Consider the following 1,153,433-nt stretch of genomic DNA (forward strand, 5'->3'; position numbering starts at 1 on the left):
TTCTACACAGAAAGAGTTTATGTCCAAAAATGAGAATATCTAAGAAAAGGAACCAAGGATGGTTTCACAACTCTACAAATATGCCATAAAAAAATTGAACTGTACACTTTAAGTTGGTGAAACATACTTTATGTGAATTATATTTCAATAAATCTTTTTAAAAAAGAAGCCAGGAGACAAATTCACTACAGAATAAAAGGCAAAAGAGATAAAACAAATTCGGCATTTGCCAGGAAAAAAATTTATTGTGGGATAGTTGAAAATTATGACCAAACGACTTCATACGGATTCAAGGAACTTGGTGAAAAAGTGGCCATCATGAAGGAAGAGTTCAAAGTGCAGATAAAAGAATTGACAGAAGTAATAAGACAACATAAGAAGGTAAAATTGAGCCCAAAATGTAGAAGAGAAAAGTGATAACATCACAGACATGGAAATCACACAATGAACAACAGATAACTGTTGAAAATCTAAAGAAATGGCGGACAGGTTTAGGAAAACTGAGCAAAAGAAAAAAGAGTTTTAAAGAATTGTAGAAAAAATCATATACATGGGAAACAGCTACAGGAGAGTTCATGTTCGATTGCAGATTCTTCAGAAGACAAAACAACCAAGCACACAAAACATTTTCAAAATATAATCCAAGAAAATTCTTCTAAAATAAAAGACTTGAATCTATAAACAGGTATACCATCTTCCAGGAAGAAGTAACAAAGATTAATCAGCCTAGAACATACTATATAAAAGTTACTGGACTTCAAAGATATGATCTTTCAGACAAAAAAATCAAATTGCTTCAAGGGGAAGAGATAGAAATCAGGTTGGCTTCATACTACCTTAAAGCAACAGTCTACATTGCAGAAATTCACTATCTTCAAACACCTCATAGAAAGTATGACTCAAGAATCTTATTTCTAGCCAAAGCATAGTTCAAGCATAAAGGCAATATGCGGGTGATTTCAAATATACAATTATTCAAAGAAGACACTTCCTAGACTCCTTCTTGAAAACAGCTACTAAAAATTAGCTCCGTCAATTAAAGACAAATGGAGAATGAAAATAATTAAATGTCCAATACGGTAAGTTACAAAAAGAATAGCAGAATAATCTTAGGAGCAAAAGAAGGGAGACATTAGTAAAGATAAAAGCAACAATTAAAGAACTAGAAAAGAGAAGAACTGTAGGACAAACAAACACCTCCTAGAGAATGTTCCTAAGGAAAAATAAAAGGGTAAACATTCACCTAAGCTAATCAAACAACATAAATAAGAAGGGAAGATATGAATAAATAATAAAAATGAACATGAAGAAATAAGCATAGATACTGAGGAAATTAAATTTTAAGAGAATACATCATTGTTCAGCTTTATGCAAATAAATGTAACAGATAATTAGCTCGGGAAATATAAATTATCAACACTGATCCCAGAAAAGACAAATAAATCAATTTCTAAAAAGTTTTACAAGTTAATTATATCAAATCTTTCAGGAACATAAACCTTATGTTAAACTCTAAATGGTTCCAGAGTGTAGAAAAAAAATTTCCAAAATCTTACCAACTCAACATTGACACAGTCTAATCCCTAAACATTATAAATAAGGATACTAGCTGATAGACTCTAGTCTATTATTAAGCAAACATATATCATGATCAAGAAAGACTCATACAAAAAAATGCAAAGGTGGGCTGGGTGTGGTGGCTCATGCCTGTAATCACAGCACTTTGGGAGGCAGAGGCAGGCAGGTCACTTGAGGTCAGGGGTTTGAGATCAGCTGGCCAACATGGTGAAAACCCAACTACTCAAAATACAAAAATTAGCTGGGTGTGCTGGCACATGCCTGTAATTCCAGCTACTTTGGAGGCTGAGACAGGAGAACTGCTTGAACCTGGGGAGCAGAGGTTGCAGTGAGCCAAGATTGAGCCATTGCACTCCAGCCTGGGTGAAGAAGTGAGACTCTGTCTCAAAAAAAAAAAAGCAAAGTTAAGTTTAATATTAAGAAATCCATTATTGTAACTTACACATAGATCAAAGGAGAAATACTGCATAAACATTCCTGTAGATGCTGAAAAGTCATCTAACATTTAATATCTCTATTGAATTACAAAAAAAGTGCATTAATACAATACTAATATATCAGTAGTTTCTTAATATGAAAAATATACTACTTTATTTCAAAGGCCAGAAACTATACAGTGAGTCTCATTAAAATCAGAAACAAAATAAGGGTGCATACCATTATCACTATTACTTAACTTTGGGCACTACTAGCCAATGTCATTAGAGAAGAGAAAGAAAAAAAAAGTAAGTTCAAAAAGAAAAACGAAGAAAACATTATTATTTGCAGATGAGATGAACTACGTCAGAAGTCCCAGAAAAACCAACTAAAAAAAAAAATCCCTATTTCCAAAAGTAAGAAAATTCAGCCAGGTTGTTGAGAACAAAATTAAAACACAAAAATCAACAGTTCTCTCTATATAAACCATAATCATCTAGCAAATATGATAGAAGTATCCAATTTATGATTACAAGAGATATAGTAAAATCCTTAGAATAAGCTAAAGAAACGTACATTATTCACATAAAGCAAACTTGAAAACATTATTTAAGTCCATTAAAAAAGACCTGAATAAATAATAAGATATATCATATTCTTATATAGGAATGACAGTAATGATGGCATCCCCTCTAAATAATTCTATAAATTGAACTTTCTAAATAAAAACACTGACACCATATTTTTGAAATAAAGCAAGAAAAAAGCAATAAGGGATAATCAGCCCTACCAGGTACAGAGAAGCATTATAAAAATTACAGTAATTAAAGTAGTTTGGTACCAGCAGACGAACACGAAGATCTATGGAATAGATATCCCAGAAGTAGATGTCAGTCTGTATTGGGATTTTGTTTCTGATAAAGTTGGCATTTCAAATCACTAAAATTGTGTATTTAATAAATAGTATTAGGACAAGAGGGTAGAGATCCAGAAAATATAAAATTAAATTCTTTCATGTTAAACCAAAATAAATTTTAGATAAATTATTTAGATTGACTATTTGGATAAGAAAAAATAAAAGTAAATTATATATTTGACTTTATAAAAATTTTGTTTTTCTTTATGGCAAAAATCCCAATTATATTTTTTATTTCCAAGCATTAATTTAGCTTGTTTTATTGTACCTCCATGGTCATTTAAGAATATTCTTTTTTCTCTTCATATAAATGATTTGAATATTTAATCCCTTCTTTCATTTAATCAGATTAAACACACTTATTCTTATCTAATAATTCAATATGTGAAGGCTTTGTAAGTCTCATTCAGCTGTTTCTTTTCTGCTGGGGCTTAATTTTGAGTGGCTTGTTTGTTTTGGTTTATTTGTTTGTCTTTAGAGTCTTGACTACACTATCACATTCCATGGAACTTTTCTAAAATAATTCTTCTTTAGAGATTTGCATTCACTTCAGCAGTAGTCAAGGGGCACGGTCATTTTAAACTATATTCTTGGCTTGAGGATTTGTAGATCACTCAGGTGGTACAAAATCAATGGTGCTAGGTAGCATTTTTGTTCATTTTGATAGGTGGTATTTTCTTCCTTTTAAAAAAGTTCTAAGTATTTTCTAATTTTCACTTTGATTTCTTTGATTGATGGACTATTTCAAAGCTTCCAAACTTTTGTTATTGTTTTTTGCTACCCTCAATTACCTTTATGAGCATTCTGCAAGTGAACTTTCATCACTACTGCTTTATTCAGGCTCTGGATACCTCTTGCTTGGACTAGAATAACCACTGCACACTATCTATGGTACCAATGTTGTCTTTCCACTAATGTTCTTTGTTTTTTGTTGCTGTTGTTGTTGTTAACTGTACGTACTTGCATGTCTAATTGAGATCTTACAAAACTATTCCAGACAAAAATTCACAGACAAAATCTCCTAGAGAGGATATCAGAGAGGAATTGAATCACCTGGATTCACCTGAAACAATAGAGCCCATTGAATCAGGGCAGTCAAACATGCTTCCTCTGAGGACACAGTATTGATTTGTTTAATTTCTGAAAGGTCATCAGCCCTGAGAAAAGGAACGGGAATTGTTCATTATCTTCCATAGTCTGTAACCTCATCCCCAACAGCTGCAAGGACATATGTATAGGGAAGAACCTCTCCTTCTCCTCATTCCCCCTCCTCCATTGCTATACACACATAACTGCTCGAATTTATGTTCATCACCATGTCCTGAGACAAGCTTTATTTGCTAGGCTTCATGTTTTCCACAGAGGCTTGCCATGGGAAAGCCTCTCTTTATATGCCCATCAAATCAACAGACAAGGCATTATTCCCCGCTTGGATTCATCCCTGGAGTGACTTCAGTTCACTAACAATTCCTGATCAGTATACCTATCCATGCCTGATCCTAAGTCACTGTCTACTCACTGACTTAGGCAATACCAGCTCCAGAAGGCAAAACACAAGCCAACAGAGTCAAAATCTAGCCAAGTCCAGGCCTCCATTAACTTGTACCAACTGCAGCAACTGCTTCCTGACTGATTTCCCTGATTTCTATCCCTCTTGCCACCCACAACACATGTCTGCCAGAGAAATCGTCCTCAAATATTACATATTTAAATGCCTCCCAAATTAAACCCTTTTCCCCACCAAATATCTTCAGTGGATCCTCGTTGTTTAAAAAATAATGTACAAATGAAGAGAATCAGAAATGGTAGACAATAAGGTTATTATAACATACTCTATAATCACATAGTTAACCCCTCTGTATTTGTGATTTCCACATCCATGAATTCACCCAACTGCGATGAAAAATATTCCTCCACCCAAAAGTGAATGGCTGAGTCTGTACTGAACATTTTTTTTCCCTGTCATTATCCCCTAAACAATACAGTATAATCACTATTAACATAGTGTTTACATTTATTAGGTATTATAAGACATCTAGAAATGATTTAAAATATATAGGAGGATGTGTATAGGATATATGCAAATACTACACCATTCTATAAGAAGGACTCGAGCATCTGTGAATTGTGGCAGCGTCAGGAGGTCTGGAACCAATCTTCCATGGATATTGAGGGAAAACTACTTGCTTTTGTTCTCAGCATCTTTAATAGACATAAAGATATATAAAGTAATAATTACACCAACATATTATTGGGTTTGTAACATATATAGATGTAACAGCAATACAATATATAGTATAACAGTAATAGTACAAAAAGGGAAGAGAGGGAACAGAATTATAGGAGTAATATTTATCTCACTGAGATTAAGTTAGTATAAATCTGAAGTAGATAATGCTAGGTTAAGATGTATATGGAAAGCCTAGAAAAACACTAAAAATATAACTGCAAAGACATCACAAATAAAGAGAATGTGTTAGTCTGTCCTTGCACTGCTATAAAGAAATACCTGAGACTGGGTACTTTATAAAGAAAAGAGGTTTAATTCTACAGGCTTTATAGGAAGCATGATACTGGCATCTGCTCAGCTTCTCAGGGAGCCTCAGGAAGCTTACAATCATGATGGAAGGTGAAGGGGGAGCAGGCATGTCACATGGTGAGAATGACAGCAAGAGTGTGAGAGACTAGGGGGAGGGGAGCTGCCACACACTTTTAAATGACCAGATCTCATGTGAACTCAGAGTGAGAACTCACTTATCACCAAGAGGATGGCCCAAGCCATTCATGAGGGATCTGTTCCTATGATTCAAACACTTCCCACCAGGCCCTGTCTCCAACACTGGGGATTACATTTCAACATGAGATTTGGGTGAGGACAAATATCCAAACTATATCAGAAAAGTATAGACCCAACATCTGTTATGCATGTAGATATAAAAACTCTCAGCAAAATACAAAGGATTATACAAGTTTGCTAGGGCTGCCATAACAAAGTCCCACACACTGAGTAGTTTAAACAACAAAAACTTATTGTCTCACTGTTCTGGAATCTAGAAGTCCAAGATCAATGTATTGAGAGGGTTGGTTCCTTTTGAGGGCACTAGGTAAGGAGCTGTTCCAGGCCTCTCTTCTACCTTCTGGTAGTTTCTTGGTTTGTGGCAGTGTAACTCCAATCTTCACATGACATTCCCTGTGTATGTGTGTGTCCAAATTACTCCTTTTTATAAGGATATCAGTTACAATGGACTAGGGCCCACTTTAATCCCATATGATCTCATTTTAACTAATTACTTCCACAAGGACCCTATTTGCAAGTACAGTCACATTCTGAGGCACTGGGGATTAGGACTTCAACGTATTAATTTTTGGAGGTCACAATTTAACCCAAAACATACACCTTGGCCAAGCAGAATTTATCCCAGGAATGCAAGATTGGTTTAACATTTGAAAATTAACTAAGGTAACATACCATATTAATAGAACAAAAGACAAACCCCGCAAGATCATCTCAATAGACATAGAAAAAGAATTTGAAACAATTCAATACCCCTTTATGATAAAAATCTAAAAAAAAAAGGAGGCTGGGCATGGTAGCTCATGCCTGTAATCCTAGCAGTTTGGGAGGCCAAGGGAGGTGGATCACTTGAGGTCAGGAGTTTGAGATCATCCTGGCCAACATGGTAAAACCTTGTCTCTACTAAAAATAAAAAAAATTAGCTGGGCTTGGTGGTGCACACCTATAATACCAGCTTGAACCCGGGAGGCAGAGGTTGCAGTGAGCTGAGATCGCACCACTGCACTCCAGCCTGGTTGACAGAGTAAGACTGTCTCAAAAAAATATATATATATAATATATAATATAATATACATTATATATTATATATATTTTATATTATATAAATATACATTATATATTATATATATTTTATATTATATATAATATACATTATATTATATATATATTTTATATTATATATAATATACATTATATATTATATATATATTTTATATTATATATAATATACATATATATTATATATATATTTATATTATATATAATATACATTATATATTATATATATTTATATTATATATAATATACATTATATAATATATATTTTATATTATATATATATAATATATATATAATAGGAATGAACCTTGAAAACAATTACACTAAGTGATAGAAGCCAGTTGCAAAAAAAAAACACATATTGTATGATTACATTTATATGAAATCTCCAGAATAGGCAAATCCATGGAGATAAAGTAGATTAGAGTTTGCCTAGAGCCAGGGGTGAGATGTTGGAACAACTGCCAATCAGGGTACAGGATCTCTTAATGGGGTGATGAAAATGATCTAATATGTATTGTGTTAATGGTTGCAGAACTCTTTGGATATATTCAAAACCACTGATTGGTACCCTTTAAATATGTGAATTATATATGATATGTGAATTATATCGCAATAAAACTGTCAGAGAAAGCGAGAGAGCAAGAGAGCAATAATCTGTAATGGAAAGCTTCTAGACACAAAATTTTTGATTGTAGACTATTTTCTTTGGTTCTGGCCCTATTCACTCAGGCCAGCAGACTGTATTAGGGAAGAGTTGGCCAAAGCCCAACTCTCTTGATCTGTGCTTTGCCCTGAGCAATTTATTTTGTCAAATTAGACATACACAGTCTAGTTTTGCATATCCTCTCCTAGGGTTTTTGATGTTTTTATCTTAGGAGGATGGGGCATGGAGGGTATGTTTCCTTGTTTGAAAGATGTGATGGGTTAAGGGCCAATTGTCAGTTTTAGTTTTCTTGACCCCTGACTCATCATTTTCAACTCCAACAGCTTCCAGTATCAATCACACAGGAGCCAAACTCTCCATGAGCCAGAGAGTTCTCCCCAGTGCCTAGAATTTCTAATTTTATTTAGTGGACATGCAGTCACTGCTCAGTGTTCTTAGAGATCTAGGTGGGAGGGAAGTGATCCAAGGGAACCTCGTAAACAATGAAGAAATAGAGATGTTTTGGCGCCTTGGTCACCTGGTGCTGTAACAAATTGTGAGGCCAGGGATAAGGTTCTGGGACTGAATTGCCTTGGAGCTGGTTGGGTTGCATGGGTTAGAGTTGAGTTCCATAAGTAGAAAACAGGAGTAAAGAACAATTGGGGTGGAAGCAGGGGCAGTTCAGGTAAGCTAAGTTAGTTTGAAAGAATCCCAATTTTAATGCTCTGGAAGCTGTGTATGGACTGGTTTATGAGGCTCACTCAAAGCCCCATAATCCACTCAGATTCACTCAGCCTTGCCTGTATCCCTCCCATCCCTGTCCTCAGAAGCCCGGTTGCTACTGCAGTCATACTGCATGCTGTCTCACCTTAGCTGGGGGTGGTAAGGATCAGACTTCAGTGTGGTCTCCTTCTTGCCTGCTGCTGTTGGATCCAAAGTAGCTCAAGCACAAGGGTCTGACCCAACTGGTTCCATTTCCTTAGCAGCTCTCCACAGAAGCCAAGTAATAAAACCTTGAAGTATGGAGGAACCGATCCCTGGTAAGGTGAACATTGACCAGTAAGAAAGACACAGGAATCAGGAGGGAGACGGCCAATGAACTTCTCTTTCCTACCTTCCTTCCACCCTTCCATTGTCTGCGCCACCATCATTCTACACAGCTTCTTCCATGACAGCCTGGTGACTAAGAAACTGCCAATGTTTTCTTATGAGTCTATGACTAGCTAAGTAATGCGGCACTTTGTATTTGCTTTCTCTGCTTCCTGGCTCATCTCCTTTTTTCCCTTTTTCTTCCTGCTCTGGGATTATAACCCCCAATAAAGCATGAATATATATGCTTTTTTTCATGCTCTGTTTTCTCAAAAAAATGAGCTAAGAGCTAAGACAGAGCCCCAAGCCAAACACTCTATCTAGAGGAATCAAAGTAAAAAGATGAAAGACTCAGGTCTGGTGAAGGTAGGAACAAAATCAGAGAAGGAATGAATAAAAAGGGAGGGTGGTGAGTTTCCTGATTATCACAAATAGTGGCAGATATTCAAGGTAGCTGTCCTCAGAGAGTCCTCAGAGGAAGACATTAATTACATGCTGTTATCATGTACATAAATGTATATGTGCAGGAAGTAAAGGAGTCATGTGGTATAAGGAGAGCCTGTAACAGTAAACTTGATTTAGTCTGGGAGAAAACACCATCTGAGGTAAGATCCAATACTGGGACCTGATAAAGGGGTGGAAATGAGAGGGAGCGGAGGCTGTTCCAGGCAAAAGGAATGACATCTACAAAGGCTCTGCAGTGTGAGGTACCATGCTGAGCATGGGAACAGAAAGAGTTCTTTCCACAGAGAAAAGTGCCTCCCAGTTTTGACTTCCATTTTTTAAAACCTTAATCCACAATAAAGAATGTATTTTATATATTTTTTCTTTTTTTGAGATGGAGTCTTGCTGTCACCCAGGCTGGAGTGCAGTGGCACAATCTCAACTCACTGCAACCCCCGACTCCCGGGTCCAGGTGATTCTCCTGCCTCAGCCTTCTGAGTAGTTGGGATTATAGGCATGCGCCACCATGCCTGATGATTTTTGTATTTTTAGTAGAGATGGGGTTTCACCATGTTGGTCAGGCTGGTCTCAAACTCCTGACCTTGGGATCTGCCTGCCTCGGCCTCCCAAAGTGCTAGGATTACATGCATGAGCCACCGCACCTGACCTATATTTTACATTTTAACCCAGTACCAATACACATATATGTGCTTATACAACTGTAACAAAAATCATGAAAAAATATTTAACCTTACTGGATTGGTGGCGGTGGTATGGGGTTCACAATAACTATCGACCTTTAAATGTGCATATTCTTTGACAGAATGGTACCACCAGGACAGTGTACCACTGTGTTTACTGCAGCATTGTTTGCAGCTGTTTATGCACATACAATGAAAGATATTAAGGTAGATATGTAGGTACTGACATGAAAAGATGTACATGCTTGATAGTAAAGAGAAAGAGAACAGTGTACATATGATGCCAGTTTGTTAAAAAATCTTTATCTTGGAAGGAACGTATCTATAGAAAAAGGAACAGGGATGAACGTAAACTATGGAAGGTGGCTACTTAGCAGAGGAGATTTTTATTTTCCAACTTTTGTATTTCATTATTTCTGCCTTTTAGACTACATGTATTACGTTTTCAATCATGAAAAAAATCATAAAAATACGATTATATCAAATGTCCAAAATAACTTGATGTTTCTTGTGGGTGATAATACAAGTCAAATTATAGCATGCTTCACTGGAAATTCAATTGTTTTAGTAATTGAGGTAGCAAATTACATCAAGTTTGACTAAACTGGGCATTTTGAGTTTTAGCTTCGTAAAATCACCTTAACCCTGTGAAACAAAGAGTGTGAGTACACCTTAGGTGTGACTTTCACTGGTGCTGCCTTCTCGTTCATTGCTAAGAGACTTAAACCTGGGAAGCAGGTGGGCAAATGTCAAAAGATCAAAGAATCAATCGTTAGGACTGGAGAGAGACATCCAAAAGCATGCTCCCTTAGGGGAAATTCCCTTGGTTATTGTGGGGCTGGCTATAAGAAGGTGCAAAGTTTTGTCAGAAGTGAAAAGCTTTCAGTAGCAGGCTTTCCTCCATCTTACTTGATTGCTTTTGCAAAATACTGCAATAAATCTAGAGACTTGTATTTGACCTAATTGCTTGGATAAAACTGAACTTTGTACCCCACCAACATGAAGCTATTAAATTGCTCTCTCCCCCTACATCCCTCCACTACCCCATGCCTCCCTTCACCATTGTATCTTTAACTTTAAATTTTTCTGGTAGGATTGGGCTACATAACATTTCAGGCCTACCATATTAGATGGGCCATACAGTTAGGATAAACTCTCTGGTATCTCAGAAGTTTCCCTGCAGCATTTAGATTAATAATTTACTTCCTTTCTTCAGGATGAGAGTTTCTCCTTAAAAATATTTAAAGAGTGGCTATATAATCCTTATTTAGATTCTTGATGTGAGGCAAGAGAACAACAAATCTTTGTAGGGGTGGTTTTTAAATTAATTTCTAAAAAGGTAATGTTTAGTGCTGACAGGACCAGAGTCTGCTTATCCCACCCTCTCCCTAAATAAGAAACACAACCCTCATGCGCAGAATCATCCTCACCATATAAAGTGAGTGAGTGAGAAGAAACCTAATCTTTCTTCCTGTGGAACAGACTGCTTTGGCAATGAGCCCAGTCATTTAGGAGTTCTCCATGATCTGTTATTTAAATCCAACTCATTATGACTGATTTTAGGCAAGAAGCCAAAATGAAAAGATGGACTAAATATATTTTTGGTTTTTCCATCCTGTCCCTTCTCGCCATCTCCAATTTTGACACAAGTGTTAACTCTGAGGTCAGGGTTAGATATATAGACACCTCAACATAAGCACTCCATTAATCCAAAGCTAAGCTTTCTAAAGGTCCTGTGGTTTCGGATGAGATGGGATGCCACCATATTCCCAAGTAGACAGCAGCCAGCTGAATTCCAAAATTTCTCATGATACTGAACTTAAAACACCCCTTACTGTAGCTTAAATTCCAAGTCCTCAGGCTGAAGACGTCCTCAAAAGATGTATTATCTTTTTTATCCCTAGCACCTGGCACAGGGTCTCATGGGTGTTCAGGAAATGTCTTCTGAATGAAACTCTTAGGTCTATAGGTCTGTGTTTCCCCCATTTTTCCTCACATTCCACAACAGTGGCTATTCAATTGCTTCTCAAAGCCCTTCTAGCTTGCTTATAATTAAAAAAAAAAAATTTATATATAATCCATCTGGAATGTACTTTTGTTCGTAGCATGGCAATATAATTTTGCCCCAATCTGAAGTGCCATTTCATAACATATATTAAATTCTCATTGACTTTACATTGTTTTTGTTTTTCCCTAACTTCAATAAGCTGCTCTATGAATTGTTTTATTTCACTCTTCTTTTCCTGTGTCAGTAACATACTATTTAAATGATGGCAGCTTTAGAGTATACTTTAATAGTAGTAGGGCAAAATCTCCCAAATCATACAATTCTATTCTTCTTCTTTTTTTTTTTTCATTGAGACAGGGTCTTGCTATTGCCCAGGCTGGTCCTGAACTCCTGAGCTCAAGCAATCTGCCTGCCTCGGGCTCCCAAAGTGCTGGAATTACAGGTGTGAGCCACCACATCTGGCCTCAATTATTCTTTTGAAGTACTGATTTGACTTTTCTCACACACTTTTTCAAATAAGTTTTATTTTTTAGGTTTAAATATAAGACAAAAGCAAAGCCAATTGGAATGATGATTAAAATTGTGGCAAAAGTAGATGTATATATCATTTTTGGAGGACTGGTTTTCTATAATATCAATTATAGTCTTACAATTTAGGAAAATGGTATATCTTAATATATTCTGCTTTTTAAATGTCGTTAGTAATGCTTTATAATTTTTCCTCATAATTATCTTTTATATTGCTTGTTAGAGTCTAAATATTTTATAGTGTGTTGTAATGAATAGGACTCTATTCCGTCATATTGTTTTAACATGATTTTTTTGATGTTCATTTTACATCAAACCATTTTATGGAATTCTTAGCTGTTCATTTATTCACCCAATCAATATTTATTGAGCAACTGTCACATGCTGGGCATATTTCTAGATATAGGGGATACAGTGGAGAACAACATAAATGTCTATTAAGGAATACACTTTGCTGTAAGCCCCCACCTCACTTCCCTCAGCTTAAATGAATGAGGAGTTTTGTTTTTTTCTCACATAATGTGAAGTCTGGTGCAGGCAGTTTGGGGCTATTTTGGTTACTCCATAATGCCAAGATAAATTTGGAAATTTTCAGTCTTTCTGATTTATCTGCAGCACCTTCTGCATCCTATCTGCATTCCAAGAAGGAAGGTGGGCAAGGGCACACATGGGTTAAAAAAAGCACGATAGCTGAGCTGCCTGTGCTCCTTACCCTTTCTAACTTTCCTAGAATTCAATCCTATGACTTTTGCCTACACTCAATTGGTCATGTTCATGTCCATTAGCCACGTCATTGCTCCTCTCAAAGTACGATCTTCTTAGAAAGAAGGCGAGAAATCTGAATAAGCATCTAGCAGGCCTGCCATGAGACAAAATTCTTGCCCTTATGAAGTTCAAAAATTTCATATCTGAGAGTCTTGGATTTCAACACGTCAGCCCTTGGACCCTTTCTCTATCTCTAATCACCCCATTGGTGGTCTCATTCGGTCTCACGGCTCTAAGTAGTTATGCTAGTAACTATCAAATTCACATTTCCAGTTCAGTTCACTCCTATGAACTTCAGAATCACATAACCAACTTGACATCTGCACTTGGATATCTATGGAGTATCTCAAATTTAACCTGTCCAAAATGAATACCTTTACCAAAACTATTCCTCCTGCCAGTCTTCTCATTTCAGTAGATAATTCTATACTCCTGATTACTCAGGCCAAAAACCTTGGAGCCATCCTAGACTGTCTCATATCTTATGCCAGGAAATCCTGTTTGGCTCTACCTCCACCTTCTAACTACATCCAGAATCCCACTGCTTCTCACCATTTCTACCACTAACATTCTGATCCAAGCCACCACTATTTTAGCCTGCATTACTGAGACAGCCTCTTAACATATTATTCACATAGATAATCCTTTGAATTCTCAGTTCTTTTTTTTGACAGGGTCTCGCTCTGTCACCCAATCTGGAGTGCAGTGGCACAATCACAGCTCACTGCAGCCTCAACCTCCTGCACAGCTGGGACCACAGGTGTGTAGCACCATTCCTGGGCAATCTAATTTTTATAGAAAGGGGGTCTTCCTATATTGGGGTCTCCCTATATTGCCCTGGGCTCAAGAGAGCCTCCTACCTTGGCCTCCCAAAGTCCTTGGATTATAAGCATGAGCCAGCACACCTGCTCAAACTCTGTTCTTGACAGACCAGAATTTGTTTTAATTGATCTTACCTTATCATTTACCTCTGCTACTTATCCCACTATCATTCCCTATGCTGTCAGTACCAAAAACTGCAACTCCTCTATAATCTCAAGGTTATGCACTCCACTTTTCACAAGCATTCTTATCTAAACCCATTATTTCCTCTATTATTCCCACTCCAACATCCCTCTAACTCCATCAGGGCCTACAATCCTTTAATCCCATACTTTTCCACTGCTCCTCACTTCCCCTTATACTCTCATTTTTCTTCTTAAGCTTAAATTCCGTGGTCAATAGTTTCTTTGTGCACATGCCCTCAACTTCTTTGTCCTCTTCATCATACTTGTTTGGCAAACTCCCAACCCTGATTAAATCACCTCTCCACCTAATCTGGGCCCAGACCCACAGAGTTGCTGGACTGGAGAAAAAAATAAGCTGACTGATCCCACATTCAAATAATGATCAATAATCTCAAGTGAAACATTTAACACTGCCTAGAAATCACACTGTTTCCCTGGGCTTTTCACTGTCAATCTCATCCATTTCTCATCCTTTCCTTTCAAACCTCCAATTCCCTTTCTCTTCAATATTCAGTCTCATATGATGGTATTCCTTCATAATTCAACAAGAAAACTAGAAGAAATTCAGAGACTTTCCACGAGCTCCTACATTTACCTACCTACATCTGTGCTCATATACTTACTCCTTTCTCCCGCTGATATGAATAAACTCTTTGTATTCCTATCTTAGACCAACCCAGTGTGCACTAGATTCCATCTGATCTCATTTAGTCAAGGATATCTTTCCAGTAATTCTCCCCTCTATCTCCTGTATCATATTTTCCTGTTTTACTGGATTATTTCCATTTGTATACATTTCTTTTCTCTTAAAAAAATAGAAAAACCTTTGACTCCATTTCCCCCTTCCAACCACTATGCTATTTCTCTTCTTCCTTTACAGCTAAACTCCCTGAAATAACTGTCTGTATTCACTGTCTGCAATCTAACTCCTCCTACTCTCTTAAGCCCATTCCAATACAGCTCATCCACACCATTTATTGGGAAGAGTGCTTACTAAAGGTCAATATAACATTTGTCCTAGTTTTGGTCATCTTTCACATCTCAAACCCCACTGAACTACTTTGACTTAGTTCTAAGTCAATCCATTTATTACATGCTGTCACCATTATATCACTTATGATTGTAATTTTATATTTTTATTCTTTAATTATGCTTTCTCAATAGACTCTAAGCTCCATAAGGACAGGGATAATGTCTACTTTTTTTTTCTTTTTGTGCTCTTTACCCCTACCTATTTGTCTATCACAATTTTTGGTCAGTGACTAGCACAATGCCTGGCACACCAGGAGGCCAACAGTAAATGTACATGGGAATAAATGCTTTATCATATTCCCATTTAAAGTTTGGAAAAAGGAGGTCTGTAGAAGTAGAGATACCACCTCAAAGGTACACTGTGTATTACTAGTAGAACAGGAACAATGAATAGAATATAATGGATCATGATGCTACACTCTGGAGTTATGAGATGTGGTTCCTTGTTTTATAGCTTAGGCGTTATACCAGCCTCTACCATGTTTGGGCTGGATGGGACAAACTATGCAATCTAGTGCAATGTCAAGTCCTTGTTATGTCCATGAAGGCTTATTTGCCAGGTCAACAGAGCAGCTTCACACTTTCAACTGCTCTTGTTCCTATAACCGAAGTGCCCAGGGAGAAGGTCTCTTTCCCCAAAGCATTCATGTGAAATTATGCTTCAGAGTAAAATTCTTCAGATACACATCACTCATCATTGATCGACAGATTATGAACCTGGAAGAATACTGGGAGGAGTGAGTAGGAAGATCAACTTAAAGTATAACATTAAGATAGACCCACTGTCAGTTGAAGACCAGTAAGAAACAGAGGAAAAGCATTTTAGAAATGAAATTGCTAGACAAATAGTTGTATATATCAAAAAAGTTGATATATGCAACTTTTAAGGAACATACTGCATTAAAAAGATTTGTGGCCAGGCACGGTGGCTCGCGCCTATAATCCCAGCACTTTGGGAGGCCGAAGCGGGTGGATCACGAGGTCAAGAGATCAAGACCATCCTGGTCAACATGGTGAAACCCTGTCTCTACTAAAAATACAAAAATTAGCTGGGCATGGTGGTGCAGACCTGTAGTCCCATAGCTACTCGGGAGGCTGAGGCAGGAGAATTGCTTGAACCCAGGAGGCGGAGGTTGCAGTGAGCCGAGATCGCGTCATTGCACTCCAGCCTGGGTAACGAGCAAAACTCCCGTCTCAAATTAAAAAAAAAAAATTTGTGTTCACCAGTTGGATATATATTTTGAGAAGAGCAAATTACCAGGTAGAACTACTACTAGTTGATCATATAATTTATCATAAAAAATGGGGCACTCTGAGAATAAAGAGAGGCAATATTGAAAATTATGCCAGGACAACGGGTGTTTCCTAGGCAAACGAACAAGACTGGTCGTCTTTAGTAACCATCCCCTACTTACCATGCATGAAGAAAAGCAGATACTGATTCAGTCACAAAATATCTTCATCAGGCAAATCAACAGCAGCAGCAGTAGTCAGAATGAACAGGATACCAGTCCACTGTGGGCTTTATTTTAACCCTGAATAGTCATGCTAATCCTTACCATCTCCGCTGAATATAAAAAGAGTAAGAGTCACTTCCTTTATATACTTGTTTTTCTTGTCCCCTCACACACCTGATCTATATTCAATCTTTAAAAAGGCCATTTCTATCCCTATTTGAAGTTTAAATTCTGATTTAAGAAAGGACATACTGTTCTGTACTAAGTCAAACAAAACTATTCTTCAAATTTCCAAAGGCTTCCCTCTTCTCCAAAGGTTACATAAACCGTATCTTCTTTCATCAAGACTGACTTCTAGGTCATTCACTGAATCAACATAGCAAAAACAAGTCACTAGCCACAAACCTTTATTGTTGGGGTCAATACATATATCCTTTTGAGAAATGTTTTGAGCCATTCATTTGATGGCTATGAACACATCAGAATCTGTTTTACTGGTATATTTTTGGTTTGCATGACAAGGGAAAAGAGATTATTGCAAAATTATGAATCAAGTCCAAAAGGCCCGATTAAAAAAAAAAATCTATAAAATGGAATGATTAAACACTACCCAGCCCTACTGTGTCAACAAAAGCTACACAATTCAAATCAAGAAGACAATCCCATACAAGTCCAGCAAGGCAGATGTTGGCAAGTAGAAGTTAAACAAGCTGTTATACAAAATGCAAAAGGAGTTAAATTACAAAAAATAAAAAACAAAATTTTAGTCAGAAAACTTACTACATAAAGCCATGTAAGAATGTGCATTAGTTGTTTTCTTTAAGGGGAAAGGAAATCAAACTGTTGGTTTTCTATTCAGAAGAAAAAACAAAAAGCGTTTGGAAAATATCTCTAATATTAAGTGAATTCTTTCTCATCTGCTAACTAGAATTTACAAACAACTGACTTATCCTTGTCAATCTGTAAAAATGAGAAAATTAAACCAGTGTTTGGCCTTCAGTGGGACACTCATAACACCCGAATGAGGTCCAGAGTAATCCTAGATCGGGAGATGTCAATGTTGAGTACTTGGACTTCCACTTTTTCTCCGGGGCCTAGTCCAAGGCTCCTTCTCTTCTTTGTTTTCGAAAGTTTTGCTTCTGTTACATTTCGTATGGGAATTAGACCAGCTTTCCCCACTCCTATATCCACAAAAATTCCAAAGAGAGTGGCATTCTCAACTCTGCCTGTAAGAACTGTCCCAACCTGCAGATCTTCCAGGCATACTATGCTTCTCTTGAAATCAGGTTTATCAAAATCTGTAAGGAAAGAGAAAAAAGTAAGTGTAGATAAGGTATTGTACTTCCTATATACAACATAACTTTGTGAATAAGCACTTATTACACAATTCAAGAAAATTTACTTTCTTCTCTCCGACTTCTAACATGTACACATTATTAGCATTATACATGAGGATTGAGAAGACAGTCTTATTTTCCTCTCTCTGAAGAGGTGATGAGAATACATATTTGCTTAATAAATATACAAAGCTAAACTACAAACACTGAGAAAGTAAGACCTTTGGAAACAAGAGACTGGAAGTTTTTGTTTGTTTCCCCCCCAGTGCGTGGATTATTAAATTGTTTAAAGATGGTAGAAAGTACATCAACTTTTGGTCAAATGTGGATGAAATTTAAATGTTCTTTCTTCCACACTTCTTCCCACAAATTTGGAACTCAGAAAATCAATTGCCATCCATTTCAAATATATTTATTCAATCAAAATTTATGGATTCTTGATTATCTATGGTTCAGAATCCCAGACGAGGTAGTACCTAAAATTCTTTCTCTTTTTTCAATTAAATTCATCAAACATTTATTAACTCTATTATTTCCTAGCCAGACATTCTGCTGGGTGCTCTAGAAACAACGATGAAGATACAGATTTCTGTTTCCAAGTTCTTTATAGCCCTCTTTTCTTGCTCACCCCAGTATATATTTCTTTGTTCATTATTGTCCAAAAGGTGGGCATAAAGCATGCCAAGGAATCATTATGGTTCTAGTTAAAAACAAAGGTTTTTATGAGGGAGACAGTTAGAACTAACACTTTAAATGGAGCTTGTGGATTATCTGTGGACTCCATTTATCCATGCTTCTCTTGAAGGCCCCCTTTCCTAGGATTACTGAGTGTTGACTCTAATAACAAAGAACACATTCTATGCTTGGATCTCCTTTTACTAAGGCCTCATTTTCCCCTCCACCCATTCCATTTCCTTTTCCTCCACAGCTGTTGGCTTTATCCTGATGACTTGTTAAAGCTATCCTTTACATTTGTATTAACAACTGGTCACCCCTTTCTTCCCTTCCCCCAGTCTAACCATACTGATACCAAGACGTTTTAAAAATTAAGCTTTTTCCTATAAAACAAAATAAAAACCTTCTTCAAACTCCAAATCTCGCTGTTCCCATAAAAAAAGTATGCTAAAATTGGAATTGATTCTGTGGAATTTTACCTGATGCTAAAGCAGTGAATTCCAAAAGCAAGAAATCTACAGTAGTAATATAATATTACACTAGGCTAGGGCTGTGTCAAAGCAAAGTAGAACTAAGTCACTGATCAGGGGCAGAGGTAGGATGGTCTCTGAGACCCCATAGGCATTGTTTTTATGCCAGCTGCTGCAGATTCCCTAAGGGTTCCTGATCAGCTGCTTAGTTTAATCTTGCATGGAAAATCAGAGTCAGGAACTACTTAACATATTCTTGAAGACAGTCTGGGACACTGAGAAATCAGAAAATCCTCCGTGTACCATGCAAACTTTAACAGTTTCATAGCCAAGCATTTTCAGACCCTGTGTCTGGACTGCTTCTGATGAACCCAATTAGGGAAATTAACTAGTCGCCATAGTGTTAATATACATGAAATTAATTACGCCATTGGTAAAAACAAAAGACAGAATTAGTATGAGGAAAGAGTGAGGCAGTAAGAAAGGAAATATTTTTGAGAAAATGGAGAAAAGACATGTAACATAAGTATCATCATGTGGAAATGCCCAAAATACTATCTGCCCCCTCAAAAGTATGGTGTTTTATGCCTTCCCCACCTTGAAGATGTGTTTAGTGGTAAGATGAAAGTTCTCAGACATTTTGAAAATTGTGACTTACATTAAGGCAAAGGTCAGTTCCAAAGTTTGCCTAAAGAGACCTATTTAAAACTTTGCTTTTACACTGATAAACACCGCAATAACTGGAAAGCTCAGTCCAGAGCCCAGATGCATCAGTCTTTCTGCTCAACTTGGTTGGTAGTTTAATTGGACCATGTAATTTGAGTGTTGATTTTTGCTCTGAGTCTGCAATGCAACTGGGATATTGGAACGATCGACACTATGAAAGGATGCAAAAGTCCAGTATAGGATACCTGCAGTTAGAGCATTTTCTGCCAGCCCTCTAATGCAAAGGATGTAGGCATACCACCTCCAAATCCAATATTTTTGAGAACCACTGCTCTACTTAGTACTCCTGCTAAAAACCACCCAAGAAATTCCCATAAAAGGATACCAGGCCTCCAAATGGAGATGAATTTGTCTGCTGAAACATACACATTGTGTGGAGGACCTCTAGGAGGCTTCTACTCCCACATTTTTGGCATAGTTCTTACTGGGTGTTATTTTATTTTTCTTTAACTTAAAAAAAAAAACCCTACAGAAGAAGGAATAGTACAATGAACTTGCTGGATGTACTTTAAAATTCCTTTAAGCCTTTTCAAAGAAGTATGTCTAACCATCTCAACACAGACTAAACCAGAATAAAAAGCCAAGCTCTACACATGATACCATCAAAACTGGTTATGAGACTACCGAGCAGATTCATTTAAATCTCAGGGGATCCTATTCAAACTTCCTTAGGAAGTAGGTCATTTGATACTGTAATCCTTTTTCACTGGGTCATTGCTCTCAACAACTATGGTTGTTATACTTCCCTCACCATATACCTGTGCTGAAAGCTGAGAGCACTTTTAATTAGAAGGAAAATCAACAGAGAGATATTATCTTATTTGTTCAATGTATTCATTGACACAGAATCTAAGAACTTGGAAGGCTATAATTTAGGAATAAGATTCACTTTTTAGCTTGTGAAGGGACCACTTTACCTTGCACTTCTGGCTTCCAGGAGATAAAAACAACTTACAAAAGGACCATAAAAAATGTGTGCTTCCATGCATACAACAGTACACACATGATGCATTTAGTTTAGCAAATGGGAAATCCACAGTGGACAAGGGGTCCAGGGAGACCACCTGGCTTCTAGCTTTGGCTCTGGATATTAACTATAATGACTTTGAAGGAAGATCACTATGCTTTAATTTTTTCATGTATAAAATGGGGCAATAATACCTATTTTGCTTATGGCACAGGATTGCTATGAGGATCGAAAGAGAAAATGGGAGCTATACAAATGCAAGGTGCTATAATTCAAGTTCAATTGTTTACCTGTTCGAAAGTCAAAGCTTTCAGGCTGACTGAGACCATCTATGATGACCTGTAAAGTGTGTACTGTTGTTTGCAATCTTTCTGCAGTTTTCTCTATTCCTTCCTTCTCAAGAAATGAATTTATTTTTTGTTGCATTTCAGGCTTTCCAATCTCACAGAGTGTCCCTCCAATGGATGATAAAAACCTGCAGTGGAAAAAATAAAAAGCCCAACACTTAATAATATTACTTCTTTTGTAATCTCCCTATACAGATCACCCTAAAATTCATTCATCTTAGACCCATACGTCAATCAATCAGTCTTTATTGAGAATTATGTGTCCTGTGCTGTAAACTGTCTTGAAAAACAAAAGGCTGAGGGAGAGGGAGAAAGTGGATTAAAGGTTTTTATTAAAGTGGATTAAAAGTGCTACTTATCAACTAAAGCACCTGCTCAGAGTCAGCACCAAAAACATTTTACAGTATAATATTCATTACAGTTTAGTGTCACATATATTTTAAAAATAAGGCTATCTATATTTATCTGTTTCCTACAATTTCAGTTAGGAAAACATTTTAATTTAAATTAGCTAATAGACAAACAATTTATGATACCAAACTATAAGAAAATATGCATTAAATATTGCCAGTTTTTGAAAAATGAATGACTCTATTCATGTGTCATATCATTGCTTTTTACTTCTGTATACCCTTGATGGCAGTATTACCTGTGCAGCATATCATCAGCTTAATAACTCTCAAATTCCATCAACAGTTGAGCCTCATATGAACTAAATTATATCAAGTATATTCAGTATTCAGAGTCAACAGAAAAAATATGGGAGGGGATATAGAAAAAAATTAACTCTCTTCCAAAACAGAAGCAGGTAAAACTTCCATTATACTATCTAAAGATGAATATTATCTTTATATTCTTTATACAATATGTAGCTGTAATAGCTGCAAAAAAAAAATCTGCCTTTTATAATTTTATTTTGCTATGTTTACCATTATCTTTGATTGCACAGTTACCTCTCAGTTACCTTTTTAATTCAGTAAGAAGAATAAAATAATTAAAGTGTTAAGATGCATTTCCCCTTCATTTCATGTGAATATTGGGCTGTAGTTTACTTTCTTGACATTACTTGACCGAGTATTTTTCTACACCATTAAGTTCCATTTCCTATGATTAATGGCACTTTAAAAATGTCAACACAGTAATCAGGCAGATAGTGATACTAATGCTCTCAAATCCTTTCCTCTAAAGATACCTCTGGAATACAGAAAGAGAAACAGGGAATTGTCAGAGGTTTGCCTATAATCAGAATTGGGATATATCCCATTTGGCAAGTTGCTGCACTATCAAAAAAAGAATGCTTGTGATTTTAAGTCTTTTTTTGCATTGTTGTGTTGAACCGGAAAGGTCTCTCCAGTGATACTCTGATAATAATAATCCAGCATCTGGTGGATAAAGTTCTCTCATCTCTCATTTAAGTAGGGCAACTCTTTGGATTCAAATGTGCAAACCTCCTACATTATTACAGTCATATATATGGCCAAAAATGGACACGCTGCATGGCATCCAACTAATTCTCTTGAGAATATATTTTGGTTAATGTTCTAATAAAAGACCAAAAAGTTGGTGTTTGGTCTCCCTCTTTGAAAATGAGCTTTCATCCCAAACTGGTGGTCAGTGAGATAACACTATTAAGTCTGTGTGCCTATGGCTTCTCCAGCACGGTGGAAGGCAGTCAGCCAGTATCTCTTAGTGGTGATGGATAGACAGCAGCACACAAGGGTCCTGGTGAAAGGGAACAGCTGCTGGAGCTCTGACTGATGGGGCAGATGACACATGACAACCTATTCCCAAAGCCAGCTTCCTTAGACAACTTTCTAAATAACGCATGCCCTACTGAGCAGGCTTCCCTGGTATTCACCTTCTTGGCTTTATTGGTCTGCAGCTAGCTACTTCGCAGAGTATCTTTCAAAATCCTCAAGATTCTGGCTTATAACCATCTGTTAAAATGCCAAAAAGTATACTCATGAGCTGTAAGTCTAGAACCTTGAATAGCATTTTATAATTATTAAAAGTAACTAAATGGCAGAAACTTCCCAAAGCACTGTATAAGTCTTGGATGCAATAACAAAAACACTAGCTCAGCAGGCCACTTGGAATCTTAAGGTTGCTTTCATGTGTGTACCATGTGTGTGTGAGAGACGGTGGGTGGGGAGGGGTGGAGCTAATTGCTACCAAAGTCACTTCCAAATAAAGAATTCTGCCTATCGTGGTTGCAGACTAACAAGAACATTGGTCTGTTTAACCTGGGTGCATATTTCATATATCATTTTCATTCTCACACACATAAGCCTGAGGGCATTGGTAGCTGAAATCAATAAAAAAGCACCAACTTATGCTCCTAGCTAATGCTTCATATCGATCAACCCTATTTTTAAATGACTACAAAGTCAAGTGCTTTTTATTTTGAAAACTTTCTTAAAGTCAACAAGGACACACACACACACACACACACACACACACACACACACACACACAAAACCAACAAAAGGGAGCGGAACTATAATATGAACTGGGAATAGCATTTGAACTGACCTCTACCTTACTGAATTTTAAATATAGTCAGCTGTATCTGAAAGGAAGCAACGGTTTATACTTAGTAGCCACTCAATAAACATATGTTCTTTAAATACCCCAAGAAAAGTTTATTGTATGTATTCTAAATTTCACTCCAGAATTAAGTGTGATAAGTAGTACCCAATATAAAGTTTCACTTTAGAATTGAGTGTGATAAGTAATACTCAATACAAAGTACTTTCTAACTCAAAAGTACCAAATAAAAACATACTGCATTATGAAGCATGGCATACAAAAGTGAACATGTAGTGATAAGTATCTATCAGACATTATTCTAGATAGATTTTTCTCATTTAATCATGACAACGATCCTAAAAGGTAGGTATTACATCATATAGGAAAAAAAAATGAGGTTCAGGGAGTTTAAATAACTTGCCCAAGGCCATGAAGTTATTCTAACTGGAGTTTCATGCCACACAATATATCTATGTCTGTGTATAAAAAGATATTTAAAATTTAAAGTGTTATATTTGGTTAAGATAGGGAAATAATACTTTTGGTAATTTTTACAATTTACTGGCAGATTACTTTTAACATTAAAAACTTAACATTGAGTAAACCTGCAAAGAAATTATTATATACATGCTTGTAAATAGACAATTCTCTCAAAAGTCAATGAATTATTAAAGTCATATTCTCATTTTCTCCACTGTTTTTGGAAGGCTTTTTCAGGTTGCTGAGGACTGCTGTTTGGGCTGCTGTTTTTATTTAATATGTAATTTCATCCATCTTACTTAAAGTAAGAAAGTAGCATAAATGCAGCAAATAAGCACATCATGTTCTTTAAGCACACATCTGCACAAAGTTAAAACACAGACCTTGCAGCAGAGTTAATGCTTATTTTTCAAACAGAATGCTATATAACCTAAAATGGCTAATATTTTCAACAGAAACTTGTTATAAGTATAGGGCTTTTCTCCTCAAAGAATAAGAAAAGTCTTGTAAGGTTTTTCCCAAAGAATAAGAAATTCTCAAGATTCATGACTTCAGACATGGCCATTCAGTTTTATGTAATCGTTTCCAGCATGGAGATTTAGGAGCTGCGGACTTGGTTCATTACATTAAAGCAATATGATACCCTACAGAGCATAGAAGAACCATGGTGATGCAACACAATCACTTTAAAAACAACTTAATATTAGCATGTGCTTTGTGGGCAAAACACATGATTTACAACACCACCAAGAACCATGCTATAAGGGCAGAGTACATCTAGTTGTCCACCCACTCTCAACACTCATAAGAGACTTTCCTACTTGATTATTTTCACCCATTAGCTTTACTCAGTTTTAAAGTAATAACATCAGCAAGCAAAAAATTAAATGCAAGAATACATCATTTTAGAAATGAATAGGTACAGGTAGATAGAGCAGGCCATAATTTGTAATACAGGTTAAAAATTCAATACTTTAAAAAGAGAGCTTATACTCTAAGAAAATCTGGCCTTTTAAAAAACTATGTAGATTAAACTGTGGGATATTAAAGAAAGTTTAGTAATACTTTATTACTCTAAAAATCTGTTACTGTTTCTATATTTTTCTCTCTATATAACATATGTGTTTATGTATACATTTCTTTAAAAATTATTACTCGCTATTTTCAAATTTACTGCTCTTAATATTAAAGACTGAATATAAATTCCAGTGTGGCAAAAGAGGAAAACCTGCTGCTCCTTTATGCCATCTACAGAGGAGCTGAATTTACACAGGTGAGTATATCACAGTACTATTTAGCTTACAAAAGAAGTGCTGGCTCTACCACAGCAGTCAAATAAAAGGGACAGCAATGTGAGCTGCATTTTAATCATCGTCAAGGAATCTTTTCAAACTTTTTAAAGACAGGGTCTTGCTCTTTCACCCAGGGGCTGTTGCAGTGGTGCAATCACAGCTCACTGTAGCTTTGGACTTCCAGGCTCAAGCGATCCTCCTCCTTTGGCTTCTCAAGTAGCTGGAACCACAAGCCCACCTAATTTTTGTTTTTTAAAAATGTTTTGTAGAGGTGAGGTCTCGCTATGTTGCCTAGGCTGGTTTCAAACTTCTGGACTCAAGAGATCCACCCACCTTGGACTCCTAAAGTGCTGGGATAACAAGTATGAGCCATTGCACCTGGCATTTCCAAACATCTAACCTCCTTGTTAAACAAAGATACTGAATAAGGCCAGAATCCTTAAAAATCTATGCTGGTGCAAAATATATAAGTAATTATAAATTCAAGTATCATTCATGGAGAGGTCCACAGAACTACCTATTGTACTACAAGAGCTAACAGATAACTAGTGAAAAGAATATTTAAATGGCATTTCTTGGCATAATAACCAGAGAAAGGGCAAATAATTCTCCACCAGAACTTACAGCTGAGACTGTTTTATTTTTTTTACAGTAAATTAACATACTAAGATAAACATTTAAAAAATGTAACCCCTTCAGAAAGAGTCATGAAGTTGTTCTGAAAGCTCTTCCAGACTCTGATCAAAGAATATATAGTTTAAAAAGGCATGCAGCTATCTGGGCAGGGGTGGGGGCATTTTAAATGCTATTGCTTGGTACCATTTGGAGCACCTCCTGCATATATGAGTAGCAGAAAAAAAAAATGAAAAGAGAAAGATTTGCTGTCATAGATGAAGGAATGCAGTTTGTCTTCCAAAGGACTTGGTTTACAACCATCAGACTGTTATCTGCTTCTAACTTCTGAAGAACTTACTAAATGTTTCCTGCTTTTTCAAAGAACTGCTATAAATGTACAGAAACTGGATATTCATTGCATATTGCACTCATTGTATGTAGGAAAACATATCCTTATTAAGCTGTTTTATTTTACAATTTCTATTACTTAGCAATTTAGTATTACTGAATAAGAGTAAACATTTTAAAAGTGCCAGTTAAAATGTCCTAACAGAAATCTTCTAAAAGATTTAGGATGATCAACTTTTTAGAAATAGTTGAAGAGTGTTCATATAGTTACCTCAAAGTATCTAAGATCAGTGAAATAGTAACCAGTGCCATACATAACCAGCAATGATTACATAGTTTTTCCTGTTTCAGAACCACTCACTTTATACTGTGTAATTATCATATAATTTAAACAAATGTACACATACATCTAAATGAGTATCAGTATATAAAAATAAGAAGGTGTCATATACTGAAATGTTGCTATTATTGCTCCAAAAATGTCTAAAGGGTTGTAGGGATTGTCTTAGAAATAAATTTACAAGCAACATAAAAAAATCAGTTTTCTCACATTTTGAAAAATAACAAACCATAGCCCTCCCAAAAGAGAACCAGAAAAAAAAAATCAACGACCCAGTAATATGCAGCCTGATCACCCTCTTTCTGGTTGTTTCCACACACTCTGCCATTCCCCCGCCCAAATGATTAAGATTTGCTAAAATCAAGCCTCTTAAAAGGAATGTGACAAAATGCTGAAACCAACTAAAAATAATTTAGGAAAACATCATCAGCTTTATTCAATAAACATTTATTTACTGTGGAGGAAGATTCTAGGAAAGGTAATAGAGCCTTTGCCTTGAATGAGCTTACAATCTAATTTTTAGTAATGACAGTATAATTGGAAGTCTTCCGCTTATATCTGCTTTCAGAGGCAGGACTTTATGTGCAGATAGATAGATACTTTGAAAGTGCCCAGGCCGGGCACCATGGCTCATGCCTATAATCCCAGCACTTTGGGAGGCCGAGGTAAGGAGCTTGAGACCAGCCTGGCCAACATGGTGAAACCCTGTCTCTACTAAAAATACAAAAAATTAGCTGGGCATGGTGGCAGGCACCTGTAATTACAGCTACTTGGGAGGCTGAGGCAGCAAGAATCACTTGAACCCGGGAGGTGGAGGTTGCAGTGAGCCAAGACCATGCCACTACACTCCAGCCTCGGCAAGAGGGTGAAACAGTTCTGTCTCAAAAAAAGAAAAAAAAAGAGAAAGTGGCCAGTACAGATAATTTCATTTAATTATCTCAAATATTTATTGCAAATGTACATTTGCTGATAAGGGAACAAAATCTCAGTGAGATTAAGAGACTTGCTCACACCTGACACCATAAAGTCGTAGTAGTGAAGTTAAAAGTTATAACAGATTACATCTTCATTAGCACGCCTACCCTTTTACTTTGGGAGATTTTCATGCAGACAGAAGATTTAGATCTCTGATAAACCGTGACACCCAGGTTCACTGCCTGGGAGCAACTTCTTACTAATTTTTAAACCAAATTCAAAAGGAAAAAGCTTTGGCTTTTTGAGTTTCTGAATAAGAGTTGAACAAAATTAAGTTAGTGGTTTCAAAGGCTACAGACTCTCTACAGCTCAAAAACACTGTGTTTAGAATTAATATAATTTAGTTTACTGCCTGTAAAGCCATAATGTGGATTAGTGCCTGTGAATGTTTGAAAGAAAGGGGCAAATTAAAAAAGTAGTATTTAAAAACATACAGTCTCATGGTGGAAAAGCTGAAATTAAAAGATCTTGTCTATAATTCCAGCACTTTGGGAGGCCGAGGCGAGTGGATCACGAAGTCAAGAGATTGAGACCATACTGGTCAGCATGGTGAAACCCCGTCTCTACTAAAAATACAAAAAAAATTAGCTGGGTGTGGTGGCGCATGCCTGTAGTCCCAGCTACTTGGGAGGCTGAGGCAGGAGAATTGCTTGAACCCAGGAGGCGGAGGTTGAGATGAGCCGAGATTGCACCATTGCACTCCAGCCTGGGTAACAAGAGCGAAACTCCGTCTCAAAAAAAAAGAAAAAAAGATCTTGTACCACTAAGGGAAAAAGGTAGAGGACTCTTCTTTGGGAAGCAACCTTTTTACCATAAATGCCATCCTGTCAAGAAATCCTCCTATCAAAAAATTGGAAAATGCTTAATATCTGTCATTTCAATAAATCCCTAGCTGTCCTGTGAATGGGCAAAAACGCTGTTATTCCATTTAAAGAGTATGCAACTGAGGTCAAAGTAATTTGCTTATGGTAACACTGAGAATCAGAAGACAGGCTAAGATTAAAATCCATAGCTAGGCTGGGGGCAGGAAGGGCAGGAGGAAGATAATGGGAAACTAAATCAATAACCTACTGAGTTTCAGGATCCAGACTGAGTGGTCTAAACTTGATGAAAAGAAAAAAAGAAGGACAAATACTTTGAAGATGGAAGAGGCTGAAGCAAGCACAACTTTATGACTGGCTGACAATTCCCTCACACTCCTCCTTCACTGGGTATTAAGAGGTTGCCCAGAAACACAGGAGAGAAACCAGCATTTTCTCCAGTTTCAAAACCCAGTATTAATATTCATTAACAATGTTAAATGCCTCATATTACATCCAGATCACAGGGTAAAACAATTTTTTCCTTGGGGACCAACCACTGTAACTCTCCCCCACCCCTCCACCTACCCCCATTTCTTTAAGGGCATAGCTTAGCCCCCTCCTCAATCACAACAAAAATAGCAGTAATAATAATTATATCAACACTAGCTTACTCTATCCAGATGCTAAGTATTCTACATATATTAATTCATGTAACTCCATGAGATATGGTACTATTATGCACATTTAATAGACAAGAAAATTGAGGTATAGAGAGGTTAAATAACATTCCCAGTTGAAATAGCCATGAAATGAATCTAGACAGTCTGACACTGCACTGACTAAGCTGGGGGAAAGTTATATAAAGTCTCAGGTTCTTGATCTTCCTGGTTCCCTCTATCAGCTTTGCCAGAAACTTCATGTGGGCTGTGTTTTGGAACAGTGTGTAAGACATTGGATATAACAATCAATCCATAGCCTAATCATCTAATTCTCAAGTGGGTGAATTTTTTTCATCATTTTTCTCATTTGCAAGGGCACTTTTGAAAATATAAACATAAATTCCTGGGAACTATGGTAAGATGTTTAGGTTTTAACTACTAACAACAACAAGAACACACAAAGCGGGGCTCAGTGGCACACACATGTAGTCCCAGTTACTAGGGAGGGTGAGGAGTAGGATCATTGAGCCCAGGAGTTTGAGTACAGCTTGGGCAACACAGAGAGACCCCTCTATCTTTAAAAACAAAATTCACTTTTAGTAATCTGTCCACTTAACATTTTTATATTTTAGGTTTGGCCTCTCTTTTATGATGCTATGTCTTTTTATGAAAAGGCAATCTAATATTGTCTAGCCATAGCTCTATTAGAAATTAATGCAGGATAAGTAACTGATACACATCTGAAGTTATCACTTATCAAAAGCCAGGAATGATTCTTTCTGCCTTGCTGCCAATTCTCATAAGACAAGACCAAGTACAGAAAAATTTGGACTCTTTCAAATTTGCAAATAATCTCTTAGGTCTGTTTACCTAATCATCATTTATTGTACAGCATTTGCAACTGGATTTCTTTTCAGGCAAGTTTCCCACCAAGGAACATGTTTTTATCATTGCAGGAGTTAGCTGGTATGCCAATGCAGAACAAAGCTGTGGTGAATTTTAGATGTGGGGAGGTGTGTTAGACATATTCAGTAGGCTAATGACTCACCCGTCAGAAAAATTACAAATTACAAGTCATGGGTCTTCTGGTTGCTCATAGTCAAAACTCTGCATATCAGATCTGTGAAGAGTCTACTGTTGCTATTTGTTTTTTAAAAAAAATAAATACAATTTTATATTTTAAATAAAATAAAAACAATGTAAACTCTTTGCATTACAGTTGCTTATTAGTTAGAAGACTTCTTTGCTGGGCAGTAAGCTTGGGGTCGGAGAGAAGGTAATGAAGCCTCTGAAGGCAATTCTCGAGGACCAGTTAGAGATGCTAAATCCTTGAACAGGAATGCGAGACAGAGACTGAGATATGCCCACTCACTAAGGATCTTCAGTAGTGGCCATTCTTCACTATCTGGCTTGACTTATTTTAGCTCCATGGCAGGGAGCTAGGCAGAACCTTTAAAGGACCTCCCCCAAACTCAACTACTTTTTAGCTCAGGGGCACCAGTTAGGATCCTTTATATTCATTTATCTCATCAAGGAATCCTTGTGTATCTGTTGGGTTAATCTACTTTTTTAAAAACCTGACACAAGTTTTTAGTAAATTAAAGATAAACACTGCTTGGCTTTTGTACAGAAGTTTCTTCCTTCCCCAAGTAAATATTTTGCCAGGTTATGTGATTATTCCTGTCCCAGACCTGAATTTTACATTCATGGCTGTCTACTCTCTGACACTTTTCAACACTGATTGTAAGGGTCACAAATAAGCACATCAGCAGAAATAAAGGAAATCCTATATTGATACAAATCATTCCTTAAGATACATCTACCTGGTCCATTCCAATGCTACTACATGTGACATTCCTGCTACATAGGCTGTTAACCACTTACAGAAACTAGTATTAAAACTCCTCCCTAATGGCCAAAATTGAAATAACAAATACTAGCTAATGCTTTATCAAAATGAGTGCCAAGTGAGTCTTGACATTAAATTTCCCGGTATTTTTCAAGTTATATCAAGAGCACAACCACTTTCAAGCTTAACTATCTGGAGTTAATCAAATTCTTAATGCAGCAGATTCTCTGGGAGAGTGCCAGGTCTCACTGTGACATATACAAATCAGCATCATCTGTAGCACAAAGCACTACTCCTGGTACCTTATTCAAGAAAAAAAGGAAATCAGATACCTGCTTTAGCTCTCTGGATCAACCAAAATGGTAGGACAAAAACAGAAGGGGTAGTAGTAGGGGGAGTAACCCCTAAATAGGCTGTTTCTGGGTCTCAGTCTACTAATGTAGCAGCAATTTTATTTATGGCTTATGGTACACAACACAATGAAATCACTCACACACACAGACATGACAGTTTCTGGATGACGACAGAAAATAGTAAGAAACCCTCTTTCATGGTCTCTAGTCTTTTAGTCTGTAAAATCTAGGAGGGCCTTGGCCCTGGATACAATGCTCTGTGAAAGCAAATGGGATTCAATTTGGGGAGGTCTTAAAATGTTTTCAATCCACAAGGGATTCTGGAAGAAGTACTTACTCAACATGTAGGAAAGGCAACATTAGGAAAGGATGATCTAGGCGTTCTACCAACAATTTTGTTTATACAACTGCATTGACCACAGCCAGTTTATATTATAGGAAAAAAATACATGAATTAAAGTAAAGCTAAACATTTCATTTTGTTCTTTTGAAGTTATCAGTTCCTGAGTGGTTCCCTTCCACAGTGTTCTTCTATATAGTAATTTTTCATTCTTAATTTCTATCAATCATTTTTTCATCAAACAAACATTACCGTATCAGTCTTTGTCAGGTGCTAGAAATAGAGAGGTAAACCAGGCTCTTATGGTCCATGCTTTTTTGGTGATACCATATAATTAGAAACTAATCTGAAATTTAATTGCCACTAGCCTAGTAAATTCTGGTGCCACATTTTCAGATGCATTATTTATTTTGCAGAGACAAGGACAACTAAAGGGGCTCATGGCTTTACTAAGATATTCTACTATGTTATACTCCTTTTTGACAATCTGAGCCTATTATGAATACGTGGGGTATGGTGAAGTAACCAACGGGTACATCAAGAGCAGCTTTTTAATTTAAAAAGTTATGCAGCATGTGTCGTAAGATTCCTGATCTCTAATCAGTTCAGTGTTCCCCATATTCTTTGTATTCTTTATTATTTTAATATTTACTCTGAATTTTGTTGATGATTTCATGTATCATTTAGAATGTACAGAGCACTGTGGCAGGGGCTGAAGAATATAAAAATGAAGAGAGGTGATTTATGCCCTCAAGGAGCCTCCCAAAGTAGGAAGAATATAACTTATTCTCACAGATACTATAACAGAGGTAAGAAATTAGTAAATGCCCTCTGTGAAGCACAAAGGTTGCTCAAGGAGAAAAATCTCATTCAGCTAAGGATATCGCATCAGATCAAAGAAGATTTCAAGGCTCTGAACTGAGAAACTGAACGCATGAACTGAAATAATCTGAGATAAGAAAGATCGTAGTTGAAGTAAGATTTTGGGGAGAGACCGGCTTCAGATTTAGGCATGTTAGGTTTGAAATCTAAAGTAGGCAGATAGAATTTGGAAGAGTGGTTTGGCTAAGGATATAAATTTAGGAGTCGTGTGCTTATGACAGTCCTTAGAGCCATGAGACCAGACGAGATCACTATGGGAGTGATCACTGTTTAGTTCTTTAATTTTCCCTTTTCCCCTCCCCTCCAATACAGTGAGTTTCCACTTCATCCTCCACAGTGTCTCTACTACTCATATTATTTTTTCCATTTGTAACCAGTTCCTAATTTTTATATCCTTTATCCAGTCTTTCAGTAAGTAAATCCTATTGACTCTACTTTTAAAGTATATCCAGAATCTGAACACTTCTCACCATGTCTTCTGCTGTATTATCTGGGTCTGAGTCATCATCTTTCTCTTGGATTAGAGCAATTAGTTTAACTGATCTCCCTGCTTCTACCACTGCCCCTTACAGTGAACTTAACACAGCAGACAAGGGGATCCTTTAACATGTAAACCACATCATATCACTCTTTCAGCATTACAGTCAAGCCCCTATAGTAGCTTCCCAAATGCCCTTTTGACTCAATCTCCTATTTTTCTCTCCCTTGCTCACTCTGATCTGGCCACACTGGCTGCCTTGTTTTAACAGGCCATGCCTGCTCCCACATTTGAACCTTCACACTGTCTGGCTCCTCTTCCTGGAACTCTCTCTCCAGATATCTGCACAGCTAACTCTTTCCGCCATCAAGACTTTTCTCAAATGTCACCAAGTCAATGAGGCCTACGATGACTACCCTACTTAAATTTTCAAACCCTTACCCACAATCCTGGCAAACCTGATCCCATTACTCTGCTCTTTCCCTGTTTCCCACAACATTTTATCACACTATATAATCTATTTATTATGTTGGTTGTATACTGTCTGTCTCTTTGAATGCATTTCAAGATTGCATAACAGTACTTGGAATATAGCAAGCACTCAAAAGACTTTTTTAAACAAATGAATGATTCTGTCAGTTCTAGCCTAAGTTAATAGAAAGACACTCATGCCATTGCCATTAACTATTCATTACTGAGCCTTTTTGTTTGTTTGCCTTGTTTTTGTGTGGGACTGGTGAGCACTAATGATGAGAAGATGGAGTTGTAAAGGGAGAGACAAAGGGGGGTGGTAGAAGTTTCAGTTTTAGATATATTGAGGTTTCCATTTCTAAGATACTCCTGAGAAAATCTCTCACAGACAAATGTAAAGGTTGGGCTAGAGCTTATAAAGGCTTGGACTAGGGATGTTAAGACATAGGACTTGAATGATCTGGACAGATAAGAGAAACAGATGGTCATGTGAATGGGTGGAATCATCCAAGGGAGCATGCAGAACAAGTGGAAAAGAAGACAAAAGTCAAAAGCTTGAAGAATATATACATCCACAGGGCCAGAGGAGAAAGAGAAACCAGAGACGACAGAATATAAAAGTCGTGGTACAAGGTCGGTAAGTTGATAGTGTCAAATGTGGCAGAATGGGTAAACAAGTTAAGAATGGAAAGAGGTGACTGGTCACTAGTTGAGAGAGAATAATTTCAGAAGAGAGGTAAGGATGGAAGCCAATCTGTAAGGGACTAGGAGAAAGCAGGCAGAAAGAATTACAGGCAGATAGTTCTGAGAGGTTCAGCAATGAAAAGAAGGACCAATGGGCTAGAAGGTCTAAGGGAAAGTAAGATAAAAGGTAGCTACAGCTTCTAGCTTTTAGAGAGTGAGGAATAGGGAGACGCTAGCAATAACACATCTCTGGGCAAAAAATGATGAAAGAAGTGAAGACATTAAAGATATAAGAGACAGTCATAAAGCTTTATAAAGCAATTATAAAAGACCTTATTCATTTGGCTGCCACTTCCCTACCTCTCACATTTAGAGGTGAGGCAATTAAGACACAGAGATCAAGACAATGGCTGAGGTCAAGAGTACTCAGCAGCAACCTGGGAGAAGTTAGGGTGGGGAAGGAAATAGAATCAAGACATGGAGGAGTAGCATAGGGAAGGATGGGACAGTATGGGTAAAAATACACAGACAATCTGAGGACAAGACTGTAAAGTAGTTCTGAATTTTTTCAGTGAGATAAGAAGCGAAGTCACCAGTCGAATGTTAGAAGACCCTGAAACAAGTAAAAGGAATTTAGAATAGAATGGCTTCAAAGAACTATTGAGGGAAAATCTATCTGTAGCAACCGTGTAGAGCAATACTCTGAATCCCATGTTCCCCTTATATCTTCTATAATATGGGTTCTCTTGCCATATTTAATTGACATTCTACCTCCATCCTCTTGCTGAAAACCCTGCTCTGGCTCTAGGATGAACATTCTACTCCTGCTCTGTACCGTACTCCTCTCCTAAAATAAGAATATAGTAAATGTGCTCACTATCAAGCTGCTTACTTTGAAATGCACATGCCTCACATAAAAAACATGATGGAAGGAAATTATTTTTAGTGCAGTATTCTTTAGGAAACAGCACATCTGCAGCAGAACAGCGTAAAATTCTACATATTTTAGAGAAGAATCCATTTCCTACATATCCCTTAATAAAATAAATAGGCAAAGTTTCATTTATTGAAGAGGGTAATGTTTTCTTGAGAGAAAAGGTAGTGTCTAATTTCAGCCACGTGATGATAGAGAATAACACTCAAAGACAGCATATTCCAGACACTCATTTTTTTTTTCCTTAAGAAGTACATATAACACAAGCCCTGTTACTTTTCTGTGCAGAATAACACATAGTGTCTTTAGGGTACAACACTTTTAATTGGAAAAACCATTATGATTTCATTAAAATCTGGCTGCAAGCTAGCTTTTTCATTGTAGCCTAGTTAAGAACTCAAGCTTTAAAGTGTCACAGATCTAGTTTAAATCTTGGTTCCACCAGCTAAGTTAGCTTAGACAATTTACTTACCCTATCTGAGACTCTGTATACCTGAAGAAGTGGGAATAATAAAGGTACCAACCTCATGGCATTGCTGTGTGAGGTTTAAACATGATGATGCTTCTAACATGCCTGGTAATGAGGAAATAGTCAATGAAAGTTGTTTGTATGGCCCATTAACTATTCCAAAGCTGGCCTGAGCTATATTTTTCTGTTTCCAATCTTTTAAATGCCTTTCTACAGAATGAAATCCTTAAAAACTTAGCCTAAATGTATCCTTCCGCATAAAACCTTACAAGACTCCCTATCTGGAAATGAGTTCTTTTTCCTAGGAACAACCTTTGTGCTTCACAAAGGGTACTTTCTAATTGTTCAGGACTATTATGGTATCTGTGAACATAAAAGGAGTTATTAGGCTCCTTGAGAGCATAATCACCTCTATTCATTTTTATATACTTCAGCCCCTACCATAGTGCTCTGTACATTCTAAGTTATGAATAAAGTCATCGTCAACAACATTCAGAGTAATTATTAAAATAAAGAATATGAAACCAGCCTGGTCAACATAGCAAAACTCTGTTTCTATAAAAAACAGATAAAATTAGCCGGATTGTGGTGCAGCACACCTGTAATCCCAGCTACTCAGGAGGATGAAGCGCAAGAATCGCTTGAACTCAGAAGGTAGAGGTTGCAGTGAGCCAAGATCACACCACTGCACTCCAGCCTGGGTGACACAGCAAGACTTTGTCTCAAAAACAAAACAAAAAAAATTGGACGGATGGACAAGCAGATGGGCAGATAATGTGGAAAAAACAGATACAGTAAAATGTTAATGATAAAATCTAGGTGTGGGTATACAGGAATTCACTGTAAAAACTTTTTTCCCAATTTTTCTCTATGGTTAAATTTTTTCATCATAAAACTTTTGGGGAAACCAGGAACCAGTTTGATGTTGACAGAATATTATTTTTCACTTCTTTTTTCTATTTTCTAAGTTTTCTATAATGTACTATAGTGTTTTTAATTTTAAACATTTTTAAAAGAAAGCAAATTAGATTTTCTGGCAAGATGGCCAAATAGGACAGCTCCAGTGCGCAGCTCCCAGCAAGAGCAACACAGAAGACGGGTGATCTCTACATTTCCAACTGAGGTACTTGGTTCATCTCACTGGGACTGGTTAGGCAGTGGGTACAGCCCAAGGAGGGTCAGCCGAAGCAGGGTGGGGCGTCACCTCACCAAGGAAGCGCAAGGGGCTAGGGAAATCCCTCTCCTAGCTGAGAGAAGCCATTAGGGACTTTTGCTGGCACTCTGGCACTCTGGTTCAGATACTGTGCTTTTCCCACAGTCTTCACAACCCACAGACCAGGAGATTCCCTCCAGTACCTACAACACCAGCACCCCCAGCTTCCAACATAAAAATGGGCAGCTGTTTGGGAAGACATTGAGCTAGCCACAGCATTTTTTTTTTCATACCCCAGTGGTGCCTGGAATGCCACCAAGACAGAACCGCTCATTCCCCTGAAAAGAGGGGCTGAAGCAAGGGAGCCAAGTGATCTGGCTCAGTGGGTCCCACCCCCATGAAGACCAGCAAGCTAAGATTCACTGGCTTGAAATTCTCGTAGTCAGCACAGCAGTCTGAGCTGACTTGGGATGATCAAGCTTGGTGGGGGGTGGGGTGTCCACCATTGCTGAGGCTCCAGTAGGCAGTTTTAACCTCGTCTATGTAAACAAAGTCCCCTGGAAGTTTGTGGGACAGCTCTAGCAGACTTAAATGTCCTTGCCCAGCAGCTCTGAAGGGAGCAACAGATCTCCCAGCACAGTGCTGGAGCTCTGATAAGGGACAGACTGCCTCCTCATGTGGCTCTCTGACCCCTGTGTATCCTGGCTAGGAGACACCTCCCAGCAGGGGCTGACAGACACCTCAGCCAGGAGAGCTCTGGCTAGCATCTGGCGAGTACACTTCTGGGATGAAGCTATCAGAGGAAGGAACAGGCAGCAATCTTTGCTGTTCTGCAGCCTCCGCTGGTGATTCCCAGGCAAGTGGGGTCTGGAATGGACCTCCAGCAAACTCCAGAAGACCTGCAGCAGAGGGGCCTGATTGTTAGAAGGAAAACTAACAAACAGAAAGAAACAGTTTCAACATCAACAGAAAGGATGTCCACTCAGAGACCCCCATCCAAAGGTCATCAACTTCAAAGACCAAAGGCAGATAAATCCACGAAGATGGGAAGAAACCAGTGCAAAAAGGCTGAAAACTCCAAAAACCAGAATGCCTCTTTTCCTCCAAGGGATCACAACTCCTCACCACCAAGGGAACAAAACTGGAAGGAGAATGTGTTTGACAAATTGACAGACACAGGATTCAAAAGGTGGGTAATAACAAATTTCTCTGAGCTAAAAGAACACGTTCTAACCCAATGCAAAGAAACTAAGAACCTTGAAAAAAGGTTAAACAAAATGCTAACTAAAATAACCAGTGTAGAGAAAAACATAAATGACTTGATGGAGCTGAAAAACACAGCATGAGAACTTCATGAAGCATATACAAGTTTCAATAGCTGAATCGATCAAGCAGAAGAAAGGATATCAGAGATTGAAGATCAACTCAATGAAATAAAGCAAGAAGGCAAGATTAGAGAAAAAAGAGTAAAAAGAAATGAACAAAGCCTCGGAGAAATATGGGATTATGTGAAAAGACCAAATCTACATTTGATCAGTGTACCTGAAAGTGAAGGGGAGAATGAAACCAAGTTGGAAAACACTCTTCAGGATATTATCCAGGAGAACTTTCCCAACCTAGCAAGGTAGGCCAACATTCAAATTCAAGAAATACAGAGAACACCACAAAGTTACTACTTGAGAAGAGCAACCCCAAGACACATAATCGTCAGATTCACTAGGGTTGAAATAAAGGAAAAAATGCTAAGGACAGCAAGAGAGAAAGGTTGGGTTACTCGCAAAGGGAAGCCCATAGACTCACAGCAGAACTCTCAGCAGAAACCCTACATGCCAGAAGAGAGTGGGATACAATACTCAACATCCTTAAAGAAAAGAATTTTCAACCCAGAATTTCCCATCCAGCCAAGCTAAGCTTCATAAGTGAAGGAGATATAAAATCCTTTACAGACAAGCAAATGCTGAGAGATTTTGTCACTACCATGCTTGCCTTACAAGAGTGTCTGAAGGAAGTGCTAAACAACAACCAGAACCAGCCACTGCAAAAACATACCGAATTGTAAAGACCATCGACACTACAAAGAAACTGCATCAACTAATGGGCAAAACAACCAGCTAGCATCAAAATGATGGGAGCAAATTCACACATAACAATATTAACCTTAAATGTAAATGGGCTAAATGTCCCAATTAAAAGACTGGCAAATTGGATAAAGAGTCAAGACCCATCGGTGTGCTGTATTCAAGAAACCCATCTCACGTGCAAAGACACATAGAGGCTCAAAATAAAGGGATAGAGGAAAATTCACCAAGCAAATGGAGAACAAAATAAAAGCAAGGGTCGCAAGTTTCTGACATAACAGACTTTAAACCAACAAAGGGCAAAAGAGACAAAGGAGGGCATTACATAATGATAAAGGGATCAATGCAACAAGAAGAGCTAACTATCCTAAATATATATGCACCCAATATAGGAGAGCACCCAGATACATAAAGAAAGTTCTTAATGACCTACAAAGAGACTTAGACCCCCACATAATAGTAGTGGGAGACTTTAACACCCCACTGTCAATATTAGACAGACTAACAAGACAGAAAATTAACAAGGCTATCCAGGACTTGAACTCAGATCTGGACCAGGTGGACCTAATAGACATCTACAGAACTCTCCACCCCAAATCCACAGAATATACACACTTCTCAGCACCACAGCACACTTATTCTAAAATTGACCATATAATTGGAAGTAAAACACTCCTCAGCAAATGCAAAAGAATGGGAATCATAACAACAGCTTCTCAAACCACAGTGCAATCAAGTTAGAACTCAGGATTAAGAAACTCATTCAAAACCCGCACAACTACATGGAAACTGAACAACCAGCTCCTGAATTACTACTGGGTAAATAATGAAATGAAGGCTGAAATAAAGATGTTCTTTGAAACCAATGAGAATAAAGACATAACGTACCAGAATCTCTGGGACACATTTAAAGCAGTGTGTAAAGGGAAATTTAAAGCACTAAATGCGCACAAGAGAAACAAGGAAAGATCTAAAATCGACACCCTAGCATCACAATTAAAAGAACTAGAGAAGCAAGACCAAACAAATTGAAAAGCTAGCATAAGACAAGAAATAACTAAGATCAGAGCAGAACTGAAGGAGATAGAGACACCAAAAACCCTTCAAAAAAGGTCAATGAATCCACGAGCTGGTTTTTTTGAAAAGGTCAACAAAATAGATTAGACTGCTAGCCAGACTAATAAATAAAAAAAGAGAGAAGAATCAAATCATTGCAATAAAAAATGACAAAGGGGATATCACCACTGATCTCACAGAAAAACAAACTACCCTCAGAGAATACTATAAACACCTCTATGCAAATAAACCAGTTAATCTAGAAGAAATGGATAAATTCCTGGACACATACATCCACCCAAGACTAAACCAGAAAGAAGTAAAATCCCTGAATAGACCAATAACAAGGTCTGAAATTGAGGCAGCAATAAATAGCCTACCAACCAAAAAAAGTCCAATACCAGACGGGTTCACAGCCAAATTCTACCAGAGGTACAAAGAGAAGCTAGTACCATTCCTTCTGAAACTACTCCAAACAACAGAAAAAGAGGGAATCCTTCCTAACTCATTTTATGAGGCCGGCATCATCCTGATATCAAAACCTGGCACAGACACAACTAAAAAAGAAAATTTCAGGCCAATATCCACAATGAACATTCATGCAAAAATCCTCAATAAAATACTGGCAAACTGAATCCAACAGCATATCAAAAACCTTATCCATCACGATCAAGTCAGCATCATCCCTGGGATGCAAGGCTGGTTCAACATATGCAAATTCATGAACATAATCCATCACATAAACAGAACCAATGACAAAAACCACATGATCATCTCAATAGATACACAGAAGGCCTTTGACAAAATTCAACAGCCCTTTATGCTAAAAACTCTCAGTAAACCAGGTATCGATGGAACAAAATCTCAAAATAATAAGAGCTATTTATGACAAACCCACAGCCAATATCATACTGAATGGGCAAAAACTGAAAGCATTCCCTTTGAAAACCAGCATATGACAAGGATGCCCTCTCTCACCATTCCTATTCAATATAGTATTGGAAGTTCTGGCCAGGGCAATCAGGCAAGAAAAAGAAATAAAGGGGAGATTTGAAGATGCAAGATGGCCAGTTAGACACAACTCCAGCAAACAATACCCAGCGAGAGAGATGCAGAAATACAGAGATCTCCTGGCTCCAACTGACGTACCAGGTGCATTTCAACGGGTCTGGTCCAATGGTGAGCAAAGTCCACTCAGGGCAGACCGAGGTGAGGAGGGGTGCTGCTTCACCCAGAAAGTGCATCTGACCGGCGAGAAGGAGGCTCCCCGTCTGGCACTGTGGTCCAGATATAGTGCTTCCCCTAGAGCCTCAGCAATACACAGAACAGGGGATCTTTGCCAGTCAAGCCCCAGGAATTACAAGCCCAGAGTTGAATAAGAGCCTGTAGACTGAGCTAACACCCCCTCCCTGCCCGGACAGAGAGGGAGTTGTAAGCGGGAGCAGCTGGGCGGCCTCTACCCCACGACCAGAGAGAGAGGAAGCTGAAAGGGGGAGACGGGCTGGGTGCGGCTGGGTGGGTCTCTACCCTCCCCCACAAACCCCAGAGGGCTGAAGCTCTGACTCTAGTGAGTTGCGCAGCTAGTGCCACAGTCTGAGATGAACCCTGAATGATCCAGTCCAGTGAAGGAAGGGCACAACCCACCACTAAAGGGGTGAGACTGGGCTACATGTTTTAACAAAAAACACAGAAAGCCTACGTAGCAACAGGATGGCGTTCTTGACAACCCAGCAGCGCCTACAGGTCAGCGGAAGAGGCAGGCCTAAACTCCCAGTATAAACAAACAAGACACAGGAAGCTTCCCTAGTAACCTGAAGGAGTCCCTAGAAACCCAGTAGCCCTTCCACAGGCAGACAAGCGACCTAATCAAGCAGCTCCCTGACACCACAGCCAGGTAAATCCACAAAGATGGGAAAAAAACAGCACAAAAAAGATGAAACCATTAAAGACCAGAACACCTCTTCTCCTTCAAGGGATCACAACTCCTCAACAACACAGGATCACAACTTGACTGAGGAATGCGACAAATTGACAGAAATAGGCTTCAGAAGGTGGATAACAACAAACTTTTCTGAGCTAAAGGAACATGTTCTAACTCAATGCAAAGAAACCAAAAACCTTGAAAAAAGGTTAGACAAAATGCTAACTAGAATAACCAGCTCAGAGAAGAACATAAACAACTTGATGGAGTTGAAAAACACAGCACGAGAACTGCGTGAAGCAAACACAAGTTTTAATAGCCAAATCGATCAAGCAGAAGAAAGGATATCAGAGATTGAAGATCAACTTAATGAAATAAAAAGAGAAGGCAAGACAGGAAAAAATAGTGAAAAGAAATGAACAAAGCCTCCAAGAAATATGGGATTATGTGAAAAGACCTAATCTACGCTTGATCACTGTACCTGAATATGATGGGGAGAATGAATTCAAGCTGGAAAACACGCTCCAGGATATTATCCAGGAGAACTTCCCAAGCCTAGCAAGGCAGTCCAAATTTCAAATTCAAGAAATACAGATAACTCCACAAAGATATTCCTCAAGAAGAGCAACCCCAAGCCACATAATCATCAGATTCACCAGAGTTGAAATGAAGGAAAAAATGCTAAGGGCAGCCAGAGAGAAAGGTCAGGCCACCCACAGAGGGAAGCCAATCAGACTCACAGCAGATCTCTCGGCAGAAACCCTACAAGCCAGAAGAGAGTGGGGGCCAATATTCAACATCCTTAAAGAAAAGAACTTTCAACCCAGAATCTCATAATCCAGCCAAACTAAGCTTCGTAAGTGAAGGAGAAATAAAATTCTTTACGGACAAGGAATTATTGAGAGATTTTGTCACCACCAGACCTGCCCTATAAGAGCTCCTGAAAGAAACACTAAGCACAGAAAGGAACAAGTACCAGTCACTGCAAAAGCAAACCAGTTGGCAAAGACCAAAAATGGAATGAAGAAAATGAGTCAACTTATGGGAAAGAAAACCAGCCAGTAACAAAATGGCAGGATCAAATTCACCCATAACAATATTAACATTGAACATAAATGGCCTGAACACCCCAATCAAAAGACACAGGCTGGCAAACTGGATAAAAAGTCAGAACCCATCGGTGTGCTGTATTCAGGAAACCCGTATCACATACAAAGACACATAGACTCAAAATAAAGGGATGGAAGATTTACCAAGCAAATGGAGAAAAAAAAAAAGCAGGGGTTACAATCCTAGTCTCTGATAAAATGGACTTCAAACCAACAAAGATGAAAAGAGACAAAGAAGGACACTGCATAATGGTAAAAGGATCAATCCAGCAGGAAGAGCTAAGTATCCTAAATATATACACCCCCAACACAGGAGCACCCAGATACATAAAGCAAGTTCTTAACGACCTAAAACAAGATTTAGATTCTCACATAATAATAGTGGGAGACTTCAACACTCCACCGTCAATATTAGACAGATCGAGACAGAAAGTTAACAAGGATATCCAGGACTTGAATGCAAAGCTGGACCAAGTGGACCTAATACATATATACAGAACGCTCCACCCCAAATCCACAGAATATACATTTTTCTCAGCACCACATTGCACTTACTCTAAAATTGACCACATCATTGGAAGCAAATGCAAAAGAACAGAAATCATAACAAACAGTCTATCAGACCACAGTGCAATCAGACTAGAACTCAGGATCAAGAAACACACTCAAACCCGCACAACCACTTGGAAACTGAACAACTTGCTTCTGAGTGTCAACTGGATAAACAATGAAATGAAGGCAGAAACAAAGATGTTCTTCGAAACCAACCAGAATGAAGACACAACTTACCAGAATCTCTAGGAAACCTTTAAAGAAGTGTCAAGAGGGAAATTTATAGCAATAAATGCCCACCAGAGAAGAGATGAAAGATCTAAAATCGACACCCTATCATCAAAATTGAAAGAGCTAGAGGAGCAAGATCAAGAAAACTCAAAAGCTAGCAGAAGACAAGAAATAACTAAGATCAGAGCAGAACTGAAGGAGAGAGACACACAAAAAAAAAACCCTTCAAAAAATCAATAAATCCAGGAGCTAGTTTTTTGAAAAGATCAACAAAATAGACCGCTAGCCAGATTAATAAAAAAGAAAAGGGAGAAGAATCAAATAGAAGCAATAAAAAACGATAAAGGGGGTATCACCACTGATCCCACAGAAATACAAACTACCATCAGAGATTACTATAAACAGCTCTACTTACATAAACCAATAAACCAGGAAGAAATGGATAAATTCCTAGACACTTGTACTCTACCAAGACTAAACCAGGAGGAAGCTGAAACCCTGAATAGACCAATAACAAGGGCTGAAATAGAGGCAGCAATCAATAGCCTACCAACCAAAAAAAAGTCCAGGTCCAGACGGGTTCACAGCCGAATTCTACCAGATGTACAGAGGAGCTAGTTCCATTCCTTCTGAAACTGTATCAAACAATACAAAAGGAGGGAATCCTCCCTAACTCATTTTATGAGACCAACATCATCCTGATACCAAAACCAGGGAGAGACTCAACTAAAAAAGAAAACTTCAGGCCAATATCCATGATGAACATCGACGCAAAAATCTTCAATAAAATACTGGCAAACAGATTGCAACAGCACATCAAGAAGCTTATGGATCATGATCAAGTAGGCTTCATCCCAGGGATGCAAGGCTGGTTCAATATATGCAAATCTATAAATATAATCCACCACATAAACAGAACCAAAGACAAAAACCATATGATTATCTCAATAGCTACAGAGAAGGCCTTTGATAAAATTCAACAGCCCTTCATGCTAAAAACTCTCAATAAACTAGGTAATGATGGAACGTATCATAAAATGATAAAAGCTATATATGACAAACCTACAGCCAATATCATACTGAATGGGCAAAAGCTGGAGGAATTCCCTTTGAAATCAAGCACTAGACAAGGATGCCCTCTCTCACCACTCCTATTCAACACAGTATTGGAAGTTCTAGCCAGCGCAATCAGGCAAGAAAAAGAAATAAAGGTATTCAATTAGGAAAGGAGGAAGTCAAACTTTCTCTATTTGCAGATGACATGACTGTGTATCTAGAAGACCCCACTGTCTTAGTCCAAAATCTTCTCAAACTGATAAGCAACTTCAGCAGAGTCTCAGGATACAAAATCAATGTGCAGAAATCACAAGCATTCCTACATACCAATAACAGACAAACAGAGAGCCAAATCAAGAGTGAACTCCCATTCACAATTGCTATAAAGAGAATAAAATACCTAGGAATACAACTAACAAAGGATGTAAAGGACCTCTTCAAGGAGAACTACAAACCACTGCTCAACGAAATAAGAGAGGACACAAACAGACAGAGAAACATTCCATGCTCATGGTTAGGAAGAATCAATATCACGCAAATAGCCATACTGCCCAAAGTAATCTATAGATTCAACGCTATCCCCATCTAGTTACCAATGACCTTCTTCACAGAACTGGAAAAAACCACTTTAAACTTCATATGGAATCACAAAAGACCCTGCATAGCCAAGACAATCCTAAACAAAAAGAACAAAGCCAGAGGCATCACACTGCTGGACAACAAACTATACTACAAGGCTACAGTAATCAAAACAACATGGTACTGGTACCAAAACAGAGACATAGCCCAATGGAACAGAACACAGACCCCAGAAGAAACACCACACATCTACAACCATCTGATCTTTGACAAACCTGGCAAAAACAAGCAATGGGGAAAGGAGTCCATGTTTAATAAATGGTGTTGGAAAACTGCCTAGCCATGTGCAGAAAGCAGAAACTGGACCCCTACCTACCACCTTACACTAAAATTAACTCCAGATGGATCAAAGATTTAAACATAAAACCTAACACCATAAAAACACTAGAAGAAAACATACACAAAACCATCCAGGACAAAGGCATAGGCAAGGACTTCATGACTAAAACACCAAAAGCAATGGCAGTAAAAGCCAAGATAGACAAATGGAATCTAATTAAACTCCAGAGCTTCTATATAACAAAAGAAACCATCATTAGAGCGAATCAGCAACCAACAGAATGGGAAAAAATTTTTGCAATCTACTCATCTGACAAAGGGCTAATATCCAGAATTTACAAAGAACTAAAACAGATATACGAGAAAAAAACAACCCCATTCAAAAGTGGGTGAAGGATATGAACACTTTTCAAAAGAAGACATATATGAGGCCAACAAACATGAAAAAAATGCTCACCATCACTGGTCATTAGAGAAATGCAAATCAAAACCACACTAAGATATCATCTCATGCCAGTTAGAATGGTGATCATTAAAAAATCTGGAGACCCAGATGCTGGAGAGGATGTGGAGAAATAGGAACACTCTTACATAGTTGTGGGAGTGTAAATTAGTTCTACCATTGTGGAAGACAGTGTGGCAATTTCTCGAGGATCTAGAAATAGAAATTCCATTTGGACCCAGCAATCCCATTATTGGGTATATACCCAAAGAACTATAAATCATTCTGCTATAAAGACATATGCACACGTATGTCCATTGCAGACCTGTGTACAATAGCAAAGACCTGGAACCAACCCAAATGCCCATCAATGATAGACTGGACAAAGAAAATGTGGTACACAGACACCATGGAATACTATGCAGCCATAAAAAACGATGAGTTCGTGTCCTTTGTAGGGACTTTGATGAATCTGGAAACCATTATTCTCAGCAAACTGACACAAGAACAGAAAGCCAAATACCGTATGTTCTCACTCATAGGTGGGTTATGAAGAACAAGAACACATAACTCAGGGAGAGGGGGATCACACACTGGGGGCAGTTGCAGGGGTAGGGGAGAGACAGTCGGGGGTGGGGAGGGATAACATGGGAAGAAATGCCAGATATAGTATGTACCTAAAGTAAAATAAAAATAAAAAGAAATAAAGGGTATTCAATTAGGAAAACAGAAAGTCAAATTGTCTCTATTTGCAGATGACATGACTGTATATTTAGAAGACCCCATTGTCTTGGCCCAAAATCTCTTTAGCAAAGTCTCAGGATACAAAATCAATGTGCTAAAATCACAAGCATACCTATACACCAATAAGAGACAAACAGAGAGCCAAATCACAAGCGAACCCCCATTCACAATTGCTACAAAGAAAATCAAATACCTAGGAATAGAACAAAAAAGGAAGTGAAGGACCTCTTCAAGAACTACAAACCACTGCTCAAGGAAATAAGAGAGGACACAAACAAATGGAAAAATATTCCATGCTCATGGTTAGGAAGAATCAGTATTGTGAAAATAGCCATAATGCCCAAAGTAATTTATACATTCAATACTATTCCCATCAAGCTACCATTGGCTTTCTTCACAGAACTGGGAAAAAAAACCTCCTTAAGTTTCATATGGGACCAAAAAAGAGCACACATAGCCAAGACAATACTAAGAAGAAAAAAAAAAAACCCACAAAGCTGGAGGCATCATGCTACCTGACTTCAAACTATACTACAAGGCTACAGTAACCAAAACAGCATGGTACTGGTACCAAAACAGATATATAGACCAAGGGAACAGAGCTGAGCCCTCATAAATAACACCATCCATCTACAACCATCTGATCTTTGACAAACCAGACAAAAACAAGCAATGGGGAAAGGATTCCCTATTTAATAAATGGTATTGGGAAAACTGGCTAGCCATATGCAGAAAGCTGAAACTGGATCCCTTCCTTACACCCTCATACAAAAATTAACTCTAGATGGATTAAAGATTTAAACATAAGACCTAATACCATAAAAACCCTAGAAGAAAACCTAGGCAATATCATTCAGGACATAGGCATGGGCAAGGACTTCATGACTAAAACACCAACAGCAATGGCAACAAAAGCCAAAACAGACAAATGGGATCAAATTAAACTTAAGATCTTCTGCACAGCAAAAGAAACTATCATTAGAGTAAACCAGCAACTAACAGAATTGGAAAAAATTTTTGCAATCTACCCATCTGACAAAGGGCTAAAATCCAGAATCCACAAAGAACTAAAACAAATTTACAAGAAAAATCAACCCCATCAAAAAGTGGGTGAAGGATATGAACAGACACTTCACAAAAGAAGACATTTATGCAGTCAACAAACATGAAAAAAAGCTTATCATCACTGGTCATTAGAGAAATGCAAATCAAAACCACAATGAGATACCATCTCATGCCAGTTAGAATGGAGATCATTAAAAAATTAGGAGACGATAGATGCTAGAGAGGATGTAGAGAAATAGGAATGCTTTTACACTGTTGGTGGGAGTGCAAATTAACCATTATGGAATACAGTGTGGCGATTCCTCAGGATCTAGGACTAGAAATACCATTTGACCCAGCAATCCCATTACTGGGTATATAGCCAAAGAATTATGAATCATTCTATTATAAAGACACATGCACACATGTGTTTGCTGCAGCACTGTTCACAATAGCAAAGACTTGGAAACAACCCAAATGCCCATCAATGATAGACTGGATAAAGAAAATGTGGCACATATATACCATGGAATACTATGTAGCCATAAAAAAGGATGAGTTCATGTCCTTTGCAGGGACATGGATAAAGCTGGAAACTATCATTCTCAGCAAACTGATATAAGAAGAGAAAACCAAACACTGCATGTTCTCACTCACAGGTGGGTGTTGAACAATGAGAACACATGGACACAGGGAGGGGAACATCACACACCAGGGCTTGTCTGGGGCTGAGGGGCTAGGGTAGGGATAGCGGGGGTGGGGAGCTAGTGGAGGGACAGCCTTAGGAGAAATACCTAATGTAGATGACAGGGTGATGGATGCAGCAAACCACCATGGCAAGTGTTACCTATGTAACAAACCTGCACGTTCTACGCATTTACCCCACAACTTAAAGTATTATAATAATAATAATAATAAAAGAAAGCAAATTAATGACATTTACTAAAATAATCAAATATAAGTGATTTTAAAACAAGTTAAAAATCTCATTTTAGATTCAATAAAAGTTAAAATATTCACTATATTTGTTATACTGTCATATAATTCAATAAGAATCTTTAAAAAATTTGGGTATATAGCAAGTCACTGTTTTCAAACTAATTTAAAAAATTTAAAACTAATTAAATATGCTATTAAAAAGGGTTTTTTTATGCCTTAAACTTCTCTTATACTCAAAAGCCTCCCTCATGTCATTCTGTTCATGTATGCTCATTAAAAGTACATCATTTCTTAGATTCTAATAATCAATAAAGATAGTATTACTTAAGAAAGCTGAGTTGGCTGTTTATTGTCAAAGGGTTTTATCTGCAGAAAAGCACAAGCTGTATGCCAGGTGCTAGTCAACTGTGTCTTGTTAATTTCCAAAACAAACAGAGGGGAGTGCCATGCAATTTCCATTACACACACTTCACCATTAGTATCAGGGTTTATTAGCTTGACAGTGCTCCAGGAATAATGGTTTCATTCCTCACTGAAATAAAATAATGTGCCACATAACTCAGCAATGCGAAACTTCTGAAAAATGTTGTCACGTTAAACAGGGTCATATTTTTCAGTTTCCATTATGCCAAAACAAAGGCCATTTGCTGTAAAAAACTCACTCTGGATATGGAGAATTCTCATATGGACTTCAGACTTACCTCATTGCTATGTCATATGATTCTGGATGAATACAAGTTTGGTCCAAAGGATTTGGCTTCAGTAAAACATTCACTGCAGTTTTGCTCTTCTTTTTGCCCTGCTTCTCATTTGTGACCTCAACGTCTGCTAAAGATGTCACAGCAACTCCTTGAATCTGGCCTGAAGATTCAGTTTGCTGACTACGTAAAACCAGAAAAAAAAAACACACACACACACACATTTTAAAAAAAGGGGGAAGGTTGGGCAGAAAAGTCTTCCAATTAAAATGTGCTTATTTCTCTGTCATACAAATATACAACAGCAACCAGATTCTGACCTTTCACTTCATAGAAAGTACCACTTATTTGTTTAAATCACTGGTAAAAAGGCTTTCTGTTACCTAAAGCCAAAAACATTCTTAACTGATTGTCTATATAATTGGCATTCTAGGAGAGAAAAGAGGAAAATAAAGGGAAATAAAATAATAATAATATTTCTCCGAGCTAAGAAAAACAAGGTCTCAAAGAATCTATTGAGTGTAGAATAGGATGAATAGAAAACGACTCATACTTGGCCAGGCGTGGTAGCTCACGCCTGTAATCCCATTACTTTGGGAGGCCAAGGCGGGGAGATCACCTAAGGTCAGGAGTTCAAGACCAGCATGGCCAACATGATGAAACCCTGTCTCTACTAAAAATATAAAAACTAGCCCAGCATGGTGGCGCATGCCTGTAGTCCCAGCTACTTGGGAGGCTGAGACAGGAGAATCGCATGAACCTGGGAGGCAGAGGTTTCAGGGAGCTGAGATCCTGCCACTGCGCTCCAGTCTGTGCAACACCGGGAGAGACTGTCTCAAAAAAACCAAGAAATAATTTTTAAAATTCTAAAAGGCTTTCAAGAGAGAAAATTAAAACAATACTTCAAAAGGATCTAGAATTAGACTAGCATCAGATGTCCGAACACAGTGGAACAGTATCTTAAAAGTTCTGATAGAAAATGATTTTGAATCTAGAATCACATACCTAGTCAAATTCACATTCGAACAGGAGGGGAAATTGAAATCATTTGCAGGTATGTAAGCACTTAAGAATAACCCAGATGACCTCTCTAAAAAGAATTTCTTAAGGATAAACTCTAGCAAACACCAATAAATCAAAGAAAAATGATTAATATGAACTACAAGAAACAGTGGTAGGTATAGAAACCATAAATTATAGTAACATAGAAATATAATATATGCTCTCTGTATATCTACCTATAGATATCTCTCTTTCTGTAGCTATCTATATCTGTATCTATATCTCTATATATGATATAGATATGATATAGAATAGATAAGATATAGAGATACAGAATATTATATAGAGATATATATGTTATTTTATATATATATATACACATACATATATATATATATGGGTAGATATAGATACAGATATATATACAGAGAAGAGAGAGACAGGCTGAAACTAAAATCCCAAGTCATCTTATCATTGGGAAGGCTCCTGTTTCTAGCCTTCTCTAAGAGGACAGACACACCTATTAACTCCAGAGGTCAGCTCAAAACAAATCTAAGGATGATCATCAAAAGAACAGATGTACAACTTTGAAATCAGTAAGGAGAGAGAAAGATGAGACGGGAAAACAAGGAGAGGAACAGAGAAAATTTGTTAACTAATAAATCTAATAAATAACATAAAAGGAAAAGAATTATCAGAAAACATGATGAAGGAAAAACACATAGAAAGAATAAGCCCAAACGTATACATAAATAAAACAAATATGAATGTATTAATATCAGATTGAGTAAAATCATGAAATCTAGCTATATGTTTCCAAGAGTCACATCAAAAATTAAATGTCATAAAAAGTATAAAAATTAAATAAAATACCAGGCATATTTTGAAAAGGCAAATATACTAACACTGCTAGCAAAGAACTTTCAAAACAAATAGCAATATTCCATTCTGAATAAATCTATGAACTAATTCAGGAGATGTAACAGTCATAAATCTTGAAGTACCTAATTATCAGCTGGAAAAATACAAGGCTTTAAAACAAGCTGAATGTTCATCAGTAAGACACTGATTAGACTAAATTACAGCCCATCCATACAATTAAATATTATCCAGACAATATAAAGAATAGAAAATAGAAATTTATATGTAATAATTTGGAAAGAGACATAGAAGACTGAAACAAGTAAGGCTAATTTCAAATAGTTGTAGAGCCTGATCCCTTGTGTATACATTTTTGAAATAATAAGCATATACATACAAGGTGACATAACTCTAAATTTACTTTCTGGAAGCAACATATAAGAAACTTTTTCAAGTGAGACTTGTGTGGCATCTTTTACTTTTTGTTCTTATTTTATACTGTGAGTTTTTTGGTGGTTTTTTTTTTTTTGTTGTTGTTGTTGTTTTTGAGATAGATACCCAGGCTGGAGTGCAGTGGTATGATCTCGGCTCACTGCAACCTCCACTTCCTGAATTCAAGTGATTCTCCTGCCTCAGCCTCCTGGGTAGCTGGGATTACAGATGAGCGCCGCCACATTCAGCTAATTTTGGTATTTTTAGTAGAGACGGGGTTTTGCCATGTTGGCCAGGCTGGTCACGAACTCCTGACCTCAGCTGATCCACCATGCCTGACCTATGAGTTTTCTAACCAAGTGTTCAAAGAACATACAAACTAACAAAAACAGGATCATTTTATCTTCAATTTTTTTCAATTCTGGCATCTAGGTTTCATGATCTATTTAGAAAGAATTTCTATCACTCTAATGCTCTGCAAGATTTTCCCATGTTTTCTTCTGGTACTTTTACAGTTTTACTTTTTTTTGACATTTAAGTTTATGATAAATCTGTAATTTATTTGGGTATAGGAGTGAGTAGGGGGACTACAGCTTCCTCCACACATACGGAATTACTACCAGTTGTCATAATATCATTTATTAGATAATTATTCAATTTTTCCCTACCATTTGAAATGTCACCTTTACTATAAACTAAATTCTAACTATGTTTTGGTGGATTTCAGACCTTATTCTGTGCTACTTCAACATCAAAAACAAACTGTTTAATTACCATAGCTTTATAATGTATTCTAGTGAGGCTTAATCAGTCTTTTCCAGATTAAAGGTTATCTTCCATATGACCTCTATTATAATTTTGTCAAAAGAAAAAAATACGTAAGAATTAACCAGGTAGTCCCAAAGTAGCAGATATGTAAAAGCTATTCTTTCATGATTATACCATGATAAGAAGTTTATCTAACAAGCTTTTGTTAGATAGGATTAGAAAGTAAGGAAATTTAGCTCTTGATCCACACAACTGATAATTAATGTCTGGTCCATTTTCAGTGAGGAGGGAGTTGGAAAACACACCTATGCTTAGGGAACAGCTATGGCAATATAAAGTGGTCATTTTGAAATCACAATCGTCACCTTATCTTGTACCAGTCCTTCCCATTTGCTATGCTCTAATTGTGTAGGCCTTTGCCTCATTTCCTGAATACACCAAAGTTGGTCCTGCCTTAGGACTGTGCACACTTAGTGTTCACTTTGCTTGGAATGCTTTCCTTCTGATCCTTGGAAGGCTGGCTCCTTCATTTCATTCAAACTCTGGTGAAATAAATTTTTTTAAAATAATGACTCTAAAGTAGTTGTATTACTCCACTAAGACAGTGTCACATATCCCTGCTTTAATTTTTATAGCACTTCTTGCCATCTGAAACTACTGATTTTACTAGTTTGCTTATTGTCTGTATCACACGTTAAAATACAACTCCATGAGAATGCAGAATTTGTTGACTTGCTCACTGCTATATTCCCAATGCCTAGCAAATGACAGGCACTCAACACTTAATGAAGGCATGAACAATGGACACTTAGAATTTATGGTAATCAGTAGCAGGCTGGGTAACAATAACAAGAGAGGAGGTTGACAAAATAATCAAAGTGTATGCTTATAATCACCTGCAAAATGTTCGGATATAATCCTGGTTGATTCTGATGAAGCCAGCACACTGTTGGAAGGATTTCGGACCCAGCCCCTTCACTTTCTTCAGCTGTTCTCGGTTGATAAAGGGTCCATTTTTCTCTCGCCATTCAATAATATTTTTGGCTCTGTTGGCATTGAGTCCTGCAATATGCCTAAAAAAAAAAAAAAAAAAAAAAAAAAAGACAAACTAAAAAAAACAAAGATCTCATCTGAAAAGAGAATGATGTAAAACATTTGAATCATAAAAACAACTGCAATGACATATCCTCATATGTCTAAGTTAAATTAATCCAAAAGGGAGTTAAATTAAAAAAATACAAAGAGAGAAAAAGAGTTGTCCAAGAGGAAAGAAGGACAACAGAATAAAAAAATAATGACAAAACCAATAGCTGTCATAAAGTTGCTGGTAAGCTGGCTAACCCTGATGCAAGAAAAAAATGTTCTTCAGAGTTTTTCTATACTACTCACATTCCTTATGTTTCTGGATAAAGTAATAATTTTGCCTATTTTTTTTCAGCGTACATACAAAGTGACTCAGAAGTTATAATCGCTACAATTGTGTTGTACTACCTTTTTTGTGTGTTAGTAATATAGAGCTGAACTATAGAAAGGTCCTTATCTAAAATTGTCATGGTTAGTATAAATTATATATAAATACTATATCATTAGGTAGTTTGCTTGGTATTAAAAGATTATTTCAGAAAATCTCTATCCTACTATGAAATTCCATATATAAAATTATGAAATGTTTGTAGCTATGTTAGAAAATCAACATCTTGAAATGTAAGGGATAGTTTCTGCTATACCTGTTTTAGTGAAAAAGGTCCAGATCAGGAAATTTCATGCTGCATTAGCAGACTTGTGTAATAAATGCAAAATTATGAACAAAATAGCAGCTCTTCTAAAACCATGGGGAAAAAAAAGAGTATATAACATGTGATTATAATATGATAAAAATTTTGACAGGTTTCTTGGGGAATCAGGGTAAAAATATGGTAACCATACCTTGAACCCTCAGAATTTATCTTTTGGTTACTGCCAGGTTTGACAGATGCATGCAAGAGACTGAACTAGTAAAAAATCTCTGTTCTCATGTGGTGGGAAACAGCTCTTTTCCATGTTAACCTTATTTAAATTCTATTAGCAACACTAATGCACTCAATGGTTACCATATGCTTTTCACTTTAGACCTGGAATATTAAAAATGATAATGTGAACTGTTGTAATTCTTTTCTTAAATGTCTTCCCCTGATTATTTAAAGCAATGTATAAACCCATAGATGTTCTATACTTGACAACTTTATACATGTGTTCCCTTGTTCTAGCCGAGTTTGGACTGGATAGCCAGTTAAACTCAAGATTCTGTGATCTTTAGCCCCAGACTTGTCTCACCTTAACAAAACTTCTGAACAGATGTTAATATCCACTCCCACAAAGCTGACACATTCTTCTACAACGCTGTCCAGTGTTGCCTTGAGTAAAGTCTGGGATACATCATGCTGAAAAGACAAAGATCAAATACCAATCAAAAGTGAAGGAGATGTAGTTCTTGGACTATTCCATTACTCTGCCTGTATTACTGGTAGTTAGCTAACACACACCATTGTAAATTTCTTCATTCCTCTTAAACACACTGTTAGCAGATATAATTAAGCTGAAGTCAAGGCATCTGCAGTTTCTTACTCTTTAAGCTATGCACATACCTAACTTGAATATAACAGTACCAGTATTTTTCCCTTGCCTGAAATTCTGCCCAGAGCAGTGGTTCTCAAACTTTAGCTTGCACTAAAATCACCTGTATGGCTTGTTAACACGCCCACATCCAGATTTTTGATTCAGCAGGTGTAGGGTGGGGCCTAAGAATTTCCTTTTAACAAGTTCCTGGATAATACTGTGGCTGCTGGATCACAATGAGACATAGTCTCTATCATTCACACATGGCCTTACAGTGTTATGGAGGGGAAAACGTAAGTTATAAGAGGAAGCAGTATAATAATAGTAACTTAGAGAGTAAATCAAACTGTTTTTCATCAAATTGAAGATAGTACTATTTATTTAAAGCACCATTATTTTATATACCACTAAGGAAGAAAATAGTCAATTAAACCATGACACATGCTTTCTTATTGCTTAAAATTTTTATTTATTTTTTAAATATTGAAAGAGCTCCTTAGACTTATTTAGAAACTGTAAGAACCATTATATCATGTACAAATAAGAAAAATATAAGCAATCTAAACTGGCTGAGGTATTCCTAAAAATTTCTTCACATTCAGTGTTCAATTCTTCTGATCACTTTTATATTCAGTCATAGGTGTTAAGGTTTTCCATGCAGTATTGTTTTTTATGCTATCAAGATCCTTGATAATGTAGCATTTCTTAAAAGAGCAATCCTCTATTGTCTCTGGGACTTTCTTTCAAGCTTCAGATGCTTATTCCTACAAGCTTGGAAGATAGTAGCACTGTCTTAATCTTAACAGATGGTATTAACAGAAGAGATTTTGGACAGCAACAAATATCCTTTTCTGAAAGGTCCCTAAATGGTTTATTATTCAATGGCTTGTTAAGTAAAACAGTGAAAGCTAAGCAGTTCAGTTATGTTGCTAGGATTAGCAACCAAGTTCATGCAGAAACTGCACCACGATTTACCACAGGGACAGCAGCAACTGTAGGACACCATGAACTGTAAGCTGCACTCTGATTTCAGAGATGTTAAAATGTCAGAAAATGTGCATTTACAATTGGTGAAATGCAATATTTTAAAGTATTTGTTGACTAACTGAAGCTAGGTTACAACAATGAATACATTTAATGTTACTCATGATTCTAAAACTAATGATCTCTGGGTCAGCAGATTTCTCTTCATCATGCATCAAAGAAAACAAGGAATATAACATAGTAGAGCCCCCCAAGTATTGTGATTACATTATTACCATTTAATAACAGCAGAAGTTTTTGTTCTGGAAGACTAAAGGGTACAGGAGTACTTCTGTATTTCAGAGATAACTTATTGGTAATTGGCCAGGCCACAGCTAGAAATTTTAGATGGCATTTTAAAAATCTAATAAGCAAATATCACCATGAAAAAGATCATAAAGTAAAATCTAAGCTCTTACCAAGAACTTGGTTATTCTTTAGCTACAGCTTTTAAGAAGATAGTCTTTTGTCTAAGCAGATGAAAAGCAGCAAAATGAAAAGAGAACTTTTAAAAATGAGCAGGTAGGAGATAGTATGACAATGTAAAGGCAAGCACAATGACAGCAACAAGAAAAAATATCTGAGGAAAAACACAAAGCTATAAACAAACTGGAAAAAGGAAGAGTAATAGTTGGGAGCCATTAGATGAAGGGAAACAAGTTGACATAGTATTTCAAAGCATACCAGTTGTTTAGGACAGTTAAATGAGTAAGCTACAGTCTCTGCAGCAGATTATCTTGGTTGCCTATCCTACCTCTAGTTGTCAACCCCCTTTTCCTTCTTTCAAATAGAAGCCTGACCGTGTGTCAAGCGTTTATCCCACTTCTGTAAGGCCACACACTTTGGGAAAGCTGGTCCCACCTCCAGCAGACAATGCTGACTGGTTAAAACTCATGTTTTTCAAACTGAAAGTTATGATCAATTAATAGATCATAAAATTAATTTAGTGACTTGCCACCAGCATAAAAAAATAAAGGAATAGAATAGACCACACAGAGCATATTGCACATATCCTTAATATCGAATGAACAATGGAATGAACAATGCAGTCAACTGAGATTATCATGTGAGAGAAATATAAATTGGCCATGAATAGGTATTTGGTTCACTGACATCTCATTTGATCTTCTGATACGGATGGTCAATTTGATGATTAATGAAGAGGTTAAAGAGTGTAACTCAGCAGAGTTATAAAGCAAAGTATGTGAGAAGTTTATCTATTGGCAAAGTGCTGATTCTTTCAACAAAGTTTAGTTTCAAACTTTCAGTATATTTTTCAGAAAGAATGTTATTAAGTATAACATTTTTCAAATTCTCAGCAATGGTAGTATTTTAACTGATTTAGTACAAGCAGCCCTTAAAATGAATCACTCTATACTTATAAGAAAAAAGGATAGTGAAGTAAAACCTACAGAGGCAAGCTCAACTACCAGATTTGGAAGCGCTGATAGTGACAAAATTGAGAGAAAATGTTGACTCCAGTCAGTAATCTCTGACTTGACTTGAGCCACGTTTTATAGAGAAAATAATAACTACAAGACTTTAAAATAAGCTTGATTTAAAACATGGTTTTACAAATGTGCAAAACAATAAAAATGATAGACCCCAGATGTATTGTTGGTAACGATATTCATTATCAGGTGACTGTGTTAAAATTTCAAAATTAAAAACCAAAATTACTTGGAACATCCCTACCACAGGGCTAAAATGAAAATGATGGAAAATACCAAATACTGGTGTGAATGTGGAGCAACTGGAATGCTCAAATGATAAGTGCATTGTGCAAGGCAAGGCAGTTTTATGGAGAATTTATTTTATATGGTTTAAATGTAACTTCACACAAAACTAAATTAGATATGTTTACACAATGCAAAAATGCATTCCTGTTCCATATACATTAAACTAGATACACGGTAAGAGAATAAAAAATGGACAAATCACTAAGAACAACAAAATTGCCAAAACTGACTCAAGAAGAAATACAAAATCTGAACAAACTTTTAAGTACAGTCAATAAGTAATCAAAAATCTCCAAACAAAGAAAAGTTCAGAACCAGACAGTTTCATTGGTGAATTCTACCAAACATTTCAAGAAGAACTAACACCAATCCTTCTCAAACTCTTTCAAAAAATAGAAGAGGAGCCAACACTTCTAACCTGTTGTATGAGGCCAGCATTCCCCTGATACCAAAGCCAAAGACACCACAAGAAGAAAAAAACTACAAACTAATATTTCCTATGAATATCAGTTCAAAAATCCTCAACAAAATACTAATAAACTAAATCAAACAGACTATTAAAAGGATTGACATACGTGACATACATATAATGTATTCAATATGTATGAACTTAAGAACCAGACTCACATTGTTTCATTTTAAAACAATCTCTCTTGACATTTTTAAACTTTCAATTTTGAAATAATTTCAAATTTAGAAAAGACATGTAAGAATAGTAAAAAAAACAACTGTATTATCTATCCTTCATATACATACTTCAGTGTATATTTCCAAATAACATACCCATAATACAATTATTACAATTAGAAAGCTTATTGATGTAATAATATTACCTAACATTGAACCCACACTCAAATTTCATCAATTTTCCCAATTTTTCTTTATAGCATTTTCTCCCCAGTCCAAAATTCAACCCAGGATTACATACTGCATTTAGCTGCCTCATATTCTGTGCTGGGCAGATTCCAAGATGGTTCCCAATCATCCTCAAATCCTGGTATTGATGTACTTGTGTAATCCCCTCCCACTAAGTACAGAATTCATTGATGCATCTCATCCGAATAAATTATTATTAAGATTATTTTACCACTCACAATGACCTGTTTGTGTAAAAAGGTATTTTCAATCTTGATCAAACTTCAAAAAAACTAGCTCAACCATGTAACATATGCTCACAGCATTGTCTTCATGTATTCCAGACTGAAAAAAATTCATGAACAGCCCATATCTATATATCAACTTAAATCTGTTCTAATTTTTGTATTTAGGTGTTCTTAAATTGAGGCAGTAATTAATAGCCTACCAACCAAAAAAGGCCCAGGACGAGACAGATTCACAGCTAAATTCTAGCAGAGGTACAAAGAGGAGCTGGTATGATTCGTTCTGAAACTATTCCAAACAATAGAAAAGAGGGACTCCTCCCTAACTCATTTTATGAGGCCAGCATCATCCTGATACCAAAATCTGGCAGAGAAACAAGAAAAAAGGAAAACTTCAGGCTAATATCCCTGATGAACACTGATGTGAAAATCCTCAACACCGTAGTGGCAAACCGAACCCAGCAGCGTATCAAAAAGTTTATCCACCACAATCAAGTCAGCTTCATCCCAGAGATGAAAGGCTGGTTCAACTTCAACATATGCAAATCCATACACGCAATCCATCACACAAACAGAACCAATAACCAAAACCACATGATTATCTCAATAGATGCAGAAAAGGCATTCGATAACATTCAACAGCCTGTCATGCTAAAAACTCTCAATAAACTAGGTATCAATGGAACGTATCTCTAAATAATAACAGCTATTTATGACAAACCCACAGCCAATATCAAACTGAATGGGCAAAAACTGGAAGCATTCCCTTTGAAAACCAGCAGAAGACAAGGATGCCCTCTCACCACTGCTATTCAACATAGTTATTGAAATTTCTGGCCAGATCAGGCAAGAGAAAGAAATAAAGGTATTCAAATAGGAAGAGAGGAAGTCAAATTCTCTCTGTTTGCAGATACATGACTGTATATTTAGAAAGCCCCATTGTCTCAGCCCAAAATCTCCTTAAGCTGATAAGCAACTTCAGCAAAGTCTCAGAATACAAAATCAATGTGATAAAATCACAAGCACTCCTATACACCAATAACAGACAGAGAGCCAAATAGCGAGTGAACTCCCATTCACAATTGCTACAAAGAAAATCAAATACCTAAGAATACAACTTACAAGGGATGTGAAGGACTTCTTCAAGGAGAACTACAAACCACTGCTCAAGGAAGTAAGAAAGGACACAAACAAATGGAAAAACATACCATGCTCATAGATAGGAAGAATCGATACCGTGAAAATGGCCATACTGCCCAAAGTAATTTATAGATTCAATGCTATCCTCATCAAGCTACTACTGACTTTCTTCACAAAATTAGAAAAAACTACTTTAAATTTCATATGGAACCACAAAAGAGCCCATATAGCCAAGACAATCCTAAGCAAAAAGAACAAAGGTGGAGGCATCGTGCTACCTGAACTTCAAACTATATACTACAAGGCTATAGCAACCAAAACAGCATGGTACTGGTACCAAAACAGATATATAGACAAATGGAACAGAACAGAGGCCTCAGAAATATCACCACACATCTACAACCATCTGATCTTTGACAAACCTGACAAAAACAAGCAATGGGGAAAGGATTCCCTATTTAACAAATGGTGTTGGGAAAACTGGCTAGCTATATGCAGAAAACTCAAACTGGACCCCTTCCTTACACCTTATACAAAAATTAACTCAAGATGGATTAAAGATGTAAACATAAGACCTAAAACCATAAAAACCCAGAAGAAAACCTAGGCAATACCATTTAGGACACAAGCATGGGTAAAGACTTTATGACTAAAACACCAAAAGCGATGGTAAAAAAATGCCAAAATTGATAAATGGGATTTAATGAAACTAAAGAGCTTCTGCACAGCAAAAGAAACTATCATCAGAGTGAATAGGCAACCTACAGAATGGGAGAAAATTTTTGCAATCTATCCATCTGACAAAGGGCTAATATCCAGAATCTATAAGAAACTTAAACAAATTTACAAGAAAACACAAATAACCCCATCAAAAAGTGGGTAAAGGATATGAACAGACACTTCGCAAAAGAAGACATTTATGTGGCCAAAAAAGAAATATGAAAAAAAGCTCATCATCACTTGTCATTAGAGAAATACAAACCAAAACCACATTGAGATACCATCTCACGCCAGTTAGAATGGCGATCTTTAAAAAGTCAGGAAACCACAGATGCTGGACAAGATGTGGAGAAATAGGAACATTTTCACACTGTTGGTGGGAGCATAAATTATTTGAACCATTGTGGAAGATAGTGTGGCAATTCCTCAAGGATCTAGAACCAGAAATACCATTTGACCCAGCAATCCCATTGCTGGGTATATATCCAAAGGATTATAAATCATTCTATTATAAAGACACATGTACACGTACGTTTATTGCAGCACTATTCACAATAGCAAAGAAGACTTGGAACCAACCCAAATGCCCATCAATGACAGACTGGTGAATAAAGAAAATGTGGCACATATACAGCATGGAATACTATGCAGCCATAAAAAAGGATGAGTTCATGTCCTTTGCAAGGACATGGATGAAGCTGGAAACCATCATTCTCAGCAAACTAACACAAGAACAGAAACCAAACACCACGTTTTCACTCTTAAGTGGGAGTTAAACAATGAGAACACATAGACACAAGTAAGGGAACAACAAACACCAGGGCCTGTCGAGGGGTTAGGGGATAGGAGAGGGATAGCATTCGGAGAAATACCTAATGTAGATGACGGCTTGACGGGTGCAGGAAACCACCATGGCATGTGTATATCTATGTAACAAACCTGCACATTTGGCACATGTATCCCAGAAGTTAAAGTATAATAATAATTTTTAAAAAACCCAGTAGACCAGTTATTTCACCAAAACATCCTAAAAGAAAAAAGTTCCAAGCTAACATACTGAATTCAGAAGTTTTAAAAACTTCTATAGCAGCTATTTATGTAAAAGACACTTCTGTAAGCACTGCCGTCAGCTGTAAATATGACTTTTGCCTACATTCTTCCCCAATTTTTTGCTTAGGAAAGTACTAAAGAGTTAACATTATATTTTCTTTTTTTTTTGAGATGGTGTTTTGCTCTTGTTGCCCAGGCTGGAGTGCCATAGCGTGATCTTGGCTCACCACAACCTCCACCTCCCGGGTTTAAGCGATTCTCCTGCCTCAGCCTCCCACGTAGCTGGGATTAAAGGCATGTGCTACCATGCCCAGCTAATTTTGTATCTTTAGTAGAGACAGAGTTTCTCCATGTTGGTCAAGCCAGTCTCAAACTCCCGACCTCAGGTGATCCACCTGCCTTGGCCTCCCAAAGTGCTGGGGTTACAGGCGTGAGCCACCACGCCCGGCTGACACTATTTTCTAAAAGTAAAAATCATATCTATTTGGTGGAAGGAATACTGAACAAAATCCTATACTGTTTCCATAATAATGTCTTTGACATTAAAGCAGAGGCATTCATTTGCCATTGTAAAAACATTTATAAGCAACTATTTTGTACCAGACACTGTGCAAGTTAGGCTATGTATTCAAAATACAGAAAAAATCATGTGTATTCCATGCCTTTAAGAAGCTCTGTTTAGATTGCTGAAAGCTGAGTTGTGACACATAACTCTACTGGCAGTAACTGGTACAAAAAGCAAGAGGCCCCCAGGATTAACAGTGCCAATAATCCCTAAAGACTTCATGTCAGGAAAAATGGACTGTTCCATTTTTAAATAGAAGTCACCCAACTCTGATGTTTTGGGCAAGTTATTTGAATTGTATAAACAGTCTCTCTTTCGAATTCAAGGAAATTCTGGGATATTATATTTTTATTAAAATTTATGAGATTTTTACAAAGGAATATAAGTGACCATTTATGCTAGTCAGCTTTTGTTCTAAGGTCAGAATTCTCAAAAAATAAAACTTTATTATTCTACCACAAACTTCTGAAAAATTGCTCAAACTGCTGAATTTCATTTTGCCCTGAAGCACTAAAAGTATCTAACAATTATTTTTTTAAAGTCCTTCCAGATGAATTAGTATGGACTGCAGTTTCTAGAGCAACAAAATTTCATTTTGCATTCCTCATGCTAAACTTAAAGTTTATCCCAAAGTGGTTTTCTAGAGCAATATTCTTACTTGAGGCTTTATTTTACTTAGTGATCATCATTCACTCATGTTCCTTCCTGCCCCTTAGTACTGCCAAAATACAAATGTAGCTAGAAAACCAAAGATGCAAAAAAGCTTTACGGGTGTGGGGTCAATAGGGTAAACAAGGATATACTGAATTCTTAAAATAAGTGGATGTTGAGGGCTCCCATCACAAAAATGGTAACTGTGTAAGGTAATGCACTTGTTAATTAGCAAGAGTTAACCATTTCACTATGTATATGCACCTCATAACATCATGCTGTATATGACAAATATATACAATCAAGCTGTATGTGACACATACATGCTGTTATGTGTCAAATTAAAAAAATAAATTTAAGCTTAAATCATGGAGAAAAAAAGCTTTACAGAGACAGTCTATCCAATTTCAAATAAAGCAAGTTTAGTTCTTCATCTTGCATCTCCTTTTCTTTGACTGATGTGTGACAGTTTAAGAGAGTCACGCAGACAAGTACGTGCTGAATGACCCATGATAGACAGAACTGGCAGGAGAATGAGAAACATTTGAGAAAACAGAACAGTGTGTACTTAAGAAAGATCCTCCTCCAATTCATCAAATCCAGTAAACAAGAGGTCTTTATGTACTCCCTTTAAAGACAGTGTTCATCACGAAAGAAATACTTTACTTAACTATGTAAAAACCTATGTTCTAGCTCTACTGATCACAACAAGTAATACTGTAGAACAAATAATACTGGAAGTAACATGTAACAAATAATATTGGAAGAAGACCTGAAAAAGATATCCTCATAAGCACATTCTTTTAAAAATACATACTTCAAACACCAGCATAAGATTTTTATTTTGTAAATGAATAAACTTGTACAATAAACAGCTCATTGTGCCTATAAGGTTCTGAGATTAAGATGGCAAAGGACATCAGCACTGGCGTGATTTTTTCCAGATCCGGAAACACAGACTAAAGCATGGCCAGTGGTCATAAGTGGGAAAAAAATAAACAGGAAGATATTCTCTTTGCAAATCCTCCTCTTCTGATAAAGCTTATGGAAGGTATGGTGAAGACTCCTTTACTGCTAACTCAGTAATTAAGCATCAGGTTTGCATGAACCTATACTATTATCAATTATTCAAGCCAACATAACAGAAGGATACTTGGGACAACAATTGTCTTATTTGCTCTGCACAAGACAAATGAAAACCAATTTTTAAAACCCAATCTTCCAGGGCTTGAATAGCCTTACACAAGGCATGGACATTCTCAGGTATCAAGTAAGTGCCCATGTTGTTCAGTAAGGTCTCCCCACTCTGGATGGTCTGAACACTTATGTTCCCAGGAACATAAGCTTGTCTTCCCCTGGAATCTCCATCCAGCTCACAAATCTCCATCCAGGTCACACATCCAGCTCACAAAAATTTTTTGGTCCCAGCCTTCATTGGATCTTGGCCTACATATGTGCACCTTAATATCTGGCGACCAATTTTAGACAGCTGCAGGACAATGACCCCAGGGAGAGGGAAACTACATAGAATGAGCCTCACAATTGCCCTAGCTTTCTGTCTGGAACACTTTCTAGACTATGGCACTAGAAGGTAACCGAAGCAGAACATAGTAATCTTCCTGAGCTGGAGAAACAGACTAGAGGTCAGGATTCCTGAGGATTTTAAGAGTATGATATCAGAGAGAAAGAAGCTTTGAAGAGCAGTTCTCCAGATATTCATGTAAGTGACATGTTAAGTAATTAGCTAAATACTATGCTGCATATATCCAGGGCACCAAGACAAGACAATACAAGGCCAGGGGGAAAAAACAGCTGCCTGGGAGTTGGCACCTACTCAGAGATACCTGAGATTACAAAGAGCTATAAGACATAGGATGTCCTACCAATCATAGAGAAGAGACCTTGCTCAACACCCCAGATACTCTGCTGATACCCAGAAAGGAGTAGAAGTGGGTTATTCTAGTAGAATAATCCTCTAGAGAAAGGATTATTCTACACTCACCCTAACAAAATTTTAAAAAATAATCCTTACCCAGATGGGTTAACTGATGAATTCTATCAAACATTTAAGGAAGAAATTATACCAATTCTCTATAATCTCTTCCAGAAAATAGAAGCAGAGGGACTATTTTGTAACTCATTCTATGAAACCAGCATAACCCTCATACGAAAACCAGACAGACATTACAAGAGAATGACAGACCAATATTTCTCATGAACACAGATGCAAAAATCCTGGGGAAAAAAAAAAGGAAATCAAGTCTAACAATCTATAAGAAGAATTATACACCATGGCCAACTATAATGTATCTCAGGTATGCAAGTCTGGTTCAACATTCAAATCAATTAAATGGGGCCAGGCACAGTGGCTAACGAGGTCAGGATATGGAGACCATCCTGGCCAGCATGGTGAAACCCCATCTCTACTAAAATATGAAAAATTAGCCAGCTGTGGTAGCGCACGCCTGTAGTCCCAGCTACTCAGGTGGCTTAGGCAGGGGAATCGCTTGAACTTGGGAGGTGGAGGTTGCAGTGAGCCAAGATCACACCACTGCACTCCAGTCTGGCAACCGAGCAAGACTCCATCGCAAAAAAGAAAAAGAAAAAGAAAAAGAAATCAATTAATGGAATCTATCATGTCAACAAGCTAAAAAAGAAAAAAAAATCACATAATCCTAGCTGCAGAAAAAATACTTGACAAAATCTAACACCCATTCATGATAAAAATTCCCAATAAACTAAGAATAGAGGAGACATCCTCAAAGTGATTAAGAACATCTACAAAAACCCTACAGTGAAATAACATTTCATGGTAAGAAACCAGAATATTTCCCACTAAGATCAGAAACAAAACAAGGATGTCTCTTCTTACTACCATTCAATATCATACTGGAAGTATCATCTAATGCAGTAAGACAAGAAAAGTTATACAGAATTGTGAGGTGTATTAGTCCATTTTCACACTGCTATAAAGAACTTCCTGTGACTGGGTAATTTAAAAAGGAAAGAGGTTTAACTGACTCACAGCTCCACATGGCTGAGGAGGCCACAGGAAACTTACAATCATGGTAGAGGGGAAGCAGGCATGACTTACATGGTGGCAGGTAACACAGTGTGCGTGTGTGTGTGTGTGTGCGTGTATGTGTGTGCAGAAAAAACTACCATTTATAGAACCATCAGATCTTGTGAGAATTCACTCACTATCATGAGAACAGAATTGGGGGAAACCACTCCCATGATCCAATCACCTCCCACCAGGTCTCTCCCTCAACACCTGATGATTACAATTCAAGATGAGATTTGGATGGGCACACAAGCCCTAACCATATCATGAGGAAAAAAAGAAAACTATCTTTGTTCAGAGATAATATGATCATCTATACAGAAAATTCAAAAGAACTAATTAAAAAACTCCTGGAACTAATAAGTGATCACAGCAAGGTTGTAGATTACAAGGTTAATATACAAAAGTAAACTGTTTTCCTAGATGTCAGCAATAAATAAGTGGTGTTTAAAATTAAAAACACAGTATATTTACATTAGCACCCTCCAAAATCTTAAAGTATAAATCTAATAAAATATGTATAAGATCTATATGAAGAAAACTACAATATTTTGTTGACAGAAATGAAAGAACTAAGAGAAGAGATATTTCATGTACGTGGTTAGAATGACTCAATACTATCAAGATGTCAGTTCTTCCCATCTTGATCTATAGATTCAATACAATCTCAACCAAAATTCTTAAGTTTATATAGAGAGGTAATAGACCCAGAACAGCCAACACAGTATTAAAGGAGAACAAAGTCAAAGAACTGACACTATCTAACTTTTAAGACATACTATACAAAGCACAGTAATGACAGTGCAGTATTGGTAAAGGAAAAAAAAAAGACAAATAGATCAGTGGAATAGAAAGCTCCCCGGGCTGGGCGCGGTGGCTCACGCCTGTAATCCCAGCACTTTGGGAGGCTGCGTGGTGGCGTGCGCCTATAATCCCAGCTACTCAGGAGTCTGAGGCAGGAGAATTACCTGAACCTAGGAGGTGGAGGTTGCGGTGAGCCAAGATCGTGCCATTGCACTCCAGCCTGGGTAACGAGCGAAACTCCGTCTCAAAAAAAAAAGAAAGCCCCCAAGACCCATATACATATAGTTAACTGATCTTTGACAAAAGAGCAAAGGCAATACAATGGAGAAAAGATAGTCTTTTCAACAGATGGTGCTAGAACAACTGGATAACAACATGCAAAAAAATGAATCTAGACACAGATCTTATATCCTTCACAAAGGTAAATGAAAATGAATCATAAATCAGGCATGGTGATGCATGTCTGTAGTCCCAGTTACTCAGGAGGCTGAGATGGGAAGATCACCTGAGCGCAGGAGGCAGAGGCTGCAGTGAGCCAAGATCATGCCACTGGACTATAATCTGGGTGACAGAATAAGACTCTGTCTCAAAAACAAAGACAAAAAATAAAATAAAATCACATCAAAATGAATCACATGAAACCGTAAAATTAAGCAATAACATAGGAGAAAATCTAAACTTGTATATGGCAATGATTTTTCAGATACAACAATAAAGGCACCACTCATAATAGAAATAATTGATATGCTAGACTTTGTTAAAATTATAGGATATTTATGATACTATAATAGTGAATATAGGTTATTACTCATTTGTCCAAACTCATAATATGCAACATTACACCCTAATTTAAACTATGAACTTTGGCTGATAACGATGTGTCAATATGCATTCATGAGTTGTAAAAAATGTGCCATTCTGGTGCAGAATGTTGAGAACGGAGGCGGCCGTGCATATGTGATGGAAAGATTTATATGGTAACTCTGTAGTTTTTGCTTTGTTGTGCACCAAAAACTGCATTAAAAGTAAGTATTGAAAAAAATCTCTATGTGATTCATTCTGATCTGATAGTTAATTATCAAATTACCGGAACAAAATTCAATGCTCTTTAAAGGAAGACAATAAAATTTGTATTCTCAACAACACACAGCATCCACAATATCCACCATGTATTAAAACTAGCTAGACATATAAAAATGCAGGCACATGTGACCGATAACAGGATAATGAGAGTGAAGACCAGTTAGTCAGTAGAAACCAACCTAGAATGACCCAGATGTTGGAAATAGCAGACAACAACTTTAAAGTAGCCCCAGGACTTAAAGGAAAGTGTGGTCTCAAATCAATGAACAGATGGCAAATAGCAGTAAACGAATTAAAGCTTTACTAAACAATCCAGAAATACAGTATCTGAAATAAAATTATTGGATGGGCTTAACAGCAGACTGGAGTAGAAAAAAATAAATCAGTGAACATGAAGAAAAGAGATATGCAGAAATTATCTTATATGACGACCAGGAATAAAAAAAGAAGAAGTGAGGGTGGCGGGTATAAAAGAACCTTAATGAACTATAGCACAAGATCAAAATGCACAAACAGATGTAACTAGAGTCCTGAGAGGGAAAGAGAGAATAGGGTGGACAAAATAGTAATAAAAATTGAAGTAGTAATAAAACTTTCCCAAATTTTTTCAAAAACATGTGTAGATCCAAGAAGCTCAGTGAACCCTAAGAAGGATAAAAACAAAGAAAACTATACCTAGAAACTTTATAGTCAAACTGCTGGAAAACAAAGATAAAGAGAAAATTGTGAAAGTAGCCAGAAAGAATGTACATGTTATATATGGAGGAACAACAATATGAGTAATAATTAACTCTTTATCAGAAACAACTGAGGCCAGGAGACAATGAAATGGAATCTTTAAAGTGCTGCACACACACACACCACTTGTCAACCTCAAATTCTATATCTTTCAAAGATACTGAAAAAATAAAGACATTTTTAGATAAATGAGATCTCATTGCCAGAAGACCTACACTACAAAAAAATGTTAAAGAGAATTTTGCAGACTAAAGGAAACTGACACCAGCTGGAAAATATATGCGTATATATAAAGTTGGGTATGTTTATTCTAATTTTACTTAAAAGACATATAAACAGAAAGCAAAAATTAAAACATGGTATTCTGGGATATATATCTGGGAAATATATATATGTATATATGTATCAATAGCACAAAGAAGGAGGTCAGGTGGTAAAATATTAACTACTGTTGACTGTAAGAAAGTATGAATGTGTATTATAATCCCTAGAGTAACCACTTTAAGAAAATGCAAAGAAGTATAACTGAAAAGTCAATAAAATTAAAATAGAAAACTTAATTTGATTTTCTGCCAAAACAAGACAGAAAAGGAAGAAGAAAGGATCAAAAACCAGATGGGACAAACATAAAGCAAACAATAAAATTGTAGACCTTAATTCAATTATAAAAATATTTATATTAAATGTTAGTGAAGTAAAAACTCCAATTAAAAGGCAAAAATTGTCAATAAAGACTGTATTACTTAAAATGTTTGCATTTTTTTTCTATAGGTAGATCATACCAAAAACAAAACAAAACAAGCAAACAAAAAAACCTGTAAGTAAGCAAAAATACAACCTAAGTTTCTAACTTGATAGGTCAGATAATCAGTTTAGAAGAGAACAGCAGTGCCCTTAACATCTGTCTCTCAGGTTTCATAGCTCTAGAGAAGGTGACTGGGGTACAAAATATCGAACACTTATGATTTTGTCCACTGGAATCTGATAGCAGATGTCCTCCCCAGATGTCTCACCTCCTGACTCTAAAAGGTAATTCTTTTCTATATAAAATATTTTGTAAAGCCAGAATCATTCTCAGCATAGCTTCTGTAGACCACATGGGAACTCAGTTAATGACACAAGCTTGCTAGTGAGCTGCTTGTTTCGTTCTCATTCTATAAATATCAATGTTAAGATACTGATCCTGCCTTTAAAAGTTTTCGGTGATGATTAAAATTTAAATAAAATGTGTAACTTCTTTATGAATCATGAAACTAAAAAATGAGTCTTTTTGTATGTCATCTAAGAGTCCTGTGTTTAAATTTTAATCTAGACAGACTTTCATTCTTTCCTCCAGTAGGTGTTCTTATGTCCCCTAGTGGATATAGGTCGATATGGTGGAGGAATGATAGGGCAATATTGGTTAAGCAAAGGTTCATAAATCCTAAATGCCTGCCTTGCCCAAATATTTTTCCAAACCAGTACCCTGCACTATACTAATTTACCTTAAACAAATAAAACATTAGCATATCTGAACTGGACCACACCTATCTGCCCCATGTGTGGTCGGTCACTGGGCTAAAACATAGTCCTGGCTCATGACATATGCATGAATAAAAGTACACCAATTAGCTACATATTTTGACCTGACATATAATACAAAGGAGTTGACATTTCCACTGTAAATCTCTATTTTTAGAGATTTATAGCTTAGTCATAAAAGTGGATTTTAGCCAAAGAAAGAATTTTCCCTTCTAATAAATTAAAAGTATGTAGAAAATCTGATCTAAAGTATGGTTGTGTGTGTGAAAGAAAGAGAGAGACAGAAATCGAGGGAAGGAGAGAAGGAAGAAAGGGAGATATCCTCCTGGTGCTCAGAAATTTTGATAGCCTAGTGTTTATTTGTCTGTTTGAGGAGGCAGAGGTTGGAGGAAAAAAAGAGTATTAATGAATAATAATAAAGGCTTTTCTTCTCCAAATGTAGAAAAAAGGCTCCTTGCTAATATTCCCAGTAATAAGTTCTAAAGACACATTTTCTCTTCCCAAATACACATACATGCATGTCCATACATGTAGTAGGACATGAATTGGCTTCCAGCCCATTATTATTAGAGACAGTAAACTTTTCCCAATTAGACCTCAGGCTGACACTGCCAGGAAAGAATCCACATTAATGTGGAGTCAGACAGTTAATATGGAAAGGAAAGGTTTCCTTTCGCTTGTATGTACCATCTCTACATAGCCATGGCGACAGAATGCAGGCACTCCACGTAATCTGCAATGATCCTCCACACCTAGCCTGCACTGGTGGCAGTGAAGACCAGGCTGCAAAACTCTGCCTCCCATATTACTACTATTCCCATTTCCTATTTTATCCATAGTATTTATTATCATCTGATGCACAGAGGTGTGTATGCATGTAAGTAAATAAATATACATGATTTGTTTGTTGTTGTATCCTGGTACATAGTAGGTACTCATTCTTATTGCTGCTTTAATTTGTATTTGTACTGGTTTAGTTGAAGATCTCTTTGTGCATTTGCTGGCCATTTAGAATTTTCTTTGTATTCCCACTTCTTAACACCATGATTCTTAGTACATGGCAGCTACTCAATAAATTGGGGAAAGTAAGGAAAGACCAGGGACAAACTTTTAGCAGTTAAGCTTTTGGATTCTTCCTGCTAAGCTGGGAACTTGGTTTAAGAAAAAGAACTGCCCTAAAATAGGAGGAGATACTGGTGACATGGCATTGCTTGAGGGCATTACAGCAGCACAATCTAAATTCCTATTATAGAAAACCTTTCTTAGCAGGCATCAATCAACAGCAAATTCAGAAATTTTAAAGTGAAATTTAAGACACCCTAACATAACATGTTAAGACTGACCACAGCCACAGGCCCTCCCACTCCAAGCTGCCAAATTCTCATGCAAATAGTTTCTGGGTAGGTTTTTAGGTCAATAAAGAGTTCCTGTTAACTCACACCCTAGTCAGATTAATCTCTGATGCTTTAATTAGAAATACTTAAGTCTTTCTTTTCCTGGGAACTCAAAATGTAAGCTTCTGTCGCTTCAAACATAAAGTATAGTATCTTGTCATATAATAAAAAGATACCAAAGAAACTGGGAGATTTGGAACCAGTATGCAAAGACACACTAGGAAGTCCTGACATCCCAGCTCCCAGGTCAAGCCTTATGAAACACATTTATGGCATACCATTTACCACAGACAGATTTGTTATCATATAACTGACATGGTCAGAAACCAATTAAGCACCTCTAACAGAAAGGTTGAACAGCATACCTTGGTACAGATATATACCTTGATACAATTAACAGATTTGGGAAAAACATTTTTATATGAAAATGTTGTCTTTAAACATAATCTTTTCAATGTAGTACGACTCATTTTCTTGCAATATCTTGGGTGATGGCAGATTTATGTGTAACCACACCCATTTGTCCCACAGACTAACTGGGCCATGGACAAAGGCTAAGTCATAGAGTCAAAGAAAATACAAATTGAAGAATTCTGGAATTTAGAAAAGAGATATAGATATTACTAACTCCTCTTTATCAAGGAGAGAATCCTAGGGTATAGGAACCAAATGTTGGTCCTTAAAGAAAGAGGACCAACAAGATGAGCAAGATCAGGACTCAGACAATTCATCTTATTCATTCTCAACCCATCAAGGGAATATTCTATTGGAGTAAATCTCAGCTTAGAACTGACAGTTTTAAATAAGTTTGGGTTTTAAAGTGAATCAGCAACTTATTTCCATTTTAGTTTGAAAGTTTTCTGACACTGAGAAGAAATGGAGATAAGGGAGTCTTCACATGCCACCCTTTTATAACATTCTAACAAAATTTACTTCCTTCTCTTGATGCAGTAGTGTCTGGTCCCTAATAGGAGGTTTGTAATAAATATCTACTGTTTGGAATGGCCAGAGGTAGGAACAAGCTACGGTGCTGAAACTGAAAGGAGGGCAATGTGGCTGAGACATAACAACAACAACCAAAAAAAAAGTGAGGGGGAGTACTAAGAAATAAGGCTGGAGAGTACACAAGCTTGTAAGTCTCCATGGCAAGGAGCCTGAATTTTATTCCAATGACAACAGGAACAGAGATGGGATATGACATACTTTTAAAAATTATGCTGTAGAAAATGGATTTTAAAAAGACAAAAGTGGAAACAGGTAGTCTTGGTAAGACACTTTCTCAGTACATCAAGAGGGAGATGACGGCTGCCTAGAGTCAGGTTGCTGGAGGAAAAAGAGGGAAAGAAGCAAATGGAGTTAATAGCAGAGAATGATGAAGCAAAAGGAAGAATAAAGAATCTTAATAGAAGTTTTTGTTGACAACAGGTTTGTAGCTTTACTAATTAGGCAGATGAGAATGCCATTAATAGAAATAGGGAAGGTTAAGACAGTATTGTGGTTTTAATTTTAAAATTCTGGAGAGAGAGGGTTAATGGAGGGAGGTCAACAGCTTTTTTTCTAAACACGTTAAGTTTAAGAAGCCTATTAGACTTTCAAACTGAAAGGTCAAGATGGCAGGTGGATATATGGAGTCTGGAGTTTAGGGAAGAGATCTATGGTGAAGAATTTAAGGAACCAACCGTCTAGCATGCAGATGGGAAGAACACTGTAAACATCTAAAACTTTGGGAGAGAGGCAGAGTGTGGTAAGAAGAAGATCCAGTAACATTAAGGAATAAAGTGGAAATGTAAGCAGCTAAGTAAACAAAGAAAAACAAAACAACTCTTTTACAGTTGTTATATGCAAATAATTCTGAAATTCTTTTGGAAAAAAAAAAAGAGGTGATAACTACCCACTAGTTTTGCAAAGAGTGTTGCTTCCAGAATCTTTCTTATGTATATCTAGTAATTTTCATCAGACCAGGTGCTTAATCTTTAATGATAGGTATTCCATAAATGTCTATGACAGGGCTGAATTTCTGAGGAAATATTCATAATCTGGTGCAGCTGTTTTTTATTCTAAGGGGGAAAATACAAAATGTTACAGAGAATCTACAGTAAGTTTTAAAGTTCCTCAATATCTCTATTTAAGAAAATCTACTTTACAGTACTAATACTAGAACATATTAATATTTATACTGGCCAGGAGCAGTGGCTCACACCTATAATACCAGCACTTTGGAAGGCCAAGGCATGAGGATCTCTTGAGGTCAGGAGTTTGAGACCAGCCTAGCATAGTGAGATCCTAACTTTACAAAAAAAAAAAAAAAAAATTAAAATTAGCTGAGTTGATGGTGCACCTGTAGTCCTAGCTACTCAGGAGGCTGAGGTGGGAGAGTAGCTTAAGCCTAGAAGTTAGAGATAACAATAACAAGCTTATCATTTCTTTACCAAGATATCCACGTAACTTTAGTAGAGAAATAAGCTTGTTAGTATCTACAGTCATGGAAACCTCCAGTGTACACTTGGGTGAAGGTGGGATGGTGGTAATTTTTTTTAAATCTTTTTTTCTTCTTTCCCCAAAGAACCACTTTTAACTTTTCAGGGAAACTTCAGAACAGCTTTCCTTTAAATCTTTTTTGTTAATTATTTTAAAATCAAAATATGCAAATTATAAATAGACAAAGGAACGCACTATAATGTTTCAAAGTTCCTTATATTTCTCTTTTAGTTAAAAATAATCACATACATATGCTAGTTGGCATCATAATTGGGATAATTTCAGCTACCTTTTTCTCTAAATTTCTTCTGAATGTACTTTTCAATTGCCCAAATACTAATGCTCTTCTGCACTGACATCAGAAGCCACTCAAGTTGGGGAACTCCTTTGGTATCAGTAAGAGAAAAAGCCTCTAGCCCTGTGACCGCTCAGTGTTCCGCAAAGGCAACCTTCTGACATGAAAGTAAGGACAGAAGTCAGTCAGAAAGAATTATGCAAAATTTCTTGAAAACTTTGCCAGATGATGAACATAAAAAGTAGAAGGCAAAATAACATTGTGAAATCTGCTCTCCATTTTAGGAACTCGAGGCAAGACAAAAGTCATCCTGGAAACAGTAGACAATGTTTCCATTGCTTTTAACTAACCCAGTAGAAAAAGCATCTAAAGTTTCAGGTATTTAAGAGTGACAATTGTCTTTCAGACAGTTGGAAAGTACTTGAAAAAACACTTGTTGGAATAAATGGAATGTGCCTTGGCTTCTGTGGTCAAAATTTCTGGGACTCAGCTGAAACAAGATTCTGGCTTAAGACTTACATGGTTTTCATCACCCCATAAACATTAACATTATTGATGCAGATCTGTCACTTGAAATATTTTACCCATATCCTCCACTGCAAGGAATTTTCTTTTTATCCATTCATCTCTAGTGACAAATTTGTGGCACTTACAAATTTAAAAGGCTGTCAAAATCTAATAATGAAATCTTGGGGGGAGTCACATGGGGCACAGATCAGAAGGAACCAAAATTAATTTTAGAGGATTTACTACATAGGTTAAGGGTCACAATGAGGCAGGTTTCTCTCTACAGTGTGAAATGCACAGAAGCAATATCTTCCCAGAGGTAAAGAAAAAGTAGAAAAGGAATTAGTGCTAGTCAAGTCATGAAACAAAGTTAGAAGCATATTAAAGAAACCAATGTATAGACAGCAGAGAAGAACCACATTTTATCAGTGACTTAAACCATGCCAGCGTCCATCATTGTTTTAATAATAGCTATTACTAAGAGTCAGACACACTTTTCAACTACTGATAACTCACCTATGAAACGTTTTCATCTCAACAGAGATTAAATTTAAAGGCTCAAGTTCTACAATTTTTCCCCAGTAAAGCTCAACAAAAAATGGAAAGATGGTTTAAAAAGTAAAAGGGCCAGGGTGTTTTCCCTTGCCAAATTATCTATGATGTACTTGCTACTAGAGAAAGTTCAATGTCTAGAAACAGGCATTTGCTTCAAAACCTCAGTATTAGGTGTCTTGAATAAGAAAAGTCAGAAGGAAGAAGTTGTAGGCTGACACGTACATGATAGGGACACAGTTGAGGAATGGCTCCTAAGTCAGGCAGACCCTCTAGAGAGGTCTGGCTTAGGATATGTCAGAGACCATACTGGATAGGATTTAGGCCATTAATTCAAAGTCAGAATATAAAATAGTTGCCTCCGAGTTGACATGCCAAAGACTGATTCCCAGCAGGCTGGCTTCATACAGATATTGGCCTTCTGCACAGTATGCCATGGGAACGATAGCTTAAGCTAATCAATCCTGATAGAAAGCTGAGATGGTGAATCAGGTCCCCTCTTCATAATGTCTTTAATGCTGGAACTGCAAGTCTTAAACCCTAGTCTCCATTATCATGCCTGGGGGAGAGCAGGTAGTCCCCCTAACCATGGATACTGAGGTAGGAGAACAGAAGAGGCAAAAATTCTGCCACACTCTACCATGAATGAATCTCCCTAATCCTTCCCTAATCATTAAGCCTAAAATTCTCACATCTTAAGGACTGGGAATCCTTTTACCAAGTCTGAGTTTTCAAGTGTGAAGTCTGGTTCTTCGAACTTCTTGTGCACAGTCCCGAATGCAAAGCGCTACAAAAGCAAGAGGTGATATTCCAAAGATCTGGTTAAGTATGCTAGTCAGGCCATTAAGCCTTATTTGTTGCACACCCCTCTTAGTTTCTTAGGGCTGCTATAGCAAATTACCACTAACTGGGTGTCTTCAAACAACAGAAATTTATTCTCTCAGAGTTGTGGAGCCTAGAAATCCAGAATCATGACATGGGCAGTTGATTTCTCTGGAGGCTCTGAAACAATCTGTTCCATACCTCTCTTTTAGTTTCTGATGTTGCTGGCAATCCCTGGCTTGCAACTGTATCATTCCAATCTCCCTTTCCATCTTCATTCAGTATACTCTCTGTGTGTGTTGGTGTTCTCTCTTCTTATAAGGACTCCAGTCACTGGATTAGGGCCTACCTTAATCCAGGATGACCTTATCTTAACTGTATCAGCTGAAACTCTTGTTTCCAAATACGGTTACATTCTGAGGTTCTAGGCAGATATGAATTTGGTGGTGGTAGGAGGTGGTAGGAGGTGTATCATTATTTAACCAGTATGCCCCCAAACTCACCACAAGCAGCATCCAAAATATTTATTCCACCTATACAGCCAAATATTTATTCTACTTCTCCTATCAAAGAAAAAAAATTATAAGGTTCTTCCCTAAGGAGACTGGAAAGAACCGAGGGAAAAGTCTGAAATCTGCCACATAGACATTTCCCATTTTAAGAATAGTCACCTCCCTACAAGAGATCCTGACAAAGCAAGCCTGTTAATGAAACAAACCCTACCTTACATGTAGCAAAGCTCCATTCGACTTTGCATGACCATATTCTTAAATAGGGAGAGATCATCAAAGCCCTTGCAAGAAGCTGAAAAAGTCTCCATGCTAAGAGACAGCAAAACGACAAATAGAAAAACAAAAATGAACAAACAAAAAACAGAAAAGAAAGAAATCCAGCTGGTTTGTTTCTTGGAAAAATTAAAGAAAATACTGTAGCTAAGAAAATGAACACTAGAAAGAATAAATATAATGCCATAAAAAGGATTTGAGATCGAGAGTATTTTTAGAAATTAAAAATATGATTACCAAGATGAAATATTCAAAACAAAACAATCAGAAGATCAAGTTGAGAAGCTCCCCTAGAACAAGAATAACACAAATCAAGAGCTGAAAATTTTAGAAAAATTGTAAGAGACAAAGATGTTTAACCTAACGGTCCAATATTGAATAAGCAATCAATATACAGCAAAAGACAATTTCCCAGAAGTGAAGGACATCTTTAGATTGCAAAAAGCACAAAAAGCGTCCAGCCCAATTAATGAAAGACATGAGCACCTAGGCATATAAAGATGAAAAAAAAAAAAAAAAACCCCACAGAGGAACACCCACATGCAAAAAAACAAAAAGCAACAAAAACACTCCAAACTTCCAGAAATTAAAAACATAGGTTACTCTCAAAGGAATGAGCATCAGATCACCATCAATACTACTGGGTGGTAGAAGGCAATCAGAATGGATGCAATAAAATCACCAAGGAAAAAATATTTGCAACCTAAAATTCTATATCTACTGAAACTATTATTCAAGCATGAGGGCAAAATACCTTCTTCGATATGCATGAACTTAGAACATTTAGTTCCTATACACTTCCAAACATCCATCAGTGGCAGGATTTTACGTGCTTATTCTTTTCTAAGTTTCCATGTACTACTAGTGTAATACGTGTTTTGTATACACTTAATACTTTCTCCTTAAAGAGTTTAAAGTAGAAAATTACTTCTGTGACTTTCTTCCTTTTCCCATCACTTGTAAAAATTACTTTTAAAATAGCATGTCACATTTTCTAAATGGGATTCAGATACAAAGAGTTCAGTGATTTAACCCTCACAAGAGTGTTAAAAATTTTGGAACACATATTTTCTGTTCCATATAGAAGCCAATTTTCTCCCTCTAATCAGATTCTCCCAAATTGGTTTATTTTGCCAAAATAAAACCAAAAGGCAAATCAAAACATATATTTGAGGAATAGGCATTAGGCATATGAAAGTTATATACCAAAGTATTTATCAGAGAGCTTTCTTTTTATACACTTAGTTATTGTAGGGATTATATTCCTAAATGTGTTATGTAACAACAGCTGAATATATCAGAATTATACATTTTAGGCTAATATAATTTTATATAAGAAATAAGTGTACTATTCCTTGGGGCAGAGAATATTTATATCAAGTTTCCACAGTAAACACTAGTATTTTCTCTCCATATCTTAACATACAACATACAACTATACATTTAAAATAACATGGCTTATTGTTTAATGAGTATTAAATGATGCATTTTTAATAATTTGTTGTTTAATTAGTATTAAAGAAAAATATCATGTCATTTATGACATACAAAAGCAAGAAAAGCAATTGTTACGGAGTCCTCTCTTCAATAATATAAAGTTATTATTGGTTAAAGTCTTCCAGAGATGCTAAAATATAATCATTATGCATATAACTTAGCTATTAATATTAAGAGCACAGATTTTGAATCCAGGTAGACTTAGTTTGAAATCTTGGCTCTACTACTAACAGATTCTTAACATATTGAGCTTCAGTTGTTTTATCTATGAAGTGGGGAAAATAATAGCACGTAGCTATATAGAATTATTAGAATTAGATATAATAATATTTTTTATTATAAACTGGGTACTACAAAAAAGCTCAACAAAAAAAGTTATGATCAATGCTATCACCATGACCATTAACATATGCTGAGTGAGGGAAAAAAAAACGTGAAACCCAAATTTGGAGTGGACCATTTTACTATTATGACAAAGGTATTCAGTATTAGGCACAAAGCTGGAAAAATACAACATTTGCATCTCAGAAGCCTGGGAGGTTACACAAATGCCTAAATCACAGGGATACAAGAGAAAGATGTCAAGGCTTAGGGTAAACTGAAAAGGATTGTGCCTAACGACCTTCAAATTTACATTATTTCAAAATTTTAGTGCTAGAGAAGTAAAAATCTGCTAGTGAAATGGATCTGCAGATAACTATTTTTCACCTCTTGAACTAAGGCTATTATTCAAGCCCTGAAGCTACCCTGAAAGAAATTAGAAAACAGGATTCCTACATTCTAATGTGTCACTACTATTTTCTTCTAGATTTCTCATTTAATAAATCCATTTTTCTCCTAGAAAGGAAAAAAAAGTTACATGTTTTAATTATAGAAAATTAGAGCAGTGCACAAATGCATAAAGAGAAGAAGAAAATAGCATACACAATCTTATTACCCGGGGCAACTTATCTTAACTTTTAGGGATTTTTCCCTTAGTTTTTCCTAAGCATATTTTTCTTCTGTACTACAAATGTGAACCCAGTTTTAGCTATTTGAACATTTTTTAAAAAATTGTTTGGAAGTTTTATTTTAAATGTGTAATTATATATCTATTCAATTATATGAATAAATTTTAATGTCTTTTTATTGAACATTTTCTTTGCTTTCCCAGTTTTCAATGATTATAAGTAATACTATAAGAACATGTTTACGCATAACAATTAACTTGGTTAAGACATAATGCCCAAAAGAGAATTGGTCAAAACTAAAAAGGACATTTTAAGGACCTTTATACACACGGTCAATATGCATACTGAAACAGTTAAATCAGTTTACACTCCCTTAGAAGGACAGAGGAATGCCCTCTTGGCTACCTGTTTACCAACTGTGGGTCCACGGATATTCCTAACATGTCAAATTAAGATTCTAAAATTGTTCCATAAAATAAGAAAAGTGAATTTAACTCTTATTTAAAAGAATTTTGATTCTGAAATCGCCATACGACTTCAAAGTTATACTACTTTTACTAACAGTGCATTGTAAAGTTTTACCAATCCCCTCTGAAATCCTGGATATGTATGGTTTTATTTCAAGTATCTAAGCTGTATGATAACAGGGTTGTGATATTAAAATCCAGGAATAATATTAAGACTATAATTTTGGCCAATATTTCAACCAACTTCAACCCTGAAGATTATTCAGAGCTATAAAAATTAAATCACTGTATTTTTACACCAATATTCTCAGTATGTAGCACTAGCTTGTGCCCTTATGGATATGCTGCAGAAATGAGCTACCTAAGAGTAAAGCAGCAGCAATAATTAAGCTACAGTTAACACAAACTAGTCATCTTGAGTCAACTATTTCAATTCAACAGTTAACACAAACTAGAGTCATCTTGAGTTAACTATTTCAACTGAGCTGAGAAGGCGAAGATCAGTGCTTCATAAAGGTGATCTGGGTCTATAGTGATGATATGTCACAACCCTCTCTCATAAGACAGGTGAAACCAGGTATCACATACAGCTATTCAGGGTTAATGGCTCCATGTAACACCAATGATGCCCAAACACTTGGAAGTGAAGCCAGGCTTTTACCTTTGTTAACAGATGACACAAGACCACAAAAAGAAGCACAAGAGGCCTAGTATATTAAATTTTCCCATTTATCTCATGAGAGTGTTATATGGAAATCAAATACAAGAACAGTTGGCCATTTGAAAAATTAAAGATCATTATCACTAAATAATTTTATAAATCGGCACATTTGGAAGCATTAATTCTCAGTTAAGTATAACGAGAAGCTATCAAATTCAAAGTACCTTAAGGGCCAGGATTATGTACTTTGTGATTTGTAGGGTATACAGCACATCACCCTTGAAATTGTAGGTATAATTATTTGTTGAGTAAATGAATGATGTTAATAAACTATATTCGTATAGTGCCAAATGCAAACTATTTTTCACATAATCACTACAGCTTTAGTAGTAACATGTTTCCAAAAATTTTAGATCTTCTATACTAGAAGATAAAATATTCTTAAATTTTCTGTGCTCTGTAACATTAGTTATAAATTAAGAAGTTCTCTCAATTAGCATTATGTCTTAAAACAAAGCATTGTCCTAGTCCATTAGATGTTTAAGGGAAGGAACAAGAGAATGACTATATGTGTCAATTAAGGCAATTACAGAACAGAAAGATGTTGGGATGAATATCCATCAAGTTAGTTTTAGAACACATAAGAAGCATCAGAGTTCTGAAGGGAAAAAAAGGCAAAAGTGCCCTATCTTGGCTGAGTAGCACTATTAAATTCAGATGCAGAGTTCTATTTAGTTTGGACAGGTCCCAGCCGTAGAACAAAGTCAGTCTGTCTTAGTACCATAACTGAATTCTACAAGTTAACAGCTTCTCATGAAAAGCTGCCATTTCAAAATGTCAATCAAATCTGAGCATAAGTGGGAACTCCTGCAGAAATAACCAGCTGCAGGTTTAAAAAACATTTTTCACTGAAAGTGGAAACACAAAAGATGTTTGAACGGGATCTCTTTTCATTCCTGTAACAGTAGACGGCCATTTTCACAACATCAAGGACAGAAAACAAAGGACAAAATTGCAAATAATGTCTTGAAAGGGCTATTTGCAGGGTGATGACTGATTCAAGTTACAAATGACAGAATTATTGGCAAATGGGAACTCATTAATATGAAATTGTTTGTTTCTCATTAAGCGATCATAGTCTCAGATTATTTTTTTAAATTACACTTGAATGATTATGCCATACAGAATGAAATGTAGCTTCAAGTTTTGGCATTTATCTCACTGTCTTTACAGAAATTGATGATGGTATCCCCTAACTTTATGGGGGGAAATTAATTATGGTGGTTTGTGAACACATGAAAAATAAATATTATTTTACTTTTCAGAATACCAAAGATAATAAAAACACTGTGCATCAATATTGCACCTTTCTTCCAAGAAAAAGTCCCTTGTAGGCAATTATACAATAAGTGAGACTAAATGATAGTACTAAGTATGACATACTATCAGAGATTTTGTGGAAGAGAGATAGCAGTCTTTGAGATACACATGATTTTTCTTTCAGAAAATACTCTGCAGAAGATCTGCCGCCATGCTACATCTTCAGAGACACACAATAGCCAAAAGATTAATCAGAAAATAGAATTTTAAAATTGTTCCACAACTTAGAAAGTGGTAAAGCACAAATATCCTCCAAACTGTTTTTGTAACATCACATACTTCAAGTCTTTTTTATTTTTGTTTTTCCATTTGCTGGCAGCAAGGAAGAGAATTTAAGTTCATATAAATGATGGCTCCTCTCAACACCAATGCAATTGTCTATCATGGCAGAAGAGATATCAAATTTGATTTTCTTTTATAAAAATGAGAGGCAAAAATCAAAATTGTGGTTTAAAAGGTACTATCCATACTATAATGTTTCATTAAAATTTTGAGAGCTCTCACAGTTAACCAATTTTTATTTGTGTGAAGACTAAGTTTTATTTACATATTTATTATACCCCATATTGCTACTTAAATCTAAAAACAAAAAGGTATTTAGAAATTAGACTCCCACCCCTAAATAAATGCTACAAACTGTTCAAGCAAAAACTGTAAAATTTTTGAGTTCTAAAACTCAGAAATTATTCCTCTATAATATATATGTTATGGATTAATTCAGGAACATTAGAATCTGTTTTTAAAATCTTTATGCCACAGTTCAATTTCATGTTTTCAGAAATTTGGGCTTTCATTGTTTTGATAAAAATTTGCCACATCTAACTTAACTGCAGATTTATTTAATTGCAGCAGGATAGTTTAACTAATATCCTTATTTCTAAGCCAAATTGTGATTCTCTGGTTTCACATGCCTACCTTGATCTACTTGAGAATTTCTCTTGGGCTTATAATCAGCAGCAGTGCCCCAAGTAAGCATCTAATAATATCTGTAATATTTGTATATAAAATTATGAAGAGACATAATCTCAGTACACTTCTTTAATCTTTTCCAAAGAGCCGCAACTCATGTTTAGAGAAATAGCAATCACATTCTCCATTACAAAGAAAAATACTGCTCATCCTAATTTGAATAAATGAATTTGCATTTAATACATTTATATCTGTTTCCAAATATAAAATAGTTAAGTCTTGGCATAATGGTGTCTTTTGCTTTAAGAACTTTTCACCTAACACTATAGCATTCATAGATCTTCCTGTGAGAATATACAATATTTGGTTCTGATGCTTTTAATTCTTGTATTCAAACAGCTGTATGAGGTTGTAGAGCTTGTTAAAAAAAACTGGTTGTGGTGGAGGGATATAAGTTGGTTACCAGTTGTCACCCAAAAATAACAGTTTCTTTTATTAGGGTATTACAAATGCAAATGGTTAATGTGGTATAAACTGTATACTAGGTTTTAGTTAGAATGTCTAAAGCTATCACACAAGGCATTCATCTGCATTCCCTGTTTATGGGAATGAAATATGTAGTCATTTGAAGTCCACAATATGTATACTGTGTTTGTAATAACTGCAGATTTTACAAGCACATTATTCTTTCCATTAGGATTAAAACCTCACCGAATAGCAATTTGTGAAAGAATTCTAGCAGGGCCCGGAGCCCAGAACTCTGACCTCTGAAGAGATGCTTGGCAGCAACAAACTCTAGGTCTAGGCAAAACATCTGGTTTGAGTTAGACTTCCTAAAAAAATAGCCTCTGTACTGGGGAAACTGGTATTCACTCAGCTTTGTATATATACTTTGACTGACTTCAACGCTGCTATAGGAGAAAAAAAAAAAAAAAAAGAAAAAAAGAAGGAAAAGAAAAAGGAAAGAAAGACTCCACTAGAATGCTTGTCAATCATGACAGACTCCTTGGTCGCCCCTTCAGAGTTAAGCACTGTTATAAGCTAGAACAGCCTTTTTCTCTCCATTCCTTAAGTACTTTTTTCCACATTATAGTATATAGAATATGTAATAATGTCAAAATAAGTTTAAGTTTGTTATTAACAAATTACATTACTTTTAATCATTCCAGGGAAGAAATCCCTAAATTTAAATTCATTATGTTTACATACATGGAGGGAAAAAAAGGTAAAACATGCTAAGAGTTCCTATAAATTTGGCAAATATTAAAGCTCTAAAAAATTAAATAGCTTCTAACTAGTGTTCTTTTCTTCTAAAAATTACAAACTTAAATGTGGTAGTGATGTTTATTGGAAAGAGGTTCTTTCTGTTTTTTATCTTCACTGCAAATGTGATGAAAAACGAAACTCAGAAATTAGTCCTCTAATATATATGGAGAGACACTATAGAAAAAATGTTCTGGGTTAACATGCAAATGTAAAATAATTTGGAGATAAAACATTATTTAAAAATTCTTCTGCTCATTTTCCTTTTCTGATAAGCAACTTTAACAGGACAAATGTGGCAATTCATCCACTGCAATTAACATAAATCTCCAGTTCATTTTAAACCCATCAAAAAGTGAGTATGAAATTATTCCAACATTGTTAAATACATAGTCTTTTGAAGCAGCGTTCTTATATGTCAGATTGAAGATGAACTCAAACTAAATGGTGCTACAAAAGGAAAAAGCTGTATCTAGCAGGATCTATTAGCCAAAGACTAATGTACAGCCCTAACAGAAGCATAAAAGCAGAATATTACAATGTGGTATTCCCCATCTTGCCTATGATTTGATTTGAATTTCTGGTAAAAGCAAAAATATAATCCAATTTACCCCACTGTCAATGTGTAACATCATGGTTCTATGGGATAATGACTGGAAGCATGATTCACTTTGAAAGACCTGGAAGAGTTTTGTCAATCTCAGGTGGTGGTAAATTACCATCTTACCTTTCTATATATCACCTTAATATAATTATTACCTTTGTAAGTAGAAGTGTAAACTTACTTAAATTTAGTGTTTTGAAAGAACAGTGTGGAATATAATGCAAATTAATAGTTGTACATTTCTTTAGGTACAAATTTACTTTTCCACCCAGCAGCACTGCGAAGGACTCCATAGAATAGTAACGTGTCATAAAACATCAATCTCATTCTCCAACAACTATCAGCAGCCTGCAAACCCCACTTTTACCATACTTTAGGGAGCAATTTAGGAATAATTATGATTACTTACACTCTGCTTGCAAGTTAAAAATAAAGTCTTATTGATCAAACTCAAGCGATATTCTGCTCAAAGTTCTTCAGAGTTTTTACAATGCACAAACATTTGTTTGTCTACTTCTCACAAACAGCACGGTTTTTCATGTGTCACAATCATTCAGCAAATTATGAATTTTGTTATATCTTAACATTATATAATTTTTAAAAAGAACATATTTCTATCACAAAATCTTGTTTCAATTCTAATTTGAATCAACAGAATAATTATGGAAAGTAAGATGCATAAAATTTTACTTCTCCAAGTTTTGTTTCTTGAATCCATAACAAAGTTTCCTTTGACAGTTTTGGGTAAATATTATGTAGCTCAAATTTAGCATCTCTTTTCTCCACTCTTACAATCTCCTTTTGTACACCCACCGCACACACACTCCTCTACGCTTCTTAGTTTGCTATAAAAATCAAATGTTTTTCTAAGACATTCATTTTGACACAAACATTAATAAAGAACATGACAAACTCTTTTCATTTAAATTTAATTTTTAAGAGAATGTATTGTGAAATTAAATGCAGATTAATATGAGTAAATTTCTATAAGGGTGAATTTACTTTTCCACTTCAAAACCAGAATAAAGTAAACCAGTTCATTTCAGAAAGAAGGCAGAAGCATTTTTTTAAAAACTGCATAAGAATGTATGCAGTATTATCATACATATGTATAGGTAATCACATTGCAGGTATATGACAGAAGATTTAGGAATAAAGTTTTTAGAATAATCATCATCTGGGCTGCCTAGATAAATTCTTTTTGAAAGACTGCTTTCCCTTAAGCCTGACTGTACAACACTCTATATTTAGGTCAGAGAATAAACATAAATGTGCATAACTTGACATGTGTAATCTTTTCATTTTGTCTGATGATGACAGAGAGGAAAGCCATTATCCTAACTCTGAAGGCCACTCAGAGAGGGAAACCCTCTGAAGCACAGGGAAGGGGACTTCCCTGTCATTCTCCCTTCTGACAGGGATAGCAAGTAAACATTTTCTCCCTGACACAACTTTGCAATGCATGTAGTTAGTTAAATCCTTTGAGTACAGATTTTTAAAAAGTTGACTATAACAATAAATAGTCACAACAACAACAAAAACAGTGGTGATTTTGTATTCTAATAGCATTTTTACACTAGAATTAAACAGCAAATTTTCTTTCCAAAAGAGCATGTCACTGCTAACCCTGCACATTTTTGAAAGCTATCGCCACAAAGGCACATTTATAAAATAAGCCCCACTTGTTAAAACTGTAACATTGCCACCATCACTAGAGTTTCACCTTAGTGACTTAAATAAATATACATAAAGTAATAAACACTATATGTTTTATAGAGTTCTATGAACCAGAAAAAAAAATCGCCTTACTAAATAACCTCCTGGCAAATGCAAAAGAAAGGCTAAATTTGGTTTGCTCATATTTTCTGAGTCCCCCGAATATAAAAAGCAGTGGGAGAAACCTTATTCAACTGAACTTATTTAACTGAAAGACTTTTGCTTATTTCATTTTCCACGCTGGCCTTTCTGGAAAGTAAGGGGAAAAAAAGTATTAAACAGGAAAGAATGAAAGAATTAGAAAACGGCAATCAATATATTCTATGTTTTAAGATGACCTTGAAAGAAATTTTTCTACTGACCCAGGTGACAGACTGAAAATAAGCTCTGTAAAAATCAGACAGGATGGCCTGCTATCCCAGGTGGTCAAATGTCCAGCAAGTAAGTTAACCCTTTTGTTTTCCTGATGGCTAAGTCATGGTAAAAAAAAACTTCCCATGCTACTGCTGTTAGATGGTTGTCATGTCAAATGTTTATTCAGAATTGAGGGATAGAAAATATTAATGGCTACTGTCATATAACCAATGTTAAAAAATATATTGTTTCAGACTTGCTAATATATAGTGGGCATTTTGTAAAGTTTGAATATAATTTTCAAGTCATCACCTGGATGCTATCAATAATAACAACACATTTTAAATAGCTCCAAATTACATACAGTTGAATAAATTTTAATTTGTTTTCATTTAAGGTCTTCTAAAGTTGAGGCCAGCATGCTGAAGAAAAATATTAAACTATCTATAACCCTGTGTCAACATATGATGCTACTGGGAATGGTAAGTGAATTAATTTTCCAAGGAAAATTAATTACTTATGACTTACAGTTGTAAAAGCAAACAACGTAACTCTGGATTAGGGCATGTTTAATTTCTGTTTGTAGTAGCGATTAAATTAATTTCATTTAATTCATGGTATGTAATGGAAAGCAGAACAAAAACGAAATTATAGACAATGGCTGACATAGAAAAAGTATATATTTATGAAGCTGATCCAAAACTAAAGGTCATGGATATTAATCACTGGATAATAAACCTGTATTTTTAATGTCACTAAGGCTCTATAATAATGGGGTTTTAGCATCATTTGTGAGAAAGCATTATCAAATAGAAAAGTCTAACACTGAGAAACAAAATAGAAAACTGTAATAATATCCTGTAATATTGCCTAATACTATTCCCTGTTACCCCAAAAAAAGGTCATTAGAATAAGGAGTTACGCATCTTTTATTTATAATGGAATAATTTTTGTCCACATAGATTTGAGCAGCTAAAATTAAATACACCATTAAATGATTTGAGAATAAAGTTCTTAAAATTACAACTAAATATTCTTCCCTTGACACCCAACTAGTAAAGTGCTTTTAAAATGGATCATCTGTGATTCATTTGACTAAATTATGCACCTGAGCACTACTAAGACAACAGATTTTGGCCAACAGAACTCTAAGAATACATGCACAGCTATGCATATGAAAATATTCACCTTTTATACCAATCCTACCTGCTCACCTTTTCTACTCACTTCCTACCTGCTCCAATTAAGCTAGATGTAATCTTTTCATTCCAAACCCCAACTTCAAGATATAGTTAATATTTTAAGATAAATAAATAAATCTTGCCTTCATACTAACTGCAATTAAATAGTTTAAAGTAGTATAAGAAATGTCATTCTCACGGTGTATGTTAAAAAAAACCTACAAAACACTTCATGTTTTGGTAATAACCTAAGTATTATCTGTCACTAGCCAGCTTGTGAAATCACTGATAGTCTAACTTTGCTAACATTTGGGAGCTTTTGGCTTCAAGAGAGCAAGAAATTTGACACATGCTTTTAAACTAAAATATTTTCAATGACTTATGCTCTTAGAAAAAAAAATAGAAGATGTAAACTTCAGATGAAAAACTGTATGAACAATGCAGATGAGAACAGAAATTATACTCATACAAAAAATACTTTTAAAATTTGACTTTTTACAAATTTTACACTAAATTATTCCCTTTCCTACTCACAGCTCCTATCACAAAAAAACACTATTCATATATTCTCTTTTAAAATAAAAATTATTAATTTATGTAATGTCTTTGAGATCAAAGAGAAAATTACTAAATGTATTCTAAAATCCATTATAATTTTAAACCTATCAAACCAAGGAGAACTTATGATGTTACTTTGGAGTTTATGAAAATAAAAAATTTTGGCACTGTAGTTTTTAAGGGGATTTGTCTGAACTATCTCTGAAATATGAAAAGATTAATTTAGGAGACAAACTTTTCCACTCCTAGAGAAGCTGTGACCTAAGCGTGATTAGAAAACATTTTATTTTGAAGGGTAAAACTAAACGAAACAACAGAAGCTTCACCTTTCTGGCTTGTTTTTCTAAAACACAGGATTACCTTTATTTCAAAATGGGCTTCATTCAGCATAAGCCAGATTGAAAGCAGTCTGTTTACGAAATGGCCTAAATAAGTCTCTTATGAGCAGGAGGTACGTTCAGCTATTTCTCTGCTAGTAAAGTTACCCAGAAGACTGAAACATCATCTTGGACTCTCTGGCAACTTTATTTCCTTTCACCCTTGGCTTCAATATCAGAACAGTGTTTTAAGAAAAAAGACAAAGACAGAAACAAGCAACCATGTCTTTCTTCATCAGAACAAAATCTATCCTGCTATCCGCATCAGTGCTGCCTAACTACATTTTTGAAAACAGAACACTTTTCAGATTGGCAGTAGAGTCTACAAGAGAGGGAAGTTACACCAATACTTCCTTTTTAGAACACACACAAAACATCCTCCATATTCCCTTAAGTCTGAAATGAATTTCAGAAGTATCTTCAGGCATCTTTTATTACAACCCACATTCATAATTCAGTAGAATGACTACAGGGGAATCACTAATTTTTTATCTAAACTATGACGTTTTGGTAAATATTATATAACCAACTATAAATCCACAAGTCTCAAATACTAAAGAGTTAGTAATTACATGATAAGAAACAGCTTGATTATGGGAGAGGAAAGGCAGGCTGTCAACAAACAAAAGCTGTTTCTTATTGCCAACCCATAACTAGATCGTGTATCCCAACAAATGAAAGAGTTTGTTTCTGTTGTTGCTGCTGTGTTTGTTTTTAAGCATTCTACCCTCTTCCACTCCCACCTCCAAAATACTGAGTCAATTTAAACATTAGATGTGAACCACAACAGAAGAATCAGATACACAAGGATAACAAGTAAAACACTATAGACTAACAAAAAAATTCTGTAGGTAATAACTAACAGAACTTTAAAGTGTACTTTCCAATTCAACTTCAAATGCCTATCTTTCCCTGTGCAACATGTTCTGTCTTTACTATTTATAAGAGGCAGGCAATGGGCCTCCACTTCCTCATTCCTGGATTATGACCCCAGCAATGCTGCCAGTCTCTCTGATCCTTTGTTTTGGAAGCTTTCCCCATTTGCTGCTTCTGTCCTCCCTTTCAGCAGAAGGGAATGAACGTGCTTATACCTGCCAGGTGTGAAGTAAATGAACTTGAGGGTCCCTTGTAACCTGAAATTAAATGATTCAGTGAATAGTTGATAAGGTTAGCATATGAATAAATAATAGGAATAAATAGGACCTTAACCTCAAAGGTTTAAACAAAAAACTACTAAAGTAAATGACATTTGTTTATTTAATTTCATGAAGTGAAATCACTTTCTCATACACACCTTCAGACACTTCATGTCTAATTTTTTTCCCTTTAACACTCCTTCAGAAAGCATATAGGTATCCTTATCTTATTTTCCAAGAAGGTAAAATTACTTTCCCAAGGTGACATGACACATGAGTAGCTAAATCAAAGTCCATTGCTCACTTTGGTGTCCAGGGCTCTGTGTTCTTTCTGCTAAACCATACCGAATGAGGATGGTGGCCAGTGAAAATGTTTCTAAAATTTTAGTTTAAAGCAGGCTCCTGTCTCTGTAGGATCTTTATCTCTCAGGGAAATTTTCACTAAACTCACCCTGAATTATAACTAACCCAACTACAAGGATGGGCACAGGTCAATGAGCATAGTTATGTGCCCAAGGTGTGACTAAGTATTTTAACCTAGAATCCAAATTTCCTCCTACAAACTTAATGATAAACACAGGATTTATCCACAAGAAAACACATCCTGGCTCACTGCCAACTTCAATGTTCCATTTTATTCACAATCATGGCCTGACAACTAGCCGACTGGGCTAGATGTATTCTGCATTCTGCTGCCACCACTGGGATGGTGTTCAGTTAATGCTAACTTTGGTAGCATGCCCGTAAATTTGTATTTTGAAAAACTAAAAAAATTGCTTAAATTTGTCAACACATATCCGAGTATGTTTCAAATCGTAAATGAGGTTTGGATCACTTTTTTAAAAGCCTGGTTGTATTTCACAAACTACCTCTTCAAAAGGCAGTCCCCAGGAGTTTGGAAGGGAGTTGAAGAGGCACATAGCAAGCAGGCACAGAAGGAAATGATGAGGAAGACAGGGAGAGCAGGGGTACACTTGAAATTACGGCTTCTCTATTATCTATGTTTTCAAAATGACTTATGTTCTACATTGGTTTCTGGTAGGCATTTAGAAAGGAGAAAGGAAGAGTAACAGTAACAGACTTTTCAAAATCAACTCCCAAAAAGTAGCAAAACCATTATGAACACAAATCCTCTTTTAACAAATTAAATGCTAGCTTACATAGTATCAAATATAACTTCTCTTGAAAGGTCCAGGACATGGTTTAATTCTACTAATGAAGATACCTAGAAGTTTAAGAGGCCCAACCAATGCCATTAAAATGAAGTTTTGCCTACAACCCAATTTTAAAATTAAATTTCTACCTCAATCTGGGAATGTCCATGATCATTACTAATCACCACAATGGAAGCAGTTTCAAAGTAGGCACAAAGTCACCAAGAATAACTGGTCATGATGACTGAGTCATGACCTAACCAGGCAGGCCAGCACTCCCTCCCAGTCTACCCTGTTTACAGAAACCACAGGCGTGGACCTCTCTCCTCTAGTCTGTCTTTAAACTACTCAAATAATGTTTCTCCTGGACTTTGCCAATTCTCTTGGGGAAGTGTTATGAAGGAATAACATAATTTTTAGAGTAAATGTAGGGATCTGAAGAGAAATGTGGTGTGCCACTCCAAAGAAGCAGAGATAAAATATAAAACTGATTGTTATCCTTAGTTTCATGGAGACTTGTAATGTTCCAGATATAAAATGCCTTAATTGTGGCAGTTAAATGGCTTACTGATTCCCAAGACTTCCTGTCTTTTGATGGTTGGTAGTTGGCACATCTGGAAAATGAAGAGGTCTTTCAAAAATATTGCTGGAAAGATGACCTACTTTCACTCTCTCTCTAGACAGGTTCACACCACCAGATAATGCTGGATATAGTTCCACTCCAAGGAAAACAACCTTTTCATGGTCTTGAGTATACAACAAGTGCTTTCTATACTCTGCACACTAGTTAGACAGACAGGTTCTCTGTCAATCCCACTCTATAGTGTGTGTACTTCTATGCGGTACACATCCCCACCTTCTCCCATAACTGACTCCTGCACTGTTAAATGTTTCTCAGAGATTCTCTTGCAAGAGATTGATTTTCTTTTCCACTATGGGTCTGCTTAAAAATGCATCCTCCAAAAGGGACAAATAAGTGCCTCATTTTCCTTAACTCTTCGTTTGACTTCAGATAGTTATCATCATTCATTGAGGGCTTAGAATATTGACTATTCTGCAGAGTCCTCATCTGAGGTACAAGTGGGAGACACTTGGAAGGTATAAAGATGCTACTCACTTCCCTAACACCCTAATGCATTGATCCACCTTCCCTTTCTCTGCAGTTTGCTGACGAGAGCTGTTTAGTTCATTTACTAAGTTCTTATTTTTCCACAATAAAAGAAAAAAATTGAGATTAAAAATTGTACAAAAACATTACAGAAAAAAAAGAAATCACCTTGTAGATAAACTTCATGTGTGGTGTTGAAAGTTAAGGTCCACAAATCAAAATGCAGTCATTTCTACAGAGCTAGGCTTTTTCACTGCACTCCCAGTGAATCATGCTGTGGTTAGTTGAAAGTGCTGTTCACATAATAAATTAACCACCTCATTTCCTTCATCACCAAAATATACATAGCACCCCCATACAGATTTGTTTTAATAAAAGTAATAAAGCAAGCCCAGAGGTTATGGCTGTTATGACATAATCACACCTCTGAGATTTAAAAACACTCACTTGCACATCATGCCTCAAAAAGTCTTTGCAAGTCCCCCTCCAACAAAATCTAACTGTGCTCATACCCTCTGGCCCCATGTATTCCAAATAAATAATGAAACAAAAGCCTTGTATATGTCAGAAAATTCTCCCTTTCAATTATGCATTTGAAAAGAACGTATACATTTTAATAACACAGTACAATAAACAGCTTGGGTGCCCTGATCTACATTACTAAAGAAAATACATCAGCAGAGTTAAAAGTACACGAAGAAGGCAGCCAGTAACTAGCCTACTGTCTCACCCAAAAACAGATTTTTTAAGGTTAGTTGTTCAAAATGACAAACAACATATGTATTTCTGTGGACTGAAAAACAATTTTCATTCTACACAAATCTAGAATAAGTAACTTTTCTTACCTGGTAATTATATTTAATTATTGAGAATAACCCAGGGGGAAAAATATCTCTTGTCAATATAATTTTCCCTCACTACAGACTTTTACCGTTAGAATTCCTTTCCACGATCACCAGAAAGAAAGTGACTATAACACAACTGTCTACAGCATAAGATAGATTGAGTGGAGAACTTTACCATGAGTGAACCCATACCATAATTCAATGAGGTCAGCCTTCCTGTCTCTGTACCACATTATAATCACTTTGCAGGCAGAGTTTATTTCTCACCTCAACTCTTATACCTCAGTCCTTCCTGCAGGATCATGCATTTAGTGCATATTGTCCCTATGATAATAATGATGTTTTCCCCTTAAATTAAAAATGTAAGATAATTTTACAAGCAATTACATTTCCCTGTGCTATTCTTAAAGATCACGATCAACACTCATATATAAAGGAATGAGTTAATCAACATTCCCCAAAAATAGCAAGTATCAGATATTCAGGACAGAGTTTTGAAATTCTCAGAAGTAGCCCCCCACCCCCAGTACTTACACAGTTTATTTCTCTTCTCAATTGCTATAATTACCTAGCACAATCTTATATCTGGGTTGTCAACATTTTTTCTAATGTGAACATTATTATATTACATGGCTTTTTCCCTGAGTAAAGTTAAAAATTACATCCAAGATTCTTAGTGTGCCCAACAGTTAACCATACATAGTTATATCCCAAAATTCGGCAAAACAGTAATACGTATATGAACACCAGGATTAAACATTTTTGGAGTTATCATATTCCACTATTTTCAGTCTACAAATCATGCATCCACATACAACCAATATCAGATTTAACCAGTATACTAAAAACTCCCTTAGAGCTCTGTATCAAAGATAAAATTACTAAGAACTTCCATAACTTACATTTTAATGGATAAGTTCACTTTAAAGGGAAAAATTCTATTCCAGTGAATCCCATCACAACGTAAGATTTTTCTTGGATAAAGATATTACACTTTACATTCTAAATCCTAATTGCTGATTTAGTCATAATCAAAGAACATTCTTCTGTAAGTGCTACCTCTGATCTGTCCTGGTATGGATTATTTCCACTGAGAACAGAATATGCATTGCGGAGGGGGATAAAGAAATGAAGAGATGTGTGCTAAATTAAAGAAGTCTAGTTCTTTCATCCATAGCACTCCTCCTTCACTTTCTCAGCCATTCTCACTACATGGCTGTACCAATGCTCGCTGGCCCTAAATTATCAAACACCCTTCAAGCAAGTGCTCATATACAGAACTTCCACAGAAAGATCCAAGTCAAAAGAGAGTAGGAAGGAGATGAGGTGTGCAAGATAGCGCTCTCCTATCCTATTAGGTTTCAAGAACCTTTTACTTGCAAATTTACAATAGAAAAATGATGTTCTAAGGCATCTTTTGAAAACACATTTCATGTCCTCAGATCATTGGTTAAATGGCAAATATAGTAAAGAAATAACAGTCTTTGTAAAGGGTCAATTGGTAAGGAGCTGTGTCACCTCCATACACTGAATTACACAAAGCATTCTATCACAAAGAAGGGAAAGAACGTGGCATTGGTTATTCTGGTCACTACCTCAGTTTTGAGACAGATTATTTTGAATATGTTAACAAGGCCAGCCATTCAAATCTATAAACTAAATCCAAGAGCTTGAAATTCACACAGAGAAAATACACTGAGACACAAATTTGGAGACTGGATTGGTGTTCCAGATCACAGAATGTGTAAACGAGACAGAATATTTTCAGGTAACTGAAGTCTGAACATTAAAGCTGTAAAAATGTATACAAAAGTATGAAAAGTAAGTTGTATGTCAAATATAACCTCATAAAGAAAAAAAGCCTATTTATAAAATAATAAAAAATAAATAATAACATCATTAAACATTTGTCATAACTATTCTCAATTGAGTATCAATACTCTGTTAAAAAGAAACGGTCATGATTGAGATTGTACACACATGCATACACATACACACAGTTATCCCTTGGTATCTATGAGGGATTTTTTTCCAGGACTCCCTGCAGATACCCAAATCCATAGGTACTCAAGGCCCTGATATAAAATGGTGTAGTATTTGCATACGCATACACACACACACACACACACACATACACGAATGTGACAGTCAAAATTCTGATGGAAAATGATCTAGACTGAAACAATACACCATGGTCCCTGTCTGGACAAAATAAAACAAATTCTTACCTTGAACATAAAGGACTTAACACTTTTAAGGATCAAAAGTGTAAGACTGGAAGAAAACTAGAAAGGAAAACAATGATTTTCAACATATTTTCTTAAAAGGAGTTTAATTTTAAAAATACTAGTTAACAGTTCAGGTTTAAAATTTTAAGTGAAAGGCTACACTTTTTAATATAGCCTGGATTTTAACAAGATTTCCAGGTTTTCTGAATGCACGTTACAGTGCATTACATTACAGTGCATTCAGAACACCTGGATCTAAGAAGCATTCATGACCAGGCTATGTTTTCTTGATTTTAAACAATCAATAATCATTTTAAAATTAAACACAAAAGACACATTTTCAGTTCTGATCCCACTTCAAAACTTTGAAGTGAGAGGCTACAAAATTTTATGATGTATTTATAATAAAGTTTAAAAATAAATGGTGAACTATACTGATAATCTACCATGTATTCATGCAGAAACGTATTGAATATCTACCAAGTGCCAGGTCCTGGGAGCTGTAGATACAAGAGGTGGAAACACCCTGCCCTCACAGAAGAGCTTTTATTGCATTAGAAGAGAAATACAATAAGCAAATAAATACTGTGATTTCAGACACTTAAACCCTAGCTGTTCTTGTGAGTGTGTCGAGGGAGGCGTCTAGGGGGGAGCAGGTTCCTGCTTCACAGAGAAAATAAGAAATGCAGGGGAATGACTCCTCATAGTCCTGCTATCTTCCATCTCTTCCCAGGCACCTACTGCCCCACAGGAGTCTCTCTCTGGAGCTCCTCTCCATTTTCTTCGTTAGGCTATTCCTAGAGGCATCCTGTGGGATGCCATCTCCTCAGGAAACCAGCTGCCTCCGTTTCCAGCATATTCAACTTCTCACTCTCTACTTCTACCTCCTCCCGGTGACATTCAACATGTTCAAATCCTGACCTCCTTAAATAACTCTCTTCCTTAGAGATTTGTATACACTTGTCTCATAAATGCTTACCCTTCATGCACTCCTGGATTTACTTCTTTATGAATTCTGCCTCCACCACTCAGTGAAATTATTTTTATGGTTACCATCAACATTTTAAAATTAAACACAAAAGACACATTTTCAGTTTTGTTCCTATTTCATCTTAGAAGTGTTTTACAATACTGATTCTTGCTTCTTCAAACTCTCATCCTTAGATACTGGCATGTCCTAATTTTCCTCCTACATTACGTACATTGCAATGTGCATTCAAAACACCTGGAAATCTTGTTAAAATCAGATTCTGATTCAACGGGCCTGGGGTAGGGCCCAGGAGACTTTGAGCAGGGTCTCTTGTTAATCAAAACAGACCAGCAGCACAGTTATCACCTGAGCGCTTACTAGAAACAGTCTCATTGCTCAATGCAGATTAACTGAATCAGAATTTGCATTTTTAACAAGACCTCAAAGGGATTTCATATGCACAGTCAAGTTTGAGGAAGATTAGAGACTAGTGGTTCTCAAATCTAAGCCAATAAAACACAGATTACAGGGCCCAATACCCCAGAATTTCAGATCCTACAGGACTGGGAAGGAAGTGAAACAATAAGCATTTCTAGCAAATTGTCAGATGATACTGATGCTGCTACTCTAGAGACTATATTTTGAGAACTACTGATTCTCTGCCCTGGCTGTACATTTGAATCACATGGGAATTTAAGAAGCCTGTTGGCATGTGGGGCCCACCCCCAGACCAATTAAACTACAATCCCTGGGGATGTAGCCTAGGCATTTTTAAAAGCTCCCCTGCTTATAATTTTAAGGTTTCTAATTTAAATAATTTAAGTGTGAGGGAAGGGGGCAGTGGTGAAAAGAAAATAGTATATGATGAATGCTAGTTAAATGACAGCACCATCATCATAACATATGATACTGTAATTCCTTAAACATCTGCTCTACCCAACTCTGTCCTGTATACAAGCACTAGAAATCTACAGGTTTGTCGTAGGCCACATTGTCTAAAATGACCATAGGGGAAAAATAAATAATTAATTCTTAAAATTCACAGAAGAAAACCCCACATTTATAAGATAAGAAATTTTTAAAGACAGTGTCAAAACTGGGCCTTACAGAGCATTTGACTTCGTACAACATTAGGGGCTTGACAACAATTTCTAAGAATATTATGAAGGGAAAGGTAATCTATAATATTAGATTTATTTTTAAATTTTCACTAGAAATGAAAATAGCTTACTTTTTTCTGATTATATAAGTAAATTCTCATTGTAAAATGCACACGTATGTACACATACATCAGTGTATAAGGAAGACACTGAAACTAACTGAAAGCCAAAGTTCCTGAGTTAAAACATCTTTAGCATTTAACCAAGCTTTCCTGCATCTTTTAAAAAACTTATGGAATATTTAACAAAAGTTATAAGAGACACCAACCCATTTAAGAAATATTATAAATATAACCGAAACTCCTGGTATGCCTCTCCCAGTTTCCATTTTTCTCATTCCATGCCCCATCCAAAGTAACTATCATCTTAAATTCTATGCTTATTTTTACATTCTTACTATATATACATATTCATAAATACTATAGATTATATTCATATTTTATATCAGTCCCATAATACTGTACATATTCTGCAACTTTCTCTCTTAATATTACATCTTATGAGGTTTATTCATGTTAATCTAGTAGCTTTAATTGGGCCATTTTCACTAATATATATATATACACACACACACACACACACACACACACACACACTCTTTTAGTCTTGACTTTACTAGTTTATTTTTCCAGTTTCCAGATGATGAGCAAAGTATTTCCAAATTTTCACTACTATAAATATTGCTTCAGTGAACTTTTTTTTTTTTGAGACAGGGTCTCACTCTGTTGCCCCGGCTCGAGTGCAATGGCATAATCACAACTCACTGCAACCTTGATGTTCCAGGCTCAATTGATCCTTTCAACTCAGCCTCCCCAGTAGCTGGGATTACCGGTGTGCACAATTATGTTCAGCTAATTGTTTTTTTTTTTTTGTAGAGATGAGGTCTCACTATGTTGCCTAGGCTGGTCTCAAACTCCTGGGCTCAAGCAATCCTCCATTTGGCCTCCCAAAGCGTTGGGACTACAGGTGTGAGCCACCATGCTCAGTTTCCACAAACTTCTTGTGCATGTCTTCTTATGTTCATTTTAGAGAATTTTTCTAAGCTACGTATATTTTGCAGCAGAACTGTTGAGTTGAAGAGAATTCCCATCTCCAACTTGGTTAACTTCCAATGCTCTCCAAAGTGGTGGTACCAATTTATACTCCCAGAAATAATGTACAAGATTCCGAGTGTTCCACATGCTTGCTAACATCTGAATTATCAGACTAATTTTTGATGGCCTAAAGGGTTTATGGCTTTAGCTTGCATTTCCTCCATTCATAGTGAGAATTTTTTTCATATCTTTATTATTCTTTTTTATCTCCTATTCTGTGAATTGCCTGTTCATAGCCTTTGCCTATTTTTTCTCCTGAATTCTTTGTCTTTTCATCTCTTGATTTGCATATTCTGAGACCTTTACATATTCTGTATCATTTACAGTTCTTTTCCTTTATGATTGTATTTTTAATATCATATATAATTTTTAAAATGATCATATACTTAGTTTTAAACACTGAAAGTACCTTAAAGTTTTAGAAATTCTAACTGATTTTTGTGCTAACATATGAAAACTAGAAGGTGAACTTGAAACTGAAATGAATCTAGTTTCACTGCCAAGGTCAATGACATACACAGAGTAAGCAAAAAAAAGATAAAGGAAATTAGATATGTCATTTTAATAATTTAAGGCATTATTGGTAAAAGGTTCTTCAAATCATGCTAACATTTCACATTTCTTTTAAAGATAAGTAATGGTGTTACACTAGGTTATGTGTATGTATATATGGCTTATTACATTGTTGGTGATTTCTAGGAATCTGAGAAAATTAAAGCTAATATTTCAACATAGGAAGCATAATTCATTCTGAAGGGAAAAAAACCCAGAAAGGGTATTTAAAATTTTGAAATTTAAGGAATAAATAGCAAATTCTAACACATGAACTGGGTTCTTACACCTAGTCAAGCTCAATTACTTGTTTTCCTTCAGTTAGGTCTCTGCATTGTCACAAGTGAATGAAATATCTGAATTGCAAGGCTAAGTCTGAATTTCACTCATACTATCCTGTAAAGCAAAGATTCAGTACAGTCCATATCCCAGGACTCAGAGTCAAGGGACAAAATTGCAAAACCATTTTGGCAGAGAATTCACCTGTGTAAATAATGCCTCAGTTTTACAACAATTTCCTCTGTTTCACTTTTGTGTTTTCTCTATTTTAATATATTGCTTTTGTGTATGGGGCAAAAATCCAGACAAAAGTCACCTAAGTGACTGGGCATGGGACAGATTCTTTTCTGTATCTCCCTGTACAATGATAATTAAGGAATTAAAATGTTATAAAAGATTTGAGCAAACACTCTAGAACCCAGACAACTTTATTTAGAACTAAACTAAAACTCCATTTAATAATCTTCTACATGTTGACTATAAAACAGTTTAAGTTGTTTTTGACTCTGTTTGTTTTTACATAGAATTGATCCCACAGAGCAGAAGTGAAATAAAATGCAAATTCCCACCTTTGAGGTTTTACCGTGAAAAATTTCAGCTGGGAAGATGATTTTCTTTTTACAGTAACTACTCATTATCCACAGTAATGAAGAATAAAGATGGCCTGGATATAGAATCCAATAAGAGTTCCAAAAACTTATTTTGGCCAACCATTTCATTCTCTATCATCATCAAATGATCTAACAGAGAGGCACAAAGGGAGGAAAGAGAACTGTTCTGAGTCTTTCCTACTTTACTGTGTGTGCTCATTACCAAATGGAGGTGTTAATGAGCATGAAAAGTATCTAAAACACAGTCCAAAGAAGAAATAAATAGCAAGTAGATCCAATGTGTTTAAGTTGTGCTTTCAGGATATGACAAGGCCAAGCTAAATCACCATTCCCCACGTCCCAAAGAACTCAACGAGCCAATCCTGCATCATCCTGCTCTCACTCGGGAGTGTTTTCTTGGGAGTAACACCAAACCACTTTCCAGCAAAGTCTTTAGGGGTCAGTTAGGGATATGTTGTCATTTGACCACACTGGCTGTCTCTCTCTCCAGAAATAATGACAGGCATGTGTTTTTAAAATCACCTCTCCTCATTTTCTAAGACAAGGATTGGAATGCTGCCTTTAGCATTTTAGCTGTTATTAAACCAAAAGTATTTTAGTTTCTATTGAAATAATATTATAGCTTCTATTATTTCATCTATTTAACATTCTCTCTTTGAACAGCTTTCGTTTTTTAAATCAGCAATGTTTGTCCATCTACTCATATCTTAAATCAAAATGAAAATAAGTATTAAATTTATACTGAAAGCATTTAGAAGTCCAGACTAAAAATAAATTCAGTCCAACTCTGGTTATAAGGGAAATCTATGGTAATGACTATACATTTTACAACAAATTTTTCCTAATACATATTCACTATAGGAAGTTTGAAAAACAAAAAGTGAAAAAAAAATCACATCAACCAAAGAAAAAATATCAGTCACTTGCTTAGTTTCTTTTTCTTCAATGTAAATGCATGCCTAGATTTTTAAAACACAAATCGTTTTTATTCTGTATCAACAACTTTGTTGAAATTTAAAAGTACTACGTCAAGAGCAATTTCTCACATTATCAAATCTTCCTTGAAAGCCTAAGTTTTAAATGGTTGCATATTTCAACTCATACCATAATTTTTAAAACTATTTTGCTATTATAGTTGCTTCGAATATTTTGCTATTACACCAAATAATAAGAACTGCTGTTAAGATTTGTATAACTATTTGCTAGGTATTGACTATTTGCTAGAAATGGTAATTTATTCTTCCACCAGCAGTGTATATAAATGTCCACCTCACTGTACCCTTTTGACTGGCATGGATTTTTTCATCTTATTATAACTTAATTGTTAGGTTGAAATAATAATACCTTCTAAAATTTGGGTTTCTTACAGAGAAATCTATATTTCTTCTATGTAAATGCTATGTAGTGGCTCTTTACATATTTTATATAAATGTTTTATATAAACTGACTATAAATATACAGATCATCATGAATAAAACAAAACCTTAATAATAAAATATGTAGTTATCATACATACATATACATTTGTGGCAAATAATTTTCCTAATTCATGACATGGCTTTAAAATTATATGTTAATAAATGACCCAGCAAATCCACTCTGAGGTATATATCCAAGAGAAATGAAAACATATATAAAAACTTGAACAAAAATGTTGACAGCAGCATTATTTATAATAGCTGAAAGGTAGAAAAAACCCAAAAGCCTACCAACTGATGAATGAACAAAATCTCTCTCACACACACACATACACACAATGAAATACTACTTAGCCATGAAAAAGAATGAAGTACTGATAAATGCTGCAATGTAGACCACCTCTAAAATCGCTGTAAGTGAAAGGAGTCAATCTTAAAAACCCACATATTGTAAGATTCCATGTATATGAAATATCTAGAGGAAAACAGATTAGTGTCGTCTAGGGCTGGTGAAGAAAGGGCAACAGGGAATAACTGCTAATGAATGAGTTTCTTTTTGGGGTGATGAAAATGTTCTATTTTCACAACTCTATGAATATACTTAAAAAATCATTGACATACATTTTAAATGAATGAATTGTATGATATGTACTGATATCTTAATAAAGCTGGGTTTTTTGTCTTTTTAAGAGATGGGTATCTCACTAGGTCATCCAGGCTGGAATGTAGCGGCTATGCACAAGCATGATCATTCCTTACTATAGCCTTAAACTCCTGGGCTCAAATGATCTCCTGCCTCAGCCTCCTGAGTAGCTGGGGCCAGGTGTGTGTCATCAAGCCTAGCTTCGAGCTGTTTTTAAAATGTATGCATTAATACAGGATGGTCTATTAAGACTCCTGCAAAAACAGTGAATTTGTCTCATCTAATTTTTAGAAAAGTTTGTAATACTGCATATTTATTGAAGTTATGTTGTTAGGTAACAGATTGCGCAGGGCAATTATATTTTTTTGGAAGACTGTTATTAATATGAAATATCTTTCTTTTTCTTATTTCATGATTTTTCCTTAAATTCTATGGTGTCTCATGTCAACATTGCTGTCTTTTTCATTTATGTGGAATATTTTTATCCAAATCTTTAATATTGAGGTTTTTTTCTTTAGAAGTGTCTCTTGTACATATATAACTTAGAGCTCTTAAAGTCTGAGGTTCTATTAATAGGGGATTTAGACCATTCACCTTTAAATACCTATTCCTTATTCCTATCTCTTTATATTTTGTTATTTCCTATATTTTCTTTTCTCTACCTTTGGATGAAAGTATAAACTTTTTACATTTTACTGTCATGATTTATATTAAATATCTTATTTGTGGTTGTTCTTCATATGTTTCAGATTATATTTTTAATCAAATTCTAGAGTTAATTTGTATCTGAATTTTTAATCAAATTCTAGGGTTAATTTGTATCTGAATATTTTTCCTGGAAAAGAATCTTAATACTTTTATCATTTCTTTTTCTCCTACTCTCCCATGTTGAATTGATCTGATCCAGACTTAAATATATAAAGATTAACATCAGAGATTTCAAAAATTATCAGGCTCAATTATACATTTTACTGTGTGTGTGTGTATATTTTAAAGTACACTTCTGTTTCCCATGTCATGTCTTTCCCTTCTTTGGACTCTCCCTTGCTGTTTGGAAGGGAGTACTTCTATAAATTCTTTCAAAGAAAGTGTGAAACAATCAGAGAAGGTGAATCATTGCAGGTTCAAAATTGTTTTTATTTTCCACTCACAGTTGATAATTTGCCTGATATAGAATGATGAGTTCAAAATGTTTTTTCCCACAACTTCACAACTACTGCATTCTATCTTCTATCATTTATTTCTTTTTTACCAATAATAAGACTGATGTCAATCTCTTTCCTTTGTAGGTAAATTATGTTTGCTCTCTGAATACTTAGGTCCTCTTTATCACATATTCTGAAATTTCATAAGCAGGCTTTTAGTGTATGCCTTTTGTTATTCTTTACTTCTGTACTCACTAGGTGTTTTCAGAAGACTTGTCTGTCTTCAGTTTGGGAAAATTTCCTCTATTACTTCTGTGATTATAACTCCATACTATTTCAATTTTACATTAGATGAACACTGAAGTTTTAGAATGTCATCTATATCATGTGACTTTTTGTTCATGCTTTCCACCTTTTTCAGTTCAAAACTGCATTCTGAAGGAACTCAATCTTCCAATTCATTAATTTGTTTTTAACTGTGTCCACTCTATTTCATCCAAGTATGCATTTTAATCCTAATTATATTCTTAAATTCTAAGATATTTGACTGGTTTGAATTCATTTTAATATATATTTTCTTTTAAAATGCAATAATCTCTCTTTTCTCTCTACGAGCCTTATTTTTACTTATTTCAAAGTCACCATAGGTTTTCCTCAAATGTTCAATCATTCTTGGTAGTGAGATCATTTCACAGTCCCTGTCTGTCTATCTATGCTGTTTCTGTTTACTATTACCCACCTCCAGTGATAATGTGGGAAATGTGGGACATCATGCCAGGGGTCATGCACATGGCAAGAATTTGTCTTTTCAGGATGAGGCTCCTTGGGCTTCCTCACAATCGAAGGTCTCTGGAGGTATCTCCCAGCCTCTCTGGCCTATGTTAAGCTCAGTGCTTTAGCTTGGATTCTGAGTATATTGGAGGAGGAGGTTAGTACAGGCCTAGCTCCTCTATACGTATCTCCTTATCTAATACTTCAGACCCCCTTCCTACTATTTGAATCTGACTAGTTTGGCTCTACCTGGAATTGCACCTACCTCAAGAACACAGTGACACACAATGATCTGTATATGTTTTGAACTGTGAGTCCACCAGGTTTTGTTTCTCCATGGGTGTGATTCCTCATGCTTAGTATCTGTCAGAAATTCCTGAGATTTCCATCCACTAATGGGAGGGACCCTTCTTGTTTTCCCATGCTGTTATCAATTTATTCAAATAAATATGTATTTATATAGGTATACATGTACACCTTTTCTGTCAACTCATGGAATTAGGACTTGTGAACATGCAAGTGATGATGGTGGTATAATTAAAGAATATCATCGGTTCAGCCTACCATATTGATCATATTCTCGGTTTCATTATTTGCTGAACAGTGTGTAGTCCTATGTTAATATGGCTATTTTTTTTTAATCTCATACTTGTATATCCAACTCTTATCTGATATCTTTCCTTGGATTTTTTTATAGGCATCTCAACCTTAACATGTCTAAAACTGAATTACTGATCTTAACCCACCAAACCTGCTTTACTCAAGCATCATTCACATATCAGAACACTTGGAGCAAATTCTTCTCAATTCCTTTTCCCTCACTAATCACCAAGTAGTCCCTACAAAATAGACTTGACTTCTTTCCATTTTTACTGCCATTAACTCTGTCCAAGCACTATCATTTCTCACCTGGGCTAGTACAAGAGCCCCCTAGCTGTTCCTATTGCTTCTCTTCTTCCGACTTCACTCTTCCCAGAGCAGCCAGAGTCAATGCTTAAAAATATAAATCAGATTATGTCACCCATCCTTGCTTAAAACTCTTCTATTACTTCTCACTGCTGTTAAAAATGAATTCCAAAGTCTTTCACATTAAATATTATCTCTGAATCCCAATCTGGAGGTTAGGTCTCCATTACTTGCTTAGAGATCTCTTTGAATAGCTCATTAGTCTGCCCACGTTCCATAAATTTGAAATCTTCTCTTTATTCCACTACCTTGCCAAGATGCTCCATAACTTTATCCTGAATGAATATAATTCCTCTTCACTATAATGTCTATATCACAAAACTGTTATAGTTGTACTTTTTCTTTTTTGAGATGGAGTCTTGCTCTGTCACCCAGGCTAGAGTGCAGTGACGCGATCTTGGCTCACTATAACCTCTGCCTCCTGGGTTCAAGCAATTCTCCTGCCTCAGTCTTCCAAGTAGCTGGGACTACAGGTGCACACCACCATACCTGGCTAATTTTTGTATTTTTAGTAGAGATGAGGTTTTGTCATGTTGGCCAGGCTGGTCGCAAACTCTTGACCTCAAGTGATCCACCAGCCTCAGTCTCCCAAAGTGCTGGAATTATAGGTGTTAGCCACTGCACCTAGCCAGTTGTACTCTTCAGACACCAGTCATTTCTATCTACTTGTAGCTAGATCGTCCCCTTAGAAACTATCTTTCTGAAATGAGTAAGTCCAGTTAAAGGTCTGAATGCCTTAGTCCAACCTGCTATAAAATGCAAATATTCCCAGTTGAATCTCAATATATGACAGGTGAATGCAAGCTTTGCTACCATGTGATCTTGGGTAAAAGTCTTAAGTACTCCAGGACACAGCCTCTTTTTCTATCAAATGAGGGGGTAGGGATATGTGAATCCTAAGGTCTCTTTTATATCTAGTAGTCACAGATTCCATGACATATTTCTTTAGAAAACAGTGTGGCACAGTACTTATCATTCAAATCCCATAAAAATTATACAGAAGGAAATACTCTACTTCACATTTAACAACTTTCAACAAAGAGGAAAACAATTTGACCCAAGCCTTCTGGAGACAACTTAAGCCCCATGTACCATTTTGTTATCACCATAAATTCACTCTGTCAAGCTTTAATGCTGTCTTGAATTGTCCAATGAACACATATAACCTCAAGAATTAAAAACAGAGTAACAACAAAAACAAATACTACTATTACCTACCACTTCTCTAATCAGACATAAGATCTACTTACCTACTGTGGACATCAAGTTCAATTCATGATATCACTACCGCAATTGTTTTAGAATGCCACAAACTGCAGCCATGTAAGGTAACAAACTTAATCAATTGAATGGTTTTAGACTATTTTGGGTAATGACCAAAAACAAACTACAATATCAAGCAGGAATGGAAAACACAGGAAAAAAACAAGGCACAGAAGGTACCAAAGACATCTCCTTGAAAGGTCAATAAAAATCAATAGTTCATACTGGTTTACACAAAGAGCCAACACGTCCCCATAGCACCTCCACTCGTATAATGTTGAAAGAAGAGGCTCTCTCTCCCAATTAGTTATTAGTTTCATCTAGTGTTTTTATAATCTTTGAATCTGACCACAGTCAATTCTAGGTCTTAATCAAAATCATTAACACCAGAACAACAACAAAAATAATTCCCTCCTTCCCTAATAACTCAGAACTCCTAACTACCTTTCCACAAATTGTACAACCCTGAAAATGGGAATCTACTCCCACAGACACTTAATTACTATGCCAGGTTTGAGTGCTGCCCCTTGTATTGATGGATTTCATAAATTAAATGATCCACAATGCTTTACCTGATACATTCCAACTCCAATGTGCTTTGGCTCAATTTTCACTAGCTCAGCTAATGGATCTTGTACACGCCTTGCTATGGAAACTGAAAAAACAGAATCAGAAAACAAGTTTGACTTAATGTGAAAAGTAGTACCCAATAATTACTTATGTTAGTTCTTCATAATGTAATTACTTAATCCTGTCCCTCCTCATCATCCCTCCAAAAAAGACCAACAATTTAACTAAGTTTCAAAGTTCTCTTTTGTCCCCATACAACAAGTAAATGCAAAATTTCATGATGATTTATGTCATCAGAACTACTAGGCATTCTTGAGCACAAATAGTCTGACAGGATTATAGATTTGGAAAAACAAATAGAATGTTTATTCCCTATACTTACATGTTTACCTATTCATTCTTTATATAAAGCATAATAGGATACCTCATGCTTCAGGGCAAGCAAAAGCTTGTTTTAAATAATTCTGCATTATTACAAATATATTTATATGCCAAATTTGTTTATTAGAACTAATCCCCATAAAATGAACAAATAATAGAATTATCTCCTTTTTAAAAGTTCCTTTTTTTTTTTTTTTTTTTAAGGGATAAGGTCTCACTCTGTTGCCCTGGATAGAATGCAGTGGTGCCATCACAGTTCACTGCAGCTTTGAATTCCTGGGCTCCAGCAATCCTCTCACCTCATCCTTCCAAAGTGTTGGGATTACAGGCATGAGCTACTGCACCCAGCAGAAACATATCTTCACGCAACCAGAGATCAAGTTACTTGGCTAAAGAATATAGTCATGTGGCCTTGAATATGACTGCCAGATTGCCCTGGCAAGTGATCTCCTTTGCCCCAACTGCTTGTCTCTTAACACACCATAGATCTAATTATATCCCTTTCTTGACCATTACAATCCATGCTAAAGAAATTTGAGAATTAACTTCAAATATTCCTTTAACTGTATCACAATTTTACTTGATCATCATTTATTGTCACTTTTTTACCAAATATCAATAACAATTCACATCTAATTTAGTTTATAAGATAGATTTAGCTATAAAAAAAGACATCGATTACAACTCTTATGAATAGTTCTAAAGGCAGCCTCCCTCTCCAGTAGCATATTTACACTGGGTCCTTACATATAAACAGCTTCCATTTTCAAACACATAAAAGCTAATCAGTGTTACCTTCTCATACAAGTTGGATGAAATATAAATTCATTAAGTGAAAATATTAAGACCATCAAAGAAAATCCTATGCCTGTTTCCATGTTCAGATATTCAAGATCTGGAAACAAAAGCCATCTCTTGCAGGTGACTCTCAGATTTTCGAGTCACTGATTTGTACCACTTTTCTAATTAGACGTTAGATCTACTTATCTACTGTGAGCATCAAATTCAATGCATGATCATTCAAGTCTTTTTCATATCCTTTATTACTACATCTAACATATAGTGACAATGGTTCCTTGCAAAGCATGTTTAGAGAACGTTGAGCTGGTGTTATACAATCTATTTCTCTCCCAGAAGAGATGGGGATTCCAAGGCCTCCATGTACACTTTTATTATTTAAAGAAATCAATCACAAATGGTTAGTTAGTGAAAGCACTGCAGGTGATGGAAGAAATGCTTTCCTCTAATAACCACATTCATAATTACAGATTTAAAGTAGAGATATGCTTGAATTTCTCTAAAGCAAATATTATTTCTTTAGCCTAGCATTTAAATGTGTAATACAATAAGAATGATTTTCAACACATATATACATTGCCAAAATACTCTGAGTAAAAACAACAAAGCCCTCACAACAGTAAACCAAGTCAAGAATTTAAGAGTATAGGAATACCTCATTGTATTGCACTTTGTTTTATTGTGCTTCTCAGATACTACATATTTCTTACAAATTGGGAGATCTGTGGCAACCCTGAGCTGAGCAAATCAACTGGCACCATTTTTCCAACAGCATGGGCACACTTCTGGTCATCGTGTCACATTTTGGTAACTCTCAGCAATATTTCAAACTTTAATTATATTTGTTATGGTAATCTATGACCAATGATCTTAGATATCACTATTGTAATTGTTTTAGAACACCATGAACCACACCTATGAGGTAACAAACTTAATAAATTATGTGTGTGTTCTGACTGCTCCACCAAGAGTGGGGCCTCTCCCTCTCCTGGGGCCTCCCTATTCCCTGAGACACAACGGTATTGAAATTAGCCCTATAAATAACCCTACAATGGCCTCTAAGTGTTCAAGTAAAAGGAAGAGTCGCACGTCTCTTACTTTAAATCAAAACTAGAAATAATTAAGCTTATTGAAAAGACATGTTGAAAGCTGAGACAGGCTGAAAGATAGGCCTCTTGGGCCAAACAGTAAGCCAAGCTGTGAATGCAAAGGAGAGCTCCTGAAGAAAATTAAAAGTGTGACTCCAGTGAACATACAAATGATAAGAAAGCAAAACAGCCTTTTGCTGATATGGAGAGAGTTTGAGTGATTAAACCAGCAACACCTTCCCTTAAGCCAAAGTGTAATCCTAAGCAAGGCCCTAACTCTCTTCAATTCTATGAAAGCTGAGAGAGGTGAGGAAACTGCAGAAGAAAAGTTTGAAGACAGCAAAGGCTGGTTTGTGAGGGTTAAGGAAAGAAGTCATCTTCCTAACATAAAAGTATAAGGTGAAACAGCAATTGCTGATGTAGAAGCTGCAGCAAGTTATACAGAAGATCTAGTTAAGATCATGATGAAGGTGGCTACAATACACAGCAGATTGTCAATGTAAACAAAATAGTCTTCTATTGGAAGAAGATGCCATTTAGAACTTTCATAGCTAGAGAGGAGAAGTCAATGCCTGGCTTCAAAGATTCAAAAGACAGCCTGACTTCTTTTATTAGAGAGGAATGCAGATGGTGACTTTAAGTTGAAATCAAGGCTCATTTAGAATTGAGTTCTTAAGAATTATGCTAGATCTATTCAGCCTGTGCTCTATCAATGGAACAACAAAGCCTGTATGATGGCACATATGTTTACAGCATGGTTTATTGAATATTTTAAGCTCACTATGGAGACCTACTGCTCAGAAAAAGATTCCTTTCAAAATATTATTAACAATGTACCTGTCATCCGAGAGCTCTGATGGAGGTGTACAAGGAGATTAATACTGTTTTCATGCCTGCTAACACAAAATCCATTCTTTATACCATGGGTCATAGAGTAATTTTGACTTTCAAGTCTTATTTTTTAAGAAATACATTTTGTAAAGCTATAGCTACCACAGAGGGAGATTTCTCTGAGGACCTGGGCAAAGTACATTGAAAACCTTTTGAAAAGGATTTAACCATTCTAGATGCTATTAATAACATTCATAACTCATGGGAGGAGGTCAAAATGTCAACATTAACTGGAGTTTGGAGGAAGCCGATTTCAACTCTCATGGATGACTTTGAGGGATTCAACACTTTCGTGGAGAAAGTCACTACAGATGTGATGGAAATAGCAAGTAAACTAGAATCCGAAGTGGAGTCTTAAGATGTGACTGAATTGCTGCAATCTCATGATCAAACTTGAAATAATGAGGAGCTGCTTTCTTAGGGATGAGCAAAGAAAGTTGCTTTTTGAGGTAAAATCTACTCCTGGTGAAGATGCTATGAATGTTGCAGAAATGGCAAAAGATATCAAACATTACATAAACTTCATTGATAAAGCAGAATCAGGATTGGAGAACACTACAATTTTGAATAAAGTTCTACTGTGGGTAAAATGTTATCAAAGAGCATCACATGCTACAGAGAAATCTTTTGTGAGAGGAGAGTCCACTGATGCAGCAGACTTCATTGTTGTCTTATTTTAAGAAATTGCCACCACATCTCAGCCTTCAGTAAGCGTAAGCCTTGTGGTCAGCAACCATCAACATCAAGGTGAGACCCTCCACCAGCAAGACTGTGAACTGCTAAGGGCTCAGATGATCATTACCATTTTTAACAATGTTTGCAATAAGGTGTGTATACATTTTTTTGAGATATAATGCCATTAGATACTTGACACACTATAATGTAAACATAATTTTTGTATGCAATGAGAAAACAAAAATGTCATGCAACATTTTTATAAGTCCTATGTCCAGGCTTTAGAGAGAGATGGTGCTATTTTCTGCTGGCAAGATAATCAAGAATGAGTTACTTAGCAGACAGTAATAACGCAGAGCTCTAGGTTGAGAATGATTAGGCTGACAACAGATTCTTGAAAGTAAAAAGAAGTAGCTCAGGAAAAGGGAGTCCAATGAATTGCTGATAAAGAGAATTAAGAGACAGGAAGAGTTATGGCCCAAAACTTAGGAAACGTCTACATTTTGAGACAGAGAAGAAAAGGAGGAAGTAGTCAAAGAAGCAGAGAATAAATAAAGAAGATAGCAAAGTAACAGAACTCAAAAAGATTTCTGGAAAATGATGAACATAGTTACACGTGCCCCAATTTTTATTCTCAGGTATATACTCAAGAGAAATGGAAACACATGTCCGTGTAAAATCTTATTCATGAATTTTCATAGCACCTTATTCATAATAGCCAAAAATGTAAAAACAACCCAAATATCCATCAACTAATCAAAATGTGGTATACCCATACAATACAATGTTATTTGGCAATAAAAAGAAATGAAGTGCTGATATATGCTACAGCATGGTTGAATCTTGAAAACATCATGCCTAAGTGAAAGAAGCCAGTCACAAAGACCGCATATTGTATGATTTCATTTATACAAACTGTTCAGAACAGGAAAATCCATACAGAGAGAAAGCAGATTTGTGTTTGCCAGGAGTTTGGACGGTGAGTGAGGACAGTAATGGAAGTGACTGCTAAGAGGTATGGGTTTCTTTTAGAGATGATGAAGTTATAAAACTAGATGGTGGTGATGGATGTACAACTCTGACTATACTAGAAAACATTAACTTGTACACTTTAAAAGGGTAAATTTTATGTTATGTAAATTATATCTCAATGAAGCTATTATTTTGTTTAAAATGTAGTATGTCCAAATGTATGGCAAATACTATTTTGCCCACACATAACGACAATAGTTTGCTGTATCACTACTATTCACCATTGTTCAGAAAACTCTAGTTGATGCAACTTCACAAAAAGGGAAGACATAAATATTGAAATGACATTATTTACATATGATAATTGTCTACCTAGAAAACATAAGCAAGTCAAATGAAGAAATATCAGAACTAATAAGATTCCAATTAGTTGGGTAGTTTCAAGACACACAAACAAAAATTGATGCTCTTATCATATGCTATCAAACCAGTAACACAAAGGTTGGGGAGTGTAGAGAATGGGGAGATGCTGGTCAAAGGGTACAAACTTGTAGTTATGGATTAATAAATTACAGAGATCTTATGTACAGTATGGTAAAATTAAAATGTAGTAAAAACAATAAAAAAATGGAATAATGCAGAAAACCCTATTCATAATGTTAAACATACACACACACATACATACACACATAAAAACAACCCATGGGCTGGGCATGGTGGCTCACGCCTGTAATCCCAGTACTTTGGGAGGCAGAGGTGGGCAGATGACCCGAGGTTGGGAGTTCGAGACCAGCCTGACCAACATGGAGAAACCCTGTCTATACTAAAAATACAAAATTAGCCAGGCGTGGTGGCCCATGCCTGTAATCCCAGCTACTTGGGAGGCTGAGACAGGAGAATCACTTGAACCCAGGAGGCGAAGGTTGCAGTGAGCCCAGCTTGCGCCATTGCACTCCAGTCTGGTCAACAAGAGTGAAAGTCTCAAAAAAAAAAAACATGAATAAGAAAAATAAAGAATGCAGAACAGGGATGAAAGTGGAAATGTAACAGAATTCCACTCTATATACTACAGACTCTTAAAAGTACAGTCACCCTGTATCCTTTGGTGACTGGTTCCAGGACCCTTACAGACACCAAAGTCTGTGGATGCTTAAGTTCTTTATACAAAATGGAGTAGCATTTGCATAAAAACTACACATAACCTGCCATATACTTTAAATCACCTATAGGTTACTTATAATACCTAACATAATGTAAATGCTATGTAAATAATTGTTATACTATATTTTCAAATCTGTATTATTTTTTAATTGTATTTTTTTTTAATATGATCGATCCACAGTTAGTTGAATTTGTGGGTAAGGAGGGTCAACTGTATTTATTAAATGGCTTTAAAGTTCACTTGCAAAAAAAAGAAATGCCATGAAAAATGCAATTAAAAAAAATTAAAGCAAGGTATACTATAAGCCACAGAAATTGAGAGAGTTGCATTGTGGTAGACTAGATAGACCAATGAAACGAGGACATAAAGTACATATAGAGATTTTAGTTTTTTTATAAATATTTTTTTTTTTTTGAGACAGAGTCTTGCTCCGTCGCCAGGATGGAGTGCAGTGGCGCAATCTCGGCTCACTGCAACCTCCACCTCCTGGGTCCAAGCCATTCTCCTACCTTAGCCTCCCAAGTAGCTGGGACTACAGGCGCGCGCCACCATGTTCAGGTAATTTTTTTGTATTTTTAGTAGAGACGGGGTTTCACCATGTTGGCCAGGATGGTTTCGATCTCTTGACCTCGTGATCCACCCACCTTGGCCTCCCAAAGTGCTGGGATTACAGGCGTGAGCCACCACGCCCAGCCTATAAATAATTTTTAAATGGTAGTGTAGCTCAATGTGTAGAGGAAGACAATTAGTATAGGATATTAATACAAAAAGTTAAGCATTAGAGAAAAAAATTATGCTTGCTATACCAAAAGTTGGGAAGGTATCCCAGACTGAGTCAAGACTAGTATCTTAAAAGATAAGCAACCAGAGCTACCTCTTACGGTTAAGTGGTTGAGTATGTAACTTGCATGCCCACATGCAGTAGCCTTGAAAGCAACATTTCTCCTCACTCATAATATGTCTTATATCCAAAGAATAAAAAGACTTGCATGGGTTTTGGCCTTTCAGTTCTATGAAATACCTAGAATCCTAAAGCTTCTAGAGCAAATTAATTTATTTGCTTAAAAGATTATATTAAACTGTGCTCTCTTTAAAATTTGTCTCATCCTGTTATCTAACAATATTAGAAATCTGTATTTTTTTAAAGTCCAAAATTCATCTCATTTTATCCTTCCCCTTCACGTTAGACAGGAACAGATGAGAATAGGTAAAATTCCTCCATGTTGTCTTTTCCAGTCAACAACTCCAAATTAGAATTTTTTCACTGTAATGCTTATTAAAATGTAGTTTTAGTAGTCTTGATGTAAATCCATTATAATCTTGACCCTCTAAGTAATAATTACATTTTTAAACAAGAAGCTGAGAAATATGTTGACCTGAAAACAGTTTTCTGTATCTGATTGTAATGGAGATAGACTGAAGGTTACCAAACTAGTATAAACTTTTCAAAATTCATAGATGATGTATCTAAAAAGGGTGAATTTTACTTTATGTAACTATATCTCTAAATTAAAAAAATATTTTTTATTTCTCTGAAAATGTTAAACTTTTTCTTCTGTCTGCATCATCTCTATTTCCTCCAAGTAGCTTTTTTTCTTCCCTAGTGTATTTTGGTATCTGTCTTTAATATTAATAGTGTAAGTTTTCATTACATGTTAGGTGACCACTGACTGTCCAACAGAGGCAGGGTACTATAAAGCTGACTTTAAGTGCTTTGCCCAATGGTAAGGCTTCTCAACTATGGCTTTACTGTGGGTGCTCTGGCCATTTCTTTGTGTACCTCTAATCTCAGTTTCTTCAATGTTGCCTCCTGTATTATAGCAGAGTCTTCTTATCTGCACAATTTTATTCCTCTCTAATATCTCTACAACAGCAAGTAAATATTTACTCAATTCTCCTTTATTTCAGTAGCATCCCCACTCTCATTTGTAAGCTGTGTCCTCCACTGTAGAAACCTTCTGTTTAACCCTCTCCAGGGAACAAATCCCCTGTCTTCTGCAAAGGTAGAAAAAAAGACAGTTACTCAACTGTGTGAAAGGGGATGTTCATTGTTGTTGTGATTTTATTGAGGTGAAATTCTTGTAACATATAATTAACTATTTTAAAGTGTAGAAAACAGTGCTACTAAGCATGCTTGCAATATTGTGCCCCAACATTTCTATCAAGTTTGAAAACATTTTAACTACGCCAAAAGAAAACCCTGTACTCATTAAGCAGTCCCTTTCCATTCCTATCTCTTCTCAGTCCCTGACAACCTCTAGTCAGTTTTCTATCTCTACAGATTTGTTTATTCTGCACATTTCATATAACCGTACAAAATGTGGTCCTTTGGGATTGGCTTCTTTTACTTGATGTTGGTATGACATTTTTGAGGTTCATATGGTGTTGTGGCAGGTACCAGTACTTCATTCTATTTATGGCTGAATGATATTCTATTGTATGGCTATACCATATTTTGTTTATTCTTTCATCATGTGAGTTGTTTCTAACTTTAGCTATTGTGAATAATGCTGCTATAAGCATTTGTGTATAAGTATTTTGGTTGAATCCTGTTTTCAGTTTTTCTGGAGACATACCTAGCAATGAAATTGCTGGGCCTATGTTTAATTTGGTCTCATTGCTTTTTAGATAGACTTTCAACCAATATCTTCATTTTCAACCCAGTCTCAACCCTCTCAGCATACTTCCAAAGTACTCGGCACCATTTCCTGAACCTATAGGGGTTACGTGATCCATACCAGGTTAGTTCTGTATTTTATACAATGCTGTCTTAGAATTCAACATTCTCAAGTTAACTAGGTGACTTATTGTTCATCTATCTGCTTTAAGCTTCAAATCTTGTTGTTGTTGATATCTCCTCTCCCATTCCTTTTATTTTAATAGGTTTATGCTTTCATTCTATCATGTCATTTTAATCAATTTCAGAAGGAGAGAAGAAAAAAATATACTCTATCTTCTACTTTAAATCCATTATAAACAGTTTAATAACATTCATCTATTATATCCATCCAATTTAAATGCCATGTACAATGTATTGTGGGGAATATAAGCATATATATATACACACACATATATATATACGTACATATATATATACAGAAGACAACTTCTGTTTTCAATAAGCTGATAAACTGGCCAAGGAGGCGCAGTAATGAGGATTATTTTCTTACACATGCTTAACACATGTATGAATGTTGAACTTCTGTTGTATTCTTATATAGGAAACTTTTAGAGGACTGAAAGGTAAAATCCACACCTGTAGGTAGCTCAGATCTCACATAAAGTAAAAAGTCATCCCTGGCATCAATCGCCAGGAAAAACAAAAACTCCCAATGAGAAATAGGAACTGAAAAGGAAGGGGACTCTAGAAAACCAAGAGTAAAGACTCCAAGCCCTTTGAATATTTGACTCCAGGGCTAGATTTTAAAGACTCAAAGTGTCTAAATTTTTACTAAACATGGTCATTGCCACATAGAAGCAAGCCAAGACACAGAAGGAAGGCATACTTAAAATGAATCACACACTGAAGACACAGCTAGACTTTGAAATTAGAGTAATTAGAACCATATAATGATTCTCCATTTTATTATCTTCTATTTTCACAGTCTTGTTGAAATGTTATAATTCTGTCTCACCTATAATGCTGTGACAATTATTTACCCACATGGGCCAGTGGTTAAGAAGAAACAGCAGTCTCTTTAGCAGTGGGAGAACTGAGGGACTGCTATTTCTCAGAAGATATGGTCTAAATTTTTTTTCCAACACACTATTAGGAGATACCTTCTCAGTGCCAACTTGAGAAATTCTGGATTTTATTTTTTTATAAATTAAAGTACCATTTATCATAGAAATTATGTACACAAATATATGTGCACATTTACTGGCTATGTGGCCTCTGCCAGCCTTAGTTTCCTCATTTTTAAAATGAGGATAATAATACGTGTCTCATAGGGCAATAGAGAGGATAAAATAATCTTGGTAACATACTTTCACATATACTAAGGGCTTAAAAACTTACTGTTGGCAGCTCCCAGTATAACTACTATTTCTATTCCTTCTGCCATTATTATTATAAGGCAAGCACCAGAGGTATACAGGTAAGGAGACAGAGATCACGCTGAGCTGTTATGCTAAGAAGCAGCTTCAAAGGAGAAGCAAGATTTTTAGCTGGGATTTGAGTTTAAGAAGATGATCATTTTAGAGGGGGAATTATGTCATGAAACAACTGAAGGGAAACTACAAGCTCTTTTGGATGTAAGAACGCTTTTGGCTTTAAGATTAATGTAAAAATTTCACATATGTATCTCCAGATATAGATTCAAGAACAGCTAACAAAATCTAATGAAAATATTTAAGGAAAAAAATTAAATAAAAGGTCTATTACTAACCGAGTGGTCTAAATACTCAACTATTATTCAGAAAAATGAATTGATCTAATCTAATATTTTGCTTACGATACCAAATGTTTTCACAAGATGTATCAAAGTATCTTAATTTCTTCACACACACAAGATTTTGACTATTCTACAGTACAGAAATCAAAGCAATCAAATACAACTAAAATCAAAGCAGACTGTTTTAAGTAAAACATGATCAAATGACAACCCTATTAGCAAGATGAGAGACTAGTAATTTTACAAATATTTGGCAATAAACTGAAAGTCTGTGTATATTCATAAATTTGTATTACAAATATTTTTATGTTACTATATTACTTTTTGCCAACAAAAAGCCTTAATAATATTTTGTAACAATAACAAAAGACCTTAGGATATTTTATTATTTTTTTTATTATTGAACTCCCTGGCATTTAATTTTGCTAAAGACTTTGTGGGTTAATTTTCCGCTATAGAATAGTAGTGTTCTTTTAAAAAGTACAATATTCTTCCTCTTCTTTTCCATAATTTCAATTGTTAGTCCAATCAACCACTTACTTTCTAATATGCCAATTCTTACGCATGTAGTATATAACTTTTAAATTTTCTTGGATATTTAAACTATTTAGCTTGCCACACATCCATGCCCAAAATATCAAAATCACATGTTTTTGTGATGGCCTATAGTTTCTTACCTGCACTTCTTAAATTAGGGTCCAGCCCTGGCATCTCTTTGTTAGCTTCAGGGCTGACACTGTAGATTGATGCTCCTGCTTCACTGACGATACTGAGAAGACAGAAAAAGGGGAATATCATTTTCCAAACTTCCTGCATGGTCAAAGAAAATAAATGAATGAAGCCAGGCATTACAAAAAAAAGAACTAACAGGGCAAAGTGTTCTCTTCATGTCTCAATGATACTGACAGAATCTAGTATTTCATTAATATAAAGTGATTATGCAGTGTTTTTTTTCACATATGAAATACACAGGCTTAAATCCATAATGAATTCAATTAGTTGCTTTCTCTGTCACTGGTAACAAGAGATGGTTTATAGATTAATATAATGAATACTCTCCCATGATGCCAACTTCAAAATTTTCAGAATATACTTAGCCTCTCCTGTTTATATTCCATTATTGACTGACATTTATGATTCCTATCTGAATTAATCATTCTAAGGCATCTTGGAAAGCATACGGACTTATGTGTGTATATGTGCACATGCAGACATACAAAAAAACCCACCATCATCAGCACCGTTATTGTTATTACCTGGTTATAATTAACAACCACAACATGAAAAAGAAAGGGGTCAGACAAGAAGTCATCCCACTTCTTTTCAGGAGGGTCTGAAAATCATCAGCCTTTAGTGAACTTAAAGTCTTCCACACAGGCAGGTGTTAATTCATTTCATCATTTATTTAATCAGATAATCACACAAATCATTGTCTTCCTCTCTTCTTTGTCTCCACAAACCACAATGAGAATACTGTCTTACAGCTGACATTTGTATGGTGATTACCATTTGTACAGCTTATCAAAAATTTTTACATTAGAGTTCTCCTTTATGATATAACATGCAAAGAAACATCTACTCTAAGTATACACAATACGTGTGGCTCTATACCATGTGACCATGGTATAGATGTTTAGGTGTCAATATTCAAAACCAGAAACATGTTAGGGCTCACTTTTTAATCAATTCTTAGCAACCTCTCCCTTTCACTGCTCCTTGGTATTTATATCAATTGTATGAGGCAAATTTAGTGGATGACATTTAACATATTGCCCCACCACAACAAGTGAACATTGAGAAATAAAATGTGGAAAAGCCAGTTTGCTATCCCTATCTTTGGAGAATTCTTGAATAAATTTTTATGACAAATGTAAGCCACCCCAGCTTGAGAAGATTATTCTGGGGAATGTGAGAACTTCTCATTCTGCAATCTAGATCTACTATCTTAAATTTAAAGAGAAAAAATAGACACTATAACTGAAAAGACAGGCTGCTCATCCTGTTTTTCATCATCACTATCATCATGATACAATAAGAGCTAACTGAGTACACATTATACACAAAGCAAAAAACCGGTTTACAGACATTATCTCATTTAACGGAATGGGTTCCATTTTTGGAATAAGTAATATGCCCAAGATCACATCGCTGGTAAGGAACTGAGTTAGATTTGGACCCTAACCTGCCTGATTTCCATGTCTGAGCCCTTAACCAGCACAACCAGGTCTCAAACTCTCAGTAAAATGAGAACTCATATTTTTGTGCCAAACAACAAATGCAACATCTTTTCTAAGGAAGAGCTACTTTATTAAACAAGAGATCCATAAAAACTCTTCCTTTGCCTTTATCTTTGATCAAAAGGTAAAGTGAATTTTGCTCACTTAAGTATCTAAAGTAGAACTTAAGGGCATATAGGAGCCAAATATGTTCCATAACTTCAGAGACCAGCTTTAAAATTAAAAGGTAATAATGCTTTTTCTCCAAAATAAAATTTAGAGCATGCTTATCTTCTAATATAACGATCAAGGAGAAAATGTAGTGTTAAATAAAGCTTGTAGTGAAGAAATGGTATTGTGACATAATAATGTGATGTTAAAACTAACTTAATAAGTGATTTTTTCAGTTCCATTATAATGGCATTTCCTAAACGAGGCTCTTGGACTACTGGGAAGGGAAAGGCAAGATTCATCAGAACTATACATAAAATGTGTTTATATAAATTTCCCCCCTAGGAAAAGGGGTTCTATCATTCATTGATTACTTAAAGAAATTTGTGACCCCAAAAAAGGTTAAGAAACACTACTACAGGACAAGAATATTTAGCCACCAGCTATGGAAAATTCAGTCTTAAATACAAATTAAAATTCAATCTAACAAAAGGTCTTTTCTAAAAAAGCAAGAGTATTCATGAAGTGCAGGCTAGACATATTATTAAGAGAAAAGAATATTTTTAAAAATCTTACTACAGATTTATTTTCTATCTTTCCAGAAGCCTGCAAGGTTACAACTATTTAAATAAAAGGAACTTAAACGATAAATAAAAATGCCAATTAACTGTGGTTTTTAGCAGTTGGGTACCTGAGAACTTGCTGGGCTCTTGGAAGTTATAATTGTCAATAGACTGAGGGAAACTATTGCAAGGAAAAACACTCAGATAATAAATATTCCTCCAAATACCATATTGCCATTTCTTTTAAACAGAGCAATACAAAACAGATGTGACACACTGCACCCAAAGATTTCAGATTAACATTAATATTAAATCAATGCAAAATGTAGTAAATTTCATGTGTTTTAGTTATTCAATAGTATGTATCTAATAAACAGTTCAATGTTCAGCATAGATCAGAAAGCTTAAATAATCTAAATGAACAGAAAAACCTCAACACTGATTACTTCAATGTAAAACATGTTAGGACCAAAGAAGTATATGTAACAAGAATTAATGAAACAAATCAAACTGGGAGTGGTGATGATTTTTTTCCAGAAGTTGCTCAGAACAAAAGCTATAACACTCTCCCTTTTTCATTCCTATTTAAGAGTTCAAGAATAGATGCTTGCCAAAAGTATACTAGATTTAAGAAAACACTTTCTGTTTAATAGGAAGTTTTACAATAAACTATTGGGAAATTATTCCAATTATCTCTAATATATTTTGAAGAAAGCAAAAATGAACTTTATATAAAATTCATACAGCTAATGATTTAGTATTACATTTCACAAAACAAATTTCTCACCAGTATAAACAAATTAGGCTCAAAGTCCTAGCAATTTGATTATTTTATGTATTTTGTCATGAAGCAGATAAGACTGAGCAGAATTTATTATTTGGGGGGATTTTAACTTCCACAGTTGTAATTCAACTAATGTTTACAGATTATTACAGTAATCAGAAGGCCCTTCGAATTGCTACAGTTTAGACATCACCTAAACCAATACATTAGTATTCCAATCTTTAGATCTAAGAAAGTACATTTCAGAAGCTACCATCGAGTTTATATTTTACCAGATCTACAATATGCTAATTCTCTAAAATTAAAATGATAATTGAAAAGATATTTTATTTAATTAAGCACTATTTTTAGTATTTTTATTTTAAGGAAACAAACCACACACTTAAAACCTATAAAGCAAGTAAAGTACCTACAATATTGATGCATTCACTTTCAAATTTTTTGACAAAAACCCCATGAGGTAAAAACGCTAAATTTTATCTTAAGTAAAATTCAATGATGTTACTAACATAACACTAATCATTAATCAATACAATTTGTTTTCATTATAAAAGATATATGTTTAAATAACAGAATTGATATCTCCACAATTTATAAGTCTTTTCTACCATGACAGGTTGTATGTTGATGAGCCTTTTAAAAGTAGGTTTCCAAAAACTTTTCTTAAAGTGACTATTCATTCTAACAGTAAGAAAATGTTATTATCATTATTATGTTTTACCAGATTGAAATGGGAAGGTGTATTATTTTCATGAGAAAGAACAACTAGGTTTTTTTTTTTTTTTTAAGTTACTGGGGTAATAGTTTTCATATTCATTTACAAGATTTCATGAAGACTGCATAAATCTCTTTTCTTCCCATTTCCCAAATACGAAAATAACTTTGTTTTTTTCTGACTTTAAAATAAATTACATGCTTTCTCTTATGTTAACAGAAGAACTTAAAAGTAATTTGCTTAAATAAAAATGCAGTTATTTATTAACATACCAAAAATCAACTGGGATATAATTCCTCAATACTGACTGATATGTTCTTAATTCTTTACAAAAGTATATTAGAATTCCTCAAGCTCTACAAAAATCTAGCACTTTCCTCTTTTCCTTCCTTCTGCCTATCGAAAATGAATGTATTAAAAAGCTACTATGGTAAATGCCTTGCTCATCTCACTAAACTTTTAAAAATAATTTACCTAAAAAACATTCTTCCAACTTGTCAGACGGAGAAACATATCCTGAGAGGTTAAATGACTTGCACTACGTTTCTCAACAAATAATAGAAAGCACTAAAAACACGAACCAACATAAATCTTGATGACTTGGATATAAGATAATCTGTTCTGAAGTATCAAAAGAATAGCTGTTTGTATTTTAGGGATAGGTGACAAGGCCAAAAATTAAACTACCATAAATAGAAGGGGCTCTAAGATTGAATGCTTAAAGGCTACAGCTTACTTCTAAGAAAATAGCAAAGCAATTTTAAATTCTTTTATTTAATGATAAATTTTAATTTCAGGGATTCTCAAATGAGCAATATCCAGTCATCCACTTGGGTAGGGCCTAGTGCAGTGGCAAATGCCTGTAATCCCAGCCCTTTGGGAGGCCGAGGCGAATGGATCACCTGAGGTCAGGAGTTGAAGACCAGCTTGACTAACGTGGTGAGACCCCCGTCTCTACTAAATACAAAAACAAAAACAAAAACAAAAAAAATTAGCCAAGTGTGGTGGCGCATGCCTGTAATCTCAGATACTCGGAAGGATGAGACAGGAGAATCGCTTGAATTCGGGAGGCAGAGGTTGCAGAAGAGATCATGCCATTGCACTCCAGCCTGGGCAACAAAAGCGAAACTTCCATCTCAAAAAAGCAAACAAACAAAAATATTCAGGTAATCTAGTGATGAAGAGGACATAGGGAAACAAGAGAATCATGTCCTGTCAAAGACTTTCAAACTGTAGAACTCTAGGATAGTAAATTGAAAATTAGATCAAAAATCATAAAAATGTACATTCTCTCTGAACTATTTTTAACAATATACATGAAAATGTAAAAATTCAAAAAAATTAAACTGCACTATTTATGATAGCACAACAGTAACTGAAACAAAGTGGAAAAAAATGCCTACCATTAAAAGGCTCGTTTATGCTGTCATTAAAAATTATTGTAAAATATTTTATCTCATGTAAAATCGTTATGATAAATTATTAACTTAAAAAACTTGTTAAAAAACAGAAGGCTTATATAATGTTAGCAGTACTGAAACATGTATTATTACTTTAATTGTATTCTTGTTTCTTTATGTTTTTCTGCAATAACCATGTAATACTCATATGTAACCAGAAAAGGTTTAAAATGTAAGAACAATTATTAATTGGTCAAGGAATCATATCCGATAATGACCAACATTTTTTTAAATTTACCAAGCTTTCTTTTAAAGTTATTAAAGTTATTGTGAACTTAAATCTGGATAAACATATCATTTATTTGTAGATCTCAAGCAATGACATTTTATGATATTATTATGATAATGTAAGAGAAAGGTAACTAAGCAGAAAAGTCAATAATAAGTTCTCAACTTTTACACACAGGCCATATAAGAAGCAAATGAATGATGAAAAATCTTATAAGAAAATATATATTATACATCCTTAAATTTCACTTGGTCCCTGCCCTCTTGAATTTTACTTGGCCTCCTAAGTTATCCTTCATGATCACTAGGGCGTAATCAGCTCACTATCTACAATATGAAAGATGTGAGGCGATGCAGCAGTATGCCAGGAAAGTAGTATGCATGAAAAAATACTAAGGGCAAAATATGGCGAAGCAGAAAAAGAGAAAGAAAATACACAACCTTATTATTTCAATACCAGAGGAGTTTACCTTTAGATACGTAACACTAGCACCATCTGGTGGAGGACAAGTTAGAAGCAATTCTTCAACTACCATGTTTTTTGTTTTTTAAATTTGTTATACTTCAAAAAAGATGATCATTTTCCACAGAGAACAACTCTAGCAATGGTACAGTTATCACACAAAGGATCCATACCAAGCCTGGGAGAATATAAAAAGTCTACCAACCAGAGGACCTAAGTGTACTCCCAGATGGACAATCTATCAACTCTTAGCTACAGAGCAATCTTTCAAAGTAACAGAATTCTCTTGGCCACCTTTTATTTGGTGCCCCATACCACAGTGGATGAAAAGAACACTTTCCAATCCCAAAAGAAACCTAAAATGGACAGACCTGAATTGCCAACTAACAAGCAGAACTTTAATTTGGAGTTTGGGGTTCCAAACTTCACAGATGGGGAAAAGCAAATCAACAAACTGAAGGACAAAGAAGATGGAAAGTTTGTCTCCTATCTGTAGATTAAGTTCCTCTACTGAGGGAGAAGAAATTTCAACAAAGAATGGCATGAGCAGAAATTGTTGTTTCCTGTTACCTTCCACAGAAAGCATCTCTCTTCCTCTCTCTTCCCTCCCTCCCCACCTTCTGCTTTTCTTTTTCAAAATCCCTCTTTTATTTTTTTTCTCTACCTAGATCTGATACCAACATAAAGTTGTTGTAAGTACTGCATGGTACCACTAAGGGAACTGAAGAAAAAAAACTGCCACAGGACCAATCACAAGACCTGGTGCATAAGTGGCATTAGACTAGGCAAGAGGCAAGGGCCTGGTTGATTCTGGGACAGGAAAAGCAGGCTCAGAGAGAGGCACACTAACCATGGAAGAAACCATTGTTTGCAACAGTACTATAAACATTCCAGGTTCACTGCTAACAAGATTAAAAAAAAAAAAAAAAACCTAAGGGGGCAGGGAATAAACACTGTTCTAATTTTATAATTAAAATTGTTCTTTGGTCAACATTTTAAAATGTATTGACTTAAAAAACATGGTGTGTCAAACCCACCTGCAAACACTGTTCTAATTTTATAATTAAAATTGTTCTTTGGTCAACATTTTAAAATGTATTGACTTAAAAAACATGGTGTGTCAAACCCACCTGCCATCCCAACACACCCAAAAGCTGCTTCTCCTGATTCTTGCAGTTAACTTCAAAATTATCAAATTTTTATGTACTCAAATTTGTATTTACTCATGTAATACCAGATTTGCAACAGTACTATAAACATTCCAGGTTCACTGCTAACGAGATAAAAAAAAAAAAAAACCTAAGGGGGCAGGGAATAAACACTGTTCTAATTTTATTATTAAAATTGTTCTTTGGTCAACATTTTGAAATGTATTGACTTAAAAAACATGGTGTGTCAAACCCATCTGCCATCCCAACACACCCAAAAGCTGCTTCTCCTGATTCTTGCAGTTAACTCCAAAATTACCAAATTTTTATGTACTCAAATTTGTATTTACTCATGTAATACCAGATTATCTGTATTTGTTTAAACTTAAGTGCAAATTTATTCAGATACAAATCTGAGAGTTGCACAGAGAATTGTACAATTTTCTTAACAAAGAGAAAAGTTTGTTTCATTTACTCTTCTACTGCTCCTATGTTTTGTTTTGTTTTTGTTTTTAGCTTACATGCATCTGTGGGAGTTTGTCCAGTAATAAATATGAGAAGTTCAGATTGCTATGGCATAGATTTTTTTAGAATAAAATATAATGCAAATTATTCTACTCCATCATTATCTAATAAGACAGAATTGGCCAACTTTCAGAATATTCTAATATTTTGCTATCTTTTCCCAATACTACTGAGTATTATAAAAGAACAAAAAGGAAACCCCCAATAAACAGAAAAAAAAAGTAAAAAGTAAAATATAATAATAAAACGAGAAAGACAGAAGCAGAAATACACTTTGCCAGCAACAACAGCCCAGTTCTTTTTTACCTATAGCTGAATAAAGTTTTGGAAATAACAATGGTCTGTTATATTCACTAAGATGCTTCCAAATTGTACTGTTAACAATCTCAGTGAACTCTACTAACAAATGACATACATTTGTGATACCATTCCTCACGCCTCCCTTTTCCCCTTCTCTTACATTTGTTTGTCCTCTCCCCACAACCTCTACTTCGCTCTGAACTTAAATCTCAGCAGGAGTCACCACTATCCAGTCAAAGGAGGCTTTATATACAAATTTCATCTAACATACTCACCACCCAGTAGCCTCCAGTTTGGATCCTGAAGCTCTATTCTGAAGCATCCTCAACCTTTAAAATTTCTGTTGGCCACCCAGCTAATGCTGAAAAAAATCCTGAAAAACACATGCTATGTACAGATCAGCCTCTTTTCTAATCACGGTTTTTCAAGTACACTGAACAGATGGAAGGAAAGAATGAGTTGCTGAATTCAGCCGGCTGCTCCATTTACTTCTTTTTCTATAGTCAGATCTTTACTTTTTTGGGATCACTGCACATTTCTGACTTGCTGTATTACACTGTGTAAATATTTAGGAGACATAATTCCTTTCAAGGATCTAAACTTCTACTGTAGTTATGGCAAATGAACCTGTTTATACTATGTTCATTAACTAACAGCAAGCTCAAAAGAACACAGAAATTTACTAACATGTGGTATACAAACATCACAATCATAATAGCTTCTCATGGGGACATATCAAGAACATGAAAGGCCAGTTTATTTTTACTCTCATTGCCCTATAATTTCCTTTAACTCTACTAGAATAGTCCTTAATTCAAACCTTTCCTGCAGTTACAGGAACAGGGTAGATTGAATGTACATAAATGTTACCAAAATAACCCACATTTCCATTTAACTTTCCTTGAATCTAGAGCAGTAATTCTCCAACTGGAGCCTACATCAGAATTAGCTGAAGGGTTTGTTAAAAACAGATTGCTGGGCCCCACGCCTACAACTGGGGCTGAGAATTTGTGTTTCTAAGAAATTCTCTGGTGAATCAGATACTTTTGGTCCTGGGACCACACTTTTTAAGGTTTGTTGAGGTATAATTTACATTCCATAAAATTAACCCATGTTAAGGGTACATAATTCAATGACTTTTAGTAAATGGTGTACAACCATCACCAAAATTCAATTTCATATAAATTTTTTTTTTAAGAAACTGCTTAGGTGCAATGAATGATGCAGTTTGTTCATATCCTTGACAATACTTGTTATTTGTCTGTCTTTTTACTATAGCTATTTTAGTGGTTATGAAGTGGTATCTACTTAAAATTTAATTTACACTTCCTTAACCATTAATGATGCCAGTCATTTATTCAATGTACTTACTAGCCTTTTCTAATCTTCTTTAGTAAAATATCTATTCTGCTGGTTTCTAATTGGTTTGTCTCCTTACTAGTGAGTCCTATATGTTCTTTATGTATTCTAACTACAAGTATTTTATCAGATACATGATTTGCAATTATTTTCTCCCAATTTTGGTTTATCTTGTCATTCTCTTAGTGGTTTTCTGAAACACAAAGTTGTGTGTGCTCATTTTGGTTTTTGAAAATTATTTGACATATAATTGTTACACATATTTTGGGGGGGGTACATGTAATATTTTGATACCTGCATATAATCTGTAATGATCAAATTGGGGTAAGTGGGATATCTGTCACCTCAACCATCTATCTTTTCTTTGTGTTGGGAACATCACAATTCTCTTCTAGCTATTTTAAAATATATAATGAATTACTGTTAACTATAATTTCCCCACTATACTACTGAACTTACTCCTTCTACATAACTTCTTCATGCCCCACAGAACTTAACTCCTTCTATGTGTAACTTCTTCATGCACCCAGCTCTGGTGAGTACCATTCTACTCTATCTCCATGAGGTCCAATATTTTGTCTCCCACATATGAGTCAGAAAAGAAAAGAATATTTGTCTTTCCATGCCTGACTTATTTCAGTTAGCCTAATGGCCTCCAGTTCCATCCATGTTGCTGCAAATGACAGGGTTTCATTCTTTTTTATGGCTGAATAATATCCCATTGTGTATAATACTACATTTTATTTATCCATTCATCAGCTGACGGACACTTAGACTGATTTCCTATCTTAGCTAATGTAAATAGTGTTGCAATAAACATGGGAGTACAGATATCTCGTCAATATACTAAGTTCCTTTCTTTTGGATATATATTCAGCAGTGGGATTGCTGACTTATATGGCAGTTCTATTTTTAGTGTTTTAAGGAGAGAGTTTCCCATGGCTATACTACTAGCTATACTACTATGACAATACTACTTTACCTTCCCACCAACAGTGTATGACTGTTCCCATTTCTCTACATCCTCTCCAGCATTTGTTGTATTTTACCTTTTTGATAAGTCATTTTAACTGTGGTGAAATGATGTCTCATTGTGGTTTTGATTTTCATTTTCTTGATGATTAGTGATGCCAAGCATTTCTTTAATATATCTAGGGGGTTATTTGTATGTCTTCTTTTGAGAAATGTCTGTTCGGGTCTTTTGGCTATCTTTTAATCACAGTATTTGTGAGTTTTCTTTTGTTATTGAGTTGTTTCAGTTCCTTATATGTTGTAGTTATTAATCCCTTTCTGACAGATAGTTTGCAAATTTCTCCTAGTCAGTAGGTTGTTTTTTCACTTTATTGATTGTTTCCTTTCTTGTGCAGCAGCTTTTAGCTTGATGTAATCCCATTTGTCTATTTTTGCTTTGGTTGCCCGTGCTTTTGAGGTCTTACCCCAAAAGCCTTTGCCCAGACCACTGTTCTGCAGCATTTCCCCAATGTTTTCTTTTAGCAGTTTTACAGTTTCAGGTCTTACGTTTAAGTCTTTAATCCATTTTTAGTTACATTATATATGGTGAAAAACGGGGATCTAGTTTGATTCTTCTGCACATGGATATCCAGTTTTCCCAGCATCATTTATTTATTTATTTATCTATGTCAGCAAGCCAATTTTACTTTCTGAAAAAAGGGTAAAGGCAGGAATATTTATCCCTTATGCACTGGGTCCTTATTGCTGTCTCCTATCTCCATTGGTTGGAACCAGACCTCACAATCTTTTTTTTTTTATTGCACTTTAGGTTTTGGGGTACATGTGAAGAACATGTAAGACTGTTGCATAGGTACACACATGGCAGTGTGGTTTGCTGCCTTCCTCCCCATCACCTATATCTGGCATTTCTCCCTATGTTATCCCTCCCCAACTTCCCACCCCCCGCTGTCCCTCCCATCTCCCCCCCAACAGACCCCAGTGTGTGATACTCCCCTCCCTGTGTCCCTGTGTTCTCACTGTTCAACACCTGCCTATGAGTGAGAACATGCAGTGTTTGATTTTCTGTTCTTGTGTCAGTTTGCTGAGAATGATGGTTTCCAGGTTTATCCATGTCCCTACAAAGGACATGAACTCACTGTTTTTTATGGCTGCATAGTATTCCATGGTGTATATGTGCCACATTTCCCCCATCCAGTCTATCATCGATGGGCATTTGGGCTGGTTCCAAGTCTTTGCTACTGTAAACAGTGCCGCAATGAACATTCGTGTGCATGTGTCCTTATAATAGAATGATTTATAATCCTTTGGATATATACCCAGTAACGGGATTGCTGGGTCAAATGGAATTTCTATTTCTAGGTCCTTGAGGAATCGCCACACAGTCTTCCACAATGGTTGAACTAATTTACACTCCCACCAACAGTGTTAAAGTGTTCCTATTTCTCCACATACTCTCCAGCATCTGTTGTCTCCAGATTTTTTAATGATTGCCATTCTAACTGGCGTGAGATGGTATCCCAATGTAGTTTTGATTTGTATTTCTCTAATGACCAGTGATGATGAGCATTTTTTCATGTGTTTGTTGGCCTAATGTATGTCTTCTTTTGTAAAGTGTCTGTTCATATCCTTCGCCCACTTTTGAATGGGCTTGTTTTTTCTTGTAAATCTGTTTTAGTTCTTTGTAGATTCTGGATATTAGCCCTTTGTCAGATGGGTAGATTGCAAAATTTTTTCCCATTCTGTTGGTTGCCTGTTCACTCTAATGACTGTTTCTTTTGCTGTGCAGAAGCTGTGGAATTTGATTAGGTCCCATTTGTCTATTTTGGCTTTTGTTGCCAATGCTTTTGGTGTTTTAGTCATGAAGTCCTTGCCTATGCCTATGTCCTGAATGGTTTTGCCTACATTTTCTTCTAGGGTGTTTATGGTGTTAGGTCTTATGTTTAAGTCTTTAATCCATCTGGAGAAAATTTTAGTGTAAGGTGTCAGGAAGGGGTCTAGTTTCTGCTTTCTGCACATGGCTAGCCAGTTTTTCCAACACCATTTATTAAATAGGGAATCCTTTCCCCATTGCTTGTTTTTATCAGGTTTGTCAAAGATCAGATGGTGGTAGATGTGTGGCGTTGCCTCTGAAGCCTCTGTTCTGTTCCATTGGTCTGTATCTCTGTTTTGGTACCAGTACCATGCTGTTTGGATTATTGTAGCCTTGTAGTATAGTTTGAAGTCTGGTAGTGTGATGCCTCCCACTTTGTTCTTTTTGCTTAGAATTGACTTGGCTATGCAGGCTCTCTTTTGGTTCCATATGAAGTTTAAGGTGGTTTTTCCAGTTCTGTGAAGAAGGTCCTTGGTAGCTTGATGGGGATAGCATTGAATCTGTAAATTACTTTGGACAGTATGGCCATTTTCATGATATTGATTCTTCCTAACCATGAGTATGGAATGTTTCTCCATCTGTTTGTGTCCTCCCTTATTTCATTTAGCAGTGGTTTGTAGTTCTCCTTGAAGAGGTCCTTTACATTCTTTGTTAGTTGTATTTCTAGGTATTTTATTCTCTTTGTAGCAATTGTGAATGGCAGTTCGTTCTTGATTTGGCTCTCTTTAAATCTGTTATTGGTGTATAGGAATGCTTGTGATTTTTGCACATTGATTTTGTATCCTGAGACTTTGCTGAAGTTGCTTATCAGTTTCAGGAGATTTTGGGCTGAGATAATGGGGTCTTCTAAATACACAATCATGTCGTCTGCAAATAGAGACAATTTGACTTCCTCCTTTCCTAACTGAATACCCTTTATTTCTTTTTCTTGCCCGATTGCTCTGGCTAGAACTTCCAGTACTATATTGAATAGGAGTGGTGAGAGAGGGCATTGTTGTCTAGTGCCAGATTTCAAAGGGAATGCTTCCAGTTTTTGCCCATTCAGTATGATACTGGCTGTGGGTTTTTCATAAATAGCTTTTATATTTTTCAATACGTTCCATCAATACCTAGTTTATTGAGGGTTTTCAGCATAAAGGGCTTCTGAATTTTGTCAAAGGCCTTCTCTGCATCTCTTGAGATAATCATATGGTTTTTGTCTTTGGTTCTGTTTATGTGGCGAATTATGTTTATAGACTTGCGTATGTTGAGCCAGCCTTGCATCCCCGGGATGAAGCCTACTTGATCGTGATGGATAAGCTTTTTGATATCCCAGCATCATTTATTAAAGAGGTTGTCCTTTCCCCAATGTGTGTTCTTGGCACCAATGTCAAAATGAGTTGTCTCCAAGTGCACAGATGTATTTCTGGGTTCTCTCTTCTGTTCCATTGGTCTATGTGTCTATTTTTATGCCAGTATCATTCTGTTTTGGTTATGACAGCTTTGTAGTATATTTTCAAATCAGGTGGTGTGATGCTTCCAGCTTTGTTTTTTTTGCTTGAGATTGCATTAGTTATTTGGGGTCTTTAGTGGTTTCATTTGAATTTGTGGTATTTTTTTTCTATTTCTTTGAAGAATGTCATTGGTATTTTGATAGCTATTGCATTGAATCTGTAGACCACTTTAGGTAATAAAGACATTTTAATAAGATTAATCCTTCCAATCCATGAGCATAGAACATTATTCCAATTTTCTGTGTCCTCTTTAATTTCTTTCACCAGTATTTTATAATTTTCCTTGGAGAGATCTTCCACTTCTTTAAATTTATTCCGTGTGTGTCTGTGTGTCTGCGTGTGTGTGTATAGCTATTATAAATGAGACTGCTTTCTTGATTTCTTTTCCAGATTGCTGATAGTATACATAAACAATATTGATTTTTTTTTTTTGAGATGAAGTCTTGCTCTGTCACCTAGGCTGGAAGTGTAGTGGTGCAATCTTGGCTCACTGCAACTTCTACCTCCCAGGTTCAAGCAATTCTCCTGCTTCAGCCTCCTCAGTAGCTGGACTACAGGCACCCGCCACCATGCCCAGCTAATTTTTATATTTTTAGTAGAGACAGGGTTTCACCATATTGGCCAGGCTGGTCTCAAATTCCTTACCTTGTGATCCGCCCGCCTTGGCCTCCCAAAGTGCTGGGATTATAGGCATGGAGCCACTGCATCCGGCCAACAATATTGATTTTCGGATGTTGATTTTGTATTCTGCAACTTTACTCAATTCATTTATCACTTCTAAGAGTTTTTTGGTAGAGTCTTTAGATTTTTAAATATAAGATCATGTTGTCTGCAAACAAGGATAATATGACTTCTTCCTTTCTAATTTGGATGCTCTTCATAGCTTTCTCTTGCCTAATTGCTCTGGCTAGGTCTTCCAGTATCATTTTGAATAGAAGTGAGAAAGTGGGCATACTTGTCTTGTTCTGGATCTTAGTAGAAAGGCTTTCAGTTTTTCCCATTCAGTATGATATTAGCTGTTGGTTTGTCATATACGCACTTTACTGTGTTGAGGTATGCTCCTTCTATACCCAATTTGTTGAGAGTTTTCATGATGAAGTGACACTGGATTTTACTGAATGCTTTTTCAGCATCTATTGAAATGATCATATGGTTTTTGCTCTTGATTCTGTTGATATGATGTATCACATTTATTGATTTGCATATGTTGAACCATCCTTGCATCCTTGGGATGAATCTCACTTGAAACATAAAACTTTTTAATTTAAAAAAAAATTTTTAAATTTTTAATTTAAAATAGTTTTTAGACAAGATATTACTCAGTCACCCATGCTGGAGTGCAGTGGCATGATCACAGCTCACTGCAGCCCCAAACTCCTGGGCTCAAGCAATATTCCTGCCTTGGCCTCCCGAAGTGCTGAGATTACAGGCTTAAGCCACTGCGCCCAGCAAAAGTTTTTAATTTTGATGAAGTCTAGGACCATAGTCTGAGAATCACTGTTCTAAAGTCTCAAAACCTCAAAAGAAATACCAAGCCCTTGAAAAATGTGAAAGCTTAAGAGTTTTCCATCTGTATAATATGTAAATGTCTCTCATAGCTTCTACTTTTCTGTTTTGTTTTAGCAAAGCCTATCATAACTGGCATCCTAAATATATTAACCCTTTTTGTGAAGAAGAGAAAATAAAACTTGCAACTGACTTTAATATATTATGTAATGAATAAATGTATTTTCATTTATTTTAGATTATGGGCCAGAGCTATCACCTAGGAACATCAGAGGGAGAGTTCATACTAAAGAATACGGATTACTGAGCCAGTGTTTTCAGAATCATTGGTCAATCTACAGCTTTTGACATCCTATGTATGAAAAATGTAAGAAATGTATCTATTTTACAAATTAATGAGAAGAAAGATAAATGGTGCACCATGGTAAAGATTACAGAGAACAAGCACATTAGCTTAAAAATACATTTGATTTATCTTGGAATTTGTGTCTAATTTTATTAGTCATTTTCACTTTAGAGCCATTTAAAATAATTCACATACCAATTCAGCCCTTTCTTTGTTGAAAATCTATTGTAATTCAAACTAAGAGGAACCAAAGATGTAGCTAAAGTTCAACTCTTGTCTAATACCATAACTTGCAACTGTATGAAACATATTTCAACAAATATAAAACATGTTTGACTCAGGCTGAAATAATATTAAGGTTGTTCATTTCCAAGGTGAAACCCAAAATAATGCATGGTTTTTCCTTAGTGAGTATTCACTTCCAAAAAGCAAATCCAAAGAGGAAGAGGCTTGTATGAACGCTATTTCTATAACCTAAGACATGTATTCTGGGATTCTATGGAAAAACTGTTACAATAGGAAGAATCCAGTTAAAAGATGAAGAAAGTTTAAATTTGCAACAAGAATCCTTCTTAATATATTTCAAGTTAGTCTAGCCAGCCCTAAGCAAGAACCTTTCTTTACTGAAGAACTACCAAGCTTCTACTACAAAATATTTTCAAATATTTGTTTCAATTCATGAATCTTATTGATAACAGCCATCAGTCCTCATTGCCTCCTAATTGCTAAAGATGGATTTTATATATCTATTAGTATTCACAAATTATCTACTAGTCTTCACAAATTACACTATAAGGAACAAGCCTGTTGGTCAATATTCATTCCCACTTTTCCATGTACCACTTAAAGCCATTTGAGAAGAAGCTTTCCAAAGTGATGCCAAAGGATGTAGCTTCATGTCTGACCCAAAATCTTTCAACATGGTCTGGTTCCCAATAAAATAACTTCTAGGGCATTTTCTCATCCAATCTCTTTATGTTTTCTAGCAATTCAAAAAGATTAGTCATTGGAGCTTCTTTCCCAAATTATACCAAATTAGACTATCAGCATCTCTATGACGTAAACAGACTTGAGAGTCAAGATAAAGATCAACATATGAAAAACACAGAAAATAGTTTACTCAATAGCATACAGCCAATTATAATTTAGCCATAATATTGAAAGGTAATAATATACAAAATAATAATAGTTTTTTAAACCTTCCATTTTTTTTTTTTTAAACCAGAGTTCAATTTTCTTCCTTAAACAGGTAGCTATCAATTACTAGAAGGAAAAAACTTCTCACTTATCAAGTAAGCCCTTCTCCTGTCCTTCATTACTAATGAATCCTCTAGACTTAGAACATTTAGATGGCTCAAGGGGGAAAAGGGAAGAGGAAGCAGCAAGGACCCTGAACAGGAGATCTTACGCCTGGCACTTTCAATTTGATGGTCATCAGTGTGTACATCTGTATGGCATATGATTGTAACAGAAGCCCATCCTCAAAAATCTGCAATTTCCTAATGAAGTTTTTAATAAAAATGAGGAGTAAGGATGAGAATACCCCGCCAACTCTCATTAGTATCCAGTAAAGTACAGAAAACAATCACTAAAACCTTCACTTTTACGAAGAGCAAATTAGTATCACATCAAATAGGTCCTGAGGAGAATAAAACATATAAACACAACCGAATCTTCTATACAAAACCTGTGGTGTGCTCTCAAAAATAATTGAACTGTACCACTTCAGCAATTCATCTATGAACAAAAATGCCCTCAGCCTATTCCTGAGAAATGAAAAAATCAGTTATATCTGTCTTCATCTTGTCTGAAAATCTTGACATTTCTCAGCAAGTAAAGGTTCCAAATGGCAGGTGTCAGAATGTCTTAGTCTCACATGTGGTGCTAGAAGGCAGAAAAAGCAGCAGCAGCATGTGATCATGTCAGAGCCACAAAGAAGCTGCCTAGAGAGCACATTCTGAAAAGAGCAAACCTCAGACTCAGTTAAATCAATCTAGTGCCAGGTGCCGCTATCAGAACAAAGCTGTGGTGCCAAGGATTAGCTGCCCAGAGAAACATTCAACTCAACGCTCTCACATAAGGGAAAACAGCTGAGCACAATGGCACCTGTCCATGTCCTGTGTGTATAATTTGGTCAAAATGGCTCCTTCTATGCAGAGAAGAAAACAGCCACTGAGTTCTCTGCTTAGTCTACAAACGGGTATAATTTTCTCAAGGTCCTTTTCAGTTATACTGAAATAAATAAGATTAATCTCCTGCATCTGTACAATACTTCAGAGCTTTATGAAAGTGTTTTAGGATCTACTAACTCAAACTCATTTTAATATTTATGGCTTTATAAGGAAGTCAGGATCATAAGTAATCTCCTTATATTTGGAGTTAAGAAAGACCCAAAGAGTTAAATAATCAAAACAAAACAATCTAAAACCAAGACTCAGAAAAACCTGATCTCTGGACTGTTAGGTCAGACTTGTATTTAGATATCCTCTGCCTACTCTCCTCCACTTAGTCATCTTTTCACTGGTTTTACCAATAATAAGAAAGCTTTGGAGGCTTTTAAAAGTTGTTTGTGAAGGTCAGTCATTTTTGTCTCCAGAGTTTAACGTAATTGGCATGATAATATACTTTGTTATTCCTCAGACCTGAATCTAAAAAAGACTAATAATGTTTAAGGAATACTCAAAGCAAGAGATGCTGCAGAAGCATGCAAATCAGTGGTTTAGGGAGGAGCATTTACTGTCAAGCCATCTGGTTAGACACATCAGAAATCAAACAAACTAGGATTCACTCAAATGAGCAGTATATGATTAATAATACAATCCATTCATAGAAAAAACAAATCTGTTCTCATTTAGGTTTTAATTCTCTATTGGAATACACAAAGGGATCAATGGCCAAAGATTCATACTTCAAAACCACCTCAGTTCCTCTCTCATGGCACAAGATAAAGCACAAACAGGAGTCAGGACTTTACTTGTATTTAATTTAGTAATATTTTAACATAAAACAGTGCCAACAGAAAAACCTTTGGAAGCATCTAGAACAGGTATGATCTTCTAATTCTCTCACAGAGAAGCTGGGTTTTCCTCTACTGTGTTTTTTACTCCCTAATGACATTTTTTATTCCCCACTGAATTTATTTATTTGTCATACACTTGTGCCTAGTTCACCCTAAAACAGCCCAGGGGAGCCTACATTACCTTGCCTTGTCATCAGCTAGCAATTACTATTCTTCAACTCTATGCTCAAGTTATTTCGTATCTTCATGTTTTCAGATCTTCTTCTAAGGCCAATTAAAATATACAGCATGAAAAGGATAAAAACACCTATTAATACAAAGACCCATAGTCATAGGAAGACTAAGAGTACTCTCACATATACGTTCTATAGTTTAAAAATCAAATGTAAATTAAATAAATTAAAATAAACTGCATATTAAATATTGTAATTCTTATTCACTATTTAGTCTGCAGTTCTAGTTCTTTACAACAAGAGATATTGATAAGGTTTCCACGCCTGCTGTCTTTTTTCTACACACTTGGCTGACTTAATTGAATGCAGACTTCCTAGTATTTCATGTGTCTGTTTTATAGACTGAAATAGAGGAATTTGTTTTTCATTAATATGGATAAAAACTAATTTGTTCTATGATTTTAATAAGCATAGTCTTATGTGACTTGGCTTAATCAAAGAGATTGTAATAAGTGTCATTAGCTAAGTAACATTTAAGTGCCTTGGTTTGTCTGCTTGCTTTTCTGTGGATTAAAAAAACTGACAACTGTTAGTATGATTGTACAGTGACACTGGAAATTTTGAGATATGTGTCTGGTTAGTCCTGCTTGTGTTTCAGTCGAGATACATACCAAGTCTGACAATGCAGAGCTTTTCCATTTCACGTGTCTGTTTACCATCTACATGATCTTAAGCAATAAACATTTCTCAACAGTATCAAACCTCATTTTCACCAACACTCATTCTTTAGTAAAGATATGATCACAAATTGGTTTTTAATAAGACTATGCTTATTAAAATCATAGAACATTCTCTGAAACTTAATCCATATTAGGCTGGGTGTAGTGGCTCATGCCTGTAATCCCTGCACTGTGGGAGGCCGAGGTGGTTGGATCACTAAGGTCAGGAGTTCAAGACCAGCCTGGTCAACAAGATGAAATTCCACCTCTACTAAAAATACAAAAAAAATTAGCCGGGCGTGGTGGTGGGTGCCTGTAATCCCAGCTACACAGGAGGCTGAGGCAAGAGAATTGCCTGAACCCAGGAGGCAGAGGTTACAGTGAACAGAGATCATGCCACTGCACTCCGGCCTGAACAACAAGAGCAAAACTCCATCTCAACAACAATAAAATAATAATAATAATCTATATTCCGTCAATTCTCCCTTGAAGCCACCAAAATCTTCTAAAATCTCTTTCGATATTCCTTGCAATTTTAAAACTTAATTGTTAGGCCTGATTTTTGGCAAATACATTTTATCTTAACAATTCTCAATGCTCAGATGAAATCATAAGTGGTAGAAAAAAAGAACCGAAAGCAAGTAATGAGTAAACATAACCTGGTCTAATCTTAATTAAAAGAAATGACATTTCTCCCATCCCTTCTTCCTGTTCCCTGCTCCAAGTTCTTAAAGCCTGGCCAATAGATATTCACGTAATTTTTCAAACATAATACGCTACAAATTTAGAAGGTTGTTTAGATATTCAGTCACACTATAATTTAAATGTATATATTCTTGAAAATTGTTTTTAAAATTTGTTTTTAAATTAAAAAAAAAACACAAATTAAAAGAAAGCTAAAGCTGTGTTCTTGAAATTCCCAAAGGTAAGAGAGGAAAAGTTATAGCTATCACTTAATACATACTGAACCCCATATGTAAAGAAAATTGGCAATATAATCTCATCCTGAAGAATTTAAACTACAGACTTCCTGATTTTCCAGTGCTAGAAATTACCTCTAACAGAAACTATACACAATGACTGAAGAAACTTTTAAAATTATTTTATTTCCCCTAAGTATTTTAAGGTATAAAGTCTCCATGCCAAGGTAAATTTTAAAGGACTTGATGTTGTCCTAAAAATAGTCTTTTATATCACAGTACTCCAACAAATTTTTCCTGTTAAGTTTTCTAACTCAAACTTAGGACAATTACAAGTGAAATTAGTATCTCTTAATATTATCGTAGTATATCACACACAAAGTCATATTCCAACATCATTTTCAGTTAAAAGTTTAAAAAACAAAAACAAAAGGATGTTAGAATACAAACTCAATGTGTGATATGCTATGTTGACTTAACTTTGATCTTTTTATTCTTAGAACGTTTTTTCCTTAGAGGAAAGTAGAACAGTGATATTTCTTCTTTATGAGCAATTTTACCCAGTGAATTGTTAAATGTAATAAATAATTTTTACTAAAATAAATGTAAAAATGATCCATTTCATGAAGTCATAAGTCTTCATGAAGAGAATTATTTAAGAGTCGCAGGCATTCTTAGACAATAGCATGAAAAAATGTTAACTTTTTCCCTATATTAAATGAGAGAAAAGAAAAAGGGAAGAGAAAAAAGAAAAGCAGATAAATGTTTGTGGGGTATGGAGGGCATGGAGGTGGGGGCAGGGAGGTGCACAGAGAGAGCGAACACATGCCACCACACAAGCTTATAAGACAAGCAAATCCATTAAAAATTTTTCTTTCACTAAAATACATAGGATTCAAACTAATAATGGCTTGTTCTGAAGCAATAGAATGTAACTAACTGACACCAAGCACTCTACTTCTTCAAATCATCTACCCACCCTAATCATGGGGGCGGGGGATATATTGGTGATAAAATCAATGTATTTTTCTTACTAAGTCACTATTATCATGAGCAAGTTTGAGAGTATCGCTTTCTAACCTTATCTAGTAAAGAACAAAATTTTACATATTAGAAACACATACACATGCAAGGAAGAAACTAAAGGTCACTATTTCCCTTTCTTCCAGTCTACTCCCTGGGTTTAGAAAGTAGGCTTGTCTCCAAATATTTTTCTTTTTCTTTTTTTTTTAAGACAGGGTCTCACTCTGTTGTCCAGGCTGGAGTGCAGTGGCACAATCTTAGCTCACTATAGCTTGTATTCTCGGGCTCAAGTGATCCTCCCATTTCGGCCTCCTGAGTAGCTGGGATGACAGGCGTGTGCCACTATGTCCATCTAATTTTTAAATTTTCATTAGAGACAAGGTCTCACTATGTTGCCCAGGCTGGTCTCAAGCTCCTGAGCTCAAGGAATCCTCACACCTCAGCCTCCAAAAATGCTGGGATTACAGATGTGAGCCATCATGCCTGGCTAGATATTTTTTCAAACACTTATTTCATTTCTAGTTTGGTTATTTAAATATTCCCCCAAATACTTGGAGAAACACAAATTTCTAAGATAATTTTTCAGAAATAAATTAGCATGCATGCTTATGTATATACATACTCTACTTGTTTAAAGCTTTAACCTCATTATTTAAAAAGGTAACTTTTACATTAGATATACAGCAGCACGCACACACACACACACACACACACACACACACATACACACACACAAAGAACCTGTAACTAAAATTAGTCTTATTCTATCATTTTCAAGTACAAGGGGGGAATATTTTTAAAACGAGTACTTTTTGAGTCAGAAAGATGCAGACTGTAATACAATTAAAGGATAAAGGAGCATAAAACTCACTTATTTTACACCTAAATTTATTGTCCTTCTGGAAAGCTATGTCACAACAATTAGAATTTACTGCATTACCCTCTACAATATAAAAAAGTCTTTCCACTGTGTTAGACTATTCTAGGTGAGGCTCCTATGAAAACACCAGCCAAGCAGCTTGAACTATCATATTAAATGGATCACAGGGTTTATAAAGTGCTGCTTCAAAGGCATTCCCTAGACTGAGTATCACAAACAGCAAGAGAAGACTCCACTTCAGGCCCCAAAAATCTTTTCCCTTAATTGCTTCTTGTCAAATTAAAATGTCAAAAATTATTCTATCAAATTCTGTCCCTAAGGATTCTAGCTCAATCCAAAGAGTAGCTACCAATTAGTAAAGTCAGGCCTTTTAACAGTATAAGAAATTTTTTCTATTGATATGTGAAATTAGTAGGGTCCAAAAAGAAAAGTTTCATCTCAGCAGTTAGTTAAAGTGCTACTGATAGCTATAATCACATGCAGTCTGCAATTCCTTTTTGAAAGGCTTTTCAAATGAACAAATATAAAGAAAAAAGAGAAACACAAGTATTTTCATAGTGAATGACTGCTTAGGATTACAGTTATAAAAAACCAAGGTTAGAGATCCAGATGTCCATGAGTATTGTGAACTAATAAACCAAAGTCAAAGGAAATCCTTGCTCACTTTTGACAAGGTCAGTGCACCCATCCCTTAGCACAATAATTGACTGAATTGCAGGTTGTACAAGGTGCTCCAGGAAAATAAAATCCACCAAAAATCATTTAACATTTTTCTATTGCTTTGAATGAGCAAATAAAATCCTCTAAGAAAAACATTTCCCATTCACTTTTTTGTTTCCCCAAAGCTGCATATTTCAGAAACTGACTTGTTAGAAGTATCCATTCATTAGCAACATAAATATGCAGATGCAGTAAGATGTTCTTGGCGGTCAATCATATTATATCTTCTTTCACCTGCCACTCCAGATAAATTTTTATAGTACATTTATAATTTATCCACAGAAATAAGAGTCACATTCATCTACCAGAAGGAGCTATGAGTATTCGTGAACTTCCCCCAAAAAGTTCTAAAACTGTATGTCAAGGAATAGAAATACAAGGAACAGGAAAATCATGCTCACATATAAGACCGTTTACATGAGGCATGTACTTAAGTTGCCTAGGCTTACGGTTTGGCAAAGATCATTAAATCACCTGTGGCTATTAGAGTGATCAAAGGTTCAATTTTAACTGTGGCAAGAAGCAATTTTATCAGCAAAAATTTAATAGTATATATTTCCATGCATATATATTCCTTTGGCACTTTTCATAAAGAGACTCTTAGAACTGAATTATCAAATACTTCCCAATATTGACACTTTTTAAAGTCTTCATTCCCAGATACCAAGCTTCTTGGCACTGTGGCTAAGCAATGACAAACAGATCATTTCCTATTGATTCTACCTACCTCATCGAGACTGCTAGAATCCAGTTATATAAAGAATTATTTTCAACAGCCACCTTCAATTACAAATGTTTGACATGATCACAGACTTGCAATGCTAATCTCCTTTCAAGTTGAAATACCCACACAAGAGCCCTTTGAAACACACAGCATGCCTATTTACTTTGCTTTGCTTTATCCTGCAAAGAGGCTGAAATACACTGGAATCCTCTTTCCTCCTTCATAGTTAATGCAATATCCACCTTTTATGCAAAGTGGTATGCAAACCAACATGCTTTTGTCAAGATAGAAGTCTTGCCAAAGGGATTTTCTTGGTTAAAACACTGTTTCTCTAAGTGAGCTTCTAAATCTGAAGGGTGTTTAAAGAAAAGGAAAGAAAATACTCATGCAATTGACTCTTATTTCTCCAAGTGCTCTACCGATAGACCATACTTCCTTAGTTTACATACATTTGCATGACTTGAATACTACATACATAACTTCAGAGTCCTATTGCTACCCACAATTCTGGACTTGGAAACTTTCAGCCTAGTTTAGTGAGAACACTAATCACTTAGCCAATGAAAAGAAAAACTGAACCTCTAAAGGATAATCCTATCAACATACTAAATTGTACTTACCCGTTGAAGAGAGATACTTTTAAATTACAAAAAATAACACACTTTTCTGGCACACCAAATTCAGGCATTTATACCAAGAGCATTTCCATGTGACAACCAACTAGGGCTTTGAATACAAAGACAATGATTATGCTTTATGTGTAGGTGGATTCATGAAAATCTGCTCTTAAACTGAAATGTTATAAGTCAAAATCCATTTTAAATTCAACAAGGAGCTCACCAGCTAAAGGAACTACAAAGTGAAATTTTTACATTGCCAAGGATTCACTGGTAAAGTACTGATTATCCCCTATTTTATGAACTTTTAACTTATAGTTGTATGTTTGGAATTTGTATAAGTGAATATTTTTCTTTATGCCTATATTATTCCTAGGCTAGTCATAGAAATACGGACCTCCAAATTCTGTCAGAGAAAAGAAAGGTCTCTACCCCTTAAACTACATCTAACTTATGTTAAGGGAAGTAGAAAGAGACACAAACCTGATGCTGTGAAGGACCAAGCAAGCACACAATAAACACACAAATTACTCCCAGAACACACACCCCTCTGGCAATAGAAAGCAAAATCAAAAAGTAAGAAATCAAACTCTACTTGCCATCAAACGCTCTGCCCCTGAGCTATATCCCCATGGCCTCAAACCCTACTTTAACACTCTTTCCTTCCTGGCTGTAACACTATTCTTCTATAAAATTTATCCCACGGCTCCAGCAAGAACATATCCATAGGATAGCACGCTAGAGTGTTGGACAGATCTTCTTTCCCCACATTCTTCATCATACGAAACTGTGTTAGCCCAAAGATTATCCCTCTCTAACCATTTCTTGCCATCTGCTGAGATTTCAGGCTCAATAAAAATGTCCAGGTATAATGAGAATATGCGGTATGTAGTCTAGTTATGTAACAAGGGCTAGATTACCACCTGAAAGTTCCTCTTCTCCAGAATGCTTCCTTAAGGAAAAAAGAAAAACTGACCAATTAATAAAATACTTAGTTTCAGCCTAGCATTGAGACAAATGCTGTTCATGCTGAATTCTAAAATGTCTAAAAGTTGAAGAAGATGAAAAATTCAAAATGTGTTGTATTTCACAACCTTAATAAAAACTATTTGGCAGAGTTTAGGACCTATAAAGAACAAACTCTGGCTAATTTGATCACTGAGCCCTCAGGTCCCTTCAAGATATTGAGGAGTTAGAGCAGATCTTTGAGGGTATTCTGACTCAAATATTGTATCATGTGTGATTTAGAGAAATTCCTTAATGCTGAAAAAAAGATGAAAATTCATTAATCTGAATATAAATTCAGTCTTGTTCAAAAGTGCTTTTTTGCTATTGTCTCCTCAACCAAAGACAAAAGGTTAAATTAAAGGGTGCTAAAGACAAGTACTCCCTCAATTCAAACTTTCTGGTAATAGCTACCATATTAAAACAATGGAGAGGTGGAAAGGCAGCATGGTGTGCTAGGAACTCTAAGATTTAGAATCAGATGACTTGGACTTACGTCCCCCTTCCACAAACTCTTTAATCCATATTAGTTTATCAGTTTTCAGTTGAGTTTCCTCACCTATAAACTGTGAACGACACTTACAACCAGGGGGTTAAAGTAAGAAACAATTAAGAAGAAGTATAAAAATACTTGATAAGTAGCAGTAAACCCATGGGATATGATTACACAAAGTCTGAATTAAAGAATTTACTAAAATCTACTTTTACTCATCTCTAGAAAAAGTACATTTGAAATTCTTGCTAATTAAGAGTATTATTTCCTATAATCTAATTTTTCACAAATTTCCAGTTCATGAAATCACATTCTATGAAGTGGTGAAATAGTAACAAAGCAAATAAGCAGGGACCATTTGTTGTGAGGAAGTAACATCCAGGATAACAACCAGTTCTAAATAATGCAAATGTAGTTTCACAAGTACATGAGTATGAACCTCAACAAAAAACAAGTATGAGAAATAAAATTTGTGACAATTTACCTAGGAAAAGGGGGAAAAAACAACTGCTTTACCACTAACTACAATTAACTCCTAAAGTGAAAAAGTGCCACTGAGAAGCACATTCCAACACAAGTCATTTAGCTAACATTTAAACTAAAATTTGGCAGAAAAATAGTTTTCTTACATGCCTACATAATACATGGCTAGAATGAAAACGAACATATGTCACACTTCTGGATCCTCTCAGCCAGAATGATATGAAATGGGGGGGTTCTGAAACTCTGAATTCTTCTGGCTCTATCATTACAGAACTCAATGAATAGTCTCAGTCAGGATTTCCAGAGGAAACACCTATTTTCATCCCAGTCTCTCTGGAATAAACACTTTTCAAAGTGTTCCAACTTTCACTTAAACCACTTTTAAAATTACTAACAACTTCTTTATACCTTACAAATTTAATAGCACTAACAATTTTCAAAGCATTTTCAAACCAAAACTCCAAGTCTGTCTTAGACTATGAATAGCTATGAGAGACCATCTTCTTGATCAAATATTCTTATTCAGTCTTTTAATGACTGGATTTTTAATTTTAAAAGTAATTTCTGTATTTCATAAGAAAATATACCACTGAGCAATATGATTGAGACATTTGGAAATTAATAGTGTTTCAAGCTCAAGAACAGCAAATTCCATGAGAATAGGGGAACAAGAGAGTAGAAGAAATTATATCCTACTAGGCATACATGTGAAACCATTTCAGAATTAAAGGAGATTTATTATTAGCTACTGAGTGTTAGCATTTACAGCTTATATGGTCAGACATTGTTATCCTATATGTGTATTAATTTCTTTTACTGTCACAGCAAACCTATTATTATCCCATATAGTAGCTGAGGAAACTAAGGTAGAGAGGTTAGGTAATTTGTTAAAGGTTATACAACTAGCAAGTGTATAGTTGGGATCACAGTTGGGATCTGAGCACAGACAGTCTGACTCAAGAGGCCATACTCTTAACCACTATTGTGAGCTATATACTACATTCAGTAGTGTAGCTATCTTATTTAATTCACATATTCCTGAGATGCGGGTATTTTAGAAACTGAAGCTCAGAAAGATTTTAAAAATTGCCCAAAGTCAGCCAGTTAGCAAGGAGCAGAGCTGAGGTTCAAACCCAAGACTGTAGAACTCTGGGGGCTATACTCTTTGACTTGGCACTGTATTACCTCCTAATGAGGTAGTGACTCCACCACTGCAACAACCCCTCACCAATCACTGTGATATTTCTCCTCTTCTATCTCACCTGATTATTGCCTTCATAGAAAAGGTATGAAAACAAAACTAGACTATGTGAAGAAAGAAAATCAGCAAACAAGAAAGACCTGAAAGATGACTTAAGTGCAGTGTTGTAATATTTCTAAGTCATCTCTACAGAGAAAGACCACTGTCAACAATTTTTTTATAACTTTATCATCATTATGAGGCAGGTCATAAATTCACCTTTTCATGATCACTGTGCATGCTGGCTGATTCACTCCATGACAAGTCCCACAGACACACTCTAAAGGGAATCCCTAGATATAACTGTGATGTCCCTCAGCAGTGCCTACCTTGTCTTCTGTGTTACCTGTGTTTTTCTTTCATTCCCAAAACACTCCTAGTCAAGTATTCAGCCTTGATTTTAGACACAGGGGAAAAAAAAGGAGAGCTCTAATAAGCTCATTTCAAAGTGCCAGGAACTGTGTTTGATTAAAAAAAAAAATTTTATATATAGTACTAAATATACAGATTGCATCAAAGGTTAAAATGAGAATCTTTTGCTCTTAAGAAAGGGACAAAACAGACATTCCAAATATGTAAACAAAAATATATGGCAGTACACTATTATTCTTCAAAAATAAATATTAGGGATAATCAGCAGTTGGAGCTGTTTTGAAAGGTGGGATCTGTGTGCTTAATAGCACCTCAGTCCCCAAAAAAATCCATATTCTGAAAAAGTACCATAAAATATGCACATGCAGTAAGATACCATTTAGCTGTCCTTAAAAATGATGAGAGGCCTTTAAAATGGTACTTATCTGTAACACATTAGTGAGTGAAGGAAAAAAGAGGCATCACTGTTAAATTATGTCACATACTGTATCACACACACACACACACACACACACACACACACACACAAACAGAGATATATCTGGAATGGTGTTCACCAATACAATAATAATTGTTACCCCCTGATGGAAGTAGAGATGATTCTCTACATTGCTCTTTGGATTATTCTGTACTGTTAAAAGTGCTTACAGGAGTAGACATTTCCACAAAAACAATAAAAATATTCTTAATTTGTAAGTGTAGAGGTATAAAAAGATACATTCTGATTTTATCAAAAAAGTTTCACTTTTCAAAAAAAGCTAGGTATCTTCACTATATATATGCTGTAAGAAATTTTAAGGTAGTTCTATAGGAAAGGCATTTTGTTAATATAAAATATATTAGAATCCATAGGTTCTGGTTAACACCAGAACATATTAATTGAGTCACTGCATATATGAATGCCATATGCTAGGAACTTATGTCTGAGGATACATCAGCAAATAAATACCTCAACATGTCCTGCACCGACATTAAAAAATATTTACTAATCCTTAAATTTTAAAAAGCATGCAGCCCAATGGCTAAAAACACACATAGCAATGTTATGGCAATAAAAAATTTAAATATACAAAAAATTAGCTCTCCAGAAGGGTTGTACTAATTCATACACAGTAATAAGGGCATCTAACTCACCATACAATCATCACCTTTAAGTATCATTTAAACATTTTAAAATTCAGTTCCAACATTATTAAGCCATGTTTTCTTCATATTGTTTTGCTATGTGTATTTTATCTTTTAAATGGTTAGCTCTGCTTTGGCATTTTCTATTGTTTTTATTGCTCTCTATTCCTATTTTTGTGACTATCACATTGCTTTGTAATATGTCCAATTTCAATTAGAACTCAACTTTTGTATGAGTGAGTTCATTTTAATAAGTTGTGGTAACAAAGAAGAAAGCAGAAAAAACTGTCAAATCCTTAGGATTAGGTGAAAGCAATTTCATAGCAATGAGAGGCTGATGTGACAAGTTTTGAGCAGGTCTGTATACAGCCAAGTCATGGAGCATTAATCAGAAATTTCCTGTTGACCTTAAGTAAAAGTTAACTCTCAACTCAGTCTCTAAATGAGTTTCAGAAATAACTTGGTCAATTTTATTCAGTTTATATTTTACTTTTTTGTATGTACAAGAGTCACTTATAATAATTTATGTCTAGATAATTCAAGGCCAGGCGTGGTGGCTCACATCTGAAATCCCAGCACTTTGGGAGGCTGAGACAGGAGGATAGTTTGAGCCCAGAGGTGTCAGACTAGCCTCGGCAACATAGCAAGATCTCGTCTGTAACAAAAAAAATTTTCTAATTAGCTGGGTGGGGCAGCACATGCCTTTAGTTCCAGATACTCCAGGGGCTGAGGTTGGAGGATCCCTTGAGCCTAGGAGGTTGAGACTGCAGTGAGCCATGACTGTGCCACTGTACCGCAGCCTGGGCGGCAGAGAGCCTATCTCAAAAAATGATGATGATGATGATGATGATGATAATTCAAAAAGCTCTTTTTATTTGATGAGAAAGTGTAATATCATAATTTAATAGGCAGGCTTTTCTTTTCTTAAAGGTTCCCTAAAAAAGGTATGTCTTAAAACAGATAACATCGTAGATTAACTGAAATACAATAATATATTTCGCCTCCACAATAATCCTGTAAGTATTATTATCAACATCATTTTCACAGTTAGAAAATCTGAAAGGTAAATAATTCACCCAAGAGCATAAAACTAGCAAAGTATCCAAATTTATGTGGAAACCAGAAACCTGGCTCTACTGTGTGATACTGCCCCCTTCAAAATGTCTATTGAATATTTAAGTAATTATCCACTACACCTACCTCCTAATTTACGTGAGCACTGCTATTTGAGATTATTTTAAGCAGAATGAACGACAGAACAGTATTATAATTTCCAAACTAGGCTAGCAGCACTTGTCAATCCAGTTGTTTGATGAGTGGAGTGGAAGACAGAAAAAGAATTGAGAGACTGTTAGAAGCCTCAAAGCCCCAGGTCATGCCTCTCATTACCTTAAGCGACAGCACCTTGTTACATGGAAACCACAACTAAAGACAATTAGGTAATAATCTTCCAATTTACATTTATACAACATGCTTGGGGCTTTTGTAAGAATCAAACAAGGAAACATCTTTTTTGTGCTTTGGACAGACCATAAAGGGATAGTCTGAAAAAGCACAGATCATAAAATAACCTATAAATTTTCTATATAAAGGATGCAGCTGTATTGGAGGAATTAAATATCTTCAAACACAAATATCTAATTTGACTTATTTTGTTTACATTAATGAGCCAACAATTTATAAACTGCCAAAACATGGACTGTTTTGGTTTGTACAAGTAAAAAGAAAAAAAAAAAAAAGATTTAAATCTCATTTTGCCCAGAGAGAAATGGCAGATTTTAGCTCTCTCAGGGCGAGCTCCTAAAAATGAGTAAGGCTGAAAAAAAAAAAAAAAAAGATAGAATTCTCATCATTTTTCTCTAGTAGAATTTATAGTAAAGTATATTGAGAAAGCCTGGAAAATTGATAGGTAAGATAAAACACTATAACAAAAAATTAAAGCTATTCTAGGAGTGACTGCAAGCTATAATTTCTTAATCAAATCATATTTATAGCTCTAAAAAGGTTAAACTAGATAGCTCCTGAAGGAGGGCACTGTAAAAAGAAAACAAAATGTTTAGTTTTTAGAGATAAGTATAAATATCAGTTCTTCAGAAAAGACAAAGAGAACAACTTTCTAGCCCTCATCATACTCCTATACTCGAGGTCCTCAACTATACAACACAGGGACCCCTCTGGCCTCACCACCTCACTTCACACCCCATACATTTCAAACTAAACCTTGGCCGCCATTGGTCCAAGGAAAGGAAGGCCTTTACTAAAGTACAAAAAGAAACAAAAAGTTCATCTGGCCTGTAATGCTTGCAAGGACCCAGGTGCTGGCCACTTAAGTAGCTTACAAGAGTATCTTTGATTAAGCACATTTTCATTGTGTCTCCTGTGTCCTCCAAAGAGGATTAATCCTTTCATACTCTTCATTTCCTTAAACATATTCAACATACTTACATTACATTCTTTGCTCAATAATTCCAACAACTGCAGTGTTTGGTGGTTCAAAAGAAAATTTTGTTACTTCTACTGACTCAGGCACATACATTATGTAATTTTTAAAAAATTTTATTTATTTTTCCTGGAATTTTAGTTTCAAGAAATCTTTGATGTCTGTTAAACATGTTGACCTTCAAAGAAGATAGAATTTGTCTCTGCTATATAGTTATGGAGCCTTCTTCTAAGTACTTGCATATGTTAACTCATTTAATCCTTGCAACAATCTTATAAGGTTACTATTTATTATTATTTCCATTTTGCATATGAAGAAAACAAGGCAAAGAAGGGTTAAATAACCAAACCAAGACCAGAAAGCTAAGTATTGGAATTAGGATTAAAACTCAGGCAGATCAGTCAGAAAAGTAATGATCTTAACCACTCCCCTGTGTCAGGACTCCATGTGCAAGCCTGGACCCAGAAAGTCTAAAGAAGTCCTGCCTGCCTCAACTGATCACCACCCCCACCCTCCCCAACCCCCACCTGCCTTTGCCATTATCCCTGATCGCCCAGTGGAGCTTCCCCCAACATAAGCTTCCCCTCACCCCACCCTGCCATCTTAACTGTTATTATCATAATGTGAATACTCCTCATCCCACCCTATCATCTTAACTACTCTTATCCCACCCACCACTGCAACTGAACTTATGGTAATGTGTACTCCTTGCCCTTACCCCCACCACTGTAACTGATCTTACTTACCCTGTAACTTTCCACTGCCCACCCCAAACCTATAAAACAAACTCCTATCCCATGGCCCTTCGCTAACGCCCTTTTCAGCCTTAGCCCACCTGCACCCAGGTGAATAAACAGCCATGTTGCTCAAACAAAGGCTGTTTGGGGGTCTCTTCATTAAAAACGTGCCTTTTTAACACCCTGTACAAGTTCTTTATGCTTAGGAAAAATATATCTAAAACAAGAGATGCTAACAGGAAAGTAAAAAAACAGAAAATTACATCCCAGGCAATTATACTACTTAAAAAGAGAGATGTTCCAGATGTCAGCCAAGTAGAGTCCAAAAAGCTGTCAGCGGGGGCACAGAGACAGCAGCAGGGTACCTGGCCTCAACAGTACTTTTGTGCTGCTCTTGCCACTTCTATTCAACACAGCACTGAAAGTTCTAGCCATGGTAATTAAGCAAGGAAAAGAAATAAAAGACAAATACCCATAGTAGAAAGGAAATAAGATGATTCCTATTCATAGATTACATTATCTTGAATACAGAAAATCCTAAGAAATCTACTAAGACACCCCAAAACTGTTAGCACTAATAAACATGTTCAGCAAGTTTGCAAGATAAAATATCAATTATATATAAAAACCAATTGTATTTCTACACCCTTGCAACAATCAAAAACTGAAATAAAATTCCATTTACAATAGCATCAAGAAGAATAAAATAGGAATAAAGTTAACAAAAGAAGTATCGAACTTATACTCTGAAAGCTAAAAAACGTTGAAAGAAATTAAGGAAGATCTAAATAAATGGGAAGACATCAAATGCTTATGGATTGAATGACTTAACACTATAAAAAGGACAACAATCCCCAAACTGATCTACTCATTCAATCAATTGCCATCAGATTTCCAGTTGACTTCTTTGGCGAAATTGACAAGCTGATTCTAAACTTCATATGTAATTGTGGGGGACCCTGAATAACTAAAACAGACTCGGGGGTGGGGAAAAAGTAGAAGACTCATTTTCCAATTTCAAAACTGACTATGAAACAATAATAATCAAGACGGTATGGTTATGGCACAAGGACAGACTTATAGATCAATAATACAGGACTGAGAGTTTACAAATAAACACACACGTCTATGGTCAACTGATTAGGACAGGATGCTAAGATCATCCAAGGGGTAATGAACAGTTCTTTCAACGAATGTTGCTAGGATGACTAGATAGCCACATGCAACAAAATCAATCTGAACCCTTACTTTATACCATATACAAAAATTCACTCAAAATCTGTCAAATAACTAAATGGATATAGGCACTAAAACTATTTAAACTCTTAGAAGAAAACATAGGAGTTCATCTTCATGACCTTGGATTTGGCAGTGTTCTCATATATGGCACCAAAAATCTGAACAAAGGAAAAAACAGAAAAGTTGGACTTCAAAATTTAAAACTTTTGTGCTTCAAATGTAATCATCAAAAATGTAAAAAGACTACCCACAGAATGGGAGAAAATATTTGCAAATCATACACTTGGATAAGGGACTTGTATCCAGAACTATAAAGAACTCTTACAACTCAATCATAAAAAGACAAATTCAGTGAGCCGAGATCACGCCACTGCACTCCAGCCTGGCGCCTGGTGACAAAACGAGACTCTGTCTCAAAATAAAAGACAAATTATCTAAATTAAAAAATAGCAACAATTTCAGTTATAGGAAGAGTAAGTTTAAGCGATCTACTGTACAATATAGTAACTACAGTTAATAACAATATATTGTATTCTTGAAAAATGTTGAGGTGAATATAAAGTGTTCTTACTAGAAAAATATCTATGCGGAGTAATGCAGATAGATGTTAATTAGCTCGATTTAGTCATTACACAATGTATATATACTTCAAAACATCATGTTGTACATGATAAATACAATTTTTACTTTCAATTTAAATAAAATATTATTAAAAAATGTTAAAGAATTAAAACCACTAACTAAACATACTGTCATGTGTTTTATTACGTTCTAAAAATAAATGAGCAAAGAATCTGAATAGACATTGATCCAAGAAATACATACAAATTGCCAATAAGCATATGAGGAAGTATTCAATGTCATTAGTCATCAGGAAAATGTAAATAAAAAACCACAATGATATACCACTTCATACCCATTAAAACCAAAATGTCAGGTAACTGTGGCAGGATGCAGATAATCAGAACCCTCATACACTGCTGTTGGGAATGTAAAAGAGTGCCACCATTTTGGAAAACAGTCTGCAGTTCCTCAAACAATTACAGTTACCATAGTACTTCTACTTTTAGGTATATACCCAAAAGAAATGAGCATATATGTCCACACGAAAACTTGTACATGAATGTTTAATATTCATAACAACCAAAGAGTAGAAATAACTCAATGTTCATCAACTAACAAATGGATAAACAAAATGCTGAACATCCATATAATGGAGTATTATTTGGCCATAAAAAGGAATGAAGTTCTGATACATGCTACAACATGAATGAACCTTAAAAACAGTATGTTAACTGAAAGAAGTCAATTACAAAAGATCACAAGATACGATCCCATTCACATGAAATATTCAGGACAGGGAAATCTATCTACAGAGACAAAGTAGATTAGTGGTTGCTTAGGGCTGGAGTGGGTAAGGCAAGAATAGGGGTGAAGGAAGTGATAGCTAAAGTGTGCAGGTTTCTTTTTGAGATGAAAAAGTTTTAAAATTAGTAGTAGTGATAGCTGCATATATCTGTGAATATTCTCAAAATCATTGAATTGTATACTTCAAATAGGTAAATTATATGGTATGTGAATAATATCTCAGTAAAACTGTTGAAAAAAATAAATGAATCAAGACTTCCAAAAACAATAAATAAAACCAGAAACAACCCAAATGTCAATCAACTCAAAAATAGAAAAACATTGTATAATTATGTAATACACCACGGAAAATGAATCACAACTAAATATATCAAAATAAATGCATATAAAATGATCTTAAGAAAAAAATCAAGTTATAGAAGAGTAGGATTTATGTAAAGTAAACATGCAAAATAGCACTGGAATTATTAACACAAAACTCAAGAGCATGAATATCTATGGAGGGAAAGACAAGATATGTAAAGAAGGGACAGCCAGGGACTTCAAAAGTACTGATAATGTTATATGTCGTAAGCTGAGTGGGAACTAGGAATACAGATCACTTAATCATTTTTAAGTTGTTTCTGTAATTTTTAGAAATGTTTTTTAAAATGTAGCTTTAATCTGAAAAGCATACCTTTTATTTTTTATATCTTCCATAGTCCTTATGGGAGTGCCTTATTCACAGAAGGGTCTTATATATATAAACATGAATATATACATACATACTCTCCACATACAATATGTGCAGTGCGGGGGTGGGCAGTTAAGTTTCAATTTCTGAGAGCCAAAATGGGCAAATCAGTAAACTAAGTACTCTTCTAAAAGGATGAACAACGATTCTTTCCACCCCTAGTCATAAATGAATTTCTAAAAAAAGTTACATAAATCAGTACAGTACAAAGGCAGCTATATTTTAAGTATTACGGAGGTATAAAGCAAATTTTAGCAGAGCACAGACAAGGGTGAGATTAATTCTAACCTGAGATAACTTAGAGAATTTCATGGAGAATGTATCTGAGTCAGGCCCTGAAGGATAGGTAAGATTTTGATAGGCAGAGGATGAGGAAAGGGTATACCAAGGGAAGAAAACAGGATGAGCAAAAATAATTATTATTATACATTTAGAAGTTATAATAAAAATAACTGCTAATAGTTACTGATTGTATACTATGTGTCAAGCACTATTCTAAGTATTTTTTAATGTACTACTCAATTTATTCTTCAAGAAAACCCTACAAAGTAGATACTATTATTATGCCCACTTTAGAGATGAAGAGACAGACACAGGAAGATTAAGTAACAAGCATAGTTGCCATGGTAGTAAAGTATGAAGCTGTAATTTGAACCTGGTTCCATAGCTTATGCGCTTAACTACAAAAGGGTAGAAAACTCCTACCCACCATGTTCAAAGAACTAAATTCCAACTTACCATGTATATAGGAATCATTAGTATCTGAGAATACTTGGTATGAAAGGAAAGGGCACTTAAATGGACACCACTGAAAACAACAGGAGCCAAAATGTCATTGTAAATAATAGGAACAGATTGGGAGAGGATTTAAACAAGGCTATTTTGAACAACAAAACAATGTTGAAAATGATATTAGCTTATATATTTAATAAAATATAGGATGTAATTGTAACTCTGGGCTAATTCTTATAATGAATAAACTGTTGATTACATAATTCTTTAAACTGTATGATTCCTTAATAAATGGCATCACAAGGGCATAATGTAAAAATAAATATGGAGACCCAGATTATGAATGCTTGAATGATGAACACCATGTCTTGGGTTAAGAAGTGCGTAACAAAAGACTATACATGAAAAGTAGGTTGAGGCCAGCTCATGAAAGCCTTAACACCTCAAAGGAAGAAGAATGGTAAACAAGGGGCACTGAAGGAAAGGAAGAAATAGGAGACACATTTCAGAGACAGAATCAACAGGACTTCACGGTAGTTTGAACTGGGTGTATGACAGAATAAGAAATCAGAGAGTACAAATGATGTGCCCAAGAGAATTAACATCAATAAAGGAGGGACTTAAATAAGAATTAAAAAAACACATAAATAACAGGTTTGGGAGCCAAAGTAAAAAGCTAAATTTGGTTGAAACTGAGGCACCAGAGGGATACTCTAGAGACTAGCTTAAGCCATTGAATCTGAGTCCAGGTCTCTGGTGAGAACTTGTAACAATGTGGACCTAGAACCCACAAGATGCAAACGATGAAGCTTCAGAAGTGGATAAAGAGATTATCAAGGAAAGGAAGATATACAGAGAAGAAAAAGGGGGTGAGGAAAATATCTGGAGTGTTGTCTAAGTTTAAGAGTGAGGAAGAGGTACAAGGATGCCTAGAAAAAATGATGAACAGGCTTAAAAGTACAACTACCAAAAGAAGGTGGGAAAAACAACAGTATATGAAACTGTAAAGGAGGCCAGATAAGCTAGAGCTTAGAAAAGCCTGCTGGGTTGAACATAAAATGGTCAGTGGATATGGTTTTACAAATCTTTGACTCTACCATGCCAAGCACTGTACAGATGAAAGTGCTCAAAAAATGTGTTGCGTGAATGAGTAAATAAATTTTGGTAGTCAAAGGGAAAGAATTATTCAATATAACCAAAACATTCCTGAATATGTTAGTGAAAATGTCAATAATTAACAGTACTATATAGTAAGATCTCAGGCTTAACTGTAGAAGGGAATTTAAAAGAAATTATTTCCCTTCTATATAATGACAAAAAAAAGGATTCTGTGCACGCACTAGATTTTGGAGACAAATATCCCCCAAGATAATTAAAGTCAACAAGACAGATACACTTTACATTTTCCCACTAAGCACAAACCTGTCACTTCTCACTAAAGAAATGTATTCAGAAGGAAGACGGAGAAAAAGTAGTAAAAAAATAAAGAACAGAAACAAATCAAACCTGAAAGAACTAAAATATTTCAAAGGCCCAACATGTTCCTGATGTATTCTTAGGTCTGCTTTCTTTAACTACTTCTTACACTTCCCTGCCAAAAACCTTGAATGAGAAGAATGTTAATCCAAAAATTTGAACAGCGGTCCCTAACATCCTTCCAGTCTTTCTGCACCCAATAAGAATTTTATTAAGTAGAAAAATGACTGATTTCATGGTAGAAACTTTAATTATTACTTTTTTCACCAAAGTCTAAACCATCTAAAAGTAGTATCTCCTATTTAGAACTGGATACAGAGTTTTGCAAATGGGTTGGGATAGGGATTCCCAAAATAGGACAGAAGATAAGAAAAAAAAATAGGGGCCTGGTGTGGTGGCTCACGCCTGTAATCCCAGTACTTTGGGAGGCCGAGGCAGGCGGATCACGAGGTCAAGAGATCGACACCATGATGAAACCCTGCCTCTACTAAAAAATACAAAAATTAGCTGGGTGTGATGGCGCGTAACTATAGTCCCAGCTACTCGAAAGGCTGAGGCAGGAGAATTGCTTGAACCTGGGAGGTGGAGGTTGCAGTGAACCGAGATCGCGCCACTGCACTCCAGCCTGGTGCCTGGCGACACAGTAAGACTCTGTCTCAAAAAAAAAAAAAAAAAAAAGAAAGAAAGAAAATAAGTATCGGTGTTCCTCTTATATAATCACTGAATTTTAACTCAAACTAAGCCTAGAACCTTGAAGACAAGAAAATCATTAAATGCTAGAAATCAGAGCATACTAGAAACAGCCTTCCTCAAAGCATTTCTCCTTATGAAATACAGTACAAAGGTTTCTTTGTATTTATATACCTCAAAGTTTTGGTGATACTAAAATTTGAATTCTGAGCCAGAAATATTCCAAATATATTGCTGGACACAAAATAGGAAGTACAATATGACAATAGCAATGATGGCAGTAGCATGGTTTAAACAATGAAACTACCTAAATTCAAACCTGGAATTAAAAGGGTGGCCTATCAAACTTCTTTGGCAGTAATACATTGAGGAAAACCATTATGTTGAAAGGAAAAAGAAAAATGCTTTGAAGGGTAGTGGGAATTTTAAGTAAATGGACTAATTAAGTAAACAGAAGAATCAGTCAAAAATATACCCACCAACTGCTAACCTGATGATTCATTTGCAAGCTCATGTTATTTATCACCAAGTAGTATCTTACGATCCTTGACTATGTGGACTCTTATTAATCAAGCTTTAGACTGGCCTGTAGTTAATATATTTGAATGACAACATGTACACTAGGGCCAATTCATGTGCTATAACTATGCTGATCCTAAATTTCATAGGATACACAAAATCTCATATTCAAAAAGGAAAAAAGCAGCAGCAGCAGCAGCATGAATCAGAAGTCAATCAAAGGACTGCACGTCTATTGGCTTCAGGAAAATTAAAGTGCTTAAAAAATATGATCTTGACTTTCTAAGCAATATCATGCTTCACTGTCTCCCAACTGTCTATGACTATGATGGGCATATCAAATTATTAAACAAACATAAAATATATGTGAAAGAAAGTGCTCTTAACTGTGAAGGGGAGGTAGGCAGAGGTTGAAGGGAAATGTGGCATGAATAGAAAGGTATAGCACTTCCAACTTTTTTTCTACTACCCAGTTCCTAGTATCAGTCTCTAAACCCCAGAGGTCACTCTTCCAAATTCAGGTGCTGAACCATATATGGTATATGACAATGACAGCAAGATGTACTACTTCACCTGTGTCAACAAAGGGCCAAGCTGGGCATGGTGGAGCTCGCCTATAATCCCAGATACTCACGGAAGTCTGAGTTTAGGAGTTCTAGATAAGCCTGGGCAACACAGTGATATCCTGTCTCAAAAACAAAAATAAAACAGTAACAAATGGGCAAAATACACCTCTCCACCCACCTTCTTTCATCACAGAATCAAATGTCAAATAATTTGCATACACTGCTCCCTCCACACACATACTAGACTATCTCCCGGCATAAAACCCCAAGAAACCTCAGTAGCTCATTCTGTACTGATGGTTTACAGTCTGTCTCAAATAACTGCTTTCCCTGAAAAGAAAAGGTCACTACCAAACTCCTCTGTGTCACTTGTTGGTTTCTTATCCTTTATAGGCCAAAGTCTTTAATTCAACTAACTGCCAAGTCCAGGTCTAGACTGAAATTTATTTTCATACCCACCATATATAAATAAAAAGTTAAGCGGGTAAGTGAATGTCAAGAGAATATACAACTTTAAAGTATTTCAATACATAAAAATGCACAGTAACAAATACTATTTACAAAAAAAGTTTTTATTATAATAGATTTTTAAAGATCTCTACAAGTCAAGCTTACATTAGTAAATAGAAAATAAAGTATGTATTTGAAGGCTAGTAAATTTCATTTTCTAAAACATTCCATAATTTCTATTTTTCACTATTCAGATTAAGAAAGTTCTATGGTAAAGATGATAGGACTAGATACAAAAACAATCATTGTGATAAAAAAAAATGCTTTTAAATATTTTTTTCTTAAGTAGGGAGAAACAGTCAACTAATATTTGTGAAAAAAAGAAGGAACCAGAGTTTCAAAACTTAGCTGCAAGAAGTTCTACCTCCATATATTCAGCCTAGAACAGAGACAACAGCCTCTAAAACATGTTCACAGGAAAATAAATATTCCATAATACATATGGCTAGCCTTCTCTGAGTCCTATTTCCTTTGTTCTTTCTTCAGACTCAGTTTCCCACTTTACAGCTTCTTCTCATATGACTCAATAAAGAATAAACAGGCTGGAAGTTAAACCTGGTTAAACAATCTCTGAATAAGATACTGACACTGCCTTTTATTCTTTCACAAAGGTTTGATGACTTTTCTTTGGCCACCTTCTTCAGTCTTCTGATAACCAAGTGCCTCCTCCTCCTAATCATAAGCACTGTATTACACTAAAGACTCCCCACCCCAAAGAAAAACACAAAAACAATCTTGGGAGGGGCACAGCTGAAAAAGAACATGTTCTTAACTTTTCATTTACTCTCTTCTCTGGCTAACTTTTGCCAAGCCGCTGCCATCACCACCATTAGCACCATCACCCTCACCACCATCACAACCACCCTCCCCGCCACAACCCCAAGACTTAAAACAACTGCTTTAAATTTATTTTAGTGCAGCAAGCAATAGCTTGTAAAAGGATGCAAACCAGCTGAAACATTTGACAGACAATGTTAAATACCAGGGAATTCCTATCAACCAATTTACTTTAAAAGGTGCTTTGATGTTGGCTATCTTTCATGTACCTCTTTCATGGCACATTAATAAAGAAAACCGAGCTGAAGTAAATCAAGACCCAAGGTCACGTCTAGAATTACAGCACTGTAGGTACCTGATGAAATAGGGATTAATGCTGCATGAGTAGTGAATAAATAAAAGCACCTCTACCCACCGATCAGGCCAGTTTTAAAAGTGCTTCTGAACTTTATTCTGCAACTAGACCTGAGACATCTTTAATCTCCCATGCCCTTGAAACCTAATTATCATAATGTGAACCCAAATGTTAGGGTTCCTTCAAAATGTAAGTGCTGTGAAGCGGAAAAGTAATGGGAATTAAACTGGGTGTAACCTTAGAAATGTACAGATGTGGGGAACTTAAAAGCGGTATTTCATTAAGTTAGAAGAGTGTAATACAAAGATTTAGTCACATAAAATACACTAGAATCAAAAGGTATACCAAGCCCCAACCCCAGTCAAAAAATATACAAAACACAAATAAGGTGAATTCAAGAACTACTATTTTCAACTATCAATTTCTGGCCCCGAATCTCCAAGTCCTATACAACCAAAGGATTCCAGTAATTTTGAATTCATCTAATGCAACTAAAATGAGAGAGAACCACAGTGACTCTGCACAACCCAGTTTAATAAGAAACTAAGATGTTCCCTCAATAAGCAACTGAATACATTTTTTAAAACGTGTTGGCCAAACGCAAGGCAAAACAGCAAGCTGTTTAATCCCAAAGAAAAGAGGAAAATATGGATAAGAATAGGCCAAAGAGACAACAATCTTAAAGTAAAAATGGTTCCACTGGTAACCGTTGATAATACAGTCTTATCCCTCACACATCTAATTTACCCTAGAAATCACGGTGGGAAAAAAAAAAAGAGCTAACACTGCTTAATAGAAATACATTCATCGTGAATTCACTACATATCTGTGTTTACCACAACACAGAATTCAGCATAAATTAAGACTGCACTGGACCCTATCCACAGAGATGGTTACCGAAAGTCCTAAAAGATGGACACTACAACCCTAATACGGTTCCTAACTTCACCAAGAACACCATTAATAGGAAAGTCTATGTATAATTATTTCATCTACCTATTTACAAGCATTAAAGTCTTAGAAACTATCCTTTTCTATTCAACTGAAGTTTCTACAACAGAAAATGCTGTTCATCTGATGTATGCTCTCTAAGAAGTAACAAAACTGTATACAGGAAATTGGTGAATTCCACTCTATTTTCAAAATCACAGTAAAATGTGAGTTTGGAGGAGTATCTAGGAGTGTAAAACTGTACATACACAAACTAAGACTAGACAGAGAAAAAATGTAAAACAGTTGCTCAAAATAAGGCATTGTTTCCTCCACTTCTAAAGATTATCAAAAACACTGATAAAATCCCAAAGTTCATCAATTGTTACATTAATGCTGAAATGTTGTTTAATTTACATTTTAGGTTCTGTTAGAGCCTAAATATACTTGTCTAAACAGGACATCTGTTTTGGTTATAATACATCGTTATCTTTGGCAGGAACTTACAATAAAACTAACAAAAACAATCAAGAATCTTTATTGGATCTGGCAACAAAAGCAGATTTGTAACCAAAAACCTTAAGACAAGAAATGACCATCACTGGGCTTTAGGCCAATTCTAATCTAAGTCAATAAACAAAGATCTGCAAGAGGGGCTACAGTGAGGGGTGGGGTAACTCCTGCAGATATTTAAATTGGACCTAGGAACACAAAAACACATGGGTTACAAAACTGGTTTAACATTTTATTTTGAGCATAAACGGTCAAACTGAATTCAAATCCAAATAGTATTTTAAAACTACACACACATACATACATACACACCACATTTATTCATTCCTTATGCCTCCTTTCCCAACATATTTCAATTAAATAGTCTATTTAAATATGTATTTTTTAAAACATTCTGCCGTTTCAACAAAATAAACATAAATTATATTGATTGTAAAATATAGTTTTATTTTTAAATTTACTTTATATCACAAACATCCTAGAAAGGAAACCCTAGAAACAAGAGCCTAGTGTTTATAACAGTCGCAGAAATGGAGATGCATATCAATAGGGAAAAGGCAACAAAATTCTAGAATGTCACAGTACATCTTCTCAAGTCATCACCACAGAAAGAAGTGAGAAATTTAAATAACACAGTACCTTAACTTGTCATTAAGCATGATAATCTGGATATTAGTTTTAATACCCAGAAAACAATTTAGGTTGTCCCAAGTTCCAAGGCTGATTTATGGTTTTTATCATCCCTAGAAAACTGCATATAGAAGAGACAGGATATATAAATACAAACATTTCTGATTTCAAATTCCACATGTGAAACAGAAAATACTGCACTGGTGAGAAATTAATAATACCAACCACAACTTTTCCTCCATATAAGACAGTATCAACTTCATAACATTATGAATTTTATATAGCTAGATAGATTTTAAGTTATATAGCTAAGCTTATTGATTTTTTGGAAAGTTTCTTTAAACCAAAGCAAAAGAAAAAGGTCCAGGTGGTTCAGGACAGGGGAGATCTGCTTCACATTATTCTGATAAAGTCACCCACAGTTAGAGTAAAAAGAAACTCTAGAAATCATCCAAAAACTCTATCAAAAATTCCCCCCACCCGCATCACAAAATTAATTTATTCTCATTAAAATTCATATTGTTAGATGAGGTCCAAAAACTCCAGTCTGTCAAAAACTTTTCTGGTTCTAATTCTAACACACCTCAATGTCCACAAATTTGAAAAGCACGTCTCCAAACCTTGACTAAATTATTGACTAAAATGTTAACTAACACAGTGTTTGTGGCATAACACTCGAGACCTCAAACCAGACTTCAACCCATTAGCTAATCAAAATCTTTTTGGGAGCCACATAACCAAATCTCCAGTTTGTCCATAAGGGTATTAAGAGACTATCAAAAGTTGTGCTGAGTTCCAGATGTTTCTATCAGTCTAGTTTTCCTAACAGAAAATGAAATAGGGTAAGACCAAAATGTTTTATTAGTAAGAAACGGGTCCAGTGATTATTGTTCCTTCCTAAGCGCTCAAAACCATTCTTTTATAATTTAATAATAATCTTGACCGATCAAGATTACAGTCATCTGTATAACCTATTTAATTTTCCCTTTGGAACATCAAAATAATATCTGTTCATCTCCAAGCTTCCATAATTTTTTAACAATTACCAACAGTGGTATCAAAATTTTATGTACAAGTCTACCCAAACTTCAGAAAATGTTTCATTAGGGCCAGAAGATAAAATAAGAAACAGGAGATCTCTTAATATCTTCTTACTTTAATTATATTTTAGTGTTTTTTATAGATACTTATTCATCTTTTCAGGCCCCCAAATCATCCTATCTCACAAATCAAAAGAGAAGTTTAACAAGTCTACTCTTTTATCCACTGATTAGGATTATGGTATTATCTACAAGCAATGAGATTCCTTTTCTGACTCTCTTCACTCAAAGATAATCGAGACTTTGATGCTATACTTGAGGGGAAGCAGGTAAAGGAAGGATTCAATTCTTAAGTTTTAGTCTTCCAGAACTATTTTTAACAGATCAGTTAACTCCCCTCTGACACACATTCTTGGTTACTTATACTTCTTTCAGCTTTGTATATGGCCTTGTAAAATCCACACCTGGCAGGGAGTATCCAATCAATACATACTAATTAATTTACTTTTAGTTCCTTTTCTGGTGGCACAGTCCCTAGATGTCAATGTGCTCTATTGAGAACACAACAGAATATTTGCAGTAATAAATAATTAAACATATAAGAGCTAGATCAGATACTAGATACTAGTAGACACCAAAAAATTAAGAAAAATACATAAATGTAAATAAAAATTGTTCCAAACTTGGTTTGGCAAAGAACCTTTCTTGTATGAATGACGTAATTAATACAAGAAAGGTTCCTTTCCTTTTTTTCTTCTAGGGGAAAAAAACATACTTGATAGAATACTTAAGCAATTTTCTGATATACCCTAACAGGTAGAAGACTTGTTCTAGCAAACCAATCATCCAAATATTATTTTCTCTACTGTAATTGTGTTCTCTTTTCCATAAAATTTTGTTACAAAAAGTACATCTCTGAATTGGCCTCTTAGAAGCCTTTCCCCTTGAAATAAGATTATAATAAAGTTTTAACACGTGTTAAATAAAGTATTTGGAAAGTTTTCTTTGACATGAAGAATTTTAATTGAAATTGAGAAAATTCTATCCATTAATTTAACTTTTTTTCCAAGGATTTGTTAAGGATCACGGCTCATTATTTTACTGGAAGAGCGAGCACATTAGTCCAGCTTACATATCCCAATGTGTTCTGAGAACCATTCCTCTATTTACTTTCCTTCAAAGGATCTTTTGCAATTTTATAAGGTAGTCTGAATTCTATTTCCAAAAGCTTTCTAACTTCTCATTAAACCCTCTTTTGGGCCAATCTTCTCTCTTCGTATTTCTGAAGGCTGAAAATTGGAATTTCATAAAGCAATGTTCCTCAAACTTTTATGATCAATCGTAAGAAATACATCACAATGCAGTACACAATACATATATGTAACCAAAACAAATATTCATGAGGCAATACTTAGCTTCCTATATGAAATGCCCTCTATTTCCTATTCTTTTCTATTTAACTTTTTTAAAATGCTGGTTGAGAAACACTAAAGGGACTTCGCCTTTTACCAATGGGCTCCAAATTACAGTCTGAAAAATTAGGCTCATATGACTCAGAAAAATGAAGATAAAGAGAACATGAATCTAGATAGAATGGATAAAGGAGTACATAAATTCATCACACTTTACTTCAGCATTGGAGGCTTCTTAAAATCTGTCTCATATACCAAGAATATCAGTTATACCTATACTTATCTACAAATTGTACTTCTTGTCACTATCTGTTGCTTTTAATTCTCTATATAGAATTTTTCACCAAGTGACATATATAAAAATACACACACACTTATCTTTTTGTCTATTTTTTCCACTGGAATGCAAACTTCAAGAGGGGGAGGGACTTTGCCTGTCACTGCTCTCATTCCTAGCACACAATAAATGTGCCTGTCACATAGTCTGGGTTCTGAGGGATACTTGCTGACTGTATGATGGGTGCAGGACTAAAGGGATGTTTTTGTTCTAGCTAAAGCACCAAAAGCCTGTTTTGCCAACATTAGCAATCATCCATCTGTGTCCTATAAAATGGGTGTGTTTTCGGGGAGGGAAGAGTTAGAGTCGAGAGAAAATTTCTTTGGGAAGATGATTGGGATGCTATGGCAATTTCCTGCTCTCCCAACATTTCACATAGAAAGGTATCCTATCCATCATATGCCAAGTGAAAGGGGCTGTAATGGGAACACTTCGTGAGCTTCACACATGCTCCCAGAGTATGGAGAGCTAAACATGCCTCAGAAAAATGAAAAGCAAGAGTTACCTCTGAGGGTTCAGAAAAGTACAAGGCAAGGATGGATAAGAAAAAGAATAGGTGTAAACACAAGTGTATGAGAAAGAGAGAAAATTAAAAAGGGAAACAGCTGTGCTAAGGGTAAGTTGTTGATACCCCTTGGAGTATGAGCCAAATGGGCCTGCAAAAGTGTACGATAGGGTTTCAACAGATTCTGTCCAAGTAGACTGAGCAGCGAAGTAACCCAGATGAGAATGGCTAGTCTGAAGCCCAGAGCTAGAGAAGGAAAGCCATAACCAGTCAACCAAAGAAGACACATGCTATATCACAGCTTCCTTGCAGGGAAAATCTCAGAAATCAAAAATATAAAAATTCTTCCTAACATCCCATGAAAGGAAGCATCAGCAATTGTATTTGGGCCACCCAGAGGGCCTTACCCTGGAATGCAACTGGTCCTACTTCCTAAGACCATGCTCTTTTTCCCTACTCAACTCTGAGGACCAACTCAACTCTGAGGACCAAATGTGGAGGGATCAGAAAAATCAGCTAGTGAATTAGGGAAAATAAGAATAACAAAGAGAGAAAGAGAAAGGACACTAACTACAAATCCCCATAACCTAAACTACAAATTCTGATACTGAAGTAGTGTTTTGCAGAGTGAAAGAGGCCTGACATTGAATTGAACTTTGGAGTTCAATTCCAAAGAACTCCAAAGAACTTTGGAGTTCTCAAGTTTGGAGCTCTGATTATTGCACTAAAGAAGATATTTCAATTGCTGAAATCAGACTATGTTAATGACTAAGAGGGACTGAAAAGGCTATGAGACCTGTCCATTATTTCAGCCAGGAATGAACAGGAGTTCATCCAAACACGAGATGAATCAAGAGAGGAGATAGTAAAGAAAAAGCTTTTCCCTTCTTGTACATTACTGAGTCTATCTCATTCAATTTAATATCTATAGGTGATAAATACTTGTTGAAAAAATTATGCATAAATAAAATAACTAGAAGAAAATATACAAAAATATTAATATGATTCTCTGAGTAGTGAAGTACCAATAACTTTTATTTTCCTCTTTGTAGTTTTCTGGATTTTTCAAAATCTCCCTCTTAACCATGCTTTAAAAAAAAGAATATTAAATCACCAAAGAATGAAGGCTCTATCATGTACATGTTTCAACAAGCATAGATATCCCATGGAAAGAATTAAAAGAAACAAGTAATTCTTAACTCAAAAGTGTAAATTTAGATGATTAAAAAGATCATTATCTATTTTTTCTTATGTGTGTCTTTGGTATCTGAAAATACCAAATTTTAAATTTAAAGAAAATTTAAAATACAAAACCAATATGAGTGATTACCTACCTGGATTCACCTTTTACTGAAAACAACTAAAAATCCTAGATATATCTTCTTAAATGCATCTGTGAGTTGGCAAGAAAGAAATTTTTATACTAAAAAATATGTGGGAACCTTGATTCTGAAGTTGACTTTCAGCTGAGGGCATCTGCTGAACCAAGTACATTTTATTTTCAAGTTTCATGGCTTCACAGAGCTTCACAGAACCAGAAGGATAAAATACAAAATGCAGGATCCACCTAAGTTATAAGTGTTAACAAAAGATCCCCCACCTACTCTCACACATATAAAGCCACGACTCCAGAGGTAAGTTAAACCCTCAGTAAAAGAATAAAACAGAAATATAATTCACTATACTTTGCCCCCAGGAGATCACAATGAAAATGGACTATCTCAAACTCAGTCACAGGCTGATGTAGGGGGAATTGAGAATACAGAACCATAAGCCATCTGTCTGGTCTCCATTCTAAATTCACACTACCTGAGCAGTCAGAAAAAAACTCAAGCCGAGAATTTAATTTAATTGATCCCAAAGTGGTAGTATCTAAGTGAGTCTAGCAGAAGCAAATGCAAATCCTCTTTGAAGCAACTTACAATCAATCCAGGCGAAATGAATTCCCACAGACAAAGTTCCATCAAAACAAAAAGTTTACCATAAAAACTGAACAAAAAAGGAAACACAGCATCACAAAGCAGAACCAGCAATTACAGCATATAGCAGAAATAAACTTGCAAGGATTTTAGACACTGGAATTATCACACAGATTGTGAAATGCAAGATTTAATATGGTTTACAAAAAGACAGGCTTGAAAATATAGCCAGGAAAAAACTGGAAGAATCATCAAGAAGATTTGAAAAACACAGAACTTCTAGAAATGAAAAACAGAACTGAAATTAAAAATTAAATGAATGGATGTCAATTCTCCAAAAATTAAATTACAGACCTAAATAAGTCAAAACTATAAAACTTCTAGAACAAAACAGAAGAAAATTATAGTAACCCTGGTTTTGCCAAAATTTCTCAAATAGAAAACAAGGAGCAAAAACTATACCAAAAACTTGATGAATTGGTCTTTCTCAAAACTAAAATATTTGCTATTCAAAAGATCCTGGTTAAAAAAAATGAAAAGCCACAGACTAGGAAAATATGTTTACAAAACATATACCTGACAAAGGGCTTAATTCAGAATAAATTAAAAATACTCTTATTCAATAATCACAAGGAAAACAGTCCATTTTTTTAAATGGGAAGATTTGAACAGATACTTCACCAAAGAAGAGATATGGATAGCAAAGAAACAAATCAAGATGCTCTAATTACTAGGAAAATGCAGATTAAAACCACAGTGAGATATCACTACACATCCACTAGGGCAGCTAAATTTAAAAGAGTGACTATACCAAGCACTGACCATAACTTCGTAATTCCATTGAGGATATGGAGAAACTACTGTTACGGAATCCTTAGGGTGTCAACTTTTCTAGCCAGAAACCTCCGTGGCCAGTTTTTGGGTTTCTTACATGCTTTTTTCTTGGAGTGCCTCTTGCTTTGTACCACCTCTCTGCATCCCACATAATCAAAACAACACAAAATGTTGTTTTCCATTTCCTTCTCCCAGGTTTTAAACGGCCTCTTGTATCTGTGATGCTCCAAAATACACAAAATGCTGTAACTTTTAGCAATGTTTAGCATAAATCTTATCAGAGTTTGAAATATAAGACAACAAATATTAAAGATTACATTTCATTCTTTAATTGTTCATTAAACATTCATTTCTAACCATATAATTTTTTAATTTGCAAAATCATCATTTATCTTTGGCAAAATATAAGTCTATAATTTGTAATTGCAAGTTTCTGTGTCAATTAAGAAAATAAAGAAAATAGTAAGTCACAAAGCTACTAAAACATTAAGTAAAGGGAAATTTTTCAACAATTTTTGCATGTAGTAATTCTGGTTAACAGTCTTGAAAATATCTGATTAAAAATAGTTTAACACTTAATATTTAAAAATTCAAATTAACAAATATTTATCAAAATAGACCTATAAGTAATGTGGTTAATGCAAAGCGGGCAGAGATAAATAAAACAAGGTTCCCGACTTAAGATTTCAATGAAGAAGAAATTGAATAAATTGAATATAAACACAAATATCTCTTAATGAGCTACATAATTTCTAAACCACTGCTGCACAAAACAGAAAATAGGGGTAAACAATTAGAAATTAAGTGTGGTAATTTAATATGAATAGAAGCAAATATTCAGATATTCAAAAAATAAAATGAGTGCCTACTATATGTCAAAAGACTGAAACTGCAAACCATTCTAGCATATACTTTAAACAAATGATCCATAAAACTGCAGAATTTTTCATGAGCATTTTCAACTTTGAATATTCGTGATAACTGAGACTTAGCATGGTTATAATCCGCAACTTAACTCCAGTTTAACTTTTTGCTCCTTTGGTAATTAGAATTTGAAGCTTTGGATGACTTCCCCCATAATATGTATATCATGATTCATAAGGTATTTTAAGGGTAGGGAGAGAAATGAATGAGAGAAGAAATAAATGAATGGGTCAAGTTGAATGGGGTTTATGAAGTAGGACATATACCATGGCGTTTGTTAACCTATGGCCGCTTGTCAAGGCAAAAAGTGTTGGAAAGAACAGATAAGAAGGAATGTGCTGGTAAATATGGCTGGAAAAGGTTTTTCAGGATGAGTGGCTGACAAGACTATAGAAATACCTATCAGATTATCTGTTCAGAAGGTATTAAAAATGACTGTCAGAAAAAACCTGGAGATTTCAATTTCAATGTAACTTCAAAGTGTTGGATAAGAAAACACGGTTTTCTCAAATAGGCACTTTGAATTGGCAAAATGATAATAAAATGAAATTAAACAGCTGATTTTTCTAAAGCACTTGCTATAAATTCCAATTAGACATTTGCATCATTTAAAAACTTCAAAAGCACATAATATTGTCAAACGAATGCAAAAAGTACATTAAAAGACTAATACACTGTAAGTAGAGTTAAATCAGAACTGCAAAAATGGTTCAACTATAGAAAACAGCTACTATACTTCACCATACGAGCAGATTTTACAACCCCACATAATTATAGCAGAAAGGAGAAAGCAGATTATAGGAGAAAGACTACCATCCAAAGCAAGTCTTTCATTGCAATGAAACAGGGCGCTTCTGAAAGAAAATGCCCAATAGAGACTACATTCATAAAAGCTCAAAGAAAGCACAAAAGAATAAAACATAGAATAACAGATGAACTCTGGTACCATGTGGCAACACTGCAGTGCAGATGATAAAATTAGGCATAGGGTACAGAGCTCTCAAGATCAAACACAAAACATATCTGCCCATGTTCTGACAACATAATCAGAAAGCCTGGGTGACAGCCATCTTATTTATGAATGGTTTCACCAATGATTCACCCCAGAAGTGAAAAAACTTATAAGCAGAAGGGTGGGAGCAGAAAAATTAAAACTTAAAGAGTAAGTTTTCTTGGACAACTGAAACTTATTTTGAAATTACTTATCACAATCACAACTAATACAAAACAACCAGATTCCCTCCCCTAAACACTAAGTTATGTCTAATAGGAGCTCCAGCTCAGAGTTAGATCATCTCAAAGATTAGCCCTCACTTAACATATTAACTACAAATAGCCTTAAAAATAGAAGATACATAACACATTCTATTTTAAATCTTGATAGTGGTCAATGATGCTAACAGGTAAGTAACATTTCCACAGATGAAGATGCTAAAACTAAAAGAGGATTAAAAATGAATGGCTAATCAGAGGCAGTAGGTGGCAGGCCTGAACATAGGTCCGTCTCTATAGGCCACATACTTCCCATCATACCACAGCACCTATGGTAAGGCTCAACTAAAATGGCATCTAATCCATATCCATTAATAAGATTGAACATCTCATGATACCACGATACATAGATTTATTATTTTACAAAAGTGCAACAGATATTAGTACTATCTAAAGTGATAGATTTTACTATTATCCCTATTGCATCAAGGTGAAAATGAACTTTATGTGGGTTTATTAATTTGCATAAGAAAATATTGCCTCTAATTTCATAGCACTTTTAAATACATATAAATTATACGTATAGTAGGTATGTATATAAACAAAACACACTCATAAACAAAAATATATTTTTTATTAAAGCCTTAGTGTTCTGTCATAACTTCTCTCAGGTTTAATACTGTTAAAAAAACCTATAAGGTAGGTATTTTTTTCTCCATTTTAAAAATGAAGGAAAGTGAAGCTACGAAAGGCTAAGCAACTCTTCAAAACTTGCATAACTAGTAAATGATGAAAACAAAAGATTAACCTCAATTTGTCTGACCCCACAATTCATCCTTTCCTTTCTAATACTACATACTGCCTAAAGTTCAGTAAAGGGATATTCTATAAGCAAATGCAAATAAGATCTTCACTACTTAATATTTTTTATTATGTGGAAAGTTGTACTTACAACCACTACAAATGTACCCAAGATATTTACATCAAATTAATGCAAACAAGTTAAAAAGAAATCAGAGCAGGTACCTGAAATAAACTGAAATAAACAGCTACATCAGGTGCTTGTATTAGTTTCTCAAAAGGACTGGGTGCACATTTGCAGTTCCCAGAATAGGGAAGATCCACAGTATTTCCCAGACCAACTTAAATTACAACAAGAGAAAGAAGGAAAAATTCTGCAGTAGACGTTTCAATCTGTTTCCTTCTTAAATCATAATCCTGTAGCACCTATAGTTTGTTCCTGACCTTCTCCTACTCCCCTTATTTCCCTGAGTTTGTTTTTCCGACTCTGACTGTACTCTTGGCAATCTTGACTCCACTAACTGCCTGGCCCTTCCCTTCTGGCCTACCTACACAAATCCTCGAATTCTTCCTGTGTTAGGTTTTACTTTCTGTTACTTTATTGATGCTTTCAGTCACCTACTAATCAGTCGACTATTCTTTTAGTTATTAGTTGTCTCATTAGCAGTAGGAGATACTTCTTGAGCACTTTCTGATAAATATCACCCATTATAACTCTCCTCTCTCCTAGAATTAAATCCTTTAGGACTTAATATTCTACTATAGTTTGGAAAAGGTAGACATGACTATTGAGATCCAAAGAATAAGTGGGGAAACAACGGTGAAAGAAAGTAGAACTACTACAGATGCAAGGGCAAGACCAGAGAAAATGAGTCATTCTAATGCAAAGTTATTCACAAGTCATCTGTATGCCTATATGAAATAAGTTTGTGACCAAGGGATAAATGAAGAAAGAATACTGGAAATACTTTGTAATTCATAATACTTACCTTGGCTCTCAGTTCTGAAAGGTAATGACTCATAGGCTTCAAAACTTTGGGAGAAAAAAGCTAAGTTATTCAGTCTGTTAGCTCCTAGCCTGGTACATCATTCTACTTATTATTAAACAGTTAACTAGAGCCCTCACACAATGTATAGCCTAGAAAATCCCATGAAACTGAGCCCTAACATGCTGCTTCTGTAAGAGGTTTCTGGACTCTGTCCTGCTCTAATCATTCCTGTCTCAAATTTCTCCAAGAGTCAGACACTTTACATTGTCCTGCAAAGCTCTCACGAATAGCAGGAGGTGGCCTGGAGGGCAAAGAAGATGTACATCTTAAAAAAAGAGAGGAATGATTCATCAAAAAAGAACTTTAGAAGTTCCCAAGCTTTTCCAAGAAAAGAGACATACATAACAGCCTTACCAGTAAACAACATCCAGTGGTGCAAAATAATTTTTCATTATCAGGTCAGCAAAGTAAGCTTCTGTCTCCCGGCAGGCAGTTCCATTTCCAATCACTACTGTGCTACAGCTTCAAGGAAGAAACAGAATGACAAGCTGAATTTCGAGGTATGTTTTAAAATCAACTGGAGAAAATGTACAGAATGAACAAAGACTATTATATGATGCTCTTATTCTCTCATATATCAAAGCAACCTGTCCATTGTTGCACAAGGAAAGCACAGACTTAGGTAGAATAAAAGACACTGTCCTGTATTTTGTATAGTAGGCAGCAGAGAAGTATTTTACTGTAACACTATCTCAAAAAAAGTCACCTTTCTTCACATCTAAAATGAACCGAAATTAGACATGAATAAGTCAACTCTGGAGCATTCTAAGCCATAACAAAGACATTATGATTAAATTATATGATATGTTGTTAATTTCTGAAGCTTCTAACTACAACCACATCTATTCCTCCAATGGAAGGAAGAGAAGGAGGGAGGGAGAAAATGGGACAGAAGAATGAATTGCTCACATTTGCCTGTATATTATCTCCTTTATTTGTGAAGGTGGCAAAGGAAGGGAGCAGCATTTCTCAAGTCTCCACATTCAGAGTTCTTCAGAAATTTGCCCCAGCACTGTTTTACATGGTTCCTTCTCTCTCACAAAGGCACTTCCCTTAATCCCTCCCTCCAAATTAGGGGCTTAAAAGGTATCTCTGGTTGGCTGAGCCACTGAAATATTCAAAAGATTACTTATTTTCATACTTGAAATTCAGCAAAAGCCTCTTTATTTTCTCTGCCTCTCGGAAGCCTTGTCCACAATGCAGGTAAACCACATCAGTATGAAGTATCTGACCTTTAAAAAATGAAAATAAACCATTTTGCAAGAAATTCTAAAGTGAAACACATCAATGATTTGATTAAGCAAGTTGTAACAGAAAAAGAGACTGGCTTGTTTTTTAAAATGAAGTCTGAATTATTCATATTCACTAAATCAGATTCTTTCTAATCACTCTGAAGTATTGCTCCTTCCAGTGTCACAGGATTCTGTTTGCTATACAAAACTACTATTAACTGGAGAATATGCTAGGATATCTAAAAGAAAAATGGTTTTCACTAAAATTTATCATAAATAATAGTAAAAGCAAACATTAACTGAATATTTAGCATATATCAGACACTGTTATGATACTATTGCATTTCTTTTTTTGGATTGTAGATACATGACTTTATTTATCTTGTGCATATTTAAGACTTACAAGCTTTTCTATATTGCATTGTACAGAAAAATATTTTTATTGAAAATATTTATTTTTAACAATTAAATTTAAAATCATTAAAATTATTTTGATCAAAAGTATTTTTTTTAATTTGAGGATAACTACCTAAAGAATAAAAAAGAGTTCAGAAACAAACTTAGGAAGTTAGGAAAAGAACAAAATAATCCCAAAGAAAGCAGAAGATAGAAAATGTGGAAGTTGAAAATAAAAATTGGAGAGGTTTTCAAGATGGCCGATTAGGAGGAAGTCGGGATCGCAGCTCCGAAAGAAGGCGCAGAGGGTGAGTGGACGCCGCATTTCCAGACAGATTTTTACTGACCACAGACCAGGGGATTAACAGGAGGAGGAGCCGCACGGGTCACCAGCGCCGCTGGTTTGAGCGGAGCGGCGCGCCGCTCGGCCTACGCCCTGAGGTGGGGGGCGGCGGATCCACGTACAGAGCGAGAGAGACTGAATCACCTCTGAGCCAGCAAGGGGAGCTGAAGCAGGGATTCAAGCCAGGACACTCCCGGGCAAGGGCGCGCCACGAATCTCGGAGCCGCTGCTTTGGCTGATGCAGCGGCTCACAGGGCAGCGGATTTTTACTGCCCACAGACCAGGAGATTCAAAGGTGGAGAAGCTCCACGGGTTGCCAGCGCCGCTGGTTGGACTGGCGCAGCTGCTCTGCCTGCACCTGAGGCAGGGAGCAGCGGCCCCTTGTGCAGAGTGAGCAAGACCGGATCCCCTCTGGGCCAGCAAGGGGAGCTGAGGCAGGGACTCAACCCAAGAGTTTCCTGGGCAAAGAGGACGCCTCCGGAAACACGGCTGAACACAGGACGGTCCAGCTCTGTGGAGGAGGGGCGTCACCCACTGGGAAACACCCTGCAGTTCCCAGGACAATTTGCCCACAGCAGCTCAACTAAGCCTCTGCAGGCTGAGTGTGACTAGGCTGCCACCTTGTGGACAGGGAAAACCATTGCAACAGCGGAAAATCATAACGCCCTAATTCCCTGGGACAGACCACCTAGGGGGAAGAAAAGGGGGTTTATGAGTTCAGCTACTACAGACTTAAAATTACCAAAATCAGAAAGACAGCAACTACAAAGTCGATAGGTGGATAAATCCACAAAGATGGGAAGAAACCAGCGCAAAAAGGATGAAAACACCCAAAACCAGAACACCTCTCCTCCTACAAGGGAGCACAATTCCTCACCAGCAAGGGAACAAGACTGGATGGAGAATGAGCGTGATGAAATGACAGAATCAGCTTTCAGAAAGTGGATAATAAGAAACTTCCGTGAGCTAAAAGAACATGTTCTAACCCAATGCAAAGAAACTAAGAACCTTGAAAAAAGACTTGACGAAATGTTAACGAGAATGGACAACTTAGAGAGGAATATGAGCGAATTGATGGAGCTGAAAAACACAACACGAGAACTTCGCGAAGCATGCACAAGTTTCAACAGCCGAATTGACCAAGCAGAAGAAAGGATATCAGAGGTCGAAGATCAACTCAATGAAATAAAACGAGAAGGCAAGATTAGAGAAAACAGGGTAAAAAGGAATGAACAGAGTCAACAAGAAATATGGGACTATGTGAAAAGACCTAATCTACGTTTGATAGGTGTACCTGAATGTGACGAAGAGAATGCATCCAAGCTGGAAAATACTCTTCAGGATATTATCCAGGAAAACTTCCCCAACCTAGCAAGGCAGGCCAATATTCAAGTCCAGGAAATACAGAGAACACCACAAAGATATTCCTCTAGAAGAGCAACCCCAAGGCACATAATCGTCAGATTCGCCAGGGTTGAAATGAAGGAGAAAATACTAAGGGCAGCCAGAGAGAAAGGTCGGGTTACCCACAAAGGGAAGCCCATCAGACTTACAGCAGATCTCTCAGCAGAAACCCTACAGGCCAGAAGGGAGTGGGGGCCGATATTCAACATCCTTAAAGAAAAGAACTTTCAACCCAGAATTTCATATCCAGCCAAACTAAGCTTCATAAGTGAAGGAAAAATAAAATCCTTTGAGAACAAGCAAGCACTCAGAGATTTCATCACCACCAGACCAGCTTTACAAGAGCTCCTGAAGGAGGCACTACATATAGAAAAAAACAACCAGTACCAGCCACTCCAAAAATGCACGAAATGGTAAAGAGCATCAACACAATGAAGAATCTGCATCAACCAATGGGAAAAACAGCCAGCTAGCATCAAAATGACAGGATCAAATTCCCACATAACAATATTAACCCTAAATGTAAACGGACTAAATGCCCCAATCAAAAGACACAGATTGGCAAATTGGATAAAAAGCCAAAACCCATCAGTGTGCTGTATCCAGGAAACCCACCTCACATGCAAGGATACACAAAGGCTCAAAATAAAGGGATGGAGGAAGATTTACCAAGCAAATGGAGAACAAAAAAAAGCAGGAGTTGCAATTCTCATCTCTGATAAAATAGACTTTAAAGCAACAAAGATCAAAAGAGACAAAGAAGGACATTACATAATGGTAAAAGGATCAATGCAACAAGAAGAGCTAATGATCCTAAATATATATGCACCTAATACGGGAGCACCTAGATACATAAGGCAAGTTCTTAAAGACTTACAAAGAGACCTAGACTCCCACACAATAATAGTGGGAGACTTCAACACCCCATTGTCAATATTAGACAGATCAACGAGACAGAAAATTAACAAGGATATCCAGGACTTGAACTCAGACCTGGAACAAGCAAACCTAATAGACATTTGCAGAACTCTCTACCCCAAATCCACAGAATATACATTCTTCTCAGCACCACATCACACCTACTCTAAAATTGACCACATAATTGGAAGTAAATCACTCCTCAGCAAATGCAAAAGAACGGAAACCATAACAAACAGTCTCTCAGACCACAGTGCAATCAAGTTAGAACTCAGAATTCAGAAGCCAACCCAGAACCGCACAGCCTCATGGAAATTGAACAACTTTCTCCTGAATGTTGACTGGATAAACACTGAAATGAAGGCAGAAATAAAGATGTTCTTCGAAACCAACGAGAACGAAGACACCACATACCAGAATCTCTGGGACACATTTAAAGCAGTCTCTAGAGGAAAATATATAGCAATAGGTGCCCACATGAGAAGAAAGGAGAGATCTAAAATTGACACTCTATCGTCAAAATTGAAAGAGCTAGAGGAGCAAGATCAAAAAAACTCAAAACCTAGCAGAAGACAAGAAATAACTAAGATCAAAGCAGAATTGAAGGAGATAGAGACACGAAAAACCCTTCAAAAAATCAATAAATCCAGGAGCTGGTTTTTTGAAAAGATCAACAAAATAGACAGACCACTAGCCAGACTAATAAAAAAGAAAAGAGAGAATAACCAAATAGATGCAGTAAAAAATGATAAAGGGGATATCATCACAGATGCCAGAGAAATTCAAAGCATCATCAGAGATTATTACAAACAACTCTATGCACATAAACTAGAAAACCTGGAAGAAATGGATAAATTCCTGGACAGTTGCCTCCTCCCAAGCCTAAACCAGGAAGAAGTCGAAACCCTGAATAGACCAATAACAAGATCTGAAGTCGAGGCAGCAATTAAGAGCCTACCACCCAAAAAAAGTCCAGGTCCAGATGGGTTCACAGCCGAATTCTACCAGACATACAAAGAGGAACTGGTACCATTCCTACTGAAACTATTTCAAATAATCCAAAAAGAAGGAATCCTTCCCAAATCATTTTATGAGACCAACATCATCCTAATACCAAAACCCGGCAGAGACTCAACAAGAAAAGAAAATTGCAGGCCAATATCCATGATGAACATAGATGCAAAAATCTTCAATAAAATACTGGCAAGCCGATTGCAACAGCACATCAAAAAGCTTATCCACCATGATCAAGTAGGATTCATCCCGGGGATGCAAGGCTGGTTCAATATACGCAAGTCTATAAATGTAATTCACCACATAAACAGAACCAAAGACAAAAACCACATGATTATCTCAATTGATGCAGAGAAGGCCTTCGACAAAATTCAACAGCCCTTTATGCTAAAAACTCTCAATAAACTAGGTATCGACGGAACGTACCTCAAAATAATAAAAGCTATTTATGACAAACCAACAGCCAATATCATACTGAATGGGCAAAAACTGGAAGCATTCCCTTTGAAATCGGGCACTAGACAAGGATGCCCTCTCTCACCACTCCTGTTCAATATAGTACTGGAAGTTCTAGCCAGAGCAATCAGACAAGAAAAAGAAATAAAGGGTATTCAATTAGGAAAGGAGGAAGTCAAACTGTTTCTATTTGCAGACGACATGATTGTATATCTAGAAGACCCCATCATCTCAGCCCAAAATCTCCTGAAACTGATAAGCAACTTCAGCAAAGTCTCAGGATACAAAATCAATGTGCAAAAATCACAAGCATTCCTATACACCAATAATAGACTTAAAGAGAGCCAAATCAAGAACGAACTGCCATTCACAATTGCTACAAAGAGAATAAAATACCTAGGAATACAACTAACAAGGAACGCAAAGGACCTCTTCAAGGAGAACTACAAACCACTGCTCAACAAAATAAGAGAGGACACAAACAGATGGAAAAACATTCCATGTTCATGGTTAGGAAGAATTAATATCGTGAAAATGGCCATACTGCCCAAAGTAATTTACAGATTCAACGCTATCCCCATCAAGCTACCAATGACCTTCTTCACAGAACTGGAAAAAACCACCTTAAACTTCATATGGAACCAAAAGAGAGCCCGCATAGCCAAGTCAATTCTAAGCAAAAAGAACAAAGCAGGAGGCATCACACTACCGGACTTCAAACTCTACTACAAGGCTACGGTAATCAAAACAGCATGGTACTGGTACCAAAACAGCATGGTACTGGTACCAAAACAGAGATATAGACCAATGGAACAGAACAGAGGCGTCGGAGCCGACACAACATATCTACAACCACCCGATCTTTGACAAACCTGATAAAAACAAGCAATGGGGAAAGGATTCCCTGTTCAATAAGTGGTGTTGGGAAAACTGGCTAACCATATGCAGAAAGCAGAAACTGGACCCCTTCCTGACACCTTACACTAAAATTGACTCCAGATGGATTAAAGACTTAAACATAAGACCTAACACCATAAAAACACTAGAAGGAAACCTAGGCAAAACCATTCAGGACATAGGCGTAGGCAAGGACTTTATGACCAAAACACCAAAAGCATTGGCAACAAAAGCCAAAATAGACAAATGGGACCTAATCAAACTCCACAGCTTCTGCACGGCAAAAGAAACAGTCAATAGAGTGAATCGGCAACCAACAGAATGGGAAAAAATTTTTGCAGCCTACCCATCTGACAAAGGGCTGATATCCAGAATTTACAACGAGCTAAAAAAGATTTACAAGAAAAAAACAAACAAGCCCATTCAAAAATGGGCGCAGGATATGAACAGATACTTTACAAAAGAAGACATACAAGAGGCCAACAAACATATGAAAAAATGCTCATCATCACTGGTCATTAGAGAAATGAAAATCAAAACTACATTGAGATACCATCTCACGCCAGTTAGAATGGCGATCATTAAAAAATCTGGAGAAAATAGATGCTGGAGAGGATGTGGAGAAATAGGAACACTTTTACACTGTTGGTGGGAGTGTAAATTAGTTCAACCACTGTGGAAAACAGTGTGGCGATTCCTCAAGGACCTAGAAATAGAAATTCCATTTGACCCAGCAATCCCATTACTGGGCATATATCCAAAGGATTATAAATCATTCTACTATAAGGACACATGCACACGAATGTTCATTGCAGCACAGTTTACAATAGCAAAGACCTGGAACCAACCCAAATGCCCATCGATGATAGACCGGACAGGAAAAATGTGGCACATATACACCTTGGAATATTATGCAGCCATTAAAAATGAGGAGTTCGCGTCCTTTGTAGGGACATGGATGAATCTGGAAACCATCATTCTCAGCAAACTGACACAAGAACACAAAACCAAACACCACATGCTCTCACTCATAGGAGGGTGTTGAACAAGGAGAACACATGGACACAGGGAGGGGAGCACTATACACGGGGGTCTGTTGCGGGGGAGTGGGGGGGACAGCGGGGGGGGGGGGAGTTGGGGAGGGATAGCATGGGGAGAAATGCCAGATATGGGTGAGGGGGAGGGAGGCAGCAAATCACACTGCCATGAATGCACCTATGCAACAACTTTGCATGTTTTTCACATGTACCCCAAAACCTAAAATGCAATTAAAAAAAAAAAAAAAGAAAGCAAAAATTAATAGAAAAAAATACAACAGAAAAGATCAACAAAGTCTAGTTTCAAATCACTTAAAAGAAACACATACTCCTGTAATCCCAGCACTTTGGGAGGCCGAGGCGGGTGGATCATGAGGTCAAGAGATCGAGACCATCCTGGTCAACATGGTGAAACCCCGTCTCTACTAAAAATACAAAAAATTAGCTGGGTATGGTGGCGCGTGCCTGTAATCCCAGCTACTCAGGAGGCTGAGGCGGGAGAATTGCCTAAACCCAGGAGGCGGAGGTTGTGGTGAGCCGAGATCATGCCATTGCACTCCAGCCTGGGAACAAGAGCGAAACTCTGTCTCAAAAAAAAAAAAAATAGAAACACATACTTTTAGCAATACCAATCAAGAAAAAACAGAAGATATAAATACAGTAAATCTCCTAGAAATAAAAAGAAGATATAACTAGAGATTGAGCACAGATTTAAAAGACACAAAAAGACTATTATAAACAACTTTATATTAAATTATGTAAACAGATAATTAGAAATATCCTACCAAAACAGCCTAAGAATACACATTAATCTGTATGTGACATTGTTAAAAGAACTATCCTACAGGCAATACAATAACTGAAAACTGATCTAACAACATATCCAAAAGAAAGTATCACAACCAAGTTCCATTAATCTAAGGAAAGTGTGACTTGACATTTTTTAAAAAATCTAGTAACATAATTCATTACAGCAACATAGTAAAGGATAAAAGCCATATGATATTTTAACAGATGCAAAAAAATTGATAAAATATATTTCCTTCATATTGTAAAATGAACAGCATAAAAAGACAACTAGGATAACAAAAACAAAAAGTCATGACTATATCTAGAACACAGAAAAAATATCCCCACAAAACCCAAAAAACAAAGCAGGTGGGAACATTTTGAATCCCAAAAATGTCAAAGGTTACTTCCCTGGAAATCACAACAGTCAGTTAGAGAACAGGAGCTGAAACTGGGAGAGATTCAGTACAAAGGGTGCCCAAGTAGTTCTGAAAGGACTGGAAAACACTGATCCCTAATAACTCCTGAAACTAGAATATCCCTTTCATGACAAAAAATACCACACTGAAGAGAAACAATTGGTAATCACATCCAAACTGAGCAAAGTAAAAATAGTAAGAGCAAAGGAAAAAGAAAGCCCAGATAAAATAAGGGAAAGCAACAGAGAAGCAGATTCCAGAAAGTATAAACTATCTCTCAATCCACAGAGATTTTTCTTTTAATGATTTGGAAAAAACAGAAGAGAAAGTTCTAGAGATATACAGTGAGAACACCTTGCCTGACCCAGCCTCCACTAAAAGTTCCAGCAAGCTGATATATGTAAAACTAAGCAAAACAAATGCATGATAGTCAAATTCTATATAGAATCATTATTTTTTAAAATAAAAAAATTTAAAAAGACTAATATAATGTCCTTATAGAAAGATGTGCCTAATGTACGAGAACAAGCTTCTTAAAAAGAAACATTACAGAAAATAAGAGTAAAGTAAGTCTGGCTCATGCCTGTAACCCCAGCACTTTGGAAGGCCAAGTGGACAGCTTAACCTTAGGATTTCAAGACCAGCCTGGGCAACATGACAAAACACTGTCTCTACTAAAAATACAAAAAAATAGCCAGGTATGGTGGTGCATGCCTGTGGTCCCAGGTACTGGGGAGGTTGAAGTGGGAGGGTAAGTAGAGCACAGGAAGCTGAGGTTGCGGTGAGCTGAGATTGTGCCACTGTGCTCCAGCCCAGGTAACAGTGCAAGATCATGACTCAGGAAAAATAAAATAAATAAAGAATAAGTCAAAATTAGAAAATCTTAGAAATTAGATGAGCTAAATTGGGAACGAATTAGATAAAAAAGAAAAATGTATTTCAGAAATTTTTTTCTAAACTAATAAAAATAGTAAATGCCTTAGAAATAGAAAATAAAACAAGAAGTTATAAGATTTTTTAAAAAATTACAAATAAGGAAGTTCATAAGGCACTATAACCTATTTTTTAAAGTATCAAATGGAAATTCTAAAACTGAAAAACCAATGACTAGAACTCAGTAGATGGTTTTAGTAACAAATTAAACATAGCAGAAGAGAGGATTAATTAACTTAAATGATCAACAGAAAATAAACAAACGAATGGAAACTAGGAGAGAAGAAACCTAATGGTATAATATGCATGTAACTGGAGTTCCAGAAACATGCTAGAAGCTCCACAAACCCTAAGTGGAATTCATGCAAAATAGAAAACACAAGAAAACCCACACGTATACACACACTGAAGCACATCATAAGAAGACTGAAAACCACAAAGAGAAAATCTTAGCAGCCAGAGGAAAAAGACATATTACCTTCAAAGGAACAATAATAACAGTTTAGGCTGATTTCTCAACAAAAATTATAGTAGCCAAAAAAAAAACACCCAAGAAAACTGATATCTTTAAAATCTTTAAAGTACTGAAAGTAACTGTAAATCTTGAATTCTATACCCAGCAAAAAATATTCTTCAAAAATGAAGGCAAAACAGAGATGCTTTCAGACAAACTGAAACTAAGACAACGTGTCGCCAGTTGACTCATTAAAAGTAATAGCATAGAGTTCTTCAGGCAGACAGAAAATGATCTCAAATGGAAACACGGAAATGCAAAAGAAATGAAGAATAGCAGTGTAAATATAAGTAAACAGGAAAAAAAGTACTGACTGGGCAAATCAATAAAAACATATTTTGGTATTTATAATATATACAGAATGAAAGTGCATCACACATAAATGCATCACAATAATAGAATCTGATGGGGAATTACTAGAGTTCAAGTCTGAGCCTAACTAGTCCTCAGCATCTCTATCGAGACATAGAAAGGGTATAAATGATAGTCATATATTGAGGGGTTTTATCACAAATGAGACAAAAATGAAGTTTGATTATCTGGTTCCTAATACACTTGTATGTGAGAAAACTACTTTCTAGGCCTTAAAAATTAACATTATTTCCAAATCCTCATGAAATGTATGAAGTGAAACTTATAACCAACCAAACAACTTTTATATGAAAAATTGCAAGACAACTTACTGGTAGGAGAAATTATAGCTAATTTGCAACCATGTTTATAACCAGGATCCACTCCCATTAAGGTGCGCCCTGGAACAGGGCTTGTTAAAAGGAGCTGACGAAGATTCCGTCCAAACATCATTACTGATTCCTTCTCTGCATCTGATGTTAGTTTGGCTCTTTAGAAATAAAATAAAAGAAAAAGTTTTTCATTCACCCAAATTTTCATGCTAGAAAAGGAGCAGAATTCGTTTTGCATAATTATTTTTCAAAGGAGAATTTATAACAATATAACAAGAGAAAAATATGCAAAAATGATATTGAATCTATTTTCACTAATCACAGTAGTATATGATACCACATGCAATTCTGAAGCAACTCTTATAAGTTTATCATACCTACATTCCCTCTCGATCTGCTCTCTACTGTATATAAAAGCCATATGTATAAATATGTGCATATGTGAGAAAGAGAGTGTACACACATTTGAATGTCACATGGGATGCAAACAAAAGTAAGGACAGTAAATGAAAGGCAGGGAGAAACACTCCAGACAATGGAAACAGCATATGTAAAGGCCCATGGCTCATTATAGGAAAAGCAAGTAATTTCATATGCTAACATAAAAAGAAACAGTGAGACATAAGTAGAGGCAAGAAAAAAAACAGACCACAAAGGGTCATGCATGTTCTTCTAAAGAGCTTGGATTCTATCCTGGAGACATGATCAGCTGAAAGAAGTATACAAGCATGAAATCATGAGATGAGAATTTTGAAATGGTGATTTGTAATATGTAGCAGAAAAGATAAAGACAGAAGACCAAGATCTTCTATGACGCTAGTTCAGTAATCCAGACAAAAAATGATGATGTCCTGAATTAAGACAGTCACCATGGAGATAAAGAGGAGGAAAAATTCAAGATACAATAAAAGATGGCAAAAGAGATAGCACTTTGTAAATGACAATGTAGAATTGATGACAGAGGTAGATGTTAAAAATGACATATGGATGAATGATCATGACAGTCACAAGAATAAGACATGCAGAAGTAGGCTATGCATAGTATACAGTCAACTAAATTAAGTGACTGCAAAATAAAACTGTCTAAAAAACAAACCAAGTGGGAGTTTCCTCCTCTTCAATTGCTATTCAGGTAAGTATTCCTATCAGGAGGCATATCTGTAGATAACACCTGCAAACTAACTTATAAACTGAAATAAGTTATATTATTTTAACCACAGGCATTTTAGAAAAAAAAAGGGAAAGTACTCTTGTTTATCTACAGCTAATGGAATTCAGAAAAGGTTTATACATTAAATGATCTCATATCAAACTGTTTACATTAAACCTCAATGAAATTATTCCACATGCAGTGAAACTACTCAAATCAAAAATATATGTGAAACATGTCAAAAGTCCCACTAGACATAACCAACATGAGAAAACAATAAAAAGAAAAATAAACAAAAAGACACTGAAATTTTAAATAAGATAATTTTTCCTTCAGGAATATCCAAATTCCTGATTTTTAAAGTGTATGCCCTAGCTTTCAAAAGCAAAAGATGTAAGACAGCTTGAAATGAAATAGAATTCTAAAACGAACAATATTTTTAGGCTACGTCTAGGTTAAAATGGTTGAAATAAGAGATTAAACGACTTGGTAAAAAGAAATCGGACAACAGAACTATGTGTCTTTTTTAATAGTATCTGCTCACTCCCTGCTCTGAATCCATCTTAACACAATGGTGAAGTCCAACAAATGAGAAACAAACCTTACATAGGCTGCTAAAAATTCTAGAGAGGTTGAAGAGATCGCTACAAAACTACAGTTCTCAGATAGCCCTTGCTGAAACCTACAAATAAATGAGAATAAAGAGAATCTATAATACTTTAGAAAGAATGTATTAGGGAATGTCTAGTTTCTAAAGATTGGGTACAAAAACAAGGGTTTCAGAGAAGGAAGAGAGAGTAGTTTTGCCTCCCTACATTTCTCTTCTTTCCATCTTCTGTTCTGAAAACAATTCCACCTCATCTCTTTTGCACTTTTCATCTTTATTACTCTTAGTCCTTCTATTAGTCCACTCACATTGCCATTTTAATAATCTCCTAATAGTTATTTATCATTACTGATAATTTTTCATTGAAACAACTCCCATTTGGAGTTAAAAACATACATTAGCTCCCTATGTTCAAGGTAATTGATTCATCATATACCCTACTAATTTCCTTATGCTTTCTTTGGCTCTCTTACCTCTAAAAACTGCCTCTGACTATCTAACTTCTCCATTAACTTCTCAGTCTGCTTCTTCCAAGCCAAATTTCTAATCAATAAAACCACTTGTTTAGCTTGGTTGTCAAATTGCAACACTAGTATTGCAGAATTTGAAGGGATGCACATTAAGTGGTCAAGATTTGAAAAATATTTCATAATTAAGAATTATTTTTATGATCTACACATGTGAATGCATCTACAGATTGAAATCAAGCCTTAACTTTAACACTTTGTGATGCTAACTAATTCTTTGGATTGGTTAATTAATCAACAAATATTTGCTACATGCTACCATGTATAATAATAAGCAGTACACAAAATTAAATAAGACAAGATATATACCTGAATTCTCTACAGAGGAGAGGATAAATAAGGCGTTTAAAGGAATCATCCAGTGAATTATGTAAGATCTTCATTAATTCTGGTCTTGCAAAGCTACGTGGTCTCCACCTGCAAAAGAAGAAAAGCCAATACTAAAACTGATACAACAATAAATGAGGCCAGAAAAGGAAGGTGGAATACAGAAGGGGAAAAAACCTTTATGGAAGCCAAAGTAAAATAATCTGTGAGAAAAGGCTGTGGTATCTGGAAATTATTATGACATTTGGAGTTTTTATTTTTAAAATCCTGACAACTATCTATGGTCAGACACAAAACAAGGAAAAAGTTTCCTCTTCCGTGAAGAGTCTCCAAACCATTATTAATAACGGCCAAAATCTTAAGATACAAGAAAGTCACCAAAAAATTATTACAGCACTGCTATAGACTGAATTGGGTCCCTCCCCAAATTCCATACCTTGAAGCCCTTACCCTCGAGGTGATGGTATTCGAAGATGGGGCCTTTGGGGGATAATTAGGTTTAGATAAAGTCATAAGGGTGGGACTCTCATGTTGGAATTAGTGCCCTGATAAGAAGAGATAACAGAGAGCTTGCTCGTTCTCTCTCTTTCTCCACCATGTGAGGGCATAGGAAGAATGCAGCTGTCTACAAGCCAGGAAGAGAGCCCTCACCAGGAAATGAATTAGCTGGGATTTTGATCTTGGACTTCTCAGCCTCCAGAACTATGAGAAAATAAACTTCTCGTTAAAGCCACAAAGTCTGTGGTATTTTGTTATGGTAGTCCAAGCTAAGACAAGCACGGTATCCTTTTCTCCCCCTTTTCTTTATCTCTTTCTGAGACTTAAAGTAGACTGAGCAAAGCAGAAAGACTGTTTTAACCCTTGCCTCTTGCCATTTTTGAGTGGAACTTACTCTATTGCTCAGGCCACACTGCTCTACCAGACAGCATCTGCATACCTAATGAGGAGTATAAATGCCAAAGAACCAACTGTTAATGAACACTGGAGAAAGAATAGAAGAGACAAGCTAAAAGGACGAATGTAGCCTCACCAAAACTGTCTCTATAAACCTTATAAAATTAATTAGGAAAGAAGGGAGGGCTAGAAATGAAAATAACCAAGCTGGCAGCACATTCAGCATCACTCATGAGGTCAGCTCACTCTCTGACCTGCTTCCTCATAGTTGTCTGGTGCCTACTGTCCTAGAATCACATAGACCCTGTTATAAGATTACAGTTCCCCTTAACTGCTCTATATAGTTAACAACCTGTTATGAAATGTTAAGTTTTCCATTTGAATATTCTTTCAGGTCCTGTGTACCAGCGAAACTACTGACATCAGCTAGTATGAAAGATGCCTGCAAGAAGTTGACTCACCAAAGAGTACAGTTTCCAAATCCTGATAATTTTATCCCCTTTACCCCAACCAATCAACAACCACAATTTTCCAGCTCCTTGCCCTCTATGATCCCCTTAAAAATCCTAGCCCAGGGCAGGGCACAGTAGTTCACATCTGTAATCCTAGAATATGGCCTCCTAAAGGCCAAGGCAGGAGGATCACTTGAGCCCAGGAATTCAAGACCAGTCTGGGCAACAGAGCCAGACCCTTGTCTCTACAAAAAATAAAAATGTAGCTGGATGTGGTGGCGTGTGCCTATAGTCCCAGCTATTTGGAAGGCTGAAGCAGGAGGATCTCTTGAGCCCAGGAGGTTGAGGCTATAGTAAGCCATGATTGCACCACTGCAACCCAGCTGAGCAACAGAGTGAGACACTTTCTTAAAAACAAAAACAAAACAAACAGACAAACAAAAAAAACCCAGCCCAGAACTTCTGGGAAAATGGATTTTAGGGTCTTCTCTCATCTCCTCACTCAGTGCCCTGCAATCATTAAACTCTTTTCTCTGCTACAAACTCTGCTGTCTTGGTGTATTAGCCTATTACTACACAGTGGACATACAAACCTCTTGGTCCTATGATGCTATCCATTCTGTGTTTTCATCCATCTATAACATCTCTGCCCTTGCCCTCTTGAATGAAAACCATTAACAAAATATTAATTAATATTACTTTAAGGGTACTCTCATCCCCTTTACTTATCTTAGGCTAGAAAATGAACTAAATTTCACTGAACAAACATTTAAGCATTTACAATGTTTTATTCCAAAGAATACATAATAGCAACTAACTGAATCTCTTCCATAGAAGGTGTTATATAGTTTTTAAATATTAATGAAGGTGCTTTTTAGGTAGGATATACATCCTTCCTTCCACCTGAATCCCTGCTGCTCCCTACTGTAGCCTTTACCAGAAGGAATCAGGGATACAGAGGAGGAGGATTGAAAAAGACGTGAACTCAACACACATGCCTTTCTGCAATGAAACAAATATTTAAACAAATGTATAGCATAATAAATGTAAAAATAGAAATAAATGTTAAAGATATGAAGAGCTCAAAAGCAGAAGTGACAGCAAGCAGCAGCATAATATACTAGTTAAAAGTATGATCTGAGCCAGGTTGCCCTAGTTCAAGTTCTGTTCCATTAGTTTCCTTTTTTCGTGTGTGAGACAGAGTCTTATCTTGCTCTGTCACCCAGGCTAGAGTGCAGTGTCAAGATCTCATCTCACTGCAACTTCCACCTTCAGGTTCAAGCCATTCTCCTGCCTCAGTCTCCAGAATAGCTGGGACTACAGATACCCCCGCCATCACGCCCAGTTAATTTTGTATTTTTAGTAGAGACAGGGTTTCACCATGTTGGCCAGGCCAGTCTCGAACTGCTGACCTCAAGTGATCTGCATGCTTCGGCCTCCTGAAGTGCTAGGACTACAGGCGTGGGCCACCATGTATGGCCTTGCTCTACTTTGATGGTGGATTTACTTAAGTATATCTGTGCTACAATTTCTTCATCAGTAAAATGGGAGTAATCATAGTCACTTCATTGAACTGTTGTGAGTTAATATATGCAAGGGACTTACAATGCTGCCTGATACATTCTATGTAAGTTTTTGTTTTTGCTGCTGCTGCTGCTACTGCTGCTATTATTAATTTGGGGAATCCAATGTCAAGAAGGATCTCCCAAAAGAAACATCTGAGATGGGTTTTTTAATCAATTGTAGTTTATCAAGCAAGATAAAAGAATAAGAGTATTCTGGGAAGAAATCATAGCATATGTAAAAGCTCAGAGGCATGAAAAAGCATGGTAAATTGAAGTAACTATAAGGTTAGTACTTCTAGGAAATAAAGTGGCAAGATCAACAGGAGAGAAGATGAGGCTAGAATATGTTGCAATGGCTGAATCATGGGGTCTTATACACAAAGCTATGGAGCTTGATCAGTTAGGAGAAAGAACACAGTTCTGAATCATGGAACAATATGCTAGACCGATAATCTTTAGAGGCAGGAAGACCCTAATGGATTAATTTTTTTTAAATATGTATCTGATTTGTCTCCTAGGATCATTCCCTTTAAGCCTCAACCAAGATTTCCCCATTGCTTGCATGAAAAAGCCATAAATCTTAAATATCACCTACTCATACCCTCTCAAAGTCCCAGTAGTCTTCAAGTCTCAAGATCCTCCCTTGGCTTTGACTGCTCTGCTCCCCTTCCTGGAACAGAGAGCTGTGGGTCTATTTAATACTTGAGGATGCCTCAATCATACCCATTCAGTTGAACTTTAGACCGTCAGACCTAGCCCTGAAAGATAACAGCTATATTTATTTCCTATATTATAGAAACTCCTTTTTGCCCCTTACACAAAAACACTTGCTGCCCTTCATCAGCTTCCTGGGATCTACTGAAGGCACTTAGCATACTAAGGGACCTTACTATTACTTACATCTTTAAACTTAAAGAAAATACAATGGGTTTGCCTTATAGGATGTCATCTAAACTTGATTCTTCCTCTAATTCAATAGTTAAATATATCTGAATAAAACTAAGGAGATCCTCACTTAAACCAAATTCTACCTTGCAAAACACATGCTATGTATGTTGTATATAATGAAGCACAAAATTAAGATGTGGGATCACAAACTCCTCCAAAGAAATATTCTCCACTTTGGCAAAGAAATATGCTCTCCCTACTTCATATAAGTAAAATGAAGAGAGGCTCTCTCCACTGAGCTTTCTTTTCTCCACATTTAAAAGAGAGACATTTTCCCTTAAATCTACTACATGAAAAGCAGCAGCATATTTTCAGAGAATATAAACTGACTTTTCAAGTCAAAGACACAAGAATCTGCAAGCTCAAAAAGACAAGTTCTGAAGTCAGGTGGTATGCACCTATAGTCCCAGCTAATTTGGAGGCTGGGGCAGAAGAATTGCTTAAGCCCAGGAGTTTGAGACCAGCCTGAGCAACATAGCGAGATCATGTTCTCTAAAAAGTAGTTTTATAAATTAAAACAAAAAATTTTTCCTTAGATATGTTTTTACTTAAAGAGCAAATGCAGAAACTTGGATTATTGAGGTTCTCACAAACACAGCAACTATTTCAGCATCTAAAAAGCTTAGAAATCCTCTTCATACTTATTATCATCTTGTACTAGTAACATATAATTCCAAATGAGGAATTGTTCAGTTGCTGAATTTGGACCTATATATTATTTTTAATACTAATACATTAGCATTAAATTCTTCCTTGTTATGCTTGCTAATTAACTTACATAACAAGATTGCAATTTAAATCATTATTTGCCCTATTATATAGTACTTTATATATTTATAGTGTAATAGTAACTATATCATATATCTTATTGTTCAGGCCACATAAATTTTTGTTGTTGAGATGGAATTTCACTCTTGATGCCCAGGCTGGAGTGCAATGGCACAATCTCAGCTCCCTGCAACCTCCACCACCTGGGTTCAAGCAATTCTCCTGCCTCAGCCTCTTGAGTAGCTGGGATTACAGGCAGGCACCACCATGCCCAGCTAATTTTTGTATTTTGTGTAGAGACAGGGTTTTACGATATTGACCAGGGTGGTCTCGAACTCCTGACCTCAGGTGATCCTCCCACTTTGGCCTCCCAAGTGCTGGGATTACAGGTGTGGACCACCACGCCCAGCGACCACATAAATTTTATGTTTCACTTTACCTCTCCCTAACCAATCTACCCACCATTTAATCAGATACCTTGTCCTACCCATCTACCTCCTAAATATTACCCAAATCTGTCTACTTATTCCCTATTGCTACCGCCCTAGTCTAAGCTACCATAATCTTTTGCCCCATATCTACTCTTGATTCCTTCCAAATAATTATCTACACTATAGCCAGAGTGATCTTAAAATGCAGTCTGATCAACACACTCCTCTATTTAAAATCTTTATTGGCTATAAAAAAAAGTCCTTAGCATACCTAAAAGCAAAGTATGATCTAACCTGTCAACACCTCTATCTTCATTCCACGTTGCTTCTCTTCCTTCTCGAACTTCTATCTCTGACCTACCTACATGTCACGTCCACACTACTTAGGGTTCTGTTACAAGCACTTTTCTTCTTCTTCTTCTTACTGGACTTTTCCTTCATAACCTCAACATACTCTTAACAATTAGTGTTGTTCTCATTAAACTACATTGTCATCATGGACAAGCAGTATATTTGTCTAGTTTACAGGTAAACTCCAACATCTAGCACATAATATGAATGGATGAGTACATAAAGAAGAGGGTGGAAGAAACAGGGAAAAATTAAAAAAAAGGAAGAAGATGATTCATCAAGTAAGCCTTTCCAGTCATTCACATGTGTTTAAAGGAAAAAAAAGTGCTTTGAGAATAATTCTTTAGGTCCTAGAAGTGTTTCAGCTCTTAGAATTATTTAAATTAAGAAAAAATTTCAGGCCAGGCATGGTGGCTCATGCTTGTACTCCCAGCACTTTGAGAGGCCAAGGCAGGTGGATCACTTAAGCTCAGAAGTTCAAGACCAGCCTGGGCAATATGGCAAAAACCATAGGAAAAAAGAAAAACTTAGGAGGGTATAGTGGTGCACACCTGAAGTCCTAGTTACTCGGGAGGCTCAGAGAGAGGACAGCTTGAGCTTAGGAAGCTGAGGCTGCAGTGAGCCAAGATCATACCACTGCACTCCAGCCTGAGTAACAGAGTGAGACCCTGTCTCAAAAAAGAAAAAAAGAAAAAGAAAAACTTCCAAACCTGACTGAAAACTATATTACTATGCTATAGTGATGCAACATGTTATATTGTAAGCTAAATAATATTATAAATTTTTCAGTTGAGTAGAACTAAATAAAATATAAATAAGCCATGGAAAAATAAATTGCTGTAAAAAAAATTCCTTGACATATACTTAGTCTAAAGATAATAAATTAGTTAAAAGTATGACATATTGTTTTTTTAAACTATTGAGGACTGACTCTGATACTGACTATTATGAATATTTACAGAAAAATATTGTCTTCAACTTACTGTGATTTATTAAACCATTTCTAAAAAGAATTAGCACAATAATCCTACTACTTTGTAGTAACAGATACCATCAAAGGCCTGTTCTTCACCAGGCACTGTGCTACACAGTTATATGGATTATCATTTAATTCTCTCAAATCTATAAGGAAACTATTATCATTTTAAGGATGGACAAAACTGAGAAAGAAACTAAGTAACATGCCCATCATTGCATGGCTAGAAAGTAATATAACTTATAACTAGAGCCAGGTGCAGTGGCTGACGCCTGTAATCTCAGCACTTTGAGAGGCCGAGGCAGGCGGATCACGGGGTCAAGAGATCGAAACCATCCTGGCCAACATGGTGAAACCCCCTTTCTACTAAAAAATACAAAAATTAGCTGGGTGTGGTGGCTCACGCCTGTAGTCCCAGCTGCACAGGAGGCTGAGGCAAGAGAATTGCTTGAGCCCGGGAGGCAGAGGTTGCAGTGAGCTGAGATCACCCCACTGCACCCTAGCCTGGTGACAGAGCAAGACTCTGTCTCAAAAATAAATAAATAAATAATATAACTACAATTCAAACTCAAATATATCTACTTCTTAGGAGTCTCCTCTATGAAACTATCTCAGAAGTTTATCATATCTTAAAATTATCTAATTTCCTAATATAATTTTTAAAATCTAGGATTTGTTTTAGGCATATATTTCCTTTTTCTCTTCAATGGAATTTATTTGCTGATTTATAAAGGAAATAAACATTCATAAAAAATGACAACTAGTGGCCGGGCGTGGTGGCTCATGCCTGTAATCCAAGCACTTTGGAGGCCAAGGCGGGCGGATCACCTGAGGTCAGGAGTTCAAGACCAGCCTGACCAACATGGTGAAACCCCGTCTTCAAAAAAAAAAAAAAAATGACAACTAGCCAGGCATGGTGGGTCATGCCTGTAATGCCAGCACTTGGGGAGGCTCAGGTAAAAGGACTGCTTGAGTCCAGGAGTTAGTTCAAGACCAGCCTGGGCAACATGGCAAAACCTCACCTCAAAAAAAAAAAAATTTAGCCAGTGGTACGTACCTATGAGCCCAGCTACTCAGGAGACTAAAGTGGGAGAATTACTGGATTCCAGGAGACTGAGGCTGTAGTGAGCTATGATAGCACCTGTGCACTCTAGTCTAGGCAACACAGTAAGACCCTGACTCTCAAAAAAAGAAAAAGAAAAAGGGAAAGACAACTATATAGAAAAATCTATACTATACAAGTAATATAAAGACATTTATTTGCCACTAATGAAATCATACTATAAATAAATGCTAATTGTAAACTGTCTTTTTAAACTAGTAAGACACATTCATACTTCAACTGTAGCTCTATTTCAACTTTTTCAAAATGGCTGCACAGAATTCCACCATATGGATATAACATAATTGGCTTAAGTAATTCACCTATTAACATTTAGATTATTGTTTTACTTAATGGTTGTTTGGTTAGTATTTGGTTGTTAAGCAAGTTGGTCCTTAACAGCTTTTAATGAATTAACAAAACAGTAATGCTGAAGGAGGTAACTGAGCTCCAAAATACATGGTACTTATTCTCTAAGTAAAATAATTCATCTAACTCTTTAAGAATCATTCCTAGCAATCTCTTTATCCTAAGGTTACAAAGAGCTAGCTGGTGATGAGCTTTATCAAAATTTACATCTCTTGGCTGCTAGGAAGCCACTTTACTTACCTCTTTGTATCAGTTTTCTCACCGGCTAAATGATGACTACAAAACCTGCTCTATCAACTAAACACACTGTTGTGAGGATCAATTACACTCTGAAAACTTAGAACTAAAAGTAAAAAGTGTTATACAAACATGGTGCTATTTTAAAACATACACTTAACAAATAAAAAGGGTAATAAAAAACTACATAAGCTCAGAAATTTCCTTAAAATATCTAATAAATTTAATGTTTCTTTCAATCATCCTTAATGTGCAACATTTATTCCCACATATAGAATGCTTAGAGATTTATATTGCAATATCCAATAAGTTAATTTTTGTTTCCATCATCCTTAAAAAACTAAACACTTCAGATATGATATACACAGTATATGTTTGTTAGCTTATTTTTGCAAGGGAAAAGATGATCTTATAAAAGTTTCAAATAGTACAGAAAAGTAATGAAGTAGAAAAGTCCCTCTCCCCAGAGATAATCACTATCATAAATTCCTCATGCACCCTCCTGGATATTCTCTATTTAAACATGTATGACACATACACTTATTTTTTTTTAATGCAAAAGGGACACCATATATATACCTTGTCTATCACTGGCGTTTTAATAACTTTCACATAATAGACATCTTTACATATCAATACATATAGATATCAGTATCGTATTTTAGAAAAGAAAGAAATAAAATTCTGTAAGTATCTGAAAACAGACCTGTTTTGGATGCACCACCTACAGAATTCATTCTTCACTCCATCAGAAATATCGACCTTAACCGTCAGTATCTTCAAATTTTCTCCACGGTTAATTGCAAGAATCTGAGTGTAAACGTAAGACAAAGACTAATAATCCAAAAAATATATAAAACAAATCAGGCAGCTATGCAGCTGACAGCTATATGAATTTTTTATTCATTTATTTACCAAGAATACGTTTAAAAACAATCATTTATTTACACCTTTTTCAAGTAACATACCTCCCTCATAAGGAAAACCCTAACATGCTCTTAGAAAATAAAATACAGATACAAAGCCTATCTATCACATTTATAAGAGACTTTGATGATCTAAAATCTCATTTCGGATTCTACTAATGGAAATTTTTTGATCATCTGAAGTTGGAAGGGTGTACTTTTTATAATTTGAAAAGATAACTTGTGCTAAGATAAATACAAACATGTAAAATCCTAGGTGCAATCTTTAATAGCTACTAATTGTTACCATTCATTGAGCATTACTAATTATAGAGCCTATCTAAGCACTTTGAATATATTATCTCAAGTAATCCTTACAGCCAAGCACCAGTGATGTATTATCATCTACATTTTATATAATAATTTTCTTGAAACTAACTTGTTCCAAATCACAAAGCTAGCAAGTAGCAAAAAAAGAATTTAAACTCAGATCAACCTGTCCATGCTCTTAATTAAAATTATATTTAAAGAACGACTGTCTTTAAACACATTTAAAAAACTCCTTAAAGAAGTACAAACAAAACCAAAGCAAGCAGAAAAAAATAATAAATAATAGGGTAAAAATAAAATTGAGCATAGAAAAGCAATAAATATCAACAAAACCCTAAGTTGGTTCTTTGAAGATATCAACAAAATTGACAGATCTTTCACTAATCAAGAAAAATACAGGAAACATTCAAATACCAAAATCAGGAATAAAAGAGAGGCCATTACTAAGGACCTTATAGAAATAAAAAGGATTATAAGAAATACCATGAGCAACTGTATGACAAATTAGGTAACTAGGATAAAATGGACAAATTCCTAAAAAAACACAAACTATCAAAAACAAATCAAAAAGAAACAGAAAAATCTGAACAGACCTATAAAAAGTAAGAACTCTGAATTTGTAATTTGAAAATTTCCCACAAATAAATGTCCAGGCCCACAAGGTACCACCACTGAATTCTACCCAACGTTTTAAAAAGAATCAATATCCATTCTTCACAAACTTTCCAAAAGATATTTGAGAAGGGAAAACTTCCCAAATATTTCTGTGAGGCCAGTATTACTCTGATACAAAAACCAGACAAGACTTCACAGGAAAACTACAAGCCAGTATCTCTTATAAATATAGATGTAAAAATCCTCAATAAAATACTAGCAAACCACAACCAGAAACATATAAAAAGGATCATACACCAGGATCAAGCAGAATCTGTTCCAGGATTGCCCAGTAGATTTAACACCTAAAAATCAATTAACCTAATACATTATATCAATAGAATAAATAACAAAAATCCTGTGATCATCTCAATAGATGCAGAAAAACATCTGACAAAATCAGGTAGCCCTTCATGATAAAAACTAGAAAATGTGGGAAGTTCTTCAATGTGAGAAAGGGCATGTACACAGAAATCTCACAGCTAACATCATATTTACTGGTCAAAGACCCAGGAACAAGACAAGTGTGTCCACTCTCACAACACTGTACTGAAGGTTCTGGCCAGGGAGAAGGAAGGGAGGCCATCTATATTGGAAAGGAAGATGTACAACTTTCTCTATTTGCAGTTAACATGATCTTATATATAGAAAATTCTAAGCAATCCACTACAAAACTATTAAAACTAATAAACAGTTTAGCAAAGTTGCACAACATAAGCTCAACATATAAAATTAATTTCTACATACTAGCAATAAACATTATGAAAATAATTTTTTTAATTCCATTTATGATACCACCAAAAGGAATAAAATACTTAGGAATAAATATAACAAAAAAGTTCAAAACTTACACAGTTGACCTTTGAACAATACAGGTTTGAATTGCATGTGTTGACTTATATGCAGATTTTTTTCAACCAAACAGGGATTGAAAATACAGTCTTTGCAGGATCTGAAACCCGTATAAGGACAGTTTATTTTTCATATACATGGGTTCTGCAGGGCCAACTCTGGGACTTACATATACATAGATTTGGGTATATGTGGGGATCCTGGAATCAATCTCTTGTACATACCAAAGAACAGCTGTACTCTAAACACTATAAAACATTGTTGAAAGAAATTAAAGAAGATCTAAATAGACATCCCATGTTCATGGATCAGAAGGCCTAATACTGCTAAGATGGCAATACTCCCCAAGTTGATTTACAAATTCATTGAAATCTCTATCAAATCCCAATTCGCATCTTTTGCAGAAATTAGCAAACTAATTTTAAAACATATATAGTAATTCAAAGGACTGAGAATAGCCATGTCAATTTTTTAAAATAAGTGGAAGGTTCCCACTTCCCAATTTCAAAACTTACTACAAAGCCACAGTAATCAAGACAGTTGTGGACTGGCATAAGGATAGCCATACAGACCAATGGAATCAGAGTGCAGAAATAAACCTATACGTCTAGAGTCAACTGATTTTCCACAAGGGTACCAAGACAATTCAATGAAATCTTTTCAATGAATCTCGGGTAACTGGAATTAGTCACATGCAAAAGAACAAAGTGGATCTCTACTTCATACTACATATAAAAATTAGCTCGAAATTGATCTTAGACCTTAAAATAAGAACTAAAACTATAAAATTCCCTTTAAAAAAGGAGAAAATCTTTATGACCTCAAGTCATACACCAAAAGTATAATCGATAATAAAAAAATAGACTGAATTTCAACAAATTATAATTTTTGTGACTCAAAGAATAGTATCAAGAAAGTGAAAAGAAAATGCACAGTGTGGGATAAAAATTTTTGCAAATCATATGTCACATAAGGGAATCTAGAATATATTTAAAACTCTTACAGTTCAACAATAAAAAGACAAAACTGAATTTATTTATTTTCTTAAGAAATGGGGTTTCACCATGTTGGCCAAGCTGGTCTCGAACTCCTGACCTCAGGTGATCTGCCTGCCTCAACCTCCCAAAGTGCTAGGATTGCAGGCATGAGTCATCACACCTGGCCACAACCCAATTTAAAATGTACAAAAGATCTGAAGAGGTATTTGTTCAAAAATTATATAGAAGCAACTGATAAGCATATGAACAGATGTTCAACATCATTAGAGAAATGCAAATCAAAACACAGTAAGAAAAGATGGACAATAAATGTTGGTGGGGATGTAGAGAAACTGGAACCTTCACAAACTACTGGTAAAGAATGTAAAAATGGCATAGCCACTTTAGAAAATAATATGGCAGTTCATCAAAAGGTTAAACACAAAGCTACCATATAACCCAGCGATTCCACTCTTAGGTATATATCCAAGAGAAATCAAAACATATGTCCACACAAAAACTTAGACACAAATGTTCATAGCTTTATTCATAATATTCAGAAAGTAGAAACAACCAAAGCATTCACTGACTGATGAATGGATAAGTAAACTATGGAGAATCCATATAATGCAATATTATGTAGCAACAAAAAGGAAAGGCACACTAATACGTACCATAACAGACAAACTCTGAACTCATTATGCTGAGTGAAAGAAACCAGAGGCAAAAGTCTGCATATTGTATGATTCCTTTATATGAAATGACCAAAATAGACAAATCTAGAGAGATAGAAAGTTAGTTGTATAGCGCTTGAGGCAAGGAAGTATTGGGCAGAAAAATGTCCTAAAATGGCTTGCAGTAATGGTTACACAACTGAGTGAATTTGCGAAACACCACTGAACTTACAAAGTTCTAATGGTCACATTATATGCAATATCACTTTTACTTCAATAAAGCTATTATAAAATTAAAAGTCTTTTCTTAAAGCACCCTTTAATACCAATTATTGAGATGACAAATAGTAACACAAATTAACCAAATAATTAAGCCTCCCTTAAATAGTATTTGCTAGTCTATAACTATATATGTATTAAAAATTAAAGAAACAAACAACATCACTTCAATATATATTCAGAGTTTTCAATAATTCTTAATGCCTTTCTTCCAATTACTCTTAATGAATGGAGTTTTAATAAACTAAGTTCTCCCTTTACAGAACACAAACTGATATTTTAATAATTTTAGCACATTTCTCTAACAAAAACTTAGATTTCACATCTGTGGTGAAACCAGCTTAAAATAAGTCAACTTAATATTACCAGAAAATAATTCTACTATGAAAATTTCTCAATTTGCGCTTCATGTTGAAAACAAAGTCCAAAAAGAAAAAACATGTATCTTTTTGTAACTTTAAATTTTAAAAATATTTTAGAGTAAAATTCTAAATATCAAATTGTCAAAGTTTTAAAAAAAAAATTATACAGAACTTTTTCTTTGCTTTGCTTATATATTTGAGAAATTCTAAAGTAAACACCAGCAGAAATAAAACAATCACTTAGAAATAAATTTTTAGGCTGGGTACAGTGGCTCATGCCTGTAATCCTAGCACTTTGAGAGGCCAAGGCAGAAGGATTGGTTGAGCCCAAAAGTTCAAGACGAGCCTGGGCAACATGGCGAAACCCCAACTCTACAAAAAATACAAAAATCAGCCAGGTGTACTTGTGAGTGCCCACAGTCCCAGCTCCTCAGGAGGTTCAAGTGGGAGAATGGCTTCAGCCCTTAAGGCAGAGGTTGCAGTGAGGTGTGATTCTACCACTGCACTCCAGCCTGGATGACAGAGAAAGATATTGTCTAAGAAAAAAATAAAAAAGTAAGCTTACACAAAACAATATATTCAATAAGACTGCATAGAACTATCTACAAAAAAATAAATTGTGAGTACAAAATAAACTTTAGCTTGAGCTCAACAGAGACTTCCCTATTTGCCACAGGTTGTGCCAGCTTAGTAAACAGAAGTTCTTCATACAAGAAATTACCTCTAATAAATTAATTCAAGTAGAGTACAACAATATAGAGGAGACAGTTATTTAATTATGATTTACAGAAGTACACCATAATACCGCAATACATTATTGGAAGTTTTTTGTTGTTTTTTTTTTAACCATACCTAGTAATGTAGTAAGTCGAACTTACAAAAAATCCTGACACACAGGAAGACTCATGGTGGAGAAGGGAGTAAGGTAACAGAATAAAGCTTGGGACAGAAACTGAAGTTGAAAATGAGTAGTGGGTTAAAGCAGAATTACTGCAGATGGTGACATTGAACAGGAAGTAGGTAGTATAAGACACAGGAAATTGGATGTCAGTGAAAAGACACACCAAAAAAGACAAGCAACAGAAAGTCTCATGAGAGAATGTGAAGACTGAGTTATAAATTCATGTGGTAGAAAAGATCACACTAAGGACCAATTTGAAAAAGAAAGAAAAAAAGATGCAGCTGGAAGAATTAATTTACTAAGCAGCTATTAACTGCTACTCCCACAGTACTTGGAGAAGACTTCCACAGTAATTTTCCTTCACCACACTGTCTTTCATCATTTGCATTCATTTCTGTATTCTGTGATACTGTGTGCTGAGGTATCTACATAAAGGCTGAAAAGTAAGGTTCAAAGTTGGAACATGAGGTCTCAGCACTACAGGAATTGGGAAGCTGTTTTTCTAACCTAGCATATCACCACTCCAACCTGTGCATGATAAACTAAAAAGTTCTTAAAACAGAAGTGCTGTTTTTCAAAACGGACATTTCCAAAATCCTCTGCTTTCCCAGGCCTGAATACTGTCACACTCAGAAACCTGTGTCAATCATAATCTTAAATTCAGTCACTAACTCAGAATGCCACATGTGCTAAACACACTAGTTAAAATGCAGAGCTCAATAAAATATTTTCAAACAGAAATTAGAGGGCTAGGTTTTAACAGAATAAAAACATACACGTTTTTCCAAAGTTGCAATAAAATTAAATTAATATAAAAGGTGGACAAAAGACAGAAAACCACTTCTGCAAAAGGAATTGTAGTATAGTCACTGGTACTATTAAAAATTATTTTTCATTACGTTACACCTGTATCAGCAGACTATAATAACTAGGTACGTAAAATTTCACTGTACTAACATTATTCCAAATTATTGAAAGTATGTACCTCATCTGATGTGGTAAATATAGTGTGCACAAAAGTAAAATGAAAAACTTTAGATATAATAGTGAAACATCTCAAATCTTCAAAAGGGCAAGGGCCCTGTTACCTCTATACCCTAAATAGAACCCAACATATAATAACCTTTCAGGAAATATTTGTGAGATAACTGAACACTCTTCATGTCTTGTTACAACAAAAAAAAATTTCACATCTGTATCATCTTAAATTAAAGACAATTACTTTTTTTTTAAGAGGCAGGGTCCCACTGTTGCCCAGGCTGCAGTGCAGTGGCTATTAACAAGAGCAATCCCACTACTGATCAGAACAGGACTTTTGACCTGATCCTTTTCTGATCTGGGCCAGTTCACCCCTCCCAGGCAACCTGGTGGTCTCCTGTTCCTGTGGAGTCACCATATTGATACCAAACTTAAGGTGAACACCCAATTAGTTTAGTGCATTTCAGCCCAGAAATCCTGAACTCAAGCAATCCTCCTGCCTCAGGCTGCCAAGTAGCTGGTACTACAATCACACGCCACTGTGCCCAGCAAAGCAATTACATTCTTAATGATGAAAATTAAGTATTACATGGAAGATAAGGCATACCAGTTTTTTCTATTATTCTCTTTATAGCAGTAAAATGCAGATGGGAAGAAAAATAAATTTAAAAATTATTTATTGAGAAATTTCAGGTTTAAAAAACACTGGCAATTTCCTCATTCCAAATCTCCCCCTCACTTTCTCAAAAAACTATAAAACCAATAAAGAGAATAAATAAAACACAACATACGGCCCACCTCTCTGCATTTCTAGGAGACAGAGAAATATACTGGCATCAGATTTCTCAAATATCGTATACAAAGGAAGCCAACAGCAGAGCAACATATTCAAGAAACTTAAGGAAAGAAAGTGTAAACAAAAATGATTATTATACCATACCAAGGTATCCTGCAAGTGTTAAGGTCACAGAAAACAATTCTGAATGTGTAAGAACTCAGAGAATATTGTACACATATACCCTTCTTGAGGCATTCACTAGAGGAGAGGAACTATGGCCCATGGGCCAAATCCAGCCTGCCATCTGGTTTTGTGAATAAAATTTTATTGAAAAACAACCATGCTCGTTCTTTATATATTGTCTATGACTGCTTTTGTGTTACACAGCAATTGTGTAGTTTTAACAAAAGCCATCTGGCTCACAAAACCTGAAATATTTGTTCACTGGACCTTTACAGGAAAAGTTTACCAACTCTATACTGGACTACAGAATAAGTTTCATTCACTCAAAAGACTTTAGAAAGCTCTGGCAAAAGGGCTAAGGGCAAGCATTTAATATAAAACGAGTGGGGGCAATTTCCATTAAGAAAGCACAGGTTGCGATGCAATCCTCATACCAAAGCAGACTTCGAGATAAAAAGCATTAAATAATGTAATAAAGAAAACTTTATACAATGTTAAAAGCTACATTCCAGCTCTGGAATAGAACAAGGAGCACAGGATACTGTACTTTAAAGATGTTGTTAGGATATCACCTAACAACATCACCAAAAATGGTGGGAGTAGGTGAGGAAGGAGAACCAGGCATCTGGAATCACCTCCCCCTTGACCTCTACACTGCATTTCAATAGAAGAAAAGGCTGGCTGACTGGTGGCGCCTCTTGAATCACCTTCCTATAAGATAGCAGGCATGGTACAGGGGAATCTCTCCAGAAGATACTGTTTTTACTGAAACAAGATCAAAACCCCACCCCACTCCTCCATCCAGAGACCAGAATCTTTTCACATGTAATTCCTAAAACTATAAACCCAAGACCCTTTCATATGTGATTTCTAAACCTGTAAACTCAAGACCCTTTCACTTGTAATTTCTAAGGCTGTAAACCTGAGATCCTTTGACGTGTAATATCTAGAGTGTAAGTCTATATAAAGGCACAGCTTCTGTTTGTTAGGGGAGCTTGGCCATTTGGACAAAACAGAAAGCCTTGCTCCTGGGCCATAATAAAAAAACCCCTTCCTTTTTAGTTGGGTGTCCGAGAGGTCTGTTTCTCGCGGCCACTCCTGCTTCATAGGAAACTCTAAAATTCCATCCCTCCACAAAGGTAACTGATAAGGTAGCAAAAAGTGTCAGAATTAACTTTTTCACAACTATGGAATCTAATAAAAATTTTCTAACAACCAGAGAAACACAGAAGAGAAGCTGTAGAACTTCTGTAAGAGAGCACTTTTACCCCAATCTCCTGCTCAGCAGTGGCCTCTGAAGATGACAGCCCAGGTTTCTAGGGCAGGTTGCTCTTACCAGAAGGAACAATAGGGACCTTATTCTGAAATAACTATGGTTGTGTGTTTTGATGTCTGGTGGGTCCCTGAGGAACTGACTCAAGGGCTTGCCTTCGCTTCATATGCCTTGGAGTTTACTCAGGACAGAAGCAGCCTCCAAGGTGGCCTTTGTCAAAAGTACTTGAAGGCAAATGTATTAGCCCCAGCCACAAGGGGTAAGAGATAAGATGGAGGCAACTAAAAGACAGACCAAAAAGTCTGTGAAAAAAGAAGCTTGGAAATGAGGTATTTGAGGGAAAAGGGGCTTTTTAAAATTGCTGTGCATGCTGAGGGCTAGATGCATGCTCTGAAAAGATCTGAGAAAACCTTAAGCTTTCACCTCTTAATGAACTTTGGGCTCCAAGCAAACAGGAAGAAAAGGCTAAGGCAGAGCTGTTAAAGGCCTCACTAAGTGTTGAACGAGTGCCCCAACAAAGAGCCAATCTGCAAAGTCTGGGGGAGTTTGGGTTTTTTTTCTTTTGGGGGAGTTTTTGTGGGGTTTTATTTTGGTTTTGGCTCCAGGCATTCAGGGCAATCGGTCAAACAACTAGATGGTTACTAAGCTAACAAGGGAGACCTCAGTGGCCACACATAACAAAGAATAAAAATTTACAAAAATAGTTTAGAAAAGTCACTAGAACAAACCACCACCCATAACAAGCAACAACAAAAAACACTGGGGAGGGGAGAGAATCTGATTTCCAGAGCTGCCAAGTTATAATATACAACATATCCAGAGTTTACAAACAAAACAAACAAAAAAACAAAGAAACTGTCCCTGAGGAAGCTTAGACATTGACCTTACAAAACAAAGATTTTAAATTAACAGTCTTAAATGTGCTGAATTGAAGAAAATCATGAACAGAGACCTGAAGAAAGCCAGGATAATGATCTTTCAACCATATAGAAAAATAAGAGTTAGAAATTACAAAAAAGAATCAAACAGAAATTACAGAGCTGAAAAGTACAATGACTGACATAAAAATGTACTATGGGTTCAACAGCAAATTTGAATAAAAAGAACAAATCAACAAGTCTAAAGATAGGTCAAATGGGAATATACAGTCAGAGAAAAAAGAAAATAATAAAAGAAATGAACAGAGGCTGAGACCTGTGAGACACTATCAATCACATTCCCTACCTATAATGGGAGTACCAGGAGAGAAGAGAAAGGTGCAGAAAGAGTATCTTTTTAAATTGTTATGAAGAATTTCTCAAGTTTGATGAAAAACATTAGTCTACACATCTAAGTGAGGGTCTTCTCTTCCCAGGTCCATGAAGGGCATGGTTTCAAAGGCAGGAGTTTCCTGGCTCCAAACCTCCATTCGGGAACCAGAGGGGTTTCAAATGAATAGTTTTTCTGTCTGGGTTTCCCCTGCCCTGCGCTAGGTAGGAAAAGCCTGGTGAGGCTTCTTTGTTCAAAAAAACCAGGGAAAGCTCTGGGAGAAGGGGGCTCTGTAACTCAGAGTTGTGAACCAAGCAGCCAATCTGGTATCAGAGTCAAAGATCAATCACTCCAAAGGAAGTTTGAAAAAACTCCTCTCATTGGATGAGAACATGAATGGGGAGGGACTAACTCAAGGGTTATAACTCCAGCTGCTCCTACCTATACAGATTCCTTCTCTGGATCCCCTCCCACGATAGCATGGGAGCTTGTCTTTCTCTTTCTCTCTTTCTTTCTTTCTCTTCTCTCTCTCTCTCTCTCTCTCTCTCTCTCTCTCTCTCTCTCTCTCTCTCCGTCTAATAAATTGCTTTTCCATAAAACTATTTGGGTCCACGATACTTATTTGAACGGGCCCCTTTCCCCATTCTTAGGGGTTAGCGAGGTCAAGAACCTCTTTGGAACTGGGAGCTGAGTAAGGTTCCCCGGTTACACAAGAACCACAATAAACTCCAAGTAGGATACACTCAGCGAGACCCACAACAAGACACATTACAATCAAACTGTCAAAAATAAAGACAGAGAATCCTGAATGCAGCAAGAGAGAAGAGACTTGCCATGAATAAGGCATCATAAGATTAACAGCTGATTCCTCATAATAAAACGTGGAGACCATACCATAAGAGTGGATGGTATATTCAGTATTAAAAGGGGGGGATAAAAACCATCAACCAATAATTCTATATTTAAAAAACTCTCCATAAAAAATGAAAAGAATGTTTAATGGGTATAGAGTTTCAGTTTTGCAGGACAAAAAAGTTCTGGAGATTGGTTGTAAAACAATATGCTTCCTATTACTGAAGTGCATGCTTAAAAATGGTTATGATGGTACATTTTATGTTATGTGCATTTTACCACAACTAAACAAATTTTTAAAGAAGAAGAAATTAAGATTTTCTAGAAAAATAAAAACTAGGAAGTGTGTCACTAGTAGACCTGGCTTACATGAAATACTACAGGAAGTGCTTCAGACTGGAATAAAGGACATTAGACAGTAACTTGAAGACATACAAAGAAATAAAGAACACTGAGGCCGGGTGTGGTAGCTCATGCCTGTAATCCCAACTTTGGAAGGCTGAGGCAGGCGGATCACCTGAGGTCGGAAGTTTGACACCAGCCTGACCAACAAGGAGAAACCCCATATCTACTAAAAATACAAAATTAGCCAGGCGTGGTGGTGCATGCCTGTAATCTCAGCTACTCAGGAGGCTGAGGCAGGAGAATTGCTTCAACCCAGGAGGCAGAGGATGCAGTAAACTGATATTGTGCCATTGCACTCCAGCCTGGGCAACAAGAGAGAAACTCCATCTCAAAAAAAAAAAGAAAAGAAATAAAGAACACTGATAAAGGTAGCTACATATGTAAATATAAAAGTCAGTATTACTGTATTTTTGTTTTTTAACTCCTCTCTTTTTTCCCTATATGATTTAAAAGCCATATCCCACAATGTAGATACAACCTACGAATACATTCAGGAAAAAAAAAATAGTAAACTGAAAAATGAAATTAAAAGACTGAAGTACAATGACTATGATTTATACAACTAAATGAGACCCCTCACATTTTATTCTAAATCGGTATCTCAGATTTGTATTTCACATGGAAGAGATCCAGAACTGAGCTCAAATATAAGCATACTGGGAAGCAGAGTCTAACAAAAAGATCACCAGCCATAAAGTCAAGATACCTAAAATGTTATATTGTCAGCTTTGCTAATAATTCTCGATGTCACTTATTAACTTCTCTGGGTCGTTAGTTCCCAATTGGTGAAGTGGTAAGGGTATGACAATATTATAAGAATTTAGATAAAGAATAAAGAAAACAGTTGACATAAAATTCTTTAAATTCTTAGTAAAGTAGCAGGCAAATCCAAAATATTATCATTATTACTACTATCAGCATGCACATGCAGTTTCCTTATTTACCTGATGATGGTGAATGGTTCTTATGTTGCATGAAAAATGCTGGTACAGCAGAAACTTATCAACATCTTTTTCATTTACCTTTTTTGAGGACACTTTTGCCAGAGACGACTGGATGGAAACATGTCTGTTCTGGCACCTGTTCAGATATACAAGTGTTCAAAAAACAAGCAGTTATTAATCTGTGCTTTAGTAAAGAAATACATTATATACAAATAAGGATAGCAAAACAGTTAAGCCATTACCAAATGAGATATTTTTAACAATGCCTACCTATGAAAATGATATTACTGGCCCATCAAAGAGGACTCTTTGCCTACTCATGCTAGCATAGTCCTCCAGATCTATTTACATATCTACTCAATCTCCCCATAAAATGCCTGAATGAATTCAGATACCATCTGCAATTATGAAAAAGATCAAAACTATCATAGAAATCACACGAATAGCTCTAATCTAAATATCAGACTTTTCTAATCACTAAGTTAGGTTGTCACAGTCAATTAAAAACTAAAAAGAAGAGAAACAAAAGGATGTGTCAGGACAGCTTCCAATAACAATTTATAATACTAACCAAATCTCAACAGCATGCTAACTTATAAAAACACATTTTAAAACCTGACCAATTATTTTGCTTCGACTCATTCCTGCTGGGGCCACTGAGAAAACAGAAAAGTTATCTCCCTTGTACTAACAAAAAACCCTGACAAGCAACAGTAGTCAACTAGATCATCTCTTCCTTTCCTCTCCTCTGCACAGTTCAAGTAGCTAGAGATGTGGAGGGAGAGAGAGGAAGAACAGACCTCTGGCAGAAGCCTGTCTTCTCTTCTGATACACAGCAGAAAAAGAACAAAGTATATAAAAATGGAGTTTAAAATTAATGTATTTTTTTTAATGAGACATAAAACCCATAGCCCAAGAAGGCTCTAGGTCAAAGATCTTTAATCTCTTATATGTTGGAACTGTGATGTCATGGATAAGCTGCTCTTCTCAAAAGCTAAAAATCATTTGGAGGACAGTACTTTTATGCATATCTGATATTACACATTCTCAAGTCAAGCCAATCACTGGCAAACACCAGAAACGAGATACTATAAAATTAAGTATATAGCACAATCAACATGTTTAAAAAGCAATGCCACTCTAAAGGACATGAATCTCTCCTTATATATTGTGCAAGGCAATGGTTTTTAAACTCATCAGACCCCTCCACTGAGATGACTCAGTGTAAAGAGGGTAAGTAGGCAGAGTTCCAGGCTCCCTGCCCAGAATTCAATTAAAACAACTTTACTTTTATCTGTTTTATATATTAGGGTTCTGTTGTTTGAACAAAGAGTTCTGCTACTTAAAAAAAAAAAAAGTCTGAAAACAAAGTTTTTTACTGAATGCTGGTATTAGCACTAACCGTGTGACCCTTAACAGCACGAGTCCATAAAGCAGAAAACTCCATAAAAGAGTTACTCACAAGTTCCGAATGAAGTCAAGCGTGTCTTTGTCTTTAGCAATCATGTCTGCTAAAATATGCTGCACTCCTATTTCAATATCCCGGAGTGTTGAAAGCCCTTTAGAAGGGTAAGAGGGAAAACAAAAACAAAAAGTGTAAGATTGGTTTTAAATTCTCTAATTAAATCATGGTAAATTAATTCCAGTCAAAATAAAACCTTAAATTGACAGTCTTAAGATAGAAAATATTGTAGCAGTATACTAGCTTCCCTTCGTAACAAAAACAAGTCTCCAAAAGCAATAATACAGACCCTTTACATATTATATTGCCCAGTGTTAAAAATACATCTCTGCAGCCAGCTGCCTGGTCTAATCCTGGTTCTATCATTTGCCAGTTGTGAGACACTAGGCAAGCTACTTGATTGACTTCTCTGTACCTCAGTTTTCTATAAAAGTGGAATCATAATAGTACCTCCTTTATGAAGTGATTACAAATATTAAAGATGTTAAGGGAAATATAGATTAATAAGAGTCAAAACCCAAGGGACACTACTCCATTTGTTTAAAAAATTATTCTTTAGAAGCAATTTCTATTTTGGATTATGGGGCATTTATTCATTTTCAACGCTCCATTTGAATTTTACAAATCTCAAAAGCACAAAACCAGAGCTTTCACACAGTTGTTCCTCTTCACAGTTAGTCTACAGATGGGCATTAAGTTCTCTCTAAGCACTTCCGATTTGCTAATTTATAGCAATGAATCTTATAAATCAAGGTCTCTCTGATATCAACTTACAATGAGAGAGATCATTTGCATTCTTTGTTTCATTTATTTTGTCTTTATCATTCTATTTGGATGAAAGGTTTTTTGCATTAACCTTGAATTACACAAGCACTGCATCTCATATGTATGTTTTTCTGTGAGTAATAAGGTACAAAAGCCAAAGAGGACAGGAGGACATTTATTATGGCATAATTAATAATAGAAGATGTCTAGTTTGGTTGTGTTAGGAGAGCTATGTTAACTTCTGAAGTAATTATGTTTACAGCTGTAAACAACATGGGTACAGGGCACTTTTTTTTTTTTTTTTGAGATGGTGTCTCGCTGTCACCCAGGCTAGAGTGCAGTGGCACAATCTTGGCTCACTGTAACTTCTGCCTTTTGGGTTCGAGGCTTTTGGGTTCAAGCCTTTCTCCTGCCTCAGCCTCCCAAGTAACTAGGATTACAGGCATGCGTGACCACACCTGGCTAATTTTTGTATTTTCAGTAGAGATGGGTCTATTTCGCCATGTTGACCGGACTGGTCTTGAACTCCTGACCTCAAGTGATCTGCCCACCTCAGCCTTCCAAAGTGTTGGGATTACAGGCGTGAGCCACTGCACCCAGTCTGCACAGGTCCACCTCTAAATGGATTAATTACAATAAAAGTTGGACCAAGGGGGCCTGCCTCTCTTGCCACCTCTTCCGCTTCCTCCACCTCTTCTGCTTTTGCTATTCCTGAAACAGAAAGAACTTCTCCTCCTTTTTCTCCTCAGCGTATTCAATGTGAAGATGATGAGGATGAAGACCTTTATGATAATCCACTTCCACTTAATAAACAGTAAATATATTTTTCTCTTCCTTTTTTTTACTTTTTTGTTTTTATTTTTCTCTTCCTTACAATTTTCTTAATAACATTTTCTTTTTTCTAGCTTTACCTTATTATAAGAATATAGCATATAATACATGTAACATATAAAATATGTGTTCATCGACTTTATGTCATCAATAAGGCTTCAGGTCAACAGTAGGCTAGTAATAGTTAAGTTGTTAGGAAGTCAAAAGTTACACCTAGATTTTCAACTTTGAAGTGGGAGTTGAGGGTGGAGGTGTTCCCCTAATCTCTGTATTATGCAAGGATCAACTATATTTTAAAGAAATTTAAAGAAAGAAATTTAGCTAATGAAACTAATAGGAATTCTATTTACATTTTGAGAAAACTTTCCTATGAGGGAATTTTCAGTAATTACCTTTACAAGATGGAAGACTGTATATTTAACAGACTTAAAACAGCTATAGTACATGAAGCACTCAATAAACATTTGCTCTTGTGTTAGCTCTCTCTGTCTTTATCTAGGAAAACCATTTACAAGAACTAATTCCTGGAGTCCCAAGTACCTCAAAGTATCATTACATAAAGTTTAAAGAGAACACCAGCGTGCTAAGTCAGTAGTAAAGATGGAACCTACAGTGAGAACCATTAATGGAAGCAGAGAACAGAAAGAAGAAATTATAGACTTTGCAATAACAAAGGGCCTTCGAAAATCCATCATAATAGAACAATGTAATTTGAAGACCTTATGTAATTAATGAATCTAATCAAAATTGTGCTAGAGCTCTAGAGAAATGTTGTGAAGTGTAGCCTAAGGATCCAAAAATAAAATCATACCAGGTACTTATTAAAACTGTGAATTCCTAGACTGTGGAACTGATGTGTTTAATGGAGGATCCCAGATAACTCTGATACTCATTAAACTTTAAAAAACTTCTGCTAGGGAAGTGCCTTGAGCTACTACTTCTAGAGCAGTCGTTCTCAGTGGGAGATAGAAATTTTCAGAGTCATTTGGGACACTCTCAAATTATATTCCCCTTCTCAGTACAATCAGGGAGAAAAGAAATTTAAAAAGAAAGTCTTCTGTGTTTTGAAAAAGTTCCTTCCCCAGCCAAAGAGAATAGATCTTACGAGTTTAATATACCCAAAGATAACAGAAGTTCCAAAAGTTTAGCATCTCAGTTAAATCAAGAGGAAATACGGTCCACAGAACCAGAAAATCATATGCATTACAGTGAAATTTTTTCAGCTACGGAATCTTCAAACCTCCACACCTGTAAACAAAAACCGAAAGGCCAACATTTCTTTTCACTTTCTCTGCACTTAGGCTACCTCTTCTTATATGTAACAGAACAATCAGTTACTCCCTCTTGTACACAAAAGTAGTATTTTGGATCTCCCAGAACATAGTCCATTTGTGGCACAGTATAGCTTTACGATTCAGACCAAATGCTTGCTGGTCAGTGGCAAGCAAGCAAGAAGTGTCTTCTACTGGGGGAAAAAAACTGAACTATCTAGTTTCTTAAATATTTCTTTCAGGAATGATAGGAATTATGAAACTTCTTTAGACAAACAAATAAAATTAAGGGTGATCATGATTGTGTGTAACATAAAAAAGGAGGAGACAAAGAGAAGGAGAACACCTTCCTATCAAACTTAAAAAAAAAAAAAGCAGTACCTAGCTAGCTTATATAGACTACCTTACAATAATTCTACATTTTTGATGAGGGTAAAAGAGGGAGTAAAGCAAACAAAAGTCCTGATATGTCTGCTAGTATAATACTACTCTAACTGTGCTGGCCCCTGAACTATCCGCATTATAAGAAGTATTATCAAGTGTCCACTGTCATGTATTCTAGCAGCATCACTATGTATAACAATCTAAAGAGATACGGTTCAAAAACCTACTCAGTAGGAATTCAGTACATGAGAGAACTCAAAAGACCTTGGTATCAAGGGTAGTGAGAAGTAGAAGGAAAGTGAATCAACAACAAGAAGAAAAATAAAAATAAAAATAGTTGATAAGCCTTTGTGCATCTGACATTCTGAAAGTTTCAACATTCCATTTTAATAAAACATACGCTCACTGGGGACAGATAGTTCCTACCGTGGTTAACCTTAATGCATAGCTATAGTCTTAGCTATTATCAAAATATTAAGTGTTGCAATCATTTAGAAATCTAACTATAAATACACATTCAAAATTAAACAAACTTGAATTTTACTCATTTCAACCCATCTCTAAATTCAAATAATCCTATTTTACTTTTTCTTTACATTATTGCCCTTCTCCAAACATTAAGATAAGTGTGTTTGGGTATGAACAGATATTTGGATTTTACAGACACACCTAATCAATTTTTTAAATCATAAATTCACATTTGCTGTGTTATTTAAAATAAAAACAGGCTACGGTATGCTATAATTTTCTACAGGTTAATATATACTGTGGATTTTGTTATCAGAGACTGCCCCCTACAGACATTTACATGTCCCAGCCTAAGGGATCCACAAAAGGACAAAAGAAACTAGAGGTAGGGGCGGGGTGGAAAGATGTAGTTCAAAGGGTACAAAGTTATAGTAGCTATGGAGGCTAAAAAAGACTAGAGATCTAACATAGAACACAGGGGCTACAGTTAATAATATTACAATGTGTACTGGAAATTTGCTAAGCCAGTAGATTTTAGGTGCTCTTAACACAAAAGAAGGTAACTATGTGAGATGATGAATATGTTAATTTGCTTATCATGTACAGAATAGCTTGACTATAGTACTCATTTCACTATGTATTAATATATGTATATCAAAACATGTTGCCCATGTTAAGTATATAATTTTTAATATTAAAAAAATAATTTTTTAAGAGTAGCGATCACCAGAGCATCAATCGCCCCACTCAATCCTAACAGCGAATTCCTGAGAAAAAGCCACTCTTAACCAAAGTTTTTACTCTATGGCTCATTTTTACAATAAAACCAATGCATCTTGACATTTATCAACTGTCATTTTCCTTGAGTTCTTCTTAGAAATACTTCTCTTATTCTCTCTTGTGCATGCACACACACGAAAGAATAGGAAGATACACTTGGAAGGAAATTTCAGAAAAAGACACTTTACTTCTAGAGTAGAACTGTGAAAGTGGAGCTTCACTTTACACTTCCTAGATGTCAGAACTGTTGACATTTTTAAAGACTATTTATGACTTTTATAAGTAAACAACTTTTTAGAAATAAAAGCCTTAATGGACAATATAAGAGAATCTTTGTAACCGTGAGATATGAAGGAATTTCTTTAAAAAGAAAAAACAGCTATTAACAATAATAAAACTAAACTAATACCTATTTATCAAGAGATGGCATAAAGTGAAAAAAGTTACAGACTGGAGAAAAAGATTTGCAACACATATAAATGACTAAAAATATTTTAAAATATTTTTAAAAAGAAAACGTAACAGAAAAACAAGCAAAGACTAGAACAGGCACTTCATCAAAAGAGAAAAGCTATCGGCTACTCAATAGGTATGTCAGGATTTGTTTTATTTCAATTATTCTACATAAGCTATAATATTCTTTTGTATAATCATTACTTAACAGTTTTTTAAACATACTTTTTTAAATTTATAAAAAAGAAACAAAGTTGATCTCTGTAAATAAAGTCAGTACCTTTAACATCAGGCCTAATGTATGATAGCAGATTAAGCTCCCCTGGTTTCTCAAGCAGTGTCCTGGCTGCTCCTTCTAAGCCCAACTGTCTTGCTCTCTGGGCTTTGGTCCCTTTGCTCCCAGTTTTATATGGAGCAGACTAGAAAATAAAGGCAGAAAACATATGATTCAGGCTAAAAAAACAAAATTTAAACCTAGGATACAAAATTAGAAGACATGTTGAGAATGCTAAAAGAATCCTTTTCTCAATCCTTGTTTCTTCCTTCAGAGATGAATTAATACAAACTAGAAAATGCTTACTGTATGAAGATGGTATGTGCCTTATCTCATTCTTTATATTTTTCCATATGCTAAATTAGTTGTTTGGTTTCACTCATCTTAAAAACTCAATGCCTGGACTGCAAAGTCCTCAACTCAAGCAAGCTCCTTTAAAAGTGTTCTACACACAATTCTTAATCCACACACTCCTCAACCTACCACCATCTGGCTTCTCTTCACTTGCCAGAAGATAACACAAAATCCATGATCTCCTAGCAAGTGATAACACAAAAATCCCTGATGATCTCCTAATTACCAAATATATTCAGTCCTTATTTTGCCAAACTTCTCTGCTACATGTAACTACTGATCATGACCTCCATCTAAAACTCTCTTCCCTGCTGTTCCAGGGCACCATCATCTCCTGATTCTCCTCATACTTGTCAATTTTTTTCACATCTCCTTAAGCTCTCCAACTCTCTACCCACACTTTAAAAGGTGGTATCTTCCAGTGGTACTATCCTGACCTGCTGACAAACCCTCCTTGAGTGAGTCCTTCCATTCTCATGATTTCATATTCCAACTACAGACTGAAGACGTACATATCGAGGTCTCTAGTTCAGCACTCTCTGATAAGCTTCACATTTGTATAATCTACTGTCCTTTCCTACTTGACTGGAAATTCCTTGAGACAAAGACCATGTATTTATTCATCTTTGTACACCCAAGTGCCTAGCACCAAAAAAGCACTCTATAAATATTTATTAAATAAAAAATAAATATTTTGTTGCATTAAATAATGGTGGCCAATGATGTTAGCTTTTTATTTCTTGGTCTTCCTTAACCATAAGAAGACCCAAATTGTAATATAGTCAGGTATTACATTGAAAGGTAAAAAGGGTTCCTTACCACATGTTCTAGTTCTTCAAATGTTTTACAATTCAGCAAGGCTTTTAACAAGCACTCAGACATCTTCCCTTCCTTCTTAATTTTCTGGATTGTATTACGAACTTTCTTTACAATGGCCCTGAAAACAGAAACTTTTGTAATATACAAGACCTATGTCAAAACCTTCTTTTTAAGGCTACTTCAAACTTACAGAAAAGTTGCAGGTAAAGTAAAAGAAACTTTATTCTCTCTGATCTGTTTGAGAATAAGTTAACAGCCCCATAGCCCGACACTTTAGTGTGATTTCCTATATATACAAATCTTCTCCTGCATAACCACAAAATAACCATCAATCTCAGGTAATTAATACTAATATTCATTACCATCTAATCTGCAGACCTCATTCAAGTTTTACCAATTGTCCCAATAATATCCTGCATGATGAATTCAGTTAAGAATTATGGGTTACATGTAGTTGCCATGCATCTACAGTTTCGTTCAAGCTAAAACAATATTTCATTCTCTCCTTGATTTTCTTCTTGATAAGGTCTTGATATTTTTGAATGCTACATGACAGTTATTTTGTAGAATGTCCTGCAGCTTAGGTTTCTCTGATGTTTCCTTACAATTAAATACAGATGGAGCATCTTTGGCAGAAATACCATAGAAGTCATACTGGGTTCTTCTCACTACACCTTATTAGGTGGCAAATGATTTTGATTTGTCCCATTACTGATTAACTATGATCATTTCATCAAGGTAGTATCTGTGAGTTTCTCCACAACACAGGTACTCTTTATTCCCCTCGTAATTATAAGTATTTTGTGGAGAGGTATTTTGAGACTATATAATTATCCCATGCCTCATCAAACTTTGAATTTCTTATTTTACTTAGTGCTTACAAACCATTGCTATCATTTATCTTAATGTTCAAATTGTTCCAGATTTGGCCAGAAGTAGCCCCTTCAAGGTAGCTTCTGTGTCCCTCTGACATGTCCCTGTCACTGTGCGACCACTTCCTTATTCTCTGGCATACAATATTTCAGGTGCATCTTCTAGTTTCCCTGCCCCAGGAATCAGGAGAATGACCCAACCCAAGTTATGGGTACTAAGTATGCTCATTGCTACTGGAGTATCACTGCTTAGGATGAGCAAACCTAGCACCCACAATTGGTTTCCAAATACCATTCCCCACTAAAAAGAACCAGGATTCCATGTAGAAAAGCTGATTCCAGGAATCAATTTACAGGGATCACTAAACAAGTTAGGACAAAAGAAAGGCTGGGCACAGTAGTTCCCCCACTTTACAACAGGTTTTCACTGTAAATATACAATCCTATTGTTATAGGATAATGTTTCTCATCCTATTGTATTACCTCCTATTTATCGGATCTCCCTAACAACAGTATTGCTAAAATGATGGGCAAAAGTTAGAAATGATAATATGATTTATTCAAAATGACCGATGGAAAAGAAAATTAAATCTACTTATAAATTTAAAAAAAAAAAAATTAAAGGCAGAAGACTGTAAATTAAAGAGACGAATATGTAGTCCTTAGATTACAACCTGTATGTCTTCTATAGTCAGGGTGGCCTAAGATTGTTTTCAAGGGCTAAAGCCTACCAAGGTCATTTTAACAAAAAGCCAATTCCTTTTGTCCTATTAGCCTGCATATAAAGAAGAAGAGAATTATCTTTAGAGAAAAATACAAAAAAACTTTTCTTACTATCCAGAATCATATTCTTTAATTCACTTTTCAACAGTGAATTTAAAAATATTTTTTACTTTGCAACCCAGGATACACACATACATATGCTTCATAATTGAAACACTTCATGAAACTGTATTTACCTTTACCATATAAATGTACTCCTATATTTTCTATTCACTATTTTATTTTTTAAATGGCTATTTTTTAATAGCACTTATTAAACTGGTTTTACTTCTCATCTAGGGGTAGCAGTTAACAGATTGAAAACCAATGCTCTAGTTATAGCAAATGCTGAGCCTAAGAAAAAATAGAGATCAAATCTCATTACCCAAAAGAAACCTCTGTATTATAGAAAAAGATCTCTTAAGTTCCAGTCAATGGCCCCCCACTTACTTTAAGGAATATTCATTCCTCTACTAATATTCAATGTATTCACCTATTCACAGAAACCCAGAGAATGAAACTCTTTTGCAGAAGTTTTTTAAAAATAAAAAAAAGAAAGAAAATGATAATATTCTTGATATAAAGCTCCTATTTGTACCCAATACAACCAAATATTATTAGACTACCTTCTAATTTTTTAAGTAAGCTTTTCTTGCTTGGGATGCTTTCTCCAATGTCAAATCCAAAACCCTCAGACTTTCTTAATTACTTGCTTTCAACCAAACAGAAAGCTTACTTCAGAAGTGGCAAACTGCTGGCCTTCTGGGTGTGGTCAAGAGTGGTTTTGCTTGGCCCAGAAATTTATTACATAAAAACCCAAATTACCAGCTTTTCAGAAATAGGAAGACCCAGCAAACTGGGCAGACAACCCTGCGTAACGATAATCTACTGGAGATGAGCAGGGTCGCCATTCTTAGACAGGATTTGCAATCCCCAATTCTTATCCCCGATGCTTGATTATCCTGGCCTGGCTCTGGAAGATTTGCATCCGAGACTATTTGATTAGCAAGTCATTTATACTTGCACATTGGTGAATTCATTCTGCCTCTCAGTAAAGTACAACTTTCCACATATTAGCATTTTAATTCTCCTGGCACTAAAAGAACTTCAACAAAAGAGGTAGAAAAGTTAGTGAGATGCAAGTTCTCCAAAAATAACAGAAAGCTCATCAAGCTTGTTATAAAAATTACCCTTAATACTTTTCAAATGGCTTCACAGAATGATATCCAATTTTAATCAGATCTTTTTGGTACACTTGAAGAATGTACACATTAACACAGTGCCTGTAGGAGATATGCAATAAATGTATAAGCAGTGAAGTGTTTTAATAAACCCTATTGAATAATATAGTCAGTCTTATAGTCAGTCTTACAGTCTTTGTACACATATTTCTGAGTTATTAACAGAGAGTCCAGAGGCATAATTTTTTTAAAAAGGAACTTTCCATTTTGTAACCATATAAAACTTAACAATCCACTATTGTTAAATTACCATAACCATTAAAAGTATGGTACAAGGGCCAGGCGTAGTAGCTCAAGCCTGTAATCCCAGCACTTTCGGAGGCCGAAGTGGGCAGATTACTTAAGGCCAAGAGTTCAAAACCAGCCTGGCCAACATGGCAAAACCCTGTCTCTACTAAAAATACAAAATTAGCTCGGCGTGGTGGTGCATGCCTATAATCCCAGCTACTCAGGAGGCTAAGGCAGGAGAGTCACCTGAGCCTGGGATGTGGAGATTATAGTGAGCTGAGATTGCACCACTGCACTTCAGCCTAGGCAACAGAGCAAGACTCCATCTCAAAAAAAAAAAAAAAAAAAAAAAAAAATATGGAATAAAGAAATACACATATTTTCTACCAAACTCTATACTGCCGAAGAACTCTCTACTTAGGAACTTTATGAAATTTAAAGGACAGTTTTATGCGAGCAATTAAAAGATTTAGACTAAAATGTACTTTCTGAGTTTCTTGCAGACAGTCCTAATTTTGCCATTCTGCCCAATAATTTCTATGAAACAAGAAGACAGTCAAATTCTGAGGCACACACTTTCACTGCAAATGACCTTTTTGCTAATACACGCTCAAGCTATGCATAAACACACCAGCAGAGGGACTCCATACAACCCCTAAATAAGTACAATAGAGCTAACTTCCTCTGTCAGAAGAGGACTATATCCAGATTACAATAATTCAAGGAAACAAAATGTTGAAACTGTCAAATATACTGTCATTCACTTTCCCACTGTTCCTCACTGGCCTTTTTCCATTACACTAGGCTCATCCTTTCCTAGGTTTCTTACCGTAGTTCTTCTAGGGTTTGTTGAACTTCTCTCAAGGAATCGGCATCAAGGTTATTAATGAGCTCTTTTCGATAACGTATAATGAAGGGAATTGTGTTATCATCATTAAAGAGACGAATGGCATTGGCACAAACCCAAGGTTCAACATTAGTTCTTTCAGATAAAACCTGCAAATTAAAGATACTTTAGTGATTTAAAATACTGAAAATTAAACATCTATATTATCATGTACAATTTAAAACACAGTATCAAACAATGTTCTCCACTGACTTAGAAACTACTTGCTACAGTTTTTTTAAAAAAGAAAGTTGTATAAAATACATGTATGCATTGACAATCATAATGGTAAAATAGTCATTTTACAAATTCAATAAAATCCAATCAAAACCACTGTATCATTCAAATTCCAGTGTTCAACGAAGGCGCTTTTTAATGATGCAATGATATACTTTTCATCTCTCATATTGATAGCAAAGCAAGGAGTTAGTAACTGACTGTCACCAGGAGAGCAAGGAAAAGCCATTTTTAGTCATCGCTAGTGAGCAATTTGGCAATATCTATCAAAATTTACAATGCATAAATAAACTCTTTGGCCCAGCAGCAATTCTAATAATAATTTTTTTTAAAGAACTGTTCCTAGCATAGCAAAAGTCAGCAAAAACCTAAGTTTACAATGGGGGAACTGGAAAATATGTTATGTCCATACAAAATACCATGCAACCATTTAAGAATCTGAGGCGGCTCTATCTGAACTATTATGAAATGATTCACAAGATCTGGAAATAGAAAGGTAATTGGTTGGCTGAGAGTTAGAGCTGGAAGACCCTTCTATATCTTTTGAATTTTGTATCATGCACAAACACAACATATTCAAACTAATTAATTACTTTTTAAATTTTTTTATTATTTTGAGATAATGTCTCACTCTTTTACCCAGGCTGGAGTGCAGTAGCACGATCGTGATTCAATGCAACCTGGAACTTGCAGGCTCAAATGATCCTCCAGCCTCAGCCTCCAAACAGTTGGGACTACAGGCCACGCCATCACACCTAATTTTTTTTTTTGTAGAGATGAGGTCTTACTATGTTGCCCATGCTGGTCTCAAATACCTGGGCTCCAGTGATCCTCCTGTCTCGGCCTCCCAAAGTGCTAGGATTACTGTTGTGAACCACCAAATCAGGCAATTAATTATTTTTAAAAATATTTGTTTTAGGGCTGGGCATGGTGGCTCATGCCTGTAATCCCAGCACTTTGGGAGGCCAAGGCGGGTGGATCACGAGGTCAAGAGATCAAGACCTTCCTGGTCAACATGGTGAAACCCCGTCTCTACTAAAAATACAAAAAATTAGCTGGGCATGGTGGCGCGTGCCTGTAATCCCAGCTACTCAGGAGGCTGAGGCAGAAGAATTGCCTGAACCCAGGTGGCGGAGGTTGGGGTGAGTGGAGATCACACCATTGCACTCCAGCCTGGATAACAAGAGCAAAACTCTGTCTCAAAAAAAAAAAAGAAAAAAAAATTTGTTTTAAAATATTATTTATTTAAAATACTCACTATTTTAAATATTCACTATTTTAAATAAATATTTTAAAACAAATTTTTATTTAAACAAAATTATTTTAAATATTTTTAAACAATTAAATATTTAAAAACATTAAAATATTTAAAATTATTATTTTAAATAAATATTAAAATTTATATTAATTATATTAAAATACTAATTTTATTTATAATAATATTAAAAGATTATTTATTATTTAAATATTTAATTATTTTTAAGTCTATAGGTCTTAGCAAAACATACATGTAAGCAGAAAAGTTTAGAAAAGTCAGCCTGGAAAAGAGAAAGAATAAAATGCAATTTTTGTAGTTTCCCAAAACCTAAGTGGCTCTTTCAAAGCAAAGAACGAAAGGAGTGAGTTTTATTATTATTTCAACCCTGAATACCAAGATCTGACAGAAACTGGGGTAAAAAACAGGAAAAAATTACTAAAGAATTATCATAAACAACTGATTACCAAAATCAAGTCCAGATAAATAACAGATTGTATTTCAAGACTACATATGAAATAAATGGCTAAACTCCAGAGACTGTAGAGGATATCTCATTCTCAGGGCATCTTGAATCCTGAGGTCTACATCTTATCACCTATTCTGACGGATTAATGTCAATGCGGATAAGAACGCCAATTTCACATCTCTATCCCTGACTCTCTTCAGTGTGAGCTCCACTCTCATTTAGTCAACTATTTGACATATTCTCTTAGAAATCTAACAGGCATCTCAAACCTTGCATTCGCAAAGTTATCTTCTTCTCATACTTATTTCTCCTCTAGTTTTACCCATATTATGCAATTCAAATGGCAGTTCAACCCAGAAAACTAAAAGTCTAACTATTCCAACTCCTTCAACTCTTAAATCCAATCCATTTTAAGAATGAATCAACTTGAACTGCAAAATATTTCCTTACTCTATCACTGTTCTTCATTTCTTCTGCCACACATCCCAGTCTAGTTCTAGCCTGGACTAATGAAATAGCCTTTAACTGTTCTCCCCATATCCACTCCAAGTCTCATCTATTCCAGTATACACAAAGCAACAAGAATGTTATTTTCAAAACGTATATGGATATTGCCTGGTCACTGATTTCCCATTGCATTTGGAATCCAATCTCCTCACCATGACCCAAAAGACATCAGCCTCTCTCCAAACTCATCTTATCCAGTCTTTCCCTAGATCATTAGAAACCAGTCCAATAGCCTTCTCTCAGTTCCTAGAACAAGCCCAGTTGCTTTACTCTTAAGAGGTCTTTATGAGGCTCCTTCCTCTTTAGAAATGCTCCTGTTGCTTGTTATCTTCCCTGACCCTCACAAAATCAACTCATTTGTATTTTCTCCCTCAAACCTGTATCTTTTCCTGTTTCCTATTCCAGTCCACATCACGTCATCTCCCACAGAAACCATAGAGGATATTGTGGTTATCTCCCCTAATATTGTGGCCACCTCTCCATTATATAGCAGCTATGTGGCTTGACAGCACTTGACTCTAACTTCAACTCCACAGCATTTGGCTTGGGTAACCAGCTGTTTTCAGAATTAAGAGCTTGAATGCTCCATGCCCCTGGCCAGAGAGATCAGCCCAATCAGCATGAAGCTCGAGATTTAGGCTGGAACTCTGGACCCAGGTACAGTTTCTTCCTCTGAAGAAATACAGTTTGTAGAGGTAGAAATACAAAGTTGTAGCCATTTTATTGTTATGAGGATGGTGGTGCTTAAAGGATAGCAGAGAGATCGTTTCAGTGAACTGACCGAAATTTTCCTGTTACATAGACCAATAAATCTCCTTTATTGCTTAAACTAGTTTGAGATAGTTTTCTTTTATTGTAACCAAAGCATTCTAATCAACCGTCTAAGCATCACAGCGTATTTTCTATCATATCCATCTACTCTATCACCAAGGAGGCAAACAGAACTTCTAAAATGTCTGTTCTGTCCCCGCTCAAGCTCTCTTTCCACTAATAGCATCTTTTATCTGAACCCATAGCAGGTTTTTATTGTTATCTATGCCTCCCACTCATCCTATCAGTATTACTACAGATTATATTTCTAAAATACCTTATTTTTTCATTTTCTTTGTTTGAACTTAAGCTCCAATGACTCTTATCTACCTATGGGTAAAGGTGCAACCACTTCCCTCTTGAGAGGCCTTCATAAGGCTGCTCATGAAGAAGTTAGCAATCTAGAAGGGAAGATAAAAATATTAATATAAATAAGTACAAATAAAACAGCATGTGCGAGGCACTAAGTGGTACCATGTTTTTAAAGAAGAGAAAGATCTCCCTGAGGTAATCAAGGAAGGCCTGCTACAGGGATAGTATTTTGGTTGAGCCTTGAAAGGTAGGCAAGATTCTGAAAGATGACAGGTGGAAACGACAGGAATGCTCATCATTTTGGAACTGTGTGATTTTTTAGAGCAATCCATGAGCTCCCACTACCCAACAGCTCAGCTATTGTTGAATAAAAGAAAACTAAGACAGCTAAGACTCCAGACCCTCATCTGGATGGTAGTAGGTCCTAACAAATCTATATGGCATCATGTATGTTAAGGGAGTGTACACTGCTGCTTATGCAAATCCGATCCTTGAAATTAAGGCTAACAAAACTATATACAAGCAGTCTTCATTTTGGGGCCTCCTAATCACCAAATTTTTCTATATTCAGTTGAACATTTATTTTAGCTCATATTATATGCCAATAACCAAAGTAAGCCAATGATAATCAAGATGTAAAATAATCAAGTCCCTCTTCCCAAGGAGCTAACAAGCTAACAAAAGCAGACAGACATGTAAATAGTTGATATACGGTATGGTTCATACTCTGAGAGAAGTGTATATACATTGTTTTAAGACCACGGGAAAGGTGGAGACATCCGAGATTGCTCAGCAAAGGTGGCAGCATCCCAAAAACCACTTCCCAACTCAGAGGCAAGGAGTACTCAGATTCTCAGAGAATAGGCTTTCAGCTGTCAAAAATCACTTCAAAAAAGGAAAAAGAGGAAAAAAAACTGCCTGAAATTAAAATGAAAATCTAGCCTAGAATTTTCAAAATATTTTCTAAGAAGACAAAAGGCCATAAAATAGTTCTGGGGCCTTTAAATGACATAACTTGCTTCTAATCACTATTCTCACAACACAACAAAGGGCATTACTGCTACTGGCTTACAAATAAAACTTTTCTTTCCTTGCTTTTCTTCTGTCACTCACCCTCTGGCAGCTGGGAACCTCTCCTCATCATACACTTTTCCCTCCTCATTCCACTCAGCAAGTAATCCTGCCTTTCTCTTGGAATGTATTTTCTAAAAGGCTTTGTTTAGCTCCTATTTTAGCGACATTACACAACCCATTAGTGAACCCAGGTACTCATCCCTCACAAAACACTGAAAGTCCAGGTTAACAAATCAGAACAAATTTTTCCTGTAGTAAGATATATAATTCTGGCATCTCAGGTTGGAATTCTTACAGAATTTCCTTTTAAAAATTGCTAGGCCTTGTTGTAGTACATTACAACATTATACTAAGGGTTAAACAGATGTACGAACAGTCAGTGACCTAATCACCTGCACTGCTTTTACAGGAAAATACAGTCCAAGTTCAAAGTAAAAACTTAACAATGAACTTGTGGGGGCCCAACCAGTTGGTACAATCTGTCTATATGGTGTATGTTCACTACAACACCATGGCAAAGGTCTACTAAGGCCACACATCTTAGCTACAACACAAAACAGTGTACCCAAGAAAGGAACAAGTGGGTAAGCCTCCAGAAATCACTGCCAAAACTGAAGCAAGAACTGAAAACCCCCAGTTCTTCCCTTAGACAGTACAATCCCTATGCTAATCAAAAAGAAAGCACTGAAACCAACTAAAGTGACAGAAAAAGGTTGCACATACCTGTACTATGTCCCAATTCATTTCTACCTCCTCTTTAGTATTATTGGCATTTGCTGGAAACTTGACGGGCTGCCCCTGAGGACATGTTTCAGTCTTCATTTTCTTTAAAGGGGACTGACCAAATGAAAAGTCATCTTCATTCTCTTCCTTCTTGCAGGTACCTCCCGATACAGTGCTTGTGGATGGTGTCTCTGAACTATTACTCTCACCCTCTAAGTTGGTGGCTTTGCTGGTTTCTTCATCGACTTTCAGCTTTTTGGTCCTCTGAGCTGAATGTGGCTGTGCCGAACATTTCCGTTTTGTCTTGGCTGTTTTTGGAGTCTCTACAGTATCCAATTCATTTTTTCTGTCTTCCAAAGCGGTATCAGCAATAGCCACAGAGCTATTCTATCAAACCATAAAGAGAACACATGAGAATTTGAAGATAAAAAGCAATTTCCCAGGAATATTACTCACAAATAAAAATAAACAAATTATTGAGACACACAATAACTTGGAAGAATCTCAAGGAAATTATGTTGAGTAGGGAAAAAAGCCAATCTCAAAGTCACATACTATATGAATACATTTATATAATATTCCCGAACAGTTTAGAGTTTGCCAAGGGTCAGAGATGATGGGGGGAGGTGGGTGTGGCTATAAAAGGGCAACACTAGGCATCCTTGTGGTGATAAAACTGTTCTGTCACGGTAGATACACAAATCTACATGTGTGATAAAATTGCATAGAACCAAATACATACATATACATTCTCAAGAATGAATACAAATAAAACTGGAGAAATCTAAATAAGATCAGTGGCTTTAATCAATATCAGTATCTTGGTTGTGACATCTTACTATAGATGTGTAAGATGTTACCATTCAGGACAAATGAATAAAGAGTACATGGAATTCCTCTATTATCTCTTGCCACTGCATGTCAATTATTTAGAAATAAGCAGTTTAATTTTTGAAAATGAGTAAAGGATAGGCCTACACATGCCAGAAAACCAAGATTAAAGCTTGCTATCAAAGTCAACCACTTAGCAGAAAGAAAAGTAACACGCATTCACTCACACAACAGGCTACACATGGCAACAATTTCTGCAAGAGTAGAAGACAGAACACAGAATGACAGCAGGCTAATGTCAGGTATTTTTCTTTAACAAAAGTCCACACTACAGCCCACACAGGTGTCTAGGGACTACTCTCTGCACCTCCACTGTCCCCAATCCAAGTGACAGCTCAGGTGTGAAGAAATGAAACTTGGCACACACCTTGGCAATGGGGATAGCGTAAATAAGATAAAGACCCTACCCCTCAGCTAGTTTGTTCTACATTACCTAAGTGATGCAGATGGCACAAACACAAACAATTCCCAAACTAAATTTCAGTCAAAATCCTATCTTCTATCAAGTATTTTTTCCAGAATCATTATTAAAATACCTAGAACTACAATAAAGAGCACCTCCATCCCAATGCCAAACTACCACCACCACCATCTGAACTTGAAAACAATAAACATTAGAGAGCCCTCTGAGTATTAAATTTTTTACCCAAAACAGAATAGATCAGAGCAGAGATATAAAGATAAAATAACTCCCAGGCCTATAAGAGTTGATAATCTAATCAAATGAACTGACATATCTAAAGAAAGTGTCAATCAGAAAAGGTGTTGTTAGCCACAGAGGAATAGAAAAAGAACTGTAGAAAGCAAATATGATCAGCATTCTTTTAAGTAATACAAGAAAGAGGGGAAAGTCTCACAATCAAATTTTGACTATTTTCACCCCAACAGTGAGAGAGCCCTGCTGAGATGGATACTTCATAGTGTCTTGGTTTCAAGCTATTAAAACATTCAATTGTCATTGTGACAAGCACAGTGCCTATACCACAGTAGACATTCAATAAACTCATATGAATGGATTTATCTCATCATCCTATTCTGAGTCCATGCTCATCAAGTAAACTTCTTACCACTATTTAATTCCCTACTTAGATTAGCCTCCAAGGAGAAAAAAATGCTGGCCATAAGAATTTCAAGTCCTTAAGATTATTATTTTAAACTATTAATTATTAAACCAGCGCTCTGGTGGTATTTATCTCTCTTGTGAACACAGCTAATGTGAACACTAAAGAGAGATGTATCAGTTCCCAAAATGCTGATGAAATCATGTTCCTCCCTTAGAAACCAAGTTCCTTCACTTACTATCTGTATACTGTGGGCAAGTCACTTAATATCTCTTTCTTCAGTTTTCTCATCTATAAAATCAAAATAAAAGCACCTGCCTCAATGGTTATTACAAAGATTAAGTAAGATCATTTAAATGAAACGTTGAGCACGTTGTATGGCTAATGGTAAGCATTCGACTATTTGCTAATGCCACCGTCATTACCAGCACTACCACACCCAGACCAACTACTAGGAGAGGGAAAAGGAAACAAAGAAACACAGTAAAGACCCCAAAATTAAGACCCATGGTAGGGGATGAGATTGCTGGACGTTTTTGTCATTTACATGCTTTGTCCTACTCTGTATAATGAGAAAGTAACATCACCAATCAGGAAGACACTACAGAGTTCCCTCTATCAAGCTACAGCACCTACCAGCTCCTCCTTAACAACAATTTCTGAGCCATCACTGATCTGTGGAGTATTCTTCTTCACCCGAGGCATCCTCTTTGGTTTGGATTCCTTGGGAGCAAGCTGTTTACGGCTTCTGGAAACTTTCTTTTGGGGCTCCCAGGAACTATCTTCTTTGTCATCTTCTTCAGAGGCAGATGATCTAGAAGTAAATCAACAGAATAATTTCCAGGAAAAATAAAAGCAAATGTCAAAGGTAAAAAAGAGATGCATGATTCTTGAAAAAATGATAAAGTAGGAAGTGTTTAATATAAAATGGAGTGATTGAGTACAAGCTGTGAATAGTTATTGCTAAGAATTGAACCAACAGAGTTGATGAGAGACCAGTGTAAAAATACCCCAGTATGTTGTAAATCACACCTCTGTCTCTCCATTCTCTTCTCACCTAACTGACAAACATATACACACATTCATTCAAGACACAGAAAATCATTTATTACCTTAAGTAATTTACTGGGTGATGTCAAACCACAGTCAATATGAGCTTTTCATTTTCTTTTTTTTAGCTTTTCAATTTTAACAGTGAAAAGCACTTTAATAAGTTCCCAACTACTAAACAAATTCATTTAAGTTGTATTAAGTTATTCAAATCAATGAAAAGATTGAGAAATGGCTCTAGGAAACATCCTAAATTACATTAAAAGCCAGCACCAAAACCCTTCCAACTGCTTTAATTAACCCTTTTTTCCTTTCACAGAATGGATTTCTTTCCTGATTAGATTGGATCAGGCACGACTATAGTACTTTTCTAACAACCAAGAATCAAACTCACAGCAAGAGCAGAGAAAAAGCAGCCATGGGAATATTGTTAAAGGACCATCATGCTCCTGCCAACCCAGTTAATTCCATTTCTACTCTAATGTAAAAGGTCAGTATTAGTGAGACATCCTTCACTGAGATGAGTGAACAGAGATGTCTGGGTTTTTTAATGTTAAGTTCTACCTGGGGGCAAAAGCCTGACGGGATGACTTCTTAGCTAAATTATACTCTAGAAGAGAATAATTACGATAGGTCAAACTACTGGTGTTCTCTTCAGAGTGAGCGCCACTAAGCCTGATAAGCAAAAACAAACAATCAAACAAAAATCAGGAATCATTAGAGTAACATAACAGCAGCGGAACTGAAAGAAACTATAATCGGAAAACCAATAAACTAGAAAACTAGGGTTCCACTCCTCTTCCCACCTCAGTCTCATCACCTGTCAAGCAGGACTACTGACCAACCCTATTTCACAGAAGTATATTGCCGAGATTAAAGGCCCTTTAGTTATGAAGAAAACACAAGCATAGATACTGTTGTGTCAAACATAAAGCAGTTCTAAGGCAGCTAGTCAACTTTCCTTCCCAATCACGTGAGCTCTCAGGAGCACCTGGCATTCATCCTTAGAGCGCATCCCTTATACACAGCAACCCCACCCCTTGGTTTTCATACTACTTCTTGGCAGCTTCTCCTTAGTCCCTTTGACTCCTTCTCTTCTCCCTAACCTCTAAATGTTGGAATCCCTCGAAGCTTAGTCCTCAGCCCTCCCCTCCCTCTAGCCTCTCTTGCAAGCTGATCTTATCTTTTCTCAATATAGGAATCTCTATTTTATTTTTATTAATTTATTTAGAGACAAAGTCTCCCTCTGTCACCCAGGCTGGAGAGCAGTGGTGTGATCTCAGCTCACTGCAACCTCCACCTCCTAGACTCAAGTGATTCTCATGTTTCAGCCTCCCAAATAGCTGGGATTACAGGCACGTGCCACCACACCTGGCTAATTTTTAAATTTTTAGTAGAGATGGGTTTCACCATGTTGGCCAGGCTAGTCTTGAACTCCTGGCCTCAAGTGATCTGCCCAATTTGGCCTCTCAAAGCACTGGGATTATAGGTATGAGCCACCATGCCCAGCTGGGAATCTCAATTTTATATTATATCTCCAAATTGACCTTCCCCCTGAGCTCAAGACTCGTATATCCACTTTCACCTGAATGTCCAGCAATCACATCAAACTTAACCAAGTCCAAAACAGAATTCCTGATTCCACCATTCTCACACCTGTTCCTCTTCCAGTCTTTCCAAAATATCTGTCATCCCTTCATACCCCAAATCTAATCTATCACCATATCCTGTCCACTCTACCTTCAAAATATATCCCAAATTAGACCATTTCTCATCACTTTCACATCTAGAACCCTATGCTTCTACAATAATCTCCTTAACTCAAATTCCCCCTACTTCCAGTCTTGCCCCTCTCTATTCTCCACCAAGAAAGCAGAATATTTTACAAATATAAACCAGATCATGTAACATCCCTGCCCAAAACCCTCCAGTGGCTTCCCAAACCACTTCAAATAAAATTCTAATACCAGGGGAGATCAAGTTGGAGATACTGTATAAAACTGAGATTTCTATATTGAGTCATAGGACAAAATCAGCTACCAAGGAGGAACGGGAAGAGAAGGGGAGGAGGAAAAGGGAGGAGGGCTTACAATCAAGCCTTGAGGGATTCCAACATTTAGAGGTTGGTGAGAAGTCAAAGCGACTAAGGAGAAGGATCTAAGCCTATTAGATCCAGATCCTATGCATTAGAATCTCAATTCTTAACCCTCCCTGCCTCATGCCTCTAGACTGGCCACAGATCAAACTTATTCCTGCCTCAGGGTCTTTGCACTTGCTGCTTTCTCTATTTGGAACACCCATCCCCAAGATCTTTGCAAGTTGCACCCACAAATCTCATCTAGATCCCTTGCCACATCTTCCAAAGTAACTTTCTGACTACTCTATCCAAAATGACCCTCGAATGCAACCACTCACTATCCTCTCTATCTCTTACCCTGTTTTATTTTTCTCTCTAGTACTTATTACTATAAATATTATCAGTCATTTATTTAACAAATATCTTCAGAGCACCTAATATGACATTCTAAAGCAGAAATTCTCAACCAGGGATGTCTAGCAATGTCTGGAGACATTTTTAATTGTTATAACTGGGCAGGGAGCTATTGGCATCTAGTGGGTAGAGGTCAAGGATGCTGCTAAAAATCCTACAAGGCAAAAGATAGTCCCACAACAAAGAATTATCTTGCACACAATATCAGTAGTACAGAGGTTGAAAAATCCTGCTCTAAAGCAATATATAAAACTCTGCTCTCATGGAGCTTACCTTCTAGTGTAAATATTACGTTATATATTTAGCTGGTTGCTTTCTCTCTCCTTTCAATACTTTATTAGCAACAATAGACAGAACCTGGAACACAGCATGAGTTCAACAAATATTTTTTGCATGAATGAATAAAAAACACCATTTTCCACCCACATCACTTAAGGAGTTAGAAGGTGACAGAATACATTACTCCTTATTAAAATATTCCTCATTCCCCTACCCACATATTAAACCAGTATGCTTACAACTCAGAGAATGAAGAAAATTCATCTTTTGATACCACACACTGGACCTGTACTTTTGCTCTTCTTGGCAGTGATGACATCTAGAAGAAACAGAACATGAAATTAGCAACACTTGAATATTCTGTACACTTTGTTTGGCTACAAAATAATGGGTCATTCAAAACTAACACTTCATAGGAAAAAAATAAAAACAATGATGTTTATTCACAAGCCCAAACACCAGCTTCCCCTGCTATGTGGCTACCAATTAAAAGAGTAGCTGGCCGGGTGCGGTGGCTCACGCCTGTAATACCAGCACTTTGGGAGACTGAGGCGAGTGGCTCACTTGAGGTGAGGAATTCAAGACCAGCCTTGCCAACATGGTAAAACCAGTATCTACTAAAATACAAAAATTAGCCAGGCATGGTGGTAGATGCCTATAATTCCAGCTACTTGAGAGGCTGAGGCAGGAGAATCGCTTGAACTCAGGAAGCAGAGGTTGCAGTGAGCTGAGATTACACCACTGAACTCCAGCCAGGGCGACAAAGCAAGACTCTGTCTCAAAAAACAAAAAAGAGTAGCTAACAGCCTTCCAATGGTTTAAAAGCCTTAAGAGTATGGGCCATCTTTTGAAAAATACAAACTGCTACAGGGTGATAATTCTTCATTTTTTAAGAATTGTGTACTTAAGTATTCTGCAAGTGTTATTTGATGGTAATACTATCTGCAGTCACTTATAAAGTCCTTTATTAAACTATATCTCAAAGACAGAAATTTTTTTTCCTATTCTCGCTCTCGCTCTCTCTCTCTCTCTCTCTCTCACTATATATATAGATCTATCTATATATATATATATATTTTTTTTTTTTTTTTGAGACGGAGTTTCGCTCTTGTTGCCTAGACTGGGGTGCAATGGTGCGATCTCAGCTCACCGCAACCTCCACCTCCCAGGTTCAAGAGATTCTACTGCCTCAGTCTCCCAAGTAGCTGCATTTGCAGGCATGCACCACCATACTCAGCTAATTTTGTAATTTTAGTAGAGACGGGGTTTCTCCATGTTGGTCAGGTTAGTCTCAAACTCCCAACCTCAGGTGATCCGCCTGCCTCGGCCTCCCAAAGTGCTGGGATTACAGGTGTGAGCCGCCATGCCCAGACTATTCTATATATTCTTTTTTTTTTATTTTATAGAGATGAGGTTTCACCTTGTTGCTCAGAGTGGTTTCGAACTCCTGACCTCAGGTGATCCACCCACCTCAGCCTCCCAAACTGCTGGAATTACAGGCATGAGCCACCACGCCCGGCCTCTATATATTCTTAACGCATCAAGTAGAGTTCTCTCTACAACGTTGGCAATGAAATAAATGACGCTGACTGAATAAGCAGCCAAGTTATTCTTAAAACAAGATAACCATTCCCTTATAATAAAAGCTCATCAAACTTAAATAAAATTATTAACCACTATGTGACTAAAAAACATTTACCAAAGTCAAAGGCCAAGCTCTAAAAAAAGTTAAGACAAATAACCAGAGACATCACACAATACAGGAAAGTAAATAAAATTACTTTAGTTGTTAAGATTCATTAACTAAAGAATGTATGTCAAACCATTAGGACTGCACAAGACTCTGACATGTTTGGAAACCTCCAAACAAGTTTCTGACCCAGTCATTTGCTATAATGCTTCTGGTTCTAACATCTACTTAGAAAAGGAAGTAATCTCTCATGGAAATACTAAAGGGGTTGTCACAAAAGGGAATATGTTCTCCCAGCAGCTATAGCTCAACACAGTCCAGTAAGCGCACAACAATTGGGCAGAATAGTGCTCAGAGGGAACCAACCGAACAACAGGAAAGCAGTCTGCAGGAAGTAGACAGGATAATCTTCCATCGTTCCCTTCACTCTCTTTTTGGCATATTAGGTTATACAGGTCATCTTTCCTCAAATGAGTACTTCTAGACGTTGATCATGAAAGAACAGGTAATTGTGATTTTTATATCATGAGTATCTTATCACAACAAAATAAGAATGGAGGAAGTTAGTGCATGACAAGGGTGGCATTTCAAATCAGGGCAGGGCAAAAAGGAATTATTCAATAAATGGTATTGAGACAACTAGCTATTCCTCTAGAAGAAAAAAGGAGTTTAATTCCTACTTCCACACCATGAACAAAAATTTATTCCCCAATAACTAATAGTTTAAAATGTACAAAATAAAACTACAAAAGAACTGTAAGAAACAAAGGTGATTCTTTTCACACTCTTGAGTAGAGATGGGGAAATGAAGGTTTTCCTAAACATGACTCCTCAAAATTCCAAAACCAAAAAGACTAACAGATTGCACCACATAAAAATTAAAATCCCAAGGGAGTAGTGGGAGCATCTGAGACCCAAACCCTGCAGTATTCTCTAATAAATAAATAAATACATAAATTCACATGAAGCAGTAGCTGCTATCTTTGGAAGTGAAGGTGAAAGGGGTTAGGGCTGTGTAAACTGACAAAGGAATATCTCTAAGTGTCCCACCTCACTTCATGCTATTAGGCAATTGCCCCAGGAAAAACTCTGTAAGTTTATTCTCTGAAGAAGGTATTAATAAAACAGTCTCTAGACTGTGAGCATGAGAACCATACAGACTCAATGCTAAAGGCAGAGAACCCCAGTCTTCTCCCACTAAGTTCCCAAAATACTGCCCTCTAGGGAGGAGAATGGGAAGGCTTTTCTCTGGAGAATCTAACCAGTCCAAGAGTAAAAACTTCAAGGTGCTAAGCTCCTCATCAAACAACCCACCCAGATTACCTTACAATCACTCCTACCACCACATTCTACAATATGCCTGAATTCAGAACATTCCCACACAGACCACCATATACCAATTCTATCTCCACACTTCAACCTTAACAGAAATATATTTAAAATAGGGACAGGCAAACCCTTGGCAGGCTTATGTTTTTGCTTAACCGTTATCCTTAAAGAAGGCTCCCCTGAATCAAATATTTCCAACTGCCTTTTTATTAGGTACCCCGAAAGCAATATACCATGGAAAGATGAGTAAGTTGTAATATTTCTTTTAACAAATGGAAAAAATACGAATGTAAAAGGGGAGGTGGGAAAACAGAATCTGCATGAACACACAAGCCAATTTCAAGCAGATCAGATTTAGAAAGAATATACACAAAAGCTGAACACCTGGAAATTATGTCTTTAAAACTATCTATGACAGGAACACACCCAGGAGTATGTATTCTCCAGTTTAAACACCAATATTCTTGAGGCCTGTTTCTCCATCTCCACTACTCCCATGTCCTCTTACTTTGTATCATAAAACTTGTTAGATTAACCAAAATCTCATCCATCTCCACGGTTTTACATACAGATGTCACCTACTTATTAACAGTCTTAATCCCTCCATTCCAAACCCTGCCTTTAACATTCAGATTTCTAAAAAAAACTGCCTGTCTCTGAAACTATTTAGATGTCTCACAGTTACCCAAACTTAACACATCCAAAATGGAACTCTTGATGACCATTTCTTGCTCCAAAACCTGTTCCTACTCCAGTCCTTCCCATCTCAATAAGTGGGACCCACCTATTTGCTAAGCCAGAACCTTGAATTTTTTTTTTTTTTTTTGAGACTGGGTCTCACTCTGTCACCCAGACTGGAGTGCAGTGGCATGATTTCAGCTCACTGCAACCTCCGCCTCCCAAGTTCAAGCAATTCTCCTGCCTCAGCCTCCCAAGTAACTGGGATTACAGGCATGCACCACCACATCCAGCTAATTTTTGTATTTTCAGTAGAGACGAGGTTTCATCATATTGACCAGGTTGGTCTCAAACTCCTGACCTCAGGTGATCCACCTGCCTCAGCCTCCCGAAGTGCTATGATTACAAGTATGAGCCATGGCGCCTGGCCAGAAAAATCTTTAACAGCTTCATTGACACATAATTGACATGAAATACACTGCACATGTTTAAGGTGTACAAATTTGGTAAGTTTTGACATAGACATACACATCACCACAATCAAGAAAATGGACATATCACTATCCTCCAAAGTTCCATTTGCTAAGTCAAAATGTTGCAAATCTTTTTTTCTTTCATCCCCATATCCAGAATATTAGTAAGTCACCTAAGTTTTTTCTCCAAAATACGTCTTGAATCTTCAAGATCTTCAGTGAGTCTTTAGTCCTCAACCTCTTTCACATGAACTACTACACTAGCCTCTTTTTTTTTTTGAGATGGAGTTTCGCTCGTTACCCAGGCTGGAGTGCAATGGCACGATCTCCGCTCACCACAACCTCCGCCTCCTGGGTTCAGGCAATTCTCCTGCCTCAGCCTCCTGAGTAGCTGGGATTACAGGCACGCTCCACAGTGCCCAGCTAATTTTTTGTATTTTTAGTAGAGACGGGGTTTCACCATGTTGACCAGGATGGTCTCGATCTCTTGACCTCGTGATCCACCCGCCTCGGCCTCCCAAAGTGCTGGGATTACAGGCGTGAGCCACCGCGTCTGGCCTACACTAGCCTCTTAACTGCCCTCCCTGCTTCCACTCTTGCCCCTGCAACTCATTCTCTACATATCAACTCAAGATCATTTAGAAAATGCTTTAGAAACACTGAATTACTTCCCACCCCATCCTTCACTTAGAATCAAACCACATTTTTTCCGATGGCCTTTATAAAGGCCCTATGGAACAGAGCCCCGCCCACCTTTCTAACCACCTTTACCACCTGCTGAGCTCCTCAGCTCTAGTCACAACATTCTTTCCCATCTCAGGTTCTCTCTGCCTGGAGTATTCTTCCCTCTGCTTGTCAATTGGCTGGCTCCTTTGCATCCCTTAGATCTTAACATTTTAGGCCTAAAATAGGTTTCTCAGTTATATTTTAAGAGGAGCCTATTTACTTCCTGTACACAGTAGGTTATTACATAATCTATACTCTTTTATTTTACTTGTTTATTGCCTGCACTGCTGTCAAGAGAGTAAATACCATGAAGAAAGGAAATAAAATTGCCTTATTCACTTCCATATCATAGAACCTAGCACTTAACAGCTGCCCTACAACTATTAAAGGAACAGAGTATGTACAAATACAGTCTCTACAGAGGAATATACATTTATTTTCCACCACTCTTAGGCAATGTCACACATAGCAATCATCTCTTTCTGAAAAAATGACAGCACATTCGAACATTCCTATTCTTCAGTGACTTGGGATTTCTCCCTCCTTTCAAACTATCTTAATCATTGTGGGCACATAAGCATATTCCAAATCAATAATTTGGAGACTGCTACGATGTTACTAAGGGAACAGCCACTAAACTAGGAAGAGTGAAAATCAAGAGAAAGGGGCAAAAGGACATGCACACTTAACAAATACTAAATAAAAATTGGAAAAAAAAAATTAATTTCAACAAGGCGAAAAAAGGAGGACAATTTCTTAAACAAGCCTCCCTGAAGGGCCAACAGAGTGCTTGAATATTAGCACAGATTCCCAAGTCACAAAAACAAAATACTGGAGCTGGAAAGAACCTCTGAGATCAGAGAGTCCCGCTATATCCAGAAACCTGAGACCCAATGAGGTGAAACAGTTTACTCAAAGGGGAAACACATGTGGCAAAGGACTACAGCCCAGTGCCGGGAACACCAAGACTAATCTTGTTTCCCGCTCCACACACATTATGTTAATGACATGTCACGTGAGGGATTCGAGTAAAGTTGCCTAGAGAGTTCCCAATTCATTCCTTTCCTCCAGTTACTGAGCGCCTCCTAGATGCCAGGCACACTACTGAAGGTGCGTTGATTCACACAGGGCCACCATGACCGTGAAAGGGTGCTTCCTCTCCCACCTCCGATAATTTTAGGTATTAAAAAAAAATCCAAGTTTGCCCAGACTTTTCCATGTCTGTTCTTATGCGCTAAGAGCTAAAGCAATTTGGCTGAAAAGAGGTGACACGCGGCAGCTAGGAGGCGTTTTCGGGTGGCAGGTTGTTGAGAGACGGCTGAGAGTAAAATGTAATGAACTTCTCACTTTTTAAAAAAGAGTGTTATTGCCCAAATGAGCGCTCAGAATTTTTTTAATGGCCCCAAAAATACCGGGGCCCGGGCGCCGCGCTCTTCAGAGCCCGCAAGCCGACCGCCACGGCGCACGCACAGCTCACCTTCCCGCCCGGCACGTCAGAAGCCGCGGAATTCTGTGTGTGCCACTCCACCTTCCGGTTCCCGCCGGAAGTTTTTCAAACGCCAGAGGTTCCGCCTCGCTTCTTCCGGTCTAAGTTAGCTACGGCTGCCAAGGCGCAGCGCTACCGGGGCGGGGCGGAGGCTAGCGGGGCGGGGCGGAGGCAAGCTGGATGGAGGCGGGCTAGAGCGAGAATCCCGAGAGAGCGCTTGGGTGGGGCTGGTTCGTAGAAATGAAAAATGGCTTTTTTAAAAAAATGTGTTATTACCAAACATACTAAGCTCTTAAGCCCACAGATACAGCCAAATAAATTAGATTATAGAAGTAGGGAAATAAGGCTGTTGTCTTCATTAGAATTTAGCATATCAAAACCCCATGGATTTGTTTTAGAAAATTCTAAAAAGCAGCTTTCCATTGCTAAGGACTCATTGCCAGGGACTCTGCGTACTGAAGAGCCTAGCAAGGTATTGAAATGACCTGTAAACGTCCCTTGTTGCAGATCTACCTAAAGTGGGCATAGATTTTACTGGATAATTTTTGTGATGGAAAAAAAAAAAAAGGGACTCTTTCTAAATTTAGTAAATCTAATCTTCTGTATCTGAGATTTCTGGCCACTAAAGATCAGTTTCTGAGATTGTTTAGAGATTTTTTTTTTCCCCTTTTTAATTAGCACAGCTGTATGTTGCCTTTTGTGATGGTTCCAGAAGGCCTAGAATTGTCTACCACAACCACAGTCTCCTCCACAATTTGTGGTCCTGAAAAAATACTAGAGAACCCCTTATCGTTCAGGATTGTGGGAAGAGAAACCAGATCATAAAAATCAACAACAATAATTTACTCTTTACTATTCACCTACTTTTGATGTTGCATTGTGCTACACAGGTTTATGGTAGGGGGTTGTCTTGGCCAATTTCCTGCTGCTGTAACCAAATACCACAGACTGGTAAATTTATGAAGAAAACAGATTTATTTGGCTCTTGGTTCTGAAGGCTGGGAAGTGCAAGACAGAGAGCATTTGTTGTTGTGTCAAAACATGAAATAACTAACCTTCCTGTGATCATGGAATTAACCCATTCATGACCTAATCACTTCCTAAAGGTCCCACCTCTTCATACTATTACAATGATAATTAAGTTTCAACTCGAATTTTGAAGGGGACATTCAAATCGTTGCAGAGGTAGTAAGGGTAAAGGTGAATCAATATACTGCAAAGTCTTTTGACATAATTCCTGCCCTGGAGGAATTTATGACCAAGAGTAGGAACCACATACAGCCACAAGAGACAGAGACAAGCAAAACAGTCTAGATTGAAGGGTTGGAGTATGCAGGTAGTAGCCTCGCTACAGTGAGGAGGAGAGTAAGAAGGTTCCAGCAAAGCATTGAACCTTGACTCTCCTCTCCCCACAAGAACTTTTGGCCTTACAGCTGGAGAAGAAAAAAAGATTACTAAAATAAACGCCTGTTAAGATTTTACACATCAGACATGTGGGGAAAATAAAACCTGAAGCAGCATTCTCTAAAATCACAGTATGTATGTGATGGCCTAGTCCAAAGGCAAATAAGTACTGTCCAGAGAATATTTCCCTCGGAATTCTGCAAGAGAGCCACTCCCACTACAAGCTGTCAAGGAAAATTTGTAACCACTTAAGCATAAACCAGGCCTTGCCACAAAAACTGCCTTTTCTGTCTAGGACCTCGCCCAATCTATTGTTTACTTTTGGATCTAAAGTGCTGAATTCCAAGAAATTTATGGGTTTAGACTCAGAGCCTGGAATAATCTGGACACCCACTTGAGACTATGCAATAGGGTTTGGGAGTAATGAAGACATGTTTTGGATTTGATTGAAGGTTGTTTTATCACTCCAAAATATATAGCTCTTTCCATGATATTCACTGATATGTTATCATTTCTATGTTATTATCCATTTTCAAGTCCTTTCCCTGTGGGTTCTAGCTCCCCAGGGCAAATGTAATAATAATAGTAATAACTTACCTTTATTAATTACTCACCTGTGCCAGGCACTAAGTTAATGCTTTTAAATGTATTTACATGTATAATTCACATATTAGCCCAATGCAATATTGCTGTTATGCCCTTTTTATAAATGAAAAAAACAGGTATAGAGAAGTTAAATAATTCATCCAAGGTTATATCAGCTAATAAATTGTAGATCTGAGGTTCAAATCCAATGACCTACTTTACTCCAAAGCAAGTACTCTTAAAGTCATCCACATACAATTTGCCCTCTATCCACAGGGGATTGGTCTGAGGACACCCCACCAATACCAAGCTTTACAGATATTCAACCAATCAGTGATAGAAAAAGGTGGCCCACCATATCTGCAGGTTCCATATCCACGAATGCCGTTACAGAGGGCCAGCTGTACCACAAACTCAAAGCAAAGACCTTTTCTGTCTCCACTGTGGGGGCCAGTGAGACTCTCAATGCTTAAGGTGCCCCAGAACTGTTGAGTCTGTAAATACTCTATAGATAAAGTACTATCTAACCACCTAAAACATAACAAAGCCATTCTCTCTAAGTTTCACAAGAACAAAAATTCTTCCTATATTAATGGATACAACTGTTTCACCTACTAATAGATGTTTGGATCTAGGAACTAAGTCTTGGTAATTTTTTATCTTCCCTCTCCAACTTCTCCCTCCACCCACACAGTGCTTAATAATGCTTAACATATAGTAGGTACTCAATAAAATAGTAGACTAACTCCTGGACCCAAAAATATGTCTAGAGTGAAAACAAATTTTCCTCCCCTCTCCAACTTCTCCCTCTACCTGCACAGTGCCTAATAATGCTTAACATATAGTAGGTACTCAATAGAATAGTAGACTAACTCCTGGACCCAATAATATGTCTAGAGTAAAAAAAAAATTTCTCTTACGAGAAAAATAAGTTAAAGCTCTTGACACACAGAAGGTGGGTTGCCATTTCAAAAATCAAGTGTGGCTGGGTGCAGTAGCTCACGCCTGTAATCCCAACACTTTGGGAGGCCCAGGCGGGTGGATCATGAGGTCAGGAATTTGATACCAGCCTGACCAATATGGTGAAACCCCGTCTCTACTAAAAATGCAAAAAAATTAGCCAAGCATAGTGGTGCATGCCTATAAGCCCAGCTACATGGGAGGCTGAGACAGGAGAATCGCTTGAACCCGAGAGGTAGAGGTTATGGTGAGCCAAGATCGCGCAATTGCCCTCCAGCCTGGGCAACAAGAGCAAGACTCCATCCCAAAAATAAATAAATAAATAAAATCAAGTATACTTTTGCAAATGCAAACATTTTATCTCTGAGAGACAATCAGTGTGATGGTTAATTTTGGGTGTCATCGAGACTGGATTAAGGGATGCCCAGACAGCTGATAAAGCATTACTTCTGGGTGTGTCTGTGAGAGTATTTCCAGAAGAGACTGACATTTGAATCAGTAGACTAAGTAAGGAAGATCTGCCCTCACCCAATTTTGGTGGACACTATCCAATTGGCTGAGGCCCAGACAGAACAAAGAGGAAAGGAATATTTTCTTTCTCTCTCTCTTTTGGAACTGGGACACCCTTTTTCTCCTGCCTTTACGCATTAGAACTCCACATTCCTTTGGACTCCAGGACTTAAATCAGTGCGCCCTCTCACACCCACGTTCCCAGGCTTTTAGCCATGCAGTGAGAGTTACACCATTGACTTCCCTGGTTCTGAGACCTTCAGACTTGAACTGAGCCCTACTGCCCTACTACCAGCTTCCCTGGTCCTCCAGCTTGCAGATGGCCAGTCATTGGACTTCTCAGCCTCTATAATTTTGTGAGCTAATTCCCCAAAAAATATTTTATCGTATATCTTTATGCTGTATTTATCTCACACACACACACACACACACACACACACGCACACACACACTGCTGGTTCTGTTTCTCTGGAGAACTGTAATACAACTAGCAAAGGCAAAAAAAAATGCCCGTTTCGGATTGAAGAGTGTACAAACAAACTAAGCCCTAGTTCAAAAATTTGCATATTTAATTAGTTGGGCATAGTGGCACATGCCCGTAGTCCCAGCTACTTGGGAGGCTGAAGCAAGAGAATTGCTTGAGCCCAGGAGGTGGAGGTTGCAGTGAGCTAAGATTGTACCACTGGACTCCAGCCTGGGCAACAGAGTGAGACTCTGTCTCAAAAAAGAAAAAAAATTACATATTAGCTCCTGCCTCTCCTCTTGTCCCACTGTCAGACATTCTTATTCCTAAACACTAAAATTATTTGGCTTCAATGAGCTTCTCTAACTAATTCAGCCAGAAATTTAGAGATTTACTACAAAATCCAAGAGACTAGTAAACAGAGAGGGGCCTACTTCTGTTTCCCAAATGAAAAAGGAGTTTCTTATTAGTGAGATCGACCAGACTGGCAGGTAGGTTCTCAAACTTGGCCTGTCCTATTATCTTTTTCAATCTAGCTGGGAACAGCAGCATGATTCCAAAGTGCTAGACTAGTGCTGATGCCATTGTTCTAGCCAGAGTAACTTTGGCAGTCTTTCTTATAAAAGAGTAAAGATTCAAGAGATTAAAACCTGAGTCTTTATTAAATACTAAATGAATCTGGAGGAGGCATCAGTTAAGGCTCAGGAAAGTAATTGTACAGATTTGTCAAGGAATTGGAATTAAAGGGATTATCTACATTTAAATTTATCTCACACAAACTAAAATTGTGGAAACTGCATATTGAAATACAATATGATTTCTATCTTTAGGTGAAAATTAAAACGTTCAGTGCTTTATCCTACTTATTTTGTACAAATTTCCAAGGTATTTTTGTAATGAATGCAGTTAGAAACATGATTAAGACCCATAAAAAACACAAATAATAGATGAAATACTGTATCTATTGCATGGTTCACTCTTCCACTCATCACTTACCTTGCAAAGTCACAAGAGGCTAAGAGGCACTCAGTTGGTTGCAATCATAAGTAAATATATTGAAATTTTTTCTCCTGGTGACTTTCTCATCAGTAGTGTTCAGGGATCACCTCAAAGGCCTATAGTATCTATTAAACAGTCTGAGATCCAAGTATGGAAACCCCAGAGGGCTCATTAAGATCCTAATGATGCCATGGCTGGTTAATTTCAAGAAAGGGATAAATGGCAACATAATGGGGCCAGATTTATTTTAGTCAAATCTAGTCTAACCACAGGTAGCCATTTCTGGATACTGTAATTCAGAACTAAATATTATATTTAGTACCATTGGTCCATCTTCCGCTTTAATAAATTGGAACTATCCTGCAAAATGCTTGCTTGAAACATTCATCTAGCAATGCATATTGTCAGAATTTTAGCACTAGAGCCTTCATACACTGACTGGAATTCAAATTCAGAAAAACACAGTGTGTCAGATCAGTCTATGTCCAAATTTGTGTGTACTCTTTTTTAGTCAGGTTTATTGAAGTATAATTTACATAGAGTAAAAATCTGCTTTTTATTCTTTCAGACACATATAGTTGTGTAACCATCACCACAATCAAGATAAAGAACACTTTCATCATTCAAAAAATGCCCTTTTATAGTCAATCTTCTCCCCCTCCACCAGTCGCTGGCAACCACTGATGTGTTTTCTGTTCCAATAATTTTACCTTTTCCAGAATGTCTGAATTAGTGTGTTCTCACACTGCTATGAAGAAATACTCGAGACTGGGTAATTTGCAAAGGAAAGAGGTTTAATTGACTCACAGTTCCACATTGCTGGGGAGGCCTCCAGAAACTGACAATCATGGCAGAAGGCAAAGAAGAAGCAGGCACCTTCTTCACAGGGCGGCAGGACAAAGTGAATGCAAGCAGGGGAAATGCCAGACGCTTATAAAACCATCAGCTCTCATGAAACTCACTCACTATCACGAGAACAGCATGGAGGGAACCGCCCCCATGATTCAATTACCTCCACCTGGTCCCATCTTTGAAAAGTGGGAATTATGGAGACTTTGGGGATCACAATTCAAGATGAGATTTTGGGTGGGGACACAGCCAAACCGTATCAATGTCATACAAATGGAATCACATGGCATGTAACCATTTGAGTCTCATGTCTTTCACTTATAATACATTTGAGATTAATCCACGTCATTGCATGCATCAGTAGTTTGTTTCTTTTTATGCCAGTTAGCATTCCATTGTGTGGCTTTACCACAGTGTGTTTGTCCATTCATCAGTTGATAGGCATTTTAGTTGTTTCCACTTTTTGGCTATTATGAATAATGCTGCTGTGAACATCCATCTACAGGTTTTTCTATGGACATATGTTTTCATTTCTCTTGGGTAAATAAACACCTAGGAACAGAATTGCTGAGTCATAAGTGTGTCTTTAGTTTTATAAGAAACGACTAAATTGTTTTTCAAAGTAGCTGTATCATTCTGCACTCTCACCAGCAATGCATGAGAGTTCCAACTGTACCACATTTCTTTTTTTTTTTTTTTTTTTTTTTGAGACGGAGTTTCGCTCTTGTTACCCCGGCTGGAGTGCAATGGCGCGATCTCCGCTCACCGCAACCTCCACCTCCTGGGTTCAGGCAATTCTCCTGCCTCAGCCTCATGAGTAGCTGGGATTACAGGCACGCACCACCGTGCCCAGCTAATTTTTTTGTATTTTTTTAGTAAAGACGGGGTTTCACCATGTTGACCAGGATGGTCTCGATCTCTTGACCTCCTGATCCACCCGCCTTGGCCTCCCAAAGTGCTGGGATTACAAGCGTGAGCCACCGCGCCCGGCCTCCAACTGTACCACATTTTTGCCAGAACTTCATACTGTCAGGTTTTCAAACTTTTTGGCATACTATTATGTGTATTGCATTTCCCTTATGACTAACGATTTTTATTAGTAATGCATTTATTTGCCATCCACATATCTTTTTGGTGAAGTGTCTGTTCAAATCTTTTGTCAATTTTTAATTGGACTTTTTGTTTATTGAATTATGAGAGTTATTTATATGTAGCAGTCCTTTATCAAATATGACATCTGGCTTTAAGAGTTGTATGTTATCACAGGCAACTGCCAACATAGTAGCACACAGGAAAATGATTCTTTCGTTGATCTCAGAGTAAACTTTACTACAGCCAAGCATCCTTAAAGAAGTGAATCATTTAAACAGGTGAAATCAAAATCAGCAACATTTTTGCCATATGGGAACTTTCCTAACCCCAACATCAATGCAGGTAGAAAGCATTCTTTGCAGAAAAATGACCTAATTTCACAGTGAAAGATTATAAAACTATGAGCTTAAAGTACATGAATTTATCCTACTAAAGGAATGTTTTTAAATTGGGAAAGTGGCACTTTTGAACTTTAGCAAATAATGTGGAAAGTTAGCTAAGTCATAATGTTCACACAGTAAAACTGGATATTTTGTTTAGATTGGACCATGATCTGAATATAAGAAAATTCAGATTGTTTACTAAGAAACTCCTGTGGCATCCTGGAATATAGAGTTTAGCAGAAGTAGGTATTGTGTATACAAGGGCCTCTCATGACTTCCTACGGTATGTTTTTGTCAATCAGAACATCCCAGGTCTGTAATTCCTATAACTTTCAGGCCTGTTACTAGAAATCATGAAGCTAGTACTTACCAAATTTTAATTCACCTAAGAATCACCAAGGGAGCTTTTGTTAAATACCAATGCTCAACTTTCAGTCCCCAGCCCCCAAAATCCCAAATTAGTGGGTCTAAAGTAGTATCTACACGTCTATGATGATCCAGGTGATTCTGATGGGGTGTTCTATGCATTACAGAAAGACTGCCCTAATTCTTAGGGTGTACTTGACTTAGAAAGCTAGAGAACTGAGCTATAGCAGTATGGTTTTGAAATACTGTACAACATTTTATGGGGCTTACCCTTAAACATGCCCTTCCAAAAGGCAGACCAGATATTCATAGTTCCTGCTAGCCACATTGATTACTATAGTATAGTTTATTAATCAAAAATAATAAAAATAGCTAACCCTTATAAATTGCCTTAGTATTTTCAAGATACTGTAATAACCCCTTATATACTTATTTTAGGGGTTTTCACATTTGTGTTTTGTTTTTTAGTTTTTAAAATAACTGTTTGAGACAGATTGGTGATATACTTATCCCCATTTTAAGATGACGAAATTGAAGCTTAGAGAGTTTAAGTATTTTACCCAAAGATACAGAGCATAATTTATCTAACAAAAACCTCAAGCACTGAAAAAAATATATGTAGTACCTACTTCAACTAAATCTGCATTGATTAATGATCTATTGCTGCAAATACATTACCCAAAATGTTTTTTAATGTTGTAAATATTTTTAATAATCCAGTGGCAAACAAACTGCATGAGTTGGAGTCCAGAGAGCCAGAGTCTAAATAAGGAAGAGTGCATATTCAGAGATATATTAAAGACAATATCTCAGATTATTTCAAAATATAAGGGACAGAATTTTGGTATTTTTTTTTTTTCATTTAAAAGCAGTAGACTTTGTTTAGTAGACAAATAATGCTGTTAAAGTCTTTACTGGTAATATACAAGAAAGTCACACTATATTGATGGTGTCAACTCAATTTTTTTTTTTAAACAGGGTCTCCCTCTGTCACCCAGGCTAGCATGAAGTGATACAATCATGACTCACTGCAACCTCAACTTCCCAGGCTCAGGTGATCCTCCCATCTCAGCCTCCCAAGTAGCTGGGACTAAAAGCATGTGCCACCACACCTGGCTAATTTTTTAATTTTTAGTAGATACGGGGTTTCACTGTGTTGCCCAGACTGGCCACAAACTCCTGAGCTCAAGCAATCCACCTGCCTTGGCCTCCCAAAGTGCTGGAATTACAGGCATGAGCCACTGTGCCTGGTCAGTGTCAACTCAATTGAAAGGCAAAAAGAATGCTATACCTGAATAGTGCACAGTTCCTATGAACACCAGAAGTCTGAATTAATAGACCAAGAAGAGAAAGAAAAAAAAGAGAAGGAAGGAGGAGGAGGAAGAGGAGGGGAGAAGAGGAGAAACCTCACTCAAATGTATTCTTCTTTGAATGTTTTCAGAAGTCACAGGACCTGAGCAAAGCCTCCTTGTTCTCTGTGACTGTATGTGATATTTATTTCCTTCAGAAATCCTCATGAAGTTCACATCAGAAGTCTATGGGTTTGGTGGGGGATGAAATTGTTCTGGACATAAGCTGTCATTTTAATTCTATCAAACCTTCCTTAGTACACATGAGCATGGAGAATCATTTCAGAGAGTTTCTTGGGTTGAGTTAGCAGGTGTCAATGCAGGTGGGGCCATGGATTAAATGTCTGAAAGAAGAAAAGGTTTTGACATAATTTAGGTCATCAAAGAAATATCCTGTGACTTTTTAAGGAGGTGTTTGAAATAGAAAGGTTGATGTTAATAGAAAGATGTATTTTAAATATAACTAACCCTGAAATGCTGAGAAACTGATTTACCCACTTGCTCTTCATTTTGAACTCAGACTACTTCTGCCACCTACACTGTCGCCCCTTCCAATTTTTGAGTCGTAGGAAACTATTTCATTGCTTTTATTTTCACCAGGGATGGGCAAGGGAAACTCAAGCATATGAAATATGCTACTTGTTAGGTGCTTTGTGGGAAGACAATTGAGATTTTGTTTGCTTGACTGTTTTTTAAGATAGAAGTGGGACTTCCAGCTATGCTAGGGTGAAGAGGTCAGTAAATCCTCTCTCCCCTCCCCATCCAAGAAACTGGAAAACTGGAAAGTATTGTCCAAAAGTACCACTTCAGGGCCCTTTGATATGTATTGCAAATATTTTTCGCAGTTTATCATCTGTCTCTTAATTTTACTTTTAATGAGTTTTCCATAAGAAAATATTCAAGTTTATATGGTTGACCTCTGAGATTTATGCCATACTTGTAAATAATGTTCTCACCCTAAGAAAGGTCTCATAGTCACTGGGAAACCAATTCACACTAGTCATTATCTTGCATTAATTTTCTTGGTTTTATTTTTGTCTGCTTGATGAGATTTGGAAAGCAATCTAGAGTCCTAGTGGGAGATTGGGATAATGCTCTAGTTTCCTGATAAGATTTGAAAAAGCCTTAGCTTCATTAGCAGCATATTTTTAAGACATCATCTGTTCTGTGACAAGTTCTTTCATTTTGCTGTGTCTAGATATCACCTAGAAAACTTGTTTAAAATACTGATTCCCCAGTCTGACTTCCAGAGAGAGAGTTGGGTGGGGCCTAGGAATCTGCCTTTTAAATCAAGTTCCAAATGACAGTGATGTGGATCATGTACCAGCTGCACTCTTTAATACCCTGGTTCAAAGGACATTTTATTTCATTTGATCAAATTTAGGCTAGGTCTCTGGTAGGGGAGTATATCAGGCTGGGTCTCAGTAGGGGACAAATGTTGCATTCAAATTAAGATACACTGTTTGCAAGGGTGTGGGCAAGGATGAGGGGACCTCAGGGGAAAATGAGAGAATCCTGCTATAACCTCTGAACCTGAAGGGATCATGAGAGGGGATAGTTACTATAGCTGGAGAGAGTCCTGTATCATGGTTGGCCCTCTTGAGAGGAGCAGTAAATATGGTTGATCTCTTTGGTCAAGGGACACAGTCAAACTGAGTTGGCAAAAGTGGAGAATACATACCCTAACTTTATCTCCCCTGCCCCTTCTACCCCCAACCCCTATGTCCTGCTAGAGGTCCCCATAAGCCAAACTCAGCTGAAAGCTGGTGGGTGTGAGCCCTTGAGGTTGGCCATAGAGGTCAGCCTCCTGGGGCAGAAAGTAGGGGGAGAAAGGTGGCAAGTGGATCTGAGGAACAAAGAAAGGATCTCTGGCACAGGACCTATGGAACAATAACATCATGGCGTACCAAATGTGTGACAGAGAAAGAAAAGTCACAGGGAAACAGGCAAGCCAGTGATTCTTAAAGAGAAATCATAGGAAAGAATTGGGAGTAAAACTTATCATCTGATTATTTAAGTAAGAAAACCATATTTTCTGTAACACAGATTGGAACAAATAGTCTATGCTTTGCTTTGAAAAGTTATTACAGGTAATGTTTTATGTTAGTTACACATTGAATCATCAGTCTTACTGAAAAGTAAATTTATATTAAATTATTAAGTCTGTCCTAATTCTAGAAAATGTTGTTACTGTATCTATCCCCAACACACAAGCTACAAAAACATTGTTCATTTTATGGCTGGGCTTTAAGTTGACTTCACCCTGTACCAATCTGCTGATAAGAGTGAACCACAAATGCTAACAAAAATTGATAGTAATCACCCTGGAGCCTGCCCTTTTCCACACCCAACCAGCACTGGCTTGGATTCTGTCTATGTCAAACTTGAAAGCTCTGGCCCTGAAAACTGTACCTCTATTCTACATGAAACTTTTTGACTTATTTTTGGAATAGACCTGGTATCACAGATCTTCACTGGTTATCAGTTATTCTTTGCCACGTATGATTGCTAGGATTTATTTTGCTTATTTCAGATTTAGTGTGGTTTTTTTGATGTATATAATATTCAGTGTGGTCTGGGAAGTGGCTATCTGTGTTTCTAAATATCCTCATCAACAGGAAGGAATCAACAGTGATCCTTTTAGTGACATGCGCGACTGCCAACATCTTAAGTCATTTCCAGAATCCCCTGGTTCATTTAGCAAATAACACATATGAGCCATTATAGTAACTCAATTGTCAAGTGCGTTGGTGCCAATTGAACTGTTTTTCTTTTCTGCTCAAGATGTTTTTCTCATTTCCCTACATGCTGTTCTATGGTTCTGTTGGAAGTCAAAATCTAGTAAGAGCAGAGCATCTGATATATTTATGTCTTTCCTTACAGAACAATTTCCTCAACAGGAAGGTAGAGAAAACAATGAGGGAAACAGTTATATTGAACTTAATTTTAACCAATAAAGATCTGGTTAATGATTTAAAAGTGACCAAAACCTTGGAAGAAAGGGATGATACCAGTTAAAGTCAGTCCCTGACCAGGCGCCATGTTGGACTCTGCATTAAGAGCTAAGCATGCAGTGGCACAGCCCTACCTTCACAGTGTTCATTGGTCATCTCTAGAAACAAACACAGAACGGTACTATATGCAAATCTTTGTGAAGTCATGGTTTCGCAAGGGCTGATGTCCAGTTGTACTTTTTACATTGGAATCTATTGTCCTCATGTTTTATTTGCTGACATTTGTGGTGTGATTCAAAATGTGAAAGACACAAAAGGAAATGCAATTGAAATTCTGTCACTCTGTGTCCCAGCCACCTAGTTCTTTCTCCTCTCTATGAGCAGTTTATTTTACCAGTTTCTTGAGAATCCTTTCAGACAATCCTGTGCATATGTAAGCAAATGCAAATAATATATTTTATCAAACCTAAGATGCCATTGACTGTAAGATGTGCCATCGTTGCATATACTACTACAAAAGAAAATTTTTTAAAGCCCTGTCAATTAAACTATAATATGGTATCTATTATACAATGCATTCTAATTTCAGAGACAGCAAATGTGACAATGTATGCATCTTAGAATGAATGAGATCAAGTGTGGTAGCTCACTCCTCTAATCCCAGCACTTTGGAAGGCCAAGGGAGGATCACTTGAGCCCAGGATTTTGATACCAGCCTGGGCAACATAGCAAGACCCCTGTCTCTACAACAACAACAAAAACTAGCTAGGAATGGTGGTGCATGCCTGTAGCCCCAGCTACTCAGGTGGCTGAAGCAGGAGGATCACTTGATTCCAGGATTTCGAGTCCTGCCTGGGCAACATAGTAAGATTCCAACTCTTAAAAAAAAGGAACTGATGTCTGACATAAAAAAAACAAAAAGTATAATGATATGTAGATCATTTACAAAAGTTACAACCTCTGAGCCTGAACAAATACAAACCACAGCACTAAAGCAAACACACAGGTGTGACAATTAGTGTTGTGGACTTCTGTGAGACAATGAAGAAAAGAAGAGGGGACTTTAGAAGAGGTAACAGATTATTACAAATGTGGAAACTGTAGATTGGAAGAAACACAGGCAGGAAAATTTTTCATCCACAACAAGGTAAAGAATGCATTATTAAACAGATGGCTTGTTAGCATTGAAAGAGTGAAAATAGCATACATTTTTAAGTTTTAAAAAAGGAGATGGTTAGCAAGAACCAGAAAAGGTTCTCTGTGTGTGTGCTATTGGGAAAGAACCAAGGAGACACTTGCTTTGGCAGGCCCTTAAATGCGTATACCCTGTATAGAATTTCCTTTCTCTGATGCTGTGAGTGACACATTACAGAGAACAGGTATAACAGGGTGAAGAATGGAATTGGTTCAAGTCCTGTTTCAGACAATAACTAGTGACCATGGTCAAGTCACTTAATTTTGTTTTTCTTTCTCTAAAATAAGGACATTATATCTATTAATTGCTAAATTCCTTTCCACTAATTCCATTGTGATGATAATCTGATAGGTCAGGGAAATCTGGAAGAGCTAGAATTAGTTGATGCAACTTGGTGTAAGCAAAATGTCTGATGTTATTTATGATATATTGGTGGAAGAAATCTGGATTAGGTTCCCATCAAATTCCAATCAGTCTGACATCTGGGACCTCATGAGAGACCTGGAGTAGAGCCACTCAGCTAAGCCATTGCTGGATTCCTGATGCTGAGAGTCAGTGTAAGACAGTATATGCTTATAGCTTTTAGCCACTGGGTTTTAGGGTAATTTGTTCACAGCAATATAGGACCAGGACTAATATGCACACTTGAAGAGACATTGACAAACCTAGTGTGTCCCAAGAAGGACAGCTGGGACAGCACTAGGTTTGAAGTCCTGTCACACGTGGAATACACTTGAGATGGTAAGTAGGGCAGGTCTAATGAGGACCTGATGGCTGTGTCTAAGTATCTTCCAGCCTGTGAAGGAGTGGTCAAACTTCTCTATGTGATTCCAGGAGGCAAAATAATGGTGAAAGTAGCTTTGGATTCTTATTGAGAAATCATTTTCTAACAGTTATAACTACCCATGTGAGAAAGGACCCAGAAAGAGACTTGACAGTTCCAGCTGAGGCTTGATGGTGCTGTCAGAAATGTTGCTGCAGAGGTCCCTACATGGGAAGAAAGGATGTTTCCTTAGGGAATGCATGGTTTGGGATTCTGTTTTAGAATACTCCATCTGCAATTCAGAGTGGATCACAACTAAGCTCTTAGCTTAAATGGATACAAAGAGATGTGCCTTCTGCATGAAACTACAAGCTATTGGAGTTCAGGATCTCTGCCCAGTGCTGAAGGCTGAACAATAAGGTGACAGCTTACCCACCCACCTTGTGGGGTGAAGATTATCACAATTACGTTATTTTACATCTTCACCAACCTCTAGTATTTTCTATGTGCTTTCACATACCTTCTCTGGTTTGAGACCAACACTGTGAGTAGGTGGCAGGAATGACTTGCCTCTTTCCTACAGAAGAGGACACTGAGACCCGGAGCCATTAAGTGATTCACTTGGAATCACACAGCTGGTAACTAACAAGTCAGGGAGGGACTTGGTGCCTGGATCCTGTTCATGTTCTAAGAGAAACGTCACAGGAAAGCTGAATGTCAGGTAAAAGGATCTTGCTTGGAAGGTGACCGGAAGAGTCTAGGAAACTTCAAGGCTGATTAGAGCAAATGAACCAGTGAAGGAGAGATTAGTCTTAGTCTGTATTACCAGAATGCCTTTCCAGAGGCAGCCTTCCACCTGCCTTTTCTGAACCAAACTTGTTAATTGAAGGAATGAGTGTGTGGTTGCTTGATTTGAAAACCAGACACTCAGACAGTTTCCTTGAATGGGAAAAAAAGCAACCAGTTATCTACCAAAGAAGAAAAGGGACAGTAAGAAGGAAGTGTGATTTTCTGAAACTGTAGGGGTGCGAAATTGCTGATAATAACCAGGAAAGTGGGTGTTTAAAGCTTTATTCTCCTTATGGTAAGGCTAAACCTTTTTCTCTTAAAAGCTTAGCTGCTGCTCACTGGGTAATTTCTTATAAATATTGGAGGGAAAGGGAGACTCTGGCTTTGTTCCTACTTATGCCACGCCTGAGAGCTAATGGCCCAGTTCAAAGAGGGTGAGTATACCTTTTCCATGATAATGTGTTCTACAAGCTGAGGGAGGGTGGAGCAGGGAAATAGGGGAACTAGAACAGGAAAAGTAAATAGTGCAGCCTCCTTTTTCAAATAAACTTTTGGCTCACACCTGCACTGGTCACCAGGCCTGGGTAGTAACAAGCCACAAAGCCCGAGATAGGCAAATACTCTTGTTATCTTTTCTTTTTTTTTTTTTTTTTTTTTTATCTGGGGTTATCTTTTCATCTCTGAGCGATCAGTGATCCCAAGTCAACCGAGCAGCCCAGGTCTCCAGTGAGCCATGTGAAAGCTCTGTGTCATTTCATACACAGAGTGGTATTTCTTTCTTAAATAATCGGTGCAGATTCATTTCATCAGAGTTGGTTCCTCCTCTCCAGGGACTCTGAAGATATTTTTCTGCTGTCTATGGGGAAAGAACGACAGAGAAGCATGAACCCAAATGTTCCCTCATTCATCCTTTGGCTTCAACCTTAAACCTTTTCTAATGAGGCAGAAATTCCTAGTGTGAAAAACATGGGCTTTGAAACCAAATAAGAGCACCTGGAATCCTATTTCCATCACTTACAAGATGTGTGAATATAGGTACATTATGTCCCTTCTGGGGCCAGTTTTTGCATTTATAAAACAGAATACTAACTTCATGAGGTTCTTGTGAAGATTGGATGAGATTGTGTATGTAAAACATCTAACTTGTATCCAGGGTCATGATACTTGCATAACAAATACTATTTCCTTTGCTTCCAACTTCTATTTCTGCTCTGCCAGAATCTTCAACTACATCAGTTACCTGGGCAGATTCACCTGGAGGAGTGAATCTACCAAATGCACAGTTCTTATGGAAGCCTAAAAGCTCATAGAGAGACATTTCTGAGTTTTACTCCCAGAAAGGAGAAATACTTGTGCTGAACAAGCTACTCTACTGTTTTATCTGGCTTTCGTGTGTCCAAGGGCATGCATTTGACAAACAAATGACCAAGGTGAGGAACACCATCTCTAGCAAGGATCAGGATAAAATGTGTGGTGAGGAGAACTTATGAGTTTGCCTTAATTTATCGAGCAAGGCACAGGCTAATGGCCAACTTAGAGTCGAAGTTGGCATGCTGAAGAAAAGCTGGCCATCAGCAAACTTGAAGAGTCCACAAGCTCCTCGTTCTGACCCCCAGACTCCCCTTTTTGGATCTTTATTTCTTTTAAGCCCTCAGCAAACCCATGCCCTCTGAATTAGTTTCCTGTGGCTGCTGCAACAAATTAACACACAGTGGGAGGTTTCAATAAACAAATTTGTTTTCTCACAATTCTAGAGCCCAGAAGTCCGAAGTCAGAGTGTCAGCAGGAATGTCCTCCTTCCAGAGGCTCCAGGGGAGAATCCTTCCTTGCCTCTTCCAGCTTCTGGTGGCTGTCAACATTCTCCAGCTTCCTTGACTTGTGGCCTCATCACTCCACTCTCTGCCTCTGTCTTCAAGTCAGTTTCGCTTCTTTGTCTGCATAAATCTTTATTTCACTCTTATAAGGATACTTGTCACTCAATTTAGGGCCCACCTGGATAACCCAGGACGATTTCTTCATCTCAAGATTTTTAACTTAATTATATTTGCAAAGATTCTTTTTCCAAATAATAGTCACAGTTCCAAGGATTAGGTTCTGGAGATTAAGATATGGACATATCTTTTTGGAGGCACTATGCAAGCCACTATTCCACCTAAACCGTTTTATCTTTTATTTATTTATTTCTTGAGACAGGATCTTACTTTGTTGCCAGGCTGGGGTGCAGTGGTACAATCACAGCTCACTGCACCCTCAACCTTCTGGGCTCAAACAATCCTCCCGCCTCAGTCTCCTGAGTAGCTGGAACTACAGGTATGCACCACCATACCAGACTAATTTTTGTTTTATTTTTTGTAGAGGCAAGTTCTCACTATGTTGCCCAGGCTGGTCTCAAACTCCTGTCCTCAAGCGATCCTCCTGCCTCAGCCTCCCAAACTGCTGGGATTACAGGTATCAGCCGCCATGCCTGGCCTAACCCCTGTTAGGGAGCTGACCAACTAATTCAGTCAACGTGAGTCCATGGATTACTCTTCCCAGGGGTATTTGCACTACAAATATCATATTAACCTAAAAGAAAAGGGCTATTGTTAATTCAAAAGGAAAAGTAATCACCAATAGTGCCATTTTAGGTACTAGCAAGGAACTGTTTCATCATTTTCTTCTCATCAGTGAGAAAACTTTTTCTGGAAAGCTCTCTTCAGAAAACTCTCCCACTCCCACTTCTCACTGTATAGTTTTGTATTATATGCTCATTCCTAAACTAGTCTTAGTAAAGGGGGATGCATTATACTTCCCATGATTGGCTTAGAGCCTTAGACTGACCAGGAATTCACTCCAGCAGCTGAGGAAGTAAGGAGGACCTGGCCTCTGAGAAACATATAACTTCCCTTCAATAACAGAACGAAACAAGGAAGTAAAGATTGGTGAGTGGTTGTTGGAAAGCAATCATCAATGTCTACACTCCATGTAAGTTACTTCCTTTCCCACTGGCCATTGGGCTGATCCTTGCTATTTAGCCTGTTCCACCACATGGAACATACCTTGTTGGGAGCACCTGGCTAAAAGACATAAAAAAATTGGACATTTCCAATGTGCAATCCTAATACTTCTGAAATGCACGAGTCTGTGGGAGAAGACACTTTTGATATCCTTTCAAAAGATACCTACCTAATCATCAGAGAAATAGCCAAGGATGTCCACTCAGTATTATAAAATAATGAAGTCTTAGGCCAGGCCCATGCCTGTAATCCCAGCACTTTGGAAGGCTGAGGTGGAAGGATGGCTTGAGCCCAAGAGTTTGAGGCTACAGTGAGTGATGATCGTGCTACTGCACTCCAGTCCTGGCAACAGAGTGAGACCCTAATCGCTAACAAACAAACATGTAAAACCAAGGTTTCAAAGCACCAGGAAGAAAGTTCTTTTCAAAACTCAGAACGTCTCCTTAGAAAAATGTTTGCCTATTCAAATATTGCCTGAAGATATTTTTGGGTTCGCAAAAATTTAGAGGAAAAAGGGTCAAGATATCTGCATTTAAATCAGCCTGGAGACTATATAAGGAAATCAGCTTTATCTAACTCAGCCTGATTCTGAACCTGTGACCTGCAGGTAAAGCTGAACCTTTTCCCTCCAGAGGAAATGTTAAAGCAGCAGTTTTCTTGCGGCAGCCTCTGCCTTTGAGTTAGCCAGGAACCCACCTTCCACTGGCACTACACTCATGGGGCTTATATGTGCATTTGATATGGTACCAGTTTTACCCTATGAGTTATTGCCTTAAATTATTCTTGTCTTGTTATTACTCTTGTCTTTCAAGTCTACCTCAGGTTTCATCAAGGCACAAAGTAAGGCTCTGGGCATCTTACCTACTGAGCAGCACTGATAAAGAGTATAGGTTTGGGCATTGGAGCATTGGGAGAAAAACTATTGCTTTATTATGCAATTGTACTGTCATGAGATATACTTTATCTTACACCATTATACCAGAGACCTGCAACTGGCTGGCAACCTACAGGACATGTCTGGCCTACAATAATTTTTAACATTTAAATTAGTTGCATTCAATAGATACTGGGGACTACTAGAGCAGAGCAAGGGTTGAAAAACTAACTATTGCATACTATGCTTACTACCTAGGTGATGGGATCAAGCATACCCAAACCCTAACATCATGCAATATATCCATGCAACAAACCTGCACATGTACTCCCTGAATCCAAAATAAAAGTTGAAATTATGTTTTTAAAAAATTTAAAAATTAGTTGCATATTGAACATTTAAAAATTTTAAAACAAAAAGGAAGGTTTGGATTTGAATATTTGTCTGATCCTTCTCACTGTCTCCTTTCCTTCCAGGACTCCAATTACTTATAAATTAGGATTCTTAAAGTTGTTCCACAGCTCATTGATGACCTTTTTATTGAAATCTTTTTTTCCGGCCAGGCACAGTGGCTCACGTCTGTAATCCCAGCACTTTGGGAGGCCGAGGCGGGTGGATCACGAGGTCAAGAGATCGAGACCATTCTGGTCAACATGGTGAAACCCCGTCTCTACTAAAAATACAAAAAATTAGCTGGGCACGGTGGCGCATGCCTGTAATCCCAGCTACTCATGAGGCTGAGGCAGGAGAATTGCCTGAACCCAGGAGGCAGAGGTTGCGGTGAGCCGAGATCGCGCCATTGCACTCCAGCCTGGGTAACAAGAGCGAAACTCTGTCTCAAAAAAAAAAAAAAAAAGAAATCTTTTTTTCCTCTGGGTTTCACTTTGGATCATTTCTATTGCTGTATTCAAATTCACTGAATCTTTTCTTCTGTAATGTCTATGCCATTAATCTCATTCAATGTGTTTTTCTTCTCAAATATTGTAGTGAATATCTCTATATTTTTTACTTAGGTTTTCTAAATATATTTTTTGCCTCTATTTAGCCCTTTGAACATTTGTAATTCAGTTATAATAATTGTTTTAATGCCCTTGTCTGCTAATTCTAGCATCTGTGCCAGTTCTAGATCAGTTTCAATTGATTGATCTTTCTCTTCATTATGGGAAATATTTTCTTGCTTCTTTGCATACTGGTAATTTTTGGTTGAATGCTGACGTTGTGAATTTTAACTTGCAACGCAATGGACATTTTTGTATTCCTTTGAATATTCATGAGCCTTCTTCTAAGGCACAGTTAAGTTACTTGGAAATCGTTTGGTCCTTTTAGGTCTGGCTTTTAAAATTGTTAGGTAGAGCTAGATCAGTGCTCAGTCTACAACTGATTATTTCCCACCACAAATGCAAGATCTTTCTAAATATTCTCATCAATGCCCTGTGAATTCTGAAGTTTCCTATTCTGGCTGGTGGAAAGAGGCACTATTTTTGGCCCTGCGGGAGCACCAGACACTATTCTCTCTAATCCTGTCCTGTAGTTCTTTCCCAGGAAGTCCCTCCTGCAGTCACCTATCCCATGCAACAATCAGTACAGAGATGAATACTTGAGGACCTCTTATATCCAGAGGAGCCCCTCTATGCACTTCTCACCTCTCTAGTGCTATGTCATGAAGGCTCCAGCACTGTGGTTCCCCAGACTGTCAGCTCCATCTCCTCAGCTCAGCAACCTCCCAGGCTCTGCCTGTAGTTTCCCTCACTGCACGATAACCTACAAACCCTCCCAATGCATTCAGCTGAGTCATAAGACTCACCATGTTTTCCATCTCTTCACTGTTACCTGACATTAGCATCTAGAAAACTCACCGTTTCACATATTTTGCCTTTTTTATGTTTGTTTCAAATGAAAGAGTAAACCCTGTCTCTGTTAGTCTATCTTATTTGGAAGTGAAAGTTTTTCTCATTCTTTTAAAATTTCATTTTAATTTTTATTTTGCATATTAAAATAGTACATGTAAAAAAAGTTATTAAAAATTAAATCTACATAGGCTGGGGGCATCCCATTCTAGAAGATGGAGTAAGCAGCTAAGAAGCTGAACAGAATGCTTAGAGAAGCCATCCAAAGGCTCTGAAAAGTAAATGAAAACAGACATAAAGGGCAAGAGACCAAAACTTCACACACTAATGAGTTGGTGGTGTTATTTTTTTCTTTTCCACATCTTCCAGCCTGGACTCAAGCAAAGACCAAGAACTGTGGGCCCTGAGAAAAGCTTCTCTTTCTAGTCTAAAGAGCAAGAAGAGGGCTCCTGTGGGATACAGAGATTCGGGGGGAATCTCCTCCCTCATTTTAACTTTCTCTCCCACCTCAGCCCTAGGTGACCCCCAGACACAAAACTACAATCTAGTGATGGCAGTGGCTGCCAACAGACACCTAAAACCCAGGGAGAGAGGAATGCTTCTCTCTAATCATTGCAACTGTGATCCTAAAAATATGGAGAGAATCCCAGGTGCTTTTTTCTCTATGTATCCTCCTGCTGCTTTTCCCCAGAGGTGGGCTCAGTTATAGGATACAAATGGCAGAGCAAAGAGACTAAAGCCCTAGATTTCCATCAGAAGACCAGAAAGGGAGAATGTTTAATATATTTTTAAGATAACATAGGATACAAATGGCAGAGCAAAGAAACTAAAGCCCTAGATTTCCATCAGAAGACCAGAAAGGGAAACATGTTTAATATATTTTTAAGATAACTGAAATGATACCAGGTATACCAAATAATGCCAAATGGAATTAAAGTAGAGCCCAACCACAGAAAGCATCTAAATAGTGCTTATAAATAACATATAGATAAAAGAGGAAATATCAAGGGAAATTATAAAGATTTTTGAACTAAATGAAAATGAGGTAGCTAAAGCAATGCTTAGAGTGAAAGTTTTAGCACTAAATGCTTACATGAGAAGAGTGGAGGGCCGGGTGCGGTGGCTCACGCCTGTAATCCCAGCACTTTGGGAGGCCGAGGAGGGTGGATCACGAGGTCAAGAGATCGAGACCATCCTGGTCAACATGGTGAAACCCTGTCTCTGCTAAAAATACAAAAGATTAGCTGGGCATGGTGGTGCGTGCCTGTAATCCCAGCTACTCATGAGGCTGAGGCAGGAGAATTGCCTGAACCCAGGAGGCGGAGGTTGTGGTGAGCCGAGATCGCGCCATTGCACTCCAGCCTGGGTAACAAGAGCGAAACTCCGTCTCAAAAAAAAAAAAAGAGAAGAATGGAGAGAAAACTGATAATCTGTCATGAATATAGATGCAAAAATTCTTTTTAAAATGTAGCAAATCAGGCCGGGCACAGTGTCTCACACCTGTAATCCCAACACTTTGGGAGGCTGAGGTGGGAGGATCACGAGGTCAGGAGTTTGAGACCATCCTGACCAACATGGTGAAACCCCTTCTCTACTAAAAATACAAAAATTAGCCAGGTGTGGTGGCACACACATGTACTCCCAGCTACTCAGGAGGCTGAGGCAGGAGAATTGCTTAAACCTGGGAGGCAGAGGTTGCAATGAGCCAAGATCACACCACTGCACTCCAGCCTGGGCAACAGAGTGAGACTTCATCTCAAAAACAAATAAACAAAAATGTAGCAAATCTGGCTAGGCGCAGGGGCTAATACCTGTAATCCCAGCACTTTGGAAGGCCAAAGTGGGTAGATCATTTGAGCTCAGGAGTTCGAAAGCAGCCTGGGCAACATGGTGAAACCCTGTCTCTACAAAAAATTAGCCAGGCCTGGTGGTGCACACCTGTAGTCCCAGCTACCTAGGAGGCTGAGGTGGGAGGATCACCTAAGCCTGGGAGTTCAAGGCTGCAGTGAGCCGTGATTATGCCACTGCACTCCAGCCTGGATGACTAGAGTGAGACACTGTATCAAAAAAAAAAAAAAAAAAAATTAGCAAGTTAGCAAGTCAAATACAGCAATATATAAAAACAATAATATGTCACAACCAAGTGGAATTTATTCTTGGAAGACAAGGCTGATTCAACATTTTACAATCAGTCAGTGTAATTCACCATATTAATGTCTGAAGAAAAAAATGCTTGTACCAAAAGATGCAGAAAAAGCACTTGACAAATTTCAACATAAATTCATGACAAATAGTTTTTTGGTATAATTATGTCCCGAGGAATGTTTGGGACATAATTATGCTAAAATTATTCATTGTTTATCTGAAATTCAAATTTAGCTGGATAGCATGTATATTATCTGGGAACTGTATAAGATTCAAAATGATTTTATAGATTTAATGAATAACAATAAAAATATCAGCAGGATTTTAAAAAATATAAGCAGACTGATTCTAAAATATATATGAAAAGGCAAAAGACATAAAATAAACAAAACAATTTGAAAAAGAAGAATAGAGTTAGAGAGCTCACACTAACCAATTTTAAAACTTAGTCTAAAGTGAAGTATAATAATTAAGACACTGCAGTATTGGTGAAACTATACACACACTGATCAATGGAGCAACATAGGCAATCCAGGAATAGATCTACAAAAATATCAATTGATTTTTGGAAATAGATTTTTTATTGAGATAAAATTGACATAACATAAAATACATCATTTTAACCATTTTAAAGTACAAAATTGACAATTTTTGAAAAAGGTATTAAGGCAATTCAAAGGATAAAAGTATTTTCAACAAATGGAACAACTGGACATCCATATGCAAAAAAAATGAACTTTAAGCTACATATCAGAGTATAATCTATAGAAAAATTAACCTCAAATGGATCATAGATCTAAATGTAAAACCAGAAAATATAACATGTTTATCTTAAAACATGATATGTTTTTGATAATATGCTTAGATATGACATCAAAAGCCAATTCATAAAAGCAAAAAAAAAGATAAATTAGACTTAATTGAAGTTAATTTTTTCTGCAAAAACATTGTTAAATGTTTAAGAATTAAGAGACAAGCTATAAACTGGGATCAAATATTAGCAAATTGCACATCCAACACAGGATTTATATCAAGAATATGTAAATAACTTTCAAACCTCAATAGTAAAAAGAAAATACAATTTTCAAAATAGGCAAAATATGTGAATGAACATTTCAACAAAGAAGCTATGCAGATGGCAGATAAAGATATGAAAAGTTGCTCAAAATCATTAGCCATTAGGGAAATGAAAATTAAGACCACAATATGGTACTACTCCACACCTATTAGAATGACTACAATTAAAACACCACCCTCACCACCAGCACCAAATGAAAATACCAAGTACTAGTAAGGAAGCAGAGGACCTGGAAGAAACTTCCACGTTGCTGGTGGACATGCAAAATGGCAGACACTCCGAAAACTGGCCAATTCTTATAAAGTTTAACATGTACTTATAATGCAACCCTGCCATCCTACTCCTATATATTTGCTCTAGAGAAATGAAAACTTGATACAGAAAAACTTACACATGAACATCTATAGTAGTTTTATTCATAATCATCCAAAACTGGAAATGCATTAAATGCCCCTCAATGAGTGAATGGCTAAGTAAACTGTAATGCATTCATTCAGTGAATCATACTCAGCAATAAAAAGGAACAAAGTATTGATATGATCTGTGACATGGATGAAGCTCAAAGACATTTTGCTAAATTCCCAGTCTCAAAGGTTTCTGAAAAACACCAGTCTCAAAGGTTACCTACGGTACTCTGGAAAAGGTAACCCCACAGAGATGATGAACTAATCAGTCATTACCAGAGGTTAGGTGTCGGAAACAGAGTTTCACTACAGACTGGTGACATGAGAGAATTTGGGGAGGAGGTGTGGAACTGTTCTGTATTGATTGGTGCTTGCACAGATCTATAGATATTAGAGCTCAGAGAACTGTACACACACAAATTAATTTTACTCTTTGTAAATAAAAGAAAAAGATGATGCATAAAATGTATGGTCTTTGGATGCCTTTGGTAACAAAAAGAAAAAAGAGAAAAACAAAGTTTGGAACTGGGGCAGGCTCCTTATTTCACAGTTGGAGAAACTTCAGCCAAAGAGTGAAAGTATCTTAATCAAGGTCAAAAGAAGTAACAAGCAACTACAGGAGTAGATGTTCTTTCTGGAAATATTTCTCATCCTTGTCCCTGACCCAGGTCCATTCTGGCAAGTTTAACTTAGTCTCTCTGTTTCTTTAGAGAATATCTAAATTCAGAGTTTCTGTGGAAGACACAGAATCATGTGCAAATTAAAACAGAAGAACTATAAATGCCATATATATATATAAATATGTTCATATACATAAAAAAGTGATATGGCTTGGCTGTGTACCCACCCAAATCTCATATTGAATTCCCATGTGTTGTCGGAGAGACCCAGTGGGAGGTAATTGAATCATGAAGGCAGGTTTTTCCCGTGCTGTTCTCATGGAGTGAATAAGTCTCATGAGATCTGATGGCTATAAAAAAGGGAGTTTCCTTGCACAAACGCTCCTTTCTTTGCCTGCTGCCATCCATGTAAGATGCGACTTGCTTCTCCTTGCCGTCTTCCATGATTGTGAGGCCTCCCCAGCCATGTGGAAGTCCATTAAACCTCTTTCTTTTGTAAATTGCCCAGTCTCAGGTATGTCTTTATCAGCAGCATGAAAATGGACTAATACAAAAAGATAAAGTATATCTTAGACTGTTTTGCAGAGTGTGAAATCAGCATGAGCCCAGCTCCTGATGGGCAGACTTACGGCTGCCTACGAGAAAAGATGTCTGAAGGATGTCCCAGATAGCAAAACAAACCAGCAAGCAAGCAAACAAACAGGGGAGTTCTGGAGCTGGACCACCTCTCTATAAATCCAGGCTCTGCTATCTACTCGATGTAGGATGATCCTGTGGACATCGCTTAGTTTTTTACCACCTTACTTGCTTCATTTGTAAAAGGCATCCTAATTTAATGTATTACAAGAGATTTAAAAAAAACCCAATCTCACCAGCAACTATGGTATGCCAGTACTTTCTCATCATGGATTACATAAGATGCTAGTATGTGACAAAAACATGCATCTTAGAATTGGAGAAATATCATAATACCTATTTCATTTAGCTATTTTGATGATTAAAGAGTTGTTAAGGCTGAGATGCCAGGACCTGTGATCCTGGCATCTCAGGAGGCCAAGGTGGGAAGATAGCTTGAGCCCAGGATTTCAAGACCAGTCTGAGAAATATAGTGAGAGCCCGTCTCTTTTAATTAACCAGGCATAGTGGTGTTGGTTCCAGCTACTCAGGAGGCTGAGGTGGGTGGATTATTGCAACCTGGGATGTCGAGGCTACAGTGAGTTGTGATTGCACCACTGCACTCCAGTCTGGGTGACAGAATGAGACTCTGTCTCAAAAAAAAAAAAATCGTTAAGGCCGGGTGCAGTGACTTACACCTGTAATCCCAACACTTTGGGAGGCCAAGGCAGGCTGATCAGCTGAGGTCAGGAGTTTGAGACCAGCCCAGCCAACATGACAAAACTCTGTCTCTACTAAAAATACAAAAATTAGTCAGGTGTGGTGGCACGTGCCTGTAATCCCAGCTACTCGGGAGGCTGAGGCAGGAGAATCACTTGAACCTGGGAGGCGGAGGCTGCAGTGAGCCAAAATCATGCCATTGCACTCCAGCCTGCACAAAAAGAGAGAAACTCTGTCTCAAAAAAATTTTGTTAAATATTAATTTCTGGCACATAGTTCTCAACCAATGGTTGTTAGCTATTATCATTGTGGTTACTACTACTACTACTATTTTAAGAAATGAATAGCAAAACTTGTAATAAGTTGTAACATGCTTCTCACACTCTGCCCTCCTTCTGCATATCTTACTCATTTTGCTGTTGAATTTTCAAGCTCTAGAACCTGCAAACACGAATGTATGGATGTCACCAGAAAAAAAAAAAGCAAGAAAAACATTGACCACTCCTCAGTTCTTGTTAGAGAAAACCACAATGACACACTAAATGTTGTGACAGCAGGGTCAGATCTGGCATGTGCATGCTGGTTCTCACAGGATGATTGAATTGGGGCAGGATTTGAGTAATGTTTACGTCGATCCTGCACTGAAGCACAGGCGACAAGGTCCGCATCCAGGGTGATAGGAACATGGACCTAGGCTGTGGCTCTGGGTCTGCCACTTGCCAACCCTGGCACCTCAGGCATATGGCTCAGGTCATTTCGGTCTCACTTTCTTTTCTGTGGAAACAAAGATAAATAACTACTCCTTTACCACCCTGAGAGATACATACCTTAGGGTTCCAGTGGGTTAAATGGCTGGAAAACCATGGCTGCGAAGGGGAAATCACTGAGCCACATTGTTTCCCTATATTTCATTTATATTATCTTTCAAGTTCTTTGAATCTCTCCATGCAGTTGTATATCTCACTGTAGGAAGGAGCAGTGGATAGGGAGATACCCAGATCTGGTCCTGGAGCCAAACGTAGTGGGACACTGGGCGCAGGGCAAATCCCTTTATGTGCCCTGACTCTTCACACCAAAACCCCATTATCCAGGAACCACGTTGTGGGGAAGGGGAAGCTGTCAGTCCTAGACCTAAAAGAATTAAGAATAAAAAAGTCCATAGGAACAGTGTATGTAATGGAAACTATTATTTCCCGAGAAGCAGTTGTGCCAGGTACTGTATTTACTGGTAATTATTGGTTACAACCCCCTATTGCATTTGAATAAACTGAGGCCCACTAAGAGGCAAGTAATTTTCCTGAGATCCTAGAGCTTCTGAGCTGGATTCCTCCTGCACACTACACTATGCTGTAGGGACAGGCACCCTATATGAGCCATCTGCATTGCCCAGGTGACAGTGCTGGGGGGCCTTCATGAGAACCACGGGGCAGCTAAGCACTAGCTAATAATTATTTCTTCCTTTCTCCTTTAACGAATGTTTATTGAAGCCTAGCAAGACCTCTAGACCCTAGAAATACCACACGGAATCCAACGCACAGTCCCTGATTCAGGAAGCTTGCACAGTAGTGGGAAAGGCCATAAATGAACCTAGGTTTCATGGGACCTGAAGCCTAAACAATTTGGAGAGCTCTCTTTAGGAAAAGGAACACAAAATTAGAAGCTGGGACTTGGAGGGAGCACAGCAAATGAGGGGCCCTAAGGCTTAAGCCTTATTAGCACCACTGTGATTCTGCTTTTTGGGAAACAAGCAAGTAGAACAGTGATGACAATAAAATGTACTGGGGGCTGATGGGGATCAGGAGAGTCACTTAGAAGAAATCCCTTCTAAGGTGAGGCCCACAGGATGGGCCAGGGAGTCCTGGCAGAAGGAGTAACAGGGGCAGGACGCAGGCAAGGAAGAGGAACTGGCATGGTTTTCAGGGAGTGAGGACAGCATCTTTTCTCCTTCTTTTCCTAGATCATGAGACACCTGGGACCGTACCAAAGTGCAGAGCCTTGAGCTGCCACACCCTAGAGGTTAATAGGACCCTTTCCACGGCAGGGCTGTCACCTTTTCTCCAAGCTTCCTGGAACATCTCAGGTCCTAGAGAAGCCTCCCATATTTGGTTCTAACGGTCCAAGAAGACCAACCTGTGGATTTGGGGTGGAGAGTTCTGTAGATGTCTATTAGATCCGCTTGGTCCAGATCTGGGTTCAAGTCCTAGATATCCTTGTTAATTTTCTATCTCATTGATCTATCTAATATTGACAGTGGAGTGTTAAAGTCTCCCACTATTATTGTGTGGGAATCTAAGTCTCTTTGTAGGTCATTAAGAACTTGCTTTATGTATCTGGGTGCTACTGTTTTGGGTGCATATATATTTAGGATAGTTAGCTTTTCTTGTTGCATTGATCCCTTTACCATTATGTAATGCCCTTCTTTGTCTCTTTTGATCTTTGTTGGTTTAAAGTCTATTTTATCAGAGACTAGGATTGCAACCCCTGCTTCTTTTTGCTCTCCATTAGCTTGGTAAATCTTCTTCCATACCTTTATTTTGAGTCTATGTATGTCTTTGCACATGAGATGAGTCTCCTGAATACAACACACTGATGGGTCTTGACTTTTTATTCAATTTGCCAGTCTGTATCTTTTGATTGGGGCATTTAGCCCATTTACATTTAAGGTTCATATTGTTATGTGTAAATTTGATACTGCCATTTTGATATTAGCTGGTTGTTTTGCCCATTAGTTGATGCAGTTTCTTCATTGTGTCAATGGTCTTTACCATTTGGTATGTTTTTGCAGTGGCTGGTACTGGTTGTTCCTTTCCATGTTTAGTGCTTCCTTCAGGAGCTCTTGTAAGGCAGGCCTGATGGTGACGAAATCTCTCAGAAATTGCTAAAACACCAAAAACAATGGCAACAAAAGCTAAAATAGACAAATGGGACCTAATTAGACTTAAGAGCTTCTGCACAGCAAAAGAAACAATCATTAGCGTGAACCGGCAACCAACAGAATGGGAAAAAATTTTTGCAAGCTACCCATCTGACAAAGGGCTAATATCCAGAATCTACAAAGAACTAAAACGAATTTACAAGAAAAAGCAAGCAACCCCATCAAAAAGTGGGCAAAGGATATGAACAGACACTTTTCAAAAGAAGACATTTATGCAGCCAACAAACATATGAAAAAATGCTCATCATCACTGGTCATTAGAGAAATGCAAATCAAACCACATTGAGATACCATCTCACACCAGTTAGAATGGTGATCATTAAAATATTGGGAGACAACAGATACTGGAGAGGATGTGGAGAAATAGGAACGCTTTTACACTGTTGGTGGGAATGTAAATTAGTTCAACCATTGTGGAAGACAGTGTGGCGATTCCTCAAGGATCTAGAAATAGAAATACCATTTGACCCAGAAATCCCATTACTGGGTATATACCCAAAGGGTTATAAATCATTCTATTATAAAGACACACGCACATGTATGTTCATTGTGGCACTGTTTACAATAGCAAAGATTTGGAACCAATCCAAATGCCCATCAATGACAGACTGGATAAAGAAAATGTGGCACATATACACCATGGAATATTATGCAGCCATAAAATGGATGAGTTCATGTCCTTTGCAGGGACATGGATGAATCTGGAAACCATTATTCTCAGCAAACTGACACAAGAACAGAAAACCAAACACCGCATGTTCTCATTCATAAGTGGGTGCTGAACAATGAGAACACATGGACTCAGCGAGGGGAACATCACACACTGGGGTCTGTTGCGGGGAGGTTGGGGAGGGATAGCAGGGGGTGGGGAGATTGGGGAGGGATAACATTGGGAGAAATACCTAATGTAGGTGATGGGGGAATGGAGGCAGCAAACTACCATGGCATGTGTATACCTATGTAGCAATCTTGCAAGATCTGTACATGTATCCCACTTAATTATACTTAAAGTATAATTAAAAAATATATATATATATTTTTTAAAAAAGCCCAACTTGGCATTTTTGGTGAGCTTATGTTTGCATTTGCAAGAATAAAATGAGCCAGAAAAGCTTCCTTTGTTAGACGTTAACCCTGAGGTCTAACAGGCTCAGAGAAAGAGAAGACAGGGGCGAGGCAGAGGGAGATGGCCATTGGGAAAAGACTAACTGTAAGTAGGAAATTCTTCAGTGAGGTAAAAGCTAGAGTGACATCTACCCTAACCCAGGGGTGGGGTAAAGTTTGTGTCCCTTAGAAACCACCCAGCAGGGTGTCTGAGTGGCCGTAATCCCCCTTCGGGGCATGTGGGCTTTGTTTTCCTGTGTGCAGCACAGTGCCTTGCCTGTTGAATCCTGATGCCAATGTACTCTCCTCCTTACCTCCGCAGCCCCTAGGCCAGGTCAGTGGCTGAGAGTGCATGGGAGGCCCTGATGCCGGAGCCTGGATCTCTGTGCAGCCCGCCAGCTGGAGCAGCAGCCTTTGCCTGGCGGGGCGTGGGGGCTTCCTTGGAGACTCAGATTCCAGGGAATTATAAAATACACTTACCAGCTCATTTCACAGATAAAGTGGGAAAGGTTGGTCATGAGAGGGAAGCCTTGTCTAGGGGTCTGGAGAACCAGACTCTCCTCTGGGATCTAATGCACTTGAGTCCTTTACTTTCTCTGAGTTATAATAGCCTAATCTGTAAAATGGGAATAATACTTGCCCTGCACTGTGGTTGAGAAGAGGGGAATATAGGAAGGACGGATATAAAATCTCCCTAAAAAATTCAAAGTACTGACCATTATTACATCTGAAGCCTGCGCTGGGTGACTCACGCATCAGCCTTTGCCACTTCGCAGCAATGCTAAGTCACCTGCACAGAGGACCTTGACCACGTTTCATCTGTGTGTTGGGAATGGACTTCCTCCCGCCCCCCAGGAAACAGTAGGGGATGGCTCCCACCCAGCCACAACTCACACCAGAGATGAGGGCAACTTGGCATTGTAATGGGCAGAGGGAGAGGAGCTGGAAGAGAATGTCCTCTCTAGACACACTTAGCTCAGTGCATGGCCTCCTCTTCATCACACTTCATCATCCTCATCTTGGCCCACACTGCACCTGTGTCTCTTTCACTTGTACCACAGAGTCCCTATAGTCTTTTTTATAAGAAAGATGGGGAAAGGGAGAGGAAAAAGGAGAGGGGTTCAAATCTGCACTGAGGGTTAACCCAAACACATCATCCTAATCTCCAGCAAAGGACCGAAGGACCTAGTGGGTGACGTTACTCACTGCTCATCAAAAAGCCAGGCTCTCTTCTTTCTCCTGGGCACACTACGGCACCGTGCTTCCCAGCCTCCCTGGAATTACATGTGACCATGTGACTAAGTCCTAGCCAATGGGATGTGAGTGACCTGGCCCATAAAGCTCCCCCTCCACCAGACTTGCTCCCCAGCAATCTGTTCTCTTTCTGAATAGCTCTAGTAGTGACAACCTTCAGGGTGACTGTGGAAGCCAGAGGACAGGGTCACCCCTTTGATCCATTGACCTACCCAATACTCTTACGTGAGCGTGAAGAAAATGACTACTGTGTTTGAGCTTTTATACATTTGGGGATCTATGTGTTAGAGTAGTTAGCCTACCCTAATTCATACAGATCATGATAGCCTGTGGGTTTTGTCACTTCCAGGAGGCCCATGTGATCCCTGCCTCTTTCTACCATTTTCATCTCTACCAAATGCTACCTTATATTGCTATTTAACCATTTATGGGACTAGTAACTAAAAATTAAATGAGAGGCTCACATCTTTCTTTTCATTTTTATGCCATGCCTAGCAAAGTGCTGGCCCCAAAGAGATGCTTAATAGTCATTGAATTAAACCTTATGTTCACCCTTCTGTATATTTAGTCGGAAGTTTCTCCACCAGGAATGTCCATTTTTTTTTCTCTACCTCTGAACTTCTAGCACTTTGTCCATGCTCATTTTCCACCTCTCTTCTTCCACAGGGACTTTCCTTACCACTTTAGGCCTCAGTGATCTATCTTTCCTTCCTTCAAAGTCACAGCACCTTATGGTCACTCACCTGATGATTCATCAAGATAACTTTTATGTTATTGTATTAACAGTGTGACTATAACGTAACTAATACATAACATATATGTAAATATAACATAACGGTTAACTATAGTTATGTTATATTTACATATATGCTATGTATTAGTTACATTATATATATAACATAGCACTAGTTATAGTTGCGTCATAAATATAACACTAGTTATGTTATATGTAATGTAACTGCCAGGGGCTTTCGCTTCCCAGCCCCCTCCCAACCCTTGCCACATTCAGCCTCTGGGCCTCCCTGTCTCCCTGGCACCCCCTGACTCTCTCCTCGGCCTCTCCCATTAGCCTGCCGCTTCACCCGAAGCTTGGGACTGCCATGTGAAGGCCTGCCACGGCAGCCCTAGGCTCCCTGGGCCAACACCTGGGGTTCTAGCCCCCACCAGGAGCACACCTGGAGCTCCAGAGCCAGGCATGGCTCCTGTCCTATGTAAATATACCATAAGTAATTCTGCAGTGTAACTATAACATAATGATGCATTTAAAAGATGGGCAAGGGAAGAGGAGAGGAAACGCCAAGGAAACTGACAAGGAAACACCAAGCAAGTAGGAAGAAAACTTGGAGAGCTCTGATGTCCTTGAACTAGGAGAAGGGAGCATTTCAAGGCAAGAGGGAAGACCGTATCATTTGCTGCAAAGAAAGTGGTAGAGACCACACAAATGAGTTTTGGCAGCATGGAAATGAGAGACGTTTCAATGAGCCCAAGGATGTGGGATGAGGAGGGAGTGGGTAGGAAGAAAATGGAGACTGAAAACACATAACACTTAAGAAAGGATGGGTTGAGTGGAAGCTGGGCAGAAGTGAGGTGAGGAAGGGTTACAAATTTTTCTAAAAGGGCTGAGACTTACTGGAGGAAAATTACTGGTAGAGGGAATGAGGGTGGAGAAGAGAAGTGAGGGGTGATCCACAGAGCCGAGCCCCTGGGAAGCAGGGCTAGGTGGGGCAGCCAGGAGACAGGTGGAGGCCAGAGCCCAGCGACCTGCTTCCACGATACCTGGTGGGATGGAGAAATGACATTCTTTCTTCCTTCTTAAGCCGTGGTCAGGTTTAGGGGAAAACCCAGCTGATGCTTCTGTGTCTTTCAGAAAAGAAAGCCCAGCTATGTGCTGGGATGAAGAGAAGCAACCTCTGCAGAGGCCCTGACCTGCTCCCATGCCCAGCTCGTCCCATCCTGGAGGTGATGCCTGCAGTGGGGATGCATGGCCCCTCCCCACAACCTTCCCCTCGGATTTAGAAAAATGCAGGGGTGGTCTCTGTGGTCTGTCTGGAGTCCCTTAGAATACCTTTACCTTCAAGTGCTAGCTTCCTCAAAACCTAGATCCCAAATCCTTTATCTCTGTTTTTCCTGAACCCAGCTTGGATTTAACTGTCAAACAGATGACCTGTTGCTCTAATGCAGTGATAAGAACAGAATTCTTCACTTTGAGAAGCCAAGTTGCTTTAAAAAAAGAGTTGAGGGCACAGTTTTGGCATACAGCCAGTGACTGCATTTGTCCCCTGCCTGTGAGGGGCATGGGGATAATGGCATGGTCCCACGCCGCGTGGTCTTCCTCTTGGCTTATCCTCCTAGCTCCCTGTTGTCCTAGTGACCACGTACCGCGTGCGGGGGACACAGAGACTGTGAACGGGTATTATTAGTCCATTCATCCACAGAGCAGGCACAGCCTCTTATTATCTCCACCTAAGAGCCAGGGAAGCTTCCAGAGCGCAGGTAACCTAAGTCACACAGCTTGAATTAGAGTGGACAAGGAGCCGCCTTTCCACCGTGCTGCCCTCTGCCCCTTCGCCGAATGGCCTCATGCCCAGCCCCCTCCACGCCTGGCCCCTTCTTCCCCTCCCCCGCCCCCACCGCCCTTTTGTGCACCGGGGCCTTGGGAATTCGCCTGGGACTGTGGCTCCTCTCGCACTCCCTCACCCCACGAGTTGCTTTCTGTCCTCCTGGCTCCGGGCCTAACGCCGCCCCTTCCGACCTTAGCCTTGAAGTCTCTTGGGGCGCAGGGGAGAGGGGCTGCCGCCTGCCCCCCACCCCTCGACCTTCGTCCCCCGCTAAGCCACGATGGCAGGCGCACGCGCCGGACCCCTTTTTAGACCCAAGGCTCCCTTTGCCTCTCCATCCGGAGCTGGCTGGGGTTGGGGCGACCTGAGGGACCGGGTAGCCGACGACAGAGAAACAAGACAGGGCAGGACGAGGGAGGGTCGCTTCCCCCAGGCTCGGTCCGGGGCTGAACCCGGCACCGCAGGGAGCGGAGACAGAGGAGGCGTTGAGAGCCCGGGAGCCACTGGGGCGAGCGCACCCTAGTCCACCAGAGGGCGCTGTCGGCCCGTGGAGCGGGGCGCGGGCGGCCTGGGGCCTGGCGGCGCGGCCCAGCAGCAGAGCGAGCGCCCGGCGGCTTCGTTACCGCAGGCTCGGGGTGTGGGTTGTGGAGGAGAGAACCACCCATCCTCAAGGCGCTCATTTGGGCAAGGAAGGGAGAGACCCGCAAAAAGACGACTTGACACTCTTATTTCAGAATTCGTGTATAGAGCACGAAGTTGCATTTACCATGCCACGAGGAGGACCAGCTACGAGGAGTACCAAGATGAGTTATTCTGGGTCTCCAAATTTAAAGACTTTTAGGGAAGTGGCAGGTTCGAAGACAGGTACCAAATAGCTGTACTGCACTGTAGTAGGGAGAGGCAGGAACTCCACGGAGACCTGAGGATGAAGCAGCAGGAGAGTTCAGGGAGGAGTTACAGCTTCAGCTAGGGGATGAGGCCGGTGCCTGGCTGCGTTGCGCGGTAAAGCGGGGCAGACTCGCCGCTCCCCAGCACGTGTGTCGCAACAGAACGCGTGGATTGAAGCAGTTCTGGTTATACATTCTGTTACACCTAAATGCTTCTCAGTGGCAAAAGGCAACATTCCTTGCGCGTTAGCCCCAGCCTGTTGATCTGAAAGGTAAATTAGAAGTAGAAATGGAGCACCAAATACCCAGAATGTGCTAGAGATATGTAACCTAGTGTGAACAATCAGATCAGTCATTCGGCTAATTGGTAAAATAGCCACAGGGGCAGCCTGGGAGGCAGCGGCTACACTTGGTTACAGGTATGTCAAACCACGCGCCGAAAATACCTCCACACTTCTATTGGTGTCGGGAGAAGAGAGGCAAAAACATAGAGGTTGAAGAACAATAAAGTCTTTCAGTCTTTTTGTTTTAAAGACTCTTACTACCGAACAACTTAAGCGAGAATTCTATCAATATCATAGTTCCCTTGAGAATTATTATATTATAGATTATTATTGAAAGAATTATTATAATGCACTGTGCTGAAGCTTGTTTAATTTGGAGCCAATAAATTAAAACAAATCTAGACCTTGAGTTTATAAAAATGGAATTTTTATAAAATTTCCAAGGAATTAAAATGTAATTGACATTCGTATCATTAAATGGTGCTGCACTGGTTCCAGCACAGCAATGTAGAAAGAACCGTCAATGTTTAAGGTGTAAGATTTGGTTCTAGACCTCTAATTAGTGTTTTGGGGTTTCCCCTGCCCTTTTTTTTTGGCAAGTCAGTTAATTTCTCTAGGTCTCAGTTTCCTCACTTAATAACAATAAAGAATATAGGCTGGGCAGTGTCTCGTGCCTGTAATCCCAGCACTTTGCGAGGCCAAAGCAGGTGAATTACTTGAGATCAGGAGTTTGAGACCAGCCTGGCCAATATGGTGAAACCCTATCTGTACTAAAAATATATATATATAAATTAGCTGGGTGTGGTGGTGTGTTCCTGTAATCTCAGCTACTCAGGAGGCTAAGGCAGAATTGCTTGAATCTGGGTGGTTGGTTGAGGTTGCAGTGAGACGAGATTTTTTGCCACTAGACTCCAGCCTGGGTAACAAAGCAAGACTCTGTCTCCAAAAAAGAAAAAAAGAGTATAAACCAGGTGATCTCTCAGATCCCCCAGAGTATAACAAATAAGTCTTCTCAGTTCTGTTGGGCCCAAATGCCTGCTTTGTGCTTCCTTGGTTCTGAAGTGGCCTGAAGGACCTGCATGTCCCATGAGGTGTGAAGCATATGAGGGTGAAGGAAAGGACCTTGGATGGCTGCTGGTTCCGATACTAGGCAGGATTCTCCACGTCATCTGGAGTCTTCTGTACGCAGTGACCCAGAGCAAAGGGGAGGGAGGATGGTCAAGCAGTCTGACTCTTATTGTGATGATCGCCACCTTAAGTTCCTACAGTGCTTTCTGAGTGGGTGGATTGTCATTTATTGTCTGCTACCTCGAATTACCTTTCTGCACCCGTCATTTGAGAATAGTGTCTATGGCAGTCTTTAGTGCTATTCACCAAACATCCCATGCTCCTTGCTGGTACAGATGGTAGAACTTCCCAGATCCCGTGGCTGGGGAAGGCGAGATCATGAGATTAGTTCTAGCTAACAGCTAGTGAGTAGAAGTGACGTTTAGCACTTCCAGATGGATTTTTTTTGGGGGGGGGGCAGGTGGGGGACAGGGTCTGGCTCTGTTGCCTAGGCTGAAGTGCAGTGGCACAGTCTTGGCTCACTGCAGCCTTCTCAAGCAATTCTCCCACCTCAGCCTCCCAGGTAGCAGGGACTACAGGCACCCGCCACCAGGCTCAGCTATTTAAAAAAATATGTAATTTTGTAGAGATGAGGTTTCGCTACCCAGGCTGGTCTCAAACTCCTGGGCTCAAGTGATCATCCCTCCAGGGCCTCCCAAAATGCTGGGATTACAGGCATGAGCCTCCAGGTGGACTATTTAATTGCCTGGGTAAGACATCCTTTAATTTAATTGCCTCCAGACATCCCTTTGCTCTCTGCCCATGACCAGCTATGTTCCAGATGGTGGCTTTTTAGCCAGCCTGGATCCAGGAGTGAGAATGACGCTGATGTGAAGCAGAGCTCCCAGCCAACCTGCTATGGACTTAGAGCATGCATGAGAAGAAAGCTTTGTTCTTTCAAGGGGAGTGCTTGTTACAGCAGCATGACCTAGCCAATCCTAATAAAGGGCCACTGTATGTTGTCATTTTTTGTTTCCCCAGTGCTCCAAATGACATGATGCTTACTACTGACTGTTAAATAAAGGACTGACTGAATTGATCTGCCCATCTCCCCAGCTAGCGTAGAGATTATCCGTATATCTATTTATCCTTCCTGGAGCACCTGCCCTAGTATCCTGTGTATAGCAGGTACTTAGTAAAGACCCTTGGATTGATATATGTCCTTAAAAGTCCAAGACAGAAGCCAGGCATGGTGGCTCACATTTGTAATCCCAGCACTTTGGGAGGCTGACACAGGAGGATAACTGGAGCCCAGGAGTTCAAGACCAGCTTGGGCAACATAGTGAGACCCCATCTCTACAAAAGCAATAACAAAAATTTAGCTGGGCATGGTGGCACATGCCTGTAGTCCCAGCCACTCAGGAGGCTGAAGTGAGAGAATTGTTTGAGTCTGGGAGGTCAAGGCTGCAGTGAACTGTGATTGTGTCACTGTGTTCCAGCCTGGGTGACAGAATGAAACTCTGTCTCCAAAAAGAAAAAAAAAAAGTCCCAAGATACAACCCAAAAATGTGACACCATTCTCCATATGGCATCCTAGTGAGTGAGGCTCATAGTCACAGGCCCTGAGGAAGAGGGGCACCAGGCCATCTCCTCCTGCATCCATTAGCTCGATGGGGCTGCCTCTGATCCCTCCACCTCTTTGCAGGTATTAAGTGAAACTTGTAACAGAGTTCACTATTAAGTCACTGCAACAGAGTTCAGAGCAGAGATGGGGCCAAAATCAGAAGACATGGCAGGCCAGACAGAAGCCTGCTATGGGGCAGAGTTTGAAGTGGGGCTCAGGGTCGGGTGGGGGCTAGGCTGGGGCAGGGCCAGCAGAGCTCTGGAAGGTTTCTGTGTCATTGTACTGCTGCGCGTTCCATCCCATGGCCCAGGTGGTTGGATTCTGTTCAGCAGAGCATGTGTGGAATGTCCGATACACCCTGACCAGGCAGACCTTTGCAGAAAGCCATTAACATTCTATAAATGGCAACAACCAGCACAGCAACAGGGACATGAATATTAACATGCTAGTCTACGGTTCTGGCTCCCCCTTCCCTGCTTCCTCCAGCTGATCTAAACAATATCTGCAGACAGTTTCAATGTTGATTATACAGAGTATAAATCACCTTTAGACTTGGATCTTCTGTCTCTCTCATACCCTGTTTTGAGGTGAGCCTTCTGGAGGAAACTTACAGAAGAGAAAAATATTTGTCCATCACAAAATCGCTTTTATAAAATATTAACTCTAGTTATGCTGCTTGGCCGCTGGAATGTTCTGTGTCTCTCTAGGAAAAGGTTCAGACCCATCTGCAGGCCCTACGAGGCCTTCACTGTCAGGTTCCTACTTACTTCCTCTCCTGTTACTACCTGCCACAAGCAGGGCACACCTGTCTGCTTCCCTGAATAGCCAGGGTTTTCCTACCTGTACACGTTATACTCTTAGCACCCAGTGCCTTTTCCTTTCCTCTTTGCTGCTAGAAGAACTCCTATTGGAAAGCCTAGACTCGGCCCAAAGGATTCTGCAGGTTGATGCCTTTCCAAGCTCCCCAGGCAAAGGGGTGATCCTTCTTCAGTGCCACTCCCAACCTTAGATTGCAATAGTGGTCATACTGTCCTGGGCAAACTTGCTGTTCTATTCTTTCCTCATAAGCCTTAATTTTGAAAGGAGAAAGGGTCCATTTTGGTCATCTTCGTTGAATTCTTATATCATTTTCTTCCTTCTCACAAAGATTATGAAATGACTTGGCCATAGTTGGAAGCCAAAGGACATTTTACTCAATGTATATGCTAACCACTGTCTTACCCTTTGGGATTGGAGACAGTGGCCGAGGGAAGGATGAAGCCAGCAATAATTTCTGATTGGAATTTTACCTTCTAAGCCCCCTCTTTGGGCTTTTCTTTTCAGATGAAACCTGGAGCATGGGGTTATTTTAGACCTGCCTCTCCAGAAAAATTTAAAGGTTTTCCCTCAGACAAGCTCACATCTGGCATCTCCAAGATGCCCCTGGGGAATACATATTTTCATTTGGCCATGATTGAGAGTATGAAGGCAAGAGATTTATTTAGAAATAAGGAGGTAATAAGGGCAGGAAACCAGCAGTGTTTGCATACAGAGTACCAGCATTCTCCCTTTTTATGTAAACATTAACCCAATACAAAACCCGTATTTTGTTTGACAAAGTCTTTTATTACCACTGCTCCGAAAGAGTTGCTGTAATGGAAAGGAGACAGGCATTGGTCGCCTCTGAGAATTGCAGTCTGGTAATTTACACGGAGTAACAGTCAGCTGAGAGGCAGAGGCTGCCTTCCTATAACTTCACCCAGGATGTCAGGAAATGATGCTGGAAGTTTGTAGGTTATTTAAGATAGTTACTGAGATGGTAACAGACCCTATTTAATATATTTGGGGACTGGGCATGGTGGCTCACACCTGTAATACCAGCACTTTGGGAGGCTGAGGCAGGCAGATCACTTGAGCCCAGGACTTTGAGACCAGTCTAGACAACATGGCAAAACCCTGTCTCTATGAAAGGAACAACAACAAAAAAATTAGCTTGGTGTGGTGGCATGTACCTATAGTCCCAGCTACTTGGGAGGCTGAGAGGTGGAAGGATGGCTTGAGCTTTGGAGGTCAAGATTAAAGTGAGCTGTGATTGTGCCACTGCACTACCAGCCTGGGCAACAGAATGAGACCTTGTCTCAAATAAATAAATAAATAAATAACAAAACCACATATACACATATATATTTTTTCAGGGTCTTGTCTGGGAAGGGGAGAGTGAGAATATGATATGCAAAAAGTTCAAGTTCAGTGTGTCATTAATGCTAAACTTATTTCCTATTTAACATACTAAAGAGGAGGGACTTAGGTCAATGTTTTCCAAGCCCATGTATTTCTGTTTGCATGTGAGACAGGACCCACCCACAGCAAGCAGTGAGAAGGTATGAAGCACCAATTAGTCAAAGATCCCTAACTTCATGAAATCCTCGACTTTCTAGACTTCCCAAAAGGATCAGGACTAGGGTGAGATGAATGAAGCACTCGGCTCAGGTATAAAATTTAAGGGGTGCCAATAAACTCAGTAATATAAATATCTTAGTGCAATATTTAAAAGTATTTTAATTAGTATTAAATAGTTTTAAGATATTTGTGTCCATTCTGGAATCTCACACTTATTTTTATTTTTTTTTAAATTGTATTAAAATCTTTATCTTGATTATGTTTATTGTACCCTTTACATTTGGCCTCTGAAAAGTATCCCATTCATCTCACTTTAGTGCTGGCTCTGCTTCCCAAATGCATTTTCAGAAGATCAAGCCCTATTTGCCACTGCCTTCCGTCACATGCGCTGGGAGGGGGGAAGGGGGCTTCATGAGAATTGCAGGATGGAAGGAAGAAGCAAAATGGAAAAAAGTAATAACCAAAGAAACAAAAATTAAACAGCAATGAGAAGCCCCTTCTTGTGCTTTGTCAAACAGACATATTTTAAGACATCATACCTCCAGCTGGGGGAGTGGCAGGGTAAGACAACCATTGAAGTCCTGGCTCTTTACGTGGGAGCTACCTAGATCGTACGGAGGACCGAATCTTAACACCATCTCTATCCAGCTGCCCCATTCAACAGGGCAGGCTGCGAGAAATTACTGTAGTAGGAAGCTCCAGAGCAATTGCCTGTCCTTAGGAGATGGCCGTGGGGATTTTCTGATCATTTTGGGGACCTGTTTGCTGCACTTGATACCCTGTTTTTCTAGGGGACTGCCTCCTTCCTCGCCTTTAAGCCTTTTTAAGCTTTTAAGCCGCAGGCAATGATAACCTTTATCCACTGAGGAAAAAGTGATTGGGAGGCGCGTTTTAAATTTTGGTTTACACAAACCAGACCCGCCAGATGAACACTCAGCTTACCACAATACCTACAAATTCCCAGACTAGACTTGGCAGACGGGAGAGGGCGGAGGTTTTCTTTCCCCACTTGCATAAGCCCCAGCTCCCCGGCTGCAGAGCCGACCTCTTTCCCGCGCAGTCTTCGCGGGTGCCCCGCGTTCCCGGCCCTGCCCTCCCAGGTTCCCAGTCCCCGGCGCGGGGCAGTCCCTCGCCGACCGCCAGCCCCATCCCGGCTCCCCGCCGAGGAAATTCTTCCCCAGCAGCCCAGGGCTCGCCTCACGTGACCAGCCGCGGCTGCGGCTTCCAGCGAGAGTTTAAAGGTTACGGAGGAAATTAGCGTGGACTCAGCCGCTCGACCCCCGGAGGGCGCGCCCCATTTCCCCGCAGCCCGGACGGCAGCTGCCAGCGCGCTGATCGGAGCCGAAGTCCCCCAAAGGGGCACCGATAAGGTCCAGCGTAAATAGGAATAGTCACTTTGCAAAAAAATAAACAGACCACAAACCAAGCCGGGGCTTAGAGCTTTCACTTGTCAACAAGTTCTCACAGCCTGCGAAGTCCAGGACAGATCCCAAAGGGGAGAATGCCCCGCCAAAGAAAGGCAAGAGAAAAGAATCGAGTTTAAAACCTCACCCGAGCCAGGCTCGTCCCTCCCTCCCCCCTCCCCCACCGCCGCGGATCACAGCGTCCCGGGACTGAGTGACAGACGGGCCATAACTCCGCAGGCTGCTTCTGCCCGCCGCCGCCCGAGTAGGGGTGGGCAGGGGGAGGGTCCCGAGGCCTTTGGGGCAACCCGGCCCCCTCCACTTCCCCATCCCGGGCTCTAAAAGACTGCGTTGGCCGCAGGGTTCCCGAGAGATGCGCAGCCCGGGGCCTCCCGGTGGGGACCAAAGGAGACCCATCCACGGCCCACGCCACGCGCACTCAGCCCAGCGCCACCGCTCCCCCAGGTCCCGCGCGGGGTCCACGCCCGGCTCCCCCGCCCGCCGCCGCGACCCGGGCAGCCTCGCCCGCTCTCCGCCGTTCTCTCCTCGGCTCACTTTTTCCGTATTGCTCCCCCAACCGGCAAAACTTTCTATTTCCCCAAACACTGCCGTGCGCGCGCGCGCGCGTGCACACACACACACTCACACACACACACTGACGTCTTTTGCGCATTTCCTGCATTAGAGGGAGGGAGACTCGCTCGCACACCGACGGAGGGAGAGGAGACCGCGGGGGAGCGCGGGCTGGCGGGCGGCGAGCGAGCAGCAGCCCAGAGCGGGGACGCGGGGAGCGCGGCGGGCGGGCGCCGGCGCCCAGGAGGTGGGGCCGCGCCGAGTCGCAGTCCCGGCCCCGCCGCCGCGCTGCGCACCGCCCGGTGCCGGCCTGCGCCCCGAGCCGGATCGGCGGCCGCCCGGACTCCCGAGCCCGCGCGGATGTGAGATTCCGGGCTCCTGGCGCCTCCCGATCGCCGGCTCCGGCGCGGCGCTGCTTCGCCCAGGAGGCGGCGGCCCCAGCTGGCCGTGGGGCTTGTGGATTTTTAAAAATTTGGCTCCGAGGAGGACCATTTCCTCTCGACATGCATCCCTCCGGATAGACTGAACATCCCTCGGTCCACCCCCCGCCCCGTGCGGTCAGAGGCAGGCGCTGGGTGTGCGAAGAGGATCCGGGTTGAAATCTGCGCCCCCGGTTCTCGTCCCCGCCCCGTCCCACCGCCCCATCCCCCTCCCGGAGTCGAAATTTCCCGGGATTATGTTTCGGAAAGGTAGGTAAGCGCCGGGCGCGGCGCCCGCTTTCCCGCAGCCCGGAGCCGGAGAGCCAGCGAGGCGGCGAGGCAGCCCCCGCGGCTTGCAGCGGAGCCGACAGCTCGTCTTCTCTTCTGGAGGTGCAGCTGGTGGTCGGGGGGAGAGACTTGCTCCAAGCACGGACGTCCCCCAGCTCTCCCCCTCCCTGTTTTCCGTTAGGAACCCGGCGAGGAAATACATGCACTGGCTGAGAATCGCCCGCGCCAGGGCGCAACGCCACAAGGTGTAGGGAGTGTGTGGGGTGGGGCGAAAGGGGACCCAAGAGTCCCCGTGGCTCGGAGCGCCGGGGCCGTCTGTTCTTCATTCCTGCCCTCGGGGCAGACGGAGTGACCCCGGTCCCCACTCTCCGCCCCGACCATGGTAGTGTTCAATGGCCTTCTTAAGATCAAAATCTGCGAGGCCGTGAGCTTGAAGCCCACTGCCTGGTCGCTGCGCCATGCGGTGGGACCCCGGCCACAGACTTTCCTTCTGGACCCTTACATTGCCCTCAATGTGGACGACTCGCGCATCGGCCAAACGGCCACCAAACAGAAAACCAACAGCCCGGCCTGGCACGACGAGTTCGTCACTGATGTGTGCAACGGGCGCAAGATCGAGCTGGCTGTCTTTCACGATGCCCCCATCGGCTACGACGACTTCGTGGCCAACTGCACCATCCAGTTTGAGGAGCTGCTGCAGAACGGGAGCCGCCACTTCGAGGACTGGGTGAGTCCGGGGCCTCCCCGTCGGTCCGGGAACCCGGTTGTGGGGTCCCGGGGAAAGATTCGCTGGCCTTGATCGTAGGGCTTCGGGACTCAGTGACGACTGGGGGGTGTGTATGCCTGTAGGTCTCAGTTTCCTTGGGGAGGTACACTTCACTTCGTAGTTGGGGAGAAACAGGCATCGAGGAGGAAGATGAGACTTGGAAAGAGGATGTGGCCCTCTGCCCCCTCTGTGCCCTCCAGATGGTGGTGCTGCGGGAGGTTTCCAAACTGGGAGAGCCTGGGCCGCTGGTGCTGAAGGTTGGCCGAGGACCCGGCTTTCTTCCGCAGGCGCGTGGTGGGCTGGCTGTGTGTGATTGTGTGTGGGTGGGTCCCTCCGTCCTTGGAAAGGCACGTGGAGCCTTTTGACTGAAGGCTTCTTGCACGTCCTGGCTTTGTCCTGCTTAGCCGAGTGAGGAGTTGCTTTATTTTTCCCTCCCGGAGGAAGCTGGTGTGTTTGTATTCTTCTGCATGGCGGTTAGCTCATCTTCTGACATACAAGTAGAAAAATAGTGTCCTCCTTCAGGATGTCCCCTCTACGGTCCCAGAAACATCAGCCGAGCTTGTTTTGTCCAATTCATTGCCCCATCCATGCAGGATGAATGTTGCATTTGAAGAAGGGTTCTGCTTGTGGGTAATTGGAAGTCAGTGCTTTGCATCTTATTTAAAGTTATATTGTTTCTCTGTTTTGATTGTTAAGATACTGTGCAATAAAAAACGATTTCTGAGTCTGAGATTGAGTAAATTGTTAATTGATTTCATTGTTAAACTATTAAGGATTTGGAAATAGGCCTTGTCTCAATGTACTATAAACCAAATGCATCCAACCTTGGCACTTGGACAAGCAGAGAGAAGCAAATCTTCGTTTTGTTTTGTTTTGTTTTGTTTTTTCTCTTCTTGGAAGGAAGGTGTTAATTTAGGACATGGATTTCTGTGTTTTCAGGTTTGTGACATGTTCCCACCAAGAGCAAGTGCAAGTGTTCCTCTGGATGTATATGTTTTCAGGGTTCTTTGGTCTACACAAAAAGTGAGAGATCTCTCTAAGCCTCAAAAGTGGTATAGAGCAATTGCTTTTTATTGAAAACCAGATAACTTCATGGATCTCCTAGAGGTCAGAAGTTGCACATGAATCACTTTGGCATATCACCTTACATATTTTTTTCAAGGACACGGAGTTTTAGGGAGAAATAGGAGAGAGCCTTTTGTTTTTATGCTCAGGGCTGTGATGTAGTCTGCCTGAAACCATGGTTACGGTCTCACAGGGAAGCTCCAACAAGCCACATGCGTAGAACTCTAGATTTGTGGTTTGCACTTTGGAAAGCAGGCAAACCTTTATGGAATCCCAAAGAACTCCATGGCATTCCGTTCTATTCACAGATGTCCCTCATCTCTGCTTCCCTAAGCCCCCACAGCAGAGCTCCCACTCATTCCCCATTTCCTTTCCATGCATGGCCTTTGGGCCCTTTCCTCAGGGAAGCAGTGCATATGAGAGAGGGAGCAGAAGGGGTAACTAATTTCAGAGGCAGACCTCGACACTGAAAACCTGTGATTTTGGAGTTGTTGTTTTTGGACAGGAAAGGGACCGAAAAAACTTGACTCTGGTAGCTAAAGATGTGGGCTTTTTGCAGTGTATGCAGATGAGGGGCTTGGACAGGGGGGCAGAGAGCAGGGACAAGGAGTAGCAGGTCCGCATTTATCCAGAGAACAGATGTTGGTTGGAGGGAGAGTGTCTTCGTATCTCTGGTGATGCTTTGCTGGGCACACCCGAAACTCTGGGAGCTCCAGGACACGGTCCCCACCTTCATCACTCCTAGTGAAGCATGCAGTGGGAACCTGTTTGGTTATGATCCTCTAAGCTTCTCAAATTCATGTTGGATTTGGCTCTAGACCAGATCATCTAGTGCACAGGCAAGTTTTACAGACGAGGACATTGAGTTCCAGAGAAGCTAGGTAGAGAGCTAGGGTCACATGACAAGCAAAGGTGGGCTGGAAGTAGGGCCCTCACCTCCTATTGCCCACGGCTTGTCTGATGGGGAGCCCAGCCTGCCTATCTGGCCTCCCAGCCTGTTCTCCCTGCAGATCCATGTGCTGTGTCCTTGACACTTTTATTGTGCTTGATAACTTCATCTCTTTTGCCTTATGGCAAGTGTGAATTAGGTATGGCAGGTATTGGACAAACTAAAAACTTGAGATAGAGAAGCCCAAAGTCTCAAGGATGAATCAAGTGGTGGGGCAGGTTCAGAATGCTCATCTGTTTTCACTAGAGGATGCTGTGGCCACTCTGGTTCCTCCAGGTTGAAGGTGGGGATTCATTGGCAGGGGTGACTGCCTTTAGAAATGGAGACAATTTGCAGCTGGGCTAAGTTCACTTTTCCCAGTCTTAATATTCAGTGTAAACCCACGGGTTCATCACACCTTTAGGTAGAACCCCCTGGGTTCAGGTCTCTGCACTCCTTACCTGGCAGGAATGAAGAGACACACCCTTCTCAGGTGTGGCTAAGAGATCTGGCCTGAAGTAAGGGGATGTGGCTAGCATGAAGCAGCTGCTTCTCTCATTGCTGCGGAACACCGGATTCAACTGCACTTTGAATTCACTTGTATTCCTGGAGTTTCTATTTTGCATTCAGGTCCAACCAGGGAAGCTTAGCACTGTGGGCAATCCAGAGGAAAATGAGGCCCTGGGTCACTCTCAGGGGGCTCCATTTCACTAAGGAAATGACACCAAGTACTTACATATACATCAAGCTTGTCCAACCCATGGCCCGTGGGCCACAAGTGGCCCAGGATGGCTTTTGAATACTGCCAAACACAAATTTGTAAACTTTCTTAAAACATTGAGTTTTTTTTTTGCAATTTTTTTAGCTTATCAGTTATCGTTAGTGGTAGTGTATTTTATGTGTGTCCCAAGATGGTTCTTCCAGCGTGGCCCAGGGAAGCCAAAAGGCTGGACACTCCTGATATACACACTTAAGTAGCAATTAGGTTCCATACCAGTGGGTACCATGAGTATGTTAAGAGTTCAAAAAGGGAGTGGGCTAGGCACTGTGGCTGACGCTTGCAGTCCCAGCTACTCGGGAGGCGGAGCTGCTGGGAGGATCGTTTGAGCCCAGGAGTTCAAGATCAGCCTGGGCAACAAAGTAAGACTCCATAGCTAAAGAAAACTTAAAAATTAGCCAACTCTGCACCTGTGGTGTGGTGTGTGCCTGTAGTCTACTCTGGAGGCCGAAGCTGCAGGATAACTTGAGCCCAGGAGTTCAAAGCTGCAGTGAGCTATGATCTGACAAATCAGGCCACTGTATTTCAGCCTGGGTGACAGAGTGAGACCCTGTCTCTGAAAAAAAAAAAAAAAAGAAAGAAAAAAAAATGGCGTAGGGAGAACTGGAAGAATTCAGGAGGGCTTTTGGAAGGAGGCATGAATGAGCTGGGTGTGAAACAGTAGGTTACATTTAAAGAGGTATCTGCAAGAAGGAGCAGTGTTTCCTGGCATGACCACTGCAGGAATAAAGGCAGACAATCCTGTGGTCAGGGGTTGCAGAATGGATCAGCAGGGTGGAAACTGAGTGCACCTGTTGGTAAGGAGTGGGCAGGACAAGGTTTCCCAAATGTAAGACTTTTATCTGAGTACTACCTGTGCTTTTATTTACTTAATAGTTAAAAAATGGATTCTTTTATTTTCCACTTAGTCTTTTCTTAAGCCCCACTATTCATGAAATCACAGGTTTGGAGAGTATAGTTATAACTTTTCTTTGTTCACATTAAAATAAACAGGGCTCTACAATACAGAAACGAAGTTCATTCCAGGTGTCTTTGAGCTTCATTAGTGATGTGGGGCCCATACTTTTGAAACACTGGAGTGGGAGAAAATTTAGATAACTGAGGTAGATTCTAGAATGCGTAAAAGCGAAGCTGAGATAATTATTCTACAAATAATGAGAGACATTTCAGTTGTGATGACAAAGGGGGTTGCTTTAGAGAAAGCTCATTACAAAGAGAAGGAAAGATTTTGCTGATGCTTTGAAGTAAAATCTATTATAACATTATTGCTATAGCTGGGTTTTCCAAGAACCAGTTAATAACACTACTCAGACTTTCATGTATATGAGAATCACTAAGGGAAGGTGTTAAAAATATAGTTCCCCTGGTCCAACCTTGAGAGCTTTTGATGCTACTATTTGGAATAAGCTGGGACTCTACATTTTTAACCAGCTCTTCCAGAGATTCTGACCAGATCAGGCTTGCTTTGAGAAACACTGGGCTAGAATAGAAATTACAGGGCAGAGAGGGCTCCAGATAATTAATGGATCAATCATTCATGCATAGATATATCTTGAAATGTGACTGTAGAACTTTATAATTTTTAAAGAAAGATTTAGAAGAATAATTATGTGAACTAGAAGTATTGGGATTCATGTTACAAGCGGAGGCGGAGTGAATGCTGCATTGCATTTAGCACAGGGGTGAAAGGCAGGTGGGGCAAGGATTAGGGTTTTAAGGGCTGCGTGCAGGTGACAGCTGGCTGGCTTATTCACATTTTGGATTTTGCTCTTTCATTGCTTCAGTAGTCTTCACACTGAGCTCAGTTTCCTCTTTGTTCTACTGCCCTGCCTCTGATGACAACTTTGGTGAGCGCCATTCCCTTGCTGTATTCTGTAGAAGAGGCAGGCTTCATGATCAGACTGACCAACGTGGAGAAACCCTGTCTCTACTGAAAATACAAAATTAGCTGGCGTGGTGGCGCATGCCTGTAATACCAGCTACTCGGGAGGCTGAGGCAGGAGAATCTCTTGAACCTGGGAGGTGGAGGTTGTGGTGAGCTGAGATGGTGCCATTGCACTCAAGCCTGGGCAAGAAGAGTGAAATTTCATCTCAAAAAAAAAAAAAAAAAATGGGCAGGCACTCAGAATACAGAGGTACAGAAAGCCATCCTTTGAGAGGCGATTCCCCAGAGTGGTGAAGTCTGGGGCCAGATTGCTCCGGACTTGAATCCCACTTTTACCGCCTACCATCTTCAAGACCTTGTTAACCTTCTGTATTTCCATTTCTTCCCCTGTACAAAGTGGGGGATAATAAATATACCTCCCTATAATAAAATGGGGTGGTTGTGGAGATTAAAATGAGTTAATACGTGTACAGTTACAGTGCATAGACCAATGCCTGGTCCTTAGTAACTGCTCAATGCATGTCTACTACAATTATTATTATTATATCCCCCAAAATGAGCATGGAGCTGACCTAGAGAGAGTTTTTGACAGAATTGATTATTATATAGGCCCTCAGAAAGCTGGTTTCTGGATTCTCCAAAATAGCTCTCTTCAGTCTGGCCATCTCATTTGGCAATGAATGGGACACTACAAGTGTTGTTTCTGGTTTATATTTCCCAAGTAGCCTATCAGCAGAGCTTTGCAAAATGATGTTGCCACTGCTGACTCTGGGAGCTAGGCCTATACCCTGTTTGGACTCTGTAAGATAGGCCTATGCACCGTTTGGAGAGGTTAAGCTCTGAGGCCGTTCTCCCTTGGCCCACCAGAGTCACTTGGGGGAGATTCTTGCAACACAGATACCAGGGCACAGCCTCTAGCAGTGCTGATTCTGATGCCCTGAATGGAGCCTGAGTTAAGCAGGTCTGCTGAATGACCGCACTTTGATACATAGTGCCCTAGAGCACATCTCTATCTTCCCAACATTTGTAGGGAAAAATTTTTAAAAGGATTTCTGAAACCTCCATTATCATTTAAACACAGTGGGGTGGGAGGGGACTACTAAGGGGGTAAGGAGGTAGGGAAGGGCTGGCAATGGTCCATACCTCCTTTGTATGCCCCTTTACCCTGAATTCTTCCCCAGCAGATGAGGGTCCCTGGAGCTCTCCCTTTCCCCTACTCCTGTAATACCATGTAATACTGCTTTTGCTGGTACATAGTTGATTGTTTCACAAGTACCTGAAGGATTTGTCCTGACCCAGTGTGATCACAACCTCTTGGCATTGGGTCACTAGGGTTAAGGACCTGAGTTAGCCTCCAACTTCATGGACAGTCAAGGATTGTTTGTCCTGTTTCTTCTTCTTGGTGTCTTTGATCAGCAGCAGATTTAGTGAATATTTGAGACCCTGAATTCCCTAGCTCCTCAGTGGGCCCCTCTCCCTGGAATCAGTGAGTTCTAACTGTAAGTCGTCTCCACCACTCATTAGTTATGTGACTTTGGGCATGTGACTTAGGCTTTTTAAGCCCGTTTCTTCATCTGTAAAATGGAAATGTCATAGGTCTTGACTTTTAGGGTTGCTTTGAGAATTAAATAAGGAACCAGAAAGCTTGTAGCAGGTGGTCTGGGTATAATACATTTCAGCAACTTTATTAATATTTGAAGAGCCATGCGTGTATATTCATAGTTTTAGAATCTTAAATCAGAACATATGGTCCAGTGAAAGATATTTTTCTCCTTGATTTGTGAGTGTATTTATATGAAAAGTCTTACATAGTCTAAAAATAAATTTGATTTAGTTATACTTAACAAATTGCCCTTTTGAAAATAATAGAATTTCTTCAAATGAGATTGTTTTGGAAAGTCTAGAAACTGAGGCCATTGTAGACAAAGGTCAATTATTTATTGAAGCATGTGAGTAATTGGAAATGAGGATATTTGGGAGCTGGTGTTTTGGTTTTGCTGTGCCAATGTCATCTAGTTTCATAGATTTAAATACACTATCAACGCTGTTCACACTAAATTCCTAATTCCACCTCATACCTGACCCTGAACTCTAGAATTTATTTATGGGATTGCCTTCATGTCATCACCTTTCATTGTGTAAAGGGCATCTCAAACTCTATAGGCCTAATATTGTATACCTAATTTCCCCTCTTCCCAATCTAAGCCCTTCTTCCTTAGCTGAAGAAATGGCAACTCCAGCCTTCCAACTGCCCAGCCAAAAATCTTGAGGGGCCGTCCTTGACACCTCTTGTTCTCAGGTGACACCTCTCGTTCTCAGGTGCCCCATATCTTTTACATCAGCAACATCTGCTGTTTCTGCCTTCAAAATATATCCCAAATCAGATCCTTTTTATACCTCTGCTGACACCACTTGGGCCCTAGTCACTATTATCTCACACCTGAATTATTTCAACAGCCTTTGAATTGGTTCCACCTTGTCCCAGCTTCTCAGATCCTGTGTCTGCTCACGATACCTCAGTAAGATTATCCCTTACCATGATTTACAAGACCAACAAAGTCAGGCCTTCTGCTGTGACCTCTCCGACCCCGTCACCTGCTACTCTTCTCCTTGTTCGTTCGTCTCCAGCTATCCTAACCCACTTGACACCCCTTAAACGCACTTACCATGCTCCTGCCTTAGTCTTTACACTTGCCATCCCATCTTTCTAGAATGCTCCTTTCCCAGATGTCCACATAGCTCAAGTCTTCGCTCAGATGTTATGTTCTCAGTAAGGCCTTTTCTGGCAATCCTATCTAAAAGTTCACCCTCTTCTTTTATACTTTATATGCTCCTTTCCTGCTTTCTTATTTCTTTAGCTCTTATCTCTATCTTATATCCTAGTTTTCATATTAATCTTTGTTGTTTATCTCTAATACCAGAACACCAGACGCTGTATAAATGTTTACTGCTTTTTGTTTACTGCTATATCTTGGCACCCAAAACACTGCCTGGCACTTTGTTGAATGAATAAATGCATTTCTTGGCACATTGTTGAAGGAATGAATGAATGCACACAAAACAAGTGTGTATTTCTGTAGTACCTACTACGGTCTAGCACTATAGGTAGATATGGGGTTTGGTACAACAAAAGTTGGGTATGCATAATTCCTGCCTCAGAGGACCATGGCATCTTGATAGAAACCAGCTGAATGAATTTCTCAAACAATCCTGTATGGTTGAAAGAAGTGAGGAGGAGGAGGAAGGATATTTTATTTTATAAAAATCTGTGAGATCCTTGAAGATGTTCTTATGAGAGAATGCTATATTATTTCCATGTAGCAATTTGCATCAAGTTGAAGAATCTCCATCAAGTCTGAAGTTCCTAAAAGTAGGAATTTTCTACCCTCTGGGTGCCCAGGGCCCATGCCAGGTGCCGTGGTGAGGGGAGAAGCAAAAGGCCCACTTTCCCTCCATTTGCAGAGTTTAAATGAAGTTTAAATTCTTATCTGGGCTTTAGATGCAAAATCCTTTGTAGTTGGCAGCAGCAAGAAATGAAATTTCAAATTCCGGCGCCTGAATTCACAGAGCTATTGAAGCATGTTCAGACAAAGCTTCCAGGGGTTTCACTTGGGCTAAAAGAACTCCAGAGCAAGCCTGCAGTATTTTACATAAATAAAAGCTACACTTGGCAAAACACTGTATTTCTCTCCAAGTTCCTCCGGGTATATATGGGCTTGTTAAGTAATTGCAATCTATTATAATGCTAATCAGCTGGGCTTCACCTGTTTGAAATTTAGTTTTCTGGCAGAAACCATGTGAAGTGGCCAAAAGTCTGTACTGTGCTGGGAGAACTGGGAGGGCAGGAACATCGGTTCATTGTAACTCATTGACATCTAAACAAAATTGAAACTCCAGAGGAAATATAACTGAAATCTGTAATACTGTGCTGGGGAAGAAGAGGAGAAACAGAAGCCTGTCATAAAACCCAAATGCCGAAATGAGGATCTCCTCTCTCCCCACCCCTGTCCCCTCTACCTCCCCTTCAAGTCTCAAAGAGGTAGTTTTAAGCTAGTGAAAAGTCACCTTTATTTGCTAGCGAGGAGTAGACTCACTGAGCTCCTGACCCCAAGAGGTAGATAAGACTAAAAACGTAATCAAGCTCAGGAAGAGTTTTTTAAAATTTGAGTCAGTGTCTTGCTCTGTTGCCCAGGCTGGAGTGCAGTGGCGCGATCTTGGATCACTGCAACCTCTACCTCCCAGGTTCAAGAGATCCTCCCACCTCAGCCTCCCAGGTAGCTGGGATTACAAGCATGAGCCACCACACCCAATAAACTTATGTATTTTTAGTAGAGACGGAGTTTCACTGTGTTGGCCAGGCTGGTCTCAAACTCCTGACCTCAAGTGATCCGCCCACCTCAGCCTCCCAAAGTGCTGGGATTACAGAAGTGAGCCACTGCGCCTGGCTTCAAGAAGAGTTTTAAAAAATCATGATGAGTGAATCTAGAATTAATTATTGAGAAACAGATAGTCTTTGATTTTGCTTATGTCCTTCTTGAAAAGATTTGTTTGTTTTTTTCAGACTATGGCATCTTTTGTTGCCTGTCTTCTTTCCCCAGGCAGATATAAGCAACTCGTGATCAGGAAGTGTCCCCCTCTACCCCCCTTTAGCTCTCTGGGGTCTGTCTTGTAGAAGCTCAAATAGACAGCATTCTTTAATCAGACTGACTGAGTTTGTGCTCTTAGAAGTTCATCATTTGGTACAGTGCTGAGAAAGAAGGAATTCACAAAAGATTCAAAGCAGTGGGCAGAGTAGTGTATTCATTCATTGTTCTGGCCATCCTTTCATTCACTGAGCAAATATTTACTGAATACACCAGGCACTATGCCCACTACGTCAAGAGCTGGTCTTTGCTCTCAGAGAGCATATACTCTACTAGGAGACACAATGTTATTCAAAGAATAACATAAATATATAGTATGTAAAATTACAACTGAGAAGAACAGCTTACCACAATCTTTTCAGCACCTGGGGACACCCAGACCTCACCTCTTCAGGGCTGGATTGCCTAATACTTTTTTCTTTCTCTAGGAAATGTATTGAATGAGGGAGTCAAGTGACTCCTATTAATTCTCCAGCTGTGAAATCAGGAGTTAGGATAGTCTAGATGTTCTGTAAAGGGACCAGTTAACAGTGATCCTGACTCAGCTCTTCAGAACCTACATTCTGGGACTTGGCTACGCTTAACCTTCACAACTTGATAATATTTTGTCTTTATTATTCTCCATGAAGTTTATCCTTGTTTCCCCTGCAAAAGAGCCAGCTTCTGCTTTTTTCCCTCCTTGCCTTTCTTCATTGTGATCAAAGTCACAAAGCTATTTTTGATAGCTTGCTTCTTTATCTACCTTTGTTCAAGGCCCACAAAAACATAAATTTAATTCTTAAATGGAGCTCTCTCTCTGTACCATTAAGCCACTCAAAGATTACTCTGAAAACAAGTAAGCAAGCAAGCAGAATTCCTAGAATATAGGTGTATGAATCTGTCTCCCTACCTTCTACACTGATGCTTATCTCAACCAGTTTAGGTAGCTGAGAGAATCATCAATCAGCCATTTAAGAAGGAGCATATAATTGACCAGCGTTTGCCAGACTGACTTTCAAGGAGTAGGAATCTTATGATATTTTCAGGTCTCTGTGATCAAAGAGGTTGGGAAATGTTACAGAATCAAATGCACATTAGTGTATGAAAGACTCAAGATGGTCTATCACAAAGTGAGTTGTACACCTCTGTTTAACTGGGTATGTCCCCAAAATTTTTCATCATAGAATGCTCTTTTTTGGGAAACATTAAGAACTCATGTTTTGTGGACATATTTTGAAAAACATGATAATTAGAAAAAAGAAGAAATAGATTTTCTCAAGTGGGCCATTTGGAAGATCAAGATTAACACCCTTTTATAAAACAGTGAATTTGAAGAGCTGTGGGGATTCAAATGAGATGGGAATTAATGTGGGTTCTGCTAGCTGGCAGAGGCTTCTTGGTAATATTTTGAGCCAGGCCTTGAAGAAAATGGTAAAATCTAAATAGACAGGGAAGGGAGCCCCTGTAAATTGGAAGAAGAACATAGAAAATGTTGGACAGGCAGTTTTATAGTGTTTGGGGTTATGAGGGCAGTCAGGAGACCAGTTAAGATTAAAGTAGGAATGCAATCCAAAAAAAATTGCTTGATTAAAAAAACAAAAACAAACTATCCAAAGAAGGAGAACAGTAGATAGAATGGAGTTCATTCATTAATCTCTCCATTCATCTAGCTAGCCAGCCATTCAACAAATATATATTGAGTACTTTCTATGTTCTAGAAACTTTGCTTGGAGCAAAGTGTTGAACAAAATTACTCGTGATATATTGATGTTTTAATTATCCAGGAAATCTATGCTGACAATCTCACATGCTGCATTTCCAATTAATTTTCTTTTGTTTGTTTATTGATAGGTCTGATAGGGATGGAGAATAACTTTGTAGTATCCTTCATGCCATTGGATGGTGGTTTGTCCAAGTTCACGGATCTAAAACTAGTAGGATGGGCTTTGGAGTTAGTCCTGGCTTTGAATTCTAGTTTTATCAGTTTTGGCTGCATATTGGGCACATCATTTGCCCTATCTGTACCCATCTCCTCATCCATAAAATGGGAATAATAGCTACCTTATAGCAAGTTTTCCATCAACGATAACTACTTATTATTGGTAATTATCTGTGATTAATGTTTATTATTAGATGCAGGTAAAATTGTGCTTCTGTTTGGGGATTTTATTAGTAATAATCAACTGAAGGGTTGTCAGGAAAACCTTCTCCAGTCCTCATGTCTCTCCCTCTTGGAAATGAATGAGCAACGGGAGTTGAGTTTGCTGAATTCCAAGTGTGCAGAACTAGAACTAGAATTCCACACACTTGGTCCTTTTTTTTTTTTTTTTTTTTTGAGATGGAGTCTCACTCTGTTGCCCAGGCTGGAGTGCAGTGGTGCAATCTTGGCTCACTGCAACCTCTGCTTCCCGGGTTCAAGCTATTCTACTGCCTCAGCCTCCTAAGTAGCTAGGACTACAGGTGTGTGCCACCATGCCCAGGTAATTTTTGTATTTTCAGTAGAGACAGGGTTTCACCATGTTGGCCAGGATGGTCTTGATCTCTTGACTTTCTGATCTGCCTGTCTCAGCCTCCCAACGTGCTGGGATTACAGGCGTGGTCCTTTTTAAACAGCTCTGAGGGTGGGAGGTGAGGGGAACATGGATTACCTTCCCTTGGACTGGCTTCTGTCTTAGTGAATGGGTGTATCATTGCTCCCTCTTGCTTATTTGAAAAGCTGAGACATTGTTGCATTTTGACCTGAACATCCTCTGCATTAGCTTGTGGGCCTGGGCCTAGTGTGGTAACTGTGGCTTTTTTTTTTTTTTTTTTTTTTACATCCCATTTTCTGTGGTCCAGGTGTATGTCTCATTTCTCTGGGCAAAAGCATCCTGCTTCATTTTCCTACCCTGTGACTGTTACGTGTGCCCAACCTCTAATGCAATGCACACCTATTGCTCAGTTGTCCTGGGCCACATTTAGGGAGTGCATAAAGGTGCAAGAGAGCAAGGCTTTGCTTTTAAGCACAATGTTGGAATTGCTGAAGAATAACAAGAGTTGAAGCATATCTGGCCTTCTGCAAAGATTACTGTACTCTCAGTAAGCAACTATGCATTTACTTATAATTGTTAAGACCCTTGATCTTTAAGCTCAGACTTCATTTTACATAATTTACATTTAGGCAACAAAAATGTATGTAGCAAGTAGTTCACCTAACCTTCACTGAGGATCAGTTCTCAGAAATTGCTTTTTCTTCTTCTTTTCAATCATAGAAATCCTTTTCTTCCTTTAAAGCGTTCAAAATTCACCCAGGAGCAGGAGGTGTCGTTCTTCTGCTTTGTAGCTTTGTGACTTTGAGAAAAATCACTTAACCTCCTCAAACTTCTGTTTTCTAATTGATGAAAAGGATTAATAACAGTCATCTTTTGCAGCTTGCCGAGTTGCTGTGAGGATTAAATAAGATAGATGTAGATGAAATGTTTGGGCATTTAAGCATCAACTCTGTGCCCTGGTTGATGAGCAAACCGTGAGCTTCTGCAGAATCACCATGTCTTTTTGTTGTTGTTGTTGAGACAGAGTCTTGCTCTGTCACCCAGGCTGGAGTGTAGTGGCGCGATCTCGGCTCACCGCAACCTCCGCCTCCTGGGTTCAAGCAATTCTTGCCCGAGGCTCCCGAGTAGCTGGGACTACAGGGACACGCTGCCACGCCCAACTGATTTTTTTTTTTTTTTTTTTTAAAGATAGGGTTTTTTTTAAAAAAATTGTTGGTCAGGCTGGTCTTGAACTCCCGACCTCAGGTGATCCACCCGCCTTGGCCTCCAAAGTGCCTGGATTACAGGCATGAGCCACCGCGACTGGCTGATTTTTTTTTTTTAGTAGAGACGGGGTTTCACTGTGTTGCCCAGGCTGTTCATGAACTCCTGAGCTCAGGCAATCTGCCTGCCTCCGCCTCTCAAAGTGCTGGGATTATAGGCGTGAGCCACTGCGCCTGGCCCACCATGAAAAAAAGTTTCTCTTTGGTACCCATGCTCCTTTGTCTGTCTTCTTTGCTTCTTCAGGACACCATCCTATTTCTCTTGCAAGTGTGCTGAGCCCAGAGTTGCCAGAGGTAAGACAGGATGCTCAGTTAAATTTGAATTTCAGGTAAACAGTGAATACTTTTTTTCTATAGATATGTCCGAGATATTGCATGGGACCTTCTTATACTACAAAAGTATTTGTTGTTGATCTGCAATTCAAATTTAGCTTGGTCTTCGATTTTTATTTGCTAAAGCTGGCAATGTAGGCATCTGCTTTCCACAACCTCAATAATGAAACATGCCCGGCTGCTCGTTCTCTTGTCCCTGTGAGGGCAGAGGAGGGAAATGTAGGCTCTTGTTAAAATAATCCCAGCCTTAGTGTAAGTAGGGAACACGTTTTTGATGAGGGACCCCATTCTAGGGCTTCTAGAGTCATGGAGGAGGCCTCCTGCCTTAATGTTTAAAGTTTATTCTCTGCCGTTAGCCTATAGGACCCTTTCCCTCTCCTCCCCCAACAGTGAATATCAAGGCTCTGTTCTTAGAAGGTACACAGTTCCTGGTCGTGACCACCTAACTGGCTTTAAAAAATATTTCCTTCATTTTAGAAAAGAATATCCCATTTAAGCTCCAGGCGCCTGAGTACTAATTCATGGAGACGTCTTTAGGAGGGGGTTTTTGTACCTTTATTAGTCTGGTTCCCTGGAATCCAGGGGATTTGTGTAGGAGTTGCATGGGGATCATGGCACTAAATACCTTTCTGGGTGCTCAGAACCCACTATTGTCTCCTGCCAGCCCCAGTTGCTTACATGGTGAAGTCTACTCCTCCCTCCAGACACTCAGGGCCCGGTGTAGTGTGCACCTCCCCCGCTTCCATTTTCTGCCTGGTGGATCTCTTATCCTCTAGGGTAGGAACCTTCTGCTTGAGGGCTTGTTTCTGACCTTCATATCCAACCTCCTTCTCTCCCTTTGTGTTCTGCTCTCCCATATCCCCATCCCTGGAATACTCTAAGCAGCCATCTAAATCTCCTCTTTGGGTGAGCATTCCCAGAGTTCTCCAAGCTGCAGCTCTTTTGGCCCTTGGAATTGCGGTAACATTTACTGTTTGTGCCTTCCATTTACAATTATTGATGCCTAGAGTTGATGCTTTCCGTCTGCTCTCTAGCAGAGACAGAAGAGGTCTGTTCCCAAGAGTAAAACTCCTACCTTTTTGGGCTGTTTGGCAAGTTGCCCTGCACAAAATAGATGCTTGATTGGTTAAATTAAAATAAAAAAATTTTTAAGTGTGTGTGGGGGGTGGTGTCACCCAGGCTAGAATGCAGTGGTGTAATAATAGCTCACTGCAACCTCGAACTCATGGGGCTCAAGGGATCCTCTTGCCTCAGCCTCCCAAGTAGCTGGAATTACAGGCACATACTAACATGCCTGGCTAATTAAAAAAAAAAATTGTAGAGGCCTAGCGCAGTGACTCACACCACTTTGTGACACCACTAATCCCAGCACTTTGGGAGGCTGTAGTGGGCGAATCACCTGAGGTCAGGAGTTTGAGACCAGCCTGGCCAACATGGTGAAACCCCGTCTCTACTAAAAATACAAAAATTAGCTGGGCATGGTGGCTTATGCCTGTAATCCCAGCTACTTGGGAGGCTGAGGCAGGAGACTAGCTTGACCCGGGAGGCAGAGGTTGTAGTGAACCAAGATAGCACCACTGCATTCCAGCCTGGGTGACAGAGTGAGACACTGCCTCAGAAAAAAAAAAAAAGAAAAAAAATTTATAGAGATGGAGTCTCACTGTGTTGCCCAGGCTGGTCTCAATCTCCTGGCCTCTCACTTCAGCCTCCCACCGTGCTGGGATTACAGGCGTGAGCCACCATGCCCAGCCTGGTTAAGTAAAATTTTAACATGAAGTTATAATATTGATCTAAATAATAGATGTCCTTTAGGTATTTGCACTGGGGTATTATTCTCCTTTCTTCCATGACGGAGGAGAGTGTAATATTGTAAAAAAATTACATGCACGCACACACCTGTATGTATTTTAAAAAAGGAAAAGGCAAGAGAGGATGCCAACACATTTGGAGGACTTTTATCTTTTACTTCAGCATTATTTTTAAAAATTAGTTAACTTTATTTTTTTAGAGCAGTTTTAGGTTTTTAAAAAGGTAGGACAGAAAGTACGGAGTTCCCATATACACCCTCACCTCCACACCTAGTTTCCCCTGTTATTATATAAGTTTTAACTTTAAAATGAAGTGAAAAAGGATGCAGCACAACCACCAGACATGGAAGCAGGTGGCACCATGGTGAAGCGGACGGGCTTTATGTGACAGGGCGGCGGATTCTAATGCTGGTTCCATCACTGAACCAACTGTGTGACCTTTTGACAAGTTGAGTAGCCTCTCTGAGGTTTCTTCATCTGTAAAGCAAAGTCAGTACTATCTATCTGATTGTGTTTGAAATAAATAATATAATGCATAGAAAGTGCTTGGAAAAGTGCTTGTCACAGCCCGGCGCGGTGGCTCACGCCTGTAATCCCAGCACTTTGGGAAGCCAAGACGGATGGACCACTTGAGGTCAGGGGTTTGAGAGCAACCTGGCCAACATGGAGAAACCCAGTCTGTACTAAAAATACAAAAATTAGCCGGGCGTGGTGGCGAGCACCTGTAATCTCAGCTACTCAGGAGGCTGAGGCAGGAGAATCGCTCGAACCCAGGAGGCGGAAGTTGCAGTAACTGAGATCGCACCACTCCAGCCTGGGCGAGGAAAGTGCTTATCACGTGATAAGCACACAAAAATGCTTGCTATTGTAATTATAATGCTATTGTAAAATATAAATTGTGGATTATGTGGTTTGGAACTGATGATATTGTTGAAAAATCCATTTGGTTTATAATTCTATAGGTCTGAGACTTACTTGGGGTTGGGGTTGCTTTTCATCTCAGGGGTGTGTCCTAGACAGATGGTCCTTCTCTTATAATGAGTTACATAGGAAATGGCTGTGGTTGCCAAATGTGTATTTGCTGCCCACTTTCAAGCATTTATAGGCTAGTATATATTCATAAAGTACTGCATTCACAGTTTGCTAGTTCATTTTCACCGTCTCGGCTCCACCGCTAATAAGCTGTGTGACCTTGAGGAAGCTGAAACCTCTCTGAGCTTCAGCTTCCTTGGTGTAAAATGGGAATAGTCACATTGGCCCTGCTTTTCTCATTGGGCTGTGAGACTCATTCAATATGCATTAGAAAAGAAAAACACGTCACACACATGTAAGTAACAGTGATGAACAACTTTGGGATTCATGGAGGGGGATGGCCCTATCATATACAGTTTACAAATGGGGAAACTGAGGATAAAGGGTGCCTCTTGGTAGATACTAGAATGGGACTCAGACCTTATTTCCCCAAGTCCCTGATCACACTAAGCAACATTTGGGTTTCTTAGCCAAATAGTCTGCCTCACTGTTTCACATTGTTGGGGCTGAAGATTTAAAATTAATCTGTGGGTTTTGTTTCTAGGAAACTGGTGTCTTAGAAGCCCACCCCCTCACACAAGAGAATGTGTCTCCTGCTCATTGCTTCCTTATTCCTACTTGGCTCTTTAAAAATTTTTCTTTATCACTGCTTATCATATGACTGTGCACAGACAACCGTAAAGCCAACTATTTTAAGGGGAAAAGGGGAGGAAGACAGATAAGACAGTGATTCAGAAACAAGCAGGAAAATGGAGTCATGTGGTTGTCCCCTTGTGGGTGGGATTTACAGCAGTGTTTTAGACTGAGAAAGCCTCCTTTTTGCCTGGAGAATAAATTAGGCCCATCAAGAATGTGTTTTAAAACCCGGGGGGAGCACTCCTTCACAAGTCCCTCATGTGGCCAGCCTCTGTGCTGGGCTGTGTTCTCCTGCCCTGCAGTGTGGCTGGAGCTTCTGCTCTGTGCCTGGGACTGGACTGAACTCGATGCAGTGGGGGCTGCAGTAGAGAGGTCTTGGTGCTTGTCTCCAAGGAATGAAAAAAGGGAGAAATGCCCACTTGAAAAGACTGATCACATCAGTTTTAGGGAGAGTAGGAAGAAACTAGGTCTTACCCTACTGTGTTCCCAGCTATTTGGGGGGCTGAGTCATGAGAATTGCTTGAACCCTGGAGGCAGGGTTACAGGGAGCCGAGATTGCACCACTGCACTCCAGCCTGGGTGACAGAGAGAGACTGGGTCTCAAAAATAAATAAAATAAAATAAAATGTATATAATCAAGACAATCAAGTCTATTATTAATCAGTCATATGTGTGTGTGTGTGTGTGTGTGTGTGTGTGTGAGACACACTAATATTATTTAAGTAGCTTGTCTCTGCTAGCTGAAGAGGTGGCTCTATGGACATCCCCATCCAGTAAGTCGGCCATGTGCCTTCTCTAATGGGATTTGAATTTTAGGCAAGTAAGGCATCATCTGACTCTTTCCAAATTTAAATCTGTTAAGAACGTTTAGGCTTTTTGTACAGGCTCCATTTTTCCTTTTTTAAGGAGAAAGACATGAGAAAAAGAGTATAAAGGCATATCCTGTCTAGGTTCTTGGTTTTCAAACTCTGGGTCAGGACCCCTCAGTAAAGATGATGAAATCAATTGTGTGAATCTCTACAACAGTTTAAATATGGAGATTGAACAACGTAGACATTAGCAGAATGCTTTGCATGCAATATGAATAAATATTGCCTTCTAAAATTCCTATTTCTGTTTTATTTATGTGAGTATGTATGAGTTTAATTCTTACTGTGAGTCCCAGTTTAAAACAACATTGAGAAACATTGCCCCAGAACACAGTTTCTCATTCAATCTAGTTTGAATGAGTACCAGTAAAATGGAGATGAGAAAGTAAAGAAGATGGGGTTCCCTGCACTCAATAAACTTAAAATTTACTAGCCCAAATGATTCCATAAAAGTAAATATGTTATAATTCCCCAGGGAAAGACTGATGAAGGCTTTGTAGAGGGGGTAGCTTTTGACCTAGGCCTTGAAGGATGGATCAGATAGACTGGTTCTGAGAAACCTGCCTGACTGCTCCTCAGTAAACAAGTCTCTGACGACAAAGAATGCTGCAGTGCCCTGATGAACGGAAATACCTTCTGTGGCCTGAGAGCCCCCATCTCTTGAAACCCCTGCAAGTGGCATTCAACATCAGATAGTGGTGCTTCAGGGTTCCTGGGTTGAACTGTTGGAAACTCAAGGTTAGCGAGCTTAGTTCATGCCCTGTAATACACAGGGGGTTTCCTCAGCTCTATCCATACTTCAGCTGGCACTGGAGAGTTTTGTACCTTCTGATCGGGAATGTAGCATCTTTGGAAGATAAGGTGTTTATGCGCCACCCCTCAGGAGACTGCACACTCCATTTATTCAAAAATGTGTACTGATTTCTTTTGAATCACCCATCAAACTTGTATGGTAGTGAATATATTCGAAGCAGGAATTAAGATATTCCTCTTAATTTGACATTTCAGGACAAGACCCAGGGAAGTTAAATGATGAATTGGTGGCTGAGGCAGATGAATGAGCACCTAGCTGTCTTGGTTTTTAGGACAGAGGTTTTTTACTGCACATGCACAGGTATATAGTCTCCCAAACACACTAGGTACAGGAGGCCTAGGGCCTGGCCTAGAAGGCATTGATATCGGTACATTTAATACCATTATCCATTTATGCATTTAAGCTGTATTTAAAAAGGCAATCAAATGAATCCAAATTTCTTCTTTTGTTCTTTCTTTTTTACCTTCTTCTTTCCCTTCCATTCCTCTCTGCCTCCCCCTACCACCCTTCTATCCCTTTCTTTTTCTTAAAGAAGATTAGGTAGGAGAAAGGTTCATAGACCATTTTACCTCCAATTGAAACAAATGTAAAAACTGCTATCTACTAACAGATATTCGTTAAATCCTCATTTCTGCATAAAAATATAAGAGTTTGTAAGTTTAGTGACTTGATCAAAGTAAAAAAAAAAAAATCCAGTAAAGGACAGGCTTGGTGGTTCACACCTGCAATCCAAGCACTTTGGGAAGCCGAGGCGGGGTGATTGCTTGAGGTCAGGAGTTCAAGACCAGCCTGGCCAACATAGCAAGATACTGTCTCTACAAAAATGTTTTAAAAATTAGGCATGGTGGCATGCACCTGTGGTCTCAGCTACTTGAGAGGCTGAGGCAGGAGGATCACTTGCACCTAGGAGGTCATGGGTACAATGAGCTTGCCACTGTACTCTAGCCTGGGTGACAGAGTGAAACCCCTTGTCTCAAAAAAAAGAAAGAAAGAAAGAAAGAAATCCAATAGAGACAGAAAAAATATGAGGAAACAGGTTTCCTGATTCCTAGTAAGGTACTTGCATTGCTATACCATGCTGCATCCGATCACTATTCATCCATCATGCTTCCATCATCTATCCATCCATTCATTCATTCATCTCTACATCTATTCCTCTATCTATGCATCCATCCATCCATCCATCTCTCCATCCATCTACCCATCAATTCATCCATCCATCCATCCATCCATCCATCCATCCTTCCGTCCGTCCAGCCAGCCAGCCAGCTGGACAGCCAGGCAGCCAGACATCCTGTCAGTTTACTGGTCAGATAGTTAATGCTAATGCCAAATGTCTAAAATTTTAGTAAGGGAGTCTGATTTAATATTATCATTATTATTTTCAATTTGCTTTTCATCTATTGACTGAGGTTGCAGCAATCAGACTACCCTTTGGGCTGATAAAACCTGTAACTTGTCTATTTGGTTGAGATTACCATTTGCCTAGGGTCTTTACATGTCAAGAGGATGGTAAAAACTGCCATGAGGGGCTGAGCACGGTGGTGCACGCCTGTAATCCCAGCACTGTGGGAGGGCTGAGGTGGGAGGATAGCTTGAGGCCAGGAGTTTGAGACCAGCCTGGGCAACGTAGTGAGACCCAGTCTCTAAAAGAAATTTTATAAATTAACTGGGTGTGGTGGCATGTGTTTGTAGTCTCAGCTGCTCCAGGAGGCTGAGGCAGGATTGCTTTAGCCCAGGAGTTTGAGGCTGTGATGAGCTATGATGGCACCACTCTACTCCAGCCTGGGCAGCAGAGCAAAAAGAGCCAGTCTCAGTCTCTAATAAAAACAAACAACAAACAAACCAAAAATCATGGTGAGAGATTTTTCTTTAAAGACTCCTTTGGGCTGGGCATGGTGGCTCATGCCTGTAATCCCAGCACTTTGGGAGGCCGAGGTGCGTGGATCATGAGGTCAAGAGATTGAGACCATCCTGGCCAACATGGTGAAACCCTGCCTTTACTAAAAAATACAAAAATTAGCTCAGCAAGGTGGTACGGCCCTGTAGTCCCAGCTACTCTGGAGGCTGAGGCAGGAGAATTGCTTATACACGGGAGGTGGAGGTTGCAGTGAGCTGAGAGAGCTGAGATCGCGCCACTGCACTCCAGCCTGGCAACAGAGTGAGACTCTGTCTCAAACGAACAAAAAGACTCCTTCAGTCCTGTTTTTGAGTTACGTTGTTTTTGTTCCCCCTACTTTCTGAACTCTCTGGAGTGTCAGATACATTGGCTTTTGTGATTTAATCAGCCTACTGCAATGGTAGATTCTCCCTTTTGAGTTGTCACTCTTTCCTTGGAGCAGGGTTTCCCAAAATGTGTTCCAAACAATAAAAGCAGTGAATAGGTCATTCCACTCAAAAATGAATGCCATAATCAAGTAAATTTGGAAAACCATAGATTAAATGAAGCTAAACATTTATTGCAGGACTTTTTTTTACAGCCTTCAGTGGGCTAATTTCCATCAGTTTTCTGGATGACAGTTGAGCCAGCACTGTTTCCAAATGGGTTCGAGTGTTCAGCACGCTTTTAGGGATAGTTCTGATATCTCTTGACGTCATTTGGGAAACACTTGTCTTAGAATCTGGCCCCCACTGTTTGGGCTGTTGGCCAAGAGGAACTAACATGGTGAGGAGGAAATAATCATTATCCATTTATGTTAATATTTTTTATCATAAACACTAAAACTTAGTTTTTTAAAGTAGGATCCCAAGTGTTGTTTATAAGCCCTTGACTAAAAGAGAGAAGAGCTTAGTTGAACAAGTGTTTGTGCAGTATATGAAAATAGAAGTGCAAACAAGTCCCCTGTTAGCCAGATTTTCTAAGTGATATTCTAGGAGTTCATCCTCGTTCTGTCTTTAGCAAGTGACACTTATAAAGCAGTAGCAAAGCCGGTGTTACGGTTCCAGGGACCATTCCTATGGAATTACGTTGGCTGAGGACACAGGCCCATGCTTTCTCCTCTTTCCTGAGTCAGGTCAGGGTGAATATTAGCCAAGGACAATTGAACTCTTGCTCCTTCTCTTCACAAATCAATTGTTGCTTGATTGGACCCAGAATGTTTGCTGCTCATCGACTCTATTTTGAAGGTGTATCTCAATATTTCATTTCCTTGTGTTTATTGGAAAAGATTTTTTAAAAGCTACTTGGGAAGATATAAGTGTGATTGTTGGGGTCGACTTGTGGCGAAAATGTGAAGGGGTCAAAGACTGATTTCAGGTTTCACGCACGCACCTTCCACTTCCAAGCCCCTCCAAGCCTGGGGCCCAGCCAGGATTTTTCAGTTCCTCTCGGCTTAGTATAAACTCAATTACACTGAGGTAGATGGCCGTAATGAGATATATAACACTGGCGCTTTAGAAGAGTGCTGTGGAGGAGGCCTTTCTTTATCTGAAGGGTAACATTGCAACCTCCGGAATTTTCAGATATTACTGACAGGAAAAGATGGACTTTTGGGTCAAGAGGAGTCTTTCAAACCGGGTACTCACTGGAGATCAGGCTGTTTCTGAGGCCATACCCTGTGTCAAGGGCTGGGGGTCTTTACATGAGTCTTCAACTGTAAGTCAGGGCTCGTGTCACTGTGGTCAGTGGATGTTTCTAGATTACCTCACATTGGAAATGCTTGTCTCCCCACTCTGTGAGGGATTAGCGCTTTTCCACTTTAAAGAAAAAATAGGCCATAAATTACTGAGGAATTTTATGGCACAATCCAAAGCACAGATTGGAGGCCAAGGAAAAATAAAACTCCAGCTTCTTTATGAAAAATCAGATGGAAAAGAGAGATTGCTTCCTGAAAAGAGGTGGGTACTGCTTGAGGGAGAGGAGGGAAAGGACTCTGAGTGAGTCGACAGGAACTCCTTTCGGGTGTCCTGGAAGAGTTTATGAGAATTCTCAGCCTCATCTGATTAAACTTGAAGGCAAAGTGAAGCAGGCAGCTGAACTGTTTGGGAAATGGATGAGAGACATGATTATTTTTGGTAGCAAGATTTTCTGTGTTTGGATTATGCATGTTATAAATCCAGTATCTTAATTTCCATTTGCCTTGGGTGAGCCATATGCCTGATTTTAATTCAATGCTGATTAAATGTCAGAGAAGGAAAGGAAGGGATGAGGTGGAAGTTTCCAAGCCTGGCTGACCAGGAAGAAAGCAGTCAGATCCTAGGAGACTGGACCTTACCAGTTACAAAGAGAACAATTCCCTGTAAGTTACAAAACAAAATAGCACAAGAAAACACTTTGTAGATGTACATTAAGCAGTCTCCTTTCCAGAAAACATTTCCCCATACCAGGAAGACCCAGCGTGCTCCTTAGCACCTTGGCCCAGGCCTTCAGCTCTTCTCAGCTCACCTTTTCCTACAGTGAATAAACATGATGCTGTTTTTAAGTCTCTGCAGGCTTGGTTGTAGCCCATGTTTTACTCCAGAGCAGAGGGGGCACTTGTGACCAGCTTTGGGGAGATGAATACACTGTCATGTATCTATAAATGCACTGTCATTTATCATTTCAGAATTGGAGTGAATTCTAAATGAATCATAACAGTTGCATTTAATGAATTACTTTCCTGGGTCTTGGCTAATTTTAAACCGGTCTGACGAGTTTTAAGGTCCATGTGGTTTGAGGAAATTCAGTGGAGCAGTTCCCGGTTTGGTCCTCCTCATTTCCCTCCAGCCCTGCTCCTTTTCAGCATGCCAGGCTGCTTGGCTGGGTTATCTTTAATCTCTGTAGGTGGGAGGAGGGAAGGCGAGAGGTACTGGACCCAAGGTCACGCCAGAAGACTTCAGGCCTCTGCCTCTTAGCTGGCACTGCTCGGAATTCCCAGGGGTCTCCGGGGAGTTAGCCCTCCGCTCACAGATGGGCCTGACCTCGGTGGAAGGCAGCCTTCCACCGGGAAGCCTCCATCTGGCAGGGTGGGTGGGTGGGGAGGGGTCAATTCTGGCTGTGGAAGTATCTCAGCATTTTACTCCCCTTCCTCACACTTGCTGCCTCCACTCCAGGCTTTTTATACAAGCAACCCCGGTCCCTGGTGGTAGCTCCACATTGGTTTTCTACATTGGCTCTAAAATCATGGCCTAATGGACACCAACGCTTGACTTGTTTTTTTTCATTTGTTTGTTTTGAGAAGTTGTTTACCATGGGAGCGAGGGAATTTTCGTGGTCCTGGGAAGTACAGGGAGCCTCTGGATGGCTTCACTGGGGATGTTACTGCATGGTCATTATCAGTGGTAGGTTTCCTGGTCTCAAGATGGAAACCCCTGCTGCTTCTCTGCCACATGTTTGCCTCTGTTGACCCTCCATTGCTCACCTGTGCTGGTTTCCCCCACAGACTGTTTCTTGTAACTGTTTGCCTCATAATGAAGTATTTAGTGATTGAAGTGTTGCTCTACAAAAGAGATCTTTTAAACTGAAACAAGTGCAACAAAACAATTTAAAACATTTTAATACTTTCTTCAAGGATACAAGACTTTTCCTCTCTTAATACATGAGGCTCAGAATGACATCAATAAGGATTATATTTTTTGCATTATCAGGAAAACTAAGTTTATAAGACTAGAGTATGGATAGAGAGGAGGATGGTTCTATTGGGATATAAACTCTGATCCATGCTCGGAAACGGCCTAGTCCGTGCAAACACCATTGCCTATTGCATTCTTGACCGGACACACATATTACCCCATTGTGATGGAAGGCTGTGATAATGAAGAGAGTAATAGAAAGCCCAGCTCAGGTTCTAAGGAGGAGGCGAGTAAAGGCCGTGCAGGCCTGTCCTTCCGTGGTCAGTCACTGCTGGCTGGGGAAGGAAGGAGGTGTCAAGGGTCTCCCTCCTTTCCTCTTTTCTTCATGGTTTCTAGATCATTCATTCAACAAATCATTAGGGAGCCCCTGCTGTCAAGCTAGGTCCTGGGGATATAACCAAGAACATGCTAGATACGGACCCTAATCTCAGAGGGCTCATGCTCCACCAATTGGGTGACAGATACTCAAATGGGCAATTATGACATAGTACCCAAAAGGGGTGCTATGCCCCCAGACTACCCAAAAGGGGCACCAAACTAGATGTGTGGAGTTGGGGAAGCCTTTTGGGAGAAGGTGACGTTTTAGCAGAGACCTGAAAGGAGAAAAAGGAAATAGTTTAGTGTGACTGCTGTGAAGTACAGTGGGGGGTTGGGGGCATGGGACAAGTAAGATGTTTTTTGTCAGCTGCCATCTATGGTCCTCCCTCTCCTCCTCCCTCCCTGCTTCCTTCCTTCTTTCTAATTTAACCCTGGAATCACGGGAAGGCCACTTTAGGTGAATAGCAACCCTAGAGTTGGGGCTTTATTCTGAAGGGGATGGAGGAGTCAGTGAAGGGCTTTTAAGCAGGGAAATACCTGATTAGATTCGAATTGTATCACCCTGTGGGATGGACTAGAGCTGGATTCGAACATGAGGAAACTGCTTTAGATATTTAGCCTGGTAAAGATAATCTGGCTTGTGATTGGGTGTTATTGGCTGAGTGGGCTCTGGCTTAAAAGGCTACTGCTTTAGATCACTGTGGGAAATACTGTTTCAGAGACACAACCATTTCAGATGAGCAGCGACAAGGACAATGGAAAGGCCAGGATACCACAGAAGGTCTGGAGAGGTAGTGGGAACTTGTAGGAGCACATCAGTAACTTTCCCTGCCCTTTTCTCTGCCACTGTGATGTAAATATCAACTTGATTTTACATGGAGCTGAGGAAGCTTTTAGAACCCAATCAAACAAGTTGGTGGTTCTACGCTGAGCCAGGGGAAAACTTTGTTGTAACGAGGGAATTTATACTCACTTGGCTTCTCTGCCTTTCTCACTTATTTCTTTTTGGTTTTCTTGGAAGCTGGTTGTGTGCATATGTGAATACATATTGCATATCAAAATTTTGAATTTTCTTTTATAAACCTTTAATATTCTACCTACATTCAAATGTGTTCAAGATGTATGATACCGTTTTCATATAATGTAAACTTTCTTGTTTTATCTTTTTTTGAAACGGAGTCTCGCTTTGTCGCCCATGCTAGAGTACAGTGGCAAGATCTCAGCTCACTGCAATCTCCGCCTCCAGGTTCAAGCAATTCTCCTGACTCAGCCTCCCTAGTAGCTGAGACTACATGTGCCCGCCACTATGCCTGGCTAATTTTTGTATTTTTAGCAGAGTCAGGGTTTCACCATATTGGCCAGGCTGGTCTCAAACTCCTGACCTTGTGATCCTCCCACCTCGGCCTCCCAAAGTGCTGGGATTGCAGGCGTGAACCACCGCACCTGTCCAATGTAAACTATACTTAAAATGTTTTTTTTTTTAAATTAAAAGAATAAAAGAAACCAAAGTTAAGATTTTAAATTTTATTTTGGCATTTGTTACTGGTTGTGATATGTAATTTTGGTGACATTAGTGAGGGATCAGGTTTAAAAAATTACTCCAATGTTGTTGCCTTCTGCAGATTGCAAATGTTTTGCAACTGCTATTGGCAAAGTAAAAATGCTTTTGCTAGTTAAGGTAACCAGTCATTTCCAAACTTTTTTCCAGTCGTAAGGGCATAGAATGCATATGCACACATGATTCAGTGTATTAAAACTAGTATCACGTGAGGACATTTTATAGATAAGAGGTTAGAAGGCAAATGACTCTATTTTGAGAAAAATTTGGAGGGAACCTTTCTTTCAAGATAACTAAATTATTTGCTGTCCAGAAGTTTATCCTGTAATTATCTGGATTTTTTTTTTTTCATTTTTCTGGGCCTTAGCTCAGCCTCAGTGGACTCTGACTTCATGAATACAGTGCATTTTTCAATTTTAGAAGTCATGGGAAGAGGCACACTACTTTGGGAATCTGTGAAACTTAAAGCAAGTATAATGAAGAGATACATAGTTATTTCGTTTGTGTTCTGTTTCCATTCCATTATCTTCTATTATCACCCAGGTTCATCCTTGGCGAGGCCTATAAGTGGAAAGTTTCTCATTTTGAAGTTAGTTGTTTTTTAATTGGTCACCCAAAAGAAAGGCTTACATTGATTTTGAAAGACAAAACATGTCATTGTTTTTTTCACTAATGCCCAGCTTCTACATGGCTGACTGGATATTGTTCAAATTTTCCAAAAGAATAAAAAAGAGAGAGAAACATCCTTCTTTTGGATCCAAAGCCAGTCATGGAAAATTTCATCCTGAAAGGATAATTTTTCATAAATATGCAAGCGGCAGAATGGCAGTGTGGCTGCAATAGAATCTGCCCCTGGACTTCCATGCACAGTACTTTGCTGTAAACACGAAACTACAGGCACCCATATACTGAAGATAATACGCAGTATTGGAAGCCTAATTATTTCCACTAAGATTGAGATTTTTCCCCTCTAAGATCTATGCTGTAGAAAGCAATGTCTCTTCATTTTATTCCACGTTAATTCACAAATTGTTGTAACATATCTACTATGTGAAAGGTGGTACTGGGCTAAGGAAAATAATTCCGCCCTCAGTTTGCAATCTAATAGGGAAAATAAAGTGCACACATGTTAAAATCTAAGTCTGTTTGTTTTACGTGCCAAGTAGATAATACAGACCGGAAGTACTGTGGATCTAAGGAGGTCAAGCTCATGGGTGTACAGGTTGTCATAGTCACAAAGCCTTTTCAGGAGCAGTAGAACTTGAATGATGGGTTGAAAGATGGGGTGGATTGGGATAAAGCACAGAGTGGGTGCATGTGGAACACTTACAAGAAGAGGGGGTGTGGGGAGCTGATGACCACCAAGGACAGGGAGCCTGTAGTCTGCAGGTATATGTGGGTCCCTGCTGTGGGGATGTTGATTGGCCTCTGTAGGCACTTTGCCTTCCTTCTCCTGGGTTCCCTCCAGCTAGGGTGGAGAGGGTTGGCTCAGCTTGGCTCTTCCGGGTTTGACCAAAGGGCCAGGCAACATGAAGTTGAAGAAGTCCTTGCAGAGCAAAGGGCACAAGAAGTCTCTCTTCTAAACCTAGGCTCTGCCTGTCTCCATACTTTTATTTCATGCTGTTAGATCTGGGAAGAGACTTAGCATGTTTCTGTATTAGTAGAGTATTTGAAGGAGATGATATCTATTAAATGAGAGAGGTAAAGAGAAAGAATCAGAGATAAACAGGTGTATTGGGATAAAGGATGAGAGTACAGATTTGAGGCTACCATTCACAGACCAGGGCTGGCTATTCTAGAAACAAAAGAAGTCATTAGACAAATCGTGAAATGATGGTTTGGTATTGGTGTTATAAACCTCCAGAGGTTAATAACTTTCTTGGGTTTCGGTAGTGGACACCAGCAATCTTAGGAGGTCTGGCAGCAAGACTCGTTCTTTCCAAGTCAGGTGACGCTGGATTGTTAGTGCTTACTGGATGGAATAAGCATACGATTGCTCTGCGTGCCCCCTTCTCTCCTCTCTGCAGGGTGTGAGAATGGAAAAAGATGATTACACACCTGATAACCCAAATATTAGCCAACCTGTGGTGGGGATGCTTATTCTGGCCTTTTAGGATCAAACTTGTTTCTTTAACTGTTAGTTTTATAGTGCCCAGGGTTAAACTTTAAAGTTGGACTGTTTACATGCTTGGGACATGGTGAACCAAACTGGGAAAGTAAGATAAAAGCAGGCTGATAAAGCCCAGCCGACTTCTGCCAGTCGGCTAAAGCTCACATACTGTCAGATATATACATACATATACGGCCAGGACGTCTTGCTGTTGAGTGATCTTTAAGAGAGCAGAAAAGCCTTTTTAACAAATGTGCATATCATAGAGTCTTTCCAATAGCCTATACCTTTCAACGTGTGAAGATAAATAAGAACATATGGTTTGTCTCAACGTGCTTTTAACAAAAACCAGATGAACACACATAAAACAATTAGAGCGTTTTCTTAGATACTCTGAAGTTCTTATACAGGATATTTGTTCTTCATTCGGCATTTATTGACTACCTACTGTGTTCCAGGTCACCAGGCTCTGTGTTAGAGGATGGAGATTTAAAGCTCTAGTAACTTAGATATTATAATCTATACATGTCATTTAAAGACATTGCATTTTCTTCATATAATTAGCCTCCTGGTGGGAAGTAATTGTGATTGAGTGTCTAGGGCCATGTAGTTATCCTAAACTTCAACGACGTGTTTTTTAAATTGCCATTTGGAAAATGGTCCCATTATATCTATTTGTAAACTGAGTCATGAAGAAAGTTTTCAGAGTGCCCAGGTAGGCGTTTATGATGCACCTAAGTAGATGCCAGTCAGAACGGTTTTGGTTTTGGTGCTTCTACCTGTGATTAACATCCCACTTGACTCCTTGAGCCGTTTTATCTGAAATTATATTCCTGAAATTCATCTGGCTGTGCTGATTATCCCTACCTGGGCCTGTGGATGAGATCAGAGAGACTGGAGCTGGGGCTCTTTCTTGGTGATGCGACTGCCATTCCACACACGTGGACACAAATAGACAATGCCTGTGGGAATCCAAACCCCGAGGAGTGCGAGAGGCGCGCATGCCCCGTGTTAAAGCAGCAGACTGGCTTGGTGCTCGCCAAGTGCATGGTCAGCAGTCACTCCTCCTGTGACATGTATTGTCTGAGTCACTCATTTGGCCCTTATTACATCCTGTCTTGGGTTATTAGTAACCTTTGCACGCATTTGTTTCTCCTTGCCAGCCGCATTGCCCCAGCGGTGCAAACTCAGGGTTCTCGCCATTCAAATTCTTCACCAGTGCTCCTTATGGGGAGTAAACTTGATTTTTATTTTGATTATGAAATGGTAGTATTTAAGCTTATTAAAATGTAAGTATTGTTTATCCAAACAATTATAGATGGACTTATTAAACTTTTAAAAAAACAGATTTACTGAGACATCTCTGATACCCAATAAATGGCCCATATTTAAAGTGAAGAATATAAGTTTGAACTTGATAACATGATTTCTTACTCTTTCTTTTTCAAAATGATGTTTGATGAGCACTGATTTTACAGAGGGTGCCTATCTGAGAATATAAGGTAGGAAATTTTGAAGTAACATGTTGTTGGGAAGCGGGTAATTTGGTTCCTGGATAACTTTGAGATTCTAGTTTTTTTTTTTTTTTTTTTTTTTTTCCGAGACAGAGTCTTGCTTTCTCAACCGGGCTGGAGTACAGTGGCACAATCTCAGCTCACTCCAACCTCTGCCTCCTGGTTCAAGCGATTCTTATGCCTCAGCCTCCCAAGTAACTGGATTACAGGCACACACCACCATGCCTGGCTAATTTTTGTATTTTTATTAGTGAAGGGGTTTCACCATGTTAGCCAAGAGGGTCTCAAACTCCTGACCTCAGGTGATTCGCCTACCTCGGTCTCCCAAAGTATTGGGATTATAGGTGTGAGCCACCTTGCCCAGGTGAGATTCTAGTCTTCTGCAGTGGCAAATTGAGGTGTTCCTGGCATGCAGTAGGCATGAAATAAAGCTTATTGAAGCCTACTAAAGTTTATTGAAGGCTATGTGTACGTAGTTGTAAAGTCACCTCAGTGCTCTTTACAAAAAAAGCATATTGTACATCTTTTATTTCTTTTTTAATGGGGGATAGTTTGTAATGGCCTTAGTAACTTTGAGCATTTTATCCTCTTGACAAATACAGCAGGGATTTTACTTCCTGAATGAAAGGCTACTGGCTAGCCTAGGGTTGGTTGAAAGGTTCAGTCGGGAAAGTAAGTTGATATTCCTATTGCTGCAGAATCTTTGTCTCTGGATCTCTCTTTTATTTTCACGAGGACTGAGCAAGTCCTGCAGGTAATTCAGTGCCAGGGCAGGCTAGCTGAGTTTTAATTGATGCTAATTAGCACCCCCATAGACTGTGACCATTTTTTCCCCTCAAGCAGTCAGCCAAGTAGCATTAGGAGATGTGAGACATCTTTCTTTGGAATCATCATAGAAGCAGAACTATTTTCAGGCTTAGCCTCGGCAGGTCCTGCCCTTCTCAGAAATAGTGAGGAAATGAGATGAGTAAAGAATACCCTGAGGAGTAAGGTGCCAGGTAGCATGCATTCTAGACCCAACTGTGGGCTTAGGACAGCAGGGAGAAGATGCCAAAGGGTTTTGCTCTTAAGTACCTTTGCCTCTAGTTAGAAAGAATGAGAGATGAAATGAAATGAGGTCTGACTGCCGCCTGGGATCCGGGAAAATGCTGTGCAGGAGCAGTATTTATGGCAAATTCAGAAGACACCTTCTTACCGTGAATGTCATTAGACATGGAACTGTGTACTGATGCCAAAAGAATCAAATCGAACAAAATAAACAGTCCCCAGACTGTCTCTTGTGCTCCATCGTCCCAGCTATTCTCCACTGGGATCCAGTGTCTGCCTTTGGTGCTGGATGTGCCTGTTTCTCCAGCCCTTGGCTAGATACATGTTTTCCACTGATGGAAAGGGAAGCCACTGCCTTATATTCACACTAGGCTCTAAATGGCCCACTTCAGATGCTCCTGGGCAGCTAAGTTTGCAGCCAATTCTCAATCATTTCTTGTGAGAGAGGATAGAAATAATGTGGGAAGCTAAATTTAAATTCACCATCAACCCAGGTGCTTATTAGCTAGAAGTTTCAGTCTTCCTTGGCACCGAACACCATGAACTACTTCAGAATACAGCTGGCTTGGTGTTTGCGGGTAGGAGGGAGTGAGAAATTATGCCAGAGCTGGAAAAAAATGTGAAGTCAAGGGGGGATCTCTTTGTTCTTCCCCTCTCCATTTAGAGAGGTGATGGTGTCTCTCTACCTCATTGAAACTTGCTCCCAGGAGCATCTGATTTTGGCCATTTACAGCCTAGTGTGAATATAAGGCTGTGGGTTCCATTTTTTAGGAAATTTGCATTTTGAATCTAGACTTCTTTGATTAACCAGAAGGCCTTGGCTTCTGGTGAAGAAATCACGAGGAGATGAGGGAATAGGCAGGCATGATTCTGAATGACGCTGGGGAAGATAAGGCCTATTTCATCTGTGCTTACATGAACACCACAGTCAAGCTTCAGACTGGGTTTTCAGATATCTGACCTAGACCCGCCGTAGGAAATATATTTTGCCTTGTGGCATAGCATGCACATATAAGGAGCAGTGGAACAACACTTACTCTCACTATAGTGAGAGGCATTTGATCTATGTTAATAACCTATTATTTTACTTTAAAAAAATGTTGGTTGGACCTACAACATTGATTTCACAACCCCCTAGTGGCACGTGACCCACAGGACTGGGCTAAGTTGCTCTTTCTGGTTTCCCACATCTGGGCGCCTAGACACGGGGCAAGTTGGGACTGCACCTTGACTCTAATTTCTTTTGCCAAATGGGCACCCAGACTCGGGGCTGGGTCTGCCAGAGGTGGCAGTGCTTTTTATGATGTGTGTAAGCACAGAGTGCGCATCCAGGGAAGGAATGCATGGGACTCGTGTGTCCCCAGTCAACCCCATTTGTAATTTGCAAATGGGATCTGTGTGGTTGGCAGGGGGTTGGCAGTGTGCACTAGGCAGAGGAAACAGAAGGTAGACTCCCAGGTGAGGGAGAGCTAGATCCAGGGGGGAAATGACACCTGCCACAGTTTTGGCACTAATTAGAGTGTCTGTTCCTGGCTTTTTCCTCATGGCCCTTCTTTCACTTTCTGGTCTGAAAACTGGCCAAAAGATCAGGAAGGTGCTGAACTGAGATGAGAAGCAAAGGGCCCTTGTAACCTAAACACTGGCCAGTAACTCCTAGATAACCAAGCTTTGGCTGTAGGGAAGACTAACATCCTATCTGCATGGAAAAGTAAAGAAAGATCAGTACTCTGTTGAAAATGAGATTTTTTTTTTAGATGGAATCTCCCTCTGTCTCCAGGCTGGAGTGCAGTGGCGCAATCTTGGCTTACTGCAATTTCTGCCTCTCGGGTTCAAGCGATTCCCCTGCCTCAGCCTCCCACAGGCACACACCACCATGCCCGGCTATTTTTTTGTATTTTTAGTAGACATGGGGTTTCACCATGTTGGCTAGGATGGTCTTGATCTCCTGAACTCGTGATCCGCCTGCCTCAGACTCCCAAAGTGCTGGGATTGCAGGCATGAGCCACTGTGCCCAGCCAAAATGTTATTAAGTTGATCAATACTTTGTTGAAAACTTTCTCTGTACCTGTTACTAAGATACTCTATTGTTTAAATAGCTTCTTATAGTCACTGTGGATTATAGTAATTTCTTTTTACAAGATAATAAGATTTGCCCATCTGCATGAATGCCCACATTTTAATTCTATGATTTGTCTTTACTTCTAGCTACTCACTAAATATATATTTCCTGAAAGCAGAAGAGATTCAACTGCTGTTATTCACATAATGACCATTGTGTCAGGAGGAAGTGTCAGGGAAGTTAACAAAACAGGCCAGGTGTGGTGGCTGGTAACTGTGATCCCAGCACTTTGGGAGGCTGAGGTGGGCCGATTGCTTGCGCCTAGGAGTTTGAGACCAGCCTAAGCGACATGGTGAGACCCCAGCTCTGCAAAAAATACAAAAATTAGCCAGGTATGGTGGTGTGTGCCTGTAATCTCCTGACTGATAGGCAACTAGCAGTCTTTCCCCAAGAACGGAGGGCAGTGGTGTAGGACAGCTTTTAAGCTGGTAAGATGTGACTCTGGCTTTCCTGGACTGGGCAGTATAGGATGAGCCTGGTGACAGTCTGCACACTACAGACTAGAGCCCTCTGCTGTGACAGATATGCCCGAATAGAACTTTCGAAGATCGTGCTCTTGCAATTTAGTCACTGCCTGTCCACGGATAGAACCTTGACTACTCAGTAGTTCCACAAGACAAATGATAGCTTAGCAGGTTTTGGTTATTGTTACTATTTTAAAATTTAACTATAGGAGATTTTGCAGCAATAATATAGAGCATCACATATGGAATTTCTTAGAATGGGATCTTAGTACCTTATCTTGTATGTGTCCTGTCTAAAACACACAGCTGATCCTATGAAGCCTGGAAGATTTTAAAGGGGAGGGGTATACAAGCAGAAACCCGGAGGGCTTTAGCAGGGTAAACGCGGCTGGAGAGGCCAAGAGAAAAACTTTTCCTTCTTTATAATTTTCCTGCTTCTGTTCTATTTCACCTAGATCCCAGAGCTGAAATCAGCAATTTAATTTTCTTCTTTTCTCTCCTTCTGTAAGAGTGTGCGGAATACAGAGCCAGCAGGATTACATGGGGCTTCAGGGGGTCATACTGCCAACAAGACAAGGAGGCCTACTTCTACTGCCTTTATTCACCATTTTTCTGTGGGTTTTAGCTGATGCACTTGGACAAAAGAGAAAAAGGTATATATGCAGAAAGAGAGAAATTGACTTATGTGCATATGATATACTTATATGCTATACAATATGCTATTTATTACAAACAATAAGGTAATACTGTGAGGTGGCTTGACATAGAATTAATATACAAAAATAACCTTAGAGAACAAGAAGAAGATAGAAAATAGAATGGAAGCAAAGGCTTCATTCATAGTCAGGATAAGTGAGACTAATAAAGATGAAATAGCTCTGCCAGATATTACATATTTTAAACCATATTATGGTTTAAATATATTTGATGTACTAGTAATATTAGTATATGTAGAGTATATTAATATGCTAAATATAGTTAAATAAACATATACTAATATACTAGTACATTAAATATTAATATACTAAATCTAGTTTAACACTTAAATATATATTTCATGTTAATATTAATATGTGTAATACTAATATAATGTTATAAATATTAATGTGTATATTAATATAAAATATATATTTAGTTTAATATTTAACATACTATACATATACTAATATACTAGTACATTACTAGATAGTACTACTAGTAATGTATTAGTCATTACTAATATACCAGACAGAGAAATCTGTAGTACAGAATAGAAATGGAAACTTGGTGTCCAGAGCTAGCCACCAATATACACTGAAAATTTGTCTTTGGTGACATTTTGTGTCAGTAAAGGATGATAGATTATTCAGTAGTTTGTGACAACTGAGTGGCCTTCTGGAAAAACAAAAATTGGATCTATACCTAGTTTCTTCTGTCAACATAAATGCCAGATGAATTAAATATTTAAATATTAAAAGTAATAGAAGAAAAAGGAGAAATTTAAACAATCTTGTGATAGCACAGTCTTTCTAGGTATGACACAAACCATGGAAATCATAAAGAGAAAGACTGATATATTAAATTTCCAAAAACTAAACCCAACCAAACCAAACAAAAAACAGGTTTCATGGAGCCTGAGTCCCTGAAAGCTTTATGGACCAACATAAACAAAGTCAAAAGACAAACAACAAATTGAAAATCACACATAAAAACCAAAGGACTAATATCCTTGATTTATAAAGAGCTCTAATAGATTAATTTGAAATGATCAACAATGTAATGGAAAAATGAAAGATGTAAACAGATAATTGACAGAAAAAGAAATACGGATGACTCTTAAATATACAGAAAGATATCCAACTTACAGTAAGTTACTGTTTTTATTGACTGTTAGAATGATAAACATAAAAAAATTTATCGTTGAAGGTGGAGGAAACCAGACATCCATGCATAATAGAAACATAAATTAGAATAACTTCCACAATGGCTGTTTTGACCATCTTCATCAAAATGAAAAATGCACATACCCATTAACTCAGTAATTCTACTTCCAGAAATGTTGTCCTACAGAAATATTTATGTGTGAAGATACGTTTGAGAGTATTTCTTGCAACATCTAAATGTCTTTCATTATTACTCCATGTTTCATTTTGCTCAGCTGTAAGGTGGGAATAAGGATTCTAGTTTTCTGACACTTGAAATGGCTGGTATAGGAGCACCTCAGAAACAAGCTAGGCTGCTAGAAAGGAGAAAGGTATTCTCTAAATTTAGAACATGATTCTGATATTTCAGAAAAAGGGAGAGTCCTAATTATGAGATAGTTGCGCTGTGCTTTGTAATACCAGGGCAGAGACAGCTCAGTCGAACTAGGTTCGATTTGCTTTTGTGCTCTGTTTGGAAGCACAGTGGAGACCAGTGTGATGGGGGTGGCTGGTGGCCTTTATGGCATGGGGTCCTCAGAGTTGGAGCACCCAGAAGATGTGCCCCTCCCCACCAGGAATCCAGCTCTGGCCCTCTGGCTGTGTCTCAAGGGAGAAGTTTCTCTAGGGCCATCTTCTTGGGGGCCAGCAAGTGAGAAGCCTTTCTATTTGACAACATTACATTCACACCAACGTTAATTTGACTCGGATAATGATGCCACCTGTTACACAGTCCATCAGCATAATTATAGGTGAGGAAATTGCTCAGAGAGGTCCCTGAGCAGTTGGAGGCCAGAAGGAAATATTTTCAATTAATTAATGGCTGGGCAGGTAAATTTTTTTTAATATTAAAAAATTAAGAATTCCCTAAAGTAAGATGTCATGGCTACTAACTGTCCAGATAGGGGTACATATTAGAAGAAGGTAAGCTGAGATTCATGGATGTTCAAACTTTGGTTGTAAGCTCTTTTTGTCTTTAAAATATTGCTTTAAAGGTACTGTGTTAGGTTTTCTTCTTTTTTTCCCCCTTAACCCCAAAACAAACTCTAATAAAATAACCAGACTGAGAGTTTATAAATGGCAGAGGCTAGAATTGAGCAAAATGAAAAGAATTTAACTTAGATGAATATATTATGCATAAGAAAGTGAGCATCAGTCTGGGCTTTGTTAATGGCAAATGCCAAAACCACCAAATGATTGTGTTGTCTTTGTGGGTTTCTTGGAAGAGACCAAGTATTTAGACTCTCTCTGACTTATGTAACGTTTCAGCTATTGCATTGGTAAGTCCAGAAAAATAAGGAAGAGAGAACAGGATTTGAAATAAAGCTTCCTATCTGGGTTGGAAGAATACACTTTCTAATTATTCGTTATGATAATTTTATCAATTGCACCTACTGCAAACGCTCCTTGTTCTTGGGTCAATGTGCATTAGCCAGAGACTGTCTTATCAGTAAACTTCTGAATTGCCTGTATGAGGCACAAATCACTGGGTGCTCATCTACAGCATAGGAGACTCGATGTTGGCCTTTTGGGAGCTCATGTTTCAAATCAGATTAGAGCTAATGTGGCCAGAACATAAGAACACAGGGAAAAATGAACAAAACGTTGTAGGTATGAATGTGCTATGGGGTGTGCTTTGTTTAAAGCAAACCTCATAAAAGAAGAGCAGGGTTAAAGGAAGATATTAAGTTGGGGATCACTTATTTGCTTTACAAGAAGGGAGTGATTTAAGCACAACTCTTGTAGCACATTGGGAATAGAATTTGACTTACCAAAAAAATCTAGATCACAGATTCCTAGTTGAAAGCATGTCATAGTGAGATAAAGAACAGTGATGCCTGATTTCACTGGGGAACAGATTTCAGGTAACCTTGGGCATCCAGAACATGAACACGAATCAGAAAATGCTGTGGAAGAATAGAAAGAACAGAGCAGAACTGAACTGAACTGAATGGCCAGGGGTCTGGTCTCCAGCCGGAGGCCCCTGATGCCTTTCTCTAGACCTTGTTTCCTATTGCTGAAAATAAGGTATTAGACAGTTTCAAAGTCTCTCCGCTTGTTAAAAATTAATAATATAATCTGTCCTTTATTTGTTTGTATATATATTATATATTTATATTTTGTAATATTTAAGAAAAGAGTTAATAAATATACATAGTAAAGAATTCAAACAGTGAAAAGGTAAATGCTTATAAGTTTGTCGTCTGGCCAGGTGCGGTGGCTTACACTTGTAATTTCAGCACTTTGGGAGGCTCAGGTCAGACGTTTGAGACCAGCCTGGGCAACATGATAAAACCCCGTCTCTACTTAAAATACAAAAATTAGCCAGGCACGGTGCTGTGTACCTGTAGTCCCAGGTATTTGGGAGACAGAGGCAAGAGAATCACTTGAACCCAGAAGGCGGAGGTTGCAGTGAGCAGAGGTCACACCACTGCACTGGTGTGACAGGCTGGGTGACAGAGTGAGACTCCATCTAAAAACAAAAAGCAAACAAAAAAAGAAAACCAGCTTGTCTTCCCTTTATCACAGACTCCCACTTCCCTCTCTAGAGACTAGTTCCTTGGATATCCTTCCAGAAATATTCTGTGCATTCTGTAAACACATTATGCATATGTCTTTTGGAAACAAACAGGAAAATCATCATGCAGGCTGTCCTGCTTCTTGCTCTTGTTACTTACCAATTTTGGAAATTGTTATGATAGGCTCATATCGATCTGCTGTCTTCTTTTGAAAGACTCTACAGTGTAGTAATCCATAGTTCAATACTTAGTTTAACTAGAATCTTAGTAAATATTTCATTTATTTCATAAATCTTCTCTTCAGTTCCCTGCAGCTCTAAATTTCTATGACTGTAACATCTAAGTTAAAAAGATATCTGAGAAAGAAAAAAAATAGTTGTTACAAATCGCATGTGCCGCTTATCTTGGGGGATAAAGGCCCATTTGTTCTCGGTCCCTGACCACTGACATGTATGGTGCAAAGCAAGGGCTGAAACACGGTTCCTATGTCAGCAGGGGCAGGGGGCGAAGGAAGCACATTTATTCACCATGGGGACAGGCCTCTTGCATTGTCAATTTTACCAGTGTGAGAACTGCTGTTCCTGTTGATGACTGGGTCACTGATAAAAGATTAAATCAGATTGGAGACAAAAACTGCACTGCCTTTTTTTTTTTTTTTTTTTGAGACAGAATCTTGCTCTGTCACCAGGCTGGAGTGCATGCAGTGGTGCGATCTCTGCTCACTGCAACCTCTGACTCCTTGGTTCAAGTGATTCTCCTGCCTCAGCCTCCCGAGTAGCTGGGATTACAGGCGTGCGCCACCATGCCCAGCTAATTTTTGTATTTTTAGTAGACACAGGGTTTCACCATGTTGGCCAGGATGGTCTTGATCTCCTGACTTCATGGTCCACCCACCTCGGCCTCCCAAAGTGCTGGGATTAGAGGGGTGAGCCACTGTACCTGGTCTGCACTGCCTTTTAAAGCAGTATATACATGTAAGAGGTTTTTCATGTTAAAGTTAACAAAATCATCTGGGTTTACAGATGAACCCCTTAGAGAGAGGTTTGGGTATATCGTGTTGGGAGCTGGAAGTAAGGGAGTTGCAGAATTTGGGAGGTAGAAGGTTTAAGTGATTTTCCCTCTCTGTATAATGATGTGAAGTGAGGAGACAAGTATACTTTTTGGGGGCTGGACTGGGACACAAATGGAAAGGCAATCATAGAGCATCCAGGGGCTCCCAGAATTTAGGAACAACTTGGCATGGGTCATGCTGGCTCACTCTGAGGCAGATACAGCACATACCTTAGGGTGCCAGCAAAGTCGGGGCACTGCAAATTTATTTTGGAAATAATTTTATGTTTAATATTTACCAAAAAGCTTCAAAATAGCCATCATGGGAAAAGCCTGAACTTTGTTGGATTTCCTTCTCTTATGGCTTAGGATTAGATTTATTTAAAAGTGCATACATGGGGAGCATTAAGTTTCAGGACTAAGGATCTAAAAGCTGTAACCGGGCCAGAGCAAGGCCTTTGGAAACCAGCAAGCTGTGTCCGTCAGTGGGTTGGGTGGTTCTTCATTCCCATCTGCGCAGGGAAGAATGAGCCATTTGCATTTCCGTGGCAGGAATAGTCATTTTGCCACCCTCAGATTTGATTTCCTCAGAGGAACAGGCTGGGTGCACCTGTTGCTGGTCTGCAGTGTCTCCAGAGAGACTGTGGATTTTCACTGTGACTCATGAGAATTATTTATGGTCACCAAGCTGGTGGACACCAGCAGACTGAGTGACGCAGGCTCAGAGAGTGTTTCCCCTCTGTCCATCAAAGGTTTTTCTGGAATGCCTTCAATATATTGGTTTTCAGCATTTGTGCAAGAAAGAGAAAAGAAGAACTGACTGTCTGGCACATTCAGTAGTGTTGTCCCCAGCTCATTCATTCCTAAAAGGCTTTCAATTCAGGAGTTCACTTCGTTGGATTGAAAGTGCATCAGTGTCAGTACTGGCATCTTATCATTATGCTCCACTTCATGTGTGAAGACACAGTTTTTATCAGCCTTCCCTCTCCACGCCCCCTTTAATGAATCTAATTTCTGCTGCGGTATTTGGTATTTGAGGTCATTAGCTCAGTGGAACAGAGCACTGTGCTAATGAGTACAAGGTCACAGCTTTGCATGGAGGAGACACTCTCTTTCCTGGGCCAGACACCTGCAGGCCCAGCCAACTGCTTTGCCAGCATTTCCATGAGGCATGGGGAAGCCAGGTGAAGAGGATGCAGGTGGCTTAGAACTCAGCCCATCTCTGTCCTTCTCTGGACACAACACACTGCTCTGAGGTTCCACTGACTATGTGTCTGTCATTCTATCGTAGGACAATGATAGTTTCAGTGTTAATAATAACATTCAAGCCTCAGAGGTTATTTTTTAAAAAAACCTTCACTCGCAGAAAAAGGCTTGGTGTGGATGGTTCATTTTTGTTCATGAATTCACCGAGAAGCTAATGGTTTTTAGGGACTCTGTGGGCAGTAAGGAGTCTGCAAAGGTATATAAGACACAGCTCCCACCTGTCTTAGTTTCCCAGGGCTGCTGTAACAAAGCACCACACACTGGGTGGATTACAAGCACAGAAATTTATTTTCGCTAACTTCTGGAAACGAGAAGTCCTAAATGAAGGTGTTGGGAGTGCCATATTCCCCCTGAAACATGTTGGGGAATGTTTTCTTGTCATTTCTACCTTCTGTTGGCCCCAGGCATTCCTTGGCTTATGTCAGCTCAGCTCCACTCTCTGCTTTGCCTTTACAGGGCCCTTTTCCTCTCTCTGTCTTCTCCTCTTCTTATAAGGACAGTCATTGGATTAGGGCCCACCCTAATTACCTCATCTTAACTTGATTACTCTGCAAAGGCCGTATTTCCAAATCAGGTCACATTCACCAGTACTGAAGGTTAGGACTTCACCATATATTTTTGGGGGACACAATTGAACCCACAAAACCATTTGTCTTCAAGATGCTTCTAATTCAGTGGGGGAGACTGATGGAAAAGATGGTGGAATCCATGCTACAAGGGGCTCAAGCACTGTGTTGAAGAGTCCAAGGAAGGACACCACACACACACACACACACACACACACACCACTCCACACTAAACACAGATCCATCATATGATGTAGAATTGGTCCATTCTAAAGGCTCTATGGATGAGTTTGCCCTGGTACATGGCCTTGAAGGATGAGTAGAATTTTAGTTGTAGAGAAGTGAGCCGTGCAGGGCATTTCAAGCTGAACATGAGCAATGTCATGAATGCACTTTGGGTCTGGCCTGGGAAGGAAGATGCTTCTAGTAAAAATGTAAGGGAAGGATTGGAGGCTGGAGACTTGAGGCTGGCTGAGAAATTCTGCAGTGGGCTGGGGCAGATCAGGAGGCCTGAACTTGGAAGTGGTGGTGGGATGAGAAGTCATGGAAAATCCTGAGGAGTACGGGATGGAGGAGTGAAGTTGGCGGGAGGTGGCAATGGATGGATAGGTGGGAGAAGGTCAGAGGTGACCCTCAGACTTCTGAAAGGGCTGATTGGGAGAATGGTGAAGACTTTAGGCAAGATGGGGGGGTTTAGGGGGAGAGTAAACTTGAAAGGAAGATGATAAGTTAATGCTTGTAAAGATGTTGAATCAGATAATTATAGCTCCAGTGTCAGTGCCCAGCACCAAGTGAGAAACTCAAGATTAGTGTTCTGGAGGAGAGGCCAGGGCTGGAGGTGAGAATGTCAGTGCGATAGTTGGAACCATGGTGGTGGCTGAGGTGACCTAGAGAGAAGGTGGACAGAAGAGAAGCAGGGCAAGGCCCAGGTCGGAGAATGCCCTGAGGCATGGGCTAGAGATGGTGCAGGCCAGAAGGTCAGGGAGAAGAGAGTCAAGAGGAGACAGTCACCCAGCGGGGCTGGGTCCTGCCTTGAGCCAGCTGAAAAGAGTGGAAAATGAGGAGGCTGTCAGATCTGACAGCTGATGTTCTGTCTGAGAGGCTGGTCTCAAGAAAACTCTCAGCAAAGTGACTGGGGCAGAATCCAAATGCAAAAGGTTAAGGAGAGGTGGAATAAGGCAGTCAGGGTGGACTGTCGCCCTTGAGAAGTTTGGCAAGGAGGTGTGAGAAGGCATGGAGATCTGAAGAAGCAGGGTAAAGAGAAGGAATTTTTAGTTAGGGAGGAACATAGAAAGAGAGGATAGTACATTGATAAGGTGAGTTCTAGGATATCTGGCAGGCAGTAGCATCCATAACAGGGAGAGAAGTTTGACCGAGACTCAGGGGAAGTTGGGGAGCACATAGGAGGTTGCAGTGTGTGAGAAGTCCGGCTCGTGTGGAAATGTTTAGTCCATGAGGGTCACTCTTCCAGCCGCCTGAGTGCTGAGGGATGGACTGTTGGCCTGTGGACACAGATTTTGTGATTACTGATCTCTGCTGTACCCTACCAATATGAAGATGAGAGGCTCACACCTCAGCCCCAAGAGCTTTCCATAGCTTTTTATGGGCATTTCCAGAACTAAGGGGCACTCTGGTGTTCCAGATAGGCTTTAGCCCCAAGTACTAAAGCCAGGTAAAATGTCTCATCTAGGAAACAACAGTAGGAGCCTGAGCTGGAAATAGAAATTATTTTCCCTTCATCACCATCCAGGGGAATAACTATGCTTTCCCCTCACCCCTCCCTCTTTCTAGATCTGAATTTTTGGATCTGGATGTGGACAATGGGAAGAAAAGTGAGGATAGGGTTAGGGAGCATGAAGTGTGTGACTTCAACCCATGCCACACTTATTGGGTGCCAAAGATTTCACCCCAGGTCTTCCCCATTGTAAATACTAACAGACACAAGAAGAACGGGTTTCCTGTCTTCATGGGACTTATGTGGGACTAACAGCCTGTCCTATGCTAGTGGGCAAGACAAGAGTTCCCTGGGAAATGCATATGTATGTGTTGTGTGGTTGAGGAAAGAGAGGCAAAGTCAGTGTTGGTTAGAGTGGCTGAGGAGGGTTCAGCGAGGACATGAGTGAGACTTGAATGGTGGGTGGATTGGATAGATGGGTAAGACATGGAATAGCGTGTTGGGTGGACGGCCAATATGCTAGAAGCAATGTGGCGCGTCCATGAGACAGTAAGACCGGCAGACACAGGGGACTGTATCTGGGGGTGAACTGTGATCAGGTGGGACAAACATGAAATGTGGAGGGTTTTAAATATCAGGCTGAGTAGTGTGGGCTTTTTCCTGAGAATGGCTGAGAGCTACCAGAAGTTAAAGAGGAGTCACAGGAGGAGATCAGTGTTTTGGAAAGAGGCCCGCCTCACCCTTCTCCTTCAGTTTGGCTATAAAGAGCCAACTGCCTCCGTAAGATGCGCTGGCCCTGTTCCCTGCCCCTGTGAGACACGTATGAGAAGGCAGTTCTTTCTCCCTGTTTCCCAAGTCAGGAAACTTTCTCCCAGTAGCTTGTATGTATTCCTTCAACCTATACAGAAGGAAGGTTATCATAAAGTTTGAGAAGGAAAACCTGTTTTTCAGTTTTTCTCTTTTTCTCTTCCTCTTGACTTGGTCTCTTCTCCTTAGCCTCTAAGGATCTTGGTAACATTCCTTTTTGGATTTTCCCTGTTCCCCCGATGATTTTAATGAAACCATCACCACCCACAGAAAAGAACTGTGGGGACTCTGTTGATCATGTGACTGGTCTCAAGGCCAGAGCCCCTGGTCACAGACCTGCTTTCCTCCCAGGGCTCCGCACCGCACTTCCTTTTTCTTCCAGGCCTCCTTTCCCCCTTGGCTTTTGTACTTGCCAACAAGGCCCATGTTTGGTGCAGAGTTGAAAGCAAATCCTTTTGTAATTACCGTTCTATTAATGTCCATGGTAATATTAAAGATTATCCCCCGATTGGAAAATGTGGGTATTGTTTTAATACTTAGGAACATGCCTCCAAGTTAAATGAAATGCTCTAGTGTAGCTGACAGTGACTGCATTGTCTTTTCAAAGAGTTCATGCTCTACCTGGGAGGGCCTGTGTAGGTGAGGAGGGGATGCACCTCAGGGGCTGGCCTGGCCCTCCTGGCTACCCACATTCTGCTTGGCTCTAGCCCGGAGGTTTTATGGGGGAATCTGGAGAGCTCTGCTCTGACTGACACTGTTGCCCCCTCTGCCTCTTAATGGCGCCCTGACCCTCTATTGTTCTTGGTCAAAATATAGGTGAAAATCCATTTTATTCATTTAGCCAGGACAGATAAGGATGAACAAACAAAACCAAACCAGAGTGGAAATGGCAACCCAGGCCTCCCCAGCAAAAGCAAAGAATTGGAGGGACAGAGAACAGGCTCTGCTCTGCGCTCAGGGTAGACTGGTTGGCATCTCCACGTGGGTGATATCTCCAGCTCTTTCTTTTGTTCCAGCCCTCATTTCCTCCCTCCCTAGGTGACATCCTGCAGGTGCCATCTTTACCTGGAGACTTTGGCCCTCACCTGCCTCTGTTCCCAGGAGCTTCCTGGAAGTCATTTCCTGTTTCACAGCCCCTCTCTTACCTTAAGTTCCCCATTTCCGGATGAAAGGTGAGACTAGGTCTGCTGACCACCCCAATTTCCAGCAAGCTTTTTTTTTTTTTTTTTAGATGGAGTCTTGCTCTGTTGCCAGGCTGGAGTGCAGTGGCACGATTTTGGCTCACTGCAGCCTCCACCTGCGTGGTTCAAGCGATTCTCCTGCCACAGCCTCCCAAGTAGCTGGGACTACAGGTGTGTGCCACCATACCCGGCTATTTTTTTTTTCCGTATTTTTAGTAGAGATGGGGTTTCACCATGTTAGCCAGGTTGGTATTGATCTCCTGACCTTGTGATCCGCCCTTCTTGACCTCCCAAAGTGCTGGGATTACAGGTGTGAGCCACCATGCCCGGCCTCTAGTAAGCTTTTTAAAAATGGATCAGCACCTAGGTATTCCTGCAGGGAGGTGGAATTTATCCCCAGATTCTTTAATTGGATACATTTGTTTTTTACATTGGAAGAAATTGAGAATATTGAAACTCTAGCGCACATCCTTCCTAGACAGGGTGAATGGAAAGCAGCCCTTTGACAGAAGAAAGACAGAGGCCAGTTTCCAGCGAGCTGCCGAGCATCTCCTTGTAGATCTATTTTCAGTTTCCAAGCAGCCACGATGCTAGCGGATGTCAGTTTGTGCTGGCTTTATTTTCACAAATGCTCCATTGGGTGCCACGTCCAAATGTGACAGTTGGCTGCAGGTCAGATGGCACATACTCATTTTGTGGACAACTTCTGGAAAAGTGGTTAGAATAGGGTTTGTAATGTAATGATCTACTTTATAGATTTTCATGTAAGTACCCAGATTGCTGGTAGGTGAATTTGGTGGAATCATTTTCTACCAGCATCTTAAATCATATTTAGAATTGTATTTTAGCAAAATTAATGTAGTTTGGCTGGATATAAAACATAAATCTCCAGTTGGGGGTGAAAGTGAAGGGAAGGGCTATTTAGAGGGAGTGTCCTCAGCCAGTGGGGACCTGGCTCCTAGGGGTTGGTGGTGGGGGTGAGAGGCTTGATTTTGCCAATCTCTGCTAATGATCTTGAGCTCCAGTAAACAGCAAGTTAATGGACTTCCCAGATATGTGAATTTCAGCAGCTGTTGCAAACACTAATGAGCACAGGAAAAAAATATAAAGGAAGAGAGAAAGGAAGAGGAAAAAGAGGAAGAGAGGGGGAGGGAGGTCAGCAGTGGAAGTAGGAAACAACAGGATGAGACCCAGTTTTTAAAATCCAGATTCCTGTATCTGGGCCTGATTGCAAATGCCATGTATCCTAGGAAGCCATCTGGAAAAACAGCCAACCTGAGAATGCCCTGAGGGTGGCCAAGGACAGCCTTGTGGAGGGAGTTGTCTTGGTTTCCAGACCTGATATGTCTGTAGACATGAGCAGAACAGGCATTTGATATAAAAAATATATGTGGTTACCCTCCCTTTTGAGAGAATTAACATCCGTGGACTTAGAAATTCACCATCAGTAGTAGGTTAAAATTTATGTATTGCCAAGGAGTGGTAAGAGATTACATCTTGTCATCTTGTTTTAAGACTCTTTATAAACTAGCCCCCCGTTTTTTATCTTTTCTAGCTTCATCTATTTCTATTTTTTTTTTTTTTGAGATGGAATCTTACTCTGTCACCCAGGCTGGAGTGTAGTGGTGTGATCTCGGCTCACTGCAATCTCCACTTCCTGGGTTCAAGTGATTCTCCTGCCTCATCCTCCTGAGTAGCTGGGCTTACAGACATGTACCACCACACCCAGCTAATTTTTGTATTTTTAGTAGAGACAGGGTTTCACCATGTTGGTCAGGCTGGTCTCTAACTACTGACCTGTGATCGGCCTACCTCAGCCTCCCAAAGTGCTGGGATTACAGGAGTGAGCCACCACACCCAGCCTCTTTCTATTTTTAATAGACACCTTATACCTCAGGCAGGTGGAACGGTTTGCTGTTCCCATAATATGTATTTTTTTTCCTTTTTCTGGGAAGCTGTGCCTCATGCCCCCAACTCCCTCCTGTCCTCCTCCCTGTCTACTGTCCGTCCTTGGCAGGCAAAGAAGGGTCTTCCCCTAATCCCCAGAGGTGTCACCCACTGCAGGGCCCAGCAGTCTTTTGCACTGACCTCTACTGGGACATTGACCCCACTGCCTTCTTGTTACGTGCTTCCTTGTCTGTAGCTTCTCAGAGTGAAGATGCTGGAATATAGCAGTGAAATGAAATCGTCCTTTTTCTTTCTCTATCAAGTGACTCAAATTGTTCCGCTGATCTGATCGGAGCTCAGTAAAGGTTGGCTGAGTCGGAGTGAATGAGTTAACCATGACTTACAAAGTGAAGGAAGAGCCAGATTGCTTCCTGAGCTCCACTGTGTGGTTGAGGGGCTGCTGGTGAGGGATAGGGGGCACCAGCCCCATGCTGGGTGGGCCACTGTAGACATGGCTCTGCTGTCATCTGTACACAGGCCAAACTTGTTTAGCCCCAGTAACTGCTTAAAACTGACCCCAAGGAATCCAGTCTTGTTTTTTTATGGTTCTGGAGGATTTCGGAAGCAGATTTGGGTGTGTGTGTGTACGGGGTAGGGTGGTAAAGGTATACAATTGGGTCCACAGAGAGCAGTGGCTTAGAGGAGACTGTGCTGTTGCTGAGGGCTGATGTGGAAGGTGTGATCCTCTTGGGATCCCTACAGGCACTTTGTGTCTGATGAGAGTGAAGACACAGACGCTCGTTTTGCACACTGATGAGACAGAGGCAGTGTGGGGAGCTGAGGGTACGGGGGTAGCAGCTGGGGTGACAGTTCTCTGGTTTTCCTGTGATTTCTAGGCATAAATTGGTCCATTGAGGGGAGACAGTGGCCAGGTCCAGCCCACCTGTGGAATGCGAAAGGCACGAGCCACAGGATGAATGGGGGCAGTTAACTAACCAGGTCGCGTAGGGCTGAGGATGAAATGGGTACCCGAGTTTTCCTTTTTTATTGTATTTTATTTTTATTATTATACTTTAAGTTCTAGGGTATATGTTCAGAATGTGCAGGTTTGTTACATAGGTATACATGTGCCATGGTGGTTTGCTGCATCCATCATCCCATCATCTACATTAGGAATTTCTCCTAATGCTATCTCTCCCCCAGCCCCACACCCCCCGACAAACCCTGGTGTGTGATGTTTCCTCCCTGTGTCCATGTGTTCTCATTGTTCAACACTCACTTATGAGTGAGAACATGCAGTGTTTGGTTTTCTTTTGTGTCAGTTTGCTGAGAATGATGGTTTCCAGCTTCATCCATGTCCCTGCAAAGGACGTGAACTCATTCATCCTTTTTTATGGCTGCATAGTATTCCATGGCGTATATGTGCCACATTTTCTTTATCCAGTCTATCATTGATGGGCATTTGGGTTGTTTCCAAGTCTTTGCTATTGTGAATAGTGCCGCAATAAACATACATGTGCATGTGTCTTTATAGTAGAATGATTTATAATCCTAAGAATCTAGAACTAAAAATACCATTTGACCCAGCAATCCCATTACTAAGTATATACCCCCCAAATTATAAATCATTCTACTATAAAGAGTTTTCCTTTTAAGTAGCAGAGGACTAACATCTGAGACTCTGCTGAGAGCCAGGGTTTCTGCTGAGAGGTGAGAACACACCTGGGAGCAAAATAGAGAGGTCTCTTTCTTTGCAGCGCTTGAAGTCTGATGGCAAAGAGAGACCTCTATGAAGTAATCCCCAAAGAAATGGAAAATTACAAGGGTGGTGAGGCGGGCAATGAGGGGGAGATCGACGGTGAGCAGAGGTCCTGGGTAGGGGTTTTTGAGCTGGTCTGGGAGGTCAGAAAAGGCTCGTTGGTCAGTTAGCATGAGCTGAGAGGCCAAGAAGGACAGGATTGGTTTGGTGAAGAAGGGAGAGAGGTCTGAAGGAGAGGGAACAGCAGAAGCAGCACAGCTCTGTCACTCTTGGATGTAAAGAATTTCCTCCAGATATTCAAGTCTGTGCTTCTGCCTGACTGAGGATAATCTAGGAAATGATGCGTGAACTTTGCTTTGACCTAGACTTTGTGTGACCTTGAGGTCATCATCCTCTCACAGGTGGGTGCAATGAGTTGAAGTGTGTCCCAGCAGGAAAGACATATTGAAGTCCTAACACCCCGCTCCCCACCCCCCCACCCACTTCAAATGTGACCTTTTTTGGAGGTAGGGTCTTTGCAGATGTAATCAAGTTAAGATGAGGTCACTAGGGTAGGCTCTAATCCGATAGTACTGGTGTCCTTATAAGAAGGGGAAATTCAGATGCAGAGGCAGATGCAGGGAGAGGGCAGCCCCATGAGGACAGACACAGAGATTGGAGCTGTGCTGCCATAAGCCAAGGATCACCTGGGGCTCCCAGAAGCTGGGGGAGGCAAGGAAGGATCCTCCTTTAGACACCTTGGAGGAGTGTGGCTTGCTAACACCTAGATTTTGAGCTTCTGGCCTTAACAACTTGAAAAGAATGCATTTCTATTGTTTTAAGCCATCTGGTTAGTGGTTTCTTTTTATGGCAGCGCTAGAAAACTAAGGCAGTAAAGGAAGGACAAAGAAGGATTGGGTTGAAGATTCAGTAGAATATATTTATACCTAGAACAAGGCCAGGAACGTAATAAGTGCTCAATGAACAGCAGCTACTCTTGTCTCATTGGGTAGAAAACGGGCACATTTTATTTTTGTGTGTGTGTGTGATGGGGAGGGGTTTGTTTTTCATTTGTTTTTGGAAAAAGTGGAAGTACTCAAGGTTAAATTGGGCTGCTACCTATCTATCAATTGATTTATCTATCTATATCAAATTTGTGGTCGCCATAGAGAACCCTTTCCTCACCTATGCTCAAAAAAATTCCCCCATCAGTTACCCTGTGCTAAGGTCTCCGGCCCTTTCATCAGAAGACAGAGCTTTAAAATGCAGTTGGGCAACAGTGACCTGAAGCCATACTAACAAGTAAATGATGGATCTCCAGATTCTTCTTTGGGGGCTGTTTTGATTTTGATACCAAGATGGGAGAGCAGAGAGCTTACCAGGGCAATAAAGGCCTGAAGTACAGAGAAGGGCACCCCAGATAGGATAATGCAGTGAAGAAAGCTTGTTTTGTCCACCTCCTAGGCTCACCCAGGCACAGCCCCAGATGAAGACGGAATTTTTCCTAGTGTTCCAGGCTGCTTCCCATTCCCATGTAAATTCTAGGCTGATAAAGCCTCACCTTTTACACAGTGTTTTAGAAAATATCTGGATTCTGAGAGACATTAATGAGTCTAGATTATTTTCTTCCTTCTTTTAGTTTAGGACTCACTGTCACAACACAAATACAAAGATGGGCCAGGTGCGGTGGCTCACACCTGTAATCTCAGCATTTTGGGAGGCTGAGGCAGATGGATCACCTGAGATCAGGAGTTTGAGACCAGCCTGGCCAACATGATGAAGCCTCATTTCTACTCAAAATACAAAAATTAGCCAGACTTGGTGGCACACATCTGTAATCCCAGCTACTCAGGAGGCTGAAGCAGGAGAATCTCTTGAACCTGGGAGGCAGAGGTTGCAGTGAGCTGAGATCACACCACTGCACTCCAGCCAAACAAGCAAAAAACCAAATACAAAGATGACATATGCACTTGAATCCGGGAGTCCTCCGCTCAGGTACAGATGTGGAGATCGACCTGGTTTTAGTGGCAGGTAAGGAGGCTTTGGTGTTGGGCATCCTGGGATACTAGTACCAGCTCTTGGGCAAGTTATTTGTCTTTCTGCACCTGTAAAATGGGGATGATAATGTCTACCCACTACAAGCAGTTTCCGTAGTGATGATCTGCTGAGATAGCGTCTGTAAACTGTCTAGTCTGCTGTGTGTGTTATAGAAGGAACTCAGTCAATGTGGGCACTTTTAGTTACATGTGTTTATCCTGAGCTGTGGACTTTGTGCCCCTTGAAGGCTGATTGTTGGGATTACTTTGAGCATCTAGTTCTGTACCTGGTTCCATAAAAATTTGTTGAATAACTTTTGATTAAGACTTAGTCACTGCTTTACAGCAGTGGTATCTAAATCACTGTTCTTTCTTCAGTAGTAGAACCATTCTTTTTTTTTTTTTTTCAAAATAAAACTCTAGGGGTACCCCAGCATATGAAGTGACTCTAAGAAGAGCTTCTGTTTTTGCAAGCAGGGCACGATCCACCTCTCTTTTCCATTTCTTTCCTTCACTGTCCATCAGACATACCCTACAAGGAGCCATTTGAACACCTTGTGCTGGGAGTAGAAGGGCTAAAAGCTCTACTAGAACTGAAGTTTGAAATGAATCATTCCACGGAAAGACTTCTGGGCTTAGTGTTCCTGAGAACAGCTGGTAAGGCCATAGCTAACAGCCTTGGCAGATAAGAGCCTCTCCTATAATCAAGTTTTCTTGAGAAAGCATTTTTTTTCCCCAGGAAATCAGTCTTTATTCCTAAAAGTTGTAGAATTTAGCTGTCCTTAGTAAAAGGAGAACATGTTGGGCCTCAGCTTCTGTTTCATTTTTTTATATATTTTAATATTTCTTATATATTTATATATATATAATATATATTTTATATATTTATATTTTTATATATTTCTTATATATTTTTTATATTTATATATTTATATATAAATTATTTTTATATATTTATATATAAATATATTTTTATATATCTATATATTTATATATTTATATATAAATATATATTTTATATATCTATATTTTTATATATTTATATATTTATATATATAAATATGTATTTTATATTTTTATATTTTTATATATTTCTTATATATTTTTTATATTTCTATTTTTTTATATTTCTGATGACGATGTTATGTTACCCCTACCTGAGTTAGAGGCCACAGTGCTGTTTGCTTTCCTCCTATATTTTGTTCTCTAGTCCTTAAAGAAATAACTCAATTAGAACTCCTTGGGCTGGGTGTGGTGACCCACATATGTAATCTTAGCCCTTTGGGAGGCTGAGGCAGGAGGATCACTTGTGGCCAGGAGCTTGAGACCAGCCTGGGCAATATAGTAAGACGCCCATCTCCAGAAATAATTCGAAAAATTTAGCCGGACATGGTGGCGTGCATTTGTAGTCCCAGCTACTTGGGAGGCCGAAGCGAGAAGCATGTTTCAACACCCAAGTTCGAGGCTGCAGTGAGCTGTGATCATGCCCCTGCACTTTCGTCTGGGTGAAAAGAGTGAGACCATGTCTCTAAAAGAAAGAATAAAGAAAAGAAAAAAAAAGAAGTTCATTGAAGGTAGAGGCCCCTTTTTTGGAGTCTCCAGAGAACCTTCCACTTGAAGGACAAACATGGGCTCTCTGTGCATGGAACTGATTCTTCCGTGGATTTTCCTTTATTGTCCTGAAGAGAAATCATCATGTGTTCTTGTGAAGGTTCTTTCCTAGAACATTTATTTTGTTTTGGTTTTTGAAAGACAATAATTGGGCTTCTGTCACATTCTTTGGAAAACTATCTTTATGCAGCCTGTTCACTCATAACAAAACATTCCTATTCTCTCATCCATATGCTCGCAGAAGATAGAGCTAAAATAGCTTGTTTTATATTACTGGTATTAAAATGACAAATATGTCTCCAAATAGCAAATTTAAAGTAATGCAGATTTAAATTTCACCTGGGTTAGGAGGCATTATTTCTGACAACACTGTTATTCCATCCATTCATCTATCCATTAGCCAAACATTCATTGAACATTTACTTAGTGCCAGGCCCAGAGACATGGATGATGCATGGCTGAATAGAAAAGGGTCAAGGAAGGCATGGCAGGGAGCATCAGATAGTGGAATCATTAGCATTTTATCTCCATTTACTCTTTTCATTGTTTTTAGGATTACACATAGGGAAAAAAAATCTATACGTGCCTCTTCAAGGTAGTGTATCTCAAGGAAACTATTGGCTTAATAAGTAGGAGTTGGTTTTTCTGGTTTGTAGATTGTTCATTTTTCATTCCTTCTCTTTTAAACATTTGTAAGTTTAAAACTTACAAATGCCAGAGACTTAACCATCATCACTGTTTGGACATCCCCTGAATATTCTGTACCTTCTATGTCCCTCCCTCTATGTCCCTGTCCAGGGACTGGGCAGTTGGAGCAGGAAAGAAAAAGAGTGGTGAGCTCGTAGTTTTGCTTTTTTTAGCTACTCCAGGTAAAGACCAGTTCAGAACTCAAATCCTAAAGCGACTTTCCTGTACGAAATGTGACATGTGAGTGTTGGGGGTTTCCTTAGCTCAGCGTTACAGTGTCGTGACTTGGCCTTTGTTAGCAGATTCACTGGATTCCTAATATTAATTCTGCCAGGTACTCTCTGGGTCCCTCCTCTACCTCATCTGAAGAGTGAGCATGACCAGGCCCATCTTTTGGAAGTATTGTGAAGATGAAATGCATATATGGTGCTGGCACGTGTGGGTGCCCAGCAAATGTCCATCTCTTCCTTCCCCCTCTAGTATTTCAAGGTGACAGTTTTCACCTAAATGTTATGCCTAAGAAATGATAACAACACAGTAAACTGCCATATATTAAGATTCAGTTTAACCCCTGTACTTATGAAAGGGCTATCAAATGTGGTTCAGGAAGACCAGGGGTAATGAGAATAGTCTTGACCTTGCCAACTACTGTATAGTGTGACCTTAAGTATTCTCAGCCCCTTTGCCCCTCCCATTTTACCATCTGTCAGGTGGAAGCCTGGATGGTCCCTTCTTCCTTGCAGGGAAGCTGTGAGGCACAGATGAGATAAAGGGGGTGGAGTACTTCAAGAAGTTTAAAACTTACAAATGACAGAGACTTAACCATCATCACTGTTTGCACATGGAATAATTGAGTTTCAATTCCTTATTCGGTATTACTTTTGTAGGCATGTCTTTTACCACCATATTTCATGCATACTTGTCCCGGGATCTGTGGAGCTTGGCTCCGTGGAGCACTAGGGGTCTCAACTGTTGTTGCCCTCTTAGGACACAATTTGATGTGGGGAGAAGCAGCAGGCTTTATTTCACCTGCTTAAAACTTTAGTTGCAGAGAAATTTGGCTCAGACTTTCCAGAATAAACTCACCTTTGGGCTGAATCCAGGACTGGAAAATTTTAGCTGAAAATGATGGCTTGTCGGAAAACATAGGAATGAACGCACACTGAGGGTATATGTACTCCAGAGGAGGCTGGGTATAAATAAACCCAACCGTACCATTCCCTACACGGCATGCTCCAGCCAGACCAACCCAGCCCTCCCTGAGTAGAGGTTACAGGCTTAGTGGAAGGAGGGAGGCATGACAAATCTTAGGATTGTCTGTTTTTTTCCACTGTCAGATAAACCTCCAGGCTTTGGCTTCTAGGGTGATGGGTGAGCTTGCTTTCATTTTGTGGGTTTGATGGCATTTGACTATATAATTATTCTTCTCAGCTGAATATCCCTGAGTATCCTTTGACATGATGGTGGTATATGTAGCTTTACCAGGTGTAATTCCTATAATCCATAGAGTGTCAAAAAGGTACTTATTTTCCTATCAAATGCTGCTGACCTGATTAAGCCTTCTGCCTGGCTTTGGAACTGAAGATATTGAGTTTGTCCAGTGCAGTGGCTGGTGGGACTTGGGGACTTTTTGAAGATGACTCTAGTCTACATGTTGAGTGGGGCTTTTTGTCAGTTGCTTTAAGTTATCTTTAAGTTGCTTTAAGAGATCTGCTTGGGAGCTCTGTGTCTGACTCTGTTCCACAGGTCATAGTAGCCAATAAAGGACCTGGTCCCCTGCAGTTGATCCTTGAATTTTTTCTATTGTTTGAGAACTAGAAACTATTTCTGCCAGAGATTTCACCTGAGCAGGGATACATCCAGGTGAGTGCTTGAGGGTAGGGTAGGATGAGAAGCAGTAGAAGCCCTGAGGGAAAAGGGTTCGAGTTGATGCTGGGGTAGAAATGCTGCAGGACTGGCAGGAGAATAGCCTCACAGCTGCTGTCGTAGTTAGCAAGAGAAAGAGGCTATGAAGTGAAATATTACACAAGATTGCCCTAGACACTCAACAGAAAACGTTTTTCCCTCCTTCCAACAGAGGAAATGAGTGCATGCTGACGGTAATGAGAAAATGAGGCTCCGAAAATGCCCTGTTTTCCTTCATTCTCATCTTTCCCTTCTTTTCTCTGAATCCTCCCTGTCCTTGGCTCCAGCTTCATTCCTGGTTCTGCTAGGTCAGGGGAACTTGAAATAGTGTCTGTCAACCGGTCTTGACTGAGCGGTGTCTGAGAAGACTGGGCTCCACCCTTGCAGGAGTCAGACTGGATTCCAGAATGACCTTTGCTCTCGTTTCTGCTTTGAATTAATGAATAGTTTGCACATGTCACAATCTCTGGCATCACATCCCAGCAGTATCTTGTCTCCTGTTCATCCTGAGGCAGGATTTTGTATTGGCTGCATGACAGTTTGGCCCACCACAATGAATTAAATTCGAGGAGAAGGAAAATGGGAACCCCTGTCTTCTGTGTGTAAGAGAATCTGAGAATTCTGCAGGTGACTCATGGTAAGAGTTTTGATCATCAATAACAAGAAATACCTTTCGTTTGAACTGTGTCTTTCAGTTACCAGAGTCCTTTCTCACTCCTTATTCCTGTAAAGAGGAAATTGGGGCAGAGGGTGGTTAAGTGATTTGCTCAAGATCCCAAACTGAATAAGTGACGATAGACATGAACCAGTTCTGCTTTTCACAGGTCGGTGGAAATTGAGTCGATTTTTCACTTTCACTGGGGAACTAGCTCTCTCCCCAAGGATGGGGGTCTTGGCTAACTGGAATTCTGTGATTTTATGACTGTTATATTGCTCAGTCTAACAAATACCACATCTGAGTCTGCCAGAGCTGGTGTTTGATGAGTGCAGTGGAAGTCCCTCATGGATCGCAGTTCATTACTTCACAGGCAGATATTCTTCAGTTGGAGCATGTATCCCAGAACTTACCAGGTCTGCTTGCAGCCCAGACCTGTGCATCAGTCCCCATCTCTTAAATGTAGTGGCTGCTGTATTTCTTCTGCTTGTCAAGAGTGAGTCCTAGCCGAGATTGTAATTGTTACCAAACATGTGAATTCACTGGAGAGGCAGGAAGGGTGAGTGAGTAATAACACCTTATATTCCCATAGAAAGCTTTATACTTCCCAGAGCCATTTGAACATTGATTATCTCATTCTAACTTCAGAACAGCCTTTATTATTTGACAGCTGGGGAAGAAATGGAGGCACAGAGGATCTGTCACTTGCCCAAGGTCACAAAGCAAACTCATAGCTAGTCCTGTGACTTGCTCTTGCCCCTGGGCTGATCCTTTTCAGAGAAGCTTTATCCGTTCATGAAGTCAAGGATGTTTCCTTCAAATATTTTTTCCTGAGCCCCTGCTTTTGAGGATCTGCACTGGGGAAGGGAGAACATTTCTTCTGTGGCTTTTCATGTCTGTGGGACACATAGTTCGTGACGAATGTGAAATAAAATGGAAACAGCTCCTGCATCCTCCCACACAGACGAGCTGAGAGTCTGCCTCTGATGTGAGAGCCAGCATGGAAGGAACGATGGCTCTGGCTGTCCCCTTCTCCTTAGTTCCCAACTGCCAAGCCGGGAAGCAGACCTGGGAGTGCAGCCATGAAGCCCCAGTTAGGCAGGCCATAGCCTTCCTGCAGCATGACTTGTGTCTGGTACCTCTGCGGGTTGCATGCCTGCTGCTTCTCATAAGGCAACAAGAATTGCAGACCTCCTCAGTGGCAGGCAGTCCACGAAGAATGCCGGGATGCTGCAGGGCGCTGCACACATTTCTTGCACTCGGTGAGCTCCTGATCTGCTACTAAAGTCTGTCTCTGTCACTCCTCCCTGAGCATCATAGTTTGGACTTGAGAACTGGCAGATTTCCTTGAATGTCTTCCTGGGCAGAGCAAGTTGCAGGTTTAAGCTGGGGCTTCAGTCCAGGATCATCAAATGCCATAGAACAAAGCTGTAAGGTCAGTTGTAACAGAGATGGCTTATGTGTCCACCAAAGCCTACATCATGGGTAAACAGCTAGACTACACCTCTCATTCCCTTATGACCAGGTGATATGGTTTTTCTGTGTCCCCACCCAAATCTCATCTTGAATTCTCAGGTGTTATGGGAAGAACCTGGTGGGAGGTAATTGAATCATGGGGGCAGGTCTTTCCCGTGCTGTTCTCATGATAGTGAATAAGTCTCATGAGAGCTGATGGTTTTATAAGGGGGAGTTTCCCTGCACAAGCTCTCTTTCTCTTTGCCTGCTGCCATCCATGTAAGACATGACTTGCTCCTCCTTGCCTTCCACCATGATTGTGAGGCCTCCCTAGTCACATGGAACTGTAAGTCCATTAAACCTCTTTCTTTTTTAAATTGCCCAGCCTTGGGTATGTCTTTATCAGCAGCATGAAAATGGACTAATACACCAGGTGTGATGAGGTATGCCCAGGTGTGGTCATGTGGCTCAATTCTGGCCAGTGGAATGTGGGTGAAAGGAGTAAGTGCTTCTTCTGGGACAGCCTGCAAAAACCTCCTGGGTCAGTGTCCCAGGTGCCTTCCCCCTCTGTTGGCTTGGAGCAGCCAGTCATAGTGGTCTTGGGGGCCATGTATTGAAGATGGCAGAGTCAGAATAGGGAAGGAGCCTGGGTCTCCAAATCCCTGCTTGGAAGAGAGCCACTCCTGTGTGGATAGTAGCACATAGTTTCACCTGAATGGCATTGAGCCACTATTTGGGGGTTTACCTGTTCCTCTAATATACCAGTTTCAGGGATAGAGACAATGGCTTAAGTCAGGAACATGGATTCAGTCTGGACAAGACAAGTGGGATTTGTGGATCTTACTGGGGCTGCTGCCACTGGAATAATGTCCTGGCTTGCAGCTGCCTCTGGGTTTTAAAGAGTAGGAACTGAGGACCCCCCAGTTCCCTTCTGGAAGAGGTTAGTAGGGCCTGCCAGAGCTTGGTGGCAGGTGCTGGTCAGGAGCAACCTGGACTGGGGCCAGTATACCGGGCAGACCCAGCCAGGCCAGGGTGGCAGCTGCTCCAACCATGCCAAGACTCATGCACTGGGCTCTCAGCCTTCCTGGGTCAATGCCAGAGGGCTGATGTGATGGAAGCTGCCCCAGTTCTAGCAGATCTTGGCTCTTGCTCCATGCCCCACATCAGCCAGCTATGTGACCTTGGACAAGGCCCTTCTCTGACCCTCTGCAGGATTCCTTTCCTTTGCAGCAGCCGGGTGTGGACTAGATGATCTTGGATGTCTATGAATGTGAATTTTGAAAGCTTTAGTACATACAGACTAGTACAGACAGACTACACCCTAGGAGTTTCTAGAGTTCCTGGGCCACCCCACCCCCATTCTGAATTCCAAGACTGTGGTTCTGCCTTAGTGTGGTTGCTGCGGCATGGTATCAAACAGCACTTTGACTTTCCCTGCCACCCTAAGTTAGGGACTTCCAGATCTAAATTCTTTCAAACTCTTTTGAATGAAATGGGAAGCATCTCATCCCCAGCCCTCATCTCTATTCACCTGGATATTGTGATATCCCCCACTGGGGAGAGATGTCTCATGTTTCCCCTGTAACCATTTTATTTATTTATTTATTTATTTATTTATTTATTTGAGACAGAGTCTCACTCTGTCACCCAGGCTGGAGTGCAATGGCGCGATCTCGGCTTACTGCAACCTCCGCCTCCTGGGTTCAAGCAATTCTCGTGCCTCAGCCTCCTGAGTAGCTGGGATTACAGGCACATGCCAACACGCCTGGTTAATTTTTATATTATTTAGTAGAGATGGAGTTTCACCATGTTGGCTAGACTGGTCTTGAACTCCTGATCTCAAGTGATCTGCCTGCCTTCACCTCCCAAAGTGTTGGGATTATAGACATAAGCCACTGTGCCTGGCCCATTGATTTTATTTAATTGACACATCCATAGAACTGGCTAGGTCCTGGACACCGTTCTTGGAGTTTTCTATATGTTAACTCACTTAATCCTTGTAACAACCTGATGATGTGGATGCTGTTGTTATTCTCATATGATGGATAAGAACTCTAAGGCCTGGAGAGATTAAGGAGCATGCCCCTAGTTTTTCAGCAGTAAGAGGCCAAGGTGGGATTTGAACCCAAATAGTCTGGCTTCAAAGTCCATCCCCTTGCCCACTGAGATACACAGCCTCTCGTGAGCACTCCTTGAAAGTCCATACATCTTCCAGAGTCTCTAACACATCCTCCTGAGAGCTTTGCTCTCCTGCTTCCGAATCACAGTCCTAGATGGTCTGGTCTCAGCCTGACCCTGTGTTTTTAGCTCTGTTTCCTTCTGTGAATTTTCCTGCATGTTTTTCTCTTTGTGAAATCTGTCCATAGATTAATGATTCCATTGCCAGGTCCCACACCAGGACTCTCAGTCCCAAGAAGTGGCAGGAGAAGGCTCTAGACATTGTGGCTCCATCATGGTCCAGAGTGTGCCCAGGGCCTGGGCACTGGCTGTCACAGGGATTGATAGCTGTTACTAACTGACATCTTGTTTTTGCCAGGACCAGTCAGAGAAGCCTAGGCCTGACTGAGATACCATTGTTTGCCACCCTGCTGTTCCTGGGGCTGAGGACTGCAGACCCTCACCCTCAAGGGATCCGGGTATTTTACTGCCTGGCAGGCCGGATGACACACCCTGACTTGTCTGGAGGCTGCAACTGGGGTGGTGGGAGAGAGGGGGGACCTTGCCTTCTTTTGCTTAATATGGGGTGGGAAAATACAGCCAGGCAAAAACATATTCCGTCTGAGCTCCCACTATTCTAACTGTTCAGTCTTTGTTCAGGTTGCTGCTTCCTCCCCGTCCCCTGTCCCCTCCCTGTGGTTCTGTGCTTTTAGACTGAAGGGAGTGCAGCTAACAGCATGAACTTTGCAGTCCCACAGATTAATTTGCAACTCAACCACTTACTCTGTGTGCAACCATGGGCAAGTTACTTATCCCTGTTATGCCTCAGTTTCCTTAGCTACAAGGAAGGGAGAAAAAAGAGTGCCTACCTCACAGAAGTTTTGTGAGGACCAAAGTAATAGGCAGTAGCTGCAAGGCGCTTTTTACAGTGCTGGGCATGTAACAGGAGACCGTGGGCATTGTGACCAAGAGCGAGGACTCAGGCCAGACGGCCTGGCTGCAAATCGCAGCTCTGCTACTTACAACCTCGGTGACCTGGTATAAGTTACTTAATGTCTCTGCGTCTCAATTGCCTCATCTGTAAAATGGGGAAAATGAACGTCCTTATTTCACAGGATCATTGTAATGATTAAATGAATTTACATTTGTGAAATGCTTAGCATGCCTGGTGCCTAGCAAACATTCAGTGTTTGTTAAATAAACTATGTAAGTGTTCAAGACATGCTGGCTATTACTTTCATTATGTTTCTATTATTAATAATAATTTTATATTATATCCTATAAAGGAAGCAGGACAAATACTGGTTACTTCACTCTGCAGATGAAAGGTTAAGTGATGGGGCAGATCCTCAGGTTAGCCCCTGCTGTCACTTGGGTGAAGAATTACATCTTCTCCTCGCTGTCTGTGTGCCCCCACGTGCTCCTGTTGACCTCTTGCCATTCTACAGCCTGTCTTGTCTTTTTTTTTTTTTTTTTTGAGACAGGGTTTCGTTCTTATTGCCTAGGTTGGAGTGCAGTGGTGCAATCTGGGCTCACTGAAACGTCTACCTCCCGGGTTCAAGTGATTCTCCTGCCTCATCCTCCCGAGTATCTGGGATTACAAGCCCGCCACCATGCCCAGCTAATTTTTTGTATTTTTAAGTAGAGACAAGGTTTCACCATGTTGGCCAGGCTGGTCTTGAACTCCTGACCTCAAGTGATCCACCCACCCTGGCCTCCCAAAGTGCTGGGATTACAGGCATGAGCCACCATGCCAGGCCTGTCCTGTCTTTTTGACACCCAGATCTGGTCATGCCATTCCCCCTGCTTCAAGCCCCTGATGGCAGGCCTGCACTGTTGGTGGCCTGTAGGAACATGTCTCCTCCTTGGCAGGGCCCATGACGCTCTGAGCCAACTGGCCCTGGCTGGTCCCACTGACAGTTGCATTCCCTCTATGATCTATTACACCTCTGGGGCCTGGACATGCTGTTCCCTGTGCCTGGAAGGGCCTTTTGCCTCTTCTCCATCCAGCTCAAATGTCAGCTCCTCGCTGTACCTACAGGCAGAGTCTAGCTGCCCTCCTCTGGGCTTCCATCTGCTTGGCTCCAGTGTTCCATTGCGTGGTCCTCGTTTGTTTAAGAGACATTCAACTCCTCCAGCACACTTCCCTGTCCTTGGAGGGCAGGGACCAGGTGTCATTTATCTTCATATTCATCCCACACTTCTACCTCTTTGAGTCTGAATGTGCACCTGGCATATGTTAAACGCTCAGAGGTTGTGTCTAGATGAATAATAATGCTAATTACCACACTGTTCCCTTGCATCTGTAATGCACATCATGATTGGAAAGCTCTCGCACCTTTGCGTTTTCTGCTTGGTCCCAGTCTGGTGCTGACTTGCAGTGCCATCCTCCATAAGCTAGCTTATCTCCCTGGGCCTCAGTTTCTCAGCCTGTGCATGATCTGTAGTCGCTGTCACCTGGAGGCTCTTGTAAAGGTGAAGCGGATGCTTGTTTAAGAACGTGTTTGGAACCGAGTTCTAGACAGACAGAGGCTGTCACTGTTTTTGCTCATCTTGCCCTTGGACTCTGCAGCTGATCACCTTGCCAGATGGGAAGAGCCACAGGAGAGCATAAGTCTGAGGGTGGCTAATAATCTGTATTTTTCTTTGCCCTACATATTTGTGTGACGCCTGATGGTAATGGATAGCCAAAAAGACATTATGTCCTGTGTAGCTGCAGGGATATGCATCTTCCTTCTGTTTTACTGATTGGGAGGTTGAGCCCACAGAGAACGATCCTGAGCACACAGGTGAACCCTGCTGCAAGAAACTCAGTATACGAACATTCAGACCAATAAAACAGTGGACGGTATTGAAGCAATTTTAAAAAATGGTTCTTCATGTGAAGAAAGGATCCACTGGCATTTCTTTAAATAGGAACCCATGGCTGTTTTTAGGTTGAAAAGTTAAAACCTACCTAATAATGAATGTGGTGGGCCAGGAAAGGGGAGAGCAGAAAAGCCTGAAGCTGTGGTATTAGTTTCCACTGACGGTGAATGAGAAATGAAGATAAAACACCTCTGAAGAAGCGCGTCTCTCTAGAAATAGATCTGGATTTGCAGGCATTCCATTTATGGGCACCTGTTTCAGAAGTAGGTCTGTGGTTTTAACAGACAGATCCCCATAACAATCTTCATTTACACAAAGGACTTCTATTCTATAAAGCATTGACTTGTAAACTTTTGAATTTCTTGAGACAGTAAAATATCTCTTTCTTCAACACCCATAAGGGAAGGGCACTGACCTAGAGTTATGCTCTTTTCATTTTACCAAGTAAGAATTTCAGCAATAAATTTACTATCTTTTTGTTTTTTTTAGATGGAGTCTCGCTCTGTTGCCCAGGTTGGAGTACAGTGGTGCAGTCTCGCCTCACTGAAAACTTCACCTCCTGGGTTCAAGCGATTCTCTGGCCTCACCTCCCGAGTAGCTGGGACTACGGGCGCGTACCACCACACTTGGCTAATTTTTTGTATTTTTAGTAGAGATGGGGTTTCACCGTGTTAGCCAGGATGGTCTCGATCTGCTGACCTCATGATCTACCCACCTCAGCCTCTCAAAGTATTGGATTACAGGCATGAGCCACTGTGCCTGGCCAATAAATTTACTATCATAATTATTTCATGAACAGAGCATTTTACTTCAATAGTTGAATAAGCATTTTTTGAGAGCCAGTAGCCCCAAACACTGTGCTAAGTAGTGGCTGTTTAATGGCAGACACGATAGGCGTGGCCTCTGCTCTGATGGGACTTAGATTTGGGTGGAGGAGGGGCATGAAACAAGCCAATACGTAAGGACACATGGAAATGGAAAAGGGGGGCTCTGAAGAGAGACGTGGAGCTAAGGTCAAGGTGAGCGGAGACGGCTTGCCTTTTGGTTACATGGTCAGGGAAGGACTCTCCTACAGACATGCAATAAGCAGGGACAATGAAATTGAGACACAGAGTGAGAGAGGAGCTGATTAAGGAATAAGTGTTCCGGGAAGAGGAAACTGCACGTGCAAAGGCCATGAGGTGGGAAAGAGCGTGATGTGCTCAAGATCAAAAAGCAGAAAAAGCAGGACAGACACGTCTCAGGATACAGAATGACTCTTTAAGTGAAATACATTCAGCTTTATGAAAACTTACAACTGGTGTCTTTCTGTCTTGCTTGCTGCGTTCCTTCCTTCCTTGCTTTCTTCCGTCCTTATTTGGCTGTGGCCTCATGAAAGTTCTTCTTGGCCCAGCACTACAATCCTGTTAAAGAGGTCATGTGTGGGGAGTATAGACCGTGTGCCGAGGGGAATGGGGGGCTGGAGGTGTGACTCGCTGGGTGTCTTCCCTGACTCAGGGGTTGAGGAGCCTTGAGCCTGTCCAGCCTGTCCTGGCAACTTCTTAGCATTCTTGGAGTCTAATGTCCGTGTCCCTCAGAACCAAGGTGGACTGGAGGCATTGGCCACTGGCCTGAGAGTGACTTTCGTGAATGTGGGTGAGCTGGTTGCAGCCTCACGGTTTCGGTTTTTGGACAAGCAGACAACCGCTAGGTGTTTCCCCTCTTGGCCTTCAAGTTTCCGGCATCTGCAGGTTCCTCCTTAGGATTTGTTGTTTTCCCTGAAACATGCTGGAATCGTTCCCTGGCAGAAAATAAGACTGGGCTGTACCAAGCTTTTCCACAGGCAAGCAACTCGGAGCTGTTGGTTGAATGAATAACTCATTCATTCACTTAACAAATATTTCCTGAGTGCTGACTATGTGCCACTGTGTGTATAATGCTGCACAGGGCACCGCAGGAAGCAGAGGAGTGCCCACCACTGGATGCTCCTGGTCCGCACAAGGGCATCTTTTGCCTCGAACTCTCCCTGTGTGTGTGGATCTTGTCACCTCTCCCAGGCTTAAGCTCCTCGTGGGAGGAAGCTTCTTTTCTCCTATTCTGACCCCTTGACACCCTTGGTAGGTGCCAGTGAATCTTGAATTATGTCTCTGACTTTTGCAGTCTCAGGGAACTCAGAGTCCTGAAAGATATGGTTGGGTTTTTTTCTTTGACAAATTTTGGCTTCTCCTCTTAGAGAAAATCCCTCCCCTCTTGCTTCCATCTATCCAGTGTCCTTCTTTGACATAGGGTTTCTAAGGAGCAAGGGACGCCTGCTCCTTTCTCCCAAAGACTTGGCTTCTTCTGGAGTTTTCTACAAGTGTCAGTCTACAGGGTAGTCTATTCTCATGTGTCAAGTTCCTTTTAAAAATAAAATCTGCATGGTAAGGTATAAAGAAGAGGGGAGCAGGCAAAGCGGGGACTGTCTGCAGGAAATTCTGAGAGCCCTGTGTCATCGTTGCACTACACAAACTGCCTTACTTTGGCGACTCAATTATTTCTCAGGGTGAGGATGGGGTCTGATGGCCTGGGACAGGTTGAGCAGTGTTGGCTGAAGGCAAACTGAAGTCCACAAAGCCTGTCTTGATTGTTCTTCTTCCCTTTTCTGCACCCACCCCATGGTGCTTCTCATCTCAAAGCACCCCTGAACTCTCCCTCGGGGATGGAGGTCTAAAAGTCTCTGCTCCCAGTGCGTGCTGGACCCACATTCTCAGCTGAGTCCTTCCTATTAAAATCCTACTTCAGTTTTAGCTTCTAAGGTGCTTTTGAAACCCGCAAGCCCCTCCTTTCCCTCCCTTGTCTTTCTGTACTTGTCTCTTACTCACCTTCAATTGAATAGGGGCCCAGGCAGAACTAGAATCCCTGGGAGGGTTGTTTCTTCAGCTTTCAAATGTCAAGGCTGGTGCCATGGTGTATTACTTTGTTCCCATTCTGCTATAAAGAACTGCCCTGGGGCCAGGTGCAGTGGCCTATGCCTGTAATCCCAGCTCTTTGGGAGGCCAAGGTGGGTGGATCACTTGCAGTCAGGAGTCCCAGACCATCCTGGCCAATAGGGTGAAATCTTGTCTCTACTAAAAATACAAAAATTAGCTGGGCGTGGTGTCACTTGCTTGTGGTCCTAGCTACTTGGACTGGGAGGCTGAGGCACGAGAATCACTTGAACCCAGGAAGCAGAGGTTGCAATGAGCCGAGTTTGTGCCACTGCACTCCAGCCTGGGTAACATAGCAAGACTCTGTCTCAAAAAAAAGAAAGAAAGAAAGGAAAAAAGTACTTCCCAAGACTGCGTGATTTATAAAGAAAAGAGATTTAATTGACTCACAGTTCAGCATGGCTGGGGAGGCCTCAGGAAACTTACAATCATGATGGAGGGGAAAGCAAACACATCCTTCTTCACGTGGCAGCAGGAAGGAAAAGAATGAGAGCCGAGCAAAGGGAGAAGCCCCTTATAAAACCATCAGATCTCATGAGAGCTCACTCACTATCGTGAGAATAGCATGGGGGAAACTGCCCGCTGTGTACACAGCCAAACTGTATCACATGGTGATAGCCCTGCTGTCCTGAACCTGTCCAAGGTCCCTGAGTGAAAGGATGAGGATCCCACTGGTTGCCTCCCGCAACAGGTGAGGCCCAGCTGAGGATGATAGAACTACTGTGAAGGAGGAGGAGCCCAGTCCTCTCATTTGCCACCCACAGTACAGCTTCTGTTGCATCCAGGTTTGTGCGTCCCTCATGTCTGTTTGGACCAGTGGGTTAAAGAGCAGCACTTAGATAACAACTGCTTTGTTCTCTCTTTCTCTCTTCTTACCCCTCTCTCTCTCAATCATCTATCTCCCTACTCATCATCTATCTTTTTCTATCTGTTTATTTATACATGGGCACATGCATGTAAACATAGATAAGTATGTATTTTGGAAAGTCATACTTGCAAAGGAAACCTACATTGGGCTCCCCCTAAAGCATATCACACGCTTTGTGTATATATGCAGGTCCCTTGGGACAAAATACCTTCCTTCTAATTCCATAGTCTGTCTTGACTGCAAGAAGAGGGTCCTGAGGCTTTTTTCCTAATAGTTTTTGTATTTAGTGCTGCTGATGATATTTAATTTAGCCCGCCATAGTAGTCTGCAAGGGATGTCTGCACTTTTTCTTCTACCCCTGTTTTGGGGGATCCTGAGGGTCCCAGTACCCACTGGTCTGGCTACTTCCACAAGCTGGTCATTAATTTTTGAGCAAATGAAAGTCAAACTGCATAATTGAACTCGTGGCTGTTTGCTATGGGCAGAGGACTGGGCAGAGGACGCTCCAGTATCACAGGTCTACTCTCTGGGTAATTGGCATTTGTGCTCCAGCTCCATATGTACTTCTTGTGAACATTAAAGGAAAGGCTCCTTTTACATGTGAACAAAGATGGGGCCCCTCAAGAAGCTGGTGGTTGGGTCTATAAGAATCCTTGTAGATTCATTGTTTTGGTGAATTTACCAACGTTCTCAGCCTTGTGGACTGAGACCATGGGTTCACAGCACTCAACTCTGTTGACATTTGGGCCAGATAACTCGTCATTGCAGGAGGCTGTCTTATACATTTTGGGGTGTTTAGTTGCATCCCTGGCCTCTGCCCACTAAATACCAATAGCATTTTCCTCTCAGTTGTGGCAACCATAAATATCTTTAGACATTACCAAATGTCCCCTGCAGGGCAAAATTGCCCTCAGTTGAGAATCACTAGGTTAGCACATGAGGGAGGCTACAGCCATTTGGGGAGAGCTAATAGTAACCAAATGCTTACAATTGTTATATAAAGCTGATATGCTAGTTCAAGTCATGAAAATTGTGTGTTATGTCACCTGGGATTCTAGGATAAGTTTGCTAACCCGTTATAGCTCTGGAGGCAGGCTCTGCAGAAAACCCAACTCTATGCTGAAACCAGTCACAAAAATAAATGTAGTAATTCCATGGTTTAATCTGGAGCTCCAAGTTACACTAGTTCTGGAGTTATTAATGGTAGTTCCATATAGAAAGAGTTCTTATGGTCAAATGAATTGGGGAAATATTTCATTAAAATCAAACATTTCTTTATTTCAGAATTTATCAGAGCCTTTAATATGCTAATATGGGCTAAAAGTCTCCTAAAGAATCAATATTCAGTGTTGGCCAAATTTATTAAAACTTGCAGAGAAATTCTTGAGACTATACTTCACAGTGTAAAGTGTGGAAAAATGGTTTATCAGCAACAGGTTGAGAAGGCTCGAGGCATCTATCCTTGCCACTTGTAGGCAGCGCTAGGATGGGCACTGTCGTCCTGTGCCTGGGGACTTACCTCCTCCTTGGCCCTCTTGGCTGTTCCTCACTCCTCCCCAGCCCTACCCCAGCCTCCGGCTTCTTGGAGATGATGTTAATGTGTTTAATCTGATTGACATCTAATCTAAAGTGATTGATTTTGCTTGTCTCCGCACTGATTCATCATTGGATTAATCTTATACTTTTATTCTCAGAGGGCAAACTATGTTTCTTAACTTTTTTTTTCCCCCCAGTGGGAATATCAGTGGAGGCCCAAGTGCTGACGTCCTTTGGCCTATATTCTCAGGGTGTCCTGCGGACCATGGGAAGGACTGTCTGGGGCTCCTTCCCTCACTCGGGAAAGCCATGGTGGGCAGTTGGCACTTGGGAAATAGGTACTGAGTGCCTGGATGGATGATGAGTAACATCTGAAAGACAGAACCAGGGTTTTATCTAATATGTATTTCGAGGTGTGGCGCATCTGAAATCTGTGCACATAATACGTGCTATGTAGCCGTGGAACATGCACAGCATGTGGATGTGGCTTGGAAGAAATTTTCTGTCCCCCTTTTACAATCTAGATAAAACAAAATCATAACCCTCCTCCCCACAAAAACAATTAAAATACCCAGACTGGCCAGGTGCCGTGGATCTTGCCTGTAATCCTAGCCCTTTGGGAGGCCAAGGCAGGTGGATCACTTGAGCTGGGAGTTCGAGGTTACAGTGAGCTATGATCTAGCAGTGCATTGCACCTAGTCCAGGTGAGAGAAAAAGACCCTGTCTCCTAAAATAAATAAACAAATAAATAAATAAATAACAGCAACAGAACTCTCAGACTGTTACTAGCGAGTTCACAGAGGGCTTGGTTGCTGGAGTCCCTTCCCAGGGATCATGGTCCAAGCGGCAGAATCTAAATTCACACAGAAACAGCATTCCTTGGCTGCTTCCTTATTCTCTGATGGAGCTGTGGGCTGCTTGCCAGGGACAGAGAGGGAGGGAGAGGGGCTAGAGGGATAAGAGAAAGTGAAGCAAGGTGCTGTAGGTGAGGGAAACAAGCCCCCAGAGCTTGGAGCAGCCACTGTCCCACCCTTCTAAGGAGTTGCCATAAAGTGGGGAGTTGAGATGAAGGGAAGTGAGTGCTATTGATTGGTAAGAGAACTACCTGGGAGGTTGGGGGAGGGGCACTGGCATTGCTCTGAGGGATTTGAGGGCCCCCCAGGAACCCCCCAGAGGTGGCTTAGGGAGTCTTCTGTGAGCGAGTGAGAGGAATAACAGTTGGCTTGACTGAGATCATAAAGTTTATGTCTGAGATGGAAATCTGTGACATTTGGGTAGATATGTCCCTGCCCACCAGTGCCAGTAATTCACGGTCACTAAAAGCCAGTATCCCTCTTTGGCCACACTCATTTCCAAATGTTCCCCTGGGAGGGCAGTAAGGTCTTCCAGTGAGACCCAAACTTGATGTACTGATGCATGCACCATTCAGTCATTCACCTAATTATTCATGCGGGCGATAGTTGTGGTCATTTCTGCCTGTCATGGCTGTTAATTTGGGAAGACTGGTCTGATTCTTATATGCCAGCACTGTGCTTGGGGCTCAAGAGCATTACTACTTTTAGTTCTCAGAAAACTCCTGAGCTAGTTGCTGTTGGAAGAGCAGGTACTTGCCTGGGTTTCACAGGAAGCCAGCCTGGTCTGCATTTTATAAATAAGGTAACTGAGGCTCTGTAACTTGCCCAAGGTCAGCTCGCTAGTTAAGAGGCAGAGCTGGGATTTAGACCATTTTCACAGTTCCACATTGCCTTGGGGGAAGCCAGACACACCCACGGGAGAGTTAACTCCAACAGGAGTTACATAAGCCAGGACAGTAGTGCAGGGGTTGTCACCAGGGAGTGTCTGATGAAATGCTAGGTGGCATAGGAAAACTAGTTGTCAGGGGAGTGCGGAAGGTAGAATTCTCAGAGGGATGGGGATAGGTCAACCTTTGGTGGAAGACGTGGGGCTTGTACCAGATCCTGAATCACAGATAGAATCTGATGGACAGAAAAGCAACAGAGTAGTTCCAACTTGGTTTCTGAAAACCATAGATAGGAGTTGGGCATGAGGAGTCATGCCTGTATTCCCAGCGACTCGAGGCTGAGGCTGAGGCAGAAGGATCACTTGAGGCCAGGAGTTAGAGACCACCTGGGCAACAAAGCTAGACCCCATCTCCACAAAAAAATAAAAAATTAGCTGGGCTTGGAGATGTACGCCTGCAGTTCTAGCTACTTGGGAGGTTGTGGCAGGAGGCTTGTTTGCGCCTAGAAGTACAAGGCTGCAGTGAGCTATGATCACGCCACTGTGCTGCAGCCAGGGTGATAGAGAGAGATCCCAACTCTTAAAAAAAAAAAAAAGAAACACAAATGGGATTTGAGCATCATTCTTTCTTATCAATTACTGTTTTTCAAACTTTTGGGTCTCAAGATCAAAATTTAAATTATTTAAATTTAAATATTTTAAAGTTATTAAAGATTCCAGGGAGTTTCCGTTTATTTGGGCTATATCTACCCATGCTTATCACATTAAAATGGAAACAGAGAAATTTTTAAATTACTTAATGAAAAAATAAGCCCATTACATGTTAACACAAAGGGCATATTTTTATGAAATAAATGACATTTTCCAAAACAAAAGTCTTAGAGACATTGTACTGTTTTATATTTTTTGCAAATCTCTGTGATGTCTGGCTTAATAGAAGTCAGCTGGATTCTTTTATCTGCTTCTGCATTCAGGCAGTTGTCATATCACATGTCATGTAGCCTCTGGATACTCCTGAGAGTAAGAGAGTGAAAGAGACAAAAAAAAAGTGTAAGTATTATTGTAGGACCAATTATGACCTTGCAGACCAATGAAAAGGTTGCAGGGACCGCCCCCCTCAGAGGTTCCCAGATCACACTTTGGGAACCACAGCTTACATTTACACCTAGGCAGAAGAGGGTGCTGAACTTGGGCAGAAACTCAGGTCTTAGATCTCCCTTGGGAAATGGGAAGATGAGGGAAAGCAGATGGGTCACCATCTTTTCACTTCCTGGAGCCATTGTGTGGCCCGTCTCTCTGGGTCTGAGTGTACTAAGCAGGTGTGATTCAGGAGTGGTGACGGATTTGGCCTATTTCCACTTGAAGTCCTAATCTCACCTGTGTATGTAACAAAAGCACCTCGTGGCTCTCTTCATAGAAACCTAGGAATGCATTGTAGTCAGTTAAAAGAAAGTCAACAGGGCTGGGTGCTGTGGCTCATGCGTGTAATCCCAGCTCTTTGGGAGGTCAAGGCTGGCAGATCACTTGAGGTCAGGAGTTCGAGACCAGCCTGGCTAACATGGTGAAATCCCGTCTCCACTAAAAATACAAAAATTAGCCAGGTGTTGTAGTGGGCACCTTAATCCCAGCTACTGGGGAGGCTAAGGCAGGAGAATCACTTGAACCCGGGAGGCACAGGTTGCAGTGAGCTGAGATCACACCACTGCACTATAGCCTGGGTAATGGAGTGAGACTATCTCAAAAAAAAAAAAAAAAAAAAAGATAACAGCGTATTTATTCTCTGCTGACTGTGAAAAACAGATATAGGAGGCCACTTCTGCTCTCTTGGGACTTTCAGTCCACATGGTTTACACATGTGGTTATTCTTCCCCTAGAGATTCTTGTAGAAAATGCTGTGACTCCTCCCTGTTAAACTATGCAAGGGAGGAGGAGAGGCCTCTAGGAGCCAGTATCCAGTTCACATGTGTTTCCAAGGTAGTCATTAGAGGGTGCCTATAATGAGCCTCAAGAGGCTTCCAGGGTCTGAGGTTGAAGTGTTAATTTTCAACACAGATGTGCTTCTAGGCTTCTGGACATTAGGTTAAGTGTGTACTGCTTGGAGCTGATCTGGGAAGGTGTTGTCTTTTTTCCAACCTATTTGCCCTGTTGATGGTCATGATTCACTGTTCCTTCTGCCCACTGTGGATTCTCTGCTACCAGGACAGCTCACTGGTTTAACATTCCAGTACATGTTCTTTTTTTTTTTTTTTGAGACGAAGTTTCACTGTTGTGCCCAGGCTGGAGTGGAGTGGAGTGGCGCGCTCTCGGCTCAATGCAACCTCGGTTCAATGCAACCTCCACCTTCCAGTTTCAAGCGAATCTCCTGCCTCAGCCCCCTGAATAGCTGGGATTACAGGTACATGACACCATGCCCAGCTAATTTCTGTATTTTTAGTAGAGACCAGTTTCACCATGTTGGCCAGGCTGGTCTCGAACTCCTGGCCTCCCAAAGTGTTGGGATTACAGGCGTGAGCCACCGTGCCTGGCCCCAATACATGTTCTTTTAATTTTTTCATTCTGTGATGACATGTCACCAGTTGTCCTACAACTGACCATTTCCCCGTGCCTCTTTAATTCTCTGAGTCACACCGATATTGAAATCAGGCCAATTAATAACCCTGCAATGGTTTCTAAGTGTTTAGAGGCCAAAGTAATTTTGACTTTCAAGTCTTATTGTTTAAGAAATACATTTCATAAGGTTTTAGCCTTATCTTTTAGGAGATCCTGCTTTCAGTTCTTATTTTGAGCAGCTGGCAGTCTAGAATCTCCACTTACCATTGCCTGGCTTCAGACTCTGGGCAGTGTGCTGGTATCCTGCTGTATGCAGGCATACCTTGTTTTATTGCACTTCGCAGATGTTATGCTTTTTACAAATTGAAAGTTTGTGGCAAGCCTCTGTCAATCAAGTCTATGGCATCATTTTTCTACTAGCATATGTTCACTTCATGTCTGTGTGCCACATTTTGGTGATTTTTACAATATTTCAAACTTTTTGGTACAGTTGTATCTGTTTGATGTTACTATTATAACTGTTTTGGAGTGGCATGAATTGCACCATGTAAGATGGTGAACTTAATTGATAAGTGTTGTGTGTGTCCTTACTGCTCCTCCAACCGGTCATTTCCCTGTCTCTCTCCCTCTCCTTCGGCCTCTCTGTTTCTCTGAGACACAATGATATTGAAATCAGGCCAGTTAATAACCCTACAATGGCCTGTAAGTGTTCCAGGGAAAGGTAGAGTCTCAGAGTTCTCACTTGAAGTCAAAACTAGAAATGACGAAGCTTAGTGAGGAAGGCTTGTTGAAAGCTGAGACAGCTGAAAGCTAGGCCTCTGGCACCAGACGGCCAAGTCGTGAATGCAAAGGAAAAGTTCTTGAAGGAAATTAAAAGTGCTGCTCCAGTAAATACATGGATAGGAAAGCGAAACAGCTTTATTGCTGATATAGAGAAAGTTTGAATGGCCTGGATAGAAGATCAAACCAGCCGCAACATTCCCTTAAGCCAAAGCCTACTCCGGAGCAGGGCCCTAACTCTTTAATTCTATGAAGGCTGGCAGGTGAGGAAGCTGCAGAAGAAAAATTGTAAGCTAGTAGAGGCTAGTTTATGACGTTTAAGGAAAGAAGCCGTCTCCATAAAAGTGCAAGGTGAAGCAGCAAGTGCTGATGGAGAAGCTGTAGCAGGTTACCCAGAAGATCTCAGATCACTGATGAAGGTGGGTACAATAAACAATAGATTTTCAGTGTCGATAAAACAGCCTTTTACTAGAAGAAGTTGCTATCTTGGGCTTTCACAGCTAAAGAGAAATCAATATCTGACTTCAAAGCTTCAAAGCCCAGCCCATCTCCCGCTTCCTTAGGGGCTAATATAGCTGGTGACTAAGTTGAAACCAGCGCTCATTATCATTCTGCAAATCCTAGTATTCTTAAGAATTATGCTGATTCTACTCTGCCTGTGCCCTGCCAATGGTATAACAAAGCCTGGGTGACAGCACATCTGTTTACAGTATGGTTTACTGAATATTTTAAGCCCACCCTTGAGACCTACTGCTCAGAAAAAGATTTCTTTCAAAATGTTACTGTTCATTGACAGTGCACCTAGCCAACCAGGAGTTCTGATGGAGATGTACAAGGAGATTGATGCTGTTTTTATGCCAGTTGACACAACATCTGTTCTGCAGCCCATGGATCAAGGAGTAATTTTGACTTTCAAGTCTTATTGTTTAAGAAATGTATTTCAGGTCGGGTGTGGTGGGTCATGCCTATAATCCCAGCACTTGGGGAGGCCTAGGTGAGCAGATCACCTGAGGTCAGGAGTTCAAGACCAGCCTGGCCAACATGGTGAAACCCTGTCTCTACTGAAAAAAAAAAAATAGCGGGGTGTGGTGGTGGGCGCCTATAATCCCAGCTACTCAGGAAGCTGAGGCAGAGAATCATTTGAACCCAGGAGGCGGAGGTTGCAGTGAGCCAAGATTATGCCACTGCACTGCAGCCTGGGCGACAGAGTGAGACTCTGCTCAAAAAACAAACAAAACAAACAAACAAACAAACATTTCATAAGGCTTTAGCTGCCAGAGATAGTGATTTATCTGATAAATTTGGGCAAAGTCAACTGAAGACCTTCTGGAAAGGATTCACCATTCTAGATGCCATTAAGAACATTCATGATGCATGGGAGGAGGTAAAAATTTCAACATTAACAAGAATTTGAAAGAAGTTGATTCCAACTCTGTGGATGACTTTGAGGGATTCAGTACTTCAGTGGAGAAAGTCACTGCAGATGTGGTAGAAATAGCAAGAGAACTAGAATTAGAAATGGAGCCTGGCGATGTGACTGAATTGCTGCAATCTCATGATCAAACTTGAATGGATGAGGAGTTGTTTCTTAGGGAAAAACAAATAAAGTGGTTTCTTGAGATGGAATCTATTCCTGGTGAAGATTCTGTGAATAATGTTGAAATGACAACAAAGGATTTAGAATATGACATAAACTGATAAAGCAGCAGTAGGGTTTGGGAGGATTGACTCCAACTTTGAAAGAATATAAATTGTAGATATAATGTCATCAAACAGTTTTACATGCTACAGAGAAATCTTTAGTGAAAGGAATAGTCCACTATGTGGCAGACTTCATTGTTGTCTTATTTTAAGCAATTGCCTCAGCAATTTCTTACTGTGGGGTTGCCACAGCCACCCCAGCCTTCAGCAATCACCACCCTGATCAGTCAGCAGCCGTCAACATCGAGGCAAGATCCCCCAGCAGCAAAAAGCGTACAATGTGATCTGAAGGCTCAGATGATCGTTAGCATTTTTCTTAGCAATAAAGCACTTTTCAATGAAAGTATGTACATTTTTAGACATAATTATATTGCACACACAGACTACATATAGTGTAAAACATAAATTTCACATGCACTGGGAAACAAAATACTTTTATGACTTGCTTTATTATGGTTATCTGGAACTAAACCTTCAGTATCTCTGATGTATGCCTGTACTTTTGATTCTCAGAATACATTCTTCTAAAAAATATTGCTGATTTAAGAGGTCAGATATGTCCTGGGAGCCTATCTGTTTGATGTTACTATTTTATTGTGGAATAGAGATAATAAGAGTGGCTGTCTCACAGAGGTGGAGTAGCAGAGACAGTATGAAATATTAAGCTGCAGCCACCCTCCACAGAGACCTCTGAACTGAGCAGGGGATGGGGCAGGAGTGAGCGCTCAGTCAGGACAGTCTGGCCTCTGATCCTTTTGCCTCAGTCATCAGCCCTTCTATTTTCCTAGGTGACATAGAGGGCTTGTAGGGTAGCTGCTGGGTGGTGGAAAAAGAAGCAGAACTGAATTCCAGGCCTGACTTTACTGCTTGTGAGCTGGGTGACCTTGGGAAAGCCACTTAACTTTTCTGGGCCTTACTGTCCTCATGGGAAATAAGATTAAAAATGTATGTGAAGGCTTAATATTGACAAGCTCTATCGGGTTTAAGATTTGACCTTAGAGTTCTTATTAATAGACCTGCCATTTGCTAAGCAAATCTTAGATAAAGATGTATATCTGGATGCATGTCATAGTACAGTCCCTTTTTGCCGAAGGTGAAATTAATTTTTTGTGACAAGGCATAGTTAATCTTTGTTAAGTAAATGATGCAGTCTTCTCCGGAGTAGAAAATTATGTGTAGACAGAAATGGCTTTCCTACCTTTTAAGACCATAGTTATTTATTTAGCATAAGCAAGTACACGGTGATGTGGGAGATATGGTAAGATCCTTTGGGAGTCTTTTTATGGAAACTGATGTGTATTGAAGATAGAAGACAAGCAATGGCAGAATGTTGTGTATGTCCAACCAGTGCACAAAAGTGGGAGTGGGTACCTCTAATGGGAGAGATCAGTGGGGGCTTCCTGGAGGAGGGGGTTCGAACTCTTCCTAAAATATAAAGAGGATTTGGACTAGGAGGGAGGGAATTCCAGGTAGCTTAGAGGATTTGACCAAGCTTTTGTACAACATCTGTCACTCCACCCAGATGTGCTGGCCATCATTTGCTCCCTGATGACTTTGGTTTCTTCCCATTGCATTGGTTGGACTCTGCTCCTTTTTTTTGAGATGGAGTCTCAGTCTGTCGCCCAGGCTGGAGTGCAGTGGTGTGATATCAGCTCACACCAACCTCCGCCTTCCAGGTTCAAGCGATTCTCCTGCCTCAGCCTCCCGAGTAGCTGAGATTACAGGCACCTGCCAGCACACCCAGCTAATTTTTGTATTTTTAGTACAAACAGGGTTTCACCATGTTGGCCAGGATGGTCTTGATCTCTTGACCTCGTGATCTGCTCTCCCTGGCCTCCCAAAGTGCTGGGATTACAGGCGTGAGCCACCATGTCCGGCCAGGCTCTGCTTCTTGACTCCACGTTGGATCATGTATTTTTTAAAGTAAACTCTGGGAACCCAAGATGGAAGATAAAGCCCTCACTGGCTTAAACCAGGCTGAGGGAGATGGTCTGTTGGGTAAACACTATGCCTCGCTTTCTGTTTAAGTGTATCTTTTTTTCAAGCCTGCTCCTTCTGTGTAAGTGTATTTTTTAAAGTGTGACTCCACATCCTTTCAGAAAGTCCTTCGTATCCCATCAAGGGAATAAGATGATGGGTGAGAAGCTACTCTAAATAAATAAAGGGTAGTATCTATTTGGCTTCAAAGGGCAAAGGATCAAGGTTAGGGCAAGTCGAAATTTCTCCCTCTTGATTTTAGGTGAAATCTTTTTTTTGTTTTATAAGGTCCTGATTGCCTGCCTCATACCTATAGGGCCAGCATTCCTGGAGGCTGGACTAGCAAGCCAGAGAACAATCTAAGCAATGCCAGTTCACCAGCCCCTTCTTCACCAGAACCCTTCCCCCAGCACTCCCACGCCCAAACACACGCTCTTCACAGTATCCTCCTGTGCACACTGCCTGCTTTGATGCTGGTGCATGTGCTATTGGGTGTCATTTTATATTGCAGTTGTAATGTCCACATGCCACTGGAATCTTTGTATCTTAGTCACAGACTTCTAGAGTATCTGAGCTGGAAGTAAGCTTCATCCTCAGCCCCTCGTTTTACAAATGGGGAACTGAAAGCCCAGCTTGTCTGACTGTCAGTTGAGGTCTCTCTTCGCCAGTTCATGGTTTGTTTTCAGTATCTGGGCGGTAACAGCTGCTACTTATTGAGGCCCGATGGCGAGTGCTTTTCACGCATCACGTCACTTATTTTTCATAACAACCGTATGAGGAAGGTGTGATGATCAGCTCTCCTTTCAGATTAGAGAGGTTGAGTAATGTGTTTAGAGCTGAGTGTTGGAGTCGGGTGTTAGCAGAGATTTGAACTCAGTACACATTGGCACTGGGGCACTGGCTCCTAGCTGGTAGGCTGTGCTGCACCGTGTTTGCCAAGTGGAGCTTCCTCTGTTCCCACTTCTTCCCTCACTTCCCATCCTCTTTCTTTTTTACTGCCCCACCAGGGATCTTGTTCTCAACTTGCCAAGGTCGAGTCTGACCATAGCTACCATGATGACTTGGAAGCCTGGACTCCAAAGGAAGGAGCTCCAAAGCCTTGATCAATGGTTCAGAGGCACTGTCCTTGGGACCTAAAGGAGCTGATGCCACATCATTTATACCAGGATCCTTGCTGGTTAAGGGCAGTGGAGGACACAGTGCAGTTTCTGTTTGCACTGGCTTATGGGAGACTGAGCAAGATAGAGTAGAGAGAAAGTAGATGCAAGGTGCCGTGAAAGCCGCCCTCAGCTCAGGCCTGTGTCCTCATAGCAGGGGCCATTGCATCCTCTTTATTACCAAAGGGTGTGATCCTAATGCTGTTATGAGACAGCCAGTGTAGATGTGATATTAAGCCAAGTAGGCCCTCCCTGCAGCCTCCACCATGTGCATCTGTGTGTCCCCCTTCATTACTTTTCTGATTCCTTTTTCCCCCTCCAACAACAGTAGCCCGAAGGATATTTTTCAGGCCCCAGTGAGGCTGTGATCACTGACCCTTGGCTTATGAGAATTTTTACACCGTTTTGAAGGATGAGCATACTCAGAAATGCAGCTATTTTTGAATCTGTACTAAAGATTCTAGGCTGTATCTTCCATGGGGGCATATTTTTTAAATTTGAGCAGAAAATATTCCAAGGGACATTGGTGTGTAACGGATGAGCCTGCATGCTGACGCTGATTAGGCCAGAGTGAGGCGGGGCTGCACTGGCCATCCTTGACCAGAGGAAGAACTAGTACCTCCACCTTGCCTCAGGGGAGCAGATTTGTCAATGGCTTAGGAACCCATTCAAAGCCTGGTGTGCAGGTCCTAGATCCCCCTGGGGTCTTAAGAGAGGAACAGATCAGTATGGAGGAGATCTTTGGATCCTGGGCATTTGGCATTTTTTTAAGGGTGTGGGGTCGTAATTTTATAGTTCAACAGCATTGACAATAATGGATGTTTTGAGTGCCTTGGTTACCCTGGATTAGAAAAGAGGAAGAAAAACAGAAACCACACACTAAAAGGGCAGCACTGAGGTTACAGTCATGTTACCAAAGATGCCAGGCCTGAAGAGCCGTTTGAAGATAACGGAGCACAACATTGGAAAAAAAGTTTTTAGAGACAGGGTCCCACTCTGTCACCCAGGCTTGAGTGCAGTGGTGCAATGGTAGCTCACTGTAACCTCAAATTTTGGGACTCAAACAATCCTCCCATCTCAGCCTCCTGAGTAGCTAGGACTATAGGTGTAGGCAACCATGCCCGGTTAATTTTTTTAATTATGCAACTTTTTTTTTTTTGTCAAGACAGAGTCTCACTCTCTTGCCCAGGCTGGAGTGCAGTGGCACAATCTCGGCTCACTGCAACCTCTGCCTCCTGGGTTCAAGCAATTCTTGTGCCTCAACCACCCAAGTAGGTGGGATTACGTGTGCAACACCACACCTGGCTAATTTTTGTATGTTTAATAGAGACAGGCTTTCATCACATTGGGCAGGCTGGTCTTGAACTCCTGGCCTCAAGCTATCTGCCCGCATTAGCCTCCCAAAGTGCTGGGATTACAGGTGTGGGCTATCATGCCCAGCTAGCACAACATTTTCAGTTGTCAAGAGTGACCAGTTTCTTTTCTGTCTCTAAAGAGACACTTCTCCCAAGGAAATTTCTGTTAAAAAAACAATTTTGTGTGTCTGCCCAACAGATCATGGGAGACAGAGTGCTATTATTTGTAAAACTTTTTAAAAACTACATTTTTGGCCGGGCGCGGTGGCTCAAGCCTGTAATCCCAGCACTTTGGGAGGCCGAGGCGGGTGGATCACTAGGTCAAGAGATCGAGACCATCCTGGTCAACACGGTGAAACCCCGTCTCTACTAATACAAAAAATTAGCTGGGCATGGTGGCGCGTGCCTGTAATCCCAGCTACTCAGGAGGCTGAGGCAGGAGAATTGCCTGAACCCGGGAGGCGGAGGTTGCGGTGAGCCGAGATCGCGCCATTGCACTCCAGCCTGGGTAACGAGAGCGAAACTCCGTCTCAAAAAAAAAAAAAAAAAAAAAAAAAACTACATTTTTACATTCATGGAACATGACAGTGATATTCCTGGATTTACCTAAAAGGAAAATCCAGCTGGTGTAAAAGCACAAGTGGAAGCTGTTAATGAAAAGTTTGAAGCGAAGGAAATAGGAAGGTGGGACTAGTGGGAAGCTGGGTGCTTTCTAACCAGGGAGAGCTCTCAGGCAGAAGGTGGCTGCTGTGGACAGTTTAGCGACTAGTGAGTTTTAGGGCCAGTGGATTTCTGTTATTAGTTAGCACTGGCCTTTGTGTTTAGAGAGGAAGATGGCTATCACAGCTAGTGTCAGGAGAGCAAGGGATGGCTTAATGGAGGGATGCATGTTTTTTGCCTATGACAGCTCAGCCTCTTGGGCTCAGAGCTTCACTTGGAAAGAGCAGCTCCATTCCTTGTGGTTTTCTGGTCAGTATTTTAGGACCATCAGTTCTGTGGCTCACGCAGGTTTGATGCATAAACGTCTGGCCTGAGAGAGATGCCAAAAAAAGAAATGGGGACATGGAGTAAAAATCATTTGTCTGGAGGTTATTTTTAAATTATCATTATTATTTTCATTGTACTTTGGGCTCTGGGGTACATGGGCACATCCTGCATCTTGCAGGATTGTTGTATAGGTACATACATGCCATGGTGGTTTGCTGTCTCCATCCCCCACCTCACCACATCAGGCATTTCTCCAGGTGTTATCCCTCCCCATCCTCCCTGCCCCACATCCCGCTGTCCCTCCTCTCTCTCCCCTTCCCTCACCTAGCCCAGTGAGTGTTGTTCCCTTCCCTGTGCCCAAGTGTTCTCATTGTTCATCACCCTCCTATGAGTGAAAACATGCGGTGTTTGGTTTTCTGTTCTTGTATCAGTTTGTTGAGAATGATGGTTTCATTGACTGAGTCTCTTCAGGAAATGGGGAGAAGTTTCCTTCTTTAGTTCTCAAGTTCATTTTAGATATGAGAGAAAGAGACTCAGAGACATTAAGTGTCTTGGTCATGATTTTGTGGTTACTAATGGGGAGACCTAAGCCTGAAAATCAAGAATTTTCTGAATTCCTGGATTTTTTTTTTTTTTTTTGAGATAGGGTCTTATTCTGTTGCCCAGGCTGAAGTGCAATGGTGCAAACAAACATGGCTCCTTGCAGCCTTGACCTCTTGGGCTCAAGTGATCCTCCTACCTCAGCCTCCCAAGTTGCCGGGGCCATGGGTATGTGCCACCACACCTGGCTAGTTTTACAATTTTTTTGTAGAGACAAGATCTCACCGTGTTACCCAGGCTGGTCTTGAACTCCTGGGCTCAAGTTGTCCTCCCAAAGTGCTAGGCTTGCAGGCATGAATCAGTGTACCTGGACAATTCCTGGAGCTTTGTACTGCTGCAGACTTCATCTGTGATGCAAATTAGGCTTTGAGAATGACCTCCTACTCCATAGAACTCCGTTTTTTATTGTCAGCCACAGTCCTGGAAATGTCACCCTTTACAGAAAGTCTTTCCTGTAACTTAAACCTTGTTATGAGTAGTTAAGATACAGATATTCTAGAGAAGGACCATACCATCTTATCAGTCATGTGAACCTCAGTATAAATGAAATTTATGAGTACTTTTTTGGAACAGACTGTCATTGGAGGAGGAGGAAAGAATATAGGGGCCCTGGACATCCCAGGACAGGCAAAGGGCTCCATGTGGGGAGGCTAAGGACAGACATGTCTCAGGGACCCAGGTTTTTCTATAGGTGAGCCCTGAATGCCATTTTCAGTACATTCTACCCAGGCTGATAATGTTAAAATATTTGGATATGTTGAGGTTCTTCATATGTTAGTATCAACTCACAGGGCAGATTTACGTTTCAGAGTACCTGTCATATAACCAGGAGATTACTAAATAATGAAATACAGTATTGTTGGTCATTCAAAGAGGTGGATATCAATGAATAAATAAACCTAATAGGTTTATTAGGTTTATTATACATTATAATGTATTGTTATATGTTTTACTTATAACTTACTTTGGGCAGTAGTAGTAATGGTAACAGTAATCATAATAATACCTTAGATGCCACTGCCTCCAGGAAGTCTTCCTGGATCCTCCAAATCCAGCTACAGGCAGCTTTCTATGTGCATCTGTAGTGTCTGCCTGCACTTTCCTCATCCAGCACTTAACACGCTATTTGGTATTTTCCTATTTGTTTATCTGTCTCTTTCACTATCTTTCTCAAATAAGATTCCTCATCTGGACCACAGAACAACAACAGCAACAAAAAACAACACAAGTTAACTGTTTTCTCAGTTCTCCTGAAGATGGTACATGATTGGCAATTTCAGACCAACGGAAGAGAAGTTAAAGGATTATAATTAATGGATGTCCTAGATCAGGGGTCAGCAACTTTCTTCTCTAAAGCATCAGAGAGTAAATATTTTTAGCTTTGCAGGCCACACAGTCTCTGCGAAAACAACTTGGCTCTACCATTGTAGTGCAAAAGCAGCCATAGACAATACAAATAAATGAATTTATTTATAAACAAAGACAGTGACTAAGATTTGGCCTTGGGGCTGTGGTTTACTGATGATTCCCTGTGGCTTAGGGCTTGAGAGTTTACTCAGAAACTGGCTGAGGAGGTATTTGACTGAATGTGAGCTCAAGGCAGGCAGAGATTCTGACTTGCTTCTCACCTTTTCTCTGGTGGCTGGCCCTGTCCTGGCACACGGTAACTGCTCAACAAATAGTAGCTTTCATTCATTCATTCATTCATTCATTCATTCATTCAACAAGAATTTTTTGAGTGCCTGTTGTGCTCCAGGCATGATTCGAGGAGCGTGGGATATATAAGCACAAAAAACAGATAAGGTCTGTGTCCTCATGGAGCTTGTATTTTAGCAAGGGAAGACAAATAATACACAAGAAACATAGTAAATCATAAATGATGGAGTATGTGATAAGATGATAAAGGCCACAGAGAAAGAAACATTACCAAGGAAGGTAAGGGGCGTTGGAATTCCTTGGGGAGGTGTGGGGTGGGGAGGTGTGGGGTGGCGAGGTGCGGGGTGGCGAGGTTGGGGTGTTATGTATGCTGGTCAGCTCTGGTCTCCTTGAGAGGGTGAGGTTAGAGCAAAGACTTGAAGGAGGTCATGGAGTCAGCCAAGTGGCTGGCCTGAAATGCCCTCTCGCCTCCCTCTCACCATCTCCACTCTCAGCCTTCTTTCTACACAGATAAGAGTCTCTCTTCCCCCAAAGGCATGTAATAGGAAGACCTTGGGGCTTCAAGGGACCTGGATTCCAGGCGTGGCTCTGCTGGTGACCTCTGTGGCCTCTTTCTGCTCTGCAAGTCATAAGGCCACTCGGGGCCTGCTGACCCCTGCCTTCTCAGAACAATGATTTCACTTCGAGCCTGTGCACATTGCATTCATTGTGTAGCAGTTTCATGGGGTGGTCTTAGCTTCAAGGAAAACCTTCTTGAAGGCCGGGGCCATCCCATACTTTTCATATCTGCCGTATAGCAGGTGGCACCGTGTGGGTTGTGCAGTTGAGGCTGGGTAATTATGAAGTGCAATCCAGTGGAAAACATTAAAGTCTGAAATTCAGTTTCATATCTATAGTTGAGCCTGATTTTATGTAATGCTTGCAATCCTGAAAGACAGTATATGCATCTGTGTCAACAGGGGATTGTCTGTGTTAAGTGGTGTGAGCATTGGAAGTTAGCAAATGCCAGTGAGAGAAGCAGCTTGATGGTGTGACTTGGGAATCAGGCAAACTCAAGGGGAGATGAGGTACCCAGGTCCATGTGTTCTCTTCCTTCCTGGAGCAACAGGACTTTTGGCCTGGGCCTCTGTTGTGTGTGAAGAGAATCCCTGAGCCTGAGTGTAGGGGTGGATTTTGTGATGCGCATATCCCCCCTGCAGATCTGAAGTGCTCACTCCCCAGCTGCTGGGCGGGTGTGCTGCTGACAGCTTGCAGCTGTGCCCCTCCCCCCCAGGACTATTGCCTCAGCAAATGAGAAGCCCCTTGCTGAGGGCAGCCCACATCGAAAGACTGATTTGTGGGAAAGACCCAGCCTCCTCTCCCCAAATAGAGACAGTTCTACAAGTCCATCCTTGCTGTAGAGCTCCCCTCTGGATTGGCTAGGACTTTTGTCACGGTTGCATCACAGCCCAGCTTTTCCCTCAGTGCAATCCTGCTTCTATCGCCCCTTCCACCTAGACTGATTCAGAGAACAGTCTTTGGTAAACCTCCTACTTGCTAATCTCCCTCTCAGAGTCACTGGACCGGGCCAGCGCCTGGTGGAAACAGGGGCCTGCGGTGTGGAGAGGTCCCTCGGAGCCCTAGGCACATGATGTGATTGCAGCACCACATGTGGCCCATCACCCCAGCAGGCCGGTTTGTTTCCATGTATGGCAAGGCTGCCCTGCCACAGCTCCCACCACTAGGGGTTTCCATCTTGAGTTAGACATCGTCCTCTTGATGCAGGCTCTCCTTTGGCTCAGAGTCCTCAGAGACTATCATTTGCATAGGAACAAACATCTCAGAACTGTTTAGTTGCAAAAAAGAACAATCAAAGCAGCTGTAAGACAGCTTGTAGTACTGTTTGGGGTCAAGACCGCAGACTTGGGGTTTGAATGTTGCCTCCTCCATGGAGTAGCTTTGGTCACCATAGGCAAGTCATTTGACTTTTCTGTACCCAAGCGTCATCACCTGTAAAACGGTGGCAATGATAGCATTCACCTTGTAGTATTGTTTTGCAGAATAAGCACAGTAGTGCCGAGGTGCCTGCCACTTGCCTGTGTGAGTGTTGGCTCTTAGCAGATTTGTAGGAAGGGAAAGGAGCTCAGGGAGATGGGAAGTGGCAGGAAAGCAAAATGTTGGAGGAACCAAAGAGAAAATAACTCTTAGAACATGAACATTTTGTGCATTTGTCTGAAGGTGCTCATGGGAATGAATGAGGAAGGCAAGCCGGCCAGATCCTTATTCCGGGGAGCGTAGATCCAGGCAGGAGGTAACGATAAGGGACGCGACCATAAAGGCCAAGACTTTCATTCTTGACTTGTGGAGGGTTGGGGAGGAAGGGAATTAACACTAATTTGGCAATCACTACGTGCCAGGCACTGTGCCAATTCTTTCTATGTATTGTCCCATTTATTTCTTTTTTTAAAATTTTTTTAAAATTATTTTTTATTTTACTTTAGGTTCTGGGGTACATGTGCAGGTCATGCAGGGCTGTTGCATAGGTGCATACATAACCAGGTGGTTTGCTGCCTCTATTCCCCCTTCATCTATATCCGGCATTTCTCCCCATGTTATCCCTCGCCACCCTCCCCCCCGCCCCTTTGTCCCTCCCCCAGCACCCCCCCATTACCCCCAGTGTGTGATGCTCCTCTCCCTGAGTCCATGTGTTCTCATTGTTCAGCACCCACCTATGAGTGAGAACATGCGGTGTTTGGTTTTCTGTTCTTCTGTCAGTTTGCTGAGAATGATGGTTTCCAGATTCATCCAAATCCCTACAAAGGACACGAACTCATCGTTTTTTATGGCTGTGTGGTATTCCATGGTATATATGTGCCACATTTTCTTTGTCCAGTCTATCACTGATGGGCATTTGGGTTGGTCCCAGGTCTTTGCTATTGTACACAGGGCTGCAATGAACATACATGTGCATGTGTCTTTATAATAGAACGACTTATAGTCCTTTGGGTATATACCCAGTAATGGGATTGCTGTGTCCGATTTATTTCTTACCATCTGCAATAAACATTTTCTTTTTCATTTTTTGAGACAGAGTCTCACTGTCACCCAGGCTGGAGTGCAGTGGTATGATCTTGGCTCACTCTAACCTCTGCCTCCTGGGTTCAAGCAATCTTCCCACCTCAGTCACCCAAGTAGCTGTGATTACAGGTGTGTGCAACCACACAAAGCTAATTTTTGTGTTTTTTGTAGAGACGGATTTTCATCACGTTGGCCAGGCTGGTCTTGAACTCCTGGCTTCAAGTGATCTGCTCACCTCTGCCTCCAAAGTTTTGGGATTACAGGCGTGAGCCACTGTGGTTGGCTGACATACACATTTTTATTCTTATTTCTGAGAAGGCAAACTGAGGCTGTGAAAGATTAAGTCATTTGCCCAAGGTCAGAGAGCTATTACACGATAGGCGGGAGTTGGAAGGCTGGTCTGGGTGACAGCAGGGACCGTGTTCCTGTGACTAGATCATACTGCCTAAAGCATTTTTCTTCACTACTGTTGTGGGCCAGGGCCTGAAGGGCAGTTGCTTACAGAAAAATCAGTCTGTTAGGCAAATCAGACACAGAGAAGTCACCTCCTCCAGGAAGCCTTCCCCAAGTTCCCCTGCCCTGGTGTCTACTCTTCTCTCTGACTTCTCTGACACTGCCTACCTCTCCATCAACTTTAAAACTCCTCTCACTTTCTACCATGTGTTGTGGTTCGCTGTGGGGCTATTCTCATTCCTCTTACAGTCACGTTTCTGGAGAACAGGAGAGGCTGAACCTCTTTCCTCTCATTGTCCTGCATGTGGTCCTTCCTGAAGCATCCTCCAGTAGGTGTGAAGAACGTTTTGTGGGAGAAGAATTTATGGGTAGGAACACTAGGCAGTGATGGTAAGTGACTGGATTCTGCAGCTTTAGAGGCCTCAGAAATACAATGGAGGTAAGGGTCATTTTGGTTTAGGGTGATCAGGGGCGACTTCACTGAGTGTGTAAAGCCCAAATCCCCATCCTGGAAAATGGGAGCGACTGGAGGGCTGGTTGAGCAGAGGGAAGAGGGGCCTCGCCATGCTGAAAAGGAGCTACCGCCTTCGTGAGATGGACAGTCGTCGGTCATTGTGCGTCTGTCTGCTTGCGTGCTGTCAGGCCCCACACCTGGCCACCGGCATCTCCCCTGCAGCATGGGGTTGGGGGCTGGACGGCTCTCACCAAGGAAGTGTGGTTATGCCAGCCTTGCCAACTTGAGACCAAATGTGTCTCCCACGCAGCTGTCTTCAAAATGAAATCCTGAGGAGGAGGTGGGTGAGCGAGCGAGCAAGCATGAATTACCCCTGGCCCACGTCTTGGCTCGCTTACAGATTCCTCTCATCTTTTGGATAAATCAGGAACTCCCTAACACTCTTCAAGGAGTCATCCCTCACTCCCCACCCTGCCTGGAGCATGGCGGAATCAGGCCTGCCAGTCCTGGAACACACTGTGCTCTTCTTCGGAGCACTCAGAGATCCACTACCTGCCCAGCCCTGGTGCGGGCGGGAACAGTGTCCCCATTCACGTGGCAGGAGACCGGAAGTGGGGCTGATTTGCCCACAGCCCAGGGCTCCTCCTCACAACTGCCCCACAGAGGACCTCTCAGCTCCTTTTCTGCCTCTTTCCCAGGTGTCTCTCCTCTGGCCTGTGATGTGTAGATGTTCTCCAAGGGTCTGCCCTGCCTGGGCCCCCTTCTCCCCTGGAGCCTTAAGACATAGAATGTCAGGGTGGAGTCAGGTCCAATCATGTGCTCTCTGCATCTCCCCCTTGCTCTGTCCGCAGAGCCTGTCTTGCCCACGGCCCTGCCTCCCCTCTACCTGGGGCCTGAGACTCATCCCCTCTGCTGACTTGTATACATTTCCAAGTGCTTCTTGGACACCTCAACCTGGACATCGCCCCAAATTCAACAAATCCAGGAATGAATTTACATCCTCCCCCAACCTTAGCACGCTTTCTGCTTCTACAGCACCTCCATTCTTCCGTCTCCCTGGCTTGAACCTTTTGTCTCGTTCCTTTTCCCTGTGTGCTCAACACCTCCTGGCAGGTCCTGGCAGCCTCCTCTGCCAGCCAGCGCCCTCCTCTCCACAGTCCTGCTGCAGGTGACGCAAAGCTTTTGTCTGGGCTCTTGAACTTTTCTCCTGACTGGCCTCCCTGCTGCCCCTCTCTTCTGCCCCTAGATTCATCCTGCAACTATTACCAGATTTACAGTTTTAATTCTGTTAATTAAAATCATTAATTAACACAGTTTTAATTATGTTATTTTTCAGGGTTTTCTCTTTGCTTTAGAATTAAGCAGTGACTTCTTGCATAGCAACTAGAGGCTTTTATGCCATTTACCCAGTGTTTCTGACTTAATTTCTTTACACCTATAGATAAAGTACACTTCAGCCAGAAGAGTCGATTTGCTGTCTTCTTCTTAGGCTGTGTATTTCTTCCTCTCTGCCTTTGCTCATGCCTTGCCTTCCCCCAAATGCCCTTCCTCCTCTCCTCCACTGTTTGAAATCCCACTGTTTTCAAATCACCTGTCTTCAAGGATGTTTTACTGATTTTCACAACGAGACGTGTTTTTTCTCTCTTTTGGATTGCCTTTATGATAGAGATTATATCTTGTCATTCTTTATATAACCACAGATCTTAGCCTTGGACCTTGTTCTCAGTATTGGCTGAATTGTACTGAGTTTGAGCATCTTGGGAAGGATCAGTATGAGTTTCTACGAGGGCCTAAGGTGTGAATAACTCTGAGATATTTGATTGCCATATGTGGCCTAAGTGTTTTGCTTTTGGCCTTACAGTTATTGGGCATTAAGATACGATAGCTCTTAAAGGTACAGGATTGGAAATCATGTTTCTAGAGATGGAAATAGATGAATGTTAATATCCAGCAGCTATGTAGTTTTTACATGGCTTGATCACAGGTGTTATTTTGTGATCTTTGCCACATTTCAAAGTAATAGGTCGTTCATGTATTATTTTTATTAAGCAAATTAAGGGACAATATTGGTTCATATACCAGTCCAAGGATAGTCCAAAGTGGGATCACAGTACTCACATGATATCATCATATTGCTGTCATTGTCCCTCCAGGCAGCTGTCTTCTGGCTGGTTATATTCTCAGACAAGATCTTCTCAAGTGGTGGCACAAATGGCCACCAGCCTCTCCAGGCTTAAATTGAACTAGTAATATTTTAGGGACCTAGAGAATGTTATGAGAGAGTATCTTTCCTGGTAGCTTCAGCACAAGTCACTGGGAGGGCCTGTCTTTGATCCACTGCTGTGGCCAGGGACACATGGTACTCTGATTGGCTGGGTCTGGACATCACTGGACAGAGGAGAAAATGATGGGCCTTGGAAAGGCTAAGTGGCTTTTTTAAGATCACACAGAAGACTGAAGTACCTGTTTTGTGACCAAGTGTGTCTTTGTGTGAGCCCTTTTTTGAGTTTAGGGGAAGCTCTTGGCTCAGTTGCAAAGGGACCCGATTGTATATTTGGGGCTTCAACTTTCCTTTCTCTGTACCTTTTTACTGCCTGCAGAGGACTCGTCTAATTCTCAGGAGTCGCCTAATGTCCAGTGTCTTAAAATTCTATTTCTTCCCATCCTTTTTAAAAACCTGATGTTAATATAAAAAAAATTATGTTAAGTGAAAGAAATCAGTCTGAAAAGGCTATATACTGCATGATCCCATGTATGTAGTACTCTGGAAAAGACAAAACTCTAGGGTTAGGAAATAGATCAGTGGCTGCCAGGAGTCTGGTGGGGTACAAGATTGAGTACAAAGGGGCACAGGGAGCTTTTTGAGGCATGGACTGTTTTAGACGTTGATGGTGGTGATGGTTACAAGACTGCATATGTTTGTCAAAATCCAAAGAACTCTACACTAAGAAGGGGAAATTTTACAGTATGTCAATTATACTATAATAAAAACAACAAAAAACCTTAGATGCTCTTCAGGCCTGTGTGACAATGGGATTTGCATCTTAATGAACATCACTGTAGCTTTGAGATACACCATAATTTAATATCAAGAACAAGAAACCACAAAGTATTAGATTCATTCAAGAATAATTGACTGTCAGCCAGGCCTGGTGGCTTGTGCCTATAGTTCCAACTACTTGGGAGGCTGAGGCTGGGGGAATCCCTTGAGCCCAGGAGTTTAAGACCAGCCGAGGCAACATAATGAGATCCCATCTCAAAAAAAAAAAAAGGACTGATTCACTGGAAAGTAAACAAGTTGTTCCTGAACTGAGTAAACCAGTGGCCCTTATGCTGCTGCCATTATCTGACTGGAGCAGTGAAGCTGTGCCCCCAGCTCTCCTTCCTTGGGCTCAGTCAGGAGTCCCTAGGGAATGTGGGAATGTGGGAATCTGGGACCGAGGCAGAGGGCTTAGGGCAAGATTCAGGAGGACGCATCATTAGCTCCACTCCAATACTGCTGCAAGAATGATCCTTCTTAGCCAGTTGATAGGTTGGAAGGAGAAAAAGTCTGGCATTTGGGGTTTAGCATCCTTTCTCCCTTACGCTCCTTCCCCCTTACTCCTCCCCTCCCCCACCACCTGACACATTGCTTAGGAGCCACTTGGATTCACCCTTCCCCCTGCCCATTGCAGGCCCTCCTTAAACAGTGCACCCTCAGCTCCAGGAGTCCCCCCAGGGACCTGCCTTTTTAGTCTTTTCCATGCCAGTTTTTATATTCGCCATTCTCTCAAACTCCTCTGTAGTCACTTCTAGCTCATCTCATTACAATCTGAGCATTTTGCTTTTTCCTTCATGTCTGGTTATTCACTTCGAACACTACACTCCCAGATGTTCCCATCTCTCCCTGCCTCATTCTGATTCTACCTGGGTTCATCTCAGACCACAGTTGTTTGAAAGTGCAGCATTACAAGGAGATACTGTATAACATGCAAATTACATAGTGGTTTGTGACGTTTTAGTAGCCTTCTGCTCAGTGAAAGTCTTCACTGACATGGAGGTAATAAATATTTTCCATTGTAGATTCTGATTTAAAACATCTGATTAAAAATATATCCATAAGATTCAAAACAGTTTTATTTTTTCTGAAGTGATCTTTTTGTGAAAAAATAAACAAGGTTGCTCACCGGTTGCTAAAATTAAATGAAGAAAGTTCTGTGGTGGAATTGACGCATTTGAATGCTGGTTTCAGCGATCCCAAATGTGATTACTTCTATCTGTGCCTGTAAATGAGTCTTTAATTATGGAAGCAGTCTTAAGCTGTAGGTAAGATCTGGAACCAGGGTGGACCTTTGTATGTTTAGCAATGAGGGGATATTTTTGATGAGCTGGAATATCCGATTGAACAGCTGTAACAAAGCTTCTGAGAAACATTTCCTCACAGTTGTTTATAGTTTGCTTCCAGCACACCCAGATCTGACACTTTCTGGCTTTAAAGTTGCATGAAACACTCTGTCAGTTGTAGGGAGTAAGACAAGGTCTTGAGCTGACTAGGGATAAATATCGGTGTCTTCTTGGGGCCAGTAGCCGCAGAAGAATGGGGCCTGGCAGACAGAGAGCCACGGCTCCTCTGGGAGAAAGCAGCAAGGCCCTGATGGAACGAGGTCTGTTCTCCACCTCCGACATGGTCCCCAGCCAGATTCTACCAATCAGATTGGAGCCGTTGCCAGCTCAGCCTGGCAGATGGGCATGTGCACGTTTTGGGCCTATGCCCAGGCTGGACGGTGTTGCTGACAGGCTGAGGGCTGTGGTCTTGGAAGGGAAGGTTCAGAGGGTGGTGCAATGCTAATACAGCCTGTGCTGGATTATCCAGGAAAGCTGCCAGCCTGACCACTGGGTGACCAGAGAGGCTCAGCAGGGCTTCTCCGCTCCAGCACAGTCCTCTCCGTGGGCACGTGGAGAGCTACCAGAAGGCCATGGGATGCCCAGGGTCTCACCTTTAAAGAGGACAAAAGTGTCCCGTAATGCTTGTTACCTGGTCAGTCTGAGGGCACTTGACTATGCGTCCTGTGCTGCAGGGATGTAAAAAGGCAGGCTGCAGTTAGATGTGGGCTTTCTGTGTTCTTGCTTCCAGGTGCTCTCCATCTCCTTCTTGGGGATTTCTTGGATATCACACCAAAGGCACAGGCAACAAAAGCAAAAATAACAAGTGAGACTATGTCAAACTAAAAAGCTTCTTCACAGCAAAGAAAACAATCAACACAATGAAAAGGAAACCTACAGAATGGGAGAAAATATTTGCAAACCATATATCCAATAAGGGTAACTGTCCAAAATATATAAGGAATTTATGTAACTCAATAGCAAAAAACACATAACTGGATTAAAAACTGTGCAAAGGGTGGCTTGGACCTAGAATCGCAGCTACTCTGGAGGCTGAGGCAGGACAATTGCTTGAGCCCAGGATTTCGAGGCTGTGATGAGCTTTGATCACGCCACGGTACTCCAGCCTGGATGACAAAGTGAGACCCTATCTCTAAAAAGAAAAAAAAATACTAGGCAAAGGACTTGAATGTACATTTCTTCCAGAGAAGACATACTGCTGGCTAGCAGGAATATGAAAGGGTGCTCCATGTCACTAATCATCAGAGAAATGCAGATCAAAGCCACAATGAGCTATCGCCTCACACCTGTAAGAATTGGTATTATCAAAAAGTCAAAAAATAACACGTGTTGATGAGGATGTGGAGAAAAAGGAACCCTTTACACTGTGGGTGATGATGTAAGTTGGTACAACCATTATGGAAAACAGCATGGAGGTTCCTTTAAAAATCAGAAATAGAATGACCCTATGATCCAGCAATCCCACTTCTGGGTGTGTATCCAAAGGAAATAAAATCACTGTCTCAGAGAGAAATCTGCACTTCCATATTCACTGCAGCATTATTTACAGTAGCCAAGATATGGAAACAACCTAAGTGTCTGTTGACAGATGGAAGGATGTTAAAAATGGAATATTATTCAGCCTTAAAGCATAAGCAGATCCTGCCATTTGCAGCAACATGGCTGAACCCTGAGGACATTAGGCTAAATGAAATAAGCCAGTCATAGAAAAAGAAATATTGCATCATCTCATTTATATGTGGAATTAAAACAAGTCAGACTCAGAAACAGAGTAGAATGGTGGTTGCCAGGGGCTGGGGAGTGAGGGTAATGGGGAGATGTTGGTCAAAGGGCACAAACATTCAGTTTTAACATTAATAAGTTCTGGAAGCCTAATGTACAGCATGGCGACTGCAGTTAATAACGTATCGTATTCTTGAAATTTGCCGAGAGAGTAGATCTTAACTATCTTCACCACACTAAAAAGTAGGTGAGGTGAATATGATAATTAGCTTGATTGTGGTAATTACTTCACAACGTGCACATATATCAAAACATCACGGTGTACACTTTGAATATAAACAATTTTTATTTGTCAATTATACCACAATAAAGTTGAAAAAAAAATAGCCAGGAGCCACCTGATGGAAGTCTTTCTCTCCTGCTATTTCCCACCCCTCACCGACAGAGGCCCCAGAGCCTTCAAGGCTAGACTTGATGCTTTTTTGCCTTTGAAGTTGCTCCGGAGAAAGGAACCAGGAGGAGCTGATGTAGGAAGTTAGCTCATCCCTTCCCACTGAGCCAACTCTGGTTTATCTTTCAGATCCCGCCCTGCCTGGTCACATCTGTGTACATTTACTTATTCCTCACATCCGTATTGTGGGCGTGGGTATCTTTCTCCCCGACTGCTTCTTTCAAAACCTTGCTCCAAGCAGGAGGTTTTTAAGACTGTGTTTAGTCCAAATACTCTGAGCCAACACATCCACATTAGCAGACTCCACAGAGAACTTGATTCCGGCTCTGGTTCCTACAGATGTTCTGTTGGCTCTTGGGCCCTAGAAATAGGAAACTGGCCTGGCCAGAGATGGTCCAAGCGCCAGCATGACCTCATCCCTGGGCCTGGTGAAGGGCGAACAGACCTGAGTGTACAGAAAGGAGCCTGCCTCCTGGGAGCTAAGTAGATTGTGGGTTTGGCCATTTTTTTTTTTTTTTTTTCAAATAATGCATCTAATAAAAATGATGTATGGGAGAGAGGTAGAGAGTCTTGGGTTCAAATCCTGGAGCATCACAAGCTGAGTGACTTTGGCTTTCTTGCTTTATGTTTCTGAGCTTAGTGTCCTTGTTTGTCAACTGGGAATAATAACACCAACCCTGTTGTTTGTCATGAGACATAATAGAGACAATATGTGTAACATTCATAGCTCAGGCACAGGAAGCCAGGAAGCTCTCAATCAATGGTAGCGATTGTTATTAGGACTATCAAGTAGAGTGTCTGCAGGTATTGCTTTCCAAAAAATTTCCTAGAGAACGCAGTGTTTTTCTCCCAATTCTGGCCACACATCAGAATCACATGAAGTGACTTTAAAATTCCAGTTGCCTGGTTTTTCCCTCCCTTCCTCCCTCCCTCCTTCCCTCCCTCTCTTTCTTTACAGAGTCTTGTTGTGTCACCCAGGCTGGAGTGCAGTGATCTCAGCTCATTGCAACCTCTGCCTCCTGGGCTCAAGCGATTCTCCTTCCTCAGCCTCCTAAATAGCTGGTACCACAGGTGTGCGCCACCACGCCCAGCTAATTTTTGTATTTTGAGTAGAGACGGGGTTTCACCATGTTGGCCAGGCTGGTCTCAAACTCCTGGCCTCAAGTGATCCACCTGCCCCAGGATGCTGGGATTATAGGCGTGAGCCACCGCACCCGGCCATTTGCCTGGTTTTTCTTTCTTTGTTTCTTTTTTTTATTGAGATATAGTCTTGCTGTGTCGCCAGGCGCCAGGCTGGAGTGCAGTGTGGCGCAATCTTGGCTCACTGCAATCTTTGCCTCCTGAGTTCAAGCAGTTCTCCTGCCTCAGCCTCCCGAGTAGCTGGGACTACAGGTGCGTACCACCACGCCCAGCTAATTTTTGTATTTTTTGTAGAGACGGGGTTTCACCATGTTGGCCAGGATAGTCTCGATCTCTTGACCTAGTGATCCGCCCGCCTCGGACTCCTAGAGTGTTGGGATTACAGGCATGAGCCACTGCACCCAGCTTTGCCTGGTTTTTCAATCCTGTTGATTCTGATATATGAGTCCCTTGTGGTGCCCTAAAATCTGTACTTTTCCAAGTGCTCCAGATGATTCTGATATGTTCTCTGCTTTAACCCAAAGGAATGAACAGCCCTGAGTAAATTTTAGGTAATTGCATGGGGTGCCGTGGGGAGGCAGGGAGTGAGGGGAGTTTTAAGGGACAAGGAAGTCTGCTTTCTGGGGACTCTGAGATCAATTCCATCTTACAATTGTCCCTATCTGTCATGGGGGTCCCGGAAACCATTCCATTCTGTGTATTCCTCTCCTTCCTGCAGCGACTGAGACTGATGGTGGTGGAGAGCAAGTGTCTGGGGCGGGGGGTGAGGAGGCCCGGGACACAGATGCCCTGACAGGCCCACCCCAACTTTCCCTGCAGTGCCTCCGGAACTCAGTCATCTTGGGAGCCTTCTTTCCCTGTCTGCTCTGTTGCGCTTCGCTTTCTCATCCCTGTTCTCAACGACGTTTCTTCCCCTCTGCCACCCACATCACTCACTCTGCCCCCAGGAGGCCTGATCTCTACCTGGCTGTCATTCCAGGAAGTTTTCTTGTTGAAACAAAAACACGTGGAGGTTTTGCTTCTCTGTGTTCATGGTCTGCACAGACAACCAACCCCAAATGGAGCTGGGTATGGTGTGAAAAAAATTATAATCTTACTTTTAATCCCAGTTAATTTGGCATCTGGTGGCTAATGAGATGCCTGGGAGGTGGAGTTGGGCCCTGACCAGCCTTCTAAGGGAGACCAGCGGTAAGGATAACAGATTTGGACCAGCCCCTGAGAGCATCCTCGGTGTCTGAACAGTGGTGAGTGGGGAAAACAGACAACATCAGGGTCCAGTTTCTGTATTTCAGTTTGTTCAGCATCTGATTTCTTTTCCGCCATAGTTGAATTCCTTCTAGCCCTGGATCACTGCACTAATTTAAATGGATGACCTAAGAGGTCATCATAGGTGGCATCACAAGCCTGTGGACTTCAACCATTCTAAGACGTTTTTTCTTTTTTGTAAAATAGCTTGTTGATTATCACATGCCCACAAGTGATAGCCCAAAGAAATCAGACAGTGGAACTGAAGGAAATTAGGCAGCACTCCTAAGTATCTCTGTCTCTACTTTCTGAGTTGTTCCTTCCCCTCCTTTTTCCTGCCCCTTCCCTCCTTCTCGGTTTTGCTTTCTTTCAGTTTTCATTTGTATTTGTAGGGAAAGGTATCAGCTGTTTCAGTCCCATAGCTTTAAATGATTCCTATATATTGATAATTATGGAATTTTCACTTCTGTCCAAACCACTCCTCTAAACCTCAGAGGTATATCCAACTCTCTGGGTATCTAATAGGCTTCTCACACCTCAGATGTCCAAAACCAAACTCCTGGTTTTCCTTCCCAGATCTGCTTCTTCGGCCGTCTTTCCGGTCCTCACTGTCGAGGAGGGCACCTGGCACATAGCGGGTGCTCAAAAAATATTTACAGAATGAAGAATAAGAAATGAAAAAGTTTATGCCTTTATGCTTGGAGTTCGGAGTGGATCCATTCTCTACTCCAGAGCTGATCAGCTATGTGTCACCAGATGACTAGCTTACCTCTGCCTGCCTCAGTTTCTACCTCGCTGAAATGTGACTAGTGCTACTTATTCTTTGGTAGTTTGTACAGGAACAAGGTATTATATCCTGCCCCTTCCCAGCGTTTTCAGCGCCCCGCCTTTCCTGCAGCGTCCCATTGACATTTTACCCAGCTTTCATTCAAGACTGCTTGACACATCTCTATCCTGCCTACCCAAGTGATTCCTCAGTGTGCCTCTTCTCCCCAAGGACACAGACTTCCCCATTGTCTCAGGAACATGTCATTGCATTCCTGCCCTTCAGTCTCTTCGCCTTGTCCCAGGCCTGGATGCCCTCCTTTGTCCCCACACCCTTCCAGCCTCTTCCTACCTTTCAAGCCTCAGTCCCCAGTGCCTCTGCAGTGTCCCACCACTGTGTAGCAGTAGTGATGACATGCTTCTCTGATTGCTCCACTACTGAGCCACATTGGATTTTACCCTGCCTCCTTTTGGGTGCGCTCATCTCATTTCCTCAGAGACTGTAACCTCTTGAGGCAAAGGCATTTGTTTCTCATTTCCTTGCATCCCCATAGTATGTAATATGAAACAACTGGGTATTTTTTTTTTCGAATTAAAGAAATTGTGGTAAAACACACATGACATAAAATTTGTCATTGTAACCATTGTTAAGTGTATAGTTCAGTGGCTTTAAGTGAGTTTGCATTGTTGTGCATGCAACCTCCAGAACTCTTTTATCTTGCAAATCTGAAACTCAGTACCTATTAAACGCTGACTTCTCATTTTCCCCTGCCAATATCCCCTGGAAACCGTTCTTCTATTTTCTATGAAGTTCACGACTCTAGCTACCTCATACAAGTGGAATTCTACAGTATTTGACCTTTTGTGACTGGCTTGTTTTACTCAGCATAACGTCCTCAGGGTTAATCTATGTTGTAGCATATATCAGAACTACCCTCCTTTTTAAAGGCTGAGTAATATTCCATTGTATGGATGTACCACATTTGGTTTTTCTAATCCATTGATGGATGCTTGGACTGTTTTCCCCTTTGCCTATTGGATAATGCTGTGATGAACATGGGTGTACAACTATCTCTTTGAGATCCTGCTTCAGTTATTTTGGGTACACACCAGAAGCAGAATTGCTAGGTTATATAGTAATTCTATTTTAATTTTTTAAGAAACTCTCTTACTGTTTTTCATAGCAGCTGCACCATTTTGCATTCCCACCAGTAATGCACAAGGGTTCTGATTTCTCCACACCCTCACCAACGCTTAGTCTTTTTTTTTCCTTTTTGGGTAGTAACCACCATTTTCATTTCTCTAATGAGCAACATTGAGCATCTTTTCATGTGCTTACTGGCCACTTGTATATCTTCTTTGGAGAAATGTCTGTTCAAGTCCTTTGCCCATACTTAAATCAGCTTTTGTTATTGTTATTAAGTTATAGGGGTTCTTTATATATTCTAGATATTAACTCCTTATCAGGGATATGATATGCAATAATTAGGCACTTTTGGGAGGGAACACATTGACAATCATTGATTATTATAGGAGTTCGCATCGGAAGGCAGGCATTTGAAAGAATATTTAAAATCTACGGGTATATGCCAGGCATCCTCCATACTTGATCTCAGGCAAAGCTCACATCCACTCTGCAAGATGTGTGGCATCTTTTTCATTTTGCAGGTGAGAAAGTTGAGTCTCAGAGAAGTCAAATAATATACTCAGCGTTCCCCAGCCTAGTAAGAATGGCAGAAGCAGGATGTGACGCCAAGCCCGTCTGACTCCCCACGTTGCCTCCTGCACCTTCAGGCTTCGTGACAGAGCGCAAGCAAGCTTCACACATGTGTTGCTCATCACTCTTCTTTCTTTTCTGGATTTCATTAAAGAAATGCCTGTGCCTGGCAAGCAGGCTGCTGCCAGCATCCCTGACTCTGCACGTTTGGATCTTGGCTTGACTCAAGTACCTAGCGTCCCTTTACCCAGCCTTTAGTGGGACGGCAGATACTCTGGCTTTTTGGATCTCTCATCTCTACTCTCCAGTCTCTAGTTTGGGTCTTCTCGGAGCTGCTCACACACATCGGTCACTTCAGTAGGAAGCTTTGGATAGGGAAGGCTTTGTGTTGGATTCAGGGGGAAGGGATGATGCTCCTGTCCGGAAGGAGTAGCCTGTACAGGTGCTGAACTAAGCGGCAAACTCACCTGAGAGCAATGAGAGATACTGTGCCTTTAAAAACCAAGGAAACAGTGTAGGGCAGGTGATCAGGACTTCAAAAACAGAGAGGGAACAGGATTTTTTTTTCTTCAGACCAAGTCTTTCTCCATAGCCCAGGCTGGAGTACAGCAGTGCGATCTTGGCTCACTGCAACCTCCGCCTCTTGGGTTCAAGTGATTCTCCTGCCTCAGTGTCCTAAGTAGCTGGGATTACAGGCATGTGCCATCACACCCAGCTAATTTTTGTATTTTTAGTAGAGATGGGGTTTCACCATGTTGACCAGGCTGGTCTAGAACTCCTGACCTCAAGTGATCTGCTCGCCTTAGTTTCTCAAAGTGCTGGGATTACAAGGGTAAGCCACCGCACCCAGCCCAGGAACAGAATTTTAATGGGTTCTTGAATCATCTTACCTGGTCCATTGTGGGTATGTGCTCAGAAAAGCCAATCTATTTAATATCAGGCTGAGCAAAACCTACTTAGGAAGAATAAATGCTATAAACAAATTCTATAGTGTAGCCCGCAGCTGAGAGATGTGATCTTCAGATCATACATTATTTTAGCTTCTGGGCCTCAGTTTATTTGGGCATTGAATGAACATCACTGGCATGTGGTTTGCAGCTCGTGGACTCAGTTTCTGCTACAGGACACAGCCCAATCCCTTGGATGGATGAATGTCTGACATGAACTAAGAGAAGTTATTGTAACAGGGCTTCACCAGCTTCCAAGAGGGAATCCACTGTACTAGATCTGAAATGACAGTCATACAATGTGGATTGCATGATTTTAAAGTGATAGCACATATAACGAACACTTAATGATAAGCACGTTATGAACAGTATCTCATTTAATTTTTGTAAGAATACTATGAAGTGTAGGTACTACGATTAGTGAGGCAAAGTGAATTCTCCAGAGTTTCACAGCTGGTAGATGATGGAGCCAGACTTGAGCATGGCTCTGCTTGGTTTCTGAAGCCTTTGCTCTCAAATGCTGCACTAAACCACCTCTTCATTACAACTGTGACAGGAAGATAGGACATAGGTTGATAAAAGAAAGTCAGTATAAATGCCACCTATGCTGGCTCACACATAGCATTCTTCCAGAGGTATTAAGAGGAGTCAAGAACTGCATAAAAGGGTAAGGCCTTTTTGGGGGAGAACATAAATTCTGTATTAAAGAAATTCTTACTTGTCTGCAGCCTGTGTTCTTCATCACGGTTGATTTTTCTAGGCTCTTAAGTACAAATAATGAATAATGTATCATCTTCAGCTCCTTTGTCCCTACACCCAAAGGCTTGGTCTGTCCTGTTAGGGTTTTAAAAAAAATTATGGTAAAGTACATATAACATAAAATACACTGTTAGTGAAAATGTCGCTAATGTACGTTCCCAGTGTTGTACAACCATCACTACTGTCTGTTGCCAGAATATTTTCATCACCCCAAAAGGAAACCCTGTAGTCATTAAGCAGTCACTCTCTGTTCCTCCTTTTCCCAGCCCCTGGGAAACATTATTCTGTCTCTCTCTAAGGATTTTCTGGCTCTGGGTATTTTATGTAGATGGAATAATACAAGATGTGGCCTTGCGTGTATCCTGTTAATTTCACAACTTATGCTTCCTCCTTCCCATACTGAAATTTGCAGCCTATTGCCCTGGTGTAGAGCTGTGCCCCAGCATAGGGAGCTGAGTCCCAAGGTGGATATTGGTTTGGGATCAGAGAGAGAGCACCAGGCAAGTACCCAGACAAGTTATGTGACTTCTCTGAGCCTGTCAGGGTTGTCAGAAGGATTAAGTGAAATGATGTCAAGTTCCTTGTTTTTGACCTTGGGCAAATTATTTAATACTTCTGTGCCTCAGTTTTCTTCCCACATGAGATGGGAATATAATCATACTTCTATCATGGGTCCTTCAGAGAATTAAATGAGTAATACATGGAAGCATATAGAACAGTGCCTGGATGTGGGCGTTGCCTGGTATGCATGAGTATTGCATGCTTGGTAAGTGTGTGGTGACATGATTTAGACCAGGCCCCACAGTATTCACTAGAGCAATCATGGAGGCCCCTTCCATGGTCTTTCTCCTTTCTGTCTACATTTGCGGCCGGAGTATTGTCGCCAGAGTGTCACTGATACGCACTCTTCATCTCAAGACCCTTCTATTAGCTTTGCCTTTAAGGCCCTCTGCATCTCACTTGCTTTCCTGTCTGGTTTCTCTTCCCATCCTATTCCCCAGGACCCCATTCCCTGCCACCGCTCTGGACCACCTTTGGTTCCCCAAGCCCCCTGGGTCTTTTAGTGTCTGTACCTTTGCTCATACTCTTCCCTCTTTTGGGAATGACCTTCTGCTCTCCATCACTGGCAAAGCTATGCTCATGTCTTTCACTCAGTTTTTTCATCTGCCATAATAGTGTGCACATCATAGGGTTGTGCTGAGGATTGACTGACATGATATATGACCGAGATGATACACTGTACATAATAATATTAACTGAGATAATAAAGCCTGTATATGTGGGTGCCATCTGGTAATTGCTCAATATATTATCATCACATCATTGTATCATTATATTAGGACTATTTGTACATTCCTGGTTTCCTAACTAGGCTGCAGATTCCTTGAGAACAGGCCAATGTCTTGCTAATTTCTGATCCCTGCTTATGCCAAGCATAGTGCCCTGCATAAAGTTTCCGTATTGTTTATTTGGTTTCTCAACAGTTCCTTTGTATAACTCTTTTTTCTCTAATCAGGTCAAAAAAGCCAGGCCTCTAAAGGAGGGCCTGCGGTTTCTCCTTGTCTCAGATCCTCCGCAGCTTTTAGCACTAGGTTGCACAGGCAGAATATGATTAATACATACCCAATGGATGTCAGAATGTGATTGACTTTTAAAAATGACCCAAGCAACATTCTTGAAAACACAGAAAATGAAAATTTCCCATAACCGCACCCCCAGTGCCATTCTAACTCCATCCTCCAAAGCTAACCACTATTAGCAAGAAAACAAGTGAACATCGCGTAGATAACTGAAATGTGTTGAATACTTGTTATGTGCTAAATAGTCATCTGATTTCATTCATATTTAATTTTATTCCTGCTGTGAAGCAGATGTTGTTGTTATCCCCATTTTACAGAACAGGAAACTGAGATACAAAGAAGTTAATTTGTTCAAAGCCACAAGGCTTTTAAGTAGAGGAGTTGAGTTTTAAACCCAAGCAATCTGGCTTCAGCGTCTGTCCTGAACTGGACGCCTTCTTCCCTCCCGCATTCACTGAGATATCACCCTCCTTCCCCTTGCCTCTGTTTCTTGGAACAAATTCAGCACTGGGACTCAGAGAAGCTGGGTTTTCTTCCTCCTGTGCATTCACTGTGTGTATGATGTTAGGATGATCAATTTCACCTCTCTGAGCCTGTTTCCTCATCTATAAATTTGAGAGCTGGTTTCAGAGATCTCCCTTGCTCAGCCAGAACGTTCTGTGATTTCATGAATTAGACACTGAAACAAGGACTTGCTTTTCCACCATATGCTTCCCTCCTCTCATCTCCTGCACCTGCAGGCGTATTATCTTTTGTGCCATGCAGGCAGGCAGTCGGGTCACCCTGACCTAGGTACTTCCCTCCATCTCAGTCAGTGTGCCTGGAGAAGCTGCCAGCCAGCCACAGCCAGAGAAAGAGTAGTCCGTGGAGTTTGCTGAGTACTGGGACTTAGTGGGTTATATAAGTCTTTTACGACCCATTTTAATAGAGTTTGCATCCTTTGAACTACAGATGGGGCACCGGCTGTTAATGGGGCTTTCTGGAGCATAGACTTAGGAGGAGGGTCCTCATGGTTTATGGAGCTTTCCTGCGGCACACACATTTCATGGAGGCTGTGTTGTTTTGTTTCTTCTCCCCATCAGCTTTCCTGGTCAGGACACAGGGTGTAGGACAGAGTTTATCTGAGTAGGGTGTATGCATGTATACACCTCTGTTGTGTGTTTAACAGCCTCAGGGTAATGGTTGGGTCACCTAGTACTCCAGGGCAGTAAGCCTCAGAACCACCTGAAGCCTAGTTAAAAACAGACTAATTCCCCCCACCCTCCTCCCTGCGTTTCTGATTGAGGAGGGCTTGAGCAGCACCTGGGCCTGACAATGTGCGTTTCTAACAAGTGTCCAGGTGATGCTGCACCTGCTGGGCCAGGAGCCACACTTCGACAACCACTGTGCCAGAGAAGTTTTACAGAGAACTTGACGTCTTTTTAAGTACTAGACTGAAACTAAACTAAAACATTTCTGTGTATGTTTTTAGGTAAAAATTATTTACTTGTATTCCAATATACCAAAAAAGCAATCTTGTATCTTCTTGATCCATAGTCGTAATTATGACCATTCATTATTGTGGTCAGCTGTAATTCCAAGTTGTGCTGAGCCCCCCTTGAGGCTGACCCAGGTTGTTTGAGTTGTTGGTTTGCATTCTGTGTCTGCAGACTGGCTGCTGTGCCCGTAGCATTCTTCCCTTCCTGGAGCTTTTTTTAAAAAAAGCCCTTTCTTATTAAAATATGTTCACATCTATAAAAATAGAGAGAGTAGTATGAACAACTCCCATCTCCCCATCATCTAGATTTTTAACATTTTTGCTTCATCTTTTTCTTGCAGAAGTATTCCAAAGCCAATCCCAGACATCCTAACCTTCCCCTCCCAAATATTTCTGACTGCGTCTCCACAAAAATAAAGACATTTTCTTGCATAACCACAAAACCATGATCACAACAAATCCAGCAATGATTCCTAAGTATCATCTAATACTCAGACCATATTCAGATTTCCCTAGTTGCTCAAAAAGGTCTTTCCAGTTGAATGAGGAGACGAACAAGGCCTACGTTCACATTGGCTTTGATTGCCAGCTACCTTTCCCTTGGAATTTGCTTTTGTGGGCGTGGGGGATCTGCAGTCAGCTGGGGCTAGATAGTTGCAGCGGGAGACCCAGAGCTGTTAAAATGCATCTGAGGCGGGGAGAGCAGGTTTGAGGTAGGGTCTGTGAGTGGAGTGCAGTACTGATTGCAGGGCCTGGAAACAGCTCTGTGCTGCTGAGATGCGTTCCCTTTATTCTACTTTCTTTGATCTGAAGAGGCAAGGAGGCCGGGCATGTGTGACTTCTAGATCAGTGAGTGCTTTCATGTGTGAATATGTAACTGTTAGAATATGTTTATGGAACAGATATGTTACCTGGGGTAAGAAAAGGAATTCTTGGCCCTGACGACTCTTGGCTGTGGCTGTTCTAGAGTGTTTGGGACACGTGCTTTATTTATTCTCCATGGGATTTTCTTTCTCTTTCCATTAATAATCGAGCCTTCATTGCGGCTCTATGGAGGGAAACTATTCCTTCGCACTCCAGGCTCTGAGAGCTCCCCACACACCTAGTCCACTTGGGTGGCCAGGTTTCCTGCCAGAAGTATGATAAATATTGATGTGCTGTGCCCACTCCCTTGAGGCCTGCTCCTGGGCTCATCCCTCATGTAGGTGTTTTGAACATGTTACAGGCTTCTAATTTAGCTTCCCTGTCCAAATCAAAGGTCCTTCACTGCAATTTAAATGCCATGGTGTACCCATGACTGGGGCTGACGTGCATTGGAAAGCAAAGCCGTCCTGTGTCACACAGCATCAGCTGGATTGCCATATGGACCACAATGCGGTGCTAGGCGAGGCTGCCAGCATCACTCTGGCTAACGAGTGAGGTGCAAGGCTGCTGGGAGGGAAGGACTTTTCTGAACAGAAACCTGCTTGTCAGGGGCTTCAGGGGGCTTCCTAACACTGGTTCAAGGTTGGGGAGTGGCAACACCACGCCGTAGATACCGCAGGTAATGTGGCCTGCAAGTAACGTGGCCAGGCCTTGGCAAGGAAAGTGCATTGCTGAATTCCTCATTTTAGCACAGAGCAGGCCTCTTGCTGCTTCCTGACCCAATGGGGATGGTTCTGATAGTCACCCTTGCACTGGTTTTGTGGCCACTCCATATTGTATAAGGTTGCCAACCACATTGTGTAACAATGGGCTGGTGTTTCGTTCTTACTGTTCTCTGGACTGGAAGATTCTTAGGGGCAGTTGACCATTTTGCTATTTGGAATACAGTGGCACTCAATAAATGTGCAGGAAATACATTTTTGCCACCCAGAAAAGGGAGGGAAGGGAAGTGGCTTTGTGGTGAATTTGGTTAAGCATATGATACAAAAATAAATCTGAGATGGTCACAAGTGTCATAGCAAATGTAACCTGCCCAAGAGATGGTGGTTCATTCTACAGTGACCTTCATTCTACGGTGACTGCTAATGGCTGCCGTTTTGCTGAGAAACGCTTATTGACTTCCTGCCCCTCACATTTTCCTGCCTGGCAAATGCCAAACCTCCACTATATTTAGCTCAAATTTCTTATGGCAGTTACCAGGTCATTTAGAAATATTTCATTTGTAACCATGTCTTATTCCTGAACTGGACTTTATGTTGTGTGAGGGCAGCAATTCCATTTGATTTCTCTTTTTATCGTTGACCCTGGCCCTGTGGCTTGTATCTATTATCAGTGACTCAAAACTAGTTGCCCCATGAAATGCAAGGCTACTGGGGTTAGTGAGTCCTAAAGAACTGGCTCAGACAGGGGCTCTTAAGTTTAGAGGAGGGAGAGCTGCTTGGGGCTGGAGTTATCAGAAGAAACTTCCTTAGAGGCAGCTGGAACTCGTTGGCACTTGGAGAACTGGAAAAGGTGGAGGGGAGGAGGATGGAGAGTAGATTCCTAGTTGGGAAGATCAGAGGAGACTTTGCATCCCCACTGCTGGTTATAATGAGGAGGTGCAGCTAATTCGCTGGGAACCACTGGCTTCTGGGCATTTACTGGACACACAATGAACTGCCAACGACTATAGAGGCTGACCGCAGGGAAGGGTGGCTACAGAATTCTTAAAACATGATGCTGACTCCAGTCCTTGGTGAGACGGATGGGGATGAGTCAGGTTAAGACAGGGATAAACATTTGCTTATCAGATGGAGATCCACCCTATCTTCTAGGATCCTGGACTTCTTCGAAAAAACACATCTCCAAATACCAGATGATAGGGCAGAGAGGAAGAAGAGGATTAAGGGTATCCTGCTCCCAGGCTCTAGGGGTTCTGCTGGAAAGGAAATAGTGGAGTGGATTAGAGAGAATGGGAAAGCGCAAAGCTTCAGATGTAGAAAAGGGTTGATTGTACAGTCTCTTTGGAAAACATTTTGCAAGTTTCTTAAAAAGTTAAACATAAACCTACCATGTGATCCAGCCATTTCACTCTAGGCCTTAACTCAAGATAAATGAAAGCGTTTGTCCATTCGAAGTCATGTCATGAATGTTCATAGAAGCTCCACTTGCAATAGTCTTAAGCTGGAAACAACCCAATCTGTCACGAAGAGAGAATGGATAAACAAATTGTGGTATATCTGTACAGTGGATACCATTTAGTAATAAAAAGGAATGGATGGATTAATCTCAAAATAATTATGCTGAGTGAAAAAAACAGACAATAAGGAATGCATATTATATGATTCCATTCATATAACATTTTAGAAAATGCAAGCTAATCTATAAGATAGGAAGTAAAACAGTAGCTGCCTCTGGATGGAGGTTGTGTGAGGGGGGCAAGAGCAAGAGTGTATTAAACCATATGAGGAAAATTTGTGGGCTAAAGGATATGTTTATAATCTTGATTATGGTGATGGTTTCACAGGTGTGTATATGTGCCAAAATTCATCAAGGTTTACTCTTATTTAAAGAGTGTTCAGTTGGGTGCGGTGGCTCATGCCTGTAATCCCAGCACTTTGGGAGGCCAAGGTGGGTGGATCACCTCAGGTCAGGAGTTTGAGACCAGTCTGGCTAAAATGGTGAAACCCTGTCTCCACTAAAAATACAAAAATTAGCTGGGCATGGTGGCACGCGCCTATAATCCCAGCTACTCGGAAGCGGAGGTAGGAGAATTGATTGAACCTGGGAGGCAGAGGTTGCAGTGAGCCGAGATTGTGAGACAGTTTGGAGACAAAGTGAGACTCCATTTCAAAAAAGAAAAAAAAAGAAAATTGTTCAATTGAGGTCAGGTGTGGTGGCTCATGCCTATAATCCCAGCACTTTGGGAGGCCGAGGCCGGTGTATCATCTGAGGTCAGGAGTTCGAGATCAGCCTGGCCAATACGGTAAAACCCCGTTTCTACTCAAAATACAAAAATTAGCCAGGCATGGTAGTGCATGCCTGTAATCCCAGCTACTTGGGAGGCTGAGGCAGGAGAATCACTTGAATCCGGGAGGTGGAGTTGCAGTGAGTCGAGATTGCGTCACTGCACTCCAGCTTGGGCAACAGAGCTAGACTCTGGCTCCAAAAAAAGAGTGTTCAATTGATTGTGGGTAAACTGTCTATTAATAAAGCTATTATAAAGAGCTGGGCATCGTAGTTCCTGCCTGTAATCCCAATGCTTTTGGAGGCCAAAGGAGGAGAATTGCTTGAGGTGAAGAGTTTAAAACCAGTCTGGGCAACATAGTGAGACCCTGTCTCTACAAAAAATAATAAAATTAGCTGGATGTGGTGGCATGCACCTGTAGTCCCAGCTACTTGGAAAGCTGAGGCAGGAGGATTTTTTGATCCCAGGAATTAGAAGTTACAGTGAGCCATGATCACAACACCGCACTCCAACCTGGGTGACAGAGCAAAGTCCTGTCTCTATTAAAAAAGAATAATAATAAAATAAATAAGTAAAAGTGATGATTGAGAGATTCAATGCAGGTCAGTTAAACAAGCCATTATTGCAAACTCCTTCATTCCCATCCTCAAAATGGAATTAATTCATTTCAGTGGAAATGAGAAAAAACAGCCTCAGAGTACTTAGGATGGCAGGGGAGGACCACTATTTGAACTGAACATACATAAGGCAGGTCTTGATGGAGGTTGAGCTGGCAGAAACAAAAGGAACTGCCTTTGAGGACTAGTCAAGGGAAGCTCTGGGGCAGATGTGGGGTCCAAGTGACTTCACTGACTGGGGACGATGTTAAAGGGCATGAGGTACGAAATGAGCAAGGCAGAAAGGACAGAATCAACAGGCTGTGTTGGAGAACTAGGGGAGACCAGTACAGAGAAGGCTGAGGGTGCAGGGGCTCCTTTCAGGAACAAAAGACAGATGTGCTGAGACAGATTGCCTGGCTATGCATCCTGGCTGCACCACTTCAAAACTGGGCAGCCTTGGCCGGGCGCGGTGACTCACGCCTGTAATCCCAGCACTTTGGGAGGCCGAGGCAGGCAGATCACGAGGTCAGGAGATCGAGACCATCCTGGCCAACATGGTGAAACTCCGTCTCTATTAAAAATACAAAAAAATTAGCCAGGCATGGTGGTGCATGCCTGTAGTCCCAGCCACTTGGGAGGCTGAGGCCGAAGAATCGCTAGAACCCAGGAGGTGGAGGTTGCAGTGAGGCAGGATCGTGCCACTGCACTCCAGCCTGGCGATAGAGTGAGACTCTGTCTCAAAAAATAAAAACAAATAACAAACAAACAAAAAAACTGGGCAACCTTTGGCTAAATGACCTAAGGTCTCTGCCTCAGTTTTTTCATCTGTAAAGTGGGAATAGTAATACATCCCTCATGAGGTTACACTGAACATTAAATGAGTTAATGTATGAAAAATATTTAGAATCATGCCTGGCATATACTAAGTGCTTAATAAATGCTATTGCTACTGTAATTATGATCTACTATTGGGCAGAATCTTGAATGCCAGGATTATTACAAAATAAGGCATAGGTACAGCAGTGAGAAGCCTTAAACAGAAGTTTGAGGAATCTGCTTTTAGCTTGCCGCTACCTCAGAGCCTTTGCGCTTATTGAGACAACTCTGCCTAGAACACTTTTCCTTGAGATGAACTCCTGCCTCACTCCCTCACATACTTTGATCTGAGCCCAATGTTACCCCATCAGAGAGGCCTTCGCTGGCCGCTATATTGAAGATTGCAGTCCCTTCCTCCTCTGCTACCTAACATAGGTATGTATCTTTATTTGCTTATTTTTCCTTCCTCCCACTAGAATGGAAGCTCTGTCAGCTCTTTAAGAATAGGGACTTTGTTTTCTCAACCACTGTGTCCCCTGAGCCTAGGACAGTGCCTGGAATGTAGTGGATGCTCAGTCAATATTTATTGACTAAATAAAAGATGTATTAGGCTGAATCTTGGGGATGAATCACCTAGCGTCTTCCAGCCTCAGCCTCCTCACCTGTAAATTGCAGAGGGTGAGTCCCTGATGGCTTCTTCCAGCCTGAGGGTGATGTGAATTTGTGGGGAGTCAGGCATGATGTCTTGAGCAAGGGAGTGATATGGTAAAGAGACTGTGGGAGAGTATTGTCGCTCATGAGGTAGCAGGAGAGCTTCCGTGTCATGCCTCCCCCAGACTGATTGAATTTACAAAGTGAATTTAGTTATTTATAGGTAATTTTGAAGATGACTTTCCAAACTCTCCCCTCTCCCCACTGGGGCACTGTGCTGTCCCCTGCCCTCCATTGAGAAACCCCTGCTCTAGACATATGCAGGGACAGAACATACCAGAACAGTCTTGATAAATGACAAATAGGTGGCATGTGGGCTCATGGTTTTACTATGTCGTGAGCTGCTCTGTTCTGAAGGACAGCCAACTCCAGGTTCTGGGCATAAGGAGCGCATTAGACTGAGGGGACCTGGAGGCTGCAGAGGAGCTGACACACGTGTGAGAGGGGAGCCAGCCAGATGGCTCTGATTTATCCGTGTCGGTGTAGGGCTGGGGAAGGAGCTCGGTCCAGGCAGACGCTGCTGCTGTGAGGCTTCCTGAGCAGCTCAGCCCTTGGGAGACCGAGCCTCCCTTCTCACACCTGAGCTCCTGCAGGAAGCAAGGGATGCGTGGCTGGGAGATGCCTGTTGTTCCTCACATTCGGCAGTTAGGGCCATCTCCTTAACGGCAGACCTCCACGGAGCTGTAATCTGAAATGTCAGTTATTACACTCTTTGCTTTAAGTATAGAAGTGCCTCGGTTATGATCTCAGGAGTAAGACAGAAATAGCTAGTGAGTGTGGTGAGTAATCTTCTAAAAGCATTCACAGGAATCATCCTCGCCATGGTATTATGTGCTGTTTAAAATCTGAGTAAAAGCTTAGGAGGCCAGCATTGAGAAATGCGGGGAGGGGTGGTGGAATCTCTTGGAGGAATCCTGGCTTGAGTTTCCTCACCGCTTCTCTTCCAGGCGATTGATCATGCCCCTGCTATTCTTTGAGTCTCTAATGTGTGGTTAGAGTTTATGGGGGAGACCGAAGGACATGAGAGCCGCCCTTGAGCCTTAGCTTAGGGACCAGTTAAAAGGGACAGTAGCTATGCACGCATAAGCAGATGCACACATAAGTGCTGCAGGAAAGGGCTGTCACAACTGCTGGAATTAGCAGAGGGAGCAATCTCTGTGGACTGAGGTTATCAGGGAAGGTTACCTGGAAGAGGCAGGCTGTGAAAAGGTGAAGAGGTTAGGGGTAGAATGTTTTGCTTTTACTCGGTTCCTGACCTGCCTCTGTCTTCTCCGGATGGAGGCACCTTCTTGACCAGAAGAAACTGGCCAGTGTGGTTGCTCCAGTTGAGCACTGGATTTGGTTTTGTGCTTCTTGGCAGCCAGGACATAATGAAAACCAGGTAAATCACACAGCTTTCTTGATTAGAAAGGGGAAAGTCTACCAACTCCTCAGGGGAGGCAAAATTCTTCCTGGCACATTTTTCTAAAATCATTTTCTCATGTGGGAGTTTACATAAAAGACACAGTGGCATAATAAACATAGGTCCGTCGACAACAAAAGCCTTCGTAAGTGTAGAGGATTGAACACCAAGGCGTGACACAAGGAAGGTAATTTGGCCAGTGGCTAAGCTGGCAAGGTCCGGTTATGTGGCTTTTGGGGGCTCTGACATGATGTAAAATTAACTTAGAATCATTTTCTAGAAGAGTAGACCGAAGATAAGTTTCTGAAGGCAACTTTGCAGTGGACATTCAGAAGGAAAGCTCGCTGGCCTTGCTCAGATTATAGCCGGTGGAAGGATGTGGGTGCTCTCCTCCCCCTGGGTTCCCACTCTCCATCGTATAATTACCCTGTCTGGGTGTCGGATTTGGTGCCCAGTGTCCTGGTGTCCAGAGGCATAAAGGGAAACACACGTCTGATTCCAGAGTCCGGAGCTGACCTTGTTTCTTCTACCAGAACCCTTAGTGCACTACTCCCTGGTTTATGTTAACTGAGGCATTAAAGCACCTGCTCTTGACCTTGACATGTTCTCAAGGAATTTGAAGTCTAAAAAGGGTGATTTTACTTAGAAAAAAATCCAAAGTACAGAAAGGAGTACATGCCAATAGGTTGGCTTTGCACCAGTTCCTCCTGTCAATAGCTGCCACGTGTTGAGTATTTTCTCTGCCCCAAACACTTTACCTACAACACTTATGTCGTCTTCACAATGACTTCCAGAAGTATATGCTTTTATTGTCTCCATTTTACAAGAAAGACTGGGCCTTGCAGAGATTTTGATATACTCTCAAGCCCCCAGCCTGAGGAAGATTCCAGCTGGCCTCACTTCTGGGTCTAGTGGATCCGGACTTGGCCCCCAGTCTAATCTCTGGCCTGGATCTCCCCCTCTCCCCTCTCACACCCTCCTCTTTGGCCACAGTCTTCTGTTCTAAGCTTGCCCTGGGCCTCCTGCAAATTTCTGGCATCTTGTATGAGATAAGCACTTCCCTATCTGATTTCGAAGCTTTCTACTGAGCCCATGCTGCTGTATTCTGACCCCTAAGCCACCCCCTTTCTGACCCTTTCTGCTTGAGCCAGTGCTGTCTGCATCCCATCAGTCTCTTCCGAGAATCGTAAAAGCAGAGTCCAGGTCTCCTTGTTTTTAAAGCCTCCTTACCCTTCAGGACCACCCAGCGAGTTCCTGCTTCTCATCAGGGAGTGACTGCAGATCAGGCATTGATGAAGGGTCCCTCCCAGCCTGGGTTTCCATCCACCCTCTCACATGGGTTCCCTTGGTTGGTGTGTACCATAGGGAGTAGCTGGTGTACACCACTGCCATTTTATCCTATCAAAAATATTTTAAAAATACATTGAGATTTTCATTCTGATCAATGGAAGAGAAGGAGAAGGGTGGCATTTTGTCAGGCTCTCTTACTTCTGAAGGATTCGGGATGCTTGCTGCCTTTGGCCACTAGGATCAGAAAGCATTCGTTTCTATTGGAAGAGATTGTGTATCTGAGGATGTTGCCCAGTGGGTCTCACTATGTTGGGAAAACTGGTGACCAACTGAGTAATACTCAAATTTATGCCAAAATTCCTGCCCTTGTCCCTGTTCAGTGGTCTCTTTTGCTTCCTGCTGAACTTTGTCACTTGGGAATGGGATGGGATGAGCTGGGTGGCCTCAAACTCACATTCTTAGAGGCTCAGAGGAAAGTCCCTTTTGGTACACCAAGACTCTTTTTGATCCTTTGAAGCTTTTGAAGGATATTTTCAATGGATCACCATGGCGTCTTGTGCCTGGCTCTATCTGGAAGGGCTTGCCTGGGAAGGCAAGGAAGATGGTTGTCTAAAAGATACATGGAGAGTGATTCTTTCCAGGTCAGCACATCCAGAGTTGCATGGATAGCTTAATTTCTCCCATCAACATAGTAGCTATTATTTATTGAGTGCCTATTTTATGCCAGGTCCAGTGCTAATGCATTTGCTGATTTAATCTACCCAGGAACCTAACAGATACTTGATAGCCCATTTTATAGATAAGAAAGTATAAAGCCTAGTATAAAAACCTCCTGTGCTGTTGGGGGCCCTCAGGCTGTAACACCCAGAGTGGTCAAAGAGCAAGCTACAGGTGCTAGGAGAAAGCTGTGCCCCTCGAGGTGCTCTTTCTTTGGCCAGTCTAGATCTTGGACGTGCCTTGCCTTGGGCCTGTGAATGGAAGGGGCATTTCCTCATTAGATAAGGAACTTTTAAGTGAAAAACGCGAGACCTGTCTAGTGGCTGATTAAGCCTAAGCTTCTGCTAAGGGGCAGGGGCTGAAATGATTTCATAATATTTTTCATCCTCACCATCTGAACCCACACCTAGTGCCATGCAGCCAAGTGCAGGAATTGTTAAGGCTTTGCTCACGTCCCATCTCTCTCCCTTGTCTCAAAAGACCTCAGCCCTCATTGATTTTCCCTCTTCTAGGACAGTTTTCAGCATTTCAGTTCAGCAATACTCAGTGTAGGGCTGGATTCTTCAATCTCCCTTGGTGTAACCTGCCATACTGCTTCTAGGCCCAGGCTCCCTTGGCTGCTTTTCGCTGCCCTTCTGCCCAGACTCAGTGAGCCCTACAGTCAGGAAGGGCCCAAGGCATCATGTAGTTTAACCCACTCATTTTATCAGTGGGAGAGAGAAGGCCAGCTCTAGGGTCTCTTTCACGACGGAGGGAAAATATACACACCTTGTTAGAAGAATCCCAAGCCTAATTGAACGGATCGGGAGCTTTGTTTGTTATTTGTCTTGGTGGACTTTTTCTTGTATGCCTGCAGTTTCTCCACTTAGATCTGACATCCTTTTATCTAATTAAATTCCCTCCGCCCTCCTCTGCCATCTTGCTCATGTTTTAGGTTGGTTCTGATTTCTAGTATCAACTACAGAATCTCAAAACTAGAAGCATCCTTTGATGTCCTGAACTGCGATCCCTTGGGCCAGTGCATCAGTTACAATACCCCTGGAGTTCTTATTATCAGTGTATCTTAGGAGGAACCAAAAAGAGTCATCTTACAATAAGAAGAATTGTTTTATCGATTTTCTTAAAGCAAAGCCCACCGGTATGAATGTCCTTAGGTGAAAATATTGACCCATTTAAGTGGCACTCGTGCAATGCAAGAGGGGTAAAATTCTAGCCCACCTGAGGAAATTCAAACACATGTTTTAAGAGCTTATAAATGAAGGCAGAAGGTTTTAGTTCAAAGAGAGAAATGGTGATGGCTGACAATAAAAGCCAAAATGGGATCTTAATTCAGGATTAATTGATTAAATAATTAACCTAATTAATCTTCTGTTGCCATCAGGGTTCAGTTTTTAGACATGACCCCTGTAACGTGAAAGTTAGTATCTGCAGCTCAAATATGTGCAGTGGGAAAGGCACAGCCCCAAAACCCAACAGGGACATGTAGCTCTGAGGCTGAATGAAAGAGGGAGGTGACAGCAGGTTTCAACTCCCTACATTTCTTTTTATCCATTTCTTTTATATGATAAAATTGAGGAAAAATTTATCTGTTCATTTAGTAAGCCCATTTAGAAATAAGCTCAAATTATTACTTCCATGCCAGAGGCTAGAGGCCAGGGTTACTATTATTTTTGGAGTGGAAATTACTATCCATTCTACTGGAAATGAATTAGACTATATATATATTTTAAAAACCATTTAAATCAACACACATTAAAAATATTTCTAACTCCTGTCTTTCTTCTTGCTCTTATGTCTCGCACAATGGTCCTACTTGAATGCCTTGGAGACAAAGGAGTCTCTGGGGTCTCGAAGGTCTCTCCTTGCCATCAAGAGCAGACATGCTGAAGGACATGGACCCCACATGAACCATAGCCTCCCTCCCTGTGGCTTTGTCCTGGTATACTCCGAAATGCCAGCCCCTCACACAGGCCCTGTTTTTAGCAAATCTTCAAGTCTGGATGGAGGAAATGCTTTACCCTTAATATGTTCTTAAGCCATGCATAACTTTAAGCGTGTTTTAACCATGTGGTTCTAATTAATTTTTACTTAATTCTTCAGTGTTTGCTTTCATTTTTTGTAAGAAGCAGCCACATGATGAGTAAGCCTGGAGATTAAGCTTTCTGCAGAGGTTTTCCTGACAACAAAAACAATACATTTATTGAAAGGTGAAACTCATGGCCAAGGCCAATGGAATGTCCAGGTTGGGTTGTAAGGCGTGAACTGTGGAGAGAGTGCTGAGGAGATGCTTCATTTGGACTCCCTGGTGCCTTGAAGCTGTAGGGTGACCATCTCCCAAATTCTACTCCCTCCCTGCAGGGCTGGTGTGCTGTGCGTAGCGATACCTTTTGTGGTTTGTTTGCTTCCAGAGTTCTTCATTCAATAAATACCTCATCTTTCCCTCTGCCGTGCTGTCATTCTTTTTCACTTCTTTCTTGCTCTTCCCCTTTTGCCTTTTCATTTTGGGGAAAGCGTTTAAGCAAAGAGGTCAAGTATCTTGGCCAAAGTTCTGATGGCGCTGGAAATAGAACTCTGGACTGTTGACCCCCCACATCCTAGGCCCAAAGATGAGACCACCCGGTGGGATCCTGGGCTGTCTCCAGAGTGGCTTCCCAGAACTTGGCTCTTGGCAGAGTTTGCCTTTTAGAAGACAGAGAATTAATGCACATAAGGGGATTTCCCTTTCTTCCTGCCACCCTCCCTCCTCCTACTTCCAACCAAGAGAAGAGTCTGTCCAAATGTAGGAAAGGGAATTATATTGGGTAACTGTGGGTAGCAGAAAGAACTAAGAACCTTATTGCAATGAACTTGCAAGTCCAGAAGTTGGTTCCAATCTGATCCCCTCCCCCACTTCCAGGCAAAAGGAAAGTTAAAAGAGATACTGGAGATGGGGGAGATTATTTTAGGACTCTGGCAAGCGCAGCAGTTCCCTTGCATTGCTGGCAGGTACCCAAGTTTATCTGTGTTTATGGGGATTTGCAGTGTTGATCTGTGGTGGGTGGAAGCGTGCAGGTCCATAGCCTCCATAGTCAATTATGTTTCCTGCTCATCCAAAAATTTCAGGCCAAGATAATCAACTAGGGGAAGGAAAAGAGGAGGCTTTTATTAATCTGAAGGACTTGAACAAAAGTTCTACTACGTTTTTTGGTTCTGGGTGCTGTGCAGACCTCTTGTCAATTCTGAAGGAGGACTTGACTGAGGCCTAGTACTTTCTCAGTCCAGTAAGAGAGGAAACCCTGTGGCCACTCAAGGCTTGGTTCTACTCTCTTCTTTTCCCCAGTCTACAGACCTTCTATGTTGCTTTGGGTTAGATCAGAGAGATTCCTAGAGAATTAATGGAGACACAGAGATAGACAGAGAGAGATGGTTTAGGGAAGCAGGATAAACAAATCACAGTGAGACAAAGGAATAACCTGAGGTGTTTTTAACCAGTAAGAAATCGTTGGCCAGGTTCAATGGCTCACATCTGTAATCCCAGCACTTTGGGAGGCTGAGGTGGGTGGATCATCTGAGGCCAGGGGCATTTGAGACCAGCCTGGCCAACATGGTGAAAACCTCTCTCTACTAAAAATGCAAAAAAAAAAAAAAAAACCAGGCATGCTGGCATATGCCTGTAGTCCCAGCTATTCGGGAGGCTGAGGCAGGAGAATCACGTGAATCCGGGAGGCAGAGGTTGCAGTGAGCCGAGATCATGCCATTGCACTCTAGACTGGGCAATAAGAGTGAAACTCTGTCTCTTAAAAAAAAAAAAAGGAAAGGAATCTTCATGGTGGAATCTCAGACCTTGGGATGGCCTGATGGACAGGGTACACGTTGCTTAGGGTGAATAGCATGTCTTGGGCCTCTTGAATCGTGCTTCATAGGTGCCTCATCCACTCACGTTCAAATTCCTAATTGTGGGACAAAAGAAAAAATCTTGACTTCTTACGGGCAAATTTGGAAAAATGGCGCGGTCAGCTTCTACTTTGGTCTTTGTGTTTGCTTCCCATGGAAATGTACTTTTTCTTTGAAAGGATCTGGGCAAATAATTGTCTCAAACATAAGTTGGAGGCAACAGTTTTCTCAAATACCTCTGCTTTTGGAAGGAGGGTGGAGAGGAATTGGCTCAACCCTCTTATTTAATACATTTGATGTTCTTTGAAACTCTTTTAAAAAAGGAACAAGAACGTAAAAAATCCATACAGCAATGTCTCCTTTTAACCAGCCTCTTAATGGGCAATCTTAAACACTTTCAGAATTTGGAAGAATGTTTATGTCAGAAATGTGTATCATCTCAGCATCTTGGTCATTTTTAAAAGTCTTGGCCTTCCTGCTTCTTCCTCTTGTAAGGGAATTTATGCAGAAAGAGGGTGTGTAATCAACCATGTTCACGTTGCAAAGTTTATGCAGGAAGGCACTGGTTTGGGCTTTGTAATACTGACAGCTTTACACCCAGAAGAATTTTGTAATCTAGCACACTCAATCTCCAGGGTCATAATTTTTCTCCAATTATTGCCCTGAAGTTTTATTAAGGATCAAAGGAATAGCCTTACAAAGAATGTGCCTTTGCTGTCAGCAGCACTTCTGTGGACTTGCCGTTTTCTCCAGCATGCATGTCCACCTGGAAAGACTGATGTGTTGGATTCCTTATTGGATGGTTTTACTGGAGGAAGACTTAGGGCTTTATTTTAGGAATTTGAAGACATCTCTTAGGCCACCCTTCACGGTATCACAGGTTTTGGCTCCTAGAGCATTGTAAAGTAGAAACACCAAGGAATAGAAAACATTTGTGGGAATAATGGATCCATGCAAAAATACCTCAAAGAGCAAAATTTGGCTTGGTACCAAGCAGAGAGTGAAAACTCAAAGTACTGAGCTTCCAGAAGCTTCCTGGAGAGGAGCTATTCCTTGGCAGTGATGCCAGTGCCCTGGTGAGAAGCAAAATTGTTGGCTGGGCCTTGTAAGTGGTTACTCAAACCCAGATGCAAGAGATCATGGAGAAGAAATTCTAAGATGGCCAAGCTTTTTACACTCTCCTCCTCCAGATGTTTCTCAGCGGGTAGATGTGACCTCTTAGAAAATTTGACCATTTTGGTACTGGAAAGAAATCAAAACAATGAAAGAACCTCGAAAAGCTGTTATATTGCTAAATGTACTTTATGGGAATGTTTTTTTCCTCGGCCTTATCCTGGCCTGGCTCTAATTATCTACAGAGACATCTGATTAACTCCAAATGACATGCTCTATGTGTGAAGCTCAAGGGGATGGCTTCCGGAAGGAACAGTTCAGGGACCATATCACATTTCATTAGTTGGGTCCCCCTTTACATGATACTATCCAGTTTGGTTGAGAAATGAAGGACATTTTGTCTTTCCCTTCCCTCTTTTCCTTCTGCAAAAACTTTAGTCACTGATAGTTGGCCAGGGGTCTCAATGGATAGGGGAGAGTTAGGAGGGAACAGTGAGGGCTGGGAGATGATGCTAGGTGTTATTTTCCTTCTCACCTGAGCCCTACCTGAACAATGGGCCAGACAGAGAATGGGTGTTAAGCAATTATGCTGTTTTCTCTCTGTTTATCCAAATGCTCTATGTCTTTCATATGCCAGATGAAGGATAACCCATTTCTGCTGGGTGCAGTGGTTCACGCCTGAAATCCCAGCACTTTGGGAGGCTAAGGCGGGCAGACCACGAGGTCAGGAGTTCGAGACCAGCCTGTCCAACATGGTAAAATCCTGTCTCTACTACAAATACAAAAATTAGCCAGGAGTGATGGCGTGCACCTGTAATCCCAGCTACTTGGGAGGCTGAGGCAGGAGAATCACTTGAACCCAGGAGGCGGAGGTTGCAGTGAGTAGAGATTGCGCCACTGCACTCCAGCCTGGGCGACAGCTAAACTCCATCTCAAAAAAGCCCATTTCTACTACTAATTTTCTGTCCCTTCTCTGAATATGTGTAGGAATTACAGTCTTTACCATGCAGCTTAACACACATTTTACATCTATCTATTGGCTACTACTTAATTATATTCAGTGTTCTGTCTCCACCTTGCAATAGGCTACTGGGGCCCAGAACTTATTGGACACCTTCATATCTCCACATTGCCAGGACAGGGCTTAGCCACAGATATTTCCTGACCATCTGACTGTTCTGTTACTGACACATTCATCTCATCAAAATCTGGTTTCAAAGCTTGGCGAATTCTGGGCAATTTTGACAGCAGAGCTGCGGGACAGGATTTCAGTTGCTTGTTGCCATTTATTGGTGAACTGGGCAATCAATCCAAATTAAAAATTCGCCAATCAGATTAGTTCATTTTTAATCATCTGGAGTCTGGCTGGGTTTGTTCTGTGTGGGAGCCAGTGAGACCCAACTGTTTCATTGACTTCCTTTGTGTACTCTTGACGAAAGTCTTTTCATCCTCGCCCACCTCATGCCTTCAAACTGTGAGTCAAGCTGCATTTCACAGAGGTGTTTTTCTCCTTCCTCCCCATGGATACATCTTAGTTGCCATTTTTTCTTACACCCTTTTTGTTAGGTATTAGGGCTTCAGTCCTGCTGCTTCCCTTTGGCAGGGCTGGGAGGGGTGTGTGTGTGTACATACATCTGCATCTGTGTGTGTGTGTGTGTGTGTGACTTTTTGCATGCACATCTGACCTTTGTGTGTGCACTCTTTCACGCACAATTGCTGGTGAGTAATTTGAGTAACATGGCATCCAACAAGGATCTTGGGCCTCAGAAAGTGAGAAACTAACCATTTTTCATCCAGAGACTAGTTTATTTCTCACTGACATTAAGTTTGTTTAACCTGTGATACAGAATTGTGAAGGGATTCTATTTCATGAGTTTGTAAGTTATTTCCTTTTCTATGGGTTTTAGCCAGTTTGTCTTTAATGTGAAATTTGTATTGTGTGCTCATGTATTTTGATATATTTTGCTTCTTGGGGTCATACTTAGGGTACAGAATTAACCAGATACAGATTAACCAGTGGATGTTTAGCCTTTGCTAAGTACATCCTTGTCTTTAAATTCTTAAATTCCAGCACCCTGGATAAAACAGGAGGAGGTGTGGGGAGAAACCCTTCTGAGGACAGATAGGCAGAAACATGTACACGGCGCCAATCTCCCATGGTTCCTTGCTCTTGCCAGCGTGCAGCAGACGCATGTGCACCCTGTACTGTCACTCACAGATGCAGGCCTGGATGCCCAGATGCACACTCACGCAGCCATCACACAGGATTTGCAGTGCTGCAAGAGCTGGGGTTGTGAAACCCTCTCCTTCTCTGTGCTCATGTCTTTTATCCTCTCTTAGGTGGCTCCTGCAGTAGCAGGTGCTATCAGAGTAGCGTGTGCTCCAATCCTCTCTCGGACTGCAGTCCTGGGGGACACTGTTCTGCCACCCTCCTGTCCGGGGAGTTGCTCCTCTGCCCTAGGGTCAAATGCAGACCGCTCAGGGACAATCTGGAAATACTATAGGGCTGCATGGGGAAGGTAAAAACCGTGCTACCTCTGTCTGGAAACACCACACTGACTGTACTTTTTTATTTTAGGGACACGATGTCGCTCTTCTGTTTCAAAAGGATACATATTGCCTAAGGTTCTCACATTCACGTAGATTGTAATTTTTGAGATACGCTGTGAGACACTAGATGTGTGGTGTCCCTTCTGCCACAGGTGTTGCTGGAGCTTGCAGAAGGATGGTTTACTGTTTCCACAGAAGTCTGAACATTGCTTGAGCGTCTTACCTTCACGGGAGGACCAGGCAGAGCACAGCCATGGTACCGCCCCCCAAACCACAAAAACACCCTATGATTTAGGCAAGAGGCAGTTTTGGGCATCTTGACTTCATAGGTGGATGATGAAATTGAGACGGCGAGAAGCCAGGGGCTGGGATGCCAGCTCTCTAGCCACACCCTCTCTTGACCTGCAGGTCACCAGTACTGGTCCAGTCGGCAGCAAATTATTTCTTCCTTCCTAAAAATCCAAGCTGCTTCTTGCCATGCGGAGACAATGAGATCCTTCACCAAGGGTGAAAAAGACCAACCAAATCAAAACAAACAAGGGCTTTTTTTTTTTTAACACTTTTCTTAGGAAGTCATTAAAGAATTATTGAGCTGATTAACGTGGGTGGAAAATATTTAAGTTTGGTCATTGTTTAGGCTGGCCAGTTTGATTGCATTAGCAATTGACTTACAAAGCTGCTGTAGTGTTCCTTCCAAGCGTCCTCTCATCCTCGGGGTGACTGATCAGTGGACCCCTGAGCTCAGTGATGACAAGGGTCCTGCAGTGTTTCGAGGGGCCGTACTGGGAGCAGAGAGTGCAGTGGGAAGACATGGGTCAATGCAGACCTCCCCTCCCAGGCTGAGATTCACTCTTGCCCTCTGTTGGCAAAGATGGTGATGACCTAGGGAATTTGGAAGCTGAAGGGGGAAAAAAAAAGGGATGGGGCTCAGGCAGAAGGCAAAGTGAAAAGGAGCGAGCAGCATCTGTTTCTGTAGGGCTCTGGGAGGCTCACGTTAGCAGATCCTTTTTCTGGCAGATGCTGTGAGCAGCCTGCGGAGGAAGAGCCTTTCAGACAGCTAATGACAGGTTCCTTCTCCCTGGCGCGGCCACCTCCCCTCCCCAGCGGGTGGAGATGGGGAACCTGTCGGTCGGCCTCAGGGTGACCTCTCTCTCCACAGTCCCCTGCACCAGCCTGTCTCCTCTGAGAGCAGGCACAGCACAGCACACGGTCTGCGGCCCAGGTTTTTCCTCTCCCTGACAGCTGCTCATTGTGACGTGGACTAAATCCTGGCCATCTTCCTCTTCCTCCCCCTTTGTCTTTTCTTAGAACTTCTGTTCCGGTTTTGTTTGTGCTTGCCTAAGATGCAGGGGACGTGGAGTGACACTCTATCGAGTGATGTGTGTTTGTGTGTGTGTGTGTGATGTGTGTATGTGTTGGGTGCTGCCCAGCACCAGTGGCAGGCAGCCCATGCCCTTCATCTCCAGAACCTTTAGCCCATTTCTTCCCCTACTATTTCCTGGGGTCCCAAGTCTTGTAAAGGCTGCTCGGGGCAGGGCAGGTGGAGCTGGAACTGCATGGGTCACTGCAGCTTCCCAGTCGGCATGCTCCATCACTGCTGTGAGACCCAAACCACAGCCCCAACTCTCTGTACACACACTGCAGACCAGTGCGTGTTCTGCAATGAGGGAAGGGCAACCCCTTCTCATATCATTTCATACTCTCAGTGGCTCTTGGAGCGGTGATTGTCCCCATTTGACAGCAGGGAAACCGAGGTCAGAGAGACTGAGTAGATGGTTCAACCTGGTTAAGTAGGTAGTTTGAGTAGCAGCCAGAATTAGCGCCCAGACATGCTTTAATTCTGTGTTTCTTCTTCATAAAGCTGGATAGCAGGGAGACTAAGGTGGAAGGATCCCTTGAGCCCAGGAGTTCAAGACCAGCCCATCTCAAAAAAAAAAAAAAAAAAGCCAGTTAGCAAGAAAAAGCTAGGGAATAAAAGTAAGTGAAGGAGAAAGAGAAACAGCAATGGGAAAGAGAGAAGGGAGGTGGTAGAAGTGAGGAGGGATTTAGGAACCAGGGAGGGACACTCTCCTCTCTGACTCCAAGGGTTACAGTGAGAAAGAAATGCAGTAAACAGTGTATATCTATCTCCTAGGTAATGCAGATGTCAGCTTGCCCTGATAGTCACTGATCACTTTCACTAGTCAGCTGATCATCTCCTGGGCACTCTGCCTGATCCTAGGCTCTTTGGGAACCCTTGAGACTGAGCTTGTGGCCTACACTGGACATCCGTGCTTGGAGAAGTTAAGTGACAGCTGCTTATTGAAGAAATGTGAGCTGAGTATCTGCCACAGGCTCAGCACCATTGAGGATGAAGTCGTGGGTTCTGAGGAACAGGCTCTGCATGGGGAAGGTGGTCAGGGAGTATATCTTGCGGAACAGGAGCAGGCGCTGAAGAGGATACAGTGTCTCCTCCATTCTTAGCATGGAAAGGCATGCTACCTGAACCCTGAGACTGTGTGCTGCACCCCCCTAGTGAGCCCCTGTTTGTCAGTGTTGATGTATTTAGGCTGACCCGAATGGAGTGGTGGTGGCAGGTGGCTGGGCTGGGTATGACTGGGAAGGCTTTCTGGGAGAAGTGCACTGTCCTGCCCTGGAAGGCAAGAGTCCTACCTAATAATTTCCTTCTAGCTCCTCTGCCCCTTCCCCTTCAGGATTCCTTAGGCACTGGCTACATAGCCCCTCTGAGGGGCTTTTGAGCAGGCCCTCTTAGGGTGGGTCTTAGAAGGTCATAAACTCAAGAAGATCCATGTTGGCTCCTGGGACCCAGAGTCTTCCAACTCTGCTCTCTGATGTCACTGTCCCTAGGAGAAGGGTCACCCAGGCCACAGGAGGATGAGGCCTTTTGGGAGTGGTGGCCGAGGAGACCTGGATCCAGGCTTGCTTCTGGCCAGCTGTGTGATGTCGGGTGGAGATGATGATGGCCGAGGAAGGAAGGACACTCTTCATTGTGCCGGGCCCTGTGCTAAGCGTGAGGCAGACATCAACTCATCTGCAGTTCACAGCAGCTCTGTGAGGGAGGCGCTGTCATCCTTATGCAGATGAGGGAACCAAAGCTTATGGAACTCCTGGGCATCAAGAGGTAGGGTTGGGAATCACACCTGCTCTGGCTGACTCCAAAGGCGATTAGGTCACACTGCCTCCCCAGTGATTACTCCTGGGCCTCCCCTCGCACTGTATGATTGGAACTTGAATTAACTGACTGTTTGGGAGCATTCTAGAATTCCAGTGAGGGCTGTCCCCAAGTAGGCAAAGGCCTTGGCCTGGGGAAAATTGGTGCTTCCGAAATGGCAGGGAAGAGCAGACCCAAGATGCAGAGCCCCCATTTTCCCCAAAGCAGCCTGGGGGCTGCTTCTTACCTCCTTCCTCCCCTGGCCACCCGCCTGCCCTGCTAGGAGCCTGCAAGGGCTCCTGTACCTGGAGCTGCCAGACCTCGGGGAATGTGCCCTGAGCAGCTGCCTGAGGCTGCCCCCCTTGCGGAGCGGGCCTTCAGCACACATCCTGGTGGAGTGATACTCTTGCTCAGTGTTGTCTGCTGTCATCCTGTGGCTGCTGCTGTCTGCCATATCAGGTTAGAAGTAGAAATTTCCTTCTAGACCCCCGAGTCCTCCCCTCTGCTACTGCTCATCTTGGGAGACCCACCCTTTGCTGGTAGGACCTCCCTTGGAGAGATAGGGGTTGGAAGAAGCCAGGGACTTAGCATCCTAGGAGTTCCAGGGCTGGGCTTGGCTGGGACACATTGGGCTGCCCACCCCTGAGTCAGGGCCTGCGACTGGCGAGGCTCCAAGGCCTCCTCTCTCTCAGCAGCTGCTTCACAGCCTCACGGGAGGCGATCTGACAGCAGCCTGGCAGGGCAGCCTCCTCTCACCTTCTGCAGCTCCCCATCTTCCACTGTGGAGGTGCTCCCTAAATATTTGTTGAACAGAGTTGTGAACCTAGGACGAGGCAGAGTCCCATCAGAGGCCTGTACAGGCAAACTCAGCCCAGCTTCAGAGACTGAATGCCACTTTCTCTTTTTGCCAAATTCCCTTCCCTCCCTGTGTCTCCTGTCTCCTTTGCATCGTGTGAAGCACCCCATGCCTTCTTCTCTGCCCATGTGGTTATCTGCCTTGGGGAAAGCTGAATGCCAGCAGTTGGGTGGCTTTTGGTGTGACCCTACCAAGCAGGCAGCGTGTGGTGTGGGGGTTGCGCTGAGAGTGGTGTTCTGAAGCCACAGGCCCAGGGAGACAGACAGGCCATGGTCTCTGAGACCCCTTGACCCTTGCCTTCTGATAGATACGCCTGGTCACCTTGACTTTGGCTCTTTCCTAGAAGGAGCCGCCCACGCTGCACATCCCCAGGGCCAGCGTACCCTTTCCCGAGTGCCTGGGAGCCTTGGCCCTACTCCTCCCATTCCTGAGTTCATCTCCAAGTCCAGGGTATCACGGTGACCCGAGGAAGCACAGTGACACGGTCCCAGAGGGTGTGGTGAAGGAAGTTGTTTTTCTTAATGGTAAACAGGATAGTAAAATGACAATAGCAGCGCAGACACTTCTCAGTTATTTACAAGTGGATTCCTCTGCATTCTGGATGATCTCCTCCCCAAGATGGGATTGGTTCCCAAGGGGGGCCTTGAGGAAGGAACAAAGACTTCTTGAGACTGTATTATGTGTCAGGCATCGTGGCAGGGATTTGATATAATTGCCTCTCAAGCTCCATCATCCATGTTTATATCCCATTTGCTCATAAGGAACTAAGGCTCTTGGACTTTATTAAATAAGTTGCTTGTGGTCATTTGGTTAAACATTTGGTTAAATATTGGCCAGGCGTGGTGGCTCATGCCTGTAATCCTAGCACTTTGGGAGGCCGAGGCGGGTGGATCATGAGGTCAGGAGTTCGAGACTAGCTTGGCCAATATGGTGAAACCCTGTCTCTACTAAAAATACAAAAATTAGCCGGGCGTGGTGGTGCACATCTGTAGTCCTAGCTGCTCAGAAGGCTGAGGCAGGAGAATCGCTTGAACCCAGGAGGCGGAGGTTGCAGTGAGCCGAGATTGTGCCACTGTACTCCAGCCTGGGAGACAGAGGGAGACTCCTGCTCTGTGAGTATGCCCCGTGTGCATGTACACGCCTGTGTACGTGGGAAGGGCACGTGGGAAGGTGGACTCTACCGCAGTCTGCCTGTCCTCACGCTTCATGCAGTGCTCACAGCATTTGAGGCTCATGAAATTTTCCCACCAGCAAGAGCTTATTCATACTACCTTTGAATTTCTGGAGCAATTTTAAATCAAAGAGCCCCCAAACATTTCCACAGAGTTGTTTTCAACTTATTTTCATACCTCCCTGGAAGATGGAAAGTGGGGGCTGAAACTATTGCACACTAGGAAACTGAGGGCTAAAGAAGAGAATAAATCCAGAATTTGACCCTTCTCTTCATTTCTATTACCGTGGTCTGAGCCTCTGCCATCTCCTACCAGGGGACTTGCAGTCACCTCCTAATTGGTCTCTTGGCTTCCACCCTGGAAGCTCTTCAGCCAATGCGATCCTCGGGTTATGTTATTCTTCTGCTCAGAATCCCACAATGGGCTCTCATCATGGGTGAAAATCCTTGTAACAGCCTACAAGGCAGCACATGGTCTATACCTCACCCCTGTTTCTCTGACCTCATTGTGTATTTTTCTCTCCCAGCTCCTCCCACTGGCCTCCTTGCATCCCTGAGACTTACTAGGCATCCTCCTGTTGGTGTCCTGGCCATTCCCTCTGCCTGGATCGCTTCGGATCGCTGAAACTCCCACTTCAAATCTTTGTTATAATGTGCCCACAATAAGGCATGCCCTGAATACGCTACTTAAAACTGCATCGCCCTTCCCCCATCCTGATCTCCTTACCCCGTGCTGTTTGGTCTTTAGTGCAGAGTATGTACTTATCACATTCTAAAATATCATATAATTTACCTGTGGAGTTGAACAGATTTATAATTCTGCCTTTCTGTAAAATTAATTAGACAATGAATTCTGTGCATAACACGGGGTGAATCGTGAAGCTTCTGAGAAAAGACGACCTGATGGACGCCTTCCTTAAACTCTCCTCAGTTTCTGAGCCATCCCTTTGACATTTTTCTTGAGGTCAGGGATCAGACATCATTGCTTGAATCCCCTACGAGTTTCAGCTTTTCTGCTGATACACACTCAGTAGGCGTTGGTGGACTTGAGAGGAACTGAAACTGCCATTGCTCCTGAAGAGAACAAATAACCAGGAACTTGCAGATTAAAGGATGAAGGGAGACTTTTTTAGGGTGTCCTAATAAATGGACCAAACCCAGAATCTCACCCACATGATCTTGCAAGCTTTTGCTCAAGGGACTTTGATCTTAAGCTCAGTGTTTTCCAGTAGGTGGTCTGTGTGCAAACTTATTTGCTTTTAATCAAGACCTGCCTGTGAGAACTATTAATTCAGATGATCTAATCAAAACCACACAGGAGACTTTAATGATGCTACTCTGCCCCTGCTCCTCCCCCTCCCTCCACCCATGACAGTCTGATTCCTTTTAAAGAAGCCCAAATGTAGTTTCAGGGCCTTGGAGAAAACTGCTGGAGGAAGGCCAGCCTCATGGCCTTTTGTCATGTATGCCTCTGGTTCTTCTCTGACCAGAACTCTCTAAGCAAACTCATTCAAAAAGTCCAGAGACCATTCTTTTTTCTGGTCTGTGTATCTTGCCTCAGGGAATGACACCAGTCTTAATATGAAAGTTAATCATTTTTCCCATGTAACTGAAAACCCCTTAGGAGCAGTGTGGCCTAGTGAGGAGTGCAGGGTCTCGTGACTTGCTGACTGACTGGCTGGGTGGGTCTTGGGCTAGTAACATAAGCACCCAGAACCTCAATTTGCTCATCTGCAAAATGGGGACTGCAATCCACACTTAATAATTCACTTGACAGTTAGAATATGTATTACAAGGAAAAGCGTAGGGTGTTATGAGAGCATGAAGCAATGGGACTAACCTAGTTGAAAGGGGCAGAGTGGGACTGGGAGCTGTCAGGGAAAACTTTCTTGAGAAGGTAAGTTTGAGTTGGGTGTTGACAGAGGGTAGGTTTTAAGTAGGCCGAGTCAGCACCTGGGTTCCTCTTCCTTTATCGTCATGTGCCAGCTTGGTCTCCTGGGGAAATGTGAGAGAAGTGTTCTGGAGAAGCATGGTGGTTTAGAGTCACTGTGGACTTCAGAGCACATTATGTAACCCACCCTGTCTGCCCTCACTCTCCTCAGTATTGCCAATGAAGACAGTGGTGCCCAAGAGCTAATGTGTCTTTTCCAGATCCCTCAGCTGATGAGCAGCAGAACTGGGACTAGAAGACATAGCCACCTTTGTCCCTATTATGTGCCAGACATATGTCTAGCACCCTGCATGCTTGATATTGAATCTGCACTAGCAACTCTATGGAGTATGTATTATTATTGCTCCTTGTTTACCTATGAGGAAACGGAGGCCCTGGGAGGCTAGGCACCCCTGTAAAAGTCATACGGTCTAGGAAAGAGTCAGGATTTAGATCCCATCTGACTACAGAGCCCCTACACTCCTGATCACTATGCTGTCCTTCCCCCTACCAGAACCTTGGTTTGCAGTATTTTTACTGACACATGACATGTTACCTGCCTTCATGGAGGTATGGTCTTTTTGGAGAAGAGATAGCAACAGCAGTTCAACACAGATACCACACTCAAGATGTGGCACATCTTGAGATGGCACAGAATGTAGGCCCCAGGGACTCGAGGTCATTTTTCAGCATGGGAAGACTTGGCACTGAGTCTGTATCACAGGATGAGCAATGCTGTGCAGAGAAAACGCAGAGGACCAGAGGGTGAACTTTGGGAGGAGCAAGTCAGCTTATCTCTTGGGCTTCATTTTCCTCATTGGGAGCATTGAGGAAGAGTAAGGGTGGGAGAGGTGGGTTAGCAAATGTTTTCCCAAGTCCCTGGGGTTGGTGGGTGGGGTTTAAGCCTGTTGCTGATGGCTTTGCCACCAGGTGGCAAAGTTCAGACTTTATCTAGAAGTGGGGAACCATGAGAGGTTGACATGAAGGAGAAAGTATTGCTTTGGGAAGCTGGATCCCAGGCTTTTATCTTTCAGTCTTGTTTCTCTGGAGACCGATATCCCAAGAGAACATGCCTGGCTGCATAGATCCATGGAGTTTGTACTCTGGGAGACCCTGACGGTCATCATTTCGACTGATCACATTAATGCTACTTTTCAAGTGTGAAAGGTTGAGTCAAGGTTTGGACTTCTGTGAGGTTCTCGCCTCTAGCTGGTGTTTCCCCCTTTGACATGGTTCCGCTGCTTTCGCTTAGCGTCCCTACTCCACCTACATCATCTCCTCTACACAGACACCAAGTGCTTCTCAGTGGGATTTCATCCTTGGTTCTAGCGGATTTTCCTCTAAGTTGGTGCATTTTCTCAAGCCAACATCTATTCCACTATCATGAGGAAATTAATAGAGAAATTTCCTCCTTTGTATTATCAATTTCAGATGATGTAGGTTTCCGTCGGATGGCCCGCCCCTTTATTTGCATAACAGCAAGTAAACAATACTGCCACCTAGTGGGAGCTCACGGTGTGACCTTCGGAGCTCCTCCTCCTGATGCCGGGATATTATTTCTATTACTGTTAATATTTAAACTAATGGGCGGTTCTGAGCTCAGTGCTCTTCCCAGTGGGTGGATCCAAGTGGATTTTCACATCTTCTTCCCATTCTTTTAAAACTTGTAGTTGCAAGTGTCAGAAAAGCTGTTTTGTGTACACAGAACGTTTGAAACAGGCGCAGGGAGTTTTACCTACTTTACTTTGACTTTTGATCACAGCAGTCCAGGTAGATTTTATACATGAGGAAACCCAGGCCCAGTAAGGTTCAGTAACTTGGAACTTTACTGAGCACCTAATGTGTCCAACTACGCCCTGGACTACCTAGGTAGTATGGGGATTGTGGCCTGTTTTCTTCTAAGAATGAACTATCCAGACAAGTGGCAAGGCGTGGTTAGCTCCTGGCCAGCGTGCAGAGGAGAGGAGAGGAGAGACCCTCGTGCATTGCAGTAGTGCAGCAAGACTGCTTGGGTGGAAGAGGTGGGTCTGGAGCTGGGATTTGAAAGGTGGCGTGGTTATTGCTAATCAAAAGGCGGCATGGGAAGAGAATGTTTGGCGGATGAAGCCACACAGGAGGCGCTAGTAATGGGGATATCCGCAGGGAGGAAAGGCCTGCTGGTCTTGGGCTGTGCCAGGTGTTGAGGGTTGAGGGTCTGGGATATAGAGCTTGCGAGAGCTAGGTTGGGAGCGCCAAGGAGTCACTGCAACTACTTCCTTGCTACATTCATGAACTGAGAAGTAAGTCTTATTTGACGGATGAAATTTAAACAATGCAGAAGTATATTAAAGTTAAAAAAAAAAAAAAAAAGGAAAATCTCCCACCAGGCCCATTCTCCCCCAGAAAACATGATTAATAGTTAAACGTTTGAGGTACATGCTTTCAGAAGATTTTCTTTGCCTGTAAAACTATATACATACATGTCTATTCATGTATATAAAAATTAATACATGCATATGTAGTGCTATTTATTTTAAAAAGGATTATATGTTAACAACTACTATTTTATAATTTCTTTGTCATAAAAATTTCAAAAATAGGCCAGGCGTGGTGGCTCACGCCTATAATCCCTCACCTTTGGGAGGCCAAGGTAGGCAGATCATGAGGTCGGGAGATCGAGACCATCCTGGCCAACAGGGTGAAACCCCGTGGGTGTGGTGGCGTGTGCCTGTGATCCCAGCTACTCTGGAGGCTGAGGCAGGAGAATCACTTGAACCCAGGAGGCAGAGGTTGCAGTGAGCCAAGATCGTGCCACTGCACACCAGCCTGGGTGACAGAGTGACACTCTGTCTCAAAAAAAAAAAATTCAAAAATATATCACAGTCATCTTTTAACTTAAAAAAAACCCTTTACTATGGAAAATTTTAAACATATGCAAAAATAGAGCAGTATAATAAATCTACTCCCCCAGCTTCAACATTTATCAACACATAGTCAATTTTGCTTTCTCGCTACCTTTCTCCATAGATTCTCCCGAAATGGATTATTTTACATAAACCTCCAGACATCGTATATTGCATCTGTAAATATACCTGTATCTATCTCAAAAGATCAGGATGGTTTTAAAACATATATAACCACAATGCCATTACCACATTAAAGAAGCATGTATTCTTTCATATCATCAAGTAGCTAATCAGCATTCAGATTTCTCCACTTGTCTCATAAACTTTCGACAGCTGATGTGCTTGAATGATGATTCAAATAAGGTCTAGATGTTGCATTTGATTGATTTTTTTTATGTCTCATTCCATTCATAGGTTTCTACTCCCTTCTTTTTCTTTCTTTTTTTGCCATTTCTTTTTTGTTGTTGTTGAAGAAACTAGTTACTGTCCTGTAAAGTTTCCCACATTTTGGATTTTGCTGATTGTATTCCCATAACCTGTTCCTCTGGCCCTATATTCCTTGTAAACTGGTAATGAGTTCTAGGTGCTTGAGCAGAATTCGATTTGATTTCTTGGCATAGACCGCAGCTTCTTAAGCAGGAGAATGAGGCGAGCAAGAGCCAGAGTGATGGGACTGAAGAAAGAAGGAGACATCTCACTGGCCTCCCCAAGCCGTCCCTTTCACTTGTCTTTCTAGGCACAGGTGGGAGACAAAGGGGGCACCCAAACCTCTGTAGAGTTGCCTTCACGGATGCTTAGTTTCCAGGGGGTCATATCTCAGAGCCTTCCATGGGTGGTCCCCCCAGTTCCACCATCTGGTCAGCTGGGACTGGTCGGCAACTTGTTCTCATGATGAGTGGAAGTTGTAGCCTCCTCCTCTTATTGTGGTTTCACATTTGCTTTCTTCCCTTATTCTTATAAATAACATGTTTCTATTTTTTAAAAAATCACAAAAATGCTCTTCTTTCCAATTTTCAGCTAGCTCATCCAGTTGACACTGCTGAGCCACTGAGGACAGCTTAACTGTCTTAGCTCAGAGCCAGGAAAAATTTGGACAGTGTTTGCAGAAATTGCCAGGGCTTGTGAAATGCTTTACATATTGTATCACAAGCTCCTGAGGAAGAATTACTTAATTTAGAAATCAAATGATTTGGTCAAGTGTAGTGGCTCAAGGCTGTAATCCTAGCACTTTGGGAGGCCGAGGCGGGAGGATCAATTTAGCCTAAGAGTTCAAGACCAGCCTGGGCCACATAGGGAGACCCAATCTCTACAAAATTAAAAAAAAATAAGCCTGGTGTGGTGGTGTGACTGTGGTCCCAGCTGCTTGGGAGGCTGAGGTGGGAGGATTGCTTGAGCCCACTAGGTTGAGGCTGCAGTGAGTGATCACACCATTGCACTCCAGCCTGGGTGACAGAGACAGACCCTGTCTTCAAACAAACAAACCAAAAAGAAATCAAATCGCTATCTCTGACTCTGGCTTCCTGCCCTATTGCTAGGAGCCCATCCTCAGTCCTGTTTTTCTTAAGTGATCATATTCAGTTATTCAGTATCTTTGTTTAGTCTCCCCTCCCCCTACCATGGGAATAAATTGCATTCCTTAATGACAATTTGTTATTTTCTATCAATCAAAATTTGTAGTTGCAAGTGTCCAGGGGTCTGTTTTGCACACAGGCAGAACTTTTGAAACAGGTGCAATGAGCTTTACTCAGAACAAGCGATGCTCATCGCCAGCAGCCGATGCAGGGCCTCCACCCCCACATGATGTTGGAGCAACTACACCGGGTAATCTACTTTGCTGTGTAGGCTGATCTCCGTGAAATGTTTGCTTTTCTTTAGGTTTTCAGAAATATTCAAAATAGTTTCTCATCATCACTTTCCTGAACTCCTGTGGTGTCTGGGACACCACAGGGCGGGGTTACTTCTCTTAGTTATTAGAATCATCAACTGCATTGCTAGAGGGGACCACAGAAGGCACCCTGGTCCCAAGTCCCACCTCATCCACCCCTCCCCAGTCCACTCACTTGAAAAAAAAATTACCCTGACTCCTAGACAGGTTACATCCTTTCTCAGGATCAATAGGTGATAAGTGGAGGTGAGTTTTGAGCCTAGTTTTTGGTTATGAGTTTTGCCAAAATTCTTTTATTTTTAATTCATCCCAGAGAGAAAGCCCACATTAAGGGGCAGCCTTCATAGACGCAGTCTGTGCAATGGGAAGTGTTTCTCCTTAAATCTGCCTCATAAACTCCTCTGAGCTAAGCTAAGAAAGGGTTACTGTCTCACTCTAAGCTACCAGTGCTTCACCAAGCCTCCTCTTGTCCAGGCCCATCTTCCAGCTCGGGCCCAGCAAGTGCTCACGGGCCCAGGTGCCCATTTTTTGGGAGTGAATGTGGATTTTAGAGACTGTCTTTAGGTTCTTTCATAGAGGCAGTGTGATGTCACAAAACAAACCCCAGACAGACATAGGTTCAAATCCCAAGTACCCACTAGGTTAGCAAGGTGGTGTTGGGCAAGTTGCTTTGATTCTGATCCTCCACTTCCTTATCTTTAAAACAGGCCAAGAGTCCCTAACCCAGGACTGGCCTGGTTATTCCTGACTGTGCATCTCCAGCCGGTGACATATACCACACGCGTCATAAATGGTTGCTATTGTTCCTGTGGAAAGGTGGAGTTGAATCTAGCCTCTAGGGAAAAGAGGATGAGCAAGACCTAAGATAGAAAGCCACTGTTTCCAAGATAATGTACACTTGTGTTTGACCCTCAGATTTGGGAAAGATGGTTGTTTTTTATGAACTATCCACGTTTCTTCCTCACCAAGCTAGAAACTGAGTTGAGATAATCAATTCTCTGTCAAACAATCTCTTGAGTGTTTTTTGGTTGATTGATTTTATGCACACACACACACACACACATACGTATATATACACACACAACTATATGTATACACACACACATACACACACATCCAGAAAAGGGGAAAAATTCTCAGCAAAACTCTATCCACACGTTGGCATGTGATTTCTGGAACTTTGTCAGCCAGTTTTCTCGTGTCTGAATCCAGAAAGCAACCTGGGTTGGAGACAGTTCATGAGAAACATCCCCTCAGATGACCTACTCAGGCACTTCCTCTGTATTATTTCATTACTTTTTTGTCCTGATGAATTTTTGCTCTTACAGTTTCAAGATAATCAATTTATTTTCATGCGCCTTCCCCATCCAAATTGGATTATGAATATAAATAACTGTGTGCTGGCCCCAGTGGCCAGCATGCGGTCCCAGGCTGGTGCTTGGCAGCCTTGGTCCTGGGGAAGGCTTGGGCTGTTTGTTTATTTTCAATCGAGGCTCTAAGTGCTGGAATGACTTCCAGCTCCTTTACGCACAGCCATCTCAAAACTCCCTTTGTGCCGTGGTTGCAGAGCCTAAATACTCAGGGTTTTCATTAGCTATGGTAAGAATGCCGAATGGCATCATCCTGCTGGTGGCTGTCCTGTGGTTAGCCTTTTTATTTAAAAAATCACTGTGTGCTGTGCACACATAGACCCCCACCCACCCAAGACTGCACCCTGAAGTTTACCTTACTGTTGGTCTTCTTTCCAGGAACAGGAAAAGCAGCACTGGGTAATGTCATAAGGAAAATAGGACGGAGTCTCCGGTCAGGAACTGTACTCATCTCCTTTGCTGGGATTCAGCATTTCCCTCCTTGGGAATCTACTTCTATCTGCATGTTTTTGATACCTCATGTTCACCTTTAGTTGGATGGAAGTGGTTCTCTTATTGTTTAATCCAACCTCCAGTGACAGAAGTAGAATGAACTAAAACACAAGTTAGGCTCCATGCTGGCCAGGAACTTGGTTTTCCTTGGTCTGCAGATGAGCAGACGTTCAGTATCCTAAACTGTTCTCTGGTCACAAGGTGGTGTTTTTCTGGGGCGGCACATGAGCCTCCCACGTTAGAACCTTCTAGGAGCTGGGAAGTGTGCAAGCTCTAGAGCCCTACTCCAGACTTGTTGAATCTGCGTGTCTAGTGCTGGGCTCAGGACCTGTGATAGCAAAGTCACAGAAAGAGTATACGTCTGTCTGAAGAAGCTGCTGCAGCCTCAATTCATTTCCTTCTTCATCTACCAGGCCATTACTGTCAACCTTGTTAGGATCCAACATGCAGGGAGATTTTGTTTCAGTTCAGTCACAGACGCATCCACCCACTAGTATCGCTGTATCCAGTGTCTTCTCTGGATGTCAGGATAGCTCTGTGCTGGCCCTCAAGGACCTCAGGGTCTAGTTGAAGGGATGAAGTATGTTCATATGAAAAGAAAAGTAACAATGCAAGGCAAAGAAGGCCAAGTGCAAATGTGTAGTGTAAACTTGATTTTGAAGGGAGGCGAGAGGCTTTGGCCTTGGCCGGGATCCCAAGGAAGGACCTGAAGACGTGGAGTTGGAGGCAGTGAGGAAGGCAGTCTTTGCGGAGGGAGCAGTGTGGACAAGCCCCCGTGGGCATGCGGGTGAGGTATGGAACAAAACCTGCCGCAAAAAAGGAAGAATTGGGCTGGCTGTGAATCTAGGAGAAGACTTCCATTTGGGGAGCTTAAAAGATAATCAGATTAATTGGGATTTGGGGGAGAAAATTTGGCAAATCAGTGCTATAATCAGCTGCATGTTGGGATTTGCAAAGTCAGAATCCAATTTCCTAATTTGATGTCTTCCCATTTCATTAGTTCATGGGGCCCCAAATTATAGATCTCATCCCATTAGAAGGTCTGGAGAAGATTTTAGATGAAGTAGGAATAGGGCATCTCTAGCTTTTTTTTGTTATTTTGAAAAATTTCAAACACAAAAGTATAACCTGAGCAGAACTTTGATTTAGCAGTGATGAAGCTGTGCCTGTGAACCAATAATATGAAATGCAGAAACAGGAAAAATGAACCTATGGGGATAGAAGGGAAAATGGTGTTTTCCTCTGGTTGGGAGTACTTGACTGTGAAGGAGAAGGGGAGAACTTTCTGGAATAATGATAATTGTTTTTTGTCTTTACTGGAGTGTATGTATTTGTCAGACTCAGCAAACTGTACACTTAAGATCTGGTACTGTACATAAGTATACCTCAAAAAAAAAGGGTATTTCTTGTCCTTTGCCTCTAATTTTCTTTCAATCCTTATCAAATCAAAGAGAAACTCTCAGCTTAGGGCTAGAGTGTCATTACCATCTTTCTAATACTTATCACCCTCTTCACACAGAGGCAGAGGGCCTCAGCCTAATATTATTGCTTTTTCATTGCATTTAAAAAATACTATGGCCAGTGATTCTAATTTTCTTAAGTAGTATTATAGTATTTTTCTTTTAAAAGAAAATTCGTTAGGAAAAAAATGAGGCTGGGCATGGTGGCTTATGCCTGTAATTCCAGCACTTTGGGAGGTAGAGGCAGGCAGATCACTTGAGCTCAGGAGTTCAAGACCAGCCTGGCCAACATAGTGGAAACCCATCTGTACTAAAAATAAAAAAAATTAGTTGGGCGTGGTAGCATGTACCTATAATCCCAGCTACTCAGGAGGCTGAGGCAGGAGAATTGCTTGAACCTGGGAGGGAAAGATTGCAGTGAGCCAAGATTTCGCCATTGCACTCCAGCCTGGGTGACAGATTGAGACTCCTTCTCAAAAAAAAGAAAAAAAGAAGTGTAAGTGGTAAACATATATGGTGAAAGCTGGAAGCAATGCATGACAGGCAGAGGTTTGAAAAACGCTATAGAAGAGGAACTACTGGGAGGAACAAGAGCTCTTGCTGAAAGCGATCTGTTCTTACCGGGCATCACTTGAGCATTATGGCTAGCACTTGGTTTTGTTTTTCAGGCGTATGGTGACCACTACCCTCAGAGCTAGTGGCGCTGAGAGATGCTGGTCGGGGTTAGGGTATCTGTGGCTAACTGGAGGCCACTCAGTCCAGGTTGAGGAAACACACCAGATGGGAGTGTTCCTATGATACCAGGAGGCCAGACTCGAACCTCCGCCTCACGTGCAGCACCAGGCAGATGGCACTACTGGAGTAAGATGGAGACAGCAGTGATGGCCTGTTGCCTAGAAACCTCTCCCCTCCACACCTGGTGCAGAGACCCAGAACCTTCTAGGGTTATGCTGCAGTCATTGCTGCTGTGACGCTGTTCAAGGGTCTGGAGTCTCACAGCCCTGCTGGGTCATCGTGAGGGTGAATAGACACCCTTTTCTCTCCAGGGCCCTATGGTCTTCCATAGACACCTGCTGGAGATCTTTATTTGACATGAGCAATGTATTAATAGCAGGGGACATTGATTGCAGCCATTCAGTGACTTATTTATGCCCATGCTGCTCCCTGCTCTCTGGTTTCCAGGGAGTGCTGGGCTTTCTGGGTTGCCTATCCAGCGACTCTGTGTCTCCCTGGCCTGGCTACACGGTAGAATTCATCCCAAGTTTCTAGGAGGAGTTACAATGAAGAGACAGTTCAAGTGACAGTTGCTGTTTAACCACCTCATCCGTGGGGTTCCAAGAAAACTGTGACATCAGTGAAGTTTGTATTCCCTACCGCAACTTCCGTTTCTGTACCCACCCACTCCCTCTCTTTCTGGCTGCTCCTAGTATCTGCTTTCAGCCATTTTATCTTTAGTTTCCATCTGCACACTACCTAATTCACTTCAACAAGACCTGAAGCAGCCAGGCCCCGCTCCCAGGAACAGGACAGGCTTTAGGGGCCTTCAGGCCTCGGCACTGGAGATTCAACCTGCAAGGCAGAGTATTTAGTGTGAGATTCAGAGGTGGGAGTGAAGGGGCAGGTGTCTAAGTTCATTATCAACCAGCAGCGGCAAACCTTCCTGGGGTTTCGCCGTGTGTCAGGTAGGCTCTGGGTGCTGTGTATAGCCTCTGGGCCACCTAATCCTTCAGCAGTTCAGTGAGGTAATCACTACCCTCACCCATTTTACAAAGGTGGAAACCGAGGGTTTAGACAGCTTCAGTAACTTGCATAAAATCACATGGCAATAGTAGAGATGTGATTCAAACCCTAGGCAATACGATTCCAGAACCTCACCGTTAGCCTGGAAGCTGGTGTTTCGCAGACTCGCCTGGTGAATCACTGGAGGCTTGGTTCAAGTCGGGATTTCCCAGGTGTTTTCCCCAGAGACTATGATCCTGTCGGTTTGGAAATCTGCACATTGAACAGAGACCCTGAGTGAATCCCATCTGCTGGTGGGTGCAGGGAAATCTCCACTTGGCCATTTGGAATGAGGTGTGCCCCCATGCTAGGAGGAGCATGGCTGTGGCTGGCAGCCTTATTGGGGGCACTGAGCTTTCTGGCAGGAGTTGGTGATAGCTGGAGGAGAGCACAGGCTCAGAAGCTTGGCCAAAATGGGATTCCAGGCGCAAGAACTCAGTGATCAGACCTAGATCATTTTGGGGATAGATTTGGAGCACAAATAGAAAGCCTAGTAGAATAAAATGTAATGAGGGAGAGACAGAGAGAGACAAAGTCAGAGGCATCTGAGCTGAATAGCAGCTGAGAGGACCCTGACCAGTCATCACCTCTGGGCAACGCTGGCCACTGAATAGAACTGAGCCTGCAGGTGGGTCTGGAGGGGGGAGTTTCACTGTGGGCAGTGGAGCCAGGCAGGTCTTTTCCAAATGGTTTCCCAACCAAGTGTTTCATGGGACCTTGATGAGAGGGAGGGGTGACAAGACTCCTGCTACAGAAAGCCCTTCAACCACGGCTGTCCCATTTTCTCTTTATAATATATTTGGGTTCCATATAAGATTTCATCTGGAGAGGGGGAAAGATATTGGAAACAACAAGTCTTACTGTATAAACAAAAGAGACCTGACAACTTGGCTCAGGGCTCGGGATACAGGTATTAACCATCCTGTGGATTTTGGCATCTGAAAAAAGTGTCTGGGTAGTGGATGTATGATCTTGATGGGTGAAGCTTTCAGCAAGGCACTGCAGGCCTGGAGTCCTGCGCAGGGGAGAGCTATGTAACCAGCTGCCCACCCAGGGCACTGCGATCCTACCCGCCGCGGAGGCTTCTCACTGCTATCCCTGTGCCTTAGCTGTCTCTCATGTCAGGTTTTCAGTGAAAGTGTGGAGTACCCTGTGTGTGCCTAGAAACCCTGAAGGTCAGGATGGTTCAATAGTATTCTCCCCCACTTCAGGCCTCACAATGTTCTGACTCTGAGAAGGGTGGGATTTCTTCCTGGTCAAGCCGAAACATTTCCTGCTAAACTGTCTCCTGCTCAAGTCTGTGGCTACCTGGGATCCTCAGGTCATGAGTCCTTCTGGGTGGCTGCAATTTCCGAACAGCTAAAGGTGCATTCCTTAACTTACACTTACCTTTTATTATTACTATTTTGGATGGACGTCATCACCCATATTTCAGTTCATAAACCAGTTATAATGAACATCATTTAACTCATCCTTAGTGACTCTGGGCTTTTCTTAGGAGTATCGGTAATGTTGCTATGCAGTGGTAATTTGATGTCCACAGAGCCATTCTGGGTACATCAAGGTGTTTGTCTCTTCATTAAAGAATCCTGACTCCAGTGCTTTTGTGTGCAGTGTCTACTCACTTCAGTTTTTCAGTCTCTTCCCTATTAGCGCTCACGTCTTCACTGCAATCAGGGGACCTGCTTCTAATAGCCTCTCTCATCCTTTCTACCTCCCCCTCCATCACCTCTAATTTGCTTGATTCTGATCAGCTGTTGGCTTAGAAACCAGATAAGTGATCTTGTTTCAACAGTGCATAAAATGAAACAAGCTCTTCATGAGGACCAGAGGGACACTCAGTCTGAAAGGACGTATGTGGACGCTATAACATCAAAACTAATTCTCTGTTCGGATGCCTTTATTACTTACTTTCTGTCTCAAGTAGGCAAAGTATTGGTATTTTTAGGTCTGAAGAAATATATGAAGATACACTTCCTGATTCTTTAGCTTCATATGTTTAAGGATAAGTCAATCAGAAAAGGGCATTGACTTATACCAGTGGTCCTCAACTATGGCTGAATATTCAAATAATATTCAAATGCCAGAACCTAGTCTACCCCAGAGCAATTAATCAGGATCTTTGGGGATGCATCCCATGAATTGATATTTTAATAACTCTACTTGGGATTCTAATGTGCAACAAAGGTGGAGGACCACTTGTTTAGACCCTTGCAAAACCACCACACTGAAGACTTGTGCCTAATTTTTTTTTTTTGAGACGGAGTTTTGCTCTGTCACCAGGCTGGGGTGCAGTGGCGTGCAATCTAGGCTACTGCAACCTCCGCCTCCTTAGTTCAAACAATTCTCCTGCCTCAGCCTCCAGAGTAGCTGGGACTATAGGCGCACACCACTGCACCCAGCTAATTTTTTAAATTTTAGTAGAGATGGGGTTTCACCATGTCAGCCAGGATGGTCTTGATCTCCTGACCTCATGATCCACCCACCTTGGCCTCCCAAAGTGCCGGGATTATAGGCATGAGCCACTGTGCCCCATCCCAGACTTGTATCTTTTAAGACAGATGACAGGTTCTTGGTGGGGCAAGGTGGCTCATGCCTATAATCCCAGCAATTTGGGAGGCTGAAGCAGGGGGATTGCTTGAGGCCAGGAGTTCAAGACTAGCCTGGGCAACAGAGCAAGTGCCCATCTCTAAAAAAAAAAAAAAAGGTTGCTGGGCACAGTGGCTCATGCCTGTAGTCCCAGCACTTTGGGAGGCTGAGGCAGGCAGATCACGAGGTCAAGAGATCGAGACTACCTGGCCAAAATGCTGAAACCCCATCTCTACTAAAAATACAAAAATTAGCTGGGCGTGGTGGTGCGTGCCTGTAGTCCCAGCTACTTGGGAATCTGAGGCAAGAGAATCACTTGAACCCAGGAGGCAGAAATTGCAGTGAACTGAGATTGCACCACTGCACTCTAGCCTGGCAACAGAGTGGGACTCCGTCTTAAAAAAAAAGGTGCCTTTGGACTTAATATAATAATGTGATAACTCAGATATATGTGTACAAAGACCATAAGATTGACCATATTATTCAATAGGGTTTATTAAAACACTGTTCACAGTTCAGGCATTTATTGCATGTCTTCTCTCACTGTGCTAATGTGTATGCTTGACAAAAGCCTAGGAACATAGTGAGACCTTGTCTCTACAAAAAGTTTTTTAAATCATATGGTCATGCAACTCATCACTAACTCCAGCAGAACATAGCTCCTGCCTGTGGTCCCAGCTACTTGGGAAGCTGAGGCAGGAAGATTGAGCCCCTCAGTTCAAGGATGCAGTGAGCTAATGATCATGCCACTGACCTAAAGCCTGGGCAACAGAGTGAGACCCTGTCTCTCTGGGGGGGGAAAAAAAAAGACAGGGGTTCTCAACCCTCAGCCCTGACTGTCCTTGAGAACCATCTGGAAGTGCTAGGAATCATTTGAAAATACCCCTGCCACCCATTTTTAATGAGGAGTCAGGGCTGAGAATCACAACTTTAAAACATTTTGCCCGTAATATTTATATTTTAAATCTACATTCTCTGAGAAGCTCAAAAAATGTATCTTTCTGAAGATAATAATAACCTGTGTCTTTAGATCAGCTTTACATATCTAACACCTAATCATAACATTCATTCATGTTGGTAGGAAAATGAAGAAAAGAAGAGCTTTGATCAAATACCCAGGACATCAAAGATTTATCTCTGGTCCCGAGAGTGGAAATCTCGAGAGTGGCCCTGAATCACAGAGCTGGCAGGAGCTCACAAGTGGTTTGTGAAAGGATCAGCTCTTTTGTGATGGCTCTTGGGACAGACAGTTCCTGTGTAACTAGCTCTTGAGTATTGTCTACCATGCATTTTGTATTTGCAAAAATGCACATATGCATAAATGAGAGCATCCTTCAGCCTTTGGATGAAATGTGCAGCTGAGTGAGGAATGCTGAAGAGATCATCAGTGCCACCAAATCCTCCAGTGTTGCATGAAAGCAGCGATTTCAACCGAGATTCGGGGGAAAGATAATGTGAAAATGTGTCGAGGGTGGCAGCACGTGGGAAAACTTGCAGGATGCACTGAGAAAAAACATACACGTGTGTTCCAGTTTCACTGATTTGGAGTTTCAAATCTGCTAATAGGGCCTGTGCTATTTTTAGCCTTGTTATCAGAGCGTAGAGCAAGTTTTCAAGGCTTGTAGGATGTATCTATTAAAATAACCTATGTGACTGAGTGGCTGCTCTCTATAACATTTTTGTTCCACTAAAATACAATGAGAGGAAATGGGGCCACAGGAAATGGCCGTTCTATCAGAGGACCCAAAGCACACGGGGCCAGTCCAGTATTTACACACATTCTGGCCATTGTGCTTGCAACCTTGGGTAACCCTTCACGTTTTTCTGCTCCCTTTTCATCTTCTGCAGACTTTGAAGGTTATTGGGCTTGAGGAGGGATGTCCTAAGCTCTGGGAAATTGATTCGTGAATACACTTTGTATCTCTTTCTGCGCCATCCTTGGAAGTTTTCAAGGCTGTTGATTCTCTAACCAAGTAGATGACAGTATGACCTTGTGGTCCTGATGGTGGCGGTGGTGGTGAGCCGGGAATGTGGTGGTACAGCTATCAGACACCTGAAGCCCTACCTGATTAAGGACCTCTAGAAAGGCATGTAGGCCTCCCGCAGAGGCCAGGCCAGCGTCTCCAGACTTTTGAGAGGGGGCCAGAGCAGGCGTCTGTTCCAGCGCCTTCACCTCTGCACACACCTCTGCAATTACAGCCAGCTCACTTCAGTGATGAAGGGAAGGTTTTGTGTAGAGGTCTCTGAATTGGCTGGTAGAGTTGCCTCTAACTGGTCACAGGGCTTGGGGGCTAGGAATAGTGTCCTGTGCCCTGCCGAACCCCCTCATTCCCACCTAATATTCAGCCCCTTTAAGTCCTTTTTACATATTGAGCTTTCTGATACAGAGGTTCCTGCTGTCAAAGATTGAAACCAGCTGAGAATAGCAGAGCACGAGAGATAGAAAAGACTGTAAGGCCAGCTCTCTGGCTTTCAGTGGGGAAAAGCTATAGTGAGCAGGTGGGAGTCCTGGTCCAGAGCCCCTTTTCCCATGGAGCCCGGAGAGCAGGCCCTACGTCCACTGGGCTTTGCCCCCAGTTTCAGGCTATCCTGTGGGCCAACAGGTTCAGCATTAGACTGCGTTTTTATAATTCCCTATTTCCTTTCCTTCCATATCCTCTTTCTTTTGAGTTATTTCTTGAAGAATGGGGTCAATTGATTGGTCTTGAGTAAAGAAACAGAAGCCTGATTGAATACCTGCAGAATTACATTCTGATAGCTTATTTCACTCTAGAATCTTTATGGGTAGCTGCACAAAGTGGTGTACGTTCCTTAAAGACAGCCTTTCCTTGTGGGTTGATGTGCTCCTCTCTGCCCTTGCTGGTGCTGGGCGGGTATGGAGGCACAGATGTTCACTGCCAGCTGTAACTCCAGTGGAGCATAATGGTCAGGAGCACAGGCTTTGACCCCAGCTGTCTCAGTGAGAATCTCAGTTCAAGTACATTTGATCCGCAGGACCTCTCTGGGTCTGAGTTTTCTTATCCCTAGAATGAGGATAACGGCACGGATTCCAGAGTATCGTAAGTGACCACATGCCTGCGGTGCTTAGTTGACACATAGTGTTTTAGTCCATTTAGTGTTAACAGAATACCTGAGGCTGGATAATTTATAAGGAAAAGAGGCTTATTTAGCTCATGGTTCTGCGGGCTGGCAAGCTCCAGAAGGCTGGTGCCGGCATCTGCTCGGCTTCTGGTGAGGGCTTTTGTGCTGTGTCACAGATGGTAGAAGGACAAATGGGAAGTGGTACAAAGGGGCCAAACTAGAGGGGTGTCCTGGCTTTTAACAACCTACTCTCGCCAGAAGTCATCCAGTCTCCCCAGAGTAAGAACTCACTACCATGAGACTGTCACCAAGCCATTCATGAGAGATCCATCCCCATAACCCAGATACCTCTCACGAAGCCCCACCTCCCAGCACCACCACACTGGGACCACATTTCAACATGAGTTTTGGTGGGGACAACTCAAACCATAGCATATAAGAAGTGCTCTCAGAAAATGCTAAGTTATTGTCAATAGCCACTTTCCATCCCTATCCCAAACACAAAGCTAGAGAAACTGCCCTTCCCACCCTTTCCCTTCTATCAGCTCGTTCTGGTGGCTCTAACACGCAGGAGAGATGTTGGCCGAGGGTGGTTTCTGCTACCTGGTGCTCAAGTTCAAGTCCCACTTTGACCACTCGCCAACTGCATGACTCTTGATAATCTGCTTAACCTCTCTGTGCCTGGGTTTCCTGCCTTGAAAGATGGGGCTAAGGAGAGTTTCTTCCTTCAAGGACTGGTTGCAGGATTAAATGAGATAATGCTTATTGTAAAAGTGCATCTATCTTGTCATGAGCACTGATAAATAGTAGGTGGTAAATTAATTTATTTACCCTTGCTTGTTCCAGAATAGATTTAAGCAGAGCAGAGAAGAGGTGTTCAGTAAACATGTCCTGGAAAGCACTTTGCTGACTGAGGGAGAGCTGCAGAGGAGCCTTCCTATTTGTTGAATTTGGGCAAATGGGGAAAATGCAAAGCTCCCAATCCCCCAGTTTCTCCATCTGTTTCCTGGGCTGCTGCTCTTCTTTCTCGCTTGTTCTCTTTCTTCTTCTGCCCTTGTGTGTTCCATGTTTGCTTAGACAGTTCGGGGGAGGGAAGCAAGCTGAGAGAGGAAGAAAGAAGAAAAAATTGTACCCAGACTTTCCCAAACCCTGCTCTTTGGAAATCCCGAGAGCTGACAGGTGTTCTATCTCATTTGTCTGCAATGAGAATTACCGACGAATCCAAGCTGCAGGTTGTTTTTCTCTAGTAGAGGGGAGGGATGTGTCCAAAAGCAACTCCAAACAGTGGCCTCAGCTTACTGATTTTCTGTCTGATGCTCTGGGCTTTGAGTTCTGTATGAGCCTATGTCGGGCAGTTAACCAATTCCAGGTGTGGAGTTTTGTTTTCACAGCCATGATCAAGGCCAACCACCATACTTAGATCGAGGCCATCAGGAACCATCAAAAACAGCAACAATTGTTTAAATTTCCCCCTAGATATGTTTGGAACTGGGATCCGGGCTCAGCCGAAACCTGTGCCGGTGCTTGTCAAGGACAAAGACGGGGTCTCACACTGACTGGCGAACAGCCCCGTTAAACAGCCGGTAACAAAGGACTGAGTCATGAGTGTTCACATTTTCTTTTTTTTTTTGGCTTGTTTCAGATTGGTTCTAGTTATTGGGATATTAACAGAAATGAATAGGTTTAGATAAAATCCACAGCAATCCCACATCTCCATTCCTGAATCCCAAAGAGTATGATTCGGATTAGCCCTAAAACCTTGCCTCATTATCGTGAGGCAGCCGCCCCAGGACCCCAGCTAGAGACGCAGGGAGACGCAGATGTTCCAGCTTGTTGCAAATGGAATTGTTGACCAGTCAATGCTGAACTCTTCCTCAGGAGTGTGGCATCATTGATTTATGAATTATGGCCCTTTTAAACTCTCTGCTTGCCTTCTCGGATATCGACGTTTTAAAAAGCGATTTCTCATGTGGATCCTTTTCAGAAACACATACACATGGCCTGAGATGAGCTCTTATGTCAGAATAAATGGAGTGGTGCACTCTGGGCTAGCGTTTCCTTTGAATAATGAATTATTCAGGGAGGGATTTTTGTTTTTGAAAATGGCAGATGCATTGCCGGGACAGACAGGAAGGAATTACACTCTGGGTTGAGTACCTTCTTATCTTTCAGGGAGGGGTTAACCAGCCTGGATGAAGCAGGGTGCCAATTCGTTCTCATTCCTGAGGTATTCTAGCACAGACCCTGATGCAAGCCTCTCTGTGGTTTCAAGCGCCCGGGGAGGAATCTCAGGAAGGGCATGGATCTCGCCTGACAGCCTCATCTCTGGAGGGCAGTGTGACAGTCTTGGACCACTCACTGCTTTTTCATTTTCCTTCTGAGCATCTCTGACTTCCTTTCTTCCTCTCCCACTGCCAATGTTGGGCTGTTCAAATACTAGCCTTCTCTATTTCTAATTATTTGAAGTATTAATCGTAATGATAGACATCCTTTATTGATCACCTATTGAACCCCATGGGGGAGGGACAATTATTGCCCTAGCCCCTCTCCACCATTTCTTTTTTTTTTTTTTAACAGGAGAAGAAACTGAACCTCAAACAAGTAGAAATGTCAAGATCACAGAGCTAATGAGAGCAGTGTGATTCAGACTCACTTTTGTTGTTGGTTTGTTGCTGTTGTTCTCCACACTCTTTTCCTGCCATCTTTGTGCCACCCAGCCCTATCTGTTCGAGGTACATGATCCCACCTTCCGAGGAGGTGAGGCCAGCACCTCTTCCCCAGACTGCAGCATCCATGCCGATGAGCCAGCCTGGGCCCCAGCCTCATAGCTTCTGGTCTTCCTTGGCATGGGTGTGTCGTGGAGTGATCAGACCTTCCACCTAGAGCTTTGACCCTGCCTTCAGCCTCCCCCACTGGCCCCTCACCACCACATCCATGCTTTGCTCTCTCTCAAACCTGAACCACTTGAACATTTTTTGTTTTTTGAGACAGACTGTTGGTCTTGTCACCCAGGCTGGAGTGCAGTGGTGCAATCTCCGCCTCCCGGGTTCAAGTGATTCTCCTGCCTCAGCCTCCCGGGTAACTGGGATTACAGATGCCCACCACCATGCCCAGCTAATTTTGTATTTTTTTAGTAGAGATGGGGTTTTACCATGTTGGCCAGGCTGGTCTTGAACTCCTGACCTCAGGTAATCCACTCGCCTCGGCCTCCCAAAGTGCTGAGATTACAAGCATGAGCCACCATACCCGGCCTAAACATTTTTAATTGCCCAGTTTATTCTGCTGCTGTCCATACTGGATTTGCACCTGGCCTGAAGGTCATAGTCAGCTTCTTCAAACCACACACACTGGCTTCCTGGGCCCTGGTTCCCTCAGCAGGCTGCTCCCTGGGATCAGCCACTATGTTCTTTGCCGCTTCTCACGTCACTGTCTGCCCTTCCTGCCCAGGTAGCCAGGAGCAGAGCAGGGCTAGGCAATGCCATGAGACCCCGCAGAGCTGTCTTCTGCAGGTTTGTGCAGCTTTTAGCATGACCTCCACTGATGCTTGACAGTGATTTTTAAAATTTCAAGCATTCAGAAAAGTTGAAAAGAATAGAAAATAAACACAGCTCATTATTTCTAAACAATTCTCCCATCCTCCATCTCCCTTCACTCTAGGCTTCTTTGCATTTCTCTGAACGCAGTTGTTCTTCACACCTCTGTGCCTTTGCTCATGCTGTTTCTTCGGTGTTCAATGCCCTTCCCTGCTCCACTTGCTGAACTCCAGCTAGTTCTTTGATGTCTTCTCCAGTTTCCCCATTCCCGTGCCTGCCCCAGTTAGTTGTCCTATTCTAGGCTAACAAAATGTCCAGGTGTCATTTGTATAACATAGTGATTGATGATAGACCCTAGAGCCAGGCTGCCTAGCTTCAAACCCCGGCTCTCTCACTAGCTGGAAGAGACCTTGGGCTGTTACTGAATCTTCTATGTATCGATTTTCTCTTGTGTCAACAGAGGATAATAATAATTTCTACTTCTGAGGGATGTAATGAGTGCTAAATGAATTAATATACATCATGAGAACAATGCTTGGCATACAGTAAGTGCCACATAATATAAGCATTGGCTATTATTATAGCTCTTATAATAATTTTCCTGTAATTATCACTAAACTTGAACTTCTTGAGAGGAGGCACTGTCTTATCTTGACTTGGGCAGTCTAATTCCAGGGCGAGTAACTTAACCTCTCTGACTTCACCCTCTCCACCTGCAAAATGGGGTTCATATGATATACTTGGTAGCTGGGAGGATGAAATGAGCCAATACAGGCATGTCACTGTGGTTAAACAAGAGTAAGCCATCATTCTTAGCTATTGTGCATTTTTCCTAGAGCCCAGGTCAAGACTTGCAGAGCTAGAAAAGACTTCAGAGATCATGATGTTTTACCTTTTGTTTTGTAGAGATGGGGGTCTCACTGTGTTACCTGGACTGGTCTTGAACTCCTGGCCTCATGTGAACCTCTCACCTCAGCCTGCCAAAGTGCTAAGATTATAGGCATGAACCACCGTGCCCAGCGATCTTGAGGATTTTTTTTTTTTTTTTTGAGATGGAGTTTCGCTCTTGTTGCCCAGGCTGGAGTGCAATGGCGTGATCTCTGCTCACTGTAACCTCTGCCTCCTGGATTCAAGCAGTTCTCCTGCCTCAGCCTCCTGAGTAGCTGGGACTATAGGTATATGCCACCATGTCCGGCTAATTTTTGTGTTTTTGGTAGGAACAGGGTTTCACCATGTTGGTCAGGCTGGCTGGTCTCCTGTCTTCGTGATCCGCCCGCCTTGGCCTCCCAAAGTGCTGGGATTACAGGCGTGAGCCACCGTGCACGGCCAGTACTGCTGTTCTTATAAGTGCTCTACCTCGATAAAGGTTCAGGACTTCTCCTGGAACTCTGGTATTTAGCTGGATTGTAGCTGGAAGGAGAATGCACATTGCCAACATAGCAAAATAGGCGCTGGGCTTACCGAGTTCCTTCGCCAAAACGCAGGAATGTAGACTGGTTCTCATTTCCTCATTTTATACTCCTGTGAAGAATTCTTGGGGCTACACAAAGTGATTAACCCGGGAGCCAGCTCCTTGGTGTGTTGGGTTGAGAGGCCAGGCTTAATGAGTGTACTTTCTCTCACCTTGATCTCAAGGAGCGCAGCAAAGTCATTTGTGGAAATGAAGTATACAGTAGAAACCACTGTTTACTCCATTGGATTAGGCTAAATGAGATTGTAAAAGGGAGATGGGAAAAATAAAAAATAAATAGTTATAAAATAGAAAAGGGATTTATGTATGTGGAACATATAATATAAGCTAGGTTTTATTATGTGTATTTTAGAGCTGTGGAAACTGAGGCTCCCAAGAGTTAAGTTCTCCAGCTAGTGAGTAGCAGAGCTGTGGTCTGGACTTGGAAGCCCAAACTCTCCCCACCAAAACACATTGCCTCCTGCTTTGCCTCACGTACAGGCCTGCCCCCGACTTTTGTGGGACCTCCTGCAGGCGCTAATGGAGAGCCATATGCAATGTGTCCAAATATTGAAACATTAGACGTCAAACAAAAAGACTGTTAAGATGTCTTCCAGCCTCCTAGCTTGACAAAAATATACCTTCAGAATGATAGAATTTAAAAAGTGTGGCCGGACATGGTGGCTCATGCCTGCAATCCCAGCACTTTGGGAGGCTGAGGCGGGCAGATCGTGCGGTCAGGCGATCAAGACCATCCTGGCCAACAGGGTGAAACCTCATCTCTACTAAAAATACAAAAATTAGCTGGGCATGGTGGCGCATGCCTGTAATCCCAGCTCCTTGGGAGGCTGAGGCAGGAGAATCGCTTGAACCAGGGAGTTGGAGGTTGCAGTGAGCCGAGATCAGGTCACTGCACTCCAGCCTGGTGATAGAATGAGACTCAGTCTCAAAAAAAAAAAAAAAAAAAAGTGTAAAGCCAAGAATTTTATATGATTGAAAGTTAGCAAAATATCAAGTTCAAGTTGCATATTTAATGGGAATATACTTGTTGCTAATTTTCATTGTTTTGATCAGTAATGAAGTCTTGTCTTTATTAAAATCAAGAATTTATAATATTGTTTCAAATTGTATGTGGGCCATGCTTAACAGAAGTGGCTTTTTTTCCCATTGTTTTCAGTGATTTTAAAATTTAAAATACTATTTTATTTTTTATGATTATGAGCACATAATAGGTGTTTTCAATTTTTTAAAATGTGAGCATTTCCATTCATTATGGATGTTCTGTTTGTTCTTTTCAGCTCCTTTTTCTGAGCTCTGCTTTTCTGTTTTGATCATAATCTCAATTTATACTCATGTTCAGTGATGTAAAGAATCACACAAGGAAATTTAATTATATGCAAAGTATATAATATTGAGTATATATTTAGTAAATAGATAAATTATAGTAAATATAAAAATTAAAATGTTTGGTCAGGTGTGGTAGCATGTGCCTGTAGTTCCAACTACTCAGGAGGCCGAGTAGGGAGGATTACTTAAGCCCAGGAGTTGGAGGCTGTTGTGCACCATGATCGTGACTGTGAATAACCACTGTACTCTAGCCTGGGCAACATAGCAAGACCCTGTATCTAAAAAAAAGAATTTTTTAAAATTAAAAATTAAAATTATTTTGATGTTAAAAAAGATTATCTTCCAAATATTCAAAATTAAAAGGCACATGTCAGTATAATTAGCACATATTCAAAATCTGATCTCTTTATTAAGCATGGGGCTCAGGGCAGGTCCCCTTGTCCCTAGACTGCGGATGGCACTGCTCACACATTTAGTTTGTACTAGGGGCAGATTCCATTTCTTCTTGCTGAGATGATGTAGAAGTAGTTACCAGAATCAGGACCCAGTCCAGGGCCAGGGTTTTCCAGCAGAGGCGGGATTAGGAGTTGGAGTCATGTCACCAGGCTGCAGCTTAGTGAGGTGTAAGTTAAACCCCTAGCATCTGACCGTCTGGACTTCTTGTTTACAAGAAAGGAAAGCCTAGATTTGAGACTGTTCCTGTGGTGGGCCCTGGGGAGGAGGAAGGGTGGTATGTGGGTAGTCACCTCCAGGCTGGTCAAGTAGGGAGAGATTTTACCCCTACTTCTCTAGTTTGTATATTGCCAGGTAGATGAAAATATAGTTGCGGGGGAGGGTAGTGGTGGCGCAGGAGTGCCCAGCTGCTGGATACTTGAGAGTGTGTTAAAGCAAAGGCATGGTGCCGTTCTCTAAACTCCACACAGTCAGGCTGCAAGGTTGCTGGATCAGGTGGGGGTCAGGGTGTTTTCACGAAATAAGAAAGAATTGAACAGGAAAGGGTGACCAGTATGAGAAGTCATCCTTGAGAGCATGGAGAATCACACTGCCCAGGCAGCAGCCCTTCCTTAAGGCTCCATGCTAGGGGGTCTGACTCGAGAGAGCCATCAGGTTGCCTCTGTCATCTGTCTTGCTTCTGGGCCAGGCCTGGTGGCTGGAGCCCAGGCAGACCTGTGGCACCTGGCAGGTGCCAAGGGCAGTTTTAACAGGCAGTTGGCTATAGGCTCTTGCCAACAGGCAATGAGAGCCCTGTCTGGATTGGGGTTTAGGGGCAGCCTCCACTCCTTACTTCTAGAAGGAGTAAGGGCTGGAGAGAAGGACAAGGGAGAGCCACAGTCTTGGCAAAACTGGGCTGCTGGGCAAGGGGGTCAAGTCCATGCCTTAAGCCCCATGGGGAGTTTCAGCCTATGGGATTCAAGACAAAAGAACAAAATAAAACTTCTGCCATTAAAATTGAAGAAGGAGGCTGGGCGCGGTGGCTCATGCCTGTAATCCCAGCACTTTGGGAGGCCGAGGCGGGTGGATCACGAGATCGAGAGATCGAGACCATCCTGGCCAACTCGGCGAAACCCCGTCTCTACTAAAAATACAAAAAATAGCCGGGCATGGTGGATGTGCCTGTGGTCCCAGCTACTCTGGAGGCTGAGGCAGAAGAATCACTTGAATCCAGGAGGTGGAGGTTGCGGTGAGCCAAGATTGCACCACTGTATTCCAGCCTGGCGATAGAGCAAGACTCCGTCTCAAAAAAAAAAAAAAAAATTGAAGAAGGAACTTGGGGGTAGAACTAACAGTAGAGCTGGCTTCCTTCTGTCTACAAATCTTCACTAATTATCCCCTGTGCTCCACACACTGTGCGAGGCACTGACATACAGGTATGCATGAGCCATGGTTCCAGGTCCTCCCAGAGCAGGTGATTAAAATCCACTATATGGCAGAGGCAGAAGAGCAGATCAGTACAATACATTGAAACTAATGCAGTCATAGAGAAATGTAGCGGCTGCCTGGTCAGGAAAGATTCCCCAGCAAGTCTCAGAAGATGGTAAGAATTAGTGGGGGGTAGGGCACCCCAAGCAGGGGGAACAGCATCAGTGAAAGCAGAGAGGTGAGTGGCAGCATTGGAGTGTTCTCGGGTGTATAGGGAGTTGAGTGTGCCAGGTTGTCAGTGGGGTGGTGGGAGAAGTGTTGAGAAGAGTCAGCAGCATGTGGGGACTGATGGCTGCACTCAGGACATCTTTCTTTGATCTCATGGGTTACCATGGAAGAGTGTTAAGCTGACCAGTGGCCAGGAAAATGTGAATTTTAGGAAGACATTTGGCATTTTTAGTGCCTCATTAGAGACTGGATTTAAAAATGAATTTTTGGGGATAAATTTGAAGAGGAGAAGGCCAGAGGAGGGAATCCAGTTAGATGGCTGTTCTAGAATTCAGGCCAAGGGTAGCAAAAATGGGGACTGGGGCTGAGCTCATTGGAACAGGAAGGGGAGCACTGGAGAAGGGGCTAAACCCCACAGGACTCAGTGATCAATGAGGGCTGAGGGTGAGGGAGACGGAGGAGGCAAGAATGCTGCCCAGTTTTCCAGCTCGGGTGAAGTGCTCTAAACTCTGCACGGTCAGGCTTTGAGATGCTGGGCTTTTAGGATGAGGTGCTGGGTGGGAAGATGGGGAGTGCAGTTTGGGAGCCAGGTAGAGAGGAGGCTGAGGAAGGCCTATGAGGCAGAGCTAGTGTGGGAGACTGTGGGAAAGGAAATGCAGTCCCAGAAAGGAGGTTCTTCCCTGGTGTCTCCTGGCTCCCTGGGACAGGTTGCCAGGCCTGAAGGAGGCTGCTGTGGGTGTGGCCTGAGGACACTCCAGAGACCCAAGTCAGAAGTTTCATTGTTGCTGCTGATCCTAGTCTTGCTCCTGGGGTCAGTCTTGCGCCTCTCCTTTCCTTTTCTACAAAACTAAGATAATACCATCCAGGCTGAGGTTTAAAAACAATACCAGGCCAGGCCCTGTGGCTCATGCCTGTAATCCTAGCACTTTAGGAGGCCAAGGTGAGAGGATCACTTGAGGCCAGGAGTTCAAGAACAACCTGGGCAACATAGCAAGATCTCATCTCTAAAAAAAAACCCAAAAAACTTAGCAGGGTATGTACGTGGTGGTACATGGCTGTAGTCTCAGCTACTCGGGAGGGTGAGGCAGGAGGATCTCTTTAGCTCAGGAGTTGAAGACTGCAGTGAGTTATGATCACGCTCCAGCCTGGATGACAGTGAGACCCTATTATTCATTCATATATGAGTAAATAAATAAGCAAATAAATAAAGCATGCATTTGATTAAATCTTACATTTTTCCAACTGTCAATTTCTATGAATTCCAAATACATCTTGCAAAGGTAGCCTGTTAGGTTTTGTATTGGTCCCATTTTTTTTCTTTCTTAATGATGCATAAAAGTCCATCTTAAAGTGATAGTATCTTAGATAAGATGACCTACTGTAATTAACGTGAATGTGTTTTGAAAACCTCAACCGAGTAGACCATTATAAAGCCTTTCACAGCCTGCCTCACACTGATGAGGCTCTGTCTTCCGGTATAATCTTCACAACAACAAACAAATTAAAATGTATTAAAGTACACTTCTAAAAGCAAATGGAGTAAGCCCTCCAGGGAAGTCAGTCACTTTAGAATGCTCCACTCCGCCCCACTTCACAGCCAGGGATTTGACAGCTCTCTGAAAGCAGAAAGGTTGGAATACACATGAGCTTTTCTTTTGTTCCTTCCGTAGGGATCCCGTTCAGTGGCCCTCAAACTTCACTGGGGGTTAAGATCAGTAGATGTAGAACTATAAAGATGCACAGCCTATGCACTATATCATATGGGTGCTTTAGGGTTTGCTAGGACCATCCTGACAGTTATTCAACGTTTTTAGTCACCAACTAGAGAACACAACTCACTTCTGGATACGATGTAATGTCACCTGTTTACTGAGGAAGGCCCAAGTGTCACGTGAATAAGCAACCTAGATTGGAACCAGTTGGCTCACAGTATGAAAGGTATAGTTGTGTAATTTTTTAATAAAATATGGCTTGAAAGGTGGCACTTGATTTCTAAACAATATTCCACAGCTCTGAAAGATAAATTCAAAGTTTAACATGTCTCAGACTGTGGTGGATCTTAGAGGAATCATTAGTAAGCATGAGCTTTGAAGGAAAAGGAGAATGTTTAGATACAAGGGAACAAAATTTGGTCTATACCTAGGTGTTTGAATTGTACAAGGTGATCTGGTCGTTTAGCCATGACTATTTTACACCACAAAATAACATGAAATTAAGTCCTAAAATAAAGATATTGGGTAAGTGCTTTGGAATCCACTGGGCATCATAGGAGCTGGTGCTAGCCTTGACCCTAGTGAAGTCTCTAGTGTTTATTCCCCCCTGGAATTTTGCCATATGGACAGTTTCTACTCCCGTTAGGCATGCATTAGAAGATAGCTTGTGACTACGCTTTTCCCACTGGCATTATCAGAGACAGTGGGAAGGGTTTGCTAGAATCCCTTTGGCCTGCTTGTCACATTTGAGTTAGGAGAGTGGTCACGAGGATGCTTTTAAATGTAATCCCTCTTTGGTCCCCAGCTGTAAGTTGGCCTTTAATATTTATTGATGGTTTGGATTTGGACAGTCAAGGGCTTAACATCCTCAACAGTAATGAGTACTGGCTTGGTCACTGTGGGTTATGCTCAATTTAGGTCAATGGAATACATGTTTAATAAATTGTTTCTGAAATGTTTTAATAACAGAGTGCTTCCCTCCAAAATATTGTATACACTGTAAATTTAGTTAATTTAAATAATGTATTATGTTTTGCAGGGTGAGTGGGGGCTCCATGAAATAGTCTGTCTAAACTTGCAGAGATTCTATAGATGGGATGTCATTTAATGGGCAAAGCTGGAAGTCAGGATCCTCAGGTCCTCATCCTTGCCCCATCCGGGAGAGGGAACTTTAGTCTCACATTTGAGCCAATCTCAGATTCACCATCTCGCAGGAACCTGTTTCTCCCTTACTAGACAGGGGTCCTGGGTTGCCTGGGCTATCTGTGGCTGGTCCATCACCACCTCCACAGCACCGGTTGCATGTCTTGCCTGCCAGGAGTGCTTAATGCATGACTCTAGTGGGTGCTTTATGATGATGCCACAGCCAGTAGGAGCAAACCCAACGCTGTGTAGCCAAAGCCGAGGGCTGTTAGGAAAGACAATGGGGTGTGTCTCAACACAGACTAAACATCAGCATTACGTCGAGGAGCTTTAAAAACCACCAGTGCGCAGTCCCCTCCCCAGCCCTACAGACCTGAGTCCCATTGAGAGGACCTGGGCATGCTGAGTCAAGGTGGCTGTAGGTTATTCTAATGGCCTTCCAGGGTCGAGAGCCCCTGGCCCGGTTGGGCAAGGCAGATCAGGAAAGGCTTGTCCTGATTAGCAATGGCTTCTCCTATGCTGAGTTGCTGAAGTATGTGGGTAGCAGAAGGCACAAGCTCTGGGGAAATCTCTACAGGCTGTTCTGGAAAGCACTGTGCGGCCTGGGTTTTGGAGTTGGCCAGCTCCTTGTAGAGGCCGACTTCATTGGGAAGGAACATGGTTCCACTCAGAAAACAACTCAGCTTTAACTGAGAAAGAGGAGAGGTTGCTATTTTTTCTCCCCAATCACCCAGTAAATTTGGAGGCTGAGGGACTTACGTTACTGGCAGTCGGCTTGGCAGTGTTGATATCTGGATGCTGGAAATCAGAGATTAAGGCAAATTAGTACAGGAATCAAATCTGATTGTTTCAAAAACCTTTTCTATTTGTTTCTTTGGGACAGGATTTTGTTTTAATGCTTTAGGGCTTTGTTCAGCTAAACTCATCAACCTCTTTTTTTTTGTTGTTTTGCATTTGCCCTATGTTCTGTTTTACACAAGAAGACATGACAGTTCTAGAAAACCTTTCTAGAATGAGGCTGGATATGTGGAAGCAAAGGAGAAGAAAATACAAAAGACAAGTCAAAGATTGAATAATTAGAATAGCTGAGCCATAGCTATCTTTTCCTTCTTTTTAAGATACTGTTCTGAGCACTAATTTATCTAATCCTTAGAGAAACCCTGTGGGTTAGACACTATTATCATGATTCCTATCTTATAGAGGAGAAAGCAGAGCCATGGAGAGGGTGAATAACTTGCCCAAGATTACATAGCTGGACTCAAACCTGGTCGGACAGCATGATTTGTGCTCCTAGCCACTACACATAAGGCCTTTTAAGTTTGGAGCCTGGTGACAGGTCGTCACGCAATTACCGACGAGTCTTCCCTTATTGGTTCAGTTCAGTGTCCCTTCTCAGCTTCGCGCCGACACACACAACGGACACTGTGATATTGTTGACTTGTGTCGCCCTTTACTTGTGTGACTCTCTAGGCCATGACTCCTGGAGGACACAGGTGGATCCTACAGCGCAGACCCTGGGAATTAAAGATTTTTGAAGAATATTCACCTACTGAAGCTTATGCTAAGTACTTGCATATATTACCTTCCTTTTTTTTCTTAAGACAGAGTTTTGTTCTTGCTGCTCAGGCTGGAGTGCAATGGTGTGGTCTTGGCTCTCTGCAACCTCTGTCTCCTGCCTCAGTCACCCAAGTAGATGGGATTACAGATGCCCACCACCACACCCAGCTAATTCTTTTGTATTTTAGTAAAGATGGGGCTTCACTATGTTGCCCAGGCTGGTCTCGAACTTCTGACCTCAAGTGATCCGCCTGCCTTGGCCTCCCAAAGTGCTGGGATTACAGGCATGAGCCACCATGCCCAGCCTACATTAGCTTCTTTATGTTATCACAACTCTCCTGTTTTATACGGAAAGAAATGACCTTCAGAGAGGTCAGTGAACTTGCCCATGGTCTCACACATCTAGTGTTTCTGTGTCCATGCTCTTGAGCTCCCCGCTGCCTAACTCAATACATGTTTGCTGAATGAGCTCCATGTCTAGGGGTTTTGATGCAGGGTTTTAGTTTCCTGGGATATTGGAGGAAGGGAGACTGGAACCCTCATCCCAAACTTCAAGGGGAATGTTCTTAATCCACATGTACATCCTTGAGAATGAAGATGATAGAAGGATTTTGCTTTGGGAATCCTGGCTGGTGCATCAAGCAAAGGATCCCATGTGTGTGAGAAGGCTTGTGAACTGAGATGTGATTTACAGCATTGCTGTCCCACGATTTGCATATCAATGGTGCTGCCCTTAACCCACCCACTCCCCAGCAAGGACTCAAGAGATTTACTTCTCTTCTTTTATTTGATTCATTTATTCATTTTTAAATTAGTTTATTTTAGAAATTGTGGCAGAATACCCATAACATCAGACATCTTACTCATTTTTAAGTGCATAGTTCAGCGGCATTAAGTCCATTCAGATTCTTGTGCAGCCATCACCACCATCCATCACAACACTCTTTTCATCTTGTAGAACAATAATTGTCCCTTTAAACAACAATCACCATCCCCTCTCCCCACAACCCCGGGGAGCTACCCTTTTACTTTCTGTCTCTGTGATGTGACTACTGTAGGACCTCGTGGAAGTGGATCACAGAGTACGTGTCCTTTTGTGACCAGCTTATTTCGCTTAGGTTGCCTGATTCTTTCCCCTTAATTATTCTCGGGATGAGTACACAGGACCTGAGGGTGGATGCGGAAATGAGCGTTCAGGGAGGGATCGTGTATGTCAGGGACTAAGGAGGGGAGGACTGAGGAAGCTCTGAGATCCCATGGGCCTGGGAAGGTAGGGTCCGGGCTTGCTGCTCAGAGCCTCTGTGAGGCTTGTTTAGGTAGTTGGGCCCCTAGGACATTTTGCCTAGAGAGCCACTGCGGGTAGACCTTATGAGGCTCACAAGACTATGCAAAAGCTGCTTCTAAGAGCTTTCTGCAGGTCTGGGTAGATAGAACAGGACAGGCTGTGGGATGCATGCTGGCATGGGCTGGGAAGCAGATAGACCTCAGTGTTGAATACTGGCTCTGGCTTTTGTTAGAGGTGTGATCTTGAGTAAGCCACCTAATTGGTCTCAGCCTCAGTTTTCTCATCTGTAAAATGGGGATAATAATCCCTCTCTTGCAGTGTTGCTGTAAAGCGGTAATGTACATAAAGTGTGAAGCACAGTGCCTCGCACATGACAGGCTCTCACACATGCTAACAGTGGAGTGATCAAAGGTGGGCGTCTCATACTTGGCATTTTTAAAGAAGATGAAATCTGCAACTGGACAGTGTCTTCTGGTCTTTGCTGATGGCTGAGAGTCATGGCTGCTAATTTCTCTCAAAAAGCAATGTGTTTCACACAGAAATGAGAAGTGGGAGTATGAATAGATGTGGGAGTATGAGTAGATGTGGGAGTATGAGTAGATGTGGGAGTGTGAGTAGATGTGGGAGTATGAATAGATGTGGGAGTATGAGTAGATGTGGGGGTGTGAGTAGATGTGGGAGTGTGAGTAGATGTGGGAGTATGAGTAGATGTGGGAGTGTGAGTAGATGTGGGAGTATGAATAGACGTGGGAGTATGAGTAGACGTGGGAGTGTGAGTAGACGTGGGAGTGTGAGTAGACGTGCGAGTGTGAATAGACATGGGAGTGTGAGTAGACGTGGGAGTGTGAGTAGACGTGGGAGTGTGAGTAGACGTGGGAGTGTGAATAGATGTGGGAGTGTGAGTAGATGTGGGAGTGTGAGAAGATGTGGGAGTGTGAGTAGATGTGGGAGTATGAATAGATGTGAGAGTGTGAATAGATGTGGGAGTGTGAGTAGATGTGGGAGTGTGAATAGATGTGGGAGTGTGAGTAGATGTGGGAGTGTGAATAGATGTGGGAGTGTGAGTAGATGTGGGAGTGTGAGTAGATGTGGGAGTGTGAATAGATGTGGGAGTGTGAGTAGATGTGGGAGTGTGAATAGATGTGGGAGTGTGAGTAGATGTGGGAGTGTGAATAGATGTGGGAGTGTGAGTAGATGTGGGAGTGTGAATAGATGTGGGAGTGTGAGTAGATGTGGGAGTGTGAGTAGATGTGGGAGTGTGAGTAGATGTGGGAGTGTGAATAGATGTGGGAGTATGAGTAGATGTGGGAGTGTGAGTAGATGTGGGAGTGTGAGTAGATGTGGGAGTGTGAGTAGATGTGGGAGTGTGAATAGATGTGGGAGTGTGAGTAGATGTGGGAGTGTGAATAGATGTGGGAGTGTGAATAGATGTGGGAGTGTGAGTAGATGTGGGAGTATGAGTAGATGTGGGAGTGTGAGTAGATGTGGTAGCTGGTGGTTGGTGTCTCCAAATCCCATTTACCCAAAAACAGAAAACAGCAAAGGGTACAGAAAAGCCACGTATAGAAACGGAGATGAGCAGAGTGCATGTTAGACAAATCATGACTCCTCCTCCATTTCCATTGACTCGGGGTATCTCCCAGAGCTCCCAACTGCCCAGCACTCATGGTCCTCAGCAGTGTAGCTGGGTGGCTCTCAAAGCGAGATCCCTGCACCAGCAGCATCAGCCTCACCTGGAAACTTGTTAGAAATATAGATTCTGAGACCCCCTGAATCAGAAGCTGCTAATGGAGCCCAGCAATCTGTGCTTTAACAAGCTCTCTAGGTGATCCTGACTCGAGCTCATGTTTGCTAGCTCCAGCCCCTGCCCCACCCCTTTCTACTTCTCTCCCCACTGCTGCTTGGCACACCCCTCTTGCTCCAGCCAGCCTGGTGTCCCTTTTGAAAATACAAAGGATATTTCCCTTGCTGTGCCACCCCTGCAGCTGGACTGTCACTGGAACCCACTCATCCTCCAAGGCTGCCCACAGATCTCAGCGTACCCAGACTTCTGCTGGTCATGGTGGCTCATAGTGGTCACTCCCTCTCTGACCATCTGTAACTCTTACCATCGGAGCCTCATGCTGCCACTTTTTTTGGCAGTTAACTGGTCTTTTACCCCAAGCCAGAGTTGTAAGTGTCTGGTTGGCAAGAACCAACTGGTTCTTTGCTTCCCCTTTAACATTCAATGTGTGTTTTACCATCGTGAGCACTGGCATAAAGCACATCGTAGACACTCAGAGTATACCTAGCTGATGAATTGACATTTGTAGGTTTGGAGGTTGGAGAAAAAGAACGGTGGAAAATTGCCCAGGGAATACTGTTCCTGTCATTTTTGATGGTACATCATGATCAACACTAACAACCATAAGAAAGTGTTATTCCCTAGATGCCCAACTTTTCACATCATTAGAGGGAACTCAACAGGTGTTGCTGAAGTGCTGATTAAACAATTATCACTCCTCCCTGGCTTCCTGTTTGTGTCTAGTCTGGAGAATGCCAAAGTCACTGATGGTGCCAGCCCTTCCCACTGTCGCTCGAGCTGTTGGCCAGGGAGCTGCTAGGATTGGAGCCCCCTACCGCCTGGCACTGAGTTGGGTGGTGGGAGGGCTGTCTCTGCACCTGACCCTGCTGAGGTGAAGATGCTCTCAAGGCTGCTGAGATTGTTTTGTTCTAGAAGTATATAATCTTAGGACTGGAAATCGGCTAGTCTAGTCTCAGATGAGGAATCTGAGGCCCTGCTCAGTGAGACTGCCAATTAGTGGGAGGGGATGCTGGTTCCTCCGATTCTTAGTGTAGTGCTTGTTCTCCAACAATACCTGGGATGGGCATGAACAGAGCTATCGTTTGGGGGTCTCCTCATATATCCTGCCCCTCCTCCTGCCCTCTACCTAAATTACTACTGTACCTAGCTCTAGTCTGCCCAGAATCCTGGACCTGAGAGTCCTTGTCTACCCTGGTGGTGTGTCCCTTCTGTGATTTATGTGGATATAAGCCTGCGAGGAAACTCATGGAAGGGAAGGACCTTGGGCTTGGTGCATTCTAGCCTGATAGGACCGGTCATCTAGACTAGGGCTCCTCCTAGTCCTGAAACTCTGCAGGCATTCATACAGGTCCCTATAGTTTGCTGCCCTCAATCCTCCCAGGAACAAAAGAGGTATAAATCAGTAAGTTTGCATTAGAACCTGGAAAACTGAGAAACTTGTACTGATTTGTTACTCTGTAGCAGGCATGGTAATTAAATGTCATTCATAACTCTTTTTGATACTAATGGCCACCTAGAATGTGACCTTGAGAAGCATTTTGAGTAAGGGCTCTGGGGGGAAAAAAAAATGCCTGATGATTGATTAATGATGTCTGCTAAGAACAGTAAAGAGGAGAATTTGCAGCTGTGCAAAGATGAAATCACTACATATTCTATTAGTAAAACTTTTCTCTTGAAGTTGTTTCATTGTTACATTTGACTGTAACAGAAAGCCCCCAATAATAGCGTCTTAAAGAAGATAAATGTGTATTTTACTCACACATGAAAGTCTAGGTATGGCCAGGCACTGTGGCTCATGCCTGTAATCCCAGTACTTTGGGAGGCCGAGGTGGGCGGATCTGAGGTCAGGAGTTCGAGACCAGCCTGGCCAACATGGTAAAACCCCATCTCTACCAAAAAAAAAAAAAAAAAAAAATGTAGCCAGGTATGGAGGTGCATGCCTGTAATCCCAGCTACTCAGGAGGCTGAGGTAGGAGAATTGCTTGAACCCAGGAGGTGGAGGTTGCAGTGAGCCTAGATCGCACCATTGCACTCCAGCCTGGGCAACAAGAGTGAGACTCTGTCTTAAAAAAAAAAAAATAGTTTGGGTACAAGCCCAAGAGGGAATGGCTCTCCAAAGTCACAGATAAAGGTCACCTAGTCTTCTTATCTGGATGTGGTCTCAATCTTATTGTTCAAGATGATGGCATCTCTATTCCAGGCAGCAAGATGGAAAAACAGAATGATTAAAGGATAACTTTTTAAAAAGACAAAATCTTGACTATGAAACAAATATATCTTGCACATGGCAAAGATTTCATTTAAATATTTAATTAACAAGGGAACCAGTAAGATGTTGTAGCTGGTTCAAAGGAGAACTAAACATACATACACCTATAGGCCACCAAGAATGCTGAGATGAACTTACAGTTAGATGCACAGTGAACCAGCATCCACTGCAGTGTTAACTTCATCTCCATTGGACATCATTTCCAATGCTTTGGGGAGGACAGGGTCTCACCCTGTTGCCCAGGCTGAAGTGCAGCAGTAGAATCATGGCTTATTGCAGCCTCCACCTCCCAGGCTAAAGTGAGCCTCCTGTCTCAGCCTCCCAAGTAGCTGGGGCTACAGGCATGTACCATCATGCTTAGCTAATATTTTTTATTATTTTGTAGAGACAGAATCTCACTTTGTTGCCTAGGTTTGCAATTTTATGATAGGGCACATTCGTATTATTAACAGTATTCTTTCACTCACAGAATTATAAAATGGCTCAAAGACAATGGAAGTCTGAGAGAACACAGAAGTGTGCTCTAGACACGATACCCAGTCATCATTTTTGTCCATTTCAAAGTCTTTCACAATTTTTCCTGATGAGATGAGGGAGTTAAGGGAGTACATTTGCTTTCTCTTAAGGGAAGTGCCTGAAAATTGTCACATATACATTTGTTTGTATCCTATGGCGAGATTTAGTCACATGGTCACACCTAGTTACAAGGGAGGTTGGGAAATGTAGTCTTTATAAAATTCTGTTGTACAGGAGAAGGGGAGCACGAATATTGCCAGGAACTAGCAGCCTCAGTCTCGGCCATGATCTCTAGTTACTGTAGAAATGCTCTTAATAGCAGTTACTGAGAGGCCACTAAGGGTCCATCAGATAATCTGTGGTATGTCCGTACAATGGAACATTATGTAGCCACTCAAAAAAGAGGCAGCTGCCTAAGTACTGATAGAATGGTCTCCAAGATACAACGTTTAGAGAAAATAAGCATGCAGGAGAGTGTGTATAACAGAGCACTGTTTGAGCTGGAAAAACATATGAACATGTTTGTAAATCCATAGATTCTTATTGAAGGAATAATAGAAAGGACAAATGGCCTCCGGATGACCAGGGGCCAGACAAAAGTGGGAGACTGGCTCACTTGGCATTGTAAGTTCTTATTCTTTCTGAATTTGTACCATGTTAATGTTATCTGTTATCAGTAGGATAAAATGAAATAAAAGTCACCATCGATGTATGGCTCTAAAAAAAACGAAATAAAAGTCACCATCGATGTATGGCTCTAAAAAAACTGAAGTTGGTCGAGGCTGGGAAGAGGGTAAGGTTTATAAATTGTTTCAAGGTGTTGCCCAATTATAGGGAGAAGTGGGAACCTTGGGGAAGATGGAATGCTAGAATAAGAGCACATGATAGGGCGTCATCCCACTGCATATCTTTCTAGGATTCTTGAATTTCAAACCACTTGGATTTAATATTATTTTAAAACCTTAAAAGTATTTTTAATATTAAATAAAAATTATAAAATTATGCTAGTTATTATAGATATATTTACCTCTGCGTGTACACACACACATACACACATGCACACACACCTCCCATCTGCTTATTTACTCATTCGTTCATTCATTCATTCATTCTTCCTAGGGGAATCCACCGCAGGGGAAATCCCTTGGCACTATCTGTAGTCATCTCTTCTTAAGTGGGAAGAAGAGGGAACCAAGAGTCAGGAAGCCTGGGGTTTAGCCTCAGCCTCAACCCTGATGAGCGGTGTGACTTTGGGTGAGTCACCCCACCTCTCTGAGTAAAGATCTGCATCCGTAAAACAGGCTTCACTACACTTGTTCTACTTACCTAGCAGGATCATTTTCAAGATTTATGTTTGGATGGGAGGTAATTTGTCAGCACTTGTGAAAAATGTAAAGCATTGCTCAAATGTAAGGGATGATTATGCTCACGGAGAGAGAAGCCACAGATCTCGTATGGGAAATTCTATCCTAGGCAGTAGAAAGGTCGTTTGAAACATGAAACCTATGGAGGGAACTGTTGAGCTGTTAGCCAGCAAAACAAGCACTTACAGAGCACTGGTGTGTTCCAGCCCCGTGCAGGCACAGAAGGCTGTAGAACGTGGTGGTGAAGACAAGAAACTCCAGGAGTGCTGGCTTCCCCTCCCACATTCTGTGTGACCTTGGGCCCTTCTGTGCCTCAGTGACCTCCTCTGTACATGGGAGTAATATTAGTATCTACCTCACAAGCTTGTGATGAGGATTAAATGAGCAACAGAGGTAAAACACTTATCACACCAGAGCCCATAGTATTAGTAAATGCTGTGAAATGGTAATAAGGGCATCTGCTTCAGTAGGTTAGGACAGGTAAATGTGTTGTTGATTTTAAAGCACCCGGGAGGGACTGGATCCCACAGCAGTAGTGGTGGTGGTAAGAGCAGTAGAATTGATTGGACTGTTCTCTACTCTCACATGTCTTAAAATCTAGTTGAGGGAAGACTCATGTGAAACAACACACACTAGCAAAAATAATAGTCCGCCAGGAAAATGTTTGTATATGGAGTGGACGTATTCAAATTTTGTAAAGCTTTGACAGGTTAAGAAGAACCTTAAAGTTTCTAGTTTGGTTGCGAAAAACCCAAAAGACATGAATTGGAAGAAAGTGGCTATTGAAAATTCTGTCTCTGGGGTTTCCTAGCCCGGCTAACGGTCCAGGAATGAGCTTTGTTTGGGATGGAGAGAATATACTTTTGGCATCTAGGTCCAGGATGTAAAACTACAGGGAATTTGCATGATCTCATCCAGTGTGCTCATCGCCAGCCAGGAAGCCATTACACCTTCCTGAGGCACTTATCTAGCTGAATTCAGAAGTGCAGCTGCCTCCAAGGGCTTGGGATGGGCTCCTTGTCTTCATTCTGCCAGGGCCTTGTTAGCCACGGGTCATTTTTAAAAGAGGAGCCTTCAGATGACTCCCTGACTGCATTAGCAGGAAAGGGCGTGCTGGGGTTAATGACTAGAGGCAGATCACTCTTCCTCAGTGTCTCAGTGTAAAGCAGATGCAGTGCTAAGGAAGGGGCTTATTCCTGAGCAGAGAGAGACAGGAGTGGAGAAGGAGACTGTAGTTTGTTATCCCCTTTCTTTCCGACCATGTGCCTAGCTCCCTGGCAGACACCATGTGGTATATGAGAGTTGAGAGCTGGAAGGAACCTCAGGAGATAACCCTCATCTTTAACAAAAGAAAAGGTCCAGAGAGGCTCAAGGAGGTCACCCGGAGACTTGAACCAAGCCAGTTCCAGCATGCAGGACTTCAGAGCCAAGGTCCTGGGGGCCGGGCAGTATAGCAAGAAAAAGAACACAGGCAGACAGAACAGGGTTGAAATTGTGTCCTGTTGTGAATTCTCCTCTGTGAAATGGAAATGACCCTGTGGAGCATTTGTCAGGATCGTTGAGCTCATGTAAAGTGCCCAACACAGCCCACAGGGCACGTGTTCCAGATTGTCTGCATCCGTTCTCTTCTGTTAGGGTATAAATACAGCTGAGATTAGCTGAATATTTGTGAAATCTAAGCCTCCAAGACATGTGCAGTGAATTCATAACTGAGTATCGCCAGTGTATAATCAACATGAATCTCAGAAATTGACCTTACCAAGGTGAACAGGACATCAGAGAAGCCCTCCGCCCCAAGAGGGGAATGATTCTGAGAAAATGAGGATTTGGCTAGGTGAGTTTCAAGTTGCGGTGGTAAAGAGGGTGACCACTGTCCTGCCATTGTGAGTCTTGGCATGATTGGGACCCAAGCGTGACTTTGGTGCCAGATTGAGAAACGTCTTGAAGTCAGAGTTATAGATTGGAAACAGCAAACTCGACGGATTTGATCAGCGCAGCCCACCAAGAATGACGAGGGGCCATTTTCCTAGAGAATCACAGACCTGAGTAATTGGATGGTCCCATACCCTTGCCTTGCAGCCAAAGGCCGCTGGGGACTCTGCAGAAGTGCTCCCTGCATGGAAGGCAGTGGCTTGCTGACCGCAGCTGGAGGTCAGAGCCCTGCCTCTGTCCTGATCTCAGGTTTCATTCCTGGCATCGCTGTGGGGGGCTGAGTTCACTCCTCCTCGAGAGAGATCTTAGAAATCGTTTATGCTGAAAACCGAGAAGGCAAATAAAACTCATGGACAAAATATGTACTTGTATGTGGAAAAGGAGGGATGAGATACTCCCTCATCACCCCTAGTTTGGAAGAAAACGAGGAGCACCAATTCTCCTGGGGTCTGTGCTATTTGGGAGAGTGAGCCAGGCATCTTGATTCTTTTAGATCTCAGGCTTATTCAGGTTGGGTGCCAAGAATATTTGGTGCAGCGGAGTTGCTGACATGTCCTAGCTCTGGACAGTGTCTTGTGGAGTACTTCATCCTCTCTGGAGGGAAGAGGGAGGGGAGTTTTCATAGCACCTTAGCCACAGGCTGCAGTTGTCCTGATGAGCCCTTATGAGAAGAGACCCAAGAAGGGTCCCGGGCTTTGGAGGCTGTGGCAATGTGACTTCTCCAAAAACCAGCAAGGTGTTGGATTGGGTGTTCTCTAAGTTCCTTTCTGTTCCAAAGCTCCATGTTCCTGGTTGGAGATGACTTCAACTCACTCACTTACAGCAGGAGATCAGAGGTCTCTGTTCCCACTCTGTGTGATAGAATTAAGCATCCTCCCCATAGGAGCATTACCCTGTGGCATAATTTAGTCCCCAAGCCAGAACCTCATTACCATTTAAGAAGGCACTAATCTCATAAGAGGATTATGCAGGAAATTTGATACACCAGTTACCCCCCTTCTTTGGTCTCTCTTTGGTGATTCAGGGTCAAGAATATAATTTTTTTATAATGTTTATCAAGAAATACATTTGACAAAGTGTTGGTTCTAGAACCTAAAGAAAGCAATATATTCTTTGAGCTGCAACTGTAGTAGGCAGGCAGTGATGGCAGAATATTCTGAATCCTTTGTTCTCCTGGGAAGCTGAGGGGGTGCACTCCCAGACTGCCCCAGCCTGTGCCATTCTCTTCCCCTGATTGAGTACTAAATTCCCCTATTCTTACTTTGCAATCGGTTGTCTCCAATCAGGTTCCAACCCCCAGGTGCTTTGTCTTTTACTTCCTGGGTCCCCTTCATTAGACCTCAGTAAAGAAGTCCCCAAGAAGCACTTTCTGAGCAGTCACTTTGGGGTGACAGACAGTCTAAGTACAGATCTCTCAGGCACATGTAAACAGCCAGGTGTTTGCAGCCAGAGACTCCATGCAGGGAGTTTTATTGATAGACCATCCCAGCAACTATACTACTTTCTATATCTTATTTGTAAGGAATAACTAGGGAAGTTGTTGAGGAATGACATGGATTAGAGTGGAAAATCACTACTTCTGGTAACTCCTGCTTTTAGAACTAGTATATTCTAGTTTTGCCTCAGCTGCTTTCCAGTTAGGTGATCTTGGGTATCATCCTCAAGTCCCAATTTTTCACCTGATAAGTGGGAGCACTGGTATCTACTCCACAAATCCCTTGCCAGCCCTGGGCTGAAGAATGTGAATGCCAAGAATTACAAATGAGATGCTAAGAGTGTTGGTGGTACCTTTATGGCAATTAATGCAAGACGCATCCCAAGTGCATTTGGGGCTCTCATTTAGCTATTTTCTCTTGGCCTGTAGAGAGTACTGGAGAGATACAACTTATGCTTGTATTTATTTATCTGTTTGCTTGTTATCACAGCTACTAAAATTCCTACGGTCATCGTGGCCTGGCAATGCGTCATACGGAAGTTTGATGTGTGGCCTTTCCCAGTGAGAGTGTGATTTCAGGATCTGCTTGAGAGGCTTTATTTACCTCTTTGCTGAGCTCAGGCCTGCAATGAATGTGGAAGAAGAATTCGTCCTAGATGATCAGGCTGAATGGTATTTGTTCACAACCCCAGGAGTGTCACGAGACTTAAAGTTTTTGGGGTGTCCTGGTGCTCTGGAGATGGGAAAGCCATCAGTGATTTTTTTTCCTGGGGATGAGACCACGTGGGCTTCATCCCTGCAGCACAGGTGTGGATAACTTGGCACATCACTGTCCCTAACACCCAGAGGTGCCTTTTCATGTCAACTAGGGAGCTGGCAATCTAGCACTGGCCAGACTCCAGACTTCTTGTGAAACTCCTGGATTTTGTTTTGTTTTCTTCTTTAGCCTTAGATTCCTGCCATATTTTTATGATAATTATGCCAGGTCTTTGTCTGTGGAGCAATCTTCCTTTCCTGTCTGCGCTGTCTTGCACAGCCTACTTTTGTGCCAGGCTATCCCCAGTGTTACCCTGTATGGCCCCAGCCTCACGCGTCAGATGCCCCCTTCCCAGCCTTCTCATTGTCCAGTTACCTCCTCGATATTCCTGTCCATCCTCCCTCTCCCGAATTGGTAGAGGTGAGCTGGGCCTAGGTGTGAACAAGGGGGTAGGCTTAATTCTTTTTGAAGGTACAGCTCTTTTAAAGAAAGCCCTTACGCAGAGTTTTTGTGAGGTTGAAATGATTAAAAACATGTTTTCTATAATTACCATTGTGAACTTCTAACAACAGTAGGTGTTACTAAACATCCACAGAGACACTGAACGTTGGGGAAAAAGAGATCTATGTGTAAAGAAATGACTGAAATTATATACTGTCAGGAGAGAGAGAGAGAGTGTGTGTGTGTGTGTCTGTGTGTGTGTGTGTGTGTGTTGTGGGTAGGGACATACCCCAGGGGGAGGCACCTCTTTTGGGCAACCCTTTGCAGCCCCACCTGCAACCCTAGACCTTGTCATGATAGCAGCAGCTCATTTCTTATTAGGTTTTGCAGTTTTTATGTAATACGGTTTTACAGTTTATCAAGTGCCAACTTTTGAACACTTTACTTATTTTTACTTTATATATATTTTTAAAAGTTTAAATCTCAGGGTAATCCTGTTTAATTATACAAACTCACCATCACCTTCAGTCAAAGTTAGGTCTCATCATGAATCAAATACTTTCTTTAAGGAAACCTTCCAATCCTGAGACTCTGCTGACACCAAGGCTCTGCTAGGTTCAGTGGCCTGTCTGCGGTCACCCTGTGGACATGGGTGACAGTGGAGAAGCTGGGAGTGGATTCCTGCCTTTTAAGGCAAGTCTAGTGCTCTCTCTACCTGCCCTCCGAAGGTGAGAGCAGCCAGGTGGGCATCTCACTGCCCGCTCTCAAGGTATCTGGGCAAGCTACAGGCCGAGTTTCCTCCAGCTTCAGTAACCATCAGACCAGGCTCAGTCTCCCTGAAGTTTGCTCTTCTCAGCCCCGGAGCTGAGCAGAGTTTAAATCACTTTGATCCTTAGAGCGTGACAGGAGATGAGAGGGTAGCACATTTATGATTCTGTGACGTTTTCCTGTCTCAGGGGATAGGGATTGGGAATTTCATAATCATTTTACACAGTCAGTCAGTCCATAAGGTAAAACATATTATGTACCACATAGAAATTTAAGTTCTGTTTTTGTTTTTACTTTTTGGCATTCACAAGACATGTTTTGGTACATCAAAGGGCTCGTTCCAAATATTTGGGATTGAAGGCGTAAACAAAAAATCAATCTTGTGACTTGTAGATTTCTATCTTTTTTGGCTTCGGAAGATGGATGAACTGGCTGCTCCATACCCCTCTGGATTTGAAACTTGACTTTCATCTGAGCCATCAGGATAACATTTATGAGATCAATACCCCACCGGAAGTTTTAGCAAAGGAAGAATAAACTACCCTGGGTCTCAGTCATCCTCACAGATGTCTGCTTAGGAAGGATGGGACTTGGATGGGCAAGTCTCTCAGAAACTGTGCTATCAAACGAGAACATTTAAAGGGTTCAAGTTACGCTTTGAGATTCCGCCTTCTACCGTCCTTTCATCCTCAGTTTTTTCCCATCTGTCCTATCTCCTTCCTAGGACAGCCCTTTGAGCTGGCAGTTTGAATTGAGAACAGAAACTCAAAGGAGCCTCTGGCTTCGGCAGAGAATGACTACAACAGTTTTAACACGAGGATGTGGAGACCTGTTTTTGATCATTTTAATGCCTTGTTTTCTCCTTTGCCCTGCCTCAGCACTCACGATGTGTGTTTCCAAAACATGTGTAATGATGAAAACCTGTGTAAACACTCTTGCCCATGCCACCAAGTATATCTCATAGCTTGCAAGAATCTGTGGCGTAGCTTGCAAGAATCTGCCGAGGGAAGAAAGCAAATACAGCTCAGTGTGAAGGCTTTGAATGCTCACATGGAGATTTGGTATTTGAAGTGTTAGAGGAACTAAAGGAGGTAGGGAGGAAAAAGGATTTGGGGTGTGGATCCTCCTGAGACAGGAAGCTCTGTATTGAGAGTGAGGCATTTGCTCTCCTCCCTAAATAAAACAGAGAGGAGTAGGTTTAGTAATAACCGGGGTGATGCTGCTGCTGATGCTGATGATAAATATTTACTCTGTCAGGCATAGTTTCTATGCATTTTATATAAGTTAACTTATCAGATCCTTACAATAATTCTGTGAGGGAGGGACTTTATCCCCAGTGTGCAGATCAAGAGTCAGGCACGAAAGGAATAATGGGTTTGCCCAAGGTCACACAGCTGCTAAGTGGTGCCTGAGCCCAGGCAGTCTGGCTCCCAATCCCATGTGGTATCCCTTTTTCTCTTGTCTTGAGAATCCATCTGGCTCAGAACACTGCCTTTCCTCTGGGGCTGTCAGGGAGAACACCACTTTTATAAGTCAAGGTCCATAGCATGGATCCCAGAGGACATATTGTCCTCAGTTGCAGCTGAGCGGCCATTCTGTCCCTCCAAGCCTGTGGTTTCAGGGATGGTTCTCCTCCACCTTGCTCTCTGCCAAGCTGACTGGTTGCTACTTGTGGTTTTTCATGTTCCCAGGCCTGGGGCAAGAGTCCAGGTGATTGGACGGAAGCACACACATACTACAGATGGGACGTGGGAGGTGAAAGGACCGAGGCCAGCCTGGATGACACTGTATAGCAAGCTGTGTTGTGAAACTGTTCAAACTCAAAGCCTTGGGAGCCATCGACTAGAGCTTTGAAACCCATGGTGGTGCTCTGGGATGTATGGAATGTAAAGCAAGTCATATTCATTTCTCCTGTAAATCTTCAGACAGAGCTGTCGAGTAAAGGAAGAACAATGGTAAGACTGCAGGGAAGCAAGACACAGGGAAACAATTGCATCAGGATGGTTTGGGGCTGTGTCATTGCACAGCCCACCGCATTCCTAATGTATGGATCTGGGGTGGCTGTTTCTTTGAAAAGCAACAGTGAGTTTAAGGGGTGTTGGGAGTAATCACTACTGTGGGGATTGCAGATGGAACCTAAATACGGTACTTTTACAGGACTGAGATGAGCTCAGAGCAAAATAAAGGAGGATGTTTTAAGTGAGTTGGACCGAAGGGGTGAATCTTCAGTGGGATTTTCCAGCTGAAGGTAATGGAAACATCATGGCGCATCAGCTTTTCTTGGTATTACATCATTTAACCAAGAAGACTTTATTATGCACCTTTGAAGTGCCCAGCAGTGCTTCATGTGCTCCTGGAACACATAGAACATTGCTGGACACTTAGAAAACATGTGGGGAGAGGGTAATCTCCAGGACCAGCAAGAGGAATACAGGTGTGGACCTGCCTGGGGGGTAGGGGATCGAGAGGGGGAACAGATTCGAGGTGGAAGAAGGCCTGAAAATGTAGGCAGATTTTATTTGGAGGGGGAGAGGGGGAGTTTGGGAGGAATGAACTGGGCTAAGGAAGGGCAGAATGAGAAAGGCCTGGCATAGTAGGAGGGCAATATGGCTAAGGCATAAGGGGGTGGGAGAGCTGGGAATTTCAGGGCTGGGTTTTGAAGGATGTTAAATGTCAGCAAGAGAAATGACTCGTGACAGTAGGAATCACAGAGTTGAAGATTTTTTAACTTTGCTATTTGGAAGTGAGGTCCTTAGGAGGCCTTTTGTCCCTGAGTCTTGTTTCAAGACACAAATGCCATTGAAGTTTGCAAACTGACAGCTTCTTTCTCTTCATTTGTTGTTCGCGATCATTCTTAACTTTCTGTTTGGTGCATGGTTGTTGCAGATTTGCACTGTCTCTGTAAGAGTTTACGGTTGAGGCAGTTGAGGCCCCGAGAGATTGTCCTGGGTCACGTTGACCTTAGTGGCAGAAGCAAGGCGAGACACCTGGCCTTCTTTCTCCCCACCCCCTCCCCACCCCACAGCATGGCAACAGACTGCAATCTTATGAGGTTCTAGCTCTAGCTTCCTCACTCCAGAAAACTTGTTTAGGTCTGGTGACAAATCACTTTATACAAGAGATTACACGGCCAGCATCTTTGAGCCCCAAGGGTCAGGGGAGCCAAGCATGGGGGTAGGGAGGCAGAGGAGCCTCTTTGCTCAGAAATTCCAAGGCTAGTCTGGGACAGTTACCCCCTTTCAAGCCTCTTGTGCCTTATCTCACAGGCTGTGGGTTTAATTCCTTTTTGTAATATTTAGAAGTTGGTAATTGATGGAAAGGAGGGGCAGCATTTAAAAATATTATTTGTGTCTAGAGTTACTTTACTGAACATCGAATATTTACAAATTGAAGTAATTATCTCCCCTAAGTTAAGAGTTTCTAAAGGAAGAGACAGACCACCATAGCCTGGAGTGGACACAAGCAACAAATGTTAATTGAACAGCCCCTAAATGTGGGACCCTTTTCTGGGCTCGGGAGGATGGTAGGGGTGGAGGTATAGAGCAGGCCATACCCCTGAAGAGCTACCCCTGGAACCTACCTGGGGACTAGTTGTATGGTGAGAAGAGAGTTCCTGACAACCCGGTTGACCCTCAATGCCAAAGGGGTGGCTCAGAGGGAGACTGCTGGAGAATGGAATGAGGAGTCAGGAGGCACTCTGGGAAAGAAGGTATTTGGAGCCCAACATGAGGCTGATTTGGGGACTGGCATGTAGGGGGCGACTTGGGCAGGATGGTGGCCAGGGGAACCCAGCCTAAGCACTGGGCACTGGAGGTGGTAAATAAGGTATAAGGTGTAAGCCAGGGCACGGTGCAGAAGAGGTGGGTTGCAATGTTGCAGAACCGAATGTCCCCCTGGGGACAGAGGGAAGACTTTGGCAAGAATTGTCCCGATGGCAGCTGTATTGTAGAGTTCCTACCTGCTGGGTGGATTTGTGCTGAGGCAAATAAGGGAAGATCTAGGAGCTGTCAGGCTAGAGGCTGAGGGTCGACACCAGGGATGGGAATGGAACCGAAGGGTGGGCACAGCAGCTTGCAACGAAGGGCTTAGTGACGGAGGAGCTCTGAGGGGCGGGGCGTGGGAGGACCCGTAACTGGCTTTGGATGAAGGGCCTGGGAGAGCAGGCTGCAGAATGTTCTGGCACCTCTCCAGGGTGCTCTCTTTCTGGGCCATTTGTGTATACCTTTTCAGAAATGGTTGTGTAATGTCCACACGTATCAGTTATTGTAGATATCAAATTTGTGTGTATACAAAGGCACATGGAGATCAGGGAAGCTAAATGTTCCTGTCACCTCCAAAAGGGAGAATGCTAATTTTGTAGTTTAGGGAAGGCCCATGGCTTTTTAACAGCAGCCGATTTATAGAGGATGAAAGTTGAGCCAGCCCTAGAGAAAAGTGCTGTGGGCTCTTGGGAACAAGCAGCCCACATTGTGCACCCATAAGCAACCCCAGCAGATGAGGTCAGGGCCTGGGGGAGCAAACCCTCTGGGGTGGCCCCTGTCCTGCTGCAGGGTCGTGGCTGTCTGCGGATGTGTCTGTTGCTGGACGTGGACACAAGGGTAGCTGCCAGCCATCCCCAACTCTGCACAGTTGCTCGCTTCCTTTTGCCTGGGCTGGGATGCCCTGTAATGACTCTGGGCATAGAGAGCTTTGTGCCATGGGATTTGTACTTTCCACTGTGGCGACTAAGAATGGCTTGGCAGTTGAAGTGGTGGTTGGGTGCCTTTGGAGGTGCTGCCGGGCGAGAGGTCTGAATACATGTCATTCACTGAATGAGTTCTATCATCAAGGGCTAAGACATTTCCCATAGACTGCATTCTCTTTTCTGTCTTAGGAGTGTTTGCTTTTTAACCTGTCTCTGTGAGGAGAGCTGCTTCTTAACTTTTTATTTCAGTAGTGATTCCCTTATGCAAAACTCACATTAATAATTACCCTTCTTGGTTGAGTGTGGTGGCTTATGCCTGTAATTCCAGCACTTCGGGAGGCCGAGGCAGGCAGATCATGAGATCAAGAGATCAAGACCATCCTGGCCAACATGGTGAAACCCTGTCTCTACTAAAAATACAAAAATTAGCTGGGCATGGTGGTGCGCACCTGTAGTCTCAGCTACTCGGAAGACTGAGGCAGGAGAATCACTTGAACCTGGGAGGCAGAGTGCAGTGAGCCGAGAGTGCACCACTACACTCCAGCCCGGCGACAGAGCAAGAATCTGTCTCAATAATAATAATAATCATGATCATCATCATCATCATCCTTCTCTCCCAATAAAGGGTATATGGTTGGTATGGGATGGCCAAAACAAAACATAATCACAGATAAGTGATGATCTATTTCATTTTTTCATTGGGTTCTGTTGATCACTCCCTTGTCACTACCTCCTGTTACCCACCATTCCCACCCCAATTGACCAGGTGCCATGCTAGGCCCGGGGGAAACAAAGATGTATGGACCCTGTCTCCAAAGAGCCCAGGCTTCTACTGAAGTTTTTCCTTGCTGTCAAGCCCTGCACTCCAGGTAACTCATCAAGGAATGACATGGACTCTGCTAGGGCTTTGAATATTGAGATCGATTCCCGGGCCTGGGATTCTTAAGGCTTGAGAAGTTTGTCCTCGAGGACCATAGCCTTCCCACTGCTTCCAGCAGCACACCTGGGTCTATGAGAGTTATCAGTAGTAACATTGAGCCTCTGCTCTTTCTGGATGAAAAGGAACTGGAATTGGTTGGAAAATATTTCACCCCTCGTAGCTGAGCTATTGAATTACTTTCTCAGACAGGCTATTGAAACTTTCGGATCTCATTAAATTAGGAAACCTGCCATTCACTGATAGATTAATGAATTAAAGAATCAGAGAGTAGTTTGACTTTCAAGGAGAGTAAGTGGTGGATTTTCTTCTATTTGACTAATTGGGTACCAGGGGATGTGTTACACTCCAGGATAGTCACTCCACAGCGAGAAAGTCGGGGGTAGGGAGCAGAATGGAAGCCAGGAGTGGGCCATGGTGGCAGGCACTCCCAGCTTCTTGGTTTAAATGCCACCTGCAGGCTTCCTGGGAGAGCAGCTTCCATCTGCCTGGGACAGAGAGCTTCCGGTGTTCCATACCTGTGCCTCTGGCTGATTTCCCAGGTTGTTCCTTGGGCCCAGTTCCACTTCTGAGGGCATGCCCAGCTTTGCTGCTGGCAGCCACAGAGGCATCTGAGAAGCATGTGCTCTGGACAACTGGGTCTGTTCTGCGCTGGCAGAGCTTTTGCAGATGCCTGCCCAGAGGCTTGCAGCTCCTGGGAGGAACGTGGATATGGCATCTGGCTCAGCTGAGATGAACCGGGCATTGCACTTGCAGGATGTGCTCACTGGCTCACTGGCTTTCCTTGGCACTGCTGGGAGGTTGGCAGGCTTCTGTCATGCCCTGCAGGCTGCTGCAGCTCCAGCCTGCGTAGTGCTGACTGCACTCTGGGCTTTCTATGAGGGCACAGCCTAGCACGGCTATTTGGGAGTTTACTGTGTTTGATAGTGGAGAGGTAATCTTGAGGCAATCAAAGGAAATCAGGGATAATTTGCAGGCTTCAGCAGGACTGTCCTGTGGTTAACACAATTAGTTCCATTAATCCTCTCCAATCATCTAAGGTAAATAGACAGCCTTTGAAGTCAGGGCAAACATCTTTATGAAGAAAGGAAAGGATGAAGTGATCAACTCCTTTCTCTTCAAAGCCCTTACTATTGTGAATCCTGAACAAAACATTAAAAACACCACTGTCTACTATATCCACACAAGAGGACCAGAGAAACAGCTTGGGGAGTCTCTTAAGAGGGGCGTGACGTGTGCCCAGCAGGGCGTTGGGTTGGACTGGTGGGAAGGACTCCCTTCCCCAACTGAGATCTTCAAGAAGCCTAGAATCAGCCTTTGGGTAACAGTCCAGTTGGGCTACTTAGGTTGACTATTTCCTTCCTCCCTCCCTCCCTCCCTCCCATCTTTTTCTCCTCCTTTTCATTTTATTATGGAAAATTTCAAACGTATTCAGAAATAGAACAGAATAATGGACCCCATGCCTCTACCACCCAGTTTCAATAGTTATCATGACCCATAAGCAGTTTTCCAGTTGGTATTTAATGATCACCACCCCTCCCTCTGTGTGGGTTTTCTGATTTGTTGTGTGTTGCTTATCTGTTTATGAATGAAGGGGGAAATTCTAATAGAGACTTCATGTCTCTTCTTTCTCTTCTCCTTAGAAGTGGAAGGGGCCAACAATTTTGGTTGATGTGGACGTTTTCTTGGCCTAGAAAGCTGCAGTGAGGGCAGGAGAAGGGGCGGGAGAGGTTGGGTGGTGGGAACCGGGAAAAGGTCCTGCTTAACGTGGGTCCGCCTGGAGGGCTACATGGATTCAGAAGTGGGACTGCCTTTTTGTTTAGATTGCAGCAAATTTGTCAACTCCACATTACTTTTATTCCCCAGGGGATGAATGTAGAACTCGTACCCTTCGTAACAACAGCTATGCCGGTATCATCTTTGCCTGGCCTTGGTTCTGATCCTCTTACTCCTTTTTCTGTGTCTTACTTTAAAACAGGAGGTGCACCTTGTGGGGACCTTGTGTTTCTGCAGCCTAAGTAAGAGAGCACTTCAGGGTTTAGCCACCAGGCATGGTTTTCCTGCAACAGGCCTGGGACTTGGGGTGCCCTGGGGCAGCCCCCCACCAGTGTATCTTGCCAGAATTTGGGGGCGAAGGTGTTTAGTGGTGAGGGGTGGGACACTTAAATGTGTTAGAGCAGCAGCAGGCAGATAGGTTTCCTAGCGACAGGAAATGCCATTATGCCCACTTGAAACATTAGTTCAGTTTTTCTACGTTTTTTTCCCCACCACACAACTCCCCCGCCTTACAAAAAGTGCAGACCGTTCAGTGGTGCGTGAAATCAATGTTACAACTGATTTAATAAAAACTACAGCATGCAGCTGGGCCCAGTAGCTTGCTTCTATAATCCCAGTATTTTGGGAGGCTAAGGCAAAAGGATTGCTTGAGATCAGGAGTTTGAGACCAGCCTGGTTAACATAGCAAGACCCTGTCTCTACAAAAAATGTTAAAAAAAAATTAGCCAGGCATGGTGACATGCACCTGTAGTCCCAGCTACGTGGGTGGCTGAGGCAGGAGGATCACTTGAGCCCAGGAGTTAGAAACTGCAGTGAGCTATGATCATACCACTGCTTTCCAGCCCGGGCAACAGAGAAAGACCCTATCTCAAACACAAAAACGTACCTACAGTGTATGTTTGGCAGGGAGGTGGGGGATGGGGGGTGTGATAGACAGGTTTTTCTTGCCACCTCTTTAGAAGATATACAGAAAGTTGAAAGAAGCAAAGCTTTTATAAGCCATGTGTCTGTGAAGGGTGTGCATGTTTGGTGGTGAAGTTTGGAAGGAGGAGGGAGGAAAGTCAAAGTAGACCCCACTCAGGGCAGTAGAATTCAGGCCTCTGCATTTTCAGACACCTGAGCAGATCCTCCTCACCCTCCTGATCCCGATGTGTTGGTGGGCCCCAGGCTCAGTCCTCGTTCCTCCAGTTTCGTGGCTCAAACTACAGATCCATACCTTTTATCCAAAATGCTTAGGGCTAGATTTGTTTAGAAATAAAGAATTTTGGGGGATTTTAGAAGGTTAATATGGTAAGTATTCTGTATATTACATAACATTCCCAGTAGGTTCTGGGGCAGCTGTTTATGATCAAACAAATAATATTTCTGTATCACAAATGTACAAATAATCACATGAAGTGGAGTAAATGTAGACAGTAAATAGCCTTATGTTATTTATGGTCAGATTTTATTGCTGAATAATTTTGACCCAAACTTCAATAAAACTTGTAGCTGTTAGAGCTTTGTGGCTGTCAGGATTGTGGGTCAGGGATTGTGGGTCAGTACCATCTATCTGCTGCTGACTGCCGAATTCAGGTCTTAAATTTGGACCTTTCCCCCACACTTCAGCTCTGTAGATGCAGCTGTCCCCGGCTGTCTCACAAATGTCTCCGACGTGGCCCGGGCAGACCTGCTTCTGTGCGCCTGCCCCTCCCACCCTGCTCTCATCACAGCCTTCTGTTCAGCCAAGGGCAGCTCCGTGTTTTGCTCAGGCCAAGTTTCTGTGCTCTCCTTGCCTCCCCTCCTTATCTCACACACTACGTGCAGTCCCGCAGCAAATCCTTTTGGCTCTGTCTTCAAGCTACATTCAGAATCTGACCAATTCCCATCACCTCCACTACCACCACCCCTGTCCCTTGTCTGGACTGTTACTATAGGCTCCTAAGTTGCCTTCCTGCATCCTCATGGGTGCCTAAGCTTTATTCTCCACATAGCTGCCTTTTAAAGTGTGAGTCACAGCATGTCACTGCTCTGCAGTCTCTCCTCTGGCTCCCCATCTCACTCACGGCCAAGGCCAAAGCATGTGTCAGGCCTTGGCTCTCTGACCTCATCTCCAACTGCTCCCCACACTTTGCTCCAGTCACACCCATCTGCTTCAACTCCTGGCAAAGGCCAAGTCTTCCCCCACCTCCAGGCCTTCACATCTGCTCCTCTCTCTGCCCCCAGACAGGCTGGCTCCTTCGAGGATCAGGGCTTTCCTGGATCAAAGGTGATGAAATTCTGGATCAAAGGTCACACGTGTGTGTCACCAAAATATCATATGGAGATCTAGTGTCTAGGATAGAGGGTCCTAAATGAAGGACCCATTCTGACATTCAGAGCTTGAACAGTTTTCAGATCCTTTTTGCTGTGTGCTTCAGGAAATATCTTCCATTCTGGTTCACATTGTGGTGTGGGATTCAGCATATGTAAGTCTCATTTGTTGTCCAGTTGTGTGAGCCGGAATTGTTCATTTTTAAAGGCCTGGACTTCATAAATAATGTAGAAAACAAGCACAGATGTATAAGGAGAGTTGCCCATTTTCAGAGAATAGATAGTCCCTGCTTCCATGTATAATTTATACCTCAAAACTTATATATTACTTAGTTAGAGAAAAAGAGCTAGTTGGACAGTTTAGTGCACTCATAGATACATGTTAAGAAGGCAGGTTCTATCCCAGAAAACGAAAACCATGCCCTACTTCTTATTTACATCCTGTTCATCGTTTTGATATAAAATTTAAAAGTCTTAAACTTTGATTGATACCTTCAAAATTCAACACAGTCAACTGATGAATATTGGATTAAAGGGAAATGTCACTGATTTTGACATACCTAATACATTCTGTTTTACTTTATGTTATATAATTTTGAGACCTATGCTAGCTTTCCTTAGAAAACCAGCATTTTTCTTTTTTCCTGTCTTTTAAAGAATTGGAGACAAATAGGAGAATATATTCCAGTGGATTCCCATACAAACAGAGAGAGTGACTCTGAATAGCTGGATGATAGGCACTGTATGGTCATATCATAGCAGAAATGTTCGCCCATTACCTGATCAATGAAGTCTGCTGTTATGACAGTTTGTTACATGAAAGCTAATTAAAAGGTAACATTGTCTAGAATATACAAATGTGGATTGCCTCACCTCACAAAAGTGGAGGAACACCGTCATATAGAGGAGATTCAATCAAAGCAAAGGATTTTTCAATTAGATTAAAAATCTATTGAAAAGTCTGTTGATAATCCCAGCTACTTGGGAGGCTGAGGCAAGAGAATCACTTGAACCCAGGAGGCAGAGGTTGCAGTGAGCTGAGATTGAGCCACTGCTCTCCAGTCTGGGTGATAGAGTGAGACTCCATCTCAAAAAAATAAAAATCTATTGAGCTCTTGAAGCTTTTCCTTAATATGTTCAAACTGTATCCAACTAAGAAATACAGTTAACTACTTACCACTCATAATTGGTGATTGAGATTGAGTAGTGCTCTTATGATTTGACCAGAAAATTATACTTTTCAAGAGATATGTAAATTTAAAATAATTTGTCTCATTTTTAATTTGTATCTTAAAGAACTAAAAATCAGGATAACCGAGTTTCTTGTTTTTTCAGCTGTAGGAAGGCAAATTACTCAGGTGCTTTAAAGGATTCCTTAACCTCGCTGTGCCTCAGTTTCCTTACCTATAAATGAGAGGAGTGGACTACATAATCTTCTTAAAGCAACAACAAAATATTATTTATTTTGTGTGGTGGCGCACGCCTGTAATCTCAGCACTTTGGGAGGCCGAGGCAGGGGGATCACGAGGTCAAGAGATGCGACCATCCTGCTAGCTTGGTGAAACTCCATCTCTACTAAAAATGCAAAAATTAGCAAGATTTTTTCATGATGGCATTGTATCTAATGGTTTGAATATGCTATCATTTATTTAAATAACTGTACCTTACAACTATGAGCTCTTGGAGGACAATGAAGGGGCTTTACTTTCATTGCTCTTGTGTCCAAGCAAAGAGCAAATTTTTTTTTTTGAGATGGAGTCTGTCGCCCAGGCTGGAATGCAGTGGCACGATCTTGGCTCACTGTAACCTCCAACTCCTGGATTCAAGAGATTCTTCTTCCTCAGCCTCCTGAGTAGCTGGGACTACAGGCACATGCCACCACGCCTGGGCTAATTTTTGTATTTTTAGTGGAAATGTGGTTTCACTATATTGTCCAGGCTGGTCTCAAACTCCTGACTTCATGATCTACCCGCCTTCGCCTCCGAAAGTGCTGGGATTACAGGCATGAGCCACCGTGCCTGGCCAAGGAGCAACTTTTTAATCATTCATGCAGTATGGGCTCCATGACAGCTCACAATGTGTTCCTTCTACAGATCTCCCAGAGCTCATGCTGTCTGTGGGGCAGCCTGCCAGGCCTCAAGGTACCAGTTGGAAGCATTGGGTCTCAAGCTGGAAAACCCTGCTTTAATGCACATTTCTCTTCTGCAAATTGCGAGGATGCATGCAAGTTATTTAAATTTCTAAGCCTCAGTTTTATCACCCATCAGATGGTTAAGAACAACAATATTGCCTTCTTCACATAGGTAACACATGTAGAGTATTCAATAAAGGGTGCTTATTAGAGTTGTGATTGTTAGTATTCATAACATAGTCTTTATTTTGAGGAGCTCAGAAAGATGGAAATGAATAATAATGTCTTGGATTTTAAAAGGAGTCAAGAACTGAATATCAGCCTGGTATGGTGGCTCATGCCTGTATTCCCAGAACTTTGGGAGGCCGAGGTGGGTGGATCACCTGAAGTTGGAAGTTCAAGACTGGGCTAATCAATGTGGAGAAACCCCGTCTCTATTAAAAATACAAAAAAAATTAGTTAGGTGCATGCATATAATCCCAGTTACTCGGGAGGCTGAGGCGAGAGAATCGAAAGAAAGAAAGAGAGAAAGAGGAAAGAAGGAAGGAAGGAAAGAAAAGAGAAAGAAAGGAGGGAAGGAAGGAAAGAAGGAAGGAAAAGAAAGAAAGAGAGGAGGGAAGGAAGGAAGGAAAGAAGGAAATAAATATCTTTGTGAGCAGCCATTGGTAAAAGTTCTATAAGGCTGTAATGCTACAGAGACAGAAAATTTCCTGATATGAAGATAGTTAAGGAAGGAAGGAGGAAGGAAGGAAGGAAGGAAGGGAGGGAGGAAGGAAATACCTTTGTGAGCAGCCATTGGTAAAAGTTCTATTAGGTTGTGATACTACAGAGACAGAAAATTTCCTGATATGAAGATAGTTTTTCTGGTTGCAAAATTCTGAGTTCCTGACTGAGCTTGCCTCTGTTTCATGTGGATTCGTTCAGTTTCACTTAAGAGTCTTTACTGATTTCCTATCTCATGCCCAGGCCTGGATCAAGAGCTGTGGAATCCTCAAAAGAAGGACATGGCTTAGTGGGAGAGGTGCTCACAGTCCGGGTGGGAAGTAACAATCACAGTGACCGGCAGCTAATATTTACAGGAAGCTGTGTGCCAGACGCTTTCAAGTGCTCTACCACCTCACTGAATCCTCCAACTCGCTGAAGCAGGTGCTACTGACATTCTCAGCTTGTAAGATGAGGAAATCCAAACAGGCGCCAGAGCTTGAAACAGGAAGAGCTGGGATTGGAACCCTGGTAGACTATCTTCAAAGCCTTTTCTTTCAATCACTGAGATATATTGGCTTAGCGTAAGAAATAGGAAGTGTAAAATAAAACACACACATTCAAATACACCCAGTGATAGGGACCACTGCAAATCGAAATGTAAACTGTAAAATGCAAAGTGCAGATTGGCCGTGGATTGTCTGCTTCAGAATGCTTGGGTAGGTGGCTACGTTTCCCGCTATTTGCACTCACCTACCTCTTCTTAGGATATACAGTCATGTACTGCCATTTCTGTTAAAGAAGACAGACAGACTGTGCTGTGACCAGATGATGCTGTGTCTCGTTACACACGCTCCACATTAGGTTAGGCACTTTTGGATGGTTTCTCAGTTCAAGAAAGCATTTATGTACACATAGAGTTATTCATTTTTAGCTACCTCTGTCATCAGAGGGAGCCCCCTCTCTGGGGCCGTTTCTGAGCCTGCTAAAAAGAGGAGGTAGGTGCTAACTTGAGCCTACTCCATTTGTGGTGTGTTGAGAGCTAGGATCTGTAACGTGGGCCTCCGGTCCGGCCAACAGGAGTTTCACAAGGAGACGATGGCTGCTGCTAACGTGGTTCCTTCCTGGCGACCTGGCTGTGGGTGATGAGAAAGCAAAGTTTCAGCCGGTTTTGAGGGGTGTTTATTTAAGGTGCGTCTGGCAACTGAAGCAAGCTGTAGTCTGGGGGATTAGAGACGGGAAACAGCCAGTGCAGTAAAACGGGACATTTTATTTTTTTAAATGGGTAGTGACTTACATTTTTAACAAGCTAGCTCAGGACATGATTTTTTAAATGGGGACAGAATAAGGAATAAGGCCTCCTTGTCTGTTTCTGGTTCGCTCCTCCTGTCATGTCCATCTCTTGAGTCAATTCTTGCTTCTTGCTGATTAAGATCCCTTATCTTAATTCTCCTTATCTGGAGATAAGGAGATCTGTGTAGAACACGTGTGCTCATGTGCGTGTGCGTGTGCATGTGTGTACTCCCATATACTCCCTTATCATATTCACACAGCAGCACCGTGCCATAAACATATGGTGTGCTGCTCCCCCCGCCCCCCGCCCCCCGCCACTTAATGTATCACAGAGCTAGTTTCCTGTCAGTCAGTACATTTAGATCTTTTTCAGCCTTTTGTAGGACTCACATGGTGATCTACCATATGATGTACCATAATTTATTTAAGCGGTCTCCTATTCATTGATATTTAGGTCATTAAGTTCATTAAAAGACTTTCTAGAGCATTTGCTCTAATGATCTTGTTTTGTATATGAGGAAATTCAGATCCACAAACACACAGACAGATTTAAATAATTCAGCCGACTCTGAAACCTACATTTTGGATGTGTTTATCTTGCTATTATTGTATTTTGATCACAGGAGACAGGAGAAGGTGGCTCAGCTGTGTGCCTGTGCGTGTGTTTGCACACGTGGGTGGGTGTGTGAATGTACACGCCTACACAGGTAGGTGTACATTATGTTTTGTGACAGATGTGCTCTTGAAAAACTCTGAATGAGTCCTTTTCTTTTTAAAAATGGAATATGAAATTTTAAATGCTCCGAGGGTGGGAAAAGAATTTGTTATTTAAAGGAAACTTGTGGAGGAATCCTTATGTGAAATAAATCCTTTTTATTCCATTTTTAAAAACTGCTTCATTGAGGTATAATTTACATACAATTAAGTGGATTCATTTTAACTGTAGGCTTGATTCGTCCTGCCAAATGTCTACATTCATGGAACCGCCACCACAATCAGGATGGAGGAAACCCTCCTCACCCCAGACGTTCCCCTGTGTCTCCTGGCATTCATTGGCCACCTACAGCTCCACAGAATCACAGATGTGCTTTTTGTTATTGTAGGTTTGTTTTGCCTGTTCTAGAACATCATAGAAATGAAATCTTATGGTATATGCTTTTTTATGTTTGGCTTCTTTCACGTAGCATCCATGTTTTTGCATGTATTAGTAGTGTATTTGTTTTTTGTTTTTGTTTTTAAGAGGCAGGATCTCACTTAGGTTGGAGTGCAGTTGTGCAGTCATAGCTCACTGCAGCCTCAAACTCCCAGGCTCAAGCCATCCTCCTGCCTCAGCCTCCCAAATACCTGGGACTGTAGGCATGCACCACCATACTCAGCTAATTTTTTGTTTTATTTTTTGTAGAGACAAGGTCTCAGTATGTTGTACAGGCTGGTCTTGAATTCCTGGCTTCAAGCAATCTTCCTGCCTCAGCTTCCCAAAGTGTTGGGATTATAGGGGTGAGCCACCGTGCCTGGTCCTCATCCTTTTTTATTGCTAAGTAACATTCCATTACACAGATGCAGCATGGTTTGCTTATTCCTTTACCTGTTGTTAGACATTTGAGACATTTCCAGTTTGAGGCTGTTAGGAATGAAGCTGCCGTGAACATTTCTGTATTGTCGATGGATTCCCAAGTAAATCATTGCCACAACTCAGCTGTACAGATCCAGTTTTTTATATTTTGAAGTAGCATAAACTAAGGCCATCCGTTCAATAAGCCAACATGTAGAAATCTGTATTAAACCCCTCCCCTATGCTGGACAGACAGGGTCCTGGCCTGCAGGGATGTACACTAAAGCCTGCATGTCTTTACACAGCAATCGAAGGTGTCTGACAAAAACAATCTGCCCCTCTCCTTATGCTATGAAAGTAAGCGCTATCATAAGCCCATTAACAGAGTAGAATCATGAACATATTTGATTACATGTGTACTCTCTGCTTTCTGACCAGTCAGTGCACACTACCAATAGAGCTAGTAGCAAATTTCACCCCAAATGGAGAGTCTTTAATTAGCTGCTAACTTCAAAATCCGCATCCCGCAGCTGCTGATGAGTTGCGCGTTGTATTGCCTCAATGCTTTCTGCTTTCCAAATGCAGAAGCTGGAGGGACACCTGCTGCTTGAATGTCTCCTGCTGCTTGAATGTCCCCTTGAATGTCCATCCAGCTGGCCTCTCCCATGCCAGGTGGGTCTTGGGATGGTGCCTGTGGCGCTGCCATGGGAGAGTGGCCATCAGTGAAGGGGTACAGGACTTGGGCAGTGGGCCCCCTGCTTTGGGAACCAGTCCCCAAGTCTTCTCCCCTGATGGTTCCCTGTCTGCCTCCTCCCCTCTCACTTTCCACCTTCCTCCAAGTAAAAAAAAAAAAAAAAAAAAAAAGAGCAACACAAGCAGTAAATTCTAGGACCTTACTGGTGGAACAAGGGCAGTGCAAGCCTCCCCTTGTCCTCATCCTTTCTGGATTCATCTTTTTCCGACCCTGTCCCTCCCTTTTGCCTCTCTCCACACCTTCGTGCCTGACAACAGATGACACAGATTGATCCTATGTGACCTTTGTGAGCTGTTCTGAGAAAAGGTTTGCTTAGACGTCTCAGGCAGAAGTTGAACCTTTGGTTAGGAAGCTTGACTTTGTATATTAGACGTCCCTTCCCTTGAACCCAAGAGCCCCCAAAATGCAGGTGTGCAGGTACGTGTGGATCACCACAGGCTGACAGCAGCACAGCAGCCAGCAGCCTGGAGATCAGCATAGGTGGAGTCCCTTCAATTTTGCTGTTGTAGTTGTCAGAGTTCCTGCTGGGCAGGTGTGGTGTCGAGAAAAGAACATGAGACTGAGAATCAGGAATTGAGGAAGCAAGTCCTTTTCTTTTGAGATGAAGTCTCGCTCTGTAGCCGAGGCCAGAGTGCAGTGGTACGATCTGGCCTCACTGCAACCTCTGCCTCCTGGGTTCAAGCGATTCTCCTGCCTCAGCCTCCAGAGTAGCTGGGATTATAGGCACACAGCACCACACCCAGCTAATTTTTGTATTTTTAGTACAGACAGGGTTTCACTATGTTGGTGAGGCTGATCTCGAACTTCTGACCTCAAGTGGTCCACCTGCCTTGGCCTCCCAAAATGCCGGGATTATAGGTGTGAGCCACCACGTCCAGCCTAGGGAGCAAGTTCTGACTTCGCCAGTCCAGCTCCAGGGGCCTCATGTGCAGACACAGGTGTGAATGGCGCCCCCTGGAGTTGTGCAGCTGGTGTGATCTCACTGGCACACAACATGATGTCATGGCCACCTACCTTCCTTAACCCCAGCTTTCTCAGACATTCAACTGTGCTAATAATACTTGTTACCATGCCTGTAATCCCAGCACTTTGTGAGGCTGAGGTGGGAGGAAGGTTTGGGCCCGGGAATTTCAAGCTGCAGTCATGATGGCACTACTTCACTCCAGCCTGGGGGACAGAACTAGACTGTCTCAAAACATTGCTTTTTGAAAATAACAAAACTCATTACCTTACAGATTAATTGTGAGGAATAAATAAACGAATGCCTGTGAGGGGCTTTGTAAATGGCTGAGCTCCACCCAAAAAAGTCCCTATATTTTTGCTTTTCTAAGATTGCTTTTTTCTGGGGCTTGCTATGGGTTGGGTTCTTCCTCATTGCCATGTTCCTAATTTGCATGAGAGGCACTTTCATTGATGCCCAGACCTCCCCTCAGAGCACTGTGGGGAGGTCAAGGTGTCTGAGGCATTGCTCTGCCTTCCAGGTCTGCCTGGGGAAGCCAGTGCCACCCGAAAAGGGGATTGAGCCCACGCTGGGGATGGGAGGGTTGAAGGAAGGAGAACACAATCCAGCTCCGGCTGGATTGTCAGAGGAGGCTCAGTGGGCCAGGCACAGCTGGGGTTGTGGGCGTGACTTGCCAGCCCTGTCTACCTCTCCTCTGTGCCCCTGGCTGACCTGGGTGAGAATTCTGTCTGAAAGCTCTCTAAGAAGCCTGTTTTTTCATCAGAAAAGTAGGGAATATTGCTGTCTCACAGGAGAGTAGATGAACTAATGCAGGTAAGGTGCCCATCACGGTGTCAGAGGCACAGAAGGTGCCATTGCTTTTCTTTCATGAGTACCTCAGGTCCTCCCGATGCCCAGGTATACCCTGAGTATAGCCCTTCTTGCTCTGGGTTTCCCCCTGAAAGGGTACATACAGTACTCTTACTTTGGATTTTAAAGTACAATACTCTTACCATAGGTAAAAAAATCTCTTTTTAGAGACAGGATCTCATTTGTCACCCAGGCTGGGGTGCAGTGGCACATTGCAGCCTCGATTTCCTGGGCTCAAGCAATCTTCCTGCTTCTGACTCCCGAGTAGCTGGGACTACAGGTGCATGCCACCCCACCTGACCTTTAGTTCTTTATTTGATATTCACAACAATAATGTAAAGTCATCACATGTCCTGGAATTACATGTAATAATACGAACTTTGTTGAGGAAAGCTTGTTATAGTAGAAAGAACATTGGACTGGCCAGGCGTGGTGGCTCATGCCTGTAATCCCAGCTACTCAGGAGGCTGAAGCAGGAGAATGACTTGAACCTGGGAGGCAGGGGTTGAGGTAAGCTGAGATCATGCCATTGCACTCCAGCCTGGGCAACAAGAACAAAACTCCATTTCAAAAAAAAAAAAAAAGAAAGGAAGATCATTGGACTGAGAAGCAGAAGACTTGGCTTTTTCATAATAACTGCACCAATGATGACTATTTTGTGCCTGGTGCCTTTGCTAAGCACTGTTCATAGATTATCTCATTTAACCTCACAGAGACTGTGTTTCACTGACAAGCAGTCTGAGGCATAGAGAGGGTAGCTGCTTGCTTCAGGCCACGTGGCCACTAAGTTCACTCTTACCCACCACATGCAGAGTGTCTCCTGGGTGCCAGGTACTATGCATGCAGGTTTCATGGAATTTTCATGACAACCCATTTCACAGATAAAGAGGCCGAGAGGCTCAGGAAGAGTAAATAGCTGCCTGAGGTCACTCAGCTGATAAAGGACAAAGTGGATTCTGCCCTGGTTTGACAATAAAGGCTGCGTTTGTCTCCCCCAGTTTGACTACCTTGCTTCTGGCCCCTGCTGGTGGGGCAGCCAAGGCACTGTAGCATGAAAGAGAATCATAGTCAAAGAAAATAGAAATAGTAGCTGGGAAGATGTGTCAAGTCGGGGTATGGGGTCCAAGGATATCTGATAAATTGGGGTGCATCTGGGAAACTGGGAGGAGCCTGGTGCACAGAAGTGGCTCAGAATAACCCTGGGCATGGCTGAGAGGAGGTAGCGGGCCTGCTTTTGTGTCCTGAGAGCTACCTGATGCCAATGCTGACTGACAGCTTACAGGGTTGCGTGGGGCTGGGCACCTACATTGTACGTTATCTGGACCATATAATCGTGAACGGAATTTATGATTTAACTAATTTGGCAGTGAAGTTGTGCCACATTCTTCACCATCTTTTATACTTGGTGACCCCTCCAGTCATTGCAGACCCAGCACCTTGGATGGATTCTCAGAGCTTCCTCGCTTGGCTGGCTGGGGCTTGGCCGGCGATCTGCGGCCATCTGCTCAGGCTGCAAAGCTCTTTGTTGCTTTTGGCATGTTTAATAGCTTAATTTCTATTTTTCTGTTTGGAAATGCAGTTCACCAGCATCGAGGCTGCAGTGGGTGCTAAAATGGTTTCTGATTGCTATCTTGAATGTTAATATCCGAATACATTTTATCGTGAATGACCTGTCCTCCCTGCCACGAGTTCTCACTCCCCTTTTGCAAAGATGGGCATGCTGCCTGCCTTTGGATGGGCCCCGGAGCCCATATCATTCCTTTGCTCTCTCCCTCCCTGCTTTACACAGATAGCATTGTACTTTGCCAATAAAGTCCCGCAGTCGTGGGAAATCTTTGAGTTGGAGGATATGAGAAAGTGTTTCATTTTGCCGGCAGGGTTTACTAGGGATGATCTAATCTCTAAAAGGCATACATTATTTAAATTCCATGCTTTTGGGCAAGAGGGCCACTGATATTTGTGAACTTTGGCAGGGAGAAGATTCTGGTGTGGCTCTATTCAGTAGAGCCGACTGTTGGTCTTTCTGATTGTCATTCACTGCAGGGGCTGGTGGGGGTCAGCTCTGGCGGTGAGAATTCTGGAGAATGTTTTCTTTACCCAGAAACTTAAAATCATGGACTCTTGGGGAGAAAGGAATGAGAAAAGGCAGCATGTGGAATTATCAGTTTCTTATTTGGTTCCCATCTGGATTTAAAACTGAAGATCCCAAACTCAGATGAGCAGCTCCCACGGGGAGCCTGAGGGCCAACGCAGGCCTGCTCATGGCACTCCCTCGCTCCTACGCCCACGGAGCACCTCAGCTATCACCAGTGGCCTCTCCCATGGGGCACTGAAGAGTTTGTGGATGAAAATGAAATTTTGAGGGAAAACTTAAGCTCTCTCAACCATTAGAGGCTGAGGCAGGAGACAAAATGGGGCCGAGGAGTGGCTCTGGGAGCCTCCTGAATTGTGTGTAGGGTGAAACGCTGGGAGAGTCCAGAGAACATCCTTCCAGCTGAATGCTTTGTCTCATGGGGACGTGTGGTGCTCCTGGTGTAGCCGCCTTGTCTTTCCTCTCCCCTTGTTCAAATGTCATTCTAGTAGGTATCACATGCCTGCCTTCCTTCCTGGGGACGGAGGCTTGGGAGAGTGAATGAGCCCAGAATAGACCCTGGAAGTTCTGAACACGGAGCCTTTTCCCACCTCCACAGGTGTGCACTGGATGTTTCTTAAGAGGCAGTGAGCTAAGAACTAGGTGTGCAAATCTATCTTACTTTCTGTCTAGCAGGGCAGAGAGATAGAGGGACAATGTATTACAGTTTAATAGGAGCTATATCAGTCAGGGTTCTCTAGAGGGGCAGAACTAATAGGATATATGTATATATGAAGGGGAGTTTATTAGGAAAATTGACTCACAAGGTGAAGTCCCACAATAGGCTGACTGCAAGCTGAGGAGCAAGGAAGCCAATCCACATCCCAAAACCTCAAAAGTAGGGAATCCCACAGTGCAGCCTTCAGTCTATGGCTGAAGGCCCAAGAGACCCTGGCAAATCACTGTGTAAGTCCAAGAGTCCAAAAGCTGAAGAGCTTGGGGTCTGATATTTGAGGGCAGGAAGCATCCAGCACGGGAGAAAGATAAAGGCTGGGAGTCTCAGCCAGTCTAGTCCTTCCAATTTCTTCTGCCTGCTTTATTCTAGCCGCACTGGCAGCTGATTGGATGGTGCCCACCCAGATTGAGGGTGGGTCTGCCTCTCCCATTCCACTGGCTCAAATGTTCATCTCCTTTGGCAACAGCCTCACAGACACACCCAGGAACAATGCTTTGCTTCCTTCAATCCAATCAAGTTGACACTCAATAGTAACCATCACAGGAGCCATGAGTAAGATGTGTCTGGCGTATTGTGGGAACACAGATGAGGGGTAATTAGTTCTGACTGGGCATATCTGGATAGATTTCAGAGAGGTGATAATTGACCTTGACTTTGAAGGAGGAGGAGATACCCACCAAACTGACTGTTCTGAAGTAATTCTTGCTGAATGCGTGCCTGCTCTTTGCTGGGGATGGTGAAAAAGGAGAAGGAGGGGATAGTGGTTCCTGCCCTTGAGAAATTCACAGCTTGTTGGGGAGAGAGCCTGGCACTATGAACCAATGAAAGCTCTGTGTAGACAGATGGAATTGTGGAGGTGGAGAGGCTAGCGGGGGACTTGGTGATCCAGGGTTTCCAGAGTTACTACGCTCTCTTATGTAGAGAAAACAGTTTCTGTAAGGAGAGTTCAGTCCTTGCAAAGATGTCTTTAACTACAAGAGGCCCAGCCCTCTGGCTTTTACCCTACCATATTATTTCACCACCTTGGCTCTATATATTATAAGTAGTTAGCTGGATTTGAGGTAGGGAGGGAGGAAAGGAGGGTGCCTGTGCTGTTTCTCATGCCTTGGCATGCCTTCCCTTTGTTCCAATATCAGGCTCATGAGATACTTTATCAGTTGTTCTCTGTCCTTCATCATTAAGCTGGGTTCGGCATTGTTCTCCATTTTTTAACTCTGCAATGAGATGATAAGTGCCATAAAAGCAGGAATAGTGTCTTCATGCTTCCCTTATTTCCCCTGGGAGCAGTTTGTATGGTATCAAGAACATGGGTTTCTCCAGACAGGCTTGACATTGAATCTCAGCATTGCCACTTACCTTGGAATTTGGGTGCAATTTCCAAATCTGTAAAATGGGATAACATGGGGCTTTCTCAACCTCAACATAGATGACATTTGATGTCTTTTGATGACATTTGGGGCTGAATGATTCTTTGTTGCAAGGGGTCATCCTGTGCACTGTAGAACGTTTAGCAGCATCTCTGGCCTCCACCCACTAGCTGCCAGGAGCAGCACTCTCCAATCATGGCAAAACTATCTCCAGATGTTTGCCAAGCGTCCCCTGTGGAGCAAAATTGCCCCTAGTTGAGAACCACTGGGACAGTGCTACCTATTGGGTATGCATCAGACCTCCCAGGACTGCATCTGGAACACAGTAGGCATTCAGTAAATGTTGATTCTCTTTCGTTCCTAATTCACCTAGCACTCAACACGTTGTAGGTTGGTGAATTACATGGAGCTGTGTCTCTAGGTTCTAGCAGTTTGGGGTAGAAATATTGTGGAACTCGCAGGTTGCCCACACAATGCACTAACAGAGTCACTGTCATTTTCTTAATTGCAGATTGATCTGGAGCCAGAAGGAAGAGTGTATGTGATCATCGATCTCTCAGGGTCGTCGGGTGAAGGTAGGAGAGTGTGACCTCTCATCCCTGTTCTCTTCTATTGGCCCTTTGCCTTCTGGGCCTCTTCTTTCCCTCCTTGGCTGGGACACATGATAGTGACATTTAATTAATTGGCATCCTTTAATGGAAAAGGTTGTTTTGAAGATGCTTATGCCTGTGTACCAAAAGGGACCAGCCATCTGTTAACTTTGGTGGAGCAGAGGGAAGATTTTGGACTTACCATGTGAGGCCAATAAATTGGGTGTTTCTGCATGCTGTGTGCAAGGCAGGCGGTGGGGCAGCCTCTCCAAGGAGGCTTGCGTGGGGTTTGTGTGTGTGTGTGTGTGTGTGTGTGTGTGTGTGTGTGTGTGTGGTGGGAAGGAAGTAAAGCCAGTTGGTCTAACGGCATTCAGAAATGAAACAAATAAGGTGATAAACTTCAGAATCTTCTTTACAGCTTGGATAGAAGTGCGACTTCTTTTACCAGCTCTTTAGACAGGCAAAAGCTCTGCTCTTAAAGAGAAATAATGGGGTGAGGGAACATCTGCTCCCCACTGACTGATTAGACAGCGTATTACACCCTCTTCCTCTTACACCCTCTTCTTTCAATCCTTTCTTTGCTCACTTAATACACTTAAGACCTTTGAAGAGTTTGCTGGGTGTTGAGGACTGAGCAGTCAAGGGAAGAAGGGAAGCCTAGAAATAAAAACCTTATCCAAATTGGGAACAAGGAGATAGCAACCGACGTAAGCTCTAAGGAAGATTTGGAATTGGGGCTGAAATGTAGTTATTGTGGTCATCTTTGCTCTCCTCCTCCTCCATCTGTGGGTAAGGGGACACAACAGTTGGCTTTAATGCTATGGCAGGGATATTGGAAGACCATGTGTAGTTCCTCTTGGCAGTGAGAAACCAACGATGTTTGAGGATTGTGTCCCAAAGGGAAAGATGGACACTCAGCTCTCCTGCCTGGAACACTTGGGTCTTTCAAACATCTCCCCAGAATACTGGGGAATCATAAGCTGGAAGTCACAGCCCCACACACAGTCTCTAGTTTAAGGCTCAGTGATGGAAGGAAGGCTTACATAAACACATTCAAAGGAGTTAGTCAAATGATGTGCTTGACTGTGGTGCCTGATGATTTCCATTCAGCTAATTTATCACCCAATCTCAACAGGTATTCGGCATAATTCAATAATTGTATGTATATGAGGATTATAACAGAATTAAGCCCTCTTTTAATAGATCTCAGTTATTTGGCATTGGTTTAAAACTTGAAAGAGCCTTCCAAAATTGGTTGCTTACATTTCCTGCTCTTTATTGCAATTACATTTTGGCATTTCCAACTTCCCTTCTCTGCTCGCAGCTCTGAACAGCCCAGAATAGAACCTGTTGTAGAAGATTTGCGGATTTAACAATAGTTCAGATGAAATATTGAAGACATACAAAAGGGCTTAAAGACAAATTAAATGAGCACCAGGGTACCCACCGCCCCAATTAAGAAATAGAGCAAGCTGTGAGGGGAAGCCTTGACCTTGCTTTTAACATAGCAAGTGATCCACATTCAACAGACTTCAGGTTTTGCAGTGTGGCCTCCTGATTCTAGATACTGGCGAAACATTTGATGGGCAAAATCAATCTCCTTTTTTCCTTACATAATCTGTGTGCAATATGATAATTAATTAAATATGTATTTCCTGTGCCAAAGACACTGAGCAACCAATGGAGGCTGGGACTATTTTCTTTTTCTTTGAAAAGATAAATGACTTGCAAAATTATAGAAGACATCCTTTTTTACATTAAAGGGAAAGAAGATGGACAAATGAGTGAATAAATAAATCAGAAGCAATTGATTTTTTTCTGCTTCCTTCTACAGCTTATTGCATGTGAATAGCCAAAGCAATTTTCATTGGACTAAATTCTGAGTCTGTTTTTTTAATCTCTTTCATCTAAAGAAAATAGAGTTTACTTAAGAAATGCTGACACATGCCAGAGTCTGTAAAGTGCTAGCATGTGTTGCTCTGAAGAAAAGAAGGCATTTTTCTACTCTTTTTTTTTTTTTTTAATTGCTGTTCTTGGACTTGGGATCCTTTCTTTGGATGCTGGGTAGGACTTTGAGTAATCCCTTCTGAGAAGCTGCTCTTGCTGTCTGTGTTATATACATCTGTTCTCCCAGTCCTGTTGCTAGGACTGTGAGGGCTCCTAGTCTGGAGGTGGATTTGGAAGGGTTGGGAGGGCAAGGGGAGGCCCTAGAGAATGAGAAGCCACAACATTTCATACCTAAACCATGTGAGATGGGTCTGGGGTGAAGCAGGTTGCCACTGCCACACTCCTGGATTTACAGACTGTGGACTTTCACATTCACGTCTAAGTTTTCTTTTCTTTTCTTTTTTTAATGAAAATACCTAATACCTAACTCTGCCTTCTGTGAAAGGGAGAGAGTTGAAATGAGGCACAGCTGAAGTTTCACCACTCCATTATTCTGCCATCAAGCATCCCTTCAGCTCCCATCTCTCAAATGCTGCAGCCCCATCAATGGAAAAAAATACATTCATGGGAATTGCACAAAGTTTACAACACATGCAAATTCCAAGGAGCTCAGAGAGAGGTGTGGGGGTGAGATGGTGTGAGTGACTACACCCCCTTCTTCTAGGATGCACTGAAGGATTCTTTTCCTTGCCCACATGCTGTTAGAAAGCCTGGGCGTTTACGTCTGCTAGAGCTGGAGCTAATGTTGATTTCTAACTAATAAAATTCCACTGCTTGCATGTCCTGTGCAGTTCACTATAATGGAATTTGACCAGTGTGTGCTTTGGCTAAACCAGGCAACCTAACCCCAGATGTCGGGCCGGGGGGAGGTCAGGCTGGATGACAGTTAAGGTCATTTCCGGTCATGTGATTTTATCATTTGGTACAATTTGAATGGACATCTGTCAGAGCTTGTGGCTCAGGGCTGGCTAATATGTACACCAGAAAGGGGTTGCAAGAAATGGACTAGTTTTGACAGGTATGGTGCTAGGCACTTTACCAACATTATACCACGTAGCAAACCTAGTCGAAATGCTCTTGTGGGAAGCTCCAGTCTCAGTCCGTGTTTTGCTTATGTTGTAAGTAATAATCACAGGGGTTCTGGTGAGTATGGCATTCCAGGCTCACCAGATGCTTAAATCAAAGCATAATTAGCTCAGGTAGCAGGAGCGTAAACAGCAATGTAATTCTCACCTGTGCAAATGATGGTTTCCTGCTGTGCCCATTTGTTAGTATCTCTTTTTTTGATATGATGTAATTTGCATATTATTTCTTATTCTTTCTAATGAATTGGCAAAGCCCCATGATTTGCAGGCTTACAGATGAGAGATGGTCAGGGCCTGACCTGGGGGCTGATAGGTTCTTCTTCCCATGCCTTCCATCCAGGTGTTGTGCTCATCTGGGAGAGTTCTTCAATGTCAAGAGCAATGACAAGTAGGCCTCATTGGCATGTTTGGATCACCACCCTGTTTCTCCAACAAAATACAGAGGATACAAAGAAATGTGAATGATTTTTGCAACACATACAACACAAATCATGCAGTTAAGTTGAGTTCTGGAGGAATTGCATATTGTGGAAGCAGAAGAGCAGGGAGCAGGAGACACCCCATTTCTTTCTGCAGCCACAGGCTGAAAGTGGTCAGTCTCCTCCCTGGGACTCCACAGATAGCGGAGAAAGAGCACAGCCTTAGGAGTCCCTCAGACCTGGATTGAAATCCTGGCCCTAGTGTTCATTAGCTTAGAACCTCAGATTTCTCACCCACAACATGGGGATAACAGTACCTAAGGTGGGTGCTAGGCTAGGGTTGTCATAAGTACCTAAGGTGGGTGCTAGGCTAGGGTTGTCATAAGAACAGTGCTTTGGTACAGTGCCCTTACATGTAAGAGATGCTCAGTAAATACCCTGAGGCCTTGGAGACCTGAGGGCAGAGAGGTTGGCCTAGCTCTACCCAGTGCCCACGAAGGAGCATCAGGCAGGGTATTCAGGGAAACTGTTGAGGGAAGGTTTCTGACGCTGAGGTGGGACATGTTCACAAGGGCCAAGAACAGAGCAAGGTACCAAAGAGGTGACTTCAGAGAGTAATCTATGTGGAAGGGACTGTGATACTGCTTTCTGCAGAGATATCTTGCCTCTATTTTGCCTATTCTCACTCTATTTATTCCTCATCCTTTTCCAAGCAAAGTAATTCCTGGAAGGACATTCTCTAGCATCCCTGAGCCATTCATTTGCATTCCATGGCCCTTGATGTCAGAGGCTTCTCCTTGTCAGAGCCTGGGCTTAACCCATCCCTGCTCAGTGTGGACTAGAACATGTGGTCCCCATCCTCTCACCAGCCCTTGGGTGAAAGCCCTTTAAATATTTGAAGACAGTTACTCAATATCTCTTTTTTCAGGCTGAATCAATCAAATCCCTTAACCTTTCATAAGGGATATTTTAGAAATCTTAACTCATCTTTGCAACCTATTCTGGACTTTTTTCAAGTTGCACACACAGACGTGATCAAACCAGCTTTGCTTGGTTCTGAATTAATAACGTGTGTAGAGCGCTTAGCTTTACCAAGTGCCCAGCAGTATTACCTCCATGGGGGAGATGGTGAAATTGAGAGGTCAGATGATGTGCTCCAGGCCTCGTTATAAGGCTCTGCTGGGTCCAGACCCCAGACCACGATCCAGGTCCTGCTTCCAATCATGGCCCCAATAATGAGTTTGCCACATGGCAGTGATTCCATCCCTCACCTGATCTTTTTATTTTAGTTCTTTTCTTCGGAAAGCTTTTTATAGAAATGTAAAGCCAAAGTTCTTAGCTTTGAGTCCAAAGGTGACCCAGAGAGTCTCTTTCACAATTAAGCAGATCTCTTTTCCACTGTGTTAGAAATAAGAGCTCTCTTGGTCCGAGCTCAAGGTAGGATCCTTCTCAGGTTGTCTGTAATGTGGATCCATAGCTAAGTCTTGGTCTGAAACTAGACGAGACTCAAATCCCAGCAGGTTAGTCATCTTTCCTGCTGACCTGCCCTCCTTGTTAGAGACATTAGTTTTTGTACTTGAAGACTCTGCATCCATAGCAGGCATTAGAGCAGTACCTCCAGGATTGAAATCAAAGTGAAAGAGGTTTTCTCTTGAAACTCTGTGTTAGCCAGTGGGCGGGATACGTATCAATAGGTTCTCTCAGATTTGAGTCCCACTGGAGCTTCAGTTCATGAGAATTCTACCTCTTTCCTTCTAAATTCTACATTACTAATCCAATGTCTTCTAGTTAGTTGAGAATTAAAAAGAACCATTCATTCATACGACCAATAGTTACTAATGCATTTGTTTTTTTCCTTTTCTGAGACAGAGTCTTGTTCCGTTGCCCAGGCTGGAGTGTTGTGGCACAATCTTGGCTCACTGCAACCTCCGCCTCCTGGGTTCAAGTGATTCTCCTGCCTCAGCCTCCTGAGTAGCCAGGGCTACAGGCGGGCACCACCACACTTGGCTAATTTTTGTATTTTTAGTAGAAATGGGGTTTTGCCATGTTGGCCAGGCTGGTCTCGAACTCCTGACTTCATGTGATCCACCCACCTTGGCCTTCCAAAGTGCTGGGATTACAGGCATGGGTCATCGTGTCCGGCCTACCAATGCATTTCAACAAATGTGCCCAGCTTAGTGTCTGTGCTGAGTTTGGGGAATGGACAGTGGAGAAGGAAGTAGAAAATGGGCGATGGCATTCACAAGGAGTGTAAAACCCTTTGCCTTCAAGGAGTTTGCAATTCAGTTAGTCAGCCAAGACTTGCAGGATGAAAGCATTAGAGAACAACGCAAGGCATTGTGTTTGATTAGGTGTTACCAAGAGTTCTCCAAAAAGAATAAGTCAGGACCAGAATAACCCAGGAAAACTTAGAGAAAGAGGCAAGACTTGGGATGGAAAGGAAAGGATAGGCAGGCTGGATTGGCAGGGAAGAAGTGGAGAGACCATTGTGAGCAGAGGGAATGTCGTCATTATCAAAGGCAGCTTTGAAGCTCTTATTTTTGGGGATGGCTGGAGAGACAGGGTAAGTTAAATAGATGCAGTGTAAGCTCTCTAGGAGCATCCAAACAAAGGCAGTCATCAGTGTTGCAGGCAGAAATTTTCATGCTATGCAAACAAGAAAATGAAATGCCTTAAATGATTAAACTATGTTTGAAGATTGAAGGCAGTTTTTTTTCTGGGTGTGATTTCTTGATCCAGTCTCTCTCCCACCATGACCTACGATGGGATAGAGCATTCTAGGTCAAGTTTGGTCAAGTCTGGGACACTGGGCAGAGCACATGTTATAACTATGACACTGAGGCATTTGAAAAATAAAGCCCAGCTGCCGGCATCACATCGTGGTCTTCGTGGTCTCTTTTCTCTCTTAGCAACTTCATAGAGCCCCATAGCAATCACTCTGCCATCCTCAGCATTCTCTTCCTCTCCAGCCTTTCAAAGGTGCCCCAAAATCAAGCCGAGATACTCCCACGCTTTCTCTTTTCAAGTTCTGTCCAGTCTTTAGTAAGAAATGTCACTCGAGAGGTTAAGGAGAGCCTCCAGCTTCCCAAACAGGGGGCCTCAAAGCCAGATACCAGCTCCAAGGTGCTGATCAGGCTCCCTCGCATGTTGTGCCTTAGGCAATGAGATCCTGATCCTGTTTACCACACAGACTCCCTAGACATGCATGGACGTGTCAGATCCCCTAGCAGTGCATGGAGTCCAGAAAACAACAAAATAACAAAATCCAGATGTTCGACATTGATCTTACAATACGCACCCCACATTACCACACCTCACCCCAGCATAACTTCTTGCTGTGGCTGGTTCTCAGACCCTAGGAGCAAGTCTCTGTGTCTTAGGATTTTTGGCTCCATTTTTGGTTCTAATGGAATAAATGCTTGTTCCTAGAAGTGACTATATGCACCAGATGAGACAAAGGGAATCAGCTGGAAAACAGTGAGCACTAAGCCCCCATCAAGTAGTTTATAATGTCACAAAGAGACATCGCTAAGATGCTTGATGAGACATAAGCCAAGAAACCCTCATTTCCTTCCAAATAGCCTCTAGATGCACAGCAGTTCCTCTGAAATGAATCATCCATGGTTAACACCAGCAAATGCCAACCATTAGCAGATGAGAAACAGAATTGAATCCTGAGTGTTTGGAAAGCAGAGCTCTTTTGATCACTACTGGAGCCTCCTTCCCCTCTGCCATTACAGGAGCATAGATATGTATTTCCTTTTGACTTGTGTGCCTGTCTTACTAATAAAGAAATAGAAGGAGGAACAGTCATGTTGAAGAAACAAGCTTATAGGAAAGGTGGGTTTCTAATAGATGCTTGGTCAAGAAGTGGGTCCCACATGACCTCTAGTTCTATCTCTGTTGTCTTGCTATGCATCATTTCTGTGTCCCATAAAGAAGATTGTTTCCGGAAATTCCTGTTTGTGCCCAGATCATACTGGCTCAAAATGGCCTCTGATTTAATTATTTATTGTTGTTGATGTCCTCATGATTTGGCGTCACAGAAAGGGTATTTCCATTCATTTAACCTAATTTAGAATTGTTTGTCTTTCAGGACCAATTACTTTATTCTTTTATCCAGTTGAAAATGGCCAGTGCTAACAGATTTATTGATTTACCTTATTACCTGGCTTTGTTGAAACATGCACGTTTTCACAATCAAGTGCATTCACCATCTTTAATCGAGCTGTTGACACTGGGGCTTTTATGTTCCTCCTTTATTTAAATCTTTGGTGTGAGCTTGTAGGGGCCAGGGTAGGGGTGTACATGTGCCCACGTGCACACAGGTGAGAATGAATGTCTCTGAATCACCTATTCTGTGTCCCCCTCATCCTCAGTTTCTTCAGTTGGAAGCATTATTTATTTGGTTATCTAATATATACAAGGCCCTGGAGATGTAGAGCTAATGAACACAGTGCCTGCTGTCAGGAAGCTCATGCTCTGATGGAAGGAGGCAAGAAATAGACCGGTAAGCACAACTGTGTATTTTAGCTGTTGAATAGCTACTGGTAGGGCAGGATGCTGTGGGACCACCGAGGAGCCTCCCTTCTATTTGAGGGCTCTGCCGCGAGTAGGCAGTCAGTAAATGACAGCCACAAACACTTCCATGTGATCGCTCATCCACATGGCAACCCTGAAATGCGGGTACTAACAGTTACCCTCTTTCCTTGGTTGAGGAAATAGGGCCACTACCCACTGAAGATTCATTTGAATAGGCAATAAAATAAAGAGGGACTAGGACTTGATTGACCAAAACTTGAACTTTTCAGGAAGACGTGAGTATACATTCACTCATTCAACATATGGCTGTTGGGCATTTTCTGTATGCTAGTTAACGCTTCTCAGAACTGGGGACACAGAAGTGAATAATAGAAACAGAAATTCCTGCCCTCATTGGGCTTATATTCAAGTAGATATGCTTGTGTGTGTTTGGGAGGGGTATGTGTGTCTGTAGGCTTCTTTGCAAGGATATATGACACACTGAGAACAAGTGGCTGTCTCTGGGGAGAGGAAAGGGAAGATTTGGAAAGGAGGGGACATTTCTTGTCAAGCCTATTATTTTGTTTTACTTTCCCATGTATGTGCATGAGCTATTAATATTTTGTAATTACTTAGAAATTTTGAAAAAAAAAAATGAATTATATAGAAATGTGACCATTCCCAGAAGAGTGACTCACTAAATCCACAGAACACCATGTCTAAGGACAGGGAACTCCACAAATAATGTTCTCCATTCATTTATTGCTTGACAGACACCTCTGATGTATAAAGGGATATGCTGAAATTTGAGATTCCCTTGGGCTTTACCTGTCACTGAGGACTGCCATGGAGAGGCAGGTGAGCCAGGTGTCCTGGGCTCCCACAGAATGGGTGATGCAAGACCCCCTCAGAGCAGTAACTCCAGGAGCCACTTGCCTCTGTCTGCCAGCCCTGCCTGCATCTCGATGAACAGACAATCCCACTGTGGCATTTCTGATGGCAGCATTTTCCAGCATTAACATCTGCTGGTACTTGTCCCAAACTTGGTCATCTCCCCAGAGTGCTTTCATTAGCTCTGCCCTTCTACCCAGCTAAGTAGGGCAAGCCAACTGCCAACGGGTCATACCTACTTTCCAGGCATTCAAGTTTGTGTGTCTCCTGACATTGAAAATAATGGTGATGTTTAGTTAAAAGGGAGATATGTTCTCTGCAACAAAAACCCATGACTCTACTATTAGCCAAGTGTGAATTTGTTTTAAACTGTTTAAAAAAGTTAACTCAAGGGAAGTTAAATTTACTTTCAGGTATATCCATGTGTTACGGAATCTGCATTTTAGTTCCTGCTCCATAATTAGTTAATTACTTGATTGATCAATTCATTCAACAGATGTATACTGAGAGTCTACTGCCTGCCCAGGCATCGTGCTAAGAGCTAAAGAAACAAAGGTGAAAAAGACACAGGTCTTGCCCTCTAGGAGCTCTCCAGCCAGGAGATGTCTGGCAACAAGTCATTTACTCTACTTGGGTCCCACTGGCCTGCTCTGTACACAGAGAGAGGTGGCTCTAAGGGCTTCTTCTAGTTCTGTAGTCCTGAGTCAAAACCAAAAGAGGTTTGCATACAGCTGGGCACCTGAAAGGGGAAAGTGGGAGGTAATAAAAATGTTACAGCCAGATCTCTAGGCAGAAATTATTTTATTTAAGCCTAAATGGATCTGCCAGGTAGGTTTTATCATCCCTCTTTACATGTTGGAAAAATGAGGCTTAAAGAGCTTAAGAATGTGAATTACCTGGGATCCTGTGAAAATGCAGATTCTGAGTCAGGGGGCGCAGGATGGGTGCTGAGATTCTGCATTGCTAACCAGTTCCCAGGAGAGGCCCTGCTGCTGATCCCTGAACCACACTAGCAGTGGCAGGAGACTTCTTGAGATCTTCCACCTCTGAACCATGCTGAGCAGGCTCCAATTCCTACTTGATGGAAAACAAAGAGGGAAATGTGAAGGTTTTTCTCTTTCTCAAGTCCCAATCATTTAGTCCTTCTCAAAATCAATACCTTTGAATCCTTTCTGTTTAGAATGTTCTCTCTCCCCATTCTCCTTTCTTCTGGGGAAAGGAGTTGAGAAGGCATCAGTGTTGTTTGGGAGCTGGGAAATGCCAGGCCTTGGTTTTTTCATTCTGGCCTTCATAGTTTGCAGAAGGTCAAAATGGCCAACATCAGTGTTCTTCCAAGACGAGAACGAGAAACAATTATACCAGGAAAACAAAGCACTAAGTAACCCTTTTAAAAGCAACCAGTCAGGATATTGAATTTTTTTGTTTTTGTGTTTGTTTTTCTATAAATATCCTGAAGTATTGAGTCGTGCCTGAATTTGATCCCACTGTGCTAATTTTCTCCGGGCTTTAATTAAAATAACTCACCCAGGGACCTTGCTAGAGCTTACCTCTATGTGCTCTCCCCTGAGGTAGGCAGGTCGCACCTGCTTTCTATGGAAGGGGAAATGCAGAGCATCCTGGATTAGGTGCTGTGTACACAGTAGGGGCATAATTCTTACTTGCTGGATAAATGAATGCATGACTAAATGAAAATAGGAAAAACTGTCACTTTTAAAGGAAACTATTGAGATAAACAAGGTGTTTGGACTGACTTTGCTTTGGATAATCGGTTGTTTCATGTTCTACTATACAATCAATTTCATGAGTGGGCATGGATATGAATGTTTAAGCTTTCTGTGCCAGATACTTATTAGGGACTTTCCAGGACCACTCAGGGCCTGCATGCACACCAAGTCCCAACTTATAAAACCCTTCCTCTCCCTGTTTATTTAGCTACTTCTTTATTCTCAAGTTTGCCACCCCCTGGGAGCCTTCCCACACACTGGCCCACCCCACCAGCATCCACTGGTTCATGACACTGGATTTGCCCCCATGCTCCTCTTTGTCTTTCTATACCATGTGCTCACATACTTATATTGTACCTATAATTGGAGTCCAGGTTGTGCCCTGTTTACCCCATCTAAGGGCACAAGCCATTCAAGGCAGAGGTTCCTGTACTGGGCTCCAGAGCTGAGAGCTGGCCGGGTGCACTGTGGCTCCCTGCTGGCCTTGCGATGTGGCAGTGCTGAGCCGGGAGCACCATCCTACCATTCTGACTATACAAAACAAGTCTGGGGACAAGGACTGTCTCTACTTGAGTCCTCTTGGTCCAGTGGGGAGCCAGACCTAGAGACAGACCACCAAAAGCCAATGTGAAACAGGTTACCACAGAGAGGCACAGATGAAGTCTATGGGGGTCTTGCTTATTCCAGGGCCTCAATAGCACTGGGCACAAGGCCCCCAACTGGTTATGCTGAATTAGCATTAGGTGGCTTTATGATGATGTACAGTGGGAGGAATCCTTGTATTGAAACAGGAAGCTTGGATTCTATTCCTAGCTGCTACCAACCAGGTTATAGAAGGTAAACAAATCGTTGGGTATTCCTGGCTTTCAACAAGATAGCAAGGAGAGCATTAAGATGTAATGATTCAGCCAATGCTCAGGATTTTGAATTCTCAGATTGAAGACTTTCTGAATACAGGGGTGAGTCCATGAGCAAGTTTCCTAATCTCTCCTTACAATTACCACCAGGGAGCCAGACCCAGTTATTCTTGGCCGAAGAACAGGAGCCTTAATATTAGTAGTAGATGAGACCTGGTAGGTGTCTTAGAAACGTAAAGTGTGGCCAAGTGGAATAGAAAGAGAGCTTATTCTGTGGCTCCTCTGGCAGCTTTGGGATGACGAGGTTTACAGGAGTTATAGGGAGGCAGGTTTAAGCTTAGTTTAATGAATGGAAAAAGCCTCCAATAAGCAGAGCTCACCAGCAGTTCAATACACTTGAAGTAGGGAGCTCTCCATCTCTGGAGGAATTCAAGGAGAGACCAAAGGAGCATTTTGAAATATCGTAGAACAAATTCATATATTAGCTGGAGGGCTGCATTGGATAATTACAGTTCTTTTTCTGGTTTTGATGAACCAGTGTTTCCATTGGTTCTATTACAAGATATTCTTCTAATGGTCTTTTGTAAGATCTGAATGTAACAAATAACTTCCATAAATATACACAAGCAGAGTCTAAGAAGGCAGTGTTTATTTTATTTTTAAAAATCAAAGGCTTACACTGTAAGAAGGTAGAGAAAAAGAGTGTGTGAAATAAAGAGAAAAGAGAAGAAGTTGGACCGTAGCAGGTATTTACAGAATAGTTAAAAATCTTGAAAATTTAGGCAAAAATGGAAATATTAAAATTTGAACCTTGTTCCCAAAGAACTGGGGAAGCTCCTTATTTAAATGAACCCCAAATTGTGTGAACCCTTCCTAAGAAGAGATTTTACAAGTGAAAAAGTCTGTAACATCAGGATTTGCTGCTTATTGTCTCTCTCGTGTGGCTGCACATGTGGAGTTTGTTAAAATGCAGTGCCTTGGTGTGTGTTTGGGAACAGGTCCATCTGGGAGAAAGGGAAATGGCAACAAAAGCCCTTGATTTTAGGGGAAGCATCCTTTCATCGTGCTTGCTCAAGTATCCTGAGAAGTAAAGATTTTCTCCTCAGACTTAGGAGAGTATTCTCTGGAAGCCATAGGAGTGGAAAGAGACTGAGGTTTCTTTCAGAAGAAGTTAGCTTCCTAACTTGAGAAGGGGTTTTGTTTTAGGTAGAAGGCTTCTCACTGCAGTGGGTGACATATTGTTATAAATGGGCTGTACACAATGATTTGCCCCGTGAGGTGGGGCACAGTAAGCCTGCTGACCGCTGCCCCTAACACTGACCTATCTTCTGTTTTTGCTTGAGATTTTGCCTTCAGGGCTTTCACGATGATGGTAGCTTAAAGTCTCCATGTGCATTAAAAGGCCAACCCTCCCTTCCTCAATAGACAAAAACAAAACTCTTATAGAAAGATGGAATCCTCAGCCTTTATTTCTTTCTTTTTAAAATTTTTAAAAATCTATAATTGATATGTAATAATTGCACGTATTTCTGGGATACGATATCTTGTGTATATTTCAAGGTATGTGTACATAGTATAGTGATCACATCAAGGTAATTGTCATATCCCCCTCTCTAAACAGTTATCATTTCTTTCTTTCTTTCTTTCTTTTTTTTGAGATGGAGTCTCCCTCTGTTGCCCAGGCTGGAGTGCAGTGGCACGGTCTCTGCTCACTGAGGCCTCTGCCTCCCAGGTTCAAGTGATTCTCGTGCCTCAGCCTCCCGAGTAGCTGGGATTATAGGTACCTGCCACCAGATAACTTTTGTATTTTTGGTAGAGATGGGTTTTCACTATGTTGGTCAGGCTGGTCTCGAACTCCTGACCTCAAGTGATCTACCTACCTTGGCCTCCCAAAGTGCTGGGATTAAGGCATGAGCCATGCACCCGGCCCATTTATCATTTCTTCCTGTTAATAGCATTCAAAGTCTTCTCTTCTAGCTTTCTTGATATATACAACACATTATTATTTGCTGTAGTCACCCTACTGTATAATAGAACAGAAACACTTAGTCTTCCTGTCTAACTGTAACTTTGTATCCATTGACCAACCTCTCTCCATCCCCCTGCCTTCTATTTTCCCTAGCATATGATAGCCACTATTTTACTCTCTACTTCTATGAGACCAGCTTTTTTAGATTCCACCTGTGAGTGAGATCACAGTGTTTGTCTTTCTGTGCCTGGCTTATTTCACTTAACATAATGTGCTCCAGGTTCATCCATGTTGCTGCAAGTGACAGGATTTCATTCTGTTTTATGGCTGAATAATATTCCATTGTGCTGATGTACCACATTTTCTTTATCCATTCAACATCAGATGGGAATGTAGGTTGATTCCATATCTTGGCTATCGTGAATAGTGCTGCAGTAAACGCGAGTGTGCAGATGTCTCTTTGACATTTGATTTCATTTCTTTTGGATATATACCCAGTAGTGGGATTGCTGGATCATATGGTAGTTCTATTTTAATTTTGTGAGGAACTTATGTACTGCTTTCCATAGTGGCTATACTAATAAAGGATCAACAACTAGGTTTGTAGGCAGCTGGTTCCCTAAGTTGCACGTGATGCTTTCTAAAAATGCTTCTAGAAGTCAAAGGAGTGAAAGTTGAATAATTCAGTTGAACATTATCATGGAGGATTCCATTGCCAGAAAACTAAAATGCGTTATAAAATCCCCTCACTGTGTCTTATTGTTCAGAAACAATTTCTGGTAATATTTCCAGCAGTTTGTTCTTTAAAAGAGTTTTTAAAAAATGTTCACATGATCATCTGGGCAGACTGTCAACCTGCTTAAGTTCTGGACGGGCCCAGCTGAGGCTAAAGCTGAGGCTAAAGCTTTGATGATGTCCCTTAGCTTCTATTCCCTGAAGCAGATCTATCGCTCTCATCACAAGGGCCAATATTTTATTTTTTTTTTCTTATTCATTGTTTTGATTGATTGATTTGTTTATTTATTTATTTATTGTAGAGATGAGGTCTCGCTATGTTGCCCATACTGGTCTCAAACTCCTGAGCTTAAGCGATCTGTCCGCCTTGTCCTCCCAAAGTGCTGGGATTACAGGCATAAGCCACCGCACCCAGCATTTTGATTTTTTTTAAAAGGGTAGGAGGCAATAAAATATTCAAATAATTGTACAAACTCTTTAGGATCTAAGCTCTATCAGGGCAGGGACTATGTTGATTTTCATCTCTGCTGTACCTTCATGACCTAAAGCAGTGCCAGGATGCAGAAGTCCTTAGGAAATACTTGTTAAATGAATGAAGGGATGGCTATTGTAAATAGTGCCAGGTACAAATGGCGAAGCTGCGGAGGTGGCTGAGTTGCTTGGCTGGCAGAAAACATCCTGTGACATGTCACCGCCAGCTGACGGCTGAGCATCCACGTGTGGCCTCTGTGCTGTTTGAAGGCTGAAGGGATGAAAGTCAAGAACTGCCTGTAATAGGTGGGTTCGGGTCACCAGGGTCATTGGCAGAGTGGCTGGAGCTTGGAAGACAGACTTCACCTGCTTAATTACAGATGCTGCTGAGGCCGCTCAACCTCTCCCTGCCTGTAATGATGGCCCTTCTAGCCACGACACTGCCAGGCCAACTAGAAACACCTGTCTCTGCCTGGAGAAGAACCTATTTTGCTTTTATTTTTAATTTTTTTAAACATAAATCAAACCAGCGTCCTTTGGATTTAACGTTCACTTCCTGTACTGCTGAGGCCTTCGTCAGGCTTCTTTGCCTTAGAAAAGAAATGATGGGGTGTTTTTTTTTGACTTCAGAAAAAAATATCCTCTGTGATTTGTTTTCCTTGAATCGATCTGTCTTTTGGACTTAACTTAAATCAGCCTTACCCTCCCTCCCTTCCACTATTTTTATTCTGAACTTATGTTGTGTATCATGGGTCACATGTCCCTACGATCCAGCTTTAAAATAAGTGTATCTCCAGTGCATTTGCAGCCCCTGGGCACCCTTCACTGACCTTGTCTTTGCCATTTTTCCCCCAATGGGGGGAAAAATGGTAAATATCCTGATTTTTGAATTAATTATTTTCTTGCCTTTCTTTATGATGTGGTGGCTTATACCTGTAATCTCAGCACTTTGGGAAGCCAAGGTGGGCAGATCACTTGAGGCCAGGAACTTGAGACCAGCCTGGCCAACATGGTGAAACCCCACTTCTACTAAAAATACAGCAATTAGCTGGGCATAGTGGCAGGTGTCTGTAATCTCAGCTACTCAGGAGGCTGAGGTGGGGGAATCACTTGAACCCAGAGGCTGCAGTGAGCTGAGATCACACCACTGCACTCTAGCTTGGGCAGCAGAGTGAGATTCCCTCCCTAAATAAATAAATAAAATAATATCCTATATAAATTATTTGTGTTTTACTCAACATTATACTTTTGAGATTCATCCATATTGATGTGTATATGGCTGCAGGTCATTCATTTTTTATTGCTGTATATTATTCCATTATATTAATATATCAAAATTAATTTATCCATTCTTCTATTTCTAGACATCGGGATTACTTTCAAGTTTTTTCAATTAAGGACGATACTGTATGTTGGGGTGCACTTGTATCTATAGTTTCTCTAGGTTATTGACTTAGATATGGTCAACGATGGTTCAACAGCTTATGTGCATGTTCAGCTTTGCTAGGTAATAAGTTGTTTTCCAGAGTGATTTCACCAGTTGATGCCACCACCAGACATGTTTGCAATATCTAATTGCTTTCTGTCTTCATGAATGTTTGGTAGCTACCAGACTTTTAAATTTCTACCCATATGGTGGGTGATACACCATTATAGTTTTAATTTGTATTTATCTGATTATTCATGATATAGAGAATCTTTTTATGTATTTTTGACCTTTCCTCAGAAATGTCTGTTCACTCCCTCAGTGCATTTTTCTCTTGTCTTTGTCTATTTCTCAGTGCTTCAGAGGCAGTCATGTATTGCAATATCTTCCCCTCATTAGTAGCTAATCTTTTTATTCTCTCTATAGTTATCTGAAACATAGATACCCAAAGAATGAAACTTGGTGGATCTTGAACAAATTATGTCCCATAGTTGGTCTTCCAAATATGTTTCTGCTTGGGCCAATGAGCATACTGATGCATTCTCACTCTGCTAACTCTATAGGTAGCAGTCAAAATAGTGGCAAAATGAGCTGGTGTGCAGGAAAGCTCATTTTGAAAGTAAAGTACCACACACTTGTATAATGTAGAAAGTCTAGTTTTCTTTCTACATCATCCTGCTGCCTACACTTTTATACATAATATCCTCCCTGAGAATCTTTTTTGTTACTGGAGCTGCTTTTATTTCATTGTACTTAGTGCCTTATGAAACTAGTATTTTTTGTTTGTTTACTTATTATCTGTTTTCTCCTCTAGAATGTAAGCACCTGAGGACAAGAGTTTTATCTAAGTTGTTTATCATTGTTTCCCTGACAACCTGGAATAGTGCCTGGCATATAGTACATGCTCAATAAATATTTGTTTAATGAAGGACTGAATAAGAGGTATTAATAGTAGTCATGTTATCATTGCCACGCAGTCACCCAAATGCTGAGTTTAGGGGTTGCTCCCTGTTCAGATAACTTGAAAACTTACTTAGTGTACTGTTCTGTGTGACTCTGGCCTTCTCCTTTTCAGAGAGGGTGGGCGGAGCCAGAGGAAGGGAATTGTGCCTTTGGGAGCTGAAAGTTGAGGTTTTAGACTTGTAGCTGGGGCCCCCTAATGGGCTGGCACTCCTCTGAAGGCAGATTTCTAGGGTGAGAACAGAATTTCCCAGGCTATTTTCTTTGCCCTTCTGTATGGTTGCTGTCAAGTTTACTGCTTTTTCAAACCCTGTTAGCTTTTGCTTTGTTACTATAGGAACCAGAGCTGGTAGTTTGGGGGAAATGTGTGTGCCTGTGAGTGCTGGGGGAGGGGATATAGTGGCTGTGATGCCCGGGGACTGAACGGAATGAGGACAGAGGAATATAGCCACTGCTGAAGTCTTTCTGGGGGCCCTGCCCACTTTGGCCAGCACTCTCTTCAGAGTTTTTGACTTAGCTTGGTACACTCTTGGGGAACAGGCATCCCTTTGTAGATCTGCAGTGCTCTCCTGGCGCCCATCCAGCCCTTCAGTGGAACATCTGGAAAGCCTCGACCCCTCCCATGCCAAAGCCACTGAGCCCTGGAGACAGAGATCAATGACCTCTTCTTGGCTGCTCCTTAACCCGCATCCCAGACAAGTGTTTTTCTGGGAACCAGTGAATAACGCAGATCTTTGATGCCAGGGCTTGTGTGCTGTTGCAGTAACACTTTCACTTTTGATGAAAGGGTGGCTGCAGAGGAAGGGCCTCAGTAGGGAGAGCAATGAGGATCTGGCTTTTCAGGAAATCAGAACTCAAGTGGGGAGCTTTACTTCTTACTCATTGGTTTTCTGGCTGGGAAAACAGCCAGCTGAGCCCCTGCCTGATGTGAATGCTCCTTCATGTTAGGGGGCTGGTATCAGGGGTAGGGGTGGGCTTGAGGCTAGAGACTAATTTGGTTCTAACCTCCACAGGCAATCCTTGCAACTCCTGGGAGATAATGCTGAAAAAGTGCCTGGTGATTTTTCATGCACATAATTTGTAACCCACTGAGTTATGCTGAAGACAGTGAAAAGAACTTATGATATATAATAGATTGGAGGTAAATATGCCATGTAATTACCTGTTCTGCAGTAATGTTTTACAACCATGTATTAGGTTGCACATTTAATAGTTATCAAAAATATATATATTATATAGACATACAATAGCAAAAAAATATGTAGATTAGAAATGCCCTTAGCCCATTCTTCAATAAATGCCTCTTCACATGAGGCGTCAGGTCCCTAAGACTGGCTTATTTTCAGTGTGACTAAAATAAATACTCTCTTTTATTCCTCCTTCTCTTTTGCACAGTGTAGGTACTCACTAAATGCCGTGCGAACCGTTAGCGAGAATGAAACTAGAGTTTTCCTTGACCCAGAATCTGCTGTAGGTTTACTTCACTGGTGAACCTGGCCAGGTAATGCATGAAGTGCCAGGCTGAAGCAGCAGAATGTTGGAAGCAAGGTAAATGTTTCTAGCCGAAGGGCATTTGGTAACTCCTATAATGGAATAATTAACAACCATTATAAGGTTTTATTCTTATTTTTATATATTAATGAAGAGAGATGTTGAAAATAAAAGGTTAAATTAAAAAGTAAGTGGAATAGTAGCTATACTGTGATCCCATTTGTGTGAAAATGAGGAAGGAAACACACAAACACATGCCAGTGTTGTGTACACACACACAAATTTACCTCTGAAAAGTGGAAACAGGGACCAAGGGACGTTTGCTCCCCACGTAGCCTTTTAACTCGTTGACATTTTTGCTGTGAGCTTATATATATGTAAAACAATAACTGCCCTGGAGGATGGTCTTAAGTACTACCCTATCACCCTAGTGTAGCCTTTCTTCTTGTGTGTGTATATACATAGGTATGAAGAGTATACACACACTGTATTTCAAATCTGAATCTGTTACTCTGAATTCCTCCTTGTGTTCCCTCCTGGTTTACCATGACTACTTCCATTTTCCTCCAACAATCTGCCTCCTCCTCATCCATCCAGGTCTCACCACCTCCATGTCACCTCCTGGATCCCTTTTCAGTGAAGCTTGGCCCTCTTTTTTTTTTTTTTCTTTGAGACAGAGTCTCGCTCTGTCACCCAGGCTGGAGTACGGTGGTGCAGTCTCAGCCCACTGCAATCTCCGACTCCTGGGTCCAAGCTTCTCCTGCCTTGGCCTCCTGAGTAGCTAGAATTACAGGTGTGCACCACCATGCCTGGCTAATTTTTGTATTTTTAGTAGAGACAGCGTTTCATTCACCATGTTAGGCTGGTCTCAAACTCCTGACCTTGTGATCCGTCCGCGTCAGCCTCCCATTGAAGAGCCACAGAACTTCCTGGTCATACCACTTAGTGGTGCATTAGGCCTACTTGAGATTATTCCATCTTCTTTCTCGATGTCAGCTCCTCCAATCAGACTATCAGAAGTGAGCATGGTACTGCATACAAGAAGACATCAGGCATTGCCTACCTGTGCAGTCAGAGGGGTAGGGGATGCTCTGGCTGGCTCTTCTGGTTTCCCGTGTCCCTGGAGCTGGACTCAGTCACTAACTTCTGCACTTCTGGGAAACCAGTTACCAAGTTACTCTACAGATCTCGAGAACCAGGGCACAATGTTCAGGGCTTTGAGGGATTGCTAGGACTCAGTGCAGACAGCTTTTTACCAAAAGTCAGTTCTATTCTGCTCCCCAAGGCTGTGTGTGTTTATATGTGTGTGGTATGTATACACACATGCATGTAAATATGTGCACAGATGTACCCATAATCACCTGTGCAGGGCGCCCCTAGGCTCAAAGCTTGGCAGGGGCTGTGTTCACATTGAACACTTAGGGACCCTGTGACCCAGATCAGGGCATTCTGGCTGAGAACCATTTTGAAAAATAGCCTTAATCATTCTCTGTTCTACTCTATTCTATGGCCCCACTGCTGGAGGAGAATATGTGTGGTTTGAAGGACTGGGGGGGTTGTGGGAGAGGGAAGCTGAATCCACAGTTTGGCCCGTTAGCGTGTGCTTGGGGTTCCTGGAAGTTGGGTATACAGAATTAGGCTACTCATTTCCTGACAGCTCATAGCCTTCAGTCTAGACCCTGCTGTCTAGGGTCTAGGATACCTCATTAGGAAGATCTTGACTCTTCAGGAAAATGGAAGGTCTCGTGACCACTCACTGTGTTGCCTATATAATGTAGCCCTTGGTATTTCTTACATAAAGGTAGGAAAACTCTTGCACCATCAGAGGGCTTAAAATTTAGTCCTGGAGACAGGCTTGTCTGCAAACACAATACCAGGGTAAAAGAGCACTTGCAAAGTCCCAAAGGCTACTCCATCAGGACCCCAAACAGTACTACCTGCGAGGGCCAGAGTGGTGCCTGCCTTCCCTCTCTTCCATTTTCTTCCCCTTCCTTCCTTGTTAGGTGCTCATAGGCTAACTCTGGGGATGCAAAGATGAGTCACAGGCAGTCCCTACTCTCAAGGAGTTCCTGTTTTAGTAGTAGGAATAGGTGTTTAAGCAGAGTAAGTACAATACAGTGACACAGATTTAGGAGCTTATTCTGTTCAGGATTCATTGAGGTTTAACAGATGAATTGGCCAACTCTTCCTGGCTCGGGATAAGGCTTGCAAGCAGAGATGGGTCTCTTTTGCTGGAGAGAGGACAAGTGGTCATGATAGCAGGCTTCATTTGGATGTGTAGGAGATGAGCTCTCAGGGTGGGAAGGGCTGAGCTAGACAGTAGGGACGGGAACGGTGTGCCTGGCTGCACTGGAGAGTCTAAAAGACAGCATTGCATCCTCCTGGGCAGCAGATGGCCCAGTTCAAAGGGTTGCAAGTCTGACCTTGCCACGGGCTCTCCTAGACTAGTTCCCACTTCTCCAGATTTCAATTTCCTTATTTGCAGAATGGCAACAGTAAAACTGCCCTTCCTACAGCTACTTTTTTGTAGAGGAGGCATCTGAGGCTCTGGTTTAACTGGTTAGAGAGAAAGTCAGGATTCAGCCTGGGTCTGAATCCTTTGACCCCTCAAAGAGCCTCATTCTGCTCTTTCTGCCTGCTTCCAACAGCAGAATGAATACCGTCAACATCAGACGCATTGGCCTGGGGTCCCTGAATCTTCTGATATTGCATGCAAAATTTTCTGTACATTCTGCAAATTTTAAAAGAAGAAGGGTCATAGCTTTGCTTCAGCTCTCAGAAGAATGCAAGACCTCAGAAAGCGTAACAGTAACTGCCCTGGAGAATGGTCTGAAGTCCCACCACACCACCCTCGTGTAAGCTTTCTTCTGATCCTTCCACATTTTTAGGAACATTAGACTGTCCTAAGTGGTTATTTTTCACTTGAAAGAAACATACTACGTTGTAATAGAAATATTTTTAAAAATGTAAACTTAGTTGCCTTCTTAGTGTACTGAGAATGTAGTGAACGGACACAACTTAAGGGCTTAATGTTTTACAAATTTTTACGAACATCAGTTATTGGCTTGTGCTCTTCTAAAGAGTATAGGGAACATAGGATTTGTCCCTATACCAAGGGACCCTAGGTTGCTTGCTTTCTTCTTTAATTCCTCCCCAACCATTCCTATGGATTATAAAGAGAGATTCATGTATAATTGTTTGCATGGGAGCCTGAGGATCACTTCAGCTTCTCTTTTGAAGTAGAGTACTTATTTTCATAAGCATCTCTTGCTGCTTGGGGGTCTGGATTCATAACAATATGGAGCTGTGTTTCAGGCTTCAGAGCAGTGGGTCTCAAACTTGAGAATACATCAACATCACCTGCAGGGCCAGTTAAAAGACAGCTTGCTGGGCCCCACTCTCAGAATTCCTGATTGTGTAGTTCTTGGGTGAAGCCAAAAATTTACATTCCTAAGTTCCCAGGTAATCTGAGACCTCTGGTCAGAGGACCAAGTTTTGAGAGCCTCTGTGTTAGAGTAGGACGTCTCAAACTTTAATGTGCATGTAAGTTACCTGGGGAACTTGTTAAAATGCAGATTCTGAATCAGAAAGTCAGGGGTGGTGCCTGAGAGTCTGCTTTTCTAACCAGCTCCTAGGCAATGCCAGGTCTGCTAGTCTGTGGAACAGGCTTTATGTAGAAAGACTTGAGTGATTGTCAACCCTAGCTACATATTTGAATCACATGAGGGGCTTGTGACGAAAAGAGGAGGAGAAAAAGAGTCATACCCCCAAATAGATGACAAATCAGAATCTCAGGGGGTGGGGCTTGAGTGTAGGTATAGCTCCCCAGGTGATTTGAATGTGCACTCAGGGCCGAGACTATCTCTCTCAAGGTTGTGAGGCTGCTGGAAAGTCTGTCCTCTAAATAAATGGAGCATTGTAGTATTGAATATTTGATTGACTAATGCTATGTGTTGAAAATGTCCCATCCAAAATTCAGATGTTGTGCATGTGATAGTATTAAGTGCTGGGGTTTGAAGAGGTTATTAAATCATGAGGGGCACTCCCTTGTGAATGAAAAGAAGGACCAAGAAGCTCCATCAGCATTCAGACTGCTTGCCTTTCCACCATGTGAGGCTGCTCTGTGTCTCCTCTGTGTAGTCTCACCATCTTGGAAGCAGAGATCAGCCCTCATCAGACAACCAAGCCTGCCAGTGCCTTGATCTTGGACTTCCCAGCCTCCAGAACTCTGAGAATATAAGTTGTTTCTCCTCCTCCTCCTCCTTTCTTCTTCTTTCTTCTTACTCTGTCATCCAGGCGGGAGTGCAGTGGTACAATTACAACTCACTGCAGCCTCAACCTCACAGGCTCAAGCAATCCTGCCTCAGCCTCTCAAGTAGCTGGGACCACAGGTGCATGCCACCACACCCAACTAATTTATCTTCATATTTTGTAGAGACACCGTTTCCCTGTGTTGCCCAGGCTGGTCTCGAACTTCTGGGCTTGAGCGACCTTCTCTCCTCAGCCTCCCAAAGTGCTGGGATTATAGGCATGAGCCACTGTGCCCAGAAGTTCCTTTTCTTTATAAATTACCCAGTTCCAGATATTTTGTTATAGCAGCACAAATGGACTAAAACAGCAGGTCATTGCTTTCCAACTGGGGTTTTACATTTGAATCATCTGGAAAGCTTTAAAAGATAAAGATGAGATAATATACATCTGGGATTTTCTTCAAAATAACAATGGCAGGGAAGCAGGTGGCGATGTTGATCTGCATTGTTCAGGATGTAGCCACTGGCCACCTGTGGCTATTTAAGTCAATTAAAACTTAAATTCAGTTCCACGGTGACACCAGCCACATTTCAACTGCTCAGTAGTCACACGTGGCTAGGGGCTGCCATAATGCAGATATAGAACATTTACATCATTGTGGAAAATTCCACTGGACAGCACTGGTATGTGAAATAACATTGGCTATGTGTTAATAATTGTTGAAGCTGGGTGATTGGGACTCTTAGGGTTCATTATCCTTTATTGTCTGCCTTCTGTCTTTAACTTTTTCCATGATAGACTTTTAAATAAAGATGCCCAGGTTCCACTCCAGACCCGCTAAATCAGAATCCTTAGGGGTGAGCTCCAGGCCTCTGTTGTTTCGGCAGCTTCCCAGGTGCCTCTACCATGCAGTGGGGTTGAGCCTCACTGGGCTGAACAGGTGTGCTGAAGAATGATTGTCCTGCTTTCCTCTCAGGCAGGTAGCAAAATCCAGAGAGAAAAAGGGTAGAAGAGGCATTGGAAAATGTCAAGCACCAAATATACCTAAGAGGTTTGTTGTTTTTTCTTGTTCTAAGCCTTGCTAATGAGGCCTTGGAATAGGGTCGTCAGGTGCAGCAAATAAAAACCTGGGCGGCACAGTGAAATTCAAACCTTAGCCAAACTGAATAATTTTTAAACTTTTAAAGTATATTCCATGCAATATTTTGAATATACTGCAAGGTTATTTGTATTTCACCTGGCAACCCTATATCAGGGCCTCCTTCCCTGCTGCAGCTGGCAGGGGCAGAGGATCTGAGCTGCTTATTTGTAACTGAAAGTCCATGGGACTACTTTTATTTAGGGGAATTTTTCTGTTAACTGTCATTGTGAAAGTCATCAGGATGAGAGATTCAGAATTTATTTTTACAATTCAGTGGAAGAATATCTCCTCATTGATTTAGATCTTTGATTTCTTTCATCAGAGGTTTTGTTTTCCTGCCATAGATTTTGTACATCTTTTGTTAGATTTATACTTGAGGGTTTTGTCTTTTTGTGCGTGGGGGCGGTGTGAATGCATGTGCATGGACATGTGCGCTAATGTGTTTTTAAGTTCAACGTCATTACTGGCATATAGCAGTTGACTTTGGTATATTATCCTTGTGAAAGGAGCAGGAGATCTGATGGAGCCCTTGTGTGGGGGCCTTCCACCCTACCTCCTCACTTCTGCAGGACAGCCCCTTGGGAAGCCCCCAGGTCACTTGTTTTGGGGCTCCTGAACATCTCCCTAGTTGGCCACAGGAAGTCCACTTGAGGTTTTTTTTAAAAAGGGTGTATCATTGTTTTGATGCCTCATTCCAGCCAGGTTTTCCTATGGCCCCACATGGTCACAGCTTTTGAACTGCTCTTGGACTGCCTTGTTCTCCTGTGAGTGGTGGGTTCAGTCCTGGCTTCAGACTGAAATATCTGCAAAGCTTTACAAAACAAAAAACAGAAAAGACCCATGTCCGGTTTGGTTGGGGGGTGTATATGGAGCTTTTCTCTTAGATTCTCCAGGTGATTCTAGGGCCCAGCTGGGGTTAAGAGCATCTGCCCTAAAGTCTCGAACACCAGAATCCCCTTTTCTGTCCAAAAAAAACCCCTTTTTAGGGCACTTAGTCCATCTTAGGTAAGGAAAGAAGGTACACTAAGGTATGAGTAGTTGCTATCCCAACTCTCCTGAGCCCCTTTTTCCCTCTTGGACTTTTGCTTTTTTTTTTTTTTTTTTTTTTGAGATGGAGTCTTGCAGTGTTGCCCAGGTTGGAGTGAGAGATCTCAGCTCACTGCAGCCTCCACCTCCTGGATTCATGTGATTCTCCCACCTCAGCCTCACAAATAGCTGGAATTGCAGGAGTATGCCACCATGCCTGGCTAATTTTTGTATTTTAAGTAGAGATGGGGGTTTCCCCATGTTGGCCAGGATGGTCTCGAACTACTGACCTCACGTGATCTACCCACTTTGGCCTCCCAAAGTGCTGGGATTACAGGTGTGAGCCACTGCGCCTGGCTGACTTTTGCCTTTTCAATAGCTAGTAGGGCTGTGCCAGGTGGCTCACACCTGTAATTCCAGCACTTTAGGAGGCCAAGTTGGGTGGATCACCTAAGTCAGAAGTTTGAGACCAGCCTGGCCAACATGGGGAAACCCTGTCTCTACTAAAAATACAAAAAAAAAGAAAAAAAAATAGCCAGGCATGGTGGTGCATGCCTGTAATCCCAGCTACTTGGGAGGCTGAGACAGAAGAATCTCTTGAACCTGGGAGGCAGAGGTTGCAGTGAGCTGAGATCATGCCACTGCATTCCAGCCTGGGTGACAGAGTGACACCCTGTCTCAAAAATAAAATAAAATAAAAATAAATTTAAAAATAGCTGGTTGAATTTCCAGCTGTGTGGTTTAAGCTGTGTGGTCAGGTGAAGAAGAAGTTCATTTGGTGCATGGGTTTTCTTGAACTTCTGGGTTCTTTGTGATAGGTGATCTGTTTTTTAGCTGAATTTAGGAGCTGATAGAAATAGTTGAGAAACAATTTGTAAAATATTTGGCTAAATACTTCAAATGTAAAAATCAGTAACTTGATATTAATGACTGAAGATTCATGAATAGCTTTAGAAGAATGCAGCTTGTACTAAATGTTAGCCACCATTGTTATTGTCCTTATGATCAAGGTACTGTGCATTCAGCTGTGTCCTCAGGGAAAAGAGGATTAGATGAGGGAATCTATTCTCTGTCCTAGTTAAAACTGCTTGTAATGTTGCTAGTAATCACTCACAACAATGAAAATCACAACATACTGCTAATGATGATAACAAACACAAAATCAACCATTTATTTAGCACCTATTATGTGCCAGGCACTGTGCTGAGCCTTTCACACATGCTACCTGTTTCTTCCCTCAACCCTACTTGAGGTAGAGACAACTCTTCTTCCCATTGTCCTGAGCATAGAGAGGCTGAGCTCACTAAGGGAGCACACCTAGTAAAGCCAGCTTCAAATCCTCCTGGGTGGTCTGACCTCAAGGTCCATTTCTTTCTTTTTTTTTTTTGAGACGAAGTCCCACTCAGTTGCTCAGGCTAGAGTGTAGGGGCATGATCTCAGCTCACTGCAACCTCTGCCTCCCAGGTTCAAGCAATTCTCCTGCCTCAGCCTCTCAGGTAGTGGGGACTACAGGTGCATGCCACCACACCTAGCTAATTTTTGTATTTTCAGTAGAGACGGAGTTTCACTACATTGCCAGGCTGGTCTCAAACTCCTGACCTCGTGATCTGCCCACCTTGCACTCCTAAAGTGCTGGGATTACAGGGGTGAGCCACTGCATCTGGCCCCGTTACATTTTTCTATGGAGGAGCTTGGTGACCGAGGATAAACTGCTCTCCTTCCTGGCCCGCAGTGTTCCTCCCTGCAAGGCAGGTCATTTGGATTCCTGTTCCCATCAGGCCCATTGCAGCTACCTCTGAAGGGCTCCTCTCATCTGAGTCCTTTCTTTTTCTTTGAGATGGAGTCTTACTCTGTTATCCCGGCTGGAGTACAGTGGTGGGCTGTCTGCTCTCTGCAACCTCTGCCTTTCGGGTTCAAGCGATTCTCCTCTGACTCATTTCTTTTAAACAGCTCTCCAGTATTACTCTACTTACTCTGGGGAGGAAAGTCAGGAGGCCTGCTGGTTGACCAGGTTGCTGGAAATGCAGAACCCAAGACAGAGAGTGCAACTCAGGGAGTACTTGGGGTGAGGGTCTCCTCGGAAACGGGTCTGACCACCCTCAAGGAGAAAGATCCTCTGTGGAGTCAGCTGTTAGCAGTGGGCTCCAGTGTTTGTGTGGGTGTTCAAGATGCTAACCTGTTTTAAAAGCATAATTTGGGGGGAACCTCTTTATACTCAGTCATTGTATTTTAACGTCAGCTATTGATTTGGGCATTTAAGTGATGTTCTTTAATGAAAGAATTCACATTCAGGGGTTTCACGGTTGGTATCTCTATTTCTCTTGTTCTCTTATCAGACACGCAGAGCAAAATTTCAGTCTGTTTCTCTTGAGCATCAGGAAATCAGTTTTGAAAGTAAGGAGGTATGTGGTGAGTGGGAGTCAAGGGGGAAGAGCCTCGTGGTCAAGTGTGTAGTTTTTGGAGCCAGACACACTTTGTTCAAATCCAGTTTCTATTGGTTACCTTCAGCCATGTCACCTCGGGCATCTTCTTTAACTGTTCTAAATCTGGATTTCCTCACTTGTGAGTGGGGATGCGAATTCTCTCTCCTTCACTTGCGGTGACCAAGCGAGGTGAGTAACATACTGGGCACATAGTGAGTGCTCAGTGATGACAAAGACCCTGGATGTCTGGAGGGCATAAACCCCAGTGGGACCAATGGTACTCGGGAGGAGCGCGTTCCCCAGAAGATGGTGAGTGAATACCTGATCCCCACCTCTGTCCAGAAGTTTTTGGGCAAACAGCGGGGCATGGTTGTCAGGGTTGTCATGGAAGAGGCCTCTCAGAGTAGTGGCTGCTCCAGGGACCCTGTAAATGCTTGTCTTCCAAAGTTCCAGGGTGTTCTAGTTCTTTCAGGACTGTTGGTACACGTGGGGACTGAGAGGGCAGGCACCTCTGTTAACCACAGAGATGGAAGCCCCTTCGTCAGTGGCTGGCCTGGTCTGCTGGTCCCACCTGTCGAAGGAAGTCTCATTTGTGTATGGCTCTGGCTTTAATTGCATTTCACACCCTCCCTGGTGAGCACAAACGGAAGGTCATGCAGGTTCACACGTGCAACTGCAGTTGGGGTCCAGGATCTTCATCCAGAGGAACATTTACATGAATAAAACCCTTTACCTGTTGGAGATGACATGCTCCGTGGAACCTGTGGTTAGGGGTGAAGGGGACTATAAATAATTGCTCCGTGACTTTGTGTTTCTCTTGATAGAAATTCAAACTTGTTTTCCCAGCAGCAAGAGCAATACAGACATCTTCAGAAGAGCTGTCTCTTTTCTTTTTCCCCCTACTCTTTGAGAGCAGATGATTTAGAGGTATCTCTATAGGAGATTAAATGGGATTCAGGTAAACAGCTGAAGGGTTTACATGGGATTAACTTTTGCAAACCCCATCCTGAGGGTATTTTCCTTTGCAGAGATGAGGGTGCAAAGCAGCAGCTTTAGAAGCCAGGTCACTGGTGAGGATTTAAGGGAGGAGGAGTGGACTTCTCCATAGTTCCCTCCTGAGACTGCCCCAGAGACAAGAGACAGCCTTCTTTCCCCACTGCCAGAATCTTCCCCTTACACACTGAGGTGTTTGCTGTCTGGATCTGATGACCAAGTGGAGAAGGGAGGTAACCTGAGGGCCTTGGACAACTAGAGCAGAACTCCCTTCCTCATTCCACAAGTATATGGAGGAGGGAGTTAGTGTGACGGCACCCTATGCTAGGCATTGTAGGAGGCACTGGGGAGATCACGTATGTGAACAACAGACGAAACTCTCTGCCCTCGAGGAGCTTACGTCCTGGTTGGGGAGACAGACTGCATATGCGATAAGTCCTAGTTGTTAATGACTGCTAAGGAGGGAAAGATTAAGCAGGAAAGGGGGATAATGAACTGTTGGGGGTGGGGATGCTGGAATGTTAGAGGTACAGGGAGACCTTTGGGTAACTCTGGAAGGAAACAAAGTCAGCCATGCTGGAATGAAAGAACGTCATGTTGGGCAGAGAAAACGGCACATGCAAAGGCCCTGCATGCAAAGAAGCAGCATGACTGGAGCAGAGCATGAGGAGGCGAAGGGTGGAAACAAGGTCAGAGCAGTAGCAGAGAGCCAGCCTGTGCCGAGCTTTGCACGTCAGTTAGGACTGTGGACTTGGCTCTGAATAAAGCAGGAGCCGTAGGAGGGCTCTGTGCAGAGGAGTGGCCTGACCTGAGATTTAACAGCATCGTTCTGGCTGCTGTGTAAGAATGGGCAGCAAGGCAGAACCAGAGCCAATTAAGAGCTACTTACTGCCACTGATGACAGTGGCCTGAATCAGGGTAGTGGGGATAAGATGTAGTTAAGTCTTGGATATATTTTAACAGGGAGAGTTGAATCTTACTGACGTGCCAGAAGTGGATGGTGAGATAGAGGAGTCAAGGATGGCTCCAAGGTATTTGGTCTGAGCAACTGGAAGGATAGAGTTGGTCTTAATGGATATGGGACAGACTTCAAGGGGCAGGGCCCATTTCAAATTTGAGATGTCTAGGAGATATCCAGATGTCTGGATGAATGGCTCTGGTGTTGGGGTGGGCATGGAGGGGCAGAGGTAGGCTGCAGATGTAAATTAGTCATGGGCATGTAGGTTGTCTCTGGAACTGTGTGCCTGAAGAGCATGGCCCCTGTGAGTTGAAAGGGTCCTTAGTGACTGCCTGGCACAAATCCAGCATCTTCTGAAGGGGAAAGTCAGTCACATGGAAACAAGGGGTTATACATTGAGTCAGTTGGAAAGTCTGAACTAGAGCCTAGGTCTGCTAAGGATCTACCCAGATGTACTTCTTTGGAGTGTTTTAAACTGGAGATTTCGGCTCTCGTATATACACACTCGACTGTCTTAATATTGGACAGCCACTCCCTAGTCTTGCAGCCTAATTCCTGGAGTTAAGCTTAAGAACGGTGCAGTCCATGAACTGTCTGCCACTGGTCAGTAGAAAGCTAAAGCAGGAAGACCAGAAACAGAGCAAAAGCATTTAGAAATTCTCATGACAACTCCTCATTGCCACAGCATCCTAAGGCAACATCAGTAGACTTGTTGAGCAGAGAATGGAAAAGTTTGGGTGTTGTTGATGTCACATGTTTGTGGTACACGTTGCATATGAGTCAGGTGTAACAAGATCACATAGACAGTAGATTGCAAATAATTAAAAAACAAAACAAAACACGAGTCCTTTACCACAGATAGTTTGAGATGTATGGCCCCACACGGTACCTTCTGAGATGCACCCTCAGCAAACACTTGTTAGATGGAAGCGTAGAATCGTGTGTTCCTTTTTCTGTTTAACACACAGGTACTCCCCTTTGCCAAATGAAGTCAGCAGTTTACCTTTGCCCCTTTGGGCATCTCAGCTGCCTCCTCGCTCCTCCTGGAGACCTGTGTCACCACTCTCCCATGTCCCAGTCTTCCCAGTGAGCCCCAACCTGTCTTACAGTGTAAGCCCAGCAGTGTTTACCAGAGGATGCCTATAACCACCCACTCTGCCCCAGAAAACCAACTGAGTCTCTTGTCTTGGCATTTCAGGCCAGGGAGGAGAGATATTTTGGTTTCACTTAGGCACTGAGCTATTTTAGAAAGAACAGGAGTTTTGGCAGGAGACATATCCTGGACAGATGCCATTAATCTTTTTGAGTCTTTTCTCTGTGAAATGGGGCAGTGTTCCCCACCTGGTAGTGATGTAAAGACGGTTAGATCATACAGTGGTATAAGGCGCCCATAGAGGGCTGGTGCTGAAGGGATTGTCAACAAAAGTTCTATGGAGTCATACCATGTAGGTAACTTTCCACTTATGAATCCAGACTTACCCCAAACTTCCATCTCTCACACTCCTCAATCAGAGGCCTATGTGGGAGTCCCTTTTCCCCTGGTTCCTCCCTTGGTGGCCTTGTCTGCCTGCAGGAATAGTCAACATGCTGGATCCCAGGTGGTTGAACTGGCTGCTGGCGAAGAAAGGAAGTGAGTGCAGGGGCTTCTGCGATTACACTGGTCTGTCCTCTGGCCTCCTATCCTGCCATCCTCAGGCTGAGGGCGGAAGGAGGGTGCTGAGCCTGGAGTGAGCTGCCAGCTACCAAGTGGTCCCTCCCGCATTTGGGCAGTGGCTTCCAGAGCTGTTCTCCCAACTTGGCAACTGGCTTAGAGCCAAGTGACAGCCTTCCCAGGCTCCCTGCCTCCTTCCTGTCTCTCTCTCTCTGGCTTGGGTCTTTAGAAGAGTCACATGGGGAGAGTGTGGCCATGGGCTGTGTCAAATATCCAGCTCAGGTGCACCACCTGCTTTATTTCATGACAGGGCCATTTTCACCTTGGCATTCAGGTTCTTAATTCCTGGTGATTGAAAAGCAGCTGGTGGCTTAGGAGTTCAAGATGTAGCCCACTTTTTTCAGAAAGGATTCTTGCTTACTGCTTACTGCTGGCACTGGATCTCAGATTTCAGAACATGCCACCAAACAGATGGCATCTGGGGATATTTGGGAATGAGGTACCTTATTCTATTTGCCTAGTTCTGGCCTATTTTAATTTGGGGGTATAGCTTATGTCTATTTGGCCTACATTCCAATTGGGTAAAATATCCTGTTTTTCTCATTTCAGTAAGGGGAGATGTAGATATTGACATACTAAATATGAAGAGTGTATATGTGTAGATATATCCACATTATACACATGCATGTAGGACCCCACCAGGTGCCTCCGGTCTCCATGGGTACCCTCAAATGCTATAGGATAGAGGTTGTGAATGGCATGGGCATGAGCGACCCCCTTTAGACAGCAGTTCCAGGCGAGACTCAGAGCGAAAATAGTGCAGTGGCATCTGGGAGAAGAGAGCCAAATGCAGATTTCCTTGTAAATTAGTAGAGAACGTTATACACTTGAACCCAAGGTTCATCCAGCAATATTTATGGTAAAACGCCCACAGCATATCTGATCTGTTTTAGCACTTTTTTTCATCTCTTGCCTTCAGGCATCATGATTTAAATCCTGCTAATGCAATGCCCACAAGCATCCTGAAAACTCTTCAAGCTGGGACCAGTTCTGGTGTCACATGATAAGGAGGATGTTGAAACATCAGAGCTCAGCTCTGGAGGGACCAGGCAGAGGGGTCTGGAGGCTTGGATGGAGGAGAGTCTGTGGCAGAAACACCTTGCATGAATCAATCCAGGCAGCGTTACACATATGGGAAAGGAGGCTTGTGTGGAAGAGGGATTGAGTTTGTTTTGTTCTGCCTTGATCAGGAAGAGAGTAAAGACCAGTTGGGGGTAAAATGTAAGCTCAAGATATTTTCCCACTACTAAACTGGCTGCTTTGTTGGGGTAGCCAGTTCCCATCCCTGGAAGTGTTCACACAGATGTCAACTGACCTTTCACCTAAAAGAGGCTCCAGCAGTGCCTGGGTGGTTGGACTAAATGAATTTGTAAACTTATCACAGATGTTTTAGAAAACAAATGATGGATCTCCTCCTACTTTAAGGTTCTGAGCACTTTTCCTAAAGTGCTAGGCAGATGTCCAGTCCTCAGAAAATGCTAAGTAATGTTATTAACAGTACAGTCGGCAGGTTTTAGAATTTCAAAGTTAAGCTGATTTTTGAAGAGGTTTAACAGTGGGAATAACCTTCTTTGGGTGCTAAGAATCCACATCAGCTGCCCAGATTTTGGTCTCTCCATCTTGAGAGTGGAGAATAAGAATTTTCACTTCTTTGTACATTACTGAATACCTGCATTTAGAATGATAAAATATTGCAGAGGCTCTGGCCTCCCTGCTTCCATCTACCCTTATTTCATTTTCCAGACAATCTTGCCTAAGTGGTTTTAAATGAAGATCTTGTCAAATCACTTCCTAGTTTAAAATACTTCAGCATTTCCCCATCTGCAAAGTATAAATCACAATTCTTTTTATTTATTTATTTATTTATTTATTTTTTTTTTTTTGAGACGGAGTTTCGCTCTCGTTACCCAGGCTGGAGTGCAATGGCGCGATCTCGGCTCACCGCAACCTCCGCCTCCTGGGTTCAGGCAATTCTCCTGCCTCAGCCTCCTGAGTAGCTGGAATTACAGGCACGCGCCACCATGCCCAGCTAATTTTTTTGTATTAGTAGAGACGGGGTTTCACAATGTTGACCAGGATGGTCTCGATCTCTCGACCTCGTGATCCACCCGCCTCAGCCTCCCAAAGTGCTGGGATTACAGGAAATCACAATTCTTTTATCAGAATACAAACCCTGTCATCTGGCCTCTCTGGTTTTTTCCAAGTCATCTCCAGCTTATCATCACCTCAAATTTTACACTCCAGCCACATCACTTCCCAGTGATCCCAAACATTCTTTATTATTTGTACTTAAAAGCACCAGCTCTTTATATTTGTGTTTAAGTTTGTAGTATTGCAACTTGCGGTTATAGACGTTGTCTCCTGTGCCTCCTCCAATACTTTTCAACCATTTGGGGGTAAATCCCACTTTTTAATTTTTGCCTACCCTTGTGTGGACTGGCCCAGCCTACCCTGCAGGCTTGATTTGGGCCATATTTCCCTTTAATTTTTACCCCTTACCACTCTGATCTCCTGTCAGTTCAGCTTCCCCACTGCTGGGATTTTGCTGTCACTCTCTCTGATGTCTGGATAGCTATCCTGGTCAGATTGGCAGCTTCTCATTGTTTATGTTTTACCTCATTCTTATAAAGAGCATACTGTTAGACTTAAAATCTAGTCTGACAATCTTTGTCTTGTAACTAGAGTATCTTGTCTATTTACATTTAATGTAATTACTGATATATTTGGGAATATCGCCTGATCTGACTTTTTTCTTTCCTTTCTTGACTTCTTTTGAACTGAATTTAAATTGTTTTTTTTCATTTATTAGTTTGAAAAATGAGCATTCTTGTTATTCTTAGTGACTACCATGAAAATTATTACTTAAGTATTTATGCCTACTTGTAAAATTAAAGTTAACCAAAACTTTTATCTTCTTTCTGGATAATATAACCACCTTTTATTCTCAAATGGTTTTGTTCGCTTGTTTTTTGCTAGTATAGGATTCTAGATAGGGAGTTATTTCCTTTGAGCACGTTAAAGGCAACATTCCACTATCTAGTATGATTGTTAAGAAGTTAGTTGTCAATCTGTTACTCTTTTAAAGATAAGGTCCTCTCACCCATGTCTCTTAAAGATTTTTATTCTTGTCTTTGTGTATTTTAATAATAATATGTTTAGGTGTGGCTTCTTATTTTTTTCTTAGAGTTCCAATGGACTTTTAAACTTACATATTATCTTTCAAAAGTTCATTATCTCTTCTTTCTCTGGGATCCTGATTAAATATACTCCATCCTCTCACTGTTTCTTCTACATTTTCTGTCCTCTCCTGTATTTCCATTTTTTACTTTCTATGGTGACTGGTCAAGTCTCTATCTGTACCTAGTGTGGTACTAAACTGTTATATCAAGTTTTAAAATTATGGTATTTTTAGTTTTTAGAAGTTCTATTTGGTTCTCTTTGAAATATTCTAGGTCACTATGTTTCCTGTTTCTGACATATTTCTAAACCTTTTAAAAAATCCTTTAATATAAGTGTGGTTGTTTCATAGTCCGATAATGCCAATACCTGAAGTCGTTGGTTACTCTTATGGTTTTCAGCTGGTTCTTGCTCATGGTGCCTTTGAAACTGATCCAATAGTCCCATAGGCTGTTCTTTTTGACATAGAAATTCACCCTTTTGGTCTTAAAGCTTGAAAAACTTACTTTTGTTTTATCTGACTTCCTTCCTCTGGAGAGGACCTTCAAGCCTCTCAAAGTGTCAAAGAACTGAAACTTCACTGCGTCACCACATCCAGACAATGAGATGGCAGACTCCTCATTCATCGTGATTGGGTCCTTGCCCTTCCCCAGTTCCTGCTTCTTGCACATTGTTGCTTTTCTTCCCTGCTATATAAACCCTCAGTTTTAGTCGGTCAGGGAGATGGATTTGAGACTGAGCTCCCATCTCCTTGACTGCAGCAACTGATTAAAGCCCATCTTCCCTGGCAGTGCTTATCACCTCAGTCACTGGTTTGCCATGTGGTGAGCAGCAGAACCTAGACCAAACCCCTGGTGTTTCAGTAACACTTTGTTTCCTTTTAGACTTGGTTATCTTTGAATTGTTCATTGTGCTTGGAAATCTTATCAGACCTGTTAAGAAGGCATCCTTCTCCATCTGCTGGGCAGGCACCTGGTAGTCCAGAGCCACCTTAAAACAAGCTCAGGGCTTGAATATCCCAAGTTACAAATCTACACAAAGGTTTATTTCCAGTCTACCCTTATCCTGAGTCTGGGCCTAGTATACTCAGGGGGGATAATCTTTCACTTGCACCTCAACTTTGAGCAGGCTCTGATCTTTTTTATCTGTCTTCCTAATCTCAGAAAAATCTTCCAAACTAAATTTTAAATTTCTAGGATTGGCAAATGCCCTTAGGGCAAAAGTGACTCCTTGGGTTCTCACTGTTCCTCAATTTCCCTGGTTCTTCACTACTATCTTGCCTATATTTTAATGTGGTAAAGAATAATTTTAACAATTTTATCTAGCATTTGGGAGGGGGATTGTTTTTAGTGATATAGTTGGCTCAAATAACCTGCTCCGCCATTGCCAGAGCTAGAGGTCTCACTTTTGTAAAACAGCAGAATAAAAAGCTTTAATACCAAAGATATAATAAAGAACAATCAATGAAATATGTTTAGCTTCAAAAGATGCACTTATTTTTCTCAATCTGTTTCATTAGTATTTGCTCCATTTCTCCTCATGCTGGCAATTGAAAAGCAAATTTTGCTCTTGCTGTCTTTTTAAAAACCAACTTTCTGTCTGTGGATTTGCCTGTTGTAGACATCTTTTTAAATTGACATAAAATAATTATGATAGGGACAGGAGGCAGATCAATTCTAGGCAGAAAAGGGCAGGGTCCCTGGCGGGGGCCCCACCCTCAAGCCTGAAACCACAGCCCAAAGGGAGATTTTACATTCCCGTTTTCCTGCTCAAATGTTGCCTTTTCTAAAGCCATCCCAGCCCACCCTGCCTCTGCATCCTGCACATAAAAACCCCGAGCTCCTCTGACGGAGAGCAAAGAAGGGGAAAAGAGAAGAAGCAGCTGAACATCAGAGAGATGCAGCTTGACTTCAGAGGGACAGCTTGATGGCGTGACTTTGGAGAAGAGTCCATCTGGGATGGCCAGACTTCAGGGGAAGAATATCTTCCCACTCCATCCACTTTCCAGCTCCCTTTCCTGCTGAGAGCCACTTCCACTGGCAGTAAAATTCCCCACATTTACAATCCTTGAATTCATTCATGTGACCTGATTTTTCCTGGACCCTGGACAAGAGCTCAGGTTACAGAAAGTGGTCACACTCACCCTCTGCCCTTGCAAAACGGCGGAGGGGCCTCTGAGCTGTTAAACACTTAAGCTGTCCACAGATGGCAAAGCTAAAAGATCACTTCCTGTGACACATGCCCCCTGGGTTCCGACGGACGCTGCCGTGGGGCCTGCATGGAGTTTTGCTCCTGCTGGCATCCAAAGTAACTCGCTCTGGCTCCTGCACCCTCTCACCAGCCTGCTTCCCCTCCCACAAGGGATTGAGAGCTGTGGGCCGAATAAGTGAGACACTCCTGTCACAAGGTCTGTGAAAGGGTCAAGGGAATTTCCCATTTCAATTATACATATTCACAGGGCACTGGTAATGTTTTGATACATATATTATATAGCAATCAGATCAGGATAATTAGCATATCCACAATCTCCAACACTTAACATTTCTTTGTGTTGGGAAGGTTAAATATCCTACTCCTAGCTATTTAAAAGGATATTAATCCTACAGTGGTATAGAATACTAGGATTTACTCCTCTAACCTAGCTGTGATTTTGTATCCTTTAAACAAATCTCTTCCAATACCCTCTTCCCCCTACCCTTCCCAGTCTCTAGCATCTTTTTTTCTACTTTTTACCTCTAGGAGATCAACTTCTTTTAGCTTCCACATGAGAGAGCATGCAGTGTTTAACTTTTCTGCTCCTGGCTTATTTTACTTAGTGTCCTCCAGTTCCATCTACATTGCTGCAAATGACAAGATTTCATTCTTTTTTATGGCTGAAGAGTGTTCCGTTATGTCGATGTACCACATTTTCTTTGTCCATTAATCTGTTACCAGATTGCTTGATTCCATATCTTGGTCATTGTGACTAGTGCTGTAGTAAACGTGGAGAGGGGGATACAGATGTCTCTTGGATATAATGGTTTTCTTTCTTTGGATAAATGCCCCATAGTAGCATTGTTGGATTATATGGTAGCTCTATTTGTGGTATGAGAAATGGAGGACTCACTTTGAATATCACCTCTTACAAAGAGACTTGGACAAGCCCAATCTTAACTAGGTCTCCCTGTTTTACACTTTTATGACCCTGATTTTTTTCTTCTTGGCATTTACCTCAATTTATAATTTTATGTATATTTTTTATTAAGACAATCTGTTTACTCCCTGGATGGCTGTGTAAAAGCAGGGAGTATATGTATACCAGTGCCTCACACAGTGGCTAGTTCATCGTAGGTGCACAATAAATATCCGGTCTCTAGGAAAGAATGCAGAAGAGTATTTGTATAGGGTTTGGCCAGATACCAAAGACTACCGTGGTTTGAGTACAGTCTTATTAAGAAGCACTACTTGTCGCTTTCATTATCATAGATCAGTAAGTAAGAACTAAACAGTAAGGACTCAGAACAGCTCTTTCAAGATTTCAGGGTGCATTTGCCGTCAGGGCCTGCAGCTGGTATCTTAATGAGCCCACCTTCTCCTGCTCTGTAGTATCTGTCTGGAGAAGCAGAGCCATGAAATTAAGGCAATCCATATATAGAACGTGCTGTGTCTAATTTAGTCTTGTACAGGCTGAAAAACAAAGGGTGAGACAAGTGTTGCAATCCAGGTGGACACATTTTAAAACACTTAGATGGACACATTTTAAATAGACAGAATTTCTAGGCCTCATTACTATTTTTGGATATAGTGGTACTTAAAATAACACTTAAGTATCCACGTCAAAAATTTATAAACATAGTGATTGCAATGAAAAGTTTTTGTATTCAAAGTGCTTCATAGGTCCTTAATATGCTCTAAATATAGAATAGCCAACTCTTACATGTGCTTACTCTTCCCCAAGAAGGATTTTAATTATCTTGACGTCATTATGTGGTAGGTGCTGTAATCATCCCCATATTTTACAGATGAGGAAACTAAGGCCCAGCAAGATGGACTAACTTGCCTAAGTCACACAGTATGAGGTAGAGCCAAGTTGCAGACTCAGCCCTTCTGGCTCTGTGTCCTTAATCTTACTCTTTACTTTTGAAGGGACAAGATTGAATTGTAACTAGCTGCCCAAGGCTACCCAGGGTTATGTGTAGTTGTGCGGGTTAACTGGAAACTCGAAGCTCAGTGGTAGCTTGAAGACCGCTGGAGCACGTGGAGCTCTGTGTGTTATCATGACAATAGTCTAAGGCGACATTTCCCTGCCTTCCATTGGGTTTATGAGCTGTTTCCAAAACGCTGATCTGTCAGTTGTGACTGACCAGAGGGGAAGGGCGCTTCTGTAGAAAGGTACAAACTGAGCATGAGTTAATATTTTTCAAGTGTAGAAATGAAATTAAGGCATTCTAGTTGTTTGTTCTGCTCTGGCGATTTGTCTCACCTACATTTTTTTCTTCCGATCTCATGATATCGTAGCTAATATGTGGAGACCGGGTTTCGAGTTTCAGGTTGAGGATGACATGGTGATATACCTCCATGCAGAAGCCGTGAAGTTTCAGTGCCTTTGTTTTCATGTCAGTTGTCTCTTGGTACCGTCCTCCAAGACAGCTGGAGTATCTCCTGTAGCCATGTAGTTCTGCGTGTGGGTTGCTAATAATATTTGTACTCAGGCATCACACGTGGGTTAATGCAGCATCTTTGCTCCATTGTCTGCAGTCTCATAGTAGTCTGAAGCCTCGTTGCATGAGTTACTCTGTGGTACTGGGTCCTCCACCATTGCTGGGATTGACAAATTCAAAGATGTCTTAGGGACTTGAGTTCAACTACTCCAGAGAAAAACGATGTTTGGAAAATCGTCACTGTAGAATAAACAGTCGTTGATTGGCTTTCTCCTAGATGCTTTTTCTTACGATGATATTTGAGTGTTTTTCTTTCTTGAGCTATTCAGAAAATTGGCCTATTCTCAATTACTCCTTGACCCTGGAGGCCTGTCCACCAATGGAAGAGAAGGACGGAGAAGACAGGGAGCAGAAAGGAGCCTGCCTGAAGAGCTGGAATCTGATTCCACTTGCCCCTCTGGGCCTGCACTCAACGTTACTTAAATGTTCACGTGGCACCTCTGAGTCTGCTGATTCCAGGGAAGCTCTGGCTTCTGTCATCACCTCTGGCAGGACAAGCAAGCAGGATCCCTTCAAAAGGACTTGGAAGCTAATAAAGCTGGCCGCTGCTTCGGAAATGCAGAGGCTTGACACGTGTTCATCTGGCAAAGCTGGACTGAAACCACACTCCGCAGCAGTGAGTGGCGACGGCCAGTCGCTACTCAAATACTTGGCACTCTGGGCTTAAATTTTAGTTGGGTAAAAAAAGAGAAAAAAGTCTCCTATATTCAAATTCACATTGTAGTACTTCTGTGAGGTACTGACTCTCATTCCTCCAGCCAGCCATTATGTATATTCATTCTGTGTGTTCACTGCATGTCAGCGCTGCCGTTTGAGGACTACCTGAAACAGATTGCTCTTGAATAGAGCCAAGTATGGATTTGGATTTTGTGGAGATTAACTGGTCACTGAGCTTGCATTGCCGGAAAGCTGTAGGGTTGCAGCGCAATCCAGAGAGGACTCCGAGGCGCCCTGACTCTTGGCTGGCCCGTGGTGTGGGTGAATTCCCGGGGGAAGCCCGTTTCAGCCCCTGCTGCTGACATAGCTGTGGCCAGTGTCTGATGGCCTGCAGGAGCCAGGCACAGAGTCGGGAAGGCTCCTAGAGGTGAGTTCCCCATCGTGCTGGGGGCACAGGCACAGGCAGAGCAGAGCTACCCTTCTCCGCAAGCGCCAGCCTAACAGGTCCCTTCCTCTTGCTCATCTGTGTGGGGTTTTGCCTTTTTGGAGTGGGAGGCATTCAATGTATACTATAGTTCTTACACATTTACAGTTATTCTCATGCCTGTGCTGAGATTGAGTCCGCACAACTACCATGCCACGCTACACTCCCTACATCATGTCAGTCAGTTCCTTAGGAACGGATTGTCCTCCCTGTCACGCTGGAAGGAAGGGCAAATGGGGCTGGCATGTCCTTTCTGCACAGCCACTATGGGAACAGGGTGTGGGTCACACACAGGCAGGAGAGTGTGTGGGAAACTCCCTTCTCTCTGCCTGGGGAGGGCGTTGGCTTTGGGGAGAAGTCCTAGGAGTTCTTGGAGCTTGCGTCCCGCATTATCAATGCGTTGCAGAGCTGAGGTTTTTCCCTTACTGCAGAGTCACTCAGAATCCTCGACACTGCCCAAGGCCTTCTGGGGCACAGAGCTGGGTTTTTGGCAACTGCCTTGAGAGTGGGTGGCGTTGTGGACTGCCATCCAGCCCCTCCCTGTCACAGTTTTTAGAATACTTGTTTTGCAAACAACTAGGACCATTGTGAACATCTGGGTCCTGAAACCAGCACTGCTTCAGGTGGAGGGGAAAGTCTGGAGAGGCCTGGCATCTCAGCCTGAAAGTGGGGCGAGAGGGTTCTGAGTTCAAGTTCTGCCCCTGAGCAAGTTACTCAACCTCTGAGTTCAGTTTCCTCCTTGATAAAATAGCAATGCTACTGTTGACTCACTTGTGGAAAGGATGCCTGTGATAAAGCCTCCCTTCTATTGCTGGGTAAACCAAAACCAGAAGTGACGTGTCCAGGGTTCACAGCATGACAACAGGATGGTGGTGAGGAAGGAGGCCTGGGTTCAAGTCCAGATCTCCCTGTTCTGCAACCCCTGTGGTCTTAGGCAAGTCCTCCAGCCTCTAAAGCCCGCATTTCTGTGGAGGTAAAATGGGAGCAGTGACTGTGGCAGGAAGTGTCTTGTCTCGACGCTTTTGACAGTGTTATGGGAATGAAGGGAGTTAGCGTATGCCTTGTAAACTGCAAGAAATTTTGCAGCTGTAAAATGTTTCCACCTCTACAGCTTGTTGGTAACTGAGCCAGTCAACAATGAGCTCTTCGGAGTTCCTGGCCTGTGGGCTCTTGAAGTGATTTTTAAAAAATGTTTTCATGGTTGGTTTTTCCAATTTATGAAAGTGATACTTGCTCGTTGTAAAAATTCAACCAGCACAGAGGGGTGAAGAGCGAAAGACACCCTTTCCCCAACCAGTTCTACTCCCCAGAGATGACTTCTGCTTACTTCTGTCTCCTTCTAGAAATTGCACCTGTGTACATGCACATGGACACAGACACGTCTGATTATATAAGCTGCATGTGACCTATTATATGTGGTCCATATATATATGTATATTACCAAGAGCCCAAATGAAAATCCAGGTAGTTTTCAGTATTTTGATTATTAGAAACAATGCCACGATGAGCAGAGGTATACTTTCTTATAACTTGGTCTCTCTGGATTTAAAACAAATGTTGAAAGCAGCTAGTGGCTTGGAGCTTTCAGAATTATCTTTTGCGTTTGGCAGAATGAATCCTTCCCCAAAAAGAATTATGTTGTTAATACTGTGGTTTTCCACTGCTCCACCCAGTTAAATTTAATCACACCATGTGACTTCCAAATAAAATGATGTGTGTGTCTGGAGGGAAGGGACCTGACAAAGCTTCCCTTTTTTTTTTTTTTCTCGACCCTAGGGCACAGAGCAAAGCTCTCTTCAGAAGGCCTTGCTTTCAGAGACCTTCTGCCTGGGACATTTGTATTTGCAGCTCCTTCTCCATTGTCCTTGGAAGAAGCCGCTGCTATTAATTGGGTTGGAGAGAGAGAGTGGCTGTGTATATTTTGATACATGTCTTCCTACACAACAAGCCTGGCCCATTTCATTTTAAAAAGTTAATCTACATGAGTTAATATATCTGTCTGATTGCCTCTGGCCTGGATGGCTATTTGGGCAGTGCATAATCATAGCCCAGCCAAATTTCTCTCACTGTTGTTCACAACAAATAGGATTTAGTTCTCTCGCTTTAGCTGGAGAAGCAAACACTTCATCCTAAAGTGAATATTTGGGGGTTAGGGCAACTCCTGCAATTTCATATTGCAGTGTAAAATGGATTTTCTCATAGTTAAAAAAAAAAATCTGCAAATTTGTGAGTTTGAGGTGCTTTGATTTTTGTTATTTTCCCAAAATGTGTGTGTAGGATAATTTAAAAAGCAAAATCTTATTTTAAATGCATGAAGGAGCCTCGGAGAAATCCCATGGAGTTGCTTTTTAATGAAGGCTCTTTTAGCAATGTAAATCCAATAATCAGGTGTGTAAAGAATGTTGGACCCACCCTTCCCCAGGACCCAAATCTTTCCCATTGGACTCCCTGATCAGTGGCCTCCTGCTCCTCCACTTCCTCTTCAAGAGGCCTACCTGGGTGTCTTGCCACTGACCCAGTGCTTCCTGGCAGGTGGAACTCTTACCTGTCCTGGCCATGAGCTCTGGGCTTCACATGCTGGACAATTTCTGTTCTTGGCCCTAGACTGCATGGTGAGGTGCTTACAGAACTGTCCTCAGCCCAGGGAGCTCTGGCTGCAGATGACTTTCATTTCCTCTCTGTCAATTGTCCCAATTCCTAACCCACTCCCACTCTGAGCTCTTTGGCCTGTGTCTGGCTGCTGTCTGCTTTCCTGCCTGTTCTGTCTCTTCCTGAGAACCCCTGCCCATGGCTATCTGGCTATTTTAGAGCACACTTTGAGATTGTGTAAAGAGGATTTGCTTAGAAGGGACTTGGCATTTTAATGCTAGCAGTAAACCTGCCATGCTGACTTCTGTTGCATTAAAAAGTGAAGCAACTGGCTTGCTTAAACATAAACAGCAACAATAAAAATCCAGAACTACCTAACTACATGGGTACAGGAAACATTCCAACCATCTTGGAGAACAGCACAAAAATACAACTGACATGATAACAGTAACCCTGCAATGAGTCTTGACAACACTGAAGTCAAATGACTTTTTAAAACCTTTCCAACGCTTGGCTGTAATCTAAAGGAAGCATTGCACTTCGCTGATTTTTTATGAAGCTCATAAACCTTTTTCTTTAAATGCCAATATGCTGAAAAGTTATAAGTATTAAAGACTTAGCAAGTATCTTTAAAAGTGTGGGAAAAGGTCCCTCTCTTCTTGGTTATGATTCTTGAATGCTAGTAATAATGGTAGTAGTAATAAATGTCATTCTTTACTAGAATACTTTTTTCCGAAGACCTTTCAGGTCTACTCTCAACTTCTTTCCTGTCCTTGTATGAGGTGGATGATGTCACTAGCCTCATGTGGCAGAACGGGGTTGCGTCAGAAACTCAGAGTTTAAGTAACATGTAATTAGAACCCAGGAGAATTGCTCCTTCTTGTGAACTCTGATGCCTGGGTTTTTACATGGTGTCTATCTGTGGTGGCTTATAACAGAGTTGCTCCTCCAGGAGTTTTAGCCTCATTCCTCCTTGGTAGGCAGGGCCTCGCTATGGATCTGACCCAGGATGCATGCTTGGTTTGCAGAAAGCCCAGCTTTGCAGGTTATACTCTTAGCATTTTGGCCACAATCAATCATATGCAGAAGACTTCCCACTTAGATGGACAATAGATAGTGATCTGTGTCTGAAATTCCACAGCCGTCAAGGTGAGACTGAGAAGCTAGATCATCCTTGCTGGAACACGGCTTGAGTTAGGGTGTGGGTCGAGGTTCAGTTGTAAAAAGAAGAATATACTACAGCAAATTCGAGGAAGGGATTCATTATAAGGAATTAAATGACTTACAGAACTATTAAGAGTTCTGAAGACAAAGGTCTCTAGGTGGCAGTTTCAGGAATAAGTACCTTGGAACCGTACTGCAGAACTAGACCACCAAGGAAGATGTGCCCCTCCTACAGATGAAGCCACTTCTCCAGAACCACATTGCAACAGCCACAATTGAGAGGGTACCACAGTCAGGAAGCCATGACTCTTACGATTCTAGAACCATGCCACATCTGCTATGATCGGCATCTACAAATCATGTCCTGGTCCTGCCTCCTGGAACCCACGAAGCTGGCACCTGGATGCTGCAACATTGGCTAAAACTGTCATAGAGGAACGAGGTGCTTCTTGGACTTTGCTTGCTGAGCAAATGGCAGCTGCTTCCAAAATGTGGTCTCTCCCTCACTTTGGCGTCCTGCATTTCACAAAAGCACATCTAACTGGCTCAACCTAAATCATATCTGGAACTGTAGCTGCAGGGAGTTTGAGAGTTGGCTTTAGCCTCCCATCCTCTGCAGGACAGGTGGGCACAGTAGAAGGATAGAATGTGTGCTGGAAACCAAGCCACTGTATCTCCTGTGATCTGTGATCATTAGAAACGGACGTAGATTTCCAGAGTCAGCAGATGAAAACAGAACTGAGGTTATAGCCAGAACATGGAATGGTTGTGAATCTTTTTTTTTTTTTTTTTTTTTTTTTACTCCTAATTTTCTAGTTGTGGTTTTTGTTTGTTTGTTTTTTAAGAGATGGTGTCTCATTTTATTGCCCAGGTTGGAGTACAGTGGTGTGTTCATAGTTCACTGCTGCCTCAAACTCTTAGGCTTAAGGGAATCTTCCTGTCTCAGCCTCCCAAGTAGCTGGGTCTACAGGTGTGTACCACTGTGCCTGGCTAATTTTTTTATTTTCTGTAGAGTTGGATCTCACTGTCTTGCCCAGGCTGGTCTTAAGCTCCTGGGCTCAAGCCAGTTCTCCCACCTCGGTCTCCCAGAGTGCTGGGATTATAGGTGTGAGCCACCATGCCCAGCCTATTCCAGTTTTTAAGGTGGAAGGTTAAATAATTGATTTGAGATATTTCTTTTATTATTATTCTTTTTTTGGAAGAAAGAAAGAGAAAGAAAAAGAATGAAGGAGAGGAAGAAAAAGGAAGAGAAAGAGGGAGAGAGAATGGGAGTATTGCTTTATTGCCCAGGCTAGAATGCAGTCTAGAAATGGGTATTGAAAACCTCTTTTATGCCAATAATTATGCTTAACAATGGAGACAGGAAGGAATAAGGGAAGAAAATAACAAACAAGCAGCCAACCAATATTTCATTTAAACCTATGAAATGCTATGCAATTACTGAGGAGTGATTTACTTCCAATTATGTAGTCACTTTTGGAATAGGTGTGATGTGGTACTAATAAGAATGTATGTTTTGTGTATTTGAAGTGGAGAGTTCTATAAATGTTTATTAAGTTTACTTGTTCCGGGTCTGAGTTCAAGTCCTGGATATCCTTGTTAATTTTCTGTCTCGTTGATCTGTCTAATATTGACAATGTGATGTTACAGTCTCCCACTATTATTGTGTGGCAGTCTAAGTCTCTTTATAAGTAACATGTCTTATGTATCTGGGTGCTTCTGTATTGGGTGTGTGTATATTTAGAATCATTAGCTCTTCTTGTTGGATTGATCCTTTTACCATTATGTAATGTCCTTCTTTGCCTCGTTTGATCTTTGTTGCTTTAAAGTCTATTTTATCAGAGGCGAGAATTGCAACTCCTGCTTTTTATCTGTTTGTTTATTTTTGCTCTCTGTTTGGTTAGTAAATCTTCCTCCATCCCTTTGTTTTGAGTCTTTGTGTATCATTGCATGTGAGATGGGTCTGGATGCAGCATACTGATGGGTTTTGGCTTTTTATCCAATTTGAATAATAATATATATGATTTTAATACTGCCATTTGATGCTAGCTGGCTGTTTTGCCCATTAGTTGGTGTAAATTTTTCATTGTGTTGATGCTCTTTACTTTTTGATATATTTTTGGAAAGGCTGATACTGGTTGTTCCTTTATATGTGTAGTACTTCTTTCAGAAGCTCTTGTAAAGCAGGCCTGGTGGTGGTGAAATCTCTAAGTACTTGCTTGTTTGCAAAAGATTTTGTTTTTCCTTCGTTTGTAAAGCTTAGTTTGGCTGGATATGAAATTCTGGGTTGAAAGTTCTTTTCTTTAAGGATGTTGAATATTGGCCCCTACTCTTTTCTGGCTTGTAGGGTTTCTGCTGAGAGATCTGCTGTAAGTCTGATGGGCTTCCCTTTGTGGGTAACCTGACCTTTCTCTCTGGCTGCTCTTAGTATTTTCTCCTTCATTTCAACCCTAATGAATCTGATGATTATGTGCCTTGGGTTGCTCTTCTTGAGGAATATCTTTGTGGTGTTCTCTGTATTACCTGGAGTTGAATATTACCCTGCCTTACTAGGTTGGGAAAGTTTTCCTGAATGATATCCTGAAGAGTATTTTCCAACTTGGATTCATTCTCTTCATCACATTCAGGTACACCTATCAAACGTAGATTAGGTCTTTTCACATAGTCCCATATTTCTTGGAGACTTTGCTCATTCCTTTTTATCCTTTTTCCTCTAATCTTATCTTCTTGTTTCATTTCATTAAGTTGGTCTTTAACCTCTGATATCCTTTCTTCTGCTTGATCAATTCGACTGTTAAAACTTGTGCATACTTCGCGAAGTTCTCATGTTGTGTTTTTCAGCTCCATTAATTCACTCATATTCCTCTCTAAATTGTCCATTCTTGTTAGCATTTCGTCAAACCTTTTTTCAAGGTTCTTAGTTTCTTTGCATTGGGTTAGAACAAGTTATTTTAATTCACAGAAGTTTCTTATCATCCACCTTCTGAAACCTAATTCTGTTAATAGAACGCACTCGTTCTCCATCAGGCCTTGTTCCATTGCTGATGAGGAACTGTGATCCCCTGTAGAGGGAGAGGCGTTCTGATTTTGAGTATTCTCTGCCTTTTTAGGCTGGTTTCTTCCCTTCATTATATATTTATCCATCTGTCATCTTTGTAATACCGACTGTCAAATTAGGTCTCTGAGTGGACGTCCAACTTGTTGATTCCCAGCGCTGAAATCTGAGCAATCCACTGTGCCGGCCAAAACAGCGGTGTTAAGATTGATGGTGCTTTTCTGCCCGGGAATCTCTGGTCTGGCTTCCTTCTTGAGTCCGTCCTTCAATCAGCTGAATAGGCGACTTTGTCTTCCCAGAGCTCCAAACAACATCGGCCAAAAGGGGACCCAGTCCCGCTCACTCTGCACGAAGAACTGCTGCGCCGAGGTGCCAGCAAAACCGCCGCGCTGGCCACAAGAGTCACCCTGGCGACCCGTGGGGCTCCTCCGCTGGGAATCTCTTGGTCCGTGAGCAACAAAAATTCATCTGAAAGTGTGGCGTCCTCTCGTTCTTTGCACTTTCACTGGGAGCTACAATCCCGAGCTGCTAGTGATCAGCCATCTTGGATCTCTCTCGGTTGTGAATCTTTTTGGGAATGTGTGTGTGGATGATTCCCGATATAACAGATGGCAAATAATTAAAAGCAGCAAAAGGTCCTGGGCTTGTCCTCCAGCTCCTGCTTAGCTGCTTTGAAACTGTTGTTAAGCTGTACTTGGAACAGCCCAAGGAGTTCTGGAGAACTCTAGTCTCAATGTGTATTATTTGGGGGAAGGGTATGTTAAGAAGCTGTCTTAGTTGCCAAGCCTTTACTATGCTAATACAGCATGCAAGTGTTCCCCAGACATTTGGCCACAGGAAAGCCTCATCTTTAAAAAATGCTGAAGTAGTATTTCCCAACATATAGTCTTTCTTTTGCTTCATTCTTGTGAGTTTCATTCTTGTCACCCAGGCTGGAGTGCAATGATGCGATCTTGGCTCAATGCAACCTCCGCCTCCTGGGTTCAAGCAATTCTCCTGCCCCAGTCTCCCCAGTAGCTGGGATTACAGGCACCCACCACTACACCTGGCTATTTTTTTGTATTTTCAGTAGAGATGGGGTTTCACCATGTTGGCCAGGCTGGTCTTGAACCCCTGACTTCAGGTGATCCACCTGTCTTGGCCTCCCAAAGTGCTGGGATTAGAAGTGTGAGCCACGGCACCTGGCCAGAAACACTCTTTCCAAGAGGGAGCCAGGGAGTACCATGGAGAAAACGCTTGCTTGATTTCCAGGGAGTTAACCTTTTCAATAGCCTCCATCAGGAATGTTTACCATCAAGATGATAAGATTTCCTCAAGTACAGATGGTGCTTTGCCCTTCAAGGAGAACCAAAAGCAGGGAGAACTTGATCAGCAAAACCAGCCTGTGTGGGGTTCTCTTAGGAATCCAGATGGCCTGAGACTTATTCTGAGATACCTCCAAGGAAGTAACCTGTGATCGTAATTAGAAATTACAACAAAATACTAATTATCTGTAGACCACATATCATTTGCGTTGCTCTGTTATAGAAGCAGATGGTGTTATAGAGAAGGAACTGCATTTAGCTTAAGGAAGATAGGGGCAGCTGGGGCAGGAGCTGGGAGACTAAGAGTATAGCGAGTCGGGGGAGGGGAACACGTTGTGGGTGTCAGTGCAGGAGAGTTGACAGCTGCAGTGGTACCACGTGAAATGTATGGAGGGCGAGAGAAAGCAGACTCCACCTTATAAGCACTCGCTGCCAGGATAGCAAGGCTCCAGGGACAGTGATGAGAATTGCCCCAGGCATAAAGAGTCCATAAGCGCCCTCCAAAAACTGGATGATGCAGAACAGGGTGAGAGAAGACACCTTCAAAGATGAACTTGTGTCTTATAGCAAATCTCCCATTGATTTTGATTTTTTACATTAACTGCTTAACAGTTTGTCTGTGGCATGTGTGTCATTCTCAGGCAAGTCCTTTTTGAAGTTTCTGCTTAAGTATTTAAACACAGTACTGACTATTGGTGGGGTGGGGGAAGCAGTCAGATATGAGTGCTTCTTAACACTAGGTGTGTTCCCATAGGAAGCCAGGCATGCCTTAAATAGACTTCCCAGGAATGGGAAATGGCAGCTACAGAATTACAGAAGTTACATCTGCAGAATTATGAGCATGTTTCTGGCTCTCTACGTTTTTATGTGTTCTGATTTAGTGAACTTGATATTCTGGGATTGATACCAACTTCATATGTACACAGAGGTCATGCACTCCTCCTCCTCCAGTTACCACAAAGATTAATATGTGGACTGGAGCTGCACGAGCTGTGCAGAGGATAGAATCACTACCCCTTCGCCCTTCTGTGCTCTTTGGACTCAAATCCTCAGTGGTGATTCCCTTATTGCAGTGCCTTTTTTCCCTGAAAGCACTTTAGTAAATGGAGGTTTAGCATTATTACTGAATCCCAGTTTTTTTCTAATACATGGAGCTCAGGTCTTACTGTCTGTTCCGGAGCAATTACTTATCACCATTACCGGAGATTTGAGTCCTCTCCCTTGGTGCTTAGACTCTTAAGGATAGTCGGTCATTTCCATTTTGGTAGTTATGATTTAATCTTTTAAAGCTTTTATTATGGAATGTTTCCATATCAAAAGCAGAGAGAATAATACAGTTCCCATGAACTATTCCTAGCTTAGTTACCACCCATGGCCAGTCTTGCTTCATCTGTACTTGTACCCATTTCCTCTTCCCCTTGGATTATTTTGAAACTGTCATAGAAATGCTTCAGCACATAGTACTCTCTGTTCTTTCTGTTTCTCAGTATCTTTTCAAAACGTGTGTCTGTTTGTGACCTCAGCTCACTGCAACCTCCACCTCCCAGGTTCAAGCAATTCTTGTACCTCAGCCTCCCAAGTAGCTGGGATTATAGGTGCCCACCACCACGCCTGGCTAATTTTTGTATTTTTAGTAGAGATGGGGGTTTCACCATGTTGGCCAGGCTTGTCTTGAACTCCTGGCCTCAAGTGATTTGCCCGCTTCAGCCTCCCAAAGTGCTGGGATTACAAGTGTGAGCCACCACACCTGGTCTTTTCAAAACTTTCTAAACATCATAGCAATATGTACTTTTAACTCATGAGGGGCTTTTCAGATTTTTGCCTAGAATGAATACATTCAGGTGGCTCTACATGTATATGGAGTGCCTACCCTGTGCAAGGCACTATGCTGGTTGAGGGATGGGGTAAGATCAGATTTTGTTGGATAGAGTGGAATTATGCAACAGAAGTGGATTGAGAAGATGTCAGGCCCCTGTCCTGACAGCATGCATAGTCCAGTGGGACCTTGGACTGTTGGCTGACAGAAGCGAGCATAAGTTAGGTGCTCAATGAAGTTGCTTGCTTTGTCTGCTCAGCAGAGCTGGAGGCTATGTGGTCTGAGTACTTGAAGATGAGGGCTTTTAGGAAGGGCATAGCTATTGGGTTGGATTTGATATTGTTAGTTGTCAGCCAACAATGGAAAGTGATTCTGACTCAAGGAACTTTTTGGAAGCCCATTGATTGCATAACTAAAAAAGAAATGGCCAGGCTGGTATATTGTTGGCAAAGCACACTCTCCCATGCCAAGGAAGCTTGGCCCAAGTTGGACCACAAAAGCTGTCACTGTTGCTCCCATCCTGATGCTGGCTCTCACTACCGAATGCCCCCTCTGGGATTGAATCCTAAACCATCCCTGTGTCCTTTTCACCCCCTCAAGTTTCCAGGTCCCAGGTGGGACTCTGTGATTAAGGTGGGTCACACACCGAACAGCAGGAGGAAAAACTATGTTGAACTCCTTCGGCTTCTGTAGAAGACATGGGGCTCTGCCTTCCATCAAGAATCAAGCAGTGGGGAATCTTCCCAACACAGAATGAGGGTTGCAGTGCTAAGCCACCAAATGTCCACTGTGTATATCACTGTTACTTTGGGCTGCTTCCTCTCCCTTTCTCAGTCACAAGGCCTTGGCTCTCCTTAAATATGCCATGTGCATCTGTCGCTCCTGCTTTTCTATTCCCATGGCAACCACGCTAGCCCAGGTGCTCCTCACTGTCAGGTGCCTCAGAATCTCTGGTACAGACTTGCTGCTTCCAGCGGCTCCCGTCCCCTCGTCTTCCTCCACAGTGCTACCGCAGCATTCGTGTCAAGCAAAACAGCACGGTGGCTCAAATCTGATATCTTCGTCATGGAAGGCAAAGCCTACCGGCTTACCTTGGCCCCACTCTCCACAGTTAACATCTGGCTTCCTTCTGTCCAGCCATATCTGCCCCTCCAGAAACCTTTCTCTCCACGTAAGCAGTTCCCCAAACACCTTGACCCTTACCACCTCCATGATTGCTTTTTGATGGTTCTGTTTTCCAGAAGGCTTGCCCCTCTGCTCTCTGCCCAATGCAATCTGTTCTGCTGACCTCCCCAAGGAGAGGTGACAGCTTTTTGTGAGCTTCCATGGTGCAAGTGTGCATTGCTCAGCAAGCCCTTTCATGTCCCATGTCTGCCCACTTAGATGGAGGAAGTCACTGGACAGCATTCTACTGTTCTTTGCATGTCTCTTATAGCCCAGCACAGTGCTGGATGAACAGGGGCTCACTAGGTATTTGATACTTTTTTTTTTTTTTCATAAGAGAGGAGAGGAAAAAAAAAACTAGGCACAGGAAAGTGAAGTGCATAAGTCATAAGTTGAGTGTTGACAAGCTGAGGACTTGAGGACGTAGGGAAGCTGGAGTTAGGGAGGAGGGGAACCAGTGCCTTTGGAAAGGCGGTGTGGTTGAGTCTGTGCTCTGTTTGTGTTCCAGGCCAAACGGAGTTGCTTTGGTTGTATGCTTCCCAGGTGTACTGAGTGCCCACCTGGTTTAAAGGCTGTGCTGGCGGTGGCCCAGAAGCAAATGTAGCATCATTTGCCAGAGACTCAAGAATGTGTCTGTATAAATAAAAGTGAAAGTGGCATGTGCTTGAGCAAAATTGGCCTCATGGGATATGGATTTACCCAACCCACACCGATAGCAAATAGATTGTCCTTACAGCCTGCACCAATGTGGAACTTTGATATGTATCATTTTGTTTGCAGAAAGAGAGACCAGAAATGTGCAGCAGTCAGTAATGTACCCCCCAGGGTGGCTGTTGATTGATGACTTCTCAAGGGCAGCATCTCCAGGGGGCTCAGGGAATTCACCATGAAAGTCAGCCTGGGCCTCCTACCCGCTTTCCCATTGCCTCATTCCGCTGCTCAGAGAACCGTTGACAGGGGCTCTCCAAGTTGGGCTGTTTGCGGCCCTCACAGGACCCCGAAGGCCATATTCACAGCAAAGTTCACATGCAGAAGAATGAGAAGGGAAAGCTGGGAAGGGTCAGGGCACGTGCAGCGCTCAGTGGAGCAGTTTGGTGGAAAGAAGTTGCCTGTTCCTTTAGAAAACTTGGGGAGATTTGGTGATAGAAGGGCATGACCTGTGAAAATGGCTGTGGTGTGGTGGGGTCAGTGTGATGGACTCACAGGGAGAGGCTGTCCCTCAGGATCAGCTCCCACAGCACAGCCTGGCTCATGTCTTTGTTTATTTTTCTTTTGAGATGGAGTCTTGCTCTGTCACCCAGGCTGGAGTGTAGTGGCACGATCTCTGCTCACTGCAACCTCCTTCTCCTGTGCTCAAGCGATTCTCCTGCCTCAGGCTCCCAAGTAGCTGGGACTACAGGTGCTTGCCACTGCACCTGGCTACAAAATTTTTTGTATTTTGGTAGAGATGGGGTTCCACCATGTTGGCCGGGCTGGTTTTGAACTCCTGACCTCAGGTGATTTACCTGCCTCGGCCTCCCAAAGTGCTGGGATTATAGGCATGAGATTCCATGCCTGGCCTGGCTCATGTCTTTCTGCTTGGGGCCTCCCCCAGTGCTCTGCTCTTCCCACCTTACGGGCCACTCTTATTTGCCCACTCATTGATCCCCCTGCAAATACTCACTTGAACTGCAGGGTTTTTTTAATGAACAGCCAGGCTTCTCAACTATGTGGTGAGCTCCCGAGGACTGTGGCTGGTCTGTTCCTTTGTATGATGGAGACTGTTTGCACTGTGCCAGGCAGCATATAGAGGCCTCCTGGAGAGGCTGGGGCTCTATGGCCACAATCCTAGCCTCTCTGTTTCCAGCAAGGGACTTCTAACCTAGGTCTCAGTTTGCTCATTTGTAAAATGGATATAAATGTACCCCAGATTAAAGAGGTAATGTGTAATACCCCTGGGCATAGTAGGCACCCAAACACTGTCCTGATCCCTTCCACACCCTGCAGCCCATACACATTGTCACGAGGGGTTGGCACACACTAGGTGTTCAATAGGGCATATATGTCGACTAGTGGTAATGAGAGTTGTTGTGATACCAGTTTTTGAAAATCTCTTTTAGAGCTGATTTTAGCCAGCGGGCACTCTGAAGCAGAATTGCTGCGGGGGTGGGTTACGGGTGGGGAGTGATTAAGGAAACAGGTTGTTTAATAAAGGAAGATTGAGGAAACTGATTACTTTGAGCAGTGAACACCTGGTTAATGCCAGGTAGCGACATCTTAAGGGAAAGAAGCTGAGTCCAATAAAGAGGCCAATAAAAATCAATAGGATAAATGTGAGATAGAGGGCAGGCTAGATAGAACGCTCTGGGAGTTAGCATCACTTGGTTAACACTGAAGACTCTCTTGAGATGAGGCATCCTGGCAGGGTGTGAAGGAAGGTGGCCGTGGGTGAGTTACTTAGCTTGCCTGAAATGTGCTTCTCTTCACTCTAGGACAAGGGTTAGTGAAACATTTCCTGGAGTGGATGTGAGGATGGATTGACGGTGCATGTGAAACATTCTCCATGATGCCTGGCACACACACAGTAGTTCCCTTCCACTTCCTCTAAAGTAGAAAAAAGTTGTATGTTTTGTCTTTTGTGTTTTTCGTTTGTTTGTTTGTCTGAGACAGAGTCTCACCCTGTTGCCCAGGCTGGAGTGCAGTGGTGCCATCTCGGCCCACTGCAACCTCTGCCTCCTGGGTTCAAGCAATTCTCCTGCCTCAGCCTCCTGAGTAGCTGGGATTACAGGTGCACGCCACTGTGCCTGGATAATTTTTGTATTTTCAGGAGAGACAGGGTTTCGCCATATTGACCAGGCTGGTCTCAAACTCCTGACCTCAGGTGATCTGTCTTGGCCTCCCAAAGTGCTGGGATTACAGGCATGAGCCACCGTGCCAGGCCTGTTTGTTTTGAGTGAGCTCATAAATGTCATCAATGATTCCGTCTCTACCTGGATAACTTCAGAACTTAAGCATTAGTTGTGAGGGTTTGGCCACATAGTAGGGAGAATGAAAAGGCGCCCAGGTGTCTCTTAGGAAAGGAAGTAAGTTGTCTTCAGGCTGAGTGGGGTGGATTAGGCACATGTTTCCAGAATGCTCTCTGTTTGTTTTCTCACTTCTGGCCACCATCAGCTGTAGACGTGCCCCTTCAGAACACATACAGCTATGGTAACAGTGCCTTCCAGCCACAGTGAGTTATATGGACTTAAGGGAGCTTTGGTGGGGGAAGAAAGTGGGACTTTTTCATTAAAACAAGCCTCTGCTGTACAGTGAGGGGAGGCTTGTCTGTGTCTCTGCACCCTGGTGTCATCTGGCTGGTCCCTGGATGGTGGGGATACATGGTTCAGCTGCCCAAGGCAACTCAGACATGTGGTGATTTAAAAAGAAATAACTGTTAGGACACCAGGAAACACCCAATTAATTCTTCTTCAATTTGGTTAGAGAAAAAAAAATGCTTTTCTGAGTTTATGCAAAAATGATCATGTTTTATTCATTTGGTCTAAGTCACTCTAATGGCATGCAGGGTAGATGACGTCAGCTTTTCCATTTCTGCTGAATCAAATTGTACTGAGCCTTTATGCTCCATTAGGGGCTGGGGAAACCTAGTGGAAAAGGACATGGTCCCTATTGCAGTGTATTAGGAGAGACGGAGTGAGCTCAGTGAGGTCTGATCCATGCAGGTGCGCAGGTGTAGAGGAAGTGCTATAGGGCCGCAAGGGTTAGGGCTGTGATAGAGAAGGTTGGCGGGCGCAGGCAAGGGTTTCCCAGAGGAGCTGATGTCTGGGCTGTGGTGAAGTTCACCGTGTGACACTGTCCACGAGGAAGGCCTCAGATGGAGGAGGGCACTTCAGGTACAGCGAGGGCATGGCACAGTGGTTGTCCTGGATGTGCAGGAGTGGGGTGGTCATCCACAAATTAGTGTATGCTAACCTAGATGTTGCCCCTTTGTGGTGTAAGCATATCTGGGTCTTGTTCTTCAACCTGGCTGTGTTGCCTTGTCCAAGTCACTTAACTTTGCTCTTTGTAGATTGATTAAACGGTCATTTATCCCTGCCATACCTAGAGTGGTCTGTGTAGGATCTAAGGGAAGAAATTTGAAAGTCATGGACTTTTTGTTAAATTTTAGAGGTTGGGGTCTTTCTACGTTGCCTAGTCTGGACACGATCTCTGGAGCTCAGGCAGCCTTCCGCCTCCTGACTAGTGGGGCCTATGTGCTCGCGCCATTGCACCCAGATGAAAGTCATGGACTTTACATGGCTGTGGCTTGGAGGGAGTTAAAAGAGTTTCTGCTCCATTCTGTCTCCTTGGAAATGCTGTTCCCAAAAGATGTTACGACCACCCACATGCCTGTTGCCTGTCTTTCCCCCTCTTGCTTTTTTTCTGAACTCCTCTTTTCTGGCTTTTATATACTAGGTTTACATATTCAAATCAAGAAACTTTTTTCTGGGAAATGTGTATAAATACTTACAAGACAACAGGCAATTTTGAGTCACTATACCTCTTATCAAAGTAGTGCAGTGCACAGATACTTTTATTGGAGTAGACTGCAGAGAAAACATAGGCAGTTGGCAAATAATCCTGAGATTGAATATGCTCTCCTGAGTAAGCAGCAGTGACTTCTATATGCACTAGAGCTTCATGTGTGTAGCCTTTGAAGCAAGGACATATGAGAAGGTGGCTGCCAGGGCACCGTGGCTCATGCCTGTAATCTCAGCGCTTTGGGAGACTGAGGTGGGAGCATTACTTAAGGCCAGAAGTTCAAGCCAGCCTGGGCAACATAGTGAGATCCCATCTCAATAAAAAATTAAGAAATTAGCTGAATGTTTATGCCTGTATTCCTAGCTAGTTGGGAGGCTGAGGTGAGAGGAACCCTTGAGCCCATGAGTTTAAGGCTGCTGTGAGCTGTGAGCATGCCACCGCACTCCAGCATGGGTGACAGAACAAGACCCTATCTCTTTTAAAAAAAAAAAGAAAGAAAATTACTATTAATAACTGCACTGGTAGGATTAAATACTACGTGATTTGAAATATCTAAAACTGTGTTACACATATACTCAGATTATCTAGAAAACTTCACTCTTTAGTTCGGTAAGGATCAGCATGAATACATTTCATTCCATCTATGAGCCCATCCATCCATGTAATCATGGCCAGCATTCCCAGACTATATCTCTTAGAAGGTGACATAATACCTGTAGACCTGTAGACACTGGTCTTCCTCAGGACACAGCTTGGTAATCACTATGAGAGACAGCATCAATGCTAATTCAGAATTCAGGGCCCCTTTTTTGGTCAGATTGCCCATCTTGTTTTGTGCTAATGGAAATACATCATCTTAGGACAGGCGCGGTGTCTCATGCCTATAATCCCAGCACTTTGGGAGGCCAAAGTGGGTGGCTCCAGAGGTCAGGAGTTCAAGACCAGCCTGGCCAACACTGTGAAACCCCACCTCTACTAAAAACACAAAAAAATTAGCTGGGCGTGGTAGCAGGCACCTGTAATCCTGGCTACTCCGGAGGCTGAGGCAGAGGATTGCTTGAATGCTGGAGGCAGAGGTTGCAGTGAGCTGAGATCATGCCACTGCACTCCAGCCTGGGCTAGAAAGCAAGACTCCGTCTCAAAAAAAAAAATACATCATCTTTATTTTTTGTTTTTATTTTTAAAATTTGAAGAAATTTTATATAGGTCAAAGGGATAGAAGAATAGGTAGTGTTATAGAGCAGGATGTAATTGAGTATGTTCAGAGGAGAAGAAGGCACTTTGCCCATGATAATTGCCAGATGTCTAGAGGTGCAAGAGGAGATGGTGCCCCATTTTTTATGGCTACATTTCAGTGTCTTTCATGACAGAGATGATCTGTTTTCTGCCTTGGTCACAGCCTGGTTGAAGTAAGAGGAGGCAAGGTCAGTGTGGAGGTTACTGAGACAGAGAAAACATATGGTATGTGGTTTGAGAGAAATGTTTTCTTATCCGCTCACATATCTTTCCATGGTTCTTCCCGAAACTCCATCACAAAAAACTAAATTATTTGAGTTAAGAAGTGGCTTCCAATAATCACTGCCGACCAGGGCATGATGAGACACCTGGATAAACTGCTGGTAGGATACCGATTTGCCCAATCTTTGGTGTAATTTGGCGATCCATATGACAGCCATTTCAGAAGTGTATACCTCTTCTTGCCCAGCAGTTTCATCTCTGTCACTAAGGACGCAGTGGGGCAAGTACACAGCAGGCACAGGCATAGTTCCCTCCTGCAGGCCCCTCACCATAGAGATGACTGGTAATAGCCTAATTCCCAAAAACAAAAAGGAAGCCACGTGACTTTTATGGCCTGCTCTCTAAAATGACACCTCATTGATTCACCTTCTTTATTCATTAGAGGCAAGTAATTAAGTCCAGCCCACACTAGGAGGGAGGGGAATTAAGCTTCACCTCTGAAGGGAGGAGTAAGAGAGAATTTGTGGTCATAGTTTAAAACAACCACAAACACATGAAATTATGTTTAGTCTGAGCATGTTAGTGTGATTCAGATCTACCTGCTGGAAGCTGTCTTCTTGGTGGGTAACAGAGCAGCCACAAAGGATGGGGCATTTGACTTTGACACTAAGAAGTACTTGTGTAACACTTACGGAGCAGAAAGCCACTCAAAGAGGACGGGGTCATTGGAGTCTGGAAGCTTGGTCCCACCACACATTGCTCGAGGACTTGGAGTAAGTCAGATGGCCCATGGGCTTTCCTCTCTGGTTATGCTGAGGATCTAATAAACCAGTGCAATTGGAAGCACTATATAAAACTGCAGAGCAATTCACGAAGCTGGCTGTTACTATCATTACCACTACTGTTACTGCTGGAAGAGAGTACCAGTGTGGGAGATGGGGAGGGGTGGGACACAGAAATAGACCAGGGAGTAGAGAGAGGGATTTGAATACTATTGTAACCAGATCAGGGTTTCCTAGGGTGGCTCTGAGTCAGGAGTGGAGAAGGCCTGCCTTGGCTGAACTCACATGAGGCCATGCCATGACGATCACAGGGACTTGTGTGAAGGACTCCTGTCTTGGGTCTACCAGAACTCTAAGGTCTGGTCCATGAAAAAGGCATCAGTCGGGGTGGAATGTCCCAAAAAGAAAGGAGCCCCGAATCTTCTCAGCTATACCCAACTCATTGTTTCAGGACTCACGTATTCCTTCCCAGCTTTGCACCAAGCCTTGTGCTAGGGGCTGGGGAGACAGTCCAATAGGCCACAGCGCCTTCTCTTCAGCATCCAAGTCCCGCAGAGCAGGGAGACTGCAGCCGTTTTGAGGGAAAGGAGACAGAGCTTTGGCTGGTGGCTTTATTCCCTAAGCCTGGACTGGAGCTTCAGGAAATAGTTGTCTCAGATGGCCTTATTCTCTCAGAGGTCACATAGCTGTGAAAACTTCGTCTTTGGAAATTAAACTTTTCCCTCCTTCTGATATTTATAGGCTTCTAGAGTGTTAGGCAAAGATAAAGCCAGGATATTGCATTTAGATGATTATAATTGCCTCTCCTCCTTCCTTCCAAGTCTTTTTTAAAATTATTTTTTTGAGATAGAGTCTCACTCTGTTGCTCAGGCAGGGGTGGAGGGGCACAGTCATGGCTCACTGCAGCCTCAATCTCCCTAGGCTCAGGTGATCCTCCCACCTCAGCCTCCCAAGTGGCTGGGACCACAAGCGAGCCCTACCACGTCTGGCTAATTTTTTTATTTTATTTTTTTTTAGAGCTGGGGCTTCGCCATGTTGCCTAGGCTGGTCTCAAACTCTTGGGTTCATGCAATCCTCCTGCCTCAGCCTCCCAAAGTGCTGACATTACAGGTGTAAGCTACGATGCCCAGCCCCTTCCAAGTTTTAATGGACAACACTGTAGTTTCTGAAGGCCCCATGCTCTCTCAGAAGTGGCAGGGCCTGTGGGTAGTGCTGTGCACGGCATTCTTGCCTGAAGTTCCACTTGCTATTGATCAGGGCCGTGTGTAGAAAAGGCAGGCACCATGTGGGGAGAAAGCTGTGTGGCAGTTGGGTCTCTCTTCATTTCTTGGTTATATTTCAAGTGTGAAGGGGCTCCTGATATCCAGAAATAAATCTGTCTTCTCCTAGCCCAGGTTCAACTATGAAAGGTAAGTTACTTTGACTTAGCTGTCCGTGACCTCTAACTGTATATCACACAGTAAACCAAGTCAGTTCGGTGTCTTACTAGATCTGCTAATGTACAACAGATTCAAGTGGGAACTGTTGCTTAGGATAAAACGCAGTTGGCGAAAACCCAGAAAATAACAAGCATTGATGAGGATGTGGGGAAATGGAAACTGTTGTTTGTTGTTGGTGCACATGTGAAATGGCGCAGCCCCTGTGGAAAATGGCCTGGCATTTCCTCAGAAAATTGAATTACCATATGATCCAGCAATTCCACTACTGGGTGTACATCTCAAAGAACTGGAAGCAAGAACTGGGTCCGACGGATATTTACACACCAGTGTTTATAACAGCATTATTCGCAATAGCCAAGAGGTGGAAAGATCCCGAATGTCCATCAAAAGATGAATGGATAAACAAAATGTGGTGTATACATGCAATCAAATATTATTCACCCCCGAAAGGAGGGGAACTCTGATACATACCACAGCATGGACAAATGTCGAAGACATTATGCTAAGTAAAACAAGCCAGTCACAAAAGGACAAATATTCTATGATTCTGTTTACAGGAGGTCCTAGAATAGTCAAGTTAGTGGAGGTAGAAGGTAGAATGGTGGTGCCAGGGGCCTTAGTGGGGACAGAATCGAGTTAGTGTTCAATGGTATAGATTTTCAGTTTGGGAAGATGAAAAAGTTCTGGAGATGGATAGTGGTGATGGTTTCACAACAATGTGAATGCACTTAATCCTGATGAATTATATACTTAAAATTTACCGTTGTAACTATTTTTGTGTAATTTACCACCATAAAACAAAAGTTTTTTTTTTTTTTCTGAGACAGAGTCTAGCTCAGTCACCAGGCTAGAGCACAGTGGCACGATCTCAGTTCACTGCAACCTCTGCCTCCTGGGTTCAAGAGATTCTCTTGCCTCAGCCTCTTGAGTAGCTGGGACTACAGGTGTATACCACCATGCCCAGCTAATTTTTGTATTTTTTTTTTTAGTAGAGATGGGGTTTCACCATGTTGGCCAGGATGGTCTCGATCCCTTGACCTTGTGATCCGCCTGCCTTGACCTCCCAACATGCTGGGATTATAGGCATGAGCCACTGCTCCTGGCCAACAAAATCTTTTAAAAATGTAATTGGTGCCTTAATTTATGCTGCCAGGCATAAGATTTTGGGATACTGAGGGCCTAACTGCAAGGAGATCTAGATTGCTTTCTCAAGGAGAGATGAACAGTCTACACTTAACAAATGAGTAAGGCAATACAGGTACTATAAGAACTTTGATAAAGGAATTGGATAATTAACACAGTGAGAACCATGTCTCACCTGTGTAGGGTGGAGATGCTTTAGCTGGGGTGTCTATGGAAAGATTCTGATGAATTGACATTTGGGCTAAGTCCTAAATGATCAGAAATGATTTGATATCATAAATTCTACTGTGTATATAGATGTTTGGAATCCATTTTACTGGAAATCTCATTGAGATTTGAGATGCAGAAAAATTACTACAAAATCTAGAACTTAGTACCAATTGTGCTTACAAAACTGTCTGTGTTGAGTATTCCTCATCTGTCACTTGAGGACTGAGCTGGGGACAAGCAAGGCATTAATGTTTCAGAATGTTAAAATGTTCCTTATCCAAGGCCAAACGCTCAGACCTGGTAACGTTTCCTCCTAGGTAATGTGCTATAGCCTGTTCGCATATTTCTCATTTAATATTTTTGGGAACTAGATCCAATAACGGTTGCCCTTGGCCTTGTTGGAAAGACTTGAGTCTTAAGAACCGATTTACAAAAGTCAACATATGGCTGATAGCTTTTTTACCTGTTATCATTTAGAAGATCAGTCTATTTCACCTTGGAAACTGAGGCTATTTAAAGCTCTGAGTGTAGAGTTTGAAGGATTTTTTTATAATTCTCTTGAGATGGAAAGAAATATGCTACTGGGATAATGAAGTGTGTGCACAGTTGATTCGTACAATGTGTTTACGTTTCCCATTGTGTATCTTAGAGACTCTCCTGTTGTTGCTCAGATTTTTCTTTTTAAGTCAGTCTTGGGGTAGAAGATTAAAGCTCCCTGAAGAATATGGAAATGCAGTTGAATTCTTGGAAGTCTGTATTCTACTGGCCTTGGTTTGTGATGAAGCTCACACACAATGTTTGTAAAAAAAAAAGTCCAGCCAGGTGCATTAAAAGAATATGGTGACTTCAGGGTTTAAGAATAGGTCATTTTGCTATAACTTTTTATAAGAGTACATGGCCATCTTTGCCTTAGGATAGTGAAGTGGTATTTCCCAGGACAGAATAACTGAAATCATCTGAGCTTCTAGGTTGTAGACTCCATAGTCCTTGGGAATTTTGACTTATAAACTAGGAACTTATTTCACCCTCATGAAACTTTCCAACACTCTTAGGTCTTTCCCACTTCCACGTGGGTTGGAATTGAGTGTTCACCCAGGTATGGTGATGGTTAGGAGGTGTAGCAAGATGGGCCCAGAAGGCAACTTTGGGATTCATCTCTCATCCCTCATAGTGCATGAGAGAAGAAAGCTCATGGCTGTCTTAGAAAACCTACCTAGTTCTGAAACCTACAGTAATTGGAACATGAGTGTAATAAATATGATGAATACAATTCTGCCTATAAGCTCTTTCCAAAAGCCTGCCGATGCCCAGCCCATCTTGCTCTAAGGGGCTGTGGTCCAACAGGAGGATATTGCCCATGGGTAGCTTCAAGTCTGCATAAGGAGCTAAAATATGAAGTAATCAGAAAATACTAGCAAAAGTCAGATCAGGATATTTTGGATTAACATCCTGAGAACATGGGATGTGTGAATAGGTGTGCTGGGAATAGTTGCTAGAAAAGTCAGAAGCAAGGAAGTGGCTAGGGTGGGCAGGAGAGGCCAGGAGGGTCAGGGACGTTCTTGGAGCTGGAACTTGGATAAGGTCTTCAAGGAAGACTCTGACTGCACTGGTCTGGGAGCTTGGCTAGGAAGACTTCTGAAGAACCCAGTCCCCAGACCCAAAGTAGGGGGTAGAAAGAAACAGTAATTCAAGGGTCAGTTGTATTTGAAAAACATTTACATTTCTGATATCCAAAGTGTTCTCTGTAGGGTTAATAGCTATTAGAAGGGAACTGGAGTTCAGTGGACTCTGTGGCCAAATAAGTTTGGATAGCGCTTGAGTAAGCAACTGGGAGTTTCTGTGTGGCAAGACTCCTCAGGCCTTTGTATGCTGATGTACAGTGACTTTCCCAGATGGGCATATATAGCAATTTCCTGCTTATTTGATTATGGAATTGTGTGTTTTTTTCCCCCCAGGAGGATCCTACATGAATATAGTTTAGTTCCAAATAATATAATTGTTGAGGAAATGCTAGCCTAAATGATTTCATTTCAGTATGTGTGTGTTTTAGTGTGAATCACTATCAATAGTCATGTTTTCAGTGGTCAGAGTGCCCAAGGGAGTTGAATGGAAGGAAGTCAGAGGGACTTCATTAAATAAGTCAGTGAATGAGGAGTCCTCCAAGGGATCCCCACCTGGTAACAATATCCTAGGGCCATCTTGGTTCAGAAGTTATTCCTCCATATACTAACAGGCACATAACACAGGCTTTAAAAAATACTTATTTTGTGAATATTATTCCTTATTTTTTTAAGTGAAAACAAGTTTATTAGGAAAATAAAGCAGTAAAGAATGGGTCCTCCATAGACAGAGCAGCCCGTTTTCTTCATTTGAGCTATGAGGAAGGATTTTGTGTCAATGGTATGGCTTCACCATCCCCCGGGACAGGGTTGCAGCAGCTGGGGCTGTGAGGGAAGATGAGGCCGAAAGAGCCGGCAGGATTAGGGTTGCAGATAAGATACAGGACACTGTTAAATGTGAACTTCAGATCAAGTCTGTGTAATGTTTTAATATAACTACATTTCACATATTGCATGGGACATACTTATAAAGAATTATTTTTTCTGGAATTGAAACATAACTGGGCATCTTGTATTTTTATCTTCTGTCTGGTAGCCCCATGTAAGATGTTCAGGGAAGCCTAGACACACAGACCAGAAAGTGATGTAGAATGTACAAGGTAAGGCATTGAGGACTGATTCCAACTTTTAGAGAGCCCAGGTCCGACCTCTTGGAAATGGGTTAATACATCCTCAAACCCTCTTCCCACTCATCACATTTATCATATTCCCCTCAGTTTGGGAGCATTTGTATATGAGACGTTGTAGCCTGTCAGTTTTTTTTTTTTTTTTTTGCTTGTTTTTATTTTTTTTTGTTTGTTTTTGAGACAGAGTCTCTCTCTGTTGCCCAGGCTGGAGTGCAGTGGCATGATCCTGGCTCACTGCAACCTCCCCAACCTGGGTTCAAGTGATTCTCATGCCTCAGCCTCCTGGGTAGCTGGGATTACAGGCACACACCACCATTCCTGGCTAATTTTTGTAATTTTAGTAGAGATGGGGTTTCGCCATATTGGCCAGGCTGGTCTCAAACTCCTGGCCTCAAGTGATCTGCCCGCCTTGGCCTCCCAATATGTCTGTATTAAATCAAGTGCAAGATCCAAAATGTTACTAAAGAAGCTTTTCAGCTTTTTAGATCCTCTTAAAAATGCAAAAAAAAAAAAAAAAAAAAAAAAAAATCGTTTCTTAGAAGCCAGTTGTGTGTGAACCGAGAAGTCTTGAAACCAAAAGAACTCCAAGTTCCCTGCCCGTGATGAACACTGTGGGGGTGGGCATGCGCCCATCCAGGGCAAATCGCAGTGGGGAGAAGATGAGGGTTCTTAACAGTGCCAACTCTCACTTTTGGTATTTGTAATGGAGGACACCGAATTATATCACATGTGAAAATGACAGTGTTTTAAAAAGCCATATATCTGTGCTGGCTCTGGATGAGATGAGTCTTTTGAGAAGGCAGAGGCGTGCTTGGTGGGTTGGGCTCTGGGCATTTCTTCCTCTGCCAAGAAGCGAAATGTCTTAGCTCCATGTGCAGTGGTGATTACTAACTGGTCAGGGCTTACTGTAAGTGGGCTGTGCTCGAGGATCTCACCAGGAAGAAAAGGAATCAAACTAATGTCTTTCTCGAAACCCTCTCTCCATGACCTGCCCGTTGCCTGGGCCACCTGTCCCAGGTGCGCTCCTCTTCCCCAAGACTCTTCCTGTTTCCCTTCTGCCCCAGAAGCCTACCTTTTCTCCAGCATGGGATGTTCTCCTGATGGCAGGGATCCATGAGAGGGGGGCTGGGTGAGCCTATGTGCTGTGAATGTGTTGGTGAGCCCTGGGGGAGGAGTCAAGGGAACCCAGGGAGTTGCGGGGCCACGTGTGAGATCCAGGGCATGGACCATGGAGAGCCGGTAGCCTTTGCTGACCATTGTACAGACAGTGACGGGGGGTCCACATGACTCCAGCAGGCACGGTGACACAAGGACTCACTGGCTGCTGCGGTGTTAACCACACCACTGGTGCTTGCTGTAGCCTACCTATGGCAACAGCAGCTCCTTGTTAATTCAGAGTGATGCTGGGACAGGCAGTAGTACAGGCTCTCTCATACCGGCTGGGGCAAACCCTGGCTCAAGAGCATCCTTGATTTATGGCCAAGCCCCAGGAACCTCTTGGCTGGCTCTCCAGCATAGCCCACCCTAACCCAGTTTTGGAATCTGGTAATGGGAAAAGAGGGAAGCTCCAAAAAAAGTAATTCAGAGGTCAAGGTGAACCCTGAATGAGTCCATTAGATTCCACAATCAATATCCGGCTTCTAAACATTATACATATTGATGAGCTGATTGCTAGGAGACTAGTGCTGAGGGAGCGGAAATCTATTTTGCTGGGGCCAAATTGGTTGTTGATGGGCCATAGTAGACTATGGCAACTAAAAACACCCTGCCATCTAGTAAAACACAGCTTAAGCACATTGGAGCCCCATGAGCTTTCCTAAGAGCTGGGCAAAGCAGGGCTTTCACCGGGCTCTGCATATCTTGGCCCTGCAGGTCCTTCCTAAGGGACTGAGGGCTGGCCGGGGCCCTAGCTGGGGAACCTCTGGCACTGAGAGGGTGGATAGCACGTGGTGGAACACTGCAACTGTGATATACGAAAATAGGATGTTTACTGAAGGGTAAATGGAGACTGGCCCGGGCTCTTTATAGTCTCTGAACACACGTGTTGACCTAAACTGCTTACTTAACTCTGTACTCAGAACTCAAGAGTTATAGATTGGGTGAGATGTGGCTACCACAGTGCGAATAATTTCCTAGAAGGTCTTTAGTCCAAGAGGTTCCCTGGGAGGAAGGATGTGCCTGTGCGGGGTATGGGGTATGCGCACACGCAGGGCTGGGTGGCCAGGCTGTCTTCAGTGATGATGCACTTTCAACCCTCCTCCCCTACCCAGACGACCCGAGTATGGAGCATGGCTTGGTATTGTGGTAGCGTATGCTGAATCTAACGTGAACTATCCTAACTCGCTAGACCCAAATGCAGCTGCTTTCCTGCTCCCCCAACACTGCCTGACACATTGCTAGAGCTAGGGAGGGAAAGCCACTAGCTGATTGCTAAGGCCTAAGGGAAGAGTCTCAATCACCTGGCCTATTGGGCAGCTCCTGGTCATTTGGATCACCATGAGGTGTGCTGGTGCTGAGTCCAGGAGGCTGCACTGCTCCCAGGGCATAGGCAGCTCTGCTTGGGGCAAGACACTGCCAAGGTGCAGAGAACAGGTTTCTGGAGGCAGGAAGTTGGAGGCAATCGGGCTCATTAAACCCCTGTGGATCTTCAGCTGCAGAATTGCTGAGATACTCTGAAGAATTAAAGTTGTACGTTTACTAAAGCAAAAGCAAAACATCCACAGTTAAACCAAGGCAAGCCCTTTCTACCTGTGGTGCTATGCATGGCTCTAATTCGAGGGCAGGCAGAGGGTGATGGGTTTCTAGTGTCTCCCGAATATCTTTCCTCTGGTTTATGGGCCTGGCTGATGGGATTCCAGGGCCATCCTTTGATCTTACTCTGCTGGGTTAGGTTGGGGGAAGCTGTCTCTGCCTCGACAGGGTGATGCTCCCCTCTACTCATCTGTGGGGGGCAGCAGGAGCCAAGGACTTGATCTGTTGCTGCTGGCCCACCCTCTGTCAGGTGGCAGCTCTGAGCATCCGTGTGCCAGCAGCTTCTGAGGTGCCTGCTGTATGTGCCCGCCTGCAGAGGCCTGGGGCCAGCACTGACGGAAACTTCTGTTTGATTCTCGGAACATCTTCACAGATGGGTCACACCCTGCACTTGGCAGGGACAATGTTTTGTGGGCCTCCCCTGGCGCCCTTCTTTAAGGGGCTGCATTGTCAGCATGGGCCCAGAGAACACAGTAAGAGAGAAATGTACACAGTGTCTCCCCATAACCCCTGTAGGGACCATGCTGGGTGGGGCCCCAATTGCTCCAAAATAAGGTGGCGGAGGTCCAAGTGGTAAAGACGGAAGAAAGGTGATCAGAGGGGACACGCTCCATGTTAAATTTCTGAGGAGCAAAGGTAAAATGCCAGGATTGCTGACACAATCAGGCCAGCAATGGGAAGAAAGCCCGAGAGAAGAGAAGAATGAAGCCTTAACTGTCACAGAGCATCTAACTGAAAATACAAAGGTTTTAAGTGGACTGGCAGTTGGCAAAGGGAAAAATAAATCATCCCCCTATTGAGTGACTTTCAGGAATGAGAGGCAGGCAGATTGGCTATTGAGGAAATATCTGAATGCACTGGATTTTGTCTGGGTTCAAAAGCCAAGAACATCTGCAAGGCCCACACGACACTTGCTGAGGAGCTGCTGGGGTTATTACGCCGCTGTGGATGAAACTAGGACGAGTTTGTCCCTGTCAGGGAGGTAATGATGGACGGAGCGTGCTTCTGAGGGCGTCATCGCAGACCCTGTTCATCTCTCTGTGCAGTGGCACGGCAGCTGGTGAGCATGTGCTCAAACCTGCTTCCCGTGTTCACATGTGTCACTTTCCCAGCACCAATCGTCGTGGCCTCCATTCTGTGCAGGGAGAAGGAGCATGAGCCCACATCTGCCGTGGCCACGTTTCCAAGGCCAAGTGGGGCACAGCACCACTGCGCAGCTGTACCACCTGGGTGACTGAGCCAATGCCCACCTCTGGGTCTCTGCTGTCTCCTTCTGAAGTGGGCATCATAGCAGTCCCTACTTCATAGCCTCGCTGTGCCAATCCTCTAAGCTAATAATACTTGCCAAGTGCCGAGAACAGTGCCTGGTATCTATGTTAAACAAAACTCCTTGTCCAGAATGATCTCCCACACCCCTCCCAGTTTTCGCCTCCTAGGATTCTTTCCGACTTCGTCCTTTTTAAATCTCTGAGGAGGGAGGGTGATTATCAACCCATTTTTGAGATGGGGGAAGCAGAAGAAGACCTTTGAGGCGTTTTCCAGAGTGTAAGTGGCTGGTTAATGAATGGGTGGGGACGGAAGCCAAGACCTGGGAGCTTGATCATACCACTGGCCGAAGGGAAGGAACTGCATCTGAGTCATGTGGCCCCTCACATGCCTCTGTTTACCCTTACCTCCTTCAGTTTCCCAGTCTCATCATTGCTCCTTCTCAGGCACAGGCTGAAGGGAAAGAAAAATAACTCCTAGGCACTGGGAAGAAGCAAATGCTGACGAGGCAGCCAGGCCCCAGGCCATGTGGAGGAGGAATGGCATTGCGGGCCCCGCAGTACACAGCCTGAAATGGACCAGGAGCAAGGGCTCTAGGGTTTAGAGACTTGATGACCCAGTCTGCTCCCGAGCGCTAAGCAAGTGTGACTGGAAGTGCCTGCTCCACCCTCTCTTGCCCACTGGACAAAGGCTTAGCTCATAGGAACAGTGCATTGTGTTATGATGCAGATTCTTACTCAGTGGGTGACCATGTGCCCGTGGCTTCTGCATTTCAAACCAGCCCCTGGTCTTGCTGATGCTACTATTGTGGACTGCATCTGAGGGGCAAGGGTCCTGAGGATGCATTGGTATAGCCTGGATGTCGTTTCCATCAAAAGCCATGACTTGTGAGCTAATCCTGTGTTCCTTCCCACACTCAGGTTTCTCAGCGCTGGCCAGATAGGAACAAGACTGAAGAGGCTGCTGAGGTCCCACTAGGGCAATGTGAAGGATCTCTCTGGGAGAACATTGCCACGATTTCCCTGTGCGAGAAGGATTATCCTCCAGGGTGGGCAAAACCACAGAGATGGGGCAGGCAGCAGGCTGTATAATGGGCAGATTCATGTCCCTCTCCTTCCTCTGAGCCCTGCAGTCCTCCGTTCAGGCAGCTTTCTACTTAGCACTCCGATTTCTGTGTCCAATCGATTGGCCACTCTTTGCACCGCTTAAAAATGCGTGACAGAGCCTTGACCTTGAAGACAGCCAGTCATGGAGACTTCTTTCACCATCTCTTTTTGAACTTAGACAAAGATCGGCAGAGAAAAGCACCAGTTTTGCTAAGATAGCGTCATTAGTAATGCAACTCCTTTGCATTAAATCCTGCACTTATTAGTGATAGTAGTATCACTTACTTCCATTTGCAGATTATATTATGTCTTACAAAGCACTCTCATGGTCATTATCTTATTTGATATTCAAAATCATTATGAGATGAAGGAAGATTATTGTCCCCAGGAAACTAAGGCTCCAATTGGTTTATGAGTTTGCCGAGTATCACGAGGTGGTAGGCACCAGAAGGGGGATGTGGATGTTCATTTTCTTATTAGAGCTGATATTCACAATGCAACAGACTTGCCAGCACTGTGCATCATAATCTTCCCCATCCCAAGCATCATGATTCCATTCCAAGGGAAATTCTTAAGGTGCGGCCAGCCTATAGCTAAGCCAGGACTGTTCCTGAAATGATAGTGGTTGTATTATTCCTAAGGGGCATAGCTGAGAATGCGCTAAAATTTAGAACATTGTTAAAATAAACAAAGCTAACAAAAATCAGAGAAAATAAAACCGTAGGGAAACTAGCTAGCAAGTGTGTTCTAAATTCTTCTTCCTCCTCCCCTACCCCCATTCTGTGCTTAGTTTTCCTGGTGAGGCTACCATTTCACAGCAAGGCATTTAGAAAAGCCATCCAGGCAGGAGTCAGTGAGTCAGTGCTTGCTGGACTTGTTCCTGGAACATCCCCTCCAGGTCGGCATACTTGTTTCCTTCCCCTGGGCAGGTATACCAAACCACTGCTCATGACAAGGTGGGGCAGACACATGGCCAACAACTTAATTTTTCCCAAACCTTATTTAGGCTCTGGTTCCACATGCTGCTTGGGGTTGCCATGGAGACAGTCTACTGCCTTCTCCCTCAAATAGAACCGGAATCACACTTCTGCTTATGTGCAAGGTAGAAGTGACAGAGTGGCATTTCTGTAAATGGCCCTTTCCAGTAAACAGCCCCAGCCAAGTGCCCAGGAATGTGTGACCAGGATACCTCAATTCGTGCCACAAGGTACTTAATGCAAAATAAGACACCTAATAACAGTGACATGTAGTTCCCCTTGTAGTTAATGATTCTAAAAATGCCACCACTAAATCGCTGTTAAGAAAAAACATCTCACATAACTGGAGCCTCACCCTCAGTATCTCTGAAGGCCATCGTCACTGTGAACTGAATCCCAACGGCTGTGTGCAGAGTTCCAGACTAGGAGTAACTGGGAAATGGAAGGAGGAGGTGGTGAGGAATCTAAAGAGTGCTAAGAAAGGAAGCCCACCCTGAAAGTGTTTGCCATCCAGTGGGGAGACGTTCGTGTCCACAAACACGCTTTCTCTAGCCTACTACTACTGTGGGGGTGTGAGCTCCGTGATAGAAAGGATAACCTGGGAGCAGCTTACATGGGAGTAGGCTAAGGTTCAAACCTTAACTCCGCTGGTTATTAGCTCAGGGTCTTTGGGTGAGTTTCTTAATATCTCTGAGCCTTGGCTACTTCACACTTCCTGACCAAGTTTGTTACGATCATTAAATGAAATGTTGCCTGCTGGATGGCCCAGCACGGTGTCTCACAGCAGGGGCTCAGTAAACACTCTTTGTTTCTTCCCTTAACTCCTTCTTACCTATTGGAGATAGACGGGCCTGTGGTGAACAGGGAGGAAAGATGGTTCCGAGGCTGGGAGAGAACCCAACGTTGGGGGTTAGAGCTGCAGGCCTTGCCAGGGGCGGTGAGCAGTCCAGGATGTGCTGGACAGAGTCCCACGCTGGTTCTGCTGTGCAGCAAACCATGCAGCGCGAAGGCCTGGCAAAAAGAGTGTGCAGTGGTGAGTTTGCTGAGTGTCATGGGTGTGTAGAAGGAGATGGGAGACTGGGGAATGGGAAACAGGGCAAAAGCAATGCCGATCACAAAGTGAAAAACCAGAACCACTACTCATGGGCTTTGTCAATGGAGAAGTGGAGATTGCATTGAGCAGCTGCCATGTGTGGGCCTTTGTTTCCAGCCTGAGCAAAGGCTTCAGTATTACTCTGCATTTGCCCAGGGGATACTGACCACTGGCATTTTCAACCTAAGGGGTTTACTTTACAAGTTTCCGGAGGAAATGTTTATCAATCAGCATTAGGAAGAGCTGGGTTTATTTTTAAGTTGTCTTTTTCCCACTGACACCTGCCTAGCCCCACTGTTGCACAACCTTCCCTACCATTCTTCTCAGAAAAAGGAACCACTGAGAATACAAACCAGGGCTAGAGAGCACGTGCACTGCCCTGGAGGGGAGTGTTTTACCTGCTCAGAAATGCTGCATTATGCATGCAGAGCATGACAGAGTCTCCTGGGGGTCAAAAAATCCCAGATGTGACTTGAAGCAGCTGTGACTTTTCCAGGAGGCCATGCCTCTGGGCTAAACATGGTCCCTTTCCCCTGAATCCTGGAGACCATGTGAGAAATTGCTTTGAAAGAGTATTCTTTGTTAGCCCTGCCTGTAGGCAGAGAGAGGGATGGGCTGATTATATGACGCCTCTGTCTCTGTCAGTCCATTTTCTATGACTTTAGGAGTCCTCCAGACCTGAAGATAACTGACTTGGTTATGGTACCTGGCTTCAAGGAAGGTGGAGGGATTGCTGCACAATGGTCACAGGTGAGAAAGGCGAACTGGGCCTGCGTTTAGTCTTATACTGCCACTTGGTAGCTTTGTAATTTTACCTTCTCCAGGTTTTCTGTGTTTTATCTGATAAGTACAGATAACATGACTTCTGTAGCTACCTGGTAGGACTGTGATGAGAATGAATGGCGATAGTGTGTGTCCTGGTCTCTGGCAAGTCGCAGCAGGTGCTGATACGTCAGCCGCTGCTGCTTGTCATGGTGGTTTGTTGTGTTGCTGTTGTCCTTATTTAGAATGAAAAACTAGACAAAAGTTTTCAGTTTTCCAGGGAGTTGGGAGAATGTTTCCCAAATATTTTGGTAATGGAGTTTCAGGGGCTTTCTCTTTCCCCAGTTCTTCTAGTGCAGCAGGTCATAGCTACACTCTCCTCGTAGAACTGGGGAAAGAGAAGAACAATGCCAGGAATGATGGCAAGCATTTGTTTTTCAAAGTACTTTGACCATCTCTGGGGTTTCTACAAGACTCTGAAAGATAGACAGGGAAGGTGTTATCCCATGTCAGAGTAGAGATGAGGGGTGAATGTCTGGCCTGGAGCTAAATGGCTAATCAGTAATAGATAGAGGGTCCCATGATCTCTGTCTCTGCAGCTGCAGGGTCTGGGCACTGTTCTGGGGTTGAGCCCCAGGTGCAAGGAGGGTGAGAGAGGAAGAAAAGCGCACACAGCCATCACCCTGGGCCTGCTTAGCCTCCACTTGGTAGACGAGGAGTGCTTTGCCTTGGGAATGAGTGGGGCCTGGGGTTCTGCCGTGCACTGCAGGGCCTTGAATGGGGAAGGTTGAGGCTCACAGCTTAAGGCTTCTGACAGCTCCTGGCAGTAGAGATAATTCAGAAGGGTTAAGGAACCTCCCTGGGGACCATGAGAGACAGGCTCTGGAGGTGGCATGGAGTGGCATTAGGAATGCACCTTAGAAGCACATCTCACCAAAAATCTGCACCGGAGCAGCCAGGTGGAACTTGGAGGTAGAACTTCTAACACAGTAGATTACACAGAGCTTTCGAGAGAAGGGTCTGTCATTTGGAAATGACAAAATAGACTTAGTTCCAGGGTGTGGGGCCACACATATATGCAGTCAGCTGCCTAGCAGCCTCCTGGGGGCCACCATCCAACCCCTGCCAGAGCGCAGAATGAAGTCCTGATGGAGTTCAAGCCCATACCTTACGGGGCCACTCTGAGGATACAGTGGTTCCATAGTGACGTTGTCAAAGTATCTGGAGCTGGTGGGCAGGAGCCACTCAATGAGGAGCTAAATACATACCAGCATCAAGTGTGTCTTCTCTAGGCCCCAGACTTAGGAGAAGTAAGGTGGTGTCTTGAATACTGTGTGGGAGAAGTTGCTGTCAGACAGCAGGAGATGCTCCTCAGAAGTGTTTTGGCTGGACAAGCTCTTTTCTTTTGAGACAGGGTCTCGCTTTGTCACCCAGGCTGGAGTGCAGTGATGCAATCACATTTAACTATAGCCTCGAACTCCCTGGGCACAGATGATCCTCCCACCTCATCCTTCAGAGTAGCTGGGACCACAGGTGAGCACCATCACACCAGACTAATTTTTGTATTTTTTTTGTAGAGATGAGGTTTTGCCATGTTGCTCAGGCTGGTCTTGAACTCCTAGGCTCAAGCAATCTGCCTGCCTTGGCCTCCCAGAGTGCTGGGATTACAGGTGTGCGCAACCATGCCCAGCCAGCAAGAGCTCTTGGCTCCTGGTACAGACTCCCTGCTCAGTGGAGCTCTGGGTTCTGGTATTCCTTGGAGTAAATGACTCTTAGTTCTGGTATCTGGAAAAGGAGCCTCATGTTCCTTTGAGAGCTGCTTGAAGTCTTGTGGCCTGGCCTGATCTCTCCAGCCCTAGTTTTTGGGGCTTCTGGCTAAAAGGCCTACTTCAGCATTAGTAAACCAGCTTTTCTGTCTATCCATCCATCTACTCACTCACTCACTAGAACAAGTAATTAATTGAGTGCATTCCAGGGCTGTTGGAAATAAAACCTGCAGACGTTGTCCCTGCCATCCTGGTGTCTAACGTGTCATCAGGGAGAGGAACCATTATATAAATAGACACATTATAGCACAACACAATGTGACCTCTTATCCACGGTGATTCTAGGACATCCCTGATAAGGCAGTCCTCCCAAACTTGAGTGTCTGTTCCTCAAGTCTTAGAAAAACATGAGATTTGAACCCTCCTTTCTTTTTATCCTTGATGCAGAATTTACTGAGATTTTATCTGTGGCCTACAAACTTAATGGAGCCTAGGACTTATCTTCCTGGATTGAAATCATTAACAATGTCAAGAGCTCTTAGCAGATACAGCTCTACCCATGTAGCAAAGTGTAATTCACATTGTAGCCCTCACATAACTTACTGATGACTTAAATTACATATAAGCATACAGTATCATGCTAGGTGCTGTGAGGGCATTAAGGAGTTTATAATTAAGAAGATAATAAATTCATATGTGAATTCAAAGAATAACAATGCAAGCCAAGTGGATGGTAAATGCTGGAGTGTCTAGAATAGCTAAGAAGATGGGTGGATGGTAGGTCCAGTGACTGAATATGACCAGTGGCAGTGACAAGCTCTTTTTGGACATGTGGAGTTGGATGTGTCTCAACGATTTGTGGTCCAGAGGGCTGGTGGCTCTCTGGGTCTGGAGCTCAGGAGTGTTCTGTGCTGTAGATCTGGATTTAGGGATTGTGTCACATGGTGGTCCAGGAAGTGCTCGAGATTGATACCTGTTTCTTTGCTCTTTGGTTTGGGAACCAGTCCCTACCGCCATGTTTTCTCCTGCTTCCCTAAGCTGATCATCCCCCATCTGCTTGCTATGTTCTTCTTCCTCTGCCTGGCGGATGGATTTAGGGCTTCCTCAGCAGATTCTTTCTACACATGTTAAAGTCAATGAACCATAATCTGATTAGAAACTTTAGAGAGTCCATAAGGTCTTTCACTGGTGGCAAGTTAATCAAGTGTGCTTTTATTGGCTTGGCATACATAGGAAGTAATGAATGCCATGTATAGCTGTGTAAAAGCACTCAGCTTTTGGAGAGTGATCCATGCATACATAATAGGGAACTCTTTCTTGGTTTTCCCTCAAAACCCCACTTTCTCTTACTATCAGCTGCTGGAAAAAAGTATCCTTTTGCTAGGAATTTTAAAAAAAATTTTTTTTTTTTGAGACAAGAGTCTTTGTCACCCAGGCTGGAGTGTAGTGGCATGACCTCGGCTCACTGCAGCCTCCACATCCTGGGTTCAAGCAAACACATCCAGTTAATTTTTGTATTTTTAGTAGAGACGGCTTTTCACCATGTTGACTGGGCTGGTCTCAAACTCCCTACCTCAGGTGATCTACCTGCCTCGGCCTCTCAAAATGCTGGGATTACAGGCATGAGCCACTGCGCCCAGGCTCCATATTGTATTTTACACTGAGATTTTTGTTCTTTCCACTTGACGTTTTCTGCAAAATAATATAATGAAGGAGTAAAGCATGCTGTTCTTTCAGCCCAATGCTCTCTATTTTTTTTTTGTTTCATTTTTTAGTAATTAGATTTAAGCGTTTAATGCATCTGTTCTTAGCTTCTAAGCACATCTTCAAGATCTATGGCATGAATTCCGAAGAAGGAAGGGTTTAAATATTAATAAGATTGGGAATCAGCTGTTTTGTATGAGTATTTTAGAATCTCCCAAAACTTGAGTGAACCCTAAAGAATTCAGCCTCCTTATCATTGGAGATTTAGGTTCTTTTGGATCTTTCCAGGAGTAAGTTGTTTCCAGCTGAGGAATAGACAAAGGACAAATGAAAGGTCTTGAGGCCTCCTAGAGGTAGAGGTCGATTTTCAGATATCTCAAAGTTTTATCAAATTCATATGATCTTTTTCTTGTTTGCATGTAGCTCAGCAGAGGGTGGTGCTGGCGGAGCCCAGTCGCGGCCTTGTTTTGTGTTGGTTGGCACATGTGCCCTTGGTCTCATGTACAGACATAGGCTGAGTAGAGGTCACTCAGTAACTGGTAGGGTCAGGAGGAGATAAGCCAGTTCTTAGGCCCCAAGCTGCCTCCTCTCCCACTGTCCCACAGGTGGGGCACACCTGTAGTCGTGGGTAGATTTAAGAAATCTGAGAGAGAAATCAGGGTATTTCTCCCACTGTGGTGAATTATGCAACATCTACATCCCCTCAACACAGACTTGTCATCTGGGAGAAAAATTTGTCTGAGTGGGGAGCTTTGAAAAATTGGTGGTAGAACTTGGAGAGTTTAGGGTGGATCTAGGGCTCGAGTGAGGGATGGTCATATTGAGAAGGAATGCTAAGGACATCGAGAAGGGTGTGGTATCTGGTGGATTTCATGTTAGTTTTTTCTATCTCTACTTACTTTTCCTTTAAAGTTTTCTAAAATGTACTATCTTTATGACAGGAGAGAGAACTAGTTCTTCTATATGCACTGAGAAATTTCTATTTTTTTTGAGACAGGGTCTAGATTTATCATCCAGGCTAGAGTGTAGTGGTGAGAACACAGCTCACTGCAATCTTGACCTCCTGATCTCAAGCAGTCATCCCATCTCAGGTTCTCAATTAGCTGGGACTGCAGGTGTGTACCACATCTGCTAATTTAAAAAGTTTTTTGTGTGTGGAGATGGGGGGGGGGTCTCACTATGTTGCCCAGGATGGTCTTGAACTCCTGAGCTCAAGTGATCCTCCTGCTTTGCTCTTCCAAAGTGCTGGGATTACAGGTGTGAGCCATTGCACCCAGCCCAGGAAGTTTCTTATTTGGCAAAGTCTGCAGATCATGTTTTATTTGAGAAATCTTCACATCCTCTCAAATTGAGTATTTCTTTAGCCAAATTGGGAATCTTGGGTGCTCTGATCTGTGCAGATTACAGTACATTTAAAAGAGCATACAATCTAAACACAGTAAAGCCCCGTTACAGAGTGTTTGTTCATACATTTACTTCCTACTACAGGTAAAATTTCATGTGCTGGCTGTGGAAGGGGCAGGTGGGGCCTTTCCTGCCCCCGGAAGGGTAGGGACTGTGTCGCGTGGCCTTTCGCTTTCTCTTGTCTAGTCTCTGGTACAGCTTTAAGGTTTTTTTTTTTTCTTTCTTTCAAAATTGTAACTCATTTATTTTTAGTTAAGCTCTGGTTATTGTACCAAACAATTTTATCAACAATACATATTTAAGGTTCAGACTCTATTCAACTAGCATTTTGCAAGGACTATGAGGACCAGAACAGAAAAGGGTTCGGACAATAGATGCAATTGGAGGAGGAAAAAACAATCATCACATAAACCATTTTTTAGGTTTCTATAGTTACCTTAAAACCAGATGATTCAAATTCAACCCAAATCTCTGAAGCTTTATGGTCGTATATAGTAAACCAATCTGTCCACCAGCTGGAAACTAAAGGCACACGTAGGAATGACTTCATGGGCTAGAGTCCTCTGCTGTGGGCTTGGGGCTGAGGCGCCTCAGGGCTAGGTTGGTGAGGGGGGAAAGGGAAGGGAGGGGAGAACCACAGGTCTTCAGAGCATGTCTTACCAGTTTGCATTTTGCAGAAGCCCAAAGGGACAGGTTGTATTATTGAATGTTGCTGGAGGGTCTCACAGCTCCTTTCACCATCTAAGTTGTGTTCGTTCCCCTTTGCTGTCACACAGCCCTCCTCTTCAGGGAGAGCTGCCATGATATGGCAGTGGCCAGGGCATGGCAGCTGGGATGGACAGCCACCTGGAGAGGGTGTCACAACAGTTAGGCTGGAGGCCAGCCCACATGGGCTGGATAAGCTGCATATAAATCAAGGTTGTTATATGGAAACAGCTGGTTCCACTTGAATTTAATTGAAAACAAGACATCAGGGGTAGGGAGACAAGGAGGGGTTGTGGGGTGGACAGAAGGGAAAAGAGCTGATGAATTGGGCTCTTGAGCTGGTGCCGTACGGACAACCTGTCAAGAGAGAGAACACATCCAGTGAGTCAGGATCAGTGTGGAGCTTGGAAACGAGGTGTGGGAAGGCTGGGCTGAGCCGTGGACTCCATAGGCTTGGAATCGGATACCTGCTTCCTTTCCAAAGCATGTGATCTCTAAATTACTTAGCTAGAGAGACCACAGGAAAGCCAGCGTAGGCAGTGGCATTTGCCTTCTGCCCTCTGGTCTCTCTTACTTGCTGCCTTTCCTCTAAAGTGTGTTTATGCCTTGTCTTGGGGTTGAATTTGGGGAACTTCCTGTTGCACCCCTCTTCCAGTGTGAACTGGCCTCCAACAGAGGGCCATGGGACGTTCTCTGCTGTTTGTCTCACGTTTGGAGAACACCAGTGGGATTTGGGGTGGGGAAGGCCACCACGAGACAAAGACCACTGAGAAGGGCATCCCAACAGATCGTAGATCATCGTCATGAAGTCTCCCTACCTTTTCCTGGAAAATCTAGGCCTTCTTTGACTCTATGGTTGGGACTAGAGAAAAACCCAGGAAACAACCAACAGGCATGTAGCGTGGCATGTGTGGAGTCCCTTCTGGTGGGTGAAAGCAGAAGGAGGTAGATTTCAGAACCTGCCCAAAGGAGAACACACCCTGCAGGACATCCTCAATGCTCAGGCAGTCAGTAGTGCCAGTGTTCATTAGGCGTGGAAAAAGGTGCATGAGTGGGTGAAGGGCAGACACTGGGGCAGTAGGAGAGGAGGAGGCTTGGGACCTGGGAACTGGCTTCTCTCATCCTGGCCCTGCCAGTGGCTGAGTGACAGCTCCTCAGGCCATGTCTGTACATGTATTTGTGGCCCCAGCCAGTTCAGACACACCCGTTACCCTAGATCTTCAGAACTAGTAGCTCCACTGATAGGAACAACTCTTCAATGTTTAGGCAGGACCTGAATAATCTCTCAATCAAGCTCCTGTTTGATAAAAGAAAAACGTATGTTAAGGTCTCATGGAGGAAAGCAAAGTAACATCAGCTTGAGGATAAACTTTGGAAGACGATGGAGTGCACACTGAGGCCTCAGCTTGGGGCTTTCTAAGCGCCCACTCAGTAACCCAATACAGGAATGTAAAATGGTGTAGCTGCTTTGGAAGACTCTCTGGCAGTTCTTCAAATGATTAAACATGGTTACCGTATAAGCCAGCAATTCCACTCCTAGGTATAATCCCCAGAGAAATGAAAACACTTGTCCACACAGAAACCTGTGCATGCGTGTTCATAGCCGTGTTATCCATAATAGCCAAAAAGCAGAAGCAACCTGAATGGCCGTCAACTGCTGAATGGATAAATAAAATGTGAAATATCCATGACTGAGCCATAAAAAGGAATGAAGCACTGATATGGATGACATTATGCTAAGTAACTGACTTCAGATGCAAAAGACCACAAATTATATGATTACACTCATATGAAATGTCCAGAACGGGGAAATCCATGGAGACAGAAAGTAGACTCGTGGCTGCATAGGGCTGGGGATGGGGAATCAGAGAATAGCGGGTGATCGCTAAAGGATAAGGAGTTTCTTTTTGAGGTGATGAAAATGTTCTAAAACGGGTGATGGTTTAGTACGTATCTCTGAATATACTAAAACATTTGAGTTGTACACTTTACATGGGTGAATCTGTAGTGTGTGATTTATCTCAAAGCTGTTTTTAAAGAAAGTCAACCAAATAATTGTCATCCTACCCCATACACATGCCTGTTGCTCCCCCATTTTCATAAACCAAGCAGGCTGTTAGCTCATCCCTACATTGGTGAGCTGAAGCCATCAGAACAGAGAGTAGCTTTCTCTGAGGACTCCAGGAAGCCTGGAAATGACCCCAGCCCTAAAAGATTTATAAAATATTTTCACAAAATCGAAATAAACTGCTTAGGCACTGGTCTTCAATGAACTGAAGGAGATTGAAGAATAAGGGATACATAAAGGTATCAGGGAGGTGGTCTTTTATACAGCCAGGCCCCTCATAGAGTTCCTGAAGTTCTTGGGAAGAGGAGAGTTGTCCAGAGAAAAAGGTGCGTGGAATGGGAACTGCTGGAATTCCCATAGCTTTTGTGGGAGATGGTGGCCAAAGATGATAGGAAATAGAAATTGTTGCAAAGAAAAAAAAAAAACCCAAAATATCGTTAGCAGAGCCCTCTTAAAAGATGGGAGAAATTAGCAATAGTTAACCTTACATGAGCACTTGTGTGCCAGCTAGTCTCTTAAGTTTTGCATGTATTAGCTTATTTGTTCCTCACAGTGACCCTGTGAGTTATGTGCTATTATTGGCCCCATTTTCTAGATTAGGAAACTCAGTTACTGAGTCATTGGGTCACTTGCTCAAGGTCCTAGCTGGTGAGTGGTAGAGCTGGGTAAACTGACAGGGTGACCAGAGCCCTGGTCACTCATTTCTGGCTGTGAGTGGCTCCATCTGGTTGCCCCAGTGTTCTGATCAACCATGAATTTTCCATGTGCCATTATACAACCCGGGCAAGGGAGGCTGGGTTGTGGCCCTTTGCGAGACCTTTGAAGGGAGGCGGTATCGTTTTGCTCTTTCCTCCTGATGTGATGCCTGCTGTCTTACAGAAAGGATTCAATACGTATTTACTGCTTTGGACTGAATTAAGTCAGATGGATAATAAATAGAAGCAGTTAACTGACTTCTATATTGTTTTTGATATTTGGTTTAGCGGTGGGGATAGGATTATAACTATCAATATACATCCACATTTCCTCATATAGGGAAAATGAACTGAGGCTCAAATGAGATTACAGGTGGGCAGGTGCTCTGAGATCACAAAAACAAGCCCTTTCTGCATAGGGGAATTCTTCCTTCATGGGACTGTTTTCTTAAGGGCACCACTTGGTGTGAATGTGGTTTCTAATGAGCTGATACTCCTCTGGGAGGTCAAGTTGAAAGATAGCATGAGAGTGTCTTTATTGACATCAATTTGAGGTTATCTCTGACACTGGGGGATTGCTGTAGTCTGGATAACTAAAATCCATAGGATTGGCTCAGGGCAGAGACCAGTTAAGACCTACTCCAAAGGAGCTGTCCCCAGGAGCCCTCTGGATTAGTGTGAATTGCTTTTCCTTTACTTTCCTTTGCTCACTTTCAGGCAAGAGGTTAGAAAAGACTCTGAACTCTTGATTCCCCATTCCTTCAGCCGAAGCCGTCTTTGCCATGTGGCTGTTTACTGTGTCACATCGTCTCAGGTGTTTGTGTATCTCTCCATCCAGTCTGGAACTTTCTTAGGTGAAGTGCCTGGATATATCATGATATTAATACTACAACTCTGCAGAAAGGCAACACTACTTCCACACACACATTTTCTCATTAATCTGCACAATCATCCTGGGTGACAGGTAAGTACTATTATCCCTCTTTTATGGATGAGGCTTAGGAGCACCTTTTTCAAGGCTCCAGAGCTGGGGAGTGGTAGAGTCTGGTCTTTAGCCCAGGTAGCGTAGGTCTGCAGTCATCACATGCTCTCTGATTTTATGTTTTTGTTTCTATCCCTCATAGTACCTGGGAAACTTGAGCTTCGTAAAAATGCGTTGAATGGTAGTTTTACAAATTGCCACTCGCTTTTCCATCGTATATAGTGTGGCTCAATGGAAAAGAGCTGGCCTAGAGCCCCCAAAACTCTTTATATTGGCTGAGCTGCTAACCCAGTACATGCTGTCTCCAAAGCCAAGCCCCCTTGCACTCTCAGGGGGCAATATATCTAGAGGTGGGGGACACAGGAGTAAGAAGCAATTGCTTCAGAGCTTCCACAGGGTGGGGGGTCAGCTGCCCTCCCTGGAATCGTAACCTGTGCCTCATTTTGAATTCTTCCTTTAAGTTTTGGATGACCCGCCACCTGCTCCCTTCCTACTGACCATCTTCATTAAGCCCTTTCCCTTGGGGTGCCTCTACCCCAAGCCCATGTGGGCTCAGCCTCTCTGCCCAGCAGCAGCTGCCTGGGGTGCTTTCAGCTCAAGCCTGAGCTTACCACGAGGCAAGAGAAGCTCTTTAATAGAGACGTGTGAGCTGATCCTCTGGCTTGTGTTGCTAAGCAGCTGGCTTTCGGTTGCCTGGAGATTATCATGGAGTTGAGACCACACGGTGCAAATGTGTGTATCATCCGGTGCTGAGATGTGCTTAAACGCCTGAGAACCACCACACCTTTATCTTGCAGCTCTGATTTAATGTTAAATCTCTGTAACTTGAGGCTACAGCCTTCACATGTTAGTCGTTGGAAATAATAAGTGCACAAAAGATCATGTTTCGATATCCCTGGCTTTACGGGGCTTGACAATTATTTCCTCAAGATATAGGAGGGGAGAAAATACCACACACCTTCTGTAGAGCTGAATAAAGGAAAGAAACAGATACTGAACCCTTGTGCTTTTAACAGGGGAGGAAGACGGCGCTTCTGAATTTTCCTCTATGTGACTGTGTATTTGCATGGGGGGAAATAGAGGAGTAGGCCTTGCTGAGTGGAGAGCATTGCAGAAAGTTCTGATGGGAGGGTCTTTGGCACTGAAAGTCTTCTAGAAAATGCAGAAATCACAAATCCCTGGGTCCCTGGTGTTGTGACACATATACCTCTTCTTGAGGTTCTGACAGCTTTCAGATAGGAGATGGGAGTGCGGAGGATGTAGTCAGACATTCTGCTAACAAGCATTTATGTGCCCAGAGCAGTGCTCGTGTGGAGAAGCCATCAGCCAGCTCCCTGATGCTCACAGGGTAGGGTCTGAGTTTCCTCCTACAAGGAAGAAATGCCAAGTGGGGTCAATAGGATGTGTGACCTTGGCCTGAAATTGCCATTTGGAGACCAGCTTTGGAGGTAGAGCAGAGCCCAGGGACGTTTCTAGTTTCTGTCAACCAGGCAGGTGTGTTTATCACCTCACCTGTGCCCTCAGCCCGTCTTAGGTGCTGTGGTGGACACAGAAGTACACGACGTGAAGACGCCCGTGAAGCAGTGTGTGCGGGTTTGTAACTAAGTGCTGACTTGTGCAGCGCAGCCTTTGTGGTGTAGGAGGGCAGAGCAGGGAGCCATCCCTCAAGTTCAGGGCGTTGGGAAGGTTCCCTGGGGAGGGGGCTGGGCTCACCTTGGAGGATGGCTTTTGAGGAAAGGAGGGAGGACACTTGAGCCGCGGAGAGCCTGGAAAGTGAAGGTGAAGTGGTTGGAGTGAGCGTGGCTTGTAACGGGCATGTGGAGAAACCACACTGGCCAGAGGAGAATGTTTTTGAGTGCAGCAGGAAGAAAGGTTGTTATTGGAAGTTTTGAGGAGAGAGGTGTAAATTAATCGGCATTTAAACATGGATTTGTTGTGTCCTTGGGCTCCTTGGAGATACTGAGAGATGGAGAGGAGAAAGGAGCACTCCCTCCCCAGGCCCTGATTCCCAATCAACAAATGAACCCAACCCGCAAGCCACCTTCTCCCATCTCCTTCTGTGCCTTAAATCTGTCAAGGACTTTCATAGGAAGCTTTCCTTGTGGGTGGGGAATTGGCTGTTCATTCCTGTCCTGGCCATTTAGTGGCTAAGCAATTTATTTCTTGATCTTTATAAGAATGGGAAAGAGACATGTTTTTGTTTGGGGAGAGGTATAGCATATATGTCCACTACCAGGGAGATTAAATCCTTGTATCAACTTTGAGGCTTTCTTTACCAGGAAGGCCAGTTGTTTTTGAATAGGAAGATGAAGGTCGGAGGCAGAAGAGACGTTAAGGAAACAATGATTGTTGGGATGGGTGGAGAGGAAGCATTCTTCACTGTATGTTGGCATTCACAGAGGCAGGGTAACAGAGAGGCTGGGAGTGCAGGGAGTGCAGGCTCCCATGCCAGACTGAATCCAGACTCTGCCACTTCCTAGCAGTGGACCTTCAGGCTGGTTGTTTAACTCACCAGGAAAAATGATAGGACTGGGATCCACTTCCCTACCGCATCAGGTTTCGTGATGCTTAAGAGAGGGTTAACACACATAAAATGTATGAAAAAGTGCTTGGCAAATAATCTTATCTCAGTAAGTGTTAGGGATGCTGCTGTTACATTACTGGCCTACATAGCACTGAGAAAAAATACGTGTTTTTGTCTGTACTTAGTGGCAGCAAAGAGTTGCATGGAAATTAATTCATGGGGGAAGTGAGGCTGAATGCAGGACTTGGATTGGGGGCACATACCATGGAGGGCATAGGTCAGTTACCAAAGCCAGGCCTGGGTTTGCAGGAAACAGCAGAGCTCTGGGTTCCCTGGTGCTCATCAGCCAGCAGGGACATGGACAGCTCTGAGAGCAGGGGACCAGCCTAAGGACACCCAGGGCTGCACAGCCTACCATGTTCTTGGTAGGCTCAGTGAGGGGAAACTCAGGTCCCCAGAGCTGGGCAGGGTGTTTTAAAGGTATCCAGTCTGCCCATAGGTAGGTTTGCTAGGGCCTTAAGAACTGTCTGAAGTTTGATACTGGGCAGCCAGGGCATTAGGACTGTTTTTTAGGATGTCAGTTTCTTATTTCCAAGACTTGCACTAAAGGGTGAGGGTGTTCCCCTTTCCTTTCCAACAGGCCCTGTGAACAAGCGTATTGTCCTAATACACTCATTTCACCTTTTCTCTCTAAGCATACTGGTTTTTGTTGTTGTTGTTGTTGTTGTTGTTGTTTGTTTGTTTGTTTTTGGTTTTGGTTTTTTGAGACAGAGTTTCACTCTTGTTGCCCAGGCTGGAGTGCAGTGGCATGATCTCAGCTCACTGCAACCTCTGCCTCCCAGGTTTAAGTGATTCTCCTGCCTCAGCCTGCTGAGTAGCTGGGATGACAGGCATGTGCCACCACGCCTGGCTAACTCTGGTATTTTTAGTGGAGATGGGGTTTCACCATGTTTGCCAGGCTGATTTCGAACTCCTGACCTTGAACTCCTGACCTCAGGTGATCCACCTGCCTCAGCCTCCCAAAGTGCTAGGATTACAGGTGTGAGCCACCACACCCAGCCAAGCATGCTGCATCTTTATCATTAATTAGCATCAGTAAGCATTTACTGTGTACCTAAAATACATCCATCCGAGTAGTGAACCCAAGGGAGAATTCTGGAGCATAAGCTCAGGGAGTTCACAGGCTGGCCCAGGATCCCCTAGACTGAGTTGACTCTTCTAGCAAACCGAGGCAGGCTTCCAGCAACAGTGGGACTTGAGCTAGGACTTAAAGGTTTCGCATAAGCAGATAACATATTGGGGTAGTCATTCCTGGCCCAGGTCAGGGATACCCTGTGGGGCTCAGTGTGGGAGGCAAGGCTAACTTCAGTGGGTGGAATCAGGTTGGGAGAATTCAGTGGGGCTGGATATTTGAAGCCTCAGTGCCACCCACTTTGGGTTGGGAATTTCTAGAATATCATGCCAGTTTTTTTCTATATCCCAGGAAATGGGGGACTTGCATCTCACAGACTTGTGAAGTATAAATAACTCAAATGTTGAGAAATGACAAGGTTGGCAAGCATGAATTTTCGGTCTGCTGCTCAGCAGCTGACTGCTGGGGCCTGTGATGATATGCAAGGGAACTTGGCTGGCAAATTTTGAATTCTCCCTTCTCCAGGGCCACGGCAAGAGGGGTGTGGGCAGAGGTGGGAATCAGTGCTTTGTTTCAGGGCAACTGCCATACATAACCACTGTCTTCAAAGAAAAGCCTTTTGCAAGTAGGTTTCCTTACACAGCAAGTCGAGGAGGAGCTGGTGAATCAGTGAGTTAGATGAGGCCCCCATCCTCAGGATCTTTTGTTACGGTGGTGGTGGTGGTAATGGCGGTGATGGTGATGATGAAGAGGAGGAGATGTTGCACTTGACATAGTAGATTACATAGCTCTTCCATTCAGGTCATCTTATTGGATCCTAAAGCAAAACTGTGAGGTAGGCAGAGTATTCTCTCCAGCTGAAAGTCAGAGAGCATTCTCTCCAGTTGAAAGTCAGGGGCTAAGAAGAATTTGTAAGCCAGTGCTTTTTTTTGTGCATTATTAAACCACTGTGTCTCTTATTGACGAACATTTTGTGACATGGACAGCCGGGGCTAGAACCGTTCAGACAGAGGGGCTCCAGTGGGCCTGAGGCACCAAAATCGATCTCTGGAAATAGAATTTGAGCTTAGAGGTTTGGGCTGAAAAGTAGGACACAGGATAGTAAAAAGTATAGAACGTGTGTATGTTCATGTGTGCGCGTGCATGGGACACAGGATAGTAAGATGTATATAATGTGTGTATGTGCATATGTGAGTGTGCACGGGACACAGGATGATGAGAGGAGAGAAAGTATATGTGCATGCATGAGCGTGCCTGGGACACGGGATGGTGAGATGCATAGAATGTGTATATGTGCACGTGTGAGCGTGCCTGGGACACGGGATGGTGAGATGCATAGAATGTGTATATGTGCACGTGTGAGCGTGCCCGGGACACGGGATGATGAGATGTATAGAATGTGTATATGTGCACGTGTGAGCGTAAGTGTGCATGGGGAGGTGTTGTCAGAGAAAAGGGAGGTGAAAGTGTGAAGATATAATTTGTGAATTAACAAATGTAGTTGGATTTTTCTGGCATTGGAACCTAGAGGAGGGAAGGAGATGAATATTCATTGACACCCTTCCATGTGCCAGGCTCTGTGCTCAGCACTTTTATGTATGTCATCTAATTTAATCATCACAACCTTCCTGCGAAGCTGGTATTATATCCATTTTATACACCTGAAAACTGATGCATAAACAGAAGAGGTACCTCCCTCAAGGTCTCATAGTAAAACCACAGGGATCCAGGTCTGTCTGAGTCCAAGGGCCATAACTACCTACTACTGTGCCCCAGGACCAAACCTCTGGGCCAGTCTGTACTGCTGATCCAGAGATTATGCAGCCTGGCATATTATTTGATTCTGCAGCCCAGGCTAAGGGGCATTAGAGAGAGGGGGGATTTCATCTACAGAATTGCAAATCAGCAGGAAGTAAAATTTCTCTCATAGAGGCTGATACTTTCTCCTACAGTGGATTTGAATATTTGTTTTACCATTAAATAGATAAGCACATAATTGGTAGCTGCTGCTGTGTGCTGAGAAAATAATACAGCTTTATTTTTCTTTAGCTCTAAAAGAACTTTTCCACAGTGATTTCAAATAGTCTTTGAGATACCCAAGTCTTCGTGCAGATGTGTGCCTTCCTAAGTGACTGTAGCCTTCACTCACAGAGGCAGGAGCCTGGGTGGCACTGGAGGACCTCAGCGTAAGTCTGTTCATCATAGACTTACCTTTGATGAGCCCAGGGCTGAGGAAGAGCACCTGGCTATTGTATGTCCTTTTGTGCTCTAAGATAACACCCCTAGCACTAAACTCCTTGACTTTGAGGATTCCCTTTCACCTCCCTCCAAGCTTTCCTAGACTCTAGTTCTGTAAGAAACTGGTTCTAGGAGAACTTGTTCTGTGTTGTGATCCATGGGAGGAGGTGGCTGAGTCCCAGTGACCTCTGCAAATTTTGCTTGTGGTATGTGACCATGGGTACATTTCAGGCTCAAAACAATAATGCTTTACATTTGAATATAACTTTATACTTCCTTTTTTTAATTTTTGAGATAGAATCTCACTCTGTTGCCCAGGCTGGAGTACAGTGGCACCATCTCAGCTCACTGCAACCTCCGCCTCTTGGGTTCAAGCAATTCTCCTGCCTCAGCCTCCTGAGTAACTAGGATTACAGGTGTATACCACCATGCCCAGCAAATTTTTTGTATTTTTGGTAGAGATGAGGTTTCACCATGTTGCCCAGGCTGGTTTCAAACTCCTGAGCTCAGGCATTCTGTCAGCCTTGGCTTCCCAAAGTGCTAGGATTACAGGTGTGAGCCACTGCGCCCGGCCCATAACTTTATTCTTCTCTGGCCATACTGTTTCATTTTAGTCCTTCCACAGCAATGTGTATAGAAGCAATGGTAGATATTTTTAACAGAAGGATGCCGAAGTGTCTTTACTAGAATGGCAAGAATTGAGACAGATGAGGCTAAGGCAAGCCTTCCTCAGTTTTTCTTCATGCCTTTTTTCTGCCCCCCACTAATAGTAGTTTTTTTTTCCTAGAAAGGTCCTCACCTGATCCATATAAGGCATGCACATAATCCATGCACAACCAGAATTAGACTCTTCTGCAGCTGATGGAGCACCTGGAGCCTTTTGTACCGTGAGGCTGGGAGTCTGGGGGCCCCTCCGTCAGTGCTGAGCTCCACCTGTCTGAGTTGTGCTTATTGTAGGCGGGAGCAGCCTTTTCCTATTAGCTGTGCCACAGTTCAATTTGGAATTGTGCGTTCTTTCTGCTTTCCCCTTTTAGAAGGGATGGATTTAGCCTTGGCATGCCAAATACAAACCCTCACTTCATCTCGAGAGCTCTCTTCCCATCCACCCCTCCTCTGGCAGGCTATTTACAGACTTGTCATGATCTGCTCGTCATCCTACCACGAGGGTCAATCTACCAGTGAAATGAAAGGAAAGAAAGGCCCCGAGCCAACAGATTTGGGCAGATGAGCCTTATATAACACGTGCTAAAAATATGCAGCTAATTGGAATGGAAAAGGGAAAAATGAGTTGTGCTTTAGTCTTAATCTGAGACACCAAAGAGCGATCGCGGAGCCATTCCTCCTGGTGGAAGATGCCCATATATAAATAATTTTACTGTTGTGCATACTCCATTTTGTGGCTTTTTAACCGTGTTTAATTCCTATTTATCCCCCCATGGGACTGAGTTCAGGCAGCAGAAACTGAGACTAAGGGGGCATGAAAGAAAAGATGCAGGAAGCTCTTGCCCCTTCAGGGTAGAAGGAGGCAGTGTCTAGGTGGGTGGCTGGGTGTTAAGATGCTAAGCTCCCACTTTTGACTTCTTCCAAAGCTAAACACTTAGAAAACTCACATTATCAAAGGTTCTTATTGCCCTGGGAATTGGTTACCATTGGGGATTTTTGTAAAGATTGCAGGGAATACTGTCTTCTCCCTGTTCCATCCCCATCTGCCCCTGCTGGACCCAGGACCTCATGCCATTTAAATGATCTCTAATCCTTTTCTTGCATCTTTCATCTTTTTCTCCTGTTTTCTTCCTCTACCTATGATATGCTCAATCCTCCCTTTTAGTGCCATATTGTGGGTGACTCGTGTTTAGTGTCTATAGAGCATGAGCTCAAGGGCAGGGCATTAGTCTAACCCACTGTCAAATTTCTGTAATGCCCAGCTCTAGTGCCTGGGCCAAGATGGCACCAAATATATGCTTATTGAATACATGAATCATTCAATGAATCAGTGAATGGACAAACCAAAGGTGGCATATTATGGTTTCTGAAAAATATAGTGTGAGAAATGAACCCTGCTTTTATTATTCAAGTCTGATGTTGGTTTCCTTTGGCAGGCAAATGACGCCTCCATCCAGCTCAGTCACCTGATTACTGTTCTGTGTGACACCCCACAAATGAGGACATGAGGATTCTAAAGATAGTAGAATGAGACGTCATGGAGTGAATTAGAAACAGAGGAAGGCTAACTTTGGTGTTTGGAAAGCACATGGGTTAGAGTATCATAGGTTGATAAGTGATAAAGAGATGGCCTGATACTACTTACCAGTTTAAAAGTGAAGAAGCCTTAGGGAGTTCAGGAAACTTGACAAAAAAATACATGATTAGCTAGTGGCAGATCCAAGAAAGTGGCTCATGTCAGATGCTTAATAAATCTTACAAACATAGGACATGTCTCCAGAATCTGGCCCTCCGCAGTCACCACTGTGCCTCTCACTGATGGGGGAGGAAGCATCACACGTACACAGGCAACTCCAAGGAGGGCTGTGGGTGTCCACCTTCCAGTTGGAATGCCTGTCCTTTGTCTGTGGAGGGCATGGCAGCTGCAGTTACTCATAATGAACTCTGCTGTCTCATGCCTGGGAGCAGATCACCCTCTCTTGCATGATTTATTACACCTAGAATGCACTTAATGCATCTGTTGTTTGTTTGACATTGCAGCCATACATCTGAGTCAGACTAAAGGGATTCCAGGTGTCAGATCAGAAAGGCTTGATGTGCAGTGCCCCTAAGAGCAGGCTTTAGGAAGGTTCCAGGAGATAAGAAGCAGGGAGAGGTAGTCAGATTCTTCTCTGCTCAGGGTCAGATGGTATGCCGGGTTTAGGAGAAGGCAACTTACCCTCCTGGCCTAGTGCTGCTGGGCACTAGTGTCCCTGATCCCCCATTTCCTCCTATAATTCATTTCATCCTTATACCAACTCTGTGAGGTCACTACTCTCCCTACTTTCAGGTGGCAAAGCAGAGGCCAACGACATTACGTGACTTGCCCAGGATCCATCATGCTTCAAAGCCTAAGCTCCTTGTTTAAGGTTGCCTCTGGATTGATACTTTAATATTTCTGTTAAGTCCTTGCGCTCTGATAACACATTTAATTTAGTGCAATGTAATTCTAGTATTATGGTGTATGCTTATTAAACAAGTGGTTTCATGATGTATGACATGCCTGGCTCAGTGCTCAATGCTGTGATTTATGGTAGAGAAACCACCGCAGAATTCCTGCTTTCAGGGAACTTATAGTTAAGGTGAACCTTCCTCAGACATTTAAAAAACAAAACAAGGCTCCATGTGATTAGATGCCAGAATGAATGACATATATGGTAAATGCTCTTACAACACCTTCTAGTGTCTTCAGCTCATTGACCTAAAGTTTCCCCACTCCTGAAACAACCCCCTGATGGTAAATTACTCTAGTCAGAGCCATGTGCATTCTTTTGCTTCACCATTCTGTTGGGGCTTAACTTCCCACCACTCCCAGTGTTCCAATGCTGCATATGACTGATGCTGCCAACTTGTTCATTAAAGTAATATAGACACACAGAAAAATGCATGGCTAGTGAGTATACAACTGACCGATTTGTTTTTGTAAAGACAGAGTCTACCTCTGTCACCCAGGCTGCAGTGGCATGATCTCAACTCACTGCAGCCTTTGCCTCCCAGGTTCAAGCGATTCTCATGTCTCAGCCTCCTGAGTAGCTGAGACTACAGGCACCCGCCACCATGCCCAGCTAATTTTTGTATTTTTAATAGAGACAGGGTCTCACCATGTTGGCCAGGCTGATCTCAAATGCCTGACCTCAGGTGATCTGCCTGCCTCAGCCTCCCAAAGTTCTGGGATTACAGGAGTGAGCCACCATGCCTGGTTGCTGACTGAATTTTTTAAATGCTGGGTGACCAGCATCCAGATGGAGAAAGAAAACGTGACCAACCCCCTCCATGCTCTCTTCTGGTCACTACCCCCTTCCACCTTCTTGACTCTGAAGAACATGGAATAGTTTTACTTGTTTTTGAACTCTACATGGATTCCTACAGTGTATACTCTTGTGTCTGGGTTTTCACTCAACGTTATGTTTCTGAGATTCATCCATGTTTTTGTGTGTAGTTTATTCATTTTCATTGCTGTAGACTAGTCCATTGTGGGAGTATATCTGTTCTACGACTGATGGAAATGCACTTGTCTCCAGTTTAGGGGCAGTACAAATGATGCTGCTATGAACATTCTAGTTCATGTCTTCTGATGAACAAATGTCCACACTGGCATTGAGTGCATACCTAGGAGTAGCATTGCGGAGTCATGGGTTGCAGCTGCTCAGCCTCAGGAGATACTGTCAGAGTTCCAGAATGACTCTACAAATGTACACTCCCACCAATAGTCTGAGAGTTCCATTGCTTCACAATCTGGCAAAAACGGGATTATTCATCTCTTTTCCATATTTAGTTGTTCTGGTGGGTGTGTTTTATTGTATCTTTTTTTGTGGTAAAATATACAAAACATTAAAGTTACCATTTTAAGTGTATAGTTCAGTGGCATTTAGTGCATTTACATTACTGGACAACCATTACCACTATCCATCTTCGTCTTCCCAAGCTGAAATTCCGTACCCATGAAACACTCTCTACTCCCCCCAGCCCCTGGCAGTCGTATACTACTTTGTCTCCATGAATTTCACTACTCTACGTGCTTCATATAAGTGGAATCGGGTGGTATTTTTGTGACTGGTTCATTTCACATGGCTCAGTGTCTTCAAGGCTCATCCCATGCTGTAGCGTGTACTAGAATTTTCTTTTTAAGTCTGAATAGTATTCCATTATATGTATAATACATACCACATTCTGTTTATCCACCATTCTTTGATTTTATTCTGATTTTAATTTGCATTTCCCTGATGTCTTTGCATTGGTCTTGAGTGCCTGTTTTTTTTGTTTTTTTTTTGACAGAGTCTTGCTCTGTCACCCAGGCTGGAGTGCAGTGACACAATGTTGGCTCACTGCAACCTCCGCCACGCAGGTTCAAGCGATTCTTCTGCCTCATTCTCCTGAGTAGCTGGGACTACAGGTGTGCACCATCACGCCCAGCTAATTTTTTTTTTTTTTTTTTTTTGTATTTTTAGTAGAGACGGGTTTCACCATATTGGCCAGGCTGGTCTGAAATTCTTGAACTCGTGGTCTTAAACTCCTGACCTCATGATCCACCTGCCTCATCCTCCCAAAGAGCTGGGATTACAGGTGTGAGCCACTGCACCTGGCTTCTTGAGTGCCTTTTTATATGCATATCATCTATCAGGATATCTTCTCTTAGAAGTGCCTGCTCAAGTCTTCTGCCCATTTTTCTATGGGATTGTCTGCTTTAAAAAAATTGATTTGTACAAGGTCTTTTTAGATTTTGGACATGAGTCTTTGTTGAGCATGTGAATTACAAGTACCTTGTTGTCTGCCGTATTGTTCTTTAAGAGGATCTTTTGATAAACAGAAGTCCTTGAGGACTGTATCAATTTATCAGTTATTTTCTTTATAGTTTGACCTTTTTGTATTCCATTCAAGAACATGCTGCCTACCTGAAGGTCATAAGGACATTCAGCTATGACTTCTTTCAAAAGTTTTGTTTTACCTTTCACCTCATATGCCTGCCTTTTTAACTGGGAGTAGTTATTTTGACCCTAGGGGAACGAGGCTGCTTATAGCACAAACATAGGATTTGGGCAGCACTGTAGTAAAATCATATTAACTTAGTAACAGGGTCAGGGGACTGGTGGATGCGAACATACGTGCAGGTATCATGCTGGCTTCAGGCATCATGTTTTTCTAGAGTTGCGTGTGAATTTTATCTAGTGAATTTGGCCATAGCATAAACATGGAGTCTGACTTTTCAGAGATTTCTACCAGAGTTCCAGAGGTAGTCTCCTCACTGACCTCTGCTGTCACCGACTTGCCAAATTACCTCCGTCTCCCATTCTCTCTGACACACGCTCAGGGCATACTTGAAAGCTCACAGCCGTAGTGGAGCAGCTAACACTGTACTCCCACTGTGTGCTTCTGTCCTTACCAGTAGTTGTGTGTTTCTCAAAGGCCACTTGTATTTGTTCTTATTATAATAAATAATTTTAATTAACTCTTATTTAAACTGAGATGAGCGTGAAAAAAAGTTTCTATTAAGACTAAGTTGAATGTGACGGAAGAAGTCAAAGATAATTTTTCTATAAAATTACTGTTGGCCAGGTGTGGTGACTCATGCCTGTATCCCCAGCACTTTGGGAGGCTGAAGCGGGGGATCACAAGGTCAGGAGTTCGAGACCAGCCTGGCCAACATAGCAAACACCATCTCTACTAAAAATACAAAACTTAGCCAGACATGGTGGCACATGTCTGTAATCCCAGCTATTCGAGAGGCTGAGGCAGGAGAATCACTTGAACCTAGGAGGCTGAGGCTGCAGTGAGCCGAGATTGCACCACTGCACTCTATCCTGGGTGACAGAGAGAGACTCTGTCTCAAAAGAAAAACAATTACTGTTGGATTATATGTGAAAAAAATAATAAAGCCCTAAAAAGATTCTGAATTCGCATATACTTCACAAATATCTTTAAGTTTTTGTTTCACTAGAAAGAAACTTAAATTGGGATGGGCATGGTGGCTCACAGTATAATCTGAGTACTTTAGGAGGCTGAGGCAGTAGAATTGGTTGAGCCCAGGAGTTCAAGACCAGCCTGGGCAACATAGAGAGACCATGTCTCTACAAGAAGATTAAAAAAAAAATTAGCCAGGCATATTGGCATGTGCCTGTAGTCCCAGCTACTTGGGAGGCTGAGGCAGGAGGATTGCTTGAGCATGGGAGGTTGAGGCTGCAGTGAGCCATAATCATGCTACTGCACTCCAGCCTGGGAAACAGAGCAAGTCAGTCAGTCTCAGTCTCTCTCTCTCTCTTTCTTTCTCTCTCTCTCCCCCTCCCTCTCTCCCTCTCTCTCTCTCTGTCTGTCACACACACACACACACACACACACACACACACAGCATGGTGGGTCACGCCTGTAATCCCAGCATTTTGGGAGACATAGGTGGGCGGATCATAAGGTCAAGAGATTAAGACCATCTTGGCCATCACGGTGAATGAAACGCCGTCTCTACTAAAAATACAAAAATTAGCTGGGCATGCCTGTATTCCCAGCTACTCAGGAGGCTGAGACAGGAGAATCACTTGAACCCCAGGAGGTGGAGGTTGCAGTGAGCAGAGATCCTGCCACTGCACTCCAGCCTGGTGACAAAGTGAGACTTTGTCTAAAAAAAAGGAATTGGAAATCACAGATAATGTTTGTCTATGAGAGACAACGAGGGGGACCAAACTTGAAAGAACTTGGCCTCTGTTACTGGCAAGTGAGTACATATGTTTGTTTTTCAGTGTTTTAAGTTTGAATATTGTCAGTTAAAATACATATATCTTTTCTTTGCATGATTCTCTGCTTTACTGACTTTTTATTAAACGAACACTGTTCCATTCACCACAGACAAGTAGGACAGAAGGAAATGAACCCCGTCCTCCAGAGCTGGCCTCAAATTAAGAAATTTTGAAGTGTCGTTTTAGCTAAAAAAAATTAATACTTAAAAATTTGCATACTATCCCATATTTATAAACAAAAGTATTTTTCTTTTCAAAGGTATAAAATTGCAGCTTAGGGCCAAGCACGGTGGCTCACGCCTGTAATCCCAGCACTTAGGGAGGCCAAGGCGGGTGGATCACTTGAGGCCAGGAGTTCAAGACCAACCTGTTCATCATTGTAAAACCCCGTCTCTACTAAAAGTTCAAATATTAGCTGGGCGTGGTGACATGTGCCTGTAATCCCAGCTATTCGGGAGGCTGAGGCAGGAGAATCGCTTGAACCCGGGAGGCGGAGGTTATAGTGAGCCAAGGTCATGCCACCACACTCCAGCCTGTGCTAGAAAGCAAGACCCTATTAAAAAAAAATGCAGCTTAGCTGAATTCTTGATAGAAGGTGGTGATTTAGATGTCTTCTCTTCTGGTTTGTCTTCTGTGTCTGTGTGCACCTGGAGCCATTGTGCTCTGGAAAGCAGGTACACTGGAGCCCTGGAGTGGAGGCTGGCTAGTGTGCCTTGCAGTGCCTGGTGATGCCTGGGCTTTGGTCCCTGGTCTGTCCCCTGGGGTTTCCATGTGTGGTGGTGAGGCAGCGGTGTGTGTTCATAGGGGACACTCTGTCAAGAGGCTGTGTCAGAAGTCAGCCTGCTGTCCTGCCTTGGAGGCTGATCCTTCACCCTAGGAGGGCAGACACTGAGGGCCAGCACTCTGGTCACACCAAGGACGCTGTGGTGACCCACTGAAAAATGAGCTATTCCCCTGCCCACCCCTGCCTGCTGTGCCCCCAAGCACCCTTTTGGGGATTACTCACATGCTTTTCTGGTATCAGGTTAGGAGATTATTAGACCTTCCATTTATTTACTCAATTCTCCTCCCTGCTCCCAAGAGTAATAACTCAGGAACCTGTGCCCCAGCCGTGCTGGGAACATGCTTAGAAAGTGAGGGGAAATCTTTGGACCGGCACCCATGTGGTTTTGAATCACTCAAGGACAATCCGCCTGAGTCACTGGCTTGGTGGCCATGGGCCAAGTAAGGAATCATCAGTAGCGCCTCTGCCCTCACTGTCCTCCTCCTCCAGGTTCCTGTACAGAGAGGAAGCCAGCGGGAGGCCCCACTTCCAAGACATTGACTCGTGTGCCCCCGTGTGGCCCTGATGGAAGGTTCAGAAAATGCAGCCAGGTTTTCCCAGCCTTGCTCCACCAAGGCCGGAGGATGCCCTAAGGACAGCCTACAGCCCCTGCACCCCTCTTTTTGCATAATCTTTGATTTTTCTTGCTATTATTTCTTAACAGTTAAGTGTCCCAAGGCCTCATTTAACTTGAGTTAAAGACTCGCATATTCTCACTCATAGGCGGGTGTTGAACAATAAGAACACGGACACAGGGAGGAGAGCATCACACACTGGGATCTGTTGGGGGGAAATAGGGGAGGGACAGCAGGGAGTGGGGAGTTGGGGAGAGATAGCATGGGGAGAAATGCCAGATATAGGTGAAGGGGAGGAAGGCAGCAAATCACGCTGCCATGTGTCTACCTATGCAACAATCTTGCATGTTCTTCACATGTACCCTAAAACCTAAAATGCAATTAAAAAAAAGAAGTGTGGTTTTGGGGGGTTCAAAGATTTTCTGTTGGTGTAGGGAATGTCTCCTCCCGGTTCTGAGAGACTTCCTCCAACACACAGCCTGTTGCAGGTATGCGTTCTTAGTAAAAGGGGCGGGGACAAAAGCTGTGCCTGTCCCTCTTGTACTTTCAGACTGTAATCAGTCAGCAGGCAGTCACCAAACACCTGTTCAGACTGTGACGTTGAATTTCCAGGATCAAGACCAGAGTCTGGTACAGACACAAGCCTTCCAGCGCTTGTATTGTTAACTCCTTAGATACTTGGACCTTTTGTGGGCGCCTCAGGTAGTGGTCATGAAGGAAGAGTGCTCCCAGGGGATGAGCAAGGTGATCCCATTTGGCTGGGAAGAAAAGAGTCAATGTCCATCTGTTTTCTTTATGCCACGAAACATGTTCCATTTATAGTTTTATAATTGCACTTAAATAAAAAATATTTGGGAGCTTATAGTGGAAGCTGTTGGTGTCCCCCGGCCATAGCTGTGTCCCTTGGTCTACCATAGAGGTCACTCCCAGAATACACTTAGGACTCCCTGTGTCTCCTTCTGAGGGTAACCTGAGCCACAATATTATGGGGTAGAGGCTAACACCTGATAGGCCCCACATTTTTGGCGATTTGATTTGAAGAAAACTCGTAGGTATACATCATCATTCCAATAACAGCCGCCATTATTGAGTGCCTACTGTGTACCTGGTGCTTGATAATGATTACATTCTAAATGTCACACCCACTCTGGAAGGTAGATATTATCCTCTCCCACCCCACTTTTCTTTAAAGAGATGAGGAAACTGAGGCTCAGCAATGACTGTGGGGATCTGGGAGCAGACTGCGGGTCTTGCTGGACCCAAGGCCCATTCGCCCTCCTTGCTGCCATGCTGGATCTCCTACAGTGTGAGCAGCCTTTACATTCTGCACCACTAATGTCACTCCGAGGGTCCCGATCCTTCCCCTTCTGCCTATTCTTGTTCTCCTCCCTCTGTTCCTCTGGGATTCTTAGGAGCTAGGAATTAGACTGTTCACACCCACATAGAACCATCTGCTCTCTTAGCCTCAGGGCAGGGCTGATGGGGGTGGTATTTAGCCCCTTGGAGAGGTGGTGCAAACATAGAACCTGGTGTAGATGGCTTGGCTGGAGGGGGGCTATCTGGCAATTCAGTGCATCTTGTGAGTTTTGAAGAACAAGGGTGACTATATCATTTATCCTCCAAGAAAGGACACAGTTGAGAATGACAAGTGGCACTATATAGAATTAAGAAAACAGGCAATATCCAGGACTATCCTCAGTGGCTTGAAACCTGTGTCCTCCCTACCCACTCTATAAATATCCCTGCATTTTCCACCTTGCATCCATGATTGACCTGTTGGATCCCTTTCAACATTTCCGTACCCGTCCTTCGAACCCCCATCAGGCTTTGCAGCAGCTATTTATTCAGTTAGCAAACTTTTTCTGGCCTCCGATTTGCGTTCTTTCCGAACTTACGGGTACCTTCTCTTTTGCCTAAATGTTGCCTTTCCCTGGCCATTTGACCATAAACTCATGATATCATGCCTTATTCAGCAGCTCTCAGAACAAAGTAAACAAATGTGCAAGTTTGCTTAAATTGAGAAAGCTTATATTTACGAAGTTGTGCCAGCTTTCTTTCTCACTTGTCTACAGTTCTTCAAACGCTGGTCCTGTTCCTGATGTATTAGATTGTAAACCCCCGAGGGCAGAGGCTGGGTGTTCTCACCCAATTACACGTGGTGGGCACCTCATTCGTTACTCATTCTAGCACATTCAGCGCTCTGCCCTCCGGAGTCTTGTGGCTGAGTCAACACTCAGGAATCCAGCGCAGTAGGCTAATTCCACGCTGGCTCTGACCTCATCCAACCCTGCTGTCCCAGTGAAATCCAGCCCAGAGCACCCTGCCAGGGTGGAGGAGGTGCTGGGGCTATAACTCTCCCGTTGTTTCTTCTCCTGGAAAATGTAAAACCAAAACCAAACATTCTACATTATACCCTCACTCACAGGGTCACTTGGAAGCTTCAGCGAGACGAGGGATATGGGTGTGTTTCAGGAAAGAAATTTGATCAAGTGTCAAATGCTGTTATTGAAGACCTTAAGCGTTTATTTTGGTAGCACCCCAATAATGACAAGAGACGGGCTTGTCTAAAGCCAGCACCGCCACCTTCCTCTGTGTTCGCCATTTCATTCCCTGAGGTCTTGTTGCCAGGCGGTCGGGCCCTGGAGCTGCCTTTCCTTTCGCTTGCTGCTCCTTCGTCATTTCATACCGTATTCTCCTGTAGAGTAGCATCTGGGCACCTCCCTTTGTCTAGGTTACCAAGACTTTCAAAAAGACATTTCAACCCCATGTCACTAAGAGAAAATGTAATGCATTAAGTGATTCCAATGGCAGTTAGCTAATGCACTTTTAAGGCATGCTTGCTGTAAATTGTTGTGGGTGTCTGCTGTCATTTCTCAGATGTAGGTGTAACCCAGCCCCTCACCTTACTGGGCTGGTAGTGAATTGCCAGCAAGTGCATTCAGAAGTATGAACATTCTCCCCTGCCTCCAGTATAGCCTCGGAGAGTCTCCTTGCTTGGTTGACCTGATGTTTTAGAACTCCTCTCCGCATCTTCCTGCCTTCTTCTCTTTCACCCTTCTTACTGGTTTCTGAAATTGGCCTCAGCAATGCAAATTGGAAGCTTCCTTCAGACCTCATTTCCGGTTCATCACCTGACATTTGCTTCAGGTAATCTGACACTAGTCCTCAGCAAGATGTGTGTCTAGAAGTCTAGTGAGAGGCCAGATTAGGGGCAGCTGTGGCTTCAAGGAGTGGCCTGCAAAGTGGAATTTGGACACAGTGTCCAGAGTAGGCAAGATGAACTACTGGGATTTGGAAAACAGACTTTCGATCTGTATTCATTTTCTTACCTATGAAACAAGAACATGATTTAGCTTTAATATTTGATGTATGGATTGCCAGAGTATGTGTTTATAATTTATGTGAAAACATATCAAAATGTTTTTGCTGGTATATGCAGTCAAAAATATTTGGAGACCTCTGGCTTGGTAGACCTAAGTAAGTCAAAGAAATGGAAGAGGCAGAGAACACATTAATTGGAGCAAGAAGAAGATGATGGCTTGTACCCAGGGCCAGGTACAGACACTGGTGCACACATACACTCTGTTCACACAGCACACACTTGCACTCACAAGTGTTCACTCTCATCTACCGCATGCATATCACACATACTCTCACTCCCACACACACTCTCAGACACATACATATACCTTTTGCTTAATAACTTACAAGAATTAAAAAGTTGAAAGGCATGTGGCCAGGTACAGTGGCTCATGCCTGTTATCCTAGCACTTTGGGAGGCCAAGGGGAGTGGATCACTTGAGGTCAGGAGTTCAAAACCAGCCTGACCAACATGGTGAAACCCCGACTCTACTAAAAATAGAAAAAAATTAGCCAGGCATGGTGACAGGGACCTGTAATCCCAGCTACTTGGGAGGCTGAAGCAGGAAAATCGCTTGAATCCGAGAGATAGAGGTTGCAGTGAGCTGAGATCATGCCATTGCACTCCAGCCTGGGCAACAGAGCAAGACTCCGTCTTAAAAAAAAAAGTTTATAGGCACCTATTCCCTACTGAACAAATGACTTATATACTAACCGAAAGAGGGCCACATGCTCCTGGGAACTGAAAGCCATGCAGTAGCCTAGTTAATCCCTTGAAGAAGCACTCATGTGGCCACTTGCTGATGGACAGCCCATTCTAGTGGCTGAGATCAGACCCAGGCCTCAAGAAGCCAGCATTTGGCATATGTGCAATGACTGGAACTTAGTGACCTGGCCATTTTCTGCATGTTCAACAAATATTGGGTGGACATCATTGGTATATTCATCTATATAGATCACATGATCTGATGGCAGGTAAGAGGAAAAGACATGGCCTCCAGCCTTAAGAACCTTATTACTGTTTGGTCTGGGAGGTCGTACAGACCTACATCAAACCAGGCACTGACGGATGTTTATAAAGCGTTAGACTCTGCAGCTCAGAGGAAGCAGGGCTGTGAAGTGGGAGGACTTTGAGCAAGACACAGAACTTCAGCTGAACCTTGAAGAATGGGCAGTTGAATTAACAAAGTGGGGGGGAGATTCAGTCAGCACAGTTCCATCTCTTGGGGGACTGAGGACCTGCTGAGCTAAAGGTGCTTTTTGTTAATTGAATGGTGCCTGGGTCATGGAGCAATTCAAGCACGCATGGGAGGAGCCTGGGAGGGACTTCAAGTTAGGGCCTAGATAACCTCTACGGTCCCCTGGAGCCCTGGAGTTGTCTAGTTACATGACAGTGTTTTCTAGCTGGTTCTGGCTAGAAGGTCCTAGATTCACTGATTGTGAGGGATGGAGAGGTTCTTTACTGGAATAAAATATACTAGCTGGAGGAGAGTTTTACCTCTTCTACCCTGATGTAAACAGGAGAATCAAGCAAGAGGCTGCTGTGGGTAGCTAAAGTTTTTTCTGAGTTGGTTCCATCCTTCAAAGAGCTGTCAAAGCATACTCTTAGAAACCAAACCTAATTGCTGTTATGAATTTGCTACTTTGAGGCATGACACCTCTGGCATGGTTTGTGGAATGTGAGCACTATTGCTTAGAGATGTATGCGGGGGGGCAGGCTTTGAAATATTTACATCTCATGTTTCTCTCAGGCAGTTGCTGTAAGACATTGATTCTAGTTCTACCTGTTACATGTTGACAGGATGAATTTTTGTGCTAGTTAAGCTCCAAAAACACCAATTAGAGAAATATTTCTGGCCGAAGACAATGCTTATCTGGGTGCACCCTAAAATGTCTCAAAATTTACATATGGGGTAAGATAGTAACATCATTTGGCCGAAGACTTCCAAGCCATGCAAGTGAGAAAAAAATAGTATAAGCAATATGTTCCTTCCTAGAATCCATTTAGAGGATATAAAAGAGCAAGTCTCTTGTAAATGTTATTATAATTAATATTGTCATATTATGTGTGACATGTCACATATGAGGAACACATAGCCATTGTGATGTGAAAGGTCCCTGTGGCTCTCATGAGGGGAACAGCAGGGGCTGGCGTAGGGTGTGCACTCAGTAAATTACTGTTGGTCTAATGACGAGGTCCCGCAGGGAGGATTAGAACACGAATGGAATACAAATTCCTCTCTTTCCTGTGCTTTGTTATGTAAGCACACACCGTTTTATGATTCTGCGATTAACTCTTGAAAAAGTCACTTAATCTCCTTGAGATTCAGGTTTTTTCTACAATAAAATGCATTATAATGCATTGTGTATATTATAGTACACATATACTAATGAGTGTATATATCAAAATTTTCTGTAAACTTCGCTTTTAGTCAAACATCAGTTAAAATATGCTTATAGGAAAACATTTAACAGTAACAGTGCTTTAAAAGTGTAAAAGAAAAGTTGTCCCCCCAACCTCTTATTCTCCAATCCCCAGAAGTTAGCTGCTGCTGTTCTTAATATGCTTTAGAAGTGTTGCACAAATACAGGTGATCATAATTACCACTTATTTCAGATAATATTTCTACTTTTATGGCATTTTGTAAATTGATGAATCATTTTTCCCAAAGAGAATGATTGCATCTTGGGGCTAGGATTCAGCTGTGAAGATTCAGGAGGCTTTAAGAGCTCATTTTAGGTAATTTTCTGCTTTTGAATATTGTAGAAAAGAAATTCCTTTGTTAAAAGACACAATTATATTGACTCTAAAGCAGACTAACATTCATTTATTCCTCCATTAAAAAATGAGTTGGCACTTATCATGTGCAAAGCAGTTATCCAGTCTATGAATGTTTGTAAGAACCGTAGCGTCTAAGCCGGGACACAGGAGTTTCATGAGGGTACTATAGCGCAGAGCACATCTGCCAAAAGAGGGGTAGGGCAGAGGGCCGTGGATTCACCGTGAGCCCCTCTAGCCCCCTCTAGCTGGGGGCTTGGGAAGGGCTGCCAAGGGGCGCTAACATTTGGAGTTTACCTTGCAGGTTAGTTATAATTTAGTTATACAAGATGAAGTATTTTTCTCCCACAAAATGGTTGTGGTTATACATGCCAGAATTTCTTCTTTCCAGATCCTTTTTTTTTTTTTTTTGACTTAAATGTTTTCCAGTTCCACTGTTTCAGAGGCCTTTGAGTAGGACACAGAATATAAAGCTCTCACCAGACGCCAGGATATAACAAATGTCAGCTAAGTTACACCGTGTTAGTGGAAACCAAGCCTCCTCTCCTGCTTTCTGGGTCTCCTTTGTCAGGAGAGTTCCTAGTTTGCAGAATGCACCAGACCACGGCAGGGGAGGGCTATGTCTGTGTTGACAAAGGTGAATTTGGAGTGACCACACAGTGAAATTGCCCTGTCTAAATCATCAGTGCAAGACTGTGTAAGTTGTTCAAGCCAGAAAAGACACAAAGTGTTTGGCCTGCTCGTGTGGTTTTACAGTTTGGGAAACTGAGGCACTGAGCTGTGACATGATTCGTTCAAAGGCAGATAGATGGTGGGGACGATGGTTGAGTCAGATGTGGAAAGAATATAGGTATTATGAATCTATTCCAGTACTCAACCACCTTGGCAACCCTACACTACAGGGCCATTCTATGTATATTCTTGCCTAGATTCGTTGACCCCAAAACCTTTTAGGCCTGAATCATTTCAGTGGTGACTCATTTCTAGTCTCTGTTCTGCTCTAACTGCTGTTGGTCTATTTGCTCCTTTCCAACGTTTTGATGCTTCTTTTGTTCCCCACATTGTGGAGTGTCTCGGGGTACCAGGGCTGTAGGGAAAGCCTCAGCATCTTTGCAGCAGCAGGCATTCCTGATGCATGAGCTCTGTAGGAAATGCTGTTGAGCCAGTGTAGTATCTAAGGCACAGCTCAGATCGGAGTGATGGCTATGCTGGCGTACAGTTTTCAAAACTTATTGACTCGTAAACTTAAGATCTGTACATTTAATTTATGTAAATTCATCCTCAATTTATTTTTATGTATTTTTTTGAGACGGGGTCTTGCTCTGTCACCCAGGCTGCAGTGCAATGCTGTGATCTCCGCTCACTACAACCTTCCCCTCCCAGGCTCAAGTGATACTTCCGCTTCAGCCTCCCAAGTAGCTGGGACTACAGGAGCGTGCCACCATACCTGGCTAATTTTTCTATTTTTTGTAGAGATGGAGTTTTGCCATGTTGCCCAGGCTAGTCTTTGAACTCCTGGGCTCAAGCGATCCACCCACCTTGGCCACCCAAAGTGCTGGGATTACAGGCATGAGCCACCGTGCCCAGCCAATCCTCAATTTAAAAACAAAAACACAAAAACCTCAAGTGACTTCACTTATAAATCTGGACATTTAGGTTGGTGGATTCCCTTTGAAACCATTTTGCAAATGGGTACAGAGGTGGCCCTAGGTAAAGTGGGGATGCTTGTCTTCATGCCCCTAGCCTTCCCTATCCATGCCCTTTTCCTTTCCAATAATGGTTCTTCCACTTCTTGTTCCTCTTTCAACTTCCCCTTCCTTAGCCTTCTGTTACCACAACTTTCTCCCGTTAGGCAGGGAAATGATGGCCACACCAATGCACTGACAGTAGGATGCGTTCTGTGAGGATTGTGGTTTTAGAGAAACACCTGGGGAAGTCTGCTGTGTGAGTCCATTTTTGCCTTGCTATAAAGGAATTCTTGAAGTTGGGTAATTTATAACGAAAAGAGGTTTAACTGGCTCACGGTTCTATAGGCTGTCCAAACACGGCACCAACGTCTGCTTGGCTTCTGGTGAGGGCCTCAGGAAGCTTACAGTCATGGCAGAAGGTGAAGAGGGAGCCAGCATGTCCCATGGCAAGAATGGAAGTGAGAGCAGGGAGGTGTCATACTCTTTTTTTTTTTTTTTTGAGACAGAGTTTCGCTCTTTTTACCCAGGCTGGAGTGCAATGGCGCGATCTCGGCTCACCGCAACCTCCGCCTCCTGGGTTCAAGCAATTCTCCTGCCTCAGCCTCCCTAGTAGCTGGGACTACAGGCACGTGCCACCATGCCCAGCTAATTTTTGTATTTTTAGTAGAGACGGGGTTTCACCTTGTTGACCAGGATGGTCTCGATCTCTTGACCTCGTGATCCACCCGCCTCGGCCTCCCAAAGTCGTACTCTTTTAAACAACCAGATCTCATGTGAATTCAGAGTAAGAACTCTTGTTATTGGGAGGACAGCCCCATGCCATTCATGAGGGATCTGCCCCATGACACAAACACCTCCCACTGGGTCCCACCCCCAACGTTGGGGATTACATTTCAGCATGAGATTTGGAGAGGACAGACATGCAAACTGTATCAGCCAGGCTATACTACAACCACAGCTGTCACTGTTTGAGCACATGCTGTGTGCCAGGCACTGTACTAAATGCTTTCCATGAGCTATCACGTTCAACCCTCACAGTCCCCTGCAAGGCAGGCCCTCTTATTACCCCTTCCTTAGAGATGTTTTAAAGAGATGCTGCATAACTGTGCTCCACTGGTGGGGTCCAGAATTAGAACCCAGGCGTCTGGCAAAGTCAGGGCTCTCTCTCTTTATACAACCTCTTGAGAGGAAAGAAGGATTTGTTAATGGTGGAATGTCCTGTATTGATGGGGGACAGTTGAATAGCCAGTTGAAGGACTTCTCTATCTCCTTAAAAGACACCACATGAATGGCCACTTACGTATGAAGCCATGGTTGAATGGTGTTGATAATAAACCAAAAAGCAGGGTGGATTCAGTACGGTGCTCTGCATGTACCAGTTGTTTTGTGTTCATTAATGACTAGAGCTACTGTTAATCCCCCATCTGCATGGACAGTATCAGTTATGAACGTGGCAGATGCCCTCCCAGGGTGTAGGATGTTAGGTAAATACTAACCAAGGTGGCCAGAGTTTGCAGAACCACTTTGTAAAGGAACGAGGAGGAGCCCTGCATCCCTTGTACCTATGCCCACTGGGTTCTGAGACCACAGGACTCTTGATAAAATTGTGGTGGCTTGTGAGTTTTGCCCGGTCACCTATGACTAACAGTGCAATGAAGCAATTTGGCCTATTCACTTTTCCATTTGTTTTCTGGCTCACTTCACTTGAATCTGTTTTCCACTTAAATTTTATGACATGGGTTATAAATGACCCAAGTCAGAACCTTGGGATGTGCTGACTTAGCTCTTCCCAGGGCTTGCAGGGAAAGCAGGTACAATGGAAACATCTGTCTATTTGATGGGAGAGAATGCAAGGGCCTAGAGAACAGAGCTGTCTAATCCCAAAGACATCAGCCCTCTAGCTCTTACTCAAAGAAAGTCAACAATGGTGAGAGTCCCCTGCCAGCTCATTGCCCCAATCTTGGCGAGATCCATGCTGGTGCTCTGGGAAATAGCCAGTTATAGGAAGTTCTTGGTGGAGCTCTATGGAGGAGGAGATGAATTAAAAGCCAGGGGAACCAGGTTGTGATAAAAGTACCAATATGACATGCTGGGTTAATAGCTCCCCTGCCTTCCCCATAGGATTTTGGTGGAAAGAAAGTACCAATAAACATGGGGGTGACCATGTTCTGGAACAGCTCAGGATGCTGCACCAGTGCAAGCCTTACCTGTCACTTCCCTTAGAGGGGTCACCACCTATAAACTGTGGGTATGTAAAGTGTCCTGGAGTTGCCTTGCCACATCCAGGAGCTCCAAGAACTGCTGACTGATGTCAGCAAACCCAGGACTCTGAGATATTCGGCTCCTCTCATCTTTCAGCCACCCTCAAGGAATTCAGGTCAGAATAGGCTAGACTCTCAACCTCTCTCCATCACCTGGTGTGTTTATTGTTATTGCAAAACCGTACCATGTAAAGTGGGGTATGTCTTTGCAATCTAATGTTATTCAGAAACAAAAAGAAATGAAGTACTGGGACATGCTACAACATGGACGAATCTTCATCACTATGCTGAGTGAAAGATGCCAGTCACAAAAGACCACATATTGTATGATTCCATTTGTGATATGTCCAAATCCATACAGACAAAGTAAATTAGTGATTGCCAGGAGCCAGGGGGTTGGGGAGAGAGGCAGCAGTGAATGAGGAATGCCTGGGAAAGGGTATAGAACTTCTGTTTTAGGGTCATGACAATGTTCTAAAATTGACTGTAGGGATGATTACGTGACAGAATATATGCAAAACCAGTGATGGTATACTTTCAACAGGTGAATTGTGTAGTATGTGAATTATATCTCAAACTGTTAATTAAGACAAATTATGCAAACTAAAATAACATAACAGTAAAATAACATAATACTAAACAATACTAAAATAACCAGATAACATAAATACTAACACAGCTGTTTTAACTTTTGCATGTCATCATCTGATCTTTGGCAGCTTGGGGACATCTTTTGTGTGGTTATAGTCACAGTGTGCTGCTTTCAGTCATCTTGATAGTCTGTAGTTCTGTCAGTTTGCTATTTTGCTTAATTATTTTCCAATTGATAGGCACTCAGGCTTCCAGACTTCTTGTGGTGATGGTTATTACGATAGACAGCATTTCTATGGAACTCAAAGGTTTCTTTAGGATTTTCTCTGAAGTGAGACTATTGAGTCAAAGTTTCTTACTCTAAAATGTAATGTTCTTTTTTAACCTATTTTACTCAATAAAGTTTGAAGTTGTAAAAATGACTGAGAAACAGGAGGAAGTCAGAGCACAATGTATATCTGAAGTCAGCAGTGTCGTCTTTGTACGGTAATAAGACTCCCCTACCACCCCATCCTAGACCGTGTTCAGGCATTGTTCACCTACATGAATGTCTTATATCTAAATGGTAGGCAATGGCTGATAACTGGAGAACAGTTTGTGAATTGCATCTGTTTTAAAGTTATATTGTGCAGGACAATCACTTATTATTACTTTGACTGTGAAATTTTGATATTTGATAGAGAAGGCTTCCATTCTTTCTTTCTTTTTTTTTTTTAAAGACAAATCAGTTCAGATATTCTTTATTCTTATCAACTTTTTTTTGTTGCTTTTTTTTTGGCCATTTTTCTTCTGTGAATTTTAGGATTAGCTTCTCAAATGCTGTGAGAAACCTACTAGGATTTAAGTTGGAAATGCATTAATTTTTGAATTAGTGATTAGAATGGTTATGCATCTCTTCAAGTTTTTAATTTCTTTTTAAGTTTTATGAAGCAGAACACTTGCCTAAAACGAATCCTTAGAAAATATGTCTCTAATTGGTATCCTGGGAACATAACAAAATAGTTTTCTGCAAAATGAAATTTTGACCAAAGGCTCAAATCATCTTCAGTGAAGGTGTTTTTACCTTTAGTGAAATCTATATATTTACCAAAAATGAATGTTTAGTTTTAACACTAGGAGTAAAAACAGATCACTGCTTTATAGATCAGATCAAGATGTTAATTTATTACCCATCATGGGACGTCAGCCGATCTCTGGTCTTGAGGAGAATGCATTTTATTCTCACTTCTTCTTATGAAAAGCTTTAAATGACATTTTCTGGCAGAATTTCAGTTACACTGAGTTAATTTATTTCTGCTTCTCACATTCTAATTTTGAGGATAGCAGATAAAGATGTCACAGCACATTTGCATGAGGAACTCTGGCTGGATGAGGAAAAAATAGCTTTCAAGGTCATTACCAGGGTTTATTCTCGACTGTGCCCCAGTTTCCCCAGGGATTACAAGATGCCTGGTTTTATGATGCCCCAGGCCAAGTGTCTAATAAGCCATGGAGTGAAAAAGATTACTTCAAGCACGCAGAGGGCACAGCGAGAGATGGATATCAAGGGGCGGGGTGCAGATCCACCCTTGTGTCTGCCAAGAGTCTGTTGTTCACACTTCCGTTAGCTCAAGGTGAGAAGTGCTTGGGGACAGCATCAGCAGCTGGTGGGCAAGAGGGAGGAACGGTGTCCCTAGAGGACCAGCCTTCCTAGAGGACCTCTCAGAACTGGCTCCTCTGATTAAGTTCTGGAACTACCAGACTCATTTCTTTGACTTACCTTTGCCCACCTGGTGGCCCCCGATCTGAGATGATGTTCACTTGGCCACCATGACAAAAAGTCCCAGATAGTATCCTTGCACATCCCCGGTCATGACTGTGAATTGCACTATAATTCTTCCCACAGCTTAATGCTCAGTGCCCAAACCATCACTCCAAAGCCAGTGTTTAAACACTATAGTGTTGTTTGGTCCTATTCTGGCTGCAAAAGATTTCCTGGGGAGTTGATTAGACTTGCACATTTTCAAGCCTCACCCAGTGGAATTGGAGAGTGGCCATGGAGTTTATGGCTTCACTAGCTTCCCAGGTGATTCTGGTAAGTAGCCCAAGCTGGGAACCACTGCTTTTGACAACTTTAACCTAAGGCTTTAGGGAGGAACCCCAGCCTCCAGCAAACAGTTAAATATAGACTGTCCAGGAAGTAATATCATTCCAGTCACATCTCAGGTAGGTCCCTCTGTCTTGCAAGTCTTTGGGCTTTCATAATTCCCCCTAACTCTGACTTCCTCATGATACTAGGCAGTATGTATGTGTCCATGGCCTCCACACTTGAGCCAAGGCTTCTCTGGGCCCAGAAAGACAGCCCTTTGGGCTTGGGGCCACATTTAGATGTTAACCACAAGATATGTGCTTTGCTGCCTTTAGGTTTAAAGGTGCTGCTCTCCCTAGGGCCAATGCAGCACCTCACAAAATGGGGACCCCAGCTGAGCCAATGCAACTCTGAGCTGGAGGCAAAGGCTGAGCACTTTTGTGCACACACACGCGCAATGAGTCTGGTTCTTCCACACCTCATCCTCGGAGTTTGTGCCAAGCTGGCTCAAAGTACTAGTGAGTGGTTTTAGGACTGTAAAATGTGACAACGTCAGTTGATCCAGACTATCAGACTCTTTTTTTAATTTTTATTTTCTAGTTGGAGTCTTACTCTCTGTCACCCAGACTGGAGCGCGTGGCACCATCTTGGCTCACTGCAACCTCCACCTCCTGGGTTCAAGCTGTTCTCATGCCTCAGCCTCCTGAGTAGCTGAGATTACAGGCGTTTGCCACCACACCCAGCTAATTTTTTTATTTTCAGTAGAGAAGAAGTTTCTTCATGTTGGTCAGGCTGATCTTGAACTCCTGGCCTCAAGTGATCCACCTGCCTCAGCCTCCCAAAGTACTGGGATTGTAGGTGTGAGCCACTGTGCCCAGCTGATTCAGACTTTTTGTTTGTTTGTTTGTTTGTTTTAAGGAGCAGAAAGTTTAATAGGCAAGAAAGAAGGGAGAAGAAAGACGGAAGAAGCTCCCCTGTGCAGAGACAAAGGGAGGGAGGCTTTAAAGCCAAGAGAGGAGAACCCCTGATTCAGACTCTTAAAAGAGTCTGACTCCTAGAATATTAGAGCTATCACTTAGTCTGATTTTTTCCATCACATAGATAAACAGCTGAAGCCCAGAGAAGGAAAGAGACTCACCCAACTAGGTGGTGGTGGGCAAAAAAGCCAGGCCCCCAACTTACAATGATATGCACACTTCATTGCACCATGCTGCCCCTGGGTCTTGCAAGCGTACATAAGTCATCACTATGCTGTACTGTTCTCATTCTCTCTCTCTGTTTCACGGACTTAACACACAGAAGCACCCTGAAGTTTAAATCAATAAAACACCCGTCCTTTTGCTGAAAGTATACATTCTAAAGGAACATGGACTACTCGCAGAATTTATTATAAAATACTTCAGGCTTCCTTGTTAAGGGTTCAAATTAAAGGAGCATAAAGCAACCCCTATTTTATGTTGAAATTGCTGTGTTAAAAGTTTGGATTTACCAAACAGTTGAATTAAGATGTAATTATTAGCATTTCCAAAAAATATAGTCGCTCTTCAAAAGCACTCACCACAGGGTTCCTTTATATAGCACTTAATGTACTTAATGTACTGTACATTTAAAATTGGGTTTGATTGATGGGAAGGCCATTGACATGCAGCTTTCCAGGAACACAACTTTTTATAGAAGAAGTAGGAACACTGAATGTGCTTTGTTTAGGCCGTTATGTGCCATGTCACAGCAAAACTCTATTAGGCAAGCAGTGTCTCTTTTCAAGGAGCTTATAAATTCACAGCACAAAACACAGAAGCCAAATAAAACTATAGATCACAGTATAAGGATTTGTCTTACGTGGTAGGCTGAGTTCACCCTGACATCTCATTTCATGGACAGGAAGGTCAAGCCAGTTGCCTTTCTTGATATTACTCAGTAGCATTTGAGATCGTGAAATTCTCCAGAAGTAGTAATTCTGAAATAACCCTAGACCCGTTCTCAAGTTTAGCATTTGCCCTGGATTACCTGGGAGGTGTACACAGTTCTGAAACCCCTTCCCCACTGCCACATGGTCCAGGCAAATGCATCTGTAATGCCCCAGTAATTTTGATGAAACATACCTAGAGGATCTCCGAACCAGAAGGAACTTGAAAAACATGAACCATCCCATGTAAATTTATCCTGGGGAAGATGAGACCAAGGCAAGAGGAATGACCTACCCAAGGGTCACATATTTGATTGTGACACATGTCTGAGCCAAGATGATTCTCCATTACTGGACTCCCTGTCCGGGACACTTTTCATATGCTTTTCAATTTGGATAGAACATACACTTTCCTCTCTCTCCCATTCCCTTCCCTCTCCCTGAACAGCCAGCTATGTCTCCTTTCCCCCCCTTTAGAATACCACTCCTGGAATACCCAACTACGCTTTGTGCCTTAAACCAGAAATTACACTGAACCCAGAACCCTCGTTCGGCGTCACTGGCAGCTGCTGGGTCAGTCAGTCACTGACTTGCTCAGTGCAGTTGTCCCTCAATGCCTCTCCTGCTTTTTAATGGCACCGCCACCCACCCTTGCTGTCACTGCTTCTAAACACTGGCTGAACATTAGAATCCCCTTGTGAGCTTTAAGAAAAATACCAGTGCCTGGGCTCCATCCCAGGGATTGTGATTCAGTCGTCTGCGGTGGGCCACAGCTGCTGGCTCTCTCAGCACTCTCCAGGTGAGTTTAACGTGCAGGCAGTGTTGAGAACAGGTGCCTGCAATATTAGTCCTAATTATTTTTGTGAACCTCCTGGACCTAATTTACCGGTTGCTATAGGCAAAGCACAGAGGAAGTCAAGTGTTCATGGAAGTGGAGTCACAAAAGCTGTCTATTTTCCTAAGACACCATAAGCTGCCCTCCTCTACTGCAGTCCTATCTAGTGCCTGTGCCTTTGCCTATTACAAAATTTTAAAAGACCTCTGAATGTCATATTCTATAACTCTACTGGCCGGTTCTTGGAATAAAAAAAATCTCCTTACTCCCGCTCCCACTTTGGAGGGGGCCTTGTGGTGCGCAGGGACTTTGTGTGGCCCCAGTGAATCTTGGCAAAAAAAGCAGTTCTCAAACTTGTTCACAAACATGTGCCTATGTATTACTGAAAGAAGTTTGTATACCCAAACAAAATGAGGGCTGATGGCTTCCTTATTACTAAAAATTGGAGTCAAAAGACTTTAGAGGCCAGGTAGAAAACCTCTGAAGAATAGACCATTTTCTTGTGATCACATTGTAAGTTCCATATCAATATTGCATCATCCACTTACTCTTTATTGTAAAATAACCAAAGAACATGTAATAAAATGTAACACAAGACTCTGAGTAGGATGACATCAGCCCAGCATGATGGTCTTGCATCACTGTTCTGCAGGCCTAAGAGACTAATTAAATTGGCCTATCTAATTTAAGCATAAGCATAAGCATACTGAAAATAGGAAACATTCATAGAGGGTACATATTAACTCAAGATGCTTGGCCACAGACTTCTAGAAGAGAACAGAAATGTATAGAATTTGTTTGGTGTTTAAAAAGGGGGGAGGAGAACCTTCATTTCAATGTGCTATCATGAAAGGAATCTTATACATGGAAATAATTACTGTCAAGAAATGCATGTACTTACTGCTTGCTCTTGTGAGCCCTTTAAAGATTGTTAAACTGTTTAGAGCTGAGAATAGCTATTATTTTGTGAAAAGACATTTTAATCATGTATGTGAGAAAAAAACACACAGTGATTTTGAGCTGTTAAGTGGGTGAACTACAGTGTGTTTGACACCACATTGCTTCGCCTACCTACTATTGTCAATACTTTAGTATTTCATTTAATTAATAATGATTAGAACTAGGCAATGGGGATGTGGGATGAGGCTGGGGAGAAGCATGCAAAGTAAATCTTAAAGCCTACTTTTCCTAAAGTAACTAGCAATCTAACAGGAAACAATATGAACACCCCATCAAGCACTCAAAGTATATAATTAAATGTTTAATGGATGAATATCCAATTGAATAGTAAAGACTCCAAGTACTACAGTAGTTCAAAGAAGAAGAAGATCCCTGTGGACTACCCTGATATCGAAAGCTTTCATGGAAAAATTAGATCTCAAAGGATAGGAAGGATTTAGATGAGGAGAGGGCAGAAAGCTCTAAGAAGGAGGACTGATACGATGAGAAGTTTGGAGGGAGGAATAAGCCTGGACTCGGAGTGGGGTACCAGGAGACTGCTCTGGTTGGTGTGATAAGAGGATGAGAGGAAGAATGAAAGGACCGTGGCATGAAAGTAGAACCAGACAGTGCAGGGACCTTAATACCAGATGCCCCAGCTTTCTCTGAATTATTATGTTTACAGCCTCTTCTGCTCAGTTGAATTCCTAGTTGTAGGCTATTTACATGCTGCAGGCATGCTGGTCTGGTGGTACTTGCCTGTGGTACCAGCTACTCCAGAGGTTGAGGCAGAAGGATCGCTTGAGCCCTGGAGTTTGAGGGCAGCCTGGGCAACATAGTGAGACTCTCATCTCAGAAACAAACCCCAAAATACATAAATAAATGCATCAGGCAGATGTTCATTCTAAATTGTGCTCAGGGTTATTTTTTGTATCTTTAGTAGCTCCTTACACAGGGTTGCAGGTATAGTAGGTGTGCCCTAATTTTTCCCTCCATTTAAAAAAAAAGTGTCATTTACATACAGTAAACTTCACCCATTTAAGCATATAGTTCTTTGAGTTTTGACAATTACATACAGTCATATAACCATTATCACAATAAAAATATATATAAAAAAATAAAAAACACATTGTTTTCATGTGTTTAATTACCATTATCTTTTTTGGTAAGGTATCATTCAAATTTTGAGCCTGTTTTTTATTGGATTGTTTTCTTATTATTGAGTTCTGAGAGTTCTTTACTCGTTCTAGATATGTTTTACTAGATGTGTTATTTGTAAATTTTTTTCCCCATTTTGAGACTTGTGTTTTCATTCTCTTAACATCTTTCAAACAGGAGAGGCTATTATTTTGACAAAGTCCAATTTGTCAGTCTGATGAATTGTGCTATTAATGTCATAGCTAATTTTTACCTAAACCCAACGTCACAGAGATTTTTTGTGTTTTCCTCCATTGTTTTATAGTTTAGGTTTTACATTTCTGTATATGATCTATTTTTGAGCTCATTTTTGTAGAAAATGTGGGTCCGTACTTATTTTTTATGCATAGGCATTTAGTTGTTTCAGTACCACTTGTTGAAAGACCCATTTCTCCATTGACTTGCCTTTGCACCTTTTTTGAAAATCCATCATATGCACATATGTGGGCTAACTTCTGGGCTCTATTCTGTTGATCTATTTGTCTGTGTGTTTGTTTTTCATTGTAATGATAGGAATGACAGTCTTTCCAGCTTTCTACATCTTAATCAGTGTTCTAATTGCTTTTGAATAAGTAAGTCGATCACTTTTAGGTGATTCAGATAAGATAGATAATGAGGTCTAGCTGATTTTTAAATGTGGGAGCCAGGCATGGTGGCTCACGCCTGGAATTCGGAAGTACTTTAAGGGGCCAAGGTGGAAAGGTTGCTTGAGGCCAGGAGTTCGAGACCAGGCTGGGCAATATAGCAAGACCACATATCTGTAAAAAAAAAAAAAGACCCAGCCAGGCAGGGCATGGTGGTACGATCCTGTAGTCCCACCTACTTGGGAGGTTGAAGTGGAATGATCACTGTCCAGAGGTTCAAGGTTGCAGTGAGCTGTGATTATGCCACTGTACTACATCCAGCCTAGGCAACAGAATGAGAATGTGTCTCTATTTTTTTTTTAATGTAGTCCTGGTCACATCACTACTGAACTTGCCAGAAGTGGTTCTTAACCCCTTCCCAGAAATGGCCTACTGAATGAGCGATTGTAGAGGTGAGGTCTAGCAGTGTGTGTTTGAGCATGCCTTTTGGGTAATTATGATGCATGCTGAAGTTTCAGATTCACTGTTATTTTAAGGAGAGAGAACCTCAGAATTTAGTTCATTTAGAAGAAAACGGTGATAGAGTTATATTAATAGACCTAGTCTATTAGGCTAGCAAAAAAAAAAAAAAAATAGAAAATTAAAACAGAGATACAACTGCCTCTCACACCACAATACACCTCCCAGGGAGCACACCCTTGAGATGCCCTGGTCTCTCACGCACCCCCTATGCTCCCTGGCCTATGTATTGTGGTGTCAGAGGGAGTCGTCTCCATGAGTTTTCATTTTCTGTGAGTTTTAGGTTTTTCTGTGTGTTAATTCAGGTTTGTCAAGGGATTGTGGTCATTGTTTGAAAGAGAGAACCACCATTTTTTCCCCTCCTCTGGCCTTTAAAACTTTCTTTTTTTTAGAATCCTTCAGCCATCACACTCCAACAGGAAATGTGTTTTCCCCCTAAGGAGCAGGAGGCAATTTCTGATCTCTAGCAAGGTCTTTGGACTGGATATAAACATCAGACAGAGCCACGTCGGGGGTCTCACAGGAGCATATTTCAGGCTGACAGGTTAAAAGTCAACCTGAAGTTCTTCTGGTTAATGACTCATTAAGTTGCAGGTAGTTCTTACCCAGAAATCAACTGGAGTTCTCATGAGCTGAAAATAGGGAGAATAATATCTTTGGAGCTTTTAAAAATGTACCACGCTTCCCCAGGGCAAGAGGAAGGTCATTGCTGTGGTCTTGCTTGTTTGACAGTAGATGCAGGAAGAACTCTACTTCCAAGGAGTTATTTGGGCCGGACTGCTAGCCAGAGAGGCTAGGGCATCTCTAGAATGAAGGAGTCATGTCTTTTTGAACACTGCAATCTTTTTTTCAGGCAGGTGGGTTGGAAGAACAAAAGATATGATGTCATGTCTTCATTTTAGTTATCCTGCCTTAAACACATGCATACACACAGAGGCATGAGAGTTTAACCTTTTACTTCAAATTTTCCATCATAGATTTGATCTGGGCGTTTGCTAATTGCTGTGTTTGGAGAAAGAAGATCATGTTTATTTAAAAAACAGAAGCGTTAACTTCAATCTATGTAGCCTCAGTATTGAGGAGGGGACTGACCTGGAGAAGAAAATAGACTTTTTCTTCGTGGCCGGGTGTTCCTGCTGGGCACAGGATGGCTCAGTCAGATTTAGGGAACACTTTGATCAGAAACTTTCTTCATTGCTTGACTCAAGAAGATACAAACTTTTTGTTCCCAGAGGTTAATGTCCATGTGATGATTACATTTGCTCCTGAATCACCTAACTTATCCTCTTACCTTTCAAAATTCCGCATGAAACAGCCAGGGTCCATACAAATGAGCTGGAAGTAGGGCCTCTGGTCTTCTCTCTGTCACCTCTTTGTACTCTCTGGCATGTCTATTGTGGTGCGAGAGGGAGTTGTCTCTATGAGTTTTAATTTTCCAGGTTTTATTTTTGCCAGCAGTATGGTTTCAAAAAAACTTTCAGAACTTCTTGTCAAACCCTGTATGCATTTAAAAGAAATTGACCTCTCCTCTTCCTGTCTGCTAATAATTTGTCATGTCGTTTTTTCATTTATAGCATTTGAGAAGGAAAGTTCACTTAAAAAAATCTGTAAACCACCTGTTAGAGAAATACAAACAGAATGCTTGTTTTCTGGGATAAAGTGTGGGGAAAGCTTCATTTCATGATTTTTAATGTGTGTGGTGTGGTGGAAAAGACATGAACTTTGGAACCAGCCTGGCCTTGGTACCAAATCAAACTCCACCACTTAATAGCTCTTCATGCCTGGGTGAGTCACTTGGATTTCTTAGCCCCGTTTTCCTCATTGTTTGGTGGAGGTAAGGATACCAGTCATGTAGAATCCTTTTGAGAAATAGAGAAAATATGTGCCAATCACCTGCTCTACCATGAATCAGTGGCCCCCAACCTTTTGGTACCGGGGACTGGTTTTGTGGAAGACAGTTTTCCCACTGATGGGCAGGGAGCGGTGTAGGAGGCAGAAGGGGAAGGGCATTCGATTCTCATAAGAGCCCCAACCTAGATCCCTCACGTGTGCAGTTCACAGTAGGGTTCAGGCTCCTGTGAGAATCTAATGTGGCTGCTGGTCGGACAGGAGGCGGAGCTCAGGCAGTAATGCTCACTCACCCACCACTCACCTCCTGCTGTGAGGCCGGGTTCCTAACAGGGCACAGACCAGTACTGTGGTCCCCTGGGGACTGGGGTCACCTGCTGTAAATGGTGCCTAATACTTCTAACATTCCATTTGTACTGGATTTTATCTTTTGCTTTAGAGATGCCAAGCACCCATCGGCCTTTGCAAAATTCCCCAAATTTACCTCCTGCCTCACTCTCCTTGCAGTTCCTACAACCCTTTCTGCCTCACAGTTTTCCTACCTGCCCAGAACCACCTCTCCAAAAAGGATCTGAAATTAATCTCTGTTGAACTTATAATGGCCCTCCCAGAGGCTTTCTCTTTCAACAGGGTTGAAAGCCTCACGCTAAGGAGTAAAGCAAACACAGAGGGGCAAGAAGCAAGAGGGATCACTTTATTTTTTAGGATACCAGGACTTGGTCAGTGTCTCTGAGTTCCCAGCTCTCAGGAGCTAGGTCAGCCTGACTCGCTTTTACACAGGGCCTGGTTTCCATGTGATAGTGATTCTAATATAAGCTGACCTATCATAACATTTTGACTTTTCCTCTCCCTCTCTCCATTGGCAGAAGGAGTGTGTAACACAAAGTACAGTAGTCACGAAACCTACAAGACGTCCAGCAGATGCTGGTTGAGCAAATGAACAAGTCTCAGAGTTAAAAACATTTTTCCTTCTAATGTTTACCCTAACTTTCTCCTGCTGGTTTACCTGTTAACTCTTGAATTAAGTATTTACTGCTATATAACAAGTTATCCCAAATTTAGCAGCTTAAGATGATAATCAAGATTTATTATCTCATTCAGTTTCTGTGGGTTGGTTTCTGTAACCCCATAGCCTTTAGGGCTGCAGTGCCTATGGTATTAAAAGGCTTGTTATTTGTTTGAGGGGGAATGCCCAATTTCACTTGGCACATTCACACCCTTTCCATGTTCATCACCTCGCACCTGAGGACAGGCAGATACCCCATTTAGACTTTCAGTTCAGGAGCAGCTTTAGCTGGGGAGCCAGGCTTGCTAGCATTTCAGAGGTGTAGCAGCCTACCTTGGCCGGGGCAGTGCTACTCCATTGCCAGGGATTCTTTTTTTTTTTTTGAGTTGGAGTTTTGCTCTTGTTGTCCAGGCTGGAGTGTAGTGGCATAATCTTGGCTCATTGCAACCTCCACCTCCTGGGTTCAAGCGATTTTCCTGCCTCGGCCTCCCAAGTAGCTGAGATTACAGGTACCTGCCACCATGCCCAGCTAATTTTTTGTATTTTTAGTAGAGATGAGATTTCACCATGTTGGTCAGGCTGGTCTCAAACTCCTGACCTCGGGTGATCCACCTAACTTGGCCTCCCAAAGTGCTAGGATTACAGGTGTAAGGCACCACGCCCAGCCAGATTCTTAAGACTATGTGGTAGACCTCAACCCCAGTCTAGCCTTTGCTCCCTATTCCCAAATACTGCTTAACCCAAAACCTACTGAAAAGGCAGGTGGGTGACTGTATCATATGCAGGGCTTAGATTTTTGGGTTAGGAAAGAGACACTTTCTTTAAGTAAAGCCACAACTCTTGGGCCTCCCTGAGGTCAGCAGGTAGATGGAAGGTGAATTTTAGGGAAGAAGCTGGGTAGTGCAGAACCGTTCCTACTTTCCCCCCAGGGCCCTGAAGAATGTAGACCTATACGAAGTCTGGCTGCGATTTAAGGCAGGGCTTGTGGCCAATAATATTTACCTTCTGGACAAAGACAACTCACTCGTGTGAGGAATTTGATCTCTACTTTTACTTCATTAGCACCAAGAACTGAGCTAAATGGGTCTCCCTTAAGCATTTGTGGCCTGAGAATTTTTTCTTAGGTTCATTAAACTGAAAACGCCCACCACCACCCCCCTCCTTTTTTGTTCCCCTCTTGGCAGTTTTCATTTTCTCCAAATGGAAGTTTGTAGATATGCAGCTCGACATTGAGCTGAAGTTTCTGTTGGTTGCAGAGCTATTAGAAATAGACGTTTTTCCTCATATGGTGACTATTCTTTTCCCAACATTCTCATATCACTATAGAGGACAGCTCGGGGGAGAGAGGGGTTGCCAAGCCTTAAGGCCCAAATAACTGGGAACCTGGCAAATTTCCTAGACTATGATGTCCCCTAGCTAGGGAAAGTGCCAGCAGCGGGGGTGTCGGGGAGAGGCACTGCGTGCATGTGCGTGTCAGAGCTCATGAGCCCTGAAGGAGCATGAGTTAGATTCTGGGATGCTTTCAGTTATGAAAAGCATTATTGCTTTTGACCTTCTCATGCCTCTCTCCATGTGCAGTCTCAGTGGAACATAAAAACTGGTAAGAAAAAGTTTAATTGAAGTAGGTTTTTGAAGCCAAAGGAAAAGATATAAGTTCCACAAGAGCTGTGGCCATTATAGCTGTTTCTGTGGAAAGACTTGGGGCTTACTCATCTGTATGAAGCTTCCTAAGGGAGGTCTGTCTCCCCAGTGCCCTGCCGTGGGGACTAGATGGGCTTGGGTTGATAGAAGGGAGGGTGGAAGGAAGGCAAGCTTGTTTCCTGATCAGTAGGACCCAAAAAACCAGGGAGACTAGATTGTGTTATGTAAAATAAGTCCCTCTGCTTTCTGGGAAGATGTGGGGTTCATTTAGGCAATTACTAGCCCAGACTGGGTGGCATAATAATTATCTTTACTTCCTTTTTTAATTTTTTTTTGAGACCAAGTCTTGGTCTGTTGCTGGAGTGTGGTGGCGTGACCTCAGCTCACTGCAACCTCCGCCTCCTGGGTTCAAGCAATTCTCCTGCCTCAGCCTCCTGAGTAGCTGGGATTACAGGTGTGCGCCACCATGCCCAGCTAATTTTTGTATTTTTAGTAGAGATGGGGTTTTGCCACGTTGGCCAGGCTGGTCTAGAACTCCTGAACTCAAGTGATCTGCCCACCTCAGCCTCCCAAAGTGCTGGGATTATAGGCATGAGCCACCATGCCCGGCCATCTTTACTTCTTTTTTATCCTCTGTCTTTCTCCATCTCCTTTGCCTTACCATTCTTTCATTTTATCTCCGTTTTATCTTCACACTCCCTGAAATTCTTCTTCCTTCCCAGGTCGTCTAATCAGAATACCCACCAGGTCAGCATTCTGGGAGCCCCGGCAGGGCTCCAGATCTCTTGGGAAAGACCACTATTTTTCTTTTTAATTTCGACTTTAAAATTAGCAAGTGCTCAAAACTGCCGTCGCAAAGAAGGAGTTTGAGGAACTAAAAAGTTGGCTCATTGTGGTAGTCTGGGAAATTGTGCAGTGATGTACCTTTGGGAAGCTCTGTGGAGCCCAAGGTAAGGTGGCTGGGAGGCTCATGACGTCGAAGGGTGTGATCTTGAGTTCACTTTGCTTTACTCTCATCGAACGTGGACTGCCACTGAGTGGTGACATGGAGTGGCTGCTATACACAGCATGGAAGGGTATGGATTTTCCATAAATGCCCCCATAGCCTTTTGGGCTACAGTGTCTATGGCACTAAAAGGCTTGTTATTTGTTCGAGGAGGGGAATGTCCCACTTCACTTGGCACATTCACACCCTTTCCATGTTTACCAACTAGCACCTGGGGACAGGCAGATTCCCTACTAAGACTTTTAGTTCTGCCGTCCACAGGCCTGTTTTAATACAGCATTTTAGAAGCATGAACAGTGGCCAGAACCTGGCCTCATGGAACGTGGGCTCCATTGTGCTCAGGTACCCAAGAATGCAGCAATCGCTCAGTTTCCTGTGATTCATCTCCGATCATCACTGGCACCAACAGGGGTTCTGGCCCCACCCTTGGCTGGTGCCCCACTTGGCAGATTTCCCAGGCTGGGAGCACTCTTTGAGCTTTCAGCAGGTTTTTGCTGGAGGGTTTTTGCTCTGTGGTTTCCTCCTGGAAGTAGTAATTTTTCCTGGGTACCAGAGGCATGCAGTAAAGTTCCACTGTGACTCTAATATGTAACTTTGAATGGATGGCAGAAGGAAGGAATGAATGGGTGAATGAATGAATGTAGACTAGAGGCTAGCAGGCCTCCTGCTTAAGTGAAATCACTGTTCCTCAGTGCTTCTTCACGTTCAACACAGTGTGCTCGGCATCAGAAACCATGGGGTAGTCAGGTTGGGGGTTGGCATCTTCTTTTCTCCCATTATCCGTCAATCACCATGTTTTACCTTAGTTTACTCTGGTGCCGCTGTGCCTCCCATATCAAAGTCTGAGGTTTTCACTTCTTTTTTTCCGACATAGTGCACACTAGCTGCAGTTTTGTTCTCATACCTGGACAGAGCATAAGTTCTGCCATGAACACAGCGCAGATCATTTGGAAAGTGAAGAGGAAGAAGAAACAATGGTTCATGTTAAACCTGAGACGCCAATCTTGAAAGGCCACCAGTTCTTTTCTGATTCGATTACACGCAGAATAAAACATGCAGGCAATCCCAAACCTCTCCTCTTAGACGTTTCTGATTCTCATTGTGTGCCTCTCTGGGAAGATACAGATAGCATCGAATAATCTCTCTGAGGGAATTTGTTGCTGTTTCCTCTTTCCTGTTTTGAACAAATTTTCTTTAATGCATTGTGTGAGTACACATGTAGAACATATTCTTTGGCATCACATAAATATTTACACAATATTTAAAACTCACTGTCATAAAGTATTTATTTCACTTGCAAACATTATCATCTATTTTTCTATGGAAAATTACAAAATAAAAGGCATGGCTGCTTTGATTTTTAGTACCTGCTTTTGTTTGATTTGTTTTCTTTCCGTTGACCTTGCATATTTACCAATAAATTTATAAAGTCAAAACAGAGCATTACTGAAAGGGAAAATTAAGGAAACTCCCCAGAGATTGAGAGGGGAAGGTCGCATTCTAGCTCTGTCAGGAGCACCTCCTAATCATAACCACTGTAATCTGGGCTATCATGGCACTTCCTTGCTTTGTTAGCAGAGACCTGTCTATTAAGAACCAAATCCAGAATTTCTGAGAGCAAAAATTGCAGGAGTAGCCATGGGTTATCCTTTTGGGCCCAGAACATTGCCTGGAATCCAGGGTCTATATGACAAACGTTGTTAGGATGAAAAGCTTATTATATACCCTTTCAGAAGTTTTCCATGTGTAGTCTTGCTTATACATGTTTGAGCATATTCTTTTTTTTTCTCATTTTATATAAATAAACACACACTATCAACATGTTTCCTAGTTTTCTTTTTCTGCTTAGTTTCTTGGTGGACTTAGCAGAGCTGCTGTGTTAACCTGCTGCATTAAATTCCATTATGTGGGTGTGCCATGACTTAATCAGTCCCCCTCAGCTTTCTTTTCTAAGTATCTAGGTGAGAGCAAGGGCAGATGTGTCGGGAGGTGGGTGATCAGCAGCTGACAGGAGCCTTCTACACATGCAGTTGGGTGCAAGTGGGACTAGTCTATTTCGCCTTCCTTGGGAGGTGTGGATGGCTGGGCCAGGCTGGAACCCAAACTGACATTTACTGTTGGCTGCATGGCCTTTCACAAGACAGTTATTTAACCTCTTGGAGCCAAAAGTCATGCCTTGTGTTATTAGAGGAAGTACGTAAGATGCTTACATATTGCCTGAATATGTAATATTGATACTTCATAGATGTGTAACACGACACAGGTGCCTGTGATGCTCCTGTGCATATGTGCATGAAAAGCTACCTCGCACATGTGCGTGATGCCCTGTCACACGTGCGAGTTACTGCCTTGCACGTGTGCGGGCTACTGCCTCGTGTGTGTCGGATAGTAGTACATCATACACATAAGGTGCTTGGAGTCATGCTCAGCATGTGGAATGGGCCCCATCAGTGCTAGCTATTGTCTTTCAGCTTTCGAATATCCAGGGTTTGACAGTTATTTAGACCAAAATTTAGACTAGGATAGTTATTTAGACCAGGACAGTTGAATTGTTTTCTTTGTGTTGTAAAATTACGTTGAAGACTAGAATTACTCTTTACCTGGGTTCCAAGAAAAGCCTTCTGATGAGCTGCCCCCCACCCCAACCCCAGGCTTTTCCTCAAACTAGTCCCATTTCTGCTTTTGTTCTAGAGCTAAGTCAGTGTTCCTTGTCCAGCCCAATCTTCCTGAGTTTTCCCAGCCTGGAGATGGAGTGAGCTGTCCTAAAGCCTGGTGGGACGGGGTATGGGGGAGATAAGGCAGACACTCTCTCTTACAGTGGCAGGTACGTAACATCTGGGAGCAGCTGAACCCCAGCAGGGTGGGGGCCATAAGGGAGCTTCGAAGCAGGTTCTGCAGGGTCAGGAATGAGGCTCTTCCTCAGTAAGGCATTGCTGGCTCCAGGGAGTTAAAAATGCAGGGTTTCTGGGAGTCAGTATCGGATGACTAAAGCCATAGCTTTGGTGGATGTAACCTGTTTCTGGAAAGATAAAAGAGAGAGAACCTGAACCGTGGCTTTATACGTCTGATCTCCTCAGGGTCCGATAAATGTTTGACAACAACCTCCTGAGAAAGTCCTGATTTGTAGCATTTGTTGATTTTCCTGTAAATACCCCCATGGTGGTCATTTCAGGCTGCTACGTGTAGTCTCCAGATGAGGAGGGGTGTGCACTACAGGATCCAGAGCTGGCTCCATACCCCAGCCCTCCCATGGTCGTAGGAGGAGAAAACCCTCCCTTCAGCGTGTGCTAGATGCCAGGCAAAATTCAACTGTCACCATCTGAACCCTCACTTTTTTGGCAGTATTTTTTCTCTGCCACTTCTGGTTCTTACACTGTTGATTTGGGGGACCATCCTGGAGTGTCCCCTGGGGTGAAGGAGGGCCTGGAAGCCTACCTAACACCCCACGGTAGACTAGCGGAGAGAGAGAAGGGTAAACAGCAGCCGCCCTCCCACCACCCTTGCAAAGCCTGGTGTGTTTAGGAAGGAGAACTTCATGTGGGCCTTTGTCAATCATTATAGTCAAGGTCAGGACTATGGTGCAAGCAGAATTTAGGGCTGCCCCAAGTCTCAGGAATCAAGACAAATAATATTGTAGTAGTTTAGTAAATCAGATTAATGAAGGAATAACAAAATTTTAAGTAAAGATAAAGGATGACTCCCTTTTTTCTTTCCTTTTGCCTCATGCTCCAACATGGGTCTGTGCTGCTCCTCTCAACTTGGGGTTTGGGTTGAGCCAGGGTATTCCCCCTCTCCTGACAGATAACATAGGAAAACAATGACTCAAAGACGTTAAATGACTTGTTCAAGGATATTAGGCAAGTTTTGGGAAAAGACAAAATTTGTCCAGTCTGCTAACACCTCACTCAACCATACTGGCAGAAAGGGAGATCAAAAGAAAGAGCTCAGAGAAAAGAAAGAAGGCCCCACGGCACACCTGCCTGGGGAAAGGTCCCTGTGTGCCCTAAACACAAAGGACAGGTGACTCTCCTGCAGTGAGGAATGACAGTGGTGCCCCAACATCATGCATGTCGGCAAGTCTGCTCCAGGAAAGGTTGACCCCTGTGCTTGGCAGTCCTTGCCACCTGCACCCTAGAAGGCATTGCCGGCATCCAGGCAAAGGTCTGTGTATGTTAGAAATTCACTGCTAGTCAATGATAAGACAAAGATATAGTATCAATCTGAGTGCCTATCAGCCCATGAGTGGATAAAGTAAATTATACACACACACACACACACACACACACACACACACACACACACACCATGGAATACTACTCAGCCATAAAAAAGAATGAAATAATGTCTGATGCCGCAACTTGGATGGAACTGGAGGCCTTTATTCTAAGTGAGGTAGCTCAGGAATTGAAAACCAAAACTGCATGTTCTCGCTTAAAAGTGAGAGCTAAGCTATGGGTATGCAAAGACATACAGAATGGAATCATGAACGTTGGAGACTCAGAAGGGGAAGGGTGGGAGGGAGGTGATGATAAAAAACTACTTATTGGGTACAGTATACACTAAGGTGACAGGTGCACTAAAATTTTAGACTTTGCTGCAATATCATTAATCTGTGTAACCAAAAACCACTTGTACCCCAAAGCTATTGAAATTTTTTTTAAGTTTTTTTTTAAAAAAAGATATTTCCTGCAAAATATTCCTAAACTGAAAGGCATCCTATCAACACTGAGCTTGTGGGTGCCCATGGCCCCACATGAGGAGAGTGTGCAGTTTCTTCAGCTTGCTTTTTGTGTGGGAGGAGATGCGGCGGGTAAGGGAAAGGACAGTGGAACAGTGAAAGCTTCAATGACCAGACTGGCCAGAAAATGTGGTCTAGGGTTTGGTGCCAGGGCCTGTTGCTCCCTGAGTACCTGAGTGTTCCTCTGGTGCAGACTGAGAAGTCTCACCCCCAAGGAAAAGGGACCAGGTGAAGTTAGAAAAACAGAAGAATAACTGCACAGTACAGACCCATTTTAGCTGTTCTTACCACCTGCCTACAGCCTGTGAGAGATTCTTCTGTGCACTGGGGCTGTAAAATATTCATTGATATAAAAGCCTCTGGAGTTTGAAGTTCATAGCCTAATTGAATCAAGGAGAACCATGCCTGGAATGTTGTTGCAGGTTGGGGTTACTGTGGATCTTGAAGCTGCTTCAGAGGACATCTCTGCTTCACCTTACGCCTTTGTGAATTCTTGTTACATCTGCACAGCCAAGTTCTCCATTTCCAGAAAGCTTCCCAAAAGCTATCCAGCTTTATCTTGGCCTTTTTTGACTCAAGTTCACCCCTTCTGCAGTGAGGCAGATGCAGGTGTAAAACAAGGGACCTCCAAAGAGCCAAATGGGTCCTCTGGGAGGTCAGCCAACCTTGGTGTTGCCTCAGAGGTCATGGCAAATGAACTGTCACACTGGCTGAGCATGGCTGAGTGCGTCCAGTGCCAGCAGCAAACCCCCTTCAGAGTGGTTCAGAGGCAAAGGGGGATGGGTCCGGTAACTCTGATGTGCAGCAGGCCCAGCGTGTATGTACCCAGTTCAGAAGCAAGGGCGGCTGGGAAGCTGGCGGTTTCCCTCTTCTCTCCCCTTCTCTGCTGCAAGCTGCAGTTCCCTGTCCTCCTGTTTGTGCCAAGCAGCCCCCTACTCCTGCAGCATGAGGGAACCACTCATTACCTAATGCTTTTTAGGCTAGTGAAAGCTTTAAAAAGTCATTAAAGAGCATTAGAGAACACTTTTTCAAATGTCAACCTATATAATCCCATCATCCATCCTAGTGCAGCGCAGTTCTTATGTTATCTTCAGCCTGCGAATTTGCTTGATGCACGGCTGTATTATTCGTTCTTTTTTCACAGTATTACATCACCTTTCTCCAGGTTTCTGTGGTCTTTCCTCACCCTTTTAAAGTTGCTGTCAAGGTAATGTAATTCATTAGACCATTCTCCTAAGAGTAGACAGTCAAGTCGTTTCTGTTTGTTGGCCAATATATATATGCAAAGGGAAACATCTATAAGGATAGAGCTTTTAGTTTGTCTAACTATTGACTTAGAGTTAATTCCTAAGGAGTTTCCATATCAAAGGATGTGACTCTCTGTTTGGTGTTTCCCATGTGGTCTCTGTGTCTTGTGATACTGCTTTCTGCAAACATTATGTCAACTGGCATGGCCTCTAGCAGTGAATGAATAAGTCAGTTTCATAGTAGACTTGCAATAATGGATAATAATTTTAAAACAAATTAGTTACTTTTTAGGTATTAAATTGTATGTCAGTGGTATGCCAAAACGGTTATGCTTTGCGTCTTAAAATTCCTAGTAAGAGTCAATATCTTATGAAAATGTTATGTTTGTGTCATTTAAGACATTATCTATAGAGATCTTGATGTATATATTTCAATTTGTTGGTACATAGACCTTTGTGGTGGTTTTGCCATTTAATCAGAAACTAATTGGGAGGAAACAACCAGAGAAATTCAGATTGTGAAACACTCAGTAAGACACATCCTGGACTCTACATAAACGTATCACAAAAAGATACATTTATGTATCTAGAACAGTATAGGAAACTGTTCTAGACTAAGACTAAGAAAATATGGGAACCAAATGCAAGGCATGAGCTCTGGGTAGTTCCTGGATGAAAATTAGAAACTACGAAGGACACTTGGGGAACAACTGGGAAAATTCAAATAAAACTATATATTAGACAATGTCATATGAATGTTACATTTCTTGACTCTGTTATTGTGATTATATAGCTGAATGTCTTAGTTGTTAGGAGATCGAGGCTGAAGTATTTACGAGTGAAGTGTCACTCCATCTGTAACTTTGGTTCAGCAAAACGATATGTGTATATATCATACATATTATATGTACAATACTATATTATGGGTCAATATATAATATATAAATTATACATAGTATATACATACACATATATATACACATTGTATAGTTTATACGTCAGACACACACATATTACCTCTACTATGAGAGTTGCATTTTATTTTGTTTTTTATTTTGGTGATAACACTTAACAGAAGACCTACACTTTTAGCAAATTAAGTATACAATACAGTATGTTAACTATAGACACAGAGCTGCACAGTAGGTCTCAGGATATTCATCTTGCATAACTGGAACTTGGTACCCTTTTAGTAATATCTCCCTGATTCCCCCTTTCTCCCAACCCCTGGCAACCACCATTCTGCTCTCTGCTTCTATGATTTCAACCACTTTCGAGTCCTCATAGAAGTGGTATCATGTAGTGTTTGTCCTGTCATCGGCTTATTTCACTTAGCAGGATATCCTCCAGATTCCTGCATGTTACCCCAAATGGCAGGAGTTTCTTGTTTTCTGTGGCTAACATTCAATTGCACGAATACACCATGTTTTCTTTAACGATTCATGCATAGATGGACATTTAGGTTGCTTCATGTCTTGGCTATTGTGAATAATGCTAGAGTGAACATGGGAGTGCAGATGCATGAGGACTCTTCAAAGTCCTTATTTTCATTTTTTTTTTTTTGGATGGATAGAAGTGAAATTGCTGAATCAAATGGTAGTTCTATTTTTTGTTCCTTAAGGAACCTCTGTACTGTTTCCCGTAGTAGCTGTACAATTTTGCATTCCCACCAACAGTGAACAAGGGTTCGCTTTTCCCACATCCTTGCTAACACTTACCTTTTTTGTGTGTGTGTATAATGACCTTCTTACCAGGTGTGAAGTGATATATCATTGTAGCTTCAGCTTGCATTTCCCTGATTAGTGATGTAGAACATCTTTTTAAATACCTGTATACCTGTTGGCCATTTGTATGTCTTCTTTACAGAAAAGTCTGCTCAGTTCTTTTGCCCATTTTTAAGTTGGATTATTTGTTTTTGCCATTGAATTGCAGGAGTTTCTTATGTATTCTGAATTTTCACCTTTCTCAGATATATATTTTGCAAATGATTTTTTCCATTCTGCAGATTGCCTTTTTATTCTCTTGATTGTTTCCTTTGCTGTGCAGAAGCTTTTTAGTTTGATGTAGTCCAACTTGTTTATTTTTGCTTTCGTTGCCTTTTTGGTATCATATCTAAGAAATCATTGCCAAGATCAATGTCAAGAAGGTTTTTCCCTATGTTTTCTTCTAGAAGCTTTATGGTTTCAGCACTTACATTTAAGTCTTCAATCCGCGTTTAGTTGATGTTTGTGTATGGTATTAAAATAAGGATCCAGTTTCATTATTTCGCATGTGGATGTCCAGTTTTACCAATGTCATTTATTAAAGAGAATATCCTTTTTCCATTGTATGTTCTTGACACTCTCATTGAAGATCGATTGACTCTTCTTGGCCTAGAAGAATTGATGTCTGTTAAAATGCCCATACTTCCCAAAGCAACCTGCAAATTTAATATGGTTCCTATCAAATTCTCAAAGACGTTTTTCAATAAAAACATACAAAAAAATGATAAAAGTCATATGGAACCACGAAAGACAAAAGCAATTTTGAGTAAAAAGATCAAAGATGGAGCCATCACATTTCCTGATTTCAAAATATAGCACAAAACTTCAGCAATTAAAGCAGTGTGGTACTGGCATTAAAAACAGACATATAGACCAGTGAAACAAAATAGAGATCCAAGAATTAAGTCCATACATATATGGGGAGCTACATTTTGGAAGAGACCTTTCATAGTGGCGGGAAATGCTGAAGGGATCCGTTGCTGGTAATGGACTCCAGGCCCCAGTAGGAGTCCTTGGGGACTGAGGGACCTAGTGGCTCCCCTCTTTACATTGTATAGGCCACTTCCTTCTCCACCTGTGGGTGACAGAGCTGAGGATACTCTGGCCTGACCAGTGGCTTTCCTGCCCAGAGAAATGTGGAATTGGGGTGTTTTCACCAGCCACAGGTACCCCTTTCTCCTGTCACCTGCTTTGTAGCTTTGCACACGAGCCTCACTTGAAGGATGAAGTTTACCCATGTTTTTTCTCTCCTGTGACCTGCTTTTCCATATCTGACATTAAATGTGACTTAAAAAGCAGTGCAAATGCTCCTTTGGGGCAAGAGTAATAGAAACCTTGGAGGAAGTTGAACATAGAACCCTGACTTACAGGAGTTATCCTTGGCTGTCTGCCTACCCTGCACCTGAGGCTCCCCCTTCCATGCACCCCCCATCTACATCCCCCCAACTTTAAACAGCTTCCCTCCATGTATCGGTGCACCCCACTGAGAGAGCTTTAAAATGAGTGGAGTCAAATTAATTGGTTGCCATATCACCCTATTGAATTGATGTAAACACAGATTAGAACATTTGGTTTCATTGCTAGTCATTTCTGTAAAATGTTGAGAAATAAGCCTGTTAGGAAGGACTGTAACCACCATTACAACAGTGTTCCTTTGAGAAAATTAGATTGGACCCATCACCATTTTAACTGAAAATAGTTTCCCAGGATGAAAACAACTAGTAAATTTGAGAGATTTGTAAATCAAATTGTATCTTAAAGGCATTAGGGGGCTGGCTTGCTGTTCAAATGTATTCCATGGTGAATCCTGTGAAAGGAGTTAAGGATGCTTTTTTCCCAAAAAGATCCTGCATCCTCCGGCCTATGATGCCCAGGGATGATGTTTCTGGATTGGATTTCTGTAGATAAGTTTGTAGCAAGTAAGGGCTACTGAATAGATTTGGTTTTTGGTTATCACATTTTGTTCTTGCTTATAAAAATAGTAGAACATTCTAAACATTGTGAAAATATGAAGCAGAACAAAAACTTGCCTATGATTGAAGCACCACATGGCAATCGCCCTACTTCTGCAGGTGTGTGTGTGCCGTCTGCACACTAGAACAGAACTGGGTCCTCCTGTGAGGATTTGGTCAGCTGGTCAAGACCCCTGGGTTGGAGCAGGGTAGGAGGTGGTGACCTTTCTGTACCCTGAAGGTCGGCAGTGTCAGAGACGTTTTGAAACAATAAGCACCAATTGAAACCCAGGCGGGCTACGGGTCAAGAAGCAGGGGTTCCACAAGCAGACCTCCCCCTGGGTCATCTGAGCCTGTGTTGGAGATGCCATCTGGGAACACCGAGGGCAGATTTCCAATAAATAGTTGCCTGTTTGCTCAGAGGCTGCTGCTTCCTTGAAAGCACACGCTGCACATTTGGTCCCATTCTCACCTTTTACCTCCTTCAATTTCACCTTCCCTGTACCCTACCCTCCAATAACAAGATGCCCTTGGATTAATCCGTTGTTCGGGTCACACATATGACCTCCACTTCAGGGAGCCTTATATTCAGAGAGGGCCGGGAGGGAGCAGTGCTTCTTCCCCTGAAGACTAGCCCTGTTATGGTGAGATGTCAGCACTTGCTAATGCCTAGAGATATTTGGGGGCACAGAGCCAGCCTTCCAGTGCATTTTAAGCAGAGCTGTGCAGGGAACCTTCTAGGAGATCTTCTAGAAGGTGTCAGCAACCTAGGAAGAAACTCAAGCCTGCCCACTGTGCCCTCGGGGAAGCCACAGGCAGCTGGACTCTTTAGTAGTGAGAGCCACTCAGATGAGAGCTTGGGGACTTGCTGTAAGGAGTTCAGGCTGTCCTTCAGAGCAGCGTGTGGGTGGAGGAACACTGGCCTCTCTCTCACTCTCTGGGTTAGAATCTGGGCTTTCCCCATTGAGTAGCTGTGTTACAGGAATAGGTTTCTCACTTTGCATACCTGTAAAATGGGGCTAATAGCAGCACCCTTCAAGTGGGGTTGTTTTGAGGGTTCGGTGAGTTGCACTAAGATATAACACACTTAGCATAGCACTTGCCACAGCGTAAGCCCACGGTAAACAGTTATCATGGTCCTTGTCGTCTTAATCAGCTCAGGCCGCAATAACAAAACACCACAGACTGGGTGTCTTAACCAACAGACACAGCCTTCTCACAGTTTTGGAGGCTGGATGTCCAAGATCAGGGAGCCAGTATGGGTGGGCGCTGGTGAGGGCTCTCTTCCTTGCTCACTCACTCAGGTCTCTTCCTCCACTTCTAAGGTCACTAAGCCCATCGTGGAGGCTCCACCCTCATGACCTCATCTACACCCAGTCACCTCCCAAAGGTCCCGTCTTTAGATATCATCATCACCTTGGGGGTTAAAACTTTGGTATATTAATTTTAAGGAAGCAAAAATATATAGCCCATCACAATTTATTTTATTATTTTAGTGACTCTCTCTGAGTCCCCCTTGCAAGGCATCCTCAGTTGGCGGGGCAGTCTCAGCAGTGGAGGGAAGGAAGGTGTAGGGAAGATCTTTTTCACCCCAGTGGGATCTCACAGCCCCGGGTGGTGGTCTTGAGCCTTCAGGAAACCGCTTTCACCGTGTTGTTTTTCTGTCTCCTTTCGGCCTCTGGGAAATGCTCTTGGTTGGCTTAGTCTAGGTAAGAGGAAGAAGGAAGAAGTCAGATTTATTAGGCAGCTACTTCTTGAGCCAGGTAGCTCGGAGTGTGGAGATTCATCTCATGGGGTCCTCTCAGCCACCCCATGTGGCTGGCACTGCCGTCGCCATTTACAAAGGGAGATACCCTCAGATGCTCAGAGGGAGGAAACACCACCTATCCAAGGTCATACTGCTGAGGAGTTACACTAAGGTGTGAACGTTGAGCCTTTTGACCCCCAAGCCCTTGAAAACAGCTGCAGCCTGTGTGTGTGTTGGTGAGGGGAATGGGGCAGCCACCCCTGGAGCAGAATTTGGACTGGATGGAATCTGAGCATGCAGCAGGGACAGGCGCACTCTGGGCCTTCCCACCCCATGTGTGCCGGCTCACTCTAGCTGCTCGATAAGACTCCTCAGACCCCCGCGTCCCTCCGCACGCGAAGGCTACCTCCCACCCACCCTGGGGATGGAGTAGCTCTCCAGCGGGAGCTCATTTTGAAGGTGCACTAACCTAGACTCTGTTTTCTTCCCTGCTCTTGTCCTTCCCCAGCCCCTAAAGACAATGAAGAGCGCGTGTTCAGGGAACGCATGCGGCCGAGGAAGCGGCAGGGGGCCGTCAGGCGCAGGGTCCATCAGGTCAACGGCCACAAGTTCATGGCCACCTATCTTCGGCAGCCCACCTACTGCTCCCACTGCAGAGACTTCATCTGGTAAGCCCCTCTGTTGGGAGCCTCTAGTTACGACATCTCTGTGGCAAGAAGTTGGGGAGGGGGTCAGGGAGACTATGCACCTCATTTAAAGAATGCTGGCGTGCCCTGTTTCTTCGCTTTCTGAGTACAGGGGACTATTGTGGAAGCCCCCGTGTGTGTTTGGTACATGGGGAGAAATACATGGAAAGAAGTGATGGTTTCTGGTGGCTTTATTCCTAGAATTATATCTTATCAAAGGAGTTAAGATTTTATAACCAACAAGGATATTGTGACTCTGTGTGTGTGTGTGTGTGTGTGTGTGTGTGTGTGTGTGTGTGTTTCTTTTTCTGAGACAGAGTCTTGCTCTGTTTCCCAGGCTGGAGTGCAGTGGCATGATCTCCACTCACTGCAACCTTTGCCTCCTAGGTTCAAATGATTCTCATGCCTCAGCCTCCCAAATAGCTGAGATTACAGGAGCACCCACTATGCCTGGCTAAGTTTTGTATTTTCAGTAGAGATGGGGTTTTGCCATGTTGGCCAAGCTGGTCTAGAACTCCTGGCCTCAAGTGATCCACCCGCCTCTGCCTTCCAAAGTGCTGAGATTATACATGTGAGCCACTGCTGTTTTTTTTAAAAAAAGAATCCTTATCTTTTAGAGACACAATCTGAATTATTTACAAGTGAAATGAACTGATGTCTGGGATTTGTTAGGAAATCTGGAAGGAGGCTGGACGTAAGCTTGGTGGCTCATGTCTATAATCTCAGCACTTTGGGAGGCCAAGGCAGGCAGATTGCTTGAGGTCAGGAGTGCGAGACCAGCCTGGCCAACATGGTGAAACCCCATATCTACCAAAAATACAAAAATTAGCTGGGCATGGTGGCATGTGACTTTATTCCCAGCTACTTGGCAGGCTGAAGCCTGAGGATCACTTTAACCCGGGAGGTGGAGGCTGCAGTGAGCCAAGCTCGCACCACTACGCTTTAGCCTGGGTGACAGAGTAAGACTGTCTTAAAAAAAAAAATCTGGAAGGAGGGGAGTGGCTGGGATGAAGATGATCCAAGACCAGCCCCATTCTACTAACAATACCAAGGCTCAGAAATGAAAATGAGACTGGCCTGATGTCCTCTAGCTAGGAAGTATCAAAAGTATGATTCTTTCCCTAGTAGTCTGACTTTTAATGCTTATACTTTTCTTGACATCCCACCAGCCTTTCTGGCAAGCTGTCTGAGCTCTTTGAAGCTGATGTAGAGGTTGCCTTCACCCTTGGATTCAGTGGGGGAGAGCGAGCGAGGCCAGGTTGCAGTATGAAGCCAGCCAGGGACATCTGAGCTAGGTTCTGAGGACCCCTCGGATTCCTGAGGTGTCCAGGATTCACGTCTTATTCTTGTGGTGTCACAAAGCCAGTCATGCAGGTTGGCATAGACATCTGAGATGATACAGCTCAGAGCAAGCCCAGCCCAACTAAGGCAGAAATAATGCCCCGTTCTAGCCACAGATACTTCCAGTTACCAGGGCAGACCCAGCTGTCTGAACTCCACTTGCTATATTTGGTCATGAACTGAGTGGTCGGCCTCACAGATCCAGGTCTCCTCTGAGCCCATGGGTGAATGCCACTGAGCTCTAGGTTCCCTGGGGTGGAGCCCGAATAACTTCTGGCTCCCACTGGGCTGGGAACTGCAGGGAGCTCCCTGACCAGCTGTAGTTTATACACTGAGGACAGGGGTAAGGCTGGGTTTGTATGATTGTTCTGTGTCCATGCTGACTTTCTGTCTTGCCCTGGGAACACCACCCTGGCCATGGAAGGAACCTCTAATGTTGGCCTTCACCTAGACAATCTCTTGAACCCCCAGTTCCAGCTACAGACTGGCTTAGAACCATGGGTGGTCTTTGAACTGCCCAGGGAAATATACCTGCCAGCTGCAGCCCTCCTCCACAGAGGGCCCACAGAGCATGCCCTGGGAATGGGAGAAGAGGAATGTCCATTCTATCCACAAGGAAAGGTATGCTTGGCTGGTCAGTGCCTACCAAGAGCAAGCAGGGTCATTTGTGGCTTTCCAGAACATTGCTGAGCACACAGGAATGGCTCTCTGTATAGGAAATCAAGCTTTGACGCTGACCAAACCTCGCACCCTTTCCAAGCACAGAGGGGCTGCCCTCTGTGGCCTTCTGGAAGGAGACATTTAAGGCACCTTGCAAGTGGGAGAGAAATGACAATATGCTGTGGACTCCATGTACTTGGTGCAATGTGGGTGGTGGCCAGAATTGGGTGGTTTTTCTGTTTGTTTTTTTGACCTGGTAACATTTCATGCTTAAAAAAAAATTGTATTCTTGTTTTCAGGGGTGTCATAGGAAAGCAGGGATACCAGTGTCAAGGTAAGAGGCATTGTGGACTGAACCTTCAGAGGCCCATGGTTAGATCCAGATCACTGACACCCATAGGAGGCAGGTGCTGGGTCTGATGACATTTGGAGGCTGTCCACAGCCTGCATGCTTGTACTTCCTCTCCAAGGGCAGGACCAGCTCTCTTTGCTCCCACTTGGCCATTACTTCTGCATATATGGGAATATATATGGGAGGTGTCTTGCAGGTGCCACCTATCTCCAGGTGTCCTTGTGGTCTCAGCAGGTCCCCGATCCACCCAGCCTTTGTGTCCCAGCTGGAGCAGGTGGCACTTTCATCTTTCTGAATGAGACATACTGCTTCAGTTGGAGGCTCTTTGAAAGTCCCGCTTTGTCCTGAGCTGGGTCTGTGTGTTCTCCCAGCCCCCTCCCTCTCTCCCTCCCTAAAGAAGCTTCCTCACCTGCTCCTTGTACTTGCTGTCACTGAAAGGTCCTTGTCAGATCCCTTCTTTTTGGTCTCGGCTATGTGATCATTAGCTCTTAAACATTGAAAGCTCACTTGGAGGTATTGAAGATTATTTCTTTTCAGTTAATTGACTACAAATGCAAGGTTAAGTCGTACAAAATTGGAGGGTGGAAATGTGGCGTGGTCATGTGGTGGTTTCTCTGCGGTTACAGCAGGGAGGTTTTTCCATCTCCTCACCCAGCACTGTTGGGGCTCACCCTTGGGGTAGTGTCTGGTGGAAGTTGCTGTTCTTTGGGGTAACATGCATACAAACAGTGACTTACCTCTTCAGCCACCTATTGCCCACATTGCCCCGTGACACTAAAAACAGATATAGGCCACTTCTTGTGGACATCTTAAAGTCGATGGGAATTTTAAAGTTTGATATGTCAGGACACAACCAGCTAAGAAAAGCCTCAGAGCTTCTTCCCCGCCTGCCACAGTTCCCCCTATCACATCAGCCACCCTGCATGGTCCTGAGTGGGGCATGAGGCCACTACAACACCTTTAATAGGCAGTGCTCCAGGGGAGAGGGCTGGAAGGAAGTTCTTCCCTGACCTTGGCGTATTGAAGTGAGAAAATTGATCAGTACTCCCTGAACTGGAGAAAACTGCTAATGTCCTTTGAATATAAACGTTACCTTGCTCTCTGGAGCATTGAGGAAACTCTGATGGCTCTGATAGCACAGGGTTTTGAAATAGCTGCATAAAAGACTCTAGGGAGGGTATTCAATTAAGGCTCAGTGGCAGAGGGGCCTGACTCCCCTTGTCCCTCCACCAAGACCTGAATAGATCCTGGAAGGGACACTCCATTCCCCGAGTGTTGCTCAGCCTTCCTGTCTTTGCTGTTTACAGTCTGCACCTGCGTGGTCCACAAGCGGTGCCATGAGCTCATAATTACCAAGTGCGCTGGGTTAAAGAAGCAGGAGACCCCCGACCAGGTAAGTGTTTGTGACACGGAGATTCTGGGCTTCTGCACCACCACCCCCTCCCTTTACTGCCTCTTCTGTGGTTCCCAAGGAAAATCTTTTCTCCCTGAGACCCTGTCATTTCATTGTGTTGATTAAAAACGAAGGGAGCTGCCCACGGTCTTCTGGCATGAGACACCGTCCGCAGGCTGAGCAGAGCTCCAAGTCAGTTCTGTCCCTTCGGATGTTATGCCAAGTGCAGTGTGATCCTAGCACTCAAGCCCACAAGAAAAATATGAATTCTTTTATCTCATTATCTCATCAGAACTAATGTGGCTAACCGATATGTCACTAGCTCCTCACAGGTAATAAACAGTAATAGAAACACAAGCAGGAACCTTGGCTTTAATGAGCTAATAGGGGAATGAACAAGCCCAAGGAATACTTAGAAGGCGGAAATAACCACAGTAATAACAGTCAGCGTTTGCTGGGCGCTTACCATGCCCTGATTGAAGCACTTTAATATATATTATTTAATCACATAACAACCTGGATGAGGTAGATGTTATTATCTTCATTTTTTTACAACAGAATAGAAGCACAGAGAGTGAAATTAACTTGCCCCAAGTCACACAGTGAAGAGTCACATTGAAACCCAGGCAGTTTGTTAGAAAGCCTGAGCCCTTGACCGTTGCACTATGTCGTCTCTTAATCTTAGAAACTAGCAGCAGATTGCCTAGTTTGGTAAGGGTAAGGAAGCAGGAAAATGCAACAGTGAAGCTAGGTTCTCCTAATTGAGCAATTAGGAGAATGACAGTCCCACTGAGAGATTAAAAAACCTTTTCGAGGAAGATGACAAGGTATGAATGTAGATGTAGGTATTATCAGAACACTGATTTCAAAGGCGTGCTATTAATTCTAGGGGAAATAAATTCTGTGTAGTCATAGGCTGTTAGAATTGGGGGTTGGAGAGAAAGGCCCTGGGTAGGTTTATAATCAGCTGGTCTACAATCTGACTTCCAACAGGACTGACTTACAGAGACCTTCTACCTGCTTCTTAATAATTCAGTCAAATAGCATCCTGGCATCTAAAGCATTTCCCATCTTCTATCTCCTTCTGCTTTCACACTGTCTCTGGAAAGCAGCAAAGGACAAGGCTTAGACTGAGCCTTCCATGAAGGGTAGTCTGAGCCCAGAGCACCAACATTGTTTGCAGGGGCTCTCCTGAGGTTAAAATTGCAAGCCAGCGCCAGCGCCTGCGCCTCCTGACTCCTGGTCTAACATCATGTCGCCAGTACATCATTGTTGCTTTCACAAGGAAATGAAAGAGAGATGACTTGCATGCTGTCTGCCTTATTTCCTTCCTATGGACATTCCATTGAACGTTTATTGGGTACGTCCTGTATGACAAGCGCTAGGCTGTGTCCCATGGAGACAAACAGGGGTACACTAGTCCCTCCCTCGAGGGTCTCACAGTCTCATCACCTGCAAATCTCTGACTCTGTGGGACTCTAAAGCTCTTCTGCACTTTTTTGGAGGGGAAGGTCCCATAAGAAGCCAGGCCACGCAGGTTAAAGAATTGAGATTTGAGATGTTCAGAACCCAGCTTAATCTGCGACCCAGTTCATCCGACCATCTTTCCTGGCGTATTGAGCAGTGGGAAGAAGTCTCCAACGAAGCCTGTTTCCAAACTTGGCATGTATCACCAGGGGACAAGTTGCCAGGGACTGAGAGAGGAAGGCTGTGGGCTTCTGAGCTTGGCGGAGTTGACTGCCAGTCCTGGCTCTCCCCACCACCATCTTGTGCTTCCCGAGGCCAGCTTCCTGTAATGGCAGCATATCTGGCCCCTCAGGGTCATGGGTGTGTCCTCTGCTGGGTTACTAAGCTGCTGGGGACCACACTTTGAGTTCGTTCTTTTGTGTAACCACCTTTAGTGTGGTGCCTGTGCATATGCACATCATACACATATGCACATCATACACACATACACACCACAGACAGGTGTAGCCCTAAACACCATGCTTTTAATGCCCTCCCTCCTATTAAAAGGTGATTTGATGACGGGCTTCCTGGGTGTTTTGCACCACGAACACCTGACCAGTCCACCCCGTGTGCCGTAGCATGCGGCAGACTCACACCCTGCCTGCACTTCCTGGTGTGGTCACCAAAGAATGCTCTGTCTCCCCTGGTGTCACCTTTTTTTCCTTTAATCTCACAATTCCTTGTTCCCTTCTCTTCCTCTGCATGTTCTCTTTGTGAATCTCACTCACCCCACTGTATCTGTGTCGTCCTCAGCAAGCGCACATTTGGTGTGTCCCCTGCACGCACGCCATCTCCGTATTGGCCTCTCCGTCTGTCTGATGCTGTGGCATGCCCTTATGTAGCCTCCTTTATCCTCCTCCCTCTGTTCTGTGATACCTTAGAGTTTTTAGTGGTCCCAACTGAGAATTCTGTAGCTCTTTCTACCCCCACACTGATTTCTTGGTCAGCTGGGACAAGTTCCCCACTTTTTCACCTTAGTCTGTCATTCATACCCCTATGAGGTGATTCCTGGGAGACCAAGACTCTGTTCTCAGTATAGGTCCACCATGCCTTCAGGGTTTATGTAGGAATAGAGTGAGCACAGTGATCTCATACGTCCTTAGCAGTGAGGCAGACCATGGCAGAGTCAGGTTGTTTACATCCTTGTTCCCAGGCAAGACCCTAAGTGGCAGACCATCCGCTTCAATAGGGATCAGGAAAATCTTGGTCCACTGGAGGGATCAGCCATTCCTTGGGACTGAGTGATAGGGAAATGTCATGAAGACACGCTGCCATGTTTCCATGCTTGCCTTCGAGCTCCCTTTCCAGCTCGCATTTCACTACTCATTAGTCCCCCACGGGGCCCTGTCACTCACCAGTCAGCCAAGGAGCCAAGGCCCAGCTTCTTTGCTGCATGCCAGCCACTTCCTAATCCCCAGGATAGCAAGAGTGATCTTCTCCCGAGCCCATGGATGTCTCAGGTGATGGTCTCCTGCTGATTTTGAGAGGGGCTAAGGGGTGCAGCTGCTCCACTAAAGACAGATGGAGGGTAGCACTGTGGAGGGCAGAGATGACCCAGAAAGGTGGCCAGCAGACTCTTGCTTCATGGAATGTGTTATGCTTCTAGCCTCTTCCATCCCTGTGGTCTCATTGACCTGCCATCCTGTGACACTGGGTGGGATGGGAGTGGGGAGCCATCCTTATTTGCCACGTGAGAAATCCAAGGCTCCAAGAAGTCAGGAAACCTGCCTGAGACCTCATGGGTGGGTCGTGTCAGACCCAGGCCCCCAGTCGCACACCTAGACTTCTGTTCCCCCTTCCTTCCCTTCCGTCTTGACACCATCTCTTTACCCCTTTTAAATAATCCGTGAGAGGCAGCATAGCGGTTAAAAAGCCTGGGCTCTGAATGCAGATTCATGGGGATGGAAGCCTGCGTTTGTCTCGTCAGTTTACCCACATGTTTCTTGATTTTGCTGTGAAGTTGGGGTAACCACGGGCCTGCCCTGTAGGGTGGTGGCGAGGTTTAACTGAGATCATGGTGCCTGGTGTGTGGTCAGCGCTGAGACCTTAGTGTTCTTAGCGCTCATCGCTCTGTACTGGCCATCTTCCTCCTAATTGTTGTCCATCCCAACAGATCCACAGTTTCCACAACATTGTGCGGGGTTTACACGCTGCTGCACAGACCACCATTGAGCTGCCTGGAGACTTTTTGCCTAAGTGGGGCTTCCAGGCACACAGCAGCATTGAAGTTGCAAATTTTTTTGTTGTTGAGACAGAGTCTCGCTCTGTCACCCAGGCTGGAGTGCCGTAGTACAATCTCAGCTGGCTGCATCTCCGCCCTCCGGGTTCAAGCGATTCTCCTGCCTTAGCCTCCCAAGTAGCTGGGATTACAGGTGCCCACCACCACTCCTGGGTAATTTTTGTATTTTTAGTAGAGATGGGATTTCACCATATTGGCCAGGCTGTTCTCAAACTCCTGACCTCAGGTGGTCGGCCCACCTCAGCCTCCCAAAATGCTGGGATTACAGGTATGAGCCACTGCACCCGGCCTGAGGTACAAATTGAGGACAGTGTACTGTGATTGCTTAAAGTCCTGAAGTCCTGGAGGGGACCGCGTTGGGGAGCAGGCCTGGCCTTGCACAGTCAAATGGAGCAGCTTCATTGAGTTAAGAGTGTCAGGAGCTAAGGCCGGGGCAGGATGGAGGCTCTTTCACCTCAGGGCAGCTTTCAGAGCCAAGCTAGGGCCTGCCACCTACAATGACATGTGCTCTCTCAGAAAGAAGTTCTGCGAGAGCTCCGATGACGAGCCCTCTGGGGCACAGAGGCACTCGGTGGTGACCCTGTGTTTTGCCGTCCCTGCAGGTAGGCTCCCAGCGGTTCAGCGTCAACATGCCCCACAAGTTCGGCATCCATAACTACAAGGTCCCCACCTTCTGCGATCACTGTGGCTCCCTGCTCTGGGGCCTCTTGCGGCAGGGTTTGCAGTGTAAAGGTAAGTTGCTCCCTGCCCTGCCCTCAGCCGCCTGCGCGTCCCCTTCCCCGCTACCCGCCCCCAAATCCTGCTTTGTAAAACCCCTTGTCTGTTCTCATAGCCTAGAAAGTAAATTCCAGATTTGGCCAAGAACTGAGCACAAGCCTTTGTTAAGCTCACGTTAGTAACTCTGCCATTTGGTAGGCAGTCTCTGGGCAGAGACCAGCCAGGACTGGGTGGAGGGAAACACCGAGGAAGGAGGAGGGTGGACCCCACGCCTTAAGATCACTCACAGTCTGGGAGACAAGATGAGTCTACAAAAGCATAGACATAATTTAAGGAAAGATATATCAGGGCAGAAGGAAAGTAATATTTTTGGAGTTAGGCCGTGAGGGAAGTGACAGCTGTGAATCGGGGCTCTTCTGGCATAGTCCACGGCTCAGTGCTTACTCTTTGAAAGAGCCATGCTAGAACCTTGTCACGTATGATAGCTTGCTGCTTCGTCACCGGCTTGGGACATAGGGGATATTATCCCCATGGTCCTGGTGAGGAAACAGAGGCTCAGAGACTAAGCAACCTGCTCACATCACACAACTTATTAGCAGAAGTAGGATTTGAACCTTGACTCTTGCGTCCTGGGTTCCTTCCTGTTTCCTGCTGTGCTACCTGCAAACAGCGTGCTCAGATGATCGTGCTACGTGCTGCAGGGAGCAGCATATAACACAGGGAGGTGGAAATGTATTCTGGAGGCCTGAGGAGTGTATCCCGTTTTATAAGCCATTCCAGCCTGCTCACAGAATTGGGCAACCATGAACTACTAGGCAGGCATATTGCATGGACGTTATTTTAAAATAGTGTTTTATTGTTTACATGGAATGTATTAATAAATTCCCATTGTAGAGAAATTAAAAGAATAAGTATAAGAAGATAAACCTAGGATATAACAAATGGTCATTGAAGTGATCCCATGAGAAACTATGAGAATTGGAAGTAAGATCATGGCTGCAGTGGGAATAAAGAGGAGAATGAATGTAAAATATCAAGGAGGAGTAATTTAGTGACCAGATGCAGTTTGGCAGACAGTGGTAGCATTCACTGAGGTGCAGATACCAGAGGGAGGATGGGGTTGGAGGCAGAGATGGAGCCTGAGTTGGGGACACCTTAACTCGAGGTGCCCATGGCAAATTTACATGGAGCTGTCTGCCTGTTGGACATTCTCATTGACACTTGGGGAAGAGGTCTAGACTGAGCATTTCCATGTCGGTTTTGTCAGGATCTAAGCAATGGAAGCTATAAAGGCAATGTCATTCTTCTGGGTAAGTACCTTGAGTATGAAGAGAAAAAAGTCAAAGATAACCCCATGGGGGCAGGTACCAACATCCAAGGGTGGGCCTGCCACGGGAACGAGAGGGAACGACTCATGAGTAGGACGAAAAGTAGCCAAGAATGGCACCATGGAAGCCGAAAGAGTAGAGAATGTTTAACAATTTTGTAAAGAAGTGGTGTCAAATGCTTTCCAAGAGGTTATTTAAAATAAGACACGAAACAAGGGGTTGGATTTAACAACGATGACCTCAGCAGGAGCTGTCTTAGTGGGACAGTGGGATGGAGCCCAAGCTCTATAGGCTAGAGTGAGAATAGAGGGAGAAGGTTTTTCAGAATGCTTTAGACAGTTAGGAAAAAGCAGTGTCAAAGGAGAGTTGGATGAAGCGGGAGGGAGAGGGGACTGACTGTTGATACAGGATGGGAGGGGAGTGGGGATGGGCCTTGGGGAGAATGACGGACACCACCTTCCCAGATAGAGGGAAAGCCTGGCCACAAGGCCTGGGCGGAGACGCATCTCTGTTGTCGGGGATAGAAATCCAGGCAGAGGTGAGTGGACAAAGTCATCATTTAAGTTTTGAATCTGTTGAGGGCATTGCAAGGAGATTCCCCTTATTTTCTGACATAGGAAGTCTTTTTTGAAGTAGGAGGGAGAAGTGGGGATGTGAGAGGCACGAGGTGAGTGGCGAGGGCTAGAAGTAGCCATTGTGGGGACAGAAGACCGTCCAGCCACTAGACATGAGGAAGTGCTGACTGTGGACACACGCGGTGTCCTGTGAGCTTCCCGGCACCCTTGGAGGTGGAGGCGGAGCCATTCCACTTCCCCATTGGAGTATTCTTTCTAGCACGTGACCCTGAACAAAACGGGGCCTGCCTGGAATCCTTTAGGTGAGATGAAGAGAGCAGAAGGGAGGGGAGCCAGGAGTCTTGAGTGTCTTTAGCAGAGGAGCGACGCACTTTTGGAAAGATGAGTGTGGTTGCCGGGAAGCAGGGCCTGCTTTGGAGGGAACCGTGCTGAGCTGATGTCTGGTTTTTAAAAAAATATATTAATTATTGATCAGTCTAGGGAACCTAAATGAAGATACCGTCATCTCATAAATATTGTTATTTTAAGAAAGCAGCCCAGACACTCGGACGTCACTGTTAGAGCTGTGGGTCCCTGATGTCCCTGGAAGAAGGAGGGCCAGGGACCACGTACTCAGCTCTCGCTGGGCAAGAAATGCTCTTGGCCCTGCTCAAGGAAAGAAGGGGGAAAATGAGGATGCTGGAGCAAGAATATCTGTCCTTGGGAGCCCAGGAACCCGGAGGGGAACTCAGGCCACACGAGGGCTGGAAGATGAAAGCTCAGACCTGAAGCTATCCAGCCAAAGTGTGCAGACTTTTACTCTCCTGTAGCTCTGATGTGGTGACTTGGCCTTTTTTCCCCTTGCTGTTCTCCTGTGACCCTCTCCGTCTCCCTCTCCCTTCCTCTCTCTTTAATTAAGAGACTTTATTTTTTTTTAGAGCATTTTTAGGTTCACAGCAAAATTGAGCAGAAAGTACAGAGAGTTCCCATATTTTGTGTCCCCAACACACACAGCCTCCCGCCACCAGCGTCCCCAGCAGAGCAGCACACATGCACAGCCGCGGAACGTGCACTGCACAGCATTATCACCCAAAGTCTGTGGTTTACCTTGAGATCCACTCATGCTGTTGAGAGTTCTGTGGGTTTGGACAAATGGACAGTGCTTGGTGTCTACCATGATAGTATCATACAGAGTAGCTGGATGGCCCTGGAAAATCAGCTGCTTCTGCTTATGTCTTTAGATCCGTTCTCCACCTTAAGTCTTGGTCCTGTAGACTCCTTAACCTGTGGAGAGGGGTCATGGCCAGAAGAGGCCAGCATGGGCTCAAGGCAGGGGCTGCTTGTGCCCCGGTCTAAGCCTGGTTCTGCTGCTATGATTATTAAGAAAAAGAAACCAAGACTTAGTGACCTGCAAGCACCCCCGAGCAAGTCCCTATGAAGCTGGCTCTGGCACCCAGGCAGCCTGACCCTGCATCTGGCTCTGGTAGGTGCTCTGCGCCACCCTCTCCTGCTTAGGAAGACTCAACCAGGCTTCCTCTTGTACTGGACCATGCTGGCAGGGCCTCCTGGGCTGGAGTCCTGGTCCCCTGGTCCTGGCGGGAGGTCATCCATTTGGCCTACTGCCCTGTGGCTTCAGCTTTTTTGCCATTCCCATTCCCATTCCTGGAAATAGATTTCAGTAGTTTCAGCAAAACAGGTTTCTCCAGAGCTTGGGTCTACGAGGAAGGACCCATGAGACTGTCCTGGTCACTGTCCCTCCAGTCTAAAATAGTCTGAGCCACACAGGTTCAAGCACTGTGTGTGTGCCCTCCCGGACACTGTCCCTTTGTCAGCCAGGTAGAGGGAGCATAATTATGTCTGCTTTTACTGGCAAGGAAATGGAAGACTTGAGAGAGCACATAGGGCATACAAGGAGCACTTGGCCCTGGGGGCGGTCCTTTTTCTGCCCACAGCCACAGAGGGGCCAGAGCCTGGGAGGATGCTCACATGATCACTGGGTAACAGATCTTAACCGAGGAAAGAAAAACACTGGCATAAAGTGAGCAGGCAAAATAGTTCATTTCTTTTCTTTCATTTTGTGATTCAAGTGCCTGCCGTGCCTGAGTCTCTCCAGACTCATTCATGGGTCTGTCTGAGCCCCTCAACCATGATGAAACAGTCCAGAAATTAGCTTCCCAGGTTCCAGGATCAGCATCACCAGTCTGGGGCATTTGGATCCTTTTCATTCTCCACTTTACTGGAACGGTGCTGCCTTCTCCCATCTCAGTTTCACTGGCACCGTGGACCTCTCTGGGGGCCCTTTTCCACCTGTTTTGTTTTTCCATTGACCCATGGAGTCAGTGCCCCCTGGAGGCAGAGACACAGGATACCTTTTGATTGTAGTTTCCTTCTCTAGAGAAGATCCAGTTCTCACTTGCTCCCATCCCATCCCCCACACTCATGTCTCAGCACAGCTGCTCTGAAGTCATCAGGCACCAAGTGGCAACTTAACAGGAAAGCCAGACCTCCTGACGGAGCCTGCAGTCTTCCCTGTGGGGACCTGCAGAAGCAGAAGCCCTGCTTTTTCTCATCCCCATCTGGGCTGAACGCTCGGCACCTGCTGTCCTCCAGGACAGGCGTCAAGGGACAGGGAGGAAGGTGCACTCCATGAAGGCCTGGACTGGAGATTCCTAAAGAATCTTCTTCCTCGCTCATGCCTCTCTCTGAGATGCATCTTAATAACTGCTCTGACCTGTGACTGTTTTCAGGGGCTAAGGGGACAGGGTGACCCTCCTCTCCAGTAAGTAGTGAACAGGCAAACCTCTCAGGAGTGGTGGCCTGCAGAGATCACAGGCTAGGAGTTGGGGAGCTGTCCTGGTTTGGGTACCGCCTGGCTGGGGATGGCAAGCAGGTCACCCTGGCTTGGTGCCCTCGGCTTCTAACCCCAACTGTCTTCTTCCCTTCTGAGGATAGTAATAAAGTGATAAAAATGGAGTGATCTTAGCCACATACCTTGGGTTGACTGTGCAGAGCCATAAAGTTAAAAGGAAGGCCTGCCTGTCTCCCTCCTTCCTTCTTTTCCTTGTTTTCTTCTTTTTCTTTTCTTTTTTTATTAAAAAAATATTTCGGATACTTAAAAACATGAAGAATAATTTTTAATTTTGAACTTTTCTGAAAATGTCAGTCCGTTACTATTTTTAACAGCTAGGCCCTTGCCTTAACTTCAACTTTTATTTTTAGAATTATAAAGCACCCAATATATAAATACATTCTCACTGTCAAAGATCCAAGCAAGACTGAAGTTAGATGTATATTAAAAATATTAAAGGCTTTCTTTATATTCTCTTCTCACTTTCATCCTCAGACTTCTAAAAATGTGCCGTGGGTCCTCTCAGGCTTATTGTGTGCTTTTGCTGCACGGAACTCACATACACTGCGTTAGAGTCTATTGCTAATAAACGATCCCAGGACATAGTGGTATAAAACTGCCAACACTTATTTTCTCAGAGTTTCCACTGGTCAGAAATCTGGATGGGGCTTAGCTGGGTGCGTCTGACTCTCATGAGGTTTCAGTCAAGCTGAGAGCTGGGGCTGTTGTCTCATCTGAACACCCAACTGGAAGATGATCCACTTCCAAGCTCTCCCACATGGCCACTGACTGGGGACGTCAGTTCTCTGACATATGGGCCTCTCCACATGGACTGGCTTCCTTCAGCGCAAGCAAGAAAGTGAAAGGTGCCCCAGACACAAGCCAACGTGGCATCTCGTCCCTTTTGATGTTTTCTGTTCATTAGAAGAGAATCACTATGTCCAGTCCTCTCCAAGGGAGGGAGTTACATAAGCGCATGAACACCAGGAGGGCAGGGGCAATCAAGAGGCAGCTCAGGGCTGCCAGGCACACCTGCACCTCCCCACCCAGATCCCCTCACCTCCTCACAAATGCAGTCGTGTTGTCTCTGGGGTCTACCCTGACCATTTTAAATACTCATGCTCTCAAGCTCTCATCTCTTACTTCTTCTGCTTTTTTAATTCTAGGATAGCATTTATCATCTTCTAATATTCTAAATCAATTTTTTTTTAGTCTGTCACCCAGACTGGAGTGCAGTGGTGTGATCTCGGCTCTCAGTTCACTGCAACCTCCACCTCCCAGGTTGAAGCGATTCTCTTGCTTCAGCCTCCGAGTAGTTGGGATTATAGGTACGTGCCACCACCATGCAAGGCTAATTTTTGTATTTTTAGTAGAGACGGGGTTTCACCATGTTGGCCAGACTGGTCTTGAACTCCTGACCTCAAGTGATCTGCCCGCCTCGGCCTCCCAAAGTCCTGGGATTACAGGTGTGAGCCACCACACCCAGCCTAAATTACTTATATAATGTTAATTTCTTTTTTTGTGAGACAGAGTCTCACTTTGTCACCCAGGCTTGAGTGCAGTGGCGCAATCTTGGCTCACTGCAACCTCTGCTCCTGAGTTCAAATGATCCTCCTGCCTCAGCCTTCCAAGTAGCTGGGATTACAGGCACCTGCCACCACACCTGAGTAATTTTTGTATTTTTATTAGAGATGGGGTTTCATCATGTTGGCCAGGGTGGTCTTGAGCTCCCAACTTCAAGTAATCAACCTACCTCGGCCTCCCAAAGTTCTGGGATTATAGACATGAGCCACCACGCCAGACCTTATAATGTTAATTTCTCTCTCTCCCAATCTAAATATAAGCTCCATGAGGACAGATTTTTTTTTGTCTGTTTTGTTGTCTGTTTACCCAGCATCTACAACAGTGCCTGCACACTGACACTCAATACGTATTTGTTTATTCCGTCCTACGTGCATAGTCATATAGTTTGATTTTCTATAATATGTCTTGGAATATTAACAAGGCAGTGCACAGAAGTCTACTTCGCTCTTTCAAATGATTGCCTAAGAGTCCACATCGTGGATATTCCATAGATTGTTGAAATGTTTCCTTCTCGATGGATATTTAATGGTTTCTGTGTTGTCACTATTTTAATATATGCTGTCACAGATATCCTCATATATGCCTCTTTATGCATATGTGTGAATAATTATGAAAGAAAGGTCCCTAGAAGTCAAACAGTCACCATAAGCCCTTGTCTTTTTGTGGTTGAATTATACAAGGAGGAAATTCCATAAGGGCCCTTTTCCTTGTTGTTTGCTTTAAAGTCAAGCCATGTTAACGGACTGCTTTACCTTCCTTTTCGTTGACATTTAATTTTGTGTGGCTTGCATAGTGAGCTTGGGATGCTAGCTCCCTGTTAGCTGTTGGGTCTGGTCTGAGAGGTGTCATTTATGCCACTATAGCACTGCTACTTCCATAGAGTTAGAATAACTGAAAGGCATGGCATCCTGGTTTGTGTAAGGTGTCGTGGTGAACCTGGAGATAAAACGTTACTTTAGTTCTCTAGAAACTTGCACTGTACTTGGTCATTGAACGTATTAACACGTGAAATAATCGGCAAGAATTCAGGCAATGAGTCAGAAATAAGTGTGAGGAATTTATAGGCAAGAGAGGGCCTGGAAAGGAGCGCGGGGAGAAAGAATGCCACAGAAATGCTTTGGTTGACTCAGATTCCTTTGCAGTTGCATCCACAATGCCTGGGGACCATCAGAATGTCCCCTGCACATGTGGCAGATTGACTGAAGATTCAGTCTGAGCTTTCATCTGAGGAATGCTGGGTAGCAGACAAGCGGCCGATCGTGGTGCCCGGAAAACTCTGAGTCACGGTTCTGGTGTGATTAGGACTCCCAAATCTTTCTGGTGATGACATGTGGCCCAGCGTGACCCCAGGGGCCATCCGTCTTACCTCCTTTCTCCTCTTCTGCCTGGGACTTTGCGGTCGTTCGCTCCTCTGCCAACTTCCATTGCACAAGCGCACAATTTCCCATTTGCAAATATTTGCTCTCTGTCTGTGAGCGTGGCATGACTGGAACCTGTTATGAAATCAAATCATTGCCCTGGCTTACCCTCAAGGGCCAAATTACCCCTACATAAAGAAATTCCTGCAGCATACATGGGCCTGCGCCCCTCCTTAGGTGTGGCTCTGTCGCTGTTCCCAGAAGGTTGTCTGCTTGCTTTGGAGGAATTCCCACGAGCCTGACCTGACTTTTGCTTCAATCACAGCTGTAAAAAAGGGTGGAAACATGGAAACCAAGTCTCTCTCAAGGACGGTAGGATGTGTAATAAATAGAAGGTGAAAGTCAGAGTGCCCAAACCCCAGTGTGTCCCAAGACAACATGGCTGCTGCTGCACCACCCAGCACTCAGTAGGTCCTCAACAAATGTGTGGTGAATATTGGGTAGTAGCAGAAGAGTGCTTCTGTTTTTTTGTAAGAGCCCCTGGCAAAGCAGCTCCATTTCTTCCTGGCACAACTTCATCCAAATGAAACCAGTGAAAATGAGCACTGAGAGGCATTCTGGAAAGAGAAGCCTTAAAGGGCAGCCTAGGGCTGGGAGTGGATTGGCAGCTGGGGCTCGCAGCCTTTGGCCTTGGTGCTCCCCACTAGTGTTGCCGGGGGGCGGGGAGGGTGGGGGAGTGGGTGGCTCATTTGGCCACATTAATGCGAATGCATCTCAGGTTTCTTTTGGTTCCAGCTGGGACGTACACTGTTCTTTGCTGGTCTGTGGCCTCCTAATGGCACCTGCAGCCTCCAGGAGCCTGTCATGCTCCCATTGTGGCTGCCCGAAGTATCTGGAGCTCTCCTTCCTCACCAGCTTTGCTCTGACATTTCCAGACTTCTCGAAGCACTTTCAAAGTCACCATTTCACATCATGCATGCTAACTGAGGTGCGATTGAGATTTCTTTTTACATATTAAGATGACTACATAGCTCAGGGGAAATAGCAGCGTTTCTAAAAATAACAGGCAAAGTCCCCAAAACCAAAACCAAAAAACGGTTATCTCCTTTGCCAACCTGCCAGCCCAAGTGGTTTTGTCAGGACAGACAGGTCTGGCATTTCAACACCAGAGGGCGCCGGTGGTCAAGTTATGTAGACAACTTGGTTGCCCTTGTTAAGAATTCTCAATTTGGCTCCTTTTTTCTTCTCCTTTCTGTCACCTCACAAAGAGGCAGAAGACAGCTTTCATGGGTTTGGTGGGCGGGGCAGACGAAGTGAATGAGCATCAAAGGACAGCCTATGCAATGGGGCGGGGGAGTGGGGACAGAATCCCGGGCACAGTGCTATTGCTGGAGTCTCTGATCAGCCTGCTGATCAGTTATTAGTGATAACTCTGTTAGTCAAGTGGGTGCCATGGCCGGGCTGCGGTGGAGGTTTCTTGTTTGTTTTTGTTCTGAGAAAGTCACCCTGCCACCACCTCACCCCACCCCCGCCTTTAGCTCAGTGGGCATCTTGGGTGCAGTAGCTTGGTTAAACTCTTCAGGCTGGGTTGTGGGGGCTGTCTCCAGACGGGACCAGGTTATGTGGTGTTCCGGAGGTCTGGCTGCTCATCTTGCCTGGCTTAACTCCAGGAATAGTTTTGATTTTTAAAAATTTTTAGTAGACTTCATATTTTGGGTAGTTTTAGGTTCACAACAAAATTGGTCAAAGGTATCAAGAGTATCCACATACCTTCTGCCTCCACACATGCACTGCCTCCCTCACCATCAGCATTCTGCACCACAGTGGTGTATTTGTTAACGGTCAATGAACCTTCATGGACACATCATCTTCAAAGTCCATAGTTTACATTAGGATTTGGTGGTGTTCAATCCATGATTCTGGACAAATGTATAATGACATGAATCTACCATTACAGTATCTTACAGAATAGTTTTACTACCCTAAAAATGCTCTATGCTCTCTGCCTCTTCATCCCTCCCTCTCTCCTAACCCCTGGTAAACATGAATCTTTTTTTTTCTTTTTCTTTTTTTTTTTTTTGTTTTTTTGAGATGGAGTTTTGTTTCTGTTGCCCAGGCTGGAGTGCAATAGCGCGATCTCAGCTCACCGCAACCTCCGCCTCCTGGGTTCAAGCGATTCTCCTGCCTCAGCCTCCTGAGTAGCTGAAATTACAGACATGCGCCACCATGCCTGGCTAATTTTGTATTTTTAGTAAAGATAGAATTTCTCCATGTTGGCCAGGCTGGTCTAGAACTCCAGACCTCAGGTCATCCGCCTGCCTCAGCCTCCCAAAGGGCTGGGATTACAGGCGTGAGCCACCGCTAATCTTTTTACCACTTCCATAGTTTTACCTTCTCCAGAATGTCCTATAGTTGGAATCATATAGAGGGTAGCCTTTCCAGATGGACATATTTCACTTAGCAATATGCATTTAATGTTCCGCTATGTATTTTCACAGTTGATAACTCACTTCTTTTTAAGGCTGGATAATATTTCAGTGTCTGGATATACCATAGTTTATCCGTTCGCCTACTGAAGGACACTTTGCTTGCTTTCAGATTTTGGCAATTATGAATACAACTGCTATAAACATCTGTGTGCAGGTTTTTTATATGAACATAAGTTTTCACCTCATTTGGGTAAATATCAGTAGTGTAATTGCTGGATCTTATGGTAACAGTATATTTAGTTTTGAAAGAAACTGCCAAACTGTCTCCCAAAGTGGCTAGACCACTATGCGTTCCTACCAGCAATGAATAAAACGTTTCTGTTGCTTGGTATCCTGAATAGCGTTGGGTTTTATCAGTGTTTTGTATTTTGGCCACTTTAATAGGTGTGTAGTGGTATTTCATTATTGTTTTAATTTGCAATTTCCTAATGACATATAATGTGGAGCATCTTCTCATATGCTTATTTGCCATCTGAATATCTTCTTTGGTGAGGTGTACGCTCAAGTCTTTCACCCACTGCGTTATTCATTTTGCTGTTGTTGAGTTTTAAGAGTTTGTTGCCTATTTTGGATAATAGTCCTTTATCATATATGTCTTTCGTAAATATTTTCTCCCAGCCCGTTACTTGTCATCTCATTCTATTGACAGTGCTGTGGTTTGGTTGTTTGGTTTGTTTTCATTTGGAGGGTGGGGGACAGAGCAAAAGTTTTTTATTTTAATGAAGTTCAGCTTATCAGCTATTTCTTTCATGGATCATGTCCATGCATCATGGTGTTGCATCAAGAAAGTCATCTCTGTAGCCAAGGTTACCTATATTTTCTTCTACATTATCTTCAAGGAGTTTCATAGTTTTGCCTTTTACATTTAGGCCTACAGTCCATTTGGATTCATTTTTGTGAAGGTTGTAAGGTCAGTGTCTAGATTCACTATTTTGCATGTCTAGTTTTTCTAGCAACATTTGTTGAAAACTGTCTTTGCTCCACTTTATTGCCTTTGCTCCCTTATCAAAGATCAGTTGGCTATATTTGTTTGGGTCTGTTCTGGCTCTCTATTCTGTTCCATTAATCTTATTTGTCTGTTCCATTGATGTTTTGCCAATTCCACATTGGCTTGATTACTTTAGCTTTATAGTAAGTCTTGAAATTGGGTAGTGTCAGTCTTCTGACTTTGTTCTTTTTCTTCAATATCGTGTTAGCTATTCTGGGTCTTTTGCTTCTCTCCATATAAACTTCAGAATGAGTTTGTCGATATCCGTAAGTAACTTGCTGGGGTTTTGATTGAGGTTTCATTGAATACATAGATCAAGTTTGGAAAGACACCTTGACAAATACTGAGTCTTTCTATCCATGAATATGGACTATCTCTACTTGTATTTAGTTCTTTATTTCTTTCACAAGGGTTTTATAGGTCTACTCATATAGATCTTGTACATATTTTGTTAGATTTATATGTAAGTATTTCATTTGGGGGAATGATAACATATATGGTTTGTTTTTAATTTTAAATTCCATTTGTTCATTGCTGGTGTATTAGAAAACAATTGACTTTTGTATATTAACTTTGTATTCTTCAATCTTGCTATAATAATTATTAGTTTCAGGAGTTTTTTGTTGATTCTTTTGGATTTTCTACATAGACAATCATATCATCTACAAACAGATAGTTTTATTTCTTCCTTTCTAATCAGTATACTTTGTATTTCTTTTTCTTGTCTTACTGTATTAGTCAGAACTTCCAGTATAGTGTTGAAAAGGAGTGGTGAGAGGGAACTTCCATTTTGTGTTCCTGTAGAGTTTTTGTTGATGTTCTTTATTAAGTTGAGGTAATTCCCTTCTATTCCTTGGTTGCCGAGATATTTCATCATAAATAGGTGTTGGATTTGTCAAATGCTCTGTCTACATCTATTGTTAGAATTATGTGATTATTTTTCTTTCTTTAGTCTATTGATACATTGATTACATTAGTTGATTTTCAAATGTTGAACCAACCTTGCTTGCCTGAGATAAATCCTGCTTGATCATGATGTATTCTCTTTATAAATTGTTGGATTGAATTTGCTGATTGTTGTTGAAGATTTTTGCATTCATATTCATAAGAGCTATTGGTTCATAGTTTTTTCAATAATATCTTGCTTTGGTATTACAGTAATGGTGGCCTCATAAAATGAGTTAGGATATAGTCCCTCTGTTTCTTCTAGAAGAGATTATAGAGAATTGATATAATTTCTTGCTTCAGTGTTTGGTAGTATTCATCATTTGGGCCTAGTACTTTCGGATTTGGAAGGTTATTAATGATTGATTCTATTGCTTTACAAATAGACCTGTTTGTATTGCCTATTTCTTCTTGTGTGAGTTTTGGCAAATTGTGTATTTTAAGGAATTAGTCTTATTTTGTGGGGGTTATCACATTTGTGGGCATAATATTCTTCATAATACTCCTTTATTATTCTTTTAATACCCATGGGATTCATAGTGATGTCCTCTCTTTTATTTCTGATATTGATCATTTGTGCCTTCTCTCTCTCTCACTAGCACTACTAGAGGCTTATCGAGTCTGTTTCAAAGAAACAGCTTTTTGTTGTTGATTTTTCTCTATTGATTTTCTGTTTTTAATTCAATTGATTTTTGCTCCAAGTATTATTTCTTTTCCTCCTGCTTACTTTGGATTTAAGTAAGCTTACTTCTGTCTCCTTTTCCTGGTTTCCTAATATAGAAGCTTAGATTATTGATTTTTAGATATGTTTCCTAATACATGCATTCAGTGCTGTAAACTTGGGTTGAACACTGCTTTTGCTGTATCCCACTAATTTTGATAAGTTATATTTTATTTTATTTCATTTTTTATTTTTATTTTATTTTTTGGGGGGGATGGAGCCTCACTCTGTCACCCAGGCTGGAGTGCAGTAGTGTGATCTCGGCTCACTACAACCTCTGCCTCCTGAGTTCAAATGATTCTCCTGCCTCAGCCTCCCAAATAGCTGGGATTAAAGGCATACGCCACCACACCTGGCTAATTTTTGTATTTTTAGTAGAGATGAGGTTTCACCATATTGGCCAGGCTAGTCTTGAACCCCTGACCTCAAGTAATCTGCCCGCTTTGGCCTCCCAAAGTGCTGGGATTACAGGCATGAGCCATTGTGCCTGGTTGATAAATTGTATTTTAATCAACTCAAAATACTTTAAAATTTCTCTTGAGATTTATTTTCTCACTCATATGCTATTTAGCAGTATATTTAATCTTCAAGTATTTTGGAATTTTTCAGTTATCTTTCTGTTATTGATTTCTAGGTTAATTCTGTTGTGGTCTGAAAGCCGACATTGTGTGATTTCCATTCTTTTAAATTTGTTAAGGTGTGTTTTATGGCCCAGAAATGTGGTCTTTCTTGGTGATTGCTTCATGTGAGCTTGAAAAGAATATGTATTCTTCTGTCACTAAATGAAGTTGTTGATAGATGCTAGTTATATTCAGTTGATTGATGTTGCTGTTGATTCAACTATATTCTTACCGATTTTCTGCCTGCTGGATCTATTTTTGAATAAAGGAGTGTTGAAGTCTCCAACTATAAAAGCAGCATCATCTGTTTATCCTTGTAGTTCCATCAGTTTTTGCCTCACTTCTTTTGATGCTCTGTTTTTAGGTACATGCACGTTAAAAATTATGTGTTTTTTGAGAATTGACCTTTTTATCTCTGATAACTTTCTTTGTTCTGAAGTCTTCTGTGTCTGAAATTAATTTAGCTATTTCTGCTTTTTTGGGATTAGTGTTAGCATGGTACATCTTGCTCTATGTCTTTACTTTTAATCTGTATGTGTCTTTAAAGTGGGTTTCTTGTGAACAACATGTAGTTAGTTGGGTCTTGTTTTTATGATCCACTCTGGCAATCAGTCTTTTAATTGGTATATTTAAACCATTGACATTTGAAGTCAATGATTATTGATATAGTTGGGTTAATATCTACCATACTTGGCACTGTTTTCTATTTGTTGCCCTTATTCTTTGTTTCTGTGTTTGTCTTCCACTCATTTTCTGCCTTTTCTGATTTTAACTGAGCATTTAATATGATCCTATTCTGTTTCTCTCCTTTCTTAGCATATCATTTATGCTTTTTTTTTTTAACTTATTTTAGTGGTTGCTGTAGAGTTTGCAATATGCATTTACAACTAATCTAAATCCACTTTCAAATAATATTGTGCTGTTTCATGATAGTACAAGTACCTTATAACAAAATTATCCTAATTCCTCCCTGCCATCCTTGTCGCATTACTGTCATTTATTTCACTCATACATGAGCATACCTAGCATATAAGTAAACACTATAATCACACGTAATCGGCATGCTGTTAATATTACGATTTTGAGCAAACTGTTAACTGTTAGATTAAGAATAAAAATAAAAGTTTTTATTTTACCTTCACTTATTTCTTCACCTTTCTTTACCTGCTCTCTTTCTTATGTAGATCCAAGTTTCTGAGCTGTATCATTTATCTTTTCTCTGAAGAACTACTTTTAACATTTTTTGCAAGACAGATCAGTGCCGATAAATTCTTTCAATGTTTGCTTGTCTGAGGAAGTTTTAATTTCTCCTTCACTTTTGAAGGATAATATTGCAGGGTAGAGAATTCTAGGTTGGTGGGGTTTTTATCTCAACATTTTGAATATTTAACTTTATTCTTGCTAGCATGGTTTCTGAGGAGAGGTTGGATACAATTCTTATTTTTTCTCCTTTATAGGTAAGGTTTTTTTGTCCTTTGACTTCTTTACGCATTTTTAAAATCATTGATTTTCTGTAGTTTAGAAATGATATTCCTAGGTATAGTTTTTGTTTGTTTGTTTGTTTTTGGCATTTATTCTGTGTGGTGTTCTTCAAGCTTCCTGGAGCTGTGGTTTGTTTCGGCATCTGACGTTAATTTTTGGAAATTCTCAGTCCTCATTGTGTCAAATATTAATATTTTTTCTGTTCCTTTCTCTATCTTCTCATAGTGGTAGTCTCTTTATGCATATGTTACACCTTTTGTAGTTATCACACAATCCTTGGATATTTTTTCCAGTCTTTGTTTTCTTTATTTTTTCATTTTTGAAGCTGCTATGGGTATGTCCTGAAGCTCAGAGATTGTTTCTTCAGCCATGTCTAGTCTACTAATAAGCCCATCAGAAGCATTCTTCATTTCTGTTAGTGTTTTTGATCTCTAGCATTTCTTCTTGATTCTTTCTTGGAATTTCCATCTCTCTGTTTCTGTTACCTATTTGTTCTTACATGCTGTGTACATTATCCATCAGAACTCTTCGCATATTAATCATAGTTGTTTTAAATTCCCAGTCCGATAATTCCAGCATCCCTGCTACATCTGAGTCTAGTTCTGATACTTTTCTTATCACTTCAGACTGTGGTGTTGTTTATGCCTTTTAGGATGCCTTACAATTTTTTTCTTGCCAGATATTATGTACTGGGTAAAAGGAACTGCCACTAAATAGGCTGTTAGTAATGTGAGTAAGGTGTGGAGCACGGAAAGTATTCTATAGACATGTGATTAGGTCTTTTCATGAGTGTGTGCCTTTGAGCTGTGACCCTCACAAGTGCTGTTCAGTCCTCCCTTGGCCTTACGTAGGACAGGATGGCTAGAATGGGCTGGAGTTGGGGATTTCCTTGTCCCCAGATCAGTCAGGGCCTGATAAAACCTCAATAGTTTAAGCTCTGATAAAATAGTTTCTCCTAAGGGAAGGCCTCATTAAGAAGAGCAGAGTGTTCTGGCCTATTTTTTAAAAAAATAGTTCTCTCCTCGTGTTCCTCACCCCCACCCCCCACACTGGAATCATGAGATTTTCTTTGTATTTACTAGGAGAATCTAGTTGATCTCCTGAAGAGCACAACTCTCCAATGAAGGCACCAAAGTCTATCCACTCAATGACTGGGTCCTCCTTAGAGTTTTTGACTCTTGGACTTATCTGGCTCTGAGCCCCCCAGTTTGTCAATTACAGTGACAGTTTTCCTACCCCGGCATTGTTCCTACAGAGGTTTCTGCTTTGGTAAGCTGTGATTCTCTGTATTCGCCTGGCTGGCTGGCTAATTTTGGGAGCAGCAGTTTCAGTTTTCCCTAGGACCTCACTTCACTTGGTGGATCTGGGAAGAGCTGTTAATTTTGCAGTTTGTTCAGCGTTTTGCTTGTTAGAATGGAGGGCTGCTGACTTCTAAGCTTTTCACCTGCCAGACTGGAAATGAACAGGTTGCTTTCACCTTTGATCTCCTACACCAAGGACTGCTAAGGGGAGAGGGAAAAAACAAAGAAATTCATTGAATACAGACTGTAGATCTGAAAGGGGACTTAGAAGTCCAACCACTGGTCATTCTTCTCTTAGTAATGTTCTAACATTTTAATAAAGTAATGGAGTAGACTGTATTCACATGACCTATTTGGGTCCAGAATTCAAATTAGCTTTTTTCAGAGAAAGGAATTAAGTTCTTCTAGAGTTAGTGTCCATTCCCTGGAAGGAAATGTAAATGTGATATTTACTTACTTATCTATTTTAATATACGTAGAAAGAAGGAAGCAACTAGAAACAGTGGTTATCTCTGCAAGGTGGTTTAATGGATGATTTTGTTCTATATGATGGAAGAATTATATATATATATATATATTTTTTTTTTCTATATTTTCCAAATTCTATCTCAAATGAACATGGAATACTTCATGAATATGTAATACAATCTCAAAGAAAAGAAGTAACATCTTAGGCCATGAATATTTATCTGTCTTTCCTCCATGTCTCCTCACAGTCTGCAAAATGAATGTTCACCGTCGATGTGAGACCAACGTGGCTCCCAACTGTGGAGTGGATGCCAGAGGAATCGCCAAAGTGCTGGCCGACCTGGGCGTCACCCCAGACAAAATCACCAACAGCGGCCAGAGGAGGAAAAAGGTAACTGGCTGTTTGGTAGTGTTTCTGGAGCCCTGTTCGGGCTAGCGTCTCTGTGCTGGCTTCCAGAGAGTGCTCTGGAGCGAGGTAATAATTCCTGGGTTTGAGGTATTTTACTCAAAACTGCAAGTGCTTAAAGAAAAAACCACAGAGAGAGGCCAGGCAGGTAACATTAATGTCTTCTTCAGCTGAAAACAAAGCAAGCATCGGGTTCTGTCTGCCAGAGAAACATAAGCGTGGAGCTGAGGAATTTGAAATTCCTTCTAGAAAATGCTTAACAACTCTATACAAGGAAATGGACTTATCTGCTTCCAGAACTGGCATGAAAGCAATGTCAGTGTCTGAACTTCACCCTTGGTATCATTATAATGAAGATAAATGGATGAAGAACTGGAACCACATTCTTTTCTAGGGAGGAAGCCAAGATGATTTGTGATAGTACCAGCACTGAGCTGCCCGGGGAATATTGTTAATGTCTCGCAACATAAAACATCTGGGCTTTTCTTTGGAGACCAAAACTGTCTCTATCTCTGTGACATTCTAAATATCAGTAAGAAGAGATCCATTTGCCAAAATGTTATTTTGGTAAGTCAGGGCCCACAGATGTAAACAGAGGGAAAGGCATCCGTAGCATTTCGTTTGTAGGCTCTTCTTTAGCCCTGGCTCCTAGCCTAGAAAATTTAAGAGGTCTTTGAAAAGTAAGTTATGAGAAAATTAGAACCATGTTCACAGGGCAGGAAATCCTGGTGAAGGGTGCAGTGGGGAATGGCCCGCATTGCCCAGTGGCAAACATCCTCGAGCCCCCTACTAGAAAAGCAAGTTTGACTCTAGGTAACTCTGCAATCTTGACGCCTAAATAGTCTCCCTAAATTTTGCCCTGACATGCCTTCTAATGGCATTTCCTACATTTCCTGGCTGTCTTCTCCTGTTAGAAGCTACCTTTGGCTCTTTCATGTTGCTTCCCTTCTATAGGAAAGGTTGAAGTATTTTTATTTTCTTAAACTTCTCCTTCTACTCTGTGTTCTCAATAAGCAAAGCTGTTTTGCAAGGTTGTAGAAAATATTCTCTTCTCCCTGGCTGAGATAACTGGGATTTTGTGCTTTGGGTGGCTCTTCTCGGCTTCGTAAATCCCAGTGGTGGAAACAGGACTTCAGTTGCTGACCTAAGGCGCTGGAATTGCAAGTAGAATATCAGTACCCAAGCATGCTAGGGCCCTGCTGAAGACGTGAGTTGAGCAAACACTCTGTGATGACAGTGTTTTGCAGACACATTTATAAGCTCTAGAGAGAGCCCTTTTCAGGGGATGTGGTTTTCATTCTTGTCTAGAAGTAAATTAAGATGGGTTCTTTGTTATGAAACATTTGGAAGAAAACTCAGTCCCCGCTGTCTTTGCCCTGTATTTACATGGGCTGTCTTGCCAGCTCTGAGACATTGTCTGCCTGTCTTGGATTTGGAAGAACCAAGAGGTAAGAAGCCAACATGAGAAATTCAAGAAGGGGCAGGATAGCAGGCTGAGGGTCTGTAGTCCTGCCATTTTTATTGCTGGGATGCTTCTGATGCAAAAATTGGAAAAAGCCAAGTTGTAACTCAAGTCACTGTGAAAGGATGGGAGAGAAGTGCCCTTGGTCTGAAGCTCAGAGGCTTCTTTGCAGGAACATCAGACTTTCTGGTGCTTTGGTAGCCCTCATGTTGCCCCTTGCAAGTAGTCTCTCATCCAGAAAGGATGTGTGTGCACAGCGGATTGACCAAGAGTAAGTGCAAAAAGGGAGCAGAAGTGTTTGTGATCTTTCAGTCCAAACCACTGGTGTTAATGGAGACTCAAAGTGGATATGCCAGCATCTGTGCCAAGGAAATCTCGCTAAGTGTTCTATTAAAATTTGCCAACAAATACCAATACATCTGAAAATATTTATTGAGCATCCCTTTTGTGTCTTACTTTGTGTAAGTCACTAGGGGCAATAAAAGTGCCAGGCAGAGTCTTACCTTCAAAGAACCTATAGTCTACTTGAGTAGAGAACCCCTCACAATATACACGTGAAGATACTAACCGTGGAAAACTGAATAAGATAATAAATAAGTGCCAAACAGGTGTCAGAGACAAGTGTCACATTGCTTTGCATGAGATGACTTGCATTGCTTGGATGGGTGGAGGGGGGCTTTATGGAAGACATGGGGTTGAGCTTTGCTTAGAAAGGTCAGTTGTATTTGGAGAGAATAAATAGTGAACAAACCGAAGTCTCCTGTTTTCTTCCCTTTAATTGGCAAATGAAACCTTGAGTCTGTGCTTTCAGAATATCAATTCAGCAAGTGCCACTGGGTACCAGGAACTTTTTTTTTTTTTTTTAGCAGTTTTTAATGAAAGTTGTATATAAGATTTATTCCTGGATCCTCTCAATTGTTTTTTCCTTGTATTTGCCCTTCTCCTTTCCTACTTGGTAACATGTGGGTTCCCGTTCAAGGATCTTGTGGTCTTTGTCCAACTTTAGCCTGGCATTAACCACCCTGCTGGAGTAGATGCCCATGTGGACAGTTGTGCCATTAGCCTTTTTCTCCTGTGCCCGTTCAGTGTAGATGACATATTTCTTCCTGTAAATCTGGACTGCTTTTTCAATTTGCTGACCTTTATAGTGTCCTCGCACAACCCGAACTACTACATCCTTTTGGATGGGCTTGGATCAAACACTGTACCTCTGTCTCAGCTCTTTGGAATGAGGGGAAGACATCATCTTCCTGTGAATGTGGGAAGATGCATTGAAATGCCTTTTGTGGTTCTTGCTTTGGTCAGAAGTCACAGAGGGATTGAACTTCGTTTTGGCTACTTTGGCCATGGCTGCGGAAGGGAAGAGGTGTACTGAGTTCCTGCTGCTCTAGGAACTGTCACAGCTCTTGTATGGCATCTTGATGCTTTTGATGTCAGGAAACTCTCAACCCTCCCTTCTGATGCCTCTGTCCCTGCTTTCTCTCCTCTCTAGCTCATTGCTGGTGCCGAGTCCCCGCAGCCTGCTTCTGGAAGTTCACCATCTGAGGAAGATCGATCCAAGTCAGCACCTACCTCCCCTTGTGACCAGGGTGAGACCCTCAGATTTGCTTCCTGATCTCCGAGCTCTGCCATTGGATGGACCAAGGAGCTCTGAGGCCTCTTTAACTAAGAGTGAGCTTGTTAGCTAAAAGAGCTAGCAGCCTTGTGGATTTTCACACACCCTTTCCCTGTTGATTTAATAGTTCTTTCATTCTACAAGAACTTCTTGAGGGCTGGACACTCCATGGCCATGTCTGCCATAAATTCTTTCTAGGCCGGGGTAACAGGAGAGCGAGTGTATGATGTTATGGTTCTCTGTTTTCCTTGCCTCTTTCCCTGGTTCCAAGTGTATGGGAGAGAGAAGGGTACCGCTCCTTCTCTTAAAGCTCTTGTCTGGCCCTAGACCTGTCAACGCCACTCCCTTGAATTGAGTTTGACAACCCCTTCCCCATCATCATACCCAAAACCTGGGATCAGCTTGAGTTAGGGGCTGGGTGAGGGAGGATGTCTTCTATCCTGGCCTTTGGGTGTGTGGGGATGGAAAGATGAAGCCAGAGGAGAGACTGAGAAAAGAAGTGGGAAGAAGGCCAGCCCCAGGCCTGATTTCCTTCTACAGCTCAGCCCTGGGTGTCTCCTTCTGTCTGAATATGCTTTAAGCAGTAAGTTCTGCAGACGTGATATGCACAGTAATACTTCTGCAGCCATCTGAGAGTGCTGGGGCTGAGGAGGGACTTACACTTGCAAAACCTCCTACTCTGGTGGCCATGACCAGATATGACTGGTAAGGGACATAGGTATCTGCAGAACAGGAATAACCATCATAGCCTGACAATGGTGCCTTGGTTTTTCTGTCTCCCTTTTTGTATTCATTGTCCTAACTTTATGCTCACACTCACTGTATGTTGGTGCTTCATTACTGTACCCCTAGGTTAGCGAGTGGAAAGTGGAAGGTCAGAGTGTCAAAAGGTCTGTCCCAAGGTTTGGAGATAAGTCAGGCAGGAGTGTACCCACGCTGGCTGAGGGGCCCATTCTCATCAAATGTTCCTTGGAGGTCACCATCATGACCCAGACCTTCTTACCCAGGAGTAAATAAAAGAGCTTTAGGGGTCATGCTCCAGCCCTGAGGCCACAAAATAATTGGTCTCGGTCCCTCTTCGTACTACTCCAATTAACTTTGTTTCTTTATACGCTATCTCATTCCAAAAGAGATTTGAAGCCTTCCTAAGTAGCCTGCCAGTACTCTGGGGCTGCAGAACTTGTAGGAAAATTTCACCTGTCCCTTTTTGATGCTGAGATCCCCTTGGGGAGCTTCAGGGAGACAGGATCATGTGGGAAAGATATCTCTGCACCCAAGTAAGAGTGCAGAGACCAGGGTTTCTAGGCCTGGCTCCTGTCCTGTATGTGCTCTGGCTCTGAGCTCTGCCATTGGATGGATACAGTGGCAGGATACAGTGCCCCCGGGGCCTCTGCTCATCCCACTTGACACAGGGGCCAGGATTTCCCAGCAGTGATTTGAGCACAGATGTCCCCCTGAGCAGGACATGACATTACAGAACAGAAATAAGACATTGGTTTTTTTCTTCCCTTATAAGAACACATAGAAAAACCTTTTCTTCGGGCTTTGGTGTCCTCAAACAACTGTGTTCTGCCTTCCAAAATCCATTTAATAACTGAGGCTTTTAGCTCTTTGGTGAAATTAAAAGTTACTTAGTGAAGCTAAGTGGTAACTAGATCACTACCAAATTGGCATGGAGAGTGTCTGCAGACTCAGCAGCTTTCCCTCCCTCCACCCTCCCCAACACATCTCAGAGGAGCCAAACTCCAGATCTAGAAAAGATCTCCGGATTCCTTGAGTGAGCCCTTGTGGGACTCTGTCCTGCTGAAAAGAAGCTGAAGATCTCTTTGTGTCACTCATGCCTAATTCTGATTCCCAAGGGTTAATAGGCTATGTTCCCCTTCTGTAATCCCAGTCATTCACAAGCATCTTTTCAAATCGGATTATGCTCAAGATGCCCATTTCCACACAGAAGGGTGCGTGTCTTGATGAATGAGTTGCTAACAGTAAAGCTTCTTCAAATAGGAAAGGTCAGAGGATCATCCAGCATTATCTCCCACAAGTGATTCAGGTCATAATCTCCAGAGCGGGGCACAAGACCGTCTCTTAGTTGAGAAATTGTACTGAGGAATTCCCGCCCCATTGGAGATAAGTTTGCAGTATGTCACTCGGGGAAGCAATTCTTTTGTTAATGATAAGCCCTTTGCTCGTTTTGTTAGATAACCTTGTGTGAGATGGGTATTTAGAAGAAACCCGGAAACAAGGCTGAGTCAAGGCTTTTAGAAGGTATGAAGGTTTCCACCTTCGCTGATCAGCCACCATTCTGATGGCTCAGTTGTTGAAATAATTAATCACCAGTGATTACTGTGATGACAGATCTTGATTAGTTGTTCTCATCTTCAAATGAAACTTGAAGGGTACCTGTGGCTCTGCAGAATTCCAGTGGGGGCCTAGATTTGTATGCTGCACCTAGAGCAATGGAATAGGCCACTAGCCAATGGGGGCTTTCAGAGAGATGGCCAGGTCCAGTGTAATCTGGAGTTTACAAGGGCAGGGAAGGGACTGTGTCCTCTTCCTCTTTGCATACCTAGGCTCTGCTGCACATTAGGTGCTAATGAGAGTGTGTTGAACAGAGGAAGAAACATACAAAGGGATGCCATACTGGGTCTGTTGTTATGAAGAACCAGAAAGAGAACTAAGGGCTCACAGGGGAAAGTCTGGTTGTTAAGTCCTAATGGAAGAGACGTATGAGGTCTGCACTAATGCAATTTCTTGTTCCCCTTGTCCCTAGAATTAAAAGAACTTGAGAACAATATTCGGAAGGCTTTGTCATTTGACAACCGAGGGGAGGAGCACCGGGCAGCATCGTCTCCTGATGGCCAGCTGACCAGCCCTGGTGAGAACGGTGAAGTCCGGCAAGGCCAGGCCAAGCGCCTGGGCCTGGATGAGTTCAACTTCATCAAGGTGTTGGGCAAAGGCAGCTTTGGCAAGGTCTGTGGCACACATGGGTGGAACTGCTGGTTTTGTTCTACCCCTTAGTATTGTTTCATCTGTTTGATGTAAGATTAAGAGAGGAACCTTTCAGCCAGACCTCATTAGGTTTTCTTTCCTTTCTCGTAAGTGCAAATGGCCTGAGGCCAAGCGGATAGGAGCCCTGGTTCTGCTATTAATTGGCTATATGAGACTTTCACCTAGTGATTTAACCTCTTTGGAATTCAGTTTTTCTCATTTGTTGAATGAGGACAGGAATCAAGTGAGATAGTGGATGAGAAAGTGTTTCGGAAAGTTTTAAAGTGTTCAGCATTCCATATCAATAGTGGTATCAATACATTTCTTCCCGCCTTCAGAGATCCAGCTGAAATTCTGTTTTTAATTCATTATGAAGACTTTGAGAATGAATCTCTGCCCTCAGTAAACCTAGGGTTCAAAGCAAATTTAGCATGCATTACTTTGGAAGGTAAATGTTATCTAACTGATCTTTCTGGCATGTAATAAATGTTTTGTTTATCCTCTACATGTGGCAAGAGAATGAGAATAATCATCTCATGTATTGAATCAGGGTCCTCTGCCCTTGGTGCCATTCTCCACATCCTGTTCCCCACTGAGATGAATGCAGTGGTGTGGGGTGTGGCCTTTAGTATGCTCAATAAAGCACTAATGGTGATCAGCCACCACTCTGATGGCTGGGTGAGATGGAAAAATAACCCCTGTTCATTTTAGAAAGAAGACGAAGGGGCAGGGAGCAGAGGAAGCTGTTTGCATTTCACCTGAGATCTCTGACTGTTCCCTGGCTCTGTTCAGAGCTGAGCCTGGGAGTCGCTTTTCTGGGACCTTCTGAGAGGTTCTGGGAGGTCCTGCTCTGGGGACCTGGAAGTGCCTGGGATCACATACCCTGGCATGTCCTGAACTCTGTCCTGGACAGAGTTTCTCTCCGTCACCCAGTCTGGAGTGCAGTGGCACAATCTTGGCTCACTGCAACCTGTGCCTCCTGGGTTCAAGCGATTCTCCTGCCTCAGCCTCCCAAGTAGCTGGGACTGCAGGCGTGTGCCACCATGCGCTGCTAAGTTTTTATATTTTTAGTAGAGACGGGGTTTCACCACGTCAGCCAGGATGGTCTCTATCTCCTGACCTCGTGATCCACCCTCCCTGGCCTCCCAAAGTGCTGGGATTACAGGCGTGAGCCACCACACCTGGCCACTTCCTGGACTCTTGAAAGCAGCAGCCTTTAGGTCAGTCAGCTGGCCCAGTCCACCTAGTTCCCAGCCATCTCACCTGCCCCTATCTCACCCTGAGATTACTTTGGTGGGAAGGTAACTGGGATTTACTTAAATGGCAAAAGCTGAAGCAATTACATTCTTTAGAGACTAGCTAAATAAGAAGAGGTCCTCTGGTTAGGCATAACTCTGGGGACGTGATCAGGATGTGTTCTAATTTTGAGCAAGACTCCAAGATTCTAGGTTTTCATATAGTGTAGGCAGGACGGGAACTTAGATGACTTTGGAGCGTTTAGGTTATCTCTTAGGAAAAATCACAGCCAAAGTTTGAGCCAGTTTTAAAGAGTCTGTAAAATGTGTGGGTGACAAAATGTCTTCAGGTTAACGTGGTGAATTCCTTCATTAAGTTTCTGATGGCTGCTTTTTAGCTTTGACGACTTACATTAGAATACTGTACTTAGGAGTTACATATTTAAGAAAAGAAAGGCTTGTGACGTTTGTAGGTAAATGAGTGTAAAAATATCAAATGATAGGAACACTTTAAGAAAATAGAACTGTTAATTAGCTCTCTAGAAAAGGAATCACGTTTCCAGCTTCAAAGTTATAAAAGAAACCATAAAGGCAAACAAGGACAGATTCAACTACATAAAGATACACGATTCTTTTCAATAGAATAAAATAACAGAAAATCATAAAACAGGCTTAGAAAAACCTTTGCAGAAAGTAAAGGGTTAGTATCTTTATATATCATATGTGTATAAGTTTGTAAGAAATTAATATGACAGCAGCATAACTAAACAAAGGAGATGTGAATAATTCACCCAAAAAGAAATACAGTCAGAAAACAGATGTTTTTAAAGTTTTAAGTTAAAATAGCACCAAAGTAATATTTCACAACTATTAAGTGAGCAAAAAAAAAACCTTTTTAAGTGAAAATACTCAATGTTGGTAAGTCACCATGAAACTCTAGCACTTCTACATTGCTAGTAGCACATCGTATCACACATCCTTTTTGAAAACAGGAAATGTGCAAATAGGAAAGGGTTAAATGCTTAACCCTTTAATCTCCATGAGTTTCCATCTTACAAATGTAATCCAGGAAGTATTGTTTTAACTGTGTACAAAAATACTCAATACAATTTATATAATAGTTAGTGATTAGATATAACTTGTGTCTAATTTGAGGGAAATGGTTACATAAATTATATTCAAATTGAGTATAAGCAACCATGATAATGATGGAGACCATGCGGAGAATCCTTATAAGATAATGCTCAGTTAAAAATACTTACAATATTTGCTGTACTATAGTTCTAAGTATGACAAGCACATATAAGCCTATGAATAACCATTCAACAGATGTGCATTGAACTTCTCTTTTCTATGCCAGGGCACAGTGCCAGAGATTAAAAATAAATAACTGTAGTAACTATTAGAATGTAGTAACTGTAGACTTATAGTAACTGTAGAATAGGCAGTTTTCTTAAACATTATATAAACATTATATATCTATATATCTTGAGATATATATATATATCTTGAGAAGGGGGTCTCACTATGTTGCCCATGCTGATCTGTAACTCCTGGGCTCAAATGATCCTCCTACCTCAGCCTCCCAAGTATCTTGGATTACAGGTGCATGCCACCACACCAGGCTTGTTATAATATTTACAATTAAAGAAAAACAGAATTAGTTTTTAAAGTATTTGGTATTAGCTTATGTTTCTTCTTTTTATTCCATACATGCATAGATTCATGGGGGCAATTGATTGATTGCAGGTCATGTTGGCAGAACTCAAGGGCAAAGATGAAGTATATGCTGTGAAGGTCTTAAAGAAGGATGTCATCCTTCAGGATGATGACGTGGACTGCACAATGACAGAGAAGAGGATTTTGGCTCTGGCACGGAAACACCCATACCTTACCCAACTCTACTGCTGCTTCCAGACCAAGGTATGTTAGGAAGAAGCTGGCTGGCCACCGTGTTGGGGCATCCTGACTATCAGATAAAATACCAATTTTAGACCCTCTACATTGTTCTCTCAAAGAGCTTGTAAAGTGGGATGGATTTTACCTTGAAAAGATCAGGGTACATTTGAACAGTGTCTTCTTTTTTAAGGCACGGGATTTTCCATTCAAGGTTCTGCTTGTGAAGGGATGAGGCAGCTGTGGAACTCTTTGCACATAGAGCTGGACAAAGCCAAATGACTAAACTCACTGTTTGCTCATTGGAAAAACCAACAAGTGTGGTTAGTCCTTGCTCTGCTCCTAACTTTCTATCACTAATCAAATCACTTAACTTCTGTGTTATTTTTATGTCGTATGAAAAAGAGTAAAGGCCACCTTAATCTTTTCTAATCTGTGTAACGTCATCTGAAGTAAAGGATGTGAACAAGTGCTTAAAATTCCGTAGTGAAACACACATATCAGGCAGCATTTTTAATTTACCACATAGGTGTCTGGGAACCAGAAGGTGGCAGTAAAGAAACAAAGATAATCCAGAACTCCATGGTAGGGTCTGACTTGAGTATCATTAACTGATTTGTTGTTTATTCTTAGTAAAGAAACGCCAGTATTCTTTAGGAAGCTCTAATTTTGTTATCCTTTTTGAGGGGTTGGGAGGAGTTAAAGTCTTCTAGGATCATTATGAGTGTTTGTAGTATTTTTGCTTCTTGAGAAGGCAAAGACAGACATCACCTGAAACTCCTAGCTGTGGCTTATGTGGAGACCAGACACGGAGGGTGACATCATGGAGAGGTGATTCCCCGCTTCGGGTGTATTCTCATCTCCATGTCATTGTGAATGTGTTTTTTCACCTAAAATTCAACAGTTATTCATTGAGTCATTGAGCAGACTTTTATTTTATTATATTTCATTAAATCTTTCCTGTGTATCTGATGCCATGCCAGGAGATACAGTGGTGAACAAGATCAGTCACTGATCTCAGGGAGTTTACGTTCTTTTTGGTACACCATTTCCCAAAGAGGATTTCTCAGAACCCCAATCACTTGAACAGCTGTAAGAACAAAGAACTCTGTGACCCATAGTTGGAATCACTGAAAACTTGACCTCTCTTAGTCTCAACACACATTTGTTTATTAGCACCTTGAGGAGATCTGTAATGAAAAAAAAAATTACCTTTGTTTAATCAACTTTTCCCAACTTATTTGACCCCAGGCTCTCCCATCTCTCTCACACACACATGCACCCACACACACAATACCCATTCTAAACTGAAGAACCCTGATCCAGTGGAATTTTTCCTATCCTTCTGATCTCTCAGGAGAATAAGAAATATCATCTGAAAATCTGGAAATCATTCTGCTTATCTTTCAAGGATACATATTTAGTTGTCTATGAAACTTTCCTCAGAGATCCCCATTTAATAAAAATCTATTCCTTTTTCTGAACAAGTATAAATTACTAGCTATTCTCATTTTTTATGTGTGTTGTGTAATGCCTAATATTTGTGAGTTTGTGTGTATACAGAGTACTACATAGTAGAGACTCAGTGATGGAGTTAACTTTCTTCTTTTTTTCCACTAGAGCGTAATTCTAGATTCATGAGAAACGTATCATATTTTATATTTTCCATAGTGCCCATCACAGGGCTCATATTGACAGGTACCCACTGACAGACTCAGAAGCTTGGAAAAATTTTTCAAAGCCACCTTATCTCTCTCTCTCTCTCTCTCTCTCTCTCTCTCTCTCTCTTTCTCTTCCTTTCTTTACTTTTCCTTTTTTTTCTTTTTGGCACCAGTGAGAAAATTGAGTTTCAGAGAATTAAAGCTATTTTGCCCACAGGCACTCCATTGTGGCAGAGTCAGACCTGGCATCTCATCTAGTCTCTAGGATTCCCAAGGCAGAGGAGCCTTGCTCTGATTTACATTGCTACTTTCTTGTGCCCGACCCAGCATAGGGTCCCTTCTGTTGGAGGAATCCTCCTACTTTCCCTGTCCCCAGCAGGTAGCCCTCTCTCTCACTGTCTAAGGTGGCTTTCAAGGCAGGGAGGCACTCTGGCACATTTTCTTTACACACATTGTCAAGAGATCCAACATCTTAGGAGGGGTCCAGTTTAGTTGTGAGGGCTCTATGGAGCCCCTGTACATGGTGGATCTTGGGAAGCCACAGGTGAAGGTCAGCCTGGTGAATGAGTGAGGGATTGGGAATGGATGTCTTCAATGTCAGCAGTGTTCTCCTTTGTGCATTGTAGAATATCAAGGCTAAGGATTCCTCATCATATGGCAGCTTTTGGAGCATAAGATGGTGTTGAATGATACCAGGCATTTCTTTTATGGCAGAACAATTATCAAACTGACATGGATATTGTCATGGATAGCTGTAGGGTGAGGATGGCAGAGAAGGAGCTTCCTTTGTAGTTCAGATATTTACTATCTTTTCTCAGGCCACTGTCAGGCAGCCACAGTCACAGGAGCAGCTTTGTACCACCTCCCTCATGCCACCTCAGTTTCGTAGAACACTTTGCTTTATGTAACAGATGCATATTCATTGAATTTTTCCAAAGTGAATCATATTTTAACCTCATGGAAGGATCTTAACTTACTTAGGAAAGGAACCTGATGAAGAATCAGCTTATACACCTTCAACTTAACTTTTAAAAAATATGACTTCCCTATGACAAACCAATAGTCTGTCACAGTTTTAAGGAGTACCTATTATTCACCTGACTCTGAGGTAGATGCTGGGTATGGGGTTATTAACACAAAGGAAGACAGTTGTCAAGTGGAAGGGTTCACCAAATGATAAATTGGGAGGTTATTCTAACTTCCACAAGCTAAGAGGGAGTAGCAAAGAGCATCGAATAGTTATGTTCTAGGTTGAGTATTCAAACCAAGAAGATTCAGAGGAGGGGGTCTTCCCTAGGATCTAGTGGGAAAAGGGGGCTCAAGCCAGGCTTTGAAAGGTAGAGAGGATTTGGGCAGGATTCGGGAATAGCAGCTGGGTTTGGTAGCTGTAGAATTTAGTCTTGCTTGATTTCACTTTTCCTGAAAACAAAGGACAGTTCCTCTGAGCCACCTTAAACCTGGTTTCCACTAAGACTCTAATACATGATTCAGGAACACAAAGATCTGATTCCAATCCTATTAAGATTTCTTTCATTCTTATTTAATTATGACATACAGAACAGCAATAATGTTAAGTCGAGTTTAATTATTTTTATGTGAGCTTTTATTTTTCAACGTATCAGAAAAATGGTCCTTTTGGAAACACTCCTGTGAGAACTTCTTCTGATAGATTACACATAGCTTCAGGCTGTGTGCTGCATACAAGTTCCCTGGAAAGACTTAGAAGTATGTAAAGCGAGGGCATCATATCTGATATGATGACTAATAGCAATGGTGGTGCGAACCCACTGGCATCAATCACGATGACACAGTCAGGTTTGGGTCTGGTCAGTGCAGCCCACTGAATGACCAACTTATAGTTGAAGAGGAATTTGGGCTTCTCTGTACTGAGCCTGCCTGCCCTTGGCTCATGTGCTCCATCCCTCTCCATGGGATCTAGAAAGGCAAAAAGCAAATAAAATGCCTCCAGCTTTCCAGGGCTAGTGAGAAAAAGCAGACAGAACAACAAATTAAGCCAGTGATTTTAATATCAGTCACATTCAAACCAGTGTGTCTTCGGGACGCAAGAGTAACCTGAACCATGTAGGGAATTCTATAAAACTCGATTTAATTCACTGTCAAAGCATAAGGTACAGAAAGGAGGATAAAGGACTTCCAATTCCAGCCAAGATCAAGTACCACATTCATCCTAGGTCCTCCCTCTTACAACTGAAAGACCCTGGACATAATTCTTATTTTATAAAGGTAGGATGCTTACCAAAATTGGCATAGCCACAGAGAACTCTATCTGTTGATGTGAATGAAAGACCAAAATTTTTATATTTAAAAATGCCAGATGATTTTTAAGTGAATGGTATTGTCAGTAGTGTTTAATATTTTCTTACATATGAGAAAAAAACAAATGTTCTCATATATCTACAGTTGTTTCTTTCTTTAAAAAAATTATGGCCTATAATTATTTTAATAAATGTACAAGTATTTATTGTCAAGCATCTACTATGTACTAGATGCTGTTGTATTATTTTCCAGTGCTTGAACTCTCAACCAATTCTATCTCCTACTTCTTCCAAGAAAGTAATATTGGCTGAACTAGAGCAAAGAAGGAAGAGGAGAAAGGGAGCGTATTTGAAAAACAAGGAGACAGATTTCTACATCTGCAAGATCAGATGCCCCTTGGTAGAGAGGCATTGTTAATGCTATAAGCCCTCCCTATTGGACTGCTAGGCTCTGAAACTTAGGGGCTTGGTCAGGGTTTAGGCGGGAAGTGACTTTTGGAATTGCCTCTCCCGGTTCCCAGGTTCCCATTCAGGCATTGACTACAAGGGACAGGAGAACCACTAAGAGGTAGTTTTGTTTTTGCTTTTTTTTTTTTTTTTTTAAGTTACAGGAAATGAAATTCCCAGATTTTTAGTCTGTACGTTTGTATTTATGACCCCCATTGTTGAAGCCGGTCTCTCCAACTGGATCCCATAAAACCTGTCTTGAATAATTTCATGATTTTTTTCCTCTTTAAAAATTTCATCTCTACACAATCCTACCCATCCCCCAGCCTTTGGCATTTCCTGCCAGGCCTGGGAAGCCAAGTTCTGGAGGGCTCTGCTGCGAAGGAAACAGAGGGTAAACTAGAGACTCTCCCTTGGCCAACCTCCCTCATTGCCCTAGGGAAAATGCAGCATGGAAAAATCCTTAAAAAGCAACTGGAGATGTTTTCAAATGCGTTTGAATCATCTGTGTGAGCAAGGAGGGAAGTGAGAAAAGGAGTGTTAACAAGGTAGGAGCAGAGGTATCATTTCAAGGAACTCTCAACTCTACAGAACAGCAAACACTAAACCAAAAAAAAAAAAAAAGTAAAAATTAGGCCATTGGTAGATTTTTTTCTAAAGAGATGGCTGTGTCAGATTTAATCTAAAAACAGCTGACAAAGCAATTGAAGATGGGTGTCTTTCCTGCTAGACCACACAGCCTGTCTGAGGCAACACCGCTACGACTCTGAAGGAGTTGGAAAGTGTGTGACCAGCTTTGATGAGTGCTTTTCGAGAACAGATTGAGACGCTCAACACAGTGATTTGGTTTGTGGGTCAGGCAGCCACCTGGGAATCAATATGCTTGCCAATAACAGATTTCAAACAGAGATAGCCTCAGTAATTTGCAATAGATTTAGCGAGATGAGATCCGTGGTAGAGGTTACAGGCTTAGTGTTGGCAGAATCTGTTATTAATAGCATCAGACTCCAGGCAACTCCATCTCTCTACTTCTGATGACCATCTTTGCCTGATATTAGGCTGGACAGCAATGCCATTTCTTCTGATCAGCCAATTAACACATCTTTAGTGGGGACCTATGGTGTGCAACTCACTGCAAGGTGTGACAAGACTTTTATGGTAGGGCCTTTGGTCAAACTAGTTGGGGGTTAAGCTCTACTCTTGTGAAGGAACACGGGGATGTATGTGTGTGGTGGCGTGTTGTCTGTGTAGATGGGCCGGCAGTTCTCTGGCCAGTCAGAGAAGAACCATCTCTGGTTTCCACGATCAAGCAAGGCTTTATGGAGCAAGACAACTTCATCCAGGTCTTGAAGCATAACAGGATTCATTCTGTGTGATAAAGGAAAAGTTGTGGAGTTTGTTCATGCTCGTGTGTCCCCGGGGCAGAGAAGGATGTGTTGACTCTTAATCTAACTGCTGCAGCCTCATGTAATCTCTTTGCATATAAGGAAACCTTACATTTGAATAGGACCTTTGCTTTTAAAAATGCCCTGACTGGCCGGGTGTGGTGGCTCACACCTGTATACCCAGCAGTTTGGGAGGCTGAGGCCAGTGGATCACCTGAGGTCAGGAGTTCAAGACCAGCCTGACCAATTTGGTGAAACCCCATCTGTAGTAGAAATACAAAAATTAGCCAGGCATGGTGGCGGGCACCTGTCATCCCAGCTACTTGGGAGGCTGAAGCAGGAGAATCGCTTGAACCTGGGAGGCAGAGGTTGCAATGAGCCAAGATCACACCATTACACTCCAGCCTGGGCAACAGAGCAAGACTCCGTCTCAAAAAAAAAAAAAATGCCCTAACTTAGATCAGCCATTTTACATCTGCCTAATGGTGTCTCTGTGAGTTAATCTACCATACTCTGTGGTTATTCATGCTTCCCTTTTTTTTCAGAATTTGTTTTTGTTGTAAAATACACATGATATAAAATGTGCCATCTTAACCATTTTTTAGTGCACAGTTCAGTGGTATTAAATACATTCATAATGTTGTACATCCATCACCCCCTCCACCTCCATACCTGTTTTCATCTTACGACCCTGAAACTCAATACCCATGAAACAGTACCTTCCTATTCCCTCTCCTCCAGCCCTTGGCAATAACCACTCTGTCAGTCTCCATAATCTTGACTACTCTATGTACCTCTTATAAGTGGAATCATACAGTAATGTCTTTCTGGGACTGACATATTTCATTCAGCAGAATGTCCTCAAGGTTCATCCATGATGTAACATGTGTCAGAATTTCCTTCCCTTTAAAGGCCGAATACTATTCCATCATATGTATAATACCATGTTTTACTTATCATCTGTGGATGGACATTTTGACTTCCATGTTTTGGTCACTATGAATAAGGCTGCTATGAACATGGGCGCGTGAATATTTCTTTGAGGTCTTACTTTCACTTCTTTTAGCTACATACCTAGAAGTGGGATTCCTGGATTATAGAGTAATTCTATTTGTAATTTTTTGAAGAACTGTTATACTTTTTTTATAATGACTGAACTATTTTACATTCCCCTCAGCAGTGCACCAGGGTTCTGATCTGATTTCCCTAGGACTGTACCCAACACTTGTTACTTTCTGTTTTTGATAGTAGCCACTCTGATAGGTGTGAGGTAGTATCTCATTGTAGTTTCAATCTGCATTTCCCCAGTGATTTGTGGTCACTCATTTTTACAGATGAGAACACCAAGGCCCAGTCAAGTCTTATAATTTGTTTGCAACAGAACCCAGATTGGAATCAAGGTTTCCCAACAGCCTCTGTTGTTCACTGTGTCTTTCTGTCTCCCGCTCTTCCTCCTGTCCAAATTCTCCACTTCAAATAGCCTCACCTCCAAATCTCCTCTTCCCCAACCCCTGTCACACACATGAAAAAGGGTTTGAAGGGGCGACAGCTCTATATTTTACATGAACTCAATGAGACTGGGATTAGCAAGTATTAGTGTCCCTTAAGTTGGTAAGAGGAGCAGGGATGATGAGCCCATTTCTAGAAATGTTTCTGTTTTCTGAAAGTATAAAAGAGAAAAGAGGAAAAAAGGGGGTGTGGGCATAGGAATGATCCAAAATGGGCTGGAGTAGAATGAGGCTGTCACACTTGTCTGTCCAACCATTGCTTACTGAGCACCTGCTACATGCCGGGCCATGGAGCATCATGGGGCACCATGCCGCCTGCTGAGGAACACAACGCGGGGAAAGGTAGGTAGGAGTCCCGGCCTCATGAACTCGAAGCCTCATGGGAGCATAAAACTGCTCTGCTGGCCTCTATGGAGGTTCAGAGGTTGCAGTGAGCCAAGATCACACCACTGCCCTCCAGCCTGCGTGACAGAGTGAAACTCCACCTCAAAAAAAAAAAAAAAAAAAAAACCTACTGGCCTCTGTACAGTGCCCAGAACGCAGTGCTTTATTTTCTTTCAGAAACTGTTGGCTTGATCTTTTTTTAAATTGTTTTTTAATCACAAAGATTATTTATTAATTGGAGAAAATGTAGAAAAGTCACAAGAGGACAAGAAAGAAAATAAGAACAATTTACGTGCCTACTACTAACGTTTTGATGTGTGTAATTCCAGTTTTAGAAAAATACATATCTGTTCATACATATATATTTATAACATCAGTATCATACTCTGTGTAATCTGTTTCACTTAGTAATATAGTATAGCTATTTTCCTTGTCACTAAGTGTTCTTCGACCAAGTGATTTCTGGGGTTTTACAGTATCTGAGGGCCTCCGGTAGACATTCTGCATTGGGGGTTGCAGGTGGCTGGTAAGTGCCTGGCTTCTTCCCAGCTGATGTTAGCAGTGAGTGGACCGCATGTTCTGCCCAGTCCTGGCCAGTGATGGTGCTGCCCTCTCTGCAGCAGAACCGCCTCCTCCTACTTACATCTCTCTCTTTCTGTAACATCAACTTGAGTACAACTTGTAAATACTCTATTGGCATTGACATAATGTAAACTAAGACTTCAATGTCTTTAACATTAAATATGTGTGTATACAGCAGGTCTTTGAATAACCTGGTTTTGTTCAATATAATTTCTTTATAATCTTGATGAGAAAAATATCGATTCCTGGCTAGGGCCACTGACTATGTGGAGTTTGTACTTTCTCCCCATGCCTATATGGGTTTTCTTCCGGGACTTCGATTTTTTCCCAAAGCTGTGCACATCAGGACAATGGTACATCTAAATGGTCCCCATCTGAGTGTGGGTGTGTGTGAGTGCGCCCTGCAATGGGATGGGGTCCTGTCCAGGGTGGTTTTCACCTGGAACCCTAGGCTACCGGAAGACGTTCCACCCATCCATAACCCTGAACTGGAGCAAGTGGGTAAATGATACTTTTACTCATTTTTCTTAATCTTTCTTAAATGTGTGCATAGCTCATATTTACTTCAATGTTTAATATTAGAAGTGTCATTTCAGTTTTAATATTCAAAGTGTTCTAAATAACTTTGCTTAGAAGTTTGATGTTTTTGTAACCAGAAATATGCCTTAGGAATGTAATCTTCTTTATACCATGTAGCTTATGGTAAAACTGGTTTCCTTACATGTCTTTTCCCTTGAAGTCACTGTTTCCAAGAACCTTTCGATGACATTAAGTGAAGACTTATTGTATACCATTTGGCTAGGAGGTATTTATATTTACCCATTCTCCTAAACCTATTTGCTTATTCTTCTAAAGCTGTTGGTTTTCTTTTTTCTTTTCTTTATTTTTGAGATGGACTTTTGCCCTTGTCCCTCAGGCTGGAGTGCAATGGCGCAATCGCAGCCCACTGCAACCTCTGCCTTCCAGACTCAAACAGTTCTCCTGCCTCAGCTCCCTGAGGAATTACAGGCATGCACCACCACACCTGGCTAATTTTTCAATTTTAATAGAGACAGTGTTTTACCATGTTGGCCAGGCTGGTCTTGATCTCCTGACCTCAATTGATCTACCCACTTCGGCCTCCCAAATTGCTGGGATTACAGGCGTGAGCCACCGTGCCCAGCCAAGCTGGTGGTTTTTAAATTAGGTTTTGTGGAGGTGCCTCAGTTGCTTCAGTGTGTGGTGGGTGGGAACTGGGCACGCAGACCCTATATTCGCTGGTGGGGGCGGACCTACATGTGCCGCCTACTCCACCTGGCCGCGCAGCTCCACGTCCCACCATTTCGCATGTTAGCATTCCCAGGAAGATAACGTTTGAAAATAGGATTTCACTTTGAAAACAGTTTAAAACCACTACAACTTTGACTGGGAGTTGGAGTGAGTCTTCATTTTTTTTTTTTTTTACCCATCTATATTGTAATCTAATGTATACAAGTGTCATTTCCTGAAGGTCTCCGCTACAAATGTCTTTTCATTATTAAAATGGACACATTCCTGAGATTTGGGCAGAAATGGAATTTTTGAAGCACATTGAAGATTCTGGTATTCTGTCTGAGTAATATAGTTCATTGTTTAGATCATTCACAGAAGTGCCTGCTGATATGTAAAAGTGTGTGTTGAAACCTTTGACTCACTGCTGACAGGTGCAGAGGCCTGCAGATAGAATGTAACTGGGATATGACACTACTTCGTTGAGAATTTGTGCCAGAACCTTTTGAGGCACTGTTGGGAGATAACAGGGACTGGGAAGGAGAGTGATGACAAGACACAGCAAACAGTAACTTAGAATAAAGGCAGTATGTGATAAAGAGGAAGGAGAGACATATTTATTGAGCACCTATTATGTGGCAAGCCTATCCAAGTTGTTTAAAAGCCGATTTCATAAATCTTACACAAGTTCCATGGGATGTAGGTATTGTTGCCTGTTCTTTGGGCGGGTAAGGAAACAGACCCAGGGAGGCTTAACCACTTAGTCAGGATCACACAGAGTTAAGTGATAAAGCTGGGATTCAGACCAACAGTCCCCACCTTGCCTCCTGAGGGTGAGAAGGGCCACTGTGGAACAGGGTGGATGCTGGGGCATGAGGGGAGCAGGGCACGGTGAGTTTGGGGGCAGGAGGCATTTGCAGAAATGGCCCCCCGATTCGGGGAGTATAATGATGAGTCCTGCTGGTATCACATGCTTGTGCTGGGAAGCTGTGAGGAAGACGACTTCATGAGGAGGTTCTGGCTAAGTTGTGGAGTTTTTACCATGCTAGCCAAGGAGTTTGCACTTGTTCTGGAAGTAAAGGGGAATTCCTTGAAGATGTTATGGGAAATGAGGACTGAAAAGCACAGCCTGACAGCTCTGTGTAGAGTGCATTAAAGGGAAAAATGAAAACCAGAGGTACCTGTGAGTACCTTTGAGTGGGGAAGAACTTCCGCAGGAGCATTGATGTGGCCACTTGCTTTCCCCTCTGCATCTGCAAAGCCCTCCTGCTTGTGAAGAAAGAAAGGATAGTCCTCCATTTAGCACTTAGAAAATATCAATTGTGTAGCCCCAGACTGATTAGAAATAAGAACTTAAGTTGCTGCTAATTGCGGCAGGTGATCTGCACATTTCTAAGGTGTCATTTGTTCACAGTTCAATTGGCACATGATGATCCAATTTAAGTAAAAAGTTTCATCTTGAAATCTAACACTAGAGGTCTAAGTTATCTAACCCAGTCACCAAATAAAGCCAGTTTCCTCATGGCTGATGTCAAATTCTCTCTCCTCTCCCCAACGCCCGCCATCTCTTGGATTTCAGAATTTACCTTTATAGATTCAAGTTGAATTTTGATAGTGGTCTGGCGGCATTTTCTACAGGGAAAGTCACATGGGGCCTTTTGTAGGGAGCTTCTACCTATTCTATTGAGATGACTCCATTGAAGCACTGGTCTTTCCCCATATAACTCAAACTTTTTTTTCTAGTGGTCTCACATACTTCAGACAACCCAGATGATCCCTAATGCTCTGGTTTTGATGACCTTGCTGGGTGGTGGGTGCAACCTGTTCAGCTGTTGGTGTTCATGTGTGCCCAGTTGACGTGTGGGGAACACGGGACGCAGTAAAGAAGGCATCATGTGGCAAGAAACTGCAGGTCTAGCTGTGACTTCAGCCACTGAAGCTTGCTCTGAGACAGTTCTCTGGGCACTGACTTTTCTCATTCATAATAAAAGATGTGGGGAGGACACAGAGAGGGGAGTTGAGACTACATGGTCTGTACAATCCCTCCAGAATCTGATTCTGAAGGTCTGTGACAATGCATTCACTGGGAAATATGCATGGTATCACTACAGGTTTACCGTTGCTAATGCATGAGTGAGATAATGACAATGATAAAATTAGTGAACAGTCCTTCTGTTTAGTGTTCCTTTTTCAAAGCTCAGTTCAGCAACTGCTCCTACCTTGATCAAAGCCTCTGTGTTCACGAGGCTGTCATTTTACATCAGGGTTCCAAACTCAAACACACTTTCAGTGAAACTCAAACATATTTTCAATGAAATTCAAACATATTTTCAATGAAACTCAAACATATTTTCAATGACTAATGTTTCTACATCCAAAAATTTACCAGTAGGTTTTATAGCTGTCTCTTTAAAGTACAGCATAGTTTTTTAGCACACAGCAGGTTCAAGAAATTCTAGCTTCTGTTTTATCATCCAGTCAACAGTTTCAATATCATCCTTTTTTTTAAATATATATTTTATTGCATTTAGGTCTTAGGGTACATGTGAAGAACATGCAAGATTGTTGCATAGGTACATACATGGCAGTATGGTTTGCTGCCTTTCTCCCCATCACCTATGTCTGGCATTTCTCCCCATGTTATCCCTCTCCAACTCCCCACCCCCCGCTGTCCCTCCCCTAGTTCCCCTCTACCGACCCCAGCGTGTGATGCTCCCCTCCCTGTGTCCATGTGTTCTCATTGTTCAACACCCGCCTATGAGTGAGAACATTCGGTGTTTGATTTTCTGTTCCTTTGTCAGTTTGCTGGGTCAATATCATCCTAATAGATAGATCCCAAGCTGACCTGAGAGCTTTGTCATGTTTCTCTCTGCCTAGAATGATAGCTTATTCTGGCCAGTTGGCCAACTGTTTGTGGAAAAGAATTGAGACTACTACATTGTTGGTAGATTTGACCCCTGGCAAACTTGTTTCATAAAGAGAAAATATGCATTACCTGTCCCCTAATCTGGGCCCGTGTTGTCTTTAAAAACAGCTATGGGCCAACCCCATAACCTGTCTAGTCATCTCACAGGTGCCTGATCAGGAAGGCATCAAGCAAGAAATGACTGATAGCCACCCCTTTTCTCAGAAGTTATACCAGCTAGAAGATGAATTTTTTGTGGTAGCATTTTTTTGCTTAATTATGTAATCTGTTTATGAGTTTAGAACTATAGCTGCTTAATGTGAGGATCACATCTTTGGCTGTGTGTCCTCAGGAGTTTGATAGCCCTTCCTTCTGACTGCTTGACCCACAACTTGAACTAGGGCTAGCCACAAGATTCCAGTGAATTCCTGCTGGGCCCTTTGTCTCTTTCCTGTCACTGAAGAGGAAGTCACAAATTGGGGCTGGCTCCCAACTGTGGGAAGAGGAGGTCACCAGTTCCAGTGAAGAATAACTTGGACAGAACTGTGCCCCCCACTGCCTGTGGTTTATCTTTGGAGGCTGCTGGTGTAGCCTGAGAGGGGTATCTGGGTGGGCCAGTCACCACCTTCAATTTCAGGATCATCCTTGGCTCAATAACAAAAATGACAGGAACTTCTATAGTGATCATTATATGCCAGGTTCAACTTTGAGCATTTTACATGTATTAAGTAATTTAATCATCATATCAATGCTATGAGGGAGGACTGTTATTCCAAAGAAGGGTTATACAGCTGGAAGTGACAGAGCCTGAATTCAAACCTAGTTAGCTAGCTTCTGTTAGGAGATTAGGCTCCTGAGGATTGATAAACCAAGCTCCCAAGAGACCAACGTGTAAATAAAATGGCAGTTGGTTGATTTATAGTGGGGCGACTGGACTACTTACGTGTGTTGCCCAGGGTAGTACCCTGGAGTAATTCTTTAGGGGTGGTATTCTAGGCAATCTGAGTTGTATTGGGAAAGTAACTGATGGAAAAACAGACCCTCTGCTTCCTGTTATGAGGACTTTTTTTTTGCAGAGGCAATAGGAAATTGAAGCCTCTACTCTTGACCTCATTAGAGCATTTTGTTTTTACCGTGACGTTCCAGGGAGAATGCCAGGAAGGATCACGGGCAAAAAGAATTCTCTTAGTCTGCCCCCTTAGTATGGCAGCAGGTACAAATTAACTCCTTTGTTGGGTCAGTATGATACTCACTTGGGGTTCATTAGCAGTATGTAATCCATTTTATCGGGAACACTTGTGTGCAGGTTGCTAGGAAGCTAAGCTTATTACATAGCTCTGGCTCTTAGAGCTGAGCCTGCTGGCTCCGACAGATTTGGGTCTGAGAAGTTTGTGGCCTTCCCTGGTCCTCAGAAGAAGGCTGGAAGGTCCAGTAAAGTGTCCAATGATGAGAGTTATTGGGGAAAATGACTTTTGTTCTCAGTGTTTCTTTCACTATTTATCCAACCTATCCTCATGCATTTTGGTATTTTTTTCTTTTTCAGGTAAGAGTTTAAATCCAACCTCCTTTATCAAACCCCAGTTTAATGAAAGCTTTCTAGATTCACCAATGTTAACACTGAAAACATACCAACACAACCAAATGAAACATGTCGCCAAGAATCTGAAATACTTCCACCATCTAATTTGCCCGGAGTTTTATTCCCTTGGGAGAGCTTCTTAAAGATCTAGGAAGTTATCTTTTGATGTATATAACTCAGAGATTAAACAAACTTCACAAAGTGTAAGTAGGCTCAAGAAAGCTTGAAAATCTGACCTTAAAAAAAACAAATGTAGGTGTGATTGTAGACTTTACAAAAGCTGACTCCTATTGTAAAACGTTTACAAAAGAATTCACAAGAGAACTCCCTGGTTTGGCAAGATCCATTGGGATTGCCAGACCGGGTGGCTGAGGTGCAGCGGTCCTAGGCAGAGTAACTGAACCCTGGAATGTTAAAAAACAGCTGTGCAGGAGCAGTACCAGGGAAGGTAAGACTCTGGAACACACACCACCAGCCAGGGTCGAAGTGTTCTGCCTTGGTATGCATTAGACAGCCAGTATTTTTATTTTTATTTTTTTTTAGATGGAGTGTGACTCTGTTGCCAGGCTGGAGTGCAGTGGCGCAGTCTTGGTTCACTGCAACCTCTGCTTCCCAGGTTCAAACGATTCTTCTGCCTTAGCCTCTCAAGTAGCTGGGACTACAGGTGCGCACCACCATGCCCAGCCAATTTTTGTATTTTTAGTAGAGACAGGGTTTCACCATGTTGGCCAGGATGATTTCGATCTCTTGACCTTGTGATCTGCCCGCCATGGCCTCCGAAATGCTGGGATTACAGGCATGAGCCACCACGCCCAGCAGTATTTTTTAAATACCCGATATGGTATGTCTTCAAGTTAATATCAGGTATTCCAGGGATAGAAAAAGACAATCCTTGTTCAAAGAACTGCTGGTCTACTTAGGGAGGTTAGGCTAATAGGTGAACCAGAGAATGAAAATCAGAGGAAGAGATGAGTGTGCTGACTAATAGGTATACCCTTATAAATTGGAAGAAATGGAGGCACAGGCATTAAAGTACTCCTTCCGGGTCACATACACGTTCATGTGCCCACCCCCCTTGCTCGCTCTCACTCGGTCACTCTCTTGCTGTCTGATAAGGGACTTTACCACAGGAATATGAACCTTGGGTTCCACCTACCCCACAGGAACACAGTGGTGTGGTCCCATCTGATTCAAGGAGATTGGCTCTGTCGGGTTGTTATTGTGTGAAAAGGAACAAACCCTGTCCAAGGCAGATCTGGATGTTTGTGTACTTCAGATCCATTTAGCTTCCTGGCCAGTGTTGATCTCTGCTGCTTTAAACCACGTTAATCTCTTGGGGGACAAACTGGCCCATTGCTATGGGAACCAAAGTGAGCCTGTGTCCTGAGCACTGGATAAATACACTGGAAGTCAGTACCTGGTGGATGCCGTAGGCAGAAGCAAACTGGGGCCTTCTAAAAGCTGAAAACGATCGATAGATGTGATTCTTGTGCACCTGTATCCTAGGAAGATGGATTCTGTTTAGCTCTTTGAGCTAATTGTTGATTCCCAAATCTTGAAGACACTGTTTAGCATGAAATGCAGACATTGCAATGTCCTTTTCTCCTCTGGGGGAAGTGCTACTAACAGTCTGCAGGATTATGGGAGTAAAAAGCCCATTCCAAGCATGTAGGCATTTATGGGGAGAGCATACAACGTTAGAGGTATAAAAGCTATGCAGATGATTCAAAGGTTAAAGTAAAGATGTAGGACCTAAAATCTCAATTCTATAAAATGGAACATTTAGACTTCATGGGTAGGGAAGACAAGATTCGGGAGTGTGAGCAGTTAGAAAAAAACAGAGAGAAGCATAGAAGACTATGCCGAAATATTAAGAATATAGTACATGGAAGTGTTACCTTTTTGGAAAACGGTATCATGTGGAAGGTTTGAATGCATTTCTTTGATCTTTAACTCTACCAAAAGTCTCACTCTGATGTGAGGAAATATTTGGGTTGAAAAGGTGAGGAACTGGCCACAGCTTACCTAAATGCGGCTGACAACTTGTATCCAAGAGAACAGAATGAATTGGTCGATTTGCTGTGTCATGATGTTTTAAGGAGCATGTTTGAGGGATGTTTTTGAAGGGCATTTTTAAGAGAGAAAATGAGACCCCTTAAGAACAGAGACACAGCTGACTATAGAATGAAAGTAGCAAGTCCCAGAAATATACATGCAGCATGTTTCCATTATATAAAACCCCCAAACAGGCCAGACTAAACAATATATTATTTAGGAGGAAACACATGGGTGATGAAACTCTAAAGAAAAACGAGGGGCCAGGTGTGGTGGTTCATGTCTGTAATCCCAACACATTGAGAAGTCAAGGCAGGAGGATTGCTTGAGCCCTGGGAACATAGTAAGACCCTGTCTCTAGAAAAATTTTTTAAAAATTAGCCTGGCATGGTGGTGTGCACCTGTTGTCCCAGCTACTCTGGAGGCTGAGATGAGAGGATCGTTTGAGCCCAGGAAGTCAAGGCTGCAGTAAGCTGTAATCATGCCACTGCACTCAGGCATGAGCAACAGAGCAAGACCCTGTCTCAAAAATAAAGAAAGAAAATTAGCCAGGGATGGTGGCACACACCTGTAGTCCCAGCTGTTCAGGATGCTGAGGTAGGAGGATTGCTTGAGCCCAGGAGGTCGAGGCTGCAGTGAGCCATGATCATACCACTTATACTTCAGCCTGAGCAACACAGTGAGACCCTATCTCAAAAAAAAAAAAGAAAAGAAAAACAAGATAATGATTATCAGGGAAGTCCAAATGGGAGACTGAATGAGGACGGAGAGAGGACTTGCAATTAAAGAGGGCTAAAGGGGCCTCTACACCCAGCAACCAAGTTCTATCTGTCAAGGTGGGTCACAACTGAAAGTGTCTCTTATTTGATCTTTAAAATACATATGCATATTTTACATATTCACTTGCAGGTATATTTTACAATAAAGCAGGGAAGGGGAACAAGAATGTGAAAGCATCCAAACTATCATAGACATTAGCATTTTAAATGATGACATGCTGTCCAAAAATTCTAACTTTAATATAAACTGAGCTTGAGCACTACCTCTGCACGTCACTCTTTTGCCACGAAAGTTTCGATTTTCCTGTTGTTTTGGCAGTGTGGTCTGTCTCAAGGACAGGAAGTGTGGTGACTGATCACGTGGTCTCTTAGGCTGGAAGAATGAAGCATAGTCCCTATCCTCTTCCCAAGACCAAGGCCAAGACGGAGCTGAAGACCAGGGGTTATCCACAGAACTGCTGGCCCACCCCCCACCTACCCTGGGACCTCCCTCTTGAAGGCCGGGATTTTTAAAGAGTAACCTAGCCCAGCCTCACACTTTCAGCAAGCAGCTCTGAGTAGGGGAGGAATCTTTCCTCACTGCCACAACTTTGGTGTTCTGTAACATGTTTTTAAATCATGTTTTATAACTAAGATGTCAGACATTTCATTTGGCAATTTGTATTATGAAAATTATAGTTATCTTCCCATTTTCACCTATAAAGTGATGTTATAAATTAAGCCTTTTAAACCATAGGTAGAGGTGTTCTTGCTAGATTCTGGCATATTCTGTGGGTCTGGCCCTCGCTGTGCTGCCCTCCCCGACTGCCACCACTGGTTCAAAATAACAGCTTTCCCTGCTGCCATCACTTATGTAAATGTAGCTAATAACATTTATAGAGTGTTTTCTATAAGCCAAGAATGACAATAGCTGGTGTTCTTTTTTAAAACCTTTTAAGTTCGGGGTATAAGTGCAGGTTTGTTACATAGGTAAACTTGTGTCATGGGGGTTCATTGTACAGATTATTTCATCACCCAGGTATTAAGCTTGGTCTTCACTAGTTATTTTTGCTGCTCCTCTCCCTCCTCCCCACTCCAATAGGCCCTAGTGTGTGGTGTTCCTCACTATGTGTCCATGTGTGCTCATCTCATCAGTTAGCTCCCACTTATAAGTGAGAACATTTGGTATTTGGTTCCTGCATTAGTTTGCTGAGGATAATGGCTTCCAGCTCTATCCATGTCCGTGTAAAGGACATGATGTTGTTCTTTTTTGTGACTGCGTAGTATTCCATGGTGTATATGTACCACATTTTCTTTATCCAGTCTATCCTTGATGGGCATTTAGATTGATTCTGTGTCTTTGTTATTGTGAATTTAGCTAATGTTCTTAATGGCACTTACTACATACCTCTCATGTTTTAAAGCTGTTTACGTATTTTGACTCACTTAATCTTTGCAATAGCCCTCAGAGACGTGGGGATGTAGAATGATTTTTCCAATATCACATAGCTAAGAAGTGGTAGTATTGGGATTTGAGCCAGGGCAGTTTCTGTTCCATTATCCTAGTGTTCATCATTCCACAGTGCTGTCTCAGATAACATGTTAACTTTACAGTGTGGTTTCATCCTTTCCACACCTCTGACAATGTTTTCTTCCCCCATTTTATGGATAAGCATACTAAGGTTTGGAATTTCATATCACACAGGGGTGTACAGCAGCGGGAGTCACAAAAGTGGCTTGGAGGTGGGACCAATGAGGATCCTGTTTGTTCATTGCCCCCACTAACACCACCCCTTGTGAAATGAAAAGGCCTCCCCATATCCCTCAATCCCAGGGTGAGTGGCTCCTGCAACAGGAAGAAGGAGCAGGTCCTAGAGCAAGAGCGAGAGCAAGCCTGTTCATGTATTGCTAATTGCTTAAACATCAGGGAAAGGGGTTTGTCGTCTTATGAGTTTTGTGTGTGTGTGTGTGTGTGTGTGTGTGTGTGTGGGAAAGCTTTTCATACAATGCTGGCTGACTCCTGAGCCTTAAAGTAAACAACTACATCATCCTGTACAGAGGGAGTCAGGAAAAGGAAACTAAGAAAATGTCAGACTCCTGCAGCTTTTTTTGAAATGTAAGTAGAGGAGGAAATGATGTTTGGAGGGCATTTGCTGGGGTCCTCATAACAGAAGACTCCAGGAATAATGACCCCCTTCCCAAGCTGTGCATCTGAGTAAATGTTTCCCACACTGTCCTTTCTTCTAAATACCCTCTCTGTGACGCAAGGAGGAAAACCCACCCGCAAAACATGGCTAGAAGATTCTGTAAACCCATTAGAAAGTTAAGCTGTTTCCCATCAGGGAGTGATGAAGAGTCTCACTTGTAAAACTGCTGGGTGACTGAGCTGATCACTCCCTGAGGTCCTCACATCCTGGGAGTGCAATGCCCTCACTGCTGTCTCCATAGTCTAAGAACATGGACAATATTCTAGGCATCTGCCTTGAACATGGAGAAGACAGTACTGGAAAACCTTCCAGATACAGATACACTCAAAAAGACAGCAGACTCACTGAAAAACAAGCGTATATTGTCTTCCATACAACAGACATGAACCTCCTGTCTAATGCCCGTGTCCTTGAAACCCACATGAGGCACTCTGGAGTGCTTTCCTGATTCCCTAGCTAAGTGTAAGTCTTTCCTGTTCTCCCAGAATACCTTAAGCAGTGGAGCAATCCCAAATACCCACTTGGTAGCGGGGGTTAGAGAGAGGAAGAGACTGAAAGGACGGAAGACAAAATTATCAAAATCATGGGGCTGTTCCACCATGGCCCCTACCATGGGGATTCTGAAGTCCTGTCCCTTCTCCCTCTTGCTGTTACTTCTGAGCAGCTATTGCATCATTCAGGTGTGATTTGAGGGTACATAAGATCCAAAGCTGATACCTTTAGGGTCTCTGAAATTAATGTCTCCTAGGATTGCTGCTATTCTAACACTCTCCTGTAGCAAAATCTAATTATGTCCTAACAAAAAGGAATTGTCCACGTAAACAACTTTGCCCTTTTCCCGCTCCTAACCCACCATTTCTTTCTCCCAGCCCTGTGGGATATGGAGTGGTCCCTGTGTTCCTGTACCACAAACTCTAACACCCTTGCAGTCTTCGTCATCCACAGAATATTTCTTCTCCGTGAAGACAGTTTTTCATTATGTGTTTCCTTTTATGATTGGTGGGTTTGTCTCTGGAGTGTCCTACACAGCCCCGTATACATCAGTTGCTACCTGGAGGGCATTCTATATTTAAACAACTCACTTGTGAATGATGCAGCATCCTCTATGTGAGTAAGGATGAATATGTAAATGGATTTCCCTTGAATACTACTTTGGATAGTAACTGAAGCAATGGATTAGAGTAGGATAGCCAATTAGATTTTTATTTGAAATCAGTCACTTGGGGAAGGAGTTTTACAAATAAACCAAAAGAACTTGCCCACTTTTGTGACCCTATTTTGAGACTTTAGGCACCACTTATGGCCAGCAAAATAAAATGTCAGTATCTCCTTGTTCCCTCGCTGGCTGTCAGCCTGCTGTCTTCTATCTCACCGCCCGCTTTCTGGAAACATTGGCATGTGAATTCCTGCCTGTTCCCTCTGCCTGGGATGCCCCAGCCCTGCCCCTTGATCGTCCTGACCTCCCACTGCTCATCTCACATCCCGCTTCTTCCACGAACCGTTCCATTCGTCCAAACCCCTGTAGCTTTATTAATTTCCCTTCTTTCTTGGCAGCCAGCATATACACCATGACTAGCTATTTAGATTTGTATGCACCAAAGTCTTATCTCCTGAAATCACTGTAAGCATCCAAGGGCAGACACACACTCTTCTACCCCTTTACATTCTGCCTGTGTGTGTGTGTGTGTGTGTGTGTGTGTGTGTGTAAAAACCCGCTTACCCAGAGTAAAATGCTCATGCAAACTGTGGCAGCAATGGTAGTGAAAGCCAGCACGATTACACCCAACAGGAGTCATTTCTGGAACTAAAATCGGCTGATTTAGCAGCTACCGTCAAGTTGCTAGTCCATCATGCTCCTCCTCTCAGCCCATGGCTAGAGAATCCTGAATATCCCACATGTTCCTCACACCACCTACTAACTGGTTGCGTGGGAGAGAATCCAAACAATTTTGTAACCTCTTCCCACCCGCACAAACTCATCTCAGAGACCCTTAGCAATAGGGTATCCCATTTTGAACATTTAGTTTTCAGAGACTTATTTGGTTTTTTAAACTTCCAGCAAATATTAACAATACCAGTGAATCTTGGTGTTCTCCTTTGCAAAGTGGAAATAATACCTCCCTTAGAGGACTGCCGCAAGAATTTAGTTAAAACGTGCATGGCCTTTAGCATAGCGCCCAGCATGTAGCACACATATAACTTTTAAACTGCTTTTCAGAGTCCTTTGTCCATGATCTTACTTTATCTTCGTGGTGCTTTTGAGATAGGCAGGGTCCTGGGATATCTTTCTTTGACAGATGAGGAAATAGGCACAAATGATGAGCTGGAACTGGAACTGAGATATTTCCAGAACCACGCCTGTGCCCTTCCTGTTCCTGGCAATGTTCCTTTTGAGGAGAGGAGAGAGGATAGCATTTGTCTATGGAATGAGCCCTGGTACCCAGCTTCTGCCTGGGAAAACCACCATCCCTGTCTTAAAATGGGCATGATTTGCTGGTAGGACTTGCCCCTAATTATGGTCAGGCCACCTCTTCACCCCCAGCCTTCCGAAATCCTCCCCCTGGTTGTCCCCAGTTGTAGTTTGTTAAAGGCTACCATGTTTTTTTCTTGCATCTTGGTCATCTCCAAAAGTTCCAGGATGACTTGGGAGTTTTTATTGGCTAGTCTGAAAAAATGCCCAGGCAATGACAGTGTGTTGATGCTTGGAGTCAGACTGGCTAGAGCAAGAAGTGATTTATGTAACTCTAGAAGGTCCTAATCGGGAAGCTGAGAGGAAGGGATGAAGCACGTTAATCCTCTCCATAATTTTCTCTTAAGAATGACTCTAGTTAGTCATGGGTAAAGTTTCTCCTCCAAGGTGTGTGCTTTTGAGATATCAAAAGATTTCATGTTTCCCAGCTGAGACTTCCACATCTGCAGCCTGCCATTGTTTTCAGCTGTGAGAAAAGAGCTCTTTCTCAAAAATTCATCCTGGACTGGAAACAGGGAGGTATAAATTCAAGTAGCCATCAGTGGTGCTTCTAAAGGTCCAGGTTTCGTGTGTACAACTGGAGCCATCCAGTTGGAAGAGAAGCCCATTCTCATCTGTAATCAGATGAAAGCTGTAGAAGCATGGGTTGGATGGCCTCCACTTATGATGCAATGGCAAGAAATCAACATGTAGTATTTACAAAGATCAGTCATTTCTCGGAGGATTAGAGAGGAGAATAGGTGAACCAAACATTACTTATGGACTTAGTCATATCATTTTCGTTGACGGTGATGACAGCACATCAACACATCATCATTTGGTGAGAGAGGTCCGATAGCCATTGCTCCTCGTCTTCCTCACTGGGCGTGGTGGTGGGAAGTCCCACCAGAGTGGGAGGTTTCCTTGGCGTTCACAGCAGAGCCCCACACCCTGTCTTCTGATGACCCCTGGACATGGATCTTGCTGTCTCGGTTGACATTGTCCCTCGTGGCAGGTTCTTAAACATTAGCATGCTTTGGATCTCTCAGGGAGCCAGTTAACTGGCAAATTATAGGTCTCACCCCTTGAGATAATGACTCAGTAGGGCTTGGGGATCTGCATTTTTAAATGCAAGGTGGTTGTTGACCACACTTTTAACAATACTACCTGCTAGTGGCATAGCCACCTACTCTTGGAGACAGTGGCTTTAGAATCAATCAGCAAATGACTGCCCTAGGCACTGTCCTAAACCTGATTTGGAAAAGATCTGTAAGCTCTGAGTCTTATCCTTAAAAGTGTGTGTATGAAATGAGGTGAGCAGTGCAGGATTCACCAGAATCAGATGCTGGGCTGCTGGGGGACTTCCCGGAAGCCTGGAGAGTCGGGGCGGCTGGGTATGGGAGGTGGCATTTCACCTGAGCCTGGAGGACTGTAGGATTCGCACTGATGACTCAGAGGGGAAAGAGCATTTCTGATGAGAGGAACAACTTGAGGGGGCACCAGTGTGAAGACAGCCTTGAGCCTGGGACTTCACCAGCCTGAAGGCATATGTTTCAGTTTAGAGAAAGCCATAGGCTTTCTAATGTACCTGAAATAGGCACCAAGTCTAGACAGATGGCCCCAGCCCACCGACAAGGGGTAAGGGCATAGCCCTAAGCCATGCTGGAGTTGACAACGCTCTAGGCTTTTAGAAATTTTGCTCTGAAATAAAGGATGTCTTGGGGCATCTCAAGACCCGTGGTTTGTGAGAGTCCAGAACCTCAGTACTTACACGTCAATGTTATTTGTAAAGTAGTTACAGATTTTTCAAGCACTCATTTCCATGTTATGCTTAGATAGGGGCTCTCACCTATCCCTGAAGGGTTGTAGTGAGGATTAAATGAAATAAATTGAGTAAAGCACTTACCCAACAGCTCCAGGCCCATAGCAAGGATTTAATAAATGATGGCGGTGATTAGGGCTCTTCCCCCTACTTTCTTAGGGAGGGGGCTACGTGCTTGTGTTTGCATATTTGGTATTGTAGTCTTCTTTGGTCAGAGAATCTTCCATTCCAACTTCTAATTTTGAAAACATTGCATATAGATCTCTAGCCACCAATCCTTTAAACCTCAAGCAACACCAGAATTGCTTCCTTCTGAAGGTCCTCCCTCCCACATCTGAGGGCGCCACAGTAACTCAGTCTCTGTCAGCTTCCCCTCCTGTAGCCGTGGGAGTGCACTGAGACTGTGGGCTTAGGAGAGGCAGCATAGTGTGCTGGCCGGAACCCACGGCAGGGTTCCTGTCCTGGCTCTGCTGCCTAACCACAGGGAGTCCTTTCACAAATTACCTGCTCTGACCTCCTTTGGAGACTTGTTGGGAAGATTAGAGATATTATTTCTAGCACAGTGCCATGCACATATCAGAGGCCAAACAGTAGCCAGATTCACTACTGATGGTATGTTCTGAGGTTTGCACCTTTGCAAACCCTTCTAAGACTGCTTGCTTGTTGGCATCCTCTGTCTGCACGTTAGAGTGATAGCCCTGCTGTGTGTGGTCTCTATACAACTTGGTTCTGGGAAGGGGCTACAAACCTAGATTTGACCCAAAGAGTCCATTCTTGAAAGCAGCCTGTGACCACATGGGTTGTACCTCTGAAGCTGAAGGTCTCACCCTTCTTCCTTCAGACAGGGTCTCCTTTACTCTGGCTCAGCAAAAGTCAGATGACCCTTGATGTCAGGGCTTTTTTTTTTTTTAAATTATTATTTTTTATTATACTTTAAGTTCTGGGATACATGTGCAGAGCATGCAGGTTTGTTATATAGGTACACAGAAGCCATGGTGGTTTGCTCCACCCATCAACCTATCGTCTACATTAGGTATTTCTCCTAATGCTATCCCTCCCCTAGCCCCCAACCCCTGACAGGCCCTGATGTTCCCTTCCCTGTGTCCATGTGTTCTCATTATTCAACACCCATTTATGAGTGAGAACATGCAGTGTTTGGTTTTCTGTTCCTGTGTTAGTTTGCTGGGAATGATGGTTTCCAGCTTCATCCATGTTCCTGCAAAGGACATGAACTCATCCTTTTTTATGGCGCATGGTGTTCCAGGGGAGTGCTTGAGATGTTCCTGGTAGGAGAGAGGTGAACAAAGCCCAGTGGAGAGTTTGTGTAAGGGTCTAGAGGGAGATAATGCAGAAGACAGAGGTGGGAGCTATGTTTAGAGGGCCTCTGGTGACAGAGTAAGTTGTAAAACCAATGGAAGCCTGGCTGACCCCATCCTCTTCTCCTAGTCAGGTACCTTGGCCCAGGCCCTGGGAGATGCTGACTCTCAGAAGCTCCCCAGCAGCTGCCAGCATGGGCCCTCCTCCTCGCCTGCCTCCCCACAGCTGGCATCCAGGACACTTGGGTTCAGCCCCTTCATTTGTTGACTCAGACTTTCCTGTACCCATTCCAATGATGACTGTCACTCTGCCAGGGCCCCCTCCCAGCACCAGACACCCTCCCCAGACATAAATCTCTGTGGTCTGCAGGAATTCTCTTTCTGCCTTTCTGGAACCACTGGAATCCCACAGACTGGGGCAGACAGCTATTCTTATGAAAAGTGTGGCTTTATTTCTGGACTAAACAGGCATACTGGAGCTGAAGATAAGGATCCCAAACTCCAAGTCAGGCTTATCTGCAAGCAAAGTCTCAGCCTTGCTCACCTCTTCCCTTCTTCCATCAGTCACGAGCCTTGTGTGAGAAAGCAGGGGCATTGTTACTATATGACATGGCAAAAAGGGATTACCTGCTAATGTCATTTGGTTTAGTGATGCCGCATTACATAAACTACTCTGGAGGAGTTCAAATTTCCCCCAGGCAAATGCTTCCATCCGCAGGTCGGTAACACTATAGCTGAGTATTGTTTTATTTGCCATTTTTCAACAAAAGAGGGAGAAACATACCCAAGCCATTATTCAGCCTAGTAATAATACATTTGAAGAAAACAACCGCAACTCCCAGTCCTGTCTTCTGAGGGCAGGACATTGTGGGGCTACTTTTCCTGCTCAGGCCACCCTTCAGCCTACGGAAACTGGTCTGGGCTACAGTCAGGTTACAGGGGGCATCAGGAGGCCTTTGGGAGTCAGGAAGAAAGTCTTACAGATGGAAGCCCAGCTCCAGCAAAGAGGGAAAGATCGCTGCCTTTGAAGCCAGATGCATATATGGCCTTTAATTTGGGTGCTGGTTGGTTGACTTTGGGCAAATGACTGAAACTCCTTGATGCTTATTTTCTTCACCTTAAACAAGTAAAAAATAAACGAGAATAAGGTGACGATGACCGTCACATAGGGTTGTTTCAAGGCTGGGATGCAGTGATGTGTGTTCAAGCTCATGGCACGGTGACTTAATACCAGTCCCTTCTGTCCTGTCTTGCATCAGCTGAGGATGAAAAAGGAGAGCAGTTGAGTGTGGACCTGCCTGGCTGGGGGCCCTTCCTCTATAGTTATCTTCTTTATAAGCCGTTTATACTCCTGGTATAATTTTGAGGAAAAAAAAAATCAAGAAGCTACCTTGCATTTAAAATTCTTTTTCAAAACATACTGGCAGCAAACACCACATTATTGAAGTCAGGGAAGACAGGAGAGCAAATGTCAGGTCTTGGCAAAGTGGGATGGGGAATTTTTTGAGTGTGACATTTGAATAAAGAAACTAGGAAAAAAAAAGTTTTCCCCGATCTTATCATGGTACAATGAAGAGTTGTATAAAACTGTTTGTCCCCGCTGCATGTTTACTTACCCATGGGCAGGATATCTCACAGGCCAAAAGTTCAAACTACTGCTAGCTCCCAAGCGATGTGTGAACTTAAAATGAACTGGCTTCAGAAGAGGCTCGAAAATGATTTGACCCACAAAGGCTCTCGCCTCCCAAATGTTCTACCAATACTTGTTATGGTCTTTGGTGTGGTGTTAAATATATACAAAGATGGAATGAAGGCATGGTAATAACGTCACACACACACACACACACACACACGCGCACTTTCCAGATATTTCCTTGCAAATGACTGTCTTATTCCATTACATCAAGCGTCTTGGCTTAGCCATGCTTTATAATGCTAAAACAGAGCCTTCTACCAACTCCAAATAGAGGAATGACAGAAATAGGTGATTTAGCAAGTTTTTAAATGTTGATTGAGTTTTCCTACTTTTTGCTGTAGCAACTATGAATATCTTCAGGTTGGGAATCAGATCTTACCAATAAACATTTGAAGCACCAATATAGTTCCCGGCTGAAAATGTCTTTTACATGTGATTTATCTAGTTCCTTCGGTATCTGAGATACTGTTAAAATGCAATTTAGCATGGTAGTAAGAATATGGTTTTAATGGTTAACAGGGTTGAGATCCCACCTCTGCTCAAACTAGCTGGGCAATTTTGGTCAATCTGCTCCTCTGTGTTCGTGATTCTTGATCTGCAAAATAAGGTAATAGTCACTAATAGACTAATTTTCAGGATTAAATGAGTGGATGCAATGTAAATCCTTAGACAATTACGTGACACACATGATTTGCTATGCTTTTAATTATTTTTCTTTTCGGATTTACCATCTTGCTCACTTGCTTCCCACCCAGTTTCTCTGTCTCTCTACACCTTCCTCTGGTGAGAGCAGTCATTCTAGGGAGCTTGGAAGCCAGCTGTCGGTCCTCTGCCATTTTCTTTTTACAATGGCATTTGACCCATTAGCGTTTCAGATCTCCATACATATATTCCAAAATATTATTGCCCAAAAAACCTCCACTGAGGCCTGTTCTTCTAACCCTACTGACCGTAATTTTTTAGCTGCATTCATTTTTTTTTTTTTTTTTTAAGTAGAGGGGAAGGGGAGAGGAAAGGGAGGAAGGAGTCTGGTTCATGTTATTAAAAAAAAAATTAAATTTTGCTCCCAGGGTCTAAGTTAGATCTTTGGATTGGCTCAGCCTTCCTCTTCCAGAAGCCTACTCTGGCTAATATCCTTTAAAGTATTTTTCCTGTTGTTTATTCCAAAAATAGTTCAGGATGATGATATTGACATTTGGGCTAAGGCATATACGAGGCTCTTCAATTAGACACAAGGCTCAGCTTCTCGTTCACTTAGTGGCTCATATTCTCCACTGATCCAGAAGGGGGATATTTGGGCTCACACCACAGTCTGCCCTGTTTGGGGTTATTTGTGAGTCTCTTCACTATCCTAGACTGACTTCTCTGCTACTGGGATGGATTGTGGTTGTGCTTGTGGGCTGCCGTGCTTGCAAGTCAATGCTGTTTCTGGAGTTGCCATTTTTACCTACTGAGGAGAGGACGTTTAATTTGAGTAAATATCTTAGAAAACTTGTTTCACAACCTGGTTAACATGCCCGTTGACCATGGCTGGAAGTTTCCTGAAGGCAGGGCCTGAATGCATCTCTGAATACACACAGTATCTAGACACAGAAGTGAACACAACATCTGGCTCTCATGGTAGGTGCCTAGGGGAGGTTAGCTAAATTGAACTGAACTGGGCCTCGAAGGGTAAGTCGGATTTTAGCTGGTATCGCTGGAGAGCCAGGGGCGTTCCAGGGAGAGGATCCACACAAAAGAGGGGACGAGTGGGAAGCAGGAATCGTGAAGGGTGAACAGCAATGAGACCGTAATCCAGTTACACTGGAGAGTGCCTGGAGGACACACAGATGGCAGAGCACCGTGAATACCTTAGGATGGTGTTGTCTACCTTGGCTTCAGTTTAGAACCACTTGAGCTCTTTTAAAAACATACCACCTCCTGGCTCCACTAGTTCAATTGAAACTGAATCTCCATGGTCAGGGCTGGGGGAGCATTCTCGGGTAGGGTTGAGAGCCACTGTCTAGGACTTCCAGGGACACTTGACAGGATGTAGGGAGCACCCCACACCAGGAGACCTCTTGTTCTGTAGATTGCTAACAATCTTGAGAAAATGGCAAAATCTGCCTTTAAGTCTTCTAAGCTTGAGTTCAGAATTTTACAGTAAACCTAGAAAGAATTAGGTAAAAATAATGGAAAGAGATCTGTTTATGACACAGAGTTAACAGTCAGGACTAGTAGCAACCTGGGCAGGCAGTGCTAAGGACTTACTAAGATTTCACCTCCCCTACCTGTCCCTTCATTCTAACCTTTGCACTTTGAAAATTGCTGATTTCCCGAAAGCTTGCAAACTGACAAATCTCAGTTTTCAATGTAGTTCAGACTTTACCCTCTATCTAGGTCACAGCTAAAGCTGCCATATGTACCAGGAATGAGAACTTTGCAAGTTAGTTAGGGCACTGTTTATATTTCCAGTATTCAAAATAAATCATTCCGTTTGCCTGTCATAGTCTGACTTTTTGAAAATCATTTCTATCTGTGAGTAGGTGGCACGAACTATTCATTTCATAAGTAGGTTTGGATTGCGGGTCTTCAAGTTCACAGCAGGGACACAGTCTCCAGTTTTTCTCATATTGGTACTAGTTGTTAAGCCATAGGATTTAAACTAACAAATGATTTGCCTTGATCTTAGAGTACTGGGTCCAAAGTCAGAATTTTAAAGCAATATTAAAACAAAACAAAATGCTTTTCATGTGGGGATTGGCTCATTGGTTTTTCCTTCCACAAGTCAATACCTGATGCTTTGATTGTCTTAAGTCCTGTATATTTATAGAGCCACATACACCCATTACGACACACGTCGGGTTTTCAAGAGAGAAAAACACATGTGCATATGTTTCCCTGCCCTAACTCCGTTCACATCCAGACTGGCTTCTAGAAGAAAGGAAATTTACAGTGTGGAAAGTTGCAGCATTTGCAGGAACTATGGGAATCTCAGCACATTGTCTTAGATAAACTTTACAAGTATCGGCCCAAGTAACCCTGAAGGCAGTGATTTGGATTTGTTTACCAAGTTAACTGCCAAGTCACAAATAATGGCATTTACACTTAATTTGAAATGAACCACATAGTACTGAAGTGTTTCCTTGTGAATACCTTTCCATGTGCGTCATGACAAAATACTGTATAGATCAGTTTACATTAGATTGTTTCATTAATTTAAAATTCTTTGAGCTGGAGGAATTCGCCCTAAAACTGTTCTGCACTGCCAACAATTTCATGTTGAAAAAATCAGCCTCCATGTTAACATTTCAGTTTGAATACTCTTATTTTCCACACTGAATGCTTGGCATGAGCAGTTCTTTTCAGAGGTTAGCTTTTAGTTATCAAAATGGGTGATGTCTGTATCGAAGGTGGCAGTCCCCCTTCCAGGAATCCCATTTTATGGTTTGATTGTATTTTTAAATATACGAGCTATAGCTGAACTCCAAATACTGACTACTGGGAATACCAGCCAAGTTAACATTAACATTACTGAAAATAGTCGGTTAATGTAAAAAGGAAAAGTCAAAGGTGTTAAATTAGCAGTTTGTTAGGGATCAGCATTTGCTGTTCTTTAGAGTGTGTGGATTTCATCTGTTCTTCTGGCTGGGACAGGGAGTAACTTCCACAGCTGACACACGTTCTGTCTGGGTGATTCTCCCCTCCTGTTCACTCTCCCCCAACATCCTAGGCTCAGAACGTTGCCCCTTTTTATTCTTGTTGAATAGTTGAGGAAAATAGTTTTCCCCGTTTGTTTACTGGCTGGATCAGTTGGAGTTTTTCACAGGAGCCTTGGTAAGAAAAGAAAACAAACAAAAGTAAACAGGAGAGGTTAGAGTCCAAGATTCTGTTCCAAATTTAAATCAGGACTAGCCGCAGGGTAGATTGGCCAGCAGGGCCTAAGAGGTACTTGGACCAGCCTGCAGTTTTCTCTCTTTGCCTCTGGAAAAGCGTGGCCAATGCCTGCTGTTAAAGCCCATCAGATAAACCTCTCTTGGTCCTTCTACTTAATTTCAGCTGATGACATGAGCCCTGAGCGGTATTCTGTTAAGTAACTAATGGGAGAAGAAATCCCCCCCAGGCCTTCTCCGTGGGAGGTTTCTCCCATGTTTCAAAACACCAGAGGCGAAGGCTGGGTGCACACTCTCAAAAGCTCAGCTAGAGACCCTCACCCAGTTCTTCCTGGTTAATCAGGAATGGTGACTCCAGCCTGACTGTGCGCTTCTTCCGAACATCCGTGTTCACAGGCACTGCCCTGGTCAGAGTTTTGATTTCCACACAATGCTCTTGTTTGGTGTAGCATTTTTACTAGAAGAAGAAGAAAGTTTCAGAAACCACACTGGCCTCTGGGTAGATCCCTTCTTTCCAAGCCCTTCTAGAATTGCGGTAGTTTCCTGAGGGACCCTCTTTGTTTTGTTTTGTAACTTCATTCTACACTCACAAGGCAACTTCCATCCAAATGAAACATTCGAAGTGGGAAAACTGTGTAGGGCCTTCAGAAAAACAGTTTTTTTCAAGGTGTCCTGTAAATGTGGGATTGCTACTGATCCTTGTGCCAAAGTCGTGTTAAATAAAACAGTTTCAGATATGTACTTCTGACCCAAAGCCCTCTTTCATCACAATTAGGTCCTTAATCTGTTCTAGGATTATTGCCATAATATCATCACTCTAATTATAACCCCTAAAAATGTGAAATATGTTATATAACTCAGAGCTTGTTTGGACTTCTTATAGTCATGCTTATATGGCAAGACAAACAACTTGCAGTCCAACAGTGAAGGGGAAGAGTCACACATACAGTAACTATGTCAATTTCTTTTTTAAAGTAACATTAGAAATACCCATCGATATATTTTTATTATTTTATGCCACACATTTTTTAACTTAAAAGAGCAGTACTATAATATACCCCTAGAGATAAGGCCATTGTTGCCTACAAGGTATTATGGTAAATAATGGAAACATCCACCAAGCTTCTTTATTAGCAGCAAAATTGAGCAGTAAAAATGAGTTCTTGGTTGTGTGTATGGGCAGTGGGGATGTGGTAGAGGTGGAGGGGAGGATGGAGCAGGATTTTAGGCAACTGAGATAATGTATCAGAGAAAGTAAGGTGAGAAGGGGGTTTCTGTTATTTCTGATTGTTCCCCTAGATTTCCATTATGGAACTCCGGTTGCAAGCAATCAGAAAGGAGTTTCTCTTTGTCCAAGAATCATTATAATGCATCAATTTATTCTGAAAACACGGGTGTTTTATGATTGAAATAGTGGCTTGTTATGTAGGAGTCTCCCGTTTATTCTTGTGGCAGCCATCTCAAAGCAGGTGCAGAATTCTGAAGGGGGAAGACCTTTCTGCATAGGAAGAGTCATGAGTATCTGGCCCACTGGCTGGTGTGTCCTGAGCACAGCAGTAGTGAGTGACATCATGGTCTCTGTCCTTGTTAGCATTTCATACCAACCACCTTGGATGGGAGGCCCAGATACATTTCTAATCCTGGTCACCAACTATGCAAATTCAATTCAATTCTGTATTATAAAAGTATCTACTGGGGACTCTGTTCAAAACCCTGGCTTAGAGACTAAGAAGATTATAAGAGAAGAATAACTTGGTGCTTAATAAGTACAGAGTGTTTGTTGAATGAATGAATGAAAACATCTGGGCTTGGCCCTTACGTTCTTTTTTTTTTTTCCTGAGATGGAGCCTCGCACTGTCGCCTAGGCTGTAGCTCAGTGGCACGATCTCGGCTCACTGTAATCTCTGCATGGGTTCAAGCAATTCTCCTGCCTCAGCCTCCCAAGTAGTTAGGACTGCAGGCATGTGCCACCATGCCCAGCTAATTTTTTTTGTATTCTTAGTAGAGGGGAGTTTCACCATGTTGGCCAGGATGGTCTCGATCTCCTGACCTCATGATCCACCCGCTTCGGGCTCCCAAAGTGCTGGGATTATAGGAGTGAACCACCGCACCCGACCTACATTCTTATTTAGTAAGGAAGAACTAGCTATGTGCAATAATTAAAGGGTGGCTTAAGTACCAGTGATTTGTTAGAGAAGGAGATATCAATATTGACTAGGGTAGTCAGGGTGGGAATGAGTGAGAAGACCAGCAAAGGCCTTAATCGAGCTCATCTGGTGCTTTGGGGACTTTGATTCAAGTATGAGCACTTCATTTTTGACTGGGGACATTCATGTAACAAATATGCTTGTCTTTAGCTGTGATGTGGTCCCATTTTTGCATGTGCTCAGATTTCTCTCTTCACCTTCTTGCTTTTGAGTTGAGAGGGTTGCTAACCTAGCATGCTGTTATTAAATTTAGGGTTCGTATCTTTTAGCATTTTAAATGCGAAGTCCTGTAGAAACACGGAATGCTCAACAGCTCCTAAGAACAGTAGGAATGTTGTGAGGTCACCACACAAATCTTTAATTTATGTTAATTGAATTAAAGGTAGTTGGCAAATAAATAAATTAGGGAAAGTGTACTGAGTTTCTCATAGCTCTGACTGAGCCTGATATTGGAGCTGTGGACCCACTCTGTGCCCAAGAGCCCTCAGCTCCACCCTGCCTCTCCAAGCAGGAGAATCTGCTCACAGTGAAGTCTTCACTCCATGTGGAGTGTGATTCTAGTGCATGTTATGTGTTGGTATCTTCTTCTTCTTCTTCTTTTTTTTTTTTTTTTTTGAGACAGTATTTCCACCCACGCTAGAGTACAATGGCATGGCACAGTCTTGGCTCACTGCAATCTCCACCTCCTGGGTGCAAATGATTCTCCTGCCTCAGTCTCCCGAGTAGCTTGGATTATAGGCATGCGCCACCACGCCTGACTAATTTTTGTATTTTTAGTAGAGACAGGCTTTCACCATGTTGGCCAGGTTGGTATTGAACTCCTGACCTCGTGTTCTGCCCACCTTAGCCTCCCAAAGTACTGGGATTACAGGCATGAGCCACTGCGCCTGGCCATGTGTTCGTATTTTCTTACTCTATATTGTGCTTTGTTGTGTGTATTATATATTCTCATATTCTATTTTACAGAGCAGTATACATAAAACCACATATGCTATATTCTACAGGTGAGTTAAAGAGCATTTTTCAAGCTCCAACTTGTGTTTAATTAGTGGATCACAAATTCATTTAGTGTGTCCTCATAAGCATTTTTACTTTAATGAAACAGTAGAGTAGACAACCTAGGAGTATACCACATATAGTGAAAATAAGAATTCTGTTGGGAAACATTTAATTTCAGTTACTTATGTGTATGTACACATACACGGTATCTTACATACATGCACATACCCTCATGTGTGAATAAGTTGGCCATGTATGTGTCTACATGTGTATTTACTGGATTATCAGTACTGCATGTTGTGGTTAAAAATAAAACACTGATTTAATGGATGTTAAAGCAATTTGGATCATCCTCTTTGACATATACAGAATTTTGTCTGAATTATCTGTCCCTCACTCCTACCTAAGACAGGCTAGCGCCCGGTTCTTGGATTGGCAGAGATATTTAGGCTAGTAATCTTGCAGGAGCTTCTCAGGCTCTGGTAATTCAGATGCACATATTGTTTTGTTTCTTCTCTCTCCTTCCTCTGGTATCAAGGGATATCCGCCGTGCTATGGAAAATGAAGCATGTGTCAGGGCACAGTGGCTCACACCTGTAATCCCAGCACTTTAGGAGGCCGAGGCAGGAAGATCACTTGAGGTCAGGAGTTCGTGACCAGCCTGGCCAACATGGCGAAGCCCTGTCCACTATAAATACAAAAATGAGCTGGGCGTGGTGGCGCACGCCTGTAATCCCAGTTGCTTGGGAGGCTGAGGCACAAGACAGCTGAGATCGTGCCACTGCACTCCAGCCTAGGCAATAGAGCAGGAGGACTCTGTCTCAAAAAATAAAAGAAAATGAACATGAAGCATGTTAGACTGTGGGTCTTCACTTATAGTGTGGGGCCCTGGCAGAGGGAACTGAGTCAGCAGGTGAGAGATCAAAACAGCATCTCCTGGGAGACAAAGACAATGCCTGGAAGGAGGCCTGAGTCACAGACATCCTCAGCTGTCATGGGAAGATGGTGTCTGATGGTAAATGAAATAACTCCCCTTCTTCCAAAGAGGCCAGTGCCCCCACCTACCCAGTGGGATGGCTGGGATTCATTTCTGGTGGCAGTACTGTGTGAGAACCATAAGGGCAGACCTGTTTCCTAACAGATCAGCTGTCATCCTTTATTCAGAGTCAATCAGCTGCTCCAAGTTAGCTGAGCAGCAATCCTCCTGTCTCCACTGGGCTCAGCATGCTCTAGCCATTGGATATAGGCTCTGGGGCCTGCCCTGCCTCTAGGACTTAAGATCAGTTTCCCCAACAATATGCAGTGACGCCTAGCTCCACACGACAGTGTTTCTCAATGGCCCTCGGAACAATTGCTTCTCATCAAAATCACTTCCTGGATGTACTCCAAAACCTAAAATGCAATAAAAAAAATTAATTTATTTATTAATTTTAAAAAAATCACTTCCTGGAGTTGAATCTCTGGGCTGAGGCCCAGGTGATCTTAATAAACCTTGTAGGGGCTTCTGCATGTTCAAGTTCGAGAGTCTCAGCTTTTGGGTTTCTTTGATGTACACATCACATTGAAAAATGTAAAAATGGAAGCATGTAGCATTTTCTAATTAAAAAACATTTAAGATGGCTTAATTTGGGGTTCTTCTTGGTAGGAGTTTACATATATGATTGAAACTTTAAAAGCAGAGAGGCGGGGTATCAACTGTGCAGCTACCGAGCAACATGACAGCACTGCCCTTAGGGTCTACACATGGGCAAGACCCCTTCAGGAATCCCATTAAAAATACCATCTTATGAGCAAGAACTTAGAGCATCTTAATAGCCAGGGTCCCCCTGGATGGGATTCAAGAGGGGCCCCACATTCTCTGTTTATTTCCAATGTAGTCATTGAGTGATGATTGTTAGAACAGCCCTATTTCCACTTTCATCTACCAGTTCACAAGCAGCTTGTAAAATCTCATCATGTGCAGGACATTGGGCTTTCCTCAGCTTAGCATGGAAGGCCATTCTCATCCTGTTCTGTGTCCCTTCTCCTGAAATGAATTCTTTTTAGGTCAGGAGAGATGTATCTGATATTCAAGAAATGATTGAGGCAGGAATCCAGTGGCATCTTGCTCCTGGAGACCCAGCCTTCCTGGCCATATTTATCCCAACTTGGAGAAGTTCCAAGGCACAGGATTAAGAGCAGGCTGGGCCAGGTGAGTCAAAGGCCATGGGCTTTCATCAAACTACTCTCCTTGTCTGATACCTCCTTGCTAAATTCATTAGAAAAAGAGTACAGGAAATCTCACCTCCAGTTGGCCAAGGGAACCACAGGAACTTGAATTGACAAGATCCCATTAAAGGCTGATAAACACAACTGATGCCTGGTGATGCAGATGTTCTTTTATACAGCAATGAAGACATGTGGCTGCAATGAGAGATAGGAAAAACATGTCGTGAAAGACATTGTCCTGGGAGGCGATTGTACCCTCTGCCCTCCCAGAAGGCTGAGAGCTCACAGGTTGTGTGGTCAGTGGAAGGAGGGCTTTAGTTGGCACATCCTGTGTAACTTGCTGATGACAAAACTCAAACCTGTTAGTCACATGTCAGGTATTGAATATTTGAGAAGCTATGAGTTTCAAAACACTGAATTTGATCAGGACACACTCTGGACAATGTCATTTGTTGAAAGCTTCAGATCAAAGTGGTTCCTGGTTCTCCTCCCCTTATTTACTTAACTCATTTATTTTATTTATTTATTTATTTTTTTGAGACGGAGTTTCACTCTTGTTACCCAGGCTGGAGTGCAATGGCGCGATCTCGGCTCACCGCAACCTCCGCCTCCTGGGTTCAGGCAATTCTCCTGCCTCAGCCTCCCGAGTAGCTGGGATTACAGGCACGCGCCACCATGCCCAGCTAATTTTTTGTATTTTTAGTAGAGACGGGGTTTCACCATGTTGACCAGGATGGTCTCGATCTCTTGACCTCGTGATCCACCCGCCTCGGCCTCATTTATTTTTTAGTAAGAGTCCTAAATGACTCAAAAGCGAAAACTTGGAAAAAAGATTTTTTCAATAGAGAGGATATCTTGGCTGAAAATAAATACCATCAAAGCATTCCCATTGATCACTAACCTTTAACTTGCATACAGGAAGTTTTCTGTTATGTACCAAAAAATCCTGGAAAATTGAATTTGATTTTAAAATGCAATTCTCCTTTGGCGTCAGAAGGACCAGCTGGGTAGCTCATTAAATGTAAAAAGTATTTTGAAAATTGGAAGACCAACTCACGTATTAATTATCAATAGTTATCAAACCAGTGTCTTTTAATTTAACTCACCTACTTCTACACAGTGGTCAAGGACTCCACAGATGAGCCTGCTTGCCCCCTACCCCCAACGGTAAGGTTTAGTGACTTACTTACAGGCCCTTAGGGGAAAAAGAGAAGTAAGTTCTGCTTTCTGTTCTTTCTCTGAGTAGCCATAGGACCTTAGGGCAGGTACATGATCTCTTTGAGCCTCATTTTCTTATCTGTGACATGGAGATAGTACTCCCTCTCAGCTTCATTCTCAGGACTGTCTTGAGGCTTCAGCTATAGCCGTTTGAAAAGTCTCAAGGGTATTAATAAAATGGAAATGTCCTATCTTCATGTTCTTTAGTATTCCAGCCCCCATCCATTTCCCATGTCCAGAGATTCTTTATAGCCAACTAGGATCCATATGGGGTTCACTGGGCTCAATGTCCCACTAGAACCCCTCTGCCAGTGCTGCTCACTGAACAGATGACTTTCTGAGCAAGGTGCTTGGGTCTTGGCACCGAGGGCGAGACCTGCCCAGTGTCAGGGTCTGTCCAGTTGTCCTTGATTCCCCTTTGTCCTAGCACTTGGCCTTTCTCCAGCGGGAGACAGATGATAGCTGGAAGTGATCTACCCTGCCTTGGGGTTTTGGCAGTTCTCTCTCTGGTTAGGGGTGAACAAGTGTCTAACAGGTGAACTTTTCCTTAGGGTAGGAAACACATTGGCCTTTGAATGTAAAAGGCACCTGGTCAGTGAGCTCAGAGCCTTCACCAGCTCTGGAAATACTGTTCCTCTTGCAAGACTCAACTCAATGTGCCCCTTGCCCTGTTCATTTCTCCTTCCCAGAGAGAATGCACTCTGCACTTGCATATGCCTCCGTATGGCATCAATTGTGGGTTGTAACAGTTGGCCTGGAGTGTAGTGACTCTCCAGTAATGCCTCCATCTGACCTACACAGGAGGAACTCCAAAAAGCTTCTAGAAGCAACTGAGCCAGTCTCTTCTCTGCAGTCTAGAGTCCCAGGGCCTTCCTTGGAGTCCTCTGATGTCTCTTACCTTCATAATCAGAGTTGCAAGTCAGGAAGGAGATACAAGATCCTTCTTTCCCCCTCTGGACTAAGCCTGGGGCAAGATTGTCCAGGCCTATCTTTCCTACACTTTTCCATAGTGCAACCCTCACCCTATTTGATGGTCTCTAGGGACCTCAGGGTTTCTGTTTAGAAGCTTCCAACCTGTCATTATTGCAGAGTGGGCTTAGAGCATGATGGAAGCCCCCACGTCACTGGATTAATGCTGCCCTAGTTTCTTTACAGTCCTGACAATGCACATAGCCCAGCTCTCTCTCAGGCCCACAGATGCTTTAAACTTCTGTTGACTTACAGTGGCCTGAGATAGGGCAGCAGGAGATGGGACAACCTATCCCAGTTGGTGCAAAGCCCTTGATACACACATCTTGCAATTAACTGTGAGCCTAGATCAGAGTCCAGCCTTTGGGCAGCCAAAGTGGTTTCTGCCTGAATTGTTCCCGAGAAGACTCGTGGGGGAAGCAGCTGCAGGTTTTATATCTGCTGCAGGAAATACCTTCTGATATCCTTGTAGCTGTGGGAAAATATTCTCACGAGTTCATGAAGGTCACCAGAGGGGCTTCCCTCTGCTTTCCACCCTGCCCTCTCGTAAGTCCCACCTCTTATAGAAAGCCTGCCTCAGTTTCCTATTGTGCGTTTCCCTCTGCCCAGTTCCTTGTGTTACACATCAGCTTAGCTCTTCATGATGTACTATTTTGTGTTCTACAGTTGATTTCATGTAATTTACATTTTCCCGTCTTGACTAAGACCCTGAGGCAAACCTGAGCCAAGTCCTTCTGTCCATCGAATCCAACACAGTTCTGGCCCTGGTGAATCCTCTGAGAGGTGCCCCCCGCACAGTCACAATGGCTAAGGTAGAAGGCTGGGGGTAGAAGCTGAGCCCACCGACTGATGGAGAAGCCTAAAGTTCCTGCAGAATTGGAGGCTTGGCGCTCCCTCCACTGGCTCCCATTGTCCGCCCTGCTGCCTGGTCCCCAAGGGTGGGGTGGCTTAGATGAGCGCATGGCCCACGATGCGAATTCCCAGATCTTTAAAGTCATTTCCCTGAAATCACATTTACTGTCCACAAGAAAAAGGCCAAAGCTGGACAGAGGCACTGCTGCCAAGACTCGAGCACTGTTGATTTCTTATGAGCCCTTTGTGATGGCAGAGTTTATGAAATGTAAGTAAACAGGCTTCCTCCTAATCCCTGAGCCGTGAGAAGCTGTCAGGGTTTATTTGCCGAGCCGTCCCTGCATGCCTGTGCATGGCACACCTAGGCTCCAGTGTTCCGCTCCTTAAAAGGTGTCTAATTTCTGTAATCACCTTGGAGTTTAATGGGTTTAAACCATGTGGGTTGCAGTGGAGAGAAAACATTATTTCTAGTCTTTTGGCTTCCTTTCCTGCCTTCCACACCTCTTTTCTTTCCTTGCCCCTCCCTTGTGAACTGAATGGATTATAAAATATTAACTGTGACCTTGTAGGGTGGGAAGGAAGAAAGGTTTTTGTTTCCCTCTCTGTCCTGCCTTCCCAGCCCACACTGGCCCCTTAATGAGGTTCTGAAGGTAAAGGTATCTGGGGACAGTTTCAGGACACTGCCACCTGTGGCCTGCAAAGAGCATGACTTGATGGATCTTTGATTTTTATTTTCCACCAACCATGTCCTGGGAACAGTTTAGGAGCAGGCCAACACATTTTTATGCATCTTCTCTCCTTGCCTTCATTCTTGTGAAAGTCTCACTCTTTTCTAGAAAAAAATCATGGTCTTCTCAGTGCCCACAATGAGCAGAAACATCTCTGAAGCCATCATCTGAGGGGTCTCAGAAGGCCAGTCCTTCGTGGTCTCCCCTTCCTTTCATTTCACCTTGTTGTCATTGCTTCCTTTGTCTCTCCCAGTCCCTCACCCGCAATGAGAGAAGGAAAGGAAGACAATTTGTGCGTTGTGTCGGGTTAGAGGAATTAGCCTCCTCCATGCTTTAAAGGCAAGCCACAAATAAGTACTGAGATGTCTTCAGGTCCTCCCACAAGAATAAGCTGATAACAAATCCTCTTTTCTACTGCAAGTCTCAAAACTCCGTCGACTTTCAGCTCATGTCATTTAATGTTGAAATCTGACCTTCCCAGAGCACCGCAAGTGGGCTTTGGGCAGGTGGCAGCGTGGATCCTTCTCTCAGCTCTGAGGAGATCCCAGAGGTAGCCTGGGTAGCGGGCCCCTGGGCTGGTGGTTTCTGGTGGCAAGAAACTGTCCACGTGCCTCAGGGCACCATACACATGTGCTGTCACCTTCTCTCTGAGCTGTGACTGTGAAGGTGGGGAGCTGTGGGTTCGGCAGATCTCATTTTTCAACTTAAACAGACGAGGAAACTGAGGTTCAAAGAAGTTATGTGGCACGTGGCACAGCTGACCCCTCTAGTGTAAGACGGTGCCCTTGCCATTCTTCTCCCAAGCTGCCAATAATTTTAAGGTGGCTCTGCTCTCCTTTGGGGAACCTGGAAGGCATTTCCTGAATCAGCACCCACTTCAAAGGCATGCTGCACCTCAGTTGCTCATGGGCTGTTTCCTATTTTCTTTGGGTCTTTTCTACTTGCAGGTATTGTTTTCTCTACTTTATTCCCCCTACTGTTTTTACCTTAGTGAAATAAAGTGAGAAACAGATCCTCAATGGTGCTGTATTAGTCTAAAGAAGTACCTGAGACCGGGTAATGTATAAAGAAAAGAAGTTTAATTGACTCACAGTTCTGCCCAGCTGGGGAGGCCTGAGGAAAGTTACAGTCGTGGTGGAAGGCACCTCTTCAGAGGACGGCAGGAGAGAGAAGTGTGCAAGAGCAGGGAAGACTGCCTCAAGAAATCATCAGATCTTATGAGAACTCGCTATCACAAGAACAGCGTGGGGGAAACTGCCCCCATGACCCAGTCACCTCCCACCTGGCTTCTCCATCAACACCTGGGGATGACAATTCAAGATGAGATTTGGTTTGGAACACAAAGCCTAACCATATCAGGTGATTTTCAGTACATGGGAAGGGAGGAGAAACACCATATAATCTAAGATTGTGTCACTGTCAACACAGTCCCCTCTTCCTTCCAGTAGCTGAGTCTATCTAAGATTTGAACTACTTTCAAAAGGTAGTGGGTGCAGACAACAACATCTGATATGTAGAAAGTACTAATGAATACCCATGCAAAAGGACCTACTAGAACTGATAAGAGTAGAGCCAGGCCACAGGAGACAAGATCAATATACAAAATCAATTACAGTTCTTTGTACTAGCAATGAAGAATCCAAAGGTAAAATTAAACAAAATGGTTCTATTTGCAAAGGCATCAAAAAGAATTAAATGCTCAGGAATAAATTTGACAAAAGAAGCTAAAGACTTGTGTATGAAAAAGTATGAAACATTCCTGAGGGAAATTAAGGAAGATCTACATAAATAGAAAAACAGTCCATGTTTACTGAGTAGAAGACATGGTATTATTAAAATGGCAGTTCTCCTTAAATTGATCTCTACATTCAGCACAATCCCTATCAAAATCCCAGCAGAGTTCTTGGCAAAAATTGACAAGCTGATCTTAAAATTTGTATGAAATTGAATAAGAAATGCAAAGGACTCAGAATAGCCAAAGCAACCTTGAAAAAGAACACAGTTGGAGGACTTAAATTCCTGGTTCCAAAGCATACTGCAAAACTACATAATCACAATAGTGTGGTATTGGAATAAGCATAGGACATATAGGTCAACAGAACAGAGTTGAGAACCCTTACCTTTATCATCAATTGATTTTTGAGAAGAGTACCAAGACCATTCAATGGGAAAAGGATGGTTTTCAATAAATGGCACTGAGACATTTAATCCTTGTTCTCACACCATACACAAAAGTGAACTCAAGGTGTATTATAAACCTAAACGTAAGAGCCTGTCACACAACCACCTGTGAACTTATGGATGAGAAAGCTGAAGGCCAAGGTCACCAGCAGCAGAAAGATGGGCCGGAGGATAAGATTATCGTATTGCCAAAGACTTGAGCAATTTCATAGAAATAACTGAATGTGAGAGAGAAAACCACATCAACATGGAGAGAATCCCCACTCTGAGGAGAACATTGTTTGAATTCCACTAGACATTTGCAGCCTAGGAAATTTGGACCTAGAAATTTAAACCTAGAAAAATCCCAGGAAAAGGACTTTATTATAAGGGAATTTACTTTTTAATGAAAAATGGTTACTCCCCCCCCAATTATTTATTGTGTTAAAACAGACATAAAATTTACCATCTTAACCATTTTTAAGTGTACAGTTCAGTGGCATTAAATGCATTCATAATGTTATGCATCTGTCACCACCATCCATCTCCATAAGCATTTCATCTTGTAAAACTAAAACTCAATGCCCATTAAGCAGTAAACTCCCCATTACCTACTTCTTCCAATCCCTGACAACCACTATTCCACTATTGATCTCTATGAATTTGACTGTTCTAGGTACCTCATGTGAATGGAGTCATACAGTATTTATTTTTTGTGTCTGGCCTATTTTACTTAGCATCATGTCCTCAAGGATCATCCATATTATGGCATGTGCCATAATTTCCTTTCATTTTAAGCCTGAATAATTCTCCATTGTGTATACATACTATGTTTTGCTTCTCCATTTGTCCTGCAGATGGACACTTGGGTTGCTTCTGCATTTTTGCGATTGCAAGGATCTCTTCAAGACCCTGTTTTCAATTATTTTGGGTATTTACCCAGAAGCAGAATTGCTGACTCATAGTAGTTCTCCTTTTAATTTTTTGAGGAGCCACCATACTGTTTTCCACAGCAGCTGTACCATTTGAAATTCCTACCAAGGAAAACAGTTGCTTCTTATTTCAGAGTAATCCTGTGCATAGCTCCTATCTCTCACAACCTCCTAGTGAGATAAGAGAATTAGTTACTATTGTCCTCATATTGGCTAACACTTATTTTGTGCTTGTTATGTAGCAGGCTGTGTCCCTGGCACTGTAGAAATGATTAACTGATTGAATTCTCACAATAGCCCTAGAACGCTGTTACTGTTATGACTTCTGTTTTACAGATAAGAAAATGGAGGCAAAAGTTATTTTGTCAGTTGCAGCTAGTGAGATGGACAGTGTGGCTATGGGAGTGACTTCACCGTACTCCACACCACCTCTTACCACTGGCATCCGATAACTGAGGAAACTGACGTGCAGGGCATTAAGTGATTCTTTCAAGGTTATACAGGAAGTTGAGCATCAGAGCCAGGGTCTATTGACACCTCTATTGTTTTTTTCTGCTTTGTCACAATGCTCCCTCAGCCTCTACGCTCTAGGAGTGCATCTCCACAGGTCTAAAGTGTTTGGTAGAGAAGAATTAAAGGAGAACAAAAAATCTTCCATTCTTAGGACAACTCATGCCCAAATTTAGAATAACCCCAGCCATACACACAGAATCTCAGAGCTTGAAGGTGTCTCTCAGACATCCTCTAGTTCTGATAGGGACAGGAGACAGGGAAATTCTGGGTAGAAGAGGGCAGGTCCCCAGCAAGGACCCCACCCTCAAGCCTAATACCACGGCCCAAAGTGAGAACATACATTCCTTTTTTCCCACTCCAATGTTGCCTTTTCCAAAACCACCCATGTTCTACCCTCCCCACTCTGCATCCTGTGCCTGTAAAAACCCCAGAACTCATCCAGCAGGGAAAAGAAGCAGCTTTACATCGGAGACTATGGTTGGACACTGGGGAGGAGCAGATTGATTTCAGAGGGACAGCTTGACAGTATAGCTTCAGAGAAGAGTCTGGCCATCCCCAAGGAAGATCCTTTCCCACTCTGTCCCCTTTTCAGCTCCCCTTCCCACCCACTGAGGGTCACTTTCACCAGCAATAAAATCTCCCACATTTATCATCTCTAATTCATTTGTGTGACCACATTTCTCCTGGACCCTGGACAACTTGGGTGCCAGGTGTGAGGGTGCAAACAGCCGTCACACCGACTGTCCACTGAGCTGTTAACTCTTAAATCATCATGGATTGCAAAGCTAAAAGGACACTGTAACACTGCTTCTGGAGCTTCAGGGATCACAGGCACCCCCTTAGATGCTGCCATGGGGCCTCCACAGAGTTCTGCTCCTGCCGGTGCCCAAAGAGTGCTCGCCCTAGCTCCTGCACCTGCTCACCTGTGCTCCTCATCCCGCAAGGGTAGAACTCAGCAGGACCAAGTGCGTGGAGTCTGTCCCTGCAGCACCGAAGCAGCTGACCAGTGCTAGCGCCCATCAACTCCAGTTCCCTCCCATGAAGGGGTCAGGGAAATATCCTGTTTCAATTCAATCTCAGCCTGAGCTGAAATTCATCAAAGCTAGTTATCTAGCTTGTGCATTTTCTGCAATGGGATGCCCATTGTCTGTAACTTTGATTCTTTTATACCCCTAACAGATAGAAAAGTCTTCATCTTCAGCCTTCATTGGCATTGACCTTGCTGTGACTTGACTTCCATTCTCAGTCCTGGATCTGCCCTTTGGAAAAATGCTCAGTAAATCTATTTTTTTTTTTTTTTTTTTTGAGACAGGGCCTTGCTCTGTTGCCCAGGCTGGAATGCAATGGCAAGATCACCGCTAACTGCAGGCTCAACCTCCTGGGCTCAAGTGATGCTCCCACCTCGGCCTCCACAGTAGCTAGGACCACAGGTGCACACCACCACGCCTGACTAATTTGTGTATTTTTGGTAGAGACGGGGTTTCGCCATGTTGCCCAGGCTGGTCTTGAACTCCTGGGCTTAAGTGATCTGCCCGCCTTGGCTTCCCGAAGTGCTGGGATTACAGGTGTGAGTCATTGCACCCATCCAGTAAGTCTAATTTTTGCATTCCAACCTATCGTGGTTAAAAAATGCAGGACTTCGGGGGTCCATTTTTCTGGGAGTCCATTGAATCCTGGCTCTACCACCAACATGCTCTATAATCTTAGGCCTTACTTTTCTCATCTATAAAATGGAAGCAGGCTATTTCGAGGACTGAACCAAATATACGCAGTGAATAGGAGCTTCAACAGCTGTTCGCTGTTGACATTTTTGAAAACAATAATTGCATTTGATCTTAATCTTACTTCTTCATTGTTAACATTCGTGGTTCTTGAACGCTTTTTTTTCACTACATCTCTTGACTTTCAAGCTCATCAGTTTCCAATCTCTCTCCTCCAGGTGTGCTTTGTCTTCAAATGTCTGTCCCAAAAGACAGAAGCCAGAGCCGAGCTCAGTACCTCCGGCCCGTTTGCCCGTGCTGTGAGCTAAGCATATAGTAACTTATATGGGATTAAGTTTTCCTAACAGGGGCTTTCCAATAAGCTGTTCCTTTTCTATATGTTATTTGGAGTGACTGTATGATACTTTCCCCAAATCCTTTCACCTTTTCTTTCTTAAAAGGTATTGTGTTGATTAAGACAAAAATTGTCAGCAATTAGTGAATTAAGATCTTTTCCTCTTGAATGTCTTTTCATTACAAGCTTTACCCTACCTCATAAGTAATTATTTCTTTATCTAAAAATATGTGTTGGATACCAGTCAAGCCTAGAGTTAGATTTTGTCATCATCGTGTCATGGTTCCAACAGGTGGTAGCGGGGCTGAAATTTCCTTCTCCCATTCTTAAAGAGAGCCTTCTATCATGGTTCTAATATTAATGAGAAAACTCAGGTACATAAAACAGATGAAAGTGCTTCTGCTCTGACTGAAAGGGGAAGCTTGGACCTGTTTGGATTACTATTGCTACAAAAGAAATCACCCCAAAATTCAGAGGCTGAGCTGGTTGGTTCCGGCTCAGGACCTCTTGTGTGGCTACAGAGGGTTTGAACAGTGGGGATAGAGGGGTGGAAGCGACTGGGGGTTGGCTGGGCATCTCTCTCTCTTCATGGAGTCTCAGAGCCTCTCTCTGTGGTCTTTGTGCATGGCCTGACTTGGGCTTCCTCACAGCATGGTGGCCTCGGGGCAGTCAGGCTGCTCACGTGGTGCGGGGAGCGTCCAGGAGAGAATGTTCCCATGAACCATGTGGAGGATGCACTATCTTCCATGACGTACTCTCGGAAGTCACACAGCATTGCTTCTGCCAAAAAATCCCACCTGGTGTCAAAGGGCGTGTGAAATGGGAAACATTCCTGTAATGATCTTTAGAAAATATGTTCTTCTTCCCACCAATTCCCCCAAATTTGGGGCTCTTTAATATGTAGTTGAAAGTTATTAGTATAAAGTATTAGAGAGTGAGACAGGATAAGAAAAAAAATTCTCTCTTCAATTTGTTTTTGTTTTGAGTCAGAGTTTTGCTCTGTTACCCAGGCTGGAGTGCAGTGCTACAATCTCAGCTCACTGCAACCTCCACCTCCCAGGTTCAAGTGATTCTTCTGCCTCAGCCTCCCAAGTAGCTGGGATTACAGGTGTCTACCACCACGCTAATTTTTGCATTTTTAGTAGACATTAGGTTTCGCCACATTGGCCAGGCTGGTCTCAAACTCCTGGTCTCAGGTGATCCACCCACCTCAGCCTTCAAACACAAATGTGTGTGTTCTTGGCAGAAACATCCAGGGCTTGGTGGCCTGTGGCAGATCAGAATAAGAGGAGGCCAACTGGCCACACCACCCACCCAGCCTCTGGAAAGCTGGAACAGGACTAGCTGGCATCCAGATTTTTAATGTGCTGAATGACTATACAACCTTATTTTTTTTGTTTGTTTTGTTTGAGTTTGTATTTTTTTCTCAAGCATTCAGGAGTCAGTTTCTTCCTTTATAAAAATGGAGATCAAGACGTAGCTACGTGTCTCCTTCACCAAGCTGTTGTGAGGATCAGATGAGCAACAACTTGTGAAAAGATCTGAGCATCAGTGCCTTCTGTTAGGGCTGTCCACGGTGATTCCTTTTACACCAACCGAAACGAAGGAAAGGCAGAAGCTACTTGCCAGCCACAGAGAGAAAGCACACCTTGGTCAGACCTCAGGAGTTACCTCCTGACTCAGTTTCCTTTCCTCTGCCCTCACTTTTCAGTTTGCAACAGCGAAATAGTGGGCAAATTCACGATTTCCTCTGTACTTTGTAATTAGAGCTGGAAGGAACCTCAGGGACCATCTAGTTCCGTTCCCATCAGGTAGAGTGGCCTGCACACACGCACACAGATGTTAGACCAGGCGGCACGGAGGACCGAGGTTTGCTGCTTCTGCAGACTTGAGACTTCCCTCCTGGCAGGACATGAACATCCAGGGCTTGGTGGCCCGTGGCAGGTCAGGACAAGAGGAGGCTGACTGGCCACACCACCCATCAAGCCTCTGGAAAGCTGTAACAGGACTGGCCTGGTTCCAGCTGCTCATTGTGTGGGGATGAAATGTCATGTTCCCAAAGGAACTGGCTCATTGTTTAAAATGCCAAATATTTATTCCATCAACCAAACTTCAACTAAAGAAACCAAAGGGTCTGAGGTTTTTTTTTTTTTTTTTTTTTTTTTTTGAGACGGAGTTTCGCTCTTGATACCCAGGCTGGAGCGCAATGGCGCGATCTCGGCTCACCGCAATCTCCGCCTCCTGGGTTCAGGCAATTCTCCTGCCTCAGCCTCCTGAGTAGCTGGGATTACAGGCACGCGCCACCGTGCCCAGCTAATTTTTTTGTATTAGTAGAGACGGGGTTTCACCATGTTGACCAAGATGGTCTCGATCTCTTGACCTCGTGATCCACCCGCCTCGGCCTCCCAAGGGGTCTGAGTTTTAAATCCCATAAACCTGGCTTGGAGAAACAGGCAGTGGAGAAGGGGAGACGAGAGTCATTTCAAATCAGAAAATTAAGGTAAAGATGTTAGCGCAAGACTCATTCTGCATATCACCTGGGGGTGGGGTGTTGGACCACTCAGCAAGTAGGACAGGCCTCGACGCATCCAGTCTTCCAGATATCCCAAGTGCTGTGGTTTCACTCATGTTGAATTGATTGATTGATGATTGATTGATTGAGACAGGGTCTTGCTCTGTCACCTAGGCCGGAGCACAGTGGCATGAACACTGCTCACTGCAGCCTCAACCTCCTGGGTTCAAGTGATTCTCCCGGCTCAGCTTCCTGAGTAACTGGGACCACAGGCACATGACACCACACACTCAGCTAATTTTTAAAATTGTTGTTGCTATGGGATCTCACCATAGCTAGTGAGATCATGGGCTGGTCTCAAACTCCTGCGCTCAAGGGACCCTCTTGCCTTCACCTTGTGAAGTGCTTGGATTACAGGCATGAGCTCCTGTGCCCCCACTGAAAGTGTCATTTTAAGTAATAGAATAAAAGATCATTCAGGCCAGGTGCAGTGGCACACGCCTATAATCCCAGCACTTTGAGAGGCTGAGATGGGAGGACCACTTACTTGATCCCAGGAGTTTGACCAGCCTGGGTAACGTGGCAAGACCGTGTCTCTATAAAAAAATTTAAAAATTAGCTGAGCACTGTGGTCCCAGCTACCTGGGAGGCTGAACCATGAGGATCCCTTGAGCCCAGGAGGTTAAGGCTGCAGTGAGCCATGATCACGTCACTGCACTTTAGCCTGGATGACAGAGTGAGATCTCGACCCCTGACCCTTGAAAAATTACTTTTAGATTAAATAAAATAGTATTAAAGCCTATTTATTGCACTTTGTTTTCCTTTAGCCAGGAAAATTCTCTTCTGCAATCACTGTATGCAGTGGCCTCAGCCCATAAGTCATTACATTATAACCAGGGATGATTCTTGTTACTCCTTTAAGTAACCAGCACCTGTGATTGGTCAGTCCTTACGGCACAAGCACTTCAATATTCTCTTTCCAGAATCTGATTCAGAAAAACTCAGGCCATTAGGATTTATCTCACATTTGCTGAGATTAGTTATTTTGCTAATATTTCTCAGCAGACTTGAGAGGCAGTTTGTTATTTTAGTTATTCCCTACCATGCCCGTGCTTCCCACCATTCTCAAAACCCAGAAGCCAGATGCCTAGAGTGTCAGCTACTCTGGAGGCTGAGGAGGATCACTTGAGCCCAGGAGTTCAAGGCTGTGATGAGCTATGATTGAACCTGTGAATAGCCACTGCACTCCAGCCTGAGCAATACAGTGAGACCCCTGTCTCTTTAAAACAACAGCAACAGTGCCTGGTTTGGGCCACTTGCTTACCACTTGTAATTTGCTTATTTAATTCAGCATTTGAATTATTTTTTAAATAAACTTAACTTCAAAGGATGTCGCACATTCTAGAGATTGTCCAGGAGCATTTCTTATTACTAATTTGACATTTTCTTACTGCTTTGTGCTCAAGGTCATGTGTTTGCATTATTGCCACATATATTGGAAAATTAAAACCATATAAAATGAAAACTTTAAAGGACTAAAGAAAAATAGTAAATAAATTTGATGTGTACTATTCTGTATTTTATTGACATCAGAGTATATCTTCGACTTTGAATTGCCTACTATTAATAGTTGAGAGAAGAGTCCTTTTGCTGTATCTTTTCTCTGGCAAACCTAACTATTTCACTTTAGGGATGCATTTTCAGCCCCCCAAAGCTGAAGTTAAGCAAATGTGTGACTGAGGTAGCAAGTTCATGTCTAATCTCCATACGTAAGATCAGACAGCCCTTTCCTTCCTGGGCATTGCCTGGGCAGCCCAAGAGCCTGCGTCACGAGAGAGAAGACCCTGTCCAAGGTTTTCCAATACCTTTGTGATGACCCTGGAGGCAGGCAAAGCAGTAGAGGGCTAAGTGGGTTGTCTGGGAGCTCTCCTGCTCCTGGGCACCACACACACTCATCAACACGGAGCTGGCATCCGGAAGGAGAAGGGCAAGACCAGAGAAGGAAGATGGTACCCACTCGTGGTAGCTCACAAAACAATTCTTCCCTCCAGGACCACTGAGTTCCAGTGGGAAAGGGTCCCAGAAGAGTTCTGTGTGATTAAAAGACACCCCTCCTCCCCTCCCTATTGCTATGTGCACCTGCATATCCATTCCACTCACCCAAAAAAATTGTCTAGTACTGTCAATCTTACAGTCTGATTTTTTTCTTTCTTTCTTTTTTTTTTTTTGAGACACAGTCTCACTCTGTCACTCAGGCTGGAGTGCAGTGGCAGGATGTTGGCTCACTGCAACCTCTGCTTCCCAGGTTCAAGTGATTCCCCTGCCTCAGCCTCCCAAGTAGCTAGGATTACAGGAATGTGCCACCACACCTAGCTCATTTTTGTATTTTTAGTAGAGATGGGGTTTTGTCATGTTGGCCAGGCTGGTCTCGAACTCCTGACCTCAAGTGATCTGCCTGCCTTGACCTTCCAAAGTTCTGGGATTACAGGCATGAGCCACTGTATCTGGCCAGATTTTTTTCCTTCAACAAATTTTTTTTTTTTTGAGACAGGGTCTTATTCCCATTGCCCAGGCTGGAGCACAGTGGCATGATCAGGGCTCACTGCAGCCCCCTCAGCCCCCCAGAGTAGCTAGGCCTACAGGTGTGTGCCACCATGCCTAGCTAATTTTTGTATTTTTTGTAGAGATGGGGTTTCGCCATGTTGCTCAGGCTGGTCTCAAACTCCTGGGCTCAAGCAATCTGCCTGCCTTGGCCCCGCAAAGGGCTGGGATTACAGGCGTGAGCCATGTAATGGCCATTAATGATTTTCTATTCAGTTTTTTTTTCCCTATAATTTAGTTATCGTTGTTTTCTCTGGGTCAGAGAAGAACCTTTTCTCTTGAGTCCATTGTTACTGTGCTGGGGCCAGTGACCTAGAGCAGCGGTTCCTGGCTGTTTTAGTAACAGAATCCTTCCTTAGTATGAGTCCTGCAGAGAAGCTCACTATATAAATTTATGAAAGAGGAATCATCTCTTTACTGAAGTTTGCTGGGGACCAGCCCCCAAGGCGCCTCCTTGGTAACTGTAAGGATTCCCAGAGCAGCATTTTAAATCCCCCTTTTTAGTTCCTGTGGGAAATCAGGACTGGCAGTCCAGGTCCCCTGGAGATGAGCACTGTGCTTGCTTTCCCGAAGACCCTTTCAGCATCTCGCTCTCACTCATGCATACATTAAGTAGTTCTTTTGTTTCTTTGTTTGTTTTGAGACAGTCTTACCCTGTCACCCAGGAGGAGTGCCATGGCAGGATCTCAGCTCACTGCAACCTCCACCTTCCGGGTTCAAGAGATCCTTGTGTGTCAGCCTCCCGAGTAGCTGGGGTTATAGGTGTGTGCCACCATGTCCAGCTAATTTTATATTTTTAGTAGACAGGATTTCACCATGTTGGCCAGACTGGTCTTGAACTCCTGACCTTGGGTGATCCATCTGCCTCAGTCTCCCAAAGTGCTGGGATTACAAGCATGAACCACCACACCCTGCCTCATGCATACATTAAGTATTTCTTGCCCTCCTGCTAGGTATAAAGCCCTGTGTTAGATGCTGGGGGCATGGGACTTATACGATAGGCATGGGTCCCACTCTTTTGCTGAGAATAAAGTTTTAGCCTTTAAGAAACAAAATCTGGCCCAGTGCATGAGGCCTTTTGTGTGTTCTGGTCACAGGTCATCCCTGTGGGTACTCCCTGGGCAGGTATGTCCTACTCAAACTAGTCAGACTCTCTTTCAAAGTGTGCCCCTTAGGAAGCCATGAGAAGCCCAGCATGCCAAGAACACTCCATTGTGATTCTAAAACCATCCCTGGAGCTTAGGACTAGGCACAAACTGAGGCCTAAGCAGTAAATAGGAGAGTTAGACCGAATGCTACCTAAGGGGCTCTTTGCAACGCAGTAACAATATGCTTTCTGTATTTATGCGTTGACCAACCCTCCCCTGCTTCACCCCAATATTCTTTTAAGTAGGAGTTAAAGGGTATAAAAGCTCAGCTTTATTTTTTTTTAATTTTTTTATTTTTTGAGACAGGGTCTTGCTCAGTGGCCCAGGATGGAGTGCAGTGGCTCCATCTCCACTCACTGCAACTTCCGCTTCCAGAGTTCAAGCAATTCTACTGCTTCAGCCTCCCGAGTAGTTTTAGTGGAGATGGGGTTTTGCCGTGTTGGCCAGACTGGTCTCAAACTCCTGGGCTCAAGTGATCCTCCCACCTCAGCTTCCCAAAATGCTGGGATTACAGGCATGGGCCACTGCGCCCAGCCTCAGCTTATTAATGTAGGTTTTCCTATACTTACATCAATTACATGCAAATCTTCCTGTTTTCTCATTTTAAGTGCATTCTTAGAAATCACATAAGAAAGGAGAGTGGGCAAGCTGACCGTTTTTTCCCCCCATCTGAAGTCAAGTTGCTGAGTAGCTTGCAGTTAACTGCTTTTGCCACGAGAGGGCGATCATAGTTGGAAAGGCAGAGCTGAGTGGGCCAAGGTTGACCCTGGGGATGTTGGTGGAATAGCAACTGGTTATTGTGTCCCATTGATCCAGGGCCAGAAAGAGGAGACCAAGGATCTAAAATGCTTTAGACGTAGCTAGGTGATATTCTCAGAGGAGAAATTTTGGAACTGCTTCAGTTTCCAGCATTGTATTATACTTTTACATGTAAGATCCTGAAGTTCAACAGAAAGAAAAAAAAAAAGGGCAGAGCTGTCTTTTCTTTTAAAAATAGATGCATGGAAGCATGTGTTTGTTTGTTCCTACTGGTGTTTTTGTTTTACTTATAAAATGAAAACAGCTGAAATAATTTCTGGATTGTTCTGAACTTTTGAGCACAGACTCCCAGACGGTTTCTGTGGTCTGGGCCCTCAAAAACCCACCTGATGAGGGATGGCGCCCATCTTTGGAAAAAAGCTATTTGAGGCTATGTGAAGCAGCTCAAGTTTGTTTGTTTTCTCTTGTATTTGAAAATGGAAGTCAAGCATGCTCCCAGGGCAGAGAATTCGGCAACTGTGACCATCTTACAAGGGACAGGAAAGGATTTACAGTGTTTTGCTAGACTAATCTCAACTTCCTTCTGGGGCAGAAATCTTACCGGCGACTCGTCTTCTGCCTAAATTGGAGTAGCATTTTCCTATCAAACTCATTTAAGATACAAATTATTCAATAACCTGAGAGAAGGGTTGAGTATTCATTTCTAATGCCTTCACAGAATCCCAGGTCCTTTCTGAGCCCCAAGAGTTGTTGACTATCATCAGGTGTGAGGCCTCACATCTTTCATTTGCTAACAGCATTTTTCTGTCTATGAAAATGGTTAACTGGCCGGGCACGGTGGCTCATGCCTGTAATCCCAGCACTTTGGGAGGCCAAGGCGGGAGTGGATCACTTGAGGGCAGGAGTTCAAGACCAGCCTGGCCAACATGGCGAAACCCCGTCTCTACTAAAAATACAAAAATTAGCTGGGCATGGTGGTGTGTGACTGTAGTCCCAGCCACTCGGGAGGCTGAAGCAGGAGAATCACTTGAACCTGGCAGGGGGAGATTGCAGTGAGCCAAGATCAAACCACTGCACTCCAGCCTGGGTGACGGAGCAAGACTCCATCTCAAAAAAAAAAAAGAAATAATTAACTACCCTTAAAAACATAGTCTTACTCCTTTGACACTCAAAAGTTCTCTAAGTATATTTGCAAATGAAGTTCATATGAATTTCAATTAATGATTCACTTCTCAGTGCTGCCTAATTGGCTATCCCAAATCAATCAGATTTTCTTGCACTAATGGTTTCTTTAATAAATGGTATTAGAGGGTAATAGAAAGGACAGTCTTGGCAATAAATGCTTAAATCATAGCACAAGGGATTTAGATTATCATCAGCAGCTTGCACCAGAAGCAAAGTCTTACTGAATATTATCTCCTTTGTAGATTAGATAGAAAGAAGAATTAGAGAGATACAAGGGAAATATTTTCTAAGCATAGTTAGACTCCGATTTTGGTGACAGTACAAACTGGGGAAGTTGGAAAATGCCTCACTGGCCTAAAACTGGTAGTATATTATAATAAACTAGGATGGGAGGCAAAAGTACAGATTTTTTTTTTTTTTAATAATTCTCTTGGGCTCTTTCTGGGAGATTCTTAATCTTACAGAATTTTGCTACTTGATGCTCATCCATGGCCTGTGGAATTTATCATCCTTTTCATGTGGGTGTGGGAAGAGGGATGGGGCAGTGGGAGAGAGGAGGCCCTGTTGTTGCTAACAGCAAGCCTAAGCTTTCTGTAGCTGTGGCTCTTTATTTTCAGTCAGAAGAAGGAGAAATTTTTGATGTTCTAGCTTGCAAGACCATGCTCTTAAGTTATTTGACCCTGTACGTCCTCGACCCTTCAAAATATTTAAATTATTCCACACTTCAGGACTGGGATCACAGATTATATGATAATAATTTACCAGGCTTCTTTTATGCAAACAGTTAAAGGAGGAGGAGACACAGGTGGTAATGTAATTCCTGGAGAGTTTAAACCTAAAAGCCTGCTATTAAGAGGAAAGGGGAAAGGACTGTTCAAGACCTGTATCTTGAAAGAATGCTGTTTATCTTGTATTCAAAGGCCAGGGAGTGTGTCTATGGGTAAACTAAGCAATTCTTCCAAGAATCCTGACAGGAAAAGGTCTTTGGGATTTGTCATAGTTTCTAATATTCTCTTGAAATAGACTGTTTCTCAACAAGTGAAACCAGACGTCATTTCACGTAAAGACTTTCTCTAAGCATCAATAGTCCTTCCATCTTTTCATCTGTCCAGTTAAGCTTGCGTCAGAAAGAGAACACAACCATTTTGGTAAAAAAAAAAAAAATTGTTGTTCTTCTCATCTGAATGACCAAAAGGTATTGGCGTGTGAGGACCGAAGTTCAGATAAGGGCTACTGTAACTGAATTTTGAGAAATTACTTTTCAGATTGAAGCTGAATCCCTTTGACTTTCCTGTTCTAAAATTAGATACTTCTGGTGGGCCCTTACCTTATCTTCCTAATTGAGATCTGATGTCACCGGAGGTCAGAAACATATGGCAAAAGAGAATTTAAATATGCTCCAATTGGAAAATTATCCTAAAATATCTTTATTCTATTTCCAAGGCGTAAATGATCACAGGTGCTTTGAGCCAAGGTACTGTTCCTAGGGAAGTGTTTGCAAAAGTTTAAAAAGTAGAATGGATCGCTTGATTCATACTTTAGCTGATGGCACTGTCTCTTGGGAAGCTCACCCACTCTTGCCTCCTGCCCATGGGGCCGGTGGAACACTGCTGTTTGATTTGTTGTAACTACCTCTTCTGGGACTGTATTGGTGCCCGACCACCCATTTGCAAAGATCCGGCATCCCTGAAGACTATTTAACAGACATTCCAAAACGCTGGCAGCTGACAGCCCAACCGCCATGTTAACCTTGGCATTTGCCATGACAGCGTGTGGTGCAGCAGGCTGTGACCTCGAGGAAAGACGGAGGTAGTGAGGGGTTGCCGGGGCTGTGGGGTGGTGACGTGGCCCTGTACGGTATCAGGTGAAGGGGGAGCATTCATAAACTTCCTTTCTTTTGTTTTGATGTATCTGTTTTTCCCCTTATGTCTGCCAATACACCCACTTGAGTACTGGCTTGGCTAAAGGTACCCCCAAGAAAATGTGGAAGTAAGGAGTCACCTACCTCACTTCATTTTTTTGAGGCCTCACTTTCTTTCCTTCCTTTCTTTCCCTCTAAATTTCTTAATGAAAATAGATTGGCAGAGATTGAATTGGCTAAGGCTGTCTGTTGCTTTTCTGATTTTCCCATTTCAAGGCGGAAGAGGGCAGGGAACTATCCACTCAAATTAGGACTCCTAGACTTATATTCATTTAACAACTTCATATTATCCAGAACATTTTGTACAAATACATTGTAAAAAGAAGCTATTTCTAGTTCTTGGGGCATAGTCTGTGAACTGATTGTCTGTACATCTCATAAATTTTCCATTTAGATGATCAGAGCAGGACAGAAGTTTCTTCCTAACTTTTAGGCTACAGGCAAGTGTTGTCACTGGCTGACCCTTGGTTATAAGTACGTGGGAACTGTGTCCTGGGCTTCACAGACAGGAGGAGAGAGTTAGTTCTGTGGTGAGCTCTGTCTTTGGGGTGGTGGGAAGTCAACCCGAAAGAATAATAATTCTTGTATCAATGCTTCTGTTTTAACTAAGTTGGCAGAGTTCTATCTTCTCCAGAGATACATGGCAAAGGAAACGCATTTGGGCAATGAGAACCGGTGGTTAATCTGAGTTATATGGAACATGTTCAAAGAGGTGACATTGTATTACTTCTGTGCATGGACGGGAATTAGAACTGCTAATAAATTATTTCCAGGTAGAAGTTCTGAAGAGCCTACCATGATAAAAAGATAAGGATCATTTTAACCAGCACATTTGCTAAATAGGTAGTTGTTACTGATATGCCAAAACTTTTCTTTCTGTCTTAAATTATTAAAACATTTTCTACATTTGCCTTGGCTATTAACTGGCCAAGCAATGCATTTGTTTCTAAAGATAAATGTTCAGGCTGGTCCTATATAAGATAGCACAATATCCTATTTGAATAAGTGCCAAATGAATGACGTGCACTGTATATACTCAGTCTTTGTCCGTCAAAATAATTATGTTTAAACAGTTTGGATTAATAGGAAAAGAATGGTACTTAACGTAGTGGTTCAGATTCACAATAAACAGCCTGAGGTGACATCTGAGTTTTGGCCCTACCTGGAAGGCAGAGGTGACAGGAGTACCTCTTGTCAGCCCAAGGCAGTGAGTTGTGTGCTGTGACCTGGCCTTTGCTCCCTGAGGCTTTGCTCGTTTCTTCCACATGTTCAGTGCGTATTCAGGTGTGGGTCCAGCCTACATGTACAAAATGAAACACCATGTGTGATTTCAAGGGCGGACACATCTTAGAGTTCTGAGAAAAAGAAGAATGAGCACTTTATGTGTTCCAGTAACACTGCTTGCATCTAACAGATACTCACAACACATCTGCTGAAGATAGAATGACATTCATGAAATTGAGGCATAAAACTTCCAGTCAGATTAAAGGAGAGCCTGGTGGTCTAAAGTAGAGGGATTGCTCATCCTTATCAAGCTAGTCCACTTGGTAATAACTACTTAGCTAACCCTCCTAACTTGGCAGACCAAGAATATGATGCAAGGTAGGGGTACGGTAAAAGTCATGTGAATCTGGAATGCTGGTATTCCAGGCATTTGCTGAAGGTTTCCTGGCAGTAGATTGTTCATAGGTCAGTATTGCAAGAAAATGCACATTTTTTACATCATACTGTGGTTGAAGGCAGGGTTTCCTTACTGCCTTACTGATTGTATCACTCGCTAACGGATTAGTCAGAAGGCAATGGAAACATCGTTTGTTTTTATTGTTCTTGAGAGAGACTGGGGGTTTGTTGCACTTTTACATTATCGGTGGGTAGAATCTCCCTTTGGGATTCTTAGAAGAGGGTCATGAATTAGTATAAACCTTAGCTGGTCTGTATCCAGAATGAAAAAAAGTAATCTATTTGGGTGAGTCGCTTGAGTCATAGGCTATCTAACTTATGAGCATGCCTACTCTGTTAGGTCCAGTTAAGGATTCAGAAAGTGACTTCAGGAGCTGCTCTGGGAAACAAGACCGTAAAACAGTGTTGAATTGGGTTTCCTAGAGTAATGGTGCTCACCCATATTGGTAATACAGTCATAGCAGAGCAGGACCAAAATGATACTAAATAGATTGATATATCTAAGTAATCAGTCAATATTTATTGTTGTACCATTAAATTATTTGACCCTGTACATCCTCAACCCTTCAAAATATTTAAATTATTCCACACTTCAGCACTGAGATCACAGGTTATATGATAATAATTTACCAAGCTTCTTTTATGCAAACAGCTAAAGGAGGAGGAGACACAGGTGGTAATGTAATTCCTGGAGAGTTTAAAGCTAAAAGCCTGCTATTAAGAGGAAAGGGGAAGGTATCCTCTTAATAGCAGGTACAAGGTATCATTCCTACTCGTGAGGACTGAGAAAGACCAGTTGAAGAAGGGTAGAAAAATAATACCAAGTTTAAAAAACTCTCTCTGATTTAACAATATAAGGCAATGGTTGAAGGTGGTCATATGCAGAATAAGATCAATCATCAGATGTGTAGTTTAAGTACTGCTGTGAATTCAGAAGCAGAAGAATTCTCTAAGGGCTGTCTTCACTTGCAAAGGTATCACCATGGGGCAGGAGGATAGAAAAGACCTGACATGTGGACGGGAGGGACTCGGAGCAGTTGCTCGAATGGCTCAGAAGTAACCAAGAATAAGAAGTGGTTGTGATATTCAAAGAAATCAGCTCCAGTAGGGAGTTGTGAAATACCAGATTGAAATTTAGATTACCACCCAGACGAGGGGAGCTCTGGCCCTTGCTACTGCAAGGGTGATCCCTAGACTGGCAGCATTGCATTACCTGGGAGCCTCTTGGAAAGGCAGAACCTCAGGTCCCAACTTAGACCTACAGAGTCAGAACATTTGGGTGTGGAGTCCAGGAATTATGCTGTAAAAAAGTGTCCAGTGGATTCTTCTGCCTGCTCAATCGTGGAAAGCACTGCTGCTTAGAACTGGGGCTTGGTTCCAAATGACAATGGAGATGCTTTGAAGAGGAGAAGTGGCGTGTCTTCTAGTGAGCAGACAGACCAGGGCATTTCAGAGACTTTCTTTTACGTGGCAGCCTCTGCTGTTTCCTCACTTATCTGCTGCTCACCACCTGGAAGGTGAAATATCTCCAAACTGCCAGTCGCTAACTATTGAAGTTGAAATCATATAATTGTTCTCTGAAGCGGTTTCTGAAGGCTGTGGGCAGGCCTTTTTTGGATACTGATACGGTATGCATTTAAAATATATTTATATAAGTAAGGATTCTTTAGAGTATATACTTTGCAAAAAAATACTCCAATCAACAATAAGAACGTCTGTAGAGTACTTAGAGTTTAGAACGTAAAACTCATTCATGTCTCTTCTAACTATTTAACAAATCCGTTTCTTGTATTTTGATTCCATTCATTTATCTGGCACTTATCAGGAAATTCATGTTTCCACATTACACAGTAAATATGGGCTCTTATAAACCAGTATACCACTTTGATGGAAAAAATTTCCAAACTAAATCATTGCATTATCACTCATAGCAATAGCATCACAGTTATAATAAAATTTGCACAAATGTTAAAGTCTTGTTAAAAAGAATTTTGAGTATTATTTTAGTTTTTCTTGGCAACTTTGGTATAAGAGTTGACTATAAGAAGGGCTGTAAGAAGTTAAGGTTGCTATTCCTGCTTTAAATAGTTCCGGACTGGCAATTTTTGGGGCAATTCTAGCGATTACCTATTCCCTTATTTCCTAAGCTGGGAAGAATGGAATTTTCTTAAGGTTGAAATCCTAACCTGAATTTTGCTGACAGAACTGCAAAGTGGTGCATAGCCGGCCAACTTGCGCATGGCGTTGGTTTTGCTGTTGAATAGCACGTGCGTCCTGGTGCTAGTGTTTCTTTTCCTACTCAGAGGACCTTTTCTCTCTTACTGATTTACAGTGATGTCCAGATGGTGGAGTTTTCCACAGAGCAGCCCACTGTATGAACAACATGACATTATATTACCTGGACACTAGGTTGAGTCCAAAGAAGGCAAGGGTCCTTTGGTCACAGGGAGAACTGTCATGTTCCTTCAAAAAGTAGCAGAGACTTTGTGTTCTAGAGACTCAAACCACCTCTGTAAATGTAACCAGAGCAGAAGCTTCCTGTGTGGATCCCAACACAAATTCTTGAACCTCAGCCTTAAGCGCCTTTATTTTTGATGTATAAAAGATGGTATTTTATTGACAGCTCTGTTGAATGATGTTGAGGGTGACTCCTGGTGTAACAGAAAGAGCCCTGGTTTGGGGACAGACGTGGGCTCAGATTCTGGCTGTATGACTTGTAGTTCTATGGCCTTGGGCAAGTCAACTCCTCTGAGCTTCTGTATGTTTGTGTAAAATGTTTGTATTAACATTCACTTTCAAAATTCTTGCATCAATGGAAAAGTAGCTTAGATTTGACATATAGTAGGTGCTCAATAAATGATAACTATGATTAATCTTTACTTGTTAATTATGTCCCCACATTTGCCTTAGATTATCATTTTCTAAGAAAATAAAAAGGCCAAGATGGAGATGGTTTGCTCCAAACAGCTGGGTCTCATCACTGTTCTCTTAAGTAAACTAAATGCCTAGAGATCCCCATCCCTTCATGACTTTCCAGCACCCCGAAAACCCAAACCCAATCATCTTGATGCCCTCCCCCTAAATCCCAACTCTTCTATGGAAGCTTCCAAATAATAATAATAATAAAAAAATCCAATAATGTTAATGCATTTCACTGGAGTTTCTCATCTCTCCAACCAGATTGTAGCCTTTTTGAAGTCCTCTATAAATGTATACTAATCAGTTGTTTTGAAATTTGTTCATCATGGAACCATAGGCAGCTGCTGACTAGTGAATGAAAAATCAAAACTGTTATTTTCCTGAGCAGTTTTTGAGGGGTAGGCAGCTATTATAAAGATACCTTATTTTAGTTTTCCATGAAGTAGCTACTATTGAATCTCAATTTTACAAATAGGGAAACCAACATTTCCTTTTGTCCAAGTTCACGCAGCCAGTGAGTGGCTGAGCTAGGATTTGAACCCAGTCAGTGAGGGTTCCGAGGCCAAGTTTGGACCACTATACCACACCAATGAGAATGAAGGATGTGAAAAGCTATAGGAAACTTTAAAAACATCCACGGAAGGAGTCCCCAAGCAGGGACTGACTACAGTCAAATCATGAACTGTTCCAGTTAGGTTCCCAAGCATTTATGACATTACCCACTCTGTTTACATAACAAATTTCTGTATTTAGAGAGACCAGCCTCCTATTTGAATTGTCAGCCATCAGTCTATACCAAAGCTTCCACTCAGTCCTGAAACTCTCCTTTACTTGGTCTAACCACTTTTCCAAGTCTTTAGGAACAAAAGATTTGTGAATAGATTAAACAGGCTGCTTTTGTTCCACTCTTACAGCTACCTATGCTTGCTTAATGCGGACTACATGGTGTTGACTGGAGTCTGTGCTCATGTATTTTTTTTTTTTTTGAGAAAAAAGAAAGAAAAAGAAAAGAAAGAGAAAGAAAGAAAAAAAGAATGAAAGAGAGAAAGAAAGAGGAAGAGAAAGAGGGAGAGAGAACGGGAATCTTGTTCTATTGCCCAGGCTAGAATGCAGTCTAAAAACAGGTATTAAAAACCTCTTTTATGCCAAAAATTGTGCTTAACAATGGAGACAGGAAGGAATAAGGGAGGAAAATAACAAACAAGCAGCCAACTAATATTTCATTTAAACCTGTGAAATGCTATGCAATTGCTGAGGAGTGATTTACTTCCAATTATGTGGTCACTTTTAGAATAGGTGTGATGTGATACTGAGAAGAATATATAGTTTATGGATTTGGGGTGGAGAATTCTGTAAATGTATATTGTTTACTTGTTCCAGGTCTGAGTTCAAGTCCTGGATATCCTTGTTAATTTTCTATCTCATTGATCTGTCTAATATTGACAATGGGATGTTAAAGTCTCCCACTATTATTCTGTGGGAGTCTAAGTCTCTTTGTAAGTCATTAAGGACTTGGCTTATGTATCTGGGTGCTCCTGTATTGGGTGCATATATATTTAGGATCGTTAGTTCTTCTTGTTGCATTGATCCTTTTACCATTATGTAATGTCCTTCTTTGTCTCTTTTGGTCTTTGTTACTTTAAAGTCTATTTTATCAGAGACAAGAATTGCAACTGCTGCTTTTTTTTGTTTTTTTGTTTTTTTTTTTTTTTGCTCTCCATTTGGTTGGTGAATCTTGCTCCATCCCTTTGTTTTGAGTCTGTGTATCCTTGCATGTGAGATGGGTCTGGATGCAGCATACTGATGGGTTTTGGCTTTTTATCCAATTTGCCTGTCTGTGTCTTTTGATAGGATTAATATTGATATGTGTGAGTTTAATATTGCCATTTAATGCTAGCTGGCTGTTTTGCCCATTAATTTATGTAAATTCTTCATTATGGTGATGGTCTTTACCTTTTGGTATGTTTTTGGAATGGCTGATACTGATTGTTCCTTTCTATGTGTAGTGTGTCTTTCAGAAGCTCTTGTAAAGCAGGCCTGGTGGTGATGAAATCTCTGAGTACTTGCTTGTTCACAAAAAAAATTTATTTTTCCTTCACTTATGAAGCTTAGTTTGGCTGGATATAAAATTCTGGGTTGAAAATTCTTTTCTTTAAGGATGTTGAATATTGGCCCCCACGCTCTTCTGGCTTGTAGGGTTTCTGCTGAGAGATCTGCTGTGAGTCTGATAGGCTTCCCTTTGTGGGTAACCTGACCTTTCTCTCTGGCTGCCCTTATTATTTTCTCCTTCATTTCAACCCTAGTGAATCTAATGATTATGTGCCTTGGGGTTGCTCTTCTTGAGGAATATCGTGTTCTCTGTATTACCTGGAGTTGAGTATTGTCCTGTCTTGCTAGGTTGGGAAAGTTTTCCTGTATAATATCCTGAAGAATATTTTCCAGCTTGGATTCATTCTCTTCGTCACATTCAGGTACATCTATCAAACGTAGATTGGGTCTTTTCACATAGTCCCATATTTCTTGGAGACTTTGCTCATTCCTTTTTACCCTTTTTTCTCTAATCTGTCTTCTTGTTTTATTTCATTGAGTTGGTCTTCGACCTCTGATATCCTTTCTTCTGCTTGATCAATTCGACTGTTAAAACTTGTGCATACTTCGCAAAGTTCTCATATTTTTCAGCTCCATTAATTCACTCATATTCCTCTCTAAATTGTCTATTCTTGTTAGCATTTCATCAAACCTTTTTTCAAGGTTCTTAGTTTCTTTGCATTGGGTTAAAACATGTTCTTTCAGCTCACAGAATTTTCTTATTATCCACCTTTTGAAGCATGATTCTGTCAATTCATCACACTCATTCTCCATCAGGCCTTGTTCCCTTGCTGATGAGGAGCTGCAATCCCCTGTAGGAGGAGAGGCATTCTGATTTCGGGTGTTTTCAGCCTTTTTGAGCTGGTTTCTTCCCATCTCTGTGGATTTATCTGTCTGTCGTCTTTGTAATTGCTGACTTTCAGATTGGGTCTCTGAGTGGACGTCCAGCTTGTTGGTGATGAAGTTTTTTCTGTTTTTTAGTTTTTCTTCAGTGGACACCCCTCCCCCACAGAGCTGGACTTTCCTGGGTTCAGCTGTGCTTGCTGTGAAACTCTCAATCCTCAGCGTTTCCAATTGCTTTTTTTTGTAGGGGTGAGACCAGCTGAGCCTGATCACCTGGCTCCCTGTCTCAGAGCCTTTTTTTTTTTAGTTGAACGGTCGATTCTCTCCCAGGTGTTCCAGTTGCCTGTTGAAAGGGCACCAGAATCTATGTAGTTTCCCTTGCTGTAACCCACTGTGCTGGCTGAAACAGCAGCGTTGAGATTTGTGGTGCTTTTTTGCCCGGGAATCTCCTGGTCTGGCTCCCTGTTTCATTCCTCTTTTCAATCAGCTGAATGGGCGACTCTGCCTTCCCAGAGCTCCAAATGCCAACTAAAAGGGCATCCAGTCCCGTATACCATGCACTGAGAACTGCCACGCCGGAGCGCTGGCAAAACAGCCACGCCGGCCAAAAGAGTTGCGCTGGTGACCCATGGGGCTCCTCCACTGGGAATCACCTGGTCCGTGGGCAACAAAAATTCATCTGGGAGTGTGGTGTCCACTCACTCTCTGCATTTTCACTGGGAGCTGCAATCCTGAGCTGCTGCTAATTGGCCATCTTGGATCTCTCTCAAAAATTATGTCTTGTGCTCATGTATTTTAAACACATGTGGGAATTCAGCACCTTCTTCTGACAGCACAGCAATGGTTCAATAATTCTTCACAGGAGACCCTGAGCTATTATAGCAAATATTTATAAGTTTATCTCACCACACTGCTCAGCGTTCAGAGTAAATTGAATGGAAATATGAAGATCAAAGAATTTAATAATAAAACCCTTTCATGCTTTATCTGTCATCAAATGAAAGTATTAGTGAAGTGGTATGGAAATCCTCTTCAGCACTTCAGCCACCAGCTGTGCCACTTAAGATTTAAAACAATGTGATCAAGTGTTTAGAATCCACAGGATTGAGTTGTATGTTTATGTTAGTGTATTATTTCCAAGTTGCCAGTTTCTCCCGGATTAGCACATTTTAATTTCGGCTTAATTAAAGGAGTCAGAACATGAAAGGGGATTTAGCAAAGTGGAGATGTCAACCACACTTTCTTGACATCATGAAATGGTTTACTTGGTTCTGGGCAGCCATGCATATTAATCCAACAACATGTCTATAAGACTAAAAGCCAGGTGGGACAAGACCACAGCTATCTAGACACAGGTGGGACCTCCAGGTACTCAATTTGATTTCATATGACCCTACAGTTACGAAAACCCAACACAGCAGAGTATCACCTAAACAGTATATGCTTTAAATATTAGGCATTTCTGAAGTGGCTCACATGAGTCCAGTACAGTGCTAGGTATTGTTGAGACATGGTCGGATACAGGAGACATGGCCCTGGGAACTCCATGAGACACCTCTTGTAGGAAGCCATGGTTTTGATGGGAGTGCACTTTGTCCATTGGTGTGCTGGGGCAGAAAACTAAAAGCCACCGGTCCAAGAAATGACTCACTAGTTAGATTTACCAACACATGAAATTATCAGAGAAAAATGCAAAACCAAATGCAATAGAATCACCAAATCTTCATGTTAGAAGGCACCCTAGCAGCTGCCTAGTCCACTGGTTCCCAAACCCCACTACTCAGTAGGAAGTACCTGGGGAATTCAAAAATAAATGCACATTCCCAGGACCCACCCCAGCATCAGAAGCTCTGAGAGAGGGGCCTGGAAATCTGTGTGCTTTAAAATGCTACCAAGGGATTCTAAACGTCCACCAGCTCATCTGGGCCAGCCTTTCAGTGAACAAAGAGTATTTCTGTTAACAGCCTTGCAGAAGTGATCATCCAACCGAGGCCAGCATCCCCCAGGTTGGAAGGAACTCATTGCAGAATGAGGCAACAAGGATCTGACATTTCACAGAGGGTTACTGGGTCTGTCTTCTATTGTCATAAAAGGCGCCTTGCTCTAACTTCTACCTGTTGGGCTTAGTTTGACCCTTGGCAGTAATGCAGACCAAATCTCTTTCCAGTGTGGAAATCCTTCAAATATTGTAACAGTTTCTCTTCAGTTTGTCCTTTGTCTGATACTTATTTTATTTGCTCATTCATTCAGTTCAGACTGCCAGTTTCCTCTAAGACTGGGTTTACTGAGGCTGGCTGTTGCATTTCCCTCAGCTGCTTCTCGAAGGTCCTGGCTTTCCTTGCCCTGCTGTTTGCCTTCCTCTGGATGAACTCTAGTCGGTCAGTATTCAGTGTAATGCACAGTGTCTGACACCACACTGATGGTGTGGTCTGACTGGCAGAGTCCACCAGGAGCAGCAGGAGCGGTTGCTTCCTGCATTCCAGGCTCTGTCCTGCTTCAACCAAAGATTGTTCTGAGACTAAATCAGGGACCCAAACTGATGCAGACTGAAATCTCTGAGGCAGATCAGGAAGGGAAAAGGTCAGTGTGGTTGAATTTACCAGGCATGAGCCACGTCCCAGTAAAGGAATACATTTGGGGATGGAAGAGAGACACCGTCCTTCCAGTATTCCAGGTAGAGAAATACTGTTTCACGATACCTGGGTAACTGCTGCACAGACCACGCTATGCATGTATGATCAGGTCTGCAAGCTGAACAGATGCTCTCATGTGTCATCTCTTAGAGGCAGGATCAGTCCTGGCTGCTACACTCAACCAGGGAATGTAAGAGGGGGCAGCTTTTTTCTCCTCCCTTAGTGTAGGATGAGCAACCTAAATATTTCCATCTAAGCAGGTTATGGTTCCTTTCCACAATTGAAGGGAAATATCGATGTGCCTGTTTATTGCGGGTCAGCTTCCTGATCCCATTTGCTTATCTTTAAAACAGGCACAAGAACTTTGCATATTCTTAGGAAAGAAAAGGGTAAGAAAAGAACCATTGTGACTTGACAGCTAGCTGGTTGTGAAGTGAGGGAGTCAGTTAACTGGTTGGTGGTTGTATATACACGAGATTGAAAAACATTTCCTTGAGTGTTTTTCCCTGAATCGGCTGGTCATTTTAATATCAATGTGGGCATGTTCTAATCCCCTAGTTAGTCAGCAGGATTTCTTTCTAAGTAGAATTAAGCAAGCAAAGAAACCAAAAAAAGAGAGAGAAAACAGCACCAACAACAATAGCAGCAGCAGGAGCCACGATGAAATGGTTCAAGGACTGACCTAACCCAGGACCACAGGTTTTATTTACCACAGTATTCAGTACTTGAGCCTCCTCGAAATCAGAACTCCAGCATGACCTCTGTAGGTTTTGCTTTTTCTGTTGGTACAGGAACTGATAAGGTGACTTTTGAGTGTCTGGAATCAGAGTTACAGCCACGTGGGCTGCTTAGGTTCTGTGTGGGGCCCAGCTCCAGCATCGGTGATTGGATACCAGGGAGACTCTTTGAATTCTTTACTGAGCTGCACGCGCGCTAAACCTAGACAGATGGGGATCTACAAGGGGTGTTCTGAGCACAAGCTGGTAGCCACTTATGTGCTGCCGGGGATACAGGAAGGTGTAAATGTGGGAAACAGGCAGAGTCTGATGCAGTCTACACACCAGATCGTGGGGAATCGCCTGAGCTTACAGAAAGAGCGTTGGTAGAGGGCAAGCCATCATGTGGGCTTTGGCTGGGTTGGGGAAATGGGATTAGAACAAGAATACTTTTCTTTCTATCCTCAAAAATCTTATAAGAAATATTCCAAAGGTCCTAAATTTTGGCTGCAAACAGCTGGCTACTAGTGCCAACGGGCACCAGTGAGCAACCTGTTTTTTGATGTCTATTTAAATTATTTCTTGGCTGGACGTGGTGACTCACACCTGTAATCCCAGCATTTTGGGAGGCCAAGGCGGGCAGATCGCTTGCGTCCAGAAGTTTGAGACCAGCCTGGGCCTGGGCAACATAATAAAACCTTGTCTCTACAAAAAGATATGAAAAATTAGCCACGTATGGTGGCATGCACCTGTAGTCCCAGCTACTCAGGAGACTGAGGTGAGAGGATCGCTTGAGCCTGGGAGGCCAAGGCTGCAGTGAGCCAAGATCACGCCACTGCACTCCAGCCTGGGCAACAGAGTGAGACCCTGTCTCTAAATAAATAGATAAATTCTTGATAGCATCAGAAAGGGATTTGGCTAAGGCATCCTCTTGGCCAGAACGGGCAGATCAGAGAGTGAAACTTCCACAAGATGATCAGGACACAGCATTGGGTAGAGGCCTGAGGCAAAGGCTCCTAAAGCCTTCCAGCTTTTCTGAAGTCCAGGTGAATAGCCAGAAACAGAGGACAGTAGCCAGATGCCATGCCCCACGAATGGCAATTGATAGAGAAAGCAGCCAGTGGGGTGAAACCAGGAGGAAGCCAGGATACTGGAAAGTGATGATTCAGCCTGGACATTGATGCTAGTCATGCAATGGGGGAAAAGAAAGAGTCTCTGCAAAACAGTACCACTGTGCTTTCTATTGGCCGGATTCCCCGTCCAAAACTCTCCTGATTCTGTCATTTTCAAAGAGGAAACTAATGACACACCATTCCTGCTTAACTTTAGATGCTGCTATTGTTCATGGCAGGAGATCGCTCTGGTGGTCAGCATCAACGAGATGTAGCCTAGTTGGGGGCTGCTCCGTGTGTGCTGTCATATTATGTGATAAAAACTTCTTTTTCCTAAGATGTTGATGACCCCTGGAAAAGGAAAGTATTCTCTGATCTATTGGACCAAAACTTTTCTTGTTTCCCCTGGCTTTCACACACAGATGGAAGTGAGTGGGACAGGGTGGCGGTAATTTGAGGTCGTTCCCTGGGCTAAGTGCAACTCTAATTAGAGGCAGGAAATGTTTATTTGAGTTTTATTGGGTGAGTCAGTTTGGTGCAGCTTTAGGTCACTCTAAACTTGGGGTATCCTGTTTAAGTCAAACAATCATAGTTCTAAGCAACTGGAAACAAATATCAGATGTATGTGAATGAAGTTTTTACTTTCTACTTTCTCAACCAGCAGACTGTAGAGTGGAATTTTTGCTATTTGGCCAATTGTAATTGAATGAAGCCTTTTCTCCAACAAAAAAGTCATCTCCCCTTTTACAAAAAGTGGGATGGACTCTACCCTCTCTGGCTTATAGACAATCATTATAAGAAAGAATCATGTCTACAGACAATGGAATGTTATTTAACCTTAAAAAAGAAAGAAATTTGGAACCATGTGAATGAAACAGGAGGATATGATGCTCTGTGGAATAACCCGGACACAGGAGGCTAAATACTACATTATACTCCTTACCTGATGAATCTAAAATAGTCGAACTCATAAAAGCAGAGAGTAGAATTGATTGGTGGCTTCCAGAGGCTGGTAGAGGGGGAACTGGGGAGGTTTTAACCAAAAGGTTCAAAGTTTCAGTTATGAAAGATGATGATAAGTCCTGGTGATTTGCTGGGCAGCATAGTGCCAATGTCACAATACTGTATTGTATACTTTTGCTAAGATTGCAGATCTTTTGTGTGTGTGTGTGATGACCACAAAACTTTATTACTATATTTTAGAATATCACATCATTTAGAATATCAGTCGGTAATCTATGCATGAATTCTCTAAAATATTTCCTTTCTATACATTTTACTATGTGAACTCAAACATCCACTTCATACCTCAGTCATAAAACAGCTGACCCCAGTTGGACCGATCAGATTACATTTTCTTGGGAATTGTAATTGAACCTCCCTATTAGTCTGTTTTTATGCTGATGATAAAGATATACCCAAGACTGGGCAATTTACTAAAGAATGGACTTACAGTTCCATATGCCTGGGGAGGCCTCACAATCATAACAGAAGACAAAGAGGATCAAGTCACGTCTTACATGGATGGTGGCAGGCAAAGAGAGAGAACTTGTGCAGGGGAACTCCTCTTATAAAACCATCAGATCTCTTGAGACTTATTCACTCAAGATTGCGGATCTTATGTTAAGTGTTTCTGTCTCTCTCTCTCTCTCTCTGTCACACACACACACACACACACACACACACACACACACACACACATACCCTAAAAAAATAATAATAAAGAGAATGGGCAGGAACTTTGGGAGGTGAGGGATGTGTTTCTGGCATAGATTGTGGTGATCGTTTCATGGGTGTATAGTCGTCTCCAAGCTTATCAAGTTGTATACATGAAATATGTACAGTTTTTTGTATGTCAATCAGACCTCAAAAAGTAGTGTTTAAAAAAGAAAATAATACAAATAGCATTTCATTTAGAAAGAAAGGGGAAAAAAACGAGTTATGTGAAAACCCATTTTATGTATCCCATCTTACAATTGGTGTGGATAGAATTGGCCATTGCTATAGGAGTTTGGTTGTGATAACTCTGAATCTGGGGAAAGACCACAAGAAGGTTATTACACTTATGTATGGCTGTGAACAATGGGAGTTAGCAGGGGGTAAAGGCCTAGTAGAAAAAGGGCTGACAACATGTGAAAATGACTTTTTAAACATCATTAAGGTGATTATTTTTGTTATTGCATGAGAAAATTGACATCGCTAAAAATAATTATTACTTAGATGAGACTCTTTCACTCTGTTTGCATTGACAGGCAAGTCCCCAGTAAGAAAAAAAATCCTTTCTATTACAGACACTGACCTTATAGCAGTACAGAGTTGGAAGTTCTGGGACACCCATTAAACAAGCTCTGCCTGTAGTTTGCACATAGTCTGTCTGCTTAAGAGCTGGAAAGTCCTACTCATTATTTACTATTTTCATTGATTGTAATGATGGCAGTACTATCTTTGTGGCTTAACTCAGAAATGGGGAAATAAATTTGATTTGGTTAAGTTTCCCAAAGTGGCTGTATATTTCTTTTGGTTCTACCAAGGAAGTATAGTAGTGAGGAATGAGGATTGCTTGTTTATCTTTTTCAAAGACAATAAAACATTTTGGACAATGGAAATGAGGAGAGAATAACTTCAGGCTATCTTCTTCAAATCCATCTTGAACTCTGCTTCCAGAATAGTTTTCCTTAAAATCAATGTTATGCCATTTTACAACTCAAAGGATTTCCAGGGGCCAGATGTGGTGGCTCACAGCTGTGATCCCAACACTATAGGAGGCTGAGGCAGGAGATCATTTGAGGCCAGGAGTTCAAAACCAACCTGGGTAACATAGCAAGACCCTCTCTCTAAAAAAAAAAAAAAAAAAAAAAAAAAAAAAAAAAAATTAGTGGACAGGGTGGCACATGTATGTAGTCTCAACTACTCAGAAGGCTGAAGTGGGAGGGTCATTTGATCCCAGGAGTTCAAGGCTGCAGTGAGCTATGATCGTGCCACTGTACTATAGCCTGAGTGACAGAGCCTATCTCAAAAAAAAAAAAGATTTTAGGGTTCTTTACTTCCCACCTATGTTTTTAGAGCCACTTTTCTGTCTCCTTCCTACCTGTTTCCTGGATCTATGCCCTGTTTCCTAAATGCCCTGTTTCCTAAAACCTCAGTTTTTACTGAGCTCACACCTACTGCCTTCCTCATTCCCACATGTAATTTTCATTTCTGCTGACCTCTGCCCTTCAAGGCCGTGCCTCTAATTTGTCAGGCCTTCTCCTCCTCCCGCTTGCATTGTTCAGGATTTTACTCAAGCGTAGTCTTTACCCCAGTTCAGCTTTATCTCAAACAAATTCCTATAGCAGTGGTCAGTTCCATCAACACCAGTTGTGTTACAGAAAATATAGGAGTTTCCATAGGACTGTTTTGTATAATGATCTTCTCTAAGTGGTACAGCCTGGATGAGAGATAATTATTCTCTAGGGGGTGCTGAGATACAATCCAGATACATAGGCTTCACAATCTGATTTGATACAGGAGAGTTTAGCACATAATTATACGGCATTTTGTGTTGCTTTCCATGATTTCCTGTGCTCAATTTCTAGCTCTTGAAAAACAAAGCCTTGGCTTATATCATCTTCTATATCCCCTAGCCACCTACCTCGAATCTGGGCACCCAGGAAAGACCTGTTGAATTGATAGATTAGATGACATAGACATGGAGGGGAGAAGATGTTTCAGAGTGTGAAATTAGGACCCGCAATTTCCTTATATGGTACATTGGAGAAATGGCGCATGCTGTCACCAGCACATCAAGTATGGGCTGTTCCAAGCCTGGTCTTTGGTTGGTCACTTATGTGAAATTGATGTAACAGCCCGAAGATCTTTGCACATATAAACAGCTGACAGCTGATGGAGAATGTGTGCCCAAATGAGCCTAACTGCTGCTGGGAGGGAGCCTCTGGCTCTCTGTCACACCTCAAACGGCAAACAGTGCAGGCCTAGTTTTCTCTTCAAGGGCAGGAAAGGTTAGCGCTCTGGGAAAATGGAGCCCGATGGGAATCTCAAACACACGGTGTGGTTCTTCCAGCTCGTAGGTCATGATTAACTATTCTTACCCTAAATGGCCGTGACACATAATCTCTTTCCTAATTTTATTATTTTACTTGCTATCACAAGACCGTAACTTTTTAGACGTTCAGGTGAGATTAAGGGAGGAGGAGGTGGAATAAGGCTTTTAAAATCTTTGATTACCTCAGAAAACATATTTGCTTACTTTACCAGGAAGTTGATGTTTTGTTTTGCTTTATTTTCTACCCATGCCAAAAGGGGATTAATGGGTGGCTGCTGGGTTTGCCAGCTTTCTTTTGATTTCAGTTTATGTAATTAAGCAATTCTCAGAATGACTTGAGGTTCTCATCCTACATAAAAACATGCTTCTCAAATGTGTTAGATTTGGAGGTCAGAAACAATGCAAACTCAATAGAGGGAGGGGACGTGAAAATTTTACCTTGTTTTAAAACACCCAATGTATAAAAAAAGAGTTGATCACACTTTGGGGTCATGAACATGGGGCTATATTGAGTAGAAAGCAAGTTAAAACTAACATTCAAAATGGGCTAAAGTTAGACTAGCTCAAGACGAGGTTTTACGATAGAAATGACGAGGGGTAACTAACTCTGGGTTACCTTTGAGTTTCTAGCAATCTGCACCTCGTCCGTGGTGGGTGTTCAAGGACTCAGGCATTTGATACAGACATAATAGGAATCCACTATATGCCTGGCTCAGTTCTAGTTGCTGGGAGTACAGTAAGGAACTAAATAAACAAGAATTCCTCTTCTCATGGTGCTTCCTGGCATGGATGTTGGATGAGCAGGTTTTGCTTGAGTGCCTCTTCAGGTGTGGAGTTTGGAGTTAGTATTGCTTGGGATTGCTAGGAGGAATAAGTGTGTTCCTCAAGGAGCTGAACATCTCGATGCGAAGTGAAGACCTATCCAAAGAACTAAAGAACCGTTCAAGTCTGTAACCAAATACTGGGGTGTGGATATAGACAGACCCTCTGAAATGGTGAGAGTGGGCAACCAGCTCCAGATTCTGCAGACACAGGTTCACAGCAGCAGGCCGACTTAACTAGCTAACTTAACTAGCTAAGCAGTAAGAATTTGTGGTTATGCATACACACACACACACACACACACACACACACACACACTTTTTAGAGGCAGAGTTTCATTGTGTTGCCCAGGCTGGAGTACAGTGGTGCCATCACAGCTCACTGAAGTCTTCACCTCTTGAGCTCAAGCAAGTCTCCCACTTCAGCCTCCCAAGTAGCTGGGACTACAGGTGTGCACCACCATGCCTGGCTAACTTTTTAATTTCTTTGTTTAGAGAGGGTCTCGCTATGTTGTTTAGGCCTCAAGCCATCCTCCCACCTCAGCCTCCCAAAGTGCTGGGATCACAAGCATGAGCCATCACACCTGGCCTGTAGATATAAATATTTAGATCACTCTTTGCTTCTTATAGCCCTCTAACATTTTTTGGTTCTTCTATTCACGTGGTGCTTGTTTTTAAAAGAGATTATAAGAGCTTCTCTTTCAGGTTAGTTCAATTCCCTTAAAATACAGCAAGCCAGAGTTACCAACAGTTCCTGCCCTCATGAAGCACACAGAATACTGGGGGAGAAAGTCATAAATTAATTACACAAGGATCACGAGGTCAAGAGATCGAGACCATCCTGGTCAACATGGTGAAACCCCGTCTCTACTAAAAATACAAAAAATTAGCTGGGCATGGGGGCGCGTGCCTGTAATCCCAGCTACTCAGGAGGCTGAGGCAGGAGAATTGCCTGAACCCAGGAGGCCGAGGTTGCGGTGAGCCGAGATCGCACCATTGCACTCCAGCCTGGGTAACAAGAGCGAAACTCCGTCTCAAAAAAAAAAAAAATTAATTACACAAAACATCTGCTGTGCTGAATGTTACAACAGAGTGTAGTACCTTACAGGGGGATTTGACCTTGTCAGAGAAGTCAGGGGCAGCTTCCTGGAAGAAAAGGTGGTTGTGCTGAGAGCTGAAGGATGGGGAGGGGAGAGGAGAAAATGTTCCAGGCAGAAAGAACAGCGTGAGTAAAGCCCTGGGGCAGAAGGAACAAGGGACAGTTGGAAAGGAGAAGACTGAGAAGATCTCACAGACTTTGAGGTATATTAGGAAGTTTTCTGTTTATTCCTAGAGTAACAGGGAGCCTTTAATAAAATCACGCTATAGAGGCAGGGGACGGTGGCTCATGCCTGTAATCCCAGCACTTTGGGAGGCCAAGGAGGGTGGATCACCTGAAGTCGGGAGTTTGAGACCAGCCTGGGCAGCATGGCAAAACTCCGTCTCTACTGAAAACACAAAATACAAAAATTATCTGGGCATGGTGGCATTTGCCTTTAGCCCCAGCTACTCGGGAGGCTGAGGCAGGAGAATCACCTGAACCTGGGAGGCAAGGTTGCAGTGAGCCAAGATCACACCATTGCTCTCCAGCTTTGACTGAGCAAGACTATCTCAAAAAAGCTAAGCATTAGACTTAGAGGAGAAAGGGGGGTGGGTTATAAGCAGATTTCTGTTTTAGCAGGGTCCCTCTACCTATAGCATGACCAGCATTTGGAGGGAGAACTGGAGTAAATGTGGGCAGCATCAGCAGCAAGGCATTTGCAAGAATCTAGACAAGGGATGATAGTTGCCTGGGCCAGAATGGTGGGCATGATAGTGGTAGAGATAGAGAGAAATGGACAAGTATACAGGACAAAGGTACAAAATGCAAAGATACGATAAGCATGGTGAGGGATGAGGGATGAGGGATTAGGGAGGGGGGTATTAAATGACAGGTTTCTGACGGGGAGGCTTTGCCCTGAGACCTAGAGGACTAGTTCATTGGGGCAGATTGTGAAGTCAGTTTTGGACACGTTGAACTTGAGTGCCTTTGGGGCATCTGGAGGGAGATATCAGAACCGCAGTTGGATGAGTGGTCCGAGCTTGGAACAGAAGTCTAGGATGGAGGTCTGAGCTTGTGAGTCATCTGCATAGAGGTGCTTTGGAAACTGGGCGTGGAGGAGATCCTCAGCAAGCACTCAGTGAGGATGGGGAGGATCTGGAGCCCAGCCTTGTGGGATTCCAACACTTAACAGCTGGGAAGAGGAGGAGCCCGTGAGAGAGGCAGAGAAAACCCTGCCAGAAATGTAGTGGGGAAACCTGAAAGCCAAGGGAAACAAGTGTGTGTTGAAAGAGGATGTGGTCAGGAAAGAAAGCTGCAGAGAGGTCAGAGAAAATGAAGACTTACTAATGATAATAACTGCTCAAATACCGTCTATAACAATAGTCATAGCCAGTCTTCATTTTGAGCCAGGCATTTTAACATGTAATTTAATCTTCACGAGAAGTCTGTAAGGCAGGTTCTGTTACTCAATCATCCTGATTTTTTTTTTTTTTTTTTTTTTTTTTTTTTTTGAGACGGAGTTTCTCTCTGTCACCCAAGCTGGAGTGCAATAGTGCAATCTCAGCTCACTGCAAATTCTGCCTCCTGAACTCAAGCGATTCTCGGCCTCAGCCTCCTGAGTAGCTGGGATTACAGGCATGCGCCACCACGCCCAGCTAATTTTTGTATTTTTTGTATAGACTGGGTTTTGCCATGTTGACCAGGCTGTTCTTAAACTCCTGGCCTCAAGTGATTCTCCCGCCTTGGCTTCCCAAAGTGCTGGGATTACAGGCATGAGCCACCACGCCCGGCCTATCCTCATTTTTACAGATCAGAAAACTGAGCACAGAGAGCCAAAGGCATTTGCCTGAGTTATTTGCAGCCAGTAAGTGATAAAACCAGTATGGGAACACCTCTTTCTTACTCCACAGCCCCTGCTCTTAAAGACTGTGTCCAGTGTTGCTAGAATAAAAAGCAGCCAGGGAGGATGATGCAGAGGGGAGATTTTTCCCATTTAGAGATTTGGATTCTCCTAAATATAGCAAAGGAAATACTCCATTGTTACTGAAGTTCAAGTCCTGGGTCGGTGGTTATGTCATGGGCACCTCAGTGGCTGTTTCAGGTGGTGTGGTTTAGTGTTCAGTGAGTGATCCAGCTGTTCTTCCCATGTGAAAGGCTTGTCCCAGTGCCCCAGGACAGAGGCTCTCACAGTGTTGTCCCTGGCCTGCCAGCATTGCCCAGGAACTTGTTAAAGGATGCAGATTTTCAGACTCCACCCCAGATCTTCTGACTCAGAAATCTGAGTAGGGGGCTCAGGAATCCATGTCCTAACAAGCTTCCATGTGATTCTAAAGCACAAGAGTCTTTGTTCTTGGAGGGAATCCTTGAAAAGACAAAAAAGAGACCAAAATCATGTATAATCTTTATATTGCACAGACGCAAGATACCTGGGCAGAAACCGGGCGGAGGAGAGTCTGTGTTTCTCAACCCTGGCTGCACATGGGAATCACCTGAGGAGCCCTGACAACTACTGGGGCCAGGTTCTACTCTCAGAAGTTCTGATTCCAATGGTCTAGGGTTGGCCAGAGCATTTAATTTTTGACATGAGGATTTGACTGGAGATTGGATGATTGAATAAATAGTTGGCAAGGCAGCCCATGTACTTCTGATTACAAATTGTACTCTGGGGAGAAAACAAGGCAGGCCTTGAAGGCTAAGGGCAAGATAAATGGAAGAAAAGCTGGACTTAGGCACTTTGTGAATACCAGTAAAGATGGAATAATTCTGGAGACCGACCGCAGTGGGGGTGAAGGTAGTTTGAATTAGTAACAATTCTTAACTATGGACTTTATTTTCAAAGAGATGCCAGTAATAAGATAGATATGCTTCCTAAGTCAAGAAGCTCATTGGTAAATTTTACTGAGACTTAATGGAAAATAATATGCTAACATCTTCCTGGAAGCTTCACTTAGACTTTTTTTTTTTTTTTTGAGACAAAGTCCCACTTTGTCGCCCAGGCTGGAGTGCAATGGTGTGATCTCGGCTCACTGCAACCTCCACCTCCCAAGTTCAACCGATTCTCCTGCCTCAGCCTCCCAAGTAGCTGGGACTACAGGTGCCCACTACCATGCCCAGCTAATTTTTTGCATTTTTAGGAGAGACGAGGTTTCACTGCATTAGCCAGGATGGTCTCGATTTCCTGACCTCGTGATCCGCCCACCTCGGCATCCCAAAGTGCTGGAATTACAGGTGTGAGCCACAGCGGCCGGCCGCACTTAGACTATTTCTATGTGTTAAGAATGTGCTCTGCGTCTCTGGCTTCTCACCATTTACTTCACTAACCTTCCTCTGCAACAGATCTGGTCAGTTTACTGGCCCCTAAACTTGCTCACTCCATTCCCACGTCCTGGCATTGGTTCCTGCCTCCCCTGACCTTTTGCTCTCCAGGCCTAGCTCCATCTAAAATCCTACATGGCCTCCCAAGTCAGAGAGCTTCTTTTCTCTGAATCTTTTTAGCACGTGGTGTCTTTCATGTATTCAGCTCCTATTTTGTTTTTTATCATTCTGCCCATTTCCCATTTCCACCCCTGGATTGTAAGCTCCCCAGGACAACAGTGGTTTATAATTCTTTGCCCACACCTAGCAGAGTGTCCCACACCCTAGAAGCTTAGAATATAATAGTCAAGAAACCATGCAAAGAGAATGTCAGTCCGTCCTCTCCCAACATGATCATGGATTGCAGGTAAGAAGGAGCCCCCCATAATGAGGCATGACTGTGGTTTGGCTGTTCTGGAGGCTGCCTTGAGGGAAGAAGCCACAGGGGATCCTGGAAGGAATATCCTCCAAAGTAAAAAGTGGCCCTCACAGTGAATGGAGGTTCGCAGTCTCAGGAGTCCACATTGCAAGCTATTGGTCTCCTAGGACTGCCTCAACAAATTACTGCAAATTTGGTGGCTTAAAACAATAGAAAAGTGTTCTTTCACAGTTCTGGAGGCCAGGAGTATAGCATCACTGGGCCTCCATGAAGGTGCTGGCCAGGCCCTTCTCCCTCCAGAGGCTCTGCTCCTTGCCTCCTCCAGCTTCCAGGGCTGTCTGCATCCTTTGGCTTGTGACTATTTCACTCCCATCTCCACCTCTATGGTCACTTGGCCGCCTCCTCCCTTTCTCAGGTCTCCCTCTACCTCCCTCTTCTAAGGACACTTATGACTATATTTAAGACCCACCCTGGTAATCCAGGGTAATCTCCCTATCTCAAGATCCTTAACTTCATTATATCTGCAGAATCCTTTTTTTTTTCTTCTTTTATTAGCCATATAAGGTAACATTTACACATTCAAGGGTTAGGACCTGCATATCTTTTAGAGGAGGATTGTTCAATTTACCACATTGATAAAAGCAACTGGAGCCCCAAAAGGGCAGAGACTTGTCCAAGGCCACACTTCCAGTTGGCAACAGAAATCGAAGATCCAAGTCTCCTTTCTGCCCATTTCTTGCTTCTTTCACAAGCTGATGCCCACTGAAGGAGGACGGAGGAAAAGTAAAACTGCGCTTCATCCCCTAATCTGTGTGCTTTATTCCTTTGACTTCTTTCTAGATCAGGTGCTACCAGGATTCACCCACCTTTGAGGCTTCTTTCCCCTTGAGTCCTGGTAACCTTACGCTGAGCTCACACCATGCTGGCCTGTGTGGGCAGCTGCAGTCAGATGACCCAAATGGCATTTTCTTCTCTCCTTTCAGGACCGCCTCTTTTTCGTCATGGAATATGTGAACGGTGGAGACCTCATGTTTCAGATTCAGCGCTCCCGAAAATTCGATGAGCCTCGTTCACGGTTCTATGCTGCAGAGGTCACGTCGGCCCTCATGTTCCTCCACCAGCATGGAGTCATCTACAGGTAGCCTCTTCCCTTCTCCTCTCTTTCCTGAAAGTGAAGAAAATAAAGAATGCTTCAGATACTTGAAATGACTTCAGTTCCTGCCTGCTCGTCTCTTAGCAACCTGCTTTAGATTAGTTGTTTGTTCCAGTTTGCTCACAGAGGACTTTTTGGGGGCTGTTTATTACTGTGAATGTTAGTACTGGAATGGCCCTGGGAGATTTGACCCACTGTTTGTGCCCGTTTTGATTTAAAGCTCAAGCATGACATTTTAAAGGCTTGGTGCCAGGTGACCTTGGAGTGACCTTCATTTCTCTCTCTCCTCCACCCTCTTCCTTGAACATCAGGGCATTCTCTTTACGTTTTTCTTCTGTGCCACGAACTTCCTCCCCTTCCCAGTCTCTTGCCACTTCCTGAGTTTGTTTGGCTTAGTTGTCTCCAGCAGATAGAATCAGGGAAGGAGGAGTTGCTTGAGGGACTGGGGTTTATGATCTTGGGAATGGGAACTAGACAATATCCAACAGGAAGCGACTTTTTGCAGATTATCCAATCCTTTATTACTGCCCACTCCCCTTCCAGGAAACACATACACGTGCACACACACACATACATGCACATGCACACGCACACACACACATGCACGCGCACACTAATTTTCCAGAAAGAGCAAGACTATTTATGCAGGCTCTTCTATTAGGTCAGGAATTCTGGGAGGAGTAAATATTTATAATTAGCAACGAAGACACTAAAGTTCCTTAAGGAATTTTCTCAGTGGCTGTTAATTTCTTTACTTGGTCTTTGCTTCCCTTTTTTTTTCTACACAACTAAATTGTGTAGAACAGTAGCTGGTTTGGTTTAACCTAGAACTGGGTTATTCAACTGAATGTCACTAACCTGCTCCTGGGAGCAGTGCCCTGGCCAGATGTTCTTCAAGACCTCTAGTGGTCAACCCCACTTGAGGCTCCTCTTCCTTCTGCCATCTCTTAGCTTCCTTAGTCAGTGGTTTCCTAGAACCCGTATAATAAAGCCCATACTTCCTAGCCTGCCATTCACGGCCCTCTGCCATGGGAGTCCATGCATGCTGCATATCCAATTACCACAAACGTGATGGCTTCAAACAGCACTCATCCATTATCTCAGTTTCCATGGGTCAGGAGTCCAGGTGTGACTTATCTACCTGCCCTGTTCAGGGTCTCACAAGGTTGTGATTGAGGTGTCGCCAGGCTTCATTCTCACCTGAAGTTTGGGCTCATCTTTCAAGCTCATGTGCTTGTGGGTAGAATTTTTTCTTTGTGGGTTTAGAACTCATGTGGCTTATCCTCCAAGGCCAGCGGGAGAGCATGTCTTCTCTGCTGCAAGTCTGTAACTTCAGGGAAGGCCCAGACCTTCTTTTCAATGGCCCTAACCAGGCTTACCCAAGATAATGTCCCTTTCGATTAACTCAAAGTCAGATGAGTAGGAGCCTTAGTTATATCTGCAAAATCCCTTTGCCATATAATGTCACATAATCCCAGTAGTGATCTCACATCAGCTTTGCCATATTCTGTCGGTTAGAGGTAAGTCACAGGTCCCACCTTACTCAAGGGCAAAAGATTAGGGGATTATACCAGGGTATGACTTGGGGGTGACTTTGGGCTGTGTCTGCTACAGCTTCATACACCTTTCTCTCCTCACTTCCCACACCCCCTGTTTCACACCCACAAAGGTCTTAGCTTTCCTCAAACTCACCTGCCAATTTCCAACTTAGCTCTGCTTCTGCCCTGCTTTGCACCTCCTCTGTCCAGCCCCTAAACTTCATGCAGCACTGCCTGCTTGGTCCCATCAGCCAGAGTGAGTCTCTCCATCCCTCACACTTTCCTTTGTGAAGAAATTGCAATTTGAGACTTTCATTGCTGCACCTGCCACTGTTCACCTTGTGGTAGGATTGGACATCTATATGGATCCTTCACTAAGTTTCAAACTTGAGGGGCCATTTCTTCTTTTCATTAAACCTTCAATCTTCCTTTATTCTTATTCTACATGCTCGTCTTGATTTGTGTATAATAAATATCAACATAGGACCATTAACTTCAGTTAATGGTCTGAATGGCCTTAATCCCTATCCTCAAAGCAATTTGCAAGCTAGTTAGAGATGCGGGAGTTGGATACCTGAAAAGATCATCGTACTACAAGGCTGTGCATTGTTAGGTGCCAAGGACAAGAATAAACCCTGCCATTCCTTGAGACGTCTTCCCCATCTCTAATAGAGTGAGTAGAATCACCCATATTTTATTGCGGGGATACAGAGACTCAACATAAGGAATGTGTCCAAAGCATACTTGGTAAATGACAGACATAGGAGGTATTACTGCCACACCCACTCATGCTACACACTGTGACACTTGGTACGCCAACTCTAAACTCCTTTGCTAATCATTCTAGGTACTCCAAATTTGACCTTCCTTTACATTTCTGCTTTCCTAAACGAGTGCCTTTCTCTCGCCAACCCATGACCACTTTTGCTCCATTGGCTTCTATGAACTATTCTCTTCTCCCCACCTCCCTTCCCATTGCCCTAACCATTTCTCCTCAATTGGCTTCTGAGAGTCATTCTCTTCTGCCCACCTCCCTTCCCATCACCCTAACCATTCTTATCACCGTGGCTGGCTCCTTCATCCTCTAAATGCTGGTTTTCTCCATGTCCTTCATCCCTCTTCATTCTTATTCTACATACCAGGCAATTTCAACCTTCCTGTGGCTTCAGACAACTTCTACCTGCCAGTGACTCTTTTCTGCATCCAGCAGTCCTCTATATCTAGCCCCTCATTATTTCCAGAACCCCTACGAGATCTCTTCTGTAAACCTCTTCCATCAAGGTTGGACCTTCTTGGCCTTCTCCCTTCTTCCCTGGCTACTTTGCAGTAGTTACTGTCTTCACTAGCTCACTGCCTCTCAGTTTGCAGCCCTCCAGTCTATCCATCCACCTCCTCTCCATTGCTGCCCACTATTCCTCTAAAACACAGACTGGTTGTTACACGTTTCCCTTCTTAGCTGCCTGCAACCCTTATAAGCCCTTATAAGATAAAGTCCAAACCCCTTTGGGGACCGGACCTCTTCACGCTCCGGCCCTTGGGCTGCTGTGCATAGCTTTGTGGTTTGAGCCCAGCAGAAGTGAAGGGCACAAGGCAGTGGGTGGGGAAAGGCATCCAGCCCTCTCCACTTGCATGGGCAGCTTCAGCCCAGAGGAGATGCAGATGAGACATGAGCAAATGAGACATATTCAAGACCTGAGCAAGGGATGCTTTTCTTCCCAGAGGAGATGCAGTTTTGTGCTTCTTGGAAAGACACCATACCTTTTAACAGGGCCCCGATGGCCCTGATGACCTTTTGGCCCTTATCCCCATTGCCACCCTTTAGGCATTCCAAATTACTTGCCATTATCCCCCAAATACCATTCCCTTTCACTTCTCTGAGGCTTTGCCTCCCTTGTCCCTAGGATTCACTTGCTCCTAATCTGTGTCTCGATCAGTGGTTCCCAGTTCACATCCATGATCTGACTGCCTCAGGGTCCCTGGTTTTAGAAGAATACAGATCCTGTAGGGTGAAAACAGAATGGTCATGAGTGGGTGATTGCTGGAGATGGATGATGGGCACTTGGAGTTGACAATTCTGTCTCCTTTCCTGCATGTTTTGCCATAATCGTAAACACAGATTCCAGAGTAATACTCCTGGAGCTATTGATTCAATAGCTCTGATATATGGAGTTCAGGAATTTGTGTTCTTAAAAAAGTGTTCCCTAGGTGATTTGGGGACCACAGCTCAAGAGAATTTCATTCTATCCTCAAGACCTCATCAAGCGGCAGCCCAGCTGTGAGCGGCCTCCCCGACCATGCAGCTGTGGTGGGCTCATGCCTCCCCTGAGCAACACGACAGTCTCTGTAGTGTGCATTTTGCTTGTTTCCTCTGCCACTCTTGGGTTTTTACTTGCGCTACCTCTTCTGTGATTGAGAACTCCACCCGAGAGTGCTTACCTAGTTGATCTCAGACAGCACCCTACTTGCAGTAGATGATCAATAAGTATTTGTTCCTCTAGTCTCTACTGCCCCTGAGTCTTCCAATCCGGTGGGTTGCTACCTCACAGGTGGATATTTCTCCAGTCTTTGTTTGAAGAATTTCTAGTGCACAACATATTTTTTCCATGACCCTAAAAAGTACCCCATTTCTTATCTTTTTTTATGGATTCATGGGGACCCTGTGGTCTGTGTTTCCCTTGCTGCCTTGGTATCAACCTACAAAAGACTCTGTGAAGGGTTCTATGGGGAAGTCTATGTGAGGGTGTTGGAGAAGTGGTGCGTAGGTGTTTATGTGTTTCTGCCTGTTTGCTTCTGGCTGTTCTGATCCAGCCAGAGATCGTGTTTTGTGTGATGCAGGGAATTTATTTGGGAGACAGGCAAGACCAAGTTTAGGAGGACAAGCATCATTGCTTAAGTTGAGATAGAATTTTCTGACCTTCCTGTTGGAATTGATATACAAACTAATTAGCAGCTAACTGGTCCGTGTCCAAGTAACAGAAGTCATTTCTCTGGCTCACACTTGAAAGAGAGCCCAAGCAGATAGGCACAATCTTCTTTTCCTCTGGTCTCTTTACCCCTAGACAGCAGAGGGTGCTGTTTCTGTGTCCCCTGCTGGGGCGGGGGGGAGGTGGGGGCGTGGGGGGAGGTGGTTCCTGTCCCGCGTGTTGTAGTAGAACGCATTAGATCACCTGTTTCCACCCTTCCTAATTATGGCGTCTGACCACCGGCCCTCCCCATAACTTGCAGACACTGTGGCAGGTTTTTGAAGGGTGGGCCTTCCCTCCAAGGTTGATTCAGGGAACGTTCCCCTCCTCAACATGCTGCTCAGTGCTTATGCGTGTTTCTCTCCAAGCTGCTCAACGGCAGTAGCTGACTTTCAGAGAACGCTCCCTCTGTCCACATGTCATGAAGGAGAGATTTTGTGACGATGCCTCAGACAGTGAGGGGAGCAGGGCGGGCTTGGGACATAGAGCTGAAGGCTTGGCAGCCAGGAAGTTATCTTCTTATTCTTTTGCAATCTAGAAGCCAGGAGCACGGCGCAGCAGAGGGTGAAGAATGTAGATTCCACAGCCCTGACCATGTGTGCCCAAGCTTTCTGCCTGTGTCCTCATCTACAAAGTGAGAATGATAGTTATACCTGCCTCACAAAGTTGTAGGGATTTCATGAGTGAACAGGTCTAAATAATTTTGAGTACTGCCCGCCACACACTAAGCTCTCAGTGAATGTCAGCCAGTCACATTATACCTCGAATTTACGTTATTAAGATACAGTGAAAGAACATTAGAGATTTCTTATCCAGCCCAGTCTCCAAAAGGGATGCCTGTAATCATGTTAGAGAAATGAATTCTTTCTTGTCCTTTTTTCTTCATTCTTTCCTTCTGATAAAACTGAAGTCTTTCTTTTTTGAAATGATAAATAGTAGTCATAGGAAAAATAAAAATGTAAGCAGTGAAGAAAGGTGTAAAGTCAGATTTTCTTCATCAAATTCATAGCTACCCAAGGGTAAACAGTTACAGTTTCTAGAGAGCCTTCTGAGAAATCTTCTTGAGCAACTTACAGCACCTCTTTGTGACTGGTCTCCACTTGTGAAGTTCAGATTGTACCTGCCTTGTCTCCTTCAAAAGGTATCAGAGAGAGATTGCTGGAAGTCAGACTGTGATAGAGGATATTTTCATATCCAGTGGGAAATGACAGAGCATCTTATTTATGTAACATAACATAAATAATTAACATTTCTCATTTTGAGCACTAAAATTTGGTTTTTACCAGGGGAGAAAGGTGTAAGTTATTAAGCTCTCCCTCCTTAAATTCTGCAAGCCTTTTGATCTCTAACGAGCCCTCATCCTCACTCCCTAAGAGTCAGCCTTCCTTCCATGCCTGTCACGTGCCTGGTGCCAGAATTGGGCAGAAGGGAGACAAGGAAAGATAAGGTGCCTCTGCCTTGGCCAAGCCTAGATTCTTCTGTGCTCAGGAGGTGCTTAGAAAAGGCTTTCCTTGTTGACCATGATGTTTTCAAAAAGTCAAATGAGAATTAAGAGCAAGGGCCAGGCATGGTGGCTCATGCCTGTAATCCCAACACTTTGGGAGGCCAAGGTGGGAGGATCACCTGAGGTCAGGAGCTTGAGACCAGCCTGGCCAACATGATAAAACCCCATCTCTATTAAAAATACAGGGGAGTTGGGGAGAGATAGCATGGGGAGAAATGCCACATATAGGTGAAGGGGAGGAAGGCAGCAAAGCACACTGCCACGTGTGCACCTATGCAACAATCTTGCATGTTCTTCACATGTACCCCAAAACCTAAAATGCAATAAAAAAAAAATACAGAAATTAGCTGGGTGTGGTGGTGAACACCTGTAATCCCAGCTACTCAGGAAGCTGAGGCAGGAGAATTGCTTGAACCTGGGAGGTGGAGGTTGCAGTGAGCTGAGACAGCGCCATTGCTCTCCAGCCTGGGTGACAGTACAAGACTCTATCTCCCCCTACTCCCCAAAAAAAGAATTCAGTCAGAACCTCAGTGCACCTTGTAAACTTGTCTTAAATATCTTGTTATCTCCAGAGCCGGGGAACAAAGCCCAAAGGAGAGGCTTAGGAGGGGCTTTCCTAGAAGGAGCTGGGGTCATACTGAGGTCTCTAGTTGAGCCCTCTGAGCCAGGCCTCCATATGGAAAATGCATACGAAGCTGTGATATAAATTTCAGTCCTGCCATCCTGCTAGTCAGAGGGGGAAGTGTGCACCTTGATCTCTGGAATCATATCCTGCCATTGGCACACAGTTAGGGATTTCTTGACTTGACAAAGGTCTTTAGTTAAACCTGACTTAATAACTGGAAGGTCTAATGTGTAGTCTCATCCTCTATTAATACATTATCAAGTTATTTGATGCTCTAATACAAAGAAAGGGAAGAGAAGGTAGAGGCATCTCTTTTTGCCTTTGAGTCTTCTAGGACTCACTGAGGGTACTTGGGGATCATTTTCCCCAGAAAGCATCATTGTTAGCTGTCAGTGTTACCCCACCCATTATAGAAAATGATATTTTGACATAAAACTCCTAAGGATGTAAGGGTCGAGTCTCTAATGGGAAGAGATCAGCTCCACGGCAGAAATGATGAGCAAATGTTATATCAGGAAGGGCCTCAGAGACTGCATAATCCAACTCCTTTGTTTTATAGATGTAGAACTTGGAAACTAAGATTGTGGAATAATTCACCCGAGTTTACACAATGAGATAGTATAAAGCTTAGATGTTACTTTAGTCAAAGATATACATGTGGATGAATCAGTTCTACAGGGTGTTTTGGGAAATAAAAAGCCGTTTTCTGCCCTCCCTCCCCTCAATTTCCCCTTCCAAAGAAGCAACCACTTTCCAATCATAGCTGGGTCTTTCAGTATGTACCTCTGTATTCCCAAATAACATTATCTTATTGTTACTTTTTTTTTTTTTTTGAGACAGGGTCTTGCTCTGTCACCCAGGCTGCCACACAGTGGTGCAATCATAGCTCACTGCAACCTGGAACTCCTGGGTTCAAGCAGTCCCCCCACCTCAGCCTCCCGAAGTGCTGGGCTTACACAGGCATGAACCATTTTACCTAGCCTTATTATTCTAAAAACAATTATTCCAGGCATTATCTAGTGACTTTCCACTATGGAAGATGAGGATTTAGTTCTCCTTCTCACCCATTACACACCCCCACAGCCTATCACATATGCACACCCTTCCCAACTTCCCATCCTCTCGATATAGTTTACTGTAATTTTGGTTAAATGAATATGTAGTATATATTATCATGACTTTGAAATACTATTTGGAATTCAGTTATGTGGTATGCTACAGTTACCTTTCCTTCTCAATGCATTTTGTTTGTTGGTTTGTTTTCCCTGGAGTTAATAATTACCTCTGTTTTCTATGTAATTATTATTAATTCAGCTACAAACTCTCGACAAACTGTCCATATCTCCTTTTAGGATATTTAGATAAATCACTGTTCTATCAATTTTATATTCTTGGATACATTCTTCCCCAAGCCTTCTAAACTGCTCCAGTCTGAACAGTTGCCTTCTGTCCTCTGTGCCTGCTGCAGGGCTGTCACCCTGGGATCCCACTTGACTTTCATCCTAGGCTTCCATTCCCCCTGTCCTGTGTAGTGTCTGATTCCAGTATCTCCTGCCTTCCTCTTTCTTTGTATACTGCCTCAATTTGGTGAAGCACCTTTAGTAGATTTTTGAGAACAAATATATATGAGGTGTAATGTTGAGACTTTCCTTTTATATCTAAAATCATCTTTATTTTACTCTCAGACTTGATGAAGAGTTTGACTGGCATAGAATTCTAGATTAAAAAGCATTTTCAGAATGAGATTATGTCCTTTGCAGGAACAGGGATGAAGCCGGAAGCTGTTATCCACAGCAGACTAACAAAGGTACAGAAAACCAAACGCTGCATGTTCTCACTTAACAAGTGGGAGCTGAACGATGAGAACACATGGACACATGGTGGGGAACTATACACACTGGGGTCTGTCAGGGGTAGGCTGGGAGGCCGGGGAGAGGGAGAGCATCAGGAAGAATAGCTAATGGATGCTAGGCTTAATACCTAGGTGATGGGATGATCTGTGCAGCAAACCACCATGGCAGGCATTTACCTGTATAATAAACATGCACATTTTCCATAAGAACCCAGAACTTAAAATGAAAGTTGAAGTTAAAAAAAGCATTTTCACTCAATTTTAAGGTATTGTTCCATTGTCTTCCAACTCTCACTGTTGCTATGAAGAAGTCTGAAGTCGACTGGATTCTCAATCCTTTGTATGGATCAATTTTTCTTTTCCGGACGTGTGTTAAAGCTTTGTCTCCATTATTCTAAAATTATTTAATGATGTGGTATAGGTCTGCTTTCATCTATTGCACTCACCCAGGATAGATCTCTTCCATTTAGAAAATTAAGTCCTTCAGTTCTGGAAAATGTGTTACTTATTTCTTTAATGATTATTTCTCTTCTGTTTTCTCTTTCTGGGACTAGCATTCAGATATTGAACTAGTCAACTTGGGGTTCACTGTAGACTAATATGGGTGGCCACTTAGTTGGAGAACCTTGGAGTATCAGTATCGTTAGGCCTTTCCTCTTGGAGTGCTTCAGTTGCTTCCAGAGTCCTGCCTAAGGGAGATGGCCTGGTGGCCAGCACCGCAGGAACCAAGTGAAGCCGGTTGGAGGGCCTGGCTTCCAGAATACACATGTTTATTTAATTCTCCTATGTTCAGTACCATACCCTCATGCCCACCTACCCTCACCCCCTGCTTAGTCTAGAGATCCTGTCTCACTTCTCCAGAGGATAAACCTCTAGGGACAGGGAAGGGGCCTTACCAAGTGTAGAAGAGAATATGGGTTTATAACTAGTTTTCAACCAAATCTCTTTTCTCTCTCTTCACATCACCCTCATCTCTAGACTAACTGTTACTGCATATTTCCTGAGCTTTGGGGCTAGGAGGGTAGAAATTCTGCAGAATGAATTCAGTTGCTCTTGACCTTCCCCATTGCTGGTTCAGGATTCAGCTTTCTTGGATCTACTAATTTAGTTGCACTCATCCGTTTACTTTCCAGATCCCAACATTGTGTTGTGTTTCTTTTCGTATTCTCTCCATCCTTGTGCAGAGTTATGGGAAGGAAAGCAAACTAGTGGTAGGTATTCAAAATCTACCCTCTTTATCCAGAAATGAATACGAATAATAATAATAGCAGCAATGGCAGCAGCAGCAACAATAAAGGAAAACACTTACTTAGCCTTTGTGTGGCCAGACACTATTCTAAACACTTTGCACGTATTATTTAGTCATCACACCAACCTTATGCAGTAGCTACTCTTACTGTCCACCAGATTTATGATCTTCCCAAAAGAGATCTTGTCAGATTCCACCACCATCACTGCCACTGTCAGGCTACCCTGTCCTCTTTGCTACCAGTCACAGTTTTACATGGGAAGCAACATTGTATGTTGGAGACAGCACAGAGTTTGGGGTCAGAAGAGTGAGGCTGAATCCTGGGTCTGCCTCATCTCTGTTGTGTTTGCCTGGGTAGAATAATTACATTGTTTGAAATGCAGTTTTCACACGGTACCATGGGAATTATAATGCAAACCTCTCTGGACTGTTTTGCAAATCACGTGAGAAGACATTTGCAGAAGTGCTAAGTGCAGTCTTTGAAACCTAGGAGGCACCATCGTTATTGGTTGGCCAAACAGCACAGTTTTAGAGTCAGAGGGTGAACGGGCTGAATCATGCCCCTGACCCCCAGATTCATATGTCGAAGTTCCAATCCCCAGTACCTCAGAATGTGATGGCGTTTGGAGATAGGGCCTTTAAAGAGGTAATTAAGGCAAAATGAGGTCATGTGGATGACCTAATCCAACATGACTGATGTCCTTATAAGAAGAGGAGATTAGGGCACAGCCAAGCCCAAGGGAAGCCCTTGTGAAGAAACCAGGAGAATATGGCTGTATTCTCTTGGCTTACTTCTGCAAGCCAAGGAGAAAGACTCGAAAGAAACCAACCCTGCCAGCACCTTGGTCTTAGACTTCTAGCCTTTGCAACTGTGAGAAAATACATTCCTGTTAAGTCACTCAATCTGTAGATTTTTGTCATGGCAGTTCTAGCAAATGAATACTGAGAACCTCAGTTCAAGTCCTAGTATTGCCACTTACTGACTGTGTAGTGCTGGTCAAATGTCCTCATCTTTCTGAGCCACAGTTTCCTCATCTGTAAAATGGCACCACTAATGTACATTAAAATAAGATGGCGAGTCCTGTGGACTTGGCATAAATTATAATAGTTAAATAAGCTGTGGGGCATAAAAATATCTCCAGGGTTGTTTGGGGGCTCAGCCAGTGCCTGAGGAGTTATAGGTACTCCCATGATAATGGCAGTGCAGTAACACCGCCAGTCTCGGAGGAGCAGCTTGGTGGATATGCGAGTCTGTGTCTCTTTTGAAGGCTGAGGGCCCAGATCTCACAACCAGGTGATGTTTCACTCCTGTGGTCACTTTGGGACTCAGGGACAGGATACGTAGCTACTGATAAATGTGCATGACAGTAACCAATGGGCTAGAACAGCTGACAGATGTGCTTGCATTATAAAGCTGCAAAGTCTGACTTTGGTGCCTTGACTTCCCTATTGAACTCCCTTTGTACCCAGCCACCTTCATGAGAACCCGACCCCATGCCCTCATCCCTATATGAACTGCTCCGACAAAGAAGCTGACTTTGGAAACACACACTTTAGTCATGAGAGTCATTCTGTCCCTCTTCCATGTCATATAAATGAAGGACTTATCTCCTAATAAAGCATGAGTTTTTCAGGAGTCATCACTTTTTTATGGGTCCAGATCTACTTGAGGCTGAGACTATCTTTATCCCAAACTGATTCCATGCAGTGTTACCTGCCAATGACAGTTGAGGGGTGAAATCATTATGACCTAACAAAGGGGAAGGGAGGAGGAGATAGGAGAGACTGAGCTGGCTGGGATGAAAGCCAAGTTTACATTCCTTGGAGGAAGCCACGTTATTGCTGACCAGCTTAGAAGTAGAATTCTGACTGCCATTGACATCAGAGGTTCAGAGCAAACAGGAAGTTTGGAACCAAAGGGAAATTCCTGATTAAATTTGTTTGAGTGTTTCAGCTAGTAATGTGTGTCCAAAGCAAAAATTATGGGCACCCTGTCATCTCTTATTTTTGTGTCTTTTGTGGTAGCTCGTAGAGAACTGATAACCCATTATGGTGGTTAAGGGCACAACTCTGGAACCCATGGGCTCCAACTCTGACTCTGTGCTCATTAGATCTGTGATGTTGGGCAAAGAACTCAACTTCCCTAAATCTCAGTTTCTTCGCCTGTTAAATGGGGTTATTACCTCCCCCGACAGAAATATTGTGAGAATCGAATGAGAGTTAATATAAGTAAAGCAGAAATAACTGGTTCTAGTACCAAGTCATTGCTCACAAAACGTTAGTTACTGCTATTATTATCATTGTTATTCTATTTTGCAAGTGGCTGAGTGCACGGTTCATAAGATTCACTTTGTCCATTCAAAAATGGGGATGAATGTATCCTGCTAGTTGGCAAATTGATGAAAACACTTTGGTTAGAGTCTTCCAAACAAGGGCTAATTTGAGGTGTTGGGACCTATCCAATAAAGAGGAATTTGATATCTATATATTTTATTTTACAACTCTGCCGTGTTCTATAGAAAGTAGAAGTCTTGGAACAATTATTGCTGCAATATATTCAACAGCCGGTACTGAATGCTCCAAGGCTTAGTCATATGATTTTTGTTTCTTCGTGCCTTTGGCTAATGATTGAGCTACTAAAAATGGGAATTGTTTTAACAAACAATTGGCAGCTTTGCCGTGGTAAGCAGAGTCCTGCATGAATGTTCGAAGCTGGTCTCTGTGGTCCCTCCCAGTTGGCTGTGTTTGTTTCAGGATGACTCGGCTAGCGGCAGGGTGAGTAGGAGAGCGATGGGGAGTACCACGGTGAGCTGAGGCAGTGGAGACTGCACTTAACTGACTTCGCTTCCCTCTATGGTCATGCAGCAGCAAGCTAACGATTCATACTGGTAATCGTTGCCACCTTCTCTCTCCTTGCTTCTGGGTCTCTTCTTCCACCATTCTTGGTCAATTAATTCTCATAAGCAAGGAGTTGGGTTACTTTCTTGCTCAGAAATCGGCCAGGACTCTGTTATCAAAATCACATCCAGACTGTTCTGCCACTTACTTGAAGCCATGCATAAGCTGACCCTGCCCCTAGCTTCCTCTCTGGGGTTTGTATACTGGTCTCCTACCCCACAAGATGACCTTTTTCTATCTCCTCAAGGGCTGCTCCAGCCAAGCTCCTCTTTGAGTCACTACTTGAGCCTAACAGGGGTGCTCATTGACAGGCCTTTGACACACCCGTACACAATGTGCATTTATTACCAAGATCCTGGGCAGCAGCAGTCACAACACAACATGTTTCCACTACTCTGTGCCTTTGCTTAGGAATACCAGACCTTTTCCTGGAATAACTTTTTATGTGTGGTAGTGTTTTCATCCTTTGAGATTTAGCTTCAGCTCATTTTTCCTGGCTCTTTCCAGTGAAATTAGTTACTTCTTCCTCCTGTTAACATTGCAGCTGCTACATTATATTCTAGCACTTCTTAGACTACATTGCAATTATTTTTTAGTTGACTGCTCCTACAGAGTTTCCACGGGTTATGATACATCTATAGTTATACCCAATGGTCCATGATTTCTTGACTAACCTATTTACATTTATCAAGGAAACAGCTCCAGGGAGGTGAGGGAATTGTCTATGTGTATTTGGCTACAGGATACATTTCCTAATGGACTTCTCGCTGGACCACCCTTCCCCTGGGCTGCCTTTCTGTGTGCATGGCCCCATTTCACCTGTCTTTTTAGTCTTCACAAGGTCTGGTTGGTGAGTGGCTGCAGTGGAAAGAATACTGAGTTAGGAATTAGGGACCAGAACTCCAATAAAGCTCAGTCTTAGTTGGGTGGCCTTGGGCAAATGACTCCTCCTTGCTGGGTCTCAGTTTTCCTACCCACAAAATATGGTGGCCGGATTAGATGATCTCGCTCTGTGATCCTAAGATTGTTTGGTCTTGGAATGCCTTAACAGCATCTGAAAATGAATTGCTGAAAATACTGTCTCAAAATTACCTCAGTGAGGTTCCAGAAGGTAACTGATTCCAGGTAACAAGAGTGCCCCCTGAGGAGCGTTTCAGAGATCCTGGCCCGCAATTCCTGCCTTTCCTCAGAACATGAGACTTCATCAGCCAGTGGTCCTGTGCTCTGCTCTCTGTATGTCAAATCACCACCTGTGGGTTTTCCTCCCTCTCTAATTTACCCAAAGTTCTCCCTGTTAACCAAAACAAATAGCTTTTTGGGAATCTGATGTCGCCAAGTTTAAGTATTTGCTTCTGCGGCAAGCAGAGCTCCCTCGAGGGGCCGTAACCAACCATGGGAGCAAGAACTGCTGGCCGAGGAGCAGGGATGCTTGCTCAGAAGTCCTGGTCCTGTCAGGATTGAGAATGCCACGCCCCGTGACAACACCCTCTTGGAAGTGGGGCATCTCTGATGAAATCCCCTCCCTTATTGGAAATCTGCTCTTGCAAAAGCATTCATCAGAAGGGGGTTTCTTTCTAGATTTGTACTTTTGTCTGGGGAGGCAACTAAGAAAAAAATCTGTTGTTTGGAGAGCAGTGTAATTTAAGCAGACATTCGTTTATTCAGTCAACAAACAACTAGTAAGTCATTGTTGCTGTGCCAGGTGTAGGAATCCAAGATGCCATGGCAATCTACCTTCTTGTTGAGTCAGTCTTTCCTTCCTTCCTTCCTTCCTTCCTTCCTTCCTTCTCTTTCTTTCTCTTTCCTTCTTCCTTCCTTCCTTCCTTCCTTCCTTCCTTCCTTCTTTCTTTCTTTCTTCCTTTCTTTCTTTCTTTCTTTCTTTCTTTCTTTCTTTCTTTTTCTTTTCTTTCTTCTTTCTTTCTGGAGTCTTGCTCTGTTGCCCAGGCTGCACTACAGTGGCACTATCTCAGATCACTACAACCTCCACCTCCCAGGTTCAGGTGATTCTCCTGCCTCAGCCTCCCAAGTAGCTGGGATTACAAGGCATCCACCACCATACCTGGCTTATTTTTGTATTTTTAGTAGAGATGGGGTTTCGGCATGTTGGCTGGCTGGTCTTGACCTCCTGACCTTAAGTGATCTGTCTGGCTTGGCCTCCTAAAGTGCTGGGATTACAGGTGTGAGCCACCATGCCTGGCCTATTTCTTTCTTTCTTTCTTTTTTTTAACTGATAACCTGAGAGAGAGTCTCTGCTCCCTGGCACTTGAATTTAGGTGGGGATGGCAGACAATAAAAGAAGCAATAACAATAAGAGTTATGATATAAAAAAAATATGGTATTGCCAGGGAAACACATCACAGGGATACCTCAGCTAGTTTGGAGAAAGTCAAGGAAGGCTTTCTGGAGGAAGTGACCTCTCCCACAGAGATTCAATGGGCTAAAAGGAGGTGGCCAGAGTAAGAAGACATGAAGAGTGGACCAAGGAATGAGAACGGCATGTGCAAAGGCTCTGGTAGAGGGAGATGGAACACCAATTGGGTCTGTGTTTCTACAGAATTTGTATATGCCTGCATCTCAAAGCACAAACAGAGGCCATGGACCCTAGCCTGAGAGGCTTATCAAATGACTGTCAAAGCCCTATAGCTGCAGAGTGACATGACCCCAGGTTGCATCCGGAGCAACATATCTGGAACTGAAAGATGATCCTAGTATTTAATAGAATTTCAGAGGTAGGAGAAAACTTGGGAGATTAGTACTCCAATTCCATCTTCTATAGATGACTAAACTGAAAGAGAGACTGTGTGGCTTGTCCAAGGACACTAGATCTCTTAGGGACACAGACAGAACAACGAGTTGGGACTCTGGTGTTTTGATGGTGTGTGCTGATAAACTGGCTAAAAAAAAAAAAACAACAACAACACTCAAAACCCTGATTTGTAGCATTAACTGATTTCTATGGTGTAAATATTCCCCCTGGGGCCAATTTCAAGCTCTCCATGCTGAACGACTAGTTGAAAATTTAACAATCTGCTCCTGTGAGCTGGCATGAGCTAGCTACAGCTCTCAGCAGGAAAGCTGACTGTGCGTGTCTCTTCCCCATTCTGTGTTCAGTCACATTACGTTGGTAGCTTGAAATCAGCCATGATGGTAGTACTTACACCATGGAAATCAGCAAGGTTTTTCCCCATTGGAAAGCCATTGTTAAGCGCTTACCAGGACACCACCGGAGTATGCAGCCTTCAGGACTAGTAGTCAGAGACTCTCTTATGAAGAAGAGAAAGCATTTCAATGCATTAACCAGCCTTACTTTACATCTCTGGTCTTGATTTCCTCACCTGTAGAATGAGGATAATGTCATAGTTCAATAAATTTCAGATGTCTTTAAGATACACCATTATTTTTATTTAAATAAATTTTTGCTTTAGAACAGCTTTAGATTTACAGAAAAGTTGCAAATATAGTACAGAGTTTCCATACACCCTAGACCAGCTTCCCCTATTAATGAACAAATATTGATAACGTTATTATTAACTAAGCCCATTCTTTATGTCTAGATTCCATAGATTTCCTCGTTTTTGCCTAATGTCTTCTTGTTCCAGGATCTCAACCAGAATATCATACTACATTTAGTCATCATGTCTCCTTAGGCTCTTGTTGGCTGTGACATTTTCTCAGACTTTCCTCGTTTTATGACCTTCACAATTTGAGGAGTACTGGTTAGGTATTTTGTAGAATATCTCCCAGTTGGGATTTGTCTGTTTTCCTCATTATTAGACTCTGATTATGGATTAGATGGAAAGACCTCAGAGGTGACGTCTCATTTTCATTACATCATAGCAAAGGTCCGTACTATCACCATGACTTATCATTGATGTTGACCTTGATAGTCAATATCAAGTGTTTTCCAGGTTTCTCCATTGTGAAGTTTCTCTCCTTTTCCATGCCCTTTTCCATACTGTATTCTTTGGAAGAAGTCATTATATAAAGCCAACACTTGAGGAGTGATAAATTATATTCCACCTCCATGAGGGGAGAGTAGCAACTAAGTTATTTAGAATTCTTCTGCATGGGTACGTTGTCTCCTCCATCATTATGTACGTATTTGCTCATTTATTTATGTCAATATGAACTCACAGATATTTATTTTATACTTTGGGTTATTATTCAATGCTACTTTATTTTGTTGCTCAAATTATTACAGATCTGCTTACTGGGAGCTCTTTTAGGTGGCTCCTGTGTCTCTTTGACATACCTTCATCATTGTGGAGTGGTTTGGTTTTGAGCACTTTCTTACTTTCTGGTATGACAAAATGTATATTTCTTGCCCCTATCCTAGAATCAGCCATTTTCCCAAGGATCCCTGGCTTCTTTTATTAGAGAATGGTAATAGAAACCAAGATCTAGGTGTGAGGTGAGCTAGTTGCTACTGAGATGTTATTTCTTGTAGGCCCTCTCAAAAGACAGAGCAAGGAATTGTATGTATTCTAACTCATGTATATATACATATTAAGTGTTTCTATATTTCTATAGCTGACCCTTTAACAACATGGGAGTGAGTGGTACAAATTGAAAAAACAGTTGAAAATCTGTGTATAACTTTTGACTCCCCCAGAACTTAACTACTGATGCCCTACTGTTGCCCAGAAGCCTTACTGATAGCATAAACAGTTGATTGGCACATATTTTGTATGTTACATGCCTTATATACTGAATTATAATAAACTAAGGTAGAGAAAAGAAGACGTTTATAGAAACTCATAAGGAAGAGAAAATATATTTATAATTTATTAAGTGGAAGTGGATCATCATCAATGTCTTCCTTCTTACCTCCACATTGAGGAGGAGGAAGAAAATGAGGGGTTGGAAGAGATGGAAAAGTGGAAGGGGAGGCAGGAGAGATGGGCATGCTTGGTGTAACTTCACAGAAATACATCATAATTTCTGTCTTACCTTTTTGCCTTTTCATTACTCTAAAAATGTTTCTGTACTATACCTATTCTTCTTCCACCATTTGCCTTAGTTTCAGTGCCCATATCGTAAAAAGGTCCATGTCCTGAAAGAAGTCAAAAGCAGCCCTGAATAATCAGAATCCTCTGCTGGATTGCCTAATGTCAGTTTTTATTCTGGCACCGCTGCTCTGTGTCTTCTTCCTCCTCATCTGGCATTGCTTCAGAAGTATTCATCTCCATCAAGTCACCTTCAGATAATTCTTCTGGTATGGTGTCTGTTAGCTCTTGAATTACCCCATCTTGAAACCCTTCATCTTGTACCTTATTTTTTCTTTTTTTGCCATATCTACAATCTGTTTCATGACTTCCTTGATTGATCCTGTGAAGTCATGCACAACATCTGGACAGTTTTCTCCTGCAGGAATTTATTGTTTCAGGCTTGATGGCTTTCATGGATTTTTCTGTGACAACGATAGCACCTTCAATGGTGTAACCCTTCCAGACTTTGATGATGCTCTCTCTGTTGGGGTTCTTTTCCATAGCATTGACAATCCTTTCCTTAGAGTACCATATATAAAAAGCATTAAAGATCTTTACCATCCCCTTATCAATAGATTAAGTTAGAGACATTCTGTTTAGGGGCAAGTAGACCACTTCAGCATCTTTGATGTTCAACTTATGGGGTTCTGGATGGGTAGGGATGTTGTTCAATACCAGAAGAACTTTAAAAGGTAGTCCTTTACTAGCAAGGTACTTCCTGACTTCAGGGACAGTGACACCAATTGTCCAATGAAACCAGTCCAGAAAAAGTGTTCTTGTTGTCCAGGCCCTTTTGTACAACCAAAAGACTGGTGGCAGGTGTTTATCTTTTCCCTACAGGCTCTGGGGTTAGCAACGTTATAGATAAGGGCAGTCTTGATTATAAACCTGACTGAATTTGCACAAAACAGTAGAATTAGAATATCCCTTCCTCTAAATATACAATCATGTCATCTGCAAAGAAACAGTTTGACTTCCTCTTTTCCTAATTGAATACACTTTATTTCTTTTTCTTGACTGATTGCCCTGGCTGGAACTTCCAATTCTGTGTTGAGTAGGAATGGTGAGAGAAGGCACCCTTGTTTAGTGCCAGTTTTCAAAGGGAATGCTTCCAGTTTTTGCCCATTCTGTATAATATTGTCTGTGGATTTGTATAAATAGCTTTTATTATTTTGAGATACATTCCATCGATACCTAGCTTATTAAGAGTTTTTAGCATAAAGGGCTGTTGAATTTTGTCGAAGGCCTTCTCTGCATCTCTATTGAGATAATCATGTGGTTTTGTCTTTGGTTCTGTTTATGTGATGGATTACATTTATAGAGTTGTGTATGTTGAACCAGCCCCCCTCACCGGGATAAAACCTACTTGATCATGATGGATAAGCTTTTTGATGTGCTGTTGCATTCAGTTTGCCAGTATTTTATTGAAGATTTTTGCTTCGATGTTCATCATAGACATTGCCTGAAATTTTCTTTTTTAGTTGCATCTCTGCCAGGTTTTGGTATCAGGATGATGTTGGTCTCATAAAATGAGTTAGGGAGGATTCTCTCTTTCTGTATGGTGTGGAATAATTTCAGAAGGAATGGTACCAGCTCCTCTTTGTATGTCTGGTAGAATTCAGCTGTGAACCATCTGGACTTGGACTTTTTTTGCTTGGTAGGCCATTAATTGCTGCCTCTACTTCAGGCCTTGTTATTGGTCTATTCAGGGATTCAGCCTCTTCCTGGTTTAGTCTTGGGAGGGTGTAAGTGTCCAGGAATTTATCCATTTCTTCTAGATTTACTGGTTTATTTGCATAGAGGTGTTTGTAGTAATCTCTGATGGCAGTTTGTATTTCTGTGGAATTGGTGGTGATATCCCCTGTATCATTTTTTATTGCATCTATTTGATTCTTCTCTCTTTTCTTTTTTATTAGTCTGGCTAGTGGTCTATCTACTTTGTTGATCTTTTCAAAAGACAAGCTCCTGGATTTGTTGATTTTTTTGAAGGGTTTTTTTATGTCTCTCTCTCCTTCAGTTCTGCTCTGATCTTAGTTACTTCTTATCTTCTGCTAGCTTTTGAATCGGTTTGATCTTGCTCCTCTAGCTCTTTTAATTTTGATGATAGGTTGTCAATTTTAGATCTTTAGAAGACCTCATCATCTTAGCCCAAAATCTCCTTAAGATGATAAGCAACTTCAGCAAAGTCTCAGGATACAAAATCAGTGTGCAAAAATCGCAAGCATTCCTATACACCAATAACATACAGAGAACCAAATCATGAGCGAACTCCCATTCACAGTTGCTACAAAGAGAATAAAATACCTAGGAATACAACTAACAAAGGACGTGAAGGACCTCTTCAAGGAGAACTACAAACCGCTGCTCAAGGAAATAAGAGAGAACCCAAACAGATGGAAAAACATTCCATGCTCATGGTTAGGACGAATCAATATTGTGAAAATGGCCATACTGCCCAAAGTAATTTATAGATTCAATGCTATCCCCATCAAACTACCATTGACCTTCTTCACAGAACTGGAAAAAACTTCCTTAAACTTCATATGGAACCAAAAAAAGAGCCCGCATAGCCAAGACAATCCTAAGCTAAAAGAACAAAGCTGGAGGCATGATGCTACCTGACTTCAAACAATACTACAAGGCTAGAGTAATCAAAACAGCATGATACTGATTCCAAAACAGAGATATGACCAATGGAACAGAACAGAGGCCTTGGAGGCAATGCCACACATCTACAACCATCTGATCTTTGACAGACCTGACAAAAACAAGCAATGGGGAAAAGATTCCCTGTTTAATAAATGGTGTTGGAAAAACTGGCTAGCCATGTGCAGAAAGCTGAAACTGGACCCCTTCATTACACCTTATACAAAAATTAACTCCAGATGGATTAAAGATTTAAAAGTAATACCAAACACCATAAAAACCCTAGAAGAAAACCTAGGCAATACCATTCAGGACATAGGCATAGGCAAGGACTTCATGACTAAAACAACAAAAGCAATGGCAACAAAAGCAATGCTGTACTTCTGCACAGCAAAAGAAACAATCATTAGAGTGAACCGGCAACCAACAGAATAGGGAAAAATTTTTGCAAGCTACCCATCTGACAAAGGGCTAATATCCAGAATCTACAAAGAGCTAAAACAATATACAAGAAAAAAAAACCCAATCGAAAAGTGGGTAAAAGATATGAACAGACCTCAATCTATGGCAAATATCAAGAAATTCAACCTTTTCTTCTAATACCATGACTTTTGGAAACACCTCCAGCATCACTAGTGAGTGGCACTACAGTATTGTACTAAACATGACGAAAAATACTCAAGAACCACCAGAGATCACTTTCTACTGTGATACACAATTTGCTGGGGAGAGGAACTGCTCATATGGAGGTGATTAGCATCACATGGCCTTTTAAGAAGATACAACACTTGAGCTTACCACAATAGCAACAGGAGGTGGCTACAAAATTATTATAGTAATACAGTATGTAGTACAGTTAATTTACGCAGTTATTATTTAGTACTGCATCTTTACATTCATTTACATTTTTCATGACTGCATATGGCACTGGGTATGGTCTGTGAGCCTCAATTCCTGGCCTTATTGTTGTATTTTAAGAGTTCTCTGTATATTCTGAATATAAATCCTTTATCAGATAATGTGTTTTTCAAAAATTTTTCCCAGTCTGTGCCTTGACTTTTTATTATCTTAATAGTGTCTTTTAATGAAATATATCTTTTGCAGCAAAAGAGATAGAATTGGAGACCATTGTCTTAAGTGAAACAACTCAGACACAGAACAACAAATATTACACATCTTCACTTGTAAGTGGGAGATATGCAAAATATGTGTGCACATGTGAGCAGAGTATGAAATGATGGACAATGGAGACTCAGAGGGGTCAAGGGGAATGGATGATAGGAGGCTTCTTGATGGGTACCATGTGCATTGTTCCAGTGATTGAAGCACTGAAGACCTTGACGTCATGACAATGCAATATATCAATGTAGCAAAATTGCATTTCTACTCTATGCATATATGCAAAGAAAAAAGCGTCTTTTGTGGAGCATACATTCTGAATTTTAATAAAATCCAACTTATTGTTTTACTTCATAGATGTGGTTTTGGGTGTGTTGTATCTAAAACCTCATCACCAAACACAAGGTCACCTAGATTTTCTCCTATGTTTTATTCTAGATGTGTTATAGTTTAGCGTTTGATGTTTAGATCTATGATCTATTTTGAGTTACTTTTTGTGGAAGGTATAAAGTCTATGTCTAGATTCTTGTTTTTTTCCACTATTGATGTCCAGTTGTTCAAGCACCATTTGTTTTTCTTTTTTTATTGATTATTCTTTTTTAATTGCATTGCCTTTGCTCCGTTGTCAAAAATCAGTTGGTTGTATTTGAGTCTATTTTGGGGCTCTCTACTCTGCTTCATTGATCTTTGTGTCTATTATTTCCCCAGCACCATGCTGTCTTGATTACTATAGCTTTATAGAAAGTCTCAAAATTGGGTAATGTGAGTCCTCCAACTTTCTTTATCTTCAGTATTGTTTTGGCTCTCCTATATGTTTTGCTTTTCCATATACACTTTAGAATAAGTTGCTGACATCTGCAAATTAGCTTACTGGGATTTGGATGGGTATTGTATTGAATATATAGATTAAGTTGGAGACAATTGATATCTTAACAATATTGAAGATTCCCATCACCATGAACATGAAATAACTCACCATTTATTTAGATCTTCCTTGATTTCTTGTGTCAGCAGTCTGTAGTTCTCTACATACAGTTCCTGTACATATTTTATGAGATTTGTACCTGAGCATTTAATTTTTGTGTGTGCTACTGAAAACAGAATTTTTTTAAATTTCAAGTTTCAGTTGTTCATTGCAAATATATAGGACATCAGATGACTTTTGCATATTACTCTTGTATTCTGCAACCATTCTATACTTGCCTATTAATTACAGGAGTTTTTTGTCAATGATTTTGGATTTTCTACATAGACAATTATGTCACATGTGAATAAAGACAATGTTGTTAATTCCTTCCTAATCTGCATACCTTTTATTTCCTTTTCTTGTTTTATCACATTAACTAAGACTCCAGTACAATGTTGAATAGGAATGCGGGGAGAGGACATTCTTGTCTTGTTATAGATCTTAGTGGGAAAGCATCCAGCTTCTCATCATTAAGTATGATATTAACAGTAATTTTTTGTAGATGCTCCCTACCAAGTTCAGAAAATTCCCCCCTATTCCTAATCTGCTGAGAATTTTTATAATGAATGGGTATTGGATTTTGTCAGATGTTTCATCTGCATTAATTGATATGAGCAAATAATTTTTCTTCTCTAGGCTATTGATATGGTGGAGTACATTGATTTTCAAATGTTGAACCAGTCTTGCCTACCTAGAATAAATCCCACTTGGTTGCAATACATAATTCTTTTTATACATTGTTAGGTTTGCTAATTTTTTGAGAAATCTTTGCATCTATGATTATGAGAGATGTTGGTCAGTAGTTATATTTTCTTGTAATATCTTTGTCTGGTTTTAGTGTTAGGGTAATGTTGACCTCATCGAATAAGTTAGGAAGTATTCCTTTTGCTTCTATATTCTGGAACAGATTGGGGAGAATTGGTGTCATTTCTCCCTTAAGTGTGTGGTAGAATTCACCAGTGAAACTATCTGGGCCTTATACCGTCTCTTTTTTGGAAGATTATTAATTACTGATATGATTTCTTTTTTTTTTTTTTTTTTTATTGCATTTTAGGTTTTGGGGTACATGTGAAAAACATGCAAAGATGTTGCATAGGTGCATTCATGGCAGTGTGATTTGCTGCCTCCCTCCCCCTCACCCATATCTGGCATTTCTCCCCATGCTATCCCTCCCCAACTCCCCCCCCGCTGTCCCCCCCCACTCCCCCGCATCAGACCCCCGTGTATAGTGCTCCCCTCCCTGTGTCCATGTGTTCTCCTTGTTCAACACCCTCCTATGAGTGAGAACATGTGGTGTTTGGTTTTGTGTTCTTGTGTCAGTTTGCTGAGAATGATGGTTTCCAGGTTCATCCATGTCCCTACAAAGGACGCGAACTCCTCATTTTTAATGGCTGCATAATATTCCATGGTGTATATGTGCCACATTTTTCCTGTCCAGTCTATCATCGATGGGCATTTGGGTTGGTTCCAGGTCTTTCCTATTGTAAACTGTGCTGCAATGAACATTCGTGTGCATGTGTCCTTATAGTAGAACGATTTATAATCCTTTGGATATATGCCCAGTAATGGGATTGCTGGGTCAAATGGAATTTCTATTTCTAGGTCCTTGAAGAATCACCACACTGTCTTCCACAATGGTTGAACTAATTTACATTCCCATCAACAGTGTAAAAATATTCCTCTTTCTCCACATCCTCTCCAGCATCTGTTGTCTCCAGATTTTTTAATGATCACCATTCTAACTGGCATGAGATGGTATCTCAATGTAGTTTTGATTTGCATTTCTCTAATGACCAGTGATGATGAGCATTTTTTCATATGTTTGTTGGCCTCTTGTATGTCTTCTTTTGTAAAGTATCTATTCATATCCTTCGCCCATTTTTGAATGGGCTTGTTTGTTTTTTTCTTGTAAATCTTTTTTAGCTCGTTGTAAATTCTGGATATCAGCCCTTTGTCAGCTGGGTAGGCTGCAAAAATTTTTTCCCATTCTGTTGGTTGCCGATTCACTCTATTGACTGTTTCTTTCACCGTGCAGAAGCTGTGGAGTTTGATTAGGTCCCATTTGTCTATTTTGGCTTTTGTTGCCAATGCTTTTGGTGTTTTGGTCATAAAGTCCTTGCCTACGCCTATGTCCTGAATGGTTTTGCCTAGGTTTCCTTTAGTGATTTCTTTAATAAGTAGATACCTGTTCAGATTATCTGTTTCTCCTTGTGTGAGTCTTGGTAGTTTGTATCTTTCAAATAATTTGCCCATTTCATTTAGTTATCAAATTTGTGGGCATAAAGTTTTTTACGGTATTCATTTATTACTGTTTTCACATTCCTGTGATCAGCAGTTATGACATTGCTTACATTTCTAATATTGGTTATTGGTGTCTTCTCTCTTTTTCTGGGCTAGCCTGGCTAGAGTTTTATCAATATTACTGGTCTTTCTTAAAAACAGCTTTTGGTTTTATTAATTTTTTCTCTATTATTTTCCCGTTTTACATTTCATTAATTTATGTTCTAATTTCTATTATTTGTTTACTTCTGCTTAGTTTAGATTTAAATTGCTCTTCTAGTTCCTTGGGCAGAAGTTTAGATTATTGATTTTAAATTTTTCTTATTTTTTAATGTACACATTCAATGCTATAAAATTCTGTTTAAACACTGCTTTCACTGTATTCCACTAATTTTGATAGGTTGTATTTTCATTTTCACTTAGCTTAAAATATTATAAAATATTTCTTAAGAGTTCTTCTTTGACCCATGTGCTCTTTAAACGTATGTTGTTTAATCTCCAAGTAATTAGATATTTTCCAGCTATTTTTCTCTTATTGATTTCTAGTTTAATTCCATTAAGGTCTGAAATTTTTTTGTCAATTTTAATTCTTTTAAATTTAAGGCAGTTTTTCTGGTCTAGATGTGATCTGTCTTGATGACTGTTCCATGCAAGCTTGAGAAGAATGTGAATTCTTATGTTATTGGATGAACTATTTTATAAATGTCAATTAGATCAAATTGATTGATAATGCTGTTCAGGTCAACTATATCCTTATTGATTTTCTGCCTGCTTGATTCATCACTGAAAGAGGGAATTTGTCTGTTTCTCCTTTCAGTTCAATCAGTTTTTTGGTAACAGGTTCACTGAGGTATAATTCACATACTATGTTAATTCATGCATTTAGAGTGTACAAATCAGTGGATTTTAGTATATTCAAGCAGTTGTGCAATCATCACCACAATCAACTTTAGAAAATTTTCATTACACTGAAAAAGGAACTCTGTTCTTTTAACCATTGTCCCCCAGTCCTTCCATCCCCTTACCCTGAACCTTAGGCATCCACTTACCTACTTTTCTTTTAGATTTGCCTGTTCTGGACATTTTGCATAAATGGGATCACACAGTACGTGGTTATTTGTTATTGGCTTCTTTTATTTAACATTGTTTTCAGGATCCACTTTGTAGCATATATTAGAACTTCTTTTATCACTGAATAATATTTCATTGTATGGATGTACCACATTTTGTTTATTCATTCTCATTGATGGGCACTTAGGTTGTTTCTACCTGCTGCAAGTTAGTGTGCAAGTTTTTGAGAAGACTGATGTCTTCATTTCTCTTGGGTATATACCTAGGAGTGGACTTGCTGGGTCAAGTAGTGACTCTATGTTTAACTAAGGAGCTGCCTACATGTTTTCCAAAAATAGCCGTACCATTTTACATTCCTTCCAGCAATGTATGAAGGTTCCAGTTTCTCCAAATCCTCACCAACACTTGTCATTATCTATTTTTCTTGTTATATATCCACCTGGATCATCACATCCAGGTGGATATGTAATATCCCACAGTGGTGTTGAATTCTATCAGTTCTTACCTCTGTCAGTTTTGACACTGTGTTGTTAGGTGTGTACCTGTTTCGAATTTCTTAGATCATCTTGAGGAACCAGCATCTTTATCATTACGTAATCCCCTTTTTTTGCCTGATAATTTTCTTTGTTTTGAAGTCTGCTTTGTTTGAAGTTAATATAGGCACTCCAGCTTTCTTTTCATTAAAGTTAGCATGGTAATTCGGTCTCTATCCCTTTACTTTGAACCTGTCTGGGCCTTTATATTTAAAGTGGTTTTCTTTTGGAAAACAGATAGTTGAGTATTGTGGATTTTTGGTTTGCTTGTTTGTTATGTTATTTGTTTTTTCCACTGCATCTTTGTCTTTTAATTGATGTATTTAGACCATTCACATTTAAAGTGATTATTGATATAGTTGAGTTAATATCTACTCTCTTTATCACCTTTTTTTTTTTTTTTTGAGAGGCAGAGTCTCTGTCACCCAGGCTGGAGTGGTGCAGTAGCACGATCTTGACTCACTGCAGCCTTCACCTCCTGGGTTCAAGCAATTCTCATGCCTCAAGTAGCTGGGATTACAGTCACGTGCCACCATGCCTGGCTAATTTTTGTATTTTTAGCACAGACAGGGTTTCACCATGTTGGCCAGGCTGGTGTCAAACTCCTGACCTCAAGTGATCCACCAACCTCAGCCTCCCAAAGTGCTGGGGTTACAGATGTGAGCCACTGCACCTGGCCTCTTTATCACTGTTTTCTATTTGTTAAAATTTTTTTTCCTTTCCCTCTATCTTTTTTGTTGTTTTTTCTTTTTTGCTAAAAAGAAAAATTGCCAGTTGTAGGTTGCATCTTAATTTCAGATTTGTTAAAATATGAAAAAAGTGTGTTCTAGAATCTATAACATATTGTCATAGTATTCTCCTCATAGAGAGATTGTGAGGCTTAAATAGGACATTGCATCAATGTACTTAGCCCAGTACTTGGTTTGGCAGTGAGGACTAGATTTTAGCCATTACTATAATTACTGTATTAGTGCTGCCCAACTACTTTATGGACCTCACAGCTGATTTAGACACCCCAATTCTGTCACTACATCAAGGTTGAGAATAATTACCCAAAATACATAGTTCTTGCTGCTTTTTTTGTGGTCAGCTACTGCAAGTATGTTCTCTTTCCATGTTTATTCTATAGTCCATAGTTAAATGCAGAACTCTAAAGTCAGACAGCCCTATGTTTGAATCCCAGACTGTACTTACAGATATCTGAACTTAAAGAGGTTTCTTAATCTCGCTCAATCTCAGTTTACTCACCTAAAAATATTTATACTAATTCCTTCCTCACAGAATGTGGTCAGGACCTAGCCGGGGCCCAAATCATAGATATTATTATTGTTATCAGTTGTCCTCATATGTTTTCCTCTAAATAAGCTACTCCCTGTGGCTCAGTCTCCCTTTTTGAGCTGGAAACTCTGGGGAGAAGTACTTTGGACCTGACAAAGACGGAGGCTGGATATAAGCATTTAAGCATTAGCAGGAAGACTGTCTTGACCTATGGGGGTAGATCTCTGCAGGTAGAGTTTTCAATCCCTGACTTGCAATGGGAAAGGGGATGTGCTGCCTGCTCACCTGCCTCATACAGGGCCTCCCATGCAGCCCTGGGTAGAGGTAGCTTTTGGGCGAAAAGAGATTCCTGAGGAATGAAGGCAACAGGGGCAACATGACATTGACCACACCTTCTCACACCCATCATATCATAAAGCAGTGGGTCCTGAACGAGGGCCAGTCACTTATTGGTCTCAGTCTTGGCTGTGGTGGGGACCTCACATAGGTAATTGGGCTTTGTCTCTGCAGTTTTCTCTTTAAGACTATTCAAGATACTGCTAGTTATTCATCTTCCTTTATTTCATTGTTTTCCTCTACGTTGTCTGACTCTGCAGTTTGGGTTAAATGGGAATGAATCACTGGCTCTCTCTTCACTCTCTAGACACATATTTACTGTCTGAACATCTACCAGGCTGGGACTTTGGACCCAGTTGAGCAGGGAGAAGCGTATCTGTAGAAGAACCCTGCGGTGCTTGGCTCTGCTTCACAGCAGCGGTGGGTGTATCGAGTGGCACAGAACTCGGGGTTCTATGTAGCCCTCAGGGGTGTAAACCTGAGCAGACCTCAGCCTGCCCTGAGAGGACATTTCCGTGTCTGTCTTAGTGGTCGGCAGGGCTTTATGGATGATTTTTCTGAGTTAAGACTGCACTCTTTCCAGAGGTTGGACATTGCCTGACCAACAGGTCTGGAGATAATACTGCTCTCCCAGAGTCCAAAGCTTTTAAGAGAATCTAAAACCCTTTCCCTCAGGAGAGCCCATTCACTGTGTCTTATGATTTAGTGAGAATTCTAATATACTGATGTGAGTTTAAAACATATGTGTTTGTGGTGAATTAGAGCAATTGTCTGAATTAGTAAAGGCAAGATTTAGAGAAAAAGATTTGAGACCTTTATAATATATGTTTAGGGATCTTTCCTATGCTTTTGTATTCTAGAGGGTCCCAGGAACTCCTGTGCCATTGACCTGGGCTGGTGAGGAAATACCAGGACAGTCCCATGAAGGTGTCTAGCCTGTCCTGAGTGGCCTTCCACATGAATCACACTGCTAGAGAATTGTTCCATCTGATTTTCCTGCTTGATAACAGTGTAGTGCAAGTGTCAGTCCTAGGCACTGGCAGGTTCTCTTTAGATTAAGGTTGCAGAGAAGTAGTATTTCACAAGTACCAACCAGCCAGAGCAGAACAGAGGTGCTAAGCTAAGCCTTTCACCTTGGCCTCTTGCCACCTGGTCTTCTGCACTTCCATAGGGCAGACATTCCCAGGCATGGCTGCCCATCCTGCCATGTCCCTGTGAAGCAGGGGAAGTGATTGCTATTGGCAGGAATCTAAAAGCCTGACATTTCTTTTATACAAAGAGATACACATCATGAAACCCAAATCCACAGTGAAAAATTTTCATCTAGTCTGTCTGGCCCAGAGATTTGAGCTACCAAACACATGGCTGGAAGTATAAGCTGAGAAGGGTGTACAGAACCCAGAAGCCCCGTTTCTCTTCAGGCTCCTCAGCATTCTCCGGTGGAGACCCCTTTATCATCTGATGTCATGCTGTTTATATACAATGTGGTATCTGGCCATCGCTGCATGCACGAGGCCAGATTTTGAAAATATCTCTATGTGCATCAGTGCTTGCATCAAAGCTCCCAAGTTCTTTTTGTATATTTGTCTGAATTATAAATCAGTGTTTTAGATAGAAGCAAGATTCAGAGCTATAACAGCCTGCTTGGAATCAGACCCAGGCTGCTTTCCCCCTCTGTAATTAGCACCCCATCACAGAGGGTACCGGGTACCCTGGGGAACTCGACTGAGAGACAGTGATCCCACCCTTTGCCTTCTCTTTTATCTTTGTATATGACTCTTCATCTTTGTTTTTCTTTTTGATATAAAACATACAGATTTCCTTACTTTTAGAAGCCTGTGTCAACCAAGGGCCTAAAAGTACAGAGGGAAAGAGCTTGCTTTATAATATTACGGGGCAGGAGGATTGGGGTGAGGTTTCTCCAAAAGGTGAATGATCATTTGTCCAGTGGCTTATGGGATTTTGGAGTGTGGGTACAGATGTAATGCTTGCTTTGTCTTGAAATGTTTCATTTTTATTAGTCTTGTCTCTCCAACCAAACGGCTAGCCCTTGGAGGTCAGAGACCATGACCTCTTCTTCTCTTGGATCCTCCAAGGTACCCAGGTTAGGGCTGTGTCTAAGGTAAACCAACTTCAGAGAGGTGACCACACTCCTCTGTGATGGAGAATGTCACGTGAGTTGCTTTCTAGGACTTCTCAGGAAACAGTCTGCATAGGTGGGCATGAGCTGCCTTGCACCTGCAATACACAAGATTCTAACTTAAACATCCCTGTAACTCAGTCATAAGCAGTTTGATAACTGTGAGCTGGTTGCTTTCATCCTAGTTTCAAATAATAAGATGATTAAGAAAAATGTGAAAGGAGATTGGAGAACTGCTGAGGTCACTGTTGACACTTTGAAACAATTAGGAAATCAGAAGGCTGGGTTTCCCTGAGTATGTGCTCCCCACCCCTACTGTCTGCCCTTAACTGAAATCGAGTGGGCCCTTTAATTGATGGGATTTGGTCTGTGCGGCCTTCATTTGCTTGTTAGCCAAGTTCATGGTCTATACATCTGTCCCCACCCTCCTCGGTGGCTGGCCAGAGGTGCTAATTCAGTCATCACACATGATGGCGTTTCTGAGAAGGATGCCTATTTGGAGAAAAAAAAAAGTCCCTTGAAAGTCTGGCTAGAGAAATAGGAGGAGTAAAAACATCCTATACTGAAATGAGGGAGAGGAGAAAGAGTAGCCACTGAGGGTGTGCTGCCGTGGTTAGGTCTGGGAGGAGAAAACAAAACCAGAAAGCAGACATTTCACTTGGAGAATCTAAAGAATTGCAGGGTGGTTTCTCTTGCTATTGTTTGAAGGGAAGCCGGCAGTCAGGAAAATTATTGGTCAAATTTCATAGTAGAAGGAACATGGCACAGAGGATTTTAGTTTTAATAGCTCTGAATCAAATCTGATGTTTCAAGGAAAGTGAAGAAAACAATTGATTATCAGAAGTACTGGAGAATCTGCCAAATGAGCCTTCTCGAAAGCATGTGAGGGCTCCAGAGGGGTTGAGAGTTCCTCCCTTTTGCCATAAGGAAATAGACAGACTTTTTAAAGCAAACATACCAGAGTTTACACATTCAAATGAGTATTGTCCTCTCCTTTAACTGTCCTCTTGGGAGACTTCATTTCCAGGGCAAAAATGCTACATTTACATTGAATACTTTTACATTCCTCTCTAGATTTTTATTAGACTACGTAGTCTCTTCTGTGGCTAATGATCCTGCTTTGGGGGTAGATCTGATTTCTGAAAATGATTTTGTATCAAAAATAATGTATGCCTACAAAGGAAAAACCTGATTTTTCTGAGTTGGTTTTGAAATGATGGATTCTGAAAGAAATTCTACATGAGGTCCAGAAGTCATATGGGCAGAGATTTCAGTGCCCGCCATGGTACCTTCTGGAGAGCCCAAAGTGCAGCCAAGCTGGGTGATTACTCAGTTGTGAGTCAGGCACTCCTGGGATGGGATCTTCCCTCTACATGCAGATCCTCAGCCAGTTCTTTTACCTCTGGTCCTCAATTTTCTCACTTAAAAGCTAAGATAGTAATAGTATCTACCTCGTGTGATTACTGTGAATATTAAATGAGGTGATACTTGGGAAAACACATAGGAAGGGCTTAGTAATTGATTATTATTATTGATCCCTTACATTGCCATAATGTGGAGCCAGGTAAGCGGTAGATAATTGCTGAATCTTTGTCCATTGGTTACAGGGTTGTAAGGATGTCAGGTTTTGACTTGAAAGTACACCTGTATTTAAAGAGTGGGGTCATCGAGGTAAATCCAGGACTAGAAAAACATTTCTAATCCTCAGTCCTGTAACACACTTCAAAATGGCATTTGTTCACCTCCACGATCAACCCCAGCTCTAATAGTCTGAAATCATGATGCTGAATTACATAAAACAATGGAATTAATGGAAACAATGAGAAAAAAAGTTGATAAGTAGCCTCGATAATTGAAGAATAAACCGTCAGAGCCAGGTAAATCTAGAGGAACAGCTTAGAGGACAGTTCTGTGGAATTATCAACTGGAGAGACTCCTTCGAGGTTATTTAAAATGATGGCATAATTGATAAACTTGAACATGGGAACCATCACCAGGAGGAAACCTGCCTGCAATTCTATACTCAGAAGAGTGGGCACTTGGGTAGCTGTGAAACAGAGTGGAGAAAGAAACTACCTAAAGTTGGCCAAAGAGCTTGTCACTGTTCTACAATAATCTCAAATTGTTAAAGGAGGTTTTCACAGCTTTTCCAAAGGTTTGAAAGAGAAAATAGCTACTGGTGGCTGTGAAAACACTGCATTGGCTGCAAAAACCAGTGTGATTTGGTATCAGAAGCAAAGTGTTAAATATTATCCAAAAAATGAAGACACAATATACTCTTCATGGAAAGCCTTGGACTAACAAAAGAGAAAAATGGAGATGAGGCTATTATTTGATAATCACTGCCTAACAATTGGCTTCAATAAGGAGGCTTCCCATAGTGTTATAACCACAGACTACAGAGCACGAAGAAATGGACTTGAAGCCAAGGAGATGGAGGATGAAGACTAAGGAAAAAGACTTTCTTACCCTTCATGAAGATAAAGCCTAAGAATGAAGATCCCTAGAGATGGATGAGAGTCACTGTGGAATCTTGTGGTTTGGGCATTGACCCGTCCAAAAGCAAGCCCAGAGGAATGACCCCAGGGAGTCTGGGAGCCTCTAAGAAAGCAGAGACTTCACCCAAGAGTCTCATTCGAACAACCTGACTGTATCTCAGCCTGCGACAGATGGAGCAAAAGTTCCATCTTAGGATGCTGGAGACTAAATGGGTTAGGAGTAGAGGGGGAAGTGCACGGACTCGGCTCCAGGAGGAAGAGAGCAAATGGCCCATGGAAGTTTTCCTATCTCTGGCTCCTTGGAACCATGGAGTCAACACGATAAAATTAGCAGAGCTAAGTAGGCAGATTTGTGGGGTTGGAGGCATAATTGGTCCTGTTTTTCTCTACTCTTGACCTAACTGAAGTTCACTGGGTATGTAATGGAAAAAAAACAACCAGCTTGATATAAAAATACAGGAAATGCCTGCAATCACTGCTGATTACAGTAGCAGCTTTCCTTCTGTTATTTTTGTGAAAGAGAAAAAACCCAGGGTTTGTTAGGGTGTTTTTTTTCCTCCCCTTTCCTAAACTGTAGAAACAACTTGGACTATTAGTTCTTTTGAGGGCATTCTTTACTCTAGCTAAATGATGTCACTTAATCTTTATAAATAAAGTCGGGGTGGGGAGACATTTAAATTCTTATCATCTATAAAACTTCTGAGTATAAAATATATACAGATGGTTCTATTGGCCCTAAGGGCTTATGTTTTCCGAATTCCTCTAATTTCTAATCTCTCTAGGTTTAACAGGATAAATTTAGTTTTTAGCGTAGTACCTCATTTTGCAGTATGGTTTGCATTAGTGCTAGCAGAGGGACACTGTTTTCAGCAATTTCTCTCCCAGAAACCATCACTACTTAGCAAGTGAAAAAATATTTGCAAAGAGACCCTTTCAACTAATGGATTGAGAAACACACATTGTTCTGGTAGCAGAGAGAAAATACATAGATTCTCACCAAAATTGAGCTTGTGAGTAACACTCCACCCAGTGTGTTAGTAGCACTTACTTAGTATATCTTAATTTTGGCTTCAGAATTCTCAATTCCTGTTGCTAGAATTTAGATAGAACTGTTGAAGTCTGTAATGATAATGTATCTTTTAAAATGTCACCTTGGGGCTGGGCGCGGTGGCTCACGCCTGTAATCCCAGCACTTTGGGAGGCCGAGGCGGGTGGATCACGAGGTCAAGAGATGGTCAAGAGGTCTTGACCATCCTGGTCAACATGGTGAAACCCCGTCTCTACTAAAAATACAAAAAAAAAAAAAAATTAGCTGGGCATGGTGGCGCGTGCCTGTAATCCCAGCTACTCAGGAGGCTGAGGCAGGAGAATTGCCTGAACCCAGGAGGGGGAGGTTGCGGTGAGCCGAGATCGTGCCATTGCACTCCAGCCTGGGTAACGAGCGAAACTCCGTCTCAAAAAAAAAAAAAAAAGTCACCTTGGAATTTGTTGGATCCTCCTGGCTTTCAATTGGCGGGTACCCTGGGAGTTTGCATCTGGGAAGCTCCTTGGGTGCCTTTTGGAGATGCTGTGCTTTGTCTGTTAAGCCCTGAGGCTCTTTTGTTCATAAGGTTTCAAAAGATGCTGTCATTTTGGGACTTAGAAAACTCTTTTCCCCAGCATGGAGCTCAGATAAAAAATAGAATTTGGTTCTTAAACAGTTGCATTGTTAGGAGGAAACGCACTGACCTCACATGCAGACACTCGTTGGCCACAATCTCTTCACCTCCCTGATAAGAAGTGGTTCCTGACGTTCCTCTAGCATAGTGGCTCTCAACCACTAGTGGTGATTTTGCCTCCAGCGGAGATTTGGCAACGTCTAGAGACATTTTTGGTTGCTGAAACTTGGGGATGGGGGCCAGCAGAGTGCCTCTGGCAACTAGTGGGTGGGGGCCAAGGATGCGGCTAAACCTTCTGCAATGCACAAGACGGTCCTCACAATGAAGAATTATCCAGCCTAAGACGTCAGTAGTGCCCAGGCTGGAAAACCTGCTGTAGATGCAGAGTTCTATGCTTATGTGACTCTGAAGGTCTGGGGTAGCTGTGAGGTTTTTTTTTGTTTTTTTTAGATGGAGTCTCGCTCTGTTGCCCAGACTGGAGTGCAGTGGCATGATCTTGGGCTCACTGTAACTTCTCCGCCTCCCAGGTTCAAGTGATTCTCCTGCCTCAGCTTCCTGAGTAGCTGGGACTACACGCATGCACCACCACACCCAGCTAATTTTTTTTGTATTTTTAGTAGAAAAGGGGTTTCACCATATTGGCCTGGCTGGTCTCGAACTCCTGACCTTAGGCAATCTGCTCGCCTAAGCCTCCCAGAGTGCTGGGATTACAGACATGAGCCACCATGCCCAGCAGCTAGTAAGGTTTATGCAGATTTTGCCGTGGTGTTTAGAGTATAGCCAGATTTGCAGGTTTTTCAGACCCTGGATAAATCAGATGGGGATGGTGTAGGCTTTTTGGACTCTTCTGAAGACAGGAAAGGCATAAGGGAGAGACTTCCATTTGTCATTACACTTCTTTTCTCTACTCAACACGTTTTTGTAACTTCTCAGATTGTATTGAACTTTCTTTCAAAGGATGCCACCCATGTTTGAAAAACCAGAGGGTTGTTTTCTTTTCCTGTAAATATTAAGTCAAGAAACATATTTAATCTACCATACTGTAAAAACTAGAATAGTCTGAATAGAATTCTGATTATTGATGTGTTGATATCAGTGTCCACCACTTGCAGCCCTTACGTTTGTTCACCATGAATCTGTAGCCCTTGACCTACATGATCAGGAAGACGATTTTTAAAACCCAACTCAGTCAAAGCTGTAAAAGTTATTGTCTAAGAAAGCACAGGATCCTTTTGAACTACTTGGATTCATTCCCAAAGTAAAACCCTTTCTTTTGAGAAAAATTTTGTTTCAAACAAACCAAACTTTTTAAAATGTCACTTTACCATCACAGCTCCATCTTACCAGTGTGTCTTCACCCACCCTTTCAACAACTTTTGTGGGGATGTTTATGCCAAGAAAGCTTTGGTATTCTTGGGGTTAAAAAGCTTAAGAATGTAAAGGCAGACAATTTTCATTTCCACCTTGGTGCACCCATTGTAAAGTAGGCATTGATTGCATTGTTTATGGCCTCTTGGGGCCAGATTGCCTTGAATGTTTTATGGCATGAGATCAGTCCCCATGATCTGAGGTGGGCCCCACCCTGCACACTGAGAGACGTCCGCTGGTTCTGTTCTCTCTGACACCAGGGTGCCCGGTGCAGTCATTCCCTGTCTTTCACACATAGGTACTTACAACTGCCTGCCCAGCTGTACAGCATCACACAGTGGACTCTGAGATATTATGAAGGTGCTCGTAGGGAATTTACAGGACCTGGCATGGTACTGGGCTTATAAAAGATGGCTAAAATATATTGACCAATTGGTAGATGGAAATTCTGTGTTGATGATCAGGTTCACCAAATTCAACACAAAGATCATAAACGCTAGACTTTCAGCACATGTCAGTGAGCACATTTGGGCTGACAGCTGGCAGGTGTGCCAGCCCTAAATGCGTACCCTCAGGGCTTCGTACACCTAAACATGTACTAAACTGATGCCCATGAATGCCTCTGGACAGGAGTCAAGATCTGATCATGGAGAAAAGACAGCACTGTTCTTTCTTGCCAGTCAGCTCACTCATTGAGGTGGCTTCTCCTAAGCTGGGTTTCCAGGGAACTTAAAAGGAGTAAATCAGGCCAAGGGAAATCATTTACATTTACCTGTATTCTCTTTTTTTTTCCCACACTTTTCCCTCTTTCCCTCCTTCAATTTTTTCCGATTGAGATATGATAGGCCTATAGTCGAGTGCACAGTTCTTAGATATTAATGAATTTTTTCACGAATACTCACCTATGTAACCCAAATGAAGACACAGCATATTCCCAGCAGCCAGCAGGCTTCCTTAGGCTCTTTCCGGTCAGTGCTGTCCACTGCCCAGAGAGGTAGCCACCATTCTGCCCGTAGGTAACTTTTACATTTAGGTGTTTGTGTTTTTTGCTTGTTTGTTTGTTTTGAGATGGAGTCTCACTCTATCACCCGGGGTGGAGGTGCAGTGGCACGATCTTGGCTCACTGCAAACCTCTGCCTCCTGGGTTCAAGTGATTCTCCTGACTCAGCCTCCTGAGAAGCTGGGATTACAGGTTCCCACCACCAAGCCCAGCTAATTTTTGTATTTTTAATAGAGATGGGGTTTCACCGTGTTGGCCAGGCTGGTCTCAAACTGCTCACCCCAAGTGATCCACCCGCCTTGGCCTCCCAAAGTGCCGGGATTACAGGCCTGAGCCCTAACACCCAGCCCAGTTATAGGTTTCTTTAAAACTGACCTTAGTGATGAAATAACATAAATAGTCCTCACTGGGCAAGGTCACATTCCTCTGACCTTGCCCAGGTTTGGGTTGATAGATGAAGTTCCTCACTTTTGTAACGAATAATAATTATTATTGAGGGGTTAAATTGAGCCTGACAGTAGGTGTTTTCTGTACATTCTTTCATTTAACCATCGGGAAGACCGCTGCAAGATAGATAGTATTGTCTTCATTTTACAGGCGAAGAAACTGAGGCTTCAAGTTTTAACATGAAGCAAAAAGGTCCAATGTCCAGGAAGTGGGGGCGCAGCATTGAAACCTGGCTTTGTCTCACACAATAGTCTGGGTGTTTTTTTAGCTGTACGCCAACAAGCATTGGCCTCCATTATAATCATGAGAGTCCTGGTGAAGCCAAATTACATTTTATGTAAAACTGAGTTCTTTCCTCCCTAGTAAAATCTGATGAAAGATTCTAGAAAGCTTTACCAGATCATCTTGCCATTGGTCATTGTGGCAATATTACTGCCCAGAGGCCATGGTTTCTGAAACCTGTCTCTGAAATGAGTGTTTAAACTTTAAGAGGAAAGTTGACTTAAGTTCACTAGCAAAAAAAGAAATGTGCAAATACAAGTAAAGGAAAAGCTTTACAAAGGAAAGCACGTACTTTTTTTTTGGTCTATACACAGCTTAAAGGAAACTCAGAGTAAAGAGATAAGCAAAGCACATGCTTTAATGTCTTAAACTATTCCCTGCAATTGTGGGACCGTAGCTGACAAGTAATGAGGCCGAAATGAGGATCTTTTGGGGGAAGTCAAATGCAAGGGATTACTTTTATTGAGGGGATGGGTAATTTGTCCTGTTTACTCTTAGAATCCTTAAGATCACATAGACCAAAAGCAAGCTTTATGGGTTTATTAGTGCAGCTCACTGCAGCCTCCGCTTCCCAGGTTCAAGCAATTCTTGTGCCCCAGCCTCCCGAGTAGCTGGGACTACAAGCATGAACCACAACGTCCCATTCATTTTTGTATTTTTAGTAGAGACAGGATTTTGCCATGTTCACCAGGCTGGTCTCAAACTCAGCTGGTCTCAAGTGACCCATTTGCCTCAGCCTCCCAAAGTGCTGGGATTATAGATGTGAGCCACCACGCCCTGCCAATTTTTATGTTGTATCTATTTCTTCTTCAGCTCTCTTGGATGTTTGATGGTAAGGATTTGTGCCTTCCCAAATGCAAAGAAATGAAGTTGCCCACAATGAATGAAGAAGCAAGTGTTTACGAGGCATGCCTTGATTGACAGGGTGCTAACTCAAGGCAGTGCTGAGTGCTGGCAGTCGGTAGGTGTCAAACAATTTCACCAACCCATCCTGGGTTGAAAAGTGATTTTAAAATGTTTACTTTTTAATAAAGAGATACGGGCCATGTGTGGTGGCTCATGCCTGTAATCCCAGCACTTTGGGAGGCCAAGGCGGGTGGATCACTGGAGGTCAGGAGTTTGAGACCAGCCTGGCCAACATGGCAAAACCCTGTCTCTACTAAAAATACAAAAATTAGCTAGGTGTAGTGGTGTATGCCTGTAATCCCAGCTACTCAGGAAGCTGAGGCAGGAGAATCACTTGAACCCAGGCAGCACAGGATGCAATGAGCCAAGATCGTGCCACTGCACCCCAGCCTGGAAAACAGAGCGAGACCCCATCTCAAGAAAAAAAAAAATACTAGTGTTAAGTGGCTGACACTATTCGTATTTCTAATTTTAATGGTGTTGCTGCCTTCTGAGATGTAATAAGGAATATGAAGAGATAGCAATCTATAGAGAATTTTCTCTTAATGAATGGTTCAGTTTTATCCACTGATACTAATAAGAATCACCTCCTCTCTGAAACCTCATTTCATCGGTTTCCTTGATACTGCCCTATCATTTTGTATTTATTCCCCAATTAGAGACTCCTGCTTATGTTAAAAATGACCACATAAGGCCAGGCGTGGTGGCTCACCCCTGTAATCCGAGCACTTTGGGAGGCCGAGGCAGGAGGATCACCTGAGGTCGGGAGTTCAAGACCAGCCTGACCAACATGGAGAAACCCCATCTCTACTAACAATACAAAATTAGCTGGATGTGGTGGTGCATGCCTGTAATCCCAACTACTCAGGAGGCTGAGGGAGGAGAATTGCTTGAACCTGGGAGGCGGAGGTTGTGGTGAGCTGAGATCACACCATCGCACTCCAGCCTGGGCAACAAGAGGAAAATTCCATCTCAAAAACAAAAAGACCACATAATCCATGTCTCTGCATTTATGTTCACACTTGTAGGCAGAGAAAAGGGATCATGTTTGTTGTACCCACTTCACTCATTGATCTACGTGTGACAAACTACAAACTCTTTAAAACTGGGCTCATTCCCGGTCTTCTATCTCTCTACTCTTCTACTATATGCTGCAAAGATCCTTAGTCACTGTGAGGAATAAGGATGATGGTGCTGTATGGTTATAAAATATCAGGTGCCCCAAAACAACTAAAAATATTTCTCCACTAGCAACCTCCACTTAATCAATGAATATGTTAAGTCTCGAGAGAAACTTTTTAGACACAGTTAAATGTTAACTGGAAAAAGGATGTCTCAATTGGTCTGCCTCAAAGTGGCACAAATAAAGACACTTTGGTAGTTATTTGCAATGGTGTCTTGCCTAGTTCAGTCATTGATTGCCCAGTACTTTCTCCAGGTAGCCATTTATCAAGTTCTTCTTTACTGCCATGCTTAGTTGTATGTCTGCATGTAAATATTAGTAGAAGAGGGAAGAATATTATAGTTCATCCAGTCTGTAGAGCTCAGTAATACAAACTGATAGGAAGGGAAAATAGGCATCGTCCCTGGTATATGGTTGACAAGGAGGATCGTTTGGTTGCTGATGTACTGTGCCTCTTTAGAAATTCCTTTGTCCCCAGCCAATAACAGTGACTTGGGGGAGGGTACATTTTAGGTAACAATGACTGGATTTAAAATAAAAGTTTGAATTTGTGGGAGTCAATTTATCTGAAAAAGAGGAATATTTTCGCAAGTCGGTATATTGGACGAGAGGTGGCTGTTACACGGAGGCCTTAAGAAGAGGCGAGGGGAGGATGGTTGGTTTCCTAGATATGGTTAACTGTACATCATCAGGACAGAAATGAACTAGTCATTGACTTCATCTAGCCAAATACAACTGACTGATGGAATTTTTCCACTTTTCAATGTCTTTGAATAATTTCCCTCTCAAATTCATACATACCAATAAATACAGACATAAATATACCTTTACAGTATAGACACACTTAGTAGGTACATAAGTGAGAATTCTGAGAAAAATCAGTGTTCTGCCTATGACAGTGAGTCACTCTTAATTCACATTAGAATTAAATAAGCATGAAAATCAAAGGCCATTGCAATCCATGATTACTGCCAGAGCAAAATGGAGTGTGAGTCAAAATCCAGTTGTACGTGTCTTCATTGTATCTGAGTGAAGTATCTGTTTAAAATGATTAAAAATGATTTAAGACAAGTTAATCTGCTCCAACAGCATGGCAGATGTAAGCAGCAGGGTTGGACCGCCAAGCCAGAGCCCTAATACCCCAACAGGTCGGTTCTTGTCGAGTGGGCTCAGGCAGTGTTGTTTTACCAGCCTGGCATCCAAGCTGTGGCACATGTAACGCCGTTTCCAGAAGAAAAGTACTTAATGGATATTTCTTTGGTAAATACTCCAAGGTGCCTGTTGTCTTAGAAGCAGATTCCATTCAGCCCACAGAGATCTGTCTGGGTCTCTTCTTAGCCCCTGGGTTCATTCTTAGCCATCAGATATTTACAAAGTGCCTTTTACATCTTAGGCACTGTGCAGCGTGCTGGGGGATACAGTGGGAAACCACACTCAGTCCTTTGTCCCCACTTTGTAGACCTCACTGCCTATTGGGGACATTCACATTTTCTTGTAATAAATACTACAGCAGAGGAGGTACAATGCCTTGGATCCCTTAGGAAGGGCACTAAACTCCCACATGGACTCCCATGGGGGAGTTCATGAATGCTTCTGGGAGTTGGCCCGAGAAGGACATTGGAGGGTGCTGTTACAGGCAGAGGAAACAGTGTATACAAGAGCCTGAAAGTGAACACTTAATAGGTACACCTTGTATTTGACATTTACTCATACTTAAATATGTATTTCCTATTTGAATATCAGATTAAAAGGCTTTTCCTGGTGGTCATTCATTCTTAGCTTTCTTGTGTCTCCCCATAGGACCTAGCACAGAACTGGGTCTATTTGAGAACTGGACAACTGTGAATTTCCTCCTCCCTTCCCTTGAGCAGTCCCATGGGATGGTGAATGCTGCTGTTACAGCCTTTACTGGGAGCTGCTGGATGAGGGCTACAAACAGCGTGGAGCCAGTAGGTGCTGGAGGCTGGGCAAGGGTGAGATGAGGAATGGCTACAGATAGCAAAGACACACCTCAGTGGTTTACAGTTTTCTTAAGACCCAGCATTCACAGACTTATCCTAGGTGAGCTCCTTTGAAAGATGGGTGTTGTTGAGCTTAAAAATCTAGTCAGTGAGTGCTATTTTAAGCCTCCAGACCCTTGGTCTAGGAGTTAAGGGCAAATGCAAAAAGAGGAAAGCTTGAGAGCCAGAAAGCCAACAGATTTGGGCCTTCTCGGTTAGCGCTAGGGGAATTCTAGTGCTTCGACGTCCATTCTGTGGTTCGCTTCCAGGTTTATTCAGTTCAAAATTGTTGACCCTTGCCCTTAAACAACTTATCATTAATATTTTCTTCACGTCACTAAAATCCTGGATTCTTAGGATCTTTTTAATATAGTGTCCCGCACAACGAGTCCTCCACGTTTTAATAATATGCTTGATGTTTTCTTTTATTTTGAAGCTGGAGTAGAAACAGCTGTATAGACTTTTTTATATATATGAAAGAGGGAGCACGCCCTAAACCAGCATCTGATCCTAACCTCTCAGCTTCTAGATGTTCACAGTCATGGCAATAGTCATCCAGTAGCTGACTTTTGCCCCCACCTTCTCTTAGGGCATAGAAGCCCACTGCATTTGTGATGCTGGTCATGTTGCGCTTGACCACTTTTCACAGTATTCACGTGTTTTCGTTGTATCTGAGCGAAGTACCTGTTTCTCCGCTCTGGTCTCTGCTTTCAACCAGTGCTGTCCACTTGTGAGGAATGTGTGCTGGTCAGCAGGGCCTCTCCACACTGACCTGGATCTTGAGATAGCTCTGAGTTAGTAAACCTTTGACAGTAAGTGGCTGTCATGGTGGGTAGCCTGTTACCATTGAGCAGCACGGGTAGACTGTCATGGAACTGGGGAGTTCGGTCAGAGTTCTCAGTAGTATGCATAGCTCTGCCTAACTTGCACAGATAAGGAATTGGCTGGAAAAACATGAGACCGCTCACAGATACAGTAGGCAAACTGGAAAATCAAAGGGAAATCAGACAGGAACTAAGGAGGCTGGACACAGCCGTGCTTCTCAGACATGGCCCTGGGAAACCACAGCTGGGTCAGCTCAGAGTCTATTTGCCTTCATGCCACTGCCTCAGAGGTCACAGGAGTATCAGGAAGGCCAAGCCTTGGTGTTCCACGTGCATCCCAGTTCACACACCGAGGTACGCCCTTTGTGTCAGACGGTCTGCTGCAGTGGGCAGTAAAGATCAAATGAAAGCAAGCAGGTACAGTCACCATTTTACAACTCCTAGATGAATTATTCCAGTGATATCCTATTTCTGTTCCTCACCTGGTTTCCCGTCTTGTTTTTGTTGTTGTCATTTGTCATTGCGTTGTTCCCTTCCAGCATTACTTGTAATGTGATCAGTAAAAAAAAAAAAAAGAAGAGCGGATATTCAAATCTGTTTACATGACAGTGATTTTTTTAGTATGTGAGAAAGGGGTTATAAACCTCTAGGCCCAACTATGTATCTGTAGTTTTTGGGGAATGATTGGTGTTTTTTAGTGTGTATTGGGAAGTTATTGAGACAACCTATATAATAAAATTTAAAATTATAAAAATAAAAATAAACTCATGGTTTAAATGTCAAGTTTGGAAACTGCTTATGAAGGGAAATTGGAACTAATATTTGTTGAGCACCCACTCTATGCCAGGAACCATTATAAACCCTTTCCATATTACCTCATTTAGGCATCACAATAAGCCTTTGAAATGAGTACTGTTTCCCAATTTTACAGGTTAGGAACCTGAACCTAGGTGAGACTAAGACGTTGTATTCACATATTGTTAATACTAAATCAGAGTAATCTTCAAACTTAGGCCTGGGAGACGTCATGCTCTCCTGCTCAGTCCCAGGCATCTCTGCCTTACTAATCTTTAAGTAGCATCATAGAAGCTCCTTGTTTCGGTCAATGTTCCCTAATCTTTATGTCTTTGATCTTTTAATCACTTTCCAGTGGCCCCAAATATAGATCTGTGGTTGACCATTAAAAGTAAGGTTGATAAGCCAGTGAAGTATCACCATTGAGAAGTCAGGGCTGGATAACCACACACCTAAAGACCTGCACTGGAAACGTTGGTGATCCTGGGCAGAAACCACCAGAGAGTGACCAGGTAGTCAGTATTTCTGGCCCTGCTCCTGGGCATCTGACACCGGAGCAGGGACCATGGACTTGAGGAAAATATGAATGGCAGAGCAGAGGTGGGTCCTCCTTGGAGGAGCTCAGAGCTTCTCAGGACCTCCTCGTCACTACCCAGCTTAGATACTGGGTGGTCAAGAGTTTGCTCTGTGAGTTTCAAATCTTAGTTTCCCACTCCCATACTAGCTGTGGGCCCTGGGCAAGACTTGCACCCTCTCTGGGTCTCAGATTCATCATCTCTAAAATGGGAGTGATGATAGTACCCATTTCCAAGTTTGGGGAGAATTCGAGGAGCTCCTCCACATGAGATGCACTAGTAAAGGCTCGCCAGCACCGTCAGTGAGAATGAGGTCTTCATGGTTTTCTCCTTGTTTCACATATGGATGGCAGAAGCCAAGTCTCAGAATGACTCCTCCCATCCCACAAAGGTGGGGGCCCACGGCAGGTGTTCAGTGCATAGCTGTTGATGAATGGAAAAGAAACAAGGGCATGGAGCAGAGTTAATCTCAGCGTGTACATTCACAGAACTTTTACTCCTCAATATTATTTTATTTATTTTTATATGTGTTGATTGCCTCTTTCCACACTAGGATATAAGTGTCAAGAGGACAGGGAACTTGTTTCCATAGTGCCAAGAACAGTGTATGTCACGTGGTAGTCACTCCATGAATATTTGAATGCATGAGTGAATGAGTTTTTTCTATGAAAGGGAGCAAGCTGATGAGGAGCCTGTGGGTAGCCTCTGCTCCAGACCCTCCTGAGCCCTGGACTGACCATCTCATTCTTCCACCAGGCACTCCAGGCAGCCTCGGGCTCATGCTGGCTGAAGGCTGCCCACAGGAAGCTGCCTGCGCCCGCTCCTTGTCCCAGCAAACTACAGGGGCCAGGGCAGAGTCTTGCAGATTGGCAGCTGCTGAGTTTGATGTTGTAAGACTCGCTGGGAAATGCTGCCATTTGGATTTATTATTTTAATTGTTTTATAGTTTATATTTATGCCCTGCAGTGATTTTTCCATTAAATCAGAACACTTATGTTTTCAAAAAAGAGCAGCTTTGGTTGTGGGTGTATATCTTAACAGCTAATCTCTGGCAATAAAAACCATTTGACAGTCATCAGCAGATTAGGAAATTTGTATTTGTTTAATTAACCTGGCTTAGGGACTGTTAGCACATGAAAATAGCGATCTTTTTTTTTTTTTTTTAGCCTGATAAGTTGACAGATTTTGCTCTGGCATAGTCTTAAGGTTTCACGTATAATTGTTTTTGTGGTCATTTTCGTTTCTATTAGAATAAACCGCTGGGTTGGTAAAAATAATTACAAAATTGGAAAGAGACAACACAAAGTATAATCTAATAAGTAACTCATAATTAAACTCTTATTGATTTTATTCATATGTATACTTAATGTATATATTATGCCACATATTATATAAAATATAAATATACATCTATAAATATACTATTACATGTATTAATCATATTATATACTTCATCTTACATACTTTGTTATACATTATTATGTGCTTTATTATGTGTAATAAAACAGTATATTGATATGACATAGATATATAGAAATGAGAGTGACATGTTGTCTAGGTACATTATCACAACACATGTTAATTATCTCTTTAGTTTTCACTGAAGTTTCAGTTTTTGTCATAGCACTTGCTAAAATAAATTTGTAAGTCACTATTTCTTTATTTCAGAATAGATTGCTTAAAGGATTTATTTGTCATAGCTCTGAACCACCAACAAATTCCACATTCCTTTCTTCCGTTTGGTCAAAGCATTTGCTTTCTGGCTGAGAAATATTCCTTCCTCAGACCTCATTGCTCTGTTTCTACTGAGTCAGGCTCATTTGCTGGCCAGCTAATAACCTACCCACACATCGCTTCATCAGAAAACACATTAAGGTATGTCCTCTACACAGGTGGAAAGTGCTGCTTGTTTTGGACCCTCAGAGTAGCCCGAGAAGAGTAAAACTACAAATGCTAAATGTGAGGGTCTGCTATACTTCATGTGCACACTCCCGTGCCCTGGGGATACTTCTGTGACCTGAATCGTAATTGAGAGATTTTGCTAAAAAACTGGGGGTCACTTTTTCCCAAAGCTGATACGGGTTATCCTTTGTAAATACCTCTCTTTCTTGACTATAACTTACTAATATTTTATCCACATCTGTGACCAAACAACCCGCGCTAGTATGAGGATAAATCCAGCTGGTGACTGCCAGCAAAGTCAGGGATTGAACAGCACTCTGAATTTCAGCTGAATGGCCTCAAGAAAGTCCAAATCTTGCTCCGAGTCCTAGGGTTAAAGAAGATAAAAGGAAGCAGTTGGCTGAGGATGGACTCAGAGGCAGGGGTGAGGCCGTGGCCTTTAGGAGGGCCCTGGAGAGGGAAATCCGGACTCTTCTTGGCAGGATTTGAGAAGTGGTCTTGAAGCTATGCCCCATGCCTTATCACCTCTGCTGACTCTCTTAGATCTTCTGATTCACCTCTGCAGGTTCCCTGGGGGAAGTTACATTTCAAGCCATAAGGGTCCACCTTAGCTCAATGACACGGAGCAAATTTGCAATTAGTTCAGAAAGGATCGTAGTTTAGTGAAGGGTGATTTTTAAAAAGAAGGAAGTAAAGAAATGTCCAGAGTATAGGCACCCCTTCTGATGGGCCTGGTGGAGTGGAGATCAAAGAGATGGCCCAGGAACACAGAGCTGGGGTGGGCTGGGTCACCATTGCTCCAACTAACCTGCTCATCAGGGTAACCTGGGATGGGCAGAGGAGAAGCTGCTGGGTCCTTCTTGGTTGGAAGACTAGAAGGCTTGTGGAGAAGAACCCAGAATGCTGGTGGGTTTTCTCTGAATGGGGTTCTTTCCACATGTGGATTCCCACTGCCGTGCACGAGAGTATGTCTCCCAGTGTCACCCCAAGAGTTGTTGCTTGCTTTTCTTTGTTCCCCCAAGTGGAATTCTGGAACTCTCCATCTCTCCCACTGGCAGGTTTGAGGTTTAAATTACTTTCTTTACTAAAACTACTCACTGGGCAGACCCTGATACACAGTGCCTCTATTAGTCTGGAAAGTCTTCTCTCAAAAGATACAACAAATTATTACTTATTTATTTATTATTTCTATATCAGAGTCTCAAAGCGTAAAAAGAAAAATTAAATAAATATAAGTAAGGGCAAGTGACTTTATCTGCCTGGGCCTCAGCTGAATAAAAAGATCTCTGAACCACCCAACCTGAGAGCCCCGTCACTGACTGACCACACTCTTTGGTTGAGATTCTCCCTCTTTTTGGGTTTCCTGAGCACCAAAGTCTGAGTTTCCTCTATGGCTGCTCTGTCCTAAGTCACAGCCATCAAGCGTTGTGCTTGCTCACAGATCATTTCTAGCCCTCTTCTCTTCTCACACTATATGTGATCTTCTTCTCAAAAAATCTCACCCACATTTATTCTTTTCCTCCAGCCCAAACCTTCACATTTCACACCTAGTCAGCACGTTCAGTGAGGTGCCTGCAAGGGCCCAGTAATGTTCAGCATGCACGAGCTGAACTGATGCCGCCATCCTTTCTCCCTCTGAACCCTGGGCTTTCCTGATAGGTCATAAATGCTCAGTAGATACCCATCAAATGGAGAAGTGGAGGCTGTCTTTATCTCTAATCACCTTTGATTTGTGACCTCTACCAGATTATGTCCTCCCTGATGAAGAGGAGGACTCTTCTTAACCTTAACCTGCCTCATCCTCCTGAGCCTGTGCAGCCTCCTTGTCCATCAGACCGCAGGTCTAGGCCCCTAACGCAGGACATAAGCGCAGCCCTGCACCCCTCCTCGTTGACATATATGCATATACGCACATGTGCGCGCGCAGACACATTTCTTAGTCATTGGAAAGCACCGCACGGTCTTAAAGCAAATACCTTCCATGGCCAAATTAAACAAATACAAATGTAAGACTTCTTTTTTAAGAATAATAAAATCTGTTTTCTGTCCCTTCAGAGGTCAGTCCATTTTCAGCCTCCTAACCTCGAATGAGGCCTCTAATATCCTCCAAGTAACTTGGGTGACCCCCACTTTGCAGGAAGACGTGCCTTCCCTACATCCCCGTCAAGTTGTGTGGAGTTACATTTGTGTTTCCTCAGCTCTTTATCTGGGCTGGGGTGACCTGCAAGTGTCTAACCAATCTCCCAGCACGTGGCTCTTTACGTGGCTGGACATGGAAGACATAAGCCTACTAGTTTTGGCAGCTTCTGGTCCTGACAAAGGAGCTTAAAGTGCAGTTTTCTGGCCTTCCTGTTCAAGAATTCTGGACCCTGCATTGGGTTCTATGGTCCACTTCAGCCAGCCTCCAGGAATGCCCCTAGAAAGGTTACTCTTGGTCCTTTAACTGGAGTGGCCCTTTCTATGATGACAGAGCGCTGGCTGGACTTTGAGCTGCAGGTCTCTGGACCCAAAAGAGGTGAGCCCAGCAGCTCTTCTTGCCTTCTAAGGCAGTGATGCTGTCCTTTTTCTCCCTCTGGAGCAGCACTTGCCATCCGGGTACTCTGGTACATGTCCGTCTCTCCCTCTAGACCCCAGACCTCTCCCTGAAAACAGGAATTGTGTCTGTCTTCCCTCTCCATAGCCTCAAACAGACTCCAAGTAGAAACTCAATAACTGTTATAGAATCATTACATAGTAGGGCCGAGTAGACCATGAATGTATCACTAGCTGTCATCATGCCACCAGTTAGATGGATGCTAAAATGGACTTCATAGAGATCCTGCCCATCATTTCGTTCTGACATTCAGTGAACATTGAATACTGGGTACTTTACAGGGCTCTGGAGACCAATCTGTGAACACGAAGGCACCATCTCTGTTCTCCTGAAGTTTATGTGAACAGGGAAACCAGTAATGCTCAAGGAAATAAGCAGAATAGTGACAAATTGTGGTCACTGCTGTGGAGGAACTGACTGAAGTGCTGTGACTGAGATTAAAGGAAGGGCTGGGGGTGGTTGTGAGGGGCTACTTCAGGTAGGGCGGCCAAGAAAGGTGTCTTTGGGATGGAGGCAGAGACCTCACAGCAGGAGTGTGTTGCTTGGTGTTCTTCCTGAGTCAAATAGGGAGAATGGATTGGAGGGTGTAAGAGAATGTTGGATTCAGCTGCCTCCTGATGGTTTTGGCTTTAGTTTTAATAATTTGCAATAAAAATGTTTTAATCATTCCATATATTATCTGGAAATATGTGTTCACATCATCTGGCTGCTTGGGGCCATGATCTGTGAATTCACTTTTCTGCTTTTATTCCTTCACCCCTTTGACCAGTAGGTATTTAGACACTGGGATGGATCAGGCACTGTGGGGACTTGGAGACCCTGCCCTCATGGAATGGTGCCTTGTGGAGGATAGACACCATAGTGGGACAGGAGACAGGGACCACCCGAAGGCTCCTCTGGCCTTCGAGCCCTGTCTATCATCATACACTCTCCTGATCCAAACTGGAAGGATGAGGCTGGAAGGCTAGGGGAGACCACAAAAGGCCTCTCACACCATGCTAAGAACCATGCTCCTGGAATGCCATTGAAGAATGCAAGCAGCAGGGGAGCATCATCTGATTTACATTTCGTGTGAGAATGCCTGCTGGCAAAGGTTTGCTCCAGAGTGGAAAGGGGAAACATTTGGTGTGCAACAGCCAGGACTGCAAGTTCAAGCAAGTTCTTTCACGGGCTCCAGCTGCCTTCACTTCCTGGATCTTAGACTGGAACGGCCCTTGGGGATTAACTCATCCAGCCGTCTTATCTCATATTTGAGGACAGTAATGCGCAGAAAAGTGACTTGCTTGTGGTCAGTCTGTCCTGGGCTCTGCCTAAACAGCTATTTTGATGACCAAGTTGACTGGCCTGGAGAGGGATAGGGGAACTAGGTGTAAATGTCACAACTGATAGTCGGGGTAGCTCACCCACATGCCAGGAACACAAGGCAATGCCTGTTTCCCATCATGAGGGATCAGGATTTTATCCATGAATATTAAGCATAAGAATGTACTTTCATTATTATGGGTTAAAAAAAGGAATTGGATGATCATGCAATCAGATAAGCTATTCTGTAGTGATTCCAAGGCTTAAGGCCCCGGTACAGCCACAGGCTGTTTATTATTATTTTTTCTCCTGGCAGGATCAACCAGGTACCAGGCTATTTATTTTGGCTTCAAACTGAGATGTTGTTTGACACCTCAGGCTTCCAGCTGTTGGTGTAGTGACTAAAAGTCTTCTCTCTCCAGTTGAGAGGACATCTATTTAATCAAAAAGCATTGTCTGGCTTATCAGTTACATCTTATAAGCATGTTTCCATAAGTTAGAAACAACCACCGCCCCAACAACTACAACTGTGTTCTCTATCACATGAAAGGGCAGGAGTGTGAACACAATATATATTTTTTTCTCCTCAAACAACACAGTGAAGTGATTCAGAGCATGGGAGTGGGGTCAGGCAGGGTGGACTCTGTTGCTCTCTCACCACCTGTGTGTCCTGGGCCAGTTAAATAATCTCTCAAACCCTTTCTCTTCATCTAGCAAGTAGGGATAATAATAGTCTTACCAAATTCACAGAGCACTTGTGGGATTAAATGAGGTAAGGGACAGAAAAGATTCAACACTGAGCTTGGGATACAAAAGCATTTGGAAAAAGAAAAGTCATTCATGGTTTTGCTCCTCAATGATTGAATTTTCCTATGCAAAGGCTTGGAGAAGATTTTCCCTGGAGATTGTCCCAGAATGAAATATGACCATTCATTGTTGGTTATCAGCACTGAAATGGAGCACTTTAAGATCATTTACCTTGGGCTCGGAAACAAATCATGCTTTTTAAAAAATTATTTATTTATTTATTTATTTGATGGAGGGGCGATAGACGCACTTTGCTTGCCTTGGTGTCTGGCCTCTGGTGGTCTTTGAGGGACTTGCTTCCTGAGAGTGAGTGATGGGAGATGCCTGTGCAGAAAATGTCAGGAAGAGGGTGCCTGCCAGTCACCAACATTTGCCACAATGCTGAGGGGGAAAAAGCATCTTTCTCTCAAGTGTATTGTTAAATTTATGAAGGTGTCCGGTAACATCTGCCAGAAGAGCCAATATTCCCGTCTGATTAACCACAGTCATTCACAAGTCTCCACTATTTGTCCCAAAACAAGCAGGATTTCTTCATAATCTCCCTTGAGGGCCTGCTCTAGGACACGAAGTAATTTTTCTAATCTCTTATCTTCAAGTAACTGGAAGAATTTGCTGTTATTTCTGCAGCACTCGGGCCTGAGCTTTGTGGAATTTGCATGCCAGGGAAGTGAGGGCATTGGAAAATGAGCAGAGAATAAAGGAGCATCACAGGGCTCTTCTATGGTGAATTTTCAAGTCACACATAAAAGAATTGTTTCCCATTCTTTCTGATATGTTTAGGGCCTTACGTGTGCTAACTCTTTGCTAGATGCTGTATGGTTTACAGAAGGAGAGTTTTCTGGCTGTTATTCTTAGGGAATCTACTATCAGTTTAGAAAAATACAATTTTCCAAATGGGAAAGGATGCATTCAGATGAGATAGCTGAGGTGCAGGGTAAAGAAAACAGGATTCCACCAAATAGCTACAGTTCAGGTCCCAGTCACCTCCCTAGCCTTGCTTACTCACCCCCACCCTGCCCCAAGTTCTTTTTCTGCAAACCCATGATGATACCCACTGCCCAGGGCTGTTGTGAGGAGGAAAGGGATACTTTATGTGATAGCACACAGTGGCGGCCAGTCCTGAGAAGTTGAAGTGTCTGGAAGCTGTCACATGAATCCTGAGTGGCAACAACTGTACAGCCTCACCCCTACCTGTGAGCCCCCCGGCCTTTGCTTTCTTCCCCAGGAACTTTGTGTTTCCATGCACAGTGTCATTCCCCAGTCCCAGGGAAAGGAATCCTGACTTTCTCACTGGGCTATGCTAAAAGCCTCACTCAGTCTCATGTATTCTCTCTGTTCCGCATCATTTATCCCTTTCCCCATATGCTACAGTTGCATATACTTCATATGTTTCATCCCATAGCATCTATCTCAGTGCCTTATAAACATAGGAGGCCGTAAGTACTTTTCAAAAATAAGAAGACTCTTAGTGATTTAGTGACTTGCACTGGCATAGGATGTGTATCTTAAGAAATGAGGGTTAAGAGATTGCGCCACTGCACTCTAGTCTGGAGGAGACAGAATTTCTGGGATGTCATGGATCAGGCACTGTGCTAGGGCTTTCACAGAGGTTACATCATTCCATCATGGCAATATTATCCCTATTTAACAGATAAGAAAACTGAGTTTCGAAGATATGTTGGACTAGCCCAACTTCATCCAGCTGGTAAGTGCTGGGATTCAGATTCAGAACTACCTCACTTCCTGTCTGACATCAGGAAGAGAAAAATTGGGGACCCACTCAACATCTCAGATCACATGTAGGCACAAACAACTTCTTATACATAAATCATTCTATACGGAATTAGATACGTGAATAGCCAAACCTGGGAGGCAATTCTTAGAAGCCCAAATATGTGTTTCAAATTATTCTAGACAAACTGCTAGAGACAGATACAGTCAGTTTCTTTGGCCAGGTGCTGTGGCTCATGCCCATAATCCCAGCACTTTGGGAGGCCGAAGTGGGTGGATCATTTGAAGTCAGGAGTTTGAGACCACCCTACCTAACATGATGAAACCCTATCTCTATTAAAAATACAAAAAAAAAAAATTTAGCTGGACAATAGTGGCGCATGCCTGTAATCCCAGCTACTCGGGAGGCTGAGGCAGGAGAGTTGCTTGATCCTAAGAGGTGGAGGTTGCACCGAGATTGCACCATTGCGCTCTAGTCTGGGCGACAAAGTGAAACCCTGTCTCAAAAAAAAAAAAGAAAAAAAAAAACAAGTCAGTTTCTTGTTATGTTAGGAGTAGAAGAATTTGACCTACCACTGGTCTCATCCCATGTCTAGCAGATATCCACCTACCAGTTCTCCCTCCATCTTAGACCATTTCTTCCCCACCTCATGGCATAATCAGGTTAGGGATCCGTTTTTACTCACTGATCCATTTCCATTTTCCTACCCTAATAAATTAGTTTGTACAGTTGATCTTAGAGGTCAGACTTTTTGATTTCCCCTGACACTATAACTGCTAGGTCATATTTTTTTTTTCTGCTCAGATAGGTTTCATAGAATATTTTTAAAGTACATTGTTTAGGGAATTTCCTTTCTTGACATGTGATTTTCTGGAAGAGATCTGCACTCCCACCCCAGGAGAGCCTTCACTGTGCCAGACACTACCTGGTCCGTCCCTGGTAGTATCTGTGATCCCTTGGGCAGCTCTGTGTTATCCTCACCACGAGGACATCTTTTCCCAGCCCAAAGGAATTTCAGTCCAAGCATCAAATAGAGATTTCCAACTCATACATCTCTCATTTTATCTATTAGGTAGTCACAGGCTGTTATGTAGGGTCAGCCCATGCTGCCTCTTACCAGCCATATGACTTCAGACAAGTTACCTTCTCTGAGCCTGTTTCCTCATACATTTAAAAATGTGGGTTGAGGATGCCAAATGTTAGCAGGGTTGGTAGAATCAGCATTCCTGTCTCCCAGGAATAAAATGGCAGAGGACACACCAGGCAAATGCACCCTTTCCTTACAGCCAGTGTTGTTTCTAAATCTCTGTCTGGCTTAGTGATCTGGGCCAGGCCATGTTAGAGGCCTGATCACTGCTTAAGACTTAGATTAGAGCAGTGGTTGTCAACCAGAGGGCCTGCAAGGGACATTTAGCAATGACTGGAGACACGGTTGGTTGTCACAACTGGAGAGGGGGCGTACTAATAGCATCTAATACATAGAGACCAGGGTGCTACTAAACGCCCTGCAGTACACAGGATAGCCCCCAACAACAAAGAATTATCCAGCCCCAAATGTCAATCTGGTCACGGCGTGCCAAGGTTGAGACACACTGGACTCGAGGGAAGCTGAAGAGCCTGGTTCTTGTCACCTTCCTATAGCCCGCATCCCAGTTGGCTGTTGGTACTGGGGGAGGAAGTGTGGTTCCTTGGAAGTTCTCATAAGTCTTCAATCGAGTGGAGAGTAAAGTAGCCATCCATCCAGGTGCCAGGCAAGAAAGGCTATAACAAAGGCATTCAGACTGAGGGGGAAATGCTAGGAGTGGCCCTCCCCAATCCGCGACCACCAAAGATGCTGTCATCATTATTATTTAGCATTGTTCTTGAGGTTCCAGTCAACACAATCTGACATGAGAAATGAATTAAAAGTATGAATACTAAAAAGGAAGAGGTAAATTAATCATTAATAGCAGACAATTTGAAAAATCCAGGGGAATCAACTGGAAAACTGTTATAAAAATAGAGGGTTCAGTATAATAGCAGTGCACAGAATGATTAACAGCAATCAATAGCTAGCCTATAGGTGTCCAACCAGATAGAAGCCATAATGGAAGAATGCCCCCATTTACCAGAGGAATTTAAAATATAAAATAATAGCCTGGATTATTTTGAAGTGGATTCCATTGCAGTTAACATATAAACACCAAAAAAACTGTGCTCTAAATAAGATACAAGTTTATTTCTTTTTCATATGAAAGTTATTTGTAGGCTGATGGTCCCGTGACCATTCCTAGGCCTTAGTGCTTGTCTTTATGGCTGTAGGTGGCTACTACTACTTTAGGCATTATGGCCTCATTCATGCAATATATAGAATATATGTGAGTATAAATATATATATATATAACTTACATAGAAGTATATATATACTTCTATATAATATATATGTTCTTCTATATAATATATGTGTGTGTTATATAGAAAATATAGCAGGAGGAAAGGAAAAGAAGAGTAAGGCTCTTGCTTTTAAGGAGACTTCCACACATCTGATTGGTTAGCACCTAGTCACATAACTACACCCAGATCCAAGGGTATCTTTTAATTCTAGTTCATGGCTATATGGCTATGTGCATGGCTTAAAAAACAGAAAGTAAACGTTCTCTTACAAAGGAAGAAAGTGAGAATAGATATTGGGACAACCAGCAATCTGCCATAAAATGTCATAAGAAATTTACAAGATCTATGTGAGATAATTTTAAAATGCTCTTAAGGGACACAGATGACTTGGAAATGGAAAGACAAAGTATTATTGGATACGAAGGGAAGACTCAACATCATAAAAATATCAACTCTCCCTAAGTTAATGTATAACTTTAAATATATCACAGTAAAAACGTCCCCAGGATTGTTTTTCAACTAGACTGATGATTCTAAAGTTCATATGGAAAAATAAACAGGAGGCGGGGCGCGGTGGCTCACGCCTGTAATCCCAGCACTTTGGGAGGCCAAGGCGGGTGGATCACGAGGTCAAGAGATCAAGACCATCCTGGTCAACATGGTGAAACCCTGTCTCTACTAAAAATACAAAAATTAGCTGGGCATGGTGGTACACACCTGTAGTCCCAGCTACTTGGGAGGCTGAGGCAGGAGAATTGCTTGAACCCAGGAGGCGGAGGTTGTGGTGAGCCAAGATCGAACCATTGCACTCCAGCCTGGGTAACAAGAGTGAAACTCTGTCTCAAAAATAAAAAAATAAAAATAAACAATAATAGCCAGAAATTTTTGAAAAATAAGAATATGAAGACTAGTACTACCGAATATTAAAAGGTATTATAAACCTGCAATAATTAAAAGAGTGTGGTATAGAGTGATGTTATAGAATAAAAGGTACAGGAAAAATCCAACCACACATGAGGATTTAGTACTAGTATTTGATAAAGGTGGTATTTCAATCAGTAAGGAAAAGATCACCTTTTCAACATATGGCATTGGGACAACTTACTGAGTTTCTGAAAACAAGTGAAGTTGGATGTATAGCTGACATCTTTTAATAGAACAAGTCCCAAATATATTAAAGACTTACATTTATCAAATAAAAACATAAAAGTGCTAGGAGAAACCTTGGGAGAATACTTTTATAACTTTGAAATTGGTAAAGCCTTTCAAATTAAGACATAAAATCTAAAGCCCATAAAATAAAACATCAATTTAATTGCATAAAAATAAGTAATACTAGCATGACAAAACCACCGTAAGCAATGCCAAAGTCAAACAAAAAACTAGGGTAAGTATTTCCAATTATTATCTTACTGTATGCCTTTTCATGCATGAAGCTTGTTTCCTAAAACAGAAAGAGCTCCTAAAAAAATCAATAAAAAACAAACACCACAAAAGAAAAATGGGCAACAATTCATGGAAAAAAAATACAGATCTCTTTTGAATATGTGAAAATGTGCTCAAACTGACAGAGAAACTTAATAATATAATGAGATATTGTTTTCACCTATCAAACTATCAAAACTTGATCATATACCGTGTTGGCAAGGATGTGGGAAGCAGGCGCTGTCATATATTGCTGATGGAAGTATAAATTGTTCTGCCTCCAAGAAGGGCAATTTGGCAACATCCATCAAAATTCACATTCTTGTACCTGATTCAGAAATTTCTTTTCTAGGAAATGTGTACAGTTACCTTCACACATGTGCAAAAAATGGCCTATGTAGATGGTTACTCACAACAGCACTGTTTGTAATGGCATATACTAGAAGCCTCCTAAATGTCCCCCAGTAAATACAGTGGAGTATTATATAGCCATAATAAAGAAGTAGAAGGTTCTTTAAGTGCCAAGACAGAAAGATCTTCAATATATATTAAGTGAGAAAGATAAAGTCCCAAAGATGTGCACAGCAAGCTCCCATTTAGTTAAATGAGGAGAAATGAATATAGATTCATATTTTCTTATTTATATATAAGGTATGACCAAGAGAATACACAGGGCATGAATAAAAAGAAATAGCCTATAGAGAGAGAAAGGGGTATCTAGGGAATGGATGCTGGAGGGATAATTTTTACTGTATGCCCTTTCATTCTTTTTGGTTTTTTGAACATATGAATGTATTACCTATTGAAAAAAATTGAATGAAACTGTAACTAGATAAATGAGTATAGGCCAGTCACATTGGCTCACGTATTGGGAAAGAAATTTTGCTGGATTTCCCCCCTCTATTAAAATAATGACCCACCTCCTTAAAAAATATTCCAATTCTCAAAAGTGCCCTGGCCTTGTATTGAGGACTGAGTAGACAGGGACTAATATCTGGGCAGCTGTCCCTCTTTGCAAAACCGTCAGTCTCCAGCAGTTTGATTGAGCACTTGCTACATGCCTGGCCATGTCCTGAACACTGAACACCATGGGAACTCTCAGGGGAAAAGACAGCCTGCCCCGTCCTGCCCTGCCAGCTGGACCTCAGAGTAGGCAAGGCTGGGAAACATTTTTCCCAACCCTCCTCCCCAGGAAGGTCTACAGGTCCTTAGCGAAGAAGCAGCACTGAAAGCCTACAGGCGGGAAACCTGGGGTCAGGAATAAGGAGTGGAAATTCAGAGGTCCTGGAGTAGCAGTGCTGGTAAGAAAACCATGAGGGAATCTCTTAGAAAAGGACTAGCTCTTTCTCTTCTTACCACCCTCCGCCTCCACTGCGCCCTGCCCTTACCCCCACCCCTGAACAGTCACGGTCCTGGGCTTCCCTGAGCTATCCCATCCACTGAAACTCCACTCATGAACTGCTTGTCACTGAGAGCCCAGTGCCAGGCAAGTTTGGTCCCAGAGGTGGGAGTTCTTTTCTTTATAATGGAACTGAAGACCCCCAGAGAAATATAAAGTCCTGGCAATGGCCCTTCTGGATCCCAGAAGTCTTTGGACCCACTCTAACTTTTTCTGTCATAAGGAAAGGAACAGAAGTCCCTAAGTCTTCCTGGATTTGGTTTTATATGGACAGTTAGAGTTTTCAAGAAATACAGTGGGGGAATTGGAAGAAGTGATCATGGGTGGGCTTCAGGCCTCAGTGGCAAAACAGCAGGAAGAAGCATTTTGGCCAGGCCTCCTTCAGCCGTAACCAAGGGCAGTTGCTGAGTGCTGCCTGTAGACCACGCTTGGCTGTGGCAGCCACCCTGGTCCACCTTTCCTCAGGGGAGAAGAGAGGGTAGAAAGCGAAGGGAGGGTGAGCATCTGGGGCCAGTACAGGGGCAGGCAAAGAAGAGCAGGAGCTGGGGAGCAGTGAGACCTTCCTCCTTCTTCCTTCCTCGCCCCGCCTGAGGCAACCCTGGGCAGAAGGAAAGGTGGAGCCTTGCAGCCTGAGTCAGAAAAGAGACAAGGTTCAAGCTGGCTTGGAATCTACTGAATCCATTCCATTCATACAAAATGAAAGAAGTCCTTCCTCTGACACAGCAAAGGCTTTAAAAGAGAGTGCTTAGGGGGTGGCATTTGGAGTATTTTATAAAGTTGGGCGTGGTGGCTGGCACTGGAAGAAGTCAACCAACATGAAGGCAGGAGGGCAGAGGAGCACAGCACGCAGAGACAAGGAGGCTGGCTTGCGGATCCAACAAGCCCTCACCACCTTTACTCGCCTCCTTTCTTCCGGCTTCCGTTGAATTATTTCTGTAAGGGTAGTCGCCATGTGTGCTGTTCCATGGAACTGTTTAATGGAACTCACAGTGCTGAGCATGGTTCTTGAACTGGAAGGTGCTTAAAGAAGCATAAAGAAGCATCACTGTTGTTCCTTTTCCAATGAGTATCACCCTCTTGCTGACCGTGTGTGCCATGGGGGTTGGCAGCACTGGACACTACAGCATGGAGGGATAGAGGGGCATGTGACTCAGCTGTCAGCTTCTCAAGACTCAGATATTTGCAAGTGGGCAGACAGTTCACCCAGTTCCCTTGAACTTGGTTCCTTCATGAAAAAAGTGAATGTGACAATGTTAGAGGCCTTCTATATTCACACACAGCTCATTAGTCCTTCAAATAAATCTACAAGCAGGAGTGTGTCATTTTGATTCACCAGATGAGGTCACAGACCAGCAAGGTGACTTTACCAGGACAAGGCTACAGTCAGTGCTGCAAACTCAGGCCCTGGGTCTCGGCCCAGTGTTTGTCTCACTGCTTTCTCACCCGCAGCCAGATCTGGGCCTTGACCACACACAGTGGCCAGGATGGAGGTGGGGGAACCCTGGCCCCAGGGGCTCAGTTGGTTGGGCTCACTGTTCTTTCTATAGTTCATGAGCATTTGCTTAGAGCAGCACATTTTATATGCTCTTTTTTCTCAAGAAGTCCCAGCTGTAAGCGGAAACAGGGTCATGGGTACAATGCAGGCAGGTCTTAAAGTGCTTCCTGCCCCACCTCTGCACTCAGGCCTGGATCTCTGGCGATGGCCGGAGTTCACGTCTTGACACCAGCAGGCCCCTCCTGCTTTCTGTGTGCAGAGGAATGGGCCTTCTTTGCAAGACCCCTCACCCTCCATCCCAGAGTGGCTGTTGTGGGGAGTCCAGGATGGAGACCACCATCCGGTCTGGGTTTTTCTACAGGGTCAGGTCTGGGGTTTCCAGGCATGGTGGCAGGGAATTCTTACCCAGAACCCCAGTGTGTAAAACGGGCCCCAAGGGAACTGCACTGGTTGTTGCTGGCATTCCCTGTGGCTCTTGCTGACTACACAGAACTACGTGGGCTCTGTGGGTCCAGGTGATTACAAGCAACGTGCCTTCCTTCCTGCCTCCAGATCTTTCCCCCACCCAGTGGGCTTGCCCCTAGGAAAGGGATCTCACAAATGCTTGTGCTCATGCAGGCAGGATGCTCATTGTTCTTAGCATGCATTCCAAATTCTTTTTCCTAGCATTACAGGCTCTTTGCAAACATTCCTGTCTTGCTACACCATTCACTGGGGCCCAATTCTCTGGCCTCCCCACTAGCTTTTGCATCAGCTATATTGGCCATCTCCTCTCTCCCATCTTCTTTCCTCACAGTCTGTCTAACCCTTACCTTCTAGTCAAGTTTCTTTGGAGGGGCGCTGTTTCCTGGAAGCCCTTACTGCCTGCACTAGCTGTTCGTGGCCTCCCGTTCTGACACACAGTACCTCGCATAGGTGGTGCTGCATAAAGCAGTGCCTGACTCTTACGTGGTTTTATCTGTTTCCTTGATGTCCCTATGTGTCATGCCGGGAACCCCAGCTGATCCCCATGGTTAGTTCACAAGGGACAGGGGTAGATGCTGCTTTTTCTCATTGCAGGGTCTGATTAATATGAATTTGGTTGCATAGCAGGGTTTCCATATATACCTACTGACTTTGATCTATTAAACCACAGCAGTCTTGTTATATTCCTGGGGTTACGGAAGTTCCTCCCTCTTGCTGAAGAAAGTGGAGGTACCGTTAGGGGCTGACCAACATGAGAGAGAGTCCATGGACTGAGATGGGTTTCAAGAAAGGCAGGCTTCTTTCAGGAGATTTCCCCAAGATATGCATATACCTCCAACTCAAGAAGACTGTATTGGGGTGAGTGATATATTCACAATATGGTCCTGGCCTATCTTGCAGGGATTTGAAACTGGACAACATCCTTCTGGATGCAGAAGGTCACTGCAAGCTGGCTGACTTCGGGATGTGCAAGGAAGGGATTCTGAATGGTGTGACGACCACCACGTTCTGTGGGACTCCTGACTACATAGCTCCCGAGGTAAGACCTGTGTGCAAAGGGCCACCTCCTCCTGGTGCCAGGACCGAGGCAGGGGCCCTATCCCATGCACTGGGGGCATCTAGTGGTGCTGGGAGAAGGCTCTGGAAAACCAGGGTGGATTCTAGGGAGGAGGGAGAAAAGGGAAGGTGAAAAATTTGCTGATGTCTTTGTCAAGAAGTTCTAGTGTTGGGGAGATGATGAGTAAAATGAAAGTAACAGGCTATTTCCCAAACCTGGGTAAGTTCTCACAGAACATCTCTTTCCCATCCTAGTCAGGAACCACCAATAAATCTAGGACCAAGAGAAATTTGTTGACTTTTATTATTGTTTTCATGTCTTTAAAATCAGAATAGGGTGGGCACAGTGGCTCATGCCTGTAATCCCAGCACTTTGGGAGGCCAAGGTAGGCAGATCGCTTGAGCCCAGGAGTTCAAGACCAGCGAAGGCAACATGGTGGAACCCCGTCTATACAAAAAATACAAAAATGAGCCAGGCATAGTGGTGCAAACCTGTAGTCCTAGCTACTCGGGAGGCTGAGGCAGAAGGATCTATTGAGCCCAGGAGGTTGAGGCTACAGTGAGCCATAATTACACCACTGCACTCCAGCCTGGGTGACAAAGCAAGACCCTGTCTCAATTTTTAAAAAAAGTAAAAAATAAAATCAGAATCGAGGAGCATCACTGATCATAGGAGCACTTCACTTTATCAGCTATAATTTGTTTACAGTAAAACCAGGAACTGTTTACCATTTCCAGCATGGTTGCAGTTCTATGCTGTGGGCACACAGGATGGAGCAGGAAGAGAAGAGTGATTGTGCCTCATTATACACAGATATCAGAGACGGTCACTGTGGCCCACTCCAGTAGGCTGCCTTTCCTGAAAGTTGTTTGGGATGTTTTGCTCGGCACAAAGTGTTTGCCTTGAGTTTCTCCAGGTCAATCTTGCCCAAACTGAGAGATACCCAGTGTGATATGATTCAGGTTTAAGACATGGCCTGTCATAGACAACCAAAATGATCCTCATGGTTCTGAGACATGTAAGGTGGGAAGGAAGTACCAATCCCCACTAAACATTGCCCATGGTGGATAGGTGTTAGCACATTCCAAGCTCATTTCCTTTTAGTGGGCATCATTTGAGCACCTTCTAGGCACAAAGCAATGAGGGGATAAAGAATTGACTGAGACACTTGTCCCTCTTCTAAAGAAGCTTTTGGTCTAAAGGGAGTGACAGATAAGTAAACAACTAATGAAGCAGAATAAATAGGCACATAAAGCAAGATGGTATCCTCAGGGATCAGGAAAGGCTTCTTAGAGCGCCTGGTGGGTGAATTGAGTTGTAAAGAATGAGGATTTCCTTTGACGGAATGGGTGGAGAGGGTATTCCTGAAAACAACAGGATTGGAATGGAGGCAGGGCAGGAAAGGAGAAGGTTCAGCGTCCCTGGGCCCTGGATCCTCTGAGGGCAGGGTCTGTGTTTCTTTTCTTTTTTTTTTTTTTTTTTTTGAGAGACAGAGTCTCACTCTGTCACCAGGCGCCAGGCTGGAGTGCAATGGCGCGACCTCGGCTCACTGCAACCTCCGCCGCCTGGGTTCAAGCAATTCTCCTACCTCAGCCTCCCGAGTAGCTGGGACTACAGGCACACGCCACCACGCCCAGCTAATTTTTTTGTATTTTTAGTAGAGACAGGGTTTCACCATGTTGGCCAGGATGGTCTAGATAGCTTGACCTCATGATCCGCCCGCCTTGGCCTCCCAAAGTGCTGGGATTAGAGGCGTAAGCCACCGCACCCAGCCAGGGTCTGTGTTTCTAATCTGGGCACTGCCAGGATCCAGCACACAAATCAGGCTCTTACTAAGGTTTGTTGAAAAATGAGAACTTGTGATATTCCAACATGAGCAAAGGCCAAGGGTCAAAAACATCTTGGTCTTTTCCAGGAAAGTTAAAAAGTGTAGCTAGATCATAGGGTTTCCTGGTGCTCATAATAATGAATGAGATTGGGATAAAGACCCAAGGAATGTGGCCTTGATCCTGCAGGGTTCCCGTGGAGGAGGGTCCTAATCAGATCCATCTCAGGAAGAAGGCAGACCATAGCAGTGCAGCTCAGAAGACAGGGAGTGAGGGACTGACAGTCTGGAGCCTTCACAGACCAGACAAGACAGGGGAGGCCCAAGGAGCATCTCAAAGCAAAGGCGATGAGTAATAGGTAATTTCTCTTTAGAATCTTTAACTTCTAAGAGATCTGAAGAGTAGGGATTTTGACCTCTGCAAGTGTATTCCCTTAGCAAGAACACTAGGAATTCAACCTTCAAGGAGCAATAAATGAAAGTGAGTGCTTTCAGCAGGGAACTGCTTTTCTCGTCTTCTTCATTCACTCTTCAATGTCAGAATCCTCCGTTCCAGTTGCTCTGTAAGCCGATGCAGAGTCAAACAGCTGACAGCCTGTGGTATAGTTAAGGCCCCAACCCAAGACAGAACATTCACTTTATGATGAACAAAACAGCCACTCAACTTTCATGAAAGGCAATCCATTAGCAAGACTCACAACGAACAACTCTGATATCTGTTCACAATGAAGCACAGACACTCTTCCTTCCTGCTCTAGCCTTTGTACCCACCATGCAAAAACATCTCTGCATTGGCAGTGATAATCCCTGGTCGTCCTGTAGGCAAATTACAGCTGATAAAGGTATTGATGCCTTCATCAAGGGCTACTGGGAAGATTAAATGAGATTATGCCTCTAAAGCATTAGGCCAGTGTCCAGCCCACAGGGAGCAGTGGCTAAATGCTGGCTTCATTGTTATCATCGTTATTGGGTTGTGTGGTGGCACAGGAAACACAATCCTGAGAATTGAGTCTTGAGTCCAGACTTGACCACAAATGCACACATGTGACTTTGATGAAGTCACAAAATGTTTTTGAGTCTTAGGTTTCTCATCTTTCAAATGGGAGCTATAACTCCTGCCCTACCTACCTCATCAAGCTGCTTTGAGAATCTAATGAGATTAGAGCATGGAAATGCCTGAGAAAGCAGACACCTCTATTCAAATGGGAGAGGTTTTAAGGCGCTGAGCTAACCTCAAAACCAGAGACACCTTTGGAGGCCTGAGTTCTGCCCCTAGGGCTTCGCTTCCTACCACATGGTATGCCCCATGGCACCCCCTCTGCTTTCTCCACTCCCAGCCCCTGCTCCCCAGGAAGTGGCTGCTAGCCCTTGGTAATGCCTGGCGTCATCAGGCCCAATGCCTGTTCCTTTCTCCCCCAGCTCTGACGCACTTGAGGGGTTGATTGCCACTCCAGGTGCCTTCCCGTGGCATGGAAGCCTTGCCCTTTTGCCCAGATCCACTGCTCACAGGTAATTAGGAAGCAGATAATTAGGGCCAACCCTAAAAGGAATTTTACAAAAGATGCCACCCAAAACCAGAATGCTGTGGAAGGGGCCTGGAGTAGGGTGGCAGGACGGCTCTGCGGTTTCCACTGCACCACCCAGTCTCAACATGCACAAGTGACCTTCTCCCCACCCCTTGAAGGCACAGAACCCAGCTGCTTTCCTCCGAGAAGCTGGAGAGCAGCCACCATAGCACCCAGTGTGCCCTGAGCCCAGGAAAGAAGGGAGCATGCCCGGTAGATACACACAGTTGCCATGCATGCCAGCCAGTCACAGAATGTTGACTGTCTCCTGGATGATAAGACAGGCTGGCCATGGCAGTGGGCTCAGTAGCATGTTAGAGCTCCTACCCTCTGGTAACTTACAGATGCACTGGGGAGACGACCATGAAAAAATAACTAACAACACAGTGGTATGTGGAAAGTGAGAAAGTGCCTGCAAACGTAGGAACAGGCAGGGGTCTTAAGTTGGGTGCCGTGTCTTTCAGGGTTGAGAAAGGAGCTGGCATTGGCTTTGGAGCACAGCAGAATCACTGCTCCTCAGCACGGTGGAGCCCATGTTTCTGACTTTACAGCTCGAGTAACACGAACCACTGGGCTGAGACCAAAGGTGTTAGCTAAACAGATTATCAGCCCCAAGTAACGTAGAGTTGGCTGCATTTTCTCACATTCCTTTTCATTCCAAATTCAGACGATTCCTAAACTGTGAATGTTTTAACTGTTTTTAAATGTTTTTTCTATCTAAGTCTTTCTAGTTAATCCTAAGTAATTTGTAACCTCTAGAAGGGTATTTTCAGTAGACCACAGAAAGTCCAGACATTTGAATTCAGTCAGCCTCCTCTTCCCTGACCACCATGAAATCTAAGAACTAAATTGGAGCCTTGTCCCCAGCCTGAGAAGTTATCTGCCAAAGTGTCCTGTGAGCTGGAATGACTAGGCATGAACTTTGCCTTTTTTTTCGGGGTCCTCCAAGTGTTGCTCCTTGCAGGACATGCACTCCAACCTAATTTCTCCTTCACTTTTTAAAATTCTTTATGGAATTATGGACCCGGATAAGTCATCTCATCCACCCTCCTGTTTCTGGGCAGAGCCATGCCTAACCCCAGTCTAGTAAGAAGAGAAAATAATTGTGGAATGGGAATGTCACTTCATGATGTCTTCCTTAGTAGAGGGGACAGCTCAGCACTTATTTTTTCCTCTGAGCCAAACACATCATTGACCTGCTACATAAGTTGTTCATGTATATGTTATATTTTAAAGGCATGCTGCAAAATATAAAGCTCTATACACCCCAAAGATAATATTAAATTCTAGTCTTTGATCTGGTCTTCATATATATATATATACACACACACACACACACACACACACACACACATATACACACACACACACACACACACGCACATATATAATCTATTCATACATCATTGACTTGCTACATATTTATGTGTGTGTGTGTGTGTATCATGTATTTATGATACATATGTCTATGGAGAGCAGACTAAATAGAATAGCCAATCAGAAAAGATCTCTTTTTTTTTTTTGAGATAGGGTCTCACTCTGTTACCCAGGCTGAAGTGCAGTGGCATGATTATGACTCACTACAGCCTCAACCTCCTGGGCTCAAGTGATCCTCCCACCTCAGCCTTCTGAGTAGCTGAGACTACAGACATGTATCACCATGCCCAACTAATTTTTTATTTTTCATAGAGACAGGGTCTGACTATTTTGCCCAGGCTGATCTCGAACTCCTGGACTCAAGTGATCCTCCCACCTCAGCCTCCCAAAGTGGTAGGCTTACAGGCATAAGCCACTGCAGATGTCTTGTATTCAGTAGCATCATGTCATACGTGCATTTAATCTAAGTGAAGTTGACTCTACGCATTTGGCTAGAGGAAAAAAAGAGACAGAGAGCATAGATAAGACAAGAGAACTTTGTCAAAGACAAAATGCACCAGACAATCAAGGACATGATTTGATTCTGGCTATTGCAATGGGGATTCATTAGTGAAGGTGGCCCCAAAGGGAAGGAAGGGGGCCTAGAGTTTCAAAGAGGCATGCAAAGTGAGGGATTCATCAGTAGATCTTATGGGAATCATGATGAACTGTAGAAATGGGTTCTTTCTTAGAATATGCAAGAGTATAGTCGTCCTTTATAAGGTAGACCATTACAAGGTGGGGGAGACTTATTCACTGCAGTTTTCTCTCCAGGAGCGCAGGGCTCAGGTAGATTCAGCATTGCACCATTTAAAGCAGACCTGTGCTCACCTTTCCACTCAGGCAGTGAGCCGTGCCCTGGACAGTGTGTGGGATGAGATGCCTGACCTCACTGCACTGTCAGTTCCTTACAGCTCACTTGTTCTTAGTCTGCATGGTGCTTCCCGACCCTGATTTTAGTGTCAAAATACATAGTTTTTTAAATGTGACCCTCATGCCAGTCAGGAACTTTATCTGGTGCTCAAACAAAGAAATAGTGATTTATTCCTGCTGGAAGACAGACTGTCGATGTTGACTTTGGGGAGATGATAGCTGGCCCCCAACATGGTGCCTCCAAACTCAACTGTCACTGAATGTGCTGATTTAGAACTTCACATGTACTAGGACTCAACTGTAGGGAGGAGCAAGTTGGAATTGAAGTCCTTCTGACAGGCATGCGTAGCACAGTGTGACTGGGGTAGGAGCCTTTGAGGGTCCCTGACATTGCCGGTTTCCCGAACAGATCCTGCAGGAGTTGGAGTACGGCCCCTCCGTGGACTGGTGGGCCCTGGGGGTGCTGATGTACGAGATGATGGCTGGACAGCCTCCCTTTGAGGCCGACAATGAGGACGACCTATTTGAGTCCATCCTCCATGACGACGTGCTGTACCCAGTCTGGCTCAGCAAGGAGGCCGTCAGCATCTTGAAAGCTGTGAGTCACTGCCCATCACCCATGGCTGTGCTCTCCTGGGCTCCTCCCCCTACACACACACACACACACACACACACACACACACACACTCTCTCTCTCTCTCTCTCTCTCTCTCTCTCTCTCTCTCTTTCTTCTCCCTTTCTCTGTCCAGCTTTCTCCCTCCCACCTCTGCTCATGACCATGGAATGGGAAGGATTAAGGGCAGTTGCCGCTGGGGGTTCAGGCACAGTTCAGGGGGCCGAGATGACTTGCCGTTCTTGTGGGAAAAGGAGCACATGTCTGTGCTTCCTGAGATGAGACACCATGTACATCTGTGTCCTCCAGTGTTTCAGAGGGAACAGAAGCAACTCAACTGTGCTAACATCACCTCTGCTACTTCCATACCTTCCTTACCTATGGCCTGTCTTCATCAGGGACCTGTGATGGGGAACAGAGAGGAGGGGAGGGAGGGCACTGCCCACCTGTGTCCGTGACAGCATCACTGTGGCTCAGTAGCCAAGAGAAAAGATCTGGTCCACTGGAAATCCATGCAGTCCTGCTGGATTTAGACACATTATGCAGAGACTGACCCAGTCCTAGGAATAATCTCTCACATGGGAAAACTCCTTATGCTTTCTCAGCACAGCCATCTCTACAATGTAACAACACATGTACTATGTCAAGTAAGTGATATTACTTGTTCCCTGAAATCCGTGAAAGCTGAGGTGCAGGGAAGTTAAGGAAACAGTCTGCCCAAAGTCACCCCTCTGAGCTAAGGTAGGATGAGGGTAGCAGCCCAGGAACCATGACTTCCAGACTTGGCTGCTTCCCCCATCCGAATGCCCCAAAATTCAGTCATTTACACGTCACAGTCATGAAATTTGCCATCTTCAAGTGCCCTCTGTACTATTACTTGTTTTTCTTCTTCTTTTAATGAAATCCCAATATTTACCTGACTATATGTAAAATGGTTTTTTTTGAGATGGAGTCTCACTGTGATGCCCAGGCTGGAATGCAATGGGGATATCTCAGCTCACTGCAACCTCTGCCTCCCAGGTTCAAGCGATTCTCCTGCCTCAACCTCCCTAGTAGCTGGGATTACAGGCATCTTGCCATCATGCCTGGCTAATTTTTGTATTTTTAGAAGAGACAGAGTTTTACCATGTTGACCAGGCTGGTCTCAAACTCCTGACCTCATGTGATCCATGCACCTCGGCCTCCCGAAGTGCTGGGATTACAGGTGTAAGCCACCACACCCAGCCTAATGAAAATTATCATATAAAATTTTTTGAAAGACCTGAAACCATTTTGCATGTATCTGAGGGTGCATGTACCATATTTTAGAAAATTCCACGTCAGAACATGTTACTTTTCTGTAGCTTTTTTTCCTCCTTCCTTTCCTCTTTCCCACACCTTCATTCCTTCTCTCCCCTCTGCCCCTACTCTCCTCCCTGTCTCTCATTCATTCATTCCGTGAACTACTATCAGGCACTTCCAACATGCCAGGTGTGGTGCCAGATGCTGAATAAGTATTGGTGAGCTGTGGTCTCTGCCTTGTGAAGTTTCCAATCCAGTGGGATTATTTATTATTTCTTATTTTTAATAAATTAAAAATGTATCAATATGTAACCACAAATGGGATAAGAGAAGCAAAGGAGGTAAATAGAGTATGTTCATTTGTGCATTCATTTATTAAACAAATATGTATTGAACATCCAGTAATGACTATGTATTCATTTATTCCATAAATATTTAGTGGCAGGCACTATGCCAGGTGCTGGTGATACAAAGAACACAGTCCCTGCTTACAGACTAGTGAATACATGAACAGACAAATGACTGTATATGACACTAAATGGTAACAAGTGCAAAAAGATACGTGCAGCAGCTCAGGAAACTGGGAGTAATGGGCTGTGTGGGGTGCTCTTGTGCCTGGAAAGACCTATCCCATGAGGGACACTAAGGGGAGGTTTCAGTCAGGTGGCTCCTCGGGGAAAGGGTGCCTGTTCAGAGAGAACAGCGAGTGTTCAGGCCTTGGGGCTAGAAAACGTCTACCAGGGTGGAGAGGCCAAAAGGAGCTCAGGGAGAGTGGGCGCGAGGAGGACAAAGGGATGGCGGTGTCTGAGCATGCAGGACTTATGCCACCGTGGGAGCTTCCACTGGATTCCCAGTGCAGAGCAAACCCTCGGAGACACCAGGCAGGGGAGTGACCTGGCTTGTACACCCAGAAGGTAGCTCTGGCTGCTGGGGAGGTGTGGTTCAGAGGGTGCCTCTCCTGTCAGCCTCCAAAGTCCTCCGCCTTTGCCCCAAGCCAGTGAGGCCTCGGGGATACTAGTCTTCTTTAGGGAGACTAGTTTATTCAACTTTCCAAATTCAATGCATGTCCTGGGCTGGGACTCTCACTCCGAGCGTGGTTCTTGCTACTCGTGGAAATGACTTCTGTTGCACTTTTCTGCCTTGCACTTCACCCCTGCCCCCATTTCTCCTCGGCCCCCTGTGGCTCTGTGACGCTTTCAGGATCCCTGCCTCGGAGCCTCCCAGCCACATTCACTGACTCAACGGAGCCCCTCTGTGCCAAAGCCTCCTTGTCCTTGCCCTCTGGGACTGGGCCTCCTCTGGCATCAGGCGGCCACTTCTCCTCCTTTGCTGCCCTCTCTCCTGCTGTCCTCTGAGTGCTGACATTTTCATAGGTAGACTCAGTAGCATGAGGCTTTTACAAAAAACTAAAACTTATCCCCTTCCCCTTCCCTATCCGCCTTTATCCTGCTCAGTTGATCCCCGATAGCAGTTTCCACTTTCTAACCTACTACATATATTATGTATTATGTTTATTGTCTATTTCCTTCCACAAGATTGTGAGCTTCACGAGGGCAGGAACATTTCCAGCTTATTCCTCAGACGCATCCCAAGGGCTGAGAACAGTGCCAAGCACATTGTAGGAGCTATGTAACTGGTGAAAAACAGAAGCAGCTCTTTGCTCTCTGTTCTTCCCATTTTATCACAGATTGCAAAGTTAAATGCCTGCATACACCAAGCAGGAGCCGTGGAAGATGAATGGGACTGGGTGAGGCAGGGTAAACAGAGGCCCCTGCTGATCCCCTGGTAGCAATGAGGACTTCAGCTCCCCAGATCTGGCTTTCCAAGAGAAGCACAAAATCCAGATTTTTATGTAAAATCTCAAAACGTTAAATGATTATAACTAGTTCAATTAAAAGGAATGTGGTCCACCCGCCTTGGCCTCCCAAAGCGCTGGGATTACAGGTGTGAGCCACCAAGGTCAGGAGTTCGAGACCAGCCTGACCAACATAGAGAAACCCCGTCTCTACTAAAAATACAAAATTAGCCAGGCATGATGGTGGGTGCCTGTAATCCCAGCTACTCGGGAGGCTGAGGCAGGAGAATTGCTTGGACCTGGGAGCTAGAGGTTGCAGTGAGCTGAGATACCACCATTGCACTCCAGCCTGGGCAACAGGAGTGAAACTCCATCTCAAAAAAATAAAGGAAAGTGGGAGCCAAGGAAAACTTTGGCATGGGTCCCTCCTGGGTGACATTCTTTGACAGACCCCGGCTCTTCCCTGCTCCTTGCTGGTGTCACTCGCTGGCCGCTGTTCAGCTCCTTCACGAATAGATTCTGATCACTGCCTCTCTTGTTTCTCAGGCCTGGGCCCCAGGCCCCCTGGGGACCCTGTGCTCTCCCTGCACGGCACTCTCCCACTTCTCACCCTGCACTCAGAAGGGGTATCCCCAACCAGACCTGTCTTCCAGCCTCTGGGCCTGTATTTCCCATTCCCTACTCACTACCTCCCTTCGGCTGGCCAGTGGTCCCTCACATTCAGTATACCCCCAAACTGAGCTCTGGATGATCTCCCTCAAATCTGCTCACTCCCAACTTCCTTGGCTCAGCAAATGGTACCCTGTCTTCCTGTCTTAAGAGTCCAGAAATGGGGTGCTATCCCTTGCTCCCCATCACAGCTAGCCAGTCAAGTCCATTCTCCCTGCTAACCTATTCCATTTGTTACCTTTCTCCATCCTCCTCCCCATTACCTCCATCAGAGCCACCACCGCCTCTCCCTTGGTGAACCGCGGGATCTCCTATGGGCCACCCCTCTTGCTTTCTTCTCATCTCTGTACGTCAATCAGAGTAATCTCTTAAGGATGCAGATCTAGCCATTTCATGCCTCATTCCCTACTTAAAAGTCATCCAGATCCGCACATTGTGATTAGATCAAGACCTCTATCTTCCACATAGCCTCCAAGGTACTACCTCGGGCCCGCCTATGCATCAGCCATTCCCCCTGATCTGCTGGGCTCTGGCCACATTGGACTGTGTCCAGGGGCTACAGAATCCACGTGTCCTTAATGTTCCTTCTCCCCAACCACTCTCCACTGAGCCCTTTTTGCCTAATTACCTGCTATTCCTCCTTCAGCTCTCAGCCTAAGTGCTGCTTCTCAGGGAAGGCTTTGTCAAGTTCCTTGCCCAAGAGGCTTCTCCCTATCACACTAACAGAGCCTGCTGTGCTTCTCTGGGGCATTCATCAGTCTCAGCTCATTGATTCTCTAGCAATTATGTGTTTTTTCTCAGCCTCCCTTACTCTTGTACATGCCCTGTGAGGGCAGGGACCGTGTCTCATCACTCACCACAGCACTGGGTGCAGAATGGAGACTCAGGTGTGTCCGAAGGAAGGAGAGAAGGGGTTGTAATAGATGAGTACAGGGCACCTGCCAGGCCAGGCATTCAGCAAGACTCTCAGTATCCACAAGCGGCTCCCAGCCGGAAAGCACTTTAGGAAGGGCACGTCACCCATTGGGAAGGAACCTTGCTTAGAGGGACTTGATTGTCCAACTTTTCAAATTATGCTTTGTTCAGTTTATATATTTAGGCTTTAAATATTTTATTGCTTGCTTGTTTGATCACATGCTTTAAAAATGAAAACACAAAGCATAAAATGGCACACAGTGAAAGGTCTCTGTCTCATCCTTGCTCCCATCTGCCCCTTTCCCACACAGTCTCTACTTCTGTTTTGAGGCTCTTGTATATCCTTCCGGAAACTCTTTAGGTATATACAAGCAAATACAAATATAACGTCTCATTTCTTTATCTGTATTATACAATTGTAGGAATGCCATACACATATCTTGTTTTCCTATCGATGGTGCATCTTGCATTTTCCACTCAATGAGATCTTGCAACAGGCATGTTCATTGGTTCTGCCTCTACTTACACTTTGGAGCTGCAACTCTCAATCACTGCAGAGGACTCTCTTGGGTAATCAACTTGGGGTGGACATGGGAGCTCTTGCCTCTTGATTCCCAGAGCCCCATCTCTTCACAAGTCAGCTGAGTAGCTAAGGGAAAACCTCAGCTGCACCCGAGGCCACCAGAACACCATGCCCGGCAGAGCTGGCCACCATCCCCGGCCCCAGCACCAGCCCAGTACACCTCCCTGCGAGTCCCCTGCCAGCGTACCAGCTGAGCCCTTTTATATTCGAGGCCGTAGAGCAGTGGCCTTTAACTAGGGGCAATTTTGTCCTGTTCCCTTAGACATTCAGTAATGTCTGGAGATATTTTTGGTGCTACTGGCATGTAGTGGGTAGAGGCCGTGGAGGCTGCTAAGCTGCTTGCAATACACAGGACAGCTCCCCCACCCACCCTGCAAAGAAGTATCCAGTCGAAACTGTTAATAGCACCAAGGCTGAAAGCCCTTGACCTACAGAGATTTCATTTCAAAGTTAGAAGTCGTGCCTAACCAGTTAACCGGTTCGTGAGGATGAAACGTTCATAAGAGCATCTTCCCACTGAGAAGAGCCTCTGGCTCAGGGGCAGCTTCCTAAGATGCCTCTATGTTTATCCCTGACCCTGATACTTCCCCTCCCAGAAAAGGGAGGATGGGAGGAGCTGAGGAAGTGAGGAGGAGTCTGCTACACCCTTGGCCTCAAAACACTTCATTTCCTCTCACTGCCACTTGACTGCAGGGCCAGACCAGGATTTCCATGACTCTGGCCAAGTGAGCTGTGTCTCCCAGGGCTATTGCCTATGTGAAGGTGATCAGAACTTTAGAGAAGGCCATTTGTATCATATAATTATGCAGTGTATAACCTGTGCAACAGTAAGTGGCTGTGCCACAGTTTCCCTTCCTCAGCACTGTGCCCCGAGGCCCAGCCTTTAGCTCCTCACTCCATCGTCACAATTTGCTGAGTGTACAATGAGAACCAGGCACTGATCCAGGTCTGGGGCAGGTAAGACCAATTTCTAAATCATAGAGCTCACCAAGGGAAAGAGATGTTTAGACAAATTGTAATTTAAATAAACCAGAAGTACAGGGTCTAAGGTATCAACAGAGGAGGAAATCTGGGGAGGCTTCACAGAGGAGGCATCACTTTGAATATTTCCTAGAGAAGGCCTAGGGATTAGAGAGGGACAGTCAACCAGAGGGAAGAAAAAGTCCAAAAGGCCAGCAAGGTAGACAGGGTTGAGAAGCTCCTGTGTGCCAAACCAAAGAGTGTGGACTTCAGAGTGGGGGCCATCCAAGGTGTTTACACAGGGTCACCTTGCTGACTTGTGGATGAGAAAGATGAGGCACATTGGTACCATTCCTGACTCACACCTGCTCTCCACATCCTATCATTCTTTATCTGGGGCTGTCCCCTCCAGTCGCATTGAACTTGAGACCAGGTGCTTTGGTTCCAAGGACACCAGGCAAGAGATAGCTAGAGGCTCTCTCCCTTGCTGATGAAGCCTGAAATTCTACCAAAGATGTATTCCTTTGAATTATAGTTTATCCTCTAAAGTTCCTCTGTTTAGACAGATATTCAGCCTTCACACTATGAAATGTAACATGTCTCTAATACACATGCACATACACACACAACACACACGGGCCGTTATTTCGGGTCGCTATCAGAAATGTTTCCACCTACTGGCACTTTTTTCCCCAAGGTTTTATTGGCATACATGTGCTCGATGAAATTAATGTTTACTCTCAGGACTGACTCATTGAATAGGAATAACAAGTTCACCTGTGTGTGGTGAACCAGAAAATATAAAGCACATCAATGTGATTTTTTACCTACAAGCATTAAAAAGCCATAAGTCTTTCTTTTTCTTGTTTTTATCTTTTGACCTTCATGGGCATTTTGTGTAGAGATTGCAAATTCAAACATAAAAACAGTGGAGAGGGGCTGGGTCCAGGAAAAGGAAAGGAGCAGGAGGTATTCACACATGTGGTAATTTACCTGGTCCTTATTCCTTACCTCAAAAAGGACTGTTGACCTATCTGTGTAAATGAGTTTATCAGACCTCAGTCTCCCTGATGAGAAGACCTGAGAATCTGAGGGAGATCAGAGAGTTATTAAGAGCCAGAGTTCCTAATCCCAGCTTGGTCCCTTGCTAGCTGGGTGACTTTGGCCAAATCAACTAACCTCTCTGTGCTTCTAGTGCCTTGTTTATAATCTAGAGATAATGACAGTACCTCGGAGGGCATTAGGATGAAATGAGTTGATATATGTATTATGTCTAGAATGGTGACTGGGACATAGTAAATTCTATGTACGAGTTAAAGAAAACCCAAGAGATGTGGCCCCAGAAAGTGCGAAGAGCAGACTTGGGAGGCGATGCTGAAGATGCCGTTTTGGCTGACCTGCATCTGTCCCTCATAGCCTGTGCTGCCCAGGACTTTGTCACTAATGCCGACTCATGTTCTCATCTCTGCAGTTCATGACGAAGAATCCCCACAAGCGCCTGGGCTGTGTGGCAGCGCAGAATGGCGAGGACGCCATCAAGCAGCACCCATTCTTCAAAGAGATTGACTGGGTGCTCCTGGAGCAGAAGAAGATCAAGCCACCCTTCAAACCGCGCATTGTAAGTTGGTCCCCATGCTCTTTCAGCACCATGGGTCGGGCCCAGGTACTCGGGGGGCAGGCTGCGTGCGCCCAGGAAGAGCGGTCAGGGGACGCATATTACAGCAAAAATGACAAAGGCTAGAGGTGGCTGAGACTCTCCCTAAGACGTCGTCTTTAGGCCCCAAGTGTTTACTTTTGAAAATATGTAACCGACTACAGCAGCACCCAAGATGACGATTGACGTGGGCCGCAGAACACCTTTTGTCTTAATAGAGATTCAATTTATTTATTTTGATGAAAATGACAAATGATACTAGTGTTCCATGCATGGCAGAGACATAAGGTTTCTTTATGAAGAACTGAGTTTGTTTTCTAAATGAGTCAGTGTAAAGGGAAATATTAACTAAATAATAGCCATGGTCATTCTGTGGAACTAGCACAGAGCGTGAAGCTGGGATTCACTGACTGGCAGCAGGAAGGATGGTCCTGGGGGAACTTCCGGGAGGCCCACTGCCTCAGAGCGCATTTCTGTGACATACCCTGTCTCTTCTCTGCTGCACTCTCCCTTCTGCCTTCCAGATTCTCAGGCCTGCCATGATGCCGGTTGGAGGGGGCATGTAGTACAGGACAGTTGACAGAGTGTTCAGTCTGGGCTTGACTCAGAGTATAAAGACCATGTCCTAGCAGGCCCTTCTGCCGGAATGAGGAGAGGGTCATGTTGCGCTCCTTAAAGTTACAGTGTGTGTATCTGAATTCCATTGTGTTGTAGCTCAGTGAAGCAGTCAATCGTTCAGACTGAAAACTGAGGTGGCTGGCTGGCAGGCTTGCTGGAGGTGAAGGGGGTGTGCAATGGAAGAGTTTATTAGGCAGGAGCCCCAGTGCTGTGGGACTGTGGGACTGGGGTCCCAGGCAGAGAAGACTTGCCATCAGGCAGTCAGCCCTTAGTCACCCGGCATACTGTCAGATGAGCCGCCCTACCCCATCTCCAAGCGCAGGAAATACCCTCCTGTGCTTTGTGAACCATCAGAGAGGAATTCCATTCTATTCCAGGAGATTTTCTGGGCAGCCGTTATTGACAATGTTGTGATTCTTAGATATGTTCCATGGTGGGAGTCGGGGTGGGGGATAGCGTCAGTGGACGGGTGTGGCCCAGGCCTTAGCCAGACTCAAGCACATGGGGCTGAACATTCCTGGATGCTTGGGCCCGTCACCACTCCTCATTTGCTTCCTCCTTTGGTTTTCATGTTTTCGTTGGATAGCACAAGCTTGGGGCAGGCCAGTTTTAGGTTCACCTTCTTTCTTTGTAAATATCACTTCTTTACCCCATCTCCACCACAGCTCCAGGCCAAGCCAGGAGGGCGTAGGGCCACAGCTCCTGGGGCCAGCTGTCCCCTGCTGCCACAGGGCTTCCTGCACAAGCCAGCCTGCCCAATGGCTGGGGTCTGGGGGCCTCTGTAAGTCACCTTTAAAGACAGGATTAACTGTGCCCCTCGCAAAATAGGGGAAGTAGGACTCCAGAGGCCTAACAGAGGAGGAGGAGAAACTAAAGGCTCAGATGGAAGACTGAATTTTAATTTCTATTTAATCTAAGTTAATCAACCCAAAGAAAAAATGAGAACTAGTGCTAAGTAAAGAATCCAGGCCCAACCAACGGAAACACAGGATAAGACTGAAGCTGTCTGCGTTGGTGCAGGTCTACAAAATGACTTAAACTTAAGTTGAGTCTAGATCTCAACAAAACCACATTAAACCAGGCTTACGGAGCACCAGGCCCCAGCTGTACCAGCAGAGACAGAGGAGTCAGCCCCCTCCTGCTTGGGGAAGAGTGGGGAGGACAGTGAAGCCCCAGGGGGAACCATCAGCAAGGGGTATGGGGAGAGAGAGGTTCTGGGGTGTGGCAAAGGAAGCCAGGGGGCTTCTGTTGAGAGGCCACAGGGAGGGAAGGAAGTAGGGAAGAACCTTAATCATAAGAGGCACAAAGGAAGTTTTAGAGTGTGGATTCATGAAGAATCGTCTCTGCCTGAGGTATAGCAGATTCCAGAACACTGCCAAAGCCCTTACCAAAGCCCTGGCAGTCACAGGAATTACTCTCTGGGGCTCCCAACTTTCAGTTTGAACCTTTGAGCCAATGAAAGTGCAGGCCCTCTGAGAGGCATCCCTCTTTGAGCAGTGCGTGGCCGGAAGGGTATAAAGAACAGGGGAAGGTGAACAGGTGCACGCCTGAGGGATCCCTCGACAGAGAGGAGAGTGGAAGAGAGGGAAGGGCGAACTAAGAGGGAGGCAGGTATGTGACTTACTCCACTAACGTGCAGGCGTTGCCTTGCCTTGGACAGGCAGGGACCCCCTTAAAGCTCTCCCTGGCCAGAAGTGGAGGTGCTTCTGTGGGCAGGGGTGTGAGAAAGGCTGGGAACCAGCAGCAGGAAGTACATCCCTGGGTCAGGGGTCAGGCAGGACTCCACCTCTGCCCGGATGTCTAGAAAACAAGGGACCTGTGCTTTCTGTCCTTGGGCCTCTTGAAAGCTCCCCCTTGGGACTAAAGAGCAAGACTCTGCTTTCTTCTGTCTGGAGGGCCAAGGAAGCATTCAGAGTCCTTATCACCCCCTGAAAGGATGGCAAAGAGAAAGGATGGGGCTGTCCAGGAGCTCCCACCAATTTCAAAACTGCCTCGGTCAGACTTTCCTAAAGACTGACTAAATCATTGCCTTGAAGTCATCTTCTGCACATGTTCCCACTCTCCCTGCCTCCCCAGACCTTCAGAGTGAACCTCGATGCTGTGGGTGGGGGGCAGTCAGGGGAGAGGGTATTGATTAGGTAGGTTTGAATTCAGTCAGAAGGAGAGAATTAGAACATCTGGAGAAAGGAAGGCTGAAATGGAAGGCTGACGTGTGAGAGGTGCTTCCGGTCACACCTTGAAGCTGAGTAATGTTGATCCTTAGAGAGTTCTTAGCTACAGTTCTTTAAAGACTGATTCAAGTTATTTAAATGTCTGACATTTGCGACCTTAGCACTAGAGATTTCTCTCAGGAGAAATACCAAAATTGGGGGGTGTGGAGGCAAGAATAGTCCACATCTAGTTAGCAGGTTGGAAAACTGACCCAAGTCTGTCCCTAAGTTGAAAGCTCTTTTCTAAAAAACGTCAATGGCACCAGCCCGAGTCATCTGTGGGCCTCTGTAGAAAGCAGAAATGAGGCTGGGCGAGGTGGCTCAAGCCTGTAATCCCAGCACTTTGGGAGGCCAAGGCAGCTGCATCACCTGAGGTCAGGAGTTCGAGACCAGCCTGGCCAACATGGTGAAACTCCGTCTCTACTAAAAATATAAAAATTAGCCAGGCGTAGTGGCGCATGCCTGTAATCCCAGCTACTTGGGAGGCTGAGGCAGAAGAATCGTTTGAACCCGGGAGGTGGAGGTTGCAGTGAGCTGAGATTGTGCCACTGCACTCCAGCCTGGGTGACAGAGCAAGACTCTGTCTCAAAAAAAAAAAAAGCAGAAATGAATTTTAAATAGGATTAACGCCCATGGCAGTAATGAACGTACTGTATTTCTCGTCTCAGAAAGCCTCAAAAGACCAATAGGAAAACTCACTTGAGGTTTTCATATGCCATCGCACCCCTGTAACCAACTCAGGGTTAACTCCAGGGATGTGGGTGCCTGCCTAGCTCAGATACCAGCAGTGAGGACAGCTCTGTGCTCCATAAGCAGTCAGCCTTACCTCAAAACAGATGGCCACCCACAGAGGCCACTGAGAGTCACGGGGAGGCTGAGGCCTTCCTAGCAGAGCTGGGAAAGAAAGGGCTTTGACAGAGGGAGGAGGGAAAGCTGGTTTAGAACCCAACATTGAGAAAAAGTCTCCGAGTCACTGGAGCACAAGCAGCCAGGGGCAGTGTGCAGTTATTGGTGCTGGGTCTTAGACTCCAAGTCAAAGGATCCTAAAGGATCCTTTCCCTTCTCACAGTGTCTTGTCTTGGAGTCTAAGACTCAGGACCAAGTTCAAGCAAACATCGTCAGCCTTGCAATTTGATGGTGGCCTCAAGGAGATATTGGGCATGTGTTTAAACAAGCAAGGAAAGCAGCCATACAAGGGCCCTAATCTGGTAAAACTGAAGACCTCCAGGGTGACCTGGTCAAGTGCCTGAAGCCCCTGAGGGAGCTCCAGGTTCCCTCCTTCTTGGGTTACCTCCACTTGCTTCTAAGCCATGCCCTTCTGGCATCATACCAGAATGCCACCAGTCTCCAGAAACCTGAATTACCCCACTCCTCAGCTGGCCATACTGAATCGGGGTGACCTGGGGGGTGCCCTGCCTGTCTGATACAGGGAGGAACTGGTTTTGTCAGGTGGTTGGTGCTGGAGGTGAGGCTGGGTGAGGTCATGTCACTTACAAAGAGCCAGGATGCAGTGGCATATTTTCCCAGAGCTCCTGACCCTCTCCAGTCTCACTCCAGAGCCCCTTGGCGGAAGAACCTGCCAGGCACAGCAAGGCTGTACTCTGCCCAGACTGGCTCGCTAGAGGCTGGGGGCCCCTGGGTCACCACCACAAAAGCTAAGGGTGCCACAGCACAACAGCTTTCAGGTCTGACTTCCATTCCTGCACAGGAAGCCTCGCCCCTCTGCAGCTATCACCAAGGAGATTGTCCAGATTCATAGCTGGAATTTGGCCTCTAGTCAGGTTCCATCACATACCTCAATTGGCTTCTATTCCCCCCAGGCTTTTGCCTTCTTGAGATGTCTGCTAAGCTGAGATTTCTGCTCCCCTGGCTCCTAAGCCTCCCTTGTCTAACCCCTGCCCTGACTCACCAGCTGTCACTAGTCCAACTGGGTTTCCTGACTTCTGGCCAACACCCCTTCGTACTAACCCCCACCCAGTGCAGTTTGCAGTGGCCTCTGCTTCAGCGTGGAGACTTTCCTGTCTTTCGTTCTCGCAGCTCTCTTACATATTCTCCCTCCTCCACTTTCCCTTTTGTACTCCTCTTGTTCACCCTCTGTCCACCCACCTAATGAACTGAGTTTGTGCAAGCGATGTGCCATCAACACCAAAGCAAAGACTTTGCGCCATCATGTACTCAAATCAGTTTTCTGGGGGTGGCTTGCTTCAGAGCAAGGGCACACAGTGGGGTGCTGTTTGGTGGCAGATACTCCAGCAGTGAGGGGTTGGGGAGACAGGAAAGGCAGCAAGGCTGGAGACAAAACTCTTGATGCTGGAGAAAATCTCCAACCGTAGAATTCACTGGTCTATCCCATTGGGGATTTCATCCCAAGTTGATGACATCATCTAATTGCCAATAAAAGTAGTACGTTCACTTTTGTGTTACTGGTGGGCTTGCCTTCTCTGGGGACTGCAGGGGCAGAGCGATGTGTTTGGTGTGGTTGAAGGGCATCATCTGACCTTGCAGATCGTGGGGGATGTTCTGCTCACGCCTGGCTTCCCCGCTGTGTGCCCATTCCTTCCCCTCAAAAGCGTTCAGCTCTGAGACGATGGCTCCCAGGGCTTCAGCACTGAAATGGGGGGAAGCCAGTGTAGGAGGGAGAGATTTGCCTCCCCAGAAACCTAACTGTCCTCAGTGAAAGCCAGAGGCAACAAGGGAAATACTGGCCAAGTAAACTTCTCTTTGTGTACGTGTTCTCTCTTTTCAAGTTTGCTTCAGTGTGAATGTCCCTCTTTAAGGTAAGGCCTCCAGAGTGGGGAGTCTCTCCAGGTAGGTGAGCCCTCAGGCCCGGTGACATAGAGGCCCCTCTCAACCTCATGATCCGTTTCCATCCAGCCATCCGCGCTGCATGGCGGGACCCCTGAGGGAGGCCTCTCCTGCATGCTCCTGCATGACTGGGCTGTGCCGAGAGAAAACCTGGGAAGTGGGCTCAAGACCCGCACACCTCACCAACTTAGCGACCTGAGGAGGAGCCCTGTTGAACAGGCAGCCCTTTCCCCAAAGCCAGCCCACCTGCCTAGGGACCACCTGATAGCTTGGGTTGTGATCATGGAGGCCAGTTATGACACCATCCTCATCTTCTGTCCTGGCAGAGCTGGGGCAGGAGCAAGGCTGGGTTCTGCAGCCCCTCATGAGGACATCCCCCTGGACTGTGTCCACCACATCCGAGCGGCTTACCAGCCAAGAGACTACAAGATCCTTCCAAGAGCAAGGGCCCTGATCCAGCACTGGAGGGCATGGGGAAAGGCCAGAAACCTGTTTTTGATGGTTGCCCCAGCTGGTGGCATGGTACAGTGGACAGGGTACTGGCTTTGACTTCTGAGAGACTTGGGTTGGAATAAAATTGCTCTCACAGGAAAGCCATGTGATGCTAAGAATTCACCTCACCCCTGGACCTCTGGCCTCCTTATCTGTAAAACTGGATACTAGGAGAATTCTTCCCTCATAGAATCATAAACAGGAATAGCTAGGTACTGTGGTTCATACCTGTAATTCCAGCACTTTGGGAGGCCAAGGCAGGCAGATCACTTGCACTCAGGAGTTCAAGACCAGCCTGGACAACATGGCAAAACCTTGTCTCTACAAAAAATGCAAAAAGTAGCCAGGCATGGTGGCATGCACCCATAGTCCTAGCTACTCAGGAGGCTGGGGTGGGAGGATCACTTGAGCCCAGAAGGTTGAGGCTTTAGTGAGCCATGTTCATGCCACTGCACTCCAGCCTGGGTAAGAAAATGAGATCCTGTCTCAAAAAAAAAAAATTATAAACAGGAATAGATAATACATCTAAGCTACTTTGTGCACTGTAGATTCTCAATGAATTTTAGTTCCTGTCTCTCCATTCACCACCCCTACCTTGGCCTTTTAAAGGCTCTCTTCCTCTCATCCCGACTCCAAGAATCAAGAGTTAAGAATTGCAGGAGGCTGATGTAATGTTTGGAGGCTGGGCTTTGGAATCAGATGCAACCAGATTCTAATTTGAGCTGTGGGATCTTGGGAAAGTCACCACCTCTCTGAGCCTCAGTCTGCTGATCATAGAACGGGGATAATAAAGATCTACCACCCAGGGTTGCTGTGAGGAGTAAACAAACCTAATTACAGGAAGTGAGTAGCACGGTGCCTGATACAGGTGGACACTGGGATGGTGTTGATGCTGATAGCGAGGAGGACAACAGGAGACTGAGGCCGAGGGAGGCTGGACGGGATAACACTCCTGTCTCAAAGGGCCTGAGGAGCCAGGAGTTCAGATGAGGAGATGGCACCATCCAGCAAGGCACCAGCCATTACAGGGCAGAAAGCATCTGAAAACAGGGAAGGAGCCCAGTTCAGAATGCTGAAGCACCCGTGGGGGCATCATTCCAGCAGCCACTGGCGTGAGCCGGGGAGTGCTAAGAGGAGGGAGGTACTGCCAGAGGGTGACTCACCCCAGGTGCCAGCATTCCCAGCTTTTTTTGCCTCTTGAGATAGCACCCCAAGTTCCCCCACATTATCAGCAACCCCCTCCCCCGCTTTTACTCTGTGACCCTGCTTACCACCTTGACGTTCCCTGCCTTCGTTCTCAGTAGTGTTTTGCTGGGCACAGCTGTGCGGCTCTCAGCGCCCCAGCCCTGAAATGGTAGCGGTCACCAGTGAGACCGTGTTCCAGCACAGCAGGCTCCCAAATATTTCTAAGCCAAACAGCCTAGTGTAGCATCTTTGACAAGTGATTTCACCATTTTAGAATTCTGATTGCAGGGATTTTGCCATTTGAGAATTCTGATTGCAGGAACGTTCCTGTGGCCTGGGGTTGGGAAGGCCAAATGAACACATCGTTTTCATCCCCTACCTCCACTCCGGGGAAGAGTTTGAGGCCTGGGCTGGCCTGGGCTTGGTTGGGTGCTTCTATAAGCTCCTAAGCTTTTCTTTATGGCTTAATGGCTGTTACTTTGGTATATACCTTCCTCGGTTCATCAAACTAGTGTTTATTGAACTTAGTCTCCTCCCTCCACCACCAGCACTTGAAGTAACACACACATAACTCACCTAGGAGCATGGGAGGACTTCCTAGGCCATGCCTGATCAAAGCAGAGGAGAGAGGAGGAATCAGGGAAGGTTTTCTAGAGGAGCTGGAACCTGACAGAAAGCTGGGAAGGGTTAGGAAGAAAGAACTGCCTGGGAAAAGGCACGAAAGAGAGAAAGAGAAAGGCAGGATTCAGATCAGTTATATTCAACAAGGATTTGTTGAACATGTACTTTGTGCCCTGTGAAGCCCTGAAACCCTAGAGAGAGAAGCTTGACAAAGGCAAGGAAAGAATCTTCTGCCGTCACCCTAACATCGCCACCTTCAAAAGCTTCAATGGCAGAAGACTCGGCAATGCGAAATCCTTAAGGGATAACTAACAGGCAGCAGGGTAACATCCCACACCTGACTCATAACAGGATGCTCCTTTGGGAGAGGAATTTGGAGCTTTACCTCTCAAGGTTAGAGGACAGGGAGAAGAGGGCCTCCCCAGCCAAGCTGGGAGCCCGGGCTTCTGTAGGTCCTGAGAGCCTTTGTCAGCCCACTCCCTGTCTTGGGTCTTGCAGAAGATCCTGTCCACATGAGGGTCCTGAGAGCCTTTGTCAGCCCACTCCCCATTGTGGGTCTTGCAGGAGATCCTGTCCACATGGGGGTCCTGAGAGCCTTTGTCAGCCCACTCCCCATCTTGGGTCTTGCAGAAGATCCTGTCCACATGGGGGTCCTGAGAGCCTTTGTCAGCCCACTCCCCATCTTGGGTCTTGCAGAAGATCCTGTCCACATGGGGGTCCTGAGAGCCTTTGTCAGCCCACTCCCCGTCGTGGGTCTTGCAGGAGATCCTGTCCACTTGGGGGTCCTGATAGCCTTTGTCAGCCCACTCCCCATCTTGGGTCTTGCAGAAGATCCTGTCCACATGGGGGTCCTGAGAGCCTTTATCAGCCCACTCCCCATCGTGGGTCTTGCAGAAGATCCTGTCCACGTGGGGCCACATTGCTGGATAAGCAGTGCCCTCCTGCCTGTCTCTGCAGAGAATTCTAAAGGATGGTCTGGCGGCCAGGAGGGACAGGGGTCAGAGCCTGGTTGTGCATTGAAGTGAAGACAGAGACAGCCTCAACCCTCCCTCACAGAGGGGCTCAGCCCTCCAGACAGCGTTTGTTCCCAGAAGGGTACAGGCACCAAGGGGCACTTTGCAAGCTGACAGCGTTCCCGTGCCCACATGGAGTGGAGGACCTTCGATCTCCAGAGGCACAGCTGTCATGGAGAAGATATGCTCTGGGGAATCCAGCATTGCACTTGGGGGATCAGTGCCCTCTCTACTTCCCATTGTTTGTGCTGGGGAGGGGGATGATAACAGAATTAGGTTCAGCCTAAACATTCCATTGTTATTCTGGAATTCTGGGATTTGACTAATACACATTAGGTTTGTGAAGGTTCATTAAGTTTCCACATCAACCTCAGTCTCCTCGATGTGAGAATGCCTGGCCACACAGTGGCAGTCTCCCGCCCTCCGTGTTCTTCTGGCTACTCCTTTCTGGACCTACTCTGCCTCAACAGCAGCTTTCTAGGAGAGCAGAGCTTAGATGTCAATGGAGTATTCCAGGTGTGTGAGCCCAGCTAGGTGGGGAAGAGGGTGGCGAATGGCTAAGGCCAGAAAAATATGAAATAGATTTGCCTTGGGTAGGGAGATGGAAAGATAAGCCTTCCAGAGCAGGGCTTATCAACTGAGATGACTTCGAAAATAAACCAGACCCTGACCTAGGGCTTCAGCCACACTCCTTCCTCCCCCCAGCAAAGCAGCTGACATCTCAGCTAGTGTTAGCAGTAAGAGATCTGCAGTCTTCCTGGGAGGCATGGTAGACTCGAACTATAGGTACCTGAGGTGTGGGTGTTCAACCAAATAATTGAGAATATAGTCACCCCAGAATGTGGCACTTCAGAATGAAGCACCCACCTTGTATCACAGGCAGTGAGCCAAGGGGAAGTGCTGGACAGAACTGGTCTTCACTGTTACCATCTGTGAGACCCTGAGAAATTCACTGAATCTCTCTACTCCTTTCCTGTAAAATGAGGGACTTGAGTAATCCCTAAGATCTCTTCCAGGCCCGGCCATGTGAGAGTAGGGATTTGCAGGGTTTTTTAATCAATTGTATTGCAATATAGTTGACATAGGATCAATGCACCCGTTTAAAGTCCACATTCTGATGCATTTTAAAAATGTATTCACCGGAGTGACCACCAGCACAATGAATACATAGAACATGTCCACCCTCCCAAGAAGTTTCCTGCCCTTAGCCCCAGGCAACTCTGGTCTGCTTTTTGTCACTGGAGATCAGATTCATCTTTTCTAGAGTTTCTTATAAATGGAGCCACATAGCATGTACCTTTTATGTGTCTGCCTTCTTTCACTCAGCATCATGTTTTTGAGATTCAGGACTTAGAATTTTAACTTCAGTATGGAAACTTACAAACATAGATAAAAGAAGAGAGAATCATGGAATGAATCCCCTTGTGTTCACCCAACCTCAGCAATTAGCAATGCATGGCAATTAGCAATCAGGGGAGAGAGTTGTATCTGTTTTGTTCACAAATGCATTCCCAGCAATTAGAACAATTCCTGGCACATAGTAGGTATTCAGTCTATATTTGTGGAATGAACAGATGAATTTCACAGATCTACAGTATTTTTTTCAGCTCTATCTTGAAATTCTCTTCTCACCTTCTATGGCTCAGTTCCAGTATATGCCTGGGAATTTGGGGTCATAAGATCCTGCGTTAGGAAACCCGAAATTACTGTTGAATGGTGAGAGAAGGTGGGTGACCTCATCTTGACTTGAGAGCCACATATTAGAATGTTTACAGTTCCCATTTCACAGGCAGGGCAATTATAAATCCTGGGCCAAGAGAACTGATCTCTATCTAGAACATTTTCCTAAATAAGCGGGGGAGAGATTGGTGAGTGGAGGAACCTGGCCTTTGCCAGGGCCAGATTGGAAAGTTTCGTCTTTGGATACCAAAAATATCCCTGGAATGGTAAACCCAACAGCTGTCAGCAATGACACGGCTTTGAAAATTAGATGATAAATGGAAAAGGGCCCCTGGTTTGAAGCAGAATGAGTCCCGGTTGCCACTGTTTTCTTACCCACTTCCAGCTGGAGACACAGGCTCCTGATGCATCACCAGGCTCGGGTCCTGCACATCCCGCTGCGGGGGCCAGCTCACTGCAGGGCCTGGCTCAGCAAGCTCAGGCCCCAGGCAAGCCAGGGCAGGCCAGGCACTGTCTCCTCCTCAGGCTCTTTATTCCTGGATAACCGTACAGCATTTTCTATATCATGTGCTTTCCCAAGCACCTCGTGGGGTGCTCCTAATGTCTATGAAATAACCCCAAAAGACTCAGTGGGGATGGTGGCCCCCTGCACTGTGAGGGGTACATGGCAGAATGCAGTTGTTTGATGTTAACACAGCAACACTGCTATTGACAGAAACCATTGAACTGGCAGCTTGTGCTGGGCACAGTGCTACCCGCCTTTGTGCAGATGGCTGCATCGATGCCTCCCGGCAGTTGATCATGGAAGGGAGGATAGCACATGCCAGAGGCACAGCCTCGGGGTCAGAGCAAGCTGAATCCAAGTCCCGATCCCACCTCTTGCCCAGCCTTTTCCTTAGACAAGACGTCTAATGCCTCCGAGCCTGTTTCCCCATCTTTACAATGGAGATGTGATCACAGCACTCTCCTCCCTGTGGAGTGGGTGTGAGGTCACAAGAGCCGGTCATGGAAAGCACCAAAGCACTGGCAAAGTCTCCATCTGCAAGCTTTGTTACTTTTTTCCTTCTAAAGAAGCTAAGGCTGGTTAGAAATTGAGCTGGTGCTAGAAATACAAGGCAGATGCCCATGTGGAGCTCCAGCCTAGCGGAAAAGACACTTTGGACTGAGTCATCATTTAGCCCCCAGTTATGAGGAGTGCCAGGAAAGAGAAGCCCAGCACAAGGGTCAGGGTGTAGGAGGGCACTGGCCTGGTTTGGGGATCACTCCTCCAGGAAGAGGCATTTTCTTTTCCACACAGCAGCACCAGACGTGTCCCTTGAGTAGCCTCAGGAATGGCTTCAGAGCTTATGTGCAACGTTTGAGAGGGAAACAAATCCTCCTCTATTCTAATTTCTGCTCTTGGAGGGCTGGTGGGCTCAACAGCGGAGAGTTGGGAGAGTTCTAGAGACTCTGCAGTGTTCATTCCATTAGCCGGGAGGCCTGCAAAGCCTGAGCTGCGCACTGCTAGTGACGGAAGCCCGAGGCTCTCCTTGCCCCCAGGCACTGCCAGCCTCTGGAGGGAGCCAGGACTCCTGGGGCACCTAGTGACATCTCCAGGCCGCTTCTAAATCCCAGACTGGATGTCATCTGGGGCCGGTGTGCACTGAATGGATGAGGTGGACTCATCCATAATCAGGTGGCCCCATGTGGCTAGAATTTATGCTTTATATTTTTGTTACCAAATTTCAGAATCAATGTGTCACAGCCAAAGGAGAGCATAGGTGTGGGCTGGGAGGGCCTAGGAGGGTTTGAGGAGCAGGAATAAGTGCCTCCTTCACTAAGAAGAATGGAGACATGATGTGTTTGGAACGAATGCTTTGAGGCTATTGGCTTCACCTGCACTTAGAAGACGCATCTGGAAAGAGGCTTAGATACAGTCTGCATCCAGGGACATGTTCTCAGCCATTTTTACATGAGACAGCCTTCCCCACAGATCACCAAAGAGTCACTGAGGCCAGAGGGGATGCCCCGTGCTGTGGACCCCTGTGGTCTGAAAGACTTAAGCAAAAGGGGACATTTCACGTCCCGAAAATATTTCACAGGGCTTTCTCCTCTATGTGGATTCCTCAGAGACAGTTATTGTACCACTTAGAAAGTCAGGCTTTTTATAAAAGAAATGGTTAAATCAGTGGTTCTCAGCAGTGGTATCACTGCCCCCTTGGAGAATCTGATACAGTAAACTCTCTCTCCAGGAAAACCCCAATGTGTCCATAAACACAGTACACCGTTCTATATTTTACCAGGTTCATGGAAACCCTGAAGCCATGTCTTGAGGCAAGGGTCTGCAAATTGCAGCCATGGGCCAAATGCAGCTCCCCACCTGCTTTTGTGCAGCCCTAGAATGAGAATGGTTTCAACATTTTTTAAAATGCTTGAAGAATACTATTTCATGACACGTGAACATTGTATGAAATTCAATCAGTCGCCATAAAGTTCTATTGGAACACAGCCACGATCATTCATTTACATAGGTTCATGCTGCTTTTGGGCTACAATGGCAGTGGAATGGTTATGACAGAAACCATATGGCTCACAACATCTAAAATATGTACTGCCTGGCCTTTGACAGAAAAAAAATTGGCAACCCTTGCTCCAGGGGTCGAAACCCCATTTAAGAAGCTTACTTTATATTCTTTACTTTTGCTTCAAATAATTGAACCGTGCAATTTAGACATAAGAAGCAGCATTGAAAGTCTCCTTGATAAGCTTCTCACTTTGCCAATGGCAGATGAGGAACATGTTCCCCAGTTTTGCAGAAGCAAGAGCCACGAAGGGGCTGTGTCCTGGACCCTCCGTTTCTTCTGTAGGTCTCTGAACTGGCGCTACCTTCCGAAGGAACCTTCGGGTAGTTGCCTGTTTTGTTTCAAAGTCTCATAATACATGTTAGAAGTTTGGTGGCAACTTCTTTATAACAGGGACACCTGCCTGCCTCTGTGATGGCAATCCCTGAAAGCTGTGTCGACAGACCCCAGCTAATTCCCAGGCAAACGCTAGCTGGCTGAACTCTTGATCTGTTTGCTGGGTGTAGCGGGGGAGGTTTGCTGTTAGCTAATACCTGAAGTAGAGTTTTGTTTTTTCCCAAAGTAACTCCTCAAATGGAATTTGTAAAAAAATATATATATTTTTATAGTTTAGCAAACAATGAGACTGGAGGAAGAGGGGAAATAGTTGAATTCCATCAAGCAGCGGACCTGATAAAATTCAGCTGTGGTTGATTGTTCAGCACGCCTAGCAGTCTACTGACTGCCTCCAAAGAAGTGAAGCAGCTTTCCCTCAGAAGTGGTTTAGCGAGAAAACCAGCCAGATTGTGGGGAAGAGGCCTGCGAGGCCTGGCCTGAGGCTTGGGCAGCTCCTGCCTCTGGCTACAGGGTTCACCTAGCTGCCAGGACCCTCTCCGTCGGGCTGGGAAATGGTGGACCAAGTGGCTTCCCTTTTTAACTGCCATTTGTGCCATTGTGCTTAAAAAGCAAGTGGGTCTTCATTTTCTTCTCCCTTAAAAGGTGGAAGCAACAACCTTTTAAATAATGTCAAGGTCACAAACTGGAGGATTGTGAGGCCCATTCAGCCAGGAGATAACTTTCTTTAATCGAATTAGTAGGTAATATATAAAAAGTAAGAGATTTAAGTGAAAATGTAGATTGGGGCATTTTGTGGCAACTCCAAAGACCTGGGACTCCTGGGTCTGTGTCCCCAACAGGCAGCTTTGGCTGGTGAGCCATGCAGCCCTCAGCTTGCTGGGCTCCTCACTTCCCAGTGCGCCCCAGCTTCCCCATGCCATGGGACTTTGTGCACACACAACACACAGAGATACCCACACAAAGGCACACACATGTCCCATGCCTTATGGAGAAAAGGAAAGACGATGCTTTTTCTTTTTTTTTGAGACAAGATCTGGCACTGGCACCCAGACTGCAGTGCAGTGATATGATCTTGGCTCACTTGCAGCCTCCACCTCCTGGACCCAAGCCAACCTCACACCTCAGCCTCCCAAGTAGCTGGGGCTACAGGCACATGCCACCATATCTGGCTAATTTTTGTATTTTTTTTTTGTAGAGACAGGGTCTCACTATGTGGCCCAGGCTGGTCTCAAATTCCTGGGCTCAAGCTCTCCACCTACCTCGTCCTCCAGAAGTGCTGATATTCCAGGCATGAACCACCACACCCAGCTGAGATATGATGTTACAGCTTGCAGTTTTAGCCAGCAGTGCTAAAAGTAAAATCCATCTTCTTCCTTCCTTCATTTTATGTTATTCCAGAAAGCTTAAAGATGGCCCACCAGTATATATAAAGTATTTACTATGAACGTGCTGTCAGTGAAAAGGAATAGAGAAAAAACAGCATAGGAAGGCAAAAAAGAATCAAGAATGTTCTTTTGGGTGGGTCACATAGTTGGCTCTTTGCCTCCAGTGAAAACAAATTGGTTCTAGATTTCATGTGCGTGGGAGATAAAGGCACAGAGGTGGCCCAGGTGAAACGATGATTCCGTGAACTAAGACCAAATAGAACATTCTCTCCAGGATCATCCCAAAGATAATTCTATTTGTTCTAGCCATACAGTTATGATATATGGATATATAGAGGAAGAAACAATGCAAAATAATTTACTCAATGCCATCTGTTCTCGCCACTTGATTGTATTCTTTCATGTAATCCTTATAACAAATATATGGGGAGGACTACTGATGTCCCCATTTTATGGATGAGAAAATGGCGGCACAGAGATTGCATAATTTGCCCAAGGCCACAAAGGTTAGCACCTGGAGAAGCAGGCATGGAATTCAGGCAGTCTGGCTGTGGAGCATGAAGGTAAGCCACTAAGCTACCTCTCACAGATGGGCATTTAAAGAAACCAGTCTGATTCAATGAGAGTTCTCAGATGTCCCGATTTTATAAAGACCAATATAAAATAGATAAAGAAGCCATGAAGCTAAGAAGGACTGCCAGTATACATCATGAACTTGCTATGTGTTAGAGGAGGCCAAATCTAGAATGGTCTTAGGCTCCTAAACAGGCCTTTGGACAACAACGGAAAATAGCCTTTTGAAATTGTTAAAAGAAGAAAGAAAGAGATCCACGGCCTTTGCATGGAGGGACTCCACCAGGCTGCCCATCAGAACCACTTATGGAGCTTTAAAAACTCACCGCCTAGAGATTCCAGTGCGTCAGGCCTAGGACGATGCTCAGGTGTCTACACAGCTGTGTTTGTTTTTAATGCACAGCCAGGATTGAGAACCACTGTGTTAAAAAATGGCAAAAAGCAGGCTTGTTATTTTGCCTCCAACTTTTCCCCAAAGAGAAATAGCTTCAAAGTACAAAGATGAGGGTGAAAACCACTAAGAGGAAACTGAAACCCAAGACAGGCAAATTACATTTAATAAAGCTCGGCTGGGGAGCCTTACTGTTCCGTGCCCAGACCAGATCCCAGAGCAACTAAACAGAATCCCTAGAGTGGGACCAACAGCTTAGTGGGTTGAAGCTCCCCGAGATGACTCCAGTGTAGGCCCAGGGGAATTACATTCCAGGTTGCTGAAGAACCTGCTCTGCCTACTGTTTGGTAAATTGAAAATGATGGGATAGAGTAGTGATATCAAGTGACAGGAGAGAAGCAAACAGTCTCCCAGTATTCAGAAACTGGGAAAATGTGGATTTAGGACACTTTGAAATGGTTATTATTAAAGCAAGTTTCTAGATGTTCTTAATGAGACGATAGTTTGTGGACATTCAGGGCGCAGTAGTAACCACTTGGAGCAATTAACTTCATTTCCAGCAGAGAAATACCCAGGCATTTATATCTTTATTCCAGCAAAGCGACTGAGCAAAATGAAACAGCGACCATGGCTGGTTGCTTCTCAATGAATTTAACAACTGCACCCCAAAGAATGCTGGTGGAACTCGATGTCGACTTTGTGAGAGGGCTGTTTCAGGGGCCAGGTCAAAGAGCTCTGAGCCTGATCCTGTCCTAAACAATATTTGTATAAGTGTCCCAATAGAGAGATTGGAGGCATGCCAATCAAATTTTAGGTTGACATAAAGCTGGAGGATAGAGTAGATAAGATGGTTGATAGAATTAAAATAACATTTGCATTGTATTTTAGACTTTACCTATAACCCTCAGAAAGCTAGGTATGTTTGTTATCTCTACTTCCTAGGTAAATACACTGAGATTCAGAGAGGTAAGTTGCAGAATCATGGTGCTCTTGACAGGCTAGAAATATGTTCCAAAATAAGAAATCAAGATTAAGTGTAAAGGATTATGTTTGGATTTTAAAAACCAATTTCAGGCTGGGTATGGTGGCTCACCCCCGTAATTCCAGCAGTTTGGAAGGTCAAAGTGGGAGGATCGCTTGAACCCAGGAGTTCAAGACCAACCAGGGCAATACAGTGAGATTTCATCTCTCTACTTTATATACTTTTTAAAAAAAAATTTGTATCAATTTCAGAAAAATAAGATTGGAGTTTGTATTAGTTGCCCAGGGCTACTGTAACGAAGTACCAAAACCTGGGGGTGGCTTAGAACAATAGAAATGACAAGAAGATAACAAGGTGTTATCTCATGGTTTGAGGCTAGAAATCTAAAATCAAGGTGTTGGCAGGGCCTTGCTCCCTCTGAAACCTACAGAAGAATCTTCCCTTGCGTCTTTCAGCTTCTGGTAGCCGCAGACATTCGTCGGCTCGTGCAGCACAGCTTCAGTCTTCACACACGTGTCCCTGTGTCTCTTCACACAGTCTCCCCTCTGTGCGTGTCTGTCTCCGTGTCCAATTTCCCGTCTTACAAGGACACCAGTCACATTGGATCAGGGCCCACCCTGATGACCTCATTCTCATTTGATTACATCTGCAAAGAACTTATTCCAAATAAGATCACATTCTGTGATGCTGGGGTTTAAGACTTCACATATCTTTTTTGGGAGACACAATTCAACTCGTAACAGGGTAAAGTTGGACTGATACAACTAAGATAGGGTCAGTGTTTTCTCACAGCTACTTAGGAAATGATAAAACATTGATACTATCTCACACAATGTTAATGTAATTTAACGGTTCATGCCAAGTAGAAGGTAACACCACTGCACTTGGCACTGTTCAGACTGCAGAGGCAGGAACCAAGCAGTCACCTCTGGCTACCACCTTCTAAAGAGGAGATGGAGTTAAAAATAAAATGGCCGGGCGCGGTGGCTCATGCCTGTAATCCCAGCACTTTGAGAGGCCGAGGCGGGCAGATCACCTGTGGTTGGGAGTTGGAGACCAGCCTGATCAACATGGAAAAACCCCATCTCTACTAAAAATAATATGTTTTGAACTGTTTACTATAAAGAAAATCCAAAAGTATGAACATTTCTTGGTTAACAAAATTATAAGGAGGAAAAAGGGATGACAGATGATTATGTTTAGAGAAATTTTTAACTTGAGAGTTAAATCCTCATTTTTGCCAGGCAGGGCACTATACAGTGATATCTTCCATATTTCATTTAACGTCACACATCAGCAGGTGTGTATAAACATATAGACATATATTCTGTTCATTCAAATGCATGGCTATAAAGAATATGTGCATCTATCTGAGAATCTAGCTCATGTTGAGGAAGCATTCTAATTATTTAAATTCTTTTGCTTTTAGAATATTTTAAAGAGACAAGTGGAGCTTAGATAAGAATATGGACATTTCAAAGCTAGGATGGACTTGGGGTTTGGCTGTTAGAGTGACAAAAATTATTTCCAGCCAGTGAACGTTAAGTGTCTACTGTGTGCCCTCCCTTGAGGGCTCTGATGGGGAATATGACACATATAAAATAGCAAAAGGGCTAAATGCATGATCCAGGCAGTGCCACAGGAACTCAGGGGAGAGCAGGGTGGAATGAGACTGGAGTTAGGGAAGTCATAAGAAGGAGCCTCATGTGGAACCTAGAAGGATGCTGGCATTTGGAGACCAAATGCAGAGACAGCGTGTCTCACTTCAGGTCACACCCCATGAGGCAGAGGACCTCTGGCTTGGGGTTACTATGCTACTTGTGCTGTTGCTGTCACACCAAGCAGAGATAAGGGGGAAGGCAGGGACCAGCAAGGCAGCCACGTGAAAGTCAGCCCCATTCCCCGGCCTATAAGATCAGGGAGTTTCCTCAGAGCTTTAAAACAAAGTCATCTGTTGATCTCCTGGGAATCAGATGAAGACAGAAGCAGACACTGCTGGCTCCTCTGAAAACTGGAGTTTATGACTTCAGCACAGTGAGGGCTGTGAGAGATTGTGCTGGCCAGACAGGAAGTAAGCCTTGACGCTGCCTGCCCACCTCTGTCCTGGGGTCCCAATACCACCAAGCCACTGAGCCTCCAGGCCTTGGGGCGGCCTGAGCTCTAAGGCAGGCCCAGTCTCTGAGAGGGATCTGGAGTGACCTGAAACTCTGTTTCCTTCAGTTCCACCTCGCTCCCCGGCTACAGACACCAAAAATGTGCCCGTCCCCCAGAGTCCATCCCAGATTTCTCAAATCCAAGACCTTGTTTCTGAAACAATGCCAGAGGGACTGGGAATGTTGTTTTCCCCTAACACCAACTACAAGGGTCAGGGGCATCCCTACCAAGTTCCTAAACATGTCTGTCTTGATGGAGTTTTCCCAAACCCTGGTCAGACCTGTTTCTGTTTCTGTCTTGTGTCAGCAATTAGAGAACTCTAGCGCCCCAAGTCCTGGGAGAAGAAATGTCATTAATTGGGCATAAGCCTACCTGTTTTGCAGGCCCCATTGGCTTAGTGGTGGTCTGGGATACCTGGCTCCAGGCTCTTCATGAATCAGACTATAGCCATCTCCCCGGCTCCCAGCCTCCACTTCCCAAAATCAAAATACCCCCTGACAGGACAGCAACCCCTGGCCCTGAATCTAGATCACATTACTGGCTCTAGATAAAGTAGCAGCAAGAGAAGTGCATTTCTTACTTTTTCCAGCAGATATCTATGGAGAATGCAGTATGTGCCAGGCATTGTGCTAGGCTGGGGATAGAATGGTGAGTTCAACCCAGTCTCTGCCTACAAGGTGCTCATAGATTAGTTGGAAAGAAGAGGCCTCCCCAGTGTGGTGAGTGCTAAGTTAGGAGAGATGGATGGTGAGGGCACCCACAAGAAGCTTTGCTCAAGCAGCCTTGGCGGGACAAGGAGGGTTCCTAAAGTAAGGGCATGTACATGGAAGTGGGGCAACTGAGTGGATGAGGGGCAGAAGGCAGGTATGGGGGAGGGCGTTCCAGGTAGAGGGCTAGCTATGCAAGGCTGGAGGCAGGAGGAAGCCCCACAGTTGGGCAGTGCCAGGGAGATAAAGCTGGGGGAGGAGGCAAGGATAAGCTCCTGAAGGGCCTCAGAAGCAGGTGACTGAAAGAACTCAGGACTTTAGAACCCAAAAGCAGTGATACACAATGGAAACATCTCAATTGCTGGAGGAAGCACTAGGATATGCAGGCCCCAGCTGAGCCCTAGTTCAGGATTTGGAGGCACAGAGAGAAGGTAAGACTCAGCCCCTACCTTTAGGAAACTCACTGATGGGCAGATCCCATGCACTGTGTTGGTTAACAACCAAGCTGTGCATGATGCATGCCCATGGCACACGGATGCTATAATGCAAAGGCATGATTGGGCGCTATCATTTATTGAGTGCCCTCTGCATGCCAGGTTCTGCAGAAGGAACCCAACATCGCATCTCATTCAGTCCTCAAGGCAACCTATAGTGTGCCTGTTGCCACCCCCATGTGACAGATGAAAAGACCACGGCTTAAAGAGGTTAGCTTCACAGCATCAATAACCAGGAAAGGATGGCACCAGAATGAGTTCAGCCAGTGATCTTCCTCCTACTCTATGCAGCCTTCCCTAAGTGTGGGCCAAAGGTTGAAGGAAAGGCTTCATGGATTAGGAGAGGACTGCAGAATTAGAATCACTGTCATCTCTCAGGCTCTGCAATGGGGGCCAGGAGCCTGACATGCAGGCGTTAGGGGAGGCAGGGATAACGATGGATCAGGATAAACAATGTCTCTGAGAGCCTGCCCCTCGGAACCTTTAAGTCTAGTCCTGTGCCTGCTCTTTGAGGGAGGTAGCAGCTTTTCTAAGAATAAAATCAGTGAGCAAAGAATGTGCTCTGCAGCTCTTTCCAAATTTGAGGATGCTATGCTGCCTACATACCATTAATAGGGGATGGGTTTTCCCAGAGGTGTTTGCTGTGGGAAACTCCCAAGCCTCTAATGTTAACAGTTAGAGACTGCACATAGTGGGGATGGTTATTTGAATTAGAAATGGGTAACTTACATGCATCTAAAATGTCTCCAAGGAAAGTAGGATAGGGGCCAAGTTGTGTAAGGAGATGCGTGAGCCAAATCTATAACGATCATAAAGAATGGCATATTCTCTCAAATGCCACAGATGATTCTGGGACCTCAGGAATCTCAGAGCTGAGCTAAATGGCTCTCCAAGCTAGCCCACCATGGAGCTAAGGTCCTCGGGGAATGACACCACTAGCTGTATTGACTGAACCTGGTTCCCTGGTTCACAGCAGCATCCTGTATTTCAGGATCCTGTAATTCAGATGTCTCAATTATGAACTTCAGATAGCCTGTAGAATCTAGCTTTACCACTATGCTCAGCTGACCTCAAGAAATGAAACCAGTTTCCATGATTAACAGACACTAATGACCAACAGGTGAAACACAATCAGGTCCATAGGAAGAGGCAGTGCCAGAGAGCTTACAGATTTTCTGAAGTTCTTCCTACACAGGTTCCTCTCACTAGCAGCCAGCTGGGAGGGAGCTGGGAAGGAGGTGTTCCTGCCCTGAGAATGATTCTGAGACCTGGAGAATCCTGGTCACTATATCATACATTGGTTGAAAAGAGGGGGCCTCCTCAGTGTGGTGAGTGCCAAGTTAGGAGAGATGGTGAAGGCATCTCCCGCCTCCACGCCTTGCACAGCGAGCCCTCTGCCTGGATTATACCAGTCTACCATAGACCTGAGCATGGCCTGTCCTTAGTGACATTACAAACGGAGCATTCCTCTTGCCCTATTCCTTGACTCTCTTTTTCTCCCTACTGCCACCTACTACTCCACTGTCCCCTTCAGCTCCAGCTCCCCCCAGCGTGGATGCCCCTGGCTTGCCTGCTGGGATGATACCCAATGCTTCCCCAACTGTCGCTGCAGCCTACCCAGCCCGCTCCTCCCTCTGGACTCACTTCACCAGGCACATAGCCTGCAACCCTCCCCAGTCAGTTAATCCCTTCCCCTTCCATAGAGATCTTCAGAAGAGGTGGTGCCACACCCTTTGCCCAGGCGCCACCCTCCCGCGTCAATGTGCGTCATGGTGGGGATGGTCTTTGTTGTTTCCCCGAAGTCCCTCTCAAGCAGGGCCCTCCTTTTCCTCTTGTTCTGTACACACTGGAGAGGGAGACCAGATGGTTCTCCTGCCAGGGGTCAGCCCTCCTGGCAGAGGTGACCAAACCTCTCAACTTCCCCATCTCAGGGGCAGCATGGACTGCAGGTCCTTCAGCTGCAGGTTCTGTTTCTGGGGATCCTTTGGGTTTTCTGTGTGTCCTCCCTTCCCTCTTCCAAGGTCTCTGAGACCTACTGACCTGTGCAACTCAAGCCTAGAGAGAAGACACCAGCAGGAATGGTGGTGCTGAAAGATGGTAAAAGTCAGTTTGTCCCTGCTCTGTGCTGTTTGTGATGCTGGTTTCAATCTGGGGCCATTTGAAAACAGTCCCTTGCGCAGCCTACCCGGCCCATGTTACCCACTATCTTCCCAGACCCACAGGTGTCTCCCACCATGCTTGCCTACTGGCAGGCCTTTCTCGATTTATTCTGGCCTAGCAGTGTTACCTAAATGTCTCCTGGTTGAACTTGACTCTTGTTATATCTTCCAATTTCTCCCATGTCCAGATTTCCAGACCTTACCCACTGTGGGAGTCATCACACTGAAGCCCAGACATGAGTTCTGGCTCTGCTCTTACCCAGTCCAGTGACCCTGGGAAAGGCACCACACCTCTTTGAGCCACAGTTTCCTCATCTGTAAGATCAGGATGTTACCTGCCTGTTCTGAGGATCAAATGAGCGAATAAATGCAAAGATTCTTTGTAAACTGTAAACCAGCATTCCCCAAACTGTGTTCTCCAGAAGCTGCTCTCAGGAGAGGTGTTTATCAACTATTTAGGAAGAAAAAGTTTTATGTCAAGCTTGAGGAAGGCTAGCCTAAACGAAGCAAACCAGATTTCCTCACTCTAGAATTTCTCAGAGACTTTAACTTACCAATGTGCATAGCGAATCTCCAAGAGCAGGGTAGAAAACAGCATTGTGTCAAAACCCTCTTTTTTCATGGACTACTTATTAACTTCTCTAGGTTACTGGTTTCCACAGAGCACAGTGTATATTAATATTATTTCTCCAACAAATAATAATGTGAATCTTTCCACAAGATTTCTTCCATCATCCAGGTCACTGATCCTGGGTAATACCAGTTAATCAGTGTCTAAAAAAAGTATTTCTGGAGTCTCTGCCTTTAATCTTCTGGGTATCGTGTTCTATGCTGTGAGTGGGAGGGGACCCACTGTTGAAGGCCTCTGCCATTGGACTCCAGCCCTAACTCCCAACATCCCTACGCCAGACTCTGCCCCTGCAGCTTGGTAAACCCGTTGCCCTGTGTAGGCATCTTTTGTCTTCCTGTTCCCTGCCTTTGTTCCATCTTTCTCCCTGCCAAGATGCCTCCCTCCCATTTCGATCAGTACAATTGTAACCCATTCTTCAAGTCGTAGCCCAATCCCAGACTTCTCCATGGAAGTTTTTCTAACTAATGCAATGTGTTCTATAGACGGGACTACTGGCCCCCGAATTCAACTCTAAGCCCCTAAAGGCAGAGAGCATTATTTATGCTTCCTGATTTTCTCCAAAAACCAGGATTCTTCTGTAGGTTGATTGCTGCCTTCCACCCCTCCCCGCCCCCTGCCCCAGAACCATAAGCCACACAATTGTACCTTGGGAACTTGAACCCAGAGGTGTGGGTCCTTCAGAGCTGCGGAGTCAGTAGTGAGTTTACTTACTTCATTCAGTAGACATTTATTGCTGGGAAACTGCTGGGAACCCAAGATTGAATAAGACAAGGTCTCTGCCTTTAAGAAGCTCTTGGTCTAGATGAAAGCATAAAAACGTCATGGCAAGTCAAGGCGCTGAGTGTAATAATTGAAAAAAACACGGGAGCACAAAATTGGGTTTGTGGTGAGAGTAAGTGGAAATCGAGGCAGGCCTGTAGACAGGATGTCACATGGAGCAGATGTGGCCAGGTTGTGGGGAAGAAGGACCTCTGGGAGGGGATTCGAGTCTGTTCCCTGGGTCACAGGGAGGGAGGTTGTAATGGAGCCAGAAGGCTACAGCAGTTGCTGGAAGCGGGTGTGAGATGGGACCTTTGCATCGTACACACACACACACACACACACACACACACACACACGCATGCACACACATCTGTGGGAATCCCACTTCCCTGCTTTTCCATCATACTCTCTCACCCCTTCTTCCTTCTCACCTGGAGTCATTCTTCCTCTCCTCCTCTGTCACCTCCCGGTCCTGGGGCCATCCATCATTACCTCATCGGAACAGCCCTGTGTCTGCTGTCTGTTGGTAGCTAGAGGCCTGCTTTGGCGACAGGCTGGTCAGTGCAGTGCCCACTCCCCGTGGGGGGCCCTTAGGAGGCAGGGCAGCCTCGACTCAGCACTTTCTCTTTTCTTCCCACAGAAAACCAAAAGAGACGTTAATAATTTTGACCAAGACTTTACCCGGGAAGAGCCGGTACTCACCCTTGTGGACGAAGCGATTGTAAAGCAGATCAACCAGGAGGAATTCAAAGGCTTCTCCTACTTTGGTGAAGACCTGATGCCCTGAGAGGCCACTGCAGTTGGACTTTGCCAGTGCTGCAAGAAGGGGTGCAGAGAGGACTCCTGTGTTGCAGAGACTCAGCAGGTCTTGAACTCCTTCTCCTCCCCGGAGCCCCAGCCCCATGTCCACTGTCTATTTATTGCATTCCCTTGCCCCAGGCCACCTCCCCCTCCCACCTGGTGACAAGAAGGCTCTCTCGGTTCTTGTCTCACCAGTAATACAGACTCGTTGGGTCAACAGTTAGCTGTATACACTGCCGTGTTTGGACCATTGGCAAGCCTGGATCCACTCCTCAGGGGCTCCTGGTAGTGAAGCAACTTCAGTTCTTTTACTGCAAAGAAGGAAAAAAAAAAGGAAGCAAACAAGAAGACTCCGGCTCTGCTATTGAACACAGATCCTGACCCCTCTTGCTTCTTTTCCCTCCTGCGCCCCAGCTTGCCGTCCCTGTCCTTCTGTCCTGGAGAAGAGATTGGTGCTTCTCAGCTCGCACGACGGAGGGTGCCCTCGAGGCATGCCCTCTGAGGGAGGGAGACCGGAGATGCAGGGATCGGCCAGCTGGGTTGGTCTGCTCTGGAATGGCTAACCCTTGCCTGCTTTGGTGTTGGCTTTTCAGCATGCCAAAGTTATGTAAGTTTGCGTCTTGTGGAAGAAATCCTCTCTGTGGAAGGGGTTTTGAACTCTGTTAACGTTTGAAAAATATATTTTCAAATCCACTTTCTAATTGGCCAAAAGATATAAATTCCAGTCTGAATGCAGGTAGATATTAAAGGGCTAATACAAAATGAGAAACCGGTCGTCCAAGGTGGATGCTGTCAGTGCCTGAGTGACACATGGGGGGTGTATGAATTGAGAGAAAAGGCAGCAAGTAGCATTCCTCATCATTCAAGTTCTGCCTGGACACAGAGGCCACCGTAGCGATGGCCAGGACCCTGAGGTTCCAACAAAGCTCAGCTCCCAAATTCTCTTTCCAGTTTCATCCTAAGTTCCTAGCATAAACACTATTTATTTTCTGCAGCAGTGTGTTATTTTTGCGCACTTATACAAAATGGTAGTACTACTGTGTTGTGGTTTTAAACATTAAACATGTAAAGTTATATATGAAATACCTGCTTTCAGAATAAGCAGAATGAGGCTAAACATGGGTTATACAAAGGGTATCTGGAAACTGAAGAGCAACTTGTTTGAAAACTGACAATGTCGCAAGATGTACTCAGTTTCGTTTCCATGTGACATGCGATGGCAACTCATGTGGACACTATTTAAGGGATGTGACATTACCTCCTGTAGATACGCTAACAGTGTTATATTCTTTCATTTCCAAGGGTTCTCTGTGGCTTTGTGTATATGATTCCTGGAGGTCATTTGATTACCTAATTTACTGAACTGATTTAGCAGGGAATGGAATCCATTCCAACTATTGCACGTGGATTTCCCAGCTGCCCCTAAATATATATACTTGTGAGTGGCAAAGTGGCACTAATGAAGCTTTTTGCCTTTTGTACATTTGAGATTTTTGTATATAGTGTTTGCTGCAAGGCCTGTGGAATTAATTCATTGAATATAGAGGTATCAACTGCTGCATGTTCAGGCATATTATAAAACTTTAGTCTATGACAGAATAATTATAATAATGTCCAGGTGCAATACTCTGTAAGTGTATTGGTTCAAGTTACCGAGAGATAGGTGTGTTCCTTTATAGGGGATGGGTGGGGGGGGGCGCATTGGGGATTCTTTGTATTGTTTATTTCATTTTGGTTTATTTTAAAAGATGTAAACATATATTAAGCTATATTAAATCTCACATACAGTTCTCCTGTGCTCTATTATACCCTGATAGAGATGGGGGAGAGAAAGGAACGTTTTTGATGGTGGTTTCAAAGCTCAGACAGTAACTCTCTTGAGCCCATAGAGAGTGTGTGTCCATATTTGCATCTGGCTGGTCATAGCCTTTGTTACTAATGATGACATTCGTTCTCTTTTGTTTTTATTTTTAAAAAACTCAGGTGTAATTATTATCTGTTCTTATGATAATTGCAAATATTAAATATATCAATTCATGTGTTTGGCATACCAGTGAATGATGAAGAACATTAGATTAATTTAATTTATCTTCGGTAACTTGACATTCTGGGGAGAGACTATCTTCTGGAGTTGAGTACAAGCACAGAAACATCTTTACGGTGGCATCATCTCATTTTTTAGGAAGTCATGACAATACTGCCCATCATACTCACGTGTAACTACTGTTCTCTTTCTTCTGCTCTCTTCACCATTATAAACTTTGGACAGCCAAGCAAGCTCTAACCACAATGCCAGATGGCCTTGTCCCAGGGCCTGGTGTTTGCATGGCAGTGGGGACTGGGCCTTTCCTATAGGCCGACTGGCAAGTTTGCTGGGAAGTCAAATAATACATTCCACCTGGCAGCTGTAGACAGTCTGTCTGTCCCAGAAAGGCCCCTTTTCAGCACCCAAGGCTGGGCTACCTGGGGTGCCTCTGGTTGGTGAAGTTCTCACACAGGCCGATTTCAATCCAGCAAAGGTCTATAGAAAAAGCCTTGTGTGTTCCTTCAGTAATCATTGTTTCATTTTCATTTTTACAAGAGTTTGAAAATAGACACACTGTTAATACTTCTGCCAGTTTTTTCTAATCTTTCCAGGCCCACCCCCTTTCTCTTTCTCGCTCTCTGTCTCTTAAAAAAAAAAAAAAAATGGAGTGCAAAAAAAAAAAAACAACAAAAGCCAAAAAATATATGAAGGATAGCTGTTCTCCTGTGTTCTCTCATTATGGACTTTGTGAAGTAGAAACCTAATTTTTCTCCTCCAAAGGTGAAAAAACAATGCGTTCTTGCTTTAAAAAAAAAAAGAAGGCTAAAAAATTACCTCTTTTTAAATTATGTGCAAAATAATTCTGGCTAACTATAAAATGTATTCAATTTTAGGAATTTTTTTGTATTGTGATGCTTTATTTGTACATTTTTTTTCTTTCTGGATGTAATTTTAATCTCTTGCCATTCATTAGTGTTATTTCATTGTAAACATTATTGTGCCAAATGTACTGTATTCAAAAGGATGTGAATGTGTATTGTTTCAGAACCTAATAAATACAATGACGTTAAGTCTTATTTCTCAGTGCCAATAAGAATTTTTAATCTCCGTTATGAGTGGCAAAGTGGCACTAATGAAGCTTTTTACCATGTATATATTAGATATTCAAAAATTCCCAAACCTAAATCTGGTTTCAGCTTTCCTTTCTCCTTGGAAGATGCACAAAAGCTGCAAATGACCATATTTGCGCATTCCCCCTGCCTCTGTGCTTCTGGGCGGTCAGAGGGAGTAAGGGGACCTGTGCTGACTGGACATGGCTCTCAGTTGCCTGGGCCTGTCTGCCTTGGGGTGCTGGGAGACAGGCAGGCGAGCAGGCGGCATCTGCATTTTCATCTTTCCAGAGAAGCAAATGCTGGACCTCCTTGCAACCAATGCCCATTTGGGCCTCCTCATGACTCAGTTTTGGGCCTGATGCTCGGAACTACAGGCCTTTGGGGTCCAGGGACTCCTCCCAGGGCGAGAGTTCCTTGCAGGCTGGCCTGGAGCACAGACTGGCCAGCGGGGCTCCATGCTTAGCTCTTGCCCACCTCCCCCATGCAGCCTATGTCTGTGCCCATCCTGCCAACTCCTGGGCTCTGCAGGTCCCTCCTTCTTCACTCTGGGGCTCCTTTTCTGCCATTCCAAGCATGTTGCCCTGGTACTGCGAGACTCCTTTCTCCAATACAAACTTTTCAAGAGTGTTTGAAACTCAAAAGCACCCTCTTGAGTATACCAGAAATTTCCATGGGCCAGAACTCCCTGTTCTTTAAAAGTTACAGAAATGATTGCAGTTCTACTATTTGTTATCCTAAGGTAAGGGAATGGCCTACCTTGTCACCCTCCCGACTCACAAAAATCACTTCTTCATAAGCCCTCCAATGACTGGCGTATCTGCCTGAAAGGCCTCTTCTCTCACAGTTTTTCTTCTCTCAGCGACATCTCCTGCCCACCTGGAGATGTAAGCATGAATTTCCAGACCCACCCCAAGAAGGATGTGTTTAGCACATAGTTTTCTCTCTGATTCAGGCAGCTGTTTCTGGGTAAGTGACCACCCAAGGAGAAGCAACCTTCCCACCAGCTTGTCTTATTATGAACCTAAAAATTAGGAGAAACATCAAACTCGCAGAGGCAGAGAGTAGAATGGTGGTTGCCAGGGTCTGGGATGGGGGTGAGAATGGGGAGATGTTAGTCAAATTAACACAGTTTCAGTTAGGATAAACACATTCCGAAGCTCAACTGTAGAACATGGTGACTATAGTTAATAGTACTGTATACTCAAAAATTGCCAAGAGAGAAGATATCATGTGTTCTCACCACAAAAAATGAATGGGCTGGGGCCAGGCACAGTGGCTCACACCTGTAATCCCAGCACTTTGAGAGGCCAGGGTGAGAGGATCACTTAAGCCCAGGAATGCAAGACCAGCCTGGTCAATAAAGTGAGACATCATCTCTACCAAAAAAAAAACAACAACAACAATTAGCCAAGCATGGTGGTGCATGCCTGTGGTCCAGCAACAGAGGAGGCCACAGCAGGAGGATTGCTTGAGCCCAGAGGTCGAGGCTGTAGTGAGCCATAATTGCTCCACTCCACTCCAGCCTGGGCAACAGAATGAGATCCTATCTCAAAATAATAATAATAATAAGAAGAAAGAATGTGACGTGATGGATATATTAGGTTGGTGCAAAAGTCATTGTAGTTTTTGCCATTTTTAAAAGTAATGCTAACACTTTTACCTATGTAATAAACCAGCACACCCTGTACATGTACCCTGGAACTTAAAAGAAAAAGAAAAATTTAAAGAAATACTATATGCTATTTTAACAAATTTTAAAAAGTAATGGCAAAACTACAATTACTTCTGTCCCAAACTAATACCAATTAGCTTGATTTAATCATTTCACAATGTATACCTATATCAAAACATCACGTATACCATAAATATACACAATTTTTATTTGTCAATTATAACTTAAGCTGAAAAACATCACAAGAAATAAATTAAAAGGACCTGTGGTAGGAAGGTCAGAAGGCATCTGCAAGCACTTAGTTGAATGAAATGTGACCAGCCTGCATTTCCCTTCATCTAGTGCTCTGGAAGAGAACAGCACCAAAGTCCTGGAGATGAGGCACTCCGTCCTCTCAGGTCTCTGTGTGCCACAAAGTGCTAAGAAATGTCAATTGCTGTCAGTGTATCTGGTCTGGAACCACTCTTTCCACTCCCAACCACATTCTAGACAGGTGCTGACAGACCTGTTCCAGGGGAGCCCTGGCCAGGGTCCCTAGCAAGGTTCTGATGGCTGCAAAGCTGGCTGAGGAGAGTATGTGTGGCTGTGCCCTGAACTAAGAAACAGTCAGACTAATAGATTTCTTGCCAAGGAAATCTATGGGAGATTGTTCCTTCCCTATCTCCTTGTCCCTAAGTGCAGACCATCACTCTGGCTACCAGGAGCCTGAAGAGCCCCATGCGAGGCAATCTCAGAAACACGAGGTGTATGTTGTCCTAGCGTTTGGAGTGGCAGGGAGTGGGTGGAAAGAAGGCTTGAAAGCTGCGTTATGAAGTCTGTTTTCTACTTTAAGGTACTTATCCTAGACAATGGCAGTACATATGTGATGTGTTCGTTTTAAGCTGTACTTGAAGGATGATCCTCCAGAGCACCTGGAAGTTTTGCCGTTAACGTAAGAGATGCTAGAAAACTATTTTCTCAAAGAAAATGGTGGCTTGCTAATTAGCATAAAGAATGTTAGAAAGGTGACATTAGTGGTGTCTGAGATAAGTAGACCGGCAAAGATATTTCAAAATAAATCTACACACTTTAAAACACAGGTTATAAAAACCTACAGAGACTTCAACTTTTCTAGTAATTGGAAAAATGCACATTTAAATCAAACTGCAATACCACTTTACCTCCACCCAGTGACTAACTCCAAAAAGCAGACATGAAATGTGGAACAATTGGAACTTTCAGTGTTTCTGGTCTGAGTAGAAAACGGTACAAGTACTTTGAAAAACTTTGTCAGTGTCTCTGAAAGCCAAATTGTATACCTCTGACCCAGGAGGAAAATCTATCCACTATGGAAAGGGAAAAGGAATTGTGAAATATTCCCACCATGGAACACTTTATAACCATAAGAACGGTTGATTTAGAGCTACACTCAACAAGAGAAGACTCTCCTAACACAATGTTGAGGGAAAGAAGCTGGACTGAAGCATACACACTGTAATTCTATTGCTATGAAACACAAACACATCTATGCTCTTGGAAATCAGGCCAGTGGTTAGCCTTACGGGAAAGAGAGGTCATGACTAGGTGGGGTCACAAAAGGGCTTCTGGGGGTGCTAGTTTTGTTTTCAGAACAAGGAGCCAGCAAACAGGTGGGTTCACTTTGTGACAATGCTTATTGTCACAAACTGTAGCCTTAAGATCTAATGACCTCTCTGTAGGTGTGTTATACTTAAAAATTACCCCATGCAGTGGCTCACATCTGCAGTCCCAGCACTTTAAGAGGCCAATGTGGGTGGATAGCTTGCACCCAGGAGTTCAAGACCAGCTTGAGCAACACGGCAAAACCTCATCTTCATAACAAAATTAGCCAGTCATAGTGGGGGGCGCCTGTAGTCCTAGCTACTTGGGAGACTGAGGTATGAGAATCACCTGAGCCCAGAGATTGAGGCCACAGTGAGCCGTGATGGCACCACTGCACTCCAGCCTGGGTGGTAAAGTGAGTCCCTGTCTCAGAAAAAGAAAAGAAAAGAAAATACCCAAAATCTGGAAGGACCTTTGTCTATCACCCTTGGAGACGGCACCCTGGACTGAACCCATCAATGGCCTGTGTTTCCTGCTGTCTTGGAGGTGTCCTGGTTGTCTAACTCCCACAGACAGCCCGATGCTGTGGGGGAACAGGGTCGCATTTGCTGCAGGAAATCTTTCCTGGGAGGCACTATCAAAAACACCCAGAAGGACAGGGACCCGGGACCTGATGGAGCTTTCAGGAAATCCACAAGCCTCTCTATGCTTACTTGCTAATAAATTGTCTGCATATGTCTTGGAGTGTGGCCTGAGAGCTTGTTATGGAGTAACTACCTCTCCCCTTCTTGCAGCTGTAGGAATCTACCAAAAAGAAAGCAGGGCTGTGCACCAAAAATTGGCTTAGAGAGCTCGCTCACCTTGGGTAGGTAACGGTACCTTTCTAAACCTGTTCAAGACCTGTTATGAAACACCAGTGAGATCAAAATTCCAAACCACAGTGCCTGGTTCTATTGCCATCATTTCTCCTCTCCGAGGCACTCTCGCCCCCACTTCTTGATCAGAGTCCGGGCTACACCATGGGAAAGACTAGCTTGGTGTAGAGGGCAGCTTTTCTTTTGTTTTCTCTTGTCTTTCAGATGTCCTACTCCTCAGCATTCCTGGGGACACCTGACACAACCCACCCCACCAATAAGGGACCCTCACTGCAGGCAGGAAACAGCCTAAGTCTCCAAGGCAAGGTTCTGGCCCTTAGGGAACTGACAACCAGCATGAAACAAAATAGGCCCCAGGCAGAAGAACAGCAGAAGGCAGGCAAGAGAGACAAAGCCCTGCAGGCGATACCAGAGAAGTCCAGAGAAGCAGGGTAGGTTTGTCTTCTTGAGGCGGGCTTCCTGGATGAGGCACTGCTGGGAGGCCATTGAAGCGGGATGAAGATGCGGACAAAGATCAGGGAAGGGCCTTTCCGGTGGCCTCTCACCTTTGCATGGCAAGGAATGGCTGGGAGCTTAGGGGGACTGGGTTCCAGGACAGTTCTGCAGCAGTCTTCAACTTCATTTCTCAACATGAGCGTGTCAGGGTCATGGGAATTGTTTATAAAGTAGTTTGACGGTTTTTGTAGGGGGCACAATCTTTGAGAGCCCAATGCACCCCTTCAATAAAGACTCTCTTGTCTCTGGGTATGATGGCAGAGTTCATGTTTCACTGCTTACTTTCCCCAGTTAGATCAGGTAAATGCTGCTAGAGGGTTGAGATCAGACCAGCCTCAGCTTTGGAACCCATACACAAGGTGAACAATTATACATGCCACTGCCTCGCAGGCCTTATGCACATTGGAGCAGGCAGCCATTGGCTGCTTTGGGAGGCTCTGAAAAGGCTGACTTCCTGGAAATCAGTTGCAGAATCCATTCATGCTTCCTTCTTTAGGCTATTAACAATTTGACATTCATTGTCTTCCTTGTTCCAGACACTGTAGTAAGTATGTCACATAAATGAGCCTATCTAAACCTCACCACAATTACATGAAGTAGATACTCCAATTATCCCACATTTTATAGATGAGGAAACTGAGTCTCGGAAATTATAGCACTTATTTAATCCTTACAACTTCATAAAGCTGTTGTATTTGTACGTCAGTTCTACAGTTAAGGAAACTGAACATTGCTCAGTTCACAGACGTAGCGACAGGCCAGATCTGGCTGAACCCCAGACACCATACAGAAAGTACTTGCATGCAGGATAGATGACACACAGAACTATTCATTCATTCATTCATTCACTCACTTACTTAATCCACAAATTTTCATGGAGTTCCCACTACAGGTAAGCCATCCATCTAGACATCAGTGAACAAAGACAAAAATCCTTGCCCTTACACAAGGTAGGGTGTTGGCAGATAATAAGAAACTGTAAACACAATTATTAAGTACATAATGTGTTAGAAGGTCCAGGCTGCCCCTAACATTTAAGGAATAGGATAAATGGACCAAAGGACTAAATATTTTTAAAGTTATAAATCAGGGTATCATTAAGTAAAATACGTCCTAGCTTTGTCCCTTGACAAATACATTTTCATAACAACCTGAAAGGCCAGGTTTGAGTTTAGCACAGGGTTCCTTGGAGTCCTGGCTCCCAGGAATGCGGCTGCCTGGGGAAAGCTGGCCCTGCGTGTGGGCTCCTCCTTCTCTTCCCACTCCAAGCTGTGTCTCACACCAGTAAGACACCCCCAGTCATCATGTCCAGATTCCATCCACACCCCTTGGCCAGGGGTGCACATGCTGGGGGTTGAGTTACCCTGGGAGGATGGGCCCAAGGACAAGGTCTGTGCAGACTCGAACGGCAAACTCTGGACCATGAGTTTGCTCATGGCAGGGAATTCCACATCCTAGGTACACAGAGGTAGTCCAGCAGCAGGGCTGTTGGCTGCAGCTGTTGGCTGCTTGGCCCTTGGAAAGGGAGAGCAGCTGGAGATGGGCTCCCTCTAAATTGCAGGGCCTGGGCAGGGCCCCTTCTGCCTGGATCTAGGACTGCCCTGAGAAGGCAGAATATGCTATGGAGAAAAGAAAGCAACACCGAAGAGATCACCACATGGGATGAAGTTGTTGTGATTTTCCCTAGGGCTGAACTGCATTTATAAGTAATTAACAGAATGAATCAATGAATGAATAAACCAATGAACAGTCATTCAGAGCTCCCAGAAGCACCCTAGAGAGCAGACTGCTAGGATGGGGGATGGGAAATGGCCTGCCAAGATTCACTCAGCCTTCCTTTTCCTGCTGGGACCAAATCAAATAAATAGACCCTCCAAAGGACCCTTCTTTGGCATTTGATCCCATCTGGGTGGTGGTTTTTCCTGGAGCAGAACAATGTTGTGATCATACAAGTATTGACCACTCTCAGCTCTGAGTTCCCAGGGCTCCTGCAGAGCATGGTTTTCTGAGAGCACTTCCCCCAGGAATACATTTGCCCAGGGCCAGCAGGCCTGGCTCTGCCTCCACACCAGATCTTTACGTGTGCACGCATCGAGAAATTTTCACATTATTGCCAGATTTCCCAAACCTGCCTCAATCCTACTTTATTGTCCTGAGAAAGAAAGGCGAGAGGGCGAGGAAAGACTCAGGAAAGAGAAGAAAGGCTGCACCGGCGGGCGGGGTCCAAGGCAGCCTCAGCTGTGTTGGGCTGTTCCCTGCTCAGGTGAGCGTGGACCTCAAGAGGCCTCTGTCCCGGGTGGTTCGTCAAATCACCGAATTCACTCGGCGCCTCCAGCATTTCAGCTGCTCCAAGGAGGCACCGCTCCAAAGGGAAAGGTAAGGACCCATCTTAATGGACACTGTCCAACCAGAGGCAAGGGTGGTGACACAAAAGAAAGCAGGCCATGGGCCAGACAGAATCCAAGGAAGGCTGGGCTGGCGGGCCCTCCTCACCCTCTCCCGCAGCCTTCCTGTCTAGGCCAGCTCCTCCACACCTGGACCCACCATGGGGTTGGGAGCTGTGGGCCTCATCTGGCCAACACCTCCTTAAAAATCGTAGTCCGTGCTAATGACCTTTATAAATAGCCTTACTTCCCACCCCCTCCCTCCCAGCTGTGCAGGGGGCTGTTAATCTGCACTCCATGTGGATGTTGGAGGGTGAGGGTCCTGGGTGATCCCTGGCTGGGGCAGAGAAACTGACAGAGTCTAATGTGGTGGGGATAATGGAGGCCAAAGGCAAGGTGGGTGGGGCCAAGCAGAAAATTCTAGCCTCTTCCTGATCCTCTTTCCACTGACCACCTAAAGAGGCAATACAGGAAAGCCAGAGCTGGGCAAGTGAGGGGCTGGAGACCAGCATGTGTCTGCAGGGGTATTGAGAAGGTTGGAGGGAGGGCTTGGGGAGGAGCAGCCGCAGCACCAGCCTGGAGCCTTCACTTTTTGCGGAAGTGGAGCTGATTGCCTTGTTTGGGAAACAGATGCACCTCTGGACCCCTCTCCCCTTGCACTCAGTTGGAAGGAAGGAGGCTGGCTTACAGTGGTGCCTGGAAGGCGGTTATTTGGACCCCGTTTTAGAAATAAAGGCTCTGACGTTCAGAGAGGCCAGGAATTTATCCAAGCAACACAGCCAGCCTGAGGGACAGATGAGCACTCAAGCCTGTGATTTGAATCTGGGTCTGGGTGGCACCAAAGACCCGGCTCTTCCAGCATGCTTCTGGTCGTCATGCCAACACAAGTCTTGCACATTTTTTGCTTTTTCTCTCCAGAGAACTTTCACCTCTAAATGAAATAGACAAAATTGTTTGAGGTATGATTAGGCTGGTGTTGCTACCTCTAAGGGCTCTGGATGTGATCACAAAGGCACAGCCAGGCTGAGGTGTCCAGGGGTTCTTGCTCTCCCTTCCCACTCGTCTCCCTGGGCCAGCTCCCACCAGAGCCCTGAGAGCTTGTCCTTAAGTCCAACAAAGGCTGTGCCTCCAGACGCCCTGCCCACCATCAAAAAAAGAAACCATCCCCATGGACTGTTCTAAGCAGGAAGCTGAGTTTTCAGTTCACTGGAAAACAGGAAATGCCTCCAAGGGCCCGAAGTCTTTTTAATGGCTGCACCCTTCATGCAGGGCTGTGTCCCAGGCCAGCTGCTGAGGACAGCCCCAGAAGCAAGGCTATGCCAACTCCAGCCCAAAGAGCACATTCCTTGGTGCCACACCTGAGCCCCCTTTACCCCTGGAGAGGGAGCTGACCCCTCCATCCTCTGTTCAGGACACTGGACTAGGGCAAGAGGGCTCAGGATGTCAGGGATGCTATGGGAAGCACCAGAGAGGTTGTTGATTAGCATTGCATGGAACAAACAGTGGCCATGGACTGACACCACCCCAGCCTAAGGCTGACCTCTTATTCCAGTCAGATTGACTTCTAGACACCCTCAGAGATAGGCTGAGCCTCAACAAAGACTGACTTCCTAGCCCCTTCCCAGGACTGACTCCCTCATTCTGGCTAGAGGCTGACCCTCTAACCTTGACCTTGTCAGAAACCAACCTTTAATCACAGGAACCTAACCCTGGCCACAGACCAAACCTAAAACCTCGCTAGCCTCCTCATTCGTTCTCAATCCCTGACTGAGCTGCTACTGAGCCCAGCACCACCGTCGCAGCCCCTGCAGCCTGAGGTGGGGGTGACGGGCCCCTCGTGTGACTCTCTAATCTGAGGCTGGTTGTGAATGGGGGTGGGGGAGGGGGGCAGAAGTCTTGTTTGAGACCTGATCTTGTCTCTACCTTGCTGGGTGACCTTGAGCTGGTCACATCATCTCCTGGGCTGGGCTCTCCATTTGTTCTTCCACAGTGGGGTGACAGGCCTAGATGGTCTCCAAGACCCTATCCTCATGGCACATACCAGTGGGGGAAAGCCGGAAGTGATCTAGAATGTGAGGTGTCATGGTCAGAACTGGTGTTACTGTCAGAAGTAGGAAGATATAAGGGATCAGGAACTTCCACTTTTGCATAGTAATCAATAGGGATTAAAGGAATTCCTCTGTTTGAATGTCATTTCCCTGGTTCTACCACGGTCTCTGGAACCCTGACTGGATGCCATCGATTTTCCTTCCTGCCTCAGCTTTTCCATCTGTAAAAAGACTGTGACTTCAGCAGTTCAGGAATTTGGAAGGCTGGACAGATGGGCCTGTATGAACATGAACATCTGCTAACTCAGACAGAAGACTTCAACAACTGAAAAGCAAAGTCAGATTCTGGCTATGTTGCTCACCCAAAAGACAGAAGCGATAGGATAATTTGCAATGACGGCCCTCCGAGGCCCAGAGCGCGAGCTGCGGGGTTGCAGTTTAATTCCCCAGAGAGCACCAGGATGGAGTGGGCAGGGTGTGGGTTGGCCGAGGAGGGGACAGACACTAGCCATCATGTCCCCGATTAGCTGCACACTGCCTGAAATTCCACTGTCAGGGAGCAGCAGTGTGCAGGCACCATCCTGCCCCAGGACTGGACACATACCATCACATGTCACTGCTCACCTGCACAGGGCCCCATCCTCCACCGGTCCTCTTCCCCCTCTCAGCTGAGGGCAGGACAGTGAAAGAAAAGGCAGATACTGACTCGATAAAATCCATAACAGCAGTTGAAGAGGGATAGTTCTAGAGTAGCAGTTCTCAAAGTGAGGTCTGGGGACTCCTGGGTGCCCCTGTGACCCTCTCATGGGTATATATGAGTTGTCCAATGCTGTGGAAGAAATTACTCCAAAGCACAGCAGCTTCAAACAACAAACATTTATCTCCAAGTATCTCACAAGCAGTCAGGAATCTGGGCAGGCCTAACAGATGCCTCAAGGTCCCTCACAGGCTGCCATCAAGGGGTCAGCTGAGGCAGCAGTCTCATCTGAAGGATCTACTAGGGGAAGAAGTGCTTCCAAACGCATTGCCACTGTTGTTGGCAGGATTCAGTTTCTCACTGGATATGGGCCAGAGGTCTCCTTCAGTTCCAAAAAGCCAGTCTTGTTGTAACGTAATCTTCAAAGTGATGTCTCATCGCTTTTGCCATATGTATTCCTCAGAAGCAAATCACTCGGTCCAGCCCACACAGAAGGGGAGGGGTTTACACCATGATATGAATGCTGGGGGGCAGGATCACTGGGAGACTCTTAGAGGCTGCCTCACACAGAGGACCCATGAGGTCCTCTCTCTTCCAACTGCATGTGTCTGTGATGCTGGATTTTCTTCATATACTTTGACCAAAGCATATCTTAACGTATTTAATGCAAAAGCAGATATAAGAATCCAGCTGCCTTCTACTCAGCTATGCATTAGAGAGATTTATAAAAATATAAAACAGTGCCACTATGGTGATAGATGCAGCTCAATCAATACAAGCTCTTTAGGGGCTCTCATAATTTTTTTTTTTTTTTTTTTTTTTTTTTTTTTTTTTGAGACGGAGTTTCGCTCTTGATACCCAGGCTGGAGTGCAATGGCGCGATCTCGGCTCACCGCAACCTCCGCCTCCTGGGTTCAGGCAATTCTCCTGCCTCAGCCTCCTGAGTAGCTGGGATTACAGGCACGCGCCACCATGCCCAGCTAATTTTTTGTATTAGTAGAGACGGGGTTTCACCATGTTGACCAGGATGGTCTCGATCTCTTGACCTCGTGATCCACCCGCCTCGGCCTCCCAAAGTGCTGGGATTACAGGCTTGAGCCACCGCGCCCGGCCATAATTTTTAAAAGTATAAAGGGGTCCTGAGGCAGGGCACGGTGGCTCACACCTGTAATCCCAGCACTTTGGGAGGCTGAAGTGGGCAGATCACTTGAGGTCAGGAGTTCCAGACCAGCCTGGTCAATATGAAACTCCGTGTCTACTAATAATACAAAAATTAGCCGGGCATGGTAGCACAGGCCTGTAATCCTAGCTACTACAGAGGCTGAGGCAGGAGAAGTGCCTGAACCTGGGAGGTAGAGGTTGCAGTGAGCTGAGACGGTGCCACTGTACTCCAGCCTGGGTGACAGAGCAAGACTCCATCTCAGAAAACAAACAAAGGGGCCCTGAAATCAAAAAGCTTCAGGACTACATGTCCAGAAAAATAGAGCTAAGTATTGCCCAAGGAGGGCCGCCTGGATAAGCATGGGGGACAAACCTGTAAGAAGCCTTCCAGCAGCCAGACATTGCCAGAGCCCACAGTCCTGGGAAAGTGGGGAGGGGCCAAATACAGCAAGGAAGAGGAAGGGCCTAGATTCCAGTTTTTGCTTTCTTTACACTTTTGCACACACAGTGTCTCTATGTTTGTCTTTTACACATTTGTGTGCATAGAGGTTCACTATGCACACACATTTCTTGGCATGAGCATGCGTGCATGTACACACATGGGTGAATCTGGGTACGTCGTGGTTGTCATGTGTGTGTATACATGTGTGTACATGTGCCTGTGTAAGCACAGTATGCCTGGAGCCCTGAGAGTGAGCAGGGCCTGACCAGCAGATCCAGGGGCATCCTGTGAAAGGAAGGGGCAGGAGAGGGTTGGGTGGTATGGGCCACTACCACCTCCACAGCTGTGCATCCCTGAAATCCCCCAGCCCTTGGCCCTCTGCTCTCAGCATGACTCTCAAATATTTTCATCTTCTCTGGGAACTTCCTGTCCAACTTCCTGTTGTTCTTGGACTTTTCTTTTTTAGTGTTATTTTTTTAAGGTTGTAATTCTTTAATCTGCCTTTTTATTTTGCCCAGAGAGGCACTGTGGTCCCCAGCCACCTCTGAGGAAGGGAGAAAAATATCTTGCCAAAGCAGGCCAGGTCCTTGGCTGGAGTTAAAGGCTCCCAGGAATTGAGCACAGGGACTGAATTCTTTTTTCTATCAAGATAAATGAAATATTTTAAAAACCTCAATTTGTCTCGTAGAAGATGTTCAAGTGCTTCTGCCTGCTGTGCACCAGAGTGAGGGCTAGTGGGAGAGAAAGAGACCTCAGGACAGGTTTCTCGGGGGTTTAGAAAGGGCTGCCCTGAGGTTTGCAGGGCACAGGGCCCCATCAGTTCGGCTTCTCCAGTCTCCTTTCCTTCAGAACATGCCAAAGAGAGACCAGCTAACAAGAAGTCCAGAAGCACCTGTGGGCCAGAGCCCAGCCTCAGCTCAGCCCAACCAAACCTCATCTCCCTCATCAGTCCTCTCCCCATAAAAGGTGGTTCCTCTGCAAAGTCTGGTGCTGTGCCCTTGCTGTCCTTCTAGGCCTTTCATTTGCCACCCAGACTCTACTTCACCAGATTATTCTTTCTAGCTGTCATCAAATGGCCTCTGGGAAGCCTTCCCTGGCTCTCCCAGGTCAAAGAAAGTGCTTCGTCCATAAGTGTCCCTTGCCAGGCCCTCCCCAGGGCTCCAATCCTGATCTCCCTCAGCACTGCCCCTACTGCCTGCCCCTGTAGCTGGTGTTGTGGTTGAGCCATCCTTGTCTTTGTATTCTAGACTCCCTGTGTGTCCCAGCAGACCCCAGGTGCCTGCAGGCTTGCTGCAAGCCTACTTCTCCCAAGGTGAGCCTGGGTTCTGAATTCCATCCCTTTCCTCCTCACTTCCCTCTTGCTGTTTTCAAAGGGCAGGTCCTCTGCTTTACTCAGTTATTTTCCCCTGCCCAGGCTGGGACCTAGCACAATTAGTCCTGAATAAGTATTTGGTATTTGTGCTGTTTCATCTCCAGCAGTGCACTGCTTTGATAAACTCACCCTATTCAATTGTTAACAGCTGAAGTGTCCTTCCCTCATCACACCCTCTCTCCTTCCCCAGCTGAGAGGTGTTTGCATTTTGGCTAGAGACAAACCTTAATGAAAGAAACGAATAAATCTGCAACAGTGAGATTTTAGGGCACCCTGGAGAATCTTGGGAGTAGAGAGTGGAGGGGAGCTCCCCTCGGGCCTTAAACTGTCTCTTTCACCCTTGCTTAGGGCTGGGCTCTTCCCAGCTGCAAGATGCCAAAGATAGATCACTCCACTTCTCTGGGCCTGCCCAGAAGGCAAACCAGTCTCCTTTAGCAGGAACTTCCATAAATATGTTCAAGTGAAAATGTGACTCTTGGGCTCTATCCCTTAACTCCTGAAGTTGGAATTGGAGGTTGGAGGGTTTCAAAGGTGACCTCATGTGTAGCTAGGGCTGTAGAACTCTGTCCTCACAGTGTCCTCAATTTCTAGCTGAGTGACTGCCATGGTAAGTACCCCATAAATGTTTGAAGAACTGAATGAGAGACAGGGAAATAGTGCAAGTAGCCTGGGCTTAAGGGATCTGCCATTTTCTATGGGACCCTGGGTGCATTCTGTGCATTGCTGAAGGAGAGACATTCTCCCTTGCCTTGCAGGGTTGTTGGAGGGGCCTAAGTGTGCCTCCTCAAAGGTCAGGACGAATGGTGGTGCCCAAGGAGGGTGTTGACCGAGAAACTGCTCAGCCCTGTCTTCTGGAACTAAGGTAAACCGGCAGCAGCCTGGGGCTTTCCCTCCCCAGCCTTGGCCAGAGGGGCTCCTTGGGATCAGTGTTTATGCCACTGAGATTGTTCCTTGGGCCCAGTTCAAGCAAGTAGCATTCCTGGAATCTGTTGTTTATTAGGAGGGATAAGAGGACAGGACACCACTTGCTGTGGTGTCCTCTAGACCTTATCTCTGCCCAGCAGCTTTAAACACTAACTTTGCCCTGTGGCTGCAGCCCTCTGAAGCAACCGCAGCTAAATGAGGTGCATTTGGGTTTCGAGCCTGTTGATTCACACTTACCTCCAGGGAGTTCTCCTTCCTCCCCTAGAGGCTTCCTCTAGAAACTTCCCTCAGGACCCAGGAGAGAACCTCTGCCAAACCAGCTCAACCTCTACCATCTAATTCCATTTGTATGGCTAAAGCTCACATCACCCCAGGCCTCAAAACTCACAAGACAAGGACTTAAGACGGTAGTTCAAAATGTTTCTCTTCTCCCAGCCCTGCCCAAGAGACTAATTCCCAGTTACTTCAGCCTTTACCAGAAGTCCAGAGTCCTCCAGGGTCTTACTGCTCTGATCTGACTGGGCCTAGTTTTATCCAATCCCCTCCCTATTCCCTCCTCAAACCTTCCCGCTGGCCTCTGTCATGGACTGTAACTCTTAGCCCACTGTTTCTCTCTCCTGACTTCATTCTTTGAGGCTTTAACATTCATGTGGCCACCCCACCTAATACCCTGATTTCCCAGTTCCTTGCCCATCTTGCCTCCAACTTTTCTTCTACCGTAACTCAGCCACTTCTCTGCCCCCATGGTTCCCCCACTCCTATTCAACCCCCGTGCCTCCAGCACCTTTGAAACTCAACCACAGGCCTCTCATCTTCTCACCATAACCTTCTAGCTTTCTAGGCAAAAGTGCACTGACTTTTATATCCCATCAATGTGTTTTCAACCTCATTGAGACTTCCAATCCGTTGATCCCATCACTTTTTCACTATTGTCCTTCTTTTATCTTCAATTCTCTTTGCACAGCTTAAATTCCATAATTACTAATTTTCAAACACTCTCAGCTTCCTTGAGATTTAGTGTTTCTTCTCTGGTAAAATTCTTAACTAGGTTAAACCCAACAATTTCACCATGCCTATCCCTAAGCAACTACACATTGGTTGAGAAAATCACAAACTCTTTTTTTATATTTTTTTTATTTTTGAGAAAGAGTTTTGCTCTGTGGCCCAGGCTGGAGTGCAATGATGCAATCTCAGCTCACTGCAACCTCTGCCTCCGGGTTCAAGCAATTCTCTTGCCTCAGCATCCTGAGTATCTGGGATTACAGGCACGTACCCCCATGCCCAGCTAATTTTTGTATTTTTGGTAGAGATGGGGTTTCACTTTGTTGGTCAGGTTGATCTTGAACTCCTGACCTCATGATCTACCCGCCTTGGCCTCTCAAAGTGCTGGGATTACAGGCATGAGCCACTGCGTCTGGCTGAAAATCACAAACACTTACTCACAGGTTTCCTCTTCCATCATGATCAGCAAACACAGTGGACATTAACTTTTTCTAACAATCCTTGGATGGTTCCCGAATAAGTTTGCTCTCCCACTCTAGAAGATGCTTAGTCAATACCTTCCTCTCTTATCAACCCTCTGACAACTTCCCACCCACGTTCAGCTGATAACCTCGCCTCATGCTTGATGGGAAAAATTAAAACTTCCAAATCTACCCTGGTAAGGACACAACCAGGACAATTTGAATAGAAACCATTATTGTCGACCTTCTTGAATTGCTCCTGGTTTTAGTGGGAAATCGCCCACACTTCAATATTAACTATAGTGATTACTACAGGTTTTGGAAAGATGTCTGTTTTCGTGTTACCTTCTAATATCAGTTGGGTATGAGGTCTGTTTTGTTTGTTTAACATGAGTGAGTGTTGAATTTTATTAAGTACATTTTCTATATTGATTGATATAACTACATGGTTACAGATATCCAAAGACAATGGAGTGAGAAGTGTTGTAAGTTACTGAGATTTGGAGTTATTTGTTGCATGACATGAGCGAAGCAAAACATAACTAAGATACTTTATAAAATAAATTGGATTTTTTTCCTTTTATATTCTTTGAAATAATTTGTATATTTTTCTATTCTCTGAAATTAAGCTTTCATGTAAAACCATCTGTACCTCGCGTCTTTTGGGAGAAGGCTTTTGGATACTAATTCAGCTTCTTTCAGTCTCGTTGGTTTATTTATTTTTTTAAATTAGCTTTATGACTCAATCCTTCTCCTTTATATTGTTCTAGGGTATATTCATTTCATTCATTCAAATGGTTTCACATTGTTTTTATTTTTATATAAGTGAGGCATTCACAAGATCCACAAATCAAAAGGTATAAAGAGCTTCTCACCATATAACTCTTTATATCTTTTGATTTGTGGGCCTTGTGCTATCAATCGAACTGTCACCAGTTCCATTTGATTTTATAATATTTTTAAAAATCTTATTAGATGTATCAAAGAACTTGCTGCAGGCTGAGAACTTTTGGGGAGACAAGGGAAACCTAGAGAGATAAGCCTAGTGATTCCAAGCTGTGCTTGGCTCTGAGATAATTTACTGGGTACACAGCTGTGAAGCAGACCCTAACTCCTAGCTGGTTGACTTAATATAATAATTCACTGTATTAATAATTATAAGCCAAAATCCATATGATAGTTTCAATAGATTCAGAAAAACCTGAGGTTGGGAGCTCAAGACCAGCCTGACCAACATGGAGAAATCCTGTCTCTACTAAAAATATATAATTAGCCAGGCTTGGTGGGGCATGCCTGTAATCCCAGCTACTCAAGAGGCTGAGGCAGGAGAATCGCTTGAACCTGGGAGGCGGAGGTTGCACTGAGCTGAGATCATGCTATTGCACTGCAGCCTGGGCAACAAAGGTGAAACTCCATCTCAAAAAATAAAAATAAATAAAATAACCATTTGTGATAAAGATACTTTAAAAATGAGGCAAACAAGAGGCTCAGAGAGCACTGCAAAGATGCAGCTTTTTCTGAAGATCTTAGTGGGCAAGGCCATCATTCCTTCCCACTTCACCTAAAGCTCAGCTACACTATGAAGAATATCAAAGTCAAAATTCAAAATGAGGAAGGAAAGCAACCCTTCTAACCAACAGCTTCTAATTTTTGCTAGCAAGCTGCTCAGGAATGACCCTACTCTCCATACTCAAAGAAAAATATCTAGAGAGAGTTTATCTACCATGTACCAAGTGTTGTGTTTTGGGGGTGTTATCACTGGGTCTTCCTCTGCCAGTCTATCTGGAGATACCACTGCAACAATTATCTATTGAAAGTATGACACCTAGCTGAATACCTTGCTTCAACACAGAAAAAAAGTGCAGTCATACCAACAGATTATGCCCAAAGACAGTCAAATAAAGGCCTTCTCCCTATTTGCCTGATAAAGTTGACCTCATTTCTGAGCTTCTTAAGTCTGGGGTCTCAATAAAGCTCCCCTTTGGTTAACAGTACTGATTAAACAACAAGAACTATAACCTGTTAGCAAATTAGGAAAAGAAGAGAATTCCCTAAATTTGGCAGCACATCTTAATTCGATAAGTAAAATGTTGCAAGCTTTCCCTTTGAAATTGTGAGGAAGACAGATACCTGCTGTCACTATGTAATAATTTCCTCTATTCAGCATTGTACCAGGATGTCCTAGCTTGTGCAACAAGGTAAAATAACTCACCAAACTAATACCAACAAAAAAGAAACACTTGTAAAAGTAGGAAAACAAGAAACAAAACTCATTTTTAAAACAGATGATTGTCTGTGAAGTAAGCCCAAAAGAATCTGCATCTAAATAATTTGAATTAATAAGAAAATATATTTTACAACATGTATTATTTTACAAAATATCTCTGTACACATTCAATGTGCAAAAACAATTTCTATATATCAGCAACAAATAGGTAGAAAATGAAATTTCTAAAAATACTATTTGTGATAACATCAAAAAACATGAACCACCTAGGAATAAACATAGCAAGTTGCCTACAATACCAAGAAAACTAAAGAATATTAAGAAATATTAAAGAATACTTCAAACAATAGAGAAACTTACTATGGTCATAGATTAGAAAATTTAATTTATACAATGTTGCTATGGAAAAATCTGAGCCTACTTAGTTTTTTTCTCCCTTCTAAGTGATTTAATCTTTTCATGGCTGGCCAGAAAGACTTTGTTTCTCTTGGTTGTCTTGTCATCTGTGTACCCACCCAAATGTCATGTCAAATTATAATCCCCACATATCAAGGGAGGGACCTGGTGGGAGGCAACTGGATCATGGGGGTGGATGTCCCCCTTGCTGTCCTTGGGAGAGGGAGTGTACTCTCATGAGATCTGATGGTTTAAAAGTATGTGGCACTTCCTCCTTCACCCCAGCTCGCTCTCTCCTGCCACCAAGTAAAGAAGGTCTTTGTTTCCCCTTTGCTTTCCGCCATGATTGTAAGTTTCCTGACATCTCCCAGTTATGCTTCCTATTAAGCCTGTGGAACTGTGAGTCAATTAAACCTCTTTTCTTCATAAACTACCAATCTCAAGTGGTTTTTTCATAGCAGTATGAAAATGGACTAACACACTATGTCTTCATATTGACCACTCTGTCAGTTTGCTATGGCATATGGTATGCCCTTTCATTATGTAGACTCAAGCTGCCATTTACTGCAAAGTTTCAATATTTTCCTGAATTCTGCATTCTAGCTTAAGAGCATCTAAATATCAGTTCCACTCAATTTTTCTCTTTTTAATAAACAGTGACTCCAATTACATATAAGTTGCCCTCCTTTGCCTGTCTTCTATTTATTTTCCGCTGTCATCCTTTGAAAACCTTTATTTCTGTTTAACTGTGGTCACGGTTTTAAACATTTCTGACAACCATGTAACTCACTTATTTTCTGCCATGCCTAGTTTGTCTTATTCCCCTTTTAACTTCCCGTTTGCTTCCAGGATAGTTTTTCTCTCTTTCCTGAGTTCTACCAGCTCATGTTTTATCTTCTCTATTATTTTGCCATCAACCCTTGATTTCTTATCATCTCTTTCCTGAATTCTTATGTTTTGTTCTTTGTGGTCTTTTTTTCACAGAAACTATTGCTTTGTTAAGCTTTAATTTTTAAATTATGGTAAAGTGTTTTTATAGGATTTTTGTCTCTTCCTTGGCAATGTTTTCCTGATTCATGTTCTGCATCTAATAAATGTTGCTGCCCTTTCTCAAATGATTTGTGTTTTCCTGGCTCAGCTATTTCTAAGGGACAATTTCATGGAGTTATTTTTGCTGATATTTTTCACAATCTGCTATCCTGAGGCTATATTACTATTCTCTGCACATTTCATTGGACTTTTTCTGCACCTCATACCCTATCCACCCCTGCCCATGATTTCTGTCTCATTTCTGCCCTGTCCTTCTTGGATCTTGAAACATGTATTTAAAGATACACGATCATCACTGTGGGGTGAGATTCTTATCAATCCCTACGAGTAAGTTTTTGACAGAATTCTCTGAGGCCTGCTGCCACTGGGCTGTCTGGATACTGTCAACAGTCTATGGTACACTCTTTCAGATGTTCACAGTTTTGGGGTTTCAGAATATGTGTAAAAATTATGGATCTTTATTTTTTTATGTCTACCTGCAACTGGTTTATTTTTGCCTATATGTGTTCTATGTTTAAAAAGTCATTTTTTATTTTGTTTCTTGAATATCCTAAAATACTTATTTTTAAAATCATTTCAACTTTCATTTTAGACTCAGAGGGTTCATGTGCAGGTTTGTTACATGGGTATATGGTATGTTGCTGAAATTTTGGGTACAATTGATCCCATCACCCAGGTACTAAGCAAAATACCCAAAAGTTAGTTTTTCAACTCTTGTCCCCCTCCCACTCTCCCACCTCTAGTAGTCCACAGTGTCTGTTGTTGTCAACTTTATTTGTTAAGTACCCAGTATTTAGCTCCCACTTATAAGTGAGAACATGTGGTATTTGATTTTCTGTTTCTGTATTTTGTTATTATCATTATACTTTAAGTTCTGGGGTATATGTGCAGAATGTGCAGGTTTGTTACATAGGTATACACATGCCTAATGTAGATGACGGGGTGATTTGCTGCATCCATCACCCCGTTATCTACATTAGGTTCTGTATTTCTCCTAATGCTATCTCTCCCCTATTTCCCTACCCCTGCCATCTCTTCTCTAGTCCCCAGCTCCCAACAGACCCCAGTGTGTGATGTTCCCCTCCCTGTGTCCATGTGTTATCATTGTTCAACACCCACTTATGAGTGAAAACGTGGTGTTTGGTTTTCTGTTCTTGTGTCAGTTTGCTGAGAATGATGGTTTCCAGCTTTACCTATGTTTCTGTATTAATTCACTTAGGATAATGGCCTCCAACTGCATCCTTGTTGCTGCAAAGAACATGATTTTGTTCTTTTTTATGGCTGTGTAATATTCCATGGTATATGAGATATTATTTAACCAATCCCCTATCGATGGGCATTTAGGTTGTTTCTGTCTTTGCTGTTGTGACTAATGCTGCAGTTAACAGATGAGTACATATGTGTTTTTGGTACGACAATTTATCTTCTTTTGGATATTGACCCAATAATGCTATTCCTTGGTTGAATGGTAGTTCTGCTTTAAGTTCTTTGAGAAATTTCCAAACTGTTTTCTACAGTGGCTGAACTAATTGGCATTCTCACCAATTATGTATAAGCTTTTCCCTTTTTTGTAGCCTCATCAACATCTGTTGTTTTTTGACTTTTTAATAATATTTGTTCTGACTGGTGTGAGATTGTAGTCTTGATTTTCATTTCTCTGATAACTAGTGATGTTGAGCATTTTTTTTATGTTTACTGGTCACTTGCCTGTCTTCTTTTGAGAAGTATCTGTTCATGTCTTTTGCCCATTTAAAATGACATTTTTTTTACATGTCTTATAGATTCTGAATATGAGACATTGTCAAATTCATAGTTTACAAATATTTTCTCCCATTCTGTAAGTTGTCTGCTTACTCTGTGGGGAATTTCTTTTGCTATACGGAAGTTCATTAGTTTAATTAGATTCCACTTATCAATGTCTGCTTTTATTGCAATTGCTTTTGAGGACGTAGTCATGAATTCTTTCCCAAGGCTGATGTCCAGAATGGCGTTTCTTAGGTTTTCTTCTAGGATTCTTATAGTTTGCAGTCTTATGTTTAAATATTTAATACAGTTTGAGTTAATTTCTGTATATGCTGAAATGTAGAAGTCCAATTTCATTATTCTGCATTTGGCCATTGCCAGCCAGCTATCCCAGTACCATTTATTGAATAGGGAGTCCTTTCCCCATTCTTTATTTTTGTCAACTTTATTGAAGATCAGATGGCTGTAGGTGTGTGGCTTTATTTCTGAGTACTCTGTTCTGTTCCACTGGTCTATGTGTCTGTTTTTGTACCAGTGCCATGCTATTTTGATTACTGTAGCCTTATTGTATAGTTTGAAGTCAGGTAATGTGATGCCTCCAGCATCTTTTTGCTTATAATTGCTTTGATGATTTTGGTCCTCTTTTGGTTCCATATGAATTTTACAGTAGTTTTGTCTAGCTCTGTGAAAAATTACATTGGTAGCTTGATATGACAGTGTTGAATCTGTAGGTTGTTTTGGGCAGTATGGCCATTTTAATAATATTGATTTTTCTGATCCATGAGCATGGAATGTTTTTCCATTTGTTTGTGTAATCTTTGATTTCTTTCAGCAGTGTTTTATAGTTCTCCTTGTAGAGATCATTCACCTCTTTAGTTAGATGTATTCTTAAAGAATTTTTTGTAGCTATTGTAAATGAGATTGTGTTCTTGATTTGACCCCCAGCTTGAACATTATAGGTGTATAGAAATGCTACTTATTTTTGTACATTGATTTTGTTTCTGGAAACTTTATTGAAGTAGTTTATCAGTTCCAGGAGCCTTTTGGCAAAGCTTCTAGAGTTTATCAGGTATATATCATCAGTTAAGAGAGATAGCTTGACTTATTTTCCTATTTGGTTACATTTCATTTCTTTCTTTTGCTTTATTGCTCTAGTAAGAATGATCCATACTATGTTGAATAGGAGTGGTAAGAGTAGACTTCCTTGTTTTGTTCCAGTTTTCATGGGAAATACTTTGTTTTTGCCCATTCGGTATGCTGTTGGCTATGAGTTTGTCATAGACAGCTCCTATTATTTTGAGGTATGTTCCTTTAATACCTAGTTTCTTGGGGAATTTTATTATAAAAGGATGTTGGATCTTATTAAAAACTTTTTATGTGTCTGTCGAGATGATCATACGGTTTTTGTTTTTAATTCTGCTTATGTGATGAATCACATTTATTGCTTTGCATATGTTGAACCAACCTTGCATCCCAGGAATAAAGCCTACTTGATCATGGTGAATTAATTTTTCAGTATACCGCTGGATTTGGTTTACCAGTACTAGAATACTTATTTTAAAGGATTTATGTACTCAGAAAACAAAAAGCAACAAGAAATATTTTGGAGGGAAAAGAAAACTTCACAAAAGCAAAAAGTACTCTTCTTAATATCCTCAAGAGAGAAGATATTTTTCAATTTTAAAACAAAAAAAAAGGTATGTTATTTTTAAAGAGAGTAAGGGATATTTGAAGAACAGCAACAATAAGAATAAGGCTCTAAGAAATATTTTTAAAATCACAAGCATTCCTATACACCAATAACAGACTTAAAGAGATCCAAATCATCATTCTCAGCAAACTGACACAAGAACACAAAATCAAACACCACATGTTCTCACTCATAGGCGGGTGTTGAACAAGGAGAACACATGGACACAGGGAGGGGAGCACTATACATGGGGGTCTGTTGTGGGGGAGTGGGGGGGACAGCGGGGGGGTGGGGAATTGGGGAGGGATAGCATGGGGAGAAATGCCAGATATGGGTGAAGGGGAGGAAGGCAGCAAATCACACTGCCACGTATGCACCTATGCAACAACCTTGCATGTTTTTCACATGTACCCCAAAACCTAAAATGCAATAAATAAATATATTAAAAAAAAAAAAAAAAAAAGAGAGATCCAAATCAAGAACGAACTGCCATTCACAATTGCTACAAAGAGAATAAATTACCTAGGAATACAACTAACAAGGAATGTAAAGGACCTCTTCAAGGAGAACTACAAACCACTACTCAACGAAATAAGAGAGGCCACAAACAGATGGAGAAACATTCCATGTTCATGGTTAGGAAGAATTAATATCGTGAAAATGACCATACTGCCCAAAGTAATATACAGATTCAATGCTATCCCCATCAAGCTACCAATGACCTTCTTCACAGAACTGGAAAAAACCACCTTAAACTTCATATGGAACCAAAAGAGAGCCCGCATAGCCAAGTCAATTCTAAGCAAAAAGAACAAAGCGGGAGGCATCACACTACCAGACATCAAACTCTACTACAAGGCTACAGTAATCAAAACAGCATGGTACTGGTACCAAAACAGAGATATAGACCAATGGAACAGAACAGAGGCGTCGGAGGCAACACAACATATCTACAACCACCCCATCTTTGACAAACCTGATAAAAACAAGCAATGGGGAAAGGATTCCCTGTTCAATAAGTGGTGTTGGGAAAACTGGTTAGCCATATGCAGAAAGCAGAAACTGGACCCCTTCCTGACACCTTACACTAAAATTGACTCCAGATGGATTAAAGACTTAAACATAAGACCTAACACCATAAAATCACTAGAAGGAAACCTAGGCAAAACCATTCAGGACATAGGCGTAGGCAAGGACTTCATGACCAAAACACCAAAAGCATTGGCAACAAAAGCCAAAATAGACAAATGGGACCTAATCAAACTCCACAGCTTCTGCACAGCAAAAGAAACAGTCAATAGAGTGAATCGGCAACCAACAGAATGGGAAAAAATTTTTGCAGCCTACCCATCTGACAAAGGGCTGATATCCAGAATTTACAACGAGCTAAAAAAGATTTACAAGAAAAAAACAAACAAGCCCATTCAAAAGTGGGCGAAGGATATGAACAGATACTTTACAAAAGAAGACATACATGAGGCCAACAAGCATATGAAAAAATGCTCATCATCACTGGCCATTAGAGAAATGCAAGTCAACACTACATTGAGATACCATCTCACACCAGTTAGAATGGCGATCATTAAAAAATCTGTAGACAACAGATGCTGGAGAGGATGTGGAGAAATAGGAACACTTTTACACTGTTGGTGGGAGTGTAAATTAGTTCAACCACTGTGGAAAACAGTGTGGCGATTCCTCAAGGACCTAGAAATAGAAATTCCATTTGACCCAGCAATCCCATTACTGGGCATATATCAAAAGGATTATAAATCGTTCTACTATAAGGACACATGCACACGAATGTTCATAGCAGCACAGTTTACAATAGCAAAGACCTGGAACCAACCCAAATGCCCATCGATGATAGACTGGACAGGAAAAATGTGGCACATATACACCATGGAATATTATGCAGCCATTAAAAACGAGGAGTTCGCATCCTTTGTAGGGACATGGATGAACCTGGAAACCATCATTCTCAGCAAACTGACACAAGAACACAAAATCAAACACCACATGTTCTCACTCATAGGCGGGTGTTGAACAAGGAGATCACATGGACACAGGGAGGGGAGCACTATACACGGGGGTCTGTTGTGGGGGAGTGGGGGGGACAGCGGGGGGGTGGGGAGTTGGGGAGGGATAGCATGGGGAGAAATGCCAGATATGGGTGAAGGGGAGGAAGGCAGCAAATCACACTGCCACGTATGCACCTATGCAACAACCTTGCATGTTTTTCACATGTACCCCAAAACCTAAAATGCAATTAAAAAAAAATAAATAAATAAAAAATAAACTTAAACTAGATCCACTGATTTACATTATAAACTTCAAAATGCAATAAATGTAATGCATAACCTAAAAAAAAAAAAAAAGAAAGAAATATTTTTTTAATGGTAGCAGGAAAAAAGGCCCAAGAGAATGATTGGAAAATTCTTGACCATTTTTTCTTTAAATATTGCTTCTTTGCTTCTTTTCCCATTCTAACTCTCCCTTCTCCTTTTGGGACTCCAATAATATATATGTTGGAGATTTGTTACTGTGTCTCATATCTCTTTTACGCTCCTTTCTGATTACCCCCCTCTTTTTTTCTCTCTTTCTGTGTTTCAGTTTTCAGTTTACTTTTTTTTTTTTTTTTTGAGATGGAGTTTCACTCTTGTTGTCCAGGCTGGAGTGCAATGGTATGATCTTGGCTAACCACAACCTCTGCCTCCCAGGTTCAAGCGATTCTCCTGCCTCAGTCTTCCGAGTAGTTGGGATTACAGGCACGCACCACCACGCCTGACTAATTTTGTATTTTTAGTACAGATGGGGTTTCTCCATGTTGGTCAGGCTGGTCTCAAACTCCCAACCTCAGGTGATCTGCCCACCTTGGCCTCCCAAAATGCTGGGATTACAGGTGTGAGCCACCATACTCGGCCTAGATGTTTTTTTCTTAATCTCTCCTTTAGTTCTCTAAATCTGTCTTCTCTGTGTCTAGTCTATTGTACAACTTGAGAATAAAAAATATTCCCATATTCTTAAGAATATACTCTCTAGCAATAACTAATCACCAAAAGTGGTTTTATATTCATTATTCATGCTAATTGACTGATTACAACATGTTTTAGTAACTATGCTTCTGAATGCCAGCAAATCAGCAACAACCTTCACTTGAGAGTCTATGCTGCTATAGCTAATGATCAACCATTTCCTTAATATATTTACTTCAGAAACTCTGCCAGTCCTGAACTCCACACTTCCTCAAACACTATACAAGAACGGCTTTAAGCTCTACTCAGAGATAATGTGTCTCATAACAATAGCGCAATACGTTCAGCTTTTTATTATGTAGTAAATGATGGTCTCTTTCTTTGATAACTCAATCCAATGAGTCCAATGAGTTATTTATTTGTTTATTTATTTAAAGATGGAGTCATTCTGTCACTCTGTTGTCAAGGCTGGAGTGCAGTGGCACAATCTTGGCTCACTGTAACTTACACCTCTTGGGTACAAGCAATTCTCCTGCCTCAGCCTCCTGAGTAGCTGAGTTCTTTATTTTGTTCCATTGGTCTAAGTGTCTGTTATTATACCAGTACAATGCTGTTTTGGTTACTGTGGTTCTGTAGTACAATTTGAAGTCAGGTAATGTGATTTCTTCAGTTTTGTTCTTTTTGCTCAGGATAGCTTTAGCTTTTCTGAGTCTTTTGTGGTTTCATATAAATTTTAGGACATTTTTCTATTTCTGTGAAAAATGTCATTGGTATTTTGATAGAGATTGCATTGAATCTGTAGATTGCTTTGGGTAGTATGAACATTTAAACAATATTAAGTATTTCAATCTATGAACATGGCACATTTTTCCATTTGTTGGTGTCCTCTTCAATTTCGTTCATCAGTGTTTTGTAGTTTCCATTGTAGATTTCTTTTACTTCTTTGGTTAATTCCTAGGTATTTAATTTTATGTATGGTTATTGTAAATAAGGTTACTTTTAAAATTTATTTTTCACATTGTTAACTATTAGCATATCAAAATGATTTTTGTATGTTGATTTTGTATCCTGCAACTTTACTGAATTTATCAGTTCTAATAGTTTTCCTGTAGAGTATTTAGGTTTTTCCAAATACAAGATTATGTCATCTGCAAACAAAGATAATTTGACTTCCTCCTTTCCAGTTTGGATGACATTTCTATCTTTTTCTTGTCTGATTGCTCCAGCTAGGATTTCTAGTAGTATGTTGAATAATAGTGGTAACAGTAGGAATCTTTGTTGTGTTCCTGATCTTAGAAGAAAAGCTTTCAGTTTTTCCCCATTCAGAATAATACTAGCTGTGGGTCTGGTGTATATGCCTTTTATTATGTTGATGTATGTTCCTTCTATCCTCAGTTTTTTGAGGGTTTTTGTGAAGCAATGTTGAATTTTATTAAATGCTTTTCAGCATCAATTGAAATGATCATATGATTTTCATCTTCATTTTGTTGATATGATGTATCACATTAATTGATTTGCATATATGTTGAACTATCCTTGAATCTGAGGGATAAATCACACTTGGTCATACTGAAAGATTTTTCTAATGTATTGTTCAATTTAATTTGCTAGTATTTTGTTGAAGATTTTTCCTCCATTATTTATTAGAGATGTTGGCCTGTAATTTTTTTTTATGTGTCTTTGTCTGGTTTTGGTGTCAAGATAATACTGGCTTCATAGAATGAGTTTGAAAGTATTTGCTCCTCTATTTTGTGAATAGTTTGAGTAGGATTGGTGTTAATTCTCTTTAAATATTTGGTGGAATTCAACAGTGAAGCAATCAGGTCCTGGGCTTTTCTTTAGTGGGAGACTTTTTATTATGGGTTCAATCTTGTTACTAGTTATCAATCTGTTCAGGTTTTGGATTTCTTCCCAGTTCAATCTTGGTAGGTTGTATATATCTAGAAATTTGTCCATTTCTTCTAGATTTTCTAATTTATTGGCACATAATTGCTCATTTTAGCCACTAATGATCCTTTGAATTTCTGCAGTTTCAGTTGTAATGCCTCCTTTTTCATTTCTGATTTTATTTATTTGAATCTTCTCTCTTTTATTCTTAGTCTGGATAAAACTAACAATTTTGTTTACCTTTTCATAAAGTGAACTTTTTGTTTCATTGATGTTTTGAATCATTTCTTTCATTTCAATTTCATTTATTTCTGCTCTGTTCTTCAGTATTTCTTCTACTAATTTATATTTGGTTTGCTCTTGCTTTTCTAGTTCTTTAGGAGGCATCATTATATTGTACATTTGAAGTTTTTTCTCCCTTATAGGTACTTTTTTTTTTCTCTCTTATAGGTAATTGCTGTGTTCCCGATCTTAGAGGAAAAGCTTTCAGTTTTTCCCCATTGGGTATAATACTAGCTGTGGGCCTGGTGTATATGGCTTTTATTATGTGTGTTTCTTGTAGGCAACAGATCAATGGGTCGGTTCCCACTTAGCAGCGCTTTTGCCGTATCCCATGGATTTTGGTATGCTGTTTCCATTATCATATGTTTCAATAATTTTTTTCAATTTCCTTCTTAATTCCTTTATTGACCCACTCAGGAACATATTGTTTAATTTCCATGTATTAGAATAGTTTCCAAAATTCCTCATTTTTAATTTCTAGTTTTATTCCATTGTGGTCAGAGAAGATGCTTGACATTATTTCAATATTTTTAATGTTTTAATACTTGTTTTGTGACCTAGCATATGGTCTATCCTTGAGAATGATCCATGTGCTGAGTAAAAGAATGTGTATTCTGTAGCTCTTGGGTGAAATGTTCTATAAATATCTTTTTGATCCATTTGGTCTATAGTGCATATTAGGTCTGATATTTCTTTGTTAATTTTCTGTCTGGAACATCTGTTCAATGCTGAAAGTGGGGTGTTACTGTCTCCAGCTATTACTGAATTGGGGCCTATCTCTCTCTTAGTAATATTTATCTCTATCTCTAATAATATTTCCCTTATATATCTCTGTGCTCCAGTGCTGGGTGCACATATATTTAAAATTGTTACATCCTCTTGCTAAATTGACCCCTTTATTATTTTATAGTGACCTTCTTTGTTTCTTCTTATAGTTTTTGTCTTGAAATCTATTTTTTCTGATATAAGTATGGCAACTCCTGCTCTTTTTTGGTTTTCATTGGCATAGAATATTTTTTCCATCTCTATTTTCAGTCTATATGTGTCTTTATAGATGAAGTGTGTTTCTTGTAGGCAATAGATCAATGGGTCTTAGTTTTTCATCCATTCGGCCAGTCTAGATCTTTTAACTGGAGAGTTTAGTCCATTGACATTCAATATTGTTATTAATAAGTAGGACTTCCTCCTGCCATTTTGTTATTTGTTTTATGACTGTTTTTTGATTTTCTCATCCTTCTTTCTTTTCTTCCTGTCTTCCTCTAGGGAAGATGATTTTCTCTGGTAATATAATTTAGTTTATTGCTTTTGTGTATGTGTGTGTGTGCGCGCGCACGTGTGCGTGCGTGTGTGTTTATCCATTGTACGATTTTTGGTTTGGTTACCATGAGACTTGCAAATACTATCTTATAACTCATTATTTCAACCTGATAACAACTTAACACTCTTTGCATAAATGAACAAGCAAGCAAATAGAAAACTAATAAAAACTCTCCTTAACTTTGTCCCCCTGCTTTTTAACTTTCTGTTGTTTTTATTTATATTTATTGTACTATGTCTTGAAAAGTTGTTGTAATTATTTTTGATTGGTTCATCATTTAGTCTTTCTACTTAAGATAAGAGTAGTTTACACACCACAATTACAATGGTGTTACAATATTCTGCTTTTTTCTGTGTATTTACCAGTGAGTTTTGTACTTTCAGGTGATTATTTGTTTATTCATGTCCTTTTCTTTCTGATTGAAGTACTCCCTTTAGCATTTCTTGTAGGACAGGCCTGGCATTGATGAAATCCCTTAGCTTTTATTTGTCTGGGAAAGTCTTTATTTCTCCTTATGTTTAAAGGATATTTTTATTGGATAGACTATTCTAGGGTAAAGGGTTTTTCTTTTTCCCTTCAACACTTTAAATATGTTATGCCACTCTCCCCAGGCCTGTAAGGATTCCACTGAAAAGTCTGCTGTCAGACATATTGGGGCTCCATAGTATGTTATTTGTTTCTTTTCTCTTGCTGCTTTTAGGATCCTTTTTTTATCCTTGATCTTTGGGAGATTAATTATTAAATGCCTTGAGGTAGTCTTCTCTGGGTTAAATCTGCTTGGTGTTCTATAACTTCCTTATACTTGGATATTGATACCTTTCTCTAGGTTTGGGACATTCTCTGTTATTATCCCTTTGAATGAACTTTCTACCCCACCTCTTCCTCTACATCCTTTTTTAAGGCCAGTAACTTTTAGATTTGTCCCTTTAAGGCTATTTTCTAGATCTTGTAGGCATACATTTTTAAATTGTTTTTTCTTTTGTCTCCTCTGACTGTATGTTTTCAGATAGCCTGTCTTCAAGCTTACTAAATCTTTCTTCTGTCTGATCAGTGCTGCTATTAAAGAGCTCTGCATTCTTCAGTATGACAATTCCATTTTTCAGCTCCAAAACTTCTGCTTGCTTAGTTGTAATTATTTCAATCTCTTTGTTAACTCTATTTGATAGAATTCTGAATTTGTTCTGTATTATCTTGAATTTCATTGAGTTTCTTCAACACAGCTATTTTGAATTCTCTGTCTGACACATCACATTTATCTTTGTTTCTCCAGGATTGGTTTCTGGTGCCTTATTTAATTTGTTTGAGGTCATGTTTTCATGGATTGAGTTGATGCTAATAGATGTTCTTTGCTGTCTGGACATTGAAAGGTTAGGTATTTATTGTAGTGTTCACTGTCTAGGCTTATTTGTAGCCATCATTCTTGGGAAGGCTTTCCAGGTATTTGAAAAGTTTTAGGTGTTGTGATCTAAGCTGTATCTGCTTTAGGGAACACCCCAAGCCCTGTAACACTATGGTTCCTACAGACTGACTCAAAGAGGTACCACCTTGATGGTCTTGGGCCAGATCTGAGAGAATTCTATGGGTTATCAGACAGAGACTCTTGTTCTCTTCTCTTACTTTCTCCCAAACATACAGAGTCTCTCTGTTCTGAGCCACCTAATGCTGGGAGTGGAGTGACATGAGCACCCCTGTGACCACCACTGCTATGACTGTGCTGTGTCAGACCTGAAGCCAGCACAGCACTGTGCCTCACTCAAGGCCTGCTGTAACCACTCCCTGGCTACTGCCTACATTCACTCAAGGCCCTGGAGCTCTACAATTAGCAGGTGGCTAAGCCAGCCAGTGTTCTTCATTTCAGGGCAGTGAGGTCCCCAACGGCCTGGGTAGGTCCAAAAGTGCTGTCCAGAAGTCAAGGACTAGAGTCAAAAACTTCAGAAGTCTATAAGGTGTTCTATTGTATTGTGGCACTTAAACCACAAGGCACAGTCCCTCCCACTCTTCCCTCCCCTTTCCCAAGGCAGAGAAGCCTCATCCTGTAGCCACTGACACTCCAGGCCATGAGGAGTACTGCCAGACTATCATTGATGTTCCCTTAAGGCCCAAAGTCTCTTAAGTCAGCTTTTTGTGAATGCTGCCTAGCCCAGGACTCACCCTTTAGGGCAGTGGACTCCCCTCTGGCCCAGGTCATGTCTAGAAATGCCATCCAAGAATCAGGTCTTGGAATCAGGGATCTCAAGAGCCCACTTGGTGCTCTTACCCCCTTTGGCTGTGGGGTACATAAGATGCAAGACAAAGTCTCCTTTACTTTTCCCTCCACTTTTCTCAAGCAGAAGGAGTTTTGCCCCATAGCCACCACAACTGGTAATGTGCTGAGTCTTACCTGAAGCCTGCAAGTCTGAGGCTCACCAATGCCCTTGATGTAGTACCTGGGTGTCAGTGCTGGTTATTTAAGGCCCAAGGACACTTCAGTTAGCAGGTGATTAATACTGCCAGGACTTAGTTCTTTCCTTCAAGGCATTAGGTTCCTTTCTGGCTCACAGTGTGTCTAGAAATGTCATCTGGGAGCTAGTGCCTGGAACAGGAGCCTCATGACTCTGCGCTCTATCCTGCTCTATCCTCTGGCTGAGCTAGTATCCTAGATGCAAGACAAAATCCTTTCTGCTCTTCCCTCTCCTTTCTGCAAGCAGAAGGAAGGGGTCTCTTTTGGAGCCTTGAGCTGTACAGCCTGGGGTTAGGGGAGAGGTGATGCCAGCCCTCCCTTAGCTGCTCCAGCTAGTGTCTCAGTATGTCATGTGTCCTCTCAGTCCACTGTCTTTGGACCTAGTTCAGCACTAGGACTCATCTAAAAGTTGCAGTCCTTATGGCCTAGACTGCCTTTCAAGTTTACCTGGAGACAGAGTGCTGTAGCCCTCAGTGGTGAGATTTGCAGGCACTCAAGTTCTTACCATTGAGATTGGTGATTTCCTTCTGGCTAGAGCTGGTTTAAATGCTGCCTCTTGGGCAGGCATCATCTGAGTTTGGTCTGGGTTTCATTTCTGCTCTAACAAGACAGCAGTTAATCCAATGCATCATAATTGCTATGATTTCCCTCCCCCAGTGCCCAGAAACACTCTCTGCACCATGCCACTGCTGCTACCAGGGGAGGGGTTGTTTCTGCAATTCAGGACTATTTTTTTCTATTTCTTCAGTGCCTCTTTCAGTGATATGAAGTTAAAACCAGTTACTGTGCTCACCTGACTTTGGGTTCTTATGAAGGTGGGTTTTTTCTGTGTAGATAGTTGTTAACTTATTGTCCTTGCTAGGGGTATGATCAATGGAGCTTTTATTCTACCATCTTGCTCCCCCAGCTCTACCATCCTGCTTCCCCATCTAATTCTCTGTTGAAATATTCATCCATTTATCTATTGCCCTATTTATTTTTTTCTTCTACCAATTGTGGTTATTTAGAAATCCTTGTCTGCTAACTCAATGACTGTATCTTTTCTGCATCTACTTATATTGGCTCTTCTATCTCTTTATCAATGTTTCCCATCTCCACCCCCAACTTTTTTTTTTTTTTTTGCTTGATTACAAAGTTTTTAATGCAAACTGGATATTTGGATGACACATTTTAGAAGCTCAGGATTATGTTATCTTTATCTGAAGCAGAGATCAACAAACTACAGGCAAAACTGCTACTTGCTTTTAAAATAAAGTTATATTGGAACACAGCCATGTCCATTTGTTTGCATAGTGTCTATGACTGTTTTCATATTACAATGGCAGAGTTGAAGAGCTGTAATAGAAACTTCCAAATCCAAAACATTTACTCTCTGATTTTTCCTATAAATATTTGTCAACCTCTGGTCAAAAGAGTATTGAGTTTTATTTGAGAAAACAGTTATTAATATATTATGGTGAATCACCTTGATCCAATTAAGGGTTGATTTTTACTTTGTCAGGGCAGGTCTGTTTTAGTTTTGCCTTCTTAAAGCATAGCTCTAGGCTGGGTGTGGTGGCTCACACCTGTAATCTCAGCACTTTGGGAGGCCAAGGTGGGTAGATCACCTGAGGTCAGTTCAAGACCAGCCTGACCAACATGGTGAAACCCCATTTCTAAAAAAATTAACTTGTCATCATGGTGAGTGCCTGTAATTCCAGCTACTCAGGAGGCTGAGACTGGAGAATCGCTTGAACCCAGGAGGTTGCAGTGAGCCAAGATAATGCCATTGCACTACAGACTGAGTGACTGAGCGAGACTCCACCTCAAAAAAAAAAAAAAAAAAAGAGTTCTTACTCGTAGGACATGGCTTTTTTGTGGTCTCTATCAAATGCCATGGATGCTCATCAGTATTTCTCCACTCTGGTCATTTAGAATCTCTAATGTCTCTCCAACTCTAGACAACCTCTAAAATCTGTAATCGGTTTCTAGGCCACACCCCAACAGCTCTTTAGGCTTTCTGGGGTCTCAAGTTGTGCATGCACATCTGAGGATTAAGCTAAGAATTCAAGAAAACCCCTACACAGATTTTCGATGTTCCTTCTATGTGGGTTTCTGTCTTTAGCATCATGCCCCTCCAAATCCCATCCATCACCCTAGCATCCCCTAGCATCTGAAATCTGTTTCCTCTACCCAACAAGACTTCCTCTCTCTGCCTGGGCTCTACTTCCTTGTACTATAGTTATGAAATGCTTCCAGGAAGAAAGCCAGAGTAAATGTGGGGTTCACTTTGCATGCTTCCCTTTTCCTAAGTTTTGCAAGCTGGCACTATTAGGTATCCAGTGTTTATAAAAATTGGTTGTTACCTTTTCTTAATATTTTAATGGGTTTTTTTGTTTTTGCTTTTGTTATTGGTGTGTGCATGTGTGTGTGTGTAGCAAGCAGGTTATTCTGATGCTGACTACTTCATCATGATCTTAAATAGAAGGATTTAAAGATAAAGATGAGGAAGGCTCCAGAAAAGTTGAATGAAGAGACATTGAGATAACAAATAAGAATAGAACAATTAGAAAATCAGAGTACTAGTTTAGGAGATCCAACACCCAATAATTAAAGGTTATAGAAAGAAAGTTTATATTAATGATCTATGGGGGAGACAAATTACCTCAAAACTTGGTGGCTTAAAAAACGATAAATGGGCCGGGCGTGGTGGCTCACGCCTGTAATCCCAGCACTTTGGGAGGCCGAGGCGGGTGGACCACAAGGTCAAGAGATCAAGACCATCCTGGTCAACATGGTGAAACCCCGTCTCTACTAAAAATACAAAAAATTAGCTGCATGGTGGCGCGTGCCTGTAATCCCAGCTATTCAGGAGGCTGAAGCAGGAGAATTGTCTGAACCCAGGAGGCAGAGGTTGCGGTGAGCCGTGATCGTGCCATTGCACTCCAGCCTGGGTAACAAGAGCGAAATTCTGTCTCAAAAAAAATAAAAATAAAAAAATAAATAAATAAACATTTATATCTCTTTCAGTTCCTGTGGCCATGAGTTCAAGAGTGACTCAGCTGAATGGTCTGCCTCAAAGTTTCTCATGAGATTCAGCTGGATGTTGGCCAGGGCTGCAGTCTTCATAAGAAAGACTGGCTGTAGCTGGAGAATATGCTCTGAGGCAGCACACTCATGTGACTAGCAAGTTTATGTTCTTTCTCAATATCTCACTATGTGAGCCTCTCCACAGGGTCACTTGAGTGTCTTCATGCCATGACAGCTAGCTTTTTCCCAGAGAGAGTAATCCAAGAGACTCAGAAAAAAGGTGAAATGTCTTTTATGACTACCCATTGATGTAATCCGTTGTTACTTTCACAATATCCTACTGGTCACACACTGGTCCTCCCTTTCAATGTTGAGAGGGACTACACAACAGCTTGCATAGCAGGAGGCAGGGATCATTGTAAAGGGGCAAAAATAATCAAAGAAATGATAGAAGAAAATTTCCTATATGAGAAGAGCATGAGATTCCAGATCCTGAAGTTTCTGCTACAGTGTATTAAAATAGACCTCACTCCAATGCACAACACCATGAAATTTCAAAACACTGAAAGTCAAGAGAAAATTTCACAACATTCTAGGAAGGAAAAAAAGGATGTCACGATGTCACATACAAATGTTTAGAATCAAAATAGCTTCATAGGAGTGGATGCAGTGGGAGGCTGAAGCAGAGGATCAGTTGAGGCTACGAGTTTGAGGCCAGCCTAGGCAACATAGCAAGAACCCGTCTCTAAAAAGAAATAAAGAAAAAAATAGCTACATATTTCTCAAAGGCAACATTGTAAGACATAATATATAATGTCAAACAGAGTAAATGAAGACATAATTTCATAAAGCAATATCTTTAAAATTCTGAGAAAAAATTATTTTAAACCTATCATTTAATACCCAAGACAAACTATCCATTAAGTTTTAGTGTAGAATAAAGACATTTTTAGATATGCAAGTTAAAAAAACTATCTCCCACACACCCTTTCTCAGAAATCTTGGGAAAACAGAGGATCCAGGAAACAAGGGATTCAATACAAGGAAGAGGAGAAGGAAATCCCCAGAATGATGAAGAAAGGATTTCCCAAGATAAAAGCTACGTGCCAAGTCCAGAGGGCAAACAGAACAGACTTTAAAAGGGCAGAAGATTCAGGAGATTGTTTCAAGGTTAAATTGATAGAACCTTTAATGTGTTTGAACACATTGAGAGATATACACAAATGGGGAAGAGTTTGAAGTTGAACTACTTCAAATAGTGAACTTGGTGATAAGTCTGAACTTAGTGATAAGTTCTTCAAAAAGGAAGACAATGGAAAAATCAGCATTAATTCCAGACAAAACAATAGACTGTGCAGGAAAGGTTTACTATATGTCTCCACTGGAACTGGCATTTACAAAGTCATAAAAATGTGAACACAGAATACTGATCTAGTGAAATCATAATATAATTATATTGAGAGGACAGAGGAATGAAAAGTGTACATGTATGTGGCAGTGCAGGCCAGAGATTAAAAGACAGCTAAATCTTCATTTTCTATAGTGGAAAATCAATAGGTAATATCTTGAACTGAAAAATCAGTAAATAGTGATATAACCATGTTATTCAGAGATGTGGAAGTCAATACCAAATGAATCAACTATGGTTGCTGACATTGGTTGCCTTTGAGGAGCAGGAATTAGCGAGGGGTATGGCAAAATTCATGCTAATTTTCTTAATAAACCTTGTAAAACTGGTCTATTCTTTAAACTCTGTTCATATAAATTTTCATCAAAATAAACTAATAAAAACTATTAAACTTGAGAAAAATAATGGAAAAGCAGGGAGTAGCCAATTGTGTTGAACACTGCTGAATACTGAAGGAAGATAAGAACAGAGAATTGTTCATTAAACGTGACAACATGCAGATCATTAGTCACTGTGGAAACCCCCTTAATATTCAAAGAGAAAAATAGGCAAGTAATACAAATAGACATCACAGAAAATAGATATATAATTGTGAATAGCCCCTGAAAAAATATTCCATCTCATTCACAATGAAAGAAATGCCAATTAAAGTGATATCATGATGATATTTTGTAACATATTGGCATCAAATAAAGAAAATGTACTCCTCATTGGCAATGGTGAGGACAAAATGGCAGCCTCATACACAGTATATGAGAGTGTAAATTGGGAAAGACTTCTCTGAAGGCTAACTTGGAATATCTATGAAAATGTATCATGCACCTGCTCTTTGACTGAGTAACCCCCCTTCTGGGGTTTTACCCTACAGATAAACTTATGCAAGTATGCAGTATGTTTGAAGATAGTCAATGGAAAATAATACAAATGTCTCTCAGTACAGAACTTGCTAAACAGACAATACGTTCTTCCCATGGAATACTATAATACTATGTGCGTCATTAAGAAGAGTGGCTGTTCTGAATGTGCTCTTATTGAAGAGGGGACAAGATATCTTAATTTGGGAAAAAATGTTAATATTTATAGTTATGAGTCTACATGTGTGACAAATGGAGATAAGTCATATTTGTAATTATCTGGCACCTGCTTGATGGTCAATAGAAAGTTCTTAGCTACTGTTCCTAATGCAAGCTGTAAAACCAAATAATGAATATGATTCCAAATAAAAATACATTGCATAATGAATGTATTTTTTCATTCATGACCACTTCGCTGCAGAGGTCATGCAAATCTGGACTTCACATGTTTCTATGTGATTTACAACAGCATTGCTGTTCTCATTGATCAACTCTATCATGATTAAATGTAAAAAATTTGAACTTATAAAATACATAATGTTCAGTTGTAATGTGTTTTGTATGTTTTGCCTATTGAGCTTTTTTTTTTTTTTTTTTCTGAACAAGCTTTCTTTAAAAGTTATATAATTCTTTGGCTTAAAGAAAAAACCTAGAAAATAATATTCCCCAGCTGGCCTGTACTTTTGTGACCCGACAAGCCTTCAGCAGATTTGTCTTGGACTGGAATCCAAGACACCTGGGTGCCAGTCCTGGCTCAGCTAATCAGTAGCTGGGTGACCTTGAGCAAATCCTCTGGCCTCTCTTAGTTCTTTTCAGCTGTCATACGTGATGCAGTACCTCCACTATCTACCCTGTGGGACCACTGTAAAGAGCAAATGGGGCAACAGGTATATAAATCTGTAATCTGAAAAAGCATGCAAGTGAGAGCACTTTTATGTTGATAGCTAGGAGGATCCTCTCAGAGATTAAATATTTCTGTTTTCTGGTCCCCCCAGTAGAGAGGAAAGCCTGGGCATTTATTCAATAAACCTTGAGTGCCTTTATGGGCCAAGCAGGGGCTGGTGAGGCAGAATTGAGTATGTGGAGTCCCTGTTCTCAAATAACTCACAGTTTCATAGGAGAGGCAATTACAGTAAGATGTGAGAAATGCAGTAGAAATTACAAAGACTGGTGGGACTCAAAGGAGTCACAGTCAGTGATTAGAGGAGACATCACTGACAAGTGACACCTCCATCAAGTCTTCAGGAACATGTGAGAATTTACCAGGCAGAGAACTGATTGATCTCTGGGTGGAACCCAGGCAGTGCCCCAGCTTTGGACCAGTTTCTCACCCCTCTCTTTATCAAGTCTTACGTCTGCTGTGAGACAGCAGACTATCAGAAACTTGCTCTCAGCTACCTATCTTATTGGAAAATATTTGAAAATGATGTTAACAACAAGTTAGGTGTGCTTCCCTCTGGAATAGATGCATTTGGGTCTAGAGGGCAACATGGTTCTCTATATACAGAAATATCAATTTTTTTTAAGATTTATAGCTCACATTATGGAAAGTACCTAAATACTTTTTTTTTTTCTTTTTTTTGATCCAGGATCCTACTCTTTTATCCAAGTTAGAGTACAGTGCTATGATCACAGCTCACTGCAGCCTTGACCTCCCAGGCTCAAGCAATCCTTGCACCTCAACCTCCAGAATAGGTGGACCCACAGGTGTGCCACCACACCTGGCTTTTTCTTTATTTCTTTTTTTTTAGAGACAGCATCTCATCACATTTCCCAGGCTGGTCTCAAACTCCTGGGCTCCAGTGATCCTCCTGCCTGGGCCTCCCAAAGTGCTGGAATTATGAGTGTTAGCCACCGTGCCTGGCCAATACCTTTAACTTTCTATGGCCACCAACTGGTACCAGATGATTACAAACATTACTTTTCTTCATTAGCACAACAACCCTGTTTTTTTCTTATTATAGGTGGCAGAACAAAGGGCCTGAATCACCACCTGGCCAGTTACAGCAGAGCCAGGATTCAAACTCAATCCACCATCTTGCATATCCATTGACAAATTGGTTCTCATAACCACCCTGGGAAATGAGCAGGAAAGGAATGTTATCCCCACTTAAGATGGGGAATCCAGGCATAGAGCTCTGCTGGGGACTCGCTGCTGGGCTTCCTGGCTCCTGCCTCAACTGAGACTGTTACCTTGAGGTGGAGGTCAAAGTCCTGACAGGCAGTAGGGAAGATATTTTGGGGTAGGGCTGTTTCCCTGGAGCTTCTCAAATCTCATCTTATGAAACAATTGGTGCAAGTTCACTGGGCCCGGTTGTGCAGCCTGCCCTGGCTGGGGCTGGACCCCTGCTGTTCTGAAAAGCTATTAGGAAGGGATTTCTTTCCTTCTCTGATTATCCTCCCCACAAGACAGGATGGATGCTGTCTACCAGAGTTTGCTGCAGGTTAACCCTTCCCCTGCCCCAGTTCAAAAACATGACAGGGATGTTCTAGGTAAATGTGCCCCCTTGGCTTGAGACACACTTAGGGTAATGGAATAGCTTCCTCTGCTGTGGACTGCTTGTGTTAGTTCACTGAGAATGGATCCTCTGTGGGTTCCTAGGGTGGAACAATTGAAGAGCTTGCATAATGGTTAACCAGGATGACGTCACATCCGAGTACTAGTCACCTCACCACCTCCTTTGCTGCACTCCGAAAACCCCACTGAGTCTTTGTTCTTTCTCCATCCGTCTCTCTTGGTATCTGTCTCTTTCTCATTGCCCCTTAAGGGTATTGATGTTTTTGGTATTGGATTTTCCTTCTCGCTCCTGTTGTTCCTGTCTCTATCCACCTGTCTTTCTCCCTCCAGCTCTCCCTCACTTTCTCTCCCTCCCCCTCACTCCCTCTCCTTTTCCTCCCTTCTTGTTCTCCATTTTGCTGGTTTCATTGTAGACCTGCATTCATTGTTTTTACTGAAGAGATCCTTTAACCTTGTCTGTTAAAAAGTAAATGAGTTGCACTCTATATACCAAAAAAAAAAAACAAAGTCATCTTTATTTAACTTTTTTTCTGGCCATGGGCCTGTGACTGGAGCAAAAATAGGTCTCCCTGCTTCTGGCACACACACCAGCCTCCCCAAGCTGCAAGCCAGCCCAGTGGGCAGACACGGTTGTGGGGCAGGAATCCTGTTACCCAACTCAGGGTGGTGCCAGAGCTCCGAGTGCCCAGGCAGGCCTCCCTGCCAAGGCAAGGATTGCTCTGAGGCCAGAGGAGACCCAGGGGACACAGCCAAGGCTCCTGCCCACCTGGCCCTGGGGCTGTGGCTGGTGCTGGTTAGCTGCTTCCTCCCCTTCCCTAGGGGCTGCAGGAGGATTCCCCTGGAGCCCAGCCCCGCCTCAGCTTGTCACTTATACTTGGTGACATCCCGCAGCCTGGGCCAAACTGTCAGGTTAGCACACAGCCCAGTTAAATGTATTGGACTAACATCTGGACTAGAGTTATGTAATGTTGTTACCTCATAATATTGTAACCCAGTAGAAGACATTTTATGCAGTCTTTAGAGTTGACCAAACTTAGGCTCACAGAGGTTGAGTTATCCAGTTAGTCAGGAATGGAGCTGGTGCTCAGGACTCTGGAATTCCTTGCCCACATGTTCCCAAACCAGGTTCCAGGGCCTGCATGTGCTGCTCCCCCAGGCCTGTTTCCTAGGGTGAATGGTACCAAGCATCCCCATCATCTCCACTTTCCAGGGCAGCCACGGGGCAGTAGTTTGCTGCGGGGAGGGTGGAGCTTGGACATGTAAGCTGGAGTGTCCCCTAGCATGAGGGTGAGGTCCTCTGCAGGGCAGGAGGTTGCTGGGGGCAGGAAGTACAGGCAGGTGGGATGGAGGTTGGGGGCCTGCTCTTCCTGAACCACCACATTCAGCCATGGAACTCCCGGGAACCCAGGTCACGATGAATGTGTATGTGCAAAATTAGAAGGATAGAATATATTTTACTTAGTAATTGTTAACTCAATAATTTTGAAATATTGAGATGTTAACTAAGCTATCACTAGACTTAGGGGCTCTGAGCCCCACAGATATTAGAACTGGGCCTGTGAAGCACCTATCCTCCTGTTTATTGGCTATGTGGTTTCCTCTTATGTGACACACCCACAGCTACTGTCCCAATTCCCCTTCAGATCTGCTCCTCTGGGGCCCGGGAGCTCCTGACCACTGTCCTGCCCCCAGCCTGGCCCTGCTCTATCCCCTTCTCCATTCCACTGCCAGAGGGACCTCCCTAAATGGCTCAGTGTAATACTTTCCACATATTACTCTGGTCATGAACTAGAACTCCAGCTCCCAGCCTGCCCTTCAAGGTGCTGGTTCCTTACGGAGCTAACTGCAAAGCCCAATTGGCTTTCTGCAGTGGGTTGGAGAGGCCAGGCAAGGAAGCACAGGGAAGTCAAGCATGTGGCTGGATCTAGTCAAAACTGTGGCTAGACAAAGGTCAGGAAACCAAGAAAGAACAAAGAGAAGAGCAGGGTCAGGGCTTGTGGAGCCCGGGGTACAGATGCAGGTCTCAGAGGTGGGGCTACTCTGTTACCTCCTCAGCTCTGTGCTCCACTCTCACACAAGGACACACAGCTCTCTGCTCCTCTCTTTGCTTTTTTCCTTCTCTCAACACCAGCCAACCGCCTGTCTTCTATCCCACCACTCACAATCCCCCAGGGAAAGGATCTACCGATCCAATTAGTGCCAATATTCCTTTGGGCAGAATGTTCTTGCCAGGCCATGAAGGGAAACAGAGCAGGTACCCAGGCTGATCCAATCAACTGAGAGCTAGGAGGTGGTGGGGTCGCTTGGTTTCTGAAGCTGGTCTTCTTGTTCTGGGGTGTATGGGCAAGTGTTCCAAGGCCCGGTCTACCCTGCTCAACAGTCAGGCTCCAAGGCACTGTCTCCAGAGGTCCAGCTGCTGAGCCCACATGGGCTTTGCTTATGCCATTCCCTCATCAGGTACGCTTAGCTTTCATGCTCAAATAAATGCTACCCCTCCTTCCCGTTCCCTCCTAGGATGCTTTCCTTAAACCCCTCCAGCTAGAATAAACCCCTTTCCTGGGCCTGTGTTACTAGTGCTTATAAACTTTTGTTAGCACTGATTTCCTTCTTTCTATTATTATTATTATTATTATTATTATTGAGATACAGTCTCACTCTGTTGCCCAGGCTGGAGTGTAGTGGCTTGATCTCAGCTCACTACAACCTTCACCTTCATTCAGGAGATTCTCCTGCTTCAGCCTCTCAGGTAGCTGGGATTACAGGCGCCTGCCAACATGCCAGGCTAATGTTTGCATTTTTAGTAGAGATGGGGTTCTACCATGTTGGTCAGGTTGGTCTCGAACTCCTGACCTCATGTGATCCACCCGTCTCAGCCTCCCTAAGTGCTGGGATTACAGGTGTGAGCCACTGCACTGGGCCTCTTCTTTCTGTTATTGTTGTGAGTTGTTGCTGGTCTGTCTCATTAACTGGGCTGTACACACCATGGAAGGGAGATTTTTATGTATCTTTATATAAGTCCAATTACCTAATACAGAGCCCTGCATAATACACTTGCGGTTCGATATTTTGTTAGATAAACAGACGAATAAATGATCTGGATAAATCAGCATAACAGATGGTCCCAAAATCAATTTTCTTTTCTCTTAGATGCATCTTATAAATTTTTTTAACACTAAGAACAGATTTTTAAATGCTGGGAGCTCAAATACTGCCCCCTCCACCCCTATCTCGCCCTGCACCAGCTGCTTCTCAGTCAGGCCCAGGGTCCTGTCTCTGTCCCAGTGGCCACCTGGCCGTGGGGAGCAGCGTGGGCCACCCAGGAACCTGTGTGGTCAGGGCTCTGTGTGGAGGGTCTGCCAGGGTATCCTGGGATGTGACAGGGCTGCTGCTGTGGACTGGGTGGGGTGGGAGGCGTGGACAGCTCCAGCGTGCTCTCCCTCACGTCCTTGAAGTTTGCCCGTCCTCTGACTCAGCTCCAGCATCTCAATTCGTGGATGAATGCCCTGGTCCTAGACAGAGAGCCAATTCAGCCCAGCAGGGTTTCTGGAGGGCTCCCAGGAGGGGGAGTCCCGGAACATGGCCCAGGACAGTGAAGTTGGGGTGACGGCCAGTTCACTCCAGCTGCAGCGCAGGGCACATTCCTCTCTACTCTTGCCCCCACCTCACATTCTGCTGGGGCCCTCCATAGTGCCCAGCTCTATGGGTAAACTGGAGATGCAAATATACCATGGGGCTCAGGTGCTAGGGTCCTCCAGCTCCTCTGCCCTGACTCTTTCCCTCCATCTGGCTTTGTGTATGTGCATGTGTGTGTGCTTGTGTGTGTAAGGGTGCACATTCCTGACAGCAGATGCAGATGCAGCCTCCATTCACGGTTCCTACAAGCCCCCAAGACTGTCATACACAGAGCTGCAGAGGGAGTTCAGCCCCCTATTGAGCTGAAAACGACAGGCTTAAACTTATTTTTTGCTTTTCTTATTTATTATGTCTCTCAGGCTGGAATGTGCAATCACGGCTCACTGCAGCCTCGATCTCCTGGGCTTAGCTGATCCTCTAACCTCAGCCTGCTGAGTAGCTGGGACTACACACACACACCATCATACCCAGAAAAGTTTTTGTATTTTTTGTAGAGGTGGGGTTTCACCATGTTGTCCAGGCTGGTTTCAAACTCCTGAACTCAAGCGATCTGCCTACCTCGCTCTCCCAAAGTGCTGGGATTATAGATGTGTGCTACTACATCTGGCCTATTTTTTTCTATATAATTGGTATTATATCAAAATGATATCATTTGATAGAATAAAATGTACATATCAACTTGATAATGTTTGACAATTTGGGTGCAACTGTTATCCAAGTTATAGACTAGTTCATCTCCCCAAAATGTCCCGCATACCCCTTTCCACTCAACCCTCTCCCTTTTCAATCACTATCTGATTTTTTAAATCTATCTGTCTATCTATCTACATACCTGAAATCAGTATTAAGGTTTAAAATTTTTAAAAAGTCTTCCTCAGACAAGACATCACATACCATGCCACTTGAGTATAGAGACAGCCACGCAGCACCCAGTCCTCTTGAAGCTAAGGGGTTCTGACCTCCTCCCGCCTTTCTTCCAGGCATCCCCACTCCAGGGCTGCACCAGTGACTACATGACAAGACAGTGGCATTTATTACAAGTCAGGGAAAGAGCCCAGGACTTGAAGTCAGAGGCTGGGCAGGGGTCCTGGTTTGCCCTGTGTGGTTAGGACAAGGCACCGCATCTCTCCAAGACTCAGGTTCCTTAGCTGTACACTGGGGAGGCGATGGTCACCCCCAGGGATGCTAGGAGGATTAAAGCCCATTTTGTAGCCAACTTTATTCTTCTGTAGATGGAAGTAGGGCATCAATCTATGAGTTAACACAAAGAGCTAACATACACTGAACTCTCTTTGGGTGCCAGGTACTAGGCTACCAACTTCCTTTCAACCCTCAAGTAAGGGAGTAGGGAGTATTGTTTATCCCCATTCTACAAATGAGAAAATCGGCTCAGAGGAATTAAAAGACTTGCCTCAGGTCAAACAGCACAGCATGGAGTTAGTGTTTAACCCTAGGGAGCCGCTGCTCTTGTGTGCTATACCAGTCTTCCTCCCAGATAAATTTGGTAATAGATAAACTATAGGCCGGGCACAGTAGCTCACACCTGTAATCTAGCACTTTGGGAGGATGGCTTGAGTCCAGGAGTTTAAGTCCAGCCTAGGCAACATAATGAGACCCTGTCTCCAGAAAAAAAATTTAAAATTAGCTGAGTGTGGTGTTGCATGCCTGTGATCCCAGCTAGTTGGGAGGCTGAGGCAGGAGGATCACTTGGGCTAGGAGCTCAAGGTTGGAGTGAGCTGTGATGGCACTTCTGTACTCCAGCCTGTGCAAGAGAGCAAGACCCCTATCTCAAAGAAAAAAAGAATGAACCCTAGCTGACAGCAGTTTGGAAACAAGGATGTGTTGTGCAAATGCTACTTATAACTATTTCTACCAATAGGTTTTGAGAGCCAGAGAAGTGGATCACACCCATAGGCCCCACCCCCTGAGCCGGTCTGTCCTAGTACATTTCAGAATCATGTCTGCTGCCTCTTCTTCCTGGATCCACAGAGTATTGCATCTCAGCTTCTGAGACAGAAAGTCCTTTATATTTAAATTCAGTCTCACCTGCAGTGGCATCGCCAACACTGAGCTCACTCCTGGCCTTACGCAAACTGATGTGCATGGGTGCTAATCAACTTTTGTACCCCAGAATGCTCAGACCTAAGAGGGTCTGGTCTCCATAGTGCCCCTCCCAATCCTAAGCATGTAAGTCTAGGGCTTCTGTGGGGTCATTCTCTGGAAAGGAAGGAGTAGAAAGGCACGAAGAGTGCAGAGAAGGTACCTGAGCTGCCTCATCTGCTCTTCTCAGCTCCTGCAGTGGCCTCTGTGTCTGGCTCCTTTCTCTGGGAATTCTCCACCCTCCATAGACTCAGCCCCCATGTCTTTGTGGTGTTTCTGCAAGTCTTAGGGAGAAAGGGATATGGGGGAAAAGGAGAGTAGGGGGCTGGGAGAAATCCCTGCCTTTGAAAGAGAAGGCCTTCTGGCTTGTCACTTGACCTTGGTTGGGCCAGGGCCTGTCTTCATCCCCTGCCAATGGAGATGATGAGATCTGCTTCCCAGCATGAGCATCTCTGAGCTCAGAGGCTCAGATAATATCAAAATGGGAGAAGGACTTGGCAAAGAAGAAAGACTTGAAATTCAGCCCAAGGGATGCTTGAAGAACACCATGTAGCAGAGACGGGCTCTGACTCGCCTAAGGGAGCTCAGGGCCAAGGACCTGGCTTGCTGACTGCTGGTCTAGGCTTCTCATGGACACTTGCAGTGCCAAAGCGTGAGGCAGAAGGACAGACAACCCATCCCAACCTCAAAGCAAAGGGCCCCGTGCTATGTTGTGTGTGGGTTGGTCTGTGGGCCTCTATGTCTGCACACGAGTCTATGCTATAGGGTGCAAGAGAAGGTCTCTCCGTGATTACAGGGGAAACTCTGTTGAACCATGCAGCTCTCTGGGCATCTCCGTGTGTCTGCTGTGTGTCTGTGTGTCCCACTTCATGTCTCACAAGCATCTCTGTGTGAAACATCTGCTTTTTATAAAGTAGTCCAGGATTTATTGTCTGTTAAATGGAAATAAGGCGTCTGAGTCTCTAAGCATCTGGAAGCACGATTGTATCGTGAAATGTGAGTGGAATGTCCACAGGGCTTCAAAATTATTCCCCAATGCAAAAGTGTTAGTCTGGCATTCAAGGTTCTCTGTAGCCTGACACACATGGTGTCCCTAGCACAATTGTACACTCTTACTGGGCACAAGCAAGAGGAGCTGTTGCTCCCTGGCTGTGTGACTTGGGGCTTGTCATTTCTCCTCTGCCCCTTATTCTGTCAAGTGTAAAATGAGCTATGAAAAGTTGATTGCAGAGTTAAAGCATGGCGTGTGCACAAAGGATGGTTCCTGGTGCCCCTCCTGGACTTTGGGGCCTCTCTGCCTTGGCTCCTGTTGCTCCTGTGTCCTTGCGGCTTGAGCACTCTCCCCTGTTCCTCTGAATACTCAGGATCCGCCCAGCTCTGGCACTCAGCTCCCCTCTGCCTGTACCTCTCCTTACCCCTCACCCTTCCCCAGGTCCCCTCTGGCCCTGATTTCATGAGGGTCCCCGTGTGTGTGTGTGTTGTGGGTATCTCTGTGTATGTATTTTGGTCCACTCTCTAGATATACCTTTAGTTCATTCAGCAAATATTTCTTGAATACCTACCAGACATGGTGCTAACTGCTGGGAATTTGGTGTGAACAAGGCAGATGCAGGGCCATTACTAGCCCATTGGGCATCTGTGCAAATTAGAAACAGGTACCACTGGGTAGATGCAGACCTGTGGCTAATGGCTTGATGAGCAAATGATGCTTTTGCACAGAGAACAAGAGATTTTTTCCTCTTAGCAGGTACAGCCCCAAATTAAGATACAAAGCTTGGGAAATAGTGGTGGGGTGAACTTCATCCTCCATTCTCCTCACTTGGCTAAGCCAGGCACCTTTGTGCACTGATCAAAACATGCATCTCAAAAAGCAGCCCAGAAAATCTCCAACCTACCCTTGGCAGGTAGCACTCCAGCTCCGGGTGTGTCTGTGCACCTGTGTGCTGACTGCACCTATTTCAGCCTGTGTGAGGCTTTGAGGTCTGTTGCACCTCTGTGCACATGTCCCTGCCTCTTTGGACCCATGTCTGTGGGGGTGGGGATCCACGTGTAGTCTAAGTGCGTATGTGTGCACCTCCAGCACTGACGGCCATTTCCTCAGCAGCCTGCAGGTCTCTTCTTGGATGGCCATCTCATCTTCCCTAGTTGTTCCATGTTCCCCAGCTGAATCCCATGTTCCCTGAAATCTCTCCTGCTGTCTCCCACCAACCCACCGCCACCACACACTCCACAGCCCCAGGGACTCATGCAGCAGAGGGGAGTTGAGCCACTGGTACGACCAGACCAAAGCTGCGTCCCACTCCCCTCCAACCTGTTTCCACTTCTTCCTTCTTTCTAAGAAAAGACTGAGGCCCTCATGGGGCAGCATGGGACAGGAAAAAGGGCATAGCCATGTCACAGAGGGTCTAGGTTCCTTCTGCCTCTGGGAGACCCTGGCTAGTTCTTTGACCTCTGCTGACCTCCTACCCATGTAGAACAGGATAAACTTCTTTGTTTTTTGCTAAGTAAGTTTTTCCCAGTCTTTCCTCCACACCTTTGCTCAGGCTGTTACCCTGGGGGCGTGCCCTGCCATCCATCAAGACAGAGGGCCACCTGTCCTATAAATAGCAGCAGCAGCCCCCCTCGCTGCACTTATGCATGTGTGGAAACATTGCCGCATACATGCCTCTTATACACACGATCTCATTTAATCCTCACAACGGTGTCAGGAAATGGGTATTATTATTGTCCTACTTTTAGAGGCAAGGAAACCAAAGTCCAGAAATGTACAAGTGCTTGCTCAAGGTCACAGTGCATCACTAGCCTTCAAGGTAGTTGGGATTGGATTCTGCCTGACCCTTGTTTTGTAACATGTTGGTTCCACCTCCCTCTATGGTGGATAGAGGCTGGGCCCTGGTATGGACTCCTCATGAACATAGGGGTACCCACTCAAGATACACCTGACATCTAACATTGGCACTATTGACTTCTAGGCATGTGAACCTGAGAACGTTCTTTCACATCTCTGAGGCTCAGTTTCTTCATCTGCAAAACAGAGATAATGACTCTTACCTTTGAAGCTTGTTTATTTTTGAGTTCATAATTCTCTGGAGTGAGATAGCACTCTCAAGAGAAACTTCTAATCTTTCCCTAATTTGAATGAGGTAGAGAATGGTACTGTTTGGATTCCTTGAGTTCTGTCTGTCAAAAAGTATTTATTTTGCCACATACAAAAAAACCAATATGTATGATCTCACTAATATGAGGTACTTAGAGTCATCAGAATCATAGAGACAGAAGGTAGAACAGTGGTTGCCAGGGATTGGGGGAAGTAGGGGTGCAGTTTCATTTAATGGCTACAGGGTTTCTATTTTATGGAAAAGTTGTGAGATAGATATTGGTGATGACTGTACAATATTATGAACATAGTAAATACCACTAACCTGTACACTTAAAAATGGATAAGAATGTAATTTGACGTGTGTGTATTTTATCACAATTAAAAAAATGGGAAAAAGGGTACTGAAGTCCATAATTTTTTCCTGTGTTATGTGTCATGAGGGAAGCAAGGGACAGCCTTTGGAATCTTCAAGCCTCTTTTGAGACACAAGGTTGGTCTTGGTTACAAGACTGACTCTGAAGAGACAAGATTGTGCCTTGCCACAGTCCAGGGCAGTGTAGACAAACTGCACAGGCCAGACAGCAAGGGCTGCAGTGGCTTATAAAAGGGGACGGCAATAAGGGCTGGAGAAGCCAGGATATACTACTGTAGAGGCTGGTACTTGAGTAGAATTTTTGACTTTGTTAAAATGTCCCAGCATGTTTTATATGGATGATCTTTCTGCCTATCCTTTGAATAATTTTTATGTTAGCGTATGTTACCTATTGCTGTGTAACAAATTATGCCAAAACATAGTGGCTTAAAACAATGAATATTTATTATCTCATAGTTCCTGCAGATTCAGAATTCTGGAATAACTTAACTGGGTGATTCTAACTTGAGGTCCCTCATAGGGTTGCAGTCAAGATGTCAGTAGGGGCTGCACTGTAATCTGAAGGCTTGCCTGTGCTGGAGAATTCATTTCTAAATTCATGCCCATGACTATTGGCAGAAGGACTGTGTTCTGCACTGGCTGTTAGCTGAGACTGCATTTCCTTACTATATGGGCTATTTGAGTGTCCGTAGTTGGCTTCTTTCAAAGTGAGTAATTCAAGAAGGACAGGACAAGGAGGAAGCTACATTGCCTTTTATGACCTAGTCTCTGAATCACACACCATTACTTTCACTCTTTCTGTTCATTAGCAGCCATCACTAAGTACAGCCCACACTCAAGGGGAGAAGAGAATTAGGCTTCACCTCTGTAAGGAAGGCATACCACCAAATCTGTAAACGTATTTTGAAACCATCACAATTAGGGATATTTTTTCTTTTTAACTGGAAAAATTTTAAATACATGTTTAAGCACATAGAATAGGATAATGAACTCCCATATACCCATCATCCAGCTTCCAATTATGAACACAGGCCAAAATGTACCAGCTTTGTGGAGGTATGTCTGGCATATAATAAACTGCAGATAATGAAGTACACAATCTGTTAGTTTTGACATATGCTTACACCCATGGAATTATTACCACATTCAAGGTAATGAGCATACCCAGACCATTCCTTGTACACCTGTTTTCTTCTCATTCACTTTTCTGCCTACTTTGTTACACGCATACAGTTTTTAAAAGGTAGAACCTAAAACTCCATTTGCAAAAGTCTATTTGTGAGGAGAGCACATCAGCAGGAAGGATTCTTAAAATTTTTTCTCTGTGAGTTTTTCTGTAGGTTTTGATATGGGACCCACCATTTTTGCAGATTCATCTGAAACGTATGGCTGTATTCACACAGCTTTCTTTTCTTTTCTTTTTTTTTTGAAACAGAGTCTCACTATCTCACCTAGACTGGAGTGCAGTGGTGCGATTTTGGTTCACTGCAACCTCCACTTCCCAGGTTCACGTAATTCTCCCGCTTCAGCCTCCTAAGTAGCTAGGATTACAGGTACCTGCCACCATGCCCAACTAATTTTGGGTTTTGGTTTTTGGGTTTTTTTTTTTTTTTTTTTTTGCGCATTTTTAGTAGAGATGGGGTTTCACCATATTGGCCAGGCTAGTCTTGAACTCCTGATCCTCCCACCTCAGCCTTCTAGAGTGCTGAGATTACAGGCATAAGCCCATGCCCAGCCCACCTAGCTCTTTTGAAGCAGCCCTGCTCCTCTCAAAACTGATCAGAATCCGAGCTTCAGTCTACTGGCAGTGAGATCAACAGCCTATTCAGCTCTGCCTTTGAACAGCCTTCAGGAAGTATGATTGCTGAAGGGGTATCCATTTCATGGACTTGTTTGAATCTGCACATGCAGCTCTGTTTGTTAAAGTGCATTCTTCTTTCCAAAAATAAACATGAGGTATAAAGTATGATACCCCTTCGGCAATCATACTTTATCCTCTTTAACCAAGGCAGTTAAAAATGAATTTATTGGTTTCTCAGAAGATATTCCCAAATTGATTCTATCACTATTAATTTTAGCATATTCTATTGACAAACATTTATAGGGTTACAGGTGGAGGGAACCTTATAGAATAAACGACATGGCTTCTCTTGAAGCAGAAATCAGTTCTACAAATTCACACACAGGAATATACACTTGGTTTACAATGCATAAGCATGTGGATATTTACACAGAGATTGAAGACACCCCCCCCAAAAAAAAACCCATTTAAAGTAATTTCCAGCCTAAACTCTCATTGTATATCTACATCAGAAAACTATCTCCTGCTATCAGATTTGGTTTTAATTCATTCAGATTATTTCTGTAGATTCTCTCCTGGCAGAATATCAGTCCCAGCTTTGGAAGGAAGAATCTAGTTTAAGGAAGCCCTTTGTGCCCCTTCGTAATTCGTTTTTTGCCTTCCACCTTACCTCCATCCCCAGGCAACCACTGATCTGCTTATAAAATGGTCCACATTCTCTAGAATATTGTAGAAATGATATCATGCAGCATGTACTCTTTTTGTTGGATTCTTTCACTCAGCTTAATTATTCTGAGATTCATCTGTGGTGTTGTGTCTATCAATAGTTCATTCTTTTTAATTGCTGAGTAGTATTCCACTGTAGGTATATATTACTATATGTTTATCCATTCATCTGTTGATGGACATTTGCATCGTTTCTGCTTGTGGCCATTACAAATAAAGCTACCGTAAATATATGTGTACAAGTCTTTGGATATACATATGACTTCATTGCTCTTGGGCAAGTGTCTAGCAGTGGAATGACTGGTTTATATCGTAGGGTACTCTTAACTTTTTAGAAAACTGCCAAACTGTTTTGTAAAGTGGTTGTACCATTTTATATTCCCAGCAGCAGGGTATGGGAGTTAGTTGTTCCACCTCATCACCAACACCTGACCCAATCAGTCTTTTTTATTTTAGACATACTAAAGTTAGTAGTGGCATTTCATTGTGGTTTTAATTTACGTTTCCCAACAGGACACAGTGGCTCATTCCTGTAATCTCAGCACTTTGGGAGGCCAAGGCGGGTGGATCACTTGAGGTCAGGAGTTTGAGACCAGCCTAGCCAACATGGTAAAAACCCTGCCTCTACTAAAAATACAAAAAAAAAAAAAAAAAAAAGCCAGGAGTGGTGGTGCATGCCTATAATCCCAGCTACTTGGGAGGTTGAGGCACAAGGATCACATGAACCCAGGAGGTGGAGGTTGCAGTGAGCCAAGATCACACCATTGCACTCCAGCCTGGGCAAAAGAATGAGACTCTGTTTCAAAAAAAATTTTTTTAAATCACTAATGACTAATGAAATTTAACTTCTTTTCATGTACTTTTCTGTCATCCTTTTCTTGTCTTTGGTTGAGTGTCTGCTGACAGGTTTTGCTTATTTTTTATTGGGTTGTTTGTTTACTTCCAGTAGAGGTTTCTGTTTTGAGATAACACCCAGAATTATTTTTTAAAGTACTTTTTTGAGGTCTGATTGACATATAAAAAGCTGTACATATTTAATGTATGTAACTTGAAGTAAGTATGTTTGTGAAATTATCACCACAATCTATGGCATAACTATGTCCAGTATCTCCAAATGTTTTCTACCACCTTCTTTACTTATTATTATGGTATATTATTATTATTATTGCTATTTTTATAATTTTTATAAAGTATTGAGAGGTCTCCCCTATATTCTGGATAAAAGTCCTGTTTCAGAAATGTGACTTACAAGTATTTTTTCCCAGTTTATGACTTGTCTTTTCATACTCTTAAATGTATTTTAAGGAGAGGTTCTTAGTTTTAGTTTTATTTGTTGAGACGGAGTTTCACTCTTGTTGCCCAGGCTGGAGTGCAGTGGCATGATCTCGGCTTACTGCAACCTCCACCTCCTGGGTTCAAGTGAGTCTCTTTCCTGAGCCTCCCAAATAAGCTGGGATTACAGGCATGTGCCAACAGGCCCAGCTATTTTTTTTTTTTTTTGAGACGGAGTTTCGCTCTTGTTACCCAGGCTGGAGTGCAATGGCGCGATCTCGGCTCACTGCAACCTCCGCTTCCTGGGTTCAGGCTTTTTTTTTTTGTAGAGACGGGGTTTCACTATGTTGGCCAGGCTGGTCTCAAACTCCTGAGCTCAAATGATAAACCCACTTCAGCCTCCCAAAGTGATGGGATTACAGATGTGAGCTACCATTCCCGGCCTCAAGAGAGGTTCTTAATTTTGATGAAGTCCAATTTATCTTTACTTTCTGGAAAATTTCTTTTTAAATAAAAGGGAAGATGTTTTTGGTTTTATTTCTAAGAATTCTTTGCCCAACCCTAGATCATAAAGGTTTTCTGATATGTTTTCTTCTAGAACTTTTATAATTTCATGTTTTACATTGAGGTCTATGGTCCATTTTGAGTTAAATTTTGTATATGGTTCAAAGTATGGGTCAAAGAGTTTTTTTTTTTTTTTTTTTTCTTTTTTTGCATACATATATCCAGTTTTTCCAGAATCATTTGTTGAAAAGACTATCTTTTATTTACCTTTGCTGAAAATCAATTGGCCATATATCTGTGAATCTACTTCTGGACTCTATAATTTTCTATTGATTTATTTACCTATCTTGAAACCAAAACACACTTTATTAATTACTGTAGTTTTATAATAAGATTTTCCTGTTTTTAAAACCTGAGATATAATTCTTATATCATAATATTCATCTTTTTAAGTACACAATTCAGTGGGGCTTATATATGAACAAAGTTGTGCAACCATCACGGCTATTTAATTCCAGAACATTTTCATCACACTCCCAAGAAACCCTGTACACATTATCAGTCATTCCTTGTTCCCCCTCCCTTTGCTCTTAGTAGCCACTAATCTACTCTGTCTCTATGAATTTACATGCAATAGAATGGTAACTTCTCACAACTAATTTTCCCTTCCTTCCCCACTTATTAGGTAATAATAATAGTGAATCCTGTATCCTTCATTTCCTTGTACTCCTTTTTTCTTTTTTTAAACTTTCCAACTTTCATTTTAGGTTCAAAGGATACATGTGCATATTTGTTACATGGGTAAATTGTGTGTTGCAGGGTTTTGGTGTACAGATAATTTTGTCACCCAAGTAATCAGCATAACACCGAACGGGTAACTCCCACTCTCCACTCTCAAGGAGGCCCTGGTGTCTATTGTTCCCTTCTTTGTGTCCATGTGTATCAATGTTCAGCTTCCACTTATGAGAACATGCAGCATTCCTGTGTTAAGTTGCTTAGGATCATAACCTTCAGCTCCATCCATGTTGTTGCAAAGGACATGATCTCATTCTTTTTATGGCTGCATAGTATTCCATGAGGTATATGTACCACATTTTCCTTAGCCAGTCTACTGTTGATAGACATCTGGGTTGATTCCATGTCTTTGCTGTTGTGAATAGTGCTATGATGAACATACACACACGTGTCTTTATGGCAGAACAATTTCTATTCCTTTGGGTATACACCCAATAATGAGATTGCTTGGTCAAATTGTAGCTCTATGTTAAGTTCTTTGAGGAATCTCCAAACTGCTTTCCACTGTGGCCAAACTAATTTATATTCCCACCAGAAGCGTGTAGATGAGCATTCTCTTTTCTCCACAGCCTCACCAGCATCTGTTATTTTTTTTGCTTTTCAATAATAGCTATTCTGATGGTGTGAGATGGTATCCCATTGTGGTTTTGATTTGCATTTCCCTAATGATTAGTGATTACATTGAGCTTTTTTTTTTATTTGCTTGTTGGCTGCAGTGGTTGTTGTTATAAGTGTTTTTTATTCCTTTTTTGATTGATCGGCTGACTATATTGACAAGATACCAATTGGCTACATATTGAAGAAAACATACAATACAAAATACAGAAAAAGTTTGTTCCGTCCCCTCCCACTCCCCTGCTTACCCACCCACCTCCAAATACTCATCATCGTGATTTGTTCAGAACAGGGCTCAGAGCCAGAGGTCGGGGTGACCGAGGGTGGAGAGGTTGTGGGCAATGGGTTTGTGGCTGTCACAATAATGCTGTGGTAATGCTGTGGCTTCCCAGCAGGGAGGGCGGGGGTGAGAGAGATGGGGCTGCAGCCTGATGACAGCCAGTTGAGGGGAGAGCTGCCTCTCCCTTCCCAAGCCCCTTCCCGAGGTTTGCCCCACCACCTAAACCCAAGACTACTCTGAACAATGTGAGGATGTGGATGCTCTTGCTGGGTCCACTGTTCTACAGGAGGGAAAGAAAGGGTAGCTGCTCTGACCCCACTGTCCCCATATACAAGGGTAGGGGGACAGGAGCATGTTGCTACTCCCAGCAAGGGAAAATGGGAGAGCAGCAGAAACGGGAGGAAGTGGGAAGAGCAGATCATATATGTTTTTAAAAAGTGACTTAAGACTTTGAATTAGTATTTGTACAGAAAGGTGCAGGTGAAATAACTTACTCCAGCCTATGATCAAAATTATATGGAGAAATCATGATGGACCTCTCCCCCACTCTCCTCCCCACCTCCCCAGTGGTGGCCCGAGTCCTTAAGTGCGATTGGTTAGAGTGGATTCCAGTCGAGTCGTTCAGGTGAAGGAGGTGGGGGCAGTGGGCAGGCAAAGGGGGCTCAGTTGCTGCAGCACTGGCTCAGGCTGGCTGGGTTGTCCTCCTGGAGATCCACACCTTGATTTGGGTCTGGAGCACCAGCTGCATTCTGAGACTCGTACTTGGGAAGCTTCTTAGCTATTGTCATGAAAATTTCATTCATGTTCGTTGCAGTCTGCTGATGTCTACATCAACAGCAAACTACTGTCCTCTGCATAGGCTTGTGCTTCCTGGAATTCCACGCCTCTCTTGCTGGTCAGGTCTTCTTTGTTACCCACGAGTGCAATGAGGATGTTGGGGCTGGTCTGCCTCTGTAGCTCCTTCACCCAGTTTCTGGCCCATGCAAATGTATCTGTGTTGGTGATGCCATAGACCACAATGGCAGCCTGCCCCCCTCCTTAGTACATGGGGGCCAGGCTGTGATACTGCTCCTGTCCAGCTGTGTCTCAAATTTCAAACTTGACTGTTGTGTCATCCCAGCAGACAGTCTGTGTGAGGAAGGCCGCTCTGATTGTGCTCTCCTGGTACTCATGAAACTGTCCCTTGACAAAGCGGAGGACCAGGCTGGATTTGCCCACTGCAGACTCCCCCAGCAGAACCAGCTTAAATTGACAGATCTTGTTCCCAGCAACTGGCCCACTGGGTCATGCTGCATGCACCTCCCTGACCCGCCATTGCCTGTCCAGCTGTAGTGGTCCAGAGACAGTATGTGGGCGGACTGGTGCTATGCAAAGAGGCACTTAGTAGGGATGAGGATCTCCAAGGTGGCTCCAGGGCTATGCTGGTACTTGGGGATGCAGCTTGGACAGGCTCCGCTTCTCTCCCCACCCCATTATAAGTCTTCTTTCAAGAAGTGTCTGTTCAATGTTTTTTCACATTTTTTAAATGGGATTGTTTTTTGCTTGTTGATTTAGTTTACTTATATATTATGGATATTAGACCTTTGTTAGATTCATAGTTTGCCAATATTTTCTCCCATTCTGTAGGCTGTTTAATCTGTTGATGTTTCTTTTGCTGTGCAGAAGCTTTTTAGTTTAGTTTCCATGTGTTAATTTTTTGTTTTGTTGCAATTGTTTTTGAGAACTTAGTCATAAATTCTTTCCCAAAGGCTATGTCCAGAATGGTGTTTCCTAGGAGTCTTATAGTTTGAGGTCTTATGTTTAAATCTTTGATCCATCTTAAGGTACTTCTTGTATATGGTGAAAGGTAGGAGTCCAGTTTCATTCTCCTGCATGTAGCCAGCCAGCTATCCCAGTACTGTTTATTGAATAGGGAGTCCTTTCCCCATTCCTTATTTTTGTTGACTTTGTTGAAAATCAGATTGTCATAGGTATGTGGCTTCATTTCTGGGTTTTCTGTTCTGTTCCATTGCTCTTTTTGTACCAGTACCATGCTGTTTTGGTTATTGTAGCCTTATAGTGTAATTTGAGGTCAAGTAATGTAATGCCTTCAGCTTTTTCTTTTTGCTTAGGATTGCTTTGGCTATTTGGGCTCTTTATTGCTTCCACATAAATTTTAGAATAGTTTTTTCTAGTTCTGTGAAAAATGTCATTGGTAGCTTGATAAGAATAACATTGAATCTGTAGGTTGCTTTGGGCAGTATGGCCATTTTAACAATATTAATTTTTTCCTGTCCATGAGTGTGGAATGTTTTCCCATTTGTTTGTGTCATCTATGATTTCTTTTGTTGCAGAGACCTTTTACCTCTCTGGTTAGCTGTTATTTTTTAGGCATTTCATTTATTTATTTATTTTGCGGCTAGTGTAAATGGGATTGCATTCTTGATTTGCCTCTCAGCTTGGATCTTTTTTTTTTTTTTTTTTGAGATGGAGTTTCGCTCTTGTTACCCAGGCTGGAGTGCAATGGCACGATCTCGGCTCACCGCAACCTCCTCCTCCTGGGTTCAGGCAATTCTCCTGCCTCAGCCTCCTGAGTAGCTGGGATTACAGGCACGCGCCACCATGCCCAGCTAATTTTTTGTATTTTTAGTAGAGACGGGGTTTCACCATGTTGACCAGGATGGTCTCGATCTCTTGACCTCGTGATCCACCCGCCTCGGCCTCCCAAAATGCTGGGATTACAGGCGTGAGCCACCGCGCCCAGCCCTCAGCTTGGATCTTATTATTGCATAGAAATGACTTGTACTGCTTTTTAATAGTCTTAATGTATCCATATAACTTCTTAAATGTAATTTTAAATTTTTTACCTTTGTAAAAGTGATGTCATGCTGCATATAATTTGGGGGAAACTTATATTTTTCACTCGATATTATACTGCTTAGGTTTATTAATATTATTGTTTATCACTACAGTTTATTTATTTTAACCCCTATGTGAGAATATGCCAGAGTATAATCTTCCACTCTCTGGAGATAGCTGTTTGGATTGTTTCCAGATTTTGCCTATTGTGAACAGCACTGCTATGAATACTCTTACATGTGTTTCCTGAGTACATGTGAGTGAGTGAAAATCTGGGGCATAGATTATGTTTATTTTCAACTTTAGAAAATAATGCTAAACTTTTTTATAGAAATGGTTTCACCAATTTATGCTCCCACCAGCAACGTACAAGAGACCCTGTGAATGTGGATTCACACACTCTAAAAACTTGGTATTGTTTGACTTTTAAATATTTCCAATTCAATGGATGAAAAACAGTGTTTCATTATGATCTTGATTTGTGGTTCCTAATCACCAGTGATGTGGAACATCTTCTCATGTTTATTGGCCATATAGCTTCCTTTCTGTGAAATCTCTGTTGGTGTCTGTTGTCCATCTTTCTGTTGGGTTGAGTGGGTCTATCCTCTTATTTAAAATGGTTGTTATATACATGAAAATATTCCTGATACTAATTTTTGTCAGCTGCATATATTGTAAATTTCTCCCAATGTATAATTTGTCTTTTTACTTTAAATTGTCTCTTGAAAAACAAAAATTTTTACTTTTAATATAATCAAATTAATTCATCTTTTATATTTTAACCAACACTTTTTGTGTTTTAAGAAACCCTTTCCTACCCCCAGGCATAAAAAATATTCACACATGTTTTTTCCTAAGAATATTAAAGTTTTGTTCTTGGCATTTAAGTCTAATCCATTTGTAACTGTAAAGAAAGGATCTAATTTAACCTATTTTTCTTTGAGTAACCATTTTCTCCCAGTTTCATTTATTGACTAATCCCTTTTGTTCTCATTGGTTTAATATGACATCTATTATTTACTACAGTTTCATGCTAATGTATCTTTTTTTTTTTTTTTTTGAGACAAAGTCTTGCTCTGACGCCCAGGCTGGAGTATAGTGGCATGATCTCGGCTCACTGCAACCTCCACATCCAGGTCTGAACTCTCTGTTCTATCACATTGATCAATTTGTCTATACCTACACCTCACAGGAGTCCACATTGTTTAGGCCATGAGCGCCTAAATGTAAGTCTTGATATCCAGTAAGGCAATTCCCTGCTCATCTTCAGAAGTGCCCTATCTATTTTTGGCCTTATGGTTTTCCAATTAAATTTTAGAGTTGTTTTCTCATGTTTCATTTTTAAAAGCCTCCCAATGGATTTTAAATGGAATTGCATTTAATTTATAAATCATGTTGGGAAGAATTGACGTCTTTATGATAATAAGCTTGTCAGTTCATAAATTAAGTATTTTCCATTCATTTATGTGTTTTGAATATCTCTTAATTACATTCCCATTCTCCAACGTCACTTGTTAGATTTATGCCTGCATATTTTATATTCTTTAATGCTACTGTAAATGATGCCTTCTCTTCAGCTGCATCTTCTATTGCTTGTTGCTTATATATAGAAATGCAATTGACTTTTGAATATTAATTTTATATCCAGGCACCCTGATGAATTCTCTAAGCTTTTAGATTATTTATCCTTGATAGTCTTAAATTTCACTGCATTATAGGTAGGTAGGAGTCTTCCCTTTTTCTCCTCTTTGGTACTCTTACAAGACCTTTCAATCTGAGGTTGCTCAGTTCTTCTTTTTTAATTTCAGGAAATACATATCTATTATTTCATAAGGTATTTTATCCCTTTTTCTCTTTCTGATAATTCCTATTATCCAGACATCGGCATTTCTACCTCTAAAATTCATATCCCCTAACTTCCCTTGCATATGTTCTAATTCTTTCCTTTTTCTCTTTGAGAGTTTTTTTCCATTTCATTTTTGGGCGTAGAAATTCATTTCTAGGTTGTAATCATCCTGCTATTTCTCCAGCTATTGTGTTCTTTAATAAGAGTATACACTCCTAACTAATATTTCTACTTGGTTCTTGTATTATGAGCTTTTCAAATTGCCAGCCTATTTTGGCTGAGGGCTCATTTTCTCCTAAGGGTATTGGCTAATGTAACAGGCAATGACTATGGGAGGAGGGCCAGCTTCTAGTCTGTGAAGATTTCAAAAGACTCAAGAGATGGCGATGAATAAACCTCAGGGTGGAGAGAGCTTCCAGCACCTGAAAACCACAGTCCCCGCTCAAGGCCAGCTTATCCACCAGCCACAAACACACACAGAGCCTAGGGTCCACAATATTTTTAAGTGCCCACGGAAATGTTTTGTTTCTAATTTATTTCACTAGCTGAAAAATAAATGAATATAATAATAAGGAATATATAATAATAAATGAATTCAGCCTGAATTTTTTTTTTTTTTTTGAGATGGAGTCTCACTCTGTCATGCCCAGGCTGGAGTGCAGTGGCACGATCTCGGCTCACTGCAACCTCCGCCTTCAGGGTTCAAGCAATTCTCCCACCTCATTATCCCAAGTAGGTGGGATTACAGGCATCCACCACCACATCCAGCTAATTACTTGTATTTTTAGTAGAGATGGTGTTTCACCAAATTGGCCAGGCTGGTCTCAAACTCCTGACCTCAGGTGATCCACCTGCCTTGGCCTCCCAAACTGCTGGGACTACAGGTGTGAGCCACTGCACCCAGGCCAGCCTGGATTATTTTCATCTTTATATCAATGAAGGCACAATATATGATTTTTAATATATTTTATGAGGGAAGGGTACCCAGGACCCAGTAAAGTCATGTCTGTCCTCACTCACATAAAACACAATCAATCGCTACTCACTCTGGAAAACAATTGTCAGGCCAGTTCTGGTCTTTTCTCCTCCACCAGTGCCCCAGAGTGAGAAGTGCATTAGAAGGAGACACCCCCCAGCTGGGCGTGGTGGCTTATGCCTATAATCCCAGCACTTTGGGAGGCCGAGGCGGGTGGATCACGAGGTCAAGAGATCGAGACCATCCTAGTTAACAAGGTGAAACCCCCGTCTCTACTAAAAAATACAAAAAAATTAGCTGGGCATGGCGGCACGCGCCTGTAATCCCAGCTACTCGGGAGGCTGAGGCAGGAGAATTGCCTGAACAAAAAAAAAAAAAAAAGAAGGAGATACTCCCTAGGGTGTAATTTCCAAACCCTCAGGACTAGAAGGAGCTGGAGTAGGAAAGGAGGCCAGTTGGTCCCCACCTATTTTTGTCACTTGCTTTTGAGCTCAGGGCTCCTGCTGTGCCTGATTTTAGTTCTGAGGCACCAGAGGGATGGGGACAGAACCTGTCTGACACAGAGAAATGGTGGTGGAGAATCAGGAGCAGAACTCTAGCAGTTCACTGCTCAGTTTACCCTCCCAGGGAGTGCTGGGAGCCAGAACACATCTAGCCCCAGGCCAGAGTCACCACTTCCCACACCACAAATCAAAACAGTTTCTATCATGCTTGGGTGTCCTCACAGTTTTCTATCTCACAATTCCTCCTGGTTGATCATGAGGGAAGAAAACCAGCAGCTGTACCCCTTAAAGATGCAAATCTTACCTTGTCACTCACCTGGCTGAATAGCCTTAGGCGTTTCCCATTGGGCTTCCAGAGTCTTAATCTGATTCATTTAGGAGAAAGGAGATTTTATTGTAACCTCCGCTCCTATCCTATTCCAAGGTCCTCTCTGCTGCTTCTTCCCAACTCGCTCTCAATTATTGTTAACTGGAAAGCTCAGCATTGAGAACTGCTGATTTAGTGCCGTGGAGAAGAAGGTGGGTGTGCCGTGCATTAATGGATCATGTGCATCCACGTGTCTTTCTGCATTCAGCTGATGGGCAAGTTGACTTAGTAAATGAGTCCATATTTTACTCTACACACCTGGCTGTATGAATTCCCCTGTACCTCTGATTTCTGCCATGCAATCCCAGCTAGAAGATGGTGAGCTCACAAACCGGGTTTGGGTCTAGCGGGGAAGCAGGACTTCTTAGAGTCTAAGCCTCATGCTTCAACCCAACCTAAGACCTGCACTTGTGCAGCAATTGAGTGCAATTTTGATTCCTATTTGGCTCCTATTCCTTCCAGTGGGAACTTTCTTGGGCTGAGAAAAAGAGAGAAGAAATAATCTGCAGGACAGGAGTCTGATTTTCCAGGATTCCAGACCACATGCCATCAAATGCCAGCTGCACCTCTTCCCCTGTGATGATGAAGCTTTTCCAGCCCCTCTGTGAACTGGCTCAGTCCCTATCGCTCCAGTCTTCTTGCCATTTCACCTCTGCCTGTGGCGTTGCTGACAGCTGGTCCTTCTGTGTGTCCCCAGCATTTAACATGGTGTCTGGCATCTCTCGTATATATGTAGAATGTTAAATAGGTCTTGTCACCCCCATTTCCTGGATGTAACTCAGAGAAGCTCAGTAATTTCCCCAAAGTCACACAGTTAGTAACTGCTGGATCTGGAATCGACATGAGGCTGGCCTGGTTCCCAGTCCCTGCTTCTCTCCACAGGGCAAAGCAGAGAGCTGCTTTCCCTGGCACAGTCCCATTTGCATCCGGAGAGGGAAACTTCAGCTCACAGAGATTACATGCTCCGGTGCTGACAGCTTGTTCATCTCCTCCACTTATCTGCTGTCTATCTTCCTTACTAGTGAAGATACTGTGGGCATAGTTCTTATTAAATTAAGCATAAGACGATATCATTTATTTAAAGCCATTTACCTGTCCATTTCCCCAGGGTGGCTCTTTATTAAGTGATTTCTCACATTTTCCAGGTGACTCAGTCAGTGTGATGGGTGCTATGCCAGGGGGAAAGAGAGGGAGGACAGAGACAGAAAAAGCCAATAAAGCTGAGTGAGTGGCTGGGAGGGAAAGCACAATATGGCATAGGGGGAGAGAGAGTGTCTGAAGCTCACTGTGAAGGCCGTCTGTCCCCACAGAGCTCTGGGAGCTGCCCAAAATGTCCTCATGAGCAATGATGTCCTTCTGAGCCATTCCCTCTGAAGTGCTCATTTGCCCCAGGAGGAAAAGCAGCTGCTGTTTGCCAGGTCAGGAGCCTCAGGGCAGAAGGCAGGTCCTGTGTTCCCAGGGAAGCAAGATGGAAAGGCCTAGAAAGGAGAGGGACTTGGAGGTAATGCCAGAAGCCAGACTTTATCCAGGGTAGGGTGTTGAGGGGGCTGGGCCCTTGTGAGAAAGAAAACCTTTCTAAGGTGGGATTCAGGGCCCAAAGAACTGACACATCACCAAGGTCTCATCGCCATCCTTGTCTAGACTGAGAAATCCAGAGGAAACCAGTAAGGAGAATCTGTGAACAGAAGAGGCAACTGTGCTGGGATCCAAGACACTAAACGGGGTGTCACCCTGCTCTCAGGCTTGAAGGCCCTGCATGTCGAATGGAGTGTTAATCTGATGGTTCTCTCAGATCTCTTATGCCCAAGGTAGGATCTTCGGCCTGGGTCAGAGCTTCCTGATGGTGCTGTTTGGACCTGCCCTTTAAGGGCACCTGCCATACCACCATGTATGGAACATGTGTGGGCTCATGAGGCCCAGACCCTGCTCTGAACCTGGGTGTAGACAAAACATTTCTGATACTCCACAGGGCTCAGAGCAGGCTGGCTACCTAGGCAACCCGAAAAAATCCAGATCACTGGTCTTGGATCAGGATACCTGGATCCTAATACCAGCTTCCTGTGTGACCCTGGTCAAGTCTCTAACCTTTCAGGGCTCCAACTATAAAATGAGGAAAATAATGTTGACCCCTTCTACTGCATGGGAGCTAAGAGATCCGAATGGGATCCATCTGTGAAGGAGCTTAGAAGAATGTGAAGTTCTGCTGCAGAGGAAGGCAGAGGACCCATACAGACATGGCTATGCAACTGTCAGCACAGGTGCTCAGTGTTATCAACAAAGGTGCTTGTCTTTCTTGGAATTATTTTAGAAGTGTGTCATTTGCCTCAAAGAAAAAGATCATCCTGGACTGGCCACACAAGGAGCAGATCAGAAACACTGCCTTTTACTGGGAAGCCTGGGTGGCTACTGAACCCACATCCTGGGGGATTCCCACCTAGGGGGTCATCAGGTTTGGGGACCACATGACAGCCAGCACTAGCCACAGCCAAAATGACAAGGAGTAGGTATGGGCAACCCTGGGCTGGCAAGGTTGCAGCTATGAGGTCTCTGACCCCAGGGCTGTGCCCCGCCAGATGCTGGCTGGGTGATCCATGCCATTGTATTCCATGCCCCAAAATTTCGCCATCACCTCACAACCCTGTAGAGCCACATTCTTCTGCTCCATTTTATTTCAAAATTCCTTGAAAGAGTTGTCTACACTCACCGTCTTCTGCAAGGAGGGGTTCCTCTCCTCTCCTTGTTTCTTAAACTCATTCAGTTAGGTCTCTGCCCCATCAGTCTGCTCCCATCAGAGCCACCAGTGGTTGTCATGCTGCAAACTCATGCGCGGCAGCCGATTCTCAGTGCTCATCCTCCTCCTCCTCCCAGCAGCATTTGACGCAGTGGTCAGATACTGATGTGTGGCAGCTGCTTCTCAGTGCTCATCCTCCTCCTCCTCCTCCTCCTCCTCCTCCTCCTCCTCCAGCAGCATTTGACGCAGTGGTCAGATACTGATGTGTGGCAGTTGCTTCTCAGTGCTCATCCTCCTCCTCCTCCCAGCAGCATTTGACGCAGTGGTCAGATCACTCTTCTGTGAGGCTTCGCTTCTGATGTCAAAGATCACTGTTTCTTGGTTCTCAACTTCATTGGCTGCTGCTTCTTGGCCTCCTTTGCCAAGAAGGATCCGCTTCATTTTCCCGAATTTCTTGACTGAACCCTGGGATCCTCCAACATGCAAAGAAAATGTCTTTATTTTTTTATTTTTTGGATGTTGGAGGATCCCAGGATTCAATCCTCAGCTCTTTCTCTTCACCTTCCATACTTCCTCTTAGTTCAACCCATCCAGTCCCACATTCAGCAATGAAAATGCCAATAATCCCCAACGTATACTTCAGTCCAGACCTTTCCCCTGAACACCATGTATCTATTCAATTCCTGTCCTAAATGTCTACTTGGATGGCTCAGCTGAACTATGTCTAAATTTCTGACTTTTCCCACCCTTCCTTTCCAATATTTCACTACCCTAGCAACTTTATTTTAGTCATTCCAGCCGAAAACCTTGCTATCATCCTTAATTCTGCTCCTGCTTCCTACCCGCTCCCTCCATGTAATCCATCAGCAATTCCTGTTGGCTCTACCTGACTGCCTCATCCCACCCTCAAAGGCATCACCCAGTCCCAAATCACCCACATTTCACCCAGAGACCTGCAGCCGCCTCCACGCCCTCTCCTTGCTCCATCCTCATCCCCATCTTTTCCTCACAGCAACGAGAGTGATCCTGTCTGACATAAAAGTAGATCATGATATACATTTGCCAAAATTCATAGGATCTGTGTAACTCAAATAGTGCCCCCTACTATGAAGAATGGATTAAGTTAATAATAATGCATCATATTGGTTCATCAACGATAAGAAATGTACCATACTAATATAAGAGGTAAACAGCAGGGGGATCTGAGGAGAGCTGGTGTATAGGAACTTTCTGTACTTTTCCACCAAATTTTCTGTAAACCTGAAACTTTTCCAACAAAAAATTATCTTAATAGAAAAAAAAAAATAGATCACATCACTCCTCTGCTCTGAACCCTCCAGGGGCTTCTATCTCCTTGTAGGGGAGAGGGGAACGAATCCCCCACAGGAGCCTGGAAGAACTCCTGTGGTGTTGGCCTCCTATGAGCTCTAGAGCCTCAGCCATATCTTTCCTTCTCCCTCTCCCCTTCACTGTGTTCCAGCCACACCGGCCTCTGCTCTCCCTCAAATATAGCAAGCACCTTTCTCTGCCTCCCCCAACCCAGAGTTTAGCATTTACTCTTCCCATTGCTTGGAAGGCGCTCCCCAGATGTCTCCTTGCTGTCTTCAGATCTCATTTTGAAGTTCAGCTTCAGAGAAGTCCTCCCTTACCACTCCATGAAACATGGCACCTCCTCTCACTCTCTCTCCCTTTATGACACTTCATCCTTCTTCTCTGCGTGTAGCACTGTCTGACCTTTAGTAAGATTACGATGCCAGGTACGGTGGCTCACGCCTGTAATCCCAGCACTTTGGGAGGCTGAGGCAGATGGATGGCCTGAGGTCAGGAGTTTGAGACCAGCCCGGCTAACATGGCGAAACCCCGTCTCTACTAAAAATACAAAAAGTTAGCCAGGCATGGTGGCACACACCTGTAATCCCAGCTACTTGGGAGGCTGAGATGAGAGAAAAACTTGAACCTGGGGAGTTCAAGCTACTTGGGAGGCTGAGATGAAAGAAAAACTTGAACCTGGAGGTTGCAGTGAGCCAAGATTGCACCATTGCACTCCAGCTTGGGCAACAAGAGCAAAGAGCAAAAAAAACCAGATTATCACTGTATTTCCCTACAGGTCACGTCCTCAAAATTAAAAGAACAAAAAAGTCCTGAAGTCTAGAACTGGATCCCTTGGCCCTTTCTCCTCTTATCTCCTCCCAGCTCAAAGTGCTTGTATCCCTGAACAGCCAGCATCCTCTCGATGTGCAGTTGGGTGGGACGTGTTCCAGCCTTGGGACAAAGCTGTTGATAATGTTAGCCTTCTTCTGGAAAACAGACTTTGTTTGCCCACCATTGCCACTCTGTTTCCCATTACAGCACTTTTTCCCTGGGCACCCCAGGAATCCTTGCCCTTCTTATACCAGGTCACTCTGTGGGGCTGATGTGTGCTACACTTCTTATAGAAAGTTCTTCAGTTTCCGGGTACTTTGACCTCTTGCAGTGGAGATGTCTACACAGTGAAAATGGAAATCTGGCATCTGCCCTCTCTGCCTTGCCACAAACATCACATCTGATGTGTCTGTGTAATTTTGTTGTCTTCCTCCACTAGAATGTAATCACCATGAGCACAGGGGCTTTATGCATTTTGCTTAACTGTATCTTTGATGCCTAAAAAAGAGCCGGATACTGATTGATGTTTAACTAATATTTGTTGATGTAATGAATTAAAAAGCAGAACAAATTAGAGTCCTTCCAGGGAGTTGGCCCTGGAAAGGCTCAGAAAGTTCGGAATGGTAGGAGCTGGGTAGCGAGAGGATTGAGAGTGGCTCAGTCGCCATAATGATGCAGTTTGACAGAAGGAATTTCAGCATCTGTTGCTAAGGGGATGGCCAAACGCCCATGTCACTCCAGCTGTGTTGTCCCTAAACAATAACATATTTTCCAGCTGGTGGTTCAGCCTCCCTGAGATCTGGCTTGTAGTGCATTTGAGGTTGTTTCCTGTTCGTTACGCTCTGTACACTTTCGAAAAGCCCTCATTAGCTGAATTAATCCAAATACCGTATATCTCCTTTATTTGCAAACAGAAGGACCCAATTCATGCAGAGAGGTAGAGAACTAGCCTCATGCCCAAGTCTAAAAGTATATCAGTTTAACATTTTTTACCTGCTTGTATTCTTGTGGTTCCTTTTCTTGACCAACTTCAATTTGTTCCAGGTTTCGAGGAATCAAAAACAGCAGATGATAATGTTACCTCAAAATGTTATAAATAACATCTTTCCAAACAAATCTCCCTTTGCGTCTCTGATCAATTTCTTTGTTTCTCTTTCTAACAGAATAAGGCTATGAATCCTGATTATGCTCAAGTGTAGGTAGTTTTTTTCTTAATCCTAAATTATTCCTCAGAAAAGAAGAAATCACTTACTGTCAAGTGCTTATGAATGCTTTTATTAGCAGTACTCTTTATCATTCACCTTAGAATAATGCCCCCAGGCAGTTGAAAATCCATGTAGAACTTTTGACTCCCAAAAACTTAATTAATAGCAGCCTAGTTGACTGGAAGGCTTACTGAGAAACTAAATAACTGATTAAAATATATTTTGTACATTACATGTACTATATACTGTATTCTTACAATAAAGTAAGCTAGAGAAGAGAAAATGTTATTAAAAAAATCTTTTTTTTTTTTTTTTTTTTAAGACAGAGTCTCACTCTGTTGCCCAGGCTAGAGTGCAGTGGTGCAATCTTGGCTCACTGCAACTTCTGCCTCCTGGGTTCAAGCGAACCTCAACCTCCTGAGTAGCTGGCACTACAGGTGTGTGCCACCATGGCCAGCTAATTTTTTGTATTTTTAGTAAAGATGGGGTTTCACGACCTTAGCCAGGATGGCTCGATCTCCTGAACTTGTGATCTGCCCGCCTCGGCCTCCCAAAGTGCTGGGATTACAGGCGTGAGCCACCTCGCCCAGCCTATTAAGCAAATCTTAAAGAAAATAAAATGCATCTATTAAGTGGAAATGGATTATCATAAAGGTCTTCATCCTTGTTGTAGGCAGACAGAAAGAGGAAGAGGAGGGCTTGGTTTTGCTGTGTCAGGGGCGGCTGAGGTGGAGGAAAATCTGTGTACAGGTGGACACCTGCAGTTTAAACCCGTGTTGTTCAAAGATCAACTGTACTTTATCTTTTAACAACAAAGCACTGTTGGAAGAAGATACATAAATCTCATACTTCTCAACCCTGGCCAGAATGTTGAGGGTTGGGGAGTTGGGTAAGAAAATCCTGATGATCGGATCCCACCTGAGACCAAGAATATTGGAATCTCTGGAGTGGTACTGGGCATTGGTAGTTTTTTCAAGCTGTATTTTTTTGAAACAGGTGTTACCAGTTCATATGGTTTGGCTATTTGTCCCCTCCAAATCTCATGTTGAAATGCAATCCCCAGTGTTGGAGGTGGGGCCTGGTGGGAGGTGTTTGGATTATAGGGGCGGGTCCCTCATGAAAGGCTTGGTGTCCTCCCCATGGTAATGAGTGAAGTCTTGCTTTATTCATTTACGTGATAACTGCTTTAAAAACGGCCTGGCACCTCTCTTGCTCTCTCTTACCGTGTGACATGCCTCCTCCCCCTTTGCCTTCCACCATGATGTAAGCTTCCTGAGGCCTCACCAGAAGCAGATGCTTGCACCATGCTTCGAGTACAGTCTGTAGAACCATGAGCCAAATAAACCTCTTTTCTCTATAAATTACCCAGCCTCCGGTATTCCTTTACAGCAATGCAAAATGGACTAATACACCAGTGTAAAGCTAGGACAGACAGTCTCTGCCCCTAAATGACCTCAGTCCTTGCTAATTTTGTATATTTATAGAAGCCACTTTTCAGAATCAATGTGCAAGAAGCTAAAGAAATTTAACTTTGATTTTGTCATTATTCTTGGGGGTGTGGCTTCCTTCTCTTCTTATCAACCCATTCTCAGGAAACTGACAAGCTCAGTCACACTGAGGTGTTAATGACTGATAACACTTCATGGGTTAGTTTTTTAACAGAACATCCCTTGCCCTGAACAGGAGGAGCCATGGGGCCTTCTACATCCACTCCCCCTTTTCCACTATCCTATGGCTGACCAGCTGCTTCCTGTAAGGCTTGTCCAGATTCCTGAGAGAAACTTTAGGGCTTCTGGCCATAAAAATAGGGTGTTCCAAGGACATAAGCGGGGCAGTGAGCAGGGCAGTGTCCCTTTAATTTGCTGCTGGAATTGGGCAGCATCTGAGATCAAGACCTTTGAAATATTTATCTGCTTGTTATTTATCTGGGCAGGGTGCAGGGGAGAGGAAAGGTCCTGGGAACTCTACCCAGAGTCAGGGAGAATACAGGAAAAACTTTGCTAAACTTGTTTGAATAACTTTTACTGTACTTTTTTATTATAAAAGTAACAAGCGCTTACTAGAGAAAACTTGAAATATACAAAAAAGTGCAGAGAAGAAAGAAACCATCTATAATCCCCCAACCAGGCAATGGCCAATGTTAACAGTTTGGCGTATTTCCAGTTAGAGCTCTTTTTTAAGCACAGACACATGCGCTGTATAGAACTCTGTATAATGTTGCATCCTCTTCTTTTTCCTTGAATGCTACAGCATAAGCACATTCCTATGTCATTAAAATTTCTTTTAAAACATAATCTGGGTCAGGCATGGTGGCTCATGCCTATAATCCCAGCACTTTGGGAGGCTGAGGGGGGCAGATCACGAGGTCAGGAGTTCGAGACCAGTCTGGGCAACATGGTGACACCCTGTCTCTACTAAAATACAAAAAGTTAGCTGGACGTGGTGGCGGACGCCTATAATCCCAGCTACTCAGGAGGCTGAGGCAGGAGAATGACTTGAACCCAGGAGCAGAGGTTGCAGTGAGCCGAGACTGTGCCACTGTGTTCCAGAACGAGACACTGTCTCCAAAAAAAAAAAACAAAAACATAATTTGGAATGGCTCCATACTATTCCCTCATTTGCTTTCTCACAATTTATTTAACTAATTTCCTATTGTTGGATATTTAGGTTATTTCCAAGTTTTCATTTTATGAAGATAAAGACTAGCAGCCATTCACAAATCTGCTTGTATTTCTGTGTAATTTTTAGTTTAATCTTTGATCAGAAAGTCAACATCGTGCTGAAAAAAGTATGCCCTTTTTTTTTGTTTTGCTTATTTTTTTAATAAGGGAGGCAAATTTCATTTAACGTAAAATTCACCATTTTAACTATTTTAAAGATTGGTTTTTGTGGCTTTTAGTACATTCACAATGTTGTGCAACCATCACCACTATCTAATTCCAGAATGTTTTCATCACCCCAAAATGAAACCCTGTGTCCATTAAGCAACCAATCCCCATTCCCCCTCCTTCCAGTCCCTGCTCTCTGCCTCTGTGAATTAAAGCACATTGTTCTTGTTTTTGGAATACCAGGATTCAAATCCTGGTTCACCTACTGGCTAGGCTTATGACTGTAAGAAGTTACTTAGCCCTCTTCAGCCTCAGAATCCTCATGTGTAAAAACTGAGCTCTTCGCAACTTAAATGAGATATAATATGGGAAAACTCATGGCATATATTAGATGCAAAATAATTTTAAAAATTAAAGCATTACAGCTAAAGTGGACTTTTAGAAATAACATCATACCATCTACTCCACAGATGAGGAAACTGAGGCCCAGAAGCAGTAAATAAGTGGAATCTTCTCAGTGTAACTATAATTGAGCTTATACCTACATTATTTTGCATGCTGTCCAAAGTATGCTACTATAATCCAATGTGCTCTCTCTCTCTCTGTATATATATACTATATGTATGTGTATATACATAGTATATATATGTGTATATATATATATATGCTATATATGTGTGTGTGTGTGTATATATATGTATATATATAGCTATAGTTCAGTGTAGCTGCACTTTGTCTATATCTACACTAGTTTGTATACATGCTTTGGACTGACAATGCTGTTTTTTATGAAAAATACAATCCTCACTTCAAATGATTATGGGCTTCAAATGGGTCCTTGGGCCCAGGAGCCAACAACTTGCAGAGGCACTAGGGGTTCCAATGCAGCTGGTCTCAGATTAGTGTTTGGGAACCAGGCATCTGGTTGCTGTTGTTCCATTGTCTCTTTTTGTGTTCCCAAGACACCTACAAAGGTGCTAAATAAGCCAGAGGTGACAGTCTGTAAATGTCACTCCACAGGTTGCTTATGAGTTAAAAAGGGAAATGGTCACCCTATAATGGATAAAGCCAGTGGAAACCACCTTAACAATGTGGACAAACTTGACATCATCAATAATGCGACAAATGGACGTAACTGCCCCTGATGTGATATGCTGAGAAGGACATAAAATCACCCATGTGATATGCTTCCCAAAAATGTCTGACCTTTTATCATGGGGATACATATCAGGCAAATCTAGACTTAGTCTTCAAACAACTGGCCTGAGCTCTTCTAAACTGGCCATGACATGATAGACAAAGAGGGCAAGGGAACTCTTAACGATATTACACCAGAGGGACCAAAGGGACTTGACATCTAAGTACAAGGTGTGATTCTGGACTAGATTGTGGATTTTAAAAAGCAAAAGGAAAGTATATGACAATTGGGGAAGTCTGAATATGGACCATGCATTAGATAATATTGTACCATGTTTAGTTTCTCAAATGTGACAATTGTGTTACGATTGTGTAGGAACATGTCCTTGTTATTGGGAGATACATGCTGGATTCTTTAGAAGTAAAGGATCATCATGTTTGTAATTTACTCTCAAATCATTTAGCCAAAAAAGTGTATGTGTGTGTGTGTGCGTAGAAAGAAAAAGAGATAAATGAAATGTGTAAATATGTAAAATGCTAGCAATATGTGAGTGTAAGGAATACAGATGTTCATCTTACTCATCTTTAAACTTTCCTGGATTTGAAATTTTTCAACATCGCAAAGTTGGAGGAAAAATAAAATAATATCTAGCCCATAGAAATGTACTGTTTGAGCTTTATAGTGTTTAAAATTTGCTGGGGTTGGGGGAGCAATGTTTAAGAATTGAAGACTTTCACTTACAAATCTAATTTTCAACTTTTTAAAGAAACTATCAGATCTGGTACACAGCCCACATTTTTGGCAGGACAGAAACTGGTGCTGCTGAGTGGTCTCTTTCTACTTTAAAAGGGCCCCTGCGTCACTCCAAGCCTAGGCTCTTACACCCATGGTATAGGAGGAGCATTTGGACAGAAAAGCTTTGATGGTGGAGAATTTTCACAGCAAGCTCTATATAGGGAAGGAGAAGGTTCTGGACCAAAAGCCCTCAGAAACCTACAGAGCTGGTTAGGTTGCCAGTGTAGCCAACCAAACCAGCATGACCTAACAGCCTGATCACATTCCTCCTTCCACACTTGCTAGGCTTGCTAGGATGGGGGCTGAGCCTCCTTCTTCTGACTGGGGACTACCCCAGAGCCCCATCCTTACCAGATGAGGGGCTTGTTGAGAGCAGAGACTGTAGACTTCTGGCCTTACTTCCAGAGGAAGGTGTTTGCTAGACACGCATCTTTGACAGTAGACACCCAAATAACATTTTAGGAATCTTGATCACACTAACATCCATGGAGTACTCCTAACAAAGTATTTCACTCAGAAGCCTGTGGGTTATTGGTGGCTAACCTATCGCCATGGTGTTCATCGTGGTAGCCAACCAATCACAGATCAAAGCAGGTTAGGAAAAGAGCAGCACCTCATATCTGTGCAGAAAATTATGATACTTAGTTAGTTAAGATAAATCCAATTAGGAGACACATAAACATGCCTCACATGACAGCATTTTAATAAGATAATGTCCTTGTCATTGGTGGAGGAAAAAGAAAACGTCAATTCTGATCTCAGCTTCACCACTGACTCACTCTACAAGATTCAGTGAGGCATGTAACTCATCTGCGTCCTCAGATTCCTCACTGATCAATGGAGATAATTGTCCCTGCTGGGCCTATTTCACTGTGATGCTGTGCTGAGGGAATAAGATCTGTAGGAAGGACAACATGTTGAAAAATATTTTAAAATACTGAAATAATATTAACATACTATTTGGGGACCATACTGTTATTTTTTCCCCTAGAGATATCTTCCCTACTTCAAGGTCATCTAGTTTTTTGTTTGTTTTGTTTTGTTTCGCTTGTTTGGTTTTTTTTGTCTGTTTGTTTGGTTTTGTTTTATCTCTCTTTACTTCAAACTTTCCCTTACCCTATCCTGGAGTTCTTAAAGCCCTCAGGAATGGCTTTTCTTGAAGACTCTGGCACAAAACATACACAGATGAGGCCTGGACACTCAAGCCACAGGACTCCCACAGGAGCAAGAATGGGCCTTATCTATCTCTGTCACTCTCGACAGAGATGAAGAGGCTCTGCCCTGGACCTGGTGCTGAATAGGAGCTTAGTTTGTGTTTGTTGAATGAATGAGTGAGTGACTCAGGAATGTAGGTGGCCCTACCAGAGGAGAGTTCAGCTGGGGAAGGGAGGAGGTAGGACGAATGCCAGCAGCCAAGTTTCTCTGCACAGAAAGATGGCCCAGGGAGCAGAGAGGAGGGGCCTGGGTTTGGGGCTAAAGGAGAGAGACCTGCTGGATTATATGGAGGAACCTCTGGCTTGGGCAATGCCCCGGTGATGTGGGAGCCAGCTGGGTAGTATAATGGATTAATACGGTCTACAGCCAGCAGGGCTGAGAAGCTCCATGCCTCACTTGCCACCTGGCAGGACAGTCTCAAAAGCCACTGCGTTCTCAAATTCGCCAGGTGAAAGGAAAACAACTTCACTTTAAAGCTGCCCAGTTTCACTCTCTGGGTTTGCTTTATATTTCTTTGATGCAGGAAGAGTTTGGTGTTCTGCTCAGGTACAACAATCCAACTAACTGGATTCAGCTTTGAAAACAATAGAATAATGACCAGGTGCAGTAGCTCATACCTGTAATCCCAAGGAGGCTGAGGCAGGAGGATTACTTGAGCCAGGAATTCAATACCCTGTCTCTATTTTTAAAAAAAAATTAAAAATTAGCTGTTTGTGGTAGAGTCTGCCTAGAGTCCTAGCCATTCAGGAGGCTGAGACAGAAGGATCACTTGAGCCCAGGAGTTGAAGGGTACAGTAAGTTATGATTGTGCTGCTGCACTCTAGAATAGACAGCAGAGCAAGATGAAAAGAAAAAGATTAAAAAAATAAAAAAGAAGAGAAAACAGTAGCTTAAGGAAGGCGAAGTGGCCCACTGCTCTGAAAGCAACCATTCTCAATCCTGTAAAACTGGGTGTTTTTGACATCCAGAAAATGCCAGGCACTGTGTTAGACTTGAGAGGTAGGTATTTAAAAAAAAAAAAAAAAGACTTTCATACCCTCAAAGCACTTATAGTGACAAGAAAAGAGGCAAAAAGTGGACATGTGAATGGGTGGTCAGTGTGGGGCTTGGAGAAGCACCAGGTGCGGCAGGAGCCCCGTGGAGGCAGTCCTAACCCAGCCACTGGAGGACAGCTGGAAGCCTGCGGGAGCCGTGGAGGAGGGGAAAGGGCATTAGACAGTGGTTGTTCAAAATCAGCCACTTTTTTAAAAGAACCATTTGTGTATGTGTGTGTAGACATATACTCGTGATGAGAATCATTACCTAATACAACTGTTGCTTCTAATCCTAAGCTCAAATGCCTCAAACATGCAGGAGTTCGGGAGATGTAATAGAAAGATATGCTTTGTGTAGGTATGCATGCGGAATTACAGAATAAGTCCTTTCTCCTCACATTGTTACAGCTCTCCTCCTCCATGAAGCCCTCTTTGACTCTCTCCAATGTGATCCCTTCTCTTTGGCAACCCTAGAGCACCCATTCTGCTCCTCGCCTGTGACATGAGGTGTTAGTTATTTTTGTATTAGTTATTTTTATCATTCAGCAAGTACCTTCTGAGAGCCTGCCATGTGCCAGGTGCTGCCTCTAGAGTCTAATACAGTGCCTGGCATTTTCGGAATGTTAAAAACACCCAGTTTCACAGGATTGAGAATGGTTGCTTTCAGAGTCACTTCAGAAACAGGTACTTTCATATAAAGTTAAACATATGCTTACCAGATGATCTAGCAATCCTACTTCAGGGTATTTACCCTAGAGAAATGAAAATTTGTGTTCACACAAAAACCTGTATATGGACACTTGTAGTAGCTTTATTAATAATTGCCAAAAACTAAATCCAGATGTTCTTCAGCCAGAAAACGGACCAACAACTGTGGTATATCCATACAATGATGAAATGCCACTCAACCATAAAAAGAAACTAAGTATTGATTCAAACAACATGGCTGAATCTTAAATGTATTTAGTAAATGAAAGAAGCCAGAACCAAGAGGCTCCATATTGTATGATTCCATTTATATGACATCCTGGAAAATGCAAAACTATAGGGTGGTGAACAGATGAGTGGTTGTCAGAGATCGGGAAGAGGCAGCATGAGAAATTTGGGGGTGGCGGACCTTTTCTTCATCATGGATAGTGGTGATACACTACTCTATCCATTGGTCAAAACTCATAGAACTATACACTAAAAAGAATGAATTTTACAGTGTATAAAATTTTAAAAAATCAGTTAGGATGTGGAGTGAACTAAAGTCAGGACACAAACTCTAACAAATGATCAAACTATATTATAAATGAATAACCTCACCACACTGATGGGGATGGGGAAGAAAATATCTAAGTAAGCAAGCAGTATTTTGCCTGGGAATTGCAAGGTTAAAGAAAAATGAACTGTGCATAAATAATGTAGTTAGTAAATTTGTTTTTCACGAGGACATGTATTAGCAATTCTGAAAATGGATATACTTTGGTTGAACAAGAAGTAAATATATTATGGATAAGAAAAGCCCAGTTTTCCCCATCAGAGAAAGAAATTACGAATAAACACAAAGGGAAGGCTAGAATGAACTCTATGTTATTGGATTGGATGCAGAAGTATCAGCATGAACTCTTGTTTGTTTATGGTAAAATACACACAACATAAGATTTACCTTTTTAAGCTTTTAAATTGTACAATTCAGTGACATTAACCACATTCACAATGTTGTGCAACCATCTCCACCATCCAATTTGGGAACTTTTTCATCATCCCAAACACAAACTCTATAACCATGAAACAGTAATTCCCCATTCCCTGACCCTCTCCGCCCTCAGTAATCTCTACTCTACTTTCTGTCTCTGTGAATATGCGTATTCTAGTACTTGAAGTAAGTGGGATCCTGCAATATCTGTCATTCTGTGTCTCGCTGATTTCACTTAGCCTACTTTCTGAGTTTATTCATGTTGTAGCATGTATCTGAATTTCCTTCCTTTTTAAGTCTGGATAATATTTCATTGTACTACATATTACATTTTGTTTATCCATCTGTTTATGGACACTAGTGGTCTTCTAATATATATACAGAGAAGTAGCTACAAAAATAAATATAGATACATGTATATTCACATATTAGTGTACATTCATAAAAATCCTATCTCGGCTGGGTGCGGTGACTCATGTCTATAATCCCGGCACTTTGGGAGGCCAAGGCAGGCAGATCACTTGAGCTCAGGAATTCAAGACCAGCCTGAGTAACATGGTAAAATCCTGTCTCTACAAAATATACGAAACTTAGCTGGGTGTGGTGGTGTGCACCTGTAGTTCCAGCTCCTTGGGGGCTGAAACAGGAGGATCGCTTGAGCCAGGAGGTTGAGGCTGCAGTGAGCCATGTTTGTGCCACTGTACTCCAGCCTAAGCAACAAAGTGAGACCCTCTCCTGGGGAAAATATTACATATATTATAGATATAGATATCTATAATATACATACATTTGATATATATATTTATACGTATATATATATGTATATCTTATCTCTGTCTGCTGAAAGAGCCTAGAAGCAATAGCATCCCCGTGGCAATGAGCACAGCCGCTCTCACAGTTTGGTTGAAAATACCATTCTCCAACAAGAGAAACCAGGGAGAAGAAGATGATTCCATGTCGGGGCAGGGAAAATGCAAGATGATCCTGAAGCATTTTGTGGGGCCAGAAAGATGTGAGCCCACGTGAAGGAGCTCCAATAGCCAAGGCTAGAACAGTGTGAGGAATAAGATAAATATGGTAATAATAATATTATTAGATTATAACCATATAAATATCCACAAGCTTATTCTGATATAGAGTAATAATTGGAGAAATAAATAAGTGGGAAGGAAGGGAATCTCTTCCTTTCAGAAGAATTCCAGCTAATAAATATGGAAGGAATGAAGGAAATAGAAAAATCACCATTAGAACACTACAGTAATAATACTGAAGGCAAGATCCACAACAGATATTAAAATTAAGGGGCAAAAGTTTGGGAAGAAAGATACTTGCAAAGTACCTTTCCCCAAAATTTATTAATTACTAAGGTTAAAATGGTAGGTTGACAGTAGGGAAACCCAGCAGATACCACCTTAACCAATTTTCAGAGTTAACCTCTTCAATAATAAAGCATACAGTCATCCTGTAGCCCCTGCTGTGATAGACTCAGAAGAGCACACTGGCTCTGTGGCATTCTTGCCAAAAATCTATAACCACAATATAAACATCAGTAAACCTTATACAAACCCAAACTGAGGGACATTCTACAAAATGTTCCAGTCATGAAAAGCAAGGGAAAACAGAAACTATCACAGATTGGTCCAAGAGACTAAAATGACAGGACAACTGAGTGCAATGTGGGATCCTGGCTTGGATCCCAGAAGAGAAAAGGGATATTAGTGGGAAAACTAGTGGAAATCCAAATAAAGTCCATAGTTTGGTTAGTAGTATTGTGCCAATGTTACTATCTTAGTTTTGACAATTGTCGGATTAATGATTATATAAGATATTAACATTAGGAGAAACACGAAGAATGTATGAACACTATGCGATTTTGCAACTTTTCTATAAGTTTAAAATTATCTCAATAAGTTTTAAAAAGAAGGAATAAATGCTTTGCTGCTCTCTGTATGTTTATCAAATATACATAGTATGTTAGGAAAAGGGTATAAATGTATTAGTTTATAAATTAATACCTATGACATACTGGTGGTATGTGTGCTAAGACATTTGACGGGGTTCATGGTGAAAAAGGTTTGGAGACCACTGTTCTTCAGCACGAGCAAGAAGCTCTGGAGATACCCACCATAGTCAAACTCACAGACACAGAAAGTGAAATAGTGGCTCCAGGGGCTGGGAGAGGAGAGGATGGGGAATTATTGTTCAATGAGTAAAGAGTTTCAGTTTTGCAGGATAAAATGCGTTCTGTGGATAGATGCTGGTGATGCTGTGCAACGGTGTCGATGTTCTTAAGGTCACTGAATTACACACTTAGAATGGTTAAAATGGTTATTTTACAAGTATCCTATCACAATTTTTAAAAAAAAAAAAATAGTGCAGAATTTATCACTCAGCTCTGCACTATGTCACTTTTACATATTTCTTGCAGATTAGATTGTTCTTCCCACAGGCTTCACATGATCTAGGTCTGGAACACACCTTACTCTGGAAGGCAGTGGCAGCAGCCTGGATATCAGTTTATGCTTAGTCCATAGATAGAGATTGACAGGAGATGGAAAAGGTCAGAGTACAGAAAGGGAAACTTCCCACTTGTGTTCACTGGGGGAAACTATTAACGAGGTTCCATTGAAGATTTTCTCAATCTCCCAGAGACAAGACGAGCTTCTCCTAGGTCTTTGCGGCCTCACGACTCTAGGCTCAGATGTAACCTGGGAAATGCATGCTCCTTCTCCATCCTCCTTAACCAGCTTCCTGAGGGGACTTGGCCCAGGCTGTAGGTGTTCCTTGGTTCTATGAGATCTTCCTACCTGATTTATGTTTAACCTTTTTGTATTTGTCATGATCCCTTCTGTAGAGGCAAGGTTATGTCCTGGTAACGAACAATCCCCAACCTCAATGGTTTCAGACATCAGAGGTTTATTTCTTGCTCACTCTGCGCATCTGCCATAGGTTGGCTGGGGGTTCTCTGTGCTGCCATCCCTGTAGATCCAGGATGATGCCACTTTCCAGAATGTTGTGGTGACCGTGGGAGCTGGCTCTTGGAGCCTTTGCCTGGAAATGACTCAGGTTGCTTCTGTGCACATTTCATTGGTTAAAGTGTGTCATGGCCAAGCATGATTTAAAGAAGATAAGAAATGATAATCCTCGTGCTATGTATTATTGGTGAACAATTATACAGTCCACCACTCTGTTGTACTTTCCCCGCCACATTTCCTTATCCTCAAGGGGAATCAGTTTTGGAGCTGGAGAGAGCGGTATCCCTACTCCCAGCCCACCCCCCACCCCACACACCCTGCACCACCGAAAAAACCCTCAATGCCTCTGCCTCCTGGAGGTAAGACCTCAAAGCCCAATTAAGATCATTTGTGGGGGGGTTCCATTTGCACACTCCAGGCTGGCTCCATCCAGATGGCTGTGAGAGTCCCACCCTACTCCTGGGAGAGGACTCATGGCCATTGATGAAGAGTACATGTGGGCTGCCCACCATGGCCCCGTGTGACTCACTGACTTCCCAGAAGCTAATCAGTAACTGGTGATTAGTGATTCTCCAGCGTATTTTCCCCTCTACCCCTACTGGGAATCCCTAGCTGAATCAGGAGCTGCAATCCCGGAAGATTAGAAGACTCCCTATCCGTTATTTGCATTTTTAAAGGCAGCAGCACTGGTGAATTTTTCCCCCCTCATTTTTCTTTTAAAATAATGTAATGTAATCCTTAAGATTGAACCCTTAGCAACAGAATTACATGGGAGGGTGCAGTGGGTATGTATGCGTGTGTATGTATAATTTCTGTGTTTAGCTGGGTATTACCTTATACTGATTTAACAAATTATTCACTTCCTATACAACTTCACTGCATTCTTAAAATAACCAGTTCATATTGTGCATTTAAAATACTAAATTGTCTCATAAAAATCTGACTTACACCCAACTTTGGGGAGCATTGTTCCTTCATGAAGCAAAACCTTACTTTGTTGATGTTTCTCAGCAAATTCCTAGAATTACAGACAATATGGAAATGGAGGGTCTTGGATACAACAATCAGAATATTTGTGACTCACTCAAAACTTGCTTCCTTTTAGGATGGGGAACTTCTGGCAGGGAGGAAACAGAGTCATTCATTTGTTCAGCAAATGTTTTTTTGGCTGAGTGGCTTCTAAGAGCTGAGCAATCTGCTAAGTACTCTAGAAAATAGAAGCAATGATTAGCACCCATTACTCTCTGCTAGGAGTTTACAGTGTGGATAAAGGATCACATTTCATTTGCATGACATCCTCCCTAGAGAATTATCTTCCTACCCAAAGACCCAGTGAGCAAAGTGAGACCTAGAGAGATCAGGGCTCTGGCCCCAGCCCACACAGCCCCTGACTGAAACCTCCTTGTGTCCAGCTCCCTACTTACTCCACCAGATAGATCCCTCTGAAGATGGGAGCTGCAAATTCAGCCCTTCCCTTACAAATAATCCCTACCCTTTTCTCCCGGGTACACATCCCCTTGAAAGTTATCCTTGGCAAAAATGACTCTCTCCACCAATCCTGTGACCTCCCAGGACCCAACCCTGACAAATAACAGGCTGTGGCCCCAAATGAGACAAATCAGTTAGGCTTCCCAGCTCAGGTTTCTCTATTTGCTTAAATTAATCCTTTGTTATTGTTTGACATTACATCTTATTAAATCAGGGTGGCCCTTCATTGGCATGTGAATGCTAGTAAGGGTTGGCAGAGCTGGGCATAATTCTGCTCTGGGTACAGAAGCCAGCATCTTGGTATGCCTGGGTGTGGTGGCAGCAGCAGTAGCCTGGAGCCGCTTTTCAGGATGTGGGAGATCAGGTCCCTCACACAGTCAGGAGGTGATGGGACTGTCCTGGCTGAGAAAGGCCGCTGGAAAAAGTTGGTCCCTCCTTTACAGTCAAAGCACATGTTGCCCCAAAGGGAAGGCAATTCTGATGATAATGGGTGTAAGGTTTGTTCTTGCCGAGTTTAAAAGGAAGAAACTGAGGCCAACACAAGAAGATCCAATATGAAGGAATTTATTCAGGCTCCCGGGCGAGGTTCTGCGGTCCGACAGGGGGGGCCGGAGAAGTCGCACGGACTCCTCCCAGACGTGGGGTTTTATAGGGAATGAAGGGGCTCGATTGGTTGTGGGAGAGCAGGACTGCTATTGGGTAAGGTTACAAGCCTTTGTTTGCATACAGGACTTGGCTGCTATTGGTTAGAATTACTCGGCTGCTATTGGCTAGAAAGACTCGGCTGCTATTGGCTAGAATCACAAGACCCTGCTTGCATACTGGGTTCTTTAAGGGAAAGCCAGGCTGTGCAAGAAAGGGAGAAGGGAACATGCCCGAGCATGTCTGAGCTTTCGGACAAAAGGGGCAGGGGGTGGTGTGCGTCCGAGCTCCCAGCGAGGCAGCCGGCCTTACAATGGGGAGATACTAATGAATTGAGAAATTTCTCCAGACCTGACCTGCCATTTGGTGTCAAGGCCTCTTCTGTGGAAATTTTAAGAAGGGGTTGGGAAGATAAGCCAGGATCCTCTGGAGGCTGATCTGAGGCCCCTAAAGCCTCTGCAAGAACCCTTGGGAAGCCAATCATCTTAGAAAGCCAGTGAGAGGGCACACACCCACACACAGGCAGGAGGCTAATGTCTTTTGAATCCCTGCAGAAAGCAGCCATCTTGAGCACAGAGGTGCTGGGTAAGGCGAACTAGCTGATGTGGTACTTAGGTAGGATTGCTGTTTTACTCCTTGAGGGATTATGGCTCTAAACATGAACATCCCTGCAGCTATAGTTTGGAGTTTAAAGCAGTGGTCTAACTAGTGCAGTCCCCGACCCCTGGGCAGGATGTTATTTAAGCCACATGGTTTTTCTAATGCTTCCATGCATTCCCTCCCATCAGGCCTGCGCTGTGTCTGCTCACCTTCTTTGGAATGTCTCCCACAGAAATGCTGTCTCCTCTTTCTGTACTTTCTTCATTCCTGACTTCCAGGCAGCACAAATGACTTGACTCTAGTTCAGAGTGTTGAAGGCATTCTCTCCCTCTTGCATTTCTCATTGCATTTTCAGACAGTAGCACAGTGCCCAACACAAAGTAGCTGCTCAGAGGGTTTCAGAATGGAATGGAATGCTTCCTCCCTGCCCACCTGAGAGGCTCCATGGCCTCTGTCACTGGCTGCTTTCCAACTCCCCCAGAAACCAGTTCCTAACCCACATTCTTTACTCCGAATCTCAACCTTCTTTTCCTTAGAGCAAAATTACTAGTGATCAGGGATGGCTTCTTCTTTAGTCTTTGATTTCCATGAGGATGGAATTACCTGTGCACTCCTGGTGGGTTACTCCACCATGCCTGATCCCCAACAGGGGTGAACTGCAGTAGTGACTGAGTGAACAGTTTGGGAATGAATCAGGGCTCAGTGGGGTGTGCCTCACAGCAGGCAGCTCGCACTCTAAGCTGCTCTGACAGGGGGAGGAGTAAAGGATCTACTGACTGGGGGTGGGGTTGTAGCTGGGGTGGCTCTGCTGAAGCTGATCTTCTCAAGGGCCCTCTTGGGAAGTCCCTGGTCCTCAGCAGCTCAGTCCATAACAGAGCTGACATCTTTCCCTCCATCTGCTGATTCTATATTTCATAACTTGGGGCCTGGCACACTGGTTCACACCTGTAACCCCAACATTTTCGAAGGTGGAGGTGGGAGGGTCATTTGAGGTTAGGATTTCAAGAGCAGCCTGGGCAACATAGTGAGACCCTCATCTCTACAAAAAAATTTAAAAATAGCCAGTTAGGGTTGGTGCACACCTGTAGTCCCAGCTACTCAGGAGGCTGAGGTGAGAGGATCACTTGACCCCAGGAGATACAGGCTGCAGTGAGCTATGATCTTGCCACTGCACTCCAGCCTAGGCAACAGAGCGAGACTCTGTCTCCAAAAAAAGAACAAAACAGAATTTGGATGGGGAAAACATGACTGTTATGTATCAATCTCCACAAGGTCCAACAGGCCCAGAAAGAAACTGAAGAGGCTTCTTTTTTTTTTTTTTTTTTGGAGACAGAGTTTTGCTCTTGTTGCCCAGGCTGGAGTGTAGTGGCGTGATCTCGGCTCACTGCAACCTCCACCTCCTGGATTCAAGCGATTCTCCTGCCTCAGCCTCCAGAGTAGTTGGGATTACAGGTGCTCGCCACCATGCCCAGCTAATTTTTTGTATTTTTAGTAGAGATGGGGTTTCACCATGTTGGCCAGTCTTGTCTTGAACTCATGACCTCAGGTGATCTGCCCACCATGGCCTCCCAAAGTACTGGGATTACAGGCTTGAGCCACCACACCTGGCCAAGAGGCACATGGGAAGCTGGGTGCCCAGGGCCTGGAGCCCCGTTTTACAGAGTAGCTGTCTGGGTCTCTAAATCTGTTCTTGGTTGCTTGTTCTCCTTAGGGCCTCTTGACTTGTACAGAAGCTTAGCCAGGTCCTGGAAGCTGCAGTGTTGACTCAGACACTGTCCTCAGTCCAGTGTAACTACCCAGGGTCAAAATGAGTCAGCAGGTACCCCAGGCCCGCCCTCACTTTCCACAGTCTCCTGAAGGAAATCTCTGGGGAGATGGGGAGGTATCAAGGAGCCACAGGGTGCTGGGCTGAATTCTGGGTAAGGCAGGAAGGATGATGAGGTATCTCAGGAAGAAAGTCAGGACACCCCCAGTACCCATTCTTCCTTTGTAATTGGAGCCCCCACCCATCCAGCTCTCTGAAGATCAGGAGTACTGGCCAACACTTCCTGTTTAGAGCAAGCATTTGCTATAGCTGAAGTCTGTGTCCAACCCCTGAAATGGGCACCCTGAAGCTAAGTAAAACCTGTATCTTAGGGATTTTAGGTCAGGCTAAACTTTCAGTGTGTACCTCCTGAGCCGGTTGTGGAGGATTCTTAGCTTCCCATTTCCCTGAGGAGTTAGCACTTGACAACTTTCATGGATTAATGGAGGAGTGATTGGAAAAACATTGCTCTAAAGAAGTCTTGAAATTTCTAGGCCCAATGTGAGCCCCAAATTAAACAGTTCTAGGAGGTCACCCTGTCTTTAACTGACTCAACTCTATGACTCAGATGACCCGGAAGTAACTAGCACTGGGTGATTTTACAGCTTGGTTAAACCCGGGCTGTCACTTCCGTATCTAGTGGATTGACCATTTACCAATCTTTAAAGAACAGCTCTGTCAAGCAAACCTAACCAATCCTTCTCTGATGTGTCAGACATATTTCAGGATCTCTTGGGGTTTCAGAGTCCTCCTGGGACTATCATTCCCATTGCACAGATCTGTTCATTAAGAGAGTAAGAGGCTTATGGGAGGAGCTAGGGCATTTAGTCTAGAGAAAGGATGACTCAGTCTATAAATACAGGAAGGGCCAGACAAATTTGGTCTGTCCTAGAGAGAAGAACCAGGTCCAACAGATGGAGGGAGGGAGCTGCCTGCCTTGGGGAAGTTCAAAGAAAGACTGTATATACATCGGCCAGGATGCACAGAGGGAGTGTGTATGTCTTCAATGAGGGCTGGTTTCCAAGACACTCCCACCTGTTATGGACTGTCTTCCCCTAAAATGTATGTGTGGAAGCCATAACCTTCAATGTGATGGTGTTAGGGAGCCAGGTCTTCGGGAGGTGATTAGGTTTTGATGAGGTCACGAGGGTAAAGTCTCCGTGATGAGGTTAATAGAGCTTCCCAGCCTCCAGAACTGTAAGAAATAAATGTCTTTGGTTTAAACCACCCGGTCTAGGATATTTTGTTACAGCAATAGGACTGGCTAGGACACCACCCAAGGGTCCTTAATTTCATGGAGGTTAAAGAGATGAGGCTGAGTCTACACCAACCTTATGAGATGCCATGAACATTATAAAAAGAAAGAAAATTTGCTCCTTTGTCTCCTCCCAAAAGCAGGCAAAAAATTCCTAGGGTTCGTACTTTCATTGAATTGTGGATAAACAGGAATCTGACAAATCTTCATGTGTTTTCCCGGGATCTGGAAGATACTATTTAGTGATGGCCTGGGGGTGGAGGTATGCTGGACTTCACTGTATCCTGTGAGTCCATGAGCATCCTCAAAAATCCCCCACTCACCTGGAGAGTGTAGTCACAGGTATAGACCCAAATTGCCAGGAGCTGACATTGGCTGAAACCCTACTGCCAGAGACCACCTCTCAGGTTTTCTTCTTTTCTGTTCATCCAACTTCTCTACCATCTAATTCATGTGGCAACAATTGAGGTCTAGGTCAGAGGCAAAAAATAAAACATGCAGGAAGCCAAGGAAGAAAGGCAGGCCCTTTATGTGGGAACAGCAGGTGGCTCTCTGCATGGTGAGCCTTGAGAGACACTTACAAAGTGCCATCCTACTCCCACCCTATCCATACTCCCTGACCCCTCAACCCGAAAAGCTCTGCCCACTACACTGCCATGACGCCTTAGTCTGCCAACTGGTTATACAGCAACACCAAGGCTGGATCCACGGTATTCATTAATTCAGCAAAGCTCCAAGTAGTCATCAGAGAAAAAAAAATATGAATCTTGTTCTTCCTTATGCTTCCTTTATTTTTAACCTCGAAGTATTTAAAAGTTACAGAAAAGTGAAAAGAACAATATAACCAGCACCCATATTTTCACCACCTAAAACAAGCTTTCTTTCTCTCATTTGCTTCTGATCACTTTATTTTGCAATAAATAAACATTTCAGATAGAGCCAAATGTCCTTGCATTCATGCCCCAATGCTACTCTTACATATCTGTTTGTGTCTCTTTCTTTTTATATAAATAAATGTAATTATAAAATTATGAATGGGTACCAGGACACTGGGATATTTGCACTACTTGGGGCCCTGTTTAGGGGGACTTTGGGGTCCAGGAAAGACCTGTCACTCAGCAGTGAAGTGACCCGCCCCCGGGCTCCTGCCCAGCAGCCAGTAGGGCCTTGTAACCTCAAGTTCTCTCTCCTTCTCCAGGCGCGACAAGGCAAGGCAGGCTCGGGCTGCTTCCTAGAAAACTCCTCCCAGGCTTCCCTGGCTTGCTGGGGGGAGGTGTTTCCGGGATGCAAGACCCTGGCAGCCTGGCAGGGCGGCCCCGCTGAGGAAGCGCTTTATTCTCCAAGTGGCACGTTCGCCCCAGGCTGTGCCAAGTACCCTGCTGGGCGGCAGGGAGTGAGGGGAACCTGTGCCACTCTGGGGGGCCCAACTAGGCCTTGGGGTTTGCAGGGGAACCCGAGGGCACTCACTTGTTGGCCCCCTAATGACGGTATCATTTCTTACACACATACATTTCTTATAGCTCTGTGCTGGGCACTGGAATTACAAAGAAGGTTTCTTCTTCATTCATTTGTTCCACAGATAGGCATTGAGCCTCTGCATGTGCCAGGAACAGTTCTAGGTGTAGGGAAAACAGCTGGTGAACAAAATATATAAAGATCTTTGCTCCCCTGGAGTCACATTCCAGCAGAGACAGACGATGAGTAATAGACATAAGTAAGCCTTTTCTACCGTAGACATTAAGTGCTATGGAAAGAGGACAGCAGGGTGGGGAAAATGAATTAAAGAGGGGGAAGTGGTGAGAGAGTTGCCAAATGAGGTCTCTGGGGGAAGAGCATTCTAGGTAGAAGAAGCAGAGCATGAAATCCCTGACATGGGAACCCGCCTGGCAGAATGTGATTTATGCATAGTTTTCTTCCTCGGACACTTGTGCCTCACCTGGACTCTCTAAGCTCCCCTTGGGGAAAAAATGTAAAATTTCCTCAAGGTAGGACCAGCAGTGAGTGGCCACATCTGAGCTCCAATGGCTACTATGATTTGCAGGATAAAATTTATACACCTTGAGGCACCCACAGGTATCCTCATAAACAGAACCTGATGTATCATCCAGTTCCATTTCCCACCCCTTCTTTCTCTCCTGCAGCTTGACCCATGACTTGGGGTTCTCTGGGTGCACCCTGATGCTTTACGCATTGGCTCAAGGCATCTCCTGGAATGCAATAATATACTTTGCTCCTACCTGCATTCACCCGACAAGCCCTTACGCTTCCTTCAAGACTGTTCAACATCACCTCCTCTGTGAAGCCTTTTTTCATTTCCCTCTGAACATTCCAGCCCCATCCTCTGCTTGTATGACACTTGCACAGACCTCAACCGGCAGGTATCTGGTTACATTGCAGCTATGTGTTAACTTGTCTGTGGCCACACTGGGTGTGGCTCTGTCTCCCTCACCTCTGTGTTCTAAGCATCCAGCAAATGCCTGGTGCAAAGTAGGTCCTCAAGAAAGGCATGCCAAATGACCAAGTGAGCAGTGCTTGGTTGCTTGGGGCCACTGAGAGGGCCCCGGAGGCCTGCACCGGGCAGCCCTGGCCCATCTTGAGCTACTTAACAGACTGTATTCACAGCTGTGAACTCCCGGGACACGGATTTCCTGTGGGTGAGGGACTGGCGGGGAGAAAGGCCCTCCTTTTAACCACAGAAAATGGCAGGCTCGGGGACATTGTTATCTAAGAGAATAGGAGGAGCCGCCCCTCTCCCTGACCCCACCCTCGCCCTGGGTGCCAGTCTGGACTGGTGCACAACTCCTGGAAACCCTGGTCAGAAATGTGCTTCCTCTCCCTCCCCCAGGGACTCTGAGCACTCCTGGGGCAGCGGCGCCTCAGCCGCTGAGGCCAAGGTACACAAAGAGTGCACTGGGCTGGCGGGTTGGCCACCTCTCAGCCCCCAAGGCCTGCCCAGTCTTCTTTTGAAAGTCCTTTACCACTGGTCCTTTTCTTACCATTCCCACCTCCACAGTCCTAACTCATGCCCCTGGCATCTCACCTGGATGGCATGAATGTCTCTGACTCACCACCTTGTCTCCAACCCCTACCTGTTCCTACCGTCTCCTGCCAATGTTTAGAATCACCTTCAGATACCTCTTTTCAAAGTCTCCTCTTCATTTGGAAATTTGCAGCTGCCTCTCATTGTCCGAAAGACAAAGTCTGGACACTTAAACCTGGCATTCTTAGTCCTTTGCAAACTGATCCCAACTCCCTTGCGTGCACTTTTCCCTATTCCTCTCCATCACCAACCTCCTTCCAACAGCCTACACGCTGTCCCTCAAATGTCCCAGCTCCGTGCTTTACCTGTCCTGAAAGCCTTTCCCAGTCCTCTGTGCTGGTCCAGCTCTGACAATCCTTCTGTGCTCCCCGATCCCAGTCCTGGCTCAACCCAGGTCTGAGCTCTGTGTCTTTTGTGCTTATACAGCAGTTATTTGATAACCGATTGGATGGTCAATATTGAAAACTTTTAAGGTCCCTTCAATCCTGCAGTTCTATTCTTATTCTACCATATGTTTTTGCTGTTATTTTGCACAAGTTTGTCTTAGTTCTCCATTTACAGAGTAAGAAACCTGAGGCCCAGACCTTGCCTCATATCGGTCTGCATCTTCTGTGATACAGTAGTGTCCAGCACAGGGTAGGAGCCTCAGTATGGGTTTGCTAATGGAAGATTCCAGATGCCCATCCCCGGGTATGCCCATTCTCAATAGTTCACTATTCAGTTCCCTTATGCAGGGGCTCTCACATGCATGATAAATATATACATATCAGCATGTGCATATTAATATGTTTGTCCTCCAAAGGGAATCTGCATTGTGAAAGGTTCCTGGAAAGAACGTTCAGCTTTACTGGTGGGATGCCAGTTATCAGCGAGGGTGACATGCTTGGCATAGGAACGTTTCTTGGAGCCATCTCCCTACCTTCTTTGCCTGGATGTTCTGCCGTTTCTAGATTAGGGGGAGAGAAAGAGGAGAAAAAAATCATTTATAAGGAAACTCCCTCTCACTTCTTCACTCTATGCAAACTTTACTTCCCTAGATGTCATCCTGAGAAGAAACCCTGAATGTGGGTTGTCAGGGTGGAAGGAAGGAGGTGTCGTCCCCGTTCCTCCGCCACTAGTCAGCTAGGCTGCCTGAGCTCCAGCTGGCACCCTGCCCTGAAGAAAGGTGCTAGCTCAGTCCTCCTGGGCCAGCAGACCTGCTGGGAAGACAAGTGTTACTCAAGTAAGGGAGAGTGAGACAGACTGTCAAAGGCACATAGGGTGCAGAGCAAGAAAGATGTGTATGGGAAAGAAGAGCGAGGGAGAAAGAAATCTCCATTTATTTAACATCTGTTATGTGCCAGGCACTGTGCTAGTCATGTTCACCATCTAATGTTCTCAACAATCTTGATAATTATCCTTAGCTCCATTCTCCAACATAGAAGTTCATTTCTTCTCAGACTCTTTCTCCATTGTTCCTCTTTTCTGTTTTCGATAAGCTCATAAAGTAATTGATAGTCATTATAGATATGGTATATAAAATAATATAAAAGTGTCTGGAAGAAAATAAAAATCATATATAATCCCATGACCAAGATAAATCATTGCTAGCATTTAGGTGTGTGTATTCAGGTTTTAAAATTCATTTTAACCATATATTTAAAATATGTATATATAATTTTCTGTTCTTCTTTTAATAACCTTTTTAACAAAAATATTTCCATGTCATTAAAATTTCTAAAAAGTATCTTTAAGGCATTCACAGTGTCCCATTATGTGGAGGTACAACTAGTTTCTTAACTGTTCTCCAACTGCCAGGTGTCTGTTCTATCTTTTAAAATTATAAATAATGGTTTAACAACCATTGAGTCTTGGCTCTTTATACCAACATGTTTCGCTGAATTTTTTATTTTTTTTTGATACATTTGAAGAAGGGGAGTTACTGAGTCAGTGTAACTATGATTTTAAATAGTAATTTACTTTCTCATTTTAAAAGTAATGATTTTTTACTGTGAAAAGCTTAGAAATAAAAGAATATATCATGTATGACCTTTCAAATTACTATTAACCTTTTGGGATATTTATTTCTCAGTCTATTTTCTAATGGCATACATAATATATAAGCATAAATAACTATAGCTGCATAAAACTGAGGTTTTACATTATATACATTGTTTCCTGCTTATCAGCAAACATTGTATTATAATCACTCTATCATCAATCTATAAAAATCTTTGTATTAGCTGTATAATTCCACTTTAAAAATGTATTATAACCAATTTCAACATACTTTTACTCATGGCCATTTAGATTTTTTTCCAAAAAGTTTTTGTTAATAACTCTGTGATGAACATCTGAATATCTGTGCATATTAATCTTTGACTTCATCTCTGATTATATCCTTCAAACAGATTCCTAGAAGTGAAGTTACTAGGTCAAAATGCATGAGCATTGTTAAAGCTGTTGGTACATATTGCCAAATTGTGTTCCAATATGCATTCCTAATAACCACATAGAGGTGGTTCATCACACCCTTGCCAATACTGATTATTATAGATGAAAAAAATCTAGTAGAAAAATGTGCTTCATTTCTTTAACTTTCACTTTTATTAGTAAGGATGTTAAACATGTCTTAAAATGTTATTAGCTAAGTGTATTTCATCTTTTGGAATTATCCGTTCCTGACTCTTACCCACTTATTGTTTTTGTCTTATATTTCCTTTTAAAATTTATTTAATTTTTTGTGACATGGTCTCACTCTGTTGCTAAGGCTGGAGTGCAGTGGTGCAATCTTGGCTCACTGCAGCTTGACTTCCTGAGCTCAAACAATGCTCCCACCTCAGCCTCCTGAGTAGCTGGGACTACAGGCGCATACCACCATGCCTGGCTAATTTTGGGGGTTAGAGACAGGATTTCACTATGCTGCCCAGGTTGGTCTCGAACTCCTGGGCTCATGCAATCCACCCACCTCAACCTCCCAAAGTGCTGAGATTGCAGGCACAAACCATCACGCCTGGCTCTTAGCATACTTCTTATTGTTTTAGATGAACTCTTTATATTTTAAGGGTATTAACTCAATGCCTGTTATATTCATTCTTGAAGAATTATCAAAAAAAAAAAAAAGAAGAAGAAGAAAATAGCCCCATCTTTATAGAAGAGGAAGCCAAGACACAATGAGGGAAGCAAATTATCTAAGATCCGCCAACTGGCAAGTGGCCTAGCTGGGATTTGAACTTAGGTATGACTGGCTCCAGGGCTCTTCATCAGAAAAAATAATAAGAGGAGGAGGAGGAATAATAACAGTAGTTGTGGAAGCCTTAGTGGCAGAATTTGAGTATGTTCTGTGGGACGACTAGAGGTCAGCTGTTGGAGGGGTTTGAGGACACATATGGGGAAGGAGAAGGAACAAAGTGCTGTGGACTTGGGAGCCAGAAAGTGACCTGGCTTGGTACCAGCTGTGCATCTTTCTGCTTATCACCTCCAAGCTGAGGAACATGCTCTTAGCACCCCTCATTCCTTCACCACCCTTCAGAGGATTGCCTCCAGCCACTTACCCACATCTCCAAATCTGCCATATGTACAGCAGTGCAACCTTTGACTTGCCCTCAACTGTATATTCCCAAGGCTTTGAGGGGGCCCCTTTTATCTCTTGCCCCATTAATTAGGGATGAGAAGGGCCTCGGAGGCAACATTCTCTGCAGAGTTTAGAATCTAAGGACTTCTTTGATCAACTTTTCTTACCCAATCAAATTCCAACCCACAGTTCTATGATCCTTGCTAAATGGCAGGGAAGGAAAGGGGAAGAGGAGAGAGAAGAAGCAAAAAAGAAGACGATTGGATTGCTGATTTCCTTAGGATGGGTGCTCATGGTCTCCCAGCTAGTCTATAAGCTCCTTCGCTTCCCTGCAGCCTCTCCACCTCTGCCTTTCTCTTCCCCTAGCAGAGGGTCTGCACCAAGGAGGGGGCTTAGTAAATACCTGAGGATAACTGAAGGGGATCAGACTGCTGCTGCAAAGGGTTTGATGTTCTCCTCCCTGCCCCAGGAAGGAAAGGAGGTAAATCATCATTATCATCATTTTCTTCTTCTTCATCTTCATCATCATCATCATCATCATCCAGTAGTTGGATCTTGCATTGCAGTGTCAGAGAGGTCCCTTTGGGGAGTGAGGGGAGGGTTCCATAGGAAGGAGGAAGAGGAGAGGCTCCTGGTTACTTGCCCTCTCTTTTCTTTCATGGCTCCATCTGGGCCTGTCTTTAGGGAGTTTGGAAATGCCTAAAAATTTATCTTGGCATTTAACTGAAGTGGATGGAAACTTGCAGGTTTTGGAGCCTGTGTGGGAGCAGGGATGGAAGGGTAGAGAGACTGCAGTCCCTGGAGGCATTAAGAGAATCATGAAGTCCTGCAGGTTGAAGGGAAAGAAAACAGAAACCTGACCTATAGAAATGAATAAAGAGCATCAGAAATTGTTAAGTATAGCGGTAACTTTAAAAAAGCACTCTTTTCAATTCTTAATGTCTTTAGGATATAACTATCTAAGGCATAACAAAAACAACAATAATAGTGGGGCTTATGACATACACAGTACTTAGGCATATGATAACGGTAGAACAAAGGATGGGGGTCATAAAAAGGAATTACACTGGTTTAAGTTCTTTTTTGTGATTTCAGTGTAGACTACGACAAATTTAAGGTGCATATTGTAATCCCTAAAATAAACACAAAAATAAAGAGGTTTATTTAAAAAGCAGATGGAGGAGGTAAAATGGAATACTAACTAATACTTGATTTATCCAAAAGATGGCAAGAAAAAGGAAAAAAAGATCCAGTGGGACACATAGAAAATGAATGATAGCATGTACTAATTGTAATTTTATCCCCAAAAGGAAGAAATTACATGATCTCTAAGGTCTTTTCTAGCTTTCAGTGTCTCCAATTTTAGTCCATACCCCTGGATCAGTTTCCACTCCGGGAAACTGAGGTAGATCTAGTTAAGGTTCTGGATGGCAGTCTAGCCTGCTGGATCTTACATCTAGGATAGGCCCATCAAGTAGAAAGAAGTGTGCTTATGGATTTGGGTTTGCCACTGAGATTAGAGTGCCAAGTTAAGGTGGTTATTAGGGACAGGATTAAAGTTAGAAGAAGTTGTTGTTTTCACAGTCAGGCCTAGAGTTAAGGCCGCAGTTAGAGTCAAAGTCTGCTCTGGAGTTACTGCTGGGTTTGGCTTGATCAGATTATAGGGTGGGAGCCTAGGGCTCAGGAGCCTTAGATCAATGAGGATGGAGTGACCCAGCAGAGGGTCACAGTGCACTCTCTCACAGCAGCTATTCACTCACGTTTAGCATATTGTTTCCCATAGTTAATAACATCTTTTCCCTCACTCTCTCCCAGGACTTTTCTTTCTTTTATTAATACAGGGCAATATCCATTCATTCAAAAATCCTTTATTGATTACCCTCTATGTACCAGGTACTAATCTAGGTACTGGGGATGCAGCATCAACAAAACAAAGTCCCTGACCCCATGGAATTGATGATCTGCTGATGGGAGGCAGGAAACAAACATGTAAACAGATAAATGAGATGATTCTAGAGAGCAAAAAACCAGCAGTGGGGCAGAGTGATCTGGAGGATGAGGATGCCCTGGGGTGGAGAAGGAGGCAGGCTGTGGAGAGTCAGTGGGGGAGAAGCATGAAGACGGCATGGCGTGAGAGATGAGGAAGAAAGCAGCTTAATGAAGGTGAGCCACCTGGACTGTGCTCTCTCTACTAGGAAGCTACGGAGGGTGTGAGCCAGGAGTGACGTGGTCTCATTTGAGGTTTAAAAGATGACTCTGGGCCAGGTGCGGTAGCTCACGCCTGTAATCCCAACACTTTGGAAGGCCGAGGCGGGTGGATCACCTGAGATCAGGAGTTCCAGACCAGCCTGGCCAATATGGTGAAACCCCATCTCTACTAAAAATACAAAAAAAAAAAAGAATTAGCCAGACATGGTGACGGAGGCCTGTAATCCCAGCTACTTGGGAGGCTGAGGCAGGAGAAACTCTTGAACCTGAGTGGTGGAGGTTGCAGTGAGCTGAGAATATGCCATTGCACTCCAGCCTGGGCGGCTGAGTAAGACTCTGTCTCAAAAAAAAAAAAAAAAAAAAAAAAATGACTCTGGCTGATGTGTACAAAATAGCCTATGGCAATGGGAAGAGAAAACCAAACAAAAAGAACAATGGACTAAGAGACAAGAGCCCTGGATCTCTCAGTCCGCTGTGTGATCTTGGATATGCCACTTAGTCTCTAAATAAATGCCGATAGAAGGTGGGAATCGGTGACAGACTGTTTAAAAGTCACTTTTAAAGAACAAAGGGCTATACAAAAGCCAAGTCTGTGGTGGTCTTCCCTGCTCCTTAGTATATGGACACTTGCTAAATGCAACTGATTATATGGGGTGTGTATATTAATAATTTGAGTTAATTTCCTCCATGAACACTGGGGCTTCTGAGACATCACTTGCACAGCAGCTGGTTAGGTAATTTGGTTAATGAGGACAGACTCAGCTGTGTAACCCTAGAGCTAGCCAGATTCTTCCTCTCCGTTCCCAGGCCAGGAATGCTCGGAAGCCCTGATCAACAGCTTTTAACTGGATGGCACTGGTCGCCACCAGCCCCACTGAGAGAGTGAAGATCATTTCCTGTGGCTTCACTGCTGAGGCAGCCTCTTGTGCAAGCAATTCTCACTCCTCAGCCTCTGGGAGTGAGACCAGCTTCAAGCCTGGTGGCTCCATATCTCCAAGGCAATTGGTGGGGGTGGGTGGGTGGGAGGATTCAGGGTCAACAGAAACCCCTGGAGAGGTGTCCACATGTTTGTTGTATTGTTGTTGATGTTGCTGATGAAAGCTTTCCTGTCCTTAGTGAAAAATAAGAGAAATAAAAGCCTGTGGCACATCAGGAAAGGTTTTAGTGTTCCTCCAGCAATGTTATCTGTGTGGAGCCCTGGCCCTGCAGGCCAGATCTCAGTGATAGGGCATTTTGTCTAACCACACACATGCACAATGCAGAAAACGACCAAATAACAACAAAATGCAAGAAGCCAGATACCATCTGCACATATACTTTGAGTGGTGCTGCGGGTGATTTGTGTGTCTGAGCACTATAGAGGCCTTGGAGATCACTTATTCCTTACAGCACCCTCTGAAGTGGGTCACTTCATCCCCATTTTACAGAGAAGGAAATTGATATCAAGAAAAGTTAACAGATTTGTCCAAGGCTATATGATGAATTACAGAGCTGGGAGGCCACCCAAGTCAGTCTGATTCCAAGACACTGTGCTCTCCGGTCCTCAGGCTTGCTGTCCCAGTGCATTTACTGTACCTCTCCTTTCTCTTTCCATGAAGCCCAGAACTCCCAAAACCCTCAAAACTCCTCAGACCAGAGGTGATGGAGGACAAGCTAAGATCTCATAGGGCTGGTTTGTCATTCAAACCATCAGAAGACAAATGCTCAACCAGCTGGGCTGCATTAACTGAGGTCTATGAGGGGTCTGACAGGGTAAGCAGGAGGTATGCATCCCGATGAATAATTTGAGAGCAAGATGTAGCCATGTCTGCGGCCAGTGGAGGGGCAGTTCCGGCCACTGGGAAGGAGCTGACCAGGGGTTAAGGGCGAGGCAGAGTCAAGGGATGCAGGCCATGTTTAGAAGAGGGCAATGCTATGGGCTCAGCTGCCACCATGGGGAAGCCAGAGGTCTGACCACTTTCCTTCCTAGGGCCTGGGATTCGGGGTCCAGGATCCCTCTGAAGCCTAAGAGAGCCCAGGCGAGGGCCACTGGGAACACCAAGCACAGCCTGCACCCACATTTCAGGTTTGCCCAAGTGACTCAGGGGCCGACCCTGGCCCCCTGTCCTCTCCTCCAGAGCCATCCTCCGCACTGCCAGCTCTTAGCTAATGTGTGGATGAGTGGCTGAGGCTGCCAGGGTCGGGATACAGGAACGGGGCTAGGAGCAGGGGGTTCTTTCTATGTGAGGAGGCCCCTGGAGAAAATCAGGGGAAGGAGAGGTTCGCATGGAAACACTGTGTGGGGCCAGGGCCATGCAGCACCCTCTAATTTGTGGACTGGGCTGACAGCTCCTCTGGGGCGACAAAGTGACTGGGTGTGGGACAGATGGAGAGGGAGGGCAGGAAAACCTGTCCTTCCTGTCAGGTGAGCCTCCCTGCCTGCCTGCCTTGCTCTCAACACTATTTTAAAAGTATAACCAGAGGCTTACCAGGCTCGCACCCAACTGCTCAGGGGGAAGGGGAGGGAGTTCACCCAAAGAGCCCTACACTAGTAGGGTGGAAAGGGAGAAGAGCCGTCCCCTCCTTAGGCAGGCTAACGTAGCAATGGCAAAGAGCAGGGAGACGGTCTTTCCCAACACTTAGAAATGCTTCTGAACTTCCAATAGAAACTGATTCTAATGATCTGAAATAGAAACTAAATTTTAAAATGTACTGAATTGATATTACCTTAGTGTGCAAAATTTAGTTTCTCCGATTCCTTCTGAGGCTACGTTATCTTGCTAACACTTTCCCTTTGGAAATCCATTATGGTATAAGAAACACCAAGATATTAACGATAGGATATTAATAACCACATTTGCATTGTACTTTATACAGTGATTTTGGGCTCAGTATTGCATTTGACTCTATCCCTAAGTGTGTGAGGTGAGGTAGAATTAGAATTCTCATCTTGCTGATGAGGAAGCGGGGACTCAGAGACGTTGTTCAGCTTGATGGAGACCTGAACCTGGGCTCTGAGTTCAGACTTCAAGCCACTCTCAGCTCCCCGCCCCAGTGGGCTCCATGGCACCATCTAATGCAGGGACTTCTAGGCCCACAGGAGAAAAAGGCAAGTTAAACTGCTTCCTATTCCTTGTCTAGCCCAGCTCGGAGCAGCTTAGCTCACACAGACCCAGTTCAGATGGATTCAAACCCTTATATTTATATTGAGCTTTAGATTTTTCTTCCCTTATGTCTCATTTACTTCTCCACCATATGAGGAAGATATGTTTCCTTTTATTTGGCAGAAAAATAAAGTTAGGAACCAAAGGGAAATGGGACCTCATTGCTTGTCCTAACGCCTTCTCTCAGGCTCTCTGCCATACCTCTCTAGTATTCCTTACCCTCCTGCTACCCCAGCACCACCTCCAAGGCCCAGCACGGTGGGTTTCTTGGGTACTGGCCTGAATGACCCAAAGCCATTCACCTTTCCCTCAGCTCCTCACAAGCAGTCCAGCCAGGCCTGCAGAGAGGAGCCTCTGCTATCTCTCATCCAAAGACAGTAATGGAAATAGCCTTCTTATCTTTGTAATCACCATGGTTGTAGAAAGTCTCGTCATTGAAACCTTCAAACTCAGTAAAAACTTCTAGGAAAAAGAAAGGTATATTTAATGAGAAAGAAGAATGGCAAAATAGAAGAATTAGAGAGGAGAAACAGAAGAGAAGAAATAGGTACAGAGAACAGGTGGAGGCAGTACTCAGGGTGAGAAATTGAGTGGAAACTTACAGGGCCCAAGGACTCCCCACTAGGTCTACTCTTCCTAACTCTAGAGGCCTCTCTCATGTTCCTTACACCTAAGAGTAACTCCTGAGTTGGGACATGCAGGACAGTTTGATTTGCTTTTGACCCCATTTAATATGCTTAGGATGCTGTGGCCTCCAGAGCCATACATCTGTACTTCCAGGCCACAGATACGAATCAGTGTCCCCTCCAACTTCAGGGCTGCAATAATGGGCTCTTTGCTTGGAGGAGTATATTCTAGAAGATTCCAGATTCACAGGAATGTTGCTCTGATGCGAATGCCTACTGTGCAAAATTTCAGTTTTAAGGGAACATTAAGGTTTTATAAAAATTGGGCTGAACAAGAAAGATACATCTTCTTGGGAAGAACTTGAATAAGGCACCTGGTAACCTGAGTCAACTGCTGCATAGGTCAAGGGCATCTGCACTCGGTTCCACAGATGCTCCTGGAGTTTGCAGAATACTCACTATTGTGTTTTGGTGTCACTACTGCCGTGATAGCCACTTAATTACTGGGAACAAATCCAAGGTAGGAGAGCTGGCATGTCACGGCTAAAAGATGAGGGTCACACCTCATTCATCTCTAGCACAGGCATTACTGTCATCCTCAAAATGCCCTGTCAGGCACCAACTTAGATGTCTAAGTGCTGCACAAAGTCAGTAGCAGCTGATAGTCTAGCATGGGCAATAATAACTAAATCTCTGCAAAAGGTCTTTGGAGTTGCTCCTGTATGACCTGACATTTGCTTTGAGGATTATAAGAGAAGACTCTGTCCCAATTCTTAACCCAGAATGTTCTTCCTTCCCTGTTCTAACTAGCAAACTCTTGGTCACCCTTCAAGATGCAGCCACAAAGTCACCTTTTCTAGTAGCCTTCCCTAAGTTCTCCTCCCTCCCACCTCCATCCCCAGGCAGAGTCATTTCCCATTCTGAGTTTCTAGAAAAACAGGGTTTTCTCTTTGGAGGTGTGGTATTTTGTTTAGAAGTCTGTCTCCAACAGTAGAGGGTGAGCTTTAGAAGGTAGAGCCATGTATCATTCATCTTTCTCAGCTGAGTTTCGACTACATCCATGCATATAGACTGGACATTAAATAAATGCCAAAGAATAGAATTAACAGATGACATTAATTCAACAAAGATCAGAATGCATGCAATCAAAGGGGATGGTGCCTCAAGCGCAGTGGAATTTGAAGAAAAAATTGGAAAGCTGCATGGTGTGAAGTACCATTTTATTACTTATACAATGAGCTTCCTACTCTTAACAGGCAAAGCTAGCTTGGAATTGTGTATGGCTCTTTCCAGTACTCTTATAATTAGGCTCTTAATTATTCTTTAAAACCTTGGGCACATGAACTTCACTCTGTAATTCGTTCATAGGCAATGCACTCTGGGCTCTCTGCCTTGAGGTCGTCTACTTAGAGATTTATCCTGGCATGTTTTTAGGCCAGAAGGCATCTCTTCACCATAAATTACTATCTGATCAGGAGATGCATTTTAATCTATCCTGAGATAGAAGTAATTAGGAGAGCTAATCTGCTATCATATAAAATTAACAATTAAGATAGGGCATGCCAGCAGGTGCGGTGGCTCATACCTGTAATCCCAGTATTTTGGGAGGCTGAGGTGGGTGGATCACTTGAAGCCAAGATTTCAAGACCAGCTTGGCCACATGGTGAAACCTGGTCTCTGCTAAAAATACAAAAAGTAAGCTGGATGTGGTGGCATACGCCTGTAATCCCTGCTACTTGGGAGGCTGAAGCACTGGAATTGCTTGAACCCAGGAGGTGGAGGTTGCAGTGAGCAGAGATTGCACCACTGCACTCTAGCCTGGGCAACAGAGTGAGACTCTGTCCCCAAACAAAAACAAAAAAGATAAGGCATGCCAAGACCCATTGCCAAAGGTTTTGAAATGTCTGTGTCTCGTCTTCCTTCCACTGGGGCAGATCATTGAGCACATAGGGCCCAGATGGCCTTGAAACCCCAGGATTCATGCACCACAGGCTACAACCCTCTGGAGGAGACAAAGAGAAAATCCTCAGAGTTTAAAATCTGAAGTATTTACAGTCACATTCTCAGCATTGCATCCCTGGTTTTCTTCAAAGGGCAGAGACAGAGGTATGCACATAAGAGAAATGAAAAGTGTACAGTGAGGTTTATGTAGAACCCTATTTCTGAGCTTGGCACCAGGGAGGTATATGAGCATGTACATGGAATGTACATGTATGTATGTGCAGGTGCATCTGGGGATACCTCAATGTGTGCTTTAGACATCACCCCCGTAGCTCTGTTGCTTTAGACAGCACCCCCGTAACACCATGACTTCAGGAGGACCCACATTCTGTCCCCAGAATGATGCAGATATAGAAGGCCCTGACACAGTCACTGGGAATCATAAAGGGGCAAACATTTTCCTCATTCTTTGTATATTATTTATTGTCCATTTTATGCCAGGTGCCCTGCTAGGCACTGAGGATGCCAACACATTTTCCAATCTAGCACCTTTACCCCATCCTCTTACTAGCCTCGCCTTGGCCCCTGTAGGGTAGGAGGGAAAAAAAATGAGGAGTAGGAGAGGCTTCCCTGCCTGCTTGCCTTTTTTCCTTTCCTCCTTCCCTTGATCCTTCCTTTCCTTTCTCCCTCCTTCTTTCTCTCCTTCCCTCAATCCTCCTTCCCTCTTTCTTTTCTAGTATGGATGAGATATCTCTTTGATTTTCCCTGGCCACAGCTGGTACTTCCCTCTTTGGTATCTTTGTCACCTTTCATGTAACCCTCCCAGTCCCCTGGGATGGTAGCCCTCATGTTTCCAGAGGGGCCTCTCCTTCAGCTGGTCACTTATGGTCCACCTTCAGCCTCTATCTCCAGTTGCACTTCCACCTTTTTCTGCCAAGGTCTTTTTAAAGAATCCCAGGTGGACAGAGTCCCCCTTAAAAATTGCTGGGCACAGTGGCTACTTGGGAGGCTAAGGCAGGAGAAATGCTTGAGTCCAGGAGTTCAAGGCTACAATATGCCATGATCACCCCTGTGGATAACCACTGTACTCCAGCCTGGGCAACAGAGCAAAACCCCCATCTCTAAAATTTTGTTTTTAATCCTAGGTGGTTATTCTTTATTTATTTATTTATTTATTTATGGGATGGAGTCTCTGTCTCCCAGGCTAGAGTGAAGTGGCACAATCTTGGCTCTCTGCAACCTCTGCCTCCCAGATTCAAGCAATTCTTCTACTTTAGCCTCCCGAGTAGCTGGGATTACAGGCACCCGCCATCATGCCTAATTTTTGTATTTTTACAAAAAATGTTGACCAGGCTGGTCTCAAACTTCTGACCTCAAGTTATCCGCCTGCCTCAGCCTTCCCAAAGTGCTGAGATTACAGATGTGAGCCACTGTGCCTGGCCCTAGGTGTTATTCTTCTTGCAGGTTATTCTTCTTCCACATCTGGTACCTGCATGCTGTGTGCCACACTGGACCCTGTGATCACTGCCACGCAGATCTCCCCTCAGGAATGAAGGACACATTCCCCAAGATGCTGTTGCCCAAGGTCACAGCCTTTCCCCAAGGTCAGCCACCACCAATGACCGATCTATGGCAGGGGTAGAAAGGCTCCTTCATTTTGCCTTGGGACAACTCTGAAGGGCCATCCCAGCTTCAGAGCTGGGCAGTGAGGGTCCACTTCTCTCTCTGATCCTGATTCTTCTCCTTTCCTCCACTGGGTGCTATCCCAAGAGCACTCTCTAATAAACCTTCCTCATGTTAATCTTCCCCCTTAGAGTCATCTTCCAGGAAACTCAACCTGCCACATGCTCCCTTGTATGATATAGGGAAGAGGGACTGACTTCCAAATGGAAACGTTCTCTATAATAGGCCACTTCAGCCAGCTGCTCACCAGTGGGCAGTCTCCTGTGTTCTGCAAGCTCCAGGGACAGCTATCAAGCTCTGTGCATGCTCTCCGGTAAGGCCTAGTCATTGGACTTAAGAGAGAGGAGCAAGGCGTGTTCTCTCTCCATGGTATGGGGAGGAGAACTGATGACAATGTTGACAACTCAATCCTAGAACTCCAACTTTGAGTCCTCTTCTGTATCAATCCATGTACTCCCTCGAGGTGGACGGTGCATGCAAAATGATTTTTAAGGAGCTCTTTCTTGTGTTCTGCATTTTGGAAGTGGGAGTCATTGGCATTGATTGTCTTAGAAATTCAGTTGAAAGTGAAGTAGGAAAGTCCCATTTTAACACTTTGCTATAGGCCAAAGCAATACCACAGGATAGGGAGGGTATCTCTGACTGCCCCTGTGCTCTGTGCCTTAGTCGGCTAGGTGCCAGAGCAAACTGGATGCTTGGGACACAATGTCATCATTTTTAGTGAAGCAGCACCTTCATTTCTGCTCATGCCTTTTTCTAAGGTGGGGCTGGCATCCTTCTTATCTGCCATTCCTCCCACATGGGTGTTAGTTTATCACCTCAGAGGTGACACTCATTAGCCTGGCAGCTGGGCCAGTCCAGGCCAGGTTTCTCTGGGTCCTAGCAGTGGACACAGCTGGGACTCCAGGTTTTCTGGTTGTTCACCACCACCAAATTCTTACCACTCCTATCGTTTAGGCTATAAGATTTTGCTCTCAATTTTCACATTAAAAAATTTTAATAGCATAACAATTGTATATATTTACCAATTTAAAAATTGTTTGTGGGGAGAAAAAGAATTACCATGTCAAAAGATACTTGTTGATTTTGGAAGACTTAAAAAGTGTGTATTCAAAATCTGGGAAATGCAGTGTGTACCCAACTGAATGATGTCCTCTTGGAGGGAAGGAAACCACCAGTGCTCTCTTCCATCAGACTGATGTCTTATACTTTCTCTGAGGCAGCAGAGTACATTGGCCCTGGACCAATGACTCCTTCACCATTGGTTGAATGACAGTTGCAAACACACAAGACCCTTCATAAGCAAAACTTCCCTAAGCCTAGCAATGGGAGATGTTAGTTTCCAAGTCATCAATATACAGGTGTGAGGAATGGAGAAGCTGGGGTTCTTTAAAACTGCATCCTTCTTACCAGTAAGCAGTTAGGAATTCAAGTAGGAAAAAAAGTTTGACCCTTGCCTCAAAAAAAAAAAATTCACAGGACTCTTTTTGAAAGATGACAAATTCTAGATGTGTGGGGTCAAAAGTCACAACATTTAAAAGAAGATAGAGCGCATGTCTATGTGGACTATCTCACGATGTTGGCCTGAAGCCAAACATAGGGGGTATAGTTTTCTGGACCTGGAGTTCAGGGACAGGGAGTGTGAGGATAGATTTTGTAGAGTCACAAAACGCGCTGGTTTCATTTGGATGGAATAACACGCAAGTGTGAGGGAAGGAGTGACTCAGGTAAGGCTTTCCATAGAGGAGGCACCTCTGCCAGCTTGTCCTTTCTCCCTTCTCTGCTCCCTACCTCCCCTGCTCTCTCCACCCCAAAACCAACTAATAGCCAGACAGGGGTCAGATGGGTATTACGTGAGATCACACATGTAGCAGGACAGGCACCAGTGTACTTGCACAGCTCTTATAGGCCTCTTTTGCCTCACCCTGGTCGCGACTCCCATATGTGACAATGCATTGGAAGTTATAAGGTACTAATGAGATAGCCCATCTTTCTAAGAGCTCTTCCTATTAGATCCCACCCATTCCAACCTAATTTCCAACCACATCTTGGAACATACTGTTACTTCGATGGGACTACTGAGGCCATCTTTCTTCCACCAGCCCACTGCATCCCAGGTGCCTGCTCTCTGCCAGGTTTGTAAGTTAACACCTTATCTCTATCCCATTCTCCTGAGGGCACACCCTACAAAGAAGAGAGGAAGCAAGAGAACCTGTTCTGGCACCTGTTCTGTCCATTGCCAGAACAAGTAGGTGTTTCCCTAGTGCCACAGCTTTTGTCCCCAAACCATCCAAACCAGAGTTGGGAGGCAGGTAGGGAGATTTGCTGGGAGGTGGGCAGTTCGCTCCCATTTTAAGTAGCTTGGGAGCTTTGCTTACCAGTGTCCTCTGCTGCCCTCTGTGGCCACAACATCAGTGTCTCTAAAGATACCCCTCTATATCCGGCGACCCAGCTCCCTATCCCTGGCTCCCTCCCTGAGCATCATCTTTCAAAGCTTTTCTACTTTAGTTCTCCAAGGGCTCTAGAAGTAAAATTGGATGTACCCTAGCCACAGCCTGCATCTGGTTTGCACTCTCAGCTCCTTCCTGCAAAAGTTGTTGAGCTGAATCCTAGAAGAAATCTTAAGTCATTAGGCCACCTCGCTCTTCTCTAAGCAAGTCTGGATCCAACCCTTTTGAGAATTATATAGAGCTTTTGGTGAATCTCAGACACTGCCCAAATCCCAAACTTGGCCAGGCATGGTGCCTCATGCCTATAATCCCAGCACTTTGGGAAGCCATGGTAGGTGGATCACATGAGGCCAGGAGTTTGAGACCAGCTGGCCAACATGGCAAAACTCCAACTCTACTAAAACTACAAAAATTAGGCCGGGCGTGGTGGCTCATGCCTGTAATACAAGCACTTTGGAGGCCAAGGAGGGCGGATCACCTGAGGTCGGGAGTTCAAGACCAGCCTGACCAACATGGTGAAACCCCGTCTCTAAAAAAATAAATAAATAAATAAAATACAAAAATTAGCTGGGCGTGGTGGTGTGCATCTATAGTACTAGCCACTTGGGAGGCTGAGGTATGAGAATAGCTTGAACCCGGGAGGTGGAGGTTGCAGTGAGCCGAGATTGTGCCACTGCGCTCCAGCCTGGGTGACAGAGTGAGACTCTTAAAAAAAAAAAATCCCAGACTCAGTGCCAGCTGTTTGTCTTAGCTTGGAGACCTTTCACTTATAGGGTGCAGGCTGACCAAGAGGAAAAAGCTATATAATATAGTTGATGTGCTCTCTTTTTAAATTTCCAACCTTTAAGTTCAAGGGTACATATGCAGGATGTGCAGGTTTGTTAACGGGTAAATGTGTGCCACGGCAGTTTGCTGCACAGATCATCCCATCGCCCAAGCGTTAAGTCCAGCATCCATTAGCTATTCCTCCTGATGCTCTCCCTCTCCCACCCCCAACCCTCCGACAGGCCCCAGGGTGTGTTGTTCCCCGCAATGTGTCCATGTCTTCTTAGGTTGATGTGGTCTTGAATGATGCTGCCTTGCCTTTCCTCCTTAAAAAAAAGAACTAAGGCCGGGTGTGGTGGCTCATGCCTATTATCATTGCACTTCGGGAGGCCAAGGTGGATCACGAGGTTAGGAGTTCGAGACCAGCCTGGCCAACATGGTGAAACCTCGTCTCTACTGAAAATACAAAAATTAGCTAGGTACAGTGGCAGGCGCCTGTAATCCCATCTACTTGGGAGGCTGAGGCAGGAGAATCGCTTGAACACGGGAGGCGGAGGTTGCAGTGAGCAGAGGTCGCGCCACTGCACTCCAGCCTGGCGCCTGGTGACAGAGTGAGACTCTGTCTCAAAAATAAATAAATAAATAAAAATCTAAAAATCTATGTTCTCTATGGGTTGGAGGTACTGCTTTGATCTGTCGAGCACAGTCCAGGACTCAGAGGCTGTTGTAGTGAACTACTGTAGGCACCTGGAAGTCACCAAGGTGCCCTTTTCCTTCACCCTAGTCCCAAGTGAGGGAAATAAGCTCTCTAGAGAGAGATAAGTTCCCTAGAGAGAGATGTGCAGACTTTGAATTCGTTGACTATCAACCTGTATAAGTGTTCCGTGGCTCCGAGATCCGAGGAAATGAGAAAATACGTCTACTTCCCAGCTGGGCAGGATGGCTCACGCCTGTAATCCCAACACTTTGGGAGGCCGAGGCGGGCAGATCACTTGAGGTCAGGAGTTCGAGACCAGCCTGGGTAACATAGTGAAACCCCCGTCTCTACTAAAAATATAAAAATTAGCCGGAGGTGGTGGTGGGCGCCTATAATTCCAGCTAGTCCGGAGGCTGAGGCACGAGAATCGCGTGAACCCGGGAAGTGGAGGTTGCAGTGAGCCGAGTTCGGGCCACTACACTCCAGCCTGGGCAACAGAGCAAGACTCTGTCTCAAAAGAAAGAAAGAAAAAATATGTCTACTTCCCAATTCTTCGTCGATTTTTCCCCTTTCTCCACTCTGCCTTCTCCATGCTCTTGAAAAGTATCTCCCCAACGCTTCCTGTTTACACGGGGGAAAATACGTGTTCATTTTTACCATGGCGCTGAAACCTACCCTTCTCCCCAAATCGTTTATGTAGATTGTTCTAGCATAAAATGTGGTGAGAGGGTAAAGGGAGAGATATAGACCACTTCTCTTGCCCTGGTTTTCTCTTCAAGTTACTCCTGTGAAACTCATGGGTCCTTCCACAGGCTTCAAAATCTAATGGCGTCCCCTGTCCTCTCCCCAGATGTTCCTGCCCCATCGCTGGTAGGAGGTGGGAGACAGTTCAGCGCGGGGCAAGGGAGCACTGGGGTCCGGAGTTCGAAGGTGGCGTCAAAAGCGCTGCTGGAAAATCCTTGAGCTCTAACCGTTGCCTGCGTAAGCCCTTAAATCTACCAATTCCCAACACCTGTAGCCTTTGCGTTTCCCAGGACTTCAATCGACCCTGGCGACGGAGAGGACAGGGCTGAGATGCAGCGACTTGAGGGCACGAGGCCAACTCTGTCACTCCAAGATCACACTAGGGAACCAGACTGACTTCTCCAATTCTGAACTCGCCGGGGCCCGCGAAGGAGCGGCGGGGTGCCGAGAATAGGGGCAGAAAGTCGGGCGGCTCACAGGCTCTCCTCTCCCGCATCCCCGCCAAAACCAAACCGCCAGGCACAAGCCCGCAAGCAGCCAACGTGCTGGAAGACGGAAGGAAGAGCAGGCGCAGCCCTGTATCAATTTCCTTGCGCTGTTTCTCCCAAACGGTAGTCAGCTGCGTCCCGCCGAAAAGGGCTCATAGCCCACGCCCGAAACGCGGCCGCTGGGGCCGCGAAATCATCCCCACCTGGCCCGAGGGCCACGCGACGGGGCCAGGGACGCTGGAGCGCAGCAGCGTGGAGGGGCTCCACGCCGGCTGAGCGCTGCCCGCGGTCCTGCCCTCTTCCCAAGGGCACGGCACGGGTAGGAGGACACCGACGCTGTGGCACAACTGTCGCCCCCCTCAGCAGTCCCTGAGCCCGGCTCCCCGCCGCCCCTCGGTCCCGCGCAAGCTGCGTCTCCCCGGCACGGAGTCCCACCCGCTACCCGCCGCCCAGACAACCTCATAAACAAGTCCTAGAAGTGCGGAGGCAGGAGGCGGGGCGGGCGGGCGGCCGCGGAGCGCAGCGCGGGGGCAGGGGGCGGGCCGGGGTCAGGGCAGAGGCTGAGGCCGCGCCTCCCCATTGGCCGGGACGCCGTGGGCTGCCCGGGCGCGCGGCGCGGGCGGGGCCTGCCGGCGCTCGCCCGCCTCCACCCCCGCGCCCGCCCCGTGCCCGCCCCAGGCCCGCCCCGCACCAGCCGACGAAGATTTTAAAGTGGGCTGGAGGCCGCGGGAGCTTTACACTCGCGAGCGGCACGTCACACAGCTCGGGTGCTCGCTGCGCTCCCGCCCCAGCCCTCCTGTGGCGGCCGTACAATCCTCGGCAGTGTCCTGAGACTGTATGGTCAGCTCAGCCCGGCCTCCGACTCCTTCCTACTCCCAGCATTCAAGCCACTTTTTTTTTTTTTTTCTTGAAAACTCGGAAAAGTGACTCCTTTTTGAAGGAAAAAGGAACTTGGGTTTCCTTCTCGCCGTCCTCTTTTCGGGACTGACAGCCTCCACCCACTCTTTCCCCGGACCCCGCCTCCGCGCGCAGGTTCCTCCCCGTCACCTTTCTCCACCCCCGCCCCCGCACCTAGCCCGCCGCGCGCCACCTTCCACCTGACTGCGCCGGGCGCTCGGGACCTGCGCACACCTCGGACCTTCACCACCCGCCCCGGCCGCGGGAGCGGACGAGGGCCACAGCTCCCACCCGCCAGGGAGCCCAGGTGCTCGGCGTCTGAACCTCCCAAAGGCCCACAGCGACAATGACAGCTGACAAGGAGAAGAAAAGGTAAGCGGGCGTCCGGGCTGACTAGGGGGCCGGTCGAGGCCAGGGCCAGGCTGTGCGGGGCAGGCGCGACCGAAGCGGTTGGGAGAGGAGTGCGGAGAGGTCTGCCGAGCTCGAGGCTCAGTTTGGAAAGCTGTGAGGGGGAGAGCAGGTGCCAGGTTTGGGGACTAGGAGCTGCGGTTTCGCAGTGGAGAGTTCTGTGGCTCGGAGGAGTTGGGGATCCGCGCGCGCAGTGTGGCCAGGAGGCCGAAGGAGATGGCCTGGAGGTCGGAGGTGCTTCCTCGGTTCCTCTGAAAATCTCCCAGCCGCCCCGCACCAGCCTACCGCGTCTACCGGCCCCTGGAAGTGTTTGTGGGTGGTTGTCCTCCACTTTCTCTGATCTCTCCTGCTAGGGCAGCATCCACGTCCTTTTTTCCTCTGGATTCCCGGGGTACTTCCAAATGCGCTCCTGTGCCCGCGCCGCGCCCCATATTGGCAAGCGGGGCGGGAGGCGGAGAGCGGCTCAGGGACAAGATCGCACAGAGGAGCCGGGACCCTTCAGAGGGCCCCACTCCCGGGCTCCAGACCCCACCGAAGGTTGGCGAACCCACTTCCCTCGTGCCTCACCTTGACTCCAGGGAGAGTAGGTAGTGAGTGACCTGGATTGCCCTGTGGGGGCAGGTGGCTCGGTGTGTAGGGAGCGGACGGCAACACTGGGCGTCCCTGGCAGGTGCGGGTGTCTGTCTCCTAAGAGGACGGAGAAGAGCAGCCACGATCTTCCCGCCTGCCCTCGCGAGCCTCTCGGCACTGGGTGAGAGGCAACTCCGGCCAACTCTCGCTGCCCTCCCGCCCTCTCCCGGCCGCTCCCAGTCCGGCCGGGCCCCGCGCTACCCGAGCGAGGAAGCGAGCCCACTGCGCGGTCGCGCAGAAGCAGGTAGGGTCTCACCTTCTGCAAATGTGCGCGGCTCGCCGCCGGTCCCCTCACTCCTCCTGTCTTCACTCCTGCAGCCCCAGTGGCCTGGAGCTTCTAGCCCCGTGCTCGGCCGCGGCTTGGCGAGGCTAGGCTGCGGGGAACTGGAATCCAGCGCTCGGCTAGCTAAGCCTGAGCCGCGGGAAGCCTGCGGCGGGAGGCAGTGAAGAGGTGCGAGGATGAGGAGGACCGAGTCGCGAAGGGAGCGAGGTGACTGGCCCGGAGGGCTCATTGCCGAAGTTAATTTGCTCTTGTTCCAACTTCCACTACGGGACTGGAGCCAGAAACCGTGTATCCTCCGGTCTTAAGCGGCGGTTCCCACCTTGGGGCTCCCGATAAGGATTTGATAAACGGGAGCGAAAAGCGCCTGTCCTGGCTCGGCGCCCGGGCCCTTCACTGCGGGATGGCTAGGGAGGGGATTGGGCGCTACTCCCTTTCCTGGCCTCAGTCCCCCCCTTTGGCGTCACCTTTGCGCCTCCAGACCCAAGACAAGTGAAGGAGCCCTGAGCCCGCAGCCGGCTCATCGCCGGGGCCCTGGGAGCGGTCCTAGGGTTTTCCATCTATTTTGAGGGCAGCAGAGCAAGAAAAAGACTCTGAAGTTTCCAATGTATTTTGTAAAAACCAATCGTAATGCCAATAATAACCACTGAACCATCGAAAAACAAAGCTATAGACAGCCCCTCTGCAGGCGCTCTTGGGTCCGGAGCCAGCGAGGGAACCTGTGTATTTTACAACTGCGATGCCTATCAGGAATGTGGCAATCGCCGAGGTGGGGCTGGACCGTAATTTTGACAAATGTGTGAAGTGTCAGCTCCTCCTGCGCGCCTTAGCCCGGTTCTGTGCATTTTTGTACCGTATATGCCGAGAAACTTGGGAGCAGGGGGAAAATGATTTCGAAACACCCGGCTACAGTACCTGCTTCCTTAGCGGGCTGGCGGAGAGAGAGGAGGAGCAGGAATGGGAGCGGGAAGAACGATTGCGTAATTAGACTCCCAATTATTGGCGAGAGCGGCCGCTTTAAGAACTACTGTGGGGACTGCCTGCGAAACGTCTTGGAGGCCGCTGTGTGAGCTGCGGCGCTGGGCTGGTAGCCACGCCAGGGTGTCCGCCCTCTTCGACCTGCCTGGGTTTTTGTGCTGCAGAATGGCAGGGCAAACAGCGTGTCCTTCACCACCCAGAGTCCCTTAAGGGGTTGTCCAATTCCTGTTGGACTAATCGTTTTGAGATTCGTAAACTTTTCTTGCCTGGGTCTGCTTGCTGGCTGCAGGTTTCTTTAGGGACCAACATGTAATTAAAATATGTGAACCAATACATTGAAAGTTGGTGTGGTCACGTAAGTGGCTGTTGTAGCTTTCCTGAGGGCCTCACAAGGGCAGTGAGGGGGCTCTCTGCTGATGATTCTGCCCACCAGTTCTTAAATTTTGTGTTTCTTTGGTTTGGCAGAGCAATTTCTTCCCCCAAATGCAGTATCGGCAGAACATTTGGAATATTCCTTTTAACAATGGCCTCTCAAGAAGTGGGCAGATTATTTTGTTCCAAAACGATCATGTGTCGATAAATATGTTAATGTTTAATAATAGTTTGCTTTCTAAACGTTGGTTGGCTGGTTGGCCTCGATAGTGCCAGTTTCGGTGGTAGTGGGCATTTGCGATGACATCACAGATGTCAGAAACTGAAGCCTGGTGGGGGTACTGCACTTTCACTCCCCTTTTCGTGCACCTATTTATCAGGAATGAAGTGGTCTAATTAACCAGCCAGGCTTCCTGATTCTAGGGAGAGCTAGAAAGTGTCTGGGTGACTCACCTCCTCAGTCCTTTCACTCAGAAAAAAAAAATTGTGGAAATTGTGGGGTGCATGGGGTTTGGGGAGTGGTTCAGGCAAAATGTAAATGAGATCATTGGATAATCAGGGATCAAAGTCCAGTCCCAAAGCCAGACCTAGGTCCAGGCACCTTCCAGGAGTGCTTATGCAGTATTGTTCAATACAGGGCTAACATGGAAGGGGAACTGGAGACACCTGGATCAGAAGTTTTCAAGCTATCTCCCCCTTCCCCGACAGCTGGACTTAATTGGTCCTCTGCTAAAATAAAATCAAACTCCATAATTATTCCAACTCTGAAGGGAAAAAATATTGCTGGATAGTTTCTCACAATTCAAACATACATTTTAAATAAGTATTCCCTTAACACTTGATACCTGTTTCCATTGTATTATCAGCAATGCAGGATGATACAAAATTTATGTAACACATTGTTGGCTTGAGTATTTAAGTTTTAATTCATACAGCTTTCTTGAAGTTCAAAAGAATGCCATCTTTTTTCAGTGGTGCTTATAGGGAGCCTAGAATTATTTTATAATGGAAAATTATAAGATCTGAAACCATCTGAAAATTATAAGATCTGGAAACCATCTAGTCAGACTTTTCTCTTTCTGGATAAGGAAACTGATGCCCAGAGGGGTTAAAAGACTTTTCCAGTCATAAGGAAAATTAGTGCTGATAAGAGTTCAGGGATGGGCGCAGTGGCTTTTCCCAGCACTTTGGGAGGTGGAGGTGGGTGGATCACCCTGAGGTCAGGAGTTCGAGACCAACCTGGTCAACATGGTGAAACCCCGTCTTTATTAAAAAGACAAAAAAATTAACTATGCATGGTGGCGGGTGCCTTGTAGTCCCAGGTACTCGGGAGGCTGAGGCAGGAGAATCGCTTGAACCCAGGAGGCCGAGGCTGCAGTGAGCTGAGATCAGGCCACTGCACTCCAGCCTGGGCAACATAGTAAAACTTCATCTCAAAAAAAAAAAAGTCAGAACTGTAGCTTATTACTTTCAATTAAGTATGTATTTTTCGGTCGGGCGAGGTGGCTCATACCTGTAATCCCAGCACTTTGGGAGGCTGAGGCAGGCCTCCCAAATGTGCTCCTATGCCCGCGCCACACCCCTGAAGTCAGGAGTTCAAGACCAGCCTGACCAACATGGTGAAACCCAGTCTCTAAAAAAAAAAAAAAAAAAAAAAAGTATGTATTTTTCTATTGTTCACAGGAGTGTACTCCAGCCTTGAAATATCTCTAGATAGTGAGGATGATTTCCAAAGGAGTAGAGTGCCCTCCCCATCACCACTCTCAAACCACTGAACCTTATAGAAAGGAGATTTACTTTTCTAGATAATTATCAACGCCTTCAGGCTGCAGTAGAAGCGATTCTGTTAGCTTTTTGCAAAAAAAAAAAAAAAAAAAGAGTTGAATTGATGCTGTTCCCAGGGTCTGTAAACTTTGAGAAGTATGAATTCATTGTTTTAGTTAGAAAAAAATTTACTTATATAGGTAGACTTCATTAAACAAAACCAATGCAAGGACCGCTCCCCAGTGGAACCAACTGCTTTGTGAGATAGAGAACATTCAAGCAGCTGCTAGATTGATTTTTGTAATGGGTGAGTTGGCATTTTCACTAGGAGTGAAAACCATGAGACTAAAACAGTTTAATTTACTTAGAATGTCTGTTTCTCTGTCTGCGTGTGTGGGCGGGGGGAGGGGGTGATTCTCAACTTTCTAGGAATTTATTGAGTAAAGTGTTTAGAAATGGAAGGAACCAATTAGATAATTTTAGGATTAATTAGATAATTCAGGATTTTAGGCCCGTGCATTTGAGAATACTTGCTGTCATTAATTGTCTCAAGATTTCCACTTTTCAGGAAATCTACCTAGTAGTTTGTTGGGATTTTGTTTTCCCTGGTTCTGTCCTATGCCAACCTGCTAGTTTCCCTTTTCGTATTAGCCTGATGAGTCTTTCCTTTTGCTTTCATCACTGGTAGTTCCTAACAGGTCTAGCTCTTACCAGTACTGCTAAGTTAGCAATATTAGCCCCCGGGGTCCCAGTACTCTATACTGCCACCTCCCTGCCCCCAGCACCATGTTGCCTGTTCTCATGATGGGCACCAGCTCTGATATTCACCCTAAGATATAATCCATAAGATGACAAACTTATATTGAACACCTACTCTTAATCTGGCTAAAATGCTGAAGAGAATACTAAGAAATAGGGAATATGGTCTTTGTCATCAAGTTGCTTAGTCTGATTAGGAAAGAAAAAAGGAGACACAAGGAAGCTTAAGTGAAAATATAAGGATCTGGCAGCCTACATGTGACTTTTCTGTAGGAATCTAATACTTTGAAGCAAAAGATAAGCTCTGAGTGGTATTTCAGGTAATAACCGCCCTCCGACACACACATACACACATACAATTATTCAAGAGTATTACGTGTATTTATGGGTGGAGAAATTTGTTCCTAGTGTCCCTGGAACCACACAGGGGTAGGTGCTGATCACCAGCTTAAAGACTGGCTCAGAAGGAAGGTCAAATGGGAGAAGGCAGTGTTTGGGGGATAATGAGAGGAAGGAAAACACATAGGGCTCCCTATGGTGTACTCCTTATCATGTATTTCAACACCATACACAGAAAGGCCCCTGAAATGGAATGTTTGCTGTTCTTTACACAGTTGTTTTGGGTGGGGACATAGAGGGAGGGATCTGATGGGGCTCCGCAGACGACAGGGGTAGTAATTTCTGTTCCCCTGAGAATACCAGTGGAGACAGCTATGACTCCACGAAGTCCAAGAAGGGAGAGGGAGCTTCTTAAATCAGGCTTTGTGAATGGGTCTCAGAGGCTGGTGTGTAAATCTCTGGAACTGTGTGCAAGGCATTATGTATAGAAGCAACTTGTTCTGAAGGAAGTCTGTTCAGCTCTCAATAGCTTTTCAAAAGTTCTAGGATATGGAAAAGATAGGCCTTTGCTCTTAGATGTCTGGTTTGGTGACTGCCTTATGTTTCAGAATCTTTCTGTTCAGATCCCAGACAGTTCTGGTGTTTCACTGCCATTGCCTCTCCCTGTGGTAGAGAACAGGGAGGAGGATGGTGTGTGCATCTAGTAAAGGTTCTGTGGCGCAGCTTAACCTTCCCTGTCCCTGGCTAGCGTGTCTGTCCACCTACATGTCTGCCAGTCTTGGAAGGACAAGGAGCTGAGTGACCTGCACAGGGTTGATACTGGTATGATTGATTTTGTTAATGTTTCTGAAAAATGATTGTGAAAACAAATTTATCCCCAAATGTTCCATCCTCAGTTATTTGGAGGACCTTCATGTTCTAGGAATGTATGTGTTCTTAATAGAAATCATATTTGCATCAGGACAAAACAAAAAGCTGACAGTCTTATGTATGCCAGTGCTGTCCTCAGAACTTTACATGGATTAACTTTTTAATCCTGTGAGATAATCCCTGTTAGTATCCCCACTTCACTGATGGGAAAGCTGAAGTCTAGAAAGGTTAACTGCCCAAGATCATGTAGGTTGTATGGGCAGAGCTGGATTTGATCTGAGGAAAGGAGGTCCCCACATTCTGTCCTCTTAATGGGTGTTCCATACGTCCTTACCTTACTGAAGATAGCTATAAAGTATTTAATACCGAATCTGACTCACAATAAGTGCTCTATAAATGATAACTGCCTTTGTTGTTTTCCTTATAATTATTGTAATTACTTTTCTTTTTTTGTGGTTCATCAATTGTATCAAACCTCACAAGCAGATAGGGACTGAAGATCTGAAAGGCCAACATGGAACTCCTGGAATTTCTTATTTTTCATGGGTTTTCCTCGACTCTGACAGGAGGGGGTTCTCTCCTACCCCAAGAAGTTCAAAGCTTTCCACCTCCCACCCTTCACTGGTGGCAAGACTTCAATAACTACTTCAGCCTTCGGACTCCATTGTGCAGGAGAACCTGTTAGAAGCTTTTCCTCTGTGGCTTCTGAAGAACCATCAAGATGCACAGGACTTCCTGTGGCTCTTTTGATCTTTTGAAATTGCAAGCACAGGAAGGAAAGAATGGATAGGGGGATAAAGAATAGCTATGATTGTTGTGATAATAGTATGTTGCATTTCTATTAGAGCCCTTTCTCTGATGAGTCCTGAACCTTCACAGCCATCACACTATTGGCCTCTGCACTGTGAACCTAGAGGGTTCCTTGAGCTTTTCCAGTGCTGTAAAACAGAACTGCACAGACACATATCTTAAAGAGAGAGAAGCAAGCCATGTTGGCAGCTGTGCGTCACAGTCCATGTGGTGGTCATCCATGGGTATGTGCCCCTAGCAGCATCTGTGATTTTCAAGTAGCTATTGGGTGTAATTTGGTGCCCATTGTCTGGTGCCACTGTTGGAAGGCACAGAACTGATCTGATGAAAGCATAAAGTCTATAATAGTGGCGGGACCATTTGTGAGATCCCTGGAGCTGAAGTCAGGTGCAGGATGGACAAAAATGTTATGTACTTCTAAGTGACCTTGTTTATTTGAATTTCTTAAGAAATACCTGTTCGCTTGACTGCCTTAGGCTGTTTTCAGGGGCCACTTGTACGTCAGCAAAACTCTTACTATATGACGTCACTGCCAGAAGTTCCACATGTTCCCAGGAGGCACATTTCCCATTCCCCCCCACCCCCAACTTGGAAAGATTCTTCAGTTTTAAAGTCATAAGTAATTTCCATGCCAGATAATGATCCTGTGAACAGATCCTTTTCTCATGTGGAAAAATATTTCAGAAAGGGTGTCTTATCAATGAGAAAAATGACCCCATTAAAACATATGTTTATTTGCCATGTACTCATCTGACATTTTCTCAATTCTACAAAACCATGGAAGTGGATTGTTAGATTCTTATTACACTCCTAGTGAGTTCTTGAACTGCCCCCTCCCCCCCGCACGCCCCCAGCCATGGACCTGTCCAATTAAAAAAAACTAAGAGATAAGTGGTAGCAATCATAACAAATTGATTTTATCTGGTCAGGCTGTGTAATTAAACACGTGGGCAGGAAAGTGGATCCATTATGTTGTACTCATGATTGTGGTGCTGAAGGTAACCCCCGTTGCCCTGTAGGCTGCCCCCAGAAGCAGAGGGTACAGCCAATAGTATTCTTAGAAGTTAATCAACTCTGTAATAGCTTTAGTTGAGTTTTTTGTCTGAGGTGCCCTGATGTTGGCCTATGACTATGGGGAGTCAGTGGTTTGTTATGAATAAGAGGATACATGAGCTGAATCTGAGAAAGTTCAGAAGCATTTTCTAAGTTGTTTAAAATACATCCGTTGAAGTATATGATTATTTTTTGGTAATCATTTAAATCATTGTGCTGTGTGTCTAGCCAGATAGTATTTATCTGTTTCTCGATGTTGTATTAGTGTAGTATTAAAAAATACACATATTTTACTCTTTATAAAAACTTTGCATACTGTTGCCACTTTGTATAAGATTTGTCCTGACTGCCTCTGGGTAGTGGGCAGGGAGCAAGCAAGAAGAGCAGCACGCTTTCCTTCCTTTATATTTGGGAAATAGGGGTGCTGAGAGAAACAAGCCACACTGTCTGAAGTAAAACCTAGAAGTGGACCCAAGTGTCCATGGTGAGAGAAGGCCCATGTGTACCACCTTGGGCTCCTGTTACAAGGTAATGAGCCATGAGCACAAAAGGGTGACTCAAAATTCAGTGCCAGCCATTCTCATTACTAATGAGTAATTACAGCAAATATTTACAGGCCTTCTTCCTACCTTTATGACTTCCTGTTACTGAAGCACTTTGGAGTATTGAGAAAGATTGTCCTGGAAAAATACGTCACACACAGTTGCAGGAAAGAGTGCCTTTAAACACACAGAAAGAATCGGTTACTTAGCTTTGTTTATGAATTCCACACAGAAACAACAGAAAATTGTGCCTTTTGACGGACTGCTTGAGAATTCTTTCTTCTGCATTTCAAGATGATTTTAAAAATCACGTATATCAAATATATGGGGAAATGAGACACAGTGTTTTTAGAGAGTGTTCTAGAAATAATAGGACTGTGCAAGTTAGTATAGCAAAATTTTGGGTCAAAGCACAGATCATTTGATAAACTCTCTTTTATGAACATTACCTCTACAATATTTTTCTAAATGAAAACGATCATGCTTAAGAATCAATCAGGATGGGAGGTAGAAGCATATCATTCACTTTATATAAAGATTGGAGTAAATCCTCCTAATGCTCCTTTCCTGTATATTTAATTAAAAAAGCACTCCAGTGAGATTGCTTTCTCAGTAAGTTTCTGTAAACCACTGTACCCTTGTATTTCTCTCCTGTGTTACCAAGAGTTCTCAGATGCTATTTTCGAATGGCAGCATTCACTCCAGTGCTGGCTGAGGTCGACAAAGCTAATTTTGGTGCCCAGGGTGAAGGAAGGGAGAAGTCCTCTGCAAAGCCAAAAGGACTCTCTGGTGCCTGGGTTTGGAGCAGTGTGGTGTTGCTGGACACACCACATTTCACCTTTAGAACCTTTATTTGTGTGCTTGCACAACAAATGTTTACCCAGATATTAAGATAAGGAAAGTATGAAGGTCACATTTCACTGGTGACAAGAGAGCCTCTATAAATGTAACCATATCATTGTGCAGCAGGAATCTGTTTTTTATTCTGTACCCGAGACTTAGGAGGAATTATTGGTGGGTAGGGCATGGGAGTTGAGGCTTTTCTTGATTTTTTGGCTTTCTTGCCATCACTCTGTTTGTCTTGCCTCAGCTGATGTGCCCCTCCCATTTGGGGAGGGCCTTTGTCATGGCCAAGACGTCTAGGGAAGTCCTAGCCTGTGTGGCTGGGCATTGTGTGGTCCCCTGACTCTCTGGAGTCTTCCGGAGTTCCATGAAAATTAGTGCCCCTATGCATTTCCCTGCTGTCTGACTGACTGGAAGGTACCCTGGCTGCTGAGATTGCTTTCGTGGCCGCTCAGAAGAGGTCCGCATGGTGCCAATCCTGCTGCTGTTTTAGGCTCCTCAGCAGGACTGCCCTGTCCTTGGAGCACAGAGAATCTTCAGCGTGGGATAGGGGTTTCTTTTATGGATTTGGGTGTTTTTCTTAGGGATCTCCAAAGATCAGCTAGATACTCGGAGCCTCAGTGAAGACATGGGTCCTTGACCTACTTTTCTTCCCAAGGGCAGCCACCATGGCAGTGGGAGTTCACCTTGCTGACTACAAGGGACCCCACCCCACCCTATTTGCCATCATCCACTGTGCCTCCCAAGTTCCTAATACACAAGCCACCTCCCACAGCCTAAAAGGCAGTGCTGCAGTACTTATTCGCACCTCTAGTCCCTCACACCAGCTCCTCCATTTGGATGCTTTTCCCCTCTCTTCCTATTCAAATAGCTCCCACTTTTCTGTTGTGAGCCCAGGCTTCCTGTCTTACACAAAATCACTAAGGAAGTATAGAAGTTTCCACACTGGCACCCCTACTCCCTGAATTACTAGCTTTTGGTTGTTTGCCAAAGAGCGTGCTTATATTTCCTTGTTATCTAATGACACTTTATTTGTTTTTGCCTTTCTAACAATATAGCGTGTTGCTGAAGGGCAAGGATGTCTGATTTTCTGATGTGCCCTATTATACCTTGCTTTTATTTATTTATTTATTTTTGGCTCTGAAATCATGCTTAGTTTAAAAAAAAAAAAATCATAGAATTGCTTTGTTCATGTCCCTTGGGTTACTTGGAAAGCCTGCCTCTTGTGCTCTGGTTTCTTTCATTATTCATGTATATTTGACCCCTTATTTCCCTTTAAAAAGAAAGAAAAAGGAAAAGAAAAAAATTGTGGGACCACAGTCAGGTCTTATTGATACATGACTTTATATCAAATGCAAACATCAGGCTAGTATTATATCAGTGCTTCACTTCAAGGATCCCTTGTACACTAAGGCAAGTACAGCTAAACAAAATACTCCAGCTTAATCTCAAAGTTAAAAGCAAGATGGGGAAGTTGTGCAAGAGGGCACTAGCTCTCAGTCCAGAGATCATCTTCCCTGGGAAGCCTTCCCTGATTAACTGCACATTGGTTATCCTTGTGTTTATATATGGTCTTAGTCTGTATTTTGTTATTTGTGTTGATGCCATTACGACTTGCTTTTGAAGGTTGGGGGTGGTATATGTCCATGATCACCACTTAAGTGGTAAGCCTTCAAGAGCAAGGACCCTGTCATTTTTTCCTATTCTATTTTCCCCATAGAAGTCAGAATAGAGGTCTGTTTAGGTGCTCAGTAATTATTTGTAGACTGAGTAATTTTATCTATGTCAGGAACTTTGGGAGCTTGGTGTAGAGAACAGGAAGCACAGGCAGACACTTTGCTCACATCAACCTAACTTATCCTCATTGGTTATCCACCATGCACATAGCAAGGTTTGTGGGGATCATCACTGTGTGTAGATGTTTATAGGTTCCCTCCCAAATTCAGGTGCAATGCTGTACAGTGAGGCTACAAAGAGGCATTAGATGGACTCTGCATTCAGGATCTCCTAAAATGATTTGTTTAAGCAATATAAGATGGTTTATGTTAATAGATGTCTAAGCTCTGTCTTTACAATGTTGCCGTCTTATTAGGAAGTCAAAACCAACTCAGATAAAACATTGAGCAAACAATGTAAGATTGATAGTAATTAAGTGAGAGTGAGTAAGGGTAAATAGATCTTGTGTGTTGGGAATAGTTAGAAAGGGAAGTGATTAGCGTAGATTAGAGGGAGGTTTACTGGAGGAGCATGAAGATCTAGGTCTGTCTTGTAGATTAGGTAGAATTTGGATAGGCAGATGAGTATGGGGCATTCCATTTGAGGTGAATTGCATAAGTAAAATGAGAAGGCAGGAATAAACAGAGTGTGCAGGCCAGGACTGGTGAGCCAGTTTCTTCCAGAGCTGGATCTGGAGCTCTGTTAGCAGAAAGGAGATGAGGACCAGACCTGGACTGGTGTTGGGAAGTTTAGGGACAGGCCTTCCTGAGTCATGTTGTGATGGAATCTTTGGGTTGCCTTGGGGCCATGGGAGCAGCATATGCCTCTTCTGGCACATGAGAAGCTGCTCAAGGCATCTCCATTAGCCCTCTAACCAGAAGCCTGGCTCTAATGTGAGCACCAAGAGGGTGGCTGGAGGAGGCCATGATTTATTTTCCATAATATTGACCTCAAAGCCTCCTCTGCTAGCCCTTAGTAAATCAGTCATGTGTGAATGTGCCCAAATCACTCTGATATATGTTTCTTTTTAGCCTTTACCACCTCTCAGGGTAATACATGCCATGTCTGAGTCTCCCAGTCAGCAGAGTGGAAGCTGGAAGATGACAGCTTGCTATATCCTAAAATAGCATCACATTCCCATGTTCTCTTTCTGATGGTAATGCCTTTGTCCCCTTCATTATTTGATAAGGCTCTCATTCTGTCCCTTCCTGCCCTTTCTCATTCTGGATTCTAGGTTTTTGAGTCTAACCATCACGGAACAGATTGAACAGTCCCTTCAACATCCCACTATTTTTAGGGAATGGAACAACCAAATCCCAGTCAGACCATCCCTTTTGTCAGTTTCTACCAATAACTCTTCATTGCACACCCTGTACAGAGCACAGTGACCAAGCTGTTTTTGACCTCCTTCCCTAGTGTTTGGCCACCATATTCTCTAAAGCCCTAACTCTGAAGTTCTTGGGATGATACTGGCAGAAGAGGGAGAAAAGGATCTGTCTTTCTGAAGTCACCTGGGTAGAGCATCTGGGGATTTTTTCCTCAGGCAGGTGTAACCTTTCTCCTGGAGCAATTTAGAAGCACTTAAAGTCAAAGCTGAACACTTGAGGGCCAGGCTTTGGCCAGAGATCCCAAATCACTGGAGAAGATTCCATTCCAGGGACCAGTAGAGACCAGCGGGTCTCATCCAAGTCACTTTAGCTCACTCTGTCCCCTGGTACTTTGAGGGAGGCTGTAACTCCTGAGTACTTTTGGCTTAGAATTTAACCTCACAATGGCAACTGCATGTTTGACCTCTTCTTTCTTTTCTGTCCCTCTAGTGATCAATAAATGCTTGTAGAACTGGGAAACTGCTACCTGGCTCAGGCAGGATTGGTTGGTTTAATGACTCACTCCACAGTCATTCTCTGCTCATTGCCTACTCTGCATGCTGCTGAGCCTCAGGCCCGAGACCAGGGAAGGGCCCTCTGGAGTCGGGTGGAAAGGAGCCTAGACTGTCAGAACCAGGAAGGGAATGCAGGTGCCAGAAGGCTCTGGAGGTGACTTACAAACTCGGGGGCAGTGCAGCCCAAACTAAGGAACTAGTCTCAAGGATCTCCTAAGAACTCCCCTAGGCCAGAAAGTGTTGTTTACCCAAATCTTGCCATGGCTAGAAATTTGAGTCTAGCATCTACCTTCTCACAGCTCCAGGTGGACCTCCAGAAGGAAAGGGAAGACGTCCTACCAAGCTAACCTGTGACTAGGTATCTGTCAGGGTGTGAAACCCCATGAATGTATCCATGTTTATCCCTTTGTGTTCATTTCCTTTTCCTTTTTAAAGGAAAACGTCCTTTTGAAAAGTTCCAACTTTGCCTTTGCTGAACTCTTGGCAAGTGCTTTTCCCCACCTTGGCTAGTGAGATGTTGAGACATGGGCACACCACCTGAGGGTGGTGTGGTCACTATGGCTGCCAGCCCGCCCAAGGTCTTGGGAAAGCCTGGTGAGCAGAAAACCCAGGCAGAAAGGAGTCTGGGTGACTGTGAGTGATGATTCCTTTGTTCCTGAGCCATCTCTTTTGAGCACATTTAAAACCATTTGCTATACCCAAATCAACATAAGCCTGGTGATTCCAGGCCACCTGTAGCTCCTTGTATGGCTCCAAATATTACCAGGGCAATGACGATGACGACAACTTAATTCTTCTTGAGTTAGATCTTCAGGGCCAAGGCAGAGTACATGTTTATTTTGGAAAGAGACAAACTTTCACCCACTTGAATTTCTTTGCCTCCAAAATTAGCGTTGGGATGACCACAGGGTTCTGTGTTTCTTGGCTTTTATCTTGCCAAACAGATTGTAATTGGTCCCGAGTCACCTCCTCTTTTTTTGTGTCCCTGGCAAAGCCTACCTTCAATGGGGTTCAGAGGAGCTCTTAGGTCTCTAGGAGTTTGAAAGACTATTCTAGATCTTTTTCTGCTGTGTGTGACCTAGGACAGGTAATTTAACCTTTCTTTAACCCCTTTTCTAAATGGGGTTAGACATATTTGTTGCTTTCTAAGAGTACTATTATGAGTTTGAAATGAGCTAGAGTTTCATAAAACCATGCATTTTAAAGTATATTTTAAAAATCACTTTTGCAACTATTACCTCAGTAGATAGACCTTTGAAAAGTATAAAGGGCAGACCTTCAAGGCATCATTATTAACAAGCACAGCAATATAATCATTAGGCACATTATTGCCTGTTGATGTGATTTGGCTGCAGTTGGAAGGGAGCCTTAGGAGAAGCTAGGAGACTCTTGCTCTCAGGCCTTTAAATTTCTCACTTGGCTGGGATTTTCAGAATTGTTAGTTTTTTGCTAATAATGGTGTTTGGGTATGAGTTATATTTTTGGCCATACCCTGAGATGTCAGGAAATCTGACTACACTGCGACCAAGGACACTTCCAGGATTCCGGATAAAGGATCTGACCAGTTATACGTCTATCTGGCCTATTTTTCCTTCCCCTGTGGAGATGGAGATGGCTCGTGCCAGATGTGATCCTGTTGAGAATGGGAATATCCCTTCAACTCAGTGCACCCAAATCTCTAAACCTAAAGAGCTACATCTGTACCATATCTGCTCCGGTCCTACTTGCTGCATTGCATCTTATGAGCAAGACCTATCTGCGGGCTCCCAAAGGGAGCAGATGACTTGCCCAAGGTCTTTAAGAGGTCAGACAGCTATAAGCAGATTGAGAAACAGAGTGAATGCTGACACCTAAAAGATACCTTGACCTTCGGGTGTTACTAGGAGTGGGAAAAAGGAAGGCTTTGGGTGCAAATGCCCAGCTCTGCTACATACTGACCATGAGATGCGACAGGCCACTCAGCTCTGGCTTCTGATCCTTCATCTGTAACATCTCTGATGTCCCTAATGCCTAAGCTGGCTCATCCCTCAGCCCTACCCGTGAGGCTGGCCTGCTGACTTTGGCCTTCAGGTCTCAGGTTAAATATCACCTCCTTAGGGAAGCCTTTTCTCACCTCCTTTAGTTAACCTCTGTCCTGTTTTGTTTTAACAGTACTTTCCACATGTTATTTATTTATTTGAGATGGTGTCTTGCTCTGTCACCAGGCTGGAGTGCAATGGTGGGATCTCAGCTCTCTGCAACCTCTGCCTCCCAGGTTCAAGCAATTTTTCCACCTCAGCTTCCTGAGTAGCTAGGATTACAAGCACACACCATCATGCCAGGCTAATATTTGTACTTTTAGTAGAAATGGGGTTTCACCATGTTGGCCAGGCTCCACTCGTCTCAGCATCCCAAAGTGCTCGGATTACAGGTGTGAGCCACTGTGCCTGGCCCCACATGTTGTAATTTATTTGTTTGCTTATTATCTGTCACCTTTGCTGCCCCCCAGTTTGTAAGCTTCATGAAGGCAGGGACCATGCATTACATGCTTACCACCATATCCTCAGGGTTTGGGGAAGTGCCTACACATAGGAGGTGCTTCTTAAATGTTCAGTGAAATAATCTGGGGGTGTGGGGTCTTTGTCTTCAATATTATTCTTATATTTGTTCACTGCTTAATGTTTTTCAAAGTTCTTGATGTAGATTGAAGCTTTTGTCATTTTTGTCATATAGAAACAACTGAGGCACAAAAATGTGATCACAAAACCAGAGAGAGGCAGCGCCTACGTGAACAGCTCCCAGACCCAGACTCTTTCCACAGACCCATGCTGTCTCTCTTGGCACCTTATTTTTCTGTCGTGGTGATGTTATTGTTTGTCTTATTTGGCAATGTTTACACCGGAGGAGTAGAGGCCATTGTGTGTTGGTGGCGTCTGGAAATACACAACACAGTCCCAGGAGAATGCCACTGTCGGTTCTTACCACAATTAGTAATTGTCAGGCCGGGGGCAGTGATTGGGTGGGTGTCACTCGCTACATGGCTGGCTCTGTGTGTTGAAACACCACTGCCCGCTCCTCCACAGATGCCAAAGGGATTGGGGGTCCTAGGACCACAGCCCCATTTCTTCCCAGCCCTGGCTATCCCTCCACTCAGATCTAGGTCCTTTCTGTTCGGGGAAAACGTCCTGTTGGTGTGTCTATTCCTGTGGCCTGCTAGACAGCAAAGGCAAGTGCTAACCAGCTTGATGAGCTCTCTGGGCCTCAGTTTCCCCATCTTCAAAATGGACTCGAAGATGGGAACCAGTCAAAATTGGCTCAGAGATCCCTAATAGGGTTCCAGCTCCATTTTGAAGTAAATTTCAAGTGGAGTTTGGTCCTGACTCCTGTTTTCACATGCTCCCTTAGAGGGAAGGAAGGTGGACTATTAAAGATGCTTGGTGGGGGGTTGGAGAAAGGAACTCCCTGTTCTCCAGGAGGAGGTTCTATTGGAGTAGAGGGGCAGAGACTTGGAAGTCACTGTTGACCATGGCCCAGCCCACTTTCATGACAGCAGCAGGACCACTACCCTCAAGAAGGAGGTGGGCTGGGGTGTGAGAAGGTGGGCTGCCCAGTGGTTTCTACAAAAAGGGATAGTTGTGCTTACAGGAGGGGTGGTGTCTCCATCTCCTGATGCCAGGGAGAAGGAGGCAGGCTGCTGGGGTGAGGGAGAGCACCCTCAACTAGGTCACACTGCACTCCCTCTGTGCCTCAGTTTCCAATTGTTAGATGGCTGCTGTGATATCTGCCCTGCCAGTTGGATTGGGGCTTCAAAAATATCAACTACTGCAAAAGAAGAGGTTATGGCCACTGTGACTCATATACATGTACATGAACATATCTGAAGTTTTAAGGGCTGACACTGATGTGAGACAACCCATGCAGGCAATGCAGAGGGACTGTGTCCCTCGCTCTGAGACAGTGAGATAGGACTGAGCTGGAAAGCTAGTGGCCATGAGAGGAGCAGGTCTGAAAATCACTGAATGAAGTCATGTTGTACAGAGGCAGCAGGGGTGCGTACTGTACTGTGGGATGGAGGTGAGTCACGGTGCATAAGTGTTGGGGAGTCACCTTGAACTTGGGCCAGAAGAGTAGAAATATTGAGACTTGGGTTTATCTGCTTCACATCAGGTACATCAAGTTCTGGATGGCTGCCCACTGGGCAGAGACATGAGGTGGACGGCTCCCTTTTGCTGCCCTGGGAAGGCTTTCTGCTGGCTTTGGCCCCACTGAGCAAAGTCTGCTTGTTCACTGGAGTTCACACAGACTCCTTGCCAGGCCTGCCCAGAATCCTGTCTCCTCTGACTTCCTGTGCTCTTGCATAATATTTCCTTGCTCCTTGAATGGCTGGCCCCAGTGCAGGAGCAGCTCACTCACACTGCTGGACGGAGGGCAGGATGTAGAGGGAGGACACAGATCTGCAAACATCACCCAGGGGTGCTCTGGGCTCTGAGGGTGGAGGGCAAGGGGGGCAGAGTTCCCTCAAATTCTTTGGAAGATTATAGCACAAGGGGAGTTAGGGAGGCCCTGGGACCATGTGCACACACATCCATCTCCATGAATTGTCTTTCCTGTAAATTTATTTTTAAAGTTGCTAAGTTGTTTTCTTCTGATTATAAAAAATATACATCTTCCCCATAAAAAGTCATGTAAAAGAAGGCATGGAGATAAAAATAAAAATCACCAAAATGTCACCATCCAGAGATAACCATTGTTAACTCTTTGGTGAACATACTTCTATATCATGAATATTGGTATATAATTACAGAATACAGTCATACTTCTAAGACATTGTAGGTTCATTCCAGGCCACTATAATAAAGTGCATATCACAATAAAATGAGTCACATGATTTTTTGCTTCCTAGTGCATATGAAAGTTATGTTTACACTATACTTTAGCATTATGTCTAAAAACCAATGTACATACTTTTTTTTTTGTTTTTTTTTGCAACAGTTTCACTGTGCTGCATAAGCTGGAGTGCAGCGGCGTAGTCTCGGCTCACTGCAACCTCTGCCTCCTGGGTTCAAGTGATTCTGGTGTCTCAGCCTCCCAAGTAGCTGGGATTACAGGCATGTGCTACCATACCTGGCTAATTTTTGTGTTTTTAGTAGAGATGGGGTTTTGCCATGTTGGCCAGGCTGGTCTCGAACTCCTGACCTCAAGTGATCCGCCCGCCTCAGCCTCCCAGAGTGCTGGGATTACAGGTGTGAGCCACTGCACCTGGCCAACAATGTCTTAATTTCAAAATATTTTATTGTTAAAAGAAATGCTAACCATCATCTGAGCCTTCAGCGAGTCATGATCTTCTTACTGGTAGAGGTTCTTGCCTCCATGTCGGTGGCTACAGAACTGATTACTGTGGTGGTTGCTGAAGGTTGGGGTGGCTATGGCAATTCCTTAAAATAAGACAAGAATGAAGTCTTTCATATCAATGGAGTCTTATTTACAAGACTGCAGCATGTGATGCTGTCTGATAGCATTTTACCCACAGTAGAACTTCTTTCAAAATTGATGTCAATCCTCTCAAACCTTGCCCCACTGTATTATCAACTTAGTTGATATAATATTCTAAATCCTTTATTGTCATTTCCACGATGTTCACACCATCTTTACCAGTAGCAAATTCCATCTTGAGAAGCCGCTTTTCTTTGCTCATCTGTAAGAAGCTATGACTCATCTGTTTAAGTTTTATTGTGAGGTTGCAACAGTTCAGCCACATCTTCAGGCTCTGCTTCTAGTTCTCTTGCTATTTCTACCACATCTGCAGCTACTTCCCCCACTAAAGTCTTGAACCCCTCAAAGTCATCCATGAGGTTTGAAATTAACTTCTTCCAAACTCCTGTTAATGCTCCTATTTTGACATCCTCCCACAAATCACAAATGCTGTTAATGGTATCTAGAATGATGAATTCCTTCCAGATGGTTTTCAATTTACTTTGCCCAGATTCATCTAGGAATCACTATCTATGGCAGCTATGGCCTTACAAAATTTCTTAAATAATACTTGGAAGTCAGAATTACTCCTTGATCCATGGGCTTCAGAATGGATCTTGTGTTAGCAGGCATGAAAACAACATTAATTTTATACATCTCCATCAGAGCTCTTCAGTAACTAGGTGCATTGACAGTGAGCACATAGACATGTATGCTGTCATCCAGGTTTTGTTGTTCCACTGATAGAGCAAGAATAAAGTAGATTTGGCATAATTTTTAAGAAACCTAAGATTTACAGAATGGTAGATGAGCACTGGCTTCAGCTTGAAGTCACCAGCTGCGTTAGTCCCTAACAAGAGAGTCAGCATGTCCTTTGAAACTAGGCATTGACTTCTCCCCTCTAGTAGTGGAAGTCCTAGATGGCATCTTCATCCAGCATAAGGCTCTTTCACCTACATGAAAATCTGTTGTTTAGTATAGCTACCTCCATCAATGATCTTAGCTAGATCTTCTAAATAACTGGCTGCTGCTTATATATCAGCACTTGCTCTTTTACCGTGCATTTTTATGTTATGGAGATGTCTTCTTTCCTTAAATGTAACGAACCAACCTCTGCTAGCTTCATACTTTTCTTATGCAGCTTCATTACCTTGCTCAGCCTTCATAGAATTAAAGAGAGTTAGGGCCTTGCTCTAGATTATACTTTGGTTTAAGGGAATATTATGCCTGATTTGATCTTCTCACTATGCTTAATCATTTCTTCACTTTTGATTTAAAGTGAGAGATGTGTGACTCTTTCTTTCATTCAAACACATAGAGGCCATTGTAGGATTATTAAAATTGGTCTAATTTCAATATTGTTGTGTCTCAGGGAATAGGATGGGGAGGAGGGACAGAGAGAGACAAGACACAGACACACACACACACAGACACACACAGGGAATGGCCAATCACTGGAGCAGTCAGAACACATGCAACGTTTATTGAGTGAGATCGCTGTCTTATATGGGTGCAGTTTATGGTGCCTAAAAACAATTACAATGGTAACATCAAAGATCACTCATCGCAGATCACCATAATAATAGATATAATAATAATAATAATGAAAGTTTGAAATACGGCAAGAATAACCAAAATATGACACAGAGATAAAGCACATGCTGTTGGAAAAATGGCACAGAGAAACTTGCCTGACAAACCTTCAAATTTTAAAAAGTGCAATACCCACGCCTGTAATCCCAGCACTTTGGGAGGCCGAGGCGGGTGGATCACGAGGTCAAGAGATCGAGACCATCCTGGTCAACATGGTGAAACCCCGTCTCTACTAAAAATACACAAAATTAGCTGGGCATGGTGGCGCGTGCCTGTAATCCCAGCTACTCAGGAGGCTGAGGCAGGAGAATTGCCTGAACCCAGGAGGCAGAGGTTGCGGTGAGCTGAGATTGCGCCATTGCACTCCAGCCTGGGTAACAAGAGCAAAACTCCGTCTCAAAAAAAAAAAAAGGGCAATACCTGCAAAGTGCAATAAAGTAAGGCACAATAAAATGAGGCATGCCTATGTTTCTTAACCATTTAACATGTAAAACTGTGCTACCACTTTTATTAAGTTCCCATCTTCTTTTTGTGTTGCTGGGAAAGTTTTTGAATGTTACGCTCTAACGTCTTCTTTCCCATAAACTCTGCGGTTTTTATTTTTGCATAGTGTAGTGATATTTAGGAGCACATATGCCATGTTGTAGCAGAACTAATTGTAAATTCACATGACATGCCTCCCCTAAATTCACCATTAATTATTAGAGTTATTACTATTATTGTGAGGCACAATGAGGTATGCCTACATTATCATGTTACATACTATTGTGAAATGCATTTTCTGTATACCAATATATCAGAACTATCTTGCTACTAAGTTACAAAGATTTAATAAATAGTTGTATTAAGTTCCACTTGTAGAGGTGTCATAGTGAAACCCTTATTCATTGACATATCCAGGCTCAGAAATCAAGCTATAACCAGCCCAAGATTATTTTCAAACCTGAAAAGCAGCATCTTTTCTATGTTTCTGACCAATGCGTTAGCTATGGTGTCCCAGAAATAGCTACAAAATAAAAGGTTAAGTGCCATGTAGGCCTTTCTCTTGGCTTAGAATAATTCACTTGATTACATAGGAAGAGGCTGCAATGATGACAGCTTCCAGGGCTGGGCCAGATCTTACTCTGGGTAAAATGATCCTCCAGTGTGGCCCATATGTATGCTTTGAGCAAGGAGCTACTAGCTGGGAAAACAAGTTTTTCTTCCATGGTGTTGCTGTGACCAAGATTTCAAATAAGCTCCATTTTTCATTTTAATTGGTTATTGTCCTTCTGAAATTTTATGACACAATCTGTATCTTTAAAAAGGCACTCTTTCTTCTTTATACAGTTGTTTTCATGACATTGAAAACTTTAAAGAAAGTGTCATTCAGATTTGCTGACAGCTGGAAGATTATTTTAAAAACTCAACAGTTTAACTGAAAAAGATGCTACCAATGTTTCTATCTCATCCTTGGAAGTTGTATATTTTTAAGGATTGTGATTAGCTTTTTCTCCTCCATTGCTGATCATGGTTGGAACTGTGGCATAGATTTACAGTAAGCTTTGATATAATGGTGATTCCTCTTCATTTTGGTGTCTGCATTCTTTGCTTATTTTCTTTGATTCATTTTTAAACTGAATTGAATGTTTGATTTAATCAGAAGTTTTAGTATGAGGCTGGGGATGATCTCTTGTGATTGGGAATTGCTTGTAAAATTTACTGTTTACTCAAGACAAATTGTTTCCTAAGGCTCTCTTTTTCAGATTTTTTTTTTGTCTACGTGGGAAAGCAGGATAATGCCAGTCAGTTTAAACATATTTAGAAGTTTCCAGGCATCGTTTAAAACAAAAATTTACAACAAAATTTGGCGACAGGAGAGTGTGAGGATTTTGTCTCATTTTGTTTATAGTTGTCTGTTTTTCAGGCAAATGATCTATCACAACAATTTGCATAATTATAGTCTCTCCTTCATTTATTCACCCTGGATTTCTTTTTCTAGAATTACTGGCCAGACTCTTTATTACATCAAATTCCTTAACTCTGTATTCCTGAGAAGTGAGGATGGGAGTGGGAGTAAGAGTTAAAGAGAGGAATTAATTGTTGCCTTTTTTTCAAAGTTTTCGGGGTGTGGAAATTTGTTGATTTTGTAATTGCTCCCTTAGTTGGTCATTACCTGATTCTGGTGGGGTCCTTGCCATGTGTGCACATTTGGGGAGTGCAGAGGGACAGTTAGACTGAATTGATTCTGAGAATTGTTAAACAGGACTTTGTTGAAATGGCTACTTCTGTACAAAGCACATGGAGCAGCTGTTGGCATAGCAACTCCTACGTGGAAAAGTGAACGCCACTTGCAGATGACTTTTGCAGTACTCAGTGTTAATTTGATAAATGGCTTTTCTAATAGTAGTTTGTGGGCTAATGGAAAGATCGAAGCAAACCTTCGTTAACGGAAAGGAGGATAGGGATTTTGAAGCCACTGAGTGAACACACTCGACAGCTACAGCTAAATCTTCATTTTCAGCGGTGTCTCTTTTTCACAGCAGATATGCTTGGAGTGTGGCAGATGAAAGTAAATTAGGAAAACTGTATGCCCATGCTATTATCATTTTAGATTTCAAGCATGGAGAGGTTGTGGAGTCCTTTCCAGTCCAGATACTTAGTTTGTGTGAGTTTCGTGTAAGAGTACTGTAGAAGCTTTGCCTTGTGTTGTCGTTTTCCTTTGCTGGTAGTGGTGGGTGGTGGGGATAAGGTGGTTAACCTTTTTTTTTTTTTTTTAATTGTGGTAAAATATACGTAACAAAAAATTTTACCATTTTAACTATTGTTAAGTATGCAATTCGATGGCATTAAGTACATGCACACTGTTGGGCTACAGTCACCACTGCCCATCTCAAGAACTTTCTCATCATCCCAAACTGAAACTCTGTACTCATTACATAATAACTCTATTCTTCTCCACATGCTCCAGGCCCCGATGACCACTATTCTACTTTCTCTATGAATATGACTCTTCCAAGTACATTGCATATATAGACATACAAAATATTTGTACTTTTGTGTCTGGCTTATTTCACTTAGCATAATGTTTTCAAGGTTCAACCAAGTTATAACATGTATTTAAAATTTTGTTTCTAAGGCCGAATAATGTCCTATTGTGTGTAGACACTATATTTTGTTTATCTGGTCTTCTGTCAAGGGACATTTGGGTTGCCTCCACCTTTGGGTGTTGTGAATATGGTGTACAATTTGAGTCCCTGCTTTCAGTTTTTTGGGGTATAGACCTAGAAGTGGAACTTCTGGATCATATGATAGTTCTGTGTTTATTTTTTTCAGAAACTGCTGTACTGTCTTCCATAGCAGCCACACCATTTTACATTTTCATGAGCAATGCATAAGAATTCCGGTTTCTTCACTTCCCTGCTAACACTTGTTATTTTCTTTTCTTTTTTTTTTTTTTGGTTTCAGCAATCCTAGTGGATGTGAAGTGGTATCTCATTGTGGCTCTAATTTGCATTTCCTAATGATTATTGATTTGTCTTTATAAACATATTGTCTGTGTCCCCTCCCCAACCCCCACAATGGCCTGTGTGGGAATGGAAATCATTCCTGTGAGGCAAACAAAGAATGTTAACATAATAATATTTGGGAGGGAAAGGTGTCAGGGAGAGAAAGATGGAGGCACCATATGGTTATATATATAATAACTGGTGTATAGGATATAGTACAGGCACCTCAGTAGACCTACTTTCAGTTCGTCGTGAGGAGCGTGTGAAACTATTTTAAATAGAGGCCTTTGGGACTTAAGTAACTTAAACTCTCTGAATGAGGTTTAACTAAGGCAAGCTTGCTGTGGGCTGGATATATCCTGTATTATCCTTCCTGATTTGGGGTGACATATAGGTACCCTTACCTGAAATTCTTCCCTGAGAATAATTATTGTTGTCACCTGTTGCAGAAGCCTGGGCCCAATTTCTTCCCTCTTCTTGGGGGAGGAAATCTCCCAGACATCTTACCAAGCATTTGCTTAAGTCTTTGAACCACCCTACTAGCTAATTTCTCCACCTGAAACAATATACAAACCCCTCCTCTTCCCCACCCACTAGGTTCTTATGCTGGCAGCTTGTATTTTTACAAGAAAAAGAAGTTAGAATTTATTGAGCACCTGCTATAAGCCTGGCACTTTGCTTGTCACTGTGTAGTAGATGACTACATTAGTCATGACTGATAAAACATGACTTCTATCCTTGTAAGTACTGCAAGACTTATTTGTGACTCTTTACAACAGGGGTCCCAAACCTTAGTGTGCATCAGAACTGCCTGGGGCTTATTAAAACTCAGATTGCTGGACCTCACCCCAAATTTCTTACTCAGCCCACAGATCTGAGGTGGGGCCTGAGAGTTTGCATTTCTTAACAAGTTCCTAGGTAATAACCGATTGTTGCTGGTCCCTGGACCACACTTTGAGAACAACTGCTTTCCATCAAGCCTGTGAAATAGATATTATTCCCATTTACAGATGAGGAGCTGAGATGTACAGAGGCCAAATGACTTGCCTCAGGTCTTGTAAACAGAGCCAGGGCCCAGATTTGAAGCTGAGAGGCCTCACTCCAAAGCTTCTGCTGTTTCCATTATATCAGGGATGGCGAATGCATAGATAGCACTTGTGCTTCCCTCACCTAGTCCACCCCCAAAACAGGCAATATTAATCAATCATAGCATCTCTGAGCCCAGAGGTGTCCTCGGAATCTTTCATATACTGCTCTTGGAGCTGAAGTTTGTTATTTACTAAGGAATCAATCTGTTAACAGCTAAAAACCTTGCATGAGCTCCAGACTTGTCTGCCTAGGAGGGAAGTGACTGGTAGATTGGGAGCGGTGTGAACCACAGCACTCCCAAATTGTGTGGGCACCTCAATGATCGTAACTAGAGTCTACACTCAGCATAAAGGCAACATAGGGCCCTTACCCTTGAAAAGTTTAAAATCTAGATGAGGTTAATGAGGAGACGTTTTTTAAGCAGGTATATTTTGTCTAATTCATATGTGCTACATTTATTCTAAAAGTTATTCCAATATTTGGCACTAAGTTTGGTGATGAATATAAAATAGTGCTCAATAAACAGTTGTTAAGAAAGGTGAAATAAAGTAGGTACCAGAGGCAACCGTGTCCACACCTGATGAGGTCTTTTAACAAATGAACAGGAGGAATAAACAAGATTGAACAAGGAATAACACCTTGAATTTACAGAGCCTCTCTTGAGTCCCAAAGTCATCCAGAGATTGATGTCTTGCTCTTTTTCTTATGGCATAAGAGACTAGTAAAAAACTGACCAAACTCATCAAGAGAGTAATTTTTTGTCCTCTGAAAATTGTGAACCGTATTAGATATTGCCACTATTATGCCACCAGGTCATTTGCTTATCTGTTTTCCACAGGGAAGCCAAAACAGAATTTTGCAAAGATATACATGAGTGATCAAAGGAAACTGACTGTATTGGGTGTGATTCTCCTGTCTTGTGAAATAACCCACCGTGATCTTTTGCGTGTTTCTGCCAGCCCATACAATGTCTGGTTTCACCACCAACAACAAATATTTAGTCTATGGCTACTGTGTATACAGGGTGACCTCTTGTCTCATTTGCTGTTTGTAAGCAGCTTAAAAGCAAGGGCAGGATGAATTATGTTTTCATATGTCTTAAGCACCCCACAGTTCTTAACAAGGCCCATGGACAGTAGATGCCCAATGAATATTGATCATCTGAAACTCCAAATCTTGCTTTCCATAGGTGCATGTTGCAGGTAGGGAAAAGTAACCCTGAGAACAGAGCAGTTTAAGGCCATCTCTGGCCAAACCAAGACACAGTTAGAGGGAGCATTTATGTCCCCATTTGGCTGTGATATGCTATATAGACTGGGGCAAGACTATGACAGCCTAGACAGGATGAAAACGGTCATCCTCAGGCTGCCCCTAGATGCCAAACATTTTCCACAATAAGTTTTAAAGGTACATATTAAGAGCAGTTACGTAAGTGGGAAATTAACTGCACCTTATAAAATGCTTAACAGGAGAGACAGAGTCCTCCGTTTGGAGCTGTTTTGTTAAATGCCGAGAATAGAGAAATTCAAAACTGGTTGGTGTTTCTGCTCTGCACTGAAAATGAGCTGGGTTGGAGCCCGTCTCACAGCCTTCCTTCCTGTCTTCTGTCTCACCCAGCTTGGGCACAGGCTTTTGCTATACTGTTGGATTGGGCAGTTCCCCATTGATAGAGATGTTGTTTAATATTTAAGTATGTTCTGTAGCTCTAAACAGCGAAAGAGAAGAAAAAAGGTCCAGTTTATCTTTAGGGTGAGCTGACCTTTCCAGGTGGAGCAGGGAAATCTCGTAAGGACAGGACCCTGGGAGGAATCCATTTCCCACTTGAAAAGCACAGTGAGGAAGGTTCCCTGGGGCCTGTTTGAGCCAGTCCTCTGTAGTGGGCAGTGTTCTGTATGTTCTAGGTTAGAGTCTTAGATAATATGGGATTTTAAAACCAGTATTGTATTACCTTAGAATATTAATGCCCTTGGGGATTTTTTAGATAGTTACTTTTGAGGAGTGAACTGTTTTGTCCTATCCATTGGAGTTGGGAGCAAGAGCATACAAAAGAGCATGAAGAAAAATTCTGCTGGTGTGGGTGCTTGCTTGAGGCTGAGGGACTAGGAGAGGCACCAAAAGGTGTGCTGCATTCATGGTAAAAGCCCCAATAGCCTCAGTTTAAGAATATCCTGTAGGCAGGTGAAGGATGACGTGACTCACTTTGGTGGTGACCTTCTAGTAGTTCAGCTGAGAATCCAGGCGGGACAAGATCAGTGCAGGGTAATTGTAATGGTAGCTAGTCAACTTTCCTATTGCTTAGCAGGAGAATTCTGGCTTTTGTGCTGGTGGTGTCAGGCAGGTGTTGGGGGGAGGAGTTCCATAACCATTTTCTCTGTTCCTGGCAGCTGTTACAGGAAAGCTGCATTGGGACATACATGCTCACTTCCAGGGTGTTTTATACTCATCTATAGCTGCTGCATGGATAAAAAATTTGGTGAAAATCTTGAAATCTTATTACTATGATTATCATTAGAACTCATGTTAGGGCTTTTTGTTTTTAAAACAGGGATACAAAGAAGAAACAGAAGGCTGCTATGTACAAGGTTAGTGCAAGTCCCTTACCTTCACCCCATTTAAATCCTGAAGAGAGAAAATAGCTAAGCTGTAGTGATAACTTCCTGCAGAGAAAACCATAATTATGGGGCCCAGTTATTCTTCATAAGGGGCAGCCTTGGAATAGCATGGGTGCTATTTTGAATATTTGAGGAAAGAATGACATTCAACATGAAATGGAAATGATTCTGTGCTGCTGGGATTGGGTCAGTTCCTTGTAGGCATCAGTTGCCCCTGGGGATAGCCTAGTTTCCCCTCCTGGGTGAATTTGGGAAACACTTGAATCTTATAGTTGTTGCTGACTCTCCCACCAGCAGGGGACCAAATTATGCTCTTGGGAGAAGCAGGGGGAGTGGGGAATCTTCTTTTCTCTTTAAGCTTCCTCTCAACTGCCTGATAATTAGGGAATTGGACTATCAAGATTTCCTGGAGTGGCTTAAGTATGGGGGGCAGGATGAAGTCTTCTGTACAGAGCGAAAGAAAATGGGGGTAAAAACCTTGATGAATAAGTGCAGAGAGGAGGGGCTAGATCACCTCCCGGGGGGATGAGCCTCTCACCTGACTTTAAGGTTGTGCAAGAATTGGGCAACATTTGGCCAGGGTGGAGAGGCCTTGGCAAACGCATTTGTACTCGCAATAGATTCCTATCTCCTCCATGGGGGAAAAACAAGTATTTAAAGTTCTACACAGTGTTTTAGGAGGAAGAAATGGATTACCTTACTAGCCTAGCATACTTCATTTGTACATATTTGGAATTCTATTCACTAAGCACCCACTGTAGGAAAGGCACTGGGTTGAAGATCCTAGAAAATTAAAGGAGACACCTTTGTTCCTGCTCATAGGAAGTATAGTCTAGTGCGGGCCAGGTAGGGGTAGGATGAGCATACAGGTGATAACACTCAAGAGATAGTAAATACCCCGATATGGAAATGGGGGAAATGGTTGTAGGGATTCTGGAGAGGAGAAGTGAGAAGGAGGCGGTAAGCCTGCAGGCCCTGGAGCCAGATTGCCTGGGTTCCAGTCCTAGATTTACCACTTAGGAGTTGTGGTATCTTGGAGACGTTACTTAAACATATTGTACCTCTGACTCCTCAACTGCAAACTGTGAGTCACTGTTGTCTCTATGCCAGTAGGTAATGGCTTACTGCCTATAAACATTGGTCTTGGTGTCAGGACCAGGAGGGGCTGTGCTGACCTTGAGCTAGTGACCTAAAACCTCCAGGTCTCAGTTTCCTCATCTGTACAATGAAGGGATTAGACTGGATAAATGCTAACATTTTCTTTATTCTAAAGTGCCATGATTTCATGGTTGAATATATACTCAATTCCTGCTGTGTGCCCAGTACTACGTTGGCATGATGAAAAAGAGAAAAAGTAGAATATGTGGTCCTTGCCCTCAGGGAGCTATAATCTAAGTGAGGAGAGGACATTAATATACAGGAGAGTGTTAGAGAATTAGAGAATATTAGAAATTAAAAACTAGGTGGTATGGGCAGTGAGAGGATAGGAGTAGAGATTTTAGAATGGACCAGAGGAGCCAGGAGATTTGATAGCAACCTATCTAATGTTTAGAACCACAGCGACTTTAGAGACAGGAGCTCAGATTTGTTTACAAAATCCATGAATTCCGAAGCTTGGAACACTGTCATTAATATTTAAGTTAAAGTTGAACTGCAGAAAAACAAAAGTTACCTATTTGGAATGTAAGGTGGGACACAGTTTTTAAAACTCCTTGTCTAAAACCAATAGTGTAGATGGAAGCTATAAAGGGGCTCAAAACAGCTTCCCATATATCCTTGGATGATAATTCCATTAGAATATAGTCCCTGGCACAGAGTAGGCACACACAAAAATTCATCTGTTGAGTGACTTGTGGAAAAACATAGTGTTCTGCCCTGTTCAGCTTTGAACAGCTGTGGGCACCCTGGTGGTGTTCTCAGCCCCACCTCCAGAGGGCATTGCACAGAGGAGGCCCCGCAGAACCCTACGTCCACGTCTTTGGGAAGAGCTTAGTATTGCCTCCGGCCTCCTGAGCCAGCCCTCTATCAAAGGTAAATTCACTGCTCCTAAATGTTAACCCACCTGGGGAGGGGGCTACACATACTCCCTCCCCAGCATTGTCTGAACTTCGGTTTTGAAAAAACTTGGCCCTAGCCTCAAATTACTCTTCCAGTCTTAACTATTCCATGGCCCCCTAGGGTCCACATGCAGATTGGGCTGTTAGTGACACTGACTTACACAGATAGAAAGAGACTTAACTATACTTGGCAGAGACTGCTAAGTGCCAAAAGAGTGGTGTAGACAGTAAGTGAGGTCACCCTAGCCAGGGAATTGGGGACACTTCTTGGAAGGAGGGAGAACTAAGAGCTTGAGTGGGTCTTGAAGAATGAGTAGTTCTGACTGCTCTGGTTCAGGGATTGTCATCTGGGTGCCAGGTCTTGAAGAATGAGTAGAGGCCACACTGGCAGATAAGACAGGTAGAGGCATTAAGTACTGCTGTCTCCACGACCACCTCCCCCATACCTGTCTTCATTAACCAAACATGAGAGGTGGCAGTACTTTATTCTAGGGGAGGAAACGGGATGAAATGACAGATGAAGTGTAAGCATGAACTCCCTGGCCTCAGCCAGTCACTGAGAATGGCTGCCTATCACCTAAGTCAGTGATGGCCTGGCCTGATGGGCAAGTTTATGACCTCCTGGCTTCAGAGCAGCAGACCACAAACCTTCACAGAGCTCTCTGTTGAACTTCCTTCTCTGTACAGAACCCAGAAGTCCTGGTGATTGTAAGTACCACCAGGACTTACAATAAATTGTAAGTACTACAATTTATTTATGTAGCATCCTCTATGAAAGTATGAGTACATGTCATATCTGCCATCAGAACACCCCTTCAGCAATCACTCAGAACAATAGGGAGGACAGATAGGGTCTTGGAGGTTCAGAAGGGTGAAATTTACAATAACTTCCCATTGTAACTCTTCAGAGCAAATCAGAGGTGAAAATGTTCAGAACACGAGTCTGCCTTCCAGGCCAATCTTCTAAGCACCTTTTTCTTCTCTTTCACATTTTACCCTTGTCTCATTCCCTGTTCCCTCCTCCTTTTTGTTCATAAAAAAGTTATTTTTTTCCAAATAAGCAAAATGGAATCAAACTTTGCAACCTCCAAATGTATGAAGTAAACATTATTCCTAATGAGCCTCTGGGAAAGTGCTCACCTTTGAACTTGGCCAAGGATTATGGAGCAAAGAAAAAGTCTTAAGAACTTGATAGAGTGTTAGAGCTTCCTGGGTTTTTAAAATCAAGTTGCATATTACATTTCTTTTCCTTAATAGGGGCAGTTCCAGAAATCCTTCCTGATTGAGTAGGCCATGTCTGAAAATGAAGCGCTAGGGTTGGTTACTGACTCTGGTTCAGAGATTGTCATCTGGGTGCCAGGCAACCATGGGGTAGGAGGCACCATTTCTAGAATGCTCTTTCCTTCCTAGTACTCGGCGCCTATGCCAACAGTCCCTGCAAGACAGGAGACGAACATGTAGGCTATTCTATTTATGGTACGGGGAGGCCTAGGAAAGAACAGGAAGATGGTCAAGGGAAGCTGGCAGCAAAAAGGCAATGAGACCGAGGAGTTCTCCCTCTAAGACAAGCTCTGTTCCCCTTGGAGACCTTGCCTATTCATTGGTCTATGCTCATCTCTGTAGGCATTCTATTAAAACCCACACACATGGCCGGGTGTGGTGGCTCACGCCTGTAATCCCAGCACTTTGGGAGGCCAAGGTGGGTGGATCACGAGGTCAGGAGTTTGAGATCGGACTGGTCAAGATGGTGAAACCCCATGTCTAAAATACAAAATACTGAAAATACAAAAATTAGCCAGGCGCAGTGGCAGGCTCCTGTAATCCCAGCTACTCGGGAGGCTGAGGCAGGAGAATCACGTGAACCCAGAGGCGGAAGTTGTAGTGAGCCAAGATCACACCACTGCACTCTAGCCTGGGCAACAGAGCAAGACTCCATCTCAAACACACACACACACACACACACACACACACACACACACACACACAATCTTTCTTAAAGACAAAAACACTACTGGCTGTCTGCATAGCTTCTGCCTGTCTCTGTGGAATATTACACATTTTAAATTCCCTAACTATTGCCTCACAGCCAAGAAGTTCATCTATAGGCATTGAGATGAATCTCAATGATTCATCACAGAATGACTTAAATCCAACTAATAATGTGTAACTGCTGAACACATTCTGATCGAGGTTCCAAACCATTTATGATGCCACATGTTTGTTGTAACACGTAGAAGCATCAGTAGTATTTTGTTTCTCTTTTCTTGAAACTTTCCCTCCAAGTTTGTATCTTAATGCTTTAAGTCACGATAGAATCAAACAAGCTCTGTGCCCTCTGCCCCTGCCCCCTAGATGGCAGGAGCTTCACCAAGCACTCCCATTCCCACAGAGATCTGGGGTAAAAGGCTTTACAGAATCCAAAATCCAGCTCTGTTTCCGAGCTGTTATCACTTCATAGCACAGGCTGTCTTCTTCTCTTCCCTCAAGTCCCTACACACAGAGCTAGGCACACATAGATGTGTAGTGCACTGTCCCTGGATTGAGGCTCTCCCAAGTCCAGGCTACCTTCTGCCTAGCACCTGCTTAGTGTAGCTTATCTTTTAAAATAAGCCATCCTGCAAAGAGCAGGGTTCCCAGTGGCCTTGAGGTTTGTTAGACGTTCTCTAGAATTGGCAACTTAGCTGTGACCTCAGAAGTCTTGGCTCTGGCAAAGCAAGGTCTTTGCGCTAAAACAGGCTCAGTGCCCATGGAGATAATCACCTCTTGTAATATCCACACAATCATCTCATTGTCAAAGCACAAGGAATGCAAAAATAGAAGAAATGCCACAATAGGGTTGCCCCATGGTTCAGCTAAACCAGGATTCTGCTTCCGGCTGAGGGCACCTTGGGACACCTCAGCAGGGATGGTCCCGAACATTGTTCTGGAGCTTAGCCCCCATTGGCAAGCCCTGTGCTCCTACAACCATAGCCTTACCAGGCCTGATTTTGCCCTGTCTCCTTTACCACCACCTCCTGGCTAACTCACCTTTGCCCTTAAATTCACAACTGGGAAAACCCTCTAGGAGCCTTTTTTTCTTCCCCACTTTGGGTTATGTTATCTTTCTTGCTCCCAGAGCACTTGCTCCTGACTTCTGTGGCAATGGCCTCAACACCATTGAGTGCATGTTATATGTCAGGCATGGTTCTCAGCATGTTACCTGTATGTATTATGTATTTGCCACAAGAGCTCTGTAAGGCAGTCATTTGTAGAATGACTGTTTCTATAGGACACTGAGGTTTAGAGAAACTTAAGTAAGGTCATTGAGTAAGTGTTCAAGCCCTCAAGCCCGGGAAGTCCAGCTGCCTCTGCCTGGCACAGGCCCTTGGCCTGGTCTGCTCAGCCTGTCTCCCTGACTGGGCTGTCAGCCCCTGGAGGGCAGGGATCTGTCTTCCCTTTTCTATCCCCAGTGCCTGCCATGTAGTAGACACTCAGTAATTGTTAAATAAATGAAAGCCAGAGCTCATCAAACAAAAGACCAGATGTGATTTAAATTCCAAGGAGCTGTACTTTTTACAAAAATGCTAAAATGCCAAGGAGTACTTGCTTTTTCACTAAAAAGAAACTGTTTTAGCTATGTAAGGGTGGCGTTTTAGAACTCTGATTACTTTAGATCTTTCCTCTAGGTGGCATAGAGTTGTGGGGTTTGGCAGACCACCATGGGAAAAGAATACATGCATTTGTCAGGATCTCTGTGGCCATCAGACGTCACTCCAATGAAGCCAAAGCTCTGAGGTTTAAAAATAATTAAGGGAAACAACTAAGCAGGGAGACAGAAAAGACCACTTCTGAGCTGATTCTGGAGAAATGAACCTTTTCTTTCTACCAACTGGCACCAAAATTCAGAGTGTCCTGGACGCAGCTGAGAGACAACTCAGGGAAAGCCACTGCAGTTTCATACCACCTCCACTCAGGTCTCCCTCCACCACGCTAATCTTCTAAATCGTTTAATCGAACACGGTGCTGCCTCGGAGGCTTCAGGACTTTGGGGCTGTTTTTTTCCCAGGCTTAAAGTCTTTCTCTGCTGCTGACTCACATGTTAATTATTGCTTTGCACAAAGTAGAATTAACAGTGCTCCTGCACTCGCCTGCCTGGGTGTTATTCAACTGTTTTATCTGCTGGGCAGAACTGAGTGTGCAGGCAGGCCGGCCACGGTGTCACCAGCGACCCCTTCTTGAGCTGCCGGGGCAGTGAGCATCACAAACACAGAAACCAACCATTGCTTTAGAGGCTCTGTGGAAGAGGCTGTGGGGTGTGCTCTGCCTGCCCGAGGAAAAAGAGGGTTACGTGCTAAGTTTTGACCAAAATCTCTTGAGAAGAGTGGCCCAGGAGGTTCAGTTCCCTGTCACCTGTCAGTGTTAATGGACAGAACTGGTGTTTCACAGAAAAGAAAAATCAACTTGTTTTCTGTTTGACCGCTGGGCTGGATAATGAGGTAAAGATGACATTATCTCTAATAAAAGTGATTTGCAGAAATCACTGACAGAACCTCAGTAGCAGAGATTTGCCATTAGCAGGCTAGCCAGATAAGAGGGGCAGCTGGGTTCTGTTAACCCCCTGCTGGTCTGATGAGTGTCTTGGGGGGATGTCCAAGGCTGGGGAGTGGAGTGGAGTGGACTTTTTGAAGTTTGGGCTAATGGAGTGTTTTTTTTCCAAAGTGTGGGCTGTTCTTTAGCCCTGCTTGCTGATCTTTAGAGTTGTCATTGGGTTTTTTATTTTTGTTTTGTTTCTTAGGATTTTTGTATCAGTGGCTTTTTCCCCCTGGGGATTGGCCCATTTTCTCACCTCCATGTCATATTCATCAGAAGGGTAGAACCCTGGCCAAGCCCTGGCATCCTCTCTGCCAGAAATCTGAGTCTAAGCAGGACACCTACACATGTGAGGTGAGGGCTCTGGGCCACGGGTATTGGGCAAGAGATTGTTCTGTAGTGTCAAGGAGGTGGGATCTAAGGCAGAAACCTCCCTGGCCTCTTAAGGATGGGATGGGCCAGGAGGGGAGGGGTCTGCCCTTGTCAGGACTTGTTCACCTGTGTCAGTGAGAGCTGACTAGCAGCTGGCTCATGAAACATACACATGATGTGGATAGCAGGTATAGTCAGCTACCTCTGTATAAAAATATCCTTAGGATATAGGGATTTGTTTCCTGGGGACAGTGAGGAGTCATGGGGTGTTCAGCAACCTAGTGATGAATATAACCACCATCATTCCCCTTTATTAATCCACTTTCTACTGGAAAGCATGAAAGTACTGTAACTTTGCAATACTGATCCATGGCTGGGCGAACATGGCTGGTTTAATCATCATGCCAGCTCGCCATACCATAACTGAAAGAGCCGTATGACACTATTATTGTTGGGATAAGGTACTTTGACACATGAGAAGTCTGACATTTTGCCTGTGCCCTTAGAGAACTTCAAAAGAAGGACTAACAAAGTGATGGCGTCTCGCAGTGAAGTAGCACAGATTCACTAAGTGTTCCAGGCAGCGGGGAGGAGGAGACACGGGTATGGGCTCAGTGGGATGCTGCGAAAAGCCTCTGTGGAGGTGGTAGGCATATGTTAGCTCTCAAACTATAGGGTTTAGAAGGTCAGAAAGGAAGAAGCATTTCAAGTGGAACAGATCATCTGGGACATGGCTGGGCAGCAGAAAGCAGTGCTCAGTTTGGGGGCGGCAGGGCATAGTGTGGTCTGGCTGGGGTAGGCATGGAGCTGCAGGCTCATAGGAGCTAAGTTTGGAAAGGGCTGGGAGACCTCAAGGAGCATGTGCATGTTCAGCTTGGACTTCATCATGAGGATAATAGGAAGCCATTTTCATTTTGAAATGGGGGAGTGACAAGATGAAAATAGTTTGGGGTAAAATGTGGTGGGCTGACGAGCTGCTCCGTGCCCCAAGGTCTGATTCAAATTTTATTCTCTTGGTCAGTGGTAAAGAAAGTGAGGGGCAGCCGGGCACGGTGGCTCACGCCTGTAATCCCAGCACTTTGGGAGGCCAAAGTGGGCAGATCACGAGGTCAGGAGTTCGAGACCAGACTAACATGGTGAGACCCCATCTCTACTAAAAATACAAAAATTAGCCGGGCATGGTGGCACGTGCCTGTAATCCCAGCTACTCAGGAGGCTGAGCCAGGAGACTCACTTGAACCCAGGAAGCGGAGGTTGCGGTGAGTTGAGATCATGCCACTGCACTCCAGCCTGGGTGACCCCATCTCAAGAAAAAAAAGCGGGGGGGGGGCAAGGGGAAACAGAAGATGGGGACTAAGGTCTGTGGAAATAAATAAAATGCCACCAGAGCCAGAGGAGGCGTGTGTCCTGGGTGAAGTTTGTTTTTCATCCCACGGGTAACATTTATGAGTTACTGTTCAGCAAGAATGCCTTGCGGAGGTCTCTGTGGACTAAGCTGAGGCTCCAGCCTGTGGCAGCCCAAGGGTTGCTGCCATATTTAGAGCTTCCAACAGAGGGTTTCATTTTCCTTGGCTTTGGTGCCAAGAAAAGAGGGGTTCTCATACTTGCTGTCCAGCAGGGCCAAAGCCTGGCCAGCAAGAGGGGCATGGAGGTTGGGTTCTGGCACGGCCCACCACCTGGCACCTCAGCCATGAATCAGACAACAGGCTAGGCCATTATCTGGTCATCTGAATTTAGCTACCTGTCCTTTTGTTTAAAGCCCTTTTGTGTGCTTGGCACCTCCTGGATACTCAGCAAGTTCTGTTTAATGAATGCGTTCTCCCCACCCAGACTCTCACTGCCTTGCTCCCTTTTCTTAGCCTGTCTCCCAACCACTGGCACCCCTGCCCATTCCCATAGTGTGTCTTTGTCATTCCTCTGCCGTCCTGATTGCCTCCCCATATCCTGCTCTTCCTTCAAAGCCTGCCTCCAGCAGAGTTCTCCCTGTCTTCTCCAGCCTCGCAGGCTTTCTCCTCCCAAACTCCTACAGCACTTGACTGTTCAGCCCACTCTTCAGGACTTGACTCTTCACTTCTCTGCAAGCACCCTGAGGTCAGGGACAGTTGTTCTACGTTTCATTCTACTGCTCACAGCCCCAGCATAGGAAGAGGGAATCACTAATATATGTTGAATGAGTGGAAGGAATAAGCCATTGCTGGGGGAAAAAGTACAATTCTGTTTCCCAAATTGCTCAATGTTATCATTTGAGATCATGATATAAATTTGGAGAAGACTTTTAGCATTTCCTGTGGCTTTTGATGACTTCTTTACAAAGGAATGGAAATGTGCACAGACACCTCACTTCTCATCAGAGCAAGAGGGGGCAGAATTGGGAGAAAGCAAGTGCTTGCACTGTGGCATGAGTCAGATCCCACAATGCTGGACATGTGAACAGGTATCAGATCAGGGTTTTTTATAAAGGAAGCCCCGGAGAGATTCTCTACCAGCTCATTCCTCTCTTTTCCTTTTTCTTTTTCTTTTTTTTAATAGGGAGGGGAGAAGGGGTTATGGGATGGGGGTAGGAAGTGAGGGATCCCGTGCTTTCTCCCGCTTCTCTTGCTGTTTTGAAATACTTCAAATTCCAGGAACCAGAAGTTCTGCAACATGTTGGGATTACTAAGGCAGATCCTAGGATATTTCACTATTACCATATGATCAAGCATTAGTCTTGATTAAAAGTCTAAACAAATGTTGTTTTCTTTGAAATTAAAGTATCTGAAATAAGGAAGAGAGAACTGACCCTTAAAATCATATTCTGTACTTGAAAAGAGTTCTCTCTGACAACTGCCTGTCCTGGTTATGCACGTCACCACCCCCTTCACCTCCCCCACCCCCCTGCCTTTTTCCATCCAGAATGTTTGACGACACTGCCAGGGGAATTTCTGCCCCCTCCTTCCTGTATATACCCAGTGCTGGCCTCTGAGGCAGGCCAGCTCTGTTTTCTCATGACACAGTGATTATTTTTGGCATTGCAGATATTTTCTCTAATGTTATTACCCACCCCCTTTCTTGATTGCCTTTTGTGGAGCAATCGTTTGGGTAACTCCCTGTAAATCTGAGGGTTAATTTTAGTTTGGTGTGGTAGAGGAGGCAGTGGGAGAGAGGAGGACAACTTCTACTCTGGAGCGCCCCACCCCCACCTTAGAAGAACCAGAGAGGTCCTCTCATGCCCTGCTCATGAAAGAGCTTGCTTTCACCAGCTCTGTGCTCACCATTCATCCTTTCTGCTGGCGGGCTTGAGGATATGGATATCCAGAGGTGACGCTGGGGGCTGCACCTCGGGGATGGCATCTTAATGACTTGACTTGGCGGGTGTTAGAACAGCACCATTCAGAGTGAGTTCACTCCCTGCGCAGTTGGCTCGCTCAGCCTCTGTCCATAGAGTTCTCTTGTTCACGCTGCAGGAGGAAATGGAGATTTCCAAGTGGGAAGGAGCCTTCCCGATGTTTTAACTCTTCACTGAAGGGAAGAGGAGCTGCAGAGAGTGAAATAAAATCTGAGCCGCCCCAGCTGCAGCACCCGGGAGAGGAGCGAGGCTGGGCTGGGGATGGAGGCCAAGGCAGCTGGGATCACTTTTTCTTTCCTCCTGGAGAGGGAAAGGAAAAGAGTAAAGGGCATTTTTTGATTGTCTTTCACAATCTGTTAGCAAATATTTACCTAGTTTGTCTCCTCTGGCCCAGGTTCCAGTGAAAGATACACCAAAGTGGAAGATGTTGTGTCTGTGCCCTGCCCCAGGTACTTATAGTCCAGTTATAGGAGGACGTTTGCATAGAAAAGCCAGCAAGACAGGGAAGCCTTTAATAAGAGCCTGTGAGTAATGTGGGCAGGAAGTGCCCTGGAGAATGCTGCTGAGGGGCCAGGGACACGGCTGGAGGAAGTAGGGCTTGAGCTAGTCCTATGTCTTGAAGACATAGGAAGGGATAAAATGATACAGGTAGGGAAGACATGGAGGAGGAGAGGGACATCAATGTAGGGCTTAGTAAAATCCCATAAAGAAAGATACAAAGAGAATACGATTCTTCCTGGCAAGAGAGAAGATCAGACTTGTTGGACTTTATGTGCCTCAGATTAGGATGGCAGCGGGCAGCACTAACCTTGCCAGTTGGCATCTTCAGTCTCAAGATCGCAGGTGTCTCTGGGTCTCTTTCTACTCAAAGTGTGAGGTCACAGACCAGTAGAATCAGCATCATCTGGGAGGTTGTTAGAAAGGCAGAATGCCAGGCTCCAGCCCAGACCCTCCTAAAGCTGCCCTGTAACAAGATCCCTGGGTGACTCCTGGCCACAGCAAAGTTTGGGAGGTGCTGCTCTCGGTGACTCCACAGGAGTTGTCAGCAGCACTCGTTCAGACCCCAGATTTGATTGACAGAGGTGACAAACACCGACATACACATGCACACCTTGAGTGTCCACAGGGTGACTCTTCCCAGATGGAAACCTTTTATTCTAATCAAGAGCTGGGTTAGAATTCTTAGGAAAGATCTAGAACAGTGAGCAGCTTTGAGGAATCCACAGAACTGAAGTCATTGAAGTAGCTTGTATCCGATGTCTCCAGTTTGTACCACTTTGTATTACTGATGCTTTAGAGGACACCAAAAGAACAGGTATGGGGTTCTTTCCCTGGAAAGTATGTGGTCTAGTTAGGGAGAGAGAAGCCACAGAGGTGAAATCAAGGGAGAGCAACACAGGGCTGAATCGTGTGTGTGGAATCTCTGAAGTGGGACTTGGAGGAGAAGTCAGCACAGGTGAGGCCTTCCTGGGGGAAACGGATGCTCGCTCTTGAAATATGAGCGTAATACAGACAGACCTAGGAGATGGAGAGAGTGTATTCCGGGCAGGGAGTGGGAGGGGCAGCAGCAGGAGCTAAGTCCCCTCTAGAGGCTGAAGTGGGGTTGGAAGCTGCTCCCCACTTTCCCCAGGGAGTTTGCTTCATGCTGAGGAACCCATTTTACATCTCAGGCCCTTTCTTCTTGATTCTACTGCTGGCAATTTCTTTGTCAATTTTCTTAGCTGAAGGCAGTGTTGTAGGAACAGGATGGCAGCACAGATAGAAGGGTTTGAGCCAAACCACAGATTGTGCTGCTGGAAGCTTGTGAGATCCAAAGGAAGAAGGCTCCTGATGGGTAGAAGCCCTAAGGAAAAAATCTAAATCAGATCTGGTAACAGCCTGAGTGTGGGGAAATACCTCCAAGCCCAGAGAGGTGGCACCAAAGAAAACAGTCTACTGAGAAGGAAACAATCTGTGGCAGCTGTAGACTCCACAAGCAAAGTAAAAGTACAAACCATTTTTTTTTTTAAAGACTTCTCCAAGCTGAGAACTATCCCAAGGGGGCTGGTCTGCCCGCTGAGGGGCTGACCTCAGGCAAGAGGGTGGCCAGCATGTCTCACTTTGTTGCTTCTCACACCAAGTACATGTTTCAAAAAGCTCATCAGATTTAGCATCCTAGAAGGCTTCACCCTCAATATGCCCAGCTCAGCTAACTTTTTGAACCTGTAATAGGGACTTGCTTATTGGCCTTGTAGGGAAGTCACCCAATTACAATCAAGAATATGGGATTTAGGGTCACATGATCCGGGTTTGAGTGCTGGCTTCATCACTGGGTGATGGCTGGGCATGCCACTAACATCCCTGGGGTCTGTATCCTCATGTGTAAAATGGGAGTGATATACCTGCCCCACAAGATTGATTCAGGATTAAACAGAGGCAGTTCTTTACTAACCGGAAAGAGTCACATGTTGTTGTTTCCAGGTTGTGTAGTCAGTATCTCAGCTCGCTGAGGTTAATTAGTCCCTTAGCTGAAATCTGCGTGGTGTCAGGGGTCCGGCAGTGGCAGACCTCAGAGGCCGCAGAGAGCAGTGGAGAGGCAGGCAAATGCCTCCTGCACCCACTGGCTTTCTCCCCACTTTTTCGTAAGTGAAGACGGCACAGAGTCTTCTCTATACATCCCTGCAGTTGATAAGATAAGGGGTGGGAAAGATGGAAAGAACACTTTATTTTTACACTGGGGGAAGAGGTCCTGCTGATCAAAAAGGATGGCCCTCTTCCCAGAACTGGATTAGAGTCAAAGGAAGCCTCCAGTTTTAGCACAGCTGGTCTTCTCTCTTCAGATGCTTTGACCTGCAGATGGCATGAGGAAGAGAAGCAGCCTAGATAGAGCTGGCGATGGGGAAAGGGGGCTGAGCCTGGGTCCAAGGCCGAAGCCATTGCACATTCTGCCTTCCTTCCCCATGATACTGCCCTCTGAAGCAGCGCGTCCCGTGCTCTGAGCTCAGTAATGCTGGCTGTGGTCCTGAGGATGCCAGTGTTACCAAATCTGCTGACTCAGCTTTAATGGGGTGAGGGTGGGGTCACTGTGAGGTGGCTATGGGGAGCTGGCAGCAAGCTGGATACTTATCTTTTATTATAAAAAATAAGCAATACCTGATGCCAAGGTAGTCATCATAGTGTTATTTATAACAGCTAAAAATTAGAAACCATAACTGAAAAGCAATAAGGGAATAGTAAAATGCATTGTGGTCCAGCCACATGATATGATATTGTGGGCTACTATGAATATTTTGAAAGAATTCTTAATAATGGGACATCTGTTAAGTAAAAGGAGCAAAGTAAAAATTTATAAATCCAATGAGATCGCACTTCATTTTCTTCATACCTTTTTGTATTTTCGAAGTTGCTTATACTAAATATGCATTACCCTTATCTTCACCGAGGCATTTTTAAAAAGGAAATTATGTGTTGGGAAAAGCTAGGTTATATGATGGACAGATAATGAAGGTCTGCTTGTAATCGTGCTGCATGTCCAGCGCTGCTTGGCAGCAGGCTGGCTGTTCACAGGGCCTTGAAAAAGCCAGAACTCAGGAGTTTTGTTCCAGTTCCACATACTCCTATTACCTTTCTAAACCTCAGTTTTTCCTTATCTCTAAAATGGGAATGATGGTAGCTGCTCTTCCTGTCCTACTGTGTGAAATTTATAAGTTTAGTTACAGATTTCCAGATTGACTCACAAAGTGTTTTACAGACTGTAATGTGTGATCCAAATGTAAAGTGGTACTATTCACTAATATGTAGAATAAAGAATGCCCCACTGTCTTAGCCCATTTGGGCTGCTACAAGATACCATAAACTGAATGGCTCATAAACAACAGTTTCATTTCTCATGGTTCTGGATGCCGGGCAGTCCAATATCCAGGTGCTGGCAGATTCAGTGTCTGGTAAGGGCCCATTTTCTGATTCATAGAGGTGCCTTGTTGCTGTGTCTCCACATGGTGGAAGGGGTGAGGGGATTCCGCTGGGCCTCTTTTACAATTGCACTAATCCCATTCACGAGGGCTTCACTGTCATGACTTAATCACCTCCCAACGGTTCCATTTTCAAATATTACATTGGGAGTAAGAATTTCAACATAAGTATTTTGAGGGGACACAAACATTCAGACTGTAGCACCCACTAAGCCTTGGGCTTGATGAAGCTAAGCACAGGGACAGTTCATTATGATTACTCCTGTGTATGCACAGCTTTTCCCAGCTGGGCTGGGAAGTCCATGTGTCCTCTGGTTACGTAAAGAGCTGGGTTATCTGAAGCCCCAGATGCGCTGCTTAGTAATTGAATCTGCTGCTCTCTTCTACAAGGCTGCCTGGGGCTGAGAGGGCCAGAGGATAAGCATCTCCAGTCAGCCCAGGCAGAATTGACCATTAGAGGGCCATGTTGGGTGTGCCCCAGACATTACTGTCAGCTCCAAATGCAATCCAGGCCCTCTGCTCCCGGGACACAGACCATCAGAGTAGGTCAGAGCTGGAGGTTCAGCCCCAGCGGAGGGGAGGTTGGGAGGCTGAGGTATGAGATGCTTTCCAGGATTCCTCCTTCAGGAAAGTGCCAAGTGAAAGTATTCGCCCCTGTTTTAGCCACTGCAGCTTCATGTCTTCCCTCTTCTTTGTCCCATCTTGTAGATTTTTGATACACTAGTGTGGGTTATTAGTCTTATCTCCCAGATGAGCTGTGGTCTCTTTCAGGATAGAGACCATGCCCCTCAGGAGAGATGTGTGTATTAAAGCATATTAATGCCTTTTTTCCCTTTTCAAAGTCTATCTGATCTGGCCATCTTCTTCTGAATTTGCTAATTTAATGTTTTCTGTTCTGAATTTGTAACTTTTTGTTGTTTTGCTTTGAGATGGGTTCTCACTGACACCCGGGCTGGAGTGTAGTGGGGCATGGCTCACTGTGGCCGTGAGCTCCCATGTCAAGGGATCCTCCTGCCTCAGTCTCTTGAGTAGCTAGGACCACAGGTGTATGCCACCATGCCCAGCTAATTTCTAATTTTTTTTTTTTTAGAGATGCATTCTTGCTATGCTGCCCAGGCTGGTCTCAAACTCCTGGGCTCAAGCAATCCTCCTGCCTCAGCCTCCCAAAGTGCTGGGATTATAGACATGAGTCACTGTGCTTGGCCTATTCTCTGTCTTCACTGTCTAACACTGATACCTTTCCTCCCCTATGTGATAGATTCCCCTACTGATCACTGCTGCCTTTGGACATCAGAATGTATCCAGAACACTGGCCACTGGAACACTGCCTTCATCTCAAACATTTTTGTCTCACTCCTTTGGAATGGCCCTCAGAGCTAAGACCATTCTTTTCAATACCTTCAATTGTGGCAAAGCCTTACCTTTTGAGGGTACATTTTATCCTATCAAACAACCACAATCCATCCACAGCTAAGTCTGGTGACTAACGGGGTGGGTAAACTGGATGATATTGTTTGGGGTTTGAAATGAAGTGTGTCCTTTGAAGAAAAAATCTGATTTTCTTATGTGGCTCTGAAGTTAATTCTAAAAAGACTTCCCAAAAGACAGAGCAATGGCCACCTACCAGCATTCAGTTATAGGCTTCTCTCAAGGTGGCTTCTTTGAAGGGTAGCCACCTTCTATGTGGCATTATTTCAGATGTCTCCTTATCTTCACCTCCCTCTTCCTATTAGCCATAGTGTGTGGTACATTGGTAGTCACACCAACTCCTAGATAAATAACTGGCTTATGATGGTGACTTCACATTTGTGGGACACAGTGAATATGGACACAGTGCATGGTGGAGGAAAAGAGTGTGGTACATTTTGGAAGTGGATCTGGGTGTCAGTCTTCCACAGACACGTGATCACAGGCCCAGAAAACTATGTGTTAATAAGTCGTCCAGGTTATTCTGATGGGCCAAAATTGAGAACCACTGCTCTGCAAAAATGGGGCCGATAACACTGCATCATTGAGGATCAAATGAGACTGTTTATTAAATACACCTAGCCCCGGTGCTAAATGTCAGTTTCCTTTTTTTCCTTCCCTTTGAGAAAGATGACATAACTGTTTGCATCTCCAAAAACATTTAAGTCCAACCCCATCTGCCTCCCCCTCCACCCACACACACTCCTACCTTTAAAAACTGGCTGCTTTGGAACAGTGGTCCTCAGCCCTGGCTGCACATGAGCATCACATGGGGAGCTTTTAAAATGCCCATTGCCTAGCCTGCACCTGAGACCTATTAAATCTGAATCTCTGGGGGTAGAGCCCAGGCATCTGTTTTTTAAAGCTCCTCTGGTGACTCCAGTGAGCCGCAAAACTGAGAACCACTGACTCTGGTTCTGCTGTCATTTGATCCATGAAGCAGACAACTACTAATAAGTATGGGGACCTGTGACTTTTCCTCATCTCTGGATCCTGGAGCTGGGTGTGTTTCTCCCATCAGGCAGCCCCTGTGCAGCAGCCACAAGCCTCATGGAAGTGTCACTAGACCTCCAGCCTCATGGAAGTGTCACTAGACCTCTCCCAGTTGCATTTGACCTTTATTTCCTCCATTTGCAGCTTATTGCAAATTGGCACCAGCTTAGAATTTCACCAACCCATAGACTGATCTCAGCCTGCTTAATTAGCTTCAGTCATCTCCTTGACCAGCTGAAATCCATTCTGCTTCTAAACCATTTAACCTTATAGGGTAATAGGCATATTGTTTTGATACCTGGATGGCCACAGGCATTAGGCATGTGAGTCCTAATCACTCTAAAAGTCTAGCTAATTAGGCAACCAACCCCTCAGTGTTACTGGTGACAGACATCTTGGGACCCCACTCTAGGATATGTTCATATGAACATTCCACCACACTCCCAGCACTACTGTGACCCTCACCTGTATCTGCCAAGGCTCACAGCACGGAGTTCCCTTCTTTCTCTTCAGACCCCATCTGAACTCTGATGCTGGTTCTTAGTCCTACTCTGAATGTTCCAGGTGTTCTCCTAAGGTGAATGGGTGCTCACTTAAAGACAGAGTCTCCCCTCATGAAATTTTTGTCACCGTATTTAAAAAAGTCTTAGCCTTTCTCTTCTTTCCAAAGTATGTGTGAACATCCAGTTTGTGGGAAAGTATCAGCAGAGCACTGGGAACATCAAAGTTGTACAATAAATGACAGTTTCCCTGCTACCAATGGAAAAACTTTTGATCTTGGACCCAGAACTAGGTTTTAGATGATGTTTTTAGCAAATTATTTAATCTCTCTAAATCTCCACATCCTCATTTGTTAAATGGGGATGATAGTTTGTATCTCTCAGGGTTGCTGTGAGGATCAAATGAGATAACACATGTAAGAAAAAGTGCTTTCTGAACTCCTAAAACTGTAAGGGCATTATTTGTCCTTTTATTATATTTGTCCTTTTATTATACCTCCCTGACTTTTGAACCAAGAGGCTGCCTAAGATTCTCAGTCTTTCTTTTTCTGGAAGTCAAGATGTTGCTTTATTTCTTGCTAAAGCCACTATCTCCTACAGTTAAGCGGTGAAGAGGGTATTGGCCTAGGAAGAGCAGGGTTCTAGCTCTAGCTCTGCTACTAATTAGCCGGACTGCTCTAGGCAAGTAACTTACCTGCTAAGGTGTCTGTTTCCAGATCTGTGAAAGAGGAACAGTGACAATACCTATCTTGCCCACTTCACTTGATTGCAAGGATGGTATTAGATAGGGATTCACTGTGTGTCTCAGGACTTCTGTCTGCTCACTGACTACACACCCTTCAATGGCTTATGTAGGCGTTGGCTTTGTGACACTGGGCAAATGACATATTATGTCTGAGCCTCAGTTTCCATGTCTCTAAATTGTGTTAATACCTGCTTTATTTTATTGTTAGTGAGAGTATAATGAGATAATATGTGAAAGCTTCTTGGTACAGGACCGGGCACAAGGCAAGACTCACATATCAGATGCCATTGTCAGAGCACTGACTCCAGATTGCCTTTCCCCTACTTGGCTTTTCCTCTCTGCCTCTTCTACTCTAAGGAAGGGGCAATGTCAGAGGGAAGCTTTGTGTATACAGATACTGGCGTTAATGCCATAGCCTGTGTTGGGATTGCTTTTGCTCCAGGATGGCTTCTCTTGGCCCTTGATGACGAGGTTATGTGTTAACGATGCTTTTGTTGGAGAGCACAAGGGTTAGTGCTGGAGAATGAAATCCAGCATCTTTCACCTGGCATGACCCAAAGTCATGATGTGTGTGATTTCAGCATCCTGTCCTCTTCCCATCCTCCTTTCCTGTGCCAGAATACTTGCAATTCTTTAACATTTTCTCCACAATCAGGTCAGGATTAAAATGCAAATGGAAGCGACTAATATAAAAACCACCACTAAAGGTCTAGTCAGGGCAAGTCCTGAGAAGGCGAGGAAGGGTGGGTGCAGGGGTAGGGAGAGAGGGAAACAGGGATGAGATAAAGGAAGCAGAAAAGGGAGACAGGACAAGAAAAATAGTTTCACTCATTTCACAATTTTTCTGAAGGTTCTTCTTGACCATCAACAGCTGTTGGACAGTTCGTCCTTTAATCCGAGTATATGATGCTTAATCCATCCACAGAGCTGGACGGTCTGTCTTTTTAAATGAAGCATATTGTAAAGTCAAAACAGTGCTTCTGCCCCAAATCTTGGGGGATTTGAGAGGCATGTCCACATTCCATGAATCCCAAAGTACAGATTTTCTGTCCAAATAAAAGGCTGCAAAGCCAAACAAAAAAAGAAGCAGCCTCTGGAAATCTCAGATGGCAGGACAGAGCGGGCCAGCTAGAGCTGATTAGATTGAGGCCTTGAAACTTATAGACTGCATTGGACACTTTCATCTTATTTATGTTTTTATAGAGATGGGGTCTCACTATATTGCCCAGGCTGGTCTTGAACTCCTGGGCCCAAATGATCCTCCTACCTCACCCTCCTAAGTACCTGGGACTACAGGTGCAAATACTACCATGGCCAGTTAGATGCCTTTAAAAAAAATAAAAAACAGACTTGTTTCTTTATTAAATATGCAATATTAGGTTATTTATAGAAACCTAATAAAATACAGATAAGCATTACAAAACAAAACAAAACAGAAAAAAAAACCTTTCCATAGCCTCACTACCCTGCAACTGCTAACATTTTTGAGTAGAAGGAGACAGGACAGTCACTGGTGGTTAAGTACCACGATTCTGGGGCCCACCTGCAATGCAAAGTCCAGCTGCCTCATTTATTTGCTGGAGGCCACAGGTGAATTACTTGGCCTCTATGGGCCAGTTTCCTCATATGCAAATTTGGTATATAATAATAATAATAATGCCTACTTCCAAGGGCAGTTGTGTGAGTTTAAATAAGCCAAGGTAGTATTGCTTAAAGCAGTACTTGGAAGCACTATGTCAGTGATACCTATAATAATAGTTATTATATGTCTAGCCTTTCTCCTATATAATTTATAGGAAGTATTATGTATAATACATACATTTCTATGAAAATAGAATTGTCCTATACTGTTTTTTAACTTTTTAACCCTCATGACTGTCTTTTCATGGCCATCTTTTAAATTAGTATTAGCTAACATTGATTGCTTATAGTTGAAACAGGCTTAATGCTAAAGATTTTATATAAATTATCACATTTAGTCCTCACAATTAACTCTGTAGGGTAAGCACTATTGTTATCATTTTACAGATGAGGAAGGTGAAGTAAGCAGTTTAAATGATTTATTTATAGAGCTAACAAGCAGAGAAGTTAGAATTCCAATCTAAACATTCTGGCTTTTAAATTTGCCTGTGTTAGAACTTGCCATAGACTTTCTAAGAAAGTCCAGGATTTTGGCTGGGTGCGGTGGCTCACACCTGTAATTCCAGCACTTTGGGAGGCTGAGGCAGGCAGATCACCTGAGGTCAGGAGTTCGAGACCAGCCTGGCCAAAATGGTGAAACCCCACCTCTACTAAAAATACAAAAAAATTAGCTGGGCGTGGTGGTGGGCACCTGTAATCCCAGCTACTCTAGAGGCTGAGGCAGAAGACTTGCTTGAACCCAGGAGGCGGAGGTTGCAGTGAGCTGAGATTGTACCATTGCACTCCAGACTGGGCAACAAGAGCAAAACTCCATCTCAAAAAAAAAAACAAAACAAAACAAAAAAAAAGGAAGTCCTCCAGGATTTCTTTAGGACTTCCTGAAAGAGGCAAGCTTCAGTGTCTGTCATCTCTGCAACAAAGAGGAGAATGAGGCTGAAACAGACTGGCAACCTATGCTGGCAGGGCTTAGAGAGAAAATGTTTGTGCCCACTGCTTTTTAATCCTTGACAGAATGCACGTTGGTACTCTAGACTGATGGATGTCTGGCTATACTTGGGCTATAATGGTATTTTCAGTTTTTACTGTGGAAATCACTCTCTGGTATAATGTGAGATCTAGCATCCAGTACTATACTCTTATTTTTTCTGAATGTGTCTTATGTAGAAAAGGAACCTTAAAGCAGTTTTTTATCTTGTTCTCAAAAGCCTCTGACAAAGTAGTCTGAGCCACTGATCATAGCTTCTCTTTCCATCCCTGGACATTCACCCCATCCCCAGATAATCCAGGGCCAGGTCCAAGGCATTGGCAGTTAATTGAACCAGCAAGTCTTTGCCCAGACTCCACCCATGTGAAGCCCTGTTCTGGCCTCAACAGGGAATGCAAGAGGAGGAAGTTGGTTGAGAAGACACCAACACCCACAAAACCAGAGCTAACAATACAAAAGAGATTGTGTGTGGCTCAGACAACTGGCGTGAGCCCAGATCAGTCCAGTGGGGGAGGGTGGCTGCACTGTGGGTTGGGGCCATGGAGAAGTCCTGGCCAGAGGTATGACAGGCTGACAGTAACATTTCGGGAACTAACCTCTTCTTCTCCACTTAGAAGTAGCTCGGAAAGGAGGAAGGAGAAGTCCCGGGATGCTGCGAGGTGCCGACGGAGCAAGGAGACGGAGGTGTTCTATGAGCTGGCCCATGAGCTGCCTCTGCCCCACAGCGTGAGCTCCCATCTGGACAAGGCCTCCATCATGCGGCTGGCGATCAGCTTCCTGCGAACACACAAGCTCCTCTCCTCAGGTAAGGCCAGCAGGTTCCCCTAGGCTAGGCAGATGCCAGCCTTATCAGCATGTTCCTATACTCAGGGGACTCCTCTGCTGCCAGGGCTGGAAAGTCTTTCTTCCCACTGCAGAACTTTCACCCACAGAAACACCATCATTAGTGCTTTATTCCTACATGTTAAACATCTCTCTTGCAGCAATGACCTTCACCGTGAATCTAGCCATGAGAGGAAGGCAGGGACAGGACCAGGGTTACCTGGAAGCTGGAGGGAACACGGGGGCTGGGAGAACCAGGAACGGCTTTTGCTGACTTCTCCATGTGTTGCCATCTGGCCACAAGACCCGTCCCCCAGAGTAGATTGAATCTGTAGGAAGCATTCTAATCCTTAACTTCCAGTGCCTTCTCCAGAGCAGCAAGAAGGTGTGCCCACACATACGATCTTTTCCCTCTTAGAAGCCAGTTAGGCCAGGCAAATCATTTAGTGTCTCTGAATATTGGTTTCCTCAGCTATAAAATGGGGTTAAAAAAACTTCTTGCCCAGGGTGTCTGTGAGAATTGACTGAAATGATGTCTGTAAAGCACCTATGTGATGTTCTCATCAAGGGTGTCAGTTCTGTAAGGATGCTGGACAGGATGGGGTGCTCCTCCCTGCCTGCTCTGGTGCTGCAGGTGGGGACAGTGTCCGAGGGGTGAGCGTGAGGGAGGCACTCGGGGAGGGAATGTTCTTTTGCCGTTGTTTTTCAGTTTTCCGGAGTGAGCCTGGTGCCTTGGAGACGGTAGATTCCGCCATCCTGTTATGAAGTGGCTATTCTTGGAAAGAGGGAATCCAGTGTGAGGCTGGGAGGCCAGGCCAGAATGTACTATTCTGGTCCCTGGAGTACAGGAAGGATATGGGGGACAGACTTTCAGAAAATAGGACGACAGCTCAGTGGGTCTGGGGTTGGAGGACTAGGCCTAAAGAAACGAAATGTGCAGGCAAGAGCAGGAGAGCCAAGGGGGAAGATATGCTCTATAAATACTTTCAAAGAATAATGCAAGACAATGGCAGATACATGGTCACACATGCTGCAGAGAGAGAACAGTGGGCTGAGCCCTGGCAAGGCTTGGATTGCTGGATATGAGAAAGGCCAGGAGACTGCATCACAGGGCATTTGTGTACCCCTCCCTTTAAAAAGGCTTATCTTCTTGGATAACTGAAGGCAAAGTCAGCTAATGTTGCAGTCATCTTTACATATAAAGAGTAGACAGTGGAGGATTTAATGACTGGATGGAGGCCCCTTCCCCACAGTGAGAACCCTCTCCTTTGCTTCCCTGCTGTGGTACTTGAGATTCTGCTCTTAGACATTCATTCCTTTGGATTAATCATTGCTTCCTTCATCATCACTCCAATTCCTCCACCAACACAAAGCCCCAGAAGGGGCAATACAGGTTGAGTATCCCTTATCCAAAATGCTTGGGACCAGAAGCACTTATGATTTTTAAAAATTTTTTCGGATTTTGTAATATTTGCATTATAATTATCAGTTGAGCATCCCTAACCCGAAAATCTGAAATTTGAAATGCTGCCATGAGAATTTCCTTTGAATGTTGTGTTGGATTCTGGATCATTTCAGATTTCAGATTAGGGACAGTCAACCTGTATATTAATTGCAGAACACCTCTGACTGAATTTGGACTCGTTGAGTGTTTCTTCTTGTTTCACAGATAAGTGAGACACAGACAGGTTAAGATTGCTCAAAGTCACACACTTAGCACATGGTGAACCTGCACCTGGAATTCAAGTCCGCTTGAATTTTGGGAAAACAGACATAGGACAGCAAGAGCATTCTGTAAACCTGGTCAGGCAAAGATGTTGACAAGGGCTGGGGTGTGGGATGTGGGAGAAGGGAGAGGGTAGGGGAGCGAAGGTCAGCCGAGGCAGCTGGGGGCCAGCGTGATGGGGAGGAGGTCCTCCCACATTCAGAGGGTTATTCCTCTCCTTTCCCCTAGTGCAGGGCTTTGTTTTCCATGCTTGCCCACCTCAAAGGCTGAGTGGCTCAGTGGTTCAAAGGTCAGTCTGGAGAAGGCCACGAGTTAGGCTGGGCTGTCTGAGCACATCTGCCTGTGTGTGTGCGAGCCCTTGTGTGCTGATGTGAACCCCTGTGTGCTAAACATACCCACAGAGACAGGACCAGAGTGGCCACGGTGGGACATCCCATATCTGTCCCATCTCAGGAGCTATAGAAAGTTGTGGACACAAATTGCCTTGCCCTCTTGCTGGGCTCAGCCCTAAACCAGTTAGAGCCCTTAGCCTGTCAGCTCTGGTCCTCTCTGTCCCAAGGAAAGAAATGAAGAAAAAGGATAAAAAGTTTCTACTTTTGGCCATCTGGTCCTGGCGTCCTTGAAGGAGTAGTTCTCATTGAACGAGTGAGGCCAAGGAAGGGGGAGATGGTTTCTCAGCACCCGCCTTTCTGACTTCTCTCCCAGGCTCCTGCCACACATTTTCTAGACTGATTGTTGATTTTCAGAAATTGTAAGACAAGATCTTTTTGCTTTTCCAACACATGTAGCATCATAAAGAAGAGTACAGGATTTGTGGGCAGATAGACCTGCATGGGAATCTTAGTTTGGCAGCCTTCTTTCTCTGCAGTGTTGTAAAAATTTCTCTGAGCTTTAGTTTCCTCATCTGCACAAAGGGAATAATGGTGCTTACTCTGCAATGATATTTAAGGATTGAGATTATAGATATAAAAGGTCGTATCCTGTAGCCTGCCACTTATTAAGCTCTCAATAAGTTATAGCTGAGAAATAAAAATTATTATAAACAAATATATTGATTTATATTAAATATAGGCTTCTGAAGAAATGATGTAAAAGAAAACCCAGTGTAAATCCTTACTATCCTCTAACCTATCTTCTAGTGATTTCTATCAAAATGCAGAGTTGTCATGCTTTTCCAAGGTAAAACAACCCACATATTCATTATTTAAGCACTTCTAACAAAAGTGAGTACCAATTTTGGCTCACTTTATAATAGGAAATAGCTGGTTGCATACCTCAAAGTTCAAAAGGCGAAAAAATACCAGGTTTTTCTTTAGAAAAGGTTCTCTTTACTTAGTAACATGCTTCCCTTTGATTTTCACAGTAGGCTGTTCTGTGTGGGAATGTTGGAGAGGAAACCTCAACGTTGAGAAATTCAGGCTGTGGGTCTGGGCTGCTGACTGAGATTCGTATCACAGGAAGCAAACTGAAACAATAGCTTTATGATATTAGCTTCCACACTGGGCTGAGGACAGAACACACTCTTACAGGAACATCGGTGGAAATGCCACTTGATTGTCTTAAATCCTCTTTCAAGATGAGCCCCACAAACCATGAGCAAATCAGGGTCAACTCTGCATTCCGAGGGCATTAAACATCAGTGAATATACAAAATTTGCTTTTCATTGTAAAGTTGAATTTTGGGCTTGCCCAGGCTCATACATGGTGAAATCAAATTCATTTTCCATGGAGCTGGAGATCGGCATGTAGCAAGGTTGCTAAAGAGAAGGGCCAGTTTCATTATGGATTCATCATCATTTGCTTAGCGAAGACATCAGTTGTAACAAGAAATTATGTTTTCCTGATCTCTAAGGGAAATATATTAAAATGCGAGACAAGTGATTTTAAAGTTTTTAAGGCTTACTATGACCTTTCCATGCAGGAAAAGTGGGACAAAGAAAGAACCGTGGAGGGAGATATATGTTCTGGTACCCTCGCACACCTCACTTTTTCAGACTTCTTTTCCCAGACTTTCACCCCACCTCCACCCGTTTGTCCCACCCACTCTCCAAATCAAGGCTGCCTTCTGTCCTGTTTGGAAAGAAACCAATAAGCTGATTCATGTGAGGATGTTAATGGGTGAGAACAGCTAATATACAATCTCTTCTAGAGATACTGACTTTGTTCAGATCATTCCCTTAACTTAAACTAAAAAGTCTGGTCAGTCAACAGGTGTTTGCTGAACCCAGTCCTGTACTACATCTTATGAAGGGTAATAGGGAGAGGCAAGATAGGATAAGATATATGCAAAGAACAAAGGCATGAATCCCTTCAGGACTCTCAGGGAACCCAGGAAGATCAGGAAGGACACAATGCCTTCTGTCAAAGGCATCAGAGGAGCCCAGGCCTGCTAATGGTGGCATTTAAAGGTATGGCTAAGGATCCAGTAAGCAATCCCAGAATGATTTCCCCATGGCTTGACTGGCATTGCTCTTGCAGTCTGCGCATCCAGGAGGGCAGGGGTTGGGGGTCCAGGCCCTGGGTCAGGTGGAGGAGAAATCTGTTTAGGCAGAGCCTTAGAAGGAAAGCCCCTGTGGTGGTCATGAAGTGGTGACTGCCAAGCACATCTTCAACCAGGAAGACCCCATCAGAATGGCTTTAAGAACAGTCAGAGCAGTCCTGGAACTTCTTGAAGTAGGAAACAAAAGGCGAAGTGACCTTGGTGGAATAAAATTGCAGCCAGCATTCTGACTAGCAGCACCATGGGGCAGCCTGGTCTCCAAGACCACTGAGGAAGCTCTGCTCTGCCACTCTGCCCGCTCTCTCCCAATGCACAGCCCCTGCTGCCCAGGAAGTCCCACCCCACATGGGCGGTGCTGCCTGAAGGAAATGAGCGATGCTCCGGAAAAAGTGCTCCAAAACCTCAGCCGGCGCATATCCTGGCTGTGGGGAGTCATCAAAGCCTGTTTACTGGGGCTATTTTTAGCATTAAAGAATCTTGTGCTCCCCAGGATGGGCATGTGCCGTCTCAGCAGAGCACCTCTGATTTTAATGACCTATCTCTCGACTTTGGGGTCAGACCCTGAAGGGTCCTCGGAAGCAAGTAACTGAGATCTAAAGCCCAGGATGATTTACAGACCCGATTGGTGGCTTATTGAGCACCTACTCTGGGCTCCTCGCTTTGTTCTCACCAAGAGTTGATGTTCAATTGTTGTATCACCTTACAGCAGTTTATCTCTGTCTTCCCCACCAGTCTGTCGATTCCTTGAGGGAAGAGATTGCTCTTACACCTTTCAGTATCCCTGATTCTCCTTAGGACAAGACTGGGCACACAAGTGACACTTGTGGATAGATTACTTCATGCCTAGCGTAAAACAGACATGAACACAGTAGAAAGTTAATAACGGTGTAGGGAATGAGTATATTTTTCCATGTATGTTACACTGAGTAGGATATTAATGATACATCAGGGAAGACACGATGTTCACAGGGAAAAAGGCAGAGAGGTCTTCAGCAAATTTGTGCCATGAGCCTCCCAGGTAAGGGTCTGCCTGCTGGCTCCACAGTTTTCACCCTCAGCTCCAAGCTGGGAGTGACCTGGCCAGGTTCCTTCAGAAGCTCCCAGGAGAATAAGCAGGTGCTGTGAGGGCACATAGTTCCACAGAGGGAAGAGACCCTGCCGCAGCCCTGCAGTCGCAGGGTCACTGGGGCCAGCCTTACTGGCTTCCTGGTCCTTCAGCCCTTGTGACTTCAGGCCCAAGACATTCTGTTTCCCTTCATGGCCCTAGATTGCCCCTCTCTCTCCCAGAGCCCAGCTGACCCGATGCTGCTGCAGCCAATTTCGCCACCTCCTGGAAGTAAGTGCACTGGGCATGGGTGGAAACCAGTTTGGCTATGTTGGAACTGTTAAAAACAGGAAATTTTAAGCAGGACTATTTCCTCTGGGACTAGTTAACCCAAATAGGGTTGTCTTGGGATTACTCCAGATTTTGAAGTCAGTGTTACCACTGAGATCAAAGAAATTGAAGAGAAAATATCTTCTCAGTTGGCTAGAAACCACAGGGTTGGCCTCTGTGTATCTATAGAAGGTGGTCACCTATCTGGTGTGATTGAAGTGGTGCTGAAAACCTTTCCTCAGTCATCTCCAAAATAAGTCACCACCTGCCAACATAGGCTAATTAAGGTCACTCTAGGACCTTTGAGCTGAGGCAGTAGCTCTCAGCATGTGGTCCTATGAGTAGCAGGGTCAGCATCACCTGGGAACTTTTTAGAAAAACAGATTCTCAGTTCCCACTAAAGACTTACTGAACCAGGAACCCAGTGGGGGCCCATCCAGGGCCAACTTCATGGGTGTGCAGCATATGCAGTCTTGGAGCATTTAGAAGGGTCTCAGGCTTGGTTTAATTTTTCTAATGAGAGGTCTCACTTTTTTTTTTTTTTTTTTTTTTTTTTTTTTGCGCTGGGCCATGCAAATTATGTAGCAGTCCTGGTCCCAGAAATTTTTGTTTTAGCCTGGCCTCTAGATGATTCTGATGTATACACAAATTTGAAAGCACTGAGGTAAGTCATTTTCTCCCCTAAAGCCCCTGTTCAAATGAAGATTTTAGCTGGGAAAGCTAACATTAGCAGTGGCATCGCCCACACCTGGGACACTGGTTCATCATCAGTTCAGTGGGCTGGTTAGCTGGCAAAGGACATGTATATCAGCAGAAACCCCAAGCAGGGATCAGGTATGCGTATGTGTATGGTATAAGGCCATTCTCATGGCCTGTGGTTCTCCCCTCTATGGGCTAGCCGCCTGAACCAGAGTGTGGAGAGAAAAGAATTTCCCTTATTTTGTTCCACCATTTTAGCAAAACAGAGGGAAAGCCACCGGGCCATTACTCCATGTAAGTCAACTCTTGGCTCCAAAGGCTTGCCCATCCCTGGACCCCCTGTGATCCTCTGCAGAAGGCGTCTGTGACTCTGGCATGTTCTCTGATCCTGTGTCCTGAAAGAATGCTCGTCCCCTGTGCCTTCACTGGAGTCTCTTGGTAGGAGGATCTTGTAATTTGGATTTGTTGTTCTTAAGGAATAATGGCAGGTAACCCAAAGCTTAAATTTAGGGGCTCGAGGAAAAAGATAAAAGAGAAATCCAGTGTCCCTGCAGAAAGATCCTTGAACGGTATTTCACAGCATCGAGGTGTCCCTTGCCAAGTGGCCCATAAATTGAATTGCATTTTAAGTTCCTTAGAATAGTCTCTATTTGAAAGGCTCCTGTTAAGTGAATATTAATGTTTGCAAGTGACAAATTACCCTCTAATCCCCTTGTTCTATAAATCAAGTGAGGCATACTTGGATTGATGTTTGCACTGAATGAATACAAATTTTCATAAGTAAATGTCTTTGGAGTTAAATAATGAACTAGGAGAAGAAGGCTGAAATAAAGCCTGTGGTCTGTGTACAACAACTAAAGGCCTGGGGCCTAAGAAGTTTTTTTTTTTTTTGGTCTGGACAAGAGCTGAGTCTATATTTTTCAGAGAGCGGAGGTATACTTGATAGCCCAGGATACTCAAAGTGTGGGCGATTAGGGGTGGAAGCTTTCCCAGGCTGCTCCCAGCAACCACAGGTATGGCCTGCTGGGGATGCAGCTGCCTGCTCACTCTCTTTTGCACCTCTGGGTTTCACTCTCTCCAAACCATTTTGTATGCCATTGCCAGACTCATCTCCCCAAAGCAATGCTTTGAGATGCACTCCTCTGCTCACATTTGCTTGAAATGTGAGGCCCCTCTGGGACACTGGGTGAGCCTCACCAGCCCAATCCTTAAGACTGGGAAATGGAATCTCCTCTTCAGCCAGATGGGCCTCACCTCAGTCCCTGTTCACCCAATCCCATCTGGTTCAGAAGGCCCTTCTTTCATTCTACAGAGTGAAATCTCTGTTTCTAAGTCTCTTTAAAACTTTTTTGGAATAGTTAGCTGTCTGTGATCACCCCAAAGCAACCTCCTCCTCCTCTGACCCTTAGTGCTCTTCCCATCTAGACTTTTCCTTGGGAGCCCAGCTATGACACCCTTGAACTTTTACTTAGCTTTGCATCTCTGAGTGCTACATATTCCTCACCTGGGATCTGAGCAATTTGAGGGTAGTGTGTGTCTTGGAGCAGAAAGAAGAAAGAATTCACTGTTGTTGAATTCACTGTTTTAGGCACTTTACATACTTATCTAATTCTTACAGTTCAGAGATGGAAATTGTTATTCCCATTTAGCTGATGATGAAAGTCATATTCAAAGAGGTTGTTACTTATCTAGAGTCATAGCCTAATAGGAGGCTGATCTAGGAACAGAACCTGTGTTTAACTCCAAAGCCTATGAATAGCTGAGTGTGGCTTCTGGATTCCGCTGTCGAAGCTTGCTAGCTTTTGCAATCTTTATACCTTTGGACAAATGGCTTAACCTCTCTATACTTCAACTGTAAAATGAGATTAAGAATAGTGTCTCCCTCGTAGGTCACTGTGAAGATCATATAGGATGCTTAGTGCAGTGCCTTTCATGTAGTAATTGCAATATATATTAGCTGCTAAAATTTTTGTTCCTACAACTATGACTACCATTATATCCACAGCTACTACTGCCATTACTAGTGCCACAAATACTGTTGTCACAACAAGCACACTGTCATCACAGCCCCCGTCAGGGTGTCCTCTGTGCAGTAGTGCTCATCCAGTGCCTACTGCCGAGCTGGGGCAGACTTTCAGATGGTTGGCAGTGTGCGTTTCCAGAAAAGTCCACCTGATGCCTTTGCGCCATCCCTGGCAAATGCCCACCTGTGCCAGTCACACCTGTTTTCACTCCACATTCATGCAAGCTGTCCCACCCTGCTGTCTTTCCAGTTTGCTCTGAAAACGAGTCTGAAGCTGAAGCTGACCAGCAGATGGATAACTTGTACCTGAAAGCTTTGGAGGGTTTCATTGCTGTGGTGACCCAAGATGGTGACATGATCTTTCTGTCAGAAAACATCAGCAAGTTCATGGGACTCACACAGGTGACACCCTCCTCTATCTCTTTCAAAAGGAGAAATGTTTCCATTTGGGGGTAGAAATGAGTAGAAGGTGCTAGCCACAATCCCACTTGACCTCTCCCTGCAAAGGCCCAGTGCCACCCTCACTGACCTCAGGCCACAAGCCTCAGTCCACACTCCCATCCTCAAGCACTGGGTTTGGCTTTGCTAATGTCCATCCTGGTGGACAGCTCTCTACTGACTAATTAATAGAGCAAGTCTCTGTCATCATCAGTAGGCCCTATTACATCTTTCTGTCTGTGGACCTAACACTGGACTGAGATTATGAGAAAACCTGATTCAGTCTCCTCCCTGCCTCCAGATTTGGCAGGTGGCTCAGCCTTCCCTTGGAGTCTTTTACTTCACTGTTAGGAATAATGCAGCCTAACCTTGTTTTTGAAACAGGTGGAGCTAACAGGACATAGCATCTTCGACTTCACTCATCCCTGCGACCATGAGGAGATTCGTGAGAACCTGAGTCTCAAAAACGGTATACTTGATTGTGTGTTTACTTCCCTCTTGCCCCCACTAGGTGGGAATCTGCCTCCCCTTTGTCTATAAGGGAGACAGCTCATGGCCTTTGTGATGCAGGAAAAATGGATGTCCTTAAAAAATTTAGCTAGGCTGGCCCTCCATTTAAGTGTGTAGCCTGTGAGATGAGATTGGGGCATTGAGAGGACCCACTACTCAGAAATATCTCCTGCTGGTCCCACATGATGCCGGTGTCCCACTACTAGGGGACTCCTTTGGGTTAGGATACTGTCTCTAGGAGGTTTCATCACCCAAGAGTCAAACGTCTCTGCCAAATGATACCACCCAAACCAATGAGGAACTAGTCTGTGCCAAAGTGCTCATAGGAATGCCTGCAGTTATCTATTGCTGTGTAACAAACTACCTGAAACACAGGGCTTTGATGATTATCTCCAGGGTCCTGAGGGTTTAGTGGGTGGCTCTTGTGCTCCATGTGATGTCAGCTGGGCTACAGTTATCTGGGGGTCAGACTAGGCTGGGGTGATCAGGATGGCTCACACACACGTCTGGGACTTTATGGCAGGTGGCTGGAATGGGCTTAGTTGGGATGCTGGGACAACTGGACTGTTTTCTCACTCCATGGAGTCTTAGAGACTCTCTCCATATGGTGTTTCTAGGGTAGCCAGACCTCCCATGGCAGCTCTGGGCTCCAAGGAGCACTAAAGTGGAAGCTGCCAGGCCTTCCCAAGGCTTTGTGCCCAAATTGGCAGAGCATCACTTCTGCCCCATCTTGTTGGTTAGAGCACGTTACAGGCCAGCCCTGGTTCAGTGTGGGAAGAAACTACACAAGGCCGTGTCGAAAGGCATGGCTTGTTGGAGCCACTTTCGGAGATGAGCTAGTGCAGGAAATGGTGCCCTGAGGAGACATAGGTCAGGTAGGTTTTGACAGAGGAGAGATTTTAAAAGATCTAGCGTATAGGACCTCACTCATGGGGATACCCAGCAGGTGCCAGTGGATGAGAGGACCCACACAGGCAGCAAGCACATTGCAATGACAGTGGAGCTTCCTCTCCTATAACTGGCCATTCAACAAAAGCATGAATGGGGACATTGTTAAGAGGACTGAAGCTTTGGGCAGCAGAGTGGGGCTCAATGACTGTCAAGGTCCCTTCCAAACCTAAGGTTCTGTCACCGGTCTGGGCAGATTTCTGTGCATGCCTAGACATCTTCTTTAACATCCTTACCTGTCTCTGCCATGGGACTTGTGCTTGTCCAACCTAACAGAAGCAGTGAGACTAAGCCTACAAGGTTTGGCTCTTGTTACCACACACTGCAAAAGCAGACACTTCATTGGCTCACCTCACCCTATTACACACTGAGTCTGCAATCCACATTTGGGCCTGCAAAGCACAGAATTACAACCACCTCCTTTTCTACCACTGCCACAGCCCCTCACCCATCTCCTTTGCACTCCCATCTGCAGGCCTTAGGCCGTCTGGCTCTGAGGGTACACTGGCTGAGAGCACCCCATGGGCTGCTCAGTGTCTGGTCTGGTTCTATGGGGAAAGGGCTACCAGACTTTCTCAATCTCTCTAAAAAGAGATTCATGTTCTGAATGGGTAGGTGCTTGAAGCCTGAGAAAGCCTGAGAAAACCAAAGACTGATTTCTTCTCTACTCCAGAAACTCTTTGGCCTTTGAGTTCTTAGTCCCATTTCAACCACTGACCAGAGTCTGAGTTCGAGTCTGTGACCAGAAACAAGTACCCTATTTCTCTGTTCCTCAGAGTCTCTTTTCAAATTGATGGTATTGGACTAGGCAAAAGCAAGGACCTTTCAGCTCTTAAGTGCCATGATTCACAGCCAAGTGACCTCTAATTATCTTAGTAGAACTTTAGATCTCTCAGTCTGCATGTTGAAGACTTGGGATCAGTCAAACTCAATGATTCAGCAAATCTTCACTGAAGGTGCCAGCCTGCGGGTGGACTCATGATCTAGACAAAAGGGTTAGTGCGAGTTCCTAGAGGACAAGAAAGCCATAAGGCAGATTGTGGAAGGTTTTGAAGGCCAGGTGGAAGGTCTTGAATTTTATTCCATAGACAGTAGGGAGCTATTGAAGGTTTTTGAGCAGGGTTAGAGTGATCTTCATGGAGCAGTGTTTAGAAAGAATGATCAAATGTCAGCATGGGGAGAATCCAGAGATTAGCAAGTTAAGAGGCCTCAGTAAAACCCAAGCAACAGCCACAAATGAATCCCTCCAGCTCCCTCATACCCAACACTTGGTCTGGTCATGGTTGTGGGGCCAGATCCCAAGATACAGGTATATCTCATTGTATGCTAACCCCACCTCTGAAAATTAAAATGGTAAGAATCATAATTAAGTATGGGAGAAATAGCTTTATAATAATGATGAAAGAATGTTCTCTTTAAAAAAAAAATTCACTTTTCAGTCTGTTACCGAGTGGGCTACCCTAAGGATGTTAAAGTTTTGTCCAAGGGTGCCACAGTTCCTCTGACACATAACTCTGCAGGAATATGTCAGTTAAATCAAGGTCCTCTGGAAGTTTAGTCACACTCCTGGACGAAGGAGTGTGACTATTTTAAACAAGGCTCTATGATGCTGGGCAGAGGGCAAGATTATATCTTTGAAAGTAGGTACCAGAGATGGTGGTGTAGTATTTAGACAAAGACAAGTGGGACTCAGTTGGTATTCTCTTCATTACTTTGTTTTACAAAAAGTGGAAAATGTTCTGAGGAAGGAAGCTATATTGCTGCTCTTGGTGATTTATTTAATTCTTGCTGAGAGAGGATATGATCCAGGTTAAGTTAATCGTTAAAGTGGACTTGCTCACCAAATCCACTGTAAGGAGATTCATACCAGAGGTCTCTCTAGAGCCTTGACATAGATGTCACTTCAGGGAGAAAGCTAATGGCATGGTATCCTGAACACTGCTACTGCAGTTTGTGAATGGGGTACAGGAGGGGTTAAATTCCTCCTGAGAGACAGGTAATAAAGGAAAGACGGGAGTGTCTGAGAGACATTTCTAACCTCTGAGGCTTATACCCTTGGAGTAACTGTGGCCTCACCCAGACTGTCCCTAGGAGTTTCTGCGAGAGGACCTGGGCCTGCCCCAGGAAAGGGTTGCCGGGCTAGTGGCTGATGGGCACTCGTTGTGCTGCTGCCCTGAAGGGACCAGTGACCATGTTCCAGATGCAACGTGAAATCGAATGATGGAACAGTTCCTTCCTTGTGAGGAGTTGATGCTCCCAAGTGGAGGAGACAAGCTGGAGAGCAGGAACCATTAGTTCCCAGGCCATGATGGAGCTCCATGTTCATGGCAGACTACAGGTGCTAAGAGAGCAGATAGTTGGAAAATACAAACAATAGGCTGGTGAGAAAAACTGCCCTGGGCCCCTCTCATGAATATTCATATAAAACTAACTTCATTTGGTTCTTCCCATCCTTCCACATCCAGGATCTGGTTTTGGGAAAAAAAACAAAGACATGTCCACAGAGCGGGACTTCTTCATGAGGATGAAGTGCACAGTCACCAACAGAGGCCGAACTGTCAACCTCAAGTCAGCCACCTGGAAGGTAGGGCAACATCAGGCTGGGGTTGGAGTCCCAGGTGTAGGGCAGTGGCGGTGCAGGGGATGCCTACAGCCCTGCCCCTAACCCCAGCACTCTTGGCCCCACGTCTGACCTTTCCATGCCTGTCTCAGGTCTTGCACTGCACGGGCCAGGTGAAAGTCTACAACAACTGCCCTCCTCACAGCAGTCTGTGTGGCTACAAAGAGCCCCTGCTGTCCTGCCTCATCATCATGTGTGAGCCGATCCAGCACCCATCCCACATGGACATCCCCCTGGACAGCAAGACCTTCCTGAGCCGCCACAGCATGGACATGAAGTTCACCTACTGTGATGACAGGTAGGGGACCATGAGTGTGTATGCTGTGGGCAGAGATGGGTCTGACCTGTGCGTGTGTGGGGCTGTGCCTATATTAAAGGTGTGGAACTGGACATAGATGTGATATTGCTGGGCGCATGTTCGTAGACCTATGTTACTGTTTGATTGCATCAGTGCCCTCCGAGGTTCCCGGTACTGTATTCAGTGGTCTCCAGTTGACAGAGCCTCAGGGTCCATCTGCAGAGCTTTCCTCGTATACAAGTCTTCTCATTGTTGTGGTGTGAACATATTTCTCCATACATGTATCATGCTTTTGAGGAAATTCTCAAGGCAGTCTTCTGCCCCAGGAGAAAGAGAAGAGTCTAGAGACTTCCATCTGTACTCCTGCTTCAGAGGCCAGCCGGGAGCATCAGCTTCTGCCCTGGAGACTGACCCTCTTCCATTACTGACTGAGCCTTTCCCTCTGCCTTGTTCCTTCCTGCATGCAACTCCATTCCGGCCATTGTCCAACCATTTTGAAGGCTAAGATGAAGGCAGCTAAGGCAGACGCTAATAACGCCCAGTGCCAGACCCAGCTGGAAATTGTTAGGAGACATAGTAGTGATTAAGAGCATGGGCTTCAGGACTAGATGGCCTAGGTTCAAATCTAGTAATAAATGTTCAGTGTTAGCTCTTACTATCACCTTTATTAGAGTTGTTGAAAGAGTGCCTAAGACTGCTTATGCAAGTCATGCTATCTCTGGTTCTTAGCTCATTTAGAGGATTGAAGCAGGTGGGGAAGAGGCTGGGGTTGTCATAGGAGGGAGTATTTAGACATCCCACAGCTCCCAACTCTCCCACCACCCCTGCCTGTGGGACTGTGGAGCCTGATGATAGGAGGTAGGAGGAGGAAGATGGAGAGAACAGATGCCCTGAGCAATGGCTGGCCCCAGGGAGGGAAGGAAATGCAGAAGGCTGGGCCCAGGGTAGGCCTGGCTTGAGTAAGCGCCACCGCAGCTTGCTGAGCAGCACACCCCGGATGTGCCCTTCCTGGCAGAGATCTCCCCGCCTGACCTCAGCTTTCTGCAGCATCTAGAGCCGCCATTTGTCCCAGGGTGACAGATGGTGTGGCAGCTCTTTGCTACCCCAAACTCTTTGCCACTCTTCTCTTATCTTCTAGGGTTTCTCCTCAGGAAACCCTGAGATCTCAGTTTCCCCTTCTCCAAAACAGAGATAACACTTTCTCAATCTGTTTCATGGGGTCCTTGTAAAATGAGATAATGGCTGTGCAAGCACTTTGAAAAGTTCAGCCACCACAACATGTGTGAGGCTTCATTATTGCTTATATCTTAATGCCTGTCCTTGGCCTCCTCCAAAGCAAAATCTTCCACTAAACTCAAGGAGTAGAAATCACTTCTGAAGGCAGTTAGTGGCTGGGGGTCAGGAAGAGGAATCCCCCGGATCAGCAAGAATCTGCCTTGTCTTCTTCAGCCAGCAGGAAGCCATGGAACCCCAGGAAAAAAACTCCTGCTCAGCCTCCTCTAGGCCTACCCACCTTTCTCTCATCAGCTGGACATCCCAAAGGCATCTGGTTTCTTCATGGGAGGGACCCTCCCCTCTCTAGGGTGGGGTTTCTCTCCTCTGATTCCAGACTGGCCCGGTGTTGGTTGGTGGCCCCTTCTTAGAGTTGCCTACCACTTGTGGCACAATTTCAGAACTTTTGTAAAAATATCCTTGAGTCTCTCCTGTCCTTCAGTTCTGACCATAGCAGGGTCAGGATTCAAAGCTTTTGGAGGTAGCAGGTGGTTATATAAGTAGAAAGATACGCTCTAATGTCATAGGGAGAAAATGTCATGTATGAAGCCTTTTGTCCTGGAACGTCGACACAGTTACCATTTATTACATTTGTTAGTAGTGGTGGTGGTGGTGGTGATGAGGATGATAAAGATGATGGTTCAAGAGGAAAATTTCCCTTTTAAAGGCAGGCACTGCGGGAATCCATGTTATGGGTAGGGTTATTTATCAGATGCAGTCTTTGTATTTAAGTGAACGTTCTGGGCAGAAGACACAGCTTCATGCACCCCTCTCAGTAGTCTTGTGAGATAACATGGACAATCCCAATGCATAGCCCCCATGTCACTGGCTTAAGCTGATCTAGCCATATAGCCCCTGGTGAGTGAAGCACATCTGTAATATGACTCTGTAAGCACTGGGAAAACCCTACCCTACTGTCCTAGAAAATAACTTGGCATCCCTAGATAATAGAAAAGAGATTTTTTTTTAAGCTTAAGATTTTGATCCTTGTTACAGTGAGAAAAAATCCTCTGGAAAGGGTAATTCAGCATTATCTTGTATTCATTATCTTGGTTTAAATGAGTTTCAGGTAATTTTCTGAAGGTACTAACCTTTGGACAAAAGAAGAGGGTGACAACACAAGGAATTGGATGTCTAAATGTGGCTGGAGAGGAAATGTACATAGAAAGGGGAAAGACGCTGTGCTGACTTCTTAGTTTGGCTCAGGGCTGGTAGGCAGAGTAGCTTCTGACTTAAAGGAAGTATCAAGCCTCGTGATTCAGGGCTTTGTGACTCATAATGTGGAGGGTAATATTGCTTATAAGTTTTGCAGGACACACTGCATTTTCAGCAAAATCTTGCCTTTCAAGAAACCCAGTTACATGGCCCCAAGTATGAATTTAGTGGCGCTGGAGAGCTGAATGCAGAAGCATTTAAAGACATAGAATGCTGTGCCACACAGAAGTTGTGTTTAACCGATTAGCAGATTAGTTAAGAAGGGCACAGACATGGCTTAGACAGTTGATGAAGTGACTATTTTAAGTCTTTAATCCATAAGTGTTATACCTCAATTGCTTTGATGAGGCCTGGGATTTTTTTGGTTTGGGTAGCTTGTTTTGTGTTCACTCTGTGATGGGATGGGGAGAAGCATATGCACATGCACACATACCTCTCCACCTCAATTACCCTTCAGAGACAAATGCTTCAAAAACCAGTGCCTGTCTGCGATACCTAATGGGGTGAGGGGTTCTCCATTTTAATCAGGAAATTCACTAGGTTTAATGACATCTGAGACATGCGAGGGGCTGTGATTCCAACAAAGAGGATTGTTTTTCTATCGGAAAAGTTAGAATCTGAAGAAAATGTACGGCAGTTAGAATCCACAAAATCACTTTTGAAGCAGCTTGGTACTTTTCTTAGATATACTGGGACCACAGACACAATCAAACAAAAAAAGAAAAATGGTCATGGAGAAAAAGATAAAGGAGAACAGAGAGGAAAGAAGGGAGAGAAATAAAACAGAAGAGAGAAAAGACAACTCTAATTTTACATTGAACTCTCAGGTCAAATCAGCTGAATCTGAAACAACCTATTCTGAAACATCTGAAATTGAATAAAGGAATACAGATGGCTCAAAATGCATTTGTCCTCCTGTTAATGAGGGATCATAGTACCATATGAAGTCCTGCATTATTTTAAAAGTAGTAAATACTTTTAAAAGTAAATTTCGTAACAATTCATATGTCAGTAACATTTATGTACCTATGGTCAAATGCTCTAGACAAGGGGAGCAAGATGAGTAGCAGGGTGAAAGAAAAACATCCTGATTATTAATGGAAGTAATGATCTCTTCTTCATTTATGACTCAAACATAGGCATTATACTCTGTTTCCTGAAATACTGAACAACAAATTAATGAACTATCATTTATTGAGCAGCAAGGTAACTGTGCCAGAGACCATTACATCAAAGTAAAAGAGATGATTCCTGATCTCCAGGAGTTGAGAGTTTGAGACATAAGCCATATAATGAAATCACAGTGAATGGTACAAAATACAACATTCCATTTACCCAAAAGGAAGACAAAAGTTGTTCCCAAGTAGTTTAACTTTAAAATAGGGTGGTTCTTAAATTCATGTGGAGGTGCCATCTAGTGGCAAGAGATAACTGTGAAGGAAGCCAAGCCATCAAGGAGATAGAGGAAAAGCCTTTCTAATTATTGTAATCCTACTGTGATTTTGTCAGCTGTAGGAGTCTTCCTGTATCTTAAAAGCAAATTATGTGGATAGGAGCAGTATCACCAGGGGAAAAAGGTTTCAAAATTACAGTAAAATTTCACATCAACAAACAACATCATAATTTTTACAGGTAAAGAATTTGAGGGCAACCCTGTTTTGTCATTGGATTCAGGCAACATAGGACATACTAATATCAGGAGTTACAGTTTAATAAATCAAGAGCCCTACGTTACAAATTCTGTGGATAAATTTATGGTGAAGTGTTTTTGTACAAAGAAGTTGAAAATAAGTAAAAATGGTAAAAGTGAGGGAAAGGTTGAGGATCCTAAAGATAATGTCAGTAAAGAGAATGAAAAAGAGCCATAAGTTGTAAAACACACACACACACACACACAACCTTCCTATGGCTACACTTACTCCCACAGGTACCCTGTAACACTCCATAGACAGGACAGAAACGGATTTTCCATTAATTACAAAGCTGGTTGTACAGATTTCATATAATGATGTAGTATTTGAGGAAAACACAAGGCTTAAGTACTGCGGTTTAAAACAAAATCTAGATGAAAATACATTAAAACCAACAGAAGGCACAGAACTAAATCTGAGTTAGTGAACAGTGTAGATTTTAGTAAGTAAATGCAGTGTCAAAGCTTGTAAGCACATATAGAAACCAAAATGAGATAAATCACGGGGTGCTGAGGAGAGGCCACTGGCAGAGAGTGGAAGGAGAGCAAGCCGACTTGATGTATTTATTAGAAAATACATTCTTTGGAAAACAAATAGGTGGGGTTACGAAGTGCTTAAAACTTTTATCCTCTTAAACAGTTTAAATACTCTCTCACCATCTTGCTTACGTGATTAATTTACCTAGCAAATCCTTTACTCGTGTAGGGAACTTGGGTAAAAACTGCAGCCAGATCTTGCGTGACTGCAGGCAGTGGCATCTAAAGTCAAGGACCGTGACGCTGCGCCGCACGTGGGCGGGCGCTGGCAATTACATGCTGGGAAGAAAAGCCAGCCTTCTTAGGCCTGTGGCTGGATTCCTCTCTGTCACTTGAGGTGGCAGCACTCACACTGTAGCCAAGAGAATAATTTTTTTTGCGAGCACTCTTGTGTATTTTGAATAGAGCTTATAAACAGTTTTGAGAGTAAAGAGCAATGAATTATTCATTTGACATTTTGAAGGCACATCTCACTCTGAAGTCCAGAGTTCAGAGAGCTGACCTGCATATTTACCACCAACTTCAGAATTTAACAACCCATTTTAAAGCTGTATTTTCTGTTTCCTTTCGTCCTTCCTCTGCCTCCTTGTGGCTGCCTATCTATCTGCATCTCTCTCCTCACTGCATCCTTGGTCCACCACTTTTTCCACTTCATTATTAAAAAGTATCCTCTGTTCTTATGTTTGAAATCTGGCAAATGAAGTCCTGGTATATTTCTCTCCTATCTTAGAACAGCCCTACTGAGTTGACTTTTACATTTATGGGTGACCTCAAACTGATTTTCTTTTTCCCATTGAGTCAGAGGTCCTTAATTAGAAAGAAAGAAAGAAAAACTAGTTTCCTGGCCCCTGATGGAGAGAGAAGATGAACCTGTGTTATCACAGCCCAGCTCAAAAGGCTTGTCTGGAGTCTGGGGGAAATGAGCGGGGAAGGGCCTTGTGTGCCATAGGAGCGACCTTATAAACAAGCTCGGTTCATTAACCTCCCCACTGGCGTCTACGTGCCTGCACATGGGGGCGAATGACCATGAGCTTTAAGTTGGGGTTTCCTGGCTTTGTGAAGTTTGACAACTCAAATGTTCTTCAATTGTGTTTGGGATGTGGTGTATTTCCCAGGTTTTATAGGAGTCTGTTTAAAGGAATGAAGAAAGAGACATTAAATATTTATTTTAGTTGACAAGATAAATGAAAGCTGCTACTGGGAAGATATCTGGCAGTTCTGAAATCTAGGTTTGTTTGTCCACTTCCAAAACATGCCCATTGTGTGCCTTTGAATGGATGATACATTAATTAGATAAACATTTTATTATGAGGCTGATTATAATAAACATCTACTTTGAACATTTTAATTTAAAGATTCTAATCTCAAAAGGAAATTTAATTCCTTCAGAGAGTAGAATGGCATCTTTCCTAGAATGCCAGCAGACTCATTTTGGAGGGTCTCTAGAAAATTCTAGACCTGCCCAGGAACAGAAGCAGTTTATCTGGCAAGCCAGTGAGCCTGTAGATGGCCAGCCCATTGTCAGCAGGGCTTACTCATGCAGTTCTAGTTCCCAGGCTAAGCTTGAAAATCATCTGACCCAGTAGCAGAGCTAGCTGATTGCAGGACCAGCACTGTTCTGTTTCCTTGTTTCCCCCAGTCTCCACCTTCTCCAAGGTGCACTTGGGCACCAGCCCCACTGAGTCAGGCTGCCAGATAATGTGCCCATTGCTCATGAGTTCAGAGACCTCCCTGCTCAGGGCCAAGTGAGGGGACAGATCCTTCTGCTCTGAGACCAGCTGGCTGGCACAAGTGAGCTGCTGGGATCTCACTGAAGAAATCTCCACTGGGCTGAATCAGCTGAGACCTAAGCCTCTCAGCCCTGTTGAGCTGCTCCTTGTTTGACAAAGGCTTTAACCCCCAAAGTCTCACCCAGGCAGAGAACTTGCCTCTTCTCTGCCCACTTCAAAGCCAGATGCCTTACAGAATAAAGGAAGGATGGATAGAATATTACAACAAGGTGTGTGTGTGTGTGTGTGTGTGTGTGTGTGTGTGTGTGTGTGTGTATGAGTGAGCACACTGGTGTGCACTGAGATAGTCATATTATTCTAGGAAGAAAAGTAGATAGATAGGTGTCTGTACCTTAGGTTCAAAGAGAAAATCAATCTACTGGTCAGCTGTTCATGTTTTTACTAAGCACCCATTATAGAGGAAGCAAAAAGATAAAGTGGTCCCTGAGTTCAGGGGTGGACAGCCTAGGATGTGAGGGGACAAATGCATAACTCTCTGTAATATTGTGCATACTCCTTTGGACCTCCTGAAAGACATTGTGCTGGAGGAACTGGAGAAGGCTGTGTGGAGAAGGTGAGGCTTTGAGATGCTCTTGGAGGTGTCAGGGCTTGCAGAAGAGAAGGCATAAAGCTTCTGCAGCAAGAATGAGTTTTCCAGGCATGGGGAAGTGAGAGGAGAGGGGTCTTCCATGACAGAGGGTGCATAACATTTTACAGATGAGTTGAAAATCAAATTGCTCAAAAGGTGGAGAGTAGGTTCTGGGGGGACTTGGAAGTTAGGCAGCATTTACTCTTAGTGTGGTTGGCAAAAGGGAAAGCTGTAGATGCTTAAATAGGGGTGTGGCAGGATGCGAGTAGTATTTTAGGGCAATTTGCTCTGACAGACATAAGCAAGTTGACTTGTTGGGGGATGGGTTTAGAGCAGAGACAGGAAATAAGGAGCCACTGCTTCTGCTTTCCTCTCAGTGTTATTGATCCCCTACAAGTGTAAATGACAGGACTGTATCCAGGAGTCATGCCTTCTGAAGTAGAGTTGTAATAATGAGACTGTGGCATCACTTCTAACTTGCGACAGGCCAAGTAAACCAGAGAGTGAGGCCATTATTAAAAGTTTGTGAGAGAACCAAGATTTTGAGAGATAATATGGAGGTATTATATAGCCTAATAGGACGTGATATTGGGTAAAGCAGCCAACCTGGTGTTTCTTGGACAGGGCTTTATTTTCATGATTCCAGCACAGAGCAAAGGGTCCTAAGAGTGTTAAGTGATTCTTCATGGTTCTCCATATTTTCCCTTTCTCTACCTACTTCCCATCAAAACCAGAGACCTTACAGAATGAAGAAAAGGACACTGAAATGACAGCCAAGTGCTGTCATTTGAGAGCTGCCTATTAGAGTATAATAAGGCACATTTCTATGACTATGATTTAATATTTCTTCCTCTCAGCATCTCCTTGTCTTCCTCCTTTCCTTGAAATGTGAGGGACAAGTAGAAAAAGTCATGGAAGGCAAACTTGGTGTCCGAGGGTACCTGAGGTAATAGGCAGGGCCTGCAGAGAAGCATCCAGAGGAGTGAGGGTTTAAGCACAGGCGGGCTCTGCCTGCCTGGACTCCTTCTCACATGCTGGTTGGCACAGAGACAAAGGTGGCTCTATCTGGGGCCACATAATTTTCATGTTTCATTTATACTGCTTTCTACTAGAATGAGCTTGATATAGCAACTGGAGGCCCCAGTTTTCATTCTTGCTGTGTCTCTGGACACCTGTGTAGGCATCAGGCAGATCATCTGCCCGTCGTGGATCTCTACTCCCTCATCTGCAAAAACTTGGGGGTGAGCCCCTTCCAGTGGTTCTTGGAGAACAGGCATATGTGTGTACCAGGGGTAGTGGGGAGGGGGGTCCTCAGAATTGGCGCTTTTCTCTCCTCCCAAACATGGCTTCAGGAAGGGCAGGAACAACAGGGGTTTGGGTAAACCCGCGATTGCAGATTGAGCACAGTGTTGTTTTGCTTGGATACATGGTTGATGAGAAAGTCTGGATTGTGTTCATCTGCACGTGTGTGTGTGTGATTTACATTCTGGGGTTAGCTCCTTGAGCCCCTGCCCATATGCTGTGCTAAGTTAATATGGTTAATAATTATGGTTTATAATTATTAAGTTAGTAATCTTTCTTCTTTACACCCTACCTTTTTAAAAACTCAGAATCACAGAACTGATTGGTTACCACCCTGAGGAACTGCTCGGCCGCTCAGCCTATGAATTCTACCACGCGCTAGACTCTGAGAACATGACCAAGAGTCACCAGAACTGTGAGTTCCAGGAGTGCCCCTTGTGGCTTCCTTGTGTCTGTGGTATCTGGCCTTTAGTGGGGTGTGATGGGTGAGACAGAAGAACAGGTCACTTCCTGCACAGAGCTGCCATCTTATGTGGCAGACAAGACTTATGCCCTCAACCAAGGCTGCCACCAGCCTATGGACTCCTTCATGCAAATTAGAAAAAGATACCTCCTCCAGGGAGACACACCCGTACTAAGGTACACACCTAGCTGAGAGAGTGGAGGGTGGGCTGAATCTCAGTCCCCCACACCACCTCCACCGAGTGCCTCTGTACAGTCAGTGGTTTGCACACCCTGTGGAACAGCACTGCAGACAGTAACATGATTCAACACATCACCAACTTGGGTGCATGCTACGGATTCAAGTACATACGTTCACAGAAGGGGAGGGCAGGGGGAGCTGAGGAAAGGAAGGGGGTCGGATCTTGAAGGATTGGGGAGGCTCAGGCTGAACAGAGGGGAAAGTATTATGGGTCCAACTTAATACATGTGCTGAGGTAGGCCACCTGAGAGAGCTTGCTTGCTGGATCAAGGAAGCTTTAGAAGAGGCTGCCCAGGGAACCCAGGGATGGCGTGCAGAAACTCTGCTTTGCAGTTTGAAGGAAGCCTGAGTTATGCAAGGATTCTAGAAGAGGGCTGCCCTATAAAACATTTCTGCAGTGGAAATGTTCTTGCAATATGGCTAGAGAAACCAAGGAACTGAATTTTATACAATTTAGTCTTAATTTAAATGTAAATATTCACACTTGGCTTGTGGCTACCACATTGGACAGAGCAGTTCTAGGGTGTTTACTTGGCCATGTTCCCAGTTCAGGCTTCTTATTGGCAGGTGATCCAGGACCATTCCCTTGAATCCATGAAACTCATTAACATGCAAGGACTCTGGGCCTATAACCCTGTACTTGGCCCACTGGGAGCAATATAAATTGGTAGAATTGATTCCTGCCCTTAAAGAGGACTGTGGGCTCCTTGGGAACAAGTGGCTCATATCTTTAACCTCAGTATCTACCATAGCATCTGGTACAGAACAGGCACTAAATGGATAATAAACCCATGGGCAAAACTGTATTTGGAAAAGAATGCTGCAAAACAAGTGCCCGCAGTGGTGCAGACAGTGGTACCTGGGAGGATTATGGGAGGATTAAAAATGGGTAAAGTAAGTCTAAGAAAATTCCCAGTGGCCCTGCTGGCAATGGAGAAAATGGAAGTGCAGCCATTTGTCCATGGTTCCTAAATCCATCCATCTACCCTAAAGCTAGGACAGCCAAGTTCAGAGCAGCCAACAGAGCCACAACCCCATGGGCTGTCTGTGAAGGTGGTTAACACACTCTTAAGGAGTGAGATCTTTTCTTTCTAATTGGTTCCTCCGTTTCTTCCTCATGGCTTTTGGGTTTGATTTGACAGTACAACAGGGCCCATTATATCTTAGAAACGTTTCTCACTGTGCTCTCTGGCAAACAAAAAACCAACACAAAACAACGTAGATTCAGCCCTATTGCAGGACCCAGAGATGGGGTAGGGTTAGAGGTACTCTTGTATGCCTGTGAATGTGGCCTCACCTTAGCCTGCCCAGTTTTGAAATTGTAACATCTGGTTCCAGCCTTTTCTTTGGGATTCCTTCATGCTTCCTGGTCCCTGAGGGGTTCCTGTTTTCAAAGGCAGGTGACAATCACCCAGGCACTGGGACTCAGGGGCCCAGGCTCTGGCCCAGCAGACCCACTTATTCCCCAAGGACTGGCTTTCTGGACCTTCCTAACTTTACATGTAAAACTGGGGAAAAATCTAGCCTTCCTTCCAAGCTAAGGGTGAAGCCAAAGCAAGGGACGAATGTAAGAAGTTTCTGGGAATTCTTGGAGGACAGTATTGTCTTTTGTCTTCTAGGATGGGAAAGCAGAAGAAGCTACTGTCAAAGGAAAGAAAAATTGTGACTTCTCACTAGGCATATAAAAAGGATTTTCCCTCTTCTTAGAACATCTTCAATCCATAAAAAGGGCTGGGATAAGAATGGTTCATGTTTTCTGCTGACTCTTGGGAAAATAAGGTGCTTTTTACTGAATCCATGTATTTAGGCATTAGGCACAGTGAAAAATAATTCACAGCCCAAATAGAAATCACAGGCTCTCTCTCCCTCTGATGGAGCCAAGTAAAGCTGCCCTGAGCTCAGAAACCCATAGCTAGCAAAGGAGCAAGCCCACAGCTAGCAAAGGGAAATCTGCATGGGTTGGAAATTGGGTTAATGACAGTTATGACAGGAGCCTGCCCCCACCCGGACCCCTGTCTCTCATTTGTCCTTGAGTTTTTGGAAATAAACTTGCACTACAGACTCACACACATGCTGTAGAATAACCAGAGGCTCAGATTTGAGATGGGTCCAGATTCACATGACGGGGGTCCCAGATTTACACACGTGTATGTCTTAGCCTGTAAACGTTTACCATTGAAATGCCTGGTGAAGCTCAACCAGATTTAGATCATTGAAAGCCAAAATTTCCAAATGGATTAATAATTTATACATTGTTACTCTGGAGGTGACGTTAGGGGTCAGTTTCTCTTTGTTATATGAGGATATTATGTGCTCTTAGGCTTTTTATGGCCTTTAATCTTATTTTCCTATCTATTAAGTAGCAGGCCCTTCACCAAGGCTGGCATTAATGAGCAGATGATTAGAAAGCTGGCGTTAATTATATTCTACTGACAGAGCAGGCCCTTGCCTGCAATTGTTAGAAATGCAGTTAAAACCTTTGCTTGCTGTACTGTTTGATCAAACAGAGTAAGAACCCTGAATGTGGTTTGCATTAAGGACCGTCTAAATAAGTTAAATACAGGCACTTGAAATTGTGCAAGAATCGTTTTCCTGCAGCAGAGGAGCCTCAGTGGCACAGATAAAGGGTGAGCAGAGAGGATACAACTTATTTCCTTTGTTGAGTCCATGATGGTTTAGGACAGTGGCAACAGAAAATTTGGTCCTCCCGGTGATTTGTGGACCAAGGTAATAGACCATTGTACTAGAAGCCACAAGACCTGCTGTGTAGCTCAGACTCTGTCACTATTGTCTTGTATGAGGTGAAGCAAATCATAATCCTCTGGCCTTAGTTTCCTCATGTTAAAAGAAAATATTTATCCTCCCTGTGGCACAGGATTATACAACCACTTTGGAAATAATTTGGCAGCTTCTTACATGTAACCCAGCAATTGCACCCACAAAAAAATGAAAATATGTCCATACAAAGATCTATACACAAATGTTTATAGCAACTTTATCCATAATAACCAAAAAGTGAAAGCAACTCAAACATCTGTCAACAGGCAGATGGATAAACAAATTACAGTATACCCATGCAACGGAAGACTACTCGCTGATGAAAAGAAACCACAAATGCAGGCAACACCAGGATGAATCTCAAAATATGCTGAGTGTAAAGAGGCCAGACACAAGAACAGATACTCCTATACAATTCCATTTACATGGAAATCTAGAAAAGACAATTCCAATACATAGTGGCAAAAAGCAGAAGAGTGGCTGCCTGATACTGCCTAGAGGCATAAAAAATAGGCTGGTGGGGGCAGTGACGGAAAAGTTCTATGCCTCCACTGTACCTTTGTCAAAACTCGTTGAACTGTATACTTCAAATGGGTGTGTGTTTCATTGAAGGTAAATTTGACCCCAATAACATTTATTAAGAGCAAACAGAAAAAGCTTACACTAGGAATCCTTAATTTGAACTATAATTCTGTCTACTGTTTCCACCGAAGTGGCCTTTCAGCAAATCACTCAGTAGTTTTAAGCCTCAGTTTCTTCAGCTGTAAAGTGGGAATAATAATAGGCACCCCATGGTGTTGCTTATGAGAGGCAGTGATGATGACCTAATCCTTAGTGAGTGCCCTATATGCCAGGCACTGTTCTAAGTGCTTTGCAGAAACGAATTCATCTTATCAGATAGTTTTGAACACTGCAAAGCACTATACAAACATAAGTTATAGGAATTCTTGCACCTTGCAGGTGCCTGTTAAATTTTTGAAGAGGAAAGCAAAACATAAGTGTAAAGGATTACAAAACTGCACTAGTATGAAGCGAGCCATGTTCCTCCGCTGTACAGGGCTGATGAATGGGGAGGTGGCCTGCAAGCCTACCAGGAGAACCGGGGAGACTCTCGGTGTTTACAAAGAACCTAGATATCCTCCCAAGTGGCCCCTCATGATACTATCGACAAATGGGTAACAAACTGTCTGTGACAGGGCATGGGCACAATACGTATTAGTAGTTCTGGGAAAGAGGTGGCTTTTCCTATACAAAATGTATTAGTGACAGTCGGTCAACACTTACGTACCTGATAAGCCATTCAGGTACATTCGATCCTTAGTACAAACAGCAGTGGTATAGTGGGTAGCTAATGATGACAATTATTACCATTACTACTATTATTATCAATATCCTGTTTTACAGAGGAGGAAACCAAAACCAAGAGGGATTGTTCCTTTCCCAAGATCCCCAAGCTAGCAAGATTTCCTGATCCTTCCCCCATGCCCTTTCTTAATTCTCTGTGATTTGGGAGCTTCTGAGCTGGAATTCTGAAAATTCCCAAGGAATGGGCAGTTCAGAAAACTACCAAAAATTCTAACATTAATAGACTGAAATGTAAAGAAATTTATTGATTCCTTTTGAATGGGAGTAGATGGAGCATTCTGGACTAGGGAAGGAGGACAGTCTGTGTGATGTGAAACCCCTTCCCAGTGTAGACAATAAAAGCACTTTTTCAATGAACATTTAGTAGAACAATCTAGAAGAGGAAAACCTCATAAGCAGGAAGCCTAGCTGGGCAGTTGGGAGAAGCAGGAGTGTAAGAGATTTATTATAGCTCATGAAGAGACTGTGTATGGGCTGCGGGGGTCTCCGCCTTTTCTCAACCCCAACTGAGAAAGGGTGGGGTGGTTTGCCTCTGCCTTTGCTGTAAATCACAAACCTTCAATGGCCCAAAAGGTGGTGGGCCTATGACCTGGAAAAATCAAGGATATCAATTTTTTAAATGCTTGTATTCATAAGCAGGGTATTGGTGGTAGGTCAGCTGTCAAAAAAACTGCCCTGAGGTCAGGCTTTCTCCAAGCTGCTTAGAAGTCCCCCTACCGGAGTGTTTGACAGGGTATACCCTCCTTACCCAGTGTGGAGGGGCTTCTTCCCAATGAACTCCATCAAGAAAGTAAGGCCGGTTCTGGCCTTGGTTCTGCTTATAGCTGAGCTGGTCTGTGAGCCCGACTTGTCCAGGAATTGGTGATGGGCAACTGCATAGTGAGTGGTCCCTCCTTCAGTAGACAGCCTTGGGCAAGTCATTTCACCTCTCTTCACCTCCTTTTCCTATATTTAAAATGAAGAGTTGGCTGAAATGATCCCGAAGCTCCCTTCCAGGTCACTCTCCCTGGTCCTCACTGCCCTGGTGCCCTGTTCTATCTGTTCCCCTGCAGATTAGACTGCCCTCCCATGGGATCTCCTGAGCCCGTAGTGCACACCCCTGCCCCACCTCCCTAAGCTCAGCTGTGTTTCTCCTCCCCTAGTGTGCACCAAGGGTCAGGTAGTAAGTGGCCAGTACCGGATGCTCGCAAAGCATGGGGGCTACGTGTGGCTGGAGACCCAGGGGACGGTCATCTACAACCCTCGCAACCTGCAGCCCCAGTGCATCATGTGTGTCAACTATGTCCTGAGGTGAGCCTGTGAGGGCTGGCGGGCCTTGGTGCAGGGTATGTGGGAGTGCCCAAGCTTCCCAGACTGAGGATGACAGGCCTAGGAGATGCCAAGCCTCTCAGCGCCCTGGGCATCACATCAGGGAGCTTTTGCAGGGCTAACCCTTGTGACTGAGAAGGCTTCCTGTGGATGTTTTGGGAACAGTGGGATGCTGGGTTGGGATTTTTTTTTTCCTGCCCTTTCCCCGTCATCTGTCATTTATGGCATGCATCTGACCCAGATGGGGAGGCAGCTAGCACACAGTAGTCATTACTTTCTGAATGGGGAAAAAAGGAAAGAGAATTATTCATGCTTTTGTGGAAAAAAGGTGTCACGCCTTCACTCTACAGTACCTGGAAAGAGAGCTAGAGGAAGTCATTTCTAGTTATTTCTAGAAACAAAAACAAAAGCATTCTGGCCTCATATATACCACCCCACTCAAGTGCAATAATATTTTAATAAAACAGCATCAGAAACAGAGATACATTCAGAGGATACCCCTGTTGTCACTACCCCCATGACTCACACACTTCTATTGTGTGGTTCTTTATAAGATGCCAATGTCTGGGGGTCCTACCAATTTTTTGCCTGAGAGCTTAGCTGTCAGGGTTTTCATGCATCTAGGGGAGTGAAATTTTTCTAGAAAATGTGGAAAGTCTGAATGGCCCTCTTATCCCACTAGTGAGATTGAGAAGAATGATGTGGTGTTCTCCATGGACCAGACGGAATCCCTGTTCAAGCCCCACCTGATAGCCATGAACAGCATCTTTGACAGCAGTGGCAAGGGGGCTGTGTCTGAGAAGAGTAACTTCCTGTTCACCAAGTTAAAGGAGGAGCCCGAGGAGCTGGCCCAGCTGGCCCCCACACCAGGAGACGCCATCATCTCTCTGGATTTTGGTGGGTGCTTCTTAGCTAAGCCAGGCCCCTGGAACCCTGTTGGGGCTGGGAAGAGTTCTGACCATAACAGGCCTCCCTAGCTACAGCTTTGTCTTAACCAGAGCAACCACAGCCCCTTCCCCAAGTCTTGTTAATCACCTGTTAGAGGCCAGGCTCTGCTGGGCATAAAAGAACAGCAGCTGCTCCTGCCCCTGTAAGACCATCCCATGTCCGACCTCACGCAGCACTGCACGAGGAGGGGTTAAGAGAGGACAACCTCCCGAGGAGTCGATTCTCCACCATGGGTGCTGAGAGTCTGAGATGAGAGCGAGGGGAGAGGTGAGGGATGTGCTCCGAGGCAATTTGGACATTGTCACAGATATGGGGCAGATTCCAACCAGGGTCTGGAAGGACAGATGCTTGTTTAGGCAGAGGGCTAAGTTGGAATAATGTTGGGACAGATAATTCCAAAAACACAGAGAACATATTGAGGCCTGGGATTAAGCCCTCAAACCCACGACTTCTTTAAAGTGCCTGCCTGTCCCTAGGGATGTAAGTTACTGAGGACCCCAGAAAGGTTTTTAGCCCTTAGCTGTGCCCATCCTAGAAACACCCTTGAAGCCCCATCCTCCCCAGTTAGCCACCCACTGCCACCCTCTCCTGGCCTTGCTGTGGCTGCCGGAAGAGTAGTCCTCACCCTGGGGACTGCGTCAGACCCTTTTAGATGTGTTCTCCAGCTCTCCAGCGGTTACGTGAGGATTGCTCCTCAGGAAGAGTGGCTCCTAACATATTTAGTCTGTGAAAATTCAATGTTCCAGGAGACTGTTCCCTTTAAAGGGTCTCTACATTGACTCAGAGCCTGAGTCAAAGGCCTATGTGTCCCAGCTAAGCCCCAGGGAGCAGCGGACCTAGCCCCAGGCATGCCTTCCAGACCCTCTTAAGGCCTTCTCTGCTGTGTCTGGGCTTCCTCTGCCTTGGGGTGAGCCCGATGGTTGTGGGTGTTCACCTCCCAGGCCTTTGTCTCCACAGGGAATCAGAACTTTGAGGAGTCCTCAAGCTATGGCAAGGCCATCTTGCCCCCAAGCCAGCCGTGGGCCACAGAGTTGAGGAGCACCCAGAGCGAGGCTGGGAGCCTGCCTGCCTTCACCGTGCCCCAGGCAGCCGCCACGGGCAGCACCACCCCCAGTGCCACCAGCAGCAGCAGCTGCTCCACGGTGAGCAGTCCTCTTATGGCGAGGACACAGAGAGGGCTCCTTATGTATGACTGCTGCCAGATGGCTGAAGGGACATTTGGGACAGGTACTGTCCTCCTTCTCAGGTTATCACAGAGCCTCCTAGAGTGGCTGTGACACTTACCTACTAGGTGTCAGAGCTATTTTTTGCTTTTAGTGTTCATCCCCCAATCCCAATGAAATAAGCTCCTTGAAGGACTTTAAGCCCCCAGCTCAGTCCCTGTGCAGGGCAGTAACATCCCCTATGTGGCATAGAGCTGCAGTTTGCACAGCTCTGCTGGCCATAGCCTGTATCCTGTTTGCTCCTCAAGACAGGACAACCTATGAAGCAAAACTAGCCTCAATTTATGAGGAAGAGACTGGACTTTAGAGAGGTTGATGAATTGACCTAATTCATACAGCTTGTTAATTAGTGGCTTCTCTACAAATAGTTGCGTGGTGGAATGGAATTGAGCCTTTGGGTCCGGGAATGTATTTCCTCTTCCATGCTGGACTTCTCGGGAGACCAATGCCATATCTTTGACTCTGTCCTCCTCCTTCCTGCCCCCTAGCCCCACAGCCCTGAAGACTATTACACCTCTCTGGATAACGACCTGAAGATTGAAGTGATTGAGAAGCTCTTTGCCATGGACACAGAGGCCAAGGACCAATGCAGCACCCAGGTAGGTGGCTGTGGAGATCAGGCTAGGGTGTGTGCCTGCCGTCTGGTAGGCAACAAAGGCTAACATCCCTTCTTGTAGCCTCATCCCTTTGTTGCAAAGAGCAGTGGGGATGCTTGGCCAAGGCCCAGATCCCCTAACCAGGTAGGGGTGCTCGGTAATGGAGCCTGAGGTCACTCGCTCCTACCACTGTCAAATCCAGCTCCTCCACTGGTAACTCATAGCATATGTATTTTCTACTTAGATAACTTTTTTAGCACACATGAAAACCAAAACAATACCACTGCACCTTTCTTTAAAAAGGCCCTACATTCAACAAGCATTGCTAAATGTAAAAATATGTATAAACATAGGGGACAATTAATCCTTTTACAAACACATTCATCTTGTGATTAAAAAAAAATCACTGTATATGCAGTGCATTTAAAAATAACATGTTTGATGATTTTTCATTTACATAAAACTTTTCAGGAACATATTTGTTACATAAGGCCAATGTTCTTATAAAAACTATGTAAACAAGGATAAGGTAGAGGGAGGGGTACATGCTTTACAAAACCCAAGGCAAAATCATTAATCCCCCATTTATCTTAGTCTGGGTTCAACCAGATTTCTGCCTTGCTACTCAGTTTGTATCTTTATCCTACTTGGCACAAATCCCAGCTACTCTGCAAAATGTTCCCTATTTCAGCTTTTCTGTCACCCTCTCCCCTCCTCAGAACTACTGTAGTATTTATCATGTAGTACTTAATCATGACTATCTGCTTCTGCTCCTTAAGCTTGTCTTAGCATTGCAGTCATTAGTCAGCTGACACCCAGTGAGGGTGGTCAGTCTCTGAAGGCAGAAACTGTTTTCCGCATCTGCTTGTGAGTGTTCCCTGCGGCATCCATCGTGATACTGCCAACCTAAGGGATGATCTCTGAGTATATGTTGATTGGAACCAAACTCCCTCTATCCCTGGGGTCTGGCTGTTACTCTGCAAGAATCCACAGATGGACCCGGGCACTCACTGCTTGCTTAGGCCTGTGCCAATTTAGGGAGAAGAGGGCAAGCTTTCCTTGGCTCCCCAGAAGCCACAGTGTGCAGCACAGGACTAAGCATTGTAGGACAAGGGCAACCTCCACAGGCTGGAGTAGGCAGGGCTGGCTCTTTGGAAGAGAGGCTGCCTCAAGAGAGAAGGTGGGCTCTGGACAGGCGAGACGGAGAGAGGAGAACATTTCAGTTTGGGTTGGGGAGGTGGCATCGATGTGCAGGGCGAAGAGGGGATAAACGTGGGGAAAGGCTGGTACATGATAGAGGGTGGTGTACACGCCATAGCTAAGTCTGAGGTTTTCCTGATAGGCCATAGGGAGCCAGTGGCGGTGTTTGAGCGGCACTGTGAAACTGTGCTTGAGATGATGGCTCTGCAGGAGCCGAGATGGAATAGTGTTCATGAGGTTGCATCAACTGCCTTGCCTCTTTGCCTGTGCTGTCTCCCCTCAGACGGATTTCAATGAGCTGGACTTGGAGACACTGGCACCCTACATCCCTATGGATGGGGAAGACTTCCAGCTAAGCCCCATCTGCCCGGAGGAGCGGCTCTTGCCAGAGAACCCACAGTCTACCCCCCAGCACTGCTTCAGCGCCATGACAAACATCTTCCAGCCACTGGCCCCTGTAGCCTCGCACAGTCCCTTCCTCCTGGACAAGTTTCAGCAGCAGCTGGAGAGCAAGAAGACAGAGCCTGAGCACCGGCCTATGTCCTCCATCTTCTTTGATGCAGGAAGCAAAGCATCCCTGCCCCCATGCTGTGGCCAGGCCAGCACCCCTCTCTCTTCCATGGGGGGCAGATCCAACACCCAGTGGCCCCCAGATCCACCATTACATTTTGGGCCCATGAAGTGGGCTGTCGGGGATCAGCGCACAGAGTTCTTGGGAGCAGCGACGTTGGGGCCCCCTGTCTCCCCACCCCATGTCTCCACATTCAAGACAAGGTAAGTGGCAGACACTTGGCTGCACCAGCAAGGCTGTGCTAGGTAGGGTGGAGCAGAGAGGCACCCACCAGTGAGACAGCTGGACCCCCAGGGAGGCCCCTGCCCCTCTCCACAGCCATCCATCTGATACCCCATTTAGCCCTTCTCTGAGCTCAGACTTTGGGGAATCACCTCAAGCCATGTGAGGCCTAGAGCAGGACGGGTTTTTATTAGGGCTGGAGGGGATCAAGGGGAGACTGAGGACAGGAAAAGGAGAGAAGTGGCTTGTTGAGAGCCCTGTACCTCAGTGTTGCCCCTAGGACCACGACCAGGGTGCCCTTCTTATCTGGGTTCATCATCTCACAGAAAATTTGAGTGACAATTTTCTCAATTCTGTCCTGAAACCCTGGTTGAAGAAAGCAAAAAGATGCCCATGCCTCCCCCTTGCCTTTCGACTGCCCTCAGGTCCCCAGCACTGCAGCCTCTCTGAGCTGTGCCCAGGCTCCAGAAGTGCCTTCCCTTTCCCACCTTCCCGTCTCTCCAGCGTGCTCATTTCACCAGCTGAGAGCTCAGTGGGCTAAGCCACAGTTGTTGGTACATGACCTGCAACTCCCAGGGGCCACTGCTACTTGCCCTTTATAGAGCAGCCTAACTAGTGGGAACAAAAGGCAGGGGAGAGACGGGGCAAAAGAAACCCTCCTAAGGACTGACATTGCCCAGCCAGGCAGCCACCCCCCAGACCAGGAGGCTTGAGCCCTTCAGCATCCCTCAGCTGAAGAAGGAGGCGGCGCTAGAGCTCGAGCTTGGCCTGCAGGTACACAGCCCGCCTCTGAGACTCTGCCTTTCGGGTCTTTGAGTCAGCGCAGGCATAAGCACTGAGCCTGGAAGGGCCCTAGGATGAGAAGGCACTGGGTGGCATGAGACTCCAGACTCCCTCACAGCCTGCTCTCTTGGGCTTGGCAGGTCTGCAAAGGGTTTCGGGGCTCGAGGCCCAGACATGCTGAGCCCTGCCATGGTAGCCCTCTCCAACAAGCTGAAGCTGAAGCGACAGCTGGAGTATGAAGAGCAAGCCTTTCAGGACCTGAGCGGGGTAAGCTATCCCGACTGGCCACAGGGGTTTCTCCATAGCCCTTAGGGAACCCCAGGGCTGCTGAGAGGGGTGGGGATGTGGCCCTTCCAAGCCCGTAAGTGCCAGTCTTCTTCCAGGCAGAGCTCTTCTATGCCCACCCAACCCACCGAGTCTAGGGACCTGGTTCTCTAATTCTCTCCCCTCTCTATCTGCCCTTTTTACTCCCAGGGGGACCCACCCGGTGGCAGCACTTCACATTTGATGTGGAAACGGATGAAGAACCTCAGGGGCGGGAGCTGCCCTTTGATGCCAGACAAGGCACTGAGTGCAAATGTCCCCAATGGTGAGCAGTGGCCACAGGCCTGGGCTTCCCCGGGGGGTTCTGGTGGAAGGACCGGGGCTTGGGAGCCCCTCCTTCTACTCACTCACCACCAGCCATACCTGCCTCTCTGAGCCTTGTTAGGATGGGGCCGTGTCCTCTGTCCCCCTCCAGTCCCACACACCCAACTTTCCCATTTCTGCTTTGGCTTACATGACTCCATCAGAGGGTCCCGAAGGCTGGCTGTAGTTCTGGTGACTCTGAGCAGTTTATAAAGGAAAGCGGATGCTGGGGGCTTTCTGGCCTCTCCCCTCTCTCAGGCCAGCACTACCGTCACTCTCTTGACTTTGGTCTTTCAGGTAAGTTCATCCAAAACCCCATGAGGGGCCTGGGCCAGCCCCTGAGACACCTGCCGCCGCCACAGCCCCCATCTGCCATCACCCCTGGGGAGAACAGCAAGAGCAGGTTCCCCCCACAGTGCTACGCCACTCAGTACCAGGACTACAGCCTGTCGTCAGCTCACAAGGTGTCAGGTGGGTATGCCCAGGAACTGATGCCGGGGGAAGCCCACCTCTGCTTTTTTCCAGCATCTGTACAGTGCCAGGCACAGGGCTCAGGCCCCCCTTGCATTTAGGGAACGTCCTCACAAGTTCCTTGTGACATCAGTGACCAGGACCCCCAGGGGTTGGGTCTGAGACACAGTTAAGAAACTCAAAACAAACACCTAATGCAAACTCAGGCTAGAAGACTGAAGGAAAGAATCCAGACCACCACCTGCTCCCTGAACTGACCACAGAGGGCTGAACACTGGGTGGGCCACCCCTAGAACACTGTACCGGTGTTGACTGGCAAGAGCACTTTCAGATGAAAGAGTGGGTCGCCAGAGTGGTGAGGGCCTGTTGAAGAAGAGATGGTTCAGAGTGAAAGTTGGGAAGGAGTTTGGCCAGAGGCAGAGGATCTCCGCTGTATGCAAGGATGAGCTTGCTGCATGGAGGAGGAAGCGCTCCTTCTGAGGAGTATCACAGTAGGGAGTTGGAAGGCCATCTGTCCCCGGGGCTTTAGAGGGAACCCTCCCATGATCAGGTGACATCCAGGGCTCTTTCCACCCTGAGAATCCCAGAGCCTCATCCTTTCCTCAGTTCTTCATGTGGATGTGTTTTTTAAAGCCCCTTAGACACACTGGGGTGTCATTCTGATTTCAGGCAGGTGCTGAGCACATGCCAAAAATGGCTGCAGGGAGAGCAGCCTGGAAAGCTCTGGTAGGCCCACCCCACTGGACTTGATTCAACTGCAGGCACCTACACCTGCCTTCAACCCTGGGCCACCTTTGATAGTATCTTGTGAAACATAGATGTCTTCATGAGGTTTCTGTTTGACATGAAAATAATTGGTAGTTTATGGAAAAACATACCAGGCCCCTGTCCTAAGAGGCAATTTCCTCAGCAATATAGTTTGGGGAAAGTTATAGTTCTGTGCTTCAGAGTCCAGGCTATAGAACCCTCAGACAGCCCTGGCTTAAATTCTAGCCCTGCTGTTGAGTTCAGTGACTGGTATACATTTGTGTGCAGTAAGAGGTAGCCAGTGTTACTCTTCCTGTTATGAAACCCACAAGTTACCTTGAATATTGAAATCAAGGGAAAATCATATTCTTTTCAAAAGAGCTGAATCATACTAAACTCGTTCCTGACCATGAATAAGAGGGGAAGTTGGCAAGGGATGGTGAGCAGGTATCCACTGATACTGTCCACAGGAGCACAGTCAAGTGGGGGAAGCAGGCATGGACCCCAGCAAGGATCTGGGCTAGGAGGTGCAGGAGGGAATGGCCACTAGGATGAAGCTCTCTGCAGAGAGGGCCAGGAAAGGAACGTGGACACATCACATTGGAGGGCAGAATGCAGAGCTTCCAGGCTCTCTGCTGCCACCCAAGCCTTCTCTCCCTGAGACGACGCCTGTGTGAATGCTGGGAGTGTCCCCTCTGCCACTCCTGGGTCTACCTCCTGAGCAGAATAGCCCAGAGGCAAGAAGAAAGGACTGCTAAGGGTGTGACCAGAAACTGGATTTTCAGACCCTTGAATCTTGAGGAAGGATGTGTTTGCGTGTGTATGTGTTCTGCATGTTGTGTATGTTAGCATAGGGGCCAGGTGGTTCAGAATTCCCTCTCAGCTGTCCATGGGCATGGGGTCGGCAACCCCGGGCTCTTCCTGAGGCCTCAGTGAGGGTTCCTTCCACCCACCTCTGCTGCAGCCTGCACCTCATGCTTTCCTCTCTGTTGGGTCTCAGCGCCCCACCTGAAGCAATGGGTCTGGAGGCAGACACGTTCCCCCAGAGCAGGCCATGGGAGAGAGACCATTGAAGAAGCAGAGTGAAATTAGGGCTCCCCAACTGGTATCCCCCAGTCACAAAGGAGTAAACGCTTTTCCAAATGTTCGATTTAGGCCTTTTAAATTATGGTACCCACCCTTCTTTCAGGCATGGCAAGCCGTCTGCTCGGGCCCTCATTTGAGTCCTACCTGCTGCCCGAACTGACCAGATATGACTGTGAGGTGAACGTGCCCGTGCTGGGAAGCTCCACGCTCCTGCAAGGAGGGGACCTCCTCAGAGCCCTGGACCAGGCCACCTGAGCCAGGCCCTCTACCTGGGCAGCATCTCTGCCGCCGCCGTCCCACCAGCTTCGCTCTCTCCATCTGTTTTTGCAACTAGGTATTTCTAACGCCAGCACACTATTTACAGATGAACTTACCTGGCAAACTTGCCCAGGTCACCAAGCAGTGGCCTTTTTCTGAGATGCTCACTTTATTATCCATATTTTTAAAGTACATAATTGTTTTACCTGTTCTGAAATGTTCTTAAATTTTGTAAGATTTTTTTTCTCTCTACCTTCAATTACTTCTAATTTATATTATCTATAGGTTTCTCTCCCTCGCTGTCCTCCTCACACACAGCTGTCCATACTAACAAGTTTGGTGCATGTCTGTTCTCCTGTAGGGAGAGCTTTGGCTTCATTTTACTAAAAAGATTCCTCATTATTGTTGTTGCCAAAGAGAAACAAAAATGATTTTGCTTTCCAAGCTTGGTTTGTGGCTTCTCCCTCGCAGAGCCCTTCTCCTTTCTTTTTTAAAACTAATCACCATATTGTAAATTTCAGGGTTTTTTTTTTGGTTTAAGCTGACTCTGCTCTAATTTTAGAAAAAAGACATGTGAAGGGTGAACTCCAACGTATGTGGTTATCTGTGAAAGTTGCAGTGTGGCTTTTCCTAAACTGGTGTTCCCCCCGCCCCCCGCATTCAGTGGATTTTTTATTATTATTCAGAAACATAACTGAGGTTTTTATAAGAAAAAATTTATATCTGGGTTAAGTGTTTATCATATATATGGGTACTTTGTAATATCTAAAAACTTAGAAACGGAAATGGAATCCTGCTCACAAAATCACTTTAAGATCTTTTTGAAGCTGTTAATTTTATTTCTCTTGGTGTTGTGGACACTGCAGACTTATCCAGTGCTCCCACGGCCTGTATGGACACTGTGGAAGGCCTCTTTCCATCTGTGATATGCCATAGGTGTGACAATCCGAGCAGTGGAGTCACTCAGTGGGAGCACTGCGTGCTATCTCCTCACGTTCTCTATGTACTATGTATGTATGTATGTATTATTATTGCTGCCAAGAGGGTCTGACGGCACGTTGTGGGGCCGCGGGGTGAGGAAGTGCTCTAACTCTTCTTAAGGTTTTGTTGCTAGCCCTTCAAGTGCACTGAGGTATGTGACTCGGATGGTCTTTCACACGGCACAGTTGGACATTTCCAGAACTACCGTGAGATGGTTTAGATGGGAATTCATGCAAGCGAGGGGTCAGACATGGGGTAGTGACCCAGTCCACGTCCTCCAAGCTCATGACCTTGGAGCCCCGTGGAGCTGAACTGAGGAGGAGGCTGCACAGAGGGAGATCAGCTGGTCCTCACCAGCCCTGCAGCCCCCATCACCCAGCAGCCAGATGGCCCCGCAAGGCCTCCAGGGATGGCCCCTGGCCACAGGCCCTGGCTGTCTCCGGGTAGGGTAGTGACATGTATAGGTAGGAAGCACTGAAAATAGTATTCCCGGAGCACTTTACAACTCACTGGGTAAGAGGGACGACACCTCTGATTTTTCAATACCAACTACATGGAACTTTTCTGTAATGGGTACAATGAAGAAGTTTCTAAACACACACACAAAGCACATTGGGCCAACTATGTGGTAAGCCTAGATGGACTTATTGCCAAAAAACAAAAAGTAGCTTTCAAAATAAAGTTAAGTTATATGAGCAATTCCTTAGTTGTGGTATTGCCTAAATCATATTTTAGCTGCAGAGCGTTACCCCACACAGGGTGGCAGAACTTGAAGGGTTACTGACATGTAAATGCTGGTATTTAATTTCCTGTGTGTGTTGCCCGGCATTAAGGGCATTTTACCCTTGCAGTTTTACTAAAACACTCTGAAAAAGATTCCAAGCTTCATATTAACCTTACCTGTCAACGTAACGATTTCATGAACATTATTATATTGTCGAATTCCTACTGACAACATTATAATTGTATGGGAGCTTAACTTTATAAGGAAATGTATTTTGACACTGGTATCTTATTAAAGTATTCTGATCCTACCACTGCTGGTGGCTCTTATTTCTTGTGGATTTATCATGGGCTATGCCAATGTAAAGTGAAGTATGTATTAAGTAGTTTATAGAAACTGAACATTAGCACAGACCTTTATGAGACTACTGAAGTGAGCTGATGGTAAGAAGACTGGTGAAGGAAAGACTGTTACTTTTTCAAATCATGACCTGCTTGTGAGGCAGCTGTCTCCATGGAGAGATGATGGGGGCAAGGGGAGAGACGGTGCAGCAGCCTCTGCTTTCACTGTCCATCCTAGAACCAGCCATTCCAGCAGCATGTACTTTTTGCCTAACCATTTGGTCCACATGGTGTGGTCTCACATGATAGTGAGCTTGTTAGCTCACTGGATCCTAGGTCTAAGCAATGCCGTGAGCACCCATTCTGCAGCTGAAACTGAGGATCTTATTAGACAACTTAAGCAAGGCACAGCTTGTTGATGGGAGAAATGAAACCTAAAACCCTTCCTGGCCAGTGCTTCTCTCCTCTGTCCCCTTAGACTGCTGGCCAGGAGGCTGATTCTATGACAGGACTCTCTTCTCATTTCTAAATAGAAAATTCATGTCTTTATTACTTTAGCCTTTAGACCTCCTTCTGGTTCTTTTGCTTACTCTTCTCTTCCCAAACTTGGGGCCTGGACCTTCAGATTGGAGTTTCTGGGCTCCACCAGGTTCCCACCCACCTTTGCCTGTCATCTTGGACTTCCTGAAAACATCACCTGTTCTTTTCTGAAGCTTTTCTGCGAATGATACATCTCAGCCCAATATTCAGGAGCAGAGTTCTCTCTAAGCACTGGCAAATTCAGGATTCAGGCCTGGAAAGGTGCTATCCCAACTCCCTAACAACTGCAGGGTCCCATGGGGTCCACAGTGCTGTCCTTGGGCCATGATTGTACCCTCCTGCCCCTGGGGGTGCTAGGCAGCTCAAAGCTCCTCTTGCTTCCAAGTCCAGCAAGCAAGCCAAAAAGCAGCACAATGAAGCCATTGTTCCTGATGGGTCAGAGGAGCTCAGCCTCCCAGCACAAGACACAAGACCCACACAAGCCATCACTGCTTCACGTTTTGTCTCAAGCAATCCAGTGAAGACTTCAATGCTCCTGATTTTCTATTTTCAAAATGTAGGTGACTTAGGAGTAGGTACATGCCTGTGTGACCAGATGTCCAAGGACCAAGGCAGGAGCCTGCACAGAATTAGCAATTGTTCAGCCATTGGGGGTCCTCCTGATGCTAGATATGTTCCCCTCTAGGCAAGCAAACTCTGGTGGGCTGTTATAACATCTCAGCACTTGTCTTGGTTGGCAGGCTTATGGATAAGAAATCTTGCTGCAAGAGGGACTCTGACCCAAGGCTGGAACATCAGAAGGGTCAACCTTGCCCCTTCTCTGGTCATGCAGGACAAAACTGATGCCATTCTGCAAGCATGGGCTTTGATGCCCATTTCAATTAGGGATAGTGAATGAAATGTTTTGTCTGGAAATCAAGGAAATGCAGATTCATTTCTTTTACAACATGCAAGATTCAACCACTTACATCCTTCCTCTCCTGGATCCATCACAAAAAAACTCTACCTTTTTGTGAAAAAGAACTCTTACCAGGAGGCCTGTAGGAGAACGGTCAGGTTAACCTGGCTCTTCCTTTCCAGAGCAAGACAGCACAGGATATGTTATCTCAGATAGATTCAGGATGCTGAGAGGGGGTTGGAAACAGTCGCCCAATCCCATGACTTCCTTTTTTCAACCTCCTCATTTTAGAGATGAGGAAACTGAGGCCCAGGAAAACAAGGTGACTTGCCTGCAGTCATACAAGGAATTAGTGGCAGGGCTGGGAACTGGGGTTGAACTCATATAAGTGAAAGGGCCTTGTTCTCTGCCCTGGAGGCCAGCTCTCGCTGTCTCAGCCAGCACTGGGCCTCCCACACAGCCCTTCCCACATCTCCCTTCCAGTCTCCTGCTCATCCCTCCTTGTCGCTTCTCTCTGGCACTCTCAGTTCTTCCAAAAATGATCCTGTCACCCCCATTTCTTCCAAATATTCCTTTGAGCTCAGTGACCCCTGTGGGAACTTCTCAGCCTCTCTGTGACCTCAATGAAGTCTAAATCAATTCTTTCACTACTGGAGTGAACTTTCCTTGGCCCCCTAGGACCCAGGAGAAAAGGATTTTGAAGGACTTCCCCAGCCCCACCTAATATACATAGTGCTTAAAAATGATATTTATTCAGCAGTCATGATCATTCTCTCTAGAAGCTTCCCACCTAGTAGAGGAAACCAAATGGAGCCCCCTGGATGACTAAGACCCTGAGATGGTGTGTGATGATGGAGACCTATGGCCCAGTTTTCCCAGCCAGTCCCAGAGTTAGATCACGTGCTTCCATGTCCCCGTGGGTGCAGCTGTACTTGGGCCAAGGGCCCCAACATGGGTTCAGAAATCATGGTAACTAATGATGCAGGTGAGCCCTCAGTTGTTTTAGGTGGACTCCAGCTCCTACAAGTGTCCAGAGGTGGCCAGCAGATATCAGCCTGGGTCTTAGGAGTGGAGAAACTCCCACCAGAGCTGGGATGGAAGAGGATTAGACAGGCAGGGGGAAAAGAGGTCATTCCAGGAGAATTGGACCAGGGAGACAAAGGCCTGAGGCCAGAATGAGCAGTACACATGCAAGAGGCTCTGGGGAGCAGGCAGGACAGGGGCTGGGAAGGAGGGGGCAGCCTGGCAGTTCACAACACAGGCCTAGAGTCAGACAGACCTAGGTTCAAATCCCAACCCTGCTGCTTCCTGCTGTGTAACCTCAAGGAAGCCCCCTACCCATCTGATCACCTAAGTCTGATGTCCTGTAGAATGGTGGTGACAGTAGTCCCTACCTCACAGGGTTTAAAGTTGGAGATACTACTTTAGGAATGTGCAGCAGGTAAACTGTATTTAACTCTGTGAGATGGGATGAAATATGCCTTTGAGATAAGAGCGCGCCGACAAAGAAAAGAGGCCCAGAGATAGAACCTAGGCCACTGGTAGAAGCCAGACTGAGCAGGAGCAGCAAGGAGCAGGAAGAAATCCAGGGTTATAGTACCCCAAAAGCCAAGTGACAAGGGTGCTGTGGGAGGGAGGGCACAGTGAACTGGGTTATACACACACTAGACTGAAAGGGAAGGGAAGGGGAAAAAGCTGACTCGGATTTGCCAACATGGAGCACATCGTTAACCTTAACAAGAGCAGTGTTGGTGGGGAGCTAAGGACAGCAGATTGGAGTGGACTGAGGAATGAGCTGCCTGGAGTGGGGAGATAGAGACTGTAGCAGTATGCGACTCCTTCAGGAAGGTTCCCTGTGTGGAGAAATGGAGTGAAGCAAGAAGATGACATGGGTCGGGGGGGGGGGGCGGGGAGAGAGAGAGAGAGAGAGAGAGAGTGTGTGTGTGTGTGTGTGTGTGTATGTGTGTTTTCATATTTAATCACTTTTATCTTAAAATAGTTTTAGGTTTACAGAAAGCCTGTGAGACTATTATGAGTTCTCTGCACTCTGTTTCCTCTATTATTTTATTTTTAGAATAGAGACAGGGTTTCCCTATGTTGCCCAGGCTGGTCTCAAACTCCTGGGCTCAAGGGATCGTCCTTCCTTGGCCTCCCAAAGTGGTAGGAATACAGGCATGAGCCACTGTGCCCAGCCTCCCCTATTGTTAACATTACTCTGATACATATGTCACAATTAATGAGCCAGTATTGGTACCTTATAATCTGAAGACTGTACTTTCTTCTTCAGGTTTTTAGTTTCACTTAATATCTTTCTTTTTCTGTTCTAGGGTCCTAGCCAGGATACCATATTACATTTACTTGTTCTTGTCTCCTTAGGTTTCTCTTAGATTTTTCCTGCTTTTGATGGCCTTGGCAATTTTGAGGAGTGCTAGTTAAGTATCTTGTAGAACATCCATCCAGTTGGATTTGTATGGTGTTTTTCTGGTTGGACAGAAGTTGTGGGTTTTGGAAAGGAAGACCACAGAGGTACAGTGCCATTATCACTGCCTCACACCACAGCAAGGGCATATACTGCCATCATGACTCATCGCTGTTGATGTTAACCTTGATCACCTGGCTGAGGTGTTTGTCAGGTGATCAAGGTTAATGTCAAAAAAGTTACTGTTTTTTTTGGGGGGGCGGTGAGGGACATTATTTTTGAAGATGAGCTACATTAGGAAATATTTATATGGTGATGGCAGTAAGAGAAGTTGATGAAGGCAGGAAAGAAAGGAGGTAATTGTAGAAATAAAATGACTGATGGGCACGGATGGAATCCACTGCACCATGGAGGAGCTGGCTTCAGACAGAAGTATGGACAGCTCAATGTTTTAAAAGGGGGAAGGCAGAGAAGGGAGTAAAGACTTAGTCCATCAGGTGGAATTGGTGGCGGGAGGATAAAGAGCAATCTGTAGTCTGATCGCTGTTTCCCCAGTGATACATGAGGCTGTCAGAGGTTTGAAGAGATACAAATATGAAATAGTCACTAGAAGGTCAGACTGACTGAGGATCCGAATCAGAAGCTCAAGTGAGATTTATGGTCATGAACTGACCCGTGGCACAGTTGTGTTCTCTTCCAGCCACACTGTTCTACTCTGATGGAGGCTGAATGGGTGGGTAGTTGAGTTTACCAGGTTGTGGTTTAGCCAAGAGGGTATGTTTAAGGGAGTTAGGAATGTTTCCAGTAGAATGACTATTATGATGGATCACTAAGTTGTATGAGAAGGAAAGAAAAAATGAATAGGTTCATGATCAAAGAAAAAAATGGCAGGCTCAGTGAACTGGAGATCTTAGTGAGGTCAGAGTGGTCAGTGTGATGTGTTAGAGAATGGAACCATGTGGATAGGACATTGTTGTCAGAGGAGAGGAAGCTTACAATTGAGATCTCACACACATAGGACCCAGCAATGACCACTTCTAGGTGTTTTAAAGAAGTCAAGATTTTAAGTCCATACAAATTCTGCACACAAATGTTTAGAACAGCATTGTTCATCCTTACCAAGAACTGAAAACAACCCAAATGTCCTTCGACGGGTAGATTTTAAACAAACTGTAATACCTACACAATGGACTACTACTCAGCAATGAAAGTTAACACGCTTGACTCAAACAAGAGCATGGATGAATTTCACAGGTATTACTCTGTTGAACAAAAGAAGCCGGTACCAAAAAGGCACATTCTATATAATTTCATTATATGGCATTCTAGAAAAGGCAGAAATACAGGAACAGAGAACAGCTCATTGCTTGTCAGAAGGCAGCAGTGAGGAAAGATGAGGGAGTTCTCTGGAGTACTGGAATTGTTGCATGTGCTGTCTGTGGCTGTGAGAATTCATGCATGTCTTAAAAACCACAGCCCTGTGCATCAGAAAAAGAATTTTATGTAGGTAAACTTAAAACATTGTTTTAAATAAAAGCAAATTTTGAGATCTCGGTGGTGGCTGAAATCAAATGAAGGCAGGGGTCTGAGGAGGTGGGGAGCCAGAATGTTGTCGGACTGGTCCAGGTGGGTGTCAGAGTCAGTGAGAGGAGAGGTGGACGGAGAGAGGAGCTGGGGACTGGAGTCACTGGGGGAAGAAACAAGAGTTTGAGGACTGAGGGGGAGGGACAGGTAACCCCTCCACGTCCAGGCCCTGCCTGACACCTGCCTGTAGGCGACAGAAACCAGCCTCAACCTGAGCAGCTGCAGGGAGCAGGGACCCTGAGGACAAGCAGGCTTCAGTGAAAGAAGAAGGTGAAGGCACCTTCAGAGGAGGGAAGGCTCTAGGAGACAGTTCCCGAGAGTGCAGTGGAAAGATCTGGAGGGTGAGGAGGGGTGAAGGAGGAGCAGATGTGCAGAACTCTCCCAGGACGAGGGCCACGTGGTGACTGATGACCTGGAAGACTTGATCTGCAGTGGTGACCGAGGCAGATAGGAGGAACAGCATGTTGCCCAGAGGTCTCTTAGACGTTCAAGCAAGCCCAGTAGGGGCAGGGTGCTGACCCCTTCTGCAGCTGGAAGGGAGGTCCAGCATGCTCCCCAGGCACATGCAGAGCTTTCCCAGCCCTCCTCATATCCTGCAGCACCTAGGGACCAACATACGTGCATGCTCACGGGATGCAAAGTAGGTTTGTGTTTGTTGGCTGATTTCCAACAGCAGGTATCAGGGTGGCCAGGGGGCAGCTCCCTCCCTCTCTGTCCTGACCTGGGCTTTAAAGTATGTGGGTGGGCCCAGCATTGGTAGGAACAAAAAAGGAAAACAGCTGCAGTCAGAGAAGACCCATTTGGCCTAAAACAAAGAACGTTTTCCCCCTCATTAGCCTGGTTGAGATGAGGGCAGCTGAGCGTGAACATTGACATCATTTTGGGGGCCTCACTAAAGGCCAAGGCAGTGCTATAACTAAGACTCAAGTCTGGATGAGAAAGATGACTCAGACTAGGGTAGATTGGCCTGCATGGGTTTTGGAGATCCAGGGTATGTGTGTCCACTCTTGCTTAAAATGTGGAGCACCAGCTGTGCCGGCCAGCGTGGGCTCTGCTGCAAGGGTCAGTCATTTCCACATGCCATGGACCAACTCTGAGCCCTGTTGGGCTGTGCTCAGGCCATGGGACTGGCCATGGGTTGCTCACTTTCTGACTGAAGAAAATGGCAAAACTGGTGGGAAATTGCCCTCTAAGCCATCCCAAGCCCAGCATCCCTTTTAGGACATCTCCCTGGCCACTCCCACCCTCATGGAAGAAGTTCCGAAAAAGACTGGAAGACCTGGTCTCTGCTCAAGGTTCCAGGAGCCAGCTGTGGGTGTCATCTGCAGCTCTCCAGGGGTTGGGGGGGATAAGACTGATTGATCTTTAACTTCCTGTGGTTCAATAATGACTCATATGGGTGAAGGATGAAATTCTAGGCATCACAGCAGGCTAGCAAAGGGCATCTTCTAAGCAGGACGAGGTGGACAGGGTCTTCTGGGTATTCCTCAAGTCACCACAGGTAGACCCGTCCCCTTGCATAAATTTGCTCCTTTAATTCTACAAGCAGAGGTGGGGGTAGACTTTAGCAGTACTCACAGTCAGAAAGTAGACACAGTCACAGTGACTTTTTTACTAGGCTGAGCTTGACCAGAGCATCTCATTCATTCATCACAATAGTCCTGTGAGCTCATAGGATCATAAGTATTGCCATTTGGAGATGAAGAAACCAAGACAGAAAGAGATACGGTCACTTTGCCAAGGAAGTGCCTTTGGTATAGAGTATGGAAATTTCTGAAAAATACCTTATTAATAAATGAGTACTAGCCTAAAAAATAATCATAGTAATGATGTGACCCTAAAACGCATTAACAGAACAATACTGAGAAAAAAAGAATGGGTAATATCGCAATACTATGGGCTAGGAAGACACCCCGAAATATTATATACCTCTCTGGGCACCAGGTTTTAATAAACAGGAATGCATTCAAACAAGGATGACTAAAATGGTGAGGAGACCCTCAACTATGTCACGAACACTGACTGGAAAAGCTGAGGAAGTTTGTACTGGAGAAAATATGGTTTGGGGGAGCTCAAAAGCCCACCTGCAAATATTTGGAGGAGCAGAAGGTGTAGAACTTTTCTGGTGGCTCCACAGGATAGCAAGGCCTACAGGTGCAGGAAAACAGAGTCCAGCTGTCACCTTTACCCTGATGTTTCATGTTTACTTGCTCGGAAGAACAGAGAAATATCTTTACTCTGATCATCAGAGAAAGCTATTTAGAACATGATGGCCCAAGGGTAACAGGCAGAAGAAAAGAAAAACTATGATTGCAAAACTTTGCTCACATCGCTGTATAGATCAAGCCTGGTCATGAAAGACAGATGGCCAGTATGCAACCCAGGATGACCAGAGGGGAACTGACACTGCCCCTTAACTGTGGGCCGAAGAAATGGTGCAAATTATGGTGAATTTAGATTTACAATGTGTTACTTCCTTAATACAGATTTAGACTGCATGGCCTTCATGGACTACTGTTCCTCTTTGGGAGGTACTATGGTATTACATCTGAAGTTAGGAAGAAAGCAAAATAACCCACTAAGTCAGAATTCCCCTTGAGAACCCCTAAGGAAGGTGTGACCACGCTGGAAACCAACACCCCGCTTCTCCAGCGCAGTCAGCTTTTCCTCCAGTGTCAGAACAATTGTGGTTTCTTTGGATAAGCACCAGTGAAATCGCTGGCTTTATATCTAGAGATCACCTTGTAAAGAAAACACATCTTTAAACACAATTATCCTCAGCACAGCAAGATGCTCACATCTCCAGAGGGATGTGGTGATTGAGATTCCCTAAAGAAACACAGGATCCACAACTCCTTTCTCATCCTTTCTCAGAGGCATATGGTCATTTCCTGGAATGATCTTTGGCGTACTTACCCATATTCAGAGGTAGATCCACAGTTTGAAGGGCTTCCTAACAGTATGTACCTTTGCTGGCCATGGTAGCACATACCTGTAGTCCCAGTTACTCTGCAAGCTGAGGCAGGAGGATCACTTGAGCTCAGGAGTTCAAATCCAGCCTGGGAAACATAGCAAGACCCCATCTCAATTTTAAAAAATTGGATATACCCTTGACATGATATAATAAAAATGGTATTTTACCTCTATGATTCTTCCCCATAAAAACCTATAACCCCAGTCTAATCATGAGAAAGAAAATCAGACAAATCCCAACTGAGGAACATTCTGCAAAAAAACAACCTCATTAGAACTCCTCAGAACTGTCAAGGTCATGGAAAACAAGTGCTGGGCATGTGGCTCATGCCTGTAATCCCAGCACTTTGTGGGGCCAAGATGGGAGGATCACTGGAGCCTAGGAGGTCAAGACTAGCCTGAGCAACATGGCAAGACCTCATCTCTACTTAAAAAATTTAAAAATTAGCCAGGCATGATGGCACTTGTCTGTAATCCCAGATACTCAGGAGGCTGAGGTGGGAGGATGGTTTGAGCCCAGAAAGTTGAGGCTGAAGTGAGCTGTGTTTATGCCACTGCACTCCAGGCTGGATAACAAAGCAAGACCCTGTCTTAAAAAACAAGTAAATTTGAGCAACTATCTCAGTCAAGAGGAGCCTAAAGAGACAATTAAATGGAATGTGCTTTCTTAAACAGGATCTTATAACAAAGAAAAGAACATTAGGTAAAAACTAAGGACATGTGAATAAAGTATGGGCTTTAGTTAAGAATGATGTATCAATATTGGTTCATTAATTCTAAGAAATGTATTAAACTAAGATATTAATAATAGAGAAAAACTGGGTGTGAGGCATATGGTAATTCTTTGCATGATTTTTGCAATTTTTCTATAAATCTAAAACTATACTAATATAAATGTTTTTTCAAATTATGCCAGATGAAAGCAAAGAAATGCAGAAGGGAATACAGAGCTAAGAAAAGATGGATAAATGAGTAAATCTAAGTGAATACTGACTGTTAATAACAATAATTGTAGGGTTTTAAATAAATGTGGAATTAATGTATGTGAAAACAATGGCACAAAAGGTGAGAAAAGGTACATGGAGTTAAGTGGCTTTCAGTCTTTGCATTGTTTAGAAAGTGGTTACTGTAATTATTTATATTAGATGCTAATAAATCAAAGATGCATGTTGTAATTACTAGGGTGATCATTAGAAGAAATGTAAAATAATGTAAAAATGACAAGCTAATAGAGCAGGGAAATGAAATCTTTGAAAAAAATACATGATTATTCCAGTAGAAGGCAAGAAAGGAGAGAAAAAGGAACACAACTAGGTTGGACAAGTAAAATCCAAGTTAAGATGCTAGATTTCAATCTAAACATATTGGTAATTGGCCAAGCACCATGGCTCATGCCTGTAATCCCAGCACTTTGGGAGGCTGAGGTGGGAGGATCACTTAAGCCCAAGAGTTTAAGATCAGTCTGGGCAACATAGGGAGACTCCATCTCTACAAAAAATTAAAAAATTAGGTGGGCATGGTGGTGCATGCCTGTAGCCCCAGCTACTCAGGAGACTGAAGTGAGAGGATTGCTTGAGACCAGGAGGTTGAGGCTGCAGTGAGCCATGATCATGCCACTGCACTCCAGCCTGGGTGACAGAGTGAGAACCATGTCTCAAAAAATAAATATGTCAGTAATTAAATAATATGAGTGGGGTTAAATATTAATAGTTCCATTAAATGACAAATATTACCAGACCAGGTTAAAAGATATATATAGAGAGAGACTGCTTACAGGAAATATGCCTTATAAATAAGGATACAGACAGGAGACAGTGAAAAGACAAAAAAGAAGCCATGCAAACACAACCACCCCTAAAAAAGCTGGTGTAGCATACTAATATCAAATAGGGAGACTTTGAGGAAGCAGCATTAACCAAAATAGAGAGTGACTTTTCATGACAATAAAAGGGTCCATACAACAGATAGGTTTTATAATTCTATATTTGTATGTACCTAATAAGCCTCAGGAATTGATACTACCACAAGGAAAAACTAGAAAATCTATAATCATAACAGGAGATTTTAACACAACTTGCTCAGTGACTGATAGAACAAGCAGAAGAAAAAGTAAATGAGGATCAAGGAAATGAAAAGACAAGCAATAAAAGGGAGAAAACAGTCAAAATCCTATATCTGCTAAAGGACTAATATCCAGAATGGATAAAGGGCACTTACACCTCAACAACTGAAGGAAAATAACTCTGTTTAAGATTCCTCCAAAGAAGATACACAGATGGTCATTAAACATAGCAAAAAGACACTCAATGTCATTACAGAAATGCAAATTAAAACCACAATGAGATACCACTTCACACACCACTATGATGACTAAAATTTAAAAGATAGGCAATAACAAGTATTGCTGAAGATGTGGAGAAATGGAAACACTTGTACATTGCTGGTGGAAATGGAAAATGGCAAGCACAGTCCTTTGGAGAACAGTCTGGCAGTTCCTCAAAGAGTTAAATAGAATTACCATATGACTCTGTAATTTCACTCCTAGAGTATATACCCAAGAGAACTGAAAACGTATGTTCACATAAACACTTATATACAAATGTTTATAGCAGCACTATTTATAAGAGCTCAAAAGTGGAAATGACCTAAACATCCATCAACTGATAAATGAATAAACAAGATGATGGAATGGATTATTATTCAGACATATAAAGTCATGGGAGTACTAATACATGCAACAATATGAATGAATCTCAAAAACATGATAAATGAAAGGTGCCAGACACAAAAGGCCACATATTACATGATTCTATTCATGTGAAATGTCCAGAATTAGTAAATTCAAGGAGTAAATTAGTAAATTACTCCAATGTCTAGAATTACTAAATTTAGTTAGTAGATTAGTGATTGCCAAGTGCTGGAGGAAGGGAGAAATAAGGAGGTTTCTCTTTGAGGTGATGACAATGTTCTAGAATTAGATGGTAGTGATGGTTGCACAATTTTATTAAAATACTAAAAAATATTGTACACTTTCAAAGGGTGAATATTATGGCAAGTGAATTATGTCTCTATTTTAAAACAGATAAGGATATGAAAGACTAAAGTACACAATCTAAAAACAAGATGAAATTGACATATTCTGTGCCCAAATACAGAATAAACATTCTTTTAGATGCATATAGGGGAATTTACTAAAATTGGTCATGTACTAGACTACAGTGCTAGTACTAAGGAAGTCATAACACATTTCAAAGGTTTAATATGACTCAGCATATATTCCCTGACCACAACAAAAGTAAACTAGAAATAAATAACCAAATGTAGGTTTAAGAATGACCAAGTGTTGAATTTAAGCAATACACTTCTAAATAACCATGAATCAAAAAATACTACCTTGGAAATTAGAACATATTTTGAGAATTAATATAAACAGCATATCAAAGCTTCTTGGGATTCAGTTGAAGCCATGCTTAAAGGAAAATGTATAGCCTTAAATGGATATATTAGAAAAGAAGGAAGGATGAAAACCAATAATATAAGCACCTACATCAAGCAGCTGGAAAGCAAACAGCAATTAAACATCATAGAAAAATAGAAATAAAGAAATGAGGAAAACTTGATAAATTATTAATAATTTATTAATAGAAAACAAGTACAAAATAGAGAAAAATCAACAAAGCCAAAGTTAGTTCTTTGAAAATACTGATAAAATTGATAAACACCTACCAAGATTTATCAGGAAAAGAGAGAATGGGCACAAATTATTAACATCAGGAATTAAAATTAAAGATTATAAAAGAATATTTGAAACAATTTTATGCCATTAAAAACTAGGTGAAATACACTAACTCCTTGAAAAAAAATCAAACTTATCAAGACTGACACTGGAAGATATAGGAAATAAGAATAGTTCTATATTTACTTTGAAAAAATGAGTCCTTAATAAAGCCTTCTCACTAAGAAAACCTGAGTGCCAGATGGCTTCACCACTAAATTCTCCCAAATGTGTGAGGAATATCATTCTGTCTCCAATACATTTAGAGAATAGAAAAAGAGGGAACACTTGGAACTCATTAGTGAAGCCAATATATCTTTGACATCAAAGCTTGGAAGACATATAACAAGAAAAAAAATTGCAGGCCAATCTCTCTCACAAGCCTTAATTAAAATATCTTCAAGAAACTACTATCAAATCAAATCCAGTGATACATGAAAAGTAATCTGGGTTTATTGCAAGTAATGTGGGTTTATTACAGAGATACAAGGTTAGTTTAATAAAGAACAATTGAAATTGGACCCCTTCCTTAAAACTTATACAAAAATTAACTCCAGATGGATTAAAGATTTAAACATAAGAAATAACACCATAAAAACCCTAGAAGAAAACCCAGGCAAAACCATTCAGGACATAGGCACAGGCAAGGACTTCATGACTAAAACACCAAAAGCACTGGTAACAGAAGCCAAAATAGATAAATGGGACCTAATTAAAAGCTTCTGCACAGCAAGAGAAACAATCATTAGAGTAAACTGGCAACCAACAGAATGGGAAAAAAATTTTTGCAATCTACCCATCAGACAAAGGGCTAATATCCAGAATCTACAAAGAACTAAAGCAGATTTACAAGAAAAAAAACCCATTCAAAAGTGGGCAAAGGATATGAACAGACAGTTTTCAAAAGAAGACAAATATGCGGCCAACAAACATATGAAAAAAAATGCTCATCATCATTGGTCATTAGAGAAATGCAAATTAAAATCACATTGAGATACCATCTCACACCAGTTAGAATGGTGATCATTAAAAAATCTGGAGACAACAGATGCTGGAGAGAATGTGGAGAAATAGGAACACTTTTACACTGTTGGTGGGAGTGTAAATTAGTTCAACCATTACGGAAGACAGTGTGGCGATTCCTCAAGGATCTAAAAATAGAAATTCCATTTGACCCAGCAATCCCATTACTGGGTATATACCCAAAGGATTATAAATCGCTCTATCATAAAGACACATGCACACGTATGTTCACTGCGGCACTGTTTACAATAGCAAAGACCTGGAACCAACTCAAATGCCCATCGATGATAGACTGGACGAAAAAATGTGGCACATATACACCATGGAATACTATGCAGCCATAAAAAATGATGCATTCGTGTCCTTTGTAGAGACATGGATGAACCTAGAAACCATCATTCTCAGCAAACTGACACAAGAACAGAAAACCAAACACCGCATGTTTTCACTCATAGGTGGGTGATGAACAATGAGAACACTTGGGCATAGGGAAGGGAACAACACTCACAGGGCTAGGTGGGGGGAGGGAAGGAAGGAGAGGGGAAGGATAGTGGGGGGGGCGGGGAGGATGGGGAGGGATAACACCTGGAGAAATGCCTGACGTAGGCAACGGTTGGGAGGGGGGGATGGAGACAGCCAACCACCATGGCATGTATGTACCTATGCAACAATCCTCCAGGATGCAGGACGTGCACATGTACCCCAGAGCCCAAATACAATAAAAAAAAAAAGCGAAAAAAAAAATTGATCAATGTAATTTACCATATTAACAGAATAAAGTAAAAACCTATTTCAATAGATGTGGAAAATACATTTGATAAAATTTGAAATGCCTTATTTTGTTAAAAAAACAAAAATTCTTAGCACAATAAGCCTAGAGAATAACTTCCTGAATTTTATAATGGGTATTTATTTTAAAACTTACATCAAACATCATACTTAATGGGGAAACCTAAAAGCTTTCCCCCTGAAAGAAACAAGACAAGGATGTCAACTATCATCACTTCTATTCAACATTAAATAAGACAGAAAAAAACAAAGTCAGTTTCTCCTAATCTCTACTTTCACAGTCACTTAACACAAAACTTTTGACACACCAACCAACCAATTTTCCAGCAAACACCAATTGGATGTCCTATAATTCAACACAATTCTGACACTATCTATCTGGAGATAGCATCAGATCCCACAGGTTGAGGGCTCTGTCCCACAGTATTGCCCCCGACTTCAGATGCTAGTCACAAGTAATAAGCTGTACCTATACTTCTGATGGACTGGCAATAAATCAGGGATTCCCACAAACCCCTCATCAGGCTCTATTAATTTTCTAGAGCATCTCGCAGAACTCAGGGAAACACTTATGTTTACCTACTTACGATAAAGGATATTACAAAGGATATGGATGAACAACCAAATGAAGGAAATGCATAGGGCAAGGTATGGGAGAAGGAACGCAGAGCTTCCCTGCCCTCTTCAGTAATGCCACCCTCCAGAAACCTCCATGTATTCAGCTATTCAGAAGCTCCCTGAACCCAGTCCTTAAGGGTTTTTATGTAAGATCCATTTCTTAGGCATGATTAAATCATTGTCCAATGAGGTCAACTTAAACTTCAGCCCTAGAGGTTGGGGGGATGGGGCTGAAAGTCCTAACCCTCTAATCATGTCTTGGTCTTTCTGGTGACCAGACCCCAACTTGAAGCTATCTAAGGGCCCTCCACCACTAGTCGTGAGGATACAGAAGACACTCATCATCACTCTGGAGATGTCAAAGGTTTAGGACCTGTCAGGAAAAGAGGATGAAGACTAAATATAGATTTCACAACATTACAAATATTGTACTAAAAAACCTAACCAGTATAATAAAGCAAACAAACAAAAAAGGTATGAAGACTAGAAAGGGAAAAAAAACCTCTATTATTATTTACAGTTTATATGACTGTATATACAGAAAATACAATAGGATTTTCAGATAATTATGGTTCATTAGTGAATTTACCAGATTGCTGAATTCAAAGATAATATACAAAAATCAACTCTATCTCTAGCACCAAATAACTAAAAGGGTATATTTTTAAATGATTGTACATAAAATAAAAATGTACATTTTTATTGTCCTAATTCAATTAAGAATAAGAATAAATCTAAAACACATACAAGAATGCTAAATACAGAACTTTAGAAAATATGGAGAAAAATGAAATACCAAAATAAATTCCATGTTCATGGACTGGAAAAGTCAGTATGTCTAAGATGTCAGTTCTCCGCAAATTTGGCCATATATTAAGAACGTTCTCAATCAGAATACTAATAGTTTATATGTATATGTGTGTTCATAGCCAAAAACTTATTCTAACATTTATGTGGGAATGCTAACAGCCAAAAGTATCCAAAACAATACTGAAAAAGAACAAAGCTGAAGAATTATGCTACCAGATATCAAAACTTATTTTTTTGGGGGGGGTGTTGAACAGGTTTTGTTTATTCTAGGAATTTTCATGATTTTACTGTAAATCATCTAGAGAAACAGGCAAGTGTTTCTCAGACCAATTTGACTATGGAACCCTTTACCTCATTAAACATTGTTGGGACCAGCATTCACTCCAACATGCTTAAAACTTATTTTATTAGCTAGGCCTGGTGGTGTGGCCCTGTTGTCCCAGCTACTCTGTAGGCTGACATGAGAGAACTGCTTGAATCCAGGAGTCCAAGGCTGTAGTGCACTATGGTACCTGTGAACAGCCCACTGCACACTGGCCTGGGCAATACAGTGAGACCCAATCTCTTCATTAATTAATAATAAAATGCAAAACTTTATTTTGAAATGACAATAATTTTGACAGTGTTGTACTGTGGAAGAATAGGTGAACACATCAAATAGAAAAGAAAAACTATCATGGTTATCATTATTAAAAAACTTTCACTAGCCCAGAAATTAACCTACTCATATATGGACACTCTATATGACAAAGGTAACACCTCAAAGCAATGAGGAAAGGTCAGTCTTTTCAATAAATGCACTAAGTCAATAGGACATTCATATGGGAAAAAATTATTATTGGCTTGTACCTCACAGTAAATATAAAATTTCCAGGTCAGATTAAATGAGAAAGATATATCAGGATTCTAGAAGATAACATGACCTCAGAGTAGGCAAGACTTTTTGAATATGAAAAGGTGATCCACAGAATGGGAGATATTTCAAATATTTACACCTAACAAAGGACTCATATCCAGGATTTATAAAGAATTTCTCAAATTAATCCCAACAAAAGAAAATAAAAAAGACAAATGACCCAATAGAGAAATGAATACAAGACTTAAATAGCTACTTCACAAAGTTTTTATGGCCAATAAAAGTAGTGCTCAGGCCAGGCATGTAATCCCAGCACTTTGCAAGGCCAAGAAGGGTGGATCACCTGAGGTTGGGAGTTCAAGACCAGCCTGACCAACATGGAGAAATCTGGTCTCTATTAAAAATACAAAATTAGCCAGGCGTGGTTGCGCATGCCTGTAATCCCAGCTACTTGGGAAGCTGAGGCAGGAGAATCGCTTGAACCCAGGAGGTGGAGGTTGCAGTGAGCCGAGATCGAGCCATTGCACTCCAGCCTGGGTAATAAGAGTGAAACTTTGTCTCAAAAAAAAAAAAAAAAAGTAGTGCTCAAACTCAGTAGTCAGTAGAATGAAAATTAAAACCACAACCAGAAACCACCTACATACCCACCAGAATGGCTAAAGTCAAAAAACACTGTCATAAGTACCAAGTCCTAGAGAGGCCAGGAAGCAACTGGAGCACTCAGATATTACTGGTGGAAGTGAAAGTTGGCACAACCACTTACGGAAGCTGAACGTAAGCATACTCTCTTACCCGATTATTCTACTCCTGTGTATACCCAAGAGAAACGAGTGCATGGACCTGCAAAAGACAGGTGTAAGAACATACCTAGCAGCATTATTTCCAATGGCTCCAAACTAAAAATAGCCCAACTGTCCATCACTAGTACAGTGGACAAAAAAAGTCATGATCTATTCATAAAATGGAATATGCTATAGCAATGAACATGAATGAACTGCCACATGCAAGAACATGGATGAATTTCATTATATGCTGTGTTAGAAACCAAAAACAGTAAATTACAAATTGTAAATTTCATGTAACAGTACAGGTAAAACTAACCTAGATTATTAAAAGTCAAATATTAGTCATCTTTGGGCAAAAGGGTGGGTTGTGACAAAGAGGGACAGGAGGAGGGCTTCTAGGATGCTGTAAATAGTCTAGTTCTAACCTAGAAGGTTATATACATCTGTTTCACTTTGGAAAAATTCATCTAGTCAAATTTCTGTGCTTTTCTGTGTGAATTTTATACCTCAATAAAATTTTATCAATAGAAAAAAACTTTGATAAAATATTATTCAGGAGTATATAGTGAGACAGGCACCCTAATGTGGTAGAAGTATAAATTGCAAATATCTCTGAAAGGCAAATTGGTCATACTTACACAAATTGAAATGCTATATATATCCTTTGAATGAACAATTCTACAGTCTGTCCATAGGATTTTTACAGTTATACTTCCACGTATACAGAAAGATACATATAAAGGATTTCCATCCTTTCATAGCCACATCATTTTTAAGCCTAAACATCAGAAGGCTTACCTGAATAAACATGGTGCATTTAAACAAGAAAATCCCAGTGTTTAAAACAAACAAATGAATGTCAACTAAATCTGGCCAAAGTCCATGAAGTCACATTCTATGTTTGTATGTGTTAGGACATCTCCAAAAGGGAGATAGCAGGGGCGGTGGCCTCTCTGGCACGCACTAAGGCATGGAACCTCGGGGTAGAAGGAGGATGATCCCTTGTACTCTTTGAAATTTGCACTATGTCAGAATATAAACTCGTTAATCAAAACAGAAACAGAGTCCTAGCCTTACAGTGGAGTCCACACATGACAGCACATGGAATACCAGAGAAGGGTAGGGCGTCAGAGGCCATAGGGTCCAACTCTTCATTACTCAGGTGAAGAGACTGAAGTACCCATGATCTGCATTCCTTCCGAATGGAAAAACACATTACCTGGAAGGTAAACACACCCAGGCCCCACCACCCTCCCACCTAAGTGCAGATGAAGCTATCAGATAGCAGCTAAGGCCCTAGGAGATTTGCACAGGAAAAGCAGGTTTTCTGGGGAAGTTGGGAGCAGGGTTGCAGGTGACAGCAGTGGGGAGAAGAGACAACTACATAGGGACCCTGTGGCACCCTGGGCAGACTGGAGGTGAGAGAAACAAGAGGGAACTACTGATAAAGTCCTCCTGCTTCAAAGCAGGCTTGGGATACCAGAGGTGGCTTAAAATCCAGTGGCTTCTCTTGAATGTCTACATCCATCCATTCATTCAATTAATCAATTATTCATCAATTTATTACATGAGTGATATGCACTAGGATGTGGGCTAGGCATGAATAATATAATCAAAAACAGTTCTTGCAGAGCTCAGGAGTTACTTTAGCACATACTGGCCCAGCACAGATAAACTGTGGTGGTCTATTGTGATGGCTACTGACAACACCCTCTCCTCTTTTTAATGTTCTTTCGTAATTTAATGAAATGTGAAAGTAGTATGAAAGTGTATTTTCATCCTTTGTGCTCAACAGAAATATATGTTTTTAATCTTTTCCCAAAATTTATTGTGGTATAATTGACATTCAATGAACTGCACACATTTAAAGTATACAAATTAATCACTTTTGACATACGTATACAGCTATAAAACCATTACCACAATTAAGATAAATAACATTTCCATCACCCCAAAAAAGTTCCTCATGTCCTTGCGTAATTACTCCCTCCTTCCATCCTTATCCCCAGGCAACCACTCTTCTCTAGAAAGCTTTCCTGGAAACAAGGAAGACTTCTGACTGCTATCAGGCCAATCCCTGGAGGGCAGAGATGAGGGAGGATAAAGAATTATCAAGAAATGAGGGTAAGTGTGGAGAAATCACAGGCCCAAGGCCTAAGGAGATTTGAAGGGCAAATAGCTTTAGCAACATATCGGCATTTAATCCTTGCAGCCAACCTAAGGGAAAGGTTCATTATCCTTCTTTTCATGAATAAGGACATGGCCTCACAGAGGGTACAGAGACAGATCAAGGTCACAAGAATAGTACGTGGCAAAGCTGGAGTCCAAAGCTCACACTTGTCTAGCTAAATGCTTTCACTCCAGGATTTGCTGAGGTCCCCACCTGGGCCCCAGGGGTAGCCTGCCCAGTGTGCACTGTGCCTAGCTGTGTCCGCCAGCATTCCTGGCATCTCTCCCGTCATCAAGAAGGGAGCCAGCAGGGCCCACAGGCCAAGAACACAGACTTCCCACCCACCCTCATAGCCCAGCCCCATCTGATGTGAAAAGGTGGGGAAAAGCTCTGGCTCTCTTGTTTGGGGGAAGGTGGCTTAGTGGGTCAGATCACACCTTAATGCTCTTGCCCAGCCGGAGGAAGGGAGAGTACAGAAAGGTGTTGGGGTAAGAGCAGGAGACACATCAGCAGTGCAAAAAGACCAAGGAGCCCCAGCCACTGCAGGGACACCAGTGCCTCCCCGAGGAATTCCCCAAGCTGCAACACTCCAGCACAGGGCCCATGTTGGGAACAGTTTAATGCCACCTAAAACCAAAACAACAGCAGGCACATGCATCCAACATTTTGCTTCTGAAAAGTTTCCAAGTAATATGCAAATGCTTTCTTCTTCCCCACACCCCTCATCAGCCTGTGAAGGTCAAGCCTTGGGAAAGTCAGCGTACAGGCGGGGTTGCAGAAGAGGATAAGGGAGAGACCAGGTTGGAGTGGCATGGCTTACAGAGACCTCCTGGGTCATATTACTTGGTAACTTAAAAAGAAGTTTAAGTTACCAGTGGTTTTACATCTGGACAAAGTCATTTTGACAAAACCACACCAAAATGGCTACATGTAGGTGGCTGAGAGAACATTCCAGAACCCTCTCTGAGCCTCAGCTTCCATAACCAGTGTCTGGTAGAGGCTTCAGGAAGCATCTGTGAACGAAACATGTCACAGGCTTCGATTCCTCCAGAAGCTAAGAGACAGAGACGGGGTGGGTGCGGGGGGATACATCAACTTTTAGTGGGACAAAAAACTGTAACGAAGTGATGTGTCCTCAATTTTCAGCGACTGGCATTAGCGTTACCAGACTTTCTGGGGTAGATACTTGGTGGGTAAAATGACTACTGGCTCAGTTTCCTCCTCTGCACAGTAGACATGATACCCCAGCTCCTAGGCTTTTAGGACTCAGTGGAGCCAGGTGTGCCAGATGCCTGGCCTAGCACCAGCACAAGACCTTCAGCAGTAGCTCCCTCCTGCCCCACTGCCACTCCTGCCCACACCCCTGGAACCCAAGCTGTCAGACTGAGAGGAGCTCTCTGGATGCTGTGGGAAGTTGGCATCAGCCTCACAATGCCCTTCCTGGGTCCCTTTATCCTGCGTGTGGATGGGTTACAGTCATGGGGAGAGGATGGCTGCTTGTTCTGCATTTGGATTCTTTGTTACTCTTTTTATCATTTGAATTAGGAAGCAGGGAGCTGTGGTGGCAGAAGGATGTCCCAACAGGATGCACCACTGGTATGTCTCCTGCCTTTACCACCAACACCTTTCTGCACTCTCCCTTCCTCCCCCGGCTAGGCAAGAGCATTAAGATGCAATCTGACCCACTAAGCTGCCTTCTCCCAAACAAAAGAGAGCCAGAGCTTTTCTCCAGCTGGCTGGCAACCTATGGCTCCTCTGCCATCAACAAACCTAATCAAGAACTGACCATCAGGAGTTCAAGACCAGCCTGGCCAACCTGGTGAAACCCCGTCTCTACTAAAAACACAAAAAATTGCCCAGGTGTGGTGCTGGACACTTGTAGTCTCAGCTACTCTGGAGGCTGAGGCAGAAGAATTGCTTGAATTCGGGAGGTGGAGGTTGCAGTGAGCCCAGATTGCACCATTGTACTACAGCCTAGGCAACAAGAGCAAAACGCCGTCTAAAAAAAAATAAAGAATTGACCATATACATGAGCCTTGTGCAAGAGAGGAGTACTCCCAGCAAAAGTAGGGAGTGAGGGTGGGGGAGGAGGCAAGTCTTGGGTAAGTCTTGGAAATGGAGGGCCAAAGGTTGATGGAAACAAGAAGGCATTCTGTCAAGTCCTACAGATGACACTTCATTCACCAGCTCTTTTGGTTTAACAAATATCTATTGGGCACCCACCAAGTGCCAAGCACTGTGGGCCATGGGGATGTGCAAATGAACACAACATGTTCCTTGCCCTCCAGAGGTTCAAAGGAAAAAGCACTGTGACAAACAAATGTTGTGGCAAAGCAACAGCAGTCACCAGCACCGAAGGGGAAGCACCAAATAGTGCCTGGAGAGGCCAGGCGGGCATCAGTGAAAGGGCAGTACCTACAAGGGGCTTGAGAGGCATAGTGCAGCAGTCAAGCATGAGTTCTGGCACTAGCTGCACAGGTTGGCACCCAGGCTCTGCCAGTTACAAACTGTATGAGCTTGGTCAACTTACCAACCCTCTGTGCCTCAGTTTACTCATTTGTAGATGGTACCCATTTCAAGAGGTTGTTGAAACGATTACATGAATACATGTAAATCACAGTACAGTGTCTGGCTATTGGGTCTTTAAGTGTATTTATTAAAATTATTGTCTTTTATGCAATTTACCTAACAAATGTGTACATGTACCCCACACCTAAAAGTTAAAAAATTAAAATTAAAATAAAAATTAAAGAGATGATTGTCTTGATGGCAAAACAGGTATCTACCAGGTAAAGAAGGGTACAGGGAAGGAGTAAAGCAGAAAGCAGGAACAGCATGAACGACTGAGACTGGTAGGGAGTGTGAGAGAGTGAGGAAGAAGGCAAGGGCGGACTATGGAGAGAGGGCTGTCACAGAGGGTGGTGGCTGGGCAGAGGTCCAGCCAGCCAGGAACCCATCCCAACCCCAGGAGCCAGCAGGAGCCTTCCTCAGCCCTCAGGGAAGGGGTCCAGCCCAAAACCTTGGCCTTTTGCCTACCTGCCCTGCCCGCAGCCCACAGAGTGCACACAGGCAGCCTGGCCCCGCTCCGGTGCCTGGAGCTGGTTGCACAACCACCTGAGCCGGTGAGGCAAGAAGAGCGTGACCTTCCTCGCCCAGAGAGTCCAGAGGTGAGGGCTGAAAGGATTAGGCTCAGCTCTGGGAGACAAAACCCACTCTAAGTGGAAGCACGTCAGCCCTTGCTGGGCTATGTGAGGCGCAGTCATGGTTCCCAGTCCACATGTGCACAGGGCTCAGGATCTGTTGACAAAAGTGACTCAGGCGTTTACCTCAGACCCAACGCCTGCTGGCCCAGATCCCGTTTGGGTGTGTCACTGGCTCAGGTGAGGTACCATGAATACACACAACACACACACTTGGGAGCCAACTCCCTGAGTTACCCAATCACAGCCAAATTCACCTGAAGCACCTGGCATTTCTCTCGGCACCCAACAGGTCATTGTGCTGAGCTGTCAGTGCAGAGGTGGCCTAGCCGGCTCCATCATTCACATCACGAGCTGCATAAATTCCTGAGGAGAGTGCCAAGGGCTGAGACTGCTGCAGCACTTTCACTGGGCAAGAGGAGAGGCTAAGCAGGCAGGTGGTGGGGGAGAGCCTCCACTTACTCCCCCCTCTGCCACTTGGTTCTATCACACGCAGGGGCAGTGTTGGGCTCCAGTGTGGTGAGAGAAAAAAGAGAGAACACACAGAGAGGTGGGGATCACAGAACGTAAAATGTGTGTCCTCAAGGGCCCTTCCAGACCTTTAATTAGTGTGGCTCTCTCATTTACAGATGAAGAAACTACTTGTTGGACACTCAGCGGGTGAAGGATGAAAAAGGGACAGAATCCAGGGCCTTCAATGTCCTCTCAGTGCTCTTGCCCCGATGTCACACAGACTCCAGACAAGCAGGACTGGAAGAGGCTAAGATGACCATGAGCCTGACCCCATATCTGCAGCTGGAGAGACCCACAGTCGCCTCCTCAGGGCTCTTCCAGCCACATGGCACTGCCTGGTGAGATGGGTTTACTCACTGTGGCATCTCCGGTGCCTGGGGCACAGTAGGTTCGCAGAAAATGTGGCATGAGTTAATCTAACGGAATACCAGTTTCTCCCACATCCAGTATGCTAGCCACTTTTTCAGAAGTCACGAGTTTGGAAGTCACGAGAAATTTAAAGCAGACTTTTTTTAAAAAATCATTTACCACTTCACTTCAGCCTGACAAGAATTTTTCTCGCTGGACAAGAATTCTTAACTAATCATGCATTTAGGCAGATAAGTTCCCCTTGTGGCATACCCAAATTGCTCTCTCTTCCCCCCAGGTTGGTGCCCAGAAAGCAGGGGATGGAGGTAGCTGAGACAAGGCCTTCCCAGCTAGCCCTGGTGGTGGGAGCACCATGATCAGCTTCCCTACCACATCCCCAGCAAACAGGAATCTTCATGCAACTACCACAGCTGCCAGGGGCACGTGCCCTGCTCCCCTCATCTTTGGCACAGCTGAGCATGTGTTGGCCAACAGCCCGTGCTGCACTCAAAACAGGTGCCCAGTATCAAGTGGAACCTTCCTGGTTAGCTGGGATGACAAATGCTGAGAACGTTTCTTTACCAAACAAACATCCCTAAGTACCTCTTCAGGGCCAGTCCTGATCCAGGCCCTGAGGATACAGACGTGAAGGAATACAGGCCTGCTTCTGCTCTCATGGGGCTCAGAACCCTTCTACACATGCCCGATTAGATGAAGATGAACAGAGGGATGGATGGATGGACGTATACAGTGACGAGGGGAGGTTCAGGGCCTTGCTGAAAAGGTGACTACTGAAAAGCAAGTTAAGAGAAAGCAATGCTTGAGAATTATCACAGCAAACACTTGCTTGAGCCTTTCCAGTGTGCCAGGCCCTGTGTGGAGTTCCTTACATGCCTTTACTCACTTAATCTCTTACCCACCCCGAGGCCGTTAACTGTTATCATCCCTGTGAGAAAACAGCCCAGAGAGGTTGCTAAACTTGCAAAAATCACACAGCTGGGAAATGGCAAGTGAGAACTTAAACTAGGCACCAAGGCCCTGGTGCCCAAATGCCCAGACAACATGCTTCATAGCTCCCTTCAGAGGCTTCTGTGTTAAAGCTTTGAACTGAATCAGGTGGGGCCATACATGAGGTGACAAAAGGGTGGTAACACCAAGGGATCTCAGAGGGTGATGTTGCTTTGGCATTCCTTGGCAAATTTACCATGATCAGACTCTGGCCTTAAGTGATCAGGAAAAGGACCCCTTCATTCATGCAGAGATAAAAATACTTATTACTAATCAACTGAGGTTGCTCCAATGCAGAAGAGATCTATAAAATCCAGTCCAAATGCGTTCATTTAGTTTAGTAATCAACTGATGCTGATCCAATGCAGTAGAGATCTATAAAATCCAGTCTAAATGCATTCATTTACATTGGGTGGAGTATATGAGTGGTGGTGACCAGAATGCTCACCCCTGTCCAGGGGTCACCAACCCAGGAGTGGGGCACAGTCACTGTAGGACAGGCGTGAAATCAGTGCACAGCAAGCAGAGAGCACAGGAAAGACAGGTCTCTTCTTGCTAAGGTAGTCTGCCCCCAAGGCAGAGCACACCTCTCTGGTCATGGCCCACTAGACGTTTTTTGCTGGGCATTGGGGAACCATCTGAGAACCAGATCAACCTGGGCCCTACCTCACTGAGTATATGGTCCTAACAGAGAAGCCAGACACTAAATGTGTCATTATGGGTAGGTGACAGTTACCCACAGACACACTCAGGATGCTTTTGCAAAAGAAAACTGAATGACCCCCATTACTCAGAATCGAGTCTCCTCTTGCCTGGGTAGACCTGGGTAGATCTACTGGATGCTCACCATCAGATTTGTTCCTCTGATCCCCACTTTCTTATATCCCATGATATAAGACAGATGACACACTCCCGAGCTCTAACGGACCTAAATGACTTCTCCTGTCTCAACCTGGACGTCCAGGTGGGCACAATCCTTTCCCTGCTTTTGTTCCAGGAGGACCACTTCATTATTTTGGGCTGATTCCAACTCTACTGAACCTGCATCTGCTACTGGAGAGACGCCAGAGCACATTTTCCAACCTCCTTCTCAGGGGTCTCAGGCTGCATGGCTCTGCCTATGTCCTTGTTCCCCTCATTGCCAAGTTTCAGGGCTAACTGTCAGCCCCACATTTCACTAGCTGCCAGTGTCTATCAGAGAGAACTGGAAAGACACAGAGTGATCCAGGTTGTTGGAACCAGCGGGATGCTGGGAAAGGGTTACACATGAACACCCTGGACAACCCATGAATGTCCTGGAAGCACCTGCTTCATACCCAGCCCTGGCAGACCAAGAATTCACACATTTGGGCAGCTAATTTCTCTAAGTTATTTTCTCTGCCAAGCAGAGAAATGAACAGCCCAAGAAAGGCAGGAAGAAATAGAGCCAAGAGTTTCCATGCTCCTGATTTAAAACAAAAATAAGAGAAATATTCCCACCGTGCAAATAACAAATAGACCAACACTTACTTCCCAGCCAAATATTGGTATTTCCTTTAAATTTTTGACAAAAATATCTGTACTTGGGGGTAGGGAGAGACTTGTGGTTATTTGGCCAAAAGCTGTTCTAGGTCATATGCAGCCATTAAAATTATTATTTTCAAACAAAAGTTACAGATTTAGACTGACTTTTGAGCCCAAAAGTTATTTTGACATTTAATAAAATAAATCATCAGATCAGCACATCACATTATGTTGACAATAGTGCCCAAAAGTTTTACTAGTTTTAGTATATTTTATTTTCATTGATTTATAATTATATAATTTAATTATTTAATTATATAATTAAATAATATGCATATTGGGGATTTTTAAACAGCCAGTATAGATAAGAATGGAACAGTTACAGTTATGTATATGGCCAGCAATATATAAGGATCTTTTCCTGGAATTCTCCTGAATCCTGATTAAATTCACCTCCCAAAAAGCTTTTGGTTTGAATCCAGGTAGACCAAGCAAAGTAAAAGACAATATAGCATAGGACCCATAGTTGTCAACTTGTCAGCTAAATAATTCAGATGATATCTTTCTTCAGTCATGGCCACTGTATGCTCAATCAGCTGAGCATGTAACTGATTCCTGTCCTGAATCAAATGCCAAGGACCCTGTTCTTAATACCCCTGCCCTGACTTCCCCAGAAGGTGTGATAATGGCAGTCTGAAGTGGGAAAGCTGTGTCTGGAGCCTGCCAAAATTGCACTGAGAAATCGCAGCTTACAATTCATTGCACAAAAACTGACATCCATTTTAGAAGCAATGCTCTGTCAGCTAACTTGTTGGTATTTGAGGGGGTGGATAGCTACCTTTTCCAAAAACAACAAGGCTGCATGAGACAGGATCCTACCTGTAGAGGTGATAAGGAAAAGGAGGATGGGTGCTGGGTGTAGTGACTCACACCTGTAATCCCAGCACTTTGGGAGGCCATGGCCAGAGGATTACCTTGAGCTCAGGAGTCTGAGACCACCCTGGGCAACATACTGGGACCCTGTCTCTACTAAAAATAATTTTTTAAAAAATAGTCAGACATGGTGGTGTGTACCTCAGGAGGATGAGGTAGGAGGACTGCTTGAGCCAAGGAGGTAGAAGCTATGATGAGCTATGTTTGCACCACTGCACTCCAGACTGGGTGACAGTGAAAACCTGTATCAAACAGGAAAAATTAAAAAAAAAAAAAAAAAAAAAAAAGCAGAAGGACAGGATTCCAACATTCAGAGTAGCTCTTAAATGGCTTGGAGACCAGACAACTTCTCAAGGTGAAACTGTAGTCACTAGCAAGAAAATAGAGACCAATTAAATTGGTCCAAGTTCTGCCTAATTTGGAGCATTTGACCCTGATTTGTAAAACTGCATGGCAATGGGCATCTGAGCTTTTAGGAGCTCAGCCTGAAAAATCATACCTGAGGTAAGTGAACCCTAGAAACCATCAAATGACCACACATAGAGAGGTAGTACAGCAGAGTAGTTAGGCTGGACTCAAGAACAGTCAGTCAGGATTTTAGTCTCAGCTCTATTCTCTACTAATTGTGCTACCCTGGGCACACAATTTACCTCTCTTTTTCTTTGTAAAATGAGCATAATAATGGTACCTACCACGTAGTTGTTTTATGGATAGAAGAGAGACCCAAAGATCTGCAGAGGGTCCCTGTGGGTTTTCAGCTGGGAACAGATCAGTGCCTTCAAGTGAGGAAGTTATCTGATGCTGAGGAAAGGACCACTCAAAAAGAAAAAACAAATCACGGGAGCTTACGCAGTACCAGGAGCAGTTTGTATTTCTAGCAGCCAAAATATGAAAACCTCATAATCCATGATATACCAGGGACTCAAGCATTGCCTCAGTAGCGTAGAGAAATTTAGCCCTAAAATTATGATGGTCCCACCTAACTTAAAGACTCAATAGTATTATACTGTTTCCAAAAAACTTAACTGCATCCCAGAACAAAATTTCAGAATATTTGGAGGAATACAAAAATATCTAGAATCTGAAAAAGTAAAATGGCATTCATTTTAGGTAAAATGAACTTTAGGTAAAATGTATTAAAAGTAAAATGTATTTGGCATTCAATTAGAAAAAATACTAGAGGCCAGGCATGGTGGTGCATGCCTATAGTCCCAGCTACTAAGGAAGCAGAAGGGAGGATCGCTTGAGCCCAGGAGGTCAAGGCTGCAGTGAGCCAAGATCATACCACTGTGCTCCAGCCTGGGCAACAGAGCAAGACCCTGTCTCTGAACAAAACAAAACAAACAAAAAATGAAAGGAAACAGGAAAGGAAATGAAATAGTCATAAAGGGAAACAGGAAAATATGACCCACATAAGGGAAAAAATTCAATCAATAGGAACATATGAAAATGGCACAAAATTAGCAGAAAAAGTCATCAAAATAATTAGTATAACTATATTTTATATGTTTAAGTAGGGAGAGGAAAAATTGAATATGTTAAGTAGAAACATAGAAAGTAGAAAAAAAGACTCAAATCAAACCCTAAAAATAAAAACCTCAACATCTAAAATAAAACAAACACTGGATAGAATAAAAAGACACACATCGCCAAGGAAAAGACTTGTGAGCTTGAAGACAAAGCAACAGAAAGTATCCAAAACAAAACAGAAAGAAAACATGGGGTGAGGCCAGACCATCAGTGAACTAAGCAAACAAAATACATGTAATTAAAGGAAAGGGGAGAACGAAAATACTATTTAAGGAAATAATGGTCAAAACTTTCCAAAAGTGATGCAAACCTAAGTCCACAGACACAAAAATCTCAACAAACCCCATGCAAAAGAAACTCCAAGGACATTACACTTCAGAATATCATAATTAAATTACTTAAAACCAATAATAAGAAGGAAATCTTAAAATCAGGCAGAGATCAAAGATATGCTATAACAGAGTAACAAAGATAAGAATTTTCATTGGAAACAATGCTTTAATGGAGTAAAATCTTTAAAATTTTGGGGGTAGGGGGAAGAAGCCTGTTGATCTAGCAATCTAGACATAATGAAAATGTATTTAAAAAACAAAGACAAAATAAAAAGTTCTTAGAAATGCAAAAGCTGAAATTATTCATATTATCAGATCCACATTACAAAAACATATTAAAGGAAAATTTTTTAGATGGAAGGAAAATATCAGATACATAAATAAAGAGCACTGAAAATGATTAATATGTGAGTAAATATAAAAGAATTTATTGTGTTTCGAGTCTTGAAAACAAAATTGACTATTTAAAACAAAAATAACAGCCAATAACTTAAAATGGATATAGAACTAACAGATATGACAAGAATAACACAAAGGACAGAAGAACAGAAAAGCAAGTAAACTGTTATAAGTTTTTAATACTATATATAAAGCAATAAATTGTAACTGTGATAAGTTAATATGCACAATATAAACCCTAAAACAATCACCAAAGAAAACAAAGGCATAGAACTAGAATCTAACAAAGAAAGTAAAACAGAATAATAAAAAATATGCAATAAACCCAAAAGAAGGCAGAAAAAGAGGAAAAGGGGAACAAAGAACAAATGAAATGAACAGAAAGCAAATAAGATGGCAGATTAAACCAAATCATATCATTAATATTAAATGTAAATGGTCTAAATATCCCCAGGTAAATGATAGAGAATGTCAGATTAGATAAAAAAACCAAGGCCTAACTATCTTGCCTATTAGAAATGAACTTTATAAAGACAAAAACAGGTTAAAAGTAAAAGAACAGACATAACATTAACCAGAGCACACAGAGTAAAAGAACACATTTAACACTAACCAGAGCAAACCAGGAATAAACAGGGACATTTCACAAGAAAGGTTAATTTCATCAAGAAGACATAATCCTAAATGTATATGGGACTATGTGACATTATGAGATACAGATTATGGGTTTTTGTTCATAGCTCCTGGCTCATAACTGACATAGCCCTGGCTAAGGTAAAAAGAATTTCTTTCTCTGATCTTCTCTAGCCCAAGGCAAAACTCCAATCTGATTGTAGAACATAAAAGCCACATTCCAGAAAGAGTCCTGCCCCATATTTTGAAGGAAGGAATGATGCACAAAGAGGGAAACTAGAATCTGAACAGACAGGCTTTGCTGGGTTTAGATCATACACTTTTAGTCCACTCATATTGTACTGGTGATCAATCATGCCTATCCAATGAAATCTCCATAAAAGATTCATTCAGGGAGCTTCCAGACAGCTGAACATATGGAGGTTCCTGAGAGTTGGCTTACCCAGGAAGGGTATGGAAGGTTCATGCCCCTTCCCATACCCTGCCCTTTGCATCTCTTCATCTGTAACCTTTGTAATATTCTTTATAATAAACTGGTAAACACGTTTCCCTGAGTTTCTGAGCCACTTGAGCAAATTAATCAAAGCCACTCAGTCTATAGTGCTTTGTTTTCACAGCCCAAGCTAAGACACTGATAGTCAGTACAAAGTTTCAAGAAGAAAACACAGAAGTTACTGACATGTTTGCTGAGGATTGGGGTACTTTCAATGAGGTCATGGAACTTGAAACCCAACTTAAAGTTGGTTAGTCCTAAGTTCCAGAGGCCACGACGTATGACTGGTGACTAAAGGCAGGGGCAGTTTGTGGACTAAGACCTCAACCAGGCGATCTGACACTATCTCCAGGTAGATAACGTCAGAATTGAATTAGAGGATACCCAGCTGGCACCCACTACAGAACTGATTGCTTATGTGTTGGTGGGGAGAAATCCCAACACATTTTGGGGTCACAGAAGTCTCGTGTTGATATGAGAGCAAAGGAAATACGGTTTGAATTTTTCCTAACAGCCAAATAACAGAGCTTTAAATTACATAAAGCAAAAACTTATGAAATCACAAGAAGTAACTATGAAATTTAGAAAATCCTCAAATATTCAGAGACATGAATTGCAGAAGAAATTTAAGAAGAGCAAATTATAAAGTAATTTTTAACTGAAGGGAAATGAAAACACAACATATCAAAATTGTGAGACACAATGAAAGCAATGCTTTAGGAAATTCACAGTACTGAAATGCTTTTATTAGAAAACAGAAAACATCTCAATTCAGTGGTCTTGGCATCCATACTAAAGATTAGAAAAAAAATAGATGATCATATATGTAAAAATCCTCAACAAAATACCAGCAAACTGCAATAGCACATTAAAAAGATCATTCACTGTGATCAAGTGGGACTCATTCCTGGGACGCAAGGATGATTCAACACATGTAAGTCAATGAATGTGACACACCATATCAATAAAATGAAGGACAAAAACCATATAATCATCTCAATAGATGCAAAAAAAATCATTTGACAAACTTCATCCTTTCATTGTAAAAACTCTCAACAAATTAGTTGTAGAAGTAATGTAACTCAACATAATGAAGGCCCATATGACAAGCACACAGCTAACATCATACTCAACAGTGAAAAGTTGAGAGCTTTTTCTCTATAATTCGGAACAAGAGAAGGATGTTCGCCCTTACCACTCTATTCTATATAGTGATAGAAGTCCTAACCAAAGCAATCAGGCAAGAAAAAGAAACAAAAGCATCCAAATAGGAAAGGAAGAAGTGAAATTGCCTCATTGCTGATGACATGATCTCATACATAGAAAACCCTAAGGATTTCACACAACAAAACTGTTAGAATTGATCAACAAATTCAGTAGAGTTGCATGATACAATAATCAACATACAAAAATCAGTAGTGTTTTTATATACTAACAGCAAACTATTTAAAAAAGAAATTAAGAAAACAATCCTATTCATAATAGCATTAAAAAATGAAATAGGAACAAATTTAATCAAGGAAGTAAAAAATCTATATATGAAAACAATAAAACATTGATGAAAGAAATCAAAGATGACACAAATAAATGGAAAGAGATCTTATACTCATGGATTAGAATATTTATTAAATGTCCATACACTACCCAAAGCAATTCACAGATTCCATAAAATTCCTATCAAAATTCTGATGTCATTTTTCACAGAAATAGAAAAAAAAAAACACTTCTAAAATTTGTATGGAACCCCAAAAGATCCCAAATAGCCAAAAGCAATCTTCGGCAACAAGTTCAAAGCTGAAGGCATCACATTCCTTGATTTCAAAGTATATTATAGAGGCAGGACAAGCTTGCAGTTCCCACTCAGATGGACAGAGCAGCATGTGGAGACCACATTGTGAACTGCTGCTCCAAGAACTACTGCAGGAACATACTAGGAAAGCTGAGAGAATCCATAAACCCTTTGCAGGAACCAGATCACTGCTGCAGGCTCCCTGAGATGCCAAAAAACTAACTGCAGTTGATGCACTCTTGAAAGTGCCACCTCCTGGCTGGAGGCAACCAACACAAAACCAGCACACTAAACAAAAACACAGCCAAAGATCCTCACAGAGTCCACTCACTCCCCTGCTGCCTCTACCAGAGCAGGCGCTGGTCTCCACAGCTGAAAGACCTAAAGATGGATCGCATCACAGCACTCTTTGCAGACACTCCCCAGTGCCCACCCAGAGCCTGCTAGCTCCACTGGCTGGCTAGACCTAGAAGAGCAAAAATCCAGTTCAGCTCTCAGGAAGCCTCATTCTTAGGGGAAAAGGGAGAACACCACATCAAGGGAGCACCCTGTGGAAAAAAAGAATCTGAACAGCAGCCCTTGAGTCCCAGATCTTCCCTCTGACATAGTCTACCCAAATAAGAAGGAACCAGAAAAGCAATTCTAGTAATATGGCAAAACAAGGTTTTTTAACACCCCAAAAGATAGCAGCTCACTAGCAATGGATCTAAACTAAGAAGAAATCTTTGGAATTGCCAGAAACAGAATTCAGAAGGTCGTTTATTAAGCTAATCAAGGAGGCATCAGAGAAAGGTGAAGTCCAACTTAAAGAGAGAAAAAACATGATACAGAATATGAAAGGAAAACTCTTCAGTGAAATAGACAGCAAAAATAAAATACAATTACAACTTCTGGAAATCAAGGATACACTTAGAGAAATGCAAAATGCATGTAAAATCTCGGCAACAGAATTTAACAAGCAGAAGAAAGAACTTCAGAGCTTGAAGACAAGGCTTTTGAATTAACCCAACTGTCAAAGACAAAGAAAAAAGAATTTCAAAAAAATAAACAAACCCTCCAAGAAGTTTGGGACTATGTTAAATGTTCAAACCTAGGAATAATTGGTGTGCCTGAGGAAGAAGAGAAATCTAAAAGTTTGGAAAACATATTTGAGGGAATAATCAAGGATAACTTCCCCAGCCTTGCTAGGAATCTAGACATCCAAATACAAGAAGCTCAAAGAACACCTGAAAAACTCATCACAGAAAGATCACCACCTAGGCACAAAGTCATCAGGTTATGTAAAGTCAAGAGGAAGGAAAGAATCTTAAGAGGTGAGGCAAAAGTATCAGGTAACCTATAAAGGAAAACCTATCAAATTAACAGCAGATTTCTTAGCAGAAACCCTACAAGCTAGAATGGATTGGGGTCCTATTTTTAGCCTCCTTAAGCAAAACAATTATCAGCCAAGAATTTTGTATCCAGTGAAACTAAGCTTCATAAATGAAGGAAAGATACAGTTTTTTCCAGACAAACAAATGCTGAGAGAATTCACCACTACCAAGCCAGAACTACAAGAACTGCTTAAAGGAGCTCTTAATCTTGAAACAAATCCTTGAAAAACACCCAAATAGAATCTCCTTAAAGCACAAATCTTACAGGACCTATATAACAATAACACAATGAGAAAAAAGGTATTGAGGCAACAAGGAGCATGATGAATAGAATAGTACCTCTTATATCAATATAAACACTCAATGTAAATGGCTTAAATGCTCCGCTTAAAAGACACAGAATGGGGAGGGACAGCAGAGGGTGTAGAGGTTGGGGAGGGATAACATGGGGAGAAATGCCAGATGTGGGTGACAGGGAGATGGAGGCAGCAAACCACCTTGCCATGAGTGTACCTATGCAGCAATCCTGCATGATCTGCACATGTACCCCAGAACCTAAAGTACAATGTAAAAGAAAAAGATACAGAATGGCAGAAAGGATAAGAATTCACCAATCAAATTTCGGCTTTCAGGAGACTCACCTAATGCATGAGGACTCACATAAATTTAAGGCAAAGTGATGGGAAAAGATATTCCATGCAAATGGACACCAGAAGCTAGCAGGAGTAGCTATTCTTATATCAGACAAAACAAACTTTAAAGCAACAGCAGTTAAAAAAAGACAAAGAGGGATATTATATAATAATGAGTCCAGCAGGAAAATATCACAATTCTGAATATATATACACCTAACACTGGAGATCCCAAATGTATGAAACAACTACTACTAGATCTAAGAAATGAGATAGATGGCAACACAATAATAGTGGGGGACTTTAATACTCCACTGACAGCACTAGATAGGTCAAGACAGAAAGTCAACAAAGAAACAACGGACTTAAACTATACCCTAGAACAAATGAACTTAACAGGTACTTACGGAACATTCTACCCAACAACTGCAGAATATACATTCTATTCATCAGCACATGGAACATTCTTCAAGACAGACCAAGGCGACAAAACAAGTCTCAGTAAATTTAAGAAAATCAAAATTATATCAAGTACTCTCTCAGACCACAGCAGAATAAAACTGGAAATCAACTCCAAAAGAAACCCTCAAAACCATGTAAATGCATGGAAATTAAATAAACTGCTCCTGAATGATCATTGGGTCAACAATGAAATCAAGATGGAAATTTAAAAATTCTTTAAACTGAATAGTGACAAAACCTATCAAAACCTCTAGGATACAGCAAAAGCAGTGTTAAGAGGAAAGTTCATAGCCTTAAATGCCTACATCAAGAAGTCTGAAAGAACACCGACTGACAATCTAAGGTCGCACCTCACAGAAATGGAGAAACAAGAACAAACCAAATGCAAATCCAGCAGAAGAAAAGAAATAACAAAGATCAGAGCAAAAGTAAATGAAATTGAAACAATCAACAAACAAAAACTACAAAAGATAAATGAAACAAAAAGCTTGTTCTTTGGAAAAACAAGATTAATAAATCATTAGCAAAATTAACCAAGAAAAGAAGAGAGAAGATCCATAAGCTCAATCAGAAACAGAATGGGAGATACTACAACCAATACGACAGAAATACAAAAGATTTTCACAGCTATTATGAATTTTTACACGCATAAACTAGAAAAGATAGAGGAGATGGATAAATTCCTGGAAATATACAACACTCCTAGATTAAACCAGGAAGAAACAGAATCTCTGAACAGACCAGTAATAAGCAGCAAGGTTGAAATGGTAATTTAAAAACTGCCAACAACAAAAAAAAGTCCAGGACCCGATGGATTCACAGCTGAATTCTATCAGACATTCCAAGAAAATTGGTAATAACCCCAGTGATACTATTCCAGAAGATAAAGAGGGAATCCTCCCTAAATCATTCTATAAAGCTAGTATAACCTCAATACCAACCCAGGGAAGGACATAACAAAAAGACACCTACAGACCAATAATGATAAAAAGACTAGTCCAGCAGGAAAATATCACAATTCTGAGTATATATGCACCTAACACTGGGGCTCCCAAATTGATAAAATAATTACTACTAGACCTAAGACATGAAATAGATGGTAACACAATAGTAGTTGGGGACCCGATGAACACAGCCAGGTGTGGTGGCTCATGCCTGTAATCCCAGCACTTTGGGAGGCTGAGGTAGGCAGATCACAAGGTCAGGAGTTCAATACCAGCCTGGCCAATATAGTGAAACCCCATCTCTACTAAAAATACAAAAATTAGCCATGATGGCACACACCTGTAATTCCAGCTACTTGGGAGGCTGAGGCAGGAGAATCACTTGAAACTGGAAGGTGGAGGTTGCAGGGTGAGCTGAGATTGTACCACTGCACTCCAGCCTGGGTGAAAGAGCAAAACTCTGTCCCAAAAAAAAAAAAGAAAGATAATCCAACATCATCAAGTAGGTTTCATACTAGGAATAAAGGGATGGCCTAACATACATAAGTCAATAAATATAATATACTTCATAAACAGAATTAAAAATTAAAAATTACATTATCATCTCAATAGATGCAGAAAAAGCATTTGACAAAATCAAGCATCCCTTTATGATTAAAACCCTCAGCAAAATCAGCATAGAAGGGACATATCTTAAGGTAATAAAAGCCATCTACGACAAACTCACAGCCAACATTATACTTAACAGAGAAAAGTTGAAAACATTCCCCTGAGAACTGAACAAGACAAAGATGCCCACTTTCACAATTTCTATTCAACATATCCTGGAAGTTCTAGCCAGAGCAATCAGGCAAGAGAAAGAAAGGGCATCCAAATTGGTATAAAGGAAGTCAAACTATCCCTGTTTGCTGATAATATAATCATATACTTAGAAAACCCTAAGACTCATCCTAAAAGTTCCTAGAACTGGTAAATGAATTCAGCAAAGTTTCGGGATACAAAATTAATGTACACAAATCTGCTATACGCCAACAGCAACCAAGCTGAGAATCAAATCAAGAACTCAATCCCTTTTACAATAGCTGCCAAAAAGATAAAATACTTAAAAATATACCTGACCAAGGACGTGAAATACCTCTACAAGGAAAGCTACAAAACACTGCTGAAAAAAATCACAGATGACACAAATAAATGGAAACACATTCCATGCTCATGGATGAGCAAAATTAATATTGTGAAAATGACCATATTGCCAAAAGCAATCTACAAATTCAATGCAATCCCCATCAAAATACTACCATCATTCTTCACAGAACTAGAAAAAACAATCCTAAAATTCATATGGAACCAAACAAGAGCCTACATAGCCAAAGCAAGACTAGGCAAAAAGGACAAATCCAGAGACATCACATTATCTGACTTATACACTATAAAGCTATAGTCACCAAAACAGGATGGTACTGGTATAAAAACAGGCACATAGACCAATGGAACAGAATAGAGAGCCCAGAAATAAAGCCAAATACTTATAGCCAACTGATCTTTGACAAAGCAAACAAAAACATAAACTGTGGAAAGGACACCCCATTCAACAAATGGTGCTGGGATAGTTGGCAAGCCACCTGTAGGAGAATGAAACTGGATCTTCATTTCTCACCTTATACAAAAATCAACTCAAGAGGGATCAAAGACTTAAAGCTAAGACCTGAAGCCATAGATTCTGGAAGATAACATCAGAAAAACTCTTCTAAACATTGGCTTAGGCAAAGACTATATGACCAAGGACCCGAAAGCAAATGCAACAAAAACAAAGATAAATAAACAGGACTTAATTAAACTAAAAGTCTTCTGCACAGGAAAAGAAATAATCAGCAGAGTTAAGAGACAGCTTACAGAGTGGGAGGAAATCTTCACAATCTATACATCTGACAAAGGACTAATATCTAGAATCTAAAAGAACTGAAATCAGCAAGAAAAAGAAAAAACAATCCCATCAAAAAGTGGACTAAGGACATGAATAGACAATTCTCAAAAGATACAGAAATGGCTAACAAGCATGTGGAAAAGTGCTCACCATCACTAATTATCAGGGAAATGTCAAAACCACAAAACCACAATGTGATACCACCTCACTTCCGTAAGAATGGCCATAATAAAAATAATAATAATAATAATAGATGTTGGCATGGAAGCAGTGAAAAGGGAACACTTATACACTGCTGGTGAGAATGTAAACTAGTACAACCATTATGGAAAACAGTGTGGAGATTCCTTAAAAAACTAGATCTACCGTTTAATCCAGCAATCCCACTAGTAGTTATCTACCCAGAGGAAAAAAGTCATTATACAAAAAAAGATACTTGCACATACATGTTTATAGCAGCACAGTTTGTAATTGCAAAAATATGGAACCAGTCCAAATGCCTATCAATCAGTGAACGGATAAAGAAAATGTGGTATGTATGTACCATAGAATACTACTCAGCCATTAAAAAAAGGAAAAAAGTAGGCCGGGTGCGGTGGCTCAAGCCTGTAATCCCAGCACTTTGGGAGGCCGAGACGGGTGGATCACGAGGTCAAGAGATCGAGACCGTCCTGGTCAACATGGTGAAACCCCGTCTCTACTAATACAAAAAATTAGCTGGGCATGGTGGCGCGTGCCTGTAATCCCAGCTACTCAGGAGGCTGAGGCAGGAGAATTGCCTGAACCCAGGAGGCGGAGGTTGCGGTGAGCCGTGATCGCGCCATTGCACTCCAGCCTGGGTAACGAGCGAAACTCCGCCTCAAAAAAAAAAAAAAAAAAAAAAGAAAAAAGTAATGGCATTCACAGCAATCTGGATGGAACTGGAGACTTATTCTAAGTGAAGTAACACAGGAATGGAAAACCAAACATTGTATGCTCTCACTCATGTGAGAGCTAAGCTATAAGGATGCAAAGGCATAAGAATAATACACTGGACTCTGGGGACTTGGAGGAAAGGGTGAGGGAGGTGAGGGATAAAAGACTGCACAATGGGTACAGTGTACCCTGCTCGGGTAATGGGTGCATCAAAACCTTAGAAATCGCCACTAAAGAACTTATGCATGTAACCAGACACTACCTGTTCCCCAAAAATCTATTGAAATAAAAAATTTAAAAGATCCACAAAGAATAGTGAAATCTGAATGAAGTCTAGAGTTTTAGTTATTAGTTTAAAAAAAAAAAAGTCAAACTCATAGAAACAGAGTAGAATGGTGGTTACCAAGGGCCGAGGAGCCGGGGTGGGTTTAGGAGATGTTGTTCAAAGGATAGAAAATTTCAGTTAATCAAGAATAAAAGAGAGAAGAATGAATTGCCAATATCAGGAATAAGAGAAGTAACATTATTACACATTCTGGATATTAAGAAGGTAATTAGTGAATACCATGAATAATTTTATGCCAATAAGTTGAAAAACTTAGGTAAAATGGACAAATCCCTTGAGAGACTCAAAAGACTAGACTCACTCAAGAAAAAAATAACATGAGTAGTTTTATGTCTTTTTAGGAAAACTCTAGTCTCCAATGGCTTCATTGATGATTTCTAGCAAATATTTAAGAAATAAACGTCAGTTCTACATGCATATACTCTTCCCAAAAACTGAAGAGAAGGGAAATCTTTCCAATTCACCATTGGAATCTAGCATTCTCCTAATATCAAAACCAGGCAAAGATATCTAAGTAAAACTAAATAAATAAATAAAACCAAAAAACAGTATTCCTCATAAACATAGGTGCAAAAATCCTTTTTAAAAACTTCCAGCAAATTGAATCTAGTATATGTAACAGATAATAGATGATGACAAAGTGGTGTTTATCCCAAGAATGCAAGGTCAGTTACACACTTGAAAGCTAATAATTTAATTAATTTTAATACCTTAAAAAGGAAAATCCATACATATAAAGATATGGTCAATTGATTTTTGACAAAAATGCAAAAGTAATTCAGTGATAAAAAAGGAGTCTTTTCAACAAATGGTGCTGGAACAACTGGATATCCATGTGCAGAAAATGTGAATCTCCATCCATCCATACCTTGTACCACACTCACACACAATTTATTAAGGAATATATGGTAACTTCCATCACTTAGGATGTGGTTCTCAGCCCTATCACAACACAATTCATAATCTAAATGCTCCCATGAACAATGCCATTCAAACCTCCAGGGAATCTCTTCTACCCATCAGGCCAGAAAGATTTATGGGTTTTGCCACTGCCAACATCAGATACAGACACTTCCTCAAAATGTGGAAAGGATTTAAGTGACAAAGCACTTAGGTAAAAGACTAGACAAATTAACTTTCCAAATCTTAAGTCTCAACATGAATTCAATAGATTCTTACATGAAAAAAAAAATTCTTTCCCAGCAGTGTTAGTTATTCATTTTCCTGCTTCTTTTATGTTCCAATTAATGGTTCCAGAAGTACTCACAAATTACTGCCAATTTCATAGTACTTACTCGTGATGACTAAGGAGTATTTTGCCAATATTAAACCATTCATACTATTTTTTAATTTGCATATATGTAGGTCTAGATGTAATATGCATGAAATGTAATTCTGATTCTTCACCTTGGCAACTAGACTTTGGATGCTAGAATTATGAATAGTTTATATTTATAAAAACAATATGTGTTAAATAGCTAGTTAAAAAAACTTTCAGATTTTTTTTAATTTTAATTTAATTTTTATTTTAACTTTTGAGACAAGCTTTGACTCTGCTGCCCAGGCTGGAGTGCAGGGGCACGATCCCAGCTCACTGCAGCCTTGACCTCCCAAGCTCAAGCTATCTTCCCTCCTCAGCCTCTCAAGTAGCTAAGGCTACAGATGTGCACCACCACATCCACCTAATTTATTTATTTATTTTTTTGTAGAAATGGGGCTTCATCATGTTGCCCAGGCTGGTGTCAAATTCTTGGGCTGAAGTGATCGCCTTAGCCACCCAAAGTTCTGGGACCATAGGTACGAGCTACATCCAGCATGTTTCAGATTTAAATTATTTTTACTTAGAATTTTGATAGCAATTACAGTCTGTATTTCATCTTTTATTTCAGTAAGTAATTTTGCACAGTTGAGAAAAAATATAATTTTTGAAACACTCATGAAAGATAATTTTTAGTATTAGCTAGAATATTTAATGAAGATATATTCAAATTTCAAATACCTGAGTACATTCAAATACTTTTTAAAAATGCCTTAGATGTTTGAGATGTAAAAACAAAAGATATGCTAGAAATTAAAAATGGGGAGGTAGAACTAAGGAAAGAAAAAAAATGAGAGAAAAAAGTAATAGAAAAATATTCAAAGTGGTGATCAGTTAAGTTTAATACTGGAAACAATGAAAGTAAACAGACCTCTGTTAAACATGACCCAAAACAGAATGTGAGAAAAAATACACTAAAAAATCTTAACTCAATGAAGCATAATTTTTTATCAAAATAAAAACAAGCAAGAAAATTATTCTTATCAACTCTATGATGTGAATAAGTCAGATAAAACTCTTGCAACTTCATACTAAACGAAGATTTGATTATTGTTTGACAATGAAAAAAACTGATCTAATGCACACTCAGAATTAAAAATTTACGCTCTGTCCTTTCTCTTACAAAAAGAAAATCATGTTTTAGAATTGGTATATTCCAGGTAAAAGAAAGAAAACTCCATGGCTTTACCCTGCTTATTGGACAATGATTGTAGGAAACAGCAGTCACATGTTTCTCACAGCAAGAGAATATATCTCAAACACAATCTGATAGGAACTAATGTTTACAACTTTCCATTTGATGAACATGCAAGAAAATTTAACACTTCATTTTACACCAAAACTATTTCAAATGGAGAAACTGGAAATGAAGAATTTTGTAACTATTGCTATGTTTTGTAATCAATATTCAAAATTAGCATTGATCATGAAAATAAAATACTTGTGACTGGACAGACCCAGGTACCTGGTTAATAAAAAACAAAACATCACTTGCACACAAAAGATATGCATGCAACTATTATACTAAAAGTTAAAAAACAAGGCTAACTAAACAGCAAACCTATGATAGTACTCAATCAAGTGAACACTGAAAACCTACTAAAAATACAAAAACTAGCTGGGTGTGATGGAGGGCCCCTGTAATCCCAGTTACTCGGGAGGCTGAGGCGGGAAAATCATTGATCCCAGGAAGGGGAGGTTACAGTGAGCTGAGATTGTGCCACTGTACTCCAGCCTAGGAGGCAAAGGGAGACCCCTTCTCAAAAAACAAAAAAAAAAAAACGTATTTTGATCCTCTGAAAAGAATAAAATTATGTCTCATTATTTTAGCCAAGCAAGTCAAAGTTCTTTAGGACATTAATCACATAATATTTCTTTAAAAATAAAGACAAGGTATAGGTTTGAAGGAAATCATTTTGAAACGGTGCTAGAGTGGCAAGATATAGAGGTGAAACTTTTTCTTTTAGAAACTTTGGTTATCATCTAAGATGGAGAATTGAAAATGAGATAATGATTCATAGGTAATAAAGTAGTGAAATCATACGTAAAATAAATGCATATAATAAAAGTGAATACTACTTTATTTAACTAGATTATAACAAGAACAAAAGTTACATGTAACAATATTCTTGATATGTACTGATGAACTACTAGAATAGGGAAACCAGGAATTGATGAATTCTCCCCCTGCTGTGAAAAGTACAAGTTCTGTATTAAGCAAAAAACTATAGAAACTACTTTCAATGAAGGAATTGATTTTTTAGTATAGGCACTAATATGATTGGTAAATTAAAAAACATTAATGAACCAGAATTGTGGCCAAATATTTAAAAGCATTACTTGTGCTATACAGCACTGCAGTTTGAATTTGTTTCTAGGAGACACAGGCTCATGTCAAAAGTGAGTGATATTCAAAAAATATTCATATATAATTTTAAGATTATATATGGAGTGTCTTGGTAAAACACATATCAAATTTGATCTCACAGATACCCTGAGATACGTGATGGAAACATTGACTAAATGTTCTTAGAATAAGTAGATTTGATCTAGACAAGATATGAAATGCACTAGATGAGCTAAGCAAAACAACAGACAATCCCCATATGAAGAGTGTATTGTGGTGTGTGGTCTTTGATATTAAAAATTGACTCTTGGCCGGGTGCAGTGGTTCACGCCTGTAGTCCCAGCACTTTGGAGACTGAGGTGGGTGGATCACCTGAGGTCAGGAGTTCAAGACCAGCCTGGCCAACATAGTGAAACCGTGTCTCTAATAAAAATACAAAAATTAGCCAGACATGGTGGCAGATGCCTGTAATCCCAGCAGTAATAACAATTGGTTATGCAACCACATTACAATGTATTTACATGTAAAGTTTTTGTTGCATTTCCTAATCAAAGTAATGCTTTAAGTATCTTGTTGACAATTTCAGCTGCTACTGCCTCTGTAGAGAGAAGTTTTTCCAATTAAAATTAGTTTTTAAAATAACTACAAAGACTCAGGAAATAATGTCTAATTTGACATTACTGTCAATTGACACAAATTTTGTGAAAAACTGAATTAAACAAAATAATTTTTATTTAAAACATATGAAAAATAAAATTTTCACTGAAACATTATCATTCCATAAACAGAATAGACAGATATTCCCAATAAAAATAAAATTCAGTTATCTCTGATGTTTTGCCAGCTTTAGCCATATCTTTTACATATCTTTCAATTTTGTAGTTATATAGCTTTGTCATGGTAGGAGAGAGTTAATGGTTTCCTAATTTATGACTTTAAATATATATTTTTTATATATAGTACAATATATATGTACTACTCCATCAATAATTCTTGCCCTAGACTCCACATATTTTAGGGCAAGACTTTATATTAGAGAAGATAAATATAGTCAAAAGTTAGTTCTTTAAAAATACTAATAAAATTGATCTTGATGAGATTGTTCAAATAAAAAGAGAAAGCTCAAATATCTGTATTATGAATAAAAACAGGGGCATCACTACAGACCTAATAGACATTGATATCTCATGATTATATGTCATAATTACATCTCATAAGAGACATTCTGAATAACTTAAAACAAATAAATTTTAAAATTTGGATGAAATGGACAAATTCCTTGAAAAATAAAATTCACCAAAATTGCCAAAAGACATGGAAAATCTAAATAGTATTATAATTTAAAAAATTAATATATAAACCTTCCCACAAAGAAGTTCTATGCTTATAAGTAAACTTTACCCAAGATTTAGTGAAGATATTTTGTCAGTCTTCCATAAACTCTTCCATAAAACCAAAAGAGACGGCAAGCTTCAAAACTGACTTTATATGATTGGTATTACCTTGATATCAAAAGCTGACTAGTGTATTTTAAGGAAGTAAAATTACAGTCCAATCTTACTCATGAACATAAATGAGAGTTCCCTACACAAATGAACAAATGCATGTGTACATGAATGAGTGCATAGGCTTATTTCCTGGTTTTTTGTAGACCTACAATAGAAATCACTCAGCCTGACAAAGTAAGGATTTCAATACCAGTCTCGGCTCATATCCTCAAGAACACCTGTATGCCAAACGACTCGGTCAAAGAGCTAACAAAGTCTGGACAAACCAACAAGCCTGGTTTAATTAGTCTGTGGGAGGTCCAAGTATCGGTATTGTTTGAAAAACCTTCCAGAGTTCCGGCAGAGATAGCGGTGAGACGCTGAGCGCGGCCAGCTCACCTGGAGCCCTCCAACCCTAGGCCAGCGGGTGAGTTGGGGGAGCCCTGGGACAGGCTGGGGTCTCGGCCCTGCAGACACCCCAGAGCCCTCCCTGGGGCTCGCACCGGCCATACCCAGGCCTTGAAGGAGCAACGACCATATTCTTCAACCCACCTCGGTGACCTGATGGTGGCGGCGGCCTCTCCCAGCCCGGACCCCGCCGACCGCTGGATCTCCAGTCCTACAGGACGCCTCCGCCGAGCCGCCCGGATGCAGAGCCTTTGAGTGGCAGCTGCCGTGGCGGGCCAGAAGCATGGCAGCGGCTGGGAGGCCGCTAGGGTGTGGCGGGGGCGGGTCTACGGAGGCCTCTTTAGGCCACAGAGCCACGTAGAACCCCAGCCTGCAGTGACTGCTCTGTCCCAGTTGAACGGGACCTACTGAGTCCTGAGGACAATGGATAAAGGCCTTAGCGGCACAGAAGGTGAGCCAAGTCCTGGAGGAGGGTAAGCAGAAGGATCAGTGGCCATCACGGTTGGTCTTCGTTCTACCAGACCTCGATGGCACAAGAGAAATGGTAAGATGACAGGCCACAGTTGGCCCGCTGGACATGCCCGCCACACTTTGGGAAGGTTTACTGGCCGTTTGTAGAAAGCCTGTGTATTTAACGTGAAAAAGTTGCTCTCAACTTCCCTCCAACCTTTTAAAACATTTTCGGTCGGGTGCGGTGGCTCACGCCTGCAATCCCAGCATTTTGGGAGGCCGAGGCGGGCGGATCATAAGGTCAAGAGATCGAGAACATCCTGGCCAACATGGTGAAACCCCGTCTCTGCTAAACATACGAAACTTATTTGGGCGCGGTGGTGCACACCGATAGTGTAAGCTACTCGGGAAGCTGAGGCAGGAGATCGCTTGAACCCGGGGGGCGGAGGTTGCAGTGAGCCGAGATCGCGCCACTGCACTCCAGCCTGGATGACAAAGCGAGACTCTGTCTCAAAAAAAAAAAAAAAAGAAAAGAAAAGAAAACATTTTCCACATCTAGGCTTTCTAGATGTACAGAGGTTGCCGACAAGTGACAGAGTTATAAAGTTGCACATCTTGTAAATTCTCATTTGTTTAAAAGAAATTATTAAAAAAAGTCTTCTGGAGGTGACTTTGAAATGGTTGTTAGATCACCTCTGGAGCGAAGCTTCCATGTTTGTTCAGTGAGTTAGAGGACATAAAACAGAAGACCTCAGAAGGAAGAGAAGGAAGTTCTAGGCCAGTCTGGTCATATTTGAAGACATTTTCATGTTGTTCTAATCTAACCGTTGTTTTGTGTACATTTTATTAATGCTCACTACTGTATATAGAGTTGACTAACGTAAAACAATCCCTTTTATAAAATGCCCTTTTGTTTTTAGGAAGTCCTGTCTTCTGACTTTGCCAATCCATCTCATGGAGCTAGACATAGTCATATACTTAGTCATTAGAATGGTGGAAGAGGGAGAAGAGGAAGGATGAAGGAAAGGGCTTTTTGCTAGTATCTCCAGATCTAGATGATAGTTTAAAATAACTTTAAGTCTGTATGAGCATTTTCAGTAAAGTGCTTCTGTTTGTTGTGGACGAGTTTTATTATTTGCAACATCTGAGCTTTATGAATGTCCTAGGGTCACAACGTATGATAAAAAAGTAGAGCTAGTGAATTAGCCTATTTGTTAATGTTTTTTGTTATAATTGATGGAAAAGATGCATCTTGGACATGGAATTGTTAAACCACATCTGAGCAGTGTATGTCAGGACTTGTTCTTTAGGCTGGCAGCAGAGGGGCAGAATGAAGTATAAAGGGAGAGATGTATGCAAATGTGTCTATATTTACATTTGACACTAGTGATTGATATATGTGCAACTCTTTTGGCTATACTATAGGAATACAGTAAGTAATTCGATGGAAACATACCTTCTTGCTAAGATTTTAATGATATAGATCTGATAAATTCTCTTAGAAGCATTTTAGTGTATTCTGTTGCTTTATGTTTCATTTTAAATTGAGCATTAAGAAAATGCAGTATTTTAACTGGAACTCTGCTAATGCTTTTATCTAGAGGCATATTGTCATTTGGGTTTTCTATGAAATTTTTTTCCCAAGAAAGGGAGGATTACATTTTTTCTAATAGATGGAGTTGGTGTAATGTATATTGCTGGTTATCAGAATACTCATAGCTTTAAGATTTTGAATTGATAAATATTCATGATGTGTGAAAAGGCATGATACATACCATGTGATCTCAAGTCCATAAAACTGAATGTTGGCCAGGCGCGGTGGCTCAAGCCTGTAATCTCAGCACTTCAGGAGGCTGAGGCAGGTGGATCACAAGGTCGAGAGATCGAGACCATCCTGGTCAACATTATGAAACCCTGTCTCTACTAATACAAAAAAATTAGCTGGGCATGGTGGCGCATGCCTGTAATCCCAGCTACTCAGGAGGCTGAGGCAGGAGAATTGCCTGAACCCAGGAGGTGGAGGTTGCGGTGAGCCGAGATCGCGCCATTGCACTCCAGCCTGGGTAACAAGAGCAAAACTCCATCTCAAAAAAAAAAAACTGGATGTTGTATCTACACACACAGGACCTAGAAGGACATGTGAAACTAAATTGCTTGTGATTGTGGATGACTTTGTTCTTTGCTTCTAGTATTTTTGTTTCCTATAATGCACACATTAGCTTTTAAAAAGTGAAGGTTATTTTTAAAAACCTGTAAAAAAAAAAATTCCAGGTGGCTCTAAAGCATAAGGTTGAGAGCCAGTAGGGTAAGTTGCTGACCCTGGTATGTAGTTAGTATTTATTCTAAGTGCAATGGAAAGGCATTATAGGGGTCAGGGAGAGACGTGACATGACCTAATTTACCTTTTAAGGCTGAGGCTTTGTGGAGAGTGGACTACGGAAGGTGACAGCAGAAGCAAGGCACTGGTTAGGAGCCGATTGGGAGGGTAAAGGGAATCAGGATACATGGCAGGCATGGGATATATGCCAGTCATGCTGACAACAGAGGTCCTGGGAGTGAAGGACAGAGAAGAACTCCTAGAGTCTGGGAATCTTTAGCAGTACCAGGCACAGAGCTCCTGTAATTTCACGTGTCAGACAGTAATCTCTGCCACCCCTTCCTCTGGCAACTCCCATAGCTTCCAGCAGGGCAGGTACCTGGTAAAGGCATATACAGATGGCTAGAATGAAGCAACCTCTCTGGCGCAATAAACCTCCAGGCTCTGCGGAAGCCCAGGTCTCCTGTGTGACTCTGATAAATTCCTTCCCTTCTCTGGCCTTTGTAAAACAGAAATTATATTTTCCACTGCCTGCCTTAAGTGCAGAGGTATTTTGAACATCCAGGACAGCAATGCATAATGACAGTTAATAACAGTTTTTAAGCACAACCACCCTGCAAGGTAGAGATTGTTAAAATAATATTACAAACATCAGAGCTGAGAGATTAAAGTAACCACCTGAGGCCAACCTGCTATCAGTGCTTATGTGGGGTTTTGATCCAGGCCAGTTTTACTTCAAATTCTAGATTCCTTTCACCACAAGATGTTGAAATTGCAACATATTAGATGATGCATTAGCAAGATGGCAGGAAAACTATTACATTCTTTCATTGTACTCATACTAAGTTGGTGGGATTCTTTTGAAAAGCAAATTGGTAGTAACTATCAAAATCCATAAAAGTGTTTCTACCCCTTCACCGTATTTAATTTATTCTGAAGAAAGCAATTTTGAATTATAAAAAGGTGCATACCTAGAACTTTTAGTTCTGCATCATTTGTAACAGCAATAAATTCACAGTAACTTAAATAGGGGACTTGTTTAAAAAAAAAAAACTATGGTGTCAAAGGAGTACTATACAGTAATAGTTCTCCATGAAGGATGATTTTGCCTGCTCCCCGCCCAACCAAGAGACATTTGACAATGTCTGAAAACATTTTGATTGTCCCAACCTGGGCGGAAGGGTGTGTTCTATTGGCACCTGATGAGGAATGACCAAGGATACTGCCAAACATCCTGCAATGTATAGGACAGCCTCCCAAAATGTCAATAATGCAGAGGTTGAAAAAACCCCTATTATGCAGAAATTCAATATGATTAATGAAGATTTTATGACTTAATAGAGAAAAAGTAGAGTTCCAAATTTGGGTCACACCGTGATTACAACCATCGAAAACCTTATCTTGCATAAAAAACAGCAGATGAAAACACAGGAAACTGAAAAAAAAATACGCTGATGGAAGTAGAAATAAATCTCATTCTTTGAAAAGTTTTCTTTAATGATGTTATTTTTTCCATGCAAAAATTTGGAAAAAAAATGAAGTACAACATGCTACAGATACCTGTTGTCATTGTTGTTATCCAGATCAAACACTGTACCAGCACATTTTTGTGCTCAATTAATTCTTCTGGAAGGAAAGAAGGTATTTTGTTTGTTTGTTTTACAAAAGTTATGTGAACAGATTCAGATCAAAAGCGGAATTTTTAGAAAGTCATGCAACTGTCATATCCATTACATTGAAAGACTCCTTCTGATGCAAGGAACACAAATCAAACTGGAACTAGCTTACACAAGAAAAGACATATTGGTTCATGTGACTGGGGGAAAAACGTCTGGCGTCAAGTCATGTGCACCCAAGAGCAGAAACAGTGCTATCTGCTGCTTGGTATGCTCTGTGCCTTTGCTCTCTTTCACTCTCAGACTACCCACTACATATTCATTCTCTGAGTGTGACCCTCATCCTCTATTGCATATTGCTTTCTCACTGGGAACACAGGTGATACAAATGTTTTGATGGCGCACATGCTCCAGTAAATTCCTGGTAGAGGATACATGGGAGGTAAAATTCTGAGAACTTGCATTTCTAGAATTTGTCGACCTCCCAAAGTGCTGGAATTATAGGTGTGAGCCGCTGCCCAGAAGTTATTTTATAATATAACTCTTTTAATCTCAGAGTTAATAAATAATCTGCTAAGACTTACTGAGGACTTTTTTTCCATAGGATCTCAGTAGAAAACCGTAAGAGTGGTACTGGGAGGGGGCACTATCTTGAGAGGAAAAATGCTGGTGGGACCTCGGCGTTTGCAGTAAGAAAGAAAAGCTGAAAGAAATGCAAACATTCATTCAAAAGCTGCCTAAATTATCTATCTCCTCTTTATAAAATAGGGCTCAGATGGGACTAGAATAGAGCTAAAATGTGTCATAAAATGTTTGTACCTTGAACTGAACATTCATTGCCTCATGTAATACACTAAGCAGAGCCAGGCACCTAGAAGTCATCTGCCGTAAATGTTCCCATTGTTCCCAAATCTTGGCTCCCTTTCTTGAGAGATGATTGGTAGACACTCATGGCCATGTGACTTGAGTACTTTTCTGTAAGTGGGGTATGCTTTACTGCCCATGTCAGGCTCAGCCACGAGACTCAGTTGAGTCCATGGGATGTGAATGGAAATGACAGGGAAAAGCACGAGGGGCGATGCAAGTTTTTTCCAGTTCTCTTGTACTTTCCCTGCATCATCACTTGTCTTGAATCTGGGCTTCTCCTTCAGCTGGTTCCCAGATGAGAAGACATGGAGCAGCACCCCAGCTAATCCAGAGTATTCTTGAAACAGAAACAAACCTACATTTTGTAAGCCACTGAAGTATGAGGGTTACTTGTTAGCATGACAAAGCTGATTAATACTGAGTCCCACATACAGCTAACAAGGAAAAGCAGGAGGAGTAGGAAGATGAGAGTGTAGAACAACAGGAGGAGGAGGCAAGAAAGATGGAAAGGAGGAAGATGATGAAGAGGAGAAGGAGACTTTCAGTATCTCTTGTTGCTTAGAATCATGTTAATGTCTGTGAGAAGTAAAAGACCAAGGTTAGGATATATATGTTGCCCTTTAGAATATGAAAATCTAGTTGGAGAGGAACCACAGACAAATAAAATGTCCTAGTCACAGGGACAGCAGAATTTAAGGACCAAGCATGCTCCAGACCAAAGGCTGCAGAAATTCTAGCTGTAGAGGGATAACTGTTAGAGGGGTAGAGAGAACTGAAATAACTTAAACTGAGCATTGAAGGATGCATAGCACTTGAATGTTGAAGAAGAGGGGAGGTCAGTGTAGGCTGAGCAAAGAGCACAAGAGTGTGGGGGAGTGGGGGAAGCCAAGGGGAGAGGCCACAGCCAGAGAAGACATTCTTGGCTTGAGGATGCCATGACTTCTCCTGAGAGTCATCCCAAGAACCTCTGCCTCTTCATCAGGAATGTATCAAGACTTAAGGCCCACCTGTCTTTTTGATGGATGAAATGAGGTTAATCAATCAGAAACCTGCACATGTGAGCCGAGCCACAGAGATGCATGAGACTTCGCCGTGCAAAGGGGAGAGGGGTGCTTAGAGCAGCTGCTGGTTCCCCCAGATGTACAGCTAACTGGGCTGTGGAGTCTTGACCCGGGGCATGTTTGGCTTTCTGACCCAAATCACCCACAAAGTCTGACTGGATTTCTGAAGAATGAGCCCAGACTTTCCATTTCTGGAACACCTCTGTGATTCCTTAAAAAAATCAAACCTCATGGTTTGAGCATATTGCATGTAACCAGTAAGGGTTAGAAGAGGGTTTTGCAGAGCTGAGATGCAAACAGATGCTGACCTTTGTTCTCTCAGGCAGATACTCCCCTGTTTGCTCTTTCCTCTGGAATTTCCCACATACTGTGCTGACCTTCACCAAGGGATAGTAGGCTCTTAAAAATTCTGACTTGCCCTAACTTGTTCATAAAGGTATTCATGGCAGCTGCAGATCTCCATGCAGCTCAATTATAGTTTTGTTTCAATGAGAAAATTGGGCCAAAGGAAAAATAAAGTGGGCAAAAGAGATAAAACAAGGAATAAGACACAATACTAAGGAGAGAGAGGACCTCAAATTTTACAGTGTGCCTCCTGTGGCAAATCCACAGAGGGTAATATGGGTTACAAGTTTTCTGTTTTCTAAAAGATAACAGATGCCAGGTGAAGTCCAGGTTGTCCTGGTACTGAAATCAGGGAGAATTTTCCTCCACCCCAATGTAGTAGGTTGGAATGAATTCCACTTTTCATAATGACCCACAATGAATACAATAGCAGGTTTCAGTTCCTCAGTATAGACTAACAACACACGCCAAAGTTCCATCAATCAATTGAATTATTTGAAAGACCAAGTCAATTCAGCTCAGTCTGCAACCATCTGGTGGTACCTCTTGACCCAAGGATAGTGTGTAGAATATGGAAAAAGAGATGAATGGCTTATCCTTCAAGCAATCTTCTATGAACATTATTTCTTTTTTTAAAAAAAATGAGCTTCTGATAAGAATAGAGCTGCAGAGTTTGAAGTTATACTACCAGGCAAAAACTTGAGATTCACACAATGTATTGTTCTTGTTAAAGGAAGACTGGATATGCTTTGGCCATAAGCCAAGTGAAGGGTTGGGGCTTATGTCCTCTTTTGCCAGTTTAAGGAGTCTAATCAGGATTGGAGCCAGCATGAAAATTCACTGAACCTCCACCCAGAAGAGGGCCAACAAGAGCAGCAATGTTTCCCACATGAACTTGTTCTGCATCTATTTCATCCTGTGGCAAAGTTCCAAACGTTGTATGTCATAGAGATCAGCCTCTAGCATTTTAGCCTAGAAAATGTTCAAAGCAGCTATTACTAATTGCCCACTAAGACTACAAAACATTTAATAAACCACCCAGGACATTCTAATCATAATACCAGTTCACAGCTAAAAAATATTGTGTGGCCTAACCAAAATGAGCTATGCACAATTACCTTCTTAAGTCATAAAATGAGAGTGCTATCGTGAGAAAGAAGGGGGAAGACTGTACCAATGTTTTTAAAAGGTTTGGATATCACTATGAATTGTTATCACTGAAAATAGTTACTTGTCCCCACAAAGTCTTCTGATGATGTGAAAAGAAAGTTCTAAAGAATTCTCATTTTCTTTTCCCTTCTTGCCCCACTGTCTACAGCTCACTCAGCTTACCCATTAAACCCTGAGGATCTGTTTCACTTTTTCCTTTCCACACAAACATCACAGTAACAGTCTGGCCTTCCCAAACCACTACTGGCAACTTCAACTGAACTGAAGTTATCAGTTAACTCTAGGAGACCGGCTCTGATCCCAAGACACTGTGACATTGTCTCTATTGGAAGTCACAACCTTCACCTGCCAACCTGGACTCATCCCATAGGAAAGTGAAGGAACATTTCTTTTCTTATTCATCTGAAGCAACAAATTTGGGACACAATTCAAATTAGCCTTAAATTCCTTAAGTGGGAAGAATTAGCCTTATAAATTAGTTTATAAATTCCCCATGACACCTAATAGAGTATTGCATACACAGTAGGAGCTTGACAATAATTGCTACCGTTTGGCATACACTGTCTTTATTGCAGGAGCTGTACTTGAAGCTGTACATAATTATTTCATGCATACATTTTGTCATTCATTCTAACTCTCCTAGAAAGGTATTATACCCATTTTTAAGATGGAGAAATAAAGGCTCTGGCAAATGCATTGACTCATCTAAGACAATACAGCTGGTAAGTAGCAGAGTAAACTTTGATCCCAAGACTGACCCATGCAAAGCCTGAACTCTTTCTGTTTTATAGGCTGTCTCCCTATAAACATTTCATTCCTCCAGTGACTGTTGTACCAATGATGGAAGTCACAGATGGGCAAACTTTGGCTCACTATATCATATAAACTACCTAACAAAGTCCAGCAACAATATAGATCATGACGTAGTGAGTATCATCACAGTAATGTCTTTCTGGCTGAGATAGAGAGGATCATTACTCTGGTTGAAAAACTGGACTAGATGATCTCAATATCTAAAATAAAAAAGCAAAGACTGAGAGTCATATTCTGATCCACAAGGCCAAAGTTAAATTCCAGGTTTGTTTCATTTCAGAAATGCATATTAAGTGTAAGTGCCTCACATATGAGATACTATGTTTCAGAAGACAGAGACAACAGAAAAGATGCGGTTACCAGTACGGGAGAAGTATTATTATTTAAGCTAGATATTGAAGAGAAATAAGACTTTAGAAAATTGGGGTAGAAAACATTTGAAAGCTATACCTAGTAGCAGATGAAAAGTATAGGGGTATTCAAACACAGGAGGATGAGAAACTATAGAAAAAGTTTAGAGAAATAAAGGTACTTCACAGAATATAGTGGAAGGGAAGCACTGAAAGGTAAATTGAAGCCAGGTTTTAGAAGGCTTTGAATTACTAAAAAATCTGGATTTTAGGCTGGGCTCAGTGGCTCACGCCTGTAATCCCAGCACTTTGAGAGACAGAGGTGGGTGGATCAAGAGGTCAAGAGATCAAGACCATCCTGGCTAACATGGTGAAACCCTGTCTCTACTAAAAATACAAAAAGTAGCTGGGCATGGTGGCGCATGCCTGTAGTCCCAGCTACTTGGGAGGCTGAGGCAGGAGAATTGCTTGAACCTGGGAAGTGGAGCTTGCAGTGAGTCGAGATCATACCACTGCACTCCAGCCTGGAGAGAGGGAGACTCTGTCTCAAAAAAAAAAACCAAAACAACAACAACAAAAAATCCAGATTTTAGTTGATTGCATTTGGAAACCATTGAGACTTTAGAACAAGACAGTGATTTGTTCATGGCTGTGGCTTAAGCAGATCAATCTTAATCCTCAATAAAATATTAACAAATAGAATCCAACAATGTATAAAAAGAATTATACACCATAACCAAGTGGAATTTATCCCAGGTATGCAAGGCTGGTTCAGCATTTGAAAAATCAATATAATCCACTGCATCAATAAGCAAAAGAAAAAAAGTCATATGATATCAATTGTTAAAGAAAAAGCAATTGGCAAATCCAACACCCATTCATGATAAAACTCTCAGCAAATTAGAAATAGAGGGAAACATCATCAACTTCATAAAGAACATCTGCAAAGAACCTGTAGCTAATATCATATTTCATAGTGAGAAACTGGATGTTTTTTCCTAAGATCAGGAATAGGAAGGATGTTTAATCTAGTAACTGTTTTTCAACATCATACTGGAAGCCCTAGCTACTGCAGTAAGATAAAGAAATAAAGGTATACAAATAGGAAAGGAAGAAATGAAACTGCTTTATTCACAGATGAAACTTAAATAGATCAATATGGCACAGAGTATAGGAGAGAGAGTGTGGAACTAATAAGTCCTTAAGCTCACGCTGGAGTAGAGACCTGCCAGAGCCCACATAAAAAACTACAACAACAACAACAAGTAAACAAAGCCAAACTCCCAATTTAAATAGCAACCTTGAGCTGAGTTGATGTGGATGCTGAGGCACCTGGATAGAATGTACGGAATTGTGCTAGATGTCAGGGATCTATCTTTTCTGTTTAGGCCAATTTCACTGCACTCTCCCCACTCCTCATCCACCCAAACATTGATATCTCTTCGGAGTATACAAGGGATATGACATGATAGCTGAAGTTGGATAGTAGTAAGCTGCTTTATGATGGCAATGTATTGATTTCATCTTCCTCATCTTCTGGAAGGCTCAGCCCAAGCAACTAATAACACCAGAAACAAAAATGCCCATAATACGATGTGACATTTCCATATTTCCTTGATGGTTTCCAAGTGAATATGCCCTTCTATAGCTTTCAAACTAAAGCAGAAAGTTTCAGAGCAATTCAATCGATGAAAATGTAGTTGAGTGCCAATAATGTGTAAGACCCAATAGAGAATAAAAGGAAGTTTAGACAAATATAGTGTGGTAAAAGATAAAAAACTGAAGATTTAGAGTCAGATGAACCAACCTGAGTTTTGAGTCTTGCATCATTACCTTCAGTTGTGTGACAAGCGAGTTTCTTAATCTCTGAGCTCTCAGCTTTCTTACTTTTGCAATGAAAATGATAATACTAACCTGAATGCTGTGAGGATAAAATGACAAAATGTACATGAACTTGGCTGGCTGCAAATGGCTAAACAAATGTTCAGTTTGTTTATCCAATTAGTTAAGGCCAGTTGGCAAAGTCTACCCATGAGAGCATTAAATATCCAAAGTAGATGAAGAGTACAGGAAATATAAAGAGCAGAGGAAGAAGTCTGTGGGCTGGAATGAACAAGAAAGGCATCCCAAAAGATGTGAGACTCTAGCTGAGTCTTAAAGGAGTCAGAGTAGAATTCAGAAAGAGGAGGCAGAGAAGAAAGAGAGTCACTGTCATAAAGGAGGCACTCAAAAATAGTTACAGAATGAGTAAATGAAAGCATACAGAAACAAACAAACAACAACAAAAACAAATTAGAATATCTAAGAAATAGTCTAGAGGCAGTGTGTAGACCAGAGCCTAAAATTAAAGATAGTTCTTGATGCTGCTGAACTTTTGTTTAAATGAGTTTTCTATGAGTGCCCATATGAACACTTTTCTAAAGATGGGCATTTCTGTTCCCAGAATCTAAGATCACATGTCTGTAGAAATCACATTGTGGCTGGTTTGACCCCTGTACTGTGCTATCTCTCTGACCTATCTGTGACCTACACATTTTGGTGAATACATTTCCTGTAGCCCCAGTGGGACAAGATAGTTCTTGCACCTGCTGACATATTTAGACACATATTATCTTAACAGCCACTGTTCTCTCTTGATAACCACCACATCACCTAGATTGCTAAAGTCAGCTTCCTTCACAAACCACAGTGTAAAAGATTCTCATGGGAAAAGAAAAAAAAAAAGATGCCAACGTATCTTATGACTTTGGTGCTTGTGTTTTCAAAAGGAAGCTTTCAGGTAAGAATAATAGTAAAAGGGACTTAGGAGTAGGGGTCTCAGCAGAAACGCAGAGGGAGAGACTGACAGCAGGCAGAAGAGGGGAGCAGCAGAAATTGATGGAAACAACCCAACAGATTTGGACTCCAACTTAGGACCTGTCATTAAATCTTTCTGTGATCTTGGGCTTTTTGTGAAATCAGAAAGTTGATAGATGTGATCTCTAAGAATCTTGCTGGGGATCTAGAACTAGAAATACCATTTGACCCAGCAATTCCATTACTGGGTATATACCCAAAGGATTATAAATTATTCCATTATAAACACACATGCACACACATGTTTATTGCAGCACTGTTCACAATAGCAAAGACTTGGAACCAACCCAAATGCCCATCAAAGTTAGACTAGATAAAGAAAATGTGGCACATATACACCATGGAATACTGTGCAGCCATAAAAAAGGATGAATTCATGTCCTTTGCAGGGACATGGATGAAGCTGGAAACCATCATTCTCAGTAAACTAACACAAGAACAGAAAACCAAATACCACATGTTCTCACTCATAAGTGGAAGTTGAACAATGAGAACACATGGACACAGGGAAAGGAACATCACACATCAGGCCCTGTCGAGGGGTGAGGGACTAGGGGCGGGGGTTAGCATTAGGAGAAATACCTAATGTAGATGATGGGGTGATGGATGCAACAAACCACCATGACAGGTGTATACCTGTGTAACAAACCTGCACGTTCTGCACATGTACCCCAGAACTTAAAGTATAATTTAAAAAAATAGAAATAACTACATGGAAAAAAAAAAGAATCTTGCAGAATATTCTAGGACTGCAAGCAAAAGAGACACTATTTTCTGTGCTGGGAAAAGGCAAGTCAAGCTCAACTTTTCTTTTCTGGGGCTCTGTAGTCCCCCTCCCACCCCGCCCCCCTCAATAACCCAGAGAAGTAACTGACCTCATCATTATAAAGTCAATGGGTAACTAAAGTTGGGTTGAATCAGAAGGTCTATTTTTTTCTGTTATTTTCACTCTCCCAGGCTTAAGTGGAATTTCTCATCAAGTTCTAACTCCAGAAACGTCATTATGAGTACCATACTTTAAGCCAGACATTGACAAACCAGACTTTGTCCGGAGAAGACTAGCCAGAATGACATGGGTCTGAGAATCTTGTCTAATGAGAAATAAACTAGAAAATAAGATGTTCAGGCTAGACAGGAGCAGGCTTGGGGAAAGCCTACCATCAACCATAAGCAGCTGAAGGATGGACAGAGAAAATCAGTATGTTCAGTGTTACTCCACAGGCAGAACTGAGGGCCACCAGAGGAAGCTCCAGAAAGGCAGATGACATTGCCACTAGAAAAACTTGCCCACAATTAGAGCAACCAAGGGTAGCTCATGGAGGCAGTGACCTCCCTGTCTCAGGAAAGGTTCTAGCTCAACAGGCTCCATGCCCATCTTCCAGGAGAGCTCAGAAAGTATACGGTCAGCAGGATAAGGGATCGAAGTGTCCTTTCCAAGGCTAAGATTCTAGGATTCCACCTCGGAGTAGACTGTGAAGCAAATATTGGTCACTTTACTTTCTAGCTGTTTTGTTTTGCTGCAACTTGCCTAAGTTGTTGTAAACTGAATCCCATGATGTGTGACTGTATGTTACAGCTTTTCCATGGGTCTTCAAGGGAGCGGGGACACCAAAACCTTTGATTTAAAGTTCCCCTGGCTTCTGTCTCCTCTCCCAAGCAGAAGTCCCACCAGTGTGATCAGAAATAAAACACTTCAGGTGCAACAGTAATCATTATTCAAATCAATTACCCCCTTTGCAAAGTGACAAGTGAAACTTTGGATTTTCTAATCAGAGTATTATAGAGAGCAGCCCACCCTTCTCTTGCTATACAGAGAAGAGTAAATAAAACACAGTCACCTTTCCACAGCATCTGAGTGGACCTAACACAGGGCAGTGAAAGTGATGCGGAACAAACTTCAAAGAATCCAGGAGCACAGGTGACCTCAGGTGACACATCCAGGAGGCGGGGAACAACTGACAGTGGCCCCTGTTGTGATGGTTTCAGGTTTCTTTGCCCACTTTCTGAGTCCCTTTAATCCTAGTTTTCCTTCCTTAAAGCGTTCCCTAATTTGCACCCAAAACATTTCTCTTCAAGAAATCATTAAATTTAACATTTAATGACAAACCAGACTTTGTCCAGAGAAGACCAGCCAGAATGGCAAGGGTCCGAGAATCTTGTCTAATGAGAAATAAATTAGAAATTCAGACCATAATTAAATCATTTAATTTCTAATAGGGAATTAACAGAAATAACCTAGCTCTCCGAAGAGGAGCATTTCATTAAACTCTGAACTGCTCACACATTACGCAACTGTGAACAAGGCTCATTTAAAAGTCCATGAAGCTTCTAATGTTCTCACCACAAAATATAGTAAGTATTGAGGTGCTGGATATGTTAACTGCTTTTATTTATTTGCACATTGTATTCATAAATCGTAACATCACCTTGTACCCCATAAAATTATACAATTATAAATTGACAACTTGCAATTAAAATAATAAAATCCAGCCAGACATGGTGACCCACATTTCTTATTCTAGCATTTTGGGAGACCGAGGTGGAAGCATTACTTGAGCCCAGATGTTTGAGACCAGCCTGGTCAACATAGCGAGACTCTATCTCTACAAAAAATTAAAAAATTAGCCAGGCCTGGTGACATGCACCTGTAGTCACAGCTACTCAGGAGGCTGAGGTGGGAGAAGCGCTTGAGCTTAGGAGGTCAAGGCTACAGTGAGCTGAGATTGTGCCACTGTCCTCCAGCCTGGGTGAGAGCAAGACTGTCTCAAATAAGTAAGTAGATAATCAATCAATCCACGAAGCAACTATATAAAAATGCCAAGGTGGAAAATGGAAAGGGAACTATGCATATTGTAGGGTCATGACCCCATAAGATATGCGTGCATGTGTACAAATACATAAAAGGAAAAAATTTTTAAAGACAAATAGTTAAAACAATATTAGGGGAAACTTATTTGAAGGACACCCTCTTCCCTTTCTCCCTATAGACATCTATTTTAACTTTTCATTAAATTCTTAAAACTGTATGCATGGCAAGTAATAATTTAAACAAATATTTGATTATTTCAGCATTTTTTTTTTTTTGCCAGCATTACCTTTTAGAGCCCAGTTTCCTTCCTGCAAAACACACTCATGTGTAAATTGGGACTGGTTTGGTTCATCTGATTTTTATTTGACGTTGCCACAGCCTGTTCACTCTGAAGGTTACATGCTTGGGAGAAATTTCATAACAAAATGGCAATCAGCCTAATGCTTCATTTTCTTAGCCAAGAAAGGATCTAAACCCTTCACACAACAGGAAGGGGCATGCCAGCCCAGGTACTTAAACCAACATTAGCATTCACCAAAAATACACTGATGCACCACACTCCCACTCTCACAGTGCCGTGAGCTCAGGCTTCCTTTGGGACATAGCTAGGGCTCTGTTTCTTATTCAGACCTTCATATCCAGCAGACCCTGTACCCCAGTTCTGCCCCTGGAATGGGACCCCCAGTTGCCATGTGCCCAGCTGAGTTCTAGCCAGAGAGTCCAGTTCCCTAGACCTCATCCCTGTCTTCTGGTGTACACAATTCTAACATGCATATGGCCACAGGCGGCCTTCAAGGCAACACCCCTCCCCCAACAGTGTTCCTAAGTTATTGTCACCCTGACTTACCCCGCAATCTGACAACTGGAGCGATTCCCTAACACCTTGAAGGAAACCTAAAGAACTTTTACCAATAACCTCAATATTGCAGATCAAGGCCAGTGCATACCTCACCTCTCTCCCACCTCCCTGGAGAAAACAGTGTCTAGAAATACATGGGCAGGGGCCCCAGGCTGCACACATCCCTCACAGGGCCCGATGCCACCTGTTTGGTGTTCCCAAAAGCTTTTTCCAGATAGAGCCACACAGGCCGTTCTAGTCCCTTAAATCCTAAACCTTCAACTGGGTTTATACATCGTATCAATTTTACTGGAGTTGTTAAGCATTTCATTATATGGTAAAAGTCACCCTGTGTTGGCCTAATAGACTCTCCAGACTGGCCCTCTGATACCTGTCCCAGCTCTATTCAGATTCCCAAACTCCTGCCCACACTGGTTCTCCCTCTGCCCATGTCTGCTTCCTATGGGTCACACTCAGCGGCAGCCCTAAGCTGCCGATTTTTCTCTAATTAGCCGTGCTGTCTCCCCTTTACTGAACTGAAAGCTCCCTCTGGGAAGGCCTAGGTCAAGGACCAGAGAAACTGGCACTGAATGGGGGCACATAGCAGGTGCTCCCTAGAGACTTGGGGAATGAAACTGGATCAGAGACATTACCAGACACCCTGAAAGCCCTTAATAGCCTAATAGGAATGTCATCCCTGAGCTCATCTGTAACACCTGATTCAAGTAATTTGTCATATAGTGTCTCCCAGTTAATAGCTTCTGGAATGTGGCTGGTAGGCATATTCCCCTTTGCCAGATCTTCTGTGCATATCTGAAATATAGTGCAAGTCCTCTAACCACAGAGGAATGTTGAAAGTTGAAAACATTATGTAGCACATGTTGGCCCTGCCTCTGCCCTCCCTGCCTTCTGGGTACCCACCACCCCTGGGCACCTACTGCTTCTTGAGCCCTCATAATCCCCAAAGGCCACTCTCATGTCTCCCCAGCTCACCCCAGTATCTCCAGGTCTCCTGCTTTAACAACCAATGTCCCCTTAAGTCTCCTTCCACTCCTCTTCATCCAACAATGGTCATGTTTTCCCATTTATATATTTCTGAGCAACAGAGGCAAGAACTCATTCCAGCCTCCCTCCAGGTTCCAACCAGTGACTGCATAGAACGGAGAAGATCCTTAAGTTGATTTTCCACTGTTTAAACTGGGACAGACTAAGATGTTCTAAATTCAAGTTGTTCAAGATTCTGGGGTAAACTGCCCCATGTACATTACACTGGAGGCTCATCCCTCAGCTCTGAACCCCTTCCTGGGTGGAGAAGTGGGGACAGAGACCCAGGGAAGCATGGGGCTTCCAAGACACTGAGGTGACTCTGGCTCAACCCTTGTCACGTGCTTTGGAGGGCCCCTCACCATGTGAGCACTCACAGCAGCACAGTCTCATCTTTGCAATACCTGGGAAGCATGTATTTTTAAACAAAGGAAATCCAGAGAGTCAGGCTTGAATATCTCCAAATGGACCCTCAGTCCTTGGAAACCTGTCTGCAGCTCAGCTTGAAAGGAGACTTTTCCCCTCAAGAACTTAGCATTCATGAAAATAAATTTTGTTCAGAAACTTGAAAACTATTTCAATTGCAGAAAAATATGTCCAAAGTTTTCTGCATGTGAATACACATACATGAAGGTACACACTCATTTGAAAAACTGGGGGAAAAGGCAGCTCAAAGAAAATCTGCATATTGTTAAAAAATGTAAATCAAGGCCAGAATGATGGCTCCTGTGTGTAATTCCCAGCACTTTGGAAGGCCAAGGTGGAAGGATTGCTTGAGGCCAGAAGTTCGAGATCCTCCTGGGCAACATAGCAAGACTCCATCTCTATCAAAAAAAGACAAAACTTCACCAGGCGTGGTGGTGTGTACCTGTAGTCCCAGCTATGTGGGAGATCGCTTGTGCCCAGGAGTTCATGGCTACAGTGAGCTATGATTGTGCCATTGCACTCAAGCCTGGGTGACAGAGCAAGACCTTGTCTATTAAAAAGAAATGTAATTCCAATTTCTTCAGGCACATATAAATTCAGCCTACTTAATATTCACCAGTGTCTTTCAGCAAGTGTGTCCATTCTTCTAAATTGCCAAATTTACTGACATAAAGTTGTTTATAATATCCCTTATTATCCTCTTAATAGTGATATTACCTCCCTCATACCTGGTACTGGTTGTTCATGTTTTCCTTTAAGTTTGGCAAGAGGTTTATCATTTTTCTTGACCTTCTCTCAGAACTAGCTTTTGATTTTCTCTATTAGTTCTGTGTATTTTTGTTCACAGATTTGCACTCTGATCTTTGTAATTTCCCTTCTTCTGCTCACATTTTTGGGTATTATTTGCTGTTTTTATTCTGCTTTTTTAAGGTGAAAGCTGAAGTCACTGACTGGAGATCTTTTCTAATATAGGCATCTTTCATGCTATAAATTTTCCCCTAAGTACAGCTTTAGCTGCAAAGCACTGTGAAATCCTGTATTATCATTTTCATTCAGTTTTAAATATTTCTAATATCTTTCATTTTTTTCTTTGACTTATTTTTTAAAAGTATATTATATAGTTTCCAAATAGTTGAAGATTTTCCAGATCTCTTTATGAATTTTTCACTTAATTCCATTGTGGTCAGCGAACATACTTTGTAGGACTTGAATGCACCTAAATATATTGACACTTGTTTTATGGCCTAGAATATATTCTATCTTCATAAATTTTCTACATGAATTTGACAAAAATGTGCATTCAGGTGGTGTTGGGTGGAATGACCTATAAAGTATCAATTTGGTCAAGTTGGTTTATACCATTGTCCGAGTTTTCTGTATCCTTATTGGTTTTCTATTTGTTTGGATTTTTCTATTCCTCCTTGCAGTTCTATCAATTTTTGTTTCATATATTTTGAAGTGCTGTTATTAGATGCATAAATGTTTACGAATATTGCCTCATTGATGAATTGACCCCATTATTATAAAACGACTATCTCTGGTAATATTCATTATTCTGAAATCTACTATGTTTGGCAATGTTGATACTAAAGTTGGTATTTTTTTATCCTTTTAAACCCATTCATATATTTATATTTAAAATATTTGTATCAGTCTTTAAATATGCAGATTAAGTTTTGGTGGTTAAAATTGGTTTCTTGTGGGCAGTATGTAGTTGGGTTTTGCATTTTTATCCAATGTGACAATATCTTTTTATTTAGGAGCTTACACCATTTCCACTTAATGTGATTATTGATATGATTGAGTTTAAAGCTACCATCTTGATATTTGTTTTCTATTCATCCCATCTGTTTTCTTTTTCTGTCTTCTTTTGGATTGAGTATTTATGTGATCTCTTTTGATGGCTTATTAGCTAGGCTCCATGGTGGTCAGGGTTTATAGAATGTGTGAAATAAAAAGAAAGATGTACATATTAGTCTCTGACCCTGGTTTCTGATGCAGGAACTCCTAAAACCCTTGTAGTGCCCTAGGCAATAGGAGTACTAGGAGCATCTTTTGTTCTAATATTTGGTCTTTGAGCCAGGTTCCTGACCCAGAGATCCTAAATCCCTTGGGATTTCCTGGGCAATAGGGGCATCTTTTGTTCTAATGAGGTGACCCTTGGTGGGCTCCTGGAGGGAGTTGGTCACCAGAAAGACCACACCAAGATTAGAAACCTGGAACTTTCAGCCCCATCCTCCATCCTCTGGGAGGGGAGAAGAACTGAAGATTGAGTGAATAATTAATCATGCCTATGTGATGAAGCCTCCATATAAAGTACAGGCTTTGTGGAGTTTCTGGAATAGTGAACATATCTACTTGCTGGAAGAATGGCACACCCCAACCCCACAGAGACAGAAACTCCTTCACTTGGGACCCTTCCGGACCTCACCTTATGTATCTCTTCATCTGACTGTTCTTCTGTATCTGTTGCAATGCCCTTTGTATAAGTTTGTAAATGTGTTTTCCTGAGTTCTGTGAGTCATCCTAGCAAATGCAAATGATAAAACCTGAGGAGGGGGATCATGGGAATATCCTAAGCCAGACAGAAGTTGTGAGTAACCTGGGACCCACTACTTGTGATTGGCATCTGAAGTCAGAGGCAGCATTGTGAGATTGAGCCCTTAACCTGTGAAATCTGTGCTAACTCCAGGTAGATACTGTCATAATTTAATTGAATTATAAGACAGCCAGTTGGTGTCCAAGGGAAAGTGGAGAAATGCCTGGTGTGGGAAAAACCATACACACACATTTGGTGTCAGAAGTGTTATGAATATAGAGAAGAAAACATTTTGTTTTTCCTGTACAGTATGCATTTTCACTTTCAAGGGTTATTACACTACTCATATAGTAAAAGAACACTTGAACAGCATAACTTAACGTTTCTTCCCTCCTGTCCCTTGTGCTATTGACATACATTTCACTTCTACGGATGTTATAAAACACGCTGTATTTTTGCTTTAAAAGTCTATGCCTTATAAAGAAATCTAAATAAGGGAGAAAAAGTCTGTACATTTACCCACGCAGTTACTATTTCTGCTACTCTTAATTTCTTCATGTAGATCCAGGATTACTCTGATATCATTTACCTCCTGCTTGAAGAACTTCCAACAGATACAGAACTTCCTCTATCTTGTTGAGTGCTGAACATTTTTTTTATATTCTTCTAATTATTAAGTTTTTTTCTTTCCTTTTTTTTTTGAATACCATTACTTGGAAACACTGATCCTTCCAGATCTTGCTTTTATACACAAGAGCAGCATTTAGTCTAGGGTTCATTTTCCCGATTAGCTAGGAAAGACCCTTCTCAGTCTACCCAATACTCTATGTTTTGAGGACCTCCAGGCTAGTATTGGGACGGAGTACTTTGCTCATCTCTGTGTGATCTCTGGCTACAGTTCCCTCTAGTCCTCTTAGGTGCCCCAGGTGGTTTCTCACGTGCATGCACTGAGCAGTACTCAATGGAACACTTGAGGATGACCCTCTGTGGATATCTAGAGTTCTCTCTGTAGAGCTGTCTCCTCTTCCATTCTCCATTCTGCAAAGTCTAGCCCAAAGTCTTGAGAGCCATTGTTTCATAAACTTTGTTTGGTTTGCATGTGTGTGTGTGTTGTTGTTTCCGGTAGGAGGATTGATCAATTCAGTCCCTGTTATTTCATATTGAGCAGAAGTGGAAGTCAGGACGGTTAATGTCATTTTAATATCTGTGACAGTGGTAGCCATACTAGAGTGAAAAATATAGAGGAGAAAGAAAACAAGATTTTATCTGCTCCTTAATCATATGATAAAATTGACTTGCAAGGGTATAAAGAACCAGGAGCAAAATACATGTAAATATTAACACCTTAGAAAGTCAAAGAAACAGAAACTTTAACCGAAAGAGTAGCAGAGTTTGCTGTGATACTGGTGAGGTAATAGGCAGTTACCAAAATGTGTAATCTGATACTGAATATAGAGGAATGGGCTTACAGTGGCCATCTGGAGGTCAGAGACCTGAGCCTACTCCAGTGTCATGGGCAAAAGTCAAGCTTTGTGCCCTGGCCAGGATCTTCACTGGTTAATAAACTCAGAACATTTTTGTCAAAAGCCCCAAATCACTCAAGTTGAGATGACACAATTGTTTTCTTATTGAATAGGTGCCTTTCTGATCCTAAAATATTTAAATTTAAGTATATAAATGATTAAATAAATCTATTTAAAAGTAACATGTTAAATTTTAAGAATAGCTGGACGCAGTGACTCACGCCTGTAATCCCAGCACTTTGAGAGGCTGAGGCAGTGGATCACCTGATGTCGGGAGTTTGAGACCAGCCTGACCAACATGGTGAAACCCCATCTCTACTAAAAATACAAAATTAGCCGGGCATGGTGGCTCATGCCTATAATCCCAGCTATTTGGGAGGCTGAGGCAGGAGAATCGCTTGAACCCAGGAGGCGGAGGTTGTGGTGAGCCAAGATTGCGCCATTGCACTCCAGACTGGGCAACAAGACTGAAATTCCATCTCAAAAAAATAAAAATAAAAATAATACTAATACATATAAATATTTGAACTGATATCATGTTTAAGAGAATTTTCAAATTAGAGTATAAAAAAATTAGACTTATGATTCTAATCTAGGATTTCTATTACTTTAGTCTTATAATTTTAAATTAAAAATTACAATAGGCTTTAAGTTTACAAAGAATAATGAAAGTAGGCCAGGTGCAGTGTCTCAAGCCTGTACTCCCAGCACTTTGGGAGTCCGAGGCAGAAGGACTGCTTAAAGCGAGCAGTTCGAGACCAGCTTGGGCAACATCATGAAACCTCGTCTCTAGAAAAAAAACATTTTTTTAAATTAGCTGAGCGTGGTCCCAGCTACTCAAGAGGCTGAGGTGAGAAGACCACTTGAGCCCAGGGGGCTTAGGCTGCAGTGAACTGTGATCTTACCACTATACTACAGCCTGGGTGAGAGGGCAAGATCCTGTCTCAAAAGGGAAAAAAAAGAACAAAAGAATACTGAAAGTTATACACACACACAAATAAATGTTTGACATATTTTTGAAAATTGTGAAACAGTTTAGAAGATAATGTTAATTACACAGTTGGAACTCTTTAAAAATAGAATGTACAGAATTTCAAAGGCAGTTTGGACATTTTAGGGGCCCCTTTAACATAACCCTAAATATTTGGTAGATTAACAAATAGAATGAAATCTGCAAGTTAAACTTAAAAGCTTAAGCCAGATGTAGTGGTGTGTGCCTGTAGTCCAGCTCCCTGCCCCACCAGCTACTTGGGAGGCTGAGGTGGAAGGATCACCTGAGCACAGGAGTTGGAGGGCAACATAGGCAACATAGTGAGACTGCCATCTCTAAAAATATGTATTAATAAGTAATTTTTAAAGGATGTGTAGTTTTTGAAAAGCTTAAGGGAAAATTAGTTTTCAATTTAAAACATTCACATAAAATTTAAAACAAAAGTAGAATCTGAATAGTCTTTTCTATGTCAATGTTCCCCTGCTTTCCTCAGAATACCAAAAACTGCTCACTGACAGGAAGAGTCCCAGGCCTAAGCACGATGTGGAAACGATTGCTCTAAGCTGTGGTCAGTCACCGAAAGGTAACTCTGAACCAGGCACCATCCTTTACAGATTTGCTCACTGAATTGTCTCAATAGCTCTCTGCCGCAGGGATTATTTTTAGTCCTAGTTTTACCAGAGAAGTGACTAAGGCTCCCCAGCCAGGACGTGGCAGAGCCGGAGTTCACAAAGTCCATGCTCTTAATCACTGTGGCATGTGCAGTGTAGTCCCTCTGCATTTCGTTTGTTTTACTTTGTTTTCAAAGAGTATTACAGCAGCAACATACAGGGTGGATTGATGAGAAGACAGAGTTCGGGAAGCCAGGTGGGAATGGTGGCCCCGTCCATGTGATGCAAGAAGGGCATGTCCTATGACTGTTGCTGGAGTTGGAGAAAGAGGACAGGCCTGAGAGGAAAGTTGGGAGAGGGCTATTTGGGAGATGCCCATTAGATTAGATGAGAGAAAACAGTGACTCTAGGTCACTCCCAGGAGTTGCCGGGGGGAGGGGACTGCGGAGGACGGTGGAGGCTTAGGTGGAGAGAAGGAGAAGGTTTAGGAGGAGGAGAAGAGGATCGAATCTGAGTGCCTGCAGAAGCAGCCAGGGAACAGCTAGACATGGGAGTCTGAAGGTTAGGACAAAGATAGGTTTTAAAAAACTGGAAAGGCAAAATATGTATTGGCACTCATAGCACAATGAAAAGAATGTTGTTAATCCAATTCAAGCCATAACTAGTTTTTGGCTTAAGGTAAAGGTTTTGTTTTGGATTTGTTTGCTAATTTTTACATATCTAAGTCTCTAAGGGCTAACATGGAATCACTGTGTGAACTAAAGCTGCCTTTCACAACCACCCCAAAGAGAAAACACCAGAGGCAACTACTGTATATACAACTATATCCAAAAAGCAGCATGGCCTCATTACTCAGGGGGCAGAAACAGAGCATTCCCCAAAGCAACTATGGGCAATGCCTATGCTGTGTGCAACAGGAGAATAAATAGAGACCTAGTACCTGCCTTCAAGGGGATACCAACATCCCTTTGTTCCTGGCATTCAGGTATCTGCCATCCACAAACAGGCTAAGTAGGTCAGTCCAATCTGTATTAATACGTTCTGAAATATCTTCCATAATTTAGGATCTGGTCTTGCCTTGAAGTTGCCAGGTTCTAGAAACTTTGTTATTTCTACTTTTGTTCACTTGGATCATCAAAGGGATAGAACACATAATCATTTTTCCATTGTATTAGCAGGACACATCACAGTTGCTGAGAAGTAGTAATTGAGTTTATCAAATACAATTACATCCACTCTGCCCACCTCCTCCTCAGTTTGCCTTTCTCAATCAGGAAGAACTAACTCTACCTCTCACAAAGGACCCTTGCATATTTGAATGGCTTCCCAGGAGTCTTTGAGTGGCATATAATTACACTTAATTTAATTTTTTTGTCATTAGTCCCAGAGGCTTTGATCCAAGGTCTCTGTTATTCTGATATAAGGAAAATAAGGCTCCACCTAAAATTAAATATTTGCCTTTGCATTCGGTTTGCTGTTCATTGTACAAGTAATCTTCTGTTAGAATCTTTGGTTTCCAGCAGCCATTTCTGGGCTTGGCATCTCTCCAGTTTCTTGTGTTTCCCCATCAGTTGTCAGGTCACCAGGAGCCTGAGCAAACTCAGGTTTCATGAAAACTTCTAGATCAAGGTCTCAGGGGGTGACAAAGAAGGGAATCTTACATCTGTCTTGTTTTTCATGTGAGTCCAGAAATCCTCAGACCTTGAACAATGGGAATGGGGTGCTTCTGTTGAAGATGCAAATTGCTAGACAAAAAATAAAGCTCTTGCTTATTTGGTTTCAGGCAACATAACCAACGTAAATCACAATCTGGCCCACCTTCCATTTGTAAACCGACGTTCATTAAATATTTACAGCATGAAAGCACATTGTACCTGTCCTGAAGGACCTAATAGTGTAAAAAAATCGGTAATAGTAGGAAGCCAAACAGAATGCAGGCTGTCAGAGATGCAAAAAAATAAACAGAGGGACTTCAGGAAGAGAAACTAACTTACCAGGCCATTCCTCTTCAGCTTTTGGACAAAACCCCTCTCTTTCCTTGGTGGCAAAGCCAACCATCACGTTGTCCTCAACTCCTCATTGTCACTTTTCTTTAGGGAGTGCCTAGACTTTCCACACTTAGATTGAGGGGTTTATCGACCAGACCAAATGACTTCCTTTTCACCGTAATTCCTGGCACCATCTTGGGAGAATTGTTTATCATGTAAATGACACTGAACATCCTAGTTTCCAGGTCCTTAACATTCTCAACTCCAGTGACTCTTCCCTTTCTATACTGGCGCCCACCCTCCTAGTTACATCTTCAACACCAACAAGAACTACCTCATCATTCAAGTCTTCGTCTCAATTGCACACCAGATCAGAGCCTCTCATCCCTCCAGCTCTCACTCAGGTCCTCCCACTACACTTACTCTCTGCCCTTACACCTTGGCCTCTGAGCTCCTGACTCTACCTGGCTCTCCATATCTACCTGCACCATCTAACTTCACTTCCACATCCAGCCAATACCCTACCAGGTTCCACTTCAGTTGTTCTCTTGTCCGCCACCTTGGCACTGTCCTCTTCTTGTCTTTCTATCATATCTACCCCCAATAAACTCCAAATCCTGCATTGATTTAAATATCCTCCTTCTAGACAGGGGTTAATTTTTGGACTGCTAGAAAATATCTCACCATGGGGAAGAATGATGTCCCACAAATTTATGGTGTCAGCTGTACCATCAACACTTCTGGCTGCTCCTCAATTGTCTTCTCAAGGACTCTTCTAAACACATATGTTTTTCCTCAAGTTCCCAACCCAATTTCCCTTCTCTTAGTTGTCCCTAATTCTTATTTTACAGAAACATAAATAAATATCTCCCAACTCCCTCCCCCTCCCATCACCACCCCATAGAAATCCGACTCCATATGTCCTTCACCGTACCCTTCCTCAAAGGAAGGGATATCTGGATGTTCAGATGTATCTGTTGTCACTGACTCCTCAAAGACCTGGCTACCTCTTTGATGACTGTCAGCCTCTGGATTCCCACTGGATTCTTTACTTCTTTCCGTGAACAAGCTCATGCATCTTCTCTTTTTAAAAAGTGTTGGTCAGGCACAGTGGCTCAACATCTGTAATCCCGGCACTTTGGGAGGCCAAGATGGGAGGATCGCTTGAGCCCAGGAATTTGAAACCAGCCTGAACAACATGATGAAATCCCATCTCTACAAAAAAATAGAAAAGTGAGCCAGGTGTGGTGGTGCATGCCTATAGTCCCAGCTACTCAGGAGGCTGAGGTGGGAGGATCACCTGAGCCCAGGAGGTTTAGGCTGCAGTGACCTATTATTGTACCACTACACTCCAGCCTGGGTAACAGAGTGAGACCCTGGCAAAAAAAAAGTCTCCTTCAACCCATCCCTCTTTCCCGCTGTCACCACAGAGCACACCATTCTTTCGCAGCCAAGCTCGTGGGACACATGGTCTACAGTTTCAGCCTCCACTTTCTCACCTACATTTCCTCCCCAAGGTGAGCACCACCAGCTTCCACCCCTCTCAGCTACGAAAAGTGCCTAGTCCACATCTACATTTAGATGTCTAATGGACGGCTCAAACTCAACACGTCCAAAGCTGAACGTCTGATGATGATTTTTGAACCCAAACCTTTTCACCCATAGTCTTCACCACTTCCGTTGAGGGCAAAGCCATCCTAGTTGCTCATGCTAAGAAATACAAAGTTCACCTTTTTCTTCTTTTTTTTTTTTTTTTTTTGCCCTACACATCCCAATCTCTCAGGATTTCTTATGGCTTTGCCTTCAAAGTATATCCAAAATTTGACCACTTCTGACCGCCTCCCTGCCATCACCCTGACCCAAGCTGCCTGGATTCCTACAACAGCAGGTCTCCCTGTGTGACCCCACCCTCCCCACACCCTATTATCAACAGGGTAGCCAGAGCATAATTTAGACCATGTTATTCCCTGACTCAAAACTCTCCAAGGTCCCCAAAAACCAAGTTCCTTCCATAGCCTACAAGGCCCTGGAAGATTTGCCTCTACTTTACCCTTACCTCCCTGAGTTTATCTCCTGCTACTCTCCCTCACATACCCACCCCAGCTGCCTTCCTCGGTAGTTTTTAGAGCATGCCAGGCGTGGCTCACCTTAAGGCCTTTTTAATGGCTATGCTCTTTCTCTAAAATGCTTTTTTCAGATATTTACATGGTCAGCCCCTGAACTGCTTTCAAGTATTTGCTTGACCACCATATTTAAAATTGAACCCCCTGCCCAACATTCCTGATTTCCTTTGTATAGGTTCTACTTTTTTTAATCTACAGCTCTTACCTATAAATATAAATGTACATCTAACATGCTACAAGTATACTTGTTTGTTGCATTCATTCTTTGTTAGCTATCTTCCCCCTCTAGAATGGAATTATTCACTTGGATAGCCTAAGCCCTAAGAACAGTGCCTGGCATATAGTAGGCACTCATATATACATATATATGGAAAATATATCAAATTGCCAATGTCCCCAGTGACCTGCTGAACCCAAAAGAAACTTTCCGGTCCTCACCTTGGATATCTCTGCAATTCTGACAGTGCTAACCACCGCATCTTCTTTGAACCTCTCTCCTCCTTTAATTTTCTTTCTCTGTCTCAGGCCACTCCTCCCTTGTCTCTTTTGTACATCTCTTTAAGTACTGAGTACCATTAGCTATATCTTAAATCCTCCCTCATTCTTCACATTCTAAAAATAAAAATAAAAAAATAAAAAATAAATCACCCACACCCAAGGTGTCACTGCCACCTGAACACTGAACAACTCTAAAATATATACCTCCACACAGATCTCTCTCAAGTTTCAGACCTAGCCAACCAACTGATTAACAGACAATTGCAAATTCAACATGGCCAAGCAGCTCCTCGTCCAGAGCTTGCTTTTTGAGTGAGCACCATTCACCCAGTTGGCCAAGCCAGAAACCAAGGAGTGGTCCTCTGCCATTTCCTCTCTCTGACCCTCCACATCTGATTGATCACCAATCCCCTCATCACTGCCACCTCCTGATAATCTCTTATCTGAACTGCCATCACAGGCTCCACCAGTCTCTCTGCTTCTGAATCTCACCCCTCCAGGCCATCCTCCACAGTGTTTCAACTTGCTTGCCTCTCAGTCATCTACAGGGAAAATCTAAACTCCCCTTGGGCAGAGATGCCAGGCCCTTCACACAGGCCCTCTAGGTAAGGCTCATCTCCAGCCACCACCCTTCCTCCAAGAGTCCTGGACCACATGCCTACTCTCCTGAGGGTGCCTCCGTGCCCTTGTGGGTGCTTCTCCCTCTGATGTTTAAGTCCCTTCAGTGCCCATCTGTCTCTACACATCTCACCATTTGAAGCTCAGATGCCATGCCTTCTAAGAAGCTTCGTCCAACTCCTTCAAGCCACTCAAAGCATCCCACCTAGGTGCCCACCATATTTTGTATATACCTCCACCATGGCAATGACCATGTGGTCTTCTAATTCTAATAAACCTTCCCTATTGGCCTCTCATGTGGGCTGTGAGGGTCCAGTATAATAAGGAAAAGGGCTCCATAAGCTGTAAAACCTCAAATAGCCATTTGTCACTGAGGGAAGCAGAACCAATAGGGAGACATACAAAGAAACAATTATAATGAGGTTATTACTTTTGTGAAGTGATAGATATGGAAATTGAGGCTCAGAGACCCTATGCAACTTCAACAAGAAGCAAGGAACAAGAAGCAAGACTTGGATCTAAGCATCCTGGTGACTAAGGAGTATCAGTCAGGGTTCAAGTCAAGAAAGTAGAATCTACTCTTGGGTGTTGGGTTTTTAAGCAAAAAGGCCATAACATAGAGAATTTGATGACTACAGAATGAATTATGGACACGGGAGGAGAAGAGGGCCCTAGACTGGGCCATCAGAAGTGATATTCAGAACCGTGACACCTAACTCACTCACCAGGGGAGATGCCATCTCTGCCATAATCAGGAAGGCAGAGAATCAAAGCTCAGCACACAGAATTGTTGAAATCAAGAACACACTGCCAAATTTCCAATCTCAGGAGTGGGGAGCCATTACACTTCTGCTGCTGTGCCATGAAGCCTGTGAAGCTAACAGCCGGACATTGAGTCACCACTGCAGGAATGCCCATACCTTAGAGATGTGCTGGCCACCAGCAAGAGCCAGCACAGCATGAAGATGGCCTCTGCTCCATGTCCGCTTTCTAGAGAGACGCATTGATGCATCGGATGGTGGAAACTGATTTAAATCCAGAATACGAGGAGCAGGAGAATCTAGGAAATGCCATTTTCAATTTTCCAGCCTCTTAGGTACAGAAAGACACAGGAGCTTGAAATAGATGCTAACTGTGTGGGTCCACAGCAGCCCCACACACCGCAAAGGTGGAAATACACTAAGTGATGTGCATCTTACTTACCATGGCAATGTACCTCTAGCAGAAGACAAAAGTTTTGTGTGTTGTTTTAGAACAAAGAGCTGAGAGATGTTTCAGTTCATGGGGAAAAGATAAAGATTTTCCTAATATGAATTGCTGAAAAATGTCTTATAGAAGTGTGGAGACCTTCCATAGTGGACATTGTGCAATGCTCAATGAAACACACATTGTTTATCTTCAGTGTAAGTTTCATAGCAGACACAGAAGGAGAATTGACATACTGGTTCTTGAAGTGACTTTTAAAAAGGCAGCGGCATAATATGGACCTGGAATCAGGGATCTCACTTGTCCCCATATCTGACATTAGATTGACTCCTGGGTTGGCCATGTTCAAACTGCACTGCTCAGAGTCTGTGGGTTCCATGGCGGAGACAGGGTGTCGGGCAAGTGAGAAGAGGGTGTGCTGAGCCATCCTCTAGGCCCCTTCTACCAAAACAGCCAGAGCTGTATCTGTTTTATCTGAAGTCTACATAAATTTTCCTTTAGAAAAGGGCTTCATTGCTTCTGAAAATATTTGAAAATTAGTCTTTAACTATCTCTTCTTTTGATATATGATCCCATGGCAGCATATGGAGACTATTGCTTTATTTATTTATTTATTTATTTATTTCTTCTTTTTTTAATTGACAGTGGATTTTGCATCAAGATGTGAGTAATCAGTTATTTATGATACTGGGACAGATTGTGCCTTCAGTCTCTTGCCTTGGCACCTGGGCAACTTTCTTCCCCCAGACTGTGAGAGATTTGGGGCCCAACTGATAATATAAAGTATGCTGAACTTGAACATGTTCACCATGTTCTGGCTCTAGAGGAATGAGAGTCACTAGGGAAGTTGGTGCCATTTTGTGTATCTTCTGCACCTTGCAGTCCCTCAGAAATCTTGCCCTGGTCTTCTGGTTCTAAGGACACAAGTTTCCTTTTTCTCTGGAGATGCAATCTAGATCTTCGATTTTGGAACCAAATTTGGACTCTTGACTCTGGAACACCAATTTCCTTAGCAAGTTGTTCTCTGTAATCAATCCCAGGGTATGGGTTTTTCATAAATGCCTCGATGAGAGTGCGTAATTGAGAGGGGCTGTAGATGGTACGACACCGTCTGGCTTCTCTACTTTGAAACTCCATATCAGGTTGGTCTTGCCCATGGCTCTGGCTTGATTCTAAAGTCTCAGGTCCTGGTCTTTTCTGGAATCTGAACCTAGCTCTTTGATTCTGAAACCAAATCTGGATTCTGGACTCTTCTGTGTTGATTTCTAAAGCAAGTTTTTGTTTGGTAGCATAACCTGGGTAAGGCTTTTGATTGAAGGTATTGATGAGGATTTTCAATTGATCTTCTGTGAATTTGGTGCAACTGCGCCTATGATTTGCTCCTACCATCTTGTGTGAAAGGTGTCTTCGGCCACGCTGGAAGAGTCCTGGAGGCTGAGCCATTGTCTCGAGACCATCGCTCTTAAAAGTCATTTTTTTTTTTTTTTTTTTTTTTTTTTTTTGGTAGAGACAGAGTCTCACTACCATTGCCCAGGCTGATCTTCAACTTCTGGCCTCAAGGGATCCTCCCCTCTCAGCCTCCCAAAGTGCTGGGATTACAGGTGTGAGCCACTGCACCTGGCCTAAGTCATTTATTAAACCTAGCTCTGGTAGGCCTGGTAGGAGCCAGAGTGTGAGGTTTTACACTGGCCTACAAGATCAGAATTCTGTTCAGCTGATTCAGACTGATCTAAAAGCTTATGAGTGGCTCACTGTAGCCAATTCCATGGCTGCCCTGTCCAGACAGCAAATTCTGTGCTTTTTTCTCCACCATTGCCCACAAAACCCAGCTCCAGGCTGGGACTATGACACAAAACCAGTCAGCATGGCAGGGTACAAAAGAAGCTTGGAGATCCTCTAGCCCAGTATTTTCATTTCACAGGTGAGAAAACTGAAGTCTGGAGGGAGGAGGGGACTCAGTCAGCAGCAGAGCTAGGACCTCTCCCCAAACGCCAACTCTTCTGTAGGCTCTTATCTTATCTTACCAGTTCCATATTTAATCAACATTTTACCTGCACCTGCAACTCTCTTAGAATTAAAATGCACACCTCATAATGCCAGCAGTGTTCTCCTGAGGGGTGCTAAGCACTGAAGAGAGATTGGTGATTCCAAAAAAACTGCAGCAGATAAATGTCTCCATCAATCATAGGAGTAGCTGACTGAAAGGCCCAAACTGGAAGGAAGAAATGCCTCTTGCTTCCTTTTGTTCTTCCCAGAAAATCTCCTACCATATTTGTGGTCTCTCTCCCCTCCTTCTTGAGCAGAATTTCTGGTCTCTACTCCCCAAATGAAGCCTGCCTAATGGGGCTAAGCTCTCAACCTACCCTCAAAACAGTTGAGCCCTGGCTTTGCAGAGAGAAGAACAGCAGCTCCTAGTGAAGCAAAATCCAGCCAAAGACACAGCTCATTCTGACCAGAGATCTCTTTACATAGGCCAGGGTTAGAGCTTAGCAGAGAGCCAGGCCAGCTGGCCCATTTATGAAACTGATTGATAGCTAGAAGCTGAGTTGGGATGCAGGGTCAGGGTGGAGACCAGAATGGTGAGGAGCATCATCGGAGGAGTCCTCTCTGACTGTGGGCTCCCTCTCCTTCCCACCTGTCACTGCTTATGTGTAGCCAAATGAACACAGTCACCCCTGGTAGAATACTTTTGAAGGTGAACTTTCTGCCTAGACCCGGCCTTCCTCTGTGGCCTTCCCTGGTTCTCCATGGTACCACCATTCCCCTAGCCTCTGAGGCCTGAACCCAGGCAGAAATGTTCTGTAGATTCCCGTCACTCTGCTGTTGTTCCTACCATTTCTCCATCTGGCACAGTCTCCCTCATAATGTGACATGTCTAAATCCCTCCCATCCTTCCCACCCTCCTCTGCCTCCTTCCACCTTCCAGGCAGGCCCACAGAGAGCCTTGTCCACCTTGAATGCACGCCCCACTTGTCATCTGTACCACACATGTGAACATGGCCTCCAGATGACTAATTTAGATTCTTCCTGTAGGAGGGTTTTACATCTGTCCCCCCGGCACCATCTCAGTCTCCCACATCTTCCTCTCTGGCCCAGAACTTACAATCACCTCCTAAATGGGCCCCTCCAGCCTCTCCCATACACAAAAGCCACAGTAATCATCCTAACACGACTTTGCATTTGATCCTTCCTCATAAATTTGCAATGTTCCACAAAATAATGAGCTGGGACTTCAAGGCCCTCTATAATTGGATCTTTTACCAAGTTTCCAGGCTCATGTCCCCATTCCGAGTGCACTTGATTAAGCCAGAATGACCTACCCACTGTCCCTTAGTAGATTCCTGTCACTGTGCTGTTGTTCCCACCACTACTCCACCTGGCACAGTCTCCCCCATATTTTGACATGTCTGAATCCCTCCCATCCTTCCCACCCTCCTCCACCGTCCAGGCCCACAGAGAGCCCTGTCCACCTTGAATGCACACCCCATTTGTCATCTGTACCACATATGTGAGCATGGCCTCCAGATGACTAAGTTAGATGGGGCATGTGTTATTATCCCCATTTTACAGAAGCAGAAACTGTGCCTTGGGAGCTGAAAGATCTGTATCCCACAGTGGCACAGCAATGGGTAGCTTCAGCAGAACTCGCCCTAGTGTCCAGCCCAGCCCAGTCATTTCTCATTCTTTCTGCAATGCCAGAGGCAGAAAAGCCAGGGCACTGGAGAGGAGGAGGTGCCAGCAGCAGGGGGAGGGGACAACAGGCCATCGTTGAGGACATCACTCATTCACGGTCCAAAGACCCTGAGGAAAAGCAGTGACTAGTGGTTGGCTCCCCAGTCAGCCAGAAAAAATAGGACAAGCTCAGCTTGAGGAAGGCTCCAGCCCAGCACCCACCACGTGGTCAGCCAGGATTGAGGCAGAAGAGTGGGCTATTCCTATAAGCAACCCCACTGCCATGTGGTAGAAACTTGAGGGACAGTGATTCTGGTTTCCTGGAAGGTCAGACTGAGGCGACTGCCATTGTTGTATATTTCTGTTATCACGTTGACTTGGGGGAGTCCAACACCATTTGTGAGATGGGTCAGGAAAACACAGTAGCCAGACCTTCAAAACAGGGCGCCTTTGTCCACGGCTGACACCCTGGCTGGGAGCCCAGCTCAGATTCAGGGGAGGATTTAGGTCAGAAGAAAAATGGGAGGGGTGGGGACGGCTGCAGCCTTAGAATCTGTTTTGGCACAAGATTGAGGCGTTTCACCTCTTCCCACGGCCACACCTATGCCCCCCCCGTGGCGGGGGTGGGAAAGGCTGGCCTTGCCTTAGTCATTACAGCTGGCTTTCGGGGGAAGGTATTGGTGGGCCCCCCAAGAGAGCTATCTGGCAAATTCCTATCTTCTGGAAAGTCCCCAGGCCATGTTATCAGGCTGTCACCTCTTTGCAGTCAGCTCATCAGAAAGTTTTTACTGACCTCTAGGGCAAGCACAGACCTGTGCACAGAGGGATGTGGCTCCTTCGGAAACTTCTATACAACTGGAGAGTGGGGTGGAGGATCCCTTAGGGGCCACAGAGCCAGGAGCAATTTCCAAAGCAAAGGAACTTTGCCAGGCAAGGAGGAGGTTGTCCTGGATCACTGGAGTTTGAGGGCTTCCTATTGATTTCCTTCTCCTTGGAGTTTCAAGGCACACTAATCAAAGGGAGTTTATGAAGAGCAGCTCCTTCACGACTTGCTGTTACAACTTCCCTTCAAACATCCTTTCCAAGAGACTTCTTTTCACTGGGTCAGCCAGAGGACCTGCCTCCAAGCCCACCCCTTACTCACAATGTGCATTTATAGGATTGGCAAAGTGGTTCCTGCATTTTGTGAAAAATATTGGTGACCTGCTCTGACCGCCACCTTCCTGCTGGCCTCGCCTGCCATCTCGTGGATGAAGGCAGTACTGCTGCCAGGGAGACGATCCTGTCAACCAAGGGAGGGCCATCAAGAAAATTACTCTCGAATGGCAAGAAATCAATGATAGGTTTCACTTTCTTCAGCAAAGATGCACTTCTTTGCCATTTCCAGCATGTCTCACCTCACTTATCATCCAAAAAGCATCAGGTGAGCACCTATGTGCTGGGGGAGACATGAATCAAATAGTCCCTGTCCCAGAAAAGCCTGCAGTCTGGAAGTACAGAAACACGTGAGCCAATAGAAACGTCTGGATGCGAGTGGTGCACTAAAGAAATGTACCACAGGCTGCAAGGTCCCCAAGAGGAAGTCTGCTTGGGACAAAAAGGAGAAATGGCCCAAGGGGAACAGAAGGTGACATCTGACCAATGGTGAGCAGCAAAAATCAAAAATTGAGAGCAGAGAAACTTCAATTAAGTGTTGTCAAATCGAAACTTCCACCACTTCCTTCATCCCCCTGAGTCAGCAATGTTGTTAGTAGGATACTGGTCATGTGTAAGCTTGCAGGGTGCCTTAGAGAAGAGGGAGAGGTAAAGGGTTATGGGATCTGTTTCAAGGCAATGTTGGGGACTCTTTATGTCAGTCCACATGTGTGTGATGGTGCCAAGGCCAAGAGAGAAAAAAAAAACAGACTCTGGAGTAAAACAAACCTGGGTTTGGATCACAGATTTACTACCTAAGAGTTGTATGACATGCATGAGCAAATCACTTAACGTTTCTGAGCCACAGTTTCTTCACACATAAGTAGAGGGGATAGTCACAATCCCCCATGAAATGAATGAAACGAGGTCATGCATGTGGACTCCTAGCCCAAGGCCTACCACATACATGCCCTCATAAAGGACTGGTGGTGGCATCAGAGCACGAAGTTGAGGTCCCAGCACAGTTCCTCCCTAGACCTCTTAGGGTCCACCTGTTCCCAGAGGCTTCCCCATACCTCTCAGGCATCTTTCACAAAAGCTTGCCAGATACTGCCTGGGATATACTTGTATTAAAACATTATTTATCTGAAATGTAGCTGGTCCTCCTCTATTTTTAGCTGCTAATTCTGGCAACCCTACTTCCAATCTCATGTTGCAGGTATGTGACCCAAGGCACTCAAGGGCAATTCTGGGGGTGGATTGGGGCTGCTGTGGAAGCCCTTTGAAGTTGCAGGTAGTGGACACCAAGGTCAGAGGCTTTCTGGCAGCTTCTGCAGGTCAAAGCTTTATTGGATCCACTCTCTAATATCACCACAGCAGATTCCCCATGAGTTGTGTGGGAAGTTAGTTCTGAGGGATGGAAACACAGAGCACACCAGGGGTAATGAGTCTAGAGTCAAATAAACTTGGGGAAATCTACATTAAACAACAATACACCAGTTCCCTTCAATGCCAGACATCTCAGATGCCTCAACACATGAATCATGAATTTCTAGCAGGCGGCTATGGTGTACAGAACTTCCTAAACTTACCAGTCATGGAAACTTGATCTTCATGGTACCTCCCTTGAGATTGGCTTCCTGAGAAATACTCTGTGGGAAACACTGCCCAAATGGTTGACCTTTGAAACAAAGCCACGTTCAAAACTCCTCTAAACCTCAGCTAAAACCCAGGTGCTGATTCAGTCCCTGTCAAAGGGAGCCATTTTTGAATCTGCCAGCAACTGAGGCAGCCTCTTGACCAGCATACACCCAACACAGCCATAGCCAGTGTTTGGGATTTTATGGAGGGACCTACATGAAGTGCTTGTGTTTTAAGCTGATAGGTGTTCATCATCTTGTGGCACAGGAAAGGGGTCTGAGGGGCCTTCCCCTAACTCCCAGCCATCTCTCTCATTAATCTGCCTCTACACCTAAAACTTCATTATTGGGTTAAGAGGCCTCGTTACAAAGGCAAATATGCCTGGTAAGAGTGGCATGTCACCACGTGTGACCCGTCACCATGAGTTAGCATGATTCCTTAGATGGGATTTCTCTCAGAGGTGCAGCTCCCATGCCAGCTTTGCTTTTTCTAAAAAGGAAGTTACGCTGGGGCTCAGAGCAGGCTCTGGTGGTGCAAGGTTAGGGAAGGGGCAGGGCCCAAGCTATCTGGGGTGGATGCAGGCTCTGCTGGTTTTGGCAGAGAAGAAACAAGCCAAGTGATCTAGAATTTGCCAAATTCAGGACTTACATGGAATCTTAAAGATCTAAACACAGATTTGGAGTGACCACCCCTCCCATGCATCTGGGCAACTGACTCCCTTCCCATGGTCCAGCTCACCACCCGTCCCATGCAGCTGGGGCACTGACGCCCTTCCCGTGGTCCAGCTCACCACCCCTCCCATGCATCTGGGCAACTGACTCCCTTCCCATAGGCCCGTCTCACCACCCCTCCCATGCAGCTGGGCAACTGACTCCCTTCCCATGGTCCAGCTCACCACACCTCCCATGCAGCTGGGCAACTGACTCCCTTCCCATGGTCCAGCTCACCACCCCTCCCATGCAGCTGGGGCACTGACGCCCTTCCCGTGGTCCAGCTCACCACCCCTCCCATGCAGCTGGGCAACTGACTCCCTTCCCGTGGTCCAGCTCACCACCCCTCCCATGCAGCTGGGCAACTGACTCCCTTCCCGTGGTCCAGCTCACCACCCCTCCCATGCAGCTGGGCAGCTGACTCCCTTCCCGTGGTCCAGCTCACCACCCCTCCCATGCAGCTGGGGCACTGACGCCCTTCCCGTGGTCCAGCTCACCACCCCTCCCATGCAGCTGGGCAACTGACTCCCTTCCCGTGGTCCAGCTCACCACCCCTCCCATGCAGCTGGGCAACTGACTCCCTTCCCGTGGTCCAGCTCACCACCCCTCCCATGCAGCTGGGGCACTGACGCCCTTCCCGTGGTCCAGCTCACCACCCCTCCCATGCAGCTGGGCAACTGACGCCCTTCCCGTGGTCCAGCACACCACCCCTCCCATGCAGCTGGGCAACTGACTCCCTTCCCATGGTCCAGCTCACCACACCTCCCATGCAGCTGGGCAACTGACTCCCTTCCCATGGTCCAGCTCACCACCCCTCCCATGCAGCTGGGGCACTGACGCCCTTCCCGTGGTCCAGCTCACCACCCCTCCCATGCAGCTGGGCAACTGACTCCCTTCCCGTGGTCCAGCTCACCACCCCTCCCATGCAGCTGGGCAACTGACTCCCTTCCCGTGGTCCAGCTCACCACCCCTCCCATGCAGCTGGGCAACTGACTCCCTTCCCGTGGTCCAGCTCACCACCCCTCCCATGCAGCTGGGGCACTGACGCCCTTCCCGTGGTCCAGCTCACCACCCCTCCCATGCAGCTGGGCAACTGACTCCCTTCCCGTGGTCCAGCTCACCACCCCTCCCATGCAGCTGGGCAACTGACTCCCTTCCCATAGGCCCGTCTCACCACCCCTCCCATGCAGCTGGGCAACTGACTCCCTTCCCATGGTCCAGCTCACCACCCCTCCCATGCAGCTGGGCAACTGACTCCCTTCCCATAAGTCCAGCTCACCACCCCTCCCATGCAGCTGGGCAACTGACTCCCTTCCCATAAGTCCAGCTCACCATCCCTCCCATGCAGCTGGGCAACTGACTCCCTTCCCATGGTCCAGCTCACCACTCCTCCCATGCAGCTGGGCAACTGACTCCCTTCCCATGGTCCAGCTCACCACCCCTCCCATGCAGCTGGGGCACTGACGCCCTTCCCGTGGTCCAGCTCACCACCCCTCCCATGCAGCTGGGCAACTGACTCCCTTCCCGTGGTCCAGCTCACCACTCCTCCCATGCAGCTGGGCAACTGACTCCCTTCCCATAGGCCCGTCTCACTACCCCTCCCATGCAGCTGGGCAACTGACTCCCTTCCCATGGTCCAGCTCACCACCCCTCCCATGCAGCTGGGCAACTGACTCCCTTCCCATAAGTCCAGCTCACCATCCCTCCCATGCAGCTGGGCAACTGACTCCCTTCCCATGGTCCAGCTCACCACCCCTCCCATGCAGCTGGGCAACTGACTCCCTTCCCATAAGTCCAGCTCACCATCCCTCCCATGCAGCTGGGCAACTGACTCCCTTCCCATGGTCCAGCTCATCACCCCTCCCATGAAGCTGGGCAACTGACTCCCTTCCCATAGGCCCGTCTCACCACCCCTCCCATGCAGCTGGGCAACTGACTCCCTTCCCATGGTCCAGCTCACCACAGCTCCCATGAAGCTGGGCAACTGACTCCCTTCCCATAGGCCCGACTCACCACTCCTCCCATGCAGCTGGGCAACTGACTCCCTTCCCATGGTCCAGCACACCACCCCTCCCAGGCAGCTGGGCAACTGACTCCCTTCCCATGGTCCAGCTCACCATCCCTCCCATGCAGCTGGGCAACTGACTCCCTTCCCATAAGTCTGGCTCATCATCCCTCCTATGCAGCTGGGCAACTGACTCCCTTCCCATGGTCCAGCACACCACCCCTCCCAGGCAGCTGGGCAACAGACTCCCTTCCCGTGGTCCAGCTCACCACCCCTCCCATGCAGCTGGGCAACTGACTCCCTTCCCGTAGGCCCGTCTCACCACCCCTCCCATGCAGCTGGGCAACTGACTCCCTTCCCATGGTCCAGCTCACCACTCCTCCCATGCAGCTGGGCAACTGACTCCCTTCCCATGGTCCAGCTCACCACCCCTCTCATGCAGCTGAGCAACTGACTCCCTTCCCATAAGTCTGGCTCACCACCCCTCCCATGCAGCTGGGCAACTGAGTCCCTTCCCATGGTCCAGCTCACCACCCCTCCCTTGCAGCTGGGCAACTGACTCCCTTCCCATGGTCCAGCTCACCACCCCTCCCATGCAGCTGGGCAACTGACTCCCTTCCCATGGTCCAGCTCACCACCCTTCCCATGCAGCTGAGGCACTGACTGCCTTACCATGGTCCAGCTCACTACACCTCCCATGCAGCTGGTCAACTGACTCCCTTCCCATGGTCCAGCTCACCACCCCTCCCATGCAGCTGGGCAGCTGACTCCCTTCCCATGGTCCAGCTCACCACCCCTCCCATGCAGCTGGGCAACTGACTCCCTTCACATAAGTCCAGCTCACCATCCCTCCCATGCATCTGGGCAACTGACTCCCTTCCCATGGTCCAGCTCACCACCCATCCCATGCATCTGGGCAACTGACTCCCTTCCCATGGTCCAGCTCACCACCCCTCCCATGCAGCTGGACAACTGACTCCCTTCCCCTAGATCCGGCTCACCTCTGCGGACTCTGGTCAACCCAGGGGCCTCTCATCCACCTGTGGGAATACCCAGCACCTATGGCACAAGTTACCCCCGGGCCTTGCCTGCCCTACCTTAACCCCCAAATCTGGCAACTGAGTCCCACCCATTACCCCAGTTCAAGACCCATATGCCTACTCTTGGCCCTTCACCTTATTTCCTCAGCCATGAACATGACTCCCTGCCAGACTCTGACCCCTCCTGCCTCAGTCCACTTCACGTGCCCCAGCTCGTGACCCTATATCCCTTCAAGGGTCTGAAGGTCCTAACCCAAGCCCCAGGACAAACCCAACTCCTTACTGCTGCAGGTTTGCCGATGCCTCCTGGCTGCTGGAAGGAGCCTCAGACTATGCTGCACCTGCCTGCTGGGCTGGCTGCTTACTGCCTCCTGGTAGGTGTCCCAAACCTGGAATGCCCCATACTTCAGGCTCCTTCCATGGTCTGTCTCATTTCCATGGTTCTGTCTGGGTCCAGCTCCCAGGTGTTCCTGTGACATCCTCCTCCCACCTTCATCTCCCCTGTGGAACACAGATCTCCACAAAGCCAGTGCAACCGACTTGGGTTGCCACCGGGAATTCTCTGAAGCTGAAACCCCTCCCAAGGATCTTGTTGGTTCAGCTTTTCTGGAGTGAACCTCCAATAATTCTGCAAAGGGCCAGGACCAGGAATCCCTGGACAGCTAAGCTGAAAACCTCCCACCAAGGTTAAGCAAGGACCACAAGAGGGCAGTATTGGTCAACACTTGCATCACAGAGCTGCACGTGGTTACCCACTTATTGTTACTGAGGGGTGTGGGTGTCGGATAGAGCTTGTGCAAACAGAGGAGAGTTCTTCAGGGGAATAAGCTTATTTTGTGTTAATTTATGCAAAATGAAAAAAGGATGTCAGATGAAACGTTCAAGGAGGCTTTATTGAGGGAGACTCCAATGATGTCATAAGGGAGACCCTCCACTATCTTTCAGCTGAGCCAATCTGTGCACCTGGAATCAAGAAAGCAAATTCTAAAGGGACGCTTGAGAGCAGCACCAGCAGCAGCTGCATGACTATGCTCCAAGCCCAAATATTGTAAGGTGGAAAGAGTAACAGCCCCATAGGAACCAGAGCAGGCAAAATTGCCCTCGTTTTTAGATGCAGAAGCTGCACCCCCAGAGGATTTCAATGACTTGCCAAAGTCTTTGCTTGGCTAATGGCAGAGCTGGGACAAGAACCCCAGGACTCCTGTCCCCGATGCAGAACATCTTCCACTACACTCCACCGGGTCTCCTCTGAGCCCAAATGAATCAAGCAGTAAGCTGTTACCGAGAGCAATAGGGTCCAGGCTGGATGGTTTCCAGCACCCCTTCCAACTCTGAATAACAAAAGCTCCGAATTCCAGCCTAACACTGACTCTTCCTTGGAACATTCCCTTCTTCTCTAGCTCCAAGCTGCTTAAGAGTCCAAGAACACCTTTATTCAGGTTTCTCTGAGGTCACCATAAGTGGGCTTTGATTTACTAAACCCGGTACATGAATGACTATTGGGTTCCCATAAATTATAAACTGAGGAAAAGCCATTTGTTCAATTATGCATAAAGTTCCTTTAAACAGCAAATTTCCCACACCTGTCACCATGCTACCCAAGGATTTAAAATAGAATTGAACTTATAAGACTTTGATTTATATCCAGCTTTGTGGGAATTAATCTACTGCTGATCCACCCACATCAAGGTAGAGAAATAAAAGGAAAGTGGTTAGGAAGTGAGGCCTCTGGTTCTGCTGGGGATATGTGAACACAAAAAGGAGAAGGTGGTTGGACGCAGTGGCTCATGCCTGTAATCCCAGCACTTTAGGAGGCTGAGGTGGGTGGATCCCAAGGTCAGGAGTTCAAGACTAGCCTGGCAATTATGGTAAAACCCCATCTCTACAGAAATTAGCCAGGCATGGTGTAGTTTCAGGTACTCGGGAAACTGAGGCAGAAGACTCGCTTGAACTGAACAGGTAGAGGTTGCAGTGAGCCGAGATCATGGCACTGCACTCTAGCCTAGGTGACAGAGCAAGACTCCGTCTCAAACAACAACAAAAAAAACAAAAAACAAAAAAAGGAGAAGTTATAAGAAGTTATAACTCTTTGACCTTCTGGTCTGCCACCCTTTTTCATACTTGCCAGCCAGAAGGGAGCCAGCTCCGCCTGGCCAGAGCCATTGGCTAAACTCTTTATTGGCACCTACAGTGAGCAAGGTAGCATGCTCCATCCTCAGCCAGCCTCTAATCTAGTGGAGAGATGACAAGGCCAGACCATTTTATTACCAGGCAGCCAGAGAGACATGAAGCACAGTTTTATAGGTAGTAGTAGCTGGAGACTGGGAGTACGTTCACAGGTGGAAATAAGAGGGTTTTGCAGACCAAGGAAACTGCCAGCAAAGACAGGAAGGCAGGCAAGCATAGGGTGGATTTCGAGAACATTAAGATGCATTCCCTCTCTCCAACTTGATTAGAAATTCCAGAAAAGAAGGAACTGCATATGATGATCCTCGCAGTGCCTAGCACAGGATTATGAATGTGGAAGGGACTTGCAAAGTACTGTTTTTGGGTGAACTTCTCAAGTTAAGACATTTCCCCAGGGCAATGAGGCAGGTGTGTTGAAAGGGAACTGACTTGTGAGTAAGTACCCACTACACCAGTTTCCCATGTGTTGCCTCTCTGCTGCACATCCTCCCTTAATTTCCCTGCTTGTGATAACTGAAGCTGAACCTGTTAACATCGCCCTTGTTAGCTGGCACGATGTTAAGCTTTGTCAGTAGAGAGCGCTGGAGAGGCGTCACTGGAGGAAGGGACTTCTCTTCCTGGTTCTGGAGTGCCTTCGTTTTTTCTTACTCTGACAAAGCTCTATTACTTGGCCTACATGTAGAATACCTAGTGACTGTCACCCCCACAAAAGTTCAGGAGCACCTTGGGGCAGCTCCCCAGAAAGTTTCCCAGCTAAGGTTCTCTTCAGTAACCTCCTGGCAGGTTCAATGGCAGGAAGCTTCCCAATGAGTTTGGTTCACACCCAGCAGTTGTCAGGGTTGACCTGTTTGACCTTGACCTCAGCAAACTTTTATGCCATTCAGTGCCTCATCCCCACCCTTTCCAAAGAGGGGCACCTCTTCTAAGCTTATTCTAGATCTGTTAGAGTTCTCTTTTACTCTCTAAGTAGTAGCCAATCTGTTCCTAGTTAATAATTCTTTATATTCTATCTTCCCTGTTGGAATTATTATGTGGTTTCCGTCTCCTGACTAGGCCCTGACCAGGCCCTGACCAATACAATACCCATACGCGTACATTCACCCACATCCCTGCATACTCCCTGCTCCCTCCTCAGTCTGATTTCTCCAGTGAATCCTTGGAGCATCTTGAGTCAGCTCTTTCTCCTGGATAGTACCTATATCAGCCAGGGTTCAGCCAGGAAAACAGAAACCACACTAAGTATTTCAAGCAGGAAGAGACTGAATATGGGACTTTAGTATGGAAATCCTGGCTTCACCTCTTCCTAGCTGTGCAACTGTGGGCAGGTAACTTAGCCTCTCTGCAACTCAGCTTCCACTTCTATAAAGATAGAAGTAATAATAGTACCTAACTAATAGTTTGCTCTGAAAATTAAGTAAAATGATCCATGAAAAATTCTCAGTGCCTGGTACCCTGGCCTAAGTGCCTAATAAATGTAAGCTATTATTACTGTTACTATTATAATCTTCTAAACACTTCAAGATATCTGAGGAAAGTATTCAAAGCCACAACAGAGTCTGAGGCTGAGGCAGTCAGAAAAGAAAGAGGACATCTTTGCAGTAAGATGTCCATCCCTGGTTGAAATAAGACTACCCCGGATTGGAGGTAGGGGGAAGTGGCAGGGATATGACCAAGTGGCTCAAAGAAACCTGCCTGTCCTAACTTGAACAAGTTATACATACTGAACTTCCTTCACCTATGCTGAGCAAAGTTCTCTCCTCCAGACATCTTTTTACTTTTTTAGTTGAAAAGCACTTTGGGAGGCTGAAGTGAGAGGATCACTTGTATCCAGGAGTTTGAGACCAGCCTGGGCAACATAGCCAGACCTCATCTCTGGGATCAAAAAATCAAAAATCAAAAATTAGCCATCATAGTGGCATGTGCCTGTAGTCCCAGCTACTTGGGAGACTGAGATTGAAGACTTGCTTGAACTGGGAGAGGTCAAGGCTGCAGTGAGCCATAATCTCACCACTGCACTCCAGCCTAGCTGACAGAGTGAGAATGTCTTTTTAAAAATTATATATATATATATATATATACACACACACACACACACACACACACATATAATGCATATATATCATATATGTATATATAATCCATATATATTTTATATATATCTATATATAATGCACATGGTTAAAAAGAAGTCAAAGAGTTCAAAATAGCATTACAGTTAAGAATTAGTCTCCTTCCCACCCCAAACCCCTCAGCTTCCTGGCCACAGACAGCCACATGAACCAGTTTCTTATGTCTTTTCAGACATATTCTAGGCATTTAAGAGTCCACTATATTTTCATGTTTTAATACAGATGGGAGCACTGTTCTTGCTTTCCTAGTAAATAATAGTCTAGCATTCTCATTTCCCTGTCTCTAGATATCAGTCCTTTAGGGGATTTCCCAGAAGTTGGGGCAACTGCATGAGCCTTGGGTTGGTTTGGCACTGGTGACAGTGTGAAAAGAGCCTCCGCCCCCTCCACAGAGCTCAGAGAAATAAGTTTATAATAAAGCCATTTGCAGGGGTAAGGGAGATGGGACCACATGGGAGCCCAGCAACAGGATGCCCTAGAATGAAAAGCTCTGCCCTAGTGAGATAAGCCAGGTCATTCTGATTCCTGCCCTTGGAAAGGTCTACTAGGAAATCGTGAGTGACTCAGGTAGGACAAACACAACACAGAAGGCATACAGAGAAGTTGTACATTTGGGGCAATGACAAACCATTAGAAGCTGAAGTTATGAGTAAGCTGAAATTGGGAGGAAGCAGGAACCTTGCATACAGTGAAGCGTGAGGTTGGGGGTTGGCAGGGCGGGGGTGAGGAAGGCTGTTGGTGAGAAGTGAGGGGACACAGAGAAGCAGAAACACCAGAAGGCGCCGAGTTATACCAATGGCAAGGCGCATGTGAAGATGCACCAACTCTGGCTGCTGGTCCCCAGAATTGCCCTGAATCCAGCACAGTCCCTGTGAGGCTAGCTCAGCCCTTGTCCCTGTTGCTGGGCTCCCACGTGATCCTGTCTCCTTTACCCTAGCATATGGCTTTACTATAAACTTCCTTTCTCTGAGCTCAACAGAGGAAGCAGAAGCTCTTTTCACACTGTCACCAGTGCCACACCAACCCAAGGCTCATAAGACCTGTCTCCTCAACTTCTGCGAAGTTCCCTAAAGGACAGATGTCTAGAGACAGGGAAATGAGAATGCTAGACTGTGTGTTGCTTTGGAATACATTGCTTTGCTTAATGAATTAGTGCACTTTGATGGAGGTCTGCCTCCTAGGGGAAGGGCAGAAAGCAGAAACAGAAAGGCTACAGATGATGAGGATCAATTGACGCTTTGTTCATGCTGATCCTTTCCTCTTACTCAGATCCCACCCACCCCTCATGTTCTCTGTTCCACCAAACCTTCTCCAGCTACTCCAACCACATCAGCACTGAACCTTTGGTTTTTCCTTCTTTTTTTTTTTTTTTTTTTTGGTTTTGTTTTTTGAGTCAGTCCGACTCTGTCACCCAGATTGAAGTGCAGTGGCGCGATCACAGGTCACTTCAGTGGGCTCAAGCGATACTCCCACCTCTGCCTTTCAAGTTGGTAGAATGCCAGGTACATGCTACCATGCCCAGCTAATTTTTTAGGGGGAGTTAGAGGTAGATTCCCACTATGTTGCCCAGGCTGATCTTGAACTCCTGGGCTGAAGCAATCCTCTAGACAGCCTCACAAAGTACTACAGGCATGAGACCCTGAGCCCTGACCTCTTAACTCCTATGGTACATTGCCTGATTGACCCCAGTTCTTCATCCCCTTTATCCAGACCTTATATCTTTCTTTGTGATTCCTCCCACTAACTGGGCAGAGTACATTTCACCATCTTTTGACTTTGGGTTTGGCCATACAACTGGCTTTCTCCAATAACATAAGACGGAAGTGATGGTGTGCCAGCTCCAAGGCCTCTTGTACTTCTTCCATCCCTGAGCAAAGGGTGTGCCCAGGCTAGCCCACTATTCCCAAGAGAAGATAAGTGGCACATGAAACAAAGCTGCCTTGGCCAAGCTCCCCCAGTTGAATCCAGCTTAAATCAATCCATCCTTAAATGTCTGAGCTAAGGAAATGTTTATTGTTGTATGCCACTGAGCATTTAGGGTTGTTTGATCTATAGCTGACAACCACCCATAGTACTTACTGTGCATTTCCATACTTGGTGATTTAACAGCAGTGGACTATTTGTTCATACGTCAAATAATTGTTTCTTTGGGCAGATCTCTCCTGGTTAAGATTGCCAGGTTTAACAAATAAAAATACAGGATGCCCAGTTAAATTTGAATCACAAATAATTTTTTAGTAGAAATGCGTCCTGTGCAATCTTTAGAACATATTTATACTAAAAATTATTTATTTAAAATTCAAATTTGACTGGGCATCCTGTATTTATCTGGCAATTTTACTCCTAGTGCTTGAGGCAGGATATCTTACACAACAGCTGTGAGATCGTTTGCATGGTCACCACCATAATGTTGCGAGGGGAAAGATTTGCAAGGACAGAAAGTAAACCTTAAGCATTCTCTTCTCTCCAGTGGCAAATCTACCCCTTACAATAATGGCGATCATGGCTATCATTTGCCTAGTTAGTCCTTGTATGGGCAGCTCGTGGGCTAAACGCCCTATCTAATTTTCACATCGGTGCTGCAACATAGGGAAGTGGCTAAATCTTTGTACCATTTACAAATGACTACACTTTCCCTTGGTCACACAGCTAGAGAGAGTAGCAAAGCCGGAATTCAAATGCAGCCCTTTTCCTTTGCATATTGCAATCCTGCTTTCAGCCACCGAAGATGTTTCGCTGTGGTTTTCACAAAATGGAAGATGACAAAATATATTCCCCAGCCCTTCATTCTACCCACGTGGGAGGAGGGATGACAGGTTGTATTAGTGTCCTAGGTTTGCTATAAGAACCACAGACTGGTTGGTGTAAATGACAGAAATGTATTTTCTCACAATCCTGGAGACTCGACATCAGAGATCAAGGTGACAGCAGGGTTGGTTCCTTCTGAGTGCTGTGAGAGAATGATCTATTCCAGGTCTGTGATGGTTCATTTTATGTGTTGACGTCACTGAGCCATTGGATGGCCAGATCTCTGATGAAACCATCTTTCTGGGTGTTTCTGGAAGAGATTAGCATTTGAATTGGTGGACTGAGTAAAGCAGTCTGCCCTCTTCAGTGTGGATGGGCTTCATCCAATCCATTGAGGGTCTAAATGAAACAAGGCAGACCCCGGTTGAATTGGTGCTCTCAATTCAATTGCCTGACTACAATGAGGTGAGCCGTCAGTCTTCTTCTGCCCTCGGACTGAGACTTCCACCATTAGTGCTCCTGGTTCTCAGGTCTTTGTGCTCAGACTGGAATTGATACTACCCACTTTCCTGGGGCACCAGCTTAAAGATGGGAGATCGTAAAACTTCTCAGCCTCCATAATGGCATGAGCCAACTCTGTAATAAATGTCATTTTATGTTCTGTTTCTTTGGAGAACCTTAATACAAGGCCTCTCTCCTTGGTTTGTAGATGGCCATTTTCTCCCTTGTCTTCACATGGTCTTCTTGTTACAAGGACACAGTTATACTGGACTAGGATCTCACCCTCATGATCTCAATGTAACGTAATCACCTCTATAAAGACCCTATCTTCAAATAAGGTCACATTCTGAGTCACTGGGGGCTGAGAGTTAAGACTTCAACATACGAATTTTGGGAAGAGAGGGGGACCCGGTTTAGCCCATAACAGGGTTTGTGGGGCCTTGACTCATCCCAACACAATCTTCATTTAAAAAAGGAACCCAAGGGAATAGATTTCAAATGCTGGAATTCTGAGTTTCATGAGGTAGAACTCTAATTTTTAAAGCGGTCCTCAGAGACGGGAAAGGCCCATCTTGCAGTTCTTAATGTTAGCACCTCAAGGGTGTCACGCTCTCCACCTAAGGGGCCCTAGCAACTTCTAGAATGTCGGTTATTATGAGGACAGGGGATTGTGATGGTGGCTAGTCTGTGGAATCTGGTGAGGCCAAATGTCAGCACCTCAAATGAGGTCCTGTGGCCTCACCTGGCAGCATTCTGGTTTTCTGGATGGCAACAGAAGACAGGGAGATGATGGAAGCCCGGGGCACGGGAGAAAGTTGCCTGACCTTCCTCAAGATGGTGCCTGGTGACTCCAAGTCTGAAGGGAAGCCAAGGGCTTATCTGGTAAGGGGGCTGCTGTGCCTTACTACCCCCGCCTATTCCATCAGGGGGAGCAAGAATACTGTAGGAACACATGATAGGAGCTGAGTGCTTTGAGGTTCCAGACAGCTGCCAAGAACATCAGGTGACATGCACCCCACCCCTGTAACTGGCACCCGGCTGTCACCAAGGACCAGATTGCCCTCCATAAGATTGTGAAGTCACGTGAAGCTGGCTTTGGTCTCCTCCATCTCCCTCCCAACTTGGGGCCCTTTCCTTGCTGGGTGGATAGGACCTGGCTCCCCACCATAGCCCTCTTGTTGGTCCCCAAATATTTAGGTTCTCTCAACTCAGACCCTGGGTTTCTTTCTCTCTGTGTAACTTCCTGAAGACCTGGCATCTAACTGGTCTCAAAATCAGGTGGAGTTGAGGATGGGCCCAGAAGTTGCCTCTTTGATGATCTGAAAAATCACTAGAAAGATAGCATCCATCTCCTCAACTCCTAGTGCCTCTACCTGCAACTTTAGGGCACCATGACTTGGTGCTAGTTTGCCCTCTCCTCCTTGACCCTCAGGTCCTGACGACTCCAGGTAAGAGCACTTCTAATAAGAATTCAGCCTAGATCTTTACCATTCGGACACTCTTTCAAACATCCCTGTCCACTGTGGCCTGAGGCTGCGGGAGTTCCATGGGGTTGGGGACAGCCCCATCCTGACTTCTCACGATCCCTCCCCTCCCCGCTTTCCCTGCCCCAGGAGGCAGAGTCCCAGAAGCCAGACTCCTCCTGTGACCACTTGGAAGAGATGGAAGCTTGTGAGGATGGAGGCTGTCCAGGGCCTCCCAAATCACTGTCCCCCAAGTCCTGCCCTGCCACCAAAGGCCAGGCAGGTGATGGACCCAAACCCGCAGAGCTGCCACCAGCCCCTGGGACCGAGCACAATGCTGAGATGGAGCTGGAGAAGGTGCACATGGAGTTTGAGCTCAAGCGGCTCAAGTACCTGCACGAGGAGAACGAGTGGCAGCGGCAGCATGAGGTGGTGATGGAGCAGCTGCAGAGGGAGGCAGCGCCCCACCTGGTGGGTGACAAGGAGGGGGGCACTGGGAGAAGGGAGGCCTGGGGCTCCCTGCTTTGTGCAGCATTCCACCCTGCAGATCCTGGATCTCAGCTGCAAGGGCTGACCATCCACACGGGATGGTCTCCAGCCTCTCCCCCTTGGGTCACTCACTTCCAGAGATGGCCACTCACTTCCTTAAAGCCCACTACCCTACCTGGGCAGTTCTGTTAAACAGAGCTTCCACACAAAGCTGAGATCTGACTCTCTAAGGAGAGTTGAGGCTGGGAGGGGCCCCAGAACCACATCACCCACCCAATAGCCCTTTTGGTAGCTTCAGGGAAAAGTCTTCAACACTTCCTCCTTCTTCTACCACTTACAAGTCCTCTCTGCATCTCTTAAAATTTGATGCCTAGAGACTAGACCCAGAATCCCCACTGCAGTCTGGCCAGTGGATTTTGATAGAACCATCACCTCCCCGATCAGGGCTGTGTTTATTCTGTTGAATCATACTGCCTTCTAGTCAACTGAAACAGCCATCTTTTCACAAGAAGTGCACCACTCTCCCCTAATGTGTATTAAATGGGGGATAAGAATGCCTACTTGAGATTAAATGGGATGTGAAGAGCTTAGCACAGTGACTGGGTGATCATAAGCATTCAATAGTGGAAGATGTTACTGTTTAAAGCAGTGTTTCCTGGGCTTTAAGTCAGACAGTCCTGGGTTAAAATACCAGGTATAAACTGCCTGACATTGGGCACATTACTAATCTCCTTTGAGCGTAGGCACATCCGTGAAGTACCCTACCTCATAGGGTTGTTGTGAGGATTAAATGAGAGCACACACACAGACACTTTGCAATTAGCCCAGCACATTAGGTAAGCACTCAATAAATGTTGGCTATTACCATTTTTATGTACTCATGCAATTCACTTCTTGACCCAAATGCAACAACATACATTTATCACTTTTCAGTTTTATTGGGATGTGATGTATTAGCTATGCTTCCCAGCTATGAGTCATCCTCAATTCTGAGAACCATGCCTTCTGCCTTTATCCAAGTCATGGCTGCAATTGTTGAGGAGGATATGACCTAAAGTAAATACCACTAAACGTCTCCCTATAGGTTAGCAATGCTCCATTAATCATCACCCTTGAGTCACATTTTATCTTGCTCACATTTCTCCACCTTACCTAAAAAACTGAGACTGTCAAATGGTTTCCCAGAATTAAGATATTACATTACCTATAGCATTTCCCCAATTGACTGGTGAGGTTGGTTTGTTTGTGTTTTTTTAAGAAAGCAAGGTTGGCTTTTCATCATTTGTTCTCAATGAACACATGCTGGCCTCTTAAACAATGATCTGTTTTCCTGTTCACAAAATACCTGCTTCATTATACACGAAATGATTTCACTAAACCCAGTCAAGCTTATTGAACTGGGATTTCCAGAATCTTCCCCTGCCCCCCACCCTCTTTTAGAAAGTCTAGAAAATATTTGCCTATTGCTTAGACTTTGGCACATTTCCTAATATTTTTGAATTCTAAGTTACATTTCAAAACTTGTGACTTTTCTCAGTAGCCTGGGATAAAATCGGTCACAAAGTGGAGCCTGCAACTATTTAAAGCAGATATGATATTGTAACTATGCCTTTGGCCTGTGTCTCCTCCTAACTGTATTTATTTTCCCCCCTTTTTAGTTTGAAAATATTTCTTCTTGCTGGATGAGACGGAAATCTTTGGCATATAGTCCTATCTCTTGCTTCTGCTCAAAAACTAGAACATTGAAAGTATTTTGAAAAGTAAAGAGTTTCATTAACACATTTTAAAAATGAAAGTCATAATAATCACCCATCAGCATTTCAGACTGAAACACATGCAGACTGCAGAGAAGTGGCCAAGTCCATGGGTCCAGAGCCCTCCTGAGCCTGCAGAGAATCGTCGGGTCAGTCCCGCCCTCCACTCCCACTAGAACACTGGATTGCTTCCTCTGGTCTCCAACCTTCCTAGCTATTCACTTTCAAGGCAGCATCACCAGAGTCATTTCCTGTCCCCTCAGCTTTGTTTAGTTGCCCTCAAATTTTATGTAGCTGTTTCAATAGTGATGTGTCCCATCCCCCAGCCTTTGGTGATAGTTTACTAAAGTGTTTACTTTTTGTGCACTTACTAAAAATTGCAGAGTTGACTTGATGTTGAAGACTTCTCTTTTTCTGGGTGGGTGAATAGATGGATGGACAGATAGAATTTATTGAACCGAAAATACCTCTGAGTGTGTTTCTAGCTAGTTTAGGGCATTTGGTCCCTGCCGCCTGGTGCTTTCCAAAAATATGGCATGATTTTTAAAAATATTTTAAAACATAACTCATGAGTTATGCCCTCTTAACTATGGATCAAAATAATATCTTTTGCCTTACTTATGCATCGATACTTTCTACGGTTAAAATGAAAACTGTTGGACCTCAATTATATAGATTCAAGAAAAGAGCAACTCGCAGGCAGAATTAGCCAGACAACTCAAGCTGCTTTCCCCCAGCCCAATACTCTGAGAATTTAGGGAGACCCCATCACCCATCTCTCAGCACCTGCCTCCAGGAGAGACCAAACCCTGGACTGAAAGGCCACAGACTGACCCATGTGATCCGTGTCAGGACCCCGGGAGTCGGAAACAGTTGTTCACATGCAAGGGACACCCTCTCATTGGGCCACTGTCCAAGAAACTAGATTGAATGTTAGGGCATTGTCAGAGAACACTCCCAAGACCCAGCATCCAGATGTTGGGCTCCTGGAGTCAGGAGAGAAGGCCCATGCATGGGCTCCAGTGGGCAGTACAGAGCATAAAGAGAAAGGAAGGTGGTGGTCTGGTGCCCTGTCAGGAGGGATAAGAGATAAGGTCCTCCAGCTCAAAAAAGTAAAAAAAAAGAAGAGTCAGGAGGGAAAAGATAAGGTCCTCCAGCTCAAAAAAGTAAAAAGTAATGAGTTCCTTCTATGTGGTAGTTACCTGACTAGGAATGTTTCATTGTCTCACTTTTCCTCCTTGTGATCTTTTGGGGTTTTTTATAATTTTTTTTAGAAACAGGATCTTGCTCTCTCACCCAGGCTGAAGTTAGTGGCATGAGCATAGCTCACCATAACCCCAAACTCTTGGGCTCAAGTGATCTTACCACCTCAGCCTCCCAATTGCTGGGACTATAGGCACACACCACCACACTTGGCTAATTTTAAAATTTTTTTGTAGAGGCAGAAGTCTTACTATGTTGCCCTGGCTGGTCTTGAACTCCTGGCCTCAAGCAATCCTACCACCTTGGCCTCCCCAAGTGCTGGGATTATAGGTATGGGCCACCATGCCCAGGCCTCATGATCTTTTTGTAAAGGGCACTATTGCCCCTTCCTTAGATGAAGATGATGACCTGAGGTCACATACAGGCAGGGACAGAGCAGGACCGAAGCTAGATCTGCCTGGCGCTAAGACTGGCATCACCAGTTCCACTGTCTTCTCTCCCCTACAGTTCTCAGGAGGCCTCCAGGACCTCCTGCTGCCCCAGAACCAGTTTGCCATGTTCCTGTACTGCTTCATCTTCATTCACATCATCTATGTCACCAAGGCGATGGTCTTCTTTCTCTTCTCCAAGCACTACTTGTTCTGCATCGTAACCATTTTGCTCTGTTTGATTAAAACTTCCTGGTCATACTTCCAAGTGCCTTTGCTCTCTCCATCACTGGGACCCTCACCCCTGCCATGCTAGAGTGTTATCAGTGCGTGATCCCAGCCTCCCGGTACCTCCTTTTTTCACTTTGTGCTTCTCTCTAACCAGAATCCACTCTTAGGAAGGGCCCTGCTGCCCAGCATTTCCACCTGAGAGTGAAGAAACATGTTCATGCCCCTTAGGCGGAGCCTGAGTTCTCACTGTGGACATGATGCTTTGTCCCAAGAGGAAGATTTCAAATGTTAGCAGGCGAGGGAGGTATCTGCAGGGAAGGAGGGTTTAGAACACCTTTCTAGAACCATAGAAGCACACCATGACCAAGCTGGCTTGGGTTTCACATGTACTCATGTTCATAGATCCTTGAGGGGTGGAAAGCCTGTGGTCTGCTTGGGGACAGCCCCCCCCCCCCATCTCCTGCAAAGATGTTCATGTCCTAATCCCCATGAATATGTTACTTTACATGGCAAAAGAGCCTGAGATGTGATTGAGTTAAGGACCTTGCAATGGGGAGATGATCCTGGATTATCCAGGTAGGCCCGTGGTAGTCACAAGGGCCCTTATAAAAGGGAGGCAGGAGGGTGAGAGTCAGAGAGATGTGACCATGGAAGCAGGGGTCGGAATGATGCAGGGCTGTGGGTCAGGGAATGTGGGAAGCCTCTAGAAGCCAGAAAAGGCAATAAAAGGATTCTCTGCTAAAGCCTTCGGAGGGCGCCCTGCCCTGCCACCCCACATTAGACTCCTGAGCTCCAGAACTTTAGGAGAATATGTCTGTGTTATTTTAAGTCGATAAGTTAGTGGCAATTTGTTACACCAGCCACAGGAAACTAATACAGGAGCCAAGACTCCCAAGCTCTCTCCAGCTGTGCCAACGTGGCAGGATACCATCACCAGGCCACTGGCCATGCTTCATTTAGCATTGGGTCTGAGCAGACTTGTACACAGCTGGACTTGAGACAGCATATGGTTAAAAAGGAGAGGCAGTGAAGCTCCAGAGAGCCTAGCATAGGCCTAGCTGAACCCGGTGGACAAGGGGTATCGGTATCACTGAGCTGTGTATCCCCTGGGTGAGGCATGTGGCAAAATAAAGGCATACTTCCAGGGGACATAGGGAAGGAGAAATTAAGTGCCTGATTGGGCCCAGAGGACTTCATTAATTCTACTCTATTGGAAAGCTGGAAATGGAAAAAGAAAAAAAAGTTGGCACATGCACTTACCTACTAACCCAAGCACAGACTCACAAAAATGCAGAAAAGCTAACCCAAAAATAAATACACTGACGCAGAGATACAAAACAAGTATACAATTGTCCACAGTAGAGAGGTTCACAGCCCCTCAAATAAACACACAACCACCCACAGGAACAGACTTGGAAGACCAGAGAGCTCATGGGCAGGCACAAAGTGAAACTGCCCCGCATGTATGCAACAAAGAAAAGGGGTTCGCGTCCCCGAGACACCAGCCCCTCCTCCCTTCAACACACACACAGGCCTTGCAGACTGTCAGCTGCTCTGAGCCCAGCAGCCAGCCACGATGGCTGGCTGTGCCACAGGACACTTTAGTGATAATGTGGCAAACTGAACGAGGCTGGACACAGCTGTGCAATTAATCAAGTCTTTGTTGACCCTTTCCTCTGGCATAGGGCTCTGCCTTAAGGGGGACAAGAGAATAAGTTTCTGTTTCATTGGGCTCTCGAGTGACTCTCAGTAAAATCACGTGAAAAAAACAACGACCGCCTTGGGACTTCAATGTCAGCACACATTATCATGCCATTTAAGTCCATGGTGACTTCTCATTTTCCACCCAACTCCATATATCCCTCCCCATTGATAGCTGCATGTGACAGGTACTTAATTTGGAAGTGATAAAAGTGTCATTTCTTATTAAACTTTCAAGGATGGGATGTTGTGCTATGGGGTCACTTCTTCCAATCATTTTATTTGATCTGGGTTTCTGCCCCATGGGGTTGAGGTGAGAGAGATGAAGATCAGGATGGCAAAAAATTTAAGTTCCGCCTGTTTACCTTCTTTCAGCAGACAGAGTTGGGCATTTATAAAACACACATACAGACCAAAAAACAAGTGCTATAAGGTCATTTAATCCATCCATCTGTTGCCAGGTAAAACTAGACTTAAATACATTCATTTTTCTTAATCTTCAGAGCAAGTTAACTCCCGTGAGCAGTTAAGTGAGCATCTGATCCCACATCTTTCGACATAGGCATGAAATCTACTCTTCCCTATTGTGTTTGAACACTGAAGCCAGTAGCCTAAGATCTGCCCTCTAGGATAATGAGACAACTCATGGCCACTCCCTAAACTTAGAACAGATGTTCTGGTTCAAATGCAAACCAGAAAAATCACGAGAGAGAGAGAGAGACAGAGACAGAGACAGAGACAGAGACAGAGAGAGAGAAAATGGGGAAAAGTCTCAGCTAAGCAATTACCAGCCACGCAACAAGCCAACATACAAGCACCTCTTTAACACCAATGCTAACATGCCTTGCACCCTAAGTCCCTAAGGAGGCCGTCATCACCAAAACCCTGCAGGTAGAAATGCGTATCATCTCCGTTTCACAAGCAATGATACCGAGGTTCGAGAGGTTAGATTTAACTGAGATCATCCCAGAGCACATGTTCTTTCCATGTTACCCTGCTCCCAAGAGCCTGCCTTAGGAGGATCTCACAACCTTGCTGGAGAAATGAGTTTAACACACATGAAAATGTAAAGCAGCTATCAGCATACAGACCTCAGTTACAAACAAGATCATAGAAGAGCTCTCTGGAGTCCAGGGTGATAGAGGAAGTCTTCTTGAAAGATGAGCTTATAAGGGTAGGTAAGCCTGAACAGGTGGAAATCAGGAGGGATACCTCACACAAATGAAGATAAGGCTGGGAGTGTGTAATGTGTATCCAGGAGAGAAAGGTCACTCTTGCTCCAGGTAATGGTGTAAAAGGTAACAGGCCTGGAAAATTCATTTGGGGCTGTTTTAGAGAGCCTCAAATGTTGGTCTGAGGAACATAAATGTAATCCCTTGGGAAATAGGGAGTAAAGACTGTAGAGTGGAATAGTAATTCAAAACAAACAGATAAATAAAAGCCTTTCTCCTTTAATTCCTGGAGACCACTTTGTTGCCTGGACCTTCCTGTTTCCAGATCAGAAACTTTCTAAGGTCCTGAGTTTGAGGATTACATTCAGCTGTAAAAGAAATCCAGCCGCAGTGTCTTAACCAAATAGAGGTTTATGTTTCTCACATACCGAAAAGTCCCAGGTAGTCAGTTCATGGCTGGTGAAACAGCTCTAGGAAGTCGTAGAGGATCCAGGTGGTGCCTTCCTCCACTGCCCTTGGCACAGGGCTCTTATCCTCAGCCCATGGCTTCCAGCCTCATGGCGTCGAGTTGGCTGAAGCAGCTCCAGGTAACAGGTCCACTACTCCAGGCCAGAAAAGGAGCTGCCTTTTAAAAGCTTCCCAGGAAGCCCAACCCAGAGACTTCTGCTTACTTGCCATTGGTCAAACTAAGGTCATGTGGCTGCTGCTTCTATCTGCAGGGTGTCTGAGGTAGTGAGGTTTTTGCATGGACACTGTTGCAGCCTTGAGCAAAATTAGAATTCTGGTAGTATGAGTGAAGGAGGGATATACCGAATAAGCAAATAACTGGTGTACCATCCCTACTTCCTGAGGCCCAGCTCCCACTCCCTTCCTGAGCTGCTGAACCAGAAAGCCTTTGGTGGGGTTGAAACCATCGGGTGGAGCACAGCTGTAGCCAATCTGGGCCTGGTCACTGCTGCACTCAGCTTTAAGGAAGAGTACCGCATACCACTTCAGGGAGGTCTTGGTTTTCCCTGGCCACACACCTGGAGCCACTCTGCCTTCATCCTCCTGACCTCTGCCTGAAGCCCTGTGACCTGACACAACCAGGGCAGCAGCCTGGGAAGGGCACTCCTCTCTGTGCTGGGTGCCCTCAGCAAAGCTGCAATGGGAGGCACATTGAACTCCGGAGCCCCTCCCATTCCTGATCCCAGATCCCACAGAACAGAGCCCAGAGAGCCACTTGGGGACTCTGATCAGCCCATGGACCTCAAGCTGCTGAAGACTATGTGTAAGAGATGGCACTCATTGCAAAGGACCACTAAGCTTCAGCCCAAATAATGAAGCATTAAGTAAAGCTTCAGGCAGGCTTAGGGAGAGAAAGATGGGAGAATCTTTCCTGCTCCCTAAATGGAATATCATAGGTTGCCACCCTGAGCCCAAGGTCAGGACTACATTTGGGGAGATGGGGGCAGGGCGAGGGGTGCGGTTAAGGCTTGATTCCAAAGGCCACTCTCCTGCCATGTCTATTTCTAGTCCCAATTTAGCAGATGACTGTAAGCAAGTCGGTTAAGCTTTCTAGGCTTCATTTGGGTGACCTTTAAATTATCTGGACTCTAACTCAGAAAAAAGAAGGACCAAAGTCTAGAGGTTGTTTGAGAAATCATGACTTAATTGATCTGAGATGGTATCCAGAGGAGATTCGTTAGCCTTACAAATGCCCAGTTGATTCTAATCTGCAATCAGGTTTGAAAAACCTAAATCCTTGCTCTTCAATGTGTGATCAGCAGCATCTGCGTCTTGGAAATGCAGCATCCCAGACCCTGCCCCAGAGCCACTGAAGCAGATGTGGTTTGACAGTACCCCCAGCAATTCATATGCATCTTAAAGTCTGGAAAGCCTACTTTAGGTGATAAGACTCAATTCAATCTGTCCTGGGTTAGCACGGTGGCTCATGTCTGTAATCTCAGCAATGTGGGAGGCCAAGGCAGGAGGATCACTTGAGCCCAGTTCAAGACCAGCCAAGGCAAGATAGGGAGATCCCATCTCTACCAAAAAAAAAAAAAAAAAGCCAGGTACGGTGTCATGCACTTGTGGTCCCAGCTACTTGGGAGGCTGAGAAGCAGGGATCACCTGAGCCTGGCAGGTTGAGGCTGCAGTGAGCTGTGATAGTGCCACTGCACTCCAGCCTAGGGGACAGAGCAAGACTCTATTAAAAATTTTTTTTTCCTCTTTGTGAAGACAATGCTCTTGGCCAGGAGGGTCTTCTCGGGGAATGAGAGGGAGAACAACTGAGTGTGTGGCCCTTCAGAAGTGCTATGGGGTCTCCATTAACCTCTGCCTCAGGCTGGGGGTGGAGGGAGCTTGCTGTGCCACATCAGGAAGCTGTGCCTGTGGGTAGCACATCTGCCCCTCCTCCCTTGCACCAGTTCATGCTCTGGGCTTCTGGGGAACCAAATGACTTCACCCTGCAGGCCAGGACTCAGCAGAAAGCTCCAGAATCCCCCCAGGCCTGTGTATGCCTCTGTCCCTTTTTTGATCTGACTCCCATGTGTAGCTTTGGGGAAATCTTGCTAATATACATTCATTCATTATTTAAAGGTTGCTGCTGTTCTTCAGGAAGGTTAAGCATGATTAAAAGATGGGATTTTTCCACAGGGCACAGCAGAAAAGCTAGGGCTTCCACATTTTTAAGCTGTTTTGGCCAAGCCTTGTTGCATAATTCAAAGTCTGCGACTTACTTAGATTTAATTAGCCAAAGGAGCAGCAGCTGCAGGTTCATTAGTCAGTATTTATTAAGCATCCTCAGAGGGCTCTGTAGGCTCTTAAGAGTGAAGTGGAGGATGGGTTTCGGACTTGCGAATTTCTTACACTTAAGTAGGAGGGGATTACAGATAGCGTCAGGAGGTAGGCATTTTTGATTCTCAAAGAGAGCAAAGGGGTGGCATCAAAAGGCCTGGGCTTGTGGGGCAAATCCTACAAAGGGCCACAAGTCAGAGAGATGTCAGCCCCTCACAGGGTTTAGTGACAATTAGTGAGATAACGAGGTGGAGGCTGGTAGTGAATGAGGAGCTACACAGATGAGCGGTATCAGCGAGAGCAGGGAAGGGAAGTGACTGCCAACCTGAATTTCAAGAACTGGTAGAGGTGGGGAGGTTGTGCTCCAGAATTTGTGGCCCCGTGCAAGAGGACAATGTAGTGTCCCTTATTCAAAAACATCAAGAATTCCACGACAGTGACAGCATTAAGCTAAGTACAGAGCACCCCTTGAGTGCAGGGCCCCCTGCCACTGCCCTGGCAGTGGATGACAGGGACCCCAGGGGTAAGGGGCTTTTGTGGTGCCTTCAAATCTCACCCTGGGAGTGACTGTCCTTGGCCTGTACTCCATCAGCAGGAGGGAGGGAAGGATCAGGCCATTGGAGGAAGTGAGTCTGGTGACCCCCAGGGAGTGGCCCCTGCACGCCTACCAGCTCTGGATGTAGAGTCTGGCTGCAGAGGCTCCTCTTCACAAGCAGGTCACACTCTAGGCTTCCAGCTGCTAATCACAGGGGCTCTCCAGCCTGGGGGCATTTCCTCTCTCTGCTCCTGGCTTCCGCCCCAGCCCCATTCAGCTGATGATTCTCCTTTGGGCTAGAAAATCCAAAAATAGAAGAAAGCTACACTTTTTACCCCCTTGAGCCTCTTGTATCAAATGACACAGTCACTTTGCCTCAAACTTTTCATCAAAGCAGCCTTTGTAAGGTCCTGGGGCAGAAAGTAGGCCTTGGAAGAAAGCCACCAGGAAGCCGTGCAAAAAGTGCTGAGCAGGGGGACCCTTGGTGGAGGAGATGGGGAGGGCAGGGTTTCAGGAGCTTCCTTCTGCCCCAGAAAGAGCCAGTCACAGACACTCGCTACCATGCGGCAGCTCTTCTCTGAGCACCAGCTCTAGCTTCTGGTCTTGGAAGTGCCAGAGCAGCAAATGGTGTGGCTGCACAGACCACCCATTGCCAGAGGCCAACGAGACCACAGAGCTCAATCACTGCTTAAGGGGCAACGATCCATCAATCAAATAAACAGAAGGAGTGCAAGAGACAATCTGATAAAAGCTCTGTGAGCTGAAGTTCTGTGAAGATTTCTTGAAAAGGGAGCTCTCCCTTGCTGAACACCTAAGATGTATTGTGCCCTGTCCAGCGCACTTCATGTCCTCTATTTTATCCCACAGCCCTCCATGAAGGAGCGCTGGCATACACTAATCTGCCCAGGCTGCTCTAACAAAATATCACAGACTGGGCGGCTTCAGCAACAGACGCTCATTTGCCCACAGTTCTGGAAGCTGAAAGTCCACGATCAAGGTGTTGGCAGGTTTGGTTTCCCCGAGGCCTCTCTGGGCTTGCGGATGGCCGCCTTCTCACTGCATCCCCACATGGTCTTTCCTCGCTGTGTGCATTCCTGCTGTCTCTCTGAATGTCCAAATTTCCTCTTCCGAGGACACCAGTCAGATTGGAGTAAGGACTCATTTTAACATCATCATTTCTTTTTTTAAAAAAAAAGATGGGGTTTCACCATGTTGGTCAGGCTGGTCTTGAACTCCCAACCTCAGGTGATCCACCCACCTTGGCCTCCAAAGTGCTTGGATTACAAGCATGAGCCTCCACGCCCGGCCCATCACTTCTTTTTTTTTTATTTAATAGTTTTTGGGGTATAGGTGGTTTTTGATTACATGGATAAGTTCTATAGTGGTGATCTCTGAGATTCTGGTATACCCATCACCCAAGCAGTGTACACTGTACCCAATATGTAGTCTAAAGCCCCTATCTCCAGATAAGGTCACATTCTGAGGTACTGGGAGTTAGGACTTCAACACATGAATTTTGACGGGAGATAATTCAGCCCATAACACCCACTTTGCAAATGAGAAATCAGACTCTGAGAGGTTCGGGAATTGCCCAAGCTTGCACAGCCAGGAGGTGGCAGAGACCAAGTGTGGCAAGGAGCTGAAAGTTGATTTGAAGAAAACAAAGAACCATGCTGTGTCCCGTTCATTTAGGTTTGTGAACAAAGGTTCCAAGCTGGTTTGATAACATGGGAAGAGAACTGCTCCTGCATTTCAGATAGTGTGGTTCCCTATGTATAGCTCTAGATATGTGTAGCTGGCAGTAGCGGCTTCAAAGCTTTTCTGCTTATGAATCTACCCGTTTATTTTAACCATTCCCATGTTTCCTTTTTGTTTATTTGGTTTGGTTTTCTTGAGACAGGGTCTCACTCTGTCACCCGTGCTGGAGTGCAATCTCAGCTCACTGCAGCCTTGACCTCCTGTGTTCCCACACTTCCCCTCACCAGACGCTAAAGAGGAAAATGTCTTTGAGAGGGGACAGATATAAGGCCTCACTTACTGGCCCACCTGACCCACACACCTGCCATTTCACAAGTGGCATCAGATCCATACTCAAAGGCTTGGGTAGCTCCCTCTGAACCCCACCTCACATCCTCTCCTAGATCCCATCCCCCTGGTCAGGAGAGTGACTGGCATCTTCCCTCTTGAATCTGCTATGCCTGGTTCTTTTTCTGAAGACCAGGATGGTACGGCCCACTCTGAGACAGGAGTAGGTGTGTGAAAGAAGAGGGAAGTGACTGGGCTAAGAGAGAAACCCTACACAATTCGCTCTAGCTGACTTTCACTTCTGAGCCATTTCCATAGCCTCACATACACAAAGTCCCTAATATTTGAGCTGGCCTGAGCAGGTTCCTAGAAAATGATGATTGGAAGACTGTGGAAGCACAGTGTTTGGTAGAAAGCTCACCTGATCTCAGGTATCAAGCTAACTTCAAAGGATTTCCAGATGACTGCCCTAAGCAAACTCTACGCACTGTGGGAGAATCCTGGTTCTAAAAACAGATTGGTTAGGAGGCTGGGTGTGGTAGCTCATGCCTGTAATCCCAGGACTTCAGGAGGCCAAGGTGGGTGGATTACTTGAGGTCAGGAGTTCGAGACCAGCCTGGTCAACATGGCAAAACCCTGTCTCTACTGAAAATACAAAAATTGGCCTGGCATGTGGTATGTGCCTGTAATCCCAGCTGCTCAGGAGGCTGAGGCAGGAGAATCACTTGAACCCAGGAGGTGGAGGTTGCAGTGAACCGAGATCGCACCACTGCATGAAGCTCAGATGCCAGGAGGGCCCTGGGGGCTCAGGTAAAAGCGGGAAGCTGGCCAAGCATAACTGACAAGAAAGGAAGAACCCATAAAGCAGTAAGCCTCTACTCACCTTCCTCCCTCCTTCCCATCTTCACCACGTGGAGATACATGCCCATGCCCAAGTCAAGGGCAGCCAGAAATCCAGACTTTTATGTGATACCTGCTGAGTTTTAAATGTTGGTTCAATTTTCTTTAGCCACTCTACAGACCTAACAAAAGTCCGTGGGGCCAACAGCTCACAATCTCTGAACTTGAGATGTTATTTCCTTTATGATAAAGTCTCTGTTTCACTCAGAGACACACTGGGGGATTTCATTAAACAGAAGACACTCCTAGTACAAAAATAGAATGTGATTCACTCTCTAACAATGTTTAAGCACAGAAGCCGCAGTAAGGATGCTTCTTCCCTTCACAAATTGCCTCACCTTGAGGTGTTTCAAGAGACAGATCTCTTAATGCATTTCAAATCAGGTTAGAGTGGCAAAAATCTAATTTTCATACAACTTCTTGAAGGAAGATGGTAATTTCACTAAAGCCTGGATCAAGATTAAGGCAGGCACAAAGCAGATGCCTGGGAGCAAGGAAATGGAGCGGGAGAGGGTGACGGGGTGGAGGGTGAAAAGAAGGTGAAGCTGCATGCCCAGGCTGAGTGTTTGCAAAGAGGCTGACAACCACGGTGTGAAGCCAGTCAGACAAAGAGCAGTGGGGCCTGGGGAACAGAGTGAGCAGAGAGGGGAAGAGGAGGAGGGAGCATCATTGGTTGCCATGGTGACAAAGGAACAGGGATGGGAAGAAAGAATGAGGGGGATGTCAGAGAAGAGCTGGGTTGTGCTGCTACCTACAACGAAGTCTTCTTTACCCAGGCACCCTTGCCTGTGACTCCTTGGCCCCTCTGATACTTACCCCATCCTGATTATCTGCTCATTCTTGGCATGAATAAATTACTATGAAATTAAGGACATTTAGATCCTAAACATGGGTGTGATGGATGAATGGGTACCTACTTACTGAGCCTCTAGGTCTCCAAAAGGCCTCTTGGATTCAAAATATTTTCTCCAATGTGCGTTGATAAAGCCCAGGATTCCACCATTAGGGCAACATTGCTTAGACTAAGGTTTTGTTTGTGTTCAATGATAAACCCTCATTAAGAGGGGGAATATCTTGTCTATCAATTTCCAGGGTCTCATAAGGAATTGATTTATCGTATGTAACAGCTTCAGCCTAAGAATGTCCACTACTAGAGCTCAGGCATATCTGGATATGCATCATAAACTGGTGGGGCAGACCCCAGACAGGCTAGTTCAAAGGAAGCTTCCAGTACCATCTGCTGCATGTGTCCAGCATTTATTTCCCCTTGATTTTCTTTTGGGCCACTCCCTCTTTCTCAATCTTAGTCCACGACATTCAGGTGAACTGACTTCTAATCAAGGGGTAGGCCCAGGACCAGATCTGGCCAATCAGGGCATTCCATCGTCTGGCCAAAATGATGGGTTCATATGTGGACACATGACCGAAGCCTGACCAATGAGTTTCAAAAACCTAGATGTTTTGCTGAAAGGCTTGAAAAATAAGCTCTTATTCCACTGGCTACTAAGCTGGTAGACTGTATGTCCAGAGATCCTATTGGTCATCTTGTTCCACTTGGGGAAAGCCTACCTGAGAATAAAACCGATATAGAGAAAAGCAGAGCCAAGATGTGAGAAGACAGATGGAGTGGGAGGGAGAGAGAAAGTGATTTCTTGATGACATGATTTGGGTCCCTGGATCCACCTGAGATAAGAGCCATCCCTAGACTTTTCACTTTCCATTTTTGCTGTTAACTGATTTGAATTGGGTTTCTGTCACTTACAACCAAGTGATCTGAATCCTGCAAGGGCTTTCCTATTATGTGAGTTGGCACCTGGGCTCAGCAACAGCTAACATAGGAGGTACTATGGCATCTGCTCTCAGCCTGTTCTACAAAGAAAGATGTGTTCATGAACCTAGCCAAGAGAGTCTGAGGGAGATGTCAAGACGCAGAACCATTGGAACATATGTAAGCACGTGTGCCCATCTGCAGGGAAGGGAGCCATTTCCCCACTTCTTCAGGGAAAACAGCCCTGCTATAGCACCACGAAGGGCTTGATGATGGTGCCAGAGGAAGTGGCAGCAGGGCCTGGCTGAGAGGGGATGCCCAGCGGGAAACTCCACAGACAAGCATATGCTGTGGGCTGCCAATATACAGAGCATTGCGCTCTCAGGATGGTCCACGAAAGGTCTGGAGTAGCCCAGGTGTCCATCAACCAATGGATAAATAAAATGTGGGATATCCATACAATAAGATATTTGGCAATAAAAAGGGATGAATTACTGATTCCTGTTATAACATGGATGAGCCTTGAATAGATGATGCTAAGAAGCTAGTCATAAAGAGCCACATGCGTGATTTCATTTACATGGAATGTCCACAATAGGCAAGTCTATAGACAGAAAGTAGTAGATTCATGGTTGCCCAGGGCTCGAGGAACAGAGGGATTTGGCGGTAACAACTAAAAGGTACAGGGTTTCTTTTGGGATAATGAGATGTGCTAAAATTGATTGTGGTAGTGGTTGGTTGTTCAGCTCTATGAACACAGTAAATGCCATTGAATCATATACTTTAGAGGATGAATTGCATGGTATGTGAATTATCTCAATGAAATTGTTACCTAAAAAGACCAAGGTTGTTGAGATACCTGCCCAGTCTGTGTGTGATGGGGGTGAGGACAGGGGGTTGGCCTCCAGAAGGCAGGGTCATGTAGCTGCTGTCACTCTGGGAGGCAGTACTGCCCTCAGACCTGGACAAGAGGAACCTCGCTCTGGGTGGGCACTTGAGGCCTCTACTCTGGCTCTCCTCCAGCCTGACTCTTCTCTGTGGGGTAAGGAGTCTATAGAATCCAATGGATGTGTCCACCCATGCTCACACTGCCTTCTTCCTAGACCATACTCTGGATCTACAGCACCCTGGAATTACTTGCCCAAAAGGCCCCAGATCTGTCTCTAGAAACTGCAGGCCATGGCCAGGCACAGTGGCTCTTACCTGTAATCCTAGCACTTTGGAAGACTGAGGCGGGCAGATCACCGGAGGTCAGGAGTTCAAGACCGGCCTGGTCAACAGGGCAGAAACCCATCTCTACTAAAAATACAAAAATTAGTGGGACATGGTGGCAGGCACCTGCAGTCCCAGTTACTTGGGAGGCTGAGGCAAGATAATCACTTGAACCCCAGTGGCAGAGGTTGCAGTGAGCAGAAATCGTTCCACTGCACTCCAGCCTGGGCAACAAGAGTGAGACTCCATTTCAAAAAAAAGGAAAAAGAAAAGAAACTGCAGGCCAGAAGAGGTGTGACTGGAACTTGGATATGGAGTCTGGAGTGCCCATTTAAGTCCCCCTAAAGATTGAGGCAGAGCTGAGAGTAACAGGAGGAGGGTAGGCCATGGGCTGTGAGTTGCAGGGTCCGGGGTCAGGGATGGGGAAGGCCTGCAGCCAGCTCTCCCTACAACCACAGTGTTTCAGCATGGCTATCTCAGGACTATGAGATTCGAATTCAAACTTGACCTTCCAGGGCATTATGAAGATGTATTTGTCAAGATAGGGGACTACAGCATTTGACAGTTTGCTATTAATATTTATAGTTAAATGTCTGTCAACACATGGTTTGTGGATCTCCTTTTGTCCTCTTATCCGAGGTCCCTACAAATGTTAGGCGCTGACTTGCCAGGAGGTGCTGTATTTAAGAGAGAAATCTATCAGAGGTTTTCTTTCTAGCAAATCGTGGTATGGGGTTTTCTCAGGGTGCATTTATGGATTTGGGAAACACAATTCATAGATTTCTTGCTCCAGGCTAAAGAGAAAGCTAACACATGGCTGCCTGGAACCTTGAAGTTTAATGATTTCTCTCAATGACGTCTTCTCAGCTCAGCCCAAGGATTGGGGCATGTGGTGAGGCACTGGCTGGAGACTGGGGTAGTTCTATGAGCTGTGCTAGGGAATTCCATGTCTGGCTGGCTCTCTTTACTTTGTTTTTTTAAGGTATAATGTAATAGAGTCCATTTGGCAGGGAATTTCAGCAGAAGCGTATAAAAAACATCTCAGAGCAGGGCTGAGGGCAGGCCAGAGTATCCGTTCATCCTTCTGCGTCTATCCTGAGTGTCCCCAAACCCTCGTGGTTATGCAGCTGTGCAATACCAAAAGGTGCCCAGCTGCAGGGACACGTGGGAGCTGAAATCCAGCCCACCCTCCCCTGGCCAAGCCACGCCCCTTGGCACTGGGCTGCATCAGTGCAGAAGAAGGGAAGCTTTTTTCTTAGTACAAAGGTGTCCTGTGCTCCCCACCCCATAGGCTTATGGTGCTGCATCAGCCCCAAAGAGGGTCTTTTTCTAAGGACACAAAGGTACTACAAATGAGTGTCCCCTGCTTGGTGAGGAGAGGGAAGCTAGCAAAGGAAGCCAGTGCTGTGTCCGGGTCCAACAGGACTCTAGCTCTCCCTGGCCCTGGCTGACCCCGTGATGCTCCCCTCCACTCTGATGGTTCTGTTGCAGATACCACCCTGCCCTTGAGAGGCACCCCATGGAGGAATGAGAAGTAGGTTCTTTCAAGAGCTCAAATCAGGTTGAACTAAAAGAAGGAAGGCTCTGAGAGAAGAGTCTCGGTCTGGAGAGAGACAGCAGCTGGTGGGCCTGGGGTTCAGATCGGTTTTGCTTTTGCCTTCTCCCAAGAAACGCCCTGAAGAGAGAAGGTCACCCGTCAGGGAGGTCAGCCCTCAGGACAGCACCTTCCCTCCTGCAAATAAACCTTCAGAACTTGCAGGAACCCCTCACCCCATTACCTTTCTTTCCTTTGCTCACCCATCCAGCAATGGGCTAGTACAAACTAAGATGCAGGAACTCATAAGGACATGAAGACTTTCCAAAGGATACATATTTTGGTGTGGGCCATTTAAAGAGACTCGTGGGACAGAATCCGCAACTTCTGCTTAGCTCTCTTGTACAGGTGACCTGTCTGAGCACATGCGGTGGACGATGCAGCTCCTAGTTCTCCCTCCTGCCTCCCCTTTCTCCCATTTCCCAAAAAAAGGGCATACCTCTTACTCATCCCAAATCTTACCATGGTGCATTGATCAGGGAAAATGTCCAGTGCAACGAAGGGACAATCTAAATCCTGGTATCCATGTTGAGAAAATGAGCAGGAGCAACTCTAATGACCGAGCAAATCAACTAGCTTTCAATTCCCTGCCTTCTTTCAAAGTGAAGGAGAATCAATTCTAGCTGTCAGCTGACAGATTTTTAATGAGCTGCCCATATGATTTTTGGCATATAACTCGAAAGGAATTTACAGTGAGTGACACTGCTACCACCAAAGTCCTTGCATTCCTTTGTCCTTATGTGAAAAAGATTTCTGAGCTGAGCATCAATTTTTAACAAAGAAACACAGGAACAGAATTATTGCTCAACTCTGACCCTTTCTAGCAATAAGGATTATTCATTCATGAATATATGAACTAACTGGAATGAGGAAGGAAGCTTCATTTCCTTCAAAGATGCATTTCCAATTAATTATTCTATATGCTCTCTTATTACCTATTACAATTTGTAAAGCATTTGTTTTGATTAATTGTGTACTAGTCATCCTGGTACAAATCCAGACAAAATGTTCTTTAACACCGAGTCAATGGTCACAGAAAAATTTTAAAATAAATGCAATTTATACACATCATTTTGTTGGGAAGAAGTATGATGGAGTGAAGGGTGATACAAGACTTTGAATCATAAAAATAAATTATGCTAAAATTCTGTAGGGGAAGTAGAATGGAAATATAAGTTCAAGGAGAAAAAAGAAAGATGAAATTTGTTCAGCTTGTTCGTGTATTTTTAAAAGCGATGATGGTGGTATGCAATCACTATAGTATTACATTTAGAAACATTTTTCAGAGTACTGTGACAGTTTTATTTTAAAATGTCAAATATTTGCAATACACCAGAAACTAGACTTTATGTAACTATTTAAACTTATGAAAAAATTTTAAATGTTTGCATCTAAAAATGTGCAAGGGGTACACAGATTTTCAAAATTCTTTTAGGGGTCTACAAGGAAAATAATTAGAGAACCAGGTTCACAGAGCTGGCGCTTCCCTGCAGGGGAGTGTACTTAGATGCAAAACCAAAAGCTTTGGGGACTGGAGGGCACCCTCAAAGTTAGGGGGTAAACTCTCACTGGGGCTGGGTTGGTGGGAAAGGAGCCTGGGCACTCCCCCTTTATCCTAGCAATACTTTCCTCTGGTCTTTTGTTTTCTTATTTTCAGCGTTCCTCTAAAATCCCATTCTCTCTACTACAGATGTTCTGCCAGGTCAGGGTGTGTTCTGTTGTGCGTTTTTCCATCCTGCCTAAACGCTTCGTTTCTTCCGGGAAGCCCTCCCAGCCGGTCGCGCCCCCACCCCACCCCGGCTCCGTCCGGGCTCCCCGAGTCCAACACGCTTTTGTGCAGCTATGCGCGCGCCGCTTCCTCCCGTGGACTGTGACTTTGGGCCAGTCCTCCCTCCCCAGCTGGCTCCTAAGTTTTCTCATCGGTGTCTGCAAGTCTGTTTCCTCCGCAGTGAGATGTCGATAATCAGAATGAAGTAAGATGAAACCGGCACGGAGCTTGGCCTGCAGCCAGAACAGGGCACCTAGTTGCATTTAGCAAATGTTTGCTAACTGTGCGGCTAAATAGTCTGGCTTCCCAGCGATTACGGAAGTCTGGGCTTCCCAGCGCCCAGGGAACCGAGGAGGGTTCCCAAACCCTCAGCTCTCCTTGGAGTAACTTGCCAACTTGGGGCGATGAAAATGCGCTCCCCTCCTCCCGCCTCCGCTGGGTCGGGCTCTGACCGCCCAAGCCTCGGAGCTATGAGGTCATACTCGGGCCACGTGACCGCTGCCGCATCTGTCAACTGTGATACAATTACTAAGACAGTCGGGGCGCATCCAACACTCAAAGCCGCTCTCTCCTCCTTCTCCTCCCTTTTCACACCAAGGGATCGTCTCAAAAGTCTAGGCTCCAAGTGCTACAATTTAAGAAAGGAGCAAGAGGGAAGAAAAAAGTCGAAGATTGCACTTCTCGTGGCTGCCGTTTGAAAACCATGCTTAAGCCCCGTTCTTTAAAATCCTTTCTGCCAAATCAAGTTGGCATATGTATTAAGAGCCTTTTAAAAACCGTCATACTCTTTAACTCATTAATTCCAGTTCTAGGATGTTTGCATATGAAAATAGTCCAAACTGGAGCAAAAGTTTAGGTACACAAAATTCACAGCCTTATTATTAAACTAACTATATATGATGAGAATGAATAAATCAGGGTATAAAAGAATATAAGGAAGTCATTTAAAATGCTTATTTTTAGGAATTTTTCATGACACGGAAAAATGACAATAGCAAGTATTTGCTGTCGAATGACAATAGCAAGTATTTGTTGTGTGCCAGGTGTTTTGCTAAATGGATTGACTCTTACAACCTTAAGAGATAGATCATCTAATTCATTCCTTCTTTCTTTCTTTTTCTTTCTTTCTTTCTTGAGACAGGGTCTTACTCTGTCACACAGGCTAGAGCATACTGGCACAATCACGGCTCATACAGCCTCGACTTCCCAGCCTCAAGCAATTCTCCACGCCAGCTTCCCAAGTGGCTGGGACTACAGACACTCGCCAACATGCCCAGCTATTTTTAAATTTTTTGGTAGAGATGGGGTCTCATTATGTTGCCTGGACTTGTCTCTAACTCCTAGACTCAAGCAATCTCCTCACCTCGGCCTCCCAAAGTGTTGGAGTTACAGATGTGAGCCACTGTGCCCAGCATTATTCTTCTTCTAAAAACTGACCTAGACCAAAAAAAAGAAAAAAGAAAGAAAAAAAAGCCTAAGGTTGACTAGCTAATAAAGTATGAAAAATTGAGGGTTGCAGTTTATCCAAAGAGATGAACTCTGATCTAGGTTAATTTGAGTCTAGAACCCAGCCTCTTAGCCTCCACACTCTAACCTGCCACAGTAGTAACTAGTAAGAAATCAGAATTCAACACTGCATATACACCATCAGGCCTGTGATGTATATATATGTGCATACATTTGTCACTACTCACAATGTATGCAGAGGAAAAGGATGGGAAGACAGACTCCCACCATCACCAGTGATTTAAATTTTCTTTTACATATTCTATAATGTGTGTATATTAATTTAACAATTAGACAAAATGTTATGTACAGCCAAGTGCTGATTACAGCAGTATTCGTTGTAATGAAAACTTGAAAGTAGCTCAAATATCAATTCCTATTGGATTCATTAAGTGAATTATAAAATATATATCTATTGCAATAGTTTGCAGGCATTAAAAATGAAGATTACAAAGACCGAGTGATACCATTATGTGAAAAAAACAAAAAATGCTAGGCATATTATGCATTATTATTTGAGGATATCATGATAAAATCTTTAAGGAAAGAAGAAATGATAACTGCAACAGGATGGTAAAATTAAATTTGATTTTAAAAAATTGTTTGAATTTCTGTAACATTTTTCTATTTCTCGTTTAAAACTAGTTCCATTGATTTAAGGTTTAGCATGGAACACATAGATATCTCTTTTGCCTTTTAGAATGCTTTCTGTTTTATCTCATTTTATTGCCAAAACATCCCAGTGCAAATCGGCATTTTCTCTTCCACTTTAAAGATAGAACTGTTAAGGCAGAGAAAAAGTGAGCAAGTTGCTTGATGTAAACTAGCAGATGAATGGCAACCCTAGACTAGAACCCTAAGCTTGCAAGCTCCTGCCCCAAGGCTCTGGACTTTAAAAGCACACTGATTCTCTCACATAGAGAGCTGCACAGCACTGCCTAGAGAATACAAACTGCTATTATTAAGACCCCAAACATAAGATCCAAATGTAGGTTCTCTCTAGTGGGTAAGCCTGGAGGCAGGAAACATGCCTATTAATGCTCTTTGTCTTAAAAGTGGGAAGTCAAAGGCCTAAAGCATTCTCCTGCACTCTCCAAACTCATCCACCCACCCACTTCACCCCAACCATACACACACAGCCACCCTTGTCCCCAAAATCAGTCTCCCTGGGAACATGCCCTGCCCTTGGATGGAGAGAGAGGCCAGGAGATTTGTAGTTTATCCTCTTCTTGCAGTTTAAGGTGCAACCCTGCCCACAGCCCCAGTAAGAGAAGTAGGGATCCCCTAGGCCAGAATGTGCCAAAGACCAGCTGCAAACCAGGCAAGCATCAGTGAAATAAGCTTGGAAAGAGAGATGAGATCAGGGGTCAGTGACAGCTGGCAAAGCCAGCACTAGGGCGGGGGTTGGAGATCTGGAGAGCCCCAGGAAAGTTGGTCATGAGCCTCTGGTACCTCACTTAACAGAGATGTGACTTTCCAGGGTCATACAACAGCTGGAGAGAATGGGGAGTGAGCCCAATCTGAAGCCCAAAGGAATCCATCAAAGACCAGGCCACCAATTCCACAAAGCCAGGCTCTATTCATTCATTCGAGATATACCCCGTGCCCTTCTTGCTTACCATATCTTTCTGATTTTTATGGGGCCAGAGCCAATACCCTATCCCTCATCCCAATCCCCAATCCCTTGGTGGGGCTGGTGAACCTCATAGCTCAAAGTGGGAAAAATCTGGGAAGTCACAGGTAAAGGGAGGGTCATCTCTCCAGGGCAACAAACCCAAACTCCAAAGCACATGAAACAAACCAATGGCTGAGAGTCCAGGAGATGTCCAAGTCTGAGGATTCCACAGCACAGTGGGGAAAGCTTCTGGAAGGTAGAAGGAGGCAGGAAGCGGTGCCTCTGAACTCGAGCAGTTGAGAAATTTAAGCATGCTTTAAAGAGCTAAAAGAAGACCAAAGGGCCGGGTGCAGTGGCTCACACCTGTAATCCCAGCACTTTGGGAGGCCAAGGCGGGCAGATCATGAAGTCAGGAGATCGAGACCATCCTGGCTACAATGGTGAAACCCCTGCCTCTACTAAAAATACAAAAAATTAGCCGGGTGTGGTGACACACGCCTGTAGTACCAGCTGCTCTGGAGGCTGAGGCAGGAGAATCGCTTGAACCTAGGAGGTGAAGGTTGCCGTGAGCCAAGATCATGCCATTGCACTCCAGCCTGGGCGACAGAACTAAACTCAGTCTCAAAAAACAAAAAAAAGAAGAAGAAGAAGAAGAAGAGGCATGGAGGTGTGCTAATGGCACAAAAATTTAAAAGGGGGAGCTAAGCCTAGGTTTACCAGTTCTGCTGGCAGGTGAGGTCCCCAGTAAGGAGAAAGGGAGGTGAGAGTGTGTGGATAAGGTGCTGCTTCCTCTGCTGACCTGAAGGATTTCTGTAAATAGCGCATTTGTTTGTTCCTACCTTGGGGTGGGACTATCATAATGTTAGTCATTTCTGCTACTAAAGACATAGATAAAGCTAATGGTATTCTTTGCAAGGAAAGGGAATATCATTGGCCCCAAAAGCTATTTACAGGGGGCTTTCCAGAAAAAAATGTTTTAAGCATGCATTGGTCGGATCTGGCTAATGATGGGGCATCGGCTTTCCTACTTCTGCGGAGTTGCTGAGAGTTCTTTTGAGCAAAGAAGGGGAGAGGCAAGTGCAAGAACCAGTGCACAGTAAAACGAGGCCATGTCCCTTACATACTTTGGAGCTTCCAGTGGCTTCCCACTGTAGTTAGCATAAAACCAAATTCCTTACATGCCACCCACAAGACCCACAAAAGCCCTATCCTTTCTCTTTCTCCTCCACCCACTTAGTGAAGTCCCACTGGTCTCCTTCCTGTTCCTTAAACCAGCACAGCTGTTTTTACCTTGATGCCCCTGTGGTTCAAGTGTTGCTGTGGCCTGAATGTCGGTGTCCCCATAAAATTTACATGTCGACACTTAATCCCCAATGTGATAGTGTTGAGAAGTGGGGCCTCTGGGAGATGATTAGATCAGGAGGACTCTGCTCCTCATGAATGAGATCAGATGCTTTGATCTTGGACTTCCCAGCCTCCAGTCTGTGAGCATTAAGTTTGTCCTGTTTATAAATTGCCCAGTCTAAGGTATTTTGTTATAGCAGCCCGAACAATCCCAGACAGATGTGACCCCCTTGCAGTCCCCTCTGCTTAGAATGAATGCCCTTCCTATCTCCCCAGTTCCCTCCTCCCCTACTTCTGTTTTTGTGGCTGGCTCCTTCCCTTCCTTTAAGCACAAAGGAGACTTAGGAAGAGGCCCTCCTTGAGCAGGAGACATGGAAGGCCATGCTGCCCACAACCCTTTACTTCTCCTTGTCACTTAGACCAACCCCAAGTCATGGCCTGCCCATTTGTTTAGGGTTCCTTCACAAACCTGATCCCTCCCACTGTGCCCACCCCTCCCCCTTCATCCACATTAGAATGTTCCTTTGTGAAGGCTGGGCTTAACTGTCTTGTTCATTGCAAGGGATGCAGTGCCTGGCAGAGTGCCTGACACTTGGTAACTACTCAATAAATATTTGTCAAATGAACGAATGAATAAGAGGCCTACTGATTTGAATTTAACTGAATGAAAACCCAGGGTTCAATTTCCAAACAAGCAAAGACAAAAATCGCAAACACTCCCTATTGTTCTCCTTCTACTAGTTGAGCCCCAACCCATTTTGTTTCTACACCCTTCCCTCCCCTCCCTTCTCTCCCTTCCTTCCTTCAGTCTTTCCCTGGGCCCCTCAAGCCATATATCTTGTGCAGTCACCCACAGCCAACCCTTCTCTGTGGGCCTTCATTGTGACCGAGCCCTGAGGTCACAACACCCTGGGAAGGAGAAATGAAGGATTTTCCAAGGACCCAGCTGTGGCCATGAACTTTCTATCCTGTCTGTCTTGCTGGAAGCCAAAGTTCTTAAGCTTCTATACAGCAAGTTTTTCATAAAATGAATGATGACAACCTAGTCTTTTCAGGCTTTCTGTCTGCAGTCCCAGGAGGCTTCTTAGCTGATGATGACCCTGGACTGCTTCCTTGCTTCCTCTGGGCTTCAGATTTAGACACAGATTTGGCTCTCAAGGTCCCTTCATGCTCTAAACCTTCGGTAATCTCCAGGACACGAATCCACTCAGGTTTAGTAGCAACCAGGGTGAGTCAAACATCACCCTCTACAGGCTCATCTCCCAGTGATGAAAGCCTGTGCTTGGTACCCTCACTTCAAGGATGTGCTGGAGGGTGTGAGGAGCCGGGCCCAGGGTCTGCCCGAACTGATCTCCTTTTGCTGCATCTACAAAGGGAAGTAGAGTAACTCACCTCCCAATGAAAGGAGTTAAGAAAATAACTTTATCTGAGGAATACAAGTCCTTTTAATTATCAGACCCTTAGAGACACTAAAATGAGACAGCAATCACGTCCTACTCCCCTGCTTTGAGCAATGTGTTCGACTCTTGAAACTGCTTGCTATCACCACAGGTAGCTCTAGATCAACCGAATAATGCCATAGCAGACACTGCAGCCCACGCTCTATAGCTTAGCAATGTGTAGCCAATCAAATCAATGTTATCTCTGTAAACCAACGAGAATTCCTGACAAACAACTTTGTATCAGCCCATGCCCTATCTCCCATTTTTGCCTTTAAAAATCTACTTGTGGCTTCGCACTGTGGCTCATGCCTGTAATCCCAGCACTTTGGGAGGCCAAGGTGGGCGGATCACCTGAGGTCAGGAGTTTGAGACCAGCCTGACCAACATGGAGAATCCCCATCTGTACTAAAAATGCAAAATTAGGCAGGCATGGTGGTGCATGCCTGTAATCCCAGCTATTAGGAGGCTCAGGCAGGAGAATGGCTTGAACCTGGGAGGCAGAGGCTGCAGTGAGCCGAGATTTCACCATTTTACTCCAGCCTGGACAACAACTCTGTCTGAAAAAAAAAATCTGCTTGTAACTGCAGCAAATCAGAGTGTATATTTAGGGCAACTTGAATCTATGCTCACAGGTTGCAATCCTCAAACTTGACCCAAATAAACTCTCTACTTAATACTAATTTTGTCTCCACTTCTACCTTTTAGGTTGACATATTGCTGTTCTGTAAGACCAGACCACTGGGTGAGCTCTGTGATTGTGCAGGAAAGCATATGGCGCTATGAAAAGTGAGGGTTTGTCATGCTTTAGCACTGCCCATAGGAAGGTGGGTGTGGGAGACAGACTAGAGTCCTTTCCCAGTGCTATCAGTACTAGGTGTGGTTTCAGAGATGAAATTGTGAATTGGAAGGAGTATCTGGGTAGACTGGGGAGAGCACAGGATGGGGGCAAAGACTTGAGCAATGTCCCTGGGGAGCCCAGGAAGGGGCTGCAGTTGCTCAATAGAGGTTGTAGGGGATGTGGTTGGGCCCAGAGTCTATCTGCTGACCCCCTACTGGGGGCCCTATGAGTCCAGGGTCAGAGAGGAAGCCCTGCAGCATTTTCTGTTTGGTTGGGCTAGTCCCCCTGCCTTCTCTGAGGTCCTGCCATACAGTCAAAGTATCCCTTCCCTCCCTGGCTCTCCAGGCAGCTGAGGATCAGAACCAAATCCGCACTCTCCTTTCACCAAGTTAATCCTGCCTTCCATCCTCGTCTGGCAGCTGGCCTCCTAGCCTGTGGGGCAGAACCTCCCTACTGTTGTTCGGCTTCCCCCAGCTCTTCCCCAGCAGGAGTGCGTCTTACAGCAGTCACATCACCATAAGCAAAGCCTCTGCATCAGTAGCAGACAGCTTCCCTTGCGCCTGGGGAGGAAGTGTTAATGAGGAGAGGTGTGGGGAAGGGTTGCGCCTGCCTGCCTTGCAACAGTTTGCTCCTTTTGGCTCACGCGACCGAGGAGCTTACGACAAGGAACATGCCTTCTAGAGGGAAGGATGTTAATGTCAATCAAGGGCGCATGTTAGTTTGTACCATTCACTCAGCTAAGAGAATGCACCCAGTGCAGACCTTTCTATGGTAAAGGCCTCTTCAGGGCTGCCGCTGTTGGAGCTCAACAGGATGGTGACAGGTAGCCTACCCCAAGGGTCAAGTCTAGCCTTGACGACCACATAGACATGAAGGCGAAGCTGTGCCTCTCCATGGCTGAGGCCTCCATGGAGGACACATACCAGGCCCAGTCCCTCCAGAGCCTCCTGCCTCTGCACCCAGATCCAAAGCAAGGCCCCTCCCATCTGTTTTCCAAGGAGGGATAAGCAATAAACCCTCAAGCAACCCCAGGAGGTAACCAACCCCTGGACCGAAGTGAGGCAGAGAGTGTATCCTGCCTGAAGTTCAGGCTGTTCCCATCCACAGCCTTTCCCTGGGAGCAATAGAGGATTTTCTTGTCCAGAAGGACAATTCCAATCCTTGGAATACAATGTACCACCCTTCCCCTGACACCACCATCTCTTATCCTTGCCCTTTTTTATGGCCCAATCTATGGACCAGAAGAGGAGAGGGGCTCTAGAGTCCTCCATCCATAACCCAGAGCCAGGCCTGGAGAGAAGAATGTAACAAGGGTCAATCCTTGTTCAGAACCTACTATGTCAGGCACTAGAGTAACACAGCAGCAGGGGATGCAAAAAAGAGAAAAGACACAGTCTCTGTCCTTGAGGAACAATGTGTAAAAAGTTGAGATGAGTAGATAAAGTTGCTAATAGTAAAGAAAAGCAGGGCATGAAAAGTCCTCAATAAGAGACACAGTCCCTAGGTCCAGAGACTGCAGGAGGCCAAGGCTTTTGTGTTGCTGAGGGAACGTGGTGAGGAAAAGGCTGGAACCCACAGGGTTGAGAGGGAGAAGGCTAGGAAAAAGAGCTAATGTGTGGCAGCTCCAGGAGAGAGAAAAGTTGGAAAACATAAAGATACTTAAATAGGACTTCGGGGAAAGTTTGTTCTATAGATACTATGCAACACTCTCCTCAACTTCCCACAAAACCTTTCATGAAACCTACGATGGACAGTCGTAGGTGGTTTTTTTTTTTTTTGGAGGTGAATTGATGAATCTGAGCAAACAGATTGAGGTTGGCTCAGGGGGCCAGAGCTAGGGTAGGCTGAGGGGTTTCAGACACTCCAGGGTTACAGCAGGACTTCCCAGAAGGGGAGGGGCTGGAGACTTGGTCAGCTGGGAAGTGGGTGCCTTGCTAGGCCTGGAATGATGGTGAGGAGAGAGCGGGGAAAGCTTGGAGGGTAGGGAGACTCTCAAAGAAAAAATTGTAAGATGACATGAAACTGTAATAAAGCCTTAAGCCTGGACAAGTGAAAAAATATATTGGGGTGGGGGAAGGGAGGAGGCATAGGACAGAAGCCACTGATTCCAATCTCTTCCCACGTTTGTATCATGAATTTCACCTGCCTCACAAAAGAGCTGGGTAGATTATTTGTCACCTCTCACTCAGGCTGATAAATAGCCCCCGGGAGTGGTGCCCTGCCTCCAGTCTCTCCTCCGCATTAATGTGTCCTCCACCCACAGTGACACTGGAATAATCTTTCTGAAAGTCCAGCTCTCATTGTTTCATTCACTTTTAAAATATCTCAGTGACCTCCTATCACTCACCCACCAGAATTAAGTCAAAACTCCTGAGCCGGCCAGGTGTGGTGGCTCATGCCCATAATTCTAATACTTTGGGAGGTCAAGGCAGGAGGATTGCTTGAATCCAGAAGGTCAAGACCAGCCTGGCCAACATAGTGAGACCCATCTCTACAAACAATTTAAAAAATTAGCCAGGTGTGGTGGTGCATGCCTGTAGTCCCAGCTACTCAGGACCAAGCCCCCAGCCCCTACCCTTCTGGAAAGTTGGCTCCCACTTCCTGTGTAACCTGCTGAGGTGGGAGGATCACTTGAGCCTAAGAAGCTGAGGTTACAGTGAGCCAAGATCACACCACTGCACTTCAGTCTGGGTAACAGAGCAAGACCTTGTCTCAAAAAAAAAAAAAAAAAATACACAAAGAAACAAAGACAAAAAAAACCCCAACAACCTCCAGAGCAACACCCTGTAATGAGGCCCCTCTTTCCAGCTTCATCCGCAGTCTCTTCCTCCTCACCCTCACATTCCATCACACTGAACTATATGTAGCTACTCTCATGCACCCTACATTTTCACACCTCAGGGCCTTGGCACATGCTTTCCTTCCTTTGCCTGGAGTGCTTTCCCCAGCTCAACTGCCAACACCCAGGAACACTTCTGTTACCCTCCCTCCCTGCCACTCTCTTCCCACAGGATTTCACATCAGCACTAGGCTGGCACTTGCCACATTGTGTCATTATCATGATCATCATCTGTTTATATGTCTATGACTCCTTAAAGAACAGAGCCAGATTATATTCTTCTTTGCAGCCCAGCACCCAGCACAGTGCCTGGCTCATTATTGGCATTTAGAAAATGTTTATTGAGGCCAGGCACGGTGGCTCACGCCTGTAATCCCAGCACTTTGAGAGGCCAAGGTGGGCGGATCACGAGGTCAGGAGTTCAAGACCAGCCTGGCCAATATGGTGAAACCCTGTCTCTACTAAAAATACAAAAAGTAGCCAGGCGTGGTGGCAGGCACCTGTATTTCCAGCCACTCAGGAGGCTGAGGCAGAAGAATCACTTGAACCTGGGAGTCAGAGGTTGCAATGAGCCTAGATCGCACCACCACCTGGGCAACAGAGTGAGACTGTCTCAAAAAAAAAAAAAAGAAAGAAAAAGAGAATGTTCATTTAATGACTAAATTTGAAACTCAAAAGGGCCCACATAGAAAACACCCTGTGGGGAGTCTGTTCAGCTGACAAAAACCCTTCTTTCTCTGGGAACTGCCCCAGACATCAACTGGACCATAGGAAGACACCTGACCCCAGCTGACAAATAGATTCCCTCCCGGGAAAGTGGAATGGACTTCAAGAGAGGCAGGTCTGTTTCTGGAACTATAACATGTCCACTTTGGAATTGTGGGGCATGCATTCGCCACCATTTAAACTGGGCAACAGAGAAAGTCACTCCTTAAAGAAAGAAAAGTGGCCATATAGAGGGTTTCAGATGGCTTTCTGAATCCCAGTTCCAGCCCTCTCCTGAGATCATGAAGGATTCCTGTTCTAGGTTCTGCAAGACACCCCCACGTGCTAGTAGCCTGTCCCCTACTTTGTGTTTGAGTTTCATGAAGTTTCTGTTCCTTACAGAGTCCTAACCACACAGACCAACCTTTGGCCTCAGCAGAGTATCTTGGGATCTCTTTTCTTCAAAAAAAATTCTATTTTAATAAATAAAGAAACATCAGGCATGGATTAGACCTTAAATCACACATACACATGGAGAACCAGCTATGTAATTTGCAGAGCCCAGTCCAAAATGAAAACGTGAGTTCTGGCCAGTCACAGTGGCTTAACCTGTAATCCCAGCACTTTGAGAGGCAAAGGTGGGTGGATCACCTCCTGAGGTCAGGAGTTCGAGGCCAGCCTGGCCAACATAGTGAAACCCCATCTCTACAAAAATACAAAATTAGCCAGTTGTGGTGGCATGCGCCTGTAATCCCAACTATTTGGAAGACTGAGGCAGGAACTCAGGAGGAACTCAGTTCAATTGCTTGAACCCAGGAGGCAGAGGTTGCAGTGAGCCAAGATCGTACCATTGCACCCTAGCCTGGGCACAGTGGCAAAACTCTGTCTCAAAAAAAAAGAAGAAAAAGAAAAAGAAAAAAAGAAACGTGAGATCCTTTGTTCAAAAGCAGGAGAGAAGTGCCATGAACGGCAGTAAAATATAAAGCTTTTTCCTTTCTTCTGTAGTCTTTTCTTGACTTTTCCTAGTGTTTATTTGCTATTTAATAATCTTCCTAAGCAAAGAAAATTTGCTTTAAATTATTAGCATGAATTTTGCCATTTATTTTTTATTGTGCAATGCCCATATGCTGAGTCACCCAAATTATACAATCTGTATTTCTTGGCTCCTTCCAGAAGGTGCCTCACACTGGCCAGAAGAGATGCGTCCAAATTGCCCCAGGCACTGAACTATCCAAGGGAGCATGCTGCCAGGCACAGGGATACTTTGCAGGCCAAGTGCAGATACTTATAAGCTCCTGAGGGTCCTGCCTGAGATTTTGGTGCAGCAAATTGGGCAGTGCTTGAGTCCCCCTTCCCACCAGCCACCAGTGTCGGGGAAGTTGAGCTGGCATCTCTCCTTCCAGTGGGCTGGCTGCCCTATAGCAGACAGGTAACTTGAAAGATCTTTAAAGATCTTTAAACCTCTACACAAGACAGGCTCAGTATCTGATGGGTAAGAGACTCACCCCTCCTGCTGAGTTTCCTACTGAATGTGCCACAGAGCTGCCAGTCTTGGGCAGGGATGTCTGACCCTGAAACTCTACAGAGCAGGAAACCCCACTCTGACCCTCCCTGCATGCACACCAGGCCCCTGCCAGGGGCAGAGGGAAGCAATACTCAAGGAGTGAGTTAGAGGAAGGCTGGACCTCAGGGCACCAGGGGGCTGGGAATTGGTTGGCCAACAACCCATCCTAAGAAAGTGGGTAGGCTTTGGGAGTCAGTACCATGTGTGAGCCAAAGGTCCAAACCCCTGGCATATGCCCCAATGTCCCATCAACCATCACTTACAAAACATAGATCCAAAGATGAAATTAGGAATTTGAGCAGCAAATACAGATCACTACACCCCAGATGCTGGGCCCTTCTGAGCATGGGCCCCTGTGTGACTGTGCTGGTTGGATGCCCATAAAGTTGGTTCTGGACATGTGAGAAAGACCTCTAGACCTCATTAAATAATAAAAGTGTGGGTGCTGAAGCTGAAACAAAAGAAGAACACACTTCATATGCATATTAAACTGGAGCACCCAGATCCACAGGCCAAGGACACTATTCACATCTCACGCTTTCACCACCTGAGGCCAAGCTGAAGAGCAGATGTCATCACTCCCTTTATCCCAACTGCAGAATAGACCAGAAGCTTTGGTGTGTGTGGATGAAATGAAATTTGAATTCTGCGCATTAATTTGGGCTTTATTTCAAAGTTAACATTTTAGCTATTAAAGGGTATTTCATGAAGAAAAACAGAACAATATCAGAGCATCAAAGAGGAGGAAACACTACTAGTTTCCTTTGCCCAAAAAACTTAGACCTTTGTGATTTAGTGGTTCACCACGAGCTTCACTTCCCAGAGGTTTATATAAAAACTTTCTGTTGGCGTTAGCACCAAACAAGGCCATTCGTATTTCGGGCATCTTTTGCTTGGCTGAGAGAGCCAGTCGACTTTCCAAAGTATTTGAAACCTTTATTCTCTGATTGCCACTGTAGACCTCCACACCTCCAGCTGTATTCACAGCCAGGTATGCCTCTCGATCAATCTGGACCTCCACGTGTTTTTGGGAAATTGTCATGTATTCGGGGATGGCCTTTTGCACTGCAGCCTCCACCAGGAGGAGGTCCTGCGGCCGGCAGCGCACAATCATCACAGGTTCCAGCAGTCGGAGCAGACCCTGGAGCACCAGTTTATCCAGCAGCCCCTGGTAGACTTCTGGGTCCTCTACAATCCTGCTGAGTCTCAGCTTTGCCTCTCTGAGCAAATCTGAGATGAGGTCATCTTGGGCTCTCAGGACTTTCAGCCTTGCCTGACTCCTCATGGTGGACATCTGGATTTTCTTCTGCTGCTCTATCTGCTTCTCCTTTTTCTTATAGTACTCCATAATCTTCAGTCGCTGGGTTTGCACAAGGCATCTTTTCTCAATGTTGAACTCTTCCTCAGCCTTGGCATCAATTTCCTCTGCTTTCTCATTGGCTTCCTGCTCAATGAAAGCCATCATGTGCTTAATCTGCTTTTGCACATTGACATCACTCAGGGCCATGGCTGCTCTTAGAGGGGATGGCAGAGAGGGAGCTGGTACACTGTTTGGCTCCTTTGACTTGGGACAATTTCAGGAGTGTCTCTGGAGTTCCACTTCCTCAGCTATACCAGTGAATAAGAGGATGGAAGAGAAAGTTAGAGTCTACAGAGGAGGACTGCAGAGACCGTATATATACCCCTCACTTCGCAGATGAGGAAACAGGCTCAGAGAGGGAACAGAATTTATCCAAGGTTATACTCTAGAAGAACAGAAGCTTAAACCTGGGTCTCCAGAATTCCATCCCTGCTATACTCACCATCATTGTCATCAAATAATAATGAAGCAGTTAAGATAGACCTTGTCCAGAGGCTCTCTACGCAGCAGTGGCCTAAGACTCAGATAGCAAGCCAACAGAGTGGAAACACCAAATTAATACATAAACGGAAAGTATATCCACATTTTGGGGTCAGGAGGGTTGGGGAGAGTCTTAAGAAACTCATGGTCAGCCGAGATTTAATCCAGAAAGCCTGCCTGGAGGTAGGAGGGTTGTAAGAACCTTCAAATGATACAAAGAAATGGAGTACTGCTAAGCAGAAAATGGCACCTTGGAGAGGTGAGACTTACTTTGTAACCTAACATGTGATCTGTCCTAAAGACTATTCTATGTGCACTTGAGGAAAATGTGTATTCTGCTGCTGTTGGGTGGAATGTTCTGCATATATGTGTGTAAGGTCCATTTGGTCTATAGCGTTGTTCAAGTCCTGATTTGTTTACTGATTTTCTGTCTGGATATTCTATCCATTATCTATTCACTTCCCAGAAGCTTATATTTTTAAAATTCTAAATAAGCCTAGAGCATATATAAAGTAAAAAAAACTACCTTCAATCCCTCCCCACTTCCCTAGAATTTATAGAAGGAAAGGGGGAGAGAGCGAAGGTGGCCTTTTTACTAGAAGTGGTTTCCAAACCTTGGTGTATATCTGAACCACTTGGAGAATCTTTAAGAAATATAGATTTTAGCGCCATTGCTCACGCCTGTAATCCCAGCACTTTGGGAGGCCAAGGCTGGTGGATCACCTGAGGTCAGTAGTTCAAGACCAGCTTGGCCAATATGGTGAAACTCCATTTCTACTAAAAATATAAAAATCAGTTGGGCATGGTGGCAGGTACCTGTAATCCCAGCTACTCAGAGGGCTGAGGCAAGAGCATTGCTTGAACCCAGGAAGCGGAGTTTGCAGTGAGCTGAGATCGTGCCATTGCAGTCCAGCCTGGGCAACAAGAGTGATAGACTCTAAAAAAGAAAAGCTGGGCACAGTGGCTCATCCTGTAATCCCAGCACTTTGGGAGGCCAAGGCTGGTGGATCACCTGAGGTCAGGAGTTCGAGACCAGCTTGACCATCATGCAGAAACTCCATCTCTACTAAAAATTAAAAAAAAAAAACTAAAAAATTAGGTGGGCATGGTGGCACATAGCTGTAATCCCAGCTACTCAGGAGGCTAAGGTAGGAGAATCTCTTGAACCCAAAAGGCAGAGGTTGTGGTGAGCCGAGATCATGCCATTGCACTCCAGCCTGGATGACAGAGTGAGACCTCATCTCAAAAGAAAAGAAAAGGAAAAAAAGACAATTTCTAAGGTGCCAACCCTATACCTACTGAATCGGAATCTCTGCTAATAAGGTCTGGGAATCCACATCTTTCAAAGTCTCCCTGGGATGCTCAACAAGCCCAGGAAAATGACATATGAACAAAATGAGAATATCAAAAAAGATATAGAAAATATAAAAAAGAATCAAACAAATTTTGGAGCTGAAGAATACAATAACTGAACTGAAAAAATTCACTAGAGGAGTTCAACAGGAAAAAATCAGTGAGCTTGAAGATGCATCATTTGAAATTATCCAGTCAAAAGAGCAAAAAGAAAGAATGAGAGAGAATGAAGAAAGCCTAAGAGACTTCCGGGGTATCATCAAGCTGACCAATATATGCATTATGGGAGTCACCATCAATCAGACCAGTATATGCATTATGGGAGTCTCAAAAGAAGACTGGGAAAAATGGATAGAAAACTTTTAAAAAATAATGGCCAAAAGCTTCTCAAATCTGGGGAAGGAAATGTCTATCCAGATTCAAGAATTCTAATGGACTCCAACTAAGATATACCCAAAAAAGTCCATATCAAGACACATTATAATCAAATTGTCAAAAGTCAAAGACAGAATTTTGAAAGAAGAAAGAGAAAAGAGTCTCATCACGTATAAGGGAGCTTCCATAATACTACCAGTGGATTTCTCAGTAGATATCTTGTAGTACAGGAAAAAGTATGATATAGTTAAAGCGCTGAAAGAAAAAAACCCTGCTAATCAAGAATACTATATTTGGAAAAACTGTCCTTCAAAAATAAAAGAAACTAAAGATTTTGCTAGAAAAACAAAAGCTGAGGAAGTTCATCACCGCTAGACCTACCTTACAAGATATACTAAAGGAGCCAGGCTTGGTGGTTCACACCTGTAATCCCAGTACTTTGGGAGGCCAAGGTGGACAGATCAGGAGGTCAAGAGATCGAGACCATTCTGGCCAACATGGTGAAACCCTGTCTCTACTAAAAATACAAAAATTAGCCAGGTGTGGTGGCATGCACCTGTGGTCCCAGCTACTTGGGAGGCTGAGGCAGAAGAATTACTTAAACCTAGGAGGTGGAGGTTGCAGTGAGCCGAGATCACGCCACTACACTCCAGCCTGGCAACAGAGCAAGACTCCGTCTCAAAAAAAAAAAAAAGATATACTAAAGGAAATCCTTCTCTTTGAAACAAAAGGACACTAGACAGTATATGAAAGTATAAAGCCCACTAGTAAAGATAAAGATATGTAAATCACTTTTAATTCTGGTATAGAAGTTAAAAGGCAAAAGTATAAAAAGTAACTATAACTGTAAAAATATATTAATGGATGCATAATATAAAAAGATGTAATTTGTGACATCAATAACAATGTTGGGGGGGAAAGTGTTTTTGCTTATGATTGAAGTTAATTTATCAACTTAAAATAGGTGGTTAAAACTGTAAGATGTTTGATGTTAGTCCACAGTTACCACAAAGCAAATACCTATGGAAGTTGCACAAAAGAAAATGTGAAAAGAATTGAAGTATGTTGCCACTGGGAGGGGGGAGTCAAACACAAGGAATACAGCAAAAGAGGAAAAGAGAGACAAAAAGCCATGAGACAGAAAATAGTTTACAAATGGCAACAGTCTCTCTCTATCAGTAATTACTTTAAATGTAAATGGATTAAATGTTCCAATCAAAAGATATAGAGTGGCTGAATGGATTAACAAAATAAACAAGATCTTACTATTTGCTTTCTACAAGAGACTAATTTTAGAAATTAAGGACACAGATAGGCTGAAGGTGAAAGGATGGAAAAATATATTCCATGTAAAGGTAACCAAGAGAGGGCAGGGGTGGTCAGACTTACATCAGACAAAATAGACTTTCAGTTGAGAACTGTCACAAGAGGCAAAGACATCATATGATGATAAAAGGATCAATTCACATGGAAGATAGAATACTTATAAATATATGTGTTCTTTTATAACCCAACATCAGAGCACCCAAATATATGAAGCAAGCATTGACAGAACCAAAGGAAGAACAGATAACAACACAATAATAGTCGAAGATTTCAATACCCTACTGTCAAAATGGATAGAATATCCAGACAGAAAATCAGTAAAGAAACAGAAGAGTTGAACAACATTATAGACCAAACGAACCTTATAGACATACATGCAGAACATTCCACCCATCAGCAGCAGAATACACATTCTTCTCAACTGCACATGGAACAGTCTTTAGAACAGATCACATGTTAGGTTATAAAACAAATCTCAGTAAATTTAAGAAGATTGAAATCGCAACAGATCTTTTCCAACTGTATGGAATGAAACTAGAAATCAATAGCCAAAGGAAAATTAGAAAATTCACAAATATGTGGAAATCAAACAATACATTCTTGAACAACCAAGGGTTAAAGAATAAGTCAGACCTGGTGCAGCGTCTCACACCTATAATCCCAAGCTAAAGCAGGAATCGCTTGAACCTGGGAGTTTGAGTCTGTAGTAAGCTAATAAGGTGCCTCTGCACTCCAACCTGGGCAACAGAATGAGACCTTGTCTCTAAAAAACTTTTTTTTAAATAATAAATCAAAAAGAAAACTAGAACATATCTTGAGACAAATGAAAATGAAAATACAACATACCAAAACTTACCAGATGCAACAAAAGCAGTTCTAAGATGAAAGTTTATAGCAGTAATATCTATATTCAAAAATAAAATCTCTCAAATAAGTTACCTAACTTTACACCTCAAGGAACTAGAACTAATACTTGTTTACTGAAAACTATAAAACATTGCTGAAAGAAGTTAAAAACACAAACCATGTTCACATGTTGGAAGAACAAATGTTATTAAAATGCCCATACTAACCAAAACGATCTACAGATTCTGTGCAATCCCTATCAAAATCCCGATGGTATGTTTTTGGCAGACATAGGGTGGAAGAATTCTAAAATTCATATGGAATCAGAAAGGACCCCAAATAGCCAAATATAATCTTGAGAAAGAACAACAAAGCTAGAGGTCTCCCACTTCCTGATTTCAAAATATACTACAAAGTTAAAGTAATTAAAACAGTATAGTACTGGCATAAAGTTAAACATATAGACCAATGGAACAGAATGAAGAGCCTAGAAATAAACCCCACATTTACAGCCAAATGAACATCAACATGGGTGCCAAGACTACACAATGGAGAAAGGATAGTCTCTTTGATAAATGGTGTTGGGAAAACTAGATATCCATATGCAAAAGAAAGAAATTGAATCCTTATTTTACGCATACATGAAAATCAACTAAAAATGGATTAAAGACTTAAATATAAGGCCTGAACAATAAAATTCCTAGAAAAAAACATATGGGAGGTGACTTCTGCCAAGATGGTTGAATAGGAACTCCTTCAGTCTGCAGTTCCTAGTGAGAGTGATCCAGAAGGTGAGTGGTCTCGGCATTTCCAACTGAGATACCAGGTTCATCTCACTGGGACTGGTTAGACAGTGGGTGCAGCCTAAGGAGGGCAAGCTGAAGCAGTGTGGGGCATCACCTCACCTGGGAACACAAGGGGCCAGAGAACTCCCTCACCTAGCCAAGGGAAGCCATTAGGGAATTTTCCCAACACTCTGGCACTCTGGCTCAGATACTGCTCTCTTCCCATGGTCTTCACAAACCACAGACCAGGAGATTCCCTCTGGTGCCTACAACACCAGTGCCCTGGGTTTCCAGCACAAAATTGGGTGGCCGTTTTAGCTGCAGTAGTTGTTTTTTTTTTTCTTATACCCTAGTGGTGCCTGGAATGCCAGTGAGACAGAACCACTCATTCCCCTGAAAAAGGGGGCTGAAGCCAGGGAACCAAGTGATCTGGCTCAGTGGGTCCCACCCCCACAAAGACCAGCAAGCTAAGATCCGCTGGCTTGGAATTCTCGCAGCCAGCACAGCAGTCTGAGTTCAACCTGGGACATTCAAGCTTGGTGAGGGGAGGGGTGTCCGCCATTGCTGAGGCTCGGGTAGGCAGTTTTAACCTCACCTGTGTGAACAAAGCCACTGGGAAGTTTACACAGCAACAGGGCGGAGCCCACAGCAGCTTAGTAAGGCCTCTGCCAGCAGATGGCCACTAGACTCTCTTCTTGCTGGGCAGGGAATCTGAAAAAGGGCAGCAGCCTTTTGGGGACTTATAAACAAAGCCCCCACTTTCCTGGGACAAAGCACTTGGGAAAAGGGGTGGTTGTGGGTTCTGCTTCAGCAGACTTAAATGTCCCTGCCCAGCGGCTATGAAGAGAGCAATGGATCTCTGAGCACAGCACTTGAGCTCTGATAAGGGACAGACTGCCTCCTCAAGTGGCTCCCTGACCCCTGTGTATCCTGACTGGGAGACACCCCATACAAGAGAGCTCTGGCTGACATCTGGCAGATACACTTCTGGGACAAAGCTACCAGGGGAAGGAATAGGCAGCAATCTTTGCTGTTCTGCAGCCCTACAGGTTATTCCCAGGCAAGCAAAGTCTAGAGTGGACCTCCAGCAAATTCCAGCAGACCTGCAGCAGAGGGGCCTGCCTGTTAGAAGGAAAACTAACAAACAGAAAGAAATAGCTTCAACATCAACAGAAAGGATGTCCACTCAGAGACCCCATCCAAAAATCACCAACTTCAAAGACCAAAGCTAGATAAATCCATGAAGATAGGAAGAAACCAGCACAAAAAGGCTGAAATCGCCAAAAACCATGACCCCTCTTCTCCTCCAAGGGATCACAAATTCTCACCAGCAAGGGAACAAAACTAGACAGAGAATGAGATTACAACTTGACAGAAACAGGCTTCAGAAGGTGGGTAATAATAAACTTCTCCAAACTAAAGGAACATGTTCTAACATGCAAGGAAATAAAGAACCTTGAAAAAAGGTTAGACAAAATGCTAAGTACAATAACCAGCATAGAGAAGAAATAAACGACTTGATGGAGCTGAAAAATGCAGCATGAGAACCTCGTGAAGCACACACAAGTTTCAATAGCCAAATTGATCAAGTGGAAGAAAGGATATCAGAGATTGAAGATCAACTCAATGAAATAAAATGAGAAGGCAAGATTAGAGAAAAAAGAGTGAAAAGAAATGAACAAAGCCTCCAAGAAATATGGGATTATGTGAAAAGACCAAATCTATGTTTGATAGGTGTACCTGACAGTGATGGGGAAAATGAAACCAAGTTGGAAAACACTCTTCAAGATGTTATCCGGGAGAACTTCTTCAACCTAGCAAGGCAGGTCAACATTCAAATTCAAGAAATACAGAGAAGACCACAAAGATATTCCTTGAGAAGAGCAACCACAAGGCACATAATCATCAGATTCACCAGAGTTGAAATGAAGGAAAAAATGCTGAGAGCAGCCAGAGAGAAAGATTGGGTTACCCACAAAGGGAAGCCCATCGGACTCACAGCAGATCTCTCAGCAGAAACCCTACAAGCCAGAAGAGAGTGGGGACCAATACTCAACATCCTTAAAGAAAAGAATTTTCAACCCAGAATTTCCTATCCAGCCAAACTAAGCTTCATAAGCAAAGGGGAAATAAAATCCTTTACAGACAAGCAACTGCTGAGAGATTTCATCACCACCAGGCCTGCTTTAAAAGAGCTCCTGAAGGAAAGACTAAACATGGAAAGGAACAACCAGTACCAGCCACTGCAAAAACATACCAAATTGTAAAGACCATCAACACTATGAAGAAACTGTATCAACTAACAGGAAAAATAACCAGCTAGCATCAAAATGGCCAGATCAAATTAACACATAACAATATTAACCTTAAATGTAAATGGGCTAAATGCCTCAATCAAAAGACATAGACACTGGCAAATTGGATAAAAGAGTCAAGACCCATCAGTGTGCTGTATTCAGGAGACCCCATCTCACATGCAAAGACACACATAGCCTCAATATAAAGGGAAGAAGATTTACTAAGCAAATGGACAGCAAAGAAAAAAAAGGAGCGGGGGTTGCAATCCTAGTTTCTGATAAAACAGACTTTAAACCAACAAAGATCAAAAGAGATAAAGAAGGGCATTACATAATGGTAAAGGGATCAATGCAACAAGAAAAGCTAATCATCCTAAATATATATGCACCCAATACAGGAGCACTCAGATACATAAAGCAAGTTCTTAATGACCTACAAAGAGACTTAGATTCTCACACAATAATAGTTGGAGACTTTAACATCAATATTAGACAGATCAACAAGACAGAATATTAACAAGGATATCTAGGACTTGAACTCAGATCTGGACCAAGCAGATCTAATAGACATTACAGAACTCTCCACCCCAAATCCACAGAATATATATTCTTCTCAGCACCACACTGTACTTATTCTAAAATTGACCACATAATTGGAAGTAAAACACTACTCAGCAAATACAAAAGAACAGAAATCATGACAGTCTTTCAGACCACACTGCAAACAAATTAGAACTCAGAATTAAGAACTCACTCAAAACTGCACAGCTACATGGAAATGGAACAACCTGCTCCTGAATGACTACTGGATAAATAATGAAATGAAGGCAGAAATAAAGATGTTCTTTGAAACCAATAAGAACAAAGATAACAATGTACCAGAATCTCTAGGACACATTTAAAGCAGTGTCTAGAGGAAAATTTATAGCACTAAGTACCCACAAGAGAAGCAAGGAAAGATCTAAAATTGACACCCTAATGTCACAATTAAAAGAACTAGAGGAACGAGATCAAACAAATTCAAAAGCTAGCAGAAGATATGAAATAACTAAGATCAGAGCAGAACTGAAGGAGATAGAGACACAAAAAACCCTTCAAAAAATCATTAAATCCAGGAGCTGGTTTTATGAAAAGATCAACAAAATAGACTGCTAGCCAGACTAAGAAAAAAGAAAAGAGAGAAGAATTAAATAGATGCAAAAAAATTATAAAGGGGAGATCACCACCGATCCCACAGAAATACAATCTGCCATCAGAGATTACTACAAACACATCTATGCAAATAAACCAATAAATCTAGAAGAAATGGATAAATTCCTGGACACTTACACCCTCCCAAGACTAAATCAGGAAGAAGTTGGATCCCTGAATAACAGGTTCTGAAATTGAGGCAATTAATAGCCTACCTACCAAAAAAAGTCCAGGACCAGATGAGTTCACAGCCGAATTCTACCAGAGGTACAAAGTGGAGCTGGTTCCATTCCTTCTAAAACTATTCCAAACAATACAAAAAGAGGGAATCCTCCCTAACTCATTTTATGAAATCAACATCATACTGATTCCAAAACCTAGTAGAGATACAACTACAAAGGGGAATTTCAGGCCAGTATCCATGATGAACATTGATGAGAAAATCCTAAATAAAATGTTGGCAAACCGAATCCAACAGCATATCAAAAAGCTTATCCATCACAATCAAGTAGGCTTCATCCCTGGGATGCAAGGCTGGGTTAACATATGCAAGTCTATAAACGTAATCCATCGCATAAACAGAACCAAAGACAAAAACCACATGATTTTCTCCATGATTATCTCAATAGATGTGGAGAAGGCCTTCAATACAATTCAACAGCACATTATGCTTAAAAAAAAAACCTCAATAAACTAGATATTGATGGAATGTATCTCAAAATAATAAGAGCTATTTATGACACACCCACAGCCAATATCATACTGAATGGGCAAAAACTGGAAGCATTGCCTTTGAAAACTGGCACAAGATAAGGATGCCCTCTTTCACCACTCCTATTCAGCATAGTATTAGAAGTTCTGGCCAGGGCAATCAGGCAAGAAAAAGAAATAAAGGGTATTCAGTTAGGAAAAGAGGAAGTCAAATTGTCTCTATTTGCAGACAACATGATTGTAAATTTAGAAGACCCCATCATCTCAGCCCAATATCTCCTTAAGCTGATAAACAACTTCAGCAAAATCTCAGGATACAAAATCAATGTGCAAAAATCACAAGCATTCCTATACACCAATAACAGACAGAGAGCCAAATTATGAGTGAACTCCCATTCATGACTGCTACAAAGAGAGTAAAATACCTAGGAATACAACTAACAAGAGATGTGAAGTACCTCTTCAAGAAGAACTACAAACCACTGCTCAAGGAAATAAGAGAGGACACAAACCGATGGAAAAATATTCCGTGCTCATAGTTAGGAAGAATCAATATCATGAAAATGTCCATACTGCCCAAAGTAATTTATAGATTCAGTGCTCCCCCATCAAACTACCATTGACTTTCTTCACAGAATTGGAAAAAAAACCTGAAACTTCAAAAAGGAGCCCACATATCCAAGACAATCCTAAGCAAAAGAACAAAGCTGGAGGCATCACACTACCTGACTTTAAACTATACTACAAGACTATAGTAATGAAAACAGCACAGTACTGGTACCAAAACAGAGATATAGACCAATGGAACAGAACAGAGGCCTCAGAAATAATGCCACACATCTACAACCATCTGATGTTTGACAAACCAGACAAAAACAAGCAATGGGGAAAGGATTCCCTATTTAATAAATGGTGTTGGGAAAACTGGCTAGCCATATGCAGAAAGCTGAAACAACTGGATCCTTTCCTTACGCTTTATACAAAAATTAACTCCAGATGGTGTAAGGTCTTTTACATTGACTGACAGTGCCATGGACGCCATGGCAACCCCCATAACCCACATGTACACCTCTGGATGGCCTCCTGGAATTAGAAAATCTGAAGTAACTGGAAGACCATGAAAACAGGAAGAATGATGAACCCCTGCAGCGTCTAATTAACTTGAGACATTCTTCTGTTGTTCCTTATTCCTGCTTCAATTGTTAAGACAACTGAACTTTGTAACCAACCTTGGTCAACCTCGTGACTCCAGACCATATGACCCCCGCTCCCAGCTTGCAAAAAGCCACCCTAAAGTTACAGTCGGAATGTATCTTCTTCTGTAAAGTTACAGTTGGAACTGTAACTTTGGTAACTTTCCACTGCCTACCCCAAACCTATAAAACCAAGTCCTATCCCACCGCCCTCCGCTGACTCTCTTCAGACTCAGCCCATACACACCCAGGTGAATAAACAGCCATGTTGCTCACACAAAGCCTTTATGGCCGGGGGTGGGGGGGTGCTCTTCATTCAGAGTACGCGTTTTAACATTTGGTGCCAGAAACCCAGGACAGGGGTACTTCTTTGGGGAGACCAGCCCCCTGTCCCTACTCCTTCTCTTTCTCTCTCTTCTCCTCTTTCTAGTAGAGACAAAGGAGACACTCTTTATCCATGTAGAGACAGAGGAGACAAGTCTTTCCCTCTTGCTCAAAAACTCCAACGTCGGTCACGGACTTGGGAAGACAAACTTCCCTTGGTGTCTGGTCAATTGCGGGGATGCCTGCCTTGATCACTCACCCACATTATAGCCCAGGAATCAGTCAGGGATGGTCACAGGGGTTGCCATGGCATCCATGGCACTGTCAGTCAATGTAAAAGACCTTACACCATCTGGAGTTAATTTTTGTATAAGGTGTAAGGAAGGGATCCAGTTGTTTCAGCTTTCTGCATATGGCTAGTCAGTTTTCCCAATACCATTTATTAATGCTCTGGGTGGAGGCCCACCTGAGACCTCAACACATCAGACCAGACCAGCAGCATGCTGAACAGCTCTCACCATCTTCGGATCGGGTAAGCAGTCTCTTCCCTGACTCTCTTTTCCTTCAGAGAAGAGGAGACAAGTCGCTCCCTCTTTCTTCTCTCTCTTTTCCTTTAAATCCTTCTCCTTCTAGGTAGAGAAAAGGAGACAAGTCTATCCCTCTTTCTCTCTCTTTTCCTCTTTCTAATAGAGACAAAGGAGACACTCTATCCGTGTAGAGACAGAGGAGACAAGTCTCTCCCTCTCACTCAAAAACTCCGACGTCGGTCACGGACTTGGGAAGACAGTCTTCCCTTGGTGTCTGGTCAATTGCGGGGACGCCTGCCTTGATCACTCACCCACATTACGGCCCAGGAATCAGTCAGGGACGCCTACTGAACACCCTGGTAGCTGTTCTCTCCTTCTCCTAGTCTCTACTCCTTTCCTTAAAACTTAATCTTCTTCACCAGGGGCAATATTCGGCCCTCTATTCCTCAGTCTTCACCTCTAGCCCGCATCCTTAAAAAACCTAAAATCTATTCAACTGTCACCCGATCTGAAACCTAAACATCTCATTTTTTTCTGTAACACAGCCTGACCTCAATTCAAATTAGATGATGGTTCCAAATGGCCAGAAAATGGCATTTTCAATTTTTCTATTCTGCGAGACCTGAACAATTTTTGTCAACGAATAAGCAAATGGTCTGAGGTGCCCAACGTCCAGGCATTTTTTTTTACACTCCAATCCCTCCCTAATCTCTGCTGTGAATGCAGCTTGTCTCAAATTTTCCTTCTCTCCCTTCTGCCTGCCCCTCCTGCCTCTGCCAGTTATCCAGAATCCTTGTCCATCGACCCTTCTGACCTTTCTCCTGCCCGCCTGGCCAAATCAGACCCTAACCAGGCCCTAACCACTCCGCCCCCGCACTCACAGAGCCTCCCTCCTCTTCCTCTGCCCACAACCTGTCTCCATATGCCCCTCCTGTCACCTCCCCACCTCACACCCAGTCCAGCTTATGGTTTAGTCCCGCAGCTGACTCCTCTGCCCTGCCCAACAATTCCCCCTTTAAATGGTGGCTGGAGCCAAAGCCATAGTCAGGGTGCATGTTCCTTTCTCTTCATCCAACCTTTCCCAAATTGGCCAACAATTAGGCTTCTTTTCATCAGATCCTTCAATACTTAACCCAGTCCTATAATCTCACCTGGAGTGATTTAAATGTCATCCTTACTTCTACTGTCACCCCTAAAAAATGCTTAATATACATTTTATCACCCAATCAGCCCCTGACATTACAAAAACCTACAGAAATTAGAATCTGGCCCTGAAGCCCCACAACAGGAATTAATCAACCTCACCTTCAAGGTGTTCAGTAATAGGGAAGAAGCTGCCTGGTGGCAGTGCATCTCAGAACTACAGATGCTTGCCTCTGCCATAAGACAACCCCCAGCCACACCACCGGCTCACAAAGACTTCGAAGCACCCAGACTGCAGCACGTCCAGCCACCCCTCCTGAACCTTGCTTCAAGTTTTGGAAACCGGGCCACTGGGCCAAGGAATGCCCACAGCCTGAGATTCCTCCCAAGCCCTGCCCCATCTGTGCGAGGCCCCCACTGAAAGTCGGACTGTCCGACTCACAGTGCTGCTCCCAAAGCCCCTGGAGCTCCAACCCAAAGCTCCTGGACTGAATCCTTCCCAGGTCTCTTCAGCTTGGTGGGTGAAGACTAATGCTGCCCGAACACCTCAGAAGCCCCCTGGACATCACGGACACTGAACTTCGGGTAACTCTTACAGTGGAGGGTAAGTCCATCCCCTTCTTAATCAATACAGCACCACCCACCCTACGCTGCCTTCTTTTCAAGGACCTGTCTCCTTGGCCCCCATAACTGTTGTGGGAATCACTGGCAAGGCCTCCAGGCCTCTCAAAACTCCCCCAGTCTGGTGTCAATTAGGCCAGCACACCTTTCCACATTTTTCTTAATCATCCCCACTTGTCAGTTCCCCTGCTAGGCTAAGATATCCTAGCAGGGCCAGGTGCGGTGGCTCACGCCTGTAATCCCAGTACTTTGGGAGGCCGAGGCGGGTGGATCACGAGGTCAAGAGATCGAGACCATCCTGGTCAACATGGTGAAACCCCGTCTCTACTAAAAATACAAAAAATTAGCTGGGCGTGGTGGCACGTGCCTGTAATCCCAGCTACTCAGGAGGCTGAGGCAGGAGAATTGCCTGAACCCAGGAGGCGGATGTTGCGGTGAGCCGAGATCATGCCATTGCACTCCAGCCTTGGTAACAAGAGAGAAACTCTGTCTAAAAAAAAAAAAAAAAAAAAAGATAACCTAGCAAAACTGTCTGACTCCTTAACTATTTATTCCTGGGCTACAGCCACATCTCATTGCCACCCTGTTCCCCAAGCATGTACCTCCCTCAGTAGCTCCCCTTATGCCCCCCTACCTTAACTGTAGGGTGCAGGACACCACCTCCCCATCCGTTGCTGCAAATCACTCACCCCTCATCATCCCCTTAAAACCTAACCACTCTTACTCCGCTCAGCACCAGTACCCCATTCCAGCACACGTCTTAAAAAGCCCAAAGCCTGTTAGTACTCGCTTACTGAAACATGGCCTTTTAGTTCCCAATAACTCTCCCTACAACACCCCCATCCTATCGTCCAAAAACCAGAGAAGTCCTATCAGTAAAAAACCTTCACCTTACTAATCAGATAGTGCTCTCCGTCCATCCTGTAGCACCAAACCCCTATACCCTCCTATCTTCCATACCCCCTTCCACAGCTCACTATTCTGTTCTTGCCCTCAAAAATGCTTTCTTCTAAAGCCCAAATTTCTTCCCCATCTGTTACCTATCTTGTTATAATCCTTCACCAGCATACACGCACTCTCCCTGCTGACCATATCCAGTTAATTTCCCAAACCCCAACCCCATCCAGTAAACAACAGCTTCTTTCCAGGTAGCCACAGCCACCACCACAGCCACAGGTCACCTCAGCTGTGAAGCCACATAGGAGCCATCTGGATGTAACCCTGCCTGGGGGATGGAGCCCGTGCGTCGCCGCCATCGCCGCTATGAAGAAGCAGTTCGACTTCATGAAGCAGGTGGCCACCCTGACCACGGGCGAGTGCGTGCACTGGACCATGGCCCAGCCTAAGGCCGCGGGACCCCAGCTGCCCAGTCAGCCCCTGGGACCAGCTGGGATGGGCCGCTGCCTTCTCTGTAGACACCCCTCGGTGGCCCCCTGCCCATTGTTCCTACCCCAGCAAGCATCACCCTCCCTCTGAGGACTACACCCAATCCTTCTCCTCTCTTCCCGGGGACACAGCCAGCCCGGAATTGGTGCCCTGTGCTAAAACTCCAATGACTTCTGTCCCTAATGCTGTGTTGAGTGCTGCGCTGTGGGGGACAGCATTGTCAGGATTTCCCGGTTGACCTGCTGTTGGGAGCCCTGTAAGTGCATGGTAACAAGAAAAAAAGGGATATATGAAAGCCAAGAAAACAAACAAAAACAGCTTCTCTCCTTCCTAGGCATTGTAGGAATTGTAGGATACTTTCGCCTCTGGATACCAGGTTTTGCCTTCCTAACCAAACCACTTTATAGACTTACAAAAAGAAACTTAGCTGACTTTTTTCTTCTGTGGTTCTTCGTCTTACATCTGCCTTCCTACCGACTGGACAGGCATTCATACCCTAGTTTTCCTTACTCCCAGAATTCAGTTTGCCAATGGGGACGAAAGCCTCCCTGTTCCCTTTGTGGTCCCGACATGACACAAGCGGGTCACTTCATGGATCCCCTTACTTGTAGGGTTAGGAATTACTACTGCACTCGGCACAGGCATAGCAGGCCTTACCACTTCTGTTGTCACCTTCCAAAGCCTCTCTAATGATTTCTCTGCTAGCATTGCAGAATTAACTTAATCACTATCCCTTCTTCAAGCTCAAGTAAACTCCCCAGCTGCAGTTGTCCTCCAAAACCACAGAGGTCTTGATTTACTGACTGCTGAAAGAGGAGGTCTTTGCCTATTCCTAAATGAAGAATGCTGTTTTTATGTAAAGCAGTCTGGCCTCGTACATGATGCCATCAATACATTAAAAGACAGAGCCCAAAAGCTCACTAATCAGGCAAACAATTATTCTGGACCCATCTGGCCACTCTCTAACTGGGTATCAATGCTCCTTCCATTAGCAGGCCCCTTATACCCATTTTTCTCCTTCTCTTATTTGGACCTTGCCTTTTCCAATTAATCTCTCAGTTCCTACAAAATCATACCCAAGCTATAACCAATCAGTCAATATGACAAGTGTGCCTTCTAACAACTCCACAATATCACCCTGTGCCCCCAAATCTCTTGGCAGTCTAAATTCTTTCCCATTTTCAGGTTTCCACGCTGCCCCCAATCATGCTTGAAGAAGCCCTGAGAAACATCGCCCCATCACCCCTCTGTGCCAGCCTTCCTAATATTCCACCACCCTCCACTTTTCATTTATTTTTCCTTTATGTTACTAATATAAAAATACAGGAATGTAAGATCTTTTAGGTTGACTGACGGCACTATGGACAGCATGGTGACCCCCACAACCTGCACGTACACCTCTGGATGGCCTCCTGGAATTAGAAAATCTGAAGTAACTGGAAGACCACGAAAACAGGAAGAATGATTAACCCCTGCAGCACCTAATTAACTTGAGACATTCTTCTGTTATTCCTTATTTCCACTTCAATTGATAAGGCAATTGGACTTTTAACCGACCTTGGTCAACCTCGTAACTCCAGACCCTATGACCCCTTCCCAGCTTGCAAAAAACTGCCCTAAACTGTAACTTCTGTAAGTTTCCACTGCCTACCCCAACCCTATAAAACCAACTCCTCTCTCACTGCCCTCTGCTGACTCTGTTTTTGAACTCTCAGCCTGCCCACACCCAGGTGAATAAAGAGCCATGTTGCTCACACAAAGCCTGCTTGGGGGTCTGTTCATTCAGAGCACGCATTTTAACAGTTGGATTAAAGATTTAAACATAAGACCTAACACCATAAAAACCCTACAATAAAACCTAGGCAATACCATTCAGGGCATAGGAATGGGCAAAGGCTTCATGACTAAAACACCAAAAGCAACGGCAACAAAAGCCAAAATAGACAAATGGGATCTAATTAAATTAAAGAACTTCTGGACAGCAAAATAAACTATCATTAGAACGAACTGGCAACCAACAGAATGGGAAAAAATTTTTGCAATCTACCCATCTGACAAGGGGCTAATATCCAGAATCTACAAATAACCTAAACAAATTTACAATAAAAAAAAACATCAAAAAGTGGGCAAAGGATATGAACAGACACTTTTCCAAAGAAGACATTTATGCAGCCAACAAACATATGAAAAAAAGCTCATCATTGCTGGTCATTAGAGAAATGCAAATCAAAACCACATTGAGATACCATATCACACCAGTTAGAATGGCGATCATTAAAAATTCTGGAGATAACAGATGCTGGAAAGGATGTGGAGAAATAGGAATGCTTTTACACTGTTGGTGGAGTGTAAATTAGTTCAACCATTGTGAAAGACGTGTGGCGATTCCTCAAGGATCTAGAACTAGAAATACCATTTGACCCAGCAATCCCATTACTGGGTATATACCCAAAGGATTATAAATCATTCTATTATGAAACACATGCACACATATGTTTATTTTGGCACTATTCACAATAGCAAAGACTTGGAACCAACCCAATTGCCCATCAATGATAGACTGGATAAAGACAATGTGGCACATATACACCATGGAATACTATGCAGCCATAAAAAAGATGAGATCATATCCTTTGCAGGGACATGGATGAAACTGGAAACCATCATTCTCAGCAAACCGACACAAGAACAGAAAACCAAACACCGCATGTTCTGACTCATAATTGGGAGTTGAACAATGAGAACACATGGACACAGGGAGGGGAACATCACACACAGTGGCCTGTTACGGGGTGGGGGCTTAGGGGAGGGATAGCAGAAGGGATTGGGGAGGGATAGGATTAGGAGAAATACCTAATGTAGATGACGGGATGATGGATGCAGCAAACCACCATGGCACATGTATACCTATGTAACAAACCTACATGTTTTGCACCTGTACCCCAGAGCTTAAAGTAAAATAAAAAACAAAAACAAAATGTATGGGAAAAACTTCATAACATTGGTCTTGCCAGTGATTTCTTGGATATGACACAGAAAGCACAGACAATAAAAGCAAAAATAGACAAATGAGATTGAATAAAATTTAAAAGCTTCTGTGCAGCAAATCAAACAATCCACAGAGTGAAAAGGTAACCTGTGGAATGGGAAAAATATTTGCAAACCATACATCTCTTAAGAAGTTAATATCCAGAATACATAAGGAACTCTTACAACTCAAAGCAAAATCAGTAGCAACAACAAACTTGATTTTAAAATGGGCATAACACCTGAGTAGACATTTCTCCAAAGAAGACATACAGGCCAACAGGCATAGGAAAACATCATATGCTCAGCATCACTAATTATCAGGGAAATGCAAAGCAAAAGCACAATGAGGTATCACTTTACTCTGATAAGATGGCCATTATTTTTTTAAGGAGAAGAAAGAAAAAGAAAATAGCAAGTGTTGGCAAGGATGCGCAGAAACTGGAACTCCCGTGCACTGGGTTGTTGGGAATGTAAAATGATGCACCTGCTATGGAACACAGTATCATGGTTATTCAATAAGTTAAAAATAGAATTACCATATAATCCAGCAATCCCACTTCTAGGTGTTTATCCAAAAGAACTGAAAATAGAATCTTGAACATTTGCACACCAATGTTCAGGGAAGCATTATTCAAAATAGCCAAGGGGTAGAAACAATCTACGTGCTTATTGATAGATGGATAAAGAAAATGTGGTATATACATAAAATGGAATATATAAAGCCTTAAAAAGGAAGGAAAGCCTGTCACATATCACAACGTAGATGGACCTTGAGGACATAATTCTTTTTTTTTTTTTTTTTTCTTGAGACAGAGTCTCGCTCTGTTGCCCAGGCTGGAGTGTGGTAGCATGATATTGGCTCACTGCAACCTCCACCTCTGAGTTCAAGCAATTCTCCTGCCTCAGCCTCCCAAGTAGCTGGGACTACAGGCACCTGCCACGACGCCCGACTAATTTTTGTATTTTTAGTAGAGACGAGGTTTCATCATATTGGCCAGGCTGCTCTTGAACTCCTGTCCTTTTGAGCCACCAGTCTCAGCCTCCCAAAGCGCTGCGCACCTGGCCTAAGGACATAATTCTAAGTGAAATAAGCCCATCATAGAAGATTAAATACTGCATGATTCCACTTATGGGATATCTAAAGTAGTCAAACTCACGGAAGCAGGAAATATTAATAGAATGACAGTTGCAGGGGTGGGCATAGGGAAAATGGGGTTCTGTTCAATGGGTGTAGTTTTGGTCATGCAAGATGAAAAAGTTCTAGAGACCTGCCATACAGTAATGTGCATATAATTAACAGTTCTGTACCATACTCTTAACAGTTGTTAAGAGGGCAGATTTTATGTTATATGCTTTTGTCACACACACACACACACACACACACACACACACACACACACAAATGCTCTCCCAGAAAGCTGTACCACTTACCGAGCTTAGTGGAAAAACCACTCAGTGTTTGTCACAAAGACAAAGCCCTTGGGTTCAACCTTACAAAATGTCATTGGAAGTCAAAAAGAAAATTCATTTAGCCCATCCACTCCTCATTACTTTAGGTTGTACCAAAAAAAACAGCAACAATAACAACAAAACCCCTGCATTTTTGTAACTAGAGCAAAAGCATTTTCTGCTCCTAAATAAGATAAGTCAATAGTGGGTTTGTTTTTGTTTTTGCTTTTAAGGCTCCCTGAGTAACCCTGATGCTCATCAGCTTTAGGAACCACTGTCAATGAAAGCAGAGAGAATACAAGGTCCAGGAAGCCCCAGGTTATGTGTACATAGGAAGAAATATACCAGGTGAAGCCTTACCAGTCCCCTGCCAGGGGCCTGCCTTTGCTCTGGCACTGGGAGTCTGCACACGGAATGTGGAACTTGGAATGCACGCTGGAACCTGGCACTGTTTCTTCCCTCTTTGTACAGATGACCCTTGCAGTCTGACCAGGCAGCTTGAATCCAAAGAGCCAGGCTGTCAATGGGGAAGACTGGCCACGTCTGCCAAGAGGAGGCTGAGAGGGATTTCCTTGGCACCCGAGGCCATGACTGAGGTTATTCTTGCACTCAGAATCTCAGTTAAGTTGGCACATGGTAGCCTTCAGCTCTGGGGTGGGCTCACCTTAACAGGTATGCATGGGGACCCAGGCAGCCAGTTTGCTAATTTACTAATGAAAAATACAGCTGTCATGTCGGTGGATCATGGCCTCCTTTCCCTCTATGTGAGTTGCACATGAAGCCAAATCTGAAGGTTGTTTAATAAGAAACCAGCACAAGCAAAATTCACCAGATGGTCTTTAAGACAGCCACACCCACAACAGGGTGTGTCCTCCCATGAGGGAGGACATCCTCTTTATGCCCAGACAGGACCTAATGGGCATTGCCAGCTTCCACGGCATCGGTGTGGGCTCTGCAGTCAGACTGCTGGAATTCAGATCCTAGTTCTGCACTTAACCATTTGTATGACTTTGGCAAAGCAGTATACCCCTCAAGGCCTCAGTTTCCTCATCTGTATAATAAAAATAATAGCAGCCACATCACTGGATTATTATAAGGATTAAATGAAAGAAGTGAGAGGTTTAGCACAATGCTAGGCAGAGTTAATCTTCATTTCTGGTGGTTATTATTATCATCACGACCACTACTACTATCATTGTTCTCCTCTGATTTAGGTCTCACTCTTCATCACAGTTGTTCTGTGGGAACAGGATATATATGAATGATTAGATTTCCATTCACGAAATCTAATGATTAGGTTTCCACTCACTAAAGTGGAAACATATTCTAGTCTCGCCTCCTTGTAATAAACTTAGCTGTCCTGACTGGAGTTAGTGACCCTCCTCCCCACAACACTTCATGGTACCTTTGCCCACAGCCTCAGGTGATGGTGGGGGAAGTTTCTGAATCCCAGAGCTCTGAACTGGGGATGAGGTGGAAGTTATCTCATAGCCTGTCACACGTCCTTGTGCCTGAATCTGCAGTCCTGAGTTCTCGTGTCCCCTTCCTGCACCCCCACTTCTAAATAGCTCATTGGTGCTGGGACATGAAGACAGCTGCAGGGTGGGGCAGGGTTAAAGTCAGGGATTGAGCAAGTGCCTCTACAGGAATGCGTGTGCCCGTGTAATGTGTCTGGCAGATGTAACTTCCAGTCTGTCTAGGATGGAGATTATGAGCCCTCATGGGCCTGTGACTTGAGCAAAACAACAAACCAAGAATGTGAAATGCACATGTCTATTCTTACACAAGGGTTCAGACACTTCTACCCCGCTGAAGCAGGCGGATGCTGAAAGTGGCATCCACCCTGCCTGTGCTTGGGGCTGAGGACAGCAGGAAGGGCTCTCCAAGCCAGACTTAGTGCTCATGAACTCTTCACTACTGGGCCTCCCTCTAAACACAGCCTCAGACCCACTTAACAGCTTTGGCTCACAATGCTGTCTCGGCTGTAATGCTTCCTTCTACTTAGTAAATCCCACCCATATACTCAGGCCCAGTTTAAGCCCCACCACCTCCTTGATCTCGGGACTCTTCCTCCAAATGACAGCATGGTCTGTTTTCCAGATACAATTCAGAGCTGGATTGAGTGTTTTTCCAGTTATTTTTGCTTCCTTTAGGAAACTT

General features: G+C 42.7%; 6 protein-coding genes and 1 pseudogene across 12 annotated transcripts; 3 read left to right on the forward strand and 4 right to left on the reverse strand.

Annotated features, from left to right (window-relative positions):
- Positions 1–16,831: 16,831 nt before the first annotated feature.
- Positions 16,832–234,932, reverse strand: SRBD1 (S1 RNA binding domain 1). Of its 4 annotated transcripts, none has more exons than XM_012450583.2 (21): positions 234,882–234,932; positions 228,748–228,827; positions 225,325–225,502; positions 222,737–223,123; positions 217,293–217,459; positions 213,361–213,478; positions 212,194–212,332; positions 206,962–207,058; positions 205,500–205,635; positions 193,611–193,714; positions 184,794–184,901; positions 182,201–182,358; positions 172,307–172,397; positions 171,520–171,627; positions 117,963–118,054; positions 106,927–107,009; positions 54,782–54,888; positions 53,365–53,541; positions 49,409–49,588; positions 20,907–21,091; positions 16,832–17,739 (listed from the first exon to the last, which is right to left on the reverse strand). In XM_012450583.2, the coding sequence occupies exons 2-21, from the start codon at positions 228,825–228,827 to the stop codon at positions 17,450–17,452; spliced, it is 2,985 nt and encodes a 994-aa protein (XP_012306006.2). In that variant the 5' UTR covers positions 234,882–234,932; the 3' UTR covers positions 16,832–17,449. The 4 variants fall into 4 exon arrangements, with proteins under 4 accessions (XP_012306006.2, XP_012306007.2, XP_012306009.2 ...); XM_012450584.3 differs by lacking the exon at positions 234,882–234,932 and adding an exon at positions 230,565–230,734; XM_012450586.3 differs by lacking the exon at positions 234,882–234,932 and adding an exon at positions 228,503–228,586 and having other exon boundaries at positions 228,748–228,807.
- Positions 234,933–277,352: 42,420 nt separating this feature from the next.
- On the forward strand, positions 277,353–813,328 carry PRKCE (protein kinase C epsilon). 3 transcript variants are annotated; one of them, XM_012450580.2, is made up of 15 exons: positions 277,353–278,332; positions 467,186–467,249; positions 598,830–598,989; positions 601,308–601,342; positions 602,668–602,753; positions 607,104–607,233; positions 624,153–624,295; positions 627,265–627,361; positions 630,158–630,357; positions 633,360–633,533; positions 711,275–711,429; positions 771,361–771,499; positions 777,606–777,794; positions 785,484–785,630; positions 810,066–813,328. In XM_012450580.2, exons 1-15 carry the CDS (start codon positions 277,985–277,987, stop codon positions 810,210–810,212), a joined length of 2,214 nt encoding a protein of 737 aa, XP_012306003.1. In that variant the 5' UTR covers positions 277,353–277,984; the 3' UTR covers positions 810,213–813,328. The 3 variants fall into 3 exon arrangements, with proteins under 3 accessions (XP_012306003.1, XP_012306005.1, XP_064220120.1); XM_012450582.2 differs by lacking the exon at positions 810,066–813,328 and adding an exon at positions 791,242–791,271 and having other exon boundaries at positions 277,660–278,332; XM_064364050.1 differs by lacking the exon at positions 277,353–278,332 and adding an exon at positions 446,506–446,524.
- A 54,787-nt stretch (positions 813,329–868,115) lies between these two features.
- Positions 868,116–868,926, reverse strand: LOC105716113 (ras-related protein Rab-5C-like; annotated as a pseudogene).
- A 50,664-nt stretch (positions 868,927–919,590) lies between these two features.
- EPAS1 (endothelial PAS domain protein 1) lies at positions 919,591–1,007,068 on the forward strand. Of its 2 annotated transcripts, none has more exons than XM_012450578.2 (16): positions 919,591–920,123; positions 968,449–968,639; positions 977,230–977,381; positions 977,802–977,886; positions 981,341–981,459; positions 981,588–981,793; positions 990,476–990,582; positions 996,156–996,303; positions 997,004–997,218; positions 998,227–998,411; positions 998,981–999,091; positions 1,000,572–1,001,062; positions 1,002,005–1,002,131; positions 1,002,339–1,002,453; positions 1,002,789–1,002,962; positions 1,004,899–1,007,068. In XM_012450578.2, the coding sequence occupies exons 1-16, from the start codon at positions 920,098–920,100 to the stop codon at positions 1,005,048–1,005,050; spliced, it is 2,604 nt and encodes an 867-aa protein (XP_012306001.2). In that variant the 5' UTR covers positions 919,591–920,097; the 3' UTR covers positions 1,005,051–1,007,068. The 2 variants fall into 2 exon arrangements, with proteins under 2 accessions (XP_012306001.2, XP_012306000.2); XM_012450577.3 differs by lacking the exon at positions 919,591–920,123 and adding an exon at positions 946,636–947,200.
- Positions 1,007,069–1,080,980: 73,912 nt separating this feature from the next.
- Positions 1,080,981–1,081,689, reverse strand: LOC105731832 (double homeobox protein A-like). Its single transcript, XM_012473746.3, has one exon. It carries the CDS (start codon positions 1,081,676–1,081,678, stop codon positions 1,081,040–1,081,042), a length of 639 nt encoding a protein of 212 aa, XP_012329169.1. The 5' UTR covers positions 1,081,679–1,081,689; the 3' UTR covers positions 1,080,981–1,081,039.
- A 17,078-nt stretch (positions 1,081,690–1,098,767) lies between these two features.
- Positions 1,098,768–1,119,232, forward strand: TMEM247 (transmembrane protein 247). The gene is made up of 5 exons (XM_012473730.3): positions 1,098,768–1,098,884; positions 1,099,616–1,099,936; positions 1,103,419–1,103,607; positions 1,110,624–1,110,906; positions 1,119,021–1,119,232. The coding sequence occupies exons 1-5, from the start codon at positions 1,098,768–1,098,770 to the stop codon at positions 1,119,230–1,119,232; spliced, it is 1,122 nt and encodes a 373-aa protein (XP_012329153.2).
- Positions 1,119,233–1,119,336: 104 nt separating this feature from the next.
- Positions 1,119,337–1,132,383, reverse strand: ATP6V1E2 (ATPase H+ transporting V1 subunit E2). Its single transcript, XM_064363781.1, has 4 exons — positions 1,131,681–1,132,383; positions 1,126,520–1,126,672; positions 1,124,778–1,124,854; positions 1,119,337–1,119,651 (listed from the first exon to the last, which is right to left on the reverse strand). The coding sequence occupies exons 1-4, from the start codon at positions 1,132,381–1,132,383 to the stop codon at positions 1,119,337–1,119,339; spliced, it is 1,248 nt and encodes a 415-aa protein (XP_064219851.1).
- Positions 1,132,384–1,153,433: the final 21,050 nt, after the last annotated feature.

This window comes from Aotus nancymaae, unplaced genomic scaffold, assembly GCF_030222135.1.
Source record: "Aotus nancymaae isolate 86718 unplaced genomic scaffold, 86718_ANA_hifiasm-v0.15.2.pri h1tg000057l, whole genome shotgun sequence".
Classification (NCBI taxonomy): Eukaryota; Metazoa; Chordata; class Mammalia; order Primates; family Aotidae; genus Aotus; species Aotus nancymaae.

Excerpts from the sequence above, each read along its gene's own strand:
- EPAS1 (XM_012450577.3), top strand. The coding sequence starts at position 947,136 with ATGTTAGGGCTTTTTGTTTTTAAAACAGGGATACAAAGAAGAAACAGA. Across the intron at positions 981,794-990,475 it reads TTCACCTACTGTGATGACAG|AATCACAGAACTGATTGGTT; the intron begins GTAGGGGACCAT and ends TTAAAAACTCAG. Across the intron at positions 998,412-998,980 it reads GCAGCAGCAGCTGCTCCACG|CCCCACAGCCCTGAAGACTA; the intron begins GTGAGCAGTCCT and ends CCTGCCCCCTAG.
- ATP6V1E2 (XM_064363781.1), bottom strand. The coding sequence starts at position 1,132,383 with ATGGCCCTGAGTGATGTCAATGTGCAAAAGCAGATTAAGCACATGATG. Across the intron at positions 1,126,673-1,131,680 it reads TCTGGGAAGTGAAGCTCGTG|GCCTCAGCCATGGAGAGGCA; the intron begins GTGAACCACTAA and ends TCCTCCATGGAG. Across the intron at positions 1,124,855-1,126,519 it reads CATAGAAAGGTCTGCACTGG|ATGCAGCAAAAGGAGATCAG; the intron begins GTGCATTCTCTT and ends TTCCCTTTGTAG.
- LOC105731832 (XM_012473746.3), bottom strand. The coding sequence starts at position 1,081,678 with ATGGCTCAGCCTCCAGGACTCTTCCAGCGTGGCCGAAGACACCTTTCA.
- SRBD1 (XM_012450583.2), bottom strand. The coding sequence starts at position 228,827 with ATGTCATCACTGCCAAGAAGAGCAAAAGTACAGGTCCAGTGTGTGGTA. Across the intron at positions 172,398-182,200 it reads AGCTATAATTTCTCCTACCA|GTCAGATACTTCATACTGAT; the intron begins GTAAGTTGTCTT and ends CATTTTTTAAAG. Across the intron at positions 171,628-172,306 it reads AGGCTTTTGCTGAATTTCAA|CTGTAGCACAGTAGTGATTG; the intron begins GTATGAAAATAA and ends TCTTCCTTGAAG.
- TMEM247 (XM_012473730.3), top strand. The coding sequence starts at position 1,098,768 with ATGGCAACAGAAGACAGGGAGATGATGGAAGCCCGGGGCACGGGAGAA. Across the intron at positions 1,098,885-1,099,615 it reads GGAAGCCAAGGGCTTATCTG|GAGGCAGAGTCCCAGAAGCC; the intron begins GTAAGGGGGCTG and ends TCCCTGCCCCAG. Across the intron at positions 1,110,907-1,119,020 it reads AGGACACCAGTCAGATTGGA|CCCTCCCAGCCGGTCGCGCC; the intron begins GTAAGGACTCAT and ends TCTTCCGGGAAG.
- PRKCE (XM_012450580.2), top strand. The coding sequence starts at position 277,985 with ATGGTAGTGTTCAATGGCCTTCTTAAGATCAAAATCTGCGAGGCCGTG. Across the intron at positions 633,534-711,274 it reads ACTGCTGCTTCCAGACCAAG|GACCGCCTCTTTTTCGTCAT; the intron begins GTATGTTAGGAA and ends CTCTCCTTTCAG. Across the intron at positions 771,500-777,605 it reads CTGACTACATAGCTCCCGAG|ATCCTGCAGGAGTTGGAGTA; the intron begins GTAAGACCTGTG and ends TTTCCCGAACAG.